Source organism: Ambystoma mexicanum, chromosome 1q (genome assembly GCF_040938575.1).
Source record: "Ambystoma mexicanum isolate Mex_15411 chromosome 1q, UKY_AmexF1_1, whole genome shotgun sequence".
Taxonomy (NCBI): domain Eukaryota; kingdom Metazoa; phylum Chordata; class Amphibia; order Caudata; family Ambystomatidae; genus Ambystoma; species Ambystoma mexicanum.
Window position 1 is genome coordinate 1,086,400,918 of NC_090922.1, and position 1,153,433 is coordinate 1,087,554,350.

Sequence of the window (1,153,433 nt, forward strand, 5' to 3'; positions counted from 1 at the left end):
AGCTGGGTACTAAAGGACCTGTAGAATTCCACAGGCAAGCCAATGTTGGGGAGTGGTGGTCTTTATGTGCCACCCCCTACATTCCCATGTGAAATGGATCTCGTGTCTGCCAAATGCGGGAGACGTCCTCACATTTGTTTGTTTGTTTACATAATTTGGACTAAAAACACAAAAACTATAATTAAAACAAAGGAACAAAGCCTTTCGAGCAGTACTGGCAGACTCCATTTTGTGCCACCTCAAAACGCTTTCTTTTACTAGGCCTGAATAGGATTTCTAAAAGTTTGTCTCTCCCCCTGTCCATCGCCGTGCACAGACAACCCAGCTTCCCCCCTCCACCTCCTGCTAGCTCCTCGCAAATCTATTTCTCACGGAAGTCCAGCCATGAATTGTTAAAAATAGCTAGTATCATTTCTAATCCTATGAGCTCACTGCCCTGTGTGTGCCCAGAGAAACCACTGGCCTGTGTGCCCATCCGTCTCCACAAACCCACTTGTGTCCCCACGAGCCCCACCTTTGGAGTTACGGCTCACAGAGCCCGAGCCCTTCCACCTCTTTGAAGCAGATACACATCTAACCCCTTGCCATGACCAAACTGAACACCCACCAGTCTTAATTCCCCTCGCACCATATATCCATTGTAACAATAACACATGTCGAGTCGTATCATGAGGCATCAGGCAGATCAAAAACCCTCCTAGCAGGCACCAGGGTTAAAGGCACAGTGTTTTATGGGTCTGTGAGGTTAAAAGCCAAACTAACCATATACTGGTTAAGTGAACTTTATAGTACCTCCATGAATGGTATGTTTTTATTATAGCCATTTGTCTCTTTGTCTTTGGTTCCTGTTGTACTAAAGAGATTAGTTAGCACTGTATCATCTTGGGTGTCTGAACTTCCCCCCGCCGGGATGAGCCCAGCTGACCCACCTGCTGCAGGATGGACATCCCAGCGACAGCCTATCCGGCATGATCATCCCCTACAGATCTATAATGTATCTATGTGTTCAGCCAATAGTTTTGTAGTATTCTGTACCTATATTTCTTGTTACTGATGACGCTTTTTTACCTTATAATGTTCTGCCTCATGTATTGACGGCAGCGCGCTCTCAGGGAGCAGAGTTCTCTGCGTGCACAACTTTATCTTACATAAACTTTGTTCAATCCATCTCCTGGTCTCATTCCCTAGCGGGGTGTGTCCATTATTTTGTTTTATTTCATATTGTGTCGAGACCAGGCGCCTTCAAAGTGGTGACCTGTCTGACGTGATATTTCTTGACGTACCTGTACTGCAGTGAGAGCCAGGGCTTCCCCAGAAGTGCCAAACTCCACCTACGGCTGACCAGGTTCTACAAAGGCATACGCTTCTAAGCAGGTTCTGTGCGTCCCGGATTTGCGAATACCCAACTGCTTGCCTCTGCAGGAAGGCCCCCACTTGTGGATAGACCGCGAACAGAGGCTCTCGGAATACCACAGACACATGAGCATTGATTCCAAGAAGAATGAAAGGAGGGAAATTGGGAAGGCATGGAACAGATTAAATAAGAGGGGAACACGCAGGTGGTTGGACAAGGCGTGAGTGATTAGAGCGATTGTTGGAAACAAAGCGCTTTTTTCTTTTATGGCCATTAGGTTTTTAAAAATAAAGTGATGAAATAAGAGGAAATACGGGAAAATAGCTCCGAAAGGGGCTAGAAGGCAGCGCCGCATATCACTGTCCCGACAAGTGCAGGAATATAAGTGAAGAAAAGGAAAAAGTAGGAGCCTCGTATATTTAGCAGGCAAGGGAAATAGAAGCAGTTCTTTTAGTGTCTATAATCATTTTGAAGGTAGGCCCAAGAGGGGCAAGGATGATTTGAGTGTGTGAACGAAAGGGAAACAGAATTTTGTTCAAACAAGGTCAAGGATACAAGGGGTTGTTCTAGAACGTATATGTTCTCTATTTATGTTGTTAGTAAAGTGTGTCGGTCCGTTATGTTAAACTGTTAAATGGTTAATGTTTCAATGGTTCTTTATGCGTCCATTATGACAATGCATGAGTAAAATGCTTTAAAGTATGAATTGAAAAACTGTCATTGACACACTAAATGTTAAAGTGTAGCATAGACACACAGACAAGGGTAGTAGGAGAGAACTAAGGGACACCATGGGGGCAGATACGCCACTCCTGCATATTTGCAAACACCTCCCACTCTACAGTGATAAAATAAAAAAGTATCATGGACAGTGGTTGACAGAAATCAAAGGGGAACCTGACACCAGGGAAAGATCCTCTTGAATGCTCAAGCTACCGTCCCATTGCACTATTAAACACAGATGCGAAGATATACGCTAAAATACTGGCGACCAGGCTAATGAAAGTCCTCCCAGATATCATACACGAAGACCAGGCAGGATTCATCACAGGAAGGCATACACAGGACAATGTGAGGCGGGCGATAGATATCACTGACATGGGAATGCGCACACAACAAAGGTTCTCGGTGGCCGCACTCGACGCCAGACGAACGTTTGACAGTCTGGACTGGAAATATCTGAGGTTGGTCCTGGAGGGCTTCGGGTGCGGCCAGGTATTCACCACGATGGTGCATGCCAATTTCGAAATTCCATCAACATATCTTCACAGTTAATGGTCAGAGCTCAGAAGACATCAAAATAAAGCATGGAACGAGGCAAGGATGCCCTCTTTCCCCCTTGATCTTCGCAATGGCGATGGAACCTTTTGCGAGCCGAGATGGGATGCAGGGATCAGGGGAGTAACACGCGGAAAGGAGACCCACAAGATCGCACTATATGCGGACGCCATCTTGCTCTTCATGAGGGACACCAAACACAGGATGCCCAGAGCCATGGCAAAGCTGCAGGAGTTTGAAAGGTGTCGGGGTTCTCCATTAACTTTTCCAAATCTAAAGCAATAAATATAACAGAGGAAAAGGAAGAGGTCGAGTACCTGGAGAAGGCATTCCCCTTGGTCTGGGAAAGGGAGTCCTTAGAATACCTGGGGATGCGCTTAACAAAGAACATAGGCAAGCTGTATAGGACGAACATTAACCCCCTCTGGAAACAGCTACAAGAGGACATGTGCCGCTGGGAGAACCAAGAACTGTTGTGGTTTGCCCGCATTGCGGCGGTGAAAATGACTATCCTTCCCCCGTTTGCTCTATGTGGTGAGTTCGCTCCCTGTGCCCATACCCCCTACCGCGACCAAAGATCTACAAAAAGCGACTTAACTTTATTTGGCAGGGCAAGAGACCAAGATACAAAAGCGAATCTTGATGCGCCCCACACTGCTGTGTGGCCTGGGGGTCCCGGAGGTTGGAAGATATATAATGGTGGCGCACCTGGTGCCAATGTTGAGGTGGGCGAGACAAGATGACTTTAACGGGTGGTGCCAGATAGAACAGTCAACTACAAAGATTCCCCTGAGAGCACTGCAAGCGCTAAACGCAGATGCCGGGGAAAAGGGGGTCCTACTAGAAGGGACCAGAATGTCCCTACAAACCTGGGACAGAGCCCTGAGCTGGAAACGCATCTGCCGTGGGATGGGCCCACTCACTCCACTAACACACAACCCAGATTTCACTCCAAGGCTCCAGCAGAAATTCTGGGAGGGATGACTGGGTGCGGAGTCCATTACCCTAAAAGATATTTACAGGGAGAGGGTCCCCCAACTCTTCACAGACTGCCAACAGAAGAACAAGTTACTTATCAACTGTAACGTTCTTTCAACTGGATGTTCCTCCCACATATTCCTCATCTTGTGATAATTCGTTATCTCCAGCTTCGCTGCTTCGGAAAAAAAAATTCCCGGCAGAGGGCGCTGTGCTCGAGGCCGTGGCGTCGATTGTCCCTCGATGAACTCCGTACTCTGTCAACGTCACCGATGGTATAAATAGCTCGAGCCGCGCCCGTTGCTTCAGTTCTGTTTTTTCAATGAAATATATATATATAGGAGGAACACCCAGGCGTGCCCCCTGACCGATATATTCTTCGTGAGAGGAAAGTGTAAGAAAACGTAAAACTGTACTGTGGGGTAGGATGGGAGGGTCGATGAGGAATACGTGGGAGGAACATCCAGTCGAAAGAACGTTACAGTTGGTAAGTAACTTGTTCTTCGAATGGATTGTGTCCTTCCACGTACTCCTCATCTTGTGATAGGCTCCCATAGCAGTATCAATTTTGGAGGCGGGAGTACTAATTTCAGTTTTCGTGGACAGAATGCAGAACTGCCTTGGCAAATAAACCCTCATTAGAGGAAGCAGTATCCAAACAATAATGTTTAAAAAAGTATGCATTGTTTTCCAGGTTGCAGCTGCACAAATGTCTGCTGCCGGGACTCCCCTCTTTAGAGCCGCAGAAGTAGCCATTCCCCTTGTACAATGGGCACGAAGCCCATCTGGTGGTGCTTTTCCCGCTAATCTGTAGCATTCAACTATGGCTAATATGATCCAGCGGGAAATGGTCTGTTTTGTTACAGATAAGCCTAATTTATGACCAGTATAATCCACAAATAGTTGGTCATCTTGTCTCAATTTAGCCATCCTTGAGATGTAAAAACTAAGAGCCCTCTAGGGATCTAGTCTGTGTAATCTCTCCTCTTCCTTGCCCAGATGAGGAGGAGGATAAAAAGTTGGTAGTACTATTTTTTGTGACAAATGGAAGTCCGAGACTACTTTTGGCAAGAACGAAGTTTTAACTTTATCCTTATTAAAAATAGTATATGGTGGTTTGCATGAGAGAGCCTGAAGCTCGCTAACCCTGCGGGCTGATAATAGGGCCACAAGAAGGACAGTTTTTAAGTTAAAAGCCTTAATGGATATGAATGCAGAGGCTCAAAGGGTATGCAAATCAAGAATTTTAGTACTAAATTTAAATCCCAAGTTGGTACATGAAAAGGTACTGGAGGGTATACATTAGTAAAGTAAACCCTTTTAAGAATTGAATTATTAACGGCATTTTGAAATATGAAACCTCTTCCGAGGAGCGCTTGAAAATGGACAGCGCAGCAAGGTATCCTTTGATTGTTCCTATCTGGAGCCCCAGATTAGCTAGATGTAGCAGAAAAGAAAGCACCATTGGGGTGCCACACTGAAAAGGGTCCACATCCTTGTCTTTGCACCAGTTACTAAACCTGTTCCAGCGACATCAGTACAAAGTATTTGTTGCTGGTCTTCTGGCCGAAAGCAAGATTTCCATTACGTCATCCGGAAGATCCCAATCCTTGTATCTCAACCTCTCAGAAACCATGCGTGAAGGTTGATTGTCTTGACCTCTGGATGGAGAACCCGACCTTCCTCTTGCGAGAGAAGATCCTCTCTTTGCGGAAGACGTATTGGAGGGCAGATGGACATGTCTAGAAGATCCGGGTACCACGTTCTCCTGGCTCAATCCGGGTTAATTAGGATCATGGTTTTCCTGAACTTTCTCAACCTCCTGATTACTTGAGTAATCACGGGGACTGGGGGAAACGCATACAGCAGTGGAAACCTCCACTCCACTACGAATGCATCTCCCAGAGCTCCTCTTTGAGGAAATTCCCTTGAGCAGTACTGATCGCACTTCCGGTTGATCGCGGTGGCGAACAGATCCACTTGAGGGGTTCCCCAAAGGGCGAAGATCTCCAGAAGGACTTCCTGAGCTATCTCCCACTCGTGAGAGACCGTGCTCTGCCTGCTCACAGCGTCCGCCGCCGTGTTCTTCTCTCCGGCTAGGTGAATTGCCGATAGAGAGATTCCTTCTTGTAGTGCCCAGAACCATAGCTGCATTGCCTCTCTGCACAGTGGTAGTGACCCTACTCCTCCTCTTTTGTTGAGGTAGTACATGGCCACCGTGTTGTCCGTCATTATCAGGACATTCTTTCCCTGTACAGAGGGCAGAAAGGCCTTCAGAGCTAGTCTGATTGCCCTCAGCTCCAAAAGGTTGATGTTTAGTTTGGACTCCGATGGAGACCAACGACCGCTGATTGTCAGATTGTTGGTGTGTGCTCCCCACCCCGTGAGTGAAGCGTCCGTCACTACTGTTATCTCCGGCCATGGTTGCCAAAAACACTCTCCCTTGAGAATGTTGTCGTTGCAAGCCCACCATAGAAGATCCTGAGCAACTGCGCTCGGGACCTGCAGAAGATCCGACATATTCCCTGAGAATTGGGACCACTGAGTTCTGAGTGCCCATTGAAGGGATCTCATTCTCAACCTGGCCTCTAGTACTAGGAAAATGCAGGATGCCATGAGGCCGAGCAACCTGAGAAAATCGAAGGCCGGTAGACGTTGGACATTCTGGAACTTCGATACCATCTGCTGGATGTGGAGAGCTCTCACTTCGGGAGGCGAGGCTTTTCCCGAGGAGGTGTCCAAGACTGCTTCGATAAACTGGAGCTTCTGGGATGGTATCATGTGGGACTTCTTGAAATTGAGGGAGAAGCCCAATTTGTGGAGGAAGTGGCAGGTGATCGAAAGATGTTCCTGAGCTTATTCTGGAGAACTTGCTCTGATCAACCAGTCATCCAGGTAGGGATATATGTGAATACCCCCTCTCCTGAGACCTGCAGCCTCAACCGCCAACAGTTTGGTGAAAACCCTCGGGCGGAGGTCAACCCGAATGGCAGAACTCAAAACTGATAATGAGAATTGCCAATCGCGAACCTCAGGTCCTTTCTGTGCTTTGGATGGATTGGCACATGAAAGTAAGCATCCTGAAGGTCCAATGATACCAACCAATCTTGGAGTTGTAGAGCCTGAAGGATCTGAGAAAGAGTCACCATCTTGAACTTGTCCTTCCTGAGAAACTTGTTCAAGTTTCTCAAGTCCAAGGTGGGTCTCAGTCCTCTGTCCTTTTTGGGATGAGAAAATATGGGGAGTACCAACCCCTGTTCCTCTCCGCTACAGGTACCAGTTCTATGGCACCTTTCTCTAGCAGGGTTAAAATTTACTGCAACAGGAGCGGATCCGGAATTTTGGCAGAGTTGGCTCCCAGTGGATGATTCTGAGGCCTTTTTAGAAAGGGGAGACAGTAACCTTGGGCTACTGTTTCCAGTGCCCAAGCATCTGAGGTAATGCCGCGCCATTCCTTCAGATGTTGAGAGATCCTGCCTCCCACTGGTGTTTTGTGTAACAAGGCCTCAGAGGGATTTGGAGGCGGCTGCAGGAGTGGCTGAGAGTACAGATGCCGCTCCTGAGGCTGATTTTGCACCTCTTCCTCGTGCTCCACGAGGGAAGTTTCTTTGCCCCTTTTAGAAGCCTGTCCTCTTCCTCTACCAAAAGAGGAGTAGTATCGAAAAGAACGACCCCTCCAGGAAGATGAGCCGGAATAGGGTTTTAGAGGCTGGGGCAAAGAGGCGCTAAGTGATTTAGCTGCCGCTTTCGAGGTCTGAAGTTTTTCTAGGCTTTCATCAGCCTTTCTGCCAAAGAGCCTCGAGCCATCAAAGGGCATGTTGAGGAGTCTAGCTTGCACGTCTGGTGCAAACCCCGACTTCCCCAACCACGCAAATCTGCGTAGCACAACGCTTGCAGCCATGGATCTGCTGATACTATCAGCGTTATTCCGTCCAGACTGGAGACATTCCCCCATTGCCTCCTTCCCGTCTTTGACTATATTCAGGAAGCCTTCCCTTTCCTCGCCTTCCGGAATATGATTAGCCACCGCCGAAATACAGTCCCACAGGGTATGGGTAAACCTAGCTAGGGTACAGGTGACATTTGCCGACTTAAGTGCCATAATGCCCGACGTGAAAACTTTACGTGCCCAGGCATCAATTTTTTTATCCTCTCTATCTGGAGGGATAGTTGGATAAGCAGTTTGTTTTGAGTAGATGCTGCCTGAATGACTAACCTGTCTGGAGTCGGATGTTTATTCAAATATTCAGGATCCGTTCCAGCTGGTCTATATTTTCTTGGAAAAGTGCTATCTGCAGCAGCAATAGTTTCTGGTTTCTCGCAGTTTTTCTCCACAGTCCTTTGAAGGGCCCTGTGAAAAGGGAGAACAGGATCTTTCTGAGGTCCCTTGACGATTATATCCGTCATGTCATCTTGTTCAAAAATGGGTGAAGTATTACCCCAACCCATATATTCAACTACCCTGGTCATAAGACCCCTGTACTCAGCATCTGCATGCTCTGCAGGATCAGGTTTGGCAAACTCTAATTCTGGGGATGTGTCAACTCCACTGGCAGAATGTAGAGTATCAATCAGGTCTCTCATTCTAGATTCCTGGTCAATAAGTTCCTCAGGAACTTGTCTTGTACCATAAGTAACTCCCAAAGAAGTAACCTCGTCTTCTTCTGAAGCAGACTCTTCATAAATTGCTGACATAGATTTGAAAAAGTCTGACCTGGGCAAAGGAGTGAATCTCCTTTCTTCCTCTTCCATCTGCTTCAAAGGAATTGGCAAATCCTTCGAAGTTGTCAAAGGGGTCTTCGAAGATGACTTCGATAATGGCGTTGAGGATGTTTTCGGCTTTGGCGTCGATAATTTCGACTCCAAAGGCGTCGACGAAGTCGTCGAAGTCTTCGACGATTTGTGTTTCTTGTATGGCACTGGAGAAGTGATCGACTCTGGAAGAGTCTTCAACGGTTTTACGTCGACTCGAGTTTTTTTGGATTCCTCGACGCGACCGGTCTTTGCCATGGTAGCCTTGGACTTCCCTTTGTCGTCCAATGGAGCGACTTTAGGGGTATTGCTTTTTCGAGGATCTTTCGAGGGGGTCAGGGCCGCATTCTCGAAAACCTCCATCATCTTTTTGCGGAATTCTTCCCACTTAATGGGAGAATCCGATTTAGTCGGACAACGAATTTCTTCGGTCGACTCTGAAGAAGATGATGATGATGATGATGAGAGAGATCTATGTCTTTTTTTCGGTAATGACGAAGAATGTCTCAATCTACTCCTAGATCGAGATCTCTGAGTGCCTATGGCGATCCGATTCCTTAGAATCAGTCGCTTTCTTGTGTCTTTTTGACGTAGCCTTCTTTGAGGCCTCCCTCCCCACCGACAGTTTACCTCTCCTCTCACTAAGAGCTTTTTCGGTCATAGACTGGCAGGACCCACAGTCGTCGGTTCGGTGACTGGAACCGAGACACCAGAGACAAATCCGGTGGGGATCGGTGATCGACATCTTAGACCCACAATCTGCACACTTCTTGAACCCAGTCCTGGATGTCGAAGGCTTTGAAGATGACATTTTCTTCACAGAAAATAGAAGCGTGCCGTTCTCGATAGCGAAGCGATCGGAAAAACGGAACTGAAGCAACGGGCACGGCTCGAGCTTTTTATACCATCGGTGACGTCGACAGAGTACGGAGTCCATCGAGGGACAATCGACGCCACGGCCTCGAGCACAGTGCCCTCTGACGAGAATTTATTTTTCCGAAGCAGCGAAGCTGGAGATAACAAATTATCACAAGATGAGGAATACGTGGGAAGACACAATCCATTCGGAATTTGGAATTGGGGAGAAAGAGCGATATAAATACACACAACTTAGGCACTGTATTACGCACCCGTCTGTGAAAAAAGCAGGCACGAGACTACTGGTAGGTGGGAACTGATAATGCGGGAGGGACAGATGGCAAAATGGGTTACTAGGCTCTACAGATTACTGAGCAACGCGCAACAGGAGGACAATCTTCCATACAAAGCAAACTGGGAAAAGGACATGGGAGAACCAATATCGGAGGAGGAGTGGAGTCAGATATGGGCAAGGGCACACGGCTCCTCCAAGTGCACTGCGATCAAAGAATCGGCGTATAAGTTATGCTATAGGGGGTACATGTCCCCCCCATAGCCTACACAAAATCAACACGAGATATCCTCTTACATGTTGGAGAAACTGCGGGGAGAGGGGAGACCTGTACCATATGTGGTGGACGTGCTCGAAAGCAGTGACTTATTGGAAGCAGTTCTAGGGCACATAAAAGACATTGTGGGAGTGGAACTCCCGAGGTCTCCCAAGACAATCTTGTTAGGAACAACAGTGGAGGGCTCCTATGCAATGTCGGGGCCCAGAGCCATCTTAATCACGCATCTATTATCAGCTGCGAGAATGACCTTGGCGCAGAGATGGAAGTGTGAGTCAGGACCGACGACTGCCTGGTGGTGGGTCAAGATCTGAGGGGTGATGGCAATGGAGAAGATATGTGTCATCCATGCAGGGAAATATCTGAAGTTCCTGGAAGTATGCGACCCCTTCCATGAGCTGGTGAAGGATAGAGAAGCCCATTTCTTCAAACCCAAAACAATTAAAGACATATATGTTATTTGAGGACCTGGATATAGAGGACACCTGGCGCTGCCACCCCAGAACGAACTCAAGGACGAAAGAGAACTCTGGACTTCGACTAGTTGGGGATAAAATAGAAGGGGGAGGTGGGAAGTTGGGTGGGGGTTAGTTGGTTTAACATCGAAAACAGTCAGAGGCAACTGAGTAGCCAGCAACCTGGCGTTAGGGGTACACTGTTGATTATATGTCATATGCTGGGTTTGTTGACAGACTTATGTATGTTGTATGAATGTCAGCCTCTTATCAATAAATAAAACTGTTTTAAAAAAAAAAAAGAAATTAAAGGGGAAGGGTCACCTCAAGTTTGGCCAGAAGAGGTGTCTTTTGACAAGGTGGTACTGGACTGTGTCGCAATGTACTTAATGGCCAAATACAAAGGGAAACAATTTCAAAATAGAAGGGAAGTATTAGATTTGTGGAGGATGTTCGAACAAACGCCATCTACAAATAACGGAGAGAGAATCAGAGACTTCTGTAGTGCCCAATAGCAAGGGGGAGGAAAAGGGTAAGGAAGGAGAAGAACCAAAGAAATGATACCCACTGGTTACGAGGCCTGCCTGCCGAGGGGTACTGTGACCCAATATTTTTACCACAACCAAGTGTACCAGTCACTCAGGTAACTACAACACCTCCCCCATATGATCCAGTGAATTTAAATGGTGCCCCCGTGGGTTTATATGGTCCAACAAGCGCACCTGCAGCCCCTGTGGGACCCACAACACAAGATTTAGCAGTATTAATGACAAATACTCAAGCAGAATTATCCCGGTTGCAAACATTGTGTGAAACAACATTGCCACTACAGGGGGGAGGGTAGCAACAATTGCCGTCACCATTGAAAAGTTGGGTAAGAGGAATGGGCGACAGGAGAGGGAGGCCAACAAGTTCAATGGGTAACACCACAAGTGACGGGGGAAGAAGAAGGTTGGCAGGGAAGGCTTTGAAACAGGTTAGGAAAGATGGGGTTAGCAATGAAAAGACGAATAAAGATAAGTAGGGGTAAAACAAGATCCAACCTACAGATGCCCCTCATTCACAAGGGAGCGGGGAGACCCCAATATGTGCCCTGGGCACTGATGGACAAAAACAACTTGCTAAAAGCCCTCCCCCCACTTTCGGGGGGCGCAGGAAAGTGGGTATATGCATTTGAGAAAAACACAGCAGGGATCCCCCTGGCCATAGGAGATATCAAAAGCCTCCTGGTATCAGCAGTGGGTGATCAAGCAGACGGAGTGTGGGTAAAGGCGGGGTTCCCAGCGATAACAATGGGCAATGACAGGCATGACAGGGTGTCATTTAACAACGTAAGAGCACAAGTGTGGGATGCACTGCGGAGGGCCTTCCCTGATACGCCCGGCTTACACTCTGTAATGCAATGCACCATGGGGGACAAAGGAAGATGCTGCATAATTCATTCTCCGGGTGCAGGATATGTGGCGGGCGGAGACAGGTACGGCATGGGACCAATCCACCTCCCTGTTCTATTTCATTATCAAGAGAGGCCTCCCGAAGGAGGTACAGAAGGCCCTTGATAAAATTGCTCGGATAGAAGCCAAAGGTTAGCCAGAAATACAAAGCATCATAGTACACCATTGCAGGAGGATCAAAGAGAGGGGAAAATAAATTACTCAGAGGAGAATAGCAGACGAAGCAAAGCTTGTACAGAGTAAGTTAGTGAAGGTTGCAGCAGTAACGGCGGGCCACCCTCAGAACGGCAGGGGGAAGAAGGGGAGGGGTCGATAGCATTGCAGGCTACAATGGCAGCTACATGGACAGACAACGGGCAGGAACAATGGGGTGGAGAAGAGCAGTACGTGGGGCCCCACTGGCAAGGAAGACCCGCAAAAGAGAAAGAAGTGGGTACCAAGTGCAACGAGGAAGATATGGGGGGCAAGGACCTAGGTGAGGAGGACAGGTTGCTTGTTTGTCATGTGGAAGGTGGGGCCATTTTGCAAGGGAATGTTGTATCCGTCCTGTGGCCTATTATCAGAATACACAAAGATATAATAATGAACAACAATATCGCCACCCACACCCAGGCAGCCCTTATGGCTTGCCTGTTGGAGGTTACGGACAAGATTAACAACTGGACAACAGGTACATTCAAGGACCCAATGCACAGAGACACACACCACAAGGCATGCAAGCACGCCCTACCCATCAAAACCAGATGACTGACACACACACACACACACACACACACACACTAACCCTTTCACTACGACAGCAAATGGCGCACCAGCACCATTTCAGGGAACGAGTGTGCTCGGGGATAGCGTGTTTTCTTACCCCGGGACAAACACCCACCCAGATTAGGACAGCCCACAGAGAGCCCTTGCGTGTCCAGTCCTATCAACTACATTACGCCCAGACGAGGAACCACTGGTGGGGGCAGAGATGGGAAACAAACAGTTCATCTTTATGGGAAATCATGTCTATGTGAAGGCAATTTTCCGCTATCTGGCAAAAATCTCGAGACGCATGGATTCTCTGGGGCTGTGGTCACGGTTCCTTACACCAAAGATTTGGACGTAAAGATAGGGGGGAGAACAGTGTGAGCACCTCTACTCTACAATGAAAATTTGCCTGTAAAATTACTGGGAAGAGTGCTCCACCCCGGAAATGTCCCCTCCGAGCAATGCTGTTGATACCCACAATAGCAAACGAAACAGCAGTGAAAGGAATTCCCATAAATGCAGACATGTTTGTGTATGGCATACAAGTATTGGCGAAAGTGGTGCCAGAAATAACACGAAAAGAATTGAAAATACCCTCTGCTTTTGTTTTCCGTCCGGTGGCTGCCCAGTACCAGGTTCTAGCTTCTCATTAGACCTGCAGGGGGTACAGGTGTCAGCAAAGCATATTGTGGCGATCAGTCTGGTCACGCGTGGGTGCGAGTGGCGAACAGTATTGTGCAGAGACCCCAACAAAACACTGTGCGAACTAACGGATGAGGAGCTATTCACTGACAATGAAACTGATGGGGAAATAATCCATTTTGTCACAGGGCATGCATATTTCTAAGAGTGACAAACCCCCTCATGGCCATTGTCAGTGCACCGCCATCATTTTACAATGAGGACATGCAGCAAGTGCCATCAAACATATGGACAACCAATACACATGATGTAGGTCTATTGAAGGAAGTGCCCCAATAAAGATCAAACTCAAACCCGAAGCCGTGCTGCCCTGGGTATACCCCCATCAAGGGAAGCAGAAGAGGGAATAAAAGTAACAATATATGCATTACTGCAGCATGGCATCATTGTCCCCTCCAATTCGCCATGCAATACAGCAATTTATCAGATTAAGAAAGCAAAGGGAGGGGCTTAGTGTATGGTGCAGGACCTCTGCCCACTTCATGACGTCATCCAAAAAGAATTCCCCCTCGTCCCAAATCCTGCATCCATTTTGTGCAGCATTCCTAAGAAAGCTACGCAATTCACCGTAGTGGACCTGAAAAAAACCTTTTTCTCAGTGCCACTTGATCCAGGTTCCCAATATCTGACTGCTTTCACCCTGGGCGGGAAAAAGATATGAGCATTGTAGATTACCCCAGGGATACTGTGAAAGCCCAAGCGTTTTCAACAGAATATTGTATGAAGATCTCGGCAATATTGATGTTCAAAGCACCATCATTCAATAGGTTGATGACCTAATTTGCAGTGAACGTGAGACACAATGTAGAAAAGATTTGATCACATTGCTGAATTTATTGGCCCACAATGGGTAGAAAGTAGACAAAACTAAGTATTGCCTGACAGAGGTGTTATACCTAGGACAACTAATTTCCAGAGACGGCAAACGTATAATACCAGATAGAACAGCCACTGTACACGCTGCAGCGAGACCCCACACAGAGAAAGACAAGCAAAAATTCCTTGGCATATGGAACTATTGCCGAGCACGGATTCTGGATTATGCGGCCTATAGAAGGCTGCTGCTGCAAGCGCTAAAAGAAGCCCAGAAAGATAACACTACAATAACATGGACACCTGACATGCACACTGCCTTCCCAACGCTCAAAGAATTGATATCCTCAGCTCCCGTTCTAGCAACACCAGATTATGAATGGGAATTTTACTTGTTCTCATACTCCAACGCAACACTAATGACTGCAGTACTAACACAAAAGACATCTCTGGGTCACAAGCCATTAGCTTACTGCAGTAGTACCCTAAACGCAGTAATGCAAGGCCATTTTGCGTGCTAACAGGCTCTTGCAACCGCAGCGTTCGCAACTGAAAAGAGTTTGACAATAGTAATGGGGTGCTCCGTTACATTGTTCACGGAACACTCCTTGTTTGCTATTCTTGAACTATCAAAATCCACACTCACAACACAAAGAGCAACGGCCTACGAAGAAATAATTTCAAACCCAAATATCCACATTGTACGTTGTAAAACTGTAAATCCAGCCACATTCCTGACAGAGCCATACACAGTAGAAGACATGCACAATCATGATTGTGCCACATATGAGGGGGAAGGAGACAACATTCCCAAAGCAAATGAGAATGCCCTAGAAGAAGGGGAAGTGTACTTTGTCGATGGATCAGCATCCATCTGTCCAGAGACAGGAGAAAAACATGTGGGCGCAGCAGTGGTTAGGTGTCATGATTCCTGCCCCTCATGTCCCCAGCCCTCCAAGATGTCAGGCGGGAGCCAGGCCATAATCACCTACATGGCACTCAAGGGCATCTCCATCCCTCCAAAGAACCACTTGGAGTCAGACTTGGCGCTTGTGGCACCAGACTCACTCACTCACTCACTCACATAGGATAAATTTGGGGATTGGACTTGTAGTGCATTGATGGGGACAAGATGGATGCCCCCACATATTTCAGTTCCCAGAACTGCATGTGCAGTCTAGTCTTTTTGGTGTGGTTCAGCCCAGAGACACCTGGGATACCCAGAGACTATTTAAGTCAAGCCCAGGCTGAGAAACATGCTTTGTGTTTTCTGCACCTGCAGCGTGACACTGACCGTGTTCAGATCGATCTCCAGTAGGCCTGCATCTTTCTGCTGCGCTCAGCTCCTGCAAGAACAAGAACACCATTAGGAACAGCCTTACCTTGCGGTGCTTCTGCCCATCATTCATCGCTCCTTCTGTTCTGCGGGCATCTTCGGCGGTGTCATTCCCATCCCGGCACGCCGCTTCCTAAGGAAAAGGGAAAAGAACAGAAAAAAGGCATTAGTAAGCATTCTGCAAATCTTTGCTTATTTTTAAATACTGTACGAGCTTCAAACGCTTACCTGAATCCCAGCCGCTCTGGGGGAACTCTTTCTCTGGAACTTCTCATCCATCTGCAAGAGGGAAAAGACACTCCAGGTTAGCATGGAAACATCTAGAGGCGCCGCATACCGCGCTTACTCAAAGCATTTGTTCTTTATAACCGGCATCCACGCTGAAAACGTCGCAGCACCTAAAAGGCACAGGAAAAGAACTCAGTTCAATACAAATACGAAAGGGGTGCATGGCGCTCTCACTCACCTTCAGCGCTACTCATCTCATCAGCACGCCACCATCCCTGGACGCCGGCCATCATCTAAGGAAGGAAAGGAACGAAGTTAGAGAACTGTTCAAAAGACTCACTATACTTACCTGTCGGACTCTTGCCAGTGAAGTAACTAGGCAGCAACAAGCCCGCATCAATCAACGCGCCCCTGCGCTGAAAGCAGGACAGAGAGCACACTATCCAAGAAAACAAGGTGAGCTGTGGATCAAAGGGAAGGGTTGGACCCCGCACACAGAGACAATAGGGAGTTAAACTCTACCAATCCTGTGTTTCAGGCCCAGTCTCCAGTCGAATAGCCTCCAGGGAAGGGTTTGAGGTCGTAAGAGGTCAGAACAGGCTGAGTGACATCCCTGTGGATACCAGGTGAGCGTTACATTAGGTTGGAGGAAGGGATATGAAAGAATTGTACAAAAACGATTACCAATGTATTTTTCAGCACAAGCCGCAGAGTTAGTGCCACTAAATGAAGCATTGCACGCAGCGAAAGGGTGTGCAGTAACTATTTACTCTGATTTAGCATATGCAACCACCACTGTGCATGCTGGGTTGTCCAGATGGAGAAGAAGGGGATTTAGGAGGGCTGATGGATCCCCCATACGACATGCAGAGCTATTAAATGAACTGATCAAAGCGCTTGCAGAACCATCTGTAGTAGCCCTGGTAAAGTGCCAAGCCCACAAAAATAACAGTGACGAAATATCATTGGGAAACGCAGCGGCGGACGCCACAGCAAAACAAGCAGTGCATTTCCAAAAACAACTCCCTGAAAAGTAAGCCTGAAGGGGAAAGGGAGGATGGGTACAACACACTGCCCATAGCACAGATAAGAGAGCTGCAAAAGAGAGCACCAACTGAAGAACAGGACCTCTGGTCAAAACGAGGAGGCACACAATCACCTACTGATCTCCTATGGAGGCAGGACACAACGGGAAAAGTGGTAATGCCTATAGAACTGTTACAAATAGCATTCCAACAATTGCACTTGCCTGCCCACACAAAGAAGCAGCATATTGCAGCAGACATTCAGGAGAGGAGGACTGGTTTGTTCCAAACCTCCACGAGCACCTCATTAAGATGTCCATTGAATGTGTCACATGTCAAATGTACAGTTCAGGGATGACATCCAGAACACTGCAAGGACCATTGCCCCGCCCCATCAGACCTTTCTGTGAGCTGCACATTGATTATGCAATCATGGGAGAAAGGTGCAATGGGCCAAGATACCTGATAGTGGTGGTCTGTCCCTTTTCGCGCTGGGTGGAAGCAGGACCTTGTGCACACCCGGATGTGAAGTGTGCAGCAAAATTCTTAGCGCGAGAAGTGTTCCCACGTTGGGGAATATGTGATGTAATACGATCCGATAACGGAACACATTTCGTCAATTATCTTTTCAAACAAGTGACAAAACTACTAGGAATAAAGCATAACATGTGTTTGATTTAGCACCTGCAAGCGAATGGAATGGTCGAGAAAATAAACAGCCTCCTTAAAAGTAGACTGTCCAAATTGTGCCATACTCTCAAAAGGAATTGGGTATATTGCCTACCCTTGGCATTATTCCAATTACAAACTCAGCCCAGCAAAAACCACCACTTGTCCCATCACGAAACAGTGACAGGATGACGCATGTAAACACCTCTCCCCCCAGTTAGAAGATTATCATATGCACATAAGACGGCAACAATACTAGAGGAGGAATTTAAAGACTACCTAACACAGCTTACAAGAACAGTAAGGAGCATTGCCAAACAGATTGCCCCGCCCTTTACAAGGGAAAGTGAAGTAGACACCACAACAGCTGCTGCTGACAGCCCAGCAAAAGCCTTAATGCCAGGAGAATTGGTATATATACAGAGCTTTGTGAGAAGGCGGAATTCTCCAAGATTTCTTGACCCTTGTGAAGTGATATTTTGCACTCCTTCTGCAGTAAAGGTGAAGGGCCTGAAGCATTGGATCCACCTGTCAGATGTTAGAAAAGCCCATGACAGTGTATTACCAGAAGAAGTACAACCCAATGAACAGGAAGTAGCAGTACCTTAAGCAGAAACATGAACAAACAAAGCATAGAAATGGCAGATTGAAATCACAAGAGCAATAGTAATGTGAGAATGGTTGTCATATGTGCACAATTGACAAAAAAGAAATATGATGTATATATTACATGTAAATGTTTATCTCTCATATTGCTGCTCTCCCTTTCCCTTTCTAATATGGTCTTAAAAAATGTCATGTTTTGCAATTGAAGGTGCACTTAACCCATTGTATTCCTCTCTGTAGGTGCAACAATGGCAGAGACAAGGGCTCTGAATGGCGCCACAATTGAATTAGATAGCAGTAGGGACAATGTTAGTGCCACTAGAGCTTACTCCTTTGATTGTGGCCTTTATTTTATGGCCATCGTGTTTTCTACTTTATTATTATGCTTAGGTTTGTACTGGAGCGTGTCTTTTATTATCTGAGATATAAAAGAAGGGGGGTAGGGGAAAACTAATACAAGAAGGAACACAACTAATATGGGATGGTGTGAAACTAATATGGGACCCTAACACTAATATGGGACCCTAGAGCACCTAGCCCCAACAACCACCCAGAGACTGAAATTCAGTTGCTATTAGCTCCACTAATAAAACCTAGCTCGAAATACATCATCCTGGGTGACCTTAACCTAGGTTTCAATGACAGCCAAGATGCCAAAGCAGAATCACTGCACTACGCCCTGAAGGACATGGGTTTCAGCCAACTAGTTAATGCACCCACACATATCAAAGGCAGGACTCTTGATTGGATCCTCTCCCTTAGTACCCCCCTAACCATTGAGGTCATCTCCCCTCTTACTTGAACCGATCACCATAACATTGTATTTACAATCAATCCCTCCGAACCCACACAAAAGAAACCTAAAACTATGATTACCTATGAAACTAGAAACGCCCGCAAACTCACGCCAGAAAACTTCACGCCTCCTCTTTCAAAAATCCTAGCTTCTACCTCGATCACCAGTGACAACCCCTGCCTCCTAGCAGACATATATCACAACTGCCTCACTGCAACCATTAATGCTATAGCACCGCTCACCACCAAGGCAAAACGCTCAGACAAGCGATCTAGCTTCTGGTTCAATGATGATCTTATCGCCCTCAGAAGAACCAAACGCGCGTGTGAACATGCCTACAGAAAGCATCCTACTGCAGAGGCAGAAAAAGCCTACCAAGAAATAAACAAAACCTATAAAACAGCTACTATTACCTACAAATCTAATGCGTATAATAATAGGATCAGCAATGCTACTTCAGATACCAAGGAATTATTTGCCATTCTAAAAGAATTGGAAAACCCCACTCCAGCCATAAACCCTACCATCCCCAGCAAGGAATGGTGCACCACTATACAAGACGCACTAACAGCCAAAATTGAACTACTCCAAATAAAAATCACATCCAAAAAACAATCACTAGCCAACAAACCTGCCCTCCTTAACCTAAATCGACCACATCAGGAATTCACCAGCGCCCCATTCCATTTCACACCAGTATCCCAAAATGTAGTGTTTGACACCATCGCCAAACTTAAAGCATCCAACTGCAAAGGCGATTCTGTCCCCGCATCAGTAGTCAAATCCTGCGCTCACACCCTCACCCCCATTATCACCAACTTCGTCAACGCTTCCTTCAATACTAACCTAGTACCAGCTAGCATTAAAGAAGCCTGGGTCACCCCTCTCCTGAAAAAACCTACCCTAGACCCCACTGTGCCCACTAATTACAGGCCAATAACAACTGTCCCATTTCTCCTCAAAATATTGGATAAATTAGCATACAACCAAGTCCAAACTCACCTCGAACAAAACCACCTCCTTGGCACGAGGCAATCAGGCTTCCGCCCCAACCATAGCACAGAAACGGCGCTCCTTGACTTAAAAATCCAGATGGATACCATCAGAGACTCAGGGAAACTCTGCATCCTCCTCCTACTCGATCTCTCCGCAGCGTTTGATTTAGTAGACCATAATAAACTGTGCGCCACACTAGCGAAAGACTTCAACTTCTCCACCGAAGCTACTACCTGGATCAAATCCTTTCTTGCTGACCGCACCTCCAGGGTCGCCATAGGTAAACAAGCCGCCAACCCCATCATAGTACCCATTGGTGTCCCCCAAGGTTCCTGTCTCTCACCAACATTATACAATGCATACACTAAACTCCTCTTCTCAGCGCTAGACGACATGGGTGTCATCTACACCAACTTTGCAGATGACACCCAGATCCTCATCCCTTTATCGGGAGACTACACTCAAGACACCGACACTATCAACAAAATATATGCCATAATCCAAAATTGGATGGCACTAAATAGCCTCTGTCTCAATGATGAGAAGACTGAGGTTCTCATTGTGGGCTCCCAATCCAAAATAGAAGCATTACATCCTGATTACTCATCCATCAACATTGATGGCACAAACATATAAGTACTCAAACAAGTGAAAACACTAGGTGTCTACCTTGATGCCAACCTCACCATGACCAAGCACATCAACGCCCTCTCTTCCTCTACATCCTACACCGCAAAACTTATTGCTCTCAGTCGCCAATTCTTGACACCCACCAATTGTATCACGCTGGCAAGAGCTTTAATATTATCCAGGCTCGACTACTGCAACGTACTCTACCTGGGTACCTCAAAAGCCAATCTAAACAAACTACAGCTTATCCAAAATAAAGCCCTTCGGGCGGCCCTTGGAATAAGGAAGTCAGATCATATCTCAAATATTAGAAGAAACCATCACTGGCTCCCCATCAAAGCCAGGGTCACATTCAAAGCTCTGTGCGTCACATTCAAATGCATCCACTCATGTGTCCCCATCTACCTCAACCACGCCATCACCAGAAAAGTATCTAAGAGGCCCCTCAGATCTAACAGTCAATTACTCCTAGCTATCCCCCGCTACAAGACAACCAAGGCAGGAGGCAGTAGTTTCCAATACCTCGCACCCACATATTGGAACACTCTTCCCCTCCCCATCAAAAATGAGCAAACATTCTCAGGTTTCAAGAAATCCCTGAAAACGTGGCTATTTAACCAAGACTAAAAAATCCCCCTGCATGCTTCAGGAAATATCATTGTACTGAAACCCTGCATTTAATGTCTTCGTGTATGATTATTTTGTATTCACATGCACTGCGCCCGATTGGCAAAGTCCAAGAAATGTTTTAACCAAGCTGTCTGTAACATCGCCGTGGTACCCAAGGGTTTGGGCGAGTAATAAATGCAATAAATAAATAAATAAATAACACCTCTTCAAGCCTCACCAAATTGCATAAAAACCGTGCATCCAAGTCACCACAGCCTGGGGTATCTGCAATGAATACTAGTGAAAATGATATATATGTGTATGATGATTATTTGCCTACCTCAACAATGTTTACAAAGCCACAAACCCACTCTCGGACAACCTCAGCTCCTACCTCAAATGTTGAATTCAGATGCACTATGTCTCCTGTCACAACACTGAATACTCCCCCAAGTGTACAACATGGGCAATATAGTGGCGACTACAATGTAAAAAAGGTATTTTTTCCTGTCTTCTATCGAAATATTAGACACGCATGTAATGGTCTAGGGGGGGTCTAATAGCAGAAAGAGAGAAGTGCATCAGCACAAATATGATGCGTATCATGGCCTGGGTCTAGATACAGTAGAAGATTTTCGTCATCCAGACCAGTCTAACAAGTGGTACTCTAACATGAGTGCCACAGGACGACAGGCAACAAATGAGAGCTGTTATGGGTGTTCACTAATTCCTCATGCGTCTTGGACACCTAAGGTTTTGGTGCCACAGGAAAAGCCAATAGTGGAAGCCCAGTGTCTCGTTCATCTAGCACTTTGTAGAATACAAAGTACCTTCCAGGCACACACTGTAAAACTGCAATTGCTTCCTTCCAATGAGAACGTTTGCAAAAAAAAGCCAGCAGGTGACATGTGTTTCAAGGAGCCATTCTTTACAATAAAAGGGACAGTGTTTTCTGAAAATAAGTGGCAAGATGCAACAGTAATGTGCAAGGATGAAGCACTGCGGGACCAGACAGATGACAGACTGCAATGGATGGAAGATACCTGTGGTGATATATGGTCCAAGCACATCACAAAGCTGACGTGGGTCACAGCCCTTGAGAAACCAATCAAAATACAACGTGAAGAACAATTTGAACTTTGCTTTCGCGGGGAAGGAAAGATATCCATGGACTCAAATCTACATTGCAACAGGACCCTTGTCATCCTTGACATGTGAAAATGAACAGCTGCCTTTGTGGACCATTATTGGGTATGTGGCAAATAGGCATACTGGTACCTCCCACAATCATGGAGGGGCGATTGTGCTCTGGCAACGCTGCATTCTGCCCTGCTGGTGATTCCTGAAACCCATGTCCAGAGTAAGAGGATGCCTGCCAGATGGCCACCGGCACCCCAGTCAACCAGTGAAGAACCCCCATCTTTGAGGTGCTATAGGAAGATAAACTGCAAGATCAAGTGTCACGAAAAAAGAGAGCATCCAACTATCTCTCTAAAGACTCATCCAATCTTTTAGCGCAAATACCCAACCAGTACAAGCTGTTCAACACAGCAGAGACATTTTTCGCATCACTGATTCCCAGCATCCAAGCACGAGCAAATGCCAAGCGGTTGCAAATTGCTAGATGGGAACTGATTCAGCTGGACAACGACACCGAGGAGGGGTTCAACGTCATCAAAAATAAAGAATAATTCTTCCAAAAGAACATGAGTAATTTGTTTGTTCAAGGTGGAACTCAGGGCACTGCAGTTAATGACGATGCAGAACCGCTATGTTTGGACCTTCTCACAGCAATGGAAGGCAGTGTTTGCCGAAAAATGGGAGTGCATGTTGCACTTTCGTACCCTCTTCAGATGCTGATAATGGGACACTTTCACACTTCATTTTAGCGATACACGATCTCGGAGCAAGGATGAAGAAAGAAGGTAGTGTCCAGCCCAGTGACTGGCTCGACACAGTGCTCCATTGGGTACCCTTGCGGTTCGGAACTGCAATGAAGTTACTGGCCCCTATCATCGTTTTCCTGCTGCTAATTTTCTGTGTGTGCCAGGTAGGGGTTCAGTGCTGTGCGGATGCAATCCCTAGTAGTGCAATGATGATGGTGACAGTGGCCAACCCAAACAAAAATGGGAAGGTGCCTCATGATTCTAGGGAAGCACAAGTGTAGACTGGGGAGAGTAAGGAACCCAAATACTGCATGGTAGGTGTGTACAACATGGGGGACATAGTGGACAATCTGTATCACACGACCGTTAGGGAACCTCAGGATCTGGAGAACGATAAGGAAGTATGGGTCGACCTAGCTGGGTGTGGAGGTTGTATTTACATGACATGTACTCCCGAGGAATATGTAAGAAGGGGTGAAAGCCTAAGAAGTGTATGCCGTGCCTGGATGCCGATAAAAGGCACTCCAGCATGGGATCACGCAGTAAGGGAGGCAGAAGAACGTAGATGTACTAGACAAGGGTATTCATTACTTTAGGAGTAACGAAAGGGGGGAATGTTGGGGAGTGGTGGTCTTTATGTGCCCCCCCCTTACATTCCCGCTTGAAATGGATCTCTTGTCTGCCAAAAGAGGGAGATGTCCCCATGTTTGTTTGTGGACTAAAAACACCAAAACTATAATTAAAACAAAGGAACACAGCCTTTCGAGCAGTACTGGCAGACTCCATTTTGTGCCACCTCAAAACGCCATCTTTTACTAGGCCTGAATATGATTTCTTAAAGCTTGTCTCTCCCTCTGTCCAGCACCGTGCACATGCAGTCCAGCTTCCCCCCGCCACCTCCTGCTAGCTCCTCGCAAAATCCATTTCTTATGGAAGTCCAGCCATACATTGTTACAAATAACCAGTATAATTTCTCTCCCTATGAGCTCACTGCCCTGTGTGCGGTCAGATCAACTACTGGTCTTTGTGCACATCCGTCGCCACAAACCCGCTTGTGCCCCCACGACCCCCCCTTTGGAGTTACTGCTCACAGAGCTCGGGCCCTTCCACCTCTTTGATGCAGATACACAACTAACCCCTTGCCATGACCAAACCGAACACCCACCACAGTCTTAATTCCCCTCGCACCATATATCCATTGTAACAATAACACATGTCGAGTCATATCGTGAGGCATCAGGCAGATCAAAAACCCTCCTAGCAGACATCAGGGTTAAAAGCACAGTGTTTTATGGGTCCTTGAGGGTAAAAGCCAAACTAACCATATACTTGTTAAATGAACTTTATAGCACCTCCATGAATGTTAGGTTTTTATTATAGCCATTTGTCACTTTGTCTTTGGTTCTTGTTGTCCTAAAGAGATTAGTTAGCACTGTATCATTTTGCGTGTCTGACCTTCACCCCGCCGAGATGAGCCCAGCTGACCGACATGCTGCGGCAGTGACATCCCAGCGACAGCCTATCCTGCATGATCATCCCCAACAGATGTATAATGTATCGACGCGTTTTTTACCTTATAATGTGCTGCCTCATGTATTGTCGGCAGAGCGCTCTCAGCGCGGCAGAGTTCTCTGCATGCACAACTTTATCTTATATAACCTTTGTTCAACTTGCGATACATCTCCTGGTCTTGTTCCCTAGCCGGGTGTGTCCATTATTTTTTTTTATTTCATATTATGTCAAGACCAGGCGCCTTCACCATCCAGCCCCAGAGATTTCCCAACATTAAGTTGTTCTATGGCCATCAAGACTTCTGAAACAGAAATCTGGGCATTTAAGACCTCCCTGCCGTTCTCAGCCAGTGCTGGAAGCACAATTTTGTCATAAATGCCATCCGAATCTGATCGAGACGGAAACACATCCTCAGTGTTCAATGACCCATAAAAGACCGAAAATATTTGCACATGTCCACCCTTTGGACTACAGTTACCCCATGTGCATTATCAATACCCAGAACATAAGACCTCTCCACCATACCTTTTAGCTTATTCGCCACAAGCTTACCGCCTTCACCATATTCCCAGTACTTTTGTTTTACAAAAAATAACCCCTTCGCCTGTATATCAAATTTGCATTTCAATGTATCTTTCGCCCTATCCATTTTCAACTTGTCCTCAGCGCCCATGGTCAACTCATATCACTGTTGCAAACACCCAAGATCACTCTCCAACCATTTTAATTCTGCCAAACACGATTTCCTACAACGCAATGTCCATTTAATCAGTTCTCCCCAAATTGCTGCTTTAAAGCTGCCACAGACCATGAAAAAATCCACTGATCCTCTATGCTTAGCAAATAAGAACACAATGACGGTCTTCAGACTATCAAGAACTTCTTGATCCCTCAAAATAAAGGTCTTGAGCTGCCACCTATGAAAAGTCGATTCCGTACCCATCAAATCCAATCCCAACAAAGAATGATCAGACAGCCCACGCTCCCTTATATTCACAACAGTAGTCTTATCAATAAGCCTATCCGAGATAAATAAAATAGCAAGTTCTAGAATATGTGTCATGCACCGGAGAGTAGAATGAATACTCCCCCTCCATAGGATATAGGACTCGCCATAGAGCCAACAATCTGTGAAGAAAATGCTGAAACTCTCTACTCGCCCCCACATAAGTATACCTGCATGCAGTTGAACGATCAAGTTTATGCTTAAGTACACAGTTGGAATCACCACCCAAAATGATAGCCTCCCCTCACATATCATGCAACAAGGAGGTCAGACCAACAAAGGAACCCCCGGCGAGCATGGACCATAAATGGACCCAATAGTGATTAATTTGCCATCATAAAGCACAACAGCAAGTACAACCAGCCCTTCACCATCCATAGCCACTCGCTACAACACCTACACCCCTACGGAATAAGATACACACTCTAGACTTCAAATCATAGCAATTAGAAATGTCTTTAGTATAAATAGAGTTAACCAAGCTGCTTTTAGAGCATTCAAGCAAATGTGTCTCCTGTAAAAAATAAATGACATCCTGCGCCCTCCATATTCCTGCCATAACCTTCCTTCTTTTTTGTGGGCAATTCAAGCCTTTAACATTCCATGTGGAGAACCTCAGTACGCATTCAACCAGGAAGGAAAAGTATGCGTGCCACACCACCCGCAGAGTGCCCCATCCTCTCATTATGAATCCCCCTCACGTCATGAAGTAGCCCACTACCACCCACAGGACAAGTACAATCCTAGCTTTGGCATACTTGACTCAATGTTCAAACACACGCATCTCAGGACTCGAACTGTAACATTCACGCCCCAGCAATGAACACCATGAGAAAACCAGAGCCATGACAGAAATCGCCAGCAGGCTGACCGATCGGTGAACACCAAACAGACAACCCATCAAGTCCATGGGTAAGGCCACTGAAAGACACCCAGCATTACAACAGCAAGAGGCAAATGCACGCAACCCACACACCACACAACACATAAAACAGAGACAAAACTACAAAAAAAGGATTTAAGCATTAGTCCAAGAACAGTCCGGAAAGCCACAGACTGACGATGAGCACATATTTATGTACAACAAAGCGGGTTGGTCTTCCTGAGTTAGGAGACAACAGCAAGGCACACTAAATGTTTAATATCAATAGTAACTATTGTCCTTGTGAAACATTATTTCATAAAACATAGTCAATAACACATAATAAATGATAGCTTAATACCTACACTTTTCAAATGGTGCATTCAGTTTGAGCAAATTTACATTAATAGAACAAAGTTTCACAACAAAAGATTCCTTTGAGGAATGTTTTTTTTATAAATCAAAATGAGTCCATTATTCATGTGGAATACATAAATTGAAACATCTTTATAAAACTGTCATGATGCCTACCCCCGGAGCACCAGGCCAGGCCCAGCACCCCCGGGAGCAGGCATCACGCCCCCGGGTAAAAGCCCAGCGGCCCTTTATAGGGGCTCTTTGGTCTCTGTCCTGGCGCCGTTGGCGCCAGGCTCATGTTGGACATCAGGCCAGGCTCATAAAGGGAAGTTTTTGGTGCACTTACCTGAAGCAGACCATGCTGCACACTCACCTGATGCAGACCATGCTGCATGAAGAACCAAGCCAAATGAGGCTTAGGAGGGACTATTTTTCTGAAGGAACTATTTTGTTACTTGGGTGGGGCTGTGGAAGAATACTCACCTGGAACTTCTTCCAAGGCTATTTAAGCCACGCCCGGACAGCCACACGTGCTTCGCGTTATTCTGCATCCCAGCAGCTGAACGCTCACCGTGTCTGCTCCTGCACCTGGACTCCAGCCACGCCCGCCTCGAACCTGGAACACCTGTAAGGAAAGAAGAGAAGAGAAAGGTGAAAACCAAGAACTTATTCAACCTTCTTACCTGCATCCGGAATCCTCACGCCAGCATTCCTGAAGGAAGACTTCCATTTAAAAGCACTGCGTTGCTCGCTGCAGCGCCGCGCTCCACTCACCTGTTCCCGAGACGCCGCCCGGCTCCATCGCGGCTCTCAGTGCCGGTCGCCACATCTCTGCACCACACCTAAGGGAGAGAAGAAGAGACAAAAGCCATATTACTCAACGGCTATTCTTGGTGAGCCATTCCACATCTCGGGTCTGCGCCACATCTCTGGCAGGTACGGCACCCCGGCCCCTATGGGGAAAGGACATAAGACATACTGGGGAATTATAAAGACATTTAGAGGGGTCGCCCTCATCACTGACTCACCGGATTTTACCCCGACAATTTAACCCTTCAACGCATCGCTTTTGTTCTGCACCTGAAATAAAGGACAGAAAAAGACAACATAAAAGGAGGCTCACTCTTGAACTTTTGCATCTTCCTACTTACAGCGAATCGCTCAGTAAAGTCAAGTGGATTTGCCAGCGCCATTCAGAAAACCAGTGAAGTAACTGGACGAACGCGCGCCCCTGCATCAGAAGCAGGATGGAGAGTTCATCCTTCCAAACCATAAGGTGAGCTTAAACCGGGGGTTTTGGAGGAAGTCAGAGGAGAACGAAGGGGGAAAGGGGGGAGCAAGCACATTATTCAGCAGACAGTTAATCCCCTTTCTCATCTGCAGAAGGATATTCCTACGGGCCAGACAAGCAAGATTTGGGGGTCCTGTTCAATCGGTGGTCCGAATTCTGCGCATCACGCTTGAAGAGGCCACAGCAACCCAGACCAGACCAGCGCCTCCGTGGGAGCCAGGTGAGCGTTACAGAACGCGAAGCCTTCCCACAAATTCCCACCCAGGCGCTATGGAAACTACTGAGACTGACCAGTTGGCCCAACTACTGGGGGAATTACGGGCCGAAGTACACGCCGCTCGTCAAGAGACTAATGCTCTCAGGAAGGAAGTGATTGTAACAAAGGGAGGAGCTGATGACCGGGCTAGACAGCTTTTGCAAGGTCAAGCTGAACAAACTCCTTTACCCGGTTCCGGGGGGAACCCCGCTCCTGTGCTTTCCAGTAACCCGATGCAGATTAATCTACCTGGAAACATGCCGCTGGCCCCACCCGAACGCGTTGCTGGGGACCCCAAACGATTCGCTGTATTCATGAATCAGTGTCGTTTGCATTTCCTGTGCAGACCTAGGGCCTTCCCGAATGACCAGACCAAGGTAGCCTTTGTATTGTCATATCTCAGCGGCAGTGCTGCCGATTGGTCAGTTCCACTGGTAACTCAAGATGACCCGATTCTTTGTGATTTTCAAAGATTTCAAGCAAGCATGGAAAGGTTATTTGCTCGTCACTCCCAGGGGCAGGCTCTAGATGACGAACTTCTATCTCTGCGACAGGGCAATCAAGACCTCCTTTCCTATATTGCAACCTTTAATAGACTAATTGTGGAAACTGGGTGGCCAGAGGATAAAAGAATCACGTTATTTTATCGAGGTCTACGCGGAGAACTTAAAGATGTCCTGGCCCAAGTTGTAAATCCGCCCCAAGAGTGCTCTGAATATATAGACTTAGTGGTCCAATTGGATCACAGACTGCAAAACAGAAAAGCAGATTGGTCCAAGTTTGAGACCCGGGTGTTAGTCAAGACCCACGCTAACCTCAAGGGGGCTGAAGCCTCAGAGCCAATGCAAATCGGAGGAGTTAAATGACCTCTAACGCAAAAGGAACGTGAAAGAAGACGGCAGATGCCCTTATGTCTTTATTGTGGATCCTCTGGACACTTTCTACGAGATTGCCCGGCAAGGCCGCCCAGGAAGGTGGTAGGAGCCGCTGAAAAAATCCATAAAACCTCTGTATCGGGAAACGACCCCGCCCGACAAGCGTAGGGGTCCGCTTGCCGAGCTTGAAAACAAACTCTCAGACCTCGCATTTCACTGTGCCAATGGTCCTCGTAGATCCGGAACAGCCTAAGAGGTTGCATGCAATAAAGGCATACATCGATAGTGGGGCTATAGGAAACTACGTGGATCGTGAATTGGTCTCCAGGATTAACCTCCCCCTGCGTCCTAAAACCAGCAAAGATGTCATCACCACAGTCGATGGAACCGAAATTGCCTCGGGACCGGTAACACATTCCACAGCTGAGGTAACACTTGTAGGTCCGGACGGCCATCGGGAGGCAGTTGTGTTTGATGTAATCAAGGCTCCACAGTTTCAGGTTATACTCGGAATCCCTTGGTTAGAGACACATAATCCTCGAATTGATTGGCGAGCGAAGAGAATAACCTTTCCAGAGTGTGCACGAACCTGCTACCCAGAAAATCTGAAGGTCAGTCTAGCATCAGTAACCTCTGTCTCCATGCAACTACCTCCGGAATACCAAGACTTCCAGGACGTCTTCCAAAAGGAACAGGCCAACACGTTACCTCCTCACAGATCGTACGATTGCCAAATCGATCTGGTGCCCGGTGCACAACCCCCTTGTAGCAGGATTTATGCCCTTACTGGGCCGGAGAATCTGCATTTGAGACAATATTTAGATCAATACCTAGCCAATGGTTTCATTCGACCGTCAAAGTCTCCGGCATCCTCGGCTTTGTTCTTCGTGCCAAAAAAAGAAGGCGACCTTAGAACTTGTATCGATTACCGTGCATTGAACCAGATAACTGTTAAAAATCGTTACCCTCTGCCTTTGATCCCTGAACTCCTTGACCAGGTGAAGGACGCTTGCATATACACCAAGTTAGATCTCCGGGGGGCTTATCATCTGGTACGAGTTCAAGAAGGCGACGAATGGAAAACGGCCTTCCATACAAAATATGGACTATTCGAATACCAGGTGATGCCTTTCGGGTTGTGCAACGCGCCTGCTGCCTTCCAATTCTTCATGAACGATGTCCTTCGGGAACTTATCGACGTCTGTGTTGTCGTGTATATCGATGACATTCTGGTGTACTCCTCTTCGGAATCTGATCACAGAAAACATGTCAGGGCCGTCCTTCAGAAATTGAGCCAGCACAAACTGTTTGCAAAGCTGGAAAAATGCGTTTTCCATACCACCGAGGTTGAATTTCTTGGATTCATCCTGACACCTAAAGGGGTTCGAATGGACTCACGGAAAGTGGATGCCATCCTCAAATGGCCATCACCTAGTTCGGTGAAAGGTGTCCAAAGCATGCTTGGTTTTGCCAATTTTTATCGCAGGTTTATCGCAGAATTTTCACGGGTGGTGCAACCCATCACTGCACTCTTGCGGAAGAATAAACGTTTTGAATGGACCGAGGAAGCTGAACAGGCCTTTCGGGAATTAAAAGCTAAATTTACGTCCGCACCTATTTTGAAACATCCGCGTCCTGATCTCCCATATATAGTCGAAACCGATGCATCCAGCTTAGCCATGGGAGCTGTCCTGTCTCAGAGAGACCCCAAAACCAACCAACTGCACCCCGTAGCATTTTGGTCCAGAAAGCTCTCGCCGCCGGAGATAAATTATGCAATCACCGATAAGGAATTATTAGCCATTAAGTCCGCCTTTAAGGCTTGGCGGCATTATCTTCTTGGCGCCAGGCATACCTTCACCGTGATCACTGATCACCGAAATTTACAATATTTAAAAACTGCCAAGGCTCAATCTTCACGACAGCTCCGATGGGCTTTATACTTTGCTGAGTTCGATTTTGTAATCACCTACCGTCCTGGCTGTAAGAATGGAAAAGCGGATGCGCTATCTCGAATTGGAATGGGAGAAATGGACACAAACTCAGAACCTGTGCCGATAATTCCCGAACAAAGAATCTTGGGGATAACCACTTTACAAACCCTTGAAGACATTCAAGCACGGGTAAAACTATTCCTGGACTCTTCAGCCTTGCAGGATTGGATCAAAAGGGGGTCTGCCTTTTCAATCAACGATGGCTTACCTTACTTCCAAGGACGTTTATTTTTGCCAGAAAAGGAATTGCAAGAACTGGTTATTTCCCGTCATCACGATACTCTGATGGAAGGACATCCTGGCATTGCTAAAACAGAGGAAAAAATTAAACGACAATTCTGGTGGCCGTCCTGGCGAAAGGATATTAAATCTTTCGTGATGTCCTGTGGAGTTTGCGCCCAAAACAAAGGTCAAAAAACAAAATCCGCCGGTCTTCTTCAACCCTTAGACATTCCACTAGCACCTTGGCACACCTTGTCACTAGATTTTATCACGGACCTGCCCTCTTGTAATGGATACAATACTATTCTGGTTGTGGTGGATTTATTTTCCAAGATGGCCCATTTTATTCCGTTGAAAGGATTACCTTCAGCTTTTGTTCTTGCCAAGGAATTCCTCGAAAATGTCATCCGTCTGCATGGATTCCCGTCCATACTAATCTCCGATCGGGGAAGCCAGTTCATTTCTCGTTTTTGGAAAAAGTGTTGTCAACTGGCACAAATCGACGTAAGACTCTCAACCAGTCACCACCCACAGACCGATGGTCAGACGGAGAGAACGAACCAGACCCTTGAACAATATCTACGATGTATGTTGCACCAATCGGAGGGTAATTGGAAGGACATTTTATGGGTGGCTGAATATGCATACAATAACTCGATACACTCTGGAACTGGTCAGAGCCCCTTTTATACCCTATATGGACATCACCCTCGTACTTCAGACCTGGACTCACCTTTGAGCCTCGAAATGCCCGCAGTCGACCATTTTGTAACGCTCACCTGATTCCCGTAGAGGCACCGGTCTTGACTGGGCGTATACCGTATCTGCAAAGGTGATGTGTAACACACGGCTGGCTCTTTGGGCTGGACCTCTGTGCACTGTATGTCTGACTTGAAGGGTAAGATGTCTGCAGATAGAAAATATGGGATTAGGGACCGGGTTATTGAATGTCTCTCTCTTCTTCCCTTTCTCTTCTCCTGTAGAACCCCAAAGGTTAACGCTCTCACCTTAGGTAAGTGAACGCCGTGCTCTCCATCTGCCTCGGGGCAGGGTGCTGTAACCAGTTTCTTCACTGGATAAGGGGAGCAGGCCTCTTGACTTCAGAGGACTGCTGTCCGTCGTTTACTGCACGAACGGTAAGTTCGAGTAATTCTAATGTCTTTAAAGTCTTTAGTAATGATGTTTCTTGTTTTGCAGGGTTCCGGCGATGGCGGATGACGGGCTGAAGTGAGTTGAAGATGGAGCCCGTGTGATGAATAGAAGCGCCTGGAAGCACGTAAGTAAGCGCTTGTTGCCTGCTTCACGATGCGCTCTAACTGTCTTTTTATTTTGCAGGTACAAGTTCGGAGCGGCTGCAGGGTGCCGGAATACCCACTGGGTTAGATGTGGAAAGGAGTAATCGCACGTGAGTATTAAAGTTCCCCAATGTCTTTAAACGCACCTTGTTTTGTCTTTCAGATGCGGGATGCAGCGCCGAAGGCCTCCGGAGCGTGCAAAGAGTTGGTAAGCTTTTGTCTTTCAGATGCCGGAATGCAGTGTGAAGACCTCCGGAGCGCACGAAGAGTAGGTAAGCCTTTGTCTTTCAGATGCCGGAATGTAGCGCGAGGCGTTGGTGACAGCCGATGGACCAGGTAAGTGAAGAGCTGTCACTGAAGACCGTAATGCTAACCTGTTCTTTCTTGTCTTTATAGGTGTTGCTGAAGACTGGATTCAGGATGGTAAGCCTTTTTCCTTAGGCCCAGGATCAGATGCAGAAGACACGATGAGCGTTCTGCTGCAGAGGATGCAGAATAACGCAAAGCAAGATTCATCCATCGGGTGTGGTTTAAATAGCCTCCTGTAGTGCTTAGATGTCTCCTTCCACAGCCACGCCTAGGTAAGAAAAGAGTTCCTGCTTTCCAGAAGAGTTCCAGTGTTCTGAATCTAGGGAGTGGCTCCTGCCCCACCCAACAGGAAAAGTAGTTCCAAACAGAAGAGGATCAGAGGCTCAACTGGCAGGCAAGTAAGCAGCATGGTCTGCTGCAGGTAAGTCCACCCAAGCATTATGAGCCCGGCGCTTCCAGCGCTGGGACTGGGCATATTTATGAGCCTGGTGCCACTGGCGCCAGGACTGGGTCCAAAAGGTCCCAATTGGGACTGGTTGGCACTCGGAACCTGGGTTATGGATCTGCTTTCAAGGGAGTTGGGAAAACCCTGACCTTTTGGAAGCAGAGATCATGACACATTTGCATTCTACGATTACTCAAGCCTTCAAGGATGCTACTGCACACTTACAACATGCAAAAGAGAAATACAAAAAGAATGCGGATCTGCATCGCAAGGAGGCGCCTCCATACCAAATAGGGGATCAAGTATGGTTGGCTACCAAACACTTATCACTCAAGGGACCTCAGACTTTTAATCCAAGGTATTTAGGCCCTTACTCAATCAAAGCTATAATTAACCCAGTGGCAGTCAAACTAGATCTACCAGCTAACATGCGGATTCATCCCGTCTTTCAGTGTCGCTTTTGAAACCAGTGCAACCAGGAACCAGATTAATAAAGCCACCAGAACCAATCCAGATAGATGGGGAGCCTGAATTCGAGGTGAAGAACATTTTGGACTCTAAGATCTCAAAATCAAAACTTTTCTATCTAATTGTTTGGAAGGGGTACGGGCCTCAGGAAAGATCTTGGGAACCCAGCGACCACGTTCATGCACCCCGACTAGTAAAAAGGTTCCATCGGAATTTCCCGAACAAACCGAAACCTCCTGGGGAAAAGGCCTTGGGAGGGGCCTTGGGGGGGAGTGCTGTCAGGATGCCTACCCCGGAGCACCAGGCCAGGCCCAGCACCCCCGGGAGCAGGCATCACGCCCCCGGGTAAAAGCCCAGCGGCCCTTTATAGGGGCTCTTAGGACTCTGTCCTGACGCCGTTGGCGCCAGGCTCATGTTGGACATCAGTCCTGGCGCCAGGCTCATAAAGTTAAGTGTTTGGTGCACTTACCTGAAGCAGACCATGCTGCACACTCACCTGATGCAGACCATGCTGCATGAAGAACCAAGCCAAATGAGGCTTAGGGGGGACTATTTTTCTGAAGGAACTATTTTGTTACTTGGGTGGGGCTGTGGAAGAATACTCACCTGGAACTTCTTCCAAGGCTATTTAAGCCACACCCGGACAGCCACACGTGCTTTGCGTTGTTCTGCATCCCAGCAGCTGAACGCTCACCGTGTCTGCTCCTGCACCTGGACTCCAGCCATGCCCGCCTCGAACCTGGAACACCTGTAAGAGAAGAGAAAGGTGAAAACCAAGAACTATTTCAACCTTCTTACCTGCAACCGGAATCTTCACGCCAGCATTCCTGAAGGAAGACTTCCATTTAAAAGCACCGCGTTGCTCGCTGCAGCGCCGCGCTTCACTCACCTGTTCCCGAGACGCCGCCCGGCTCCATCGCGGCTCTCAGTGCCGGTCGCCACATCTCTGCACCGCACCTAAGGGAGTGAAGAAGAGACAAAAGGTGAGCCAGGGAACACAAGAGGAAAGCTGGATTTTCAGCCATATTACTCACCGGCTATTCTTGGTGAGCCATTCCACATCACGGGTCGGCGCCACATCTCTGGCAGGTACCGCACCCCGGCCCCTATGGGGAAAGGACATAAGACATTACTGGGGAATTATAAAGACATTTAGAGGGGTCGCCCTCATCACTGACTCACCGGATTTTACCCCGGCAATTTAACCCTTCAACGCATCGCTTTTGTTCTGCACCTGAAATAAAGGACAGAAAAAGACAACATAAAAGGAGGCTCACACTTGAACTTTTGCATCTTCCTACTTACGGCGAATCGCTCAGTAAAGTCAAGTGGATTTGCCAGCGCCATTCAGAAAACCAGTGAAGCAACTGGACGAACGCGCGCCCCTGCATCAGAAGCAGGATGGAGAGTTCATCCTTCCAAACCATAAGGTGAGCTTAAACCGGGGGTTTTGGAGGAAGTCAGGAGAACGAAGGGGAAAAGGGGGGAGCAAGCACATTATTCAGCAGACAGTTAATACCCTTTCTCATCTGCAGAAGGATATTCCTACGGGCCAGACAAGATTTGGGGGTCCTGTTCAATCGGTGGTCCGAATTCTGCGCATCACGCTTGAAGAGGCCACAGCAACCCAGACCAGACCAGCGCCTCCGTGGGAGCCAGGTGAGCGTTACAAAAACACTACCATCTCTTTCAAGGAGCCAATTGTACTGCAGTAGATCTGTGTAGTCCAGTACCACCCTGTGTTTATGTAGACTATGCGTTTCGGGCTGATGAGCTCTTAATCAGATGTGAGTAGTAGGGTAGTTGTCTGCAAGATAAGTAGAATAAGAGCTAAGTCACGATTGCTTCAATGTGTGTAATTAGCTAAATAAATAAATTGGAAATCAAAATTCACCTGAGTGTTCAGAGTCTATTTCAAATTGGAAAAAGCATTCCAAGTTAATTCAACCGTCCAAGGGAAGTGATTCAGTCACCAGTAATGTGGATACTGGAGGAAAAATAAAGATAAATGGGTGTCAAAATGATGTTAAACGATGGCCAGGCACGGGCTCAGTCGCCAAGAGTTAGCGCTAGGTCCCATGACTGAACCATCAGTTAATTGTTTTGACTAAGGTGTATAAATAAAAATAACCAAGATAACTAAACTTACCACTGTACTCGGGTAAATTGGATAGACTTTTGGTGAAATGAGAGACCGTGATTGAATACTAGCTGTTGTCGCAATTGCGGAACCAGATAATCACCAGCTTGTTTATCCTGTGGGACAAGAATAAAGGCTGAGTAAGTGTGTTCGTTATATTAGGTAACTGCAACTGCATCAGAGTATTCCAGAGTTGTTGTCCAGGAAATTCAGCTGCCGGCGTGGGTGCTTGCCGAGGCTTTAGCTAGGTTGTGTGTTAAAGAACTCTGCGTGTCCTGTGGGACAGAAGAAGCAGGTTCATATAAATCAGCTGTTACACTGAGTGCGATCACACAAAAAACAGAGTTCAACCACTTTATGATCAGAAATGTAACTTACGTGTTAGAAGGTAGAAAGCTCTCAATAACTGTGTGTGTTCAAGCGAGCCGGGTGGCGTCCACTGCAAATGTTGGCGGTTGTCAGGGCAACTGAGACGATTGTGCGTTCTGTATAATGATTAAAGGAGACTTGCAGATGTCGGCGGTTGTCAAGGAAACCATGACGCTTGCGCATTCTGTGTGAGGACGGAAGGGGCCCTGCCCCATGGATGACGGCAGTTGTTAAGGTAACCGTAATGCTTGCGTGTTCTTTTACAGGGCAAAAGGAACCCTGTCACTGGGAGAATAACAGCGCCATCATATGGAAGGCGTTTTGCAAAAATGAATTTGGTCTAAAGTGGGGCTGACTGATTCCGACATTGTTTAGCAATTGTGAATGCATTCTATTGTGGCAGACATAGACCAAACAAGGTCATAAAAGGTGTGTAGTTATTTGTTATAGGTGATGACCGGATAAAGGTGTGTCATGGGCTCTATAAAGACGGGGTATAAGGAACAGATTGTGCAATGGGAACATGTAAATGTACGCTGCTACTTGCAGGTGACGTGACCAATTATATGTTACTCATGGTGATGCGTTGTCCTAGCATCTGGATAATGTTTATGTCAATTTAAATTGAATTAACATACAGCCTTCACAGCGACAGACAAATTTGAAAAACTAAGGCCTCATGGTTTTAGTGTATTGTAGGTTTCTTACCGGTGAACATCGGTTAAGTACATTGTAGCAACATTAATCAATGAGCAGTATGGTTAGACAATTTTACAGCTGTATAATACTGATCAGGGTGACAGTCACATAATGATGTTACATAAATTCCATTATAAATGACAGCTGAGGTCCCAGTATACATTCATTCACTTGGGGACCATGGAGTCTAGGCGATCTATCCAATATAGTTTGCGTTGAAGTGGTAATTTAGTCCAAGTTACTGCCTCGTCTCAGGGGGAGTACATGTTCCAAAATGATACATTTAATTTGGGCAAAGGAATGGCCATCTTTGCTGAAGTGTTGAGCAACTGGGGAACGTTCAGAGTTGGGTCTAATGCTTGATTTATGTTCTGATAGCATGTTTTAGCTTTTCTTGTTGTCATACCAACATACTAGAGTCCACATGGACATTTGATAACCATACATTTTGTTTTTGTAGTCACAGGTGGCCGAGTGATGAAGAAGAATCTTATAATCCTTGTGTGGGTGGGTGATGGAATTACCTCTGATCGAATTGTTACAATTGTTGCAGGGTAAGGTCCCTCTGAAGTTTAAATTTTTGGTCTTCTTAGTTGCAAAATCTGCTTTTACTAGATGGTCTCTTATGGATCTGCTTTCAGCATATGCAAATAATGGATTGGGAAAAGGTTTTGACAATGTAGGGTCAAGTAGGAGTGTATTCCAGTTGTTTTAATTATTTTCACTATTTGTGAACTTGGTTGAGAGTATGTAGTTACATAGATTCTCTATGGGCTTACGTGGTTTTGGATTAAGTGCTTCAAGTCTGATCACATTCTTTCCTTTTTCAGCACAGCGGTGTACCGATTCAGAATTATGTACTCTTTTCAGGAATTTTTCCGTGAGGAGTTTCGCTTTGCGTCGATAGTCTTCGTTGTTGTCTGAGATGATCCGACTATATCTCAAGAATTGACTTAGCGGAATACTCTCAAATGTTTTCTTGTGGTGAAAGCTTGTGGCATGTAGTAGATGGTTTCTGTCAGTCGCTTTTGTGAAGATCGTGGTCTGTAAATCACCTGATTTTGTGTAGATCTTAACGTCCAAGAACTCAATTGATGTTTTGCTTGTTTTGGAGGTGAATTTGATTCTTGTTGCCATGGTGTCCATGAAAATAAAGAAATCTGAGAGTTTGTTCTGTGTACCTTCCCAAAATAGATCTATGTATCTAACTACGAACTTCAAATGAGTCTTCCATTTTTGGTTGTGTATGATTAATTTTTCTTCTAAATAAGCCATGTATGTATTGGCATAACTTGGTGCTATAGCGGCCCCCATGGAAGTTCCCGAGATTTGCACAAAAAATCTGTCTTCAAACATGAAGAAATTGTTATTTAAAACAATCTTAAGTAGTTTTAATATAAGTAGCCGATCTGCTCTTCAGATTTCATTTGAAGTCAGGAGCAGCCAGTCCATGGCTTCAAAGCCTTTGTGGTGAGTAATGTTAGTATACAAACTAGAGAAGTCCATGGTAAATAATATATTCATGTTTGTATCACATGTCATTTCACTCAATATTGTGAGAGGTTGAATGGCCCGGTCTATATATTGGGCCAACGGTTCCAGTAGGCTGTCATTGGCTGCAATAATGGGTCTACCTGGTGGATGCTTTAAATTTTTATGAACTTTCAGAAAGACATAGATCACGGGTATTGAAGGGTGAAGATTCATGAGGAACTGTTTAGTTCGGTTAGTAATCAGTTTGTCGGCTACAGCTTCATCAGGGACAGACAGAATGATGTTACGCACTTGTTCATTTGGATCATTGAATACTTCTAGATAGTTCTCCAGGTCTGATAGTTGTTTTTCAATTTCAAATGTGTACTTTGACGTATCCATAAGGACACAAGCACCTACCTTGTCCGCTGGCTTAATTGTGAGATTAGGGTTCTTCCAGAGACAATCCAATACTTGTTCTCTGTGGGTGAAGTTATATCTTGTTAGTTTTTTACAGGAGAGTTTTTGTAACTCCTTCAGTACCCGTTTGTCATGATGCATACCCCCGGGCATCCAGACCACGTCCATCAGCCCCGGGAGCAGGAATCATGTTGCCTTGTGAAAACCCAGCAACCCCTGCTAGGGGCTGTCTGGGTTCAGTCCTGGCGCCTATGGCGCCAGGCTCATATGGGACATCACCATAGGCGCCAGGTTCATAGGGGCACGCTTACCTGATGCAGACCATGCTGCAAGAAGATCCAAGCCCATGTGAGGCCTGGAAGGGACTACTTTACCTTAGGGACTATTTTGTTACTCGGATGTAGTCGGGGAGGAATACCTACCTGGGACTACTTTGGAGGCTATTTAAACCACGCCCGAAGAGCAGCACACGCTTCGCGTTATTCTGCATCCAGCAGCGTAACGCTCACCGTGCCAGCAGCAGCATCCAGCCTTCTGCCACGCCCGCCTCGAACCTGGAGCACCTAGAAAGAAGGAAAGAAGCAAAGGTTAGAACAAGAGTATTACCTGATTTCTTACCTGATTCCGGATTCATTGCATCTTCAAACCAGAGGAACGACTTTTGTTTTAAACGTGTTGCATCGCTAGCAGCAGCGCCACGCCATACTCACCGTTCCACGCAGCATCTCTTCGATCCAGCGCTGTCTCCATCTTTACATCGCCGAATCCCGGCACCTAAGGGGGACAAGAAACAACTAGGTGAGCAGAGAGAACAGACAGAGACAATCTCTTTAGCCGCCATATGCTTACCTGGTTTTACCGCCGGAGGTATAATTCATCAGCACGTCACATCTTCTTATGCCGCACCTGTAAGATAAGGAGAAAGCAGCAAGTTTAACCCTTGGCATTATTTACTGGACAGTGTTGGGTAACACAGACTTTTACCGGAGCGCTTTCAGCTGTCAATCTTCTTATTGGGTCAAAGCTGAAAGATAAAAGAGAAATTGGACAGGAGTGAATTCCAGACATTTTGAACTCTTACGAACTATATACTTACGGCTCTTCGCCAGGACCTTTTGGAGTCAGGATTCGTCTACAACTCTTCCAATATCTTCAGGCCAGTGAAGTAACTGATCATCAACGCGCCCCTGCGTGCTTCGCAGGATGGAGAGCTCATCCTTCAAGCATATAAGGTGAGATTGCTGAGAGGGTGCTTCAGAGGTGATTAGTGGGGAGGACAGTGGGGGTGCTATCACTTGAATCCACAAGTGGCTAAATCCATCTCTCCACTTGTAGGAGAATACTTCTACGGGCCAAGCAGACAAGATTAGGAGGGCAGATCCAGTCAGTCATCGCCGCACTACGCATCACGTGGGTGGAGGCCGCAGCAGTCCGGGTCCGACCGACGCCCCTGTGGGAGCCAGGTAAGCGTAACACCGTTTTTTAAATGAATCCAGGATTGAATTTTGAACTTGTGCAATAAATGTGCTTTTGGGTTTCATTTCCAAGAATTCTGGTTCATCCCTTGCGGAATCTGAGGTTTCATAAGTCTCAAAAAATATTTTCAATTTCATCTTCCTGGTAAGAAGCTGATTTTCTCCTTGAGTAGGGAACTGTTGTAGTGGGGTATGAATGAAATCCCTTTCTGTAAAGTGGATCTTTCAAATTCTGTTAGTGTGAGACTTGAAATATTGATGACTAGATCTTCTTTGGAGGAAGATTTACTTTGAGTCAGATTGTTTTCTTTTTTCCTTCTTCTTGTCTAACCCTATCTAAAAAAGAGGAAGAAGAAGTAGAGGGTGTGGTATTCTTTGATGTGGTGGCCACCTGATTGTCTAACGGTACATCTGTTTCTTGTTCAGATATATGTACAACACATCAACTGATCAGAACCATACCCCCAGAACTCCATGCCCTCCACAAAACAGTATCTAAGCAAATGAACATTTGCCTCTCCCTCATTGCAAACATACGCATAAAATAGCACATCCCACATCAAGATGAGCAATAACCCCGAAAACAAATAACCCAGTCAAAATGGAGCTGTCACAATTCACACCCATCATGTTTACAATAAACCAAGCAAAAATATCCCATACCCCCATCATATTAGACTAATAGAGCATCTACACGTACCCATATTGCAACATATTGCACCAAGTATGGAACCACACCCAACTCCTAGAAGAGACATATAAACAGTAGCCCCCCCACCCATGACCAAGCAGCGTAAAACACCAGGCAAACAATCTATGAGAGGGCAGGCATACCTCCACAAATACCACCTATACAACACAACTGCAGCAGCAGATCACATATTTTATGAAAAGTGGTCAGGAAAAAATTAAATAAATAAAAATAAAGAATGCGAGGCAGAATGCCCCTCACATATCCCACCCGCAACACCTGCTAAATGGATACCGACGCTGGGCAAAGTCCTACCACCCATCCCCCAAAACAAGCACACGGCTTAATTAGTCAGATGTATTGGTGTAGTCCTGTTCTAAAGTTATGAGGCAGGTTCCAGATCACAGAAGCAAACATCAATCCAGGGCCGTACCATAATAGAAGTGGGCCCAAGTATCTAATGTTTACATCCAACTTCCATCGACTGTGGGGTGAGTTGACAGTGCGTGTTGTAACCCATTCCCGAAGATTGCCGCTCCGTCAAACAGCCGAAGCAGCTCCTGCTGCCAAGTGGACGTGCATATTTGGCATGGAAAGAAAAGTGCTCCTAACTTTGCATAATATAGGCCTGATGTTCAGAAAGCTTGAGGAAGCTCGGCACGCTTGCTCACCAGATATAACTGATAGGAGCTGGTCGGCCTGACCATTTACAAAAACGATTCTGGTACAAGCTGCAGAAAGTAAGCAATTCTGAAATTTGATCGCAGCAAGACCATCACGGAAAACGGACGTCAGACCCATAACCCCAGTCTACACCAGCCACTGTATATACCAGAATCCCAACGACCCCAGCCACACCCTCAGCACTAATCCAAAGCAGGCTCTGCAACGTTGTGAGGTACTTTACTTGAGCAGCTTTACTTTTAATGTTCCGAGACATGGACAAAGATAAACAAGAAACAAATCGCCTTAACGACAACGGCCTCCATGAAACAATTACATAAATTAAAAAACAACCAAAACATCAGTATATAAAAGTGAAAGAACCGCCCACACCCAAAAAAGGGTCACAACAGAATTTAGCAAGGTCATCCGGTAACTTAATCATCTCTTCATTTTTGACTGGGAGCCCCTCCTATGTGTAACAAACTGTTTCTTCCATAGGTCCTGGTCCAAATCCAACAAAAACGCCTCAGCACGCATGTAGTCAGTAAATGAATGTACCTGGCCATCCAAAACAACACAAAAATATTGCTGGGAAAATCATATGGTATTTTAACTTTTTGCTTCTCACCTTCTCCTTTGCCACATAAAATGCTCTTCTCTTCGAAAAGAAACTCCCTGCTGAGGTCCCCAAAAATCATGATCTTGTGGTCACCCATGCAAGGTCATCTATTTCATGCACTTTCTTCAAAACCAGCTCCTTGATAGGGAATCTTAATAATGTCACAACAAAGTGCTTTGGTCTCTGGCCAAGCGTTGGGTTTGGGACAAAGGATCTATGTGCCCTCTGCATCTCCAAAGGCATTTTGGGGTCTAAGCAAAGCAGAGTAGTCACGGTTTTCCCTAAGAAGTGCACTGGGTTACCCCTTTCCACATTCTCAGGGAATCCAGCCACACAAATGTTGTTTCTGCTGAAGAGGTTCTCTTGTTCAGACTGTTTAAGGGCAAATTATTCATTCTGCAACTGAAGTTCCCTTATTTGGTCTGCCATCATCAAGAGTTTATCATCCATAGGGTTACAAGGTACTTCCAATGTATCCACTTTAGAAGACAGCTCCACATACTTCTCAAAATTAAACAGCTTGGTTTTAATTTCAGCAATGTCCAATCACTTTGGTCAAAAGGTCAATACTTGTTATACATCTTTTCTTCTTCAGATGTTTATTCTCTGCCTTGTTGCCTCTTAGCTGATTGAAAAGCTTCAGCAGCACCTGGGTCAGACATTTTAAGTGTAAGAGAGGCTGCGTCTCAGTGCACAGGAGCACAGCTTTCAAGCTGCCATCCCTGAAGTTGACAGTTCTAGAATCCATCACTACACTTTAAGGATGGCAAAGAGGGTCTTTTCAAATAATGATTCCTCAAGAATGGTAGACTTGGTCAGTTTTCAAAATAAGGGTTGCAGTTGTTCATAGGCACGTCGGCACAGCCCGGCATCCCCAACACCTATGGGCAGACTCACCAGTGTTTGATGGCATTGCCGAATCGTGGCATGTTGCTGCAGTGAACTTTTAACTCGTGGAAGGCTTTCTCTGCTTTGCAGAAGCTCATTCAGTTTCCCCACCGGCTAAGCATTCATCTGCCGGTTGAACTGTGGCTGCTTAACAAGACTGCCTCCCCATCAGCCTCGCTGCCAGTCTCTCAGCAGTCCTTCCCGGGCCCCCGCTTCGCTTCTCCTGGTCTCACGCCTTTCTGGTAAAGTATGCTCACAAGCGGTTGCTTTTAAGCGTCCGTCTCTCACAGCATAGTTCGTCTCCGTGCATCTGCTTCTGCCTTCGGTCCTGCTTCCCACTTCGCCCGCTCTACATACCTCTTCTCCATTGAAGGTGTTCACCAGGTGTTAATGTCTCATGCAGCTGATTTCCACTGTAACAACTAGTCTGCACGTTTAGCTTGGAGTTTCCTTCAATCCACATTAACTCCTTCTTCTGCTTCCTCATCTTAGTACTTGAGGCTTTATGGGAGTTGGAGTCGATAGTGATTTTAGATCTTTCAAAGTTATATTGTTTTGGATCTTTTTTTAAATCACAGATATCAGAGACAGTAGATGTTAAGTGAGTATTATGTGTATATAATGTATGAATAGTATTCTGCTCAAATTGTTTTGCAGCAAGGGGGTTTTGGTTATTACAATGAGAGGGATTTGTAAAATGACAACAAGCCATCAGGAATTTAGGAATTCTAGGGTCTTTCTTCATTTTCGGAAGTTAAGAATAATGTCTCTCTCCTGCTGGGGTCCCCACAACTCTCTGACAGCCATCTCCTCCCATGTTATCCTCCCTCATAATACCACCCCAAAGGTCAGGATCAGGTAGCAGCTGCCGTCCCCCTGCACACGGGAGATCTTAGGCTGAGGCTCAGTCATGACTCCACAGGATTTATCAGGATTTATTACATCACGTTCTTTTTCACTTCTTGATACGTTGACTGATAGATGGCTGATTTCTTATCTCTTTGTTACCAACATATAATCGTTCTTCAACTTTTGAAGGGTTTCCTAACTCACCCCATCAAACGAATGCTGCAGCGCATCCTTTGAGACAGTTATCAGGGGCAGACAGTGCATTAATGAAGGTGCATGCACCATGGAGCTCCACTGATCTATTCAATATTGTGCAAAGATTTCCTAAAATATGTAAAGGCCCTGTTATTTTTCAAGAAGAGCTTCAGGTTTTTGCAGACTATTAAAACCTCACCTGTTCTGCTCTCAATCAGTTACTGAGGGCTACCCATCCTGCAGACACCTTACAAGAACCCTGTAGGAATGTAGGAATGCACTGAAAGATTTCACTGATAGGCTGCTTTGCATCATAATAGGGATCGGTCCCAAGAAGACAGACTGGACAAGAATATATGAGTGCAAGCAGACTAATGCAGCTGCCTTTCTCAAGAGTTTGCAGAAATGTTTCAGGTTTCAGGCATCCCAATTCATCGATTATGCCAATGAAAGCCATTGTTTCAGTATTTGTAATCGGGCTGATGTAATTAAAGGAGTACTCATTAGATGGTAAGCAAGAACTTAACTGAAATACTGTTATGTACACACCAATTCCATTCAAAAGCAGAAAGAAAATACTGAGGCTAGACTAGGGGCCTTACAAATTCAGCAGCTTCATCACAAGCAGGGAAGGTAAGGGCACCAAACAGGTGCTAGCTTCAGAGTAGGAAAACGGAGCAGAGGATCCCCTGTTAACATGGGTCAAGGAGGAGCCCAGGATAGATAGAAGATTAACGTGTATAATGATTGATGTAACTATTGTAAAGGGTATGAACATTGAATGTCTGAGTGGCCAAATCCACCAGCTCAGCAGTTAATATGGCCAACACAGTTCCCTCCTCCTTTCTCACAGTCCTTTCTACCGCCTACTACATAAAATTCACAATATGACAGCTAGGGGACCTGAGCAGTTGTTTCACAATGACACCACTTGATCCTTCTGCTTCCTATGTCAATTGTGCTGTTAGCCATAAGAGTGTTTCTTGTCTTGTTGATACTGAAGCGTCATGTTCCACTTTAAGAGCATCTGCGTTTCCACATGTCCCCTGTTCAGACCCATTCAGTGACACGTCCTATGTCTGTTACTTTTGTTCCTCTCTCAGAGGATCATGCCATTCTTTGAGTCCATCTACATCTGTTACTTTGTGGTGATTGGATTTGTTGTGTACAAAAGGTTGCACTATCTATTGTTCTTCTGATGCAGTTTATTTAAATGTCCCGGTGCACATAGTATTAGATTTTTTGGCTGTGTTGCATGAGTCGCCAGATTTGAAAGAGGAACTACAGAACAACACTCTTGTTGTAACAGGGACTTTTTTTTACCAGGTTCCCCCACACCTGTGGTCCAGGCATGCAAATGAAACAGGACGCATGTTGAATGTTGAAACAGTTTTCATTACCCTGAACCCAGCTAAGCCTCTTTCTTGCATCCCCTAGTATCCCATTTCAAAAGAAGCAGAAGAAAAAATAAAACTAGCCATTGAATTATTGCTTAAGCATGGACTTAATTCACCTACGTGTAGTTCTTGAAATACTCTGATACTACCTATCAAAAAGCCTAGGGAAGAACCGAATCTGTTTGGACAAGACCTCTGTGCTGTTACTGCAGCGGTTCTGCCTTCCTAATACAGATACCATTTCATCTTGCATTCCTGTTACTGCTATGCCATGTACTGTGGTGGATCTGTGGTCTGCATTATTTCTATACTTGTGCACCCTACCAGTAAGTTGTTTTTTCTTTTACTTAGAGTAATCTTCAGTATTATTTCATGAGGCTGGCACAGAGGATGTGGAACATACAACAGTCTTCTCAGATTTTAAAACAAGATGTTGGCTCACGTGTGTTCAAAGCGCACAGCATTTTTGGTTTAGTACGTTAACGCCCTTTTATTGGTGCCTTCCTCATTGGAAGCTTGCGAACAAGGTTACCTTGATCAGTTGACAGCTCTTGCTTTGAAGGGTGAAAGAGTCTCTAAAGCAAAGCTTCAATTATGCCAAACCCAGGTCCCTTATATTGGTCATGATATTTCCTCTGGGGAGAGACATCAGTCCAAAGATCGATTTACTGCGATTTTAAAAGTGACTTCTAACCTGAAAGCAAATGAAGGGATTTCTTGGAATACTTGGTCACGGCTGCCAGTGGGTATTGGGCTATGTCTGAATTATTAAGCCCCTACAAACTATTACTCATGATTCAGTCTCATAACTGCTACCCCGGTAATCTGAAGTTGACAAGGTTTTCGCCCTTGTCATGTGAAGTGGAAGAGACTTTCGTCAAAATCAAGCAACAATTGTCAAAGGCTCCAGCTTTGGGTCTGCCTAATTATCAGAGGTCTGTTTTGTGATAAACATGAAGGTTTTGCTCTGGGTGTGTTGACGAAAACGCATGGTTACAGCGTGACAATAGATCCTGTGGCCGCAGGTTTTCCATCACATTTGGGAGCTGTGGCAGCAACTGCACTGTGGGTTGAGAAAGCTAACACCTTGGTTCTGGGCACACTGTCACTGCAGAGGTTCCTCGTGCTGTCCTAGCATTTCTTCTGAAAGTCAAGATACAGAATAGCTCAAACTCCCGATAAGAAAAGCTTCTGATACCAGCTGCTAATGTCACAGTTGATTGTTGATCTAGCTAAACCCTGCTACTCTGCTTCCAACTCCCTCAGATGGGGAACCCCCATAACTGTTCAATGGTTTTTGAAAACTTCATGACCCCTATGTATGATTTAAAAGATGTGACTAAGTGATTAGATGTGATTATCTGCAAGTGCATCAATGAAGTCAGCACTGCAACCATGTTGGCATGCTCCTGTGCAAGTACTCACCAATGAATAGCAGTCAAGTGCCAGTGACATCCTACATGGGTCCATGCCCCCAACTGCCAGTGAGTCCAGCCTCCACCAGAAGTACCTGGATCGTCTATGCCAACACCCATGCCCCCATCCTCAAGTCGATACTGGAAAGTGGGTGCCAGCCAGCTCTTCTGCATCCACCTCTGTACATATATGCCGCGATATTTGGATGAGAGCGGAAGCTTATTTATCTGTTCAGTATTATCCTCATACTTCAATGGAGGCGCTGCAGACAAGTCTCAGCAGGTTGTGCCATCACACTGCCAATATGTGCTGATTCCAATGCAGCATGCGAACAGCCTCAGACTGTTTCTGCTCTCCAAGGTCCCGATTCTAAATAGCACAGGAGATACAATTTCCATCAGCGCAGAGGACCATGGCAACATTAAATGGTGTTCTAAAAAGATACTTGCCTAATTCTTTGCAGACTGTATCTGAGCAGTACGATTCCCATTTGTCCTGTTGAAGTTAAAAGAAATAGTCGAAGAAGCTACAAACATATTATATGTTCAAAATCTTTCTGGCTTCCTATGTACAACTGTGCCACAGGCCTGCTTTTTTTATTGTATATAGTGCAAACATAGCTCAAGAGCAGCAGAGCGATTTACAACAAGAGGGTGCCATTATTGGGCTTGCCATTTTTTACAGTAGCATGTACTGTTTGTGGAGTGTGAGAAGGATTTTTTATTAGTCTGGCAGTTATTGTTCAAAGAGCCATGTTTTTAGTGTTTCGCAGAACTGGAAGATGGTGGGGGCATTTGGAGCCTGTGCCGGGACTGAGTTCCAGATGGTCGGGCATGGGAGGAGAAGGACTGCTTGCGAGTCTTCTCTTCACAGGCTAGCTTAGAGTCCAACCTTTTGATAGTTTTGCCACGTGAGGTCCGAGAGCCTTCAGATTTGAGGAATTTAGCCACCAAGTATGTTGGTTGTCTGGTGATGGTTGTGGTCTTTGCAGAAGGGATGTGACTTAGCATTTTGGGCTGGATTGCCCCTTTTGGGGTGGGCCCAAGCCGGATTTGCATATGGTCTTTACCCTTCTGTAATGGCTTAGCAGGTGAAAAGCAATGGTCTGGAAGGTTGCCCAGAGCAATGCCAGAGGTTAAGATTAATTCTAAACCTTCCAGCCATCACCTCTTCGTTTTTGCTTTGTCACCCCAAGTGGGACGTGTATGCCCAGACGTGGGTGCCATGCCTGCTGGGCCTAGAGACCCTAGCTACCCCTCACTGATGATGCCCAACAAGGCCGAAACATGTCTAGGGATGCTTGTGGTCTCGTGCAGAAGGCATGTGACCTAGCAGTTCGGGCTGGACTGCCCCTTTTGGGGTGGCACCAAGCCTGATTTGCATATGGTCTTTCCCCTTCTGTAATGGATTGGCAGGTGAAAAAGGATGCTCTGCAGGGTTACCCAGAGCAATGCCAGAAGTTAAGATTAATTCTAAACCTCCAGCCATCACCTCTTCGTTGTTGTCTATGTTGTCCATTCAGACTGCTTTGTTGGTGATATATCCAGTTTAAATATAACCCTGGCCAGAAGGGGGAGCCAGAGAAACGCACTCAGTATTGGAGAGATACAGTCGAATTTGCGGGCCCTGTATTGAGGTGGGCTGCGGCATCGTGGACTGCGCCGGGGCGGGGGTCAGGTGTGTGCATGGGGGCACAGTAAGGAGGCAGTTTCCCTCATCAATGTGTGACATCACAAGGGCTCAGGTGACTATGCATAAGTCATGCAGAGGGATGAAGGGTTTGTGTGTGGTGATCTGTAGCCACACAATTTGCACCTTTTTGGCTATATGCTGTTGTAAGGAAAGGTTACTGTCAACAATGAAGCTCAGGGGTTTGGCTGATTTTTACAGCTGAGGGGTGAAACCTTCCAGGCACATGTTGTCAAGCCACTATTGCAGGAGTTGTTTGATGGGAGGACAGGTGAGGATGAATTCAGTCATAGTGGTGTTTATTTTGGGGTAGGTATTTAACATCTATGTTTGGATGGTAGCCAGGCATTCACTGAGGCGAGTGATGTCCATGGGGACACTGACCTTAATGTACAGTGGAGGGTCGTCGGCGCATTGATAGAAGAACAAGTTACTCACCTCTGGTAACGTTCTTTCGACTGGATGTTTCTCCCATGTATCTCATCTTTGATATTCGATATCCAGCTTTAGCTGCTTTGAGAAAATTATTTCAGAAGAGGGCGCTGTGCATCGATGGCATCGACTCGATATCCCTCGAGGGCCTCGGTTTCGAGGATGATGTCATCAAAGGTATATATAGCACAAGCACACTCGTTGGTCTCAGTTCTGTTTTTTTTCTTACAGTAGAAATACCTGCATAACCACGGGAATGACCTTACTCTGCTTTGAAGGAACGAAAGCTGTAATAGTATGGGAAATTCTACTGTAGGGTAGGTTGGGAGGGCAATGAGGAATACGTGGGAACAACATCGAGTGAAAAGAACGTTACCAGGGGGTAAGTATCTTGTTCTTCAAATGGATTGCGTCCTCCCACATATTCCTCATCTTTTATAGACTCCCAAAGCAGTGCTGAATTTGGTGGAGGGAGTAAGAATTTCAATTTCTTATCAGTTTTCATGAACCAAATGCAGGACTGCTTTTCCAAAGCTTGCATCCTGACGGAGGGAAGACTCTAGACAGTAATGGTTTGTGAACGTGTGAATCATAGACCACGTTGCTGCCTAATCACAAATACTTTTTATCAGTATACCCCTTTGCAGGGCTGTAGAGGTAGCCATGCCCGTGGTGCAATGGGCTCTTAACCCTTCAGGAGGATCCTTGCCTGCCAGTCTGTAACACTCTGAAATAGCCAGAATGATCTACCTGGATAAGGTCTCTTTCCTAACAGCTGCACCCAGTTTGTGGCCCGTATATCCAATGAAAAGCTGATCATCAATGCAAAGTTTTGACAGCCTAGATATATAACAGCTCAAAGCTCTGCGAGGGTCCATCCTGTGTAAAAGTGAAAGTCAGAAATGATCTTGGGTAAGAATGAAGTCTTAACCCTAAGAACAACTCTATCCTTATGTAAAATATTAAAGGGTGGCTTGGATGAAAGTGCCTGCAACTCACTCACTCTACAGGCTGAAGTTAGGGCTACCAAGAGAATGGTGTTAAAGGTCAACAACCTTAAAGGACATGAGTGTAAAGGTTCAAAGGGTGCCCACATAAGACATTTTAATACCAGATTAAGGTCCCAAGTTGGAATCTGGAAAGGAGATGGGGGGGGGGGGAACACATTGGTAAGCCCCTTTAGAAATTGTGTCACCGGTGGAATTTTGAAATATGAACATTCCTCTGAGGAGCGCCTAAAGATGGACAGCGCACCGAATAGCCTTTAATAGTACCAATCTGGAGCTCCAGATTGGCCAAAGATAGTAGAAAGGATAACACGTCCGGTGTTTTACACAGAGAAGGATGTACATTCTTGTCTTTACATCAGTTGCAGAATTTGTTCCAACGGCAACGGTACAAATACTTTGTTGTTGGCATTCTGTCTGAAAGCAAAATCTCCATTACGCCATCCAGGAGGTCCCAATCCTTGTGTCTTGACCTCTGGATTGGGAGAGCCCAACCCTCCTCTCGTAAGAGAAGGTTCTCTCTTTGTGGAAGACACATTGGAGGACTGATGGACATGTCCAGAAGGTCTGGGTACCACGTCTTCCTGGCCCAATCTGGGCAATTAGGATCATGTGTTTCTCAACCTCCTGATCACGTGAGGAATGACGGGAACTGGAGGAAACGCATACAGGAGGGAAAATTCCCAGTCCACCACGAACGCATCTCCTAGAGCTCCTCTTGGGGGAAATTCCCTGGAGCAGTACAGTTCGAACTTCCGGTTGACACCAATCGCGAACAGATTCACTTGAAGGGTTCTCCAAAGGGTGAAGATCTCTTGAAGGACTTCCTGAGCTAGTTCCCACTCGTGGGAGACTTGCATCTGCCTGCTCAGAACATCCACCACCGTGTTCTCCTCTCTGGCTAGGTGAACGGCAGGTAGGGAGTTTCCTTCTTCAATTGCCCAGTACCAGAGCTGCATTGCTTCTCTGCACAGTGGTAGTGACCCTACACCTCCTCTCTTGTTGCAGTAGTACATGGCCACTGTATTGTCCGTCATTATCAGGACATTATTTCCCTGCACAGAGGGCAGGAAGGCCATCTGTGCTAGTCTGATTGCTCTCAGCTCAAAAAGATTGACATGTAGTTTGGACTCCGATGGAGACAAACGACCGCTGACTGTCAGATTGTTGGTGTGGGCTTCCCACCCTGTGAGTGAGGCATCCGTCACTACCGTTATCTCCGGCAATGGTTGCCAAAAAGGTTCTCCCTTTCCGAATGTTGTCCTTGCAGGCCCACCACAGAAGATCCTGTGCCACCCTGCTTGGAACCTGACGTAGTTCTGACATATTTCCTGAGAACTAGGACAATTTTGTTCTGAGGGCCCATTGAAGGGATCTTATTCTCAGGTGGGCCTCTGGCACCAGAAAAATGCAGGATGCCATGAGGCCGAGCAACCTCAAAAAAATCGAAGGCTGGGAGATGTTGGGCACTCTGAAATTCAGTAACCATCTGTAGAATGCCTTGAGCCCTCACCTCGGGTGGTGAGCTCTTTCCCACGGATGTATCCAGTACAGCTCTGATGAACTGGAGCTTTTGAGAAGGTGTCATTTGGGACTTCTTGTAACTGAGGGAGATGCCCAGTCTGTAGAAAGTGGCAGGTGACTTTGAGATGATCCAGGACTTGTTCGGTAGAGCGCGCCCTGATCAGCCAATCGTCCAGGTAGGGGTAGCCGTGAATTCCCCCCTCTCCTGATACTCGCTGCCACCACCGCCATCAGTTTGGTGAAAACCCGCGGGGCGGAGGTTATCCCGAATTGCAGAACTCAAAATTATTAACTGCGAATGTCAGATATTTTCTGTGCTCGAGATACATTGGCACATGAAAATAAGCAATCTGAAGGTCTAATGACACCATCCAGTCCTGAAATTGGAGGGCCTGAAGGATCTCAGAAAGAGTGACCATCTTGAACTTGTCCTTCCTGAGGAACTTGTTCAAGTATCTCAAGTCCAAGATGGGTCTCAGTCCTCCGTCCTTCTTGGGTATAAGAAAATAAGAGGCATACCATCCCTTGTTCCTCTCCATTACAGGCACTGGTTCTATAGCGCCCTTTTCTAGCAGGGTTAACATTTCCTGCACAAGGAGTGGATCTGGAATCCTCAAAATGAGGCTTCCCGGTGGATTGCTCTTAGGTCTCTGTATGAAAGGAAGGCACTACCCATGGGCTATGGTTTCCAATGCCCAAGCATCCAAAGTAATGACTCGTCATTCTTCTAGATGCTGAGATAGTCTGCCCCCCATTGGTGAGTTGTGACTCAAGACCTCAGAGAGGTTTTGAGGCGGCTGATGCAGTGGCAGATGATAAAGATGCCCTTGCTTGAGCTGCCTTCGCACCTCTCCCGCCTTGGAGGTCTGCAACTTCTCAAGGCTCTCATCAGCCTTGTTGCCAAAAAGGTGAGACCCGTCAAAGGGCATGTTGAGGAGTCTGGATTGCACAAGCGGTGCAAAGCCTGACTTCCTCAACCTGTCAGCAGAATCCAGACCTGACTGAAGAGACTCACACATGGCTTCTTTGCCGTTTCTAATTATGGCTAAGAACCCATCTCTTTCATCCCCTTCGGGAATGTGCTCTGCCCCCATGGAAATGCAGTCCCATAGAGTGAATGTAAATTTTGCAAGGGCACATGTGGAGTTGGCTGATTTAAGCGCCATACTCCCATCAGAAAATACCTTCCTTGCCCATCCATATACTCTCTTGTCTTCCCTATCTGGAGGGATGGTAGGGTAAGCTGCTTGCTTAGAAGTTGCTGTAGCTGCCTGTACCACCAGACTCTCTGGAGTGGGGTGTTTTGACAGGTAGTCAGGGTCACTACTGGAAGGGCAGTACTTTTGGGTAAAATTTATATTCAAAGCCGGATTGGTTTCTAGTGTTTCCCAATTCACTGCCACCATTTTTTGCAGCGCAATGTGAAAAGGTAATATGGGATCTGACTGAGGACCCTTATCCAGGATGTCTGTGAAATCATCCTGTTCGAATAGTAACTGAGGCCCACTCCACCCCATGTACTCTACTACCTTGGACATGAGCTGTCAGCATGCACCCCTGCCTCTGGTCTTCCAAACTCTAGCTCAGGTGAGGTGTCCACTCCACTGGCCATCTACAGGTTGTCATAAAGGTCTCTCAACCTTGATTCCTCTGAGATAAAACTTTCTGGTATATTCGGTGTACCAAACTGGTGGCCAAATTGTGCCTCGCTATCGGAGGGTTCATTCTCCTCATATACTGAGGTACGGGACTTTAAAAAGTCCTTCCTTTGTAAAGGCACATACGTTTTTTCAGGCATCAAGGGTTCGGTGGATAATGCACTCGATGCTGGAAGAGCCGTCAAAACTTTTTCAAATGGCTTTAATGGGGCGCTCGGCGTCCATGGCGCAGCTGGCAATGATGGCGCAGCTGGCGTTGATGCCTTCAGCGTCGAAGTTGATTGCTTGGCTGGTGTTGAAGGCGCAGCCAGCGTCAATGGCGTTGATGGTGTCGACCACCTCGACTTATGCCTATGCTTTTACTTTTGGCTCGACGGATCCTTCGATGGCACGTCATCAGATCATGGCCTCGATGGCTCCCGATGAGGATCAGGCCTTCGCCCTGGGCTCGTGGGCGAGCAGGATTTAGGTCGAGCCCTCTACTTCCCGGCTTCTTTGGAAGGCGCGGTAGGACCATGGCTTGGAGAATTTTGTTTTTCAAATATTTTTAGCATCTCTGCTCTGAAAGCCTTCCACTCGGCCTGAGTAGATTGTTTTGTGGGGCAAGATACCCTCTCAGGGGAAGCGTCCGACGAAGTCGAAGAAGGTGACCTATGGTGCCTCTCCTTGGACTTTGACAACGATTACTAGTGGTGGGAGCCACTCCTCGATCTCAACCTCTTAACTTTCTTTCTTCGAGGAGAATCGCCTCTTGACTCGTCGGTCAAAGGTTTTTTGGTCGGGGTAGATGATTTGGGGTTTTGACCTAACGTCAATTTCCCCTTTCGTTCCTTCAAGGCCTTTCCTGTCATCGACTGGCACTTGGAGCAGTCTGAGGTGTTATGCTCCACCCCGAGGCACCATAAACATATGTAGTGTGGATCGGTCAGTGACATTTTTGACCCACAATCTCAACACTTCTTGAACCCAGTCTTTGGGGTAGTCGGTGTTGACGAAGAAGACATACTCGATTTCCCGAAGCAATGACATTTTTACTTGAAGTAAAGGAGCGCGCCGTATTTCCTGAAGCGATAGCATTCATGGAAAAACTGAACTGAAGCCAACGGGCGCTGCGTGTGCTATATGTACCTTCAATGACATCATCCTCGAGGGGCATTGAGTCGAAGCCAGTGATGCACACCACCCTCTGGTGAAAATTATTTTCTGAAGCAGCGAAAACTGGATATCGAATATCAAAGATAAGGAATACGTGGGAGGACACAATCTATTCGACACACTTGTGTATAGGTGCGTTATAAATGCCATATCATATGTCTATGCTCAGGTCATTTACAAGATTTCACAAGGGTTCCATGTATAGAATCAAGATGTGTTTCCCAAGGGTTCCATACATAGAATCAAGATGGGTTTTCCATGTGGTTTCAAGCCCTATGGCTGCAAATCAATTCTATATGCGTTTTCCATGTGTTTCAAGCCCTATGCCTGCAAATCAAATCTAGATGCGTTTTCCATGTGTTTCAAACCCTATGGCTGCAAATCAAATTTAGATGTGTTCTTTCTATGTGCTGCTGGCCTCCTGACGGCCAGTCGTCAACCACCCCATGCACATGCAAATCTGAGTATAATCATTACTTGTCAGAGAGGCCCCAGCCTGCAATCTTAATTCTGGTGAATATAAATCTCCTATCTTACTATTTGCCCGGCTAACACTTGTCTGCCCACCTAAACCTAGGTAGAAGCTCTATATTACAAACCAACAACCCCCTCTGCACACACTACTGCACAGAACTCTCCCTGTGACCAGCCCTGTTCTCCTTTGGGCCCACAAAACCAAAGTGACCATGGTTCAAATAGTGGGCCTCAACAGCATCCCTCCTTACCAAAGACCCCAGGCGAAATGCCCACGCCCTCTACAAATGGCGCATGTGCTCCGCAACTCACATTCCACCGTCACACTTCCTTCCTAAGACGCGTCCCTTCCCCCTGCCTACTAACCCTCTGACCACACTCATGAGCACAACTCAACTGAAAAATCCAGACTCCCCAGAGTTCAGGAATGAGGCTCCAGCTCCCAGCCTCTCCTTCCATACAGCACCATGCTCTCTTGAACACAGAAACAAACATCTATCCTCTCGCCAAATCTCAAATTTTAAAACCACCATCTCACCCACAACCCGGATTAATGATCGACTCACCCAAGACCCTCACGCCAACCAGAAGTCCTCACAATTCTAAACGAACTTGCTCACTTCCAAACGGTGTCACTCAGAATAGCCCACCTAAGATAACTAATCCTTCCTCAGAACTACACACAACTAGAAAACCCAACTCATTCCCAACCACGAAATCCACATCGAAACTGAAAGAAACAATGAAACCTAACTGCCTGATAATCAACTCCCTGGATAACGTGCAAACAGATACCTTAAACATTGAGGGTGCCCTTATCAATGCTAGATCCCTCCTGGCACATGCATTGGACATTGTTGACCTTATTACCACTAATGATTTAGACTTCCTTGCAATCACAGAAACCTGGCTGTACCTAGTAGCTGGAGCCATCCTCTCCCTGGCCATCCCTGAAGGGTCACCATCCTTAGGAGAGATAGAACAGTCTCCAAAGGAGGTGGAGTGGCGCTCATCGCCAAAAATAGCATCAGGTTGAGAGCATCCACCAATCAAGCCTTCCCATCGGGAGAACTAATATTCAAAATCTCCTTCTCCGCCACATCCACCCTCACCCTTAACCTTATCTACAGACCCCCAGGCCCTGTGACATCCTTCAAGGAAGACAGTGTCACTCCTCGCAACCAACACCAAACCCTAGTAAAAAATTGTCATCCTTGGAGACTTCAACCTAGGTCTAAATGACCCACTAGACACCCAGGCGAATGCTCTTGACAATAGTATTGAAGCATAAGGCTTCACCTACCGAATCACTAAGCCAGCACATGATAAAGAACGTACACTGGACTGGCTAGCAGACCTCAACTGCCTCACCAACATACTAGCCAACAACTCATGTCCGTGGTCAGACCACAATATAATTCTATTCTCGATTAGCGTGGCAACAAAGCATAACGCCACACTGCAACTTACCCTTGCAGTACTTTCAAGAAACCTTAGAAACTTCACCCGAGACAACATGCTCCCCCTACTAATACTGCTGCTAACTACTCACATAAACACTACCCCCGACCCCAGCACTATGGTAACGGTCTACAACCAAACCCTCCAGGCGGCCATTAATAAAGTTGCTCCCTTGGGTAACCGCAAAGCTAAACCTATTGCCCACACCAACTCTTGGTACACTGCTAGCCTCAAAAACCTACGCATCGCCAAAAGTACGGCAGAGGGCGCCTGAAAAAAAATACCTACCCATGCAAACTAACTGCATTTCAATAACTTGGCCTCGGAATACAAGGTAGCCACTATCCAATCGAAGGGCAACTCATACAATATGAGAATCGAGAATGCCAACTCAGGCACAAGAGAGCTCTTGACTATACTACGGGAGCTTGAATCACCAGACTCATCCCAAGACCACTGAAACAAGGATCGCCCTTGGTGCAAAAAAATACCCAAAATGCCCTCTCTGACAAAGCCGCTGTACTCCACAATAAGATCAAAGCTAAATCAACCAAACTCGCCCCAGTCACCCTGCCTCCAGACCCACCCCCCACGCATCCAACTTCCACGCCCAGATTCAAATTTACCCCAGTCACCACTGCCGAAACCACAAAAATTATCAAGGCACTGAAGCCGTCAAGATGTCAAGGAGATATCTTTCCAGCATCTCTCATCAAAGACTGTGCTGATAAGCTTGCCCCATTCATCACAACCCTGATTGGGTACTCCCTCTGAACAAAAAACCCACTTTAGACCCAAATGTCCCAACCAACTACCAACAGATCACAACAGTACCCTTTCTTTTGAAAATACTTGACAGAGTTGCATACTTACAGATTCAAAAATACTTAGAAACCCATAACCTCCTAGGCCTCCGCCAATCAGGCTTCCGCCCGGGTCACAGCGCGGAAGCCACCCTGTTGGACCTCAAAACCCAAATGGACCAAATCAAAGGTAAAGGGGACCTGGCCATCCTCCTCCTCCTTGACGTCTCTGCAGCTTTCGACTTAGTCAACCATAATATACTCTGCTAACACCTTGCCCTTGCTACCCACTTCTCGACCAATGCCATAAAATGGATTGCATCCTTCCTTTCCAACTGCACCATGAGAGTTTTCTCCTCCATTGCTGCAGCCATCCCTGTCCCAGTTACCTGTGGAGTCCCCCCAATGAACCTGTGTCTCTCCAACACTATACAGCGTGTTCACTAAGCCTCTATTCGACCTCCTAGTCAAATTGGGTGTCACGTATACCACCCAAATACTCCTACTGATCATAGGAAACCACAACACTGATTCCAAATCAATGAACAAAATCTACCTTACCATCCAAGCCTGGATGGCACAACATGAGCTTTGTTTTAATGATGAAAAAACAGAACTACTCATCATTGGCAATCACTCTAGGCTAAACAATCTACCTCAATCTTACAAATCCTTTAACATTGACGGCATCACTATCTCGGTTGCTAATAAGGTAAAAACTCTAGGAGTTTATCTGGACTCCTCACTTTCCCAAACAAGGCAAGTCAACACAATTGCTTTAGCAGCAGCCTACACCTCCAAATTGATCACAGCCAGTACACCTTTCTTAACTACTGACAATTGCATCACCCTGGCCAGAGCACTCATCTTATCAAGAATTGACTACTGTAACTCCATCTTTGCGGGGTCCAACGCCCGAAACATCAGTAAGTTACAAATAATTCAGAACAATGCAATAAGAGCCGCCCTCAACATCCCTAAAAAATAAATCTCCTCAGCCAGGCGCAATATCCACTGGCTGCCAGTTCGGGATCGCATCAAACTCAAAACCTTATCTCTAACTTACAAATGCCTCTCCAACAGCGCTTCGATCTACCTTGCCAGCCAAATATCCAAAGTCCAGTCCAACAGACCTACCCACTCTGCCTTCTCACACCTACTTACGATCCCTAGATTGAGACAGCAAAAAGCTGGAGTCTGCAGCTTCCCTGTGACTGCGGCCAAACAATGGAATTCCATCCCGCTAGCACTACATTCGGACCCTACAAACGAAGGATTAGGTGGAGCACACCTGGATTGGTTAAATTCATATTTCTCAATAAAGGGATCATGTATTTAATAATTTTAGGTGCAGGGGAGGAAATAGGCCCTGGCACAGAGCCACCACAATAAAATTGCACAAAGAAAAGAGGATCCATAGATGGAACCCCCACGTCCCCTGTACACCTTACAATCCCGTCAATTGACGGTTAAATCATTAATTAATGAAAATGTGCTAGTAAATTCTCTTCTTCCAGAGCCAGATGAGGTTTCTGAACTGTAAATTAGAAGAGAGGTAATAAGGCTAAATCCAATAAATGTGCAGATAGATGACACCTGTCATATGTGCAAATGCTAGCATTATTCACATGCTCATAGGTCACTGATTATAATATTTGACAGTCTAAGTCATTATCCAAAGTCACTAACCACCACGTGTTTCAAATAATCTCTGAGTCGGGTACTATCGAAATAAGTAGAGAAAAAAAATGCCTAAAACACTGCTTGACATTTTAATGATATTGGGGAAGTTTCAGCTATACCAATTGGACTCACTGGCATTGTCAAATCTATGTACCAGGATTGCTTGAAGAAAAAATGGATTAATTGAAGAACAGAGCTCTCACCAAAGCTCAAAGGGTGAGCTGGTGACTTCGTTATGTGGCTCGGCGAGCTTAATGAAAAACTGGATCGCGTCCATATATTCAAAGGTTCCTTAGAGTAGGTACCCTGGGTCGTGAGATGTGCGGTCAAAACGCTGGTCCTGTAATAAATGGATGGGGACAAATGAAGAAAACACGGAAAGTCCGTGGAGTAAAGAAGTAGAGAAAAAGAAGCTAATAACTCACCAGCGTGTGGATTATAAGGGCATCTACGCATGGAAATGCAGTATCAGATGTCGTACAGTAATGCGCCATTCAATAAAGGTATCTTGCGCATTGATTGCAGTGATTCAAAATGACACAGTAAGCTACTTTACACCGCAGACATGTTACGCCTTTCCCTTTAAGTGCATTTATTTCTTTTCACTATTTCTAAAACTTGGCCCCACGTCTTTTCCACAGTCCTTCTCTTCCATAGATCACATGCATTGCTTACATACGTTGCAGAGGTTAGTTACATTGGTTACAGCATGCATTGGGTGGAAGTCTGTATAAAGGTGCATTGACTATACCATATTTGTCAGGAGTACATCCAAGGTAAGGTTGTTCCATTGCATTTGTTCCATTATCTAGTGGTGGAACAATTCTGTGTAGAGAGGAATGTTTAGGAGAGGGCTAATTGTCGATGGTGAAGCTCTTACCTACCTGCACTTGCAATTGTCGATGGTGAAGCTCTTACCTACCTGCACTTGCTCCACCCTTATTGCACCATCCTCTACCCACCATCACCATCGACAATTAGCCCTCTCCTAAACATTCCTCTCTACACAGAATTGTTCCACCACTAGATAATGGAACAAATGCAATGGAACAACCTTACCTTGGATGTACTCCTGACAAATATGGTATAGTCAATGCACCTTTATACAGACTTCCACCCAATGCATGCTGTAACCAATGCAACTAACCTCTGCAACGTATGTAAGCAATGCATGTGATCTATGAAAGCAATGTATGTAACTGAACACCTATGCAAGCTAATATTGTAACGTTTGTAACCTATCACCACTGCAAACAACTACTGTAACCAACTCTCTTAAGAAAAGCGCCTAGATGCCCCCGGACTTGGTGCGCTATACTAATGATAAATAAATAAATTGGGGAGAAGTAAAACCTAGGGGTACACCACACGTGATTGGGAATTGGTTGGATCTAAATGAGCCCATCTGTACAGTGTGGTGTCTAACAGATTGGTAAGACGCAAACCACTTCAGAGAAGAACATCCTGTTTGCAAGAAAGGAGAGGAGTGTCATGTAGTCAACTGTGCCCTGTATCTTTGATTTGCAGTGTATCATCCACACTGAGATGGGTGGAGTCTCAATGCTGCATTTGGGGCGGAAACCAGACTGGTTATCACAGAGGAGGCTATCACCTGGTTGATTTGGGGCACATCTACTTTCTCGATAATCTTAGCGATGAACAGGGAGCTCATGATGGGTCTGTAGTTGGCTAGGTCCTCTGGGGCAAACAAGGGTTTTTTGAGAAGTGTTCATGTGAGACCTGCCTTCAGTTTTGATTGGCATCCTTGTCTTGATATGCATGTATAGACATTTTTTTATTTTTTATTTTAATTTTATTCGTTTTTACAAACCTTTAAAATGAGTACAACCCATACACACATATTAAAATGTATCCTATGACAATCACCATCAATCCGTCCGTTTTCCATAATTTCCATTTCTAATGTCTATGGATACTGTTTCACCCAGTGTTACTGTTTACGGAAGATCCTTCTGTTGATGTCAAGCAAGTTTCGATTATTTCCAACAATCGCATTAAAGGGAGTATTAACTTTAAGTCAGAACCCTGAAACATCAGATTCCACCAATCGTCTGCGCATAGGGAGGGATGGTTTAAGCTCCAGGGTCCCAAATGAATTGTCCTCTCAGATCTTAATTTAGTACAAAATAGCACTAAATGCTTAAGTGATTCGTTTTCCCTCGCACACAACCTACATTCAGGTGACAGATGATCGTAACCCTTCCATAGGCGAAGCCGGTCAATGGTTTTAAACATATTTAATCGAAACAGTATAAACAGTTTACGCGCCTGCGGGTTGGGGAATAGTGCCACATATTTCTGAAGAGTGTTGAAGGCATGTGATTCTAATGGCACGTCGCACATTCGGCTGGCGGCTGATCTCTCCACACAAGTTTCATCCCAATCTGCACGTCAGATTTTAAGTTTGGCTGCGTCTGGGTTTTCATGAAGCATATCAATTTTGATGTCATATTTCTTTAGGATTGCTTCGGATCTATTTGTCCACATGTGAACAACTTTTGAATTATCGGGAGAGGTGTTGTAAAAGATGTCAAATTGTGGAATCTGCGCACGAGTGCAGGTCTTTCGGTACAGGTTCAAAAGCTCCAACATATTCTTGCATGCATCGATATTAGGGCGAGCTCATATCTTATACACAACGTCTTCACACCCCTCGGAAGGGTTAGTACCTTGGTCCAAAAGCTGTTTTCTAGAGAAGCCCATTACTCGTAAGGGCAGCCAAGGGCATTTCCTGCCCCGTATATCACAACCGGGATGACCTTCTGCTGATAGAAAGACATGACGGGTCGTAATGAATATTTACCGAATTTCTTGTGGATTATCAGTGCCTGGCTTGCTAGTTGGTTACATTTCTTTTTGGTTTTCGCAAGCCACGGCCCGTCATTTATAGCAGAACTTATTGTCATGCCAAGATATTGGACGTCTTGAGAGAGCTGGAGGGTTTCTTGTCCTAGGGACCATTTTATGCGTTTTCTGTTGGATACTCCTCCGCCGTTCAAGTTCCGCAGTACCAATATTTCAAATTTTTGGTATTGATCGCCAAGTTGTTGGATGTGACGTATCGTTGGACAGCATTTAGTTTTCTTTGCAACCCGATAGGCGTCACATTCATAACGATTAAATCATCTGCATAAAGCAGCCAGCTTAAATGTGTGTTAGCGACTTTCGGCGGAAAAGATTTAACCTCGTTGATTGAGTCGCCTATATCAGAAATTAAGACTAAATATAGCTGCGGCCAAAGAACACCCCTGTTTTACCCCTTTAAAGGTGTCAATGGGACTGGCCACCAGGGGACGCACGGATGAGCAGCATCTCCGTGTGAGCTCTCTCCACACGGGCCCCAAAAGTGACCTGAGCCCCCACTTTTGACCCCCCCCGTGCATAATCGTGACACTCCCTGAAGTGTGAACCCTTCCTCCACCAAAGGATCGGAAATTTGGTGGAAAACGGTGGACCTGGAAGGAGGAAGGGATCCCCAGTGCGAGGCCCCCTCCCTCCAAAAACACACACAGCAGAGGAGCTGACAGCAGTACCGGAGTGAGCATTAAGACGCCCAGCCCCTCCCACCGCCCGCTCGTGCAGAGCGCAGACCCCACTGCGACTTTCATAGGCAGCCCGGGCTTCCCTGCCCATCCCGAGGACTCCGCAGCAATTTACGGGTGTGGAGCGGAGAGGCTTGTGGTGCGCCCCCGGTCCTCTCATTCAACCGGAGTTCGAATTTCACATCCAGAGGAAGGAGGCGCAACGGAGCCCCCCTCTGCCACCCCCTCCCTCGGAACGCTTGGCGAGCGTGTGCCCTTGTCGGGACCTCACCTCGCGGGCCTGATTGCGGGCGGAGGGAGGGCCCCCCCCTACTCCCCGACAGAGGACACGACCGCGGACAGAACGCGGAGCGTGCTGGGCCTGACTTCGCATCTGCCGACACAGACAGCGGCACTCGCCGCCTAGCCCTGCTAGGAGGGGTGCTTCACGGGCACCTCCCCCAGCTCTCCCTACCTTGAGAGGCCCGAAGGCCCATATGAACTGCTACCTATGACCCAAGCACCTCACCACAGGCTTGACAAAGACCACAAAGTCAACCCCTGGCCACACCACAACCCACAGAACATTCAGTGCATCTGGAATCTTTTTACCCTCCCCATATGGGTTCCTCAAGCCAAAACACCCGACGCTGAGTCCTAACCCCCACCATCCGCCATAGTCTACGAGCTGCGGCCCACCGCTCATCTCTGGGAGAACGCTTCATGGACATACTCCTAGGAGCTACGTCATATTGCGAGAGAAATAAGCCTCTAAACGGAGGATAACGCTGAGGGTTAGTGTTACGCTCACCTGATTCCCACGGGGGCGTCGATCTGGACTGGCCCGCTGATGCTTCCACCAGAGTAACACATAGAGCCGAGATGACAGACTGGACAGACCCACTTAGCTTCGTTTGTTGGACTCGTACGAATATCTTTCTGCAATGGAGAAGAGGAATTAACCTCCCGTAATCTGAGCGTTAACCCGCCTTCCCACTCCCCTTATCAGCCCACAGAACACTCCTGAAATTCCCTCTTAATCTCACCTGATGATTTGGAAAGATGAGCTCTCCATCCTGCGTCGAACGCAGGGGCGGGTAGACGACCAGTTACTTCACTGGCTGGAGGAATTGGCGAGTTCCAGTATTGACTCTAAGTCCAATCGTTCGTAAGAGTTCAAAAGTCTGATCTTCACTCTGCCAGATTCCTTGCAGGTTGCAGATTTAAACCACTAGAAGAGTTCCAAGTGGCAATTGGTAAGATCCTGGTAAGTCTATTTTAGTTCTCCCCTTTGGGGCCGGGGTACAGCGATGATGCAGAATTAACTGCGCCAACCCGAAATGAGGTGAGTACCCCCCTGTGGTAAATCAGGTAAGTCTTTAGGGGTAGGTTGTATTGTCCTTGTTTTCCCCTTAGGGGCCGGGGTGCGGCAGTGATGCAGGATTGACTGCGCCGACCCGAGATGAGGTGAGTACCCCCCTGTGGTAATCAGGTAAGTCTTTGGGGGTGGTTTGTATTGCCCTTGCTCACCTATTTGTTCTTGTCTCCCCCAGGTGTTGAAGAATGGCCTGGAGATGCTGGGTTCGCGATGGAGTAAAGGAATGCAGCCCCGGATGGCGAGTTCAGCGCGGCGCTGCGAGGCACTGTGAAGGCTTCTTTCTTCCAGATCGACGATGTGCTGGATCAAGGATTCAGGTAAGGGTTTTGTTCTGATCTCTTCTCCTTCTCCTTTTCTTGTTCCAGGTGTTCCAGGGCTGAAGCAGGCGTGGCTGAAGACTGGAGCTGCTGAAGACACGGTGAGAGTTACGCTGCAGCACGCAGAATAACACGAAGCACGTGTGGCTGTCCGGGTGTGGCTTAAATAGCCTTGGAAGAAGTTCCAGGTAAGTATTCTTCCACAGCCCCACCCGAGAGGAAAGGAGTCCCTGAGGTAAAATAGTCCCTCTAAGCCTCATTTGGCTTGTGGCTTGGTGCAGCATGGTCTGCATCAGGTAGGTATGCAGCATGGTCTGCATCAGGTAAGTTTTCTGTAATGAGCCTGGCGCCCATTGCGCCAGGATTGACTTTATTCTTATGAGCCTGGCGCCTGTAGCCAAATAGCCCCTAACTGGGGTTTTTGGGCATGCTTCAAGTGGCATGATACCTGCTTCCGGGGTTGCTGGGCCTGGTCTGGCTTTCCGGTGGCAGGCATCGTGACAGTTCGGCCCCCATCATTGGGGCGTGTGCCCCCCTCTGCGCACCATATACTCAATTGCCCCCGCTAAGAGCAACACAGACGGATCAGCAATACACTCGGATGTGACACTCATACAGGTACCCCTCTGAACCTCGCCAAGCTTGGGCCTCCTGCCGCGGGATCTATTCACCACGACTCCTCTTGAGTCCATCGATAAGAGCATACCATACACTGGACCCCCCCTAACATCACAGTGGTTCCGGAATCGGAAACAGACGCAAGTGGAGGGAATGGCCCCTGGTCCCAGGGCGTGTGCCTCCTCCTACCAGTAAGCCCCCACCATTTTGAACTCCTGGAACGGAGCGCCACCACGTACCTTGGAATCCCCACATCACGTCAGTACAGAGGGTAAGGCCCCCACTCCCGGGGCGTTTGCTTCCTCGTGTACGGGCATCATATGAACACCCAAAGCAAGCTGGCCAGGTTCGCCTACAAACCACCACACCTAGAACCAGAAACAAACACCACCATGTCAATGGAAACGTCTGAGCCAGGTGCGGCAGCCACAAAGGGAGACATTGCCACTCTCTTGAGTGAAATCCGGAAACTCTTGTAGTGTTTTCACGTTTTGTGGGCAATGAAGATTGCCCAAGCTTACAGCGCAGGGTAGTTTTGATTCTATTAAAGACACAGAGGAGAGCATTATGTTATACTCTATTTATTACAGCACTTTAAAAATGTGAACATTTAAACTGGGTATTTTCTGTTTTACTTGCAAAACTATGAGGAATATGGAAATCCAATGGTTTAAAGAGTTGAAGGGCAAAAATTTCAACTGACACTACAAGCCCCATGAGCCTCTAGTCGCTGGTAGTCCTGAGGCTCCTCTCCTCCACCTTTCGGGTGCCAGGCTCCGGTATAAGAGGCCCTTTCCCTGGTCCCTTCCTCTTTCTTTTGGAAGCGAACTGTGCCTCATACAAAACGTACAACTTGCTCCCTGCGAACTTCTCCGATTCTCGGAACTTCCACTGTTCTCGGTCTCGCGGCTGCTTTAGTCCAACGGGACAACGTGCGCACTCCTTGACCACACTTTTGCGTCCCTCTCGATACGCCTCAGGTCGCTTTCTGGTCGTCCCCTACGAGGAATGGAGAAGAAACCATGAGGGTGGGGATGCGCTAAAGATCTTTCATAGTATGAACACACATGCTGAACATCAAGACTTTTGCCATCTTGGGTGGGATATAATGCTTGCCTCCGTGTCTTTAATAGAACCAAGATTATCCTGTGCTGTAAGCATGGGCACTCTTCATTCTATGTTAAGACAGCAGGCGAGCATTATGCTTGTTCTAAGCTTGCTACCACCGTACTAGTTATTTCTGACATAGGCTTGAAATAAAACGTCTTAAACGTTGATTCAGAAAACCAATCGGCCGATTTCATAATGTCTTGTAATGACACCCCTGCTGAGAAAGCTCTAGAAGCCATCACTCCTCTAGCTGAATGCATGCCAAATATGGACAAGCCTATGCCTGCCCAATGCATCACTTCTCTAACCCATCTTGCTATTGTCGCTGTAGCTATGGCGTGGTATGGCTTCCTACGTGCTATAAGCAATTGCGTTACTCCTGGAGGTCTAAGGTGCGCTGTTGCCCCTTCATAATCTTGTATGCATTGCACCACATGCATATCTTCTTATTCTTTGCAAAATAAGAATAGGAAATTATCTTTGAGTCACACTTCGTACTCTTGGCAAAGGATACTCCCTCCGGGTAAAATATCTTCCCGTCTATTTCTAATGCCTTAACGTCTGACACTCTTTGACATGCTGCTAAACGGAGCAGCATTGCTAGCTTGCCTGGCAGTTGTGGGCGAGAAAGGCTGTCATTCTCTGGCCAACTGAGAAAGAGACGAAATACTTCTACGACGTCCGATAGCACTGCGTACTTAGGCTGTGGTGGTTTCTTCAGCTTTACTCCCTTGATTAGGCGCACGACCGCAGGGTGCTCTCCCACTGGTCTACCTTCTACTTTATCGTGACCGGCTGACACTGCTGATCTATAGACACCTAGAGTCCTATAGGCGCAGCCATCGTGAAATCTATCTGCTAGAAAGTTGAGGACGTGCACTAAAGGGGCTGAAACGGGATCCATACTACGTTCCTAGCACCATTGGGCCCAGCGGTCCCAAGCAGCGCCATAGCTGCGTATGGTGGCAGTCGCCCAGGAATCTCTAATACAGTCGGCAGCGAGTTGCGAAATCCCTGGCAACTCCCATCTCTTCCTGAAACCCTGCAGGCTATCAAGTGTAGAGTGCCTGCTTCTATCAGAGGGTGTGGGAGACCTGTCGGGCCAAGCAGAAGGTCCTGTCGTTGAAGAACTATCCTCGGGAAATCTGAAGAAAGTTCCATCGCTACTGGAAACCAGGCATGGGACTTCCAAAACGATATTATCATTACGAGCTCCGGTGACTCTGTGCGGACTTTCGCTAGGGCTCTCGTCAACATGACTAACGGCGGAAAGGTGTAGTGCACTGCGCCAACCCTCGGGTGTAAGAAGGCATCTGTCCCTACTGCCCCCGGGTCTATCCTCCAACTGAAGTACTTGGGCGTCTGCGTGTTCAGCCTGGACGCAAACAGATCAGTGTCCTGTGTGACCCAAATCCCTTGCAACTGATTGAACACTTGGGGATGCAGTCTCCAGTCGCTGGAGTCTACGAGATATCGAGAATTCCAGTCTGCTACAACTTGTAAGTATTCCGCTGACATGCAATCTGATGCTGTAGGCAGTGATGCCAGAAATCCTTCGCTAGTTCTGCTAGCATCTTGGATCTGTTCCCTCCTAGCTTGTTTATGTAACGCATGGCCGAAATGTTGTCCATCTTTAGTAAGACACAACATTTGACTTTGTCTTTGGTAAAAGCGTGCACCGCAAAAGACCCTGCTAGGAGACAATTTATGCGCAATTTAAATTCCTCTGTCCATTTTCCTCCTGTCTCTGCTTGCTCACACCTGGCTCCCCAGCCGGCTCTGCTTGCATCAGACTGACTAAATCTGGCACGTTGCCGAAAATTGCTCCGCCGTTCCAGGCTTCCATATTCTGCAACCACCAATGAAGCTCGTTCAGAGCTTTCTGATCTAGGGTCACTATCTGATGATACCCTACTCCACCTTGCAAGTGTCTGATCGTGAGTCTCTGTAAAGGTCTGTAATGTAGAGGCCTTGGGTAGATCGCCTGAATCAAGGCAGCTAGCAGTCCCACTAGTCTGGCTAGACTGCAAAGCAAAATAATCTTCTTCGCTATGACTGTCCTCAGCTCTTTTTTTGATGGCCTTCACCTTGTGGGTCGGGACCTCGAGCAATGCTTTTGTGGTATCTATCGTGAAACCCAAGAACTCTATCCTCTGGACTGGTTGAAGCTGAGACTTGTCTAGGTTTACTATAAATCCCAGTGAGGACACTAGAGTGGAAATCCAACATAAGTTCTCCTGAAGAGCTGCCCTGCCCTGGCCTAAAACTAGGATATCGTCTTGATAGATGATAATCCTGATTCCTCTTTCTCTTATGGCTGCTTCCACTGGCCTCATTATCTTGGCAAAAGCCCACGGGGCGGATGCTAGACCGAACGGAAGACACGTGAAACGTCACATCTCTTAGTTCCATCAAAAATGGAGAAATCTCTGGTGAGCTGTGGCTCTCGGAATCGTGAGATATGCACCCTTGAGGTCTAAGCACGCTAGCCAATCGCCTATGCAAAGGAGGTCTCGGAGTAGGTGAATCCCCTCCATTTTGAAATTATTGTACATGAGCCATTAGTTTAGGCTCTTCAAGTTTATCACTGGCCTTATCTTTTCTCCCCTGTTCACAAGGAACATATTGCTGAGGAATCCTGCACCCCCTTGCGTATCACTCTCTATCGCGTTCTTGTCTACTAGCTTGCGCAGATCATCTTGCAATAACGCTAATTCTTCTTGCAACAAGTGTATCGGTCGAGGCTTTACTCTCTGAACCGGATTGCCGGCAAACTCTCGATGCTGCCCTGCCACTGCTAGGAGCACCCATGCATTGTTGGATAATGCTCACCATTCACGCAGAAAAAGTAAAGTTCTTCCTCCCACGTTTAACGCATGCTTGCTTGGTGTACTCACCGCCTGAAGCACTCGGCTGTCTGTACGAGCCTCTTCCTCTACGACCTCGTAGAAATCGAGTTCTGGCTGGGAAGAGCGTGTCTTGCTGCCTTCCTTTCCAATATTGGGCTCAGGCTCTTGGGGTCTGCGGTGAAAGTTGAAGCAACAGGACGACCGACCCTGGTGTCGTCCGGTCCTGGCAAAAACTTGCCCTGGGAAGATCTTCCTTATGGAGCTTTGGGCCTTCTCCAAAGCTGAGTAAGTTCCACCAAACTGAGCCATCTCCTTGGCAAAGGCTTCCCTGAAGAGCAGCCCTTTCGTAACTTCCCCTGCTTCTTAGGAAGCCAAGTCACTGAGCTTGCTGTCTATTTTTAATAACACTCCTCTCCTCCTTTCTGAGGAAAGCACGCAGTTGGCATTGCCTAGGAGGCATACTACGCGCTGTGCCCAACTGCCCAGCGCTTGGGCGTCTACTTGCGTTCCAGTATCCTTGGCTTTTTCTGCCCAATCCTGGCATCCTCGCCAAGCGCGGTAGACTCCTTTCCTGATATCTTTGGCTGCTTTCGTCACAAATGTGAACATCTTCAGATCAAGGTCTGGGCTGTCTGCCAATTTACTAGGTAGTTCTGCCGGAGGACATTCCGACCTCATTCTTGAGCTTACAGCTCTGTCTAGGTGTTTTCTAATGTGTTGCGCCATATATAGCACTACTCTTGGTGACGGCACCCATTCCGATGATTTTGGGTGCCTAATTGATTCTGGGTCAAACATGTCACCTGTATTGTCGTCCTCTTCAGGGACTGTGCTTTCATCGATAAGCACTTTGAGGATAACTTCCTCCTCTTCTTCTTCATCATCTGGCGAATAGCCCTCGTCATTGTCCCCTAAATTATTCACCCCTGGGGTAGGGGGTCTATCGTGGTGCCTTGCAGACTTCAATAAGAAGGCTTTCTTTAGTCTGGCGACTGGGTTGGCCACTTCTTGGCGAACAAAGTTTAGCCTTTCCGCTTTGCTCAGTGGGGTCAACCCCTTCTTGCTGTTGTCCCTTCGCCAGGGCTATCTGCCCCTCTTTTCCTATAAGCTAGTTGGTCTCTCTGCTTAGATATTATAGCTTCTAGCATGTCTAGCCGTTGTGCTATGGGCTCCACACCCTGAGAAACAGCTTAGGACAGGGAGTCCTCTAGTACCTTTTTAAAGCTGAGGGACAGCTCTGTCTCTTGCTCTATGGGCTCCTCCACCCACTCTTCCTCACTCCACTCTGGGGTGGTTGATTGGGACGTTCTGCGTTCTTCATAGTGAGCCATGGATGTGAGTGGATGGCAAGGCCAGCTTCAGGACTGTCCGCGTAGAAAGGCTCAAAAGCAGAGTAAATGTATGCCTGTTACACTCTGCGTTTTCCGTTCGTTATATCTGTTATTATTATTTTTAAATGTCCTGTAATTCGTTGACTTGCGCTGCATTCCGTGCTCAGTGGAACGATTGTATCTATTCAGCGCTTAGGCAAGGCCAGGGGACGCTGGAAAGTCTAAAGATCTCCTGCTCCCCTGGGTCCTAGTGCCCAGACCAGCTTGTGAGGGATATGCTAGGAGCGGGGACGGCTGCCGACTGCGAGCACGTTTGCTCGCGGCTCCGGCTCCCAAGGTAAATATGTTTATAATTACTTTCTGAAGTGAAACCGCTTGTGCGCGCCCGTTAGCCCACAACGTGGGAAACAATCAAAATAAATATCCAAGCACTATGCGCGCGTCGCACACTATGAACTATCTACAAAGCAGCTTTTAATCTACCGCATTAGCACTGGGCTGCCATATGAAATTGACATATGATCAAATCTACGCTCTAATATTACCAAATGTAAATATGACAAAAAATGTTATGATAGACGTGAGGTCACTTATCTGAGAGTGCAGCTCAAAGAAAGAGGAAGGGACCTTGGGAAAGGGCTCTTATACCGGAGCCTGACACCCGATAGGTGGAGGAGAGGAGCCTCAGGACTACCAGGGACTGTAGTGTTAGTTGAGATTCTTGCCATGGAACTCTTTAAACCATTGGATTTCCTTTTTCCTCAGAGTTTTGCAAGTAAAACAGAAAATACCCAGTTTAAATGTTCAAAGTTTAAAAGTGCAGTTATAAAGAAAGTATAGCATAATGCTCACCTCCTGTCATGACTTAGAATGTTGGGCACTTAAAAAACCCAGGTTGAAATGCATATTGATACATTTGAGTGCTACTATACATCAGAATATGGCTCAGAGTGTCAAGCACTTGTTACAGAGATCTTTGTTCATATGTAAGATCACAGTACCAAATCCTGGTAAGACCGACTCTGCCTTTCCTATGTCTTAGGCTGATAAACATTACTAAGTGAAGAAATCAATTTTGAAAAATCGATTTCTTCAACAACCTATTTAGAAAGGACTGCTGAGAGACTGCTATGAGTGGTCTTTTTAAATCGAACTGTCAGCCCATGCGACGCACACGAGTATGCACAGCGGCTGACAGGCATGGCAGAGGCGGAATAGGGAAGTCGAAGGGGCCCAGGTAAGTGTGTCGTTTTTGTGAGTGCTGTGTGTGTGTGTGTCTGGGCGTGTGGGTGTGTTTGTGTCCAAGTGTGAGTGTAAGATTCGAATAGGGGGGAGGGAGGAGGGGAGCAGGTAACTGTACGTGTGTGCATGTTAGAATGCCTGCAAGTGTGTGTGGTTGCAGGTGGGACGGGAGAAGGTTTTCTTGTGTAGAAGGGGGGGCAGAGAGTGAGGGAAGAGGCGCTCGGGGGGGGGGGTGAAAACCCCCAAATGACAGAAAAACTCACCAGTGTGGAAGGGGCGGGGATGAGGAACTGCTTTGGGGATCATCCAAAGTGATATTTTACATATTGAGGGCCGCACAAAAACGACCAAAATAAGGAACAAGTTGCTTACCTGTAACTATTGTTCTCCAGCATGGGTCTGGTATGGATTCACATGCTCATGAATATAACCCGTCGTCAGGCTAGGAATCCTCGAAAAAAAAAAAAACAAGTTTCACTTTCACTTATAAACTTTATTTCTCCTTTAAACCAATCACTGTCCTCTGGGTCATACTGCCCCCATCCAATGACAGCCCTCTCCCTAAGCCCCTCCTCTGGCAGCTATCTTCAGATTTGGTAAGCACGTAAAGCGGCAGTATGACCAAGAAGAGTTGCAGAGGGGACAGAGGGAGGGTTCGCATGTGACTCCATGCCAGACCCATGCTGGAGAACAATAGTTAAAGGTAAGTAACTTGTTCCTTCTCCAGCTTGGGGTCTGGCACGGATTCACATGCTCATGAAGAACGAATACATAGCAGTACAAAATTACACATTCGCGGGAGGTGGCAAGGCTCAACAGAAGCAATCAACTCTTACCTCTGGAACAGACTCACCTCAAGCAAACAGGTTGCTAAGCACTGCTTGGCCGACTGACTCCTCCCTGGAATTCCTATCGACGGAGTAGAATTTCGTGAATATGTGCGCGGACCTCCCCATAGCCGACCTGCAGATGTCCAACAAGGGCAGACCAGAAAAACGCTGCCGTTGCAGGAATCGCTCTGGTGGAGTGGGGTCTTGGGCGGCCAGGCAGCAGTCAGTACGCAAACCGATGACAGTGCATGATGCACCCAGAGGGCCACCTTTAGATGGAAGCCTTGGACAAGAAATTCCTATGGTTCACAGAACCAAAGTTCATGAACAGTTAAGAAGTCTTCCGAAAACTCTTTGTGCGTGTCACGTGGAACTTCAGGACACAAGCAATGTCCAGTGAGTGCAAGGCCCTTTCATCCGGTGACGAAGGTTTAAGGAAAAAAAACAAGTAACACCAAAAGCTTGTTGAGGTGAAATTCCGGCAGAACCTTTGGTTTAAAAGAGGGGTGCGTCTGCAGCAGCACACTCGATTCATGGAAAGTCAGATATGGCTGTTTGCTGGGTAGGGCCTGGATCTCACCTACTCTCCTGGCATATGATGGCCACAAGAAAAGTCTTACCATGACAGGAACTTGAGAGGGGCCTGATGCATAAGCTCGAAAAAGGCCCCCATGCGCCTTGTCAGCACCATGATGAGTTCCCACGCTGGGCCAGGAGCCTTCACCGGCGGGAAAGATCGAAACAGGCCTTTGAGGAACTCCTTGGCGAGTCGGTGAGACCAAAGTGAAGATCTTCCTGGAGAGCGGGTGTAGCGGGAGATAGCTGCCAGATGCACCTTGATAGAGATGTGCGCCAGACCGGCCTTAGCCAAGGATAGCAAGTACGGCAGAATCTACGGGACCGTGACCCTCAGAGGGGTAATTTCCTGAGACCGGCACCACATAGCGAAACGCTTCCACTTGTGACCATAGCACTTCAAAGTCGATGCCCTGGCCTTGGCTAGGACTTCCTTACAGTCTGCAGGAAACGTATATCCTCCAAACTCTAGGGCTGCAGCAGTCAAGCCTGCAGGTTCAACGATCCTGGGTCGTGGTGAAGGATTGCACCTCCTTCCCTGGTGAGAAGTTCCGGAACCCCTGGCAACTTGACCAGAAGCGACGCTGACAGCCTGAGAAGGTCTGGGTACCAAATCTGCCTCGGCCACACTGGAGCGATGAGCATCAACCTGCATTGCTACTGTCTGAGTGTGTTGATCACTCATAGCAGGAGAGGCAACGGAGGATACGCATACAGAAACAGTCTATCCCCCAGGAAGGAGAGCACGTCCCCCAGGCTCCTTGGTTGGTGGAATCTGCTGGCAAGTTTCTGGCATTTGGAGTTTGCTGCCGTTGCAAACAGATCGATCTGGGGCCAGCCCGACTTGACGAAGATGCGGTCCACCTGGTCCTGTCAAAGTTCCCACTCGTGGCAGGAGCGCAATTCCCTGTTGAGGAAGTCTACAATGGTGTTCTTGACTCCTGCTAGGTGAAGAGGAACGAGGAACATCTCTTTTCCGACGGCCCAGTGCCACAACTCCTGTGCTTACTTGGAGAGCGCTGGGGATCGAATGGCCCCCTGTTTCCTGATGTAGAACACTGTGGTGGTGTCCATGAAGATCCTCACCACCTTGTCCTTCAGAGATGGAAGGAACAACTTGAAGGCCCAGAACACTGCTCGTAGCTCCAGGATGTTGATATTGAGATTCTTCTCTGGTAGCCACAGGCCTTTGGTTTGCAGATGCTTGGTGTGGGCTCCCCAGCCTTCCAGGGAAGCGTCCGTGGTGACCATTTCAGGAATGGAGGGTTTGGAACACTGTGCCCCGGGCGATGTCAGAGCGGACGCCCCATCATGCTATCGCCCAACGGAACTCGTTCAGCGTGATCTTGTCTGCAAAGCTACTGGATACTTGTATCCAGCTGGCGTCCAGGAACTCCTGAAGAGGTTGCATCTGCAACCTGCAGAGCCGGATGAGGTAGATACAGGACGACATCATGCTGAGCAACATCTTGATGGTTCGAACCGTGTCCGACTTCATCAACAACAAACGCTGCACCTTCCCTTGAATGGCTGCTACCCTCTCCTCTGGGGATGACGCCAGGCAGGACAGCATATTGAGTCTGACTCCTTGGAACAGCGTGTTCTGCGATGGTGTCAAGTAAGACTTTGGATAATTGACGGAGAATCCTAGATCTACCAGCAGTTTGATGGTCATCTCTGTGTGTCCGATGTCCAACTCTCACAAGGGGGCCCGGATGAGCCAGTGGTTGAGGTATGGGTATACTTGTATACCTATACAGAAAACTGTCTAACTGGCAAATGGGCACCCGGCTGAGGGATGCCTGCAGAACGGGGTGAAGCCCGATAGCACAGTGAACATTGTGGTGACAAGAGTGAACCCAACTGAGGGATGTCCAGAGTGAAAGATTGTTTAAGAGGCATTGAGACTCGTGAATACAACAGGTGAAATCTTTTGAGTGAAAATCCATAGTGAACCCGTCGGAGGGAGGCTAACATTTGAGAAGGGTCTGAGCCCGAAAGAGGGGGATCCAGGGGTGAAGAGTCATCATCACCCATTATGCATACGGAAAGGAACCTTTGTTTTGTATCAGCCTCTCGGAGGCAAGAGACTTAGTAGAAAAGAGTCTTAACCATCGAAGGGCCTGATATTGCTCAAAGGAACTATAGTCTCGTGCTGGAGAAGCCAAGGAGTGTGCCAAGGAGTCCCGCCTTGTCCCGTGCGAAAAAACGTGGGGAAAGCAGACCCCGGCAATAACATCCTGGCTTATCATTTGTGAACACTTCTTTCTTTCATTGACCACTATCCCACACTCTTTTTGTAACTTAGCGGTAAAGATTTTGCAATCTTTTTTTTAGTATAGGCCCTTTTATTTGACAAGTTGCCACTAGGACTGCATTATTTTTTGATGGTCGTAGCTTGCTCCCATCTTAGATTTAGGTTTAGGTGTTTTTATCACCCATTTACACAGTTTAATAAATACCCTTGAACTGTGATCACTTGTGTCTGTCTTTACTGTTGCCATCATGAGTCCTTACAGAACCAAGAGGAGATTGTTTAGGTTTGCATCAATGAATACTCTGCTACTTGTATACTTTCCTTGTTGATGGAGAAAATTAAGCTAAAATCAATCACCTTTAGCATAACAAAGATTTGGTTTTGAAAAAGGATCGGCAGGCACTTTGAGCACAAAGTTTGATGGTAAGGCTGGATAAAAGTGAGCTCAAAGACTTCCCACTAGGAGGTGTTTTGGGCGGGGAGAGGTAGGAACTGGTTGGGAATGGCAACGAGATTAGCATGTCCAGTCAATAGGTGGGAAAATAAACAACTAAACACTTTGTGTCCCTCTTCATGTGGCATGTTTCCCTATCTGTACTCTAAACAACACCTATAGACTATGTGTCCCTCCTCATATGCCATTCCTCCCTATCTGTACTCCAGTGCAATAGTTTCAGCTTATAGGTGTCACAGGCGACACCTAAATAGCCCAAAGTGAAAATGTGCATATGGTTGCTCCCCTACTGCAATGGCATAGACAGGCTAAAAAGCTGTGGTGTGGAAGGTGACCCAGAGCACTGGCAAAGGTTAGGATTAATTCAAAACATTCTACCCATTACATTTTTGGCCTGTAATGCAGCCGAAGATCTGGAACATGGACTCCAAGACTTGATGATTCAAATTCTGTAAGATTGAGTCATTCTGTAGGGGAAAGAATCTAACAAGTGTAAGGAAGGAAGGGGCGGAATTAGCCCCCCCATACATTCTACACTATGTGGACCGCCTGCTCTTGCACTAGCAAAGGACGCCTCCATTGCCCTTCTGCTGCCATGAGGAATAAGGCCTCAGCTGGAGCAGAGGTGGGACTATTGCAAGACACACTTGGACTCCATTTTGTGTACCCTCGACTCCATCTTTGGACTAGGCCGCGATCCTGCACTACAAAGTCTCCTCTCCCCTCTGCAGCGCTACGCACCAGCGAGCACCAGCCTCCCCCACCTTTTATGCGCGGCGCAAGTCCCTTTCTCACAGATGCACTGAAGCCAACTGCAACAATTAACATTATGTATCATATCATTCTTCCTCTGAGATCACTGTCCTGTGTGTGAACCAGCCTGAACCGTGACTTGTAGCTCATCCATGTCCACAAACCTGCTCCCTCACCCTCGCTGTTGGAAAATTACTGCTTGTGTAACCCTGTGCCCTCCTAAGGTATCCTCTTGATGTAGCAGACGTGTACCCCCACTGTGCTGACCACCCTAGAGTGCCCCCAATAAACTCAGACCTCTGTCACAGTATATCCTGTCCTAAACTAACATGTGTCACTCCACCCCCAATTTCGCTCAGATGTGCCAGATCAGCCCAGTCCCCAGGTCATCACAGAAAGTAAGACCCCCGTACCTTTCACCTCATGAATGACCCAATGTGAAATTATGTAGTTTTGTATGTACAAATTGTAAGCCTCTAAGATTTACTCAAAGGTATAGTGATTATCACTGTTTATTGTATGCCAAGAATATGTATTTATGCCAGATTAGCTAGTTTCAACCGCATCTCCAGTTTGACTCGACATTCACACCACCCGGACAAGTCCAGCTGAACCACGTGAGGCTCACCCTCCCGCCAAAGGAGCAGCCAATCCCAATGAAGCAGCACCTACAGGCCCCTATGCATCATCGCCTTGTAACCAATAATATTACACTTTGTAACCCTTATAGGTGACATCACTGAAGACGCCTTTTTGCCTTATAATCCATTGTAATTGTAATGTTTGCCAGAGCGCTCACAGGGCAGCAGAGTTCTCTGGATGCCGAATCCTTCATACAACTTTGGCAACCTCGCAATCTGTTCTCTTGGTCTCATTCCCTACTGGGATGTGTCATTTATTCTGAGTTTATATTGGTAACATGGGGAGTGAGCCCTTTCACAAGTCTCACAGTGAACATAAAAGAATGATTTGAAAAAGCGCACATGCTCAGCAAAGAATACAGATAATTTTTTTAATTTTTTTATTTACTTGTGTATAATCACAGGGAGTGATTTTTACAAGGATGCGTCCTTTGAAGTGAGGACAGCTTAAAATTTGTAGAGCCTGATTCAAGGCATGTCGAGTGCAATAGCTATCTCAAAGTTTGTCTATGGCGCGGTCATCAGTTGCTGGGTGCCTGGGCACTGAAGTTCAATGGCCAGAGAGACATCTAGGTAGTAGCGTTAATTTTGATGAAGGCAGCTTCCATTATTTTGGCCGTGACGGCAGCCCAGCGGGATTTTTCGCCAGATATCAAACGGTACCACCATGTTTGCTCATCGATCAGTACCGAGTCGAGCCATAGGGGAGTGAGAAAAGCTGTACGAACTTGAGTTAAAGCGGGGCAGTTTAGGAGAAGGTGGCGAATGGTCTCAGTAGAGTCCGGAATTTTGCACAGTCTGCACGTGGTGACGGTGGACAGCCTTCTCATCACTAAGATTTCTCGAGTGTGGAGCAAGTTTAAGCGCGCTCTTAGAAATGTAGAGCGTAGCTTTTTATCCGGGAATCTCAGACAGTACGCCATGGGGAGTTTCAATTTATTGTAAGTTGGTGGAAGATGGTTTAGGAACTTGGTTGCTATCGCTTTGTCGATAGTGAAAAACTGAAATCGCAAGACTGGATCAACACTGACTCTTTGCGGGTTCGTGATCAGGTCGTTTAGTGTACATTGCAGGTCCTCCAGTTTGGTTTTTTGGAGGTGTATCCATTTTTGAACAGCCTTACAGTTCGTTGATTCGAGTTCCTGTCCAATGATGTTGAGAATTGGCAAGCCGTCTTTGATAAGAGTCTTCCTGAAGAGGGCAAGTGAGGACCCGCTGACGGTGGCACTTAATGATAGAAGGCCCAGGTCTCTTCTGATGGCTTCAATTGGAATGGCGGTGGGTAGGCCTAGGAGGGATTTCCAGATGTAGCACTCCAGTGTCCTCCATAGTTTGGACGGTACAGTGAACATGGCGTCCATGCCGTAAGTCAGGGCCGGAACCATTTTTCCTTTATAGAAATTAATGGCCGGTGCTAGCGAAAATTTGCCATACGTTCTATCAATCGCTCTTAGTTGGGAAGTTAGTTGTTTGGTTTTGGCCCACAGACGTTGTTGCATTTTAGGTTCCTGCGAAGTCCCGTCAATGATCACTCCTAGATATTTGAAGTGCAGGACCACTTCGATATTGGTTTTACACACTGACCAAGATCGGGTTTTTTTCTGGAAGCGGCCCGATCTAGAGAGGATCATGATTTTCGTTTTTGTCTGATTGATCTGGAGGTTGTTGGTGTTCATATAGACTGCCAGGTTATCCAGCTGCCGCTGGAGGCCGATCGGGGTTTGGTCAAACAAAATCAAGTCGTCAGCGTAGAGAAGACGGGAGAGGGTGCAGTTGCCAAACTTCGGCGGAACGCTTCGGACCTGGGCTTCCGAGTCTTTGTAGTCCCCCAAAAAAGCCACGAAGAGCGCCGGGGCTAGGGAGCAGCCTTGCTTTACTCCTCTGTGTGCTTGGATTTCTTTGGACAGTGCTCCTTGTCTGTTCAGCCGGACGTTGAGTGTAGTGTTGGTGTGAAGGGCTATTATTGGTTGTAGGACATCGTTCGGGCAATTCCAATTTTCCAGCTTTCTCCACAGTCTTGACCTCTCGACTTTGTCGAAGGCCTGTGAGAGGTCGATAAACGCCACGTAGACTGTGGGGGACCCTTGTTTTATTTTGGCTTTCAAGATGGTAAGTATGAGGATGTTCAGTGCAGTACCACCATTTTTCTTGAAGCCTAGTTGGAATGGGTCACTGCAAGGGGCCGATTTCGCCCATCGGTTTAAGTGGTCCAAGAGAAGAGTCGCAAAAAGTTTGCCCTTGATGTCCAGTAGGGCGATTGGACGATAGTTTGCGGGCGCTTCCCTGCTTCCTTATTTGAAAATTGGAATGATGGTTGCTTTGCACCACGATGATGGAATCTTTCTGGTGGTTCTGCAATGGTCAAACAGAATGCCGATGAAGGTGGCCCATTCAGTGAGATGTTTCTTTAAGTCTATATTCGTCAGGCCGTCTGGGCCTGGGGCTCTTGACGCTTTTAGTTTTTGAATAGCTTCACTTATGTCCGCTGGGGCTGACAAGTCAATCCAAGGGGCAGCAGTGGTATCCAAAGACGTATTTGTTGCAGGGATCAGACTGGCGAAGAGATCAGTGAAAAAAGTGACCCAGACTTGTTCCGGGACTGAGTTAATCATGCTTGAGGCTGCGATTCCTTGAGAGGCGTTTATCAGGGACCAGAAGTCCGCTGTTTTCTTTGTCGTTAAGACTCTTATCATTGATTCAGCGTCATGTTGGTATAAAATGGCTCGGCGCGCTCTGACCCATGATTTGTAGATTTTGTTTTCATCTTTCCAGCAGTCCCATGCAGCAATGGTTTTGTCAGCCTTAGCGCGTCTTCTGAGCTGTCTCAATGCTTTTTTTTTCAATGCTATTTGTTTGTCATACTGGTGATTGTAGGCTTTTGGGGTCGCCAGACCAGGTGTCACGTGGTGCTTGTACTTGAGAAGCATAGGCAGGTAGTTCGGCCTTGGTGGTGGATCAAGAACCAGTTCCGACTCAATTTCCGAGATGTACTGTTGAGTGATCAGTCTGATGTTGGCCGATGTCAAACGAAGGCGCGTTTGTTGGGAATTCGTTTCGACCGATGCAGGGTAGCGAGATGGAATGCGGCCGGTAGAGGGCCATGATACAGTTAACATATTGTGGTCGCTTGGTAGAGTTTTGACTACATGAAAATCTTGGATTACTGCACACAGTGCTGGGGAGGCGAAGATGTAGTCTAGAGTAGCTGAAGACCGGCCTCTCTCCCAGGTCGGTAGGTGGGACTGCCCTTCCAGAATCCAGGCGGCATTGTGCAGGTTCCTGGATGTCATAAGGGTCATCCCGGTCAAAAACCGAACATTTCAGCTCTCGGCCCCTCTGAGACCAATAAAACACTTTATGCATGTTTCTTGCAGGCTGGATAGCGGATCAACCACAATCTGGTGAGGCATGGCATTTGCAGACTACTTTGCCATTCTACAGCGCTCAACCAAAACATGCCTCCCTCGAGCAACCAAAGATTTAACCAAAATTGTCTGTAACCGGGGTCTAGATCGGCACACCCACAAGGATTCTCGCCATCCACCTTCTGACAATGTAAAATGGGTACTGGTCACACCTGACACCATGTGCCCAATCACCATCCTGGTCCTATCCCCCTGACATTATGAAATACAGGGTGACCGGCGATTGCTAAAGTATTCATAATACAATAGTCCACATTAAGCCGTGTCAGAAAACCTCACAGTAATAAGGATGACATCTGTGATATGCCACACAGTTCCGATCCCCCTGGTCGCGCTTAGAAACCTATGGGTATTAAGCACAATTACAATAGCATATCATTACACAATTCCCATGCAGTTTAACATTTTCCTATTTCTTCCCGATGTATAGATTTGAGTATTATCAAGCCAATGTCTGGTCTTGAGCCTGCCACCTTACCATTGGTAGAAACATGATCTAACCATTCAGCTAGCGAGGCCCGAGTGAATACCCAGACTGTAAACACTGCCAATCCAGAAGCGTGCACTGGTGTGTGCCTGAGCACCACCAATTTCTAAAGGTAATGCCCCGGATGCTTCAATGATAAGAGCTTGACCTGCCTGCTTCGGGCTATCCGTCATCAGCTGTCAACACATAAATTGCTTTGAAATACAGATCTCGTACACCTCAATGGGCTAAATAATTGATTACCTCAGTGTCATCCTCTACAGGGATGGACACTGGGCCCAAAGCTGCTTACAGTTTTGTAAATGGATAGCTCCGGTGCAGTGCCCCACTTACAACGCTCTTCATAACATAACAGGGACTCATCACTCTGGGTAATTAAGTTACCTCGTAGAGGTCACAAAGTGCAAATGATTCCTGTAATCAACCCAGGCAAGTTGGGTCATGTAACATAGGGAAAAAGTGCAAGTTGCCTACTAACACCTTAACCACTTTGAGTATTGCACATGGCGATTCTTTTTATGCATCGCCAGATCCACTAATTCTTGACAGTATACCAAATGAAGCCACCAGTGATTCAATACTCCAACTTCTGGTCTTCTTATATTCCCAGAGAGATTCAAATCGAGCCCTGATAACTTCATCAGATTAAGTGCAGCTAAAATTGGGATGTTCTTTTGCACACCGTGCCAGAGTCCAGCCTCTAAACGCGGGATAGTGGGTATTTAACCCATGGTTACTCAGTGTCCTGCTTCCAAGACAAGCATGTTGCCAAGAAGCTATGCACTTTGCTCATTCTTCAATATAATGGCAGATTAATTTACCAAACCGAATCATATACTGGTTAAATTATCTTTACCAACACATCAAAAAGTCCACCGCAAGGAGTTTAGAGTTTGTACAGCTAATGCACCACCAATATGGGAGCATCGCGCCTTCTCCTCCTCCTCCTCCTCCTCCTCCTCCAAGAGATATGGGCTTCCACACTGATGAACAAGTTACTTACCCCTGGTAACGTTCTTTTGACTGGATGTTCCTCCCACGCATTCTTCATCTTAGATATTTCTAATATCCAGCTTCAGCTGCGTCAGAATATTTTTTTCGGCAGTGGGTGCAGTGCATTGATGAGGTCGACTCAATGTCCCTCGCGAACCTCCGTCTCAAGGATCATGTCTTATAGCACGCACAGCGGCCGTTGCCTTCAGTTCTGTTTTTTTGTGTCATTCTCTAGTAGAACTACCCACATTAAAGCAGATTTGACCATACTAGACTCTGAAGGAGCGCAAGATGCCATAATATGGAAATTCTACTGCGGGGTAGGCTGGTAGGGGCGATGAGGAATACGTGGGAGGAACATTCAGTCGAAGGAACGTTACCAGGGGTAAGTAACTTGTTCTTGAATGGATTTTGTCCTCCCACGTATTCCTCATCTTAGACAGACTCCCAAAGCAGCATTTGTTTTGGAGGAGGGAGTAGAAATGTTGTCATAAATGGTTGCCATGAATGGAATGAAGGACTTCCTTCTAAAAGCTTCAATCCTAACTTAAGGTGAAATCAACAAAGTAATGCTTAGTTAAAGTGTGAATTGTAGAGCAAGTGGCTGCCTCACAAATGTTTTTAATAGGAACACATCTTTGCAAAGCAGAAGTAGCAGCCATGCACCTAGTCCTAGTGGAATGGGCTCTCAAGCCTTCTGGGGGATCTTTGTCAGCCAGCCTGTAGCATTTGGAAATAGCTAAAATAATCCATCTGCACATGGTCTATTTGGTTACAGCCTGTCCCAACGTATGGCAAGTGTATCCTATGAATAGTTGGTCGTCCAGACAAAGTTTTGACAAACTTGAAATGTCGAAACTCAGAGCCCTTTGCGGGTCGAGCCTCTGTAACCTCTCCACTTCCTTGTCAGGATGAGGTGGAGGGTAGAAAGTGGGTAACACTATCTTTTGTCCTAAATGAAAGTCTGATATGATCTTAGGTAGGAATGAAGGTTTGACCCTCAGGACGACTTTGTGCTTATGAAATACTATAAAGTGGTTTAGAGGACATTGCCTGCAACTCACTCACTCTACAGGCTGATGTTAGCGCTACCAACAATATGGCTTTGAATGTTAGTAGTCTTAAGGGACATGAATGGAGCGGTTCAAATGGTGCACACATAAGAAACTTTAAAACAAGATTAAGGTCAGAAACGGGAGCCTGAAAAGTAGATGGAGGGAACACATTAGTGAGTCCCTTCAGAAATTGCATCACCAAAGTTATCTTAAAATATGAAGATTCCTCAGACGAGCGCTTGAAGAGGGAAAGCGCAACCAAAAAAACATTTAATGGTCCCAACCAGGGGCCCCAGATTGGCCAAGTGCAGCAAAAAGGATGACACCTCAGGTATTTTGCATAGCAAAGGGTCCACATTCTTGTCCCTACACCAGCTGCAGAATTTGTTCCAACGGCAGCTGTACAAAGACTTCATTGCTGGCCTTCTGGCCGAAAGCAAAATCTCCATTACGTCATCCAGGAGGTCCCAATCCTTGTACCGCAGCCTCTCAGAAACCATGGGTGAAGGCCGAGTGTCTTGACCTCTGGATGGAGAAACCGACCCTCCTCTCGCGAGAGAAGGTCCTCTCTTTGTGAAAGACATATTGGAGGGCAGATGACATGTCCGTAAGGTCAGGGTACCACGTCCTCCTGGCCCAATCGGGAGCAATTAGGATCATAGATTTCCTGACCTTTCACAACCTCCTGATCGAGTGAGGAATGACGGGGACTAGAGGAAACGCCTACAAGAGTGGAAACTCCCAGTCCACTACGAACGCGTCCCCTAGAGCTCCTCTTGGGAGGAAATTCCTTGGAGCAGTACAGGTCGCACTTCCGGTTGACACTGGTCGCGAACAGATCCACTTGAGGGGTTCCCCAAAGGGTGAATATCTCTTGAAGGACTTCCTGAGCTAGTTCCCACTCCTGGGAGACTGTACTCTGCCTGCTCAGAGCGTCCGCCACTGTGTTCTCCTCCCCAGCTAGGTGAACTGCCGATAGGGAGATTTCTTCTTGGATTGCCCAGTACCAGAGCTGCATTGTCTCTCTGCACAGTGGTAGTGACTGTTAAGATGGATTTCAGAAATTTGACCTGGTGGGCAGAGGTTCAGAAGGCCAGCCTAGTTTCTTGGAACAGGGTAACCTCTGGACAAGCCAGACAAATCAAGGTAGCTATGGCAGGCGGTCAAGACTAGGTATCAGGTGGGGTGAGGGTGACTGAAAGACCTCAATGAGCACACACAGCAGGGACACTTACAAATTACTCCCAGACAGGTGTTATATCAAACATATAGACACATGTATTACAAGGCCTTTGTAACTCAAACCATAGCAAATGAATCACAGCAATACTAAGTAAACAAACACAACACTATCAATACAATGTATATACAAGACCACTGGGGTCCAAAGGGTTAAATGCACAAAATATGTCCACAACCTAGATGGGGAGTAAACAGGCAGTGCAGATAGTCTTTAGACCCCTTCGGCATCGACAACGCACCTAATTAAGAGGCAGTCCAAGCCCTAAGAAGAGAGGACTCTTGTGCTCAATAGTACATGCAATGCAAGCGCACGCGGTTGTTCCAATGGGCAAAACGGGGTCTCTTCAGGGGTCTCTAGCAGCTCAGGAAGGTGGATGAGGCGATGAAGAATAAGTTCCCACTATTCAGGGAGGATCTCCACTTGAAGACAGAGGCAGTTCCAGAGTGCGCAATGGCGTTACTAGTTTGCACTAGCAGTGGAAAGGAGAGGGACCCTCAGGGGCCACTCGTGCATAAAAAGGGGCCCTGGCCCTGGGGGCCACCAGTTGGTGTTGGAAGTACTCACCGGTCCCAGGTGCACTCGGACCCAAACTTCGCCACTTCAGTCCACTTCGCTTGCAGGTTCGAACACGACAAAAAGGACGTCTCTGCGGCTTTCAAATCCGAAGATAAGGGTGATGATTCCCAAACGGGACAGTGGCTATTTCTCTGCTCGGACGAATCGATCCAGTTTCACTGCTGCAGGCTTCAGGGGCAAGAGGGTCACAAATGCAGCGCACCTGCAAAGGTCGATGCCACGACACGGCAACACGGTAAGCGCGTATGCACCAGTCCTGGCGCACTCGTCTCACTTCAGACCTAGGAATCCCAAGTGTACGAAATTCGGTGTGAGGATGCCACGGACACAGAGCTAGCAGTATACCAAGTTTCGAGGGCCTCCTCGAAACGGCGGCGGTGACAGAGCAAAGCAACTGGGTAAGCTGGTCAACCCACTGGTTGGCCCAGGGACACTCCCGAGAAAGCTTACTTGCAGGTTTTGATGAAGGTGCCGAGAATAGATGGTCTCACTATTGTAATGGGTCGAAGCGTCTTCGCAGGCCTTCTAGGACGGCCAGATGCAGAGTGGTCCCACGGGACAACAGCGGGCTCACGGTGCCAAACCTTCCAGCGTTTCCTCCTATTCGGCTTCTTAGTTTCAGGATACTTGGATCCTATCCTTCGTCAGTGAGAACTCCAGAGATCGACCTGGTATGGGTGTTTTTGTCCTCCTCTTATCCAAAGTTCCCTTTGCGCCAAAACGAAGAGGACCCAATGGAAGATCTGCTCACAAACACAGTTTCGTCGACAAGTGATGAGCTTCCTTCGTCGACTGCTTCGAGGACGATGAGGCTTGGAGTGTTGTCGTAGTTGATGGTGGCTTTGTCGACGGCTTGGTCATCAGTGAGTCCCTGACCTTGCTGCCACGCGTCGACAGCTTCTCCGTGGAAGACTGCCCCCCCGTTTGTTTTTTAAAAAACCTCCTTACCTATTGGAGGTGGGTTTTTTTCTACAGCGTGATGAGTCTTGTGGTGTCCTGAGTCCAAGGAAGGCATAGAAGAAGTGGCTTCACACTTTCTTTTAGCCTTATGAGAGGAAGAGGAACTCCTATCACTGAAGAGGCCCTTCTCTTAGAAGTTTGTCTCTCAGATGGTTTAGTAGACGATACAGGAGCTGTCTTGGCAGACTCCTCGTCAGAGGACAGACCTCTGGCTTCTAGGTGTAACAGAAGTCTGCTGTGTCTGTCTTGCAGGGTTTTGGTGGAGAAAGTCCTGCAAATGTCACATTTGTTGATGTCATGTGGATATAAGCAGTAAATACAGTGGTCATGTGGATCCTTCATGTAGATCAGTTTCTTCCTGCACCTCGTGCAGTCCCTAAACAGGGAAGGCTTCTTGGCAGACTGAAGCTCAGCCATTCTGAGGAGAACTTTCACTCGACGAAATAGTTCCAAGAACGTTTTCCAGAGCCCAAATAGAAAGCCCCTAAGTGTAACGCTCACCTGGCTCCCACGGAGGCGCTGGTCTGGGTTGCTGTGGCCTCTTCAAGCGTGATGCGCAGAATTCGGACCACTGATTGAACAGGACCCCCAAATCTTGCTTGTTTGGCCCGTAGGAATATCCTTCTGCAGATGAGAAAGAGGATTAACTGTCTGCTGAATAGTGTGCTTGCTCCCCCCTTTCCCCCTTCGTTCTTCTCTGACTTCCTCCAAAACCCCCGGTTTAAGCTCACTTTATGGTTTGGAAGGATGAACTCTCCATCCTGCTTCTGGTGCAGGGGCGCGCGTTCGTCCAGTTACTTCACTGGTTTTCAGAATGGCGCTGGCCAATCCACTTGACTTTTCTGAGCAATACGCCGTAAGTATGAAGATGCAAAAGTTCAAGTGTGAGCCTCCTTTTATGTTGTTTTTCCTAACCTGTGATCTGTCCTTTATTTCAGGTGCAGAACAAAGGCGATGCGTTGAGGGGTTAAATTGCCGGTGGTAAAATCAGGTGAGTTAGTGATGAGGGCGACCCCTCTAAATGTCTTTATAATTCCCCAGTAATGTCTTTTGTCCTTTCCCCATAGGGGCCGGGGTGCGGTACCTGCCAAAGATGCGGCGCCGACCCGAGATGTGGAATGGTTCACCAAGAAAAGCCGGTAAGTAATATGGCTGAAAATTCGGCTTTCCTCTTGTGTTCCCTTGCTCACCTTTTGTCTCTTCTTCTCTCCCCTAGGTGCAGAGATGTGGCGACCGGTGCTGAGAGCCGCGATGGAGCCGGGCGGCGTCTCGGGAACAGGTGAGTGAAGCGCGGCGCTGCAGCGAGCAACGTGGTGCTTTTAAATGGAAGTCTTCCTTCAGGAATGCTGGCGTGAAGATTCCGGATGCAGGTAAGAAGGTTGAATAAGTTCTTGGTTTTCACCTTTCTCTTCTCTTCTTTCCTTACAGGTGTTCCAGGTTCGAGGCGGGCGTGGCTGGAGTCCAGGTGCAGGAGCAGACACGGTGAGCGTTCAGCTGCTGGGATGCAGAACAACGCGAAGCACGTGTGCCTGTCCGGGCGTGGCTTAAATAGCCTTGGAAGAAGTTCCAGGTGAGTATTCTTCCACAGCCCCACCCAAGTAACAAAATAGTTCCTTCAGAAAAATAGTCCCTCCTAAGCCTCATTTGGCTTGGTTCTTCATGCAGCATGGTCTGCTTCAGGTAAGTGCACCAAACACTTCCCCTTATGAGCCTGGCGCCTATGGCGCCAGGACTGATGTCCAACATGAGCCTGGCGCCAACGGCGCCAGGACAGAGTCCAAAGAGCCCCTATAATGGGCCGCTGGGCTTTTACCCGGGGGCGTGATGCCTGCTCCCGGGGGTGCTGGGCCTGGCCTGGTGCTCCGGGGGTAGGCATCATGACACTAAGGAGGGGAAACAAGTAGAATATATTACAAAAATATATATACTACACACAAAAGGTGAAACAAATTCGAAAGCTCAGAGAGCTGGAGGATTCCTTCTGTCTGATAGACTGCCGTGAAAAATCTGTAGTTTGGCTGACTGGGGCAGAGCTTAAACCCTGTCACCTCATTGGTTGGGGCCATAAAGGACCAAAGTGAGGTGGAGGGACTACACAATAGAATGGCTCATAGGCTACAATGGAGTATTAACATGCATTCTCTAGGGGAGAAGGGATGTATATTAAAATATTTAATAATTATTTTTATCACTGAGGATTCCCAGTCTGACGACGGGGAATATTCAAGCATGTGAATCTATGAAAGATACCAATGCTGGAGAAATACAGTTACAGGTAAGTAACTAAGACTTCCTACAAGTTTGCATGCGCACTCTGCATCGCGTGCAAGAGCCATCAGAACGTTTGTCCTGGGATTTAACCCTTGCAATCTAGTTTTGAGGTATGGCAAACTGATGTCCTGACTCATTTCTGAGCCCAGTTACTTTGTATGTTATGAGATTGCCTAATGATCACCTTTGTAACTTGGTTTAGGATTTATGTTTATAAAGCCCAGCAGGACATACAGAATACGGGCAGCTGCTACCAGACCTCATTGAGAAAAAATCCTTTTCACCATTGTATTGAGACACATGAGACTTGGTGAGTAAAACCAGTCAGTTTATTCTCATATTACCGCGCAATGTGGGTGAATGCACCACGCTACCTCTAAATCAAAATTCATACTTATGAGTTTACTACAATGCTCTCTCTTTCCGTTTTCCCTCCAGATTCATTTGCACAGGTACTTTGTGCTAACATAGGCCAACCAGGATGAGCTACATGTATACCTTTTAATATCCTATGCATGCTTGTGAGCCTTGCATATAGATTTAAACGCCATGTGCTGATAAGCACAGCACAGGTGAGACTTTCTCTAAATCCAGATTGGGCTTTCTTAAAGGTTGCACCTGATCTCGAACTTTAACATATGGCATTTTTTATTTCTTTATTTTTTAATTCTGTAGATCTTCATTTCCAATCCATTTTCTGAGGATCAATCCGGGTCTTAACCAGCATTTTGGGACGCTCATTGGTGAGCGGCTCATTAATTTTCAATCCCAATTTAATGGGGACTCTGTATATCCTCCTCACATTTGAATTCCCTCAACACGGACAGGGCATCCCTAAATTGGAGGTCAAAATTTAAGACTACTGCGGGCGCACTGGTTTCTCATATCTGCAAGTAACTTTCTGGATTGACCTTTGGATCACATGTTTTGAGGCTCACCACGCTTTTGGTACACCATATAATTTACCATATCATTAGATAGACCATTCATCAATATATTTTCCTTTGGACCACACCTCTGTGGGGGGTACCATTCTGCACACCCATCATTGTCACAGTTGAAGCATAATACGTCTGCCATTGCAAATATGCAGCAACGGACTCCTCCGTTTCTAGTTTCATGTTTCCGGCAACCCCCGATGCCCCGTTCTTCTTGTGTCACAACTACATATGTGGTATGTACATTGTGTTATTCTTATTTTTAATTGGTATTTCTATTGTTTCTATGTTATTTGTTCATTAATATGCTACCGCATTCATGATCACTGTCACCCAATGCTAATTGTGCATATGTTTCATGATTTTCCTTCTTAATTAATTTATCTTATGTAAATATGTGTGACTTCGTCAGCCGTGAACAAGACGCATGTCGAAACACGTGTCACGCTCATTGCTGTGAACAAGACGCATCTCGAAACACGTGTCGGCAGAACAACCTATGTATTAAAACATTTTCTAAATCAGCTTGGCTTTTGAACTTTGAACTTTTTTAACGTAAATCTGTTTCGGCCAATGCGGATAATCCAGTCACTCTTTCGTTTCTGCATACCCGAGATCCAGGGATTGTTCCTCCTCGCTCCATTCGAATTCAGACATGTCAGAGTGCTGTGTGCCTGGTACCTTTGTAGTGTCTTATGCACGCCCACTGCTGCGTTGGTACTGTTGTCTTGGGGTAATAGGAGAATAATCTCCCAGGTCTAGCACTCCTGGTACTGATCTTTCCCCTTCTTTTTCATCATATAGCTGTGGCTAGCACCTGGGATATTGAGTGCTCAATTGCACTGTTCTCAGCCGTCCTTGCTGGTGTAGTGACCTGAGGGCACTGAATGTGTGTCTCTTGCGTGTATCTCCGTGCTTTTTCGTATTTTGTGACTTCTTCAGCTTTTATGAGGCAATCCGGAGCGGAGCTTGAGAACGTTCCAAATTCGAATGTAAATGCGGCAAGGATCACCGCCGGACCCGGCTCTTCCGATGCTGCTGGTGGAAACTTTCCGCTCCATCTGTTGACTCAAGTGCAACACAGCTTTTGGCTCCTCCTCTCTGATGGAGGAGGCTGCTACCTCATGCTCGCTAGGGCCCGCCCACGCCAGGTTGGGGGCTGGGGGGCTCCTGCGGGCTGCGAGGGAGGACAAGCCCCCGGGCGTGCTGTGAATGCAACACAGGGCTTGCCTCCCTCTCGCGTGGTACTGTACTTGTTCGTAACTGATGTTCTGGTAACACGTCTTTTGCGCGCTGTGTTCCGTTCGCGCTGCAATGCTCTGCGCTATTTGCTTTGCGGTTACTAATCTGCGCTTGCCTTCCTAATTTATCTATTTCTACGCAGCTACACTGCTATCATAGAGTCAATCTATGATCATAATACTGTTCTTAATGACTTCAGACATTCAACAAGATATAAATAGCTATGTATGTAAGCATAGGAGTGAAGGGTACTTATCTACTTGAAGAGCAGCAAGAGAAGAGGAGCAGCCCAGGAACAGGAAGTGGTTCATAGACTGGGTTGATGCTGAATGGACTACCAGGACAGTGGGATTTGTAGTTTTGGAAAGATAAGAAAAGGAGATGAGAAAGACACCTTTTCAGTTTTCTTATGTTGTGTTGTTGAAACGGCTGTGAAGAGTAATAAAAGAAGTTGAAGCATAATGCTCGCCTCCAGTCTTGACATAGAATTATTGCTTTTCAGGATTCCCTCGTTTACTGTCAATACTTGTATGTGTGAACTCTTAGTTGCACTTGGAGATCGTTATTGATTATTAAAGCCATCCGAATATTCAGATCGCAGTGTTAATGACCCTTCTCCAATGTATTATATCTTTCATACTTCCTAACCTTTCTGCCCCCAAAAAACAGTTACATTATCAGGTCCTGACCAACAATATTTTGTTGGGCATGATTACCGTAATGTAGTTCAAAACTGCTGGCCTTGCAGTTAAACTATATCTTTAGATTATACTGTAGTTCGCTTTTACTACCTGGAAAGAACAGAGAACTATTGCAAAAATGAGTTTAAAAACGTGGTAGAAATGTACAGCAACGCACAAATGACACCATATTAAGTTACTTCAATAACAAATTGAAAAATACTCACATCATCCAAAGCCTTGGACTGTATGTAGTTAAAATATGGGAATTCCTTGAAAATATTCCTGAATTGTGTTGCTAAAATTGTTAAGATTTCAAACAATGCAATTGGGCTAATACACATTCAAACAAATTATTTAATGAACAGTAAAATAATACTTTAATTACATGATAAATGTCTGTTAAACATGTATGAAAAGTACTAACAAGCTATCAAAGAACAAGTTACTCTCTTACCTGGTAACGTTCTTTCGATGGGATGGTCCGACGACCACAGCTGAGCTGCTTCGGAAAATTATCGGCGTCTGCGTCCTGCGTCGATGAGCCGTCCCCAAGGACCTCCTCCGACGGCCGACATCACCCGATGTGATAAGTAGGATGCAGGACGCCCGTAGCCTCAGTTGTAGTTTTTTCCCCCAGAACGTGTGACACCAGTTTTCTGCCAGTCAGACACAGAAGGCCTTGCGGAACGCAAGCTGCTGTCGCATAAGAAATTCTGCAGCGGGGAAGGTAGGGATGGAGCGATATGGAATACGTCGTCGGACCATCCCATCGAAAGAACGTTACCAGGTAAGAGAGTAACTTGTTCTTCGAGGGGATTGGGTCCTCCGACGTATTCCATATCTATAACAGACTCCCAAAGCAGTGCCAAGCAAGGAGGTGGGAAAAGAATTTAGAACACAAATTTAGCATGCCCAATCAAATTGCGGAATAAAGGACTGCCTTGCCAAAGGCCAGATCCTGCCCTCGGATGGAATCGAGGGAGTAGTGACGTACAAATGTATGTACCGAAGCCCAGTTGGCTGCATCACAGATGTGATGAATAGGAACACCCCTCTGCGGGGCAGTAGACGCAGCCACTCCCCTGGTAGAATGGGCCCGCAAGCCAGCCGGAGGGTCGTTGCCCACCAATCGGTAACACTCGGAGATAGCTAAATTAATACGAGACAAAGTCTGTTTCGTCACAGCTTGTCCCAAACGCTTTCCAGCGTAACCAATGAAAAGTTGATCGTCCACTCTGACCCGGGACATGCGCGAAATATAAAAGCTCAACGCTCTCCTAGGATCAAGCCTATGGAGCCTCTCCTCTTCCTTACCAGGATGTGGAGGAGGATAGAACGCCGGAAGAACCACCTTCTGGCTCATTCCGAAACCACCTTCGGAAGAAAGGAAGGACGAACTTGAAGGACAACCCTGTCCTTATGAAACACAGTGACGGGTGGCTTAACTGAAAGTGCCTGTAACTCACTCACTCTGCGAGCGGAAGTAACCGCAACCAAAAACACAGTTTTCAGAGTTAACAGTCTCAAAGGGCAAGAATGCAAAGGCTCAAATGGAGCACCCATAAGAAACATAAGAACAAGATTCAAATCCCAACCTGGCACCAGAAAAGGTGATGGAGGGAACACATTAGTGAGCCCTTTCAAAAACTGAGAAATTAAAGGAATCTTAAAATAGGAACATTCTTCGGACGAGCGCTTAAATATGGACAGCGCCGCCAGGTAACCTTTAATGGTCCCAATTTGCATTCCCCTGTGGGCCAAAGAAAGCAAAAAAGACAGAACCATGGGAATGTCACATTCAAAAGGATCCACATTCTTAACTCTGCACCAGTCGCAGAATTTACGCCAATGTTAACGGTACAGAGACTTTGTTGCTGGCCGTCTGGCTGAGAGAAACACCTCCAACACGTCTTCAGGGAGGTCCCAATCCTTATACCTCAACCTTTCAGAAGCCAAGCGTGAAGGTTGAGGGATCTGACCTCTGGATTGAGAACCTGACCGCCCTCCCGTGAGAGCAGATCGTCTCGGTAGGGAAGACGACGTGGAGGGCAGATGGACAAATCGAGAAGGTCTGGGTACCACGTCCTCCGGGCCCACGCCGGAGCAATGAGAATCATCCGGGAACCGAACCTCCGTAACCTCCGCAGTACTTGCGGGAAGACGGGGACTGGAACGCGTACAGCAGTGGGAATGACCACTCCACCACGAACGCGTCTCCTAAGGCTCCTTTTGGAGGAAATTCCCGCGAGCGGAACCTTTCCCACTTCTGGTTGACACTGGAGGCGAAGAGATCAACTTGAGGGGTCCCCCAAAGGGTGAAGATCTCCAAGAGAATCTCCTGAGCCAGCTCCCACTTGTGAGAGATCGTGCTCTGCCTGCTCAGAGCGTCCGCCGTCTCGTTGTCGTCTCCGGCCAGATGAACAGCCGAGATCGAAACTTCCTGGTGGATGGCCCAGAACTCGAGCTGCATCGCCTCCCTGCACAGAGGAAGTGACCCTGCCCCCCCCCCCTCCTTTTGGTTGAGGTAGTGCATGGTCACCGTGTTGTCCGTTAGAATCAGCACACTCTTTCCTAGCACAGTCAGCAGAAAAGCCTTCAGGGCTAGCCTGACGGCTCTCAGCTCCAACAGATTGATTCGGACTCTGGACTCCGACGGAGACCAACGACCGCTGACTGTCAACTCGTTGGCATGAGCTCCCCATCCTGTGAGGGATGCGTCAATCACAATCGTCACCTCCGGCCAGGGCAGCCAAAATGGGGCCCCCTTCATCAGATTGCCTTCGACGGCCCACCACAGAAGGTCCTGGGGGACCGAGGGCGGCACCTGAACAGGGTCTGACATCCTGCTGGAGGACTGAGACCATTGGAGCTTGAGTGCCCATTGCAAAGATCTCATCCGCAACCTGGCCTCTGGCACCAGAAGAATGCAGGATGTAATGAGGCCGAGCAGTCTCAAGAACTCGGACGCTGGGAGAGTCTGGGCAAGTTTAAACTTGTGCACCATCTGCTGAATGTGAAGAGCCCTCACCTGGGGAGGAAAACACTGCCCCAGCGATGTGTCGAGCACTGCTCCGATGTACTGGAGCCGCTGTGTTGGCGTCAAATGGGACTTCTTTAAATAGAGGGAGAAGCCCAGCTTGTGAAGGGAGTGGCAGGTGACGGACAGATGATCCAGACTTGCCCGGGAGAGCTCCCCCTGATCAACCAATCGTCCAGGTGGGGGTAGACGTGAATCCCCCCTTTCCTGAGATGCGCTGCCACCACCACCATGAGCTTGGTGAAAACCCTCGGGGTGGAGGTCAATCCAAACGGCAGGACCCGAAACTGAAAGTGTGAGTCGCCAACCGCGAACCTCAGGTACTTCTTGTGCTTGGTTTGGATCGGCACATGAAAGTAAGCGTCCTTGAGGTCGAGAGACACCAACCAATCCTGAAGTTGAAGGGCCTGGAGGACTTGAGAGAGAGTAACCATCTTGAACTTGTCCTTCCTGAGGAGTTTGTTCAAACCGCGCAAGTCCATGATGGGTCTCAAACCCCCGTCTTTCTTTTCGAAATCAAAAAATAAGGGGAATACCATCCCTTGTTCCTCTCCGCTACAGGCACCAGTTCTATGGCGCCTTTCTCCAGCAGGGCTTGAATTTCCAGCGCAAGGAGCGGATCCATACTCTTCAAAGAGAGGTTCCCAGATGGATTGTCATGAGGCCTCTGCCGAAAGGGAAGACAGTAGCCGTGGGTTATGATCTCCAGAACCCACACATCTGAAGTAATGGCAAGCCACTCTACAAGATGCTGCGCAGCCTTCCCCCAACCGGCAAACCATGGGACCTGGCCTCATGACTGAGTGGTAGCGGCTGCGGCGTTGCCCGAGGGCAAAGAGGCAACTGCCCGAGCGGCCTTGGCACCTTGAGTCCCCTGTTTTCCACCTCTGGCACTCTTACGGTGGCCTCTTTGACTGACAGCTCCTCTCGCTTTACTGAAGGACGAGTAATAGCGAAAGGAACCTCCCCTTCATTGTTGTCCCCTAGGACGAAAAAAGGCGGAGGTTGTCGAACTGCAGCGCCCAACGACTTTGCTGCAGCTTTGGAGGTCTGCAACATGTCAAGGCTCTCGTCAGCCTTGCTGCCAAAAAGATGTTCACCATCAAAGGGCACGTTGAGGAGCCGGAACTGCACATCAGGAGCGAACCCCGACTTCCGCAACCACGCAAACCTGCGTATTACGGTGCTCGCCGCCATGGACCAGCTGACACAATCTGCCATGTCCAAACCCGACTGAACGGCCTCACACATGGCATCCTTGCCATCCTGAACCATAGCAAGGAAACCATCCCGTTCGTCCCCTTCGGGAATATGTCCAGCCGCTAATGCAACACAGTTCCACAGAGTGTGTGTGAAACGAGAGAAGGCACATACGGAGCTGGCCGCCTGAAGCGCCATACCCCCCGAAGAAAACACTTTCTTCGCCCAGCCATCAAAACGTTTGTCGTCCCTATCCGGAGGGATGGTAGGATACGACGCCTGCTTTGTCGGGGCCGTAGCCGCCTGCACCACCAAACTCTCCGGAGTGGGGTGTCTGGACAAGTAGCAGGGGTCGCTACTGGCTGGACGTTATTTTCGCGACAAAGACTTGCCCACTGCCGGGAGACTCTCCGGAGCAGTCCAAGCCGCTGCCACCCTTCTCTGCAGAGCCATGTGAAATGGCAGTACCGGGTCAGTGGGGGGACCAAGATCGAGGATGTCTGTGACATCATCCTGAACAAACTCCCCTGGGGGAGTCGACCATCCCAAGTACTCGGTGACCCGAGACATAAGGCGCCAGCACGAAGAATCGGCATGAGTGCCAGGCTCCGGCCTACAAAACTCCACCTCCGGAGGTGTCCAGTCGCTGGCATCATGCAGTGACTGCCTCAGGTCATCAAAATTGGCTACGGCCCGAGAGAAGCTCATCCGGCACCGTAACCGGAACCAAGCCCTCATCAGAGCCCTCATCACCCTCTGAAATGTACTCCAGGCGGTGAGAGGAAGACACCTGGGGACCAAAGCTATGCCTGACCTTAGCCAGAGCCTTTCTAGGGGCTACCCCCGTGCCACGGGCCCCTCCGACACCACTGCCTCGAAAGGCGTCGAGGGCGCCGAACGAGTCATCGCCGGCGTCGAGAGAATCGGCGTCTCGTCGAGCGAATCGGCGTCGCCGTCAGCCGCAGCGCCGTCGACACAGGCCTCGAAGCCAGAGCTCCGAGCGTGTCCTTCGACGACCTAGGCGCCGACAGCGTCGACGACCCCCTCGGAGGCGGAGCCTCGGGAGAGGTCGTCGACAACCTCGGCGCCACAGGCGTCAACGTCTTCCTCGAAGACAGCACAGGATCACGCGGTCTCGAGCGCGTCGAGGACCAGGACCTGGAACGGGCATGGCGAGAATGGTTACCCTTGTCCGAGCAGGACCTCTCCCGCAAACCGTGCCGACCACTCGAGCCTGAAGGCGTGCGAGCGGTGTCTCTCGACCGATCACGACCGACCCCACTCGGAGGCACGGATGGACCGGTGCCCTGCGATTCAAGAATCGCCAACATCTTCTTCCCGAAGGAAGCCCATTCCTCCGGTGTCGCTTGCATGGTGGGATAAGCGACCCGCCGACGGGCGGAGTCCTCGGAAGAGGAAGGGGAAGGCGACCGATGCTGGCTCTTCCGGGAATGCCTCGAAGAGGCAGAGGAGTGGTGAGACTGACTCCTGGAAGGAGACCCACCGGACCTCCGACGATGACGCGGAGAGTCGCCTCGCGAATCATCCGTCGAAAGCCCCGCAGACCTCGACTTCCTGGGCTTAGACACCCTACCTACTGACAACTTCTTCTTGCGCTCCCGCAAGGCCTTGGCCATGAGCGACTGGCAGTCGACACAGTCGTCCGTGTCGTGGGCCTCCCCGAGGCACCAGAAGCAGGCGTTGTGCGAGTCCGTTACCGACATCGTGGACCCACAGTCCCCGCATTTCTTGAAGCCAGGATGCGGGATTGAAGACGAGGTAGGCATCGTCACAAACAGGTTTTCACAAAAACCGAATAGGTTCAAAGAACCAAGAAGAATACAACAAACTCCAAAGAGTCGAGGCGTACCGAGATTCACGAAGCGAACACATTCGCGGAAAAAACGGAACTGAGGCTACGGGCATCATGCGTCCTACTTATCACATCGGGTGACGTTGGCCATCGGAGGAGGTCCTCGGGGACGGCGCATCGACGCAGAAAATGTTCTGAAGCAGTACAGCTGTGGTGATTACGGTCATAGATATGGAATACATCGGAGGACCCAATCCCCTCGAAAATACGTTTTGCTGAGGTGCATTCATTTATACACACGAGAAATAATAATTACCTTAATGGAAACCGACAGAACCACTGCTCACTGCATTCATAGAAAACTGATGGCATAGGATCAGAAAAAGGGCACTCACGAATGTGACACAAGGAGTGGAGTGGAGTACAAAATTGAAAAAAGCATGAATTGCATTCGCTACGCGCCCAGCTCTGTGCAGGCAGACCAAGTGGCATAGCCAAGTGTAGCAACCCAGCTTTCTGCTTTATTTAAAAATGCAATTGCTGTGCAATACTCTGGTCCTGTCTAATGGGCCACACAAACCAACTATACAGCAGAAAGGGGACGTGATGTATGAGTAAGTAGAGTGATTTATTGGGATGATTACCATTGGCGTGAGGCCTATTGCAGGCGGGACCATGTATTGTGCTCAGTACAACTGAAGATATGCTCCAGCAGTAATAGGGAGGATGAAATGCCACCCAGCCGCAATAAAGTGACATGAAGAGGGAGAGCTACTGTCCTTGGGATACTGTCCTTGGGATAGTCTCCTATCACAGGAGACTATTTGGCAGACACCAAATCATTGAATGACATTTACCTGGTCATACAGGCCTGGATGGCTCAACATGAGCTATGCCTCAATGATGATAAGACTGAGCTCCTCATCCTTGGCTCACAATATCACCTCAGCAAACTTGATCCGGCCTTCAAGTCTTTCATCATTGACGGCAACACCATCAAGGTCTCTAATGACACCAAAACCCCCGGTATCTACCTTGATTCCACCCTGTCTCTCTCCAGACAAACCAACTCTGTTACATCTGCCTCCGCCTACACATGCAAACTGATTACTGCTTGTCGCCACTTTCTCTCCACGGCTAACTGCATTATCCTAGCCAGAACTCTTGTTATGTCCAAGATCAACTACTGTAATGCTCTTTATCTGGGAACCAGCCAACGGAACCTAAACAAGCTGCAGGTCACCAAAAACGACGCCACCAGAGCAGCCCTTAATATTCCAAGAAGCAACCACATCTTAGACAGCAGACGCAACCTGGGCTGGCTCTCAGTAAAAACCCTGACACTCACTCATAAGTGTCTCTCCAACCAGGCTACAACATACCTTTCCAATCGATTTACACCCCGCACATCCACTCGCCCGCAGCGATCTGCCCAAGCCAACTGTCTCGCCCTCCTCAGGTTCAAGCGCCAGAAAGCGGGTGCTTGCAGCTTCCCGGTGCTAGCAACAAATTATGAAACTCATTGCCCTCCACACTCAGGTCCGAACCCTCCTCTCATGCCTTCAAATGTAAAACAAAACTGTGGCTTCAGGACAACGATAATTAAGCAGCGGCCCTACTTCCCACCATATTCTGACTCATCTCTGTACTTTCCTGCTAAAGTAATCTTGTATACTTTTGACCTGTATTTCCCCCCACTGTACATTTCTGTAAATTGATATTATATATGTCTCAAGTTCCTTGCTGTACCATATGCTGTATTTATGTATCTGTAACCTATCTAAGATATGCACCCAGATGCCAAGAAAATACAAATACAAAATACTTGGTGTTGTAGCATACTGTGCCCTTGGCACAGAGAATGTACCGTCAAATGGTAGCGCTCCCATATATGGAGCTTAACTAAACTGAGCCCTATGATGCAGTTGCCCTAAAGCCACTTTAGAGTTGGGTTGTTAGAATGTATGCCTCATGTGATCCCTGAAGAAAAAAGCACAACAGTACATCTGTGCAGCCTTTTTCGTGTCTGTGCTTTCGAGTGCCCTTCAGGCGGGTGAGACCTCCCCTCTATGCTCACTGCTTATTTTCACTTACTTGCGGAGTCCTTACTGCGTGGCTGCCCGTTTGATGTTGCCCCTCACTCCATGAGACGTGGCTATGCCAGTCTGTGTAATTGTAACCTATTTGACTCATATGCTGCTTGATGTAGCCCCCTGTAACATGAGGTGTGGCTTTGCCAGTCTGTATACACACACCTTTTTATGTCTGTAACCATATGTTTACTCTTGCACTTTGCCACTGTACCATGCACTGTCTGTAACTAGTGCCTAGATCCCTCAGGGCCTTTCTACGCCTCTGCTTCCAAGACAAGCACAATGCCCCTGAGCTATCCTCCCAGCCCAGATACCTGTCGATCATGAATACAGCTCTAGCTTATTTGTACAATATCCAATTGTTCATCCAATATGACGAGGACTAAATTATGTCCAAACTGTATAGTACTTCGACACTACGGGCACGATTTAGGGAATTTTTTGCACGGTTCAAAGTGACTTTGCACTGCTGAAAAGTGACTTTGCACTGCTGACACAAACTCTGATCCATAGAACTGTGCAAATTGTATTTTTGTAGTGCAAAGTCATTTTTTAGTACAAAGTTAACTTTGCACTGCAAAAATCAGGGTTTGTGTTGGCAGTGCAAAGTCACTTTTCAGCAGTGCAAAGTCATTTTGAACCGTGCAAAACAATTCCATGAAATCGGGCCCTAGGTGCACAGTGTCACAGATGGTCTCAATAATACACCAACTCCCTGAGACAGTTCAATGGCTTTTATTTTTGTTACAGCAGTGGGCCTAATGGCCGCCCCTCTCTCTCTAACTTAGGAAGGAGCGGTCCAATCCGTACCCAGCCAGCCATCAAACCTAGACTAGTACTAGAGATTGGTAACTCCTGCTTTCTAAAAAAAAAAACTATCTGGCTGCTGCTGATGGCCTACAGGTGAAAGCCTTTTCTATTTAAACTCCTCAAGGAACACTCTACAGGTTCCTATCCAATGGTTTTCTCCACAAGAATGATTTGTGCCTTTCAGACACCCAGGTTTGTACCCTCGCTGTTCCTTCCATGCCCTGTTTTGCCTTACCTTATATCTCTATCACTTGCCCTCTTCTCCTTCTACTCTTGCTTCACCTATTCCATACACTATCTCCTGTCTCCCTCCGCTAACACTCTCTCTGCTGTCGCTCCAATGGTTCTCCCTCACCGTCTTCTCCCTTACTACCTCCATTCACTCTCTGATCTTACTCATCACCACTACTCTCCACACTATTGCTATTCTTCTCTTGCTACCACTATTACCCTCTTCACACTCCTCTCCCTGCCCCACACCATTACTCTCCGCTCTTCACACCACTATACTTTCTCTTACATTGACTCTCCCTTGACTTCCTCACTCATCTCATTCACTTGCTAATCTCTCCTACCACTCCACTTATACACAAGCACATTCACTTAACCACCTCCTCTCACCAACCAATACCTCATCTTGCACACTGTCTACATAATCCTCTGCCACGCTCATTTGCACAGTTTTTCATCCATCTGGTCTCTTGGTCCACCTCTGATCTTACCTGAACAACCCACAACTTCCTGTCTCCCAGCTCTTCCTTATAGTTCCCTCCTTCCCATTGGTCATCCATCCCCACTGGTTTCCAGGGCCAATCTTTCCCTATTCCTCCTGCCCAGGAGGTGGTACAAACAACACATGATACAAAAGAGGTTCTAAGCCCGATCCCTTTCTCGTGTGGGGTCTGCCGTGTTTCTGATATGGCGGCCCACAGTGGTGAGTTATGCTGTTAATGTTCCAGTTCTTGTGAGGGCCTTGTCAGCATGTTTTTCGCTTACTTCACAGAGGTTTGCGGCTCTCTCCCAGGTAAGCACAATGTCCCTGGAGCGTTTCTTTGTGTGTGCAGTCCTCTGCTGCTTCTGGTTCGCGGAACACCTCTTCTTCACCATGCTGCATATTACTGTACCCCAGGTAGCGGCGCAATCCCTCCTCCAAATATTGCTGGAAGTTATTTTCAGGCTCTCGCAGGGAATTTTCAGTTCGGCTGGTGGAGGGGATGCTTCATGCAAGGGTTGCTGGGAGATGTAGTTTTACTTGGGCTAGAGAAAGACTGGCCATCATCATGTGAGAAAGGTATTGTGTGGTTGTCAGTGGCATGGTATGCAAGCAAACTGGAACTACAAGTGACTGGGGTTGGAAGGGCACCTCTTCCCCCTTTTGAGTAGGGCTGGCTCTGTTTTTTGCTGTTGTAGATCTCCCACCACAAGCTGAGAGGGGTCACCATCCCATCTTGACATGGTCAGATGACTGACCTTGTTCCAACAGTAGTATCTTTTCCTTTTGAAGCTGCTGCATGGTCCTTATTGGGCGGCGGATGAGCTTCAATCTGAGAATCCCTTTCATGCAGAGGGGACAGAGGGCGACAAGATCAGCAGCAACTTAAAAACAATCCAGTGACTGAGGCAGACCTGGCTAATAATTATTTTACACCAGTAGTAAGTTTACAGCTCCAATTGAGTCATTAACTCTGAGAAGACTGCTTTGAAAAAACACTGGCAGGCATTCGAGGCATGACTAAAGTGAGCTCACAGAGGTCCCATGAAGATGTGTTTTGGGAATGGAGTGGCATGGACTGGTTGCGATTGGCCGAAGGGATTAGCATGGGCTGTCACTGGGTGGGCAAATAACCAAAACACACCTATAAACACCTAAAAGAAAGACGATGAAAATAGAGGTGACTTCGGCCTTGTATGGTGAAACTGTACGTGACTGCAGTTCCCATGGTTTGCAGTGCAAGGCGATAAGAAGGTTTCCCCAATAAACTCCGTCCCCCCATCTGAATTCAAGGGTGTCTTTTTCTTGCCCCCCTGTGGCGAACTAATCACAGCCCCAGCTTGTTTAATTGCAGCAAGGAGAGAAACACGTTTAAAAAGTCATTTGCCTCTCCTCCCCCTCCCTTTTTAAATGAATGGTGGGGGCCCTTCAAAGACAACAAACAAGATGTATACCGAGAAAGACTATTTTCTGATCAAGATAGTTAATTCGCATAGTCTGAAGTGGAGAAGGTGCCCCTGAAAAGAGGAAGCAATGCTTGGGATTAAAGTGTTGCGGTTGTTACGCAGTACAAAGTTTCTTGGCAAGGTGAAAGGATCTGCAATGGATTAAACAATACATTTATTTTACAGAGATAGAAGCTGGCATCATACTTTAGATGAAACCTCTCACAATAAATGAACCCACCCATTGATCGTCCATGGCCACGCTAGTCAACATATCCCATGGGCTCTCTGAGCTAGCTCTGTGGATTTCCCTTTGACAGTTCAGTGCCCCAGCCGCACATGCTCACAGAGAGAGAGAGAGAGAGAGAGAGAGAGAGAGAGAGAGAGAGAGAGAGAGTGAGAGAGAGAGAGTGTGTGTGTGTGTGTGTGTGTGTGTGTGTGTGTAGTGTGGATGGAAGGGGTAGAGGGGGGGGAAGGAGGGTTGTACACCAAAGGCATTTTAAAAATACCTAAATGCCTTTGTTGCACAATCCCCCTATCCAACTGCCAAAATCAGCTCTCCTTCTGAGGCGCTGTGGAGCCCAGGGGACAGGGATGGTACATTTGTACTGGATTTCTGTCATAGATGTCCAGTCAAAAATACCATGCTTTCCCCCTTGGCACCCCAGCTCATTGCATACACACATAATCATGTTGACTGTGTTAGATCCAGTCCCCCCAGCACCAATTGCAAACGGTTTGGCTATTTACCCATTTCTTTTAAAAGCATGCTCTACAATGCAACATTGTAACCCATTATTTAAAAAGAAATTCATGGGTGGGAAACGCCCCGAAACCCCCTTGATTGGTTCGGGCTCCCTCACTGCGCTCGGTCGCTATGGCATTTTTGGGGGCAATAGTTACGCCCCTCCACTTAAAAAAAATCTCCAGCCACCACTGGCCCAGGGACTGGGTAGGAGTGGGATGAGGGAGCCCATCGACTGTGATAGGAGCAGGTGGGGGAGCCCAGGGACTATACTGGGAGTAGGGTGCAGTGACAGGCGCGCAATACATACTGTCCACTTGGCATTTTTGGGGGGCCCAGCCTGCCCAAATTTTGCTCAGGGGGGGGCAAGGCCAAAAATGTTTGCTTAGGGGGACGCTATGGTTATTTCTAAGTCTTCCGTAATGGGTTAATTCCAGCTATAAACCAGCTCCTGGCATAGTACAAATGTCTCAATTAAGTAACTAAAGCACTTGATTTTATAAGCATTATCTATGTCCTTAAACAGAAGCCCTGTTAAAAACAAGCATTGGCAAAGATTTGGCTCGTACGGGCTTTAGAAGGGTGCCTTGACAATACTGGCTTTAAAACGAGTGCTCTCCTCGCATTAGGCTAATAAAACGCATTGCTGGAAAGAGGTTGTTACGCTTCATCAGCTTTTGCTTTTGTAAAGACAAACACAAATTAAATCAACACTCTGGGTGTAGAGTCAGGTAAACAACAGCATAGGTTATGCAGAAATGTAATCGCTCTAGTACAAAGCAATACATTTAAAAGTCGCAAAACATGATCAATGTTTTAATCGACTGAGCCGGCTTATTGCGATTACAGTAGGGGTCATTTGGTTGATTTTTCTACTATATAACAGAGGTAATGACAGCAAAGGGCGCTTGCTTTTCTTTCACTTGGATTTTACTGCATGAGGCCACTACACATATTCCATATGCATTCATTTCAGCACCTTCAGTTCTGCAATAATAAAAGAAATCCCAAACTACAAATCCCAGAATACAAAAACAAATTCAGAAGTGGACTATGATGGCATGAACGGAATGGTGCATGTATGCTGCTACGAAATACTCAAAGTGAAAGGGTTTCTCAGGTGAGTAGTCGGTATCCAATAAAAAGGCAGGTTGCATCCCATTAAACTGTAGTAGAAATATTAGTATGTACAAGAAACATAACCTTTTGGTGCAAACATCACGCCGAACCGAATCCTGAAAATGGAGAACGATCAGCTGTTACAACAGTTAAGGTAAAACAGGTAGGTCAATTAAGGTTAAAGCCGACAACGTCCGTGTTTTAAAAATACACAAGTGATTTAAGAGCCGACCCATTGGGCGGAGGTAAACCAGAAGACTATTCTAAACCAAGGGCAGCTCTCTACTAACGGCAAGAAGCGGGAACCAACAAGCTCGAGAAAGACGATGGCGCTCTAGGGTCAAATCCTCTGGGGGAGAGAAGCAGAAATATAACCCCTTGAATCTCAGAAATTAACAATGTGCTAACGCTGTAACCATACAACACATCCCCACGACACTCTTATTAAATGGAAGTGGCCAGCAAAGAAATATTTTTTTCAAAGAATGAATTTATCCTCATTTCCTGTACCAATGAGGAGAGACCTATGGGACTTCGATAAGAGTTTCCCTGTGTGTCCTAGGTTAATGCAAAGCACATTTTGAGGGAATTACAATGAAACACACAGATTTGTGTTTTTTCCAACGGAAAGATAAAATGATCCCCGCGTTTCGATACCACACACGAGATGTTGGATCAGCGTTAAAGGGCGGCCTATTGTCCTCAGTATAGCTTACCTCACAGCCTTAAATTACAATGATGGGTATGTTCGTTGTAGCAAAGTTCTTTCGGTGTATTTGGTGTCCTTCCTCGTCCCTTTCTTTCTGCGTGTGTGTTTGCTTTTTGTTTGCTTGACTTATATTTAAATAAAAATATAATTGCAATAAAAACATGGTGAACGTGATTATTTATATAATAAAATGAAAATAACACAATTAATTCAAGGTAAAAAAAGCACACAGAATAACATAAAAGTGAATATCAATTATTAATTACTTTAGCTATTTTAAAAAAGATTATACACATGAGATGCATGGCATTTTTCCCATTCAAAGATGGCTGCTAGTTTTGGCTTGTTTCCAGACAGCTTCCTTAGAGACAGTCATCCAAAAGAGTTGGAATGGGTGGGATTAGCCATCGGGATTACATTGGCTAGGGGCAGGGAATGGGAGGTATTACAACTGTGTTTCCCTCTTCACATGTCTTCTCCATTGGAAACGCATTACAGACCCTCACATAAAGCCCATATTTGAAGCTCTTATTAATGACAATAGTTTTGGCCTAAAGGTATCGCTTTCAGCGCCACCTAATAGCCCAAACTAACAAGGTTCCTGTTCAGTACTTGTTGCTCTGTTCGGAATAGGAAAACACACTAAGTATTGTGGGACTCCCTGTAAATTGCATGGAGGGGTCCACATACATTTGCACTTATGTGCAAACAAGGCCCCGCCATGCAATTTTTGTCACTTCAAAGAGCAAAGGGACGTTTAAAATGGTGTTGAAATAGCCCTTTACACCTTGCTTGCGGCGCATCTCAGAGCGCAAGTTCAGTAAACACTGCATGCCATTTACCCATGGGATGCTAAGTTGGTAATGGATTTCTACGGATTCTGCGTTCTTTTTAATGGTGTAAAAAGCGGGCAGATTTCAAAGAAACCCGCAGCAGTTACCTCAGCATTGAATGCAATGCTAGTGTAATGCTGTCAAATTTGTATGGAGGGGAGGATGAGGGAGGCGGAAACTGTTATTTTGTTCCGTGCCCCCTCTTCAACATACGAATAAATAAAAATGTGAGTAACGTAAAATGTATGCATAACATGTTTATGCATGGATCTTAAGCATGAATTTTAAGTTACTCCATGAAGAACTGAGCTCCTGTATGTGACAGCAGGAACATGGAAGATCATTTTAAAAACTTGAAGACTAAACAGTTTGCAAATCTTTTATATTGGTTATGAAGAGAATTTACATTTTTTAAATTTATTTTATTGCGCATGTTAGGCGTTCATACATCAAGAAATTGTGTTTCAGGAGATTCCAAGATGGCCGCGCTGCACATAGAACGAGGTAGCTGGGGGTGTAAAGAAACAGAGGAAAAGACGTGCCGGCCCCCTTGAAGGGACCTATAGGAGGAATGGGTGGCCCCCTTTCGAAGATGTGGCCGAAAGATCTTGAGACAACTGAGGCCCAAGAGATTGGGGAATGGTCCCATGAGCATCCCGTTTCCTCCGGCCAGGGGGAGCAGGACAGGCCTGTGTCCAAAGCTATGCTCACCCAATTTATGGGTGTGTTGGTCGACAAGATCACGGCTGCGGGGCAGATGGACAAGCTACGAGAAGATCTGGTGGAAGGTCTAAGAGATATTAAACGGGATATAAACAAAGTGGAGGAGAGTCTTGACACTAATGAGAAGGCTATCCAAGAACTCACAGAAGATGCAAGGAAAGTCGACAATCTCTTGGAAACGCTGGCCGCCGCCACACAGAGTCTCGAGTTACAAGTTGAAGACTTGGAAAATAGGTCGCGGAGAGTGAGTATCACAGTCAAATCTCTGCCAGAGGACGTTCCGGACCAGGAGCTAACTCCAACCCTTAGATCAATTTTTACAGACCTCCTAGAGTCTGATGCTGAACTGGAGTTGCAATTTGACAGAATTCACAGGGTGGGCCCGTGCAGATTGGAACCAGGGGCGAAGCCGAGAGATGTTCTGGTGGCCTTTCATAATTAAGCTATGAAAGAAAAAGTCCTGGAAAAGGTGAGAAAGGCCGTCCGCATCGCCTACAACGGCCATGAAATGTTCCTGTATCGAGATTTAGCACAAATAACTAATTAAAAGGCGGCGAATGGGCCCGGTCTTGAACTATTTACGCTCACACCAAGTCCGCTACAGATGGTCCCATCCGTTTGGACTGACTTTCACCTGGCAGGGCTCCCATCATATGATTACAGCCTGCGATCAAGGGCTGGCCCTGTTGGGCTTGGAAGAGCAACCATCAGTTCCACCTGAGAGGCTGGAGGCTCACCTGAGTGTGCGCAAACCTTGGGAATGGTCTTCGGTCAGGTCTAAGAGGGCGAGGAAGAGCCAAAGAAATTCTACACTCAGGAAAATTGTTAACAATACAGTTGAGGGACCCGCCGAGGTGGCTGGGGGCGCCTTCATTGCAACTTGACTATGCGAGATGTCATGGTGGTCTACGGTTGAGTCCGGGGAGGGCACTCGCCAAAGATGTTGTGTGTTATAGTTTGAGTGGTTTAGTCGAGTTTGCATTAAGTGGCAGGGAGGGGGGGGGTGGGTTGGTGTCTTAGAATGGGATTGGGAAATCCTGCGTGGGGAGGTTCTGGGTTACTTATACGGTCCGGCTCTCGTCTTAGGTTACGAGGGGGGTCTTGTACCAGTCAGATTCGCCCGGGGGGAGAGTGGTTGGGAAGGGGGGGAAAGAGGGGATGGGAGGTTCGAAGAGCCCCAAACCAGGGGGTATTCAGTAGCGTGTCCGACCAGAAGCGGCAAATTCCCAGGCTTCCGGAGACAGGGGGGTTGCCTCACAGTGAGGCTAAAAAGATCATTTTAATCCATCTGAATGTCTAGCGTGGATTCCCTGAAGCTGCTCTCTTTAAACGTAAACGGGCTTAACTCCCAAATCAAAAGGAAAAAGGTGGAGAGGTTTCTGAGGAGAGAACAGCCTCATATAGTAACGCTACAAGAGACCCATGTTCACTCTAAAGACATGCAGAGGATAAAATTCTGTGGGTATTCAAGAATGGTTCAAGCTACACAAGCAAGCAAAAAAGGGGGAGTTCTGATTGCTCTGAAGAATGGGTTAGACTTGGTCATCGCGGAGACGCAGAAAGACAACTAGGGGAGGTATCTAGCAGTGATTCTGGAGGAAAGGGGAGAGACCTTTACGGTGGCGACCCTCTACGCACCAAACCAAGCCCGGGACCCCTTCATTCAAAAATCTCTCTCCCGTTTAGGGAAATTTGCCCGGGCTAACATTCTGCTAACGAGGGATTTTAATCTGGCATGGGACCCCTCGAAAGATAGGAGCTCGACTTCATGGGTTACTCATGGGAGACCCTCCGGGGACCTGGTTAAGAAGATGGAGGATTTGGCCTTGGTTGACGCTTGGCGGGAGCTCCACGGAAGTAGGGAGGGGTATACTTTTTACTCACATGCACATAGGGTAAACTCACGTATTGACTACATATGGTTATCGAAAATGATTTTGGGGAGAGTCACCGACTTAGAGATAGGTGCCATTTCCCTGGCTGATCACGCGCCACTTATGTTATTGCTAACTAGGGCACGGGGTACCCCGGGTCTATGGAGGTGGAGGTATCCGATCTCGCTCTTCAAGGATCCTATTTTGGTCAAGGAAATTGAGGATGAAATAGTTGAGCTTTCTAGTCACAACGGCTGGGACGACCCGTCCCCGCTGGTGTGGTGGGACGCCTTTAAGGCAACGATCAGAGGGAGAATCATAGCCATTAAGGCCAGAAGAGAGCGGGAATTAAGGCTAGAAGAGCAACAATTAGAAGTCAAACTCAAAGAAATTATGGCGCAGATGGGTTCCAACCAATCGGCAGCAATAAAAAGGGAATACAGCGCAGTCAGAGGGCAGTTGAATCTTATACAAACAAGAGCGGCTGAGTGCAGTCTTCTTAGGTTGCACCAAAGATATTATATCAAAGCAAATAAATCTGATAGTCTTATGGCCAGGCTGCTACGAAAGGAGTCAGGTGACAAATCCATTTTGAAAATCAAGGGGGTGGGTGGGCAATTTTACACAAATAATTTGGATATAGTAAGTGAATTCTGTAGATTTTACGCTGACCTGTATACTTCTGACGTCCCGTCTCTCCCTGCGCAGGTGGCATATCTAGATACGATAGACTTACCTCAGATCTCGTCGGAAGATAGACAGCTTCTGGATGCCGAGATTACTTCAGACGAAGTTAGAAGGGTCATCAATAGCTTGCCATCCAACAAGGCCCCTGGCCCAGATGGGTTTATGTCAGAGTTTTATAAAGTACACAAAGAGGTCCTAATTCCCCTCCTCACTAAATTGTTTAATTCTATAGGCTCTGCCAGGGCGCTTCCCAAACCAATGGATGAAGCCAAAGTGATCCTAATTCATAAGCAAGGTAATGAGCCGACAGATTGTGGATCCTATCGCCCCATGGCTTTAATTAATGCGGATGCTAAAATTCACGCCAAAGTCCTAGCGAATCGTCTGGTCAATATCCTTCCCAAATTGATCCACACAGACCAGTCCGGGTTCAACAGCGGCAGGCAAACATCAGATAATGTAAGACGACTGACCCTTCTTATTGAAAAGACTCAGAGGAGGGAAATACCGGCTCTCCTGCTAGCAATTGATGCCGAGAAGGCATTTGATCGGGTTGAGTGGGGATTCCTTTTTGCTGCTATGGCTAAAATGGGCTTTGGCCCTAGGTATGTCGACCGCATCAGGGCGAGCTACCAACACCCTATTATCAGACTAGCCATCAATGGCCAAATCTCTCCCCCTATTTCGATAGGGAGGGGCACTAAACAAGGCTGCCCTATGTCACCTCTTCTTTATGCACTTCATCTGGGACCTTTTCTGGCAGCAGTTAGGGCAGCCGAGGATATAAAGGGAATACCGTTTGGAGGCTCAGTTCATAAGGTGGCAGCCTTTGTGGATGACTTGATTCTTACGCTCACTCATCCCAACTCATCCTTACAGGCCGTGTCTAGGGAGCTAATTAGGTTTGGTCAGGTGGCGGGGTTAAAAGTCAACATCCATAAATCTGAAATCCTTCCCCTGTCACTTCCGGATACCACTTTGCAAAGCCTTAGTCAAAAGTATAACTAAAGATGGGTCGGTAGGTCCTTAAAGTATTTGGGTATATATCGGACTAAAATGGTAGAGGACCTTTACAAGGTAAATTATCCTCCTCTCCTTCAGAAGCTCAAATCAAAGTTGTTTGACTGGGGTCCCCTGGCAATATCCTGGCTGGGACGAGTTAATGTTTTAAAGATGGCGATCTTACCCTGTTTGCTTTTTTTTTTTTCGGCTCTTCCTGCGCCCGTCCCAGCATCCTTCTTTAAAGCTGTCCAGAAATTAACCAAGAGGTTCGTCTGGTCCCGGAAAAGACCGAGGGTGGCAGCTTCGTTAATGAGCGCTCACCCAGTAAAGGGTGGTGTGGGCGAGCTAGACTTCAGGGCTTATTACTTGGCGGCACAGCTCTGCGTCATGAGGGATTAGCAGAGAGATGACCCACAAACTCTTTCTTCTTTCTCTTGTACAGTACCAATGTTTTGGCGATATTGTGGCTTATGCCACAAAGCGCCACAACCAAAAACTGTCCTTTTTTAAATCAAAAATGTTCAAGTTGTGGGTTGAAGGGTCATTTTGGAATTGTATGCAGGAATAAAAAGCAGGATAATAGAGTAACATTGGTGCAGGACAATGAAGAGGAAAGAGAAAAGCAGGATGTGAAGTAATTACTATAGTCTGAGGCAAAGGAAAAACAGTATCAGAAGAGTTTATTTAGAATTGACGAAGTACACTCAGAAATGGTTGAGTCAGGATTGCCATTCACTATTATAGCAAAGCATAAATGGATAGAGCTCTGTAGAATGGGTTATAACATACATTGAATAAATCTGATATTGGAGATCCAGTAGCCTTTGAGGGTTCAGTGATTAAAACAACAGGTTATAGAATGATCTTAATTGAATTCAAAGGGAGATTGGCAGAAGTGAAGGTGTATGTGGCTAAAAAGGGAATCAATATTTTGGGCTTGGAAGATTGAGTCAAACTTATCCGCGGAGTGCAGAACCTGTATCAATTGGGATGGCAAGTTAAAAAGAAATAGGAGAACATACGAAGGGAAAAGAAAGAGAACTGTTCCCTAGTTTATTTAAAGATGAAATAGGGAAGCTTGGGGCATATGCTCACAAGATTGAACTCAAGGCGGGTGTCAAGCCAATGTCAGATGCTGCGAGACATATACCCATAACGCTAAGAGATGTGGTTAAGGAAGAAGTTAATAGACATAAAAGAGTGGAAGTAATAGAAGAGGTTTTTGCACCACAATTGGTCTTTCCAATAGTTATAGCCAGAAAACCTAATGATAAAGGCAGAATTTGTATGGATCTGAGAGAGTAGAATAAGGCAATTGTGGTGGAATAATATCATTTGCAGGTGATATCTGAAATGTTGAACTTAATAGGTAATGCAACTAGATTTTCCACAATTGATTTTCTCGGCGGGATATCATCAAATTCAAATTACACCAAGATTAAAATAATACACGTTTATAACTCCTTTTCGGCATGTACTGTTACGTGAGGATGGCCTTTAATTTGGCTTTGGCGGTAGTTGTATTTCAAAGGGTAATGCCCCATATGTTTGAGGAGATGACTGGAGTGTAGTTATTTCAGGATATTTTAGTGTGTGTACAAGGAGAAAGACACCATTAATGAAAGGCTGTGCATGGTTTTGAAGACGTTATAAGAGAAGGGACTTCCAGTAGAGCATAGTAAATGTATGTTGATTTATTGCAGGATTTGCAAAAAATACTCATCCTTTAAGAGAACTCATGAAACAAAATGTCAGATTTGTGTGATGGAGAACCAAGAACAGGCTGTAAAGGAGATTAAGAGAGGCATTATAAAAGAACCATTGTTGGGAGGTTTTGTGCAAGGAAAGAAATCCATAATTACAACAGGTGAGTTGTAAAGGTTTGGGTGCAGTGTTATCTCAGAAAGATGGAGATCGAGAGAGAATAGTAATGTTTATATCAAGGGCAGTGACTGATACAGAAACACGTTATTCAGTAATAGAAAGGAAATTGTTAGCTTGTTGTTGGGGAGCAGAACATTTTAGGCAGCATATTTGGAGAGAGGAATTTGTGATGAGGACGGATCATAAACCATTAGTAGAGGTCATGACTTTGAGAGGAATGTCTAACGCAAATCTGAGGATTGCCAGATTGGGGCTGAGATTAATGGAATACAATAGTGAGGTGGAATATTTGCAAGGTAAGAGAAATTGTGTAGCAGATTTCTGTCCAGGATGCCCATATCAATAGGTAGTACAAATGCTTCAGGGGAATAAGTAGAGGAACAGGTATGTGGAATTGTGGAAGCATAAGGAAGGGATGAGCGGGAAGAATATTTTACAGAAGACGAGTTGCTGAAAAATGTGAAATAGATTGCCAAGGGTGGCCAGCGAAGGACAAATTAGAGGAAAAGTATAAAGGGTATTTTATGGTTAAGGAGGTGTTATCTATTGAAAAGGGATGGATTATGAGGGGGCCCAATGTGATACCGCCTGAAAAAGTGAGAGGAAAGATAATCCAATTGGCACATGAAGGTCACCCCAGAGTTACGATAACAAAAAGAAAGTTACAGGAGAGATATTGGTGGCCGCAATGTGCGCATGCGTGGAGGATATTGAATATGTGCGCACCTTGTGCAAACTGTCATAAGAATTTGGTAACTAATAAATTACCATCGAATCCTGCTCCTATGTCACAGTAACCGTGGATAGAGTTAGAAATTGACGTTCTGGGTCCTTATGAAGGATTAGGACAGGGTAACAGTTCTTTTTGGTAATGGTAGACACGTATTCACGTTGGCCAGAAGTGGCGGTTGTGGATAAAGTGACATCAAGGAAGGTTATTGTGTTTTTAGATAAAAGTTTTAGAAGAGAAGGGAATCCAAAAGTTGTGATTAGTGAGAATGCTCTTCAATTTAGGGCGAAGGAGATCAGGAAGTTTAGTGACAAATCAGGATTTGGATGGGAGTTTTCATCTATATAACACCCAGAAATGATTGGCATGGTGGAAAGATTGAATACAGTTATTGGGGAATTTGTACAACGGGCTTTAGCAAATGGTATGGACTGGAAAGTGGCTTTGTGTGATTTGATATGAAGCATCAGAGTAATGCTCCATAGTGCTACAGGGGTGTCACCTTTCTGTTTGAGGGGTAGAGAGCCTAACAGTAAGTTTTCCCCAGCATGGATGAAAGAAAAGTTAGGGATCAAGAAAATAAGTTAAGGATTTGTTGCCAGTAGAATGTTGGAGACTCAGAAGAAAAATAAGGAGTACCATGACAAGAAATGTATGGGAAGTATAAAAAGAGGGATGGACAAGATTCAAGTGGGAGAACTGGTGAATGTGAAATGGGGAAGAAGAGGTAGGAAGGGAATTTCTAAACTCTCTGGTCCAATGAAAGTGTTAGAGTGATTTAAGAGTGCAGTGAGAGTGGAAGATGGAATGGTGTGGAACTTCAATAGAATTGTCAAATGTGGGAGCCATCAGGGGGCGCAGAGATACAGTAGTTCAACAGTAGTCCATCCCCACCTGGCAGTGAAGGGTCCTGAGCCCCCCTGAATACCCCCACATTGGTGTTTTTGGGGGCTTCAAAGGATCCTAATCCCTGTGGGGTCCACGGTTGCAGTTCTGGGCTACTGTTCATAGTGGAGTCCAGTTCTGGTCGAGTGACTGCAGACCGGGGGTGCTGCGCTCTGTGACTCATGGAGAAGCTCCGTGAACAGCTTGTGCAAGACTGGTGAGGCCTCCGAAACCGGGGAAGTTAAGCATCAGCCACAGGCAGATTCATCTGTCCCCGGAGGAGGCCCGAGCCTCCATGGACCTACTTGAGCCTGCGACCTCGCCAGTGGGCCTGGGGACATTGCGGGAGGTCTGGCGACTGCGAGGGGCAGTGTTCGCCAAGCCCCTTTTGTACACTCCTGTGCAGCAAAGGGTAAGAGCAGCCTGCGGTGTGGGTCCTGGAGCGGAGGAGTAGCGAGCCCGGCCTTGACCAGAGCCAGACCCCCATGGAGAATGTTTAGCGGGCCGGGCGGCGGTGATAGGTAGAAGACGCAGAGGCCCCGGAGTTCCATGCAGAAGTGCAGCGCTGACAGAGACTCAGGACTGTGCAGCAACCCACACAACAAGGCTTTCCTGAAGGGAAATCTACTTGTTAACACAGCGCCTTTGGAAGGTGCTCCTCTTTGTCTGGGGTGCTCAGAAAAGTGAGGTGTGTTTGCAGCTAAGGACTGGTCCCTGTACCTCTGCTGGGAGATGGTGGAAAAGCCACCAAGAGGGTGTGACCAGGAGAGGCGAGTTCACTAGTTGTGGTGGAGCTTCATTTTTGACAAAGCACAAGTTGGGGGACGCAGGGTGTCCATTCCCCATCCTGTTTCCTGGGGAGGGGTTTAGCTCCCGGCGTGTGCAGCCCTGTTGGTGATTATTGGCCTTTGAGACTGCAACGGCCCGCCCCTCCCAGCGTCAGTGGAAAACACCAAGAGGTCAGCACCTTTACCAAGTAGTCTGGATTTGGTTTGCTTTCAGTCCTATTCATCTGCCACCACCAGCTGGGGGACTCCATGTTACTGAGTGGGCCTGAGGGTACTGGGGGCTTGCCTGTACTGTGGCATTCCAGTTTTTGGGTGCATTGGACCTGAGCAACTCCTTTGACAAAGAGGGGTGTGACGACAGGCTATACCTTCCCCAATTGTGTTTAAAGGTGGCGGGTGGAGAGCAGGAAGGTGCCCACTGTCCCTCCATGCAGTGGAGAGAGTCCCTACAGCAGTTTTAGTTTGTGTAGACAACTCCGGCCTGCATTGGGTGCTCTCCCAACCGGTCTCCAATGATAGCGGCTAATGAGAGGTCTACGAAAAAAGACAGTGCAGCGTTGTTGGAAGAAATTAGGGGCATCTGCTCAGATATTGGCCGCAGACTGGATGGCCTAGACCAAAAAGTTGGATGACATGGATGATAGACTTCAGGGGTTTGAGGCCAATCAGTCCTCTGTTGATGTCTTGGAAATGCAAATGGATATGAGACTGTCAGAATTGGAGTGAAGGGAAGTGGAAATCGCACACAAAATGGAATGGTTTTGAGAACTGTGAACGTCGGAACAATTTACGATTCTTTGAATTTCCAGGACTGGAAGGAGAGACCAAGAGAGACCGTGTCAGAGCGATCAAGGAAGTCATCAAGAAAGTTTTTAATGATGACAACACGACAGAGCCTACCATTGACAGAGTTCATCGGACAGGTAGGGGTGCCAGGGCTCTGTGCTCGGTGCTGGTTAGATTCTATTATTTTGAAAAGGCAAAAATCTTCTAGAAGGCCAGGAAGGTGGACCCGGTGGAGTGGGGCACAGCATGGATTGTGATTTTTCAGGAGCTCTCCTCGTTCACGTTGACCAGGAGAAGGCTGTGAGGCCCCTTGACGAAATGGCTTAATTCCAAAGGGGTGCGATATAGATGGGGCTTCTCTTTCTCTCTGGAGTTCGAGCTTAAAGGGTCCAAATATAAATTGGTCATGGAGGATGGCATACAGAGAGTCACTGGCGAACTGATTGAGGAGGATGGCGCAGAGCAGCAGGCCATGCCTGCAGGCGAGGGGTCCTAGGGTCTGCGGGCCCGCATGTCTAAATGACAGGCAATGGGTTTGTGGTTCCTTTAACCCCTTAAGTGCCAAGGGTGAGGTATCTTGTCCTTGGGATTACCTCCCTGTTGCCAAGGACGAGATACCTCGTCCTTGGGACTTAAGGGGTTAATGAAACAGAAAACGTTAGAAGGCATTGAATGGCGAAATACCAAAATCACCAAAAAAGGCCTTGCCACTGGGGGTGAAACCCATGGCTGTTAAAAGGTTAAGTACAAGAAACTGAATACCACGCCGCCGGTGCTGCCTTGACTTGGTGATTTCACATGGGGGAGGGGTGTCTCGGGGGTTTTGAAAGGGGGGGGGCTCAGAATAGGTTGTGTGGGGTATTGTTTGCCCGGTGGTTGGAGGTCTGCTGGTGGTCTGGTCTTGAATCACACTGGATGCAGAACAGGACTGGATGCTTAGGGTTGGGGGGGTGAGGTTTAGTTGGAGGTAGGGGGTTGTTCAGGTTTTGAGGGAGGAAATTGACATGTTTCGGTTATCTTGTGCGAGAGGGATAAATTCGCTAAGAGGTCCCTACTGCTGAGAGCGTTTCGGAGGGCACAATTGGATGTCTTGATGGAGCAGGAAACCCACTGGTTATGGAGTAAAGAGCTGGCTGTGAGGGCGAGCACAGTGGGCATAATTTATAGAACCTTTGCTGCTTAAAAAAAGTGGGGGGCAGCAATATTGCTCTCTAGCTGCTTGGGTTTTTGGGTGAAGGTGGAAATGGTGGATCAAGAAGGTAGATTTATGTTTATGAAAGGGAGCTTACAGGGAAGCCCGCTAAATCTGGGATTGGTCTATTGCCCTAATGTGGATCAACTGCCTTTTTGGGAGGGGGTAAAGTCCAGATTGCAACTGTTTGGGGAGGGTCCCCTGATAGTTGGGGGATACTTTAACATGGCCCTAGACTAGGCCAGGGAGCGCAGGAGGTTGGGCACTGCACCGGCGCTCTAGGGAAAGAGATATTTCTGCTCAATTTCAGAGGGTGAATAAGGAATTTCAGATTCTCTGATTGAACCGCTGACAGGGGATAGACCCTTTACGTACTATTCCACAATGTATAATTCATATTCAAGAATTGATATAATACTGGTGGATGACACATTGAAGGGACAGGTCCTGGTTTCTCAGGTTGCCCCTGTCCTGTACCCAGACCACGTTTTGGTGAGGATTGAGCTGGGGAAGCAGGCAGCGTGTATGCCGAGACGAAGATGGATATGTAATGATGGCCTCCTTAAAGATTGAGGTATTGCACAGACTCTGCTCGACGATATTACGGAATATTTTTACCATAATGACAATGGCATGGTGGGGGGCCAGTCCTTGTGGGAGGGATTCAAAGCCAGGATAAGAGAATCTCTTATTCGGGTAGGCTCCTGGAAAAAGATAGAAAGTTTTCAACAGGAGGAAAAGCTGAGGGCAAAGATAGCCGAGATCCAACCGGGGGGGCGGAACAGGTTCTTCTCTCTCTCTCGGGGCACCCGGCAAACTCAACAGGTACAGAGCGCAGCTTAAGGTGTTATTGGTCCAAGATACTAAAAAGAAATGGATGTTTCTTAAGTAGAAGTACTATGAAAAGGGTGACAAGGCTGTTACCATTCTGGCCCGGAGACTGCACGTAGAAAGGAAGAAGAAAATGGTGACTACTATTAAAATTCCCGGGGGTCGATGGTGTAGGACACAGGGCATGTATTTAAGAGGTTTTTGGAGCACCTCTACATTATAGAATATTCGGGGATGGGTTACCTAGATCAGTTCATAATTCCAGGAATCTCGAGGGAAGCAGCCGAGGAGTTAGAGAAACCGGTACATGTGGAGGAAGTGGAGAAAATGTTCAAGGACATGAAGGGGGGAGGAGGGGAACGACTCTGGGGAGTAATGGCTTTTCTGTGAGATTCTATAAACAGTAATGAACTACTCTGGCACTACATTTAGTTAGGGTATTCAACGCTGGGTTCTTGGGCAGTGAGATTCTACACAAGACGATGATGGGGGCAATTATTGTAGTGCTACTGAAGGAGGGGAAGGGTCCTTCATTGTGCTCTTCCTACAGGCCCATTTCGTTATTGAAAGTTGACGTCAAGATCCTGGCTCATCTACTGGACAACAGAATTGAGGAGGTTTTGCCAATGCTGGTCCATTCCAATGCTGGTCCATGGGGATCAGGTGAGGTTTATTAGGGGTAGGCAGGGAACTGATGATAGGAAGACCATGGATTTGATCCACTGTGCCAGAGTGGCAGATATGGAGGCAGGTTTGGTAACTATTGACTCAGAGAAGGGCCTGGTTCGGGTTGAATGGCTGTATATGACAGTCCTTGGAAGAATGGGATTTGGGGACAATATTAGAAAGTTGGTCGCTGCTTTGTATAGAGCCCCGACAGCGCGTATACGCGTGAATAGGGCGCAAGCTGAACACTTTTGCCTGTCGAGGGGTACACGGCAGGGATGCCCAGTCCCCTTTATTGTATGCCGTAGCAATAGAACCATTAGCAATTTTAATCCGTTCTCATCCGCACATAAAAGGGATTGTTAGTGGCAGGATGGATTTCAAGCTTTCGCTATTTACAGATGACATATTAGCCTATTTGATTGATATGCATGCTTCACTTCCTGATCTGCTGTCGTAGTTCTATCACGTTTGGGTTGTTTTCGGGTCTCAAAATAAATGTAGACAAATCCTAGGTGATACCATTGAGGGGGGAGTGTATCGTTCCTAGACACGGAGGAGAGGGTGGGGGGACTGAGGAAAGAGAATACAGGAATTAAATATCTTGGGGTCCAAATTACTACGGACACAGCAGACTTTGTAAAGGCAAACTTTGACCCGATACTGGAAAATATACGATCTGACCTAAAGAGATGGGATCCAGTGGTACTGTCCTGGTATAGACAGAGGCCGTCAGTGATGTAGAGAAACCCCTCAATGCTCACACCAGAAAGAATGCAAACCACTAGGGAAAAAGGCCCAGCACAACTCTTGCAAGAAGAAAAAAAGGTTTATTTCCACGAAAATAGAAATGCGCCAGCAAAGAACTCTGCTGCCACAGAATGTTCTGGCTAAATGAGTATGAACAACACTTTATGAAGGCACACAGCACCATAAGTGAAAAATTACATAATGTAAAAATACAAATGGCTGGTTGGTGCGATCCTATACATAGGCTACCTGCGCCATAAGGGATACCAGGCCATTGGTCCCAGCTCCTTCTGTCCATCTTCGTCCACGTGAGCTCCTCCTTGCTCGTCATCAGGCGTGAAGCTACAATTAATTGTTGATTATGTGAAGAAAAACAATGCAGGCTCCATCTCTAACCTGATGTGCACCTGGTACTGCAGTCCAGGGCTAAGAGGATACTTCGAGTTCATTGCATCTAACAGACTAGAGCTCGATTCCAGACACGTCAGCACATGTCCAAAGCTCCCCATCCTCGTTTTGGCTATGTTGTTTTACCCCTCAGGGCACTTCACAGCACAAATCACATGACCTATGGTGAAGGCAACTGGTCCCTGCTTTCTGATCTCTCTTACTCGATTGCGGTCTAATGGTTTTATAGTCAGTGGTCTGGGGCTGACCAGTACCTTGGAATGCTGGGAGCATCTGGGTGCTATTACTTAGAGCTGGGACGTGGAAGGTCAGTTGCTCGTGCCCTCCTTCCCGTGGGATCGCTTTTCTCAGAGAGCTCTGAACCCCCTTGTGGCATTGCAGGGAGCATTCCTTTTGGGATCTGAATGCTGGCAACATGAGACAATGAATGGTCTATGAATCTCTGCAGCTCTGACATTTCTCACTGGTGCCCAAGCTACAACATATTCCTGCATGCATACACCCATTTGTATGTGTGTTGCTCTGGCCTGCGGCCATGGATGCAGCGCAAAGCTAGGCCTTGATTCCAATATGGCTGCTACAATCTAAGAAGGTGTTTGATTCCCCATGTACACTAAAGCAAATCATACGCCACCCTTCCCACACTATAGCCCCTGTCAACACCCCCTTGTACCCTTCCTGAGTCCCTACTGGACACTTCCAAGCCTCTGCCTCATCCAAAAGCGCTTGGGGGCATGGGACAATCTTCCCACCTTCCCAACCGTGAAAATGATTATCCTGCCTCGTCTTCTTTATATATTTCATGGTGCTCCCAGTTATCCTTCCGATATAAGTGCCATGGTGTCTACATTTATCTGGGGAAATAGAAGTCGGAGGCTCAGGAAATTAACCCTGAATCTCCAGAGGGAATACAGAGGATTTGGTCTCCCAGATTTCAAGAGCTATTACTTGGCTGCCCAAATGAGAGCTATGTTAGAGAAAATGCGGGAGGATTGCCGCACATACTGGTTATACCTTCCTGAGCTAGCTCCCACTCGTGGGAGACTGCGCTCTGCCTGCTCACAGCGTCCGCTGCCATGTTCTCCTTGCCGGCCAGATGCACCGCTGATAGGGACAGTCCCTCGCTTATCGCCCAGAACCAGAGCTGCATTGCCTCCCTGCACAGAGGCAGTGACCTTACACCCCCCGCCCCTTCTCTAGTTCAGGTAATGCATTGCCACCGTGGTATCCATCAATTTTCAAGACATTCTTTCCCCGTACAGACGGCAGGAAAGCCTTCAGAGCAAGTCTGATGGCTCTCAGCTCCAAAAGATTGATGTGAAGTCTGGACTCCCATGGAGACCAACGACCGCTGATGGACAGATCGTCGGCATGAGCTCCCCACCCTGTCAGGGAAGCATCCATCGACACCGGCATCTGGCCATGGTTGCTCCCCTTTTATGAGATTCTTCTCGTCTGCCCACCATAGAAGGTCCTGCGAGACAGAGCAGAACATGAATTAGATCCGACATCCTGCCCGAGAACTGGGACCATTGAGTCTGTAGAACCCACTGAAGGAACCTCATTCTCAAGCGGGCCTATGGCACCAGAAAAATGCAGGATGCCATAAGGCCGAGCAACCTTAAGAGCTCGAAAACCGGAAGACTCTGGCCTTGTTGACATTTTTTGACCATCTGAAGAATGTGATGAGCCCTCACCTTGGGTGGAGAGCACATCCCCAAAGACGTGTCTAAAACTGCCCCTATGTACTGGAGCTGTTGGGATGGTATCATATGGGACTTCTTGAAGTTGAGGGAGAAGCCCAGCTTGTGAAGGGAAGGGCAGGTGACATTGAGATGATCCAAGGCTTGTTCGGAAGAACGCGCCCTGATCAGCCAATCGTCCAGGTAGGGGTAGACGTGAATCCCTTCTCTACTGAGACGCGCTGCCACCACCACCATGAGCTTGGTGAAAACCCTCGGGCGGAGGTGAGCCCGAATGGCAAGCGCCGAAACTGATAGTGGGATCCGCCAACTGCAAACCTGAGGTATTTCCTGTGCTGGAGATGATCGGCACATGAAAATAAGCATCCTGCAGGTCCAATGACACCAACCAATCCTGAAGTTGGAGGGCCTGAAGGACCTGAGAAAGAGTGACCATCCTGAACTTGTCCTTCCTGAGGAACTTGTTCAAGTACCGCAAGTCCAAGATGGGTCTCAAAGCCCTGTCTTTCTTGGGTATAAAAAAATAAGGGGAATACCAACCCTCGTTCCACTCCGCCACAGGCACTGGTTCTATAGTGCCCTTCTCCAGCAAGCCTAAAATCTCCTGCACAAGAAGCGGATCCGGAACCTTCAAAGAGTTTCCCCGGTGGAATGTTGTGAGGCCGTTGTAGAAAAGAGAGGCATTAACTGTGGGCGATTGTATCAAGAGCCCACGCATCAGAATTAATGGCTCGCCATTCTTCGAGATGCTGTGATAGCCTGCCCCCCACCGAAGAACAATGAGACCTGGCCTCAGAGTCGTTTAGAAGTGGCAGTGCCTGAAGGCAAAGAGGCAGCTGCCTAAGCTGCTTTGTCACCCCTACCTCGTCCACCACGAGGGAACTTACGCTGGCCCCTTTGACTGGCCATCCCTTTCGCCTTTCCAAATGAGGAGTAATAGAGAAAGGAACCACCCCTCCATTGCTGTCCCCTAGGACGAAAAGGCTGAGGTTGTCGAACAGCTGCGCCCAAAGATTTGGCAGCTGCCTTGGAGGTCTGCAACTTCTCAAAGCTCTCATCAGCCTTGCTGCCAAAAAGATGCGACCCGTCTAAGGGCATGTTGAGAAGACGGGTTTGCACATCGGGTGCAAATCCAAACTTCCGCAACCACGCAAATCTGCGCATCACGGTGCTCGTAGCCATGGACCTTGCGACACCATCCGCAGTGTCCATCCCAGACTGAAGGGATTCACACATGGCATGCTTGCCATCCTGCGCAATAGCTAGAAAGCCATCCCTTTCCTCCCCTTTGGGAATATGATCAGCCGCAAGTGAAATACAATTCCAGAGTGTATGAACATTTTGCCAAGGCACAGGTGGAGTTGGCCGATTTCAGCGCCATACTCCCAGCAGAAAACACCTTGCGCGCCCACCCATCCATGTGTTTATCGTCCCTATCAGGAGGGATGGTAGGGTTTGCTGCCTGCTTCGAGGTGCGCGTAGCCGCCTGCACCACCAAACTCTCCGGAGTGGGGTGTGTGGACAGGTAGCCGGGGTCACTACTGGATGGGCGGTATTTCCTTGACAACGACTTGTTACCCGCCGGAACAGACTCCGGGGAAGTCCAAGTAGCAGCCACCCTCCTTTACAAAGCTACATGAAATGGCAACACCGGGTCAGTGGACAGACCCTGATACAAGATGTCGTAAGGTCATCCTGATCATACTCGACCAGAGGCCTGGACCAACCAAGGTATTCAACAACCTTCAACATCAGTCTCTGATAAGAAGATTCGGCATGATCACCAGGCTCAGGTTTACCAAACTCCATCTCAGGAGACGTGTCTAGGCCACTGGCATCATGCAATGATTGACGCAAATCCTCAATCCGACTTTACTCGGAAATTAGACATTCTGGAACACCAGGCGTCCCATAAGGAAGACCAAAATGGCCATCCTCCTCCTCAGATCTCTTCAAAGATATTCTGGAGAGACTAAAAGAACTCCTTCCTAGGGAGAGGAGTACACCTCTTATCAGGAACAGGCTTTACAGACTTAGAAGGAACCTTCCTTGGAGGTTCAATAGCCCCAGGAGCTTCCATCGGTAAATTCCACCCAGGAGGCGTTGACGGCTCTGATGGAGTCGATGTCGACAATGGTGCCAAAGGTTTCGAAGGCCGGAAGGGGGGTAAAGACCTGACAGACTCACTCGACGGACAAGGTGCCGATGTTGTTGACACCTTCTTCGACAGCTTCACAGTCTTAGATGGTTTCGCTAAGACGACGACCGCGACCTGGAACGTCTCTGGTGATCCCCTGATGCCTTGTCAGAATGGGACCTCGACGGCTCCCGATGTTTATCGCGCAGAGTACCCAGGTCCGAGGGTGCACAATTATCAGACCGAAACTGTTCCTTGCCAGCTTCAACCGAAGGCGTGGACAAAACTGTGCCTTGAGAATGGAAAATCTGTAACATTTGCTCCCGAAAAGATCCCATTCCTCGGGGGTAGAAGATTTAGTGGAGCAGGCCACCTTCTTGGGTAGTCGTCACGACGAGGACGGGGCGAATGATGACGCCACTTCCGGGACCGCCTCGACGAAGAGGAAGAGAGGCGCGGACCACTCCGGGACCTAGATCTCCCGGGCTTTTCCTACGAGGAGAGTCCCCTCTCGACCCGTCAGTCGACAGCCCAGTAGATTTCGATTTACGGGGCTTGGAAAAACGACCTACCTTCAATTTCCCCTTACGCTCCCGCAAGGCCTTGGCAGTCAACAACTGCCACTTCGAGCAGTCGTCCGTGGCGTGGTCCTCGCCCAGGCACCACGAGCAGACACGATGTGGGTCCCTGATGGACATTTTGGACCCGCAGTCTCGACATTTCTTGAAGCCAAACCGCGGGGTCGTCGGGGTGGAAGAAGAAGACATAATAGCACGATACAAAGTAGAAGACACAAGGCACGCCGAGTTCTCGAAGCAAACACGTTTGCAGAAAAACGGAACTGAGGCTACGGGGAGCGTGCGTCCTACTTATAACATCCAATGACATCACCCTTGATTGAGGCCTTCGAGGGATATTGACCCGATGCAATTTCCGAAGCAGCACAGCTGTGGATATTACATGTCATAGATGAGGAATACGTTGGAGGACAACCCATTCAAAACAGTTGCTTAAACATGGCAGTTTGTAGTATCTGCTCAATATTTTAATGCAGTAATGGCAAGTGGAGTACATAACCTTTTCAATTCCAGACTGTCCCCCACAGTGGGTTGGTGCCCATGCCATTCTTCCAGATAGTCTTCTCCATTGGTTACTGCCCAAGTCACTCTTCCAGCAGGCCTCTCCTCTGAGGATAAAGTGTCCCATCATCACTTCTCCTCTGCCTCTCCAAGGGTCACAGCCTCTATATTCTGCTTCCGTGTTGGTGGCCCTTTGCAACCTATTTCTACACTCAAATCCTCCTCAATCTTCAGATTTTATTTCCATTCAGCTCCATCTGGCTTTATCTGCTCTGACTTTCTTTTTGGTCCAACCATCCATTTATACTCTATTCCTTTTCCTTATTGCCTTAACCCGCCTCTTTTCCAAGGGGGTCTTCCTGTTACCAATTTCTCCCCAGCTTTCCTTTTATGTCTGGTTTGTTGTTTCTACTCTCGTCGCTCCTGTGCCCTTGGGATTCCCCTGCTTTTTCTTGCACTTTTGTTCTCACGCTTCCTTCTTCTTTCTACCTCCTACTTTCTCCTCATTTGACCCTACTTGTCACCTGCGTCAATCTCTTTCCCACTTACCCCATGAGGGGTTTAATCTTTCCATCCCAGTGGTCTTGCAACATTCTCAATCTCTTCTCAACTTTCTTCTTCCCATCCTTCAGTTCTCATCTTCTCCTCTCCAGAGGCCTCTTTACTTTTTCTGTCTCCGCCCTGTTGCCATTCCAACATTCTTTTTTTCTCTTTCCCGTTCAAGTTATTGCTTACTTCTTTGCTCCCTTCAGTTCTCTCGTCTTCCTCATTCCTTCCTCCTCTTTCCTTTTTCTGCTTTCTCTGCCTCATTGACATTCTGCCACACTCTCTTTCTCCTTACCCTCTGCTTCATTGATTACTCTGGCCGTCTCATCGTTATACCATGGTTTGTCCCTCTCCAATTTCCCTCTTAATAAAAGTACCTCGTCATCCTGAGAATTTTCCAAAGTTCTCTCACTCTTTGGCTTCTCCAATTTTCTCTCTCAGGGCTCCCTCTTTTCCTAGGTTTCCTTGCTGTATATTTCTTTACTTTCCCTTTCAGTGTGGACTCCTTCCACCCAAGAAGTTATATTCTCTTCTCCCATCAACTGTGCTTCTATTTGACTTCCACGTTTTCGCAATTTGCCTGTGTTTTATTATTTTCTCTTTTCTTCTCCATCATTCCACAATTCTTTCTCATTTGCCCCCCTCCTGGGACACCTCTAAGGGTTCCCGTGGATTCCTCTCCCTTTTGTTGTGTTCTGTTCCTCTTTTGAGTACTTGTAGCCTTCTTAGGGTCGCCTCATTCACCCTCACAGTTCCTCAGCCAAACTCTACTCACCATTGGACACATTTATCAGATGTGGTTTTCTTCTATTTAGTTACCCTGTGGGACTCAGCGTCCACGTACATCCTGTAGTAGACTCCTCTTCCCTTTAGGGTGCTTCCCCATTCCTAGACTCACCTGTTTCATGAAGACCACTTGATGATTGGTGGAATTTCTCCAGATCCTCATCTCTTCACCTCACTCCACCCTCTTTGGCCCCTTTGATTGTTTATTTCTCATCTGGCTCTTCCACTGGTACACTATGAGGCCTTGGCAGGTGGACCATCTGATGTCCGGGTGGGAGTTAAATCCAACATGCATGACCCTGCTGAACCACAATAATAGAAGCCTGCATCTGCCCACAGGACCCTAGCACCACCAGCATTTCTAATCTCACTGCTGTCTCTGTTCTATCAAATGCTGATTCCAACAGGGCTCACATCAGGAGTACATCGGAGTACCATGATGGACCCCACAGGCCCTGACTCACCTAGCACTGGGAGTCTCCCCAATCTCTAATCACCACCGCTTTTGCATTGCCTTTTTCTAATGCAAAATAGCTACATGTTTGTTTTAAGCCCTGTACACTGAATCACTGACTTTGTTGACTTCACTTGACTTTGTCGGCGGGATTGATGATATATGCTCCTTTACCTTTGCAAGTTCTGGTCAAAGCCCACAAACAAGCCTCTGATTGAATGGAATCCAGTTTAGTTGGGATACAAGTCTGCCAAGCTCCTTAATTCTATGTGACATAATAAACATAAGTTGGCAGGCTATCCATGACTGAATAACTGCCATAACTTTGAATGCTGCACTGCAGTTGATTGGTGGGCTAGGGTAACCCTCCAACCATGTGGATGTGAATATCTGTGGGAATGTCAAGCAATTCATGAGTCAACTATTGAATGTCATGCTGAAGAAGCTGAGAGAACAGGGACTCTAAGGACTATGCCAGATACTGTGCTGCTGCCATTCTAATCTCCTGAAGGCACATTTCTCATTGACCAGAGGACATCTCTGTAGGCACTTCCTCACATCGGATTCCGGAGTACAGAGTTGAATCACTATCCCTTACAACCTTGTACTGCTCCCCGGATGCTCCTTGGACTGAGATCCTCTTCCCCTAAGTGGAGTGTCCCTGCTCTACATGGAATTTGAAAGGCCCTTTGTGCTGCTCACTGTAACACCTACTCCATCATGGGACACCCCTGCAGCTGCTCCACAGTGTGGGTATGATCCTACTGCCTGCGCAGAGTGCTTTGTCTCTACTCTAGTCGCCCCTCAACTGCCTTCCTGGTTCTCTTCTGGGCTGCTCACTGCTGAGACCATGTCTTCCTCTTCACGGCCTGCATTCTCCCAGCCCATTAGTCTGAAACTGAGCTAGTCTCAATGGGGAAATGTTCTGGGAACACTGACCACAGGGATTGACATGCCACCCTCACTTGGAAGTAATGTAGCACATGTAATGGACCATCTCCTGTTACTGCTTTCAAATCCTCCCACTTTACAAAGCAACCTCCCACATATAGGTCCCCGACAGTCATGATACCAGCCGCGCTGCAGATCTTTGCAATGCTTTTATCTGTGACAGGAGACAGCATTGGCATCCCCCATAGCGGGAGCCACCTATCATATACAAATAATGGCTTGAGTCTCCTATTGAGCTTCTTTCATTCCACCCAGGTCGCCCCCACAGGATCTAACGGATGTGTAGGATGGTACGCACCACCAGCCAGCAGCGAGACCAATGGAGCCGGGCCCACTTGTGCACGTTCAAGACGGATATGGGGTAAAGGAGAATCATCCGCCGTCCCGTAAGTTGCATAATATATTTGCGCAGTTAAGTAATACAGCTCTAGGTCCGGGGCACAAAACACATCATCCTCATAAGGTCGGGCTAGATGCGCCCACTTCAGCCGGACCGACCTGTCAGCCCAGATATAAGCGGTGCATAGCGCTGTGAGATCCTGTGTGGTATATTATGAAACATTTAGAGTAGCTTAGGCACAACTACCATCTTTATTAGGGACAGTCTCCCTGCCAGGGACATAGGTATATTACCCCATCTTTGAAACCCAGCCCTCGTGTGAGTCATATATACCCCGTAGTTCAGCTCCTTGATTAGCACAGGTGAGCGGCTTATCACTATCCCCAGATATCTTATTGACTGCGCTGCCCATTTCAACCCTGCAGTATCCATCAGCTTCTGCGTATCGACGGTCAGTGGAAATATTTCAGGCTTGCTATTGTTGAGGCGCAGGCCTGAATGGTTACCAGATTTCATCACTGTATTGATAATGCTCATCCGGTTATGTTAGGGATTGCCAATGTATATTAAGATGTCGTCCGCATAGAGCGATAGGACATCAGTCTTCCCACCTAGTCGAATACCCGCACAATGATGCCTGGCCCTCACCACATCTGCCAGCGGCTCAATCACCAATGCAAACGGTGGGGACAAAGGGCACCTCTGTCTGGTTCCGCCTCCAAAGTGTAGTACTGGGGAATCGCGCCCATTGGACCGAATCCTGGTTGTTTGTAAAGTAGCCTAACCCATGAAACAAATCTAGGCCCGAAACCATAATTGGAAGAACCTGAAAGAGAAATGCCAATGAGACCGTGTTGAATGCTTTTTGCAATCTAAAGATGCTGCCACAGCCTGGTGCTCCCCAAGTGCCTGTGCGATCACATTGTATAAACGCCTGATATTTGCATAGGCATATAACGTCTCCAATACCCAATGTAATATAGGGTTGCTGCTTGTCAAGAACCGTGCATGTATTATATTCTGCTATTTTAGATCTGCAGGGGTTAACTTCCCAAAACTAGAATGGGGCTCATTATACTGACTTACTATTAGCACGTCATTACATAGGATATGAGTGCCGAGCCAGAGATTCAGATGCTGCAATAAACCTGTATCAAACAACAACCCTTCAACACAACTCCTAAACAACATTGTCAAGTCGAGGAAGAGTCTTTGGGTTTGGAGAACACACAGCGGGATATGCGCCTCTATGAAAGATGTGGCTACGGCTGGCATGCTGGAATTTGAGCCTTGCCGGGAACAGCATAGCATAAGCAATATTCCTCTCTTAGTAACTTTTTGATGCCAACAAAAGTGTGACGTTCCTGCTGCACAGCAATGGTGAAATCAGGATATGAAAGATACACGATTCAAAGCGCAGAACTTTCAAGTCTCTGGCCCGGCGCAAGATTCGGTCTCTGTACCTGTAGTTCATGATGTGCACTATGATGGGCCTCGGATAGTCTCCCAGCGTAGGTTTTGCTGTGAGTGCACGGTGGGTATGCTTCACCGTTAAGTGTGGGGATAGCTCTGGGTCATCCAGCAATTTCTTGAGCAGGTCTTCTACTGCTGTCTCCATATTACCCCGAAGCACCCTCCTCAGGCACCCCGATTATACACACGTTGTTTCTTCGACAGTGAATTCAAGGTTGTCGCAATTGGCTCTTACATACTTCATATCCTTGGTTAAAGAGGTCACGGTAGCCTGTAGGGACACTAGCTGCACCCACCCTTCCCTCTGCCTCTGTTATTCTCGGTCTCCTTCTCCAGCATGGAAGTGACGCTAGAGGTGATATCATCCAGCTTCATGTTAACAGAACCGAAACCTTTCTGCACTGTGTCCAGAATCTTTTGCATGGTCAGCGATTCTGGGGCCGGTGGGGAGTAAGGGCCACCATTCGCCGCAGCAGGTGATGCTGCCACATCTGCAGGCTTAGAAATGGCCTTTGTGCATCGATCCATAATGTCCCCTTTTTTACTGCCAGTTCCTTTCATCATTCCCAGTTCCCGGGAGCCCCCACCAGCCATGCAGTAATTGCCAAAAAACAACATGAGTGCAGCAATCCGTTACACAGTGTCCAGTTGCAATGCCTGCCCCAACAGCACAGGTTCCAGACCCTGTTGTGCCTGGTTGCCTGCCGGCACAAAACCTGGTCTTGCAGTCACTGGTGTCAAGATGTTTGCAGAGGGTTCACTCGGCAGCTATAATATTATAGAGGGTCCAACTATATCAGATGGGTCTTGTCACTTGCCTGCCACGTTGTAAGGTACACTGAAAATGCCCAAAGCATCTGCCAATAGTAGTGGGGTCTAGAGAGGAGCAAGGTCGTGTTCAGAGTCCTCATCAAGGAGGACACTCATTGTGATGATATCCCGCCTTTATCACTGCCGAATATGTATTCTGCAGAGTCGGGGAGCCGTGCCGAACAAGACGGAAGATCAAAGGCCCAGCCAGTTCCAGCCGCTGCCTACATGGGGCTGTCTCATTCACGACCCGCAATGTGGCTCAGCAGGTCCAGCGAGGGGCGATCCCCGGTGCAATGGTAAATGGCTCACAGGCTGCCGGGCAATGTGCACCACGACACTGCGCTGCCCGCCTTCAGTCCCATGCTCGGCGGCTGATTGCCCACCGGGGCCCAGCAGTGGGTACCAGGCCTTGGCGGGAACCAGAAAAAAACACTGCTGTTTGGAGCACACTCAGACCCCTTCTGGCAGCACTGCCAGGTCCCAAGCATGCAGGTGCTAGGCAAAAATGTAAGTAGCCCGCTCGTGACAGAGCTCCGGAGCAAATTGTCATCTTGGCTTGGCTGCTCCACAGCACCCCGAACCTCCTTGAATTCTGCTATCAGAACCAGTGTCCATAAACACAGCCTAGCCGTATCCAGTGATAATGTTGCCGGGGAAATGGCTAGATGGCGACCTTTCCCTAAAAATGCACCCTCCAGAAAATCAAACCCATTCCCCAATAATTCTAGGATTGGTGGTAATATATAATTATACCTCACCTAAAATATTTGGGAACATTTTTTAGGTGTCAGGAAAAGAAAGTCTCTTACCTGGCGACTTTTTCCCAGTGACATTATCACATGAACCAGCCTAGCCAGATCCAATAACAGTAAATGAAGTTACCTCGGCACCCGCATATTCTTGGCTTTTTACACAGAATACTTCAACCTGAGCAGCCTTCCCGGGTCTTCCAACACCAATCAAGTCCACTGGCTGCCATCTTCAGGGCTTCATAGCTCTGTGTACAGACCTTCCCTTGGCATACTTGCCAACCCTACAGATTTAGGCAGTAGGCTACTGCTTTTTAAGCAGTCCTACCGTCTACAGATTTGGGTGACAAATCCTACTGCTTTTTACAGTGGCAGGTAATTTATGTGACTTTAAGGCAGGCTGCAGGACAAAGCATGCAACACATTAATTAGTCTGTCTGTACTGTGGGCTGCTAGGTGATTACTTTGATTGGGCTCAGACCAATCCATGATCCGACAGCTACGCAACTCTGTCCTGCACTCTTGCCCGTACAACCCTTAGGTGAACCACCAGTGAAGGCAAGTGGCAGAGTGTAACACTATGACACAGCATCTGCTTATCAGACTGAGAGGAGTATTAGTATCCATGTCATTCACTGTTCAACTTGCACTGCAGGGATATATATGTATTGCCCAGGCTGCTGCTACAGAGCAGCGGTAATCGTTGCCTACCAGCTATGTGTGATTACCTTCTGTGTAATTGAATTTGGTGTTAACTTACCATTCAGAATTATACATTTAGAACATCTTTCCATGTTGTGCTGTTTGATGGGTTGTGTTTTTAGAATACTTCAATGGTACCAACAATGTATGTTTTGTATTTTTCTGTGATGTCATTGTTATGCGAATTATTATTTTTTAAACTTGAAAAATCCTACATCTTTTGGTCACAGAATGTTGGCAAGTATGCCTTAGGCTACCCCAACAATGTTCTTCAGAGGCCTGGTGGTGCACCTCGGCAGCCATCCTTTCCCAGGCATCCTTTGCTAGGCCTCTTGTCGTCGAAACGGGGCCTGGATCTCTTCTGGTGGGGCCACACGTCTCCCCAGCGATTGACATCTTCGCTGTTGGGAACTGCAAGTATTCCCTGCCACTACAACTGCAAGCTGACGATTTGGTTAATCTCATACATCTCTAAGGACAAAACATTAATATCTCCTTGAAACTGACGAAAATAACTCCATTTCCTACCAATGATATTGTGATGAACTTGTTTAGGTGATTATTGATTTTTTAGGATATTGTACCACATTTTAAATATTTCCTTTTTATTTTTAAAGCATTGGTTTGTGTTTTTCAAGCATTTATCCACTTTTAAACAGATAACGCGCAGTTAACAATATAACAGTTGCACCCGTGTCCCCTTTGTTTTAAGGTGTATGCTAGGTAGTCTCTCTTAACTAAGGTTTTCTCATTGAAATCCAATAGGATTTATTATGCTCGATTTTCTCGGGGCTCCCGAGCCATGGCCTTTGGCTGTGGCCACTGTCCATGTTGTAAAAATGCTTTTTTTAAAAAGGTAAGGAGAGCAGAGGCCCATGTCCCCAATGTTTTTTTTTAAAAAAAAGGTAAGGTCGGCAGAGGCCCATGACCCCCAAGTACTTAACTAGATCCCACAAGCCATGCCATGTGTCCATGGACAGTAGCCGCAGGCTCCACTAGCCTTTAGTCACTGCCAGTGTACACTGTCAATGTAGTAGGTCCCACCTCTCCAAGTTTAAAAAACTAAGGCTAAGCCCCGGTGAGTCCAGAGGTTATTGTCCCACCCCTTTTTTTGAATTCTGCGATAATTTATTGTGCTACCAATGAATCACTTCTTTGATGGCATCCTATATTCTCGCGGAAATCATTCCCGGTAATCATACCTGTGATAAGGTAATGTTTGCTGATTGCCATTGTAACATGCTCAGAAATGCAAATCTTCCTTATCCTGACTGTCCCTCACCATGTGTCCCCTCTTTTTTTAGTTTGTCTCCCCTTCCATGTGAATTTGTCCCTGACCACCTGCAATTACCAACTTTCACTGTCTGGTTCGTGTGATGCATTTATTTTTCTAATCATGTCTGATTGCATTATTTTGCTGATCGGAACTCACCACGTTATTGCAGTAATTCACATGGGATTCCAATGATAAGCCGAAAGCCTTCACCCAAAAAAGGCTCCCCAGCCCACTGCAAACTTCCCCATCTCTCTCCTTATATTAATACACCCTTTTTCATCCTCCTATAATTTGGAGCACTTTTTTTTAAAACTTTATTTAACAATTGTGGTACATGACATTGCAACAACAACATAAATTGCATATATTTGAAACATTAGCTTTCAGTTTGGTTTCTGTACAGCATAAGTAGCATTTACTAATTTGATGAAGCACTTGGCCCTGCCGGGCTATTACCGTCTGAGCTGGCTTCACTCAGATATATTCTGAACAGGGCCCAAATATCTTTCGGTTTACTTGGACTCGGGATAGTCAATATATAATATTCTTCACATTCATTTACATACATCAGTTCTTTAAGGAAGTGATTCACTCTCGGTGCTCTTGCACTCTTCCATTTTTGCAATATACATTTCTTCGCCACTGACCATGTGATATTGAAGAGTCTCCTTGTTACCTCTGATTGTTTACCAATGTCCCCAAACAAGTATTTTCGCGGTGTGAGGTCTGCCGGTATCGGAGTTATTTCCTCCAGGATATTTGCAACCTCTCCCCAAAAAGCAAGCACATGAGGGCAATTCCAGTACATATGCATCGAATCAGCCTGGTCTGTCCCACATTTTGGGCACATACCAGACCCATTATTTGTAAACCTTGCCACCTTCTGGGGGGTATAATGAAGCTTGTTCAACATCTTAAATTAAATCAGCCAGAGGCCGGCATTCATGGATACTTTCTGTGTCATTTCGCAGTACCTTTCCCATTGTCTATCCGTTATATCCTCACCCAGATCTGCTTCCCAGGAGGCCTTCATTACATTCAATGTTGGGGTGCTGGTCTGTACGGCCACGTATAGCCCGGAGATGCTAGTTCCAGCCCGGGTTGAAAGGGTCAGTAGGCATGGGTGTGGCGGGGGCTCATCTGGGAATGTTGGCCATCGGGCCTTAAAGGCCGATCTCATTCTATGATATTGCAGAATCATCAGCTGATCCCTCCCCATCCCCATCCCAAAGTCCTCTAATGATATAAACCTCCCATTGGGGAATATGTCCCTGATTTTGAATTCTTCACCTGGGTCCCATTTGTTTTGTATACCTGGGTCGTATGTAGGTGCTATGCCTGGGAAGTTCCAAAAAGGAGCCTCAGCATAATAAGGTGTCTTTACCCCAATCCTTTGGAAGATTTTGGACCATGCCTGAGCTGTCGTACTAACTGGGTCAAATGGGCAATCGTCTCTGTGTTTAATTTAAAAAATGACTGACCTTATGTATGTTGGGCGCGCTGCATGTTTTTCAAGACAGATGTGGGGTGAGGTGTCGTGTTCGTCATACCAGTGCTTAACAAATTGGGCCTGTGCCATCAGATAATATAATTCAAAATCGGGCGCCGCTATGCCACCTTTATTGTAAGGCTCCACCATTTTTTCCCACTTCATCCTAGGCGCCCCTCCGCCCGCTCCAGATAAATTCTACCGCCAGGGACCTGAGGGTGTCAAAAAATTTCCTGCCAGGCCAGATCGGGATGTTAGTAAATATATACAATAATTTGGGAAGGATGAACATTTTTAATATGGCTACCTGGCCTATTAGTGATATGGGGAGTTTGGCCCAGAAACGAAGTTTAGTGGCAATAGTAGACAGCAGGGATTCATGGTTGTTCAAAAAAAGAGATGTTTTGTCTTCAGAAACTATAACCCCTAGGTATCTGATCTTGTCCGGGGACCATTTTAGACCAAGTGTATCGTTTGGGCAATTGGTAGCGGGGGTCAGAGGGAAGATTTCAGATTTAGATCGATTAGTCTTATATCCTGAGTATGATGCAAATTTGTGCATTTCATCCATTACTGGGCCCAGGTGTGTGTCAGGTTCTCTAACGTATAACAGGGTGTCGTCGGCATAGAGGGATATCGACTGAGTAAGGCCCGCCATCCATATACCTCTCTGTTTCTGATGATCTCCAATTGCCGCCGCCGCTGGCTCCATAGTGAGCGCAAACAGTATGGGAGAGAATGGGCAGCCCTGTCTAGTGCCCCTCTTCAACTCAAACCAATCAGACATAGTGTGGTTAGTCAACACCCTGGCTCCCGGGTTAGTGTACAGTACCTTGACATAGTTAAAAAACTGGGACCCAGCCCGAACCTGCCAAGCACCATGAACAGGTACACCCATGACACAGAATCGAACGTCTTTTCAGCATCCAGGGACACCGCCGCCGCCTGAGCCTCCGGTTTGATTTGAGCCATTACGCCAAACAGCCTGCGCAGATTGAGCGCTGTAGATCTAGTGGGAATAAACCCGCATTGATCAGGGTGCACTAGTGCCGGCATGTGTGGTAGGAGTCTGTTGGCCAGGATTTTCGCGAATATCTCAGCATCACAATTTATAAGAGATAGAGGCTGATATGAGGACATCTCGTTGGGGGGACGTCTAGGCTTAGGGAGCACTGTGATTATCGCCTCTCTCATGGTTGGTGGTAGTGTCCCTATCTCTGTGGCCTCCTCCCACATGGACAGCAGTATCGGGGCGAGTTCTTCGCTTAGTTCCTTGTACAGTTCGATTCCCAGACCATCTGAACCAGGGGCTTTCCCATTAGCCAATGATTTAATCGCTTCCTTAATTTCCTCGATCGTAAGGGGTTGGTCTAACTGTAGTTTATTCTCATCAATCAATTTTGGAAGCGTTATACTATCTAGGTAGAGTTGGATATCACTGGGGGTTTCTAGGTCATGATTAGCATAGAGCTCTTTATAAAAAAGGGCAAATTCCCCATTGATATTTTCCTCACTTGTTTGTACTACGCCGTCGCTCCCTATTATGCTGGAGATCAGGGTGCGGCCCTTGTCAGCTTTCAATAGGTTAGCTAATGTGCGCCCCGCCTTGTTTCCTTCTCCATACCGGCGTGCTCTGACCGGAGTGGTCATGTACAGCAACTCCCTATTCGCTAGTTTATTAAATTCTTGTAGGTTGCTATTAATCTCTGCAAGGGTGTCATCTTCGTGCAAGGATGTATATTGTTGTTCTAGTTTCCCCAGCCGCTTTTCAACCTCTTCAAGTTCTTTCCTAACTGCCTTCAATAGCCCCGTGGACTTGGAAATCAGGATACCCCTCACCCACACTTTGAATGTTTCCCACAACATCGAGGGACTGTCCACCGAACCCCCATTGGTCTCAAAGAAGAATTCAACTTCGGTGTGCAGTTCCTCTACCACCCCAGGATCCTTAAAGATGTCGGAAAGCATTCTCCATCTCTTGGCCAGGGGTTTAAGATTCTTCAACGTCATGTCTAACTCTATGGGAGAGTGATCGGACAAGGTGCGGGGAAATATTTCACTTATAGTAATTTGGTGCACGAGAGACGCCGACACCAGCCAATAGTCAATGTGGGATTCAGTGTCATGCACTGAGGAGTAAAAGGAATATTGTCGTTTTAGGGGGTGGATTGTTCTCCAGGCGTCTACCAGCTGTAGCTGTAAGATGATTTGTTGCAGAGTGTTGGCTGCTTCCGAGGGGTTCCTATGTGTGGAGGTTGAACGATCTAGTACTGTATCTAAAATAGTATTGAAGTCTCCTCCCCACACTATTTGCTCGCCCCCCCCACGCACCAATCTCATGTAGTACATTTATGTAGAATTCAGGGTCATCTATATTTGGACCATATGTGTTAATGAAAATCATTGCTTCCCCATTGATGCTGCCCCAAAGTATAACATAGCGACCCATCGGGTCTATTTTACTCCTCTCAAACTGGAACCCAACGGACGAATGTATCAGGGTCAGTACCCCTCTCGCTTGTGAGGAGTATTTCGTGCAATATCTGTGAGCACCCCACCCTTTCAAGAACTCAGCATTGACTTTCTGAAGCGCATGAGTTTCCTGTAGCATAACAATGTGGGGTTGATGCCGAGTAATATAGGCTCCCACTTTCCTTAATTTGGTTAGATTGTTCAGGCCCCGGACATTCCAAGTGAGTAGTTTGAATCGGAGCCCTCGGGCTACCTTGACAGAGTTAGCCATATCTGTATTCCCAGTGTACATATTTGGCCTTGCTGCTATTCAGGAGATTTCCATGTGTTGCAACGTCACCACGTTTTTTAACTTGTGAGACTACTTCAACTGAGTCCCAGACCCCAACTTTTCCCCCCTCCCGCCCTCCCCATTCAGTCATATGACATTTTAAACCCCCACCCACATCATCAACCCCAACATGACAATGCTGCCCCGCAATAAACTGTCCACGAAACATGTGGACCTTTCCTGAGGGTCACCGATTGCGGCCATCTGGGCCGCTCTAGGCTGAGGCCCACAGCCCAGAAAAACAATTTTTATGCTCAGTTCGTCACCATTACATATCTTCAAATGTCAATAATTTCTCACCATATGGTAGGCGATCGAGTCCTAGCCCGATCTGGTCTCACCATTCACCTCTCCGTTTCGAGTTCGCATTTTGGCTTGCCCCTCAATCTCCGGTGGGTAATGGAATGGAAGACTCTACGTATGACATGGCATCCGTGGGATTTTCGAAGAAATGTGCACGTCCCCCATGCTGTATTCTCATTTTTGCCGGGAAGATGAGGGCATAGGGAACATTTCGGAGTCGTAGCTGTTTTTTCACTCCTTCGTACGACCTCCTTTGCATTTGCACGTTGGTTGAGAAATCCGGATATATGTGGATTGTGCTCTCTTCATGGTGTAGGGTACCTTTTTCTCTCGACAGCCGGAGTATAGTATCCCTGTCTCGATAGTTTAGGAGACGCGCAATTATGGTTCGAGGTGGGGCGCCTGGTTTCGGGAGCGGAGCTAGGGTACGATGGGCCCTTTCGATCAGAAAATGATCCGAGAAGGAGTCAGCGCCCAGGATGTCTTTCAGCAAGGTCTCAACTTGTCTCTCCATGGGGCCCGTTCCGAACTTTTCCGACACCCCAACAATCCGGATATTGTTCCTCCGGGACCTCGATTCAAGGTCCTCACACTTGGTTTGAGTCTTATGTAGCTCTGTTTGGAGGTGGGCTATATCTCGCCCGTGTTTTAGTATCGTGTCCTCGTTTACGCTTATTCTGTTTTCTGTTTCCGTAATCCGTGCGCTCTCCTTTTCCACGCGCGCTTTTAGGGACCCTATCGTCGCCACTATATCATCTAGTTTAACGTTCGCCGCCATGAATCCATTCTGCACCAGCCCTGCCAGGCGATCGATCGGGTCGCTCTCGTGCCCATCAGATGTTGATGGTTCCCCCCCAGTTGCCCCTTGTGGCTGCGAACTGGTGAATGTATCCATCGGGCCGATCTTTTTCCCTCCTGTCCCCTTCCTCTCGTTGTGGCCCATAAGTTGCGGTTGTCCGTTGCGGGTGGACTGCGTGCTCCCACATGCTATCTCCCACCGCACCTCCGTGTAGCTCAGGATGGGGAGAGAACGTTGTTGTTATGCCTGCCCAAAAACTCCAGGCAGTTGGGTTTTTTACAGGGGTAGATCCCGCTGGTCCGCACCCGTGGGAGCCACAGGTCACCCTTCCGGGTTGTATATGTTGGGGCCTCAGTGGCGATCTGAGAAGTGTCCCGGAGCAATGAGGGAGGTTTGCGTCGTTGCCCCGCTGCGCCCGCACCTTCTGAGGTTCGAGGCTTTTGCAGTTATACTGCACTCGGGGGCGTGTGTATAGGATTAACGTTCAATCTCCCATATAAGTGGGGTTGTTATAGGCGCTGTGGAGCACGACCCGAAGCTCTCCCCCCGCCGCAGCTGCTTATTGTGGAAGCCCGCCTCACAGGCATCGGTATTAGGGCCTCCGTCCCCGCCCAAAACCACTCACTTGGCGTAGTGGCGCTTTGAGCAGTGTCCCCGGAGCAATGAGGGAGGTCTGCGCCGTTGCCCCCCATTCCTGCACTTTGAGTTTTTTTTTTCTTTTTTTTGCAGTTATACTGTACTCGGGGGCATTTGTATATTCTCCCCTTCCTTCACGTGGTGGTGGCCCAACGGGGCCCCGAGATGTCTCCACTGCCAAGGATTAATGTTCAATCCCCCATATACGTGGGGTTGTTGCAGGCGCTGTGGAGCACAATATGAAGCTCTCCCCGGGCCGCAGCAGCGTGTTGTGAAAGCCCGCCTCACGGGCAGCGGTATTAGGGCCTCCGTCCCTGCCCAAAAACCACTTACTAGGCGTCAGTCTGTGGGGGGGGCACCTCCGGGTGTAGTCCTTCCACCCAGGCTGCTGCGGCGAGCCGCGGGCAGCGTCACCAGCAGTCGCGGGCCGAGGCCGCGCAGCGCACCCAATGCGGTCTCACCAATTGGGGTCCCCCACATCCAATGGGTGCACCTTCTCCCGCTGTCTTCTGTCACTGGTCGTGGGGAATGATCGCTGGTTCTACCACGATCGTCTCGGGGCCAGGCGATCACACAGCTCTCCTCGCGTATCAGGATAGTGGCAACCTCGCGGTGCCCCTCCCCCACCGCGGCCGGCAGTCCATGTGCTCGTGGAGCTTCCAGGCGGCAATACGGGTCCCTCGCAGCCGCCGAAACTGCCGGATGCAATATCTCTGCAGCGCAGTCCCGGTTTTTCATCGCTCTTCCACCAAGATACCCTTCACGTTTCTCGCCTTCGGATGCTTGCTTCTGTTAGGGTGTGGGGCGAAGCTGGAAGGATTTTTTTCTTACAAGGATTGTGTCTGGGCTGGAGCTCTCAAACTAGGCGGCCATGTTTGATGTGCGCAACACTGATGGAGCACTTTAATTTACTGCTTCCCTAGCTTGCATCGAAAGAAAAACTGCAGATTTTTCATTTCTGAAAAGTCTCTCCGCTTCTGTGCCCCAAAGCACGATGGGACAAATATATACGTTTTTCAGAGGTTGCAGTCCTAGTGGAGTTGCGTCAAAATAAAAGGGCCTATACTAAAAAAAAAACTATTGCCAATCCTTACCGCTAAACATACGTAGTGATGGGTAGGGTTCATGAAAAAGAAGGAAGTGTTCACAAAATGATAAGTCAGGATGTTCAGGCCGCTGGCCTCCCTGCCCCACGTTTTTATCACGGGACAAGGCGGTTCACTCTAGCAAAGCACACACTCCGGCTTCTTCACCATGAGGACACCCTGGATCCTCCTCAGCCGGGCTCAGATCCCTTTTTATATCACAGTCAGTATCGTGGATCCGCCTCTTTCGGGCTCAGATCCACCTTTTAAAATGTTCAAAGAATACTCTTTCTCAGGTGACTCATGGTTCACGCCGGATCCCCCTCAACCGGACTCAGATCCTTTCTCTGTCACAATTAGTCGCTCTAAGCCGTTCTCGGACCAATTTTAGCACGCATTCAATTATCGAAGAATTTTGAATGTGCACAGGATTTAGCTTGACCCGTTGCAGGACAAATTCGATCTCAAAATTCTCCTTTCAATAGCTGCCAATTAGTTGGATACCTGATGAGAGCGAGCACCCACATGGCACCAGACTCCTCGGTCTATGGTATCTTATTTGGCACCCCCAAAGTTCAATCACTTCTCTGGTTTTCAATTATATTTGCGTCGTTCGTCACATACATTTCACACGCTATTCTCTTTAGATTTCTTCATACAATGTTGCTGATTGCAACCTTGCTTCTAACACAGGATGGTTTGGTATCAGTTTCTCCGACTCACCTGCTCTGCTGACTTTACTAGTGCTGCTTTGTTGTAGGAGCCAAGGACAGTACCACAGCGGCAGCCGTTCCTCCACGCCGTGGTGATCTATGCAGGAGAGCCCCGGGTACCTCTGACACACAATGCAGGTTTGTTCAGTTTTTTTTCCCGGTCTTAGGTTTTTTACTTTCCAAGGTTCATGAAAGTAACGGTCTGAAAAGATGTAGGGCACTTCCCTCCTTGCAACACTCGCTCTCTGGTCTCACCGTCTTCCTCCTCACATTAAACTGCCATCTTGGAACTGCTGTTTCCTCATGTGCTTTGCCTCGCTCAGAGTTTTCTTTTCGGGCGCCGCCTTTTATCCATGTGGGGAAGTGTGACGGAAGTCAGGTGTGTGTAATGATCAGTAATTACCTGAAATGTCCTGGCCATTGTTTAGGGACATGTCAGGTACACGTCTCTGGTGTTAGTCCGTTTTCGCTCACAGTGAGCTCTCTGTGAGAAAGTGTTTGTCTCGGGGGGTGGGGGGGTGGGTGTTGTCTGAGTTCCTAGGTATCCTTCCTGGTAGGATGGGGAAAAGGTGTTACAGGGAAGGGGATATTGTGTCTCACCCTCCGGTGCCTCACTTCCACTGCCCCACCTGGATGACAGATCCCCGGGGAATAGTGGGTGAGACACCTTCCGGTTTCTCACAGAAGGCAGCAGGGATCTCTCTTCTATGTCAAATATTTTAAAAGCAACTGAGTCGATTTACTCAAAACCAGCAAAGGCACCTCTGCTGTGATTTGTGCCCAACTTGTTTCTTAGGTGCAAATGTGCTAGCAGTTTGTGCCGTATGGGTTTTCAATGGAAGCACTCTTTCTCTATGGGGAAATAAATGGCACTAGGCCAGAAGAATAAGTTACTTACCAACTGTAACGTTCTTTTGTTTGGATGTTCCTCCCACGTATTCCTCATCTTAGATATTCGTATCAGCAGCTTTGCTGCTTCGGTGAAAAGAAATTCCACACCAGAGGGCGCTGTGCTCAAAGTCGTGGTTTCAATGTCCCTCGAGGGCTGCCGTAGAGTGTCAACCTCATCCCCAGTATAAATGGCTCAAACCACGCCCGTTGGCTTCAGTTCTGTTTTTTCGATCTCGATTGAGGAGTTGCTAAGGCGTACCATTAGACTGTAAGCTCTCAAGGAACATGGAGTATAAAATACATAAATTGTACGGCGGGGTAGGTTGGGAGGGTCGATGAGGAATACGTGGGAGTAACATCCAATCGAAAGAACGTTACAGTTGGTAAGTAACGTATTCTTCTAATGGATTGTGTTTTCCCCGTATTCCTCATCTTAGATAAACTCCCAAAGCAGTGACAATTCGGAGGAGGGAGTACCAATTAATTTTACTCATGGACCGTATGTAGTACGGTCTTAGCAAAAAGACCCCCTTTGGCTGAAGTAGAATCTAAACAATAGTGTTTCACAAAAGTGTGCATTGGTGACCAGGTGGCCGCTGCACAAATATCTTGCACCGGGACACCCCGCTGAAGAGCCATCAAAATCACCATGCCCGTAGTGGAATGAGCCCTTAGCCCATCTGGAGGTTCTTTACCTACCAGTTTGTAACACTCTCCAATTGCTAAAATTATCCATCTGTATAAGGTCTGTTTCGTTACTGCCAGGCCCAATTTGTGGCCGGTGTATCCAATGAAAAGTTGGTCACTTTGCCGAAATGTTACAAGTCTAGAAATATAAAAGCTAGGAGCCCATTTTGGGTCCAGCCTGTGGAGTCTTTTTTACTCCTTACTTGCATGAGGGGGAGGATAGAAAGATGGCAATGTGATCTTTTGAGACAGGTGAAAGTCAGACTGTTTTTGGTAAAAATGAAGGTTTGACTTTAAGTGTAACTTTGTCTTTATGGAAGATGGTGTGAGGAGGTTTACAAGAGAGCCTGTAACTCAGACACCCTGCGGGCTGATGTAATAGCTACTATTAGGATTTTTTTTAAAGTGGCAAGCCTTAGCGGACAAGAATGCAAAGGCTCGAAAGGAATGCATGCAAGGAATTTTAATACTAAATTTAGATCCCAAACAGGGACTTGAAATGGGAGTGGAGGGTACACGTTAGTGAGACCTTTTAAGAATTTTACAATTAATGGAATTTTCCGAGCGCTTAAAAATAGAAAGCACAGCTAAGTATCCTTTTATTGTACCAATCTGGAGGCCTCGATTGGCCAAATGTAATAGGAAAAAAAGTACTAAAGGTGTACCTCATATGAATGGAACCACATTCTTGTCTTTGCACCAGTTACTAAACTTGTTCCAATGACACCGGTACAAAGATTTTGTTGATAGCCTTCTGGCCGAAAGCAAAATCTCCATTACGTCCTCCATGAGGCCACAATCCTTATATCTCAGCTTCTCAGAAACCACGCGTTAAGGCTGAGTGTCTTGACCTCTGGATGGAGAACGCGACCTTCCTCTTGCGAGAGAAGATCCTCTCTTAGTGGAAGACGTATTGGATGGCAGATGGACATATTCAGATGGTCTGGGTACCACGTGCTCCTGGCCCAATCGGGGGCAAATAGGATCATGTTTTCCTGAACTTTCTCAGCCTCCTGATTACGTGAGGAATCACGGGGACTGGAGGAAATACGTACAGGAGTGGAAATTCCCAGTCCACTACGAACGCGTCCCATAGAGCTCCTCTTGGAGGAACTTCCCTTGAGCAGTACAGTTCGCACTTCCTGTTGACCCTGGTCGCAAACAGATCCACTTGAGGGGTTCCCAAAAGGGTGAAGATCCTTGAAGGACTTCCTGAGCTAGCTCCCACTCGTGGGACACTGCTCTGCCTGCTCAGAGCGTCTGCCACTGTGTTCTGCCCTCCGGCTAGGTGAACTGCCGACAGAGATTCCCTGTTGTATTGCCCAGAACCAGAGCTGCATTGCCTCTCTGTACAGTGGTAGTGACCCTACTACTCCTCTCTTGTTGAGGTAGTACATGGCCACTGTGTTGTCCGTCATTATCAGGACATTCTTTCCCCGTACAGAGGGCAGAAAGACCTTCAGCGCTAGTCTGATTGCTCTCAGCTCCAAAAGGTTGATGTGTAGTTTGGACTCCGATAGAGATCAACGACCGCTGATTGTCAGATCGTTGGTGTGGGCTCCCCACCCTGTGAGTGAGTCATCCATCACTACTGTTATCTCTGGCCATGGTTGCCAAAAAGATTCTCCCTTGAGAATATTGTCACCCTGGCCGGAACTTGCAAAAGAACTGACATATTTCCCAAGAATTGGGATCATTGAGTCCTGAGGGCCCATTGAAGGGATCTCATTCTCAATCTGGCCTCTGGCACCATAAAAATGCAGCATGCCATGAGGCTGAGCAACCTCAATAAATCGAAGGCCGGCAGATGCTGGGCATTCTGGAACTTTGTTACCATCTGCAGAATGTGATGAGCTCTCACCTCGTGAGGCGGAGCTTTGCCCGAGGAAGTATCCAGGACTGCTCCGATGAATTGGAGTCCTTGGAATGGTATCATATTGGACTTTTTGTAATTGAGGGAGAAGTGACAGGTCATGCACAGATGTTCTTGGGCCTGTTCTGCTGAACGTGCCCTGATTAACCAGTCGTCCAGGTAAGGATAGACGTGAATCCCCCCTCTCCTGAGACTCGCTGCCACTACTGCCATCAGCTTGGTGAAAATCCTTTTCCCCCCCAAGGATTTTCACCAAGCTGATGGCAGAATTCTAAACTGATAGTGAGAACTGCCAATCGCGAACCTCAGGTACTTTCTGTGCTTGAGATGGATTGGCACATGAAAGTAAGCATTCTGAAGGGCCAATGATACCAACCAGTCCTGGGAGTTGGAGAGCCTCAAGGATCTGAGAAAGGGTTACCATCTTGAACTTGTCCTCCTGAGGAACTTGTTCAAGTGTCTTAAGTCCAAGATGGGTCTCAATCCTCTGTCCTTCTTTGGGATGAGAAAGTATGGGGAATACCAACCCTTGTTTCTCTCCGCTACAGGTACATGTTCTATTGCACCTTTCTCTAGCAGGATTAACGTTTCCTGCAATAGGAGCAGATCTGGAATTTTGACAGAGTTGTATCCCGTGGATGGTCTTGAGGCCTTTTCTGAAAAGGAAGGCAGTAACCTTGAGCCACTGTTTCCAGTACCCAAGCATCTGAAGTAATGCCCCGCCATTCGTTCAGATGCTGAGAGATCCTGCCTCCCACTGGGGTATTGTGGGTCAACGCCTCAGAGTGGCTTTGCAGTGGTTGCAGCAGCGGCAAAGGGGACAGATGCCACTGCTGGGGCTGATCTAGCACCTTTTCCTTGTCCACCCCGAGGACATTTTCTTTGTCCTCTTTGACTAGCCGATCCTCTTCCAAATGAGGAATAAAAACGAAAAGGACGACCCCTCCAGGAAGATGAGCCTGAGTAGGAGTGTTGCTGAGGCTGATGTATGGAGGCGCTAAGTGACTTAACCACCGCCTTAGAGGTCTGCAGCTTCTCCAAACCTTCATCTGCCTTGCACCCGAACAACCTCAAGCCGTCAAATGGCATATTGAGAAGTCTAGCCTGCACATCCGGTGCAAAACCTGACATTCTCAGCCACGCAAACCTGCGTAGCACTGTACTAGACGCCATAGACCTGCTGATGCTGTCAGCAGTGTCCAGTACTGATTGAAGGCGTTCCCTGTTAGGGAGAATTCTCTGTTTAGGCTGAATTTCCTAACCTAGTGAGTCCCCCAGCAGCTTTGCTGTATTTTTGGGGTTTATTTTTTTCTCCTGCCAAGAGTGAGACTCTTTTACCCTCACTCTTGGGCATGATTTGAGTGTGCTTCTTTGAATCTAGATGTGTTTAATGGGCTATGGGGTCTTTTACTTCATAGGGCTTCATGTGTTTTTGTGATGTGTGTTACACAGCACCCTCAGTGCAGTGACACAGGGGTGTCATAGTGACCCCCCAGTATAGACTCCATACCCTGGGACTGACTACTGTCTCCCAGGGCATGTAAAGTCACCATTGACTTTACTAGTCTTAAATTCTGAACAGAACCAGTACAAATCATCATATTGTGGACGTACTGGCTGGGCCAATTCAATTGCCCCATGGTCTGTTAGTCGAGGGGGCACATCTCCGTCCCCCCTGATCGAGTTTTGGCTGGTGGCAGTGGATACTACTTTTTATATTCAACCGCAAATATTTTCCTATGGGATTTCCCATTGTTTTAGGCTACTACCTTTATTTAATTATTTACGGTAGCATCGAACATACCGCCGGTTTATTTAATTAATATTAATTCTCCAGTTGGTATTTTTTGCCAAAACTTGATTCTAAAATGGCGTTTGTGTTCTCTTCTGTGACTCCAACCCAAGTCGAGCCCTTTGTTCCACTTTTTGGCGGGCTTCTCCACAGAAGCCCTCCAAAGTGGTGCCACTCTGTCTGGGGTACTTAGGAGGGGTGGAGGGGAATTTAGGCACCCTGGACTGAGTTGCCTAGGCAACTCAAGTCGCACTCCGTCCTGATTGGCCCAAGTGGTGAGCCGGCCGGCTCACCACTTAGCATGTTTAAGTGACAGCTAGGCTGAGTGAATGGGGGTTTTCTGCATAAAAGCAGGGCTTTGGGGACTGGAACTTCAGAAGTCGCCACAGGACTTAAGAATCCGACGAGGGAGAAGCTGAGCCGACCTGCCACGACACCACCACCGGCGGAGCCCTGCTGGACCGTCTCACCACTTTTCCCAACGACAGAGGAGATCTCCCGCCGGAGAGTCTTCTTCCTTTGACTGGTGGGGATAACCAGTTTCACCGTCTTTTCGCCTTTCCGACGTACCTCGTGGCCGCCTTGCCTGTGCCAAGCACCCCGGCAACCGGGATACCACGTTTTACCACGACCGCGAACAAAGGTACCACCTTTAACCGGAAAACTCTGCAGCTGGTAGTGCAACGACCTTCATCTTTCCTCCAATTCGAGATCTTCTCTTCCCCTGGACGACGACGCGACTTGCACCCACTGCCAGGAACAGCTGCCACCGCTGGAGGATCCTTCCCACTTAAGGTACCGTGTCCCGCCAGGCTTCCCTTGCCACCGACTGTACGGGGTAGATTTAGTTGCCGGCTTTCGAACCTGGGTTAGCCTGGGACATCCTGGCTAAACTTTCCTAAGCCCTCTAAACTCTTTTTGAACCCTCTGCAAGACTTTCAAAGCCTAGTGTAACTATGTGATCTTGGGCACATTTGTGCTCTGCTCTTTCTAAGAGTGGGCCCAGCCTTTGGACTTTGGCTCACCAGTGACTTTTGCTCTTCTGCCTTGCTAACAGTGTTCCTGAATCTTAGAGTGGTGTACCTTTCCATATTCTGTCTTTTTCCCTCCCTTTCTCACAAACTTATTGGAGTGCCATCTAGTTAAGCGCTGACCTCTGTATGAAAATAAGTGGTGTTTTACTGTAACTTATCTGATAAGGAAAAAGGGGTGTATATATTACAATAGTAACTGTGTTTAGAATATTTTACAATAAGAGTGCTGGAGTGTTTCAAACAGTGTGTTTTTAAATAAATAATTATATACTTTGATACCAAAGCTCTGGTCAGTGTTTGCTTGTATTATTGTGCCTGAGTGCCTATTGTGTATACTTTGCATACTGCCTAACTCTTCTTGAGGGAAGTCTGACTCCTCAGCCACAGCTACCAGGTAAATCTGGGTGGTACAGACTGCTACCAAGTGGGTTTACTGCCAACACCTGTAGTCTTAAATCTTTTGTAGTGTTCCCTAAGGGAACTGCACAGGTTTCTGCCTAACATTCCCCATAGCCTCCTTTCCATCTTTCCCAATCGCAAGGAAGCCGTCTCATTCCTCACCCTCAGGAATGTGTTCAGCCGCTGCACTAATACAATCTCACAGGGTGTATGTGAATCTTGCAAGGGGGCAAGTCACATTTGTTGACTTTAAAGCCATACTGCTTGAAGAAAAAATCTTGCGAGACCAGGCATCAATTCCCTTATCGTCCCTATCAGGGGGAATAGAAGGGTATGCCAATTGTCTAGTGGATGTAGCTGCCTGGACTACTAAGCTTTCAGGTGTGGGATGCTTAGTTAAATAGCCAGGGTCAGAGGAAGAAGGTCTATATTTCCTAGCAACAATTTTGTTCACCGCTGGTCCAGATTCTGGGGTTTCCCATGCAGCCATAACCTTCCTCTGAAGTGCTGTATGAAAAGGAAGAACAGGATCCTTTTGAGGACCTTGACTGAGAATGTCCGTCATGTCACCCTGTTCGTAGGTGGGTGAATTTATGTTCCACCCCATGAACTCCACCACCCTATTCATAATATTTCTATATACTGAGTCTGCATGATCAGCTGGGTCAGGTTTGTCGAATTCCAATTTAGGTGATGTGTCTATACCACTGGCTGTTTGGAGACAGTCAGATGTCAGACATTTTGGACTGACGGTCAATTAGTTCAGGGACATCCCTTGTACCATATTTTACCCCAAAAGGGGAAATCTCATCCGAGGATTGTTCCTCCTCATAAATAGAGGCAATAGACTTAAAGTCTTTCCTTGGCACAGGGTGAAACATTTTACACATGGTTTGTGAGGGCATTGACCTTGGTTTTGCCAAAGGCGTCGATATTGGTGCCGGAATCAATGTTGCCCTTGACAAAGGCGTTGATGGCGTCGATATTGTCGACGTTGGCTTCCATAAAGTCGAAGGAACTTTAGATGTAAGTGCCGACGAGGAAGGTGTCGAAGCCACCTTCGACACAGGTGTCAAGTAAGTCTTCGGCAAAGGCATTGAGGAGACCTTTGACACAGGCTTTGATGACAGTCAGGCACCCAATGCCATTTTGTCTGGTGTCGCCTTCGGTTTATGCACCGATAGGCCTGTCTTGCTCTTTTTATAAGGTCTCGGAGAGGTTTCTCTCAACACCCTCAACGATTTTTCACCGGATTTAGAGCATCTAGGGGGTCATTATGAGTTGGGCGGTAAGGGATTACGAGCACCGGTAAGGAGACCAGTGCCGGTAATCCCCTACCTCTCAATTCCGAGGTCCCTTAGCGGGAACCGTAAGGGACATGTGGTCGGACCACACGTCCTTTACGGGTCCCGCTAAGTGACTAGGGCGCTAATAACAGGCTTGCCATTCGCGAGCCCGTTATTAGCACCCTCCCCATTCCCATTGAGCCCTATGGGGGCTCAAATGGGAATGGGGAATGGTTTGTTCAATGGGGACTTACCGGTCCCTCCATGGTTGGAATGCACTAGTAAGTCCCCATTGAACAAGACCGGTGCCAGACCCATTATTGGAGGCAGTCATGGTGCAAAGAGCACCATGACTACCTCCAATCTCGGAATGAGGCCCCTAGTTTCTGACCCTCCTCTGTCATTCTTGGAAGGAGCTGGGGCATGGTCTTCACGTGATTTCCTCGAGGGGGCCGGGCCACATTCTCGAAGATTTACATTATTGAGGCTCTAAAAGCCTCCCATTTTCTAGGGGAATCATGCTTTGAAGGACAAGTGATAACCCCTGTATCAGAAGACGACAAAGAAGAGGGAGATCGGTGACGTCTCCTCTTCACGATTTTCTTGACCGACTCCTCGACCTAGATTTCTTCGATTTACGTCAGGACTTTTCCCTAGACTTCACGAAGTCTTTATTTTTCTTCGAAGATTCCTCCCCCACTGGCAATTTACCTAGTCGTTCTTTGAGAGCTTTATTCATCATTGCCTGACAGGAACCGCATTAGTCAACTCGATGGTCCAGACCCAAACACCAGAGGCAAACTTGATGGGGATCAGTCAGACATTTTCTTCCTGCACTTGTAGCACTTTTTAATGCCAGTTTTAAGGGTAGAAGGGTTAGATGAAGAAGGCATCTTGAAAGACTGAAGCTCCGTTTTGAAACACACGAAGGAAAAGCTTTCGGAAAAGCGGAACTGAAGCCAACGGGCACGGTTCGAGCCATTTATACTGGGGATGACGTTGACACTCTACGGCAGCCCTCGAGGGACATCGACGCCATGACTTTAAGCACAGCACCCTCTGGTGTGGACATTTTTTATTCCGAAGCAGCAAAGCTGACAATACGAATATCCAAGATGAGAAATACGTAGGAGGACACAATCCATTTGAAACAGCATTTCTTTGTTTTCTTGATAACATTTCCACATTTTAACGAATGATCCCCAAAATGTCCAGTTTGATGGGACCCTTGACAAAATTTCACTTTGGACATTTGATCCAACTTTTTAACCTGAACTATAAGGCAACAGCAGTGAAAAAATGTTTAGTTATACAGAGGTAAGATGATCCGATTTATCGCAACAAAACCCACGAAATTCACAGGGTGTGCAAAATAATGACCATCTCAACTTGGGAGTCCCCCTGTGGTAGGTCAGAAGAAGGAGACAGACCGGTTTCTGGCATTCTTGAAACTCGTGTATTAAAATAACTATCTATTATACCCGGTGTTGCCCAAGCGTTCATTCCCTCATAGGTACAGGTAACTGTGCAAAATTTGGTGCAGATTGGTGAAACGGTGTGGAATTGTATAGGGAACCTATGCGAACCCACAAACCTACACCCAAATGTGCACTTTTGCTGAAATCCCGGGAAAGGGGTGGGATTTCCAGATGTCATGTAGCCAGTAATGTCCGGAGGGTCCTAACAGGTGAGTGTGTAACATTTGGTGCAAATTGGTGAAACAGCGTGGCATTGTATATGGAACATACGCAAAGCCACTAACCAACACATGTTCACTTTTACATATATATAGATTAAGTGAAAAAGGCCTCACTAACCCTAGTCTATGGATTTCACTGCCTAACCAAACTAAGGTGCTCATCGTCTTTTGTGAAGTCCAAAGTAAACAGTCTAACCTCCATCCAAAGCTAAACTGCTCTGTCCCTACCACTAAGACGAAATGTTAAAAAGACGCATAGAATGACCCCCTTTTCCTGCATAGGCTTCCTCAGCCTTAGTAAACAAATTTGAGATATTTTATGGCTAGCTCTTGGATTAATTTATTTAGCTCCTCTACAGGACTTTTCCCAGTCTTTGGCTCCCCTATTTGTTCTCTTTGTAGACTTCTCCTCAGCATTATGGGCTTTTTAAACTCTAGTACAATGTCTTTAAGTGTCTCTGAAAGTCTTTCCTTCTCCGAGATTACTAAGGATACTGAATCACTCCTTATGTGGTTGTTTTTCTCTGTCTATCTCCTTGAGATAATTACAGCAGACCAAATAGTTATTCTTATTCTGCAAGTAAAAGAAGTTTCATATCGAATACGCAGAGAAATACCCATCCATGGTTTTGAAACCTCTGCTTATTCGACAATTCTCACGGTCTTAACGCCTTCATTGAAGAGAGGAGACATTGGTCTGGAGCAAGGTGCTCTCAGGGCAAGTGAATTTGTATGCTATGTAGCAAGATGCAAAATGGGAAAGTTGTAGGGGAATGCGGGATGTTATAGGGAATGTTATGCTCTGCTTGTCTGCGCTAAGATGCATGGTTTATTTGCACATTTCTTTTCCCACAGTGTGTTAAATAAAAGTTTCTGAAGAAAAAAATAAGTTTCATACTGTTTCTCATTCTTAACTTCTGACAATTAACTGGGACGAGTAGATTGAGTCCATGAATGGTTCTTACTGATCTTCTTAATTTCCGACCACTCACTGGGATGAGTAGGCTGAGTCACAGAGAGTTTCTCGCTCTTCTTAGTTTCGGGCCATGCACTGGGACAAGTAGGCTGATGGTACTTTTTATCCCAGTGTTCCCTCCCAGGTCTCCCGCCGTCCCGGTTACCTTGTTTCCCAGGGGTTTGCATCATCAGGCATGCTCGCAGGATAGGGATTTCGCTTGTAGTGAGAACAGCTTTGTTTCTCGCTTTGACTCCTTCGGTTTATTCTCTGCGGCTCCATGACACCAGTGCTCCAACAGTCTCTGGGGTTTTCTTCCCCCTCTCTCTTCTGCCTTCGGCTTCCTCAGGGTGTCTTGCCCACAGCACTGTGTGGCTTCCTTCTGACTAAGGATCTCCTGGTCTTCCTCAGCACTCCCGACTCGGCTGATTTGAAACTCCCAGGTTTCACTTCTTCACTTCTCACAGATAGTAGTCAATCTTCCCTTTTTAAGATGGGCTGATGGGTCCAGGATTATAGTCAATTTTCTCTTTTAGTTCATCACTCTTCATTATTTGTTAATTCTTCGTCACAGTGTTGGTTCCCAGCCACTGAGTAATCGATATTGCTCGCTCAGTATTTTTCTTCTTCACGGTAGTTTCACTATATTTTTCCTCAGTTTGGATCTTGGGTCTTATGTTGCAATAGCAAACAGTGGCTTGGTTTGATGGATGTCTGTGAGGTTCTGATATCAGTGTTGTTCTAAAAGAGAGGGCTCTAGACAGTTAAGCCCTCACAGAGGAGTCTCTCTGTGAGGTCTTGCATACTGCCACCACTAGGGGGATTATTGCCTAGCGGGCTCACCTCCCTAGACTCAAAAGGAAAGGTTCCCCTCTGGGGAGAAGTAACTGAATTCTACGAATTGTCACACCCCGCAGAAGATGGTGTCACTTCCCACGCCCACTCAATTTCATGGGCTTTATTGTGATAAATCAGATCATCTTAACTCTGTATTAACTGAATTTCAAGGGTTTTCTTAGGCTATATTTTCTCCAGTGGCCTACTGACCATGGGCTTCGGCTGTTGCCACTGTCCTTTTAGCACCAATTATTATAAAAGATGGAGGCCCTGGTCAGTGGCCCTGGCCACATCCCACTGCCTAGTAGGTAAGAAGCTGCCACCGGCCAAAGCCTTTGGCCTTAGCTATTAGCCAGGTCCTTCGTCCCTGTTCACTGTCCCCGTTTCAACAATAAGGCAAAAACAATGCGGCCCGTGAGCCGGTACTCCTGGGGAGACCCACATCCCTCCTCACTCAGTCATGGCCCATATCCCCCTGCTGGTACCTTACCACCTCCCAGAGGCGTAGGCAGGGTAGGGCCTGAGGGGCCGAGGGGCAAGGCCCACCCAAAATCTGTAAATGCCCACTCAGCTCTGTGTGGGCATTTACATATATTTTTGTCAGTGCAGTGAGCCCAACTACATTAGTTTCAGGCCCCATTTGCTAGACAATCCTGGCTACGCCTCTGCCACCTCCCATTCGGCCACGTCCTTTAGACGCGTCCGCTGTCCACATTGCAAAAATTAGCCAAATGTCGTTGATACTGTTCCACAGTCCCTGTTGAACTAAATGGGCTAAAAGACGATGGCCATGCTCAGTAGGCCAGGTTTACAGCTGAGACCCAAATCCCCCTCACAAATACATATTTAAATCCCATCAGCCATGGGTGTTTGTACTAATGTTGGAGGTCCCCTGTATGTTTTAGCATACATTTTGAAACAATTTTTTTGGTACCTTCTCTCAGTTTCAGCGTAAAAGTACTGCATGCAATTACCGTGAAAACGACTCTTAACAATGGAAACAAAAGATGGTGCGTTAACGCGGAGAGGGGAAAAACTCAATTTAATAAAATTCCTTATCCTTATTACAACTTTCCATGTACCCCCACCTCCTTTCTAGGCCCCATCTGTAAATCCTCCCTGTGCCTCTTCTATTTCCACCTCTCTCGCCGGGTCATGTGACTTTTTTTCTGAGCGCAATTTGCAACATATCTGCAGGAATCCAGCAGGATTTCCATGGGATTCCCCATGTAAGATGAAAATGGCCTGGCACAAACAGGCTCCCCAACCCTCCCCTAACTCTCCCACTTTACATGCGGTATTCATTCTCCCTCTCCACCTCTATCCAGATGTAAATCCACCACTTTTCCTCCTCCAAATATTATTTTGAGCAGATTTTATTACAGCTTCTCATAGGATTACTATGAGAATCACTTCCATCAAGAAAGAAAATGGTGACTTTTCATTTTTGAAAAGACTCACTAATGCAATGCACCATGGAAGATATAAACTTTTTTTGAACTGGGGCTGAGTCAGGGGCAAGCCCCCCGCCCCACAGCCCAGCTCCATCAAAGTATTTTTGGTGTTTTGCTCCAAACTAACAATTTACATCTACAGCGATTTGAACCAAAGTTGTTCTTACTTGGTGCAAATCCGTCCAGTGATTTTCGTCCTACATATTTTCAATGGAAGCACCTTTTTCTCAATGGGAAAATGAATGGAGTAGGCTGTGTGATGCTGGAAATGCCTTTTGGAGGGACAGGGCCTAGTCATTTGTCCTACCACTTCTCTGAGTGTGTTTATGTATGATTTCTGCCTCTGAGGTCCAGACTGAACCTCTGGAAGTGCAGTTCTTCATTTTGCCTTTTGGTGAACAACACCCACAGGATACCCTTAAGGCACCCATGGTTGGGGGTACGCTCTTGTTCCCCTTGTGTGTGTTTTTTCTGGGCACTTGTGTGTTGGCCACAGAGCAGGGTATGGGCCAGTGGCAGTGACATGCTGACTTGACAGTGGCTCAGAGAGTCCCCCATTTTTGGGACACCCAGGCCCTGTCCTAGGAATCAATGGATTCCTGGACAAAGGCAAGATGGTCACTGTAGCCTCTTGGTTTCTATTGCCATTACACCTTATTTCCCAAAGTCCTGGGAAGCCCTCACTCTGTCTCTTTCTCCCCGACTGGCTGTTGGGTGGAAAGACAGAACATGGCTCTGGGGCGGTCTCTTGTCAGACTGACTGGAGCCTTCCTAGGAACTCTGTGTTGTGGGGTACACCCTTGGGGTTGGACCTGTATGAATGGAGTCTGAAGTCAACTCACATTCTGTGGTGTGGGTGTCTGGTTTTGGTTGTCACACACAATGCATGGGCTAGCCCTGACTGAAACTGGAGTGAATGGAGTGTAGTGTTCTGAAAGGCTGCATGTTTACTCCACTCCACATTCTGTGTTATGAGTGTCTGTTTTGGGTTAATGGCCTGAATGCCTGCAGCCCCAGATTAGCTGGCTGCCTGCCTGCATGAATGCACTTGCGTATAATTGGTTGACTGAGCCTGGCTCAGCCTGAGTGAATGTGGGAACCAATGTGTTTAACTAGGGACCTCTCACTCACCAATTTGTTCTGAAGCTGAAGCTAAAACCTGAAGCTTGAATCCTGGGTCCAGTCGGAGGAAGGAGTCTGCAGGTGCATTTCTTCAAGGAATCCGAAGACTGCTAAATTGACCCAAGGACGGAATCAAGAGAGGACCTGGATAGGCTATCTCTTCCCAAGCTACGAGGGACTATCGTGCACCTGCTAGTTTTCATCCGAAGTACCCCGGAAGCCAGTCCTGTGTGCCAGCTGCCCGGAGAAGGGGGTCTTCGCGAGTCCAGAATAGGAGTTCCTGGACATCTTGATCTGAAGAAGTGCAGTTGTGTTGGCCAGGGTCCGGAGGAGTGTTTGTGACCACTAGAAGCCAGATTGCTACGTATCGGCCAGAAGATGGGGTACCCTGTGTGAGAAAACGGAGGGTATTTGCACTCCTACTCCCCATGGATCCTCTTCTCAGGTGGCATGGGGACAGACATTGCTACTGGATCCAGACCCTGGGGGTGGACAGGCAAGGGCAGATCACCTGAGTGGAGGGTCACAGGGGATTGGACCGAGAATACCAATGTCAAGACATGGTATTTACCCTCTCCCAATTTGCCATCTGAAACCCACTCCTCAGCTTTCATGGGATATTTGCAATCCCATTCCATCTCTGCCTCCCCATTTCCAAAAAATACTGAGACAAGGAAGAGGCTACTGGGAGCAGTAAAGATTACCCATAGAAACAACATGGAAAGTAAGGAAAACAGACAATAGAAAGAACTTAAACTGTCCCACTGACAGAGTCAAGCATGTACTAATTATCACTCACACCTGACTTTTTCCAACTATAAAAGGTGTGGTTCCACACAGATGAAAGAGCGAGCTGCAGATGTTGTCTGGACCAGAGAAGCCAAGAAGCAGAGAGCAGCAGGATCTCTGGCACAGAGGAGAATGACGTGCCGAGTCACTAGCCCGGTGTTTGTGAGGGGCTGCAGCGTGGCTAGGGAGCCGTGTCTCCAGAGAGCCGGAGCAAAGCACCCTGCAGGCTTCAATTTGAGATCGGAACATTGTTTGTCCCCTTGGGACCTGTGCCTGCCCCAAGGGTGACTGAGGGGCAGGTGGTGAGACCCTGACCTCAGGCCTGCACAACCAGAAGGGACCGTTGGTCAATGCGCTGCTGCCCGGGCGAGTCTTGTGAAAGTAAGAAAGAGAGAAGAGAGACTCGGGAGCATGAGGCTGACTGAAGCGGAGCCGGCAAACGAAATGCATAAAGCAGCATAAAGCAGAAAAGAGGAAAGAAATTAAAGGCACTAGTAAAGCAATATATAATGAAAGAGTGACAAGATCAAGAGAAAGTAAGAGAAAGCAAGAAAATAAGAGTGTGCAAACGGCGCAAAGTGAAAGAACTGTAATACTAAGAGAAAGCAAGAAAAGCAGAGCGTGCAAGCGGCGCAAAGTGAAAACTGTAATACTAAGAGAAAGAAAGAAAAGCAGAGCGTGCAAGGGGGGCAAAGTGAAAGAACTGTAATAAAGAGGGCACGAGTTACCCGAAACGAGAGAGAAGGGTGCAAACGACCCAGCAGAGTGGAAAACTGTGCAAGTGTGCACGGCAAAGCAAGAAGAAAGTTGCCAGTGGGCACGGGAAGGTAAAGAGAGTGCAAGTGTGCACAAGAAAGTTGGCTAAATTGCCAGGGACACAAGAAGGACAAAGAAGGTGCAAGTGTGCGCAAGGAGAGGAAGGTGCAAGTGTGCAGGAGAAGAAAAGAAAGGTGCTCGAGAAAGAAGCCAAGAAAACAGAGGGGAACAAGAAGGGGGTGCAGAAAGCCCCTGAAGGCAAAAGGTTAAGATAAGGAAAAGCACGAAATAAAAGAGAGGGGTTGTAGTTTGGAGTTGTCGCATTAGGAGGAGCAAAGAATCTGGCGTTTGAGTCTCTGATGCTACCCCTTGAAAGAACTGTATATGAGAGAAATGTACATCCTGACAAACTGAACTCGTGTTTTGAAACTCAAGAGGGGCCTGAGCTCGGAGAAGGGACCCTAAGAGGCCTATCAGAGTGGAATCCTGATTATTTTGTGTTACTGAAGGAATTGAAGCTTGGGGAAGGGATCCCCGAGACGCTTAAATAAGAATTGTGGTTTATTTTGGTTATGTTTTGAACTTGGAATGAGTACAGCTTGGGGAAGGGAACCCCAAAGTCATTTAAAACATTAACTTTGTTTGAACTATGGAGAAGGTCCTATGAATAGTTCCTTTTTGATTGAACTCCTTTTGAAACTGACCAACCTACACCTGGTGAGAAGACCACCTGAAACCAATCCTCGTTTCCTATTTTTGTTGAACTGCCACTTTTTGCTTTTGAAAGACTTCCCAGCACATTTTTTCTCAAAAAGTGAGGGCAACCACAGGTTTAGACACAGATGGATTTTTATTTTGTACTCTTACGACATCAACAGCCTTTAGAAACATCAGTTAAGGGAACCATCCCTTTAGAGTTAGGGCCAGTCAGGTATTACACCAACCCAGAAATTTTAGTGCTGCTTGACACCTGGAGCTTTGAAAGTTCCACCTGATCCAATAATCTTTCAAGGGACATCCCTGACATGACATCTCACCGCTCTTTTTCCACCGAAGAAAATGCACGTTTGTTGTGTGCAGAGGAAGGACTGCTGGTGGGTTTCCTGGCACTAAAAACCAAAGACGAAGTCCTGAGGGTCCAGCCTTGGTGAGGGTCCATTGTCCAGTCCAGCGGTAGAGTCCAGGTCACCAGAAGCCATCCAGAGATCAGTGCTGCAGCTGTAGCACCGAAGAAAAAGTCCTGAAACCGACACCTACTTCTGCCACTGCACCCGTAGTCACCGAAAGGCATGCAAGGTCCCCAAGGGACTCATCCTCTTCAGCCAGGCCTTTTTCCGGAGCCCCACATCAAGTTTCACCTTTGGGGGACATCCACAGCAAGAGTAATGACCCATCAATGGAGACCACCGCGAAGACCGAAAATGCTGCCTTTCCGGCACTGTCTGGTTCCTCCTTTTCTCTTGGCCTCAACATCTCAGCGACTCCTTCTTGGAAAGAAGGTCCATTTTCAAGGGGTCCCATCAAGTAAAGCCAAGAAACTCCACCACTTCGCCTGCCAAGGCACCAAATGTACTGTGATGAGGAAGAGCATCTTCCAGCCTCAGGAATCATAGGGGTCCCAGATTTGTCTTGGATCCTGTTCTCCTGTGGCATATCAGGTACTTTGGGGTAGTGGAACCTGTAGAAGTAAAGCAGAACATTACTGAACATTTATGGACTGTAAATAATCATAGAAATCAGGGTGAAAGATCACACACTCTTTTCCTATTGTATTCCTACACAAGACAAATAATGATTTTGAATTTTAGCAAGGTTAGCTGGATTCGTCAGCCTTGCGTTTTTTTCATTTTCCATACGTTTTTCAACTAAAAAAGGCACGACCCAAAGACACTTGACTATTTACAATTTTGTATATGATACAAATAGGTACAGTCCAATCAGTTAGACCGGATTTTGGTGAACAAACAACATGTTTTGCTTGTGTTAGACGGCAAGTTAAATTTCCAAATACAATGTGAACATAGGACAGAGCACATTTTGGTGAACTCAATATCAGTGTATTGAGTAGACACTGAATTTGTGAGGAAAACGCTGACACTGTTGTGTTTCAGCCCAAGGTGAAGCTGCTTGATGTAGCATGTGTGGTGGTCCTTCACCAGGACGTGTGGTAGATGCTGTGGCCGTGTCCTGGGGTCTCTATCATAGTCTATCCTTTGGTATGGTGAAATCAAAAATGGTCCCTCTCTTGAGTAGATGGGGGAACAGAGGTGATTAAATCCCTAATGGTAGCCTGAATCTGGTTGCCTCTGTCGGCTAGAGCTTCGAGTAGGTGGTGATTCTCAAAGAGCAAGAATCGGGATCCCAGAAGAGGAATATTCACAATAGTCGGCAGAAATGCTGTACCACTTGGCTGCGGCTGCTCGCGTACCACCCTGGCACGTAATGAATGCAGGATTGAACGCGTTACCCGTGAGACCGCTAACTAATGTAAAATCCCTGCCGCCATTTGCTAAGCTGACCCAGTTACGCCCACTTTGGTGTGTCAAGCCAATCCGGACTGGCCGGCAATAGACAAGATAAGGTACACCCTAACTTTTCCCTTACAGATTGCCCATGTGGGGGGATTCTCACACAGTATCACTATTTAAGTCTAAAGAAAAGTATACTGCCTATGTTCTGAAACTAATCTGCCTTTCTTCCTTGATCTACGCAGTTACACCTTGCTTAGTAATTCACATGATTTTTAAAGACTGCCAGCAGTTGGTGCATTATTTCTGAATCCAAGTATTGTGTGGTACCGCAGAGTATATATATAAAAAATTACATTCATGGTGATTCAGGTTTTCTTAGGCCAAACTCTCCCTCCTTCACAACTGGTTGGGACCGCCTGCATCTGCAGGCAGGCCCGAAAAGCTGGCTGCAAAAGATAGTTGTCACTTTAAGAACTTTTGTAGGGGTAGGGCCTACGTCACGCATGCATCTATCCATCCGCGCACCAGGCCCGCACCTTACCCCTACGTCAACAATGCTCCACACCCAGTTCGTGTGGTTCCGCCGATGGTGGGAGAATTTAAGTATATGCTTACTGTAGGGGATGGCTGGATGGGTGTTGTAAAGGAGTGAGAGCATGCACTAAGAGAAACTGAATACCCATGAAGGTAATTTTTCATTTCACCTTCGTCCTGGCGCTCTCTCCTTCCCAAATGGTTGCGACCAGACTAAAAAGCCTTAGAGTAATTAAGGTGCAGGAGACAGCATGTACAGAATTCAGGCAAACAAGTTGAGGAGCACCTCTTGGCCAAATTTTGCATCATTTCTAGAAGATGTATTCATAGCATAATGCTTGCAAAAGGCAAGCGGGGTAGCCCATGTAGCTGCTTTACATATGTCTACAATGGGAACATGCCTGGTGAAGGCTACAGATGCTGCCTTGGCGCCAGTGGAATGAGCCTGAAATCTCTGGGGCGTTATGCAATGTCTCTTTGGCCGCAGAAGAACAAGTTACTTACCATGGTAATGTTCTTTCGACTGGATGTTCTTCCCACATATTCCTATCTTTGATATTTCCTAATATCCAGCTTGCTGCCTCGGAAAAATATTTTCCCCGTAGAGGGTGCTGTGCATCGATGCCTGTCGAGTCAATGTCCCTCAGAGGCCTCTGTCTCGACATCGTCATCACAGGAATAAGTAGCGCGCGCAGCGTCCATTGCTCAGTTCCGTTTTGAAGAGCAAAGCACTGTCCTAAGTTAGGCGGTTACTACCCTTGAGGGAGCGCAGACTACAACCACAAGGGAAGTTTTACTGCAGTGAAGGATGGAAGGGGCGATAAGGAATACGTGGTAGGAGAATCCAGTCAAAAGAACGTTACCATGGGTAAGTAACTTGTTCTTCAAATGGATTGTGTCCTCCCAAGTATTCCTCATCTTTGATACACTCCCAAAGCAGTAATATAATCAGGAGGAGGGAGTAAAATTCAAGTCATTAAATATGCACAGTGTGCAATACTGCCTTTCCAAATTTAGATTCTTGGCTAGTAGAGGAATCCAGACTATAGTATCTTGTAAAGGTGTGCAGACGACCATGTGGCAGCTGCACAGATAGCCTTTATTGGAACTCCACTTTGAAGAGCTGATGAAGCTGCGACACCCCTGGTCGAATGAGCCCTTGTATGTTCTGGGGGGTCTTTAAAGGCCAGTTTGTAACATTCAGCAATTGTTAAAATAATTGGTCAGTTTGTCTCAGTTTTGCAAATCTGCTAATGTAAAAACTCAAAGCACGCCTTGGATTGAGTCTGTGCAGCCTTTCTTCTTCTTTCCCTGGATGTGGAGGAGGGTAAAAGGATGGCAAGGTTATGAGTGATGTGAAATTCATAAACAACATTGGGGAGGAAGTTAGGTTTCACCTTTAATAACACTCTGTCCTTGTGAAAGACAGTGTGAAGAGGCTTGCAGGATAAAGCCTGTAGCTCACTCACCCTTCGGGCAGATGTTACTGCTACTAAAAAGACTGTTTTGAGGGTAAGAAGCCCTACTGGGCACAAATGAAGAGGTTCAAAGGGCGTACCCATTATAAAGTTTAAGACTAAATTTAGATCCCACAAGGGGACTTGAAAAGCAGTTGGGGGATAAACATTAGTTAACCCCTTCAAGAATTGTATAACCAGGGGTATTTTAAAATAGGAGACTTCCTCAGCAGTGTACTTGAAGATGGAAAGCGCTACTAGGTAACCTTTGATCGTACCCATCTGGAGCCTCAGATTTGCTAAATGCAAAAGAAAAGATAACACCATTGGTGTAATGCATGAAAAAGGGTCAACATTCTTATCTCTACACCAGCTGCAGAACTTATTCCAACGGCAGCAGTATAAAGATTTGTTTGCTAGCCTTCTGGCTTAAAGCAAAACCTCCATTACGTCGTCCGGAGGTCCTAATCTTTGTATCTCAGCCTTTAAGAAACCATGCGTGAAGGCTGAGAGTCCCGATACCCGGATGGAGAACCCGACCCTCCTCTCGCAGGAGAAGGTCCTCTCTTTGTGAAACGCGAATCGGAAGGCAGATGGACATGTTCAGAAGGTCCGGGTACAACGTTCTCCTGGCCAAATCCGGGGCAATTAAGATCATGGTTTTCCTGAACCTCCTCAACCTCCTTATTACGTGAGGAATGACGTGGACTGGAGGAAACGCATAGAGGAGTGGAAATTCCCAGTCCACCACGAACGCATCTCCTAGAGCTCCTCTCGGGGGAAATTCGATTGAGCAGTATAGTTCACACTTTCTGTTGGCACTGGACACAAACAGATCCACTTGAGGGTTTCCTCAAAAGGTGAAGATCTCCTGAAAGACTTCCTCAGCTACTTCCCACTCGTGAAAGACTGTGCACTGCGTGCTCAGAGCGTCTGCTGTTGTGTTCTTCTCTTCGGCTAGGTGAACTGCCGACAGATTCCTTCTTGTATTGCCCAGCACCAGAGCTGAATTGCCTCTCTGCACAGTGGTAGTGACCCTACACCACCTCTCTTGTTGAGACAGTACATGGCCACTGTGTTGTCTGTCATTATCTGGACATTCTTTCCCCCTACAGATGGCAGAAAGGCCTTCAGCACTAGTCTGATTGCCCTCAGCTCTAAAAGGTTGATATGTAGTTTGAACTCCGATGGAGACCCACGACCGCTGATGGTCAAATCGTTGGTATGGGCTCCCCACCCCGTGAGTGAGGCACCCGTCACTACTGTTATCTCCGGCCACAGTTGGCAAAAAGGTTCTCCTTTCAAGATGTATTCTCGGCAGGCCCACCACTGACGGTCCAACGAGACTCTGTTTGGGATTTGTAGGAGATCTGACATCCTTACTGAGAACTGTGACCACTTGGTCCTGAGAGACCATTGGAGAGATCTCATTCTCAGGCGAGCCTCTGGCACCAGAAAAATGCAGGATGCCATCAGGCCAAGCAACCTCAGAAAATCGAAGGCCGGAAGATGTTGGGCATTTTGGAATTTTGTCACCATCTGCAGAATGTCTTGAGCCCTCACCTCTGGTGGCGAGGCTTTTCCCATGGATGCATCCAGGACTGCGACGATAAACTGGAGTGTTTGTGATGTTATCATGTGGGACTTCTTGAAGTTGAGGGAGAAGCCCAGCCTGTGGAGGGAGTGGCAAGTATAGCTGAGATGATCTAGGGCTTGTTCCGGGGAACTGGCACTGATCAGCCAATCGTCCAGTTAGGGGTAAATGTAAATTGCCCCTCTGCTGAGACTCGCTACCACAACCGCCATTAGCTTGGTGAAAACCCTCGGCTGAGGTTAGCCCAAAAGGCAGATCCCAAAGCTGATAGTGAGAGTTCCCAACGGCAAACCTCAGGTACATTCTGTGCTTGTGATGGATTGGCACATGAAAGTAACCATCCTGAAGGTCCAATGATGCCAACCAATCCTGAAGCTGGAGGGCCTGAAGCATCCGAGAAAGGGTTACCATCTTGAACTTGTCCTTGTCCTTCCTGAGGAACTTGTTCAAGTCTCTTAAGTCCAAGATGGGTCTCAATCCTATGTCCTTTTTCGGAATTAGAAAATGTGCGGATTACCAACCCTGGTTCCTCTCCGCTACAGGTACTGGTTCTATAGCACCTTTCTGTAGCAGGGTTAAAATCTCCTGTATAAGGAGCGGATCCGGAACCTGCAAAGAGTTGTTCCCCAGTGGATGGCTCTGGAGGTGTTTGTAGGAAAGGCAGGCAGTAACCTTGGGCAACTGTTTCCAATGCCCAAGCATCTCAAGTAATAGACTGCCATTCTGTCAGATGCTGTGTTAACCTGCCTCTTACTGGTGTCTTGTGATGTAAGACCTCAGAGAGTTGGCTGTGCTCTGCCTTTTCTGAATGCGGAATAATAGCGAAATGACTTACCCCTCCAGGGCGCACCTGTGGGGCGGTTTGGATTTTGCCTTATTGCACCTCCAAGGTATTTAGCTGCCACCTTGGAAGTTTGCAGCTTCTCCAAACTCTATTCATCTTTACTCCCAAATAGATATGTGCCATCAAAGCGCATGTTGAGAAGTCTGGACTGTATGTCTGGGGCAAATCCTGACTTCCGCAGATTTGCGTGCTTGTGGATTACCGTAATAGCTGTCATGGCTCTGCTGATGCTGTTAACAGAGTTGAGACCAGTCTGGAGGGATTTGCACATAGTGCCTTACCATCCTTGATAATGTTCAAGAAACTGTCCCGTTACCCCCCTTCAGAGATGTGGTCAGCCGCCATCGAAATGCAGTCCCAAAGGTTATGTGTAAACCTCTCCAGCATGCATGTGACATTAGCAGCCTTTAACGCCATACTACCGGCCAAGAAAACCTTCTTGGCCATGGCATCATATTTTTTGCATTCCCCATCTTGTGGGATTGTGGGATAGGCATTTTGTTTGCCAGAAGATGTTGCAGCCTGTACCACCAGGCTTTCTGGTGTTGGATGATTCGAAAGGTATAGAGGGTCTGAAGCTGATGCTTTAAATTTAGCTGTTAACCTTTTGTTAACTGCTGGGACAACCTCAAGTGTTTTCCAGTTGGAAGATACCCTCTTGTGTAGGTGAGCGGTCTATAATTGCCTTCTGCATGATCTCCTGGATCAGTTCTACCAAATTCAACTTCAGGGGAAGTGTAAATGCCAATTGCCTCATGCAGAGAGTTCTGCAGATTTTTTATTCGGGATTCTTCTGACAAGTTCTTCTGGAACAGAAAGTGTCCCATGTTCAGGTCCAAAAGGTCTTTCCTCGTCAGATTAATGTTCTGCAGCCTCAGATTGAAAAAAGGGTTTTGAAAAAATCTGAACGAGGTTGAGGTGTGTAAATACTCTCAAAGGTGGAAGAAGGCGCCATAGACGTCATAATTGGAGCCAAAATTGTCGAAATCATCGATGATGACGTCAACGGCTTTGACGAAATTGTAAGCGGCTTCGACTTCTCTGATGTCGTCGATGGCATTGACACCAATGTGGAGGTCTTGGACGAAAGCGTTGAAGATGCCGTCGTGTACAGCGTCGATGGCTTCTCCTTCGATGAGGGCGCAGAGGGCGTTGATGACGCACTCTTCGGCCTTGACGTATGGGTCGATAGTGATGCCTTCTGGTGCGTCACAGAGGTTTTCTCTTGACTCGAGGGATTCGATCACACTCGAGGAGTTTCCACAGCCAAGGTCGAGGACTCACGGCTCCTGTGCTTCCCAGGTCTTTCATCTGGGTTATCGCCTCTAGGTGTCTTCCAGGGGGCAAGGCCGCATTCTAAAACACCTTTAACATACTCTTTCTGAATTCCTCGCATTGTGCTTGGGTACTGTGTTTCGAGGGGCAAACAACCCTCTCTGGTGACTAGACGAAGATGCGGATGGCGACCTATGGCGTCTTTTCTTGCCATGCCTCAAAGACGAGGAATGATGCAATACACTTCGAGAACGTGATCGGGAGTGTTTGGGTGTGTTTGGGTTTTTATTTTACTGCTCACTTAAGCTCAGCCATCGCTACCACTTTACTGTGTAGTACAGGCTTGTACCAAAGGTGAAATTGTGCTTACACTTGTAGTCCTAATTGCCTGTAGTGTTCCCAAAGGGTACTGCAGGTGATTTTGCCTAACACGGAGTGAGCTTGCAAATCTTCAGGAGGGTCCTTGCCCGCCAATCTGTAACATTCAGTAATGGTGAGGATAATTCACCTGGACAAGGTCTGTTTGGTAACAGTCTGGCCCAATCGGTGTCCAGCATACTTCACAAAGAGTTGATCGTCCACTTTGACCCTGGACATCCTAGATATATAAAAACTCAGAGCTCTCCTAGGGTGCAACCTGTGGAACCGCTGCTCTTCCTTACCAGGATGAGGAGGAGGATAGAAAGCAGAAAGTACCACTTCCTGGCTTAAATGAAAATCAGACACTACCTTAGGTAGAAAGGAAGGATGTACCCTCAGTACAACCCCAACCTTGTGAAACACAGTAAAGGGTTGCTTAGATCAAAGCGCCTGAAATTCACTCACTCTGCGAGCGGATGTAACCGCAACCAAGAAAACTGCCTTGAAAGACAACTGTCTCAAAGGACAAGAGTGCAAAGGTTCAAATGGAGCCCCCATCAGGAATTTCAAGACCAAATTCAAATCCCATACCGGCACCTGAAACGTGGACGGCGGGAGCACATTAGCGAGCCCTTTTAGAAATTGGGAAATGAAAGGAATCTTAAAAAAGGAACATTCTTCAGAAGAGTGCTTGAAGATAGACAGCGCCGCCAGGTAACCTTTAATGGTACCTACTTGAAGGCCCCTGTGGGCCAAAGAAAGAAAGACAGAACTATGGGAATGGAACATTGAAAAGGATCTATATCGTGTCCTCTGCACCAGTCGCAAAACCTACGGCAACGGTAAAGGGATTTTGTTGCCGGCCGCCTGGCCGAAAGCAACACCTCCATCACGTCATCTGGGAGGTCCCAATCCTTATATCTTAACCTTTCAGATACCAAGCGTGAAGGTCGAGAGTCTTGACCTCTGGATGGAGAACCCAACCCTTCTCGGTAGGGAAGACGGCATGGAGGGCAGATTGACATTTCTAGAAGGTCCGGGTACCACGCTCTCCTGGCCCAATCCAGAGCAATGAGGATCATGTGGGATCCGAAACCTCCTCAACCTCCTTAACACTTGAGGAATGACGGGGACCGGATGAAACGCGTACAGAAGTGGGAATGACCAATCCGCGACATATGTGTCTCCTAAGGCTCCTTTCGGAGGAAATTCCCTTGAGCAGAATTTCTCGCACTTCCGGATGGCACTGGTCACAAAGAGATCCACTTGTGGGGTTCCCCAAAGAGCGAAGATCTCCAGAAGGACTTCCTGAGCCAACTCCCACTCGTGAGAGACCCTGCTCTGCCTGCTCAGAGCGTCTGCCGCTGCATTCTCCTCTCTGGCCAGATGTACTGCCGTGAGTGATATTCCTTGCTGGATTGCCCAGAACCACAGCTGCATCGCCTCTCTGCACAATGGGAGTGACCCTGCCCCCCCCTTTTATGTTGAGGTAATGCATGGCCACTGTGTTGTCCGTCATGATCAGGACAGTCTTCCCCCGCACAGATGGCAGAAAAGCCTTCAGGGCCAGCCTGATGGCCCACAGCTCTAACAGGTTGATGTGGAGTTTGGACTCTGACGGAGACCAACGACCGCTGGCAGGCAGATCATCGGCATGTGCTCCCCATCCTGTGAGGGAAGTGTCCATCACTACTGTCACCTCTGGCCACGGCTGCAAAAACGGTTTCCCCTTAATCAGATTCCCATTGTTGGCCCACCACAGAAGATCCTGCGAGGCCGAGAATGGAATCTGAACAGGGTCCGACATCTTGCGTGAGAATTGTGACCACAGCATCTTGAGGACCCATTGCAGGGATCTCATCCTCAGCCTGGCCTCTGGCACCAGAAAAATGCAGGATGCTATGAGGCCGAGTAACCTTAAGAATTTGAAAGCTGGAAGACGCTAGGCATGTTGAAATGTGTCCACCATCTGCACCTTGGGAGGCGAGCACTTCCACAAGGACGTGTCCAACACAGCCCCGATGTACTGGAGCTGTTAGGAAGGTGTCAGATGCGACTTCTTGAAATTGAGGGAGAAGCCCAGCTTGTGGAGGGAGCGGCAGGTGAGACAGATGATCCATCGCTTGCTCGGGAGAACACGCACAGATCGGCCAGTCGTCCAGGTAGGGGTAGATGTGAATCCCTCCTCGCCTGAGATACACTGCCGCCACCACCACCACCATTAGCTTGGTGAAGACCCTTGGGCGGAGGTCAATCCGAATGGCAGGACACGAAACTGAAAGTGCGAGCTGGCAGACGCAAACCTCAGGTACTTTCTGTGCTTTGTATGAAACGGCACATGAAAGTAAGCATCCAGAGGTCCAGGGAAACCAACCAATCCTGAAGTCAAAGGGCCTGGAAGACCTGAGAAAGAGAGACCATAAACTTGTCCTTCCTGAGGAGTTTGTTCAACCAACGCAAGTCCAAGATGGGTCTCAATCCCCAGTCTTTCTTTGGAATCAAAAAATAGGGGGAATACCATCCCTTGTTCCTCTCCGCTACAGGCACCAGTTCTATAGCGCCTTTCTCCAGGAGGGTCAAGATTTCCTGCACAAGGAGCAGATCCTGAATCTTCAAAGAGACATTCACTGGTGGATTGTCGTGAGGCTGCTTTAGGAAGGGAAAGCAGTAGCCGTGGGCTATTGTATCCAGAACCCACACATACGACGTAATAGCTCGCCATTCTTCGAGATGCTGAGAAAGTCTGCCCCCAATCGGCGAACAATGGAACATGGCCTCACAGTTGTTTAGGAGCGGCTGTGGCAGCACCTGAAGGCCAAGAGGCAGCTGCCCGAGCGGCTTTGGCACCTCCATTTCCCCGACCACCTCTGGTACTTTTACATTGATCCCTTTGACTGGCGGCTCCTCGTGTCCTACCAAAAGAGGAGTAGTAACAAAATGAACCTCCCCTCCACTGCTGTCCCCTAGGACGAAAAGGCAGAGGTTGACACAGAGCTGCGCTCAAAGATTTAGCAGCAGCTTTTGAGGTCTGCAACCACTCAAGGCTTTCGTCAGCCTTGCTGCCAAACAAATGCAAGCCATTAAAGGGCATGTTCAGAAGACGGGACTGTACATCCGGGCAAAACCAGACGTCCGCAACCACGCAAACCTGCGTATAATGGTGCACGCAGCCATGGACAGGTGAACACGGTCGGCCGTGTCCAATCCCGACTCAACGGATTCACACATGGCATCCTTGCCATCTTGCACAAGAGCAAGGAACCCATCCCTTTCTTCCCCCTAGGGAATATGCTCAGCCGCTAGAGAAAAACAATTCCATAGTGTGTGTGAAAATCTTGCTAAGGCACAAGTGGAGTTGGCCGACTTAAGTGCCATACTCCCTGCAGAAAGCACCTTGCGTGCCCAACCATCAAAGTGTTTGTCGTCCCTATCAGGAGGGATGGTAGGGTACACCGTCTGCCTCGAGATTGCCGTAGCCGCCTGAACCAGCAAACTCTCGGGAGTGGGGTAAGAGAAAAGGTAGCTGGGGTCGCTACTGGAAGGGCAGTATTTTTTAGTTAACGACTTGCTAACCGACGGAAGAGATTCTGGGGTCTGCCAAGCAGCCGCCACCCTTTTCTGCAAAGTCAAATGAAAAGGTAACACTGGGTCAGAAGACGGCCCGTGATCCAAAATATCAGTTAAGTCATCCTGAACAAATGCCTCCGGAGTGTGATGCTGGAAATGCATCGGAGGGACAGGGCCTCCATATCCTTGTCCTGTACTGCTTTTTATCGTGTGTTCTGTCGTGTTTTCCGCACAGGAGTTCATGTGAGACTCCTGGCGGTGCAGCTCTCTCTCTTTTGGTTTGGTGAACAGACCCGTGGGATACCCTTATGGCACCCATGGGTGGGGGGTACAACCCTGTGCCCCTAGTGTATGTTTTTGGGCACCTGTGGGTAGCCCGCAGAGCAGGGTATGGGCTGGTGGCAGCTCCATGCTGAAGTTGACAGGTGCGCGGAGTATCCTCCATTTTGGGGTACCCCGGCCCTGCCATTGGGATCAGTTGATTCCTGATGGAAAGCAAGATGGCCCGGTGGCCTCTTGCTTTCTATTACCCATTACCTTGTTTTCCCAAAGTCCTGGGAAGCCCTGACTCTGTCCCTTCCCCCTGACTGGCTGTTGAGTGGAAGTGCCATATATGGTGGTGTTGTGAAGGCCCAGCAAGACTAGCTTGAGCCTTCCTGGTGATGTATGTTGTGGGTACCTCCTGTGGGTGGGACCCGGGTGAATAGAGTGTGTGACGAATATGCATTCTGTGTTGTGGATGTCTAGTATCTGGTGGTTAACACAATGACTGAGACAGCCCTGCCCGAAACCGGTATGAATGCAGCTTGGAGTGTTGAATGGCTCGGTACTTGTCCCAAAACACATAACTTGTGAGAGTGTCTGGAGAGAAGAGAATGGCCTGAATACCCCGTGTGCCTTATTGGCTGCCTGCCTGCATGAATGCCGTAGTCGTGATTGGATGCTTGAGTGTGACCCAGCGGAATGAATGGGAGATCAACAGTATATCTGGGGACCTCTCACTGCTAGGAATCGTGTTCAGAAGCTGAAGTCCACTACGACGAGTAACTGGAGTAACTGACGCTTGACCTTGAAACCCTGCTGGACGAGAAGAAGTGCTGTGGCTCTCCTTCACAATCTGAAAGCTGCTGTGTTTTCAAGGACTGACCCAGAGACGACCTGGTAAGGCGCCCTCTTCCCGAGCCACGAGGGACCATCGTGCACAGCTGACCTTTGCCAACGCTCCCTGGTAGACAGACCGACAAGCTGCCAACCCGATACGGGGACTGCTGCGGAATTCCAAGGAGAAGCACTCGGACTGTTGTCCGCCACTGTCGACGACCGCCGTCGGCAACCGGAGCCGCCGTGCTCCCGTTTGCCTAAGAACTTCCATTGATCATCGGACGCTCTCTTCTGCATCGTCACCCGCTTGTCTCCCGCTGGAGAAGGCCCGACTGTCGACGCGCCGAGAAGCATCCACTGGTGGGTTTCCCGCCACCTAAAGACCACAGAGACGCCGACGACTCGACGCCCTTGCTGGGCCACAGTTCTTCATCATCTCTTTGCGGTCCAGAACTATCGTCACTGAGGTGCCCCGCACGCCTTCTCCTTGCAGGACGCCAACGCTCTGTCGTCGACGAGCACCGCTAGGAGCGAAGCTGTCACTTCCCTGCCGTAGTTCACCCTATTCACCGTCGGACGTTCGACGACCCGTGACTCCCGCCTTAAAGGGAGGGCACTCAAGAAGGGCCCTCGATTCCCCGACACTGAACGCCAAGTTCGCCGATACCTCTCGGCGATCCGTGGCTCCCGCCTGAAAGGGAGGCACTCAAGAAGGATCGGTCGGCGCATCGTCGGAGAACTCTACTCCACCAGGTACATTGGGGGGGTAAAACCTTAATAGGAAGAAGTGAGACTATTGAACATATGGAATGGGCTTGTGCGATATATCTTTATTTTACAGGTTGCCCAGGTGGGGGGATCTCCACACAGAACTGTGCCTAGCGGTAGGGGTCAGCATTCTGCCTATTGTTTCAACCATTTTACGTTCCTGCCTATCTCTATTGCTGGTTTCCTCGTTATTAATCTATGTGACATTTTAACCGTACAGTTGATGCACTTTAATGAGATTCAATAACATTAGTGGTACCACTTTAGAATTGTATATATCATTATTGACTTCCGAGTACAAAATGCGTTATTGTGATCGTGTACATACCTTTGAATATTAATTATATAAAGACTGTGTTTTCAGTAATACAGTGTGTGGACATTCCTTTGTGGGGGTTCGGGGACTACACTGTACTTAAGAACCAGCCCGCATCACCTCCTGAGAAGCTAGGCCTTGATTGCTCGTCCATTGCTACCTTATAGAGAATCTTGGCTGGGGTCTTCTGTGCCTCTCCTCTACCATATAGAGAGCAGAAGTACAGACACCCCCTAACAGTCTTTACACGGAGGACTAGATCAACCAAGATACTCAGTAACCCTAGCCATCAGTCACCTATAATAGGACTCAGCATGAGCCCTACACTCAGGCCTGCCAAACTCCACCTCAGGAAAAGTGTCTAAGCCACTGGCATCATTGAGTGATTGACGTGACTCTCCTACTGACTGTCCCCGGAAAAGACAGGAGCCACATCAGACTCAACAGGGACAAATTCCAAATCAGACCTCTCCTCATCATCATCATAGATGTTATCCAGAGGAATAAAGAACTCCTGCCTAGGGACAGAAGTGGGTCTGAAATCCTTAACAGGCCTCACAGAATTGGATGTAGCCTTTCTTGGAGGATCCATAGCACCAGGGACCTCCATCAGCAAATTCCGGCCAAAAGGCCCCAAAGGCGTCGAGGGCACTGATGGCTTCGGCGTCGACAACGACACCGAGGGTTGGTGTCAAGGCAAGGCCTTGACATTCGTATCCGACGGACACGTTGCTGGAGCCGACGCCAACCTCGAGCCCTTACCAGATTTCTGCGGTTTCGCCAGGGACGAAGACCGAGACCTGGATGCAGCACGTCTCTGCCGATCAACCTGAACCTTGTCTGAAGGGGACATCAATGGTTCCTGATGAGTATCGCGCCGAGGACCCGGGCCCGAAGGCGTGCAAGCCTCGGACCAAGAACGTTCCCAGCTAACTTCTTCCGAAGGCGCAGACGGAACTGTGCCCTGGGATTGAAAAATCGCCAGCATCTGCTCCCTGAAGGCTGCCCATTCCTCCGGAGTCGAGGACTTAGTGGGACAAACCACTTTCCTTGCGGCACCATACTCCGAGGAGGATGAGGAAGGCGACCGGTGAGGGCGCTTCGGGAATACCGAGACGAGGAGGACAAATGGCGGGACCCACTATGGGACCGAGATCCCCAGGACTCCTTCCGACGAGGAGAGTCGACCCTCGAATCGTCGGTGGACATCCCCTTGGCAGATATACAGGACTTACTGGGTTTAGAACCCCTACCTACCTGTAACTTCCCCTTACGCTCCCGCAAGGACATAGCAGTCAGCGACAGGTATTTTCGAACAGACGTCTGTGTCATGATTCTCGCCCAGACACCACAAACAAATGCGGTATGGGTCCGTAATCGACATCTTAGACTTACAGTCCCGGCAAGTCTTAAAGCTAGACCCCGGAGTCGGAGGGGTCTAAGAAGAAGACATTCACGAGGAATACATCAGGTGGGCAGAGTTCTCGATGCAAACACGCTTGCAGAACAAAACTGAGGCTACGGACGCTGTCCGTCCTATTTATAACATCCGGTGACGTCGCCCTCGATGGAGGCCTTCCCGGGACATCGACCCGACGCCATCGACGCAGGACACCCGCTGCTGAAAAATGTCCAAAGTAGCACAGCGGTGGACATTACATCTCAAAGATGTGGAATACGTTGGAGGACACAATCCATTCTAAGGGCCTTTACCCTTTGTGCCTAGGGTAGCTGAAACTACTGCCGATTTTCCTCCTTAGGCACCTTGTATTTTTTATCTAGAGCTTTAGAGATATGTTGATCGGAATGAGGCTTAGCCCAACGAGCTAGAGCTTGCTCTAGAACAGACAATTCCATGGGAAGTGAGACCTTTGACTGCTGAGATGGCAGTTTCCCGAAAACATCAGCCGTTTCAGATTTATCCTTAAGGAAGATTTCTAGTGCCTGCATGGCTTTCGTCACAATGTCATGAAACACCTTAGATGGTGACTGAGTGGTGTCGTCATCTGAGTCAGAGTCCTTGGGAATTTTGTTTCTTGGGCGGTGGAGCAGAGTCCTCGTTGTCCACTGATACATGATTAGCTCAGGAATAGGATCAGTGGGCACTGATTCCTGTGCTAAAATAGGAGACATATTGTCCTTAATGCTTTGAGCTAGAACTTCAAGGAAGGGCTCAGAAGGCATGGTTTCCAGCACTGTATTGGTGATGTCATTTGCCATTTGGGAACAGGTAGGTTGGGGGTTGTTAGAGTGGGCACCTGCATGTTATTACTCATATTGTACATTAATTTTAAGTCTCCATTATATTACGTTCTTACTGTTCATAGGTTGTTAGTATAGTTATTGTGGTTACTGTTGTCATGCATTGACATCACAAGGTTCAGTGATGGAATGTATTGGCTTGAGACTGTGGACATTCTAAAGGAGTTGTTGGCTGCTTCCCTGGCTGGGGGTCTTGTTCAAGTAATCTGAATAAACTGAAGTTGTTACAACATTTCAGCTTTCCTACTCGTGTTATTCTACACAACATTGGTGACAAGGATTTAAAATGTGCTGAAGCGACGACCCCCGGTGACTCTAATGAGAGCGAAACTGTGCAGTGCCTGTCCTTGTGAGGGAAGTACATGTTGTAAGCATCTCAGGAAGCTGCTGTTTGGATTTGCCCGCGAGAGCAGCTGTGCAAGGAGTGCCGTGTAACCGAGCGGCAAGGCGCACAGAGCAGAAGAAAAAAAACAGTTTGGTAGGTGGCCGTGACCTCGTTGGGTTCGCCGGCACTGCTCCTGGTGACTACAACAACACCAGTGGTAGCGGTGATGTTTCGGACATCCTGTTATGGTGCAGAGCTCTTGTGGATTTTGTTTTTGGGTTTCACAGCATCGGACAATTTCTGGCTCGCTGTTTACCTTCAAAGCGGACAACCCGTTGCAGCGTGATTTGCTGATGAACAATGGTCTTTGCTATGGTTGCACTTACGCGTCCACAGCTGTGAAAGGCTGTGTGATCCGCGCTGAGGCAGAGCTTCAATGACGTGGATTGCCGGCACGGACGCAGTGCTCATTAGAGAAAGGCACCTAGTTGCGTGAACGACGTAGCAGCCATTTTGTATCCGGCCTTGTGGGGATACCAGCGCTTCGTATTAAGCGGAAGGAGAACTGCCATATCTATAATTTATTTTGATCTATTGTGTTTGCGTTCACGTGTGCCAGCGTCTGTTGCTCGAGGCTTCCCCAGTTCACAGGTGGTGAGTGATGATGACCCTGTTGTGTGCACTTGGAGTTTGATGTGAGTGGCACCACCGACAGTGACTTGAGCAAGTTTCATTTATGACTGAGTGACTCATTAAGTGCATTTGGAGACAGATTTAGGTGAGGTCCCAGCACGGGTGATTCTGTGCCCACACATTTGGAAGCATTTCATCTGGTGCTGAGTTAGCTGTATGGGGAGTGTAACAAACATGGTGAATGTGCCGGCCCCAGTATTTTTCCTGCCCAGTCCAGGAGAACCCAGGGTGTGCTAGACAGATTGGAGGGAAAGATTCAGTAAATACGCATTAGCCATGTTTGAGGCAAATTACTCGAATGAACGGAAAGAATCCCTGTTTTCCATTGTTTGGGTCCTCCTGGTTAGGAGGTACGAAGGAAGTTAGCAGAACCGTCTGATATGCTTGATGCGGGCCTATATGAGAGAACTTTAGCCAAGTTGGACAGGCATTACTGTGTCGAGGAGAACATTATCCTGGAAAGATAAAAATGTGCCACTAGAGGTCAGAGGAGTGGGGAAAGCATAGAAGAGTTCATCACAGCTCTGAGGGGTTTGGCAGTAAAGTGTAGATTTGACCACTGCCAAGATGAACACTTACGAGATCAATTGATGATCAAGTGTTCCAATGACAATAAAGGAACTGTGGAAGGAACAGAATCCTTCTTTGGAGAGGGCCATTGAAAAAGCAAAAACAGTAGAACATAATGAAAGGTGCATTAAAACACTTCAAGCGGACAGGGTCACTGATTCGTTGTCTGATAGGTCGAAATCAGAGGCGGGGGTGGTGCAGAAGGTTTCCAAGGACTTCCAGAGACAAGTTGCAGGTGGAGTTATGCAGCGATCAGAGTCTGCTGTCAGGAGAGCTGAGGACAGCCACGAGAACAGGTTTACTGGTGGCAGAGTCTGGGGGCGACAATGGGCGCCTTCGTAGGACTTGATAGGATCGCCCAGGGAGACAGGACTCTCCAGGAGTTGTTATAGATGTGGGAGAATTTTGCATCTGGCGTTTGACAAGGAATGTCTTGCTATTCATATAGTGTGTCATGAATGTGGGAGGAAAGGGCGTCTTGCCCGTTGCTGCACAAATCTCAGCTTTGGTACGGGTCAGGTGCATGAGGTCAGAGTGGATGCTGACAATGTTGTTTTTGGTTAGGTTGGTAGGGAGGTTGTAAATTCAGTGAATGCCATTGAGGGAAAGGTGAGAGAAAAAAACCTTATGCCAATGTGTTGATTCGTGGTGTACCTGTGTCCATGCTGATCGACAGTGGTGCAGATTACACCCTGATCAGTGTACAAGTGTGGAAAGAAATGTTTCGTTGTTACACACTTTGGGAGGGTGGTGTGAGTGCGAATGCATATTGAGGCGTACCTATAGACATTATCGGAAGCTTAGAAGGGGAACTACAATTTAAGGAGAGGAAGTCCATGGGCACCATTTATGTGGCAAACAGAGGTGGAGAATTACTGTCCTGGAGTGATCAGGCAGAATTAAAAATCAGTCTTGATGAGTCACCCAGAAAAAGTGTTGTCAGTGAAGTGTGCGAGCGTGTTTGATGATGATAACATCAGGATTTGTGGTGTGGAAAACAATACTGATAAGTTAGGGTGTTTGAAAGGGTTTGTGCACAAGATTAGATTACAAAGGGGTGCAGTACCTAGGATTGCAAAATTACACACTATACCATTGGCCCTATGTGAAGAAGTAGAGAATGAATTGAGGAGAATGGAAAGAGATGGGGTGATTGAGAGGGTGGAGGCATCAGAATGGGTTAGTCCTATAGTAGTTGTAAGGAAATCCAATGGGTCGTTAAGACTTTGTATTGATCTCAGGCATTTGAATAGCATGGTTGTTGCAGACAGGATGTATAAAAATACAGTTATTTAATTATGGCCAAACACTATAGAAAAATGACCACAAGCAGGTAGACCACTAGCAAACTAAATACATATATACATTCACTTGGTTATAAGGCATAATACAAATCAGAAACTCCTGCAAAGGAAAGGTTAGACAAGTATTATGCACAGAAAGGTCCACAGAGATGATCCCCATCTAAAATTGTCCAGCCCTAAATTGCCTGGGGCCTTGTACCCAATAGTTCAGGATACAGTTCCACAGAATTTAGGATGCAGGAAAAAATGTAGGTAGGGTCTCTGGGGTCCAGTGAACGGTTCTTAGGGTTAGTGCTAAAGTTAGACTTATGCCCAAAAGTAGCCCCAACAGTCAGATGTCTTGCACAAGCAAGCTATGGCAAAGCCAAAAGTGTTAGAAATAAGCTTTATTATAAGCCTGTTGACTTATAATGGGAGTATAGGGGTAGGTTAGAAACTCTATAACTTACCCCCCATACTCAGATTCTTCCCTAGACTTGCCAGAACAAAGGAAGAGTGTCCGACGTTGCTTTTCCCGCAAAAATCTGCAGTCCTCGATTCCCAGGGGTTGCAGATTCAAGCTGATCTCCGGTTGGTGTCTGTTACTGTTGCAAGGACTCTCGGTCAAAGAAAGCAGAAAAATTGGATGCAGCACCCCTCTCAGGATTGGACTCGGGTCACTTAAGCACTTTGACGGTGGTCACAGCGCACAGCGACGCAAAAGGACTCAGCAGCCGCGTTCGGACTTTCCCTTCTATCTTGGGGTCCCCTTGATGCTAGGACGCTGACATTTCGCAGGAGGTAGTCCTGCAGTGCCAGCTGAGGACCCCCCCAAGTTTCTGGCCGAAACGCAAATCGGCCACAGAGAAATGCTTCCGGCAACGTATGCACTGCTTGAATCCTGTCGCATACGGCATACATAGAGGGAAGCACCATGAATTGAAAAAATAAAAATGAAGAACCAATCACTAGGAAAAAGGGGATGGACAGCAAAAAGAAACACCCCGAAAAGGAGGGAGTCGCAGCGCAGCAATAATTCTGACCCACCCAGTAGGCGGAAAAACAGAAACTGGGTGTGGAACATTGGTGACGTAGGGGTAAGGTGTGGGCCCGGCGTGGGAGTGATGCACACGTGACATAGGCCCTAACCCTTCAAAAGTTCTTCGAGTCACAGTTTTCTTTTGCAGCCAGCTTTTCCAGCCAGCCTGCGGATGCAGGCGTTACCAACCAGTTGGGAAGGAGGGAGAGCCAGGATGAAAGAGAAATAGTATTGCCTTTATTAGAATAGTATTGCCAAGGTATAAAGTGTAATTGTTTATATGTATATATTTACATCAACCTTATTTATCAAAATCTTTATGGTAGTAAAAGACAGTGTTATCAGAAAACAGTTCGTTTGTGGGTGTTTGGGGATTCACTGTACTTAAGAACCAGCCCGCATAACCTCCCGAGAGCTTAAGACTGGCTGCTCATCCAACATTACCAATTGAGAGCCTTAGATGGGGTGTTCTGTGCCTGTGCCCCAACCATATGGAGGACAGCAGTTCATATACCTCCCTCCAGTTTTTACAGGTTGAAATAGCTTTAATTCATGCATTTTCAGTGTTTGTTTGGGGGGACGCCGATGCGCCTTTCATTGCTTGTTTTTAGGCACGCGAAAGGAGGGCCTTTTTGTGCACAGTGTCTGAAACGACCTTAAGGGCTGCTTTCGAAGGCCTGTTTTGAGCAGAAAGCCTAAGCAATGGCCCAGAGTACAGGGAAGATCTAGAGGTTTTTTCCGCAGACACTTTGTGGGCCTCGACGCTCCACTATTTCTTCGAATGTCAGCCGTAGGGTAAATGCATAATATTTTTGGATGTGTGTGTGCTATGGCCGCCGGGTGTAGTCTCTGTCGCAGAACCGCCAGCCTGCTTATTGGAATCGGGGGCCCGCACTTGGGATTCCAACGAACCCCAATACTGCCCTAGTTGGAGTCCTCCGTCCCGTCGATGGAGGCTTCGGCCTGCATTGCATGGACGGCCCAGCATTTGTTGCATCGATCTTTGAGAGTTTTTGGGCAGGAAAGTTTGCAGGACATGCAAAGCTTTTCCAGGTGATCCCTAGGGAGACAGTAATTGCACACTCTGTGCGTGTCTTTTCACAGGAATTTTCAATGGCAGGTAGGGCAAAACCTTAAAGGAGTTTTGTCCTTAATGAAAAGGGCAGTTAGACAAGGGAAACGGGATGGCAGAACAGACATTCTCTAAAAGAAGTCAGTATGAAGACCTCCCCCCTTCTCTCTCTACCGTAAGACCGAAGCCCAAAGAGGCCCGTGAAGACCGCGTCTGGTCATCGATTCAGTCAAGTCGTTGACGATGGAGTTGTCCGTCGAAGGCCACTGAGGAGTTAGTTGACTCTGCAGCAAAAGCGGACAATAGAGAAAGAAAGAGAAGTCTACGAATAAATGTTCAACTAGTCAATATGCATCAGCCTGGAAAGGAACTCGCAACCGACCACTATGGTGGAAAGAAACAATCTGAGGGACCTCGATGCGTGAAGCACCATGGGTACGGTACACATCACACCAGGGATAGTATTACTAACATGCCCTGTCAATGTCAGTTTTTGAGTTGTGATCTAAGCAGATTCCACAAGCCTCAGAAATATATATATATATATATATATATATATAAAATTTACAAATGAAGATACAAGTCCTAAGTGTAAGGAAGGTATGGTATCAAACAGTGAAGACAGACACAAGTGATCACAGTTCAAGGGTGTTTATTGAACTTCAATGGGTTGGTTGAATGCCTATCTAATCCAAAATCTAAGGATGGGAGCAAGCTATGTTAGGGAGATTTCGCAAACAAGTGCTAAATTCCCTCTACCTTATAGCCCTCCAGCTCTTTTGCTATATTTTTGAGCTTTGAACTTTTCATTTTCAATGTGTTTTACTTTTATGCTCATTGTCTATGGAGTCTCACCCACCCCATAGGCATCATCCTTTTACTGTGTGTCACCCAGCACCTTTAGTGCAGTGACACAGGGTTGTCTTTCCAGACTTCACACTTCAAACTCCATTTTCTGGGACTGACTACTGTCTCCCAGAACATGTAAAGTTACCATTGACTATACCAGTCTTTTTAAATTACAGACCCAGTACATCCTATCTTCCAATAGAGTGCTGGAGGGGGTTAATAGTTATCCACTTTTTTGTCTGATTCTCATGGAACATTAGTATGTTCCCCTTTCTCTAAGATTCGGCTGGTGGCAGTGGTATCTACCATTTTTTTTTCTATTGCAGACTATGAAAATAGCCTTTGGTACCATTGAAACTATGGTGGTAGCCTCGAACACAAACCTGGTAATCCATTGGTAATTTGACTTGCTTCCGGTCGAGTTCTTTTGCCATATCTTTTTGTAAAGGTATTTCTAGTGTTCTACTCTTCGTGCCAAACCAGGTTTGGTTCCTTTGTTCGCCGTCCTTTGGCAGGCTTCTGCACATAAGCCTTCTTTGGGTGCCTGAGTGTCTAGGAAGGCAGGATGTGAGGGAGGGGTTTGAGGCCCCCTGCACAGGGTCTCCTTGGAGACCCAAGTCGCACTGTTTGAATGGCTAGGTGGCTGCCCTGCCAGGACAGCCACCCTGCTGTGTGATTGAGGGCCAGGCTGTGTGAATGGGGGATGTGGTGCATAAAAAGCCAGTCTCTGGGACTGGAAGGCAGAGTTGCCACTGGAACGAGAGAACCAACGAGAAGCTGAAGGAAGACAACTGCTGCAACTACTGGACACCCGGTGAAGCCTGCTGCAGGTCTGAATCACCTGAAACTTTGACGACAGAGGAGATTTGTAAAGAATCTTCTCCCCTTGAGCTTGGTGGGAACAACCAGCTCGCCAAACACCAGACACCCGTCCTCATCCTGGTCAAATTTACTGTGCATCGCTGTAGTAGATCGGATAGCCAGTGGGAAGAGAACCAGTTTGGGTTTTAAGGAGAGCATCTTTTATTCGTTGTTTTGCTCCGCTGCTGGCTTCTTCCCTGGGCAGTGCAGGACCCTCCAGCCGTCGTCGTCCTAGTCACCACGACGGAAGCTTCAGGAACCGTGAGCCTGGAGGAACTGCCAGGAACAACTGCCTCAGCTACAGCATTCTTCTTCTTTAAAGGTACTGTGCTTTTTCGGTCATCCGTTTCATCCAACCGCGGTGAAAGCTTGGGAAATCTTTCGCCTCTCCGAAGGCTTGTCCTTTTCTTCTCCTTTAAATAATTTTCCTCCGGCCAACTTCGTTTTGAACTCTTGGCAAAGACTTAACTGTGAACTGCTTTGAACTGTGTGATCCTCTGCAAAGACTCTGAACCATTAACACTGGCCCAGACCTATTGACTTGAATCCTAGTTGTAGTAGCCTTTTCTAGATTGCCCTGCCTATAACTTGTTGGTGCTATTGATTTTGAATAACCTTGTCATTTCTCCCTTTTAAATTACTGGAGTGCCATTTTGCTCACACTTCATTTTGAGCCTAACTTGTCCAGAATTGATTGGGGGTTGTAGTATATTAAGACTGTGATTTTCTGCTGCTTTATGATAGTGAACTGTTTTCTAACTGATGGTGTAAATAAATGTATATTCTTTTACTCAGAAACCTTGAATCAGTGTTCGTTTGAATCATAGCAATTGTTGTCCTTGGTGTATTGAACTGCTCACTTTACTCGAGATAAGTCTGGCTGCTCAGCCATCGCTACCACTTTACTGTGTAGTGCAGGCTTGTACCAGAGGTGAAATTGTACTTGCACTTGCAGTCTTACTTGTGTGTAGTGTTCCCAAAGGGTACTGCATATGATTCTGCCTAACAAGCTACAACCATCAAACAACAACACAGACCTAGTGGAGCATATTAACAAGGAGCAGTCAGGGGGTGCACAGGCGACTGAGGCCTTGTTACTGCAGGCCACAACAAGCTGAACATCAGAGAGTATCAACTCATGCAAACACAGAGTATCCACTACCCATGTTGACACTATATTGCTGCCCTCTGTGGCACGGATAGTGAGGTCTGTTGGCGAACAGCAAATGCTGATGTACACTGTATACCTGTACCGCCTGCATGAAAGATCAGGGGAAGGGCGCCACTGGGAGAAACCTTGATAAACACTGGAAGGGTACACCCACTCCATGACAACTCCACCTCACCCACATGAGAATGTACCGCAACACATTCACCCGCTGTCCCAACCACCGTGGCCGACTCCACTCCGTAAGTGTGGACCTCTCACATCCCTCAACCGAATACAACAGCCCATGACCACGACATCAGTAGTGTGAACATCAGTGCACCTACCACAACAGTCCTAGCATCAGATGACCTATCGCAAAGCTCCATGACATACCAAGCAGTACATTGCTACAGGACCTCTGCATGGACCACATGGAATGACCACTCCCCACACCCCGTCTGTAGCCACCAACCCAACAAAGCAACCCGGTATGCACATGAGTGAAGCAGCAAGTAGCCGCTTGTGAGCAAGAGCAGTAGCATGAGCAACAAAAACCATGTACGACACACATACAACTCCATGGCACCAGGACCGACTGTACACTGTGAGAAACCTGAAAGTGTATCACCCGCTAGTCCCCGGGTATCTGTAATCCAGGTGGCCAGGACACGGCCATTGCTTTTGGATCCAGTTCCTGGGGTGGACCAGTGCGGGAGGATCACCTGGGTGAGAGGTCTTCGGGGATTGAAAGCGGGACATTGGATGGCGAGAAGCCGTATCCCCTTCCCTGTAACACCCTTATCCCGACCTACCAGGTAGAATAGTTAGGAACTCAAACCCCCCCTTCACAAAACAAACACTTTCTCACGACAGATTGCTATGATGGAAAACGGATTAACACCTGAGCCGTATACCTGACATGTCCCAATACGATAGTCAGGCAGGGTCAAGCAATTACTGACCATCACACACACTGGACTTCCATTACATTTCCACACATGGATAAAAGGCTGAGCACGAGAGCACACTCTGAGCGAGGCACAACACATGAGGAAGCAGCAGTTCCAAGACAGCAGTTTAACACAAGGCGAAAAACAGAAGGGGATCTCAAGGAGGGAAATGCTGTTGACTTTTTCGACGAAGAACCATTTCTTTCATGAAACCTCGAGAATAGAAAGCGTAAGAGGAGGAAACCAGGCTGAAGAATCCTGCATTGTGTGTCGGAGGTACCCGGGGCTCTCCTGCATCGATATTCAAGGCTGGGAGAATCACCTGCTACAACAAAGCAGCGCCAGTTAAATCAACACAGCCGCTGAGTTGGGGAGGCCGATAACAAACCAGTCTATGTTGAAGCCAAGGTTGCAAGCAGCAACATTGTATGGTGAATGCTGAGACAAACAGTGGATGAAGCATATGTTATAACTAACTCAAGTAAAATTGGACAACAGATGAGTGATTGAACATTGAAACCAAGATATGATACCTTGGACAGAGTGGTCCGGCACCGCATGCATGCTCACTCAAAAATCTCTGTAAGGTATCCAACTGAGAGGTGGCAAAAGCGAAAGAGTGGCAAACAATTGTCAATCAAAGTGGTCCTGCAACGGGTCAAGCAAAATCGCGCGCACAATTGAAAGTCTTCGAGGTTAATAGAGTAAAGAAAGTTGATGACAAAGTAGATAAAGTTGGTCCGAGCCCGAACGAGGGAGATTAGCTAAGAGCTTTTGGATAAAGCAAGTTAAAGTAAATTGTTAAAGTAAATAAAAATTAGTCCGAGCCCTGCGGAGGGAGACTCATTGGACATTGTTTTAAAATGGATCTGAGCCCGGCAGAGGGGAATCCGGGGTGAACCGTGAATCACCTGCGAAACTGGATACATCAAAATACTACAAGCATTGTGTTAAAGAGGATCTGAGCCCGGTGAGCAGGATCCGAGGTGAATAGTGAATCACCTGAGAAATTGAGTGTGTGTGAAATCCTGAGGAAAATAACCAATTGTTTGTTTGTCACATCAGACCCTCTGAAAGAAGAGACTTTGAAAGGCAGAGAGACTTGGGCACGGAAGGCCCTGCTGCTAATGTTTGAACTGCACCCTTGTGCTAGAGAAGCCAGACCCTGTGCTAAGCTCGAGTGCGTCACCTTGTCCCGTGCTGAAAACGTGGGAAAGGGAGGCCAACGCCCTGAATATCCTGATTTATCATTTCTTGGACACTTCTTTTACATAACATTGTTTCCCACACTATTTGTATTTAGATGTAAGGATTGGCAATAGGTTAATTAGTATAGGCCCTTTTATTTTCACAAGACACCACTAGGACTGTGTTATTATTTGATGGTCGAAGCTTGCGACCATCATTAGATTTAGGATTAGATAAGTGTTTTTCAAACCCTTTTTGAAGTTCAATAAACAACCTTGAACTGTGGTCACTTGTGTGTCATACTGTCAATTTACCTGCCACAGAGGTGGAAAGACCCCCTAAAATACAGGTTCACCTTCCTCATAACCAGAAGAGGTCCAAGTACCCTAAGCTAAAACTCATTCAAGAAAAAAATACCAACCCCACCATATCAGGAGCACTTATCAACGCGAGGTCCCTCATAGCTCACATCACAGAGATTGCTGACATACTCAATATGGACAACAGAGACTTTTTAGCTGTCTCCGAGACTTGGCTCCATGATGCAGCAGGCCCTGCACTTACGATTGCCATACCAGACAACTACAACATATTGAGAGTCGACCGGCCGAACTCAAGAGGTGGCGGTCTGGCTATTATTGCCAAAACTAAATTAGCAATAAGACTTACCCCACCTCCAGCTATCACATCCTTTGAACTACTTTCAGCTAAACTTCCCATCTCCAACAATAGCACACTAACCATCCTCTTGGTGTACAGACCACCGGGCCCTTTAGGCAACTTCGAGGATGACCTTTCCAGCCTACTCACCAATAACATCAAAAACTCCACCCAACTCCTACTACTTGGTGACTTTAAGCTAGGGTTCAATGATATTGAGGATAAACAGGCCCAAACCATCTAATCTATCCTAGTCGAACATGGGCTTACACAAAAAGTCTGAGCCCCCACACACATTAAAGGACGGACTCTAGATTGGATAGCCAATTTAAATTGCACCACTACCATTGCCAATATTATACCTCAAACTTGGACAGACCACCATCTCATATGCTTCTCATCTATCATAGCACTCCCTCAAACAGATAATCGTGAAATTGTACCACCTAAGCCTACTAGAAGCAAAAAGACATCACTGTGGATAGACTACTCCCTCTACTCCTACCTGCCCTTACTGCTAGAGCCAATAATCCTGACCCTAACTCATTAGTTGAGACATTCAACAGCTCTATGGCTAAAGCACTGGACACCATTGCCCCTATCAAACTACGTAAAAGTAAACAAGAATCACACCTCAATTCCTGGTTTACCCCCCACCTCAAAGAACTACGAATCCAAAAACGTAAACTCTAAGCTATCTGGAGACATTCACCCTCAGAAGAGAATAAAACCCTACTTACCAACTTCGCGAACAAATACAAAAGAGAAATAATCCAAACCAAAAAAAATGCATTCAACGAAAGAATCAGCAAAGCCAATTCCAACTCTAAGGAACTCTTCTCCATGCTCAGGGAAATGGAAAACCCTATTGCTCCCACGGACAATGTCCCCAATGACAAACAGTGGTGCGCGAGCATCCAAAATGCAATAGCAAATAATATAACAACGCTACAATCCAAAATTGCTACGAAGAAAGCTTCCTTGAACTCCGTAGGAACGCATACCACCCCTCTGATAGAAACACCAAGTACAGATGGACTAGGCAGTTGTATACCATTCAGGTTTACCAACATTTCCATACTGGAAACTGAAAAGGTCATCTTCTTATCCCTGAAACCATCTAATTGCCAGGGCAACAACTGCCCTGCTCAAATATTCAAGGACGCCGCAAGAGACTTAGCACCCCTCATCTCTAAGTTAATCACTGCCTCCTTTAGAACTAGCACTGTGCCTACTAACCTTAAGGAATCATGGGTATTGCCTCTCCTCAAAAAGCAAACCCTCGACCCAGCCATCCCGACTAATTATAGGCCTATCACCATGGTCCCGTTCCTTCTTAAAATCATTGACAGACTAGCTTACCTCCAGATCCAAAAATATCAGTGTGGCGGCGGCGAGTGGCAGTCGTGCAGTCTGTTACCCCTATTGCACTTCAGTCTTTCTTCAGTGGCTACCATACCGTGAGGCGTGCTTCCCAGCTCCTACTACAAAAACTCACCTCCTCCGCGGAGCGGACGCGGAGTGGCGGCGAGTGGCAGTCGTGCAGTCATGCCTGGCAAGCCTGCAAAGACGCCCACTCTCCCGCAGATACAAACGGAGCTTCAAGAAGACGTGGGCCGTCGCTTAAGAAGCTCTAACTCAAGCGCCAGTGCCAGGAAAAACACAGTGCAACCCACTTCAAACTTCCCTTTTGACATTGTCCAGCCTCAGGCTGACCTCACTCCAGGCTGATAAACCTATCGATGAGAGCAAGCGACACAACCTCCGCACCGGCAAATCCTCAACCTCCTCTAACCTATGGAAAACGTACATCAGACTCACCAGACTTAACCAGCATTTCACGAACACCTTCGCCAGGGGCTTCCCCCCCTCAAGGAGAAGCGGAAGCTGGTAAGCGCGTCGACAGCCCAACAAGTCCGCGGCGTCCCTCGGAAACTCTAGGGCCGTCCACTCTCCTGCGTCCCGTGTCAGTTACGTCCGAAGCTCCGCCGCCCCCCGGAGGGGAGACGGCGTCGAGATATCTAGACGGGCTGACTGACGACGCGGTGGACGCCGGTCACCGGAGTGGAGGCGCAGTCACGATCAAGTCCGCCGACAACCAATCGAGGAGAGGGGCCCAGGAGGAGGCGTTACCTCCCCAGAAGGGGGCCAACAAGCCAACCCAACGACTCCAACGACACTCGAACCTGCGAGCATCTCGGCCACCCGGGAGGTCTACTCACAACAACTTCCGCCTGCTACTGTATTAACGGTATTAGCCCAGATTCATCAACCTACAAACTACGTTGCAAACGAAGACCCACTACTTCTACCCGTCGTCGAACCTACACCTTCACCATCCACCGCTGCTGACGAAATCCTTACCTCAGCAAACCAGAAAAAAAGACCACGACCCACGGACGTTCCTTCTAAAAAAAACATAAAAACACAGGGAAAGAAACAGAAAAAGAAGACACTTAACCCACCAGTAAAGCAAGGAGCTAACGACAACCTTGGAAAAGTAAACAAGACCTCCAACTCGAACCCAAGCAAAAACTTGAAAAAGGGAACAAAACAACTCCAACAACCACTGAAACTTTTAACGGATTTTTTCCGTAAGCATTCAAAGGCCTTTCAAGGCCTACGCCATGACTTGACCGACGAGGAAATACTGGAAGCGACCATAGAAACCTCCCCCCCAATTAAACAACGTAGACTGAACCTTTCACCTAACATTCCTACCTCGTCCCAACCAACAGCGGCAGAACATCCTAGGCCACCCCCAACCAAAGAAAATGGGCTACACGTGGCATCATCACCAGTAACACTTGTTACTTTAAAACCCGACCTTCAATACTTAGGACCCACCACAACGGAAGGAGCCGCGACTATAACACAGCTTACACCCCGGCTGCTAAATAGCACTGACATTACCTCAGAATTACCAGTGTCAATCGAGGGCGACTCTGGTCCCTCATTCCCTACAGAGAGTAATTCAACATTACAAGACTCCATGCAGCCAGAAGGTGAGCCCCACGAGACTCTTCCAAACCACCCCATGACCAGCCTAAGCCCAACCATTATCGGTAAAAGCCTACCGGTCCATCGAACCCTATCAGAGGAAGGCCCAGGAAAGTACGACTTGATCCCCCACGTCGAGGAGCAAACATCGGGGAAAGTCTTAACGAAAAAGCCCTCGCCCTCGGGGAGGGAGGATTTCACTAGAACAACCAATTCCCCCCTTGGTTTTTCCCAGAGAACAAAGTTTCCTCAAACGTTCAAACCAAACCTTCTAAATGAGAGATCCTTGGACACTTTCTATTCTAATCTCAATACCTACAATAACCAAAGAAGACACTCATTAGATCACCCCTCCAGAACATCAAATACAGGAATCACGTCCTCACACCCATCAACCCCTCTGGGTAACATCCCCTTCTCTAAAGACTCAATATCCTCAAAAGATCCCCCACCAAAAAACTTGATATGTGTACTCTGATGTCGGCCTTGACAATCGCCCTCGCCCCTTTTACCAAACTTTATGAGACCATCGGAGACACCCTGAAAGACCAAATTTCAATACAGTCAACCATGTCAACTAAATTGACTTTCCTTGAAGGGTACATAATGGCCCTAGAACTGAAAAAAAAACAGGAGGAGCCTCCAAAACCACAACATCCTATAACACCTAACGACGTAGGAAACGCCACAGAAACAGAAGTGACCATGCGGTTACCCCACATACCACGAGAAGCGAAAGCGACCCAAACCGCTGTATTTATTGACTTAACAACGACCTTAAATTCACAAACGACAGAAAAAACCATAAAAGATCCTCCTGAGAGTACTATGAAACCGACGATCCCTCTGGTCCTAGAACCAATATTTCAAAACCAAGCACTTAGCAGGGCGAAACTTCCACCGCTGATAAAGGCCCTAGCAGCCCAACCGACCTCATTGCTAACACCGAAGGCTAACCAAAGACCGCCTCTCGTCGTAAATGCTCCTGGTAACCCCTCACCTAGAGGGGTCCAGGAGTTCCTAAACCAAGATGAGCTGATGAACATCACACAGCACCTATCAGAGGAATCTACACCTCTCTCAATGAAAGAAACTCCCACGTCTGATATAACCACGACCCAGGTTCAGCAACAAACCAGAACTGGATTAGAGTCTTCATCTTTAACTCTGAAGAACCGAAGAAGGTCCTTCACCAGGAAACAAGACGAAGAGAGTAAACATCTTCACCATATTAATTACAGCACAAAGAAAAGATCTGCGCCCCAAAAGCGAGAAGAACGACCTCACTCCTATCACCGGCGGAACCGGAACAATTACCACGAAGAAACTAAACACCTTTCTCGAGACATCAGAAGACTACAATCTCGTCCACAAGGAGCTTCTAACATATCCCCTACAAACAATAAAACAACCAGAGCCTCACTGCAAAAAGATCCTCAGATTAGATGGATTCTGAAGCTGGAGCAAGTTCAAGAAAACCATGACAGAGTCACTTTAAACAGAAGAACAGTCCTTGATCTCTTCAGCTACATCCCTAATTTGTGTGCGCTACAATCCGCGGACATCCGGATAGTTGACCCAAGTCATAGCCACCACAAGGCGATTACCCATCTTTACATTTCATCCTCAACCACGAATAAAATCTTAAGAGCAGCAGTTGAAGATCTGCAAACCATGGGCTACGATCTAACCGAATCGACAAGGGAAATCAAAGCACTTAAAAACGTGGCAACAAAACCGACCACGAACAGCTCAAAGAGCAAAATCGTTTCAAAACACGCCCACCAATACCAACATCGCCTCACGAAAAGCGCTAGAGACATAGGAAGACCGAACGATTATATACACCGAACTGTCCGGAGAGAGCCTCCGACACTACTCACCAAACCAACTGGCTACTCGCGCCCATCAGGCGACCACTTCCAGGAAGCGTCGTCCTTTTCAGCACTCGAAAGAGCTAACCAGGAACATCGACAAACGACAGACCCAAGGAAAATCCAAAGGAAGATCCAAAACGAGACCTATTCAAATGTGGTCAAAACCAGGCCAGCTTCCACCCTGGAGACAATGTGGTCATGGCTACCTTAAGCCTTGAAATCCCAGCGCCAAAAATAGCCACCAACGTGCGACAACAACTGTGACATGACCAACAACCTACATAGTCCGTCTTCCAACAGAATAAAATTATGCTCATGGAACACTAGAGGCTTCCACCACCTAACCACCCAGAGCTCTATTGACTGGAACGAATATGACATCATCTGCTTACAAGAGACCTGGCTCCTTCAACCGCCGATCATCGACGGGTTTGAGACTAATATAGTCCCAGCCAAAAAAGGTCCAACAGGTAGGCCAACTGCTGGTCTTCTTGTCGCGATTCGAAGCGGCCGCGGCCTAATGAATATAGAAAAGCTGAAAGAGACCCAGGACACGCTGATGATAAAGCTAAATTGGTCATTAGCTACAGAGAACACCTTAGCACACAAAGCCGATGATCATCATTACTACATACTGGAACCCGGCCACGACAAGCACCTCAAAATTTATTAAGGAAATGGAACGTGACATCGACTGGATCCATCTAAACCACCAAGTCGACCACATACTTATATGTGGGGACCTCAACATCAGATGTCGCAACCATGATAATCCTCCTTCAGCCAAACTGAAAGATTTCTCCACCGACCAAAGGGCTTCCAAATGGCTAAAGTTGATGGAATCGAGAGCATTCTACAACCTCGACCACACCTTCCTCGATCCTACGAGGCTCCCAACATGGGAAAGAGCTAACTCCAAATCCACAATAGACCACATATTTGTCTCTCGGCCACTACTAAACCTGGTAACTACATTCAATGTGATAAGAACAGAAGAGAGTGACCATAACCTCCTAGAAACCACCTGGAACTCAGTAGTGCCAACCAAGATCGCGATGCTCAACAACATCGCCCTAGCATCGCAAGGCACAAGACTGAAAATGACTGAAAAAGCTGTTAACTCGTTAACAACAGCATACAAAGACCTAACTTCGCAAAACCAGCTGCCGCCGACTGATTACACTCCTCTGCTGACAGCTTTTAGAATTCCACGTGGAAAGAACAGGGAAAACCGCCCACAGCGGACGCATACATTTGACAAACTAGTCCAAGAGAAAAAGAGAGAGCTAAGAAGATCTAAAAGACTCGCTCTGACACTCGAACAACCCTTCGCAGCAGCTGCCACCCAAACAGCTGTTAATACCTACAAAAACTGGCTGAGAAGCCACCGACACAATCTTCTCCAGCAAGACGCGGAAAACATCCTCAGGGCAATAAATGGCAATCACGCCAGAGACTTCTGGACGCTTATCCATTCTGCCACCCCAGAAGCCCCGCCTGACCAATTAAATGGAATCGCGGCTGCTACATTGGAGACACACTTCGAAGCCTTATTCAAAGAACCGAAGTCCACCGAGGTTAAACCATCCGAATCCACCTCAGAGTGGATCAACATCAGCGATCAGGACGAAATTCAAACTCAGATAAGAAAACTAAAACCGTCCCGTGCACCAGGACCGGACGGGATAACAAACGTCGATCTGAAAACTCACCCGGAGGCGTGGTCCCAACTCCTGAGCACTATTTTTGCTCGCTGCGCAGTTTCCAGATCAATACCTCCGTCATGGACCCGGGCGAACATAGTTCCTATCTACAAAAAGGGTAATAGAGCTGACCCTACTAACTTTCGCCCGATAGCCCTTCTGGACTCAATAGGCAAACTGTTCGGATCCCTCCTTTTGCAACACTTCCTTAGGTGGGCAACCAACGCCCCCTGTCAAGACCATCTCCAAACCGGATTTAAGAAGAACTTGGGAACCAACGCAAATATCCTGATATTGAACATACTGAAAAACAAGATCCTCGAAGGTAAACCCAATCTATACATTGTGTTCGTCGACTTAACACAGGCCTTCGACAAAGTGGACCGCTCCAGACTATGGCAGAAACTAACAAACTGGAAATGTCCAGCTGAGATCTTGAACCCGATTAAAGCCCTATACTCAGGCACGTCAATGAGAGTGAGGTTAAACCAGCAAGGGTCCCTCTCGGGCGAGATAAAAACACTTAGAGGTGTCAAGCAAGGCTGCCCGCTTGCTCCGGCGCTGTTCTGGACTTATCTAGGGGACTTTCAAGTCTCCGAAAAACAAATTTGCTCTTTCCCTCCAAAGCTGGGTGGAACCCAGATCAGCCGCCTCCTGTATGCCGATGACTTGATCCTGCTAGACCACACTCCCATAGGACTTCAACGACAACTAAATAACCTCCAAAGGTACATGGCGGAAAACAACTTAGAAATTAACGAGTCCAAAACAAAAATGATGAGTCTCCAAAAACCATCAAAGAGAGGGCAAAAGATCAATCTTCGTCTCGGCAAAACTCAAATCGAAACGGTTAACAGCTTCAAGTACCTGGGAGTCATGCTAGACAGCTCTGCGAAAGATAAAGCAATGCAAGAATCCCTCTTCGACAAAGTCAAAAACTTATCCAACCAGGGTAAGGCAATCGACCTCAAACTTGGTCGTTACTCCATAATTCCAGTTAGAGACTTCTACAAAAAGAAGGTGATCCCCTCGATCACTTACGGATCAGACGCCATGCCCAATCTTCCCGCAGAGCTTTGGCCAAAACTGGAAGCCTTATTCTGGAGGAAAATCTTGTGCCTCCCGAAATCGACACCGATGGCACCACTCAGGAGAGAACTTGGCCTCCTATCTCTGGGAACCCTGGTCGCGTTGAACAGTATCCTACTCTACAGGAAATGCATTATGCCAGGAGCGCCATATGCCTACCGTTTAATAAACCAAGAACTCGAATCGAAATCTTCTAACTTCCTTTCAAAATGGGAATCAAACATGCTTGCCCTTCTACATTCAGCAGAAAGCAGCAAGGAAGAGCTGAAATCCAACCCAGTAAAAGCTTCTAAAAAAATCAAAGAGTGGGACTGGATCCAAACCGCAGAAATAGCAAATAAATATAAACTCACCAGCCACCTTCCTCCTTTCTTCAAGAAACAGGATACACTGCAAACCCACCTTAAACTTTTCCCAAGCAGAGCAGCCCGTCTCTTCTTTTTGAAAATTTGATTAAATCTTCTAGAGACAAACGAAATTCTGGCAATCAGAGGATTATCGAATACTAATCGATGCCGTCACTGCAAATCCACCACAGAAAAAGAAACGATTCGCCATCTTCTGCTGAACTGCCCCAAGACACGAGAAATCCGTCGCATCTACCTGAAGAACAACATCTCAGACTTTGCATCACTGGACGAGGAAAACTGCTGGATCAAGCTGATTGCAGGCGACAAACCAGGCTGGGCCCTAGCCACGGTAAACATTATGCAATACATCATAAACTCGACTCGTCCCTTAGATGCATAGACAACCGTTTTTCTTCTGTCGCCTTCGTCGCCAAAGGTCTGATCTAATCCAGGCCTCACTCCTGCTTCATCTGCGGGCCTTGAACCCCGCGCCACTATGCTGTGCGCCCCTACATACAGCCGCATGTTCCCTCTTTTGATATAGGAGGGTCGCCCGCTTTTTTTTTTTTTTTCTCTTGCCTACAATCAAAAATGTTCAACTACTCGAACGACCCACTGGCCTTTTCCTTCGTTTTGTAAAAAATCTGAAGAGATTAAATTACAATAAAAAAAATAAAAAAAAAATATCATTCAGGCATGGATGGCCTCTCACGGCCTCTGCCTGAATGATGACAAAATATAGATACTGATCTTGGGTTCCGACTCTAGCCTAAAAAAACTTTGCCCTAGCCACTCGGCCTTTAATATAGATGGTAACATAATGAAGGTGGTAACCGAGGTTAAAACACTTGGCTTCTACCTTGACTCTACACTATCCCTTAAAAAACAAGTCATCTCCCTGGCCTCATCTGTCATCTCCCTGGCCTCATCGACAGCCTACACTTGCAAATTAATCAGAGCCTGTAGACCTTACCTCTCCAAAACTAGCTGCATCACCCTAGCCAATGCCTTAATGTCTAAACTAAATTATTGTAATGCCCTATACGCAGGTGCTAATAAAACGCAAATAATGCAGAACAATGCTGTTAGAGCAGCCTTAGACATACCCCGTAGAGAGCATATCTCTAACATTAGAAAAGATCACCACTGGTTAAAAATTAGTGATAGAATCCTCCTCAAGACACTATCACACCTACAAAAGGACTTAACAACTTAGCGCCACCATATATAGCGGCTAGCCTGACTAGAAAAACTACCAGCCACCACACCAGAGCCTCCAGCCACCTTTTGCTCGACCACCCTAGATTCAGACTTACTAAATCGGGTGGCGCAAGCTTCCCCGTTAGAGCTGCCCAGGTCTGGAATGCACTTCCATCTGCACTAAGAGATGATCAACCATAGTCTAGATTTAGATGTAAAGTTAAAAGCTGGCTCCAGACTAACACCACCAACTAAACTGATCCCCGGCCTCAACCGTGGACTTAGGCATGTAAATATTCTGAAACTTGTACTTTTCTGAAACTTGTAACATAGACTATCCCCCTGCATGATTTGCTGTACATTTGCACTGTAAATACTCTTATAATATGTATGCATTTACTGTATGTAACCAAGCTAAAGCATTCTTCTACTGCTGCGCCGGGCTACCCCTGGGTTTTGGTGCGCATTATCAAATAATAAACTAAACTGTTGATACCACGCCTTCCTTACAACACTTTATAGCAAATCGCGCACATTGCATCCCAGAGGTAGCACAAGTGTGTCGGTCACCATGCATAGCACAGCAGGAGGGCAAATTACCCCTTTAATGTAAATGGCAGACACTACTCGGAAAAATCCATCTTTGGGGACAAATATTGTGCAACAGTCACAGACAGCAACAATGTTTCTGGGGACACAGAGAGGGAATGCACAGTCAGAACCCTACATGGGACATCAGATACCAACCCTTCCCACAGCTTGCAGCAAGACACCTGAATAGAGCCATGCTAGTAAAGAAGTGTGCTCACATCAGATGCAGAGGTCCCGAGGGATTGACTCATGACAACATCCTTGCCCTCTGCCCAGGTCTAACGCTGGCCCTGTATCACATCCCGACGTATGTTCATGCAAGTGCTCACAATGCACACAGTTGGTCATCGTGGGACACACGGGTACATACATGCTCGCAACGTACCCACCTGTACTCCGAATGCATCCTGAATCGGAACAGCCTGATGTCCACCGTACACACCTTCCAGACCCTCTCTGGGAAAGGAACTGGCAGGATGGGACCGTTCACACATTCATAGGCATCCGGTGAAGGACTAATAACGCCAACACATTCTGAGGAGCCATCGAATGCATGACTCATTCTAATCAGTAGCGGTAGGCCGCAATAAACAGCGTGTCCTTCACAGTTGCAGAAGAGCCTTTCAACCCACAAGGTTGCCGGAAACAAGGGCCCATTCACTTTATCGACATAGTAGGCAAGTACAAGGTGAGTTTGTTCGCCCCAGTATATAGGTAGGCCATGGCAGATGAAATTATATTATAACACGCCTATATACACAAGTGTTTCAAGGCACGACCAGGCAAGGGAGGGGAAACAGAAGATAGACAAAGACAACGATCTTACTAGGCCTAGTGACATTGAGATTGCGCAAGTGTTGGGGAGTGGAAAAGTGCCAGGGGCAGGGGAGGATGGGCAAGTGCCGTACAAGGGATAAAAAACAACAAGTAGTGTGGCCAGCAGGCGGCACGTGCGAGCGTTAAGTGCAGACAGCAGGTGTCCAATAAGTGCAGGTAAGGAGACTCTAGGGTTGCAGATACAGACCCAAGTGCAGGGGTTGCCAGGAGGCAGTGCAGGTTTGCAACTGGGCAGGCAGGGACCTGGGCCCGAATTCAGAGTGTAGCCAGGTGACCAGTGCAGATTCAGACATGAGATCACCAGGGGAAAGGAAGAGAGAAGGCAGAAGCAAAGAGGAAGGTCTTGAGGTGCTTCTGGAACCAGAGATGGTACTGCTCAAGTTTCAGAGAGGCAGGGAGGCTGTTCCAGAGGGAGGCACCAGCCGAAGAAAGAGATCTACCCCCAAATCGTTGCTTGGAGAAGCGACTGACCCTGAGGGTGTTGGAGTTGGAGGAGCGAAGAACTCGAGAAGGAAGGTATTTCTGTAGCGAGAGTTGGAGGTATTGCGGTCCCAGGCACCAGAAGGCCTTGTGGACAATGCAGACGGTCTTGTACTTGATACTTGCAGCCACTGGGAGCCAATGGAGAGATTTCAGGGCTGGAGATATACGATCCCTGGGCTTGAGGCCAAGGACAAGTCTCGCAGTCCTGTTCTGGATGAGTTGTAGAGGGCAGAGAGTAGAGGCAGGCAGATTAAGAAAGAGGCTGTTGCAGTAGTCCAGCCTAGAGAACCAGAGCTCTGGAGACAATGAGCTTCTGGGGGAAGGTGAGGAAAGGAAGAATACCTCTGAGAAGTTGCAGTTGGTAGTTTGACTTCTTAGAGACATCAGAGATGTGAGGAGAGAAGGAGAGTGTGGAGTCAAAGATGACCCTGAGGTTCTAACCCTCACAGTTGGGAGCAGGAAGAGGGCCAAGGGACGCCGGCCAGAGAGTGACAGGAAAGGAAGGTGCAGGTGTGCCGAGGAGGAGGATCTCTGTCTTACTGGCATTAAGGCAAAGATCATTGCCAGCACACCACTCCTGGATTACAGACAGACAATCCGAGATGAGAGAGGAAGAAGAAGCAGCAGAGGGGAGCCTGAAAATGAGCTGAGTGTCATCCGCATAGCACTGAAAGTTGAGGCAGAGAGCAGCAATGCGTTGGGTAAGAGGTGCCACGTATTGGTTGAATAGGCAGGAAAAAAGGTTAGACCCCTGGGGAACACCACAGGTAGAGAGTGAGAAAGGAAGGACCCAAGTTGCACCTGGGAGAGTCGGTCTGAGAGGAAAGGGGTCAGCCAGGCCAGGGCCTTATCAGTGATACCCAGGTTATCACGAAGCCAGTTGAGCAGGATGGCATGGTTTAATGTGTCAAAAGCAGAGGAGATTGAGTAAGATGAGGACAGAGGGGTGATTAGCATCAAGGATAGAGAGTAGGTCTTCACGGATTATCAGGAGAGCAGTTTCCATGCTTCTGGCTGCTCTGAAGCCAGACTGATGGTCATGGAGACAACCAAAAGATTCTGTCATGATGCCTACCCCTGGGCATCAGGACCAAGGCCCTCAGCTCCGGGAGCAGGCATCCAGACATTTGTTTAAACCTCAGCAGCCCCAGCTAGGGGCTGTCTGGGTTCAGTCCTGGCGCCTTAGGCGCCAGGCTCATCATAGCAATCAGTCCTGGCGCCATAGGCGCCAGGCTCATTGACTCTACTTACCTGATGCAGACCATGCTGCAGGCCTGGATGGGACTATTTTGTTACAGGGACTATTTTTTACTCGGGTGTGGCTCTAGGGAACTTCTTACCTGGAACTACTTTGGAGGCTATTTAAACCACACCCGAACAGCAGCACATGCTTCGCGTTATTCTACATCCAGCAGCGTGACGCTCACCGTGCTTGCAGCCAGCATCCAGTCTTCTGCCACGCCCGCGTGCCTGCAGCCAGCATCCAGTCTTCTGCCACGCCCGCCTCGAATCCGGAGCTCCTAGAATAAAGAAGAAGAAAAGGACAAGGTTAGAAAACAAACTTATTTCAAATTCCTCACCTAATTCCGGAACCATTTCATCTCCGGACCTGGAAAGTACATCAGTCCTGAACGCGTCGCTTCGCCAGCTCCAGCACGGCGCCATACTCACCAGTTCTCACAGAATCTTTCGATCCGGCACTGTCTCCATCATTTCTTCGCCGTAATCCGGCACCTAGGGGACACAAGAAAAAACAAGGTGAGCCAAGGGAATCAACAAATACAACCTCTTACCACCATAGACTTACCTGATTTACCACCGGCGGTATTATTCCATAACTCTGCACATTTTCATATGCCACATCTGTAAAGAGGGAGAAAAACAACACGTTAACGCATGCAATAGTTACCGGATAGCGTTGGGTAACACAGACTCTTACCTGAACGCCAGCAGCAGCTACGACACCTTCTTTTCACAAACTCAGTTGCAATTTAAGGAAGGAAGGGGACAAGAGTGAACATCGGGCACATTGAACTCTTTGAACTTGATACTTACCAATCCCGCCTGGGACTTCAGAGTCAATATTACCGGAACTCTCCCAACCCATTCAAACAAGTGGAGTAACTGGTATCTACGCGCCCCTGCAAGGCATGCAGGATGGAGAGCTCATCTTTTACGAACATAAGGTGAGGTTAATAAGGGGACATCGGAGGTGATTAGTGGGGGAGAGCGAGAACAGTTGGAAGGCCATCACTAAAACCCACAGGTGGTTAATCCCTGTCTCCACTGCAGGAAAATACTTCTTCGGGTCGAGCAGACAAGACTAGGCGGGCCAGTCCAGACAGTCATCTCTGCACTACGCATCACGTTGAAGGAGACTGCAGCTGTCCTGGTCCGATCGACACCCCTGTGGGGTCCAGGTGAGCATAACAGATTCAGTGTGTAGATTAAGCATGGAGATGCCCAGCTTTTCCAAGAGTTTGCCCAGGAAGGGAGTGATGGAGATCGGGCGATAGTTAGCCAGGCAGGAGGGGTCGGCTGGGGGTTTCTTGAGAAGAGGGTGCACAAGAGAATGCTTTGGGGGGTGGAGGGAGTGATGGTTGCAGTGGTGAAAGAGTGATTGCAGAAGTCTGCCAAGGCTGGAGCGAGGGTGTCAATGTGGTTCTTGATGGTTTTGCAAGAACAGGGAAGAAACTGTTGTGCACAAGAATGCATGGCACCTAACTACTTCATGCCCACACACCACTTATCCACCCTCCTCACATACCATGCGCATGGCACATCCACTTGGGAACCCACAGTCACTGCACGTACTATCTCGCCTATGTATGGACGCCACAGAAGATGATGTGGACCCGATGTACATACCCATCCATGGCACGACAACCCGATGCCTGCGCATGGAAATCCCAAAGGCTGCAAGGTCGGACAGGCACATCGTTGATGGAGTAGACGCACTGCCTCTGGCACAGGACTACTTACCTGATACATGTTGATTCCCATGTGCATCATGACACATTCGCACAGACCAACCAAGTGAAGGTGCACACGTCGGGGAATGAACATACATGCACATGTGTTATGACCATGTGCAGTGTCAGGCCCCACACCGTACCCTACAGCACAACCTACATGGCGCACACACACTTCACAAACTGGAAACGAGTCATGGATGGCACACACAAAAATCATGTATTGATATACACAGCATGATGCGGGAATCAATCGGGGGAAAGTTGCACATGGGCAGTGGAGGAATGATTGAAAGGGGTGTGCAGGTGAATCGAACTTTGACAGTGAAGGAGCAGCACACAGAGGGAGTCTGTAGTAAACATCAACAGAAACATGAAGGAAAAAACCCACTATACAAGGCATACTATGCAGAGCATGTGAAAAGGGATGGACAGAATAGGGCAAATGTAATACGATCACAGGTCTCCCTCCGATTCCTCATATACACTGTCCTCCGCAACAGACACCTACACTTCCTCCTCCTTCACCTCACCATGCAGGGGCCACCGGTTTGGTGAGATGGAGAAAAATGAGGCGCAGCTTCCTATGTCCCCCCCCACTGGCCACGCATAGGCATAGGAGGAGATAGGGCGCAGAGTGTGCAGGGGGCTTGTGAGGAAAGTGGCCATCTGTACTTGCGAGAGATTATGTTGGATGACAAAGACAGCATCCTCGATTGCCCTCAATTCCCTCCTGTAAGCGCACAATTCAGCCCTCAGCCCTGCAACCGCCTCCCTCAATGCCCTCTGTTCATGGAGCTGTTGCTCCCCTGCTTACCTCACCTCCCTTGCCACCTCCTGCAAGCCCACTCTGATGCCTTGCAGGACCACCAGTAACTGTCTGTTGGAAGTTCACACTGCCACCTCCAGGGTATTTGTCACCGCGGCCCTCGCGGGCTAAGAGTCAGCATTGCAGGCTTCCCCTGCTCAGTTCCGCCTCCCCCTCCATCCTCCGGGCCCTGATTGGTCCACCTCCCCTTTATCCTCGACTTTCCCAGGGCAGCCCTCTGCCCGGCAGCCCCTGCGGCGAAGGGCCGCAAGGCCAAGGGCCGCAAGGCCAAGGGCGGCTCCAACAGAGGCGGCTCCAGGAAGTGTCAGCAGGTGTCCGCAGGGGAAGCCAAGGAAGCCACCAGACACCATCAAAACCGTAAGTGTTGGCTTGGGTGAAGGGTAGAGCAATTACTCTACTCCAGAAAGCTCCTGCCACTCTAACCTACATTTCAATGGCCTGCAGTATAATGTCAACCAGTGATTGTTGGCATACGCCACACCTAGATGGAATCTCTAATAACCTCTCTGGGAAAGTTGAAATTAGAAGTGTTCCCACTCTCATTTAGAAGTGTTCCAATTGCATTTAGAAGTGTACCCAATTGCATTTAGAAATGCACCCAATTGCATTTAGAAGTATACCCAATTGCTTAGAAGCACCAATTAGTTACTTGACTAGTTGAACGTAGAAGTGTGCCTAAAAGCGTGAGTCACCGATCCTTGAACTACAATCAGAAAACCCTCCTAAATCAACCCAAAGCTCACACCAATCATGAGCGCACCAACTCCACCAGTGCCCGTCAGAAACTACTCCCGTGGACCTCCTCCACTCTCCGATCTGCCCTCCTTCCCGCCCCCCGCCCTCCCAAGACAACCCACCCTCCTCCGCAATCCCTGCCAGCACCCTCTCTAAACACCAAGCCAGGGGGGCACGATGGCGTGCCACCCACCCCATGACCACTCATCTCCTGAACCACACCGCCACTCACCCCAATACCTCTCATCCCCTGAACCACACCGCCGACCCGCCTGCACTGCCCATGCCCGCTCCCCTCACTACCACGCCCCACCCTGCAATCACCCACCCCCCGCCTTGCCATCTTACCCCTGCCACCTCCCCCCGCCCGACTGCACCCTTTCCCCTCCCTAAAAACTGCGCGCCTAGCCCTAGCGAGAACCGAAGCTGCCTCCCTCTCCCCCTCTGACCTCATGGAGTTGTGAATATTGGCCTGCGTCGCATCTAGATGGAATAATGCTAACCATACCACGAGTGAACCACAAAGACTAGCCTGCGCCAAATTTAGACAGAAATGTGACTGTTAGCATGTGCCACACCTAGATGGATTTTCAGAAATGTGATTGTTAGCATGTGCCACACTTAGATGGATTCTCGGGTTTGGCCTACGCCAAATCTAGACAGAAATATGATCGTTAGCATATGCCACACTTAGATAGATTCTCAAGTTTTATGAATCTTAGCATGTCCACACTTAGATAGAATTATGAATGTTAGCATGTCCACTCTTAGATGGAATTGTGAATACTGGCATGTCCAAACCTAGATAGAATTGTGAATGTTAGCATGTCCACGCTTAGATGGAGTTGTGAATGTTAGCATGTCCACGCTTAGATAGAATTGTGAATGTTAGCATGTCCACTCTTAGAAAGAATTGTGAGTGTTAGCATGTCCGCGCGTAGATGGAGTTGTGAATGTTAGCATGTCCACACCTAGATAGAATTGTGAATGTTAGCATGTCCACGCTTAGATGGAGTTGTGAATGTTAGCATGTCCACGCTTAGATAGAATTGTGAATGTTAGCATGTTCACTCTTGGATGGAATTGTGAATGTTGGCATGTCCACTCTTGGATAGAATTGTGAATGTTAGCATGTCCACACTTAGATGGAGTTGTGAATATTGTCCTACGTCGCATCTAGATGGAATTGTGAATGTTAACATGTGAAAGATGCATTAAGAAAGCGTGCCCTTCTCTCCCCTGGAAACAAACATACTTCCACACCCCATCCCCCATAGGGTAACCTCCACCCTCTATCAGGCAATCAACTCCTTTGGATCCAGGGAGCTTGACACCCTCAGGGCCAAATGGGAACAGGACCTGGGGCCATTAGAGACGGAGGAGTGGGTGGAAGCCCTGATGTCCCCGAGGGAAATAGGGATAGATGCCAAACTCCGGCTGATTCAGCTCCGAATCCTGCACAGGTCCTACTACTCCAGAACGCAAATGGCCAGTTGGAGTGGGGGTGGAAACGCAGAATGCAGTCGATGCAAAAGGGCGGAGGGCACCTTCTACCATTTGGTGTGGGAGTGCGGGGTGCTGCAGGAGTTTTGGACTGCGTGTTTATTCCGCCTCTCCAGAACACTTGGCTCCACAATCCCGTGAGACCCTAAGCTTATCCTGCTGGGTATAGGAGGTGAAACTGACCTTAACAAGTATGAGAGATTGTTTCTGGGAGTAGCACTTGGTGCAGGAAAGAGACTCACGGCAGCCACATGGGGATCGGGGGACAGGATATCCATTGACAGATGGTCCAATGAAATGGACAGATGCGCCTCCTTGGAGAGGCGAATTTACAATGCAAGGGGTTCCCCCCGTAAGTTCCAGAAAATATGGGGAAAATGGGAACTATAAATGCTAAGACTAAAACAAGGGACAGCGGCGACGCCCTACGCAGCTGCCGGGTGGGAGGTGCGGATTCATGTCAAGGAATATGTTAAGCTCTGCTATCTGTTGTGTTCTCGATGATGGGTCTCCTAATGTCCTTTTGTGCGCCGACTGTGCGTGCTGCCTTTCTTTTTCTTCTTTTGTTCTCTGTTTAACAAATCAATAAAAAAAAGATTTATTAAAAAAAAAAAGAAAGCGTGCCCTTTAGCCTCTCCATGAATTTAGAAATGTGCCCAATAGCCTCTCTGGTGAACTGAATTTAGAAGTGTACCCAAGATCCTCTGTGACAGTTGCATCTAGAAGGGTTCCCAATAGACACTCTGTGAAAGTTGCGTTAGAAGTATGTCCAATATCCCCTTAGTGAAATTTAGAAGTGTACCCATAGCCTCTCTGAGAGTTGCATTTAGAAGTGTGCCCAATAGTCTCTCTAGGAAATCGAACTTAGAAGTGTTCCCAACAGCCTCTCTGAAAATTGACCTAATAGTACGCCCAGTAGACTCTCCGTAGAAAATGGAATTTAGAAATGCGCCCAATGGCATCGCTGTGAAGGTTGCATTTAGAAGTGTAACCAATACCCTCTGTGAAAGTTGATTATAGAAGTGTATCCAATAGACGCTCTGTAAAGTTGAATTTAGAAGTGTTCCCAACAGACGCTCTATAAAGTCGAATTTAGATGTGTTCCCAATAGCATCTGTGAAAGTTGACTATAGAAATGTATCCTATAGACACTCTGGAAAGTTGCATTTAGAAGTGTGCCCAATAGCCTCTAGTAAACTGTATTTAGAAGTGCGCCCAGTACCCTCTCTGGGAAAGTTGCATTTAGAAGTGTGCTCACTGAAAGAGCATATAACCGATCATACCACACCATCATGCTTACTCTCTCCTTACATCACCACTCAACTAGAACACAGAGATACTATGACACCATTCGGTATAACTGTTCTCATACCAACATTCCGCCGCTTACTCCACATCATTCTATGTAATCACTGCTGGTTCCACACCCCCAGCCAGGCGTTTTCCTCAGGCCTAACGCAGCCACATCCGTTCCGGATAAATCCTGCCAGAACGAACACATTCTCCTGATCTCTCAACCACCACACCTACCGCTAAGAAGCAGCTACTACACGAGTCCCGCACGAGTTGCACACATACCCGGTGCTCACACGCACCTTTTGACTCTCCCTACTCTCTCTACTGATCTGAACTTCGGTTCCCAAGGGCGTTCAACCTACAAGCGCCTTCAGACCATACCAATGGTATATAAGGCGCTATATAAGTGCAAAATAACAATAACAACAATAACAATTTGTATTTTTAATTTGCTGTACATATTAGTATGATAGGTCTCGCAAGATGACCACCCAGAGCAGTGGTTGTGTCATTACATTAAATGTCATGTTATAGTTTAGACATGTTTATATTTAGAATATGTGTGTTTCTGATATCAACTGTGAATACATTTTGGTTTAATTATTGAGATTGGCACTGATCATATATACGGGTGAATTTGTCACTCCGTTCAGGTTGTAGCTTGATATCCAGCCACAATGTGTGGAAGGGTGTGGTAGCCTAAGCTCAATTGTGTTTGTATGGGATTTCATTGTTAGCAATGATCTGTGCTGACCACCACACAATAATGAGAGTACTAATTCACGAGAAGCAGCCTAAGTGTCAGCGACAGTTTAAAGGTCGCACAAGTATCACTTGGCAATGACTTGGGTGGTGGCTCTAAAATCTGTGTGTCAGGACATGGAGTAATGGGGGTCAAGACTGAACACTGAATGATTCTTACAGTCACATAATTGCATTCAATGGTAGCTGGCATTATGGGGCACATGTGCACAGGGCCTCCTGCTAACTTAGTGAGCCTTTTGGATACCTTGGCTACATCCTCAGATTCAAAGAAACGTTCACCTACAACAGTTATGCTAGCCCCAGTGTCTCGGATGGCAGTAGTGTCCTGATCATTTATGAGTACACTATCTTCATAATACTCTTTAGTATTATCAGGAATGGCAGTATATACCTCTATATTCTGTTGTTCCCACAGTCCCAGGGATACAAAAGAAACTGTATCTTGAACACCAATGGGTTCTTCAGCTTGAGGGTGACATCTGGCACCTTTCATATGAATTTCTCCCTCTTGGGTGAAGGCTAAGGAGACAGATAAGATCCCTGAAGGTTTACTTTTGCATCTGGGATGATCTTTCAAATGGTCACCCAACCCACACAAGTACCAAAGGTTATTTGGAATGGGGGTTTCTGGTAACCATCCTCTGGTTTAGTTCCAGAGGTTTCATTAGCCATATGAGGTTTATGGGCGAATTGACCCTTGTGATTTTTGTGTGCCTCTTTTGGTGGAGAATTTGTGGAATGATCTTTCCCATCGTTCGTATGCTTCTTCCCCTCCTCTTTCTTGTGAGGAGCCCCAGAATCCTTGTGAAAAGCCCTGTTGGGTACCCACAAGTCAGCAGTGAGTGCTAACTTCCTGGGGTCAAGTTCTTTAGAGTCAGCAAGGTGCTGAATCAGCTCTGGGGAACAGACATCAAAAAGGCTTTCCAGCATGACAAGACATCCCATACCATCGTGAGTGCTCACTTTATGGCCCTTAATCCACCCAGCTAAATTGTTCAGGCTCTAACAAACCCAAGTCCCACAATACACTATATTTTCTTCTTATGGTCTCTAAAACGTTTTTGGTATATATATATATATATATATATGGGATACATTACTCACCGTAATCGTATTTCTGATGCTTGTATCTGCTTAGATTCACATGCTGTGCATAGGCCGACATCTAGTGGAAGCTGCGGAGTATTACAGTTTGTTTTTCGAAGTCGAAAAATGGGCGTCGACACAGGGCGTGCCAGTAATACTATCCCTAGTGTGACGTCCCCTGTACCCATGATCCCTCACGCGTCTAGGATCCCCAGATTGTGTTTTTCCTGACATGAGGTAGCATGAGGAGTAGCGTGAGTACAGATAGTCCAAGCAGATAGACAGAAAGGTAAGACTACAAGCAACCATGCGCCTTCTCTCGGAGGGGAGGAAGGGTGGGTCGCATGTGAATCTAAGCAGATACAAGCATCAGAAATACGATTACGGTGAGTAATGTATCCCTTCTGAGGCTTGTGGAATCTGCTTAGATCACATGCTGTGCATAGATTAGCGAGCAGTACCAGAAGAAGGAGGTGGGATGTGAGAAGGGTCATGAGCAAACAGGTGTCTTAGAACCGCTTGTCCCACTTGTGTATCTGCCTTGGAATGAGTGTCAATGCAGTAATGCTGAGTAAAAGTGTGAATAGAGCTCCAAGTAGCTGCTTTGCAAATGGTGTCAAGGGGAACATTTGCAATGAAAGCCAGAGTGGCCCCAATGCCTCTGGTAGAGTGGGCCCTTGGCGTAAAAGGCAGAGTTTTTTCAGAAAGAGAGTAACACAGCTGTATACAGTTGATAATCCACTTTGAGATAGCGCCCTTAGAGACGCGATCCCCCTCTCTGCCTGTAGCTACGGAGACAAACAGTTGATCTGTTTTCCTTAGCGGTCTGGTTTTATTTACATAGTATAAGACCGCCCTACGCACATCTAGGGTGTGTAGTTTCACCTCAGCTGAGCTCTGTGGGTTTTGGAAGAAAGCCGGAAGCTCGATGGACTGGTTTACATGGAACTTGGATATGAATTTTGGTGAGAATCTAGGGTGTGTGCGTAAAACCAGTTTGTCCTTGTGGATAGTAAAGAAAGGATCTTGCACTGACAGAGCCTGAATTTCACTGACCCTTCTTATGGAGGTAATGGCTACTAAGAAGGCCGTTTTATAAGTCAGGTGTTTGAGGCTACTTTTATGCATGGGTTCGAAGGGGGGCCCCATGAGCTTAGATAGCACCACATTGAGATCCCATCCTGGCGGTGGGTTCGAGATAGGAGGGTGAAGTCTCTTTACTCCTTCCATGAAGGCTTTAACTACTGGTACTTTCCACCACGAAACCTTGTTATGGGATGTGGTGTAGGCTGAGAGGGCTGCCAGGTGTACTTTCAGAGAGTTAAAAACCAACCCTGCATCCAGCAGGTGGAGCATGTATGTTACAACGTTGGAAGGAGTGCAATCAACCGGGTTGATTTGTTTACTCTGGCACCAGATAACGAATCTTTTCCACTTGTCAAAGTAACAGTGCCTTGTATTTGGTTTCCTAGACTCTTTTAGAATGTCCATACACCTCTGTGGTAATTTGAGATGTCCAAACTCTATGACTTCAGGAGCCATGCTGCTAGGTTCATAGAGTTGGGTTCCTGATGGATTCCTTGTTCATCTTGTACACCACCTTCCTGATGAGGGGAGTTGGTGGGAAAGCGTACGCAAACATCCCTGACCAGTTTATCCACAGGGCATTCCCCTGGGAGTCCGGTTGTGGGAACCTGGATGCAAATCCTGGGCATTGTTTGTTTTCGCTTGTGGCGAATAGGTCTATAGTGGGGAAACCCCACTGAGAGAAGAGATCTTCTACTACGTCTCTGTGAAGGACCCACTCGTGTTCTTCTGGGAGGGAGTCTCTGCTTAGAGCATCCGCTAGGGAATTGAGCTCCCCTGGAACATGTTGCGATGACAGGAAGATGTTCCGTTTGAGTGCCCATATCCATATTTTCTGGGCAAGCTTGGATAGATTTGGCGAACGAGTCCCTCCTTGCTTGTTCAGATAGAACATGGCTGTCGTGCTGTCCGTCCTGATCTGCACCGACAAGTTTAGTAGATGGGGCTCGAACGCCTGCCGCGCTCGGAATACTGCCAGAAGCTCTAGCAGATTGATGTGGTTCTTGGCTACTGAGTGAGACCAGAGACCCTGAGCTGTGTGGTGGAGATGGTGAGCTCCCCACACCGTCAGGCATGCATCTGTAGTCACCACTGCCTGTACTTCGGGATCGTAAAAGGGTTTCCCCTTTGCGAGATTCTCTCTTGTCCACCAGTGTAGGTTCTGTACGAGTGTTGGCGAAACGACCACTAGATCGTCCCACTGACCACTTGCCTGAGACCACTGTTTCGCCAACCATTCCTGCATGGGACGCATGCGCAGACGCGCGTGGGGGACCAGGTAAATGCATGACGCCATCATGCCGAGTAACCGCATAGCTTTGCGTACTGTTATCTGTTGACCTGACTGATAATGCGGAATTTGCAGAAGTATGTTCCGAATTCTTTCTTCCGAAGGGAAGGTCAATCCTTTCTGAGTATCTAGGATAGCTCCTAGAAACTGTTTTGAGGTGCTTGGCACCAGACTTGACTTTTTCTCGTTGATGGAGAAGCCTAATTCGTGGAGGAGGTCGATGGTCCTTTGAATGTTTGACCTGCAGATTCCTGGGGTTTCCCCCGTTATGAGCCAGTCGTCCAGATAAGGGTACACTGGGATTGCCTCCCTGCGTAGGTGTGCAGCTGCCACCGCCAGTACCTTGGTGAATACCCTTGGTGCAGAAGCTATCCCGAAGGGCAGTACCTTGAATTGGTAGTGGCGACTGTCCACCTTGAAGCGCAAGTATTTTCTGTGCGCTGGGAGCATGGAAATATGAAAATAGGCATCTTTCATATCCAAGGTTGCCATGTAATCCCCCTTTTTTAGGAGTGGGATTACCTCTTGTAGTGTGGTCATACGGAATTTTTGGGGCTTGACATACTTGTTGGCAGGCCGTAAGTCTAAAACTGGGCGCATTGTTAAATCTTTCTTTGGCACAAGGAAGTAAGTTGAATAGATACCCTTGTTTACCTGGTGTCCCGGGACGAGTTCTATCGCGTCCTTTTCTAGCAGAATGGCGATCTCCTCGAGGAGGATCTTCTGATGTTGTAAAGAGTGGACTTTTTGTCTTGGAGGATGGTTTAGGGGACGTTGCAGTAGTTCTATGCAGTACCCATTGGATACTGTTGACAGCACCCATCTGTCGGATGTTATCCCTTCCCATGCCTGGGTGAAACTTGATATTCGTCCCCCTACTGGGGTTGCATGGGAAGGGACCCTGAACTGAGCGTCACTGCTTTGGTGGAGGCGTGCCTCCTCCTTTACTGGGGCTGCCTCTGCCTCTACCCCGTCCTCTTTTACTACCCCTACCATACGCCTGGGTAGACTGTTGTGAGCTGGTGTTCCACTGTGTACCCTGGGTGTGGGAGTAGCTATTTCCTCTATTGGAATTTTGGCCGCGGGGGCGACGAAAATTGCCATTCCCTCTTTGGTTAGGTGGTTTGGTAGTTAACTGGCCAAGGGATTTGAGGGTGTCGAATTCTTCCTTAGCGTTTTTTAGAGCGTCCTCGACTGCCTTCCCAAACAGGAGATCACTTTCCACTGGTTTGTCTAAGAGCGCAGCTTGTGTTTCTGCTTTGAATCCCGACTGCCTCAACCAAGCATGCCTTTTGATGACAGTCCCCTCTGCTATAAGTCTACCCGCATTGTCAGCGGCGTCCAGAGTTGCTTTTACAGTGCAGCCTGACACGTTCCTTCCTTCCGCACAAATGCGAGCTAGCTGGCTTTTAAGGGGTTCGGGAGCAGAGTCTATTAGTGCTGCCACTTCTTCCCACTGGTGACAGTTGTAGCTAGCCAACAGTGTGGTGGAATTCGCGATTCTGGCTTGGTAGGCTGCCGTGGAAGCTACTTTCCTGCCAAAACCATAAAGTTTTTTACTTTCTTTGTCGGGGGGAGCCTCAGAGGAAGATAATGGTGTACCAGCTCTTTTGCGGGTGTTGGTTACTACTAGAGAGTCTGGCTTAAGTTGACCTCTAATATATAGGGGGTCCGACTGGGCTGCTTTAAACAGCTTCTCCACTCTCGGATTTACAGGTCTTGTCAGGTTTGGGTTGACAAGGGATGGTGCTATTCTGCGTTGAACAGATTTTAGGATGGGAATGGTTTGGGCTACTGGCTTCCTTTCCCCTATTAGTTCTTCCGCAAAGTCCCTTTCTTCCTGGACACCTTGTGTGTCTATGTGGAAGTGGTTAGCTGCCCGAAAGAGCAGTTCATTAAGGAGGGGCTGATTATCTATTGGGGAGTCAGACACTGGGGCTTCCCTTTCGACTGGTGAGTCCATTCTGAAAATATCTGGGCTATTTTCTGGCTCATCCTCGTCTTCGTCTTCGCCGTAATAATCTGATCCTGCAGGATCTTCTGGCGTGTCAATTTCCTGACCTTCTATAAGGGAAGAGTTTCCTTGGTCTGTAGGGAAGAGGTAAGAATAGGGTTGGACCTCGATGGGGTCTAAAGGCCTAAATGGTGTCTCGACCCGGGGTCTTTTATTTGAGGGGATAGAGTCCCTAGACCCTGAGGGAGAATCTTCCTGAGGGTTTAAAGCTAGGAGTTGTTCAGGGTGTCTTTCGAAAAAATTCGCCAAGGAAGACATCCTTGACATTACTCTGTCAATGTCCTCGCATGACCAGAGTTTTGAGCTTGGGGTGACCTTGCTGGGACTTTCTATGGATTGGCCCTGAGAAGACTTGGTCAGTTCTTTTGTAGTGGAGGACTGCAAGGGTTGTTTCCTTTGCTGTTTACCCCCTTCCCCGTGGGTGGAAGTGTGTTTCCCCTTTCCCTTATCTTTCGACGCCTGGCGTCGAGGATCGGAGGTGGAATCCCTGTCTTTCGAACTAGGCTTCGAAACTGGCCCCTCTTTACTCCCAAGTGAAGTACCCTTTTCCTGGGGTGCAGGCTGGGGGTGGAAGTCGTGTTCGTCTTCGGACGATTGATCTTCCGGGATATTAATGGTCGAGGCACTCTGTGCAAGTGTGGAGGCTTGCCTGACGTCGTGCGGCGACCTCGACCGGGACCGCCCAGAGGACGTCCTTTCGGACCGCTCCTTCTGTGCCTCTTTCCGAGGTTTCGACGACGTCGAATCTCGGGTGGATTTTTTGTGTTTAGCGTGTGTATGTGTAACGCTTTTGTCGCCGGGGGACTTCCCCATAGTCGCCGGGACGGACGACCTTCCGAGGCCGGGGACGTGCGTTCGGCTGTCCTTCGACGCCTTGGTGCCCTCGCCGTCCGAAAGTTCGGCGTCGCTGCCGTCGCTGAAGGTACCCTCCGCCTCCATAGCTGCTAGCTTGGCGTGGTGGGCCCAACGCTTGGTGGAGCGGTCCTTAAGAGTTTTTGCCTTAAACCTGCTACAGGCCCTGCAACCCGTCTCGGGGTGGTCTCTGGGTAGGCAAAGGTTGCACGTAGCGTGCTTATCTACCCAAGGGTATTTCTTATTACACTTGGGGCAAAACTGAAAGGGCGTACCCTCCATACGCGCCTGTGGGCAGCGGGCAAGTGTGTGTAGGTAATAAGGTGTCGAGTGTGGAAGTGTACCACCCCCCACTCTCCCTACTTGTAGGGCCGAGGCCAGCGGCCCAGGCCCGAGCCGAGGCGGAAGCCTCAAGGCCCAATCCGTCGGTATTCGACGTTGATCTCCTCCCCGGTTCGGCGTCGAGATGTTGATCGACGAAGGTTGACAAAAACGGGGCAAATTATAATTATTTTTAGTGAAAATATGGCAAAGCCAGGGAACTCCGATGAAGTGCTTCCGACCAGAATGGCGGAAAAAAACAATCTGGGGATCCTAGACGCGTGAGGGATCATGGGTACAGGGGACGTCACACTAGGGATAGTATTACTGGCACGCCCTGTGTCGACGCCCATTTTTCGACTTCGAAAAACAAACTGTAATACTCCGCAGCTTCCACTAGATGTCGGCCTATGCACAGCATGTGATCTAAGCAGATTCCACAAGCCTCAGAAATATATATATATATATTTATTTTTTTTTTAATTATTTGATTCAGCTGAATTAAATCAACCTTTCAAAATGTATACATAAAAATAACATATTACAAATGTATTACAAATATATAAAATGATATGGCTCAAAAACAGTAAGGAAAATAGAAAGAGAAAAATTCCATACTACATTCATTTACATTTAAGATACAATTCATTTACTGTTCATGTATTTCCAAGTAGAGAGGCTTCAGTTGTGAACCAACGTGTCTAGATTCAAACTTGACAGAAAGTTAATTGTTGCAATTTGTATCAGCATGTATGTAGAACTCAAAATGACCGACCAGCACTGGTTGACCTCCAATTCAGCTAATAATTTGCAATGTTTTGAAAAATGAATTACTCTGAGATCTCTCAATGCACCACACTCTGTAATCAAATGAAATAAGGTTTCAGGTGTATCATGGTTTGAACAAAAGCGACAATAATTAAGTTGTGACAAAAGTTGTTTTCGTTTAGCTTATAAATCTTTGGTGATCCATAGATTGAATCGTAGCCGTAATATGCTTGCGCAATATTTCGGTGCTGGTGCTCTCACCAAGTATGGTGGCAGAGTGCGAACTTCTTTGGGGGGAAACCTGCAAAGGTCGACACCTGTGTACTGGAGACACAGTTATCTTGTCCTAATGCAGTCACACTCGTATATCTTGGCTTTGGCCTTATCAGGGTTGGTGAGCAACAATTCAATGGAGACATGCACATTGGCCAATACTTGATACACTTTCCCTGTCACAAAACTATGTTTTACAGAGAAGATGTATTGAGTTAGCATTTTTAAAATGACCAATAACTCTGTGGGCAATAAGCATTTCCTAAATAGCGCAGTGATGCACCAATGATAAAGTGCCTGGAGAGAAACCAACCACAACTCAAATCTCATACAGGCAGCCGGAGTATATTTGTAAAATCTGTCTCCAATATTTAGCTTCCCATTTATCAAACTCAAAAGGCACTTTGACTGGTCAGGTTTCAAGACCATATAGTAGACATGGGACTACCTTCATGTTCCAAAAATGCCATGCCGGTTTATAGGGAATTTACCAAATTTATGCATGATGATTTTTGCCTACGAAATTGCAGTGGCTAATTTCGATTCTACTCGCTCGATCTGGCCTTTGGCATATATGTTTCCTTCAAAAGTTACGCCTAGGTATGTATTGAGAAACCACTAACAATGGAGCATGATTAATAGACCAGACAAATGTTTTGTTCCCAGTTCTTTTCGGCGAGTACATTACTACTTGGGTCTTGATAGTGTTAACTTTAAGTTCATTTTGTTTTGTATAGGTTTCAAAGGCCGAAAGTAAATTATGCAGGCCCATCTGGGTCTTTGAAATCAGGACAAGGTCGTCCGCATACATTAGTCTTTTTATCTGACAATCATTGAACTTGGGTGAGTCTGATATTACATTGTCAAAAATAGCCCTAACATCGTGGATGAATTTGTTAAATATTGCGGATGCTAGTAAGCACCCTTGCTTGAGTCCTCTGCCAGTGTGGATGGCTTCTGACAAAAGACCATCAAGAGTCAATCTAATTCTGACAGAGGTATCGGAATGCAAAGGGCATTGATCTCGGGTTAGTTTCACCATCAAGATGACACGGGAGATTGAGTCAAACGCAGCGTGAAGATCAACAAATATAAAAAAGACTGGCTGTTTTGTCGACTGGCATTGTGCTTTGATGGCATTCAAGCAAAGCAGATTGATGTTGGTGCCCATGCCAGCGACAAAACCCGTCTGTTGAGGATCACGCAGCTGATGTCTCAGTGTCCAGGCATTAAAGTCTCTTGGATCAGTTTCGTAAACATTTTTCCAGGCGCATCCAATAATGCTATCGGGCGATAATTTAGGAGCTGGCTTTCATTATAAGATCCCGAAGGATTGGAGTTGAAAAATGAACACTCCATGAACCTACAGACTTTTGTACATAATTTAAGTTAGCGAACTGATCATCAGCATGTAATTCAGAAAAATGCTTGATCCATTGATGTTCCTGGACGCCATTAATCTGGGTGTCTACTTGTGTATTGCAGGAATGATTGGATAGCATTTGCCACATTTCAGCCGAGTTTTTATTTATCATGGTCTGTTCCATGTTTTCACTGTCTTTTTGGAACATTAAAGATTTTCTGCTTCGCAGCCAGTTTTTATATCAGCATTTGGCAGTTTTAAGGTCTTGCCAACAAGTTTGTGAGTTTGTGTCTCTGATTACCTTTTTTATGCATCTGTATTCAGCACGTTTGAGTTTAATCTCTAAGTCAAGCAAATGCTTATGTTTAATGTTTTTAGATGAAATGATGATTGTGCTGACAAAAGGGCGTAACAAATCAGTGTATTGCACTGGTCGAGTAGCCGAATCGTTACGCTCCAAGGAGCAATGATAGGCAGCCAGTGTTGCTGCATTCCACCGTAACCTAGTCCGAGAAGCATTGATGACCAGCTCCTGGGTGATCACAGGCCTCTCTATCTGGACAATGTCCCAAGCAATGTCTAAAGATAGTAGCCTGTGGTCACTCTGATCATGGTCACTAATTACCATTTTTACAGCGTGTTGAAACAGATGTGCATCGACATAAATAGAATCGATTATGCTGGTAGAAATGCCCCTGTGCCAGGTATTTTGGGGTGGAATGTCCCCTATCACGGACCCATTCACCATATAAAAGTTGCGAGTTTTCATGAATGTAATCCGTTTAGACACTTCTTTAGTAGCTCGCTTGGTGTTCCAACAGTCTAGACTTATGTCGCCCATTATCATGGTGTTAGTGATCTGATCATTCATGCATATTAAATCAAGAATTCTGGCTAAACCAGTGTAGCAGGCTTCATCAGACATGCCTGCTATGTTCCTATATAGGTCAACTATATTGATGGTTTTTGCTGATTTGCTGGTTTATTATAATGAATTGACCCTATTCTCATCTCTTATGCTTGTCTTTTACTTTTCCTTTAAGTGTTCGATTAAGAAATTTGAACTGTATTATCTATAAATGAAAACTTTGTAACAAACGATATAATTTTAAAATAAAAATAAAAATATATAGGTTAACTAAGGCTAGTGTATGATCTTTAGTGGATATCTTTACTAGTTGAATGTAGGCACTTTCAGAGGACCATGGGGAGATGGTTAAACCCCTTTTCGTGTTGACACCAACTAAAAGGCCCAAGGATGCTCGGCCCCTGCTTGGTACTGCAGGAAGCAGGACAAAGTCATAGCTATCCCAAACAGGGGGGGTGATCAGCCATGTTTCCTGCAACGCTATGTTATGATATGATGGATGCTAGGCAATTGTTTAATAGAAGATTGCAAATGAGAGTGCCCTCGCGTGTTCAAACTGGCAATTTTCAGGGGCAGATTTGTCTGCTGAGTTGATGGTTCATTAAAAGAAGAGAAAGGAGCCAATGTACCTCTGCCGCCTGTTTCCTGTGAACCCACATAGATGTTAGGCTTTGGATTGTCACATTGTAGTCTATCTACCAGCCAAGCTGGATCTTGTGCAATGAGAAATCCCAATTCGAATAATTGCATCTTTGACTGCCAGATAGTATTCAAAACCACCCCAGAGGGGATCCATAGTCTAACTATGGACCGCGTTTCATCAGATATGAATTCAATTTGATCAATGTCTCTTGAAGAGACGTCCTCAAATGCCACCACACCACTAAAGATATTCAATATACTTCGCCTATTGAGTTTGTATGTTGGGAAACCACATTCACGACATTTCAAAATCAAAGTATGATAAGATGAATTCATTGAGTGTGATGGTTTTGATGAATTATGTGTTAAAGGCTTACGAGAGTCCCACCTCATTGGTTGTTGATCTGTCTGGTGAGGTTTATTCATTGAGTGTAGTTGTGTTGCTGAATTGTGAATGAGGGGTTTGTCAAGATCACTCCTCATTGGGTGCTGATCTATATGCAGCATTTGCTTCTGGGCCATATGACTGCCCATCAAGCACAGTGCTTGCGTTGGGCCCATACTAATTTGCTGAGCCATCGCCGCCTGACTTTTCATCGGTTGACGTATGCAATCATCTATCATGGTTTGGGTACAGACTCCCTGCTGCTGATGTTTTAGAGGAAGCAATAATGCAGCAAGGTATGTATCGACCATATGTTTCAATTCTGCCAATACCACTTGATTTTGTGTGCTTCCTGAAGAAGACAGTGCCAGGTCTAATCCAGCAAACATGACAGATTTTTTGACAGGTTTGGTGTAAATAGAGGCTTTTCCATGTGCTCTTTTTGTTCAATAATATGAACTAGATCGCTAAGGGGAGAGTGGCGAGTAATACGTGTAACTAGGTCAAATCTCTTTAAAGGTCTGGTATCATAAGATTGTAAGTCGACACAACCTGAAGCTAAATGCAATTACATTTGGTTGGGCCTTTGCACATGGGGCTGTATTTAGGGTTTTGGGTTTAGCAGAATTACCAAGGACCTGAAAAAAGGCGCTTAGGGTGCTCTTTGCAATCCTAGTTCCAGCCATATTTTTAGATTTTTTTTAGAAACGCGCAGGGCCCTTTGATGGCTGACTTGGTGGGCTTGATCTTACAATTTACAGGACGCGCTGCCAGAGACACCTGGGCCGTTGGCACAACTTCTTTGCCCAAAGCAGCAGAAACTGCATTCAGGGGTGGAGACGCTGAGGAAACCCAGGAGTCATATGATGCGGGTCTGGCACTTGCATAAGAGGGAGGCTCGATGGGACGAATTATCCCTGGAATGGCCGGTAGCTGACACGCTAGCCCGGTCATCGGATCCTGCAGACCCACCCCACTTCCCGTATCCTCTTGCGTATTATATTCTCCAACAGCTATTACTGAATCTTCTAGTTCTTTGAGATGCTGTTAGTCATGTCCTTTGTTTACCATTAACACTGGGCAGTTATCATTTAGCCATTTGACTAAATCATCAAATGGGCAAGTTTGTCTAGTCAACCTTGCATCCAAAGTCTCAAACAGTTTGACTAGACTCATAATGGTGGTGTTAATTGCTGTTAGAGCAGCTTGTAACATGGCTAGGTGGTGCGAGTGCTCCACATTAGACACCGGTCTGTGAGCTCTTGGAGTTGGGCGGCAAAAGAATGTAACAGAGTGGGCCTCTGCCACGGTTGAATTAAGTGTAATCGATTGCGGTGCGTGGGAACTCCCATTATCCATAATGGAGATTGGGGATTCGCATTGACTGGCGTAAATGGAAATGCCAGTAGAATCTCGACTCAGCACTGGAAATTAGATGGCTGATAAATGGCAACCATGGTATTGAAGATATACCGTGATGTTTTACCGAATCTAGGATTGTATTATCCGATAGTGACTGTGGGTTCACCTGCTCATAAGAGGTCAAAGGCCGTTTACAAGGCAAATTATTGATATGCATACCGGGCGTCCTGAAGCTATTCGACAGTTCTGCTAGAGGCATCGTTGTGGTTGCATAGGGCGCCATGTTCGATTGAAAGGAGGGCGCCGGTTTCCTTCCGCCACTTGTATTACGTGAATGTGGAGGGCAAACAGGGGTAATGGGGATAGCAGAGGTTGCGGCGGGCCATGGAAGACTGATGAGCGCATGGCAGGCATGTCAGTTTTCAGTGAATACGCAGTGAAGGCCATCTCCGACGGCTAGACGGATGATGGTCCGACAGGAGATCACTGACCTTAGCACTTGCGTTTAACTGCGTGTGACCGGGCAATATTGCCAGAAAAGCTCTCCCAGCCTCGCAGCTTCTCGGCGAAGCGGGAGCTTAAACCGTGCGCGGGCCAACAAGGCACCTGCAATGCAATGAAACAAAAAGTCAAGGGCTTATGAGGCTTGGCAAACAAGGCTGGCTGATAGTTGGATCGAGGTCAGCACAGCACAGGGCAAAGTCACCTTTGTTGAAGTTGCTGCAGTCAATCCACAGCAGAAAGCAAAGTCTGCAGCAAAATCCAGGAAAGCAGCGTGTCTCGCGGCGAAGCGGGTGCTTAAACGGTGCTTCCACGAGTGCGAAGGGGTCTTCCTAAACCTAGCTACGAGAGTGGTGTTAACCAACTGATAATCTTCAGTATCAGCACCATTAAACTCCATTACAGCATCATAGCCACTGTGAGGAGCCTAGAGATGACCCAAGGAACAAGTTCACTCTCACTTATACCTTGCACCTTACAAGTGAATTCAAAAGTTCCCAACCAATCCAGAATATCATTCTTCACATCACACACACTCACTGAACCCTTGGGGAGCCAAGGCTTCCTGAACCTGGAGGCATCGGGCAACGAGGACTCCATTAGCCTTTTATGACTCCAAAATGGCTGCCCTCTTTTCACCCGCTTGAAATTGCTGGGCTTTGTTCTTGCCACAGCTGTGATTGGCCGTTTCATCATATACAAGCCAATCATTGAAGCCGACAGGCGAACGCCGGCCCCCACCCAAGGCCCACTCGTAAAACGCTGTCTAAACCTGTCCCTACTTTGGAGGGCCCGCACCTTTTCCTCCTCATCAAATCATGGCGCAGACTCCTGGAATACACCCTGCTACCCCACAAACTTGGGTCCTTGCACCTTCAAAACACTCTGCAGATTTACCAGTGATTCATTTAATTCTTCTTTCATTTTGCATTGAATTTTGTATCCCTTTTTTTGGGAAATTCTAATCCTGGTGTGTGTGTTTTTAGCATCTTTGCACCCCATTTTGGATTGCATTTTGGCTCCCCTATCTTCTCTATCTGCTACACTATCACCGACCCTCCCTCTTTCATGAAGTCTGGAAGAAATAAGCATTAAAAAAAAAAGACCTCCTGACCACAAGCCCTGGCCTACCCATCGCAGACACCGATGACAGCGCAACTTCCAGACAGTTCTTCACCGATATCCTCTTCTCTGTCCCATTCCCAGATCTATGAACTCCTCATCTCATCTCTACACTCTCTCCTCACAGATCACTTCCCAATAATGGTGGCACCAAATGGCAAGTCCTCTTGGCGGGCTTTGCATCATCTAGTTCTATCATTAATGTATATCACACTGGCACTATCTTGGTTCATGGTCCTCAATCCAACCTCCTTGTCTTTGACCAGCGCCTGCCGTCCCTCATCAACTTCCTTTCCACACCTGGAACTCCTTCCTCCACTATCTCTGACTGGTGTACCACGCCCCTGTACCCCTCCTCGGAAAACCTTAAAAAGGTGGAGACCTCTTGCATCTAGCTACACTTAAGGCTCGTTTGGCCATCAAACACACTTCCGACATCTGCCTCTTTCTTGAAGACATTGGGCCTCATTACGACTAATTACCGGCATGGCTGCCGCTGGAGTCATGAATTTACTGGCACCCAGCAATGGGGACGTACCGGGGCATAACAGCCCCGGTGGACCCGGTAGATCCCCATTGCCGGGTGCCGGTAATTATTACTCCCCATTCCCATTTGAGTCCCATTGGACTCCATGGGAAAGGGGAGGCCGGATGCACCGGCACCATTCGTGAATGGTGCCGGTGCATCCGTCCAGGACTGCTTGCGGGTGCCGGACCGACCGCCCGCCCAGACCTGGCGGGCTGAAAGGCACCTGCGAGCAGAACTCGTAGTTTGCCGGTCCGGTAACAACGGTACCGGGAAGCTTACCGGTACCATTGTTACTGGACCAGCATCCTTGTAATGAGGCCCAGTGACCTTGATATCCTTGCTCTTACCGAGACGTGGTTCAATGCCAGCTCAGTCACTGCTTTGGACTCCCTTCTCCCTGATGGCTATAAGATCATCTCCAAGCCTCGCTCTAACCGTGCTGGCGGCGGGGTTGCTCTGATTTTCCCTGAGTGGGTCCCTTCCTTCCTTCCTCATACCCACCCAGCCTCACTCCTCCTTCAAGAGTTTGGTTTGCAAGCTGGTCATTTCTCCCACCTCCTCTCTGACCATCGCCACTATCTACAGGCCACCCGGCTCTACCACCTAGTTCCTCTCTGAATAGGACAACTTTGTCTCCTCTCTCCTCACTACCACCTCTAAACTCCTTCTCATGGGCGATTTCAACATCCATCTGGACTCCTCAAACACGGCATCGACTCTCGTCCATGACCATTGCACCTCGCTCTCCCTCTCCTGTAAGGAAGGCATGGTATGTTAGTAAGACAGACACAAGTGACCACAGTTCAAGGGTGTTTATTGAACTATCAAAGGGGTGTGATAAACGCCTATCTAAACCTAAATCAAAGATGGGAGCAAGCTACGACCATCAAATAGTAAAGAATGCAGTCCTAGTGAAGTCCAATACTAAAAACCTATTGTCAATCCTTACAGCTAATTTACAAATAGTGTGGGAGAACGCTTATGAAAAAGAAAGAAGTGTACACAAAAATATAAGTCCAGATGTTTGGGCATCTGGCCTCCCTTCCCCGCGTTTTCAGCACAGGGCAAGGCAGTTCACTCGAGCCAAGCGCACACTCTGGCTTTCTTGACACCAGGATACAGTTCCAATTCCAGCATAAGGGCCTTCTGTGCTCAAGTGTCTTTTCCATCAAAGTCTCTTGATTCAGCGGGCCTGATGTACAAAACAAAAATACCTTGACACCAGGATACAGTTCCAATTCCAGCATAAGGGCCTTCTGTGCTCAAGTCTCTTTTCCATCAAAGTCTCTTGATTCGGCGGGCCTGATGTACAAAACAAAAATACAAAGTTATTTTCTTCTTATAATTATATGATTTGGGTGTCTCTCCCAGGATCCCCTTCAGCTGGGCTCAGATACCTTTATTTTACAATTTCAAAAGTATTCCTTCTCAAGTGACGCATGGTACACCCTAGATCCTCCTCAGCCAGGCTCAGATCCCTTTATTCCTTCTCGGGTGACTCACGGTTCACCCCGGATCCCCCTTAGCCGGGCTCACATCCCTTTATTCCTTCTCGGGTGACTCACGGTTCACCCCGGATCCCCCTCAGCCGGGTTCAGATGATTCAATTAGTCTACCTCAGCTGGGCTCGGACCAATTACAGTACACTTTATACTTATCGAAAATTTTCGAATGTGCACAGGGTTTAGCTCGACTCGTCGCAGAACCACTTCGATACAACGTTCCTTTTTTACAAGGCAGTTGCCATTCAGTTGGATACCTTCTAGAGATCTTCGAATGAGCACCCACGTAGCGCCGGATGACTCTTTACCTGGTATCTTATTTGGCTTTTTCAAAGTACATTTCCACTTGTTCGCGCCTCTCATCACATGCGCTTCAAACACTGTCCTTTGTGGATTTCTTCATACAATGTTGCCGCTAGCAACCTTGGTTCAAAACACAAGCTGATTTTGTATCGGCTTGTTCGACTCACCAGCTGTGCTGCTTTTACTGGCGCAGCTTTCTTGCAGGAGCCAAGGACAGTACCACAGCAGCAATCGTTCCTCCCGGCCTGGGTTATCAAAACAGGAGTACCCCGGAAACCTTGGATGCATAGTGTCGGATAGATCAGCATCAGTTCCCGGTCTTAGGCTTGTAACTTTCCAAGGCTCGTGAAAGTAACGGTTTCTAGAGGTCAAGGGCACTTCTCTACTTGATTAGTAATTGCCTGACCTTGCCTGACCAGGGTGTTGGGACATGTCAGGTATCCGGCTTTTTTAAAAAAAAATATATTTTGTGTTTAACCAAATTGGTTTTTACAAAGAAAGACATCCGTGTTAATCGCTTTTCTTTCTTTAACGTTTCTGGGTAACTTGGGACACCACTTTTGGTGGAACTAGTTCTTAGAAACTAGACGTCAGGTCATGCAATCGCTGGAGGCCCGATGTTATCTGGCAGATTGGCTCTTTTTAGTGCCACTACCAGGAATTTTGCGGTCATCCTGGACCATCTGGCAGAATCACCTGCGATCAATCAAAACCAACCAGTTTCTTCGGCTAGAGTCGAGGTGTCTGAGGTAAGTGGTGCCAAGTACAATTGCCTTTCAACTGTTAAGGCTGGACATGTCATAAGCAGATGGCGAATTGTTTCTGCCTGCTCTGTAGATTCGCATGAGCGACAGTTGGTTACAGTCAAGCGTGCTCTGGAGGCCAAGATTTCCATTGTGTGGAGTAAGTTCAATCGAGCTCGCATAAAGGTTTTTCTTAATTCCTTCTCTGGGAATTTCTCACAATCCTTCAATGGAACCTTTAACTGGTTATGAGTCGGAGGTAAGTGCTTTAAGGACTTATACAGCAGGGTCCTCTCAATTGTGTTGATCCAGTCCTGGTATTCGAGTTTCTTCTTTACTCGCCCTGGGTCAGAGAGAAGAATTTCGTCCGAGCAAGCAACTTCTACGAGCTTTTCTTGGATTTTTTTAACCCATGTAGCTAGTGGTTTACAGGTTCCTTTCGAAATTTCCGATGCCACGACTTGAAAGATCGGCAGCTAACAGAATTTTCCTGTATAACTGGACAGCGCTTTGAGCCACCACCGAAGCTAAAGATGGTAGGCCTAAGTCGTGCCGTATTGCTGGCATTGGGGCAGATTTGGGCAGGCCCAACACGGATTTCCACAGAAAGCCCTCTAATTTGGACCAGATCTCTGGGGGCAGATTTAAATTTGCTGCCATTCCGTAGGTTATCGCTGGGACTACTTTGGATTTGTAAAACTGAAGTGCTGGTGTCCAAGAGAATTTGCCAAATTTTTTATCCACTGCACGAGTTTGAGCTGTCAAGTTTCAAATTTTTTCCCACAGTTCTGAAGAGAGTTGTCGTTCGGTGTATTGTCAATCAGGACGCCCAGGTATTTGAATTCTTTTACTGCTTCAATTTTTGACTCTTTGAGATGCCAGGACCGCGTATTCTGACTTTTCTTAGTTGATTTAGAAAACGAAAGAATTTTTTTTTTTTTTGGGATTTGTAAGTTATTGCTTTCCATGTATGTAGTTAAATTGGCCAGTTGTCTTTGCAGGCCTATTGCCGTCTGGTCCAATAGGAGCAAGTCATCGGCATACCACAGTCTTGACACTTTAGAGTCTCCCAATTTTGTCAGGAAGGAGCGGACCCTTTTTTCTGATACCTGGAATTCGCCGATGAAGGCTATAAACAGGGCTGGGGCTAAAGGGCAGCCCAGTTTGACTCCTCTTTCTGTATGGATCTGATCAGAGAGAATTCCTTGCTGGCTTAGGCAAACTCTCAGAGTTGTAGCTGTATCCGGCTCTGGTGTTAGTCTGTTGTCGCTGACAGTGAACTGTCTGTGAGAAAGTGTTTGTGTCGGAAGGGTGGGGGGGGGTGGTTCTGAGCTTCTAGTTATCCTACCTGGTAGGATGGGGAAAAGGTGTTACAGGAAAGGGGATACCGTGTCTCACACTTCGATGTCACACTTTTACCCCCCCCAAAAACCACTCATCAGGTGATCCTCCCCCACCAGGAACTGGATCCAATAGCGATGGCTGTTTCCTGGCCACCGGGATGACAGATCCCCGGGCACTACCGGGTGAGACACCTTCAGGTTTCTCACACTTCATTCCCCCTTCTGGCCCGAACCACTCGGCTGGACACACTCTTTATACCTTTATCCACTCCGATCGTTCACTCTCCTCCCCACTGATCACCCCTCTCTCCTGCTCAGACCACTCCCTTCTCTCCTCTCACCTGGGTCCTCTCGACCTCCTGACTGCACCTCCGCCAGCCCTGCCAATATCGTTCACGAACATCCGTCCGATGAAACAAGTGTCAGCTGCTGCCTTTGCATCCACCTTCATCTTCCCATCTGCCCCCACCCCAGACAGTACTCCCAGCAACCCCCATCTTGCCATTAGTAACACTGTACATTCTTGCCCCAGTCATGATGATCTGCCTGAAACCTTCCTCTAAGCGCAACACCTGGTACAACTCTGAACTTGCAGCCCTGAAAAGCAAGTGTAGAGCTGTGGAATGAAGTGGCAGACCTCAGGCTCACCCTCTGACAAACTGGCCTGTGGCCTGCTCCAAAGGCAATGCAGACTCACCATCCGTGCCAAAAAAAGGGCCCACGTCCAGGCTTGTGTCTTTGGTGCATCCAATAACATGGCTGAACTCTTTAAAAGCTGCACAAAACTAGCCAGCCCTCCTGCAGTCTCCTCCTCCTCACCTCCTCCGTCCCTACCACTCTCTCCACCTGCAATGTCCCGAGGGCTCCAACCTCTCTCCCTGGCTCTTTAACACTTATCTTGCATCACTGGCACACCTAATTTCCACCTTCTCCCCTAACTTCCAGTGCTACGCAGATGACACACAACTCTTCTTCAAACTTCCCTCTGACTCTCTCCTTACTTCCTCCATCATTCCTGCTTGCCTATCCGCCATACAGTCCTGGTGCACTTCCAGTGATCTCTGCCTCAATGGCAGCAAGACTGAGATCCTTCCTATTGGGACTCCTGCTCCATATTTTTTCCTCTCACTCTGGTCATCCCCTATGGGCTCTCCAACCTATCCTTCATCCAAAGCCAGAAATCTTGCAGTCATATTCTACTCCACTCTTTCCTGCCTTCCTCAGATTCAGGAGCTTGCCAAGAAGGCCCACTTTCAACTCAACCTCCTCCTAGGAATTCTACCTTTCCTCACTTTCCCTCAGAAGCGCAATGTCTCTAGAGCTCTGTTCTCTCCATGCTAGACTATTGCAATAGCCTTTTCCTTAATTTACCCTCTTCTTCTCCGTGACCCGTCTAGCTAATCCATAATAGGGCAGCCAGATTTATTCATGGCCTCAAGCCCAGGGACCACATCACTCCAGCCCTAAAAACTATCCACTGGCTCCCGGTTGCTGCAAGGATCAAATTTAAATCCCTCTGCATAATTCAAAAGACTGTCTGGGGCCGGGGACCACGATATTTACAACTTGCTCTTACTAAATACTCTGCCTCCATAACTCTTAAGTTCCTCCAGCACCAACTCTCTGTGTGTCATGCGCTTCGCTAAACAAACAGAGATGGTGGCCGATCTCTTTCCTCAGCAGGCTCCCTCCTATGGAACAGCCTCCCCCTTCCTCTCCGTCTTGAGACGGCTTGCCTCAAATTCTGGAAGCTCGTCAAGACCTTCCTTTTCACCTCCTCCTTCCCTTCCTTCCTCCTCTGATAATCCTACAGTTGCTGAGATTGGTGATCCGGGCCCTTATGTGTCCTTTTGGGCCCTGGCCTCCCACAACCAATCGCCTTCAGATTCCTCCCGCTCACAGCATTTGCCTCGGCTCCCACGAGCCTTTGCCAGTGTGGGCCTGCACTTATTTATTGGCAGCTCCCTAGCACTTCTTCTACTTGGCACTTACAGCTGCTCACTCCCCAGCACTTCCCTCTGGGCACAACTAGCACTTACCCGCCCCCCCCCCATCTCCCTTTTCCCCCTCCCCTCTCTGCACTTGCATGTTCTGAATGCTCACAAGGCCTAGTAGGTCCGCCTCTATCCTTCATTGTTTGTTGGTGACACTATACCGCCTGAACAGGGAGATCATCACAGAACTGCTCACAACTATCCAGGACACAATAGGGAGCAGGATTAACATCTGTACAGCGGTGCCCCCTGTGCTTAAGCTAGTGTCAGTAATGTGAGGGAGAATTATCATTCTATGGCTAATTTCCCTCACCTAGTGAGTCCCCCAACAGCTTTGCTGGATTTCTGGAGTTTATTTTTTCCACTCTTACATGTGTTTTGCCATGTGTATTTCTACTGTTTGTGTGATCTTGGGCTCTGGAGCACACCACTCCATAACACCCACTTTTGTGCGTCACACAGCACCTTCAGTGCAGTGACATAGGGTTGTCTTTGAGACTTCCCTCTGACTCAATTTTTCTGGGGCCGACTACTGTCCCCCAGAAACAGGTAAAGTTGCCATTTACTTTATGTAGACATTTAAAACTACAGACCCAGTACACCCCATCTTACATGGAGTACTGGAAAGGGTTAATTCCTATCCCTTTTTGTCTGTGCCTCTCTGATCTTTGTTTTGCTCTTTTAACATTAAGACTTGGCTGGTGGCAGTGGTATCTACCCTAACCTTTCTACCGCGATTATACTATATAAAAGTGGTATTGTTCCAGGCTATTATAGTAGCCTTGAACATAAAGCTGCTTGACCAAATACACTTTCTTTTGGTTCCAGTCGGGTTTATTCACCATTTCTTTTTGTTAAAGTCCTTCTTGTGTTTTACTTTGCACGGCAAACCAGGTTTACCTTCTTTGTTCACCGTCTTTTGGCGGGCTTCTGCGAAGAAACCCTCCTCTTGGAGTCTGGGTGTCTAGATGGGCTCAATGTGAGGGAGGGGTGTAGTCACCTCCTGCACAGGGTATCCTAGGAAACCCAAGTCTCACTTTGCCATGATTGGCTGAGGTGGCTGTCCGGGCCGGTTGCAGTGTTGGCCCAGGTGATGGATGCCCTCTGGCGTCATGAGCAATACCGCATCATCTGCCCACCACCCCAGCCCAGGTGAATGCCATGAAGGCACGGTTCCATGCCATAGCACACAAGCCAAATGTGATAGCAGCCCTGGACTCCACCCAGGTGGCGTTGGTGGCACCCCTGGCCCACGAAGCAGTGTACAGAAACTGCAAGCACTACCACTCCCAGGTGACCTGTGACCCCGACTTCATGATCACCCACTGCTGTGCCCACTACCCAGGTTCCACCCACAATTCCATGGTGCCAAGGAACACACTCCCAGGATACATGGAGAGGCACCGTGGACAACAGACGTGGATAGTGGGCGGGTACTACTGGCCGCATGCATGGGTTGTTGAGCACATTATAAAATAGGATGCGGGGGTTGTGGACATGAACACTGACACAAAACATAGCATTATAAATGTCTGCAAGGGTTTGACCAGTCCACCGCCCATACCAGCCTCACAGTACAGCCTAGGGAGCATACACATGGTGCATCCAACATGAGGGATGAGCCCATGTACACATTTATTTGGATTTGTAAACACCAACATGCCTACAGGTACCAGATTACAACCTGCCAAAACAGCAACAACTACTCAAAAAGTGCCACATAGACCCTTGCAACAGCAACCCTGCCAGTACCACTGACATGCACCCATGTGCACCTACACCCCCAAAGGAGAACCATTGTACCAAGAAGCATACAAATTGACAATAGTCAACCCAGCATGCCCCAAGTACTAGAGCAATACACCCACTACCACCATGTCGGCATCACTTGTCACCGACAGACACAGCACATAACACCAGCCTGCAGGGAACAGGGTGCATGTGAATTGAAAACCCTGCATCACACAAGTGACACAGTATGCACGGACATAGGACAGACACATTCCACGGATTGATGATGCATATACCGCAGGACAATGTCCATTTTCATGATACTGTAAATGTCCACCACCCCACTTTACACAGTGTCTATGGCCGTGTCTCTCCCCATGCAGGTGAATCTGGATATCTGCAGATGCCTTGACTCATGACCCCTGTGCGTGATCCCCAAACACTGCAAGAGACAGCGTACAGCCACTCACACAGCAGGATCCACATATGCCTTGAGCGCACATTTGGCCTGCTGAAGGCAGGTTTCCGCTGCCTTGATCGCACTGGGGGGGGACTGATGTACGCCCCCGAAAAAGTTCGGCAAATTGTGCTACTGAGTTACATGTTGCACAATATCTGTATGCAGCAAAATGTACTGCTGACATGCCACCCCCAGAGGGGGTGATGTCGGGATGGCAGAATAGCACGCCAGGCCCTCATGGACAATTGTTTCTAACACATGTACCACATAGCGCAACCCACTATTGTGAATAAACTTGGCTTTGACACAATCAACGATGTCCTCACATTGATGCAGTTCAACAGATTTATTGCTACCAACTTCCCAGCACACTATAACCCCTCCCACCACCAACTTCCCTGGACACTATCCCGCCCCCACCAACATCTCCTCAGCACACTACCCCCTTCCCCCACCAACTCCCCAGCATACTACCCCCACCCCCTCCCACCACCAACTCCCCAGCACACTATCCCTCCCCTCCCACCACCAACTCCCCAGCACACTATCCCCCCTCCCCCTACCAACTCCCCAGCACACTACCCACCTCTTCCTCCACCCACCAACTTCCCGGCATAGCGGCCGGTGTCCCAGTGTCATTAACTGTCTGGGCCTCTCCCCCCCCCCCCTCCGCCAGCCCAAGGTGATCTCAGGTGCAGTAGTCGCTGCGACTGTCATCGTAGCGTTCCCTGCTGTGAACCCTCCGTGGGAATGGTGGAGGTGGAACGGACTACGCCACAAGGTTTTGCTGCCTCTGCAGATAATTGCCCTGCTGTATGGTTTCCACTAAGGCAGGCACACCCTCTGTGATTTCACAAACACAATGCGCATAGTGTGTCAGGGCAGACGTGTTTGCACTGGTCTCAGCCCTGTTCCCCACCATCTGATGCACTACCCTGTGGGTGCCACCCTGAATACAGTCCCAGGTGTGCAGAGTGAGTGCGCCTGATCACTTCCATCTCGCACTGCCTAGGCTATCTGGGTGTGGGGCTCTGCACTGGGCCGGGGCTGAAAGCAGGTGAGCCAGGTGATGGGGTGTCCACGTCCGGCTTGGGTGTTGATATGCGCTGGCGGTACAGAGGGCTCCCTGGGAATTGATGGTGCTGGCAGCACGGACGGCTCCCTGGGGATCGATGGCCTTCAGCAAGTGGTGACTCTGGGGTGCTGTCCTCCCTGTGGCTCCTCGGTGCCTGTGGCAGATGGTGTTGCAGGGCCTGCTCGGCCACCTGCAGACCTGGACTTGCGTGTAGGGACACTCCCTGATAGGCCTGCCGCCTCCTCCACCTTCGAGGCCTCTGGTGATGCGCGAGTGCCTGTAGGGAACATAGGAAGTGTCATCAGGTATGGTTCACCCACGTGTTAGCATGCAAGACAATAGCAAGGGTACAGACTGTGACCCCACACATGTGCAGATGGCCATGGTTGGCCTTGGGAGGATGCATGTGGGGCCATCGTAATGGGGCTACCTGGGGCGATGGGCATGAGACCATGGCCTGTTGGTCATTAGCCTGTGTTGGTGTAGGGCAGGGTGTCCTTGCTGAGCCGGCTTATGTCTAATGAGCATGCTTGTGGACCTTCATGGCCCACATCCCCTCCCCGGGTGGCACTGATGTGGTGGGGTTGGGGGGGTGGCTTATTCCATAACACTGTCATGGCTCCATGCTGCACTGCCAGCACGGCTGTACTGTAGTGCACAGTGATAAGCAGGCTGGGCACATGTCTGTGTGTGGGATATGTACTTCCCTGTGGCTTGTCCGATGTGTTCTCATGGGGCAGGTCTATTGGAACAGCTTCTTGCTGCCGGGACTGCTGCACGGCGTCATGGTTTTTCAAGCACATCATTCACGCTGGCACAGGGTGCGCCATTAGGGGTGTGGTGCGCATGGCATTTGTTTCATTCACTTGCCTGCTCTTCCCGCTGCTGTGACGGTCAGGGGTGCCATTGGTGCCATGCCCCATGGCTGATGTGGAGGGTGGCTGATGTGCCAACCCGTCACTCTGCCCTGTCGGCATACTCGAATTTGGGGTATGCTCACTTGTTTCCCTGTCCATTGGGGCTTCCTTTGCTGGGTTGTCTTTGATGCATGTATATTGGGTGTCGGGGGTGTGGGGGGGGTCACTCACCTCCTGCCTGCTGGCTCCCACCTCTGCACTGCAGACTCCCTCTAGCCTCTCACGGTCCAGCACTGTGCTGCATTTCTCCTCCCAAGTGGTGAGTGCCAGTGGCTCGGCAGTGCCTCCTCATATCGCCAGTGACTCCAGGCCGTGTTGGACAGCTGTCCCTGCTCCCTTACCCTCAGCTCATTCCTAATTTTTCGGCAGTCTTCACTATCATGTGGTACACTGGCAACTGTGTCCCATATTGCTGTCCGCCGCTGCCTACTGGCTTTCTTTCTTTGCTGTCCCCCACAAGCTCACCCTCGCTGAATTTGGGCTTTCTGAGATGAGATTCACCCCCCTTGCCTCTTAGCATCTCCTGAGACAATTTGGGTGGTTTGCAGTGCTGGATGGTTGCAGGAAGTGGAGACATTTAATGAATTGTGTTTTCAAAATGGCCGCAATAATGCTTCTCGTTCTGGCCGTGACGCAATTTCCGCCAGCCAGGTTTGCCGGCGGTAGCGCTATTAGCATCGGTTTTCCGGCAGTAGCCGTTATTTCGCTACAATAATACCCGGGCGCTAATAGCATTACCATCAGAATCGGGGGCGCATGCATGCCAGGTTATGATGTGGCGCTGTTACCGCCACATGACCCGGCGATAACACTATTTGCGCCCCCGGCGGTATTTGCGTAGATTTACCGTGAAACTTGTGATAAGGCCCTAAATTGTAGATCTTTCAGAAGTTCTTCTTTAATTTCTGATTGCATTTCCAGTTTTTAAATTCTAGTTGCATTTTGATCTTTTCAATTTACTGAACAATTTCTGGAGTCATGTTAGGAACAGGTAGGGGTGAGGCTGGAAGAGCTGGAGGTGGACTAACAGGCATTCCTATGACGTACTCTTCTTCTGACTTCTCACCTCTTGGAAGATAAGGACTAAGAGTTGTACTTTGTCTTAAATCTTCCTCACACATTTATTTTCGGAGTAGAGGTCACAGGCCTACTCACAATAGTTTGATGATCCAACAAGCTTTGGATCAATTGACTTTTTTTTTACTTTACAACCGAGGCCTCAGTCTTTACACATATATTTTAGTGCATCTACTGTAAGATTGATTAGAGCCTCTGCGTTAAAGTTTTCCATGTTAGAGTTATTTAGTAGTCACAGGTTAGGACTAACTAGTCGTGTGGATGGAGTCTCTGGACAAAGGTACAACCAAGAGTCATTTGAAGCCAACACTACTCAGTCCCACCAGCTGTAACACCAGTGTTCGGGGAGTTTTAATAAAGTCTACCAACAGGTGAGACTATAAAAAACTATCCCTTTGATGTACAGGCCCCAAGTTTTAGTATAAGTATGTACTACCCAAAGGTTTGGTAGATTGGAAGAGCAGCCAGGCTTATTTTAGGAAGAGAATGTGGGCTGTAGGTAAGTACAAGGAACTCAGTAAATACATAGCCTCAAAGAAACTCTCACACACTTGTCAGTTATAGTAAAATAGATATTTATTTTATATACACAAAGCAACCTTCTATTCAAGTATGTACTATTTAAACTAATCACCATAGAAAATATCAGCAATACTTCAGGTGTGTAGACCAATAGTATAACAAGTTACTTACCAACTGTAAAGTTCTTTCGACTGGATGTTCTCCCCACGTATTCCTCATCTTAGATATTGTCTGCCAGCCTTGCTGCTTCTTCGGAACATTTTCGCCAGAGGGCGTTGTGCTCGAGGCTATGGAGTCGTAGTCCCTCGAAGGCCGCCATCGAGTGTCGACGACATCCATCGTATAAAGGGCTCAAGCCGCGCCCGTTGGTCTCAGTTCTGTTTTTTCAGTGTTAATGGTCGCATCAGTTGTATCAGGCATCAAAGGATGTCAGGCTCTTACAGAAGTATAAGTGCAAAAAGCATAAAAACTGTACAGAGGGCTAGGTTTGGAGGGTCAATGAGGAATACGTGGGAGGAACATCCAGTCGAAAGAACATTACAGTTGGTAAGTAACTTGTTCTTCGAATGAATTATGTCCTCCCACGTATTCCTCATCTTAGACTCCCACAGCAGTTGTAATTTGGAGGAGGGAGTACCAGAGTTTTTAATTATGTACTGAATGAAGGACGGCTTTTGCAAACATGCCTTCTTGGTAAGAAGTGGAGTCTAAAGAGTAATGTTTTATAAAGGTGTGCATGGATGACCAGGTGGCCGCCGCACAAATGTCCTGCACCGGAACACGCCTCTGAAGAGCCGTAGAAGTTGCTATGCCCCTGGTTGAATGAGCCCATAGCCCATTCCCAGCCAATTTGTAACACTCTGATAATTGCCAGAACTATCCATCTGGATAAAGTTTGTTTGGACACTCCAAGGCCCAATTTGTGTCCAGTGTAACCGACAATCAACTGGTCAGTTTGTGTAAATCTCTCTGGTCTAGAGATATAGAAGCTGAGAGCCCTAGCGTGCGGAGGAGGGTAAAAGGAAGGTAAAGTGATCTTTTGTGACAGATGGAAATCAAACTATTTTAGGTAAAAAAAAAAAGGTTTGACCTTCAAAATGACCTTATCCTTGTGGAAAATGGTGTGAGGAGGCTTGCAAGAGAGCGCCTGCAACTCACTCACTCTGCGGGCTGATGTTAAAGCCACTAGTAAAACAGTTTTAAAAGTTAGGAGCCTTAAAGGACAAGAATGTAAAGGCTCAAAGGGGGCACACATAAGAAATTTTAAAACTAAATTGAAGTCCCAGATAGGAACTTGAAAAGGTGTTGGAGGGAACACATTTGTTAGCCCTTTAATAAATTGAACTACTAAAGGCCTTTTAAAATAAGAAACTTCTTTGGAGGAGCGCTTGAAGATAGATAGCGCTGCTAAATATCCTTTAATAGAACCAACTTGGAGCCCCAAGTTGGCCAGATGTAAAAGAAAAGAACGCACCATGGGAGTGCTACATTGAAAAGGGTCCACATCCTTTTCCCTGCACCAGTTACTGAATTCTTCCAACGACATATGTACAAAGATTTTGTTGCTGGCCTTCTGGCCGAAAGCAAAATCTCCATAACATCGTCCGGAAGGTCCCAATCCTTATACCTCAGCCTCTCAGAAGCCATGCGTGAAGGCTGAGAGCGTTTACCTCTGGATGGAGAACTTGAACTTCCTTTTGAGAGAGGAAATCCTCTCTTTGGGAAGACGAATTGGAGGGCAGATGGACATGTCCAGAAGGTCTGGGTACCACGTTCTCCTGGACCAATCCGGGGCAATTAGGATCATGGTCTTCCTGAACTTGCTCAACCTCCCGATTACTTGAGGAATCACGGGGACTGGAGGGAACGCGTAAAGTAATGAAAATACCCAGTCCACTACGAACGTGACCCCTAGAGCTCCTCTTGGGGGGAAATTCCCTTGAGCAGTACTGTTCGTACTTCCAGTTGGTTTCGGTCGCGAACAGATCCACTTGAGGGGTTCCCCTAAGGGCAAATATCTCTAGAAGGACTTCCTGAGCTAGTTCCCACTCGTGGGAGACTGTGCTCTGCCTGCTCAGAGCATCTGCCGCCGTGTTCTTCTCTCTCCGGCTAGGTGAACTACCGATAGAGAGATTCCTTCTTGTATTGCCCAAAACCAGAGTTGCACTGCCTCTCTGCACAGTGGGAGTGATCCCAAGCCACCTCTTTTGTTGAGGTAGTAGATAGCCACTGTGTTGTCCATCATCATCAGGACATTCTCTCCCCGTACAGAGGGCAGAAAGGCCTTTAGCGCTAGCCTGATTGCCCTCAGCTACAAAAGGTTGATGTGTAGTTTGGACTCCGATGGAGACCAACGACCGCGGATTGTCAGAACGTTGGTATGGGCTCCCCACCCTTTGAGTGAGGCGTCTGTCACTACTGTTATCTCCGGCCATGGTTGCCAAAAAGGTTCTCCCTTGAGGATATTTTCCTTTTAAGTCCACCATAGAAGATCTTGGGCTACTCTGGCCGGGACTTGCAGAAGATCTGACATCTCTCCTGAAAATTGGGACCATTGAGTCCCGAGGGCCCATTGAAGGGATCACATCCTCAACTTGGCCTCTGGCACCAGAAAGATGCAGGATGCCATGGGGCCTAGCAACCTTAGAAAATCGAAAGCCGGCAGATGTTGGGCATTTTGAAACCTTGTTACCATCTGCAGAATGTGGTGAGCTCTCTCCTCGGGAGGCAAGGCTTTCCCTGAGGTTGCATCCAGGACAGCTCCGATGAATTGGAGTCTTTGGCTTGGAATCATTTGTGACTTCTTGTAATTGAGGGAGAAGCCCAGCTTGTGTAGGAAGTGACAGGTCATGGATAGATGTTCCTGGGCTCGTTCGGGTGAACTTGCCCTGATTAGCCAATCGTCTAGGTAAGGGTAGATGTAAATCCCCCCTCTCCTGAGACTCGCTGCTACTACCGCCATCAGCTTGGTGAAAACCCTTGGGCGCAGGTCAGCCCAAATGGCAGAACTCGAAACTGATAGCGAGATTTGCCAACTGCGAACCTCAGGTACTTTCTGTGCTTGAGATGGATTGGCACATGAAAGTAAGCATTCTGTAGGTCCAATGATACTAGCCAGTCCTGAAGTTGAAGAGCCTGAAGGATCAGAAAAAGGGTCTTGAACTTGTCCTTCCTGAGGAATTTGTTCAAATTTCTTAAGTCCAAGATGGGTCTCAATCCTCCGTCCTTCTTGGGGATGAGAAAATAAGGGAAGTACCAACCCTTGTTCCTCTCCGCTACAGGTACATGTGCTATTGCACCTTTCTCTAGCAGGGTTGAAATCTTCCACACAAGGAGCGGGTCTGGAATTTTGACAGAGCTGGTTCCCGGTGGATGATCTTGAGGTCTTTGATGAAAAGGACGGCAGTAACCATGGGTCACTATCTCTAGCGCCCAGGTATCTGACGTAATGCCCCGCTACTCGTTCAGATACCGAGTGATCCTGTTCCCACCAGGGTTTTGTGGGTAAAGACCTCAGAGTGGCTTTGCAGCGTCTGCAGAACTGGCTGATGAGGAAGTAGCCGCTGCTGCGGCTGATCAAGCACCTTTTCCCTTTCCACCCCAAGGGAGTCTTCTCTGTTGACCTCTTTGACTGGCCTGCCCCCACCCTCTTCCAAAACAGCAGTAGAAACGAAAAGGACGGTTTCTCCAGGAAGTATGAATGTTGTTGAGGCTGTTTTATAGTGGTGCTGAGTGATTTAGCTGCCGCTTTCGAGGTCTGCAGATTCTCCAAACTCTCGCCTGCCTTGCTGCTGAACAGCCTCAAGCCGTCAAAGGGCATATTGAGTAACCTGGACTGTACATCAGATGCAAAACCAGATTTCCTCAGCCAAGCAAATCTGTTTAAAACCACGCTAGACGCCATGGACCAGCTCACACTATCAGCAGTGTCCAGTCCTGACTTGAGGCACTCCTCCATAGCCTCCTTTCCATCCCTTACTATCGCCAGGAAACCATCCCGTTCCTCACCCTCCGGGATGCCTTCAGCCGCTGCGTTCAAACAGTCCCACAAGGTGTATGTAAATCTAGCTACAGTACAAGTCACATTAATAGATTTAAGGGCCATACTGCCCGAAGTAAAGACTTTCCTCGCCCAAGCATCTATCTTCTTGTCGTCCATGTCAGGTGTCATGGAAGGATAAGCTGATTGCCTATTTGCAGTCGCAGCTTGAATCACCAAGCTCTCAGGTGAGGGATGCTTAGACAGATATTCTGGATCTGAAGATGAAGGTCTGTACTTTCCGACACATTTTTTTTATTGACAGCTGGTAAAGATTCTGGGTTTTCCCAATTCGCCATTAGTCTTTTTTGCAGAGCTTTGCAGAGCTTCTGTGGCCCTTCATCAATAATATCTGTCATGTCATCCTGGTCATAACTTGGGGACACTGTCTTCCACCCAATGAAGTCGATGACCCTTCCCATGAGGTTCCTATACACAGGTTCTGCATGGTCTGCAAAGTCCCGTCTTTCAAATTCTACCTCAGGGGAGGTATCTAGGCCACTGGCCGATTGAAGGCAGTCATGAAGGTCAGCTATTTTGGTATTTGGGTCTATTAGTTATGTAATATCCTCATCAGAGGAATGTTCCTCAAAGATAGAGGACATGGATTTAAAGAATTCCTGCCTGGGCTGAGGATGGAAGATTTTATCTGGTAAAGCTGGTGGCACTGATCTAAATTTAGCCATAGGTGTCGCCGTGCGTATTGGTATTAAAGATTTCTTCGACAAAGGCATCGAAGGTGTTGATGGAATAGACGCTGGCTTCGATATATTCGAGGTAATTCTCAAGGTCATCGAGGAAGGCTTCTATGTCGTTGAGGGAGGCTTCGACACTATGGTCGAAGGCATCAACGCCATCTTGGGTAATGGCTTCGACACAGTCGTCCAAGGACGTGTCGATGCCAATTTGTCCTCTGTCAACCTGTCATGATGCCTACCCCCGGGCATCCAGACCAAGTCCATCAACCCCAGAAGCAGGCATCATGTTAACTGGAGCAAACCCAGCAACCCCTGTTAGGGGCTATCTGGGTACAGTCCTGGCGCCTATGGCACCAGGCTCATATGGAACATCAGTCCTGGCGCCAGGCTCATATGTTAAAACTTACCTGATGCAGACCATGCTGCAAGGGATCCAAGCCCATGTGAGGCTTGAAGGGACTATTTTACCTTCGGGACTATTTTGTTACTCTGGTGTGGCTGTGCAGGAATACTTACCTGGGACTTATTTGAAGGCTATTTAAACCACGCCCGAAGAGCAGCACATGCTTCGCGTTATTCTGCATCCAGCAGCGTAACGCTCACCGTGTCTGCAGTCAGCATCCAGCATCTTGCCACACCCGCCTCGAGTCCAGAGCGCCTAGAAAGAAGGGAAAGAAGAAGAAAGGTTAGAACAAGAACTTTACTGGATTTCTTACCTGATTTCGGATTCAGCGCATCTTCGAACCAGAAACAGACTTCATTTTAAACGCGTCGCATCGCCAGCAACAGCGCCGCGCCATACTCACAGTTCCTCGCAGCATCTCTACGATCCGGTGCTGTCTCCATCACCTGGTTGCCGCATTCCAGCGCCTAAGGGGGACAAGAAAACAACAAGGTGAGCCAAGGGAACAAACAAGGACAATCTCTTGCCACCATATGCTTACCTGATTTTACCGCAGGAGATATTATCCACCAGCACGCCAAATCTTCCTACGTTGCACCTGCAAGAAAAGAGAAAGCAGCGAGTTAAACCTTGGCATCATTTACCGGACAGTGTTACAAAACACAGACTCTTACCTGAACGCTTTCAGCTGCCACAAGACGATCATCTTTCGGGTCTAAGCTGCAAAAGAAACAAGGAATTGGACAAGAGTGATTAATCGGACATTTTGAACTCATTAGAACTATATACTTACAGCCTTTCGCCCGGAGGTTTGGAGCCAAGATTTGTCCAGAACTCTTCCAATATCCTCAAGCCAGTGAAGTAACTGGCCATCAACGCCCCCCTGCATTCTTCGCAGGATGGAGAGCTCATCATACAAAACTATAAGGTGAGCTTTGTGAAAGGGAATGTCAGAAGTGATAAGTGGGGACGCAGTGAGGTGCTAATACTGAAATCCACGGATGGCTAATTCCTTTTCCCCGTCTTTAGGAGACTACTTCTACGGGTCAAGCAGACGAAGCTAGGTGGGCCAGTCCAGTCAGTCATCTCTGCACTACGCATCACGTTGGTGGAGACCGTGGCTGTCCAGTTCCGCTCGATACCCCTGTGGGAGCCAGGTGAGCATAACACAACCTCGATTTATGCACCAGAGGTTTTTGTTTTCTCTCATGAGACGCTGGAGAATCTTCCTCTGAGGACGCCGTCAACTTTTTGTCGGATTTTGTGCGTTTAGTGTTAGATTTCCCTCTGTCACTCTTGGAGTGGACAGGGGCATGCTCTTCACGCGACTTTGAGGGGGTCGGGCTGCCTTCTCAAAAATGTTTAGCAGTGAAGCCCTAAAGGCTTCCTATTTTTTAGGGGAATCATGCTTAGAAGGACATGAAATAAATCTTCTCTCAGGCGAGGAGGAAGAAGATCTGTGACGTCGCTTCTTTGATTTTTTAGAAGAAGAGGAGGAGGATTTCCTCGAGCGACTCTTCAAACTCGACCACCTTGACTCGTGTCGAGATTTTCTACTTGACTCTCCCGAGTCTTTTTGTCTTTTTGCAGACTTTAAAGACTCCTCTCCCACCGCTAGCTAACCTTCGCGTTCCTTAAGAGCCTTACTCGACATCGTCTGACACGAACCGCACCCGTCAACCCGATGTTCAGGGCTGAGGCACCAAAGGCAGTTGCGGTGAGGATCGGAAATGGACATCTTCCTTCCACACTTCAGACATTTCTTAAAACCCGTCTTGGGTGTGGTAGGAGTTAAGATAAAGACATATTTTCAATGAAAGAACTGACGCAAAGTTTCTAAACACAAAGCAGAAACTCAGAAAAACGGATCTGAGACCAATGGGCTTGGCTCGAGCCCTTTGTACGACGGATGACGTTGACACTCAACGGCGGCCCTTGAGGGACTACGACTCTGCAGCCTCGAGCATAGCGCCCTCTGTGTAAATTTTCCGAAGTAGCAGCAAGGCTGGCAGACAATATCTAAGATGAGGAATATGTGGGAGGACACAATCCATTCGAAAGGGAATGTACAGTTCATGAACACAGTTTAATGGTAAGTAAAATCAATTATGATAGTCACAAAATGTTCTGTTCTCGGGATAAAAAGGGTTATTTAGCACCAGCAAAAGCAATTCAATACTTCCATCAATCCATCTATATTTATAAAATGCTTAGGTATGTTTCTGTACTAAGCTGATGCAATCAGTGTTAGGTTGCCCTCTGTTGTCCAAATGGCAAAGTGCACCCACTTCAATAACAACTACCATTTCAACAAACAGAATGAGCACGGTTCTACGTGGTCACCTTCATCTTCCACTATGGCAAACATTTGGCTGTTACTTCTTTCCACCCTCACTTCTCTTCACACGGGGCACAGCGGTTCCTATGTCAATGAACAATTATTTACTGGCTCAACGTTTCAGTCGCTGTAAGACAAATGCCTCCTCACAAACTAAAACTGAAAGTAGGTACTGTAATTACGCTACTACGCAACCTTATGCCATCACAGGGACTATGCAATGGAACAAGTTTGACAATTACGCATCTACAAAGACACATCATGGAGGCCTGCGTGATCGATGGGACTTCGATACTGTTCTTATACCATGCATAACTCTCATTCCATCTGATACATTTAGCCTTTTCAATTACCATTAATAAGTCACAGGGACCTACGCCCCCTTCCTGGAAGCAATTGGTGGCAATTCTGATATTTAAGAAGGGGGACAGAAGTGACCCTATGAATTACCGACTGATATTGACCTTTAAGATATGCTAGAACAGTGTATGTTACGCCAGAAACAGCTAGTAGACTTGCTCACAAATCTGGACTCCAACTCTCCTTCCATTCTCATCCTTCTTGACCTTTCTTCTGCCTTTAATATGGTCAACCATGCCACCCTTATAAATCGGCTCTGTGATTACCTGGTATGCAGTGATTTAAACTAATAGAAAATAATGAACAACATTTATAATGAAAAAAGTGTTTAAAAATATATATATGGGGTGTGGTAAGAGGTTAAAACGGGTGGGGCGGTGGTTGGGGTGGGATTATAACAAAGGGAAACAGGGGCAAGAGGGGGGACAAGCCAAATTAAAAAACAATTGAAAAAGGAAAATTCTATTTTTTCGGTAAAAATATTTAGATAAAAAGTGTTCATTATTTTTCTGTTCGTTAAAATCACATGGGCATCACAGACCTGGTACTGGACTGGTTATCGTCCTTCCTTTCTGACCGACCTTCCCAGGTTCAACTGGGCCCTTTTCTCTCCCCCATCACACTCTCGACTTGCTGTGTCCCTCAGGGCTCTATTCTCTAGTCATGCCTCTTCAACATCTACCTTGCCCCTCTAGCCCATTTGTTCTCTGCCTTCTCTAATCATGCCCAGTGTTATGCAGATGACATGCAGCTCTCCTTGAAACTTCCCTCCACTGCCTTCTCTTCTTCCAGACTGTCTGACTGCTATTCAGTCTTGGTGTGCTGCTAACGCTCTCTGCCTTAATGCCAGTAAGACTGAGATCCTTCTCATTGGGACCCCTGCTCCCTCCTACTCTCGGGCCACCCTCCATGGAGCCCCGCCCCTCCCCCTCTTGTGAGGCTGTGTCTGTTTTTTGTTAATTCATCTCTCTCTCTCTCTCTCTCTCTCTCTCTCTCTCTCTCTCTCTCTCTCTCTCTCTCTCTCTCTCTCTCTCTCTCTCTCTCTCTCTCTCTCTCTCTCTTAGGCCCACTTTCAGCTGCACTTCCTCAGAGGCATACTCCCTTTCCTCACCTTTCCACAGAAACTCAATGTCTCCAGAGCTTCGGTCCTCTCTAGGCGGGGCTTGATGCAACAGCCTCTTCCTCAATCTGCCCAAATCCTTGCTTCGCCCCCTTCAACTAATCCAGAATAGGACTGCAAGATTTATACTTGGCCTCAAACACAGAGACCGCATCTGTCCACCCCCAAAATCTCTCCACTGGCTTCCTGGTTGCTGAAAGGATCAAGTTCAAGACCCTCTGCATCATCCACAAGGCTTTGTGGGGCCTGGGACCTCGCTACATCCAAACCTCTCTCCCTAAATACCTCCCTGCTAGAGCCATTTCGGTCTTCTAGCTCAAACTCTCTGCAGATTAGCCGCTTTTCCAAGCAGAGATTGGGGGGTAGATCTATATCATCCGCCCAAGCCTACCTCTGGAATGGCCTCCCTGCCCCTCTCAGGCTCGAGCCAGATCTCCTTAAGTTTCCGGAAGCTTATCAAGATCCTCCTCTTCTCCCTTCCCTCTCACCCTACCCTGCTAATATCCCCCTCTGCCTCATTTTGACTGACCGCCTGGTTTCCTTCTGATTCATACAGGAAACTTTGGGAAATCTGAGGGTATTCTCACTCCTAGAACCCTTAGATCACTTGCGCAGGTGGCCAGGGAAAGTCCATCGCTATTGGATATCGGCCCTGGGGGCTGAGAAGCGAGGGAGGATCATCTGAGTGAAGGATCTTTGGGAACTGCGAGTGGGGTACCATTGAGTGAGACAAGGATTCCCCCTTTCCCTAGTGACCATCAACCCAACACATCACCAACTTTTATGGGCTGTTTTAAGCCAGTTCCCCCAATTTCTCCACAATTGACACTTGATAGTACTGGGACAAAGAAGAGGCAACTAAGGGTAATGAAGACACTGCTCTTTTACCACTCTAGTACTGGGAAAAGGAAGATGCCTGCTAAGAGTAGTGAAGGTCAGGCATGTCCCTTTAATGACAGCAGGTGTATATATGGAGCCCAACCCAGTGGCAGAGGGAATCGACAGGCGAAGGACCAGGAGGTGGGTGCAGGTAGCAGAGGTCTGGTCCTCATGGCATGGGAGTGGGGTCTCCCTGGAATAGATTAGGAAAGCTGAAGGGAGCCATGCAGGTAGGTTACCCAGTTCCTTTCCATTCAACGTGCTTGTTCCCCTGGGGTGGAGTGCCACACCAGGAGTGTCTGAGGGGCAGGAACTGGAGCCCCGACACAGAAGGAAGAAGGCTGTGTGATTCGCGCTGCAGCACAAGCATTTAAAGTGACCAGTGAGTTTTTAGTGCTCGAGAAACCTGTTGCGCGTGTGTGAACGGAAGGTTTTCCTGAAATACAGTGTATTGGAGTGATACAGTGTAGCAAGAAGCAGGTTTTTGAAGGTCTCAGAGTATTGAATTACTCAATTAAAGGGAAACTAACTATATTTGTTAACAATACAACAAAGCAAAGTACTTTGTATCAGAGTGGCCACCTGTGACAGAGAGCAAATTTTTTAAAGTCTGTGAAAACCGATCTATTCAATTAAAGTACAACAAACAGTTACTTTTATTCAATATTAAATAAAAGGGAATATCTTGCATCAGAGTGGTCGTGTGTGGCAAGAAACACATTGTCGAAGGTCTCTGCATGTTGTACTATGCATTTAAAGTGAAATCCATATGAAGGGAAAACAAACCCCAAGACAGAGGTTTAATAATTGACCACTGAATTGACATAAGACTTTGCTGTTAAACAGAACTAGGAGTTTTCTACTAAACAGAATTAAACCGTTGAAGTTTAAATGAGGAAAAAAAGTTGGCATCCATACAAATCATCCCATATTGAAGTACTATAAAACCATCACTGTATGCTGCAATATAACAAGAGGTGAAAGAACAGGCAAACAAAGGATATTGAAGCCTGATTTACAATTACATTTTCAAAAGGTGTTAAAGCTATAAACTTATTTGAACTATACATTTGAAAACTAACATCAAACTATAGAAGATACAGACATTGTGTGTTTCTATTGTAATTGTGGGCTGGAACTTGGGGAAGGGAACCCTGAGTCCTGGCTGGAAGCCTTTCATTTCAAGGTCATTTAAATTGTGTTATTTGGAACTTGGGGAAGATAAACCAGAGCCCTGAAGGGACTAGTAGATTAAACTGTCACACACTTGGGGAATGGAGCTGCAAGAGAGCTGCAAGCTGAAAGACGCCCAGGACTTTGTGTTGAACGCTGTTTCCCTTTGGGTTGCTGACATCACTACACATTGTATAGTTATAGTTGTGAGGGCAAGCATAGGGGTTGGACACAGACAGATTCCTAAATTGAACTCTTTGACTCAGACTTTCCTTAGTTTTATTTAGGTAAGGAAATCCTACCCGAGTATAGGGCAAGTTAGGCCTTTTTCCATCCTGACATTTAAGTTAATGAACTTGATTATTTTGAATTCGGAATCTGTTGTCCGAGTCCTTCTTCATGATGCCTTCACAGGACCAGGCCCTCCTCGCCCAGTCTACCCCAGCACTTTGGTCTTCCCTGACCACCCCCCTAAAATCTGCACCTACCGGGCTCCCTACCACTGTACTAACCTGGCAGGGCCTGCACCTCTTCTGAGCCCATCCAGCGCTGTCATTGTACTTAGCATGTGGACCTTCATTCCCTGCACTCCCTGCTTTCCCCTGGCACTTGCCCACCTGGCTTCGCCTTTGCACTCGCCTAGCCCAGGGGTCCTCTCTCCTCCATCCCCATGCACTTGCACGCTCCCCACTCCACCTCCACATCCTTTCTCTCCACCTCTCATTAGCACATTCTGGTCTGACCTGCTCCTCCCCCCATCTCTCCCACTTCTCTGCACTCATTACTGAACTTGCACGATACGAATAACACAATGCCTAGTAGGACTGTTTTTGTTTCTCTTCATCCCTGTCCCCCCTACTCCCCTTTTCTTGTCTTGTTGCACCTTGAAACACCATATACTGTATAGGCGCATTATAAATACCCAATTAAATACCCTGCTTGCTAAACATGCTATATTCCTAAATGATGTTTATAGAGGGGCTCATTACGGCTATAAGAAATGAGAACGTTATGGTAACTGATCATGCGTTGAGGAGACCGAGAGGTTTCACATTTATGTAATAAAGAGTCTGGGCAGCAAAACTTATCTGCAGTTGGAACCATGAGTGAGGGAAAGCGTGACACAGTGCACCGAGATGTTGGGAATGCAACAACTGGTGCAAATCAGGATGCAAACTAACAGGCTGCGTGTGCTGGGGGAAGTATTGGAGGAAGCAGCGCCCTCGGACTTAACTGACAGATGTCTTAGTGTGGACAGAGTAGACAAATGGACCAGAACTCAGTGAAGAAAAAGGTGTGGTTGAAGATGAAAGTGAAAAAGAAATCATTCTAAACCCCTAACAAATGATTATCAGATTTTCTGGCAAAGGAGAAGGAAAAAGCAGGTCAAAAAGGCTACGACCAAGAAAGCAAAAAATATGAAACCTCAGCGAAAGATGACATCTAATGATTCAAAAACATTTTTGATAAATATGTCTGTCCCTCCTAAATCGCCAGTGTATGTAGGCAAGGCAGCAATGAAGGAAACACCTCTTAAAAATGTGCAGGCTTCAAGTGCTTCAAACCTGGAAACGTCCATGAAAGAGGAAGGAAGAGCGGGGGAAGACATGGTAAACCAGCATGATTCTCTTATGAACTTGTTGGCATATTTAGTAGAGGACGAAGAATCTGAATGAGGCCAGCAAATATACCTGACAGCAAATGGCTCAAAGGAATCACAAAAGGAAGCTACCGTTAGTACCATCCAGTGAGAAGGCGGGGCGACAAGATCTGGAGGCAGTCTCTCCAAAATGTCTGACATTGGCCCAAAAAAGGCAATGGGTGGATGCTAATCATGCACTGACAGAGAATGATTCTACCAGTGCATCTCTGGGTCTAAGGGGAGGTGGTTTGTAGTGTTTAAGTGACACTTATGGTAGAGATTTAGACAAGCGCATGCTTTTAAAGAGATTAGTGGATGTGCAAGGTAACTTAATTTTAAATCGAAAGAATGTTTTGGAGCTGTTACATTATAATACTAAACTAAGATCAATAGAAACCTAAACTTGATTGAGTTTTTGAGTGAAAAGCAATAAACCAGAGTTTTATTGCATTTAGACTCCAACTTGGTGAAGAAGATGCTCCTTGAAGTGGCCCTGTGTCTACTGCCATTTGGGTTTGATCTAGTGGCAGTTAACCATGATTTGAGGGAAAGAACAAATAGATGATAATTTGAAGAAAATAATTTCGGCCGATTCTTATGGTGGACTGAGAAAGAAAGATTCTTTTGAAGATAGGAAGGTTGGCACACAAGAAATTAATGCCTGCTAAGAGTGACATTTGCGGGAAATAGTGGTCCCGGAAGTAAAGTGTTAATGGCCCCAGTACAGGGACCTGGAGTAGTGCGTGCAGTGTCATGGTTGTCAGTGTCTTGGTTGGCAGAAGCATTGGTGATAAATAAAGAAGTGCTAGCAGTTGTCATCAGAGTAATCTAGAAGCACCACCATGGTCTCCTGGAACACGAGAGGTTACTCTCATTTTAGATTTGAAGATCATGCTATAATACGTCTCCATGAGACTTGTATGATGAATCCAATGGAGTCATTACAGATTCCCCAGTGGGAACCTCCTCCCTGAGACGACCTTGGCGAACTGGGCCAGTCGGAACAACCAAACTCATCATATGGTCCCTACAGAACCATTGCCGTGGCATTTCCAGCGACCCAGATAAGGACAAAGAAGGATGTGGGCGAGTCGGCAGGTAAGGAAACTTTGTCTAACGCACCACACCAGAAGGTTGGCAGCGTGATTGATTCCCTTGCAGCCATCTCGGTCGCATTAAACTCACACAAGTCGACTCCAACAAACAAGACTTTAATTAACGTCACTTTGACTAACGAACGCGATAACAAAAACAACTCAACAAGTGAAAAGTAAGGTGCCGAATGGAAAACACCCCCCCCCCCCAGAACAACAACTCGTGGACCTACCTCATGTTTGTTTGCTGGGTTAGCCTGTCGCAGGAGAGGTGGAGTCCGGTTTAACCGAGGGACAGCGCAAGTCTCCCCTGCCGAGGGAGGAGGGGTTTGAGAGAACGGCAACAGCGGCAGCAGAGACGTTGGGGAAAGCAGTGAAACCAATGACGTTCAATGGCGAGTCAAGTGACACGACAGATACTCGACTGGCAAAGCAGAAAGACTGTATTGAGATCTACTACCTCCAAGAAATTAAATGCAACACAAAAGAACCTGCAAATGATGAGGACTTTTTAAATCAAGAGTAAGTCACAAAGTGAACAAGAGGTAACACCACAGACCGAGAACCTTATGGAGGTCCAAATGGAAGTACATGCAGGCATGGAAGACGCAGCCCAGACGGGTTTTGTCACACCCCCAGAAAACCATTGATTAACACAAGTGGAGGTACCGGCCTTACCAAACCAGGATCTAAGTACGTGGAAACACGAGGAATCAACGGGCGAGGAGGGGAGCACAACTCAGAGGTCTCGGGATGGTCCGGCTCAGAAAGTCAGGAAGAAACCCCCCTAAAGAAAGCGACGCAGACAAACTCATCGACACATCATTCTAAAAAATTACTAGAGCCTGCAAAAGAACAAACAGGGAAAAGAATGGTATAAGCTTGTACTATGGAAAAAACGTTTAAAACAAAAATCACGGAGGCCACCAGGGGGGCGCACAGGCAATGGCAGCCTGAGTGCGGTGCTCCCGCTTGACTGGGCCGTTAAGGGACCTGAGCCCCTCCTTAAAGCACCCCCCCGGGAAAGTACAGCTGGTGACGTGGAGAGCGAGACTCTGGAGCACCCCCAGGAGAAAACCTGAGACTCTGGGGCCCCGAAATACTATACAACGAGGCTTCCCGAGCCTGTGTGTGGACGGCGCGTTCAGACAGTGAGTCTCTGTGGATTGGGGCCGCTGCCGGGGATCAGAGGAGGCAGACCTCGGAAAGTGCTGCGAGCATGTGGGGGGGTGGTTTGGGGCCCTTTGGCCAGCCGCGGATCTCCTGAAGACATCGCGGCCCCCCACCCCCTGGCGGAGAAGACATTACCGTTGCAGAAGCCCGGAGGCAGGGCTTCTGGAGCCTGTGAGCGGCTACGGGCCGGAGAACGTGGGGGGCCCTCCGTCCGTGACCGCACAACCCGCACCGTGGATAGAGTGCTGGCTGACAGACACCCTGGGCGGTGAAGTACACCGGGGCTCCCGCTGCAGCGGCGTGGCCAGTGCTGGGGTTTGTTGGCACCCCTCCCCCTCACATTGCGGGTGGGGAGGTGCCGGTGAACTGGACTGGAAAAAAGGAGCAGGAGAAGCGGGGGCTATGAAGACACAGACCCCTTCGCCAGCCAAAGGTAGGGCTGGGGACTCGCTGGAACAAAGCTCTCCCCCCTCCTATCCCCATGCTGGACTGATCAATACGGATGACCGGTGTTTCTGCAGTTTAAGAGGACTTCCACACTCCTGCTTACAGAAGTTGAAAGTGCCGTCTCAGTTCGCCCAGTAGGCGGCGCTTAGGCAGGTGTTACCCAACTTTCCAGTCCGAGAGGGGACATCCACTCATGTTGTGTTAAGGACTTAAAGGTCTTCTCTGGTTGTAAGATTCTGGAACAGGCCATAGTTAAAACTGTACGTTACCATTTACCTCTGTTCTATGTCCTTATTGCAGCTAGAGCAATTACTTCAAGAGGCCTGAACTTGTACGTGGCTACGTCAGCTCAAGATCACCGATTGGTTGAACTTTGGAGTGTTGGGACCAAGGATGATCCGGAACTGAACCTCCAATACAATAGCGATATTGTACCAGTTAAACTCCGAGTTCTAGAAGTAAATTTGGCAATCAACATTTAGATGAGACTTCGGCCCGGAATAGGTGCTTTGCATGCCAATTTCCTCTACGTGGTTGGGTGAACAAACAAAATAACAGAGCCCGGGGGTGGAACTTCAGAACCGTCTGGAGCATGCCCGATCATTAGTGCAGAGCTGCATGAACTGGAAGGAAACTTTGCAGAGGTTTCGCTTCAACGAGGGTGCAGATACCCGGAGCGACCTGACCCACGCGGAGGGACTGGCCCAACGTGCCGCTTCCCCGATGGACCGCTCTGCAATGGAAAAGGGCTTTGCCACTGTCCTTAAAGACATTAGAGACATGAGATCGGATATAGCCGCACCCATAAACTTGAAAAAATGGACCAGAGGGTCGACAAGGTTGAGGATAGACTACTCCAGCTCGAGACCACTCAATCATCATCCACAGCCCTGAAAGGTCAAATAGACGCGAGACTGGCGGCCCTGGAAAGGAAGGATGAGTAGAGATCAAGACAGATGGATGATTTTGAGACCAGGGAGAGAAGGAACAACTTGCAGATTTTCGGAGTACCGGAAGCAGAAGGGAAAGCGGAAAGGGACATTTGCAGAGTGGTGAGAGACATTATCAATCTTCTCTTCGGGAATGAACTTACTACAGACCCTATGATTGACAGGGCGCATAGGGCGGATGGTAGGTCAGGGGGACCCTGATCCATCTTAGAGCACTTCTACTATTACAGGGAAAAAACAAAGGTCCTGGAGGAAGCCAGGAAAGCCAGGGTGATCACTTATAATGATGCTAAGATAACAATGTTCCTAGACCTCTCCGTGTTCACCCTGGCTAGACGGAGAATGTGCCGCCCCTGACCCAGCATCTAAGAGATAAGGGTGTACGCTATAGATGGGGTTATCCCTTCCCCCTGACTTTTGAATATAAGGGGCAGCGAGTAAATTTGGTCACGGAAGAGGACATAAAAGGAGCAATTCAGGAATACATGGAAGACCCAATGGTAAGGGGAGGGGCCACAGGGTTGGCGGTGATGGGGGCAGGAGATCATGAGAGACAACAGGATAGAAGGAAGGTGTCGGGGGGCCAGGAAGTGCAAGAAGCTGAACACGCCCCCACCGACAGGAGACAGGGGGGGGAGGAGCCCCGAGGGGTGAATATAACGCCACTCCTCCCTTATGAGCGATATGGAAGGAAGTTTAGAGGGACATTGTTCAGACTATGGTATCCACGTACATTGAGTATGAGGAAGGCAAGGGGGTTTTGTGATCTAGGAGGGGAGAGGGGGGGCTCAATGGTGTGATCAGGATTCTGTGATGCCCAGTAAAGGGTGGGCACGCTTGGTAGTCCGGCCACACACCAGTTCTGGTTAACTAATTGGCTGGGCGCCGGGGAAGGGGGGGGGTAGAGGTTCGAGAGGTTTCACACTGGATGGTGGGGGGAAGTTATGGCCTGGCCGGTTGGGGTTAGGGAGGGGGGCCGGTTGGAGAAAAACATTCAAGTTCATTGGAGGGGGTTAGGATGGGAGAGAGGGAGGGAGGGAGGGAGGGAGGGAGGGTGGGGATCTGGTAAAGGGTGTTACGCTCACCTGATTCCCACGGAGGCGTCGATCTGGACTGGCCCGCTGTTGCTTCCACCAGAGTAACACGTAGAGCCGAGATGACAGACTGGACGTAATCTGAGCGTTAACCCGCCTTCCCACTCCCCTTGTCTGCCCACAGAACACTCCTGAAGTTCCCTCTTAATCTCACCTGAAGATTTGGAAAGATGAGCTCTCCATCCTGCGTCGAGCGCAGGGGCGCGTAGACGACCAGTTACTTCACTGGCGTGGAGGAATTGGTGAGTTCCAGTATTGACTCTAAGTCCAATTGTTCGTAAGAGTTCAAAAGTCTGATCTTCACTCTGCCAGATTCCTTGCAGGTTGCGGATTTAAACCACCAGAAGAGTTCCAAGTGGCAATTGGTAAGATCCTGGTAAGTCTATTGTGGTTCTCCCCTTTGGGGCGGGATACAGCGATGATGCAGAATTAACTGTGCTGACCCGAAATGAGGTGAGTACCCCCCTGTGGTAAATCAGGTAAGTCTTTGGGGTTAGGTTGTATTGTCCTTGTTTTTCCCTTTAGGGGCCGGGGTGCGGCAGTGATGCAGAATTGACTACGCCGACCCGAGATGAGGTGAGTACCCCCCTGTGGTAAATCAGGTAAGTCTTTGGGGGTGGTTTGTATTGACCTTGCTCACCTATCTGTTCTCGTCTCCCCCAGGTGTTGAAGAATGGCCTGGAGATGCTGGATTCGCGATGGAGTAAAAGAATGCAGCCTCGGTTGGTGAGTTCAGTGCGGCTCTGCGAGATGCGTGGCAATGCACCTGAGAAGGCTTCTCTCTTCCAGATCGACGATGTGCTGGATCAAGGATTCAGGTATGGGTTTTGTTCTGACCTCTTCTCCTTCTCCTTTTCTTGTTCCAGGGCTGAAGCGGGCGTGGCTGAAGACTGGAGCTGCTGAAGACACGGTGAGCGTTACGCTGCAGCAAGCAGAATAACGCGAAGCACGTGTGGCTGTCCGGGTGTGGCTTAAATAGCCTTGGAAGAAGTCCCAGGTAAGTATTCTTCCACAGCCCCACCCGAGAGGAAAGGAGTCCCTGAGGTAAAGTAGTCCCTTTAAGCCTCATTTGGCTTGTGGCTTTGTGCAGCATGGTCTGCAACAGGTAAGATTTCTGTAATGAGCCTGGCGCCCATGGCGCCAGGACTGTAGCCAAAGAGCCCCTAACTGGGGTTTTTGGGCATGCTTCAAGTGGCATGATGCCTGCTTCCGGGGTTGCTGGGCCTGGTCTGGCTTTCCGGGGGCAGGCATCGTGACAAAGGGTTTGGATACAATGGTTTGGATGTGACTATGGGGGCACTGGCCAAGGGGGACACTGAGTTTGGAAATGGTTGACCACACAATTTCACTGGAGGTGGGCTCTTTGAATGTCAGGGGATTGAACTCCCCCACTAAAAGATCCTTGCTATTGAAGGAATTCAGAAGAGCTAAACTGGACCTCCTCTTCTTGCAAGAGACCCATTGGGTGCAGGGAGCGGAACCCAAGTTGAGGGGAGGCTCTGCAGGGGAAGACTTATGTGCTTCTTACACATAGAAAAAAAAGAGGGGTGGCTATCCTTTTGGCTAAGGAGGTGGCCTTCTGCATAGAGGCACAGCTGAAGGACCCAGAGGGGCGATATTTGATGGTGAAGGGAACTCTTCAGGGTGCCTTGCTGACGTTGGTGGTGGTATATGGTCCTAATGAAAACCAAGCTCAGTTTTGGGAAGGGGTAAAAGAGAAACTTCAATTATTCGTGCAAGGTACATTGATAGTGGGGGAGGTGGGGGATTTCAATATGGTCCTGAACCCCGAGTCTGATAGGAAGAAACTGTGGCCCCAAATTGCCCAGTCGTCTGACGAACTCGTGGCACAAAGATTCCGTAAAACGAACCAGGACCTGGGCTTGGAGGACTCCCTTCTGTACGCGAGAACAGGTGAACCCCAATACACTACCTTTCAAGGATGCATGCATCCTTTTCTAGGATCGACTACATCCTTCTTGATGTCTCTTTCTGTCCATATGTTGGAGGTCACATAGTCGAACCTGTCCCATGGTCAGATCATGATCTGGTCTGGGTCTCGATAGAGGGGGAATGGAACCCTAATAGAAGGGGCCGCTGGGAGTGTAATGATTCCCTGTTTAAAGATCAGGCGATTGCGGAAACGATATTAGATAATATAAAGGTGTACTTCGAACTCAACGACAATGGCGAAGTGAGCGTACATACACTATGGGATGCATTTAAGGCAACCATTAGGGGAGCCCTTATTAAAATCGGTGCCCAAAAGAAAAGGGAGAGAGAAGCATGCGAAAGGACCCTATGGGAAAAAATAGCCCAATTGCAATCGGGTGGGTCCCCTGGACGGCGCCATGACCCCGATTGGGTGTCCGCCCTGGAGGGATATATGCTCCAGCTGAAGGGCCTCCTGTTGACCAAAACCGAGAGGAGTCTCCTGATGCTTAAACAAAAATATTACGAGAAGGGGGCGAGGGCCGATAAAATATTGGCGTGGAAACTGAGGGAGGTCCAAAAAAGTACGATGGTTAAAGCGATTTGTACCGAACCGGGGAGACTTAGACATGATAATGGGAGTATCGGAGAGGCCTTCCGACAGTACTACACTAGGCTGTATCAATCTGAATATTAAGGGGACGAGGCTCAAATTGATGAATTCCTACAGTCTATGCCGGTACCAGCCTTGGGGAGGGAAGCGGCGGAAGAGATGGAGGCCCTAATAACAGAGGAGGAGGAGGAACAGGTAATCAGAGGGATGAAGAGTGGAACATCCCCGGGGGAGGACAGTTTTTCAGTAAAGTTTTATAAGATGTTTGTCCACGCTATCACCGTATTTAGCGAGGGTGTTCAATGGGTTCCTTGAGGGGGACATTCTCCCGGAATCAATGATGGGGGCCATAATAGCAGTCCTGATGAAGGAGGGTAGAGACCCGACCAAGTGCTCTTCCTACCGGCTGATATCGCTCTTTAACATTGATGTTAACATTTTAGCTAAGGTAATAGGAAAGAGGATGGAGGGGATTATGCCCACTCTAGTTCATGGGGATCAGGTGGGTTTCATGGGTGGGGTGCCAGGGGGCTGATAATATACGCAAAACTCTCGATTTGATGCACTACGCCCAAGAAGCGGACTTGGACTCAGCCCTGCTTTCAATAGATTCAGAGAAAGCATTTGATAGGGTCAAGTGGAGGTATATGTCACGTCTTTTCCAAAAAATGGGTTTCGGGGCCAATATTAGAAATTGGGTAGCAGCCTTGTACAGAGCCCAACAGCTAGGGTCCAGGTGAATGGGGAGCTGTCGGCACCATTCCCCCTTTCGCGGGGAACAAGGCAGGGGTGCTCCTTGTCCCCCCTATTATATGCACTAACGATGGAGCCCCTGGCGATAGCTGTGAGGAATCATATGGATATAAAGGGAATAAAAAGGGGGGGGTTGAATTTAAGCTCTCGTTATCTGCAGATGATATTCTTGTATACTTGGTGGACCCACGGCAATCACTCCCCCCTCTCCTGTCCCTAATAACGTCCTTCGGCCCATTCTCAGGGCTAAAAATAAACAAATCCAAGCTACTCCCGATACCAACCCGTGACACGTGGCTGGACTCTCTTGAAGTGTTTAAGGGGGTTAGCATGGAGCGAGAGTCCATTCGCTATCTGGGCATTTCTCTCATTAGGGACCTCTCGAGGCTCACCTCTGCGAATTACGACCCTGCCATGGCTGAAATCAAGGCAGACATGCTAAGATGTAGAACTTTGATTCTGTCATGGTACGGTGGCATGACGGCTGTGAAAATGAATGTTCCCCCACGATTGTTGTACCTCTTCACGGCCCTTCCCATAGTTATCCCGTAGCTGATCTTTTCTGACCTCCAGAAAATGGTACACAACTATTTGGCAGGGCAAACCTTCGAGATTTAAGAGGTGTGTTCTCACGCTACCCAAGGAGGAGGGAGGTTTTGGTTTGCCGGATTTCCGGCTATATTTTAAGGCAGCCCAGTTGAGGGTACTTCCAGAGCTCATGAAAGAGGGTAGGGGCACCTACTGGACATACTTGGAAGACAGGGATGCCCACCCCCCCCTCAAGGTGAGAGACGTCCTTTGGGCCCCGCGGAGGGCGATCCCAAAGAAGATGCTCAATCATCCGACATTGGGGGTACTCTGGCCTATTTGGAGAGAGGGGTCCATTCCGAATATCTGTCCACGTGGCCCTCGCCATTCACTTCACTATGGGGTCCCACAATCGGGCAGGGCGGCAGGGGATTCAAAAATGCTCAGGTGTGGTCATATAGAGGTCTGGAATGGGCGGGACAATTGGTTCAAGAGGGAGAATTCCAATCTTACGAGGAAATAAAGGAAATTCTGGGCCGAGACACAATTTCGATATTTGAATACCTTAGGCTGAAAGGAATCTTGGGTTTGGGGGCAAAAATGTAATAGACCCCTGACTCCCTTTGAAAAAATGTTGGACTCCGCAGATTCAAGAAGTGGGATAGTATATAAAATGTACAAATTCTTAAATGCTAACAACTTGTCCATGAGGAGAGGGTTTCAGGAATATTGGAATAAGCTGGCTGGGGAGGCCCTCTCGGAGGAAGTGTGGACCAGGATCTTCAGGATAGCGTTCCATGGCAATCTTTTTACGGCAGATCTGCAGCATAACCTGAAGATCCTAGTTGGTTGGCATAGGGACCCTTTGAAGCTATCGAAAATGTACCGAGAAACTTCGCCCTTGTGCCCAAAAGGATGTGGGTTGGTGGGTAAGAGAGTACATGTGGTGGCGGTGCCCAAAGGTCCAGAAATATTGGGAAAGCATCATAGGGTGGATGGCAGAGGTCACCGGAGAATCAATACCATGGGACGCGCTGACAATCCTGCTGGGTCTTTCCCCAAGAGAATCTGATGTACATAGATACCCCAGAATGTGGGAAACGATGTTGAGGGCGGGTAGGGTGGCCTTGGCACAGAAATGGAAGTCCTCTGAAACTCTGTCCAAGAAGGATTGGCAGATTAAATTACCAGGTTACTCACCGTAGTGACCACCTTACTCCTAGTCCATAGTCCCCTTTCCTCCATACTTATGGGACATCTCTCCGACCTGTGGGACGGGACCGGAGCACTTTGTAAAAAGCATCCACATTTTTTTCAAAAATGTGTCCCTCCTCTCTTTCCTGCGCGGGGCCCGGCACGCGGCCATAACCCCGCCCACCTTGGCTCCGCCCCGTGCATCGCCCATCAGTCCTTTTCTATCGCAGGGTCAAAGACCCATTAGCGATAACAGAGAAACCTTATTAGAGGGGACGGCGGGCATATGGAGGAAAGGGGACTATGGACTAGGAGTAAGGTGGTCATTACGGTGAGTAACCTGGTAATACTCCTACGTCCCGTCCCCTTTCCTCCATACTTATGGGAGATTCCCAAGCACTTCTTACAGGAACTATGGGTGGAAGGAAATACCCCTTACTGAAACAGGTTCTTCAGCACAGCCTGGCCGAACTGAGCGTCAGCTCTAGAGCTCATATCGAGGCAGTAATGCTTACAGAAAGCAGATGGGGAGGCCCAAGTAGCCGCTTTAGCGATGGACTCCCAGGGAACATACTTCTGGCTGCCTTGCCTCGCACCTGGTGTGCATGGATACCTTTAGGAGGTTTCAGCTTTTGGACGGTGAAACATTCTGTGATACAGGCGGTAATCCATCCGGAAATAGATGCCTTAGACGCCGGCCTGCCCTGAGGCTTACCGAAGGTCACAAACAGTTGGGAAGAGCTCCGAAGCTCGGAAGTCCTGCCCAGGTAGAACCTAAGAGCTCTTCGGACATCCAGGCAGTGTACAACCCTTTCCGCCTCCGAGGCAGGGTTCGGAAAAAAGACCGGAAGGGAAAACAACTGATTCAGATGGAATTCGGTCACTACCCTTGGTAGGAAAGCGGGGTTTGTCCGAAGCACTACCTTGTCCTTGTGAAAGACCAAAAAAGGGTGCTCCACCGACAATGCCTGGAGCTCACTCATTCTCCTCGCTGACGTAACGGCACTTTCCAGGACACGTACTTGAGGTCAGCCGTAGCCATTGGCTCAAAGGGTTTATGGCACAGCGCCGTCAGGGCTACATTTAGGTCCCCAGACGGGTGTGGACTACGAACCGGAGGGTAGAGGCGTGTCAAGCCTGCAAAATGCCTCTTAACCACTGGGTTACACAGAGAATAAGAGCATTGGTCTATAGCAATATAAGCGGAAACCGCTGAAAGGTAAGTTGTGCATGACAGAACGTAAAAACCCGACTCTGCTAGGGAGGACACGAAGGACAGCACTGTGTCAATCGTAGCCACCCTTGGATCCAACTGCTTTTGCAAACACCAATGACAGAACTTGAGCCATTAACTCCTGTATTGGGATCTGGTCGAGGGTTCCCTGGCTGCCTGGATAATGCGCATGTTATCCGTAGACAAGTTAAAAAGCTCTGAGTCTTGAACTCAGGCACCATGCCGCCAAGCTGAGCGATTGTGGGGAGGGGTGCCACATCTGCTGTTCCCCTTGATGAAGAAGATCTGGGGTTACTGGTAACCTGATCAGCGGAAAACACCGACATGTGTTGAAGTTCTGAGAACCAAAAAACTGGCTGGCCACCACGGGGCCATGAGCAGAAGGGAACAGTTCACAGAGTTCTTCCCCTTCCCAATTGCTCGATGAACTAGGGGAAGAGGCGGGAAGGCGTAAGCTCTCATGTTGTGCCATGGAATCTCGAGAGCATCCCCCAGAGAGGAGGCTCTCAGCCCCCCTCTGGAGGCATACCGAGGAAGCTTCTTGTGTTACCACCGTAGCGAAGAGGTCCACCTCCAGTGTGCCCCAACACAAGAAAGTCCATGAGAGGACCTCCCCCTTCAACTCCCACTCGTAGCTGACCACTGTCCGCCGGCTGAGGGCATCCGCTGTGACATTCAGCTGGCCCTGATGTGCACCGCAAGCAGCCAGACGCCATGAAGCATGGCCCACTCCTATGTCTGGATGGACAGATCAACCAAAGGTGCCCCGCAGGCAACAAAAAATTGTGCGGAAGGGGTATCCGAGCATTCCAGTCATAAACTGACCGAGAAGGCTGCGCACAAGGCCAAGAAACCAGCCCTACACCTGAGGCCGATGGCGAAGCTATAGTGGTAGCGTTCAAAATGGCCGCCATGGTCATGGCGGGAACGGGCGCCATTTTGTCATCACCTGAGGGGAACTGCGGCACGTGAGGAAATGAGGCAGGGGTCCCCGTCGATGGATCAGGGGTCTTAACTTTAGCCTTAAAATAAGGAACCTTGGCAGAACCGGTACTATGAGGCCTGGAATGTTTCTGTGACATACCAACCGCCAAATTAGCCTTCTCAAGAAGGACCTCGGCGCTGCCGGTAAAGAAGAATTTCCCTTCTTTGCCCCCTCAACAGATCTGGTGTCGCAGCAAGAGCAGGAACGGTGAGAAACAACCTTCACCGATAAGGCCTTGCCAGGCCTTCAGAAATGTTGGTAGCTTTAGCCTCTGTACGAGGGACCTCGGACCCAGGTCCGGTAACAGCCTTACTCGCGCGGGCCTCGAACATCCGTTCGGTAGCACCAAGCCCCACCAAGGCCTCGGGGCGCACCCCGGCATAAGAGCCAGTTGTCCAAATACGGATACTCATGGATACCCTGGAGACGAAGTTAGGCCGCAATCACTAACATCATCTTCGTGAAGACGCGTGGCGCCGAGCTGAGGCCAAAAGGAAGCACTCGAAACTGGAAGTGCTCCTCTCCCAAAGAGAAGCGGAGATATCTCCTTTGTGGGTTCCAAATCAGGATATGCATGTAGGCGTCCTGAAGATCCACCACGCTGAGCCAATCACCCTCCTGCAAAGAGGAGCGTATTTGGCCGGGCGTGATCATCTTGAATTTCTCTTGGGGTAGGAAGAGATTGAACTGGGAAAGGTCTAGGATGGTGCGCAGGCCAGCCTGGTTGGGTTTGGGCACCGTAAACAGCCGGGAGTAGAAGCCATCCCCTTGCTCCCCAAGGGGAACGGGTTCCACAGCTCTGAGGAGCAGAAGTTTCTGAACCTCCGCCTTGAGGGAGGGTGAGCCCGACAGCTGAAAAGGATGGTTGAGGGGTGGGGTAGGGCGTAAAGGTAAGCGGAAGACCGCTCGAGCGACTGACAAGACCCATCTGTCTTCTGTGATGGTCTGCCACGCCTCCCAATGAGACGCAATGCGTCCTCCCACCGGGGTCTCGTGCGAGCGCGGAAACCCTCATTCAGCAGGTTCATCAGTGGTGGTGCCTCCTGACCCTGATGAGGAGGCTGAGTAGCGGGAGAAATACCGCGTACGCTGTTGTCTACGGTGGTTATTCACCGCAGGAGTATCCACTCTGCGATTATTGCGGTCGAGGAAGCCCCCAAAACCAGAGGAAGGTCGACCTTGCGACAACGGCCTTTGAGTCTTGAAGGGAGGTTTAACCAGAACAGACAATGATTTGGCCGTCTGGGTGCTGTCTTTGGTTTTGGTGCATGTAGCCATGCTTGCCACGAGGTATCAACCCCTAGCATCAGACCCCGAGCCGAGGTGTCTACGTGGTGAGCCGCAGCCTCCAGGAGATCCTGGGCCAAGACCCTGGCATCGGAAAGGCCTCCTCTGAAATCCTCCAGCTTCTCGACTGGAATGTGCTCCTCAAACTCCGACAGACCTCTCCACATCCGCATGTTAGCTCCCGCCAAAATCAATTCTGCATTGGCCTGCCTGAGCTGCAAGGCCGAATTGGCAAAGATTTTCCTCCCTAGGGAGTCCAGGAGCTTGTCCTCCTTTCCCAAGACCTGAGTCGCCGTTGCGGAGGAGGAAGCTGCAGGTCTGGATTGCACGTGGCCGCAGCCACCACTGTGGAGGAGGGAGGCGGACGAGACGACAAGGCCACTTCTTCCGAGGAATGTAGCCTGTACCTCGCGTCAATCTTTTTATTGACAAAAAGTCCAGAGTGTGGCTTTTCCCAAACTCTTCGGACCTCAGCCAGAACGTCCTTCTGCAAGAACAGGCCGGTACGCTCCAAAGGAGACAAGGTGAACGCCCCAGAAAGCACGCCTTCCTGCGGAGCAGGTGCCTCGGGCACCGGAACATCTCAGAAGCTCATCATGTCCAGTACCCGGTCATGGAAAGCTCTGGTAGAGCGGGGCAGGTCCTCGTTGTCCTGATCGCCTTGAGGGTCATCTGACAGGTCCAGCTCCTGCTGAGCCGAGTCAGGCACTGCCTTGTCCACTGGGGACAATGGTGGCCCAGGCGGAAGCGCAGGGGTAGGCACCACGGGCAAGGGAGGTGCCGGCGGAACCACCGGGTGGACGAGTGGAGCCGGAGGCGCGGGTGGACATATCTCCTTGAAAAGCCCCTTGAAATATTCCCTCATGGGGTCGGTGCGCATAAGCGCTTGAAATTTACCGAAAAAGGCATCCTCAGGAGATTGCTTCGGAACCTGAGGAGGCCTCTCATGAGGTGGACAAATCCAGGGACGCACTGGGGAAGTGTGCCACACAGGCCCCTCCGCCGACGTATCCACATAAATCAAGGGAGCCGCCCCCACGGGCAACAAAATATTGTGCGGAAGAGGCATCCGGGCGTTCCAATCATAAACTGGCCGGTAAGGATGCGCACATGGGACCTTAGGTTCACCCGAAGGACCGAACCCTACACCAGGGGCCGATGGCGTAGTTGTAGGGTTAGTACCTAAAATGGCCGCCGTTGTCGTGGCGGGAACGGGCGCCATTTTGTCCTCATCTGAGGGGAACTGCAGCACGTGAGGAAGTGAGGCAGGGGTCCCCGTCGATGGATCAGGGGTCTTAATTTTAGCCTTAACGCAAGGAACCTCGGCAGAGCCGGTACTATGAGGCCTGGAATGTTTCTGCGACATACCAACTGCCAACTGAGCCTTCGAAGGAAGAGCCTCGGCACTGCCGGTAAAAGAAGAAACTTTCTTCTTTGCCCCCTCAACAGATCTGGTGTCACCATAAGAGCGGGAACGGTGCGCTGTCACCGAAAGGGACTTGCCCGGCCCCTCAGAACTGTTGGTAGCCTTAGCCTCTGTACGAGGGACCTCGGACCTAGGCCCGGTAGAAGCCTTATCGGCACGGGCCTCGAACATGCGTTCGGTAACCTCAAGCCCAGCCAAGACCTCGGGGCGCACCCCGGTTTTGCTTTTGAGGGAAGCCGAAAGAACGGCCTCAGAGCAAGCTCCGGTACCCCACGACTCAGTAGAACTGGGTCTACACACAGCCCCCACAGGAGGGGCCTCTGAGTGTACTCCGGTGATCACAGGTCCCTTAAGTAGACCCTCGGAGAAAACTCCGGTAGAATTATTAGGCCCGACAGGCACCTCAGGGCGAACCCCGGTAAAAGAGCGATCAACGCCCCTCCCGGCTCGAGAGGAACCCGAGAAGGTATCCCCCGGCCGGGGTGCTCTGAAAATCAAAGAACTTACCGGGTGTTTTTTCTTCTCGTCGATGAACGCCTGAAAATGCGAAGGAGGAGTCCGTCCGAATACCTCCTCCCACCGCTCCAACCGACGTTGAAGAGCCCGGACCGAAAGGGAGTCACAGTAAAAACAGGAGTCCCAACGGTGTTCCGGACCCAAACACTCTAAACAAAGAGGATGGGGATCCGCCCTCGCAAAGCGACGGTGACACGATGAACAGTCTGGAAAATCTAGTTTAAAAGACAGACTAGTAAACGAATGCTAGCGAGAGCCAGAGAGGGAAAAACGGAAGAAAATCTTCTGAGGATGCAAGTGCGTCCGCCCCGATCGTGCGGAGAAAAGGACTGATGGGCGAAGCGCGGGGCGGAGCCAAGGTGGGCGGGGTTACGGCCGCGTGCCGGGCCCCGCGCAGGAAAGAGAGGAGGGACAAATTTTTGAAAAAAATGTCGATGCTTTTTACAAAGTGCTCCGGTCAGGTCCCACAGGACGGAGAGATTTCCCATAAGTATGGAGGAAAGGGGACGGGACGTAGGAGTACTCAAGAATATGTTCCTCATGGATAAAATCACGGCTAGGGTCAATGATGATTCCGGCGCATTCTTACAAAATTGGGGTGGGGTCCTACAATCATGGGGTTGGGAAACACACTGAAATTCGAGTGCTGTTTGCGCCAGGGTGAGAAGGAGGAGGCCCTTGGGAAATGATATAGGTTATTATATAGACTGATAACATTGCGGAGAAGGAGCTCACGATCCGGCACATGGGTGTTTTTGGACTAATAGTTAGTTCTTTGGCCATGTCCTCTGACCCAGAAGGTGGAACTGGTTTGAAGGTCCTTACCATTGTACTCTAATGGGGGGTATTTGTTAGGGGTTTCAGTTGGGGGAACCCAAGTTGGGAGGGTTTGGGTTAGGGAGGGGGAAGAAGGGGAGGGAGGGGTAGCCTGGTGGGGCAGCCCTTGAGTGGAAAAAAAGTATGTGATTGGCCCTCTGGGCTCTGTTGGTTGTTGTTTACTAAAATGTCAATAAAAAAGTTTTGAAAAAAATATCACAGCTAAACGGACCAAAAAAGCCCAATACGCTGCGGAAATACAGAAAGATGACTCCCTTGAATCCTCTATGCACAAACTCACTAAAGGTTTTTTCAGTAAACAGAATAAAACTAAATTCGACAAAACAAACAAACTTTCTGACACTGAAATATTGGAAGAAACACACAAAGTCCCGATCCGGGTACATCCCCAAATTTGTGGTAACACTCAAACTGGGGAGAAGGGGTTAAAAGTGTGGCTGACTTCATTGGTTGACACAGAAACACCAAAGAGATGGCACTTCGGCCGTCCACCACCAACTCTAGCACCTACACACAAGAATTTTGCGGTGGGAAACTCGGGCCAAATGACAGCCCATGCAAATTGCTCTACCCCCCAAAATGACGGTTCAAGTTCAGAAAAACCATGGAACTTGGAGACAAACGAGACGACAGAAATCAACCTAAAAATAACATCAAAAAATGTAAGTGAAAAAATAAATAAAAGGACCAGTCAAGAGAGGACAATATAGATTTAGGTACAAGTCAGATAGACCACAAGTCTTTTCTATCACACTCAACAACTGGGAGGACCCAAGAAAATATCAAGGGAAGCGCAGGTCCCACCACAGTAGACATCGAATTAATAAGTAACCATGAACTTTCAAAACCTGGTGAATCTAGACCAGGTGAAAGACAAAAGAGTATAAATATCATAGATCCTGGGGAGAGCCTACATCATTACCACCCTTTGCAGACACACCAATCCGAAACAGAAGATCAAGTGGAATTCCTTCGACAATAGGCAAAGACACACCAACCAAAAAAACTGATCTCTTTTAAAAAATGTCTGCAATTACGTTTGCTTTGGCCCCTTCAGTAAATTATACAAAGTACTAAATAATACCCTAAAAGACCACACCACGATCACTGCAATGATGCACACCAAACTTATGTATCTTGAGGGATACATTACAACAGTTGTTCAGAGGTCAAAGGAAATGGAAAACAAAAAGAGGCTAAATTCCATATCAGGAAAAAGTTGAGAGTAGCATAGGACTAGCAAACGAAGTTGGGCATTACAAATCAGTCTTGATTGCAACGCAAACAACTACAGCAGCGATCCCCACAGGACAGTTTGATAAATCTGCAAACTTAGGAATCCTGGAACATTTGATGGCTTCAGGAAAAGACCCACATTGCAGAAATAAACCGGCAGCCGAGACAACGCAAAACAGTACTCTAAGTAACTGAACAGTTCTTCTTCCCTTAGGATCACAAGAGACTAACAGGGCAAACTATAAAACAAAAAAGATCAACTTACCTAATAACTGTACAACTCACGAAGAATCCATCCTGATCTTCGACACAAGTAGCCGAGCACAAACAGTAAGAGAATGTGTCAACACCTCTAACGAGAGTTTAAACAAAGAATTCACGATCTTTGTGCAGTCGAGGCACAAACAACTTAAGGAAACGGACACACAACCCTCAAAAGCGCACCAGCGAGGCACTCTGGTGCAGGGATCAAATGTAGAAGTGACACAAGAAATAAACATAGCACTGTAGCCAGCACCTCAAAAAATTCAAAGCAGGACTCTAAGCAAGATCAACAAGCAAGATGCAACTTTTGGAGACAAAAAGGAGAACAATACAAGCAAATCTCAAAGGTCCCCAAAACAATAGAAGAGTTCGAAGCTATAGAAGAGCTGATGAATTTAAGTCAGTATCCGTGTGAAGAGCTTGAGGCGAACCAAACCGACGCACTTCACTGGAAAAAAAGAACTACAAGACTTAGACAAAACCCTTTAACCCCGGATAAACAAATAAGCGACTGATCGAATTGGAAGAGTAGCCCATTTCTGACCAAAAAAGTAAGGATAACAGCTAACTGGGGAGACCAAAGTGTGGGAGACAGAGCATCGTCTGGCGAGAAAACAAAAACTTCACTCGCTAAAAGATCTACAAAAGGGAGCGTAGAAAGAAAAAGTCGACCTCCAATAAAGGCTAGTGGTCAGAGTAAGAGATCCCTCGACGCGGATACAGCAACAAGAGGGGAATCTGACACAAAAACTGGCATAAAGAAGGAAGAACGAGGGCCATAAATGACAAATTCTTCAGATCGCATTCTGGTGGAAGACGACGGTCAGACAAAGCCTCCCACTCTTCGAAAGAAAAAGGTGGAAGCAATAGAAAGTTTAAGTCGGAGCAATCTGAGGTGCTGATTTTTAACAGGAAAACAATCCTGAGCTTACTCCACAGTACACCTAACCTTCGATCACTGCGATCAGAAGATCTAATAATAGTTGAACCAGGACACAAAGGACACAAAGGAAGAAAAGCAACTTCCTACCTACACATATCCTCACCAGTTGTGAGGGCTATGCTAAGGGACTCAGTGGAAAGCCTCTTAATGCTGGGTTATGACCTCACAGAAGTAACACATGGAGCTAAAAACTCGGACCACCAACACAATACCAGAAGCACAGTAAAAGCTCTGTCGCCAGGCAGGAACAACCTCAATCGACAGAGAAGGGGCGATGTTATAAGTGAAAAAAAAGAGATCAGAGGACAACCACACAGAGAAGAAAAATTTAAATAAAGAAAAAAAAGGACACAAAAGAGATCTTGACACAACAAATAGTCCTCAAAGAGAAACTAAAACAAGGAGCAAAAAAGAAAAATCACAAGTAAAAAGACAAGAAGACAAAGAATACAAAGATTCCATGGATTATGACTGATTGCATCGTGGTCCAATTACAAAAATTAAAGTAACTAGTGAGCAAGATAGACCTATGCCACCAACAGAAGCCCAAGATAAAGATCAAAAAGAAAACAAATACAAAACATGGGCTTGTATCTTAAAGGCTCTGGCACTTAAGAACATAGCGATTCAAGACCTTTCAACACCAAATGCCACAGGAAGGAACCACAGAAGTAGCAAAACAAAATCAAGCGTCACTGAAATTGGGATCCTTGAACACAAGGGGGTTCCACTACTTGACGGCTCCTAGTGACGTAAACTTGGGCCTCTGACATCTTGTGTCTCCAAGAGACTTGATTAGTGGAAAAACCATATATGGACAGATACAAGCTTTTCATTTTGCTTGTCCTTAAAAGGAGAGACCGACCTCGGGGTTAATAACTGCAATAAGCTCTGGAAGCGGCTTACACCTCATAAAAACATTACCATCTAATCTATTCTTTCTGGCTCTACTTTCATATTGGGAACATCAGAATCCGCCTGCAGAGAAAGAGGAGAAAGAGATTCTGATAATAATAAACAGGTATTGGAATCCATCAGCAGTGAGTAACAGAAGTTACCTGAAAATTATAAAAAAGGTCACAGACGAGGCAAACGTAGAACATCAGGTGAAATACATCCTCTTATGTGGTGACAAACGCAATATGCTGGAAAGATGAAAGTGAGCAAGAAAGTGTGAGGAAAACATCCCCAGCAGAGGAAAGAGTAATCTTGTGGTCCGCTTTAATGACCTCAAGGGAATTTCACAACTTACACTTAGTATTCGATCATGGAGAACGAATCCCGACATGGGAAAGAAATTAATCTAAAGCAACAATAGACCACATCTATGCGTCAAGAGACTTTATTTCCCTAATAACTGCATTTGAGGTAAAGAAAACGAACTCTAGCGATCAGAACTTACTAACAACTTCATGGAAGTTGCACAAAAATCATAAACCGAAGATGACGACCCAAGCCAAAGATTGCAACCAAAGAAATCGTCTAAAACTAACAGCAAAAGATATCGAATTTCTGACTAAGAAGTACCAGATGGCTACTGAGCCTGGGAAAAACTCATCAAATAAATTCACAGTGGACTATCGACCTCTTCTCACTTTATGCCGAATAGCAAGAACAGGACCAAGACTCACTGCAAGGCCAAATATTCATAAATACGACAGAGCTTTAGTAGAGAAAAGGCGTGAATTGCGAAAGGCGAAACGAGTGGCAAAAAAGTCAAATTGCCAAGCCATGCAGGACGAAGCAATATCGGTGATAAAAAAATACAAATCCTGGTTGAAGGGCTATCAACTAATACTATACCAACAAGACTTGGAAGATATGCTACAAGCAATTTGTGGACGCAACTCACAAGACTTTGTCACTAATAAAAAGAACAACATGCATAACAAACAACGCACTTCCAAACGACGCACTTCAAAACAACCTGACCCACTTCAAGGAACTTTTCAAATCACTGGTTAGAGAAACTCATAAAGAGGAAATCGACATGAGTCTAACTTGGGACGTTCCACATGACTGTGAATCCATTTCGGACATAATTCGAAAGCTGAAAGCCTCAGAGCCCCAGGCCCTGATGGTATAACCAACATAGACCTCAAAACCCACCCAAAGGAGTGGGCAGACTTCATACAAAGGGTGTTCAAAATGTGCGTAAAAACTGGAGAAATACCAAAATCTTGGAAAACATCAACAGTAGTCCCAATTTTCAAAAAAGTAAGTAAAGAAAATCCCAAGATCTACCGACCAATAGCATTATTGGATGTTATTGGTATAGTTTTCGGCTCACTAATATCGACCTGTTTTCAATCATGGGCAAAGCAGGCTTTATGTGCCGACCCCTTCCAAGTAGGCTTTGTAAAAAAACACAGGAACAAATGCAAACATAATTATGGAAGGAAGTCCAAGAGTCTTCATAGCTTTCACTGACCTGGTTCAGGCATTCGACCAGGTCAATCGTGACACTATGGAAAAAACGGAACTCCTGGAACTGCCCAAAAACCAATCTCGAGCCAATAATAGCCCTCTATACCAAAACTTCCATGAGAGTGCCCCTAAACCAGCAGGGCACTCTGTCTGAGGAGATACCAACAGCGAGAGGAGTAAAGCAGGATGCCCCCTCACCCCAGCACCTTTCATTGCATACCTGGGTGATTTCCAGTACTCTGAAGAAAAGGTAAGGTCTTTTCCGCCAACGATCGGACATACAAAAATAACACGCCTCCTGTATGCTGCTGATCTGATTCTTTTAGACCAGACAGCAGTTGGTCTCCAACGACAACTGGACAACTTATCTGCATACATAAAAGAAAACAACTTGTCGATTAAAGCAAAAACGAAAATAATGTCCTTAGAAAAATCAAGTAAAAGAATGGAAAAACTGAAGTGGTTTTTGGACGGGATAAAGATCGACAGAATAAAGGAATTCAAATACTTGGGAGTGACACTGAATAGTAACATCACAGAAGGTGCGATGCAAAGATCACTGATGGAAAAGGTAAAAGCGCTGGCACCAAACTAAAGCTGTGGATAAGAAATTCAGTTGGTTTTCAGCAATACCGATAATCAACTTTTACAAAGCATAAAAGATCCCTTCTCGGTCATATGGAGCAGAAGCCATGCCCTACATCCCGACAAAAAGATGGCTGAAACTAGAGGGTTTCTACTGGCGAACTGTCCTCCGATTGCCAAAATCTACACCAATAGCCTCAATACGGAGAGAGCCAAGTCTTCCATCAAAAGCACTATCGATAGAAAGAGCTTAATGCTGTATAGAAAGATCCTGCTTCCCATGCGTACTGAAATACTGGAGATAATCAGTGCTGAAATTAAAGGACGACAAAATAAAATGCTAAAGATGTGTGAAATAATAAAAACCAGGGAAAACTCAAAAAGCTAGCCAGCTCAAAGGAAGAACTAATGCAGAATCCAAGGAATGTGGCAAAAAAACTGGAAGAAATGGGCAGGAGCCAAACACTGGAAACTGCAGCCAAAAACAAACAACTAACCTGCCGACTAACACAAAAAAGATAAACCAAACTCCAGAATATATGAAGAATTTCCCAAATAGACCCCTCCGGAACACCTTTTTGAGGGCATGCTTAAACCTTTTAGAGACTAAGGAAATCTTGGCATTAAGAGGTTTGTCAACCTTGAACAAGTGCTGATACTGCGACAACCAGGACCAAATAGAAACAGTATAACACCTACTGCTATCGTGCCCTGGCACCAGGAAACTTACTTGAGCCATCATTTGGGCAAACATGAATTATAAGAGGAAGAAGCATGGTGGTCACGACTGTTGACTGGAGACAGGACCTCACTAGTGATTGCAGTGGCCAAGATCTTCCAACAGACTTTGAACCTAGTGAAAGATGAGTAAAAGACTAATGCATTAGGAGCCAAGGAATTCGCTGTTAAACTGGGACTGAAGTAAAGATTTAATTTAATTTACCAGAAGTCAAGTAAAGTACATCTTGTAAAAATGTTAACACAATTAAAACAAGTAATACAGAAATAAAAAAAATATTCCCCCTCTAGACCTTTGCGCTCCTCTGGCACCAACCTTTTGTGTGTAATGTGTTTCGCTAAACAGAGGACATGTAGTCAATCTCTTTCCTCAGCTGGCTCCCTTCTTTCGAACAGCCTCCCCCTCCCTCTTTGTCTTGAGAAGAACCTTCCTCTTTAACTCCTGCTTCCCTCCCTCACTCCTCTGCTAATCTCACAGTTGCTTGTTTGGTTGGTGTCCAGGGCCCTTATGCATCCATGGGGCCCTGACCTCCCAAACTGAATCGCCCCAGCTTCTGTCTACCCTCGGCACTTGCCTCGGCTCACCCTCCAACCCTGGAGGATCACAGTTACCTTACATTGCACTTCACCTGCTGCTCACACATGAGCACCCCAGCACCTATCCCATTCCCTCACCCTTCTGCGTTTGCACATTCTGAATACTCACAAGGCAAAGTAGGTTTGTCCTCCCCCACTGTATTTCATATTTGTATGTATTTTGTTTCTCTTCCCTTGTCCCCTCCCTGTTGCCCTGTGCATGCTTTGAAACAGTATTTACTTCCGGTATCAGCACCTAACAAGCGAACAATAAATAAATAAAAACAATCTCAACATTGTTAATTTTCAAAATTCTTTAAAAAAAAAAAAGTGTTTCATTTGGCTAAACAACCCTTTTAGAAAAACTCTAAAACATAACAAATCATCCACATATCATCAAATCTACTAAAACCGCAATATAATTCACAATGTTTTGTTCTAGCACCTTATATCATTTCCTTTAAAAATTCCATATAAAAATGTTATAGTTGCTAAAACCAGGGGAATATTATCCCCACTTATTAAAATACGCCTTCAAGCCAATTCAGGCCCTGACAGGCACAGACAGAGCCTTAGGCTGGGGGCTGGCATTCGCCTGCGGCAAACCTGCAAACAAAGGAACTTGCATTCCACCATTCGATCATCAGGAATAATGGATTTAAAGCACTCCTGGCCGCGGGATAACGCTGCAGGCTGTATTAAAATAGCAATTATAGGAGAGGGCGCTAGAGCGCGACCGAGATGGCCGCTCTTGTGTGAGCTCTGTCTGGGCACCCATTAATCCTGAAAAAGCACAGCACAGGGGGCTTTACATTCCCCTCCCCAGCAGTGAGGGAGCCACTCGGGCCACCCCATCAGGAACGAGTTAGCTGCGGAAACCCCTCTGCAGTTGGGAGCGGTGAGCTGTCTAACGGCGGCAGGCGCGGAGAGGGAGAAGGCCCCGGCCGGCCGTGGTCTGCAGCGCCCTTTGGTGGACCAGAGCTGAAGGCGGGAAGACGGCAGAGACGCGGGTCCAGCAGGCGCTGCGGGGCTGCCGGGGAGAACCCGACACTGCGGCGCGGAGTCTTGGGGGATCCCCGTTCGAGGGATCGCCACCGGTGGTCCCCGGCGTGCACTGCGCCCAGGAGCGGAGACCAGCGAAACCGGCGGACACAACACCACTGTCGTCGGGCGCCAGAGCGCCGAGGGGCTGGCCGGTCGCCCCCTGGTCTCAGCGGGCCCTGGAGGTGCGGCAGCGGGCCGTGGGTGTGCGGGGGGGGGCGGTCAGGGCCACGGGGAACCCGAGGTGGGGCGCAGAGCACTGTGCGGAGGACCCTCGCCCTGACGACGCCCGCCGACCGCCCCCCCAGAAGAGGGAGAAGATCCGTTGGAAGTGAGGGGCGGGAGCCCCCGGCGGCCGCTAGAGTTGTGGCCGCGGCTCAGAGGTGAACGGCCATGGGGACCTCCGCACAGGCAGGAAACCAGTGAGTGTGGCGAGCACGGACCTTATACAGCAATACAAAGCCGGATTTTTTTTTTTTTTGGGCACTCCAGTCGAATCAAAGCCCATCCACCTTCCAGTGCTGCCTTTGGCTCTCCTGCAAATTCGATCCACTGATACTTTGCACTCCTCTAACCGGATCACTGTTGCATTGTGCCAAGCAGAACATTTCTCCTGTTGGCTTGAACAACCAGCTGGTGCTGTGATTGACTTTAAGCTGCCGCCTATTTCAAACTGCTTCGGATCATTGGGATCAGAGGCTGGAATTGCTAGACCTCAACTTGAATCGCCGGAGTCTCTACCCTCCCCCACCAATCTCCTCGATTAAGAAGGAACACAGAATAAGAAGGAAGCCCCCTTTGCAGCTCTCATTTGTCCCGTCTGAGACATTGAAGGTCCACTGCCCAACTCGAGATGGTAAGAGGCGTTTCCAATCAGGGCAGCCCAGGGAAGGCCAGCTATCCCCCTCTGTTATGCGGAGATCAAAGCAGAGGGGTAAGTGTTTACTTCATCACACTCTTCCCAAGCACGACGCTTCATTGCGATGGGGAAATCTGACAAATCGCAGCGGAAGCTAACATTTGAAGCTGGAGCCATAATCAGAACTCCAAAGTTAAATGAAAGACAGGAGAATCCAGCTGAAGCCATGTCCCGAGACGAGACGCCTGATCACAACACAGATGTTAAAGAAATACTCCTCGAACTAAAAGCTGGGATTGGCAAAATAGATAACAAGCTGGACTCCTTGTCCATCAAAGTCGACCAGCTACAACACCGGTTGGATAAACATGGGAACATACTGGACACCGCCGAACAAAGGATCTCCGACGTAGAGGACGCCATGTCCTCCGTGTCCACCAAGGTGACAACATTGGAGAGACAAATGAAAGCTGTCTTGGCCAAAAATTAGGACCTTGAAGGGCGATTACGCTGGAACAACATCGGGATCCTCGGGGTAAGAGAGCAGCAAAACACTGGGAAAATGGAGGACTTTGTTGAGAACATCTTCAAGGAGCTTTGCGAGGGCCAAGCATTATCCAATCTCTTAGTTGTAGAGCGAGCCCACAGGGTACCAACCAGCAGACTAGTACCAGTTGCAGCCCCTCGTCCAATAATAGCTAAAATGTTCAATTTTGAAGACCGAGATCCAATCCTCCGCCTTGCACGGGAAAAGGGAAATCGGAAATACGATGGAGACACTATACAATTCTTCCCCGACTTCTCCCCCTCTGTTTTAGCGCTGCGTAGGACATTTGCCGGGGTGAAACATCGCCTACAAGATAATAAACTTAAGTACTCCATGCTCTATCCAGCCAAATTAAGAATCCAATTCGATGGCAAGACACAATTTTTCAACACCCCTGAGGAGGCAAATCTGTTTCTCGACAAGGCAGGGTGCAGACTGAACGTCGTCAACCAAAAACCACAAAGGAGAGATCGAGTAAATGGTGACCCGCCATGAGGCCAAGCTACGCATATTAGTGGGCTGGTCTGCGCCACCAAAACAATGCCCCGGATGCGGAAACCAATACTGGTGATGTAGGTGCATCAGACCTTGGGAGTTCTCTAGCGCCTCAAGCGCTGCTACTGTTCATGTTCGGGAAATCTGGGAGGGGAAAGCTGATGGGCGAGTTGGGGGTTGCCCACGATAGGGAGGGAATCTATTCACCGTTATGGAAGCGTGCCGGCCAAGACCCGTGCCTACCCCACCACCAGTGGAGGCACCTGATGCAGACACCGATGTTAACTCTCAGCTGGGAGAGCAAGAACCTAGACAAACATACATGGGACATCACAGGACATACTCAAGCGAAAGCTGGGCCAAACACAACTGTGGAATTTAACCCGACGCAACATTCAAGTTAGCCACGTGAAACGTTAGAGGGGGCAATAACCCGACTAAAATGAGGAAAATGTCGCAATATCTCAGGAGGCACAAAGTAGACATCGTCCTGGTTCAAGAGACTCATCTTCTCCCCGGAACAGAGAATAGATGGGCCCGCGACTGGGGTTGTCACATGTACTTTACATCATATTCCGCATACGCTAGGGGGGTGGCAGTCCTAATAAGCAGATCATTGAAGTTTAAACTGCTCGCAATCAAGAGGGACGATGAAGGCAGGTCACTGCTGGTTCACGGTTTCCTGGACAACACAGAATGTATCATCATAAACTCCTATGGACCGAATACAGACGGCTATAATAACTTTGACTGGGTCATGCTGCACCTGGTCAGAACAAGTTCTGCGACAGTCATATGGGCAGGCAACCTGAATACCACTCTTGACCCTCAAAAGGACAGATCGCACCCGACTTCTCCATCCACCCCCAAAGCCGCTCTTCAGGTCCTTGAAATTTGCAAAGCGTATGACCTTGTCGATATTTGGAGGCGTCAACATGGCGAGTCCCGCGACTATTCCTTTCACTCATCGGTTCACCAAACGAGCTCCTGTTTGGACTACATCCTTGTGTCTGCACAAAGCGTAGCCCAATGGTCAGGCAGTCAAATACTGCCCAGAACCCTGTCCGACCACTCAGTGGTTACAGCCGAATACAACCCGCCAGACCCATCAGATGGGAGGAGGCACTGGAGGCTCAAGCCGGGATCTCTACAGGATCAAGTCTTTGCAGAAGAACTCTGCACGGAATTAACATCGTTTCTTGAAATCAATCAGGGCTCAGTGAAATACGCCGGAACTCTGTGGGAATCCTTGAAGTGCTACATCAGGGGAAACTGTCTGGCCAAAGAGTGTGACATCCTGAAGCTCATCAGGCAGGAACTGGCACAAAGCGAGATCTGTCTCAAAGATCTTGAACAATCATATGCTACGACGCCGGATCCGCAGGTCCTCAGAACTGGACAAATTTAGGGCAGCGGCGGACAGGGAACTGAAATTCTTGTCACGCGGCCATCGCGCCCGCCAATATGGGGAAGGACAGAAGCCGGGCGCCCTCCTCGCGAGGCTGATAGCGGCAGACCGTAAGCCCACACAGATTGAACAGATCCGAAATTCCCAGGGCACCTTGGTTCACACCGATGTTGATCTAGTGGAAACCTTCCGCATCTTTTAACAGAACCTATACAAAGCTAAATACAATACTACCCAAGTAGATCTATCCCGTTACTTAGCAGAAATTGAGCTATATTGGGTAGACGCCACACTAAGAGAACCCCTAAATGCGCCAATCACAACTGAGGAAATCCTCCAGGCCATTAAAGATCTACCAAGCACCAAGGCCCCCGGCCCTGACGGGCTGATAGGCAAGTTCTATAAAGAGTTTGCACCCATCCTCGCCCCATTATTGCAACAAGTCTATGTGAAAGCACTCGATTCCGGAACGCTTCCCCCGACCCTCAGAGAGGCAAATATGATACTGTTGCATAAAGCCAATAAACCCCCTGACGAATGCGGTTCTTACAGGCCAATATCTCTGAGTAACCTAGATAATAAAATTTTGGCCAAGGTCCTGGCTTCCAGGCTTATCCCGCTGATGTCCGCGTTGGTGCTGGCGGACCAAGCCGGTTTTGTGCCAGGCCGTAGTACCATGTTCGGCATAAGACGTATGTTCGGAATCATGGAGGCGGTGGACCCCTCACAACAAGCCGTGGCAGTCTTATTAGACGCCGAGAAGGCGTTCGACTTCATTGAATGGCCGTTCCTCTTCGAGGTCCTTCAGAGAATGGGACTTGGCAAGAGATTTCTCAAACTAACAGCCCTATTATACAATCAACCTCGCTCCCATATTATCCTGGGGAAAACCAGATCTGCGGCAATTGACCTCCAAAGAGGCACAAGACAGGGATGCCCACTCTCTGCCCTGCTCTTTGCACTAGTGATGGAACCCCTTGCCTCAGACCTTCGGCTAGACATATGCAAAGAGGGCTGTCCTTTGGTCCCCATAAATTAATCTCCCTGGATGCGGATGATATCATTCTCTACATTCGTGACCCAATATTCAACTTAAATCCGATAATTCGTGATATAATAAAATTCGGCATCTTTTCAGGCCTGAGGATAAACCATAGTAAGTCGGTGATATTCCCACTCACCACAGGGACCCTGAAATTTCAAGATGATTACGGCTTTAATTGTGAACATACTAATGTGTGCTACTTAGGCATCCATTTAGCTAGAGACTATAAAACATTGTTCCACGACAACTACGAGAGGGTGATCCACTCACTACAGGGGAAAGTAGCCAGATGGAAATCACTTCCACTCACCCTATGGGGCCGGGCATCGCTAGTTAAAATGGTTATACTACCCAAACTTCTTTACCTGTTTGGTAATCTCCCGCTACTTGTTCCCCAGAGTCAACTGCAACGCCCGAGGAGCTTAATTTTGTCATTTCTGTGGGCGGGTAAACCGGCAAGAATAGCCTACAATTCACTTATCCAACCAGTTAGAAAAGGAGGCATGGCACTCCCGGATGTAGAGCGATACTATTGGGCAGCTCAAGCCCAATTCCTGGGGCACTGGTACGCCACCCAATTCGTCCGTCCCCATGTTCAACTAGAGCGTGCTTTGGCTTCTCGCAATTTGCTCAGGGCAGTCATACTGGGCGAGACTTTTATCCCGTATCAGACTTTAAATCCGATTCTCTCGACCATAGCGATTTGGAAAAAATAGCGCTTAAGTGCGGGATCCAGTCCAGGTTCTCCCCCTTGCTACTGATAAAATGTATTCCCGGGGTTCCGCTGACTGCGGAAAAAGTCTTTCTAAACTGGGCTGATAAGCTAAAACTGAAAGCCATGGGCGACCTCTTCATAGATGGGCAATTTATCTCCCCCCAACAAGCCAAAACTTGTGGAGCCTCCACCGCCCTAGATACATTCATATACTTCTGCCTCAGGGGCGTCCTCCAAACCTTGTTTCCATCCTTTCCGCAGCAGCCTAAAACATGGCACCTACTCCACAGGGTTATTCAATCACAAGGAGTGGGTAAGCTGGTCTCAATGTTATACAAATCCTTACTAACTGACACCGCCCCACACCCGATAACATCAAAGAGGAGATGGGAGAGAACCCTGCGAGTACCAATTCCAGAGGATGAATGGGACTATATCCTAGCACAGACTCAGAAGGTGTCCCTGAACACTAGATACAAACTGGTACACCTAAAATATATCCATCAGGCATACCACACCCCCGCTAGAATTCACCACTACCATCCCGCAACCCCCCCCCGCAATGTAATAGATGTAGTGCACCATTGGCAGACTTTCTACACCTTGCGTGGGCCTGCCCAGCAATACAACGCTTTTGGGGTGCGATTCTGGCAAAGACAGCCGCAATACTTGATACATCCATTGAACCCGACCCCAAGATCACTTTGCTGGGGTTTACTAAACACTTTCCCCCCCATCGACACGCAGACTGGGCGTTTTGCTGCTACTGCTAGCACGTAGAAGGATTGCACTGACGTGGGGAAAGGGGCCCACTCCGACTGGTCAGCAGTGGATGAAAGACATGACATATTGTCAGGACACAGAAACGAACTTCCTCAAACTAGTACCTCTACATGCTAGGCCCCCGGACATCTGGGGCCCTTATATCGATTACTTACTGTCCAATACAGGAGGTGACTCTTCCAGAGGCCCAACTCCAGAAACCCTACGAGACCACACAGAATCATGCCCTGACTCGGGTGTCCCTTACAACCACAGTCCAATAGTAACGCAGCTCGGGTGTGACCCGGAGGGAGGTGGGAGGCGGGGGGGAAGGGGGTAGGGAGTTAGGGCACAAGTTGCTTCCGTGTTTGATTTGTTGCTATGTGCTTTGTAAACACCGTAAATAAAGTTTCTAAAATAAAAAAATTGCAATTATAGGATTATGTTTTCTTTTCTTTTTTCTCCAAAAAGTAGAAAATTGCTCACAGCGCTCTAATCAAGGTGGGGGTGTTTCCTGATTGCCTCTCAAGCCCTTCTCAGCTTACCGGTGATGGCTCCTTCAGAGGCTTATGGAAGGGGGTGGACGAAAGGTCTTCTTTCTTCACACTTCCTACACCATCTTTAAGAGACTGGTGAAGACCTGGCTCTAGTTGCTGAGAATTCTGGTACACTGTTACACTGTTTGGAGGAACTGTAGGACTAAAGGAGTGGATTGGAAAACACAGAATCCTTAGACGGCAGTATCCCCAGCTGGTCCTAGCAGACACAGTGGGCGGCTTGGGTGCATTACCTCCATCATCGCCGTCATTAAGTAAGTCAGAGCGTGTGGAAGTAAGGAGAGGAGCAGGATTGTTACTCCCTTAGCTCAAAGCCACACGGCCTCCTCTGCCGGCAGCCCTGCTAGGCTTCGGCCAGGAGCAGGGAGTCTGGAGCCAGCATATATAGATCACTGGCGTAACAGGGGCCCCCGCACACCCTGCGGTGTGGGAGGGCCCCACTGGGACATGTCCTGGGACGGGCCCCCACTTAGAGAAAAGAAATGGAAAAAAATATGTTTTCTAAATCAATTATTTTTTACATTTCCTTTTGAAATCACTTTGCCTTCATAGAGAAATTATTTCTGTAACAGAAATAATGTCTTTATGAAGACAGTGACTACAAAAAGAAACTTTCTTTTTGAAGTCCGAGGGCTCCCCGTACCCCGTGACATGGAAGACCCCAGGCTGGAGGCCTCCATGTCATGAGGTGGGGGAGCCCTATTACTTCAAAAAGAAATAGTTTATTTTTGAAGTCACTCTGCCTTCGTAAAGAAATGATTTCCGTTATGGTTCCGTCCTTAACAGAAATAATTTCTTTATGAAGTCAGAGTGATTTCAAAAAGAAACAATCAGCTTCATTACAAGTTTGGCAGTAGCCTTGCCGGTAAAACCGGCAGGCTGCCGCCAAACCTGCGCTTTTTTCCAGCACCCGCGAATGGGCAATTACCGGGTCATTCCGGCCCCGCCGGAACCGGTAATTGCCAATTTGCGGGCGCTGGAAAAAAATGCTCCCCATTCCCATTTGATCCCCATAGCATTCAATTGGAATGGGGAGCTTGGATGCGCCGGCAGCATTCAGACAGGTGCCGGTGCATCCGACATGCTCGGCTTGCGGGTGCCGGTACTCCCGCCAGGTCAGACCTGGCGGACGGGAAGGCACCCGCGAGCAGAACTCGTAGTTTTCAGGTCTGGTAACAACAGTACCAGAACCGTTGTTACCGTACCAGCAAACTTATACTGAGGCCCATTTTCATTTTGAAGTAATAGGGCACCCCTCAACCCAATGACATGTGTGTGTGTGTGAGTGTATTGTGAAAGGGAGGCTGTACACTTAAATGTGGAGGTGGCTGCCTGTGTGAGTGTATGGTGAAAGGGTGCACACAAATGTATGGGTGACTGGGTGTGTGTGTGTGTACAGTGAAAGGGTGCACACTTAAATGTATGGATTTCTACCTGGGTGTGCCTGCATGTTGAAAGGGTGCACACTTAAATGTAAGGATGGCTGGGTGTGCATGCATGTATATGGTGAATGGTGTTTGTGCTTGTGTTCAGGGGGGCAACAAAACCTATATTTCGGGGGACTCATCCTTCAAATGTTGGGAGAGGTGCTAACTTCACGGGTGGTTGGGGAGGCAAACTTATTTGTGTGGGGGAATCTAACTTCTTTACGCCTTTTAATGAGACTATTCCAGTGCAGCTTCAATGTTACAAGCAGTTAACTCTCTCCTTTAAGTGTGAAAGCACCCACTTATGAACTGTTGTGAGAATGAACAGTCTCCTGTTCCCTTTCTACCCTTCCAATCACTTCCTGGCATGAAAGTACTAAACCCACATCACAATTTCAATTGCCTATAAAATTTGGCATTTGAATGCAGGTACTAACAGTGAAATGCTTTACGTTAGTAACTGCTGGGCCCTTGTTAACAGCGAAACCCAGGTGCCATTTAACATCTGTGTCCTGTTCTGTCTGGCAACTGCTCTGAAGGACAGCCAGGTTGAGTCAACATAGCCCAAAATGTCTGGGGGCGAGTGCTGCAGCCTAGTCAACTGAATATTGTTAAGCCCCTACTGGTGTTTAATTACTTATTGGTAATAATCATTACTCCTAGCCCAATTCTTCCTTGTCCCTGTACTTGTGTATGAGGCAGTACTTGTGTATGAGGCAGTATGCCTCATTCACAAGCACTGGGATGAGGTATAGGTACATGGAGGTAATGCCTGACTTAGCTACCTGTATATTCGTTACTCCTAATCCCACTCGTCCTCGTCCCAGTACTTACCTATGAGGCAAGGAGCCTAAAATGTAAGCTCTGGAAAAAGGAAGAGGGACGTGAAGGTAATTCTGGGCCAAGGAGCTGATTTTGGAGGTTGGGGCAGGGCATTTGAGGGAGAGGGGATGTGTGGGCGGTGGGATTGCGATACATCATAATGGCTGTCCATGTCCAAGCTAAGCAGGTATTATATGTGGTATTAGTGGCTAGAGAGGCATTTTGGTGCAGCCAGTCTAGTTATTCCTCAGTTTGGTATGACTTTTTTTTAACTGCGCATTTCTGATAAAGCAGTCCTGCTAAGTGTAATTACCTGACTAGATAGGATGGCATTTGGGTGCTGCCAGTCCAGCCATTTCTTATTGCAGCATTGTATACTTTTTAGAGCATCTGTGATAAAATGATATGATAAAGTCTATTATAACACGCCTGTACACAAGTCTTTCTTGGGACGACAAGCAATGGAGTGAAGATAGAGGGTGGACAAGAATGAGAAATGCAAGGGGAAGGCGAGGGGGGAAGTGCAAGGAAGAATGGAGGGGAAAACAGGGCTGTAATGCAAACATGTGTGAGATCGGAACAGCAGCCAAGGACACTAGATACGGGCAACATTCCATTCCCTGAACGACAGTAACACCAGCAGAGTAAAACAAATAATTCTCCAATAATTCAGAGCTGCAGGGGCCCAAATCATGGTCTCTAAGCATGTGATTCAGCCAATGATGTAGCGAAACCGGTGCATGGGAAATAGGGGCAATCTCACGCCGCTAGACAGAAGCTTGCAACAAAGATGGTACATCAGAGAAAAGTGTTGCATGATGTGAATGGGCACTCTCATAGTCTAAGGTGGTGAACACAAGATACAATACTGACACAGTCACTCTTATTACCTTGAGAAGGTACACCAAGAGCTGAGAACCAATGCGGATCCCAGGCCTGGGGAGAACAGCTCTAGCCAATCACAGTTCAGGCCCCTAGTGGTGGGTAGCAACAGGCAAGAACCAATGGTAAGACCCTCACACTGCAACATTGTGTAGAGTTAGATAACTGGGAACAGGCCAGGCCATCCACCTGACATGCGAGAGCCAGTGAACTAACATGTATAGTGCCCACTATAGGTGAACTACCACTCAATGGCCAATCCCAGATGACGATAGGTTCTGGAGTAGGGCCCAGTTTGTGACGTCACTATGATGCAATTTTTTATCAAAACTGGCCTGGGAGCCTGAGAATGCAGAGAAGTTCCTGGATTTTTTCTATCCGTGTACTGATCCCTGTTGGTTTTGGCTGTAATAAAGCACAGTTTTAATTTGCTGTCTGTTTGAAGAAGAAGAGAGGAACCAATCAGTGTTGGAAAAGTATCACTTTCGGTCTTCGCAGTAGTCTATGTTGGCTGGTTGTTACTCTGGCTGTAGATGTCCCACGAAGGTGAAACTTGCTGTGGACCCCAACAAGGCCTGGCTGAGGAAGGTAGGACCACAGCTGGGCTTGTATGATGTTTGGTGGCAATGGGTTTTGGGATTTTGCGGTTTACAGCATATCGGTTCTTTGGTGCTGCAGCCCCAGCATGCTTCTGGTGACCTGGACATTCTGGATTGGACTGTGGACCCTCACCAAGTCTAGACACACTTGATGTCTTCTTTTGGATTTTGGTGGTAGGAAACCCACCGGCGGGCACTCCACTACAGGCGACCCTGGACTTTCTCTGGCGTGGACAAGTGGACAGATGTCATGGCAGGGATGTCCATTGAAGGACTCTTCAGAGATTTGGAACTTTTGCAGCTCTGTGTGTCAAGCACCACTATGACAGGGTAACCCCTCTTCCAGGTGATACTCAGCAACCTGGCATCCAGCGGTCACGAACACTCCTCCAGATGCTGGGTGACACAAACTTCTTGGCTTCAAAAGGTTTAGGCACTACTCTTTTGGACACACAAAGACCGCTTATCCCGATGGCAGGCACATAGGACTAGCTTTCAGGACACTTTGGGTGAAGAGTAGCAGTTGAGCGATGTTCCCCCTTAGCTCGGGAAGAGGTTGCCTATCCAGTCCTCTCTGGTTCAATCCTTGAGTCAGCACAGCAGCTTTTGGATTGCTTGAAGAGTTGCATCTGCATACTTCTTCCTCCAGCTGGACTCCAGGATGAAAACTTAAGGTAACTTCAGCTTTAGGTTTCTTGTTACAGTTTCTGACAAGGAGGTGAGTGTAAGGCCCCAGCTATACTAAACATTCCCCATTTAATCAGGCTCAGCCAGCCAATCACACACAAGTGCATTCCTGCAGGCAGCACCCAATCAGGCTCACAGGCATTCAGGCTATTCACCAGAAACCAGACACCCACAACAGAGAACATGGATTGGAGGCTGCTCCCCAGCCTTTCCGTGCACCACACTGCATTAATTCCAGTATCAGTCAGGGCTGGCTCAGACATTGTGTCACAAAACCAAAACCAGACAACCATAACACATTGCCTACTCACTCCATTCAGGTAGGCTCCACCCCAAGGGTGTACCCACAACAAGCAGCCCATGGGAAGGCTCCAGCCAGTCTGGCAGGAGGCAACCCCAGAGCCATATATGGTCCTTTCACCATACAACCATTCAGTGGAAGGGGACAGAGCCAGGGTTTCTCAGGACTTTGAGAAACAAGGGGGTAAGGCAAAGGAAACCAAGAGGCCACCATCGGCCATCTTGCCTTTGTGTAGGAATCCATTGATTCCTATGGCAGGGCCTGGGTATCCCAAACATGGAGGACACCTAAAGCTACCGTCACATCAGCATGAAGCTGCCATCAGCCCATAACTTTCTCTGTGGGCAAGAACATGTGCCAGAAACATACCCATGGGTGCCCTAAGGGTATAAACTGAAACCAACAAAGTGATGGATGGAAGGAACAAGTTACTTACCTGTAACTGTTGTTCTCCAGCATGGGTCTGGCATGGATTCACATGCTCATGAATATTCCCCGTCGTCAGGCTGGGAATCCTCGGTAAAGAAAAAACCAGTATCAGTTTCGTTTCTGATCTGTCTTTCGTAGTAATAACCAATCACTGGTCTCTGCGTCATACTGACCACAGCCAATGACTGCCCTCTACCTAAGCACCGCCTCTGGCAGCCATCTTCAGATTTGGAAGCACGTGAAGTGGCAGTATGACCAAGTGAAGAGCCGCAGAGGGGTAGGCGGGAGGGTTCGCATGTGAATCCATGCCAGACCCATGCTGGAGAACAACAGTTACAGGTAAGTAACTTGTTCCTTCTCCAGCATGGGGTCTGGCATGGATTCACATGCTCATGAATAAAGAATACATAGCAGTATACACATGCACAACCACGGGAGGTGGCAAAGGCTCAACATTAAGCATAGCATCAAACTCAACATTAAGCATCTTACCTCCTCACCAGGCTCACCTCAGGCGAACAGGTTGCGCAGCACTGCTTGGCCGACCCTGGACTCCTCCCTGGAATCCCGATCGACGCAGTAGAACTTCGTGAAGGTGTGCGTCGACCTCCACGTAGCAGCCCTGCATATGTCCAGCAGGGGCACACCAGAAAGGAACGCCGTGGTAGCTGCGATCGCTCTGGTGGAATGGGCTCTCGGACGGCCGGGCAGAGGTCGGTTTGCCAACCGATGACAGTACATGATACAGCCGGAGAGCCATCTGGAAATGGAAGCCTTCGAGAGAGCCTTCCCCTGATTGACAGGTCCAAAGTTCACAAAGAGTTGTGACGTCTTCCGAAAACACTTCGTGCGGTCCACGTAGAACTTCAGCGCTCTAGCTACATCCAGCGAGTGCAAAGTCCTCTCAGCCGGCGACGAAGGCGACGGAAAGAATACAGGCAACACCAAGGGTTCGTTGAGATGGAAGTCCGACGGTACCTTGGGCATGAAGGAGGGGTGCGTCCTGAGCACTACCCTCGTGTCGTGGAAAGCCAAGTACGGGGCCTTGCAGGAAAGGGCCTGGATCTCTCCCACTCGTCGTGCGGAGGTGATGGCCACAAGAAAAGCAGTTTTCCACAATAGAAACTTAAACGGAGCCGAGTGCAGAGGCTCGAACGGAGGTCCCATGAGCTTGGTCAGCACTACGTTGAGCTCCCACGCCGGGGCCGGAGCCTTCACCGGCGGGAACGATCTGAACAGTCCCTTCATGAACTCTTTCACCAGGCGATGAGACCACAAGGACGTCCGTCCCGTGGTTCTGGTGTATCGGGAGATCGCAGCAAGATGAATCTTGATGGACGCGTGTGCCAGGCCAGCTTTGGCCAGCGTCAGCAGGTATGGCAGTACTTGGGGAGCCGTAATCCGTAGAGGGTTAATCTTCTGTGCGTGGCACCAGACAGAGAACCTCTTCCATTTGTGTCCGTAGCATTTAAGAGTCGAGGACGCCCTGGCCTTTGCAAGAATCTCTCTGCAGTCGGCCGGTATGTCGTATCCTCCAAACTCTAGCGCTGCAGGAGCCAGGCCTGCAAGTTCAGCGACTTCGGGTCGTGGTGGAGGATGGCGCCTCCTTCCCTGGAGAGTAGATCCGCGTCCGCCGGCAGTTTGATCGGCGGGGACGCTGACAAGTCCAGAAGGTCCGGGAACCATATCTGCCTCGGCCACGAGGGTGCGACGAGGATCATCCTGCACCGTGACCTCTTGAGCAGGTTGACTAGCCGGATTAGCAGAGGCAAGGGAGGGAACGCGTAGAGGAACAGGCCCTCCCAGGGGAACGAGAAAGCATCGCCCATGCTCCTCGTCTGGGGAAACCTGCTGGCGAACCTCCGGCACTTGGTGTTCGTCGCCGTCGCGAACAAGTCGATCTGGGGTGTGCCCCACCGTCGGAAGAGACGATCCACCAGATCCTGCCGTAGTTCCCACTCGTGGCACGAGCGCAGCTCCCTGCTGAGTGAGTCGGCAATGGTGTTTTTTATCCCTGCCAGATGAAACGGCACCAGAAAAATCCTTGCCCGCCGTCAGATGCGCGCGGGTGCCCCACCACCGTATCGCTCGTCGGAAGTTCTCGTCGAGCTTGAACCTTTCCTCGAAGCTGCCCGTCGTCTGGATCCAGCGCGCATCCAGGAATTCTTGCAACGGGCGCATCCGGAGCCTGCACATGGGAATGAGGTAAATGCAGGAAGACATCATCCCGAGGAGGGACTTGATGGACCTCACTTTGGCCGCGTCGGCCACCAACATCCGTTGCACCTTGCCCAAGATGGTCCTGGTCCTCTCCTCCGACGGGGAGGCCAGAAGGGACACTGTGTCGAGCCTCGCTCCGAGAAACAGTGCGACTTGCGCGGGCACCAGGTGGGATTTGGCGTAGTTCACGAAGAATCCCAGGTCCGTGAGGAGTTGGACGGTCCTTGCCATGTGAACCACGGCGAGTTCCCTCGTCTTGGCGCGGATGAGCCAGTCGTCCAGGTAGGGGTAGACGTGGATCCCCTCGCGGCGCAGCTGCGCCGCCACCGGTGCGAGGCACTTGGTGAATACCCTGGGTGCCGACCGTAGTCCGAAGGGGAGGGCTCTGAACTGGTAATGACGCCCTTGGACCACAAACCTGAGGAATTTTCGGTGCCCCTTTAGGATGGGAATGTGGAAGTAGGCATCCTCCAAATCCAACGACGATAGGAAATCCCCTTCCTCCAGCTGGCCCAGGACGTGCTGGAGGGTGACCATCCGGAACTTCTGCGCCTTGATGAACTTGTTCAGACGTCGGAGGCCTAGGATGGGGCGCCATCCTCCTGTCTTCTTCTTCACGAGGAAGTATCTCGAGTAAACTCCGGAGCCCCGAAGCCTCTTTGGGACGATTTCGATGGCGCCCTTTCTGAGCATCGCCTTTACCTCCAGGAGAAGTTGAGGGACGTGAAGTTCTTTCCTGGCCACGGGGGGGACACGCGGGCACCTTCTTTGAAACTCGAGCGCGTGGCCCCGGGCCAGGGCGTCCAGAACCCAACGGTCGGTGGAGATGGACTCCCACACGCTGACGAAGCCCGCCAGCCGGCCTCCCACCGGGGTGCTCCGGTGGGGGCCCGACCCCACAGCCGGTTCAATCCTGCTTGGACGCGGCCTTGCCGCCTTGACCTCCTGGGCGACGACGGCGGGGTCCGCTAGACTTGCCTCGTCCTCTGTAGGCCTCTTGCGACGACGAGCGGGCCGCTTGACGGTAGGAAGCGAAACCGCCGCCGGAACCTCTGGAGGCGCCCTTGCCTCCGCTGCTCCGAAAGGGCGTCCGACGTTGCTGCAGAACTCCGAGGGCCCGGGCCGTCTCAGTATCCGCCTTGATGGCCTGAAGGGAATCGTCCACTGTCTTCCCAAACAGGTTGTTCCCGTCGAAGGGCATGTCCAGGACTCTGGTCTGGACGTCCTGCCGGAAATCCGTAGCTTTGAGCCATCCACGACGTCGAAGGCAAACGCCGTTGCCCAGCTGGCGGAACCCAGTGTCGGCGATGTCCGTCGCCACGGTGATGGCGTGGTCAGAGGCCACCTCACCTTCCTGCAGGATCTCCAGGGCCTCCGCCCTCTTGTCGTCCGGCAGAAAATCCAGCAGGGGAGCTATCTTGTACCAGAGCTCCCTGTTGTAGCGAGCCACGATAGCCAAGGCGTTGGCCGCTTTAATCGACGTCGCTGCACGACGAGATGACTCTACGTCCCATAGCATCCAATTTCTTTCCCTCGCCGTCCGGCGGGGAAGTCGATGTGGAGGCCGCACCCCCCCCCGCTTTCTTCCTGGCTGCCGCGGAGACGACGGAATCCGGGGTAGGCTGTGCCCGGAGGCACAGGGGGGCCGTGTCCAGGACCCGGTACTTCTTCTCGTACCGGTCTCTTCTAGCTGGCGTCGTGGAAGGGTTCTTGAGGAGGGAAAGGCCCTCATCCCAAATGTCGTCCAACAGAGGCACTGCGAGGACCGTCTTCCTCTTGGCCTCGCGCCGCTGATAAAGGAAGCCTTCCTTTTTCTTCTCCTCAGGGCAGAGTTGGAAAAGCTCGGAAGCCCTGGAGATCATGGAGTGGAAAGATCCGATCTCGTCGGGCGGAGAAGCCCTGGCGGGAGGCGACGACGGAATATTCCGTCGTATGCCTCGTCGTCCGTACCCGTCGCTGCCGAGTCAGTCCCCGTATCATCCCCTCGGGTGGACGGGGGAGAGGGCTGGACGGGGCGCGACGGTTGAAAAGGAGGTGGTGGATGGATCCTTCTTTTCTTGGTAGGGGGAACACCAGAAGGTCCCGGTTCTGGGTCCCCCGACGGGAAAGGTTCTTCCGTCGGTAGCGGTAGTCTCGTCCTTATCTCGGAGCATAAGGACTGTATGGCCAACAAAATGGCCGCCGAGTTGTCTTGCGGCGCTGGCAGAGGGGAATCCGACGGGCGAGCAGGGGCCCCGTCGGTATCCTCGACGATGTCGTCGTCGTCGTCACCTGCGTCGGGGTCCATTCCGACGGGCTGGCCTTCTTCCACGCCTAGGCCGTGGCTTAAGACCTCGATCAGCTCCTCTTCTGAGGTTGAGGCCGAATCTACGACGACACCCTGCCCCCCCTTCTTCCCCACGGGGGGTTTCACGGGGGTCCTATCGATGGGCACAAAAGAAGACTCCCTCCGAGGAGGCAGGGAGATTCTGGGCCCCGAGGTCGCCACCACTGGCGCAGCCTCCACAGGCTGAGCCAGGGCCGCCGCGACCGTTTCGATAGAGGGCTTGGTCGGATGGATCAAGGCCTTCACCACCTTAGGTGCGCTCACCGCCTTATCCTTGAGGGAGGGGGCACTGCCACGCTCCTCCTCTGCCTTAGAGCTCGACCGGGGCCTCTCCAGGAGTTTCGCCGGGTGCTCGGCCTTCCTCTTACCCGACCCAGAGCGTTGGCTCGTGGTTGATGGTGCCGGGGAGGGTGCGCCCTGCCTGGCGCCCGTAGAGCCCGACCGTTCGGCGCTCCCGGTGCCAGCGGACTCGCGGTGCTTAGCCTTATGTTGGGCCCCCGTCGCCGGGGCGCCCTCAAAGGTCTTAGAAGACCGCTCGGGTTTCTTCTTCTTCTCGCCAGACGGGCTCTTACCCTCCAGCCAGTTGGCGAGACGTTGATGGCGGTCCTTCATGGTCCGTTCCGACATGTTGCCGCAAAACGCACAGTCCTTCTCCACGTGCGTCTTGTCCTCATGAAGGCAGTAAAGGCAGAAAGAGTGTTCGTCCTCCTTAAAGACGTTCTGCAGCTGGCATCCAGGGCAGACCCTGAACAGCTTTCCGGGCGTCGAGCTTCCCTTCTCGTGGGCCATCTCCGAGACCGGGCCTGAGAAGCTTCTGGAGTCCTCCGAAGTGTAGCTCGACGAAATCTTCACCCTTGAGGGGCGCAGACGAATCCGACACGGGTCCCCGTTGATCGGATGTAGGATCGGTGGAGCTTGAGGCTCTTTTGACCGAAAGAAATCGAGTTTTTGTGAAAAAACGCAAAAAAATAGCACTAACGCTCGAGAGCAATAGCACGAGGATCCCAACACATGAACGTGCGGTAAAAATCTGAAGATGGCTGCCAGAGGCGGTGCTTAGGTAGAGGGCAGTCATTGGCTGTGGTCAGTATGACGCAGAGACCAGTGATTGGTTATTACTACGAAAGACAGATCAGAAACGAAACTGATACTGGTTTTTTCTTTACCGAGGATTCCCAGCCTGACGACAGGGAATATTCATGAGCATGTGAATCCATGCCAGACCCCATGCTGGAGAAGGTTTTAAATTCATAAGAACCACTGGCACTGCTCTGGGCAACCATTACAAAAGGGGTCCAGCCATACGCAAATCAGTCAGGGCAGCCCTGCCTGAACTGTCAGGGCAGGTCCCCACTGCACGGAAGCACAAGCAACCCAACACATGTTTCGGGCTTGTTGGGCCTCATAAGTGAGGTGCAGCTAGTTTCCCTATGGAGCAGATAGCAAGAGGCCACCGTCAGGGCATACCCTCTAATGTTTTGCTGTAGTCACCCCGAGTGGGACAGGTATGCCCAGACATGGGTCCCGTTGTTATGCCTCATGGGCTCCGTTGGTCCCTTTGGAGGCGGATTGGTATGGTGAAACACGTTCCTCTCAACATGGCTCCCTCACCATTCCAGTCTCTGTGGTACTTTCCGTGTTGGCTCCGCCCTCTTTGCTGCAGGGAAGGAGTTCTGAAGCTCTCCAGTCCTGCCATCAACGCGGCACTACTCTCTCAAGTGCACGCTCTGTGAGTGAGCTTCCCTTTCTCCTGACATCTGTCTTGCCTTCCTTGTGTGTCCTACTACTTATGAATCTAACCTCTGTTTTCACTTAAACAGTATTGACTTCTCAAGATCGTACCGCAGAACCGGCTTGGCAGCTCTCACAGCCTTGCTGCTCTGAACGCCAAGAGGTTGCCTAGCAACACGCCCCGCTTCGGTACGACTCTCCATTGTCGTTCATGCCGAAGAACGCCCTTTCCTCGCACAACGCTTATTTTTTTTTTTTTTTTTTTTTATATTTGCGTTTAATTGTTTTACAATTTTTGCAAAAACTTTCTGTTGGCTGTTGTTTTTCCACCAATTATATTGCGAATCCTTGGTTGCTGAGATTAAAATTCTCCCTGTTTCTATATTTCTTTCTTTAAAATCCATGTTTTTCTGTTTTTTTTTTGTTTTTCTTTGTTTACTCTCGACTTAGTTTTGCTTCCAGTTTTAGACCTTCGAAAAATTTAGCTGTTGCTACTGTCAATGTTGTGGATTCTCCACTCATTAGCATGTTCCACCAGTCTTCATCACTGGTGGTGAGATGTTTCATTTTGTGTGGTCGTAGGTAGGTCGTTCTGAGACTATTTGTACCTGGGCAGTAAAGAAGTAGATGTTGCACTGTTTCGATTTCTAGGGTGTCACAGTACCGACAGTTTGTGTCTCGAACCTGATTTCTGAGGTATAAGATTTCTTTAGTTTTTAGAATATTCAGACGTGCTCTCAAAAAGATTATACGCAGAGGTTTGTCTGGAAATTGTTTTAGATAATTCCTTGTCTCGTCTATCCTTTGTGTGTTGATTGTGCGGTGACTCTGTGATGTGTGCTTCTCTGCTTTTTCCAAGGTCTCGATCCAATCAAAGATTTTTAATTTTTTCTTGATTTTTTCTGGGGTACGTTCTATCTCCCATTCCGAACATCCGATTTTCTCTGAGTGCTGTAATAAGTTTTTGTACCATTTAGTCAGCATGTTGTTTTTTTGGTTCATCATTTCTTGGTAGATGATATTCAGAATAATAGGTCGTGGAGTTCTTAAAATTTTTCCCAGGAACAGGAGTCCGTTTCTGATTACTACCGATTCCAGTGATTGAAAACATAGTTCTCTTCGGATTACTGCTGTTGGGGTTGAATTGGGTAGTCGCAAGACTTTGCGCCAAAACGCTCCTTCCAATTTTTTCCACAGTGTAGAAGGAAGATTAGGCATTGCTTCGGCCCCATAAGTTAGTGCTGGAGTGACTTTTGCTTTGAAAAATTTCAGTACTGGGAGAATGGTAAATTTTCCAAATTTCCTTTCCAGGAGTGTTGCTTGTGCAGCCAATGTTTTCATCTTTAAGATAAGGTGTTCTTGCATCGATAGTTCTATTTGGCTGCGAGATATTTTCACTCCTAAGTATGTGAAGGTTTTCACTGTCTCCAGCTTCTCCGAGTTGGCAAACCATTGTGGTCTTTTAGTTGGCCTGAATGATTTTTCTAGGATCATGATTTTAGTTTTGGCAGTATTCAGATCCAAGTCGTTCTTCTTTAGATAGCTTACAAGACTGTCTAGTTGGCGTTGCAGACCGATCGGTGTTTGATCCAGCAGAAGGATATCGTCCGCGTAGAGCAGTCTTGTCACTTTCGATTCTCCTATTTTTGGAGGGAAGGAGCGTTTGTCAATTTCTGCCTCCATTATGTCAGCCATGTACGCCTTATAGAGGGCCGGAGCTAGAGGGCATCCTTGTTTGACTCCTCTTGCTGTTGGAATACTTTCTGATAGTAGGCCAGCTTCGTTCAGGCGAACTCTGATTGAGGTGTTACTGTACAGTGCTTTGATAGGGTTGAGGAGTGCAGTAGGGCACCTTTGTTTTTCCAATTTGCACCATAGTTTTCTCCTGTTTACACGGTCGAAGGCTTGTACCAGGTCGATCGATGCTATGAAGATTGTTGGATAGCCCTCGGAGACTCTGGCCTTCAAAATACTAATCATCATAATGTTGACCGCGGTACCTAGATTTTTTTCAAAGCCTGTTTGTAGGGGATCTGCTGTGTGTGCCATTTTCTGCCAGTCTTGGAGTTTCTCTAGCATCAGGGATCCGAAGAGTTTGCCCAGCGCGTCCAATAGTGTGATAGGTCTGTAGTTTCCTGGATCATCCTTCAGCCCCTTTTTGTAAATTGGAAGAATATTAGCTGTTCGCCATGTAGCCGGAATAGATTGTGTTGTCCTGCATCTTCTAAAGATTTCTGAAATTAACAGGGCCCAGGTTTCCATCTCTTGTTTGAGATGTAAGTTTGTAATTCCGTCCGGACCTGGTGCACGGGAGTTATTTAGTTTAGTGATTTTCTTTCGAATCTCTTCCTCCGTGCATGCCACCCATTTAGTTTTTGCAGGTTTTGGTGGTCTTTTTTCCGATGTCTCAGTTTCTGCAAATAGTTTTGTGAAGTGTTTTAGCCATCTGTCTTCTGGGACGTTGTTGGTGCTTGTTTTTGTTGGACCTGATAGTAGAGTCCAAAAATCGTTCGAATTTCTATTGCAGACTGCTCCAAGCATAGTCTCTGCGTCTTCTTGGTACAAGATTCTTCTGAATGTTTGAAGCCACCGTTTATACTTTCTTTTTTGTTTATTCGCGAGATCTATGTTTAACTGTGTGGGGTGTTTTTTGGCTTTCCTTAATGATTTACGTAGCTCAGATTTCTTTGAGCGAATTTCGTCATTGTATTTATGCAGATGGTTTTTTTCTGATTTCCTTGCGTACCTAGTTTGAAGGAAAGGTATGAGCAACGGGCGATAGTCCAGATTTTTCAATGTGTTATTGTTTTCCCCTAGCTCTTTTTGTTTGTAAGACTCTGTAATCGAGGCTATTCCCTCTTTTGTGATTCGTAGTCGGTTTCCTTGGGTATTTATGGCCATCTTGGTTGACATGCTAAGTTGCGGGGGTTTGTTGGCATACCATGTCGCTTTGAGTAAGTTATGGTCACTCCGGGTGGATTCTACTATCTCAAAGCTTTTGATTAGTTGGTATAGATCCCTGGATACAAATATGTAGTCGATAGTACTTGCGTTTCCTTCTCCCTTCCAGGTTGGAGTTCTCGGTCTAGTTGTCTCCAGGGAATTTAGATTGTACAGATCTCTGGATTCCATCAGTTCTGCCCATGCAAGGCCTCTTGCTGTTGATTTTGGGCAGGTGTTTATTTTATTTCCTAAAGTTTTCACATCTTCTACCATTGGGCAAGTCGAGTTTAGGTCTCCACATATTAAAATGTGGTCCACATTGAGTGTTGTTGTAGCCAAGGTTAATATTTTTTCTATCTCTTTTAAAAAAGTGATTATATTAGTTTTGGCCGGGTTCCAATAGATGTTCAGCAGCAGGATAAGATCTTTCTTCTTTTTTCTCGTTGCGATTTCTTCTTTTGCCCATTCTAGGACAATCGCTTGGATTAGTGTGTCTGAGACCAGGTTATGGACTATTCGGAGTGATCCGCCCGTACGGACGGCTGTTAAAAGGCCCGAAGTTGGGCGCCCTTTTTCACCTTTCTGGGCCGGAGACAGTTGGATCTCGTAACCATCCATGCTGGGTGGCAACTGCAGCCAGGTTTCTTGTAGGCTTAGTAGGTCGAATCCGCCTAAGTTTATCTCCCCAGGTTCTGTCAGATGGATGTGGCCTCTAGTGTTCCATGATCCGATAGTGATTGTTTGCTCTTTGTTGTACAGAGCATTTGCCATCTTTGTTTGATCCCTTTCTTTACCCGAAGAGAAGCTCTTTGACTGCTATTTTCCAGTATAACGTGTTAATGCCTGAGGGAGCCATGTCCATATTTTTGAGCTTTTTTTCGCTAGATCTAGTCGGTTCTGGGTAGAGGTTGTTTCTCTCATAGCGGTTTTTTCTGTTCCTGTACCCTCCTGCGGCCTGATTGGGCCATATATTTTCCTGGATTTGGTTTTTTCTTTATCCTCGTCATCGTCTTTGCGGTATCTTTTAATATGATGATCTTCTCTTGAGATTTCTTTTCTTGTTTCTTTTGTAATTTCTGCCGAGCTTGAACCCTTAAATTTGCTAGTTGTTTCTCTCTCTACTTTTTTCGTATTTCTTTTAATGACTTGTACCAGCTACAGAACACCAACATCAACCCTATGCCTTAGTCCGTGCTAATCAGGAAACCTGCTTTCTGACGAACTCCTTTCACAGCAGCAGTACGGCACATAATATACACGCGGAACAATTAAGTTGTTTAAATAGGACATGTTCTGACTCTGCCTTATGCCTCTAGAGTCCTGCATGGTAATCCTTTTGCTGAATCTCCCTGCCCTTCAAGTGGAAATCTTCAACTGGCCATCTCACAGGGTTCTACCAAGGTAGGGATTCCCATGACACGCATTCTCTTTCTCATACCCACCATATGCACGAACTACTTACCCTTGTAAAACAGGATTCATTATTCCGGTGCATCCAGCCATATCCAGTTATATTGAGTCCCTCCATAATCATCTAGGTAACTCTGTCTTCTTGCTTGCTTCCTTTTCTACTTATAACCTTTGGCAGATTCCCTTTCTCGTCTTCCCCAGGCTTCCCTGCTATCGTATCACGGATTGAATAAACCGGAACCAGTCTTGCAGCACCACCGCCAAGTAGATATCGTTTCCCAGTGATTTCTTCCCCAGAGGGTTTCCCTGAGGCGCCCAAGTGGCCCCTAGCTGTCTATCAGTGGGGGAGACTCAGGGTTTTTTGGGTACTCCTTAAGAGCAGCATGTTAGGCAGAAACCTGTGCAGTTCCCTTAGGGAACACTGCAAAAGATTTAAGACTACAGGTGTTGGCAGTAAACCCACTTGGTAGCAGTCTGCACCACCAAGATTTACCTGGTAGCTGTGGCTGAGCAGTCAGACTTCCCTCAAGAAGAGTTAGGCAGTATGCAAAGTATACACAACAGGCACTCAGATACAATAGTACAAGCAAACCCTGACCAGAGCTTTGGTATCAAAGTATATAATTATTTATTTAAAAACACACAGTTTGAAACACTCCAGCACTCTTATTGTAAAATATTCTAAACACAGTCACTATTGTAATATATACACCCCTTTTTCCTTATCAGATAAGTCACAGTAAAACACCACTTATTTTCATACAGAGGTGAGCGCTTAACTAGATTGCACTCCAATAAGTTTGTGAGAAAAGGAGGGAAAAAGACGGAATATGGAAAGGTACACCACTCTAAGATTCAGGAACACAATAAGCAAGGCAGAAGAGCAAAAAGTCACTGTTGAGCCAAAGTCCAAAGGCTGGGCCCACTCTTAGAGAGAGCAGAGCACACATGCGCCCAAGATCACACAGTTATATTAGGCTTAGAAAGTCTTTCAGAGGGTTCAAGAAGAGTTTAGAGAGGCTTAAGAAAGTTTAGCCAGGGTGTCCCAGACTAACCCAGGTTTGAAAGCCGGGGGCTAAATCTACCCCGTACAGTCGGTAGCAAGGGAAGCCAGGCGGGACACGGTACCTTAAGTGGGAAGGATCCTCCAGCGGTGGCAGTTGTTCCTGGTAGTGGGTGCAGTTTGCCTCGTCGTCCAGGGGAAGAGGAGATCTCGACTTGGAGGAAAGATGAAGGTCGTTGCACTACCAGGGCAGAAACCAACCGTGGAGTTTTCCGGTTAAAGGTGGTACCTTTGTTTCGCGGTCGTGGTAAAACGTGGTATCCCGGTTGCCGGGGTGCTTGGCACGGGCAAGGCGGCCACGAGGTATGTCGGGAAGGCGAAAAGACGATGAAACTGGTTATCCCCACCAGTCAAAGGAAGAAGACTCTCCGGCGGGAGATCTCCTCTGTCGTTGGGAAAAGTGGTGAGGCAGTCCAGCAGGGCTCCACCGGTGGTGGTGTCGTGGTAGGTCGGCTCAGCTTCTCTCTCGTCGGGTTCTTAGGTCCTGTGGCGACTTCTGAAGTTCCAGTCCCCAAAGCCCTGCTTTTATGCTGCAAACCCCCATTCACTCAACCTAGCTGTCACTCAAACATGCTAAGTGGTGAGCCGGCCGGCTCACCACTTGGGCCAATCAGGACGGAGTGCGACTTGAGTTGCCTAGGCAACTCAGTCCAGGGTGCCTAAATTCCCCACCACCCCTTCTAAGTACCCCAGACAGAGTGGCACCACTTTGGAGGGCTTCTGTGGAGAAGCCCGCCAAAAAGTGGAACAAAGGGCTCGACTTGGGTTGGAGTCACAGAAGAGAACACAAACGCCATTTTAGAATCAAGTTTTGCCAAAAAATACCAACCGGAGAATTAATATTAATTAAATAAACCGGCGGTATGTTCAAGGCTACCTTAAATAATTAAATAAAGATAGTAGCCTAAAACAATGGGAAATCCCATAGGAAAATATTTGCGGTTGAATATAAGAAGTAGTATCCACTGCCACCAGCCAAAACTCGATCAGGGGGGACGGAGACGTGCCCCCTTGACTAACAGACCCTGGGGCAATTGAATTGCCCCAGCCAGTACGTCCACAATATGATGGTTTGTACTGGTTCTGTTCAGAATTTAAGACTAGTAAAGTCAATGGTGACTTTACATGCCCTGGGAGACAGTAGTCAGTCCCAAGGTATACTGGGGGGGGTCACTATGACACCCCTGTGTTACTGCACGGAGGGTGCTGTGTAACACACATCACAAAAACACATGAAGCCCTATGGAGTAAAAGACCCCATAGCCCATTAAACACATCTAGATCCAAAGAAACGCACTCAAATCATGTCCAAGAGTAAGGGTAAAAGAGTCTCACTCTTGGCAGGAGAAAAAAATAAACCCCAAAAATCCAGCAAAGCTGCTGGGGGACTCACTAGGTTAGGGAATTCAGCCTAAACAGAGAATTCTCCCTAACACAGCATAAGGGTACATCTGATCCAGGTTAGTGGCTTACATTACCTTCTAGCAGTTTGTTTATTGCGTATAACACCCGTGCCTGCTGCGCCTAGAGACCCAAGCTACTCCTCACTGATGAGGCCCAACAAGGCGGAAACATGGTTGGGGATGCTTGTGGTCTCGTGCAGAAAGGATGTGACCAAGCAGTTTGGGCTTGGACTAAACTGATTTGCATATGGTCTTTCCCCTTTTGTAATGGCTTGGCAGGTGAACGATATTTTGGAGGGTTGCCCAAAGCAATGCCAGAAGTTACGATTAATCTAAACCTTCCAGCCATCACCTCTCTTGTTTTGCTACCCTAAGGGTATCCCATGGGTACTGTTCACCATGAACAAAATGGAGAGCTGCACTACCAGGGGTCCAGACTGGACTTGGGTGCAGAAAATAAGCAGAACACAGTTTAAGGAGGAGGCACTGTCCCTCCAATGAATTTCCAACATGAAACGGTGACATCCCACATTTAACCTGTACAAGCACCATGATATGTCTGTAGACATAGGGATGCTCATCATGCCCTTTATGATATACACACAAGCAAAACAAAGCGGTGTAGTCACACATGCATGTGGCATGCATGCACAGACCGAGCCAGAAGCTGTGTAGATCGGCCACTCAGTCATCTCCAGCCGGCTAGGCCTCAGCAACCCCCCTCCCAAACACTGGATCACACTTCATGAAACACTCAGTTATCCCTTGTGACAAATCTGACAGTGTTCTCACATGTAGCCATCCTAGGACTCCCCCCTCAAGTAACTAAGAGAAATACGTATTCCCTTTTTTTAAATACCGATTTTCCCTACTCTCCCTCAGACTTTATTGGATATTGCCTTTCCTATCCTGTCCTATCCTTTGAACCTCCACCAAGTACTGGAAAGAGGAAGAAGTAACTAAGAGTACTGCCTATAGAAAACACCAGTATATTACTGAGACGAGTAAGAAGGCTATGGAGGAATTCTATCACTCAGACACACATGTCCTATTAATAGGTTGAGGCAAAGTCAGGCAATTGACTCGAATACCTTACACCTGCAACCTATTGGGGATTGGCAGCTGTATAAAAGGTGTGGACACAAACAGAGAAGAGATCGAGGTCATGTTGAGCAAGAAACAAGGAGGAAGCCAAGCTGTTATAGAGCTAAGGAGACAGAACCGCCAGGACGCTAAAGTGAAGCAGAGGGTAGTTGCCACAGCGTTTTAAGCTTGGGGAAGGGAAACCCTGAGAAGTCCAGTGAACTTTGTGAATTGGAGTGCTTTAAGCTTCGGGAAGAGAACCCTGAGAAAGTCATTGAACTTTGTGAAGTTGAATACCTGGAACTTGGTGAAAAAAGCTAGAGAAAAGCTGCAGCAGAACTCCATTTTGTTTTTCAATTTTGAACACTTTTCTGAGCAACAGAAATCCCTACACAATGTTTTGTTAGATGTGCGGGCACGCATAGGTTTTGACACAGACAGACCTTTGTTTTGGACTAACGGACCTAGACTTTCCTTAGTTACATCAGTTGAGGGAAATCCCAAACTAGATCGAAGGCCAGCTAGGCTTTACACCGTCCCGACTTTAATAAAGAGTCTATTGTTTGAACTTAAACATTGCTGTCTGTGCCATCTCTTGATACCATGCACGTCTCACACTGTACATACCGGCCCCACCCCGCGCTCCATACAAGAACTCTGGTGCTTGCTGTGAGGTACGCGGATGGGGCACAGCATAAAGTGACTTTGCTTGTGTGGCAAGGTACAGCCCAAAACGTAAAAGATAAGTTGACTCGGGCATCAATAATGAAACTGTTTGCAACTACCACATAGCAGGGAAGAACGGGAGAAAACGGCAAGGTGGGCGGAATACGTATTTCGGCTTGGTGGCAAGAAGTAAAGGTCTGCAGAACCATAATCGCGTTATTTGATCATTTTGTCTTTCCCTCCTATACCCAAACTTGTGTGAAGCGTGGAACTGAATAGTTGCAGTAGATTTGTATGCATCTGAAAGTGGGGGCGAGCGGCTGCATCCACTATTTTTGCCTCAACAGGAGACTTGGGGAAGAAGCAACATTGGAGCATTGTTACCTGTGCCCAATTGTATGTTAGTGACAGCCCATCAGGCATTGGGCATCGGATATAACCTTGCTCAGGTAGCGATAAGGTGGATTCATACAGGCCTGATGTGGGTTTGGGTGTCTGCACACGTTGATACACCCAGGTGGGGAGCGCCAGGATTTTAAGGGAAGCACCGCCTTGCGGATTGGGCGTCTACCTGTGAATCCAGTGGGCTACCGAGGGGCAGCAAGTTCCATCAGCGGATAAAGGTGAGTGAGCTTTCTGGATTCCGCTCACCCAGGAAGCCAGCAAAGAGTGGATGTACGTGAAGGCTTTGTGGCAGAGGATACTGGTATTACAGTGCAATGTAAAATTAGCAGGCTCATCCACAAAAAATGTGTGTTACCGCTGGGGGAAGATAAACGTGCCATTCCCATACGCTTTCCTACTAAAACTTAGATACTACTAGATACAAAATGTTAATAGAAATGTAAGCAGTACCATCTAATCTCCTCAATATGAATGTTTCCACTCACGTACCATTCATAGCACCATATACAAAATGTCAATACAAATGTAGGCACTACCTTAGTATTAATAGCACTATATCCTAAATGTCAAGTAGAATGCAGTCACAAGCATACTACAAATAGCACTAGATAGAAAATGTGAATATCAATGTCAGCAGCAGCATCTAATGTCCTTACAATTGTAGCGTACAGGTGTGTACAGTGTGAGGGATTAGAAATGGGAGACGGACACAAAAGGTAACGTTTTCTCACAAGTTGCCATTTTCTTAATATAAAAGAGGTGAGATAAACACCTATCTTTCCTAACCTAAAAAGAATGTCTCTGCCTAACAAACTAAGGCTAAAGAAAAATGACCTAGTGTCCAAAAAGCATTTGACCCTCACACTAATGCATACAACAGAATCATACAAGGTTAGTTTGGCTGTCTTAAATTCCACAAAATAATATTGCAATTCATACTCCGTGATACTCCTTGGTACCAGGGTTGGATTACCTTCCCTTGGAATAATTCAGGAATACCTTGATCAAAGTTCAAGTTCAATAAGGTTTTGTGCAATAACAAAGTTCCATTCAATGTAGCATGAAAAGTCTTTTCCATTCAATATATCCTTTCACTTGGCAAAGTGAATATCTTTCTTCCAAATGCTTGTTCATTAATCAAAGCAACTGTACATTTTCCACAATCTCCTTCTTGGCAAAACAAAAGTCTCTTGCTAAAAACACAAGTTCATAAATCAAGGCAAATGTTCGTTTCTCAAAGGGCCAATCAATTGTTAATACATCATACTTCTTCAAAAGAAACACTTGAGTCAGGATGGTTTAATAATCACTTTCTGAAATTAAACAGTTCATCAAGACCATGTGATGGAATTAACACTTCTTGTCCATCACACCTTTTTACCACAACCACAGTACTTTAAATCGTTTTCTTCTTTCCTGGTCCACTCGCCTGCCAGGACTAACTACTACTGGTCCCTTTCCTGGTGTACTCGCCTACCAGGATAAAACTCCTCTACTACAATTGTACTCTGTGGTAATTCTTCTTTCAAAACTCTCCACACCAGGAGCATAAATTAGGAGTTTTGAACCAACAACTGCTTCTCTTTATAGTCTTTTGACTCTTAAAGTGGGTTAGATGTCTTCCCAAATTGATATTCCATAAAAGAAGAATTGTTCTCTAGCTCGCCTTTTGGCTGCAGGCAATGCATGTCACAGTTCTCTCCCCCATGGTCTCTCATACAAGGAGGGATTTGCACCTGTTGCCTTTGCCTTCTGGTTATGTAACCTCTTGGCTGCTGGCAATGCGGGCTACAGTTATTTCCCAACTGAAATCCCTTACTAGGAGAGTTGCACCCAGTTTGCCTTGACATCTCTCTTCTCTGGCTTTTGCAATGCAGGTGCAACGGTTCCCTAATTGGTATCGCTTATTAGGAGAGTTGCGGCCAGTTTGCCTCAATTCGTTCGTTTGGTATTCAATATTAAATTATTACTTTCACCTAGCGGTTTCCTTCAGAGCGTCACAGGGTCACCTGCTTCAGGTGAACTCACTGTGTTGCTGTGGATCTCTTCGGGGCCTTCTCTGCATCTGCCAGCTCTGGTAAAACTGCTGTGCTCTGTGCAGTCCTTTATAGGAGCTCTGGCAGCTCTGTGTGATCTCCGGTGCGGCTTCAGTACCGGAGCAGTTTACAGCATGTCAGGAGCCAGTCTCCGACATGGTGTGGCTTGCTTTAAAACTGCCTTCTGCTGTGCATTCTTGGCATGGCCACGGTGCCCCAGCATCTCCCGCACAGTGTACTGCTGCCGCTACAACTGGTCCATCAGGTTCTCCCTCACTTTGCACCTGAAGCCCATTTATATATTTAAATGTTCCGATCAGGAGCTCTCTGCCAACACTACCCCGCTCATGATACTTCATCAACTGGTCAAGTGGCACAGCGAGTAGAGCGTTCGCTTTGACATCCGTGCAGAGCTTGCTAACGCAGGTTTGAATCCCGGCGGGGCCAAACTCAGCCTTTCATCCTTCCGAGGTCGATAAATGAGCACCACACACCATGGGTAATAATAAGCAGTGCTGAGATACCTGAGGGTTCGCAGCGCTATATAAATGCCAAATTATTATTATTTTTTATTATTAACTCTGAGTTCCTCTTCTTCGTTCCAGTACTATGGGCATTATGGTACTTGGAAGTCCATAATGTTTTTATTTGTTTTATAATCAGTTAACGTAAGCTGAATTGTTACCTCAGAGTGCTCAGATTTATAGGAGGTTGTTAAAGGAATTGGTGGTTTACCCGATATAAGGCAGAATTATTACAATGAGAAGTTGTGAGAACTTCCTGAACCTCCAATGTACCACTTTCATGGTTAACAGGGTTTTCATGTTCAGTATTTTGGGTAGCTCTGGCAGAGGGAACCTTACATTGACAGCATGCCATTAGATATTGAGGTATTCAGGAAATCTCATCATTAGAAGAGGATGAATACTGTCTCTTCTAACAGAGTCACCACTTCCCCCCTGACAGCAGTAGCCTCCTATTTGATCCTACCTCATATTACCACCACCAGGGTTAGGATCAGGTAGTGGCTGTAAAGACTGCAGGAGGGGATCTGTACTCCTGCCCTGTATATTGCAGAGCAAAGGGAAAGAGCACCCTATCCAAGGTTCTCTATTGTGGTAGCAATGGACGATAAAACCAAGGCTTAAGCTCTCAGGAGGTGATGCGGGCTGGTCCTTAAGTACAGTGAGTCCCCAAGCCCCCACAAAGGAAGGTCCACACACTATGTTATGTGGTAACACAATTTTTATATAAAAATAAGGTTGAGAGATATATACACAATTAATAACACTTTGTACTCTGTCAATTCTAATATGGCAAATATATACAATGTCTATGTGGTACCACATTTAGCTTTGTATTCCTTTTAAATGCATCAACTGCTGACAGTTATAATGGCATACAAATCATGCAGCAACGTGTAACATAGATCATAGGGAGGAAGGCAAGTTAGGTTGAACAATGGCAGAATGCTTACTCCATCTACCTAGACACAATTCTGAGTGAGGATCCCCCTTCCCCACCTGGGCAACCTGTAATAAAAAGAGTATTAACAAGCCCAGTCCATTAATGTTTAATGTTTTAAGGAAATCCTCCCCAATGTACCTGAAATAGAAGAGTTTATTCGATGGTTTGTCGACGGAGCCCTAGGGAGTGGATTCCCTTTAAAGCAGGAGCAACAGGGCATTGTGATTCCTCGAAGAAAAGTGAACACTTACGTCGAGACTTCAGCTTCCATCTTTGCAGTGCTCTTCGATGATCGTTCGTGGAAGTCCTGGGAAAATGAGGCGTGCGGTCCACCTTGATGCAAAGAGTTTTAGTGCTGCGAAGAAGACTCAGTGATGGATTTAGGCCCAACAGCGGGCGTCGGAAGATGATTCGGCAGGTCCTCTGGCCTGTCAGTGCAGCCGCAACACGTACCTCGGGATAGCTTTGGCGATCCGTACTCGACCACAGGCTTCACGTCGACAGTGTCCTTGGGACATCGCTGTCGACTTTGGGTGGCAAGAAACCCACTGGCAGACTTTCCTCGGTAGCCGGCGACCTCGAATTTCTCCGGCGGGACAAAGGGGTCGACGGTGATGGCAAGGGAGCCCTTCGTTCAAATGTTCTTAGGCACAGGTGGAGCTTTGCGGCTCCGGGAATCAAGGAGCACGGCATCAAGGTATGCCTGCTTCTGGGCGACACTCCGCCTGTCTTCCAGCAGTTAAGGAAATCCTCCGAACCCAGGTCGACGGCAATGGACTTCGATGGTCTTGATGTCCTGATGCTTCACTTTAAGATTCTCAGTGGACCCCTTCTCCCATCGACAGCCTTTCGGGACTGGGTACCTCGATGAAGATCACCTTTTGCGCAATGTTTCCTTGTTGCTCGGGTAGAGGTTTCCTAGTCAGATCTCTCGGATCAGTCCGACGGACTCAACAGCTTTTAGATTTCATCAAAGGAAAGCAGCAGCAATTCTTATTCTTCCAGCTGGTCTTCAACGATAAGCAGCTTCAAGTTGCAACTTCAGCTTCTGAACAAATTGGGAAGTGAGAGGTTTCCAGATATACACATCTGTCTCTCAATCACTCTGCCTGAGCCAGGCTCAGTCAGCCAATCACACAGAAGGGCATTAATGCAGGCAGAGAGCACCAGAGAAGCTAGCAGAAGTCTAACAGAAGAAAGAATACACCCGGAGCAGCGGCCGCACACCAGTGAGTGTGAGAAAGGGAATCCCTTTCTCCAGAGATGGAAAGGGGCATATGAAAATGCAGAACGAACTGAAACTTTTGTTAATTGTGGTTCAAAAACCGAATTGAGGAATTTTGAATACTGAACAAGCTGCAAAGTCACTTTAAGATTGCAACAAGAATGATTGAATATCGAACTGAAGGAAGTGAATGAAAATACGGCACAAATGAAAGCAAAGTGATGAGCACTTATAACAAAGTAAAGCAAGAAAAGAACACTTATGAACAGAGTGAAAAGAGAGTGATACGCTCTAATGAGCAATGTGAAAGCAAGGTGGTGGAAAAGGATGAACACCAGAGAGGAGAGGGAGCCTGCGTTAGCAAGAAAGTCCAAAGAGAACAAACAGGAACTGAACAAAGTGCCAAGGGTTATCGGTTGCGTGACCTGTAATGGGTGGTCCGTATGGTCGACAACTGTGCCTAGGACGAATGACCCCTTCTTGGAAAGATCCAAGGAAAGACAAGATACAGAGGCTGTATTGTATAACAAATGCTGAAGTGATTGAAGAAAAGAACATTCTGAATCAACTATTGAGAAACCTCGATGGTTACAAAGTTGAACTAGAATTATTATTGAAAGCCAAGAGATTTTGAACTGATTGTAGATTTGAAGCTGGAAGAGCTGACTTCTTGTGAAATTCGCACCCAAGTGGGAACAAGTGGCTGTTTGGCTGGGATCGACTTTGCTGAGACTTTCCCGAGTTCGGAGACATTGCTTTGCCACTTCACAGCGCCGTCCCTAAGAGGAAGCTTGCGCCTGCTGAAACGTGCTGTGCAGTTCCTGTTATTCAAATCCAGTAATTACTATTTTTACTTCACTTTGAAGTCACAGACTTTGTTTGAGGACTTTGTTTATGGACTTTGTGTGGTCCATTGACTGTCTCACCTACTCATACCTCTCCTCTACTGCAGCGCACGCACTTCGGTGTCTGGCCCCGCCCCCCTCTTGATGCCGGCAAGCCTTCTTTACGGCACAGGCTAGCACGCACCCAAGTGGGAACAAGTGGCTGTTTAGCTGTTCAGCGTCAGAGGCAGGGAGGCACAGGCATCTCAGTCTATCTACTCTGGGTTTCATTTGCGGACTACTGGAAAGGTAAACGCTATCTACTTATATTGGTGACCCCCACCATTTATCTGACTCATGGAAGAGGACAAAGAGTCACTAAGACTAAATAAGAGTTTAAATTTCCAGCTCTTACAAACTACGGCTATAATTGAATGAAGCTGAGATCATATTCTTTAGAATCATTCATCTTGTACAATGGCTGTTGACTGAGCAAATGTGCATTTTACTCTGCGTTACCTTGTTCACCTATATATTGTGAGTTTTTGACTCCACATTTTTTTTTTTTGTATGCAACCAAGTCTGTTGCTTAGGTAAACGATTCTATTACAATGTGCGTATAGCGCATGCTATCAGACAACATATGTTAAATATGGCTACTCCGCTTAGAAGTGGCAAAATATGCAAATCACTTGATAGTGCTTTGACTCCCGTACCCCATACGCAGTCTTCTACAAACACTACTTTGTTAACAAATTTGAATATAAACAGCGCACCGGTTCCTTTGTATCAGCATAGCGTGGCCTCTCAAGGGCACACTTCCATAAGTTTAGCTGACTCTGGTGCTACTAAAAACAAACTTCTCCAAGAAGTTGAATTTGCCTACATGCACTCCCAACTTCAAGGACAATTTATACTTCCTAGTAAAAATGATGATGAAGGAAATGTCATTACTGATAAAGTTGACCAATAAAGCTGCACTTCTCCCCACAGCAGCTTTCTTAGTGTTCGTCAAGATGTCCCCCTTCCCACCTTGAATGGGGTAAACTCGTATCTACCACAGGGCGACATAGCAGATTTCTCTACGATGGCCCCTGCGTTAAAGTTAGAACTTGGCAAACGCACTAGACTCTCCTTAGGCCCCTCAATGCCAACAGAAATGGAGTGGATAAGGAACAAGTTACTTACCTGTAACTGTTGTTCTCCAGCATGGGTCTGGCATGGATTCACATGCTCATGAATATTCCCCGTCGTCAGGCTGGGAATCCTCGGTAAAGAAAAAACCAGTATCAGTTTCGTTTCTGATCTGTCTTTCGTAGTAATAACCAATCACTGGTCTCTGCGTCATACTGACCACAGCCAATGACTGCCCTCTACCTAAGCACCGCCTCTGGCAGCCATCTTCAGATTTGGAAGCACGTGAAGTGGCAGTATGACCAAGTGAAGAGCCGCAGAGGGGTAGGCGGGAGGGTTCGCATGTGAATCCATGCCAGACCCATGCTGGAGAACAACAGTTACAGGTAAGTAACTTGTTCCTTCTCCAGCATGGGGTCTGGCATGGATTCACATGCTCATGAATAAAGAATACATAGCAGTACACACATGCACAACCACGGGAGGTGGCAAAGGCTCAACATTAAGCATCACATCAACTCAACATTAAGCATCTTACCTCCTCACCAGGCTCACCTCAGGCGAACAGGTTGCGCAGCACTGCTTGGCCGACCCTGGACTCCTCCCTGGAATCCCGGTCGACGCAGTAGAATTTCGTGAAGGTGTGTGTCGACCTCCACGTAGCAGCCCTGCATATGTCCAGCAGGGGCACACCAGATAGGAACGCCGTGGTAGCTGCGATCGCTCTGGTGGAATGGGCTCTCGGACGGCCAGGCAGCGGTCGGTTTGCCAACCGGTGACAGCACATGATACAGCCGGAGAGCCATCTGGAGATGGAAGCCTTCGAGAGAGCCTTCCCCTGATTGACAGGTCCAAAGTTCACAAAGAGTTGTGACGTCTTCCGAAAACCCTTCGTGCGGTCCACGTAGAACTTCAGCGCTCTAGCTACATCCAGCGAGTGCAAAGTCCTCTCAGCCGGCGACGAAGGCGACGGGAAGAACACAGGTAACACCAAGGGTTCGTTGAGATGGAAGTCCGACGGTACCTTGGGCATGAAGGAGGGGTGCGTCCTGAGCACTACCCTCGTGTCGTGGAAAGTCAAGTACGGGGCCTTGCAGGAAAGGGCCTGGATCTCTCCCACTCGTCGTGCGGAGGTGATGGCCACCAGAAAAGCTGTTTTCCACGATAGAAACTTCAACGGGGCCGAGTGCAGAGGCTCGAACGGAGGTCCCATGAGCTTGGTCAGCACCACGTTGAGCTCCCACGCCGGGGCCGGAGCCTTCACCGGCGGGAACGATCTGAATAGTCCCTTCATGAACTCTTTCACCAGACGATGAGACCACAAGGACGTCCGGCCCGTGGTTCTGGTGTATCGGGAGATCGCAGCAAGATGAATCTTGATGGACGCATGTGCCAGACCAGCTTTGGCCAGCGTCAGCAGGTACGGCAGTACTTGGGGAGCCGTAATCCGTAGAGGGTTAATCTTCTGTGCGTGGCACCAGACAGAGAACCTCTTCCATTTGTGTCCGTAGCATTTAAGAGTCGAGGACGCCCTGGCCTTTGCAAGAACCTCTCTGCAATCGGCCGGTATGTCGTATCCTCCAAACTCTAGCGCTGCAGGAGCCAGGCCTGCAAGTTCAGCGACTTCGGGTCGTGGTGGAGGATGGCGCCTCCTTCCCTGGAGAGTAGATCCGCGTCCGCCGGCAGCTTGATCGGCGGGGACGCTGACAAGTCCAGAAGGTCCGTGAACCATATCTGCCTCGGCCACGCAGGTGCGACGAGGATCATCCTGCACCGTGACCTCTTGAGCTGGTTGACGAGCCGGATTAGCAGAGGCAAGGGAGGGAACGCGTAGAGGAACAGGCCCTCCCAGGGGAACGAGAAAGCATCGCCCATGCTCCTCGTCTGGGGAAACCTGCTGGCGAACCTCCGGCACTTGGTGTTCGTCGCCGTCGCGAACAGGTCGATCTGGGGTGTGCCCCACCGTCGGAAGAGGCGATCCGCCAGATCCTGCCGTAGTTCCCACTCGTGGCACGAGCGCAGCTCCCTGCTGAGTGAGTCGGCGATGGTGTTTTTTATCCCTGCCAGATGAAACGGCACCAGAAAAATCCCTTGGGCGACGGCCCAATGCCACAGGTCCTGCGCCTCCTTGGACAGCGCTGGGGACCTGGTTCCGCCCTGTTTCCTGATGTAAAACATGGTGGTGGTGTTGTCGGTGAAGATCCTCACCACCTTGCCCTTGAGGGACGGAAGGAAGGACCTGAGGGCCCAAAACACTGCACGGAGCTCCAGGACGTTGATATGTAGGGACTTCTCCGTCGGGAGCCAGAGTCCCCTTGCGTGCAGATTTTCGGTGTGCGCTCCCCACCCTTCCAGGGAGGCATCCGTGGTCACAGTCTCCTGGTGGGCTGGGGTCTGGAAGTCCATGCCCGCCGTCAGATGCGCGCGGGTGCCCCACCACCGTATCGCTCGTCGGAAACTCTCGTCGAGCTTGATCCTTTCCTCGAAGCTGCCCGTCGTCTGGATCCAGCGCGCATCCAGGAATTCTTGCAACGGGCGCATCCGGAGCCTGCACATGGGAATGAGGTAGATGCAGGAAGACATCATCCCGAGGAGGGACTTGATGGACCTCACTTTGGCCGCGTCGGCCACCAACATCCGTTGCACCTTGCCCAAGATGGTCCTGGTCCTCTCCTCCGACGGGGAGGCCAGAAGGGACACTGTGTCGAGCCTCGCTCCCAGAAACAGTGCGACTTGCGCGGGCACCAGGTGGGATTTGGCGTAGTTCACGGAGAATCCCAGGTCCGTGAGGAGTTGGACGGTCCTTGCCGTGTGGACCACGGCGAGCTCCCTCGTCTTGGCACGGATGAGCCAGTCGTCCAGGTAGGGGTAGACGTGGATCCCCTCGCGGCGCAGCTGCGCCGCCACCGGTGCAAGGCACTTGGTGAATACCCTGGGTGCCGACCGTAGTCCGAAGGGAAGGGCTTTGAACTGGTAATGACGCCCTTGGACCACGAATCTGAGGAATTTGCGGTGCCCCTTTAGGATGGGAATGTGGAAGTAGGCATCCTCCAAATCCAACGACGATAGGAAGTCTCCTTCCTCCAGCTGACCCAGGACGTGCTGGAGGGTGACCATCCGGAACTTCTGCGCCTTGATGAACTTGTTCAGACGTCGCAGGTCCAGGATGGGGCGCCATCCTCCCGTCTTCTTCTTCACGAGGAAGTATCTCGAGTAGACTCCGGAGCCCCGAAGCCTCTTTGGGACGAGTTCGATGGCGCCCTTTCTGAGCATCGCCTTTACCTCCAGGAGAAGTTGAGGGACGTGAAGTTCTTTCCTGGCCACGGGGGGGACGCGCGGGCACCTTCTTTGAAACTCGAGCGCGTGGCCCCGGGCCAGGGCGTCCAGCACCCAACGGTCGGTGGAGATGGACTCCCACACGCTGACGAAGCCCGCCAGCCGGCCTCCCACCGGGGTGCTTCGGTGGCGGCCCGACCCCACGGCCGGTTCAATCCTGCTTGGACGCGGCCTTGCCGCCTTGACCTCCTTGGCGACGACGGCGGGGTCCGCTAGACTTGCCTCGTCCTCTGTAGGCCTCTTGCGACGACGAGCGGGCCGCTTGACGGTAGGAAGCGAAACCGCCGCCGGAACCTTTGGAGGCGCCCTTGCCTCCGCCGCTCCGAAAGGGCGTCCGTCGTTGCAGGACTCCAAGGGCCCGGGCCGTCTCAGTATCTGCCTTGATGGCCTGAAGGGAATCGTCCACTGTCTTCCCAAACAGGTTGTTCCCGTCGAAGGGCATGTCCAGGACTCTGGTCTGGACGTCCTGCCGGAAGTCCGTAGCTTTGAGCCATCCACGACGTCGAAGGCAAACACCGTTGCCCAGCTGGCGGAACCCAGTGTCGGCGATGTCCGTCGCCACGGTGATGGCGTGGTCCGAGGCCACCTCACCTTCCTGCAGGATCTCAAGGGCCTCCGCCCTCTTGTCGTCCGGCAGAAAATCCAGCAGGGGAGCCATCTTGTACCAGAGCTCCCTGTCGTAGAGGGCCACGATAGCCAAGGCGTTGGCCGCTTTAATCGTCGTCGCTGCCGACGAGATGACTCTTCGTCCCATAGCGTCCAATTTCTTTCCCTCGCCGTCCGGCGGGGAAGTAGAAGTGGAGGCCGCACCCCCCCCCGCTTTCTTCCTGGCTGCCGCGGAGACGACGGAGTCCGGGGTAGGCTGCGCCCGGAGGCATAGGGGGGCCGTGTCCGGGACCCGGTACTTTTTCTCGTACCGGTCTCTTCTAGCTGGCGTCGTGGAAGGGTTTTTGAGGAGGGAAAGGCCCTCATCCCAAATGTCGTCCAACAGAGGCACTGCGAGGACCGTCTTCCTCTTGGCCTCGCGCCGCTGATAAAGGAAGCCTTCCTTTTTCTTCTCCTCAGGGCAGAGTTGGAAAAGCTCGGAAGCCCTGGAGATCATGGAGTGGAAAGATCCGATCTCGTCGGGCGGAGAGGCCCTGGTGGGAGGCGACGACGGAAAATCCTCGTCGTATGCCTCGTCGTCCGTACCCGTCGCTGCCGTGTCAGTCCCCGTATCATCCCCTCGGGTGGACGGGGAGGAGGGCTGGAAGGGGCGCGACGGTTGAAAAGGAGGTGGTGGGTGGATCCTTCTTTTCTTGGTAGGGGGAACACCAGAAGGTCCCGGTTCTGGATCCCCCGACGGGAGAGGTTCCTCCGTCGGTAATGGTAGCCTCGTCCTTATCTCGGAGCATAAGGACTGTATGGCCAACAAAATGGCCGCCGAGTTGTCTTGCGGCGCTGGCAGAGGGGAATCCGACGGGCGAGCAGGGGCCCCGTCGGTATCCTCGACGATGTCGTCGTCGTCACCTGCGTCAGGGTCCATTCCGACGGGCTGGCCTTCTTCCACGCCTAGGCCGTGGCTTAAGACCTCGATCAGCTCCTCTTCTGAGGTTGAGGCCGACTCTACGACGACGCCCTGCCCCCCCTTCTTCTTCCCCACGGAGGGTTTCACGGGGGTCCTATCGATGGGCACAAAGGAAGACTCCCTCCGAGGAGGCAGGGAGATTCTGGGCCCTGAGGTCGCCACCACTGGTGCAGCCACCACAGGCTGAGCCAGGGCCGCCGCGACCGTTTCGATAGAGGGCTTGGTCGGATGGATCAAGGCCTTCACCACCTTAGGTGCGCTCACCGCCTTATCCTTGAGGGAGGGGGCACTGCCACGCTCCTCCTCTGCCTTAGAGCTCGACCGGGGCCTCTCCAGGAGCTTCGCCGGGTGCTCGGCCTTCCTCTTACCCGACCCAGAGCGTTGGCTCGTGGTTGATGGTGCCGGGGAGGGTGCGCCCTGCCTGGCGCCCGTAGAGCCCGACCGTTCGGCGCTCCCGGTGCCAGCGGACTCGCGGTGCTTGGCCTTATGTTGGGCCCCCGTCGCCGGGGCGCCCTCAAAGGTCTTAGAAGACCGCTCGGATTTCTTCTTCTTCTCGCCAGACGGGCTCTTACCCTCCAGCCAGTTGGCGAGACGTTGATGGCGGTCCTTCATGGTCCGTTCCGACATGTTGCCGCAAAACGCACAGTCCTTCTCCACGTGCGTCTTGTCCTCATGAAGGCAGTAAAGGCAGAAAGAGTGTTCGTCCTCCTTGAAGACGTTCTGCAGCTGGCATCCAGGGCAGACCCTGAACAGCTTTCCGGGCGTCGAGCTTCCCTTCTCCTGGGCCATCTCCGAGACAGGGCCTGAGAAGCTTCTGGAGTCCTCCGAAGTGTAGCTCGACGAATCTTCACCCTTGAGGGGCACAGATGAATCCGACACGGGTCCCCGTTGATCGGATGTAGGATCGGTGGAGCTTGAGGCTCTTTTGACCGAAAGAATCGAAGTTTTTTGTAAAAAGCGCGAAAAAATAGCACTAACGCTCGAGAGCAATAGCACGAGGATCCCAACACATGAACGTGCGGTAAAAATCTGAAGATGGCTGCCAGAGGCGGTGCTTAGGTAGAGGGCAGTCATTGGCTGTGGTCAGTATGACGCAGAGACCAGTGATTGGTTATTACTACGAAAGACAGATCAGAAACGAAACTGATACTGGTTTTTTCTTTACCGAGGATTCCCAGCCTGACGACGGGGAATATTCATGAGCATGTGAATCCATGCCAGACCCCATGCTGGAGAATGTACATGTTTTCAACACCACTCATATAGATCATGGACGGTCTATTCATAAGCTGCAACGTGCTAGGAATAATATCCCCTTGCCATCTGCACCCCTCTTTGATTGCCCTCAATTAGACTTGACATCTAGTCAGATATTTGATGATGGCATATCTCAACCACAAGAACCTGTACAGAGCTCTGCTTTGGTGGAACGGCCTCCTTTCTCAACACAGAAAGCCTCTCCTATTAATTCTTTAACAAACTCTTCATCTGTGAATGACAATGAGAACTTTGAAAATTCCTTTTCTGTTCTCTCAAGAATTCTAAATGTATTAGATAAAGGCCATGAGTTTACTCATAATGAAATCAGGGATCTTCAGCGAATTTCCCCTGAAACTTTGAATAAAGTAAATACAATTGAAGGTTTCCTGTTAGGAAGAGTGGCTGATTCTGAAAAATATGAGCCTCGAGGATTCTCAGCTGAGTCTCCTCTGACTCGATCACAAGGTTCCCAAACTCTTGATACGAACAAAAATTGGAAACACCAGTTCCCCCTAATGGGGGACACGATGTCTGTGCACCCAAATATACATATGCAGAGGCCTTAACATCTAATTCCTCTATGACATAGTCTACAAAACAGACAGAATTGAGAAAGGTTTTAGACCATATGGTGTTGTTCTCGGATAAAGTGATGTATTTAGAACAGGGTCTTTCTAAGCTCACAACTTCCATTTCCCTACTATCAGGGACATTGGAGTACTCCTGATACAGAATGTTCACCAGACACCTCTCCAGACAGTCCGACAGTCCTACCTAACATCATAGAACTAGAAGAGGCAAAAATGGCAGGGAAGGCTTTATCATTCCGAAAACTACCCATGAAGTAACAATGCAATCTCATGGGGGTTTCTTATCCCGGCGCCAGAAACGCCTGGATCAAAATGCCAGAAAAAGACATGATCTTAGGAACCCAAAATGTAACTGTTCACTCACCCGAGACCTAAACAATATATCAGCAGAAGTGGCTTTCTCAGACTTGGATCACTTGGATGACGAGAGTCGTTGGGCTCTCCAACTACAAGAAACAAATGTTAACACGAACTGTGCAGATCATTCTAAAAGCTCAAAGAAAAAAATGAAAAAAAGAAATAAAAATAACATCTGATCAAGTTCCTACAAAAGATAATCCTGTATCGGATAATCTCCCTTAAGGTGTGGTGAAAACCACTGAATTTAAAGAAAGTAAACAAGCTCAGCTCAGTACCTTTTACAAAGTCACTGAAAAGACTACCACAAGACAAACCCTTTAGGTACCATTACTGCTGCTCCGCCTCTGCAACCACCTAATCTAGCGTCTGGGAGTATGCAATTATCTTCAAATTCACACTTTATCATTCCTACTATTCCAAGACAACTGTTGCTGGGACCCTCTGTAAACCCCAGCTTTAGGTATTGTCACTTTTCCTCTGCTTTTTGCAACAACCTAATTTAGCATCTGAGAGTTTGCAAACACCTCCAAACTCACACTTGACTTCTCCTTCTAACCCAAAAGCAGAAACCTCTCAAATTTTGTGTCCATCTTCTACTTTATTTTCTGCCATGACAATACCAGAGTCGGCTCCGATGACGGAATCGTCTATCCATGACCCAGCTAATGAACTAAACACTAAGGCACTTACAAATCTGATAAAATCAACAATGCAGAATATGTTGTCAGGCCTTCATATACCTACTGATTTTGAGAACTATACACATTGCGCGCAAAGCACCTTGTCCCTTCCTCTGAGAATTGAAGGAGAGAGGGACTGGAGTGGTGCAGAGAATAGGTCAGTGCCAACTAATGGTCTATCCGTTGTCAGGACTAAGGAAGATAATACAGGAAACCGGGATCAGGGCAACTATCCAAGGGAGGCAGCACAGGGGGAGGGGATAATCCAACTGATGATGGCTTTATGCTACCCAACATATAAGAGACAGTGATCTGCGCAATATACAATGGCGCAAAATCGGCTACCCAGATCTACCCAGCATTCTTTTATACAATCTTTGTGACATTGGAGGGCCTCACTCTTTAAATCGCACCAGTGTCCTGTCCCTGCGGAATGAAATCCCCACTTTGAGATTAATCTCCTCGGAGGATCATAAATTGGCGGATTTTGTCCACCCTACTAGATTCGACCACCTCAACTCCAAAAAGATTTTTGACGCCATACTTGGTGAAACTGAACAATTTCAGCGCATGGGGAATGACATATTGAGCTTCACCCCCAGGGTAGCCCACTTATGGGGGGAAGATAATAAACCCCAAATAGGAGACCAAGAGATTAAGGAAAAGACCATTGCTAGCTCTAAGTTTCGGGAAGAGGACGAGCATAGCTGGAGATGGCTAGCTCTTTCTCTTAGAGAATCTATATCCGAAATAAAGGCATTACAACACAAACTTTAAGCCCACATCCTTAAATTGCCCTTGGAACATTCTTTCTTGGAACTCCAGAGGTCATTCTAACTTCCTGGTTTCTAGGGAACTGTGTGTGAAATAATCTTCCTTTGAAATTCTATGCATCCAGGAATCCTGGATGACCTCACCTATACATCTGGATGGCTTTGAGTGTAAATCTCAACTGGCTAAAAAAGGAGATAGAGGGAGACCATCAGGTGGGCTTTTGAAAACATGATAAGTTCCATAATACGTGAATCCTTTGATATAATAGAGGGAGGAATGTTGGTGGTGCTGGAAATAGTTATTGAGAATGTTCCTTCCTACTTCATAATTATGAATATCTATTGGAATCCTGTTACTGACCTTGGAAACCTGGTATATCAGATAAATATCTCTCGGACAGTAATGATGGTAAAATATAAGAGTTTACATGTCATAGTAGCAGGAGATTTCAATGCAGAAATTATGCCCGGTCCCTATTACACCTCGAAATTTAGACTCTGGACTCACTTTACAATGGAGTACCCTATAGCCTAAAAGAACAAGTTACTTACCAACTGGTAATGTTCTTTCGACTGGATGTTCCTCAAACGTATTCCTCATCTTAGATGTATTCCATCCAGCTTTGCTGCTCTTCGGAAAAAAATTCGGCAGTGGGCGCCGATGTCGTCGAGTCGATGGTCCCTTGAAGGCCTCCGTCGAGGGTTACGTCATCGGGTGTATAAGTATCACGCGCGGCGCCCGTTGGCCTCAGTTCTGTTTTTCACCTTTTTATCTTTGATTTTGTACTGTGTAGATTGTGCCGGCAGACAGGTATCAGTCTTGCGAGAGTTGAGTTGGCAATAACCAGGAAAAATCTACAGAGGGGTAGGCTGGGAGGGCGATGAGGAATACGTTGGAAGAACATCCAATCGAAAGAACGTTAGCAGTTGGTAAGTAACTTGTTTTTTCTAGTGGATAATGTCCTCCAACGTATTCCTCATCTTAGATAGACTCCCAAAGCAGTATGTATAATTTCTCTGTAGGAGGGGTTAGATTTTTCAATGCCCTTAGATGGCTGAATATAGTACTGCTTTACCAAAACTCAGCTCCTTAGACTGGGAAGCATCCAGACTATAGAATTTTGAAAAGGTGTGGAGTGAAGACCAAGTTGCTGCTTCACAAATGGACCTTATTGGAACACCTCTTTGAAGGGCTGTCGAAGAGGTGATGCCTCTGGTGGAATGAGCCCTTAACCCTTCTGGTGGGTCTTTTTGTGCTAATCTGTAGTATTCCGAAATGCAAAGCACAATCCAGCGTGATATTGTCTGTTTTGTCACCGATTGACCCAGTTTCCTTCCGGTGTAACCGATAAACAGTTTGTTGTCCACTCTAAGATTGGAAAGCTTAGAGATGTAAAAGCTTAAAGCTCTTTTTGGATCCAACCTGTGTAATGTTTCCTCCTCCTTAGTAGGATGGGGTGGAGGATAGAATGCAGGTAAAACAATTTTCTGACTTAAATGAAAATCAGATACTACTTTAGGTAAAAATGAGGATTTAACCCTCAACACAACTCTGTCCTTATGGAACACAGTATAGGGTGGCCCAGAAGACAGTGCCTGCAATTCGCTCACTCTTCTTGCAGATGTTAAAGCAACTAGGAAAGCAGTTTTCCATGTCAGTAATCTTAATGGACAAGTTTTAAAAGGCTCAAAAGGAGCACACATTAAGAATTTTAGAACCAGATTGAGATCCCAATTTGGCACTTGGAATGGGTAAGGAGGAAACACATTAGTGAGTCCCTTTAAGAACTGCACTGCCAAAGGAATTTTGAAATAGCAGCATTCTTCTGATGAGCGCTTGAAGATGGAAAGCGCTGCAAGATAACCTTTAATGGTACCAACATTAAGACCTCTATGCGCTAGGGACAAGAGGAAGGACAGTACTTCCGGGATAGAACATAGAAAAGGATCGACATTCTTTTCTCTGCACCAGTTGCAAAACTCTAGGTCTACTTGAGGGGTTCCCCAAAGGGCGAAGATCTCTTTAATGACTTCCTGAGCCAGTTCCCATTTGTGGGACACCGTGCTCTGCCTGCTCAGAGCATCTGCCATCATATTCTCCTCCCCGGGTAGATGAACTGCCGTTAAAGAGATTCCCTCCTGAATTGCCCAATACCAGAGCTGAACTGCCTCTCTGCACAGAGGTAGTGACCCTACACCACCTCTTTTCTTTAGATAATGCATGGCCACTGTGTTGTCGGTCATTATCAGGACATTCTTTCCCCTGACAGATGGCAGGAAAGCTTTCAGCGCTAGTCTGATTGCTCTCAGCTCTAAAAGGTTGATGTGTAGTTTGGACTCCGATGGAGACCAAAGACCGCTATTTGTCAGATCGTTGGCATGAGCTCCCCACCCCATGAGTGAGGCGTCTGTCACTACTGTGATCTCCGGCCATGGTTGCCAAAAAGGTTCTCCTTTTAGGATGTTCTCTGTACAAGTCCACCATAGAAGATCTTGTCGAAACTTGTTCGGAATCTGGAGAAGATCCGTCATTTGACCTGAGAACTGGGACCACTGAGTCTTTAGAGCCCATTGAAGGGATCTCATCCTCAAACGTGCCTCTGGCACCAGGAAGATGCAGGATGCCATGAGGCTGAGCAACCTTAAGAAGTCGTAAGCCTGGAGATTTTGGGCATTTTGGAATTTGGAAACCATCTGAAGAATGTCTTGAGCCTTCGACTTGGGAGGCAAGCTCTTTCCCAAGGATGTGTCTAATACAGCTCCTATGTACTGAAGCTGTTGGGAAGGTATCATTTGCGACTTCTTGAAATTTAGGGAGAAGCCCAGTCTGTGGAGGAAGTGGCAATGACTTTCAGATGATCCAGTGCTTGTTCGGCAGAACGTGCCCTGATCTACCAATCATCCAGGTAGGGGTAGACGTGAATCCCCCCTCTCATGAGGTGCACTGCCGCTCCTACCATTAACTTGGTGAAGACCCTCGGGGCGGAGGTCAATCCGAATTGCAGGACTCAAAACTGATAGTGTGAGTCGGCAACTATGAACCTCAGGTATTTTCTGTGCTTGAGATGAATCGGCACATGAAAATAAGCATCCTGGAGGTCCAATAACACCAACCAGTCCTGAAGTTGAAGGGCTTGAAGGATCTGAGAAAGGGTAACCATCTTGAACTTGTCCTTCCTGAGGAACTTGTTCAAGTTTCTTAAGTCCAAGATGGGTCTCAGTCCTCCGTCCTTCTTGGGGATAAAAAAATACGGGGAGTACCATCCCTTGTTCTTCTCCACTGCAGGTACTGGTTTTATAGCACCTTTCTCCAGCAGGGTTAGAACTTCCTGCTGTAGAAGCGGGTCTGAAAACTTCAAAGGGTGTCTCCCTGGTGGATTGCTTTGAGGTTGCGTTAGAAAAGGAAGGCGGTAACCTTGGGCTATTATTTCTAGATCCCAAACATCTGAAGTAATGGCTCGCCATTCTTGCAGATGCTGTGACAGCGTGCCTCCGACAGGTGTCTTGTGATGCAAGTCCTCAACGTGGTTTTGTGGCGGTTGTTGCAGCCGCTGATGGCAAAGAGGCTGCAGCTGGAGCTGACTTTGCACGTTTTGCTCGTCCACTGCGAGTGGCCTTTCTCTGGCTCCTTTGACTGGCCATTCCTCTTGCCTTTCCATATGAGGAGTAGTAACGATAGGATCGTCCCCTCCATGATTGTCCTGCCACATGAAAAACGCTGAGGTTGCCTAATAGCAGCCCCTAAAGATTTGGCAGCTGCTTTTGAGGTCTGCAACCTCTCAAGGCTCTCGTCAGCCTTCGTGCCAAAAAGGTGAGACCAGTCAAAAGGCATGTTCAGAAGGCGGTTCTGTACGTCCGGTGCGAAACCAGACTTCCGTAACCACGCAAATCTGTGCATTACCGTGCTAGTGCCCATGGACCTGCTTACAATATACGCAGTGCCAATCCAGATTGAAGGGATTCCTGCATGGCTTCCTTTCCATCTCTAACGATGGCTAGGAACCCTTCCCTTTCGTCCCCTTCTGGTATGTGCTCCGCTGCCATTGCGTGCACTCCCACAGAGTGTACGAAAACTTTGCCAAGGCACATGTGGAGTTGGCAGATTTTAAAGCCATACTCCCAGCTGAAAATACCTTCCGTGCCCAGCCATCCACACGCTTATCGTCCCTGTCTGGAGGGATAGAAGTACGCAAGTTTGTTAGAAGCTGTGGCTACCTGTATGACCAGACTCTCGGGAGTGGGATGTTTGGACAGATAGCCGGGGTCGCTACTGGCAGGGCGGTATTTTGAGGCGAGGGATTTATTTACCGGAGGAATAGAATCTGGAGTTTCCCAATTCCTGGCCACCCTATTTTGCAGGGCTACATGAAAGGGTAGTACTGGGTCTACCGGTGGGACCATGGTCCAATATATCTGTCAAATCATCCTGGATGAATTGGGCTGATGGTCTAGCCCATCCTAAGTAATTACTACCTTCTTCATTAACTGACGGTATGATGGACTGGCATGATCTCCTGGTTCTGGTCTGCCAAAGTCATTTTCAGGAGATGTGTCAATGCCACTTACATTGTGTAATGATTCCACCAAGTCCCTCATTCTGCTTTCTTCTGAAATCGGGCATTCTGGGACATTTGGGGTGCCATATTCTAGCCCAAAGGCTACATTCTCCTCATCAGATCTTTCCTGTTCCTCAAAAATGGAGGTCAGGGACTTGAAAAACACCTTACTAGGCAGAGGCTTGAACACCTTCTCTGGAAGAGGAGGAAGAGGTGTATTACAGGTCTCTGAGGGTATTACAGGTCTTATAACCCTATCTTTCCCTTTTTCTGGCTGGCCTGGCTTGGCTGGAGCCTTTGGCACCGAGGGCTTTGGGGTCAACGTCGATAAGGGCATCGATGGCGTTAATGAAATAGTGGTCGTCGACGGAGTTTGCTTCGAGGGCATCGAGGCGCTCTTCGAAGATTTGCCCTACGAGGTGCGTTGGGTCTCGGACGGTGTCGGTGACCTCGAACGGTCGACTCGACAGGTCCTTTTCGCTCGGCGTCCTGGAAGGTTCTCTATCCTTCCTTTTTCGATCACCTGGGCTCGTTTATTTACTATTCTTCACAGAACTCGAGGCGCGCTGAATCTCCGAAGCAACGTATACTGCGGAAAAACGGAACTGAGGCCAACAGGCGCCGCGCGTGCTACTTATACACCCGATGACATCACCCTCGACGGAGGCCTTCGAGGGACCGGGTGACTCGACATTGACGCACGGCGCCCTCTGCCAAAAAAATTTCCGAAGAGCAGCAAAGCTGGATGGAATACATCTAAAATGAGGAATACGTTGGAGGACACAATCCACTCGAAAGAAAACTTACTCATGGCCTAATTTGGTATAATCTGTTTAAAACGGAGGTCTTTTTCACGTAAACTCTTTATTCAGCTCATTGTCTGAGGTCTACACATTGACTAACAGATCTAAAATTTCCTGCATAGATCACGTATTCATGTAAAAAAAAAAGTTGGATGCATGTGTGAAATTTGAAGTAGTTGACTCACAATTTAGCGATCACAGATTTTTGGAAATCACGATCATGTGGGATCTCAAGCATTCTGAATCAGGGAAAATGGTTAAAGATACCATAGCAAATCCTAGAGGACCTCTAATTCTATGGAACCAAGGCAACGTAAACAAGTTAACTGCAACCTTTGTACACGAACATCATACTAATGCAAGGAACAAAAGACAGTGCTTGTTTCGTGTTGAAATGCTCCCTGAATACTTAAAATCACTGCTTGACTATTCTATTAACGATTCCTGCAAGTTCCCCTCTTATGTGTCCCATACTCATGTATATGATCCACTAGTTAGGTCAGTGAAAACCAGGACAAACCGAAATATTAGAAGGGTTCTGAACACTAATATAGAATGGTCAGTAAAACAAGAAAAAATTGCATTGATAAAACAGAAAAAGAAAAATTGGCTAAGGAATCAAAGTAAATATGCTTCAAGCGGACAATGAAGCAATGCTGAAAGCTTTAAAAGAGAGTTCCGGACATCAGTTTTGGTCATTAATCAATAACCTGGAAACCCCTCAGATTGCAACTCAGTCAAATTCCATTTTAGAAAACACATGGGTTGTTCATTTCACTTCCTTATACGAAGCCAGAACTATAATGCCGGAACTTCTGAATTTAGTGAAAACTCAACCATGGAACTGCAATTTTAATATTTTGGATATTGAAAATCTGATAAAATCCTCCAGTTCATCAAGAGCTCCCGGCCCTGATGGGCTCGCCAATGTGGTCCTAAAGGCCAATCCAGAGGCATAGGCGAAAGGGCTCTTTTTTCTATTTTCAGATAAAAGAATTACCCAAACTATTTCCGCGTCCTGGAATATATCATATATCGTTCCAATCTATAAGAAAGGGGATAGGCGGCTTCCTGCCAACTATCGCCCGATAGCCATAATGGATGCGGAATCAAAGATATTTGCAGGTCTGGTTCTTAAACATATAGTCGAATGGGCCGACTCCACCCACATCCTTAACAGTAGGCAATTTGGTTTTCGAAAAGGAATGGCCACTGAAATTGGTGGCCTGTTAGTTACACTTTTGGTGGAAAAGGCACGTAAAGCATCGGCTTCGCCGATCTATTTAGCCTCAGTTGATCTCTCTTTAGCTTTTGAAAAAGTAGATTGTGTCGGGCTATGGAACAAGTTGCTCTACTTTGGGATGCCGTGGGGGATCTTAACCATCCTTATCCACCTCCACGAGGGCTCGCTTATTCAGGTCCGACTTAATATAGAGAGAGACCTTTCGATCCCAATAAAAACTGCCAAAAGGTCTTCGTCAAGGTTTTCTATTTGCACCAACACTTTTTAATTTATATGTTTTGGACGCATGGAAGATTCTGGAAGCCAGTTCTCTTATCTCTCCAACACTAACTAGTGCGCATATGCAGATGACTTCTTTCTTATAGACGGTACACCTATAGGCCTCACGCGTAAGCTGACTGCTATTGAAAATTACATCAGGGAGAATGGCCTAATAATGAATGAAAAAAAAACAGTCATGTGCTTAACCAACAATAAAAAAAGGACCTCATATAGATGGGCACTTAATAAACAATCTTTATGTAGAACTAGTTCAATCCTTTATCTGGGTTTTCCACTATTTGATTCCGATAAAAAATCTCTGTATTGGAACTGCAGTCTGGACAGGCTACCTTATTTCGCAGATGCAAAAGATTGCACACAAATACTGCAAATACTCTTTGATCCCTCTAGGTAAAAGTTGTACGAAAACTTATCTACGGACTTGAAATCCTGCCTCACCACTCGCCTATTTTTTTGAGGAAGTTGGAAAGTAAAATCTGGCGCAAGTTCATTTATTATCTGCCTAAATGGGTGCCATACATGTGCTGCGATTTGGGCTGGTACTTCTGTCTCTAGAGTGTTTGACTCAATGGAGATGATTGGTATTGTACCGAAAGTTGATGACGGCTGCCCATAACAATCTATACGGTGAGCTTGGGGTAAAACTAAAAAGGGGATGTTCGGAATCTCGTTGGCTTCTAACCTTACAAATCGACTGCCTCAAAGTTTTAGAAGAAATTGGTTTAAACCAAAACTCGCTGATCCTCAATCCGATCAGACCCAAACGATAGTTACAACTCCATGACTGGTCACAAACCATGGAAACCTTAAGCGCGTCTAAAATTTACCATCATCTTGACCCCCATGGGAAACTTATGGGAACCCCAGAACTATATCTATGTAAGTTTCCCGATCACATTATGCGTATTGCCTACTTAAGATTTCGGTTCAATGTATTACTTACCGCTGAGATGTTGGAAATTAGACAAGGTGAAAAAGGAAAGCATATTCCCTGTTGCTTCTATAAAAGCACCTTAGGAAAAGAAATTCTGAAACACTTGTTGCTGGAATGCGAAACTATCAAACCTGAACGAGTGAGTGCTTTTTCTAAATTTGTCTCCAATCTTGACTATGTGAATCTGGATAAGCTTTGGTGAGGAATGTTACATGGGACATCAATTTCTCTGAAAATTGCAAGTGAAATTTCTTTTGTAAGTATGTGGCCTGGGTGTAGATCTCAGGCAAAAAGAATTGGAAAACTAATCTACGCCTAAAAACCATTGTTGCAAAGTATAATTATGAACTCACCAAGCATTTTGGGGTAAACCTTAAATGCTCCTATTATATCCCTTGTGTAGGTCTGTAATTGAACTGACTGATTGTATCAATGTAACAAATTGATCAGTTTAAATTCCATGGTAGTTTATAATTATGAATTTATAAAGTTTGATGGGGTAAACTTTAAATGCTCCTACTATGTCTTTTGTGTAGAAGTTTGTAATCGAACTTACTGACTATGTAAAGATTTGATTATCTCAAATTTCCATGGTAGTCTAGAGTATGTGGGAATCCTTAATTCTCCTACCAAGTCTTTTGCGTAGAAGTATACAATTGAATTGACTGACTGTATCCTCATAATTGATTTTCTCGATTCTCACGGTAAATCAGATGTCTTAGTTACTTACCTGTAACTGTATTTCTCCAGCATTGGTATCTTTCATAGATTCAGATGCTTGAAATATTCCCCGTCGTTAGACTGGGAATCCTCGGTGATAAAATAATAATAATTATTATTTTTTTAATATACACACATTGCTACCTAGCAGTGCATGTACATAGCCCATTATGATCTATGAGCTGTTCTGTTGTGTAGTCCTTCCACCTCACTTTGGTCCTTTATGGCCCCAACCAATGAGGTGGCAGGGCTTCAGCTCCGCCCCCGGCAGCCATCTTCAGATTTTGAACCGTAGATACTACAGTATGATGGATGCCGAGCATAGGAGCAGCCTCTCAGGGGAGGCGGGCGGGCGCATGTGAATCTATGAAAGATATCAATGCTGGAGAAATACAGTTACAGGTAAGTAACTAAGGCTTCTCCAGCATTGGATCTTTCATGGATTCAGATGCTTGAATGGAATACCAAGCAGTTAAAACATGCCACCATCATATACGTATATGCATAAATACAGAAAAAACATTTCTGATCAACCTTTGCCATGCAGCAACACAACGGTTACATACTTCGGGAAAGGTGGGAAAGAGGCTAGTCCTACCTTATGCAAAGAGATGGCGGAGCACTGCCTGTCCAACTGCAGTTTCTTTGTTGGTATCTTCTGCCAGGCAGTAGTGTTTTGCGAAGGTGTGCAGAGTGCTCCACGTGGTGGCACTGCATATGTCCTTCAAGGCCACCCCTGCATGGAATGCTGCTGACGCCGCCCTTCCTCTGGTGGAGTGCGCAGATGGCGGTTTAGTTAGAGGGTCGCCTTTCATCTGATGGCAGTGGGTGATGCAGGACGATACCCAGCGTGCCAGACTTTGTTTAGAGATATGTTGACCTTTGGTACAGCCAGAGAAAGCAATGAACAATCGGTTTGAGGAACGGAACTCCTCGGTTCTCTGTAAGTAAAACTTCAATACTCTACCAACGTCTAGAGAATGTAATGTTCTTTACGCTTCAGAAGCGTGATTCTGGAAAAAGGTTGGTAAAACAATGCGCTCAGTGAGTGTCATCTCCGAAAACACCTTGGGAAGGAACTTAGGATGTGGCTTTAAGATGACACGGTCCTTCTGGAACAAAGTAAACGGAGGCTCATAAGACAAAGCTTGTAACTCACTGATCCTTCTGGCTGATGTTATGGCTATCAGAAAAGCTGTTTTCCAGAACAAGAATTTCACTTCGCATCTATGTATGGGTTCGAAGGGAGGTTCCATGAGGGCTGTCAAGACGGTGTTGAGGCTCCAGTTCGGGACTGGAGAGGGCGTAGGAGGATAAGTACGCATCAGCCCTTTCAGGAAGACTTTAACCGCCGGTAAAGAGAGCAAGGATTGCATATCCGGGGTTGTTGTGTACGCCGCTATGGCTGACAGATGGACCTTGATGGAGGACAATGACTTAGCTAGGTACAATAAGTAGGGTAGAACAAGTCCACTTCCTGGTGTAGGTAACTTGTGTCGACAGGGCTCTAGCGGCCCTGATGATATCCCAACATTCTGATGGTAGCTTCAGGTTCATCAGTTTGCGCTGCTCAGGAACCATGCCTTGAGAGATGGGCTCCTCGGGTCGTGGTGGAGGACCTTGCAGTTCTGTTGTGTCAACAGATATTGATGCGTCTTGAGGTGAATCAGGGGCTGACGGGATAGATGCTTCAGCGTCGAGTCTCAGACTTGTCGCACCCAAGTCGGTGCAATTAGGATCTAAGAGCAATCCTGTTCTTTCACCCTGCGAAGTACCCTCGCCATGAGGGGAGTGGGGGGGAAGGCATAGAGGAACTTTGCCGTCGAATTCACTGAGAACGCGTCTCCCAGTGATTGCTACTCCAGGTCCCTCGAGGCAAACCTCTTGCACTTCTTGTTGTCACTGGTGGCAAAAAGGTCGATATGCGGATGGCCCCATAAGGCAAAAATCTGTTGGGTTTCCTGTTCGTCCAGCTCCCACTTGTGGGACGATGTGTATTCTCTGCTTAGTCTATCCGCTAGGACATTGTCCACTCCCGGAAGATGCTCTGCCTCGATTTGCACTCCGTGGTGTAAGGCCCATGCCCATAGCTGTTGGGCTTCTTTTGACAGGACTTCTGACCTTGTACCTCCCTGCTTGTTTGCGTAGTGCATGGAGGTCGTGTTGTCTGTCTGGACTGTAAGTACCTGTCGCGCTATCACAGGCAGGAAAGCTTTCACCGCCAACCTTATGGCCCTGAGCTCTAACACATTGATGTGAAGCTGGGCCTCTTGTGTCGACCAAGTGCCCTTGGTTTGGAGGTTCGCAAGGTGAGCGCCCCAGCCTGATAAGGAAGCGTCCGTCCTCAGCAGAAGGGTTGATGTCGGTGCTTGAAATGGCATCCCCTGCAGAAGATTCCTCAGAACATTCCACCATCGAAGAGCCTTGTGCGACTTCGATGGGATCTGGACGATGTCCTCCCAGCATCCAAGAGCTTGTTTCCATTGGTGGTCCAGGGCCTCCTGAACCGGTCTCATGCTAAGCCTGCAGTTTGGTATGAGGAATATGCACAATGGCATCATGCCCAGAAGGGATTTGTAAGAGCGTACAGATGTTGTCCGTTTCTCCAGGAAGCTCAATGTTGAGCGTAGATTCGCTGCTACTCTTTCTGTCGATGGCCTCACCCTGGGAATGCTGGTATCGAGCTCGCCTCCAAGGAAGAGAGCTGTTTTGCTGGGAACGGGGCAGGACTTCGTGTTGTTTATGGAAAAACCTAACTCTTTTAGGAGGTTGATAGTCCTCGACACTGCTGAGCGAGAACTTGCAGCGGAGCTTGCCTTTATCAGCCAATCGTCTAGGTGTGGGAAAACTTCTGTTCCTGTCCTCCTGAGACTTGCAGCTACAGGCGCCATGCATTTTGTGTAAACTCTTGGTGCCGATCTTAGCCCGAACGGGAGCACTCGAAACTGAAAATGAAGCTCTCCCACCGTGAACCTGAGGAACTGTCTGTGGACTGGATGGATCGGTACATGGAAGTATGCGTCCTCCAAGTCTAAAGTGGCCAAGAAGTCGTGCTGGTTTAACCAAGGCAGCACCCCTTGTAATGCCACCATCTTGAATGTTATGCGTTTGATAAATTTGTTGAGTGCCCTCAGGTCCAAGATGGGTCTCCATTGACCGTTTTTCCTTCCGATGAGGAAGAAACGGGAGTAGAAACCCTTTCCCCTCTGAGAGTACGTCACTGGTTCTACCGCTGCCTTCTAGAGTAGTTTTTGCACTTCGGACATGACCTTAGAAATTTTGGATCACCTACAACACCCATTTGTCCGATGTAATTGACTGCCACAGCTGAAAGAATTGGCTTACCCTACCCCCCCCACCGGGGTCTGGCGTTGAGGGGAAAGAGTCCGATAGTCAGTTTTGCTTGCCTTGTGACTTTCCTTGGGCGAAGCCACGCCTGCCTCTATGGGCATATCTGTTGGAGGACTGATACTTATTTTCTTGGTACGTGCCGCTTTGTGCTTTCTGCCCATACGAGGAGCGACCATATCCTCTGAATTTGGAAGATGAGCTCTATAGGGACAAAAAGATCGGTGGTCCTTATTCTTGTCCTTCAAAGAACTGATGGCTCGGGCTGTGTCTGTGTCTGATTTGATTCCCTTCAGGTGGTCATCTATCTTCTTTCCAAAGAGATCTTGGCCATCAAAGGGCATGTCTAATATCTGCGCTTGTACTTCAGGGCTGAAATTAGTAGCCTTCATCCAGGTCTGCCTTCGGAGTACTGTGCCGTGTGCCATCTGTCTGAAGCCTGATTCGGCCACATCAACCGCTGCGTCGATCATGTGATCCGATGTTGCTTCACCATCAGCTATTATCGATCTAGCCTCTTCCTGGAGCTCTGGTGGAAACTGTTAACCAATTTGGACATGCGGAGCCAAAGCTTGCGATCGAACCTTGCCGTCATGGCCAGCGCATTACCCGCTCTGATGGTAAGCGATGCAGAAGATGACACCTTCCTGCCCATGGCTTCTAGCTTACGCCGGTCCTTGTCCGGTGGTGCCGACAGAGGTGAGGCGGGATTGGCGAGCTTCTTCCTCTCTGCAACTGTGATAACCGAGTCCGGTTTTGTGTGACCTCTCAAACAAAGCGGTGCAGACTCTGGAGCTTTAGATTTTTTCTCTGGTCTGGACACCAGAGCCGGAGTAGATAAGGGCGTAGATAGGATCTTGGATCCGGACTCCCAGATGGTGTTGAGGAGAGGGATGGTGGTCACTGTTCTCCTGCGTTTGTCCCTGTGCTCATAAAGCACCAATTTCCTTTCCTCTGATGTAACCTGAACAATTCTGCAGCCTTGCCTATTATGGTGTGGAAAGAAACCAGATCATCCGGCGGCGAGGCCTCACCTGGTGAATCTCTCCTCATGGGCTTCTCGACTACGTAGTCATCCCATTCACTGGTTGCGTCAGGCTCCTGTGTAAGTTCGCCTTCTTCTGGATCAGAGAATTCTCTAAAAGGATCCTCCTGCCGATCTGAGACCGAAACGGTGGACGGCACCATTGTTGTGTCCCTATCAGGCAATCGAGGTCTATGCGATGACTGTGATGATGGGACTCTTGTCGGTGAAGCACTGAGTGCTACTCCTAGGTCTTCGAGCAGGCTCCGGTGATCTCGTTCTCTTTTGAGGTCTACCCCTGTGAGGTGAACTTCCTGACATGCCTGGAATTAGAGATGAGTCTCTCCGATAGGTTTCTGTTTCTATGGGATCAGTCGGAGTGTCCTTCTCCCTTTGATGTCTGTAAAACTCCTCCACGATCCTCTGTACAGAAAACATCAGTAGCGGGTCATGAGGATAGTCGGCCTCTTCCAAGGAGGACTGCGTTGCTTAGGGGAGGGACCACTTCTGCATCTGAAAATCCTTCCTGGAGAATTGCATCAGGGAGTTCTGCAATGTCCCCCAGAGGTGAAACTTGCGGAACCATTGGTTCAGTAGCTTCAGCACCCTCAAGGAAATTGTCTTCAATGATGGGTGTCACCCTGTTGTGCGCAGAAGGCGCCTCGGACTCCAATTCCTCCATAGCTGGCGGAACTTGCGGTGTCGCCGATAGTGTTGTGAACAATGGTACCTTCGTTGACGAGCATCCCGTCGACGGTAGTTCCGTCGACGAATGAGGTTTGAATCCCGTCGACGAGGGCTTCGTCAATGACTGTGGTTTGGATCCCGTCGACGAGTGCTTCATTGACGAATGTGGTTTGGCCGTTGACGCGTGCTCCGTGACAAGCGTATCGTGGACGAATGCCTCATGGACGAATGGTGTGTTTTCTTCATCGACAAGTGCTTCGTGGACGATAAATCATTGACGATGATCTTGCCGTCGACGATGTCTTATGTATAATCGTCGTCGATGGTGGTTTCGTCGACGGTATGGCCGATGACGGGCCTTTACCTTTCCTTTCACTCGTGGACGGCTTCCCCGTCGACTGCCCCCCTCCCCCGGTTTTTGGAAAACTCCTCCTTACCTCTGGAGGTAAATTTTGCTAATAAATGTGACTTCTTCTGGCTTGATGAGTCCAATGGAGGCAGAAAGGGTATTAACTTAAACTTCAAATGCTTTTGGCACTGGGAGAGGAACTCTTTTCCACTGAAGAGGACCTTCTCTTTGAAGTTTGGCTCTCAAATGGAATGCTGGATTGGACAGGAGCCGTCTTGACACACTCTTCGCCCGAAGATTGATCCCTGGCTTTCAGGTGTAAAAGGAGTCTTCTGTGCCTGTCCTGAAGGGTCTTGTTGGAAAACATTTTACAAATATCGCATTTCTGAATGTCATGTGGGTACAGACAATAAATGCAATGTTCGTGGGGCTCTTTCATGTAAACTAATTTCTTCTTGCACCTTGTGCAGTCCCTGAACAGGGAAGGCTTCTTGACAGCCTGAGATGCAGCCATTCTGAAGAGAGGGTTTACACAACTATTTAGAGTCAAAAACAACAGTTATTGGTCTCAAGATTTCACTGGGACCAAAGCCCCTAAGAAGGGGAACAAAGCAGAATATAATTGAAAAATAGATTCCACGCAAAAAGTAGAAAAGATTTGAAAAGCTCAGGGAGCTTGAGGATTCCCTGTGTCTGTTAGACTGCAGTGAAACATCTGAAGATGGCTGCCGAGGGGCAGAGCTTAAACCCTGCCACCTCATTGGTTGGGCCATAAAGGACCCAAGTGAGGTGGAGGGACTACGCAATAGAATAGCTCATAGACCATAATGGGCTATGTACATGCACTGCTAGGTAGCAATGTGTGTATATTAAAAAAATATATATATATTATTTTATCACCGAGGATTCCCAGTCTAATGAATCTATGAAAGATCCAATGCTGGAGAATAATCATTGCTGCAATGCTTTTATCTTAGATGTAATTCTTTTCTTTTAATTGTTTTGTGTCTATACCTTTGGTGCTTGATTATCTGTCCACTGAGTTGTCGGTTTCTCTTCTTTTGTCTATTGTATGGAAGGAAATGTTGATGTTTTGAAGAAAAATTATTTGTAAAGGTTTACAATTTGTCGAGTACTTGGTGAACGGAACCACAAGGCCCTTTTGGAACTGTTTTGAACTTGGGGACGAGGAAGCTGAAAAGCAAAACAGGAGCTGGAAGAAGCTCAGAACTTATTTGGAACACTGCTTCTTTTGTTGCTGACATCCCTACACATTGTATATCTTTAGTTGTGAGGGTAAGTATAGGTTTTGGACACAGAAAGACTTTTGAGTTGAACTTAATGACACAGACTATCCTTTGTTTTTTCAGGTAGGGAAATCCCACCTTAGCATAAGGCAAGTTAGGCCTTGCATCATCCTGACACAGAGAATAACCATTTTATTTAGAAAAGTGAACCTGTTGTCTGTGTCTTACTTCATGATGTCTTCACAGAATGTAAGCAGCAGCATTAAATGTCCTCAAAATCAAAACATACAGGTGTATACAGTGAACAGAACATTTTATATTGCAACATGTTTTTTTTCTACAGTGGAACATCAACATTAAAAGAAGATGAGAAAGGCAAAAACTAATGTAGGCATGAGCATACTCTTAAAGAGTACTACACATAAAATATGAATACAAATGTAAGCAGTAGCATCTAATGTCCATACAATTATAATGTGAAGGTGTGCACAGTAAACAGTTGGACGAGTCAATCCGCTTTGTATGCTGCATAGCTTCAACAAATGTGAAAGCAACAGTCACAGGTTTCTGATGCTAAATAATAATGTGCAAAAAGCCCCTAGTGTATTGCTAATAGCACAACATACAAAATGTCAACACAACTGTAAGCACTAGCGTAAAAATACATACCACTTGCACATTTTATATTTAAACAAGTCTTCATTTGTGTAAGTGAAACATCAATATTAAAAGATAAGACAATTAGATGTAAAACCAAAACATTTCAAAATACATAAACTCTTAATTTATGTATCCTTTTTGCAGCAACAAAACACAAGCATGAAAAGAATGCTGTAAAAGAAAAAATAAAACAAAAACACCACAAACATTCCTCAAAAAAGGAACACAAAAGAAGCATGAAAGCACACATATACCTAGCCACCAGGATGTTGAAATAAACATTCCAACTGACGATATTAGAACTATACCAACTACTGGTAATTACACACAAGAAGTAGTAGAAAATGTGCTTTAAAAGAACAAGTTACAACACAAACATTGATTGCACTATTTTAAATTTCATCTATATCCACAAGTCCTTTCAAAAATGTAAAAGAAATCACAGAAAATAGTAACATGCTTTTAAATACTCTGTGTTATCAATAAGGCTACCTACACCACGTCTCATGAATTAATATCACGATGCAAAACACCTAAAGTTAAACAATTAAAAGACTAAAAACCACTCAAAATAATTCAAAGGTATTTCTACAGTACAAACTTCTCTCATACAAACACATCCTTCAGTGCCTATTACTCGTTCTAGCACTGGTTTAATAATTGAAAGTGCAGTTACACCACAAAAAAATGAAAAATAGTTTTGTTTTTGTAATAAGACATTTTATAGATTTTTATAACCATACAACAGGAAAAAAAAGAAAAGCAGACGGCTTTGGCGGACATAAGAAATTTTACCTCCAGACTTGCACACTCGCCCATATCCCACAACTGTGTATGACTTTCTATTCCTCGTCCCCTTTTCCCAACGCCATCTGTGAGAAACCCTAGCTAGTCCCCGGGGATCTGTCATCCAGGTGGCCAGGACTCGGCCATCGCTATTGGATCCAATTCCTGGTGGTGGACCAGTGAGGGAGGATCACCTGGACAGGGGGTCCTGTGGGAGTGGGACAGCGACGGTTGAGATGCGGTATCCCCCTTCTTTCAACACCTTTTCCCCATCCTACCACGTGGGATATTCCAAAACACTACCCCGCCCCCTTTTCCGACACAAACACTTTCGCACAACAGGAAAGACAACCAACACCAGAGCCGTTTACCTGACATGTCCCAATACAAGGGTCTGGCAAAGTCAGGCAATAGACCAGAATCACAAACACCTGACGGCCCTTTCTCATCCCCACAGGGATAAAAGGTGGAGCACGAGAGCCCAGGCTTAGTAAGGCAGACCGCACAGCGTGAATTAACACAGCACAACAGTTCAAGAGGAGGCGAAAGATGGCGAATACAAAGAGGGTGACAAGGAGTGCTGTGACCTTGCACTTTACGTTCAAGACGTGTGTAACCTCAGCAGACGGAAACATAAGACCTAGAACAAAGAGCAGCGTGTGTTGCACCAGATGTCAATGGTACACAAGACCCTTCTCCGCTGATAACCAAGCCGGGGAGAGGCGCTGGTCTCTGTGGTACCAACCTTGACTCGAAAGAGAAGAAAGTCGAGCAGTACATCACAGCCGGTGAGTCGAGGGGAGCGCTGATAAGAAGCCGAGCTATGTTGAATGAAAAGTAGCAAGAAGCTAATTTGAACTTTGTAAGGTTTAAAGGAACTGTTGAGAAAGAGGGGGAAAGCCATGTGGGTGCTCATGCAGGAAACTCTGGCTGACTACCCGATGGGAGAGACTTACATAACCAGAAGGCCTTTGGAAGAGGCGAAAAGAGGTCAAAGAGGTCATACTGGGGTCTTATAAAATCCGCTGTACCGTCGAAAGTCTTTGACCGACAGATGAATGTGAAAGCTAAGAGAAATGAATCCTGCATGGTGAAAATTAGTACATGAGCAATGTGTTGACAGGAATGAACCTGACGGAGGGATGTCCAAAGGGAATTGTTTGAAAAGACATTAAGACTTGTGAATGCAATAAAAGCCATTGTGAACTCGAAGGAGGGAGGCTTGCATCTGAAAAGGAATCGATACCTGGAAAAGGGAGATCCAGGGTGGAAAGTCATCACCCAAAGTTCATTGAGAAAGGAACTGTTCAATTGATTTGTTGAATACGACTTGTGGGGGGTCTGCACCCAGAACAGGGGGACTCAGGGGTGAAGCAGTCAACCAAAATATCTGTGGAACCGAACTTTGTGTTTGTTGAATACATTGGGCCCTCGAAGGCAAGAGACTTTTACTGAAAAGAGACTTAGCCATCGAAGAACCTGATAGCTGATACAGAACTGTCGACTCGTGCTGGCAAGGCTCGAGTATTTGCTGTGCTCAGGAGATCCACCCTGTCCCATGCTGAAAAAGTGGGGAGACCCCTGGAAATCACATCCCGACGCATTCTTTGTGAACACTTCTTTCTTTATTGAGAACATTATCCTGCACTTCTTTTTGTATTTAGAGTAAGTATTGGCAATAGGTTTTTCTTATTATAGGCCCACAAGGACTGCCTTATTTTCATTTGATGGTCAAATCTTGCTCCCATCTTAGATTTAGGTTAGGCATTTTTCCACACTGCATTTACAGTTTAATAAACACTCTTGAACTGTGATGACTTGTGTCTGTCTTTACCGTTGCCACCAGGAGTTCCTTACAGATCAGCCACCCTCGTCCTATGGTCCCAAAATTTTGGCCGCCTTTCCAGGACAACCTCAGGCGGTGTAAATGTGTCGTTCCACAGATACGTTATTTCATTCCAGGGTTGCCCCACACTGTGGTGCTGATCCCTCCTACCAAGTGAGGATACAATATATCTATTCAATCAAAAGAAGGGACAAATACATAATCAATAACACAACATACTGACCCTAAGATATCGAGAAACTATAAGCAACCACTTAGCAAATGTGGGCTGCGTATAGTACAATTAATAACATATCCGAAGTTTCCTAAAATGTCATATTTTAATTCATTTGCTTATTCACAGCACAAATATCAAAAAACATTCAAAAACACATATACAACATATCAGTATACAATGATAAAAAGAATTATTCCACCTAATAGAATCAAGTTCACAAATGCTTGAAACAACACAGTAGCAACTTAATTTCGCTTGCTTCCTACTGTGTCAACATAGCCCAACTCATAAGTTTCTGTCCTTGATGTTGTAAATAACTGGACATTCTTCAGGGGCAGAATTTTGTCTTGTGCTGTCTGTAGGTCTTTTCTCGTTCCTCTATAATCCCGGTTCCTATATCTAAGGGTACATAAAAACAAACATTACTATATGGGCCTTTTGGGTTTGATTACTAAACCTAGCCATCCCTAATCACCAATAGGGTGCAACAAGTATGCAATTAATAATATACCTGAGCCGAAACAACTTGTAGCGATAAATATCTTCAAGTTAATTAACAGTTCCAATTCTTGTTCTTCACCTTTCTAGTGGTATGGAGAGTTCACTTCTACTAGACCAATACCTAGAACCAATTTAAAAAAAAGTAACTTCCATATACACCATGGTAAACAATCAACAACTTTCTCCACCAATTCAAAGATAAATACATGCGTGGGCATGCACATAATCCTCACCCTTGGTCAAGGAGACTAGTTGCCTCTCTTCGGAGAAAGATATCTATTTCTCTCTTGAAACAAATTTGGGAAGGGAACCTTCAAATATACACTTCCACCAGTACGGGTCACTCGTTGGATTTCTCAACATACATGGGGCTGGCAACACAAAAGGCTCAATGAGTTTCAAGTTAGAAGGGGTAATGCACCTAAAAACTCTAGATTCCATAATAGCCCTTACCTTAATAGACGCTTACTGCTTAGTTTTAATTGGACCTAGGATCCACACTATTCAAATCCAGTTCCATTCCAGATTGTGCCTTTCCACTTAATGGACAAATCAAGTAACCACTTTCACCACTTGGCCTGTAACAAAAACAGACCCACAATTAGCCATACTGCCAGCACTCGACTGGCTTCCGCTGCTCAAAGTTGCCCATAAAATTAAGCCTCCTTCTTACCTCTCGAAGGTGGATAACGTGTATAAACAATGCAACCATCATAGTCCTCTGCAGTCTAGATGAAATCCGGCCGCCAAACAAATAACACTGCGTGCATCGCGTCGCAATTACGCGTAGTACGATGATGTCATTGCGTAACGCAATGACGTCACATAACGTGCCGTCCATCAATGCGGTCGTTGTCCTGGCAACAACACGATATAGAAGCTATCTCAGAGTTAATGCACATGGAATTAACCCAAAGACTAGAGATCATTACTGGGTCTAAAAAACAGCATCCAATGCCCTTGTTATTGCATGTAGCCAATTTATGTGGGCCTAGTTTCTATATCTTAATATGAAAAATGCCACAAGGCATATACAGACCAGACGACCCCCTTATATTCAAAAAGGTTGAGAGGAAATGCCACGCATGAGCCTTGTTTCTATGTTTCACATTCAACAATTCGATGTACAATGTACATTGAAGAAAACACCAATGGATATATCAAATACCCCACAGGAGGATAGGACGTAGGTCAATTATATGCACCATGTATATTGAAGAAAACACAGATGGATATATCCAATACCTCACAGGAGGATAAGATGGAGACTATGGGCCTCATTACATGGTAGGCGATAGCCATGGCGCTATTAGCGCCATGGCTACCCGCTTACCGCATTCCGGGTCTGTGTTCCCGGAATAGGAACTTATCTGGTCATTCCGACATTAGAGGACCCGGTAAGTCCCCATTCCGGGAATCATTCACCATTCCCATTTGAGCCCCCATATGGCTCTATGGGAATGGGGATGGAGCTAATAAGGGGCCCACATTAGCTGGCCCGTTATTAGCTCTGAAATACGGGCCCGTTATTAGCTCTGAAGTCCCTCAACGGGTCCCTTCCATAACGCCTGGTAAAACCAGACGTTAGGGACGGGACCCGCTAAGGGACCTCGTAGTAGGGCAGTAAGGGATTACCGACACCGGTGCCCTTACCGGTGCCGGTAATCCCTTACCGCCTACCGTGTAATGAGGCCCTATGTCCTTACAAAATGCTGTCCATTTGCTTTTGTTAATGGCAGCACAAAGATGGTAGCTACATAGGGAAATACCAACCGGAAGTGCATAACTCAAACCATCGGGCTATCAGAAAACAGTTCTTATTTAATGATAATATTGTGCCACTCAATATTTTCATTCAGCCATGTCACATGGCTGTTTGTTAAGAAGAACAAGTTACTTCTTACCTTGTAACTTTCTTTCGACGGGATGTTCCTCCGACGTATTCCTCATCTTAGATATATCCTTCCAGCTCTGCTGGCCTCGGAAAAATTTTTCTCTAGAGGGCGCTGCGCGTCGACGTCCTTCGAGTCGATGTCCCTCGACAGCCGCCGTATCGACGTTCGACGTCATCCTGCCTATAAAGGCCGCGCGCAGCGTCCGTTGCTCAGTTCCGTTTTGTAGCCCACAGTATTACTGTCTGGACTAGACTAATCACCCTGAAGGAGCGTAAGCTGCAACAACAAGGGAAGTAGAACTGCGGGGATGGATGGGAGGGTCGATGAGGAATACGTCGGAGGAACATCCCGTCGAAAGAACGTTACAAGGTAAGAAGTAACTTGTTCTTCGAAGGGATTGTGTCCTCCGACGTATTCCTCATCTTAGATAGGCTCCCATAGCAGTATTCTATATTCGGAGGAGGGAGTACTGACTTCACGCTGTCTTCTATTGATGAATAGAATGCAGTACAGCCCTTCCAAACCTAGTCTCTTGACTGGAGGAGGAATCCAAATTGTAAAAACGTGTAAAGGTATGGACAGACGACCATGTAGCGGCCGCACAGATGTCTTTAACCGGCACGCCTCTTTTGAGGGCCGATGAAGCTGCAATACCTCTGGTCGAATGAGCCCTAAGGTTTTGAGGGGGCTCTTTCCCTGCCAGTTTATAACATTCCAGAATGGCTAGAATGATCCATCTGGAAATGGTCTGCTTAGTTATTGGTAACCCCAGCTTGTGACCTGTGTAACCTACAAACAGCTGGTCTGCCTGTCTTATCCTGGCTAGTCTACTAATGTAAAAACTTAAAGCCCTCCTAGGGTCTAGTCTGTGTAACCTCTCTTCCTCTTTCCCCGGGTGAGGAGGAGGATAGAAAGATGGTAGGGTAATCTTCTGAGTGATATGGAATTCAGAAACCACCTTTGGGAGGAAATTAGGCTTCACTTGCAGGACAACTTTGTCTTTGTGAAAGATTGTATGAGGGGGTTTACAAGAAAGAGCTTGTAATTCGCTCACCCTTCTAGCAGATGTAAGTGCTATTAATAAAACAGTTTTAAGGGTAAGGAATCTTAACGAACAAGAATGGAGAGGTTCGAAAGGTGTACCCATCAGGAAAGTTAGTACTAAGTTTAAATCCCATAGGGGAACTTGGAATGGTCTTGGGGGATAAACATTGGTTAACCCCTTTAGAAACTGTATTACCAAGGGTAATTTGAAATAGGATGGTTCTTCCGCAGTACGCTTAAAGATGGATAGCGCTGCGAGATAGCCCTTAATGGTGCCAACTTGAAGGCCTGAATTTGCCAAATATAGTAGGAAGGACAAAACCATTGGTGTACCACATGAAAATGGGTCGATATTCTGTTCTCTACACCAGCTGCAAAATCTGTTCCAACGGCAGCGGTATAAAGACTTTGTTGCTGGCCTCCTTGCCGAAAGCAACACCTCCATAACATCATCAGGGAGGTCCCAATCCTTGTACCTCAGCCGTTCAGAAGCCAAGCGTGAAGGTTGAGGGTTTTGATGTCTGGATGGAGAACCTGACCTCCCTTCTGTGAGAGTAGGTTCTCTCTGAGTGGAAGTCGAATTGGAGGGCAGATGGACAAGTCTAGAAGGTCCGGGTACCACGTTCTCCTGGCCCAATCCGGGGCAATTAGGATCATGGTTCGCCGGAATCTTCTCAACCTCCTGATCATTTGAGGAATGACAGGGACCGGTGGGAACGCGTACAGAAGCGGAAACTCCCAGTCCACTATGAACGCGTCTCCCAGAGCTCCTCTCGGAGGAAATTCCCTTGAGCAGAACAGGTCGCATTTCCTGTTTAGGCTGGTAGCGAACAGATCTACCTGAGGGGTTCCCCAAAGGGCGAAGATCTCTTGAAGGACTTCCTGAGCTAGCTCCCACTCGTGGGAGACTGTGTTCTGCCTGCTCAGAGCGTCCGCTGTCAAGTTCTTCTCTCCGGCTAGGTGAACTGCCGATAGAGAGATTCCTTCTTGGATTGCCCAAAACCAGAGCTGCATCGCCTCTCTGCGCAGGGGTAGTGATCCTACACCTCCTCTTTTGTTGAGGTAATGCATGGCCACCGTGTTGTCTGTCATTATCAGGACGTTCTTCCCTTGTACAGCTGGCAGGAAAGCCTTCAACGCAAGTCTGATGGCTCTCAGCTCTAACAGGTTGATGTGTAGTCTGGACTCCGATGGAGACCAACGACCGCTGATGGTCAAGTCGTTGGCGTGGGCTCCCCACCCCGTGAGTGAGGCATCCGTGACTACTGTTATCTCCGGCCAGGGTTGCCAAAACTGTTCTCCTTTCAGAATGTTCTCCTGACAGGCCCACCACTGAAGGTCTCGAGCTACTCTGTCGGGAACCTGAAGAAGATCTGTCATTCTCCCTGAGAATTGTGACCACTGAGTCCTCAGTGCCCACTGGAGGGATCTCATTCTCAGGCGAGCCTCTGGCACAAGGAAAATGCAGGATGCCATGAGGCCTAGCAACCTCAAAAAGTCGAAGGCTGGGAGACGTTGGGCATGCTGGAACTTGGTAACCATCTGTAGAATATCTTGAGCCCTCACCTCTGGTGGCAAGGCTTTTCCCAGGGAAGTATCCAGGATCGCTCCTATGAATTGGAGTCTCTGCGATGGTATCATTTGTGACTTCTTTAAATTGAGGGAGAAGCCCAGTCTGAAGGAAGTGGCACACGTGATTTAGCTGGATCTGAGCTTGCTCCGGAGAAACAGCCCTGATCAGCCAATCATCCAGGTAAGGGTAGACGTGAATCCCTTCCCTCCTTAGACTTGCAGCCACTACCGACATTAACTTGGTGAAGACCCTCGGGGCGGAGGTCAGCCCAAATGGCAGCACTCGAAATTGATAGTGAGAGTTGCCAATTGCGAACCTCAGGTATTTCCTGTGTTTGAGATGGATAGGCACATGGAAATAAGCGTCCTGAAGGTCCAGAGATACCAACCAGTCCTGGAACTGAAGGGCCTGGAGGATCTGAGAAAGAGTGACCATCTTGAATTTGTCTTTTCTGAGGAATTTGTTCAATTCTCGCAAGTCCAAGATGGGTCTCAGTCCTCCGTCTTTCTTCGGAATGAGAAAGTAAGGGGAGTACCAGCCCTTGTTCCTCTCCGCTACAGGTACCGGTTCTATGGCACCTTTCTCTAGCAGGTCCAAAACTTCCTGCAAGAGGAGCGGATCTGGAGCTTTCTGAGAGCTGATCCCCGGTGGATGACTGAGGTATACGTAGGAAAGGCAGGCAGTAACCTTGGGCGACTGTTTCCAATGCCCAAGCATCTGACGTGATAGCCTGCCATACAGCCAGATGTTGAGTCAACCTGCCTCCTACAGGTGTCCTGTGAGGGGAGTCCTCAGAGTGGTTTTGGGGCGGCTGATGCAGATGCCGATGGTAAAGAGGCACCTGCTGTTGCTGCGGCTTTAGAATATCTACCCCGTCCACCTCGGGTAGTTCTTCTTTGACCCCTTTGAGCCGATCGTCCTCTACCTCTTCCGAATGCGGTGAAGAAGCGAAAGGACTTGCCCCTCGCAGAGGTTCCTGTGGGACGAAAAGGAGTCTGACGGATTGCAGCTCTTAGGGATTTTGCTGCAGCTTTTGAAGTTTGCAGCTTCTCTAAACTGTCATCCGCCTTTTTCCCGAACAAAGAAGAGCCATCGAATGGCATGTTCAAGAGCCTGGCTTGCACATCTGGGGCAAAACCCGACTTTCTCAACCAAGCAAATCTCCTGGTTGATGTACTTGCCGCCATTGCTCTGCTGATACTGTCAGCCGAATCAATGCCCGTCTGGAGGGATTCGCACATAGCGTCTTTACCGTCCTGTATAATATTCAGGAACGCATCCCTTTCTTCTCCCTCCGGGATGCAGTCAGCCGCTGTAGAAGCACACTCCCAAAGTGTATGGCTGAACCTAGCAAGGGTGCAAGTAGCATTAACAGACTTTAACGCCATGCTACATGCTGAAAAGACTTTCTTTGCCATAGCATCATATTTTTTATCGTCCCTGTCCTGTGGGACTGTAGGATAAGCCATCTTGACATCGGTAGAGGATGCTGCTTGTACCACCAGACTTTCTGGGGATGGGTGTTTAGACAAAAACTCTGGGTCTGTGGAAGATACCCTGTACTTTGTAGACAGTTTTTTATTTACTGCAGGTATTACATCTGGGGTTTCCCAGTTTGCCATGATCTTTCTCTGAAGAGCTTTATGAAAGGGCACCACAGGATCCTCTTGTGGGCCTTTGTCAAGAATATCCGTGAGGTCATCTTGTTGGAAAGATTGTGAAGGTGCAGACCACCCCATGAACTCTGTAATCCTGGCCATTAAGGCTCTGTAGGGGGTTTCAGCATGCTCCCCCGGGTCTGGCTTGGCAAACTCCACCTCAGGGGAAGTGTCTAACCCACTTGCCTCATGTAAAGAATCATGAAGATCCTTTAATCTGCGCTCTTCAGAGGAAAATTCCTCTCTAACTGGGGTTACAGGTCCCTGTAACTCAAATGTGTCTTGTTCAGACAATTCACCCTCTTCTAAAATTGAGGATATAGTTCTCAATTGTTCTGAACTCATAAAGGGAGTAAATCCCATTTCCAAGGCAGAGGGTGCCGAACTTGTCATTATTGGCCTCGAAAGCGTCGATGTCGTCGACGCCGAAGGCTTCGAGCGTGGCGTCGAAAACAGAGGTGGAGGCCTCGAGGACCTCGACAGAATTGGAATTTTACTCGACAATATCGAAGTCATCGACATCGAGGGCCTGGGGATAGTCACTGGATGTGTGGAAACCGTGACTTTTCTTGGCGTCGACGCCGGTGTCGAGGCCGGCGTCGAGTCGACAGACCCGTGTGTCGAAGGTCCCCTCGACAACGGCGTCGAAGACATCGACCTCGACGGGACCTTCGTCGACGGCGTCGACGGAACCTTCGAGGAAGGTTTGGAGGTCATAGTCCTGCTCGAGGGTTCGAAACGCGCTCGAGAGGTTTCTTTCGCCGGGTACTGCGACTCGCGGCGTTTTTGACCTTCGGGTCTTTCGACCAGAGCATCGCTCTCGGCAGTCTTCGAGGGGGTCGAGGCCGCTTTCTCGAAGACGCTCATCATATTCTTTCGGAATTCCTCCCATTCAGCCCGGGAACTATGTTTCGTGGGGCAAGGGATTCTTTTTGGCGAAACAGAGGAAGAGGAAGACAGAGAAGGGGATCTTCGACGTCTCCTCTTCGAGTGCTTCGATCTCGAGGAGTGATGAGACCCACTCCGAGACCTGGAGCGCGAATGGTGACGAGGAGACGAATGTCTCGACTTCGTCGACGAAGAAGAAGCTTTAAAAGTCTTACCTTTCTCCAGCTTCCCCCTACGCTCCTTCATGGACATACAGTCCTCGCATTCCGAACAATGGTGTTCAGCTCCCAAGCACCACAGACAAATTCTGTGAGGATCGGTCAACGACATCTTTTTCCCACAATCTCGGCATTTTTTGAAGCCGGATCGAGGAGTTGTCGGTTCCGACGAGGAAGCCATCGAGTACGGATCGAATAACTCGAGGTAAATAGGATTATCTGACTAAGAACTGAGCAACGGTATTCCGAGGCACCGAGTAAGCGCGGAAAAACGGAACTGAGCAACGGACGCTGCGCGCGGCCTTTATAGGCAGGATGACGTCGAACGTCGATACGGCGGCTGTCGAGGGACATCGACTCGAAGGACGTCGACGCGCAGCGCCCTCTAGAGAAAAGTTTTTCCGAGGCCAGCAGAGCTGGAAGGAGATATCTAAGATGAGGAATACGTCGGAGGACACAATCCCTTCGAAAATTAGTTTCTGCTCCAAATTAATTAATTAGTTTCCTATTAATTTCTCCCTGAGTTCTCCCTTTAACCTTCTTCAAAATACACCACTCAAATTCCATGAAGGAATGACCCTTCTCGTCATAATGTTTAACTAATGGAGCTTTATCAGTATGGTTCTTGAGACAGCTCTTATGCTCAATCATGCTTGTCTTACACTTCCTGTTGGTCTTCCCTATGTACAACAATGCACACAGACATCTAATCATATAAATAACATTCTCTGTTTGACAATTGGTATTTTCTTTCAATGTCCATTCTGAGTTCAAGCCTAAATTAACAGAGGTCATTTTGCGAGTTAAAGGGCACATGACACAGTCACCACAAGGATGGTGTCCCACTAATCTAGGTAAACCCCACAGTGTGCTTTGTATGAAATCAGAGTTACCTGTCTTATGTATGTCATTTTTCATAGCTAAATTATGAATATTAGTACTTTTTTTAAATGCCACCAAAGATGGCGGAATGGTCATGATCTTTTTCCAATTCCTACGAATAATGTTCTTCACCTTGTAAGAGACATTATTGAAAGTATTAACAATTTGCGCCATGGCTGCCTCCAATGACGGGTCCGGCACCGGTCTTGTTCAATGGGGACTTACCAGTGCATTCAGACCCTGGAGGGACCGGTAAGTCCCCATTGAACAAACCATTCCCCATTCCCATTTGAGCCCCCATAGGGCTCAATGGGTATGGGGAAGCCGCTAATTACGGGCCTGCTAATAGCAAGCCCGTAATTAGCGGCCTGGTCCCCTAACGGGACCCGTAAGGGACGTGCGGTCCGACCACACGTCCCTTGCAGTTCCCGCTAAGGGACCTCAGAATTGGCCTGTAAGGGATTACCAGCACCGGTCTCCTTACCGGTGCCCGGTATCCCTTACCGCCCAACTCGGAATGACCCCCATAGTCTCCATTTTATCCTCCTGTGAGGTATTTAATATATCCATCTGTGTTTTCTTCAATATAAATGGTGCATATCATTGACCTACATCCTATCCTCCTGTGGGGTATTTGATATATCCATTGGTGTTTTCTTCAATGTACATTGTACATCGAATTGTTGAATGTGAAACATAGAAACAAGGGTCATGCGTGACATTTCCTCTCAACCTTTTTGAATAGAAGGGGGTCGTCTGGTCTGTATATGCCTTGTGGCATTTGGCATATTAAGATATAGAAACTAGGCCCACATAAATTGGCTACATGCAATTACAAGGGCATTGGATGCTGTTTTTTAGACCCAGTAATGATCTCTATGCATTGGGTTAATTCCATGTGCATTGACTCTGAGATAGCTTCTATATCGTGTTGTTGTCAGGACAACGACCGCATTGATGGACGGCACGTTATGTGACATCGTGTTACGCATTGCACGATTACGTCATCGCGCTACGCGTAATTGCGATGCGCGCAGTGTTTGTTGTTTGGTGGCCGAGGCTGGATTTCATCTAGACTGCAGAGGACTATGGTGGTTGCATTTTTTATACACGTTATCCACCTTTGAGAGGTAAGAAGGAGGCTTAATTTTATGGGCAACTTTGAGCAGCGGAAGCCAGTCGAGTGCTGGCAGTATGGCTAATTGTGGGTCTGTTTTTGTTACAGGCCAAGTGGTGAGAGTGGTTACTCGATTTGTCCATTAAGTGGAAAGGCACAATCTGGAATGAACTGGATTTGAATAGTGTGGATCCTAGGTCCAATTAAAACTAAGCAGTAATCATGTATTAAGGTAAGGGCTATTATGGAATCTGGAGTTTTTAGGTGCATTACCCCTTCTAACTTGAAACTCGTTGAGCCTTTTGTGTTGCCAGACCCATATATGCTGAGAAATCCAACGCGTGAACCGTACTGGTGGAAGTGTATATTTGAAGGTCACCTTCCCAAATTTGTTTCAAGAGAGAAATAGATATCTTTCTCCGAAGAGAGGCAACCAGTCTCCTTGACCAAGGGTGAGGATTAAGTGCATGCCCACGCATGTATTTATTTTTGTTTGAATTGGTGGAGGAAGTTGGTAATTGTTTACCATGGTGCATATTGAAGTTAGTTTTTTCAAATTGGTTCTAGGTATTGGTCTAGTAGAAGTGAACTCTCCATGCCACTAGAAAGGTGAAGAACAAGAATTGGAACTGTTAATTAACTTGAAGATATTTATCGCTACTAGTTGTTTTCGGCTCAGGTATATTATTAATTGCATACTTGTTGCACCCTATTGTTGATTAGGGATGGCTAGGTTTAGTAATCAAACCCAAAATGCCCATATATTAATGTGTTTATGTTTGTATGTACCCTTAGATATAGGAACCGGGATTAGAGAGGAACGAGAAAAGACCTACAGACAGCACAAGACAAAATTCTGCCCCTGAAGAATGTCCAGTTATTTACAACATCAAGGACATACACTTATATGAGTTAGGCTATGTTGACACAGTAGGAAGCAAGCGAAATTAAGTTGCTACTGTGTTGTTTCAAGCATTTGTGTAATAGATTCTGTGAGGTGGAAGAAATATTTTTATCATTGTATACTGATATGTTGTGTATATGTGTTTTTGAATGTTTTTTTTTATATTTGTGCTGTGAATAAGCAAATGAATTAAAATATGACATTTTAGGAAACTTCGTATATGTTATTAATTATACTATACGCAGCCCACATTTGCTTAGTGGTTGCTTATGGTTTCTCGATATCTTAGGGTCAGTATGTTGTGTTATTGATTATTTATGTGTCCCTTCTTTTGATTGAATAGATATTCGTTCCATAGATACACATGTCAACCTGACACATGCATTGGCCATCTGAGGGGCATTCTGGAGATCCCAATAATTGTGCAAAGTTCCATTTCAACAGACCTACCACTGTGGATACATACCGTTTTTCCTATTGGTTGTATGAGTTCTTGCCCATCTGTGTCTAACGCTCTGGACAGCTTGCGGCAACATCGCACCCAGTAGCGCTGAATCCGGTAGCAGCTCCAAGGGATATGCATGAAAGATCCACCCTCCTCCCAACAAGGTAGGCACTGCAGGTCATTGATACGACCCCATCGGAAAAGCAAGGTTCTGTGGTAGTACACTCTGTGTAAAATGTTAAGTTGGATTTAGCGAAGCCTGGATGATATTGCCACCTCCGTAAGAAACATCAGGGCCTCCATCCATTCTTCTGGTTCGATAAGCTAGATGGGAGGGGGAGGTGGGGCCTAATGGTGGTTAGTTCCGGGGCCGCGAACGTGGTCAGGAGCTGGTACAAAGTGGAGGTAATCTTGGTGGTGATGTGTTCCATTACTAAATTCCTCTCCAGACGGAGGATGGTTTGCAATTTACGTGCATAGTGCATGTGCGATATGTAGCTATTAGTATTGTTCCCTATCTGGCAGGGTGAACTCTTGTTGTAGTTCTGCAAAGGAGGAAATGGCACCCCCTTTACAAGGTCGTCTGTGGCTCTAATCCCCATGTCCCTCCATTTGTGTAGAAGGAACAAGTTACTTACCTGTAACTGCTGTTCTCCAGCATGGGTCTGGCATGGATTCACATGCTCATGAATATTCCCCGTCGTCAGGCTGGGAATCCTCGGTAAAGAAAAATCAGTATCAGTTTTGTTTCTGATCTGTCTTTCGTAGTAGTAACCAATCACTGATCTCTGCGTCATACTGACCACAGCCAATGACTGCCATCTCCGTAAGCCCCGCCTCTGGCAGCCATCTTCAGATTTGGTAGCACGTGAAGTGGCAGTATGATCAAGTGAAGAGCCGCAGAGGGGTAGGCGGGAGGATTCGCATGTGAATCCATGCCAGACCCATGCTGGAGAACAACAGTTACAGGAAAGTAACTTGTTCCTTCTCCAGCATGGGGTCTGGCATGGATTCACATGCTCATGAATAAAAGAATACATAGCAGTACACACATGCACAACCACGGGAGGTGGCAAAGGCTCAACATTAAGCATTACATCCAAAACTCAACATTAAGCAATTCTTACCTCCTCACCAGGCTCACCTTAGGCGAACAGGTTGCGCAGCACTGCTTGGCCGACCCTGGACTCCTCCCTGGAATCCCGATCGACGCAGTAGAATTTCGTGAAGGTGTGCGTCGACCTCCACGTAGCAGCCCTGCAGATGTCCAGCAATGGCACACCAGATAGGAACGCCGTGGTAGCTGCGATCGCTCTGGTGGAATGGGCTCTCGGACGGCCAGGCAGCGGTCGGTTTGCCAACCGATGACAGTACATGATACAGCCGGAGAGCCATCTGGAAATGGAAGCCTTCAAGAGAGCCTTCCCCTGATTGACAGGTCCAAAGTTCACAAAAAGTTGTGACGTCTTCCGAAAACTCTTCGTGCGGTCCACGTAGAACTTCAGCGCTCTAGCCACATCCAGCGAGTGCAAAGTCCTTTCAGCCGGCGACTAAGGCGACGAGAAGAAAACAGGCAACACCAAGGGTTCGTTGAGGTGGAAGTCCGACGGCACCTTGGGCATGAAGGAGGGGTGCGTCCTGAGCACTACCCTCGTGTCGTGAAAAGTCAAGTACGGGGGCTTGCAGGAAAGGGCCTGGATCTCTCCCACCCGTCGTGCGGAGGTGATGGCCACAAGAAACTCTGTTTTCCACACCAAGAACTTCAACGGAGCCGAGTGCAGAGGCTCGAACGGAGGTCCCATGAGCTTGGTCAGCACCACGTTGAGCTCCCACGCCGGGGCCGGGGCCTTCACCGGCGGGAACGATCTGAACAGTCCCTTCATGAATTCTTTCACCAGACGATGAGACCACAAAGACCTCCGTCCTGTGGTTCTGGTGTATCGGGAGATCGCAGCAAGATGAATCTTGATGGAAGCGTGCGCCAGTCCAGCCTTGGCCAGCAGGTACGGCAGTACTTGAGGAGCTGTAATCCGTAGAGGGTTAATCTTCTGTGCGTGGCACCAGACAGAGAACCGCTTCCATTTGTGTCCGTAGCATTTAAGAGTTGAGGACGCCCTGGCCTTTGCAAGAACCTCTCTGCAGTCGGCCGGTATGTCGTAACCTCCAAACTCTAACGCTGCAGGAGCCAGGCCTGCAAGTTCAGCGACTTCGGGTCGTGATGGAGGATGGCGCCTCCTTCCCTGGAGAGAAGATCCGCGTCCACTGGCAGCTTGATTGACGGGGACGCTGACAAGTCCAGAAGGTCTGGGAACCATATCTGCCTCGGCCACGCAGGTGCGACGAGGATCATCCTGCACCATGACCTCTTGAGCTGGTTGATGAGCCGGATCAGCAGCGGCAATGGAGGGAACGCATATAGGAACAGGCCCTCCCAGGGGAACAAGAAAGCATCGCCCATGCTCCTCGGCTGGGGAAACCTGCTGGCGAACCTCCGGCACTTGGAGTTCGTCGCCGTCGCGAACAGTTCGATCGGGGGTGTGACCCACCGTCGGAAGAGGCGGTCCACTAGATCCTGTCATAGTTCCCACTCGTGGCACGAGCGCAGCTCTCTGCTGAGCGAGTCGGCGATGGTGTTTTTTATCCCTGCCAGATGAAACGGCACCAGAAACATCCCTTGGGCGACGGCCCAATGCCACAGATCCTGAGCCTCCTTGGACAGGGCTGGGGATCTGGTACCGCCCTGCTTCCTGATGTAGAACATGGTGGTGGTGTTGTCGGTGAAGATCCTCACCACCTTGCCCTTGAGGGACGGAAGAAAGGACCTGAGGGCCCAAAACACTGCACGGAGTTCCAGGACGTTGATATGGAGGGACTTCTCTGTCGGCAGCCAAAGCCCCCTCGCGTGCAGATTTTCGGTGTGCGCTCCCCACCCTTCCAGGGAGGCATCCGTGGTCACTGTCTTCTGGTGGCCCGGGGTCTGGAAGTCCATGCCCGCCGTCAGATGCGCGCGGGTGCCCCACCACCGGATCGCTCGTCGGAAGCTCTCGGCGAGTGTGATCCTGTCCTCGAAGCTGCCCGTCGTCTGGATCCAGCGAGCATCCAGGAACTCCTGTAACGGGCGCATCCGAAGCCTGCACAGGCGGATGAGATAAATGCAAGAAGACATCATTCCGAGGAGGGACTTGATGGACCTCACCCTGGCCGCGTCCGCAACCAGCATCCGCTGCACCTTGCCCAAGATGGCCCTCGTCCTTTCCTCCGACGGAGAGGCCAGAAGCGCCACTGTGTCGAGCTTCGCTCCCAGAAACAGTGCGTCTTGCGCGGGCACCAGGTGGGACTTGGTGTAGTTTATGAAGAATCCCAGGTCCGTGAGTAGTTGGACGGTCCTCGCCGTGTGCTCCGCGGCGAGCTCCTTTGTCTTTGCTCGGATGAGCCAGACGTCCAGGTAGGGGTAGACGTGGATCCCCTCCAGGCGCAGCCGCACCGCCACCGGTGCCAGGCACTTGGTGAACACCCTGGGTGCCGACCTCAATCCGAAGGGAAGGGCTCTGAACTGGTAGTGACGCCCTTGGACCACGAATCTTAGAAACTTTCGGTGTCCCTTTAGGATGGGGATATGGAAGTAGGCATCCTCCAAATCCAACGACGACAGGAAATCGCCCTCCTCCAGTTGACCCAGGATGTGCTGGAGGGTGACCATCCGGAACTTCTGTGCCTTGATGAATTTGTTCAGTCGTCGTAGGTCCAGGATGGGACGCCATCCTCCCGTCTTCTTCTTCACGAGGAAGTATCTTGAGTAAACTCCGGAGCCCTGAAGCCTCTTTGGGACGAGCTCAATGGCGCCTTTCTTGAGCATCGCCTTTACCTCCAAGAGAAGTTGAGGGACGTGATGTTCCTTCCTGGCCACGGGGGGGACGCGCGGGCACTTCTTCAGAAACTCGAGCGCGTGACCCTGGGCCAGGGCGTCCAGCACCCAACGGTCGGTGGAGATGGACTCCCACACGCTGACGAAACTCGCCAGCCAGCCTCCCACCGGGGTGCTTCGGTGGGGGCCCGACCCCACAGCCGGTTCAGTCCTGCTTCGACGAGGCTTTGCCGCCTTGTCCTCCTTGGCGACGACAGTGGGGTCCCCCGGACTTGCCTCGTCCCCTGTAGGCTTCCTGTGACGATGAACGGGCCGCTTGACGATAGGTGGAAAATCCGCCGCCGGAACCTTTGGAGGCACCCTGCTTGCCTCCGCCGCTCCGAAAGGGCGGCCGTCGTTGCTGGAGAACACCAAGAGCCCGGGCCGTCTCTGTGTCTGTCTTGATGGCTTGTAGGGAATCGTCCACTGTTTTCCCAAACAGGTTGCTCCCGTCGAACGGCATGTCCAAGACTCTGGTCTGCACGTCCTGATGGAAGTCAGTTGCCTTGAGCCACCCACGCCGTCTAAGGCAAAATCCAGTGTCAGCGATGTCCGTCGCTATCGTAATGGCGTGGTCCGACGCCACTTCTCCTTCCTGCAAGATCTCTAGGGCCTCCGCCCTCTTGTCGTCTGGTAAGAAGTCCAGCAGGGGGGCGATTTTGTACCACAACTCCCTGTCGTAGCGGGCTACGATAGCCAAGGCGTTGGCAGCCTTAATCGTCGTCGCTGCCGATGAGATGACTCTGCGTCCCATCGTGTCCAATTTCTTTCCCTCGCCGTCCGGCGGGGAGGTTGACGTAGAGGCCGAGCCCCCCCCGCTTTCTTCCTGGCCGCCCCAGAGACGACCGAGTCTGGGGTCGGCTGTGCCCGAAGGCACAAGGGGGCCGCGTCCGGGACCCGGTACTTCTTCTCGTACCGATCCCTTCTCGCAGGCGTTGTGGATGGGTTCTTGAGGAGGGCGAGACCCTCATCCCAGATATCGTCCAGTAGAGGTACAGCGAGGACCGTATTCCTCTTGGTCTCGCGCCGTTGATAAAGGAAACCTTCCTTCTTCTTCTTCTCTTCTGGGCAGAGCTGGAAAAGCTCGGATGCCCTGGCGATCATGGCATGAAACGATCCAATCTCGTCGGGCGGGGAAGCCCGGGGAGGAGGTGACGACGGGAGATCCTCGTCGTAAACCTCGTCTGTGCCCGTCGCGGCCGTGTCAGTCCCCGTATCATCCCCACGGGTCGTGGACGGGGAGGAGGGCTGAGCAGGGCGCGATGGTTGAAAAGGAGGTGGAGGATGAATCCTTCTCTTAGGAGGAGGGCTCCCAGAAGGGCCTGGCTCCGGGTCCCCCGTCGGGAGAGGTTCCTCCGTTGGTGGTAACGCCAATCTCGTCCTTATCTCCGAGCATAAGGACTGTATAGCCAACAAAATGGCCGCCGAGTTGTCTTGCGGCACTGGTTGAGAGGATTCAAACGGGCGGTCAGGAGCCCCGTCGGCACCCTCGACGTTCTCGTCGTCTCCTACGCCAACGCCGTGGCTTAAGACTTCGATCAGCTCCTCCTCAGAGGTTGAGGCCGAATCCACGACGACCTCCTGCCCCCCCTCTTTCTTCTCCGTCTGAGGTTTCACGGGGGTCCTGTCGATGGGCATGAAAGAGGACTCACTCCGCGGTGGCAGGGAGACTCTGGGCCCCGAGGTCGCCACCACTGGTGTAGCCTCCAGAGGCTGAGCCAGGGCCGCCGCGACTGTCTCGATAGAGGCCTTGGCCGGGTGGATCAAGGCTTTCACCACCTTATGTGCGCTCAACGCCTTCTCCTTGGGGGGAGGGTCACCGCCTCGCTCCCCCTCCAATGGGGCCTTCGAGCTCGACCGGGGTCTCTCCAGGAGCTTCGCCGGCTGCTCGGCCTTCCTCTTACCCGAGCCAGAGCGTTGGCTCGTGGTTGATGGCGCCGGGGAGGATGCGCCCTGCCTGGCGCCCGTAGAGCCCGACCGTTCGGCGCTCCCGGTGCCAGCGGACTTGCGGTGCTTGGCCTTCTGTTGGACCCCCGTCGCCGGGGAGCCCTCAAAGGTCTTAGAAGACTGCTCGGACTTCTTCTTCTTCTCGCCTGACGGGCTCTTCCCTTCCAGTCAGTTGGCGAGACGCAGATGGCGGTCCTTCATGGTCCGCTCCGACATATTGCCGCAAAACGCACAGTCCTTCTCCACGTGCGTCTTGTCCTCATGCAGGCAGTAGAGGCAAAGGGAGTGTTCGTCCTCCTTAAAGACATTCTGAAGCTGGCATCCAGGGCAGACCCTGAACAGCTTTCCGGGCGTCGAGCTTCCCTTCTCCTGGGCCATGATCGAGATGGGCCTGAGAAACTTCTGGAGTCCTCCAAAAGCGTGGCTCGACGAAATCTTCACCCTTGAGGGGCGTAGAAGAATCTGACACGGGTCCCCGTTTATCGGATAAAGAAACGGTGGAGCTTGAGGCTCTTTTGACCCAAAAAGAGAAAATGTTCCTAAGAAAAAGCGCGAAAAAAGCACTAGAGCTCGAGAGCAATAGCACGAGGATCCCAACACTTGAACGTGCAGTAAAAATCTGAAGATGGCTGCCAGAGGCGGGGCTTAGGGAGATGGCAGTCATTGGCTGTGGTCAGTATGACGCAGAGATCAGTGATTGGTTACTACTACGAAAGACAGATCAGAAACGAAACTGATACTGATTTTTCTTTACCGAGGATTCCCAGCCGGACGACGGGGCATATTCATGAGCATGTGAATCCATGCCAGACTCCATGCTGGAGAACTGGCTATTCAGCCAGTTCAAGCAGCAAGTAATTATTCCATATTGGGTCAGTATTTGTTTCCCCATCCAATGTATTTATGGGCTGCTCTCCACACCTGGATCATGTGTCGCAGGACAAGAGGCAGTCTTTTCTGCGTATCGGTATAGATAGTGATGTGGGGGCATGCTTTCCATTCCCTTTCCCTCTGCTCAGATGTGAGGCATATTAGGATCCCCATGCAACATATTGTTGATCACTGCCAGCTGGCTGGCCCAGTAATAGCTCCGGACATTTGGGAGCCCAATCCCTCCCTCCCAACATGAACGATTCAATGTAGCCAACGCTATTCGTGGCTGTTTACCACCCCCACAATAATTCCCGTAATGCTGAATCTATCTTTGTGAATTCTACCTCAGGGATACACATGGGGGAAAACTGCAGAACAGATAGTAGGCACGGAAGGGTCAGCATCTTGAATAGGGCAGCCCTCTCCATCAAGGTCAACGGCAGGCCCTTCCAGTATTGTACATCTCTCAGGAATCGGTCAGTGACCAGGTGCAAGTTATCTGTAAGGTATGACTTGTCGCCTGGTTTGATTTGGACTCTTAGATAACGGACACTACGTTTTTCTACTTGATACGGCCAGTCCAAAGGGTTCACCTGCTCTACATCTTGGATCGGGAAGAGAACAGGAAACAAAGTTGAAAGTCAACAAATCCCCAAAATAAGACAAATACATTCCCTATTACTATTACTACTAATAGTACAAATGCAACAGTGCAAACTACTTTTATTGAACCAAAAAGAAAATACATGTTAGCACATCTACTACTTATATTTCTAAAAATAAAACTTCTGAGCAACTTAAAAGGACTTAACTTTTAAGTAGTAGTATTTTAAAAAGTAAAACAGAAAAACATCATTTACCTATTAGTACTACTCCTTTGATCTCTACATCACAACTTCAACAACTGAACAAATATCACAACTAAGGGCCGATTAATAGAATCCAGCGCAGAGGAGGCGCAATCGCTGCGCAGCGAGAAGGAGTGTGCGCCAGCCATGGCGCAAAGAACCAATTGTGCGGCACGCGTAGTCATGGATTTCCTGAGGCATCACTAGCGGTGGCGCAAGGAACATCAAGCAGCGCCATTAACGCCCCCAACACGCCCCCACGTGCAGTAAAAAGCAAGTAAAATGCCTAACACGGCGCAAGTCCCCGCACCATCCCTGGACCAGCATACAGCCAATTCGCGTGAAAACTCGGTGTGGACAGGGTACATACTGAGTTTGCACGTGATTTGTCAGCGCATACGCCGTCCGCACCCTATTCGCTCCAAAACAACCCGCAATGCCCGCAAAAATCCACAGGAAGCAGACCCCTCCTGACGGGACACCCACACCCCAGCCTCCATCACCCCAGCCTGCAGGCTGCCCCCACTACATGGGACACCCCAGCCCCCATCGAATACCTAACTGAACAGAAATGTGAAATTACGTGCAATTAAATACATCTTAAATACCGAACTGAATGGAAAGTTGAAATTAAGCATAACAAATGCATCTTTAATACCCAACTGAAAGAAAATATGAAATTGAACATAACCGGTGCATATTGAATACCGAAACTGAATGGAACCTTGAAGTTAGACATATTAAATACTGAATGCAATAAAACTGTATGGGCAAAGCAAATATCAAACGGCAGCCAAAGTGCCCATTTGAAAGCAAACTATGGGAAAAGGGGCGCACGTGTGAAAGAGTGAGACTGAAAGGTGGGGTATGAACAAAACCCCCCCAAAGTGAACTGTTAGGAGTGAATGCAGTACGGCAAGGCCAAAGACTGGCAAGTGGTATGTGACACGTGATGGCAGAACGAAGAGGTTGACAGGGAGAAGCCAGAGAAGTGTAAAATTGCACATAAAGCCAAGAGGCCAACAGAGAGGAATTAAGTGAAGGTGACTTGGCACAGGGGCAAGTGCTGAAGAACTTGTGTGGGCTGTAGAACGTAGGGATCCTGGTTGGGCGACATGTGCTGGGTGGACCGTGTGGTCTGACAACTGCACCTAGACCAGTGAGCCTTGAATAAGGAAAACCAAAGACATTGTGAAACCAAACCAAGGAGAAGCATTGTCCGATAGTTTGATATGATAGTTTATTTATATAGCACCTATTCACAATGTGTTTCAAAGCCCTTCAAGGTAAGGGAGGGAACAAGGGAAAATACAATGACATTCTTACAGGCCATGAACAGTAAGGATGTGAAATTAACTATCGTGCTCAACCTGACGACATTTCAGATAGTGCAAGATCTAAGACATAGATAAGAAAGGGAGGGGGAGAGCGGGAAGGAAATGAAAACAGATAGGCGACTGCCGTACTAGGCCTGACGACATGTCTGGTGGAGCCGGAGAAAAACAAAAGGTGAGGGAGAGGGGTGAAGAAAGGGAGGGGAGGAACAAAACAAGCGACTTTTGTACTAGGCCTGACGACATTTCAGATAGTGCTGGGGGTGGGGGAGGGTGACAAGTAAGGGTAAGGGGCAGGAGACAGACGAGGTTGCTATCATACTATGTCCAGGGACAATTCTGATAGAGTAAGTGCATAGAAGAACGTAAGGGGAGGAGGGGAAGAGATAGGAAAAGGGAGAAAGGGAGAGGAGGAGAGAACAGAGAGTAAGCAGTCAAAAAGAGTGGATAAGCAAGTGAACTGGTCCATTGTAAGTGAAATGGTGAGTCAAACCAGAGGAGGGTCAGGTTAACCTCGAGTTATGTTACACTTTTGAAAAAAGACTGAAACAAGTATAAGTGGCAGAGTTAAAGTCTTGGGGAAGGAAATGCTGAGATTTGAGTTTCTGCACGTGTTGTCTTGAGAACTGAGCCTCAAGACCTCTTTGCTTTTCAACTGTGTTGCTTGGAACTTGGGGAAGGCAACCCTGAGGATTGTTTGGAACTGTATTGCCTTGAATGTGAGAAAGGTAATCTTGAGACTATTGTAGAACATTCTTGCACTTGGGAAAGAGGAGCTGGAAGAAGCTCAGAACTTAGAGATGAGCACCATTTATTTTGTTATTGCCATCCCTACACATTGGTCATTGGTTAGCTTTAGTTGCGAGGGCGAGAACAGGTTGTAGACACAGACGTTTAAGTTGAACTCTTTGACTCAGAAATATATTTGTTTCGTTCAGATAGGGAAATCCCACCTTGGCATAGGGCAGGTTATGCCTTCTACCATCCTAACATTTAAGTTAATAAATATCTTTTTTAAAGTCTGTTGTCTGTGTCTTGCATCATGATGCCTTCACACAGGAGATAGCTACTCAGGGAAGCGAGGGATGGACTGGCAAGAGTACGGCCCTCAAGCAAGCTGTAACTACTTCTTAGTTTCACTTTTGAAGATTCTTTATCCAGGTGCATTTGTGGGGTAAAATAAACTTAGATGAACTCCAGAATTTGTTGTTAATCTCCAGGCAGTTACAAAGAATAATCTCAGTCAGAGATCTTTTTACTAGCCTTAAGGTGGAAAATATGAATGACAGCATCAAAAGGCCAGTTGCAGATGCTGCTCAAGACTTGCTGTGACATGGCCCATGGATGCATGCATGCATGGCATGCGTGTAGAGGGTGGGGACATGGTGAAATCACTGGCATGTATGTATCTACCATAGAATGTCATCCTCCCCTTGTCTCAGTCATAACATACGTTTTGGTTACACCTATGAGCTCAAACTTAGTAACAGGAGTATGACGATGCTGCATAGCAATATCAATAAAATAGGTGCAGATCAAAACTGTAAAAACAAATACTAACAAGTAAAATTAAGAAATATTCAATAAAAGATACGTATTTCTGTAACTGGCCTCAAAATTCCACATTCTGGTCCAGATTCTGAAAAAAGAAAAATGAATGCTTAGCTTGCATGAAATATTTTGCTCACAGTTAATCACGGTAGGTATACATTTTGCTAACCATTGTTCCATTAGGTCTTGACACTGCTGCAAGAAAAGTAAAGGTTACAAACCTGTAACGTCAGTTCTATTGTACATGTATTTTTCAATAGGCACACTCAAAATATGGATTGAAATTATTTGAAGATCACTGAATACTACTCCTTAATAGATCTACCAGAGGGCTACACCATTCAGCGCATTATTATAAACAACTGCTACTAAAGAAATAAGCATTCATAAAAGACAATAGTTTTCACTGTTACATAGTGGAAAACAATAAGCCTATGAGTGGTCTCATACTGTATGGCCATGTACTGTCCTATAGCCGGACGAGGACTCACGCCAGGCATCACCAGGCTACAGTAGTTTTCTCATTATGTGGCCACTTACTACCATCATGGTCCCTGATATTGCCTTCCCACAGCAAGTGTCAGATGCTCTGATATTCCCACAAGTACTTGGTAATTACAACATATTGAAGTGTTCATGCACCTGGCACATGTTTTGCACATCTAGGCACTTTGTCAAAGTTGTACAAACATACAGAACAGAAACATTCTAGTCATTTTCAAAATAACTCCTATTTAGATTTGTAGTATTTTACTAAATGAATTGTCCTATGAGAATCTTAAGGCCCTCGTCCCTTATCCATCCCAGCTCCTCGGCTACTCCTGCACCCTTGCTTGTAAACACCTGAGTACATCCCCCAGGTACAGCACTCTGTTGCTTCCAAGCTACGTTTGTGCTTTATAAATCCCATAGCCATGGTATGCATGTTGTGCATAGAACAATTTGCTATGTATCATTCTTTGTTAAATCATTAAAGAAAATATTGATGTAATTACGTTCACAATTGTTATATATTTCTCTTGGCAGGTGATACAGTTCACAAGGCAGAACATAATTCATCCCTTGAAACATTGCTATTCCCTTAATGTTAGTGTTTAGTTTCATTATATGCACAGCTTGTCAACTGAGAGCAAACAGTCATACACTGTGTGACGATCCTTCAGATTTCACTTCTTCCAAAAGGGAAGCCCCTTATTGATGAGGGTAGGGAGGTGAGGCTGCTAACCGATAGTCCCCCTATGGGTGGTGACATGCGGGAGGATCTCATGGGGAAGGACTTCCCTCCTGGGGACAAGGATGTGTTTCTGGAACACAGCCCCTTTATCTCCCAACCCCAAGGAATAAAAACAACACCCAACCCTTACTTACTTAGGATAAAGTCTGAGACAATGTGTTACTGTGATGGGTCAGTCTCACTATGATTGGTACTGGGACAAAGAAGAACCCAAGAACGCTACCGTCAGGCATGAACAGCTGTTGTCAATCAAACTGACGTTATGCTGGGGCAGTCCAAGCTACTTAATCTAAACAGAAAAGAAGGACAAGGAGAGTAACCTCCGGAAGGAGAAGTCGGCGAGCTAGTAGCCTGCGATGGAAGGGGGTATCGAAGCAGCAATGTGGAGTGATGAGAACGATCTGAGGGACAGCAGGAAAGTGTCTCGTTCGTCGGCTGTGAGTCGACAACCATGAAGTTGAGAGTCAGTGTGGTAGTGGCTTGACCAGTGGTGGGTGGACCGTCCAAGTACTATGCTGAGACCGCCAACACTAGCCTAATATAATGCGGAGCCACTTGGGCGATTGCATGGAAAGTACGAGGAACTGTATTGGTTGCACGACTTGTAACTGGTGGACCATTTGGTCCAAAACTTGCGCCCAGACCAGCAGCAGTAACAGGCCGCAAAGTCAAGCGGCCAAAGCAGAGCCGAAGAAGAAAGAGAAAGAACAAACATGTGACCCCTGGCGAAACCGGTGAAGAGTTCCCAGAGAGAAGATAACCGGAATGGTATTAAGTCCGGGAGGGTGCCGGCTGGGAAACCGGTAATTAGGGAAATAATCATTTTTTTTAAAACTATTTAAAAAAAGATCGATTTAGACAGACCACTCTGTGACCGCACAGAGTGGTCTTTCTAAATCAAACTGTCAGTCCCTGCGACAAACACGTGTGCATGCAGGGGCTGACGGGCATGGCAGAGCCAGAAGAGGAGTCGCGGGAGTGTCTGCTAAGTGCCTGTGTGCCTGTGCATGTGTGTGAGAAAACAAATGTATGAGAACGGGAGGGGGGGGGTGAAATGAAACTGTGTTTATGTGGTGGGGGTGGGGAAGCAGTCTAGCAGGGAGGGAAGAGGGACTGGGGGTGGATGGAGGGAGGGGGGGGTGAAACGTCCCAAATTAAAAAAGGAAAACATTAGCTATGTGTTTTTTGAGCTTTTTGAGGGCTCCACAAAATCGACCGAAATAAATCGGTCTTTTTTATGTGCGGCCTTCAAAAAGCGGAAAAAAGACAGAATGGGAAATCTTTGGAAGGCAAAACCAGAAGACAAGAGAGAAGTAGATTATTTTGTGAGGCAACTCCCTGGTCACTTCCATAAGACTGTGGTATTGAAGAGTCAAGCAGGATTCTGGAAGCCTCTTCCTTGTTCCGGTGGGGGCAGTTTGAAGAAAAGTAGTAAAAGGGTCAAAAAGTCAAGGGGAGCTTGGGGAGTCTCTCCCTCATCACAGTGGGAGCAAGTTGAAAGACAGTATTCAAGTCAAGAAAAGCCTAAAACGGGTTGTGAGCTAGGTAGAAGGGAGCCATTCTCCTAGTCCCTTGATATTTGTGGAACTTTGTGAAACAGGACCTGTGAGAGACTTTTCACCACCCAGGAGAAGGGAGTCATTCTCCTGGGTTAGAACAAGAGCTCTTCCATTAACTTGGCGACTAGTGTTTAAGTGACAGGAGAAGAAAAGGGGTCCGATTAAATCTGGTAAACCAGCATCCTCTGGAAATCGTCTTTGGAAGCATCAAGGTGCCCCTCGATACAGCGTTGTCTGAACACCGGATCACCCAAGTGTCAGTTTTCCCTTTCCCCCTTTTATTTCAACAAAAAAGGAAACCCTTAAAAGTAACCTGAAGTGAAGCAACCAAGGAGAGAAAGACCGGAATGAGAAGAAAAGACTTTCAAGCCAAACACTAACCTACAAGCTAGGAGAAGGGAGTTGTCCTTCTAGCCATAGACACTTCAACTCAGGAGAAGGGAGGCATTCTCCTGGGACATGGTTTTGTTGCTTTTGAAATTTTGCGTTTTAGTGGTAGGGATACTTCAGAAGTTCGGACCAGGACGTATAACCTTTAGTTGGACATCACAGACTTCCTGGCAGACTCGAGTTTCAGTTTGGTTGAGGTAGCGAAACCATCTCTAGTTAGGGATAAGGATAAATAGGATTGCTATTTTGTGTTAAATAAAGGTTTATAGCCCAATCTATAAAGCCCTGGTTAGACTTCTCATTCCAGGTCACCACAACTGACATTTAAAAATATCATCAACGCACCAATGCACCCTTTGGCACAATAAAAGAACCATTTGCTTGTGAGTGATCATTGATAGGTTTTTTCATTGGAGATAGGCCTAAAGAGAAACAGCAGCAACTTTCCTCGGGGTAGTGCTAGAGAGAAACTGTGCTGCTTGTATGAACGTTTTTGGGCAAGCTGAGTGAATGGTGATGTATGAGGGTGTGTTAACACTCATTTATGCTTCTATAAGCTTCATGCGTACAGCATTAGCTCTGAAGTGGTCAGGGCACAGGCCTCCAAATGAAAAATCTTGACATGTAGGTTTGAACAGCACATTCTGCAATGCCTTTTTCCAAAAAGAATTGGCCTTGTGTTTGTATTTTACTGCTTTTGCTTACACGTTGGCAGATCGAACAAAAGCAAACAATGTAGTGAAAATGAGCACAAAGCTTTCGGAAATGTGAGATGTGATGTAATGTAATATGTCATTTGTATGGTGTCTTTTACCATTGGTATGGTCACGAAGCGCTGTAGGTAAACGCCCTTGGGGGCCGAAGTCCAAGGTGTGGGAACATTTGCCAGAGACCACGTTTGTCATAGGGGGATGGCTTCATTCTAATGGCAGAGGTGTTGTGTGAAATGTTCATGAAAAATGGTGTTTGATTTGTGTCGTGTTGGTGTAAGGAGTGGGAAAAAGGCGTGGCATGTTTCAACAAAGTTTCATTTAAGAAATAAAGAAAAAGGTCCTACCTCTCCCTATCTCTAAAGTTTTATCCCTACCTAAACCAATATCAACTTGGGTGCTCATCGTCAGGATGTTTGTCAAAATACAAGTGTCCATCCTCTGTCCAGAAACCAACTCTACCACTAATCTACAAAAGGGTTCAGCATCCAAATGAAAATTGCTCTTATGACTTTATGAAGATTACCTCCAGATAGTCTAGTATCCTCTTTAATCTTAGTTGGATTACCACTGTGATGAGGAAGATTCCTTCCGATGTAGGGATGAGTGTGTGCTACTTGCTCTCAACCTGCGCACATGTATCTGAGACAAAAGATAACTTGACCAGAAGTAATTAGAATTGGAGATGTTTATTCTCAATGTGTCATCCGACACGTGTTTCGACCACCGATGGTCTCCCTCAGGGCTGATACACAATCACACGAGTAAAACAATGTACATATGCAAATGTTTGTCAGAAAAAATTGTTTATTTCAAAGAATAAAAAGAATTTGCCCATAATTATACATATGTATATGTATGTGTGCCATTCATCACCCTTCGGACACAAGTCATCATCATCATCAATTAGACAAATGGAAATGGCCCAAAGAGAAGAAAAAAGAGAAAAACAAGTAAATGAAGAAACAGTAATTGGTAAAACACTAAACGAGAAAAACAGATAAGCAGAGGCAGTACAAAAAGATGCATTTCTTTTTAGAGTTAGCAAAAATCTATCTATTGGCTCATTGTTCAAACACGGATATGCCAAAAGAATCCACCAAGACCAGTGTGCCAATGGTCCATCCCAAATCACACCAATCTCATCCTCATTGCACACCAGTTGTAATATATTATATATATATATATATATATATATATATATATATATATATATATATATATATATATATATCGTGGAACAGCAGAGGAGGAAAAAAAAAAACGCACTTCTCCAAGCATGAGGTACTAACGGTCCCAGAAAAATAACAAACTCGAATCAAAATAAAGAGATGAGTTTAATGATTAGAAAAAAAAAGGCAAATCACACACAGCAAACAAAGCAGGACGCCAAGGAAGGGTCCTGAACGACGCGTTTCGCGCTTCCCTGAGCGCTTGGTAACGTTACGGGACCGGAAAAACAATCACTATACATATAGCAGTGTAGTCCCTCTCCCATTTTGCCTATCTCCACAGGTCAGCAGCTATACCGTAAAGCTAGGGTGGCCATATTGGACTGGAGTGAAATCACACATATGCCAATTGTAGAGTAAATTGGGGATTGCAGTATAGTACATTGCACATTTAAAAATAATTCAAGAAACATGTTTCAAATGTTAAAAAATGAATGCATCACTGTCAAAGAGAGTTTGAAGTCCATAGCTGCAGCATAAAGTGCAAGTGCATTTCTATGTAAACATGTCGACATAGCAGCAAAGAAATGCAACCCGTAGCTACAACATAATGTGCAATTGCATTACTGAGTAAACATATCAACATAGCAGCAATATACAGTTAGACAGATCCATATATCGAGTGGCACTATCAATATAGAGCCTGTATTGACAGTTAAAAATAAATGCAAATGGTCAATAAATGCAACCATCAAATTAAACCATGTTTCAATGAAGAGCCATAAAGTGCACATGCAATAATGGAAGATCTCATAAGAAAAGCAACCCATAACTACAGCATAAAGTGCAAGTGCATATCTATGTAAACATAGCGGCATAGAGGCAATACGTACTCAGAAGGATCAGTAATCATAAAGTGCAAGTGCATATAAAATCCGGTATCTTCCTGTCATAGTATTCCATATTAAAATATGGATGTCCGCTCGGGTGCGAATAAGAGCATTATACACCCTAAGGTCTGACATAAAATCTAGACATTGCTGAACCTTATAGAATAACAGATACGGAGAGAAGGCAGAAAAGGGGGTGAGGAATGCAGTATCTATAGTAAAAATAGAAAAGGTGAATTTAAGATAAACATGTCATGTTATAGTCACAAAATCACGTTCCCCTAATACATCAGGAAGGCAATACAGCCATAAATCCAAAGAGAAAATATGTCAGGTAGAATAAAACAGATAATACAATTAAAATAGATAGGGCATTACCAGGCCAGGGCAGTGTATCTTATTGATATCTGAGAGAAGCAGTATTGGATATCCCGAATCCAAATCAAATAAACCGAAAGAGGAAAAAGGTAAGCAAAAGGAACAAGATAATCAGATTCCCATAAAGGTATGCAGCTCCTCATCAACATTGTGACCAATGGGGTATTTAGTATCAAAGTCCAAAATGAGCCTGGTTTCCAATTGTCTCAGTTTCAGGGTTCGGTCACCTCCTCTCATGTGAGTCGGGACATGGGCCACAGCGAAAAACGTAAGAAAATGAACATCACTGTCATGTTCCTGCCTGAAATTTTAGCCATAGGGTACGTAGGGTCAAAGTTCTTAATAGCTCTAAGATGCTGCAAAATTCAGAGCTTCAATATACACGTGTTAGACGCTACGTACCATTTCCGGCAGGGACATACACTACAAAAGGGGTGTCGCAGTTGATAAAATGTTTAATCCTAAATTCAATGCCTGTAATAGGATGTATAAAAGATTTGCAGGCAGTAGCATGTGGGCAGGCCTTACATTTTTGGCACTTAGTAAAGCCTATATATATATATACATATATATGGGATACATTACTCACCGTAATCGTATTTCTGATGCTTGTATCTGCTTAGATTCACATGCTGTGCATAGGCCGACATCTAGTGGAAGCTGCGGAGTATTACAGTTTGTTTTTCGAAAGTCGAAAATGGACGTCGACACAGGCGTGCCAGTAATACTATCCCTAGTGTGACGTCCACTGTACCCAAGATCCCTCACGCGTGTAGGATCCTCAGATTGTATTTTTTCTGACATGAGGAAGCATGAGGAGTAGCGTGAGTACAGATAATCCAAGCAGATAGACAGAAAGGTAAGACTACAAGCAATCATGCGCCTTCTCTCGGAGGGGAGGAAGGGTGGGTCGCATGTGAATCTAAGCAGATACAAGCATCAGAAATACGATTACGGTGAGTAATGTATCCCTTCTGAGGCTTGTGGAATCTGCTTAGATCACATGCTGTGCATAGATTAGCGAGCAGTACCAGAAGAAGGAGGTGGGATGTGAGAAGGGTCATGAGCAAACAGGTGTCTTAGAACCGCTTGTCCCACTTGTGTATCTGTCTTGGAATGAGTGTCAATGCAGTAATGCTGAGTAAAAGTGTGAATAGAGCTCCAAGTAGCCGCTTTGCAAATGGTGTCGAGGGGAACATTTGCAATGAAAGCCAGAGTGGCCCCAATGCCTCTAGTAGAGTGGGCCCTTGGCGTAAAAGGCAGAGTCTTTTCAGAAAGAGAGTAACACAGCTGTATACAGTTGATAATCCACTTCGAGATAGCGCCCTTAGAGACGCGATCCCCTTCTCTGCCTGTAGCTACGGAGACAAACAGTTGATCTGTTTTCCTTAGCGGTCTGGTTTTATTTACATAGTATAGGACCGCCCTACGCACATCTAGGGTGTGTAGTTTCACCTCATTTAGGTGAGAACCTAGGGTGTGTGCGTAAAACCAGTTTGTCCTTGTGGATAGTAAAGAAAGGATCCTGCACTGACAGAGCCTGAATTTCACTGACCCTTCTTATGGAGGTAATGGCTACTAAGAAGGCCGTTTTATAAGTCAGGTGTTTGAGACTACTTTTATGCATGGGTTCGAATGGGGTCCCATGAGCTTAGCTAGCACCACGTTGAGGTCCCATCCTGGCGGTGGGTTCGAAATAGGAGGGTGAAGTCTCTTTACTCCTTCCATGAAGGCTTTAACCACTGGTACTTTCCACCACGAGACCTTGTTATGGGATGTGGTGTAAGCCGAGAGGGCTGCCAGGTGTACTTTCAGCGAGTTAAAAACCAACCCTGCATCCAGCAGGTGGAGCATGTATGTCACAACGTTGGAAGGAGTGCAATCAACCGGGTTGATTTGTTTATTCTGGCACCAGATAACGAATCTTTTCCACTTATCAAAGTAACAGTGCCTTGTATTTGGTTTCCTGGACTCCTTTAGAATGTCCATACACCTCTGTGGTAATTTGAGATGTCCAAACTCTATGACTTCAGGAGCCATGCTGCTAGGTTCATAGAGTTGGGTTCCTGATGCACTGTTTGACCCTGTTGCTGGGACAGTAGGTTGTACCAGGCTGGGAGTCTGATGGGTTCGCACACCGCCATCCTGCGTAGGTGTGGAAACCATGGTTGTCTCGCCCACATGGGAGCAACTAGGATGAGCGTCATCGATTCCTTGTTCATCTTGTATACCACCTTCCTGATGAGAGGAGTTGGTGGAAAAGCGTACGCAAACATCCCTGACCAGTTCATCCACAGGGCATTCCCTTGGGAGTCCGGCTGGGGGAACCTGGATGCAAATCCTGGGCATTGTTTGTTTTCGCTTGTGGCGAATAGGTCTATAGTGGGGAAACCCCACTGAGAGAAGAGATCTTCTACTACGTCTCTGTGAAGGACCCATTCGTGTTCTTCTGGGAGGGAGTCTCTGCTTAGAGCATCCGCTAGGGAATTGAGCTCCCCTGGAACATGTTGCGATGACAGGAAGATGTTCCGTCTGAGTGCCCATATCCATATTTTCTGGGCAAGCTTGGACAGATTTGGCGAACGAGTCCCCCCTTGCTTGTTCAGATAGAACATGGCTGTCGTGCTGTCCGTCCTGATCTGCACCGACAAGTTCAGTAGATGGGGCTCGAACGCCCTTAGCGCTCGGAATACTGCCAGAAGCTCTAGCATATTGATGTGGTTCTTGGCTACTGAGTGAGACCAGAGACCCTGAGCTGTGTGGTGGAGATGGTGAGCTCCCCACCCAGTCAGGCATGCATCTGTAGTCAGCATGGCTTGTACTTCGGGATCGTAAAAGGGTTTCCCCCTTGCGAGATTCTCTCTTGTCCACCAGTGTAGGCTCTGTACGAGTGTTGGCGAAACGACCACTAGATCGTCCCAATGACCACTTGCCTGAGACCACTGTTTCGCCAACCATTCCTGCATGGGACGCATGCGCAGCCGCGCGTGGGGGACCAGGTAAATGCATGACGCCATCATGCCCAGTAACCGCATAGCTTTGCGTACTGTTATCTGTTGACCTGACTGATAATGCGGAATTTGCAGAAGTATATTCCGAATTCTTTCTTCCGAAGGGAAGGTCAATCCTTTCTGAGTATCTAGGATAGCTCCTAGAAACTGTTTTGAGGTGCTTGGCACTAGACTTGACTTTTTCTCGTTGATGGAGAAGCCTAATTCGTGGAGGAGGTCGATAGTCCTTTGAATGTTTGACCTGCAAATTCCTGGGGTTTCCCCCGTTATGAGCCAGTCGTCCAGATAAGGGTACACCGGGATTGCTTCCCTGCGTAGGTGTGCAGCCGCCACCGCCAGTACCTTGGTGAATACCCTTGGTGCTGAAGCTATCCCGAAGGGCAGTACCTTGAATTGGTAGTGGCGACTGTCCACCTTGAAGCGCAAGTACTTTCTGTGCGCTGGGAGCATGGAAATATGAAAATAAGCATCTTTCATATCCAAGGTTGCCATGTAATCCCCCTTTTTTAGGAGGGGGATTACCTCTTGTAGCGTGGTCATACGGAATTTTTGGGGCTTGACATACTTGTTGGCAGGCCGTAAGTCCAATACTGGGCGCATTGTCAAATCTTTCTTTGGCACAAGGAAGTAAGTTGAATAGATACCCTTGTTTACCTGGTGTCCTGGGACGAGTTCTATTGCGTCCTTTTGTAGCAGAATGGCGATCTCCTCGAGAAGGATCTTTTGATGCTCTAGGGAGTGCACTCTTTGTCGTGGAGGATGATTCCGGGGACGCTGCAGTAGTTCTATACAATATCCTGCGGATACTGTTGACAGCACCCATCTGTCTGAGGTGATCCCTTCCCAAGCCTGGGTGAAGGTGGAAATGCGTCCCCCTACTGGGGTTGCGTGGCAAGGGACCCTGAACTGAGCGTCACTGTTTTGGTGGAGGCGTGCCACCTCCCTTGTTGGGGCTGCCTCTGCCTCTTCCACGACCTCTCTTGTTACCCCTGCCGTAACTCTGGGTAGACTGCTGGTTGTTATTCCATTGTGTACCTTGTCCCTGGGCATAGTTGCCTCTTTGTGAATTTTGGCCGCGTGGGCGACGAAAATTATTGTTCCCCCTCTGGTTAGGGGGTTTGTTGGTAAGCTGGCCAAGGGACTTGAGAGTCTCATATTCATCTTTGGCATTTTTAAGTGCGTCTTCGACCGCTTTCCCAAACAATAGGTCGGGTTCCACTGGCTTGTCTATTAAAGAAGCCTGGGTTTCTGTCTTGAATCCTGACTGCCGTAACCACGCATGTCTCTTGATAACAGTACCTTCTGCTATCAATCTCCCTGCGTTGTCAGCGGCGTCGAAAGTTGCTTTTAAAATGCAACCAGACACGGCTCTCCCCTCTGCTGAGATCCGAGCCAGCTGGCCTTTTAACGGTTCTGGAGCAGAGGCAATGAGCGCCGCGACTTCTTCCCATTGATGGCAATTGTAACTAGCCAACAGGGTGGTGGAATTCGCAATCCTTGCTTGGTAGGCGGACGTTGAGGCTACCTTTCTGCCAAACCCGTAAAGTTTTTTGCTCTCCTTATCGGGAGGAGCTTCTGATGAAGATAAGGGCGTGCCAGCCCTTTTTCTAGTGTTGGTCACCACTAGGGAATCTGGTTTAAGATGTCCCCTTATATACAGAGGGTCAGACTGGGCTGCCCGGAAAATCTTTTCAATTCTGGGGTTGACAGCTCTGGTGAGGTTAGGATTCACCAGGGAAGGATCTATTCTTCGTTGGATGGATTTGAGGATAGGGATGGTCTGAGCGACCGGTCTTCTCTCTCCTACAAACTCCTCCGCGAAGTCCCTTTCCTCCTGTACACCGTGGGTGTCGATGTGGAAGTGTTCCGCTGCTCGAGCGAGAACCTCGTTGAGGAGGGGCTGGTTATCAACTGGAGAGTCAGTAACTGGGGCTTCGCTTTGTACTGGGGAATCTACTCTGTAAATTTCCTGCTCATCTTCTCCCTCCTCCAGGTCCTCATCCTCTGCATAGTAATCTGTCCCGGTTTGTTCTTCCATAATTTCAAACTCCTGGTCCTCTTCAGGGAAAACTTGTCCCTGGTAACTGGGGAGTGGAGTAGAATATGGAGTGGAGTAAGGCTGAACCTCGAAGGGTTCAGGTCTTTCGACCCGGGGCTTTTTACTTAGCGGGATAGGATCGGAGGAGCCTGAGGGTGTGGCCCCTTGAGGGTTATATGAAAGAAAGTGTTCTGGGTTCTTATCATAAAAATCAGCCAAGGAAGACATCCTAGACATAACCCTGTCTATGTCTTCACTGGACCATTCCCTGGAACAGGGTATTACTTTAGCAGGAGATGATTTATGGGACTTTTCAAGGGTAGACTTGTGTTTACTTGTCTGCCTAGGGTGAGAGGATGGCTTTACAGGGGTGGAAGGCTGTGCTTTCCGCTGTTTCCCCCCCTCCCCGTGCGTGGAAAAATGTTTTCCCTGTCCCTTGGAGGCCCCAGAGATTTTGACAAGTGGAAGAGATTCGTTATTTGGTGCCAGAATAAACAAATCAACCCAGTTGATTGCACTCCTTCCAATGTGGTAACATACATGCTCTGTAAATTTCCCTGTCTATGTCTATGTCCTCACTGGACCATTCTTTGGAACAGGGTATGACTTTAGTAGGCAACTTAGAGGACTTAATCAAGGGTACCCTTGCTGGATGTTGATGTCCCAGTAGATTTATGTTTATCTGTCTGCTTGGGGTGGAAGGATGGTCTTACAGGAGTGGAAGGCTGAGCTTTCCGCTGTTTCCCTCCCTCCCCGTGCGTGGAAAAATGTTTTCCCTGCCCCTTGGAGGCCCCAGAGACTTTCGACGCCTGGCGCCGAGGGTCGGGAGAGGTATCTTGTTTCGAGCGTGGGGCCTCGCTGGTGTTAACTGCGCTCTCGGTCTCTTGGAGCGCGGCCTGGGGGTGGAAGTCGTCTTCGTCTTCCGACGATCGAACTTCCGTTAATCTAGGAAGCGAGGCACTCTTGGCAAGAGTGGATGATTGCCTTGCGTCATGAGGCGATCTCGATCGAGAGCGCCCAGAGGACACCGAGTCGGACCGTTCTATCCGTGCCTCTTTCCGAGAAGTCGACATCGTCGAGGTTCGGTTGGACTTAGTGTGCTTAGTGTGTGTAGGTGTAGCGCTTGCGTCGCCGGGGGTCTTCCCCATAGCCGCCCTGCCGGACAACCTTCCGAGGTCGGGGACCTGCGCTCGGCAGTCTTTCGACGCCGTAATGCCCTCGCCGTCCGAAAGTACGGCGTCGCTGCCATCGCTGAAGGCGCCCTCCGCTGCCATGGCTGCCTGCCTGGCGTGGTGGGCCCAACGCTTTGTCGAACGGTCCTTAAGTGTTTTAGGTTTAAACCTACTACACGCTCTGCAGTTCGCTTCGGGGTGGTCCCTCGGCAAGCAGAGATTGCACGTGGCGTGCCCGTCGACCCAAGGGTATTTGCGATTGCACTTGGGGCAGAATTGGAAAGGGGTACCCTCCATACGCACCTTGAGGCAGCGGGCTGGTAAGTGTAGGAAATATATAAGGTGTACCTATATACCAAGAGTGAAGAGTATGTACCACCCCCCACTCTCCCTACTTGCAGGGCCGAGGCCAGCGGCCTACTAGGCCCGGGCCGAGGCCAGCGGCCTTCCGAGGCCCAGATCCGTCGTGCAGCAGCCGACGGTCGATGTCTTCTCCAGCCGTCGTCGAGTGTCGATGGTCGACGTTGGGGTGGGGAAGGATGTCAATAAATAATTTTAAATTGCAATAATAGCAAAAGTATGGCTAAGGCCAGGGGACTCCGCAAGATGCTTCCGACCAGTATGGCGGAAAAAAACAATCTGAGGATCCCAGACGCGTGAGGGATCTTGGGTACAGTGGACGTCACACTAGGGATAGTATTACTGGCACGCCTGTGTCGACGCCCATTTTCGAGTTTCGAAAACAAACTGTAATACTCCGCAGCTTCCACTAGATCTCGGCCTATGCACAGCATGTGATCTAAGCAGATTCCACAAGCCTCAGAAATATATATATATATATATATAATTACACAGCCACAGTAGTTATGGTTAAGTTGCTAATCCCATAGGAAGAGCACTTTTTGGGCAGCTTATAACTTTGGTCCCCCTGGACGAATCCTCAGAAAACTTTGCAAAAAAGTATATGGCCCAATTTGAATTTGCAAATTTTAGTGAGGTTTGATTCAGGGGGGGGCAAAGTTATAGGGGGGGTCCCAACATTTTTTTTTCCCCATAGACATAAAGGGCAAATACTTTGCGCATGGCTACAGCTCAAACAGCTGGATGGATTTCCACCAAATTTGCGACATGAGAGGCGGTTTAGTCTCGAAAGCAGGCTTTGTTAATTTGGTGTAAATCCATCCAGTAGTTTCTTTTTTTAAATGGCCAAAACGTAAGGCAAAAAAAAATAGTGATATCTGTGTCCGCTCTGCAGACACCGTTCCCTGTTCGCGCCGCTGACAGGACACGATTGGTTGATCAGCTTGCGTCTTGTCCGCGGACATGAACATGTTCGCTGATTGGCTGGGGTGAACCGTGAAGCGCTACACACATTGTTTCGATGCGCCCGGCATCTTGGATCCGCCGACAGCGCGGCGGCGAACAGTGGCAAAATGTAATTTTGGGGAGTGTGTTGGTGTGCAGGAGTGCTTGAGGAGTGTTGAGGAGTAAGAGATGGGTCAAATATTGTATTTATTAGGTGGCAGGTGCCCTTGATGTGTTCGCCATGCCCGCAGTCATAAACAGCTGTCCACGGACATAATGAATGCACTACTAGCTATTTTAGTTTAGTATGATGTTGGTTTTGGGTTGTTAGTCCAGCATGGATTATAATTAATATCATCTAAAAGCAGCCCACATACCAAAGTCAAAATGTTTGGTATTATAGGTGTGTTCTGCTGCGGCGGTTGTGGCCAGGGCCTAGAGTCTTCGGTGCATGGGCGGAAGAATATTAAGTAAGCGTTTACAAGATTTGATGGCAATCTCTGCTTTAGAGTAATGGTACTATCATTACATTTGAACCATCCACAATTCTTTTTCATATATGCAGTGTAGTGACCTGCATGGTTTGTGGCTCCTGCTTGGTAGATTATACCTATTGTTGTGAAGGTTTTCTTACCACGTGATACTTGACAATGTGTGAATCCAGTCAGCTTACAGTTGTTTTTGGTACCATCTGCATTGTAACGTATAACCAGGTTACTCACCGTAGTGACCACCTTACTCCTAAGTCCATAGTCCCCTTTCCTCCATACTTATGGGACATCTCTCCGTCCTGTGGGACGGGACCGGAGCACTTTGTAAAAAGCATCCAAAAGTTTGCAAAAATGTGTCCTTTCTCTCTTTCTTGCACGCAGCCCGGCACGCGGCCGTAACCCCGCCCACCTTGGCTCCTCCCCACGCATCACCCATCAGTCCTTTTCTATTGCCAGGTCTAAGACCTATTAGCAATAACAGAGGAACCTTATTAGAGGGGACGGCGGACGGGCGTATGGAGTAAAGGGGACTATGGACTAGGAGTAAGGTGGACACTACAGTGAGTAACCTGGTTATAATCCTACGTCCCGTCCCCTTTCCTCCATACTTATGGGAGATTCCCAAGCACTCCTTACAGGAACTACGGGTGGATGGAAATACCCCTTACTGAAACAGGTTCTTCAGCACAGCCTGACCGAACTGAGCATTAGCTCTTGAGCCCATGTCAAGACAATGCTTACAAAAAGCAGATGGGGAGGCCCAAGTAGCTGCCCTAGCGATGGACTCCCAGGGGACATTTCTGAAAAGCAACCGCGGCTGCCTTGCCCCGCACCAGGTGTGCATGAATACCCTTAGGAGGCTTCAGCCCTTGGACGGTGAAAGACTCCGTAATGCAGGCGGCGGTCCACCGAGAAATAGTCTCCTTAGATGCCTGCTTACCCTGAGGGTTACCAAAAGTCACAAACAGTTGAGAAGAACTCCTAAGCTCGGATGTTCTGTCCAGATAGAACTTAAGAGCCCTTCTGACATCAAGACAATGCAGAACCCTTTCTGCCTCTGAGGTAGGGTTTGGAAAAAAGACCGGCAGGGAGATCGACTGATTCAGATGGAATTCAGATACCAACTTCGGCAGGAAAGCAGGATTCGTCCGTAGGACTACCTTATCCTTGTGAAAGACCAAAAAGGGATGCTCCACCGACAAGGCCTGGCGCTCACTCACCCGCCTTGCTGACGTAACCGCGACCAAAAAGGACACTTTCCAGGACAGGTACTTGAGGTCCACCATGGCCATTGTCTCGAAAGGCTTATGACACAGCGCCGTCAGGACTACATTTAGATCCCACGACGGGTGCGGACTACGAATTGGAGGATAGAGGCGTGTCAAGCCTGCAAAATGCCTCTTAACCACTGGGTTACTCAGAGAGTAAGAGCATTGGTCCGTAGAAAGGTAAGCGGAAACGGCTGAAAGGTAAGTTCTGCATGACAGAACATGGACACCCGACTCTGCTAAGAAGGATACAAAGGACAAAACCGTATCAACTGTAGCCCCCCCCCTTGGGTCCAACTGCCTGTTTAAACACCAATGACAGAACTAAGCCATTTGCTTCTGTACTGGGACCTAGTCGAGGGTTTCCTGGCTGCCTCGATAATACGCATGTTATCCGCAGACAAGTTAAGATGTTCTAAAGACTTGAACTCCGGCACCATGGCACCAAGCTGAGCGATTGTGGGGAGGGGTGCCACATCTGCTGTTCCCCCTGATGAAGAAGATCGGGGGTCACTGGCAACCTGATCAGCGGATAAACCGATAGGTGTTGAAGTTCTGAGAATCAAAACCTGGCCGGCCACCACGGGGCTATGAGTAGACAGTTCACCGAGTTCTTCAGCTTCCAAATTGCGCAGAGGCGGGAAGGCATAAGCTCTCATATTGTGCCATGGAATCTCAAGAGCATCCCCCCAGAGAGGAGGCTCCCAGCCCCCCTCTGGAGGCATATTGAGGAAGCTTCTTTTTTACCGCCGTAGCGAACAGGTCAACCTCCGGTGTGCCCCAACGCAAGAAAATCCTTGAGAGGACCTCCGCCTTCAACTCCCACTCGTAGTTGACCACTGTCCGCCGGCTGAGGGCATCCGCTGTGACATTCAGCTGGCCCAGAATGTGCAGCCAAACACCATGAAGCACAGCCCACTCCCAAATCTGGATGGACAGGTCCACGAGAGGGGGAGAATTGGTTCCCCCTTGCTTGTTGATGTAATACATCAACACCACATTGTCTGTACGTATGCGGACCACCTTGTTGGCTACGATCGGTCTGAACGCCCTGAGCGCTAGGAAGATCGCCAGAAGCTCCAAATGATTAATGTGGAGGAGCTTGTCCTGAGGCGACCAGAAATCCGAGACCTGAAGAGGATCCAACGTCGCACCCCATCCCAGGAGGGAGGAGTCCGTCGTGATCATCACCGTAGGGGCTGGGTCCTGGAACCCCGCACCCACGACAGGTTGCTGAGAGATGACCACCATTCCAGGTCCACTCTCATGGAAACCGGAATCATTATCAGCTTGGAATCCGGGTCCACAGCCTGACGCCAAGAACTCCGAAGAGCCATCTGAGTCGGCCTTACCTTGAGACAAGCAAGAGGAAGAACCAATACACACGAGGCCATGAGGCCCAGAAGCCTCTGAAACCACCAGGCCGACATGCTCTCCGACTGCGCAAACATCTGACACATGGCTAACAGATCCGCCATTCAGTCCGCGGTCAGGTACACTCTGCAGTCGATCGTGTTCCTGCGAAAACCCAGGAAAATCAAGTCCTGCGAGACCATCATGGAAGATTTCCACCAGTTCACCGACAGCCCAAGGTGGAACAGGAGCTGAAGGAGAGACTGAAAATTGCCTGTTGCTTTCAACGGGCAAGGACTGCGTAAGAGCCAGTCATCCAAATATGGATACACATGGATACCCTGCAGACAAAGATAGGCCGCAATCACCGACATCATCTTTGTGAAGACACGCGGTGCCGAGCTGAAGCCAAAAGGAAGCACTCGAAACTGGAAGTGCTCCTCTCCCAAAGAGAAACAGAGATATCTGTGTGGATTCCAAATCAGAATATGCATATACGCATCCTGAAGATCCACCACGCTGAGCCAATCACCCATCCGCAAAGAGGACCGTATCTGGCTGGGCATGATCATCTTGAATTTCTCTTGGGGTAGGAAAAGATTGAACTGGGAAAGTTCTAGGATGGTGCGCAGGCCAGCCTGGTTGGGTTTGGGCACCGTAAACAGCCGGGAGTAGAAGCCCTCCCCTCGCTCCCCAAGGGGAACAGGTTCTACAGCTCTGAGGTCCAGAAGTTTCTGGACCTTGGCTTTGAGGGAGGGCAAGCCCGACAGCTGAAAAAGAGGGTTGAAGGGTGGGGTAGGGGTAAGCGGAAGCCCGCCCGAGCGACTGACAAGACCCATCTGTTTTCGGTGATGGTCTGCCACGCCTCCCAAGGAGACGCAATGCGTCCTCCCACCGGGGTCTCGTGCGAGCGCAGAGACCCCTTATTTTGTAGGTTTTTTGGTGGTGTTGCCACCTGAACCTGAGGAGGAGGCTGAGGAGCGGGAGAAAAACCGAGTCCGTTGTTGCTTCCGGCAGTTAATTTCCCAAAGGGGTATCCACTCTGAGATTTCTGGTCTAGGAAGCCTCTAGAGCCAGAGGAGGGTCGCCTTTGCAACAACAGCCTCTGGGTTTTGAAAGGGGTCTTAACAAGGACCGACAAGGACTTAGCTGTCCGAGTGCTATCCTTCGTCTTGGTCAGCTCTACATCTGTTGTAGAATGAAAGAGCTCCTTACCATCGAACGGAAGGTCCAACACCTTGTCCTGCACTTCTTTTGAGAATGTGGTTGCATACAGCCATGCCTGTCGTGAGGTATCAACCCCCAGCATGATGCCCCGAGCCGAGGTGTCTACGTGATGAGCCGCAGCCTCCAGGAGATCCTGGGCCAAGACCCTGGCTATAGAAAATCCCGCATTAAAGACTTCCAGCTTCTCGACCGGGATGAACTCCTCAAACTCCGACAGACCTCTCCACATCTGCATATTAGCCCCCACTAACACCAGTTCGGCATTGGCCTGCCTGAGCTGCAAGGCCGAGTTGGCGAATATCTTTCTCCCAAGGGAGTCAAGGAGCTTATCCTCCTTTCCCAGAATCTGAGTAGCCGTCGTGGAAGAGGATGCTGCAGGCCTGTACTGCAAAGTGGCCGCAGCCACCACTGTGGAGGAGGGGGGCTGACAAGACAGGGCCACCTCTTCCGAAGAATGCAGCCTATATCGCGCATCAATTTTCTTATTGACGAAAAGTCCAGAGTGTGGCTTTTCCCAGACCCTGCAGACCTCGGCCAGAATGTCCTTCTGCAAGAACAGGCCGGTACGCTCCAAAGGAGACAGAGTGAACGCCCCAGAAAGCACACCCTCCTGCGGAGTGGGTGCCTCGGGCACCGGAACATCCAAGAAGCACATGTCCAGTACCCTGTCATGAAAAGCTCTAATAGAGCGGGGAAGGTCCTCAATGTCCTGATCGCCTTGCGCGTCATCCGACAGGTCAGGATCCTGCTGAACCATGTCGGCCACTGCCTTGTCCACAGGGGACAATGGGGGCAAAGTCGGTAGAGTCGGGGAAGGCACCGTAGGCAAGAGAGGCGCGGGCGGAACCACCAGAGGAACAGGTGGGCGGGAGGCGCGGGCGGACATATTTCCCTAAAAAGCCGTTTGAAATATTCCCTCATGGGGTCGGTACGCATGAACATCTGAAATTTGCCGGAAAAGGCGTTCTCCGGGGATTGTTTTGGAACCAGAGGAGGCCTCTCATGAGGAGGACAATTCCAGGGACGTAACGGGGAAGGATGCCACACCGGTCCCTCCGCTGACGTATCCACATAAATCAAAGGTGCCGACCCTGCAGGCAACGAAACATTGTGCGGAAGGGGCATCCAAGCGTTCCAATCATAAACTGGCTGATAAGGAGGCGCACAAGGAACCCTATGTTCACCCACGGAACCAAGCCCTACACCTGAGCCTGATGGTGTAGTTGTAGGGGAAGCACCCAAAATGGCCGCCGCGGTGGTGGCGGGAACGGGTGCCATTTTGTCATCACCTGAGGGGAACTGCGGCATGTGAGGAAGTGAGGCAGGGGTCCCCATCGATGGATCAGGGGTCTTACCTTTAGCCTTAGCACAAGGAACCTCAGCTGAGCCGGTACTATGTGGCCTGGAATGTTTCTGCGACATACCAACCGCCAAATTAGCCTTCCCAGGAAGGACCTCAGCACTGCCGGTAAAAGAAGAACTTTCCTTCTTTGCCCCCTCAACAGATCTGGCGTCACCACAAGAGCGGGAACGGTGAGAAACAACCTTCACCAAAAAGGCCTTGCCAGGCGGCCTCTCAGAAATGTTGGTAACTTTAGCCTCTGTGCGAGGCACCTCTGACCCAGGTCTGGTAACATCCTTACTGGCGCAGGCCTCGAACATCCGTTCGGTAACACCAAGCCCAGCCGTGGCCTTGGGGCGAACCCCGGCCTTATTTTTGAGGGAAGCTGACAGAGGGGCCTCGGAGCAAGCTCCGGTACCACACGACTCAGTAGAACTGGGTCTACAAGCAGCCCCCACAGGAGGGGCCTCGGAATGTACTACCGTATCCACAGGCCCCCTACGAGACCCTCAGAGAAACCTCTGGTATAATTATTAGGCCCAACGGGCACCTCAGGGCGCACCCCGGTGACAGAGCGATCAAAGCCCCTCCCGGCCAGGAGGAACCCGGAAAGTTGTCTCCCGGCCGGGGTGCTCTGAAAAGTAAAGAACTTACCAGGCGTCTCTTCTTTTCACCGATGAACGCTTGAAAATGCGAAGGACGAGTTCGTCGGAACACCTCCTCCCACCACTCCAACCGACGCTGAAGAGCCCGGACCGAAAGGAAATCACAGTAAAAACAGGAGTCCCAACGGTGATCCGGACCCAAACACTCTAAACAAAGAGGATGGGGATTCGCCCTCGCAAAGCGTCAGTGACACGATGAACAATCTGGAAAGTCTAGTTTGAACGACAGATAGACTAGTACACGATCGCTAGCGAGAGCCAGAGAGGAAAAAAGGAAGAAAATCTTCTGCAGATGCAAGTGCGTCCAGTCCCGAACGAGCGGTAAAAGGACTGATGGGCGATGCGCGGGCGGAGCCAAGGTATGCGGGGTTACAGCCGCGTGCCAGGCCCCGCTCAAGAAATAGGAAGGACAAATGTTTGCAAAATTTGGGATGCTTTTTACAAAGTGTTCCGGTCCCGTCCCACAGGACGGAGAGATGTCCCATAAGTATGGAGGAAAGGGGACGTGACGTAGGAGTAAAAGCATTACTATTACGTATTTACTATGTCTGTATTTGTAAGGTGGAGCGATTATCTGATTGCAGGTAGTACATAATCTGCCATGGTTTGCATTTTGTACAAGTTGCTGAAATGGAATGGATTCACAGTGAGGTATGGATACATACACAAAGCGTTCATTAGCGACTTCTTCCTGTGCCACATGGTTGCACATGTATGCAATCTGAAAGATTTAATTTATAGGTATGTTTTTGTTTTCCAGTACTTGTAGTAAGTACATTAGACATTCTTGTGGTGAGTGTATAGTGGATTTGACAATTCCCGCACAGTAGTCCAAGTCTTGTCTTATTCCATGAACACTGTAAGTGTCAGGATTGTTGGTTGCATTTCTATGAAGGACTAACATTTGCAAACACAATTGGTCTGTACTGTTTAAGTAAATGTTCTCAACAATTGGTGGCAATTGGAATAGAATATTTATTGCTACATTTGCGTAGCAATTTACGGCAGTTACATTTGAAAATTTGAATGGACCAGATAGTTCTGTGTGGAAGTCATTTGTTTGGAGTTTGTGTTAGTTTTTTGAAGAAGTAGTTGAGTTACTTTGATCACTACGTTCTTGTTTGATTGTGGTACTTGATTAAGTATTCGTTTCTTTTTTTTTCTTTAGAGGAATTGTAGCGATATCCTGTATCGTTTCAGTTTGAAGTAGTTTTCTTTTACAACGTTTTGCTTCTTGTGGAACAGGATAGGTTTTTAGATGGGGGTGCAGAGTGAATGTAGTCTATTGTATTCTAGAATGCAAGGAATATCAGCATTTACTTTACTTGCAACAAAGTTGGTTAGAAATAGCCCGTCAAGTGAACATCAGCTTGAGAGTGCTACGTAGATCATGCCTTCTTTAAAGACTGTGCTACCAATATCTATTAAAGCTTTATCTAGGTTAAGACATTGTGATTTGTGAATGGTCACTGTGTATGCTAGAGTTAGAGAAAATTGTTCTCTGCGTACATACATGTCTTTGAAAAGAATCAAGCGGGCTGTTGAGTATCCTATCCTTTTAACTTCTGATAGTTTGTCAGAGAATATTGACAAATTGAATATTGTTGTCACGTGGGTATGTTTGAAAGCCAACAACTATACCAAGCGCTCCATTAACTAGTCCTTGCTCCACATCAAGGTTACGTTTAAGCATTACTGTACAGTTTAAAGATCATTTTAATATTTTCTCCAAACCAGCTGTGTTGGAGATAGAGTTTTCTAGGGTATTTAGTCTTGTTGTGGCTTGTTGACACATAGGTAGTGTCATACCATGTGCGTCCAGTTTACCTGTGGAGCAAATTTCAATTATTGGTTGCATTTCTTTTCTCAACATTGTTTCATTGAATTTGGAACAGCTTGCAAGAGTTGGTATCAAGGACATACAATTGACATTTTTGTGTGCCAATTGTTGCATCACATTAGTAGCACATGAGTTATGGCCATAGAGTGTATTGATGTGCCTGTTTTTTAATACTGATTGTGCTTTTTGAGATAGTACACCAACTCTAATACTTTTTAAAATGTTGGCGTATGTGAGGTCTGCAGACTGGCGCTTGTTTTCAGTTAATTCTCTGTTTTGGAAATGTTGCCAAAGGTTTACATTTCCTATGCTGCCAAGAGTCTTACGGCACAGTTTGTGCCCTAAGGTTTTAAAAATAGGTTCAGCATTCACTGGTGTCAATTAAAGAAGATCTCGAAAGCAATGGGTTTTCCTCCAAAGAGCTGGTCGTTGTTTTGAGGACCTCTTGTAATCTGAGGTGAATTAAAGCCAACATTAGGTTGGAGACCATGCTCACCTCATCTATTAGCAGCATTTTCATTTGTTTGAAAACTCTGCGTAGTTCAATTTCAGCTTCTGTGGAAAGTTTGTAATAGTCTAATTTGTTTTGGTGTTCTACTAGAAGGAGTAGTAATCAGTGTAAAGTGACACCGCCTATGTTGTAGGCAGCTAAACCTGTGGGGGCAGTTACAACAGCTGACAGTTTGTTGTTTGTCAATTGTTGAAGGAACTTGCTGATGATTTTGATTAAGTATGTTTTGCCTGAACGAGCTTCACCACTCACGTATAGCAGTATAGATTTGTAGTCTTGGCAGGTACAGTTTTTATTTTCATGTCCCACACCATGTTCAATTTGTTTTGTTATTTCTTGGAAAATGCTACGCTGTTCATTGTTCAGTTGTGATTTCAGTACAGCAAAGTCTTCTGTATCTTGTTCATACTGACAAATGGTGTTTTCTACTTCTGTCATGGCTAATTCTGCCTCATTTGCTATTAGTGGCTGTCCAAGTGGTCCTTGGCTTCCTGTTACAGAAGGTTGACTACTGTCGGGAGTGTCCACTTGTAGTTGGGCCTAGAGTTGTTCTTCGTGTTGCTGTTCATTGTGCAACATTTACCAGGTTGCTCACCGTAGTGACCACCTTACTCCTAGTCCATAGTCCCCTCTCCTCCATACTTGTGGGACATCTCTCCATCCCGTGGGACGGGACCGGAGCACTTTGCAAAAAGCATCCACATTTTTCCAAAAATGTGTCCTTCCTCTCTTTCCTGCGCGGGGCCCGGCACGCGGCCGTAACCCCGCCCACCTTGGCTCCGCCCCGCGCATCGCCCCTCAGTCCTTTTCTTTGCCAGGTCAAAGACCCATTACCAATAACAGAGGAACCTTATTAGAGGGGACGGCGGGCGGGCGTATGGAGGAAAGGGGACTATGGACTAGGAGTAAGGTGGTCACTACAGTGAGTAACCTGGTAATACTCCTACGTCCCGTCCCCTTTCCTCCATACTTGTGGGAGATTCCCAAGCACTCCTTACAGGAACTACGGGTGGATGGAAATACCCCTTACTGAAAAAGGTTCTTCAGCACAGCTTGACCAAACTGAGCATCAGCTCTAGAACTCATATCGAGGCAGTAATGCTTACAGAAAGCAGATGGAGAGGCCCAAGTAGCTGCCCTAGCGATGGACTCCCAGGGAACATACTTCTGAAAAGCAACCGCAGCTGCCTTGCCCCGCACCAGGTATGCATGAATACCTTTAGGAGGTTTCAGCTTTTGGATAGTGAAAGACCCCATGATGCAGGCGGCAATCCACCTAGAAATAGTTGCCTTAGACGCCTGCTTACCTTGAGGGTTGCCGAAAGTCACAAAAAGTTGAGAAGAATTTCTAAGCTCGGAAGTCCTATCCAGGTAGAACATAAGAGCTCTTCGCACATCAAGACAGTGTAGAACCCTCTCCGCCTCAGAGGCGGGGTTCGGAAAAAAGACTGGTAGGGAGATCTATTGATTCAAATGGAATTTGGTCACTACGGCAGAAAAGCCGGATTAGTTCTAAGGACTAACTTGTCCTTGTGAAAGACCAAGAAAGGATGCTCCACCGACAATGCCTGGAGCTCACTCACTCTCCTTGCCGATGTGACGGCGACCAAAAAGGACACTTTCCAAGACAGGTACTTGAGGTCCACAGTAGCCATTGGCTAAAAGGGTTTAGGGCACAGCGCCGTCAGGACAACATTCAGGTCTCATGGCGGGTGCGGATTACGAACTGGAGGGTAAAGGCGTGTTAAACCAGCGAAATGCCTCTTTACCACAGGACACTGATCCGTAGAAAGATAAGCGGAGACCGCTGAAAGGTAAGTCCTGCATGACAGAACATGAACCCCTGACTCTGCTAGGGAGGACACGAAGGACAACACCGTGTCAACCGTGGCCCCCCTTGGATCCAATTTCTTCTCTAGACACCAATGACAGAACCTGAGCCAATTACTCTTTTACTGAGATCTGGTCGAGGGTTTTCTGGCTGCCTGGATAATACGCAAGTTATCCGCAGACAAATTGTGATGCTCTAAAGACCTGAACTCAGGCACCATGCCGCCAAGTTGAGCGATTGTGGGGAGGGGTGCCACAGCTGCTGCTCCCCCTGGTGGAGAAGATCGGGAGTTACCGGTAACCTGATCGGCGGATAAACCGACAGGTGTTGAAGTTCTGAGAACCAAAACCTGGCCGGCCACCACGGGGCTATCAGTAGAAGACAACAGTTCACAGAGTTCTTCAACTTCCAAATTGCCCGGTGAACTAGAGGCAGAGGCGGGAAGGCGTAAGCTCTCATGTTGTGCCATGGAATCTCTAGAGCATCCCCAAGAGAGGAGGCTCCCAGCCCCCCTCTGGAGGCATACAGAGGAAGCTTCTTGTTCGCCGCCGTCGCGAAGAGGTCCACCTGCGGTGTGCCCCAGCGTGAGAAAATCCCCGAGAGGACCTCTGCCTTCAACTCCCACTCGTAGCTGACCACTGTCCGCCGGCTGAGGGCATCTGCTGTGACATTCAGCTGGCCCGGGATGTGCACTGCAAGCAGCCAGACACCATGAAGCATGGCCCACTCCCAAATCTGGATGGACAGGTCCACGAGGGGGGGAGACTTGGTTCCCCCCTGCTTGTTGATGTAACACATTGACACCACATTGTCCGTTCTTATGCGGACCACTTTGTTGAAAATGACCGCCCTGAGCGCCAAGAAAATCGCCAGAAGCTCCAAATGATTTATGTGCAGGAGCTTGTCCTGAGGCGACCAGAGGTCCGAGACCTGAAGGAGATCTAACGTCGCACCCCACCCGAGGAGGGAGGAGTCCGTCGTGATCGTCACCATAGAGACCGGGTCCTGAAACCCTGCGCCCCCAGACAGATTGCTGAGAGACGACCACCAGTCCAGGTCCACTCTCATGGAATCCGGAATCATTATCCGCATGGAGTCTGGGTCCACTGCCTGACGCCATGAATTCCGAAGGGCCATCTTGGTCCGTCTCATTTTGAGACGAGCAAGAGGAAGAGCCAGCACACACGAGGCCATGAGAAGCCTCTGGAAGCACCAGGCCGACATACTCTCCGAATGCGCAAACATCTGACACGTGGCCAACAGATCCGCCATTCTGTCCCCAGTCAGGTATACTCTGCAGTCGATCGTGTTCCAACGAAAACCCAGAAAAATCAGGTCCTGAGAGACCGTCATGGAGGATTTCCGCCAGTTCACCGACAGCCCAAGATGGAACAGGAGCTGAAGGAGAAACTGGAGGTTGCCCACTGCCGCCAGCGGACAAGGGCTGCGTAAAAGCCAATCGTCCAAATAAGGATACGCATGGATACCCTGAAGACGAAGATAGGCCGCAATCACCGACATCATCTTCGTGAAGACATGCGGCGCCGGGCTGAGGCCAAAAGGAAGCACCCGAAACTGGAAGTGCTCCTCTCCCAAAGAGAAACGGAGGTACCTCCTGTGTGGAGCCCAAATCAGGATATGCATGTACGCGTCCTGAAGATCCACTACGCTGAGCCAGTCGCCCATCTGCAAAGAGGAGTGTATCTGGCTGGGCATGATCATCTTGAATTTCTCTTGGGGTAGAAAGAGGTTGAACTGCGAAAGGTCTAGGATGGTGCGCAGGCCAGCCTGGTTGGGTTTGGGCACCGTAAACAGCCGGGAGTAGAAGCCCTCCCCTCGCTCCCCAAAGGGAACGGGTTCCACAGCCCTGAGGTCCAGGAGTTTCTGAACCTCGGCGTTGAGGGAGGGGGAGCCCAACGGCTGAAAAGGAGGGTTGAGGGGTGGGGTAGTGGGTAAAGGTAAGCGGAAACCCGCCCGAGCGACTCACAAGACCCATCTGTCTTCTGTGATGGTCTGCCATGCCTCCCAATGAGACGCAATGCGCCCTCCCACCGGGGTCTCGTGCGAGTGCGGAAAACCCTAATTTGGCAGATTTATTGGTGGCGGTGCCACCTGAACCTGAAGAGGCTGAGGAGCGGGAGAAATACCACGTACGCTGTTGTCTACGGCGGTTATTCCCCGCAGGAGTATCCACTCTGCAAATCCCCTAAAACCAGAGGAAGGTCGACCTTGCGACAACGGCCTTCGAGTCTTGAAGGGAGGTTTAACCAGAACAGACAATGATTTAGCCGTCTGAGTGCTATCCTTGGTTTTGGTGAGCTCTACATCAGTAGAAGAATGAAAAAGCTCCTTACCATCGAATGGAAGGTCCAATACTTTGTCTTGCACTTCCTTCGAAAACTTAGTGGCTTGCCTCAAGGTATCAACCCCGAGCCGAGGTGTCTACATGATGAGCCGCAGCCTCCAGGAGATCGTGGGCCAAGATCCTGGCATCGGAAAGGCCACCTCTGAAGTCTTCCAACTTCTCGACCGGAATGTGCTCCTCAAACTCCGACAGACCTCTCCACATCTGCATGTTAGCTCCCTCCAAAATCAATTCGGCACTGGCCTGCCTGAGCTGCAAGGCCGAATTGGCAAAGATTTTCCTCTCTAGGCAGTCCAGGAGGCTTGTCCTCCTTTCCCAAGACCTGAGTAGCTGTCGCGGAAGAGGATGCTGCAGGTCTGGACTGCAACGTGGCCGCAGCCACCACTGTGGAGGAGGGAGGCGGACAAGACGACAAGGCCACTTCCTCCGAAGAGTGCAGCCTGTACCTCGCGTCAATCTTTTTATGGACAAAATGTCCTGAGTGTGGCTTCTCCCAGACTCTTCGGACTTCGGCCAAAACATCCTTCTGCAGGAAAAGGCCGGTATGCTCCAAAGGAGACAGGGTGAACGCCCCAGAAAGCACACCCTGATATGGAGCAGGTGCCTTGGGAACTGGAACATCTAAGAAATTCATCATGTCCAGTACCCGGTCATGAAAAGCTCTTACAGAGCGGGGAAGGTCCTCGTTGTCCTGTTCGCCTTGAGGGTCATCTGACAGGTCAGGATCCTGCTGAACCGTGTCAGGCACTGCCTTGTCCACTGGGGACAACAGTGGCAAAGGCGGAAGAGCAGGGGCAGGCACCACGGGCAAAGGAGGCGCCAGCGGAACCACCAGAGGAACAGGTGGAGCCGGGGGCGCTGGTAGACAAATTTCCATAAAAAGCCCTTTGAAATACTCCCTCATGGGGTCGGTGCGCATAAGCGCTTGAAATTTACTGAAAAAAGCGTCCTCATGAGATTGCATCGGAAGCTGAGGAGGCCTCTCATGAGGTGGACAAATCCAGGGACATAACGGAGAAGGGTGCCACGCCGGGCCCTCCGCCGACGTATCCACATAAATCAAAGGGGCCGCCCCTGCAGGCAACGAAACATTGTGCGGAAGAGGCATCCGGGCGTTCCAATCATAAACGGGCCGGTAACGATACGTACAAGTGACCTTAGGTTCACCCAAAGGACCGAACCCTACACCAGGGGCTGATGGCGTAGTTGTAGGGGTAGTACCTAAAATGGCCGCCGTGGTCGTGGCGGGAACGGCTGCCATTTTGTCTTCTTCTGAGGGGAACTGCGGCACGTGAGGAGGTGAGGCAGGGGTCCCCGTTGATGGATCAGGGGTCTTAATTTTAGCCTTAACATAAGGAACCTCGGCAGAGCCGGTACTATGAGGCCTGGAATGTTTCTGCGACATACCAACCGCCAACTGAGCCTTCGAAGGAAGGACCTCGGCACTGCCGGTAAAAGAAGAACCTTGCTTCTTTGCCCCCTCAACAGATCTGGTATCACCACAAGACCGTGAACGGTGAGAAACCGCTTTCACCGACAGGGCCCTGCCCAGCCCCTCAGAACTGTTGGTAGCCTTAACCTCTGTACGAGGGACCTCGGGCCTAGGCCCGGTAATAGCCTTATCGGCACGGGCCTCGAACATCCGTTCGGTAAACACAAGCCCAGCCAAGGCCTCGGGGCGCACCCCGCTCTTGTTTTTGAGGGAAGCCGAAAGAGGCCTCAGAGCAAGCTCCGGTACCCTGTGACTCAGCAGAACTGGGTCTACACACATCCCCACAGGAGGGGCCTCAGAAGTAGGGATGTAACGGTATAACGTTAAAGATACAGTGAACCACTTAATTGAACAATAATAACCGTCACATTGTTTATACCGTTAAGTGTGCTTTTCAATCTGATTTGTAAAGGCTGCAGTAAGCAAGTGCTGCGCAGACTTGGTCTTGCACTGTTGGATCTGCCGTCTGCCAAGTAGTTTCAGTTGAACCACACGTGCCTGACACAAAATCAATATGTTAGCAATAGGAAGAATAGATACAGTGCCAAGAAGGAAAAGGGTTTACTTTGGGGTGGCGGTTTTGGGGTTTATATATTTATAATGGATAATGTTCTCTAAACATATGGCAATGGGGGATTTCCCTGGTTCTATCATTGAATTTACATATAATAAGTCACACTGCGAAATTCACTCATCTGTCGGTATTCCCTGCTGCCATTCCAAAGGGTAACATGTCTGTGATTTCTGAAAACCTTTTGGCCCGCAAGTAAACCAAAGGCAGAGAGGGAGAGAGGGAGAGAGGGAGAGAGGGAGAGAGGGAGAGAGGGAGAGAGGGAGAGAGGGAGAGAGGGAGAGAGGGAGAGAGGGAGAGAGGGAGAGAGGGAGAGAGGGAGAGAGGGAGAGAGGGAGAGAGGGAGAGAGGGAGAGAGAGAGAGAGAGAGAGAGAGAGAGAGAGAGAGAGAGAGAGAGAGAGAGAGTGTGTGTGTGTGTGTGTGTGTGTGTGTGTGTGTGTGTGTGTGTGTGTGTGTGTGTGTGTGTGTGTGTGTGTGTGTGTGTGTGTGTGTGTGTGTGTGTGTGTGTGTGTGTGTGTGTGTGTGTGTGTGTGTGTGTGTGTGTGTGTGTGTGTGTGTGTGTGAGTTACTATCCTTGTGGGGACTTGGGTGTGTAAACATGCACACGCTGTGGGGACTTCATTTCACTGTGGGGACCTAAACCCAAGTCCCCACATGGTAATGCCTTCCAAATGACTTAAAACAACTTAAAAGACATCTGTGCCAATTTTTAGAACTTTTAAAAAAATGGCTTTGTGGGGACCTGTGTTTATTTTGGTGTGTTGATTTTTTACTCAGCTCTGCCCCCGCAGGCTGGGTGTGGTATTGCAGTCATCAACACACGGACAGGAATTTAAACACACTTGATAAATCAGATGCCCTACATGCTTAGGCAGCAGACAGCAGATTCATGGGAACCATTTATACACAAATACAATTATGTTTTAAATGGCCTGAACTCTGCGTTTAAATGTAAAATAACGAAATTAAGCTATTTTTTGTGTATTTTGTATGTTTACAGAATTGAATATAATTGATACGCAACATAAGTCTTCCCTCATTGCACAACACACTTCCAGATTAATTTTAAGCATTGGCTACTTTGTAACAAACCAATCACAATGTGACTTACTTTACTTCCTTATTTTTCTGTGATTTTGTTGAAGTCCCCATAGGGGTGGTGTGTGATGATATTGAATTCTACACTGTGAAGACAAGGCATTATGTGCACTGATGTCATCTTGTCTATAGTCTGATATGTGAATTAATTGAATATGGCATCACAATTTATCTGATTATACAAACAATTCACAGGGTTAATGTTTAATTGATACTAATTTGGTTTCATTACAAGTTCATCTCTAAGAGTCAAAGTGGCAGTAGTGGAATTGCCGCCACTTTGATCAATCTGCTGATATACGGGTTATTGAAAATGGACGCTAATTCCTCTGGTGGAATTAACCCTGAAGAAATTAGCACTGGAGGAATAAGCAATGAAAACCAGTGATAATTCCCCCGGGGCTAAATCCTCCAGTGAAATTAGAGCTGGAAATAAAAATGCTAATTCCATCCTATCTTCAGGTTAAAATACTGAACGAAACACTGCCAAAAATAGTGGCCGATTTAACCAAAAATACGCAAAAGGCGAAGGAAAATGCATTCAGGTGATGCAAATGAAGCCACAGATGCACCCAATTGGCCATACAAAGGTATGTGAATACGAATAGTATGTAATGATGCTGAACTCCCCATAGAGCTGATATGATGGTACTGTGTCCACCAAAAGGATGGTGCGTGGTCATGTTCAGGTCCCCACTGGGATGTTGTTTGATGACAAAGAGGTCCTCACAGGGATGGTGTGTCATGGCATATTAGGCCCCATAAGAATAGTGTGTAATTATGCTCAAGGTCCCATAGAGATGGAATGCAATGATATTGAATCCTCCAACTGGATGGTGTGTGCTGATGTTGAGGTCCCCACAGGGTTGATATGTGATCATATTTAAGTCCTCAAATGGATGGTGTGTGCTAATGTTGAGGTCCCCACAGGGTTGATATGTGATGATATTTAAGTCCTCACATGGATGGTGTGTGCTGATGGTGAGGTCCCCACAAGGATGATCTGTGATGATATTTAAGTCCTCACATGGATGGTGTGTGCTGATGGTGAGGTCCCCACAGGGTTGATATGTGATGATATTGAAGTCCTCACATGGATAGTGTGTGATGATGTTGAAGTCTCCTTAATGAAGATGTATAATGATATTAAAGTTTTCATGTGGGCTCTTTGACATTACATGCCTTACAGATATATAATGCTTCAAGGAAGTAAAAGAGAGGTTTTGTGAAGATGTTGTAATAATTTAAGAAAGTATTCATAGGCCTGAGTGTGTTTTATGTTAATTTGAACTCATGTAATGGTAACGTTACATCAAACTCTGCTTAGTACATGACCAATCGAATAAAATCTCACCTGACAATGGGGGTCATTACGAGTTGGGCGGTATTCTGTCAGTAAATCCACTGGACTTTCGGTTACTTTCACTTGGTCTGGAAGATTTACCGCTGGATTACACGTGGTGGTGGCGGAGTATGTTCCCATTTTTTCACATTGGACTCTATGGGGCATTTTTGGCAGCAGTAATTCTGCCTCAGTAATTTCACTGAAAATGGGTAGAAAGTCAGCAGATTTAGCTCCAGTTCATAGCTGGAGGTGAATCCTTTACATTTCTGCCAAACGTCTGCCACATTTCACCTACTTCACTGTGCCCATTTATTTAACATGAAATTCACGACTGTCTTTATTTACCGGCATGTTGAAGCTGCCCCTCAACTCCATTTAGGAGATTTGTTGTTGCTTCAGAGACCACGGCCCAAAATTCAAAAGATAACTTGGCCAAGGTGCAGGGTGCATTTAGTGCGTTCAGGGCAAGGATGCCCGTAGTTAATATCTTGTGCCCCTAAGCATCCAGTCCCTTGCTCCCCCTGTCAGGAGACAAAAGGGGGAAAATGTGGTTTGGAAGCTAGCCATCATGACCTTCACCACCAAATCTTATGCGGATGCATGGGTGGATCACGGCAAGATCACCCCCCTTACATTTCTTGGAGGCACTGCAGAGCTCACCTCTCGTGTGCCTATACCTATCCTACCCTACCTACCAACCTAGGCATACCTACTCTTTCTCTTCTCTGGGTTAGTGTACATATTTATAGTGTAAGTTTAAATTTTTCTTTTGATATGATATGATAGTTTATTTATATAGTGCCTATACACAATGTGTTTCAAAGCGCTTCAAGGCAAGGGAGTGAACAAGGGAAAATACGACGACATTCTTGCAGGCCATGAAAAGTAAGGATGTGAAATTAACTATCGTACTCGGCCTGACAACATTTCAGATAGTGCTAAGACATAAATAAGGAAGGGAGGGGGGAGTGGGAAGGAAAGGGAAACAGACAGGCGACTACCGTACTAGGCCTGACAGCATTTCTGGTAGAGTCGGAGGAAAACAAAAGGTGAGGGAGAGGGGTGCAGAAGGGAGGGGAGGAACAAAACAAGCGACTATCATACTAGGCCTAACAACGTTTCAGATAGTGCTGGAGGGGGTGGGACAGTAAGGGGATGGGAGAGCGATAGGCGAGTTTGCTATCATACTAGGTCCAGGGACAATTCTGATAGAGTAAGTGCATAGAAGAAAGTAAGGGGACAAGGGGAGGAGATAGGAAAAGGGAGAGGGGAGGGGAGGAGAGAACAGAGAGTAAGCAGTCAAAAAGAGTGGAGAAGCAAGAGGGGAGAGCGAATACAATTGCAGAAGTCAGTAGTAACACATAATGTTGCAAGCCAGGATACAAGATGAAGAACGGAACAGCATGATTCAGGGGCACCATGAATACAAGATGCAAAGTAAGTCCAGCATGAGAGCTGAGAAAGGGTGACACACCATGAATCAATGAAGGCCATAAAAGTCAAATCCAGCATTGGCCACAAGAAGGTGATGGTGTAACTAGAATGTATCAGGACAGACTCCTGTGTGCAGGAAGGGGGGGCACAAGGGAACAACACGGGGGGACCAGAGAGGGTGGGGATGGCAAATGGGGACAGAGGGTGTAAACACATGTTGGTGCATGCTTACCTGCTGTCTTAGCAGGGGGTCGGACCCTGGATCCCCCTTGTCCGAACAGGTCCAAACAGGAACTGACCTTTTCTTTGACTGCCCTTCACTTTGGACGCCCGGGCGAGAGATGCCCTTGATCCAAGAGTTAAGAGCAGGAAAGAAGAGGCAGGGCTTAAAAGGTGGGTGGTGCTTAGGCCAGGTGACCTAGATCCACTTACACCTGCTCCCCAGCTGCAAAGGCAAAGAGGCTGGAGGGCTCCTTAAGTAGGGAAAAGAGCGGCAAGCAGGAAGGCACCAGGTGGGCGGGGCTTGCTAAATTGTGAAAGAGCGGCAACCAGGAAGGCACCAGGTGGGCGGGTCTTAGGCCCGGTGACCTAGATCCACTTACACCTGCTCCCCAACTGCAAAGGAAAAGAGGCTGGTGGGCTCCTTAAGTAGGGAAAAGAGCGGCAAGCAGGAAGGCACCAGGTGGGCAGGGCTTGCTAAGTGGTGAAAAAGAGCGGCAACCAGGAAGGCACCAGGTGGGCGGGGCTTAGGGCAGGTGACCTAGATCCACTTACACCTGCTCCCCAGCTGCAAAGGAAAAGAGGCTGGAGGGCTCCTTAAGTAGGGAAAAGAGCGGCAAGCAGGAAGGCACCAGGTGGGCAGGGCTTGATAAGTGGTGAAAAAGAGTGGCAAACAGAAAGGCACCAGGTGGGCGGGACTTAGGCCAGGTGACCTAGATCCACTTACACCTGCTCCCCAGCTGCAAAGGAAAAGAGGCTGGAGGCTCCTTAAGTAGGGAAAAAAGCAGCAAGCAGGAAGGCACCAGGTGGGCGGGGCTTAGGGCAGGTGACCTAGGTTCACTTACACCTGCTCCCCAGCTACAAAGGAAAAGAGGTTGGAGGGCTCCTTAAGTAGGGAAAAGAGCGGCAAGCAGGAAGGCACCAGGTGGGCAGGGCTTGCTTAGTGGTGAAAAAGAGCGGCAACCAGGAAGGCACCAGATGGGCGGGGCTTAGGGCAGGTGACCTACATCCACTTACACCTGCTCCCCAGCTGCAAAGGAAAAGAGGCTGGAGGGCTCCTTAAGTAGGGAAAAGAGTGGCAAGCAGGAAGGCACCAGGTGGGCGGGGCTTGATAAGTGGTGAAAAAGAGCGGCAACCAGGAAGGCACCAGGTGGGCGGGACTTAGGCCAGGTGACCTAGATCCACTTACACCTGCTCCCCAGCTGCAAAGGAAAAGAGGCTGGAGGGCTCCTTAAGTAGGGAAAAAAGCAGCAAGCAGGAAGGCACCAGGTGGGCGGGGCTTAGGGCAGATGACCTAGGTTCACTTACACCTGCTCCCCAGCTACAAAGGAAAAGAGGCTGGAGGGCTCCTTAAGTAGGGAAAAAAGCAGCAAGCAGGAAGGCACCAGGTGGGCGGGGCTTGCTAAGTGGTGAAAGAGTGGCAAGCGGGAAGGCACCAGGTGGGCGGGGCTTGCTAAGTGGTGAAAACAAGTGGCAACCAGGAACACCAGGTGGACGGGGCTTAGGCCCGGTAACCTAGATCCACTTACACCTGCTCCCCAGCTGCAAAGAAAAAGAGGCTGGAGGGCTCCTTAAGTAGGGAAAAGAGCACCAAGCAGGAAGGCACCAGGTGGGCGGGGCTTGCTAAATTGTGAAAAAGAGCGGCAACCAGGAAGGCACCAGGTGGGTGGGTCTTAGGCCCGGTGACCTAGATCCACTTACACCTGCTCCCCAGCTGCAAAGGAAAAGAGGCTGGAGGGCTCCTTAAGTAGGGAAAAGAGCAGCAAGCAGGAAGGCACCAGGTGGGCGGGGCTTGCTATGTTGTGAAAAAGAGCGGCAACCAGGAAGGCACCAAGTGGGCGGGGTTTAGGGCAGGTGACCTAGATCCACTTACACCTGCTCCCCAGCTGCAAAGGAAAAGAGGCTGGAGGGCTCCTTAAGTAGGGAAAAGAGCGGCAAGCAGGAAGGCACCAGGTGGGCAGGGCTTGCTTAGTGGTGAAAAAGAGCGGCAACCAGGAAGGCACCAGATGGGCGGGGCTTAGGGCAGGTGACCTACATCCACTTACACCTGCTCCCCAGCTGCAAAGGAAAAGAGGCTGGAGGGCTCCTTAAGTAGGGAAAAGAGTGGCAAGCAGGAAGGCACCAGGTGGGCGGGGCTTGATAAGTGGTGAAAAAGAGCGGCAACCAGGAAGGCACCAGGTGGGCGGGACTTAGGCCAGGTGACCTAGATCCACTTACACCTGCTCCCCAGCTGCAAAGGAAAAGAGGCTGGAGGGCTCCTTAAGTAGGGAAAAAAGCAGCAAGCAGGAAGGCACCAGGTGGGCGGGGCTTAGGGCAGATGACCTAGGTTCACTTACACCTGCTCCCCAGCTACAAAGGAAAAGAGGCTGGAGGGCTCCTTAAGTAGGGAAAAAAGCAGCAAGCAGGAAGGCACCAGGTGGGCGGGGCTTGCTAAGTGGTGAAAGAGTGGCAAGCGGGAAGGCACCAGGTGGGCGGGGCTTGCTAAGTGGTGAAAACAAGTGGCAACCAGGAACACCAGGTGGACGGGGCTTAGGCCCGGTAACCTAGATCCACTTACACCTGCTCCCCAGCTGCAAAGAAAAAGAGGCTGGAGGGCTCCTTAAGTAGGGAAAAGAGCACCAAGCAGGAAGGCACCAGGTGGGCGGGGCTTGCTAAATTGTGAAAAAGAGCGGCAACCAGGAAGGCACCAGGTGGGTGGGTCTTAGGCCCGGTGACCTAGATCCACTTACACCTGCTCCCCAGCTGCAAAGGAAAAGAGGCTGGAGGGCTCCTTAAGTAGGGAAAAGAGCAGCAAGCAGGAAGGCACCAGGTGGGCGGGGCTTGCTATGTTGTGAAAAAGAGCGGCAACCAGGAAGGCACCAAGTGGGCGGGGTTTAGGGCAGGTGACCTAGATCCACTTACACCTGCTCCCCAGCTGCAAAGGAAAAGAGGCTGGAGGGCTCCTTAAGTAGGGAAAAGAGCGGCAAGCAGGAAGGCACCAGGTGGGCAGGGCTTGCTTAGTGGTGAAAAAGAGCGGCAACCAGGAAGGCACCAGATGGGCGGGGCTTAGGGCAGGTGACCTACATCCACTTACACCTGCTCCCCAGCTGCAAAGGAAAAGAGGCTGGAGGGCTCCTTAAGTAGGGAAAAGAGTGGCAAGCAGGAAGGCACCAGGTGGGCGGGGCTTGATAAGTGGTGAAAAAGAGCGGCAACCAGGAAGGCACCAGGTGGGCGGGACTTAGGCCAGGTGACCTAGATCCACTTACACCTGCTCCCCAGCTGCAAAGGAAAAGAGGCTGGAGGGCTCCTTAAGTAGGGAAAAAAGCAGCAAGCAGGAAGGCACCAGGTGGGCGGGGCTTAGGGCAGATGACCTAGGTTCACTTACACCTGCTCCCCAGCTACAAAGGAAAAGAGGCTGGAGGGCTCCTTAAGTAGGGAAAAAAGCAGCAAGCAGGAAGGCACCAGGTGGGCGGGGCTTGCTAAGTGGTGAAAGAGTGGCAAGCGGGAAGGCACCAGGTGGGCGGGGCTTGCTAAGTGGTGAAAACAAGTGGCAACCAGGAACACCAGGTGGACGGGGCTTAGGCCCGGTAACCTAGATCCACTTACACCTGCTCCCCAGCTGCAAAGAAAAAGAGGCTGGAGGGCTCCTTAAGTAGGGAAAAGAGCACCAAGCAGGAAGGCACCAGGTGGGCGGGGCTTGCTAAATTGTGAAAAAGAGCGGCAACCAGGAAGGCACCAGGTGGGTGGGTCTTAGGCCCGGTGACCTAGATCCACTTACACCTGCTCCCCAGCTGCAAAGGAAAAGAGGCTGGAGGGCTCCTTAAGTAGGGAAAAGAGCAGCAAGCAGGAAGGCACCAGGTGGGCGGGGCTTGCTATGTTGTGAAAAAGAGCGGCAACCAGGAAGGCACCAAGTGGGCGGGGTTTAGGGCAGGTGACCTAGATCCACTTACACCTGCTCCCCAGCTGCAAAGGAAAAGAGGCTGGAGGGCTCCTTAAGTAGGGAAAAGAGCGGCAAGCAGGAAGGCACCAGGTGGGCAGGGCTTGCTAAGTGGTGAAAAAGAGCGGCAACCAGGAAGGCACCAGGTGTGCACATTTGTGGAAAAGGATTTGATTATATTCTTGTAATAATTGTGATTTGCCACCACAGCAGATAGACAGGCACCATCTTCATAAATCGGGTTCCAGTAGCTAGCTGGGCTGAGCGTGAGAGGTTTAAGACTGACCATTAATAAATTATAGGTGATGTTGCATGGAGCACACCCCTACAACAGGTGCTCAAAATGCCGGTGTCCCTAGAGTCCCTCAGAGGCTAGGTCAAGTGCCTGGGTAAAGACCTTGGCCCAGCAAGGACCAGTATCCTGGTCTGCCATGGCCCTAAGAAAGTCGATGCTGAGACATTGCCCCTTACCATCCACAGGTGTGACTCAATATTGTCCTATCCTCTTTGGGCATTAAACATCTGGCCAGTGTTAAAGGCTAGCCTACCATCCACACCACCTATGCCTAGCTCAAGCCCTGCCCTGCCCTTCCTTGACCAACACTGCATGCATTCACCCTGCAGTGACCACTGTAGGTGCCATCATAGCTGCACCAACAAGCAACCCTAGTTCACCTGGGTGTAGCATGCACCAGTTCTACACCAGAGCATAGAGGCACCATACTGAACTCTTCCTCCATGGCAAATGCTTTCAAGCATATGTTGAATGAGGGTATCATGAGACCAGCAGAACATGGACCCTATATCTGCCTGAGACCCTTCTCAGGTGAGAAACCGACCCGAGATGTGAAGAGGAATATCGGGCATTGAGGGCATTGCAGTAATCGAGTTTCGACATAACTAGGGCTATCGCTAGGGTGCTGCTGCTCTTAGTGGATAAGTAAGGTTTGCAGGCATGTATAGGCTTTCAAGTGTACGCTGTGGTGGATGAAGTGGCGTTGGCTTGTTTTCCCATGTTCAGTGTGGAGTCTAAGTAGAAGCCTAGGGTTTTAGTCTCTTTAGCCGCTTTGATGGTGATGCCATCAATAATAAATGCAGAGTATTGTGCATCGAGTTTATTGAGTTGGGCTGGAGCACCTAGGATTAGGATTTCTGTCTTTTCATCATTCAGGCATAATCCATGGACCGCCATCCATGACTTGGTAGGTGTTGTTTAGGAAGGCTAGATCTCGGTCATAGTCACCTGATAGGGGGAGTAGTATCTGGGTATCATCTGCATTGTTGGTGTAGATGATCCGTAGACGGTCCAGTTTGTCGAATAGCGGTTTAGTGAATATATTATACATGGGGGACACACAAGATCTCTGAGGCACACTGCATGTGATCGGGGAGGTGTCAGCGGCAGCTGCCTGAGAGAAGACCCTCATCGACCTGTTAAGGAAGGGTTGGATCCAATCAGTGGCTTTGTGCGAGACGTTAGCCACAGTGGAAAGGTGCTTGCAGACAATAGTGTGGTCCACCAAGTCGAAGGCGGCCATCAAGTAGGAGGAGCAGGGCATATTGCCTTTTGTCCTTGAGTAAGTCAATTTGCATTTTTAGGTTGATCAGGGCGGTTTCAGTACCATGAAGTGGTCTGAAGCCTGATTGTCTGAGTCCTAGGAGGTTATTTGTTTTCAGAAAGTGCTGGATCTGAAGGTAGGCCGCCTTATCTAAAATTTTAATGAGGAATGGGACCGTGGTAATTGGCTTGTAATTTGTGGGGATGGTTGGGTGTAGGGAGGCTTTCTTTAGCAAGGGTATGACCCAGACGTCCTTCAGGTTGGTTGGGAATTTGCAGGTACGAAATGAAGCGTCTATTGATTTTGTGATAAATGGGGCAAGGTCTCTGGCAGCTTCTTTAATTATTTGATGGGGGGCAGAAGTCACCTTGGCATCTGGAAGGCTTGAGAGATGTGATGATTTTTTCTACCTCTATGATTGTAACTTGTGAGAATTTGAATTCAGGAGTGCATTTCACTTGGGGTTTTGCCGGTTCTGGGTCTGAGTCAGGTTTGGCAAAATTGAGACTTTTGGCTACAATCTTTTTTTGGAGGGTGTCTTTTTTTTACAGAGCATTTTGTATGTCTCTGCACCATATTTTATCCTTGATACAGGGATCTTCAGGGGTTATGAGGGATTCCAGTTCCCTTAGGATCGTTAAGATTTCCTTGGCTTTGGAACTGGCTTTGCTGATCCGGTTGTTGTAAGTTTCTCTTTTAGCTGAAAGGATTTCAGCTTTGTATTTACTTGCTGATTCGGTTAAATGGAGTTTATTTTCTTTTCATGGGAGGTTTCTCCATAAACTTCGAGTTTTCTTTTTTCTGCGTGCATGATTTCTAACTGTGGGGTGAATCAGGTGTTGAGAGGGGCTTTGGGTTTGCCTTTACGCAGTTTGAGAGGCGCGATGGCGTCTAGCGCAGAGGTCATGGTGGCGTTGTACATTTCAACTAGTTCGGCTGGGTCTGCTGATTCTGAAGCGGTGTTCAAGGTTGGTAGTAGGAGAGGCAAGAGCCTGTCGGTAGTTATATTTTGTTTGCTCCTTGTAGGGAGGGGAGGCACTATCAGTTTGGTCTGAGTGGTGAAGGAGATGAGAAGGTGATCTGTCCAAGTTAAGGGTAGGATAGATGATATGGGGGTCTATGTATTTATGTTCGCTACCCAGTCAAGAGTTCTATCTTTCTCGTGAGTAGGTTGATTGACTCTTTGAGTAAGGCCCAGTTCAGTTAAGACGTTGTGTAGTGCCTTGGTTCATGTATGGTTAGGGTCATGAAGAACCCAAATTGAAATCATCTAGCAGCAAGATTCGGGATGAGGGCTTGATGTTGTCTGAAAGTAATGTCATGACGTCTTTTTCGAAGGTACCAATAGGGCCAGTGTGTCTGTATATTAAGTGAATCGTAAGGGTGCTAGTCTTGGACGTGGGAAGTTTAACTGTAAGTAGTTCAGAGGACTTAAGAGTGGGCGAGGGGGTTGCTCTGAGCCGTAGGCTAGATTTGGTGATAAAGGCGATGCCACCCCCTTTGCAACGAGACTCTCACAATGGTGAAGTTGACTGGTACGGCCAACACGAGGGAGGGGCCTGCTGTTTCATGTAGCCAGGACTTGGATACAGCTAGGAAGTCTAGGTCACCTGTGGTGATTAGATAGACTATGCCTGTGGCATGGTATTGATTAGACCTCCTTTTAGCTGGGGGATAGTCATGGGCGGGGGGGTTGTTTTAAATTTTTTCTAGAGACTCTCTATTTTTCTTGGGTGTCTTTGAGGTTGTGAAATGTATCAAGTTAGGAGTGTAAGGTTTGTCTTGCAGGTTAGACTGTTGGGCAATGTTATTGTTAAGTCTAGCAGAGCCTGTCATTTCTGACCATAGTAGAGCAAGGTTGGTTAGGAGTGCATTTCCTGGCATATAGATTAATTCATTGTGCTGGAGTTAGGGTTGCTACTGTATCCGGTTTGGTGTTGACCTTAGAGGCGTTGGGGGTTTTGGACAGTTCAGGTAAGAATGTTGTGGGTCTGATGTTGAGGTGACATGAGTTGGTGTTAAGGGAAGGTAGGAATTTCTAAGGTTTGATCCCTAGTGAAGGGGACAGGGTCATAATGGTTGTGACTTTGGGAAGCTCTGAGGTCGAATGATGGGTCAGCGTGAGGTGATGGCGAGCCTGAGCTAGACTGAACAGTAAGGTGGCTAGGAGGAGGCAGGCAACATGCATGTTGTGGTTGGGAGATATAAGAGGGGGGGATGTTCCCCATGGGGTGATAACATGGGGTATACAGTACGCAGGTGAGATACAGCTCAGTAAAGTTTGCAGAAGCAGTAGCGCAGCATTTGAGGTGTAATTCAAAGCGATACAGAAGCAGATGTGTATGACATGCTATCTGGTATGCTACTGTGCCAGTAGAGCTGTCCCACAATCAGGGGCACGGTTCAAATGGCAGTATAAAACCTTTAGAAATAGACATAGAATACAGCAATACAATAGGTAGATGCTGGGCACACAATAGAGTATCACAATGCAGTGTCTCGATGCGAAGCAACTATAGAATACAGCAATGCAATGGACGAATGCGGGGCTCACCATAGAATACAGGAATGTAGGGCTCAAAATGCGAGGCTCACTAGGGAATACAATAATACAATAGGCAGCTGTGGGGCTCTGCCAGGCATATAGCAATACACTCGGTGAATGCTGGGTTCGCCCATTAGTACAATAATACAATAGGCAAATGTGGGGCTCACCCAGGAATACAGCAGTACAGTAAGCAAATGTGGGGCCCACCAAATAGTACAATAATACAGTGGCTCAGTCCGAGGCACCCTATGGAATACAGCAATGCAATGGGCAAATGCGGGGCTCACCAAGGAATACCAAGGAATACAATAGTGCAATAAGGAAATGCAGGGCTCTCCCAGGGATACAGTAATACAAAAGGCAAATGTGGGGCTCGCCCAGGATTACAGCAGTACAGTAGGCAAAAAGCGGGGCTCAATCAGGATCAATCAGGATCATGGTGGATAGGTATCAAGAGGTTGGCTATAGTATGGTGAATGCAACCATTAGGCGCAAAGAAGTCAATATTCCAAAAAGGGTCCTTCTTGGCAAAGAATCCTAGCAAGTGGAGACCAAGTCTAAGATCACTCAATACATATGGCTGGATATTGGGTGTCCTAATGAGAATTGAGTAAAGTAGACTCCCTAAATATTGATCATGCAAGTATACATTCACATGCACAAGAATCAGCAATTGTGGGAAGGCGTAGAAATAACAGTAAGCAGTAAATACCAGTTCTATGCTCAACGCGGCTGCAATATTAGATTGATATTTGCATGTATTTTCATATATCAAAGAAGTGGCAAGCAAGCTATAAACACATATGGTTATGTTACAAGTACTGGCAACATTTGTCATTAGTTCCATCAGTAAAGGCTATGGAAAATATTTCGTATGTTGAGCTATATTGGTATTAAAATGGTAGTCCTATGTGACGTTCTAGGTGGACATCAGGATGGGAAAACCGATTTTGGTCATGGACCTGCGGAGTGGGTACTACCAAATCCCAATGCATCCAGTGGATGTTGAGAAAACAGCATTCTCCTGCTTGCTTGGATTGTACAAATTCCTCAGGAAACACCTCATGTAAAAGACTGTCAGTCACATGAACCACCTGAAGGTAATGGTTTACATGAATGATTTTATTTTGTTCAGAAGGACCCTGGAGGAACACAACAAGGGGCTCATGAAGGTGTTGATCGCCTAAGGGAGCAAAGGCTAAAGGTCAGTGTGAACAAATGCCAGTGTTGCTGGACAAGCATCAAATGCAGCGGAAACATTATCGCTGTAGACAGCATTCCTGTAGATCCCTCAAAGACGGAAGCCCTCCTCACCTGGTCAAGACCTCAGAACTTGAAGGAGTCACAGAGTTTCCTTGAATTCTTTAACTGCTATGTAGAGTTGCTGTGGGATTTGCCAACATCGCACGACCACTTGTTGTCCTCATCAAAGGATACCTGCCTAACCAGATGAGCTGCAGGATTACCATCAACTCTGCAGACCATTTACACAATCCACATGAGCCCTTTGATGATAGGTGGACCGACTAATGCCAGGAGGCATTCAAGGAGAAGCGGCCCCTCACTACTTGAGCTCCTCGAATCCTCAAACCAATTCTGGGCTACACGGATCCTCAGTTGCCTTTCATCTTGCACATTGATGCAAGTGTTCTGCCTAGTGATTGTGTGTTGATCCACAGCCTGGGAAAGAGTGGACAGAAGAAGATGAGTTACACGTGGGAGTCTCAACCATTCATCATTGAGCATCAATTGGGAGTGCTGCCTGTCTACTGACTGTGGTTAGGAGGACAGCCAAGAAACATCAAGACCTTGCACCGGAACCATCTGCTCCAAGTCCAGGATGAGTTTTCTGCTCCAAGTCCAGGATGAGTTTTAGCTGACACCAGCAGTGAGAGGAGAGGACGTGAACCTGAATCTGAGAGTGTTCATTTGAGACTATTCCTGATCACATTGCGCTCCTGCTAAGTTGGATGCAGTAGGGATCCCTTACCCATTCCTCCACTGGAATATAGGGACCCTGAGTTGGTACAGGGTTGATCGCCAGGCCATGGACAAACCCTAGATGAGGCCCCGGCTGATCTTTGTCCTGCCACCAGGGAGAGCAGGACTGTCATGAAACTAACTTAGGATTCACCAGGGGTCCAATGTGAGTTTCCCATTGCCTGATCCTCAGTTTTCCATTCTTCCTTCTTTAGTGCAGGCGTCTACGCGTTCAGGGGTACTGTGGCAGGTGGACTGTAGATATAAATCATGGCTCAATTATTTTTATATTATTATTATTATTATTATTATTATTATTATTATTATTATTGTTAGGGTATTCGGAGGGGGAGGGTAGGAAAGGGAACTCCAAACTATCAGGGGAGGAAACAGTGAGGAGCAGATCACCCAGTCTCAGGTTGGATGCAGAGTGGAGGGTGTGTGGAGCTAGTTGTTAGCTAGATAGATTCATAATTCAGGTCAAGACTATCCTCAAGGTTGAGGATATTTTAATGGGGGGGAAGCATGCAACAAAGTAGAGTAAAAGACATCCACATGTGTTGCCACACAGGGATTCTTTAAAAAAGGAATAGGTGTGCGGCGTGAGCAGAGCGCCTTGGGGACAGTTGGTCTCAACCTTCACTGAGGAGGGTTGAGCAGCACTCCTCCCTGCACCTTTGATAGTTCTTTTTCACCTCTGCGGGCCCGACCTGAAAGGGTGATTCTCCCCAGACAGTTAGGGGAGTGCCAGAACCCACCACTGCCTCCTGGCACTCCTGTCACTGCCGTGGCCTGGCTCCACATGGCTCTGTGAGCGGGGAGCACCCCCAGTCATTGCCCCCCACTCACCCTCCTCTGTCAGGCGTGGCACTCTCTGGTAGAGAGGGGAGCGCTGTGTAATGATTTAAGGCCTGCTCCCTGCCAAGACAGGCCTCTGAGACTCCTGGGGCTGCATCTGGCAGACGCAGCCTGGGTGGAGCATTGGTTTGGGCCCCCGCCCCCAGGCTGCCATCAATGCCGGGCTGCAGCTGGCATAAGCCACAGAGGAAGAGAAATACGCACAGCAGAAAATACCTTGTGACAGCCCTAGCCTAGCTGGCTCCCAAGTAATGTTGTTTTAAACATAGTTACAGCACACTGTATGGAGACTTTTACATATATCCTTAAGGATTTTTATATTTTGGAAGAACTGTTTATATTTTAAAAGGACTCTTTTCTGTACTGTTTTTAGTAATTCAGCTGTTTAGGTAGGTTAATAATGTAAATGGTATTGTGTGATTACCCCTTTGTATATACAAATGTAAAAATCCGCTGGTGTACTGGGAGAAGGGAAAAAGCTTAAGATCAACTAAACAAACCGTACACCAGCATTTTGCTGTCTGCGTTTCCTTTTCTGTCTGCTAAAAGTCATATCCCTGTATTTCTTACCAATAGGTTTTTGGGGAATCCCATCCTAACCTTTGCATTATTATCTCAAGTCCACTTCCCACCATGGTGCACCAAGGCAGGTTCAAACTGGGGCATACAATTAGTCCAGGCACCAATGAAAAAGTCAGCCACAATCACACATTACAATTCATCACTATCCAGAACAGACTGTTTGTGTATTAACCAAGGTGGTCCTTTTGGTAAGAAATGCTGCAACTAACATGTTTGAAATCATATTTGCTTAGTAACATTGGTTAAGACTAGTGTAGTAATGAAACTGGCCCACTCTGACCAAAACAGTTGTCCATTCTATTAAAAGATAACTGGCCCCTTCTAGAATTGGTTGGCAGATCTTAGGCAAGTGGGGGCTGCTGTAGACAGGTAAGAGGTGAGTTACATTTTTAAAGTTAAAAGTTGTGTCATAAACGTATATTGCTGAGCCAGTCTACAACTGTCTTCCATTCAGCGTGGTAAGACTATCCCCCCACTATAGAAATGGGGGATCCACTCAATGACAGAGCTTTGGGAATCCTAGCACTGAAGGGAAGGATGCACTGGATGGCACGGGTGGGTGCACATCAGAATGGGTATGTACTGTAATATGCAAGGTTTTGGCATTATATGCTATGTTATGTTATCATGGTTTATACTGTGCCAAATTGCCAGCACAGTGGTATGCACAGTAGAACACAAAGGCTTGCCCATGGGGTGGCGTACCATGTACCTATCAAATGTATGCAGACCTTAATCTGCTGGAAGAAAGAATATGAGCACAGGTAAAATAAAGGGATGGGAAAGCTGCAAGTAAATGTCAGCGTTATCTACGTTTTAGATTTTGCAATGAAATATTTTGATTCTATCCTCAGTGATCATGTTTTTGTAATAAACTAATACAATACTATTCAGATTGGTGCTTGTCAACAGTTTTCTTCATACTGTGAAAAAGTCTGGGTCCTGACCCTGTTCCTTGAGCTAGTGGGTACACTAGGGACAGTGGTGGCTTGTAAGAATTTTTTATTGGACAGGTGTATGTTGGAATATGGTGGAGTGACTGAGTATAGCGATGGAGCATGAACTAACAAAGGGGGACTCGTGTGAGTTCCTTCCCTGAAAACATTTTTTATATAATAGGCTAAAATAGTGCATTTTACAGCACACTTTCTGTAACAAATAGGGTAAAAAGACACTCAGTTTGCAATAGATGTTGTATAGTAACACACAAACACTTCCAATGACTGCAAGTCACCAACAATGAACAGAAGCATTTTCCAATTCGTTTCCATGATGCCATTGTGCACAATATTTGCAAGTTTAAAAAAATGTTCATGCTGGCTGTGCCCATACAAGTCCATGCAGACTGAACAAATATATGCCAGTATTACCAGATAAAAAACATACTCCTGTTAGCTGTGACAGTAAAAAATGCAATGCCACAATAAGAGACTATATCCAGCCTGCCTTCACCAATGTACGCTATTATGTCAACTTAAGAACACTCATGTTGGCTTACCTCCTTATGCCACTAAGAAATGCCATGCCACAGCATTTCTATTTGCAGACTGGTTGCACGAATGTAGGGAAATCTAGCCATATAATAACACTGATCATGATCCTTTAACTTTGGTGCCTGGCACAAAATGCCATACCACAATAAGAAAAGATGTTCAGGTGGGCTGCACCAATGCAGGCCAGTCTAGCCACACAATAACACTTATCAGTTTTGCCCATTGGGCATGCCTACTAGGGTACTGAAAGCTGTCAAAGGGAAACTATGCTTCCCTTTGACAGTTAAATCCAGACCTGGTTTACTTACTGAGCGGCTTGCCGCAGCTGAGAAAGCACTCAGTCTTATCACAGGGCTAGCTTTGATCCTCCATAATTTGTGGTGGGCCAGTTCCATGCTGCTCATTATCTGAGCCACACCTGCATGGAGACCAGGAAGTCCAGCTTACCAGGACCCTTAGGCCAGTGGCTTTAGTTACCTGCAGGAAGACTGAGTAGGGTTTGTCAGTGGTCTCTTCCCCATACCCACCTACCACCTTCTAAATTCATTAGGGACAATACCCTTGCAAAGCTGCTTCCTCATTCTCTCCTTGTATGGTTCCCAAACGTTTTATGAGGGCAGTAACAACAACGTATGGTGAGAAAGGCACAATAGGGACAACTGCTTCAACTGATCTCACCACAATCAAACTCAGGCTCCACATGAGACACTTCCTGCTTAGGTTAGACATAGACCCAAACCTGGAATTCCCTGAGTAAGCCATCTCACTGTTTCACCACAGAAGAGGTAGACAGAATCATTGACTGAGAACCGCTTGACCAATTGAGCTACTAGAGCCACCAGAGCCAAATGGGACATAGACAAAGTCACAGAGAGGAAGCAGAATTTTCTCCTGAGCCCAAATGGCCACCCAGCCTTTTTAAGCCTCGGGCACACAGCCAGCCAGATGCACATATTGAATTATCCCCATTGATACAGAGCAACTCATTTGAAACAACCACAATTCAATAGGGTGAGCCACTCCCAAATAGGCAATTGGTGTTATGTGGATTTATTTTCCTTACATTGAAAATAGTATCTTGTTTGTAAATCAAAAGGTGCTTTCCTTGATGGGAAAATGCCCCCTTTAACCACCAAACATATGCAGTTATGCTACAGTATTCAGTAGGAATCAGAATGACATTGAAGTCCCGACAGAGATGGTGTGCTGTGATATGTAAGGCCCCACATGGATGGTGTGTGTTTTCACATCACTGTTGTGTGATAAGTCTCCACAGAGTGTGTGGTCATATTAATGTCCTAATATACTTCACATGAATTGGGTGTGATACTGATTTACGTACTGAATGAGTTGGGATTATAATGAGAATAGTCCCAACATTATGTGCAATTCTAATGAAGTCCCTGCAGGTTTGCTGTGTCATGATATTAAAGTCCCCACAGGGATGGTGCAATGGTGATACAGAGGTCAATGTAGTGATGGTGTGTGAGGATATTTAAATTGCCAATATTTTGTAATTTTGAAGTACCTTACAGGGATAGTTTGTGATAATATGGATTATCTTCACAGTGAAGTTGTGCGAAAATATTGAAGTCTCTATGGGCTTGGTTTGGTGGTGTTGTAGAAGTCTCTCACACTGAGTTCCCACTTGCCTCAACCCCTAGGGAGGGCCTTGCAGTGTGTGCTCACATCACTAGCCTCAGAGTGGGGGGGTCTCCCACTTGGGGAAAAGGGATGAATACCTGTGATTTGTCACATACCCTTCCCCTTACAGTGGTGGATCCCCCATCTCTTGAGAGAATCAATTTAGAAAATACATATTCCACTGTTCTTTCCCCTTCCGATGTTCTGTGGTGAAGCAAAATGTTTGGAGTTCCAGGAACCATCTCATTACTCTTGGGTTAGTGTCTTTTCTCAGGCTCATCCAGGTTAATGGTGGGTGGTCAGTAAGCAACCTGAAATTCCTTCTTTTGAGGTAGTACCTCAGATGAGCTCCACGGTGGCACAGGACTGCTCTCTGGAAAAGAGTTTTTGGCTGGTATATAAGACCAGAGGTTCAACTATTTCATACCCTTGAGAGAACACTGCACCCAAGCCTACTTTCTATGCATCTGATTGCAGAATACATTCTTTATTAAAGTATGGCGTCTTAAGGACAGCCTCCTGATATAGAATTGTCTTCAGCCCTCCGAAACTTGCTTGGTCTTGCATACTCCAATCCAATTTCTGTGGGCGTGAGTTTATTAGTTTGTCTGTCTTGCTTGGTCTTGCATACTCCAATCCAATTTCTGTGGGCGTGAGTTTATTAGTTTGTCTGTCAGTTTAGCAGCTAGGGTGGAGTAGTTGGGGATAAGCCTTCTGTTATATCTGGATAGACCCATCAGAGATCCTGGTTGGTTTTAGGGGTTGGTGTTTTTTTGCACCACTTACTTTCTCAGTTTGAGGTTGGATTAGAATATTCCCCACAAAGTATCTGAGATATTTTACAGTGGAGACCCCCCACAGAAAGCAGTGCATAGGTTCAGTATGTTATCTATGAGCTGTTGAAAGGTGGCAGGAGCTCTGTGTAATCCAAAGGGTAAGACTTTGAACTGGAAGAGGCCTTGTGGTGTTGAAAATGCTGTCTTTTCCATGTGTGCTAAATTTATGGTGACCAGACAGTATCCTTTTGTTTAATCGAAAATAGAAATGTACTTGGTTGTCCATAACTTCTCGATTAAATCGTCAATGCATGAAATTTGATAATCGTCAAAGATGGAGATTTATTTCAGCTTCCTAAAATCCATACAGAATTGCCACAAGTTATCAGGTTTGGCAACTAGGAAAATAGGGGAGGACTAAGGACTCTCAGAGGGCTCGGTGATATCAGCCTTGTGCATCTCCTCTATCTCCTGTTCAATAATGTTTCTTCTGGCCTCAGGGATCCTGTAAGGCTTTAGGTTGATAGTTTTCCCTGCTGGTGTGAGGAAGAAATGGAACAAATTATCGACCCTCCCTGGTTGTTCTGAAAACGCTTAAGGGAATTGAGCCAGTAAGTCGCCTAGGTCCTCTTCATGGGATAATGGCAACTGAGGTCAAATCAATTGGGTCTCAATTTCTGGATCAGTAAGGAGGGGTGCCATAGTGACTGTAGCTTTCTCACTGGGATCTACTTTCCATTCTTTCAAGAGATTAACACGATAGACTTGAGTTTTCTGACGCCTACCAGCTTGGGAGATTTGATAGTACAGGGGACTTTTTTTTCTAGGACTTCATAGGAAATTATCTTATTATCCACTGTCAGAAGGAGAACTAAAACTGATTGCCTGATAGAAAAGGATCGGGTTACATCATGTTTATTATATACTGCCTTTTGCTGTTCTTGAGCTTGACCGAAGTGTCTTTTTACAATTTCCCTTACTGACGCCATATGCGCTTTTAATTTCTGGGCCATTTGGGAAATGGGTAAGATGGCCTCCTCGCTCTCCTCCCAGGTTTCTTCAACATTTCCAAAACATCCTGGGTTCCCTTCAATAGAGTAGCTCAAAGGGAAAACACCCCAGGGAAGTCTGACGGGTCTTCTGGACTGGGAATAGGGCCCTGGGTATCATTGTATCCCAATTTTGCCCAATGGATTCCACCAGTTTCTGTAAAATTCTTTCTAAGTAAGGATTAAACTGGATTGTTCCTCTTCCTTCTTCACAATGTTTTCCTTGCATCTGCAGACGCCATGCCTCTGGCGTCTTGTATTGGCGTTATCTGCCAAGTTGAAAGTTGCAGGCTCCGCGACATGCCTTTGCTTGACCTCTACAAGGCGTAATGATGTCAGGGGGCTTTCCCTGAGCACAAGGCTCTCCTCCTTCTCTCCTACTTGTCCAGGTAATATATGTCTCTTGTTAAAGAGACATCTTCCTTTTCTCTTACAAATGGGTTTCTTTTTTGCATTGCCTTCAGCCAACAGTAAAGATGCCACACAATTTGATCTAACATGTATGCAGCCATGCTAGATGGCCTAGGGAGTTCCTCAAAGGAATGAGAGTCCTTGTCCCCAAAGGGGGCACTTGCCTCGACCCCCTAGGGGGTCTTGCAGTGTGGGAACATCTCCCTAGCCTCACAGGGGGGCTCCCCCTTGGGGCAAAGGGACGAATACCTGCAATTAGTCAAATAACCCTGGAAAAAATAATAGAATTCTGGCCAGAGTAGGGTACAGCAGGCATTAGATGATTGACAGTCATACCTTCCAGATGCAACAAGACATATATATGAGTGGTTGCGACTAAGGCCCTCCTAACTCCTCAGGTGACTGGGTGATGGTTGGACTGAAGTTACACATCTGAACTGCTATGTATCTCTCCAAGAGCTAGGAGACATACCAGTTGAGGACTGTACCTATGAACCACATTCTATCTAAGAGTAGGCTTGTACGTTTGCAATAGTCAACCATGTTCAACGTGGCAGAGAGGTTAGGGAAAACGAAGAGGCAGGAGTCATATTTATTTATGATTTGGAGAAGCATCTTGTATGACCTGGATGTCTCAGTTTACATGCTGCGACTAGGTCTACAACCACATAGGTAATCATGTACGTGGCCATATTGGTTAATCCAATTAGAGAGTTGATTGGAAACTGCCTGCTCTATGATTTTACCAATGACACAAAGGATATTGATTGGTCAGTATTTAGTAAGGTTGTCTGAGTTTAGAGTGGGGTTTCTGAGGATTGGGCACATTAACCCTATGTTTAAGGTGCTCTGGAAATTGGCTAGTTCAAGTGAGGCATTGTGTTTTTGGAGTCTGGGGTAAGGGCAGATTTTGAGAACTAGTTCATGATGGAAGTGGTAAGGATGGTCCTTGTATGAGGCCAATATTGATGATGGAAGAGTATCAGTATAGTCCTTGTGATTAAGGGTTGTGAAGGATGTCTGGGGTTGTGTTGCATGAGGCTGACCGTGAGCGGTATGTTACCTGATTTTATATATGTTGGTGATGGAAAATCTGTTAATTTTGTTACATTTTTTTGTGGAAACTGCAATTACTGTGTAAGTCAATGTCTTGGAACAGTGTTTGACTGGCACAAAAAGGGCTTGATTCCTGTTAGCAGCTTCCATGATAGCCATGGCAAACAGAGTTTTAGCTTCATTGGTGAATGCCCAGCATGCACTACATCATGCCATTAAAGGGAGGCGGTCCTTGGGTTTATGTGTTTTTCAGCAGCATTTTTCTGTGTCTTATGTCTATCAATTCCTTCATGGTTTGGTTGAAGTTTGATAATAAGGGGTCAACATTGTAGTCTGCTGGTATTACAAAACTGTGTTCTAGGGTATCTGAGGGTACGTTCTTAAATGAGCAGCATCTGATCCCAATATTCTAGAATGCTTTCTACCTATATTCATAGTTGCCTCTGCAAGATAATAGGTATACATTGACTATAGGTGCATCCGCATATAATAAGCCTTCATAAACTATAGTTAATTGCATGTTTCTGTAGCACATATTTTGTCAAACCTGCCAGGAAAAGAGGACACGATGTGGGGCAAAATATAGTCCTGACCCAATTCATTAGGGTCACCTGACAGATAAACAAATGTTTAAAAATCCATGCTTTGTATTTTTAATTTGGGTGCAATTATTTAAGTGGCGAGATAAAGTTATGCTATAAAGCGATCCCTTAAGATACTTCAAGATTCTAACTTGGCCCAGGGAGTGGCTCTCTCCACTTTATGAATTTCTGATGATACATTGGCAAACCAGTTTAGAAGACCCCTATGAGCCTGCATTGTCTGCTCCGGGGCAATCTGTCCTGAAGCCTTGTGCTGCTCTCGAGCTAGGTCTGTGCTTTAAACAATAAAATAAAATAAAATTAATGGTGGAAAAGCGCTTCTGCAAACATGCCTTTTATACTTGGATAAGATTCTTACTTTTTCACACTTACAACTCTGCCAGGATAGGTTTCATAAAAGGGTCTAAAAAGATCATCCATGTGAGCAGCATGTTTTATGGATTGAAGTCATTGCATTCCCTTTACACGAGTCTGAAATTAAATAACTATTTAGGATGCTTTTAAATATAGGATATACAATGTAACGTATCATGCACAAGACACCTTTAAGCCGGCCGCTCCAGCAAGGGCCGCAACATTAAGGGCCTGTCTGCGCCTGTCCCAGTCACTCAGGCAGCCACCCAGGGCAGGGCAGGAGCCCCCCCATCCGGGGCACCACCTGGAACAACGTGCGCTCATCGCCGCGCACGAAGCCTCGCAGCGGTGCACCTCAAAACAAGCACGGGAAGAAGCCTTCCCTTCATCCAGGAAAGCTACTCTCCCTCGACCCGATCCCGTGCACAACGGCCCCAGCACCCGGATAAGAGGCCTGCAGCAGCCATACAAAGATGGCCGCCATGTTCTCATCGGAGAACAGCTGATCCCTCCACTCCCCGCCCAGCACAGCTGATTGGCCACGCGCCATTATTTTTGTTGCAGACCCGAACCGGAGGCGGAAGCCGGCCGCTCCAGCAAGGGCCGCAACATTAAGGGCCTGTCTGCGACTGTCCGCGGCGGTCCCGCAAGGGAACCGCAATAAACTTTGGAAGGCAACATACCATATTTCACCGCCAGCCCCAGGAAGTCCTTGACGTGAACTGTAAGTAAAATGCACACCGTCAATCAGGAGAAAGACTGCTGAGCCACTCTACGTGCCACTGGTGAACCTGACATGCTCAAACATAAGGATTCATAGAAAATGAGGTACCCCTGGTAGTTTCTCTATAACTGCCCTATTAACTACACCAGCATAGACTGCTATTCCACTGTTAACTGATTGGAGTGCACTCTGGAAACCAATGCTTGATAATTACTTAAAAACTACACCTAGCCACTGCTAATCACTCAACAGTGTTGCCCATGCCTAGCCATTGTTGCCTATACCTAGCGACTGTGCTGCCCATGCCTAGCCACTGTGTTGCCCATGCCTAGCCTTTGTTGCCTATACCTAGCCACTGTGCTTCCCATGCCTAGCCACTGTGTTGCCCATGCCTAGCCTTTGTTGCCTATACCTAGCCACTGTTTTGCCCATGCCTAGCCACTGTGTTGCCCATGCCTAGCCACTGTGTTGCCCATGCCTAGCCTTTGTTGCCTATACCTAGCCACTGTGTTGCCCATGCCTAGCCTTTGTTTCCTATACCTAGCCACTGTGTTGCCCATGCCTAGCCACTGTGTTGCCCATGCCTAGCCTTTGTTGCCTATACCTAGCCACTGTGTTGCCCATGCCTAGCCACTGTGTTGCCCATGCCTAGCCACTGTGTTGCCCATGCCTAGCCACTGTGTTGCCCATGCCTAGCCACTGTGTTGCCCATGCCTAGCCATTGTTGCCCATGCCTAGCCACTGTTGCCTATACCTAGCCACTGTGTTGCCCATGCCTAGCCACTATGTTGCCCATGCCTAGCCATTGTTGCCTATACCTAGCCACTGTGTTGCCCATGCCTAGCCTTTGTTGCCTATACCTAGCCACTGTGTTGCCCATGCCTAGCCACTGTGTTGCCCATGCCTAGCCTTTGTTGCCTATACCTAGCCACTGTGTTGCCCATGCCTAGCCACTGTGTTGCCCATGCCTAGCCACTGTCTGTGTTTCCCATTCATAGCCACTGTATCGCACATGCCCAGCCAAATGATTGGTGCCCTACCCTAAACTGATAGCTGACTGCTGCCCGGTGCCCTCTCACCATGGCCAACACCACACCCCCACCCTCCACACTCATCCCCCCCCACGCCTTTCCTTCCATCCTTCTTCACCAAACCCACTTATCTCAAGCCTAGCCCTCGCACGACGCACCCTAGAGCCACTAACTCCAGAAATCAAATACTAGGCCTCCGCTCCAGAACCGCACCACAAACCCCACCAGCAAAGACTGAAAACAAACCTACCTCCAAACACCACAAAATGAACAATACCAAGAAGACAGCCAAAGGGCGGATTACCACCCCACCGCCACGCCCAGACCTACAATGTGCGCTAATTAATGCCAGATCCCTCCCTGCCCACGCCACAGAAATTCATGACCTTCTTACCAACCTCGACATTCTCGCCATCACCGAAACTTGGCTACACAATGCCGCAGGGCCAGCTATCTCCCTAGCGATCCCATCAGGATATTCCATCCTTAGACAGGACAGAACACTGTCCATAGGTGGGGGGGTAGCCCTCATAGTCAAAGATCACCTAGAAGTAAGACAACTCTCCCCCAAACTAGGGGAGAACGTAGACGCTCTATCGGCCAAGATCGCACTCTCTCCCAATACCACCATCACCTTTAATCTAGTATATCGCCCGCCATGCCCTATACTGGACTTCCAGGATAACCTCTCACATCTGCTGGGGGAAAACCTTAAAACTACTACAAAGACTATTCTTTTAGGAGACCTTAATTTGGGACTCCACGACCTGAAAGATAGACCATCCACTACATTAGCACAAGCTCTCCAAGAAATGGGCTTTGAACAGAAGTACTCCATCCTACCCACAACAAAGGACGTACTCTTGACTGGATAGCCGACCATAACTGTGGCATCGACATCAGCTCCGTCACACCCACCCCCTGGTCCGACCACTTTCTCATTCATTTCCTCATCCCCACACCCAACAACTCGATAAAAAAACTCAAGCCTGCACCACCAGCCTTAGCCAGAAGCGCCAAGAACCTCACCAAAGAAAACATTGCTCCTTACTTAGAGGCCCTCACTACCAACCTCCTGGCCACACCAGACCCTGCTGCTCTGGCGGATAAGTACAAATCCACCATTAGCACTGCCTTAGACATCATTGCCCCTCTACAAAAGAAAAAATCAAAAAATACCAAACACTCAAATACTTGGTTCTCAGCAGAACTAAAAGAATTACGAACCAAAAAACGCAAAGCCCTAAACTTATGGCAAAGTGCGCCTAACGCAGCATCACTATCCGCCTACAAATCACTGGCCACCCAATACAAAAAAAGTATTATAGCAGCCAAATCCACAACGTTTCGCCATCTTCAAGGAACTATCCACGCCGGCCACCAAGTCTCAAGAGATTGTTAAGGACCAAGCCTGGTGTAACACCATACAGTGCGCCCTCGTAAACAAAATTGAACTCCTCCAAGAAAAAATCCTAGACCATCACACAAATCTCACTCAGCATATCTTATTAGCTTCCCATACGGAAACTATGACTGAGAATAAAAAGACAAATCCCATTACTCCATTCAAATTTAGAGAAGTCTCAGAAAACGAGGTAGTCAATATTGTTAACAGAATCAAACCCTCTAATTGCAAAGGCGACGCCTGCCCCGCTAAACTAATTAAAGACTGCGTAGAAACATTAGCCCCATTTCTCAAAACCTTCATCAATGCATCCTTCAATACAAACTCAGTCCTGACCAGCCTAAAAGAAGCCTGGGTGCGCCCTCTTCTCAAAAAACCCACTCTAGATCCTGAAAACGCCAACAACTATAGACCCATCACAACCGTTCCCTTCCTGCTTAAGATCCTCGACAAAATTGCGTACACACAAATACAGCAATACCTGGAAGAAAATCGCATATTATGAAAAAGGCAATCGGGTTTCCGCCCGGGACATGGGACCGAATCGGCCCTACTAGATCTCAAAATCCAACTAAATGACATCATGGACAAAGGCAAACCTGCACTCCTGCTCCTGCTAGACCTATCTGCCGCCTTTGACTTGGTCAATCACGATATTCTAGGCACGCAACTCAAAAATGAAGCCCACTTCTCACCAGAAGCCATCTCATGGGTCAAATCATTCCTCGAGGGTCGACTCATGAAGGTCTTTTCTAACTCGGCCAGCGCTAACCCTACCACTATCCATTGTGGCGTCCCACAAGGGTCCTGCACCGCCCCTACCTTATACAACATCTTCACCCTCCCACTGTTCAATGACTTGGACCGTCGTCACATAGCTTACACAAATTATGCTGACGACACGCAAGTCCTGCTCCCTTTCACAGGGATCTATGAACATGACGCAGCAGCATTAACCAAGATCTATACAGCCATCCAAACCTGGATGGCAGCCAACGGCCTCTGCCTAAATGGGGACAAAACAGAGATCCTACTAGTTGGCACCAAAGAAACTCTAAACAAACTCCCACCGCGGTACAAATCCTTCAACATAGACAACTCCACCATCACAGTCTCCACTGCAGTTAAAACGTTAGGAGTACACCTTGACTCCACTCTTTCCATGACACGACAAGTCAATGCCATATCCTCCTCTGCTGCACTTACCACTAAAGTAATCAACGCTGTCAAACTCTTCCTATCCACTAAAAACTGCCTGGCCATAGCCAGAGCCACAGTAGGCACCAAATTGGATTACTGCAACGCTCTCTTCCTAGGTACGTCTGCACAAAACCTAAAAAAAATGCAAGTAACACAAAACAATGCCCTAAGAGCAGCCCTAAGCATCCCAAAAAGGGAACACATCTCTCAAGCCAGGAAAGAAGCTCACTGGCTACCCATAAAAGAAAGGATACTATTCAAATCCATGGCCATCACCCACAGATGCCTCTCCGCCAAGGCTCCCCCCTATCTTTCTGAAAGAATCACTCTTAACTCATCCATCAGACCCACCAGGTCACATTTGACGAACCAGATATATGTACCCACATTCAAAAGAAGCAAAGCCAGTGGGTCTAGCTTTCAACACCTAGCACCTAAAAATTGGAACGCACTCCCTACCGCGCTAAGGAACGAAAACTCATACCACGCCTTCCGTAAAGTACTTAAAACCACGCTGTTTAACTAACTCCATCCTATCCTACTGTACTTAATTAAGCACAACTGTAAGTATATATGCATGAATGCTCTGCACTGTATCTGTATTTACTCCATGTACGCCTGTAACAAGTAAGTTTGCTTTCAGCGCCACGATGCCCATGGGCAGATGTGCGCTATACAAATCCAAATAAATAAATAAAATAAATAAAAAGTTTTTCAAGCTCCCTGGACTTGGGAATTTGGTCAATGTTAGTCCTGCTAATCCGGTGGGTAATTTGGAGCCTTTCTTTACATTGTTATTGTCTGTGTCCTAAAACATACTGCATCCAATCCCCTTCAAATTCATACAAAGCCTTTAACCACAGCATGGGGACATGACTATTATTTTGTGGCTTCATAGAAATAGAGAAAAGGGGGCATATTCATGACAGGGGCCTGAGTGAACATTCTCCATGCAGGTCCCCATTCTGATCTGAGCTGGTTTTAGTAGCCTGGTGGGTGAGATAAACAGCTTCAAGTTCTGGGGTATATGGTTGGAATGCCAGAGAGACATTGTGGAGTAGTTTAGTAGATGCAGTGTTACTCATGTATACTATAGTGGTGGGTCACTGGATTTGACTACCCCAGGCCATTTCCCCCTCCCATGCAAGAGAGACTGCTGCCTGAATGAGGAATTGCCTTGAGCAAGATTGCAGCTGCACTGGTAAGCATTGTTGATCGATGCTGGCGGAGCTTTGATGTGCTTGTGTGCTGGGGCCACACACAGGAGAATATCTGCTTCTGGACCCCCTGATTGATGGAGCTGATGAGCGTTACCACCACGGGCGGGTGACAGCATCCACTACAGTTCCTAGAAAACTATGACTAACCACACAAGTAAGGAGGCAGCCTGTCATGTGTGTACTTTAGGTGCTGGGCCACGACTCCAAATAAACTGACATCTGCATTGTACCTAACCTTCAGCACACTTTCTATTCTTGGGCACTGAAGCATCACAAGCCACCTGATGGTTGTGCTTGTTAAAGATAATTTTTTTAGCAACGCCAAACCCTCTGTTGAACTACTAGAAAATAGGATCTACATTAATTGACTGTTCACCTCGAGGTCTCCAGCATTTACCCCATTGATCATGATTCAATCATGGATAATGGACAATAATCTTGCTCTTAGTGCCTCCAGATAGAGTTGATGAGAACAGGTACCGCAGCCCGGCTCAAGAAGTTAGACCCCAAATACTGGGAGTTCCTTACAGCTGGCTGCTCTATTACTATGCTTCCCAAAGTAAGGACACTGGGTGTTGTCTTTGATCAAGAACTTAATATGAAGGTGCATGTTAACAGTCTTGACTCTTCCTCATCTTATTATATTAGGTTGTTGACTCAACTTAGACCTTTGATGACCCATGACAACAGCATGACTATTACTAGAGCCATTTTTTGCTCAAAAATAGACTACTATGCCAGTATGTTGAAGGGCATCAGGAAAGGAGCACCGACCAAACCTCAGACCGTTCAAAACATCGATGTTTGGCCAGTAGAAGGTCTAGGTAAAAGAGCTCACATCTCTGAACTAGGAGAGCGCTTCATTGGCTTCCAGTTGATGCCAGGATCACCTTTTGTCTGCTCTCCTCAACACATAAATGCTTGAAGAGCCTTAGCCCAACATATCTGTCAAACAGGCTGACCTAGTTTCTGGCTCGCAGAGCATTGCGATTTTACTGCACCCACCTTCTGTGCATGCCCAGAGCTAAATTGACCATGGTCAATCAGGGAGAATTTCAGTATATCACTCCCAAATGCTGGAATGCCCTTCCCCGTCAAATTTAAGGCATGTGTCTCTCTTGGCTGCTTTGAACGTGGCTTAAAGATTGTGCTCTTGTCTTGACTCTTCATGCTGCCCCTTTCCTAATATGCTACCAATCTGTTTGGTATCTTTTCTGTTTTTTGTCATGTTTGTCCTGTTGGCACTCTTATGCCACCAGGCCGTTGGTTTCAGCCCTTTACAAATAATAAATAAATAAATAGAGTACAACATATTCACTATTTTGTGTGACTCCTCCTAAGTCCTGGCCAATCGAGTGAATCAGCAGGAAGTGGCATGATTTGGTAGGTACACAGTATCCGCACTGAGTAGAGATAGAGCCAAAATAATATTGGCACCTGGCCATAAAGTAAGAGTTTAAGAAAGAAACACTAAAAGGAGAGCCGCTTTTATCATCTGAACAACGAGGCCATTGGCTTTAAATTAAATCGACTGTTGACTTGCATTATAGAATAGCCTATCTTGTTGTGTGCTAAAGCTCATATCCCCAGATCAGAGGCTGAAGCACTGACAAGAGCGCTAGTACAATCAAACCATCACCTGGACTATCCTTAGAAACAGTTCTGTCTAAGCATCCCAGAGATGCATAACAGATGCAATTATATAATAGTATGACACTGACTGTGCATGTACGAGTCATCTCGAGACCAGAGTCAGACAAACTTCTTTCACAGGCCCACGCACACAGCACGAGTCGGACAACAAGAAGATCAGCTGCAGCGGCCTGGAGACAGATGATGATGAATGGATCTCGGCTCGGGAGGCTCAGCTATGGCCAGAGGGCAGCTAGAGCCGGCGGTGCCATGGGCACAGACATGCCAGGAACTGTCTCGAACAAGAGATGCTGCAGTAGCAAAGTTAGTCACTGTGACACGTCCGATAGCTTTAACTTACTCAGCTTGGCCTGTCGCAAGACCCTATATGTGCGCCATTAGTTGGTCTTTTGTAGCCAGTTGGATGGAGGCATGGGTGGTGCCGCAGCAACTCTGGGCCTGCCACAGAAAACCTGTAGACTCCAAGCTCTTCCCCGGAGACCTGGAGAAGAGCATAAAAACCCAAAGACTAGGCAGGTCTGGTGGGTGGAGGAGTGGGAGGCAGCTTTTGCTTTGCAGAAATGTGTATCGAAGGAAATGGTATTCTCCAGATTTTCCGAAGGTGGGCTCTGTACATCCCCTTTGTGCAGTGGTTCGTCCAATAGGTAGCTGTTGTGCCAAACAGTGCAAAGTAAACTGGGTCCCACTCATGATTTGAATGTTCTTGGGGAAAACGGAGAGCGCTAGAAGGTAGTATTTATAGATGGCAACTTTGACAAGAGGCTCCAAGGACATCCAGACCTGCCTACATTTGAATATCAAAAATTCTGATATTTGTCAAGTGATGCCAGTTGATACTCTGCCCAAATTTGCTTGCGGCTCTTCAGTAAAGGTAAAACAAAACAAAAATCCCAACACTGGCTGGATGATGGGTGAGGTTATTGTGCAGAATTATATCAGCATTCCTCCTTGCCTCATCCCACTCCTAAAATGTCCAATAATAAACCAATGCCAAATAAACAGTGAGCATATGAACAAGTTTACATCCCTACAAAATGCCCCAAAAGTAGCTTATTGCAGTATTTTACAAAGCATACCACATATGATAGGATATTTTATTTATATTGCGCTCATACACAAGTGTTTCAGAGCGCAACAAGGCAAGGGATGGGAACAGGGGAGAACAAAACAACGATCTTACTAGGCCCAGTGACATTGAGAACGCGCAAGTGCATTTGCAAGAGCACCCGCACATATCCATCCATACATTACAGAAACACGCATGCATTGTCTGATAAATATCTGAATCATGTAAACTTCTTGAATTCTTGCTGCACCCACAAAATACTTTTGCAGCCTTATGAAACTTCAAGATCTTGCAAGGGCAGCCCTGGCACAAGAATTCCCCCATCGAAGAACTCAAATTATTTATTTGTAACAAAAATCCCTACAGTCTGACCAACCACCAACTACACCTTTACTTAATACGCCTCTAGCCAATCCTTCTCATAAACCTTTCTCCTTTTCCCCACTCACTACCTCGGAAGTAGAAAAAATCATAAATAACCTCAAACCGTCCAACTGCCAAGGTGACCCCTGCCCGGCACCTATCATCAATGAAGCATCCCACGACCTAGCCCCGTTCGTCACAGCATTCATAAAAGCCTCATTTAAGTCAGGTATAGTCCCGGATAACCTAAAGGATGCGTGGGTCATCATACTTCTCAAAAGACCCTCCTTGAACCCTAACATCCCAACTAATTTTAGACCAATCACTACAGTCCAGTTCTTGCTTAAGATCCTGGACCGCGCAGGCTACCTGCAGATTCAAGACTACCTGAATCTAACAATCTCCTGGGGTTAAGACAATCAGGCTTCTGTCCTAAACACAGCACTGAATCAGCCCTGATTGATCTGAAAACTCAGATGGAGACACTAAAGGACAACGGGAAGTCAGCGCTCCTCCTTCTTCTTGACCTTTCCGCGGCCTTTGATTTGGTCAACCACCAAATACTGTGCAAACATCTTAAAACTGCGGCCCACTTCGCTGATTCTGCCAATGCCTGGATCCACTCATTCCTGAGCAATAGATGTATGAGGGTCTTCTCACCCACAGCATCAGCAGACCCTTCCCCCATTCACTGTGGCGTTCCCCAAGGCACTTGTGTGTCCCCTATGTTGTACAACGTATTCACGAAGCCCCTCTTCGATGTGCTTGACTATCTGGGTGTCTCCTACACAAACTATGCAGACGACACCCAGATACTCATTCCCATCACGGACGACTACACCGTAGACACCAAAGCCGTGAATGATGTCTACCTGGTCATCCAGGCCTGGATGGCACATCACAAACTTTGCCTTAATGATGATAAGACCGAGCTCTTATTACTTGGATCAAGCTATCGTCTTAACAAATTAGATCAAACCTACAAGTCCTTCACCATTGACGGCAACGATATCAAGGTCTCCAAAGATACTAAAACGTTAGGTGTCTACCTTGACTCCACGCTCTCACTGAACAGACAAACAATTGCAGTAAGGTCGGCATCAGCCTATACCTTTAAACTTATCACCGCCTGCAGACCCTTTCTAAACTCATCAATTGCATCACCCTCGCCAGAACACTCATTATGGCCAAAATTGACTACTGCAGCGCTCTCTACCTTGGGACCAGTCAGTCCAACCTCAATAAACTGCACACCGTACAAAATAATGCCTTAAGGGCAGCCTTAAACATCCCGAGACGCTCCCACATCTCTGTCAGAGCTGACTTACGCTGGCTCCCGGTAAAACAAAGAATTGCCTTGAAAACCCTAGCCTTGACCCACAAATGCCTGAATAACATGGCTCCTCCCTACCTCTCCTCCCGCCTTACACCTCACACCTCCGCTCGACCCACGAGATCAGCCCAAACTCACAGCCTCACCCTGCCCAGATTCAAACTCCAAAAAGCGGGTGGCGTGAGTCTCCCAGTCTTAGCTTCCAAACTCTGGAACACTCTGCCTACTCCTATCAGAGCTGAACCGTCGTTCCAAACCTTCAAGAACAATGCCAAAATGTGGCTCTTCTCTCATGATCTATAAGGCTCACCGTTCAGACCTGCCTGACATTTGTAATATAAGTTATGGGCCAGATACCTTCCTTGTATTTGTATCTTAATCTGCCAATGTAATTCTTGCTGTACATTTTATTGTATATATTTGTTTGTGTAATTTTACTGTGTTTGCACTGTTTACTGTACCTGCTTGCAAGATTATGCGCCCGGTTGCCCTTGGGCCTGGTTTGCACTTTATAAATAAACAAAACTTCAAACTTCAAAACTTGTAAGGTTAACAGCTATGTGACAAACTAGCACAAGCATTCTGAATTTCAGCTAGAGTGGAAGCTACATGCAGGACCATCCCAATCTATGTTAATACTTAATATCAGAGTTTTGGGACCCGTATCTGAATTGAGAGAGGCATGTAAACAGCAAGTTTCTGTTGCAGGTAATCACTGTCAGATTTCCCAAATGTTTGTAACTGTGCATGTCATCCCACAACACAATTTAGGATTGCGGTTGTTTGAGGCTGTAGCAAAAAAAAAAAAAAAATCAAGCCGTGCGTCTTATGCTAGGCATAGGCTTATTAGAAATGTTTGGCAGGGTAAAATATATATTTCATGCCTTCTTTTAAATCTGCAGGTTTTCACCTGCACTGAATTGGTTTCCTAATTCTCTTCCCTTCGTGCTGTGCCATACACGGCAGCAGTGAGCCCTGATGTAAATTGTTGAAATGATTTTCAAAGTGAGTTCTACAGCGGTCCGATTCTTCGGTATTGTATTGATTTAAAAAGAAACTAGAACATGTTTAATTAAACTAAAGGAAAATATGCCAGTACTGTGCGTTTAAATGTTTCCGTGTTCTTTCCTACTTCATTCACATTGCTAAAACAGCCGAGATAGGAGGCGTTCATTCTGTTTGTCTCGCAATGCTTGCCGTGGCTTTGATTGGGGATCAGATTACACCAGGTCAGAGCCATTGTCATGCTTAAACTCTGTGCGCATTGGAATTTCACACCTCCTTGATGGCCTTGAGCTGAGAGCTAGGTGGAGGAGGGGGAAGCTCAGGTCTGAGCTACTAACCACGTTTTTGAAAATGCTTCTTGTTAACAAACATGTTAGTTCTACCAGTCACAAAATCTAATGCATTTTCTTCTTTCCTCTGTTTGCACTGATGTTTTTACAGATGAATAATTTGAAACATAGACTGTAAAATCTTGGTGGCTGATAGTTCCAACTTAAATGCATGGTTAAATAGCATTGTATTTCATTCCGCCAAATGCTACAAAATATGTCAAATGTAATATATCACTTATAAGTTAAAACAGAAATGAAACACTCTATATAAATGAATTCCCTATATATTGTGAGCATGTTAACTCTGAAATTAAAAGCTCCAAATTAATAATGAAAAGCAACAATAGTGTGATTGCTGGAACCTGTTTCAAATAAGAGGCAAGAATAAAACACAAGTATTGGCAAAGCCAATAGGTTTTGCTGTTTACTGCCATTGGCATTTTACAATTATAGGCACCAGGGTGCATGGAGAAGAGTGCAAAGTTCCCAAGGAGAATGCGAGAAGGGATGCAGGTGTGCAAGTGAATGAGAAGGGGAATAGAGCAAGGGAGGTAACCATTGATAGAAGGTGCAATTGATGATGGGCAAGCGGAAATATGAGCAAGAAAGGGTGAAAGTGATTGGTTAAGAAATCAAACAAAAGTTTGCGGGGAAGGATGAGCGGGGGTAGAGTGAGTGGGATAGAGAGAGCGGGTAGGGTGGGATGGTTAGATAGGGGATATGGCGGATTGGTTTGAGTGGAGTGAGTGAGGGGGTAAGTGGAGGTAGATAAAGTGGGTGTAGGGCAGGTGGGCGTGGAGAGTGCGTTTAGGCTGGACAGGTAAAGGTAGAGAGAGTGGGGATAGGGTGGGCAGGTGTGGGTAGAGAGAGTGTGGGTAGGGTGGGCAGGTGGGGTAGAGAGAGTAGGGGTGGGTGCGTGAGCGTAGAAGGAGTGGAGTGGGATAGCAGAAAGAGGGGGTGGGATAGGTGGGAGCAGAGAGAGTGTGGGTGTGGTGGGGTAGAAAAAGTGGACTGTGTGCTGCTTTGGGGTAGAGAGAGCAGGGGCTGACTTGAGTGAGGTTAGAAAGTGGGGAATTGGGTGGATGGGGTAAAGAGAGTAGGGGATGGGATAGAGAGAATGGGGTGGCCAGTGGTCGAAGTGGGCGGGAGCGGTCAGGAGCGGTGCTCCTCTACTTCTTTTAATTCAGTGTTAACGTTCCTATACTTTTATTTTAAAAAGAAACTATTCCGGAACGGTTTCGTTTTAAAATAAAAGTGTAGGAAGAAGTTGAAACTTGCACTTTCAGTGCACTGTACAGGACCTTTCCTTAAAGAGCAGGCACTTGTGTTTTGGGGTTTTTATTGTGCATGGGAGGGGCGCGGCGCTGGGGTCTGTGGGGAGCGGGTGCAGGCCAGTAGGGAACATAGTTCCACTACTTCTTTTCGTACACTTCGACCACTGGGGGCGGGTGGGTGCTTTCGAGAGAGAGGGAGCGGCTCTTTTAGAGCTAAAGTCTAAATTATTAGCCTGTATGGAGAAGAATGAAGCTTCTATGTTGATGCTGCTTGATCCTTCGGCGGCTTTCGACTTGGTGGACCATTCCATCATGTCCACCAGGTTGGGGGAGGTTGCTAATTTTTCACCCTTAGCAGCCCAATGGATTGCTTTGTTCCTCGTTAATCAGGAAAGTAGGGTCTTTCTCAAGGATGCTGAAGCTGCAGCGGTCAACATTGGGTTCGGTATACCACAGGGAGCATGCACTTCGCCCTGTTTGTGCAACATTTTCACTGCCCCTCTATTTGCTATGTTAGCTCATGAGGGCGTGATATTTACAAACTATGCTGACGATACGCAGTGCGTTATCCCTTTGTCCGGTAATTATGATCTGGATGAAGCAGTGATTAATAAGACATATGCCTTGATTGAGACTTGGATGATTCTTAACAAGCTGGCATTAAACAAAGAAAAAACAGAACTGCTGGTGATTGGTTCACCCTACATGTTACAGAAACTGGGCTCCACCTATGAAAGTTTCTATTTAGGAGGTGCAAACATTATTCTGCTTAAGAAAGTTAAAACGATGGGGGCAATTTTCGATCAACACCTCACCAGGAAACCGCGTGTAAGTAGTCTGGTGGCATCTTGCACCTACTAAATCAAGCTGCTAGCTCACTTAAGACATTTTATTTCTCAGGCCAATGCGGAAATTATTGTGAGAGTGATTATAGGGGCAAAAATGTATTACTGCTCCAGTTTACTAATTGGTATTGACAAAACTGTTTGCAATTGGCTACAGGTCTCTCAGAACGGAGCCGTAAGGGTGATGATGGGGCTCGCTCGCAGAGACCACACCACTGCGGCAAGACGTGCTCTTCATTGGCTGCCGGTCGAGTCTAGAATTCTTTTTAGACTCTTAGTTATTACACAGAAATGCAGACAAGGAAAAATAACGGCATATCTGGAAGAACCTCTGGTTACCAAAACCTATGGCAGATTACTGAGATATAGTAATCAGAATTATGTAACCATCCCCAGATGTAGAACCGTGAAGGTCTCTAATGGAGCCTTTTTTGCAATTGCCCCCAAGGCTTGGAATGACCTTCCACTGGAGCTAAGAGGCATTGAATCAATAGATACATTTAAAAGGACACTGAAGACCCATCTGTTTGACTATGATCTAAGGGTCACGACCACGGTTTATAGTGATAATTTCGACAACAAAAATGTCGAAAGTCAAAATTTCGAAGAAAAAATGTCGAAAAAAAAATGTCGACTTTTTTTTCAATGCATTTTTTTTTCGAAATGGGGGGTTCCCCCCAACCCCCCTTTTTTTATTTATTTTTTTATTTTTCCCTTTTTTTTTTACTCCCGAACCCCTAAAATAAATATATAATTAAAAAAAACGAAAGTCGACATTTTTTTTTTTGACATTTTTTTTTCGACATTTTTGTCTGTCGCCATTTTTTTTTCGAAATTATGACTGCCCACCCACGACCACGTATGAATCTGTTAGCCATATATTTCTACAGAGCACTTTCTATTGTCTGTTTTGTCTTGTTGCGCCCTTAAGCCCTAGGGTCCATGGCTGTGCATAACACATTTATTAAAGTAAAGTAAAGTGCTATAATTGAACAGCAAAGCATAGATGTATATTGAGGAATGACAAAGTTAGCGTCTGAACACAGGAATATTCTTTGATCTAGAGATTTGATTTTAATTGTAGCAACATCCAGAGGCTCCCCTAGCCTGTCTGTTATATGGGTTTTCTACATGAAACATATAACAAATCAGACTGCCTCTGATTATCTTTTATTGTGTTCTAATAGTGATCTTCTCGTCGGGGTGTTTGCCCATATCCAATCCATTCTCATCTGCAACCGCAGATACAATATTTGTATACTTGAAACACTGCACATTCTTTTTAATCAAAGTAATAATGTGTTAAACTTCTTCCTCACACCACACATCCTCTAAGAGGTATGCCTTGGCTGCTCAAACCTAGATAGCCTCAGTGAGCAGAAGACAAGATGGACAAAAGCATGCTTGGATTAGTGATGAGCGTTTGCACATTCTGATCCCAACACCAGTACAGAATCCTTCCCATGTCTGGATTGGTGACAGGACTCCTGCAACCCTTATTGCCAAGGTTGAATGCCCCCAAATTGTGGTACAGTACAGGCAGTGCAGAGAAAAGATGGAGCTGGTTTAGGACACTGCAGAGAGCAACCTGACTTCTATGAGGAATGGGAATCTCCGTCGGGAAAGTCACATACAAATGTAGGACCTGAACAAATATATTTTACTTTTGTGGCCCACTTGATTTCTAGGCACTCCAGACACAAGACAAGGCAGCATAATTGGGACCTTGCAACCGACACAACCGACACAAAGTATGGAATTTGCTTGGGACAGAATGGCCCCTAGCCTAATATGAGCTGTGTTTAATTGGAGGAGAAACATAGATGCAAAACCTGGCATCATTAAGGGTGTGGATAGCAGACATATAACATCTTGAAGACCTCCTCCAAAGCATCAGTCCAAGGAACCGTGTAATTCTTTGATACTTTTGGTAGGTCTCTGAGGGGGGCCTTCCAGGGCTGAAACATGTGAGGTAAAGCACTGGTAATAGCAAACAAGGCACATAAATGCCCAAAGTTCTCTCTTCATTGTTGATAGCGGACATTTCTGGAAGGACTGTACAATTACTTCTTGGGGTTGAACTGTCTCTTTGCACAACTTAAACCCTTATATTTTACTTATGGTAAAGCCACATGACTCACATTGAGGTTCATTCTTAGACGCATATTTCTTAACTATGGGTGACCATGTGAAAATGATGCCTGCGTGCAGCCCAGATTGTGATCTATACAGAAATATCACGCATATGCATCAGAATATGTCTGATCAGGCTGTAAAATATGATCCTTCACTCTCTGAAATGTCGCTGGGGTTCTGTGTGGCCCAAAGGACAGTGCTGTGAAAAGAACTAAGCTGACCTACAGTGGCGAAGACAGCTACCCATGGTTTTCAGTCACAATTGGTACCTGCTAGTATCATTATATTAGATCCAGTATAGGGATGTATGTGGCTGGTCTTTGTGATAATTTCCTTGAGACAAGGCATCAATTATGCATCAAGTTAGTTTAGAGTTTAGAGGTTATTTTGATTTTTCAGAAATCTGTATCCATAATCTCCAGGGCCCTCCGGGTTAGAGACTAAGACAATGGGTGATGGCCACTGACTCTGCAAAGTCTCAATGACTTGTGTTCAAGCATCTGTTCCACTTCAGTCTGGGTGCCTGTATTCTAGCAACCTGGTGGGTTAAACATTCAAAGACCTATGGGTGGGGTCTCAATATTTTGTATGAATTTACTGACTCTTCCCAGCTTGTCCACAAACACATCTTTGAAGTGGTTAAGTCATTTACATGGTAATACTTCAGCTTCTTTGAAATAATCTACCTCAGACGAGTGGTGAAATCTAAGTCTAAGTAAATGTTCAGGTTTAGGTCTATTTGACTAAAAAAAAAAATACGTTTTTCCGATTTAACCAAATTGTTTTTGTTCGTTTTTTGTTTGAACGAAATGCAGGTGGGAGACCCCTCTTCGCCCACCACCCCCCACACACCCCCAACTTAACCTATTCCCTTACCCCACCCCACATCTATATTTAATTAAAATTGGCTGAAATTCCTAAAGAATTAGAACACACAAATTTGGTCAGTTCAGAAAAGGTCCATTGGGACACGATCAAGTACGCTAATCCCAATGTTTATGCCACCATCAGGGGGTATACTTGCGGGTTCTACCAGGTTTTAAGCCAGTTGACATCACAGAGTTGGGAAGTCTGTCTTTTGGACACAATAGTTCAGATTACTTAAATTATCTGTGATTAAGTAAGGACCCATACCACTGTGCCAAGAGTTTTTTTTTTATCATACTTGGAAAGTGACATCTAGACTTGTTCCTCAACTCAGAAACTTTCCAAGTAAGCCTGGCAACTGTATGGCAAAATGTATGCAATTATGCTACAGTATTCAGTATATTGATATTCTAGTCCCCACAGAGATGGTGTGCTGTGATATTTAAGTCCCCACATGGATGGTGTGTAATAAGGTTGAAGTCCCCACAGGAGTGGTGTGTGTTGATGTTTTTACAGTACTGTTGTGTGATGATTCTAAAGTCCCCACAGAGTTTGTGGGGATATTAATGTCTTTATATGCTTCACATGAATTGGGTGTTATGATACTGAATTACATACTGCATGAATTGGGATTATAATGAGTGTTGTCCCAAAATGATGTGTAAATCTAATGAATTATCTGCAAGTTTGCTGTGTCATGATATTGAAGTTCCCACAGGGATTGTGCATGGCGATACCAAGGTCAATGCAGTGATGGTGTGTGAGGATATTTAAGTTGCCGGTGTTTGATAATGTTGAAGTACCTTACAGGCATAGTTTGTGATAATATGGTTTATCTTCACAGTGAAGTTGTACGAAAATATTGAAGTCTGGCTAGGCTTGGTGTGGTGGTGTTGTAGAAGTCCCCACAAGCATGATATTTGAAGATATTGTAAAAGTTCCCTATGATGTACCTAGGAGGTTCTTTAACAGATTATTTTCCATAATTAGGGGATTTATATGGAGAGTGGGTAGAAACAGAATGGCATTGGTCATGCTTCAGAGACCCTTTGTAGCTTGCAGGATCAGAATATCTTATTTTGAACTGTACTTCCTTGCTGGGCAGCTGCTGTTTGAGGCGGGTGGGCTGGTGGACGTTCCACCATGAGACAATATTTTTGCAGCCCTCGGTTTGGCAATATTATCTGATAGAGATGCTGTGGATACACAAGACCTACCTCACTCGAGCACCCCACATTCTGACACTGGCCAAATGGCTGTGGCATAGGATCTGGGGACTCTTGGGGGTTGACAGACCCATAATCCCTGCACTTCTCTCTGGTTGCTGTGCTACCAAGTAGTATGCAGGGTATTGCCCAAATTGACCTTTTACAATTGACCTTTTGCACAGTTGACCTAATTATAGTGGTCCTAATTGACCTTCTGCACAATTGACCTTTATATCATTTTAGTTATTTTATATATGTATTGGGTTGGTTTTGGATTATAAATAATATAAGGGGATTGAGTGGGGGGTTGCAGGGGGTTTTGGATTGGGTGTAGGTGTTGCGGGGGGATTCCACCTGCATATATGTCCTAATTGACCTTCTAAATTAGGTCAATTCTCCCGAGGTCAATTCTCCAGAGGTCCATTGTGAAAAGGTCAATTAGTATACAACCGTATGCAGGACATCAGGAAGTACTGGGAGACCAATGGGGTGGCTACACTTGAAGGCTTGCTTCAGATGGGAAAGCTGACTGAGTTTGCCGTACTTGTTGAAAGGTTCGGCATATACAGGGGCCAATTCCTTTTACACTTGAGTTTAACTCAGAAGATTGAGAGAGTAGATGGCCTAGATTTCGCAGTGGTATAGAGGGCGACACTGTGTTGGAGATGATGTATGACATGTCAGACAGCGGCCCATAGTTTCGAGACTTCATGACCCATTCCTGAACAAGAACCTTGCACCTGATCTTGGGGTGCGGACTAGGTGGGAACCAGACTTGGACAGGATATTCTCTGATGCTGAATGGGTGCGGATATTGCTTTATATAAAAAAGATTTCAAGAAATGCCAGATTAAAACTCAAGCAACTATATGTCACACACAGAGCATACATGACCCCTCACAAGATATCCCGGTTTAAAGGAGCAGACAGGCAGCACTGCCCCTGATGTGCAGAAGAAAATGCAGACATACTCCATATGTTCTGGACTTGCCCGGTAATCAGGGAATATTGGTTGGGGATTGCGGATAGGGTGACCACAGGTGGAATAGACATGCATGCATGGCTCCCGGAGGCCCGTTTATTGGGTTTATTTCTGTGCAGGCGAGGGACAGCACATCTTAAAATAATGCAATACCTAATCTGTGTGCTAGCTAAGTGCAGGATTGTGATGACTTGGAAGTTGGCCGATGGCCCTAATATTGAGGCATGTTGGGGGGACTTACAGAGATGGAAGTTAGCTGAGACTGAAGTTTTGCAAAGAGCAGTGTATAGCGTTTTGAAAGAGGCCAGTGAGGTGTTAGCATAATGAAATTCACTAACGCAGGAAATGCCCCCCCCCAGACATTACGCCCACATTGGAATGAAAACGTTGTGTAGTCAGTTTCACCATACTGTCGTCTAAGGAGTGTGGAAGAAAGAAAATGTGAGGCACTACCTGAGGTGTAATGTATAATTTATAGGACTTATAGGTTTGAAACTGCATGAGAAGGCACTGTTTGAAAGTTTGTAGGTTAATGGAAGAATGGATTGCATATTAATGGAGTGCTGCAGAATTTACTGAAAATTTTATAATTTATCTATGCTGCTAAATTTCCTTTTATAACCACCACAGCATGTAGGTAAATAAACATAATTTATTAAAATAAGGATGAGGTTTGAAGATATCAAAGTCACCTAGGGGCTGGGGAGCGGTGATGATATTGGTGTCTTCAAAACACTAATGACTGATGATGTCAATGTCTGATGATTTTGAAGTCCACACAGGGGTTATTTGAATGATACGGAATTCCTTGAATATTGGTGCTTTTATTTAAACTCTGTCTGAGAGGGTTGGCAATTTTACAGACATTTTCATGTGGCTTCTGTGGTGTTGGCAATTTGGTATGGTAGGGCTGGCCTGAGTAACAACGGCTATAGAATTGTAGAGACAGACTAGCATGACATATGGACAGAGAGGCTTGGGACAGCTTTGTGTCATCCCGAAACAAGATCACTGTAAGGAAGACCTTTATCTAAACCTTGGAAGACACACAAAACGAGTGTGCCTCTTTTCAGACAACAATGCTAATAACCAACCCTACTAAAACCTCACCCCTCTGCATACACATCTCAAACTCTAACTACACACAACCATACCTCTTAAACAACAGCATCCCACACGCACTTCACTACAACAACAAACAAACCACACATAGCTACACAACAGCACACAACGGATACCGACGCGATACCACACCAAAAAGCTCAGCGAACAGTGTTAACCGAACTGAATCTGCCAACAGCACATCAAAGCTCCCTGCTCTTTCTCCTAACTTTGTCCTACTAACGTACCTCAACTGACCCCCTTTTATCTTTTAGATCCTCCAGAGTGCCAGAGGACCACTCGGGTGGTGATAGTGCGCGGTATAAATATCCTTTAACATATTATGACAGTGCCTGGTAAATGTCTATTTAATGCCCATACAAGAGCCAAAACGTTTGGCTTCACCAATGCTGGCCATCAACAGGACTTCAGTGTAAGGAACAGATGCAAGGACACACATATTGATTATGAAGGCACACTAGTTTAAGACATTTTTAATGATATCATGAGCTGATTTTCATTTGCCAATATGCATTTACCTTACAAAAGTTGGCTAAATAATAACATAGGCTTCGCCATAAAATCACAAAGCTAGTGGAATGAGATCCTGTGTGAAGAGTGTTTTAGATGGGGAGGGTAATGTAGTAGGTGAGAATGGTGATACGAACTAGCATGGGTATAGGTGGTCATTATGTGGATAAAAATCCAAACAATACCCACAGCATGTCTGTCCCACTTCACATCCCATCTGTCTCCTGGGGTGTGCGGGAAGTTTCACACGCGAATGGGCTGGGTACGTGTATTTCAGGGGTGCGCGGGAAGTTTCACATGCGAATGGGCTGGGTACGTGTATTTCATGGGTGCGCGGGAAGTTCTACACGCGAATGGCCTGGGTACGTGTATTACAGGGGTGTGCGGGAAGTTTCACACGCGAATGGGCTGGGTACATGTATTTCAGGGGTGCGCGGAAAGTTTCACACGCGAATGGTCTGGGTACGTGTTTTTCAGGGGTGCGCGGGAAGTTTCACACGCGAATGGGCTGGATATGTGTATTTCAGGGGTGCGCGGCAAGTTACACACTCGAAAGGGCCTGGGCGAGTGGGGTACGTGTATTCCTGGGGTTCGCGTGAAGTTTCACACGCGATTGGCCATGGGCGAGTGGAGTACGTGTATTTCAGGGGTGCGCGTAAAGTTTCACACGTGAATGGGCTGGGTACGTGTATTTCAGGGGTGCGCCGGGAAGTTCTACACGCGAATGGCCTCGGTACGTGTATTACAGGGGTGCGCGGGAAGTTTCACACGCGAATGGGCTGGGTACGTGTATTTCAGGGGTGGGCGGGAAGTTTCACACGCGAATGGCCTGGGTACGTGTATTTCAGGGGTGCGCGGGAAGTTTCACACACGAATGGGCTGGGTATGTGTATTTCAGGGGTGCGCGGGAAGTTACACACGCGAAAGGGCCTGGGCGAGTGGGGTACGTGTATTCCTGGGGTTCGCGTGAAGTTTCACACGCGATAGGCCATGGGCGAGTGGGGTACGTGTATTTCAGGGGTGCGCGGGAAGTCTCACACGCGAATGGGCTGGGTACGTGTATTTCAGGGGTGCGCGGGAAGTCTCACACGCGAATGGGCTGGGTACATGTATTTCAGGGGTGCGCGGGAAGTTACACACGCAAATGGCCTGGGTACGTGTATTACTGGGGTGCACGGGAAGTTTCACACGCGAATGGGCTGGGTACGTGTATTTCAGGGGTGTGCGGGAAGTTTCACATGCGAATGGGCTGGGTACATGTATTTCAGGGGTGCGCAGGAAGTTCACACGCGAATGGCCTGGGTACGTGTATTACAGGGGTGGGCGGGAAGTTTCACACGCGAATGGGCTGGGTACGTGTATTTCAGGGGTGTGCGGGAAGTTTCACACGCGAATGGCCTGGGTACGTGTATTTCAGGAGTGCGCGGGAAGTTTCACACGCGAATGGGCTGGGTACGTGTATTTCAGGGGTGCGCAGGAAGTTACACACGCGAAAGGGCCTGGGCGAGTGGGGTACGTGTATTCCTGGGGTTCGCATGAAGTTTCACACGCGATAGGCCATGGGCAAGTGGGGTACGTGTATTTCAGGGGTGCGTGTGAAGTTTCACACGCAAATGGGCTGGGTACGTGTATTTCAGGGGTGCGCGGGAAGTTTCACACGCAAATGGGCTGGGTATGTGTATTAATGGGGTGCGCGGGAAGTCACACATGCAAATGGGCTGGGTACGTGTATTTCAGGGGTGCGCGGGAAGTTTTACACGTGAAAAGGGCCTGGGCGAATGGGGTACGTGTATTCCTGGGGTTTGCGTGAAGTTTTACACGCGAAAGGGCCGGGGCGAGTGGGGTACGTGTATTCCTGGGGTTCGCGTGAAGTTTCACACGCGTTAGGCCATGGGCGAGTGGGGTAGGTGTATTTCAGGGGTGCGCGTGAAGTTTCACACACGAATGGGCTGGGTACGTGTATTTCAGGGGTGCGCGGGAAGTTTCACACGCGAATGGGCTGGGTATGGTTATTTCAGGGGTGCGCGGGAAGTTTTACACGTGAATGGCCTGGGTACGTGTATTACTGGGGTGCGCGGGAAGTTTCACACGCGAATGGGCTGGGTACGTGTATTTCAGGGGTGTGCGGGAAGTTTCACACGTGAATGGGCTGGGTACGTGTATTACTGGGGTGCGCGGGAAGTCACACACGCAAATGGGCTGGGTACGTGTATTTCAGACTGCCACTTACTAAACAAACATGCTGTTGCAAGGTATGTTTTAACATAGCTTTCAACTCACATGCTTTTGACGGGTGTCACCCACCATTCAATCAGTTCACTTACCTGCCAAGCCACTTCAATGGACTCTCAGGCACCAAAAACACTTGTGTGTAGGCGCGTTATAAATGTCATATCATAAGTGTTTTCACCTGCCAAGGATACTAAAAAGCTTGAGAGCTATGGCTTTCGTTTAAAAAAAACATGCCTTTCTTAAGGAACATGTGAAGTGTGGGATTGCAAATTCAGAGTGTGGGCCTCATCACGAGCTGGGCGGTATCCCAAATGGAATACCGCCCAACTGTATTTGTGTTACCGCCCAACCCTCTGTCTGTAATACTCCCGGATCACGGGTTGGGCGGTAACTGTAATTCCCAATTTTCCGCGCAAATAGCGCAGCGCTAAATGTGCCTGAAATAGGAATTTTTTGGGCGCATTTACCCCCAGCTTATAGCTGGGGGTAAAAGCTGCCAGACTCATGTTTGGGTGGACCCTTAAATGCAGCGGTAATAGCATTACCGCAGCATTTAAGGGCTACCCCCAACTCATGATGTTTATGCCTAGTTATTTATTTATCATTTCACCACTGGATTGGATTACAACTTTAATGCTGCTGCTGGGAGATGATTATCTCTGAAAAGATGCAAAAAGATCAATTTCTTTTGCGTACCATAATGTATGTTATGTGAAATGTGGTTTTGTTTTGAACACTTTAAATACTGTACTTGACTTTTAATGAAATCATTGTTTTTAAACTCATGCCGTACATCGCAATCGTTTTACATCCTTTTCATGAAGTTCATTCATGGCGCTTTCTGGCTTGCAGAATCAGGAGAAGCTGAGGGTGGGTGATGGGGCCGTGATATGCGCAAAGCTCAAAGCCTTTGTCATGTAGAACTTGACCGGCTACCATTCGCACCTCTCTGCCTGGTAACCATGACAATTTGAGTTTGTCTGCTGCCAAGGAGGCACACCCAGCAGATCAATCAAGGGCAGGAAGGGTCACTCTGAAGTGGCCTGCCAGTTTCAGTACTTGCAGATTTTACTAGACTTGAGGCATCTTGCTTTTGTTTGAAAACGGCCGATGTTTTCATTAGGTTTTCCGAAGTTTCAGAACAGCATTTCTGAAATCTGACCTGCTTCAAAGGAAAAGCGCTGAATCGTAATGACACGCTTTTAGTTGCAGGGAGTAATCACACACAACTCTTTAGTTGTCATTTTTGTTTGTCTATTTGAAAACATTATACAAATGTATCTGGCATAGACTCCTTTCAGCATGCGTGGGATATCAGGAAGGGGAACACTGTATGACGAGCAGCGTGTGTTGTTAGAGCTGTGTTTGTGTGTGCTCTCAGTGTCAAAATGTACAGATGCTGTAGGTAACAAACAGGACAAGTAGAAAAGATATGTTTTCAGAGAATTAGATGGCAAAGCTTTTCAAGGTTGAGGTGTATTGAAAGAGATGTGTGTGGTCCAAGCAATGGAATACATGAGTGCTGCCTGTCAGAACAGAGCTACATTGTTACATTGGTGTGTGCATTTGTTGACTGCTTTGGTTACTTTGCCTTGTGACGATTGGACACATAGGGCCTCATTACGACCCCGGCGCTAAACCATGGTGCTATTAGCACCATGGTCCATGCCGGGGTCCGCCATGGTGAATGGCGGAATTACCGCCTCATTCCAAGGTTGGCGGGGCGGTAATTCCCCATTCACCATGGGCCCTTCCCCATTCCCATTTTTGCCCCATAGGGCTCAATGGGAATGGGGAAGGCGCTAAGTACGGTGCCGCAAATTGCGGCACCATACTTAGCACCAAGGTCCCTTTGCGGCACCCTACTTTAACGGCTGGTAAAACCAGCCGTTAAGGTCGGGTCCCGCAAAGGGACCTCGTAATTAGGCGCTAAGTGTTTAACGGCGCCTCAGCCTTTTACGGCGCCGTTAAACACTTAGCGTCTGGGTCATAATGAGGCCCATAGTGCAAGGGTAAGGCTCATGCCGGGTGCTGAGCGGCACCACAACGAGGCTAAACCTTGTTTTGATCCGAAAACATCCGCCGGCAGGCGGAGTCGCAGGCGGCCAGCCCGAAGGCCATACAAAGGCCCTGTTTGCGCCGCAGGTCCCCCACTTCAGCCATCCTCATAGAGGGGTGAGGGCAGGAGCCCCCCCAGCCCAGAAGAGGATCCGTGCACCGAGCGTGCTGCAAGGCAAGTTGCTGCCTCGACGAGTAGGGCCTGCCTGACGCTGTCCCCATACTGTGCCTGACTTGCTCATGCCGGGTGCTGAGCGGCACCACAACGAGGCTGAACCTCGTTTTGATCCGAAAACATCTGCCGGCAGGCGCAGTCGCCGGCGGCCAGCCCGAAGGCCATACAAAGGCCCTGTTTAGCGCCCTGTTCGGCGCATGGGAGGCGCGGCGTGGCCTGCTCCCTGAAGTTTGCTGCAAGGTCCCTGCCCGCTGCCATGATGGACTCACATAACCATGCTCCGGCCCGTCGACCAATATCACTGGCAAAAAATCTGTGAGTACACTACCGTGTTCCGAACCCTTCCTCCTGAAGCTACGATTACACATTTAGTGCTGTACGCGCACCCTCATACTGCACCGGCCCTCACCCGCTGCAAAAAAAATATAACACTCACTAATCTTCTCCCCCTGCTCCAACCCATCACTAATCACTCTAGCCAGTCCTCTTACCCTAACGATCTAGTCGACCTGTACAACAACACCATCAACTCGGCGATCGACGCCATTGCGCCGCTGAAACCCACTAAATCAAAACCTATTGCCCATCTGAACACCTGGTTCACCCCAGCCCTAAAAGCCTTACGCAAAGAGAAACGACATGCAGAAGCCTGTTGGAGAAAAAACCCCTCTCCCCATAACAAAGACCTTCTCACTGGGCTCACTAACAGCTACAAAAAACAAATGGATTAGACCTGAAGAGGAGGGTAGGAATTTCTTCTGCATTTGTGGGGGTGAAGAACAACATGATGGCGGGAGAGGAGGGTAGGGGAGTAGAAGAGAAGTACATGTGGGGGAGGAGGCCAGATACGTAGTTAGGTAGTTTGAATGGTGGAAATTGTCTAGGCAAAGTAGGTCGCAAGATCAGTAGCAGATAGAGTAGATAGGATGAAGCAGGGCTTGGGAGGAGAGAGAATAGATGTTAGTGATCTCTGGGGCAGCTTAGGTTGAGCAGATTGGGATGAAATCAAGTTTGACCGTGATGAGAGTAGAGGTGAAGCTTTGGAGAGAGATGAGATAGAGTTGGAGATCAAATGGGATGCTAGTCTTTTGCCAAGTGTAAGGGTTTTTTTCTCATTGTTGTTTTCAAGATGCAAATGAAAGGTGTAATGCAAGGACGAGGAAGGGAGGCTTTAGGAGTAATTGTTGATAGAGGGAAGTGAGAGGAGAAGGGAGCATGGAGGGCCACGTTAAAATGATTGAAGGCTTTGTCAGTGGTCGGTGTCCTTAAAAGAGGAGAGAGAGTGTTGTAGGCCGGATAGGTATGATGAGAGTTTGGAGGAGGGGAACCTGTGCTTGGTAATCATAACAGTGGGTTGGGAGAGAGAGGAGAAGGTGGTAGTGAAGACAGAGGCAAAGACGATAGTGGTCAGAGATATTGGAGGCAGAGAGTTGGGAGGAGATGAGAATAAGGTTGAGGGAGTTGCCACTAGTGCAGGAAAGCTGTGGGGAGACACTAGTGCATGGCTGGAGAGGCCAAGGCTGAATTTCATGGACAGAGTAGTGGAGAGAGAGGATAGGTTGAAGTCACCAATGTTTGAGGTGGTGGTTAGGCAGAGGGAATCAATTAGCTAGGAGATGTGATCAAAGAATAGACCAGGTGGGCCAGGTGGCCAAAAAAGGGAGATAACATGAATTCCATAGGGGTAGTGGATAATGTGAATTCAAGAGAGGGAGAGACAGCAGACAATGGAGGAGTGGTGGAGATGGGTAGTTTGTAGGAAGAGAAAAGTCCTATGCCACCACCCTACCAGTAAGGCGAGGAGAATTGGTGACGGTGTATGCAGCGTCATGAAGGGCAGAAAGTGTAGCAGAGTCAGAGGGAGAGATCCAGGTTTCAATGATGGGTAATAAGGTCAAGAGAGTGGGATTGAGAACGAAGGAAATCAGCGCTAAAGGAGGTTTTGTTGCAGACACATTGAGCATTTCAGAGAGGAATAGAAAGAGAGTGAGACATAGAACCATAGAGATGTTGAGATTGGGAGGTGAAGAGATGATGCCGGTAGATGGGGAAGGGGAGGGTACTCGGGATTAGGGAGGAGATGAGTGGTGGATAGGGAGAGCAGAGGAGAGAGAGGAGGGGGTGATGTCGAGCAAATGTGGCGATGGGAATCCGGAGGGAGGTAAACTGGTAATGGGCAGAGGAGAGAAGTAGGAAGCAGAGGAATGGGTAGGAAGAGCAGAACATGGTGATGGTAGGGTTAGGGGAGAGGTGCAGGTATAACCTATAGAACAGTTGGAGGGTAGAGTATAGCAATAGCTCGTAAGCAAAGAGGCTGCAGGAAGACTGGCATAATGTCCCTTAGATGTTGGACCTTTGCTGGAACACCCCAGGGCTAGGGTTGCCCCAAAGGTAGGAGGTAAAATGGTAGGAGTGATGGGGAGCCGCCAATGGGGATCTGGGTTTCCAGCAATAATGCGACCCTGGCAGTGCTGAAAGGCAGAAGCATCAGTCTGGAGTGACAGTGCAGGTGAGACTGGGAGATGGGGTCCTATGGAATCCTATGGCGGCTCCCCTGCTCAAACTAATTGTGTTGCAGTTGGTGGTGGGAGTGGGTTGCTCTATGTGCAGTGCCAGCGGGGGATGGAGGTTGAGCGAGGTCACAGAGGGGTAGAATGGGGAGAGCCTCACCACAGGGCTGGTTGTAGTTGGGGGGGGGGGTCAGAGCAACAATGCAGCCAACAGGGAGCTGGGTTTGCCGGTGACAATGTAGCCAATGGTGGTGCTGGGGTTCCAGCTATGATGCGGCCAATGGCGGTGCTGGGAGTCAGGAGCAGCAGTCTGGTGTGATAGAGCAGGGGAGGCAGGGAGATGGATTGTTGTGGTGGCCGCCCTGCTCAAAGCTCACAAGGTTGCTGTCGGTGGTGGTTGCGGGCTACTGGATGGAAGATGCAGTACCCATGTGCTGGCAGGTGCCAGTGGGGGATGGAGGTCGAGTGAGGCCATTGAGGGGCAGAAAGGGGAGAGCCTCATGTCGGGGCTGGGGTAGTTGGTGGGGTCACAGCAACAATGTGGCCACTGGGAAGCTGGTTTTACGTTGATGATGCGGCCAACGGCAATACTGGGAGGCAGAAGCAGCTTTCTGGAACATTCCAGCAGGGGAGGCTTGGCGATGCAGTCCTGTGGCGGCCACCCTGATCAAAACTTAGTGTTGTGGTCAGTGGTGGGAGCGGGTTGCTGGATGGTAGATGCAGCGCTCGAATGCTGGTAGGTGCCAGTGGGGGATGGAGGTCGAGTGAGGCCACGGAGGGGCATAATGTGGAGAGACGCCTATTTAAATAGTGCACACAACATGATTTGTATCTTGATTCGACTTTGTCAAAGTGAAAGATCTACTTCACACGTTCCCATCGTCTTTTCCTTGCCCGCTCTAATTTCCATTCCTCCAGGAGAATAAGGTCTGGATACCCCTGGTGGGGGCTCATTATGCCACTGCACGGTCAAGCCTATAGGCCTCATTACGAGGAAGGCGGTAGGGGGTTAACGGTGCCAGTAGAGCTGCCAGCGCCGTGAAAGATTTACCCATGGCACCCGGAGATGTGGAAAACTACCTGTTTATCAGGTAAAAACTACAGACCTTTTTATAAAGATTTTTGTGTCCTGATCGCCAGGCATCTTATGTCCTCCTATTTACTAGTAATTTCACACATAAAATCTATAGATGCATGACAAACGTATTGCTTCATAATATCTTTTCTATTCTCCAATTGCCTCTCCCTGTTTTGTTCTCCCAGAATCTGTTGTGCACTTTCGCTATTATTGCCACACTTTACTTGTCTTTGGTCCCAGTATTTTGTACCCTTCCCCCCAATCTACTTAGATACTTGGAATGTACAAATGACTGCAAATTGTTACATAGGACTTAATTACAATATTAGCAGTAATTATGGTGTTAATTCTTCCAAATGTAATTATTGTTACCACCCACCTAAGTGTCCAATGGAATTACCATTGTTTTACAGGCCCATGGGCATGCAACAATCGGCCTGGCAGTAACTTTAATTACTTCTTGAGGAATAAGTATCAATTGGAAGATTTACCATTAGCACTAGCTGTACAACGAGGAATTACTGAGTGGTAATTCCTCCAAGAACTTTCAACATTAACCCTTGGTATTCCTCCATTGGAAACGGGAAGCTGAGCAGCAAACATCTTTAAAAATAGAATCCATTGAATAACCACCCATTTTCTGATGCCATCTATGGGAGAAATCCACAGCAAACATGTCAGGGGACAAGACCAAATCCAAAATCTCAGAAATTGGGCTGAGGAAGCCAAAGTTTACTGAATGAGAGCTCACTGTAATGACTTAGGAAGATGTGGCTCATGTGCTAGAGGTATTTGTGGCACAAGGTGGAAAAGCACACACCAGAGGAAGTCTGCCATCTGAATATGGCTGCATGAAAAGGTGGTGGCAGTTGGGACGGTGCCAAGGGGTGCAGAGTGTTAGGCAGAATCATATGCAGTACCCTTTGGGAACACCACACACAATTAAGACTACAAGTGACAGTACAAATTCACCTTTGGTACAAGCCTGTACTACACAGTAAAGTGGTAGCGATGGCTGAGCAGCCAGACTTATCTCAAGAGGAAAGTGAGCAGTATCAGAAGTTACACAAAGGACAGCAGTTACTATGGTTCAAGCAAATACTGACTCAAGGTTTCTGAGTAAAAGAATATACATTTATGTACACCTCATTTGTAAAACAGCTCACTAAAGTAAAGTAGTAGAAAATCACAATCTTAATACACTACACCACACTCAATGAATGCTGGACAAGTTAAGCTCAAAACGAAGTGTGAGCAAAATGGCACTCCAGTAATTTAAAAAGGGAGGGAAAGACAAGGTTATTCACAATTAAGCAGCACCAACAAGTGAGTAGGCAGGGCAATCTTGAAAAGGCTTACTACAATGAGGATTCAAATCAATAGGCCTGGGCCAATGTCTGTGGTTCAGGATCTTTGCAGAGGATCACACAGTTCAGAGTAGTTTGCGGTTAAGTCTTTGCCAAAAGTTCGAAACGAAGTTGGTCAGAAGAAAAGTTACTTGAAAGAGTAGAGAAGGACAAGCCCTCGAATTGGCAAAAGATTTTAGACACTTTCACCGCGGTCGGATGAAACGTTGTAGCTGAGGCAGAAGTTCCTGGCAGATCCTGCAGGCTCACGGTTCCTGAAGCGACTATCGGACTGACACGAAGAAGGAAGAATGGAGGGTCCTGCACTGCCCAGGGAAGAAACCAGCAGCAGGGCAAAGCAACAAATAAAAGGTGCGCTCTTTAAAACCCAAGCAGGGTCCGGTCCTCCTGGCTATCCGGTTCACTGTAGCTGTGCACAGAAAATTCGACCTGAGGAAGGAGGCCTGGCTTGGAGTTTGGTGAACTGGTTGGTCCCACCAGCTCAAGGGAAGAAGACAAGAGAAGAAGATTCATTGCAGATCTTCTCTGTCGTCGAAGTTTGACGATTCGGAACCGCAGCAGGGCTTCACCTGGAGGTTCAGTCATGGTAGTGGTCCTCTTCCTTCAGCTTCTCTTCGGTTCTCTCGATCCAGTGGCGACTCTGCCTTTCAGTCCCAGGGACCTGGTTTTTATGCAGTTTTCCCCCATTCACACAGCCTGGCTGTCAATCACACAGCACGGTTGGTTTCCTGGTGGGACAGTCACCACAGCCAATCATACAGAGTGCGACATGGGTTTCCAAGGAGACCCTGTGCAGGGAGTCGCAAACCCCTCCCTCACATCCTGTCCCCCTCAGACATTCAGAAGCCTAAGGAGGGCTTCTGTGCTGAAGCCCACCAAAGGACTGCGAACAAAGGAACCAAACCTGGTTTGGCGCGCAGAGTAAATGACCTTTACAAAAAGAAATGGTGAATAAACCCAGCTGGAACCAAAATATAATAAAAGGGGTCCAGCGGATTTAAGTTTGAGGCTACTAACTTAGCCTAAAACAGTACCAAGGCTATTTACATAGAAAAATAGGGTAGATTCCACTGCCACCAGCCAAATCTTAAAGAAAGGGGAACGAAATAACGTTCCCTGAGAAACAGACAAAAAGGGATAACTATTAACCCTTTCCAGTACTCTATGTAAGATAGTTTGTACTGGGTCTGTGAATATAAAAAGACTAATAAAGTCAATGGCAACTTTACATGTTCTGGGAGACAGTAGTCAGTCCCAGAAAATGGAGTTTAGAGTGGGAAGTCTGAAAAAGACAACCCTGTGTCACTGCACTAAAGGTGCTGTGTGACACACAGTAAAAAGATGATGCCTATGGAGTAGGGGAGACTCCAGAGTCTATGAACACAAAAAACAAAAATGTAAAACACACAGCAAAACAAATGTATGAGTGGGAAAAAGGCTCACACTCTGACCAGGTGAAAAAATGTATCCTAGAAATCCAGCAAAGCTGCTGAGGCACTCAACAGGTAAAGGAAATTAGCCGTTCTGGAGAATTCTCCCTAACACCGAGGAGATCAAGAAACAGTGAATTTATCTTAAGGCCATGGTCTGTGATCTCTTGGCACTCCACCACAAGGAGACCACTAAAGTGACTTACTGGGAGGAGACGTTCAGCAGTATCCTTAATACGGCTTACATGCGGGGTGAAGAATCTGACTACTGTAGGTTGGCAGCAACGTTCATGCTTATGAGTACATGATTGTTCATTTGCAGGTTGGACATCCCACAATGAATGTTACACTGCCTGTTTTCCTGTAGAATACGGCTGGCAATCACAAACACAATGGAAAAATCCAACTATCAAGGCCCACAGACCACGGTAGGTCATATTCAGGAAAGGAGTCAAGTGTAAAAAACACATCTACAAAGAACCTAATCTGTCACATTAAGGGTGTGTCATGTATCCCGCATTGCTCGCATTAAATCAGCTCCTTCATCTCTGCTTCAGACATCAGCTACAAATTCCAGGCCCTAGTGCTCACCAACCTGGATGGTTGCCAGGCCCCACCCCCACCCGTGTCCCAACCGCTATTCTGGCTCCAGAAAGCCGTCCAGCATGCTGCTGCTTGACTCATTGCAGGACTGAAGAAATTCAGCCACATTTACCCCACTCTAAAGGAACTACACTGGTCTACCTTGAAGCCTGCATCACCTGCAAGACAGCCTACATCACTTACAAAGCTATAACCTCCAAAACAACATTATACTTCGCTACAAAGATCCCCCTCTCAGGGTGTCAATGTTAAACCAGAAGCCAAGATATCAGCAGACTGGAATACAAGAGGTGTAGGAACGAGAAGACCAGATAAGAAGAATTCTCGTGCAATGCTACCACAGTCTGGAACAACTTTCTTGCTAACATAAGTCTGGCTCCCTCTCTCCTGCATTCCTGGATAAATCTAAAAATCCTATTCTTCAAGGAACACTTAACCAACCAATGAGTGCCATAGACTGACAAGATGATCCTACTCCACTATGCTCCACTCCCTAAAATAGGTACACACTATATTAATGACCTACATACATACATACAGGTCCAGATAAGGAAAGAATGACAGTTTATAATTTTTCTAAGGCTAATAAAAAAAGTACCCTTGACTTGGTATAACCTTCTAAAAAAACAGTTTAGTTCCTACTGACTGTGCGAGCTACAGACCTATCTTCAACTATTAATTTCTTGTGGAAATGATGAACAAGATTGCCTCCCTTCAGTTAAGAAAGCATTTAGCGCAGTTAAACTAGCCTGGAGATTGCCAGACAGGTTTACGTCCAGGACGAAGCACAGAAACAGCTCTCCTCGATGTCACCTACAGCCTTACTAAATTGATAGCTACTTTGTATAAGCAAGACTCTTCTATCTTTTGGAAGGAACTCAATATACTCAGCTCACAAAATGACATTCATCCTCTTTCAGTGTAGACCTCTAACTATGATAAGAGCTCTCATTATTTACTTTTCATCTTCCCCTCTTTGATTCTTTCTGAGGTATTTGGTACCTAGTGCTTTATAAACATCAATAATGCATATATTCAATGACTCTTAATGATAAATAGAGCAGCAGGTAAGGCATAAATATAGCATATTAATGATAAATAGAGCAGGCAGCTTAATTTAGTACATTTAAATGCTTGCTTCCTAATTCAGTCCTTTTGGCTATTGCTTCAGACGCAATAGCCAAAAGGACTGAATTAGGAAGCAAGCATTTAAATGTACTAAATTAAGCGGTCAAAATAAGACAATTGTCAGTTTATTACAAAGGACATCTTTTTTTCCAGAAAGGTCCATTTGGGAATGGACACATGTGAAAAGAATGGGTTTATGAGAAACCTCCTAAAACCACTTCACAAAGAACATTGGGGTAATAGATATACGTGAGCAACTGTATTCAAAGAACAAAGGTCATTGATATGTATATCCAAATCCTAGTCTCATTCTGCTGCTAAAAACACTTCTTAGAAGCCTCCATATTATATTCACAAACTTTGATTTATTATGTAAGCTGGGAATAAAGCTCAGTGAATTAAGCACTCGTCTTTGAAATCTGTTTAAAATGTGCAGTCACTGGCTTGAATCCCACCAGGACAGATTTAACCTTTCATATTACTGCTGTTGATAAATTGAGCCCAATGGGATTGGGGTAAAATAATATCATCTGTTGGGCAGCACTCAGATGCTGGATTAACATGGTTGGAGGTGCTATTTCAAAATTAAATTATTGAAACATAGGGACAGAAAATGTGATCACTTTCTTTGGATCAAACCTCCCATGCTCTGATATTATCATCTTTCAGAATATGTTAAATAAGTACCTGGCACAAGAATAGTTACTATTTCTATGTTGTGAGAGATGTTTTAAATTTGGACTTAAGTATCTGCCAATATCTGTGGATAAATGTGAGAAACCAATCCCATTGATTGATTCTAATATCTAGATATAGAGATTTGAATCAGCATGCCAATCAGTACCGTCACAAACCATCTTTGGAGATACTTTTGTAATACATTTTACCCCATGTGATGCTAGCTGCACAAGGAACAAGGAGGCAGTGTGGTGCACAGTCCACAAGAGGTTATTTCTGTCACTCACAACCCTGAATATTACCAACAAACAATGTTTGATCTTATTCCAGCATTAGTACCTTCTCTTGTGTTTCAGGGTGGACACGGGACACGCAGGAAATATCACGGTATGCACACAATTCTCCCATCATTATACATATGTATATAAATAATTATGGACATCTTCGAGAAAGAAGTCATACAAAAGTATGCGAGTAATGGTATATTTAATTTAAATGCTTTTTAAAAAATTCTCTCTCTCTCTGGAACTACAAGTGCACAAATACTATATAGGAGTTAAAAGTTATTAGCAATATTATTTTTGCAAAGTGGATGGATCTTAGGGTTCACCATAACTGTATATATTTTATACAGCAATGTTTGTCACCCTAAGATAAGGGTGAACCCTAAGATCCATCGGCTTAGATTGCTAATAACGCTGGTCTCTTTTGATGTATCTGTGTGAAATTTTCCAAATATGTTTCCTACCACCATCCCCCTAAAGTTGTTTACAAATTCATCTAACGGTTTAAAAGATGTAAAGCATTGAAGAAAGGGGTGCTTTTCCTCTTTTGCATTAAACAGTCTCAGAACCCAAAGAGCTCCATGGATTTGCTTAAAATACAAAACAGGTTGGGCAGGAAGCAATGCAGTTGTACCTCGTGGTAGTTTGGTACAAATCCATCCAGTATTTTGTTTAAATATGGATATTGGGGTGCTCCTGTATCTGTTCATATCTGTATAGAGCGCCTGAGTGTACAGAGCGCCTGAGTGTACAGAGCGGATGGGTGTACAGAGCGGATGGATGTACAGAGCGCATGGGTGTACAGAGCGGATGAGTGTACAGAGCGGATGGCTGTACAGAGCGGATGAGTATAAAAAACAAATGAAGGTATAGAGCGGATGAGTGTAGAGGCCAGACGAATAGATAGAACAGGATTACTGCCTACTAGCGAATGACTTTATAAGGCCGATGAGTGCATGTTGCTGTTGAATGCGTGGGGAGCGGATGAGCGCCGGGGAGCGGATGAGCGCCGGGGAGCGGATGAGCGACGGGGAGCGGATGAGTGCTGGGGGGGGTGAGTGCCGGGGAGTGGATGAGTGCCGGGGAGTGGATGAGTGCGGGGAGCGGATAGCGGATGAGTGTTACAGAGCGGATGAGTGTACAGAGCGGATGAGTGTACAGAGCGGATGAGTGTACAGAGCTAATGAATGTACAGGGCGGATGAAGTATAGAGCAGATGAGTGTAGAGGGCAAACAAATAGATAGAACAGGATTACTGCGTACTAGCGAATGACTGTATAAGGCAGATGGGTGCATATTGCTATTGAATGCGTGGAGACCGGATGAGTGCGGGGAGCGGATGAGTGCGAGGAGCGGATGAGTGCGGGGAGCGGATGACCGCGGGGAGCGGATGACCGCAGGGAGTGGATGAGTGCGGGGAGCGGATGAGTGTCGAGGGCGGACGCGCGTGGAGCGCAAATGTGCGTGGAGAGCTGGTGAGTTCCGGGAGCGAGCGAGTGCGAGGAGAACGTGATTGCGTCGGGTGGATGAATGCATAGAGCAGATGAAGGTATGGTGCATACGAGGGGATAAAGCGAACAAATGCCTAGAGCGGAGGAGTTACATAGACCATGTGAGTGCGCAGAACGGATAAGCATGTAGAACCGATGAGTGCGGAATGCATGCATAGTAGATGAGTATATAGAACAGATGAGTGCCGGGAACTGATGGATGAGCGTAGCGGGATGGATGAGCTGAGCGGAAGAACGTATAGAGTGGAGGACTCCATAGAACAGACTAGTATGTAGGGCTGACAAGTATATAGAGCAGACGAGTGCATATGATCGAAAGAGTGCATATGAAAAAGGGGTGCGTAGAAGGAGATGAGTGCGTAGAGCAGATGAATGCGCAGAGGGGCGGAGTGCGCAGAGGGGCAGAGTGCGCAGAGGGGCAGAGTGCACAGAGGGGCAGAGTGCACAGAGTGCGCAGAGGGGCAGAGTGCGCAGAGGGGCAGAGTGCGCAGAGGGGCAGAGTGCGCAGAGGGGCAGAGTGCGTAGAGAGGGCTGAGAGCGTAGAGAGGGCTAAGAGCGTAGAGGGGGCTGAGTGCGTAGAGGGGGCGAGTGCGTAGAAGGGACGAGTACATAGAGAGGACGAGTGCGTAGAGCGGGTGAGTGAGCAAAACAGGTGAAAGCTTAGTGCGTGTGACGGCATAAAGAGGACGAGTGCCTGGAGCGAACGGATGCCTAGAGCGAACGAGTGACTAGAGTGGAACGGACGTGTCGGATAGTGCGGAAGAGTTGCATTGAGCGGATGAGTACATAGAGCAGCCGAATGCATAGAGCGGATGGAACGAGTGAAGTGGAGTGCATGTGGCAGACAAGAATGCATGCGTGGGGCAGACAGGAGTGCATGCGTGGAGCAGACAAGAGTGCATGCGTGGGGCGGACTGGAGCGCGCGGGGCGGACTGGAGCGCGCGGGCGGACTGGAGTGCATGAGTGCGTCGAGCGAACCAGAGTTCCTGGAGCAGATTAGGATGCATGGAGTGGATAGGAGTGCATGGAACAGACTGGAGCACATAGAATTGCGTGACGTATATAGTATGGTTTGGAATGCAGAGATCGTTTTGAAAAAACATATAACCCATCATATCTCACCACCATGCTTACTCTCTTCTTTACACCACCACTCAACTAGAACACAGAGATACTATGACACCATTTGGTATAACTGTTCTCATACCAACATCCGCCGCTTACTACACATCATTCTAAGTAAACACTGCTGGTTACGCACCCCCCAGCCAGGCGTTCTCCTCAGGCGTAACGCAGCCACACTCGGTCTGGATAAATCCTGCCAGAACGATCACATATTCCTGATCTCTCAACCACCGCACCTACCGCTAAGAAGCAGCTACTACACGAATACCGCACCAGCTGCACACATACCCGGTGCTCACACGCACCGTTGACTCTCTCTCTCTCTACTGATCTGAACTTCGGTTCCCAAGGGCGTTCAACCTACCAGCGCCTTCAGACCATATCAATGGTATATAAGGCGCTATATAAATGCAAAATAACATAACATAACAGAATATCTCCCGTGGTGCGTTGAAGCAAGAAAGACTTTCCAGAAATGAAAAGTCACACATTTGTTCCTTCAGTGTGAGAAATTTTCGCAAGAATTCCTGCAAAGACAGAAAAAGAAATGTGCTTACAATGTTACTAGGAATGAAGTAAAGGAATGTATTCTTTCAGGGTGGATGAGGAGAGGGTGAAACCGGTCTAATTGGTGAGTTAGGAAATTAAGGAGGATTATGAAATATGTTTAGTTCCTAACTTTTTTGTTGCTTTGTATGTACTGTTTCCACTGCCACTTCACAAAAACTGCAGGGTTCTCACAGGAATTGGATGTGCATCACAAGATTAAACATTCTTAAAATGATATTGGCAGATAGCCTGGTGGCACTTTGCCTTCAGGATGGATCTGGGTAGACAATAAAAGAGGATGTGTGCACATGTAAAGTTTGAGGAGTCTTGTAAAAATGTATAATTAAGCCAGGTTGTGGCAATTCTCATAGCAATCGGAAAACACAATTATAATCTTGAGATATTTACTTGTGGTTAAATTCCATGAGTAAATCTTGTCAGAATAAAAAAGCGGGACACAAGGAACCCTTTTCTAAATGTCTGCTAGAACACAGCCAGAGGAGCATACACATTAGTCCCAATCACTAATTGCTGCAAAGTGGCCACATTCCATGGCCAATGGGCCATGGTGTCTTAATACCACAGGCCGAGTGAGATGTAGCATAACAACACCATTGGAATAAAGACGAACAACTTAACTGTCTCATAACTATAACATTTTAAACAGCAAGATCTGATTGAGGATGAAGCAAACACTTGCTCTTGGTCTGAAGTATGTTGTAATGAATCATGCCCCACACCCATCATGGCAAAATAAAAGGGGTGATGGCTGGAAGGTTTAGAACTAACCTTCACCTCTGGCATTGCTCTGAGCAACCCCCCAGACCATCTTTCTTCGCCTGCCAAGCCATTACAGAAGGGGAAAGACCATATGAAAAATCGGGGTTGGTGCCACCCCAAAGGGGGCAGTCCAGCCTTAACGGCTTGGTCACATCCCTTCTGCACGAGACCACGAGCATCTGCAAACATGTTTCAGCCGTGTTGGGTCTCATCAGCGAGGAGTTGTTTGGGTCTCTAGGCCCAACAGGCACGAGACCCATGTCTGGGCGTACCTGTCCCACTCACGGTAACTATAGCAGAACAAAAGGGGTGATGGAAGGTTTAGAGTTAATCTTAACATCTGGCATTTCTCTGGGCAACCCTCCAGAACATCGTTCTTCGCCTGCCAAGCCATTACAAAAAGGGAATGCCAAATGCAAAATCAGGCTTGGCCCCACACCAAAAGGGTCAGTCCAGCCTGAACTGCTTGGTCACAACCCTTCTGCATGAGACAAGCATCCTTCTATTCAAGGAAAGGACCTCATGCCATTAATAACGGACAATGGCATCCCTTTTCCAGAGAGGAACTTCTCTCATGTTCATGTGTGGTGATATCCAGATCGGAAAGGGCTCTTAGATGTTTGCCTCAAGCGCCAGAGTACTTTGTAGGCTCTGACATAGTGTGACAGGAAATAACACATGAAGGACCACAAGGTCTTGACACTATGCACTCAGTTCACAGACCAATAATGTAAACATTACAATATTGCAGTTCTCATTGACATCTGTCCAGAAAGCTTGTTCACTCAAGAGGCTCCACACATGGTTTCCTGCAACACAAAGTTGCCACAAGCTGACAGGAAACCAGTGCCATGCTCCAATGTTTTTTTTAGTCATTGTTTGCCATTGATATGCCTGTTCACTGCTCATAAACCTGGTCTCTGGAGAACAGCCACATCCAGGATGTCTGCAGTGTGGCACACAAAGCGAAAGGGTTTTGAAGATGGGTATTGTGTAATATTCAAACTTTACCCAATCTCCCAGGTCCACATTTGACTCAGGTCAATCATTTAACACCCAATCACAGGACTTCAGCCAATTACCCATTGGATAGTGTTTGGAAAAATTGGAGGAGGGAGAGCCACTAGAGGAGGAGAAATAACAGCATGTGTGGTTTGAGGTGAACAGCAGGAGTTGGCTGGAGGTGTATGGCATGAGATGGCTGGAGATGAACAAAAGAAAGCGGTTGAAGATGAAGAGCAAGAAGTGGTTGGAGGTGTACAACAGGAGATGGAGGAAGAAGTTGGTGATCAGGAGGAGGTAGAAGTGAAACATTGGAGGAGGTAACAAAGGGCATAGTTATACAGCCTATGAAGGACAGAGTGGGAGATCTTGGCCCAAGGCAGGAGGTAGGGGCAAATCCCAGTCTGAAGGGGTTAAACCCATGGTGAAAGGGGGAATGAGACCATTGCACAGTAATCAGGAGGTAATGGTTAAGCAGAGGAGTAACGATGAGGGGCAGGAGAATAAGGCTTGCCATCCGAGAGGTGCTCCAACCCCGTGTTTCTTGACCACATCTGATCTGAGACACTCCACATGTACCTGTTTACTTGGGCAACAATTACAGACAGAAGATCAGAGAACAAAATTGCCTACTGGCAGAATGTGGGAACCCCATTAAAGCCAGATGAATAAACCTTGGCATTGACCCTGTGGTAGGTGAAGAAGTGTGCTTGGAAACTCTTAAGCCCGAGATTGTGATTCAAGAGACTTAACTTATATGTTGTTATTTTCCTTATATTTTGGCTGTGTAAATAAACTTAGTTTAACTCAAGGTGTTGGTGCTTTCTCTTTGTGCATAATCCTTTCACATCACTAATATGACATAGTATATCTATTTTGAAATGTAACTAACATCAAACAAGTGCTACAAATATGTGGTCTACTTTCTGTAGTAGATATGGTTTATTTGCTCATTTGATGATAGTGGATCACTGAATCTTGACTTATACTACATTGTTCTCTTCTTTCCTGTTATTACGCTCCATACCTCTTGTGACACAGAACTCCTCAACTCGCTCAAAATCTCTGTTGAAAGTTTAACATCAAGATAATCACAAGCTATCAATGCAGAGAAATCAAAACTTAAAACACCACGTTTGCAATGATTTTGACATTACCATTATCACACACTATTCATTTGAGGACCTGATCACCATTACTATCACACACCATCTCAGAGGGAATTTTAACAATATTATTATCACATTCAAGGTATCTGGGGGGATATCAACATTGCCATTTTCAATCACACTGGCTCTGTGAGGGCCGATACACCCTCTCTGTGGGTTCCTTAACATCATCATAACCACATACCATCCCAACGTGGACTGTAACACCATTTTCATCACAAAGAATTACTGTGGGGATTTCAACATCCTTATTAACAAACACAATCTCGGTTGGGACTGCAACATAACCAAGAGAAAACATTTTTTGTCTAGGCTGTAACATCATCAATGTCATCATCACCCCTTTTCCAAACCCAAACAATTCTATGGAGACTTGTATGTCCTATTTTTAACACACTACCTTTAAGGGAGACTTTAGAATCACCATTATCACACACCATCTCTGTGGGGACCTGAATATCAGTATAAGGACACAGAATCTCTATTGGGACTTTAACATCCCCAACTTCACACAATGTCTATGGGAACCTTAACATCATGAAAATAACACACTGTCTATGTGAGGAAACTAACATCATTATCACACACACCTTTGTGGGAACTTTAACATAAACCTCACACACCATCTATGTGAGGACCTGGACATCAGTATCATGACATACAATATATATTGGTACTTCAACATCACCAACATCAAACACCACATCTATGGAGACTTTAACATCAAGATAATCACACACCATCTCTGTGGGGACTTTAACATCAAGAAAATCAGACATCATTTGAGTGGGGACTTTAATATCATTATTACTACATACCATCACTGTGGGGACTTTAAAGTTATTATAAACACACACCAGCTCTGTGGGGACTTTAACGTAAATAACACACCATCTCTGTGAGCACCTGGAGATCAGAATCATGGCATACAATATATATTGATACTTTAACATCACCAACATCAAACACAACATATCTGGAGACTTTAACATCAAGATAATCACACACCATCTCTGTGGGGACATTAATATCATTATTATCACATTCCATCTCTGTGGGGACTTTAGCATCAAGATAATCACACACCATCTCTGTGGGGACGTTAACATAAATATCACACACCATCTCTGTGAGCACCTGGAGATCAGTATCATGACATACAATATATATTGGTACTTCAACATCACCAACATCAAACACAACATATCTGGAGACTTTAACATCAAGATAATCACACACCATCTCTGTGGGGACTTAGCATCAAGATAATCACACACCATCTCTGTGGGGACTTTAATATCATTATTATCACATACCATCACTGTGGGGACTTTAAAGTTATTATAAACACACACCAGTTCTGTGGGGACTTTAACATAAATATCACAAACTGTCTTTGTGAGGACCTGGTTATCAGTATCATGACATACAATATATATTGGGACTTCAACATCACCAACATCAAATACCACATCCATAGAGACTTTAACATCAAGATAATCAGACACCATCGTTGTGGGGACTTTAACATCAAGATAATCACACACCATCTCTGTGGGGACTTTAGCATCAAGCTAATCACACACCATCTCTGTGGGGACTTTAATATCATTATTATCACATACCATCACTGTGGGGCCTTTAAAGTTATTATAAACACACACCAGTTCTGTGGGGACTTTAACATAAATATCACATACCATCTTTGTGAGGACCTGGATATCAGTATCACAAAATACAATCTCTGCTGGGACTTCACCATCATCAACATCAAACACCATGCGTATTAGTACTTTATCATCATGTTAATCACACACCAACTCTGTGTGGTCTTTAACAACAGTATTATAAAACAACATAGGAATGCTGTCTTAAACACGATTATTCGTACAAACCATCTCTGTGAGGATCTGAAATCAGTATCATGACAGACAATCTCTATTCAGACTTCAACATCACCAACATCAAACACCATTTTAATGGGGACTGTAACATATTCGTCATCAGACCAATCATAGAGAGATGTTTCAGTGGACAAGATGGTGACTGTGAAACAATGAAACCTGTATTCAAATCTCTGCTTCTCCACCTGACCACATTGTGTGATGCTGAGCCATTCACCTAATATTTCAGTTCCCCAGTTCTCCTTTCTGACACACTGAGTTTTTTGTAATATGGTCGCATGCCAGATTTAGGAAATGTTTAGTGAGGTTCTTATGGAAAATGCACCACCATTACAATCCATCTATTGTGTATACCTACGGTGTGGGTAGGTACACATATGTAGAAATAGAATTGTGCAATTTACAAAGATGCCTATGAAACAAACATTTAGCTTTTGCATAGGGATACATTCAATTCCAAATAAGAATAATTAAGTCCTCACAAGGATGGTAACACGCGTTCAGGTCCCCACAGAGATGGTACCGGACACGCGATTAAAAATTAGCATTTTTGCACATTTGAAGCTGGATCCTATATTAGCATTTTTTTCTGAATATATTTCTGCTGTTAGCATATTTTTAAAACATTGGGAAAGGTTAGTCCCCACAAGGCTGGTTTCCACACATAGTCCCCACAAGGTAGGTAAAACGTGTATATGTGTGTGTGTGTGTGTGTACGCACAAGCGTATACTACCATCAGCCTCCATTGATCTGTGGCATGCAGGTTATCAAGATGGCAACATGTTCATCTTCACCAGTAGCCAGTAGGGGAGCAAAAAGTCTACATGACCACTTAAGAAAAGCTATTTAGTTTGCTTTGCCAGTTGCAGCAGGGCCCCCTCCCCCTCTCCACACGTGTGTTTGTGTTTGGTGGAAGCAAGTAATTTCAGTGGAAAGTATGTTGAAAAGCCCAATTCTGGCCCTGGGTGCATGGTTTTGTTTGTGATGATAAATCTGTCAATGTATGACCTTTTAGAAAATATTTGTTAAGATTAGTTAACTCCACCTACTATACCGCGATAACCATGATATACCGTCATTGGGCAAGAAGGTTATCATACCGTAATAAAACTAATACCGTGACACCCCTACTCGGAAGTTACTCCGGTGTACACAGGCCCCTTACGGAGACCCTCGGAGAAAACTCTGGTAGAATTATTAGGCCCGACAGGCACCTCAGGGCAAACCCCGGTGACAGAGCGATCAACGCCCCTCCTGGCTCGAGAGGAACCCGGGAAGGTATCCCCCGGCCGGGGTGCTCTGAAAAGTAAAGAAATTACCGGGCGTTTCTTCTTCTCGTCTATGAACGCCTGAAAATGAGATGGGGGAGTGCGTCGGAACACCTCCTCCCACCGTTCCAACCGACGTTGAAGAGCCCGGACCGAAAGGGAGTCACAGTAAAAACAGGAGTCCCAACGGTGTTCCGGACCCAAACACTCTAAACAAAGAGGATGGGGATCCGCCCTCGCGAAGCGACGATGACACGAACAGCAGTCTGGAAAGTCTAATTTAAAAGACATAGACAGACTAGAACACGAACGCTAGCGAGAGCCAGAGAGGAAAACAGGGAAGAAAATCTTCCGAGGATGCAAGTGCGTCCGGCCCCGATCGAGCAGAGAAAAGGACTGAGGGGCGATGCGCGGGGTGGAGCCAAGGTGGGCAGGGTTACGGCCGCATGCCAGGCTCCGCGCAGGAAAGAGGAAGGACAAATTGTTGGAAGAATTTGGATGCTTTTTACAAAGTGCTCCGCTCCGGTCCCGTCCCACAGGACGGAGAGATGTCCCACAAGTATGGAGGAAAGGGGACGGGACGTAGGAGTATGTTTGGTACTGTGTAAAGTTTACATCTGTTATAGTGCTTTCATTTGCTTTGAAAGTGTCTTCATAGGAGTCATGTGTATCCAGTAACACTTCTTCTTGTCTCCATGGTTTAAAAAGTTGTAGCAGGGATATGTAATACAGCTCTTTATGTTGAGGAGTTTTTAATGACAATTTGATATGATTAATTAAGCTGCGTTTGGTAAGTTTCACTAAGCTGCCTTCACAATTTACAACTCTGTATCTACCTTTCTTTTCATCTGGTTTAACATTATTTTTGTATGTGAAGTTTGGGACTACGTGGTAGAGACACATGGTTTCCAAAGTGGTACTCCTGTTTGGGTAGTATGTGTCTAGTAAATTGTTTTTCAAAATGTCTTGGCTGTTGGGATCATTTTTGGCTATTGTTTCTATGTCCTCATATGATTTGAGAACTCCTAGATTCAGCAGGACCAAGACTTAGCCATACTATATTGTCAGATTTTCCATACAAGGCAGTACCGGTTAAACGGTCTGCAGCTTCATAGCAGCCACATTCTCTATGAGAGAGCATTTTTATGCCTACCCTGTACAATTTCTGTGATAGCGTCTTGTCAGATGATAGGTCATCCCAGAGGTCCTGAAACTCTGTTTTCTCTGCTTTGGTTAAGTAGGCTGTGACATATCGTACAACTGCAGTGGAATTGTCTGCAATGTACTGCACATCTATGTTTGCATTCCATAGGAGGGCAATGATTGCATTGTAATCATTGATGTATTTTGATTCTTCTGTTCTTTTTATGTAATGTGTTCTTAGGTGATTTACCTTTGACACTATGTCTAACTGAAGACATGACGTTGTTTACTTGACCTGTTGTTGAAACTGGTCTAGGGAAACCAAAGCGGCATTTGGTGTAGTGTTTCCCTTTTTTTTAAAAATATTTGCAAGGACAATATTTCCCACATTTGTGTCTTTGAAATTGTAAAATTTGTGCATGAAGGTGACTATGTGTTGTTTGGGGAGGGGTTTCACAAGTGACATATTTTTGGATGAACTGCAAAACAGTGGCATCACTGTCCTGACCAAATTTAGGAGCATCTTTAATCAACAAAAGCATGTGGATGTGCGGTGCTCCTCTGGCTTGGTATTCTTTTCTCCAAAAGAAGTGTTGAACTTCTCAGAGCGGAGGAACAGTCTTATTACAAATAAAGTGTAGCATAGCAATGATGGAAATATCTTGATACATTTACAGGATCTAGATAGCAGCATTCTCCTGGTGTTTTTAGATCCATGTTTGTTTTATTATTGTTTGCTATGTGTAGGAAATCATGTAAATCTTCCCATGAATATTCTGCACAACTTAATGTTACAAACCAAGTGGGTGGGCCAAGGTTTCTGATCATACAGCGTACATCGCTGTGACGTCGGAACCAGTATTCTTTTGTACCACGCATGTTTGCTGAAAGATTTGTAATACTTGACTGTAAAACTTCATCTTTTTCTTGCGCTTTTTGTAATAATTGTATAGCTGACATTTTGAAAATGGGTACCTAATTTTAATGTGTGTGAAATTCCGTGGCAGAGTTGCTAGTTTACTTTCAAAAAGAAGGTGGAATATGTATTACACGTTTTTGTCTGAATCTGGGGTCGTCAGAATACATTTGTAGAGCGCGATACTCTGATGCTGTTATCTGTGTGGGTCTATCATCGTACCTTTCTCCTTTTCCAGTAGGAAAGTGTAGCGGAAAGGCCTGTGCTTTTATACTTTTTTCCCATATGCTGATTGGAGATCCTTTGGCTTGTCGCATTTGGTACGTTTCAAGTGCATCATCTATAGTATCTTTAGAGTGTAAAGGATGAATTGTATAATGGTCTAAAATATTGGATTCTGTAGTAGGATTTAGAAGTTCAAATTGACCAGTTTCTGGTGACTCTTGAATTATTTCAATGGTTTATCTTAGGTTTTCTTCAATATTAATTTCTTTGTAGTATTCATTGTTGTTTTTTTTAGATATTGCAGGGCTTGTCTAACTTTATGTAAGTCTACGAGTTGTTGACAATTATTTTTGTCTTTTGTAGGTACGCCATTTACTAAAACAATTAAAGATTGATCTATTGGCCGTTGCACTCCTAGAGTGTGTACATGTTCTGTGAGATCTAATGGTAAATAAACTACTTTGCCACAAATGGGCTTTGACTAATTCAGAGGGAGGTAATTTTGCTGTTTTTGGTTAGAGGCGTATTATTGCTTGAAATGGGTGCCCTGTTTCAATTATGATGCTCTCATATAAATTTAGTTGTTGCAGGGGTTTTGGTAGCGGGAATAATTCCAAGTAATTTGTGATAGCGCGTGAAGGCGTTTGGTTGTTGTCTAGTTTTGTAGTGCAGTAATTGCAAACTATTAAGGGGTCAGTAATGTCGTATTTGTTTTCTGCTATAAGGTAGAGAGCTCATTGGAACCATTTCGAATCTTCATTGTCTTCTATTTTGTACATTATATCTATAGTTTTTGTGGTACTTTTATAAGAAGTACTGCGGCAACACACACACATGGTTTGGTACTTCAGCAGAGGTACTTTTAAACTTTAGCATTTCTTTTTTGTATGTGTCTAATAGAAGGTTGCTATTTGTATAGTACTTGCTAGTTTGCTGTACATCTATTTCATTTTGTAAGTGGCTTTCAATTCCAAAATATTTTCTCTGGATATGGTATATTTCTTCGAGTAGTTGTTTGGCTGTACCATGTAGAAGATTGTTATTTACGTTGGCTATCGCTAAAGCAGGACTTTTAGCATAGTAGAGGTTTTGGAATGTTTTGGACTAGATTTCTTATAGTTGAATGATGTGTTGATATCATTTTGATATGATGGAAGGTGCTTTTGCAAATAGGTCCTGAATCGAGGCTAATGAATGTCCTTGAAGTCCTGTGTATTTGCCCACTGGACAGGCATCCATATTTTGTAGTAGTTTCATATTAAATTTGTCTTTGCTTTTTACATACTGATTGCAGAACTGACAAAGATTTTAAATATTTTTTGGCAATGTTACACATTGATGTGCACAGCCATTTGTAGACTGGACGTTTTGGTTCAGTAGATTGGGGAGGTGATACTGAGTTTTCTGGGGATATTGTGAGCAGAGTTTCTTGTTCCATAATGGTGTTATTAAATTTTGCATACCCTCGTCCACTGCTATGTATGGCAATTGGGTTTGTTTGCTTTTGTTTATATGCTTCTTCATTAAATTATGTTTTTATGGTCGTGGTGTGACTCCATTCACCTCCACAGAGTTTTAAGAAGCTATTTTTCGTGATATTCCGTTTATTGAGAAGTCTTTTTTGTAGTTTATTAGTTTGTTTTGTTAGTGGTTTCATCCGGTTTAAAACTAAAATAACCTCCTTTTGAGAAGGATTGCACTGTCTACGAGAGCTTCTAGGATTCATTTTCTACAGTAGGTTTTTAGGGTTGTGCATGATTTCTCTCCTGTTTTTAAAAGGTTCTGAAGGACTCTGTGGCGGAACGTTTTTTGTAAAAGATTTTATTTGCTATGCTTACTTGCCACTACATCAAGATTTATAGGTCCAGTGTTAGCAGTAGTGGTAGCTGAAGTCTTGTTACTCACTTTGTTTGGTTTTACATTTTCATAGAGGATGGAAAGTTTCTGTACTGGAAGCTTGTTTTGTTTCGCTTAATGACTGTATTAGCTGTTTTGTTTGAACTTTTTGTACAAAAGCTGCTAGAGATGGATGCTTATTTTGATTTGCTCTACTTCTGCGTTGCTTTCTAGGGAGTTGCTTTTTGGTAGGCATTATTTGGGGAAAAAAAAGAAAGTGTGGGTTGTGCAGTGTATGCGTGCTTTGTGCATGAGTGTTTGAGTAGGATGGTAAGTATGATTGTTGAGGTGTGTGATTCTGCAGTGAGCAGGTACATCAAGTTGGGAAGGCTATTGTTGTATTTGTGTGTTACTATACTGGGCTTCAGATGAGAATATAAAGTATGCAACTGGTAAGGGGAAGCACTAATACTACATCTAATGGTAAAGGGTTAATAGAACAAGTTACTCTCTTACCTGGTAACGTTCTTTCGATGGGATAGTCCGACGACGTATTCCATATCTTTGACAGTAATCACCACAGCTGTGCTGCTTCGGAAAATTTTCGGCGTCTGTGTCCTATGTCGATGACGTTGATGCGCCGTCCCCGAGGATCTCCTCCGACGGCCGACGTCACCCGATGTGATAAGTAGTACGCACGACGCCCATAGCCTCAGTTGTAGTTTTTTCCCCCAGAACGTGTGCCACCAGTATTCTGCCAGTCAGACACACAAGGACTTGCGGAAACGTAAGCTGCAATCGCATTAGAAATTCTGCAGCGGGGAAGGTAGGGAGGGAGCGATATGGAATAAGTCGTCGGACCATCCCATCGAAAGAACGTTACCAGGTAAGAGAGTAACTTGTTCTTTGAGGGGATTGGGTCCTCCGATGTATTCCCTATCTTTGACAGACTCCCAAAGCAGTACCAAAGCAAGGAGGTGGGAAAAGAATTTAGAACACAAATTTAGCATGCCCAATCAAATTGCGGAATAAAGAACTGCCTTGCCAAAGGCCAGATCCTGTCCTCGGATGGAATCGAGGGAGTAGTGACGTACAAAAGTATGTACAGAAGCCCAGGTGGCTGCATCACAGATGTTACGAATAGGAACAGGGCAGTAGATGCAGCCATACCCCTGGTAGAATGGGCCCGCAAGCCAGCCGGTGGGTCCTTACCTGCCAAGCGGTAACACTCGGAGATAGCCAAAATAATCCAACGAGACAGTCTGTTTCGTCACAGCTTGTCCCAAACGCTTTCCAGCGTAACCAATGAAGAGTTGATCGTCCACTCTGACCCGGGACATGCGTGAAATATAAAAGCTCAATGCTCTCCTAGGATCAACCCTATGGAGCCTCTACTTTTCCTTACCAGGATGCGGAGGATAGAATGCCGGAAGAACAACCTTCTGGCCCAAATGAAATTCTGAAACCACCTTCGGAAGAAAGGAAGGACGAACTCGAAGGACAACCATGTCCTTATGAAACAGTGAAGGGTGGCTTAACTGAAAGTGCCTGTAACTCACTCACTCTGCGAGCGGAAGTAACCGCAACCAAAAACACAGTTTTAAGAGTTAACAGTCTCAAAGGCAAGAATGCAAAGGCTCAAATCCTCATTGCTCCACGCCGGAGCAATGAGGATCATCCGGGAACCGAACCTCCCTAAACTCCGCAGTACTTGCGGGATGACGGGGACTGGAGGAAACGCGTACAGCAGCGGGAATGACCACTCCACCACGAACGCGTCTCCTAAGGCTCCTTTTGGAGGAAATTCCCGCGAGCAGAACCTTTCCTACTTCCGGTTAACACTGGAGGCGAAGAATTCCACTTGAGGGGTGTCATGATGCCTACCTCCAAGGAGCCAGGTCCGACTCAGCGACCCCAGAGACAGGCATCATTTCCCCCAGCGGAGTGCCAGCGGGCCCAAGCTGGGGCCCTTTGGACGCAGTCCTGGCGCCTTAGGCGTCAGGCTCATGTTGGACCTCTGTCCTGGCGCCTTAGGCGCCAGGCTCATAAAGCTAGACATGTGTGCAAGTGTTTTCATGTGCACTTACCTGATGCAGACCATGCTGCCACATCCAGGCCCTCTTGAGGCCTGAATGGAACTACTTTACCTGTGGGACTACTTTCCATCCGGGTGTGGTCGGGGAAGGATACATAGCTGATCGGAGGAAGGATACACACTTGGGACTTCTTCCAAAGCTATTCAAACCACACCCGATCAGCAACTCACGCTTCGCGTTGTTCTGCTCCTCGCAGCTGGACGCTCACCGTGTCAGCTCCTTCTTCTGGACTTCAGCCACGCCTGTCAGCATCCTGGGTCACCTGCAAAGGGAGACAAGAGACCTTACCAGCTAAATCTGCACCACGGAGACATCACCGACGATCCTGAAAGGGAAGACATTTTTTAAAAGCATTTCGTTACGATCGCTGCAGCGCTGCATTTCACTCACCTTTCCTGGGTTCCTCCATCTTCAGCAGCGATCATCCGGATACACAGCCACTTCCCAGAGCCTAGAGAAAAAGACAAGAATAAGAGGTGAGAGAAGGAAGGGAATAAGACTTACCTCATTTCATTTCGGGTCTTGCCGCTTCCAGGCATTTTCCGGACCCCGGCCCCTATGGGGAAAAAAGACAAAGACATTGAATGAGCATATGCAAAGTCAGTTCCCGAGCGCTCATCCAGAACTAACCTGCCATTTACTGGAACTGGAACTGCACGTTTCACTTCGGGTCGGTGCCATATCTCCGGCATTCCGAACCCCGGCCCCTAAGGAGAAAAAAGGACAAACATTAGCGCTTACTGCAAAAAGACAATGAACATTATTATTAAGCTTGGACTTTTGAACTTGCAACAGAACTTTTACAGAGCCTTACCTGAATAGTCAAGCTTACCTGAACTCCCATCAATCCTCAATCCAGTGAAGTAACTGGGTTTCAACGCGCCCCTGCATCAGAAGCAGGATGGAGAGCTCATCCTTCCTGACCCGAAGGTGAGACTTCACAGGGAATCGTGGAAGGGTATCGTGGAGGGTTGGAAGAGAGTGGGAGGCTTGATCATAACTCAGTCAGTAGGTAATACTCGCTTTTCACGCACAGGGGAATATTCCTGCGAGCTGGAGAAGCCAGAGTAGAGGGCCCTTCCTGTCCATCTTCAGAGTCCTGCGCTTCACCATTGAAGAAGCATCAGCACTCGAAGCCAGACCTGCGCCTCCGTGGGAATCAGGTGAGCGTTACAAGGGGTCCCCCAAAGAGCGAAGATCTCCAGGAGAATCTCCTGAGCCAGCTCCCACTCGTGAGAGATCGTGCTCTGCCTGCTCAGAGCGTCCGCCGTCTCATTGTCTTCTCCGGCCAGATGAACAGCCGAGATCGAAACTTCCTGCTGGATGGCCCAGAACTCTAGCTGCATCGCCTCCCTGCACAGAGGAAGTGACCCTGCCCCCCCCCTTTTTGTTGAGGTAGTGCATGGCCACTGTGTTGTCCATCAGGATCAGGACACTCTTTCCTCGCAGTCAGCAGAAAAGCCTTCAGGGCTAGCCTGACGGCCCTCAGCTCCAACAGATTGATATGGAGTCTGGACTCCGACGGAGACCAACGACCGCTGACTGTCAACTCGTTGGCATGAGCTCCCCATCCCGTGAGCGATGCGTCCGTCATGATCGTCACCTCTACGGAAGCCAAAACGGAGCCCCCTTCATCAGATTGCCTTCGACGGCCCACCACAGAAGGTACTGGCCTACCGAGGGCGGCACCTGAACAGGCTCCGACATCCTGCCGGAAGATTGCGACCACTGCGTCTTGAGTGCCCACTGCAATGATCTCATCCGCAAACGAGCCTCTGGCACCAGAAGAATGCAGGCCGAGCAACCTCAAGAACTCGAACGCCGGGAGCGTCTGGGCAAGTTGAAACTTGTGCACCATCTGCTGAATGTGAAGAGCCCTCACCTGGGGAGGTAAACACAGCCCAAGGGATGTGTCGAGCACTGCTCCGATGTACTGGAGCCGCTGTGTTGGCGTCAAATGGGACTTCTTTAAATTGAGGGAGAAGCCCAGCTTGTGAAGGGAGTGGCAGGTGACGGACAGATGATCCAGGACTTGCTTGGGAGAGCTCCCCCTGATCAACCAATCGTCCAGGTAGGGGTGGACGTGAATCCCCCTTTCCTGAGATGCTCTGCCACCACTACCATGAGCTTGGTGAAAACCCTCGGGGCGGAGGTCAATCCGAACGGCAGGACCCGAAACTGAAAGTGCGAGTCGCCAACCGCGAACCTCAGGTACTTCTTGTGCTTGGGATGGATCGGCACATGGAAGTAAGCGTCCTTGAGGTCGAGAGACACCAACCAGTCCTGAAGTTGAAGGGCCTGGAGGACTTGAGAGAGAGTGACCATCTTGAACTTGTCCTTCCGTAGGAGTTTGTTCAAACCACGCAAGTCCATGATGGGTCTCAATCCCCCGTCTTTCTTCGAAATCAAAAAATAAGGGGAATACCATCCCTTGTTCCTCTCCGCTACAGGCACCAGTTCTATGGCGCCTTTCTCCAGCAGGGCTTGAATTTCCTGTGCAAGGATCGGATCTGGACTCTTCAAAGAGATTCCGCGGTGGATTGTCGTGAGGTCTCTGCCGAAAGGGAAGACAGTAGCTGTGGGTTATGATCTCCAGAACCCACACATCTGAAGGAATGGCACGCCACTCTACAAGATGCTGCACCAGCCTTCCCCCAACCGGCGAACCATGGGACATGGCCTCATGACTGAGTGGTAGCGGCTGCGGCGTTGCCTGAGGGCAAAGAGGCAACTGCCCGAGCGGCTTTGGCACCTCGAGTACCCTGTTTTCCACCTCTGGTACTCCTACGGTGGCCTCTTTGACTGACAGCTCCTCTCGCTTTACTGAAGGATGAGTAATAACGAAAGGAACCTCCCCTCCATTGTTGTCCCCTAGGACGAAAAGGCGGAGGTTGTCGAACTGCAGCGCCCAATGACTTCGCTGCAGCTTTGGAGGTCTGCAACCTCTCAAGGCTCTCGTCAGCCTTGCTGTCAAAAAGATGTTCACAGTCAAAGGGCATGTTGAGGAGCCGGGACTGTATATCAGGAGCGAACCCCGACTTCCGCAACTAAGCAAACCTGCGTATTACGGTGCTCGCCGCCATGGACCGGCTGACACAATCTGCCATGTCCAAAACCGACTGAACAGCCTCACACATGGCATCCTTGCCATCCTGGACCATAGCAAGGAAACCATCCCTTTCATCCCCTTCGGGAATATGTTCAGCCGCTAATGTAACACAGTTCCACAGAGCGTGTGTGAAACGAGACAAGGCACATACGGAGTTGGCCGCGCCTGAAGCGCCATACCCCCTTGTCAGAGCCCAGCAGGGGCCTAGTGTGGCAGCCACCAGTATGGGGATGTATTTATCCAGCAGATGCCATCTCTGTCCCTCTTGTAGGAATATCAGATGGGGGAGAGTGGCATCTGTTGGACCAAAATGGCATCAGGAGCAAACAAAGCTCCAAAGACTACAACTCCCAGCAGCCCCGGGAGCAGCACATCCATTAACAGGCACACGAGGCCTGCAACCCGTGCGGACAACGCCCCAGCTATCGCGCATGCGCGAAACGGGATTGCGCATGCGCAGACCCCGAAACTTTGTTCGCGCGCGACTTCTTCACGGGCGGACGCTTCCTGCAGAGCTCCAAGAAGGCAAAACTCCTACGCGGGGCCATCCTTCGCCCAGACCAGTTCACCGCGGCCCGCGGCACAAAATCTAAGTACATTTATCTGATTTCCTGAATGGAACGTAGACTTGTGTGCGCAGTTCCCAAACTACTAACTGCATGAAGGCACGGGGGGATTGAGGTCCGGGAGGCACCCGTTCACTGCAGGAGACTTAAAGCGCATTTTGGGCATCAGGCGCATGATGTTACTAATCGCATGTAGAATTGTGTGCGAGTCAATCTGTGGTGGAAACAAGCTACGTAAACACACGTACTAATTCCCTTTAATTTGGCAGATGCAGCTCACGGTTTCCAAGGCACCGCTGGGGGGCCGCAGACAAAACCGGACATCAGACAAGCACCGAAGCTAAGTCTTTTACAGTTTCTTTGAGAAATACGTTCTGTATTGTGTCACTAACTGCCTGGTACGGGACCAGTACAAATCCAGACTGTGGTGCATATGTGTTCCTTAGTTACTAGCACATGCCATGTAGTGTGAGTGAGGCTTTCAAGACAGCACCACGCCCAATGTGTAAGGGTTTCTAAGCTGTGGGTTGAGCTGAACACAAACCCATGTCATTCAGTGTAATTGACACTGAAGTGTCAACTAATGATGTTATTGCTGGAGTAAGCAATGTTTGGTGCTAGCTTATGAATCAGTATCAATAAGCTAAGCAGCCTCTTCCAACTCAGTGCAGCAAGACTTAGTAGAAGTCTCCAAGAGTTCTCCTGTGTGCATGCCTGAATGTGTTGATCTAAAGGTGTTTAGTATGACCAACCAGGCATCAAGAGATTAGGAGCATGTCTTCCCCCAAACCTCCTACCTTTCCATACTATCTCGCTTAACCTCTACCCGGTGATCTTACAACCCCATACCTATCCAACCCGTGGACCTAACCATCTTTCCCCGTGGTGGTTGCGGTGCCCTGTGTGCATTAAGTCCCAGGCACCAAAACTGCAAAGGGGAGGAAGGAGTTTGTGCTACTTCTGAGCTGGAATAAGAGCCTACGACACCCCTGAAGAAAACACTTTCTTCGCCCAGCCATCAAAACGTTTGTCGTCCCTATCCGGAGGGATGGTAGGATACGACGCCTGCTTTGCTGGGTCCGTAGCCGCCTGCACCACTAAACTCTCCGGAGTTGGGTGCCTAGACAAGTAGCAGGGGTCGCTACTGGCCAGACGGTATTTTCGCGACAAAGACTTGCCCACTGCCGGGAGACTCTCCGGAGCAGTCCAAGCCGCCGCCACCCTTCTCTGCAGAGCCATATGAAACGGCAGTACCGGGTCAGTGGGGGGACCAAGATCGAGGATGTCCGTAAGATCATCCTGAACAAACTCCCCTGGGGGAGCCGACCATCCCAAGTACTCGGTGACCCGAGACATAAGGCGCCGGTACGAAGAATCGGCATGAGTGCCAGGCTGAGGCCTACAAAACTCCACCTCCGGAGAGGTGTCCAGTCCACTGGCATCATGCAGTGACTGCCTCAGGTCTTCAAATTGGCTGTGGCCTGAGATAAGCTCATCTGGCGCCCTATCCGGAACCAAGCCCTCATCAGAGCCCTCATCAACCTCTGAAATGTACTCCAGGCGGTGGGAGGAAGGCACCTGGTGGCCAAAGCTATGCCTGACCTTAGCCAGAGCCTTTCTAGGGGCTTCCCCCATGCCACGGGGCCCCTCTGACACCACCGCCTCGAAAGGTGTCGAGGGCGCCGAACGAATCGGCGTCAAGAGAATCGCCGTCAAGAGAATCGGCATCGACCTCGAGTGAATCTGCATCGACGTCAGCTGCAGCGCCGCCAGCATCGACACAGGCCTCGAAGCCAGAGCTCCGAGTGTGTCCTTCGACGACCTAGGTGCCGACAGCGTCGACGACCCCCTCGGAGGCAGAGCCTTGAGAGATGCCATCGACGACCTCAGCGCCACAGGTGTCGACGTCTTCCTCGAAGACTGCACAGGATCACGCGGTCTCGAGCGCATCGAGGACCGGGACCTGGAACGGGCATGGCGAGAACGGTTACCCTTGTCCGAGTGGGACCTCTCCCGCGAACCGTGCCGACCACCCGAGCCCGAAGGCGTGCGAGCGGCGTCTCTTGACGGATCACGACTGACCCCACTCGGAGGCGTGGACGGACCGGTGCACTGCGATTCGAGAATCGCTAACATCTTCTTCCCGGAGGAATCCCATTCCTCCGGTGTCGCTTGCATGGTGGGATAAGCGACCCGCCGACGGGCGGTGTCCTCGGAAGAGGACGGGGAAGGCGACTGATGCCGGCGCTTCCGGGAATGCCTCGAAGAGGCGGAGGAGTGGCGAGACCGACTCCTGGAAGGAGACCCACTGGACCTCCGACGATGACGCGGAGAGTCGCCTCTCGATTCATCCGTCAAAAGCCCCGCAGACCTCGACTTCCGGGGCTTAGACACCCTACATACCGACAACTTCTTCTTGCGCTCCCGCAAGGCCTTGGCCATGAGCGACTGGCAGTCGACACAGTCGTCCGTGTCGTGGGCCTCCCCGAGGCACCAGAGGCAGGCGGCGTGCGTGTCTGTTACTGACATCTTGGACCCACAGTCCCGCATTTCTTGAAGCCCGGACGCGGGGTGGAAGACGAGGTAGACATCGTCAAGAACAGGCTTTTTCACAAAACCGAACAGGTTCAAAGAACCGAGAAGAGTACAACAGAAACGCCAAAGAGTCGAGGCGTACCGAGATTCACCAAGCGAACATGTTCGCGGAAAAAACGGAACTGAGGCTACGGGCGTCGTGCGTCCTACTCATCACATCGAGTGACGTCAGCGGAGGTCCTCGGGGACGGCGCATCGACGACATCGACGTAGGACGCAGAAAATTTTCCAAAGCAGCACAGCTGTGGTGATTACTGTCAAAGATATGCAATACGTCAGAGGACCCAATCCCCTCAAATATTTGTTTCTTCTACAACAGTAAAATGCTACTGTGTTTGAGTAACAGTTAGAACATTGTTAGTTTTGTACTTACTTTTTTGTATGGAAAGAGTCGGTTTCTTCTAAGTCCTTGTTCGTACTTCAGACGCTGCTGCTTTTCAGGGGAGTGGTGTTCACTGAAAGTGTAAAAGAAAGAAGTTAGTGCATATGTGTGTTTATAGCAGTTTTGTTAATGTAGACATTGTTTTGCACTATTCTTTGCCTATATGCATCATGTATATTTTATTTCGAATCTGTTAGCTGAATATGTTTTTCGAAAGAGTCTAATAGTAAACGTATAGATCACAGTTGTTATTTAATGTTATGTTCATGGATGTTAAGAGAAGAAATAATCATATGCATTTTGTGCTATTTTTGCATGGTAAAATGCAGAGATTGTACATAAAAGCATTTAATGTATGCCTTTGTGAAGTTGTGGGTAATAAAGCAGAAGGATTTGATATAGAGGCAGTGGTTTTTGATCAGGGAGCTTTTTCTAATAATATTGTCTGTGTGTGTGCTTGAATGAAGATGTATGTAATCATCGTGCCTGCGTGTAATTTTATAACACACTGGACAGTCTTTTTCATGATTATACTGTTATTTTTCACATCTTATAATATGAAACAATATTTTTTTAGATAGGGGTGTGTGTAAACAAAAATTTGGAGAGCTGAAAGCTTAGCAAGCGACACTTCATCATAGCAGATGGGAGAAATGACTAAGTTCATTGTACAGTTTATACAGGGTCAGTGGCATTTACTCTGTTCATATTTTTATTTATTTTGTTTTACATTTTCAAAGCACTTACACAGCCCGCGCGCATCGAGGCACTGACACAGGAATTGTTTGTTTTTTAGTTGCGTAATTATTTTGTCTTAGTTGCGTATTCATAACGCGCTTAAACATCGAGATGTTTCTAAGCGCGGACCCGGGGATTGAATCTGTGTTGCTTCGTGTCGTCTTGCTTTCAAGGCGCGCACGTTGCCGCTGAGCTATGCTCTCGGGATGTATTATATTTCTAGAAAAGGTGTACATGTACTGTGTAGAAAATATTTATACCTGTAGTCTGTGTTCATGCAAGTGGATGTGCATGAATCTGCAATTGGAAATCTTGGGAAGTTTTAAAGTAGTTGTTGCTGTAGGTCCTTTGCAGTGACAGCCAAATTGTACTGAGAGTGATCAATAGTATATCTAAAGTGCTGGTCTGTGATGACAGAGTTAGATGTAAAGTTCTTGGATGTGATTGGTGGATGATTGTGTGTCTGCTTAACAGTAGCCAATGAGGAAATGGTGCAGAGAGTGCAGTGGAAAGGGTAGAAGGGCTGCCTTAGTGTTACTTGCGCGCTCCGCAGACAGCGCGGCTGTTCAGAGGCAGGACATGCTACATCCAGGGTTTCCAAGCATGAAGTGGGAGTATATTTTGAGGATTAGCCAATCAGGTGTTGAGGTTCTGTTTCGTATTGAAAGAGGTTGTGTGTAGTGAAGATGGCGGAGGTGCAGAAAGTCAGGGTGTTGGTGGTTGGAGATATGTTTGTGAATAGTTTGGAGCAGTATGCAAAATCTAGGAATGTGGCTACCATTTTGACACATAAGAGTGGATGTGGTGTGGAGCACTGTGCCTGATTTTAATTTGCAGGCAATTCTAGTAGTTTGTCAGGATGTGGCTAGGTTTCATAGTCCACATGTAGTTGTGCTACACTGAGGTGCTGTGCATTTGGGCTATGTCAGTGGCCCTACTTTGTTGCAAGATTTGCAAAATTTGGTTCAGGCAATCATGAAAGTCCTTCCGAATGCCAAGGTTATTTTTTCTGGGTTGACACCTAGGGCAAAATGGGACAATAAATCTGTTTTTTGTCCTCAGCAAGATGTTGCTAGGTGCTTAGTCAACCCAGGCATGTTTGGTTTTATGACTAGATCAGACATGTTTTGCGACAAACACAACATTGAATCTGGTAATGTCGATTACTTTAAGGAAGATGGCAATTCTTTATATATTATGGGAAACGCCATGCTGTTTTGGAACGAAAGGGTTGCTTTGGAGAAGCTAATGTGAAGATTTTTGGAGGAAAATAAGAAAAAAAAAACCTCAAAAAAATAGAAAATAAAAGGTGTTTCTGAAGCATCTGCAAAAAAAAAAAAAGAAAAAACTGCTCTTTTCAGAGCCAACCTCAAAGGGGAAATGGGGCACACTATTTAATTTTTCATCCCCGCACTCACATTTTTCGATTTGTTCGCGGACAGCGTGGTTGTCCGAGGACAGCGCGTATTACATACATGGATTTTGGGGTTGCGTGGCATGCAAATGAAACTGAGCAGAGCAAGGGATCAGTCAATAAGGTTTACTAGGTGTGTTGTGTAAGGAGAGAGTTTGTCAGTAGGTCTTTTTCCTGATAGAAGACCAGATAGCTATGGCTGTGTGTTTCAGAAAGCAGATTGTTTGGATTTTGGGAGATTCGTGGATAAATTGGTTGGAGGTGCATGCAGATCGCTGTGGAGTGGCTGCACATCTTGGATTCTTTCATGTGGAAGTGCACTGGCATGGAGTGCGTGGAATGAAGTGGGTGGATTTGATACCTCTGTGCTTCTTTGGTGACACAGCGTCATCCAGACATTATTATTATTCATTGTGGAGGGAACAGTTTAGGGCATGTGTCTGGAATCTCTGCGATGAAAGAAGGACTTGGGAAAGTAATTCTTTTTCCTGTATTGCGCAGAGACAAATGTGGTTGCGTTCTTTTTCATTTGGTCCACAAATAGAGAATGCAAGGCGCAATGTTAACAAGGCGGTTTGTGCCTTTTTGAGAGATGTTGGTATGTCCTCTTTTCAGAATGAAAACATTATGTTTTGTAGCACACACATTTTTCGCAGAGATGGAGTACATCTTACTCATGCCGGCAATCAGATTTTTCTGCGAAATATACAAAATGCATTGCAACCTTTTTTGGAATTAGAGCAATCCATTTTGTAGTAGGTGTTGACCATTTGAAGTTTTCGAAACACAAAAAAACCACCACAAAAAGTCTTTTCACAGCCACCACTTCCTCCCAGAGAAAATTGCAATGGTTGTGACAGGGCAGCACTGCACAGTTTTTAGATGTCCGCGGATATCTAAAAAGATACTGGGCCCTGCACTATTTATTTGTGACTTCTATTTATAAACTGTGAAAGGGGGCTCTGAAAAGAGCCTTTGTTTTTTTTGTTTTGTTGTTTTATATTTTTTGGGATTTTTTTAAACACGACACAGAAGGAAAGGAGGGGAAAGGAGGGTAAGGAAGGGACACCAACCACGGGTATAAGAAAGGGCAGGTGGAGAGAGGAAGATGTAGGGTGGGCCTTATTTAGGTAGTGGGCAGTCCTTCTCCTGCTCCTTGACCGCAGTCTCGAAAGCAGTTCGAAGGTTCTCCCCGCTGCAGAGTGCTGCGTCGCAGTACATGCACAATATTGTGACCCTCGAAAGGTAAGGGTCAACAGCATCATGAATGGCCTGTGAGGCAGCTGGGGGGATGCACTGTCCCACAGGAGTGTCTTTTGTGGTGACAGGTGCAGAAACAGAGGATGCTGTAGAGGAACTCAACCTATTACGTTTATCGCAAGGTAAAACCTTACGAATAGCCCCACCGTGGAATGACTTTAGGTGTCGCTTCATTGAGTTCCAAAGCTATACGAACCAGGCCTGCCACGACTCAGCACCATGCGACACTGAGTGCACATTACCTTGTTCGCATGAGCTTTTGACTTTCCATCAACGGTGGTAAATAACCGCCACACCCAAGACTCACGATGAGTGCTAGTAGTTGGGACTACCACTAACTCATCCTCTTCACCCGTCTCTGCTGCATCCTCAAGCCTGTTCCCCTCTGCAGGCCCTTGGGGGCGTGGTGGTGGTGGTGGAGGGGCTGCCGATGCGGAGGCAGTAGCAGTAGAAGCAATTTGGGATGCCATCTGGAAGGTTAATAACCAGGAACTAGGAAGCAGGAACCAAGAACAGCAACTTGCACAATTGTCCTGTTGTAAATCTTGGAAATCCAAAATCAGAATGAGGATCAGCTCTGGGGTGTGGCCTTTTATAGGGGTGCTGGGCTGCGCGGACACCCGCGCCCTCACAAACACTTGAACACTAAGAACGGGCTCAAAAAGTTCCAAAAAGTATGTAGATCTGTTGGTATATTGTCTGAGACATGTGCAATGGTGAATTTTTACTGTAAAATACCTTAGAATGCTCAAAAAGCACTTTTTAAAAAATGTCCGGGGACTCAGTGTCCGGAAATAAGGACAGACGCTCAGCGTGGGTGCGATCGCATGATGACGTCGCCGACACGTTCGCAAATGGGACAGCTGTCCACAGGACACCATATGCGCAGTGGTGGTTGTGCGTAATGCGCGCGTGTGTTCTACGGACAGTGTTCGGGTCCCCAAACTAATTAGACGTACGACACATGTGCCGCAGACAGTTGCAGAGAGGCGCAATGTTCGTAGGACCCAAGTGTGTGATACGCATGTGCGCGGGTGTTCTACGAACAATGTTGAACTCCCCGAAAAAAATAAATGTGCGTCAAAACTTTGCGGTCAGATGGGATATGTGTTCTACGGATATATTAATTCTGGTTGCGGACATTACGCACAGCCGCGGTGTTATTAGGACACCCCCATTTAGGTTAATTGCGGACAAGCGGACATCTTGTGTGTTCTAAGGACACCTCCATTTTAATTACGAACAGGTATAGTGTCCTTAGGACACCCCCATTTTGGTTAATTGCAGACATAACGGACAGTCGTGCTGTCCGCGGACACCCTGACTGCCTTTTAAAAAACAAAAATAGGACACGGGTATATACTAAGAATACAATTAAAATATTATTGTTGAACAGTAGAAAAATTAGGAAAGAGGGGGGAAGCAGAAACAAACAAATGTAGGGGAATTGGGGGTTTGGACATGAAGTGTGGGAGGGGAAGAAAGGATAGGAGTTTCATCGTACCATTTTTCTTGGTGGGGAGGGTTTGGGGATAGATGGCTGGGACATGGAGAGCGGGAACAGGTACATGTGGGACAGTGGTATTTAATGTTTTCTTTATTGTGGTCCACAATACATTCTTTTAGTTGATGGAAGTTTTGTAGTAATAAATCCATTTTCCGTTCCATTCGTTTGAGAGGATCTTCTATTATCTCTTGTGGTATATTAGTTTTATTGGTTGTCTGGTCTGTTAAAAAAGAAAAATGTGTTATGTACATGTAAAGTAATGATTATTAATTGGCTTATATAGAGAAATGTTGTGTCTACTCTTATTATCACTCTCTTCACTCATCTCGTCTCGTGGGAAATTCTCTTCCAGCCATTCCAAAGTACTGGACATTTCTATGTTAAAAAAATATATATATTAGTTTTAGTGTACATCATACAGAAAATGTATAAGTATATGAAATAAATGTATTATACTTACTACTTTTTGGCAATCTTTGCTGTTACTTGTGTGGAAGTATGCTCTTGCTTTTTGCTGTGCAGTTTCTGTGAGGTAATTCAGTTGGAGGCATTTTTTGGTATATTCCATTATATTGGAAATGCAACTTCGGTGGATGGTTGGTGTCTTACATTTACAGTTTCCACTTCTTATTTATTATTAAATGTAATGTATTTATGTGGTGCTTTTTGAATGTTTGTGTGTTTTTGTTGTATGATACAATAATGGAAGATAACCTCTAAGTTTTTGGATAGTGCTGATGGTGACCGCGTGTGCCTGTGTCATGATGCCTACCCCCGGGGACCCAGACCAAGTCCAGCAACCCCGGAAGCAGGCATCAAGTTACCCCGAGCAAGCCCAACAACCCCTGCTAGGGGCTATTTGGGTGCAGTCCTGGTGCCTATGGCGCCAGGCTCATATGGAGAGTCAGTGCTGGCGCCAGGCTCATAGATTAAAACTTACCTGATGCAGACCATGCTGCAAACTTAGCTGATGCAGACCATGCTGCAAGAGCCCCAAGCCAAAAGAGGCTTGGAAGGGACTATTTTATCTAGGGACTATTTTTTTACTCGAGTGGGGCTGGGGAGGAATACTTACCTGGGATTACTTTGGAGGCTATTTAAACCACGCCCGAAGAGCAGCACACGCTTCGCATTATTCTGCATCCAGCAGCGTAACGCTCACCGTGCCTGCAAGTCTGCATCCAGTCTTCTGCCACGCCCGCCTCGAGTTTGGAGCTCCTAGAAAAAGGCAGAAAGAAGGAGAAAAGGTTGGAACAAGAGCAATACCTTTGATCCCGATCCATCGTGCCTTCGAGCTGGAAGAAAGAAGTTATTTTATGTGCGTCGCCTCGCCTGCTGCAGCGCCGCGCTGAATTCACCGGCCTTCACAGAATCTTCACATTCCACTGCATCCTCCTGCATGTTCCCGCCGCACTCCGGCACCTAAGGAGAAGACAAGAACAGCAAGGTGAGCCAAGGGAATACACAGAGGAATACTCCCATAGACTTACCTGATTTTACCATCGGGGGTACTATTCCTCTTCACGGGTCGGCGCAGCTTCCACTGCATCCTAGCCGAACCCCGGCCCCTAAGGGGAAACAAAAAGACAGCAAGGTGAAACATAGGGACTAACAAGGGGAACCCTCCTCACACAAAAGACTTCATCTGATTTTACCGCCGGAGGCATTATTCCCCGAGACTTCATACTTTCTCTCAGCGCCTGAATAAGGGAGAAAGCAACAGGTTACATATGGACATTATTTTATCGAACTGTGTTGGATAATACAAATCCTTACCAGAATATTACCGGTTGCCACGAGGAACTCTTCAGTAGGGTCAAGCTGCAACCTGCAAAGAATCAGACAAGAGTGAAAGTCAGGCATTTGAACTCTTACGAACTACATACTTAGGGCGTCTTGCCGGGAATATCGGAGTCAATATTGATCTGGAACTCACCAATTCCTTCGAGCCAGTGAAGCAACTGGTTATCTACGCGACCCTGCGCTCAATGCAGGATGGAGAGCTCATCTTTTCAAACCATCAGGTGAGACTATAAGAGGGGACATCCAAGGTGATCAGTGGGGCAAACAGCGAGGTAGGGGGATTTACGCTCAACCCCACGGGTGGTTAATTCCCGTTCTCCATTTGCAGAAGAATATACCTACGGGCCAAGCAAACGAAGCTAGGTGGGCCAGTCCAGTCCGCCATCTCGGCCCTATGCGTCACATTGGTGGAGACCGCAGCTGTCCAGTCCAGATCGATGCCTCTGTGGGAGCCAGGTGAGCGTAACAGTCTGCAGACATGCGCTCGGTCAGCGGACATCAAAATCAATATTTTCTATGTTAATAAATGTAAGGTAAGGGAGTCTTAGTAAACATTTGTCATATTACCATTATCTATATTTATATTCAGTGAAAAAAACATTGTTAAAAGGGACGTTATGGTTCGAAGTAAAACTGAAAACCCCCAGAAATTTGCAAGTTATGGTAAGCTAAGCAACCATAACTCGCGCCACCACTGTGCACTGCTAAGACTAACAACCAGGACATCAAAGATAATATCATTGATGACATCACTGATGTCTGGGGTTTTTCGGTTTTACTTCGAACGTCCCTTTAACAACGTTTTTCTCACCGAATATATATATATATATATATATATATGTGCTTTCCATGATGTGAATTAACATGCTTAAGGCAAAACTAACAAAATATCACCATGCCCAGTGCCATGCATCCACTTCCAATTAAAATTTAAAAAATCACTGGGAGTTGGTCCAGTGCGTACCAATTGCAAAATGATGACTCATTCTCAAAAGCAAATGTGGTGCGTGCCAATGCATCTATAAGGACAAAATGACACAATTGCAATGCTTACCTGGTATAACTGTGTGCTTTTGGTAATCCCTCCCTTCTCACCTGTGTTTATGTTCTGTGGAGCTCTCCATCCTGTTATTCTACAGGGGAGCATTGGAATGAATAAACTTTAACTTGGAAGGCTGACGTTTTCAATAGACTCCTGTCTTTATAATGCCTTTGCTTTTCCAGAATTTGTTTTTGTTAAGTATCTGGAGAAAATACTATAGTCTTTTAGATTTGGAATAGACCATACGTTGGAGAGATCTCTCTTTCTAATATTTTCCCTTTTTCTTGCAGATTCTCGGAATTCGGAGAGTCTAACGGCTGCGGGATGACTTTCTCAGGATGGGAGAAACGTTCAACTAGCGTAAGTTCGTCTATGCAGATTAACTGCAGCCTTTTGGGGAAGAGTGCAGCAATAACTGAACAGTGAAAACTCGAAAAAACTTCAGGTAAGTAAACTTATTTAAACTTCTTCTTTCTTATTTTCTATTAAGTTTGTTTGTTAATTAAATACCTTATTTGTCTGCAGGTTTTCAGAAAGCTGAGGAAAAATACCTTCGGAAGATGCAGTGGCTGCTGAGGAAACATCTGAAAGAAGGTACTGTGACTGAACGATGAATGCTGCTTGAAGATGCTGCGGCTACGAACGAACACAGCTGACTAAAAAAACTACTTCAGAGATAATTTCGGTTCGGTAAGTCTTTTCAATAACTATGGAATTCTATTGTTTTTTCTGTGAAAACTAATGTCTTTGATTTTTCCTTTGACAGGTTCTGTGAGGAGAGACGCCAGTAGCTCTGGCGGAGGCGGGGCTTAAGTAGCTCCCTCTGCAATAAGTATAGAGCGTGCTGTAAGTTATCAATGGATCTGATGGCGGCTATGTTGAGTGTATGAGACCACTGTAAGCACTATGAGAGACAATTGGAGCATATGCTATGAATGGTACCAATGCCATGTTTGCCAGGCTTGTACCCTCTTTTGACCTGCTGACTGATGTGCTGTACCTTGCCTCTCCTACATGCCTGAATGGGAACTGTTCTCATTTGCTGGGATCATGACAACAATGCAAACGAATTGCCGAATTGCTAAATTAAAAAGAAACTCAAAGATTAAACATCAATATGTGCTTGAACCTCTTCCCAAAATATCTGAACTGGTATTGTGACAAACAACACAACTCACTGCTTGCTGCGTGATCGCTTTTATAGTATCTAGTTTCCTGTAATAAAGAAATGGTATGTTTGCATTCCAGACTACTGTTCCAATTCAATAAACCTTTCCCCAATTATCACTTAAGACCAGGCATACAGTGAAACATGCCTATATAGCGGCCGGTTTGGGGTCCGCGACACAAGTGTGTCTTACATCAGCGTTCCATGCTGCAGCTGTCTGTCTGCTTCTTGCTGATCGATTTTATCCATCAGGGTTGATTTTTGGATACCGAGGCTTGAGCTTCATTATTCTATCTTCTCGGGTGGAGTATGAAGTCGTGGGCTAGGATTCTTCAAGTTCTGTGTGGACTTGTCACAGTAGGGTGGTTTCACAGGGTCTTCTCCGTGATGGACCACGGGTAACAGCCGAAAGGGTTTGCAGTGGTGGCAGTGAGTCTTCTGATCAGTGGGTTCGGGTTCTGAAGTTCTTTACTCAGCTTTGCTAGATGTTCGTCCAACATCTCGATGTCCAGTTCTCTGTGAAGGTCAACTATCCTTGTGAAGAGTAGCGCGCAAGACAATATCCGCAGGGCCTTGTTCAGGACTATCTGAAGACTCTTCCGATGTCGCTCATGGCATGTCATGAATGCTGGGGTCACACATGCTGCAGGATACACCATCTTCATTTTACGTATTCACATATGGGTGGCAGTGCTGCCCCTAGCGCTCTGCCCAACTAGAGACTACCAATCAAAATCTGCCTAACAAACGAGCGTCCTGATTGCCTTGACAACCTATATTCAGAAGCTAAGCTTTGTTCGCATTGGAACGCGAGAGCAACGGAAATCCCAACCAGTACCCGGCTGTGATTGACCAGTTCAGTTGCCCAATGGTCCTTCAAGAGCCCTTCAAGTGCTGTGACTACAGTTATGAGATTAGTAAAAAGCTGAAATTGTAAAACGAAATCCCAGCCAGTGTATGTCTCATTGATCACTTTTGATAGTTAAACGGGTACTGTGCCCAGAACCGTGCTAACCATCGTTAGCTCTAGGTTAACTCTAGCTACTATACCATAACAAGATAGGTCATCAAAAATATCTCTGACAAATAGCCAAATGCTCACATTCAATTACTAAAATAGAGTAGTGATACTCATATCCATCTTTAAAGCAGCAAACCTGCTAGATCCACATTAACCAACATCATTTGGTGCAAATACACCCACTAGTCCATCTGGAGTAGATGGAGGTGAAGCTACAATATTAATTCCTTGTGCAACTGCTAATTGCCATTATCGATCTGGGCAAAGATCAATCAATTAGTTCCAATAAGCTCAACATCCCTAATTTCAAATGTGACACAATGCTACTGCTCTTAATATATTGCCATATCCTTCACTAGTCAGGATTCCGAATCATTCATTATTTAAAAATATCATTCTGCCATTTTGTTTAGCCACATAATTATACATTTGTAATTGTAATACACCTAATCAACATGTCCCCTCAGTAAACATTATACCTTGCACAAATACAGTTTCCCTATTCAAACATCTTCCTGAACACACAACACACAATTTTACATTTACAATTGTGATCCAGCACAGTCATAGTGTCTAGTTTGTACCCAATATACTTTGCCAAAATACAGTTTACTTATTTGAAAACTCTTCCTCATTTGGTAGTTTCGTTCTTGTTGAGAAACCTGTAAACAAAATGAGAGAATCCAGGCATATTCAGCAATATTACTAAGATTTATAATTAACCATTCACTCAGGAAACACTTCAAAGCTTTCACCCACTGAATGGTATTATTGAACCCTCGTTCAGAGCGAGACTCTTGGTTATCAAAGTTAAAGAAATGTGCTCATCTCATGATCATTGTTAAAAACCGGCCGGGAAACACAATTTGCTCTTTTCATCCGTCTGGTGTTTTCATTGCCAGTGCACTGTCAGCAGTAGGCGGGAATCCTGGCTCCCAATGCCATTTAGATGTTCTCATACTTGCATTCTTAATTTCCGGATGGTACTCCCAATATAAATTAGGTTGCATACACATTTTATGGCATAAATTGCATATTTCATGTGGCAGTTAATGAATTCCTTGATCTTGAAGGTTGCATTCGCAAACTCACATGTTTTAGTGGTGAGAGCATATTGCCATTGATTGCATGTCCCACACTTGTGGAATCCCACCAATCTGTTCTGGAGTCATATCCTTTGTTGTGCAATGACTGGTCTAAATTCAGACATACTTAGTATGGTCCTAAGAGTTGGTGCTCTAGTATAAACAAGACTAGGATTCTCATTATTGTACTGCTTGGGTTATCCAAAGGTAAGGTTGGCCAATGTTTCTTGAAAACCCTATATAGCACATGTCCTTCCACTGAATATTGGGTTATTCTCACCGCCTTTAGAAACAATGTTTTCTCTTTCACCCTGGGTATGAGTAAATGCTGCCTTTCTTTTTGAGTGTGTAGAACCTTTGCATATAGAGCTTTTACATCAAGGGTAACTAATATCAAAGTCTTATGCCGCTGGAAATCTTTCAGTATTTGGAATAAGTGCATCGAGTCGCACTCGTATGCTGGTAATTTGGGTACTTCCACATTGATGATTGAATCGATATACCTTGACATCTTCTCAGTGGTCCAACCTTTACCACTCACTATGGGAGGACCCGCTGGTAAATTCCTAAAAGACCTGTGTATTTTAGTTAAGAAATATATCACTCGGATTTTCGGATGTCCACTGTCAAAAATTCATTTTCCATTATCCAAAATCAGCCCAGATCTGTACCATTTCAAAATTAGTTTGGTAGATTCACTAATCCATCCTTGTGTGGGTTGACCATCAATTTTTCATAGCACCCTGGAGTGTTGTGTGCCATCGCCATAGATACGTAGTCGCCTTTATTAATTATCACAATCTTGCCCCCTTTGTCTGCTAGTTGTATAACAATACTCTGAGGAAGACCATCACTGGTTGAAACACCTGTCGGCTGACACAAATGAAAATACCATCTCCAATTCTAATTACTTCTGATCAAGTTATCTTTTGTCCCAGATACCTGTGCACAGGTCGAGAGTAACACACACTCATCTCTACACCTTTTTTGGAACCTCTGGCACGAGTTCCTGTGAGTCAATCTCTGTGCAGCCTTGATTTTGGACAATCTTAAACAAAACAAAAAAAGGGGAGCAAGCTGGGACCAAGGAAAGGCCTTTTTCTGTGCATTGATTCCTTCCGATGTACACTTGACTCTTAGATCTTTGAATATCACTACTGTGACGAAAGAGATTACTCCCAAGGCTCTCTGGACTCTTGGTTCTCTGGGTATCACTACTGTGATGAGGGAGATTACATCCAAGGCTCGCTTGACTCTTGGTTCTCTGGGTATCACTACTCTGACGAGGGCGATTACTCCAGTGACCATCTTGACTCTTGCTTCTCTGGATGTCACTACTGTCTTTGGGGCCAACTCTTACCAGTACTATGGTAAGGCAACCTGGTATTACTTTGCAGGCTTCTTTTGCTCTATTCGTCCAGGTCATATTCATTTGTGGATCAAAGATTGAAGAGACATTACCGTAACAGACAGTAGTGTTATCAGGGATTTCTGACAGGGACTTGGTTGCAAGGGAAAGGGGTTAGGGAGTTCATACACAGAACGGGAGCCCTTAACACCAAGGAAAGGGAGGCCCTCCCTGTGAGGTCCAGCTTCCTACCACCCCTATGGGTACTATTGGGTAGCAGCCTCAATTCCCTAGCCTCACAGGGAAGGGTTCTCCCCTCCCCAAGGGAGAAGTGACGACATTCTGTGAATCGTAACAGATGCTTGCGGGTAGAAGGCTTGCCTTATGCTATCTGCCATAAGCAAGGAGTGTGATACATACCTGTGTGTCCTGGCTGGTTTATTGGTTTCATGGCTTTTTCACTGTCACTCTGTAATTTCATAGTGGTTCATTGCTGTCCCGTTCTACCAGAAAGGAAGTTAACAGCTCAAGAGGGCATGGTTTTGTCAGGATTATAATTATAATTGGTTATTTAGAACACGCTTAATACCGAGAGGTTTCTAAGCATGGACCCGGGGATCAAACCCGTATTGCTCCGCCTCGGCTTGCTTCCAAGAGGAGCATGTTGCCCCTGAGCTATCCTCCCGAGACAAGGGGGAGGGGGAATAGCCAAGTCTTGAGAGCCCTCCGGAAGGCAAGGTGATTCTCTATGCGTTGGATGCTAAGGGGAATTGACTTCACATAGAGAGGGCTTGGACGGAGAAGGAGGATCCCTCCTATTCGAGACAATTTGAAGGGAGGGATCACAAGGAGGAGTGCATTGCCTGAACAGAGGTTTCTGTTGGGTTGGTAACAGGTGAGTTTCTGTTGAAGGTATTCTGGGTCTGTCTTGTGAAGGGCACAGAGGGTGATGCACATGGCTTTGAAAGAGGCATGTCGCCCGACAGGGAGCCAGTGGAGGACACGGGCTGGGGTGATGTGCTCTTTGGGGCCAAGGAAAAGCAGGAGCCTAGCTGCAGAGTTCTGGACCTGTTGGAGCTTTCTGAGTTGGTATGCAGGAGTGCCCAAGTAGTGGAAATGTATCTGCCCAAAGTAGGCACCATGTAAACAGGAAACACAAACAAATAGTGTAGGCAACATGGGCATGAACTTTATGTTGGTGAGTCGCCCAAACACTCCAGTTTAACATGTAAGCAAGCCATTCAGGAGTGGTGTGGTCTGGCCGCTACCCAATGTGCCTCCCAGAGGGTGGCACATCCATGCAGAGATGTAGTAATGTAACCCAAAGAGCAACCTGTGCAGGCTCAAAACTGGAATACCTTTGCCAGAAACAGACTGGTCGGAAGACCCGAATATAGAAACAATGAGGAGTTATTGACGACTCTCTCGGAACCCACTGTATTCATGAACCAAGATGAGCGACTTGATCAAAAACAAATCGCGGGATACACATCATGTAATTCAGCACCAATACTGTGGACCATGCTGTCTTGCAAAAGAGACACTGGAATACTGCTGATCGACTGAATACCCGAAACAGAATTCCAAGATGGTGCTGCATGCCAAATACACCTATATAACCTTGCGATCCCAAGTACACCACAATAGAAAGACTTACCCAATGAAGCAATACCTGTCTATGACTAATAATCATAGAATAAGAGTAATTAAGGCTTTAGAAACAAATAATCAATCCTGGAGCAGGACTCAAGAGCCTTTGTGTTATAACCAATGAAAGCGGCATAAAAAAGGCTAAGGAAGGTGAGTCAGTGTCTTGGACCTAGGGGAAGCAGATGTACGTGCGGAGGTCTCTTGAAGCAAGGGGAGATTATTGAAGAGGAGTACTTGAAGGTTTGCTACCTTGAGGAAGGCAGTGAAAGATTGGGGAGGCTGGAAGGTAAGATTGAGATATTATAGTCCTTGGAAGTCCTGACAAGAAAGGCTGATAAGAGGGATGGTTCACCAAGCATCTCTCAAAGCCAAGTTCTAAAAGAGACACCGGAGGTCAATTCTGAAACCCCAAGGTCTAGGCGAGGGATTTATTTTTTTATAAATCCTGAAACCCCAAGCTGTATAACTGAGACCTGGTGTGAATCCTGGAACATCACATGAGGAACAATCCCCAGGGAGCCTCTACCTCAGTAAGGCTCCCCTCAATCGCCAGTCACAGAACCCCAATGATCAACCCATTTCATCATCCCTATATTTCCAGAAAAGTATTCCAAGCAGAAAGGCAGGACAGTATTAGCAAGAAAGTATCAGAGAAGAGAGAAACAGGAAAAGAGAAGAACCATTGCAGAAAGGTGTTAAACAGGCAAGATATTCAAGGGATGATATAGAGTACTAAAGACTGCAAGTATGGGAAGGTTGTATATCAGCAATGGAGAGGGTGCATCCAGGTCCCAACATTCCTCCATCCTTTAACAACAAGTCCAACTAATTAATATCAAGGCTCCTCATACTTGGGAAGCTGCTAAATTCTCTCTGTGTTCCACAAACTTCCATCAGTCAGGAGTAATGAATTGGATAGATCTTATCTGAATCATAAAGCTTCTGGCTGCGCAACACCACAAATGAAGACTTGGCTGGTTGCGTGGGCACCATACGGGACTGGAACACTTGTTCCATGACCGCGTGTGTCGAGCAACCCTCCGACTGTGCTTACTGAGATTCTAATCACCTCCATTGATTACCTATTCAATCTTTCAACACTCACATTACTCTGGGGATTATATAGAGAAATGTTCGTCAATGTTTTTCTAGAATAGGAAATGCCTCAAAATCCACCACCACCAGTAGTGTACCATTTTCAATGATTATTTTCTCCCCAAAAAACAGACTGGAGAAATCTTAGGATCCTCTCGCTGTGTATGTAGCACACATATCGAATACATATCCATCAACGCAACTACATAAGTACTGGGATCCCCTTTGAAGTTAAGCACCCCCATAAGAGCTTGTGTCACTTCTTCCGCAAGGGGAGCTGAAGGTTTGGGGACTATCATGGGGCACATTCTAGTAATATGTACGTTGTTGCTATCACTACATTCTAAATATTCAGCTAGGCTACTATCAATCATGTAGCCTATTCCAGGCCATCAGCAGCCTTGGATAATCAAGGCCTTGGTTTTGGGAGTACCTAAATGACCTGCTTTCTTGACATCCCAGCTTTTTTCGTGACTATCCTGTACTGCCCTATCTCACTTCCCTCATCATTACTGATGGGCCACACTTTACAGACCTATTCCTTGACCTGGAAGTACATTGCATCTTTATCACAAACATCTCCTTCACATGTGATTGTTCTTCATTCCAACATTACCATAGTGGCTATTGATTGTAATTCTAGTCTATATACCCCTTTCCTCCATTCTGATGGGTGTCCGCCCCATGGGCATGGGAATGGAGCTTTTTGCACTGCCCTTTTAAATTTCTGCATGCACAGACATGCCTGCACGTGCCCACCCACGCTAACCCCTGCCACTGGTCTCGCCCATCAGTCCTTGACTACTATCTGGTTGGCTGCTATACACTTACAGAATTACGGGGGTCAGAGGGTGGGGAATTTTGAGGAAACGGGACTACGGTCTAGGAGTATAGTAGTCATTAAGGTAAGCAATTATTTCTTACTCCTATGTCCTATGTCCTGTCCCCTTTCCTGCATAGTGATGGGAGAAGTCACAGCAAGAATTATTTTCCTAGAGAGGAGGCAGCCCTTATTGTGCAGCGAATTGTTTGCAAAGAACAGTCTGTCCGAAACTGGCATCAACCTTGGAGCTGGTGTCCAGGCAATAGTGCTTACAGAAAGGCGATTGTGTAGAACATGCAACGTCCCTGCTGATAACTTCACACGGCTGTGGCTTTGGCCCTGATGGCATGAGCATGAATGCCGTCAGGAGGAACATGCTTTTGCATATAATAACAGTGTTGGATGCTTTAGACTAACCACCTGGCGATTGTGGCCTTAGAGGCCGGCAAGCCAGGGTGGTGAAAGCCAAAAGTAACGAACAAGGCATCTGACTTTCTGAACTGTTTTATACGATGCAGGTAAAGCTGTAGGACTCGCATGACATTGAGAGTGTGGAAAGCAATGTCAGTGACTAGGGGTTCGGAAACGAGTCGGGCAACACCACCTTCTGGTTGATGTGGAATGAGGATACCACCTTAGGTAGAACAGTTGAGTGAGTGCCTAACAATACCTTGTCCTTATGTAGTGCTCGGAACCTATTTAAGCCTGAAATTCGCAGATTTTACGTGCAGACATGAGATCCACCAAAAGGACCAGCTTCCACGACAAAGGTTTTAGGTCAGTGGAGGTGATAGTTTCAAAGGGTTTTAATGTCAATGATGATAGGACAACATTCAGATACCAGACCGGGTGAAGCCTGTACCTGCACCCAGCCGGGATTGAGGTGGGAAAATACATGCCCTGGTTGCTGTGATAGGCCCCAATAGCTGAAAAGTAAGATCAATATGAGTCAACTGAGATACCGGAGGACTCTAGATGCAAGATAAAGAGCAGGATGTAAATCAAAAGGGCAGGACAAAGGACTGATGTCCTTGTCCAGAGCACAGTAGTAGAACCTGGTCCAGTTGCTCTTGTACTGAGCCCTGGAATACGCCTTCCTGGCGACTTGCATAATTTCAGTATTCTCAGCAGACAACCCGAGATGGCCTAGGGTGAGCTGCTCGGGACCCATGCTGCTAAACAGAGCTATAGAGGTGAGCAGTAGAGTACTCTCCCTTGCTGCTGATATAGGACATTGTGTGTTGCGGAAGGGGTATTGCGACAGGTGGGAGAACCAGATTCAGGCTGGCCAATGAGGGGTTATCAGGATGGAGTGGAACCCCTGCTGATGGAGAATTATTCCAGGACCCTAGGGAGAAGAGGGATCAGAGGAAAGACAGTCCCCACTTGATCGAGAGTGCATCTCCTAAGGAGTTCCTGCTGACTCCACCCCTGGAGGCCAAGAGAGGGCACTCGCTATTCTCGTCTGTGGGAAAGAGGTCTACCTGGTGGTGACCCCATTCAGCAAAAATGGTTTCCAAGATGGAAAACTTTATTTCCCACTCGAGATCCGGAGACGTCATCCTGCTCAGGTAGTCGGCCTCCGCACTGAGCAGTTCTGGCAGATGGATGGCCTTCAGGGAAATCTAATGCTCAATGGGCCACTCCCATATCTTTACTGCTATAAGGCACAAGGGGGTGGGGGGGTTCTTGTTCCTCTCTTTTTGTTCAGGTAAAACCTGCAGGTCGTAATGTGTCTAGATGAGAACTCTTCCCTTTGAGCACAGGAAGAAAAGCTCCCAGGGCATTGAATATAGCCAGGTGCTCGAGGATGTTCATATGGAGAAGGCTCTTCTCTTGGGACCACAGACCATGTGTTTTAAATGGCCCCAAAGTGGATCCTCACCCCCTGAGGGAGGACTCAGTGGTCACATTCCTCTGGAATTATTACCTCAAATGTAAGGGAGAATTTCTGTAATTAAGGACAAAGTCCCCCTACTATGAAATATTTGATACAACCAAAAAGGGGCACTTTCTATACTTCACGTCAAGATGAAATATGCTATACTTGATAGTGGTTACTGTCCCTAGATCGCAGTGGTGTGCCGCCTATATAAGAGGAATAGAGTAGTATCAAAACACTCCTAATAATTGTTACTGGAGATATATATATATATATATATATTCAGTGAAAAAACTGAAAAAACGTTGTTTTAGGGACGTTATGGTTTTAAGTAAAACCGAAAAACCCTAGAAATTCACCAGTTATGTTAAGCTAAGCAACCATAACTCGCGCCACCACCATGCACTGCTAAGACTAATAACCATGACATCAAAGATGACATAACAAATGTCATTCATGACATCACTGATGACATCACATGTCTGACTACCCTTTCTTTTTGTTCACTAACATATCTAGGTTAGGTGGTTTTCTTCAGCAACAGTCAGGAAGTAAAAATGCAAAAGGTACTATGTTTCTATACCTTACTCTTCTTGTATGTACTTACACTACTTTCCTTAGAATCCACTTACATTATACAATACATATACATAAGGGAATAAGCAGCTTTGAGACACAGCAATCATCTGTGCATGAACTTATGTAGGTAGGTTATGAACACTTTCTGGTAATGCTGCTGTTTTTTTTTTGCTTACTTTCCTTTCCTTGTACATGCTCATATTTCTATGCATTGTGGTCTTTTTATATTGTATATGTACTAGTGAAATTATGCCTTAAAGAAGGCATTGTTAGATACTTAGTATATGTGTCACAGTGCACATAATTCTGAAATGAAAGGATTCATCATTTTACTATCCAACATAGTAAGGTATTGAATATTGCAGCTCTATGGCGCATGCTGCAGAGAATGCCTACATTTCTATACAAGTTCATTCATGTACTGGAAAGAAGTCAGTAACACAATGGTGTTTATAGCAATGCATCGCTGTCATGATTCCTGCCCCTCATGTCCCCAGCCCTCCAAGATGTCAGGCTGGAGCCAGGCCACGATCACCTACATGGCCCTCAAGGGCCTCTCCATCCCTCCAAAGACCCACTTGGAGTCAGACTTGGCGCTTGTGGCACCAGACTCACTCACTCCCATAGGATAACATTGGGGATTGGACTTGTAGTGCATTTATGGGGACAAGATGGATGCCCCCACATATTTCGGTTCCCAGAACTGCATGTGCGGTCTAGTCTTTTGGGTGTGGTTCAGCCCAGATATACCTGGGATACCGAGAGACTATTTAAGCCACACCCAGGCTGAGAAACATGCTTTGCGTTTTCTGCACCTGCAGCGTGACACTCACTGTGTTCGGATCGGTCTCCAGTAGGCCTGCATCTTTCTTCTACACTCAGCACCTGCAAGAACAAGAACACTGTTAGGCAGAATCGCCGCAAGGTAAGGCTGTTCCTATCATTCATCGCTCCTTCTGTTCTGCGGGCATCTTCGGCGGTGTCATTCCCATCCCGGCACGCCGCTTCCTAAGGAAAAGGGAAAAGAACAGAAAAAAGGCATTAGTAAGCATTCTGCAAATCTTTGCTTATTTTTAAATACTGTACGAGCTTCAAACGCTTACCTGAATCCCAGCTGCTCTGGGGGAACTCTGTCTCCGGAACTTCTCAACCATCTGCAAGAGGGAAAAGACACTCCAGGTTAGCGTGGAAACCTCTAGAGGCGCCGCATACCGCGCTTAACCACCGCATTTGTTCTTCATAACCGGCATCCACGCTGAGAACGTTGCGGCACCTAAAAGACACAGAAAAAGAACTCAGTTCAATACAAATACGAAAGGGGTGCATCGCGCTTTCACTCACCTTCAGCGCTACTCATCTCAGCAGCACGCCGCCATCCCCGGACACCAGCTATCATCTAAGGAAGGAAAGGAACAAAGTTAGAGAACTGTTCAAAAGACTCATTATACTTACCCGTCGGACAGTGAAGTAACTAGGCAGCAACGAGCCCGCATCAATCAACGCACTGCTGCGCTGAAAGCAGGACGGAGAGCACACTATCCAAGAAAACAAGGTGAGCTGTATATCAAAGGGAAGGGTTGGACCACGGGGAAGAAGGGGTTCAAGCACACAGAGACAATAGGGAGTTGAACTCTACCAACCCTGTGTTTCAGGCCCAGTCTCCAGTCGAATAGGCTCCAGGGAAGAGTTTGAGGTCGTAAGAGGTCAGAACAGGCTGAGTGACGTCCCGTGGATACCAGGTGAGCATTACAATCACATAATGAACTATTTGGCACATGATAGTTCTTCCAATGGTTTTTTGACACTTTTCTGCCAATATTATGAAAACAATCACTTGTAGAGGCTGTGCATAAAAACTAAATGTATATGTAATGTCATCAGTGATGTCATGAATGACATTTGTTATGTCATCTTTGATGTCATGGGTATTAGTCTTAGCAGTGCATGGTGGTGGCGTGAGTTATGGTTGCTTAGCTTACCATAACTAGGGAATTTCTGGGGGTTTTCGGTTTTACTTAAAATCATAACGTCCCTTTAACAAAGTTTTTTTCACTGAATTTCATAGGTTTTTAGTACCGCAACTTAACCATAACGTCCCTTCAACAAAGTTTTTTCACTGAATTTCATTGGTCTTTAGTAACGCAACTTAACCATAACGCCCTCTTAAAAGATTTTTTCACTGAATATAGATATCATAAATTTGATAGGTTTTTAGTAGGATTCCCTTAGTTTAAATACATGTACCATACAAGATTTGGAAGCCACTGTCCTAAGCTAGTGGTTCTGATGTCCGTGGACCATGCACATGTCCGTGGACGGGCTCGGTCAGCATCAACACTATCCAAAAACTCAGGGAGTACATTACATCCCTTGCATTGTTGTATCATGCAATAAACACACTAAACATGGTCAACACCAGTATGTAAATACATTACATTAAAAAAGAAATAAAAATTGCAAACTGCATATATGTAACACACCAGCAGTCCAATTACATACTTTATAAACATAACGGGACATACCAAAAAAAAGTCATAACTCCAACTCAATTACCTCACTAACACTTTATTTAGAAACTACACAACAAATATCAACAGCACACGTACATAGCAGTAGGAGGGAAACTAAAAACAAACTGGTAAGTACACTATATTAATTCCTATATTCATAAACTTTCTGTAGAACAATACACTAAAAAATGATTTCTCTTTTTTTTAATTTTTTATTTTATTTATTTTTTACACAGAAATTTCTAGTACTTAATGGCTAGAAGAACATTTTCCTCAGGATGAAATGAGTGAAAACAGTGATACTAATGAAGACACTGCACTTTTCTAAATAAGCCAATTAATAAACATTATTTTGTGTGTACATAAAACATTTTTTTACAGAACATACAGAAAATAAGAATACTACTAAAACAGACACTTTGGAAAATCATCTGCAGCATTTTGAGCAAAAAATTGATCAATGAATGACCAATTTCATTATTTTGAAAAACTTTGTAGAAAACCATATCATGGAAAAAATAAAATATCACTGACCCACATGTACCTGTACCCCTTCTCCATGTCCCACCCAACCATCCCCAAAAAATCCCCATCACCAAAAATGTTATTAGACTTCAATCCCTTCCTCCCCTGTAGAAATCCCCAATTCCCCTGTATTTGTATCAATTTCCGCTCATAATTTCTATATTTTTATACAATAATAAAATATTTTGTATGCCGTTACTATATTCCTCTTTTAAAAAAAGGCTGTTAGGGTGCCCGCGGACAGCGCGTGTGTCCGGGCTGTCCGCAATTAACCAAGGTGGGGGTGTCCCAAGGACACTATTCCTGTCTGCACTGTTGGCAATCAAAATGGAGGTGTCCACAGGACACAAAATCTGTCCGCATGTCAGCTATTATTCAAAATAAGGTGTCCTAAGAACACCCCCCTGATCGCATTGTCCGCAATTAGAGTGTACATGTCCATAGAACACATAGCCCGTCTGCAAGGTTGTGACGCACATTTAATTCGTTCGGGGACCTGAACATTGTCATTAGAACACCCGCACGCATGCGTATCACACCCTCGGGTCCTACGAACATCGCGCCTGTCCGTAACTGTCCGCCACACGTGTGTCACACTTTTAATTAGTTCAGGGACATGAACACTGTCCGTAGAACACTGACACGTATGCGTACAACCGACCCCGCGCATTTGGTGTCCTACGGACACCCGTCCCATTCGCGAACGTGTCTGCGAGGTCATCATGTGACCGCACATTCGCTAAGCGTGGGTCCTTGCTCGCGAAAACAGTCTGGGCCCCCGGACACAGTTCACCCTTGCACTTGTCCCAGACCTTGTTCCTAGCGATCTGGATACTTTTTGGACCTTTTGAACCCTTTTTGGTGTTTGAGGTTTTCGCAGACAGCGCGGCTATCTGCGAAGCGTGCACCAGCACCCCTATAAAAGGCCACACCCCAGAGGTCCTTCTTATTCTGCTTTTGGATTACCAAGACAGAGCACTGCCTATTCGGCTTATATTGACATTTGCTGTCATTGCTGTTTATTGGTGCTGGTTCCTGCTGTTCCCGATTTGTGGTTGCTGACTTCCATAACCTTCCTGATGGCATCCCACGCTGCTCCTGCTATTACTGCCTCTGCTTCAGTCCCACCCCCACCCCCTCCACTACCACCACCTTTCCAATGGCCTGGAGAGGGGAACAGGCGTGAGGATGCAGAGGCGGATGAAGAGGATGACGAGGATGAGGTAGTGGAAGTCCCTACTACTAGCAGCCACCGTGAATCTTGGGTGTTGAGGTTGTTTGCCACTCTTGAAGGAGTACCAAAAGCTCATGCAAACAAGGTGAGCTGCACTGAGTGCCAGTTAGTGCTCAGTCGTGGCAAACAAGGTTTGTACAGTTACGGTACTACTTCCATGAAGCGACATCTAAGGTTGATCCACGCCGGCGCTATTCGTAGGGTTGTCCCCTGCGATAAACATAGTAGGTTGAGTTCCCCTGCAGCATCCTCCGTTTCTGCTCCTGCCACCACAAGAGGCCCTCCTGTGGGGTAGCGCATTCCTTCAGCTGCCTAGCAGGCCATACGCAACACAGTAGGCCCTTACTTTGAGGGTCACAGTATTGTGTATGTACTGCGATGCAGTACCCTGCAGGGGGGAGATTCTTCTAAGTACTTTTGAGGCTACTGTCCGGGAGCATGAGAAAGACTGCTCACTACCTGATTAAGGCCCACCCTACGTCTTCCTCTCTCCACCTGCCCTTTCTTAGCTCTGTGGTTGGTGCCCCTTCCTTATCCTCTCTTCCCTTCCTTTCCTTGTGTGTCTTGTTAAAAAAACAAAAAATACAAAACAAAAAAAAGGTTCTTTTCAGAGCCACCTTTCACAGTTTAAAAATAGAAGTGCCAATGAAATGCTGCAGGACCCTGTGCATTTTTAGAAGTCTGCGGACAGTCCGTGGACATTTAAAATGTTTGGGTGCTGCCCTATCAAAACCCTCGCACTCTTCTCCGGAAGTAAGTGGTGGCTCTGGAAAGAGCCTTTTTTTGGGCAGTTTTTTTGTGTTTCGAAAACTTCAAGTGGTCAACTGCTACTGGAAAAAGGATTGCTATTGTTCCAAAAAGGGTCGCAATGCATTTGTATATTTCGCAGAAAAATCTGATTCCCAGCATAAGTAAGATGTACTCTATCTCTGGGAAAAATGTGTGTATTACGAAACATAATATTTTCATTGTGAAAAGAGGACATGCCAACATCTCTCAAAAAGGCACAAACGGCCTTGTTGACATTGTGCCTCGCTTTCTCCATTTTTGGACCAAATGAAGAAGAACGCAGCCCCATTTGTCTCTGCGCAATACGAGAAAAAATTACTCTGGAGTTTGGAAACATATCCATGACTTTCCCAAGTCCTTCTTCTTTTATTGCAAATTGCAAAGAGATTCCAGAGATATGTCCTAAACTGTTCCCTCCACAATGAATAATAATAATTTCTGGATGACACTGTCACCAAAGTAACACAAAGAGGTACCAAGCCCAGCCACTTCATTCCACGCGCTCCATGCCAGTGCACATCCAGATGAGGGAATCCAAGATGTGCAGCCACTCCACAGCGGTCTGCATGCACCTCCAACCAATGTATCCATGAGTCACCCAAAATCCAGACAATCTGCCTTCTGAAAGACACAGCCATAGCTATCTGCTCTCCTCTCAGAAACTGACTTTCTGCCAAAGTCTCTCCTAACACAACACCCAGTAAACCTTATTGACCAATCCCTCGCCCTGCACAGTCTCATTTGCATGCCTCTCAGCCTCAAAATCCCTGTATGCAATACGCAGTGTCCGTGGACATATCGTAAAATCTGAGAGTGGGGAATAAAAATTTTAATATTGTGCCCCGCTTCCCCTTTGAGGTTGGCTCTGAAAAGAGCTTTTTATAAAAAACACTTTCAATTGTAATTTTTTTTCACTTATTTTCTTCCTGATGTCTTCACATTATCCTCTGTAAAGCACGCCTTATATTTTGAAATAACATGGCATTTCCCAATATGGATAAAGAAATGCGATCCGATTTAAAATAGTCACCATTAACAACATCAATATTGTCATTGTTACAACACAACATTCCACTTCTCAACAAAAAAGCAGACATCCCTCTGTTCACCAAAACCCTTGCACCATTTTGCTGTGGACAGAAAACATAGAATTGTCCCGTAGAGCCCTAGGCAGTATTTCAGAAAAAATCATTTTCCCATTTGGAACAACCTCCATCACTGCCTGAACCAAGTTTTCAAGAGTACTCAACAAAGTAGGGGCACTGATGTATCCCAAATGACCACCACCCCAATGCAGTACCACTACATCTGGACTCTTCCACATGCAGAAGGTTTTACAAGCTCCAACCACTGCCTGCATATTGAAACCAGGCACAATTGACCAGTAAACTTCCACTCCTTCAAAACCAAAATGGGCAGCCTTATGTTTAAACATAGCATACCTCTCTAAAGCATCTACAAATAAATCTCCAACAACCAACCCCCTCACTTTCTTCACATCTGCCATCTTAACTATACACACACCCTATCTTCCTGCAAAGAACAACCCCAACACCTGATTGGCTAATCCCTACAGTCCCCTTTCCATGCTGGATTTGCTGAGAAACCCCAGATGTGGCACGCAATGTCCGCGAACAGCCACGGTGTCTGCAGAGCACGTAACACTGGGGCAGCCCTTCTACCCTTTCCACTTCACTGTCTCACCATTACCTCATTGGCTACTGTTAAGCAATCACACAACCATCCACCAATCACATCCAAGAACTCTACATCTAACTCCATCATCACAGGTCACCACTTTAGATGTACTGTTGATCACTCTGAGTACATTTCTGCTGTGATTGCAAAGCACCTACAGCAACAACTACTATAAAACTCTCCAAGATTTCTCCTTGCAGATTCAAGCACATCCACATGCATGAACAAACCACAGGTATGAATATTTTTTGCACAGTACATGTACATTTTGTCTCAAAATAGTGCTCAGGGTAACTGCCACTTACCCTGTATAACCTGTAAAAATAACTTACTATCATTTCTCCAATCTGCTATGATCAAGTGTCACCTGCAAAGCTGTGTGCTCTCCAAATGTTCATTTAACCATATTACTAATTGTAATGTGCAAACTGTTATTCCCTTCATTCATTCTGTCATTTGTGCAACCACTGGCATCTATTTATCCACATTTCAAGCATAATAGCATTTCATGCATTATAGTGCATAGGATGTACATACAATTTCCTTTCTATACATTCTGGTCATTTTACATACAATCTATCATTTGAACTTCCTTTAGAAATGATTACAATAGTAATCAGACACAATACACACAGCTGTCTAACAAAGTGTCATTTTATGTTAAAAGATGGGAGAAATAACAGTATGAATGTAAATGGAAACAACCATATTCAAATGCATGCAATGAATGGTTTCCTGTTCTGTGTTGTGATATGGGTAAATGAAAACTTGTAAAACACACACCATTAAAGTGACACTTGATCATAGCAGATGAAAGAAATGCCAGCACAACATTTTTACTACTTATCCAGGGTAAGTAGAAGATACCCTGCATTGTAAATACATACATTGCATGCTTTTCACAAGAGTTCCTGCCATTTACCCCGTATAAGAAGCAAGAAAAGCATACGGTTATTTCTCCTATCTGCTAACATCAAATAACACTGCCTTAAAAAGCCAAGTGTGCTCTGTGTGCTTACAATTGTAATCATTTCTAAGGCAAGTTCAACTGACAGATTCTAAGTAAAATATACAGAACGCACATAGACAAAGGAAACTGCATCTACATGCTATGCACAATTATCAGAAAGCACCATTACTGCAAAACAAAAATACATGTCTACATTAACAACATTGCTATTAACCACTCTCCTGAAAACTAGCAGCGTCTGAAGTACGAAACAGAACTCAGAAGAAACCTACTCTTTGCATCCAAATAAGTGCAATACTGCCATAATGTTCTAACTGTTACTCAAACACTGTTTGAGTAACACTGCTCCACTCTGCTATATCTGATACTCTTGATATCCTTGCCCCTTGTCATGAGAATCCGCCTGAAGCCCAAAGCCAAATGTAACTCCTGGTATGACTCGGATCTCGTCACCCTTAAACGCAAGTGCAGGGTGGCAGAGAGGAAATGGCGTGCTTCGTGTTCATCCTCTGACAAACTGGCCTGCCGCCTGCTCCAAAGGCAATACCGTCTCTCCGTTCTCATCAAGAAGAGAGCCCTTATCCAAGCCCGCATCTCTGCGGCATCTAACAACTCAGCTGACCTCTTTAAAATCTGCAAGGAGCTTGCCAACCCTGCTGCAGTCTCTACCTCTCCTGTCCCCTCCCAGGCCCTCTGCACGGCACTAGCCTCTCACTTCATCTCTAAAACTCAGGACATCCTGTCCTCACTCTCCTCCTATCACCTCCCCCCCTCTCTTCCCTGCTCTTCCTCTGGCCCTTCTGCAGCCACCTCTCCTCCCTCCTTCTCTGCCTTTCCCCTTTTTTCTGCTGACGAGGTCTCCAGACAAGTCCGATCTATGAAAGTCTTGTCTAAACAGGTTCACCCCTGTTCCTCCAAAACTATCAAGGACCACATCGACTCCCTGGCTCCCGCCCTGGCTGACTTTTGCAACCACTCCTTCGCCTCTGGCCCTCAAGCACTCCCTTGTGCACCCTCTTCTTAAAAAACCCTCTTCCGACCCCTCCTGCCTGGCTAACTATCGCCCAATCTCCATCACTCCCTTCCTGGGCAAGCTCCTGGAGAAACTGGCCATCTCCCAGCTTAACCTCCATGCTGAATCTGTTGGTAGCCTTCATGACCATCAGTCTGGCTTCAGAGCTGCCAGAAGCACGGAAACTGCTCTCCTGAACATCCGTGAAGACTTACTCTCCAACCTTGATTCTAACACTCCTTGTGTTCTCATTTTGCTCGATCTCTCTTCTGCCTTTGATACTGTCAACCATGCCATCCTGCTCAACCGTCACCGTGATAACCTGGGTATCACTGGTCAGGCTCTGGCGTGGCTGACTTCTTTCCTTTCCAATCGACCCTCCCAGGTCCAACTTGGGTTCTTCCTCTCTGACGTCTTCTCCACCTGTGGTGTTCCCCAGGGATCTAATCTCTCTCCCTGGCTTTTCAACCAGTACCGGTCACTCCTTGCTCACTGCATCGCTGCCCTCTGCCCCAACTTTCAGTGCTATGCGGACAATACCCAGCTCATTTTCAGGCTACCCTCGGCCTCCTTCTCTCCTTCCCTCATCTCTGAATGTCTGTCTGCTATCCAGGTATGGTGTGCCGCCAATGACCTCTGCCTTAATGCCAGTAAGACTGAGATTCTACTCATTGGCACACCCACTCCCTCCTTCCCTGCAGCTCTCTGGCCGGCCTCTCTTGGCCCTCTTCCTGCTCCTACCTGCAAGGCTAAAAACCTCGGGGTCATCTTCGACTCTCCTTCTCTCCTCACATATCTGATGTCTCTAAGAAGTCACACTACCAGCTGCACCTCCTCAGAGGTATTATTCCCTTCCTCTCCTTCCCCCAGAAGCTCACTGTCTCCCGAGCCCTGGTTCTCTCGAAGCTGGACTACTGTAACAGCCTCTATCTTAATCTGCCTGCCTCCACTCTCCGCCCTCTGCAACTCATCCAGAACAGAACTGCGAGACTTGTCCTTGGCCTCAAGCCCAGGGACCGTATCTCTCCAGGACTGAAATCTCTACACTGGCTCCCAGTGGCTGTGAGGATTAAGTTCAAAACCCTCTGCATTATCCACAAGGCCTTCTGGGGCCTGGGGCCAAAATACCTTCAACTCTCTCCCTAAATATCTTCCTTCCCGAGCCCTTCGCTCATCCGTCTCCAACTCCCTCAGGGTCAGCCGCTTCTCAAAGCAACGAGCTGGGGGTAGATCTCTCTCCGCGGCAGGGGCCTCCCTCTGGAACAGCCTTCCTGCCTCCCTGAACCTTGAGGAGAACCATCTCCGGTTCCGGAAGCACCTCAAAACCTTCCTCTTTGCCTCTGCCTTCTCTGTCCCTCTCCCCTGCTAAATTCTACACTGAAATTGCACTGAATCTGCAACTGGGCCACTCTCACCGACCTCGGTCCTGGGCCCAGCCACTCTCCACTTGCACTGCCTCCCTGGCATTGCATCCCCTGCACTGCGGGACTGTCTCTGTATCCCTACAGCCCCCCCTTCCCAGCACTTGCCTGCACCTACCTTGCACTTGCCAGCAGCTGGCCCTATTTATTTATTTATTTTATTCTACTTACTTGTACTGCACTTCCCCCTCCCCTTCCCCTTTTTCCCCTTCCCCTACCCCTGCACTTGCGCGGTCTGAATGATACCTGGCCTAGTAGGATCGTTGTCTGTCTTCCCCTTGTTCCCCCCCCCGCCTCGTCGCGCCTTGAAACACTTGTGTATAGGCGCGTTACAAATGCCATATCATACAATTCTAGTATTGTAGAACAAACAATTGTATTAACCCTGAAGCATTAGATTCAGTATTACTGATTGCCCCTCAGCAGGTGCATACTTTGTATTGTCATCTGAACATCAGTATAGTAGCACACAAATACGAGAATAGCATTCCCAACCTGAAGTAACAGCCCATTGCACAATCACACACCTCTACAAAAATGCCTACCACCATACTCAGACACTCATGCACAATGCACACATACATTGCACAACGTCCCAACCCACACTTTTTTTCTCCAACAGACCCCAAATAATACCTACCAAAAAGCAATTCTGTAGAAAGCAACGCAGAAGTAGAGCAAATCAAAATAAAAGTGTACAAAATAAGCATCCACCTCTAGCAACATGTCTACAAAAAGTTCAAACAAAATAGCTAATCCAGCCACTAAGCGAAACAAAAGTAGCTTCCAGTAAAGAAACTTTGCCTCCTCTTTCAAAATGTAAAACTAAAAAGATAGTTATTAAAAAGACAGCAGCTACCATTAGTGCTAAAACTGCACCTATAAATCTCAATGTAGCCACAAGTAAGCATACCAAAAAAGAACAAGTTACTTACCAACTGGTAACGTTCTTTCTACTGGATGTTCCTCCAACGTATTCCTCATCTTCTTAGACGCATTCCTCATCTTAGATGTATTCCATCCAGCTTTAGCTGCTCCGGAAATGTTTTCTCGGGAGAGGGGTCCGCGCGTCGATGTCGTAGAGTCGAATGCCCTCGAAGGCCTCCGTCGAGGGTGAAGTCATTGGGTATACAAGTAGCACGCACAGCGCCCGTTGGCCTCAGTTCTGTTTTTCCGCTGTTGCTCTGCTGTATAGATAGTGTAGGTAGCCAGATATCAGCCTTGCGAGAGTTGAAGTGGTAATAACACCGGAAAATCTACAGAGGGGTAGAATGGGAGGGCGATGAGGAATACGTTGGAGGAACATCCAGTCGAAAGAACCGTACCAGTTGATAAGTAACTTGTTCTTCAAATGGATTGTGTCCTCCAACGTATTCCTCATCTTAGATAGACTCCCAAAGCAGTGTAGAAAGTTCTCTGGAAGAGGGAGTAGATTTCTAATATTATATAGCTGAATATAACACTGCTTTACCAAAAGCAAGCTCTTTAGAGTGGGAAGCAGCCAGACTATATAATTTTTAAAAAGTGTGCAGCGATGACCAAGTTGCTGCTTCACAAATTGATTTTATGGGAACACCTCTTTGAAGGGCTGTCGAAGAGGCAATGCCCTGGTAGAATGGGCCCTCAAGCCTTCTGGTGGATCTTTGCCTGCCAAACTGTAGCATTCTGAAATGCAAAGCACAATCCAACGTGATAGGGTTTGTTTTGACACCGATTGACCCAATTTCCTTCCGGTGTAGCCAATGAAAAGTTGATTATCCACTCTAAGCTTGGAGAGCCTAGAAAATGTAAAAACGTAGAGCTCTTCTCTGGTCCAGCCTGTGCAATCTTTCCTCCTCCTTACTGGGATGAGGTAGAGGATAGACCGCGGGCAGAATAATGTTCCGATTTAAATGGAAATCAGACACAACTTTAGGTAAGAATGAAGGTTTAACCCTCAATACAACTCTGTCCCTGTGAAACACAGTATAGGGTGGCCCAGAAGTTGGTGCCTGCAATTCGCTCACTCTTCGCGCAGATGTTAAAGCAACCAAGAAAACAGTTTTCAACGTTCATAATCTTAATGGACAAGTGTGCAAGGGTTCAAAAGTGTAACACATTAAAAACTTTAGAAGCAGATTCAGGTCCCAAACTAGGACCTGGAAAGGAGGAAACACATTGGTGAGTCCCTTTAAAAATTGTATTATCAGAGGAATTTTAAGGTAGGAACATTCTTCCAAAGAGCACTTGAAAATGGAAAGCGCTGCAAGATAACCTTTAATGGTCCCAACATTGAGGCCTCCATGTGCCAGGCACAAGAGGAAAGGAAACACTTCTGGGATAGAACACAGAAAAGGATCAACATTCCTTTCCCTGCACCAGTTGCAAAACTTCTACCAGCGGTAACGGTACAGAGTTTTGTTGCTGGCCGTCTTGCCTAAAGCAACACCTCCATGACGTCATTTGGAAGGCCCCAATCCTTGTATTTCAGCCTTTCAGATACCAAGCATGAAGGTTGAGAGTCCTGACCTCTGGATGGAGAACCTGGCCCTCAAATTGTGAGAGAAGGTCTTCTCTCGGAGGAAGACGTAATGGAGACCAAATGGACATTTCTAGAAGGTCCGGGTACCACGTTCTCCTGGCCCATCCAGGGCAATTAGGATCATGCGGTTTTCGAACTGTCTCAATCTCCTGATGACTTGAGGAATGACGGGAATCGGGGGAAACGCGTATAGCAGTGGGAAGTTCCACTCCACCACGAACACGTCCCCAAGGGCCCTCTTGGGGGAAATTCCCTTGAGCAATACTTTTCGAACTTCCGGTTGATTCCGGTCGCAAACAAGTCTACTTGCGGGGTTCCCCAAAGGGTGAAGATCTCCTGAAGGACTTCCTGAGCCAGTTCCCACTCGTGGGACACCGTACTCTGCCTGATCAGAGCATCCGCCGTTTTTCTCCTCCCCGGCTAGATGAACTGTCGCTAAGGAGATTCCTTCCTGAATTGCCCAATACTAGAGCCGCATTGCCTATCTGCACAGTGGTAGTGACCCTACACCTCCGCTTTTGTTTAGTTAATGCATGGCCACTGTGTTGTCCGTCATCAGGACATTTTTTCCTTGACAGATGGCAGAAAAGTCTTCAGCGCTAGTATGATTGCTCTCAGCTCTAAAAGGTTGATGTGCAGTTTGGACTCCGATGGAGACCAACGACCGCTGATTGTCTGATCGTTGGCATGAGCTCCCCACCCTATGAGTGAGGCGTCCGTCACTACTGTAATCTCCGGCAATGATTGCCAAAAATGTTCTCCTTTTAGGATGTTCTCTGTGCAAGTCCACCACAGAAGATCCTGCCGAACCTTAATCAGAATCTGAAGCAGATCCGTCATTCGTCCTGAGAACTGGGACCATTGAGTCTTTAGAGCCCATTGAAGGGATCTCATCCTCCAGCGTGCTTCTGGCACTAGGAAAATGCAGAATGCCATGAGGCATAGGCAACCTTAAGAAATCGTAGGCCTGGAGATTTTGGGCATTTTGTAATTTTGAAACCATCTGAAGAATGTCTTGAGCCCTCGACTTGGGAGGCAAGCTCTTTCCCAAGGATGCATCTAATACAGCGCCTATGTACTGGAGATGTTGAGAAGGTGTCATGTGTGACTTCTTGAAATTGAGGGAGAAGCCCAATCTGTGGAGGAAGTGGCAGGTGACTTTCAGATGATCCAGGGCTTGTTCGGTCAACCAATTTCCAGGTAGGGGTGGACATGAATCCCCCACCTCTCCTGAGGTGCGCTGCCACCACTACCATTAATTTGGCGAAGACCCTCGGGGAGAAGGTCAACCCGAATGGTAGGACTCTAAACTGAAAGTGCGAGTCGCCAACTACGAACCTCAGGTATTTTCTGTGCTCGAGATGGATTGGCACATGAAAATAAGCATCCTGGAGGTCCAATGACACCAGCCAAACCTGAAGTTGAAGGGCCTGAAGGATCTGAGAAAGAGTGACCATCTTGAACTTGTCCTTCCTGAGGAGCTTGTTCAAGCCTCTTAAGTCCAAGATGGGTCTCAGTCCTCCGGCCTTTTTGGGAATCAAAAAATATGGGGAGTACCATCCATTGTTCTTCTCCGCTACAGATATTGGTTCTATAGCACCTTTCTCCAGCAGGGTTAAGATTTCCTGCTGTAGGAGTTGCTCTGGAAACTTCAAAGAGTGTCTCCCTGGTGGATTGCTTTGAGGTTGCGTTAGAAAATGGAGGCAGTAACCTTGGGCTATTATTTCTAGAGCCCAAACATCTGAAGTAATGGCTCACCATTCTTGCAAATGCTGGGACAGCCTGCCTCCCACAGGTGTCTTGTGATGCAAGTCCTCAAAGTGGTTTTGTGGCAGTTGCTGCGGCCGCTGCTGGTAAAGAGGCTGCAGCCGGGGCTGGCTTTGCACGTTTTCCTCATCCACCACGAGTGGTTTTTCTCTGGCCTCTTTGACTGGCCATTCCTCTCGCCTTTCCATATGAGTAGTAACGATAGGATCGTCCCCTTCAAGATTGTCCTGATGCACTAAAAGGCTGAGGTTGCCCAATAGCAGCTCCTAAAGATTTGGCAGCCGCTTTTGAGGTCTGCAACCTCTCACGGCTCTAGTCAGCCTGGTTGCCAAAAAGGTGAGACCCATCAAAGGGCATGTGTTCAAAAGACGGTTTTGCACGTCTGGTGCGAAACCCGACTGTCCAACCACGCAAATCTGTGCATCACAGTGCTAGTGGCCATTGACCTGCTCACACTATCTGCAGTGTCCAATCCAGACTGAAGGGATTCCTGCATGGCCTCCTTTCTATCTCTAATGATGTCTAGGAATCCTTCCCTTTCTTCCCCTTCTAGTATGTGCTCTGCCGTCATTGCAATGCACTCCCACAGTGTGTATGAAAATGTGGAGTTGGCTGATTTTAACGCCATACTCCCAGCAGAAAATACCTTGCGTGCCCAACCATCTACACACTTGTCGTCCCTATCCGGAGGGATGGAAGGGTACGCCACCTTATTTGTAGCTGTGGCTGCCTGGACCACCAGACTCTCAGGAGGAGGGTGTTTGGACAGATAGCCGGGGTCGCTACTGGAAGGGTGATATTTTCAAGTGAGGGACTTATTCACAGGAGGAATTGAGTCCGTGGTCTCCCACTTTTTGGCCACCCCATTTTAGAAGGCTACATGGAAGGGTAAAATCAGATCTTCTGTGGGGCCATGATCCAATAGATCAGTCAGATCCTCTTGGATGAACTGAGTTGGTGGTTTAGCCCATCCTAAATAATCGACCACCTTTGTCATCAGTTGCATGTATGAGGGACTGGCATGCTCCCCTGGTTCTGGCCTGCCAAAATCTGTCTCAAGTGAAGTGCCAATTCCACTTGCATTATGCAAGGTTTCCACCAGATCCCTCATTCTGCTTTCCTCAGAAATCAGACATTCTGGGACATACTCAGAACCTCCCCCTCCTGCTCCTCAGACCTCTCTTCTTCAAAAATTGAAGTTCAGGATTTAAAATATTCTTTCCTTGGTATAGGTTTATACATTTTTTCTGGAGGAGGTGTTGCAGTAGAGACTGAACGCTTTAACAGTCTTTGCAGCTTTTTCTTTTGCTGCTACTTTGACAGTTTCTGGCTAAATTGAAGCCTTTGAAACATTTGGCGCCGAGGGCTTTGGGGTGGACGTCAACAAAGGTGTCGATGGCGTGGGCGAAATAGTAGTCGTTGACGGAGCTGGCTTCGAGGGCGTTGAGGCGCTCTTTGAAGGCTTGCCCTTTGAGGTCTGTCGGGTTCCGGACGTAGTCGGTGACCTTGAGCGGTCGACTCGACTCTAGCAATCTTTTTCGCTCTGGGTCCTGGAGGGTTCCCGATATCTCCTTCGATCAACTGGGCTCGAGGGCGTGCGAGTGTCGTAACGGTAACGCTCCCGGCCGGCTTCCGAGGAAGGCGCGGACCGAGGCTTAGCCTTTTCAAAAACCTCCATCATTTTAATTCTAAATGCTTCCCATTCTTCGAAGGAAGAATGTTTTGTGGGGCATTTCATTCTCTTGGCAGATTCGTCCGATGACAAGGTAGAAGGGGACCGGTGGCGTCTTGTTTTGGACTTTTTCGTCAAAGACAAAGAGTGGTGTGAACCATTTCGGGACCTAGACCAATGCTTTTGCCTTTCGCGTTGTGGAGATTTCATCTCATGGGACCTCGACTCGACGCTTGAGGCTTTTCGGTCGGGTTTTCAACCTACCTGTAGTTTTCCCTTCCTCTCTCACACGTCCTTCCCAGCCATTGCCTGACACTTCGTACAGGCCTCCATGACGTGGCATTCACCGAGGCACCACAGACACTCTCGGTGCAGAGCCGTGATGGACATTTTGGAACCGCAGGATTTACAGTTTTTGAATCCCGAACGCGGGGTAGTCTGGGTCGACGATGAGGACATCTCGAATCTCGCTTCACAATAACTGTGTCACAGAACTACTCGAGGCGCGCCGAGTCTCCGAAGCAACACGTACTGTAGAAAAACGCAACCGAGGCCAACGGGCACTGCGCGTGCTATTGTATACCCAAAGACGTCACCCTCGACGGAGGCCTTCGAGGGACTTTGACTCGACGGCATCGACGCACAGCGCCATCTGCCAAGAAAACATTTCCAAAGCAGCTAAAGCTGGATGGAATACATCTAAATGAAGAATACTTTGGAGGACACAATCCATTCGAAATTATTTTACAAAAAAATTTCTGCCACAGAGTCCTTCAGAACCTTATAAAAACGAGAGAAATCATGCACAACCCTTAAAACCTACCGTAGAAAATTAATCCTGGAAGCTCTCTTAGACCGTGTAATCCTTCTCAAAAGGAAATTTATTTATTTTAGTTTTAAACAGAATGAAACCACTAACAAAACTAACTACTAAACTACAAAAAAAGACTTCTCAATAAACGGAATATCAACAAAGATAGCTTCGCAAACATCTGGAGGTGAATGGAGTCACACCACCAGCACAGAACCATATTTCAATGAAGAAGCATACAAACAAAAGCAAAGAAACCCAATTGCCATACATAGCAGTGGACGAGGGTATCAAAACCTTAATAATACCGTTATGGAACAAGAAACGCTGCTCACAAAAATATCCCCAGAAAACTTAGTATCAACTCTCCATTCCACTGAAGGAATGCGTCCAGTCTACAAATGGCCGCGCACATCAATGTGTAACATAAGCAAAAATTCTTTCACATCTTTACACCAGTTCCTCAATCAGTATGTGAAAGACGAATTGAAAATAAAACTATTACAAACTATGGACTCCTGTCCAGTGCGAAAATACACAGGACTACAAGGACATTCATTAGCCTGCATTTCTGGACCTATTTGCAAAAGCACCTTCCACCATATCAAAATGATAGCAACACACCATTCAACTATAAGAAATCTGTTTAATAAACTGTACTATGCCAAAAGACCTGCTTTAACACTAGCCAATGTAAATAGCAATCTTCTACATGGTACAGCCAAAGAACTACTCGAAGAAATAGAGCATACCCAGAGAAAATATTTTCGAAGTTTAAGCCACTTACAAAATCCAATAGCTTTAGAACAGACTAGCAACAACTTTACAGATGGCAACCTTCTACTACATACATACAAAAAAGAAATACTAAAGTTTAAAAGCACGTCTGCTGAAGTACCAAACCATGTGTGTGTGTTGCCGCAGGACTTACCAAATACCTTCACGTGCTATCACAAATAACTTGGAATTATTCCCACTACCAAAACCACTGCGACAACTTAACTTGTATGAAAGCACCTTAATTCAAACAGTGCACCCATTCCAAGCAATAATACGACTTCAACCAAAAACAGCGAAACTACCTCCCTCTGAATTACTGAAAGGCATTCGTGGCAAAGTAGTATATTTGCCATTAGATCTCAAAGAACATGTACACACTCTGGAAGTGCAACGTCCAATAGATCAATCTTTGATTATCTTAGTAAATGGCGTACCTACAAAAGACAAAAAAATGTTGCAACAACTCGTGGACTTACATAAAGTTAGACAAGCCCTGCAATATCTAAAAGACAACAATGAATACTACAAAGAAATAAATATTGATGAAAACTTGAGGGAAACCACCAAAATAATTCAAGACTCGTCAGGAACTGGTCAATTTCAACTTCTAGATCCTACTACAGAATCCAATATTTTAGACCATTATACAATTCACCCATTGCACTCTAAAGACACCATAGATGATGCACTGGAAACTTACCAAATGCAACAAGCCAAAGGATCTCCAATCAGCATATGGGAAAAAAGTATAGAAGCACAAGCATTTCCTCTACTCTTTCCTACTGGAAAAGGAGGAAGGTACAATGAAAGACCCACACAAATAACAGCATCAGAATACCGCTCTTTACGAATGTATTCTGAAGACCCCAGATTCAGACAAAACGTGGAATACATATTCCACCTTATCTTTGAAAGTGAACGAGCAACTCTATGCTACGGAGTTGCATACATGTTAAAATCAGGCATCAATTTTCAAAACATGTCAGCTACGCAATTACTACAAAAAGTGCATGGAAAAAGATGAAATTTTACAGTTAATCATTACAAATCTTTTAGCAAACATGTGTTGTACAAAAGAATACTGGGTCCAACGTCATGTATGCTGTATGATAAGAAACCTTGGCCCACCCACTTGGTTTGTGACATTAAGTTGTGCAGGATATGCATTGGAAGATTTACACGATTTCCTACGCATAGCAAACAAAAACTAAACAAATATAGATCTAAAAACACCAGGAGAACTCTGCTCTCTAGATCCTCTAAATGTATAAAGATATTTCCATCATCGCTTCATTGCTATGCTACACTTCAATTGTAATAAAACTGTTCTACCCCTCTGAGAAGTATAACACTTCTTTTGGAGAAAAGAATACCAAGCCAGGAGCACCACACATCCCCATGCTCTTGTGGATTAAAAATGCTCCTAAGGGGAGCCATCAGGGGGCGCTGAGATGTGCTGAAGTGCCTTCGTCTGTCTCCTCCATAGGGCAGACTAATAGGGATCTGAGCCCCCCCCAGCCCAGAAAGAGGTGCCGACCCCCCAGGTTCTGAGTGTGTGGAGATCCGACAGCCGGGGGCCCTGCGAAGCTGAAGTCTCGAGAGTGCCTCTGGGAAGGGACTGTGTTGGCCTCCGTCCCCTCTTGTGACTCCACAGCAAATGGACTGAGTCCGGGGTGGGGGAAGGGCACTCTGCCTGCGCTCTACAGGTGCTGCCGGGCCCGTCGCCGGGGGCTGGGCGATATAGTGCTGTCTCCTTCCCTGGTGGGAACCCACTCCTCTCCCTGCCGGGTCTGGAGGCACTGGGCCGAACGGAGTGGAGCGGCCGCGGTGAGGCCCGGGAGCTGCTTCCCTGCATGCAGTGTGCCATCAGAGGTGAGGGCCGTGAGGAGATACGCGGACACGGCTCGGGCGCCCAGGGCAGAACTGAGCAGCAGCGCTGCTGCCTAGTCTACCTGCTGCAGCTGAGGTCTGGTGAAAGACGGAGGCAGGCGGGGATCCACTCGGCCGCCTGCGTACTGATACGGCTAGTGAGACCGTTGTCAAGGTGGGGGGCGACCCCTGCGGCTGTAGGCCGGGAGGCCTTGCCCGACTTGGAACTGAGCCTTGCAGCCTCGCCCAGGAGGGGCCCCCTTCGAGCCCGCAGCTAGGGATTCCGGATGCCTCCTGCTGGTCTTTGAGGCGTGTGGAGGGTGATCTGGGTGCGTGCTGGAGCCCCTCCCCACAGTGGAAAGATGCATGGAGAGAGGCGTTCAGTGTGGAGGATGGACCCTGTGATCTGTCTTGGAGTGCCTGCAAGTGGATGCGCCTCCTTTTTGGATTCTGGCCGCCTCAACCTTTTTGCCTGTATTCTGGTCTCTGGGGTTGGTCTGCCCAGCTTGCTCTCCCACCCGGGTGATCTTAAGCGACCTGGCATAGCCTGGGAGGTTGGGAGAGGTTCCACGGGTCCTTGATTCCCCTGTTCATTGCTGGTCGCTTTAATTGCAGTCTCGCACAGGCTCGCTGGGAGCGCTCTTGTCCTGGGTAGCTCCTTGCACTGCACCTATAGATGCTGGTGCACAACAGTGCCTTTATCCATCTGCCAGCCCGATCTCTGGCCCTGGGCCGCGGGGGGCTTCAAGAACTGGGCTGAATCCCTACAGAAGTTTCGCCATACGCCATCTGGCCCTATGCCGTCTTCTAATATGGCGGCCACCGCGCAACCGGAGCCATTGGATGCTAATGCAGTCGCCAAGGGTATGATTGTCAGGAATCTGGTTTGGGGTAGAGGATGGCGCTTCTTATGTCCCAAGAGGCAATAAACTACATTTAACCATCAGGCTTTGGGATAAGTGTTGTTTCCAGTTCGCGCGGCATGCCAGCTGGTCATTAGTAATACTGTTTAAAACTCGCCGCCGCCCGTGCCTCCGTGCAGGTAATTACAGATAAACAACACGGGCGGCGGCAGCGGAGGACGCGAGGGCATGCAGGAGCGTTTGGACACCAAATGAATTTTGCAGCTTCACTCCGGGCCGCAACGGTGATTTGCAGCCTTTCTAGGGAGGAGAAGAAACAGTCGAGGGGCCGCGGCGGTGAAACGGCTTCCTTCAGAGTGTTGGCCATCGAACTTCAGGGTCCGGATGTCCCCGTGAGGCATCCGGACCATCAGTTACGTTTACTACTGCATTGCTCATGTTTTGGTGTTACAGCATGATTTATTCTGCTTGTTTATTTATGATACGAACCATGCTGAGAGTGTGTGATGAAACACGCTATGTTTAAGGAAATACGCTATGTGTAAGGAGACCCGCGATGTGTGAGGAAACACGCCATGAGTCTCAGAACTGACAAACAGTGCGCTACGCTCCGAGTCTCAGAACTGACAAAAAGTGCGCTGGGATTATAGGAGGATATCCTCATTCTTTAGGGTCCACACAGCAAGAGGGCATGTGTTTTGTGTAATTGTTGTGAACCCTTGTTTGTAGCTTCATTGTGCCCAATGGGCCACGAAATGTATCTTTGTATCTTCATGAAAGGGACATCCCTTTGTTTGTGCCATTTTACTTGTATGCAAACCTCTGTGTTTCAAGAGTTATGTGTACCAGGCTGTTTCAGTCTTATGTTATGTTCAAAGTGCTAACCTTATGTTTTGTGGTGTGCAAAGTGGTGTCTTACATGGCCACTAATAAGGTACACTACTGTGGGTATGCAGCAGGTTCATTGCAGGTCTAGGAGGTTAGGCTAGGTGTTCAGGATTTACAGGTACAGGTATAGGAGTATTGAGTATATTGTTATGTACTTGCTTGTTTATCTTTCCCCTTCCTTTCCTTTGTCACTCCATCCCCTTTCCCTAACTCCGTCTTCCCCCCCATTGGCTGCCACGTGGTTTCCTGTGATATTAATTTCAGGCGCCCGTGCCAACCACGGTGGGAGGGTCGATCTATTCGGCTTCTGTGGTTCGGGAGAGGGGCCAAGTCCCCTATTCCTTTATAAGTTTGAGAATGACAGCTTTGCTAGAGGAAATCCGCGGTTTTAGGGCGGACATTGGTAAGAGGCTAGACACTTCGGACAAAAAAGTCGATACCCTGGACAACAGGGTTCAAACTCTGGAGACAAATTCAACTTCAATTGATCTGCTTGAGACCCAGTTTGACATGCGTCTTGCGGAGCTTGAAAGGAGGGAAGAGAAGTGTACCCTGAAGCTTGATGATCTAGAAAATAGGGAGCGCCGCTGTAACGTGCGATTCCTGGGTTTGCGCGAACGGGAAGGCGACACTCAGTCGGATGTCGCCTCTGCTGTCAAGGCTGTGATCAGGTTACTTTTTGACGAGGCCAACACCAATGAACCTACGATTGACAGAGCGCACAGAGCGGGGCGGTCTGGGAGGGGCCCTAGATCGGTTTTGGTGAGGTTTCATTACTTCTATGAGAAAACCAAGATTTTGAACTTGGAACAGAGGAAAGGTCCGGTTACTTGGGAAAATGCACAAATTTCAATTTACCAAGATCTGTTGGCCCTTACCCTGGCAAGACGCCGCCTATGTGCCCTCTTGACAAAGTTCCTTCAGTCTAAGGGAGTTCGATACAGATGGGGCTACCCCTTTTCGCTGTCTTTTGAGCTGGAGGGATATAAGTATGCCTTGGTCATGGAGGATGACATTCATAGAGTCTCCCGAAAAGCTCCTGGGTGACCTAGGTCTGGTTCTGCCGAAGTAGGGCGGTGGGAAGAGCTGTCTGGGCCTCAGCGGTCTAGTGTTGCCATGGAGAGACGTAAAGTTCGAGGCCACAGAAAGTTTAGAAGAGTTGCCCCGTCCTCCGCAAGACCTTCCAACCCTGGCTGACGCCTAGAAGACTTGGTGGGATGACACCAGCCTGATCGTGGTGAATTGTAGTTCTGAGGGGGACTGTTGTATCTGTCGTATTTTTTGAGATCTTTCTCTTCAGAATTAACTGGTTAATGTAATGGTGTTTCTATTTTGCTTTTCCGTCTTTTGTCCCATTCTCGGCTGGGCATCAGGGGTCTATAACGTTACTGGTATTGAGCTACGGGGGCGCGTGGGGGCTCGCTCCTTGAAGATGAGGTTGTATCCATATGCCCAGGTTGGGGGGGGGGGGTGAGAAGCTGGTGGCCTGGCTTTACGGCAGTTTTGATGTTGCCGGACGTCCAGGCGCTCGGGGTTGGGGAGGTAGTTGGTTTTGTTCTGGTTTGTATTTACGAAGTGGGGATTTCTGTCACCAAGCGCAAGTTGAGGATTTGAAGTTCTATTCTGTTGGGCTCACTATCGTTTACAATTTTTGGTCAGGAGACCGAATAATTTGAAAATCATTGCATGTGGGAATCTGTTAGAAAGTTGCTTCAATGGTTCGAAGGAATTGGTGAGTTCCAGAACATGAGATTTCCGGCAAGACGCAGTAAGTATGTAGTTCGTAAGAGTTCCAATGTCTGACCTTCACTGTTGTCCGATTCTTTGCAGGTTGCAGCTTGACCCTAGCAAAGAGTTTCCTCGTGGCAACCGGTAATATTCAGGTAAGGGTTTGTATTATCCAACACAGTTCGATAAAATAGTGTCAATATATAACCTGCTGCTTTCTCCCTTATTCAGGCGCTGAGAGAAAGTATGAAGTCTCTGGGAATAATGCCTCAGGTGGTAAAATCAGGTAAGTATTTTGTGGCGAGGAGGTTTCCCCTTGCTTGTGCCTTTGTTTCACCTTGCTGTCCTTTTGATCCCCTTAGGGGCCGGGGTACGGCGAGGATGCGATGGAGGCTGTGCCAACCCGTGAAGAGGAATAGTACCCCCGGTGGTAAAATCAGGTAAGTCTATGGGGGGTAACTATATTGCCTCTGTTTAGTCCCTTGGCTCACCTTGCTTTTCTTTGTGTTCCCCTTAGGTGCCGGAGTGCGGCGGGAACATGCACATGCGGTGGATAATGAAGATGTTGCGAAGGCCGGTGAGTTCAGCGCGGCGCTGCAGCAGGTGAGGCGACACGCAAAAAATAACTTCTTTCTTCCAGCTCGAAGGCACGGTGGATCGGGAATTCAGGTAAGGATCAAAGGTATTGCTCTTGTTCTAACCTTTTCTCCTTCTTTCTCCCTTTTTCTAGGAGCTCCAGACTCGAGGCGGGCGTGGCAGAAGACTGGATGCTGACTGCAGGCACGGTGAGCGTTACGCTGCTGGATGCAGAATAACACGAAGCATGTGCTGCTCTTCGGGCGTGGTTTAAATAGCCTCCAAAGTAGTCCCAGGTAAGTATTCCTCCCCGACCCCACCCGAGTAGAAAAAAGTCCCAAGGTAAAGTAGTCCCTTTCAAGCATCCTTTGGCTTGGAGCTCTTGCAGAATGGTCTGCATCAGGTAAGTTTGCAGCATGGTCTGCATCAGGGAAGTTTTATTCTATGAGCCTGGCGCCTATGGCGCCAGGACTGACTCTCCATATGAGCCTGGCGCCATAGACGCCAGGATTGCACCCAAATGGTCCCTAGCAGGGGTTGTTGGGCTTGCTTGTAATAACTTGATGCCTGCTTCCGGGGCTGCTGGACTTGATCTGGATCCCCGGGGGTAGGCATCATGACACGGGGTAAGGGAAATAGGAATATAGAAGGAGAACCTATGCAGATTGGTGGAGTAAGGGGGCCATTGTCTATAGCAGAGAAAGAGCAACGTAAGGCTAATAACTTGTGTCTTTATTGTGGATAACCAGGACATTTTATTAGGACCTGCCCGAATACTCCCAAGAAAGGAGCAGGTGTGGACAGAAACAAGGTGGAGACGGAAAAAGGATTGGGCCAGCCTTAGGGGGAACTCAGGCGACAGGCCCAGAAAAAAACTAGGTTCCCCAATTGGATTGCAAATACGACAGGGAAAAGAAATTCACATTTATACATTCTGGTGACTATTTTTTGCCTGTACTAAACAGCTAGTGTCTGCAATGGTGGATTCTGGAGCCACCGGTAATTTCATTGACATTGGATTGGCGAAAAAGTTTATGTTTACAATTAAGGGAAAAATCTCAGGTTGAGGGAGTGCAATCGGTGGATGGATCACCATTGGTTTCAGGGCCCATTTGTCAACAAACTCAGCCCGTTCTAATGAGGTGAGAGTCTGGACATATAGAGGAAATTGGATTTGATTTAATAGCAGCACTTCAGTTTGGACTAATTTTAGGCATGCCTTGCTTACTTAAGCACAATCCCAGAATTGATTGGATTACGCGGAAAGTGGTATTTGCAGGAGTGGAATGTGAGGGTCACATGGAGGAGGAGGTGAGACCTGCATTATATTTGGCAGATCAGGTGGCAGAACCACAAATGGTGGGAGCAATGGCTGTGAGTATTCTAAAACAGTACCAAGATTTAGCCAAAGTATTGGACAAAGGGGGAGCGGACAGGTTACCACCCCATAGATCCTATGATTGCGTGATTGATTTGGAACCAGGGGCTAAGTTACCTTGTAGTAGAATCTACGCTTTGACTGAAACAGAAAACCAGCATTTACGAGAATATCTGGATGACATGTTAAGTAAGGGATTTATTAGACATTCCACCTCACCCGTTTCGTCACCCTTATTCTTTGTCCCAAAGAAAGAGGGAACTCTTAGGACATGTATTGATTATAGAGCGTTGAATAAGGTGACAGTGAAAAACAGGTGCCCCTTGCCTTTGATTTCAGTGTTATTGGATCAAGTGAAAACAGCAGTGGTTTACACCAAATTAGATTTGAGAGGGGCCTACCATTTGATCCACGTTAAAGAAGGGGATGAGTGGAAGACAGTCTTCAGGACTAAGTTTGGTTTATTTGAATACCTTGTTATGCCTTTTGGTTTATGCAACGCTCCTGCAGCATTTCAATATTTTATGCAGGAGGTGTTGAGTGAGTTTCTAGATATGTTTGTCATAGTATATATTGATGACATTTTGATCTATTCATCTTCTGAAGACCACCACATAGGTCATGTTAGAGCAGTGTTGAAGAAATTACAAGACTATCAGTTGTATGTAAAACTAGAAAAATGTGCCTTTCATACCACTCAAGTGGAATTCCTTAGTTTTATTTCGACTCTCTCTGGTATTGTGATGGACAATAAGAAAGTGCAAGCAGTTATTGAATGGCCAGCAACTCAATGCATAAAGGATATTCAGTCCTTTTTGGGTTTTGCAAATTTTTATAGGCGATTTATTTCAAATTTTTCACAAATTGTTACCCCCATTACCAAATTATTAAGGAAAGCCACTAAATTTTGTTGGAACTCTGAGGCAGAAGTAGCTTTTCAAGAGTTAAAGAAAGCATTCACGTCAGCTCCGGTACTGAGAACCTTAATCCAGAGAAACCTTTCCAAGTGGAAACGGATGCTTCCAATGTGGCTGTTGGAGCAGTATTGTCTCAGAAGGATGAAGGAGGAGTGTGGCATCCGGTAGCTTTCTACTCTCGTAAGCTTACCAACTGTGAACAAAATTATTCAATTACCGATAAAGAGTTATTGGCAATTAGAGCAGCATTTTTGGAGTGGCGACATTATTTGCTGGGGACCAACCATCAGGTTACAGTGGTCACTGATCATAAGAATTTGCAGTATTTCAAGACAGCTCATACATTGAGTCCCAGGCAATTACGGTGGTCACAATACTTTAACGAGTTTAATTTTGTGGTCACTTTTAGACCAGGAAAAAATTATGGAAAAGCTGACGCTCTATTTAGGCAGCAAAATCTGGACATCAGTGTAACAGAAGTGAAGACTATCATTCATATGGAAAAGGTAGTGGGAGCGGTAATGACTCAATTACTGAAACAAGTAAAACAAGAAATGAAAGGAAAGGAAAGGTTGAAATGGGGAGAGGCGAATCCAGCATAAACATTTCACAATGGTCTTCCCTATTATGCAGGGAAATTGTATTTACCGACGCTCGCTTTGCAAAGGAAGGCGATGCATTGGTGTCACAATTCACCCTTAGCAGGACATTCTGGAAGTAAAAAGACAAGGTATGTTGGAGAAATATTTCTGGTGGCCAGGATTAAGACAGGAATCTATTAAATACATTTAAGAGTGTGAAACATGTGTACGCAGTAAGTCAGATCATAATAAGAAAGCAGGGTTACTCCAGCCCCTACCCACTCCGGAGAAGGTTTGGACACATATATCCATGGATTTCATTACTGATTTGCCTCCGGATGATCAGTATTATACAATCTAGGTGGTGGTGGATTATCTATCTAAACAAGCCCATTTCGTACCTTGTAAAGGTATTCCGGGAGCGGGGAAATTGGCAGAATTGTTTTTGCAACATGTGGTCAGATTACATGGTCTACCTCAGAGTATTGTATCCGATAGAGGTCCTCAATTTACGTCCAAATTTTGGCATGCTTTTTGTCAAATGTTAGGAATTGATTGTGCTTTGTCCACCAGTTAGCACCCACAAACGGATGGACAAACAGAGTCAGACGCTTGAACAATATTTGCGCTGTTATTTAAATGATGGTCATGAATCTTGGGTACAGTCATTATGGTTGTGTCAAGCTGTTCACCCTCACCACCCTTCTCCTCACCTGTGGCTTCCTCTTGTTTGTCCTTGGAGTGCTTGGAGGGTCTTCGGGGAGTCCTGGTATCTTCCTTTGTGGGCTTGTCTTGGGGGGGCCCCCAAGGAGCCAAGGCCCAGCGACAGGGAAAAGACAGATGTACGGTAAAAAACCCTGTGTAGTCTTCCTGAGATTGTACTGAGTAATTGACTCTCCAATGGCGGATGTGGTTGTGAGTGATCCGGAGTGAACCCGGAAAATAGTTGATCAGGTAAATTCGTTCTGTCCACCAATATGAAAATGGCTTGAGGAAAGGAAGGCAGGATCCGATCAGTGAAGACTTGGCCGGATACAAGGTAAGTAGCAAAGAGGAGAGATGCAGGAGGAAAGAGAAGAGGGATAGAGCCCGGAACGGGGAAACGGTCCGAGCAGAGTGGGGTAGGTAGGAATAGAAGGAGAAGCAGTTAAAGTCCCTACTTACCAGAAACGGTTGGATCCACGAAAGGCACAGGGAGGAACACGTAGATACGCGAGGATGGCGGCGGGCCGCTAGTACGAGTGGCAAGGTGCCGAAGGCAAAGGAAAAGACTGGGAAGGTGTAACGGTCGAGAGCCGTGAAAGGACTAAGTAAGTAGGTAGACAGAAAAACAAAGTTAAGCGGAGAGTAAAGGCAAGCGGGTAGGGGTAAACACTGCGGGAGGCACTGATGGAGCTAAAACAGAGTTTTAGCCGAGCGCTGGTATCACAGGAAAAATAACAGATACAACGCGCCGGGAGGTGGGCGGGGCTTGCTTAAATAACAAAGGCAGCCATGTTGGATGAGGACTGGACTGCTAACTGAAGGTTCTTCGCGGCGATAACTTCCACTTCTGCCATAGCTTCCAGGGATGGATCCTGACAGGTTGGCTGAGTTCATATGTCTCCAAATGTATGTTTGTATGGTCAAGAACAGAATATGTTACCTGAGCATTTACCCAATATGGAGAACATTCCTATGCTTCAGGATAGAAAGAAGTTGCTTCTACATATCAGACAGAAAGCACGAGCCAATTTAGACGAGGCTAAGGAACAGTATAAAAAATATGCAGACAGGAGAAGGAGAGTGGCGCCTGAGTATAAGGTGGGAGATAAGGTATGGTTTTCTACACACAATTTGCCTTTGAAAGGACCCCGTAAATTTGCCCCCAAGTTTATTGGACCATACGAAATAGTGAAATGTATATCTAAGGTGGCGTTCAGATTAAGGTTGCCTCAAACTTCAAAGATACATCCAGTGTTCCATGTGTCTTTGCTTAAGCCCGCAGCTCCAGGGACACGAGTGAAGAGACCACCGGCAATCAAGGATGGGCAAACGAAATATGAAGTGAAGAAGATACTGCACCCCAGACGAAGACAGAATCAATTGTGGTACCTCATTCAATGGGTAGGATATGGACCTGAGGATTGTTCATGGGAACTGGCAAGTGCAGTTCATGCACCTAGATTGGTGCGAGAGTTTCATTTGCAGCATCCAGAGAAGGCAAAACTTGGAAGGCACATAGAGAGGAGGTACTGTCAGGAATCTGGTTTGGGGTAGAGGACGGCGCTTCTTATGTCCCAAGAGGCGATAAACTACATTTCCCAGCAGGCTTTGGGATAAGTGTAGTTTCCAGTTCGCGCAGCACACCAGCTGGTCATTAGTAATACTGTTTAAAACTCGCCCCCGCCCGTGCCGCGGTGCAGGTAATTACAGATTATCAACACGGGCGGCGGCAGCAGAGGACGCGAGGGCATACAGGAGCGTTTGAATGCTGAAGGACTTTTGGAGCTTCACCCCGGGCCGCAACGGTGATCTGCAGCCTTTCTAAGCAGGAGAAGAAACAGTCGAGGGGCCGCGGCAGTGAAACGGCTTCCTTCAGAGTGTTGGCCATCGAACTTCAGGGTCCGGATGTCCTCGTGAGGCATCCGGACCATTAGTTAAGTTTACTACTGCATTGCTCATGTTTTGATGTTACAGCATGATTTATTCTGCTTCGTTTATTTATGATACGAACCATGCTGAGAGTGTGTGATGAAACACGCTATGTGTAAGGAAATACGCTATGTGTAAGGAGACCCGCGATGTGTGAGGAAACACGCCATGAGTCTCAGAACTGACAAAAGGTGCGCTGGGATTATAGGAGGATATCCTCATTCTTTAGGGTCCACACAGCAAGAGGGCATGTGTTTTGTGTAATTGTTGTGAACCCTTGTTTGTTGCTTCATTGTGCCCAATGGGCCATGAGTCTTTGCATCTTCATGAAAGGGACATCCCTTTGTTTGTGCCATTTTGCTTGTATGCAAACCTCTGTGTTTCAAGAGTTATGTGTCCCAAGCTGTTTCAGTCTTATGTTATGTTCAAAGTGCTAACCTTATGTTTTGTGGTGTACTAAGTGGTGTCTTACATGGCCACTAATAAGGTACACTACTGTGGGTATGTAGCAGGTTCATTGCATGTCTAGGAGGTTAGGCTAGGTGTTCAGGATTTACAGGTACAGGAGTATTGAGTATATTGTTATGTACTTGCTTGTTTATGTTTCCCCTTCCTTTCCTTTGTCACTCCATCCCCTTTCCCTAACTCCGTCTTCCCCCCATTGGCTGCCACGTGGTTTCCTGTGATATTAATTTCAGGCGCCAGTGCCAACCACGGTGGGAGGGTCGATCTATTCGGCTTCTGTGGTTCGGGAGAGGGGGTCAAGTCCCCTATTCCTTTATAAGTTTGACAATGACAGATTTGCTAGAGGAAATCCGCGGTTTTAGGGCGGACATTGGTAAGAGACTAGACACTTCGGACAAAAAATCGATACCCTGGACAACAGGGTCAAACTCTGGAGATAAATTCAACTTCAATTGATCTGCTTGTGACCCAGTTTGACATGCGTCTTGCGGTGCTTAAAAGGAGGAAAGAGAAGTGTACCCTGTAGCTTGATGATCTAGAAAATAGGGAGCGCCGCTGTAACGTGCGATTCCTGGGTTTGCGCGAACGGGATGGCGACACTCAGTCGGATGTCGCCTCTGCTGTCAAGGCTGTGATCAGGTTACTTTTTGACGAGGCCAAAACCAATGAACCTACGATTGACAGAGCGCACAGAGCGGGGCGGTCTGGGAGGGGCCCTAGATCGGTTTTGGTGAGGTTTCATTACTTCTATGAGAAAACCAAGATTTTGAACTTGGAACAGAGGAAAGGTCTGGTTACTTGGGAAAATGCGCTAATTTCAATTTACCAAGATCTGTCGGCCCATACCCTGGCAAGACGCCGCCTATGTGCCCTCTTGACAAAGTTCCTTCAGTCTAAGGGAGTTCGATACAGATGGGGCTACCCCTTTTCGCTGTCTTTTGAGCTGGAGGGATATAAGTATGCCTTGGTCATGGAGGATGACATTCATAGAGTCTCCCGAAAAGCTCCTGGGTGACCTAGGTCTGGTTCCGCCGAAGTAGGGCGGTGGGAAGAGCTGTCTGGGCCTCAGGGGTCTAGTGTTGCCATGGAGAGACGTAAAGTTCGAGGCCACAGAAAGTTTAGAAGAGTTGCCCCGTCCTCCGCAAGACCTTCCAACCCTGGCTGACACCTAGAAGACTAGGTGGGATGACACCAGCCCGATCGTGGTGAATTGTAGTTCTGAGGGGGACTGTTGTATCTGTCGTATTTGTTGAGATCTTTCTCTTCAGAATTAACTGGTTAATGTAATGGTGTTTCTATTTTGCTTTTCAGTCTTTTGTCCCATTCTCGGCTGGGCATCAGGGGTCTATAACGTTACTGGTATTGAGCTACGGGGGCGCGTGGGGGCTCGCTCTTTGAAGATGAGGTTGTATCCATATGCCCAGGTGGGGGGGGGGGGAGAAGCTGGTGGCCTGGCTTTACTGCAGTTTTGATGTTGCCGGACGTCCAGGCGCTCGGGGTTAGGGAGGGGATGGGGAGGTGGTTGGTTTTGTTCTGGTTTGTATTTACGAAGTGTGGATTTCTGTCGCCAAGCGCAAGTTGAGGATTTGAAGTTCTATTCTGTTGGGCTCACTATCGTTTACAATTTTTGGTCAGGAGACCGAATAATTTGAAAATCATTGCATGTGGGAATCTGTTAGAAAAGCGGGCCTGTGGAACAGATTCAGGGCACGTCGCCCCTGTCAGAGGGCCCAGCAGTGATCTTAGTTTACTTAATGGCTGACTCTCTCTTTTTCGCTGACTTAGGGTTCGCTAAATGTTCCGGGGCTGAATTCCCTGAGTAAGAGATCCCTGGTGATGAAGGAATTCAATAGATTAAAATTACATTTTTTATTTTTGCAGGAAACTCATTGGGCAAGGGGGAGGGAGATGGCCCTTAGATCCAGGTCGATTCAAGAAATATTCCCGGCCTCTGCCCCGACCAAGAGAAGAGGGTGGTGATTTTGGTCTCCCCAGAGCCCATTTCAGTGCGAGAGCTCACCGAGCGGATCCAAATGGCCGATTCGTGATGGTGAAGGGAGAGCTTAGGGTGAGAAAAGTTACCCTGGTGTCTATCTACGCCCCTAACAAGGCCCAAGACCACTTTTGGGATGAGACTAAAACAAAGATTATGGGTTTTGCGGAGGGGCTTCTCCTGGTGGGGAAGATTTTAACATGGTTCTTCACCCTGAACGGGATAGAAAGTCTCTTTGCCCGTGTACAGACCTACAGGTCCAGAAGAGAGTGGCTGCATCGTTTCTTGCAACCAATGAGACATTGGGCTTAGTTGATTCCCATCCGACTAGCCATGACCAGAATCCTTTTTTGCATGAGTGTATCACGGGGTTCGGGGTGGAGCTGGTCCGGGTTCAAGTGGGTATCTCTCCAGGGCACCCTATGTCCTCAAGGTGGACGTGCAACGACCTCTTGCTGAAAGATAAGGAGACCGCCCAGTCCCTTCTTGCGAATATCAAGGAGTTCTTCGAACTTAATGACAATGGTGAGGTTTGGGAAGAGGGAGTATGGGAGGCCTTTAAGGCTACAATTCGAGGTGTCCTGATAGGGCTGGGCGCGGCAAGGAAGAGGCTCAGAACTAGGGAGAAGTCCCTCAGAGAGAAAATAAAGGAGCTACAACCAGGGGGTAAGCTCCGATCCCAAATGCTTCCTCGTAAATGGGCTGAACTCCAACAGCTTAAGGCGAAAATAGCCACCCTTATGGTTGGGCAAACAGAGAAAATTGTCTCTCCTCAAACAAAAAAACATGGAGAAGGGGGAGAAGGCGGATAAAATATTGGCCTGGAGATTACGTGAACTCAAACAGTAGGAGGGTGGACGCAGTGTGCCTCCTGGGGAGCCGAAAATGCCTCGATGACCCGGGGAAAGCTGAAATATTCAGAGTTTTCTATGAGCGCCTCTATGCGTCGGAGTGCACGGAGGAGGGGCCAGAGGCCGATCAGTTTCTTGATTCTCTTCCGATTCCTCGTCTCCCTTTAGAAAAAGCAGATCCCTTAGAGAGGCCCATTAAGCCCCAAGAGGTGTTGCATGCTATTGGTTCTATGAAGGGGGGGACCACCCCTGGTGATGATGGCTTTACTGTTTTCTTTTATAAGTCATTTGGTTCTGCTCTGGCCCCTTTCCTATCCAAATTGTTTAACGCAGTGCTTGCCTCAGGGAAACTCCCCCATTCTATGCTTTCGGCCCGCATAGTGGTTATTCCAAAAGAGGGGAAAAGACCCGTCGAATTGCCAGTCCTATCGTCCCATTTCATTATTAAATACTGATGTAAAAATTATTGCGAAACTTCTTGCGAATAGGTAGGCCCAGCAACTCCCCTTGCTTGTTCATGGGGACCAAGTCGGGTTCATCCCTGGGAGGCAGTGCTCCGACAATATTAGGAAAACCCTTGATTTGATGCATGAAGTGGGCAGTAACAGCGTGCAGGCCTACATGTTGTCGTTGGATTCTGAAAAGGCCTTTGACCGTGTGGAATGGTCCTATATGGGGAAAGTGCTGAGTAAGATGGGTTTAGAGGTAAGAGTTTGTGGGTGGATCTCCGCTCTATATAATGGCCCATCTGCCAGGGTATCTGTTAACGAAGCGGTCTCTGCCCCATTTGCCCTCTCCCTTGGGACCCGACAGGGCTGTCCCCTGTCCCCCCTCTTGTACGCTCTTGCCCTGGAGCCCTTAGCTATAGCTATAAAACAACACCATCAGATTACTGGGATTAGTTGCAGTGATTTAGACTTTAAGCTATCCTTATTCGCGGGTGACATCCTGGTCTATATGACCAATGTGGACCAATATCTCCCAACTCTTTTCAGTCGTTTGGGGCCTTTTCGGGTCTAAAAATTAATTTGGCAAAATCATTTCTCATGCCGATAGGGGCAGCTTGATGGATTCATTGAAGGGAAGGATCAGGTGTGAGGTATTAGAGTCGAGCGCATGGCTACACCTTACCTGGGGGTCCTGCTTCCGAGAGACTTCTCTCCAAGATACGTTCAGACCTGAAGCGTTTGACTCCTCTGATGCTCTCATGGTTTGGGCGCATGGTATCCCTAAAGATGAATATTCTATCCCGCCTTCTGTATCTTTTTTCTGCCCTTCCTACTGTAATCCCAGATTCGTTCTTCAAAGCCCTGCAATCCATGGCGTTGCGCTTTATTTGGAACGGGAAAAAGCCAAGAGTCAAATTTACCACCTTAACCCTGCCAAAGTCTCATGGAGGCTTTGGGCTCCCGGACTTCGGTTTACACTACAAGGCTGCGCAGCTGAGGGTCATGTTGGAGCATATGAGGGACGAAATGCGGACCTACTGGTCATATATCGAAGATACCCATACCCATCCTAGGAAAGTAAGAGACGTGTTGTGGGCCCCGGCGGAGGACATCCCAAATGGGGTTAGAACCCATCCGACATCATCAGTCCTATGGTCCTTATGGAGGCAAGATAGGTCCAATGCGCCCCTTTCTTTCTGGCCATCTCCTCTGTCTTCTTTATGGGGTCCCCCTTTTGAATTGGGGAAGAGGGGTTTCAGAGACACCCAGAAGTGGTCTGATATGGGTCTAGAAGGGGTTGCACAGCTATTCCAGAATGGTGTCTTTATTGAGTACCCTACCTTGGCGAATTTCATGGGAGACCACCCGATCTCAATTTTTGACTTTCTTCGTGTGAAAGGGCTCCTGTCTGACCCCAAGTGGGGGGCGGCTTTGGTGCACCCCCTCAAACCTCTGGAAAGTTGGTTGGTGGAGAAGAGGTTCCCTCTCCAAATATACAACATTTTAATCTAAGCCCAGCTTGAGGGTAGACAGGGTTTTAAGAGGTACTGGGAGGAAAAGTGGGGTGAACCGTTGGAGGACGATGTCTGTTCTAAGCTTGGTGGGGTGCTACTGTCTGGTTCCCTTTATACAGCTGCTATGGAGCACAACTTTAAAATCCTCCACACATGGCACCTTCCCCCAGAGAGGTTGTCCAAAATGTTTAATGGTACTCCCCCCCCCCCCTTCTGCCCCAGGGAGTGTGGCTGGAGGGGGTCTTGGTACCACTTGTGGTGGGTGTGCCCCCTTGTGCAAGTTTTTTGGTCGGAGCTCTTGAGTTGGGTTAAGGATATAGTGGGCCTCACAATCCCCCTGTGCTCCATTGACCTCCTGTTTGGGTTCCCCTCCCCAGCATCCGAGTCGTATGCCTATCCGAAGGTGGGCCAGGCTATGTTGAGGGCAGGGAGGCTGGCCCTGGCCCAGAAGTGGCGCAGCCGAGGGGTTCCGTCCAGAGCGGACTGGCTGGCTAAACTCTGTCATTTTCACTTATGAGAAGTTAACAGCTCTGGCTCACGATACGATGAGTGCCTTCCTGCAGGACTGGACAGTGGTGCTCCTGCACGAGGACTGTGGCTCAATGAGACTCTGAAACCTCCGCCCTAGACGCTGTCTAGCGTACATATCTCTGGTCCTAACTGCCAGTGGTGTAAGCTCAGTAGTGAACCCAAGATATCAGCCTAATTGCTTTGTACAGTTCAATGGTTCCCATATTCTGCTCTTTTTTTTTTCCTTTTCTTTCTTGTCTCCACAATGGCTGTCTGAGCCCGGTTAAGTATCAGCGGGGGTGGATTAGGGAGGGTGAAGGGTTCGTTCTCTGGGGGCCGCGGCAGTGTGTTAAAGTATTATGGTCAATGGTCTTTGCCTGTTAAGTAAAATGTTCAATAAAAGTTAAGTGGAAAAAAGAATGCTCCTAAATTTGGCCAGGATAGTGATGCCACTGTTCTGCAGTTCATCCAAAATATGTCACTTGTGAAATCCCTTCACAAACGACACATCTTGACCTTCATGCAGAAATGTTACAATTTCAAAGACACAAATGTGGGAAGTATTGTCGTCGCAAATATAAAAACAAAGGGAAATACTACACCAAATGTTGCTTTGGTATCCCTAAACCAGTTTCAATAACAGGTCAAGTAAACAACTTCATGTCTTCAGTTAGACATAGTGTCAAAGGTAAATCACCTAAGAACACATTACATAAAAAGAACAGAAGGATCAAAATAGATCAATGATTACAATGCAATCATTGCCCTCCTATGGAAGGCAAATATAGATGTGCAGTGCATTGCAGACAATTTCACTGCAGTTGCACGATATGTCACAGCCTACCTAACCAAAGCAGAAAAAACAGAGCTCAAAGAACTCTGGGATGACATATCTGACAAAACACTATCACAGAAATCGTACAGCTTAGGCATAAAAATGCTCTCCCATAGAGAATTTGGCTGCTATGAAGCTGCAGACCGTTTAACTGGTACTGCCTTGTATGGAAAATCTGAAAATATAGTATGGCAAAGCTTTGGTCCTGCTAAATCTAGAAAAAGAGTTCTCAAATCATATGAAGACATAGAAACAATAGCCAAAAATTATCCCAACAGCCAAGACATTTTGAAAAACTACTTACTGGACAAACAGGAGTACCACTTTGGAAACCATGTGTCTATACCACATAGCCCAAAACTTCACAAACAAAAATAATATTAAACCAGATGAGATGAAAGGTAGGATACAGAGTGGAAAATTGTGAAGGCAGCTTAGTGAAACTTACCAAACGAAGCTTAATCATATGAAATTGTCATTACAAACTCCTCAACATAAGGAACTGCATGTCCCTGCTACAACTTTTTAAACCATGGAGAAAAGAAGATTTACTAGATACCTATGACTACTATGAAGACGCTTCCAAAACAAACGAAAGCACTATAACAGACGTAGACTTTACACAGTACAAAACAATGCTGCACCGTGAACAGCAACAAGAAGAACTCCAATTGCAACTAGAATTGGACACTCCTGACAGCAGTCAACCTTCTGTAACAGGAAGCCAAGAACCACTTGGACAGCCACTAATTGCAAATGAGGCAGAATTAGCCATGAATGAAGTAGAAAACGCCATGTGTCAGTATGAGTAATCTACAGAAGACTTTGCTTTATTAAAATCACAACTAAACAATGAGCAGCGTAGCATTTTCCTAGAAATAACAAAACAAATTGAACATGGTGTGCAGCATGAAACTAAAAATTGTACCTGTCAAAACTACAAACCTATACTGCTATACGTGAGGGGTCAAACTGGTTCAGGCAAAACAATCTTAATCAAAATCATCAGCAAGTTCCTCCAACAATTGACAAACAACAAACTGTCAGCTATTGTAACTGCCCCCACAGGTTTAGCTGCCTACAACATAGGCAGTGTCACTTTACACCGATTACTACTCCTTCCAGTAGAACACCAAAACAAATTAGACTAATACAAACTTTCTCCAGAAGCTGCAATGGAACTACGCAGAGTTTTCAAACAAATGAAAATGCTGCTAATAGATGAGGTAAGCATGGTTTCCAATCTAATGTTAGCCTTCATTCACCTCAGATTACAAGAGGTCCTCAAAACAGACTATGAAGAACTCTTGGTGGAAAACGCATTATAGTTTTCGGAGATCTTCTTCAATTAACACCAGTTAAAGGTGAACCTATTTTTAAAACCTTAGGGCACAAACTATGCAGTAAAACCCTTGACAGCATAGGAAATGTCAACCTTTGGCAACATTTCCAATACAAAAAATTAACTGAAAACATGCATCCGTCTGCAGACCTCACATACACCAACATTTTAAAAAGTGTTAGAGTTGGTGTACTATCTCAAGAAGCACAATCTATATTAAAAACCAGGCAAATCCATGCACTCTATGGCCCTAGGTCATGTGCTACTGATGTCATCGAAAAAGTAGCACACAAAAATGTAAACGGTATGACTTTGATGCCAACTCTTGAACGCTGTTCACAATTCAATGAAACAATGTTGAAAAATGAAATGCAACCAATAGTTCAAATTTGCTCCATGGACAAACTGGACGTGTGTGGTATGACACTACTCATGTGTAAACAAGCCACAACAAGGCTAAATACCTTAGAAAACTAACAGCTGGTTTGGAGAAAATATTAAAATTATCCTTAAACTGTAGAGTAATGCTTAAATGCAACCTTCACATGGACCGAGGACTAGTTAATGGAGCACTTGGTACAGTTGTTGGCTTTCAAACATACCCACGTGACAAAAACATTCAGTTTGTCAATATTCTCTTTGACAAACTATCAGAAGTTAAAAGGATAGGACGCTCAACAGCCCGCTTCCTTCTTTTATGTATGTACGTACGTACGCAGAGAACAATTTTCTCTAACTCTAGCATACGCAGTCACCATTCACCAATCACAAAGTCTTACCCTAGATAAAGCATTTATAAATATTGGTAGCACAGTGTTTAAAGAAGGCATGAGCCATATAGCACTATCACGCTTACGTACACTTGATGGGCTATTTCTAACTAACTTTGATGCAAGTAAAGCAAGTGATATTCCTTGCATTCTACAATACTATAGACTGCATTCACTCTACGCCCCATCTGAAAACTTATCCTGTTCCACAAAAAGCAAAAATCTATTTCAGATTCAAATTATGCAGGATCTCACAGTAATTCCTCCAAAGAAATTAAAATAAGCTAATACTTCATCAATGACCACAACCAAAGAAGGATCTAGTGCACAAACAAAGTCAATACCTCTTCAAAGAAAACGCGCACGCAGAACAAATGACTTGGACACAGAACGGTCAGGTCCATTCAAATATAACTGGTGTAAATTGCTATGCAAATGTAGCAATCAATATTCTATTCCAATTGCCACCAATTATTGAAAACATTTACTTTAACGGTGGAAGTATCAGATGTTGTGATAAGTTGAAGACGGGTATCCACTCGATCGTCCCTGGTTCTGGTACCACTGGCGCGTTTGGATCTGATACTTCCAGCGGAGCGGAGCAGAGACTCTAGGAGAAGGGGCTATCCTTTGTCCCGGCAACAAAAGCCAGACCCTTTGAAATGGACTTGGAGTTGAGAAACTTCTTTAGGAACATTCGCCTTAAATATTTCTTTGAAATATATCTACTGAGCCAAAGGGACCCTTCTAATCCAACTGCGAGTGATAGAACACCGAACCAGGAGAATACCAAAGGTGTTACATATCGGCATAGATCCCTCATCCCTTCCGTTTCTACGGTTTCCTTGCAGAGAAACGTGTATTCAGGGACTTCTCTATGGCACAGATACAGGTTGCCATGGCGCCTGTCTGTACAACAGAAGAAGCCGTGTCAGCTGACGCGTCCAGTGCGTGGGGGATGCGCAAGGAAGCCCCGCCACCTGCAATTTAAAATCCGACGTCTCCCGGCGGCTTGTTGCTGCTAATTGTGGTGCTACTCATTGACGCCGGTTCCATTCCTTACTCTCTCCAATCCCCTGTGCAAAGTTCTGACTTCCTGGCTCCTTGACCTTCGCTTCGTCCCCCGGACTGCTTTTGGGTTTCCCCTTGGCCTTGTCTCAGAACGCTACATTGCTGAATTGGATCGCTCCCGGACTGTGTCTGCCTTTCCCTCCCGTCGGCTGTTTGAATCTTCTGTCTTCGACTCGGAACGGTTCCGGATTGCTTTTCCCGCGGACACTGCTTTCTTGCATTTCATAATGCTCTGCACCACTTTGTTTCATCCCGGACGCTCCGGCAGCTGCAGAATCTATTGATTGCCTGTAGCTGTGCTTGTGTTCTTGGATACAAGGTAATAACACTCCACTTCATTCTTGGGGATAACACTTACTACCTGAACTCCTGTACTGGAATTCCTGGAACTTTTACCTTAAGTTGCTGCCTTGTTCTTCTGGAACACTTACCTACATTTGCTGCCTGGTTCGTCTGGAACATTCCACGCAAGTGCATTATTGTGACACTTTCCTGTGTATGCACCAACCCGTCCCTAGTGCGACCCTCGTGCCGCCCGGGTATATTCTTCGCATACTAACCTTCCTATTTGTTATTTTTCCCCTGCCGTTGCTATTCTTTCTACTGGAAATCATTAATTCTTGGGAATCCCTCTTTTCAGGTCCGTTTTGTGGTTTACTATTAATAGTGAGGTTTTATTGGCTTGTAATCAACACTCACAGTATTGGGATTTGTTTCATTGTAGGTTCATCCAGATCATATTTCAACACTACTCCAAACCTTGCCTAGGTATTTCAGTTAGCATTTTGTTGCCTTATTGCATTACCCCTTAACATATCACTTCTAATAATTTCTGTAATTCCTTTACAGCATCGGTTTTGGCGGTGCGCGTTTTCCCCGCTCTTTTATGCGATTGACACCTCTGTCTGTTTTGATTAAAACAGCAGAGAGGTACATCGCAAAGAAGAGTCCCTCTTCTGAGGAAGCCTGAATCTTAGAATTCAGGGGAGCTGGAATCCTGGGGGCTGAACACTAATCCTCTGTGTATACTCCCGTCTTCAAGGTCGTCTTACCAACACCCCAACCAGTATACTGAGTGGTGAGTAACAAAAGGATTGAGGATAAAATCCACCTTTTGTCCCCCTCCGCATGCTATACCATGTGAGCTAGAAGCCTTTGAGAAAGTAGTGACCAAGACTATTATGGCGGGTCTCGCTAAAGTCAACTACCATCAGGACAACCTCGACACAGAAGAAAGGATTGCACTAGGGATACTACGGAGTGACAAATCAATCACCATCAAACCAGCGGATAAAGGAGGGGTATAGTTCTAATGAACACCACCGATTATGACAAAGGGTGCCTACGTCTACTGAGCGATTAGGGAGCCTATAAGACCCTTAATCATGATCCCACAAAGAGATTAAGAGTTTGACCCAACATGCAACCAATGAAGGATGGATCTGTGAGGACGAAAGGATGTTTTTGAACAAACTGCATCCCAGGACACCAGCATTTTACATCCTCCCTAAAATGCATAACAATGCTAGTACGCCACCAGAGAAACACAGTCTCAGCATGTGACTCATTACTGGAACCACTTTCAGTCTATTCAGATTTCTTCTTGCAACCATTTGTCAATCAGATGCCATCATATCTGAAAGATACAATGAGCACCATCCACATACTCAATGAAGTGGAGTTGAGACACAACAGCCTACTAGCCACTCTAGATGTAGAGGCACTTTATACCTCCATTCCCCAACAAGAAGGCTTAGAGGCAATCAGGAAAGCCCTTGACCGGAGAACTGACACCCATTCCACTCCAATGGACTTCATTCTGGAATGCACAAGGTTAGCCATGGCAGAGAATTTCTTCCTCTTCAGAAGCCAGATATATAAACAAATCAAAGGGGTCAGCATGGGGGCTACTTTTGCACCGGACGTGGCGAATCTGTTTATGGCACAATATGAAACAGACAATATCTTCACTGATAACCCATTTTTTCTGCATATTGCGGTCTGGAAGCAGTATATAGACGACATTTTGCTTGTTTGGAATGGGACACAAGATGATCTGATGCTGTTCCATCAATGGCTGAATCAGCGGAATCCCCACATCAAATTCACTATACAGTGGGATCATCATAGTGTTGATTTTCTGGATCTACACATTTACAGGGCCGGGGACTTTCTATAGACGGAACTATACCGAAAACCAACCGACCGACCGAAACAGTCTCCTTCATTTTGCCAGTTACCATCCGGATGGCCTGAAGTACAACCTACCAAATGGCCAATTTCTACGCATCAGGAGGAACTGTACTGACTCAGAAAAATGTAAACAACATGCCGAAAATCTACAGCAGAGATTGAAACTACGAAGGATACCCACATAGGGCCATCAAAGACGCCAAAAACAGACCCGCTCACACTCCAAGAGAGGTGTGCCTTGCAACAAAAACTAAGAACAACTTAAAATGTTTGGATTGTGTAACCATGTTTAGCCCTCTCAGCGACCCGATACAAAAAACCATCAAGAGACACTGGCATTTGGTCAAGAATCCGGGATCCCTCTAAAGAACACCTTGTTTCGCATTCAAAAAGAATAAGAACCTGAAGGAATCGCTAGTTCACACTTTTCAAGAACCCAGTACAACCGTCAACACCTTGTGGGATCTGCCACCTGTGCAGGGCCATTTCAAATGTGGCCATTGTGTTGCCTGCACCTTTACCACACAGAAGAACAAGTCACTTCTTACCTGGTAACGTTCTTTCGATGGGATGTTCCTCCGACGTATTCCTTATCTTTGATAGATCATCTCCAGCTTGCTGACCTCGGAAACATTTTTCAGTAGAGGGTGCTGCGCATCGACGTCCCTCGAGCCGATGTCCCTCGACAGCCTCGGTATCGGCACCAACGTCATCACGGGTATAAATAGACTCGCGCAGCGTCCTTTGCTCAGTTCCGTTTTGACGTTAACAGTTGTTTTACATTAATTGGTTATTGACCTTGAAGGAGCGTAAACTGCAACCACAAGGGAAGTATTACTGCGGGGATGGATGGGAGGGGCGATAAGGAATACGTCGGAGGAACATCCCATCGAAAGAACGTTACCAGGTAAGAAGTAAGGAACAAGTTACTTACCTGTAACTGTTGTTCTCCAGCATGGGTCTGGCATGGATTCACATGCTCATGAATATTCCCCGTCGTCAGGCTGGGAATCCTCGGTAAAGAAAAAACCAGTATCAGTTTCGTTTCTGATCTGTCTTTCGTAGTAACAACCAATCACTGGTCTCTGCGTCATACTGACCACAGCCAATAACTGCCCTCTACCTAAGCACCGCCTCTGGCAGCCATCTTCAGATTTGGAAGCACGTGAAGTGGCAGTATGACCAAGTGAAGAGCCGCAGAGGGGTAGGCGGGAGGGTTCGCATGTGAATCCATGCCAGACCCATGCTGGAGAACAACAGTTACAGGTAAGTAACTTGTTCCTTCTCCAGCATGGGGTCTGGCATGGATTCACATGCTCATGAATAAAGAATACATAGCAGTACACACATGCACAACCACGGGAGGTGGCAAAGGCTCAACATCAAGCATCACATCAACTCAACATTAAGCATCTTACCTCCTCACCAGGCTCACCTCAGGCGAACAGGTTGCGCAGCACTGCTTGGCCGACCCTGGACTCCTCCCTGGAATCCCGGTCGACGCAGTAGAATTTCGTGAAGGTGTGCGTCGACCTCCACGTAGCAGCCCTGCATATGTCCCGCAGGGGCACACCAGATAGGAACGCCGTGGTAGCTGCGATCGCTCTGGTGGAATGGGCTCTCGGACGGCCAGGCAGCGGTCGGTTTGCCAACCGGTGACAGCACATGATACAGCCGGAGAGCCATCTGGAGATGGAAGCCTTCGAGAGAGCCTTCCCCTGATTGACAGGTCCAAAGTTCACAAAGAGTTGTGACGTCTTCCGAAAACCCTTCGTGCGGTCCACGTAGAACTTCAGCGCTCTAGCTACATCCAGCGAGTGCAAAGTCCTCAGCCGGCGACGAAGGCGACGGGAAGAACACAGGTAACACCAAGGGTTCGTTGAGATGGAAGTCCGACGGTACCTTGGGCATGAAGGAGGGGTGCGTCCTGAGCACTACCCTCGTGTCGTGGAAAGTCAAGTACGGGGCCTTGCAGGAAAGGGCCTGGATCTCTCCCACTCGTCGTGCGGAGGTGATGGCCACAAGAAAAGCTGTTTTCCACGATAGAAACTTCAACGGGGCCGAGTGCAGAGGCTCGAACGGAGGTCCCATGAGCTTGGTCAGCACCACGTTGAGCTCCCACGCCGGGGCCGGAGCCTTCACCGGCGGGAACGATCTGAACAGTCCCTTCATGAACTCTTTCACCAGACGATGAGACCACAAGGACGTCCGGCCCGTGGTTCTGGTGTATCGGGAGATCGCAGCAAGATGAATCTTGATGGACGCATGTGCCAGACCAGCTTTGGCCAGCGTCAGCAGGTACGGCAGTACTTGGGGAGCCGTAATCCGTAGAGGGTTAATCTTCTGTGCGCGGCACCAGACAGAGAACCTCTTCCATTTGTGTCCGTAGCATTTAAGAGTCGAGGACGCCCTGGCCTTTGCAAGAACCTCTCTGCAATCGGCCGGTATGTCGTATCCTCCAAACTCTAGCGCTGCAGGAGCCAGGCCTGCAAGTTCAGCGACTTCGGGTCGTGGTGGAGGATGGCGCCTCCTTCCCTGGAGAGTAGATCCGCGTCCGCCGGCAGCTTGATCGGCGGGGACGCTGACAAGTCCAGCAAGTCCGGGAACCATATCTGCCTCGGCCACGCAGGTGCGACGAGGATCATCCTGCACCGTGACCTCTTGAGCTGGTTGATGAGCCGGATTAGCAGAGGCAAAGGAGGGAACGCGTAGAGGAACAGGCCCTCCCAGGGGAACGAGAAAGCATCGCCCATGCTCCTCGTCTGGGGAAACCTGCTGGCGAACCTCCAGCACTTGGTGTTCGTCGCCGTCGCGAACAGGTCGATCTGGGGTGTGCCCCACCGTCGGAAGAGGCGATCCACAAGATCCTGCCGTAGTTCCCACTCGTGGCACGAGCGCAGCTCCCTGCTGAGTGAGTCGGCAATGGTGTTTTTTATCCCTGCCAGATGAAACGGCACCAGAAAAATCCCTTGGGCGACGGCCCAATGCCACAGGTCCTGCGCCTCCTTGGACAGCGCTGGGGACCTGGTTCCGCCCTGTTTCCTGATGTAAAACATGGTGGTGGTGTTGTCGGTGAAGATCCTCACCACCTTGCCCTTGAGGGACGGAAGGAAGGACCTGAGGGCCCAAAACACTGCACGGAGCTCCAGGACGTTGATATGCAGGGACTTCTCCGTCGGGAGCCAGAGTCCCCTTGCGTGCAGATTTTCGGTGTGCGCTCCCCACCCTTCCAGGGAGGCATCCGTGGTCACAGTCTCCTGGTGGGCTGGGGCCTGGAAGTCCATGCCCGCCGTCAGATGCGCGCGGGTGCCCCACCACCGTATCGCTCGTCGGAAGCTCTCGTCGAGCTTGATCCTTTCCTCGAAGCTGCCCGTCGTCTGGATCCAGCGCGCATCCAGGAATTCTTGCAACGGGCGCATCCGGAGCCTGCACATGGGAATGAGGTAGATGCAGGAAGACATCATCCCGAGGAGGGACTTGATGGACCTCACTTTGGCCGCGTCGGCCACCAACATCCGTTGCACCTTGCCCAAGATGGTCCTGGTCCTCTCCTCCGACGGGGAGGCCAGAAGGGACACTGTGTCGAGCCTCGCTCCCAGAAACAGTGCGACTTGCGCGGGCACCAGGTGGGATTTGGCGTAGTTCACGGAGAATCCCAGGTCCGTGAGGAGTTGGACGGTCCTTGCCGTGTGGACCACGGCGAGCTCCCTCGTCTTGGCGCGGATGAGCCAGTCGTCCAGGTAGGGGTAGACGTGAATCCCCTCGCGGCGCAGCTGCGCCGCCACCGGTGCGAGGCACTTGGTGAATACCCTGGGTGCCGACCGTAGTCCGAAGGGAAGGGCTTTGAACTGGTAATGACGCCCTTGGACCACGAACCTGAGGAATTTCCGGTGCCCCTTCATCCGGAACTTCTGCGCCTTGATGAACTTGTTCAGACGTCGCAGGTCTAGGATGGGGCGCCATCCTCCCGTCGTCTTCTTCACGAGGAAGTATCTCGAGTAGACTCCGGAGCCCCGAAGCCCCTTTGGGACGAGTTCGATGGCGCCCTTCCTGAGCATCGCCTTCACCTCCAGGAGAAGTTGAGGGGCGTGAAGTTCTTTCCTGGCCACGGGGGGGACGCGCGGGCACCTTCTTTGAAACTCGAGCGCGTGGCCCTGGGCCAGGGCGTCCAGCACCCAACGGTCGGTGGAGATGGACTCCCACACGCTGACGAAGCCCGCCAGCCGGCCTCCCACCGGGGTGCTTCGGTGGGGGCCCGACCCCACGGCCGGTTCAATCCTGCTTGGACGCGGCCTTGCCGCCTTGACCTCCTTGGCGACGACGGCGGGGTCCGCTAGACTTGCCTCGTCCTCTGTAGGCCTCTTGCGACGACGAGCGGGCCGCTTGACGGTAGGAAGCGAAACCGCCGCCGGAACCTTTGGAGGCGCCCTTGCCTCCGCTGCTCCGAAAGGGCGTCCGTCGTTGCTGCAGAACTCCAAGGGCCCGGGCCGTCTCAGTATCCGCCTTGATGGCCTGAAGGGAATCGTCCACTGTCTTCCCAAACAGATTGTTCCCGTCGAAGGGCATGTCCAGGACTCTGGTCTGGACGTCTTGCCGGAAGTCCGTAGCTTTGAGCCATCCACGACGTCGAAGGCAAACGCCGTTGCCCAGCTGGCGGAAACCAGTGTCGGCGATGTCCGTCGCCACGGTGATGGCGTGGTCCGAGGCCACCTCACCTTCCTGCAGGATCTCCAGGGCCTCCGCCCTCTTGTCGTCCGGCAGAAAATCCAGCAGGGGAGCTATCTTGTACCAGAGCTCCCTGTCGTAGCGAGCCACGATAGCCAAGGCGTTGGCCGCTTTAATCGTCGTCGCTGCCGACGAGATGACTCTACGTCCCATAGCATCCAATTTCCTTCCCTCGCCGTCCGGCGGGGAAGTCGATGTGGAGGCCGCACCCCCCCCCCCGCTTTCTTCCTGGCTGCCGCGGAGACGACGGAATCCGGGGTAGGCTGCGCCCGGAGGCACAGGGGGGCCGTGTCCGGGACCCGGTACTTTTTCTCGTACCGGTCTCTTCTAGCTGGCGTCGTGGAAGGGTTCTTGAGGAGGGAAAGGCCCTCATCCCAAATGTCGTCCAACAGAGGCACTGCGAGGACCGTCTTCCTCTTGGCCTCGCGCCGCTGATAAAGGAAGCCTTCCTTTTTCTTCTCCTCAGGGCAGAGTTGGAAAAGCTCGGAAGCCCTGGAGATCATGGAGTGGAAAGATCCGATCTCGTCGGGCGGAGAAGCCCTGGCGGGAGGCGACGACGGAAAATCCTCGTCGTATGCCTCGTCGTCCGTACCCGTCGCTGCCGTGTCAGTCCCCGTATCATCCCCTCGGGTGGACGGGGAGGAGGGCTGGACGGGGCGCGACGGTTGAAAAGGAGGTGGTGGATGGATCCTTCTTTTCTTGGTAGGGGGAACACCAGAAGGTCCCGGTTCTGGATCCCCCGACGGGAGAGGTTCCTCCGTCGGTAACGGTAGCCTCGTCCTTATCTCGGAGCATAAGGACTGTATGGCCAACAAAATGGCCGCCGAGTTGTCTTGCGGCGCTGGCAGAGGGGAGTCCGACGGGCGAGCAGGGGCCCCGTCGGTATCCTCGACGATGTCGTCGTCGTCACCTGCGTCGGGGTCCATTCCGACGGGCTGGCCTTCTTCCACGCCTAGGCCGTGGCTTAAGACCTCGATCAGCTCCTCTTCTGAGGTTGAGGCCGAATCTACGACGACGCCCTGCCCCCCCTTCTTCCCCACGGAGGGTTTCACGGGGGTCCTATCGATGGGCACAAAAGAAGACTCCCTCCGAGGAGGCAGGGAGATTCTGGGCCCCGAGGTCGCCACCACTGGTGCAGCCTCCACAGGCTGAGCCAGGGCCGCCGCAACCGTTTCGATAGAGGGCTTGGTCGGATGGATCAAGGCCTTCACCACCTTAGGTGCGCTCACCGCCTTATCCTTGAGGGAGGGGGCACTGCCACGCTCCTCCTCTGCCTTAGAGCTCGACCGGGGCCTCTCCAGGAGCTTCGCCGGGTGCTCGGCCTTCCTCTTACCCGACCCAGAGCGTTGGCTCGTGGTCGATGGTGCCGGGGAGGGTGCGCCCTGCCTGGCGCCCGTAGAGCCCGACCGTTCGGCGCTCCCGGTGCCAGCGGACTCGCGGTGCTTAGCCTTATGTTGGGCCCCCGTCGCCGGGGCGCCCTCAAAGGTCTTAGAAGACCGCTCGGATTTCTTCTTCTTCTCGCCAGACGGGCTTTTACCTTCCAGCCAGTTGGCGAGACGTTGATGGCGGTCCTTCATGGTCCGTTCCGACATGTTGCCGCAAAACGCACAGCCCTTCTCCACGTGCGTCTTGTCCTCATGAAGGCAGTAAAGGCAGAAAGAGTGTTCGTCCTCCTTAAAGACGTTCTGCAGCTGGCATCCAGGGCAGACCCTGAACAGCTTTCCGGCCGTCGAGCTTCCCTTCTCCTGGGCCATCTCCGAGACCGGGCCTGAGAAGCTTCTGGAGTCCTCCGAAGTGTAGCTCGACGAAATCTTCACCCTTGAGGGGCACAGACGAATCCGACACGGGTCCCCGTTGATCGGATGTAGGATCGGTGGAGCTTGAGGCTCTTTTGACCGAAAGAATCGAAGTTTTTTGTGAAAAAGCGCGAAAAATAGCACTAACGCTCGAGAGCAATAGCACGAGGATCCCAACACATGAACGTGCGGTAAAAATCTGAAGATGGCTGCCAGAGGCGGTGCTTAGGTAGAGGGCAGTCATTGGCTGTGGTCAGTATGACGCAGAGACCAGTGATTGGTTGTTACTACGAAAGACAGATCAGAAACGAAACTGATACTGGTTTTTTCTTTACCGAGGATTCCCAGCCTGACGACGGGGAATATTCATGAGCATGTGAATCCATGCCAGACCCCATGCTGGAGAACTTGTTCTTCGAAGTGATAGTGTCCTCCAACGTATTCCTTATCTTTGATAGACACCCATAGCAGTGGTGTGTTATTGGAGGTGGGAGTAAAAACGCCATGTTTCCCTTTAGGAATGAACAGAATGTAATACGGCTTTGCCAAACCTAGTCTCTTGACTACAGGAGGAATCCAGGTTGTAAAATCGTGTGAATGTATGTATGGACGACCATGTGGCAGCCGCACATATGTCTCGAACCGGAACCCCTCTTTGGAGGGCCAAAGAGGCTGCAATACCCCTGGTTGAATGAGCCTTTAGATTTTGAGAAGGCTCTTTCCCTGCTTGTTTGTAACATTCCAGAATGGCCAAAATAATACATCTGGAAATGGTCTGTTTTGTTATCGGTAGTCCCAATTTGTGCCCTGAGTAACCTACGAACAGTTGGTCTGCTTGCCTAATCCTAGCAAGTCTGCTGATGTAAAAGCTTAAAGCCCGCCTTGGGTCCAGCCTATGTAGCCTTTCTTCCTCTTTCCCCGGATGGGGAGGAGGATAGAATGAAGGTAAGGTCATTTTCTGAGTGATGTGGAATTCAGAAACCACCTTTGGGAGGAAATTAGGCTTCACCTGTAGGACAACTTTGTCTTTATGAAAAATTGTATGAGGAGGTTTACAAGACCGAGCTTGTAATTCGCTCACCCTTCTAGCAGATGTTAATGCCACTAACAAGACAGTTTTAAGGGTGAGAAATCTTAGCGGACAAGAGTGGAGTGGTTCGAAAGGCGTACCCATCAGGAAATTTAAGACAAAATTTAAGTCCCATAAAGGAACCTGGAACGGTCTTGGGGGGTAGACATTAGCGAATCCCTTTAGAAATTGTATTACTAAGGGTAATTTGAAATACGATGGCTCCTCTGAAGTGCGCTTGAAGATCGATAGCACTGCGAGATCGCCCTTGATAGTGCCAACTTGAAGGCCTGAATTTGCCAAGTAGAGTAGAAAGGATAACACCGATAGTGTACCACATGAAAAGGGGTCGATATTCTCTTCTCTACACCAGCTGCAAAATGTGTTCCAACGGCAGCAGTATAAAGACTTTGTTGCTGGCCTTCTGACCGAAAGCAACACCTCCATGACGTCATCAGGGAGGTCCCAATCCTTGGATCTCAACCTTTCAGAAGCCAGGCGTGAAGTTTGAGGGTTCTGATGTCTGGATGGAGAACCTGACCTCCTTTCTGTGAGAGAAGATTCTCCTTGAGTGGAAGACGAATTGGAGGGCAGATGGACATGTCCAGAAGGTCCGGGTACCACGTTCTCCCGGCCCAGTCTGGGGCAATTAGGATCATGGTCCTCCGGAATCTTCTCAACCTCCTGATCATTTGAGGAATGACAGGGACTTGTGGAAACGCGTACAGGAGTGGAAACTTCCAGTCCACTACGAACGCATCCTCTAGAGCTCCTCTCGGGGGAAATTCCCTTGAACAAAACAGATCGCACTTCCTGTTGGTACTGGTGGCGAACAGATCCACTTGAGGGGTTCCCCAAAGGGCAAAGATCTCCTGAAGGACTTCCTGAGCTAGTTCCCACTCGTGAGAGACTCTGCCCTGCCTGCTCAGAGCGTCCGCCGTCAAGTTCTTCTCTCCGGCTAGGTGAACTGCTGATAGAAAGATTCCTTCTTGAATTGCCCAAAACCAGAGCTGCATTGCCTCTCTGCACAGTGGCAGTGATCCTACGCCTCCTCTTTTGTTGAGGTAGTTCATGGCCACTGTGTTGTCCGTCATTATCAGGACATTTTTCCCCTGTACAGATGGCAGAAAAGCCTTCAGCGCTAGTCTGATTGCTCTCAGCTCTTACATTTTGATATGTAGTCTGGACTCCGATGGAGACCAACGACCGCTGATGGTCAAGTCGTTGGTATGGGCTCCCCACCCCGTGAGTGAGGCATCTGTGACTACTGTTATCTCCGGCCATGGTTGCCAAAACAGTTCTCCCTTCAAGATGTTTTTCTGGCAGGCCCACCACTGAAGGTCTTGAGCCACCTTGTCCGGAACCTGAAGGAGGTCTGTCATTCCGCCTGAGAATTGCGACCACTGAGTTCTCAGTGCCCACTGAAGACATCTCATTCTCAGGCGAGCCTCTGGCACAAGGAAGATGCAGGATGCCATGAGGCCTAGCAACCTCAAAAAGTCGAAGGCTGGGAGACGTTGGGCATTTTGAAACTTGGTGACCATCTGCAGAATACCTTGAGCCCTCACCTCAGGTGGCGAGGCTTTTCCCAGGGAAGTGTCCAGGACCGCTCCAATAAACTGGAGTCTCTGTGATGGTATCATCTGTGACTTCTTTAAATTGAGGGAGAAGCCCAGTTTGTGAAAGAAGTGGCAGATATAATCTAGCTGAATCTGAGCTTGTTCCGGAGATACAGCTCTGATCAGCCAATCGTCCAGGTAGGGGTCGACGTGGATCCCTTCCCTCCTTAGACTTGCAGCCACTACCGACATTAGCTTGGTGAAGGCCCTCGGGGCGGAGGTCAGCCCAAATGGCAGAACTCGAAATTGATAATGAGAGCCGCCAATTGCGAACCTCAGGTATTTCCTGTGTTTGAGATGGATTGGCACATGGAAATAAGCATCCTGGAGGTCCAGAGATACCAGCCAGTCCCGGAGCTGGAGGGCCTGAAGGATCTGAGAGAGTTACCATCTTGAACCTGTCCTTCCTGAGGAACTTGTTCAATTCTCGTAAGTCCAACACAGGTCTCAGTCCTCCATCTTTCTTCGGTATGAGAAAGTAGGGGGAGTACCAGCCCTTGTTCCTCTCCGCTACAAGTACCGGTTCTATGGCACCTTTCTCTAGCAGGTCTACAATTTCCTGCAAGAGGAGCGGATCTGAAACTTTCAGAGAGTTGTTCCCCGGTGGATGACTCTGAGGGATGCGTAGAAAAGGCAGGCAGTAACCTTGGGCAACTGTCTCCAATGTCCAAGCATCTGACGTAATAGCCTGCCATTCCGTCCGATGTTGAGTTAACCTGCCCCCTACTGGTGTCTTGTGAGGAGAGTCCTCAGAGCGGTTTGGAGGCAGCTGATACAGATGCCGAGGGTAAAGAGGCACCTGCTGCTGCTGCGGCCTTTGTATTTTTAACCCATCCACCTCGGGTGAATTTTCTGCTGACCCCTTTGAACCGGCTGTCCTCTGCATCTTCCGAATGCAGAATAGAAGCGAAAGGACTTACCTCTCCAAGAGGTTCCTGAGGGGCGATATGGTGTCTGACGGATTGCAGCTCCCAGAATTTTGCTGCTCCCTTTGATGTTTGGAGCTTTTCTAAACTGTCATCCACCTTCTTACCAAACAAGGAAGAGCCGTCAAAGGGCATATTCAAGAGTCTGCTTTGCACATCTGGAGCAAAACCAGACTTCCGCAACCAAGCAAATCTCCTGGTTGTTGTACTTGCCGCCATGGCCCTGCTGATGCTGTCAGCAGAATCGATGCAAGTTTGAAGGGATTCGCACATTGCGTCTTTACCATCCTTAATGATGTTTAGAAACGCTTCCCTTTCTTCTCCCTCCGGGAGGCAGTCAGCCGCTGATGAAGCACACTCCCAAAGTGTGTGGCTGAACCTTGTGAGCGTACAATTAGCATTCATGGATTTCAATGGCATGCTACATGCAGAAAGGCTTTTTTGGCCATAGTGGCATATCTCTTGTCATCCCTGTCCTGTGGAACAGTAGGGTAAGCAGATTTACTACCTGATGAAGTTGCTACCTGCACAACCAGACTCTCCGGAGTTGGGTGTCTGGATAAATATTCAGGGTCAGCAGTAGACATCCTATACTTGGCTGATAATTTTTTGTTAACCGCCGGGATAACCTCAGGGTTTTCCCAGTTTGCCAATATTTTCCTTTATAATGCCGCATGAAATGGCACCACAGGATCCTCCTGTGGACCTTTAACCAAAATGTCTGTGAGGTCATCTTGCTGAAAAGCAGGTGAGGGTGTAGACCACCCCATAAACTCTATTATCCTTGCCATCAAGGTTTTAAAAGGGGTTTCGGCATGTTCCCCTGGGTGTGGTTTGGCAAATTCCACTTCTGGGGAAGTGTTCAACCCACTTGCTTCATGCAAGGATTCTTGGAGGTCCTTAAACCTACTTTCCTCAGAGGTAAATTCCTCTGGTACAGGAGTTGCAGATCCCTGAATATAGATGCCAAGGCTCTGGAATGATCAGATCTTGGAAATTGTATAAATCCCATTTCCAGAGCAGAAGGGGCCAAATTCGTCATTATTGGCTGAGAAAACATCGACGTCGTCGACGCAGACGTTAAAGGCTTCGAAGCCATCGAAAAAGGCGTCGAGAAAGTTGATAGAGGCCTCGAGGAACTCGAGAGTATCGGAATTGTACACAGGGTTGTCGACGACATTCTCGTGATCGAGGCTTTGGGTATGGCCACTGGCTGTGGGGTGGCTGCGGGTTTGTCCTTTCTCGGTGTCAATGTCGGCGTCGAAGACGGCGTCAAATCAACTGACCTGTGTGTCGAAGAACTCTTCGATAATGGCGTCGGAGATGCAGATCTATGCGTCGAAGGGATTTGCCTTTACTGGAGGGTTTGTGACGCTCTCGAGTAGCTTCTTTCGCCGGGTGCAGCGACTCGCGGAGTATTGATTTTTCGGGTCTTTCACCCAGGGTATCACCCTCAGCAGTCTTCGAGGGGGTCGACGCTGCTTTCTCGAAGACGCTAAGCATCTTTTTCCTGAATTCCTCCCACTCAGCCTGAGAGCTATGTTTTGTGGGGCAGGAGACCCTTTTCGTAGAAACGGAAGAAGAAGACGAGGAAGGGGATCTTCGATGTCTCTTTTTTGAATGCTTAGATCTCGAAGAGTGATGGGAACTGCTTCGAGACCTAGAACGAGAATGTCTTTCGTGATGGCGAGGAGGCGAATGTCTCGACTCCGCCGAGGAAACTTTCGAAGAAGTTTTAACTGCCTTACCTCTCTCGAGCTTCCCCTTACGCTCCTTCAAGGCTTTTGCCGTCATGGACATGCAGTCCTCGCACTCCGAACAATGGTGCTCAACTCCCAGGCACCACAAACAGATCCTGTGAGGATCCGTCAACGATATTTTCTTTCCAGTCTCGACATGTTTTGAAGCCGGACCGTGGAGTCGTTGGTTCGGATGAGGAAGCCATCGAGTACAAGTCGGTATTCTCTAGGAATAATGAAGTATATTTGACTGACTAACTGAGCAACGATAAATCCGAGGCACCACGAAGCGCGGAAAAACGGAACTGAGCAATGGACGCTGCGCGTGATGACGTCGGCGCCGATACGGAGGCTGTCGAGGGACATTGGCTCGAGGGACGTCGACGTGCAGCGCCCTCGACTGAAAAATGTTTCTGAGGCCAGCAAGCTGGAGATGATCTATCAAAGATAAGGAATACGTCGGAGGACACAATCCCTTCGAAGCAAGTTTTTGAATACAAAACTGTCAAGTAGACCCTAAGAGTTCATACTAACGGTTTATAGTGATATTTTCAAATGCCACAGTTTCGAATGGCAAAATTTCGAATAAAAATGCGTAGAAAAAAATGCATTTTTTTTTAATGGGGTGGGGGTCCCCCGAACCCCTGTTTTCTTTACGCCTTAACACCCATTTTAGTAAAAAAAAACGAAAAAAAAAAACCCTTTACCTGCAAAAAATGCATTTTTTTCAATGCATTTTTTTCAAAGTTTTTGTCATTCGAAACTATGTTTTTAAAAAAATGACTGGATACCACTGTAACACTAAATGTGTCATTTATATCATAGAATGCCCATGCGGGCTACTCTATGTTGGGAAAACCATTAGGGCAGTAAAAATTAGGATCTCAGAGCATCAGTCTTGTATTAGGAACAAGATTCCAGATAAACCTTTGGTGGACCACTTTGTGAAAATACAACACAAGGACACAGACCTTCGTTGGTTTGTACTACAGAAACTTAAGCCCACCCTGAGAGGAGGGGACATCAACAGAATACTCACCCAGTTAGAGCAAAAATGGGTTCACAAGCTGAATACAGTGAAGGAAGGATTGAACATCTCAGTGGAATCAATATCCTTCCTTTTGCCTAGGCCCTTTTGCTAAAAAAAAAAACATGGTCCAATCCAGTTGCCCAACTTGTGAGATCTGACCGAGGTCTCCTAGAACCAAAAACCACTCTGAGTTAATTTAAAAAAATTGGCAGCAAAGATGTGGCATTGAGACACAAGACGTCTACATACATGGGAATCACTGTCTATAATTTGCTAATTGCTTCATACAAAAATCACTACTGCTGCACACAATGAGTGATGTTATTTCTTCACAAAATTGTGGCATTGAGACACCAGGTGTTTGTAGACAAGGATATCTTTATCTGCTACCTATGAATTGTTTCGTATAATGATTGACTGAATTTGCACATTAGTGTTCAACTTAGAGGCATGGATAGAATAGGTGTTCCAATCCAAATTGTGTGTTGATCGGACCACACGGTGGTGTAGGTCTCCTAACAACCCTCGATCCTTTAACAGCGCATTGCCATACTATTTGTTCTTGATATAGCCACTGCAAGGCGTTCAACGGCTTAGCCAACTACGATCCGTCAGGCTCTGCGTTGCCATGGCAACCATATATCAACACTAGTCCCCAATTCACCACTTTTTCGCTTTCATAGTAGCGATCTCCCTAAATTGTTAGAAAAAGCGATTGGGCTGACCGTTCCCTCTCTGGTCCATAGGAAAAGTTATATGCCACGTAGGCACTTTCCTAAAATGGCCGCCACTATATTAGTAGTGGTAACCACAGCAACGCAAGCCGCCAGCGAGGAACACAGGGCTCGTTTCCAACTAGGACAGGTAAGCCCCATGCATTATGTCCGCTCTGTGATACATTGGATATTGTGTATCACGTTCCGGAGGGTTAGCCACTAACTGGGTCCCTTGTCCTCTCTGTCCGGGTTACATCCAGGATCGTATACTTACATTGATCCTGACATGCACAGACTTGGATGCTCCGAGATTACCAGCCCGAATCTCTCAGCAGACAGCAGAGCCCGTACCAACTTTCCCCACAATAATCAGAATCCAGGTAATGATGCTTATACTTACAAACAGGGACACGATTTTGGTGTAAATCATGTAAGTGTTCCCAAATGGCAGTACCTAGATAAGCCATTTTACCCATGCTTTCCTTGCAGGTTAGCAATCAGCATTTTGGCATGATTCCTGATACGGATGCGGCTGCAACCTTACAGATAATCATCTGTCTAACTCATGTATTCTAACTATGTATCTATTGAACACATCCTCACTCTGCTATACTAATACAGAGATGTCCTTTACAGATTGAATCTGTTTACGCACCAGTGACCTATGCGCCACCCCACTGATTGCGGATGCCTACTCTTCCCGTGTACCAGTCTTCAACAGACATGCTAAGCCCTGCCCATTGCACTTAGACAGATGGCCAGAACCATTACATTTATTGTTTTATAAATTAGCGTCTTTTGCATGCACCCTCAACCTTCTAGGATTTCCCCTCATTCTGCCTCATTTCTCTTTGGCAGCACACGCAGAACACCTGACACCCCAGTCGTCCAGTCCTGATGAAGGCCCCATAAGAAAGGCTCCCATCCAAACCCCACAAGGGCCAAAACACCTTGGTGTAAACTCTGACTCTTCGTGTCCCAGTGTTGTAAAATACTCACATTGTGCTTTGTCACCATGTATTTTTGTTATTTTGTTATGTTGAACTAGTGCAATTACTATAAACGCCTGTCGCTACATATATCGACAGTAGGAAATGTGTTACAATGTTTGTACTGTAGCCCAGACAATGAACTTTGGGACAATATTTGATGTAATGCAAGTTTACTTGATTTATATATCTTGTTGTTCTGTGTTGCGTCTCTGAATGGATATTTGTCCACAGAATTGTTTCCAATCACAATGAAAATTTTGAAACAGAAGGTGTATGTTCCTCATTTGATGTGAAATTACCATTTTGACACACTTAGATCTGTGAGGGGTCTGCATGCATTTCTCTTTTCCGACCCTTTTGATTGTGTCCATACATGTGGAAACATACATGCACTCATTGCAGCCATGTGGCACAAGAACAAGTCCCTAAGGAACGCTTCGTGTATGTATCCATACCCAACTGTGAATCCATTCCATTTCAGCAACTTGTACAAAATGCAAACCATGGCAGATTATGTACTACCTGCAATTCAGATAATCGCCCCACCTTACAAATACAGACACATAGTAAATACGTAATAGTAATGCTTTTACGTTACAATGCAGATGGTACCAAAAACAACTATCACTTGGTAAGAAAACCATCACAACAGTAGGTCTAATCTACTACAGAGGGCTTTCTTCTTGCAGCAGCAGTCGTGTTTGGATTTGGACTTACTCAGAGGCGCACAATTTACTTTCTTCAAAGCAGCAACTACAATTGAGCGTTGGCCACACACCCCCAACACAGGAAACAGTACAGCGCCAGAGTGTACTGGAGTGCTCCGGCAGTGCTGTTCTGCAGAGTTGGCAGAGGGCTTTCCTCTTGCAGCAGCAGTCATGTTTGGATTGTGACTTACTCTGGGGTATAATGGAAGACATTCAAGACAAGTGTTCTTTTGGAACTTTGTTAAACTAGCAGTTCCTCATGATGAGGAAGAAGCTGAGGGGGGCCCCAGATGTCATGAGGGCCCCACTTATATTCTCCAACTGAAGAAATAGCATGTCACGTGCCACTGCCCTGCCACTACACCCATCACCGATTTATGTGGGAAAATTAGGGCCATTGATTAATGAACCAAGAGGGCGCCAAGGGGAGGCGCTTGACCCACATGTCTTACTGGAAGCCTGCCAACCCTCTCAGGCCTCTGTTATAGAGCTGTGTTCATTGCCATAGGAAATTCATAATCAAATTCTAGGCAATGGCCCACAATATTGTATTGTCGATCATCAGGATGGACTAAATGGGTTGTTCCTGAATACACCCCCCATTTTTTCAACAGGGGAGGTTAGTCTTCTTGCTTTGTCGGAGCACAACCAAAATGGCTTGGAAACAGATCAGAGTATAAGAGGGGCGCAGCAGTACGAAAGCTTGCCCGTGTTAATAGAGGACGACCCAAATGTGTTGGTTACAGTGATAACAAAAACATACACCAGTTTATGTGTCTAGAGATGTCGCAGACAAACTATTTAAAAGATATCATTAATCCCATAATGTAATTGGTTCAACTGGTCAGGGACCGAAAGCCAGAGACAGGACGGTTTGTCTTGGGTTGTTCTGATAATAGAATGAGCATGCAACTGAAATAAAGAAAAAAGGCATGGAGGAGAAGGGTCCTAGAGGGATAGAACCGACTGAAACTATTACATATAGTCCTGAAGTTAAAAGTAAGGTCATAGACACAGATAAAACGGATAGTGCTATATTTAAAAAGGTAACTAATACAACAAATATTTGCAAAAATTAAACAAAAAAAAAGTACCTCGACAAATCAAATAATTGCACAAGATTGCGCAGCAGGAAGCCAGGGAATATGAACATGAAGGGGAGCTTATGGACTCTTCGATGGACGGGCCAGTACTGGACACTGATGGCATCACTGACCTTGCTGTAAATCATGTGGCACATGGTCAGGTAGATGTAATAGCAAGGAAAAAGGGTGCTGAGGGTACAGGTGTTACGGAGACCATTGGGATTTTATGTCCCTGTGGAACTTAGATTAGCAGACGTGTTGGAGAAAAAAAGGTCTCACTAAGGGGCCTGTCGAGGGGAATAGTAACACAAAACACACTGAAGAGGCTGTCTTTGATATATTTAAACAGACCCTGAGTCCACGACCCAGGAGCAAAACGAAAGGGCCACTGTCTAGCGATGCTCAGGTACTGGACCAGGGCAAGAATGGTAGTGAAGTTTGGGGAGGCAGAGAAGAGTTGTGCCCTGGTTCCATGCAAATAGTCAATAGCTGTACCAATGGGCTGAGTAATATCTCTAATTGCCCTGTAACAAATGAGTCAGCAATAAGAGATAATAAAATCCATACTCTATCAGAAAGAGGCTACTTATGATGGGTGGAACAGGGACATTGCCGAAACAACTAGGGGCTTTAGCGCCCTAGGCGATTTGGGTAGCAATAGACCAGGAAGGATCCCACAGACCGGGCTGCCCTTGACCCCCAACAGAAATCCACTACTCAGTGCCTTAAACAACAGGACTTTCAGGTGGAACTGGAGCCGTTGGAGAGAGATGGGGACAGGTCTAATTTTGTGATCCCTAGATCCCTAAGCATTCTGGGATTATTTGTACTGACCCCAACCTGGGTCAGCAAGTATTGGAATTGCCTCAAAAGAGGGAACAACAGGGAAATTGGGACGACACCTCAAACAAGTTTGATAGAGCTAAGGAAGTTAGGCACTACCTGAGTGAGATGATCTGGGACTCACTTGAGGGCGGCCACAGCTTGATCAAATGACTTCCAAATGATCGTGGAGTGAACAGCATGCAGTGGTCCAGCCACCGGAACCCTTGGGGTTTAATGCAACTTGTTTACCAGGAAAGATTGTGACACCCTCTGCTCAAAACAGGGTGCCGGAACCTTGTTATAGAGACCCGGTTTACCCAAATGAACCAAGCTTAATTTTAAACTATATGTTTGATAAAGGGGGCCCATACTCTTTGAACAGTCAGAGTGTTGTCTCGTCTAAAAGAAATACCAACTCTATGCCTAATCACGTCTAAGGACATTCAATTGGTGGACTGCATACACCCAGGCAGATACGACCACGTGCAGTTGGTTTTTCCTTCCTGGATAGTGTATGGAGCACTAATGAATGTCCAGAATTTCCATAAATCAGGTTATGCTCTATGTCCCTTTAGTACCTCGCAGCAAGAGGAATTGGGAGGGAAGAGGACAAGAGGGGAAGGATCCCTTGATTGTAAACAAAGAGAAGTAGACTGTGTGACTAGGATAGGGGATGAAGAGCTGAACTGGCACTGTTTAGCACTCTCCCTCAGAGAGGCCATTTCCCAATAAAAGGGGATGAAGGGCAACCTTTAGCCTCGTGGAATGTTAAAGGCTGCTCCGCATTATGTTCGAATATTGACCAGTGCTCCTTTCTTCGCTCTCTTGGCTGACCGGTCCCCCAGTGTTTGATGGATATGAGTGTCACTGAACCTGCATTCCAGGGAGCTAGGGGCCGACCGGCCGGGGGACTGTTGATAGCTATTTGCATGGGCTTAAAGATCACAAAACATCAAATTCTTTGTAAAGGGGACCTAGTGGCGGTAAAAGACATCGACAAGGGGGTCTATTTTCATCACGTTTTGTTGATTAATGTATACTGGAACCCTAGTGGTAATATGGACCACATTATTCAGAATATAAATGAAACAATTGAAGAATGGTTCATAACTTGTCCAGGCGGGCAGGTTATGGTAGTGGGGGATTTTAACTCGGGCTGTTCTAAATTACAAAACCGAGATTGTGACCACCTTATACGGGGTACTGGGACTAAGGTCCAGGAACTACACAAACAAGAGACTGGGTATAAGTTTAGCCCGACTGATTGGGGCGATAGACGCAAAGTGATCCAAGAACATATACGGCATTCCAATATGCAAGCTTTGGGATTGGGTACATTAAATGTCACCACCAAAGGAAAGTCTAGGATATCTGCAACTTGGTTTAGAAGGAATACCTCAACTACCATTGATTATATATTTGCCTCCAAACTATTATTTGACCATACTTTAACATTTGAAATCACTCAGAACCATTATAGCGATCATGTTATGCTACTGATGACTTTGGAATGGTGCAAGACTGAAGCCCCAGTTTCCATGTATAGAACACTTAAAACAACACATTATAAATGTAAATGAATAAGATGGTATGAAGGGAATGGCTGCAAATTTAATATGTTGAAGGATTACCAGAGCTCCCTTCTAGAGGCTAAGTTGTTGACATACACCTCTACCGGCTTTGATAAGTATCTCGTGTCTGTGATGACAACTATTGGTAAAAAAAGGAACACATTAACGAATGTTAAATGACATCTGCATAAATTTGATCCTGAAGTACAAAATATGAAAAGGGACATACGGAAAGGCAGGTAAAAAAAGCTTCAGGCGGAAGCGAACACAACTTAAATTCAGTCAATAAATTAAAGCAAAAATTGAAAAATTGGATCAAACACTATAGATATAAATTGTATCAAAGTGATGGAGAGGCTATGATGACTGCCTTTAAGGAAGGGAGCTCGCTAATTAATGATCTTGAAATGATACAGCATATTGTACAGACTAACCCTATATCAGAACACTTGTGGCTCTCATTTTGGCCCTACATGTATAATTGATTGCTTGCATGAGTACCATCCCCTCTTGGAAAACTTCCTACGTGAACCCCATTTATAAGAAAGGAAACAAGATTGTCAATCAAACTACTGCCCAATACCCATTATGGACGCTGATTCAAAAATCTTTGCCTCATTGTTATTGGGTTATATTGATGAATGGTGTATAAATAACAAAATCCTCCTTATGTTTCAGCTGGGATTTAGGAAATCCATGGCCACTGCTTCAGAGCAGCCCTGTATATCCCAAAAAGAGAGCTAGAAGAGAAGCACAATAGCTTCCCATCCAGGAGTGGATCACTTTCAAAACACTCCGTTGTCCACAAGTGCCTCTCCAACACAGCACCTCCATACCTCTCCAAAAGAATTGCCAGAGCCCACTCATCGAGACCCACTAAGACCCCCTACACTGATCGACAAATTGTTCCCAAAGTAAAGAGATGCAAAGCTGGAGGCTCCAGCTTCCCATACCCTGCAGTCAAACTCTGGAACGACCTCCCACCCTACCTGAGGGCAGAGAAATCCTACTGGATCTTCCGTAAAGCACTAAAAACTCTGCTTTTCACCTGAACCCCCCTCACCCCTCGGCTTCTCACCAGGAACTTTCCTCCCCCACCACCTTGCTGCTTGTTCAAGTATGATAATTGCCACTTGATTAATGTACTTATGTTACCTTTGTTTTTGTATGCCGAAACTATGCCTGTATGACACTAGCTTGACTAGTATTCTTGTACCTGTAACAGTGCCTCAATCCCTACGGGTTGTTTGCACACTATACAAAAGAACTAAATAAATAATCTCCAGTCCAATAAATAGTTTCTTTAGAAATTATATAAAGGAGAAATCAAGTAGATTAGCAATTCAAATCTTAAAAGTGGATAAGAAATACGGAAAATATTCGATACTACCTGTAATAAAATTTTAGAATGCAAAAGTACTACCGAGCCCCATTTGTGGCCAAGAATTCTCCCCAGAATGGCTTACATCTGAGTTAGGAACTTATGAGGCTTTGATTTGGAGGAAGGTATGTTATTACCTACCTAAGTGTGTGATATTCGCTGATATTTGCTACGAACAGGGCTTGCAATCTTTTATAAGTCGAGTGGAGAAGGTTAGCATTGCTTAGAAAATGTTATGTCAAGACCGATCAGAATTTGTATGCTGTGTTCGGGAAAGAGGGTATGGATTGTCCTTCAAAAGATGGTTTCATATCAGCATTTCATTCTTATTGTTTATGCATTTTAGCAAAATTAGCTACCAATCTGGATGTCCTCATTAAAAAGCCAAATTATGTCAAAGAGAAAAGCCAAAGACTGGATTGGGTTACTACAAATGAAGTAGTAATAAAAACAAAACTTTATGGACATTTAATATCTTATCAGAAAGATTTTGGCTCACCGGAACCGTACCCAATACACTTTCCTGACTGGAGAGCGAGAAATTATTTTATGTTCGACTTAATGTACTGCTTACTAGCAAAATCATCCATGCAAGGAGTGGAGTGCAGGCAGGCACCGCAACCTGTAGGTATTGTACTGATTACCGGGAGAAAGAAACTCTGCCACATTTAATAATTTATTGTTCTGCCCTCAGAAGCCAAAGGATTGAATATTTTGCAAAGTATGTGAGAAACACTAGTTGGGTGATGTTGGATAACCTATGGCTGGAATTATGCATGGTAAAATGATAAATTAGCCATATTGAGGTTTTTAAAGAATATGTGTAAATTAATTAACTTTAATATAATGTATTTGAAATTGTTAGGTTTTATGATTTGTGTTGATTTAGAAAGAATTCCAGATTCTGGAAATTTGAAATATTGGCAAAAAATGTTTTTAATTGTTTTACATTTTGTTACATTTTGTAAAGGCTTATGTAAGCCAAAACAAATAAACCAATAAAATACATGATGGTTGATGGAGAATCTCAGATTGAATAGCGTGTGTAAATGCTTTGGATGTTAAGGCTGCTTGGCTTGCAGAATGAACTAGGACCACCCGGTGTACAGGTATGGATAGACGTGCATCCACTTCGGGTGAAGGGAGCAGGTGACTTTGTTCATCAGTTTGGTGAATACTCTCAGAGCCAAGTTCAATCCAAACTCGAGGGCCCAGTAATTAAAATGTCTCCCGCAGATGGAGAACCTTTGGAATCTCCGATGAGGTTCCCAGATGGGAACGTGCAGGTATGAGTCTAATGTCCACAGCATCAAAAAAGTCATCCGCTTGAACTGATCCCAGGATTTAGCCAGGTGTGGCCATCTGAAAAATGTTGGTGGGTAGGAAAAGTCTTAAAGTAGATGCGCGTTAGGCGTGTTACAAATGCCATATCATATCATTGCGCGCAGCCCGGCCTGGTTCTTTTTGGGAATAGAAAATAGAAGGAAATAGAAGCCCTGACCCCTCTAGGAATGAGTTCTAGGGCCTCCATGGAGAGGAGGTTGCTGACCTTTTCCAGGAGAGTAGTGGAACCTGAGAGGAGGAGAGGAGGGAGAAGGAAAGGAACCGAAAGGGGGTATCCGTTGGAGGTTATGGATATCATGCAAGGATGCGGGGAAATGGTCTGCAAGTATGCAAAGTGACGTGGAAGCCTAAAGCAGACTGGTGTGTGCATGTCATTGCTTCTTAAGATCTGTTGAAGCTGTAGCAAATGAATCAGTGAAAAGGCCCTTTGAGGAGGAGCTTGGGTTTCTTCTATGGCCCCTGGCAGACCTGTCAGGTATCCGGAAACACCCCAAATTACCTCTGTCTGGCATCTTTGGAGAATGGGCTTGTGGGTCAGCTTGGAGAGGATCGCTATACTTGGCGGTCTGGGTAGACGTCTTCCTCTTGTTCAGTTCCCAGTCTGTGAAAGAACAACAAGTTAATTACCCCAGGTAACGTTCTTTCGACTGGATGTTCCTCCCACGTATTCCTCATTTTAGATAACCCAATATCCAGCTTCAGCTGCTTTGGAAAAACATTTTGGCAGAGTGCGCTGTGTGTCAATGCGGTCAACTCGATGTCCCCCAAGCACCTCTGTCTCAAGGATGTGATCGAAGGTATATATAGCACGAATAGCGCCCGTTGGCTCCAGTTGCGTTTTTTCTTGTCATTCACAAGTAGAACTACCCGCATAAAAGCGGATTTGACCATACTAGACTCTGAAGGAGCGTATGCTGCAATAACATGGAAAATTCTACTGCCGGGTAGGCTGGGAGTGGCGATGAGGAATACGTGGGAGGAACATCCAGTAGAAGGAAAGTTACCAGGGGTACGTAACTTGTTCTTCAAATGGATTGTGTACTCCCACGTATTCCTCATTTTAGATAGACTCCCAAAGAAGTGTTTGTTTTGGAAGAGAGTAGAAATGTTGTCATAAATGGTTGCCATGAACGGAATGAAGGACTGCCTTCCCAAAGCTTCCACCTTAACCTAAGATGGATGTTAGAGAGAATTCTCTCTTTAGGCTGAATTTCCTAACCTAGTGAGTCCCCCAGCAGCTTTGCTGGATTTCTGGAGTTTGTTTTTTTTCTCCTGCCGAGAGTGAGCCTCTTTTTCTCCCACTCTTGGATATGATTTATGGTGTTCCTTTGACTGTTAATGTGCTTTATGGGCTATGGGGTCCTTTACTCCATAGGGTCTCATGTGTTTTTACTATGTGTGTTACACAGCACCCTCCGTGCAGTAACACAGGGGTGTCATAGTGACACCCCACCATAGACTCCATACCCTGGGACTGACTACCGTCTCCCAGGGCATGTAAAGTCACCATTGGCTTTACTAGTCCCCAATTATTAACAGAAACCGGTACAAACCATCATATTGTGGACATACTGGTCGGGGCAATTCGATTGCCCCGGGGTCTATTAGTCGAGGGGGCACGTCTCCGTCCTCCCTGATCGAGTTTTGGCTGGTGGCAGTGGAAACCACTTTTTATATTCGACCGCGAATATATCCCTATGGGATTTTCCCATTGTTCGAGGCTACCAACTTTAATTATTTAATTCTCATAGCCTCGAACATACCGCCGGTTTATTTATTTAATATTAATTCGCCGGTTGGTATTTTTTGCCAGGACTCGATTCTAAAATGGCGTTTGTGTTCTCTTCTGTGACTCCAACCCAAGTCGAGTCCTTTGTTCCACTTTTTGGCGGGTTTCTCCACAGAAGCCTCCAAAAGTAGTGCCACTCTGTCTGGCTACCACAGGGGGTGTCGGAGGGGGTTTAGGCACCCTGGACTGAGTTACCTTGGTAACTCAAGTCGCACTCTTGTGTGATTGGCCCGAGTGGTGAGCTGGCCAGCTCACCACTTAGCATGTTTGATTGACAGCTAGGCTGAGTGAATGGGGGTGTGCTGCATAAAAGCAGGGCTTTGGGGACTGGAACTTCAGAAGTCGCCACAGGACCTGAGAATCCAACGAGGGAGAAGCTGAGCCGACCTACCACGACGACACCACTGGTGGAGCCCTGCGGAACCGACTCACCACTTCCCGACGACAGAGAAGATCTCCCGGCTGGAGAGGCTTCTTCCCCTGACTGGTGGGCACAACCAGTTTACCTTCTTCTCTTCGCACCCCAGACCGTCTTGTGGTCGAATTGCCCGTGCCAAGCACCCCGGCAACCGGATAGCCACTTACCACTGGACCGCGAATAAAAGGACCGCTCCTTTTACCTGAGAACTCTGCGGCTGGTTTCTTCCCTGGCAGTGCAACGGACTCCTGTCTTCCTCCCCGACGAGATCCTCTCTTCCCCCGGACGAAGCACCGACTTGTATCCGCTGCCAGGAACAACTGCCCCCGCTGAAGTATTCTCACCACTTTAAGGTACCATGTCCGCCAGGCCTCCCTTTCTAAAGATTGATACAAGGTAATAATAACCCCTTAACCTTCTGGACTGGGCTGGCCGCCTTGACCCTCCAACTGGTCCCTTTCTTTTGGTCCAACTCTTTTTGAACCTTTGCAAGACTCTTGTGCACTTCAACCGTGTGACCTTGGACACATTTCGTTCTGATCCTCTTAAAGTGGATCCAGCCTACTGAACTCTAACTTCACGGTTTTATTTGCCTTCCTCTCTTGCTTTGATCTTACGAAAGTGTTGGGATCTGTTTCATATTATTCTCTGCTTTTCTCTCCCTTTTTAAATGAATTATTAGAGTGCCATCTGCGTTAAGCGCTCACCGCTGTCTGAAAATAAGTGGGGCTTTACTTAAGACTTGTCTAATATTCTTCTAAGGGAGTATATATCTTTTAGTGACCGTGTTTTTGAATTGCTTACTATTAGTGCCTGTGTGTTTTTCTAGATGTGGTTTTAAATAAATAATTATATCTCTTTTACACCAAGCTCTGGTCAGTGTTTTACTTGTTCTACTATGTTCTTTTGACCTATTGTGAATACTCAGTATACTGCCTAACTCTTCTTGAGGGAAGTCTGACTGCTCAGCCACAGCTCCCAAGTGAATCTATGTGGTACAGACTGCTACCAAGTGGGTTTACTGCCAAACACCTGTAGTCCTAAATCTTTTGCAGCGGTCCCAGAGGGAACTGCACAGGTTTCTGCCTAACAGTGGAATCAAGGCAGTAATGCTTAGTAAAAGTGTGAATTGTAGACCAAGTGGCTGCCTCACAAATGTTTGTAATAGGAACATCTCTTTCAAAAGCACAAAAAGTAGCCATGCCCCTGGTGGAATGGGCTCTCAAGCCTTCTGGGGGATCTTTGCCGGCCAGCGTGTAGCATTCGGAAATAGCTCAAATAATCTACCTGGACAAGGTCTGTTTGATTACAGACTATCCCAACCTATGACCAGTGTATCCTATGAATAGTTAGTCATCCAGATGAAGTTTTGACAATCCTGAAATGTAGAAACTCAAAGCCCTTTCGCTAGTCGAGCCTGTGTAACCTCTCCTCTTCATCAATGTTGTACTAATATTTTTAATGCCATCAGATGTTATTTGTACCCAAGACATAAAATGAGCAACAATATCGAATTTTTGTATTACTCTGAAGTAAGACTTGCAAATTCTTTAAAATTCTGCTAGACCTGCAGGTGGAGTAAGTTAGTTTACCTACTCAACCTAGGGAAAAAAAGCACTCGACCCATGGCAACGGATGTCAAAAATTTAAACACGCCTTCTGTTAAATGGTGCATGTCATCACACACCCACTTTGTTTGGAACACTGCTGCTACCCAGCGGCCATCCATGCCCCCCGCAAAACGTTTATTTGAAATTTACTACAAACATAGCAAATGTTAAATAAAAGTTTCAAGCATCCCCTGCAAATGGTACTCTCCCTTCATAAAATCTACTCGACTAATCGAGTGGGCGAGTAGACTTTGTGAGCCTTGAATGTGTTGCCTGCAAAAAGGTTAGGTTCATGAATGGACACAAATAGATATGATAAAAAGGCTCTGAAAAGAGTTTGGCCAGCACTCTCCCACAGGTGCAAATATATAAGGTAATACCAAAGAGTGATAAGATCGAATGTTAAAGAGTACGGGTACAGCTCATGGGTTGAGCACCAGCTGAACAGATGCATGCAACCAGCAGGTCACAGAACTAGGTGTGCCATCAAAAGCATTTGGCCATGTGATCATGTACTTTTTCAAAAGTGTTAATTCATCTATATAACGCATCTTCGCCAAATAAATGAAATATATTGGACACCAAGATTTAGATACACTAACCTAAACGTTATGCAAAGCATGATGACAATGCAATGTTTTACAGTCGCAATACTGTAATTATGCATTATGTAACAACTTATTTAGGAATGTAAAAATAAATTAAGTTAACAAAGACAATATGAAGTTAGCTTAATAAAGGTATCATCCTGATGACATATGGCAATTATTTGAAAAAGAAAAAAGAAGTCCATCCTAACACTCCCACACATGCCTTTGCACTTAGGAATGGAGGAGACGATTACTGCTACATCCTCTCTCCATTAGTCTCTTTCAACTTGCAGTGAACAGAGAAAGAGGATGGAGAGAGCTCTGGGGACAAGAGAGGAATTCAAAGCCGTGCTTTCATTGAACAGAGTAACTTAAATAGCTGGCTTTGCTACACAAGTATCCATTTAATTGCTATGAAATACTGCTTATTTTATGCCTTGGTTTTGAACGTTAGTAGTCTTAAGGGACATGAATGGAGCAGTTCAAATGGAGCACACAAGAAATTTTAAAACAAGATTAATGTCCCAAACACATTAGTGAGTCCCTTCAGAAATGTTATCACCAAAAGGAGGTTTCCACAGACGAGCGCTTGAAGATGGCAAGCGCCACCAAATAACCTTTAATGGTCCCAACCTGAGCCCCAGATTGGCCAAGTACACCAGAAAGGATAACACTGCTGGTGTTTTGCCTAGCAAAGGGAAATCAAAATCTCCATTACATCATCCGGGAGGTCCCAATCCTTGTAGCTCAGTCTCTCAGAAACCATGTGTGAAGGCTGAGACTCCTCTCTTTGTGGAAGACGTATTAGAGGGCAGATGGACATTTCCAGAAGATCCAGGTAGCACGTACTCCTGGCCCAATCCGGAGCAATTAGGATCATGGATTTCCTGAACTTTCTCAACCTCCTGATCACGTGAGGAATGCCGGGGACTGGAGGAAACGCATACAGAACTGGAAACTCCCAGTCCACTACAAATGCATCTGCTAGAGCTCATTTTAGGGGAAATTCCCTGGAGCAGTATAGATCACACTTCCGGTTCAAATTGGCCATGAACAGATCCACTTGAGCGGTTCCCCAATGGGTGAAGATCTCTTGAAGGACTTCCTCAGCTATTACCCACTAGTGGGAGACTGATCTGCCTGCTTAGAGCTTTCGCCGCATGTTCTCCTCTCTGGCTAGGTGAATTAGTCTAAACTGTTATGTTTAAAATTGATAAAATTCTATCGAGTGAGAAAGACAGCTCGCACAGAGATGGGAATTGAATGTGAATATAAACAATCAAATATGAAATGTATGTGTCCAATTTTATTAAGGTACATAACGTTAGAAATGTACATTTGTGCAAAAGTTATGTTTTGGTAAAAATCAATAAAGTGAGTTCCTAAAACCCATTGTAAAGATGACAGTTCTGCTCTGACTGCCAACCAAAACAAAGCACATGTCTGCAGCCACTCACAGCCGTGGGGGTGTGTTTTGAAGTTCTGCCCACGCCATAAACTTTGTGATGGATATATATAGGAGTTTCACTACACATAGGACACTGCTTCCAGAACCCATCCAGCTTTCGCGCAGCACCTTGTTCCAGATTTCAGCTTGTAGCGAACTCCAGACTTCTTTGAAGATCCAGATTTCTTTGCAGAATCCAGACTTAGCATTGCTGAACTCTTGCTAGCTAGACTCAATTTCAAACATCCAAAACTTAAAATAATAATTCTGATTCAGGTGGCTTGCTACCATTAAGGCTTGCTCGCTGAAATTTGCATCCTGTCATCTACCGTGTCCAGTGACCAGAAGGGCCCATCCAAATCCAGTCTGAGGTGCAGTCAAAAATTGCCAGAACCGCGTCGCTGATCCAATCCCTCCTGAGGTGCCCTGCCGCCGGTAGACCCGACCCGATCCAATGACCAGAGCTGACGGTCCAATTTAATCACAAAGGACTTTAAGTATTAAGGGGAAGAACAGTGACCCATAGTATATCTGCATTGTATTATCCCAATCTCAACCCATCCCATCTTTAAATTCAGAACCCCAATAGTGTTAGAACCATTCTTGTGCTGATTTTTCCCTCATCTGTGTTATTAAACCATAACTCCTTAGTGATTTTGAGTAAGTAAATCCCAGAAAGAAATCGAGTATCCACCACGTGAATGGTTGCGCTGGCCACGTAACTGAAGATTCATGTGGCCTCCTCTTTTCCGTAGTCATTAATATAGTATAACAAAACCTGTCATTTGTAAAATCATATTCCTATTTCATTTTCGCGCCTATTTTGCAAAAACGCCTCTCACTAAACCCTCTATAACTTCTTCAATTTTAAAGATAGGTATCAGTGAGAGTTGAAATTTCGTTTCTAAGACCCTTAGCTGCATCCACATCTAAAAACTGAACAGTGTATTTGACCTGTTTTTATCGAATATCGCCCAGTAAAAGTTTGCCGCAAATTTACAGTTTTCAAACGTTACACGTGTCTTTTTCCCATTTCAAAGTGCTCTTTCCATCCCATCCTGATCTAAAGTGTGTATTGTTGTTTATATTATAGCTCATGTGTGTTAGGACCTGTTTAGTGTTGCTTTCCTCAGAATTTCTCTCCATTTAAGCATTTTGCACCCTTTTGCATTATTTTACAAAGCTATTTTCACCTGTCAGTTTAAAAGTGGCAATTTTCAAAAACGGTTTTCTTTCTTGTTTGGGGAGGGAAGATTGCATTTAAACTCTAGACATTGTCGTTCATTCCTGAATACCTGCTGATTACTCACATTGGTATAGGATTGCTCATTTGTACCTCAGTACATTGCAGGGGGAACTAGAAACCTAAACGCTATCTGTTCACAAACCAAAACTGTTCTTTTTCCTGAGTTTCCTATTCTGCATCATCATAAGTGAATTCAATAGCTTTGCTTATTTTCTGAATTGTATTGTCACTGTGAGGTGATTGCAGCTATATGGGATACATTACTCACCGTAATCGTATTTCTGATGCTTGTATCTGCTTAGATTCACATGCTGTGCATAGGCCGACATCTAGTGGAAGCTGCGGAGTATTACAGTTTGTTTTTCGAAAGTCGAAAACGGGCGTCGACACAGGCGTGCCAGTAATACTATCCCTAGTGTGACGTCCACTGTACCCAAGATCCCTCACGCGTGTAGGATCCTCAGATTGTATTTTTTCTGACATGTGGAAGCATGAGGAGTAGCGTGAGTACAGATAATCCAAGCAGATAGACAGAAAGGTAAGACTACAAGCAATCATGCGCCTTCTCTCGGAGGGGAGGAAGGGTGGGTCGCATGTGAATCTAAGCAGATACAAGCATCAGAAATACGATTACGGTGAGTAATGTATCCCTTCTGAGGCTTGTGGAATCTGCTTAGATCACATGCTGTGCATAGATTAGCGAGCAGTACCAGAAGAAGGAGGTGGGATGTGAGAAGGGTCATGAGCAAACAGGTGTCTTAGAACCGCTTGTCCCACTTGTGTATCTGTCTTGGAATGAGTGTCGATGCAGTAATGCTGAGTAAAAGTGTGAATAGAGCTCCAAGTAGCCGCTTTGCAAATGGTGTCGAGGGGAACATTTGCAATGAAAGCCAGAGTGGCACCAATGCCTCTAGTAGAGTGGGCCTTTGGCGTAAAAGGCAGAGTCTTTTCAGAAAGAGAGTAACACAGCTGTATACAGTTGATAATCCACTTCGAGATAGCGCCCTTAGAGACGCGATCCCCCTCTCTGCCTGTAGCTACGGAGAGAAACAGTTGATCTGTTTTCCTTAGCGGTCTGGTTTTATTTACATAGTATAGGACCGCCCTACGTACATCTAGGGTGTGTAGTTTCACCTCAGCCGAGCTTTGCGGTTTCTGGAAGAAAGTCGGAAGCTCGATGGACTGGTTTACATGGAACTTGGATATGAATTTAGGTGAGAACCTAGGGTGTGTGCGTAAAACCAGTTTGTCCTTGTGGATAGTAAAGAAAGGATCCTGCACTGACAGAGCCTGAATTTCACTGACCCTTCTTATGGAGGTAATGGCTACTAAGAAGGCCGTTTTATAAGTCAGGTGTTTGAGACTACTTTTATGCATGGGTTCGAATGGGGGTCCCATGAGCTTAGCTAGCACCACGTTGAGGTCCCATCCTGGCGGTGGGTTCGAAATAGGAGGGTGAAGTCTCTTTACTCCTTCCATGAAGGCTTTAACCACTGGTACTTTCCACCACGAGACCTTGTTATGGGATGTGGTGTAAGCCGAGAGGGCTGCCAGGTGTACTTTCAGCGAGTTAAAAACCAACCCTGCATCTAGCAGGTGGAGCATGTATGTCACAACGTTGGAAGGAGTGCAATCAACCGGGTTGATTTGTTTATTCTGGCACCAGATAACGAATCTTTTCCACTTATCAAAGTAACAGTGCCTTGTATTTGGTTTCCTGGACTCCTTTAGAATGTCCATACACCTCTGTGGTAATTTGAGATGTCCAAACTCTATGACTTCAGGAGCCATGCTGCTAGGTTCATAGAGTTGGGTTCCTGATGCACTGTTTGACCCTGTTGCTGGGACAGTAGGTTGTACCAGGCTGGGAGTCTGATGGGTTCGCACACCGCCATCCTGCGTAGGTGTGGAAACCATGGTTGTCTCGCCCACATGGGAGCAACTAGGATGAGCGTCATCGATTCCTTGTTCATCTTGTACACCACCTTCCTGATGAGAGGAGTTGGTGGAAAAGCGTACGCAAACATCCCTGACCAGTTCATCCACAGGGCATTCCCTTGGGAGTCCGGCTGGGGGAACCTGGATGCAAATCCTGGGCATTGTTTGTTTTCGCTTGTGGCGAATAGGTCTATAGTGGGGACACCCCACTGAGAGAAGAGATCTTCTACTACGTCTCTGTGAAGGACCCATTCGTGTTCTTCTGGGAGGGAGTCTCTGCTTAGAGCATCCGCTAGGGAATTGAGCTCCCCTGGAACATGTTGCGATGACAGGAAGATGTTCCATCTGAGTGCCCATATCCATATTTTCTGGGCAAGCTTGGACAGATTTGGCGAACGAGTCCCCCCTTGCTTGTTCAGATAGAACATGGCTGTCGTGCTGTCCGTCCTGATTTGCACCGACAAGTTCAGTAGATGGGGCTCGAACGCCCTTAGCGCTCGGAATACTGCCAGAAGCTCTAGCATATTGATGTGGTTCTTGGCTACTGAGTGAGACCAGAGACCCTGAGCTGTGTGGTGGAGATGGTGAGCTCCCCACCCAGTCAGGCATGCATCTGTAGTCACACCGGCTTGTACTTCGGGATCGTAAAAGGGTTTCCCCCTTGCGAGATTCTCTCTTGTCCACCAGTGTAGGCTCTGTACGAGCGTTGGCGAAACGACCACTAGATCGTCCCAATGACCACTTGCCTGAGACCACTGTTTCGCCAACCATTCCTGCATGGGACGCATGCGCAGACGCGCGTGGGGGACCAGGTAAATGCATGACGCCATCATGCCCAGTAACCGCATAGCTTTGCGTACTGTTATCTGTTGACCTGACTGATAATGCGGAATTTGCAGAAGTATATTCCGAATTCTCTCTTCCGAAGGGAAGGTCAATCCTTTCTGAGTATCTAGGATAGCTCCTAGAAACTGTTTTGAGGTGCTTGGCACCAGACTTGACTTTTTCTCGTTGATGGAGAAGCCTAATTCGTGGAGGTCGATAGTCCTTTGAATGTTTGACCTGCAAATTCCTGGGGTTTCCCCCGTTATGAGCCACTCGTCCAGATAAGGGTACACCGGGATTGTTTCCCTGCATAGGTGTGCAGCCGCCACCGCCAGTACCTTGGTGAATACCCTTGGTGCTAAAGCTATCCCGAAGGGCAGTACCTTGAATTGGTAGTGGCGACTGTCCACCTTGAAGCGCAAGTACTTTCTGTGCGCTGGGAGCATGGAAATATGAAAATAAGCATCTTTCATATCCAAGGTTGCCATGTAATCCCCCTTTTTTAGGAGGGGGATTACCTCTTGTAGCGTGGTCATACGGAATTTTTGGGGCTTGACATACTTGTTGGCAGGCCGTAGGTCCAATACTGGGCGCATTGTCAAATCTTTCTTTGGCACAAGGAAGTAAGTTGAATAGATACCCTTGTTTACCTGGTGTCTATCGCGTCCTTTTCTAGCAGAATGGCGATCTCCTCGAGAAGGATCTTTTGATGCTCTAGGGAGTGCACTCTTTGTCGTGGAGGATGATTCCGGGGACGCTGCAGTAGTTCTATACAATATCCTGCGGATACTGTTGACAGCACCCATCTGTCTGAGGTGATCCCTTCCCAAGCCTGGGTGAAGGTGGAAATGCGTCCCCCTACTGGGGTTGCGTGGCAAGGGACCCTGAACTGAGCGTCACTGTTTTGGTGGAGGCGTGCCACCTCCCTTGTTGGGGCTGCCTCTGCCTCTTCCACGACCTCTCGTTACCCCTGCCGTAACTCTGGGTAGACTGCTGGTTGTTATTCCATTGTGTACCTTGTCCCTGGGCATAGTTGCCTCTTTGTGAATTTTGGCCGCGTGGGCGACGAAAATTATTGTTCCCCCTCTGGTTAGGGGGATTGTTGGTAAGCTGGCCAAGGGATTTGATAGTCTCATATTCATCTTTGGCATTTTTAAGTGCGTCTTCGACCGCTTTCCCAAACAATAGGTCGGGTTCCACTGGCTTGTCTATTAAAGAAGCCTGGGTTTCTGTCTTGAATCCCGACTGTCGTAACCACGCATGTCTCTTGATAACAGTACCTTCTGCTATCAATCTCCCTGCGTTGTCAGCGGCGTCGAAAGTTGCTTTTAAAATGCAACCAGACACGGCTCTCCCCTCTGCTGAGATCCGAGCCAGCTGGCCCTTAAACGGTTCTGGAGCAGAGGCAATGAGCGCCGCGACTTCTTCCCATTGATGGCAATTGTAACTAGCCAACAGGGTGGTGGAATTCGCAATCCTTGCTTGGTAGGCGGACGTTGAGGCTACCTTTCTGCCAAACCCGTAAAGTTTTTTGCTCTCCTTATCGGGAGGAGCTTCTGATGAAGATAAGGGCGTGCCAGCCCTTTTTCTAGTGTTGGTCACCACTAGGGAATCTGGTTTAAGATGTCCCCTTATATACAGAGGGTCAGACTGGGCTGCCCGGAAAATCTTTTCAATTCTGGGGTTGACAGCTCTGGTGAGGTTAGGATTCACCAGGGAAGGATCTATTCTTCGTTGGATGGATTTGAGGATAGGGATGGTCTGAGCGACCGGTCTTCTCTCTCCTACAAACTCCTCCGCGAAGTCCCTTTCCTCCTGTACACCGTGGGTGTCGATGTGGAAGTGTTCCGCTGCTCGAGCGAGAACCTCGTTGAGGAGGGGCTGGTTATCAACTGGAGAGTCAGTAACTGGGGCTTCGCTTTGTACTGGGGAATCTACTCTGTAAATTTCCTGCTCATCTTCTCCCTCCTCCAGGCCCTCATCCTCTGCATAGTAATCTGTCCCGGTTTGTTCTTCCATAATTTCAAACTCCTGGTCCTCTTCAGGGAAAACTTGTCCCCGGTAACTGGGGAGTGGAGTAGAATATGGAGAGGAGTAAGGCTGAACCTCGAAGGGTTCAGGTCTTTCGACCCGGGGCTTTTTACTTAGCGGGATAGGATCGGAGGAGCCTGAGGGTGTGGCCCCTTGAGGGTTATATGAAAGAAAGTGTTCTGGGTTCTTATCATAAAAATCAGCCAAGGAAGACATCCTAGACATAACCCTGTCTATGTCTTCACTGGACCGTTCCCTGGAACAGGGTATTACTTTAGCAGGAGATGATTTATGGGACTTTTCAAGGGTAGACTTGTGTTTACTTGTCTGCCTAGGGTGAGAGGATGGCTTTAAGGGGGTGGAAGGCTGTGCTTTCCGTTGTTTCCCCCCCTCCCCGTGCGTGGAAAAATGTTTTCCCTGTCCCTTGGAGGCCCCAGAGATTTTCGACGCCGGGCGCCGAGGGTCTGGAGAGGTATCTGTGTGCTTCGGGCGTGGGGCCTCACTGGTGTTAACCGCGGTCTCGGTATCTTGGAGCGCGGCCTGGGGGGTGGAAGTCGTCTTCGTCTCCCGACGATCGAACTTCCGTTAATGTGTGTAGCGAGGCACTCTTGGCAAGAGTGGATGATTGCCTTGCGTCGTGAGGTGATCTCGATCGAGAGCGCCCAGAGGACACCGAGTCGGACCGTTCTTTTTGTGCCTCTTTCCGGGAAGTCGACGTCGTCGAGGTCCGGTTGGTCTTAGTGTGTTTAGTGTGTGTTAGGTGTGTAGCGCTTGCGTCGCCGGGGGTCTTCCCCATAGCCGCCCTGCCGGACGACCTTCCGAGGTCGGGGACCTGCGCTCGCCGGCTGTCTTTCGACGCCGTAATGCCCTCGCCGTCCGAAAGTACGGCGTCGCTGCCATCGCTGAAGGCGCCCTCCGCTGCCATGGCCTCCTGCCTGGCGTGGTGGGCCCAACGCTTTGTCGAACGGTCCTTAAGTGTCTTAGGTTTAAACCTACTACACGCTCTGCAGTTCGCTTCGGGGTGATCCCTCGGCAAGCAGAGATTGCACGTGGCGTGCCTGTCGACCCAAGGGTATTTGCGATTGCACTTGGGGCAGAATTGAAAAGGGGTACCCTCCATACGCACCTTAAGGCAGCGGGCTGCTAAGTGTAGGAATATATAAAATGTAACTATATATCAAGAGTGAAGAGTATGTACCACCCCCCACTCTCCCTACTTGTAAGGGCCGAGGCCAGCGGCCTACTAGGCCCGGGCCGAGGCCAGCGGCCTTCCGAGGCCCAGATCCGTCGTGCAGCGGTCGATGACTTCTCCAGCCGTCGTCGAGGTTGAGGGTCGATGTTGGGGTGGGGAAGGGAATGAATAAGAATTATAATTATAATAACAGCAAAAGTATGGCTAAGGCCAGGGAACTCCGCAAGATGCTTCCGACCAGTATGGCGGAAAAAAACAATCTGAGGATCCTACACGCGTGAGGGATCTTGGGTACAGTGGACGTCACACTAGGGATAGTATTACTGGCACGCCTGTGTCGACGCCCATTTTCGACTTTCGAAAAACAAACTGTAATACTCCGCAGCTTCCACTAGATGTCGGCCTATGCACAGCATGTGATCTAAGCAGATTCCACAAGCCTCAGAAATATATATATGTGATTAGCATATTAAATAAATAAAATCAATATTTACCTTTACAAACTAGCCTGATTCCTGGTTGTGTGACCTGGGGGGTATTTTGAGATGGGTGCGATATGAGTGGTATATCATTCAGAATATTGAACTTATAGACGTAAATAAAATAAGGGTTTCATTGCGCACTGCATGCTGGGTGTGTGCCTGACTGAGATCCTTAACAGCATATTACGGTGCTTGCCGCCATGGCTCTGCTGACGCTGAGAGACTTGCACATGGCCTCTTCGCCATCTTTTACAACGGTCAAGAAATCGTTTCTTTCCGCCACCTCGGGAATATATGCACAGCCACCATGGAAATACAGTCCCATAGAGTGTAAGTGAATTTCGCAAGGGCACATGTGGAGTTGCTTGATTTGAGAGCCATGCTCCTAGTGGAAAAGACTTTCCTTGACCAGGAATCTACCAGTTTATCATCGTGATTCGGTGGGATGGTCGGATAAGCAGCCTGCTTGGAGGTAGCAGTTGCTGCCGGTAACACAAGACTTTCTGGGATAGAGTGTTTCGACAAGTAGCTGGGGTCACTGCCCGACGGTTGGTATTTCTTTGTCAGGTTCTTATTTACTGCCGGACTTGATTCTGAAGAGCGACATGAAAGGGTAGGATAGGATCCCTTTGAGGACCTTGTCCAGGATATCTGTGAGGTCATCCTGTTTGAATGGGAGGGCAGGTCTGCTCCATCCCAGATAATACACTACCTTGGTCATTAATTGCCTGTAAGAGGCATCTGCGTGCTCATCAAATTCAGACTTTCCAAATTCCAATTTTGGTGAAGTGTCCACTCCACTGGCTGTCTGAAGATTTTCATGCAGGTCCCCAAACCTGGATTCTTCCGCTATGAAACTATCAGGTACATATGGTGTGCCATACTGCAAACCAAAGGGTGCATCATTATCATCAGGCAGCTCATTGTCCTCAAAAACAGAAATGAAAGTCTTAAAGAAATCCTTTCTTGGTAAAGGAGTAAAGGTTTTCTGTATTTTAGGTAAATGCGTCAATGACTTAGAAGGTTTCGAGCCAGATGCCCATGGAGTCGTCGATGTATTTGATGAAGATGTTTTTGATATCGATGGCACCGCTGGCATCGATGGCACCAACGACATCGACTTGTCCTATGACCTATGGCTCGGAGTATTCCTCAATTACTTATCGTGACGAGGCCTTAACGGCTCTCGATGGGAATCTGGCCTTCGTCCTGGGCTCGAGGGGGCAGGGGATTTGGCTCGAGCCCTTTACTTACTGGCTTCAGAAGGCACGGTAGGTGCATTGACTACTTGCTTCGAGGGTTTCTGGCTCTCGAAAACATTAAGCATTTCCTGTCTGAATGATTTCAATTCAGCCAGAGTAGAGGCCATAGTGGGACAAGATATAGTCCTCTCTGCAGAGGCGTCGGACGAGGACGTCGAAGTAGGCTATTTGTGATGCCTTTTCTTCAATTTCCTCGACGAGGAGTGGTGGGAGCCACTCCGTGACCTGGACCTTTTTGACTTTTTCCATCGTGGAGTCGTCTCTCGCTTCGTTGGAATAAAGTTTTTCGACTGGGAAGTAGAAGTGGATTTTTTGTGGTGTCTACCTACCGCTAATTTCCCTTTACACTTCTTCAGAGCTTTCCAGTCATCGATTGACACTTTGAACAGGCCGAGGTCTTGTGCGCCAACCGAGACACCACAAGCATATGCGTTAGGATCCGTCAGCGACATTTTAGCATCACAGTCTTGGCACTTTTTTTTTTCCAACCAAACATTTTATTGAGCATTTCCAATAATGTTTACAAAGACATCCACATAGCATTTTAAACACATAAAATACGCCACACTAGCTCCATAAGCCAGTTCTCTTTGCAGGGTTTATTTTCGGAGTAAGCCACTGTCTCTCCCCACTGGGGGCCTTGGGCGAGGGCCGCCCCATTCCCCGTCATCACATCCTCACTGGAGCCATCTTGTCATTGGGGATCTTCGGGTAAGTCCTGGATTATTCTCAGCATAGTCCATAAAAGATGCCCATATGTTTCAAAATGTGTTCAAGTTTCCTGATTGGATCACGTTAATTTTTCCGCTACTGCGATTTCCCAACATTTGGACCACCAAATCGAGATTGAAGGGCCCTCTGGATTCTTCCAAAGCCATGCCAATGCTATTTTAGCAGCTGTTAACAAGTGTGTACACAGGCATGCAACCTGGCCAGTGAGTGGGTACTCCACCCGTTTCTCCCAGAAGCACTATTCACGGGTCCCAAGGAATTAAGAGCCTGTGATCCTTTTGATCTGCTCAAGGACTCCCCCTTGCAGTACGCCCCTGCATTTGGGCAGGGGCATAGTAGGTGGAACAGAGTGCCCCTATCTGCACAGCCCCTCCAACATCCAGATGGGATGTCTGGGTTGGATTTATTTAGTTGTTCCGTGGTGATATAGTATCTGTAACCGACTATATATCCCCTTCCCTGTTTGTAATGCATTGGGTGCTTTTCTGTAATCTGGTACAGATTCTACCCCATTCTTCTATATCAATAGAATGTCTCAGATTTCTTTCCCAACTAAGCATGTACTTTTCTTTTGTGGTTGGGTCTGTTCTGTCTAGCAGGCGGTAAAGTGTAGAGATTCTCCCCTGCACGGTCACTGTTGCTAGGGTCCGCTCTAAAGCTGTCAGCCCCCTCGCCCCCCTTTCCCAGACTACCTTCTGCGAGATCCAGTGTCGGAGCTGGATGTACTGGAAGCGTTCCGTCTCAGTAACTTTAAACTTAACCTTACATTCTTCGAATGTGAGCGGATTGCCCCCCTCCAAGAAATCCGAGATCTTCCACAAACCCCCTCCCTCCAGGCTGAGAAACTAAGGGGGTGGATTTCCAGAGAGAATTCTGGGTTATTCCAGATAGGGGAGAGTGGGCCTAGGGTGCTTCTGCATCCCCATTTGCGGGCTGCTACTTTCTAGCTTAATACCGTGTTTTGCATCACTGTAAGAGGGCCTAAGCTCTTCTGGGTTTTCGGGACCGGCATGTGTAGCAGGTCTGCCAAGGGAGGAGGGGACCATGCTTCTTCTATGTGTTTCCAGTAGGGCTGGTCTGTGTTCTGTGCCCACGTAAACAAGTGCGAAAGTTGAGCTGCCTGCATGTACCTGGACACATCAGGGACTCCAGCCCTCCCAAGCTCCACCCTTGCAGCATGATCTTTTTCGCTACTTGGGGTTTCTCCCCCCCCCCAAATTAATTTGAGTATGTTTCTCTGCAGGGCGTTTAATTCATTTTCTGGAATGTCCACTGGGAGTGCTGCGCACTGATAAACCAATCAGGGAATTAGATTCATTTTTACAGTGGCTATTCTGCCGAACCAGGAGGTCTCTTGTTTTTCCCAATATTCCAGGTCCTTCCGAAACTCACCGAACAGCTGCAGAAAACTGAACTGGTAAATTTGCGAGACGTTTCTAGGGATCCGCACCCCAAGTATTCAATTGCAGATTTCGCCCATGGGATAGGTGGCGGAGTCTTTCCATTTGATTCCTTGGTCTTGGCACTTTTTAAACCCAGTCTTCGGGGTTGCCGAAGAAAAAGACCTAAGACATTTCTGGAGCACGCTGTAGTTCACAAAGCAAAAGCTTACTCAGAAAAACAGAACTGAAGTCAATGGGTGCTGTGCGTGCTATATATACCTTTGATGGCATCATCCTCGAAACTGAGGTCCTCAAGGGACATCGAGTCGACCGCATCGACACACATCGCCCTCTGCCGAAAATGTTTTTTCAAAGCAGCGGAGGCTGGATATTTGAGATATCTAAGATGGGGAATACACCGGAGGACACATTCCATTTGAAAAATGGAAAATATCCTGACCGTCGAAAGGCAAGTCCAGTATGCTATGCTGAACCTGGTGTGAGAATCTGGTAGCATGCATCCATACCACACTACGTATTTCAGTGCCCAAAGCCATGCCTCTACTGGAGGCATTGATGTGGTGAAATCTTAGACAATCGCCTGCTGGCCCGACGATACTCCAAAAAAGTTATGAACCACTCGCGAGCAAGACTAACTCCCTGAGAAACCCTCTTAAACCACAAACCTGAATGACTTGCGCCATCACCCATTACCCGCACACCTTAGACCTCACAAAAATCATCAACAAATATTTGCCCAATGTCCAACTCAGCCTACACAATGAACAACTTCCGATGTGTGTATTAAAACAAGACAATGAATGTGACCAGTTGGTCCATTACAGATTTGAAAGACAATCCCCAAAAACAAAATTGTGACCACTGACAAGCCATTTTCAATGTGGTTCCTGCTCAGTGTGTAAACTGACCAGAAAAATAAATGTATTCATATTTAAAAACACAACTGGCAGTTAAAGAAAATGGCAAACTATAAAAAAAAAAGTTCTCTATTGCATTGACTGCCCTTGCAGCATTAGATATATTGGCCAAATGACAAGAGAGGTGCATACCCAGTCTGTCAGTATGCAAAGTGACGAGGAAGCCTGCAACCAACTGGTGTTGAGTGGATATCATTGCTTCTTTGGACCTGTTGAAGCTGTAGTAAATGAATCAGTGAAAGGGCCCTTTGAGGAGGAGCTGGGCTTCCTTCAATGGCCCCTGGCAGACCTGTCGGGTATCCGGGAAAACCTCCAAATTACCTCTGTCTGGCATCTTTGGAGAAAGCAGCCTGCCGAAAGGGCTTGTGGGTCAGCTTGGAGAGGATCGCTATTCTTGGCAGTCTGGGTAAACGTCTTCCTCTTGTTTAGTTCCTCGTCCATGTGGTTCCTGCTCAGTGTGATCAAAGATTCTTCAATCAAAACTGCACGCTTTCTTGGACATTAATGATATCTTTTGCTATTCTTTCGTTTTTTCTCTTGTTTACTAAGTTATGTTGATATATATGTTGTCTGTAAATTGTGAATGTGTACAATTTCTTTTAATGTGTTTGTAATGCCTTCAAACTGATCACTAACACTTAAGCATGCTTGCATCTCAAATTAAATATTTGATTTTTATCAGTAAAAACCATTAGAAAGTGATATTTAGTATCAGCTGTAGATTATTTTAACACTATCAATTGCCTCAAACAACACATGTATGTGAATATTAATTATCAGGAAATAACTTTCCAATGGGGACGACTTTGTATGAGTTTTCCCTCAGTTCCCATGTGAGATGGGGCCCTCTTTTATAAAAGTACTGAATCCTAAACAAGGTCCTGCGCAGTGAGCCGAGCCTCTATCATACCAGATTGAAAGGCTTGCTGTTTGTCCGCGGGAAGGAAAGCCTGAAAGTTGCCGATTTCCCTCCAAAGCATCTGGTTAGCAATGGCCAGAAGAGCATCTGTGTTTGCCTGTCTGAAGTGCACAGAGTCACTGGTGTATGTATACCTTGTGACCGTAGGCCTCCAAAAACGTGTCTGTCTTATTGACCACAACTGGTGGTAAGGATAAACTAACAGAAGTCAGAGGATTAGCATAGAGTGACTCAGAAGCCATCACCGGAGAGCGTGGCTGTACACTAAGGCACACTTTAGCGGAAGCAAGGGGCTTGTAAAGCAACTCAAGCCTCCTATTGGTGGCATGCACCATGTCAGTCATTTGCCAGCTCTTATGCCAAAACATCTTTCGTACTCCAAATCTGCCGGATGATCTGAGGGCCTCAGAGAGGACACCTGCATCTTGCTGTGGCATCTCCGAATTGAGAACTAGCGATTCTGACAGTCTAAGCATCCTGTCTTAGAAAGCCTCAGCTGAATGAGGAATATCATCCTCGCCTTCACTTGACAATTCTGGTCCATAGGTTCTGCAAAGTCCCGGGTTGGAGCTAGTTGCTTTTGAGGAGCTGGCAGAGTTTATGGCTGCCAAGAAGCCAGCTGGCGAATAGCGCAGGAAGCTATATGGGGTCAGGAATGCCCCCAGAGTCTGTGGAAGCTTGGCACCATTGTGATAGTGGCCGTAGTGTGGCCATGCAACGAATAACTGGAGGCTATGGAGGCGGTGAATGGAGATGCCTGTGGCTGACACATAATCTTGCTGATAATCCCCTATTCTGCAATGGTTATTGATTTCACGAGGGTCGAAGAACCTGCCCTCTGAGCTGGTCTCAGGCTCAGTGGCTAACGTCGGAATCCATATGGCCGTTGGCAGAACAGGTGCAAAAGGAATCTATAAGGACGTAAACGGGACTCTGTACGATTGTCTGTATTGAGCGGTCAATGGAGGTGGTGCAGATGTTGAGGTTGGATAAGAAGTGCACCAATAATTGGACTGACAGCTCAAACGAAGAACAAACTACCCATGTGACCCTGTAGGCAGCAGAGGAAACAGAGATTCACAGTCTCATGCTCTGGGTGTGGACCTCTGAGCCTGCTCCCCTGGTGAAAAACTGGCCGTGATCCTGGGTCAATGACATGGTCGCCCGTACCAACTGCGGGTGTATGTTTGGGAATATTGTGTATGTGCTTCCTTGACTTACTGGTGCGCTCCTTGGTTTCCGTTTATTTTGGTGGGCCATTTTGTGAGCAACATGGAGTCCTTGGTCCTAGGTGTCAAGAGACCCTCTGGCTGGATCACAGTAGCAGGGGTGACACGGGTCACAGGCGTAGGCCCAGGAGGTACCACAGTACCCTAAGGGCGGAGCTCGCGGATGACACCTGCCCCCTCAGAACTTAATCCAGTACTAGGCTGCACAGAACCCTTGGATCTAGAGCCATTGTCAGCCGTTAGACCCCCTGGGCCACCCCAGCAAGTTTTGGAGGATCTGGAAGACCCCTCCATCCTGTGGCCGTCCCAAGAAACGAATTGCAGTGCCAAAGAAAAAATGGTTCTTACCTCAGTGGAGCGCGATGCTCTGAGACATGGTGCCTGATGAAATTCTTGACGAACCATGGAAGGGAAGTCCCCAAAATGTCCCTCCACTGGCTAAGTTGTTGAAGAGCACAGGAGCTTAGAACCGAATAGAATGGGCAAACATTCTGGATATGGTCAGGGCCCAGGCACCCCAAATAGCTACTGTACGTGTCTGAAGGCGAATCCGGTTATCCTGTTGTGTATGGCCATGAAGCCGGAGGTGCAACAGCGCAAGCAATTTAGACGAAAATAAATCTTGAATGGTTAAGTTGAAGCAACAAAATCACAAAGGTTGCAGTGGTGCATTGAGTGTCCAGTCCAGTTGAACATCAAAAAGTAATTCCATACGAGGTTGGTGTGGAGTCAGAGTGGGTGGGTGCGCCCAAGCACACCTGCTGGGAGAGCTCTTGTGGACTGAGGGGAAGTGTTGCTCTTCCTCAGGCGGCATTCTGGCTATTATCTCACTGGGAACAATGGAGGCAGCCATGCTAGACATGAATATACATCAACTTCACATCACTGACCTGGTATGGCACTTGTATGATATCAATTGTTGTGGCTTTAATAATTGAGCACCCTCACCAGTCAACATACCATAATCAAGTATGGCTCATTCTTGGAGAACATCCTACCACCAGACTGATAAGGGAATAATTATTACATTTGAGATCAGAAGTGGAGAAGTTAAAATGCCACCTCTGGCTACAATTACTTTGGTTCACAGCAAAGCTGAGGAATGCCCGTGTGACCTTTGTACGTGCTCTGTGCCATTGAGGAGCAAGTGCTGCAACTGTCAGGAGACTGGCGCAACAAAGGTGTATGGAAGAACTATGTTGTTGGCTTAGAGCTTTATGAAAGGATAATTTGATTAGCAGACTCCCATCTACAGAAACTAAATTACCTGCATCATTTTATATTAATACAAATAAAAAAAAACTACTGGCTTTACACCCTTGCAGAAGGCAATCCGTCACAGTGTGTGTCACTTTAGTTTGGGTATACGGTGTCATGAGCTGTCAAATATTTAATATACGTCAGGTTTGAAAGGATTAAGCTATTCTGTATCGGGATTTGTAAACATAAATCCTGTTCTCTCCTCACATTTCCAGATTGAGAGGTGCAAAAATCTCCCTTCCCAGCCCCGTGGCACAGACTCCCATCAGTATGGCGGACAGGGAATGTACAGGTCTTTGTATTTCGTGTCGGAAGCGGCTGAGACGAGTGAATGTCTGTTTAATTCAGTGCGGCTTGACACGTCTCATTGCCATCTCATGGCGTTGTTGGGTCCGCCCCTCTAGCGCACTCTAGCATCCTTTACTGTGCGAGAGCCAGAGCAGGAGAAAGCTGTGTAGCGTGACAGCTGGAGAGTGGGCAAGCTGCACCCGGTTTCCTGTGAGACCAGTGTCTGCCGGTCTTCCTACTACTGAGAATGCAAAAAGGACGCAATTTGCTCCAGGGTTAAGCACACCGCTGCGGTGGAGAAGCAGTGATGAAACATCAGGCATCAGACTTCAGTGTAAGAAACTACTGACACAGTGTACTCCGTGTCCAGTGAGGTATTCAGGCACTGTATAAACACAGTGGTGTTTTGGATCCGGTGTCGTTCCATATCTACCCACATTTTATGAATATGTTTGGGTGACTGCAGGGTTGCATTGCGCTTCCCTTTGAGCCCATTTCACGGTTAATTGATAGCAATCTCGTGGTGCAGTAGAGCCTCTAACTGATGTAGAGGCTTGGCAAGCTCATACCTAACACCAAGACACTTGCATACTTTTGTTCCCTTCACCTATCATTCCCCGGTTTGTAGTGCGCGTACAAGATACACAACTCCTGGACAAAGAGGAAAAGGGGAAAAAAGTGCCTAGAGTATGTACCTGATTCCCAACTCCTCCATTCAAGCTCTTCTCTTCCCACCAAAACAAAAAGTAACTCCAACGACTCTATTCCATCATTAGAGAGGATGAATAAATCATTAATTTCACCCTACAAGGATTGCATTTAACACACGGATGGCTCTTCTACCAAGAAAGCCATCTCTTCACTGTTCTGTCACTCCACTAAAACTGTGCAAGATTTAGACGCCGGCGGAACAGGGTGTTCAGGAATTCCTTGCCAATCTTTAACTCAGCATCATCCTGTTTCTTCTGACACCAGGATGGTGCCCAGCTCTGACAAGGACTTATATTTACCCAAAGCATCTACCAACAGGCCTCAAAACGGGCATCCCAACACCCAAATTTGCCTCCTCAACCTATAACGAGAAACTCTCCAAGTTGTAACGAGTTTCGAACTGTTGGAATCTCTGAACACACTGACTTTGAGGGTGACTATGCATATCTCAAGGACATTTTCACTCGTCCCGACTCTCCTGAGTATGCTTCCTCGTTCTGTCCAGAAAATCCTAATTCCACAGGAATACAATCGCTACTATGTCCTTCGCCTACTCAGCAGCCTGTTAAATCCTTAGAAAATCAACATTGTGCACGTGCTACTCGCCTAGCACAAGATCTAGCTGATCTTAACGCCACCATGGTGAGACAAAAAAAGTTCGCAATTACGGTCCCTCCAACTGTTCAACACCAAGGATGAATGAAATCCTGTCTGGAAAAGATTAAACTATTAAATGGTCAGACTGCGACCTAAAAGCCCACCCAAATGGATCTGCTTCTGTGGTCATCCAGGAAAACATTGCATCTATCAATACAAAACCAATAGTAGTGCCTAATTTACCAACTTTGGTTGACAATGACCCTCGAGATAATGAGGAGGCTCAAACGTCATCATCAATGTCCTCATCTAACTCACGACTAGACTTCTCTAATGAAAGAAGATTTTTAAACCGAGATCACCAAACATCACCATTGAAAGCAGTAGATTTTGCACGTTTACAGCACATAATATCAGCATCCCTAATGGTAGAGCGTAACCCCTTCACTAAGCTATATGAAAACTTAAACAAAACCATGAACAATAAAGCCACCTTATTGGCTATAGTACACTCAAAGCTGATATTTTTAGAGTCCTTCTCGAGTTTGATACAAACCCGACTTGATAAGAAAGCCGAACCCTCAGCACAATGGCAATCAAGACTATTCGATTTAGCCAGAGGCGAGGAAGCGGATAAAACAACCCTGATGATCTCTATTTTGGAGATCTTAAAGGATAGTTCCGGGACTTTTTTTTTTATTGTCCCTACGGTTCGGCCATGTGTTTTTAAGCATAACTCGGTAGATCGTAGAAAACTTTCCTATGGACCTTACCCGACTTTTCGTCCATTAACGCACTCGAAATCAGCCGCCATTTTCTGATAATCCTATAATTTCCCCCCCATCGACCTGGCTCACCTGCTTTTGCGGCACTAAATCAAATCCCCCGCCCCTGAGCCTGACATCAGCAGACGCGTACCGCCCATTTCCCAACGCCAAAGCACGTTTCGTGTCAACAATCGCTGCGCCTCAGCTAATGAAGTGTCGCCATGGAAATAGCAGGACGCCTCTTTCCTCAATACGTATAAACACACCGTTTCACAACACACAGCAGCAGATTTTCGATTCCATTACTCTCTCTGTGTTACTTTGAGTATTCTGTGACTCGTTTCTGTGCTCTGGTCAGCTACCTTTGCCGCTTCTAGGCCTTGTGAACACCTGTACCATCTCTGTAAATTATTTTACTTTCTTTACCACACAATGGCTACAATAATGCCGTATATGTACGAGCCCGAGTACACCGAGGAGGAACTACTGGAAAGGCAAGCACGCGAAAACGATGGGGATTCGGACGGCAGTTGGGAGGACCAGTCAACGGATGAAGAGCCTGGACCATGTCGCATGGACGGCGTCTCCACCTGGTGCACGTGCAATCGGTGCGAGCTAATGCCAACTGAGGAGAACTGCTGCTGCCGTGAAAATTCCGGGTGCTTGGCCTACATTTCGGAAGGCGAGCCAAGTCCGCAATGCATCACCGAGCTGCCAGAGTTCAGGGAAGCCTGCCTCTCACGGACAGTGTTGAGGATGATGATGGTGCTTATGCACGAACTTCGCGGCACTGTTCGTCCGCGTAATCCGAGTAACGAGTAAGTATACTCTGGTTGTGATGTCAGTGATGCCACTACTATTTCATGGTCGTCTCCCACATATAAAATTACATCTACATATCATTCGAATGCATGTAAATTGGTTCCATATTGTGCATTTTCTAGATAGAATTTTTTTCAAAGCAGAATGACATTTTTTACCTGAATCGACAGTGATAAGAAAGTTTTGTCATTTTAATACAGTTTGCATCTTTCTTTTTCACAGGTGGTACAGGCTGGTGGCCTATCGTTGCTTCACTTGGTGGCTTCACGGGAGGCTCGGACACCGCGTTCGGAGAGTAATACCTGCCTGTGCGGTACTTGCCATTAGACAACATTTCCCCAGCGACAGTGGACAATACCGCGGATTTTCCCTGGATGTGCTGCAACCGTAACTTTACAATGTGTAATGTTTATTATTTATGTTCAATTGAAATTAAAATCTAAAATAAAACCCAACATATATTTTAACAATGGTTGTTTTGATTTTTTAAATGAATCTAGTGTGTCTCCATTGAATAGTCTTCCTGTGCCTTGTCTTGTCACACCACATGTCTCCGGCCAGCATCCTCCCTCACGCTGTCCGCCCACCTTCAATCCACATAACAGTTGAACCCATATGCAGCAGACATACATATGTTATTTTGCGGGTTGGCATCAAGCCTCCCGGCCTTGCCTCCTCCCCCAAAAATACTTACCACACCACTTTGTTCAAGCGTTGGCAATAAAAGGCCGTTGGATTTTATTGATACAAAACATGGTTATAGGTAAATAATCAATATGGTTGATCATAATAAATCATCCTTTTGGGCACCGGGTACAGAGATGACCCCCTCTGGCCCGTGCCGCCTTGCCACCACAGGCCAGCCTGCTGCTGACTAACTGCCTAGGCATCCAGGGTCTCCAGGGTGAACTGCACCCATATATTCTCCTGGGAGGGTGAGGTATTTATAAACTCACCCCCTGCCTTCCATGTACTAGATCCTGCAGCCTGCCTCTTACATGCAGTTAGATGGCCTCTCCTTGGTGAGGCCCTGCGGCATTGATAGTACATTCGCGGGCAAACGGTTCAGGCTAGCCGGTGATGGACAGTGCGACAGCCCAGGATTTTCAGCCAAGTACTGCACCTACCACTTTCAGGACATGGAAAGTAAGAAAATTGTGAGTTCGGTGGTCGTGCAGGTGTCACAAAGCACATCCTCAGTGGCCATGGAGAAAGTTGGCTTTGTAGCATCATTGCAAGAACTACAATCGCGGGGAATGGTGATCTACCTGATAGCCACGGACAGACACGTTTCAATTGCCAAGACAATGAGAGAAGAGTACAAAAATATAAATCACCAATTTGACGTTTGGCATCTTGCAAAAACAATCAATAAAAAAATGTCAGCTGCAGGTAAAAAAAAAGATATGCAAGGTATTTCACAGTGGTCCAAGTCAATCAGCAACCATCTTTGGTGGAGCTCAAAAACATGTGGAGGGTCGTTGGAAATTCTACTGGAAAAATGGCGGTCAGTAATGCTACACTGTAGCAACATTCACCGCTGGACCACAAACCAACATTTCCACAATTGTGAACATGGCCATTTGTCCGCAGAGGAGGCACGGAAGAAGAAGTGGTTGATTCCTTCATCACCCACTCACAAAGCCATTGAAAAGATTGTATTTGATAAAACTATAACAAGAGATTTGAGGGGACTCACGGAATTCTGCCACACAGGAGATTTGGAGGTGTTCCACAATATGTGCCTAAAGTACAGGCCAAAACGATTGCATTTCGGCATGGAGGGCATGATAAATCGGACTCTTCTAGCGGTCTTGGCACATAACCATAATGTTGGCCGTCAACAAAGTAGGACGACCGGAACTTTAGGGACGCTTCGCTACAATAAGGCCTTCACTAAAAGAAGTAAACAATGGGTGATCAAACCAGTGTTTGAGGATATGCAATATGAGTTTATTGAGAGACTTATTGTTGATGTCCTAGATAGGCACATACATGGAGTTGTGAACAAACCTGTGCAGGGGACAACTGCATTGCCACCCAACATTGCCTCTGTTCCATGTCCACCTAAAGAAGAGCTCATTGAGAAATACACATCACGGTTTAAATGATTGTAATTTGATTGTCTGTTCTCTCGAGTCTCCTCATGTCGCAGGCCCATTGAATATGTGTAGCTATGTATTGTGTAAATAAAAGTGATTGCTCAGTGTACATGCAATGTGTCTCTCCACCCTTGCCCCTCCCTTCACCGTGCAGTAGTCCGAACCACCCGGGTGTCACCTGTGACTTTGCTCTCGAGTCTCCTCATGTCGCAGGCCCATTGAATATGTGTAGCTATGTATTGTGTAAATAAAAGTGATTGCTCAGTGTACATGCAATGTGTCTATCCAACCTTGTTCATTTGCGCATTAAATTAAACCAAACAGTAATATAAATCATTTTTTAAAAAATATAGAATGTCTCCGTATTTATGGTTCTCTGGGGCTGCAAAGCACGCAGACAAAATGCAAAGATGGAGTGTAAATTTCAAGTCCTGTGAGATGGCCTTACACTGAATGTAGCTAACTAGGAATGAGTGCTCGTTCAAAGTGAAGGTCAGCTGCTTTGATTTTTTGCTCGGGTGCCGCAATGGCCCACGACTCAGTATAAGGTTCTATTGTTATTTGACCTTGACAGGCCGGGACCATCCCGAAAGACTTCTTTTTGGGGGTGTGGTGCAATAACGTAAGAAACGATGATGAATAAAATTTCAGAAATGATAGCCATTTAATGTTCGTTCATTAGAAGAAATAACGTCGGCATAGAAGGAGTGGTATTTCGGGGCTGCCCTACGCACAGACACAATGGAAAATGCAAATATAATGTAAGTAACTCTTTAGATGAGTTTATACCGCAATTTAATTACTATACAGTAGCTTTAAAGACGGGTTAAGTTGTACTTGTTCGTTCTATGTGGCATATTGTTTTGTACCGCGCACTATCTTGAGGAGAACCATCTCCTTTTACGGAAGCACCTCAAAACCTTCCTCTTTGCTTCTGCTTTCTCTCTCCCTCTCCCCTGCTACAACTGGTCCACTGTCTGCGACCTCGGTCCTGGGCCCTTCCACTCTCCACCTGCACTGCCTCGCTGTCAACCCCTGCACTGGGGGACTGTCTCAGTATCCTACAGCCCCCCCTTCCCAGCACTTGTTCTGCACTTACCTTGCACTCGCCACCAGCTGGCCCTATGTATTTATTATTTTATGCTACTTACCTTGTACACCACTTCTCCCCTCCCCTTCCCCTTGCACTTTTACCTTCCCCCTACCCCTGCACTTGCGCGATCTGAATGACACCTGGCCTAGTAGGATCGTTGTCTGTCTTCTCCTTGTTTCCCCCACCCCTCCCTGCCTCGCCACGCCTTGAAACACTTGTGTATAGGCGCGTTGCAAATGCCATATTATATCATATCAGTGACGAAGTGGTCCACTGGCGCTCAGGCGGCTCTGAAAAAGGCGGAGGAGAGGGGGTGGGTTACTGGAAATGACGTATAATACCCAGTTGCACTGTCCTAGCTATGAAATAATTTCCCGACCTAATATATAAAATGAATAATTTTAATAAAGATCTGATGGTGAGACTAATTTCATTTTTTATGTTTTTAAAACAGGTACATCCTTCATTATTGTATGTGTCACGAGTACCAGACACCGGCGGATGGCTTTTTCAACCGCCAGTTGCTTCTCCGCGTGAACGACGTTACCACCCTGACCATTTTATGGGACGATCGCCAAGTACAAGTATGCCCTTACGCGGTACTAACGGCTAGATGCAACATACAGACTGTTGTGGTGGCCTAGTGCCTCGTTGTTGGAACAGCCATGCGATTATCAGTGCGACCGAAGAGCTTATTTTATCGTAAACCAACACCCTGTGTACTGCACACGAACATCGCTTGCCTCAAGACGAACTATTTTGGATCGAGAGCAAAGAAAAATGCAAATCGCTGAATATTCTCTAAACATTTGATGTCCAATAAATGTACTTTGCCAAATGTACAATCTTGCCGTTTGCTTTTAAACCACAGTTTCATATTCCGAATTGTGGCGCTGTATTGTGAGATGATCTAAGACCCTGTGTACAGCAAAGGAACATCGCGTGCCTCAAAACGAACTTTTTGGAACGTGAGCAAATAAAAATGAAAATCGCTGAATATTCTCAAAACATTTGATGTCAAATAAATGTACTTTACCAAATTTACAATCTTGCGGTTTGATTTAAAAGTACAGTTTCATATTCCCAATTGTGGCGCGCTGTGTTGTGAGCTGATCTGTGTTGATTTCCGGGTTCTGTGTGGAGTCGCGTAGAAGACGCCTGGGCGCGTTTGCCTACGCAGCACAGTCACGTCACGGATAGAGGCGGGGAATATGAATGTTTTGATAAAGTCTGTTTCAGGGGCGGGGGATTTGATTTAGTGCCGCAAAAGCAGGTGAGCCAGGTCGATGGGGGGAAATGATAGGATTATCAGAAAATGGCGGCTGATTTCGAGTGCGTTAATGGACGAAAAGTAGGGTAAGGTCCATAGGAAAGTTTTCTACGATCTACCGAGTTATGCTTAAAAACACATGGCCGAACCGTAGGGACAATAAAAAAAAAGTCCCGGAACTATCCTTTAAAATGGTCGAGATATTCATGCAAAACAAGAGAAGAAACAAGTTACTTAGCTGTCTCTGTTGTTCTCCAGCATGGGTCTGGCATGGATTCACATGCTCATGAATATTCCCCGTCAGGCCGGGAATCCTCGGTAAAGAAAAAATCAATATCAGTTTCGTTTCTGATCTGTCTTTCTCAGTAGTAACCAATCACTGGTCTCTGGGTCATACTGCCCCCAGCCAATGACTGCCCTCTCCCTAAGCCCCGCCTCTGGCAGCCATCCTCAGATTTGCTAGCACGTAAAGTGGCAGTATGACCAAGTGAAGAGCCGCAGAGGGGTAGGAGGGAGGGTTCGCATGTGAATCCATGCCAGACCCATGCTGGAGAAGTTCAATCCTCATTTCCAACCGAGAAACCCTTACCTAAACCTATTTTCATGATTCAGGACTCCACTTGAGTGAAACCGACTAATGGCAATAAAATCACTGAGCAAGGTCTTTCGCCATCTCTGCACACGAATTGCGACTTGCATCATAGTTCCAATGCCAAATCACAAACACATTAAGCGGCTCCAGCCGACTAACGAGTGATACTAGTCACTGAACCGATAATTGAACGGGGTAGTAAATCTCAGGATACCAAACTAAAGAACTTTGCCCAGTTTGATAAAGCACGAATTTCTGATCCTAAGCAACCTCCGACCCTGTCTAAAAAGAAAACTAAAAACCAATTGACCACGAAGAAATTTAAATCAAACGGCGCCAGATACTTCCTTCGAAACCTAACACTACCTTGTATGCAGTTTTCGAAAAAAGATCCTGCCAAAACATGCTTGAAAGAGCAGAGCGCCCAGGTCTCTTTCAATCAACCCATCACCATTGATAATTCATTAGATCAAGATACACTTCTCCTGATGAATTTATCTACATATTCCCAGGATGATGTCCCAGAACTTTCAATCAATAAGGCAAACCCAACCTATGAACTCCATGATACTAACTGTGATAACTTTGCAACACCTTCCACCAGACAGACGACTAATCATACGACTGGTTCGATCAGTTTTATGAGGGAGTTAACACCTTTCCTGACTATACATCAAAAGAGAACATTTTTACTAATAAAGCAAAAAGTGACAGAAGACAACCCAACTATGAACCATCCCAACAAAATTAAATTGCAGCTTATTGGCGCCGAAAAAGTGGTGAGAAAAATGACTTTTAAAAAATGTTCTTGTTGAGAGGTTGATTCCCGAATCTGACTGCTTAATCATGAATGGGAAAAACATCTTAAAGTTGCTTTGTTGCTCTCCAAAATTGAGATTTATAAGTCCTGATGATATCAAGATTGTGGAATTTGTAAATGAATCTAGACTGAATTGGGTAATCCGTCTTTACCCCCCTTTGGTGAAACAATTACTAGAGGCGTCTGCTGATTTCTCACCTTTAGGGATTGAACTGTCTGAATAAATCAATGTATTTACCCGGTCTTTAAATCATTCTGGCTCTGCAATTCTAAATAGATCATGGAAAGAATCTCTAATAAAACATCAAGAGCGATCTTTGGATAAATGCATCTCACAGCTGATTGACTTTGTGCCTCCTCAGTTGAGGTCCGACAATGTTCCAACCCACTTTTATCTCAGCGCTGAAATGCCTGCGGGGTTGTACCGCTATATAAAACTAGTTATTATGATGGCAGGAGCTCTGGCTCAGAAAGCCAGAAAGTAAAATCAGGCTGGAAATGTACAGCCCCCCCACCCCTAACCATAGGCTCCTGGAATTCAAGATTATTTAAGCATCTCTTTAATGAGGAAAGCAGGAACATTCTTACATTTGACATTTTATGTTTACAAGAGACATGGCTGGCCACAAACCCCATCTGTGACCGTTATGATGTAAGCCAGAATCCAGCGATATCTCGACCAGTCAGAAGACCTTCAGCCGGCCTTTTGACACTAATAAAGCATGGGAGTAATTTCAAAATTGTGGAAACACTAAAGCCAAATCCCTTTACACAAATCGTGATCTTAAATTGGATACGGGCCCCTGCCGACACCCCAACACGGTTTGTTTTGTTTAACCTATATTGGAACCCAGTGGGCATTACCGATAAAGCCTTTGAGGGCTCCATTACTTCTGTAATTGATAAAGTGCGGTTGAACTTGAATGATCCGCTCATACTGCTCTGTGGTGATTTGAATATAAACTGCATGGACAAGAGTGGATTCATTCTAGGTTTGTCCTCTCTGTCCAAACGAGCAAGACTTTGGGTTTCTGAGTTAGAAGAACGTGACATACATATATTGAATGGCTAGACGAGGGGTGACATCCCAGGCAGTCCCACTTGGGGTTGTGGATCTCAGGAGGTCCGCTTGGATTACTTCTCATCTTGAGACCTTTTTAAATGGTTACATTCTTTGAATGTAATTCATATCGTATATAGTGATCACCATCTACTTAAGCTATCATTTGGGGTTTTGTCGTTGAATAATAGCACGCTGATATTGGGAAAATTAACTGTAAATCAAGGGGGAAATCGACTTAGAATTCTACCAACGGACGTACCAAAGATCTTCAACAACTATAGATCATTACTAGATACTGGGTTAACTAGCCCTGATTATTCTGGCATCTTACTTGACTTCCAATCGAAGCCGAGGGTAGGCATGAAACAGGCCTTTAAGAGACTGGACTATTCTAACACCAAAGTGCGTCAAAAGAAAAAATGTTGCAAGCTGTTCTCCGTCAGATAGATCATCTGCATATTGGTGATGAGACAGCTCTCAAGAGGAAAAGGAAACAACAGTATAATAACTGGCTGTTAGCCTCAAAAGCTCAACGCTATCAAGATGACGCAGAGATGATAATGAAAGCAACTTTCATTTCTGCGGTCAGCGAGAAAGCGTGGGTTGGACATTTTACTAACCTATATTTAGGTCTGTCAAATGAATCCATAGTACCTAATAGTAAGTCTGATTACTCGTGGTCCATATATTTTGACTTTGATGATATTTTATGCGCAATTGATATATATGATATGATATGGCATTTGTAACGCGCCTATACACAAGTGTTTCAAGGCGTGACGAGGCAGGGAGGGGGGACAAGGGGAAGACAGACAACGATCCTACTAGGCCAGGTGTCATTCAGATCGCGCAAGTGCAGGGGTAGGGGGGAAGGGAAAAAGTGCAAGGGGAAGGGGAGGGGGGGGGGTGCTGAACAGGGTAAGTAGAATAAAAATAAATAAATAGATAGGGCCAGCTGGTGGCAAGTGCAAGGTAAGTGCAGACAAGTGCTGGGAGGGGGGAGCTGTAGGGATGCAGAGGCAGTCCCGCAGTGCAGGGGTTGCCAGGGAGGCAGTGCAAGTGGAGAGTGGCTGGGCCAAGGACCGAGGTCGGTGAGAGTGGCCCAGTTGCAGGTTCAGTGCAGTTTCAGTGAATAATTTAGCAGGGGAGAGGGAGAGAGAAAGCAGAAGCAAAGAGGAAGGTTTTGAGGTGCTTCTGGAACCAAAGATGGTTCTCCTCAAGTTTCAAGGAGGCAGGAAGGGAGGAAGGCTGTTCCAGAGGGAGGCCCCTGCCGCAGAGAGAGATCTACCCCCAGCTCGTTGCTTCGAGAAACGGCTGACCCTGAGGGAGTTGGAGACAGATGAGCGAAGGGCTCGGGAAGGAAGATATTTAGGAAGAGAGAGTTGAAGGTATTTAGGCCCCAGGTCCCAGACGGCCTTGTGGACAATGCAGAGGGTTTTGAACTTAATCCTCACAGCCACTGGGAGCCAATGTAGAGATTTCAGTCCTGGAGAGATATGGTCCCTGGGCTTGAGGCCAAGGACAAGTCTCGCAGTCCTGTTCTGGATGAGTTGCAGAGGGCGGAGAGTGGAGGCAGGCACATTAAGATAGAGGCTGTTACAGTAGTCCAGCATCGAGAGAACCAGGGCTCTGGAGACCGTGAGCTTCTGGGGGAAGGAGAGGAAGGGAAGAATACCTCTGAGGAGGTGCAGCTGGTAGTGTGACTTCTTGGAGACGTCAGATTTATGAGGCGAGAAGGAGAGTGTTGAGTCGAAGATGACCCCGAGGTTTTTTGCCTTGCATGTAGGAGCAGGAGGCGGGCCAAGAGAGGCTGGCCAGAGCGCTGCAGGGAAGGAGGGAGTGGGTGTGGCGATGAGTAGAATCTCAGTCTTACTGGCATTAAGGCAGAAGTCATTGGCAGCACACCATTCCTGGATAGCAGACAGACAGTCGGAGATGAGGGAAGGAGAGGAGGAGGCCGAGGGTAGCCTGCAAATGAGTTGGGTATTGTCCGCATAGCACTGAAAATTGGGGCAGAGAGTGGCAATGCGGTGGGCAAGGAGTGCCAGATACTGGTTGAACAGCCAGGGAGACAGTTTAGATCCCTGGGGGACACCACAGGTAGAGAAAAAGATGTCAGAGAGGAATTAAAATTTAAATACTTCTCACACAGCAGGTCCTGACTGACTGAATAATTATGTACTCAAACAAAATCCAGAGGATTGGGCCGACTTTTGTGACTTGCTTTTTAATAAAATGTTCAAAGCAAGAGCTATTCCACAGACCTGGAAGACTGTGCTGATTATACCAATATTCAATAAGGGTGACAGAGATAATGCAAAAAAACTACAGACATATCGCCCTCTTGGTAAAATCTTCGCTTCAATTCTATTAAGTCATCTAAAAAAATGAGCAGAGCACGTACCTCTAGCCTCCTACATTGAAGACAACCAGGGTTCATTAAGGGTGTTGGAACCAACTTAAACTTGTTCCTAATCAACACATTGAAACTGAAGGCATTCAAAACAAAGCAGAACATCCATCTTGCCTTTATTGATTTGGCACAAGCTTTTGATAGTATTAATAGAAAGAAATTGTGGATGAAGTTAACTAAATGGGGATCTTCTTGAGGCAATTTCAATCGCAAACCACCATCAAGATAAGACTGTCCACCAAAGGTGCATTAACTAACTCAATCAATACACATAGTGGAGTTAAACAGGGCTGTCCTTTTGCAGCAACACTGTTTATCCTATATTTATTGGATATGGAACAGTCTCTGTCAGGGCCTTTGCTCACAAAATGTATGACCAATTCACTCCTTGGATGTTATATGCGGATGACCTGGTCATATTATACCAAACTCCCATAGGCCTACAGCGGAGTCTGGACCAGCTGGAAGTTTATATGAAAAAAATGATCTGAGAGTAAACTCCAATAAATAAAAAATAATTACCTTCTCAATTTCACAAGGGAAAAGAAAACCTACATTTGTTTGGACCTTTAGTGACAGGGTGCCGGAAAATGTGGACTCTATACTATATCTAGGTGCCTTAATCAACTGTAGTCTAATTGAGAAAACATGGACTGACGCAATCAGATCGAAATGCATTTGCTTATCATGCCAGGCCATGCTGATCGACAAACTAATTTGGGAAATGTACATTGATCCCCATTATTTATTTTTACAATCTAAAAGCAGCCCCCATTATGCTCTATGGTGCAGAAACAGCTTTGAACATCCCAGAAGGTTTCTGGGATGTAACGGAAGGCTACTTTTAGAAAAAAAGGCCTTACGTCTACCGAGATCACTTCCAATTTCCCTAATAAGATACGAACTAGGACTGCAGTTACTTAAATCCAGGGTCAAATGGCATTCATTAAGCCTTTACCGCAGTTGTATTGAGACCGAGTCCCTGCTCCCTTTCGAAATACTAAAAAATAGGGGAAACCACGCAAAGGATTGGTTCGTGGACAATTGGAAAAGCCTTTGCTGTGGAGCTATCTGAAGACGTTTTAATATGAACCCTTGAAAAGTGAAGTACCTAAAGAGGCAAGATTAGATTGAAACACAAACCAAAAGGTTAATTTATAAATTACCACTGAGTTTGGAACATGAATTAAGAGGCTTGAACCAACTTCCGAGATTTCTCTCAAAATGTCCCAGTCCCAAATATTGTGACTTATGCATGCAAGTAAGATTGAACATTTTATCCACCATGGAAGTACTCAGTGTGAGGAAACTAAATCATAAAATGTCCTCTTCTTGCCGATTCTGCAAGGGTAACGGAAACATTGAATCATTAAAACCTCTGATAACAGAATATAATATGCTTACTATTAGGAGGCAGAAATACATGATCGAAGTTCCCAAGCAGTATAGAACTCCATCTGTAGATGAGTGGTGGAAACTCTAATTGGCGAAAAATTACACAATGATATTTGCTATGATCAAATTCATAGAAGAGGTTTTGGGATTATAAATGAAGCGACACATAAGAATAGATGTCTATGACAACATGATTGTACGATCTAATAAGGGATTGCATCTTCCCTATGAGTAACTTTTTATTGTAAAGTGTTTTGCGAAAAAGTGTGATGCATTTTTTAGCCTGATGAATTGTTCTCAAGATGATGCCTGTCAAATGCTTTTATGAAAAGTTTGTAATAAACCAAACATAAATAAATTTAAAAAATGTACAAGTACCTTCCCTTTGCTTCTTTCAAAGCTCTAGGTGCAAATGTAACCTCCTACGACCCCTCAACGCACTACTGTATCAACACTGCTTCAGACCTCTCCCACTCGCATTTATGTATAACACTGTTGATAATCTTTCCTCAAAATCTTCAGAACTGGTGCATTAAAAATATTGTCCATCATCACAAGCGTCTCTGGACATACGTTGGTGCAGACATGGTTCTTTTACTTCTGTGTTAATCTATATAGAGCTTTACTGCCAGAGCTTTTCTGCCACATGCTTAACACATTTTCCATAAACTTGCACAAGTCCCAACTAAAACAGTTTTCTTTTCGTTTACCACAACTTGCTTACATTGAAGATGTTGCACTGCCAAAACATTAAAAGCTTAATAAGAGTTTTGGGGGTATTGAGAGCAAAAATACCACTGGTGGTAATCTGAGGCATACCATGAATTACTGCATTAATCTCACAAAGCAAAAACTGTACATGCTGTAAATCGTAAAATACTATTACCCCTGAGGTAATCGAGGACAATCCCATTACTGAGGCGAATATGTGACAAGAACAGTTACTGCTGTGCTCATTAACATCTACACCTGGACTGGGCACACTTTGGTAGCCATTTTCGAAAATCCAATACACATGAAATCTCCCATCTCTTTATGCCACACAGGCAGTATGGCTGGTGCTGGAGGCAGTGTAGGTAGTAGTGAGCAGCTGAGAAAGTTCAAGTTCAGCTACAGCTCACTGTGCTGGCAGAGTACATGTGAAGGAGGTGAAGTGCAGAAACACCAACCCACAGCCCCCTCCAGTGGGCAATAATGTCCATCCCTGCCCATAACAAGGAAAATAAATTTTGACAGAGGGCCCAGGACAGAAAGACGGCCTCTCAACACACTCACGGAAAGAGGACTGATGACACAAGAAAGAAATAGAATTACCTATGGCAGCAAGTGCAGAATCTTGTCTCTCAACACCAATGGGAGACCATGGCCATTGGAGTGAGCAAGGGGCCATTGCTGGTGCTCTGCCCCTCACCTTGACTTTGAACCCTGACGTCCTGGAGGGCATAGGGAGGCAGGTAGATTGAGTCAGATCCCCTTCTTCCACTTGTGAGTAGATACAGAACTCATACATGCAGATCTTATCCATTTGAAGTGTATATTCAGTGATGCAAAATATGCACTTGTCGCTTGCCATTGACTTGTGAGAATTGACTCTTGGCGAGTAAGAAATGGTATGCTCTGTCAATGTATAGAACTGAGGTGGCGAGTGACTTGATGTCTGGTTCGTAGCTTCCAACTTGAAATGTTTCCCCCTGGTATACTGCTAACAGTGTTTGTGACCTCATGACATGTGGGGACACACCTAGCAGTCTAATTCATATACCCCTTCTCTCCCATAGTTTAGGATTCTAGTGCAAACACATTGACATGTCTATGGAAGATTAAGTCCAAGGAAGTAAAGGATAAAAGGTAAACCAGAACAATTACATGCATGCAAAGCATCATCTCCTCATAGGTTGCCACAATCTGCAATGGAACTTTGAATATACCCATTGCAATTAACCCCTTTCTGAGTGTCAGGACCATAAATGGGATGATGGTATTAGTCAATTGTATAAGCCTACCATTGTTGTAGGCCCACATGAACAGTACCATGTTGTGTGTCACTGATCACAAACAGCAGGGTTCTTCCTTCAGATGCCATAGCTATATTACCATGCCATGTCCCTAGGTTGCGAACGTTCTGACCATCCTAAGACTTATGAAATATTTCAACACATCAGAGAAATAACAGGCAGCAGATTGGTTCACAGCGAGCTACGAATCCTGAAGAAAACTTGAAACTACCATGGATGAAGCATTACAATAAGCAAGAAAAGCAGAAAATCAGTGACAGATGCATTAGTACAAGCAGCAATCTTAAAGGCATAGAAACTACAACTCAACCACCCAAAAAGCTATAGACTGAGCATAAACTAATACGAATGATGAAATCCTTCACAATGAACTTACAGCAACACATGCATCACTAAACCAAGTCAAACCATTTATTTAGGTTCCATTCTTAAAACTAGTGAAGGAAAGCAACAAGTTAGGCCCATAGACATCTACAAATGAAACTTAGCAACGAAATGCCAGACTTGTATTGCAGACTCATCAATAAATCACTGAAAGCTGGAATCACAACAGGATATTTCTAGACATCCTACATTAAACCTCTCCTTACAAATACCACTGGAAACAAATAAAACCTCACAAACTACTGACGTACCTCCAATTTACGATACCCAGCAAAATCCCTATAAACCTGTGTTTAGATTTTAATTCTGGAACACATGGAGTACAACAACCTGAAACACACACATGTAAGATTTAGACCAATGAGGGGAACATAATCCAAGTTCTTACTCATTGGGGTCAACCAGGGTTTCAACATCACTTCTCACCAGCATTAAACCATGCAATGGATGAGATCATTTCTTATAGACAGAAGAGAAACTAACCTTACAGGCCAAACTCGTGCAACACAACCTGTGGAGTAGAGCAAGGATCAAACCCATCATCTCTGCTCTTCATGATATACATGGACCACAAATTAAACTCATCAAAAAGCATGGCCTCTGTTGCTACTGTACAAGTCCTCACACGATACAAAAATTAACATCAAAATGAAAACCAGAAAAGGCACCACGCCTCCTTTGCCAACTGCCTTGCTCAGGAGAATGAATAAATGGAAAACAACCTAAACCGAAGACAGATGAGACAGAGATCACAACCTTATCAGCCAACACTCCATCACAGCCAGCAATCCCTTGACCTAGAGATGGATAACTGCTGTGAGAAAGGCAGAGTGCTCAGGAGGTAGACAGACAAGGATACAAGTTTCGAAAACCTTTATCTATAAAAATGGGGTTTGAAGAATGCTTAACTTGCCCTATTTAGAAATGGGAGTAGTGTCGACCATTGAAATAAAGAAGAAGGAATAGTCCAAAAGTCTGTCAATAGTAAAGAATCTGTCTTTGTCAAACCTGCGCTTGCCCTCACGTTCCAACTTAACAATGTGTAGTGTATTGGATAAAATATATAAGTGTCTCAAAAGAATATCAAGGTGGTCATGGAGTTTCTTCTCAACTCCCTTCCCCAATCTTAAGTCCCTCTGTATCTCCAAAAGTTACGTTTGTTCCAAACAGTTCACAAAAAGGCAGTTCAATAGTTTTCTTATTCGGCACAGTTCATGTACTTCTCTCAGGCTTCCTTCGCTCTCTCTAGCATAAACAGTTCTACTTTAACAATGTTCCAGGGTGGATCTTTCTGGCTTTCCTCACTGGAGCTTAGACCCTCTTTACTCTTTAGTTTCAACTTTTTATTACTTAACATTACAATATTTCATCATCTTGATACACAGGGTTCCCTTCCCCAATCTTCCTGCTTTCCTCATGCAGTTTATGTTGAAGACTTTCAAAATGGCACAGCTTTACTTATTCCCATGCCTGACCACTCTGACACTGTTGCATTCTGGTTAGGTATCCTCAGAGATAATCGAATACAAAAATACCGAATGAGAAATAACCAAATATATTTGGTCGAATTTGATAGATATTTTTATAATTTATTTTATAATATATCGATGTGGGATCGGCAAGGGTATAGGTGAAGGTAGCGGGAAGTTGAGGGGGTCGGGGAGACACCACCCGCATTATTAGGTCATTTAATGGTAACCCTTCTGGTTATCGTGTTTCTTATACTCTGTTAGTCTTTCCTCAAGCGTGCCTTCTAGTACCACAAGTTCTACTTTGTCTCTGTCTCAAACGTGCTCCTTAGCACCCCGACAAGTTACACTTTCTTGTCAATTCATTTAATCACTCAGTTCTGTTTCATCCGATCCCCATCGGGATCTTGCTTCACTCAATATTCTTTTCCATAGCCTTTCCTGTCATTTTAATTAAATTATTCAACTCGCTTTTCATCTCAGCAATACTTTGTTTAACTTTCACATTTCACAGAGACTTTCAACAATCCAGTATTCCACAGGACCACTCTGTTACTTTGTTTCATCACAAATTCATAACAATCTAAGCTTTCTTTCAACGCGTCTTGCTTCTTACGCATAACCTTGCTTGCAATTTGGTAATCATTTGTGTCGTTACATCACTTTGAACTAACCGGCTGTACTTCAACAACGTGTCCTTCATGTTTCTTTTATCCAAGGTCAGGGTCTCTCCCCTACTGCCCCTCAGACCTTGCCAGGCGGCTTTGCTGTCCCAGGGAAACGAGCAATCTCTTGGCGCAACGTTCAGAGAGATTAACCAGCTTCTCGGCTTCCTTTGACAAACCCTTTCGGCTTCTAGGAGACATTGCTCCCTCACCACGCTTTCTCCTGCTTCAGACTGCAGCCTTGTAGCATCTCGACATCCCGTTCTCAAGCCTGGTTCTCAATAGCCTCTGCTTAGCTGCTCACCACCTCAACTGCTCTCCTTCTCAAACTCACCTTTGCATTCCTGGCTTTCCGATCTCCCTTTGTGAATCTGGGTTCCACCTATTATAGTTAATTCGGTTCTAAATTGGATTCAGGTTTTTGTGATCGTAGCCAAGTGCCTGTCCTCATTAGAGGGACATTCATATAAAGAGAAAAGTCCTTTTGAGTGTAGGTGTTCCGTCGTAACATTTTTAAGATGGAGAAGCATTGAGGGTTCTGGGGAAACCAGGGATCTGGCTGACAGTAGGCTGAGGGGATGCCGGGTAGGGGGTTATTTGAAAGGGGGGTATACCATGTCTCACCCACAGGTAATCCGTCCCCAATCCCAAGAGACCCTCCACCCAGGTGATCCTCCCTTGCTAGTCCGCACCCAGGGTCGGGATCCAAAAGCGATGGCCCTCCCCTGGCCACCTGTTTGGAAGATTACCTGGGAGTGGGAAGGGAAAAACCCTTAGGTTTTTCAAACTGCTCCTAAACTTTGAAAGTGGTCAAGAACTTAGGGATTCTTATGGACAATGGACAAAACGTGGGATCATAAAGGAACACAGTAATAAAAAAATGTTTCCATCACCTATGCTCAGTCAGAGAGATGAGGTCTGTCCTCACCATCCCACACAGGATCCTTGTGGTCTTAACAATGGTTTTGCCAAGAATTGACTACATCAGTAGCATATACCTGGACCACCGTACAAAGAAACCTTAAGGCATTGAAAAAAAGGCTGTAACGTTATTACTCAGACTGGATGGGGAGAAACGCACCAAATCAGCTTTATGATCACGCTGCAACATCCCATTCAAGAAAATAACAAATTTTAAAAAGCACTTTTAATTTCCCACAGGTTTTTTCAGGTTAGCAGAGCCAAAGAAAATATGATCTCATATCAACCGAGGAGAACGCGGAGTTCAGGCAGCTATGTAGTGCTAAAAAACACACAATCCGACAGAAAGGCACTGTCATAAGTCTGTTGCTCATGTGCTGCGTACCTGTGTTGCTTCAAGTTTCTGAGTGCAAAATCTAGTTTGTTCTCCTTGGTAGCTGTGTATGGCGAAGAAAACTAATATGGCATCCTCTTTTATAGATGGACAGGATGTTACCAGATCAGCTCCCCACACCACGTGATGGTGTTCCCTGTATTAGCATAGCTTGAGGACAGTGCAGAGCACTAACCAGGAAAGCCAATATGGCAGAAAACTGGTATTCATGGTTCCTTTGACAAAGGTCAGGTAGACAGAAGGTCCAAAGAGGAGGCATCGGCAATGGTGAAATAATGATGAAATGAACAGGTGCCATATGCAGGTAAACCTCCGAAGTGGAAGGCTGTCAGAGAGAAGGGACCGGGAGAAGAGGGCAGGAAGAAGGGCAGACCAAAATCCCACTAAATAGAACTGAAAAGGGAGACATTCAATGGCAGGCGAAGAGAGCCAGGACCAGGCAGAAAAGGATAAGGAGACAAACAATGAGTGACAGGGAAGATAAACAGTGGAAGGAAAAGGTTTGGGGCCAAAAAACATTGGGGGCGTTAAAATTCAGACTCCAGTTGCGATGAGACATGCTGACCGGTGAGCAGGGACTGGCTTTATAGTCCCTGCTCAGCAAAAGCAAGGCCAGGCATCAACCACAACGTTGTCATGGCATCCTGGAAATCCTTCATTACTACGCATGCATGAAACCCGGGAACTGGGCCCTCATGACTGTGTGGTATACGTCACATGGCGGTGCCCTGCAAAGCATGGAACAGATGCACCCTTGCCTTCTCAATGCCAGCTGCCGTGGCTCCCGGATCCTGTGCTTCATGAGCGGCACAGAGACCAGCAATACTTAATATACAGGTGCCAGGAGGGACTGCACCCATCAGGTAGGATGCTCGCATGTTTGTCGTGCCGTAAGCGCGACTGAGACACTGAGGATTTGCTTTCTCCAACATCACACCCAAACTCTAGAATATTTATTTGTCATTTATGTAGCGCCTATACACTTAAAACACGTTTCAAATTGCTCCAAAGCAGGGAGGGTGAGAAGCTACACAAAGATTAACATGCTTAATAGGCATTGGTATATTCAGAATGGGCAAGTGCTATGCGTTTAGTGGTACAACATAGGACAGGAGGAGTACAAGCTGTTACAACACATGACAAAAATATTGCACGTGTCTGACGGTCGTTACAATAATGGAAGAGCTGTACATGAAGGATAGAGGTGAAGGGAGGGTGTAGGGTAAGATGAACAGAGCAAATAAGTGCAAGAGACACAGAAGGAGAGGAGGGGCGAGAGAGTGGTAAGGAGTGATAAGGAGGAGGCACTCTATGCACATCTAGACGAAACAGTGGCTGCAGTTGTAAAAACTAGTCCTTTTTTGACCAATCATGATGACGGGAACTTCAAAAGACGGAAGAATTTTGGAAATGGTGTCAGCTGTGGAAGCAGTGCTACAGACTGCTGGGCGAAAGCAGACCTCTGCAGAAAAGCAGTGTTGCAAGTGGAGCGCTCAAGACCCTTTGGAAGATGCAGAGTTTATGCAGCGGGAAGCAAAGCCGAAGGACGCTGGAGGCCGGTGGCGGACAGCAAGTGGGAGACCAGCGTGATCGAGCAAAGCGGCCGTGAGAGTGCACCAAGAAGGGGGAACACCAGGATGACAGGCGATCACACAAAGTGAGCAATGAACATTGATTTGAATGGAAGCAAGCATTTCTGTGAATACCGACTTGAGTGAAAGTAAGTTTAAGCACTTGTGAACACCGATCGTAGTGAAAGCAAGTTTGAGCGATTTGAATATCGATCAGAGTGAAAGAAAGTTTGTGAATCTTCCTGATAAAAGGAACTGTATTATATGAGAAAACAAGCAATGGCAAAAGCCGAGAGAATTCACTGAACTGTATTATATGATAAAAACAAGCATACGATATGAAATATGGCATTTATAACGCACCTGTACACAAGTGTTTCTAGGCACCACAGGAGAAGGGAGGGAAGACATAGGGAGGCCAAGACAAACAATCCTACTAGGCCTTGTGTCATCCAGATTGTGCAAGTTCGCCAATGGAAGTGCAAGGGGATGGAGAAGGGGAAAGTGCAACAGAGAGGAAAGGGGGAAGTGCAATCAGGGCAGCGTGGCTCTGGGTAAGTGCAAGGAGGCAGGGGGGCTGTAGGGATTACAGTTACAGCCCCTAAGTGTGCGGTAGGCCAATAGGCAGTGCAAAGGAAGACTGGTCGTCGAGGAGCCGGGTACCCCGTGAGACTCTGAGGGAACCAAGCAACCAGTCAGTGCAGCAGACAAGTAAGTTAGCAAGGGAGGCAGAGGAGAAAAGGAGGGTCTTGAGCTGCTTCCAGAACTTCAGGTGGTCCGTCTCAAGCCTTAGAGGGACAGGGAGGCTGTTCCAGATGGAGGCACCTGTAGAGGAGAGAGACCTACCCCCCAACTCTCTGCCTGGAGAAGCGCCTGACCCTCAGAGAGTTGGAGGTATCTGAGCAAAGGGCTCTAGAAGGAAGGTATTTCGAAAGAGAAGGATGCAGTGTGGACACCGCCCCCAGAAAGTCTTGTGGATGATGCAGAGGGTCTTGAACTTTATCCTGGTAGCCACCAGGAGCCAGTGGAGATATTTCAGGGCTGGAGAGATACAGCCCTGGGCTTGAGGCCAAGGATAAGCCTTGCAGTCCTGTTCTGGATTAGTTGCAGGGGTTGAGGAGTAGAGGTAGGCAGATTAAGAAAGAGGCTGTTGCAGTAGTCCAGCCTGGGGAGAACCACGGCTCTGGAGACATTGAGCTTCTGGGGGAAAGTGAGGAAAGGTAGAATTTCTCTGAGAAGGTGCAGCTGGAAGTGGGCCTTTTTGACAAGGTCGGTAATGTGTGGAGAGAAGGCGAGAGTGGAATCGAAGGTGACGCCAAGGTTTTTTGCCTCAAAGGAAGGCGAGGGTAGAGGGCCCAAGGAAGGGGGCCAGAGTTAGAGAGGGAAAGCGGGAGCAGGAGTTCTAATGAGAACAGCAACATCCACAAGAATTCAAGGAATTGTATATTAGGAGAAAAAAAGCATTGGCAAGAGCCAGGAGAATATAAGAAAGCGTAACGCGCTCATGGTAGCCAACCAAGCCACAATACAATGTCAAGAAAGTGTGATATATGTGAATGATTCAAGTACCACTGTCAAGCTGAAGCAGTGGCCATGTGTTGATGGAAAAGCAGCAAGTAAGGTGTATCGGTTGCAGGACCTGTTACGGGTGGACTACTGTGTGATCAGACAACTGCACCTAGACCGAGTACACCTTATGTAGCTGGCATGGGGATGGACTTTTTTGTCCATCCCCTGGGGGTGGCTAATAGTTATAATATGGTACTTGTGGGGGATGGGGGGGGGGGGTTGTTATGCCCACTCCATGGGCGACCTCTCTCTGGTTGCTACACCATGGCCCTGCTCTCATGGTTGACTCGCTTAGCTTATTCACTCTCAGGTATATGTGTGGAGATCTCAGGTGGTGGCTAGTTGACTGCTTGAGCTTTCTTAGTTCAGGTCCTGATCTTACCCCCTATAGTGCTGTATATGAATTCTGCACCTGCTTGAGCGAAGCAGCGATTGCAGGTGTGGCTGGCTCTGTGGGAACGCCCCATAATCTGTTCCCTTAAAAGGACAGGATCTTTGAAGCTAGTGTTGTGATGAGCCTCTGCCTTCTGCATGGCATGTTGTGGGTGGATTCTCCCAGCGCTGTCCCTCTGCTCAGTTTCACCTGGCTTTTGGTAACACCCATCCTCCTTGGTGACCTCCACCATCCAACAGTAAGGTCAGTCAGGGGACCTCGTTTCACTCTTCTCTAGATACAAATGCTTCAATGTTTTCCAACTAACTTAACCCCCTCCCTTTCAGATCCACCAAAGCGTCTGAAATCATGCAAATAAGCAGCGGAACCCAATATAAAATCCATTAACAGAACATGTACACTTTGCCAGAACATAGCCATGTCCTCATGGAGAGACACAGCTGTAACACGGGGAGCAATAGTAATCAACAGTTAAGGTGACCACATGATTTTGGGTAGAATCATGTTGTGCCAAGTAACAGAGCATGCTACCCATATACATGCAATGTAAACCAAGCACGCATGGCTTCACATTCAATTATATTGATGGACTGATTGTACCCCAAAATGGCTTGAGTGTCTGGCACACAAACATTTCAGTACAACTAGTAACTCTTTGCCATCAGCATTGCCATCAGTTGACCCAAACAGTGACAACGATGCTGACAGTACCAGTAACATAGAGCCACACATCACAGCGATCCAGCCAAACCAGCCACACAATCAGCACTGCCATCACTGAGAGAAGCAACACCACTGCTACCTTCACCAACAGCATTTCTAGATCTGCCCGCTACTTCTCAGCCAACACAGCACCCACTGCCACCATGGCCAGTGACTTGGCTGCAGTCCCTGTAAATACCTCTGTTGCGGAAGGCACCATTGCTGGCAAGAGGATACAGTACTCAAGGATACCCACATGGAGGCCATCTCTCAGTACTTAGCGATGGAGGGGCATACCCACTGCATCATCACCTTTGTCATTCTCAGAATGATTTGTCACCAAGCACTGACAATAGAGATCTTGTGGGTGTTACTTGGTCACATGACTCCAAACCCCACCTCTCACACACTGCCACCTGCAGGGGTAGGGATGAGTCAGAAATTGCTCATGTCATCTGCAATGGCACATGAATTGGTCATGGCCAGGCTGCATGCCATTTATCTATGGCATGACGCACAGGAGCAGTTGCCCTCCGGAAACCTGGAGAGCAGGCCCTAAAATGTGTGCTTGGGACTAGCCATTCGCTAGTGGTAATTGACTCTTTGCAACTAAAATATTTTGTTTTGAATCCATTTGGAACATTGAGGGGGCGAGTAGCCTGGCTAGTTCCTTGAAACTTGTTTATCTGCTGGAGAGGATGGACTAGGCAGGCACCCATGGCTAGCTGCAAGAGCAGAATGACTGCCTCCTTCATCACACTCTCCACCCTGATGATTTTGTGAACGGACACCAGCAAAGATCTCCAAGGACTGCCAGTCTCTGCTGCCAGTCCACATGGCTGTTGGAAAAGGGCACAAAGGTGATGATGAATGAGAGGTGGGGCATGATATGTGTTGAGTGGGAAGCGATTAGTTATTTTGGGGGCTGATGTGGCGTATGTACAAAGCTTGGGTAGGTTGGAAGCAGATTTGGTAGGGGAAGGATGTGCATTTATAGCAGGAATTGGGGGGGGTTGGGCTAGAGGAGCAATAGGATTTGTATTCATAGAGGGTGGGTGTGGGTGTGAGAGAAACTATTCAACAGTTCTTCCTTGATTTCTCTTTTGTGTGCTAAAGAGTATTGGGCTACTGGTTGAAAACAGGTGTCACACAAGTATGATTAAATGATCAAACAACTTAAGGTTTCATTGCACATAAACAATCAATCATTACAAGTTTTGCACTTCTGTGCCTATTCATGTTTCCTCCACTTTTCTAACAGCTTAGCATGTGGTAGCCACTTATGAGTTCATTCATTTTTTTTCTTCAATTTTCTGCCATGTAAAGTGGGGCCTGTGGACAGCCCTGGTGTTTGTGTAGGCGCATTGTTTTTATCGCCAGGCTGTGCATGTTTGGACCAAGTGCATTGGGTTTTACGGTTCAGTGAGTTGGGCTAGGTTAGGTCCTGTCGGTTCAAAGTAACAACTCGACATGGCCACAGACCATGTACTGTGGACCTAATGAGTGGCAAGGGGGGTATGATGCATGGCCCAAGGACCTGCCCCCCTAAAAACAGCCACTGGCCATGACCAGCGGGCACATCAGGTTGTTTGTGTGCTACTGCTGCAGCTCATGGACAGAGCCCCAGAGCAGCCTGCACACTCCTGGGCTGCAGCGGTCCCTTTGATATCTGGCCTGTGCTTTGCATCACAGGCTGCAACATGCACGTCTCGCTCGGCTCCCCGCTGCCTGCATTCCTGCGGCTGCCATTTTTGTTTCTGATGCTGCCGAGGGGGGTCAGCACCAGCCGGCAACGGCCCGCAGTGCTAAGCCTCGGCCATGCCCCACAACGTGAGCACCGACAGCTGTCACCCTGCTCCCCTGGTGGAACAGAGCTCAGGATCGACCAAAATTGCTGCCCACAAGGTATGTTCGAATAGAAATGCGGTTCGGTGGAGGGAACGTCCCACCTCTCCGCCATCTTGGCCACCCCCATCCATAAATGTCAATTTGAATATATTTGGGGTCTAAAAATATGATGCCGGGGAGACCGCCAGTGTGCAAGGGGAATATGGCTGAGTAAGCACCATTCACCATGAAGGAGAAACGTGAAGTATATGAGCAACATACTCATTACAGATGCTCGTAGCAAACTGGATGCTGTGAATAAGGAAGTGGATGAATATAAAAACCTTAACCACCAGAAATAAATCCAATAAGCTTAAGAGGGATATCAATGTTTTTCAAGGAGCGAGTATATCCATATTTCGCAGTTAATTATAGACCTCCACCGAATCTGTATTACAATCAAGGAAATAGGCAGCAGAAAAAGAAGTGGGTGCCATTTTCTGACACAAGCAGCTTGTCTGCTAATCAGGAACAGACTGATCATGCAGGAGGTGGCAACCAAACTTTTTTGGGTCGTGGCCAGACATGAGGCTAGCACCCTCTGGGGAAGTGGGGGTTGCAAGCCATTTCAGGGCTGATTGAACACCTTCCATACAAGGAGGAACTATCCTCGTTAAGTCTTCCAATTTTCAATCTGTCAAATGTCCGGTTATCAGAAGTACTATTGAGAGTGATCTCGAAAAGGTATAAACTTTGATCCAAGACAAGATATGACCGCTAATCATATAGAACTCAAATTACATATGTTATTTCGCATAATTTGATTGAGAGCCTATTTTGACTAAGGAGCCACAAGAGGAGAACACCAACACTAGTTTCAGGCCTAGGTCTACCTTTATACCATATGATAGTGAGGTCAAAACCCCTCCCCAACCTTCCAGAGTGCCTCACATTTGAAAGAATGGTGTTAAAATAACTGCCATCAATCTTTCAAGATCAAGGTGATTATGGGCAGTTCAATAATATGACTAACCATGAATTTAGAGCATTAAAAAATCTTGCCTCCAATACAATTATTTTTTTAAAACATTTTTTTAATTTACTTGTCTATAATCAAAACAAAATTTGATTTTTACAAGAAATCATCTCATGTCACACGTAATAGAAAGATTTATTTATTTTATTTATTTATTTATTTTACATTTATAAAGCGCTCACACAGCCCGCAGGCATCGAGGCGCTGTTACAGGAATTGTTAGTTTTTCTTAGTTGTGTAATTGTGTTTTTTCTTTGTCTTAGTTACGTATTTATAACGCGCTTAAACACTCAGAGGTTTCTAAGCGCGGACCCGGGGATCGAACCTGTTGTTGCTTTGTGTCGTCTTGCTTCCAAGACGCGCACGCTGCCGCTGTGCTATCCTCCCGGGACATGATGAAAGAATAGTGCATGAAGATCGTAAAATTGACAGAAACAAAAGACATTGCAAACGTAGAGGATCACTCAGGATAACGGAGAGAAGACGAGGATCCGCATCAAATAATAGAACTTAGTTATGTGACACTGGGTGGACTGCCAGTCTCTATCATAAGTTTAAGTGCAGCCTCCAGCATCTTTCCTGCCGCTGAGGTCCATTTTGTCTTTTCACCTGCGACCAGGTGGCACCACCATGTGTCCTCTACTCGGAGTGACACATCGCACATTAGGGGTAACAGAAAAGCTTCTCGTAAATGTGCTGTTTTGGTGCAGTTCAAGAGTAAATTTGTACGGTTTCCACTGCTTGTGTCTCTGGGCATAGTCTGCACGTTTTGTATAAAGATTTAGTCCGAATAGCTTTCATTTCTTGTGTTGGCATTAGGTTGAATCTCATTTTCATGAATATATTCTGTAGTCTTTTATCGGGAAATTTTATGGAATAGTTCAGAGGTAAAGCCAGCTTATTTGTTGTAGGCGGTAGGTGGGCAAGTAGCTTGTTTGACATGGCTGCCTCACATGTTTGGATCCAATCCTCTTGAGCTATTTTCCTCTTTATTTTACCAGGATTTTGCATTAAATCCTCGGACGTACAGGCTAAGTCTGCCAGCTTTTTTTGCAGTTTCTGCTCCCATTTGTTTAGGGCGATGCAATGTCCTTGGCTAAGTACCTTCTGAATCGATTTAAATAATGGAAGTGCATCAGGTGAAATAATTTTCCGCGGTAGTCTTATCTGGCTTTGATCGACCGACGCTTTCAGCGATAGTAGTCCCAGTTTGCATCTGATGGCTGAAATTGATGTCGATTTGGGAAGGCCCAATACCGCTTTCCATAGAAAACCTTCCAGTTGTGGCCATATCGTGTCTTGGATGTTCAGGGCCGCGTCCATAGCGTAGATTACTGATGCCACCACCTTTTGCTTGTAGAACTGTATTGCTGGTAGTATTGAACATTTTCCATATTTCCGGTTTGCTTAGTTTGAGTGGTTAGTGTTTTAATTTTCGCCCACAGGGCCTGGTGTATAGCTTTTTCCGAACGTGTTGCATCAAACATTATTCCCAAATATTTTATGCTGGTGACAATTTCTAATTTGGTATTGTTCAAGTACCAGCGACCCTTGTTGTTAGTGATTGGTCGATTTTTCTCCATGATTAGAATTTTAGATTTGCCGATGTTTATTTCCAGATCATTTTCGTCTATGTAATTGGCCAAGTTGGTGAGTTGACGCTGAAGCCCTATTTGGGTTTGATCCATAAGGATCAGGTCGTCCGCGTAGAGTAGTCTGGATATTGAGGTACTGCCCACTTTTGGTGGGAAGGTTCTTACCGCCGGTTGGGTGTATTGGAAATTGACCAGGAATGCAATAAAGAGGGCAGGGGCGAGCGGACATCCCAGCTTCACGCCACGTTCTGACGGAAATTGGTCTGACATCATTCCTTGTCTATTTAGGCGAACTCTCAGCTTCGTGTCCGTATGAAGTGCAATCATTGGATCTAAGATTTCCCCCAGACATTTCTAGTTAGATAGTATGGATCAAAGCTTCCAGCGACTGATTTTATCAAACGCTTTTGTGAAAGCTATGAAAACTCTTGGTGCACCATTCTTCACATTTTCTTTTATTATGTTTAGTATCATGATGTTTATATTTGTGCTTGCATTTTTGACGAAGCCCGTTTGGAATTGGTCCAAACATGGAGATGATCTAGCCCATCCATGGAACCTGGTAAGTAGAAGACTAGCAAAAATCTTGCCCATGATGTCTAGGAGGATTATGGGACGGTAATTAGCCGGATTGTCTCCGCTTCCCTTTTTGAAAATAGGAACTTTAAGTGCTTCCGTCCATGTTTTGGGAATCTGTTTCTTTTTCTGGCATTGACTGAAAATCTTTGTTATTAGAGCAGACCATTCCTGAGGATGTTGTTTTAGGTCCATATTAGACAGACCATCCGGTCCCGGTGCTCTTGACGTTTTCAATTTCAGGATTGCGGTCAAAATCTCGTCTTGATCAGCAAGGTCCGCCCATGTTGTTACCGTGGGAGGTATATCATTTTCTGTAGTTTCGGGAAGAGATGCAAATTGGGCTGCAAAGAAGGTTATCCAAGTCGATTCCGGAATTACATTTGAGATTTGGTTGTTTGTCTCACTGCTTTTGTTTTTAATTAAAGCCCAGAAATCTCACGAGTTTTTTAATGTCAAAGTTTTCAACATTTGTTCAGCATCGTTCGGATACATAGCAGCTTTGTGGTGTTTCAACCATAGTCTATATGACTTTGTAGCGGCTATGACAATTTCTTTTTGTTCAATGTTGTCCGATACTCTGGCCCGCCGCATCAGTTTGCGAACTTCTCTTCTTTTCAGAACCAGTTGGGTGTCATATTCTTGAGTCCTATTTCCATATGGTGGAGTTTGATTTCCTTGCTTTTTTCTGTATGTCACAAAAAAAGGGAGATAATTTGGTCTGGTCTGCGAGGACTCGGGGCTTTTGTTTTCTTTGTCAAATTTCTGAGCAATCTCCTTGACGTTTGTTGCTGTATGCTGGACTCGCAATGATTTACGTGATACCTCCACGTCGAAAGGATAGATTTCTTTTGGAATGTTTGCTGATTCGAGAGTCATTGTCAGCAAGTTATGGTCACTGGCTCCGGTTCTGAAGACTTCATAGAACTCTACAGAAGGTACAAGCGAATGTGAAATGAATATATAATCCAGCGTCGCTGAGGTGTCAACTCGTTCCCAGGTTGGAATCGCTGGAAGATGGCCTCGTAATGTTGCCACATTGTGGACATTTCTGGAGTCCATGAGGTCTGTCCATAATGCACCTCGTTCTAAAAATGGCGACGGATGTGTAGTTGTCAAAGGTTGCTCACACCTGGCATTTAGATCTCCACAGATGACGAAGTCGGTGCCCAGTTCGGCGGTGAATTTGTCTAGGGTATCTGCGACGGCACTGCAGAAATCAGTGTTGTTAGTTCTTTGCGGATTCCAATAGAAGTTTATGATTGCTAAATTGGATTTTGTTTTCCCCCTGTTGCTTTTCTGGGCGGAGCGCCAGAATGGCGTTAGATTGTCACCTTCTTTTTGATGGAGATACCTGAGCCAAGTTTGACAGCAGTTAAGAGGCCCGACGATGGTCTGCCGAACATGCCCTTACTCGCTGGTGAGATATAGGTTTCATATCCGTCTATTGTTGGTTTCTTCATCAGCCAGGTCTCCTGAAGACAAATAATATCAAATTGGGCCAAATTAAATGCGTCTGGTTTGGTCAGATGTTCGTGGCCTCTCATATTCCACGAGCACATAGATGTTTCCTTGAATTGGATCTCTGGAGGGAATTCAGAGGTAGAGTTGCTGGGCGATGTCGCTGGACCATTTCGTTGTTATTTTGGAGAATTTGGGTTTAACACCTTTTTCAGCCATCTCCATGGACCTGAAAGCTCACGTCTTTTGTTAAGGGCTTTGGTCAGTCGAGGAGCTGTGTCTGCGATCTTTCCCCAGTCTATCGTTTTTTATTATGTTTTCAGTGTATTTTGGTTTTTTGCAGTTTGTGTTCTCATTCATTGGATAGTATTTTGATTGAAATCTCCCTCGGCGGTTTTCCCCTTTTTCCTTGTACGTCTCGCTTCTTTTGTTTGTGAACTGCTCTTCTATGTTCGTTTGGCGATTGGGATGCTTTTCCGCCACTTTACTTGAGGGATGCGTGTTTCTGTCCACTAACACTGGTGTGATAATTTCCGCAAAGGCAAAGCCTAGTTCCTTTAGGGCCGAGATCACCTCTTGTTTTAGATCAGTACTTGCTGTCTTTGTGACATGGAGGTATGCTGTTGCCTTCTTGTCTCTGTGATATGGTTCAATCAATCCGCCATGTCTAGGTGTTTCAGTATTGGAATTTTGGATAAGATTTTGAGAATTGTCTTTCTATTTAATATTAGAGAGTTTTTCCCGGCTGTCAATTGCTCCATCTTGAAGATTCGTGTTTGAAAGAATCTTTTGTCAGCTGTTGCTCCTGACCGTAGCTTGGCCGTATGTGTTTCATTTGTGCTTTTCAGTCTTTGACGGGTGGATTCGTTTTTTTTTTTCTAAGGTTTGTTCCACATCTTGTTGTTTCTTTTTTTATAATTCGATCCGATGGGACTTTTCCGAGATCTTGACAAACAGTATCTTTCGGTATATGGAATTCCGGTGTGTTCGTAGGGAGAACTATGATCTTCTGTTTTTCTTGAGTGGCGGTTTTACTTGCTATGTTTGCAGTCCGCTCTGGGTTTTGTTGGATATCGTCTGGGGAATCCTTCTTGATCCAAATGCACTCTTAAATCTGAGAGTGACAAATTTCCCGAAGAGTCTGCCACAGATGTACTGGAGTTATCTAATTCAATTATCGCTTGTTCCTTTGATGTATTGTGGGAGACTGGACCTCGGGACATTTTAGAAGTTTTAGAAGACGTGGCTGCTTGGGGTGGTACTGATGGAGTCAGCTTTGCCATGTTAAAGATTGTAGCATCATTACCCAAACGACGCTCCCCCTAGAGCCTGAACCCATTCTGCTGGGCACCCCAATCCCGGGAATGTACCCAAGGTCAGGGCCCAGAGCCAAGCTCCTGTCCCAATGCCTTCTAGCGGGAAGAATAACAATTGCCCGCTCCTGGAAAACCAGAGAGGGACCTCTCCTGCCCCTATGGTGGACCAAAATGTGGGATATCCTCATTGCGGAAAAGGTGACGGCAGCGAAGGCAGGGACTCTCCATCGTTTTCAGAATGCGTGGGGGCCATTCCTCGACTATGATAAAAAATTTCCGGCTCTCACATATAGGCCCCAACAAGCTAAGCGGATTCTGGACAGCGGAGACACTTCCGAGAGGGGGTACGAGAGCTAGGGGAGGAGAGAGGGGGAGCGCCATCCTCCTGGGTCTTGACTCGGATGGACATGTGGGATTGGGGGGTGAAGGGGAGGGTGTTGTGTTCACAATGTGTCCAAAAGTGTTCGGAAGATCACAGTAATGCACAACTGTATTTATTTCCTGCCTTGTTCAAAATAAACATATAAAAAATAAAAGAAAAAGATTGTAGCAACTTTTGGCAGTTTTGTTTTTTTCCCATTTCGCAGTTTTGTGTCAAGGCGACGTATCGACCTAGTGGAGCTGTCGTTTACACCATCAGTTTTTGGATCCCTTACACTCAGCAATGGAGTTTGCTCCGTTTCGAGATTCAACTGAGTTTCGCGCGAGTAAATTGCATTAAATTTGGATTCAATTAGATTTTCAAGTCGGGCGAATTTTTCGTCGCGTTGTCTTTCTTTCTCAATGTTTTGTTGGGTTAGAGCTGTAATAAAACCCTCCAGGAAAGTTAGTTTGGTGTTTGTCATGGCTGAGAGTGCTAATGAATCTTTCATTGAATCATTTATTGACTCATATAGTTTTACAAAGGGGGCCAGTCCCACCGTAATTGCCGACATGATCGTGACAAGATCTGTTTTTTTTGTTGGAGTATCTTTGGGAAGGTTTCCAAAAGTGTCGCTGAGTCTTCCATTTCTGACTGGAGTTGAAATATGGTTTGGGTAATTGCCTTGGATTAAAGATCTCCTGGACGGGAGATCGGCAGTATTCCGTATTTGCCCCTGCTGGGCCAACACTGGTTGAGCGAGCAGAGGTTGGAATATACTTCTTTGATCCAATCCATTCGTTATCATGGAATTAACTGATGGCATTAATAATTCAGTTTCTCGTCCCGATCTCTCCGGGCAATGAGGCGGTACATCGTCGTCTAACAGGTTGATTTGGGCCTTAACTGCCCCCTTATATGGTAAAGTTTGATCGTTTTATCCTCCCGTAGAGGTCACCAGGGCTTTATGAGCCTGGGACAAGGTCCTGCACACCCGAGGCCTCGGCTAAGATGATTTTGCAAGGGACTTCCAAGGTTTTTCTTTGTTTCGAGGCCGAGGGGGCTTCTAAGATTGCGTCTAACATTTTAGCATCTGAAAGTTCTACCTCGGATTCTGGTTTCTTCTTTGTTTGGAGAAGAAATCTTTTAGGGTGTGAGACGTCAGGGAATTCTGTTGGAAAAACTTCCTGGCTTCACCCTTTTGAGTTGGTGCCTTGAGTCCTTTTTTATGTTCTTGTTGATGATCATTGTGCAGGAGTTCCCCCCTGGTCCTTAAGGATATTTTTTGTTAAGGCTCTTTTTTTTTTTAGTAGGGCCATTGCTATGTCTCTTTTTTGCGTGATGAAATCGTTTCGAGACTTTTGATGTATTGTGCGTTGAGTCACGATCTGTGTCCGAATCCATGGTTTCTACCACCTCTATGTTACAGGGGGTGTTTTGAAGGTTGTCTTTTCCCTTTGTGGTTTCTTTAGTAGGGCGCAGAGAGGTCCCAGAGGCAGCAGAGGGCGCCCCTGTGTCCTCGCAGCGTGTGTTCGTCAATTTGGCAGCCGGGCTGGCGTAGGTCTCCGCTTGTAAGCTGAAGCACGAAACTTGCTCGTCAGCGGACAATGCCCGCCCGACGTCCGCAGCCGAGACCAGAGACATGCCGCACCCCGCCGTCTCCAGCGCCGGGTCTGCCAATGCTCCAACCGCGTCTCCCCCTGCTTTGGACGCCGTGGACCGCGGGCTGAGGTCGGCCTGACAGCGTCCTTCGCCACTGCCAGGCTCCACCCCTCTCGCCGCAGCGGCGGCCTGCGGAGCACGAACAGACAGCGGCAGGGGTGAACGAGGCCCAGGCGGCACCACCACCAGCGGTAGGTCGAACCGGGCGTGAGGTGCTGCCTCTCCAGGACAGACGGCCATGCTCCCAAGTAAGGGACAAGCAGGCGGCGTTGAGCAAGAGATTGGGAGAGGGGGAGAGGAGGGAGTGACAAGGGGGGAGAGGTTGCTTGCGTGACAGGTGCCTCTTCCCCGCTACTCTCCTCACTGCTTTCCTCCGACTCTCTCGTCAGCGCTCCATCTTCAGCGTCTTCAAAATCGGAGCTCGGTCCTCCAAAAGGCAAGTGGCCATTTCGCTGGGTATAGGAGATATTTGTGCAGTTGTAATGACCGGTTTGTTCTGGAATACAGTGGTCGAAATGAGGTTAGGACTACCGTTTTTTCCCACACTCAAATCTTTGTGGTTTCCTTTCCGATTTTGTAGTCGGGCGTATTTGCTCCTCAGCACCCTGCCTGAAGGGCTTTTTTGCTGAGGCAGGTGCTGGGGGGTCGAATTGTCCAATGTGTGTGTCTTTACACTGTGTACGTCTATCGCTCTGGGAAGCAGAGGCAGAGCTTTAGGGTCTGCTTGAAAGACCATATCTCCTCGCCTCCTAGCTCAGTAGACTGCTGTTGACTGCTCGTACCTCAGCGAGCCAACTCCGCAATAATTGTGATTAAGCCCACCGACAAAGGCGGGGCCATTGTCATAATGAATAACTCAATATTCAAACATGGTACAAATCTTGGTTGATAACATGGAGCACTACACCAAGATCACATTGGACCCAATTGACATGTTGATGACTCATCTACAGGAATTGTGCACTAGTAACATAAAAGATGGTTGATACCAAATAAGGCCATGATCTTAACGCCGAGACACGCAGGTACTGCTGATATGTGCATTACCCAAAATGCCTGAACCAGATTTATCTATCGAGTAGGCCCATAGTTTTACTTTGTGGCTCTTGCCAAAGGACAGCGAACAATATTTAGATAGTTGCCTGCAACCCTTAGCGAAGGGAACAAGATCTTACTTGAAAGATACCACTGCAGTCGTAAACATGGTGGAAGGTATGCCCTATAACAGAGGAGAATAGTCTGGTGACTTTGGACATCACCTCACTGTATACAAATATTCTGCAAGTTCATCTCCTTGAGATCATCAGTAACAGATTGTATGCAAGACCTCTGCCACATGCAGTGCCCATGACCTTTGCAGTTGAATTTTTACGAATTACTCTTTGTAACAACTTTATTGCCTTTGGAAAAGACCTATACCTTCAAAAGAAAGTGACTGCCATGGGGGCGGCCTTCGCCCCAAATTTGGTAAATATTTACATGCTGAAATTGACGCGAGCAACATATACCAGAATAATATGCATGTCTCCATGTTAACTCATTGGATGTATTACATGGGCAGGGGCGATTTAAAAATTACAAGAATTTGTCGGCTGGCTCAATCAGTGCACTTCTAATTTGGTGTTTACTAATTATTCAGACAGAGGGGCCTTACCATGCCTTGATCTTCTGATTGCCCATAACAATCGGCAGCTATATACGAATTGGTATAGAAAGACTACAGACCGTAACACACTGTTTCTCTATTCTAGTCAACATCCCAGGGCCCTTCAGGGTAACTTGCCTTAAGGCCAGTTTTGCACCTCAGGCGCAACTGTACATTTAAGGAAGATTTTGAGAGCCAAGTTCAAAACCTAGCATGCAGACTGTCTGAAAGAGGTTATCCTCAAACAATTGTAAAACATGTTGCGAAGAGAGCCAGATATATTAATCAGGGTGCTTTATTAGTACCTTAGCGTTTTAACGTCCACCTGACTTAAGAGCCACGCATGTCCTGCTATCTGCTGCTGAACATAGGGTAAGCCATTCTAACTTTCCTGATCCACTGGCCACTGCCCTGCTGACTAAGCTTGTCCACCTTGATAGCTATTCCTATAAATGAACCCTAAACCTACTGTGTATTGCACCTATAACCACTGCAAAACTATCAAATGGGTCGTGATCTCACAGCTGTGCACACACTGCCAAATGCCTTATACCATTGTGCCACACTGTTCCTTTTCATGGTGTATACTATCACCATTTTGCATCTTATAGTGTCTTTATCTCGCTATAACACATGTAAAATTCGCAAGGCCATCCCGCTGCTTATCTAACCGTATACTGGATACTACCGATTCTAGCCTGCTTCATCTTATCACTTCTTGCATTCTCTTAATGATGTTGACCTAACATGTATAATCCAATGCACTAAGGAATCATGTCCAACCATAGCGCATAATTGTTATGTAGACGTTCCTCACGCATCTCGCGCTTCGCCTTATGCCCTATGACTACTATTTAGACTGATTTAACACCCACTGCAACAAGCAAAACTGCTATACATCAGCCTTCTCACTGGTACTGCATTGATTCGCACATTAGTCATATCACCACATGGAGATTAAGTGCCTTTGCTCCCAGTTTCGTACTGCCAACATCCTGTACGGCCCTATATTGCTGTCCACTTTTTCCTGATTGTTACCCGACTTGCAAATCGCTACCCGCTGATTATATGTGACATCGCCTCCCTGTTCTTATCCTGCATGGTCATATCGCATGCTCACAAAAGTATTTGCTTATTGCTCTGTCTATCAAGAACTGTTCCATGATTCTAATGTTTTAAAGTGGACTATATCTTAGCCCTAAGCCATGCCAATCTTGAATCTTGTTATTTAAGCTCTTTTTTACACATCTGCCCAGTTCTACGTTGAGTCCTCTGTGTTACATAATAATATTTAGAGAACACTGTCATTTTTGATGTGCACAGCATATTGATACGTATTACTCAGCCAGAATTATTGCTGATCCCCGCCAAAAGTACCTGAACTAGATTACTACGATATCACAGAGTCTGTCCCTGCCACGCCGCCCAATTTTTTGTGGTCATTAACATGGTAATTACAACTCCATCGAGAACTGTTAAAACCATGTATGCCTTTAGGCTGCTGATGCTAAAACTACTATGTTTTACTAACTTTGAATCTAGAGAGGTTTGCAGCTACCGCAAATAACAATGAATTTCTAAGAACAGCAGAGACGCCGAGTACCTCCACACTGCTAGGTAATAGTATCAGTAAGGCCTTTACTCACACACCTCCCCCTATCTTCAAAACTTATCACCATACTTATCAAACTATCCAGTACAAAAAAGAAGGTGGGTGAGGCACGCACTCCCGGTCCTGGTCAATTGAACCTGTTGCAAAAAATATAATAAGTAGCTGGGTCAAATCCCAAAATGGACAAATATTCACAGGGTTAGATCCCTTCTGCTGCAAATCAGGTACTCAGTAATAACAGGGTTAGATCCCTTGCTGCAAATCAGGTACTCAGTAATAACAGGGTTAAATCCCTCAGCTGCAGTTCTGTGGTCTGTAGTTGTTCTCCTAGCGCTTTCTTATCTCAAATAATCATCAGGGAGGCTGTTGAGCAGGTGTGTCTAATTAGACTCAAAGGATTCTGGTAGCTGTAGTGAAAACGTTTTTTTCTGTTCAGGTGACCAGCAACCGACACCCCTCCAAAGCACATGTCCTTCCCAAATTTGGGGGAGGGGAGAGAACCATCTTTATGATTCTCCAAAGTGGGGCACAGTCACCCCGTGGCGCTGCCTCTGGAGCCCGGGACTCCCATAGCATTCAGTGCAAAAAAGAAGGTGGGTGAGGCGCACTCTCCCGGTCCTGGTCAATTGAACCTGTTGCAAAAAATATAATAAGTAGCTGGGTCAAATCCCAAAATGGACAAATATTCACAGGGTTAGATCCCTTCTGCTGCAAATCAGGTACTCAGTAATAACAGGGTTAGATCCCTTGCTGCAAATCAGGTACTCAGTAATAACAGGGTTAAATCCCTCAGCTGCAGTTCTGTGGTCTGTAGTTGTTCTCCTCCTAGCGCTTTCTTATCTCAAATAATCATCAGGGAGGCTGTTGAGCAGGTGTGTCTAATTAGACTCAAAGGATTCTGGTAGCTGTAGTGAAAACGTTTTTTTCTGTTCAGGTGACCAGCAACCGACACCCCTCCAAAGCACAAGTCCTTCCCAAATTTGGGGGAGGGGAGAGAACCATCTTTAGACACACCTGCTCAACAGCCTCCCTGATGATTATTTGAGATAAGAAAGCGCTAGGAGGAGAACAACTACAGACCACAGAACTGCAGCTGAGGGATTTAACCCTGTTATTACTGAGTACCTGATTTGCAGCAAGGGATCTAACCCTGTTATTACGGAGTACCTGATTTGCAGCAGAAGGGATCTAACCCTGTGAATATTTGTCCATTTTGGGATTTGACCCAGCTACTTATTATATTTTTTGCAACAGGTTCAATTGACCAGGACCGGGAGTGCGCGCCTCACCCATTTTCTTTTTTGTACTGAATACTTATCAAACTAACCTACCTTGTGCACCTCCAGCAAGAAATTCTAGACTTTGGGCCAGATTATCTAAGCTCCACGAATTACCAGCTAAAATAATTAGCCAACTTAACCCTACCACTTATAGCAATAATACCACCACTAAAATTCCTATCAGCAACAAAAACGCCAAGCCACCCCCCATTCCTGTCCAAATCCTCAAATCTTGCCATAATACCTCACCTGTTACCAACAAAGCATCCGTTCCCACACTAAAACTCTCCTGAAGAATTAGCAGGCAGCTTCCAAGGTCCCAGACATTAAGGGCGCCATAATTAACGCTAGATCTCTAGTGGCGCATCCAACAGAAATAGCAGACCTGATCACTGGCGAAGACTACGACTTCCTTGCTATAACGGAATCCTGGCTTCATGCCGACGCTGGCCCTGCTCTCCTTCTAGCCATACCCGATAACTTTGAAATTTTAAGAGCTGATAGAATGAACTCCAGAGGAGGAGGCATTGCTCTTATCGCCAAATCCAACCTGGCCCTAAGAATCGCCCCCTCTTCCGCCACCACCTCATGCAAACTTCTCAACCAGTCCAGACACCCTAATAGACGCCTATAATACTGCTATGACAAAAGCCCTTGACCTAACTGCTCCACTTAAGATGCGGAAAAGTAAGCCCAAAGCGCACCGAAATCCATGGTTCACTCTTAGAAAGGAAAAAAGAAAACTTGAATCCTTGTGGAAAGTCAGCCCCACTGTTGAAAATAAAACAAATCTAATCAATTCAGCATCCCGCTACAAAAAGGAAATTATACGGGCCAAACAAGAATCTTACAACGAGAGAATTAATAAAGCTAGCTCAACTTCCAGGGAATTGTTCACTATAGTAAGGGAACTAGAAGATAGACAATTGCCTCAAGGATAAACCCTGATGCACAAGTATCCAGAATGCCTTACAGAATAAAATTGCCTTACTCCAAAGTAAGATTGCCAATTAAAAAAGCCATACTTCCCATCCTGGACAAACACAGCCCCACTAATGCAGCCACCAATAAACCCCTTAACCAGTTCAAATTCTCTAAAGTTTCAAATTACGATGTTGGAAAAGTCATTATATCACTTAAACCCTACAAATGCCAAGGTGACAGCTGCCCGGCACATATTATCAAAGATGCTGCCGGAGACCTTGCGCCCTTCATAACCAAATTAATCAATTCCTTTTTTTACCTCTGGTACTGTCCCCATTAATCTAAAGGAGTCCTGGGTCCTACCCCTTCTGAAAAACAAACTCTGGATCCTTTAATACTGACCAACTATAGGGCAATCGCCACTGTTCCTTTTCTACTGAAGATTCTCGATAAAGTGGCCTACATTCAAATTCAGGAGTACCTAGAGTCGAATAATCTCCACGGTACCCATCAATCGAGTTTCAGACCCCGCTACGGTACTGAGACTGCTCTAATATACTTAAAAACACAGATTGATGTATTAAAAGATAAGGGAAAAATAACGTTGTTGTACTTCTAGACCTTTTGGCCGCTTTTGACCTGGTGGACCACCAAGTTCTTTGCAAATATTTGGCCTCTGCAACCCATTTCTCACAAGGTGCCATTACGTGGATTAAATCTTTTCTTAATAACAGAACTATGAGTCTCTTCTCGGCATTAGCAGCAGCCGACCCAATCCCCATAACTTGTGGTGTTCTTGTGTCTCACCCACTTTTTACAACATATTCACAAAGGCATTGTTTGATGACCTAGACCATCTGTGTGTCACCTACATGAATTATGCAGATGACACCCAGATCCTCATACCCCTGTTGCACGAGTATGATAAGGGCTTGGCTTTGATGAATAAAATATACATCATCCAGGCATGGATGGCCGCACACTGCCTATGCTTGAACGATGACAAGACCGAGTTGCTAATACTCGGTACCACATCCAACCTCAATAAACTAGGCCAGAATTACACCACCTTCAATATCAATGGGAATACTATCAAAGTTGAAAAAGAAGTAAAAACCCTTGGTTTTTACCTCGACTCTGCCTTCACTCTCATAAAACAAGTAAGCACCATGGCATCTGCTACAGCCTACACATGCAAATTGATTAGAGCATGTAGACCATACCTGTCGAAAGAAAGCTGTACTACCTTAGCGAAAGCACTTGTATCTAAGTTGGATTATTGTAATGCCCTGTACCTGGGGGCCAACAAATACCTTATTAAAAAAATCCAAACCCTGCAAAATAACACCCTAAGCGCGGCGCATGGCATACCGGGATGAGAACATATCTCACAACTGAGAAGACAGGCTAAATGGCTCTCTACCAAGGATAAAATCCTACTGAAAACCCTGGCCCTAACGCACAAATGCCTTAACCACACAGCACCCACATACCTCTCTGAGAGAATTACTAAACAATCCTCTACACGCCCCACTAGGACTCTCAATACAGCACGCCTAGTCGTGCCTAGATTCAAGTTGAAAAAGGCAGGGGAAACTAGTGTCCCAGTCATGGCAGCTCAAGCATGGAATGCCCTACCCCCCTCACTGAGAGCTGACCAACCATTCGACTTGTTCAGGCGCAACACTATAAATTGGCTCGTCACCAATGACACCCAAAGTCAGCATTAGCCCTGTATATACATGGCCTATTCTCCCTAGCGCCACAAATCTATTTAGCCTTTTATGCCGATTATATGTCACTTGTTTCATTTTGTACATATGTATATAAATTCCTGTAATTATTGTCGTATTGATTTTACACGTCACACTGTATCCCTGCTTTTTGTTGCTATCCCATTGCTGCACTGTATTGCATCTACTGCAACTAAGCTGAAAGCGTTGATTTGACATCTCATACTGTACTCCTGCTTACTGCTGCCACCCCTCTATTGTATTGTATTATGTTGTATTGCATCTACTGTAACCAAGTCGAAAGCATTCCTGTAATTTCTCTTTGTGCAAAGGCGCCCAGATACCCCTGGGTCGGGTGCACCATACAAATAAACAAACAAACTAGAGAGGAGAAAAAGGACCAGGGTTAGACTGGTATGTGTGGCCACCTTCTGCAAACAAACCAGTAAGATCAAGAAATTGGCAAAAAAGTACCAGCACCGGGTCACAACCACTGGCTGCGTTAACAAAATACCCCAATTTGCTCTTAGACAAGGGAAAAACTTGAGCGATAGACTGGGGCATTGCAGGTTCTCAATGGACTGCACCAGCCTTATGCAGAAAACCATTGAAGCAGCTTTGGGGCTGCAAAGAAGCCCAGACAGAGGACACCACCTGTGTAGAAATTGTAGCGTCTGTGTCCTGACCAATAAAACGATGGAGTTTAGCCATGGTTCTTTTAGGTGGTGTGAAAAACGTGTAGATGTCGTCACTTCTCCCGAGGGGGAGCCCCTGCCCAAGAAGCCAGGGAGGTGAGGCGGTTACCGGATAGTCCCCCTGTGGGTGGTACACACTCAGCGGGAGGATCTCATCGGGAAAGACTCCCCACCCCATCCCTCCTCTGAGGATAAGGACGACCATCTAGTACACAATCAACATAACACCATTCTTCCTAACTTGTACCCACCTCTATAATCTTATACTATTCTTATACGCACCTCTATGTGCTACTGTATTCTTGGTTCCAACCTTTTGGAAGTACTGGCATGAAGAAGAGGCACAGAGCCATGAAGAGAACTACTGAGACAAGGAAGGCCTCAACAAGAACCAGAATGAACATTCTAGTCATTCGTGTTCATTCACAATAATAACTGATAACAGACTTACAATGGGAGAGAACAGTCTTAGAGACAAACAGCCCAGGAGATGAGCAAGAGAAGCGGCCCAGCAGGGGAGAAACAAAAGAGCTGGGGAGAACTTTGTCAGGAGGAGGAGGAGGTCTGTCCGGTGCCCGAATTGGAAGACAGACTGTGGGACTCCTTCATCCGATGGGCTGTACTTGATCCGTGGCATGGCTGAAGCCAGAGAGATGGTGGTATGACCTCACTAAGGTGGACCAGGCAGTCCAATAACAACGCTGAGCCAGGAGACGCGAGGAACCCTTATGGAACAGTAGAAGAAACTACTGCAGGAGCAAGACCCCAGGAAGAACCGGATGAACCACCTGTGAAAAGTCAAGGTACGGAATGAAAGTGGGAGCCGGTAGGGGATAAAAGAGGAGGTATATCAGGAGTGATCTTCCTCATGACAGTACTTGAAAGGAGGAACAGCCATGCACCACGAGAAGGGCTGTAGACCCTTATTAAATTGGAGAGAACATTCAAGGAAGTCTTCCTCACAATAGTGGCAGGGAGTAGGACCACTGCATACCTGGGGAGGAATTTTGGGACTTTGTGAATAGCTTTACAGACCACCTTCATATGGCAGTACAGTGAAACAAGTCTGCTCAAGTTGGGAGGAAGGAAACTCCAATCTGGGATCCGCATCCATAAAGGAAGCATAACACATTCCAAGATGGCCGCCGGACCGTGAGGACGCACACCTCGGGTCCTCCGTGCAGGCAAACGAAAAAGGAGAAAATCGTGGCGAAATAAGGCAGCTGGAAAGCCCAACATGACCCAGATCGAACATCCGTGAGCTGTGGGTCTGAGGACGTGTCCGGTGTGTGGTGGAGCCCACGGCCCCCACAGTAATTCAACGGAGGCCGCAGAAGGAAGCACGGGGCCCCGGAGTAACACAGCCTGTAACCGCCAACACTCGATCGGTGGTATCGCCCGGCTCCAAGGACACGGCTACAGCGGGAGGCAGGGGATCTGAAATTGTGCAGCTGGAAAACAAAACACAACACGATCCAGGTCGAACATTTGACAGGTGTGGGTCTGAGGACGTGTCCGGTGTGTGGCGGAGCCCACGTCCCTCGCAGCAATCCAACGGAGGCCGTAGAAGGAATCGTGGTGCTCCAGAACAACAACAGCTAGCAAGCGACAACACTCGTTCGGAGGTTTCGCCCAGCTCCCAGGACACGGCCACAGTGGGAAGCAGGGACCCGAAATTGCGCAGCTGGAAAACACAACACGATCCAGATTGAGAATTCGTCAGGGACTGAGGATTTCCCGCCCAACAGAGTAGCACGACAGGCCAGGGAGAACTTGCGGAGCACTGGCTACAGCAGTAATAAAGGTACCAGCAGCGGTTGCTAGCGAAGCGAAGGGCCCAGAGGTGAGGAAGCCCCCATCGCGGGGAACTGTGCGCACACCCGGGGGGGGGGGCGGCTCAGGGCCAGCCCAGGCAACACCAGACAGCAGCAGAGGCGTCCATCCTGCACTCTCCCAGGTGCTAGGGCCCCGAGGGGAGGACGCCCCATGAGCGGTACCTCCCACAGACCAAAGGAGAAGCGGGGCAGGCCTGAGGAGCGCACTGGGGCGATAGGCAGGATCCCTGTAGGGACTGGGCCGAGCTCCGTCGAGACCCGGGGACGATCCCCTCCTCCCCACACGCGGGAAAGCACGGAGAGAGCGGGCCTTAAGAAGCACTAGACCGATCGGGAGGAGTTGGGAGAGCCGGGCCTGAGATAGCACTGGGGTGCCCCCAACAGAGAGAACGCTGACACGGGAACACCGGCAGAGACACGGGGATGGGCCCCCCACACTCCCTCACAGCATCCTGAAAACTGAGGGGACCCACACAGCGAGGTACAAATGGTCCATCTAAAGGGTCTCCCAAGACTGGAAATTGCCACTGGTCTGCCGCTGGACGCCCACCTCGAACCCCAAGCTGCACATAGGACCGTGTCTCCCATAGGGCCTTGAGAAGTGAGGAGCCCACCCCAAGTGGTGGACCAGGCCCGAGAACTGCGACAGCCTGCAACGGACATATAATTGCCGATTACTCAAGCCAAACCCAAAAGAACATTGGCAACGATAGCAACATATACTCCACACTGGGAATAAAGCTTGCCGACAGTGGCCAGAGCAACTCAGATGCCAGGCACCAAAACGGGCCCAACCAGAGCAAAAACCTCAGCGAGACCCCAGGAAGGGCAAATTGTGAAGTGCTGGCGGCAGAGGCACCAAACACACGCAGAATCACCATCCCCTCCACCGGGGCTGACTCCTGAAATTAAAGGATCTCCCAACTAGCATAATGGCAACCGACAAAGACGAACTCTTGAACTGCTTGAAAGGAATGGAGGCCAGAATGACTAAAGCCTTCCATAATCAAATGGAACAATTAAGGGAGGACCTGAAATCATCCCTCCAGGAGGTCAATAAAGAAATGGCGGAGATCGGAGAAAGAGTGGACATTGTCGAAAGTGGCCTCTCGAATGTTACGGAAGAAACTTATCAAAACAGCCTGCTACTGGACCAGTTGGCGACCGCAACGAACAACCTAGAACTCAAGGCGGAGGATCTGGAAAATCGCTCAAGGAGATCTAATATTAGGGTCAAAGGCCTGGTAGAATCGGTGCAGGACAAGGATCTAAAAGATACCATGCAACTATGCTTTAGCAGTCTGCTAGCTGATATCCAACTGGTGACGATCGGCTTCGACAGGATACACCGCATGGGCCCAATACACAATGACCCAGGGTCGAGACCTAGAGATGTCCTGATAGCAATGACTTCGTATGGTCTGAAAGAGGAGGTGCTACGCGCGGCAAGAACAAACGGAGACCTTACGATTAATGGGTCCCGTATACAGTTCTACCAGGACCTTGCCCTGATCACTTTCCACAAAAGAAGGCTAATGCAACCTGTTACGAAGGCCCTTCAAACACATCAAATCCGATATAGATGGACGCACCCATTTGGCCTGTCATTTACATGGGAAGGAAAACAGAGGAGAATTGGGAACTGTGCAGAGGGTTTGGCTCTGCTACACCTGGAGGACGAGGAACCAGAGGCGCCCGTGCGCCCGCGCCCAAACATGAATGGCCCGCCCAGCAAACCATGGGAATGGTCAACGGAGAGAAAGGAAAGTTGAGGGAGGAAAGGAAGAACTGGAAGCTCGCAGCCGGCTCATGACCGGGAACGGAGAGGACCAACAGATCCGAACTCGGCCCATCACACAGACAACAAGTGAAATGCTATCCAAATGTGAGAATGTGAATGAAAGCGCCTGCACGGAGGTAGGAGGTCATAAATCTTGGAAGCAGGGTCAGGTAATACAACTCCTGACTATTGTGAACTGGGGAAGAGTTAAAGGCCCAGGCCTCATGCACTCCCAGGATTGGGGAAAGGGAAGGGGGTGGGTAAGGGGGGGAAAGGGAAGGGGGTGGGTAAGGGGGGGTAAGAGAACGAATGACAGGAAAGCAAAGAACCAAAAAACCGGGAAGAAAGGTGGGCCAACTCCACAAATGTGTGAAACGGAAGCAAAAACGGGCAGAGAAAGCTATAGCAAACAAGAACATGGAGTCCAACAGGCAGATAATCCTCACCTAGGGAGTAATGGAGGTAGTGAACATTGTCTCGATTAATGTCCAGGGGCTAAACTCCCCAGCTAAAAGGCATTCGATCTTAGGCAGACTGGAAGCTATGCAATCAAAGATAGCAATCCTACAGGAGACGCACCTGCTCCAGAAAGATGAAAAAAGGATGCAGAGCAGAACATACCCTCTTCAGTTTTTTGCCTCAAGCCAGACAAAAACAAAAGGGGTGGCAATCCTATGTAGCAGAGAATTAGACTTCCACAAACAGCAAACAATGAAGGATCAGGAAGGTAGATACCTGGGGGTAAAGGGTACTGTCAACGGCCAATTGTGTACAATACTAGCACTCTACGTCCCCAATGAAAAGCAGGTGATAGAAACGTGGTGGTTTTTCCACCCGGTTATCCGAGAATACACACACTACTCAGCGGTACACAGGGGTTACCCTAGAATAGACATGATTCTGGTGTCCTCCACATTAATCCCCTATGTCAAAAAAATAGAAATCGGTGTTCAATATCTCTACGATCACGCCCCAGTAGTGACCTGCATAGAACTGCAAGGAACAATAAAAAGACCCCGACCACAATGGAGGCTAAATGAAACAATCCTGAGGGATATCGCACTTAGGACACACATGGAAGAAGTCATAAGGAACTATTTCCTTGAAAATTACAATAGGGAGGTGGACTGGAGGGTGGTGTGGGACGGGTGGTGTGGGACGCGGGGAAAGCAGTAATTAGAGGGGAATTCATAGCTGAAGCAACGCAATACTATAGGAAGAGAGCCCTTATAACACGCAAATTAGAAGTAGAGGTGAGAAATGCTGAAAAGCTCCATAAGACCCGTCAGACGCCCAGACCCTGGCGAGACCTTAAAAAGGCCAGAGCCAAACTAGAAAACCACACTGCAGATAGAACAGCGCAAATACTGCTAAACACGAAATAATCATATTACATACACGGGGGGAAAGCAAGCACATTCTTGGCAGCTAAACTACGCAAACAGAAGGCGCGTAATCATATTACCCGGCTAAGAAATAGTAGAGGGGAACTGCAAACGGGAGATGAGGAGAAACTAGAAACGATGGTCCACTTTCACAAAAAACTGCTGATTAGCGAGAACCTGAATGCAGCAGACCAAGAGTCTTATTTGTCAGCCGTAAAACTGCCACAGATTTCGGAACAACAAAAAGGAAAATTAGGGGACCTCATCACAATACAGGAAGTGTATGACGCGATAGCAGCGCTACCCAGGGGAAGACACCAGGCCCAGATGGCTTAGGGAATGGGTTCTACAAAATGTTCCAGACACAATTGGCAACCCCCCTCACTCGCCTTTTTAATTTAATCAGGGATAGGGGAGCAGTTTCAAAGGACATGGGACACTCGACCACGATATTACCCCTAAAGCCTGGGAAAGACCCAGTAGAATGCACCAGTTACCGCCCCATAGCTCTCCTCAACACAGATGCAAAATTATATGCAAAAATACTGGCGAATCGGTTGGCAGCAGTACTGCCCGAGATAATACACGCAGACCAGGCAGGCTTTGTAAGGGGGAGAGACACTCAGGATAACGTCCGGCGCGTAATTGACATTATAGACTGGGGGACCAGGGGTGCCCAAAAATTCTCGATTGCCGCATTAGATGCCACACAAGCATTCGACAGCATAGACTGGGAATACCTAAGATTGATACTGGAGGGTTTCGGCTGTGGACCGATATTCACCAAGATGGTTCTGGCAAATTACCAGCATCCATCTACGCAACTAATGGTGAATGTCTACACCTCAGAAAGAATCAATATCCGGAGGGGTACTCGGCAGGGGTGCCCTCTCTCCCCGCTCATATTTGCAATGGCAATGGCACTGTTTGCCTGCAGAATATGGGAAGACCCGGGAATTAGAGGGTTATGCACCGGGGAGATAGAAAACAAGATAGCCCTCTACGCAGATGATATCATGCTCTACATGGCAGACTCAATACACACATTACCCAGAATAATTAGAGAACTGCAGAAATAAAAAAAAACATCAGGGTCCACAATAAACTATTCGAAATCCAACGTGCTGAATATAACCGAAGGTAGCAGGGACATAGCACTCCTGGGGGAAAGTTATCCCCTGAAATGGGAAAAACAGTCCCTGGAATATTTAGGAATCCATATCACTAAAACCGTCAAGAACCTGCTCAAGGCAAACATTACACTTCTATGGACGCGCCTGCAGGAAGACTTGCAGAGATGGGACGCTCGTGAATTATCATGGTTTGCTAGAAGAGCGGCGATAAAAATGACCTTGCTACCGAAATTACTGTATGTCGTAAACTCAACCCCAGTGGTCCTCCACCCAAGAACTCCAGAAGGCCGTGTTTAAATTTATCTGGGGAAATAAGAAGCCGAGGATCCAAAAAAGGATCCTGATGCGGCCCACGCTTCTTGGGGGGCTGGGAGTCCCAGATATGAGGAGATATGTGTTAGCAGCCCAATTGGCACCAGCACTGAAATGGGCGGGTAAAGACCCTCTTCCAGGTTGGGGGAAAATAGGACAGACCGCGACAGATATCCCATTGGGTATGCTACCATTCCTAAAGTCAAAAGCAAGAGATAAGGGAGGTATCCTATTAGAGGCCACTAAGACGACACTACACAGCAGGGATAAGGCTATCCGTAGCAGGGGGGTCAAACTAGGTCTGAGCCCACTATCCCCTATTATGCATAATCCAGACTTCTCGCCTGGGCTTCACAAAAGGTTCTGGGAAGGTTGGAGCGAAGCAGACACATTGTCCCTACAAGATATGTATCGGGATGATGCCCCACTTACCTTCGAAGCATGCAAACAAAGATTTGGTATCGCTGAAAACCACATATTTAAATCTATACAATTGCGTCACTGGATCTCACACCCAGAGGTAAAAAGGGCAGGGCTACGACCCCTTGTAGGCCTAGAACGAACAATACGGGAGGGGACACATGAAAGAGGGATTACTAGACTATACAAGCTACTAGACAAGGCGCAAACAGACAACACCCTCCAGTATATGAAGGACTGGGAGCGGGACATAGGAGAGATTATACAGGAAGAATGGAGTCAAATCTGGAGGAGGGCTCAAACTATCCAAATCCACGGCAATTAAAGAATCGGCATACAAACTATGTTATTGCTGGTACTTGCCACCAAGTAGAATACACAGAATGATCCCCACGTACCCCCCTAGAATGTTGCCGTCAGTGTGGAGAAAGAGGAGACATGTTCCACATGTGGTGGTCGTGCCCAAAGATAAAAGTATACTGGAAAGAAATACTGAGCCTGATCAGGGACATAACGGGCGCAGACCTACCATGGTCCCCGAAAGTCATTCTGCTGGGGCAGTGGCAGAAGGGATATATGCGGCCTCAGGGAACAGAGCGGCTCTCATAACCCACTTACTGGCTGCAGCAAGGATGACAGTGGCCCAACGATGGAAGACAGTGGAGGGCCCTACAGCTCCATGGTGGTGGGTGAAAGTGTGGGGAGTTATGGCAATGGAGAACATCTGCGCCACAAAATCAGGGACATATCTGAAATTCTTGGCCATATGGGATCCACTTCAGGACTATGTGGGAGAGCGGGAGAATCAATACTTTAAACCCCGGACTCTTAGAAACATGCATATCAGATAAAGACAGCAGAAGATATGGCGGAGAGATTGCCTCATGGAACTGTTCTGGTTACAACCATGGTTCTGATTGGTTCAAACAATAAAAGGAAGGGGGGCGGGTAGGGTGGGAGAGGGTGGCAGGGGTTGTGAAAAGTATGAAGACAATACTAGACTCAACGAGAAAGTTCAAGGGTGTGGAATAAGGGGTTCATGTTGGTAACAATGTTCTTAACACATGTTGTAACGAAAGCTCAACTATTGTCTTAAGTAAAAATGAAAATAAAGTTGGTTAAAAAAAAAAAGAAGCATAACACAAATCATCTCTGTGGTAGTATGTAAAGAAAGTCTACGTTGCCAGAAATTAAAGATTAACTTTATTTAAGCGGGTCCACCATCAGCGCTCCGCCAACTGTAAACCTTTGAACGCTGCATTCCAGTTTCACGAACCCCGCAGAACTAGTCACGTAGCTTGTGAAACTGGAATGCGGGCAAGAATACACACAAGAATAACAAACACAGATCCTTACATATCTCCCTCCCTATAACAGAAAGTAAAACCCAACAAGATTAAGATAAAAAAACTAAACGAATACCAAGTAAGCACAATAAAGAAATAGAAAAGAGAAAAATGTTTTTCACTGAAAAATGTTTTCACTGAACAAAGTCCTTCATCCAACTGGGTTTGCGTGCGAGTCTCTTTGCAGCATTACTGTTGAACACTTTAGAACATGTGCTTGAGGCATCACTTTCCCCTTCCTCACCTGTCATTTGCTCATCATTCCCATTGTGCACTTACTTCATCACACTCTTCACTTCCCACATTCTCAGCTCTTGCCAACCAACACTGAGACCACACTTCTCCTCCTTCGAAGATGACTACACTACCACGCAACGCAGTAATTTTCTTCGGTCCAATGAATTTACTATCCACACACTTTTGTGTAGACCTGGGATTTTTTCACCCACACTCTCCAACTTTCCACTCTCTATTCTTCACACACTCTCTCCTGTCAAATGACTCTTTGTTCCTTCTCTGGCCTTTTGCAATCAATTTCATGATAGTGTTTCTATCTACTGCAACTGTTCCTGCTAATTCCAACCAACCAGAACAAAGTTTAGTTCCAGGCTCCCTACCCTTAAGTGACACAAAGGGAGATACATTAGTAGTGGAGTGAGGAGTAGTTAGATAACTCCACATCATATGATTCATGACATCTCTCCAAGACTGACTCGTACACATTGCAAGCTGAATACCTCCCTTGATATATCTGTTGACCCTCTTGACCAGTCCATTTGCTCTTGGGTGATAAAGTGCTGTTCTGATGTGTTTGATGCCATACCCCTCTAAAAATGTCCTCATGAATTGAGAAACAAATTGTACACTGTTGTCCGAAACTAACTCAGGACAACCTTCCCTGAGAAAACTCTTTCTTAGAAGGAAACCAATTCTGTAGCCGTCACTTCTCTGACAGCTTCCCACTCCATCCATTTGGAATGAAAATCAAAAAGAACAAAAATATATTTGAACCCGTTCCTAAGCCTGCCACGGGTCCCAAAATATCCACAGCTGGCTTCTGCCACGGTTGACTTGGCACAGAATTAGGTATTACAGGTACTTTGCGCACCACCTTATTTTTATCACTCAGTTGACATGCATTACACTGCTTCACAAAATCCTCAGCCATTCTATCCATCCTGGGCCACCAGTAACTATGTCTCACTCGCCTCTTGGTAACTTCCTCACCCAGATGGCCTTGGTGTGCTAATTCCAACAAACTTCTTCTCACTCCTTCTGGAGGAACAATGCAGCTCCCCCTCCTCAACCTATTTCCCACTAAACTCAACTCTTCTTTTATTTCCCACCAGATCTCAAACCTCTTTTCAAGAACCTCCTTTCAGGCCACCCATCCACAGTCCACTGCTTAATAAGTTTAAAATCTTGATCAGCAAGCTCTGCCTGTTTCCACTCCTCATGGTCCACACTCACTAACTCGGCAACATACTCTTCACAATCCTGAACTTGTACTGGTTGAGTTTACTCCACTGGCAATCTTGACAGACAATATGCCACCACATTTTTTTCCTGGCAAATAACTTACATCAAAATTGTAAAACTGAAAACCGAGACCCCACCTGCTTATCCTTGGAGATCCTACAGCCCATGTTCCACTATCAAACAACTGTACCAAAGGTTTGTGGTCTGACCGTACTATAAACCTTCTTCCCCAAAGAAAGTATTTAAAGTGATTGACTGCCCAGAACATGGCCAACACGTCACACTCTATTACCGAATAATTCTCAGCTCCTCCGAGTGGTCTGGAGGCAAATGCTATAACTCTCTCAGCCTTGTTGACATCATACTGTATTATCGTAGCTCCCAACCTAATGTACTGGCATCAACTACTAGTACAGTACAGTCATTGGCATCAAATTTCCCTATGGAGGGAGCTGGTACTATCCCTCGTTTAATCCTTTTGAATGCTTTCTCGCATAGTATGGACCACTGAAACTTAACTCTTTTTTTAATAAGGCCCTTAATGGAGTGGAGATGCTAGCAAAATTGTTCACGAACTTGTGGTAATATTCTGCTAACCCAGGAAGGACCTAACTTGATCCTTATCAGAGGGACTTGGAGCTTTCTCAATAGCATCCACGAGACTCAACTTGGGTTTGATACCCTAACTCGACACCACGTGACTGAAGTACTCAACACTATCTACCGATAGTCTACATTTACTCCTTCTTACTGTTAGTCCAGCCTCACCCAACTTTGACAATACAACTCTCAACAGTTTGTCATGCTCCTCAAGAATCTGCAGATACTAAAATATCATCTTGGAAAATGATCACATTCGGAACACGTTCCATCACCATCTCCATCACTCTTTGAAAAACAGCAGCTGCTGATGCCAAACCGCACGGCATCCTGCAATATTTGAATGTGCCTTCAGTGGTGATGAAAGTTGTCAGGTGTTGACAGTCCTCTGAGAGTGGAACTTGATATGCTTGCGATAAGTCAATTACTGAAAAGTTATTCGCCTTGCTCAACGTAGCCAGCTTTTCACTGATGATGGGTAGAAGGTGACGATCCACCAAAATGTTCTTATTAAGATCCCTCAAGTGTACACATAGTCTTATGTCCCCATTGGAATTTGTAGCTACGACGAATGGTGACAACCAGTCTGATCCTTCCACCCTCTCTATGATGCTTTGGAGTAATACTTCAATCGCCTCTTTTACTTTGTCTTTGAGGTTCTGCGGAACTAGTCTGACTTTATGTACTTTTGGAACAGCACTCTTCTTTAGCCTTTTTTCATGCTCATAGCCTTTTAATCTCCCTAGGTCCTCTGTAAACACATTCGGGAACTCCCTTTCCCACTGATCTCTCACTTCTGCAATTGTGACTGGAAACTCAGCATTGGCTTGTATTCGTATCCCCAGCTTCATCTGCTCGCTCCATCCAAACAGCGATGATCCTTCTCTGGTAACAAATATCTCAGCTTTGCAGCTTCTTCCCTTAAACTTGATGGTAGCAGGATACTTTCCTAGTAGGTCTATCTTGACGTTGCCGTACGCATAAGGTTTGATGTCAGGATGCTTCAGCTGCTCCATACTACCATTTACACAGTTCTCGAAGGTCTGTCTAGACATTATTGTCCATGGGGAACAGCTATCCACTTTCATGGTGACTACTCTGCCATTCACCATAAAGACGTCAATTGGCCCTTTTTCTCCATTTGATACATCTCCAATTTCCAGAACATGTTTAACTTGTTGAAACTCTCCCACATTTTCTTCCTGTTCAGGACATCTAGCATTTGCCTCTATGTTCTCCACTGAACAATTCTCACTGCAAACTCTGGCAAAATGCTCTTTCTTTTTACACTTAAGACAATTTGCATTCCAGACAGGACAGAACGGATTTGACGAAACATGTCTATTACTGCCACACTTAAAACAGTGGAAGTTTCTTCCATTGTTAAACTTCTTGCCATTTCTGACTGCTGCAACCTCATTGATTCTTTTGTCCGGCTTCATGCTGGCCATGTATTTGGACGTCTCCTCCATGCCTCTTGCTACTTCCACTGTTTGCTCAAGGGATAAATCCTTCGATAGTAGCTTTTCTTTATTGTTATTGCAGCGTACCAACTGATCACGAATGAGTGAATCTGCCAAAGGTCCAAAATCACGAGTGGCTCAGGGTCCGAAGTGTGGCAATAAATGTTTCCACTGGTTCATGGAGTTCTTGGCTTCTTAAAAAGAACTTGTGTCTCTTGAAAGTGACTTTCTTCCTTGACTCAAAATGCAGTTGTAGTTTTCTAATTGCCACTGAGAACTGATCTTCCTCTCCTTGTCCTATCTCCACAGGTTCTGACAAGCCATCAAAGACACTGCGTCCTTCAGTTCCCAAATTGTGTAATAATACAGCCTACTTCCTGGCTGGAGCAAACTTGTCCCCCCCAATAGCAATCAAGTAAGTGTCAAAAAAACGTCTTCCATCTGTCCCATTTTATGAGTGGCGTACCAGGTTCTGACAAAAGGTGGAGGGGAGGACATGCTGGCAGCCGCCATATTTGCTTTTGGGACACAAATTAGGAACTTGAACTTTTATTTTTAATCTGTGGTAAAATAAGTTACTGCTGTAAAGATGCACTCTGCCTGTCTTCACTTCATGCTTGCTGTCTGTTATCAATGCTTTCAGGTTGAAATGTCACTTGTTTAGAGCTTATTTTTCTTAATGTGTATGCAAACAGAACTTTAAAGTGTCCCAACAAACTGTTTTGGTGTTCCTGTCATAATGCCTACCCCCGGGCATCCTGACCAAGTCCATCAACCCCAGAAGCAGGCATCATGTTACCTAGAGAAAGTCCAGCAACCCTTGTTAGGGGCTATCTGGGTACAGTCCTGGCGCCTATGGCGCCAGGCTCATATGGGGCATCAGTCCTGGTGCCTAAGGCGCCAGGCTCATATGTTAAAATGTACCTGATGCAGACCATGCTGCAAGGGATCCAAGCCCATGTGAGGCCTAGAAGGGACTACTTTACCTTAGGTACTATTTTGTTACTCGGCATGGTTGTGGAGGAATACTTACCTGGGACTACTTTGGAGGCTATTTAAACCACGCCCGAAGAGCAGCACACGCTTCGCGTTATTCTGCATCCTGCAGCGTAACGCTCACCGTGCCTGCAGTCAGCATCCAGCCTCCTGCCACGCCTGCCTCGAGTCCAGAGCGCCTAGAAAGAAGGGAAAGAAGAAGAAAAGTTAGGACAAGAACATTACTGGATTTCTTACCTGATTCCGGATTCATCTCACCTTCGAACCAGAAACAGACTTTATTTTAAACGCGTTGCATCGCCAGCAGCAGCGCTGCGCCATACTCACCGTTCCTCACAGCATCTCTACGATCCGGCGCTGTCTCCATCATTATGTTGCCGCATTCCAGCACCTAAGGGGGACAAGAAAACAAGGTGAGCCGAGGGAACAAACAAGGACAATCTCTTTGCCACCATATACTTACCTGATTTTACCGCCGGAGGTATTATTCACCAGCACGCCAAATCTTCCTACACCGCACCTGTGAGAAAAGAGAAAGCAGCGAGTTAAACCTTGGCATCATTTACCGGACAGTGTTGGATAACACAGACTCTTACCTGAACGCTTTCAGCTGCCACAAGACGATCTTCTTTTGGGTCTAAGCTGCAAGATAAACAAAGGAATTGGACAAGAGTAATTGTTCAGACATTTTTGAACTCTTAAGAACTATATACTTACGGCCCTTCGCCAGGAGGTTTGGAGCCAAGATTTATCTAGAACTCTTCCAATATCCTCAAGCCAGTGAAGTAACTGGCCATCAACGCGCCCCTGCGTTCCTCGCAGGATGGAGAGCTCATCATTCAAAACTATAAGGTGAGCTTTGTGAAAGGGAATATCAGAGGTGATAAATGGGGACGCAGTGAGGTGCTATTACTCAAATCCACGGGGGCTAATTCCCTTTCTCCGCCTTTAGGAGACTACTTCTACGGGTCAAGCAGACAAAGCTAGGTGGGCCAGTCCAGTCAGTCATCTCTGCACTACGCATCACGTTGGTGGAGACCATAGCTGTCCAGTTCCGCTCGACACCCCTGTGGGAACCAGGTGAGCGTAACAGTTCCTTGGCCTTAATATGATCTTGAAATATTTTGGTGCCCTCTTCCCAGCTGGCAGGTTAGTTCAATAAAATGTCCTTGCTCCTCTTTACCAGCCTTTACAGTAGGAGGGGCTCGACCACAGCTTCTGCCCCTCTGTAACGCTCACCTGACTCCCACGGAGGCGCTGGTCTAGTCTGGGTTGCTGTGGCCTCTTCGAGCGTGATGCGCAGAACTCGGAACACCGACTGAACAGGACCCTCAAATCTTGCTTGTCTGGCCCGTAGGAATATCCTTCTGCAGATGAGAAAGGGGATTAACAGTCTGCAGAATAGTGTGCTTGCTCCCCCCTTCCCCCCTTCGTTCTTCTCTAACTTCCTCCGAAATCCCCGGTCGAAGCTCACCTTATGGTTTGAAACGATGAACTCTCCATCCTGCTTCTGGTGCAGGGGCGCGTGTTTGTCCAGTTACTTCACTGGTTTTCAGAATGGCGCTGGCAAAATCCACTTGACTTTTCCGAGCGGAACGCCGTAAGTATGAAGATTACAAAAGTTCAAGTGTAGAGCCTCCTTTTCTGTTGCATTCCTAACATGTGATCTGTCCTTTATTTCAGGTGCAGAATGAAGGCGATGCGTTGAGGGATTGAATTGCCGATGGTAAACTCAGGTGAGTTAGCGATGGGGGCGATCCCTCTTAATGTCTTTATATTCCTCCAGTAATGTCTTTTGTCCTTTCCCTTTAGGGGCCGGGGTGCGGTACCTGCCAACGAAGCTGCGCCGACCCGAAATGAGGAATGGTCCACCAACAGAAGACCGGTAAGTGTTATGGCGGAAAATTAGGCGTTCCTCATATGTTCCTTCTGCTCACCTTTTGTCTCTTCTTCTCTCCCCTAGGCGCAGAGATGTGGCGACCGGTGCAGACAGTCGCGGTGGAGCCAGAAGAACTCCCGAGGACAGGTGAGTGAAGCGCGGCGCTGCAGCGAGCAACGCGGTGCTTTTAAATGAAAGTCTTTTCTCAGGAACGCTGGCGTGAAGGTTCCGGATGCAGGTAAGAAGTTTGATAAAATTCTTGGTTTTCACCTTTCTCTTCTCTTCTTTCCTTACAGGTGTTCTAGGATCAAGGCGGGCGTGGCTGGAGACCAGATGCAGGAGCAGACACGGTGAGCGTTCAGCTGCTTGGATGCAGAACAACGCGAAGCGTGAGCTACTGTCTGGGCGTGGCTTAAATAGCCCCCAAAGTAGTTCCAGGCAAGTATCCTTCCCTGGCCACGCCCGAGTGGCAAAATAGTCCCAATGAAAAAATAGTCCCTTTCAGGTCTCAGGGAGGCCTGAATCTTGCAGCATGGTCTGCATCAGGTAAGTGCATAAAACACCTTCCTTTATGAGCCTGGCGCCTATGGCGCCAGGACTGATGTCCAACATGAGCCTGGCGCCAACGGCGCCAGGAGAGAGTCCAAAGAGCCCCTATAAGGGGCCGCTGGGCTTTTACCCGGGGCATGATGCCTGCTCCCGGGGGTGCTGGGCCTGGCCTGATGCTCCGGGTGTAGGCATCATGACACCCTCCCTACCAGGCTTTACGGTCTGGATCTAAAAGATGGGCGGGGCGAAGTTCGCCATAGGCCATAAGGGAAGAGGGGAAGACTGTGGCGTTACTGTGCTCCGTTGGCCGCTGCAACGTCCAGGGGAAAGGCGGAGCGGCTTGTGTGCGGATAGCGATCCGCAAGCTGTACCTCGCAGGCACTTTCACGGCGAGTCCCCGACTTCAGGTGCGAGCGCAGCACTCTCTGCTCCTCCACTTCACCGCCCGCCCCTTGCTGACATGAGCCACTCGACGGGGAATTGGCTCGCTAGGCAACTCGTAGCCAATGTAAAGAGCGGGCCCACCATCAGCGCTCCGCCAACTGTCAACCTTTGAACACTGCATTCTTGTTTCACGAGCCCCGCAGAACTAGTCACGTAGCTCGTGAAACTGGAACGTGGGCAAGAATACACATAAGAATAACAAACACAGATCCTTAAATAGTACAAGGCAGGGGAGTGAACCAGGTTTGCCATACCGAATCTATTAGGAAAGGCAAGGGGAAGGGAATCATTGCCCCTGGTGTTGCGAACTGTGAAAGTATGAGAAAGGCCAGGGGAAGGGAGACATTCCCCCTAGTGTTATGAACTTTGAAGGCCTGAGAAAGGCCAAGGGAATGAGACATTCCCCCCCATGTGTTGTGAACTGTGAAAAGCCTCAGAAAGGTCAGGGGAAGGGAGACAATCCCCCTGGCATTTCAAACTCTGAAAGAGAGCCTGAGAAAGGCCAGGGTAAGGGAGTCATTCCCCTGGGTGGTCTGAATTGTGTGAGGTACCAGAAGTAAGGCTCAGACACAAGGGTGGCATGTTTCTGAGTATAGACTTTTATTGATCAAGAAAGGTTGGGGAAAAAGGCCTCTCTATCCCTAAATATAGGAAGGGTTTCCCTGCCTCAAAAGAACTAATGAAAATAGTAAGTTTGTTCAAAAGTCAAAGTATGTCTCAGTCACATCCCCAAAACCTATTTCTGTCTCTCACTATAAATTAACAAAATGGTGCAAGGAAAATCTCACTCTAAAGAAGATAGTGTCAATTAAACAAACATAAATGCTCTCAGCTAGTCGGGCTTCAAAATGAGTCAAAAGCAATGTTCAAGAAATAATGTGGCAATATTAGGGGGTTGCTCCTTTCCCCTAGAGTTCACAAAGACAAATGTCTTTCCAGTCTCTTCTTACAAAATAAAAAGTGGTCTTGCAAACAATACAACAGCACGTTTCTCAGTCTTCGGGTCTTAAACCCTTTTGGTTCCAGCTTTCTATTTTGGGTGCAAATCCCAGACTCACAATACTTGAGGGGTCTTGGTGTAATCTCCTGCCAAGACCCAGTTATTTCTTATTTTCTCCTTCTTTCTCATTTAGGGCTCCAGCCCCTGTTATTTAGGATTATCTTTGGGGTCCCAGATCCTTTATCCTTAGATTCTCTTTTGGATGTGGGTCCCAGACTAGCAATGCAACTTTGGGCTTGTTTGGTTTACTCTCCTGCCAAACGCAGCATTCCTTCTTACCAAACTTGTTTTCATGCAGAGGCCGGGGTTCCCTTGTGTGCTCTACTTCAATTGGGTGTCGGTCCCAGATTCACAATTGCTATTCGCAATAGCCTGGTTCCCTCTCTTGCCAAGCTAACGTTTCTTTTATCTTGCGTTGGGATAACTACTCATCTGGCTTTTCCATATTTGTCTCAGTGTATTAAACCAACATGTTCTGCCACTTATTCTGCCCCTTCTGTACTTCTTGCCTTCCCCAGACCTCCTCTTACTTACCACCAGCCTGTGTACCTTTGTTTAGTTTATTTATTTGTAAAGCGCACCTAACCCTGAGGTAACTGGGCGCATGAGCTTGATACAAGGTTACAAGAACAGAACAGGAAAAAATACAGGTAAATACAGAGAACAAGCCGACTAGCGGTTACAGATCAAGCGGCATACATGAGATGCAGGTAAATACGAAGAGGGAGCCGACTAGGAGTTAAAAAGCAAGCGGTGTGCATAAAATACAGATACAGGTACAAATACAGAGTAAGTGCTAGGGCTTGACAGTGGTTATGGTTGCATGACAAAGCAGGTTGATGGGAAACGTTAATAAGCCTGGTCTAAAAGCCAACTCTTTACTTTAGTTTTGAAGAGGCAAAAAGATTGTTCCGTTCTGATCGAGAGAGGGAGAGAGTTCCAAATTTTAGGAGCTTGAACTGGGGAGCTGCCTCCTCCAGCAGTTTTTAGGTTAAACCTGAGGATGCTGAGGCCATGTGAATCGTCATATCTGGTGGGTCTAGCTGGTTGATATTTAGTGATTTTGTCAGAGGTATTTTGGTGCAGTATTGGAAAGACATTTGTCGTGATAGCAAGTGTGGGGAGCATGATCCTATCATGAATTTGGAGCCAATGGCTCTCTCGTCTGATGCTAGATATATGGTGGGATCTCATTATGTGCCCTCAAGACGATATTCTGCAGGACCTGTAGTCTATTAAGGTTACGTTCTGAGGAACCTAGGAATAGAGAGTTACAGTAATCCAACTTGGATAGGACTAACGCCCAGGCTGGCATGATGCAGCTGTTAGCGGACAGATATGATTTGCATCCATTGATGAGTTTATTAGTGTAAGCCGTTGAAGTGATGGCGCTCACTTGTCTCTTGATTGAGAGCGTGGAATCTAGGTAGACCCTTGGAAACCTTAATAGGATTACCGTTGATATCAAAGGACGTGTAGCGATGGTCAATTTTATTTAGGTGAGTTTGGGTCCCAACGATCAAGAGCGATCAAGAGCTCGGTCTTGTAGTCATTGAGACACAAGCTGTGGGAGGCCATCCAAGCCTGAATTTCCTGGTAGATTTCATTTATGAAGGTGGAATCATTCTCATAGCAACCAGCGTAATGAGGACCTGGGTGTCATCGGCATAGTTCGCATAGGTGTCACCCAGGTTGTCAAGATGGTCAAAGAGAATCTTAGTGAATATGTTATAGAGCGTCGGAGATACGCAAGAGCCCTGTAGTACTCCACAGATGATAGGGATGGGCTCAGCTGAGGCTGAGGGTGCGAAGACTCTGGTGGTTTGATTAGATAGGAATGATAGAATCCAATTTGATGCTTTTTGGGAGAAGGCAGCGGCTGTGGTTAGGTGTTTTGTTAGGATCTGGTGATCGACAAGATCAAATGCTGCGGTGAGATCCAGCAGCAGGAATATGGCCAACTTGCCTTTGTCTTTGAACTCGTCCATTTGGTTTATTAAGTCCAAGAGGGCAGTTTCAGTGCTGTGTCTCGGTCTGAAACCAGATTGGCGGAGGCCCAGAAGGTTGTTGTCCTCCAGGTGTTTATGAATTTCCGTATAATTTGTAATTTGTATTATATTTATTTTTAGAGCGCAACAGGCCCAAGGCAACCAGGCGCATCATTTAGTTACAGGCATGGTAAAATAAAGCATTTGAAAAGAGTATACATATATACAAATTGAACAACACGTAATTACAGGCATGGTAAAATAAAGCAGTTGAATAAGATGTACATAATGGGCCAATTATACAGGAAACATACAATGTGTAAGAGCAGGTGGTAACAGTGAGTCAGTGATGCTGTTGTAGTGACCCTGGGCGCTACGAGATAGGGATCATGGCAAGTCTTGGACAGTCAGCCAAGCTGACGCTTTGCGCTTGAATGCCGGGAAGGAAGTTTCCGCTCTGAGTGGATTGGGTAGCGAATTCCACAGCTTGGCTGCTAGGACTGGGAAGCTGCGCCCACCAGATCTTTGCAAGTTGAAGCGTGGGACAGCGAGGCAGTTAGTTTGGGCACTTATGAGTGGTCTCGCAGCAGTGTGTAGAGCAAATCTACAGGCTAGGTAGCTAGGGGCTTGATTGGCGCGGCTGTTGTGAGCGCGAGTGCTTTGAGGGAGACTCTTTGGGAGACTGAGAGCCAGCGAAGACTTTGTCTGGAGTCGGAAATGTGGAGGTTCCTAGGAATATTGAGCGCCGCTCTGATGGCGTTATTTTGGATGATTTGAAGTTTATTCATATTGCATTGGTTAGTACCCAGATAGAGGACGTTGCAGTAATCAATTTTGGATAGGACCAAGGTCCTGGCTAGTGTGGTACAGTTTGTGCAAAGGGGTAGATCAGTAGAAGCACTCCCTGATATTCTATAATTAGAGATTGATTTACTCAATAATGTGTAGAAATATACATATTTTTTTGAGGTGCGGGGGAGGAAACGTGAACCTGGCACAGGATCACAATAACAGTACAAGTAGAAACAAAAGACGAGGATCCGAAGTTAGGAACCCTCCCGTCCCCTGCACTTTATCATAAGTCCATCAAATGATGGTTCAGCAATTTTAAATGCATTTGTTGTAGTTAATTAATAATGTTCTGATCAAGATAGTAGTAAGACTGAACACTCAGTGATTTCGTAAAAAAAACCAAAAACAGGGGGGGGGGTTTAATTAATGTCACAGTAAATTCACCATACAGATTTGAAGTGAAAAAGCCAAAATAACGGTCTACAAGAAAACATGAGAACAGTAAACAATGATAGTCCATTTATACAATTTGTGGCTGACGCGTTTCGGGATATTCATCCCTTCTTCTTGAGCCTATTGGGTTTGGACTGCAAAACCTAAACAAACATGAAAAACACCATTTAAACAAACATAGTATTCGCATGTACAATGCTAAACATAGTGGTCCTTATTGAACCCACATCGAATTCACATGTATAGGTATATCTTAACTAGAATAGTTCAAATGTAACTATCTGAGGTATTCATAAACGTTACTCCCCAGTAAGGGGTCCCCACTGTGGCCAGTGCACCAGGAACAAATCCATATTTTACATCAGAAAATAATCAAAGGAGTAAAAGTGATTGCCCATCTGTGAGAAACATCTCCAGGGAGTGTTGCCAAAGAAGTAGAGTGGCGGCATACCTTAAGTATAGTAGAGGTGAGGCGTAAGAAAACCCTCAAAGTTTGGTGAACTCGTGTTTCTCAGTTCTACCCACCAGCTGGTGGAGAAAACCCTCGTCTCAGGCATGCAAGATGCCTATACATGAGACATAAATGAAGCGGTTCTAAGAGTTTGGATATTAATTACACATGTAAATGGTCAAAAAAAATTATATTGAAAGTTTGTTCACAGAATACACTAAAAACAAAGAAATAAAGGGACAACAGTCCCTTATGAATAGAGACGAGTAGAGATGAATTAGGTCCATAAGTACATAATGGGCGTGAAAAATCAATGGAAGCATATGTAGAGCTCTCGCTTACCTTACAACCTGCAAGTTAAAACGGGAGTTAAACGTGCGGATGCACTACTGGCCCGGAAATATTCATATGTCCCAAAATGTCCTCGGGAACCAGAGTCTAAAGTGCTCGGCTGTAAACATGAAGGAAGCAAAAAATTGAGAATGCTCCCCAGTGGAGAGAGGGGATCTGATAGATCGTGGTTTGTAATAGTTAAGGCACCATTGATATCGTGTTGTATTTACCTCTGCCAAGTAGTTTCAATGAAGCTATACGATCGCGTGTGAAGGCAAAAGCCGCTTCTGCTGCTAAATGTAACTCAAATACGGGCGCCTCACGATCAGGGGGATGAGATGCTCGTGTGGACTGTGGTGGGTCTCAGCGTCTCCCTGGAAAAGATCTATACAGACAACAGCCCATCCAGAACCGAGTGTGTGTGTGGGGAAGATAAAAAAAGGACTAAGTGAGATCTTCATGTGCACCAGAGCTTAAATGCTGGTGTTTAAATGAGCGCCATTATGGAAAGTGTGTTGCACAACAGAAAAGTGCCTGCTGTTGGATGACAACAAGCAATAATCCACATTGAAAGACTGAACAGTATGTTAGGGATGAGTCTCATAGAGAATTCTAATTAGGTTAGTTGTCAAAGGACCCCAGATAAATTATTACGTATAATACAGGTTAAATGAATATACGTGCTGAATACTGTGGCCACAGCGGGGAACCTCCCCAGTGGGAGCCCTAGTGTATGGTAAATATACCTAAATACAGGACATGTTATACATATGCTAAAGTATAAAGTGCACTGGTGTAACAGTTTTGGCTTTTTCACTTCAAATCTGTATGGTGAATTTACTGTGACATTAATTTAAAAAAAAAAAAACCTTGTTTTTGGTTTTTTTTACGAAATCACTGAGTGTTCAGTCTTACTACTAACTTGATCAGAACATTATTAATTAACTACAACAAATGCATTTAAAATTGCTGAACCATCATTTGATGGACTTATGAAATAGTGTGGTACAGTTGGCTGATGAGAGGAAGGGGCGGCAAGCTGTGATGAGCTTGCAAGTGTATGAAGCCGATGATGATACTGTGTTGGTTTGTCTTGATAGGGAGAGCGTGGAATTGATGTAGATACCAAGTGTTTTTGTGTTCTTAGCCACTTTGACGGTGTTGCCATCAATCGTGAAGGATTTAAACGAGGGGTCAAGTTTGCTAAATTTTTGGTGGGAGCCAAGGATGATGAGCTCTGTCTTGTCGTCATTTAAGCATAGTCTATGCTGAACCATCCACGCCTGGATAACTTGATAAATAGCGTTGATGGCGAGTGAGTCGGTTTTGTGGTCGCCTGTGATAGGGATAAGTATCTGGGTGTCATCAGCGTAGTTAGTATACGAAACACCAAGAAGATCCAAAATGTCAAATAGAGGTTTTGTAAACACATTATAGAGTGTCAGGGATAGACAAGATCCTTGAGGCACTCCACAAGTGACTGGGGAGGGTTCTGAGGTGGCGGTAGGGTAGAAAACTCGCATCAATCTATTGTCCAGGAATGAGGTGATCCAGGCTGTCGCTTTGTCCGAGAAATGGGTGGCAGTTTTAAGGTGACTGACTAAATCGAAGGCCGCTGAGAGATCTAAGAGAAGTAGGATGGCCAGTTTGCCCTTATCTTTGAGGTCTTCAATCTGGGTTTTAAGGTCGAGTAGAGCTGTTTCAGTGCCGTATCGCGGGCGGAAACCAGATTGCCTCAGACCCAAAAGATTGATTTCTAGGTAATCTTGGATCTGTAGGTATGCAGCACGTTCGAGAATTTTTAGGAGGAAGGGGACCGTGGTGATTGGTCGGTAGTTAGTGGGTATGTTGGCGTCTAAGGTAGGTTTTTTGCAGGAGAGGAATGACCCAGGAATCCTTGAGGTTGTCAGGGACAACCCCAGTGCTGAAGGAGGAGTTAATAAGTGTGGTGATGAAGGGCGCCAAGTTATGAGCGGCTTCCTTAATGATGGTCGCGGGGCAAAGGTCTCCTTGAAAAATTGGTAGGTTTAAGATTGTTGATAATGTATTCAACTTCAACGATGGAGAGAGGTGAGAAGCTGAAGGGTTTCAAGGGTTCAGTGTTAGGGTTGATATTAGCATGGGGTGGTTTGTGTTGCGGGCTGGGCTGCAAGCAAATTTTGTTATTGATTTTGGTTTGGAGGGTGACGATTTTTCCAAGGAGGGCTTTTTGAATGTTGGCCACCAGGTGCTGTCTTTGGAACAGGTATCGGGGGGAATGGCAGGCGATTCCAGCTCCTTTAAGTTTCTAAATAGCTCCTTGGTGTTAGATTGGGCAAGTTCAATGCGTTTATTGTACGTTTCTTTTTTTTCCGGGAGTATGGCTTCTTTGTAATTCAGGGTAGCTAAGGCGACACTAGCTTTGTTGGCTTCTGTTGGGTGGCTTTTCCGTCGTGCTTCAAGGGTCCTTTTTTCCTTACCTAAGGTTCTCAGCTGTGGCGTGAACCAGGAGTTGAGGTGGGCCCGAGGTTTGGGTTTTCTTAGTTTGGAAGGCGCGATAAGATCAAGCGCTTTAAGCATTGTCTGATTGTACGTGTCAACAAAGACAGTGGGGTCAGAGCAGGAGGATGAGATATCATTGAGAGTGGGGAGGATAAGTGGGAGTAGTTTGGCGCATGTTATATTACGCTTATTTCTAGTGGCGGTGGCAGGCGCTATATTGGGCGTGGGATGGATGATTGTGGTGGGGATGCTGAAGGTGATAAGGTGGTGGTTGGTCCATGTGCATTGTTGAATGGATTCGACATTCGTGCCAGAGTTTAGGTCAGCTATCCAATCGAGAGTCCTGCCCTTGGAGTGAGTTGGTAGGGTGACCTGTTGTGTGAAGCCTATGTTAAGTAGCAGGTTGTTGATATCCTGGGCGGAGGCGTCGTTGGGGTCTAGGTAACCTAGATTGAAATCGCCTAATACAATGATTTGAGACTTAGTCTTATTATTGTCAGCGAGGATGTGGGAGAGGTCCTCAGCAAATGATGATAGTGGGCCAGGTGGTCTATATATGATATGCAGTGTGATGGTCCGATTGGGGGTGATGGCTAGCTTTGCTGTGAGTAGCTTCGCTGAGGTAATTTGGTAAGGAGTGGTGATGCGGAGGTTAATTGAGGTTTTGTGGATAATGGCGACACCGCCTCCTTTAGTTTGGTCCATGTTACGGTCACATCTAATGATCGTGTAGCCTTCAGGGATTGCTACGGATAGCAGAAGTCCTGAAGCAGCGTGGAGCCAGGTTTCAGTAATGGCTATAAAGTCCAGGTCATGGGTAGTTATAAGGTCAGCCATGTCGAGTGCATGAGCCGTGAGTAACCTAGTGTTCATCAGAGCAGCCTTAAGACCAGTAGTGGGGCTGTGCGGTAAGGTACTTGCGTCAGGCGTAATGTCCAGTATGGGTGAGGGTGAGGGTGCGTGGGGGTGGGTAGAGGCTGTGGGCATGATGCAAGGTGGTTTGGCTGGCAGGTAAGTGGGACGGTAGGAAGAGTGGGAGAGTCTAGCTCCCAGTCTAAGATTTCTGGTGGACACAGAGCAAGGTTGGTTGGGAGTGGGCTTCATGGCAAAGTGTTCGATCCAAAGGGGCGGCGAGTTGAGTTTAGGGTTAGCAGGAGGGTCGACCATAGTTGCCGAGGTAGGGTGTTGCTGCTGTGTGCTATCCGAGGTGCTATAGAGGCATAGCTCGTCTGTGGTGGGGACCATGTTAGGTATATGTTGTGGAGCACAGGGGAATAAGAGGTGGATGTGTATGCAGGTCTGTGGTGGGGTTGCAGTAGGGGTGTTATAACAGTGTGGTTGTGGTCCCAGTAATGCTGACAGTTTAAGGGTGAGACATAATGCAAGGTAAATACAGTTGGCGGTAAAACTCTGGACCAGCATAATGACGTGTACAAGAGGTTAGCAATGAGAATATGGCAGCAATAGGCAATGCAAGGGGAGGCACCTGGGCCTAGTCACAGAGAAATACAGTAGCAATAGACAATGTATGGGGGGCACTTGGGCCTAATCACAGATAATATGGCAGCAGTATGCAGTGCAAGGGGAGGCACCTGGCCTAATCATAGTTAACAAGAGATGAGTTGGCAGTGCTAGAGCAGAATCACAAGCCGTCTAGATGCGACTTTGTTGGTCTAAGCAGGAGAAGATTGGCATTGGTTGCTTGCAAGAGCAAATTATAGATGCAGCTTTTGTACTATAGGCAAAAATAGGGTGGCTAAGGCTAGTGGTTACACAGGCAATCTAGATGCAACTTTTTTACTATAGGCAAAAATAGGGTGGTTAAGGCTAGTGGTTACACAGGCAATCTAGATGCAACTTTGCTGATGTAATCAGAAGTAGATTGGCATAGGCATTATGATAGGCAGTCAGGCAAATTGCAAAGACAGTTTAGCATACAAGCTAGATGGCAAGTAGGAATAGGCAAGTTGTTACTTGTGAAAGCTGAGTGAGACACTGCTGGTGAGGTTGGGATAGGTTTGCAAGTGGGTGTTCCCGCAGTGGGTTTTGTAGCCATAAGTACAGGTGATGCAGCAATGTGATGTCATGGAATGTCGACTAAATAGAAGCATACGTTACACTTCATAATGTGAGCATCAGGAGGTGGGGCAATAGAAAGTAGGACAGAGGTGAGCAGACTAGTAACATAATGTTGTATTCAAATATTTGAGGCAGTATGAGGCAGATGAACAAGTTACTCCTTACCTTGTAACGTTCTTTCGATGGGATGTTCCTCCGACGTATTCCTTATCTTGATATATTAGTTGCAACTTGCTGGCCTCGGAAAAAATGTTCAGTAGAGGGCGCTGCGCGTCGCCCTCCCTCGAGTTGGTGTCCCTCGACAGCCTCCATATCGGCACCGACGTCATCGTGCGTATGAATAGACTCGCGCAGCGTCCGTTGCTCAGTTCCATTTTGAAGCTTAAGAGTAGCTGTGCATGAATTGGTTATTGACCTTGAAGGAGCGTAAGCTGCAACTACAAGGGAAGTTTTACTGAGGGGATGGATGGGAGGGGCGATAAGCAATACGTCGGAGGAACATCCCATCGAAAGAACGTTACAAGGTAAGGAGTAACTTGTTCTTCGAAGGGATTGTGTCCTCCGACGTATTCCTGATCTTGATAGACTCCCATAGCAGTGCTGTGTAAATGGAGGTGGGAGTAAAATTGGAATATTTCCCTTTAAGAATGAACAGAGTGTAACACAGCTTTGCCAAATCTTGTCTCCTGGCTAGAGGAGTAATCCAGATTGTAGAATTTTGGAAAGGTATGTGTGGACGACGATTTGGCAGCCGCACATATGTCTCAAATCGGTACCCCTCTTTGGAGGGCCAAAGAGGCTGCGATACCCCTGGTCGAATGAGCCCTAAGGTGTTGAGGGGGCTCTTTCCCTGCCAATTTGTAGCATTCTAGAATGGCTAAAAAAATCCATCTTGAAATGGTCTGTTTTGTGATTGGCAATCCTAATTTGTGTCCTGCATAACCTATAAACAGTTGGTCTGCTTGCCTTATCCTGGCGAGTCTACTGATATAAAAGCTCAAGGCTCACCTTGGATCCAGCCTATGTAACCTCTCTTCCTCTTTCCCTGGATGGGGAGGAGGATAGAATGAAGGTAAGGTTATCTTCTGAGTAATGTGGAATTCAGAGACTACCTTTGGGAGGAAATTAGGCTTAACTTGTAGGACAACTTTGTCTTTGTGAAAAATTGTATGAGGAGGTTTGCAAGATAGAGCTTGTAATTCACTCACTCTTCTGGCAGATGTCAAAGCCACTAGTAAGACTGTTTCAAGGGTGAGAAATCTTAATCAACAAGAATGGAGTGGTTCAAAAGGAGTATCCATCAGGAAATTTAAGACTAGATTTAAGTCCCACAAGGGAACTTGGAATGGCTTTGGGGGATAGACCTTAGTTAACCCTTTCAGAAATTGGATTACTAGGGGTAATTTGAAATATGATGGCTCCTCCGCAGTGCGCTTGAAGATCGACAGCGCTGCGAGGTAGCCCTTGATCGTACCAACTTGAAGACCTGAATTCGCCAAATAGAGCAAAAAAGATAACACCATTGGTGTACCGCATGAAAAGGGTTCGATATTCTTTTCTCTACACCAGCTGCAAAACTTGTCCCAACAGCAGCGGTATAAAGTCTTTGTTGCTGGCCTTCTAGCCGAAAGCAACACCTCCATGACATCATCTGGGAGGTCCCAATGCTTGTATCTCAACTTTTCAGAAACCAAGCGTGAAGGTTGAGGGTTCTGATGTCTGGATGGAGAGCCTGACCTTTTGCGAGAGAAGATCCTCCCTGTGCGGAAGACGAATCGGAGGGCAAATGGACATGTCCAGAAGATCAGGGTACCACGTTCTCCTGGCCCAGTCTGGGGCAATTAGGATCATAGTCTTCCGGAATCTTCTCAACCTCCTGATCATCTGAGGAATGACAGAGACCGGAGGAAACGCGTACAGAAGTGGGAACTCCCAGTCCACTACAAACGCGTACCCTAGAGCGCCTCTCAGGGAAAATTCCCTTGAATAAAGCTGATTGCACCCCCTGTTGATACTGGTGGCGAACAGATCCACTTGAGGGGTTCCCCAAAGGGTGAAGATCTCTTGAAGGACTTCCTGAGCTATCTCCCACTCGTGGGAGACTGTGCTCTGCCTGCTCAGAGCGTCCGCTGTCAAGTTCTTCTCTTCGGCTAAGTGAACTACTGATAGAGAGATTCCTTCTTGAATTGCCCAAAACCAGAGCTGCATCACCTCTCTGCACAGTGGCAATGATCCTACGCCTCCTCTTTTGTTGAGGTAGTGCATGGCCACTGTGTTGTCCGTCATTATTAGGAAATGTTTCCCTTGTACAGATGGCAGAAAATTCTTCAGCGCTAGTCTGATAACTCTCAGCTCCAACAGGTTGATATGTAGTTTGGACTCCAATGGAGACCAACGACCGCTGATGGTCAAGTCGTTGGCATGGGCTCTCCACCCCGTGAGTGAGGCATCCGTGACTACTGTTATCTCCGGCCATGGTTGCCAAAACAGTTCTCCTTTCAAAATATTCTCCCGACAGGCCCACCATTGAAGGTCTCGAGCCACTTTGTCCGGGACCTGAAGGAGATCTGTCATTCTTCCTGAGAATTGCGACCACTGGGTTCTTAGTGCCCATTGGAGGGATGTCATTCTCAGGCGAGCCTCTGGCACAAGGAAGATGCAGGATGCCATGAGGCCTAGCAATCTCAAAAAGTCAAAGGCTGGGAGACGTTGGGCATTTTTAAACTTGGTGACCATCTGCAGAATATCTTGAGCCCTCACCTCTGGTGGCGAGGCTTTTCCCAGGGAAGTGTCCAGGACCGCTCCGATGAACTGGAGTCTCTCTGATGGTATTATCTGTGACTTCTTTAAATTGAGGGAGAAGCCCAGTTTGTGAAGGAAGTTGCAGACATAATCTAGTTGGATCTGAGCTTGTTCCGAAGATACTGCTCTGATCAACCAATCGTCAAGGTAGGGGTATACGTGGATCCCTTCCCTCCTTAGACTTGCAGCCACTACCAACATTAGCTTGTTGAAGACCCTCGGGCGGAGGTCAGCCCAAATGGCAGAACTTGAAATTGATAGTGAGAGTTGCCAACTGCGAACCTCAGGTATTTCCTGTGTTTGAGATGGATTGGCACATTGAAATAAGCATCCTGAAGGTCTAGAGATACCAGCCAGACCTGAAGCTGGAGGGCCTGAAGCATCAGAGAGCGTTACCATCTTGGACTTGTCCTTCCTGAGGAATTTGTTCAAGTCTCGTAAGTCCAAGATGGGTCTCAGTCCTCCGTCCTTCTTCGGTACTAGAAAGTAGGGGGAATAACAGCCCTTGTTCCTCTCTGCTATAGGTACCGGTTCTATGGCACCTTTCTCTAGCAGGTCTAGAATCTTCTGCGAAAGGAGCGGATCTGGAAACTTCAAAGAGTTGTTCCCCGGTGGATGACTCTGAGGGGTGCGTAGAAAAGGGCAGGCAGTAACCTTGGGCAACTGTCTCCAATGCCCAAGCATATGACGTAACAGCCTGCGATTCCGTCAGATGTTGAGTTAACCTGCCCCCTACGAGTGTCTTGTGAGGAGAGACACCAGAGTGGTTTAGAGGCGGCTGACGCAGATGACGAGGGCAAGGAGGCACCTGCTGCTGCTGTGGCTTTTGTACTTTTAACCCGTCCACCGCGGGTGAATCGTTTTTGGCCCCTTTGAGCCGGCTGTCCTCTGCCTTTTCCGAATGCGGAATAAAAGCGAAAGGACCTACCCCTCCAAGAGGTTCCTGAGGGGGGGATACAGAGTTTGACGGATTGCAGCTCCAAGAGATTTCGCTGCTGCCTTGGATGTCTAACTTCTCTAGGCTGTCATCAGCCTTCTTACCAAACAAAGAAGTGCCGTCAAAGGGCATATTCAAAAGTCTAGCCTGTACATCTGGAGCAAAACCAGACTTTCGCAACCACGCAAATCTGCGGATTGTAGTACTTGCCGCCATTGGCCCTGCTGATACTGTCAGCAGAATCAATGCCAGTTTGAAGGGACTCACACATTGCGTCTTTACCATCTTTAATGATGTTCAGAAATGCTTCCCTTTCCTCTCCTTCCGGGAGTCAGTCAGCCGCAGATGAAGCACACTCCCAAAGTGTATGGCTGAATCTTGCGAGCGTGCAAGTAGCATTAACGGATTTAAGCGCCATGCTACATGCCGAAAAGTCCTTTTTTGACATAGCGTCAAACCTTTTATCATCCCTGTCTTGTGGAATAGTAGGGTATGCAGATCTACTGTTCGATGAAGTTGCTGCTTGTACAACCAAACTCTCTGGAGTTGGATGTTTGCCAAATATAGGGCATCTGCTTCTGACCCTGAATATTTGAGCAGTTTTTTGTTACCTGTCGGGATAACATCAGGAGTTTCCCAGTTGACAGATATTTTTCTCTGCAATGCAGCATGACAGGGAACCACAGGATTTTCCTGTGGGCCTTTAAGTAATATGTCCGTAAGATCATCCTGTTGAAAAGAAGGTGACGGTGTAGACCACCCCATGAATTCTATTATTCTGGCCATTAAGACACTATAAGGGGTCTCAGCATGTTCCCCTGGGTCTGGTTTAGCGAATTCAACTTCTGGAGAAGTATCTAAACCACTTGCCTCATGCAAAGAGTCATGAAGGTCCTTTAATCTGTTCTCTTCAGTGATAAATTCCTCTGGTATAGGTGTAGTGGTCCTCTGTAACCCAAAGGGTCTTTCATGGTCAGAATCCTCCCCTTCCTCATATATAGAGGACAAAGCTCTGAAATAATCTGACCTTGGGTATGGTTTAAAACCCATTTCTAGAGCAGAAGGTGCCAAGCTTGTAGTCAATGGTTGAGAAAACATTGAAGTTGTCGACGCAGAAGTCCAAGGCTTCGATGAAACCGAAAAAGGTGTAGAAAAAGTATGAAGAGGCCTCGAAGAACTCGAGAGGATCGAAATCCTACTCTGAGTCATCGAGGTTATCGACGACATCCTCAAGGTCATGGTCGAAGCCCTCGGTACGTCTACTGACTGAGATGTAATAACAGCAGTAGGTCTGTCCTTTATCGGTGTCGACAGCAGCGTCGAAGACTGTCGATTCGACCAATTTGTGTGTCGATGGGCCCTTCGATGAAGGCGTTGATGACGCAGTCTTACTGCCTTTGCTCGAGGGTACATGACACTCTCGGGCAGTTTTTTTCGCCGGGTGCAACGACTCGCAGCGTTTTGATTTTTCAGGTCTTTCACCCAGGGTATCACCATTAGCCGTCTCCGAGGGGGTCGAGGCAGCTTTCTCGAAGACGCTAAGCATTTCTTTACGGAATTCCTCCCACTTAGCTGGAGAGCTGTGTTTCGTGGGGCAGGTGACCCTTTCCGGGGAAGTGGAAGACGAAGAAGAGGGAGCTCTACAATGCCTCTTTTTCGAGTGTTTAGATCTCGAAGACTGATGGGAACCGCTTCGAGACCTTGAACGGGAATGTTTCCTGTGACGGCGAGGAGACAATTGTCTCGACTCTGCTGAGAAAACTTTCGAAGAAGTTGAAGTTTTAAGAGTCTTACCTCTTTCTAGCTTCCCCTTACGCTCCTTCAAGGCTTTCGCCGTCATGGACATACAGTCCTCGCATTTCGAACAGTGATGCTCCGATCCCAGGCACCACAAACAGATCCTGTGAGGATCAGTCAACGACATTTTGTTGCCACAATCTCGACACTTTTTGAAGCCGGACCATAGGGTCGACGGTCCGGAAGAGGAAGCCATCGAATGAAGAAGATATCTTCGAGGAATATAAGAAATACTTGAAGAAAGAACTGAGCAACACGATTCCGAGGCCCACGATGCGCGGAAAAACAGAACTGAGCAACGGACGCTGCGCGAGTTTATTTATACGCACGATGGCGTCGGTGCCGATACGGAGGCATGTCGACGCGCAGCACCCTCTACTGAAAATTTTTTCAGAGGCCAGCAAGCTTGAAGTAATCTATCAAGATAAGGAATACGTCGGAGGACACAATCCCTTCGAAAGTGTTTTTAGAGTACTCTGGGCCGCTGTATGCGCGGAGGTCTTTTGAGATATCCACAGTCAGACAGTGCGTCAAAATTGCAGTAAAAGCTAGGGCTAATGGCAATGGGCAGCAGTGAGCATGGTCTGCTTACCCAGCTGGAGAGAGCCGCTTGTTAGGATGAGTAGGTCGGCATAGCTGAGGTGCAGGGGTACTGGCACTCGGCACCTCCGGCTTCTGACAGGCTCAAGACCGGGGGAAGGCGTCTGTGTTCAGTGCCTTTGTTCGTGGGCCAGCTTCAAGCCTGTCGGCTTGTGATTGGGTAGCAAACAGGAGCAGCTGACCAATCAGATCAGGTGTGGTGTTGTGGGCCCGGCTAGGAGGTTGCAGGAGAGACGGTCGCCCATTTTGGAGAGGTGAAAACCTCGTGGGGGACAATGGTGGCCAATTGCACTCTGTGAAGAAGAGGGCAAATCCTGCTGAAGCGGCCACAATAAACCGCAGCAAGTACAATGCAGATGTTATTTAGGTAATCCGCCGCGGGCTGCAAAGATTTCGGGCTCACGCTGAAAGAAGCGTGGAGCGGCTGTAAAATAGGCTTATGGCCTACCTTGATTCAGGCAAGGCTGGAGTTGCATCTTGGGCCGCTTGCTGCTCCTGTAGTAGGTGGAGGGAGCTCCTGCTCCTCCTGGCTGAGGGATACGAGTATGCTTCAGGCTAATATAAGCCACTATGTCCAGAATATTTTAGGAGGAACGGGACAATGGTGATGGGCCTATAGTTAGTTGGGATGTTGGGATATAGAGTTTTTTTTTTTAAGGAGGGGCACGACCCATGCCTCCTTAAGGCTAGTAGGGACTGAGCCAGTGTTGAAGGAGGCGTTGATCATGGTGGCAATGAATGGGGCCAATTCTTTCGCACCTTCCTTGATAACTGTGGCCGGGCAAATATCTCCCTAACATATTGGCGGTTTTAGGTTGCGGATAATGTTTTCCACTTCCCTAGGCGTGACTGGGTAGAAGGAGAAGGGGGGGGCAAGTAGAGCGAGCAGGGTCTGGGGGAATGTTTGAATCAGAGCTCTTGGGCAGACTAGATTATTTTTTCTCTATTTTAGCTTGCAGCATAGAGATTTTATCGGAGAGGGCTTTCTGTATATTATCGCATCAGGTTGCAGTCTTGATACAAGCTTCTGTTGGTGGAGCTGGAGACTAGTTCCCTTAGGATAGAAAAAAGTTCCTTGGTACTGGATTTGGCATTTAGGATTCTACTATTATAGGTCTCCTTTTTGGTGTGAGGATAGCGTGAAGCAGCGGACGTAGGTTTTGCAAGGTGATGTTACGGTTATTTCTGGCTAGCGATGGAGGGGCGAGTATAAGGTTAGGGTTGGTAGGCGTTGACTGATGAATGGAGAAGGAGGTACAGTGAAGGTCTGACCAGGCAGTAGGTTCATTTTGGAGGATGGTAGTTGAGCAGTTAAAATCAGCCAGCCAATACAGTGTTCTGCCCTTGTTGTGAGTGGGCCCAGTGATGCAGTGTTTAAAGCCCAGATGGCATTTTTGAGCGAGGTAGCGTTGGAGTCGTTAGGATTGTTCAGTCCTAAGTTGAAATCACAGAGCAAGATGATCTGGGATCCTGGCTTGGTGTTGTGTGTGATCAAATCTGCAATATATTCCTCGAAGGAGGAGATAGGGCCAGGTGGGCGGTAGATAAGGTGGAGTAGGAGCGTTTGGGTAGGTGAGATGGGGACTTTAACTAACCATAGTTCGGCTGATTTAATGTTGACAGGAGAAGCTATTCTAAAGAGTAGGTGGGTTTTAGTTACAACGACTAGTCCTCCACCTTTGCCCATGTCTATCTAATCTGATGGTGAAGCCCTCGGAGTGACAGGGCTGGGCCGGCTGCTTGGTGTAGCCAGGCTTTGGTGATGACGAGGAAGTCAAGGCCATTGGAGGTAATTAGGTTGTCTGGTGTTTTTATTAGGCTTTGAGGTCTTAGCCGTGCTGGACGGAGGTCGAGTAGGGGAGGATTTAGTTATGGGGGTCTGTTTAGAAGGCTTAGTAAGGAATTTGCGGTTAGGAAGGCACGATCCTAGTCTCTCATTCCTATGGTCCAAAGGGCAGGGTATCAACAGGGTAGGATGTGAGGCGAAGCGTTTGATCCACTCCGTTGGGCTGAGGGGGTTGTTATAGGTATTAGTGTTGCATGTGCAATAGAATGGGGGATATGGGGGCAGTGTGTGAGGGGAATTGGTGGGTGAGGGAATCAGTGGGTGTGATGGCCTGAACCAAGTGGAGGAGGGTGGCCATAGTGAGTGTGGCTCTGCATAAGGAGGCCATGAGTTAAATGAGAGTTTGGGGCAGCTGAGTAGCACGGTGCACAGTGCAAATAGCACAAAAGCTAAACAAGTGGTGCAGTGGGCACACAAGATGCAAGGTTAGTAGCTCAGTGCAGTGCACACACAGGATCAAAGATTTCACACAGGCTGAGTCAAACGGTGCAATGGGCACACAATAGGCATGCAGGGTGCAAGATTACACTAAAGCTAGGTAGCGTGGTGCAATGGGCACACTGGATTCAAGATTTCACATAAGCAGAGTAGCACAGTGCAATGGGCACACAATAGGCATACAGGGTGCAAGATTACACCAAGGCTAGGTATCCCGGTGCAATGGGCACACAGGATGCAAGATTTCACATAGGCAGAGTAGCGCGGTGCAATGGGCACACAATGAGAACACAAGGTGCAGAGTTCCACAGAGATTAAGTGAGGTCAATTATCACAATGGGCTACATGCATGGTGTGGTATGGAGAGCATTTTAGGAGGCATATCAAGGCAATAGATAAAAAGATTACATTCAAAGACAATGATTAGGGGGTTACAAGTGTCCATGGGAGGGTGGAGAGTTTATGAATGTTGATGGGTTAGCGAGCAGCACGCTACGGAGGGGCTTGAAGGGGTATGAGCTAGAACTTCTGATGCCGTAGATAGTGCTTGCAAGGATGAAGGTGTGGAGGTTGAGAAGTCGGTATGACTTGTGGCGTTAAGGTTACGTCAACCTGAGGCGTCAGCGCGTAGCGAAGATCAGAGTAGGTCGTGAGTAGGGAGTGATTGGTACAGGTCTGAGAGCAGAAGGAGTCGGAGGCGAGTAGGCTGGAAAGGGTGTTGTATTGTGCGCTGTACTGATGAGCGCCGAGGGGAGCTGAGCAAAGGGAGAGGGTGAGCTCACGTCAGCTAGGGGAATGGACTGCTCACCGGGGCGGACAGGGGCAAACAGGGCCTTTTCCCAACAAGCCTTCTCCGGTGCAGGCCTGCTTCCGCCAGCCGGCAGAAGTATGCAGGTACAAATACAAAACACGTTGCTTAGCAACACAACGCTTTCCTTCTACGAGGGCGGGTGGCAATTTTAGCGCGGGTGGCGCCTTTTCAAATAAACTGTAGGAAGGCTGCAGATAGATTACAGGGCCATATAGTGAGCAGCACGATTCATGGGCGTGCTCACCTTATGAGTGGATTGTGCACTGCACGATGCGTAGGGACCTCGCTGCTCCTGCAGCATTAGATGCGGTTCACAGCTGGATCAGCAGTGTGATGGTGCATTCGTTCTCCGTTAGCGTCCTGTGGGTTGTGGGATTCCTGTAGCCCTTGGGTTTATTCCTACTTCGGTTTCTCACTCGCAGCATTCCGCAGCCTTCATGCGATTGGCCTCGCCTCATTGTTGCTGTGGACACGGTAATATGCTCTTGCATCTACTCGGTAAGGGAGCTTCAGAGGAGTCTGCTTCTTTTGTTCTCTCTCCTTCCGCCTGCAGACTGGATCTTGTCTCTGTGTCAGTCTTGCGACTCCATGCTCTGCTCTCCAGCTGACAGCTTTGTTTTCCCGGTCACAGCTACACAGAGGGATCCCTCTCTGCCACTCAGCTGTACTACATTTAAAATCCTGCGTTGGAAAAGGAAGTTCTTCTGAACCAATGAGATTCCCAAAAGAACTAGACTGCTCACTTCCGTTTACCGGAGTGATCTTCATCCTTGCAGTCCTCTTCCTTATCTCAGTAAATGAGTTCAGCTATAATAAGTCAATACTGGTTTGCTCTTTACTGTGCACGAACAAATTGGTAGTATGGGCTTCATGAGTTCAGCTATAATAAGTCAAAACTGGATTGCTCTTTACTGTGCACGAACAAATTGGTATGATGGGTTTCACAATAAAACCTATCAGTTGCATCAGGGCAGATGGGAGAGGAATTTCATTCCTGAAAAGGAGATCAAGGACTTTCAGCAGGATTATATAGCGTTTCCTGAAGATGATTGTTCCCAGTCGCATAAGGGGCGTCCCTTTCTGGGTGATCCTCCCGCTGTGCACCACCCCCATAGGGATTATTGTACTGTGGATGCATCACTCTGGCCCCCTGTGAAAGGTCCCCCCCTCAAAGATAAGGGACAATATCCTCAGATTCGTCAACTGTGAAAGTAAAGCCAAGATAGTGTGAGAATAAAGCCAAGGAAGGTCAGGGGAATGGAGTCATTCTCCCTGGCTTTGTGTTGGGAAAATCACTGCGAAACCAGACAGCAGGACAAGGGGGTCATTCTGGTAACTGAACTTTCAAGAAGGATCAAACCAGTGATCCATGGGAAGCGAGTCATTCCCCCTTGAGGAAAGAAAACATTTACTTTTGATACACAGTGTTAAAGGATCAACAATCTTTTTTTGTTTGTGAAACATTAAAACCAGGGGAAGGGAGTCATTCCCCCTGGTGAGGAACTTGTAATCAGAGCTATGCCGTCCAGTCCAGGAGGATGGAGTCATTTTCCTGGACCAAGAATATTGGCGCAATCTTTAATTTAATGGTAAATGTAAGGGACAGAGATAGGGACATTGGACACAGGATGGTGGACTCTTAAGTTGCAACGACATCCTGACAGACCTATTAGCACTTTTAGTTGAGGCAGCAAAATCTATCATAAGGAAAGGTATGTTTTCTCTTTATTTTGATCTTGCATAAAAGTCTATAGCAATCACTTTTCCACATGTGTCATTCTCTTCCTCCTGCACCCTTACATTGCTCTTCAAGAAACTTTACTAATAGTAATTCGTCAAATATAATTTATGTGATCATATGCCAGTGCTCACTACTTTACATTGGCATGGCCACCAGAAAGGTGTCCATCAGGATTAATGAGCACCTGAGTAGGATCTGCAATGGCACGATCTCAGCACCATTGGTTCAACACTTTCAGACTATGAACCCTGGGGAAGATGACTTAAGGTGGCTGGTTATTGACCAATTAAAACCAGACAGGAAACTTTTCCTTGACTGCAAACTTGAGCAATCGTGGATTTTCCGGTTGAGGACCCATGAACACGGGTTGAACAAAGACCTGCATTGGGCAACGATTATGAATCGACACATTTAAAGGCTGTCCATTTGGGTTGATGGTGAGCCCTCACCTGACAACAGTCAGTTAATATGGGACCATGAATCCTTTTTATATCCCTTATGCTGGGTGTGTCTCTGGGCATACCATTAGATCAGTCCCACTTGTGGGTGTTTCACCAATAGTGGAATGAGTGTCATCTTTCAGATAGGCGCTGTACCTTCAAACAAGTAGTATTTGGATTGAGTGTTTTGAGTATTTTTGGTAATGTAGTTTGCTGATTTGTGCCTAACACACTAGTTAACTCCAAGATGACAACTGTGTTGTCTCCGATGATTACTTCCAAGACGGCCGCGTGGTTGTATGAGTCTGGCACAGTCTAGTGCTTTGTCCTAATGCAAAAGGCATATGAAGGGTCAGCAGATGTGCTATCGGGCGTGCAGCAGTCAGGAGTGGTCGGCGAGCTGCTGGTACTAGGACGGTCCAGGGTGCAGCATGTTACTTTTTGCTACAAAGGGTTCCCTTTAGGGACTTTGTGAGTGGACGTAGGGATACCTAGTAAGGATCATAGTGATGCAGCGATCAGATGCTGTCTGAATGACGGCATACTGATTGGATGTGTGATGGGTCAGAAATGTGAGGCAGACAACTTTTTGATTATTGTTCAACATATGCCATTTTATTAAATTATAAATATTATCAAAAGCCTCACTAGCTCAACTCTGACACAGATTTGCCTGCCTGTCAAAACTAAAGGGAAACATTCTAACAGAGGATGTCTGGCCCTCACACTTTAAGATCAAATATACACAAAAATATGGCAATTTATAGTAACATCAACAATGATATTCACAGTCTCTCTTGGTAAACTGGGTTAAAAAGAAAAAAGTAAACAAGGCCATTCGAATTCTATGATAGTTTTAGTTCAGTTCTTGGCTTCTAAAAATGTTAAAATATGGTTCTGTTAGCCAAAGTTCAAACAACAGAAAAAGCTTTCCTTCTTGGTTTCCACTTCCTCAAGATAACGCCAATATCATTCCCATCCACAATGCTTTGCCACAACTTCCAGTTTTCCTAGAAGACATGCCTCAGTTTAAAGGAAATACAAGTTCTATAAATGTTAATGAAACACAGTTCTTGGTTAACATGTCTCTCTTTAAGAGATTAGGAGTCACAGTAGGAATCTTTGTCAGGATGACTTCACAGCACTTCTACTTCCACTTCTATAAGCATTTACCATGACGGCTTACTCCTTGCTTCATAGTATTCCACCTTTGTTTGTGCTACTGAAGTCTCAAACCTACTGACAACCAAATACACCACCACAACTTCAGTACTTTGTGATACCACCACTGCTTCAGCACTCTGACTTAAAACAGATTTTCGTTATGACAATATTCACTTTCTGGTACTTAAACACCTTCAAGTAGACAAGGAACTCTTCTTTGAATATCCCTTTTCACACGGACCAACCTCTGTATCTTGTCTGTCTGCAACCAACAACAACCTAGGATTGCCTTTAGGACACGCTTCTCTCTTCTTCCTATTATCTTTGGCAATGTAGGTATCAACTCCAACAAATGCTTACAAGTAGCACGTTTCCCTTCCCCAAACTTGCCTTTATCCCTCTTCCTACTGCCAGCCAGAATAATTATCCAGAATCTTTGTTGCCACTCTCCTGGCTTCAGGTAATGCTTGCACTCTTGTATTTTAGGCAATGCTGAGATTCTATATGGCTCACAGTACAATTTTGACTGTTCTCTGATTTTGGGAAAAGGCTGGTTTAAGTCTCAATTGGGGAAATACCTTGCACACTCTTGGCTTGGGCAATGCTTGCTCTCTCCAACTTAAATAACTATGTTTTAACACTTGACTCCTCTTTGTTAGCAATTGTTGACTGCGTTAATAAAGATTCAGAGGTTACTCTTCCTCCTAAAATCATAATCAGGCACACGCAACGACTTCTTCATGTGCTTTACAAGTTCAACAATTTATTTTTATCACGTTTGCTCTTCACGGGAGGGAAAGAAAGAATACCCAATCACACGCGAGTGCTACAATTCCGGTGTTCAATTGTTAAAAACTCAAGGATCAACTTTGCATCACTTCTGCTCATATGCAAGTGATCATTTAGCTGGATACTGTTGCCGACAGTGCTCGTGCAAGGAATCAAAATGCCTGGTTTCAACTCACTGGCTTTGCATAACTTCCACAACTTCTGACTTCACTTGGGACACACACTTCCTCGCTGAAGGAGTCTCTGTTCCAGCCACTCTTGCTCCTGAGACACACAGCTTTACTGCAGCTTCTCGCCATCGTCTCTGATACGCTTCCCACTGCGTAATCTCTGCAATTAGGCTCAGATGGGGAAAGGCAGCCTTCCTGCACTACTCCTGCTGCACTGCGTCTGCACATCAGAGTTTGGGTGAACAAGACCCTCTCAGGACAGTCAGGTAAAATTTGCTGCATCAAAATCCCAGCGTTCCTTTGGTTCTACCACTTCTGCCTTGATTGCCAACACTGTGCCTTCTTCCTTCTGCTTCTACTGTATACACTCCATCAACAGTTCCAGCTCCTTCTGATTGTCTGCACCTGAGGGGGCCTTTCAGCTTTGCCTGGGTGTGGGTTTTCAGGCTTAAAAAGGGTAGTTCCGTCAGAAATGTTATTGGCCCACTCGATCGGGCATGTATTTTAGAGCATACATCGATCAATCTTAAAAGAATTTCCAATGCAACTTACCAGAGTTTTTCTCATTTTAACACATGCGAAAACGAGGGGTCCGGTACCGCCATCTTGTGCCAATCTTATTTGTTGTTCCATCACTCTAAGTTCAAGTGCACTCACAGCACTAATTCAGATCACCCGCCCCTCAAGTTGACATCACTAGACGCTCACGCCCCTTTTCATAACGCCGATGCACGTCTCATGTCAACGTCCTCTGTCAACAACCTTTTGAAGTGTCTCCATGGAAATGGAAAGACGCCTCGTTCCTCAAAAAGTGTAAACAAACCCTTTCTGATTACACAACATTGGAGTTTCCTTTTCCTTCGTGTCAGTGCATTTCATTTTAAGCTTCCCCAACTTGTGCTCTGTTCAGCTATCTGCCAAGTACGACACACTGAGAACTGGGACCTATACTGCCTAAAATGAATTAACTCAGTAGTCTGGTTTCATTTCTTACATTATTGACAAATGTCTTTAGCAACCGTATTTAAACATGTGTCATTGCAAGCTTTTAAAGTTTGAGCCTATTAATCTTGTCTTTTCACTACGTGTTTTTGTAACTTGGCTGTTTCTTTGCTCATCTTTAACATTCAATGTTAATGGGAAACCTCTGTTCTTTACAGTATACAAACAAAAATGTTTTTATTTACCTCACTGTTGATTCTATGATTCTTCACTATTCAGGAACTATGGCAACAATTCAGCCCTACCTGTAGGGGCCCGAACATTCAGAAGAGGAAATCATTCAAAGAGAAAAATGCCAAGACGATATGGAGGTTCAATCACCGGAACCTGAACCTGACTCCATGTAAGACGTTTACACCTGGCGTACCTGCCATCGTTGTGAGCTTATGCCTACTGTGGTGGAGAACTGCTGTTACAGAGAAAGCTCTGGCTGCTTGGCCTACATTGCTGGAGAAGGCACACCACCACCGTTACCAAGCTCCATGACTTCAGGGCTGCTTGCCTTACAAGATCCGTGTGGCGAATGATGATGATCCTTATGCATGAACTGCGAGCTACAGTTTGCTCTCGTAATCTAAGTCACTCTATATATGTTGTGTATTTGATGACAGACAGCTAACATAATATGTTGTTCCCCTACATCAATATAACTTCAATGGATCACAGACGAAAGAATTTTTACTGTAAATTGAATCGAATTACTCATTCTTATCTGAAACCAACATGTTCATCTTTAGATTTATCGTCCGAACAATTAAGTTTATTTCACTTGAAAGTATCTTCAAACTGTTTTTGCTGGATTGTGCGTTCACATTTCTACTTGAAATCAAAAGTACTGTCAGTACTTTGCACGAAAAGGTACCTTTTAAAGCATAACATTTTACAAGGAAATGGAAACAAAATAACATGCAATTAATGGATTCATTCAAGTAAACTATTTCTGTATCTCTTACACAGGTGGTACAGACTTGTGGCATATCGTGCCTTTACATGGAAGACTGGGATTTTGAGTTTTCACGAGTAATACCTGCCTGTGTGGTTTGAGCCATTTGTGATGAATTCCCCAGTGACCAATGCGGCTTTTGATCTTATTTTGGTCTTATTGATCACGACCTACTGCAAGAGAGGCTGAAAACCGTTTCCAACTGCTCAGATGGGGCATGTCACTGGATCAAATCTTTTTTGGGTCCCAGAACATCTGGAATAGCGGTAGAGAACGCCCAGGCATTGTCAATTCTGTACATGTGCAGAGTTCCCAGGGCTCCTGTTTATCTCTAATTCTTTTCAATATCTACATTAGGCACCCCCTTGAAATTCTGGACAGACTGGGTGTCAATTACGCAGATGACACCCAGGTGCTCTTTAAACTCACTGGGATACACGCACAAGACTGTGAAATCCTGAATGAAGTCTACAGGGAGATTCAATCATGGATGGTACAGAGCTCGCTTGACCTAAATAGTGAAAAAACAGAGCTCCCGATCATAGCTTCCAGCCAACGCATAAAAAAACTTGACCTCTATGCCCATTTAGTTATCTCTGGAATTCAAATCCCTGTCAGTAAATCCGTTAACACACTGGGTGTTACCCTACATCAGGAGCTCTCTATGAAGCAACATGTCTTACAAGTTCGCTCTTCATGTGGCCATGTGATCAAACGTATCCATTACGTTTGCCCCTATCTCTCCATCGAAAATAGATCACTGCTGACAACAGCACTAGTCAATTCCTGCCTCGACTACTGCAACAGTCTGCTTGTCAGCACTTCTGAGACCAACCTGCAGCGCTTGCAGACCTCTCAAAATGGCTCTTTCAGGGCTATGTATGGACTTACTAAACGCGAACACATCTCTTCATTCAGGAAAACTCTACATTGGCTCCCTGTAAAACAGAGAATTAGACACAAGGGGCCTCATTATGACTGTGCCGGTCTGGAAACAACTGTGCCGATAAGCTTACTGGCACCATTGTTTCTGGACCGGCACCCTACAACTCTGCGGGCGGGTGCCGTCTCACCCACCAGGGTCAGACCTGCCAGGCGGAACGGCACCCGCCCGCAGATTTGTCACGGGGGCACCAGCACCGTTAGGAACGGTGCTGGTGCTCCTGTGTCCCCATTCCCTAAGGAATGGGGACTAACAAAATAGCCGGCGCCCGACTTCCCGGCCGCCAGACTTGGAATAGCCCGGTGGTACCATGAAGTCAGGTGCCGGTAATTTTTTACCGGTCCGGCAGCAACCTGTCGGAAGCCCTGGCAGGGTTACCGCCGGGCCCGTAATGAGGCCCACAATCTTATCTTTGACATACACATGCCAACACAGCGCTGCCCCCCAATATCTCCTGGACAGGATATCCACTAAACAATTCATCAGGTCTTTACGATCCAATGATACTTTCTCATTGAACCAATGACGCTACCGTTTGGAGATATTTGGCGGTAGAAGTTTTGAAATTCAGGCATCCAGGGAATGGAACTCACTCCTGATGAATATCAGAGCATCTTCTTCGCTGATGATTTTTAAGAAATCAGTGAAGACCCTCCTTTTTTAACCTGGCCTAACCCTTCCTTTCTAAGTCTGTCTCTTTTCCCCTCTTTTTCCTGCGCTCTGAGGCCCATGGGCGTGTAGTGCATAACAAAAATTTAATTAAATACTGTGTATTTATACAGACAGTACCGTGACCTCAGCAGTATAATTTGTAGTGTTATTGCCATCCACTTTACCATTGTTTTTTTTTAAAGAATTATTTAATCTGAACAGTTGTTAGACATTTTTCATAAGTCCACAACAAGTCCAAACATCAAGAGCATCATAAAATGTTGGTGTGCTTTATAAAGTTTACTGGCCTATCGCGCTGCCTTCATTCTCATCCATCCCCCTCTGCTATAAATGGCTGTTTGTACCTATGGTGTGTGATCGCATGCGGGCTGGCAGGATGGGAACACTCACAGGGCCGAATATCATGTACACTACAAAGGGTTTGTTCACATGTTCACCCATAGTCACATGGTTACCCCAGACCCGGTGTCTCCAGACTCCCCTTTGAAGGCCCCGTCCGTGCAATCAACATATGTCTGTGTCCTTTGACTGTGTTCCGGGCCTATCCTGCTCGCCTCATCCACATCCATCCCCCTGCACTATCAATGACAGCTTGCACCTGTGGGCGGGCGGGCGGGCGCTCGCAAGGGGGCTGCACTGGTGGGATTGAGGAGGTCAGACATTGTCATAGAGGCCTGGCGAGTGTTAACGAACACGTCATGCATTCACATACACACCCACCTCTGTAATCCTTTATAAACAATGTGGGGGTTAACAAGAAAACATCTGTGAGATTGATAACTGGTATCGCTAGCTCTCCACTTTCTACCTTGCTTGCTGAGTCAGCTTAACTGTTAGTCAACATTTACTATTGTTTTCTGTCGGATCAATGTTTTCTGCGAGGCCACTTTCTACTGCTTTTTACTCAATGTACACCCTATTCAAAGTCTGCACCATTATGAAAATCCTATGCATTTTATCTCTGTAATTAGCACATATTATAGAGTATTTATTGTTTCCAAATGTAATCTTTCGTAGTGCATGTTTTCAATGCATGTTTGCTTTAGGTGCCATTTTTTATCAAGTATATTTTTTCTTATTATCAAAGGAATATGATGTTTGATTTACTCACTGTGATACTTTTAATAGTGATATTTCTTTATATTTATTTAATAGATCGGGACAATCCAAGAATGCCTTCTTGTATCGTCTTGGGTTGCACTAATAACAGCCATGCAAAAAGTCAGTACAGTCCTGCAGGTATTTCCAAAGGATTTAAATGTAATAAGAAAATGGCTCTCGATCTTGGGATTTATAGTGAAATTGAAAGCAGAGCCAATGATGTCTTGGATGAAGTGAGGGGCAATTGATTCTGCCTCTGCAGCATGCACATCTCAGAAGATATGTACAAACAGTCACAGTACACTAAAAAGCATCGCCCCAGACTCCTTTGCAAATTACTTCCCAATGCAGTTCTAACTGAATTTCAGCACACGCTAACCCAGGCAAGTATTGGATAGTGAAGGGCACCGGGATGGATTTGAATTTAATCTAGTCATCCTATCAATACTGAAATTGAACGCAAGAGCTAAAGAGAAATGACACCTAGCCTTTATAGACCTAAGGCAAGCTTTTGATGGAGTCAACCGGCAAAAGCTATGGCGGAAATTACAGAATTGAAAGTGTCCTGAAGAGATATTGCAGCCCATCAAAGCCCTTCACAAGACCACCAGCACGCGAGTAAGGATGAACAACGAAGGAGCCCACTTGCAGACATAAATACCAAAAGAGGTGTTAAACAGGGCTGCCAACTGGCCGCCACACACTTTAAACTTTACAACGCTGACTTACCTGAAGTTCCAACACAAACAAGGCACTTTCCCCAAAAAATGTGCAGTAATGAGATCTCAATGTTCTGCTATGCGGATGACATAGGTCTCATAGAACAGACCCAAATCGGCCTACAACCCCTATTAAATAAACTTCAAGACTACATGGATATCACTAGCCTAGTCATAAACACCAACAAATCGAAAACTCTAACAATAGGAGAAACAAAGAAGGCTAGTCTGAAGAAATTCAAGTGTAAAATTGGAGAGGAGAGTTTGGAAAAGGTCAAAGCGATTCCATATTTGGGTATCAAATTCAATCAGTTGGAGAAAAAAGCTGGGAAAATGAATTTTTTTCAAAAGTAAAAATGTTGTGCTCACAAGGAGCTATATTGAACAGCAGATTTGGAAAAATGTTATTAGTCCCTGTGCGCTCCTACATCCAGAAGGTAGTGCCCATCATCACATACGGTGGGGAAACAGGCCTTAACTTGTCCTGGAAAATCTAGACAAAGTTAAAAAGCAGGTTTTGGAAACCAATTCTAAAACTGCTGAGATGCCTCCCGTTTGCCGCTATAACAGCTGAGCTCGGTTTACAATCTCTCTACTCAGTGGCGAAATGAAGTCATTGGCTCTACTGAGGAAACTGTTCCTGTTCGAACTGGTGATTGGTTACAAAATCCTATCAACAAACGGAGAAGGAAAGAGTGCGGCTCTACTTAAAACCTGGAATGAAAAATTGACTCAACAATTAGACTATCTAGACTCATCAATGGAAAAATTAATCATGAATCCAGACAAAGTAAAGGAAAAAAATCAAAAAGAGGACTGGATAAGAACCAGAGAATTAAGATTCAAATACAAATCGCAAAAAAATACAGCCAATGAACATCGAAAAAGAGATACACTGCCACAATATTTGACAACATTTTCCAGCAAACACCATCAAGAGAGGATGAGGCAGATAAGGCTAGACGTGTATCCAAACAACAAATTTAAATACATACAAGAGAGGACAGCGAGGTTTGAATAACAGACAGTATAGATTTTTGCAAAGTACAATGAACTTTGGAATCTACAAAACACCTGCTACAAGACTGTATAGCCGTAGCAGAACAAAGAGCACAATGCTTAAACAGCTATTTTGACCACTTCAAGAACAAAACAATAGAGGAATGGTGGATACATTTTATACAAGGAAGAAACCCGCGATTTGCCTGTGCTGGAGTAAACTGTCTAGATAAACTTACGAGAGAGCAAGAGACAATTGTAAAACAGATAAGTAACTGAAAGAGCTGCACAGACTCACAAAAAACGTAGCAGTGTGTCTATTTTAGAAAAGAGAAATATTTTAGGGCATTGGAGTGTAATTAGAGGAGAGAAGGATGTAAAGTGTGGTAATTGGAAATGTGTAAAAAGTTTTATATTAAACTAGTTCACAATAAAAAAATAAAAACAAAAATGTATTTTAACATTTTCAAAATTTGCCTGTATAGTATGTCTTATAAATGACCACTCAAAATATTGAAATATTCTGTGAACAGGTAACCTAATGAACGGTTTTCAGTTTTTGGGGAATATTTCCATCGATATGTTATTACACAAGTTTCCTTCGTGACACGATGTACTGTGGCTTGTACATTTTGAACTTTAGATTAATTTGTGTAGCCCTACTTTAGAGATACTCAAATAGTTCAGTGCAATGGGAACCTTTCCATACACACACTTACATTTCGTCCTTTAAAAATAGGCAATTTTCTAAAATTGCCATGTTAAGCTTTAAATTATAATCCTAATGTCCATTTTCGTTTTTTTCAATACAAACTTTATTAGAAAATGAGCCACAAACACAGGTCAGAAGCATCCATTATCTCACATACATTTATTTTCTGAGTTCCATTTCTTGTTACGTTCAGCATTAGTGCTCATAACATTTTATTTATATAACTCCTAATCCCCCCCTACCTCCATTTAATTTTCTAGGTGAAGCTTGAGGTGATAACGTCTTTCATTGAGAGTTCAATTTGGGTATTTATACCAGTTAGGGCCGATGCTTCAGAGTATAGGCTGTTGTCAGAAGATGGAGAAGTTGCGAAGCAAGGTTGGCTTAAAGTAGATCTGCTCTCTATCTGTCACAAATTCATGGAATGAGCCAGGCTGCCAATACATTTTGATAGGTGCTGTCAGCCTCACCCACCACATAGCTACGACGGGCCCATGCTTGTTCTTCCGTAAGTGTGCCAAGGTGATCTTGGCCCGACTCAGCATGTTAGTGATGAGGGTTATCTTGGCCGGACTCAGCATGTTAGTGATGAGGGTCGCGCTGCTTCCGGTGGCATCATAGATTCCCTCTGCCGTTGCACCCAATAACACCACCACTGGATTGAGGGGCAGTTGTAGCTTTGTTACATCCTTAATATGGCTCAGGATTTCTTTCCAGTAGACCTCTGCATGCCCACCACATGTGCACCAAGTCTCCAATTTGATCACAGCCCCGCCAGCATGAGGGGGGATAGTCTGGGTTAATAAAGTGCAGGCGTAGTGGTGTCATATACCGTTAGGCAGAATTACATGCAGTACCCTTTGGGAACACTACACACAATTAAGGCTACAGGTGTAAGCACAATCACCTTTCGTATACGTCTGTATTACACAGTTTTGTGGTAGCAGGGATGAGCAGCCAGGCTTATCTTAAGAGGGATGTGAGCAGTATAAGGTGTTACACAAAGGACTTGCAATCACAGTAGTTCAGACAAACACTTACTCAAGGTTTCTTGGTAAAATAATATACATTTATTTACACATTTCGTTAGAAAACATTCCACTAGCAAGAAGCAGCTCGATATCATGCTACAATACACTAGAGTACTCAACCAATACGTTTCTGAACAAGTTAGGCTCTCCTGAAGTGGGAGCAAAATGGCACTTCAGTAACTTTCAAAAGGTGTAGAAAGACAAAGGTTATAAGAATTAAAACACAATTACTTTCAGAGGCAGGTCAAATAGTTTCAGTTCACTACAAGAGGCAGTTCAATTCAATAGGCCTGGGCCAAAGTCAATTCTTCAGTGTCTTGGATAGAATAGCACAGTTGTGGTAGCAAACGGTTAAGTCTTTGCCAATGTTCTCAGAAGTAGTTTGCCAGAAAAAGAGGTATATGTCGGATTAGGAGCGAACAAGACTCCAAAGTTGGGAAATTTTCGCAAACTTTCACTGCGGCAGAAAGTTCCTGCAAATCTCGTTGTTCCTGAGCTTCAGTCGTGGGGACAAGGAGGACGACTTTGGGAGGTTCCTGCACTGCCCAGGGAAGAAGCCACAAGCCTGGCTAAAGGTCGTTTTAAGGTGCGAGTGCCTTAAAGTCCACAAACTGGTATCCTTCTCACTGTCTATCCAGTTTTCAACAGCACTCTGAAGAAAATTCGACCAGTATGAAGATGGTTTCCAGGTGGCTTGCGAGTTGGTTGCTCCCACCAGCTCAAGGGAAGAAGTCGTCCTTGAAGGGGCTTCTCTGTCGAGGGAGTTTCAGGCAATTCGGATCTGCAGCAGGGCTTCACCAGGCAAACCAACGGTCCAGGAGTTGCAGCAGTCGTCTTCCTTCAGCTCATCTTCGTTTCTTTCGTTCCAGTGGTCGACTCTGCCTTCCAAGTCCCAGAGACCTGCGCCTTTTAAACAGTTTCCTCCCATTCATTCCAGCCTAGCTTCCATTCACCCAGTAGGGTGACTGTCCTTGCCGGACAGTCAGCCAGCCAATCATGCCAAAGTGCATTCAAGTCTCCTAGGAGACTAAGCATAGGGAGTTTCGGGTACCTCCATCACTTCCTGTCTACCCAGACACTCGGGCGCCAGAGGCAGTCTTCAGTACTGAAGCCCGCCAAAGGCAAACGAACAAAGGGACCAAACCTGGTTTGGCGCGCAGAGACAAACACTTTTAGGATCTTTCCTAAAAGAAACGTCAAAAAAAGATGACCAGAGTCCGTTTTTACAGAGGTGCCTTGGGCGCCATATTGAAAAACATGGCTGACCCGATTTTTAGCTACCGGTGTTCGCGGTCGGAAAAGATCATGATAGTTTGTTCTAAAATCACTGTCACCAGCCATTTCAAGAGGAAAGGGTAACATTTGACTGTTACATGAGTGTTTAGACATAGGGGATGCTAGGCAACCCCTGCAGCACTCTATAGGAAGATGGGTTGTGCTTGGTCTATGAATTTAAAAAGACAAGCAAAGTCAATTTAACTTTACATGCACTGGGAGACAGTAGTCAGTCCCAGTGAAGGTATTTAAACCATGGGAAGTCTGAAAGACATCCCTGTGCCACTGCACTGAAGGTGCAGTGTGACACACAAGAAAAACATGATGCCTATAGAGTTTGTCTAAAAATTAGTTTCCAAAGAAACAAACACAGAAAACACAAGTTCAAAGTCCCAAAATATAGCAAAAGAGCTGGAGGGCTCTAAGGTAGAAGGAATTAGCACTTGGGTGAGAATTCTCCCTAACATGTACCACCTGAGACATAGTTTATATGCAGATTCTTTGATTGGCACTCACTTGGAGCTTTTCATTGCCCGGCCCCATATCTGACCCCATGTGTCCTCCGTGATAGGTTCTCCCAAGCTTCGTTCCCATTTTGACATGTACGGTAGGATGTCTCCTGGACTTGTCCCATCTAGCAGCAGATTCAGTCTCGAGACACCTTTCTTGGTTGCCCCTTCTTTTATTGTGAGTTCCAACCCCAGTGGTACTCTATTGGCCCTTTATTTTATTGATTTGTATGAGATCCAATGTCTTATTTGGGCGTAGTGAAATCTTTTGCGTTCTGATATTTGGAATATATTTTTACATTCCTCAAATGTCAATGGGTTCCCACCTAAGTAGACGTCCCCCAACATCAGGAATTGTCCAGCCCCCCCAATTGTGTCCAAATTTAGGCAGCTTCCGGAGTGAGAAGTCCGGTTTATAAGCCATTAGCATGAGTGGACCTCCCCCGGTTGTACTTACTTTCTTACCCTGTAGCGCTTTATCCCAGTAATAGAAGGTGGTATTTGTGGTATCTAGCAGTGTACCCCCCCACTCCACTGTGTTTTGGTGTCAAAAAACCTAAATTCTCCAGAGGAATGTTCGTCGCTTCTCCTTCTATGTTAGACCACCCATTCGAGTTCTCCCGTGGGGCCCATTGGGGCCATCTGTGCCACCATTGGGGATCGACTCATGTCCAGGACCCCCAAACCCCTCAGTGCGGGAGGTCGGAACAAAACCTTTCCGGGCACCCTAGGATTCTTTCTTCTCCAAATGAAAAGCATAATCTCCCTCTGCATGTTTTTGATCGCTAGGATTGGGATCTGAATCGGGAGTGAGCTCCCTATGTACTGGAACCTCGGCAGTAAGGACATTTCTATGGCTGTTTTGCATGCAAACCACAAAAGCTCCTGCATGTCCCACCTCTTAAGATCCTCGGTAAGGGATTTCAATAATCCCAGAATGTTAGCCCCATATAGCCTCTCATATGTAGGTGTTAGATTCACCCCAGGTACACCATTGTTTTCTGTTCCCATTTTAATGGGTAGCGTTTACCCCATTCAGCCACCTGCACAGGGTCCTCCATTATATTGAGCGCTTTAGATTTAGTGTAGTTGATATGGAATCCTGAGACCCCGCAAAGCTATTTAGTAATGTTATGACCCTTGGGAGAGAATGTGTCGTGTCCTTTAGGAACACTAGGACATCATCTGCATATAACGCTATTTTTTTATGCCGCTTGCTACCATGGTGACCCTCTGAATTCTCTGATCCTCCCTAACTGCCTGCGCCAACGGCTCCATGGCCATGGAAAATATTAGTGGGGATAAATGGCATCCCTGGTGGGTGCCTTTTCGTATGGGGATGCTGTCTGAGAGCTGCCCGTTGACCAGTAGCCTAGTAGTCGGGTTACGATAATTGGCTAACACCATGCAGGAGAAAATTGGCCCGCACCCAAACTTTTCCAGTGTTAGCTGTAGAAAATTCCAGTCCAGGCTATAAAAAGCCCTGGTGGCTTCCAAAGCCAACATGGACACATTTTGTCTGGTCTTTCTGCCCCATGCTATAACATTTATAGCCCTTCGGATATTGTCCCGAGTATGGCACCCCACTACAAAGCTTGCCTGGTCCAGGAGAATAATCCCAGTAGAATTCCTGCCAATCTATGCACTATAATTTTGCATCTCCATTAAGTAGCGAGATAGGACTCTATATTGCGCAGTTTGTCGGGTCCTTACCGGGTTTTAACAATAGTACTGTGATGGAGGGGCCCATATGTTTAGCGATTCGTCATGTATCCCTTATGTGGTTGAAGAGTTTGGTCAAGGGGCCCACCAATATGGGCCGGAAGGCTTTGTAGTATGCGTTTCCAAACCTATCTGGACCCGGAGTCTTATTACCCACCATGGATCTTATGGCCCTCCCAACCACCTCCTCTGTTATCGGAGCTTCAAACACTAATCTATCCGCCTCCAATATCTGTGGCAGGTCTACCTTTCCCAAGACTTCTCGTTGCGTCTCCTCCTCAAAGTTCTCTTCATCTAGGTTTCGTGAGATGAATGAGTGCATGATCTCAGCTTGTTCAGCTTTTCCTCTTTTCAACTCACCCGCTAAGTTTTTGAGTTGACTAATGTTGTTTTTGAACTTCTGTTTTCTCAATTTGGCCACCAGGAACCGATTAGTTTTGTCCCCCTTTATATAGTAGGTTTGTTTTGTTTGTAGAAGGAGTTGCGCGGATCTATCCGTGAGGTGTGCCTCTAGTTTTGCCCTTGCTTTCATAAGTTCTCGCCAGGCCTTTTGTGATCCCTTTGCTGTATGTTGTGCCTCCCAACCTCCCTCTCCAGCCTTTGTTTCACAATTTCCTTTTCCCTCAGGAAGTTTGCAGTTTGGGCAATGAATTCTCCCTGAATTACTGCCTTACTGGCATCCCATATTGTACCTCAGTCTAACCCTGGCTTATTGTTTTCCTTAAAGTAGTTCCGCAAAGTTGTTTCCATGTGCATCCTAAGGGCTAGATCCCTTAATATCAATGTGTTTAATCGCCATGGTTTTCGGGACTTTGGGAGTGATACTATCAGGTCTGCCTGGAGCGAAACTGGCGCGTGGTCTGACAAATATCTTACCCCCATCTCCAGCCCAGTGACTTTTAGGACGAATGTGTCAGAGACCAAGATCATATCTATACGCGAAAAGCCCCTGTGCGCTGCTGAATAACGTGTAGGATTTATCCTACATTTGTTGTCGTTGGGGGTGTTTGGGAGGGTTTTGTCCATTGAAGCGTCCATCTCATAGTGGAAGTCTCCCCCAACTAGGACCTGTCCTCTACAATACCCCACCAATTTAGCTACGAAGCCCATCAGGAATCGGTCTTATTTTTCATTGGGAGCACATATCGCAATCAGAGTAACTTGCTGGCCCATCAGTTGCCCTCCCAACACCAAATAACGTCCATCTGAGTCTCGATGTATATATTGTTTCTCAAACTGTACACCTTTTGCAATAAATATACCCACTCCCCTTTTTTTAATGCCACTGGACGCCAGATACTGTATGGGAAAAGCCCTATGTCTTAACCAATGTTGGTCCCCAGGGAGTAAGTGCGTCTCCTGTATCCACACCACCGAGGCCTGCATTTCTGAAAACCGCCTCATAATTGACCTTCTCTTAATCAGTGAATTTAGACCCTGTGTATTCAGTGTGATACATTTCAAGCCCGGCATAGTCTGTACTTTCTTTGGTAAGATATATTGAGGCCCTGACCTCCTCCCTTCCCTTGTACTATGAAAGCGTTTTGGTACCCCCTTAACCTTCTGTTGGTCTAGACCGTAATCCCTCCTCCCTACCCTACTTAAAACCCCAACATAATAACAGAAATGTACCAGTGTACTACTGTATTTCACAGGGTCTGGATTCCCACCAGGGATATGTAGGGTCCGATTCCCGCCCTCACCCGTTCCTCCCCCCTTCATTAAATCTTGATTGGACCAAATTATTCCATGGCAACCCCGTTTTGAGATCGGTCAGATTCTTATTAACCAGCCCCACTTACTTTTGTTTTCTCCTTCAATCAGGTCAGTATGTGTAACTGCGTCTTTTCCGAACTTGTCTTGACCCCTTTCCCCCACTAAGTCTATTCACATGGGTTTTGTATTTTTAGCCTCCTTGCTTCTTCCTTTTGGGAGCTGACGTCCTAACCTCCATTTCTCCTTCGCTGATTGTGCTGCAGCAGGCAATTTATCTTTCGAGTTCTCCTCCTAGTCGCTGATTCCTGTGTCTCCGTCTCTCATCAGCTCCGTCATGTCTTCCTCTTTGGAGATCGTGTAGCGCTGACCCTTCCATTCGAAACAAAGCCCACACGGAAATATCCAGCTGTATCGAACCTCTTTGGACCAGAGCCAGTCTGCGGCTACCCTTAGTTGCTTTCTTTTCAGCATAGTAGCTTGGGCAAAGTCCTGGTAAAGTGAAATAGTAGCTGTCTGAAAGTGAACTGGTTCCTTTTTCCGCGCAGTCCGCATGACTTCTTCTTTTAATTGGAATAGGTAGACCCTAGTCAGCACGTCTGGGGTCAGATTTTAGCTCATCTGGTATGAGAAGTACAGTCTATGGGTGTGATCCAAGATGATCTCCCTGTCACCTGCTGGATTCAGAATATAGCGAAACAAGTCCACCACATATTGCCGGAGGCCTGTGTCCGACATGGACTTGGGGATCCCTCTGATGCGTACATTATTACGCTGTCATCTGTTTTCGGCATCCTCTCGTTTGCTCTGGACCAGGTCCATTTGTTGCTCCAATGAGTGCACTCTGCGGGGCAGTTCGCCCTCATTGTGCCCCTGCGCTGCCACTGTTTCCACCTCGTCCAGTGTTCTTTCGATTGCCAGGACATTTTTATTGAGGTCTGAATGATTTGGCTAGGTCAGAGGCGCTTTCCTTGATATCTTTTTAAGCTCCAGCAACATCGCCATCAGGTCTGACTTCCTTGTCGGCGGGTCGTCCTACTCCAGTGGATGTTGGTGGAGGGGTGAATGTATCTGGGCAGCTGTTTGTTGCTGTCTGCGTTTTTGTGATTCTGAGTCTTGCATGAGGGCTTTGATATCCCGTGAGGCAGGCTCCTTTTGCTTCGCAGCTTGCTTGGCCATTTTCTTTCGGGGGCCCCGTATGTTCACACTGTGTCCCGGATCAGCAGGTATGGTTCTGGTAGACAAGGTTCAGGCCCAGTGACAGCCCAGGAGGAAAAGCCGCAGCAGAGAGTCCACACTACCGTCCAGGACAGTGATTAATAAATGGTGATGATGTCAGGCCCAGCCCCCCAGAGAATGGAAGTTGCTCCTGGCCCCGCTGCCCTGGAGGAGCCCCAAGCCAATCCCTTTGCTTTTACTTTATAGACAGGGCCCCCCAGGACCTCTGCTTCTCCGGCAAGTCGCAATATCCCTCACTTTGACTCCAAACCTCCTCCAGGGCGAACGTCTGGAGCCGGGGCCCAGCCTCCCACGTGACATGAGGGAATGAATGCCTATTGGGGTTATAGGGGCTCCGCGTGCCTGAGAGCGCCTCCTCCGTACCTTGGGCCGCACCCGCCACATCAGGCACACAGCTGTCAGCTTCCTTTCTTCTCCTGAAACGCGCTCCCGGACCGTTCGGACGTCCCCAACAGGTCCCCGCTTCCAGTCTGGGCTCCAATATCACCAGCCACGCAGCGCCTTCAGGTAGCACAACTCTCCCGGCCTTATGGTTGCCGCACCAGAGTGCTTCCGCGGCGGGGAGTCTAGCAGGCTTTTGTCCCATTCATTCTCCACCTTCAGGGAAGATTCCCTTATAATTCTGCCACAATTGCTCCATTGCTAGGCCCTTTATAAATGTATTTTAGGGGGATTTCGTGCTTCAGGAACGGAGTCGAGCGCAGGAGCTCACCAAGGCAGCATCCAACAACTTCCCTGGCTGGCCACGCCCCCTAAGAACAAGTTACTTTCTTACCTGGTAACGTTCTTTCGATGGGATGGTCCGACGACGTATTCCATATCTATGACATGTAATCACCACAGCTGTGCTGCTTCGGAAACTTTTTTCGGCGTCTGCGTCCTGCGTCGATGCGCCGTCGTCGAGGACCTCCTCCGACGTCCGACGTCATCCGATGTGATAAGTAGGACGCACGACGCCCATAGCCTCAGTTGTAGTTTTTTCCCACAGAACGTGTGACATAAGTCAACTGCCAGTCAGACACAAAGCCTTGCGGAACGTAAGCTGCAATCGCAAAAGAAATTCTGCAGCGGGGAAGGCCGGGCGGGAGCGATATGGAATAAGTCGTCGGACCATCCCATCGAAAGAACGTTACCAGGTAAGAAAGTAACTTGTTCTTCGAGGGGATTGGGTCCTCCGACGTATTCCATATCTATGACAGACTCCCAAAGCAGTACCAAAGCAAGGAGGAGGGAAAGAATTTAGAATCAAAATGTAGAATAGCCAATCAAATAGCAGAGCAAAGGACCGCCTTGCCAAAGGCCAGATCCTGTGCTCGGATGGAATCAAGGGAATAGTGACGTACAAATGTATGTACTGAAGCCCAGGTGGCTGCATCACAGATGTTGCGAATAGGAACACCCCTCTGCAGGGCAGTAGACGCAGCCATACCCCTGGTAGAATGGGCCCGCAAGCCAGCCGGCGGGTCCTTACCCGCCAAACGGTAGCACTCCGAGATGGCCAAAATAATCCAGCGAGACAAAGTCTGTTTCGTCACAGCTTGCCCCAAACGCTTTCCAGCGTAACCAATAAAGAGTTGATCATCCACTCTGACCCTGGACATGCGTGAAACATAAAAGCTTAAAGCTCTCCTAGGATCAAGCCTATGGAGCCTCTCCTCTTCCTTACCAGGATGCGGAGGAGGATAGAATGCCGGAAGAACAACCTTCTGGGCCAAATGAAATTCCGTCACTACCTTCGGAAGAAAAGAAGGACGAACTCTAAGGACAACCCTGTCCTTGTGAAATACAGTGAAGGGAGGCTTAACTGAAAGTGCCTGTAACTCACTCACTCTGCGAGCGGAAGTAACCGCAACTAAAAACACAGTTTTCAGAGTTAACAGCCTCAAAGGGCAAGAATGTAAAGGCTCAAACGGAGCACCCATAAGAAACTTAAGAACCAGGTTTAAATCCCAACCGGGCACCAGGAAAGGTGACGGAGGGAACACATTAGTGAGTCCATTCAGGAACTGTGAAATCAAAAGGGATGTTAAAGTAAGAACACTCTTCAGACGAGCGCTTAAAGATGGACAGCGCCGCCAGGTAACCCTTAACGGTACCCACTTGCAAGCCCCTGTGGGCCAAAGAAAGTAAAAAGGACAGAACCATGGGGATGTCACATGCAAAAGGATCCACATTCTGAACTCTGCACCAGTCGCAGAACTTACGCCAACGGCAACGGTACAGAGACTTTGTTGCCGGCCTTCGGGCCGAAAGCAACACCTCCATCACGTCCTCAGGGAGGTCCCAATCCTTATACCTCAACCTTTCAGAAGCCAAGCATGAAGGTTGAGGGATCTGACCTCTGGATGGAGAACCTGACCCCCCTCCCGTGAGAGCAGATCGTCTCGGTAGGGAAGACGACGTGGAGGGCAGATGGATAAGTCGAGAAGGTCCGGGTACCACGTCCTCCGAGCCCACGCCGGGGCAATGAGGATCATCCGGGAACCGAACTTCCGTAACCTCCGCAGCACTTGCGGGATGACGGGGACTGGAGGAAACGCGTACAGCAGCGGGAATGACCACTCCACCACGAACGCGTCTCCTAAGGCTCCTTCTGGAGGAAATTCCCGCGAGCAAAACCTTTCGCACTTCCGGTTGACACTGGAGGCGAAGAGATCCACTTGAGGGGTCCCCCAAAGGGCGAAGATCTCCAGGAGAATCTCCTGAGCCAACTCCCACTCGTGAGAGATCGCGCTCTGCCTGCTCAGAGCGTCCGCCGTCACGTTTTCGGCGCCGGCCAGATGAACTGCCGAGATCGAAACTTCCTGCTGGATGGCCCAGAACTCGAGCTGCATCGCCTCTCTGCACAGAGGAAGTGACCCTGCCCCCCCCTTTTTGTTGAGGTAGTGCATGGCCACTGTGTTGTCCGTCAGGATCAGGACATTCTTCCCTCGCACAGACGGCAGAAAAGCCTTCAGGGCTAGCCTGACGGCCCTCAGCTCCAACAGATTGATATTGAGTCTGGACTCCGACGGAGACCAACGACCGCTGACTGTCAGCCCGTTGGCATGAGCTCCCCATCCCGTGAGGGATGCATCCGCCACGATCGTCACCTCCGGCCAGGGAAGCCAAAACGGAGCCCCCTTCATCAAGTTGCCTTCGACGGCCCACCACAGAAGGTCCCGGGCGACCGAGGACGGCACCTGAATCGAGTCCGACATCCTGCCGGAGGACTGCGACCATTGCGTCTTGAGTGCCCACTGCAAAGATCTCATCCGCAGGCGAGCCTCTGGCACCAGAAGAATGCAGGATGCCATGAGGCCGAGCAACCTCAAGAACTCGAACGCTGGGAGCGTCTGGGCATGCTGAAACTTGTGCACCATCTGCTGAACGTGAAGAGCCCTCACCTGGGGAGGAAAACACTGTCCCAGGGAAGTGTCGAGCACTGCTCCGATGTACTGGAGCCGCTGTGTTGGCGTCAAATGGGACTTCTTTAAATTGAGGGAGAAGCCCAGCCTGTGAAGGGAGTGGCAGGTGATCGATAGATGATCCAGGACTCGCTCGGGAGAGCTCCCCCTGATCAACCAATCGTCCAGGTAGGGGTAGACGTGAATCCCCCCCTTGCCTGAGATGCGCTGCCACCACCACCATGAGCTTGGTGAAAACCCTCGGGCGGAGGTCAATCCGAACGGCAGGACCCGAAACTGAAAGTGCGAGTCGCCAACCGCGAACCTCAGGTACTTCCTGTGCTTGGGATGGATCGGCACATGGAAGTAAGCATCCTTGAGGTCGAGTGACACCAACCAGTCCTGAAGCTGAAGGGCCTGGAGGACTTGAGAGAGAGTAACCATCTTGAACTTGTCCTTCCTGAGGAGTTTGTTCAAATCGCGCAAGTCCATGATGGGTCTCAATCCCCAGTCTTTCTTCGAAACCAAAAAATAAGGGGAATACCATCCCTTGTTCCTCTCCGCTACAGGCACCAGTTCTATGGCGCCTTTCTCCAGCAGGGCTTGAATTTCCTGCGCAAGGAGCGGATCCGGACTCTGCAAAGAGAGGTTCCCCGGTGGATTGTCGCGAGGCCTGTGCCGAAAAGGAAGACAGTAGCCGTGGGTTATGATCTCCAGAACCCACACATCTGAAGTAATGGCTTGCCACTCTACAAGATGCTGCGCCAGCCTTACCCCAACCGGCGAACCATGGGACATGGCCTCACGACTGAGTGGGAGCGGCTGCGGCGTTACCAGAGGGCAAAGAGGCAACTGCCCGAGTGGCCTTGGCACCACGGGTACCCTGTCGTCCACCTCTGGTACCCCTGCGATGGCCTCTTTGACTGCCAGCTCCTCTCGCTTTACTGAAGGATGAGTAATAGCGAAAGGAACCACCCCTCCACTGCTGTCCCCTAGGACGAAAAGGCGGAGGTTGGCGAACTGCAGCGCCCAACGACTTCGCTGCAGCTTTTGAGGTCTGCAACCTCTCAAGGCTCTCGTCAGCCTTGCTGCCAAAAAGGTGTTCACCATCAAAGGGCATGTTGAGGAGCCGGGACTGCACATCAGGAGCAAACCCCGACTTCCGCAACCACGCAAACCTGCGTATCACGGTGCTCGCCGCCATGGACCTACTGACGCATTCAGCCAAGTCCAGACCCGACTGAACAGACTCACACATGGCATCCTTACCATCCTGGACCATAGCAAGGAAACCATCCCGTTCATCCCCTTCGGGAATATGTTCAGCCGCTAACGCAACACAGTTCCACAGAGTGTGCGTGAAACGTGACAAGGCACAAATGGAGTTGGCCGCCTGAAGCGCCATACCACCAGAAGAAAACACTTTCTTCGCCCAGCCATCAAAACGTTTGTCGTCCCTATCAGGAGGGATGGTAGGGTACGACGCCTGCTTTGCCGGGGCCGTGGCCGCCTGCACCACCAAACTCTCCGGAGTGGGGTGCCTGGTCAAGTAGCAGGGGTCGCTACTGGCTGGACGGTATTTACGCGACAAGGATCTGCCCACCGCCGGGAGACTCTCCGGAGCAGTCCAAGCCGCCGCCACCCTTCTCTGTAAAGCCATATGGAACGGCAGAACCGGGTCAGTTGGGGGACCAACATCAAGGATGTCCGTCAGATCATCCTGCACAAACTCCCCTGGGGGAGCAGACCATCCCAGATACTCAGACACCCTAGCCATAAGGCGCCGGTACGAGGAATCGGCATGGAGCCAGGCTCAGGCCTACAAAATTCCACCTCCGGAGAGGTGTCCAGTCCACTGGCATCATGCAGTGACTGCCTCAAATCGTCAAACTGACTATGGCCCGAGACAATTTCATCTGGTACCTGACTAGGAACCAGGCCATCAGAATCCTCATCCGCCTCCGAAATATATTCCAGGTGGCGAAAAGGCACCCGAGAGTGCTTGCTCTTAACCAGAGCCTTCCTAGGGGGTACACCCGTGACACGGGGCACCTCCGACACGAAAGGCGTCGATGGCGTCGAGCGAATCGGCGCTGAGAAAATTGGCAACGGCGCCGAGAGGATCGGCGTCGACGTCGAGGAAATCGGCGTCGACGTCAGATGCAGCGCCTCCAGTATCGGCGGCGTCGACACAGCCCTCGAAGCCGGAGCCGCGAGCGTGTCCCTCGACGACCTGATCGTCGACGGCTTCGACGAGGTCCTCGAAGCCGGAGCCTCGAGAAAGCCTGTCGACGCCCTCGACGCCTCAGACGTCGATGTCTTCCTCGAAGACTTCACAGGAGCACACGGTCTCGAACGCGTCGAGGACCGGGACCTGGAACGGGTACGGCGAGAACGAGCCTCCTTGTCCGAACGGGACCGCTCCAGTGACTCGTGCCGACCACTCTTGCGAGCGGCGTCTCTCGACCTCACACGGCCGACCCCACTCGGGGGCGCGGACGGCTGAGTACCCTGCGACTCAAGAATCGCCAACATTTTCTTCCCGAAGGAAGCCCATTCCTCCGGCGTCGCACGGCTGGTGGGGTAACCGACGTGCTGTGCAGAATCCTCGGAAGAGGACCTGGAAGGCGACCGGTGACGGCGCTTCCGAGAATGCCTCGAAGAGCGAGGAGTGGCGAGACCCACTCCTAGAAGAAGACCGACGAGACTTCCGACGATGACGCGGAGAGTCACCCCTCGAATCATCCGTCGAAAGCCCCGCCGACTTCGACTTCCGGGGCTTGGACACCCGACCTACCGACAACTTCTTCTTACGTTCGCGTAAGGCTTTGGACGTGAGCGACTGGCAGTCGATACAGTCATCCGTGTCGTGGGCCTCCCCGAGGCACCAGAGGCAGGCGTCGTGCGAGTCAGTCACCGACATCTTGGACCCACACTCCCCGCACTTCTTAAAGCCCGGACGCGGGGTTGAAGACGAAGTGGAAGACATCGCCGAAGGAAATTCACAAACGAACAGGTTCGAAGAGCCAGAAAGAACAGAACTCCAAAGAGTCGAGGCTTAGAACCGAGAAACACGAAGCAACACGTTCGCGGAAAAAACGGAACTGAGGCTATGGGCGTCGTGCGTCCTACTTATCACATCGGATGACGTCGGAGGAGGTCCTCGACGACGGCGCATCGACGTCATCGACGCAGGACGCAGACGCCGAAAAAAGTTTCCGAAGCAGCACAGCTGTGGTGATTACATGTCATAGATATGGAATACGTCGGAGGACCCAATCCCCTCGAATGTTCCTTTTCTATTGAACAACGGTATGAATATATACATCGATTAAAGAGCTGTGATGCTACATCTACCACTATTCCAGCATCAACAGCAACCTCACTCACCTTTCAAGTAATTTCTTTTAGAATATTCCTTCAGATGCAATACAAAATATGTATTTGATCAAGTTTAACTTAATGAACATTAATTATTGTTATGTATAATATTAGCTTTTGATACAAATTGGCTTGTAGGCTTCTTTGACAATATCGACGATCCTTTACATGTAATTTTTTTCGTTTTGATGTTACATCTTTATTATTACAATTACTGTTGTATAGGCAGAGCCTGGAACTTCTACAACGTACTATTCTACTACAACCGATCTGGAGGATAAGCTATGAGAAAGGGTGATTTATTCTAATAGTTATTAACAATATCATTTTTATATGTAACTGGATAATTTGCAATACTGTCAGCAAATTGCAAAGCATTAGATCAACAACCTTGATGTATTCATTGCAGAAACACATGCAACAATGAAAGTAAAACTTCAGAAAAATGTACTTCGTCACTGAATAACATAGACCCTTTCACTATATGAATGGTGTATGTTTTTGTTTATAAACCTTTAGCTGCTTAGCGAAAATCAGTGAAACAAAATAACATTACAATGCATTAAAGGGGTCACAATTTAATGAATATGTTTTGCAGGATGATCTCATACCAACCTCCTGCCACATCTCTGAATGTTATCAGGTACAGTATTCAAATATTGTTAGGGAGAATGCTCTGTAAAGGCTAATTTCCCAAACCTAGTGAGTCCCCCAGCAGCTTTGCTGGATTTTTGGGGTTTATTTCTTTCTCCTGCTAAGAGTGAGACTCTTTTACTCCCAACTCTTAGACATGATTTGAGGTGTTCCTTTGTCTTTCCATGTGTTTTATGGGCTATGGGGTATTTTACTCCATAGGGTTTCATGTGTTTTTGATGTGGGTTACACAGCACCCTCCGTGCCGTAACCCAGGGGTGTCGTAGCGACACCCAACATAGACTCCATACCCTGGGACTGACTACTGTCTCCCAGGGCATGTAAAGTCACCATTGGCTTTACTAGTCCCAAATTATGAACAGAAACCAGTACAAACCATCATACTGTGGACGTACTGGTCGGGGCAATTCGATTGCCCCGGGGTCTGTTGTTCGAGGGGGCACGTCTCCGTTCCCCCTGATCGAGTTTTGGCTGGTGGCATTGGATACTACTTTTTATATTCAACCGCAAATATATCTCTATGGGATTTTCCCATTGTTCGAGGCTACCAACTTTAATTATTTAATTCCTATAGCCTCGAACATACAGCCAGTTTATTTATTAAACATTAATTCACCGTTTGGTATTTTTTGCCAGAACTCGATTCTAAAATGGCATTTGTGTTCTCTTCTGTGACTCCAACCCAAGTCGAGCCCTTTGTTCCACTTTTTGGCGGGCTACTCCACAGAAGCCTCCAAAAGTGGTGCCACTCTGTCTGTGTACCACAGGGGGTGTCGGAGGGGGTTTAGGCACCCTGGACTGAGTTGCCTTGGCAACTCAAGTCGCACTCTTGTGTGATTGGCACAAGTGGTGAGCCGGCCGGCTCACCACTTAGCATGTCTGATTGACAGCTAGGCTGAATGAATGGGGGTTTGCTGCATAAAAGCAGGGCTTTGGGGACTGGAACTTCAGAAGTCACCACAGGACCTAAGAATCCGAGGAGGGAGAAGCTGAGCCAACCTGCAACAACGACACCACCGGTGGAGCCCTGCTGAACAGTCTCACCACTTTTCCCGACGACAGAGGAGATCTCCAGTCCGGAGAGTCTTCTTCCTTTGACTGGTGGGGATAACCAGTTTTGCCTTCTTTTCGTCTTCCTGGAGCATCTCGTGGCCGCCTTGCCCGTGCCAAGCACCCCGGCAACCGGAATACCACGGTTTACCACTACCACGAATAGAAGGGTAGTACCTTTTAACCGAAGAACTCTGCGGCTGGTTACTTCCCTGGCAGTGCAACGACCTTCATCTTTCCTCCACGTCGAGACCTCCTCTTCCTCTGGACGAAACACCGACTTGCACCCGCTGCCCCCGCTGGAGCTCCCTTCCCACTTAAGGTACTGTGTCCCGCCTGGCTTCCGTTGCGACAGATCGTTCGGGGTGACAGTAAAGCCTCGACTTTGTAACCTGGGCTGGCCTGGGACAACCTAGCTAACTTTTCCTGACTTTAATTTCATTCTTTGTGTGCGAACTATCTACAAGACTCTTTGGGCATAACCCCACTGTGTGAACCTGGACCCCTTCTGCTTGCTCTCTCCAAGAGTGGGCCTTGCAATTGACTTCCTTGCTCTCCAATAGAACTCTGCCTATCCTGCCTAACTGTGGTTCTGTATTGAAATTTGTGTGCTTCCATAACTCTGCCTTTTTCCCTCCCTTTTTAATAACTTATTAGAGTGCCATCTTATGTTAAGCGCTCACCTCTGTCTGAAAATAAGTGGTGTTTCTCATTAAGACTTGTCTATAAGTAATTAGGGTTGTATATATAATAGTGACTGTGCTGAATTTACTTACTCTTTGTGCTAGTGTAATTTACAAGTGTGCCTTAAAATAAATAATTATATACTTTTACACCAAAAGCTCTGGTCAGTGTTTGTTTGTGCTACTGTATCTCTGTACCTATTGTGTATACTCTACATACTGCCTAACTCTTCTTGAGGGAAGTCTGACTGCTCAGCCACAGCTACCAAGTGAATCTGTGTGGTACAGACTGCTACCAAGTGGGTTTACTGTCAAACACCTGTAGTCTTAAATCTTTTGCAGTGGTCCCTAAGGGAACTGCACAGGTTTCTGCCTAACAAATATGTCAATTAAAAATGTTACATTTACACAGTGTTCGACTTTATATCAATGCTCATTTAAAAATATTAGACGAAAATAACCATATCTTTTTACATAGCTTAACTGATATTGTAAGGTTGACAATCATTAAATCAACTTTCTCAAGATGTACTTTGTGAGAGCAAAGATTTTAACATTAAATTGTTTAACAATGTATTCAATATTCTTTGATCCTGTTATGTACAAGGAATGTACTACTGAAGCGGTCGAAATTGAAGAGACACATCTCACCTCGGCATAGCTACAAATTTCAGACCTGAGGTCCAAGCTCAAATATTGGACATGCCCTTCGATGGGCAAGACTTATTTGGTAAAAAGATCGATGACCACCTCAAGGGAATTGACACAGACACAGCTCGAGCCATCAGTTCCCTTAAAGATAAGGACAAAGACTGCAGATCTTTCCATTCGAGGCCCTTCATCCCTATTAAGAGGCTTCAATCGTCCCTCCTATGGCTAAAAAACGCAGGGAAACATCTTCCAGGACAACAGATACCACCAAACAAGTGGATGGCTCATAGACCATAATGGGCTATTTACACTCATATTTCTATGGAAATAATGGATATACTTAAAACATTTTAATATTATTTTAAATCACTGAGGATTCCCAGCCTGACGACGGGGAACATTTCAAGCATCTGAATCTATGAAAGATCCAATGCTGGAGAAACTAGGTGATGATGGAGATACATCCAAACTTTATAAGTTCCTATCCTCTTCTAGCAATGATACCATAGACACTTTGGCCTCACAGAAAACAAAGATCATTAAAGCTGAAGCTACTAACAAACCTTGGTTTTCTGACAAGATTGTTGTAGCCAGACAAACAAAGAATTAATGAGCGAGAATGTAGGAAGAACCCTTGTCCTAACACTCTGGAAAAATACAAACAATCTGTCCAAAAACACAAGAGGATTATAATGGAGTACATAGGGAACTTTTATAACATCAGTGTAGATGATGCCAAATGTAGTTCAAAAGAATTATTCAAAATCCTGAAAGACTTTAAAGATCACACCTCTCCCTACCTACCCATCCTTAGGGACAACGCATGGTGTCAACAAATTCAGGACAAATTCACACACAAAATCATAGGACATCGTCAAGCTATTGTCAAACAACTCACCAACCTCGGTGAAAAGGATGGCTTTAGTGCAAATTGCCAAAGTAACACTCAGATTGTTAATACTTCAGAATTTGAATTTCACGCATGCTCTGAACAAGAAATTAAAGATATTATTATCACTAAGAAATCTACTTCTTGTATTGGCGATGCGTGCCCTCCTGACATGCTAAAAAACTCTTTGGACGGGAGTTTACCATAGATCATGTCAATTCCTCTTTTCAGTCTGGCATAGTGCCGAGGCACTGAAGGAAGCCTGGGTCATGCCCCTTCTGAAAAAAGCCTCTCTCAATCCCTCCATATCTAAACACTACAGACCCATCACTAACGTCCCCCATCTATTGAAAATCTTAGAAACAGTGGTGTATATTGAACTGCAGAAATTCATAGAGGAACAGAACATCCTTAACCCAAGTCAGTTAGGTTTCAGGGCACATCACAGTACCGAAACGATTCTTTTGGACCTTAAGTCCAATATCACTGATATCAGATCTCTCAGCAGCTTTCGACATCATTGATCACAACCTACTTCATAACAGATTATTATCCATAGTCAACTGTTCCACTAATGCAGCAAAATGGATTGTATCCTTCTTGGGTCCATGAATCTCCAGAGTGGCAGTGAAGAGATTGCAGGCCTAATCTATATTAAATACATGCGGCGTCCCGCAGGATTCCCGTCTTTCCCCGTTACTTTTTAATGTTCGCATTCAACCTTTTCTTGACCTTCTGGAGGATCTGGGTATCCAATTTACAAACTACGCGTATGACACACAGATCCTCTTTGAACTCCAGGAGAACTACCAAAGGATGTAGATGCCGTGAATTGCATATATACAAAAATTCAAACATGGGTGGTGACTAACTCACTGGATCTTAATGATGCTAAAACTGAGTAACTCATTTTGGCCCCAGGTCCAAGACTAAAGAGCCTTGCACAACAATATGAATCCATCATTGCCGGGAAGTCTATCCCCGTGAGCAAATCTGTGAAAATCCTGGGAGTTACACTTGATGCTAACCTTTCCATGTAAAATCATGTCTTGCAAATCCGCTCCTTGTGTGGTTATGTAACTAAACTTCTACATAAGATTAGAACCTTTCTTAGCATCCCGAGCAGATCCCTCCTCGCTACCTTGCTGATAAATACACGCCTGGATTACTGCAACAGCCTGCTAATGGGGACTTCACAGGGGAATTTGAAACAGCTGCAGATCGTGGAGAATGGTGCCGTTAGGGCCATCTTTGGCCTGCCCAGACGGAATCACATTACAGTAGCCAGAAGGAAATTGCACTGGCTGCCGGTAAAGCAGAGAATCAAACACAAGATCCAATCTCTTGCCTTTAATTGCCAAAATGGCAAGACACTACAATATCTAGTTAACAGATTATTGAGTAAACCATTCAGTAGGACTCTGCGCTCCTTCGACCCATTTGCTCAAACAGCCGAAACCCCGCTTGAAAAACGTTGGGGCTTGCAGCTTTGAGTTTAACGCATCATGTGAATGGAATGCTTTGCCCGGAAGCATTACAACTTCTCACTCACTATCTGCCTTTAAGAAATGCGTGAAGACCTTCCTTTTTAATCCACCTGACTAGACCCCCCTTATCATCGACCTCCCACTCTATATCTTTCATGCTGGGCTCCGAAACCTACTTTCAGTGCTATGCGAATTATACTCAACTCATTTTCAGGCTCCCTTCTGCCACCTCTTCTCCTTCTCTCATCTCTGACTGTCTGTCTGTCATCCATCCAGGAGTGGTGTGTCACCAATAATCTTTGCCTTAGTGCCAGTAAAACCAAGATTCTCCTAATCGGCACACCTGCTCCCTCCTTGCCGGCCTCACTTGGCCCTCTTCCTACTCCCACCTGTGAGGCTAAAAACCTCAGTCTCATCTTTGTCTCCACACTTTCCTTCTCTTCTCACATATCTGATGTCTCTAAGAAGCCACACTACCAGTTGCACCTCCTCAGAGGTATTCTCCCTTTCCTCTCCTTCCCCCAGAAGCTTACCATCTCCAGAGCTCTGGTTCTCTCTAGGCTGGACTATTGCAACAGCCTCTTTCTAAATCTGCCTGCCTCCACTCTCCGCCCTCTGCAAGTCATCCAAAACAGGACTGCGAGACTTGTCCTTGGCCTCAAGCCCAGGGATTGTATCTCTCCAGGGCTGAAATCTCTGCACTGGCTCACAGTGGCGGCGAGGAATAAGTTAAAAACCCTCTGCATTGTCCACAAGGCCTTCTGGAGCATGGGACCTCAATACCTTTAACTATCTCTTCCTAAATATCTTCTGTCTCGAGCCCTTCGCTCATCCGCCTCCAACTCCCTCAGGGTTAGTCGCGTCTCCAAGCAGCCAGTTGGTCGTAGATCTCTTTCCTCTGCTGGGGCCTCCCTCTGGAACAGCCTCCCTGTCTCTCTCTGAAACTTGAGGAGAACCATCTCCGGTTCTGGAAGCGCTCAAGACCTTCCTTTTTGCTTCTGCTTTCTCTCCTCTCCCCTGCTGATCCCCTGGCTGTATCTGAAACTGCACTGGTTACCTGGCTACCCTCTGATCCCGGGCTCAGGTCCCCTCCCCGCCAGTTGCACCCCTGCACTGCCCCCTGGCAACCCTTGCATTCGGGGACTGTTCTGTATCCCTACAGCCCCTACTAGCACTTGGCACCTAATGTCTACACTTACCCTTGCACTTGCCACCTGTTGGCCGCACTTCTTATTTTTTTATTTATTGTCGTTATTTTTTACTGTTATCCTATGTACTGCACTGCCCCCTACCCCGCACGTTTCCCGTTCCCCCCCTCCCCTGCACTTGCGCAATCTCAATGTCACCTGGCCTAGTAGGATTGCTGTCTCGGTCCTACCTCTATCTCCCCTCCTTTGCCTCGTCGCGCCTTGAAACACTTGTGTATAGGCGCGTTATAAATGTCATATCATATATCTACAAAAACTGAAACAAAATAAAACTAGAATAATAACTGTTAAATATTTTTTTTTAAATTAATGACTGTGAAGTAATGTCACAAGATAGGCCTTAACATTTCTATTTTTTTTTTGATTTGTGTATTTATTACCACCAATACAATTGATTCATATTAGGACTCGTAAGCTTAAAACCAACAGTCAACAGGAGCTACTTTTGGCTCCCCCAGGCCAACTAATGTAACGCTATAAACTAGCACCTTGTTCCATAGTGGTAGCTCAGGGTGACCGGTTACTGCTGGATACCCAGGTGCTGCTTGTAATTCCAGTTTATCCAATCCTAATTTTCAAGCCCTGTTTGTAATGAGCTCACAATAGTTGAAGAATCTAATAAGAAAATTGGAGCAGCAGACTGAGAAACCTAAAGGTGTCTCACTGACTAGTCCCCAGGGATCTGTCTTCCAGGTGGCCAGAACACGGCCATCGCTACTGGATCCAGTTCCTGGGGGTGAAATGGTGAGGGAGGATCACCTGGATGAGGGGTCCTTGGTGAGTGGAAGTGGGACACCGACGGGTCAGACGTGGTACCCCCTTCCTTATAACACCTTTTCCCCATCCTACCCCATAGGATATTCAGAAATTCTACCCTCCACCCCCCTTTTCCGACACAAGCACTTTCCTACACCATGAAAGACAACAGACTAAAACCAGGGCCATTTACCCGACATGTCCCAACACAAGGGTCAGGCAGAGTCATGCACAATAACTATAGACACCCGACAGCCCTTTCCCTTCCCCATAGGGATAAAAGCTGGAGCACGAGAGCACACTTTGAGCAAGGCAAACCGCAAGAGAAGGCAGCTATTCCAGGACGGCAGTTCAAGAGGAGGAGAAAGACGGCAAGAACCGAAAGGACGTCAAGGAGTGAAGTGCCCTTGCCCTTTCTGAACCAGACCTGCAAAGCCTCCATGAAAGGAATCATAGCCGGCACAACAACTAACGTGTGGTGTAACAGATCTTAACGGTACAAGGGACCCTCCTGCACTGATAACCAAGGCATGGAGAGACGCTTTCTACCGTGGTATCATCCTTGATTCCAGAGACAAGAAATGTCAAGCGGTTCATCACAGCCGGTGAGTCGGAGGGAGAACCGATAGTAAGCCGAACTGTGTTTAGCGAAGGTTGCAAATGGCAACATAATGTGAATCTATCCATCTATCTAAAGATTTTTGTTATATGGCGCCACTCGGGAATCATAGAACATAAACCTTGTGTGTTACAGAATTGTTAAAAATCAGGGAGAGACCTGTTGTAGAGTGATCCGGCGCCTTGTGGGCGCTCGTGGTTCTCTTTTGTTAAAACTACAGATACCAGGACACCACCAGGGGGCGCAGACGACATGGCAGTTTAGGCCATAGTCTCCCTTGCCGAGGAAGCTGGTAAATAAAAGCAGATCGCTAAAACGATATGGAGGAACTATCCGGCTGAAGAAACAGTGGCCGGACTCCCTCCCCCTTGCCTCCCCCCGACCGCCAAGCGCCCAGGGGCCAAACCTGAACAGAAGCATCGGAGTCTTCCGCAGGCCCGAAGACAGCCCGGATCGGAGTGCAGAGGGGCCTGAAAGAGGAGAAACAAAAGATGGCGGATGCGAAGGCGCAGAGAAGGGAGTGAACCACTCTCCCGGCTGGTGGCAAGACCTGAAACTGCACCGTGCAGCAAGAGAGCAGTGACGCTCTCAACTCAGTCAAAGAAGCAGGAGGTAAGCGAGGGTGCCCCCCCATTCAGGTCCCCACATCAACCCAAACGTCCCCAGCAGACAAGCGCCCCACGCCGGAGAAAAGAGCGCGCCAGCCCCCAAGAGACAGGTGGAACATTTCTCCTCCCCCACCCGCAGCGGGGAAGACCAAGAAAGCAAGGAGCAGAAGCGCAGCAGTCTGGGGGACGGACAGCCGAGCAGCTTGGATCTTTGAAGAGAGGAGAAGCATTGTTACAGCCAAAGGGAGAGGGGGGGCGAACAGAGGCACAACCTGCAGAGAAGTGTCAGACAGCACTGAATAGGGCCTCCCCGACCCAGCGCTGTATGGGAGGAGAGGACACAGCAGGAACCCGATGGCCGGGGAGAAAGACAGGAGCACTCCCAACACGGTCGTGGCTCCCAATCAACGAGCCACGGCCTGAACATGCCAAGACAGCCCCAGCAAAAACAGAAACCTGCACCCAACATGGCACCCCCAGCGATACAGGAGCCCCACGCCGGAGCGAAGTGCGCGCCAGCCCCGAGAGATAGGTGGATTCCTCCCCGTCCCCCGCCCGCTTCGGGAAGACCAAGAAGGAAAGGAGCAGCAGCGCAGCAGCCTGGGGGACAAACAGCTGCATAGCCCGGATCACGGAAGAGAGGGGCAGCATTGCGATAGCCATGGGGAGAGGTGGGTGAACTGAGGTGTAGCCTGCAGAGAAGCGGCTTAGACAGGATTGAAACTGGCTACCCCTTCGTGACCACCGTGAGGGAGGAGTGGCTACAGCAGGAACCTGATGGCCCGGGGGATAGAGAGCAGATAGGAGAACTCCAACACATCTGTGGCTCCCAACCACAGAGCCAAGGCCTGAACAACCCAAGCGCCCCCAGCAAACATAGAAACCGGCATCCATCATTGAAGCAGCGCTCTAGATTCCCAATCACTGTGGCAGAAATAGGAGACACGACAGAAGTCACAGAGGCATCCAAGGCACGAGACAGATCCAAGTCCCCAGGCACAGATCACACCAGGCAAACGCAGCAGGGGTGAACAGCGGCCCTGGACTATGCACCACCGGGGAAAGGTCAGCATAGGAAAGCAAAGCAGATGCTGCCAAGAGAATCAGCAAATCCGGTAAAGCGCACCAGCTCTGCCAGAGGCGCATGCAAGCTACCCGTCACGTCTTGAATCAGTGCACAAAGGCCAGGCTCCAGAGCTATCGCTACGTCCCGGCAGACGCAGAAATAAGCAAAATGAAAGTGCAGCCGGACATTCCAGGACCAGACCATGAGAGCTCAATCAAAGCAGACATTCGGCTCCTGCTGGGAGAAATTAGGTCTATGAAGTTCACATTAACCGAGAAGGTCACAGACTTGCAGGCCACAATGGGGAAAGTTGAGGATCGCATAGAGGCTCTCAAAAACAACCAACAATCCAGCAACCTCACTGTAAGGACCAGCGAAGACCGCTTCCAAGACCTGAAGCAAAGGAAGAGGGACCTGGCAATGAAGCTCGACATAATGGAAAACAGGGAAAGACTGACAAATATTTGCATCATGGGTCTCCAAGAAAAACCGGGCGAGTCCCCATCCACTCTTGAAATTCGAGTGAAGGCCCTGATAAAAACTCTTTGATCCCCCTGCAACTGCAGACTTAAAATTCGACAGAGCACACAGGGCCGGAAGCCCGCCCAATGGTCCCAGGTCCCTCCTGGCTAAATGTCATTAATATAAACGTAAAGTGGACATCCTGTAAAAGGCGAGAGAAAGAGAGCCCATCATGTTTAAAGGAGTTAGGCAGAATCCTAGGCAGTGACCTTAGGGACCACTACACACGATTAAGACTACAGGTGGTAGTACAATTTCACCTTTGGTACAAGCCTGTACTACACAGTTAGAGTGGTAGCAGTAGCGGAGCAGCCAGACTTACCTCAAGAGCAAATGAGTAGCAGTAGAGATTACACAAAGGACTACAATTACTGTGACTCAAGCAAACACTCACTCAACCGTTTCTCCTAAAGATCTTAGAGCAGTATACCTTCAGATACAGAACTATCTGGAAACTAACAATCTTTTAGGCACTAGACAATCTGGCTTTAGACCCAAGCATGGTACGTTGACATCCCTCTTAGACCTCAAAACCCAAATTGAGGATCTAAAAGACAAAGGTAAACTAGCCCTGCTACTACTACTAGACTTATCTGCGGCCTTTGATCTGGTCAACCACCAAATCCTCTGCCACCATCTGAAAACCGCGCCCACTTTTCTGACAATGCCACTAATTGGATTTAATCATTTCTGGACAACAGACATATGAAGGTATGCATCCCCGACCCTCTACAATGTTTTCACGAAACCCTTGTTTGATGTGCTTGACTATCTGGGTGTCACCTATACCAATTATGCCGATGACACCCAGATACTCATCCCCATCACGGGCGACTACACGGTAGACTCAAAATCCTTAAATGACATACCATGTCATTCAAACCTTGATGGCACAACAAGAGCTCTGCCTCAATGACGATAAAACAGAGCTCCTCATCCTAGGTAAACAGCAAAGACTTAACAAGTTGAACCCCATGTTCAACTCATTTAATATCGACGGAAACTCCATAAAAGTCTCCAAAGATACTAAAACCCAAGGAATCTACCTTGATTCCACTCTCTCCCTCCATAGACTAACGAATGCAGTCGCAGCCGCTTCTGCTTACACATGCAAGCTGATCACAGCTTGTCACCCTCTTCTCAGAACTGCATAACCCTGGCTAGGACTCTGGTCATGTCCAAACTTGACTACTGTAATGCACTGTACCAAGGCACTAACCAATGTAACCTTGAAAAACTCCAGATCATACAAAATAACGCCATCAGAGCAGCCCTACACATCCCGAGATCAGCCCACATCTCTGAAACTAGGAAGAACCTTCACTGGCTGTCAGTCTCCCAAAGGATTTCACTAAAATCTCTCGCCCTGACTTACAAATGCATGAATAACCAGGCCCCCATCTATCTTCACGGTTCACTCAGTATACCCCACCTTGCTCACTTAGATCCGCCCATAACCAGAGCCTACTGATCCCTAGATACAAGCTCCAAACAGCTGGTGGGGCCAGCTTCCCAGTTCTGGCAGCCAAACAGTGGAACTCTGTGCCACTCTCTATCAGAAACCTGCCCACCATGAACTCATTCAAACACAAAGCCAAACTCTGGCTAGTTACCTCAGACGACCGAGCGACACTTTGACAAACCTGATTACTTATGCTCTATTTGTCTAAACCTGCAATGTATGCCAATGTTCAACTTAAATGTCCTTTGTAAGGCTTTACTGTTTTGTAACCACTGTTTTTCTAAGATATGCACCCGATAGCCTCCGGGCCTGGCTTTCGCTATATAAATAAAATAAGTACAAAAACAAATTCAAGGTTTCTGGTTAAAAAATATAAGTACATTTATTTTTAAACCATCTGTTCATAAAACAACTTCACTTCTATTAAATTAAAAACACACTTCAAATATACTACGCACAACCAATTCCCCTTGTGCAGTTCAATTCAAGGTAAGTACATTGGATGTGACGGATCGGTGTTGTGAAACAAAGACGTTACCGTGGGTTAATATGCGATCACTTTTTGACAGTAATGACGGTTTGGTCTTACAAAAGAACAGCCTACCCGCGAGAAGAAATGTTACCGAAGTCAAACACACTTAGCACATGAATTAACACAAGAAAAATCTAAAACGTAGATAAAAGTCAATAGGCCTGCGCCAGTGTCAAATGGGGCAGGGTTCCTGTTGTCGAGGATCACAAGGTTAGAACAGTTCACGATTCAAGATTGCCAGGAGTACTTAGATAGTTTTGAAAGGGAGGCAAAAGTTATAAGAGGGAAGGAAGATAAGGACAAGCCTTTGTTGAGGAAAAAAGGGTTCATCCCAATTCCTCGAAGTCGGACAGTACCTTATTCGTTTGAAGAAAAGGTGGTGCCACGGCAGTTGTTCCTGGTAGTGCCACGGTAGTTGTTCCTGGGAGTTACTGGAGCTTCAGTCGTGGGGGCAAGGAGGACGACATCTGGAGCAATCTGCACTACCCAGGGATGAGGCCAGCAGCAGCAAAGCAACAGTGAATAAAAAGGTACGCTCCTTTAAAACAGGAGAGGCTCTTCAGATGACTATCCGGACCACTACAGCTGTGTGCAGCGATTTCGACCAAGAAGAGGATCCTCTGGCTGTAGAAGGTGAGCTGGTTGATCCCACCAGGCTCAAGGGAAGAAGACTCCGGACTGGATCTTCTCTTGTCATTGAAGGGTAGATAGCTCAGGACTGCAGCAGGGCTTCACCGGGACTCGGGAGTTGCAGCAGCCGTCTTCTCCGCTTCTCTTTGGTTCCTTGCAGTTCCAGTGGCGACTCTGACTTCCAGCCCAAGAGTCCTGCCTTTTATGCCAAAATCCCCCATTCACACAGCCTGGCTGTCAATCACTCAGCAGGGGGGTTGTCCGGCCCAGACAACTACCTCAGCCAATCAATACAAAGTGTGACTTGGTTCTCCAAGGAGACCCTGTGCACGGGGTGACTAAACCCCTCCCTCACATTCAGCCCACCTAGACACCCAGACGCCAAAGGAGGGCTTCTGGAAGAAGCTACCAAAGGTCGGCGAACAAAGAAGGCAAACATGGTTTGCCGCGCAAAGTAAAACACAAGAAGGATTTTAACAAAAAGAAATGGTGATAAAACCTGACCGGAGCCAAATTAAAAAGTGTTTGGTCAATCGGGTTTAAGTTCGAGGCTAATACAATAGCCTAAAAACAGTACCACGTTTATATACTATAATCGCGGTAGAAAAGATAGGGTAGGTACCACTGCCACCAGCCAAGTCTTAGTGTTAAGGGAGCGAAACAAAGCTCCAAGAGGTGCAGACAGAAAGGAGTAGGAATTAACCCTTTCCAGTACTCCATGTAAGATGGAGTGTACTGGGTCTGCAGTTTAAATGCCTACATAAAGTAAATGGCAACCTGTTTCTGGGGACAGTAGTCAGCCCCAGAAAAATTGAGTCAGTGGGAAGTCTTAGAGACAAACCTGTGTCACTGCACCGAAGGTGCTGTGTAACACACACAAAAAGTTGGGCTCATGGAGTGGTGTGGCTCCAGAGCCCAAGATCACACAAACCGTGGAAATACACATGGCAAAACACATGTAAAAGTGGGAAAAAGGTTCACACTCTTGCCAGGTGGAAAAAATAAACCCCAGAAATCCAGCAAAGCTGCTGAGGGACTCACTAGGTAAGGGAAATTTAGCCATAAAGGAGAATTCTCCCTAACAGAAGGATCGACAGTGAGAATCTTCCAGGATCTCTCTACGCTTACTCTACTCAAAAGGAAGGGATGTTGACCACACACGACCTGGTTAAAGGAACAAGATTTTAGGTACAGAAGGTTCCCCTTCTTACTCAACTTTGAGCAGGGGGAAAAGGACTATCGGGTCACCTCCGAAGAAGAAGCGAAAGGAGTACTGGAAGAGCTGTGGGTGAATGCGCTAGCGACGGAACAAGATCAGAGGCCCAGCGTCCTCCTCCCTGCGCAGAGGAAAGACCCAGGGCACAAGGAAATACAAGCGCTTCAACACCCCATGAAGGCGTGTGCGGTGCAGTCCTCACATAAGAATTAAAGACTTGTCACCTACCACCTGGGCTGCCCAGAAAGGGGAGAGCCACACAAGTCGGGAGCACTCCTGGAGGGGTTGGGGAAGACAAGCAGGGTGTCCGAATGGCACTACGAGAACTTGAGACATTCCCTTCCCGCAAATCAAGGTTGTCATGTCACTCTCCAGGAGCAAAGCTGGCTAGTTCTAGTTTTTGATATGTTTAAGGTACAATCTGTTAATGTTGGCATGAGTTGTTACATAGGAATCAGCAATATTACTGTTGTAATGTGACTTGGATGGACTCATTTGATGTCACATTGAGTTTTCTCTGACTACTGTTCCAATGATGTCAGAGTGTTCTTGTTTTCTTTTATAGAAAATTCTATTGTTAGCAGTTGAAGAGTTTCTGTTTCGTCTCTGGATGCTCTGGCTGTGCTGGGGGTCCTTATACTGTATATCTTTCAAATAAATCAAAGTAAAAGACTATTTGCCATGTAGTCTCCATCAGAACATTGGTGACGAGGATGTTGAATGAAGCGGACCCCCAGCAGCAGTAAAGCCGCTCTGCTTTATACTTGGCGTGGTAGCGGCCAACATGGGAGTCAGCAATGTGTTCCCAACGCTCTGCTATAAATAGTAAGCAAGTAAGTGCTCCCTGGCCCCTGACCGCCCGCAATTACTCCCTGATATATAGTGACAGCTGCGGAGGCCTTCAGAGAGCAGCCGCGGCCGTTGCAGCTCCAGTGCGAGCCCGTGTATGCGAGTGCCGGGCTCTACCGTATTACGCGGTATAGAGGCGCACTCGAAACGGGCGAAAAGCAATAGCATCTGCCCTTATCAAGCAAGGGGACACAACAAGCAGTGATGTGACTGTAAGAGGAAGGAAGAAAAGTAAAGGGAGGGGCACATCCCAAAGAAGGAGAGGGAGTCACTAAGCAATATCACACAAGTATTTGGTGTGGAGATTGTCAAAGAAGAACCACGTTGCAAGGACAGGGTGCACAGATCCAAGGAGCGAGAGTGCGAGGGGCAGGCAGTGCAGGCAGCCACCAAACACATATGAGAATATCAAGTCCCTCCAATAATAGGCACCTGGAAGAGGTACTTACTTTAGCAATACAGTTGAACATTACCTAGCAAAGTGAGAAAGTATCCAAAGATCACGGAGTCCACAGTTCTGTCAAGGATAGAAGAAACAAAATACTGTCACTTGTAAGGCTTTGGGGATTCAAAGTGAATGAAGATGGCCTTGCCGGGTATAGCTGGTCCTCCAGTTTTCATGCCCACTCCGGGGCCTGCAAAAATATTGTGGGCTCAGTGGCGTAAAGGTTTCATGCATTAACTCAAAGCGGCCTGTGGTAATTCATATTTCAATGAGAGGAAACTTAGGCTAATTTTGCATTTTTTGGGGTATGAAGGGCAAAGGATCTTTGAAACACTACCACAACCAACCGGAGATGAAAGTGGTGACTCTGCAAATGAATTTGAAGCGGCCCTTCTCAAGTTCGATTTACACTTCAATTCCAAGACAAGCACAATATTAGAGCGTTTCAATTTCCATATGCGAGTGCAAGATCAAGGTGAATCAGTAGAGGAGTATGTGAATGATTTACGACATCTGGCTTTGTCTTGTAAGTTTGAAGGGTCATTTGATGAGCACATACAAGACCAATTTATGACTCATTGCAATTCGAACAAAATCCGTGAAGAGTTATGGTTGAGGGATGAGCCCACCCTTGACGAGGAATTGGACATAGCAAGACGTGTGGAGCATTCATTGGCTTGTGTGGCAAAATTTGGCGTAGAAAGAAACCAATGAGTCAAAGGAAGGGAAAGTGGAATATTAAATGTGGTTGATGCCAAGAGTAAGAAAAAAGGGAAGGACAGACAAGCAACACGCGGAATCGTGGAAGACAAAAAGAGACAAGGAGGCTACCAGAGAGTAGAGAAAAAGGAGGAAAGATTATCTTTCCGATGTGCGAGCAGCAGACATTTCGCAGCATCAGTGGTGTGCCCAGGGCAAAGAGCTATTTGTGCAAAATGCAAGAGAAAGGGGAATTTTGCAAACAGTTGTAAGAACTATCAGATGGGTCAGTTTATCCAAAGAAGGGTGTTACATGTCAACAAAGAAGATGAAGCAAGATCGTTGGATGCAGATGCGACGTTACCCTTACATAATGTTATTGTCAATACCATAAATGTGGTGTGGAATAATGAGGATAAGTGTGAACATCCGTATGCTACAGTGAGAGTGAATGGGAATGATGTACGCATGATGGCTGACTCAGGGTCTAAAATCATGTTAATTTCGAGAGATGTGTTTGAAAGGGAACTGAAGGATGAAACACGAGAGTTACTGAAACCAGATATTAATCCTGGGGGATATAACCAGGACAGGTTAGAATTGTTAGGTTATATTGTAGGAAAAATTTGAGTTCAAAGGTCGCCACTGTGAAGGAAAGATATATGTCACTAAGAAGAGACTCACTTTGCTAGGATGGAGAGAGCAGAGGAATGGGGAAGAACAAGTGTTACATGAGGCGTGCACACCTGTTGTGAATCATCCCAATGTTTTAAGAGGGGTGTAGGTAAGATAAAAGGAGTCCAGCATCAGATAATTGTGAAAAAGGGAAGTGTACCTATAGTTGCCAAATTAAGACCTGTTCTATTGGCCTTGAGGGATGGTGTTAAGAAAGAATTGGAGAAATTGTTGCAGATGGGAGTGATTGAAAAGGCAGGAGGAGTGGAGTGGAGTGGACGTCACCAGTAGTGGTTGTAAAAAAGGGGTCTGGCGAGCTGAGACTTTGTATTGATTTACGTGAGCTCAACAAGTGTGTTCTAGTTGACAGACATCCACTACCGACATGGGAGAGATGTTGGCAAGTGTGGGGCGTGGTAAGGTATTTACAAAACTGGATATGGCGTCAGCTTACCACCAGGTGGAGTTGGAAGAAGGTTGTAGAAAGCTGACAGCATTTATCACCCATGAAGAAGTTTACCAGTTTAAGAGGGTGCCATTTGGCTTGGTGTCGGCTTCGTCAGTCTTTCAAAAGGTGATGAACCGGTTGTTGAAAGGAGTGAGAGGGGTTTTCTGCTTTCAAGATGATGTCTTGGTGTGTGGCGAGACAGTGGAGGAACATGATAAAGTGTTGGACACAGTGTTGAGGATATTGGAGGAGAAAGGAATCGCGTTGAGAGAGGAAAAATGTGAGTTTGGTGTGTCTAAAGTAGAATATTTGGGGCATTAAGTGTCCAGCGAAGGGGTGAAACCGAAAGGGAGTTTGGTGAACTCTATAAAGGAGGTGAACAAGCCGGCAAATAAAGTTGAATTACAATCATTCCTTGGCATGACCGAATTCTACCAAAAATTTGTGGAGAACTATGCAATCAAGGTGGTAGAGATTAGAAGGTTGTTGAAGAAAGGTGCTGAGTTTGTACGGAATGAGGGATGTGAAATGGAATTTCAAAGGATAAAGGATGAGATAAATTTAGCACAGCCGTCAGGTTGTTTTGACATAAGGAGAACTACTGTCATCACGGTGGATGCGAGTGATGGGGGTGTTGGTGCTGTTTTATCACAGATATGTGATAATGGGACTGAAGAAGTGATTGCTCACGCATCTCGAGGATTAAGAGGTGCAGAAGTGCAGTACTCTGTGTTAGAGAAAGAAGCTTTAGCATGCTATTGGGTGGTAGAGAGGTTCAAAAACTTTGTGTGGGGAACTTATTTTATTATTCGGATGGACCACAAGCCTCTCAAGGGGATTTTTGAGAATAAGGGTCTGGACAAAGTTTCACGCAGGATGGCTGGATGAGTCAACAGGATGCAGTGTCATCGATTCAAAATGGAAGTGATTCCAGGAAGGGAGAACATTTTAGCAGACAGTTTGTCGAGACTAAAGGTATCATCGTATGACGTGGTTGAGGATGCTGACATAGAGATGGTGTTCGTCAATTCCGATGGTATTGTTTCTAAGGAGGAGAGGCTTGAAGAAGTGAAGAAAGATGTGGTGATGAGTCGAGTAATAACTTATGTAATGTCATCGGTGTGGCCTAAGAGTTGAATTGTTGGAAAGGGAGAAGCCATTTTGGGATGTGAGACACGAAATGTCTGTATCAGACGGTATTTTGTTTAGGTGGGAACGGGCAGTGGTTCCCAAAGGTATTCAAGCTAAAGTTATTGATCTAGCCCATGGTGGCCCTATAGGGGTTTCCAAGGCCAAAGGAGTTTTGAAATGTGATTATTGGTGGCCGGGTTTCGACAGAGATGTCGAAAGACGATTGAATGAATGTCCGATATGTGTTAAAATTGGAAAGGGCATTGCGGCGAGGAAGCAACCTATAGTAGATGTGGGTGTTCCTTCAGCGGTGTGGTAGGATGTGGCCATGGACATTCTAGGTCCTGTTGGTTTGGACTATGGTAGGGGTACGTTTGTTGTGTTGGTCATGGATCTGTTTGAGATGGTGCGATTTCAAGGTAGTGAGAGAAATTTCGGGGGAGAGTATGGTGGATGTGCTTCAGGATATATTTGCGAGGGAAGGTGTCCCGGAAAGTATCCTGACTGATAATGGTACACAATTTGCTGGAGGATGTTTTAGCAAATATTTAAAGAAGTGTGGAGTAAAACATAAGAGGTCTGCGCTGTACCACCCCGAGACTAATGGAATGGTCGAGAGAATTAATAGGTGTGTAATGGAGTATTCGCATGGCTCAAGAGTGTGGATATGACAAGAAAGTGGCTATCCAGAATAGGCTGTGGGTTTTGCATATGGCTCCTCACACTACCACTGGCTTGTGCCCTTTTGAACTGATGAGAGGGCGTAAGCCAAATTCGGTAGTGAGTCCTCCGTGGTTGGGTAGAAGTAGAGAGTTTGATTTGGTTGTGGATGAGGTGAGGAGGATGTAAAAGAAAAAGCAAGAGAAATAGGTAATGTGTGAGAATGAAAGGAGAGGCGAGAAAGAGTTACGATTAGAATGTGGTGATTGGGTAAGGATCAGGAAGGGTGTGGTTAAGAGAAAGGGAGACTCCCTATATTCTGAGCCTGTGAAAGTGGTTGCTGTTTTGAAGGGAGCAGTACGGGTGCTGGGTGATCAAGTCTGGAACAAGGACAGAATTGCGATGGTGAGAAGGAGTTGCGAGAAATTGTGTGTGTGATTGCATATATGAAATGGGGGAGATGTGTTGTAATGTGACTTGGATGTAATCATTTGATGTCACATTGAGTTTTCTCTGACTACTGTTCCAATGATGTCAGAGTGTTCTTGTTTTCTTTTAGAGAATTCTATTGTTAGCAGTTGGAGAGTTTGTTTTGTCTCTGGATGCTCTGGCTGTGCTGGGGGTCCTTATACGGTATATCGTTCAAATAAATCATTAAGTAAAAGACTATTTGCCGTGTAGTCTCCATCATAACAATTACCTCAGTGAGGGGTCTCTTAAGTGTGGCCCTTATTGTCTTTAGGGCATCTCCAACTGTAGGAGAAGAGCCCATGGCAGTACTCTTCAGGGTAGGAAGGAGGGGACAGGGCTGGGGAAACATTGGACAGGGGGCAAGAGCTTAGCTAAAGCAAAAGTACTAGAGCAGCAGAGGCTGAACAAGTGTACCTCACATTTAGTTAATAGGTCACGCGGGGGCACTGGCAGGCAGGCAGAATCATGGTCAAAGGAAGTAAGACGACATCTGACACAAAATTATGGCGCGAGATAATGGGATCAGGTTTGGGTCGCTCAATGTAAAAGGGCTGAATTCCCCACAAAAACGCTCCACGCTGGCGAGGCAATTTAAGACCTCCAAAGTGGACGTAATGCTTGTCCAGGAAACCAAGTTTGCGAAGGGGAAGGAATTTTAAGTGGCCGGAAGAGGAATAGGCGGAGCGCTATTGGCATCCAGGGAGTCCAAGAAGGGTGGGGGTGGTATCATCTACTAGGAACTAATTAGGCCTACAGATCATGCAGGTCCACAGAGACAAGGAAGGGAGATTTATAGTGATTAATGGGAAGGTAAGAACACGCAGGGTCACCCTTTGTGCCGCCTATGCTTCAAACCAGCAGGAGCAGTTGGCCTTCAGCGAAGATATCTTCATTCATCTAAACAACTGGAAGACAGGAATGCTGATATGCGAGGGGGGGGGGGGAAGAGGATTTTGACGTAATATCCGATCCTCATGGATTGGGAATCCATGGGACAAGGGGCAACCCCCGCTCCCCTGCGCACCCAGCAGGCGAACAGTTCACCGACCACCTGAAGGCAAACTATCTTGTGGATGGGTGGAGGGAAATGTACCAGCAGAAAAGAGCATTCACCTATTACTCACCCGCTTACCTCACGTACACACGCATAGACTACATACTCATAGAAGCGGCTAAACGCATTCACAATGCTACAAGCCGCCAGTGAAATAATAGGATGGTCAGATCATGACATTTGTTTGTTAGAACTCGATTTGTCACCCCCCCGGCAAACAGATCACAGATGGCTCTGTAATGATACGCTCTATAGAGATCCAATATTCAGAGAGACTCTCATAGCTACTTTTCAAGCAATGACACAGGAGAGTTACCATTGAATACCGCATGGGAGGTGGCCAAAGTCACGCTAAAGGGAGTATTGATCTCAGAGGGTGCACACAAAAACAGTACCAGATTGTTTAGAGAAAAGGCCAATCAGAGACCCTCCAGAATAGTAGAGAGGATACTCTAGCTGATCTCATCGCGCTCCGAAAAGAGCAGAGCAAAATATGGCATAAAAAGACGCTGACAACTCAGATACTGAAGCAAAGATATAATGAGAAAGGCGACACGACCCACACCATGCTAGCCGTGTGTGTGCGAGCACAGAGAGCAGACAGGGCGGTCCACAAGCTGAATTGTGAAAGGGGGGGGGGCGGGTAAGGGGTAATAGACCCAGGGGAGATAACAAAAAGCTTTGCCCGATTCTATCACACCCTATAAGCCACTGAAGGCAAGGGTACTGAAGAAGACATAGCCCAATACCTCAACAGCACCCCACGAGCACAACTGCCAGAAGAGGTCCTAACAGAACTCAACTCCCCCATAACGGCCGAGGAAATACAGGTTGCCATATCCAACCTTAAAGCGGGTTCCGCGCCGGGCAAGATGGGTTCACCCCAGCGTTCTACAAGCCCCACAGTAACTCCCTGACCCCATTGTAAAACCCTTCAATGGGATACTGGAAACTGGCCAAGCAACAGTCTCCTTCACAGAGTCCAGAATAGTAGTGATTCCAAAAGAGGGCAGGGACCGCAGCGATTGTGCACCATACCGTTCCATATCGCTGATAAATGTAGACGCTAAGATCTACGTATAGACGACCAAGATGATTGCCCGATCCTTTTGTCAATTGACGCAGACACAGCATTAGACAGAGTAGAATGGCCTTTCCTCCAGGCAGTAATGAGATGGCCGGGACTGGGACAGCAATGGATAAGAGGTACACAGGCCCTATATTGGGAAGCCACAGTGAGAGTGGTGGTAAATGGCATTGCCTCAGAGTCCTTTGCCTTTGGCACACGTCAAGGATGTCCCCTATCTCCCCTCCCGTTTGCCCTCGTTCTGGAACCTCTTGCACAAACAATCCAAGCGAACACCCACATTTGCGGGATGACTCGAGCAAGGCAAGAGTACAAGCTGCCATTGTTTGCTGATGACATTCTGGTATACCTTACCCACTCAGAGGAGGGAGCCCCCGCCGTCATGGCAGCCCATACCGAATATGGGGTCCTTTCAGGATATCGTATTAACCTGCACAAGACGGTTGCCCTCCCCCTGAAGCAGTCCGCCACTCTCCCAAGTCTCTTCACAATGGAGGGGGGCGTCCAGCAACAAACTGAGAAAATAAAATACTTGGGTATTGTAATCACCAGAGACCTAGTGAACTTGTTTAGCGCAAACTTCACCCCCCTATGGGATGCGGTCAAAGCGGATCTGCAGAGGTGGGTCAAAACAGCACTGTCTTGGGCGGCGCGCGTCACGTTGATCAAGACAAATGTGCTCCCGAGACTCCTGTTTCTCTATCAATCACTCCTCGTCATAATCCCAGAATCGTTCAACACTGAGGTCCAGCGATCCCTGCTCATATTCCTGTGGCCAAGCCCGAAGTCTAGGATCTTGCACACAACCCTGGTGACGCCCAAAGACAAGGGAGGTATGAACTTCCCAGATTTGTTCGAATACTACAGGGCGTCCCAGTTGCAGGTGATGGTAGACCACTTGATGGTAAACAGGGAAAAACAGTGGGTTAGCCTCCAGAATGACCTATTCGTCCTGGTAACTCTCAGTGAATGGCTTTGGGTCCTAATTAGCTCCATGCCACGCAGAATCCGCGAGCATGCAGTGCTCAAGGCACTGTGGTGCGTTTGCCACCCATCTCAGAAGATGCGAGGGGGCATGACCTGGCCATCCCCGCTGAGTTGTATATGGGCACACCAGATAAAAAGACCTGCTAGTAGATCCAAGCAGCCTCCAGCCCCAGTACGAGGGAGGCCTGGTGAGGGCAGGACAGATGTGGAAGGAGGGCACCTTTGTAACCAAGCAGGAGCTAGAAACAGCCCTACAAGGCATTGCCATCTCCCCGCTGTGCTACATGCAGCTTAGAGGTGTGCTGCAGGACCAGCGCTGGGTTGGTAACCTCAGTAGGCCACTAACCCAGTTTGAAAAAACCCTCGACGAAAACCACGCCTCAAAAGGTCTAATCTCGCAGCTGTACTAACAGAGAGCACCTCTCCAAACCAGGCACGCGTGGTAAATGGGATGCAGAGTTCTGCATGAAAATGAGGAAGCATGGGTGGCAATATGCAGGGCAGTCTGGTCCTATTCAATTTCAATGCAATGCAAAATGCGTAACGCGAGGCTACTAATGCAATGGCACCTAACATCACAAAGACTAGCTAGAATGTACCAAGGAGTTTCCCCAGACTGCTGGGGAGGTTTTTCAGAGGTTAGCGACTACTGGCACCAGTGGTGGAGCTGTCAGAAGGTCCAAGCGTACTGGAAGGAAGTCCTAGGTTGGGTGCAGGCCATAGACGGGATACATAGGACTCTGTCCTTACTACTCTTACTGTTCGGGGTGGAATCAGAAACAGGGGAGGAATACACTGTGGTGTCAAATATGCCCAGAAATGTATTCCTAGCTGCAAGAGTCTGTCTGACAATTCGATGGAAGCGCAGCCAGTTAACCTTGAGGAAAGAATGACTGGCAAAAGCACAGGAGATCGACCAAATGGAAAGTATCACTGCTGCATTGTTGGAAACACACGCTCACATAGACATGACTTGGTTGCCCGTCACCGAAAAACTATGCAGCACATAGAAACACATGAGCACACAGAAGAAAAAGTTACTCTCTTACCTGGTAACTTTCTTTCGATGGGATGGTCCGACGATGTATTCCATATCTATTACAGTAATCACCACAGCTGTGCTGCTTCGGAAAATCTTCCGCGTCTCCGTCCTGCACCGCCCTTGAGGACCTCGTCCGACGGCCGACGTCACTAGATGTTATAAGTAGGACGCACAACACCCGTAGCCTCAGTTGTAGTTTTTTCCCCCCAGAACGTGTGGCACCAGTCTCCTGCCAGTCTGACACACAAAGCCTTGCGGAAACGTAAGCTGTAATCGCATAAGAAATACTGTAGCGGGGAAGGTAGGGAGGGAGCGATATGGAATACGTCGTCGGACCATCCCATCGAAAGAACGTTACCAGGTAAGAGAGTAACTTATTCATCGAGGGGATTGGGTCCTCCGACGTATTCCATATCTATGACAGACTCCCAAAGCAGTACCAATGCAAGGAGGTGCGAATAGAATTTAGAAAACAGAAATTTAGAATGCCCAATCAAACTGCAGAGTAAAGGACCGCCTTTCCAAAGGCCAAATCCTGCCCACGGATGGAATTGAGGGAGTAGTGAAGTACAAAAGTATGTACCGAAGCCCAGGTGGCTGCATCACAGATGTTACGAATAGGAACCCCTCTGTAGGGCAGTAGAGGCAGCCATACCCCTGGTAGAATGGGCCCGTAAGCCGACCGGTGGGTCCTTACCCGCCAAGCTGTAACACTCAGATATCCAAAATAATCCAGCGAGACAAAGTCTGTTTCGTCACAGCTTGTCCCAAACGCTTTCCAGCGTAACCAATGAAGAGTTGATCGTCCACTCTGATCCGGGAAATGCGTGAAATATAAAAGCTTAACGCTCTCCTAGGATCAAGCCTATGGAGCCTCTCCTCTTCCTTACTAGGATGTGGAGGAGGATAAAACGCCAGAAGAACAACCTTTTGGTTTAAATGAAATTCCGACACCACCTTCGGAAGAAAGGAAGGACGAACTCTAAGGACAACCCTGTCCTTATGAAACACAGTGAAGGGTGGCTTTACTGAAAGTGCCAGTAACTCACTCACTCTGCAAGCGGAAGTGACTGCAACCAAAAATACAGTTTTAAGAGTGAACAGTCTCGAAGGGCATGAATGCAAAGGCTCAAACGGAGCACCCATCAAAAACTTGAGAACAAGGTTCAAATCCCAACCGGGCACCAGGAAAGGTGACGGAGGGAACAAATTAGTGAGCCCTTTCAGAAACTGAGAAATTAAAGGAATTTTAAAATAGGAACACTCTTCAGACCAGCGCTTAAATATGGACAGCGCCGCCAGGTAACCTTTAAAGGTACCCACTTGCAGGCCCCTGTGGGCCAAAGAAAGCAAAAAGACAGAACCATGAGAATGTCACATGCAAAAGGATCCACATTCTTAACCCTGCACCAGTCGCAGAACTTACGGCAACGGCAACGGTACAGGGACTTCGTTGCTGGCCGTCTGGCCGAGAGCAACACGTCCATCGCGTCTTCAGGGAGGTCTCAATCCATATACCTCAACCTTTCAGAAACCAAGCGTGAAGGCTGAGGGATCTGACCTCTGGATGGAGAACCTGACCCCCCTCCTGTGAGAGCAGAGCGTCTCGGTAGGGAAGACGACGTGGAGGGCAGATTGACAAGTCGAGAAGGTCCGGGTACCACGTCCTCTGGGCACACGCCGGAGCAATGAGGATCATTTGGGAAACGAACCTCCGTAACCTCCGCAGTACTTGCGGGATGATGGGGAATGGAGGAAACGCGTACCGAAGTGGGAATGACCACTCCACCACAAACGCGTCTCCTAAGGCTCCTTTTGGAGGAAATTCCCGCAAGCAGAACCTCTCGCACTTCCGGTTGACACTGGAGGCGAAGAGATCCACTTGAGGGGTCTCCCACATGGCGAAGATCTCCAGGAGAATCTCCTGAGTCAACTCCCACTCGTGAGATATCGCGCGGTGCCTGCTCAGAGCATCCGCCGTCTCGTTTTCGTCTCCGGCCAGATGAACTGCCGAGATGAACTGCCAGATGAACTGCCGAGATCGAAACTTCCTGCTGGATTGCCCAGAACCAGAGCTGCATCGCCTCCCTGCACAGAGGAAGTGACTCTGCCCCTCCCCCTTTTTGTTGAGGTAGTGCATGGCCACCGTGTTGTCCGTCAGGATCAGGACATTCTTCCCTCGCACAGTCGGCAGAAAAGCCTTTAGGGCTAGCCTGACAGCCCTCAGCTCCAACAGATTGATATGGAGTCTGGACTCCGACGGAGACCAACGACCGCTGACTGTCAACTCGTTGGCATGAGCTCCCCATCCCGTGAGGGATGCGTCCGTCACGATCGTCACCTCCGGCCAGGGTAGCCAAAATGGAGCCCCCTTCATCAGATTGTCTTCGACGGCCCACCACAGAAGGTCCTGGGCGACCGAGGACAGCACCTGAACAGGGTCCGACATCCTGCCGGAGGACTGAGACCACTGGAGCTTGAGTGCCCATTGCAAAGATCTCATCCGCAACTTGGCCTCTGGCACCAGAGGAATGCAGGATGCCACGAGGCCGAGCAATCTCAAGAACTCGAACGCTGGGAGACTCTGGGCAAGCGGAAACTTGTTCACCATCTGCTGAATGTGATGAGCCCTCACTTGGGGAGGAAAACACTGCCCCAGGGACGTGTCGAGCACTGCTCCGATGTACTGGAGCCTCTGAGTTGGGGTCAGATGGGACTTCAAGTTGAGGGAGAAGCCCAGCTTGTGGAGGGAGTGGCAGGTGACTGGCAGATGATCCAGGACTTGCTTGGGAGAGCGCGCCCTGATCAACCAATCTTCCAGGTAGGGGTAGCCGTGAATCCCCCCTTTCCTGAGGTGCGCTGCCACCACTACCATGAGCTTTGTGAAGACCCTCGGGGCGGAGGTCAATCCGAACGGCAGGACCCTAAACTGAAAGTGCAAGTCACCAACCGCGAACCTCAAGTACTTCTTGTGCTTTGGATGGATCGGCACATGATAATAAGCGTCCTTGAGGTCGAGAGACACCAACCAGTCCTGAAGTTGAAGGGCCTGGAGGACTTGAGAGAGAGTAACCATCTTGAACTTGTCCTTCCTGAGGAGTTTGTTCAAACCGCGCAAGTCCATGATGGGTCTCAATCCCCCGTCTTAACTGGAAATCAAAAAATAAGGGGAATACCATCCCTTGTTCCTCTCCGCTACAGGCACCAGTTCTATGGCGCCTATCTCCAGCAGGGATTGAATTTCCTGCGCAAGGAGCGGATCTGGACTCTTCAAAGAGAGATTCCCCGGTGGATTGTCTTGAGGCCTCTGCTGGAAAGGAAGACAGTAGCCGTGGGTTATGATCTCCAAAACCCACCCATCTGAAGTAATGGCGCGCCACTCTGCAAGATGCTGCGCCAGCCTTCCCCCAACCGGCGAACCATGGGACATGGCCTCATGACTGAGCTGAAGCGGCTGCATCGTTGCCTGAGGGCAAAGAGGCAACAGCCCGAGCGGCCTTGGCACCTCGAGTACCTTGTTTTCCACCTTTGGCACTCCTACGGTGGCCCCTTTGACTGGCAGCTCCTCTCACTTTACCAAAGGACGATTAATAACGAAAGGAACCTCCCCTCCATTGCTGTCCCCTAGGACAAAAAGGCAGAGGTTGGCGAACTGCAGCGCCCAACGACTTCGCTGCAGCTTTGGAGGTCTGCAACCTCTCAAGGCTCTCAGCCTTGCTGCCAAAAAGATGTTCCCCGTCAAAGGGCATGTTGAGGAGCCGGGCTGCACATCAGGAGCAAACCCCGACTTCCGCAACCATGCAAACCTGCGTATCACGGTGCTCTCCGCCATTGACCGGCTGACGCAATCTGCCATGTCCAAACCCGACTGCACGGCCTCACACATGGCGTCCTTACCATCCTGAACCATGGCAAGGAAACCATCCCGTTCATCCCCTTCGGGAATATGTTCAGCCGCTAAGGAAACACAGTTCCACAGAGTGTGCGTGAAACGTGACAAGGCACATATGGAGTTGGCCACCTAAGCGCCATACCCCCTGAAGAAAACACTTTCTTCAACCAGCCGTCAAAACGCTTGTCGTCCCTATCAGGAGGGATGGTAGGATATGATGCCTGCTTTGCCTGGGCCATAGCCGCCTGCACCACCAAACTCTCCGGAGTGGGGTGCTTGGTCAAGTAGCAGGGGTCGCTACTGGCTGGGCGGTATTTTTTTCGGCAAAGACTTGCCCATTGCCGGGAGACTCTCCGGAGCAGTCCAAGCCGCCATCACCCTCCTCTGTAGAGCCATATGGAAAGGCAGTACCGGGTCAGTTGGTGGACCTTGGTCGAGGATATCCGTAAGGTCATCCTATAGAAAATCCCCTGGGGCAGCAGACCATCCCAAGTACTCGGTGACCCTGGACATAAGGCGCCGGTACGAGGAGTCGGCATGCGTGCCAGGCTCAGGCCTACAAAACGCCACCTCCGGAGAGGTGTCCAGCCCACTGGCATCGTGCAGGGATGGCCGCAGGTCTTCAATTTGGCTATGGACCGAGAAAATCTCATCCGGTACCGTATCCGGAACCATGCCATCATCAGAGCCCTCATCCACCTCCGAAATAAACTCAAGCTGGCGGAAAGAAGGCACAGAATGCGGAACAAAGCCATGCTTGGCCTTTGCCAGAGCCTTTCTAGGCGGTTCCACCGAGCCCCGGGGAACCCCCATCGAAACAGCCTCAAAAGGCATCGAGTACATCGAGTGAATCGGCGTCGATGCCGATCACTGCGCTGCCAGCATCGATGGTGCCGACACAGTCCTCGAGGCCGGGGCCCCGAGCGTGTCCCTCGACAGCCGGGGCGCCGAGGTCGTCGACGACTTCTTCGAAGGCGGGGCCTCGAAAGAGTCCGTCGACGACCTCGGCGCCACCGGCATCAACGTCTTCCTTGAAGACACCACAGGTTCACATGGTCTCGAGCGCGTCGAGGACCGGGACCTGGAACAGGCATGCCGAGAACGATTCCCCTTGTCCGAGCGGGACCTCTCTCGCGAATCGTGACAACCACCCGAGACCGAAGGCATCTCTCGACCGATCACGACCGACCCCACTCAGAGGCGTGGACGGACCAGTGCCCTGCGATTCGAGAATCGCCAACATTTTCTTCCCGAAGGAAGCCCATTCCTCCAGCGTTGCATGCTTGATGGGGTAAGCGACCCGCCGATGGGCGGAGTCCTCGGAAGAGGACGGGGAAAGCGACAGATGACGGCGCTTCCGGGAGTGCCTCAAAGAGGCAGAGGAGTGGCGGGACCGACTCCGGGACCGAGACCCACTGGACCTCCGACGACGCGGAGAGTCGCCTCTCGAATCGTCCATCGAAAGCCCTGCAGACCTCAACTTCCGTTGCTTAGACACCTTACCTATCGATAACTTCTTCTTGCGCTCCCACAAGACTTTTTACATGAGCGACTGGCAGTCGAACCAGTCATCCGTGTTATGGGCCTCCCCGAGGCACCAGAGGCAGGCGCTGTGCGAGTCCGTAACCGACATCTTGGACCCACAGTCCCCGCACTTCTTAAAGCCCAGACGCGGTGTGGAAGATGAGGTAGACATCTTCACGAAGAAAGACTTCACAATACGAAACAGGTTCGAAGAACCGAGAAAGAACAGGAACTCCAAAGAGTCGAGGCGCGCCGAGATCTCCGAAGCGAACACGTTCGCAGAAAAAACGGAACTGAGGCTACGGGCGTCGTGCGTCCTACTTATAACATCCAGTGACGTCGGCCGTCGGAGGAGGTCCTCGAGGGCGGCCCATCGACATCATCGACGCAGACGCCGAAGATTTTCCGAAGCAGCACAGCTGTGGTGAATACTGTCAGATATGGGATACGTCGGAGGACCCAATCCCCTCGAATGTCACATTTGAACCTATCCGACCCTTAAGTCAACATAACCCAGAAATCCTTGCAGATGTCATGCATCGCCACTGGACACGAAGGAACGGCAGTAGAGGTTCTCCCAACGCTGTGCAGTCTAGCCCGCCGGCAGCTAACGCAGGCCAACATAAAGAACACGTTTGGCCCAGTGCTCTAGTCACCCAGTAGCGCTCTCCGATGTGTGGGAGGGGCGAGGGAGGGAAAGGAAGGGGTAGGGAAGGGAGTTATCAAGGTTTCAGTTGAGATGAACAATACAAACACAGATGCAGGAAGCGCACTGGGTACTAGGATATTTACAAGTTTTCATTGTACCGTTCAAGTATCGGTCTTCCATAGTTCGTTTAGTAATGTGTCATAAGGAAATGCTGTATCTGTATCTAATCTTTCAATGCAAGTTTCTTTCAGCATTGTTCATGTTTTTCTAATCCATGCTGTAAAATGAAAACAATAACATTTAAATGGAAGAAAAAAAAAACGACAGATACGAGAGCCCGACGTAAGAAGACAAAGTGGTCATACAAGGGTCGAGTAAAAGCCCCTTGTACAATCGAAAGTCTTTGACACACGGAAGAAACAAAGTCAACTGTACTAATGGGGCAAATGTGAACCCGACTGAGGGATGCCTGCAAATTAGGGTGTTCAGTAACACCCAGAGAACATTGAAGTACGTGAAGCCTGACTGGGGGTTGAGACCGGAACTTAGGTAGGAAAAGAACCTAAGGGGTCTAGTGAACCAGGGCAAGTGTGAACCTGATGGATGGATGCCGAAAGAAAGCTAGAGAAAGGGAATCCCGCTTTTCTATTGAGATGATAAAATCATGAACTGTGTTAGGATGACAAGCATGAACCTAACGGAGGGATGTCTACAGTGAATTGATAGTCTGAGCCCGCTCGAGGCAGGCTATCGTAAACCAATAGGAAAGCTAAGGGAAGTAAATCCTGCATGGTGATCAAGCAAAGTGAAGTGTGAAACTGGCAAATGTGAAACTGGCAAATGTGAACTCGGCTGAGGGATGCCTGCAAAACGGGGTGAAGCGCAATAACATTGTGTTGACAAGAGTGAACCCGGCTAAGAGATGTCCACAGTGAAAGGTTGTTTGAAATGACGTTGAGACTCGTGAATACAACAGGTGAAAATATTTTGAGTAAAAGGCTGTAGTGAACCTCACGGAAGGAGGCTAATATTCGAGAAGGGTCTAAGACCGGAAGAGGGGGATCCAGGAGTGAAGAGTCATCACCCAACGTACATAAGCAAAGGAACTTTTATTTTGTTATTTTGGACACATTAGGGCTTCAGAGGCAAGAGACTTTGTAGAAAAGAGACTTAACCACCGAAGGTCCTGATATCGCAGAAAGGAACTGTAGCCTTGTGCTGGAGTAGCCCAGGAGTGTGCTGTGCTCAAGAGTCCTGCCTTGTCGGGTGCTAAAAACGTGTGGAAGGGAGACCCCGGCCATAACATCCCGACTTATCATTTGGTGAACACTTTTCTTTTCTTGTGAACATTATCCCACATTATTTTGCAACTTAGCGGTAAGGATTGGCAATAGTTTTAGTAAAGGCCCTTTTTATTTGACAGGACGCGACTAGGACTGCCTTATTATTAGATGGTCGTAGCTTGCTCCCTTCTTAGATTTAGGTTTAGAATAGGGGTTTAGCAAAGGAGCCCCTACGGAGGGTCCACTATAAATCAAAAACGGAATCTTACCACGACCGAGGCAACTACACCAAAAAGACTGCCTGGTCTTTAAAAATAGATTAACGGTCAGAAAACCGTGATGAAGTAATTCTTAACAGAAGAGGAGTTTTAACCCTCTTTGGCTTAATTCCAGCGCTTCGACAGATCAAATCAGAGGACCTGAAACTAGTGGATCCCTACCACTCAAATCGTAGAGCAAAAACTTACCTGTACATCGCCTCAAAAAAAAAAACAGTCCAAGTCCAAGAAGCAGAGGAATTATCTAAATTCAGCTACAGGGTGACTGGAAACTCGACGTCAACCGGTGAGCGCAGAGAAATACAGGTCAACGCTGCAGCGAAGATTGCAAGTACAGGCTCAACAAGAAACAAGAGTGAGGACTACTCTTACACAAAGAAACCGTACGAGGAGGCGGCCAATTCTCAAAGAAGAAGTAAGAGGAACTCAACAGGTGGAAAAAACAGGGATACAAGCTCAAACAAAACCCCACAGAAATCAGTGAACAAAGAACCTCCAAATAAAAGAACGTCTAGGGAGCCGCAAACATACAATCCAGACCTAATGAAAGCGCCGGAAACTTCACAATCGGAAATTGTGAAAGGAAATTTACAGGGAATTTGTTCTTGGCACCCGAAAGCCCTCTCAAAAAACTTGAATATATAGCAATACGAAGGTCGGCAGAGACACGACAACGACATCTTGCCAGCCGACCCGCCTCGTACTGTCCTAAAACTTTGCTCTTGGAATACTCGTGGATATACACATTTGACGACCCTGAATGACGCCGACCTAGCTTCATTTGATGTGATCTGCCTACAAGAAACATGGCTCATAGATAAACCCATCTTGGATGGCTATGACCTAGTCCTGGCCCCTGCAAAAAAAGGCCTATTAGGCCGTCCATCATCCGGACCACTTGTGGCTTGCAGAAATGGTGCAGGAATGAAAATGAAAGAAACTCTGCTCACAAACCTATCTATACTGGCAGTCCTCATTGAACTTGAAGACCCTGAAAAGGCAGAAAGCACAGAAATAGCAATCTTAAATACCTATTGGAACCCAGCGACCATAGATCCAAAACACTTCACCCATATGATGGAAGAAATAATAGACGAAATCCAGTCAACACCTTATAATCTGTGGAGACCTTAACATAACATCCAAAAAATCCGGTGCGACAGAGGGGAAAAACACAGCAGCAGTTCTGAGAGGAAATCTTTGGCGCAAGTTGATGTCCTCACGACATATGCTAAACCTCGACACAGTCTTTAAAGAGAAAGACTGCTTGCCGACATGGGAACAGGGAACGTCGAGAGCTACAATTGACTACATCTATGCCTCCCATCCCTTTTTAGAAATTGTAACAACCTTCAAGGTCCGCAGAACAACAGCCAGTGACCATAACCAGCTAATAACATCCTGGTTGACCAATTCCGGAGAGCAAACGACGAGCCTTATAGCATCGAAGTAAACAATCAGGGAAACCGCCTAAAATCCTCAACTTCGGCAGTAAGGATGCTCACAGAGATACTCTGACGTGGGTTTGTCAGAAGAAAGCCCCGAACCAGATTATGTGCCTCTACTCGTGGCTTTTTCTAAAAAAAAAAAACAAGACATTTCAAACCCACGGCACCATGCATAAACACAGCTATGATGCCCAGTTGGCCTTTAAAAGACGGGAATTCTGAAGAATTAAGAGACAACTGAAGCAAACATCGCCCAGTCAACAGGAAAAAAAACTGTCAGAAGCATCCAGAAACTACAGAAACTGGGTAAAAAACCATCGCTCTCTCCTGTACCAGCAAGATTCGGGAAAAGTCCTGAAAGCGATCTGTGGCAACAAAGCCAGGGAATTCTGGTCTCTCATAAAATCCACAACCCCATCGAAGAAAAATTCCATCATTAACTCAATGGGTGAGAAAAAATGGATTGACCACTTTACAATTCTTTTTGAATCCCCAATAAAGGAGGAACGACGGCTGCACAGAAAATAACCCCTCAAGTTGGTTACACCTTGACGATCAAGAAAAAATCCTCGAGACTTTAAAAAAACTAAAAAACTCTCGAGCGGTCGGTCCAAACAGGATCTCCAACATGGACCTAAACAAAAAAAAACCACAGAGTGGTCAAACCTCCTAAAAAAGATCTTTGTTAGTCGATTCCACCTTCGTGGACTAAAGCGACCATCGTCCCAATCTACAAAAAAGGGGACGTGTGCGATCCTTCAAACCTTCGACCAATCGCACTTATAGATTGTATCGGAAAGGTTTTCGGGGCCTTACTGTTGAAAAGACTACAAACTTGGGCAAAACTAGCCCCATGCCACGATAGATTCCAATCAGGCTTAAAAAAAAACGTCAGTACATCGGCAAACATCTTAGTCATCAGCATTTTAAAGAGCAAAGTTCTGGAAGGAAAACCAATTATGGCCTTCGTTGACCTTTCCCAGGCCTTTGACCTGGTAGACAGGTCCCGACTTTGGTCAAAACTCGAAGGATGGAAATGTCCTAAGGAGATCCTCCTGCCACTAAAAGCCCTGCATACAAACACCTCTCTCAGAGTGCGGGTAACCCCGCAAGGACAAGTCTCTGCAGAAATTCCCACGGGCAGGGGGGTTAAACAGGGTTGCCCTCTTGCCCCCGAGTTATTTCTAGCGTACATGGGCGACTTTGGCAAAACAGAAGACCTTACAAAAACCTTTCCACCAAAACTGGCCAAGGTACAAATTAGCCAACTCATGTACGCCGACGATCTTGTCCTGTTTGATCAGACCCAGATAGGACTGCAGAGACAGTTAACAAATCTTCTACGTTACACGACGGAAAACAATCTACAAATCAATAAAGACAAAACAAATATTTTAATCCTGGAATCAGCACCTAAAAGATCAGACAAATACAAGTGGTACCTGGAAAGTATAGAGATTGAAAGAACAAAAGAATTCAAATACCTGGGTGTGACCTTAGACAGTTCTTGTCACGAAAGTGCAATGCAAGAAAGCCTGAAATCAAAAACCAAAAAGTTAGCAGCCAAGGCAAAGGCATCGACCTAAAATTCAGAAAATTCTCGACAATCCCGGTAATTGAATTCTACAAGAAAAAAGAAGTGCCCTCTATTACATACAGAGCAGAAGCAATGCCACAAATCCCAAAAAAACTCTGGACAAAGTTAGAAGGCATCTTCTGGAAAAAGGTCTTGTGCTTACCTAACTCAACTTCAATGCCGGACGTCCGACGCAAACTCAGTCTTCTTTCTCTAGCAGACACGGTAAACATCAACTCGGTCCTGCTTTACCAAAAGTGTATCTCTCAAGTCGACCAGAACATCTATACAATGATAGGCGAAGAAATGAAAACGGATTCAGTGAAAACGTTGACCAACTGGAAAGAGGAGAATTTATCATTATTGGCCTCAGTCGCATGCTCAGAAGATGACCTGATCTCGAATCTGGTCAGAGTGTGCGAAAAACTAAAAAATCTCGACTGGTCATACACCCAAGCGGAAGTAACAGCCAACAAACTTCTAGTTCATCTTCCACATACTCTGTGTAAAGTAAATGAACTTCAGAGTTACATTAAAACATTCCCAAATAGATCATCCAGGAATTACTTGCTCAGGATAAGACTAAATCTAATTGAAACAAACAAGATTCGCCACATTCGAGGTATTTCAGCCACTAGTGAGTGCCGTCTTTGTGGCGCAGAAAACGATACCATACGCCACTTACTAATGGCCTGCCCAAGGAACCAAGTGATCAGATCAGCATACCTCGACTTTTCCTGGGCAAACGGTCACTTTGATGCCGATCAATGGTGGCTCAGACTGATTGGAGGCGATAGAACAACGTGGCAAATTGCCTTGGTGAAGATCATCCAAGAAACATTGAAAATGCTTGGCTGAGGCATCCTAGGACTTGAATACAGGAACAAGAATTTTGTAAAGTTCCATTTTGGAACATACACAAAAAAAGAAAAAAAAATAGGCATTTTTCTCACCCATTTATACAGTTTAATAAACACCCGTGAACTGTGATCACTTATGTTTGTCTTTACAGTTGCCACCATGAGTTCCTTACAAACATACATCAACTCAATGTCTCCAGAGCTCTGGTCCTCTCCAGGCTGGACTACTGCAACATCCTCTTCCTCAATCTGCCTAAATCCTCCCTTTGTCCCCTTCAAGTAATCCAGAAAAGCAATGCAAAACGTACCCTTGGCCTCAAGCCCAGGCACTGCATCTCTCAAGCCCAATAATCTCCACTGGCTCCCGGTGGCGGCGTAGATGAAGTTCAAAACCCTCTGCATCATCCACAGGGCTTTTAAGGGCCAGGGACCCGACTACATCCAACTCTTTCCCTAAATACCTCCCTCTTAGAAACTTTCGGTCATTTAGCTGCAATTGTCTGCAGATCAGGTGCTATTCCAAGCAGAGAGTGTGGGGTAGAAGAGCTCTTTCCTTAGCATCGCTCTAATGTCCTCCCTGAACCCCTCTGGCTTCTGCCGGATCTCCTTAAGTTCCGGAAGATTCTAAAGACCCAACTTTTATCTTCTTCATTCCCCACTGCTAATGCCCTCCTCTATCACATTGGCTGGCTGCCTGGTCTCTTCTGAGCTGTACAGGGAACCAGGCCCTCCTCGCTCAGTATGCCCCAGCACCCAGTCTTCCTGCCCCACTGCCGCCACAACCTGCATGTGCCTTTCTGGCCCATTTCCCCTGACAAGACTGGTGGGATGTGTATCCCTACAGAATCTGGTCCACCCCTGTCCTCGTGCTTCAAATGTCGTCCTCACTCCCTGCTTCCCTTGGCACTTGCCTACCTGGCCTCCCCTTAGCACTTGCCTAGCCCCATTGGCCCTCTTCTTCCCCTCCCCCTCCTCCCACACTGCACTTGTATACCTCCTCCATTTTTCCTTCTGCCCGACCTACACTGCTCACCTCCCCACTCCCTCTGCACTTCTTACTGATCTTGCATGATCCAAATGACAACACGTAAGACAGTTATTTTTTTTTTCTTCCCAGCCCTCCCCCTGTTTGTCTTGTGGCACCTGGAAACACAATTTGTTTTTTGTATAAGCGCTTTGCAAATAACAAATAAATAAAATAAATGAAGTCTAACCTCGCAAGAAAGTATTAATCATGATAAGTGGCTGCAGATGGCAATAGACCAAATGTTTATGTGCCACAGTGTTAGCCAACATAGAAATAACAAGCAAAGGAATATGGCTTGCCAATCTGCACTATGAATATGTGCCTGTGGACTTTGCAAATTTACATCTTACTGTGGAAGCCCACATGTGGAGGACAACCAGGTGCGCATGCATCAATGCAAAAATCAATACAAACATGCGCCCAGATGCCTATGGGCTTGGCGCACTATATAAATAAAATACTACTACTACTATTGCTGGAATAGATATAGACCGAAGCCAGTAAGCCCATCGAAACTGCACTCATTCGAAGCATGCAGGAATTTTAGAGATGTAAACTTTTTTTCTTGCTATTGTTGCGCATTGCACATGTTGCCCTGGCTGAAACAGTCCACACACCTTAGTGCAAAATAGCCCCTTCCCCCGCCCTTCCTGTTCCATCCATGCCGTCTCTATATATTAACAGCTTTTGTATTCGAATTCTGTTTATTTCAGAAAAGAAGTGTCCCACTTTGGCCCAAACATCTGCCCCACACTATTAAATTGTTTTTTTGGGGATCTGGGGGGCATTGCCCTATTGAAGTACAGGGAAATCCGAGCCTGTCAGCACCTCGCCTAGGTTCATCTTTGAAAGAATACGGAAATCATGTGAGACCAGGCTCATTGATACCGTTCAAATGGAAGTAAATATTTTCATATGTGGGATAATTGAAATATTTTATTGTTTTTCACTGCACAGCTTGCCATTTATGTTGTTCAATTTTGTGGCATGTGTTCCCAAAACGAAACTCCCTCTGACATGCTGTGAACACTGGATGAAGGGTCGCATTGTTATGTGTCCTTGAATCCACTGCACTAACAATTTGAAGGTCAAAATGTGTTAAATATCCACAAAAAAGTGATAAGATTCACTATATTGAAAGATGTTAAGTTTCTATTACTGAGATCTGTCTTTCGATGCGATTGGTCATGCGTCACATAGGGAGAATGGAAACAAGACATAATGTAAGCAACATTTTAAATAATATTTATGCAAGTGAGGATGGTAAGTGTGCTGTATGCTACATTATTTACGTTGTGACGGATGAATGTTCAATTTGATGCAAATAATAGACATTGTACATGGTATTTGTAACTTAAATTGATAGTTAACATAAATATGTACTGTGTATGGGATACATTACTCACCGTAATCGTATTTCTGATGCTTGTATCTGCTTAGATTTGCATGCTGTGCATAGGCCGACATCTAGTGGAAGCTACAGAGTATTACAGTTTGTTTTTCGAAACTCGAAAAGGGGCATCGAACTAGGGCGTGCCAGCAATACTATCCCTAGTGTGACATCCCCTGTACCCATGATCCCTCACGCGTGTAGGACCCTCAAATTGTATTTTTTCTGACATGAGGTTGCATGAGGAGTAGCGCGAGTACAGAGTATCCAAGCAGATAAGATAGATCAGACTACAAGCATCCATGAGCCTTCTCTCAGAGGGAAGGAAGGGCGGGGGCATGTGAATCTAAGCAGATACAAGCATCAGAAATACGATTACGGTGAGTAATGTATCCCTTCTGAGGCTTGTGGAATCTGCTTAGATCACATGCTATGCATAGATTAGCGAGCAGTGTTAGAAGAAGGAGGTGGGTTGTGAGGAGGTTCATGAGCAAATAAATGTCTTAGAACTGCGTGTCCCACTTGAGTATCTGTCTTGGAATGAGCGTCAATGCAGTAGTGCTGAGTAAATGTGTGAATAGAGCTCCATGTAGCTGCTTTGCAAATGCTGTCAAGGGGTACGTTTGCAATGAAAGCCAGAGTGGCTCCAGTACCTCTTGTAGAGTGGGCCCTTGGCGTAAAAGGCAGTGTTTTATCTGAAAGGGAATAGCACAGTTGGATAGATCTGACTATCCACCTAGAGATGACATTATTAGAGACGCGATCTCCTTCTCTGCCTGGGGCTATGAGGACGAACAGCTGATCTGTTTTTCTTAGCGGTCTGGTTTTGTCTACATAGTAGAGGACCGCCCTCCTCACATCTGGTGTGTGGAGTTACACCTCAGCAGAGCTTTTGGGTTCTTGGAAGAAGGCCGGTAGCTCAATAGACTGGTTAACATTGAATTTGGAAATGAATTTAGGTGAGAACCTAGGGCGAGTGTGTAAAACCAGTTTATCCTTATGAATAGTAAAGAAAGGATCCTGCACTGACAGAGCTTGAATTTCACTGACTCTTCTTATGGAGGTGATGGCTACTAAGAAGGCAGTTTTATAAGTCAGGTGTTTGAGACTAGATTTGTGCATGGGTTCAAAGGGAGGTCCCACGAGCTTAGCAAGTATCACATTAAGGTCCCAACCTGGTGGTGGGTTAGAAATAGGAGGGTGGAGTCTCTTTACCCCTTCCATAAATGCTTTGACGACTGGCACTTTCCACCATGACACCTTGTTATGGTAGGTGGTGAAGGCTGATAAAGCTGCCAGGTGCACTTTAAGTGAGTTAAACACTAACCCTGCATCCAGTAGGTGGAGCATATAGGTGACAACAGTAGAATTAGTACAATCAACAGGGTTGATTTGCTTATTCTGGCACCAAATTACGAATCGCTTACATTTGTCATAGTAACAGTGTCTAGTGTTAGGTTTTCTTAACACTTTCAAGATATCCATACATCTCTGGGGTAAATTGAGATGTCCGAACTCTATGACCTCAGGAGCCATGCTGCCAAGTTCATGGAGTTGGGCTGAGGATGCACTGTTAGACCCTCGTGATGGGAGAGTAGGCTGTACCGGCACACCGCCAGTTTGCGTAGGTGTGGATACCATGGTTGTCTCGCCCACATAGGAGCAACCAGGACGAGCGTCATCGGTTCCCTGTGGATCTTGTTCACCACCTTCCTCATTAGAGGGGTTGGTGGAAAAGCATATGCAAACATCCCTGACCTATTCATCCATAGGGTGTTGCCCTTGGAGCCTGGATGGGGGAACCTGGATGCAAAGTCTGAGGATTGCCTGTTTTTGCTTGTGGCAAATAGGTCTATAGTGGGGAAACCCCACAGAGAAGAGGTCTCCTACGACTTCTTTGTGTAGTCTCCATTCGTGTTCTTCTGGGAGAGGATCCCTGCTCAGAGCATCTGCTAGAGAGTTGAGATCCCCCGGAACATGTTGGGATGACAGGTAGATCTTCCGTTTGAGTGCCCATTTCCAAGTTTTCTGGGCAAGCTTGGACAGATTTGGCGAATGAGTGCCCCCTTGTTTGTTTAGGTAAAACATTGCAGTTGTGCTGTCTGTTGGGATCTGTACTGACTGGTTGGACAGGAGGGGTTCAAATGCCTGAAACGATCTGAAGACTGTCAGAGGTTCTAGCAGATTGATATGGTTCTGAGCCACTGTGTGAGACCAGATACCCTGAGCTGTATGGTGAAGGTAGTGGGCTCCCCACCCTGCCAGGGAGGCGTCTGTTGTGACAACGGCCTGTATCTCTGGATCGTATAAGGATTTTCCCCCTCGTAAGATTCTCTCTTGTCCACCAGCAAAGACTCTGTACTAGCGTTGGCGAAACGACCACTAGATCGTCTCACTGATCACTTGCTTGCGACCACTGTTTCGCCAACCCTTCCTGCATGGGTCGCATGTACAGGCGTGCATGGAGAACCAGGTAAATGCAAGATGCCATCATGCCTAGCAAACGCATTGCTTTGCGCACCCTTACCTGTCGACCGGCCTGATATTGAGGAATTTGCAGCAACATATTTCAAATTCTTTCCTCTGATGGAAAGGCCAACCCCTCTTGCGTGTTTAGGACAGCTCCTAGGAACTGTTTTGAGGTGTTTGGCACCAGGCTCCATTTTTTTTCTTGTTGATTGAGAAGCCCAATTGGAAGAGGAGGTCGATTGTTCTTTGTATGTTTAGTATGCAAATTAAGGGGGATTCCCCTGTAATCAGCCAGTCGTCCAGGTAAGGGTACACTGGGATTGCTTGCCTGCGTAGGTGCGCCACTGCCAGTGCTGTCATGAACCATCGTCTGCGTCCCTTCTGGACTTCCTGGTCCCTGACCCATAGGGGATTGAATACAGTGATCCTTCCAACATGGCAGCTTGAAACGGAACGCTGCTGGCCAGTCTCTATGCTGTACACTCAACAAAACAGACACGCCCCGCGGCACTGCGCGTCTCAACGCTACCACTTGCTGTAGTTGGACGTGTGTTGCCGGAGTTCGCTCAGGGCTTTCTTCTGATTCCTGGTTCCCGGTTCCTTGAATTCCCCTTCCTTCCTCCCATTCCTCTACCTTACACCTCTGAACTTCCTGGATTTTCATCTGTGCTCGGGTCACGGCGTTCTGTGCCTCCAAGTGCCAGCATCATTCCTTCCTGGTATCCGCCCTGGACTTCTCAACGTACCCGGGAGTTGGATTGCTAACCTCACGCTGGAATCCGAGGACCAAAGCACAGGTTTGTACGAATCCCGGACCGTGAGAAGGAAGACATCACAGAAGGTCGCAAGCAAACAACAAAAGCAGGTGAGAAGGGGAGAGACTTGTGACAAGTAGCTTGGTGAATACCCTTGGAGCCGAGGCTATTCCCAAGGGCAGCACCTTGAACTGGTAGTGCTAGTTGTCTATTTTGAAACGCAAGAATCTTCTGTGCGCTGGGAACATTGAAATATGAAAATAGACATCTTTCATATCGAATGTTGCGATGTAATCCCCCTTTTTTAGTAGGGGGATTACCTCTTGTAGTTTAGTCATGCAGAATTTTTGTGGCTTGACATACTTGTTTGCAGGGCGCAAGTCTAATACTGGGCGCATTGTTAGATTTTTTTTGGCACAAGGAAGAAGGTTGAATAAATACCCCCGTTTACCTGGCTGGCCGGGACGAGTTCCATGACGTCCTTTGCAAGCAGAATGGCAATCTCCTCGAGGAGGATTTTCTGGTGTTCCAACGAGTGTATCTTCTGTCTTGGAGGATGGTCGTGGGGGCACCCTAGTATATCTATACAGTATCCTGTGGACAGCACCCATCTGTCCGAAGTGATCCCCTCCCATGTGTGGGTGAAGATAGAAATGCGCCCCCTACTGGGGTGCATGGGAGGAGACCCGAAGCAGAATGTCACTGTTTACTGGATGGCGTACCACCTCTGGCGGGGCTGCCTCTACCCCTAGTGCGGCCTCTGCGCTGCCGTCTGGGGAAGCCCTGTGATGATTGGAACTGATTGTTGCCCCATGAGGTACCTTGATTTTGATAGTAGTTTGAACCCCTCTGGGAGCTCTGGCCCCGAAAGCGACGAAAAGTAGTGTTTCCCCTCTGTCCTGAGGGTTTATTCGTGAGTTGACAGAGAGATTTTAGGGTCTCGTACTCGTCCTTAGCTGTTTTTAATGCTTCCTCCGTTGGTTGCCTAATAGTATGTTCAGCTCTACCGGCATGTCACTAAGAGTGACTTGGGTTTCGGGTTTGAACCCTGACTGTCTTAACCAAACGTGACGCTTTATTACAGTGCCCTCGGCAATTAATCTTCCAGCATTGTCTGCTGCATCAAAGATTGTTTTCAGTATGCATCCTGATACAGACCTTCCATCTGCTGCCAGCTGAGCCAACTGGCTCTTCAGTGGTTCAGGTGCGGAGGATACCAAAGCAGCTACTTCTTCCCACTGATGGTAATTGTAGCTTGCCAGGAGAGTGGCACTGTTAGCAATTTGTGCCTGATAGGTGGAAGTGGAGGCAACTTTCCTGCCCAGAGCATATAGCCTTTTGCTCTCTTTATCGGGAGGTGCTTCAGAATAAGCAAGTGGTGTACCTGCCCTCTTTCTGGTGGTTGTTACTACCAGGGAGTCGGGTTTTCATTAACCCCTAATGTACAGGGGATCGGAGGGTGCGGCACAGAATAATTTTTCAACTCGTGGATTAACTGCACGAGTAAGATTTGGGGTTACCAACGAGGGGTCAATTCTACGCTGGATAGACTTTAATATAGGGATAGCCTGAGTAATGGCTCTTTTGTCTCCTAAGATCTCTTCCGCGAAATCCCTGGCTTCTTGGATACCTTGTGGGTCGATATGAAAATGGGCTGCTGCCTTAGCCAGTACCTCGTTGGGGATTGGTTGATTATCTACCGGTGCGTCATGCACCGGGGGGGTCTTTAGGAATCGGGGAAGTCAAGATTGTAGGCTTAAGCCTCATCCTCCTCCTGGTTCTCGTCATCCCCATAATAATAGACCCCGGTTTGGTCTTCTACCATTTGTGGTTCTGTCTCATCACAGTATGACTCAGGGTGGTAAGATTCAACCACAAAAGGGTCTGTGACCAAGCTCTGTGTTGGGGCATCAGAGAAGAGTTTTTTAGCAGGAGGCTGAGAGGCCTTAGACCCAAGGGGCAGAGGTAGCTGGGGTGTTGGCATAACTATGAAAATAATTTGTCTTTTTCATAGAATAAATGACATCCTTCTCATGACTATCAATATCAGCTGAGTTCCATGCTTTGGAGCTAGGAATAAAAACCTCATGTTCCGATTCCTCATCCATGCCCATATCATGAGCAGTGGGAGGGACAACTTTATTCTTAGAGGCAGGGTCAGGGACCTTGGACTTTCCTATTGATTTAGGAGCCTTCCGTTTATCTTTACGACCATGGTGTTCTGAAGACCATGGTGTTCTGAAGATTTTTTATGTTGTTTATCTCCCTTCCCATGACTAGAGGAATGTTTCCCAGTGGTTTTAGGGGCCTCCGACAGATTTGACGCCTTGCGTCGAGATTCGGAGGTATTAGATGGAGGATGCCGAATCTCGGGTGTAGACACTACGCGGTTTGACTGAGGAGGTTAGAGGTCGGAATCGTCTTCCGACGATCGGGGTTCTGGGATTATTGCGAGTGTGGCACCTTTTTCAACCGCGGACGGTTGATCTTTGTCATGAGGCGATCGTGAATGAGAATGCTCAGAGGACACAGAATCATTGGACCGCTCTCTCTGTGTCTTCCGTTGCCGAACGCTCGACGCGCGTGTCTAGTCATGTCCGGGGATGATGTGTTTAGTGGAGGTAGTGTGTGTCGCGCTCATGCCGCCGGTTGTTGTCCCCATAACTGGGCCGCTGGCCAGTCCTCCGAGGTCGGGGGCTTGTGCATGGGTGTCGGAAGTCACCCCTCTGCCGTCGCCGTCCGATACGGCAGCGTTACTGCCATCGCTAAAAGACCCTTCGGCGTCCATGGCCTCCAGTTGCCTGGTGTAGTGGGCCCAGTGTTTAGTGGAGCGGTCCTTAAGTGTTTTCGGCTTGAAGAGCTTGCAAGCTCGACAGGTAGTCTCTGGATGGTCTCGTGTGAGACACAGATTGCTTGTGTTGTGCTCGTCTACCCAGGAAACTTCCTGTTACACTTAGGGCAGAATTTAAAAGGAGTACTCTCCATATGTGTCAAATTGGCAGCGGGTGGGTTTATGTAGGAAATAAATGTGGGAAAGCCTGTATGACCACCCCCCACTCTCCCTATTTGTACAGTGCTGAGGCGAAGGCCTTCCAAAGCCCGGGCCGAGGCCAGAGGCCTTCCGAGACCCAAAGTCAGTTGTGTAGTTCTCGACGACTGGTTTCCTCGATCTTCACCAACGTCGATCTTCGGCGTATGGCGGAAGAGAACGAGGACGTTTTTTAACAATTTTAGTATAATTAGCTAATGCCAAGGGAACTCCGCAACATGCATCCGACTGGTATGGTTGAAAAAAACAATCTGAGGGTCCTACACGTGTGAGGGATCATGAGTACAGGGGACGTCACACTAGGGATAGTATTACTGGCACGCCCTGGTTTGACGCACCTTTTCGAGTTTGAAAAAACAAACTAATACTCCGCAGCTTCCACTAGATGTCGGTCTATGCACAGCATGTGATCTAAGCAGATTCCACAAGCCTCAAATACAATTATCAATTGGGTACTGAAATATATTTTTGCATTCTCAATTTTACATAGTTCTATTACACCGATGTGCACCTGTCATGTGTACAGTTTACCGGTCAACGGCTTCCTCTACCGCAATTCGACAATAATCATCAACAACGCATCTGTGATAACCATTATCTGGGACGATCGCCAGACACCAATATGTCTTTTTGCGGTTGCAGTGATAAGGAGCAACATGGCAACCTATAGATTTTGAAAACGTGCGGATGTGAAAGTGTTGCATTTGAAATTGAAACCACTAATTTCTTCTCTGTATTGGAACGCCATGTGTGTCGATCAGAAATAGTCATTAAAATAGGAGGAGCACTGGCCACCAGGGGGCGCACGGATGATATCAACATCCGTGTGAGCTCCTTGCCCAAGGGTCCCTGAAGCGGTCTGAGCCCCCACTTCGGGACGCCCCACCCCAGAAAAGTTGGTTTCTAAAGGTGCTTGAACATAACCCCCACAAAGTGGGCAAAAGAGCAGAGAAAATCAGACAAGGATTTGCATTAAATTAGGACGTCAGATGCGGCGTACTGAGGAAACACCATGGCAGGTGGCAACCGAAAGTGAAAGTGGGCCACGGGCCGAGTGAGGCTGGGATGGCTCACTTGTGTGCCCTGGTGTAGGGCTGCCTTGAACCAGTCTACGATTTGCCTGAGATGCAGAGAACAGAAGGGGTCCCCCCTCTTTGACTACCCTGACCTGAACTGTGTGTCCTCATGGACACCCGAGAAGAACACCCTCCAGTCTGGCTGGGCATACAGCCCTGGGAGGAGCTGGCATTCTGATAGCCGCGTGTTGTAGCACAGTGGAGGACCCCCCCCTGCACCCCATCCCTGAGTGTGCCCTCCGCCGGCGCGGATACCTGGCCGTTCCATAGTAGATGCCGGCTGTGATCTATTCCGAGCCGTGGCCCATGGATCCGGTGCAAGCGGATGCGCTCCTCTCACTCCCGAGCCCGAGAATGGAACTAAAGGAGACATGGGCTCTCCTCAAGTCCACGACCCGAGAAAGCCCAGGGGACACCTGCTGTTGCCCCTTCCTGCTTTGATATAGGCATATTACCGCTCGTTCCTGCCCTCCTGACTCACTGGTGGAAACAGCCTCAGAAGTTGTGTTTTGCAACATACAAGTGCCGATGAACCTAGCTTCCAGGTGAACGCAACACGAATCGGAACACCAACGAACAAGGAATACCAGACTCTAAGGCGTGCACTGCTGGGAGCCACGAACACAGGGTGAGCCTCCTATAATTTTGGTTTTACTAAGTTGCGCGACACCTGTTTTCATGTCCTCGCAGACCAACTCGGATCCTCACGATTATTCCAATTAACCTTGTGAAACCCTGGGAAGTACTCGGACAGCCATGAATACCACAAGCAGTGGGCCGGCTCAGGAGACAACGTTGACCCCCAGACCATAGAGATAACGCCGGATAACATTGCTGCAGGTGTCGGGGCCCCATGCCTGCGCCAGTAGATTTGGGCGAGAAGAGGTCCGGTGAGGGAGCCGGTGAAGACCATCCACACCCCGGAGCAGGACGGCAGACCAGAAAGCACACCTCCCCAGCCCTTACATTCAGGCGACATTCAGGGTGGCAGCAGCCTACCCACTGCACATGCTGCAAAGCTCCCCGGATACATGCAGTCCTCAGTGTGAGAGCACCTGCCGGGTCTGAGGCTCTCCCCCGCCTCCAGGTGACACACACCCCTTGGAAGGCAGGTCCAGTACGAAGACCCCCTGGAGTCCTATGAGCAACAGAGGTCGCACTAGACAATATCGGACCCTTGTGCACCATCGGGTCTGTAACAAGCCACATCTGGCTCACCTCTTTCACCCCCGCAAAGACTAGAAGAAACCGGCTCAGTAAATCGGCGCATCGCTGAATAACCCAGGGGTGCAGTCTACCAAGGGTTGGGCCCCCAGAACTGGGGCATGTGCCCTCCTTGCCAACTGTACATAAACAACGGCTAAACAGACGGTGCCTGAACCCAGAAGTGTAACAAGACGTCATAGGGTGCACATTAGGTTCCACCAAAAATAATTCACAGACATCGCCGCCAACACCGTTCACATGAATCTGTGAGGGTTGGGACCCCATTCCTGCTTGGGGCCTGTGCCCTCCTCCAGAGCACGAACCCACGAAATTGGATGAGAAAAAAATCCCAACCTGGTGACAAGTGCTGACCGCCCTGCCACCGACGATCCATCAACAACAGTGTCCCCTGGCACAAACACAACGCCATTGAGAAGGTGGAGCACGAAGAGTACCCACTAACTTAGCCCAAGGTACTGGCCATAGATACGACAGAAGTTGGCACTATATAGATACTCTCCATTGCGCCCCGGAACAGAGATTCACCAAAGTTCAGATATGGCAACCTCAAGTACAGAAGCAGCAGTGACCAAAGGAGACGTGGCAGCCCTATTGGAAGAAATTAAAAACATGGGAGCGAACATTGGGGGCAAGATTGATAAAATTACCCAGAGAATGGATAAGGAGGAGAGACTCGAAGGAGTAGAAAATAATCAAACCTCGCTAGACATCCTTGAGGCCCACATGGACCTAAGAATTACCGAATTGGAGCTACGAGAAGAAGAATCCCGTCTCAAAATGGATGATCTGAAAAACCGAGAATGACAGAACAACCTACTCTTTTTTGGCATTCCAGAAACCAAGGGCGAATCAGAATGGGACTTGAAAAAGACGCTTCACGAAATAATGACTCTTATTCGAGGATAAGGCCATCGACTAACCAAAAATTGAGAGGATACATAGGGCAGGTGGACCTAGGGGCGGTCCGAAGACAGTCCTAGTCCACTTTCACAACTAGCAAGATAAGGCCCGAATCCTGGAGAAGGCCAAACACGTGGCGGGCCCATCTCCCACAATGCAGCAAGAGTAACGATCTTCCAAGACTTATCCTCTTTGACCCTCGCCTTGAGGAGGATGTGCATGCCCATCACAAAATGGTCGAAAGAAAAGGGTGTCCGTTATAGATGGGGTTACCCTTTGTCCCTTACATTCGAGCTGGAAGGCAGAAGAGAGACTGCGAACTGAAATGGAGATTACGAACTACATTGCCGAACTACTTGACAAAAGTGAAGGTGGACAGGACCAAGTCGGGAGGAAACCTGAAGACAGACAATGGCGCATTCAGGGGCCGAGAAGGAGGCGTGTACCAGGCTCCAGGAAATTTCAGAGGGGGAACGCCTCTACAGATGTAGAGGCCTGAGAACTCCCAATAACGCTAACACGTCCTGAGGTAGGACCACAAGATAGTCGGACTTCGGCTAGAGCATGAGCTTAATTGGTTTGCTGACCCTGGGCTTCAGGGACGACTGCCTGATCTAACCATGCACTGGGAGCAGGGTCCGGTCATTGGAGAGGCTGCAGTGGCGGTCTTGCCCGCCCTGGGAATTTAAGTCTTTGTCACAGGTCAAATGACATGAATCCTGGACATCCCTGATCCTGAGGACGTGTTGAATAAGGGAGCAAAAGCAGTATGTCAAATGTTGGCGTTTACTAACGTGATCTTGTCTTTACGTGGGTGGTGGGGGGGGGTTTGAAGGGGGCTCAATGCTATTTTGGTCGGTTTTTTTTGGGCAGGACCGTGAGCTTACCGGTCTCTACCGGTGGTCCGCACTTGACCCGGGGATGTTAACTGGGCCAAAATGGACACCGACAGGGGGAGGTGGTGGGGGATGGGAGGGCTGGGTTGCAATAGGACCCTCTAAGTCGCGATCACGTGAGAACGTGTGTGCTCCTCTATGTGCTAGGCCGCCGGATCCCATTGGGAAATCGCCTGGTGCACACAAGAATAAATGGCTGTTCCTAGAAGGAGGGCTCTCCTCAAGGTAGGTAAATGTTAAAGGCTTAAACTCACTGACTAAAAGGTCTCTGGTATGCAAGGGGTTTCGGATATCGAGACTTGACGTAATGTTTCTACAGGAAACCAAGTATGCACGTGGGGAGGAACGGAAGATATTGTCCCCGAAATCAGGAACTGATCACTGGTGCTCTGGCCCCCTGAAGAAGGCGGGAGTGGGGATTCTCATTAGAAAGGGATTAGATTTCGAGGGGACTAAGATATGGGCGGATGTGGAGGGAAGAGCGCTACTGGTAGTAGACACTGCATGGAAACTAACTTTCACTTTAGCCACATTGTAGTCCCCCCAACACGGGAAAGTCCAAATTTCTGATGAGAACACTCCCCAAAATAATGCTGGAGGCTACTGGGCATGTAATCCTGGGAGGAGACTTCAATCTATGGGCAGACATAAGACTGGACAGAAGAGTGAGTAATACCGGTGCACGTGAACAGGGGACGGGGGCCAGATGGGGGTTATGGAGCTGTTAGACCTCTACAAATTGCTAGACGCGTGGCAGGAATCTCACCCACGGGAGACAGGTTACACCTTTTATTCTGCTCCACACGTTACCTTTACTAGGATAGCCTACATATACTATACTGAGGACTTGCGGGAGGTAGTGAAGGGATCAGAGATCGTCCCGGTCACATGGTCAGACCATTACATGGTCACGGTAGAATTGAACTTAGAAGGCCTGCCTCGGAAGTGATCAAAGTGGAGATGCAATGAGTCACTCTGGAAGGACCTGGTCTTTGGCAAGGGAATGGGGGTTGAAATCAGGGAATACTCCAAAACGAACAACACTGGGGAGGTACCAAGGACTACGGTGTGGGAAGCAAGGAAAGCTACATGGCGGGGAATCCTGATTAGAGTGGGGGCCAGGAAAAAGAGGGAAAGGGCCTTGATAGAGAAATAACTGAGAAAAGAGATAACCCAATTAGATGAAGTCGCGAGGAAGGCCGGGGAAGACAGGGAGGCTAAAGTCCTTCAGGCAAAACAAAAAAGGGAGGAGCTTTGGATCCTGGAAGAAGGGCAGGTAGTCCGGAAACTAACTTCTCAAACAGACGTTTTATGAAAAATGAGATAAAGCGGATGCCCTGTTGGCCGCCAGACTACGGGGTCAGCGTGCTGAGAGGAAGGTAACTGCCATTGACAATGGGGGTGAATCCCAGGGTGCAGTGGAGGGACATATCCCAGAGGCCTTTGCAACATTTTATGAGACTCTATATGAGTTAGAGGCCGATCCAACGGAGTCGCGAGTAGACGAATATATAGCAAATGTTGAGAAGCCAAAACTCACACGAGAAGAAACCCTGGGTCTTGACGCCTCCATCACTGCCGAGGAAATTGAGAAAGAAATGAAAAGGCTCCACCTAGGAAAAGCCCTGGAGGACGACTGTTATACTGCAGTATTCCACAAGTCCTTCCTCTCCACACTCCTTCCCTTCATGGTTGAACTCTTTAACGACAGCCTTGAAACAGACACCGCCCCAGATTCTTTTTCACGGGCTCTCATCAAAGTAATCCCCAAAGAAGGCGAGACCCCAAACAGTTGGATCGTATCGTCCCATATCTTTGCTAAATATCGATGCCAAGATCTACATAAGGGGCCTAGACGCGAGATTAGAAACGATCATGTCCCGATTGATACACCACGACCAGGTAGGGTTCATAATGGGGAGACAAGGTGCACCTAATTCATGAATCACGGAAGATGGCTAATGCCGAGAAGGCCTTTGACAGGGTGGAATGGGGTTTTCTGATGGGGGTGCTGGGCAAAGTGGGAATCAGTCCTGGATTTAGAAAAGGAATACAGACAGTGTACACATCCCCCAAAAGCATCAGTGTTTGTCAATGGGGAATACTTCCGCTGGTTATGTATGGGTAGTGGAACACGACAGGGATGCCCCCTCTCCGCAATTCTGTTTGCCCTCTCATGAAAGCCCCTGGACCAGAGACTTAGAGGCGATAGACGGGTTGAAGGACTAACGACGGGTGGGAAGGAATATAAAGTGGCCCTACATGCAGATGATTTACTTCTACATATCCAGAACCCCCTGACGTCCATAACCCGAGTGATACACTTGATTGAAGAATATGGGGAGCCCTCCGGTTTCAAAATAAATAGAACCAAATCCATTCTGTTCCCGCTGCATGAACCCACACGGGATGATGCCGAAAGATTCTCTCCATTAGGTCTAACGATCGGGGGTGACACTATAAGATACCTGGGAACAAACATCACTAGGGACTTACATAAACTGAACAATGTCAATTTCCCTCCCCTCCTCTCGAGTTTCCACGAGGACCTTATGAAGTGGCAAAAACAAACCATATCCTGGCTTGGGAGACTGAATGCGGTAAAGATGGTATGTCTCCCCAGATTCCTTTATCCCTTTCAGATGCTCACGATCCGTATGCCGAAGCCCTTTTTTGATGATGTAAAAAGGGCAATTTTATGATTCCTGTGGCAGGGGAAGAAGGCTAGGGTAGCCTATGAGATTTTGACATTACCCAAAGATATGGGTGGGGAGGGTCTACCAGATCTCAAGAAGTACTATGAAGCGGCTCAATTAAGAATCCTGATTACCCATCTAAACCCAAAAAGTCCTCCAATAGGTAGAATTAGATAACTCCCAACTTGCCCCAGCCACTGTTGCTGAATGGTTATGGGTGCAGAGGAATACATTGATACGTAGGTTAAAGGACCATCCGATACTGGGGACGATATGGGACATATGGAGAGAAGGGGTCAACATGCGGGGAATAACTACATGGCCGTCCCCCCCACATCTGGTCACCCAGGGTCAGAGAAGACATCCCTAAAATAGAAAGGTTCCAGTCCTGGTACGAAGCGGGATTGGAGAGAGTAGGCCAACTTTGGAAGGATGCGACTTTTATAACCATTACAGAACTGGAAGAGGCTCTGGGGCTGGGCTCCCTTCCAGTCTTTCCATACCTACAGCTCAAGGGAACCTTTATGAGGGACAGGTGGAGGGAGAAGATTCAGAGGGACCTTACCCCCTTTGAAAAAGGCCTGATCTCCACGATATATAGTGTGTTGATTGAAGCTGGGAAGGGGTCAACTGTAAACCTGAAAAGTAATTGGGAGAATGACTTGGGATGTGAAATTGATCCTGATCTATGGGGAAGACTGTAGAGGGGCCTCACAGGTCTCCACAGCCTGCCAGTATAAGCTACATGGCATTAAACTGTTACACAGATGGCAGTACGACCTGCACAGATTGTTGCAAATGTTCCAGTCAACGAGCCCGCTATGTTGGCGCAAGTGTAGTGAGAGTGCTAACTATTGGCACGTGTGGTGGGGAAGCCCCCGAATTAAGGTCTTTTGGGATGAGGTTTTGGGATGGATTAGGAATCTGGATGGGATCCAGCGCACCACTGATCCCCTCCTAATATTGTTTGGGTTTGAAGAATGTGATGATGAACGCAGGAGAATAACTGGGATAGCGTTACTACTATTACTAGCAGCAAGGGCCGCCCTAGTGATGCAGTGGAAAGCAAACTGGGTGCCAGGGAAAAATGAATGGATAAATGTGGCCACTAATATCTGTATAATGGAGTGAATCACTGCAGCCCTTCATGGAAAATCCACCCAATATGAGGTACTATGGGGAGATTTTGTGAGGAAATATATGCCGGGGACCTAATAATCTGACACTGAATGTGAATGTTGATCCAATCAGGAGAGCGTAACTGTAAACCTCACGTAGCTAATGGCAGAGAGATAGTTGTCTCACCTGAGGAGAGCAATATAACTGTTTGGGCTGGATCATGAAGAGATGGCCATATTCATTAACGAATGACAAACGAGAACAATACACACAAATCACAAACATGAGAAGGGTGTATAACACTTGGAAACTAGAGGATCGCTGTACCAACGGAGGGATGAGCGGGGGGTGAGGGATTTGTTGTGCTGATCTTAGTAAGCAGGCCGGTTGAGAAACCGGATTAGAACTGTATGTTATCGCGCATAATATGTTCCTGACAATGTTCCTGTAATGTTTATGATCTGTTTTGAGAACTTTAATAAATACAAATAAAAAAGAAAAAAATAGGAGCAGCTCAGGGTGAGCATCTAGTGATGTCAGCGTTAGGGTGGGTGATCTGAATTAGTGCCATGAGGGCACTTGAATTTAGGGAGATGGATCAACTGATAAGATTAGCAAAAGATGGCGTTTTCGCTTTTGTTAATGTGATAAAAACTCTGGTAAGTTGCATTGGAAATTGTTTTAAGAACAATTGATGTATGCTCTAAAATACATGCCTGATCAATAGGGCCAATAACCTTTCTGATTAAACTACCTGTTTAATTGCCTGACTGCTAGTGCTACATGGCTCTTCAGCCCTCATACCAGTACTTATGGGACTTGTAGTCCTTAATGACAAAGTTAGTTCTTTTAAGTAACTTCTTGTTTTTTTTAATAAGTATTTTAACTGCCATTTTACAAATGTAAAAAGAAACATTAACATTCCCCACCCCCTTTTCCTCAGGATAGCGATATTCTTCCTAATTCTTCTCTGACCCCCCATCCCATTGCCCGGTAATCCTGATGGTATCACACAAAGTCCAATATCAGCAAATTGTGCAGCCACCATTGTTTCACATTGTCCCCTTGTAAATACTACATTGCAATTTCCCAATCCCGCTGAAATTTCCCACCGTCCCTTTGGGCCCGATAGGTGACCCACTCCATTGCAAGAAGCCCCCACAATTTCTGTAACCAGTCCATGTCTGTTGGCGGTTGTCTCTGTTTCCTTTGCTTCACTAAGACCTTCCAGGCTGCTATTATCATCATAAAAGCCTTCTGGGGGCGCTGTTGGACGGCAAATAAGATGGCCGCCTGAGAGTGTAGCTGCGCTGCATTCAAAAATAATGTTCTTTAATCCTGCAGATCGAGAGAATCCTGGCAAGAAAACTCCCCAGAACCCGGTTGCAGCTACTTCGGAAGCAACGGTGGAGCCATGGACATCCTGAAACAGCCCACTGGCCCCGAGATATATCAAGGTGAAGCGGGTTGCGGGGTACCCAAGTGAGGCGCGAAAGCAGGACGTGCCTCCCATCCCCCATCTGTAACGCGATCTTGATCCTGCGCCGCGGTGGAGCTCCCGCGAATAGAACTAAGCCATCCTGCCTGACGGCCGACTGCAGAGGAGCATTGCACGCTGCGGGCGAACAGAAGCACTGCAGCGGGGGAGTGGCCGCAGGAAACAGAGCTCTGGTGTAAGGCAAAAGAGATCCGTGGAACAACGGGTCCGTGGCCCGGAGATGAGCACTCTGCCCGTAACCCGGCGTGGGCACCCCTCCCCCGGCGACCACCGCGTGCGCTGCGTGCGAGCGGTGCAGAGCGCCTGGGTCGAGGGAGGCCCCTCATCGCCTGCAAAGCAGATAAGAAATGTATGTGGGACCGAGTGGGGCTCCTGAGCCCTTCATGGCTTTTAAAATACACCGGGGCGGCACTTCTATGCGGCCACTAACACGCAGCAAATATACATGTAATTCTGACCACCAGCGGTCATCACGAACAACAGACCCATAGTTCAGTGGCCATCAGGAGCCTACAAAAACTACGAACTATTCTAGTGGCAGACACATCCTAAATCCCCCGGCACAAATCCAATGTGCACTGGGACATGGAATCCCAGTGAGCTGAACGAAACGGCCGCCACTGCCAGTGGAGGCCAAAAATGAAGATCGAACCGACAGTAAAACACAGGGACAATGTGAAACATATAAAAATAACAACCCCCTCCAAGGGTGCAGGCTCCCTGCCAACTGGGCTCAGCAAGACTGTACAATTGAATCTCGACCAACACCACCATTAAAGCTGTGCAGATCACTGCGGCTATAGGGATACACAAGCATAAGGTCCAAGCAGTTGGATAGGGGTGGACCAGTGGAAGACCCCTGGGGGAGTAGATTTCTCTGTAAGGCGACGACCCATGGTACTATATTAGAAGAAGCCAGGACGACCCCGAGACCACATTAACATTAGCATCAAGAGGGTGAATGCGCAACGCCCCTCTGGTATGGGCAAATAGACCTGGCCACCAGTTATTTACACCCAACCACGTGGAAACCCCTAATATTGAAGGATATCAACACATGCGCTGCACTGCCTGCTGCACCGGTTTGCAAACCTGTAAGTTGAACTCATTTAAACATGCCCAGAGACAACAAAGGAAATAGAAAAGGACCTATGGATGCATTTACCAACCCCAACATGGAAGAGAGGAGAGATGGAACCCTGCAAGAGAACTCCTCTCATGCTCAAGACTCTGCTGAAAACACAGCAGACCCGTATATGACTGCACTGCAGGCATGATTTTCAGTTATAAATAGCAAACTAGATGATATTGGCAGCACCATAACCTCTATTAAAGAAGTACATGTGAACACTCGGGTCTCTGAAGCAGAAACTAGGATAGGGGAGGTAGAAGACACCTCGAACAAGCACAGCAAAGATATAGAAGACATCAAGAAGAGCCTGCGACTGGTCCAAATGAAGTGTGACGATCTAGAATCCGAGATCTCGGCGGAATAATATTAGAGACGGCCTGGCGGAGAAACCTCTCAATGTCCCAATGGAAGTGTTCCTGGAGAAAGCAATTTGCCATAAAAGTCGCCACAGATTACTCCTCACAGGCTGGGGAGTGCTTACAGTTGTGCATAAACGAACTAACTTCCAGATGTCCAAGTCATAATAGACGAAGAGGGCCACTATGCAATTACGTGGGGGAGGCTGAATGACAAGGAGGTAATTGTGGTCAATACATATGGCCCCAACTTGGACGCCCCGGAGTTCTACTTGAAGATTGTGGCATTGATATTGCCTGTGGGGCGAGCCAGCATAATCTGGGGAGGCGTCCTCAACACAATCTTAGACCCCAGCTCGGACCGGTCTTCAGTAGGTGACGAATCAGCGCTGACGATACTCCAAGCTATGGCCACACTGCCCCTAGCCGACGTGTGGAGAGAGTTACATCCTCTGGAGCGGAGTACACCTTCTGCTCGAGCGTGCATGGTTCCAGTTCCCGTATTGGCTATTGGTTGTGCTCTTTGGATCTCATCCCAGGTGTGGAGGAGTGCATGATACTCCCACGCACGCTATCGGACCACTCTCTGGTCCTTTTGGATCTGTTGCCGGCTGACACAGATTATACCACTCGAAACTGGCGGATGCCTCCCGTCCTACTGAAAGATGATACAATAATAGAACCCCTCAGAACTGAAATAATAGACTTCTTCGACCGCAATGCTTGATCGGTAAAATCAAATATAACAATATGGGAAAACTTTAAAGTGTGGCTAAGGGGTCAACTGATGGCACAAACACATGGAACATTGAGGGGAGTCAGAAGTGAGCTGGATCATTCTGAGAAGGCACTGCGAGACTTGGAAAATACACACGCCCAAATCATGGGGAAAGACCATTTACAGAAAATACAAGACCAACTGTTAAAATTCAAGACAAAGGCGGACCGTAAACTCTTCTATGTATCACTACCTATAAGGGCCAGAAGATATGGAGAAGGGAACAAGGCAAGAAGATCAACGTCAAACTCATCAAATCCGAGCATGGGGTGAGGCAAATAACAAGCATAGTTGATTCCAAAGGGGCGGTGCATACTAGGCCACGTGCAATAAATTAGGTATTCATGAAGTTCTATACTAATCTGTATGCCAATGCAGATACAGTGACTCCAGAAGATCTGCAGTAATACATAAACTAATTTCCTCTACCTAAACTGTAAGAGGTAAACAAAGGAAATCTATATCGCCCCCTAACCACTGAGGAGATAGAACAGGCTATCTCAGATCTGCAAGCAGGCAAGACCTCCTGATCCGATGGTATCGCAGCTGACCTATACAAAGTGTTCAAAGTGGAACTTGCTCCAAAGTTACTAGAAGTCTGGGGGGAAGCGTTTGATAAAGGGGAACTACCGTGCACCATGAAAGAGGTGATAACGGTTTTGCTTAAGCCTCACAAACCCCTGCAAGAGCCCATGTCCTACCGCCCCCTATCATTGATCAACACAGACACTAAGATATACGCCAAAGCAATCGCAAATCGCCTACTCCCACATATGAACAAATTGGTCCATCCAGACCAATCAGGATTTATTCCCACCTGCTCCACTGCGTTGAACCTACGTAGATTTTTTGCCATCATCTCACAATTAGATCCAAAGGCCAAAACAATAGCAGTCACCCTAGATGCTGAGAAAGCGTTTGACTCTGTGTCCTGGAACTAAATGTATGCCATCCTGGGTTTGGTCCAATGTTTACGAGCTACATACAAATGTTATACAAAAACCCTAGAGCCATGATCAGAACTAACAAGACCCTATTGCCAGGCTTCACACCGGGTAGAGGCACTAGGCAGGGCTGCCCGCTATCTCCGCTCATATTTGCACTCACGATAGAGGGCATGGCAGCACAGCTGAGACATAAACATGCATGGGGGGGCATTCACATCAGGGGCTCGCCCCCAGTTTCTGTCACTATACGCTGATGACACGATGCTTTACGTGAGAAACACGGAGATGCATCTACCACCAGTAATGAGGGAGATGACTGTATTTTCGAAATACTCAGGATATAAAATAAACCAAGTGAAATCAGAGGCCATTCCCCTCCCCCCAACTACATCACAATCTCAGGCTACTTCACATTTCCAATGGTCACGTAACTCTGCACGTTACTTAGGCATTGTACTGGCAACCGATAAGCAAACCTGTTACGCTCACCTGGTCTCTGCGGGGACGTTGGGGCACGGTTGCAGCTCTCCCTGGAACTGGCTCCCCTGGGTCAGGCTTCTTCCCCTGCTCCTGCGTTGTGGACTGCTCGGGTTCTTGATACTGCCCCTGCGAGAATATGAGAGGTCATGAGAATGCTGTGAAATGGCCATAGTTTCCCTCAAACCCTTCTTCCCAGAATGTGGTGAGCATGCGTTTACCCATATAGTCTCACCTGTTTATTTATGAGGGTGAACTCTCCGTCCTCCTTCTCAAGTGCAGGGGCGCTTTAAATGGACCTACTTCTTTCACTGGTCCATGTGCGTGGCAGCCCAGACCGGCTGTGACTGATCCACTTCTAAGTTAAGTGTTCTTCAACAATGATTATTGTCTGTATTCTTTTGCAATTTCTATTTTCCCCTGATTATTGTTCGTACCCCTTGTAATATCTTTCCTTCTCCCCAATAGGTGATGAGAGTCCCAGTGGAGTCGCGGTGCAGGAAGTGAGCCCCAATGAAGTCCTGAGGAGTTTACAATGTCCCAAATAGATGGTAAGTTTGGTTCTATGGTCAGCGCGAGGATTGTGTTGCGTGCGACCTTAGCGTAATGTCTTTATGTGGCTTCTAACCTTATTTGTCCTTTTCTCCAGCAGGCATGGCCTGGCGAAGTCAGACGGGGAGCAGCTATCTGGAGATCTGCCGGCGGGTCATGCATGGCTGGAACCGTGAGGATGTTGGCCGACATGAGCTCCACGGGTCCACAGTTCATATTGCGGGCCTCCCTGTGAGCTTCCAAGACATGACAATTGGGTGTTTAGCAAGTATGCAAGCTAGATTCATACATCTGGTAACATGTCTGTATTTGCCCTGTTTCTGTGAAGTTAAGAGCCCAGGCCTTGCACGTTCCAGGTTAATATTTTGATAGGGGCCGTGGTTGTGTAACCTCAATGGAGCCAAAGTGGCCCTGCCCCAACATGTCACAACAATCTTGCGGAACCTTGGGAGCCGTAATCCATGGATTAAACAGAAAAATAACAACAACAAAGCTATGTAACACTGCCCAACTAGAACAACAAGTTACTTTATTACCTGGTAACGTTCTTTCGATGGGATGTTCCTTGTGTATTCCACATCTATGATGTATTCCACATCTATGACAGTAATCACCACAGCTGTGCTGCCTCAGAAATTTTTTCGGCGTAGGCGCCCTGCGTCGATGATGTCGATACACTGTCCTCGAGGGCCTCCGTCAAGGGTCGACGTCACTGGATGTTATATCTAAGACGCACGGTGCCCGTAGCCTCAGTTGTAGTTTTTCCCCAGAATGTGTGGCACCAATCTCCTGCCAGTTTGATTGCAGAAAGCCTTGCGGAAACGTAAGCTGCAATCGCATAAGGAATTCTGTAGAGGGGCAGGCTGCGAGGGTACGATGTGGAATACGTTGGAGGAACATCCCATCGAAAGAACGTTACCAGGCAAGAAAGTAACTTGTTCTTCGAGGGGATTGTGTCCTCCGACGTATTCCACATTCTCCCAAAGCAGTACCAACGTCTGGAGGCGGGAAAAAGAATTTAGAATTTTAGAATGCCCAATCAAATTGCTGAATAGAGGACCGCCTTACCAAAGGCCTAATCTTGCCCATGGATGGAGTTCAGGGAATAGTGTCTTACAAAAGTATGGACAGAGGCCCATGTGGCTGCTTCACAAATATTACGAATGAGAACACCCCTCTGCAGAGCAGTGGAGGCAGCCACATCCCTAGTAGAATGAGCCCATAAGCCTACTGGAGGGTCCTTACCCGCCAAACGGTAACATTCAGAGATCGTCAAAATGATCCATCTTGACAAGGTCTGCTTGGAAACAGCTTGAGCCAAACGCCTTCCAGTGTATCCAACAAAGAGCTGATCGTCCACTCTGACACGGGACATCTATGAGAGATAGAAACTCAAAGCTCTCCTAGGATGCAACCTATGGAGCCTCTCCTCTTCCTTACCAGGGTGCGGAGGAGGATAAAACGCTGGAAGAATGACCTTCTGACTCAAATGAAATTTCAAAAACAACCTTCGGAAGAAAAGAAGGACGAACCCCAAGGACAACCCTGTCCTTATGGAACACCTTGGTGGCTTGGCGGGAAGTGCCTGTAACTCACTCACTCTGCGAGTGGAAGTAACCACAACTAAAAATACAGTCTTAAAGGACAACAGTCTCAATGGACAAGAATGTAAGGGCTCAAACGGAGCTCCCATTAGGAACTTTAGAACTAAGTTCAAATCCCAACCCGGCACCTGGAAAGGTGACGGTCGAAACACATTAGTTAGCCCTTTTAGAAACTGAGAAATCAAAGGAATCTTAAAATAAGAACATTCCTCAGACGAGCGCTTAAATATTGACAGCGCCGCCAGGTAACCCTTAATGAAACCCACTTGCAGGCCCTTGTGGGCTAATGAAAGCAAAATAGACAGAACCACAGGAATTGAACATTACAAAGGATCCACATTCTGTACCCTGCACCAGTCGCAGAACTTTCTCCAACGGCAACAGTACAGGGATTTTGTTGCGGGCCTTCTGGCCGAAAGCAACACCTCCATCACGTCTTCGGGGAGGTCCCAATCCTTATACCTCAACCTTTCAGATATCAAGCATGAAGGCTGAGGGACCCGACCCCCCCCCCCCGTGAGAGCATATCATCTTGGTAGGGAAGACAGCGTAGAGGGCAGATGGACATGTCTAGAAGGTCCGGATACCACGCTCTCCTGACCCATGCTGGAGCAATGAGGATCATTCGGGAACCGAACCTCCGTAACCTCCTCAACACTTGTGGAATGACGGGGACTGGAGGAAACGCATAAAGCAGTGCGAAGGATCACTCCACTACGAATGCGTCCCTGAATGCTCCTCTTAGAGGAAATTCCCGCAAGCAGAATCTTTCGCACTTCCGGTTGACACTGGTGGCGAAGAGATCCACTTGTGGGGTCCCCCAAAGGGCAAAGATCTACAAAAGAACTTCCCGAGCCAGCTCCCACTCACGGGAGACCGTGCTCTGCCTGCTCAGAGAGTCCGCCGCCGCGTTTTCGTCTCCGGCCAGATGACCTGCGGAGATCGAAATTTCCTGCTGGATGGCCCAGAACCAGAGCTGCATCGCCTCTCTGCACATTGGGAGTGACTCTGCCCCCCCCCTTTTTGTTGAGGTAGTGCATTGTCACTGTATTGTGCGTCATAATCGGGACATTTTTCCCCCGCACAGACGGCAGAAAAGCCTTCAGGGCTAGCCTGACAGCCCGCAGCTCTAACAGATTGATGTGGAGTCTGGACTTCAACGGAGACCAACGGCAGCTGTCAACTCGTTGGCATGAGCTCCCCATCCTCTGAGGGATGCGACCGTCACAATCGTCACCTCCGGCCAGGGTAGCCAAAATGGTGCTCCCTTCATCAGATTGCCTTCGACGGCCCACCACAGAAGATCCTGGGCGACCGAGGGCGGCACCTAAACGGGATCCGACATCCTGCCGGAGGACTGCGACCACTGCATCTTGAGAGCCCACTGCAGAGATCTCATCCGCAGCATGGCCTCTGGCACCGATAGAATGCAGGATGCCATGAGGCCGAGCAACCTCAAGAACTCGAACGCCGGGAGACTCTGGGCATGTCCACCATCTGCAGAATGTGATGAGCCCTCACCTGGGGAAGCGAACACTGCCCCAGGGATGTGTCGAGCACTGCTCCGATGTACTGGAGCCGCTGGGTAGGTGTCAAATGAGACTTCTTTAAGTTGAGCTTGAAGCCCAGCTTGTGAAGGGAGTGGCAGGTGACGGACAGATGATCCAGGGCTTGCTCGGGAGAGCGCGCCCTGATCAACCAATCGTCCAGGTAGGGATAGACGTGAATCCCCCCTTTCCTGAGATACGCTGCCACCACCACCACCATTAGCTTGGTGAAGACCCTTGGGGCGGAGGTCAATCCGTACGGCAGGACCCAAAACTGAAAATGCGAGTTGCCAACCCAGAACCTCAGGTACTTTCTGTGCTTGGGATGAATCGGCACATGAAAGTAATAATCCTTGAGGTCGAGAGACACCAACCAATCCTGAAGTTGAAGGGCCTGGAGGACTTGAAAAAGAGTAACCATCTTGAACTTGTCCTTCCTGAGGAGCTTGTTCAAACCACGCAAGTCCATGATAGGTCTCAATCCCCAGTCTTTTTTCGGGATCAGAAAATATGGGAAATACCATCCCTCGTTCCTCTCCGCTACAGACAACAGTTCTATGGCGCCTTTCTCCAGCAGGGATAGGATTTCCTGCGCAAGGAGCGGATCCGGACTCTTCAAAGAGAGCTTCCCCGGTGGATTGTCGTGAGGCCTCTGCCGGAAAGGAAGACAGTAGCCCTGGGCTATGATCTCCAGAACCCACACATCTGAAGTAATGGCACGTCACTCTACAAGATGCTGCGCCTGTCTTCCCCCAACTGGCGAACCATGGGACATGGCCTCATGACTGAGCAGAAGGTGCTGCGGCGGTGCCTTAGGGCAAAGAGGCAACTGCCCGAGCGGCTTTGGCACCTCGAGTACCTTGTTTTCCACGTAGGAGTACCAGAGGTACCTTGTGTACCTCTGGTACTCCTACGTTGGCCCCTTTGACTGGCAACTCCCCTCGATCTACCAAAGGAAGAGTAGTATCGAAAGGTACCTCCCCTCCATTGCTGTCCCCTAGGACGAAAAGGCAGAGGTCGACATACTGCAGCGCTCAATGACTTCGCTGCAGCTTTGGAGGTCTGCAACCTCTCAAGGCTCTCGTCAGCCTTGCTGCCAAAAAGATGGACACCATCAAAGGGCACGTTGAGAAGCCGGGACTGTACATCAGGAGCAAACCCTGACTTCCGTAACCACGCAAACCTGCGCATCACGGTGCTCGCCGCCATGGACTGGCTGACACAGTCTGCCACGTCCAGACCCGACTGAACGGATTCACACATGGCATCCTTGCCATCCTGGACGAGGGCAAGAAAACCATCCCTTTCCTCCCCTTTGGGAATATGTTCAGCCACCAAAGATACACAATTCCACAGAGTGAGAGTAAATCTTGCCAAGGGACAGACGAGTTGGCTGCCTTTAAAGCCATACCCCCAGATGAAAATACTTTCTTCGCCCAACCATCAAAGCGCTTGTCGTCCCTATCCGGAGGGATGGTAGGGTACGCAGCATGCTTCGCTGGGGCAATAGCCGCCTGCACCACCAAACTCTCCGGAGTGAGGTGCGTAGACAAGTAGCAGGGGTCACCCACTGGCTGGATGGTATTTTTCGGTAGCGACTTATTCACTGCCGAGAGACTCTCCGAGTCCAAGCCGCCGCCGCCCTTCTTTGTAAGGCCATATGAAATGGCAGTACCGGGTCAGTGGATGGACCTTGGTCCAATATATCTGTCAGGTAATCCTGCAGAAAATCCACAGGTGGAGCAGACCACCCCAAGTACTCAGTCAGCCTCGACATGAGACGCCTGTACGAGGACTCAGCATGTGTACCAGGCTCAGGCCTGCCAAACTCAACCTCCGGAGAGGTGTCCAGACCACTGGCGTCATGCAAGGACTGACAGAGGTCTTACATCTGGCTGTGACCAGACAACAGGTCATCAGGATCCTCATGCGGTACAACCCCCTCCTCATCTGACTTTTCTTCCACCTCTGAAATGTAATCCAAAGGCTGGAATAAATCCACTCCGGATGAGGGTACAGAAAAAGGCTCAAATACAGGCCTCACTGACTTACTGAGGGCCTTCCTCGGAGGCACCTCCCGTAAATTCTTCACAAAAGGCATTGAGGGCGCCGATGGAATAGGCATTGACGTCGACCGAGGCACTGACTACTTTGACAACGGCTTCGAGGCCGGAGCCCCGAGCGCATCCTTCGACGGCCTCTGTGCCGATGGTGTCGATGACTTCCTCGGAGCCTAGAGAGAGTCCCTCGAGGGACATGGCGCAGACAGCGTCAATGCCTTCTTAGAAGGCCTCACAGGCTCAGACTGTCTCGAGAGCGTCGAGGACCGGAACCTGGGGGGTTTAGATACCCTACCTAACGTTAACTTCTTCTTCCGCTCCCGCAAGGCCTTCGAAGTCAGGGACTGGCAGTCATCGCAGTCAGTGGCGTGGCTTTCGCCTAGGCACCAGAGGCAGACGTTGTGCAGGTCCGTGATGGACATTTTGGAACCGCAGTCCAGACACTTTTTGAAGCCCGACTTCGGGGTAGAAGACGAAGACATTTTCTCAAACTTTCACAATGGAAGTAGAAGAATCGAGCGCGCCGAGATTCCGAGGCGAATAAGTTCGCGGAAAAAACGAAACTGAGGCTAAGGGCGCCGTGCACCCTAGATATAACATCCGGTGACGTTGACCCTCGACAGAGGCCCTCGAGGACAGTGTATCGACGTCATCGATGCAGGACATCTAGGCCGAAAAAATTTCCGAGGCAGCACATCTGTGATGATTACTGTCATAGATTTGGAATATGTCATAGATGTGTAATACGTCAGAGGACACAATCCCCTCGAACATATTGTTCAGGCATTTCCGTACCTCCAAGACCCAAATTTGGCCATTGTATACAGGTAGGGGAACCGGCAACAGGCTGGCTCCCAGTATCAACTTTGATCGGGCAGATAAGACCCGCAGTGGGTGAATGGGTGTTGCCCCCAATGAAGAAGAGAGGACATTTTAAGCGGCTTCAGGCCGTTCTCAATGTAACATTGTTCAGAGTGTCACACCAGAAGTAATGGCCCATTCATTTGAATAAGCAGTACTTGGCACCAGTGCTGGCCTGCAACGTCACACAAAGCTTCCCCACATCTGCAAGGGGAGTACATAGGCACAGAAACGTCAAATAGCGTGGTGGGAACTGGTGGAATCACACTTTGATTCAGGCATAAACACTACTCTTACTAGACAAATTGTTGTGTTCCATCCACATGGTTGTCGCCTCAGGACTATCAAAAAAGTCTGGTCTGCCGTTGTTAGGACTGATTTTCTATACTCTGGCCTGGTCGACAGATGCATAGAAGGCCAACCTATATTGTGACAGGGACAACTCTGGGGAGTTGTAGCCAAACCAGTTCAGATAGCAGTGACAGGCTGTCTAGGCTTAGATATTCAGAGGTGATGAGCTTGTAAAGGGTCAACAATGAGGTCACACAATGGGAATCACAAATTACACTTAGGATGTAGAAAAATACAGCCATTTATTTATGGCCAAAACACACTATGAATAATGACAACTAGCAAGTAGAGTTATCACACAAGACTAATAAACAATAGATACATATGTACAGTCACTTATTATAGGGCATAATACATATCAAACTCCTGCAAAGGAAAGGTTAGATTAGTATTATGCACTCAAGGTCCACAGACCCCATTACATCTATTTACTCATATCCACCTCTCAGGGGCGCTTGTGACTGACAAAGTCATGCCATCATCATACAGGCTGCAGGTCTTGAACTCATGAACCGCTGAAATGATATGCCCAGCACTCACCGCACACCTTTTTCATCAATACAGCATCTTTATGTATGAGCAAGCGCTTATTGGATTTGTGCATCTCATTGATACAGACCCATGACTAGCAACAACAATTGGGACACTATGGGCATCATTAGGACCCAGGCGGTAAGGGGTTTACGGCGGCGTAAACAGCACGGACCCTTACCGCCTGATTCCGAGGTCCCTTGGCGCCATGGAGGACTTAACACCTGCTTTTAGCAGGTGTTAAAATCCATGGCACTAAGGGACCTTGTTGTTAATTACGCCACCGTAATTTACGGTGGCGTAATTAACGCCTTCCCCACTCCCATTATGCCCTATGGGGCAAAAATGGGAATGGGGAAGGGTGAATGGGTTAATGGGGACTTACCGCCCCGCCAACCTCTGAATGGGGCGGTAAGTCCGCCAACCACCATGGCGTAAACGTAGTTTACGCCATGGTGGTAAAGGTACGACCCAGGCGGTAACTTACCGCCTGGGTCGTAATGAGGCCCAATGCCTCGAATATTTGACATACGTGGTTTACACAATATTATATCAAGAGCAACTTAATTTAATTATCGACGTATATTGATCTGTGCATCCCCTTAATACATGCACTGGACAATCCACATCCATTGGGGCATTATGCGCCGAGGAATTATCTGCGACTCAGCCCAACAGACATACGGCTTTCAGAATCAAACAGCCGTGTAACTAACATTTGCGAGGTTGTATGTTGCCACAGACCAATCGCTAGACAGAACTTTACAGCCAATCAGTGGCTCGTTAGTCAAACAAATAAGATAGCTTATAACAAAACAAACCGCCCCAACATTCGCAGGACCAATTGACCAGCAGATATCAATGAAGTGCTCACAGGCACCGCACTAGCGAGGTAAGCTTGATCCTGGAGGATCATTTACACCCCCACTCCTGTCTCTTAGTAAGAGGCTGCCCGTTTACTCGCTTATCACCAACTAATTCAACTGACTCACAAGCACTTGCATGGGCGCTTGTGCTCATACATATTGTTGGAACACACCTCCGCAACACTGTTTAGGACCCCTGCTAGACAAGCAATACACTGTTTTAGTTCTTTCCGCCCACTCGCTCACACGCCTAGTCTCCACAACGCACCCACGATCACTGCACCCACCCTCGCATTTTGTATCATTCATTCACCCATCAGTCGCATGGAGCCACTGGGCCCCCTTTCATTGATCTCCCCTTCTGTAGCCAACCGCACAATTTTCTAACCGCATAGCACTTAATTCACAAGCAGGCGATTCCGACAGTGCTTCCACCCACGTATCAGGTACCACTGCTCCTACCGCCCCTATGAAACACAGGGCCTTTCCATCTAAAGCAACGCAACCATCGGCATTATAAATAACTAAGCACACATTTTTAATTTGCACAACTTATTGTTTTCTGGAACGTGCCATCTTTATTTAGTTGACTTTTGTTCCGCCTTATGACTTACAGTAGTTGAGCACAAACCGGAATGCTCTTACCCAAGTTGCATAATACCGTCACTGGCGACATATTATGCAAATTACAGAACTATCAGTCCATTAATGCCCCTTCCTTTTCCTTAGATGTACCAATATTGGCGATCAATACTTATCCTGGGCCACCTGCCCTACACCTGAATTACCACACAAAAGACACCCTAAACCAAGGTGAGCGTAAATTAAATACTTTCCATGCCCACCCCGTTGAACTCTTCCATTGGTAGAATACGCAACCAACTAACATCGCTAACAACTCTCTCCTTTTTTCTTCTTTCCCCTTGTGCATCATTCTCTCTCCACATTTATCCTCCCCGTCAGTTATGAATATTCTATATGTTGATATCTACTGAATGTATACTCCTCGTCACCAGATAATGACGTTGTGATGAATCTGTTATGTATGTAATTTTAATGGCCTCACTTGTCACTCGGCACCCTTGACAATGATGGCTTGATATGATGTTCAATATCTAAACAAATCACCTGTAAATGGTTGTAGCATTGATAAAGACTTTCTGTTGGTCGAAACACGTTTCAGCACCTATGGTGATTAAATCAGTGACTAAAAATAAAAATCCACGATGGTATCAGAAATAAACGTGTGTATTATGTCATTTTGCTTATTTGCACAGGAAATAGTTTTTTGCACAGTATTTGTTTCTAGATATGAAGCTCAAGGATGTCTGGTTGTGCCTTATAAGATTCCTGATAGCTAAGAGTCAGCTATGTGGTAGTCTATCTTAGCTAGCAAGGAACATTTATTTTGTATGTGCTGTTATTACTAATAAAATGAAAAATGAAATAAAGGGATTCCAAGATGGCTGCCGGCACTGTGTAGACATGCCGACGGCGCTCTCCGGACCCGCTGGACGAAAGGTGCCCACCACCCCGTCTGCGGACCGGTAGTTAATTCTGCGTGTGCCACCAAGGGGTTGGCGGCGAAGAAGGAAAGCAGGACGAGCCAGTCGACTCGGAAGAGCAGTGTGGAGGGTGCGACACGGAGCGCCCTGGCAGGAGCCGAGGAGACCTTCGAGGAGCGGAACACATCGGAGCAGGGAACGCTCACATTGGGGGACGTGAAGGAAGCAGCAATCCCCGGAGAGGCGGGGCGGAGTGCCGCGATGCCGGAGATCCCCGTGGACCCCTCTGCCTGGGTAGCGCACAGCGGGGAGACACCCTTGGGGAGCTGTTGGTCGCCGGCCCGGTGCCAGAGAGGAGAAACCAGGAAGTTCGGCCCCGGGAGCGGCCCGCCCCCGCCGGCCAGCCCAAGCCTGTCTGAGAGACTGGGAGAGTTATCGGAGGCACTAGCGGACGCGGCCTCATTGGGGAGAGAGGATCGGCACTGGCGAATGTGAGGCAGCTGGACAGGATAGTGGCCCCAGCCCGTTGGCGGTCTCTGGAGGAACCTTCGAGGTGGAGAGTAGGGGGAGAACCCCTTTGAGCGACTGACCTAAAAGGGGCGGGGAAAGGAACCCAGGCCCTGCAGGCTCCCCGACCGTTGGGCGGATTGGTGCTGCACAGCTCCCATCCAGATAGAAGGTGAGCAACTGTGCGGGAAGGTGTGGGGCCCCCTGAACACGGAGCAGCGCCTATTGTTACTGTGTGGCGCAGCAGCCCTGAGGGGGCTGGGACAATACCACCACCCCTCTGACAATTTGGAGGTGAGCAGGGACGCTATTTCTTGGAGCGGAGGGCCCGGTGAGGGGCGCGGGACGGGTTGGACCCCTGGCCAAGGAGGGCAACGGAGGAGCTACAAACAGCTATACGCCATACAAGGGCTCCCTCCGCGGGGTGAGGGGAATCTCCAGAGCCTGCAGACCGGACAGTAGGAGAAGCGACAAGAGGGAGGCCGGTCGGGGCACTGGCTGGGTTTGGAGAGGGAAAAGCGGCTTCAGCCCCCTAGCATTTCGATCGGATCGTCCAGGAGCGGTGGAGGACTGGTGTAGGGCGGCAGTTGCGGGGATACACCCACTGAGGAGAAGTGAGCGACATGTCCACGAAACCCGAAGGGAAAGGGGGGAGATCGTCGGGGGATACCCCGGGCACCCTTCAGGCGATGTGGCCAGCCCAGTCCTTGAGGGACGGTCCTTGGGCCTCCCGGGGGCGAACAGGAGAGGAACCCACGCAAGGGGAACTTGGCGCCCATGCCTAGACAGGAATTCCTGGGGGAACTACATGTCTTGCAAGCAAATCTGGCAAAGACCTTCCAGGAACAATTCCAGCTGATGCGTAATGACTGGGGAAATGAAACATGAGTTGAGACAATTAGGAGAAAGAACTGATGCGCTGGAGAAAGGGCTCCAAGAGGTAGATACAGATACTTCAGCTAATAGTGAAGCTATAGAAAGGCTGGACATTGCCACTAGAAATCTCGAAATTCAGATGGAGGACTTGGAAAACGGTTCTCGTAGGGACAATATAAGAGTGAAAATGCTGCCGGAATCAGTGCCAGACAAGAACCTGAAGGCGGTACTTCAGGGTATCTTTGCGGATATCCTGGAAGAGGGTAGCCCGGAGATGATAGAACTGGATCGGGCACACAGAACCGGGCGATTAGCCAAAGGTCAGACAGCAAGGCGGAGAGATGCACTCGCAGCATTTACGAGGTACGCCCAGAAGGAAGTGGTTCTCAGGGCAGCAAGACAAAAGGAACCAATTATGTATAAGGGCCACCAGATTGCTCTCTTTCAAGATTTGGCGAATAGCACACTCCTGAAAAGGAAACAAATGGCACCACTGCTGAAAGTACTCAATGAGAAAGCAATCCGATGCAAAACGGACCTTTCCGTTTGGCCTGCTTTTTGAATGGGAGGGGACCCAGAGGCGGATTACCTCTCTCCAGGAAGGGTCTGATCTTCTGCGACTAGACCTCGAGGATACCCCAGCAAGTTCAGGTCAGAAAGCTTGGAGTAGTCGACCTAGACCTCACCATGGGCATGGACGACAGGGGATAAAAGAAGGAGAGGCCAAGAACGACAATCCGCGGAACAAAGGGTAACTCAGCGAAGCAAGACTGTGACGGAGTCCTAAAATGGAATGGTAAAGACAGGGGTGGTGGGCCTCTAGAAGGGTGATGTAGCTAAAGGGTTGCAGGTGGAGCAACCATGTTGGAACCGATAGGGCGTTGATGCCCGAGTTGGGAGTAGGGAGAGTGCAGGAAGGTTTTTGCCTTTGGGGGAGGGGGGTCGGGGGGAAAAAGGGGGACGACTAGCAGCGGGGAGAGGGGCAGGCAAAGGGGCACTCCAGCGTAGTAGTAACACCTTTTTGCTGGGTAACTCCTTAAGTGGCTAACGCATAACGTAAGAGGGCTGAACACCCCTCTTAAAAGGAAGAAGTTGGAGCACTTCACACAGAAGGAAAGGCCAGACTTCATGGGGCTTCAGGAAACACACTTGCTGCGGAAAGATCAGGACAGACTAAAATTGCGGGGTTTTGATCAGATTCTCCATGCCTCAGGTCAAAGTAAAACAAAGGGAGTAGCCCTGGCCATTCGGAACACGGTGGGCTTCAGTGTCTGATGTGACCAGAGATAAGGAAGAGAGGTATATAGTGGTCATGGGGAAATATCAGGAGGCTCCCTATACAATAGCCGTAGTTTACGCTCCCAACTCCGGCCAAGAGCGGTTGCTGCAACGGATTATAAAAGGAATTTGAAGAGCAGAGTTGGGGTCAAATTGTTCTATTGGGGGATCTGAATACAGCATGGGACAGGGAGAAGGACAGGGCCAGTAGACGGGGGGGGGGGGCGGTAATGTCTGAGGAGCTGAAGGAGAGGATTGGCAGGATGGGGTTACGAGATGTTTGGAGGGAATTGAAGGGGGATGAGGATGGCTATACTTTTCTGTCAGGAGTCCATGGATCACAATCTAAGATTGACTATATATGGGTGTCAGTAGGGCTAACGGGGAACATTCGGGAAGTATGTACTGGTCCAATAGGGATAGCAGACCACAAGACGGTTTCTATGGTAATGGAGCTAGGTCGGAGGGTAAAGGCAATCTGGGGCTGGAAATTACCAGGGGCATTACTGAGGGACCCAGAAATCCAGGGGCGTATTGAAGAGAAAATTAAGGTCTTTTTTTAGATTAACGGGAAGGAGGATACGGGGGAGGGGATAAGGTGGGATGCATTTAAGGCCACTCTCAGGGAGTTTATTGTGGCATCGGCCCATCGGGTGAAGCAACTACAGACATTAGGGGTCCAGCTAGAGGCAGAAGTAGAAGTGGCTAGGCAGGCAGCGGGTGGTACCCCTTCCCGGAAAGCAATGCGGGCCTACAGGAAAGCGGTGGGGCAACTGGAGCTCCTGCGCACGAAAAAGGCTGAGGGAGCTCTGTTAGCAGTACGACAAAAGTATTATGCCAAGGCTAATAAATCAGATGCACTCTTGGCGCTGTTAAGGGGCAAAAGGGCGAGAAATGCGATCAAGGCATTGAAGGTAGATGCGGGGGTCCAGGTTACGAGGCAGGAGGACTTTACAGGAGGCTCTAGCGGAGTATTATGATTCCCTATACACTTCGCAGCATCCCTGCAGTAATATGCAAGAGCAATTCCTGCAACAAGTGCACCTGGGGAAATTAGTAGGGAAACAAGGGAATTCCTTAATCAGGAAATCTCGGAGGAGGAGGTAAGAGGGGTGATAAGAGATCTCCCGGTACATAAAGCTCCTGGCCCGGATGGCTGTACTGCAGCTTCCTATAAGCGGTTTATCTCGCAACTGGCCCCACAATTGACGTCACTATACAACTACCCGACTGACGGAAGGAGAATTGCTCCTTCCATGGAAGAAGCCAAAGTTACCCTCATACTTAAACCTACTAAGAACCCAGAAGAGAGGACGTCCTACCGCCCTATAGCCTTGATTAATAGTGACGCTAAGATTTATACTAAGATCCTGGCGAAGAGACTTGACTCCATCCTCTCACAATTGATACACCCCGAGCAGGCCGGGTTCATTAGGGGAAGGCAAACTGCTGATAATATCAGGCGAGTGGCCCATATAGTTGAAAAAGCGCAGAAAACGAACACTCCCGCGGTCCTGGTGGCATTGGATGCGGAAAAGGCTTTTGACCGCTTGGAGTGGACGTTTCTTTTCCGGGTAATGGAAAAGATGGGCTTTGGGGGGACGTTTATGTCAATGGTTAAGGCCAACTACCAGAACCCCACGATTACAGTGATGGTAAACGGGGCAGCCTCGAGACGGGTACATCTACAGAGAGGGACAAAACAGGGCTGCCCGCTCTCCCCATTACTCTATGCGATCTACCGAGAACCGCTTTTATAAGCCATCAGGGAATCCACAGAGATTCGAGGCGTTCTCTTTGGGGGGGTGCAACACAAGGTTGCAGCTTTTGCTGACGATATGCTGCTTATGCTGTCGGCTCCAGGCGAGTCTCTTAAGGCTAGCGTGACCTTGCTGAAGACATATGGGGAGGCCTCAGGATTAAAAATTAATGTTAGCAAGTCAGAGGTCCTGAATCTAACGTTAGAAGCGGCAGAACGGGATAGACTAAGAGGATGCACTCTCTTCCAGTGAAGCCCGGGAGGGATTCGTTACCTGGGGGTGAGGATCGCAACTACTTTAGATGGATGGTATGCAGCAAACTTCCCCCAGCTCATTAGGACAATTAAGAGGGAATTTCAGAGGTGGAAAGACTTAAAGGTGTCATGGCTGGGAAGGTTAGCCGCAGTAAAGATGGTCATACTCCCGCGGCTACTGTATTTCTTTCAGGCGATCCCTCAGATGGTCCCGGTGAGCTTTTTCAAGGAGTTGGGAGCACTGACTAGACATTTTATCTGGGAAGGGAAAAGACCCAGGGTGGGGTCCAAGCTTCTGATGGCGTCTAAGGGCGAGGGACGTCTAGCGCTGCCGGATTTTCGGAGATACTACGAGGCAACACAACTCTGCGTCATCAGGGAGTGGTTGAAGGACGAAGAAGAGACGCAAGATAAGTTATGGGTGCGGATGGATAGGGCAGTGGCGCACCGTAGCCTAGCCGAAGTGTTGTGGCTCCCGAAGGCGCATAGACCCAGTCATCTTTATCAGAGCGCTATTACCAAACTCATGACGGACACTTGGGACAGGCTGGCGGGTCCTGAGGGGATCACCACATTCCCATCTCCCTTTACCCCCATTTTTTGGTAATGGAGATTTTACCCCGGGGCTGGAGAAGGGGGCATTTACAAAGTGGCGGGAAGGAGGCTGCAAGAAATTGTGTCACATGTTCCGGGAAGGGGGGGTTGTACTATCCTTTAACAAATGCAAGAGGGAATTCGCTATACAGGGGGGTGAAAGGCTTCGATACGCACAGATACGCCACTGGGTACTACAGCCAGGGGTCAGATTGGCAGCCACACGAGACCCAGCACAATTTGAGAAATTTTTACTCACCAATGACGAATCGAAAGGTCTCATCTCGAACATATATAGAATTCTAGCTGCCACAAAGACAGGAATGCGATGTACTTATATGCGGGAATGGGAACGGGTTTTGGGACGTGAGATTGGTAGGGGGGAGTGGGAAAGGCTGTGGAGGAGAATACCCAAACTGGCTAGGGCGTCCCAATTACAAGAGGCATGGTACAAGATACTATTAGAGTGGCATTATACTCTTGCCCGACTCCATAGGTTCTACCCTACAATATCAGGGACATGCTGGAGGGGGGGTGGTTTGGCAGGTACTGCGGAGCATACTTGGTGGAATTGCCCAAAGATCAAGCCCTTTTGAGGAGAAATAGGGGAAGCACAGGAAAAGGTATTTGGCCGGGGAGATGACAGAAGTCCAATGCAGATCCTCTTGGGTATTCGCGACACCTCGGGGGCAGGAGAAGCTAGAGGAAGGGAGAAAGCAAAAGCAATTTTGACTCTGGCGGCTATGCAGTTAATAGCGCAAAGATGGAAAGGGCCTGAGGTCCCTAGGTGTTAAGACTGGCTGCAGAAGATTTGGGAAATTGTTACTTTGGAATGGGCGACCTACGCCATGAACGACAAGGTGCAGTCCTTTGCGGCGGACTGGGGCGTAGTTCTGTCTGTGATTAAAGACGACTTTAGGGTGATGTGGTGCCCTCAGCGTTTGAAACTGTTGGAGGTACAATGAACATGGAGATGCAGCCTGGTTTGAAGGAGAGTTAAGAGTTCTAAGCTAGTCGCCAAGGGGGGAGGTGGGGAGAGGGAGGGGTTGTTTTCATTCTGATTGTTCTGTTGAAAAATTCAATAAAAAGAGTTTACAAAAAAAAAATAAAGACAGAAATTGAACAAACATGCATGTGCTTGTTCATTCTGCCTGCTAGTACATTTCAAAGGCAGTACAGTGTGCTAAGAAGGAGGCCTTGTTTAAATGTACATAACAAGGACATCATTCATTTTATAAATGTCAGTTTTAATTTATTTGGGGTCTAAAAATATGATGCAGGGGAGACTGCCAGGGTGCATGGGGAATATGGATGCCTAAGCACTGTGCTCAGACAACTACCTAGCACACAGGAGGTGTGAGCATTCACCATTCTCTGAAACCAAGACAAAACACTTGATGGTCAGTGTGCTATGCCCCAAGGAAGAAAAACGTAACAATTAAATTCCTTCCTTGAGACAATAGCGGCACTGGTTTTACTGTTTCCTTCTTTTTCCATCTTAAAAGACCTTTATCTGTGGGTTGATGCAACGATAACCTGGCTGTGCAACCACAGAACTCCTTTGAAGATTTTGGATTGCAACTCATTGTACCAGGCCATACAAATTAAGAAACACAGGATGGATGTCGTTTATACATCTGATGTATCAATCCAGCTGACATACATTGTTCCTATATCGTGGTCAGACTATTTGTTCCTCTGGAACCAAACCTGCCATTGATACGCACACACACACTTCCAACTCTATTGGAAGCACAAAAACACCACTCTTCTCTTGCTTAATATGACTGATATCATTCACTACAATGAATCATGAGAGTTTATTCCTCCAGGATAACAAAATGGGCCTCATTACGACTACGGCACAGCTGCTGCTGGAGTCGTGAAATTACCGGCACCCAGCAATGGGCAATTACTGGGACATTCCAGCCCCGGCGGACTCGTTAATTGCCCATTGCCGGGTGCTGGTAATCATTACTCCCCATTCCCATTGAGCCCAATAGGGCTCAATGGAAATGGGGATGACAGTGGCACCGGGACCGTTAATAACGGTGCTGGAGCTACCGTATAGGTCTGCGAGCGGGTGCCGGACCGCCCGCCAGGTCAGACCTGGCGAGCTGTAAGGCACCCGCTCGCAGACCTCATAGTTTGCCTGTCCGGAAACAAAGGTACCGGCAAGCTTACCGGTACCATTGTGTCCGGACCGGCAAACTCAATGTCTTTTAAAAATATGCAAATTATTTATTGCGCTGTTTAGTCCTGAAAGAACCATTACATAATCAGTCACATTCCGTCCCATAGTTTGATTTACAAATCAAACATATGAAGCAAGCAAACAGACAAGCCAATTTCAAATGGCCAAAACACTGTCTTCCTGACAAGATTGTACATCTTGACGTCTTGAATAAATTCAAAACAGGCCATTACCACCAAAAAACAAAATTGGGCTGATAAAATTAATTCAGCAGCCAAAGCATCAAAAACTCTTTGCATTCAATGACTAACCCCAAAAACTGTTGTTCCATCTATTCGATCTATTTCTACAGGCCTATGTGATAATCTCAATTCCTTCTTGTCCGAAAAAAAGGAAATCTGAAAAACTTTGCATGCTACTGATAAACGTGCGTGCTACTGACAAACATCAAGATTTACTCCCATTTTTCTGCAAACATCTTGCCAGAACCTAGGTAAACTTGCAGGAACAGAACATTTTCGGATTGCAGTTGGAAAAGCAACTGGAACGACCAAACGATGCACTGTCGTTAAATCCCAGATGCTGATCCCCGACTGGGTTCCAGGCTGTACGCTATTCCAATATTCAGCTCCTTCTTGTAAGGTTAGCTATTCTTCGATTAAACTTGACTTATCCAGTCGGATCTCAAAACAGGCATTACTACCCCTTTGCTTAAGAGGTCTTCCAAATACACTACAAGGACTATTACTAATCTGCCTCTATTTTCCAAACTGATGGAAAAATCAGTTGCCAATCATCTCCCCTCTGACCTTCATCAAAATCGTTCTCCCTCACATAATTACGGTACAGAAATTGCCATTTTAGGGTGTTGGGATCATACCGTATAGTATGGACTCTGCTAATCAGGTTCTGCTGTGGATGTTGAACCGCTGAGCAGCGTTTGTCACGGTGGACCAAAAAAGGTATTGGGTCTATAGCTTAACCAAAAACTCCTCGAATTTATTTTGCTCACGTTTTTTTCTCCAATTCTACCACCAGAATGAAAATGGGGGATTGGGGTTAGGCAATATGGGTGGGTTAGTGGTGGGCCTAACCCCACATTCTGTGTTAACAAATTTGAGAAAAAGAGATACAAAACATTTTAATAGTTACATTTTTTTGGGCCATACACATATCTACAACATATCGGCATCTGAAGCTGCACCAAACTTTCCCACAAATTCATATTCAGGCTTACATTTTTCCATAGTTCTTTGAAGATGGCACTGTCCTCTGGGGAAGGCCACCAAGAAAGGCTGAGGCCTGTTGGTGCCTGTCCGAGCCTGGCAAGCGGCCCAGTAGTCCTCCATACACCTAGGGATGCACCTTCCCCAGTTTCCTTGATTACATCATCTCATAACATACACAAACTTCCTACTAAATCTTCCTGCTTTAATGTCCACATGCACTTTATACTCCTACTGTCTATCCTGGGTCTGTCCAAAGTTCCTATTTTTTTGACTGCCTACGTAAGATCTGCATCATCAGACCTTTTTACCACCATTAAGCCTGAAATTCGTAGGTTTCTTACTTGTTCGCCTGCGCTCCCCCACTACCAATGTAGCCCCCTCCCATCTTTGGGTGAGACTTTCCAGCTGTGTGCTTGGCAAACCTGCTGCATTGTATTTCTACCACCTGCCTAATATGTTCTGCACATATTTCGCGCCTATTTGAAATCAGCAAGCTGGGAATGTTTCTTAAAAGCTACTTTATGTCGAAATTATTTTCTTTACTACAACTGTGTGAATGCCCTAGGTTTCTTAATCACCACCTGTAACCTTAACTCGTAAGCGCTCATCCTGCCTGATGTGTTCTTGCACGCGCACTGCGTCTATTTGAACCCAGTGATCTGGGAATGTTTCCTAAAGCCCCTAATTTAGGATGAATCTACTGCCTACCCATGTTGAATCACACACATCACCGTAATCCACATTAAAAACCTATGTATGTGGAACCACACATGTAACTACAACTTGTAACCGATCTCCACCTTGCCGGATGTGTTCTCACACGCGCACCGTGCCTATTTGAACCCTGTGAGCGGGGTATGATTCTTGACAGCTCATATATGTCAAATCACGCGCTTTACATTAACTGTGTGAACTTCCTAGGTATCTTGAACACCACCTCTAACTATAACTTTGAACTGCTCCCCTTCTTGCCCAACGTGTTCCTGCACATACACAGAACCCAGCAAGCGGGGTCCGTTTCTCTTTATTGTCATTTATGACCGAATCATGTACTTTACCATAACTGCGTCATCCACAAATGCATCTTGACCACCACCTGTAACTATAACTTGTAACCGCTCCCCTCCTTGCCTGATGTGTTCCTGCACATGCACCATGCAAATTTGAACCCAGCAAGCGGGGTATGTTTCTATAAAGCTCATTTATTTCAAATCACGCACTTTACAGTAACTGTATGAACCACCTATGTTTCTTTAATATCATCTGCAATTAGAACTTGCACCCACACCCTCCCCCCTTTGCCTGTACTCTTGCATGCACACTGTACTTATTTGAACAGTGACTGGGGAATGTGTCCTAAGCTTTTAATTTATTATAAACCAACTGCCTACATATGTCGAATCATGCACGCCACCGTAATTGTGTTATTCACTCATGGTTTTCTTACATCACCCTTGTAACTATGACCTGTAACTGCGTTTGTGTGTAACTAGCGCATAGATGCCCGAGGGCTTTGTGCGCTGCTATAAATGTAAAAAATTATTTTTTAAAAATGTGTTGAACAGTTAGTTATAAGCTGACCAAAAAGTATTCTTCCTATGGGGAGTCCAATTTACTGTCAGAGTATTATATAATCTAGATATAATAATGTATATATTGGTAAAAGGCCGTAGGTCAACAAAACGCATCAGCAAAGCAAAACACTAAAATTACCTCTACGAGTAATAAAGGTTTAATTTATTACACTCCATACTGGTTGTGCGATTAGTCCTATTGAAAAGACCGGAGGGCTGTCAAACCTACAATGAGGGGACAGGACAGAATGCCAGGAAATATGGGATACATTACTCACCGTAATCGTATTTCTGATGCTTGTATCTGCTTAAATTCACATGCTGTGCATAGGCCGACATCTAGTGGAAGCTGTGCAGCATTACAGTTGTTTTCGAAACTCGAAAAGAGACGTTGACTAGGATATGCCAATAATACTATCCGTAGTGTGACGTCCCCTGTACCCATGGTCCCTCATGCGTGTAGGTCCCTCAGACTGTATTTTTCTGACATGAGGTAGCATGAGGAGTAGCGTGAGTACAGAAGTATCCAAGCAGATACGAAAGCCAAACTCACTAGTTTATGCGCCTTCTCTCAGAGGTGAGGAAGGGCGGGCGCATGTGAAACTAAGCAGATACAAGCATCAGAAATACGATTACGGTGAGTAATGTATCCCTTCTGAGGCTTGTGGAATCTGCTTAGATCTGCTTAGATCCCATGCTGTGCATAGATTAGCGAGCAGTGGAAGAAGGACGTGGGATGTGAGAAGGTTCATGAGCGAATAAATGTCTTAGAACCGCTTGTCCCACTTGTGTATCTGTCTTGGATTGAGTGTCAATGCAGTAGTGCCGAGTGAAGGTATGTACAGAGCTCCATGTAGCTGCTTTGCAAATACTGTCTAAGGGGACATTGTACCTCTTGTTGAGTGAGCCCTGGGCGTAAAAGGCAGTGTTTTATCCGATAGGGAATAGCACAGTTGGATACATCCGACTATCCACCTAGAGATGGCATTCTTAGAAATGCGGTCACCTTCTCTGCCTGGCGCTATGGAGACAAACAATTGATCTGTTTTCCTTAGCGGTCTGGTCTTGTCTATGTAGTAGAGGACCGCTCTCCTCACATCTAGTGTGTGGAGTTTTACCTCAGCTGAGCTTTTGGGTTTTTGGAAGAAAGCCGGTAGCTCAATTGACTGGTTTACATGAAATTTGGAGATGAATTTAGGTGAGAACCTAGGGCGAGTATGTAAAACTAGCTTGTCTTTGTGTACAACAAAGAAAGGATCCTGTACTGACAAAGCTTGAATTTGTCTGACCCTTCTTATGGCAGTGATAGCCACTAAGAAGGCAGTTTTATAAGTCAGGTGTTTGAGACTAGACTTGTGCATAGGCTCGAAAGGGGGTCCCCATGAGTTTAGCGAGTACCACATTGAGGTCCCACCCTGGCGGCGGGTTTGAAATTGGAGGGTGGAGTCCATTTACCCCTTCCATAAATATTTTGATGGCTGGTACTTTCCACCATGAGACCTTATTGTGAGAGGTCGTGTAGGCTGACAAAGCCGCCAGGTGGACCTTTAGGGAGTTAAATACTAACCCTGCATCTAACAAATGGAGGATATAAGTTAGAATGTGTGATGGAGTACATTCTATAGGGTTGATTTGTTCAGTCTGGCAACAAATGACGAATCTTCTCCATTTGTCAAAGTAACAGCGCCTAGTGTTTGTTTTTCTTGATTCTTTCAAGATATCCATGCATCTGTGTGGCAGGTTAAGATGTCCGAACTCTATGACCTCAGGAGCCATGCTGCCAAGTTCATTGAGTGCGGCTGCGGGTGCACTGTTCGTCCCTCGTGCTGGGTGAGTAGGTTGTACCGGCACAGGAGTTTGATGGGATCGCACATCGCCAGTTTGCACAGATGTGGATATCATGGTTGTCTTGCCCACATAGGAGCAACTGTGGGTCTTGCCCACATAGGAGCAACTAGGATTAGCGTCATCGGTTCCTTGTGTATCTTGATCACCACCTTCCTCATTAGAGAGGTTGGTGGAAAAAATCCTGACCAGTTCATCCATAGGGCGTTCCCCTTGGAGCCTGGCTGGGGGAACCTGGACGCCAAGTCTAGGCATTGACTGTTTTCGCTTGTGGCGAATAGGTCTATTGTGGGAAAACCCCACTGAGAGAAGAGGTGTTCTACGACATCTTCGTGTAGTCGCTATTCGTGTTCCCCTGGAAGGGGATCTCTGCTCAGAGAGTCTGCTAGCGAGTTGAGTTCCCCTGGAACATGGTGGGCCGACAGGTAAATCTTCCGTTTGAGGACCCATTTCGAAATTTGTTGGGCAAGCCTGGACAGATTTTGAGAACGAGTGCCCCCCCGTTTGTTTATGTAAAACATGGCAGTTGTGCTGTCTGTAAGGACCTGCACTGACTGGTTCTATAAGAGGGGTTTGAATGCCCGAAGCGCTATGAATACTGCTAGAAGTTCCAGCAGATTGATGTGGTTCTGAGCAACCTTGCGAGACCACAGACCCTGAGCAGTGTGGTGAAGGTTGTGAGCTCCCCACCCTGTTAAGGAGGTGTCTGTTGTGATGACTGTCTGAACCTATGGGTCGTAGAAGGGTTTTCCTTTCATTACATTCTCTCTCGTCCACCAGCAAAGATTCTGTACTAGTGATGGCGAAACAGCCACTAGATCGTCCCACTGAACACTTGCATGAGACCACTGTTTCGCCAACCACTCCTGCATGGGTCGCATGCGCGTGTGGGTAACCAGGTAAATGCAAGAAGCCATCATGCCTAGCAAACGCATTGCTTTGCGCACCCTTATTTGGCGACCTGCTTGATAGAAGAATTTACAAAAACACATTTTGAATTCTTTCCTCCGACGGAAAGGCCAACCCCTCTTGAGTATTTAGGACAGCTCCTAGGAACTGTTTGGAGGTACTTGGCACGAGGCTGGACTTTTTCTCGTTGATGGAGAAGCCCAAATGAAAGAGGAGGTTGATGGTTCTTTGGATGTTTTGTCTGCAAATTAGGGGGGACTCCCCTGTAATGAGCCAGTCGTCCAGGTAAGGGTACATTGGGATTGCCTCCCTGCGCAAGTGCGCTGCCACCACCGCCAGTACCTTGGTAAATACCCTTGGAGATGAGGCTATTCCAAAGGGCAGCACCTTGAATTGGTAGTGCTGGGTCGCTATCTTAAAAACGCAAGAATCTTCTGTGCGCTGTGAACATTGAAATATGAAAATAGTCATCTTTCATATCCAGTGTTGCCATGTAATCCCCCTTTTTTAGTAGGGGGATTACCTCTTGCAGCGTAGTCATGCAGAACATTTGTGGATTGACATACTTGTTTGCAGGGCGCAAACTTAATACTGGGCGCATTATTTTTTTATTAAAATCATATTTGTTTTTGGTGTACAACACATTTACAAATAACTTCATAAAAAGACATTTTTTTTTGTTACATATTTAACTTTAAAAAAACAAAAAAGAAAGAAAAAACATCTGCTTAGTGACCGCCCACAAAATCATAATTTCATTTCAGAATGAGTCATTTCTATTCTTACATATAGTCATATTAGCAATCTTTTTCTATTTCATTTCTAATATGATTTGTCAATCAACCATAGCTATTATGGCCGTACTACTCGCTCCCCACATACAGTGCTTCCAAATACAGTTCCTTGCGAAAATCGTGTTAGCATTTGTAAATTCTTTTGGCATAAGTGCACGTATGTTTTCAAAGTACGAACAGTATAAAAATAAATGTTTTAAGGATTCTGGGTTTTCTTTGCAGAATCTACACGATTGATCATCTGGCTCACATTGATCTTTATTCCAATGCTTTGTTCTTACTTTTGTTTGAATTAAGTCCATTCGAAATAACATAAAAGTTCTCCTAATCATCTTGTCAGGACACATCAATAAATAGTTCAATCTAGGCTTTTGCCGGTGAATAAATCCTGCATATTTGTCAAAGGAAGAACACGATTGAACTTGTGAAATGCATTCAACCCAATCATTCTCAAATACATTTTTTTTCCCATTTTGTCTGAATTCAGATCTAGCTCATCAGCTCGAAGATTGATCTTCATTAGAAGTTTATCCATTCTCTCCTTAAATTTTAGTACTGATACTGGATGTTCTTGAGTTAACATTTTTGCAAATTCAGTATAAATCGAATTACGTGGGGGGTCCAACATTTTAAAATATAGAGATAGTAGACGCCAGTGATAGCGTACCGCTAACGAAGATAGCCCCAATTCATGTCTTAGGATAGCGTTTGGAAGACTCTGCGGCAAACCTAGGGCGTTCTTCCATAAAGTTCCTTGTATAGAATTAAGGAGGGGTCCCAGATCTTGTAAGTGTAATTCGACCCCATATAGTAGGATCACTTCTATTTTCTTATTATAGTATTCATATAAAGGGATAAGGGAGAAGGTACAGAATTTAGAGTATACCATTTTAATTTGCCATTTGAGGAGTCGCATTTTCCCCCATCAATTGTTCCTTGGCCTTTTTTAAGAATATGTTATTTGAGACCCTGAAACCAAGGTAAAACATTTCTGGGACTACCTTTATTTGTGTTGTCTCTATATTCCACGTGAAATGGCGTGTTTTTTTTCGATTTGAGAAAATCATGATGTTGGATTTTTGGGGATTCACTTTGAGGTTGTTATTGTTGCAGTACAAGAGGAAGCTCTCGAGCTTTGCCTGTAATCTGGATTGGGTTTTATCAAACAAAAGTATATCGTATGCATATGCTAGCCATGATAGTTTGAGGTTTCCTAATCGCACTGCAAACGACTCTTTTTCGCTCCAAATCATCAGCCATATACAAATTGAAAAGAATAGCTGACATATTGCACCCTTGCTTCACCCCAATCCAAGTCCTGATGGCTTCTGTTAGGGTTCCTTCTCGAGCTATTCTTACCCTAAAATGTGTTCTGTGGTGAAGCATGGGTATTAGAGTTATTAAGTGATCTGGAAAGTTAACAAGCAACAAAGATGGGACTTTTGTCAGATGTTTTGCAGGATGCGATCAGATGTGCAAGAATGCTCGCATTTAGAGTTGTCCCCATTGCTTTCCGAAATCCAATTTGGGCAATGCTAAGGCACTCGGTGTTGCGAATCACCATCTCTATTTCTTGCAGCAACAGAATGGAAAATACTTTGGCAGAGACATCCATTAGAGCTATGGGCCTGAAGTTGTTGGGGTTATCGATAGGTCCCTTTTTATGGATTGGTATAATGATCGAGGTATGCCAAGATGATGGAATTTTTTTAGTTCTATATATCGATTTAAAGTTTTGTAATAGAACTTGTGCCCAGAATAACGGATCGTTTTTGATCACACATGGGGGTAGGCCATCAGGTCCTGCACATCTAGACTTTTTTAGTTTACTTATAGCTTACAGAATATCTTGCATGACCCAGGGGCAGGTGTCTGGAATGTTTTCACTTTTTGTCGCACTTACTAAATGTGAGAATTCAGAAGGAATATTGTATTTGTGTAGAAAAAAGGAAGTCCATGATGCCCCATCGATTGCTGAATCAAATTCCAAGTATGTTTTTTTTGTTGCTGCCTCTAATCTGTATCCATATATCTCTGATGTTACGTTTACATAGCTATGTAACCATGTTTTGATTTTGTTTCAGTAGAATGGTTGCCCGAATTCATGATATATCGTTTTAATATTGTGTAATTATTTTCTTTTTAGCAATGGTAAAGTAGCTCCAAAATATTCGGCTCTCCATGTGTGGGGATGTTAGCATTTCACTTAAATTCCATAGCTAGTATGCAATCATTTTTAGATTCCATTGCATAATAGAATCCATATCCCGTGAACACAGATTTTTACTTATCCATAGATCTCCATTAACCAGGAACGTTATTTTTCTACAAGTACTTAAGTTCCAATTGATAAACAACCTAGTTCTGTTACTCTGAATCAGGGATAGCGAGGAGTCATTAGGGAGGTAATCATTAAATGATCTCCTAGCTTAGGATCTATGATGCTAGAGCGAGACATCCAACCAGACAAAGTTTTTGAGCCTACTAAGTAGTCAATCCAAGAGGAAAGTGACCCTCTTTTCTATGTATATACCTCATGACTACCGTCGGGTTCAATGGGATACAAGTCATGGCTTTCAAAATGATGGACCCACATTTCACCTTTTTCATAAGTGCTTCTAGAACCCAATTTCAGTATGTAATTAGTATTAAGTTCCGCAACAGATAAAAATGTAGCGTTAAAGTCTCCTCCAATCACGATTTCCGCTTGCAGAGATTTTTCATAAGCCTCCTGAAGTACTACCTCACATTTCTCGCATGCGTGTAGAATTGACATACAAGACGGATTCCAGTATAAAGTGATCAGGAAAACATTGAGATTATGAAGTGAGTCAAATGTCACATCTACCAAAAGTAAAAAATCAGAATGGTAGGTGTGATTCACCTTAAAGGAGAGTGCGTTATTGATAAGTATAGCCAGTACCCCTGCCGGTCTGCCACCCCCTTCCCCATTTGCTTGATTAACCAAGGAAGTAAAACCGTCGAAGTGTAGTTCAAACGTGGACATGGTTTCTTGAACCAGAAATATATGAGGCAACATATCAACGTGAGTATGTCGCAACCATTTTCTAAGGTTGTTGAAACCACAACAGTTCCACGTGATAATTTTTAGCTCTTTCAATTATGAGAGTTCTAGCGAGGAACTTGTTAGTGATGCTGCTTTTATAAGAGGTTCCAGCCATGATAGGCCGCTGAGTACTGTGGTGAGCGAGGCTAAGTGTTCCATCATTTGCTTCGAGGTATCTATGTTGGATGTAGCTTGATTTGTGCTATTACTGGCAGTTTCAATAGAGGGTGGTTGAAAATCAAGAAAGGTCATCGCCTCTTCCACTACAGTGAATGCATATAATTCTAGGCCCAACATCATTAAGTCAGATTTATGCTCCCAAAGTAATTTTGCAATGATGCGAGACAGCAAGATCGAGAGCATACGGTTATTAATTATGTTCGATAGCCGGATACTTTCAATATCGGAGACTAGATTTCTTAGTGGCGTGATTTTGTAAAGCGATTTCATTCGGAAGGAGCGATTAATTCGTTCCTTCCCGTTGATCATTGGATCACTTTTCCAACCAATGGTGGTTCTCATAGACTCCGGAATGTTATTGAATGCCACGAGGGTTGAATCAATGATGGTCAAGGGTTGAGAGTGGGCAGCGTTTCCTACAACACCGGGCACATTGTCATTTAGCGAAGACTTACTTTCGTGTACCTGCCAGTTCTTTGGTAGATTATTTGCTTTTTGTAGGACTACTGATGTAGCAAGGCTGTTTGTATTTTCACCTTGGATAACTGTAGATTTTACTTCCAAGTTGCTGACATCCTTACTCTGAGAAAGATTAGTTGCGTTTGGAGAACTTTGGGTTTTTTGCACTGCTTCCGATGTGTTAATTGTATGTTGTTCACTTGGACTACCGTGAATTTCAGCACATGTTTGTACTAGGGTAGAGGCAGTCATGATTTGTCCAGGCAAGATGGTGGACACTGCGTTCACAATCTCACTACTCATGATATCATGTTTGAGAAATGGTTTTGTACGTTCCACATTATCTTCTGTTTTTTTTGTGTTGCTTGTTTTTTTAATTTGTGTTTCGGTGAAATATGCCTTCATTTTTGTTTGAGTTGCTTGTACTATCTTTAGTTCCTCGTGAGACGTTGGTTGTTCTTTTTCCTCCACAACACATTTCTCCTTATCATTTTGTGGATGTATTTGCAATACAATCTTGCTTTCTTCGTTTAGCTGACTTAAGTTCAGAGCATGATTGTCTGACTTTGTTATAGGCAATTGTTTCTGTATTCTGCCTTTCTTTGCAGTCACCTGGAGTTGTTTTACTCCTTGCCGAGTTCCACTTACGTCCGCTCTTTTTGTGCCTTCTTTTTAATGCTCGTTAATTTTTTTTTGCTCTTCTTGATATATGATAGATCCCTTCAGCTGATGTGCATGTATTCTCAGCTTCCTCATCTATTTTCTCCAATTCTCTCTCCTTCTCAATAATTTCTAAAATAGCCGAAGGGCTATCAGGAGAAGAGTTCTGTATGTCTTGCTCCGATGTAGTTGATCGCTCCATTTGGTGCGTTTTTCCAAGATGTAAGTGCGGATTGTTGTGATACAGCAATTGTTCAATCTGCAGCAGCCACTCACGTTGTGATTTGGCGACATCCATTAGGTCTATCGGATCTTCATTTATATCCATGGAAATGGTATTAGCCTGCATTCTTACCATGTTTGCGAAGGTTTTCGGGGAACCCTGGTGTAACAAGGGATCATTACACATCTGTGTGCCCGTAGAGTGATACACAGATGTGTTAGAAGGAAATCCATCTTGTTTAAGGATTGCGGCCATTCTTGTAGGACATTCTAAATGAAATTTGTGGCAGGCTTCTTGCGCCAGGATAAATCCTTCCATTTTTCAGAATTTAACGAAATGTTGTTTTGGATATCCTTCAGCAGAGTGTGTGTCAATTCATGCCCCTTATCTAACAAGTTAAGGATTCTGGTTATTACCGGGAAGTCATGCGTTTCTTTCTCAAATGCATATGAGAGTTTTCTTTCTGTTTGCACGGTAGCTCCCCTAACGGGCTGTTGCTAAATACCTAAAGAGAGGCGTACCCTTTTGTCTAAATCAGCCACAATCACAGGTGCTAACATGGAGATATCTGCATCGGGAATAAAGCTATTTTCTTGCGTCTCTTGCTCAAGTATATGATCGATTTTATTTTTTGTGTTTTCTTTTTCAGTGAAAGGCTCATGCATGATGTCTATTTACATCTTTCAAGGAGCATAGAGCTGTCTTTTCTTGAATCTCTATGTGAGAGTACTTTTCTTCAGTATTATCTACAAGTTGAATGGAAAAGAAAAGAGCATTTTTCTTTTGGGAGGGTAGTCAGACTTTAACTTTGGTGTTTTTTTTAATTAATTTTGGTACATGAATGATTTGTACCAAAGGACTCTTTTACATTTTAACATTTATTCCCATTGCGGAGTGTGATCTCCATCTTGAGGTTCACTACAGCTGTTGTGAACTTTTCTATTAGGGGTGTGGTTGTATCAAATTTAGTGGGATTATGGACTCGCCAGAAACTTGAAATGCGAGTTTAGAATATAGTCCCAACTAAAATACACGCCAACCTAAAGGCATACAGCCCTACTTTTTCTCAGTTATTTGAGCAATTTTATACAGAAAAGTGTGTCCGCCCTTTGTGTCATCAAAGCAACGAGTGCGTTACCGTTACCATCAAAAGGGTCCTACATATACATGCATACATTTGTCGTAATTAAAATGCTTACTTACTGGGCGATCACCAGAAAATCCCAATCCCAAACAATCAATCCCATTTGTCATCAATGTGTGATGCTGAAAATTGGAACAAAAAAGTGCAGCATTAATAAAATGCCAAAAACCGCTCCCCACACCACGCACAGCGAACAGCTAACAGTACTTGAGGTACTTGCACCGGTGCACAATGCCGAGATGGATAAAGAGGTCGGGGGGGCGAGGCCACCACAGGACCAAAGTCCTGCAATAATAAACACAAAAAAAGGATCAGGATGACAGGAGTTATACGCAAAATGAGTATTCTACAATCACGCCCCCCAAGCACAACGTGCAGGAAGCACAGGACATGTGTTAGAATACCCACAGTTCGAGCAAAGCGTGTAGCAACAGTCACCTTTCTTTGTTTCTTTCGTAGCTGGGAAGTCAGGCAGGCACGGTGTTGCCTTAGAAGACGTCCTCCAGCTGAAGTGCAGGCAGAAATTCACATACTGGGCGCATTGTGAGATCTTTCTTTGGCACAAGGAAGTAGGTTGAATAAATACCCCCATTTACCTGATTTGCCGGGACGACCTCTATGGCGTCCTTTGATAGAGTTGCAATCTACTTGAGGAGGATTTTCTGATGTTCCTGCAAGTGTATTTTCTGTCGTGGAGGATGGTCGTGGGGGCACTCTAGTAACTCGATGCAGTAGCCTCAGGACACTGTCGACATCACCCATTTGTCCGAGGTGATCCCCTCCCATGCGTGGGTCAAGTAGGTAATGCGCCCCCCCTACTGGGGATGCATGGGAGGGGACATGAAGCGGAACGTCAGTGTTTGGCAGGTGGCGTACCATCTCTAACGGGGCTGCCTTTTACACGCCCACAACCTCTGCGCTGCCCTCTTGGATAGCCCTGGGAAGATTGTGACTGGTAATTCCCCCACAATGAGCCCTGGTTTTGGCTATAGTTTGACTCTCTCTGGGATTTTTGGCCTCGAAAGCGGCGAAAATTACTGTTTCCCCTCTGTCCAGAGGGTTTGTTGGTGAGTTGACCAAGGGATTTTAAGGTGTCGTACTCATCTTTCGCTGTTTTGAGTGCATCTTCGATAGCTTTGCTGAATAATCCATCAGTCTCGACCGGCATGTCTATCAGTGTCGCCTGAGTTTCTGGCTTGAATCCGGATTGTCTTAACCATGCATGCCTCTTAATGATCGTACCTTCAGCAGTTATTCTACCGGCATTATCAGCTGCATCGAAGTTAGTTTCAGGAGGCAGCCCGACACTGCCCTCCCCTCAGCGGCCACTTTTGCTAACTGGGTCTTTAAAGGTTCAGGTGTGGAGGAAAGCAAAGCAGATACTTCCTCCCACTTATGGCAATTATAACTTGCTAAGAGGGTGGCGCTGTTGGCTATGCTAGCCTGATGAGCCACAGATAAAGCGACTTTTCTCCCTAGACCATAAATTCTTTTGCTTTCCTTATCCGGAGAAGCCTCTGAGGAAGCATGTGGGATTCCCGCTCTCTTTCTAGTGGTGGTAACGACCAGCAATCTGGTTTTAGTTGTCCCCTGATATATAAAGGGTCAGAGGGAGCAGTGCGAAATAACTCAACACGTGGATTTACTGCACGTGTGAGGTTAGATGTCTGCAAACAAGGCACAATTCTGCACTGAAATGATTTTAGTAACGGGATGGACTGAGTTACTGCCCTTTTGTCTCCCAGGATTTGCTCTGCGAAATACCTGTACTCTTGAACTTCCTGTGTATCTATCTGGAAGTGTTCAGCAGCCTTAGCCAACACCTCATTAAGGAGAAGCTGGTTATCGACTTGAGAATCATTAACAGGAGGATCCTTAGGAATGGAGTCTAAGGTGTAAGCTTCAGCCTCATCTTCAGCCTCCTGGTCCTCATCATCCCCGTCGTAGTAAGGGCTTGCAGCCTGTTCCTCCTCAAATTGAGGGTCAGATTCTTCATGGTATGAATTTGGGTCATAAGGCTCCACTACAAAGGAGTCTATGACTAAGTCCTGAAAGGGAGCATCAGAGCGAGCCCTCTTAGGAGGGGGTTGAAGAGACACAGGAGTGGCCCTGGAACCAGAAGGAGCTGAGGTGGGAGGGGTGTTCCTATAACTCTGAAAATAGTTTTGATCTTTTTAATAAAAATCTGCCATAAAGGTCATCCTTTTCATTACTTTGTCTATATGCTGAGAGCTCCATTCTTTGGATCTTGGTATAATAACAGAATGAGGGGTAAGGCCCATATCCTCATCTGTGGGAGGTGTAACCTTGGTCTTGGGGGCTGACTGAGGTTCTTTCGATTTTTCTAGCAGCCTTGTCCTCCACATGCTCCTCTTTAGGAGTGTGGGTATCTTTAGATGATTTTTTGAGGTGTTTACCCCCTCCCCCATGGCTAGAAGTGGTATTCCTAGACTTTTTGGGGTGTTCTGCTTGGTCCGGCGCATCGCGTTGAATCTCGGAGGCGTGATCCGACGAGGAGCGTTGAATTTCGGGTGTAGGGTTAGACACGGAGCATCCAGTTTTAGTAGTGGGTTGAGACACAGTGTCGTCGTCGGATGATCGGTCTGGTGGCGGTTTGATGGATGACACCTTTTCCATCCGAGGACAGGTGGGCCTGGTCGTGAGGCGCCTGAGATTGGGAACACCCAGAGGACAAGGATTCAGTGGATCGCTCTCTAGGTGTCAACCGTTGCCGATTGCTCGACACGCATGTCGATTCTCGGCTGGGGCTAATGTGCTTGGTGGTGGATGTACGTGTTGTGCTTTTGCTGCCGGATGTGGTCCCCACAACATGGCCGCCGGCCAGTCCTACGGGGTCGGGTGTCTGCGCCTGGGTAGCTGAAGCCGCCATGTCGCCCTCGCCATCTGATTCGGTGGCATCGCTGCCATCGTTGAATGCTCCCTCTACGTCCATGGCTTCGAGCTGCCTGGCGTAGTGGGCCCAGCGCTTAGTGGAGCGGTCCTTTAGGGTTTTAGGCTTAAATAGTCGGCAGGCCCGACAAGATACCTCAAAGTGGTCCCAAGGGAGACACAAATTGCAAACAGTATGTTTATCCACCCAGGGGAACTTTTTGTTACATTTGAGGCAGAATTTAAACAGAGTACTCTCCATAAGGTCAAGATATGGCAGCGGGGCGAATATATGTAGGAAAAGGGGAAATATATTTGTATGACCTCCCCCCACTCTCCATACTGACTGGGCCGAGGCGGCCTTCCAAGGCCTGGGGTCCGTCGCAGCAGTCTTCGACGGAAGTCTCTTCGATCGTCACCGGCGTTGTTCTTCGCCGTTCAGTGAATAAAGGATAGGAAGAGATCTAACAGTAATTGAAATATAGATAAGGCTGTATGCCGAAAGGAACTCCGCACACATGCGTCCGACTAGTATGGTGGAAAAAACAATCCGAGGGACCTACACGCATGAGGGATCATGGGTACAGGGGACGCCACACTAGGGATAGTATTACTGGCACACCCTATTCGACGTACCTTTTTTGAGTTTCGAAAACAACTAATACTCTGCAGCTTCCACTAGATGTTGGCCTATGCACAGCATGTGATCTAAGCAGATTCCACAATCCTCAGAAATATATACAGTGGTATCCCCCATAATGAACTGGCACATAATTCTATGTATATGTGAAATAGGGCTTAGTCTACAGCATTAGTACCATTGCCAAATAACAGACAGCAATTTAACTTTGGACTAGCAAGGATGTCATTACTGGGGCTTGGTGAAATTGTGAAATTCCATTCCGCCCGCTGCAGAATCCCAATGTCAAAGATTTCGACCCGTTTTGCCACAATCCGCCGTTCCGCCACCCCTGTGTATCGAAAAGAGTGGCACAAAGTTTCTCATGCCGTCTCGTGACACTAAGCGACCCGCGCTCAGATTCTTGTGCCGCTGCACGAACCTAGTACGAATTTAAAAGAACGGCACAAAATGTCTGGTGCCGCTGCGCATACCTAGTACGAAACTAACAGGAAACATGCAAAGTTCATCATGCCACTGCATGAATCTACCACAAATCGAACAAGAAATGTGCAAAGTTTCTTGTGCCGCTGCAAGAACTTAGAACGGTTCGAAAAACCAATGCAAAGTTTCTTGTGCCTGCATAAAACTAGCAGGGATCGTCGAAAAGCAAGCAACGTTTATTGTGCCCCTGCACAAAACTAGGATGGATCGTAAAAAGATCTGCACAAAGTTTCTCGTGTTGCTGCACAAAACTAGAACAGACTGAAAAAAAAGACCTTGTGTGAAGTGTGTTGTCGCGCGACACGAAACTAACATGGGAACGAAACAACACACACCACGTGAAACTGGGTGAGATTTCAGTGGCGGCAGAACAGTAATGCTGATTTCACCGATCGGGCAAAAGCGGAATCCAGTGCGGATTCCACACAACTTGCTTTGCCAGCGATAATTTCACTCACCTCTAGTCATTATCACCACCTTCGAGCATGTTCAGGTGGTTTTTCATGCTGCCATCAGGTAGTATTTCATCAAAAGAGCAAGGTCAGTGGTAATTCTCAAATGCAGCAAAAAAATATATATATACCAGCTGTGTTATTTGCGTGATATCCTACTTGTAATAAGGTGGGTGTAAAAAACAAGCATTAGTCCAAACAACACCTGTTTTTACCATTACCACTAAACCTGTCATGATACCAAAAGTGTTTCAAGCCTAACCCAAGAATATAAAAAAGCACATATTTAGTATTTAAAAAACTAATCTGGAGACCGCTCGGGGTGTGGCCAAGCTAGTCAGCTGAAGCAGAGCTCAGAGGATTCCCCGACCCAGAGAGCCACTGGTGCAAAATTGACCCCTGCACTGGATCAGCGCTAGGAAGATCGAGATCCTGGTCCCCGTGCGGATCAAGCAGTCCGACTAGCACAGAGAGAAGGCCTACGAGGAGCAGTGCCGGGAACGGACACGTGTATGAGGTAGAAGGCCCGAAGAAGGCTGTGATCGCAGGCCATGCAGGCCTAAGAAACAGTGCAAGCAGACCAAGATGGGAGCACACCGGCCGGTGAGGAGAAGGACGACTCTGACTTAGGTACATGGAGGCGATCGGTTGGAGGTACATTGCTCTCCCATGAGTGCGCCCTGGATCTGGTAGCCTGTAGAAAGTACAGCATCTCAAAGCCCGGAAGAGGAGGGCGAACGGTGGACTGTATTCCAGCGCCTGGTGAGGGGGGCCCTGGAGGTGGACGAAGTGGGTGTCGGCCAAATACGTTGAGAAAACGGTGGAGGTACCGTGATAGGTGATGTGACCTCGCCAGCTGAAGCCGAAACATGGGAGATCCAAGGGCAGGAAGAGGGCATCCTTATGGCCTCAGCAGTGTGGCAAGGTGACTTACTGGTGGATTGAACGACGGTGGGGAGCTGGATGTTTTTGTTGTGAGCAATATAGCAGGAGAGGAGCGTTTGGAGAGTTAACTGTCAGCCCAGTATTAGAGAGTCGGTTGTGGAGACCGGAGGTGCGCCGACAGGGAGATCTCACCCCAACTGATTAATTCACAGTTGTTAGCTTGATTCTCTGAAGGTACGCTGGAGGGAAAAGGTTCACAAAATGTTCTGGCCCTACAACAATTTTGCAGGGACCAGATAATGGCATGTGGTGGCAAAGACATGGGCCCACAGGAGGGTGAGAAGGGAAGCCTCTCGGCAATAGCCTCGAAGGATGACATTCAGGGCATTCTCCTGGAAATAAAAGCGCTGAGAGGGGACATAAAGACCTCCATCTCGGACTTGAGGGGCAGAGTAGATTCATTGGAAAATAGGGTGGAGGTCATGGAGAACAATCAAATCAGTGCAGATTTGTTGGAGATGCAATATGATGTCAGGTTGTTAGACTTGGAGACCAAGGTGGAGGTGGTCCAGTTGAAACTTGATGATTTAGAAAACAGGAAGAGGAGGAATAACCTGAGGGTCCTCTGCCTCAAGGTGCAGCAAAGGGAAACGACCGGAGAAGTGGAGAGGAAGGTTAACGAGATTGTCAATATACTCTTCCTGGGAGAGGGCGGTAAAGAAGTCACATTGGGCAGAGCACATAGGGCCGGAGGAGGAGGGGGCAAAGGTCCCAGGTCAGTGGCGGTCTGTTTTCATTACTATGAGGCGAAGGCTGCAGTATTGGAAAGAACTAGACGGCACCCAGAGATTCAATATGAGGGTGAAAAGGTACGCATATTTCTGGACTTGTCCAGTTTTAAGCTCGTCAGATGTCGGGAGTGACACCCACTTATGGATTGGCTGAATGAAACAGGCATTTGATACATATGGGCTTACCCATTCGCCTTGATCTTCGAAGTAAAAGTGGAGGATTATAGGATCACCTCGGGAATGGAGGCAATGCAAGTGCTACAACATCTGTCAGAGGAGATGCAGGAGGAGGGAAATCTTCCTCTACGAGAGGAGAGAGAAAAGAAGCGTGATTTGTCCCAGGGCCTGCGTCCACGAAAACGGGATTCAGGGGGGAAGGAAGTTTCAACGTCTTGGAAAGCCCACTCCGGTGAAGTGACCTTTGGGATGATGGCTGCATACGGGCATGGGCACTGGATTGAACATTAATCATTGTGATTTATGAGGGAAAGGAGTCAAGCGCAGACATGAGTTTAAGTGGGGTGGGGGAGGCTTTACCTAGTAGCCCATTGGTTGATGGGCGCCGCGGGGTGGGTGTGTGGAGCTGATTGATAGGTGTGGGGGAGGGTAGTTTGTAGGCTGTGGGGGCGTGACGGGAGCTGAGAAGAAAGTTGATTTTGAGGTTGGGCTTGCAGCTAGGAGGATTATTGGTGCTGAGGGAATGGTTATGAGATGGGATAGAGCAGCGACGTGGGAATGGAGGAAGTCATCTGCTGGTGGGAACTTTTAATGTAAAAGGCTTGAACTCTCCAACTAAGAGTTCTTTAGTTGCTCTTGAGTTTTGGAGTCTGGGTCTGGACATACTGATGTTACAGGAAACTTGGTTCTTGGATGGTGAGGCAAGGCACATTCCATTTGCACTCACAGGGCAGTCCTACTTGGCATCAGGAAATTGAAAGGGGGTTGGGGGGAGTGGGAATACTGTTCCACAAAGGTTTGAGAGTGATTGATCCACAAGTGAAAAGGGCAAAGGAGGGAATGGTTTGTTGGTTATATGTTGCATAAGGAGGGGTCAGTATGATGGCGGCAACGGTATATTGTCCTAATATTGTCCTAATCAGGGGCAGGCAGTCTTTTGCAGTGTCACCTTGGATTTGATCCATAAAGAGGCACAGGTGCTATTGTTGGTAGGGGGATAGTTCAATATGAGGGCGGACCCGGACCTGGATAGGAGGGCACTACAGGAGGGAGGCTTGCGGGAGGCGTGGCAAAGTAGGGTGAATCTGCAAGGGCTGTTAGATGTGTGGAGACTATAGCATCCCAAGAGAGGAGGCTATACTCACCCCTCCCACATGTAACATATACCATGATTGATTACCTATGTGTGGCTAGGGAACTGTTGGGAACGATTGTATCTTTTGAAGTGGTTCCGATTGGGTGGTCAATCATGATTTAGTGGTTATGGATGTTGTAATGTGGGGCTTGAACCTGTGTTATACATTGTGGAGGTGTAATTACTCTCTTTGGGTGGACGTGGTCTTCGCCGAGGGGTATTGCGGAATACTTTGAGGTCCTTGATACCGGCGATGTGGACATCTGCACAGTCTGGGAGGCGGTGAAGACAACATGGAGGGGTTTGTTGATTAGGAAGGGAGCGGAAGAAAAAAAAGAGGGAAAGGTTGTTGTTGGTAGACACATTACGCTGAGAGATGGCAGTCCTCAAAGGGAGAATACAAAGGTCAGAGGCTGTCGAGGATGATCTCCTAGCAGAAGTCAGGTGGAAGAGGCAGGAGTTTAAGCAGCTGGGGACCGGAAACTAATTCTGAAACAAAAGCTTTATGAGAAGGGGATAAAGCTGACTCGTCGTTGGCAGCCAGGCTCAGGGAACAAAGATTTAAGAGACTGGTGGAGGAAATAGTGCTGCAAGATGGAGGACCGGATGCCGGATGAGGTACCACTTGGTTTTGCTGCATTTTACGAGGTCCTTTGTGGTGTTGAATTAGTGACGGATATCGAGAAGGTGAACAGTATTTGAGAAACACACTGCTGCTGCGGTGGAGTTCAGAGATGGTACAATCGTTGGAAGCCACTTTTACTCCGGAAGAGATCCAGACAGCCATATCTAAAATGCTCACAGACAAGGCACTCAGGGATGATGGTCTCTCGATTGGGTTTTATAAGAAATTTGCACTATTGATTTGTCTGTTTTTGGTGAAACTGCTTAATTAAATTCTGGAAACTGGAAGGGCCCCCCGCACCCCCCTTTGGCCAAACTTTGATTGCAGTAATCCCAAAGGTTGGAAAATATCTTAAAATGTGTGCGTCGTACAGACCGATATCTTTGCTTATGTGGACGTGAACAGGTCATGCCCCACCCAGTTCATATGGACCAAGTGAGGTTTATTCTGGGCAGGCAGGGGGCTGATACGCTGTGAAAGACACTGAATATAATGGAACTGGCGAGGATGAAGGGAGTGAATCTGGTGCTTCTTGCCCTTGTCATGGTGCATGCTCCAAAACCCCTGGAACTGATGGGCCCACCCCATTCATTGACACCCAATAGGGCGTATCAAGCCCAAAAGGAGTGTCCCAGAACCTCCTGGACTCAGTCCTGGTGCCGTTGGCGCCAGGCTCATAAGATGGTTTAAACCATATGGACTACTTACTCAGCCTAGTGAGGCTGAGCCTTCCTGCATATCCAGGGCGTGACCGAGGGACTACTTTACCTGAAAGGCAGGGTGTGGTAAAGGGACTACCTGCCTGGAACTACTTGCTAGGCTATTTAAGCCACACCCTGCAGGCAGAACACGCTTTGCGTTATTCTGCACTCCTGCAGCGTAACGCTCACTGTGTCTGCTCTGTCCTCGAGCTTCTACAGCCATGCCTGTTCTGAGATTTCCATCCATCGGTGCCTGAAAGAAGAAAGAGAGAAGAACAGGTGTTATTACATCGACAAAGGCCTTACCTGCAATTCTCATCCATCGGTCTCGCCTTCAGCTGATCTTCGGATTGCCGTCCTTATTGGGAAGAGGGCATCCGCGCAAGCATCCAATACTCACCCGGGGATCTGCATTCCTCCGGAATACGTCGGAGCGGTTCTTCCATTCTTCATCCTGGGGCCGCGCCTGCATAGAAGGAACAGAAACAGCAAGTTAATCATTCACGAAAAAACAAACTAACAATTATTCAGCCATCCAGAGCCACTCACCCGCGCTAATACTCACCTGGAGGTAACCTGCTCAGCATCCTAGGAGAGTCAATTCTTCATCCAAACCTCTGTACGAAACCACGCCTGCAAGCAAGACAAAACACGATTAAACCTTGGGAAATAAAGACATTGAGCACCTATTCCAAGCATCCATTGACATAGAGACTTACCTGCTTCACCCAGATATTCCGGACACAGCAATAGCCACTCTGGACCAGTGAAGTAACTGTGTCTGGGGAAAGACTGAGCTTACTGCGCCCCTGCTGAAAGTCAAGCAGGACAGAGAGCCAACCTCACAAAACTCAAAGAGAAAAGCCTCCTGGGGTGATAACCATTTGTACGGCTACATGCTACGCCCCCGTGGAGACCAGGTGAGCGTGACAGCCCTGGACGCAGAGAATACTTTCAATAGGGTGGGGTGGGAGTTCATGTATGTAGTCCTGGGGAAATTTGGATTTGAGAGTAGGGTTCTCAACGGGAAAAGGGCAATATATACCAATCCGAGCACAAGAGTTGTAGTAAATGGGAAGGTCTTGAGATGGTTTGGCCTGCATAGGGGAACAAGACAAGGCTATCTGCTGTCTCCTATACTGTTTGTCCACTCTCTGGAACCAAAAGTGGAAAGGATTAGGGCCTTGCCTCAGGTAGATGGTTTGCAAGTAAGAGATAAGAGTTCAAGTTGGGGATGCATGCAGATGATATCCTCCTACACCTGAAGAACACCTGCAGATCAGTTCTGGCTGTGTTCGAAATCATTGAAGAATATGGGTCACTTTAGAGTTTTAAAATTAATATAAGCAAATCGGTTCTTTTCCCATTCGATGGAGATTCGGGTAGGGATATTGCCACCTTGGAGCCTTTGACACTGGAGGTTCACCTTGAGAGCTTTAAATATCTAGGAGTTATGGTGACACTGTCTCTTGAGGTTCTTTTTGAAACAAACATCCCCCGTATGTATAAAGGTATGGAATTGTGGTATAAGCTGTACTTTATGGGAGTGTGTGTTTGCACTAAGACCAGCCCAAAGCATGCACACCACTGCAGGTTTGTATTTGCTTGAAACAATGAACTCACTCAGGAAGAAAGAAAACGCTTTATAGTTTGCATTTTATTCAGCAATAAGTAGATAACAATGCCAATAAGTACTACAAACTGCACAGGAATTTATCTTAGGCAAATGGGAAAAATGCAAGTAACAAATGAGCACAGGAGGAGTGGGAGGGAGGGAGTTAAGGGGCGGGTTGGTGTTGGTATAATAGTTTGACTAGGTTGACGCACTGGCTTGTGCGTTTTGATGTAACATGCATTGAAAAACTGAAAAATAAAGAATTCCAAAAACAAACAAACTGTGCTGATGACCGAGCAAATTATTTAAACGTACAATGGGCCTCATTACGAGTCCGGCGGTGACCCTGCCGGGGCTTCCGGCAGGTTGTTGCCAGACTCGCAACACTTTACTGACGCCGGACTTCCCAGTGCCACCGGGACATTACAGGTCCTGGTGGATTGGGAGGTCCGGCGCTGGCAAATGTTAATCCCCATTCCCATGGAGACCCATAGGACTCCATCGAAGTGGGGAGACGGAAGCGCCAGCACTGCTGCTCCCGGTGATTCTGTGAAAACTCTGGGGGAGGGCGCTGTTGCGCCCGGTCAGGTCAGGCCTGCCGAGCACAATGGCCCCCGCCCGCAGACTTGTTATGCGATGGTCCGGAATGGGTGCCGGTACGTTGCTACCGGCACCCTTAATTCCAGCCCGCCACACTCCTAATGAGGCCCAATGTCTATATTGCGAAGTGTGCACCTAGTTCTACCATTTAGACTTTACGATTTGCTTAAACTACGTATCCCCAGAGGTATGCCTAATCTTTTTATTTGCTTTGCCTGCAGTCTTGCTTCCCTGTCGCTGCAGGGCTTTGTGCAGGTGGGACATATAATTTGTTCTGAGGTGAAAGGGATTGTTTCCCCGGTCCCCCTATGCATCTCACCGTTAGCCCTGCAGCCCAAGACAACACTTGGTAATGAACAATAGCAGTGGTTGCAGCAAGTGGAGCTGCCCATAGATTACACCTACTTCAGGGCAGTGCAGAAGTCATCTGTGAGGCTTCCAGCATATGAGCACTTCCCATTACACACTATGCACTAAGTGAGAACACACAAACGGTCTCAATGAAGGCGTTGATATGGAGTATAAACCACAAGGTCGCCAGCCTGCTCAAGATGGTGGTGCCTGCTTTCTATTAATGCTGTAAAACTTATGTCACATGGTTTCATGTCCTATATTTTCAAGCGTTTTGTGATCCAACTGTGGTTAATAAAAAGGCCCAAACAGTCTCCCATCCTGTGCGACCTTCACTGACTCTCCATCTTTCCCAGAATTATGTTTAACATTGCCGGTATCACCTACCAGCCACAGGTGCTACACACTTCCCTAGGAACCATACAATTGCTAGGATGGAAATAACTAGCCAACAGGGAAAAGACCAGGATTTAATCTCCTGCTATGCCCCGGAAAACTGTTACACCATCCCTGTATGCATCAGGACTGCTCCTGCAGTACAGGAAAGGAATTAAATCCCTGCTTTTCAGGGAATTCCTTTCATGTCTTTGGTAACCGTTCCGGTCCTACCATTGGATCCATTCTAAGCTTCCTTCCTGTTCCTATACCACTTCTGTAGAAAGCTCTGTTTCTTTCGAAGTAGTTTCAAGCTATATAAAATGTGAATTCGTAACAAATACAAAAGGCTCAAAATATATCACAACAACTGAAAATAACCCCATATCACGGATAAGACAATGCATTACTTACCGTAAAAGCATTTCTGATGGTTGTATCTGCTTAGATTCACATGCTGTGCATAGGTCCGACATCCAGTGGTCACTGCGGAGTATTGCATTTTGTTTTTCGTAGTCGAAAAGGGGACGTCGACAAGGCGTGTCTGTAACACTATCCCTATAGTGACGTGCGTTGTACCCACAATCCCTCACGCGTCGAGGTCCCTCTGTTTGTATTTTTCTGCCCTGAGGGAGCCTTATAGACGTGAGTGAGTACAGAAAAGAGAGATATAAAGGAAGTCTATGTTCCTTCCATCCGAGCGGGGAGGAAGGGTGGGCGCATGTGAATCTAAGCAGATACAACCATCAGAAATGCTTTTACGGTAAGTAATGCATTGTCTTCTGATGTTTGTTAATCTGCTTAGAATCACATGCTGTGCATAGACTAGCGAGCAGTACCCGGAGTTGGCGGTGGGTTATGAGAAGGAACAGTAGAGAAAAGATGTCTTAATACTGCCTGTCCCACCTGGGAGTCAGATCTAGAGTGTGCATCTAGACAGTAGTGTTTTGTAAAGGTGTGCACAGAACTCCAGGTAGCCGCTTTGCAGATGGACTCAAGGGGAACATTTGCAATGAATGCTATGGAAGCCCCAGTGCCTCGAGTGGAATGTGCTCTAGGCTTGAAGGGTAGTTCTCTCTTAGCAAGAGTGTAACAGAGAGTGATGCATTGAACAATCCATCTAGATATAGTGGATTTTGAGACCGCATCTCCTTCTCTTCCTGCTGCCACCGAGATAAAGAACTGATTAGTCTTTCTCAGTGGTCTGGTTCTTTCCATGTAGAACATGACAGCTCTGCGTACATCTAGTGTATGCAGACTTTTTTCTCCCGAGCTGGAAGGGTTTTGAAAGAACGTTGGTAGTTCTATAGTTTGGTTTACATGAAATTTCGAGATGAATTTAGGTGCAAACCTTGGGTGTGTGCGTAGAACCACTTTATTTTTGTGAACTGTTACGAAGGGGTCTCGTACAGAAAGAGCCTGTAGTTCACTTACTCTCCTAATGGAGGTGATAGCTATTAGGAAAGCAGTCTTAAGGGTGATATCTTTAAGAGTTGCCTTGTGCATGGGTTCGAAGGGAGGGCCCATGAGTCTGGAAAGTACCACATTTAAGTCCCATCCGGGAGCTGGGTTAGCTATCGGAGGGTGTATCCTCTTTACCCCCTCCATGAAGGCTTTTATAACTGGTATCTTCCACCACGACACTTTAAGTTGGGAAGTGGTGTATGCAGAAAGTGCCGCTAGGTGGACTTTAATGGAATTGAACACTAAACCTGAATCCAGTAAATGGGTCAAGTATAGAATAATGTCAGTAGGAGAGCAGTCAACTGAGTTGATGCTAGTACCTCTACACCAGATAACAAATCTTTTCCATTTGCTAGAATAGCAGTGTCGAGTATTAGGTTTTCTGGCTTCCCTGAGGATGTCCATACATCTCTGTGGGAGTTGTAAATGTCCAAATTCTATGATCTCAGGAGCCAGGCTGCTAAGTTCATGGTCTGAGGGCATGGATGCAGTGTCCTGCCCTTGTCTTGTGACAGCATGTTGTACGGGCAGGGAAGTTTCACTGGGGGAGATAGGGACATCTCCATCAAGTGAGCGAACCAAGGTTGCCGTGCCCACATTGGGGCCACTAGTATCATGGTAACCTGCTCCTGGTGCATCTTGTGCACCACTTTGTTGAGAAGGGGAGTCGGGGGAAAGGCGTAAACAAATTTCCCTGACCATTGAATCGACAGACCGTTCCCCTTGGACTGGTTCTGGGGGTACCTGGAGGCGTAACTTTGGCATTGTGAGTTCTCCAGGGTTGCGAACAGGTCTATTTCCGGGAATCCCCATTGCGTGAAGATGTCTAAGACGATGTCTTCGTGCAATTGCCATTCGTACTCTTCGGGCAGGGGGAAGTCTCTGCTGAGTTTGTCTGCTAGAAGATTGAGTTCCCCTGGTACATGTTGTGAAAGTAGGAACATGTTGTGTTTGAGAGCCCACTTCCATATATTCTGGGACAGCTTGGACAGTCCTGGAGAGTGAGTGCCCCCTTGCTTGTTGAGGTAGTACCTGGCTGTGGTGCTGTCTGTGAGGACCATCACTGTCTTTCCTTGTAAGTGTTCCTGAAAGGCTTTCAGTGCTTTGAACACCGCTAGTAGTTCCAGCAGGTTTATATGCTTGGATGCTAAACTCGGAGTCCACACTCCGTGTGCTGCTGATGGGATAGGTGAGCCCCCCATCCTGTAAGGGATGCGTCTGTGGTTAGAGTGGCTTCCACTGCGGGTGTGGCAAAAGTTTTCCCTAATAACAGGTTTTCTTTTGTCCACCACCGTAGCGAGAGAACCAAGGCCTGCGAGACCACCACTAGATCGTCCCATTGTCCGCTGGCTTCACACCACTGGCTGTAGAGCCACTCTTGCATTGGGCGCATGCGCAGGCGCGCGTGAGGTACCAAATAAATACATGACGCCATCATCCCTAGCAAGCGCATTGCTTTGCGTACCGTCACCTCTTGGCCTGCTACATAATGGGGAATTTGAAACAGCATGTTTTGGACCCTCTCGTTGGAGGGGAATACGAGGCCGTCCCTTGTTCGAATTAGAGCCCCTAGGAATTGTTTGGTTTGGCTGGGGTCTAAGCTGGACTTCTTTTCGTTGATGGAGAAGCCCAGTTGGGACAAAAGGTCTACGGTCTTTTGGGTATTGGAGAAGCATGTTTCGTAAGAATCCCCTGTTATGAGCCAGTCGTCGAGGTAAGGGTATACCGGGATGGATAATCTGCGCAGGTGGGCCGCTGCCACTGCCAGTACTTTCGTGAATACCCTTGGTGCAGATGCTATCCCGAAGGGTAGTACTCTGAACTGGTAGTGTTTGTCCTCTATTTTGAACCTGAGGTATTTTCTGTGCGATGTCAACATTAAAATATGAAAGTATGCATCTTTCATGTCCAGTGTTGTCATGTAATCCCCTTGTGATAACAGTGGGATTACCTCCTGTAAGGTCACCATACGAAACTTTTGGGGTTTGACAAATATGTTCGCTGGGCGCAGATCTAATACAGGGCGCATGGTTAAGTCCTTTTTGGGTACAAGGAAGTACACTGATTAAATACCTTCTGTTACCTGTGATAGGGGGACGGGCTCTATAGCTTCTTTCTTCAGTAGTTCTTCCACCTCTTGAAGAAGAATGGAGAGGTGTTGCGGTGTCATGCGCCGGTTCCGTGGGGGTTTGTACTTCGGGGAACCGTTGAACTCGATGCAGTATCCGTGGGCTATGGTGGATAATACCCAACGGTCTGACGTGATTCCCTCCCATGCTGAAAGGAACGATGTTAGCCGGCCCCCGACCGGTGATGCATGGGAGGGGACCCGAATTTTCGGGTCATTTGCTGGTATTGGGCGTGGAACCTCTGGGGCTGGAGCCACGACCTCTTCCTTTGCCACGGCGTTGGCCTCTTTGACTGAACTGGGTGTTACCCTGGTTGGTGGGCCAGTTGGAGCCAGAGTAATATTGTTGTTGTTGGTTCTGCTGCTGTCTTTGGCCACGAAAGGAGCGTTTATTACCATAGCCTCGCCTGTTAGGGGGCCTAGAAATTTGATCAAGAGTCTTGATGGTATCAAACTCTTTTTTAGCATGTTCTAGGGCCTCATCTACTGCTTTCCCAAACAGATGCGTCTGTTCAATGGGTTTATTTATGAGGGAGGCTTGGGTTTCGGGCTTAAAACCTGAATTGCGTAGCCAAACGTGGCGCTTGAGAAGTATTCCCTGCACTAGGGAGCGGCCAGCCGTCTCAGCGGCATCTAGGGAGTTCTTAACGATGCCCTGGTTTACCAGTGTGCCCTCTGATATTATAGCTAGCAGGCGAGAACGCAGAGGTTCAGGTGCTTCCTCTGCTTCGCTGCGCAGCTTGTTCCACTGTGCATCTGCGTAGCTAGCTAAAAGTGAGTTGTTATTAGCAATTCTAGTAGAGAAGGCGGCGGATGTCGTGATTCTCTTCCCCAGTGCGTAGAGTTTTTTGCCTTCTTTGTCTGGAGGTGCTTCACTAGTGGATAGTGGCACCCCTGCTCTTTTTCTTGTGTTGGTAACCACAAGGGAGTCCGGAATAGAGTGTCCTCTGATGTATAAAGGGTCAGAGGATGAAGGGCTGAAGAGCTTTTCTATTCTAGGGTTGACCCCTCTTACTAAAGCTGGGTTAGTAAGGGAAGGAGAAATTCTTCTTTTAATAGAAGCCAGGAGTGGAATAGATTGGCTAACAGGGGCTTTTTCTTTGATGACTTTTTCTACAAAGTCAATGTCTGGAAGAGTTTCCCCTGTATCGATCTCAAAATGCGCTGCTGCCTTGCGCAATAGTGCATTGAGGGAAGGTTGGTCATCTATGGGAGAGGAGTTCCCATGTGAATCCTTGAGAGGAGAAGGGAGAAAGGCATCAGGGTCTGAATGTACTGATGGGGATTGCCAAGGCTGCACTGACGGTGAATGCCAGGGCTGCGAGGTAGCTGTATCCTCTTCAAACCCTGTAGGAGTGGTGTAAGGATCTTCTTCGAACCCCTCTTCCTCAAGTTCTACCTCTTCTTCTCCACCCAAACACTCCTCATCTTCTTGGAGGTATTGCTCCTCCTCAGTGAGGTCAACCAGCCTAGGAATCTTGACTCTAGGGTCATCCTGTGGCCATTCTCTTTGTCTTTTGTGAGTGGGTGGGTCTTGGTTTCCTAGAAACCTTTCCATTTTCTCCATGCAAGAATGGAGTCTTTCAAGGGTCTCATGGGGTACCCCTGAATAGTCTAGAGGGGGGAAATTAGTGTTTTCGCCTTCGAATCGTTTCGAACGCTCCCACAACGTCGACGAGAGGTTCCCGTCTCCTTCTGAAAAGCCTTCAGGTAGTTCAGAAGCGTCCTTTGGAGAAAGGGGCAGTTCCTGGCTACTTTTGTGTTTTTTCGACGTCCGCGTACGTTCGTCTTCGGCGACAATTCTCGCTAGGCTCTCGGCCACGATTTTGTCCGTCGAGGGCTTTGGTGTCGACGTTGTGTGCGTTGCGCGTTGTACCTCGACGGTCGCTCTATGGAGCGTTGCGTCGGATGTTTTTGGGGTAGCGCCCGTGTTAGATGGAAGCCCAATCGCTGGTCGCGGCTGCGTTTGCGGGTGGGGCTTGTGACCTTTACGGTCTGCGGTAGACGCCGGAGTGCCCTGCGTCCCCTTCGGCGCTGATGGATTCTTCGTTCTCGACGAAGAAGAGCCGTGGGTAATGTGTTTAGCCTTATGGGGTTTGTGTGCGTCCTTGTCGCCGGGGTGTTCATCCCCATAAGCAGGGCGTGAGCCGAGCCCGTCGGGGCCGGGGACGGACGACGAGGAGCGGGAGCGCTCCTTCTGGGGGTTCATGACTTCCGTAACGGACGTCGAGTTATCGCACTCCTCGTCACTTTCAGTAACAGCGGCAGCGGGTGAGGAAACTGACTTCGACATCGCGTAGTCCGCCCACCTCTTAACCCTACGTTCTTTAAGAGTCCTGGGTTTTAAGAGCTTACAGGCTGCGCAGCTGTTCTCTATGTGATCGAGGGGTAAGCAACGATTACAGAGCTTGTGCTTATCTTTCCAAGTATATTTGCCCCTGCAGCGTGGGCAAAACTTAAATGGTGTCCTCTCCATAGCTGAGGCAATAATAGCTGGCGATAACAACCCCAAGGGAAAGAAAAAGGAGAAAGAAAGACATTCTCAAAGAGAAGAGACAAAGTTCTAACCCCCACTCTCCCTACTGTAAGTTGGCCGTCGAGGCCAGGCCACGTGTTCGGCAGCGCCGAAGGATTTCCTCCGCTCTTCCTCTCCGTCGAAAATAGTTTGGCGGAGAAACAGCTTCACAGCTAACGTCGAGGGGGAGGGATCGTTACTAGTATATTAAGTTATGACAAAAGGACCGAGGTCCGTGGTAAGTATAGCAATGTCTCTCTAGGAGCTCCGCGAAAGGCGACCAGAAACTGGGCGGAAAAAAACAATCTGAGGGACCTCGACGCGTGAGGGATTGTGGGTACAACGCACGTCACTATAGGGATAGTGTTACAGACACGCCTTGTCGACGTCCCCTTTTCGACTACGAAAAACAAAATGCAATACTCCGCAGTGACCACTGGATGTCGGACCTATGCACAGCATGTGATTCTAAGCAGATTAACAAACATCAGAAATACAATTTCTAGTCCTGAACATGCAGTAAAAGCAGTCACCATGAATGTGGTTACGGTGCAAATAGGCAGTCAGTGTGTGAAAACGTACATGGCATGGGTGTGCAGTGACTCTGTACAGAGCCAAAGGACAAGTGAAGACAAGTTCAGCCCACATGCCATCTCTCCACCAACACTCACATGGCAACAGTTTTGTATCGCTAGGTGGGGCTAAAGCATCACCTACGAGCCAAAACTAAAAAAAATATTATTTGCAAGCTTGGACATTACAGAAGGGACAGATGTCTTAAGTGTTAAAGATGTTTTAACTTGTTTATGTTATTTATAAGGATACCATCATTTTTACCATTCAACAATTTGAAGCTGAGAGTCATCGCATCCAAACAACCTTCAAAAAACATGACATCATTAGAAAAATGGTTAACCCTTATTAACACCAATTACCTTGCAGGCAAAATTGCTTTAGATTAGTTGACAATGAATGCAGTCGATGAAAACCTTTTTCCTTTCCAGAAGAAAGATCCTGGTAATTACAAACATCAGAAACTGGTTGATGGGATGCCTCATCTCTGTGAGTAGACCACCTAGCTTCTCCATTTGCTATCAGCAACTTTGCGGTGTCAATTCCCAATGCTGAGGATTTGCTGTGATCTGCATTTTCAAATGGGTATATGTCTGTTTTTAACAAGCTGCCAAAAAGATGGATCATGAGACATTAGTGATTTGCTATACACTTTGGCTTTTTTGTTCACTGTTCACAACAAAATGAATTATTATTTCAAAGACTTCGAATCTTTAGTTATCTGTTTGTCTTCAGCACAATTGAAACCCCACTGGATAGATGCAGTTTCAGAACACAATACATAAAAATGACAGTAATTCAGCAAATGGGAAAGAATAACTGAAAATGGCAGAAGACATAGGAAATCATCTTTTAATCATTTATTTACACATTTAAGATATTTAGCCATTTACGAAGTCCTGGTAGTTGCAGGTAGATGCAAAGTGCATGCTTTAGGCCTGCGACTGCGAAGGTTCCCAATGAACTCATTTGTTTACAGTGGGGTTCTCAGTTATTTTTTATAGGTATCGTTTCAGGATGGTGGGGGCGTAAATCAACTATTGGACCAGGTGTGTGTTTGACTGACACTTCGGTGTGAGGCTGCACCATTGACTGACTCTCCTCAAGAGTTTCAGCAACAGAGTTCTTCAATGCGTTGACACTTTGTTCCTCATACATCAGTTTGAGAGATGTGGAATGCCTCTTATGCTTAGGATGTCTATGCTTATGCCAGAATCTCCTGGGTGACAAGGATATTGGGGATGAGAAAGAGGAGATGTGTCATCTCTATAGAAGTTTCCTTCTTGTGTTCCATGACTGGTTAACAGCAACACAGTCATTCAGGTCGGACACCTCTTTTCCGAGAACTATCTGTTCCCTATGAACATGGACCATGGCACGTTGAAACAATTATCACACTACACCACTCGGGGAAATACTCGGCCAGTGCTGTTGACTGGTTTCTCTCCTTTCTGTTAGGTCGCAAATGTCTTATCCTGTGCGGCCAGGCAACCTCTTCAACTCTACCTATTGGGTGCGGAGTTCCGCAGGGGGCCAGTCTATCGCCTATCCTATTCAACTAGTATATCCGGCCTCTATGTACCCTCTTACATAATCTGGGGGTGTTCTTTACTAACTATGCAGATGATTTTCAGATGGTCATAGAGGCTACAGGAGATTACATGGCTGACTCCACTGCTTTATCTACCATCTACTACCAAATTGACAACTGGATGTCATCCAACTGAGTGTCTAAACTGCAGTAAGACTGAATTATTGATCTTTGGTCCGAAGGCAGCACGAGATAATTTATGCCTGGAATATTCCAGCTTTCAAATTGGTATGAGTAGCATCCCTGTCCTCAGCAGGGTGAAAACCCTGGGCATCTGTTTAGAGGCCTCTTTAAATTCTGTTACCCATGTCGACCTTTTGACAAAGAGCTGTAATCACTCTTTACACCTTCTAAAAAATACGTGACCATTTGTCTCCAAAGACAATACAATGCTGCAACTATCGCCCAAGCTACAGTCCTTGCAAGACTGGATAATTGCAATTCCTTGTTGATAGGAGACTCTTCCAAAAATCTTAGTAAGTGTCAAGTGCTGAGAACAGCGCTGTGCGCATTGTTAACAATCTTCTCAGGCGGGAACATGTCACCTCCCACAGACGGGAGCTCCATCAGCTACCCAGTCAGGAACGCATCAACTTTAAGGTGGCTACCATCATTCACAATTGTGTGTATGGAGAGGCCTCCTCCTATTGGAAGACGCTGGTCCCACAGTACTGTCCTGCCAGGGTACTGTGTTCCTCTACTAAAGGGCAGATTGTCTGTCCTAGGTTCAAAAGAGAAAAGGGACTGGGTAAATCTTTCCATGTCAAAGCAGCTAAATTCTGGAATTCCCTTCCTCTACTTATGACTCGAGTCCACAATATCCAGACTATTAAAAAAAATCTCTAAAAACCTTGTTACTTAAGTAAACCTCTCCCCTCTGCCCAGTTACCATCTAATCCGTCCCGTTCTATTTGTTTGTCTCTTTGTGTCTGTGTCACGCCCTGATGCCTGGGCTTCCGGCACATTAGAAATACATGCATAGCATAAATTAAAAAATAAAACCCTGATTGGAGGATTTAATTATTTCAGGGATCCCAACCCCTCTTCTCCAGAGCAGTGATTTCAGCTCATTAAGCTGGTGAGAGGGGGAGCACTGAAGTTCATGGCTCAGGTGCCAGCGCCAGGAACTTTGCCTAGGATGGCCCACGGGACACCGGGACCAGTAATCTTGTAAGGTTTGCAGGTAATCCTGGTTTATTTTTTTGAGCACTTATAAGGCGCACAGTACATCAAAAAGTGTTTCTAGGCAGCAAAGGTAAGGTCCCTTGCGTGACATCGAAGAACGACAGTGCAGGGATTGGGGGGAGGATGCCTGGGCACAAAAGGCATTTTTCCCTAGGTTTGTAGCCCTGAGGGGACACTCTCGCCCCCTGATTGATCCCCCACCTTATTTATGAGTTCTCCAACCAACCAACGTGGGGATCTGCAGCATGTGTGTGGTCTTGGTGGGTGCAGCGGTCAGCCCACACATAGCCGCACCAGGAGGTGCCCCTCTGCCCTTTGGTAAAACCGATCATGTGATTGACCTGTCAAGGGTCCACGTCTAAGTAATCTCCTACTGCGCTGTGGCCTGAGACAAGCAATAATAGAGAGAGTATCCTGACTGTTGACTCTGACCCATGCCTTATGCCATGCAAGCTGCTTACTGGACTCGGGCTGGGTCCCTTCTCTCCCCAGTACAGCCTTCACCCCCTTATAGATTGGGCCAAACAGGTGAAGCAGTGGCCCTGTTACAGTGGGTTGGGGTGTGGAGGAGGACCCTTGGCTCACCTTCGGACATAACCGGGGCTGACATCCACAAACATACCCCTAACTGCATACTCAGGATATAATCAAATGTGGAGTGGTGGCAGGGGAAATATTGCATAGCAATGACGAATTCCCGGGACATCTATGTTATATAAGCAAGGGACTCTGCCAACATGGGCGAAGAGAAAGTAGTAAAGTTGCAGCAGGTAGAAATACACACAGGAGGCTTAAAGGGGGTGAATAAAAATGAAGGGGTGGCGTGCATACACAGGTACAAAAGGCCAGATACATCGTATGTACGAGGGCACACAAGAGCAATATAAGATGAATAAATCGGTCAGGTTGATGTGGATGTCTCGTTACGTCGGAAAGACCTATGCAGAGTCGTGGGCTACATTTCAGAGACGAAGCATCTGTGGCCTCACAAAAAGAGTGAATGGATTGACTTCTAGAAATGACTGCGACGCTTGGAAACAGAGCCGAAGTAAGATCCATGAGGTGCAATATATACATTGTGGGATTACACTAGAAGGAAGAGCCAAGGATCTTTTCCTGGAAAAGTAACCCCCTCCCAAGGTGCTCCTGTTACGCAACCTGACAATGTTTTTCTCAATTCAAAGGGAGCAAAGTGGTCCGGTCCGGCCCCTGCCACTGACAGCACCACCCAGAGTGACTGTTACAAAATTCTTTCATTTTAGAGACTGAGATATCATCCTCCAGGCAGGGAGTCAAGTGGGAATCATCAAACACAGTAACTACTGTTTTTCCCGGATTACATGTTGCAAGCCCAATGTTTACAGAGATCATTTGAGGACAATTAAAAGATGCATGAGTAAGGAACGTGCTTCTGTTTCCAGCAAAATGAAAAATCCTGTAAGGTGTGGATTTTTACTGATCCGCACTTTGCCCAGAACTGGTTTGGCAGAAAAGGAATTACTGCAAAAAAAGAACCCACCCATGTTCCCACAAAATTGGTCCCACAGAGCCAGTTACAAGGATCATGTGGCCCTGGCATCATAGTGGGGAAATGTACGCAGATAAACCAGTAGAAGTATTGCAACAGGTTAATTCACCTATGATCAAAGGCTCTAAAATCTCTTGTATAAGGCTTGGCACTGCAGAAGATCATATTGTTATGGTTCCTAGTCAAACTAATGTAAGTGCCTCAAACCGTTTTGGCCCAAGTACTCCGAGTGTGGCCAATTCCGGATGCTATGCCTGCTATGCCCATGGCTGAAGAACAGAGGTGCAGAGACAATTAAAATGATGCAAATACATTGGATTTGCAAGAACCATCATTTTTAAATATTCCTCCCATTTTCATTGATTTTGTATCATCTTTATCAGAATCCTCATCTACGGTCTCCCCTTCAACTAGGGCCACGGACTTTAAGAACTTGCATGATAATAAGACCTACAGGACCTACTTTGACAACCCTACATTTGGTTGTAACCTCTTTTGTTAATTTGTACGGCATTAGTGGGACGCCGGTAAAGAAATTAGCTCTAAATTATTTCGGCAGATTTCATATAATGCAGAATCAAGAGCCGTCGATTGATTTTGGCCACCCTGCAGTGAAGTCAGATGCAAACACAACTTTAGTGAATATAAATCAGAGTGTGGAATGCATAGAAAAGTTATCACTTGAGAATGTGAGGGACAAAGGACAAGTAGCAACTAAGTACACTATTAAGAACAATAGTTCTCTACAAAAACCATCAAAATCTGCAAAGTGGCCTCAAAAAAAGTAAAGTAAAAATCAAAAGCCGGACGAGACAAGCTGGCTGCTGACACTAGATAGACGTGTCGTTAGCGGCTCCGGCGCCAGCTCTTTTCTTTGGCCTTCCCACCACCCTGACGCCAATGAGAGCAGCTGGATGCCGTCAAAAGTTGCGGCTAGTGCACCGGTCCCCCAAGGCTAGCAGCACAGGCTGAGGAGACACTGCTTTCCCCCTACTGCAAGCGGAGCGCACAGACCACACCAGCAAAGGCCATGCAGCAGCAGGCTAGGGCATGGAGCTCCGTGGTGGGTGAGGATCGTTATCAGCGGCGGCCTGCCAAGTACTTCTGGGCCTTGGAATCCATCTCAGCGCTGGGCTGCGGTGGAGAGAAGGGGGCTCCCAGCCAGCCTGGGGGACAGGCTGACGGAGGGTGAGGCTGCTGCTGGCTGACGCAGCAGCATCAGAGGGCTGCCAGAGAGGATGCCCTGCAGCGAGGTGCAGTGCAGCTTGCTCCTCTAGAGAGGGGCACGGGGGAGCCTAGGAGATTGGCCGCTAGCACACACAGACAAGCAGAGAAGCCTGGGGTTGAGTCTTTAACCCATAGGGGTTGCATGCCACCTCACGCAAGCAGGATTGTGGATCTTGGCGGCCCAGGAGTAACAGTGATGTGTGTGAGGCAGCGTCCCCGGTGGAGGGCCCCGATCCAGAGAAAGAAACAGCGTCCTGGAGACAGCACAAGAGGCAGCCTGGAGCAGCAGGTGAGAAGGGAGCGTCGGGGTGGACACATTCCCTGGGGTTAAGGAGGCTCCCAGCTGGACATCTCAGCAAGACGCAGGGAGGTGTAGGGGAGCTGCGTGCGACGGGGAGGAAGCCTTAATATCACTGGACTTGACCTGTCCCCCCCAGCATCAGGAAAGAAGGTGCGGAGCGGCATTAAGGAAGGAGGGGGCAACGGGAGGCTCAGGTCATAATAGCCAAGCTCTGCCTGTTGCAAGGAGTGGGGCTCCGCCCAACCAGTAATATTCCCTCTCTTGCCCCCCGGAAAGCCGAGAAGGAAAGGCAGACCTCTGGGCCCTGCAGGGCCTGCACAAAGATTAAGAGGGGTGGGTGCCACCCTCCTCCCTGAGAGAACACAAGCAGGGAAAGTATAGTTTGTCCCCACGTGAGGGGAAGAGAGGCTCCGAAGGACCTGGGGGAAAGGAAGCCGAGCCTGCCTTCAGTACTGACATTGCTACGCAGCCATGGGTCAGGGTGGAATTAGCGGAACGTAGAAGGCCCGCTCCAAATCCTTGAAGCAGATGCCAGCTGTGGCAGACATGCTGGGGACCCTCCCCACAATATGGGGCCCTGGGGAAGTGAGGGCGAACGATTCCTCGGGGAGTGCAACGAGAGAACCAGGGGTACCTGTGGTGGCCCTGGCGGGGGAGCATCTCTCGCGACAGGACCTGCATAATGACCGACTGGGCCTGCAAACCTCTTTAAACAAGGTTTTCCAGGAACAATTTCAGTTAATGAGATCGGACACGGCAATGTCAGAGATGAGCCAAGAAGTGGGTCAGTTGGGGGGAAAGAAGAGACCTCCTGGAGCAGGGCCTCCTGGAGGTGGAAACGGACACGAAGGAACATAGCAAATCCATTCAACGGTTGAATAAGGCTCTGCAAACCCTTGAGCTGCAAATGTAGCACCTGGAAAACAGATCCCGAAGGATAAATATTCACATAAGGAATCTACTGGAAGAAGTGGCAGACAAGGAGCTCAAGGGGCAGGTCCAGAAGCTTCTTGTGGACATCCTAGGAGAAATAACACTTGAGGAGGTGGGCCTTGACCGAGTCCATAGAACTGGTAGGATGGCGAGAGGCCCCAATGGCAGACCCAGAGATGTCCTGGAGCCGTTCACATGGTACTCCCAGAAAGAGGTGGTCTTGAGCGGCGAGGGAACCAGTGCCTTTCCATGGTTCACAGGTTCGACTGTACCAGGTCTTGGCAGGGAGCACCATGTTCAAAAGCATACTGATGGGCCGGTGGTCCGCAAACAATCCCGAAGAAGCATCCACTATAAATGGACCTTCCCGCTTGGGTTGGTATTCGAATGGGAGGGTACTCCAAAAAACAACCTCTGTCCAACTTGACCAGCGTGGACAGGAGGGCAGGCGCCCACAGATTGGCAGCCGCGTGAGACTCAGGCCCTGGGAGAGGGCTACGGCGGGGGATCGTCGTAGAAGGAGGGCTCTTCCGGGTGGGCCTCAGCCCAAACCTCTGAGGGAGGTCAGAGGGGGGAGCCCAACAAAATGAAAAATGCTGATGTTGGGGGCATTATGATGGAATCATACTGGAGAGGTGGTCGGAACCTTGCGCACGACTGTGGACTGGGGGGGCAGGAGGTTAGTCTGTCATGTTTTCCATGTCTGTGAGGGCGTTCACGCCCGGTGGGGGTAGGGGGGCGGCCGGAGGGTGGGCGAGGGATATGTGTTGAGGTATAAGCGGGTCCCAAGGTTGCGATCCGAATCGAGGAAGGGTTGGGGGGTGATTCACAGGGTCTGGGGAATCTGGGGCCACGATGAGCCATGGGGTGAAGGATGGCACGGCTAGGCTGATAGCAAGGGAGAGGCAGATGGTCTGGGTGAAACTTTGGGCATACGCTACAATCTTGGCTACTTTCAAGTGTGCGACCAATAACGTGAGGGGGTTAAACTCCCCCATCAAGAGGAAAAAACTAGAGCAATTCACCAATGTTTTGGCCATCCAAGCGACCCATCTTTTGCAGAAGGATCAACCGAGACTTCATCTTGGGGCTTTCCTTCAGATCTTCCTTGAGTCGGGTCCCAATAAGACGAGTGGGGTAGCATTGGCCTTTTGAGACTGAGTGAACCTCCTAATAACAGACGTAAAGGCGGACAAAGGGGGTAGGTGTGTCATGGTCACGGGGCAGAACAGGGGGATGGCTTACACCGTAGGCTCAGTCTACGCTCCTAACGTAGGCCAAGAAGATTTCTTAAGGTATATACTGGTCAGGAAGGGTCACATTATCTTGATAATCTGGCCAGGCCCCGGAAGTTGGATAGGATTTTAGGGGGGTCCTCCCATAAGGAGAGGTGAGGGGGTTTGGCTTCTAAATATCTGCGAGACATTTGATGCCCTGGGCCTCTGGGATGTTTGGAGAAGGGGGCGAGGAAGGGATCACCTTTTACTCGAATGTTCATGGTTCCCAATCACAAATTGACTACATCTGGGTCTCTGCCCCCTACTGGGAAAAATCAGGGGCCCTAAGGTGGGCCTGCAGAGGGTTAGCCGACCACGCAGTGGTGATTCTAGACCTACGGATCTCTAGACCCAATCATGGGGTGTGGGGTTGAAGAACCCTGGGAAAATTATTACGTGATCCTGTCATTAGGAAGGAGCTGGAGGACAAGATGACCCACTTTTTTTATTTAGAGTGACGGATACTGGCAAGAGCATCCATTGGGATCCTATTAAGGCTACTATTAGGGGGAAACTCATCGCTGCTAAAGCAATGAGAGCCAGACTACTGAGGCAACTGGAATCCCAGATGGAGGCGGAGGTTGAAGACATAAGGAAGAGATCCCTGGAGGATCCCACTAGGAAGGAGCAGAGGGAAAATATTGATATTTTATTTCTATCGCGCTCGTACACAAGTGTTTCAGAGCACGGCAAGGGAGGGGGCAGGGGAGAACAAAACAACGATCTTACTAGGCCCAGTGACATTGAGAACGCGCAAGTGCATGGGAGAGGGGGAGGGGAAAAGTGCGTGGAAGGGGGAGAAGTGGAAAGTGCAAAGGAGAAACAGATAAATAATAAATAAATAAATAATAAAGGCAATACACAGTGGTAGTGCAGCCAGCAATTGGCAAGTGCTAGGTTTAAGGCAGCAGACAGGGCAAGTCTGATAAGTGTAGGAAGAAAAAGGGGGGGGGGCTGTATGGGTACAGATACAGACCCCAGTGCAACGGGTGGGCCGGAGGCACTGCGGGAGGGTGGCAGGGTGATAAGGTACTTGGGACCGGAGGACAGAGGGTGGCCAGGTGCACAGTGCCAAGGGAGAACAGATCAGCAGGGGAGAGGGGGAGCGAATGCAGAAGAAAAGAGGAAGGTCTTGAGGTGCTTCCGGAACCGGAGATGGTTCTCCTCAAGTTTTAGAGTGGCAGGGAGGCTGTTCCAGAGGGAGGCCCCAGCCGAAGACAGATCTACCCTCAGCTCATTCTTTGAAAAATGACTGACCCTGAGGGAGTTAGAGGTAGAGGAGCGAAGAGCTCAAGAGGGAAGGTATTTGCAGAGGGATAGCTGAAGGTATTTTGGACCCAGGCCTTGTGGACAATGCAGAGGGTTTTGAATTTAATCCTTGCATCCACCGGGAGTCAATGGAGGGATTTCACAGCTGGAGAGATACGATCCCAGGGCTTGAGGCCAAGGACAGGTCTTGCAGTCCAGTTCTGGATTAGTTGCAGAGGGCAGAGAGTAGAGGCAGGTAGATTTAGAAAGAAGCTGTTACAATAGTCCAACCAAGAGAGAACCAGAGCTTGGGAGACCATGAGCTTCTGGGGGAAGGAGAGGAAAGGCAGAGTACCTCTGAGGAGGTGCAGTAGGAAGTTTGACTTTTTAGAGACATCAGAGATGTGGGTGCAGAAGGAAAGTGTGGAGTCAAAGAAGACCCCGAGGTTCGAAGCCTCACAGGTGGGGGTAGGAGGAGGGCCAAGGGAGGCCAGCCAGAGAGTGAGGGGAAAGGATGGTGAAGGTGTGCTGATGAGGAGGATCTCCGTCTTGCTGGGATTCAGACAAAGATCATTGGCGGCAGTTAGGCAATCAGAGATGAGAGGGAGAGGAGGTGGCCGAGGGCAGCCTAAAAAGGAGTCGAGTGTCGTCAGCGTAGCACTGGAAATTTGAGCAGAATATGGCAATGCAGTGGCCGAGAGTTGCCAGGTATTGGTTGAAAAGCCAGGGCGAGAGGTTAGACCCCTGGGGAACACCACAGGTAGAGAGGAAGATAGATGATAGGAAGGACACAAGTTGGACCTGGAAGGGTCGATCAGTGAGGAAAGAGGTCAGCCAGACCAGAGCCTGATCAGTGATGGTTTTATATGCATGCAGTAGGCCAACTAAATGTTCTCAGAAATAAGAAAGTGGAGCAATCCCTATTGTTCGTTAGGCAGCATTATTATCTTAAAACCACCATGGGCGATAAGCTCCTTGTGCGGCTCCTGAGGGAAGCATCTGGCTACAAAACCATCACTGCAGTGACAGGCGAACAGGGGCAGAGGCCCTCTCACATGGAAGACATTCAGGAGTGCTTTGCACGATTCTATACCAATCTGAAATCTTCCCACGACCCCGGAGACCTGTCACAATCCACTTCCTAAAACACCCCCGGCAGGTCCATGGGCCAGGAGGGGTCTCGGCTCGGGCCCTCAACAAGCTTAGGCATCCTTTGCCTAGGCCCTCTTGGGGCCAGTACTGACGCCTTTGGTGCCAGGCTCATACTTAATGGGTATAATACTTAACTTAATGGAACCAAGCTATGCGGTATAGTGTTTTGGGTGTGGTAGCCTAGGGACTATTTTACCTGGACTACTTTCTTGATGTTATTTAAACCACACCCGACTTGGATAACACGCTTCGCGTTACTTTGCAATCCTGCAACGTGACGCTCATTGTGTTCAGCTGCATCTGCGAACCTCGGAAGAACAGCATCTGAAAAACAAAGGGACATCGTTAATAGCAGCAGCTTACCTGTGATTCCACCGCAAGCTGCCCTCCGCTCCTGCAACCAGCATCCAAGGAACACCGAGCCTCCCGGACCGTCGGATCTGCAAAAAGAAAAATAAAGGACATTAGACATTTTACAATTGTGCCGGCAGCTTACCTCACGAGTCGCCCATCGACCAGCATCGCCTTGGGACTTCTTGCTCCGGGTGAGCACTGCAACCTACGGGAGCAAAAGACAACAGGTTAGCAAAGGCAAGGCATTATAGCACTGCGCATAGCACCTACTTACCACATCAAGGCGCTCTCGAAGCACCATCACCTGCCGGCGAGTCCCAATTCAGCCAACGTTCCACAGCGAACATCCGTGCACCCAAGGAGAGAGAAAAGACATTATTTAAATCCAAGAAAGGCATACAGTATAACAGTAATAAGACCTACCTGAAAGACTCTAAAGGGCCTGCATCAGTGAAGAAACTAGATCGCACTCGCCCACAAAGGACAACGCGCCCCTGCCAAGAAGGCAGGACGGAGAGCATGCCAAAACCCATAACAAGGTGAGGAAAGGTCCGGGGAGGGGCTGCAGGCATACAGAGTGTTGGGAGGCTCTTACCCCAGTTGCCCAGTCTTGAACATTGCCCACCTGTTTTCCAGGCAGATCTTCTCCGCTGATTATACCTGGGACCAGCTGAGAAGGGCACCAGAGTCCCCACAGCTGGGTGGCGTCCCCGTGGATACCAGGTGAGCGTAACAAGACCACTTATAGGGAGAATTCCTGAATAAAATCCATCTGCCAATGCTAGGGCCAAAAGCTTGGAAGAGGCTAGGGCAAGAAATAACAGAGGAGGTTCTTGTGGTCATAAAATCACTATACCTTCACAAGTCTCCAGGGCCAGACAGGTTCCTTGCGATATTTTTTAAGTCCTTTGCGAGGACCATAGTTGCACACCTCAGAGGGCTATTTAACCACTTCCACCAAAACGGTCATACATCAGCGTAAATGGAAGAGACAAAGATCACCCTAATCCCGAAACCCAATAAGAACCCCACAAAAAGCGCCTCATACAGGTCAATACCCTAATTAATATAGATGCTAAACTGTACAATAAAATCCTCACCAACAGGTTGGAGTGTTTTCTCCCAGCCCTGACCCACCCGACCAGTCAGGCTTCATTCAAGGCGGACAGACATTTGATGATTTTAGAAGAATTGCTCATGTAGTGGAAAAGGTGCACACAACTTCAATCCCTGCGGTTCCTCATCTCCCTTGACGCTGAGAAATCTTTCGACTGGGAGGAGTGGTCGTTTTCTTTTTAAGGTGACGGACACAATGGGCCTGGGATGGGAATTCACCAAGATGGTTCACGCTAACTAGAACTCCCCATCAGCACATTTTCTTATTAACAGCTCCTTGTCTAGGGCTTTTTCCCTTGAGTAGGGGTACAAAATAGGGATGTCCTCTTTTACCCCTGCTTTACGCAATCTACCTGGAGCCTTTGCTCCAGACCCTAAGTGAGTCTGAGGAGATTCGTGGCATTCGTTTTGGCAGAGCCCAACTTAAAGTTGTGGCATTTGCAGAAGACATGCTGCTTACACTTGCAAACCTGGGTTATCACTAGATAGGAGCAGGAAAGTGCTGTCCAATTTTGGGACAGTCTCAGGGTTGAAGATCCATCTGACAAAATCAGAATTGCTCAATTGGACGATGGGAGGGAGGGAAGCAGCTGCCTTGAAGGCGTCTTTGCCTTTCAACTGGAGCCTCAAAGGAATCCAGTACTTGGGAATACACATGTATCCAACCCTGTCTGGTACGTGGCAAACATTCCCCCAATGTTGTCGCCATTTAAAACTGACCTCCACAAATAGAGTACACTCAAGATATCCTGGGTTGGTAGGCTTGCAGCGGTTAAAATGGTCAATCGCTCTGGCTCCTCTACCTGTTGCAAACCATACCAGTATCTGTCCCAAAGAGCTTCTTTGGAGAGCTGCAGAAGGTAACCGGTAACTATCTGGGCAGGTAAGAGACCCCGGATCAGCCATCATCTATTAACAGGCCCAAACAGGAAAGGTGGGATGGTGCTCCCTAACTTTCAACTGTATTAAGAGGTGGCGAAGATTCGGATAAAACGGGAATGGTTTACGGGACAAGAGGGGAAGTTGTGCATGAGGATGGACAGAGCAGTGTTGCGACATGAGCTGAGGGACATTCTCTGGTTAGTGTGGAGTGACAGATCCCAGCATATGTACTTGAGAGTTCCATTATTAAATTAGTGGTAGACACCCGGGACAGGCTGAGCAGGACATATAGTATTACGTCCTTCCTGCCCTCCTTTACGCCCATTTTTCAAAATCCGAGGCTTTCGCCGGGAATAGTGCCAGGGGCGTTCCGCAAGTGGCAAGCAGGGGTCGGGGGGGGGGGGTCTCTGGACACAGATTTACGGACATGTTTCAGGGGCAGCAATTCGGTCCTTGGAATACAAGCAGTACTGTGGGGTGGATGAAGGGGCAACGGCTGTGGTACTTTCAGATCAGGCACTGGCTCTCAAACCCGGAGGTCAAGGCGGCGGCACTACGCTAGCTTTCACCCTTTGAAAAGTTCTTCATCATGCAAGATGGGTCTAGGGGCCTTATATCGGTCCTTTATAAAGTCCTGGAGGACTCTGGCCCACGGACGACCTGGCCGTATATATGGAGATGTGGGAGAATTCCATGGGGAGAGAAATTCCCAGGGATAGTTGGGAAAAGCTGTGGAGATTAGTACCCAAGCTGGTTAAATCACTGCAGCTGCAAGAAATCTGGTACAAATTAATCTATTGATGGCACTATACCCCGGTCAGGCTTCATAAGCTGTTTCTAGACTCCTCGCAGGCATGTTGGACGTGGTGCAGGGTAAAGGGTTCCTGGCCACATGTATAGTGGGGATGACCTAAGATAGCACTGTTTTGGAGGGGAGGAAGTTGCACAGATCGCAGCCTTTAGGGATGAAGCGAGAACTCTTCCAGAAAAAGAGTTGTTAGGATTGGACAAGGGGTCACAGCTAGAGCCTGAAGGAAAGCTTGTAAAGTGCTTACTCTCCGTTATGCTGCTGATAGTGCAATAATGGAAAGGGGCGTAAATCCCATCCCTTCAAGACAGGCTTCGTAAGGTTTGGGAATTTGTGGCTCTAGAATAGGCATTTTATACCAAGAATAACAAGGTCCCTCGTTTTGCCACAGAGTGGAGGGAAGTACTAACGTTCCTTAAGGAAGACTTCAGAGTACAGTCGTGCCCACAGCACTTGAAGCTTTTGGAAATGTGCTGACATTTACATGTCTAGGGGGGTGGGTGGGGCTTGGGGGGGTACTGGAAGGGCGGGATTTGGGTGGTTTGAATTATGTGTTTATGTTTGTGTGTTAATGAATATTGTCAACTGCTTTCTGAAAACTAATAAACAGAATTAAAAATGTGCTTTTAAAAGCTGGTAAGATAGCTTAGCGGGTTCAGTGCTCCATGCTTTACGACTTGTGATCTGCAGGTCACATGTTTGAATCCCGTGAAGGCCAACTCAGCCTTTTATCCCTCCCAGGATGATAAACAAGTACCAACTTCGTTTGGGTGACATTGTATGAAAATATGTCCTTTGTAAAGCGCTTAGGCGTAAGCGCTTTTTAAATAACACATTATCAAAAAGTAAATGGAGCTAATGTTATGTTATTGTTCATTTGTATAGCGCCTTATATACCAATGGTATGATCACAAAGCGCTATTGGTTGAACGCCCTTGGGAACCGTAGTTCAGATCAGTGGAGAGAGTAGTATATAGTGCTTGGGTGCACTCAATATGTGTGTAGCTGCATGCTAATGCGAGGCACGTTGGTTGTGTGAGATCTGAAGAATGGTTACAGCAAGGCCGTTGACCTCGGAGCCTGCATTCTGTTGGAAGTGGAGCTTGTGTATGAGTTGTGTGCAGCTAGGGCAATTATTTTCATGGGGTATAGCTGCGTTCTAAAGACTTTTGAGGTATTCATAGAGGTGTGTAGGTATGTGTGCGGCTAAGGCCGAATTGATCGAGGGGTATAGCTGCGTTCTATTGTTTGTTGGTGTAGAGGAGAGTCAGAGCATATATCGGTATGTGTGAGTGTCTGTGCGGATTGGTGCGAGACCGCTATTCCCGATTACCTTCCAGAGCCCGCTGAGCTGACCGCATCTATCCTGGAGCTTTGGAGTATTGGTTCACAGAGAAATTCCCTGTCTAGTGCAGAATTTGTTCAGATGACCAGGTTTGCGACTTTATTTCCGGGTTTTAGATTGTTAGTGTGTTCCTGAATCCGGTGACCAGTTAGAGTGTTGATGACAAGAGGCCGCACCTCAATGTCACTTTCCGGAGCGACCGTGCCAAACTCCTCGCCAGTTTAAGAGCGTTTTGGATAGAGGTGGAACAGAGTATGTCCGTTTGTGAAGCTCGGATGTACGTGCTAGTGGCCCATTTTATGGTTCCCTGGTAATAGTTTATAGCGGGTGGATGGGTATTCCTGATCTAGTTTATGGTTTGAGCTGTGGGACTATATCGCATCATTGTCCCTTCCGGGAGCAGGAGTGCTAAGGAGCTCATCTGATTTGAGGGCATTCCCTCAAGAGACAAGAGCGAGTCCAAACAAGCATTGTGGAATTGCGCCCCGGGTGAGGGAAATTGTGGCATCATTTCCTAGGCAGGTCAGGGTAACCCAACTTCTTCAAAGATTGCCTTGTGCACCCGGTGGATGGCAGGATCTGGCCAAGCCATAAAGTTTGAAACATAAGTACTATCCGGCTCGGCGATAGTGGTTCTGCGCATTCATAAGAAATCATCTAAAAAGTTCCTACGTAATTTAAGTAGCAAAGAGACATTCTCTGTTACAGAGTTACCTGAAACAGATGTGCATAGAGAGAATGAAAAAAGCAAAATCTAAAAAACAATTATGGAAAGCGGTCAATTGGCTCATGAAAATATGTTAATTCCATCTACAGCAGTCTTACTAGACATTGAGGGCACTCCAGATAAGATTAAACCTGCCCCTACATCTGTTAACCTAGGAGAGCCCGTGACCACATTTGTGGACGGGAGGGGACTAAAGACTTCTTCACTACGTCAATTGGCATCGAATACATCACTGGATCTCGTGGAGAAAAAGTAAGCCATGACCCTCAGTTGACAGCTCTACATAGAGGCACCAAGGCACCAATGTTGCATTGGTGTTTAATAGGGGGACCTGTAGTAATACTTCACCAAACCTTTCAGTGCGCCCACAGAGGCTTCTTTTGGAACACTTATTTAAAGAGGATAAATCTATCCTTTTGAAAAGGTATAAATACATTCAGACAATTAGGTTACAATCTCATCCCCTACGAGGCATTTTGTCCCTGTCTCCCTAAAAGTTCCACAACAGGACTTCTTTCAATCTACAAAATATGGACAACATAACTATTTCCACTGGGGGCAGACAGGATGGAGCCTGAGTAGCCTGTTTTTCTAAATCACAAAAGAAACATGCATTGGCAATGCCAACAGTTTGGAATGTTGTGTAGGCATGAGAAAGGCACTATCCAGGCATAGCCGTAATAGTATTAACTACCCATTATTAAAAGCAGGTGCAAAATGGTTCAAGTGACTGGGCATCTAACAGCAGTGCCTGGCAAAAGCTAAAAACGTATGCACCAGCCAAAAAAGTTGACTTTGCCAATGCTTGTTTGAAACAGGACTTCAGTGAGGGATACGCAGCGTGTTTATAAATCGAGGGGCTGAAGGAAGGCCTGGTGAGACATTTTTATTATACAAGAAGCATGTTTACAACTCCAACTAAGTCATTAACTCTCAGAAGACTGCTTTGAACAAACACTGGCATTCACTTAGAATGCAAAGCCTGATGGTGAGGCTGATTTAAAGGGAGCTCAAATAATTCCAATGAGAAGGTGTTTTGAGTAGGCAGAGGCAGGAATGGATGGGAATGGCCATACGAATTAGCATGGCCATGGGCAGGCAATGGGTGGGCACCTGACCAAACACCTAGAGACTGTATTCATCCTCAAATGCAATTCCTCCCCATCTGTACTCCAATGCAATAGTTGCAGCTTATAGGTGTCGCAAGCCCAACAAAAAATTTACTGTGGACACTGAGTGGTCCTGGCTTGCTGCTGCTCTGAAAAATCCTAGCACAAAGCCTATCAGTTTGATTGTCATCTTCCGTAATTGTGAGCAGCTAAAAACTATTTACTGGAATGCCTGTGGAAACATGCAATTACTGAATAATGTGGAATTATGCACCTTTTTGAAAACTCATACATTTATTTTATTAGATGAGATTTGGCTAACGTCTAGTCCATGTTTAGATGGCTATTACATTGATGTTCAGCCTGCTGTACAAGGGCTCTATGCGGCACCCGTCGGATGGACTAATTACCGCTATTGAGAACAATGGTGGTACAAAGGTGGTTAACCAATGTAATATAGGGAGGGGCGCATTAGCCACTAGTCTTTCTCATGTATGTGAAAATTCAACCAAAGAGTATCTTATTCTGAAGATCAATTGGCAGCCAGGTTACAGAGGGCTTAACATCTTAATAGACAAAATATCCTCATTTCTTGTCGAATGGTATTCTGGGATAAAAGCTGGGAATATCATATTGGCAGTTTTAATTCCACCTGCTCAAAAGATGTTCGGTGCGATTTAGATTTTATTAATGAACCTTTTGTACAATCCCTTAAGGAACGCAATGGGAATCTTTGGAATTGCACACTAGAATCTTGGGCCTTGTTAGACAGAATCCTGTGCAGTTCCCTTGGGGAGCACTACACCTGATTAGGACTACATGTGATAGCAATAAATCCCCTTTGGTATCAGTCTGTACCACAAAGATTTAGTTGGTAGCTGTGGCCGAGCAGTCAAACTTATCTCAAGAGGGAGATGAGCAGTATTCAGGGTTTACACAATAGGCCTACGGCACAAGGAATCCCTGATCAAAGCTTTGTATTAAAAAGTAGTTATATATTTATTTTATACACTTCTAATAAAACACATGTATCACAGTCATAAAGCAAGTTAAATTAAATCAAAGGAAAAATATACACACTCCCAAGTTACATTGTAGACTAAGTGTACCAGAGTGAAAACTGAGCAAAACGGCACAGTGACAACTACACACAAGGGATCCTCTAAAAATTCCTCACAAGGGAGGGAAAGCACAAGTTATCTAGAAATAGGTTCTTATACACCCTAGCAACACTCCCCATCAATTTGTGAACCCGTTCAGCAAGACAGTGCATCAGTATAGGCAATACTTAAAATGAAAACTGAGCAAAATGGCATTTCACAAGGTTTAGCAATGGGAAGGAAAGGGTAGTTATAAGAAACAGAAGCACCAACACAGTTCGAGTTGAACATCAATCTAAAGAGGGCAGATCTAACAAATGTGACCAGAGTCAGTGGTACAGGGCAAGGGCCCAGGAGCAAAATGTTCTTGTAGCTGCAGTCAAGTCTTTGGTTAACGATTTTGAACAGGTGGATGCAGAAAGTGAAAGACAAAGTTAAGAGAGGCGGCCAACCCAACAGGTAGGTAAAAGATTTAAAACACCTTTAGTGCTACCGCGAAGAAAGGGCGGCCTGGCGGAACAATGTACCTTTAAATGTAGAAGTGGCTCCTGCGGTGGCGGTTGTTCCTGGTAGTTCCTGCAGTTCGGATGGTGCAGCAGAGGAAGAGAGGCTCTCATCGTGGAGGAAGGTTCGAGTTACTGCACTACCCAGGGATGAAACCAGTCGCGGTGCTGCCCGAGGAATAAAAGGCACGCTCCTTTAAATCGCGGTCCGGGTGGACTGGTGCCTGGCTATCCGGCCACCGAGTACTGGGTACTGGTGATTCGACCAAGGCCGGTCCGGGAAGGCGATTGGCAAACTGGTTGGCCCCACCAGCTCAAGGGAAGAAGGCTCTTTCAGGTGAAGAGCTTCTCTCGTCGTGTGGAGAAAAGTGGTGAGAAGCTGCAGTAGGACTTCACCGGTGGTTCAGTCATTGCAGATGTCTTTGGCTTCTCTCCTCTTTGGCTTCTTAGTTCCAGTGGCGACATCTTGCTCTTCCAGTCCTCAGGACCCTGCTTTTATGCAAAAAGATCCCCATTCATGCAGCCTAGTTGTCACTCACACAGTGGAGTGGTCATCTTGGCGGGAGACCCTCCAGCCTATCAGAATAGAGTGCGACATGGGTTGCTGAGGCAACCCTGCCCAGGGGTCCTACTCCCCCTCCCACACATTGGACCCACCCCAGACTCAGTGGCGCCGGGAGGAGGGCCTCTGGGCAAAAGCCCGCCAAACGGACGAACAAAGGATCCCCGACCTGGGTTCGGATTGTAGAGAAAGACACGAGAAAGAAGTTATATTAAAGTTCTGGCAAATAAAACCTACTGGAGCAAAGTTAATATAAAAATGCAGCGGCGGTATGTTAGAGGCTGTCAGAAAAAGTGGTAGACTCGAACAATGGGAAAATCCCATAGGGAAATATTTGCGGTCGAATATTTATGATAGTAACCACTTTACATGCCCTGGGAGACAGTAGTCAGTCCCAGGGTATAGAGTCTATGTTTGGGGGTTGCTACGATACCCCTGTGTTACTGCACTGAGGGTGCTGTGTAACACATGTGAATAAAGATGGTTCCTATGGGGTTGAGAAAGATCCCCTAGGCATTAAACACAAAAATAGCCTAGAGCACACATAGCAAAAATGCCTAAGAGTGGGAAAAAGAGTTTCACTCTTAGCAGGTACAAAGAAACAAACCCTTCAAATCCGGCAAAGCTGCTGGAGGACTCTATAGGTAAGGGAAATTAGCCATAGAATGAGAATTCTCCCTAACAGGCCTGCACATGCTTAATTTGAACACATTTGGTGACATCCCGATGCAACGCACATGGCATAAGGGAAAGTCATCTTTGACCTTAGATTACATGTTTGTCTCGTTGGAGCTTTATAACAAGTGGCACATTTTTTAGAGGGATGTATACCTCTTTGAGTGACCATAATATGATTGTCGTTTTAAAAACAAATGTATTTTTATTAAGCATTTTCTTAAGATGCTATTACCAGCTGTCTCATACACATAAGTATAGCTCAGACATAAAAAACTGTTTTTGAGATACACTTATCAGTCCAACTTAAACTCCTCCTTCCTCCCACCTTGAGGCAAGACGAGTTCAGTGTTAAACACAGGGATGGCTACAATCATTTTCTTGGGGAGTCATATCCCCAGTTTCATCTGCAATCATTTATAGGCATCGAGGAAGCGGGCCCACTCAATTTCTCTACTTGGGGAGATCTCGTGCAGGGCTCCTGTAATGTTCTCCATCTCATAAAGTTCTCTAGTTTTCTGGGCCCAGATTGATTCTGATGGGCGATTAGAGGATTTCCAGTTTATGGTGAAACAGACCCTGGTCGCTAATAGCAGGAAGTGAGTCATATGGGGGGGTACGCTTCCACCGGCCCTCCTGCTCTTCGAGGCCGAACAGCACCAGTCTAGGATCACACTCCCGAGAAATCCCATCCATCTTCCTGATCCACCCTAGTACCTCCTTCCAATATGCCTGGGATTTCGGGCATGACCACCACATGTGCCAGTAGTCAGCCTGGGCACTGCACCCCCTCCAGCATTGAGGGCTTGATCGCTTGAACATTTTGGAGATTCTTTTGGGGTCGTATTGCCATCTACGCAACAATTTTATTCCATGCAGGTTGTATTGGGCAGAGATGGAGGTTTTGTATGCTGATTTGCATATTTGAGACCATAGTTGATCTGACAACATTGGGCCCAGGTCCTTCTTCTATCCGTTTTTGAGGCCGTCAATTCTGTTTACCATCGCATTCATCAGGGATCTATATAGCTGAGAGATGAGGCCCCTGGATGAAAGGGTTTCACTTAATATTTTTTCCATAGAAGTGAGGTCCCTTTGGAGTTTCTCCTTCCATTTCAACGTCAGTAGTGCTCGTTTTAGCTGTAGGAACATGAACACTCCAAAGGGTCTGGTTTGAAGGCCTGTTTCTAAGTCTTGGATCGATATACAGCCATTGGCCTTAATGATCTGTCCCTCTCTTTCCAGACCTGCTTCGTACCATTTCTGATAGCGCTGAGGGTCTTGGATTTAGTTTCTAATGGGAGGGGCCCATATACAACACATGGGGGATGGCCATGTCATGAGCCCTTTCATCTCTCCCCTATTCCACCACAGCTTCAGGAGCGATCCCAGTGCAAAGTGGTTGATTACGGTGGTGGGGAATGCCTTGTTTTGTACCCAAAGCCGTTCTCCGAGCGTTACCAGCCGTAGTTGGTGGTTTTCAATAGCCCTGTTCCTCCTTCCTCCTTTGGTTGGGTTAGTGTGTAGTAGGCTATGTGCTGCTTTTTCTCCTGCCATAGAAACTTTAAGATCATGGCTTTCATTTCTGTGAAGTGGGATCATGGGATGCTAATTGGGAGCATCTGGTATTGGTCCAGGATTTAAGGGAGTATTACCATTTTTATGTCTTTCAGACGGCCCAGCCATGAGATTGTTAATTTAGCTCATCTTTCCAGGCCCTTTGATATTTCCGATATTAGTGATGGGAGGTTAGCCCGGTATAGGTCTTCCGTTACTTTCACGACATTGATACCCAGGTATCTTAAGCATTGGTATGTCATAGATATTCCCCATGTGGTCGAGACACCCGTACCTGGGTGGTTCGGTGTCTTGTACAGGAAGAGCGTGGACATTCCAGCATTAACTTTTAGTCCTGCCCACTTGCCAAATTCCTGTATTGTGCGTAGCACTTTTGGTATGGCAGCCTGGGGTCTGCCAGGTAAAGGAGTATATTGTCGGCAAACATAGCCAGTTTGTATTCTGTGTCACCAACCACGATCCCCTTAATTGTACTATCTTTCCTGATTACATTTCCCAGGGGCTCAATAGATAGTGTATAGAGGAGTGGTGAAAGGTGACACCCGTCTGGTTCCCATGGACATGACAAATTCCTCAGAGTTTGCTGTTCACCGCCACTTTTCCCCTTGGGGCTTTATAAATTGCCTGGATCCCGCGTATAAATTGTTATCCAAAGCCCATGTATCTAAGTATGGCCCAGAGAAAGCCCCACCCTACACGATCAAACGTTTTCTCCGAGTCCATACTGAGAAGTTCTTAATCCCCATCCAATCCCTTGTGGTGCTCCATGATGTCCAAAATTTTACGCATAGCGTCCGCCCCTTGTCTACCTTTTATGAAGCCCACCTGATACAGGTGGATCAGGCGCAGCATTATCTCTTCCATGCGTGTGGCTAGGACCCTTGTGTATATCTTGGCATCTGTGTTCAACAATGAAATTGGTCGGTAAGACTTGAAACAGGTGGGATCTGTTCCTACTTTGGGAATTACCACTATCTGTGCTGTCGAGAATGACGGGGGCGCCTGGCAAGTGTCTCGTATATGATTGAACAGCTGGGGCTAGGTGAGGGGACAGGGTCTCGACAAATTGCTTGTAGAAGCCCATGCCATAACCATCTTCTCCTGGAGACCCTCCTGGACGGAGCCTCTTTATTGCCGCTTTGATTTCCTCAGGGGTTATGGGTGAGTTATAGTCTCCCATCTCTTTTTCTGCCCTATATCCCTCTGAGGTGTATAGGCTTTTATAGTATTTGGTGAATTGGTAGGCTATTTCCTACGGGGATTGTGCCCAACCACCCTTCTCCGTCTTAATTCTCTCAACCCATCTCTCTGCTCTTTGGGCCCTTAGTCTGGTGGCTAAAATGTTGTCCACCCATCATACTTTTCGTAGAACTTTTGCTTCAATAGTTTCAGCTTTCTGAATAAGTCTCCCTTTTCCAGTGCTTTAAACTCTTCCCTTTTTTGTTTGAGAGTATCCTAGTGCTCTTTACGGTAGAACCCTTGGGCATGCAGCTAACCTTCAAGGTTTGAATTTTCTTTCCCCAGTATTTCTTCCTGCAACCTCTGTTCTCTTTTTCGCCTTGCCCCTTCCCTCATCAGGTGACCACTCCATACTGCTTTTCCCACTTCCCATACCGTTGCAATTCCCACCTCCCCATGGTCGTTCATCTGAAAATATTCTTCTATTGTGGTAGATCCTGCGCATAGTTTGTCTTTCCAAAGGAATTCATTACATCGCCACTTGGAGTCATGGTGATTGAGCCCTCCCATGTCTAATGTTGCTGTGACCATATTGTGGTCCGACCAGCCTATGGGCCTAATAGCACTGTCCCCAATTCTGGGTTTGATGTCTCTGTTGACCAACAGATAGTCAATTCTAGTGAACGTTTTGTGGACATTGGACATCAACGTATACCCCTTCTAGTCTGGGCTGGCTGATCTCCAGACATCCACCAGGCCTTCCGCGTTAAGATTGGTTAAGAACCTACTACCATCCTCCATAGAGTGGTCCTTGGTTACCGGCTGTGCCGCTTGCCTATCTATTTGCGGGTCCAGCCCTGTATTAAAATCTCCCCCTATCATCAAAGGGCTTCTGCCATTTCCCACTATTATGGCCAGGGCTTTCTCATTAAAGGCCCCTTGGGCTTGGTTGGGCGTGAATACCCCTGCGAAAGTGATAAGCACAGTTTCCCATTCGCCCTGAACCATCAGGAGCCTACCTCCCATTGATGCTTGCACCACCGGGTTTGTCAATCTGATTCGCTTGTGCAGTATCAGGCCCACTCCACCTTTTTTTGGTCTGCTGAAGCCCAGTATGTTTCCACTCCTTTCCCTCTCAAAGGCTTCTCTTCCCCTGCTTTGGGCCTAGTCTCTTGATTAAAGAGGACGTCAAGGGCGGCTCTATCGAATTCCATCTCCACCCGGGATCTTTTGGTAGGGGAGTTGAGCCCCTTAACATTGAGTGTTGCCACTTTTAACATTGTTCTCCCCCGTCCTGTCCTAGCCAAATCTTCCGTTCCTATGCCGGGTCCCATCTATTTTGTCTGTTCGATCCCTTTTCACCCCTTTGCTTTGAGTGAAATCATGCTCCTTGTACCTCCTGTGAAACTCCACCCGTCCGTCTGTCTCCCCCCCTTATTAACCTATTCTCCCCCGGTATTTCGGTGTAGAGCACTCGCGTCGGGCCTCCGGGCTGCCTCCTCACTTGGGTCCGGACTTCAGAGGGGCATCACTGGCCCGATTGCGGCTTGGTGGGAGTCCTCTAGCGAGCTACTTCCCTGCACCTGGTCCTGCCTCCCATGGGGTTGCCTCTTCTATGTTCCTCGAATGCTGGCAGCTCTGGTTCAATCGAGGGAGCCGTTAGGTTGTACCTGGGGCCTTTCAGCCCCTCAGGGTTGCCTTCCCCTAGTTGGTTGGGGTCCTCTGTCGGGTTCACTGCTGCTGTGCCTCTATGGTTGCAGTGCTCAGGACCCGGTGGGCGGCGTATGTACTCTCCCTTTCCAATAAGTTTTCCCCAGTGTACAGCTCCGATCCGATCCTAGCGTTCCTCAGCTCCGGTTCCAATTCTTGGCATCACTCCTCCCTTAGAATCCCCATGCCGGGCTCCCGTTTTGGGCAACCAGGTCGCCACCTCGCTTCAGTCGGGGGATTGGGCGAGTGTTTCAATATGGGTTGCGCGCCAGCCTGTGTCCACTTACTTCATTCCTCCTTGTTAGGCAGAAACCTGTGCAGTTCCCTCTGGGACCACTGCAAAAGATTTAAGACTACAGGTGCTTGGCAGTAAACCCACTTGGTAGCAGTCTGTACCACACAGATTCACTTGGTAGCTGTGGCTGAGCAGTCAGACTTCCCTCAAGAAGAGTTAGGCAGTATACAGAGTATTCACAATAGGTCAAGAGAATACAGTAGAACAAGTAAACACTGACCAGGGCTTGGTGTAAAAGAGATATAATTATTTATTTAAAACCACATCTAGAAAAACACACAGGCACTAATAATAAGCAATTCAAAAACACGGTCACTAAAAGATATACACTCCCTTAAAAGAATATTAGACAAGTCTTAAGTAAAGCCCCACTTATTTTCAGACAGCGGTGAGCGCTTAACATAGATGGCACTCTAATAACTCGTTTTAAAAAGGGAGAGAAAAACAGAGAATAAATTGAAACAGATCCCAACACTTTTTCACAAACACACAAGAGAGGAAGGCAAAGTAACACCGTGAATTCAGAGTCAGTAGGACGGATCCGCTTTAAGAGGATCAAAACGAAATGTGTCCAAGGTCACACGGTTGCAGTGCACAAAAGTCTTGTAACGGTTCAAAAAGGAGTTGGACCAAAGAAAGGAACCAGTTAGAGGGTCAAGGCGGCCAGCCCAGTCCAGAAGGTTAAGGGGTTATTATTACCTTGTAGCAATCTTTAGAAAGGGAGGCCTGGCGGACACAGTACCTTAAAGTGGTGAGAATACTCCAGCGGGGGCAGTTGTTACTGACAGCGGATGCAAGTCAGTGCTTCGTCCAGGGGAAGAGAAGATCTCGTCGGAGAGGAAGACAGGAGTCCGTTGCACTGCCAAGGAAGAAACCAGCCGCGGAGTCTCTCAGGTACAAGGAGCGGTCCGTTGATTCGCGGTTCGGTGGTAAGTGGCTATCCAGTCGCCGGGGTGCTTGGCACGAGCAGTTTGACCACAAACCAGTCTGGGGTGCGAAGAAAGAAGGTAAACTGGTTGTGCCCACCAGTCCGGGAAAGAAGCCTCTCCAGCCGGGAGATCTTCTCTGTCGTCGGGAAGTGGCAAGTCTGTTCCGCAGGGCTCCACCGGTGGTGTCGTCGTGGTAGGTCGGCTCAGCTTCTCCCTCGTCGGATTCTCAGGTCCTGTGGCGACTTCTGAAGTTCCAGTCCCCAAAGCCCTGCTTTTATGCAGCATACCCCCATTCACTCAGCCTAGCTGTCAATCAAACATGCTAAGTGGTGAGCCGGCCGGCTCACCACTTGGGCCAATCACACAAGAGGGCGACTTGAGTTACCAAGGTAACTCAGTCCAGGGTGCCTAAACCTCCTCCCACACCCCCTGTGGTACCCAGACAGAGTGGCACCACTTTTGGAGGCTTCTGTGGAGAAGCCCGCCAAAAAGTGGAACAAAGGGCTCGACTTGGGTTGGAGTCACAGAAGAGAACACAAACGCCATTTTAGAATCTAGTCCTGGCAAAAATACCAACCAGCGAATTCATATTAAATAAACCGGCGGTATGTTCGAGGCTATGAGAATTAAATAATTAAAGTTGGTAGCCTCGAACAATGGGAAAATCCCATAGGGAAATATTTGCGGTCGAATATAAAAAGTAGTTTCCACTGCCACCAGCCAAAACTCGATCAGGGGGGACGGAGACGTGCCCCCTCGACTAACAGACCCCGGGGCAATCAAATTGCCCTGACCAGTATGTCCACAATATGATGGTTTGTACTGGTTTCTGTTAATAATTTGAGACTAGTAAAGCCAATGGTGACTTTACATGCCCTGGGAGACGGTAGTCAGTCCAAGGGTATGGAGTCTATGGTGGGGGGTCACTATGACACCCCTGTGTTACTGCACGGAGGGTGCTGTGTAACACACATAGTAAAAACACATGAGACCCTATGGAGTAAAGAACCCCATAGCCCATAAAACACATGAACAGTCAAAGGAACACCATACACATGTCCAAGAAAAAAAAAAGTCTCTCACTCTTGGCAGGAGGAAAAAAAACAAACTCCAGAAATCCAGCAAAGCTGCTGGGGGACTCACTAGGTTAGGAAATTCAGCCTAAAGAGAGAATTCTCCCTAACACTCCTCAATCCGGGTTCATGATGAAGCAGCGCTGCCTCTTCAGAGTTCGGATCTTCTAGCCGTTACGACTCAGTTGAGTGGGCTGCTAGCCTGTCCCGGGAGCCCGGAAGCCCCTCGGGAGCATTTTCTTTCATTTGTTGGGGCTCTCTGCTGCCGCGCTTTTCCGTTGTCAGTTTGTTGCCGCTGACTGCATGGTAGCCATGTTCCAAGCCCGGTGGGGGATGGGCACCTGCTTTTTGTCTCGGTTTCCTCTACGTTTAGCTGGGCACTTGGAACGCCTCCAGTTTCTCGTGTCTCTCCAATGTAGATCCTTTATTTTCCTTGTGAAATTCTGTTTGGGATTATCACTTTCTAATCTCTAGTCCCCGCTGCGAGAGGAGCTGAGCTTCAGGCAGCCATTGCCTTCTGCGCCCCCTAGTGCTCTCATTATTGTCGTTTTTTAACCTGCATATTTAAATTATTTGAATGGGGGTCTGACTGAAATAGTGGAACTGTGGGAATAACCATGTAAAATGGAATGTGAGGCAATTCAATGAGCAAAAGAGTTGTATACTTACTCCATATTTTTGTTCAAGATAATATGTTGCCACCAAAGAAGCTGGTAAAAGATGAAAAAGCATCGACATGCCTGTGATTAACAAGTTTATTACCACAAAATGAACCTGAGGAATGATTAAAAACATTAATTGTAGTGGTGTTGATACACTTCTCATAAAGAGATATAAGAATTGGTCTCTACAGCACTGACACTTGCTTCTCCAAAAAGATGGTGAAATCCTGTTAGCTATAGTTGCGGGTAAATCTGAAACTAACTTTTGGTCAGTCGTTAATGGCCTTGAGAAAAATCAGGCTGGAAGCCAACTGAACCTCATGATGGATGTGTAGGTGGCATTTTGTGGTGAACTTTATGGGTAAAAAGAAGGCATTAAGACGACCCATGAGTCGATTTGGCTACTCAATGAGTTTTTAATTTTGAGCTCAAAGACATAGGTTTTATTATTAACTAGCAAAATGTACCAGTTCTCCGAACGGGTTCTGCAGAGAGACATGACAACACTCATCAATTGTTGACAATCAATGATTATGTAGGTCGCTGTTCCGATTCGCTTACAACTTGATGTGCTTTGCACTCCGAAGTAAACTGCACTGAGAATGGGAAAGTGTGGCTGGCTGATATACCCCGTAGCAGACGTTGGGGGGAGGCGAGAGTTGACGTGCTGCTGCATACTGGGACCTTCTGTGCTCTCTCCCCACCTGTCGCCTCACCCTGGCATGGTGCAGTTCATTGCACTGCAAATATCTCGGAAACTGTGCATCATAGGGCCTTGAAGCATGGTTTTCGAAGTCCCATAGGGACCTCGAGTTTTGTTCCTCATGTCAAGACTGGTCCCTTCTACGACCACATTGATGTTTTGCCAATTTCAGGCAACTGTCTCATTTGTGAAGGTGCTGAAATACGGGGAAAGGGGTGGGGCGTCCAAATGATATGTAACCAGTCATGTCTGGAGGGTCCAAACAGGTAACTGCCCAAAATGTGGTGCAGAGTGGTGAAACGGTATGGAATAGTATAGGAAACAACGCTCCGCCAAGCCACAAACCCACAATCAACGCTTTGCCACAAACCCAGCCACCCACACATTTTCACTTTTATAAATATAGATACATCTAGTGCATCTAGAGCAGGAGGGCCTAATTCTTTATCTAATAAGTTATTTCAACATTCCCATGAAATTTGGGCTCCGATCATTTACATATAATTTAAACATATAAATCAACATAAGACACCTACCAACTGGAAAACTTATATGTTTCCCCAATACTTAAAAAAGTGAATAAAACGGACCCTAAAAAATATAGACGTATTCAGCTCCTAAATGCTGATAGTAAGATCGTTGCGGCACTAATTCTTCAAGAGCTCGAAAATATTGCCATAAATTCCAGACGCCTTAAAAAATATCAAACTGGATTTCTGAAAAGTATTGGTACTGGTATTGATGGGTTTATAATAAACTGCTCACAACAAGAAAGTCGCAAGTATTCTGTTCCTACTTTTATGGCGTCTTTAAATCGGTCATCCGCATTTGATTTGGTAAATAGGCACTTGCTGTAGGAAAAATTAGCACAATGGGGTATTCAGGTTGGCCTCCTCAGTATCATTATTAACCTTCACACAGAGATCTATCCAAATCAGGCTGAACCACCGTGGGAAATGGTCAAATAATATCCCTACGAATACTGGATTAAGACAAGAGTGCATGCTGACCCCTTGTCTTTTAAATCTTTATTTCGCAGACATAGAGGAGTGCTTAAAGAAAGTTGATTTTTATTTCTCCCAGCTTCGGTACCTTTAGTTTACCTGTGAATTCTTTTTGTAACAATATGTGTGAAAATTACTTAAAAATAAATCCAACAAAGCTACAAATCCTAAAGTTCTCAAAGCTGAAAAATACATGTACATTTATTTGCACAATAGAAAATACAAAACTTGAAATAATGGAAAATCGTATGTATTTGGCCTTCCCATTAACAGCACGTCCCAACAGGGGATGTGATGGACCATTTAAAAAAGAAAGCTTTAATGTTAGCCGTTCCAATGATAAAAGTGAACAAGAAATGTTGATGTTTTTTCCCCCCAATTACCACAATGAAATAACTATGTGGGTAAAGTGGTCCCTAAACCGATTCATGGCTTGCATATTATGTCATTATGGATTCTTGATAAATTGAGGAACTTATCTGAAGAAAAGCACTCTCCTTACCAAACTGCGTTCCTTCAACATTTGTTGAGTGAATTGAGTTGAATGAGGGCTTCAATCCTTGAAAGATCGAGTTGCATGGAAGCAATTGCTTTTTTATCTAATATTTCTAGAACCACAAACTCACTCCCTTTTTATTGGTTCCATGTGATTATGTTGCCGTGAAAATGTCGCCAGGTGTGCAACATTTATTTTCTGATCCCTTAAAATTCTTTCCCCAAATATTCTGGGAGGGATATGATTATATAGGATTACCTCCCATCCTAGTATATTTGGGGAAAGTGTTGGATTTCCTGAGGGTGCATTTTTGGGGAAAGGTTGCCAACAGGCAGCCATTTCAGCAGCAACATAATCACTGGATACCTTTATTGATCTTGCTGCAATAGCTGCACAAACTACAGGCAATCTGGTAAACGCCTATATTTACCAGGTTACTCACCGTAGTGACCACCTTACTTCCTAGTCCATAGTCCCCTTACCTCCATACTTGTGAGAAATCTCTCCATCCTGTGGGACGGGACCGGAGCACTTTGTAAAAAGCATCCACATTTTTCCAAAAATGTGTCCTTCCTCTCTTTCGTGCACGGGGCCCGGCACGCGGCCGTAACCCCGCCCACCTTGGCTCCGCCCCACGCATCGCCCCTCAGTCCTTTTCTTTGCCAGGTCAGAGACCCATTACCAATAACAGAGGAACCTTATAGGAGGGGACGGCGGCGGGCGTATGGAGGAAAGGGGACTATGGACTAGGAATAAGGTGGTCACTACGGTGAGTAACCTGGTAATACTCCTACGTCCCGTCCCCTTTCCTCCATACTTGTGGGAGATTCCCCAGCACTCCTTACAGGAACTACGGTGGATGGAAATACCCCTTACTGAAAAACGTTCTTCAGCACAGCCTGACCAAACTGAGCATCAGCTCTAGAACTCATATCGAGGCAGTAATGCTTACAGAAAGCAGATGGAGAGGACCAAGTAGCTGCCCTAGCGATGGACTCCCAGGGAACATACTTCTGAAAAGCAACCGCAGCTGCCTTGCCCCGCACCAGGTGTGCATGAATACCTTTAGGCGGTTTCAGCTTTTTGATAGTGAAAGACTCCATGATGCAGGCGGCAATCCACCTAGAAATACTTGCCTGCTTGCCTTGAGGGTTGCCGAAAGTCACAAAAAGTTGAGAAGAACTTCAAAGCTCGGAAGTCCTATCCAGGTAGAACTTAAGAGCTCTTCGGACATCAAGACAGTGTAGAACCCTCTCCGCCTCAGAGGCGGGGTTCGGAAAAAAGACCGGTAGGGAGATCGATTGATTCAAATGGAATTCGGTCACTACCTTCGTCAGAAAAGCCGGATTAGTTGAAAGGACTACCTTGTCCTTGTGAAAGACCAAGAAAGGATGCTCCACCGACAAAGCCTGGAGCTCACTCACTCTCCTTGCCGATGTGACAGCGACCAAAAAGGACACTTTCCAAGACAGGTACTTGAGGTCCACAGTAGCCATTGGTTCAAAGGGTTTATGGCACAGCAGCGTAAGGACAACATTCAGGTCCCATGGCGGGTGCGGATTACGAACTGGAGGGTAAAGGCGTGTTAAACCAGCGAAATGCCTCTTTACCACTGGGTTATTCAGAGAAAACGAACACTGATCCGTAGAAAGATAAGCGGAGACCGCTGAAAGGCAAGTCCTGCATGACAGAACATGAACCCCTGACTCTGCTAGGGAGGACACGAAGGACAACACCGTGTCAACCGTGGCCCCCCTTGGATCCAATTTCTTCCCTAGACACCAATGACAGAACCTGAGCCATTTACTCTTGTACTGAGATCTGGTCGAGGGTTTTATGGCTGCCTGGATAATACGCATGTTATCCGCAGACAAATTCAGATGCTCTAAAGACCTGAACTCGGGCACCATGCCGCCAAGCTGAGCGATTGTGGGGAGGGGTGCCACAGCTGCTGCTCCCCCTGGTGGAGAAGATCAGGAGTTACCGGTAACCTGATCGGCGGATAACCGACAGGTGTTGGAGTTCTGAGAACCAAAACCTGGCCGGCCACCATGGGGCTCTCAGTAGAAGAGAACAGTTCACCGAGTTCTTCAACTTCCAAATTGCCCGGTGAACTAGAGGCAGAGGCGGAAAGGCGTAAGCTCTCATGTTGTGCCATGGAATCTCTAGAGCATCCCCCAGAGAGGAGGCTCCCAGCCCTCCTCTGGTGGCATACAGAGGAAGCTTCTTGTTCGCCGCCCTCGCGAAGAGGTCCACCTGCGGTGTGCCCCAGCGCGAGAAAATCCCTGAGAGGACCTCCGCCTTCAACTCCCACTCGTAGCTGACCACTGTCCGCCGGCTGAGGGCATCTGCTGTGATATTCAGCTGGCCCGGGAAGGGCACTGCAAGCAGCCAGACACCATGAAGCACGGCCCACTCCCAAATCTGGATGGACAGGTCCACGAGGGGGGGGAGACTTTGTTCCCCCCTGCTTGTTGATGTAATACATTGACACCACATTGTCCGTTCTTATGCGGACCACTTTGTTGACAATGACCGGTCTGAACGCCCTGAGCGCCAAGAAAATCGCCAGAGGCTCCAAATGATTTATGTGCAGGAGCTTGTCCTGAGGCGACCAGAGGTCCGAGACCTGAAGGAGATCTAACGTCGCACCCCACCCGAGGAGGGAGGAGTCCGTCGTGATCGTCACCATAGGGACCGGGTCCTGAAACCCCTCGATCCCAGAGTGCTGAGAGATGACCACCAGTCCAGGTCCACTCTCATGGAATCCGGAATTATCATCCGCATGGAGTCTGGGTCCACTGCCTGACGCCATGAATTCCTAAGGGCCACCTGGGTCCGTCTCATTTTGAGACGAGCAAGAGGAAGAGCCAGCACACACGAGGCCATGAGGCCCAGAAGCCTCTGGAACCACCAGGCCGACATACTCTCCGACTGCGCAAACATCTGACACGTGGCCAACAGATCCGCCATTCTGTCCCCGGTCAGGTATACTCTGCAGTCAATCGTGTTCCAACAAAAACCCAGAAAAATCAGGTCCTGAGAGACCGTCATGGAGGATTTCCGCCAGTTCACCAACAGCCCAAGATGGAACAGGAGCTGAAGGAGAGACTGGAGGTTGCCCGCTGCCGCCAGTGGACAAGGGCTGCGTAAAAGCCAATCGTCCAAATAAGGATACACATGGATACCCTGAAGACGAAGATAGGCCGCAATCACCGACATCATCTTCGTGAAGACACGCGGCGCCGAGCTGAGGCCAAAAGGAAGCACCCGAAACTGGAAGTGCTCCTCTCCCAAAGAGAAACGGAGGTACCTCCTGTGTGGAGCCCAAATCAGGATATGCATGTACGCGTCCTGAAGATCCACTACGCTGAGCCAGTCGCCCATCTGCAAAGAGGAGCATATCTGGCTGGGCGTGATCATCTTGAATTTCTCTTGGGGTAGAAAGAGGTTGAACTGGGAAAGGTCTAGGATGGTGCGCAGGCCAGCCTGGTTGGGTTTGGGCACCATAAACAGCCGGGAGTAGAAGCCCTCCCCTCGCTCACCAAAGGGAATGGGTTCCACAGCCCTGAGGTCCAGGAGTTTCTGAACCTCGGCGTTGAGGGAGGGCGAGCCCAACGGCTGAAAAGGAGGGTTGAGGGGTGGGGTAGGGGGTAAAGGTAAGCGGAAGCCCGCCCGAGCTACTGACAAGACCCATCTGTCTTCTGTGATGGTCTGCCACGCCTCCCAATGAGACGCAATGCGCTCTCCCACCGGGGTCTCGTGCGAGCGCGGAAAACCCTCATTTGGCAGGTTTATCGGTGGTGGTGCCACCTGAACCTGATTAAGAGGCTGAGGAGCGGGAGAAATACTGCGTACGCTGTTGTCTACGGCGGTTATTCCCCGCAGGAGTATCCACTCTGCGATTTTTGCGGTTGAGGAATCCCCTAAAACCAGAGGAAGGTCGACCTCGCGACAACGGCCTTTGAGTCTTGAAGGGAGGTTTAACCAGAACAGAAAATGATTTAGCCGTCTGAGTGCTATCCTTGATTTTGGTGAGCGCTACATCAGTAGAAGAATGAAAAAGCTCCTAACCATCGAATGGAAGGTCCAATACCTTGTCTTGCACTTCCTTTGAAAACTTAGTGGCATGCAACCACGCTTGCCTCGAGGTATCAACCCCGAGCATCATGCCCCGAACCGAGGTGTCTACGTGATGAGCCGCAGCCTCCAGGAGATCCTGGGCCAAGACCCTGGCATCGGAAAGGCCACCTCTGAAGTCTTCCAACTTCTCGACCGGAATGTGCTCCTCAAACTCCTACAGACCTCTCCACATCCGCATGTTAGCTCCCGCCAAAATCAATTCAGCATTGGCCTGCCTGAGCTGCAAGGCCGAATTGGCAAAGATTTTCCTCCCTAGGGAGTCCAGGAGCTTGTCCTCCTTTCCCAAGACCCGAGTAGCCGTCGCGGAAGAGGATGCTGCAGGTCTGGACTGCAACGCGGCCGCCGCCACCACTATGGAGGAGGGAGGCGGACAAGACGACAAGGCCACTTCCTCCGAAGAGTGCAGCCTGTACCTCGCGTCAATCTTTTTATTGACAAAAAGTCCTGTGTGGCTTCTCCCAGACTCTTCGGACCTCGGCCAAAACATCCTTCTGCAGGAAAAGGCCGGTACGCTCCAAAGGAGACAGGGTAACGCCCCAGAAAGCACGCCCTCCTGTGGAGCAGGTGCCTCGGGAACCGGAACATCTAAGAAATTCATCATGTCCAGTACCCGGTCGTGAAAAGTTCTAACAGAGCGGGGAAGGTCCTCGTTGTCCTGCTCACCTTGAGGGTCATCTGACAGGTCAGGATCCTGCTGAACCGTATCAGGCACTGCCTTGTCCGCTGGGGACAACGGTGGCAAAGGCGGAAGAGCAGGGGCAGGCACCACGGGCAAAGGAGGCGCCGGCGGAACCACCAGAGGACCGGGTGGAGCCGGGGGCGCTGGTGGACAAATTTCCTTAAAAAGCCCTTCGAAATACTCCCTCATAGGGTCGGTGCGCATAAGCGCTTGAAATTTACCGAAAAAAATCATCCTCAGGAGATTGCTTCGGAACCTGAGGAGGCCTCTCATGAGGTGGACAAATCCAGGGACGTAACAGAGAAGGGTGCCACGCCGGGCCCTCCGCCGACGTATCCACATAAATCAAAGGGGCCGCCCCTGCAGGCAACGAAACATTGTGCGGAAGAGGCATCCGGGTGTTCCAATCATAAACGGGCCGGTAAGGATACGCACAAGTGACCTTAGGTTCACCCAAAGGACCGAACCCTACACCAGGGGCCGGTGGCGTAGTTGTAGGGGTAGTACCTAAAATGGCCGCCGTGGTCGTGGAGGGAACGGCCGCCATTTTGTCTTCATCTGAGGGGAACTGCGGCACGTGAGGAGGTGAGGCAGGGGTCCCCGTCGATGGATCAGGGGTCTTAATTTTAGCCTTAACATAAGGAACCTCGGCAGAGCCGGTACTGTGAGGCCTGGAATGTTTCTGCGACATACCAACCGCCAACTGAGCCTTCGAAGGAAGGACCTCAGCACTGCCGGTAAAAGAAGAACCTTGCTTCTTTGCCCCCTCAACAGATCTGGTATCACCACAAGAGCGGCAACGGTGAGAAACCGCTTTCGCCAACAGGGCCTTGCCCGGCCCCTCAGAACTGTTGGTAGCCTTAGCCTCTGTACGAGGGACCTCAGGCCTAGGCCCGGTAATAGCCTTATCGGCACGGGCCTCGAACATCCGTTCAGTAAACACAAGCCCAGCCAAGGCCTCGGGGCACACCCCGGTCTTGTTTTTGAGGGAAGCCGAAAGAGAGGACTCGGAGCAAGCTCCCGTACCCTGTGACTCAGCAGAACTGGGTCTACACACAGCCCCCACAGGAGGGCCTCGGAAGTTACTCCGGTGTACACAGGCCCCTTACAGAGACCCTCGGAGAAAACTCCGGTAGAATTATTAGGCCCCACGGGCATCTCAGTGCAAACCCCGGTGACAGAGCGATCAACGCCCCTCCCGGCTCGAGAGGAACCCGGGAAGGTTTCCCCGGCCGGGTTGCTCTGAAAAGTAAGGAACTTACTGGGCGTTTCTTCTTCTTGTCGATGAACGCCTGAAAATGAGATGGGGGAGTGCGTCCGAACACCACCTCCCACCGTTCCAACCGACGTTGAAGAGCCCGGACCGAAAGGGAGTCACAGTAAAAACAGGAGTCCCAACGGTGTTCCGGACCCAAACACTCTAAACAAAGAGGATGGGGATCCGCCCTCGCGAAGCGACGATGACACGAAGAACAGTCTGGAAAGTCTAATTTAAAAGACATAGACAGACTAGAAGACGAACGCTAGCGAGAGCCAGAGAGGAAAACAGGGAAGAAAATCTTCCGAGGATGCAAATGCGTCCGGCCCCGATCGAGCGGAGAAAAGGACTGAGGGGCGATGCGTGGGGCGGAGCCAAGGTGGGCAGGCTTACGGCCGCGTGCCGGGCCCTGCGCAGGAAAGAGATGAAGGACACATTTTTGGAAAAAATTGGATGCTTTTTACAAAGTGCTCCGGGCCCGTCCAGCAGGACGGAGAGATGTCCCACAAGTATGGAGGAAAGGGGACGGGACGTAGGAGTAAATCAAATGTAGGGAATTGATGTCGGCCTTTGAAGTAACCAATGAAGTCCTGATACAGAACTCTATTGGGGCCAAATTAGCTGTGATTTGTAGAGATTGCATAGAAACATACACTGCAATTCAAAATACGCTTTATGCTCACTTGGTTGCTGAGAAGAAAAGGACTTTGGCATCTTAATTGATAGTTACCTAATGCAAATTAATGCAATAATTGAATGCAGTTCAGATTCAATCTATTACAGACCAAAGAAAGTACTTCGATTCGAAATCAATTACCCAAAGCATTGTCATTTTCTCTTTCTGTAATAATCCTAATGAAATACAAAATCTTAAGCACTTCAGCATCTATTGCCCGGCTTTATTGTCTTTACGTATCATGCATTTTAAACATTTTGTGTAAAGGTCGACATTTATAGAAAACAAATTCTTTGGCAGCTGTATTCTGCAATTCTGTCATGAAATAGTAAGGATTTTTGGCGGATAGTGAGAACTGGCTCGATTTCAGATGAGCATACTGGCTCAGGAATCCTCCCTCCGGAAGCATGGGTTAATTACTTTGAGAAGACCTTGTACCATCAAGAACATGGCTCAACTATGACTGAGGTGGAAGACTCTAGTAACACCAGTGTGATAGCATTTAATGCCACTGAACACCCTTCCCAGGTTGTTTTTACATCCCTTCGAAGTGGAGAGTGTTATTCTCTCCCAACACTATGGCAGAGACCCCGGTCCCGACTACATCCCAGCAGACATTTTAAGAGCAATCCAGATATATGGGTTACATTTCTAACTGCATTTTTTAATGAAATAAACAGTTCACTGATCCTTCCTCATAGCTGGACGGAGACAATTATAATCCTGATCTAGAAGAATGAGGATATAGACGCCCCCCTCAAACTATCGACACATATCTGAGATTGACTCGCTCGCAAAAATATTTTCTACAGTCCTATTGTGGCGTTTGGTGGATTGAACCGAAGGAGCTAATATTCGGTCGCATGTGCAGGCACGCTTCAGGAAGTGAGTGTCTACCCTTGACCAGGCATTTAAATTGGACCTTATTTTGCAAAAATGTGTTATACTTGTATCCCAACCTATCTACCTGGCGTTTGTTGAACTCAAGGCGGCATTTGACACTGTTGCAAGAAAGAATATATGGGAGGTCTTAGATGAAATGCAAGTCCCTGTTCCTCTCAGTAGTGCAATCAAGGCTTTATACAGCTCCAACTGTGCGCGTGTTAGGTGGATAGTATAGTATAGCCTCAGAGATGAGTGCAGATGCATTAGATACCCGTAGGTTAGGCACCCTCAAATGGAGTCTTCTGTTTTCTGAAGATGATACAGTATTACTATCTAAAAGCTATGCTGGACTTCAACATCAGCTCTTGACTTTCGGAACGTTATGCATGAATAAAGGCTTTACTATAAACGTCTCCAAAATGAAAGTCATTATTTGTCGCCCTACAGGCCATGTATATCACTCTCCTACCAAATTTCATCTGAACAACCTATTGCTAGCTTCTCTGGAGACATTGGAATATTTAGGAATATAATTTGCCAGCAACTTGAAGTGGACCAAGCAGTGAGATGTAAGTGGCTTAAGCCAATGTGGAACTCGTATGGTGTTGCGACCAGGAGTGATTTATGAAATCGTGTTCCTCTGTCTTGATTGTGGTTTCTAGATTTTGTATTGTTGCTTTCAAACAGAGGGAAAAAGTCCTCAGGAATAGTGGCCATTAGAGTCATCCCTATGGGCGGCTCTAATGTCCTCAGGTGTTGGACTACATTATTGTCTGTGAATAAAGCGTTGTTTAAATCGGACTGTCTAATTTTTTATTATTATTCGAACTGCAATGCTAAAGTTAAATGTAGCAACTGATTTATTGTTAACATTGTAATGGCCCAAGTGTCATTATCCTTGTATTAACGGCACAAAGCAGTTGATGCTCCTAGTTTGTGCTGAATCTATGTGATTTTAGTTCCCGATCTTTGGTATTGAAATATGTTATATTCATTGCTTTTATGGCCTATGGCGAAAATGAAGCTGACATGAAAAAATGGCGGGTAAAATGGGTATCAATTGTTTTAGCAGATCTTAGATTCCTAGAAGACTTAAATTGTTTAAAGGGCAAAAGGATTATGAATTAACGTATACATCTGAAAATTGCTATTTTATACTATACATGCTGATGCCCGTGGCTTTGCTTGCGTACATTTTGGGATTTGGTACAATTGTGGTTCTCCCTTCAGGCCCTAGGATTACCAGAGAGTTAGGTGAGCTCACTCTGGAACAGGCCACGTAAAACTGACCATGCGAGAAGCAGTCTTCCCTTAGGTCAATCCCACTACCTTTAAAGTCTGCCCCTTGATATTTGTTGATGCTCATGACGAAACAAACCTTTAAGGGGAATTGAAGTCTTTTGAATTCAAACATATACTCTGAAAGTATAAGAGGTATTGGTGGTATGAACATTGACACCTCTTGACCAGAACCGGTTAGCACCGTAGCCTCAATCACATTTCTGTGGAGAGCTTTCACTCGCAATCTGGTAACATTACAGAGCTTAGGTGGGTTGATGTTCCGCAATAATATTGCAGGTGCTCACACTTTGAGAGGAAGTTTGCGTTCGGGAAGAACAGGAGGATTTAAAGTGTTCAAGAATTCAACGGGGTTGTGGACTGCGTCATCACTTTGAACCACTGAGTTTACATATTTGTACTCCATTTCGACTCCTCCAAAAGAATAAATAAGTATCTTAATGATTACAGCAGCCATGCTGTTCTTTGGCGGAGTGTTTGCAGAGTATGGCAAGGAAGTTACCGGCGATCCCTGTTTGGCTGAAGGACCTAAAAGTCTGTTTACCCTTTCTACAGTAGCTGCAGTACTCTTAACCCCCACTCTGACGCGGAGCGTCGCAGAGTGTTTGCAGAGGAGTGAGCACCCAAGAGCAACCAAGAGTCGGAGTTCCATGGTACCAAAACCAGACCAAAGATGCACACAACAGACCCGAAGATAGGTACGTTTAAATCCCAAGACTCCTGTCTTAGAACAATGTCCTGAGTTATCCAGCAGCTCGGGGCTAGTTCTAAATATTCTCATCTCACATATAAATAACACACTGAGTACCTGTAGTACCCCTACAGATTATATAAACTTACCATTAGGTGTTGGTAACAAAGAGGATTTGCTGGGTGCCGGTGGAAATCCGAAAACTAACTTGCCCGGGCTCGCGCATGGAGAAATCTGACTGCCGGAGACTGATGGATGTCGAAGCAACCTCGCTGTAACCGAAGTCCGGACAAACTGAGGCAGAGAGGGCAAATGAATACTGTGACCAGTTTTGTAAAATGGGAACTCAACCCACATTGGTAAAAACAGGGGAGGGAACTGATACGCGAGACCTGCTACGACACATGGAAACAAAATTGCAGATGGAGAACAGAACTCCTGAAGACGTAATGGAAAAAGACCCCAGAGATTCAAACTAAATGGGGGGGTGGAAGGGGCAAAGATGAGAAAAAAGTCCAGACTGCAAACGAATCGAACATCTCAGTCAGGGACACTTTGCCTGCGAGTCCAAATGTCAAGAAGGAATCGAAAGTGGCACCGCTTTTCAAAAAAAGGTACCACTCAGTCTCCGACGTGGGGAAACTCAAGTGGCACTTTAAAAAGCCTGTACTTCAACATTCCACTCCCCAGAAACAGAGAATAGAAGAAAAGGAAAATCCTAAATCTTCAGTCAAGGATGGGACTGAGGGTCCCAGGAAACTCTGGGACAAACCCTCAGATGAAGTGCTCCTGAGCAGTGGAATCTTCACAAGTCCGGGCAATCCGAAGACTTCATTCACCAGGATGTCCGATATTGAAACAATTAGTGCAAAGTTTTTGCCGGTCCAACAGGGGGCCTCTATAAGAACCCCTGAGATGGAAGGTGTTACTCCAAATCACTTAGAACAATTAGATGACTTTATAAATTGTGGGGTAACACCGAAAGGGCAGAACCTGGTTGCTGTGGAAAACGTAGCCTCTAAGGATCGGAACAACATTAAGCATAGCATGACTCTGCCCGAAATCTACAGACCTCCGGCCCAATTATCTTTACTCCCCCAAAAAGAAAGGGTGCGACTCTCCCCCAATAAAAGATCTGGAAAGGACGCCCTGGCAAGGCCATCACCGAATGATGACGCCAGCCAACTTGCCCATGTTAAAGCCAGTGCGGACTGCGAAGGGCATTTGGGTCAGATGGAAGAACTAAGGAGGAGAATAATACAGCTAATATATGCAGGGGATAGTACGTCACAGGCAGCTCGCTTCACAAAAGAACTGGCTGAGCTGGCTTTACAGCTATGCAAAGAACTAAGCCCTAAAAAGGCGAAATGTAACCATCAAACGAATAGTAATGAGCCTGAAGGGGCTGACATTATAGCAGTGAAAAAAACAAGAATTGGGGAGACATTATAGGTCATCAGATTGCCTTCGACGGCCCACCACAGAAGGTCCTGGGCTATTGAGGGCGGCACCTGAACAGCCAGAGGCTCGCCTGCGGATGAGATCTTTGCAGTGGGCACTCAAGACGCAATGGTCGCAGTCCTCCGGCAGGATGTCGGACCCGGTTCAGGTGCCGCCCTCGGTCGCCCGGGACCTTCTGTGGTGGGCCGTCGAAGGCAACTTGATGAAGGGGGCTCCATTTTGGCTTCCCTGGCCGGAGGTGACGATCGTGACGGATGCATCCCTCACGGGATGGGGAGCTCATGCCAACGGGCCGACAGTCAGCGGTCGTTGGTCTCCGTCGGAGTCCAGACTCCATATCAATCTGTTGGAGCTGAGGGCCGTCAGGCTAGCCCTGAAGGCTTTTCTGCCGACTGTGCGAGGAAAGAGTGTCCTGATCCTGACGGACAACACAGTGGCCATGCACTACCTCAACAAAAAGGGGGGGGCAGGGTCACTTCCTCTGTGCAGGGAGGCGATGCAGCTCGAGTTCTGGGCCATCCAGCAGGAAGTTTCGATCTCGGCAGTTCATCTGGCCGGAGACGAAAACGTGACGGCGGACGCTCTGAGCAGGCAGAGCGCGAGCTCTCACGAGTGGGAGCTGGCTCAGGAGATTCTCCTGGAGATCTTCGCCCTTTGGGGGACCCCTCAAGTGGATCTCTTCGCCTCCAGTGTCAACCGGAAGTGCGAAAGGTTTTGCTCGCAGGAATTTCCTCCAAAAGGAGCCTTAGGAGACGCGTTCGTGGTGGAGTGGTCATTCCCGCTGCTGTACGCATTTCCTCCAGTCCCCGTCATCCCGCACGTGCTGCAGAGGTTACGGAAGTTCGGTTCCCGGATGATCCTCATTGCTCCGGCGTGGGCTCGGAGGACGTGGTACCCGGACCTTCTCGACTTGTCCATCTGCCATCCATGTCCTCTTCCCTACCGAGACAATCTGCTCTCACGGGAGGGGGGTCAGGTTCTCCATCCAGAGGTCAGATCCCTCAACCTTCACGCTTGGCTTCTGAAAGGTTGAGGTATAAGGATTGGGACCTCCCTGAAGGCGTGATGGAGGTGTTGCTTTCGGCCCAAAGTCCAGCAACAAAGTCTCTGTACCGTTGCCGTTGGCGTAAGTTCTGCGACTGGTGCAGAGTTCAGAATGTGGATCCTTTTGCATGTGACATCCCCATGGTTCTGTCCTTTTTACTTTCTTTGGCCCACAGGGGCTTGCAAGTGGGTACCGTTAAAGGTTACCTGGCGGCGCTGTCTATCTTTAAGCGCTCGTCTGAAGAGTGTTCTTACTTTAAAATCCCTTTAATTTCACAGTTTCTGAAAGGGCTCACTAATGTGTTCCCTCCCTCACCTTTCCTGGTGCTCGGTTGGGATTTAAACCTGGTTCTTAAGTTTCTTATGGGTGCTCCGTTTGAGCCTTTACATTCTTGCCCTTTGAGGCTGTTAACTCTGAAAACTGTGTTTTTAGTTGCGGTTACTTCCGCTCGCAGAGTGAGTGAGTTACAGGCACTTTCAGTTAAGCCACCCTTCACTGTATTTCACAAGGACAGGGTTGTCCTTAGAGTTCGTCCTTCTTTTCTTCCGAAGGTAGTGACGGAATTTCATTTGGCCCAGAAGGTTGTTTTTCCGGCATTCTATCCTCCTCCGCATCCTGGTAAGGAAGAGGAGAGGCTCCATAGGCTTGATCCTAGGAGAGCTTTAAGCTTTTATGTTTCACGCATGTCCCGGGTCAGAGTGGATGATCAACTCTTTATTGGCTACGCTGGAAAGCGTTTGGGGCAAGCTGTGACGAAACAGACTTTGTCTCGCTGGATTATTTTGGCCATCTCGGAGTGTTACCGCTTGGCGGGTAAGGACCCACCGGCTGGCTTGCGGGCTCATTCTACCAGGGGTGTGGCTGCATCTACTGCCCTGCAGAAGGGTGTTCCTATTTGATTGGCTATTCTAAATTTTGATTCTAAATTCTTTCCCTCCTCCTTGCTCTGGTACTGCTTTGGGAGTCTGTCATAGATATGGAATACGTCGGAGGACCCAATCCCCTCGAAGAACAAGTTACTTTCTTACCTGGTAATGTTCTTTCGATGGGATGGTCCGACGACGTATTCCATATCGCTCCCGCCCAGCCTTCCCCGCTGCAGAATTTCTTTTGCGATTGCAGCTTACGTTCTGCAAGGCTTTGTGTCTGACTGGCAGTTGACTAATGTCACACGTTCTGGGGGAACAAATTACAACTGAGGCTACGGGCGTCCTACTTATCACATCGGATGACGTCGGACGTCGGAGGAGGTCCTCGACGACGGCGCATCGACGTCACGGACGCAGAAAAAAGTTTCCGAAGCAGCACAGCTGTGGTGATTACATGTCATAGATATGGAATACGTCATCGGACCATCCCATCGAAAGAACTTTACCAGGTAAGAAAGTAACTTGTTCTTCCATTTTTGAGCGACTCCCAATAACGTGGCCAATTGGAGCATCACATACATTATACATTTTTCCTTAGATATACATCGCAACTTGGGCTCGAGAATTAAAAGTAATTTCGACTTCAGGGAGCCGGATTGCAGTGAGCCAAATATCTGTTGCATTGATAAATTGACATCTGCCCAGTATACCGCCAGGACTGGACAATGCCCCCAATCGCCCCACATTGTCTACAGCATTGGTCTGACAAAGGGGATTTAAATTTGTGGAGACGAGCTGCGGTATAATGCCATTGAGTTAGTATTTTATATCAACATTCTCGCAGTTGTAATGAGTGGGTGAGTCTAGGAATATCCCTCCAAAAACCATCCCACTCCTCATCCGTGATTTGTTCTCCCAATGTAATTTGCCATCTCGTCTTATACTGTGGGGAAATCCTAGGGAACAACTCGGTCATTATTCTGTACAAATTCGATATTAGCCTATTATGGTCAGAGTTCGTAGACACAAATTTCTCAAAGAGGGTGAACTCCATAATTGCCATATTGGTGGGGTCAGAATCCAATGTCTGACCTGACAATATCTAAAGTGCTCAAGTACGTGAGGCCAAAAACAGTTTTACACTGAGAATGTCTTTAGTTCCCTACCAACGAACATATCACATATTTTCCGACAGCCTACTTGCTTCCATTTGGAAAAGACCCGAGGATCACAGTCTGGACTGAAAGTAGGATTGAAGAATATGAGAGTAAATGGGGAGGGAAATATTTTTTTGCCGCCAGATCCTTTACCTCTAATTTCGTAATTTTGCTCCTATGAAGATTAGGGGGATGATCTTTTTTTAGCAAGCCATAGCGTTTCTCCTATTTGTGGGCCCCCGAGTGCCCGTTCCATTTGCATCCATCATTTCACCCCATCTCCATCCCACCAATCCCTAATAATACGGAGTAGTGCAGCCTGGACCTGGTAGAATTCTTGTATGTCCGGTAGGCCCAGCCCACCCTCTATCAGTGGGAGTAATTCAAATTTCATATGCCACTCAGTGGTTTATTATTTCAAACGTAGAGTGAGATTATTTTACGCTGAAATTTAAACCAGGTGGGAGGGATTCTAAGTGTGAGTTCCTGAAAGAAATACAGAATCTTAGGTAGGATAGTCATCTTTACAACATTCATCCGACCGAGCCAGGAGATCGACAAGGGGCCCCATTGTCCCAGCTGCGTCGCAATCAATTTCAGCAGTGCTGAATTTGAATCAGACTAGTGCTGAAGGCCTTTCTGCCCTCTATACAGGGAAAGAATGTCCTGATAATGACGAACAACACAGTGGCCATGTACTACCTCAGCAAAAGAGGAGGCGTAGGATCACTCCCACTGTGCAGAGAGGCAATGCAGCTCTGATTCTGGGCAATGCAAGAAGGAATCTCTCTATCGGCAGTTCACCTAGCCGGAGAGCTGAACACAGCGGCGGAAGCTCTGAGCAGGCAGAGCACAGTCTCCCACGATTGGGGACTAGCTCAGGAAGTCCTTCAAGAGATCTTCGCCCTTTGGGGAACCCTTCAAGTGGATCTGTTCGCGACCAGGGCCAACCGGAAGTGCGTACTGTACTGCTCAAGGGAATTTCCTCCAAAAGGAGCTCTAGGAGACGTGTTCATGGTGGACTGAGTATTTCCACTCCTCTACGTGTTTCCTCCAGTCCCTGTGATTCCTCAGGTAATCAGGAGGTTGAGAAAGTTCAGGAAAACCATGATCCTAATTGCCCCGGATTGGGCCAGGAGTACGTGGTACCCGGACCTTCTGGACATGCCCATCTGCCGTCCAATACCTCTTCCACAAAGAGAGGATCTTCTCTCCCAAGAGGAAGGTCGGGTTCTCCATCCAGAGGTCAAAACACTCAGCCTTCACGCATGGTTTCTGAGAGGCTAGGATATACGGATTGGGACCTCCTGGATCACGTAATGGAGATTTTGCTTTCGGCCAGAAGGCCAGCAACAAAATCCCTGTATCGGTGTCGTTGGAACAAGTTCAGTAACTGGTGCAGGGATAAGAATGTGTATCCATTTCTTTGTAATATTCCAACAGTACTTTCTTTTCTCCTACATTTAGCCAATTTGGGGCTCCAAGTTGGTACTATAAAAGCATATTTGGCAGCGCTATCTATTTTTAAGCGCTCATCGGAAAAGAGGCATCCTATTTTAAAATGCCTTTAGTCCTTCAATTCTTGAAAGGGCTGACAAATGTATACTGTCCGACACCTTTTCAGGTGCCCATCTGGGATTTAAATCTAGTCTTAACATTTCTCATGTGTGCCCCTTTCGAACCTTTACATTCTTGTCCATTAAGACTTCTCACTCTTAAGACAATTCTGTTAGTGGCTATAACATCAGCCCGTAGGGTAAGTGAGTTGCAAGCACTGTCTTGTAAGTCTCCTCATACCATTTTCCATAGGGACAAGGTTATTCTAAAAGTGAAACCATCTTTCTTGCCTAAAATAGTGTCTGATTTTTATCTGTCACAAAAAATGGTCTTACCTTCCTTTTATCCTCCACCTCACACGAGTAAGGAAGAGGAAAGATTGCATAGACTGGACCCAAAAAGGGCTCTCAGTTTCTACATATCCAGATTGGCAAATCTTCGACAAAGTGACCAACTATTTGTTGGGTATACTGGGCACAAATTGGGCCTTGCAGTGTCTAAACAAACTTTATCCAGTTGGATAATTCTCGCAATTTCTGAATGCTACAAAGTAGCTGGGAAAGAGCCTTCAGATGGATTAAGGGCTCATTCAACCAGAGGGATGGCAACTTCCACGCCTCTTCAGAGGGGTGTCCCGGTGCAGGATATTTGTGCTGCGGCCACCTGGTCGTCAATGCACACCTTTGTAAAGCATTACTGCTTGGACTCTACTTCCTATCAAGGAGGACTATTTGCAAAAGCTGTCCTTCATTCAGTCCATAATTAAAATTTCTAGTACTCCACCTCGTAAATTACCACTGCTATGGGAGTCTTTCATAAAATGAGGAATACGTGGGAGGACACAATCCATTCGAAAAACAAGTTACTTACCAACTGTAACGTTCTTTCGATTGGATGTACCTCCCACGTATTCCTCATCGACCCTCCCAACCTACCCCTCCGTACAGTTTACTCCAGTTGCACTTTAACTTCCTTAAGAGCCTGAAGACTTTAAACCTGATCAGCTGATGCGACCGTGAACATCGTAAAAACAGAACTGAGGTAACGGGCGCTGCTCGAGTCCTTTATACAGCGGATGCCGTTGATGCGGCCCTCAAAGGACAGCGACTCTGCGGACTCGAACACAGCACCCTCTAGTGAAAAAAAATTCCGAAGCAGCACAGCTGGATACAAATATCATAAAATGAGGAGTACGTGGGAGGAACATCCAATCGAAAGAACGTTACAATTGGTAAGTAGCTTGTTGTTCTTGGTGGTTATCACCTCCATAAGAAGAGTCAGTGAACTGCAAGGTTTGTTAGTGCAAAACCCTTTTTTTGTGATCCACAAAGACAAATTGGTATTAAGAACATACCCTAGGTTTTCACCCAAAGTTCCATGTCAATCAGGCCATTGAACTACCAGCTTTCTTTCAGAACCCAACAAGCTCAGCTGAGAAGAAACTCCATACACTGGACGTAAGGAGGGCGGTCCTTTCCTATGTAGACAAAACCACACTGCTAAGGAAAACAGACCAACTGTTTTGTCTCCGTAGCTCCAGGCACGGAAGGAGACTGCATATCCAAAAATGCCATCTCCAGATGGATAGTCAGATGCATGCAGCTCTGCTACTCTCTCTCGAGCAAAACACTGCCTTTTACACCAAGATCTCTCTCCACTAGGGGTACAGTAGCTACTTTGGCTTTTATTGCAAACGTGCCGCTGGACGGAATTTGCAAAGTAGCTACATGGAGCGCAGTACATATCTTTACTCACACTCTAAAGCAGATTCTCAGGTGGGACAAGCGGTGCTAAAACATCTATTTGCCGCTGTACCTTCTCACAACTCACCACCTTCTACAAACACTGCTTGCTAATCTATGCATAACATGAGATCTAAGCAGATTCCACAAGCCTCAGAAGGGATACATTACTCACCATAATCTTATTTCTGAATCTTGTATCCGCGTAGAATCGCCTGCACCCGCCCTTCCTCCCCTTGGTGTAGAAGGTGCATAGATGTTTTCCTGGGCTTTATCTGATACAAAACTGCTTTACTACACCTGTACTCACGCTACACTTCATGCAACCTCATGTCAGAAACAAAACAATCTGAGGGACCTCGACACGTGAAGCACCATGGGTACAGTAGATGTCAAACTAGGGATAGTTTTACAGACACGCCCTGTTGACGTCCCTTTTTGAGTTTTGAAAAACAACTAATACTCTGCAGCTTCCACTAGATGTTGGCCTATGCATAGCATGTGAATATAAGCAGATACAGGCATCAGAAATAAGATTATATATAAGACTCCTGACTGACTCAACGCCCAGTTAATTTGTTTAACCCAGGAACGTGGAAGGTACTGTTTTCATGACGTAGGCACCCACTAAGGGGGGATTTTCCGAAATGACGTCCCTAGTTCCCCTAACAAATGGAAAATGGAAGAGAAAAAAAAACCCACAAAAGCATGCAAAAATAGTCACTGCACGTTCAATAAATATTTCATACTACCATTATGACCCTTTTTCCCTCCAGATACATCGATATAATTACTTTTCGTGTTTTTTTCCAGCTTTTCAAATGTTGCTTCTAAGACTTTTACCAATGCAAATGTAATTTTAGGCTTTTGGCCTCCATACAAGATCTTCAACCACTTTTCTGCATCTAGCCCCACCCTTTTATTGTACACATGTATCGATCTTAGATCTTTCAATTTGGGACAGAACAATGTTCAGTGTTTCAGGGATTCTCCGTTTGCTCCATAGAGACAGCAATTTGTATCTGCTTGTTTGTTTCCATATCTCTCTACGGTAGTTTTAGTGTGGAGCACATTCAACCTGAATCTCCAAAAAAGGTCTTGCTGCTTGTTATTTGAAAACATTTTAATATCTGGGGACAACATTCAGTTGACCATAGTTTCTGGATAGGGTATGGGTAGCGGAGTTTGCTTTTTTTTTTCCAGTCACCCGCCGGTTATCCACCCACAAGATTTATTTGGCGCACTTTGGATTTTTACATAATGTTTCCTTTGAAATTCCCAAATCCTGTAGAATGTTGTGCAACGATTCCTCCACTGACTTGGAGCCCAATACATCACATTGGGTTCTTTGATCTTGATTACATCAAATTGAAGGGGGGGGGGGCTATTTGTCATAATGGTTTTTCTAAAGAGCTGCAAAACTTTCCATGTTACTCTCACAGAGTGACGCCAGGCCCAGCTCCAGTCTGATCACTGCTACAGGTGTGGCCTTTGGGAGATGGAGAATTTGTTTCCAAAAGAAACCTTCCAAATAATCCCACGTCTCCCAACTCAGTCCAAGAAAAGTCTCTGCCCCATAGGTGAGAACTGCAGCGAAACTTTGGTCATAAAAAGTCACAACTAGTTGGAGGGAGAATCTTCCAAATCTATTGTTGATAGTCATTCCTTGAGAAGTCAGATATCTGATTTTCCTCTTCAGGCAGTCACTCCAGTTCTTTTCCCAGTTTGCTTTACTGAGAAATATCCCATGATACTTTATCTCTTTTGAATGGACCAGATGTTTCCCATTTAGGATCCAGCTTTCATTCTTCCCTTTTTTTTCCCTTCGAAGCCCCAAATATCATTATTTCAGATTTCAACGCATTTATCTTCAAGTTGGTTTTTTTTATACATACATCTGCAAAATGTCCAATTTTCTCTGAAGACCTATCTGGGTCTGATCCACTAGCACCAGGTCATCTGCATAGAGTAACAATCCCAATGGGGATCCATTTATTTTAGCTGGGAAAAATGTTGTGTTCACCAAATCAATCTTGAAGTCTTTGACAAAAAGATTGAATAATATAGGTGCTAGTGGGCATCCTTGCTTCAGGCCTTTTGAAATGTTGATTTTTCTAGTCAAGTTACCTTGTTTATCCAGCTTGATTTGCATGCTTGTCCCTGTGTATAATTCTTTGATAGCCATTAGCAAATCGTTTGGGCATTCTTTATCTTTTAACTTCTGCCAGAGTAGATCTCGATCTATGCTATCAAATGCTTGATCTAGATCTAAAGGGTCTGGTTGGCTCTAGGATTGGAACCTGCCCATGCTAAGCACCATTTATAGGTTGGAAGGTTTGTTCTGGTGTCGCAAGATCACAGGAGTGGTTAGGGGTTTAGCCAGGACCCCAATTTGGTGCGTATGAGAGGTGGGTTTACTCCTGGTTATCTTGTCTGATTCGGTATCAATAATCCTTCTAACACGGTAGTTAGTGCGATACAGGTTCGCTTTTATTGATGGTTTATGAAAGATTCCACTTGATACAATGATTAGTGTGTAGAACACTGTTATGGCATTTTATGCCTTGGTGCGGTCAGCCGACACGTGTTTCAACCCAAACGGGTCTTTCTCAAGGCTGAACAATATTCAAAAAGGTGCAAAGTGATATGTGGTAAAAGACATTTTGTGACCAGCATGTTTAATTAACAAACATTAAACGTGGTGGGTGATGTGTGGTGGTGGTGGGAAATTTAAAAACATTGCATAATTATACATTGCATTTACAAGTTGGATTATTAACACAGTAGACAGAAGAAAAAATGGGGAGAGAGAAAAGAGAGAGGTTAGCAAGAGCGGTGGGGAGGAGGATGGGCGGAAGGAGGATTGGAGAGATAATTGGTCTTCTTACCAAGTTTGTCATGCTGCGGTCCCTGGGTGGGGTTCTTGTTTTATTGTGGGTGGCTGTCCTTATGGCAGTCTAGCTCCTATTGGGCTCTGAAAATAATTCATGAAATAGTCCGTGGTTACAACTGGTATATGATTATGATTTGTATAGTTCGAAGGGGGTGGGTTGAGCCCTTTCTTAGGTATGGCGAGTTTCAGCGAGGGTTGGATCGAGGTGGCATTGCTTACCTTCGTCCGAGTAGTGTCTGTGATGCGTTGCTCCCTGCGGCTTCCGTGGTGAATGAATGCCGCCATGTTTAATATACTTGCGCATGCGCCTACCAGCCATGGTTGGACTGGCGGCGCATGCGTGAGCGTGTGGTGTCCCAGCGGGTGCTACTGCGCGTGCGCGAAGAGATAGTGTTCTTAGGAGGCAAATTGCGCATGCACGGGTGCGAGTTAGCGATACTGAAGTGTGCACATTTTGATGTTTTTCTGAATGGGCCATGGCCCGGTGGAATGGGGCGGTATTGTTGGAACCTAGGAGGGCAAATTCCAGGGGGATCAGAATGGAAGGGTGTAAGTGGTGGTTTGCTAATTTCTGTTATGAGTGGATAGCTCATTTAAAGTGTGATTGAATAAGTCATTACGGATGGTCAGTCGTGGCTTGCCAAGAAATTTGTCGATGTCTGAAACTGTTATTCGTGTTCGTCGGTCGGGCCAGGGTGTGATGCCCATTGAAGTATATCATGGTGGAGGCAGATTTGGTGGTTGAGAGGGTTTACAGAAAGACATTGAGGTCGTGATCTCTGTTAAGACCATTTTTAACACATCTAAAGTGACAGATAAGTCGCGCTTCTTCTTGTCTGAGTTTCTGGATTCTGTCTCCTCCTCTCGGGCCCAGCCTGACGATTTTCAGTCCGATGAACCTTATTTCACTTTTGTCGTTCATTTGGTGATACTTCTGCCAGTGGTTGGCCAGCGGTAGTTTAGGATCTTGCGAATGTATGCTGTTCATATGTTCCCTTATCCTGATGCGAGCTTCTCGGATGGTGCTGCCAATATATATCTTGTCACATACGCAAATCAAAGCATAGATCACATACTTACTTCTACAATTGATGTGCTCCGTGATTTTAAATATTGGGCAACCTGCGAATTTGGCACAGTTAGTTTGTGTCGCATATTTGCACATTGAGCAAGTTCCGCATTTAGTGAAGCCTATTGGTGTTTGCTTGCTGAGCCAGTCTTGTGCCATGATGTGTTTCTCCGCGAGAAAGGAAGGACTAAGTAGGTTCCTGAGAGTTGGTGCTCTTTTGAACGACATGCTTGGATATGTCTCAAGCTGAGGTTCGATATGTTCATCCATACGGAGTAGCTCCCAGTGTTTGGTCAAGATTTTTTGGAGGGCATGACTGTCTTGGTTGTATCTTGTGACAAATCTAATCTTGGGGTTGCATTCCTGTCTTCTGGGTTTAGGTGTTAACAGTGTAGATCTTGGAATGTGTATAGCTTGTTCTCTTGCCGGTGTCAGGCTTTGGGCGGAATAGCCTCGGCATCTAAATCTGCGATCCAATAGGTCGCATTCTTCTGTGAAGGATTTGTCTGTGTTGCAGTTCCTTCTCGCTCGGATGTATTCACCTTTTGGGATATTTCGTATAACACTGTTCCTGTGGCAACTTTGTGCATGAAGGGTTGAGTTCACTTCCGTTGGTTTACGAAATGTTCTGGTTGTAATTTTGTTGTCTTCAATCATAATCTTGAGATCCAAAAAGTCTATTTGTTCCGAGCTGATATGGCTAGTTAGTTCAATGCCATAGTTGTTAGTATTGAGGTAATCCATGTATTGGTTTAGTTCATCTTCTGTCCCTTTCCATATCAGGATGATATCATCTATGAAACGAGCCCAGTTGACAATTAGGCTGGTGTATTTGGTTTCCTTCATTGCATGCTCTTGTTCGTAGGTATGCATGAAGCAGTTGGCTAATGCTGGAGCATAGCTGGCTCCCATAGCGATCCCCTTGATTTGCTTGTAGTATTCACCGTTGAAAATAAATATGTTGTTGTTGAGTGAAAATTTCAGGAAGGATTTGGTCATTTCTACTTGATCGAGGTGTGACGCTGACTCGTATTTGAGGAGGTACCCCATACTCGATATTGCAAGTTCATGGTCTATTGATGTGTACAGGGCCTTGACATCTAAGGTGGCCATTAAGAAATTCGGTTCCCATTTGATTCTGGAAAGTATCTCCAAAGTATGCATGGTATCCCTGAGATAGGTAGGGATCTTGACGATGAGTGGCTGTATTACATTGTTGATGTATCTTGCTAGTGTTTCAGTAATACCGCCAATGCCACTCATAATTGGTCTTCCTTCTGGAATGGTGTCAAAGGTTTTGTGGATCTTCGGTAGGAAGTACAGCGTTGGCATAATTGGATGATCCGTTCTGAGATAGTCATATTCATCCTCTGTAATGAGTCCTATCGCTTGATATTTGTTTAGGAGTTCTCGGTGTTCCCTGAGAATCCTGGCTTGGGGATTGTTGTCCAGTTTCTCGTAGTTGCCCGGTATTTGGAGGTGGTTCAGGGCCATTTTGATGTAGTCTGTTCTTTCCATAATAACTATATTGCCTCCTTTGTCTGCTTCCTTGATCACGATGCTGGTTTCTTTTTGTAGATTCCTGAGTACCGTTTGTTCCTCTTTTGTTAGGTTGTCTTTACTATTACTACCTCTGGTACATCGATCTTCCAATTTGTGGAGGTCATTGGTCACAGCTTGATGAAAGGTGTCTATGTAGTTCTCCGCACATAGTTGTGGATTGAATTTGGATTTGCTTTTAAGCTCTGGGATTTTCATGGATACACTCTGAATCCCTAATTCTTGCATGCATTCTTGCTTGCTCTTGTTGTTCTCTGCAAGCGTGCTTAGGAGGTGGATGTCTTCAAGGTCTCTGATGGTGAGCAGGCTGGGTTTTGGTACCGTTTCTGGTGGTTTGTAAACCGTTGTTTTGGTTGCGAAGAATTTTGTAAGTTTGAGGCGTCTAGTAAATTTGAATAGATCTATTTGTATGTCTACAAAGTTGTTCTTGCTTGATGGTGAGAAGGACAATCCCTTATTGAGTACCCTTATTTCCAGATTCGTGAGTTCTTTGTGTGACAGGTTCATGATCAGATTTTGTTGTGTTTCTGTCCCACAGTTTTCTGTGATTGTGACCTTGTTTGTCTTTGTTCGATTTCCTCTTCCAGGTCTCCTGCGTCCTCTGTCTGTTCTTCCCCCCCTTCTTCTTCTTGAGGGGTTCCTGTATTTGTCAATGGGGTTGCGAAGGATACCGATTTTTTGTTGCTGTTGGGTTGTGATTTCAGGCGACTTGCCTTCTTGTGTAGTTTTATTTGGTCTAAAAAAGACCGCTTAGCTGTCTCCTTTACCGGTAAATTTGATGATTCTTCCTGATCGCTATCAATTTCTGAACTTGCACCCGAGGTGTTTGGGGTACTTTCTTTGGACTTCTGTTGCTGTTGGTTCTGATCATATTTGGGTTGGTAGGTGAAGACCCGATCTTCCCTGTAGTCTTTGTCGTCTCTGAAGAATTTGTGCAGCTTTCTCATTTTGACCTCATCTTGATGGGTTTTGAGTATTCTATACATGGTTTTGTAGTTCTTCTCCTTGGTTGCTTTGGGGGCATCGTATATCTCTATTTCCTTTTTTAACTCTTCTAGTAGGATCACAATTCTTTCATGTTTTCTTTTTGCGTGTTCGATCAGCAGTTCTATCATTCGTAAAGAGCCTGTTATGAGATTTTGTTCCCATTCATCTGCTAAATCTGAGTCGAGTGGGTCATCGAAATCCGGAAAGATAATTATCCTGAGACCCCTCGGTATTTTCTTTTGTGCCGCATATTCCTGCATTGTTGTTTTCTCCCAGAATTTGTTGATTTCTTTTTTAGATAATTTCTCTAGTCTCATGAATTTGTGCTTCAGATCTTCTTGTAGATTTGAATCTCGGAAGGCGTTATCCGTGGATCCTCGTGGGGCAAATAGCGCTCTGATGTCTTCGTTCCTTGACATCATGTATTCTGCCATTCTTTGGCTGTTCCCTTTTTCGTGTTGAATTTGTTTGGAAAATTTCAGGCGCTGTGAGCAAGGCTGGTTCCCTAGTAGTGAATAAAGGGTCTGGTTGGCTCTAGGATTGGAACCTGCCCATGCTAAGCACCATTTATAGGTTGGAAGGTTTGTTCTGGTGTCGCAAGATCACAGGAGTGGTTAGGGGTTTAGCCAGGACCCCAATTTGGTGCGTATGAGAGGTGGGTTTACTCCTGGTTATCTTGTCTGATTCGGTATCAATAATCCTTCTAACACGGTAGTTAGTGCGATACAGGTTCGCTTTTATTGATGGTTTATGAAATATTCCACTTGATACAATGATTAGTGTGTAGAACACTGTTATGGCATTTTATGCCTTGGTGCGGTCAGCCGACACGTGTTTCAACCCAAACGGGTCTTTCTCAAGGCTGAACAATATTCAAAAAGGTGCAAAGTGATATGTGGTAAAAGACATTTTGTGACCAGCATGTTTAATTAACAAACATTAAACGTGGTGGGTGATGTGTGGTGGTGGTGGGAAATTTAAAAACATTGCATAATTATACATTGCATTTACAAGTTGGATTATTAACACAGTAGACAGAAGAAAAAATGGGGAGAGAGAAAAGAGAGAGGTTAGCAAGAGCGGTGGGGAGGAGGATGGGCGGAAGGAGGATTGGAGAGATAATTGGTCTTCTTACCAAGTATGTCATGCTGCGGTCCCTGGGTGGGGTTCTTGTTTTATTGTGGGTGGCTGTCCTTATGATCCCTACCTATCTCAGGGATACCATGCATACTTTGGAGATACTTTCCAGAATCAAATGGGAACCGAATTTCTTAATGGCCACCTTAGATGTCAAGGCCCTGTACACATCAATAGACCATGAACTTGCAATATCGAGTATGGGGTACCTCCTCAAATACGAGTCAGCGTCACACCTCGATCAAGTAGAAATGACCAAATCCTTCCTGAAATTTTCACTCAACAACAACATATTTATTTTCAACGGTGAATACTACAAGCAAATCAAGGGGATCGCTATGGGAGCCAGCTATGCTCCAGCATTAGCCAACTGCTTCATGCATACCTACGAACAAGAGCATGCAATGAAGGAAACCAAATACACCAGCCTAATTGTCAACTGGGCTCGTTTCATAGATGATATCATCCTGATATGGAAAGGGACAGAAGATGAACTAAACCAATACATGGATTACCTCAATACTAACAACTATGGCATTGAACTAACTAGCCATATCAGCTCGGAACAAATAGACTTTTTGGATCTCAAGATTATGATTGAAGACAACAAAATTACAACCAGAACATTTCGTAAACCAACGGAAGTGAACTCAACCCTTCATGCACAAAGTTGCCACAGGAACAGTGTTATACGAAATATCCCAAAAGGTGAATACATCCGAGCGAGAAGGAACTGCAACACAGACAAATCCTTCACAGAAGAATGCGACCTATTGGATCGCAGATTTAGATGCCGAGGCTATTCCGCCCAAAGCCTGACACCGGCAAGAGAACAAGCTATACACATTCCAAGATCTACACTGTTAACACCTAAACCCAGAAGACAGGAATGCAACCCCAAGATTAGATTTGTCACAAGATACAACCAAGACAGTCATGCCCTCCAAAAAATCTTGACCAAACACTGGGAGCTACTCCGTATGGATGAACATATCGAACCTCAGCTTGAGACATATCCAAGCATGTCGTTCAAAAGAGCACCAACTCTCAGGAACCTACTTAGTCCTTCCTTTCTCGCGGAGAAACACATCATGGCACAAGACTGGCTCAGCAAGCAAACACCAATAGGCTTCACTAAATGCGGAACTTGCTCAATGTGCAAATATGCGACACAAACTAACTGTGCCAAATTCGCAGGTTGCCCAATATTTAAAATCACGGAGCACATCAATTGTAGAAGTAAGTATGTGATCTATGCTTTGATTTGCGTATGTGACAAGATATATATTGGCAGCACCATCCGAGAAGCTCGCATCAGGATAAGGGAACATATGAACAGCATACATTCGCAAGATCCTAAACTACCGCTGGCCAACCACTGGCAGAAGTATCACCAAATGAACGACAAAAGTGAAATAAGGTTCATCGGACTGAAAATCGTCAGGCTGGGCCCGAGAGGAGGAGACAGAATCCAGAAACTCAGACAAGAAGAAGCGCGACTTATCTGTCACTTTAGATGTGTTAAAAATGGTCTTAACAGAGATCACGACCTCAATGTCTTTCTGTAAACCCTCTCAACCACCAAATCTGCCTCCACCATGATATACTTCAATGGGCATCACACCCTGGCCCGACCGACGAACACGAATAACAGTTTCAGACATCGACAAATTTCTTGGCAAGCCACGACTGACCATCCGTAATGACTTATTCAATCACACTTTAAATGAGCTATCCACTCATAACAGAAATTAGCAAACCACCACTTACACCCTTCCATTCTGATCCCCCTGGAATTTGCCCTCCTAGGTTCCAACAATACCGCCCCATTCCACCGGGCCATGGCCCATTCAGAAAAACATCAAAATGTGCACACTTCAGTATCGCTAACTCGCACCCGTGCATGCGCAATTTGCCTCCTAAGAACACTATCTCTTCGCGCACGCGCAGTAGCACCCGCTGGGACACCACACGCTCACGCATGCGCCGCCAGTCCAACCATGGCTGGTAGGCGCATGCGCAAGTATATTAAACATGGCGGCATTCATTCACCACTGAAGCCGCAGGGAGCAACGCATCACAGACACTACTCGGACGAAGGTAAGCAATGCCACCTCGATCCAACCCTCGCTGAAACTCGCCATACCTAAGAAAGGGCTCAACCCACCCCCTTCGAACTATACAAATCATAATCATATACCAGTTGTAACCACGGACTATTTCATGAATTATTTTCAGAGCCCAATAGGAGCTAGACTGCCATAAGGACAGCCACCCACAATAAAACAAGAACCCCACCCAGGGACCGCAGCATGACATACTTGGTAAGAAGACCAATTATCTCTCCAATCCTCCTTCCGCCCATCCTCCTCCCCACCGCTCTTGCTAACCTCTCTCTTTTCTCTCTCCCCATTTTTTCTTCTGTCTACTGTGTTAATAATCCAACTTGTAAATGCAATGTATAATTATGCAATGTTTTTAAATTTCCCACCACCACCACACATCACCCACCACGTTTAATGTTTGTTAATTAAACATGCTGGTCACAAAATGTCTTTTACCACATATCACTTTGCACCTTTTTGAATATTGTTCAGCCTTGAGAAAGACCCGTTTGGGTTGAAACACGTGTCGGCTGACCGCACCAAGGCATAAAATGCCATAACAGTGTTCTACACACTAATCATTGTATCAAGTGGAATCTTTCATAAACCATCAATAAAAGCGAACCTGTATCGCACTAACTACCGTGTTAGAAGGATTATTGATACCGAATCAGACAAGATAACCAGGAGTAAACCCACCTCTCATATTGATCTAGATCTATACAAGCCAAGTATATTTTTCCTTTGGTCTTTGTTACTTGGAGCTTCAATAGGTTGATCAAAAGTAGATTTGGGCTGCATCTTTACTACTTGACAAAGCCCGCCTGTCTACTGGCAAAGCTCTTTGTTGCCAGTACCCATTCGTTCAGCCGTCTCAAGAGTATTGTTGCAAAGATCTTTCCCACAATGTCTAAAAGAGCAATTGTTGCAGGTGGAATTGGTGGATTCAATGGCACGTCCCTGTGCGCTAGTAAATACTCATAAGTGTATATAAAAAATATTCAGTGATCAAATAATGTTTGATGGCTGCGAACTGACAACACCCTCCAACCCATCCACCTGGGTTGAGTACATTGCAGTACATGTCATTATTATTGGGTCATGGTCACTATGATAACCAGGGTTGCTTTTTTGGATCCATTTGTCCAAGTTGCTGCTGCTGGCATATCCCCCTTGATGTTTCCGTTATGCATATGTAGGCCTCTCAATTCCATTTCTTCCAGCCATTTGAATCCTCTGCATTTCTTGGGTCCATCAAATCTTTCACCAGGATCCGGTCTTCTCTGAAGGCAGTCTGAATTCAGGTCACCACATATCACCAGCTGAAGTTTCTTACGAGTGCTGTATATTTCATCGATCCAGTCTGTCACTAGGTCCACAAATGTCTCACCCTCCTTGACATCAGGGTTCCAGCACAGGTTGAATAAAAGCAGCAAGTCTTGGTCCTTCTTTTCCTGTTCTTCTAAGCCAATAAGTAGGATCTGTATTTAAGGATTCTTGTTGATCGACTGTTTTACTGTCATTTTAAGGCCATTTATTATCACCAGAAGACCTGACGAAGGTCTACCAGTTGGGCCCCTTTTGGCTTGATTTAGGAACACAAAATATCCATCACAAGCTGGGGCTTCCATCAAACAAGCTTCCTGAATGCAGATTATGTCCAGTTTGGCTATCACAGGTTCCATTTCATTAAAGAGATGGATGTGTCATCTGGTATTGCATGACCCGAATTCCAGGGTTCTTACCCCGCCTGTCTTCTGGCTCTAATCATGGTGTTTAACTGCTAGAGCCCCTGCAAGCCAGCTCCATGATTGTGGATCTTGTGCCAGTAGAGTGATAGTCTGGTCTTGAATCACAATGTTTCTTTGTTTATCAATGGCGTCCCTCCCCAATATGGTGATCTTTAGTTGGGATGGACAGTTTTTCATTTCTTTGCAATGGAGGAGATGAGGTGTCTCTTCTGCAATTTGAGTCATATTTTTGTCTGTGACCAACAGAGGGCCCACTTTTCTTTTCCTATGATTTTAATGTGGAGTTTCCCATCCGCTCGCGCGGGCTATCTCTTGGGGTCTCGCCACTCTTCACATCAAATCCTAATATTCGCAGTTCATCATTCGCCTCAACCAGAAGTATAGTCAGAGAAGCTGAACCCATAAACAATTTGACTCTATCATGAATTCTTTCATTCGGAAATCAACTGTTTTAATGTCATCCGTGTTGACCACTCTCAATTTAGGAATATGCTGTAGGAGAGTCATTATATTTTACCTATTTAATATTAGGCCATTCGAAACGCTTAAAATTCTCTCGAGGGCGAGAGTGTATCTTGGATCCCACTCGTGGTTAGTATTGCATACTCTACTTACATTTTCGAGGGGATTGGGTCCTCCGACGTATTCCATATCTATGACAGGTAATGTCCACAGCTGTGCTGCTTCGGAAAATCTTTGGCGTCTGCGTCCTGCGTCGATGACGTCGATGCGCCGTCCCCGAGGACCTCCTCCGACGGCCGACATCACCCGATGTGATAAGTAGGACGCACGACGCCCATAGCCTCAGTTCCGTTTTTTCCGCGAACGTGTTCGCTTCGTGAATCTCGGTACGCCTCGACTCTTTGGAGTTTGCTGTTTTCAATTCTCGGTTCGTTGAACCTGTTCGGTTTTTTTTTGTGAAGACCTGATTGTGGCGATGTCTACTTCGTCTTCAACCCCGCGTCCGGGCTTCAAGAAATGTGGGGACTCTGGGTCCAAGATGTCGGTCATGGACTCGCACGACGCCTGCCTCTGGTGCCTCGGGGAGGCCCACGATACGGACGACTGTGTCGACTGCCAGTCGCTCACGGCAAAGGCCTTGCGGGAACGCAAGAAGAAGCTGTTGGTAGGCCGGGTGTCTAAGCCCAGGAAGTCGAGGTCTGCGGGGCTTTCGACGGATGACTCGAGGGGCGATTCTCCGCATCATCGTCGGAAGTCCAGTGGGTCTCCTTCCAGGAGTCGGTCTCGCCACTCCTCCGCCTCTTCGAGGCATTCCCGGAAGCGCCGGCATCGGTTGCCTTCCCCGTCCTCTTCCGAGGACTCCGCCTGTCGACGGGTCGCTTATACCTCCATGCAAGCGACACCGGAGGAATGGGCTTCCTTCGGGAAGCAGATGCTGGCGATTCTTGAATCGCAGGGCACTGGTCCGTCCGCGCCTCTGAGTGGGTTCGGTCGGCACCGGTCGAGACACCGCTCGTATGCCTTCGGGCTCGGGTGGTCGGCACGGCCTGCGGGAGAGGTCCTGCTCGGACAAGCCGTTCTCGCCATGCCCGTTCCAGATCCCGGTCCTCGACGCGCTTGAGACCGCGTGATCCTGTGCCGTCTTCGAAGAAGACGTCGACGCCTGTGGCGCCGAGGTCGTCGACGATTTCTCTCGAGGCTCCGCCTCCGAGGGGGTCGTCGGCGCCTAGGTCGTCGAGAGACACGCTTGGAGCTCCGGCTTCGAGGCCTGTGTGGACGCCGTCGATGCTGGCGGCGCTGCAGCGGACGCCGATTCGCTCGACGTCGACGCCTTTTCTGTCGACGCCGATGCATTCGGCGCCCTCCACGCCTTTCGAGGATCTGGTGTCGGAGGGGCCCCGTGGCACGGGGTTAGCCCTTAGAAAGGCTCTGGCTAAGGTCAGGCACTGCTTTGGTCCCCAGAGGTCTTCCTCTCCCCACCTGGAGTACATTTCAGAGGGTGATGAAGGCTCTGATGACGGCTTGGTTCCGGTTACGGTTCCAGATGAGCTTATCTCGGGCCATAGCCAGTTTGATGACCTGAGGCAGTCGCTGCATGATGCCAGTGGACTGGACACCTCTCCGGAGGTGGAGTTTTGTAGGCCGGAGCCTGGCACTCATGCCGATTCTTCATATCGGCGCCTTATGTCTCGGGTCACCGAGTACTTTGGTTGGTCAGCTCCCCCAGGGGAGTTCGTTCAGGATGATCTCACGGACATCCTTGATCTTGGTCCCCCCACTGACCCGGTTTTGCCGTTTCATATGGCTCTGCAGAGAAGGGTGGCGGCGGCTTGGACTGCTCTGGAAAGTCTCCCGGCAGTAGGCAGGTCGTTGTCGCAAAAATACTGTCCAGCCAGTAGCGACCCCTGCTACTTGTCTAGGCGCCCAACTCCGGAGAGTTTGGTGGTGCAAGCGGCTACGGCCCCGGCAAAGCAGGCGTCGTATCCTACCATCCCTCCGGATAGGGACGACAAACGTTTTGACGGCTGGGCGAAGAAAGTGTTTTCTTCAGGAGGTATGGCGCTTCAGGCGGCCAACTCCATATGTGCCTTGTCTCGTTTCACACACACTCTGTGGAACTGTGTTGCATTAGCGGCTGAACATATTCCTGAAGGGGACGAACGGGATGGTTTCCTTGCTATGGTTCAGGATGGCAAGGATGCCATGTGTGAGGCCGTTCAGTCGGGTTTGGACTTGGCAGATTGTGTCAGCCGGTCCATGGCGGCGAGCACCGTAATGCGCAGGTTTGCGTGGTTGCGGAAGTCTGGGTTCGCTCCTGATGTGCAGTCCCGGCTCTTCAACATGCCCTTTGACGGTGAACACCTTTTTGGCAGCAAGGCTGACGAGAGCCTCGAGAGGTTGCAGACCTCCAAAGCTGCAGCGAAGTCGTTGGGCGCTGCAGTTCGCCAACCTCCGCCTTTTCGTCCTAGGGGACAGCAATGGAGGGGAGGTTCCTTTCGCTATTACTCGTCCTTCAGAAAAGCGAGGGGAGCTAGCAGTCAAAGAGGCCATCGTAAGAGTGCCAGAGGTGGAAACAAAGGTACTCGAGGTGCCAAGGCCGCTCAGGCAGTTGCCTCTTTGCCCTGAGGCAACGCCGTAGCCGCTACCACTCAGTCATGAGGCCAGGTCCCATGGTTCGCCGGTTGGGGGAAGGCTGGCGCAGCATCTTGTAGAGTGGCAAGCCATTACTTCGGATGTGTGGGTTCTGGAGATCATAACCCACGGCTACACACAAACCTGTGTATCACGGTGCTCGCCGCCATGGACCTACTGACGCATTCAGCTAAGTCCAAACCCGACTGAACAGACTCACACATGGCATCCTTACCATCCTGGACCATAGCAAGGAAACCATCCCGTTCGTCCCCTTCGGGAATATGTTCAGCAGCTAACGCAACACAGTTCCACAGAGTGTGTGTGAAACGAGACAAGGCACAAATGGAGTTGGCCGCCTGAAGCGCCATACCACCAGAAGAAAACACTTTCTTCGCCCAGCCATCAAAACGTTTGTCGTCCCTATCAGGAGGGATGGTAGGGTACGATGCCTGCTTTGCCGGGGCCGTGGCCGCCTGCACCACCAAACTCTCCGGAGTGGGGTGCCTGGTCAAGTAGCAGGGGTCGCTACTGGCTGGACGGTATTTACGCAACAAGGATCTGCCCACCGCCGGGAGACTCTCCGGAGCAGTCCAAGCCGCCGCCACCCTTCTCTGTAAAGCCATATGGAACGGCAGTACCGGGTCAGTTGGGGGACCAACATCAAGGATGTCCGTTAGATCATCCTGCACAAACTCCCCTGGGGGAGCAGACCATCCCAAGTACTCGGAAACCCTAGCCATAAGGCGCCGGTACGAGGAATCGGCATGAGAGCCAGACTCCGGAGAGGTGTCCAGTCCACTTGCATCATGCAGTGACTGCCTCAAATGGTCAAACTGACTATGGCCCGAGACAATTTCATCCGAATCAGAATCCTCATCCGCCTCTGAAATATACTCCAGGTGGCGAAAAGAAGGCACCCGAGAGTGCATGCTCTTAACCAGAGCCTTCCTAGGGAGTTCCCCCGTGCCATGGGGTACCTCCGACACGAAAGGCGTCGATGGCGTCGAGCGAATCGGCGCCAGCGTCGAGAGAACAGGCATCGGCGCTGAGAGGATCGGCGTCGAGGAAATCGGCGTCGACGTCAGATGCAGCGCTGCCAGCATCGGCGGCATCGGCACAGCCCTCGAAACCAGAGCCCCGAGCGTGTCCTTCGACGACCTGAGCGTCGACGGCTTCGACGACTTCCTTGGAGCCGGAGCCTCCAGAAAGCCTGTCGACGCCCTCGACGCCTCAGACGTCGATGTCTTCCTCGAAGACCTCACAGGTGCACACGGTCTCGAACGCGTCGAGGACCAGAAACTGGAACGGGTACGTCGAGAACAAGTCTCTTTGTCCGAACGGGACCTCTCCCGTGACACGTACCGACCACTCTTGCGAGCAGCGTCTCTCGACCTCTCACGACCGACCCCACTCAGGGGCGCGGACGGCTTAGTACCCAGCGACTCAAGAATCGCCAGCATTTTCTTCCCGAAGGAAGCCCATTCATCCGGCGTCGCACGGCTGGTGGGGTAAGCGACGTGCCGGGCAGAGTCCCCCGAAGAGGACCTGGAAGACGACCGGTGTCGGCGCTTCCGAGAATGCCTCGAAGAGGCTGAGTAGTGGCGAGACCGACTCCTAGAAGGAGACCCACGAGACTTCCGACGATGACGCGGAGAGTCACCCCTCGAATCATCCGTCGAAAGCCCCGCAGATCTCGACTTCCGGGGCTTGGACACCCGACCTACCGACAACAACTTCTTACGTTCGCGTAAGGCTTTGGACGTGAGCGACTGGCAGTCGATATAGTCATCCGTGTCGTGGGCCTCCCCGAGGCACCAGAGGCAGGCGTCGTGCGAGTCCGTCACCGACATCTTGGACCCACACTCCCCGCACTTCTTGAAGCCCGGACACGGGGTCGAAGACGAAGTAGAAGACATCTTCACACGAAGGATTTTCACAAAAACGAACAGGTTCGAAGAACCGAGAAGAACAGAACTCCAAAGAGTCGAGGCGTTAACCGAGATTCACGGAGCAACACGTTCGCGGAAAAAACGGAACTGAGGCTACGGGCGTCGTGCGTCCTACTTATCACATCGGATGACGTCGGAGGAGGTCCTCGACGACGGCGCATCGACGTCATCGACGCAGGACGCAGACGCCGAAAAAAGTTTCCGAAGCAGCACAGCTGTGGTGATTACATGTCATAGATATGGAATACGTCGGAGGACCCAATCCCCTCGAAGTCTAAAGATCCACCGTCGATCACAGAGTGGTTTGCTAGACTTTGGAACTTTGTAGCACTAGAATGGACTACATATAGGATTCAAGGTTAACAACTGACATTTTCAAGTGAATGGTCGGAGGTGCTTGATTTTTTGCACTCAGACTTTAATCTTCAATATTGTCCTCAATGCTTGTGTGTTCTTGACATCTCGTGATTATAATTATTTTGTGAAGTGTGTACAATGTACCATGTTAAGGGTTTTCTTTTGGGGGACCTCCACGGGGTTTCGGGGGAGTGTGGGATGTTGTAAAACTGGTAAAATGCAATGTTTGGGTTTACGTGCCTCCTTGAGGATTTCCATATACCTTTGAGGTAGATTTAGATGTCCAAACTCCATGAATTCAGGTGCCAGGCTGCCAAGTTCATAGAGTGAGGCTGAGGGTTGTCCCCCCCCCGTGTTGATTAAGCATGTTGAACGGGCACGGGAGCTTCATCGGGTTGCACATAGCCCGTTTGCGCATATGTGGATATCAAGGTTGTCACGCCCAAATAGAAGCAACTAGGATTAATGTCACCTGTTCTTTGTGAAATTTGTTCACCACTTTGCTCATTAGTGGAGTGGGAGAAAAGCGTAACCAAATTTCCCTGACCAACTCACCCACAGGGCGCTCCCCTTGGAGTCGCGTTAGGGAATCCTGGACGAAAAATCTGGGCATAGTACGTTTACTCTTGTTGCGAACAAGTCCAGCGAGGGGTAGCCCCACTGAGTGAAAATGTGATCTACGATATTTCTGTCGAGCTGCCACTTGTGCTCTTCTAGTAGAGGATCTCCGCTTAGTGACTCCACTAAAGGAACATGCCGCGCTTGAGTACCCACTTCCATATTTTCTGTGCTAGCCCGGACAGATTTGGAGAATGAGTACCCCCCTGTTTGTTTATATAAAACATTGCAGTGGTTCTGTCTGTGAGAACTTGTATCGAAGGCTTGGAGTGCTTTGAGTACTGCTAGAAGTTCTAGCAGGTTGATGTGGTTCTGTGCAGTGACTTGAGTCCACAGACCATGCGATGTGAGATGAAGGTGATGGGCCCCCCACCCGGTGAGGGATGCGTCTGTTTTAACAATTGCTTGCACCGCCGGGTCGAAGCAGTGTTTTCCCTTCAATAGAATCTCCTTTGTCCACCAGCGTAGAACTTGTACTAGGGTTGGCGAAACGACCACTAGATCGTCCCACTGACCGCTTGCCTGAGACCACTGTTTCTCCAACTACTCTTGCATTGGGCCCATGCGCAATCGTGCGTGTGGGACCAGGTAAATGCATGAGTCCATCATTCCGAACAAGCGCATTGCTTTGCGTACGGTTATCTGGCGACCAGCTAGATACGGAGGTATTTGCAGCAGTATGTTTTGTACTCTTTCCTTTGATGGAAAGACTAGACCTTCTTCTGTCTTTATGACAGCTCCTAATAACTGTTTGGTCTTGTTTGGTACGGGGCTTAACTTTTTCTTGTTGATAGAGAAACCCAATTGGAAGAGTAGGTTGATCGTTCTTTGGGTATTTTGCTTGCACATTTTGGGGGTTTCCCCTGTGATCAACCAGTCATCCAGTTAAGGGTACACTGGGATTGAAAAACAAAATTGAGGTGTGCCGGTGTGATGAGGCGCTGGGTTAGAACTAAATTTGAGAAGACAAACTAAAGTCAATGAGAACCTTACAAACCAAATAAGATTGGGTTGCTGCACGAAAGAGGGACCAGCAGTCACCTCATAAACTGCTAATAGATACAAACACTTGAAATTGTCACCTCTAAATGATTGCGCAGCCCTGAGCAAATGGTAAATGTCCTATTCAAATTGAGTGTGTAACTGGACAACAGATACGGTGAAACAAAGAGTCCAAAGCAAGTAGATTCTTCAGTCAAAATACGCTGTCGAAACAGATTTTGTGAAATGATGCAAAAACAAGACTGCCGACACGTGTTTCGACCCAGAACAACGGGTCCTTTTCAAGGCAAGACTGTGGTGTTAGTATGATTCATATGCATTCAAATACAGCAATATATTATGTAATCATGCCATAAAGATAACATTTGAAATTTAAACAAAATTAACCAGCAGAGGAAGAAGAGGAGGCCAGGGTTAAAGAAGGGAAATGCAAACAAGAAAGAAAAAAGCCCATATGTACATTACATCATGTCAAAGAGCAAAGCAACCATTTCAATGTGAAACATATTCCAAGTAAATAAGGAGTAAATAAAAAACATTTGATTTATTACCATATATTGTCCAACCAAAAATCGCGGTCGAAGTGCCAATATGTGAATGTCCATATGATGAGAAAAAATAATATGTAAAAAAGAGAGAAAAAAAAACAAACAAAAAAAAACACCATAAGCCTGAATCCTAAATGAATAAACAACTGGTACATTTTTACAATTAGTTAATCCCATGTACACGCATAGTGCAAAGGTAACAAACTATTGTGACAAGGATAAAAATGCTCATCCCTCATGCGCCTCATGGTGGTAAAATGTATTGTTACATTGTCACCCGTGTGTGATATAAATGTTAGAATGAATAAATGTTTTACCCTATGTTATTCAAACTGCGTTGGAAAACCCAAAGCCCTCCTGGGGGGGGAAGATATATGGGCCAATTCTAAAGTAGTTGATTCTCCTCAAGAAAATAAGCGACAAATAACTGAAAAATACATAAACAAAGAAGCCCAAGGCATGAGTTGCCTTGACAAGAGATCGACTTATGACTTGAATGGGTTTTTTTTTTTTTCTCTCTTTTTTACATATTATTTTGTTCTCATCATATGGACATTCACATATTGGCACTTCGACCGCGATTTTTGGTTCGACAATATATGGTAATAAAGCAAATGTTTTTTATTTACCCCTTATTTACTTGGAATATGTTTCACATTGAAATGGCTGCTTTGCTCTTTGACATGATGTAATGTACATATGGGCTTTTTTCTTTCTTGTTTGCATTTCTCTTCTTTAACCCTGGCCTCCTCTTCTTCCTCTGCTGGTTAATTTTGTTTAAATTTCAAATGTTCTTATCTTTATGGCATGATTACATAATATATTGCTGTATTTGAATGCATATGAATCATACTAACACCACAGTCTTGCCTTGAAAAGGACCCGTTGTTCTGGGTCGAAACACGTGTCGGCAGTCTTGTTTTTGCATCATTTCATAAAATCTGTTTCGACAGCGTATTTTGACTGAAGAATCTACTTGCTTTGGACTCTTTGTTTCACCGTATCTGTTGTCCAGTTACACACTCAATTTGAATAGGACATTTACCATTTGCTCAGGGCTGCGCAATCATATACACTGGGATTGACTCTGTGAGTAGGTGCACCACTGCCAGTGCCTTGGTGAATACCCTTGGAGCGGATGCTATGCCGAAGGGTAGCACCTTGAATTGGTAGTGCTGGTTTGCTATCTTGAAACGCAAGAATCTTCTGTGCACTGGGAACATTGAAATATGAAAGTATGCATCTTTCATATCCAAGGTGGCCATGTAATCCCCCTGCTTTAGCAGTGGGATTGCTTCCTGTAGCGTTGTCATGCAGAATTTCTGTGGCTTGAAATAGGTGTTTGCAGGGCGCAGATCTAAGACAGGGCGCATCGCGAGATCTTTTTTGGGCACAAGGAAGTACATTGAATAGATACCCTTGTTGACCTGGTTTGGCGGTACGATTTCTACGCTGTCCTTTAATAGCAGCGCTGCCACATCTTCTAGTAGGATGCGCAGTTCTTCTTTCAAAGTGGGCCTTTGTCTTGGGGGAAGGTAGGTGGGTTGCTGTAGCAGTTCAATACAATAACCGCCCGCTATGGTTGAGAGAACCCACTTGTCCGAGGTGATTCCCTCCCAAACGTGGGTGAAGTGTGTTATGCGTCCTCCTACTGGAGTAGCATGAGAGGGAGCCTGCAGTGGGTGGTCATTGTTTTGGGAGTGTTGAGCCTCCTCTGGAAGAGGAGGATCTACCCCTGCCGCAAGATCTTCTCTGGCCTCTCTGAAACCCTTGCAAGGATTGGCCCTGTGGCGAATTCCAGGACGAGCTTTGACCCTGGATGTGCCCTGACTGCCTTTGTGAATTTTGTCCCCTAAAGCGACGGAAATGATAACCACCTCTTTGGCCGGAGGGTTTATTGGTAAATTGGCCCAGTGAGTTTAAGGTGTTGTACTCTTCTTTGGCACTCTTGAGGGCATCTTCCACTGCCTTGTTGAACAAGGCATTTGGTTCTATCGGCATGTTAAGAAGAGTAGCCTGTGTCTCGAGGTTAACGCCAGACTGGCGTAGCCATGCGTGGCGTTTGACAAGTGTCCCTTCAGCTATTATCCTCCCCGCATTATCAGCTGCATCTAGACTATTTTTGAGAATGCAGTTTACAACAACTTTTCCTTCTGCTTTGGGGATAGAGAGCTGTGATTTAAGGGGCTGCGGGGCTGAAGCTATTTGTTCGGCTACTTCATCCCACTTATGGCAGTTGTAGCTGGCCAGTAAGGTGGTATTGGCAATCCTCAGCTGGTAGGCTGCCGAGGTGGCGACTTTTCTACCGAAAGTATACATCTTTTTACTTTCTTTGTCTGGGGGTGCCTCTGAGGAGGCTAGAGGTATTCCCGCTCTTTTCCTTGTGGTTGTAACAACTAATGAATCTGGTATCCATTGCGCCTTGATGTAAAAGGGGTCTGAAGGAGCTGGTCGGAAGATTTTTTCAACGCGTCGGTTTACAGCCCGTGTTAGGTTTGGGGTTATCAAAGAGGGTTGAATTCTTCTCTGTACTGATTGGAAGATAGGAATAAACTGGGTAGCTGACTTATCTGCCAATCTGTCGTCAACAAAATCATTATGATATGTTATATGGCATTTATAACGCGCCAATAAACAAGTGTTCAAGGCGCGACGGGGCAAGGTGGGGGACAAAGGGAGGACAGACAATGATCCTACTAGGCCAGGTGTCATTCAGATCGCGCAAGTGCATGGGAAGGGGGGAAAGGAAAGTGCGCGGGGGAAGGGAGAGGGGGAAAGTTCAGTACATGGAAAAGTGGAATAAATAAGATAAATAAAACAAATAAAACAGCCAGCTAGTGGCAAGTGCAAGGAAGTGCAGACATAAGTGCTGGTAGGGGGACTGTAGGGATACAGAAAAACTTTCCCCAGGTGCAGGGGTTGACAGGGAGGCAGTGCAGGTGGGCGATTGACGGGGCCTGGGCCAGAGATCAGGAAGGGTGGCCAGGTAACCAGTGCAATTTCAGTCAGGAATTCAGCAGGGGAGGAGAGAAAGCAGAAGCAAAGAGTAAGGTTTTGAGGTGCTTCCGGAACCAGAGATGGTTCTCCTCGAGTTTCAGAGAGGCAGGAAGGCTGTTCCAGAGAGAGGCCCCTGCCGAGGAGAGTAATCTTATAAAACAAAGGGGTGCCTGATAACAGTCCCTGGTCCTTCAGGCGTCATATAATAGTCAACAAAGGTTGGACCAACGGAACAGGGAATAGCCTCTCAATACATTTATTTATTCATAAATACCAATAAATGTTGAATTGTCAATTTCTACAAAAACTTTTATTTACATATAAAATTCATATAAAATACTAAGGGCCTCATTACACGGTAGGCGGTAAAAATCGGCAATTACCAGCATGGCGTAATTAGCGTGTCCGCCCTCACAAGAGGCCGCAAATTGCATGCCATTATGAGATTGTGGGCACGAGCCTACCGCCATGCCGGTAATGAGCCTACCGCCATGCCGCTAAACTCCCCAAAAAGTCCCTTAACGGCATCCACGAAAGCGCTGTTAGCACTTCCGACCTGCCGCCACATGCAAATAGCGGTTTCCGCAAATAGCGGAACCGGAAATATCGTCATCGCACCGGAACGGGAAAGAGCACGGCGGCCATCTTTAAAAACACAATCCATTGCCATCCTCCTTATCCAGGACACCTTACCAGGAACCACGTTGGGAAAAACACCAAGGACACCGTGAAGATGCCCAAGGCCGTTAAGAAATCGTCTGAGCGGCAACGCAAGGAGAAATTTTGCAAGGAGGAGCTCCTCATGCTAACGCAGACACTAGCAGACAATGCTCATGTTGTCTTCAACAACGACATGCGTCGGGAGACCATTGTGAGGAAGAAGGCCATCTGGGAAGAGGTAGCCCACAAGGTCAGCGCGGTAGGCACCACAACCCGCACAGTCAAAGACTGCCGAAAGAGGTGGGATGACCTCCGGCTCCGTGTGCGGAACATTCTATCCGTGAACCGCAACATGGCTACGGGCACAGGAGGAGGCAGTGAATCGCCAATCAAGCTCACTGAGTGGGAGGAGACATGTGCATCAACCATCGGGGTGGAATGCATTGAGGGAGTTGGACAAATGGAGCATGGCATGGCCGTTTCGTCCGATGGAGGTGAGTGTATGCATCAAACAATGCACAGTGAAGTGTGATGTTCCCCCCAATCATGTGTCCATATGAATGCCGTGGCTCCAGCCACAAACAGACATGCATGCATCACCACATGCCCGTACAACACAGACCCATTCATGCATGACCCACCCAACATCCCCATTACCTGCATCCACACTAAAGAGCCCGGAATGCATAGAACGGCATGAGGTATTCATTTTGCTCAAGGCAGGTCGACCCATTACTGATGGTTGTCAACATTTCTCAGCCTTGCAGGTTCACACACTGACACTGAGGAGGCACGCACTTCCACACCTGCTCTCACATCCAGCAAAAAAGCAAGGGGGGATGCCACAGGGGACACCGCCACATCCACAAGGGCAGCCAGGACGAGTGTCCATGACCACAGGGACAAAAGAAGCCGGAACACCAGTTGCACGCATCCACAGGCCATGGCTGCTCCCGTCGTGGCACCCACGAAGTGTGTCTCCCAGTAGGTGAGGGCAGCATCGAGGGGATGCACTCTGCTGCCACCAGCTCAACGGGTGAAGCAGCAGCCACGGCCCCACCTTCAGATGAGGAGGTCACACCTGCCATTGATGCTGATAGCCAGAGTCCCAGACCAACAAGCCCCTTACTGGCAAGCCCGAGGTACTCCTCAGGTCCGGGTAGTCATGGAGATTCACTCACCCCTGAAGGGATATGGAGCCCCCAGATATCCTCTCCTGATGCAAGTGCAATGGGACCAGGTGCATCAGCCATCCTACCAGCACCCACCATGCGACATGACCTCTCGTCCATCTACCAGAGGCAGACCAAGATGAGTGGCCTAGTAGGTCAACATGTGGCAGAGACAGCCCGCCTGAGGGAGGACATTGCTACACTTGCACAGCAGACAAGGGAGGGCATGGAGGCATGCACCAGCCGAATCTGCAGTGAAATGGCCCAACTGCGGCAGGCCATGAACCGCATAGCAGACGCTATTGAGCGTCGGTGCCCACTCCCGGCCCAGGAAGAACCAGGCCCCTCCTCGTCTGGGAGTTCACGCCAGACTAGTCCCCTGCGCCGGTCTATGCGGAACCTGCGGTGCACGGCTTCACAGCCACAAGATGACGATGCAGGCACTGGCAAATAGGGCCACCAGGATTTGTGTGCCACATGTGGCAATGGACACATTCACGTCATGAGACTCACATGGGAGTGTTGAGGGGGGTAAGGGTGTATTTGGGTGTGTTGAGGGGGGGGGGGTAAGGGTGTGTTTGGTGTGTTGAGGGGGGGGTAAGGGTGTATTTGGGTGTGTTGAGGGGGAAGGGGGGTAAGGGTGTGTTTGGGTGTGTTGAGGGGGGGGGGTGAGGGTGTGTTTGGGTGTGTTGAGGGGGGGGGGGTAAGGGTGTATTTGGGTGTGTTGAGGGGGAAGGGGGGTAAGGGTGTGTTTGGGTGTGTTGAGGGGGGGGGTAAGGGTGTATTTTGGGAGTTTGGGTTATGCACTTTAGTACCACGATATGTTCAATATACACTGTTCAGAGTTTGAAACCCAAGCGTGGTCTCCATTATTGTGTATGTGTCATTCATTGTGGACAGGGTCCTTTGTGGGCCTCGAAACATGCACCAGGGCAACAATTCCCATCTACGTCCATGCTATTTCACCTTGGTGCATGATGAGATTGCAGAATCAGATGCTGATGCACATAGTGTGCCTCCTTGGCACTGCCTGTTTCACGTCCTGCTGGGGCATTCCACCCGCACTCATCCCCAGCCACATCATACTCTTCTGGTGGTTGCATGTCAATTTCAAGTGGCATAGGCACATTCCATCATATGCACATTTTGTGATGCTCTACACATGCCATGGTTGTCTTTGCCACTTTGACACGGCCGTACAGGAGTGCCACACCCAGGCCGCTTAGGCAGCGGAGCACTGTCATTGGAAGGATGTACTTTATTGTTGTACTCTTCCTGATGGTTCTGTGGGTTCCGTACAGGGGTTAGGAGCCACCTCCTCAGTGGATGGCTGTCTTCGCCTGTATGGTGTGGGTAATGGGTGCCTGTTACGGCTCACCTCTGGTGCTGGCTGTTGTAGGTGCTGCACTGCTATCATGTAGTCAAGGCTGTCATGTCATGCTGCTGCTATTGGGACCATCTTGGTGTGGGAAGGGGTGTGGGTAGGGGTGTGGTGTGCTCTTTTGTGCTGCCTGTCCCCATAGCATGCACCTGTGCTGATTGTATCCACCTGTAGTTGATGGGTACACTGCTCAGGTCTCTTAACGGGTGCTTTTCGATGCCGTTATTAGCGCCATGCCGGTAAGGGGTTTTTGGGTGTTTTTCACATGCCGCTAATACCATGTCCGCATGGCTTGTGATGGCCTGGTATTAGCGCCATGGCGCTAATTCCGGCATGTGGGTCGCGTGCCCGCGGCCTTGCCGCTATTAGTGGCACCGTAATTAACGGGTGCGCAGATAGCGGTGTGTCCGGGTCGTGATTTGCTTAGGGAATTAACGGTACCGGTAAATCATTACCGGTAACGGTATTCCATTACCGCACAACGTGTAATGAGGCCCTAAAACATTTAAACAAAAAAATATCTACAAGTTCCACTCATACTGATTCACTCCTACCATTCATTCTACTTTTTGTATCAAATTATTGACATATATTTTTAGCCTCATATATGAACGGCCTCCAACTATTTACACATTGAACAAAAGTCCTCCATCCAATCATCTGATGGTTCCGTCTGTGTGTTCTTAATCACACCGACATTCGTCTACACGTGTTTCGGTTGTCTTTTTTTAAGGACTTCAACATTCAACAACCCTTAGTTCATACAACCTTCTTCAGGACAAAATTTAGGGGAGTTTCCTTATTTCCATAAGCATCGAGTAGGATGAGTATCACCACCTAAAATACAATATACAATATCAGAACACACTAAAATAACTCAATTTAATACATTGTTTATTACCATAGGCTATTCCCTCTCATTTTTACCACATTTAATGTGAAAATATGATTCTGAATAGTAATCATTACATCAATGTCTATAAGCGATAAATGTTAACACCCATTTCCATTGTTAGCTGGATTAATCCTGTCTACATCCCAATGTAGTGGCCATCTCCATCTGCCCACATCCAAGATGCAAACTAACATGTTAAATCACTGTTTTTAGAGCATTATACTTACTCAAATTAATTCTATCTCAATATTCAATTTTATTGCAGAACGTTCAGACTCTTTCTTCAAGAGGGGTTCTTCACAACTCAATCTCAGGGAACCTGTTGATTCCAAATAGCTCCTAAATACATGATACAAAAAAGCAAAAACTAGAATAAATGGTAGGAGTGAATCAGTAGGAGTGGAACTTGTAGATATTTGTTTAAATGTTTTAGTATTTTATATGAATTTGATATGTAAATAAAAGTTTTTGTAGAAATTGACAATTGAACATTTATTGGTATTTATGAATAAATAAATGTATTGAGAGGCTATTCCCTGTTCCGTTGGTCCAACCTTTGTTGAGGAGAGTAATCTGCCACCAACTCGTTGCTTGGAGAAGCGACTGACCCTGAGGGAGTTGGAGGCAGATGATCGAAGAGCTCGTGAAGGAAGATATTTAGGAAGAGAGTTGAAGGTATTGCGGTCCCAGACCCCAGAAGGCCTTGTGTACAATGCAGAGGGCTTTGAACTTAATCCTCGCAGCCACTGGGAGCCAGTGCAGAGATTTCCGTCCTAGAGAGATACGATCCCTGTGCTTGAGGCCAAGGACAAGTCTCGCAGTCCTGTTCTGGATAAGTTGCAGAGGGCGGAGAGTGGAGGCAGGCAGATTTAGATAGAGGCTGTTACAGTAGTCCAGCTAGGAGAGGACCAGGGCTCTAGAGACAGTGAGCTTCTGGGGGAAGGAGAGGAAAGGAAGAATACCTCTAAGGAGGTGCAGCTGGTAGTGTGACTTCTTCGAGATGTCAGAGATGTGAGGGGAGGAGGAGAGTGCAGAGTCGAAGATGACCCCCGAGGTTTTTAGCCTACCTAGGTCTCCTGCGTATCTATTTTGAAATGTTCAGCTGCCTTTAGGAGCATATAATTATATTGGATTTGGTTGTCGACCGGTGAGTCTGCCACTGGTGGGTCTGTATGATCTGGCGACTGTATGATGTAGACGTCTTGAACGTCGTCATGAAAATGGTCTACATCGCCCATGTCCCCTTGGTCCTCAGTGTCTGTATGTTTCAGTATCCTGGAACCTTTCAGTGGGCTCATAGAATGAAAGCTGCCCTGGGTATTGCTGATGGGTGGCTGCTTGTACAGTGTCTGTATGAGCTCTTTTTGCGGGGTTTGAGTTAGTGCGGCCCCGCTAGCTGGAGGAGTCCCCTGAAAATGTTCTAAAACTTCTGGGTGGCTGTCAAAGAAGTTTGCTAATGAAGACATACGTCTCATGACCCTACCTATTACTTCTGCAGACCACTGGGATGAACTTGGGATAACAGAAGATAGGACAACAGATGGGATAACAGGGGTGGGTGTTGGCTCAGTTACAGGGTGTTGCTTGTGCCTCATAGCCTCTGAAATGGTTCCCTCCCCCACATGGGGGGCCCTTGACCTAGAGCCTTCCTTCTGCTTAGAGAGCTTGTGATTCTTTGACGTCCGGCCCCCAAGTAATGTGTCTGTGACGTGTTTTTTTATGAGCTCAGACATTTTCGAGCTCTGAGAGGACTTTGCAGGGGCCTTCAACGCATTTTTCGACTGTCGTTCATCGGCATGCGTGCGGGCAGTTGACGCGTCTTTCTACACTCGGTCGTCGACGTATGTGGACTTGGATGGTTTGGACACAGCATCAGAAACTTACTTTCCTGTAAATGTCGGGGGCCGGTCGTGAGGCGAACGCGATTGCCCAGAGGACAGGGAACTGTCGGACCTCCCTCTTGACGCCGTATGTGGCCTTCCGGTCAGTGTTGAAGTCGACTTGTGGTCGTGGGTTGTCTGTTTAGTGTGGGTATGCGTATCCGTGCCAGTGCCGCTGGGTATCGTCCCCGTAGCAGAGCCACCGGCCTGCCTGATGGGGTCAGGGGCTTGCACGCGGGCAACCGACAGGTCCCGTTCGCCATCATTGTCACTAAAGACGCCAATGCTGCCATCACTAGAGGCACCCTCAACATCCATGGCGGCCTCTACCTGCATGGCGTGGTGGGTCCAGCGCTTCGTCTTACGGTCATTTAAGGTCTTGGGCTTGAAGAGCTTGCAGTGGCCTTCATTATGGTCCGTTGGAAGACAAAGACTACACACACGGTGCAAGTCTTCCCATGGACATTTTTTATTGCAAGATCGACAACATTTAAATGGCGTATTCTCCATTTTGTGTGGGGAAGGCAGCTTGGCGAATATAATGGGTAGAAGGGAAAACATGCATTCTCCTAGGGTAACTAAGAAATTAACCACCGCCAACTCTCCCTACTGTGAGGGCCGAGTCCCGGAGCGGCCTTCCGAGGCCATTTGAAAAGTCGACCCGTGAAGCACCATAGTAGACGTCTGTCAGGGAGAATTCTCATTCTATGGCTAATTTCCCTTAACTATAGAGTCCCCCCCAGCAGCTTTGCTGGATTTGAAGGGTTTGTTTCTTTTTACCTGCTAAGAGTGAGACTCTTTTTCCCACTCTTAGGCATTTTTGCTATGTGTGTTCTATGCTATTTTTGTGTTTAATGTCTATGGGATTTTCTCAACCCCATAGGAACCATCTTTATTCACATGTGTTACACAGCACCCTCCGTGCAGTGACACAGGGGTGTCGTAGCGACCCCCAAACATAGACTCCATACCCTGGGAGTGACTACTGTCTCCCAGGGCATGTAAAAACCCAATTGACTTTACTAGTCAATTTTTATGAACTTAACCATTACAACCCATCTTACTATGGAGGTACTGGAAGGGGTTAATAGTTTTTCTCCTATGTTCATTTTCGAGAGGGTACCGCACAGTCCCTCTCTCTAAAGTTTCTGGCTGGTGGCAGTGGTTACTACCGTAAATATTCGACCGTAAATATTTCCCTATGGGATTTTCCCATTGTTCGAGGCTACCACATTTTCTGACAGCCTCTAACATACCGCCGGTTTATTTTTATATTAACTTTACTCTGGTAGGTTTTATTTGCCAGAACTAAACTTCTTTCTCATGTCTTTCTCTAACCTCAGGTCGGGGATCATTTTTTGTCCGTTTGGCGGGCTTCTGCCAAGAAGCCCTCCTTTCGGCGCAACCGAGTCTGGGGTGGGTCCATTGGGTGGGAGGGGGAGTAGGACCCCTGGACAGGGTTGCCTCCGCAACCCATGTCGCACTCTGTCCTGATAGGCTGCAGGGTCTCCCGCCAAGATGACCACTCCACTGTGTGAGTGACAGCTAGGCTGCATGAATGGGGATCTTTTTGCATAAAAGCAGGGTCCTGAGGACTGGAAGAGCAAGATGTCGCCACTGGAACTAAGAAGCCAAAGAGGAGAGAAGCCAAAGACATCTGCAACGACTGAACCACCGGTGAAGCCCTGCTGCAGCATCTCACCACTTTTCTCCACACGACAAGAGAAGATCTTCATCTGCAAGAGCCTTCTTCCCTTGAGCTGGTGGGGCCAACCAGTTTGCCAATCGCCTTCCTGGACCTGCCTTGGTCGAATCACCTGTACCCAGTACTCAGTGGCCGGATAGCCAGGCACCAGTCCACCCGGACTGCGATTTAAAGGAGCGTACCTTTTATTCGTCGGGCAGCACTGCGACTGGTTTCATCCCTGGGTAGTGCAGTAACTCCAACCTTCCTCCACGACGAGAGCCTCTCTTCCTCGGCTGGATCCCCCGAACTGCAGGAACTACCAGGAACAACCACCACCGCAGGAGCCACTTCTTCATTTTAAAGGTACCTTGTTCCGCCAGGCCGCCCTTTCTTCACGGTAGCACTAAAGGTGTTTTAAATCTTTTACCTACCTGTTGGGTCGGCCGCCCCTCTCTCTTAACATTGTCTGTCGCTTTCTGCATCCACCTTTTCAAAATCGTTAACCAAAGAACTGACTGCAGCTACAAGAACATTTTGCTCCTGGGCCCTCACTGACTCTGGCACAGGCCTATTGACTCTGGCTCCAGTGTTAGATCTGCCTTCCTTAGATTGATTCTCCATTCGAACTGTGTGGTGCAACCCTTTCTTATACCTACTCTTTCCTTCCCATTGCTAAACCCTTTGAAATGCCATTTTGCTCAGTTTTCATTGAAGTATTGTCTATACTGATGCACTGTTTTGTTTAAAATGGTTCACAAACTGATGGGAAGTGTTGCTAGGGTGTGTAAGAAGATATTTCTGAATAACTTGTGTTTTCCCTCCCTTGTGAGAAATTGTTAGTGCAACCCTTGTGTGTAATTGTCACTGTTTTGCTCAGTTTTCACTCTGGTTGACTTGGTCTACAATTTATATGGGGAGTGGGTATATTTTTCCTTGACTTAATTTTAACTTGCTTGATGACTGTGGTGTTTTATTATAAGTGTATAAAATTTACCAGGTTACTCACCGTAGTGACCACCTTACTCCTAGTCCATAGTCCCCTTTCCTCCATACTTATGGGACATCTCTCCGTCCAGTGGGACGGGTAACCGGAGCACTTTTGTAAAAAGCATCCAAATTGTTTTCAAAAATGTGTCCCTCCTCTCTTTCCTGCGCGGGACCCGGCACGCGGCCGTAACCCCGCCTACCTTGGCTCCGCCCCGCGCATCGCCCATCAGTCCTTTTCTATCGCAGGGTCCAAGACCCATTAGCAATAACAGAGGAACCTTATTAGAGGGGACGGCGGGCGGGCGTATGGAGGAAAGGGGACTACGGACTAGGAGTAAGGTGGTCACTACGGTGAGTAACCTGGTAATACTCCTACGTCCCGTCCCCTTTTCTCCATACTTATGGGAGATTCCCAAGCACTCCTTACAGGAACTATGGGTGGATGGAAATACCCCTTACTGAAACAGGTTCTTTAGCACAGCCTGGCCGAACTAAGCGTCAGCCCTAGAGCTCATATCGAGGCAGTAATGCTTACAGAAAGCAGATGGGGAGGCCCAAGTAGCCGCTCTAGCGATGGACTCCCAGGGAACATACTTCTGAAAAGCAACCGCAGCTGCCTTGCCTCGCATCTGATGTGCATGGATACCCTTAGGAGGTTTCAGCTTTTGGACGGTGAAAGATTCCGTGATACAGGCAGCAATCCATCTGGAAATGGATGCCTTAGACGCCGGCCTACCCTGGGGTTTACCGAAGGTCACAAACAGTTGGGAAGAACTCCGAAGCTCGGCAGTCCTGTCCAGGTAGAATTTAAGAGCTCTTCGGACATCCAGGCAGTGTAGAACCCTTTCCGCCTCCGAGGCAGGGTTCGGAGAAAAGACCGGAAGGGAAATCGACTGATTCAGATGGAATTCGGTCACTACCTTTGGTAGGAAAGCTGGGTTCGTCCGAAGGACCACCTTGTCCTTGTGAAAGACCAAGAAAGGATGCTCCACCGACAAAGCCTGGAGCTCACTCACTCTCCTAGCTGACCTAACGGCTACCAGAAAGGAAACTTTGCAGGACACATACATGAGGTCAACCGTAGCCATTGGCTCAAAAGGTTTTTGGCACAGCGCCGTCAGGGCTACATTTAGGTCCCAAGGCGGGTGCGGACTACGAACCGGAGGGTAGAGTCGTGTCAAACCAGCAAAATGTCTCTTCACTACCGGGTTAGTTAACGAATAAGAACACCCGTCTGAAGAGAGGTAGGCGGAAATCGCAGAGAGATAAGTCCTACAGGACAAGACATGAACCCCTGACTCTGCTAAGGGGGAGACAAAGGACAGCACCATGTCAATCGTCCCCACCCTCGGGTCCAATTCTTTCTCCAAACACCAATGACAGAACCTGAGCCATTTATCCTTGTATTGGGATCTGGTCGAGGGTTTCCTGGCTGCCTGGATAATGCGCATGTCATCCGCAGACAAACCCAAAGGCTCTAGAGCCGTGAACTCAGGCACCATGCAGCCAAGCTGAGCGATTGTGGGGAGGGGTGCCACATCTGCTGTTCACCTTGGTGAAGAAGATCGGGAGTTACTGGTAACCTGATCGGCGGACACACCGACAGGTGTTGAAGTTCTGAGAACCAAAACCTGGCCGGCCACCACGGAGCTATCAGTAGAAGAGAACAGTTGACAGAACTCTTCAACTTCCAAATTGTTCGATGAACCAGAGGAAGAGGCGGGAAGGCGTAAATTCTCATGTTGTGCCATGGGATCTCGAGTGCGTCCACTAGAGAGGAGGCTCCCAGCCCCCCTCTGGAGGCGTACTGAGGAAGCTTCTTGTTTATCGCCGTGGTGAAGAGGTCCACCTCCGGTGTGCCCCAAAGTGAGAAAATCCATGATAGGATCTCCGCATTCAACTCCCACTCGTAGCTGACCACTGTCCGCCGGCTGAGGGCATCCCATGAAGCACGGCCCACTCCCAAATCTGGATAGACAGATCCACGAGAGGGGGAGACTTTGTTCCCCCTTGCTTGTTTATGTAGTACATTGATACCGCATTGTCCGTTCTTATGCGGACCACCTTGTTGACGATGAGGTCTGAACGCCTTGAGCACCAGAAAAATCGCCAGAAACTCCAACTGATTTATGTGCAGGAGCTTGTCCTGAGGTGACCATAGGTCCGAGACCTGAAGAAGATCTAACGTCGCACCCCACCCGAAAAGGGAGGAGTCTGTTGTGATCGTCACCATGGGGCTTGGGTCCTGGAACCCGACACCCACTGACAGGTTGCTGAGAGAAGACCACCAGTCCAGGTCCACTCTCATGGAATCCGGAATCATTATCTGTTTGGAATCCGGGTCCACAGCCTGACGCCAGGAACTCCGAAGAGCCATCTGGGTCCGTCTCATTTTGAGACGAGCAAGAGGAAGAGCCAGCACACACGAGGCCATGAGGCCCAGAAGCCTCTGGAACCAGCAGGCCGACATGCTCTCCGACTGCGTAAACATCTGACACGTGGCCAACAGATCCGCCATTCTGTCCCCGGTCAGATACACTCGGCAGTCTATCGTGTTCCAACGAAAAGCCAGGAAAGTCAGGTCCCGTGAGACCGTCATGGAGGATTTCCACCAGTTCACCGACAGCCCAAGATGGAAGAGGAGCTGAAGGAGAGACTGGAGGTTGCCCGCTGCTGCCAACGGGCAAAGGCTGCGTAGGAACCAGTCGTCCCAATAGGGATACACATGGATACCCTGGAGACGAAGATGGGCCGCAATCACTGACATCATCTTTGTGAAGACACGCGGCGCCGAATTAAGGCCAAAAGGAAGCACCCGAAACTGGAAGTGCTCCTCGCCCAAAGAGAAACGGAGGTATCTCCTGTGTGGGTTCCAAATCAGGATATGCATGTACGCATCCTCAAGATCCACCACGCTGAGCCAATCTTCCGCCTGCAAAGAGGAGCGAATCTGGCCGGGCGTGATCATCTTGAATTTCTCTTGGGGTAGGGAAAGATTGAACTGGTAAAGGTCTAGGATGGTGCGTAGGCCAGCCTGGTTGGGTTTGGGCACCGTAAACAAACGGGAGTAGAATCCCTCCCCTCGTTCCCCAAGGGGAACGGGTTCCACAGCTCTGAGGAGCAGAAGTTTCTGAACCTCGGCCTTGAGGGAGGGTGAGCCCGACAGCTGAAAAGGAGGGTTGAGGGGTGGGGTAGGGGGTAAAGGTAAGCGGAAGCATGCTTGAGCGATTGACAAGACCCATCTGTCTTCTGTGATGGTCTGCCACGCCTCCCAATGAGACGCAATGCGTCCTCCCACCGAGGTCTCGTGCGAGCGCGGCAAACCCTCATCTGGCAGGTTTATCAGTGCAGGTGCCACCTGAACCTGATGAGGAGGCTGAGGAGTGGGAGAAATACCGCGTACGCTGTTGTCTACGGCGATTATTCCCCGCAAGAGTATCCACTCTGCGATTCTTGCAGTCGAGGAAGCCCCTAAAACCAGAGGAAGGTCGACCTTGCGACAACGGCCTTTGAGTCTTGAAGGGAGGTTTAACCAGAACAGACAATGATTTGGCCGTCTTGGTGCTGTCTTTGGTTTTGGTGAGCTCTACATCAGTAGAAGAGTGAAAAAGCTCCTTACCATCAAATGGAAGGTCCAGAACCTTGTCTTGCACCTCCTTCGAGAACTTAGTGGCATGTAGCCATGCTTGCCGCGAGGTATCAACCCCTAGCATCAGACCCTGAGCCGAGGTGTCTGAGCGGCAAGGCCGAATTGGCAAAGATTTTCCTCCCTAGGGAGTCCAGGAGCTTGTCCTCCTTTCCCAAGACCCGAGTCGCCGTCGCGGAGGAGGAAGCTGCAGGTCTGGATTGCAAAGTGGCTGCAGCCACCACTGTGGAGGAGGGAGACGGACAAGACGACAAGGCCACTTCTTCCGAGGAATGTAGCCTGTACCTCGCGTCAATCTTTTTATTGACAAAATGTCCCGAGTGTGGCTTTTCCCAAACTCTTCGGACCTCGGCCAAAATGTCCTTCTGCAAGAACAGGCCGGTACGCTCCAAAGGAGACAAGGTGAACGCCCCAGAAAGCACGCCCTCCTGCGGAGCAGGTGCCTCGGGCACCAGAACATCTAAGAAGCTCATCATGTCCAGTACCCGGTCATGGAAAGCTCTGGTAGAGCGGGGCAGGTCCTCGTTGTCCTGATCGCCTTGAGGGTCATCTGACAGGTCCGGCTCCTGCTGAGCCGAGTCAGGCACTGCCTTGTCCACTGAGGACAATGGTGGCACAGGCGGAAGCGCAGGGGAAGGCACCACGGGCAAGGGAGGCGCCAGCGGAACCACCGACGGGACGGGTGGAGCCGGAGGCGCGGGTGGACATATCTCCTTGAAAAGCCCCTTGAAATATTCCCTCATGGGGTTGGTGCGCATAAGTGCTTGAAATTTACCGAAAAAGGCGTCCTCAGGAGATTGCTTCGAAACCTGAGGAGGCCTCTCATGAGGTGGACAAATCCAGGGACGCAACGGGGAAGGGTGCCACACAGGTCCTTCCGCCGACGTATCCACATAAATCAAGGGAGCCGCCCCCGCGGGCAACGAAATATTGTGCGAAAGAGGCATCCGGCCGTTCCAATCATAAACTGGCCTGTAAGGATGCACACAAGGGACCTTAGGTTCACCTGAAGGACTGAACCCTACACCAGGGGCCGATGGCGTAGTTGTAGGGGTAGTACCTAAAATGGCCACCGTGGTCATGTCGGGAACGGGTGCCATTTTGTCCTCATCTGAGGGGAACTGCGGCACATGAGGAAGTGAGGCAGGGGTCACAGTCGATGGATCAGGGGTCTTAATTTTAGCCTTAACGTAAGGAACCTCGGCAGAGCCGGTACTATGAGGCCTGGAATGTTTCTGCGACATACCAACCGCCAACTGAGCCTTCGAAGGAAGAGCCTCGGCACTGCCGGTAAAAGAAGAAGCTTTCTTCTTTGCCCCCTCAACAGATCCGGTGTCACCACAAGAGCGGGAACGGTGCGCTGTCACCGACAGGGCCTTGCCCGGCCCCTCAGAACGGTTGGTAGCCTGAGCCTCTGTACGAGGGACCTCGGACCTAGGCCCGGTAGAAGCCTTATCGGAACGGGCCTCGAACATGCGTTTAGTAACCTCAAGCCCAGCCAAGACCTCGGGACGCACCCCGGTTTTGTTTTTGAGGGAAGCCGAAAGAACGGCCTCAGAGCAAGCTCCGGTACCCCACGACTCCGTAGAACTGGGTCTACAAACAGCCTCCACAGGATGGGCCTCGGAGTGTACTCCGGTGACCACAGGCCACTTACGGAGACCCTCGGAGAAAACTCCGGTAGAATGATTAGGCCCGACAGGCACCTCAGGGCGAAGCCCGGTAAAAGAGTGATAAACGCCCCTCCCGGCACGAGAGGAACCCGGGAAGGTATCCCCCGGCCGCGGTGCTCTGAAAATCAAAGAACTTACCGGGCGTTTTTTCTTCTCGCCGATGAACGCCTGAAAATGCGAAGAAGGAGTCCGTCCGAACACCACCGACGTTGAAGAGCCCGGACCGAAAGGGAGTCACAGTAAAATCATGAGTCCCAAAGGTGTTCCGGACCCAAACACTCTAAACAAAGAGGATGGGGATCCGCCCTCGCAAAGCGACAGTGACACAATGAACAGTCTGGAAAATCTAGTTTAAAAGACATAGACAGACTAGTAAACGAACGCTAGCGAGAGCCAGAGAGGGAAAAAAGGAAGAAAAACTTCTGAGGATGCAAGTGCGCCCAGCCCGATCGTGCAGAGAAAAGGACTGATGGGCGATGCGCGGGGCGGTGCCAAGGTGGGCGGGGTTACGGCCGCGTGCCGGGCCCTGCACAGGAAAGAGAGGAGGGACACATTTTTGAAAAAAATGTGGATGCTTTTTACAAAAGTGCTCCGGTCCCGTCCCACAGGACGGAGAGATGTCCCATAAGTATGGAGGAAAGGGGACGGGACGTAGGAGTAAAATATATATCTACTTTTTAATACAAAGCTTTGGTCAGTGTAAGCCTATTGTGTAAACCCTGAATACTGCTCATCTCCCTCTTGAGATAAGTCTGACTGCTCAGCCACACCTACCAACTAAATCTTTGTGGTACAGACTGATACCAAAGGGGATTTATTGCTCTCACCTGTAGTCTTAATCTTCTGTAGTGCTCCCTAAGGGAACTGCTTAGGATTCTGCCTAACAACATCACACTGGGGATATTACTGGCACGCCCTGTCAAGCATTCGTTAGTTTGTCCATGTCTTCCTTTATTTGTTCCAAAAATCGGGGGAAATCACACACATATAAAATTTCTTTACAAAAAAAGAAAAAGAAACCATCATGATACGGTCCTCCCAACATGTGGCAAAATAAATTTGTCGAGGCGTTTATGCGTTTCGCGGCTGGCTTGCCGCTTGTTCACAACAACAGATGCCTCGTGTCAAACGTTCATTTAAAGAAAGGCAGCGTTTTGGGACTAGAGAGAGGACTGGATTAGCTTGCTTGTAAAATTTCACGTTCACCATGTCAGCCATCTTTACATGTTTTGAAATGTAGCCCATCACTACGTACATTCTAACACTTGTACTTATTCACATTTTTATTTCATGATAAACATGATGGGCAACAGTAACCTTCACATGGTTTCATGTCTGACCAATTATTTAATGTGTTTGATGCGTTCTGCCTCGTGCTTATATCGCGTCAGCGCTCCTATCACAGAGTTAATTGCGATGGAATGGGAAACCGCTGGTTACCGCAGGCTTTATGTCTGTATTAATAAAATACCCATTAAACCTATTCGCGCATTAGTACATTGTCCGATTCTATTAGTGCAGATTACACCATAGTGTTAGTCTCCCTGTAACCACATTCTATTGGTGACAAACCCTTTTGGGGTACAATCACAACTTATCCAAATTAATGTTAATGTCTACCTACCAAACATTTTCTTAAGTACATACTGCAAGTGGCAGAGTCTTAGGGTGACTTTCAATACATCCTAGCTGCCCAGCATTGTGTCAGATACATCAGCTCATCGTTTTCCACCAATCTGACAGCAAACTGTATGTCTCAATGTACAAAAATGCATAGTGCTGTGACATATTCACATGTCCTAAAGTACATAAATCTCTTTATAGTATCTCTGTGATATAAATTCATGACCTCTTCCTAGACTATATACATCTAGCCAATATCTACATCAAAGGGGGTTAAAGTGCTATGTGCTACACAATACATCTTTTATCCGTACTAAAGTGCATAGTGCAATAGCGGTCTGACATCATATCATAAAGTGCATCGTGCATCGCCCCTCATGGGTAGAGTTCATGTTTTAGCCATGCGATGTACCCATATCTATATCATGAAATAGGTCCATAGAATATAACCACATTGGCCCCGCCCGTGCACACACAGTAGCTCCAATATCTAGTATAATTATTGCATGGCACCCAGTCTAAACTTAACTCACAACCCTACTTCTCTCTTCTTTCCAAGCCTGTTCAATTGCATCATTGAGCAGAGTGAATAAGAAACAGGTGTAAAGACTGGAGGGGGGTCTGTACTTCTGCTCTCTATATGGTAGAGGAGAGGCACAGAGGACCCCAGCCAAGATTCTTTATTGTTGATAGCAATGGACGAGCAATCAAGGCCTAGCTTCTCAGGAGGTGATGCAGGCTGGTTCTTAAGTACAGTGTAGTCCCCGAGCCCCACAAAGGAATGTCCCCACACTGTATTGGTTAAAACACAGTCTTTCATAGTGTTCATAACGTTTCAGTGAGAATCGGAGGCAGCTGAGTTCCAGTTTCAGAGTGGCTTGATTCTTCCTTGTTTCGCTGTTCTAGCGTGTCACATGTGAGGCGAGGCAAGGTCCCTTCCTCTAACCGCGAAGATCTCAGAGGCTGCAAGGCACGTCTCCTCGGCCCTCCGGCTACTGCAGGCTACTGCAAGTGTAGCGGGCAAAGAGGGCGAAGTGTGGTCACTTGTGGGAAGGCAAGGGGCTGCCCACCTGCGACGCAACGCTTTGCGGGGCTCAAGAGCAGTAAACAGGGTAGTGACTGCCCTGAGGATCCCTGTTATGGTAAGCCCGCGCATCTATTAATTTTCCTTCCGGTGTGCACACACTGTTGTGGGAGACTGTGGGGGTGTTTAATCCCCTTTGATCCCGTGAACGCCATAATACACACTTTTGAGTATGGGCTGGTTTTGGGCTAGCAACCACTAACGCAATCGTGTAGGGTAGACAAGCCCCTATTGAGAGTTTACCGCCGGAACAGCGTTTTTGAGCCCACATTTAATAACACTCTTTGGGTAATATGCCACCCAAAGCACACAGCGCCAAAATGACGTACAACTTGAGAAAAGGCAAGACAAATAAACAGAATGTGAATGTCAACACACTGAACGAAGGGGATACTTTGAAATCACATCTCAATGTTAGAGGTACTACACCCGCTTTATTCCAAAATACTTTACCCACACACCCCACTGAGCCTATTGTGGAGATAATCCCCTCAACGCATAACGGGAGTCACCCTCTGGATATGACTAATTTTGATGACATAGATAATAACTCGTTATTAGATATGTGTTTGTCTATACAGAGGTCAATGATACCCCCCCCCCCAGCAAGGCCACGCTGGGTAACAGCAAGATGGGGACTCCGAAGAAAGCAGCCATTATTATTACTGAGGCGCAGATTCTTCAGTCGGCTAACAGCCCCCCCCTATTGCTCCAAGCATGGGTCGCCTGTCCAAATCCCCTAATCTGCAGATTGAGACTGAGGATGTGGGGGACCAGAATGCAGTGCACACTAATGACTTATCCGCTGCAATTGCAGATCTACAGGCGTCCCTATTCTCCCTACAATTTGCTTTAAAAACTCTGCTGAAATTGTGTGGGAGAATACATGTGAATAAAGTTTTGCAGCTGGATTTGCCAGACCCAGGTTTGGTATATGAAACGGAGCAAGAAGGGGAGGAACAGGAAGCCCCGTTGGCCCCAGTGAACATTGAGGTGGTTGATCCACCCACTGAAGACCAAAGGCAGCATTTGACTAAGAAACATCGTAGAATGGCAAAAAGAGTTGCTCTAAGGGATGTGCCGGTGGAGGTGGCATCTCCGCTGTCCAATACAGCTAACCCACAACAAAAGTCCAGAAAAGCTAAGAAAAGGGCACGCAAGGCCAAGAAACGCCAAAAAAAGGGTCCGGTGACTCTTACAAGTTAGATCCTTCCGGAGAAATCAAAAGAAATATCAATAGTTAGTGGCGACAGTCAAGATTCTATTCTTACAGATAATCACACCACTATTGAGAATCATTTCTCTACTCTGCAAAGGAATAACTTAAGTAGTATGTATGAGAGTGCGACCTTGGATATGGAAAGTACTGTGATAGCAAGAGAGGAAAACAGAAGAAAACAAGATATGTATTGTGAAGAACCTTAAACAGAAAACTGGAGGCAAGTGGTTATCGCATGGGGCAGTGCTTGCCAAGTTACATTTAATCCCACAATTGAGAGTAATTCGGTCTGAGGACTTCTCCTTTGTGGAGCCCCTGCGTACTACTAACCCTAATGTGACTGCACTCCATTTTAAGGTTCTGGCTTCTGCGCAACTGATACGAAAACACAGAAGCAATCTGGTGCAGGTGGGACTAGGTGCGGATGTTAATCCTAAAGATGAAGACCCTTTGATCAATGGTAAATCCAAGACTTTAAAGTTTAAGAATAACTCTAAGCCCCCACTCACTACTGGGAAACAAGTACAAATGGGCGATATACAGAATACCCTCAAGTGGTTAGCAGAGGCTTTGCCCCTGGCTTTGAATAAACCCTGAATTTGCTCATTATTGTCTTGGAATACCAGGGGTTTTAAACATTTTACTGCACCGAATGGTTCACTACCCCTTATTATGAATTACTCTTTTTTTATGTTACAAGAAACTTGGTTACTTTCCCCCATTGTAATGGACGGTTATAAGTTATACCACACTCCTGCAAAAAAAGGCCAGGTTGGAAGACCGTATGGAGGACTGATGATTGGGGTTGAAAAATCAATAGTATCCAGAGAAATACCCACCGAATTTGAGGACAATGTCAATGCGGTGGAGGTGGTCATACCAAACAACGATAATTGGGTCAAATTGTTGCTAGTTAATCTCTATAATCCTCATGATGCGTCGGCTAGAGAACAAATTCAAGACTGCCTACATGATCTGCAGAGTGGCTGGAAGAGCGAATGGAAAAGTAATTTTATCATCCTCGCGGGTGATTTCAACTGTTTAATTAAAGGGGGAAGTGGTACTATTAACAACAAGGCCCTACACTCGCTTCCGCTTATGCAGCATAATCAGAGTAATGAGGAGGGAAAGAACTGGCTATGCTTTCTGAATAGCTGGGAACTACAATGCATTAATGGGCGAACAATGAGTGATCGCCCGATGAACTATAACTGGCGGGCTGGTGGTGCATGCCGTACTCTTGATTATGTCTTTACTAGTGCTGAGATGGCATCTCTGATTAAAGATATCAAGACCCTGGATAACGATTGGAGTGACCATCATGGTCTTAGCCTAATTCTTAATAGCATTATTGACTTACCCCGGACAAATCCGACTGGCAACTTGCTTGTTAACCATGCTGCCACACGATTAGTGTGGTCTGAAAAGAACATCACAAGAGCCTGCCAGGATAGTGGGGTCTGGAATAAATGGTACCATGACTTGTTTATTACCATGTCACCTGAGGACCTGGAAGGTTGGATCTATACCTTTATAGGTAAATATGCTACTAAAAAGTCTCTTATTATTAGAGACAAGGGTCCGATCTCGACATATGACAAATCGATAAGAGATGATAAACGCACGCTCAGAGGTGAAATACGTAAAATCAAAACCACCACTAAATCCCTCATTGTAGCACATAGTAAGCTAAGAGAATAAAAAATAAAATAGCAGAGTTCAACGTCGGGTCGTCGACAGATCCTTCTTGAGTGGCTCCCTTTAAAGCAGGAGCCACGGATCGTCGAGAACCCTCAAAGAAAGTGAACTTGGCGTCGAGGCGGGAGCTTCGGGCCCAGCGGTGCTCGTCGACGACGTCGATGCGAAGACGTCCTGCAAGGAAGAGGCGTGCAGGGCACCTCGAGGTCAATAGATCAGGACGCAAAGAGTTTGTGAAGAACTGTGGCCCAGCAAGGGCGTCGAGTCGTCCGGGGTCTCTACAGTCTTTGGGTGGCGGGAAACCCACCGGCGGATGCTCCTCGGCGCGTCGACGACCTGGCCTTCTCCGGCGGGATAAGGCGGGCGGCGGTGCGGACGAGCACGTCCGTGAATCAAAAATCTTGGCCAAAGGAGCATGCGGCTACGGTCGTCGGTGGCACGGCTTCAAGCGGTCCCCTCTTCTGGGCAACACGGCTTCGACTGGCCTCCAGCGGTTATAGCAAACCTGCAAACTCTGGTCGACGACAGTGGATGGAATGTCCGATGCTGATCTTCGTTCTCCTCGGCGATCCCAGTCTCCGGTAGGCAGCCTGTCGAGGGTCTGACTTCCAGGGCGCTTCGGGGAAGGTTAGCGGTGCTCGATGGTCCCTCGAGCAGGGGAAGAGGGCACCTAACCAGGTCCTCTCTTGGATCAGTCTCGACGGCTTTCGGATTTCGGCGAAGGGAGACAGCAGTCAACCTCCTTCTTCAGGAGATTAAGCGTCAGTTTCAACTTCAGCTTCTGAACGATTTCTAGCAGTGAGAAGCCACCAGATATACTAGTTGATCTCCCATTCATTCTGCTGGGTCACACTCAGGCAACCAATCACTCAGAAGGGCATTCAGCAGTCAGTCAGCTAATCAGGCATACAGTGCATTCAGGCCATACTCCTCCCTCACAACAAGGAATGTGTATTGGGACAAGTACCCAGCCAGTCAACACTACACACTACATTCATACCAGTTTCGGGCAGGGCTATCTCAGTCATTGTGTCAAACACCAGAAACCAGACATCCACAACAAGAAGTGCATATTGGTCACACACTCCATTCACCCAGGTCCCACCCACAGGGTGTACCCACAACATACAGTCACTTGGAAGGCTCCAGCCAGTCGGGCCTGGACTTCACAACAACACCATATATGGAACTTCCTCCCAACAGCCAGTCAGGGGGAAGGGACAGAGTCAGGGCTTCCCAGGACTTTGGGAAAACAAGGTAACAGGCAATAGAAAGCAAGAGGCCACAGGGGCCATCTTGTTTCCTATCAGGAATCAACTGATTCCAATGGCAGGGCCTGGGTATCCCAAAATGGAGGATACTCAAGAGCACCCGTCAAATTCAGCATGGAGCTGCCACCAGCCCATACCCTGCTCTGTGGGTCACACACAGGTGCATAAAAAAAAAAAAACACTAGGGGCACAGGATTGTACCCCCACCCATGGGTGCCATAAGGGTATCCTATGGGTCTGTACACCAAACCAAAAACAGGAAGAGCTGCACTGTCAGGAGTCCCACATGGACTTCTGGGCAGAAAACAATACAGAACACAAATGAAAAAGGACTACAGGACAAGGATAGGGAGGCCCTGTCCCTCCAATGCATTTCCAGCATCACAACAATCACCAATTAAAATCAATTAAAAATAAAAACGGTTAAAATACAACATGATAATTACATTCGAGGTTAGTGGAAATGGAGCCAATCTCTAAAGATTGCCCTCAACAGCCAATGAGCACGGGTATGGAACTGACAGCTGCTGGTTTGTCACAGATGAGCCCTCAAGCCATTCACTAAGAAGCCTAAAACCAAAAATCAAAATTTCAATAAGATCATGCCCCATTTTCTCTCTCAAATTAACTCATTGTCCCAAAAAAGTATAGAGTTCTTCATCAATGTTATGTCAGTTCGGCTGTTTGCTCTTGAAGTCAAGAATACAGCAAGTTTCTTTTTGTCGCAGCAATTTTTCTTTACCTCCTCCTCTGGGCCCAATTTCAATTTTGTGGATGCCAAAGAATACAAAGCCATTCATGTTGTCCTTGTGATATTCGCTAAAGTGTTTGGCCATTGGATAGTTGACATAATTGTGCTGGATCACTCTTACGTGGTGTTGTATTCGAATTTCCAATTTGCACTTTGTGCTGCCTATATACCATTTTTTGCAAGCACAGATTAAAACATACACCACATGATCTCTCTCACAGGTAATAGTCTGTCCTGTGACTGGGTGTTGGAAAGTTCCACAGTTAATTGCATATTTACAGATGTTACAACGTGTGCATTTGAAAAAACCCTTCTCTGGAGTCATCAGCCAACTGTTTTGATTTGTTTCTTCATCTTTTGACATAAAACTTTGGACTAGATTATCTTTCAGAGATCGGTTTCTTCTAAAGCTTACTTCTGGCTTTTTTTTAAGGCTGTTTGTCATATCTGTGTCTGCCAGTAGAATATTCAATGTTTCTGTAGAATATGCCTGATGGTTGTTGCTTGGCTATCAAACGTTAGGATCAGACGTGTACTTCCTTTTTCCGCCTTCATTTTTTCTTTGTTGTGTGATCCAGAAAGGAGGCTGTGTCTGTCTAATATTCTTGCCTTCAGATAGGCCCTTTCAATTATCTTTTTGGGGTATATTTGTCTGTGAAATCCCACAGCTGGTATTTTGCTCTCCAAATTGTAAGTTTCTAGAGTGGTGTTATTTCTTCTCAGTCTTACAAATTCACCATAGGGGACACTCCATATCAAATTCTTTGGGTGCCCACTAGTCGCATGTAGTGGTGTATTGGAGCCAGTACCTTTTCTGTGCAGTTCACAAGTTATGGTATTATTGACAATCTGTATGTTCACGTCCAGGAACGTTATTAATGTCCGACTGTGTGTCACTGTAAATCTGAGATTGTTTTGGTTTGAGTTTAGTTTCTTCACAAACTCCAACCAACCTTTCTCCGTCCCCTTGCAGATAATGAATAGATTGTCTATATATCTAAGCCATATTGCAACTTTGTTAGCGAGATCTTGGCTGTCATCTGTCCACACCTCCAGTTCCTCCCACGTGCCCATCGTGAGATTTGCATATGAGGGTGCGAAGGTCATCCCTATCGCGGTTCCTTGCATCCGTTTGAAATACTCTTCATTGAAGAGGAAAACATTGTTTGTGAGACATATCAATCATGTCCATCACCATTTTGGTATGTTCGAGATAGTTTAGAGACTAAATAATGTTTGCAGGCCTTTTTTCCATACTCATGTCCAATCAAGGTTTATAGCTAAACAACATCCATGGTTGCCATTAAATACTCTTTTTCCCACGGTATACCTTCAATGCGGGACAAAGTCAGTAGTATCTTTTATGTACGATGGAAGTGTAGACACAAGCGGTTACAGTACTATGTCTATATATTTAGACATATTCTCTAATGCTGAACCTATTAGGCACACAATAGGTCTCCCAGGCGGTTTTTGGATATTCTTATGTACCTTCGGGAGAAAGTATATAGTAGCAGTGATAGAGTTAGTTGTCATTAGGAATTTGCAGGTTTCTTCAGACAATATTCCCTTGTGATATAGATAATTCATATATATATATATATATATGGGATACATTACTCACCGTAATCGTATTTCTGATGCTTGTATCTGCTTAGATTCACATGCTGTGCATAGGCCGACATCTAGTGGAAGCTGCGGAGTATTACAGTTTGTTTTTCGAAACTCGAAAATGGGCGTCGACACAGGCGTGCCAGTAATACTATCCCTAGTGTGACGTCCACTGTACCCAAGATCCCTCACGCGTCTGGGATCCTCAGATTGTATTTTTTCTGACATGAGGAAGCATGAGGAGTAGCGTGAGTACAGATAATCCAAGCAGATAGACAGAAAGGTAAGACTACAAGCAATCATGCGCCTTCTCTCGGAGGGGAGGAAGGGTGGGTCGCATGTGAATCTAAGCAGATACAAGCATCAGAAATACGATTACGGTGAGTAATGTATCCCTTCTGAGGCTTGTGGAATCTGCTTAGATCACATGCTGTGCATAGATTAGCGAGCAGTACCCGAAGAAGGAGGTGGGATGTGAGAAGGGTCATGAGCAAACAGGTGTCTTAGAACCGCTTGTCCCACTTGTGTATCTGTCTTGGAATGAGTGTCAATGCAGTAATGCTGAGTAAAAGTGTGAATAGAGCTCCAAGTAGCTGCTTTGCAAATGGTGTCGAGGGGAACATTTGCAATGAAAGCCAGAGTGGCCCCAATGCCTCTAGTAGAATGGGCCCTTGGCGTAAAAGGCAGAGTTTTTTCAGAAAGAGAGTAACACAGCTGTATACAGTTGATAATCCACTTTGAGATCGCGCCTTTAGAGACGCGATCCCCCTCTCTGCCTGTAGCTACGGAGACAAACAGTTGATCTGTTTTCCTTAGCGGTCTGGTTTTATTTACATAGTAGAGGACCGCCCTACGCACATCAAGGGTGTGTAGTTTCACCTCAGCCGAGCTTTGCGGGTTCTGGAAGAAAGCCGGAAGCTCGATGGACTGGTTTACATGGAATTTAGATATAAATTTAGGTGAGAACCTAGGGTGTGTGCGTAAAACCAGTTTGTCTTTGTGGATAGTAAAGAAAGGATCCTGCACTGACAGAGCCTGAATTTCACTGACCCTTCTTATAGAGGTAATGGCTACTAAGAAGGCCGTTTTCTAAGTCAGGTGTTTGAGACTACTTTTATGCATGGGTTCGAAAGGGGGGCCCATGAGCTTAGCTAGCACCACATTGAGGTCCCATCCTGGCGGTGGGTTCGAAATAGGAGGGTGAAGTCTCTTTACTCCTTCCATGAAGGCTTTAACTACTGGTACTTTCCACCACGATACTTTGTTATGGGATGTGGTGTAAGCCGAGAGGGCTGCCAGGTGTACTTTCAGAGAGTTAAAAACCAAACCTGCGTCCAGCAGGTGGAGCATGTATGTTACAACGTTGGAAGGAGTGCAATCAACTGGGTTGATTTGTTTATTCTGGCACCAAATAACGAATCTCTTCCACTTGTCAAAGTAACAGTGCCTTGTGTTTGGTTTCCTGGATTCTTTTAGGATGTCCATACACCTCTGTGGTAAATTGAGATGCCCAAACTCTATGACCTCAGGAGCCATGCTGCCAGGTTCATTGAGTTGGGTTCCTGGTGCACTGTTTGACCTTGTTGCTGGGACAGTAGGTTGTACCAGGCTGGGAGTTTGATGGGCTCGCACACCGCCATCCTGCGTAGGTGTGGAAACCATGGTTGTCTCGCCCACATGGGAGCAACTAGGATGAGCGTCATCGATTCCTTGTTCATCTTGTACACCACCTTCCTGATGAGAGGAGTTGGTGGAAAAGCGTACGCAAACATCCCTGACCAGTTCATCCACAGGGCGTTCCCTTGGGAGTCTGGCTGGGGGAACCTGGATGCAAATCCTGGGCATTGTTTGTTTTCGCTTGTGGCGAATAGGTCTATAGTGGGGACACCCCACTGAGAGAAGAGACCTTCTACGATATCTCTGTGAAGGACCCATTCGTGTTCTTCTGGGAGGGAGTCTCTGCTTAGGGCATCCGCTAGGGAATTGAGCTCCCCTGGAACATGTTGTGATGACAGGAAGATGTTCCGTCTGAGTGCCCATATCCAGATTTTCTGGGCAAGCTTGGACAGATTTGGCGAACGAGTCCCTCCTTGTTTGTTCAGATAGAACATGGCTGTTGTGCTGTCCGTCCGGATCTGCACCGACAAGTTTAGCAGATGGGGCTCGAACGCCCGAAGCGCTCGGAATACTGCCAGAAGCTCTAGCAGGTTGATGTGGTTTTTGGCTACTGAGTGAGACCAGAGACCCTGAGCTGTGTGGTGGAGATGGTGAGCTCCCCACCCAGTCAGGCATGCATCTGTAGTCACCACTGCCTGTACTTCGGGATCGTAAAAGGGTTTTCCCCTTGCGAGATTCTCTCTTGTCCACCAGTGTAAGCTCTGTACGAGTGTTGGCGAAACGACCACTAGATCGTCCCACTGACCACTTGCCTGAGACCACTGTTTCGCCAACCATTCCTGCATGGGACGCATGCGCAGACGCGCGTGGGGGACCAGGTAAATGCATGACGCCATCATGCCCAGTAACCGCATTGCTTTGCGTACCGTTATTTGTTGACCTGACTGATAATGTGGAATTTGCAGTAGTATATTCCGAATTCTCTCTTCCGAAGGGAAGGTCAACCCTTTTTGAGTATCTAGGATTGCTCCTAGGAACTGTTTTGAGGTGCTTGGCACCAGACTTGACTTCTTCTCGTTGATAGAGAAGCCTAATTCGTGGAGGAGGTCGATAGTCCTCTGAATGTTTGACCTGCAAATTCCTGGGGTTTCCCCCGTTATGAGCCAGTCGTCCAGATAAGGGTACACTGGGATTGCCTCCCTGCGTAGGTGTGCAGCTGCCACCGCCAGTACCTTGGTGAATACCCTTGGTGCTGAAGCTATCCCGAAGGGCAGTACCTTGAATTGGTAGTGGCGACTGTCCACTTTGAAGCGCAAGTATTTTCTGTGCGCTGGGAGCATGGAAATATGAAAATAAGCATCTTTCATATCCAAGGTTGCCATGTAATCCCCCCTTTTTAGGAGGGGGATTACCTCTTGTAGCGTGGTCATACGGAATTTTTGGGGCTTGACATACTTGTTGGCAGGCCGTAAATCCAATACTGGGCGCATTGTCAAATCTTTCTTTGGCACAAGGAAGTAAGTTGAATAGATACCCTTGTTTACCTGGTGTCCTGGGACGAGTTCTATCGCGTCCTTTTCTAGCAGAATGGCGATCTCCTCGAGAAGGATCTTCTGATGTTCTAAGGAGTGTATTCTTTGTCGTGGAGGGTGGTTCCGGGGACGCTGCAGTAATTCTATACAATATCCTGTGGACACTGTTGACAGCACCCATCTGTCTGAGGTGATCCCTTCCCAAGCCTGGGTGAAGTTGGAAATGCGTCCCCCTACTGGGGTTGCGTGAGAAGGGACCCTGAACTGAGCGTCACTGCTTTGGTGGAGGCGTGCCACCTCCCTTGTTGGGGCTGCCTCTGCCTCTTCCACGACCTCTCTTGTTACCCCTGCCGTAACTTTGGGTAGACTGCTGGTTGTTGTTCCATTGTGTACCCTGTCCTTGGGCATAGTTGCCTCTTTGTGAATTTTGGCCGCGTGGGCGACGAAAATTACTGTTCCCCCTCTGGTTAGGGGGTTTGTTGGTAAGCTGGCCAAGGGATTTGAGAGTCTCGTACTCGTCCTTGGCATTTTTAAGTGCGTCTTCGACCGCTTTCCCAAACAATAGATCGGGTTCCACCGGCTTGTCTATTAATGAAGCCTGGGTTTCTGTTTTGAACCCCGACTGCCGTAACCACGCATGTCTTTTGATAACAGTACCTTCTGCTATCAATCTTCCTGCGTTGTCTGCGGCGTCGAAAGTTGCTTTTAATATGCAACCAGACACGGCTCTCCCTTCTGCCGAGATCCGAGCCAACTGGCCCTTTAACGGTTCAGGAGCAGAGGCTATGAGCGCCGCGACCTCTTCCCATTGATGGCAGTTGTAACTAGCCAACAGGGTGGTGGAGTTTGCAATCCTTGCTTGGTAGGCGGACGTTGAGGCTACCTTCCTGCCAAACCCGTACAGTCTTTTGCTCTCCTTGTCGGGAGGAGCTTCTGACGACGATAAGGGTGTCCCAGCCCTCTTCCGAGTGTTGGTAACCACTAGGGAGTCTGGTTTAAGATGTCCTCTTATATAAAGAGGGTCAGACTGGGCTGCCCGAAAAAGTTTTTCGGCTCTGGTGAGGTTAGGATTCACCAGGGATGGATCTATTCTACGTTGGATGGATTTAAGGATAGGGATGTCTGAGCGACCGGCCTCCTCTCTCCCACCAACTCTTCTGCGAAGTCCCTTTCCTCTTGTACACCGTGGGTGTCGATGTGAAAATGTTCTGCTGCGCGAGCGAGAACTTCATTAAGGAGGGGCTGGTTATCAACTGGCGAGTCGGTAACTGGGGCTTCGCTCTCTACCGGGGAATCTACTCTGTAAATTTCCTGTTCATCTTCTACCTCCTCCAGGTCCTCATCATCCGCATAGTATTCAGTCCCGGTTTGTTCCTCCATAGTTGTAAACTCCTGGTCCCCTTCAGGGAAAGGCTGTCCTTGGTATCTGGGGTGTGGAGTATGGAGTAGAGAAAGGCTGCACCTCGAAGGGTTCAGGTCTTTCGAACCGGGCCTTTTTACTTAGGGGGATAGGATCAGAGGAGCCTGAGGGTGTGGCCCCTTGAGGGTCATACGAAAGGAAATGTTCTGGGTTTTTGTCATAAAAATCAGCTAAGGAAGACATCCTTGACATGACCCTGTCTATGTCTTCACTGGACCATTCTTTGGAACAGGGTATGACTTTAGTAGGCAACTTAGAGGACTTATAGAGGGTACCTTTGCTGGATGTTGATGTCCCAGTAGATTTATGTTTGTCTGTCTGCTTAGGGTGGAAGGATGGTCTTACAGGAGTGGAAGGCTGTGCTTTCCTCTGTTTCCCCCCCTCCCCGTGCGTGGAAAAATGTTTTCCCTGCCCCTTGGAGGCCCCAGAGACTTTCGACGCCTGGCGTCGAGGGTCTGGAGAGGTATCTTGTTTCGAGCGTGGGGCCTCGCTGGTGTTAACTGCGGCCTCGGTCTCCTGGAGCGCGGCCTGGGGGTGGAAGTCGTCTTCGTCTTCCGACGATCGAACTTCCGTTAATCTAGGGAGCGAGGCACTCTTGGCAAGAGTGGATGATTGCCTTGCGTCATGAGGCGATCTCGATCGAGAGCGCCCAGAGGACACCGAGTCGGACCGTTCTATTTGTGCCTCTTTCCGAAAAGTCGACGTCGTCGAGGTTCGGTTGGACTTAGTGTGCTTAGTGTGTGTAGGGTGTGTAGCGCTTGCGTCGCCGGGGGTCTTCCCCATAGCCGCCCTGCCGGACAACCTTCCGAGGTCGGGGACCTGCGCTTGGCAGTCTTTCGACGCCGTAATGCCCTCGCCGTCCGAAAGTACGGCGTCGCTGCCATCGCTGAAGGCGCCCTCCGCTGCCATGGCCGCCTGCCTGGCGTGGTGGGCCCAACGCTTTGTCGAACGGTCCTTAAGTGTCTTAGGCTTAAACCTACTACACGCTCTGCAGTTCGCTTCGGGGTGGTCCCTCGGCAAGCAGAGATTGCACGTGGCGTGCCTGTCGACCCAAGGGTATTTGCGGTTGCACTTGGGGCAGAATTGGAAAGGGGTACCCTCCATACGCACCTTGAGGCAGCGGGCTGGTAAGTGTAGGAAATATATAAGGTGTACCTATATACCAAGAGTGAAGAGTATGTACCACCCCCCACTCTCCCTACTTGCAGGGCCGAGGCCAGCGGCCTACTAGGCCCGGGCCGAGGCCAGCGGCCTTCCGAGGCCCAGATCCGTCGTGCAGCAGCCGACGGTCGATGTCTTCTCCAGCCGTCGTCGAGTGTCGACGTTGGGGGGGGGGGGGGGGATGTCAGTAAATAATTTTAAACTTCTATAATTAGCAAAAGTATGGCTAAGGCCAGGGGACTCCGCAAGATGCTTCCGACCAGTATGGCGGAAAAAAACAATCTGAGGATCCCAGACGCGTGAGGGATCTTGGGTACAGTGGACGTCACACTAGGGATAGTATTACTGGCACGCCTGTGTCGACGCCCATTTTCGAGTTTCGAAAAACAAACTGTAATACTCCGCAGCTTCCACTAGATGTCGGCCTATGCACAGCATGTGATCTAAGCAGATTCCACAAGCCTCAGAAATATATATATATTAAGTGAATGTATCATTCAATATATGCGTATTGTTAAAGGATTATATTTTAACCAAAGAAAAATTTAAAAATAATAATCTGGGACTGGATTGTTATGTTATGTTAATTTATTTGTAAGGCACCAAAGCCTGAGAGCGTCCAGGCACCATAAGAAGAAGAAAGATATAAAACAGTACCCTATCTAATTATTGCTGGTTAGCCATATCAAGATTACACAAACAGAATGATCTTTAACTGCTTCCGGAAGACCAGAAGGTCGGCTGTGTTACTTATGGATTGAGGCATGTCATTCCAGGCCTGTGCGCCCTGTACATGGAAAGCACGACCGTTTCCACATGCTCTTTTGACTCGGCCTACTTGTAGAAAACAAGCCTTAGCTGATCGAAAGGTTCTACTAGGTATATATAGTCTTAACCTATTCTTAAGGTATGCAGGAGCATCACCATAGACACACTTGTGACAGATAGTCAGTAGCTTAAACTGTACTCTGGCCGAGACTGGCAGCCAGTGGAGAGTCCTCCTGCCTGCTGGTGTAGGCTCCAGGCGGTTCATCTGAAAGACAATACGTACTGCGCCGTTCTGAATCTTTTGGAATTTTTGAAGGTCTGCCTTCCAGGCTTCCCCTAAGAGGGCATTGCAATGATCTCTCATCTTGCTTGATCTCTCCTCTAAATTTGACACGGTCAATCATGCCATCCTGCTGAAATGTCTCTGTGATAACTTGGGTATCACCAGTCAGACCGTGGCTTGGCTGACCTCTTTCCTCTCTGACCGACCCTCCCAGGGTCAACTGGGGTCCTTCCTCTCCGCTACCTTTTTCTCTACCTGTGGTGTCCCCCAGGGGTTTAACCCCTCTCCCTGTCTCTTCAACCTCTACCTGGCAGTTCTTGCCCACCGCATTGCCACTCTCTGCCCCAACTTTCAGCACTATTTGGATGAAAGACAGCTCATTTTCAGCCTACCTCAGCCTCCTCTTCTCTTTCCCTCATCACAGACTGTCTGCTATCCAGGAGTGGTGTGCTGCCAATGACCTCTGTCTTAATAGCAGTAAGACTGAGATTCTCCTCATCGGCACACCCACTCCCTCCTTTCCTGTCACACTCTGGACAGCCTCCCTTGGCCCTCCTCCTGCTCCCACCTGTGAGGCTAAAAACCTTGGGGTCATCTTCGACTCCATACTCTCCTTCTCTCCTCACATCTGACATCTCTAAGAAGTCACACTACCAACTCCATCTCCTCAGAGGTATTCTTCCTTTCCTCTCCTTCCCCCAGAAGCTCACTGTTTCTAGAGCTCTGGTTCTCTCTAGGCTGGACTATTGCAACATGATCTTTCTACGTTTGCCTGCCTCTACTCTCCACCCTCTGCAACTCATCCAAAACAGGACTGCGAGACTTGTCCTTGGCATCAAGCCCAGGGATCGTATCCCCCCAGGACTGAAATCTCTGCACTGGCTCCCAGTGGCTGCGAGGATTAATTTCAAAACCCTTTGCATTGTCCACAAGGCCTTCTGGGGCCTCAATATCTTCAACTCTCTCTTCCTCAATATCTTCCTTCTCAAGCTCTTCGCTCATCCGCCTCCAACTCCCTCAGGGTCAGTCGCTTCTCCAAGCAACGAGTTGGTGGTAGATGTCTTTCTTCGGCTTGGGCCTCCCTCTTGAACAGCCTCCCTGCCTCCCTGAAACTTGAGGTGAACCATCTCCGGTTCCAGAAGCACCTCAAAACCTTTCTCTTTGCTTCTGCTTTTTCTCCTCCTCTACCCTGCTGACCTCCTGGTTGAAACAGGAACTGCACTAGTTACCTGGCCACCCTCTGATCTCAGGCCCAGCTGCCTCCCACACCAGTCGCACATGCCCGCACTGCCCGCCCGGCAACCCACGCACTCAGACTGTTTCTGTAGCCCTACAGTCCGACTACCAGCACTTGAAACCAGACGTCTGCACTTCGTTGCACATGACACCTGCTGGCCTTTATTTTTAGTTTTATTATTCTATTCCCATGTATTGCACTGTCCCGTCCCCACCCCCCGCACTTTTCCCTTTCCCCATCCCATGCACTTGCGCAATCTGAATGGCACCTGACCTCGTAGGATTGTTGTCTGTCCTCCCTTTGTTCCCCCTCCCTTGCCTCGTCGCGCCTTGATACACTTGTGTAAAGGCACGTTATAAATGCCATATCATATAATAGTCCACTCTCTGGCGTATTACATCTCAAACCAATTTCTTGCGGTTTTCCTCTGAGACCAGTGGGGCCACTTAGCGAAGCACTTTCAAATGGCAATTTGTGCCTTTTACAATTGCGATCAAATCTAATGTTTTACCCCTGGGATTGATCCCAGGGGTGAAACAGTAGTGGCGACCGCAACCCAACAAATCTGGCAGCTTTTATAGGCGCTACGAGGCTCAAAGGTGCTGGCTTTAGCCCTATACAAAGCATTATTACTTCTTTTTGCAGCTCACTTCTCTTCCAGGAACAGTGTTGTATGCCAAGTCATAAGTTAATGACTTATTGGGGTATCTCCGAACAACCCCCTATAGACTTCCCAAGGGAAAAGGGATCTGGAGACAATGCTTAACCATCTGCTGGACAAAACCTTTGTTTATGACCTCAAATTCCTGAAGCATCTCTTGGGTCTACCCTGCAGTGCCCTTTCAGCCCCTCGAGCATTTGAAGTTGGTATTGCTGAAATGAAATATGAGATCATGCTTTAACCCCTCTTATAACTGGCTAAAGATCTGGTCTTCGCAGGATCTTGTCCTCTATAGACAGGGCCTTCCTGATGTATTAGCTAGGGGTGGTGCCAAAACCTTGTTGTGGCTCAAGCATTTCACAGATATGTGGGGATCAAACCCATTTTGTTTCCTTGATAATTATGCTGCTTAAATAGATCATTCAGAACTAACTGATGTTGTATTCCACCAGTCGCCAAGCCAGAGTTTGTTAGTTGTCTCCGGACTCATAAAAAGTCAATCTACAGATATTTGCATGCATGAATGAATGTAGGCATGTAGCCGACCAATTTTGAATTTCTATCGGAGGAATGGTCATACAAAGCTTTTATCAAATCTTCAAACAAACAAGGAATGGGTCAGAGAAATCAAAATCGTACTATATAGGGATCGCAATGTCTACCTAACTATAACTTGAATAGAGTCCTAATTCATACCGGATTACAGACATTGTAATGCAAACCCAGAACACCTCTTCGATTTTCCCTCTCCCAGAATATCCAGCAGATCGGAGTAAAGAATTTCCACACCAAAAACCAGCAGGTAACCTTCATCTTATAATACTTCATGCTTGGCAGCAGAGAAAAAACATTCAATATGTGGGAGCAAAGTCTTTGTGCTTAACCTGTTGAATATGCCCCAATTAGACGGTCTTCCTAATAGAGAATAACACAAATATATTAGGTGCTTTACAACTTCCAATCTGGCATCATTCAATTTCCAACTAAAATGTCTGCTTTATTAAGTTAGAATTTTTTTTTTTCATTTTATTAGTGTTGATTTTCATTTCATTAGCTTCCCGGTAACGATTCAGCGCATCTAGGCTCCTCTGCAAACCAATCGGACTGTAATCAAATAGGACTAAGTCATCAGCATCAAGGCACCATTGCATCTTTCAGTGTCCCCATTTTTTGAGCGGAAGGACCAGACTTAACTCCCCCAAGTCTGAGATGTAGAAATTAAACATACTGGTGCCATAACTCACCTCTGGTGAAGGCCTCTAAAAGTTGGCTTTTCCTCTGGCATCAGGTCACGATTATTCAAACGGACTTGCGCACAGGCTTCCTTATGTAAATGAAGAAGCGGGCCAAGGATTGTCATTGGGGATACCCGGTGCGATAAACTCCTCCATAATCTATCACTATTGCCATGTCAAAGGCGGCAGTTAAATCTAAAAACGCTGCATAGAAAAAATCAATGCAGTACAGCAGTATGTGGTCGAAAATCAAAGAAATGTGAAATCCTTTTGTTGAATATTCTTAAAAGCTGTCGGAGAAGAACGACTATGAGCCAATCTTGGTTTATGGGACAAGAAAAACTCCTGATATCATCCAGTGTAAAGTACCTTGGAATGATCATTAGCTCTAGCCTTAACGACGACCCATGGACAACAGCGACAAAACGCAAATGCAAACAACTGGCAAATCAAGCCCTAGTGCTAAAGAAAAGATTCGGAAGGTTTTCCCTTAAAGCAGTCCTACGATTTTACCAACAAAAAGTAATACCATCCCTAACGTATGGGGCAGATAACACTTTAGGCTGTTCAAAGGAGCTGTGGTCAACGCTTGAGAACATATTTTGGACAAAAGTTCTGGGTATATACGAAAGGCACCTCGACAGCCTCAATCAGGTACGAACTATTGTTAATTTCTATTCACGAACGCGTATCCTGGAGTCTGTTATCCTTATATCGGAAAACAAAAGCTTGCGAACAAATTCTGCAATTTGCTCTTTTCCACAATACTGGCTCATCAGCCCCAAGTGTTTTGGCAATGTGGTTGAAACGTTGTGAAAGTCTAATGTCAGAGTACGACATCAACCCTGAACTGCTACAGGGAAATCCGGACGCAGCAAAATTAAAACTGTGGCGCACAGACTGGGAGTTGACATGCTCCGAAAGAGGGGCCTCGAAGCTACTGAGCCAAGTGCCACCGGAGGCTCGGGCTTTCAACAATCTGCAAAAATATATTGAATTATTCCCAGATCCTAACGCAAGGAGGCTGTTCATGTGCTTTCGGCTTAACATGTTTAAAACCAAAGAACGCTTGAGAGCGTGGTCAGCTAATGCGAACTTGAACCCCATGTGCCGATGCTGTTCTCAAGAACCGGAAACTCTAAAACATTTGGTGTTATTCTGCACAAATTTACGTACAGAGAGAACCCGACTCCTGGGTACCTGGAGTGAGTGTCACCTATCCCTTAACGCAGATGAATGGTGGCAACACATGTTCAACGGAATGGACCTGAAATTGATACTGCCGCTGACAAACTTTTTGGCGATAATTGAAAAGCATTTACTGGACTAATGTGGTGGATTATAAGCGATGTAAAGAGATGTAATGTAAGGAACAAGTTACTTACCTGTAACTGTTGTTCTCTAGCATGGGTCTGGCATGGATTCACACGGCCTGACGGGGAATATTCATGAGCATGTGAATCCATGCCAGACCCCATGCTGGAGAAGGAGGACTAATGAATGGTCTTATTTTAAAGATTTGTATGTAAACCAATAAAATTATAAATAAAAAAAAAATTAAAAAATAGTTTCTCCTCGCCCCATGCCATGTCTTGCCCCGCAGAACCTCGAGTACGAAACCATTCAGGGCAATTCCATTAAACTTTCTAAAACCTGATTTCTATGTATCTAGTTTGCCAGTTTTCACAGTCCAGTTATTCAAGTGGGAAAGAAAGATGGCACAAAAGAATTTCCCAGCTATATCTTATAAAGCTATGTGCCTATATTTTTCCGGTTTTAATAAATTTTCTTTCTTGAATGTTTTCCAAGAATTGGGAATCACACCCAATTTAATAATCTTATAAAATAAAAGTAACAGGATGCTTTTTTTAAAAAAACATTTTTTATTAGCATTTTTCCATGACAATAACCACAACACCTCAAAATGTCCCCCTGAGCCTCCCCCCTCCCTCCCGTACTCATATGCTCAGGTTACTCCTTCTGGGCCATTGATCTTGTTCCATAGTTGACGGTGGACAAGCAGTCATATTCAGTAGTTCCACAGAGGTTGGGCAAGTCTGCGGCAGCTCCCTTGGACTATATGGCCTCAGTCCCCACCTCCACTTCCGCCTTCTCCTTCTAACGGAAATCCTTCATGTCGGTCTTAAATCATTGTCTCTCAACAAATCATTCAACAATTGGGTCCAGTGAATTGTCACTCCCTCCTCTTCCGCCACATTGTGATTGCTGGGCCCTGTGGGCGCTTCCACGCTATAGCCACCCAGCGTTTGCCGAGAATTAGTAGAAATCGGACCATCTTATTTTGTATTTTATGCTTCTTGCCCCCCCTGGGAGAATTCCCCAAATGCACTTGGTCCCCAATAGTTTGTTCACCCCCTGAACCACCTAATCCCAATACCCAGCTATTATCCCCCACTCCTACATCATGTGTCAGAATCCTGCTGGGCCTCTACCACACCTATGGCATTCGTCCGATAGATCCTCATTCATTGACCGCAACCAAACCAGGGTTATATATGTCCTATGTATGATGTTACATTGGATCAACTGGAACCGGGCATTACGCGATACCTTCCGGACCGACTGCAATATTTGTGCCCACTACTTTTCTGGTTGGTACCCCATATCTGTCTCCAATTTCACTTTCACCTTCAATTCCCCCTCTGGTTCCCCTTCCTGTAGGGCTTTATAAATCCACGAAAGCCGTGCCCCACCCTCCCCAAATGATCCAGCAGTACCCGGAGCATTGGACTCGCTCCCGGTTCCTCCGGGATTCCCTCTCACATATCCGCTAGCCTCAGGACCACCGCCCTGTATACTAGAAACAGCCCCTGCGGGAACCCAAACTTCAGACACCATTCTTTACAGGTAAGCAGCTCCCCCGTCCCTCACATACATCTCCCACCGATTCACAACCCTTTTCTCTGATCCTCTGTATGCCTGCCCCTCCGATCGCCTGGCGAAGTCTCTGGTCCACACCCCATGGAAGCTTCCCATCATACAGCGCCCCAGATCCTCTCACACCAACATATTTCTTCCACGTCCCTCTTACCGCCTCAAACACCACAGACTTTCCTTTATCACCCACTGGGCCCCACAGCAGTTCTAACCCTCTCCGATTCGACGGTAGGTTGCCTATCAGCCCTTTCAGGACCTCTCACCCTGGGTGATCCCATAGCAGCACTGATTGCATGTGAACTGCCACAAAGTATTTCTCATTGTCTGGTAGAGCCAGTCCACCCTCTGCCCTAGATCTTCGTAATACCGCTAGAGACACCCTCCTCCTCCCTGTATTCCATAATAACTCTCCCACCTTACTATCCAGCATCTTGAAGAAAACTCTTCACTACATATGGTATGTTGGAGAAGAAGTAAAGTAATCTCGGCAGGATCACCATCTTGCAGAGTGCCACTCTACCCATCAGGGAGAGAGGCGGGTCGTTCCAGAATTGGACCGAGTCTTCCACTTTGAACAGTGCCCTCCCTGTGTTGTGAACACACGTGTCGTCCATATCATGGAATATTCGTATGCCTAGGTACTTAAATGACTCCCTCTCCCATTTTATCCCCAGCCGTGTTAGGTCCTCCAGTTGACTATCCCATAACCCTCCCAGCGGAAATAATACTGATTTATCTAAGTTAACACGAAAGCCGGAAATCAATCGGAAGTTGTTCAGTATTTCCAGCAGCTCTTGGGTTTGTTACATACAGCAACAGATCGTCCGCATATAATGAAACTACATGCCTCCGACTCCCAGCTTCAATCCCGCCTCCATCATTTCCTGTCGCAGAAATGCCACCAATGGCTCCAAAGCCAAGGCAAAGAAAATCAGGGAGGCGGCACAGCCCTGCCTCGTCCCCCTGCCCAGTTCCCATCTGTCAGATACCCAATTATTAGTCTGCACCATTGCAATCGGCTTGTTGCATAGTAAACCCAGCCACCTGCAGATATTTTCCCCAAACCCAAATTCCTTTAGCACTCGAAATAACCACTTCCACTCCAGTGAATCGAACGCTTTCATGGAGTCGAAGGCAGCTATCGCCATGTCTTGTTTCCGGGACTTCACTTGGTCCATTACATGATGGAGGCGAGTAATGTTACCGGAGGTATTCCTACCCCCCACAAACCCACATTGGTCTGAGTTGCGGTGCTACCTTCGCCAGCCTGTTTGCCAAGATTTTCCCCAGGATCTTCCCGTCAACATTTAACAATGATATGGGCCGATACGCCATTCAATTCAACGGGTTCTCCCCTTCCTTCAGAATCACCGTAATCACTGCCACTCTCAGATTCCAGGAGGCCTCCCTTCTGAAATGCCTCCTCATAAACCTTCCAGAGATGCGGGGCCAGGATATCAACAAAATGAAATAAAACTCCACAGGGAACCAGTCACTACCAGGTGCTGTGCCTCACTTCATATTGCGGATCTCCCACTGAATATCTCCCTCCTCAATAGGGGCTTCCAGTCCCTCCCTTAGGCCCCAACCTAACTTCGGTAGGTGTATTAATTCCATAAGGTCATGCACATCCACATACACCTTCTCGCTTGCATACAGCTCTTTATAAAATGCTGCAAAGGCCTCATTAATCCTCTCGTGAGTGCCCACTATCTCTCCCGAATTGGTCCTAATTTGAGCATTCACCAAGTCGGATTTTCTCTACCAATCAGCAAGGCCAATAACTTTCCCGCCTTATCCCCCTCCCCATGCAGCCGGACATACCGCATACTGTTCTCAAAATGCGTCAGGTCTGCTAGGGTCTTCTGATGGAGTTCAAACACCTGCGCTAAGCTTTCCCCTACCTGGGCACCTCTTGCCTCCTCCCTATCTATATCCGCCACCTGGGTTTCCATTCGCTACAGCGTATCCAATCGCCGCTTCCGCATACCTACTGTCGTGGGAGGCACATTTACCATATTGTCGCCTTAAATGCCTCCCAGAGTGTCTCCATTTACGACACTGATCCCTCATTCAATTCGAAATAGGTTTCAACCTCTTTGCGGAGTACATTGACAAATGTCCCATACCCAACGCCTCTTTGTGCATTTGCCATAACCATCGGGGCGATCTCGCCCTAGTCCCGAACAATTTAACCACTATGGGGGAGTGGTCCGAGAGGGTGCGGCCCAAATATTCTGGCTCCTCAAAATGCTGACAATGCTCCCTCCCCGTTAGGAGGTAGTCCAGGCGAGGGTATGAACCATGTACGCCCGAATAATAAGATAACCCCTTTTCCTCGCCGTTTCGTTTCCTCCAAACCTCTACCAAGTCAAGGTCCTCCATCACCCTGTGTAGCAACCTTGTCATATGATGTTTGGTAGGACCCCTGCCCCCAGTGCCATCCAGGCGCTCACTCAAGTGACAATTAATATTCCCTCCCTACACTATCATTTCTCCACTATATAGCCCCATCATAAGTAGGACAGACAGGAAATATTCCCTATCGTCGGTATTCGGCGCATACGAGTTAACCAGGCAGATTGTCAGATTGTGTACCCATCCCATAGGCCCACTACCATCACCGTTCTCCCCATCTCATCCCTCAGTATTGTTTCCACTCTTAGAGGTACCCCCTTGGCCACCCTGATAAATACTCCCCTCGCTTGGGTGGAACACATTGTCCCAAATACCTGCCCCGCCATAGTTTCCCTAATCTCCCCAGGCCCTCTTTACCCATATGCGTCTCTTGTATCAAGGCCGCTTGTGTTCCATGTTGCCTCAGGAATTCACCCACCCTCCGTCTCTTCTGGCTCATTCCCAGGACCTGGACGTTCCAGGTCCCACTATTTAGGCTTCCCAGCCTACCCATCTAAGTCGCTAACCCTACTTCCCAGGATTGACTTCCTGTTCCTCCCGAGGTCCACCTCCTCAGGCCAACCCCCACCACCGTCCCCAGTCCTCCATCCCAACCTTATCACTGATATAACCCCATTCCTTGTCACTACCGACTCAGGCCCTTTACCTCCCTCCTGTTTTCCAACCGTGTCTCCGCTGACACCCATCCCCAACGTGGTGCCTTCAACTCTGCTCCCCCCCACCCCCAACTCCCCTTCTCTTCCCCAACTATCCCCTCCTGCTCCACTCCCCCACCTCCCTCCCCTCCTTCCTTGAATAACATCCATGGATAGCTCCCCTTCGAGACCCATCCCATCCTCCCAACTCCCCGACCCATAATAACTGGTCACTATCCCTTAGGTTGTAGTTCCACCTCTCCCAGTATGTAGACCCCATGGATTCACATGCTCATGAATATTCCCCGTCGTCAGGCCGGGAATCCTCGGTATAGAAAAAAATCAGTATCAGTTTCGTTTCTGATCTGTCTTTCTCAGTAGTAACCAATCACTGGTCTCTGGGTTATACTGCCCCCAGCCAATGACTGCCCTCTCCCTAAGCCCCACCCCTGGCAGCCATCCTCAGATTTGGTAGCACGTGAAGTGGCACTATGACCAAGTGAAGAGCCGCAGAGGGGTAGGCGGGAGGGTTCGCATGTGAATCCATGCCAGACCCATGCTGGAGAACAACAGTTACAGGTATGTAACTTGTTCCTTCTCCAGCATGGAGTCTGACATGGATTCACATGCTCATGAATATAAGAATACATAGCAGTACACACGTGCACAACCACGGGAGGTGGCACAAGGCTCAATATCGAGCAATACAACAACTCAACATTAAGCAACTCTTACCTCCTCACCAGGCTCACCTTAGGCGAACAGGTTGCGCAGCACTGCCTGGCCGACTCTGGACTCCTCCCTGGAATCCCGGTCGACGCAGTAGAATCTCGTGAAGGTGTGCGTCGACTTCCACGTAGCAGCCCTGCAGATGTCGAGCAGGACAGGAACGCCGTAGTAGCAGCGATCGCTCTGGTCGAGTGGGCTCTCGGACAGCCGGGCAGCGGTCGGTTTGCCAACCGGTGACAGTGCATGATGCAGCCGGAGAGCCATCTGGAAATGGAAGACTTCGAGAGAGCCTTCCCTTGATTCACAAGTCCAAAGTTCACAAACAGCTGTGATGTCTTCCGGAAACTCTTTGTGCGGTCCACGTAGAACTTCAGCGCTCTAGCTACATCTAGCGAGTGCAGAGTCCTCTCAGCCGGCGACGAAGGTGACGGGAAGAAAACTGGCAACACCAAGGGCTCGTTGAGGTGGAAGTCCGACGGCACCTTGGGCATGAAGGAGGGGTGCGTCCTCAGCACCACCCTTGTGTCGTGAAAAGTCAAGTATGGAGGCTTGCAAGACAGGGCCTGGATCTCTCCCACTCGTCGTGCAGAGGTGATGGCCACGAGGAATGCTGTCTTCCACGACAGAAACTTCAACGGCACTGAATGCATAGGTTCGAATGGGGCCCCCATGAGCCTAGTTAGTACCACGTTGAGCTCCCACGCCGGGACAGGGGCCTTCACCGGCGGGAATGATCAGAACAGTCCTTTCATAAATTCCTTCACCAGACGATGAGACCACAAGGACGCCCGTCCTGTAGTTCTGGTGTAACGTGAGACGGCAGCCAGATGTACCTTGATGGAAGCGTGAGATAGGCCCGCCTTGGCCAAGGACAGTAGGTACGGCAATACATGAGGGGCCGTAATCCGCAGAGGGTTAATCTTCTGTGCCCGGCACCAGATAGAGAACCTCTTCCATTTGTGTCCCTGGCCTTTGCAAGAACCTCTCTGCAATCGGCCGGGATGTCGTATCCTCCAAACTCTAGTGCTACAGGAGCCAGGCCTGCAAGTTCAGCGACTCTGGTACGTGGTGAAGAATGGCGCCTCCTTCTCTGGAGAGAAGATCCGCGTCCGTCGGTAGCTTGACTGGTGTGGACGCTGACAAGTCCAGAAGGTCCTGGAACCAGATCTGCCTCGGCCACGTCGGTGCGACGAGGATCATCCTGCACCGGGACCTCTTGAGCTGGTTGACGAGCCGGAGTAGCAACGGCAACGGCGGGAATGCATAAAGGAACAGGCCGTCCCAGGGGAACGAGAAAGCATCGCCCATGCTCCTCCGTTGGGGAAACCTGTAGGCGAATCTCCGGCACTTGGAGTTCGCCGCCGTGGCGAAGAGATCGATCTGGGGTTCGCCCCATCGTCGGAAGAGTCCCACTTGATCCTGGCGCAGTTCCCACTCGTGGCACGAGCGCAGCTCCCTGCTGAGTGAGTCGGCGATGGTGTTTTTTATCCCTGCCAGATGAAAGGGTACCAGAAACATCCCTTGTGCGATGGCCCAATGCCACAGATCCTGGGCTTCCTTGGACAGGGCAGGGCAGGGGATCTGGTTCCGGCCTGCTTCCGAATGTAAAACATTGTGGTGGTGTTGTCGGTGAAGATCCTCACCACCTTGCCCTTGAGGGACGGAAGGAAGGACCTGAGGGCCCAGAACACTGCGCGGAGCTCCAAGATGTTGATGTGGAGAGTCTTCTCCTCCGAGCACCAAAGGCATCTCGAGTGGAGGCTCCCGGTGTGCGCTCCCCAACCTTCCAGGGAGGCATCCATCGTCACCGTCATCTGGTGGGCCGGGGCTAGGAAGCCTGTTCCCGCTGTCAGATGAGCGCGGACACCCCACCATCGTATCGCCGGGCGGAACGTTTCGTCGAGCGAGATCCTGTCCCCGAAGCTGCCCGTTGTCTGGATCCAGTGGGCGTCGAGGAATTCTTGTAAGGGCCGCATCCAAAGTCTGCAATGGGGCACCAGATAAATGCAGGACATCATTCCGAGGAGGGACTTGATAGACCTCACTCTGGCCACGTCCGTGGCCAGTAGACGTTGCACCTTTCCTAGGATGGTCCTTATCCTTTCCTCCGACGGTGAGGCCCGCCGTGCCACTGTGTCGAGCCGTGCTCCCAGAAACAGGGCGACTTGCGACGGGACCAGGTGGGATTTTGCAAAGTTGATGGAGAACCCCAGGTCCATGAGCAGCTGGACGGTCTTCGCAGTGTGCTCCACGGCAAGCTCCCTTGTCCTTGCCCGTATGAGCCAGTCGTCCAGGTAGGGGTAGACGTGGATCCCCTGCAGGCGCAGCCGCGCTGCCTCCGGTGCTAGGCACTTGGTGAACACCCTGAGCACCGATTTTAATCCGAACGGGAGGGCCTTGAACTGGTAGTGCCGCCCTTGGACCACAAACCTGAGGAACTTTCGGTGTCTTTTTAGAATGGGGATGTGGAAGTACGCATCCTCCAAGTCCAACGACGACAGGAAATCGCCCTCCTCCAGCTGTCCCAGCACGTGCTGGAGGGTGACCATCCGGAACTTCTGTGCCTTGATGCATTTGTTTAGTCGTCGCAGGTCCAGGATGGGACGCCACCCTCCTGTCTTTTTCCTCACGAGAAAGTATCTTGAGTAAACCCCGGAGCCCCGAAGCCTCTTCGGGACGAGCTCGATGGCACCTTTCCTGAGCATCGCCCGTACTTCCAACAGCAGTTGAGGGACGTGATTTTCCTTCCTGGCCATGGGAGGAATGCGGGGGCACCTCTTCTGGAACTCGAGGGCGTGCCCCAGGGCCAGGGCGTCCAGCACCCAACGGTCGGTGGAGATGGACTCCCACATGCCGACGAACTTCGTCAGCCGGCCTCCCACCGGGGTGCTTCGGCGGGGGCCCGACCCGACGGACGGTTCAATCCTGCTTGGAGGCCGCTTTGCCTCCTTGACCACCTTGGCGACGACGGCGGGATCCACCTGACTTGCCGCGTCCCCTATAGGCCTCCTGCGACGAAGACCTTGCCGCTTGACGGTAAGTAGAGGCGCTGCTGCCTGCTCCCTTGGAGGCACCCTGTCTGCCTCTGGAACTCCAAAAGGACGGCCGTCGTTGCTGGAGCACACCCAGTGCACGTGCCGTCTCCGTGTCAGTCTTGATCGCCTGAAGGGATTCATCAACCGCCTTGCCAAAAAGGTTGTTCCCATCGAAGGGCATGTCCAAAACCTTGGTCTGAACATCTTGGCGGAAATCCGTCGCCCTGAGCCATCCTCGTCGTCTCAGGCAAACGCTGTTGCCCAACTGACAGAAACCGGTGTCGGCGATGTCCGTGGCCACCGTAATGGCGTGGTCTGAGGCAATCTCATCTTCCTGCAAGATTTCCAGGGCCTTGGCCCTCTTGGCATCCAGAAGGAAGTCCAACAGAGGGGCGATCTTGAACCACAACTCCCTGTCGTAGTGGGCTACGAAGGCCAGGGCGTTGGCCGCCTTGATGGTCATCGCTGCAGATGAGATGACCCGTCGTCCCATCGCATCCAGTTTCCTACCCTCACCGTCCGGAGGGGAGGTTGAAGTCGAGGCCGATGTCCCCCTCGCCCCCGCTTCCTTCTTAGCCGCCGCCGAAACAACCGAGTCTGGGGTTGGTTGCGCCCTAAGGCACAAGGGGGCAGCGTCAGGGACCCGGTACTTCTTCTCGTACCAGTCCCTCTTCGCAGGAGCCGTGGCAGGGTTCTTGAGGAGGGCGAGCCCCTCATCCCAAATGTCATCTAGAAGCGGTACGGCGAGGACCGTCTTCCTTTTAGCCCCGTGCTGCTGGTAGAGGAACCCCTCCTTCATCTTTTCCACGGGGCAGAGCTGGAAGAGCTCGGATGCCCTGGAGATCATAGCATGGAAGGATCCAATCTCGTTGGGCGGGGACGCCTGGGCAGGGGGCGACGTCCTGTCGTCGCCTCCGTCGTCGTCCGTACCCGTCGTAGTCGTGTCCATGCCTGTATCATCCCCGTGGGTAGTGGACCGGGGGGAAGGCAGAGAAGGCCGCAGAGGCCGGAGAGGAGGCCTAGGATGTGTCCTCCTCCTCTTAGGCGGGTGGGCACCCGAAGGTCCTGGCTCCGGATCCTCCGTCGGGTCTGGCTCAGGCTCCTCCGTCGGGGGAAGGGGCAACCTAGTCCTCATCTCCGAGCATAAGGACTGGATGGCTGACAAAATGGCCGCCGAGGTGTCCTGCGGTGCCGGAAACGACGGGTGTGAGGGCTCTTGAGGAGCCTCGTCTGCGTCACCGTCGCCCTCGTCGTCGCCCTCGTCGGGATCCCTCCCGATGGGCTGGGTCTCCTCCACGACTTGGATGAGCTCCTCTTCAGATGTGTCCGTATTCACGACTGCCACCACCCCCCGCCCCCCTTTTTCCAACGAGGACTTTGTGGGGGTCTTCTCGATGGGCCTGAAAGACGACTCCCTCCGCGGTGGCAGGGAGACTCTGGTACCTGAGGGCGCCTCCACTGGTGTAGCCTCCACAGGCTGAGCCAGGGCCGCGGCGACATCCTCAATCGAGGTCCTAGCAGGGTGAATCACGGCCAACATCACCTTCTGTACGCCTGGGGCCTTCACCTTCGGGGGAGGGTCCAAGCCTTGCTCCCCCTCTGCCGGAGTCTTCGAGATCGACCGGGGCCTCTCCAGAAGCTTTGCCGGGTTCTCGGACTTCCTCTTACCGGAGCCAGAGCGCTGGTTCGTGGTGGATGGCGCCGGGGAGGGTGCGCCCTGCCTGGCAGCCAAGGAGCCCGACCGTTCGGCGCTCCCGGGGGCCCGCGGACTCACGATACTTAGCCTTTTGTTGGGCCCCCGTCGACGGAGGACCCTCACAGGACTTAGAAGACCGCTCGGACTTCTTCTTCTTCTCGCCTGGCGGGCTCTTACCTTCCAGCCAGTTGGCGAGACGGAGGTGGCGATCCTTCATGGTCCGCTCCGACATGTTTCCACAAAACGCGCAGTCCTTTTCCTTGTGCGTCTTGTCCTCAAGGAGACAGTAGAGTCATAACTAATGCTCGTCCTCCTTGAAAACGTTCTGAAGCTGGCCTCCAGGGCAGGTCCTGAAAAGCTTCCCGGGCGTCGAGCTCTCTTTCTCCTGGGCCATGTCCGGTGTAGGCCTCGGAACTTCTGGAATCCTCCAAAAGCGTAACTCAATGAAATCTTCACCCTTGAGGGGCGTAGAAAACTCTGAAACGGATCCCAGTTGATCGGAAGTAGAAACGGTGGAGCTTGAGGCTCTTAACCGAAATAAAGAGAAAAATCTCCTGAAAAAAGCACGAAAACGCAGCAAAAGCTCGAGAGCTAAGCACGAGGACTCCCAACACTTAACGTGCAGTAAAAATCTGAGGATGGCTGCCAGGGGTGGGGCTTAGGGAGAGGGCAGTCATTGGCTGGGGGCAGTATGACCCAGAGACCAGTGATTGGTTACTACTGAGAAAGACAGATCAGAAACGAAACTGATACTGATTTTTTTCTATACCGAGGATTCCCAGCTCACGACGGGGAATATTCATGAGCATGTGAATCCATGCCAGACTGCATGCTGGAGAACCAAGTCCTCCCTCCAGAGAGTAATTTTACTTTAGCCGGAAAGATCATCATATATTTTAAGTTCAGCGCCCGGAGCCGGCGTCTCACAGCATCATATATCCTCCTCTGCCGCTGCACTTCCAATGTAAAGTTCGGGAAGATGCGTAACTTTGTATTCACAATTTCGTAAAAAACCTACTTTATAGCCTCCTTCAGGATAGCATCTCAGTCAGGAAAATTCATAATCTTGGCCACCATCACTCTCGGTGGAGCGCCCGGCAGGAGGAAGGGGGTCTGCCCGGCACCCTGTGTGCCCTTTTCACAGTAAAGAATATCGAAAGGCCCTTGATCCCAAACACCTTCAGGACCAGATTCTCCACATGAAGGGACCCCTGAGGGACCCTTCAATGTGGAAACAAGGCAAAGTCACCACACACGAATAGATACGCCAAACACGAGGTTCCGTTCCCAAAATCTAGGGTTTATTACAATACAAAATAGTCCCAATTGACCAAGTGGTCTCACGCCCCACGACGTGTGTCTAAACAGACCTCAGGGGACGCAAGCACCCGAGCGACGTACATCAGTTACATATATACCAAAGGAGCACCTTACAATCAGCAATGACACAGTATGACACATTTGATGCCGCCCCCAATTCATTTCCCTTTGAATTAGAGGCGATGATTGACCAGTGTGATGAATAGGACACCTTAGACCACCACATTTAGTAACAGGTTGCAATCTCCAGTTTTACAAACATCATTCTTTGTTTGCGAGAACACAGTGTTTTTGTTTCTCATAGGCAAGCTGTGCGTAGGAGACCAGGCCTCCCAATCTCTAAGTTTCGATTCTCGCTCTGGAGGTCAGCCCGCTCTCCGGGGCCTCACTGGGCTCAGAAAGGGGGGCCGTAAAGAAGAACATAATTCAACTCTTTAAATGCTAGTTTCGTACATTGCTATTCCTTCAAGAGACTCGCTGGTATTCATGTACTGATTAAATGCCTTGCTCCCTGTCTTCAAGAATATATGAGGGAGGGAATCGGGCATTTCTGTCTGGCTCTCCAGTGTAATGTTTCAACATGTTTTCGTAGCCTTGGACCAGTGAAGCGAAATAATATCTACAGCAAAGCAGTTTTACATGAGGCAAAGAGGCAACGTTAAAGAGAACAGAGAGAAAACAAAATGGCGATTCTAGTCATTTTAAAATGGCAGCACTCTAGCTGGGCCAATAGCTACGTAATAACTAATGAGCATGTATTCTTAACACTTTAAATGAGGCGGTTGGTCCTCGGCCAACCAATTATCATGCATTTCCTTCCACCCAGGGATGCCTAGATTTTCTGGACTGACACACAAACAGTTCTGCACAGGTTCCTTCCTCTCTCTCCGGCACCCCGACCAGCCTAATATTGCAGCGCCTAGAGCGCTGCTCTGCGTCCTCCGCTCTCATCTCCAGGGTTCTCGTCACTCCCGCCAGGCCTGCCACCTGATTCTTGAGGGTCTGGATGTCATCCTCCACCGCACTGACCCTCTGCTCCACCTCTGTGACCCGTTCACATATTTTGCGGCGGTCTGCTCTGACTAGGGAGACATCTGCCCAACTTCCTTAATACTCCACTCCAGGGAAGCCTTGGATGCTTGTATCGCCTCTAACAGGGTGTCTAGAGTCACGCCTCCTCCGCTTCTCCCGGTCGCTCCTTCCTCTCCAGTTCTGTCCGCTCCATGATGTTTCTGCGGTTTGTCCCTAAATTCGGCGTACTTGTCCATTTTCTGCTGGCCTTTCACCATCTTGGCCCCAGGTCCACTTCCGTCGAACGTTGTGCCCACTTTTATCCCACAGCTGCGACTTGTCAAGGGACAGTCAAACGGTGTATACTCTGGCACCCAGTACAAATCCAGTGTTTCTCTGCAGTTGCAGACCACAATAGCTTCTTATGTCACAGGGCCCTCCCCACCATGCTGGTTGTCCATACAACTTGTAATGGTCCACAAGGATTTAGGCACTGCTCCCACCTTTACTGCTTCCTCTGCATTGCAGTCTGGGGACTTGTCTCGTGGCTCGAGGCTCTCAGCCCTATAGTAGTATACGTAGCCGCCAAGAGGGAGGCCCGATTCCAATGCCTCTAAGTGTTCAGCCTCTTCTCAGGCGATATTGCTCATATGTTTTTTCTTTTCCTTCCCATTTGGTGCATGGTAGAAACACAGCACACATCCAGGGCCCCAACGCCCTGTTTTGCTGTGGGGATCAATTACACTTTAGCTCAAGACCCAGCCTCACCTCAGGCGCAGCATCCCCCTCTAATGTGGCTGGCTTCCTTCACTCGGCCGCTCACGTGTCATGGCCCCTGTGAGCGTCGTCGATTTCCCGGGTAGGGCGGGGGGAATTACCAGGCAAGTTCATTCTGCTCCTTCAAGATAACACGTCTTTGATCACTGCTCCCGGAGCCCTGCTAGTCCGTGGCCCTCTTGGTGATATGCAGTGTGCGCGCGGGAGATACCACCCGCCTCCCCTGGTCTCCTATGCGGGCTGTTGCCTCCAGGGTGTTCCATATGTGCCGGTGTGCATCCGGGGGCACCGCGCCACTTTCAGATTTATGCGTTGCTGGGGTTGGGGGGTTGTCACCGTGGCCCCTCCCACCGCTTTATGGCCACTGCGGACCCCCCGGAAAGCAAAGTGCATCTCTCCTGGAACCTGTGGGGCACGCCTCCAACCTGGGCCGCTCTCCCCAGCATTCCAACAAGGGTTTCGCTGTTTTCTCCCCCACAATGTGGGCCACTCCGCTCACTGTCCACTGGCTCACCGATGCACCACCACAATCTCCAGTTGGGAGCCCTCCACTCCGCTCGTTCAGGATCACCGAGCCACCGAGGCCATCTTAGCTGCTCGGACCACAGCAGTTCCCTGGCCTGTCTCTTCGCCCTGTTCAGATCGTCCAACAGACCCCTCAGACTACTGCCACCAGTTATACGTGGCTCGTTGCTCCTGCAGGCTACCTCACCCAGTAATAGGTGCACATTTAGGGTATAAGTCGCGGATTTACAGCAGAATATGAGCTGGCGGGGCAGGAGCCCTGCAAAGCTACGTGCTCATTGCATGCTGGTTGGCCACGCCCCCTTCAATGTAACAGGATGTTTCCCCAAAGAACTGGTGAGCTTTTAAGAGTTATATTTGCGAGCCCATCCAGGCAACCTGTCTGAGGAAGGTTCAGCCTAGTTATCAGATTGAAAATGGTATCATAAATCGATCTATATGTTCCATCCACCTTATTCACTCACAGGTAAGCTAAGACTAGCCTTCTTTCCACAGCTGGTACATGAGGAGCGATAATATCTTGTCCAGTGATCAGCAGATATGGCGTTTAGTTGCAAAACTGTTTGTAACTTTAAAAAATCATTAGTACTGATCCACAAATGCACTATATGATTTTGTGCCAAGACTGACAGTCATTAGCAGTCTTCATTTTTTCAAAATTGTGGTAATGGGATTTTGTAGCCCTTCATCAAGTTTTGCTTTTGAGGTGTATTAGTGCTTAAATTCTCAACGGACCAGTTTTTGTTAAATGATCTTACATTTCTCCTCAATACACTTTTTGTTTTGAATAAACAAATCAAAGTTATAAGGTCTAGTTAATGGCGTTGTTACATTCCTCCCCTTTATGTTCAGATCACAAGAGTGGATACATTTATTCAAACACAATGTACAATTATAAGGATTCCAACAGATCTAAAAACAGTACCTCCAAATGGTCATTGATTTCATTACCACCTGTCGATACCATTTAACCCTATTTCCCGCCCGATTTACAATTAATGATTGAATCAGCTTAGATATCAATAACATGCTATTAAGATTGCAGCAGAGCGTAGAATGAACACTAAACTCTGTGTGAACTACGTATGAACCAAGGAATGTAAAACTAAATGTAGAACTGCAATTGATGCTTGGCCAAGGTTTTCCCTGTCTATGTATAAAAACAAAAAATAGAGAAGGAGAATCCAATAATTAGCCTGACAAGCATAAACCATGTGGAGGATTGATCCCTGAGCGGACATGAGACGTTAGTTTGAATTCAGACATCTGATAAGCAGACACAGACATCACCTCCTAATAAGTGGATCTCAAAGTAACAGGAAACTGCAAGGGGCTGTGAATATAAGCTGCATCTGAAGGGGTTTCATAGAGGGGGTATCAATTTTTGTCAGAAAATAATCAGTAATTTTATCAACAGATTTAAAGAGCCATTTTTAGCAGAATGATTGTCTGGCACACTGTATTTAAGTCCACTGGCATGGTTATCTGCATGTTCCAGCCAGACGTGTAACTTACTCCCGTGGAAGTTTTACTCCCAAGTTCATACATAGTTTCCGTTGGTGGTGGTGGTGGTGGTGGTGGAGGTAATTAGGGGAAGTTTGATCCTCAACTGCTCACAACTGCACTTGCATTTGCACTTTCCCACAAAGACGGAATTACTGAATATAACTGGTTACTAATATTGAGTTCTAAATGGTTTGCTTTTTCCTCTCCAGGTTTGTGGAAAAAAGTGTTTAAAGTAGAGGTATCTTTTTGAAATGTAACGTGTTTATGGTTCTTAATCTGCAATTCCTGGTGCTTCTATGTGCTGTCTTAGTTTTTACCTTGAGGGACAATCGTGTCCCTGTTCAAAGTTAGTTTCACTTTGCAAAGCCTCAAGCTACAAGATAGCAATGTCCTTGTTGAACGTGTTTATATCCTGATTTGCTGGTGTGACGAAATCCACTGCCTAGTTGTAGGGACTGCCAAGGTGGGGGCTCAAGAGGAAGGGTGCCACTCCTGAGCTTGAGCCTGAGGAGGTCTGGGGTCCAGGGGCAGTATGGGAAGGATCACCTGTCAGCCTCCATTGGCCCCAGTCACAAAGCAGGGGACAATCACACTAACCTAGTACCATTCAACCCAGGTAGCCTGGACTCATCGCCCACACCTCAGTTGGCCAGCACAGGACTGTCTGTGTAGCCTACAACCTACTGTGATGAATCCTACGGACTCCTCACTAAATCCCTGCCTAATGTCTCCTCCCGGGTGGCCAGGGAAAGGCAGACGCTTCCTGATCCTGACCTTGGGGGTGGTATTCTGCAGGAGGATCACCTGGGAGGAGAAGGGTCCCAGGGGAGTGAGAGGATTCCACGGGATGAGACCCAGTATTTGTCTTGCTTCAGGGAGGATGCCTCTTTATTGCCTAAGTATGTAATGGCTTGTTGTAATAAACATCTTTACGTTCCACAAGATATACATATAAACAGGTGAACAAACTGCCTTCCCCTTTTCAGGTAGGGCCTAGTAACTAATCCTTATGATGTTCATTTTAAGAATATTGTAAAGAACAGACTTGGGCTGGCTTAAAAGTAAAAATCTAATTCAGAAAACTGACTACCATTAGGGACTTCAAGTCCCATAATTCCCCAAGTACTGGGACGAGGAAGAGGGTGGAAGGTACAATGTAGCAGGAGTGATCAGATCATGAATGCAAATGACCCACTCTGAGGGTGACAGAGAGGCTTAAAAGGTCCCCGCAGGTGCAGTCCATAGGGAAGCAAGAGAAGCAGGAAAAGAGCGAGAAGGAGAAGCAGCAAGAAAAGCAGTTGCAGCAGGAGAAACAGAGTAACAGAGAGCCAGCAGCAGAGGCCTTGTGGTTCGTGCAGGCCGCCCAGACAGAAGCTGGAAGAGAGCAAGGATACAAAGACATGTGTGGCAGAAATCCCGAGAGGGTCTGTGTCTCTCAACTCCTGAAGTGCAGAGGGTGAGCAGCGGCAAGTGAAGCTTTTGTTCCCAGGCGGCCGTCAAAGGTGCCTGGCGTGCAACTGAGGGCCTTGAAGCAATCTCTGATTGCTGGCATGCACCAGAGGTCCTCAAGAGCCACAGGGGATCCAAGTGCAGGTGGCGTGAGTGAAGGCAGACAACAAGAAGCAGTTTGCCGTGTTGTGAAGAACCACAGAAACATAAGTCCTGTGAGAGGCGATGGAACCGGATGCACACGTCTAACTCAGTGAGTGTACATGCTGGTAGTGACCCATGCGCACTCCGTACCCGCTTGCGTGTTCATGGCAGGCATTCAGCAGAAGAGCAGCACTTGCGTATCAGCCAAAGTAACTTTAAAAGTCATTTTGAATAACGTACTAGTGAAAAGCAGCCAACGAAACACTTGAGTGTGAGTGAAAGTGGTTATAAAGACAACACTATACACCAAACTATTAAGCAGTAGTGACAGTCTTGTGTAACACAGGCAAATGACTAACTTTGAAAGTGTGAGTCCCTGGAGAATCCAGCAACCTGAAGGGGCAAAATGGTTGAAAATGAATACCCACAGGTATTGCCCAAGCCAAAAGCAAATAAAATCAAGGCAAACAATACACTATATATTGCCAACGACACAAGGGGCCCAATGAAAGGTCTCCAAGTTGTGAAACTTTTTTCACCATACTTATCACAGCATAGGATAAACGCTGGTGTAAACAGACATTGCCAAAGCCAAGAGAAAGGCAGACTGAGACCCTATGCTGATCAGTGTTTGGTTACCTGTGTAATGGGGAAAAAAAGAGTGACAGAAAGGCTGCCCTTCTAGGAAGAGAGATTCAGAAGGAGAGGAGCAGTATTTACAGAAGAGAATTACAGAGTCACTGTGAATCCTGTTTCTCTAAAGAGTTACTTAAAGTGTTGAAGCTGCAAATTGTTGAATACTATGAAGCTGTTGTAACCCTCTGGTCAGTTGACCTTAACCATAAGAGCACTTGTTGTGAAACGTTGTTCGGGCAGGGGAGTATTCCAGGATGGCACACCTTTGTAGGTAGTAGGCCTGGCATGGGAGAAAACCAGGTGTAAGTCGAAGAGGTGCTACCAAGTGGTCCTGACAGAGACAATATATATGCTTGTGTTCTGAAGAGAAGAGCGGTGTTACGCTGCCAAGAAGTTTTGCTTATCAGTTGTGGAAAAATCATCCTGATTAAGACAATTATTTTGATTCTTGATGAACTGCGAAGATATCCTTTATCTACGGAGGATATATTGTTAAGGAAGAGGAAGACTTCTATTTTCTTTGTTGAACCATCAGAGTATTAGAACTTTATGTTGAACAATTGAACATGCAAAGATTGGTGTTTGGACTTTGTTGCAAAAAAGGATTTCCTTACTTTCTTTTCTTGAACTGTGAAGCAGAAATCTGGGGGAGGGGAATTTCCCCAGATTCTAAGAGACTGTGGTTACAATAATTGTTTTTAACTGCCATGCATGTCCATATTAATTTGTTGTATGTATAAGTGTGAGAGGCAGATATACTTTAATAGAGTGTTTCATTTAGTTATTTAAGGCATGGAAATCTTTGTTAGGGTAGGGATAGTGGGGTGTTTATTCAACCTTGTTGACATAATAAAATGGCATTTGTTGAGAAAACCTTACAAAGTGGTCCGCCTCACATTTCTGACCCCTCACACTAGCCAGGCACATAACACCACAGCCCAGGGGACCCAAAATAATCAAAGCCCTCCCCAAATGAGAAAGGCTGAAGCTCTATCTAGGTAGGTCCAAAGTTCTAGCAATGGAAAGCAAATGCCGTCCTTCAATCAAAGTAAATTTCATCCACCAGACATGACTAGTGTGTGTCTAATACCGTTCCAGCTCCGGGGGTCTGCGCATGGCACAATGTTGCAAGACAGTGGTTTCCTGCCTGCAAATTTACTGACATGTGAAACTAAAGTTACAAAAGTAACAATACATTTCTTTCTGTCAGAGCCTTCTCTCAGCGAGAATACAGTGTTGCAAATTCACAGCAAACCAAATTTAAACATCCAGAGAGTTTAGAAACCTCACAAAGAGTCTATTCCACACTTAATTCAAATGTTATGTGGAACTGGAAACCTGGGTCCTACACAGGCAGCTATACAAAGGGGGAGGGTACAATCAAAGATAGTGGACAGTCCAGATGAAGGCTTGGTCTGGCCCCTCAAAACCCAAAGTGGGGTCGGGTGGACTCCAGATCAGTAACCAATCCCAACACTGCTCCAATTACAAGAGGTAGGCACATACCCCCACAAGCAATCCTATCTAGAGGAAGGAGAGCACTATAAAGAGCAGAGGCCATAGTCAGCTAGTATGAGTTGGAAGGGCAGGAGGCTCATGTTTGGCAACAGCTAGAGATTGGAGACAGTTGGAGAAAGCAGAGACTGGAGAGACAGAGGAGGCTAATGAGGTGGTAGCATTGATGAGCAGCAAGTGGTGAGCTAAGAGACTGAAGGATGAGGTGGGCAGCTCAAGAGTACACAAGGAGTTGATAAGAATATGGGTGCAGGAGAGGAAATTGGTCTTCAGGAGGAGATAAGACAGGAATCAGGGATAAGGAATAAGGAATAAACACAAGGTGCCAAAAAGTGGTACAGAGATGGTAATCACATTAGGTGGTTCAAGTAATAGAGAGGCGGTAAAACCTTCAGGTGGGAAGGTGATACTCAAGGTGAGGAGGGGGCAGCCTGGAAATAATAGTGCCAATAGAAGAAGGTCGTTCTTTGGAGGTGGTGACATCAGGTCGTAGAAGCAGCACAGGTCAGATGGTGATATCAAGAAAGAAGGTTAGGACACCATTAGGAAGTGAAGATGATACAGAAGAGGCAATGATAGAACATCAGGTGGGACTGAAAAGATGGAGAACATAACAATAGGCCGACAGGAAGTCAGGTTGGCCTTAGACAGGATTGAATGGTGGGAGGGCTGGACATGAAAGTGGACCAGTGAGGTCGTATAAAGATGAGAAGCGAGAGGAGTAATAGCAAGAGGCACCCCAGGTAAGGCAGACGACCTCTCCAGCTCTCCCTGACAATGACACCCACTTACGCATCTGCTGGCAAGACGAGGCGCAAGAAGTAATGTTCGAGAAACACTAAATCCAGCAACTCTCAGAGAACCACAAAAGAGGGGAAAAAAACAATTCTGAACTGTAAGGAGGGTTAGCTGAACATGACCGAGAAAATGGGAAAATCTGAATATTAGAGACATGCCAACAGCCTTAGAAGCATGTGGACAAGCCACATACACTGCTTACCTGTAAATTGAAAACTATGCATCAGAGGTCTTCTGTTCATGATATCCGTGTTTCTTTAGGTACCCATCTTTTTTCATAAAAAGGGCTTAACAGGATTCTTTTAGAAGCGACTTCAGAGGCAGAACAAAAGTCCTAATTGTATGCGGTTTCTCTGACACATATCTCAGGTGAAAGTCCAACTACAATCAAGGAAATCTGAAAAGCAGTAAAGAAAAACAAATCGTAAAGTCCATAAGGCTACAGGTTTCCGACAATGGTGGTTCCTCTGTCTAGCAAGAGTGTGGCAATGGTGTTAATCCTTCCAAAGACCAGAAATGTGTGCCATATAGAATTACTGCCCTATTAATTCTGGATGTCAAGATGTAACAGTACTTTAGTTTCAAGCCTGAAATGATTCCTCCCATCCGTCTTGGGAGGAAGGCTGAGGGGGCAACGTGTTCGCCTTGGAAACAAGACGAGACCGAGCAACACAGGTTCGATCCCCGGGTCCGCGCTTAGAAACATCTGGTTATTACGTGTTATAAATAACCAATTATAATTTATAAAAATTATAAAATCCCTTATTGCCTCAGACCAGGCAGGGTTTGCCTCTGGATGGCAGTCATCAGATAACATGCACCTGGTCCTTCATATGACTTGTGCATTTGGGTGCAGAAATAGGCAATGATCCTTCTCTTTAGATGCCAAGAATGAATTTGACTGGTTGGATTGGGATTTTCTGTGCCAGGTGTTGAATAAAATTGATTCGGGCCCAAATAATGACCAATTATTGGTCCCCTTTTTTAGAATAGTGTAAATGGGTTCCTTTCTGATAAGGCACACCTCTCCAGGGGAAGCAAGGCGGTATTGCCTTTTATCTCTCATGTTATTTGCCTTACTTGCCCCCCGCTACCTTTCCCCTCTCCTCTCCTCTCCTCCTACGCCCCCTCCGATCTGCTGATCTCTTCCGACTCCCTGTTTCTCTGTCTCCTTGGGCCTCTTCTCATTTCCGATCCTTTCAGCTCCTTGCCCCCCTACACTGGAACTCTCTATGTCTCCCTATCCGCTCCATTTCCTCTTACTCCTCCTTCCACTCCTCCTTGAAATCTCATCATCTTCATTCCCCGTCCTGTTAACCCTCATACTTCCCTCTTACTCTTACTCTGTTCTGTTTCTCTTTTATAGTCCTAGGTATATTGTTTTCGATGGTTCGTCTCATGTTTTGCAATTATGCAATTATGCTTCTAATTTATTCTAATGTCTTCTTGTTGTTGTAATGTAAAGTGCTATATAAAATTTAATAAATACAAATACTTGCAGATCATCTGTCAGAGCCAACTCAATTACAAATCTTTCTCCTTGAGTATTAATTTGCTAAAAGCTGAATAGGTTTGCTGACAATGTGCAGGCCTGCCACACACCCCGACCTCTTCTATCCCAGCCCTTATTGCCGAGTTGTACAGATATAAGGTGTTTTCTGTCTTCCAAATTAACTTCAGAATGTAAGAGGTGCAGGACATAGCGATTTTGAGCTTCTGCGTTCTACCGTCTTCCGTTGGGCCCCACACTCTATGGAGTACCTAGGAATCCTCCTCACCAGATCCGTTGTCACAGGTTTCAGAGAGCTTGAGCCCCCCCCCCCCATTTTGTAACATCTTAGACAAGATATGGGTCAGTGGCTCATTCTTCAGTTCTGAAGGGGAAGAATGATGTCAAAAAGATGTCTTTACATCCTAGAATTTTTTTTTTTTTTTATTCGCTACCCATGGAAATTCCAATGTCTACTTTAGTCATTGCAAAAATATATTAAGTCGTATATATACAGTTATGGAAGAAGGCAGGTGTTCCCAGTTGTTAGGAAAGATTTCTCATTTAGGCAACTTTCCCTCCATATTCTATGGACCGGCAAACATTTTGCTTTTGTTATGCAACCTGTCCTGACTTTACAGAGAAGCGATGCCTGCAGCTACAGTTTCCTGTCCTTTTGCTAATTTTAGCATGGGGAAACTGATCAGTCATCAGACTATCAATACTGGAAAACTAGGTTTCCCTTTTGTCTTACTTTTTACCTGTTTTGGTAACCTTTCAAACAGTGCACACAGAATCTTACAATGCAGTGCATGGCAATACTTTTGTATCACCCAAGACTTTTACACTGTGGATTTTTGGTTACTTTTATATGTGTCCAAAGACAAGCTAGTGGCAGCAGTTACAATTTTATCATTTGTGCAGTACTTTTAGCGTGCTTATTTGCGTTTACCGAGTCTGGATACTAAAAGTGGCTAGTGCCCTAAAATGGCCATGCTGCAAGGTTTTTCACATACTCTTCGGCCATGTTATTTCTTGGCCTTTTTCCTGCCTTCTCAGGTCAGGAAATCCCTAACATGGTTACGCGTTGCAGCTTTCGCAGGCTAGTGCATACCATTTGTGCGTGGACCGAGAAAGTGGGTGGGACTGTCTGGTCCTATTCCACAACTGTGGTGCCTGAAAGTCTGGTGTGCATGCAGGAATGAAATCCATGGTGGTCCCTGATAGGACCACTGCTGGCTTAGCGGGTGGTGCAGATCCTCAGCATTAGTGGGCTGGTTTCTGCCATGAGGCTGGATTTGGGATGAGAAGGGGACTCCTGGAGCCATTCCAGGAGATCAGAAGTGGAGTCAAGTATCCTGCGTAGCTGTGCAGCAGACCCATAGACGACTCTTAAAGAGGCCTGGCAAACTTTCCTGCAACTCTCCCGGTGTAGCCCTGCTAGACTACCTGATCTGAGAAGGCCATCTGCAGTGCCTCGACCAATGGACTGGTGGGACCAACCAGCCTCGACATCTTCTCATGTTCCTGCAGCTTTGAGCCTTCAGAATCATCCCTGGACCACCCGGTATACCAACCAGATCTGAACTGGGCTGCAGCACCAGAAGCGTTGCCATTCTGCATTTTCGTCTGAAACTTTGGTGGTCGCCAGCTCGTCCGACAAGTCGCATTCTTGCCAAGTTTCAGGTTCCCAGCATCAAGGGTTCCTGTATGGGAAGGACTTATGTGTTAGCGTCTGGAGACGCCTGCTGTCACCCGTGAGCATTGACTGTCGCTGGAACCGGCTTCCTTCCGTCTGGGAGTGTCCTGAAGAGGCCTGAATCGTTGTCTGCTGCATTTCTTCTTCGGAAAGGGTTGCACTACTGGACATGACTGGAATCTTCCTTACACCCACAGCTCGTGGGCTCCCTCTCCTGGATCCAATGGTGAGAACAACTACCTCCAGCATTTCCCAATCGACCTGCCAAGTCATCTGGGAAAATCGGAGTACGGTGGTGAGTAATTACAATACTTACAGCCATCCCTATCTCCCCAATAATAAACATTGTGAATAACTAAGAATTATTCCATTCCTACACTTGAAACTTTTGTTTTAAAAGCTGTTCTAAGAGATAGAAAAAGTATCTTGGCGGCATGACCTGGCGCACGATGCAGTAGCATGGCTGCCTGAGTGCTCCTGTAATGAACGGGGGATAAGGCCTCCAAAATACCTTATGCTGACCAAGATCTGACTCCTGCAATGCAGCGGGCGTGTGCAAACCCCTCCTGGGGCTGGGGTCCGAGTTGTGGCTGGAGGCATGCTGCAGATGAGCTAGGCTGGCATGTCTGTGCAGCAGGGGGCCTCTCGCCCGGGCTGCGTCTAGTGCATTCCGCCTGAGGCCTGGGGAGCTCGCGAGGCCGGTGCTCGGAGGGCGGCAGAGGCGAGAGGTAGCCTCCAGATCCCTCTTCATGAAGCGGAGCCGATGCTGCGTGTCCTTGCTGCAGGTTAGGGAGAATTCTCTTACCTATAGAGTCCCCCAGCAGCTTTGCTGGATTTGAGGTTTTTTTTTTTCTCCTGCTAAGAGTGAGACACTTTTTCCCACTCTTAGGCATATTTGCTATGTGTGTTCTAGGCTATTTTTTGTGTTTAAAGTCTATGGGGTTTATCTCACCCTCATAGGAACCATCTTTATACACATGTGTTACACAGCACCCTTCGTGCAGTAACTCAGGGGTGTCATAGTGACCCCCAAATATAGACTCCATACCCTGGTACTGACTACTGTCTCCCAGGGCATGTAAAGTCTCTGTTGACTTTACTAGTCAATCTTTATGAACTAAACCAGTACAAACCATCTAACTATGGAGGTGCTTGCAAGGGTTAATAGTTTTTCCCTTATATTCATTTTCGAGAGGGTACTGTACAGTCCCTCTCTCAAAGGTTTCTGGCTGGTGGCAGTGGTTACTACCAAAAATATTCGACCGCGAATATTTCCCTACGGGATTTTCCCATTGTTCGAGGCTACTACATTTATTGACAGCCTCTAACATACCGCCGGTTTATTTTTATAATAACTTTACTCCGGTAGGTTTTATTTGCCAGAACTTTTATATAAATTCTTCCTCGTGTCTTTCTCTAAGATCCTAACCCAGGTCGGGGATCCTTTGCTCATCCTTTTGGCGGGCTTCTGCCAAGAAGCCCTCCTTTCGGTGCCACTGAGTCTGGGGTGCACCCATTGTGTGGGAGGGGGAGTAGGCCCCCTGAACAGGGTTGCCTCAGCAACCCAAGTCGCACTCCGCCCTGATAGGCTGGAGGGTCTCCCGCCAGGATGACCACTCCACTGTGTGAGTGACAGCTAAGCTGTATGAATGGGGGTCTTTCTGCATAAAAGCAAGGTCCTGAGGACTGGAAGAGCAAGACGTCGCCACTGGAACTAAGAAGCCGAAGAGGAGAGAAGCCAAAGACATCTGCAACAACTGAACCACCGGTGAAGCCCTGCTGCAGCGTCTTGCCACTTTTCTCCACACGACGAGAGGAGATCTTCATCTGCAAGAGCCTTCTTGCCTTGAGCTGTTGGGGCCAACCAGTTTGCCAATCGCCTTCCAGGACCTGCCTTGGTCGAATTGCCAGTGCCCTGCACTTGGAGACCGGATAGCCAGGCACCCGTCCACCACGACTGCGATTTAAAGGAGCGTACCTTTTAATCGGTTTCGGCATCACCGCGGCTGGCTTCTTCCCTGGGCAGTGCAGTAACTCGAACCTTCCTCCACAACGAGAGTCTCTCTTCCTCTGCTGGACTACACGAACTGCAGGAACTGCCAGGAACCACCGCCACCGCAGGAGCTGCTTCCACTTTTTCAGGTACATTGTTCTGCCAGGCCTCCCGTTTCACGGGGTACTGCTAAAGGTGTTTGAAATCCTTTACCTACCGCCTGGGTTGGCCGCCCCTATCATCTAACATTGTCTTTCACCTTCTGCAACCGCCTTTCAAATCCTTTAACAAAGACTTGACTGCAGCTACAAGAACATTTTGCTCCAAGGCACTTTGCCCTGCACCACTGACTCTGGCACAGGCCTATTGACATCGGGCTAAATCTGTTACAACTGCCTTCTATAGATTGCTTCTCACCTAGAAATGTGTTGGTGCACCCAACTCTTATAACTACCTTTTCCTTCCCTTTCTTTAAACTTGTGAAGTGCCATTTTGCTCGGTTTTCACCTCAGTACTATACATGCTAAAGTACTGCCTTGCCTAACTTGTTCACAACCTTATTGGGAAGTATTGCTAGGGTGTTTAAGAGTATATTCCTGTATAACTTGTTCTTTCCCTCCCTTGTGAGAAATTGTTAGATTGCCATTTCTTCTTGGTTTCCACTGTGCCGTTTTGCTCAGTTTTCACTCTTGCTCAAACTTGTCTACAATTTAATCAGGGAGTTGCGTATACTTTTCTTGACTGATTTTAACTTGCTTTAATAACTGTGATTGATGTGTTGAACTAAAAGTGTGTAAAATAAATATATATATATTCTTTTTAATACAAAGCTTTTGTCAGTGTTTCCTTGTGCCATAGTATTGTAGTCCTATTGTGTAAACCCTGACTACTGCTCATCTCCCTCTTGAGATAAGTCTGACTGCTTAGCCACAGCTACCAACTAAATCTTTGTGGTACAGACTGATACCAAAGGGGATTTATTGCTCATACCTGTAGTCTTAATCTTCTGTAGTGCTCCCTAAGGGAACTGCACAGGATTCTGCCTAACAAGGTTGCTCCAGTGTTGCAATTGGAGCCTGCAGATGCACCTTGCGGTAAGCACCCGAGCAGACGGTACTCTGGCCGCAGCCCGCGACAATCAGTGAGTGTTGCCTGCTTCTCAGCCTCCCCTGGCGGCCACTATAGTGCGAGACAGCCGGTTCAGGCCTGGCAGCTGCTGTGGCCTCCTGTGGGCTCAGACATCCATGTTGCCTGGGTTGCTTGCTGGCCCTCTGCAGCGGCGGGCTGCTCCCCGTTTGGTCCTGCTTTCTGGCTGATCCTGACTGGGGCTGGGTCCCCTCACTGCTGGTGGAGTGTGCGAGAGCCAGGAGGCATGGTGGAGAAGGTCTCTCCCATCCAACATCTGGGCCCTGCAGCTGGTAACGGGGGCCCCACTCCTGGAGCGGTCCTTTGAAGTTGCTGATGCAGGGGGGCAGTCTGTCACACACCCTACTGGGGAGCGTTGGGCAGTGCAGTAGCCTCGCCGGGAATTGTCCAACAGCCAGCGCAGCCCCGGCTACAACCAGAGTCCTGCCTTGGCCACCATTGGGGGGGGGGGGGGGAAATGGAGGATGACCCACGACTATCCATGATCTAGAGAGATGCCCTCGCATACCAGAGGGTACCCGCCTGATGTCTGGACACGTGACGCTGACATTTAAGGACTTCAGCAGCTGGAGACTGCCTGGTTTCCTCACCATATTCACTTTGCTTCATCGGGCTGGTCTGCACCTGGCAGGGGTCTGAGGCCTAAGCGGAATCCAGAGTTGTGTGGACACCCGACATCTGCCACCTTGAGCCCCCGGGCTTCCTCTGTGGGGCTGCACGCCACACCACGACCCGGTGGCGCTCTGTATCATACCTTCTACCCGGAGGCGGTCCCTTCTGCAATGGCTTAATCAGGGAAATCCCACAAAACCCCAGTCATCGCACCCCTGCTGCAGATTCAGGACCCGGGCAGGAAAGAGCACAATGGTGGCTCAGGTCCACGGAGGGGAAGCAGCCATCACCCCCAACATGCAACTGGCCACAAAGGATGACCTACAGCAATGGGTAGCTGAGATTTAGAAGGATATCAAGAGCAGCCTGGCAGAGATGACATGGAAGGTCTCTGCCATGGATAAGCACCTGACGGACACCGAGCGAAGAGTGAAGGAATTTGAAACCACCCTATGCGAGCAGTCTTACGAGACCAGCGAATGGGCCCAACGCATGGAAGCATTGGAAGATAAGGTGGCCTTCGTGAGGGACAAGTATGAGTACTCCAGGAATCACTCTCGGCCTAACAACATTCAAATCAGGGGGTCCCCTCTGAGATACCTGACCGCTACACCTGGAGGCCTACATTACAGAACACGTTCACCAGATCGTGGACACCTCAGCAGATGAGTGGATTGAGCTGAACAGAACACATTGTGTCTGGCTGATGTGCCCAGAGCGACGTGACTTTACCCCCGATGTCCTCACGAGAGTCCACTTTTATAAGGTGAAGGAGATGATTCAAACCCAAGTAAGGCAAGTGGATGAGATTTTCTTCCGCGGACCCACCCTGACCCTCTACCAAGATCTAGCAGGCATCACCTTATTCAAGCGCAAAGCACTCAGACCACAAACGGAATGGCTCTGTGAGAAAGGTGTGCGCTACAGATGAGGATTCCCCATGGCTCTCCACTTTACCTATCAGAACCGCTCCTGGTTGGTCTCATTGATCAAGGAGGCAGAACATCTTCTCTTCCCAGCCACTACTGGACCGCAGGCAGATGTGGATCTGGATCCATCGTTGAGGGGTGGGGCGATATGATATATGTCATGTCATTTATAACGCACCTATACACAAGTGTTTCATAAGTGGGCCCTTGGACCAAGATGGGAAAAGGCCGGAGGAAAAAGGAATCGAGTATCCCCGGATGACTGTGCATGGACTGGAGGCGGGCAGCTGGAATGCCTCTTGCTGCACTGGCCAACCCACGTCTGTTTAGGGGTGAGTCAGCCACCCCCTTGAAAATAGGGGTGACTCATGTTAGCTAGGGGAGGCAGTCTTGGTTAAAGTCTACCGCTAAGGTGACATGCTACTCCCTGTTACAGGTTTCTTCATATTGGTTCTTTGATCACATAATGGCCAAACCTCTGATGTTAGTAATGTTTGTTGGGAAGATTTGGTTTTTGTTGGGGGGTGGAGGCGGAGGTCTGAATTGGGACAAAGGTTAGGACATAGGGCAGACAGCATGGAGTGGATCTTTCAGGGAAACTTGCATAGCGGATAGATGGTTATGGGGCACGCCCAAAGAGCCTTATGGTTAACACTGCTGCAAACTCACAGGATAGTACGCTGTCCATGATACCTTGGAACGTACAGGGCCTAAACGCACCTGTCAAGCGTAGATCTGTAATGGCAAAGTTGGGTGATCTATCCCCCTCAGTGTTCTTCCTACAGGAGAATCACCTTTTGAAGGCTGACAAAGGGAGACTCTCAAATGCCTACTTCTCACCTGGGTATTTTGCGACAAGAGGAGCTAAGCGGAGAGGTGTAGCCATTCTATTCAATAAAGCCACTCCCTTCACTCAAACTGGGACTCTGCGTGATCCTAATGCGAGATCTATGGGGGTTAAGGGCACCTTATTGGGTAACACTATCACGTTCATTGCTGTATACTCCCCCAGTGATCGACCAGACCTGTTTTTGCAGGGCCTCTTGAACAAACTGCTTGTCTTCGCCGATCACAGAGGGCGATTTTAATGTGTCCCCGGACAGGGTAGACTGTAGAAACTCGCTAGCTCTCATGCGCATTCTGTGCGAGCTGCGGCTGGTGGATATCTGGAGGCTACGGAACCCAACTGTCAGAGACTACACACATTACTGAAATGTTAACTTGGGTTACTCGCGTATCGACATGCTACTGATTTAAAATTCCTTGGCCCCCTTCATCCCCGAGAGTACCATTTATGTGGTCTCGGTATCGGATCATGCACCAGTCTCATTCTCCCTCTCGGTCACTGGTCTACCTCCCCCAACCTGTAGACCCTGGAAGTTCTATAACCCGATTCTCAGAGATCCGATAGTCCGTCAGGAGATCAGGACAGCTATCACTACCTATTTCGAATGCAACCTCATGGGCGACATGTCCTTAGCCACGATATGGGACGCAATGAAGGTGACGGTTAGGGGCGAGATTATAAGCCTCACCACCTCTTACACGCAGGCTAGCACCTGCTTGTAGCAATATTTGGAGGACGAGGTCCAGCGACAGGAGGCCGCACACAAGCATTCTGGCTCCCTTAGCAATAGGCACCTCTTAAAAGTAGTCAGGTTGAAACTTAATGCCCAATTAGCGGAACGTACATCCCAGACCCTTCTTAAGATCAAACAATATTATTACACCAGGGGAAATAAAGCCAACAAGATACTGGTCCGCAAGCTGGCTAAACATAGGGCCTGCAACAATGTCCATGGCTTATTAGATGAAGTGGGGCTTCTCCTCACAGAAGAGGATAAACTAAACTTGGTACACTATTACCATATGCTGGCAGCCTCAGCCTCCCCACCGAGTGCAGACATCCTGCAAAACTATTTGAGGCCCGACACCATCCACACTCTGGCGCCCACCCTCGTGAAGCAATTGAACAGCCAATATCAGTCGGGGAAGTCACGGCGGCCATCAAATCCCTGAAAAATATGGCCACAAGGACAGACTGATTTACCTTTGCTTTTTACAAGGCTTACTGTGAGGCTCTTTCTATTCAATTAACCCTCTTTAATTATTTTCCTGAAGCCCACAATGCTCGAAACCTCCACCATCCTGATCCTGAAACCGCATAAAGACCCTGGTCTGCTCGATTCATATCACCCAATCTCCCTCGTTAACTTAAATGCCAAATTGTACTCCAGAGTTCTTGCCACGAGTTTGATGATGGCTTTGCCAACTCTGATCCATTCTGATCAGGCAGGCTTTATCACCTGCTGATCCATTGAAAAATAATAACCTAAATGCCCTCAACTTGGTTGAGATAGCAGTCAGGGCAAAAACAAAGGCCGACCTCCTAGATCTTGGATCGTGATGCCTATAAAGCTTTTGATCGGCTGGACTGGTCCTACCTTGAATCTGTCCAAAATTTCGACAGTCGGTCCTGGCCATGTATACTGCCCCGACAACCCGAATCCTAGTACACGGCAGGGCCGCCTGCCACCCCCCCTAATAAAAGTCTGCACAGGCACGAGACAGGGATGTCCCTTATCCCCTCTCCTGTTGCTCCCTCGATGAAGCCCCGTGGGGTCCGTGTGCGTGATCACCCGGATATTCAGGGCATCCCTTACCAGGGTCGGGAACACAAAATATCTGTATACGCGTAAGACTTATTGCTCTCCTTGATAGAGGTGAGGCACTCTATCACGGCTCTGATGGTCAAACTGGCAGGCTTTGGCTGGGCCTCTGGGTTCGCAGTCAACTACACAAAACCCCATGGCCGGGCGATCACATTAGCACCCGGGGACATTGATATACTGGCAGACGCGTGCCCGATTAAGTGGAAGCGAGACCCCATTGAATATTTGGGGGTAAATATTCCCAGCTCCACCAAATTATACTCTGCCAACTTTGCTTCGTATTCACAGCGGTGGATTCGGACTTGAAATGGTGGCATAAGCAAACAACCTTGTGGCTTCGGCGTGTCACGGCTGTTAAAATGAGCATTGTGCCTAGGATTCACTACCACTTTTTGACCCTGCCTACTGCTGTCCCAATTCCAAAACTACACAGGCTACAGGGGAAAATCCTGGCTTACATTTGGCAACACTGCAGGCCCAGGGTAGCTAAAAAAGTCCTTATGCATAAGGAAAACCTGGGGGTCCCGACATATATCGTTCTTACCTTGCTTCCAACCTTTTACACATCTTCACATGCAGTCAGTCGGGGGGAGATTCCACAATGGGCGCAGATTGAACAGGAAGAAACCCTGATCCCCTTGAAACAGCTGCCATTTGTCCAGCTGAGTGGCAGCTCAATCAGAACCGCACTTCTATCCTCGACACTTTACACACACAGGTGCTGGAATATGGCAACCAAAAGATGGAACACTCACTGGCTTAGGCCCACTATCGCCTGTGGTCAACAATCCTGAGCTTACCCCGGGCAACATTTGCAGCTTGGACTGCCGGGGCCTGAGAGAACGTAGATAGCTTTTTAACGATGGGTTTCCGCTCACTTTTGAGGAGTGCAAACAGTCATTTTCATTGCAGGAAGGGGAAAGGTTCCGTTATCTTCAACTACAACACTGGGGGGGCCATCCGATGGTTAGACAGCGGCACTAGAGCCCTGAACGCTTTAGAACTCACCTGCTTAGCGGGCAGGTCCAGGGGCAGAGTCATAGGGCTTTACAACCTACAAGATCGCTTTGACCCTCAAGAACGCTTGCCCTATATGGTAGGATGGGAAAGAGATCTAGGGAGGACGATTGGAGAGGACTCTTGGCGTCACATTTAGGAACGGAATCACAAAGCCTTCAGGTGCACTACAGACAAGGAGTGCCAGCTTAAACGTTATCGGTGGCACTATGCCGCAGACGGACTCCATCGCAAGGCACCCTTGTCCCACAAGAACTGCTAGAGGGGTGGTCAAGAAAGCAGAACCTACTTTCATAAGTGGTGGCTATGCCCCAAGGCCCAATCTTACTGGAAGGAGGTCCTTTCGCACATCAGAGAACTATGTTGGCTATTGACCTGCCTCTGGACCCTCTGATTGTTTTGTTGGGGGATTGCAGAGGGCTTTATCCTCGGACGGGTCGCATGGCTAGGCTGCACATGCAACTACTCCTAGCTGCTAAAATCGCCTTAGCCCTGAATTGGAAAAATAAAGATGGGCCAGGGCTTAGTATGCGGTGGGGGAAGCTATGGGAGACGCAGGCTTCGGAGAAAATTACAGCCCTGGCGGAAGAGGGATATTCCTCTTATGTGGCCACCTGGCTTCTCTTTATAGACTACACGCAAGAGGCCTATCACAGTGCGAATAAGCCCAAAATATATAAATACCTAGCTCTTCTTTAGGCTTGGGCATGAACTCACGTGCCGCCCGTTAACTTGTTAAGTCAGTGTACAACAATCCAGTGTATACATGCTCATTTGTTATGCTGTCTTGTCTATGATTCATAATATCCCTTTATGTCTATATGTGCCATTAGTGCTCTCACCCATGTCCCAAAACAATTCACAAATAAACATGTTTAAAAAAAAAAGTCTCTTCTGGGAGATGTTTCACCACCACAATAACTCTTTCTGCATTTGTCCCCTATCCTAGAAAGAACGTTGGGACTTTTGGGCACAGGGTCCCACAATTAGGATTTTCATTCTTGTGAACTGGTTTTCCTGGCGGTATAATTACTTTCTTTGCTTTCAGGTGTTTAAGTGAATTGTATGCATTTCTACAAACCAAAGGAGACAGTTTAACACATTATACAGAGTGCTATGTAATATAACCTGCTTTATCCATTTTTCTAGTGCGTCTTTGGCCTATAATAAATAGAGTACTTTTGTACTTTGCTGTACAAGCAGAATCATTGTGTATTTCACTGTGTGGGCTCATTGTGGACCCCTGACCACACTCAGTCACTCCTGAGACTAAGCCTTGACCACTCTCCACGCTTACCTTGATTGTGTTTGGCTAAACTCTCAGAGTTCCCCTGTTCTATCACTAGGGTGCTAGGGTGAACTCCTGGAATCTGTCCACCAGGCCAGATTTCAGAACCATCTTAACACCAGTAAGGTGCTTTCCAGATCTCGTTAAAGTCGAAGGGTTGGCATGTTTGGTGCAGGTGGTGCATTATTAGGCAGCTCAATCGTGGATCACAGCCGAATGGTAAAAGATCTCTTCCAATGCGTGGGAGTGGCAAACCGAGTCCAGTATTTCAGATAACCCTGTATGTTTTGTCTTGTGTCTTCTCCATTCTCATAGACAGCCTCCCTTTATCACAACCCTATCACCAAAACTTTGGATATTTGGTATATGAAGGCTAATAGAATTGGCCGAGGGGCAAGGACGATAGATTTCTAAATATGCAGTTCTACCAATGGATGACGAAGCTCAGATACGTGGGAAGGTTTAAATGGCCACCAAACTACACTGAATGAAAGCATATCTTTTCAGTGCACTAGCAAGAAAGGATTAACCAGGGATTCGTATAGGCTACTTAATAAACCACTATTATACATATCAATGCTACTTTCTAAATTGTTGGGAACAGGTTTTTAGAAAATAAGTAACAGGGGGTGAGAGGGAGTCAATAGGGTCCTGCACTGCTTCCTCATGCAGATAAAAGAGGTGGGACATGAGCTATTATACAGGTGGAGCCATATACCCACACACATTTAAAGAAAACTGATCCTGCAGTATTACAGCCATAAGAGGGGAAGTGGTTTGAGGGGGGTCACTGGGGAAGTTATTGTGGTTTTGTCCTAAATTGCCCTCTGAATGACCTAAGAGAATACATGCTTGGAGATGCCGACTTTTTCAGACAATCCTTTTGGGCCTTCCAGTACCATTTACCACTTCGGTCCAAATCTAGTCAAGTGATTACTCTTCTTCTAACTATGGATAAAAAGCATGGGCTTTCAGGCATAAGCTAGAACCTCCTAATGATATGATCTGGTGGCAAAGGATTTAGACAATGTTTTAGTAAAGACTAGCATTTCTTTTGCATGACCACTTACAACAATATAGTTAAATTTCGGATCCCTCCTTTTCTTACATGGGGGAAAATAATCTACATAGTAGAATAATACTTTTGAACCAAGTCACACATGTCACAACGCCACATAGATAACCATCACTGGAAGTTGTCCTCCAGTTCAGAGCTACATCAGCAAGGCATTGTGGGTATGAAAATTAGCCCAAAAACAGGCAAGCATTTTGCTCCAGAGAATTGCCTTTGTCTTACAAGGCAGTGCTAGGTTATAGATAGCTTAATCAACCTAAGACAACTACATACCTGGTTTAACCCTTATTAGGGATTATCAGTGTATTATATATGGTCTGACTGTCTTGTAGTTGGAGCACTGGGGCATGTTTTGCAAAACACCAGCAAAGTTATCGTGGGTTTAAAAAGGTTTTAAAAACCCTTTCACCAGAAATGTGAAAGTAGAATAATCAATTTGAGCCACGTCACACATGCTACAATGCCACATAGTAACCATTGCTGAAAGTTCACGTCCAGTTCAGAGCCATATCAGCAAGACATTGCTGAATCTAGAAAGGGAGCCTCAAATACTAACACATACTTAATCCGAATCATTGACTCTATTATATGACTGCCATGTCATCTACCTATGCTTTAATTGCAGGGCTATTAGCTTTCTTCCATTCACAAAGTATAATTTTCTTAGCTACCATCAAAGCAGCAACTACCCACCCATGTATGTGTTTATCGAATACCAAATAAATCATGGATTAAAGCAATATTTCTATTTTGAGGCAGTATCTTTCCCACTATACTAATAACGTTCTTCCAAACAGACCAAAAACAGGTTAAACTCTTGAAATCCCGGAGTATATAAACAATGACCCAATGTGGATCAGAACATCACCAACAAAGATTATTACCTAATAGACCTGCAGCTTTCAGTTTTAATGGGGACCAATGACATTCATGTATCATTTATGAAAATAGAATGTGAATACATATCATTTTGGATTTCCCCATACCGTCACTACTGCTAGAGGCAATTCTGGACAAATGGGTGTCAGGATTGAGGCTCTGTATTCCAACTAAGTATCGCACGATATTAGGCACAGAAACACCAATTTCCTAGAAATAAGGCCGTTATGACTACAACTGATCAGCTTCACAATTGTGGGAGGAGTGAATCGTATATCTCAATGCGTTAATTGACTTTCTGAAAGATGTTCCAGGTTTTTAGCTGCCTGTTGTGAGGGGTCAGAAATATGAGGCAGACAATTTGGTACAAGGTTTCACAAGATGCCATTTTATTAACTTAAAAGGGTTTGATAAACGCCTCACTATCCCTAAACTAACGAGAATTTCCCAGCCTATCAAAATAACTTAAACAAAACACTTACAAAAGTAATCTGTCCCGCACACTTAAACAAACAAACTCATAAAGGAAATGCATGGCAATTCAAATGTAACAAATAAAAGTTACGTTCAACTTAGACCCGGGGGCGCTGTTGCACGGTGACTGTGATGGCGGCTCTCTGTTAGAGCTCACTCACGCAGCGGAGCCGTTGGGCGAATTGTACTTCCCCTAATGATCCTGAGCTGCCATTCAGCGGACCATAACACTTCCAGTGTCTCCAGCTACATTTCGATTCCACCCTGTCCCATCGCCTTGCTTAGGGAGCCGGGAATGAAGGCTAGAAGTGGCTGAGTCGAATGGCCGTGCTGCGCCAGGGGCGCTCTACGACGACACGGCTCTGCGTTGCTGCTGGGCCGCAGCCCGGTTGCGGGAAGCCGGACCCAGAGCTCTGGTGACCACCCCCTCCTGAGGTGTCCTCCGGGGTGGGGAGGTGTGCTCCCAAGCTACCCCCGCATTTGGAGGCCAGCAAGCAACCCTGCGGTGAACTGGCTGGTGCGTGCAACGGCGAGCACGCCTGACTTGCCATTGAGTGGGGATGGCCGCTGATGCCTTTCTACAGTGGGTGACTGCAGCATCGCTTGGCTTGGCCTGCCGCGTGCCGGACCCGACAACTTCTGGGCTGGCTGTGGCCCCCTTTACAACTGTGTGGCTCCCCCGCCTGATGTACCTGTTGGGGATGACAAGGGGAGCCACCTGCGATGCTGCGGATTGCTGGAGGTAAGCCTGATGCAGGGTGGGTGATGCTGGTGGATGGCGAGGACTGTATGTGACACTGCAAATCACACACGGCTGCCTCCACTACTACTGCTGACTGTTCTTTCACGACTCCCTACTCACTTTGGCACCAGAAGTCATAATCACACCGGCCATATCAGCCCTGAGCGCTGGTACCATTGCCCCGCTTGACTCTATAAATCCATTTTTTGGTGCACTTCCCTGGGGCCCCATTTGGGTGTACACTGGCAGCCATCCTGGGCCCGAGCAAGGGTCCAGCCAGCCTGCTACGCAATCTTTGTTTCTGTGAGGAACACCCTTAAGACGGGACATGCTACTGGCTCAGTCATCTGGCTGTTGCGCCACTGCCACCTACAGATCCATTGCTGGCCTAATATACCAGGTGTGGCACACAGGCCTGATCACCCCCTTGTCCCTGTACTGGCCTCCCTGCTTCCACCTGAAGGGACTTACCGCCCAACCAATCTGCTACCTGTGAAACAGCGAACCGGGCACAGGGCACCACGCAGATGGATCTCCTGGACCCCGCAGTGTCGTCAGAAGCCCAGATCGCTCCCGTAAAATGACAAAACGGGGCACCAAATACCAACCGTCCATGAGCCAGTACACTAAATCCACCTTCAATCCCCCGGGGACCGGCACAGCAATCTCTGGCGAGGTCCCCGAATACTCACTAATGGAACCTTCTGAGACCCAGCGCATTATGGCATGCACGCAGGAGGGATTTGCCAAGGTGCATAGCAAGCTGGATGACATAACCAGTACTATAGACTCGATAAAAACTTGCATCGACAAAACAGACGAGCGCCTATCTGAGGCGGAGGCCAGAGTGAGCTCAGTGGAGGATGACATGTCCACAATCCGGGGGGAGCTGGCGACCCTTACCAGGCGGGTACTCCAGGTTGAAAAGAAAAACGATGACCTGGAATCCAGATCTCGCCGCAAAAATATCCTGATTATAGGGGTCCCCAAGAGTAACACAGAATCCACCCTGCAACAGTGGATGAAATCCACCCTTCTTCCGCTACTAGGTCCAAAACTATCTTTGCAATGTGCCATCGAACAAGCCCACAGATCCTTGGCTCCCAAGCCTAAACCTGGAGCCCCTCCGCGCCAGATAATCACTCGGATACTCTATCCTCTGGGCAGCCCACGAACGGAGTTAGCTATTGTTGGGATCAAGCCGGATACATATCTACCCTGATTTCTATGTGGCAGTCCAGCAAGAGAGAAAGTCCTTCCTAGATGTGAAAACGCGGCTACAAGACAATATTGTAAAATAAATACACTATGCTCTACCCTGCTAAACTACGAGTCGAATGGAATAGCAAGATTTTTTTCTTCACAATCCCTAATGAAGGCATTAAGTTCTTGGATGAATCTCTGCCGGCACCCCGATTTTCTCTCAAGATTCCAAATCCGGTGACCTTTGGAGTGTCGTTACACTTCTAAACTTAAACTCAATCTGGTGGCTGCCTTATGATGCCGTCCCTACACACCGCACCCACTGTTCTATAATGTCTGGAGCACATGAGGAGGGTTCCTCTCTCTAGTTAATCTGATGGCCAGCGGACACTGTGCCCAATAGGGGTATTGCTAGGCCCGAAGTATATTCAGTTTCATCATTATTGTCATTGTGCTTAAGCCCGTGCATCAGCAAACCAATGCCAAGTTGCATTTATGGTTGGGGGAAGGTTCCTTTGGGTTATCACCACCCCTGTTTGGTGGGTAGTGCGGGTGTGAGGAAGGGGGAAGTTATCTCAGTTGAAGTTAGTTAAAAAAGCACTTGGAATGCACTATGTGGCTGGGAGGAGGGAGCTCGGGGGATGGGGGGTCTATTGAGAGACTGGAACAAGAGTGAATATGTGACCCTCATTGGGATGGGAGACATAAGCTGCCTTAGCAGGAATGTACGCGGCTTGAGGAACCCGATCAAAAGTCGGAAAGTGCAGCTCTATGCTAAGAGACACAAAGCTAAAATCCTGGATTTGCAGGAAACTCGCGCTCTTTCCGAGACTGGAGGGGTTTGCCAAGAACTGGGGTGGGACTCGCTATTACACCTCCTACTCTTCACAATCGAGGGGGGTTATGATTTTAATTCATAGGTTCCTCCCTTTCCAATGTAACCATTTTAAGATCGATCAACTGAGTAGGTAGGTTATGGTGTACATGTTACTTGCAGGGAGGGAGGTTTTATTGGTAAATGTATACTGCCCGAATGTGGATGATCCCCAGTTCGACACAAATGTGATTGAGGAACATGCCCGCTATCCATTGATCCCTGTACTGTGCAGGGGGGGTGGGGGGGACACTTCACCACCATCCTTGACCTAAATCTTGACCGATCCTCCAATGCACAGAGGACCCTCTCACGCTCCTCCCAAACAATCAAAGGGAGCATACTCTCCCTGCCATTAGTAGATGTCTTGCAAACGTTGCACACGGATACCAGCTCATACTCCTTTTACTCATCGGTACTCGACTCCTCATCCTGCATCGATATGTGCCTTTTATCAGATCCGCTACCTGGCCGAGTTACTGAAACACATATACTTCCCTGTACCTACTCCGATCACTCCCTGATTAGCGTTACTCTGTCAATACCAACTCTTCCCAGGTCACGCAACCACTGGAGATTTAAGTCACATGCATTTCTAGATACTGCTTTTACATCCACCATTGAGGAGCATGTCCAACTGTTGTTGAAAAGAATGTGGGGTCTGTGTCTTCGGCTGCCATGGTCTGGGAGGCCTTTAAGGTCTATATGAGAGGGGTCACAATGGCTACAGAATTTAGTGTCCTCAAAACGATCCGTCGTAGCATTGAATTGTCTGGAAAGTGACCTGAAAGTACTGGAACAGGGCCTTGTGGTCGATCCCCCTACTGCCACCAATGTGCAGCTAAAGGAGGCCATAGATACTTGTAAGACGCACACGGAGAGAGACGTGAAATTCTTTGAAGCCCCAGTGTTGGCTTGGAGGTATGGGGAAGGTGATGGCCCGTTAGACTGCTGGCCCGCATAGCACACACCGACGGTGGCAGTGGGTGCATTCCCTATATCACAGACACAGCCGGGAGAGTGGTGCACACGCCTACCGCTATCAATGGGGTATTCACTCAATTTTATGCAGACCTTTACTCTAATAAAGATACATGCACAAAGGAGGTAATCAACGCCTTCTTAGATACTTTACCTCTCAAGCAGCTTTCCCATGACACTGGCAAACATTTGGATCTCCCAGTCTTGACAGAGATTTCCTGTGCCATGAAGAGCTTACCATCCGGCAAGGCTCTGGAACAGATGGCGTCTCGGCTGAACTCTAAGAGATACAAAGAGACCCTTGCCCCCCCTCCCCCAACAACTACAGGTTTGGCAGGCATCTCTAACGTCAGGTGTGCTCCCGGGAAGCATGCGAGAGGTGGTGATCATGACACTGCTGAAACCAGACAAGCCGCCAGACCAGTGCAGCTCTTATCGCCCCCTCTTGTTAACCAACACTAAAGCAAAAATGTTTTAATAAATACTGGCTACGCGACTGATGCCAGTCATGCCCTACATTATCCACCCTGACCAATCGGGATTCATCCCTGGGAGTTCGACAGCACGGAATATGCAGCGCTTATTTAATATTCTGGCACGCATAGACCCTGGGGTCCAGGCGGTAGCCGCCACGCTCAACACCCAGAAGGCATTTGACTTGGTCTTGTGGCAATTCATTTATGCTGTGCTTTGAAAATGCGGGTTTGGCCCGAGTAGTCTGTAGGCTTCCTTTACGCCTTACTGGTCGCTAGGGTAAGCACGAACGGAATTGCATTTGAACAATTTCAAATAGAGAGGAGCTCCCGCCAGGGCTGCCACTTATCTCCTCTAATATTAGCTATTATCATCAAACTGCTAGTTGACGCGATACGACTTAAGACATGTCCACAGAGGGATCAGAATGGCAGGTGAACCACAGAATCTCTACACGAGGATGACGCATTGCTGTTCATTCGCAACCCTAACGTGCACCTGGGTCCCATAGTGCAGGAAATCTTACACTTAGAGAGGTCTCTGGCCTCTGAGTCAATTGCACCAAGTCCGAGTGGTTTCCCCTTATGGACAACATCCTCCCACCTTCATATCTTCTGGGTTTTAAGTGGTCCCCAGAGACCATACACTACCTAGGAGTGACAGTAACATGGCGTTCCCTCACATTACACAAACACAATTTTGCTGCATTCATGACTGTCCTGCATACGAAACCCACGTCCTGGTCACCTTTGCCTATTACAATTGCTGGAAAGATGGCCCTACTGAAAATGATAGTACTCCCCAAACTCTGTTACGCTCACCTGGTCTCTGCAGGGACCTTGGGGCACAGTTGGAGCCCACCCTGGACTTGGTTCCCCTGGATCGGTTCTCTCCCCCTGCTGCTGCAATGTGGACCGCCCCGGTTGCTGGCACTGCCTCTGAGGGAATACGAGAGGCAATGAGAATGGTGTGATGGAATCGTGATTCCCCCTGAATCCTTTGTCCCAAAACAAGATGAGCAAGCGTTTGCCCATGTACGCTCACCTGATTTCTTGTAAGGATGAGCTCTCTGTCCTGCTCCTCATTAGCAGGGGCGCCGGGAATGGACCTAGTTGGTTCACTGGTCCGTGGATGTGGTGGCTCAGAATGGCTGCAACCGACCACTTGGAAAATAAGAGCCTTTTAACAATGATTATTGTCCGTGTTCTAATGCAATGCCGTTTTTGCCATGATTATAGTTCGTAATTATTGCAATGTCTTTTTGTCGTGATTACAGTTTGTAAATTCTTGCAATGTCTTTTCTCTCCCTTATAGGCGTGGAGATGACTGCACAGCGTCGCAGTGTTTAGAGCGATCCCCGATGGAGCCCAAGAGAATGGCGAAGCTCCCAGGTAGGTGGTAAGTTGGCTTTCAGGGTAGAACGCAAGGCTCAAGTGTTGCGCGGCCAAGCGCAAGTTATTTATGCAATTTCTAACCTTGTGTGTTCTTTTCTCTTGCAGGGATGGCCTGGCGTCGTCAAGCGGGAAGCGGCTGTCCAAAGGCCTGTCCGTGGTTGCAGGATGGAAGACTATGAAGATGATGGATGGAAGAAGCTCCCGCGTAGCTAGAGGTTCGGAACAGGTAAGGATGCGCTCCAACTCCGATGACTAAGGAACCAGGTAAGATGCGATGCAGGCGATGGTGTAGCTGGAGCCAGGTAAAATGCGCTTTCAGCGATGGTGTAGCTGGAGCCGGGTATGATGCGCTTCGAGGTGATAAGCTGGAAAACAGGTAAGGACTCTGCAGGTGGCGGTAAGCGTTACGCTGCAGAAAGCAGACGAACGCGAAGCACCAGGATGTGGGCGGGTTGGCCTTAAATAGGCTGGCCCCGGCCCCTCCCTTTGGCCCCGCCTTGTGGCTCCACCTTGCCACTCCGAGGTTCTTGCACGTGCTCCCCAATGTTCTCCTATGGCCACGCCCGGCCTGGATGCACGTGCCTTAGGAATAAAGTGTGCAAAGCACACTTTTGCATGAGCCTGGTGCCAGAGCTCCAGGACTGGGTCAATTTGGACCCTGTAGGTGGCAGAAACATGGGCCCTTGTCCAGTGGCCATGACAAACTCCTATATTTTTTCCTTAATGTGCCACTATGGCCAGGTCGATTATTCTTTTAGGAGCTGGACAGCGAAATTACCAACATTTGTCTGGCACTCTGGGGCGGTGCGGCTCAAATGGGAACACGCTAACACAGCCATACGAGAGAGGTGGGTTTGCAGCCCCCAACTTCTGGCTGTACTGGATGACCGCACAACCCCCTCTCCCCCACATACTACAAGAAAAACACTTGGCGGGTGACAGAGACCTCCGATCGTTAGTTCGCCCTACGAGATTTGCTGATGAGTGCGGATTCGACGCCAGCAGCGTCACCGCGCTGGCCTGGCGCAAAATATGGGCGGTGGCTGGGACCTCCACCCCTTATGAAAACATCCCTCTGTGGAGCTGCATCCCTACACCATCGCAGTTAGACACTGGTTCTTGTAGAGTCTGCGCACAACATGGCTACCCCACAGCAGGCTCACTATACCTTGAGGGGAACTTTATCCATCCTGCCGATGTACCGAGCCTGGGGCGTGGCCTGACCTCATTATGGCTGCAATATGCTGGGCTGCATGAGGCATGCAAGAAACTATGGAGTTGCTTGCCTGATGAGCCCGAGAATGATTCACTGCTTGGGTTTGTCATTTTCACGCATGGGTGCCGGAGCTGGGGATCGACCTTATACCGACTGATCCAAGCCCAAACACTCTACTCTATAATGCACGCACTAGGTGCACTGCGAAAGCTAATTTTGGGACTATCAGATTACAAGCCCTTTCTCATCACAGAAATGTGGACAACTGTGGACCGTAATAAGGACTCGCAAGACTCTTTATGCAATTGTGTCAACACAACTAAACAGGGGAACCCTTCATCATGTAATCATTAGAAATATGACTATTTTGAGCATTCCTCCTGATGAACCACTTTATACTAGGGGGAGAAACACGTGTCGAGGACTTTCATAAAATGAATGACACAGACAGCAATTTGAATCATCTTGAAATAAATCTGTAAAAACAATTTTTATTACTTGGCAAATTTCTTTCTGTTTTTGCAAATTGGTATCCAGCCCTCCACTAATGTCATGGTAGAGGACCTTGGGCTGGAGATTGGTGACGACCTTGGGGCAAAGATGCGTGCACAGACGCCCAGGGTGTCGTATAACTCATGGTACCTATAGATCCAGCTAAAGGTACTTCACCGGTACCACTACACTCTGAGCCGGATGCACTCGTTCTCCAATGAAGGTAACGGGGCATGCCCGCACTGCATTTCTCCTGACGCCAAATATTTCCACATGATCTGGGACTGTCCCATTCTCACCCCTTTTGGTCAGATGTTTGTGCAATACTATCTAAGATGACCTGTAAACCCATTGAACCCGCCCCACTATTGTGTCTGTTCCATCTACGAGCCGCCCTCCTCTGGCATTGGTAAACCTGAGAAACTGTGCCACTTGTTAGCGAAACACTGTATTCTCTTTAGGTGGACGAGTGCACGGGCCCCAAACAAGGATCATTGGCTTAAAGACACAATGTGGGCAAGCGATAGGGAGGAACAGCGGGGCTGCATGCAACCTCCCACGTCACGTCCAAAAGACACATGGGCCCAGTTGAAAGCCTACCTCTTACAATCAGTGTCAATATCTAATGTACCCTTCAGGATATAACTCACGTGTATTGTTGCTGATGCGGTCTATTCCGCCTAGGAAATATAATTACTGTACTTGTGTTATTAACGTCTCCTCGGCACTCCGCCTCCCAAGTTACCTATATGCTGATACAATGCGATGTATGTTTCCAAGTGTGCCAATAAAGAAAGTAAAAAAAAAAAAGAAAATTCAACTCAGATTCAGTAACTGTATATGCTTGTAACCTGGGTTGTTTCCCCTTCCCCGGATTCAAAGCAGGATTCCAACTTAAAATTTCAAATAAAGACGTTTGTAAAAAGAGCGGCAGAGGCACTCTGAGCAGCTACCCAGATTACCAGAAAGAGGGTACTTGGGCCCCAACTAAATCCATGATGCAAGAACGGAAGACTCAACCATAGGGCAAAGTTTACTGTCTTTATTATCAAACAAAGTAGCAGGGATCACACTAGAACAGTATAGGAGTCCACAGGTTCTCGTCCTCCAAACGTGTGTCACACTGTTTTAACCATAAATGACATCAGAAAAACACGTTGCAGTCCCAAAACCTATCAGAGAAGGGAATTGGTCAGTTTAGGAAAACTATATATGCAATACCTGGGGGTTAGTATAACCATTGGGTAGCCATATCTGGTGGCTCCTGCTAGGACCACCTCTAAATGTAACAATTACAAAGTTGCAGGCTAGCAGTGAAATGATTGAGCACTGCAACATAGTCTGCCTAAACGTGAAAGGTAGCTAAGGATTGTACCGAATGGGTCTTCTCAGCCTTGGGAGCTTGAACAACTACCAGGCTGAGTGAAGCTACTCAAGAAAATTGGAACGATCACAAGGGTGCAGTATGTTCCCAGAATGTTGCTACCTCTGATCACCTAAGCCCTGAGAGCGTACACCTAGCTTTGAACCTCTGTAGTAATTGTACCTTTCCACCTTAAATAAGATGGGAAGAGCTTTATCTAAATTAGTCTCGAATTAATAGGCAAAGGAGCTCTCCTGTCTGTAATTATGAGTATTCTAGCTTGTATTCTCGCAGGTGTCTTATCGCCTTTGTAAAATGGAAACTTTCTGTCTCTACTCGTCCTTGGCAAGGCTGCGCACTGTGTCTGGACTGGAAGCTCTGTCTGTCTTTAGCTGAACCAGGCAGTCTGCCTTTCCCTGTACTTCTGAGATTCGCCTTGCTTCTCCATTCACTTCAATGCACCTATGGCTTGCATCTTTGTTCGTGTGGCCGTCCATTAAGCATGTGCAAGATGACTGTACATATTCTTGAAGTCTTGCTGTTTCCGCTTAGCTTAAGATTTACTGGTTTAAGTGGGTCAGTCCTCTACCATGAGTCAAGCATTTCTTTAGTGTCTATCTGCAATAAAGTATCGTGTAGCTTCGTGCATGGATGCCTATATGGTTCATGTCTAAATTAATCTATGCTGTGATGTCAGTAGTGACGTCATCAGCTTTTCAAGGATATAAAGATATATATATAGTTGCATTTATGGTTTGCAAAAAACCTTACACAACAAAGAAAAAAAGACACGAAGTATAAAAAAAGACAAAGTCATTTAACACACGTATCACTATTAAAAAATAAAAGAATTTCTAGTACACACCACTGCATATCAACATACAGTTTATCGAGTTTTCTTGTCCAATTAACTTGTAACAAAAGTTAAATAAACATTCAAAGATAAAATCAAAGAAACATTAGTACCCCACATGCATCTACACCACAAGAGGTTCATTGACACATCTGTTCTGTGTTGTTGACGATATTGTCCTTAAAACACATTAACCGTTTTTGGCAAAGTAGGGACACATGGGGACCAAATGTCTCAGTTTCAGAGGAGTCATTAGCCCCACAGAATCTACAGATAGAATTAGAGGAATCACAGGAAAACAGCAGTGAGGATTCCTTCCAATGCCTAATCCTTTCAAATGTAGCGAATTGATTAAGCCTGAAACGCATGCAAGTCATGCGAGTAGTTGCACAAGGAAAGCATTGGACATATAATGGAATACATTTTCTTGCGTGAAAGAAATTAGACTTCTCAACTTAAGTTGCATAGATGGTAATACAGTCCGCAGTCTCCACCCAAGCAGCCCTAAATAAGCTCAATTTAACAATACCCGGGCGCTGCACAAGATCTAGCTCTGTACCCCCAATAGAGAGCAATACGGACTACATCCTCTTTTATTTCATTTAAGTTTTATTGTTTTTTTAATCATATGAGAAACACAAACAGTTATATGCAGGTTAGATTCAGCATCAATATGACACTTCAATTGGATAAATGTCTTATATTCCAATATTATTGTCCTCCCCCACCCCTACAGGGTGCAGGTGTTGAGTTCCCTCCCTTCCCCCTCCCTCCTTCTGACGGCATTTCAGGTTCTACCAGTTCGTCGGCAAGAGTTTTGTTCGTGCTTAATATAGAGTGGGACTTTGTTCTCCTAGGCTTCATTTGTGCTTAGGTTTCTTGGAGCGTGTCCGGAATTGTTTCTTTCCCGTTCAGGGATGTTGTTTTCTACGGGCGTTGCTTTACAGCTCATTTGGTTATTCGTTTCCTATATACTGATAGACGAAGTCACACCATGTTTCTTCATGTCGCACCGCATTATCATGGAGGGCTGCCGTGATTTTCTCCATTGTGTGGATATTTCTAGCGATATGTATCCATTCTTTCTTAACTGGGAGTTGTGGGGACTTCCATTGGATGACCAGGCATGCTCTAGCTGCTAGCAGGAGCGATGAAGCCACTCATTTAATCCTAGTGGGGTCCTCTTCTTCTTCTAGGCCAAACAACATCAGGAGGGGAGCTGGATTCCTCTCGATGCCGTCCATCTGTTTTATCCATCATTTAACTTCATTCCAGTATATGTAGACTTTGGGATAGTCCCACCACATGTGCCAATAGTTAGCTTCCATTCCGCATTGTCTCCAGCATTTCGGACTGTTGGTTTGGTACATTTTCGACAGTCTGAGCGGGTCATACTGCCATCTGTGGAGCAGCTTCATTGCATGTAGTTTGTATTGTGAGGCGATTGATATCCGGGATGGGGTGCTGAAAATTGTGTCCCATGTCTGTTGGTCAAATTCCCTGCCAAAATCTTTTCCCATTTCTTTTTTTAGACGGAGGCTTGGGGCTTGATCGGTGCAGATAAGGGCACTATACATGCGTGCTATCAGGCCTTTTTTTGTGGTGACCATGTCCAGGATTGTTTCAAAGGGCGTTAGCTCTCTTGGTATTTTGTCTTTCCATTCGTTCTTGGACATGACGCCTTTCAAGCGCAGGTATAAGAAGATCGGTATGGGGTGTATCTGGAGGGCTTCTTCTAGGTCTGTGACGGATATGAATTTGTCTTTTCTCCATAACTGACCCACTTTTTCAAGTCCTGCGTCAAACCAAGTTTAGTATCTTGGGTGTTCTGGGATTCCTTCTCTGATCCCTAGGGCCCAGAGGTGGCTCAGGGGGAGGGCCATGTGGTTATGCCCACCATTCCCTGTCCTCCTTTCCATATGTTCCATATTGTCCCCAGTATTGGATGATTGCGCAGTCTTCTTGTAAGCTGTGGCCGGGGGACCCATATCCATTCTGCAAGGGTCGCCAGGGTTAGGTTATCGTTGTCCAATTGAACCCATTGCAGGTCTTTCCTGTCCCTGAGGTGGGGGATGAGGATTCTTAATTGGGCCGTCTGATAATATCGTTCAATGTCTGGGAGGCCAACTCCTCCTTGGTCCTTGGGTAGTATCACAGTCTCATAGGGTATTCTGGGTTTTTTCCCCTGCCCATAGGAATGTGGTTATTGCCCTTCTCACTTTCTTGAAGAAGTGCTCCGGAACCGTTACCGGGAGTACCTGAAAGGGGTACAAGAAACGTGGGAGACTAACCATTTTCACCGCGTTCAGACGTCCCATCCATGAAATTGTGAGGGGTTGCCACTTTGTGAGGTCTGCGTTAAGGGCAGCAAGGAGTTGGGGGAAGTTGGCTTTGTATATATCCGCGACGTCTCTGGTCAAATTGACACCTAGATATCTTAATGTGGGGCCGCCAATGATGAGTCCCAAGCGCTCTAATTCTATTCGTTGTTCCGGCGACGGTTCGTGCAGCGGGAAGAGGATGGATTTGGTTTTGTTTATTTTGAAGCATGATAATGCTCCGTATTCTTCTATAAGGTGAATTGCCTGGTGGATCGAGGTCATTGGATTCTGCACGTGGAGCAAAATTTCGTCCGCGTACAGGGCCAGCATATATTCGTGGCCACTCACGCGTAGTCCATCAACGCCGTCGCTCGCTCTGATCTTCTGTGCCAGTGGTTCCAGTGATAGTGCGAATAGTATAGCAGGGAGGGGGCATCCCTGTCTCGTTCCTCTGGTCAGGGGGAACCGGCCTGAGTACTGGGAGTTCACTGCGACGGATGCCAGCGGTGAGGTGTAGACAGCTTTGATTCCTTGTCTGAGGTCAGGGCCTAGGCCTATTTTCTTCAGCGTGGCCTCAAGGAATCGCCATTCGACTCTGTTGAACGCTTTCTCCGCGTCGATTGAGAACAGTACAGGTGTATTCGGCATCTTCTTGGCTTTGTGTATTAGGTGGAGGGATTTGCGAGTGGAGTTGCTCCCTGTCTGCCAAGGATGAATCCCACCTGGTCGTTGTGGATTATGGCTGGCATATGCGACTCTAATTGTGCGGTGAGGACTCATTTTGGCGTCCGTATTTAGAAGAGAAATAGGGAGGTAGGATGAGCACAGTTTAGGGTCTTTACCTTCTTTGGGGATTACTGTGTTTAACACCTCGGAGAAGGAATCAGGAGCGGTACCTGATTGGAGAATGTTATTGAAGAGCTCAACCATGAAAGGGAGGAGAGTGTCAATGAAGGTTTTATAGAAGCCGGCCGTGTAGCCATCGTTCCCAGGGACTTTCCCTGTTGGGAGTCTCTTGATTGCTTTTTCTATCTCTTCGTCGGTGATGGGAGCGTCAATAGTTTGAGCTATGTCCTGGTGCAGGCACGGGAGAGATATCTTATACATGTATTCTGTGATTGCTTGCTCGTGTGATGTGGAGTCTGAGGTGTATAGTTTTTCGTAGAAGCTGACAAAGGCCTCTGGGATGCTCGGGGGGTGGTCTACATTGGAATTGGGCTCGCTTTCTATGGTTGACACCCATCTTTCTTTACGCTGCCCGCGAAGTCTGGCAGCGAGCAGGGCGTCTGCCTTGTCTCCTTTCTCGTATTGTTTTTGTTTCAGGTATTCAAGCTTGCACACGATTTGGTTCGCTTCCAGTTGTCGCAATTCCTCCCTCTTGCTGTTGGCTTCCTCTATTTTTTGGGATCCATCAGGGCCGGCGGTCTGGGCGTTGTAGTCTAGTTGGGTTATTTCATTTCTGAGCTTGTTTTCTATGAGTTGGCGTTCTCTTCTTTTTTGCGCCTTCCTTGACGAGTATCCCTCTCCACGTGGCCTTTCCTGCCTCCCACACCGTGTTCACTGAAACTTCGCCCGTATTGTTCTGCTCAAAATACTGATCGACGTCTTTCTTAAATTGATCTCGGAATATCGGGTCTTTCCAAAGTGTTTGGTTGCAGCGCCATTTCGTACTTCTGCGTGGGAGCGCCAGTCGGTTGAGAGTGACTGTGACCATGTCATGATCCGACCATGTTATCGGAGATATTTTGGATGTTGACATCGCCGCAGTTAGCTCCGGGGTGAGGTAGATGTAGTCGATTCTCGTGTATGTGGCGTGTGGCTCTGAATAGAATGTGAAGCCTGCTTGCTGACGGTTCATGTGACGCCAGGCGTCCTTAAGTTTGTAGGCATCTATCATTTCTGTTACTTGTGTGGGACCGGCCTCTGGTGGAGTGGAGGCGGTTGGGTTTCCGGCTTGTCTGTCCATTGCTGGGTCTATCCACATATTAAGATCGCCTCCTACGATTACTTCACCTTCCGCTTCAAGCATGATTTTAGGGACTATATGTTGTAAAAACCTGGACTGCCCAGAGTTGGGGGCGTATACGGATGCTAGCGTGATGGTAGTACCTTGTATCTTGCCGACCAGTACGAGAGCCCTGCCGCTTACATCGGTCCAGGTTTTCATGAGTTCAAAACGGAGCGGTTTGTCAACAGAATACCAACCCTGGCATTTAAATGGTACGGAGCTCCAGTGTTCGGTACCTGTCTTGGTATAGAGGACCCTTCTTTCCTCACCTCTACTATATCTGGTTTCCTGCACAAAGAGTATGTCAAGCTTTGCCCTTTTGAATTCTCTGGACACTAGTGACCTTTTGGCGGGGGAATTGAGTCCCTTCACGTTTAATGTGCCAATTTTAATTGTGCCTAGCCTGCCGCTTTACGTTTCGTGCTTATCGACCATTTATGTGTTTTCGTGGTTCGTTCTTTGAGTCCCTTCGCTTGTCGTTGGGCGCCGAGTTAGTGACGATGTCCTGGTAAGCGCTAGTGGCTATTTTGAGTTTTGGTGTTTTCACCAGCCCTCCCTCCTTTTTGGGACATCCAACGTGATAACCCTTGCCCTCTGTATCTTTTCTTCGTTTTTCGACGCCTTGATGAGGGCTTAGGTCATTGCTTGGTGGCGTCCGGATTGGACTAGATAGGAGTGTTCAGTCCAATGTCGGACCACCGGTGGGGACCGGTACCTCACGGTCCTTATCGCAATTACCATCGTTTGAAGAATTTGAGCCCCCTTCCCACCCCCCATACCCCCAACATCCAAAAACTTAACATTAACAATAATAAACAGAAGGGTAATGTTATGTGCGGTTTTCAGTGTCTTCATCAGCAGGCGGATCCCCCCCTTACCTCAAAGGGGGGGACTTCATCGATTTGTACCCGTATGGAGGGCATGTGAGACACCAAGTTCTTAATAAGTGCCCATATTGGGTTCTTCAGTTGTCCGTTTTGACATTTAACTCCCTGGGATGGATTGTCATTTTCCGCTTTCGGGTGTATTATTGCCTCGCCTGTACTTTCTTGACCCCTTCACTCTTTCTCCTTGGGCCCTGGAGCTCCCATCGCGTTCTGTTCTGCACGGTGTCCACTCGTTCCCCTTCTCTTGGACCCGTTCCGAGGATATCTGTGATACAGTCTGATCTCTTCTTCTGATCGCAGCAGTATCCTTCTGCTTCCATGCTCAACGGTGAGGGAAAAAGGGTAGCCCCACCTGTATCGCGTGCCTTGTTCTTTGAGCCATTTTGTCAGGGGGCTGCAGAGACGTCTCAGGGTTAGGGTGAGCGAAGATAAGTCCTGAAATATGGTTATCTGGGCTCCTCCCAGTGTGAGGGGCCCGCCGGATCTGGCCTTCTCCAGGATTCTGGTTCTGTCCTGGTATCGGTGGAATCTGGCGAGGACCGATCTTGGGCCGCCAGGTGGTCCTCCTGCTCTGTATATTCGTTTAGTTTTAGGCTTGTCGATGTCCTCGTCTGCTGTCAAAATTTTGAAGATATTGTGTATTGTGTTTTTGAGGTCCTCCTGTTTCTCCTTTGTTTTCCGGTATTCCGAAGAATCGTAGGTTGTTTCTTCTTTCTCTATTTTCTAAATCATCCATCTTCAGGCGTATTTCTTCCTCCCTCTTCTCGATGTTTCGTATCCTCAGGTCCATTTGGGTTTCGAGGGTGTCAATCGAGGCTTGGTTATTCTCAACACCTTCCAATCTTTCCTCAAAGTTGTCCATTCTCCGAGTGATCTTATCTATTTTGCCACTCAGGTTGGCCCCCAGGTTCTTTATTTCGCTCAAAAGGGCGGCGATGTCACCCTTGGTGGCAGCTGCTCCCGTTTCTGCGATGTCTGTTGACATTATGGATGTATGGTCAAAGACGGGGGGGGAGACGGGGCGTAGGCGTACCTGGCTAGCTTGCTCTTACGTTCATATGGCAATTCTTGGGTCAGAGGAGGCACACGCCCCTAGTTTGGGGGCCTTACCCTCTGTGCCGCTGCATGATTTGGTGGCTCCAGATTGATTCCAGGTCGGTGGGCTGATATGTGGCCTACTGTGTAGGTGGGAGACTGGTATGGAGGCTCTCTGGGAAGTCTTAAGCGCTGTTGGGTCTTTTCGTGACCGAGATCCTCTTGGGGGAGCTTCTCCCTCGTGCTGGTTCGTGCTGTGTCCGTCTCAGAGGGGTAGGACGGGGTCCTGACATGGACCGGGGGCCTTTTGCACGAGCGTTGGTATGAGGTGTCCTGAATTATGAAAAGTCTCTGGGGTGGGGTCCTTAACCTCCCTTGCGTGATGCCCCGCTGTATATGGGCGTGGGGTTTAGCTCCTGAGTTGCACCTATGTTGCCCAGCTGCGCTGGGGGCTCGTTGAGATCACCCTGAGGGGATGGGTTTGCCCTGTATGGGGAACGTTTGCACAGATGGTTGGGCCGGGGCCGTGAGGTGGATCAGTGTCTTGGTTTCTTGTTTTCTTGTTTTCCCCGTACGGGGGGCAGGGGGCGACAGGTGTCGGGGGCCAGGGTGTGCTTGTCCCAGGCCTACAGAACGCTGTGCGCTCCTGGCGGGCAGACGGTACTGCAGCGCATTCAACGCAGCCTCATGTGCCGCGGGCAGCCTCTCGCCAGCGGTCCGCGGGCACCCGAGCCTGCGTGTAGCGCAGTCTTGGCTGCCGGTGTTGCTGTGTCAGCTGCGCAGCTGGGGAAGCGCTACCCACCTTTGATGCCGGCGGGGTCCCTTGCGTGCACTGGCAGGTCTGTGGGAGAGGCACATGTGAGGGGGCCCGCCGGGGGGTCGCTGGAGTCTCCTTCGCTCCGTGGCACCAGCGCATCAACTCTAAACTCCCAGGGTGGGGTGCCGGGGGGGGCAAGTCTGAGCACCTCTGCAGTGCGCAATAAGCCCCGGGGGCCTGCCTTCAAGTCCGCAGCTTTGGGCTGCTGGAGCTTTACTTTTTCGAATGTTCGAACGTTCCTTCTCTGCGGTCAACTTCAATCATTGATAGCTCCTGCTTCCCACGTCCGATTGTCATCGGGTTTCAGCCTAAAGTGGTGGAGGGGGGTCTTCCGATGCGCGTTGCTCCCTTATTCTCCCGTGGGGGTGGTCGTGGTGTGGGGGCTCAGCTCACTGTACGGACCCTTGGGGACGGAGTTCACACGGGGAAGTTGATCATCCATGCGCCCCCTGGTGGCCAACCTCCTGCATCCTCTTTTTAAACTCTTGGATGGAAGGAACAGATTCCAGATGCATAGCTGAGTAGAGAATCTCGTATGAAGAGTTTTTCGGAGGATCAATCATTTTCCTATAAGTAGAAAGCTGTTTGCAGATATATCTGGCCTTCAAATTCACAAGACAAAGCTTGCGTCTTAAATCCGCGTTAGGGATAGCCAGGGGAAGACCCAGCACCTCCTTCCATAGCTTCCCTTGTATAATGTTAAGCGTAGGGCCCATATCATGGATGCACAGGTCAAGGCCATACAAGATCATAGGTTCAAACTTGGCCAGATAGGAGTGCCTCAGGGGGAGCAAGGAAAATGTACACAAACTGTGCCTCAGAAATATAAGTTGGTAACCTGATTTGGTTGTCTTAGCAAGAAGGATAGTTCTCCAAAATTCAAAGCTAACCTTGTTAGTAAGATTGTACCCTAGGTATGCAACGGCCTTGACCCGAGCCACACTTTCTGGATCCGTCACCAAAGATCTAGTCTTCACTTTGGTTTACCTCGAGAAGACCAAAACCTTTGATTTAGATGCACTGGGTAAGAGGCTATTGACCAGGTCATAGGTAAAGAATAGATGCATTTTCCTTCTCCGGCGTCGCAGAGTTCTGTCAAGCAGGATGAAATCATCTGCGAAGGCCATCCATTGCAGCTTAGTATTTCCCAATTTAGCAGGCGTAATGTTAGGATCCTGCCACAGTCCCTCCACGTCGCACACATACAGGTTGAACAGTATAGGGGCCAATGTACATCTCTGTTTTACCCCAATAAACGAATGTATCTCCTGCGACAGGGGCCCTTTCTTGGTTAATCGTACACGTATGGTGGTTTGAGTGTGTAATAGTGCAAGGAGCTGGACTAACTTTCGAGGTATATTCATATCGAGCAGTTTGAGCCAGAGCCTAGATCTAATCACTCCATCGAAAGCACTAGACATATCCAGGGATGCTATAAAGACTTCCCCCACTTGCATGTGATGTACGTAGTGTCTAAAATGGGACATGATGGTTGTGTTAAGGGAGGTTCCCAGCTCTTCCCTGAACCCGACCTGAAACTGGCTCAAAAGATTGTTTTTTTTTTAGCCACTCGATTAAGGTCCTTCAAGAGGAGGATGGAAAAAAAACGTTACTCGTAGCATCCATCAAGGCAATGGGCCTGTAGTTGTTTGGGTCGATTACATCCCCCTTTTTATGGATTGGTATAATAATTGATTGCGCCCAAGAGGCTGGAATGGTACGAGTCCGGAAGATATGGTCGAACATGGGCTTCAAAAATTCCGACCATAACAGTGCCTCTTTGAGAACAAAGGGAGGGATGCCATCCGGTCCCGGGCATGGGACGGCTTAATTTTATCTATAGCCCAAGAAATATTGTCTCAGGTTTCCCCAACTCCATGGTATACTCTATCATCGCCCAGGTAACTGCCAAGCTTAACGTGAGCAGAGAGACATTGGTGTCTGATTTTATAAATGAAGATCAAGATGATGTTATAATGAGAATACTCTATTACGCAAAAGGGATGAAGGGCTCAAATTCATCAGTGAGACTGTCAGTAAATGGTTCAATTTAAGGACAGTCTTTCTATTCCAGATAACCACGGCCTCTCCCTTTTTTACAGAGAGCCTGACAAGGTCCGGTCTTAGTGCAAAGGTCGGGAAGTGGATAGTCAGGGAGAACAGTCACGGTATATGGTCCCCCAATTCAGAGGGAATATGTTTCAAGTAGCTACAGTTGGTCCTTAAACCATTGGAAATGTAGAAACAAAAAAATCAATGAGAACTACAGTCCCCTCTATGCCAGAAAAAGATCCCAAGTGGGGCGCTGTTGCGTGGCTCAAGAAATGGCCGCTGCCTGAGAGTGCTCCGTCAGAGGCTCAAGCATCCTGTAAAATATCCTATACTCGGTGCAGTTACCGAACCGGTGCTCGAACACACACGAAGGCAGAATTTCTGCTTACCACAGCGAAAGAAACACGGTCCCTCAGGACCCTACAGAACTCAAGATTTGCGTTTACATTTGGTGAGGCCCAGGAGGACAGCCTGCGACGCGTCGGGAAGCCCATCCCCACCAACAGCGGTCTTGACGCCGAGCTTGACCATAAGCTGCCCAGTGAGCGGAGGACTGACTGCTGCAGACTCATCCTGCCCTCCAGGCTGCCTGACCGGGGGGATTCTGAGCAGATCGTACACCCAGTTGCGCACTGGACCCCCCCTGTGGTGTCCCAACTGCTCCTCCTGGGTCCGGGAAACATTGTGACACCAGCGGTCCATAATCCGCCAGCGACCCATGCGGTCCGGAGGGGCGCCCCGAATACAGGCTCTCCCACCTGCAACCCTGCCGACCACATTTATTCACCAGTGGTGGGGGTCCCGGAAATAGGGGATACACATCTCGGGTCCACCCGCCACGCAGGACTCGGGGGGGATGCACCTTGCCCCCCAATCCTCCACAACATTTCCTCCGGGGCCACCACTCAGCCGTCTGCGCGGGCACATAGGCGAGGCACCCCCACCACTGGCACCTACTCTCCCCAACTGAGTGGTGCCCGAGGGGCCCTCCCCCCACTCAGGGGACGCGTGCTGACTTCACTGCCTGGAACCTTTGTGGGGGGCTCTAACAACCAGCAGACCCCTATTGCGACCTCTGAGGATTCAGATTTGGCAAACCCAAGCTACAAACGCTTGGGCCTCTTCTCCTCCAGAATTGTCACAGCCACTGCCCAATCTGCAGTCACCTGTAACCGCACGTCTTTGCATTGGATTGAGGCGCTCCCACCAGCACCCCCACCCCAGGGACCATCAACCGACACAAGAAGCCCAGGGGCCTCAAAGTCACACCCGGTCAGCTGTATATTGCGAAACCCTCAGGAATGGGAAACCAAAAACGACAATCGAAGATGGAGCAATTTGCTAGACCGGACTGCGACCCGCCACAGCAGGAGGATAACCACGGCCCATCCCACCTTGACATTTCAGCCCTCAACCAAACCCTTTTGGCACTAAAAGTAGCACGTACAACCTCAGGGCTAAAATTGACGCCTTAACATGCAAAGTCGACGTCTCCGTGAGTACCTTAGGGTACTCTTCACGCTCGGTATTAATCAAGCATCAAGCACGCAGTCAGGCCTCTGACACTACATCCTCCTGACACAAGATTCAGTCCCAACACAATGTGACAAGCCCCCAGGGGATCGCCACTCCCACCACCACAGACATAACCTTGGTCTCATGGAACATCAGAGGGTTTAGCAATAACAAAAAGACTCACCTGATTATGAACTATGCCATGAAACATCACGTAAACGTCCTATGCCTCCAGGAGACCCACCTGGGAAAAGAACACAAACTCCCCAGCCTGGCAGGGTGGGGTATGCATAGATACGGATCGCCCTACACCACCACTCTGGTAGAGTTGCGATATACATACATCGATCCCTGGAATTTAAGCTCCATGCCTGATAACGGACACAGAGTGCAGCTTTGTCCTGGTGGCGGGGGAAATAGCTGGGAGGTCCGTCCTTTTTATTAACATATACTGTCCTAATTATGACTGCCCGGATTTCTTTCAAACATGCGCTGCACATCTACGCACATTGCCGGATTACGAGGTGGTGTGGGCTGGGACTTTTAACTTGGCCCTCTCGTTGCACCAGAATAGGTCCTCATCAGTCCAGACATCCCTCACACGGGCGGCCCAAACATGGATCTCCATCGCGACTGACTATGCCCTCATCGACATATGGCGTCTCCTTCACCCTACTCGCCGCAAATTTACCCTTTACTCTGGTGTGCACGGAAGTTCATCTAGGATAGACTACATCCAGATGTCCCCAGAACTGGCCTTTACTGCCCGCAGAGCACAGATTTTACCCCAAACCTTGTCTGATCACTCCCCAGTACTGGTACAATTCACAGTACCGTCCACCCCTCCCAAGCAACTTCGCTTGAGATTTAGAGCCCGCGCTTTGGAAGACGCAGCATTCCGCGATGATATCCGCAAGGCCATCACAGAGTTCTTTCAAATAAACGCAGACTCTGTTTCTGACCCGAGGGTGGTTTGGGAAACCTTCAAAGTCTACATCAGGGGCTGGTGCATCTCCCAAGAGGGGGGTGGGAGGGTCCTGAAATGCAGCCGTAGATCCATCTCCTCTACGGAAAAAAGAAATCAAAAGCCTGGAGACTCGGCAGGCCTGACAGGACTCGCCGGCTCTGTGGGCCAGGCTGGGAGAAAAGAGAAGAGATACGCACACTGATGGCTAAAAAGCTGCTGCCAGGTACGGGGAGGGGGAATCGCCCTAGTAAAACCCTAGCACGGGCCAATTAGGCAGCAGCGGCACTCCGACCCCATAGTAGAAGTCGAGATGCCTAATGGGGAACTAACCAGGGACAACAGGAGAATAAACGAAACATTCCAGCAATACTATGGAAATCTATACTGTACACAGTGCACAGTGGGTCACGATAGAATCACACAGTGCCTGGATAGAGTCGCCCTGGGTTGGCTAGACCCGGAACATGGAACGCTGCTTAACGATCCTCCGTCAGATGAAGAAATCCTTAAGGTAATCTGATCCCTCCCCAATGGCAAAGCCCCCGGAACAGACTGCATTACAGCTGAACTATACAAATCCTTCCCCAACCTACTTATCCCCCACCGACGTAGTATGTTTGAGGAGACCAGTTTGGCGAGTCCACCAGAACGGCCCTAGTGACGGTCCTGCTCAAATCCGGCAAAGATTCCTGTAAGTGCTCTTACTAGTGAACACGGACAAGAACCTGGCAAAGCTTATGGCAGACAGACTTCTACCATTCATGCCCAGCCTGGTCCTCCCGGATCAGGCGGGATTCATACCAGGTCGATCCACACAAAACCTACGGAGACGGTTTACTCTGATGCATAACGTAAACCCGGAGGACCCTATAGCAGTAGCAGCCCTAGATGCTGAAAAAGCATTAGACTCAGTCGAATGGCCGTTCCTGTTCGATGTTCTTTGACAGGCCGGCCTGGGCACCACTTTTCTACACTGGGTGCGCCTACTATACAAGGCTCCGAGAGCCCTAGTGTATACCAACCGTATACAATCAGAGGCTATCCTCCCAACTCGCTGCACCAGACAGGGCTGCCCCTTTTCCCCCATCCTGATTGCCTTAGCGATCGAACCTGTGGCGTGCGCCCTCAGGGAATACCACGCCCACAGAGGAGTAACACTTCACTCCCGCACCTCTATAGTCTATCTTTATGCAGACAACATGTTGATATACATTAAACATCCCCAAACCAACCTGAACCCGTGGTGGTAGATATCACCAAATTCGGAGTCCTATCGGCCTGCAGATTAATTGGACAAATCGTAGGTCCTCCCACAAACCGAGTGCGTATCCCCACAGAACATCCAAGAACTATGCCCCGGCAAGTCTGCAACACAAGGTAGACACATGGGTGCGCTTACCCATCTCCCAGGCAGCTAGGATCTCACTTTCCAAGATGGTCGTCCTACCGAAACTAATGTACATTTTCAACAATGTACCGATATGGCCTCCCGCAAGCTTTTGGGACCGACTTAAGTTCCTAATGTCTAAGTTGATATGGGTCGGAGGACAACCCTGTATCTAGCTCGGCGCAATGTGCCGACCAAGTGCGCAGGGCAGCCTAGATGTCCCTGATCTTTTCTTGTACTTCCTGAAAGCCTTAGCCCAATATGCCGTCTGGTGGTGGTCCCTCTCGGGCGACTTGCCACATACGCTCCTTGAGAAAGCAATTATACGACCAAACGATCGGAGGGGGCTCCTACGGGAAACACGGGAGGGAACGTCACATTAAAAACAGAAATACAACCACTGGAAATAACCCTCAGGGCATGGGACCGCTTGGCGAAATGGGCCTGGCGTGGAGCAGTGGTACTCCCCCTCCATGGCCATCTAACATGTCCGGGGTATACCCCCTCACACATGAGGCAATCTCCCAATCACACATTACAATCCTACAGATCACCACTATAGGAGATTTGGCTCCAGAGGGCCAATTCATCCATTCGGATGAACTTAAAGGAAGGGGAGATTAGACTCCCATCACACTGTTTCTGTATTATCGGTTGTTCAAAGTGCTACGAGTTAGCTGGCCGGAGTTTCCTAATGCGCCCCCCACATCTCCGATAATGACATACATATCTACACCGCTGACCCCCAAAAAGCTAGTATCGACACTATATGATATGGCCCGGTCGCTCAGACCCCCTCGAACAAGTTCCTACAGGGGTAAATGGGAGGACAACCTGGGGGAGACACTAACGGACGACCAATGGTGTTTGATGTGTACCCAAACCAAAGCGATAGACGTAAATAACAGATTCCACCTGATACACTTTAAATTCTTACACCAATTGCATTATTCCCCACTCCGCCTGAATAAGCCCTACCCACACAGACCCTCGAACTGTAAGAGATGCAGCCAAGCCCCTGCAGACTTCTTCCATGTTGCCTGGCAATGTCCCCAGGTCCAGACTCTGTGGTCTAAAATAGCCGATGCAACATCTACGATGATCGACAGTCCTGTTCCGCGAACCCCCGAGATCTGGCTGCTCGCCATGGTCGAGTCTGGCACTCGGAGTGAGAAACGCCTTATAGGTATGGCCTCCATAGTTGCTAGATCGCTTATTGCCAAGACATGGGGCGCCAATAGAGCACCGACTTTTCAACGTTGGCTCAATGCCATGTCAAACTGCGAACTGAGGGAGACACAGTATAATCGGATGCTCCCATCTAGCAGTAAACCCAAAGACTATTGACTGCTATTAGGGGATACATGGTCGAAAGGGCGAAGCTCTCGGATGACCCTAACCTACAAGGGAGCCCTGGCAATGCAATAACTGCCCCCCACCCCGAATCGCAATCCAGCGAACACCAACCACTAGGGGGGCTGACTGAATAAATGATTGTCCACCCTGGGGACACCCGGGCCTACGCTCCAGGCTCAGAACGGCTGTGTTGGTGTGTGGTCGCTCACCCGGGAGGGTGAGGGAAATGCTTGAGCTGTTCTGGTTTCTAATGTACCCGTATAAAGCTTGATACTCATGTGAGGATTGGAGGAAGAAGCGGGTGTGGTGGGTGGGTGGCGTTTCACACCGCCCTTGAGTTGGTTACTGTATTCAAGTTTTTGTATGCAAACATTTCAATAAAAAACAGTTTTAAAGAAAAAAATCCCAACGTATACCTCATTTGGTGTTGTGGTGAAGATAGGTGGGAATAGCCCTAGTGTCATTCCACAGGGCTCCCTCGGCACAAAACGAGTTGAAGTCACCTCCTAGAATGATCCGATTGCCGCATCCCATCTCGTACCAAGCTTGGAGAATATCGACCAGGCAATCTTCAATGGTATCAAACATAACCCTTGTGGGATTCCAATAAAGGTTCAGTAGCAAAATAGACTTTAGCCAACAACCATTCGTTCCTGCATATGGTTTCCCATTTAATCCCCAAGTTGCGGTCGAAGGCTACCGCAAGTCCTCCTCTAGGTCTCCCCCAGTTTGCCCTGACTGCTGGGCAAGAAATGATATGAAATCATTGTAGCACAGGATGGGACAAAAGCATGGTCTCTTGAAACATATAGATACGAGGAAGCCCACTGTCAGAAGGGTTAGCATAAATGTAAACATATTCATACCTCCACAAGTATTCCACAAGATCACATCGATCTCAATAGTGTCATGCATGCCCTGATCCTTGTCTAATGCTCTCAAGGGTCTTCAGGGCTGGCTGTATCCAAGACCAGTCCTGACCATTACCCAAGAGGTAAGCAATGAATGACAATGCATCACCCGAGTCTCTGGGTAGAGTAGGCGTGGTCATCCTAGCTGCCTCTTTCGGTACAGTATCGGGTTCCTTGAAAGCTAGAAAGGATTTAGCTTCCACAGTGATTTGCAATCCCTCTAATTTATAACCCAAGGAGAGTAACATTTTCCCTTGGCCCCATGCCAGGTTTGCAGCTATCTCAGAATGGAAATAGCTGACCATGCGGTGATTGTTTACAATGGGCAAAGAAATGGCATCAATATCATCTGAATTTATGGATCTCAGGAGAGGAATCTTTTTAAACATGGTTAATAAACTAGTCCTATTGAGCCTTATAGATTAATCATGTTTATTATTATCTCATCCAACCAACAATTTTACCAATGGTGTGAATATTCCCCTCTTCCGAGAGTTCTACTGCCGTACACTGTTCTCAGGGGAAACCTTTCAAGTAAGAGGACTAATTTCCACTATTTGACTATTGTTCAGAGAATGGTTACTCCTAGGTGAAACAATAGGGCCTCCCTCTGGATTCTTAGAGGCGAAGTTCCCTCTCCACTAGTCGAAAGGATTCACTGTGAGCTGCGATCCAATAGAAACCCGGGCGTGGGTTGTACTAATGATCTTACCAAATGCAGTGATCTTTATCTGCTTGGTCTGTGTACGCTCAGGCAAAATTGCCCCTATTCCCCCGGCATCAGGTCCCATAGATTTATTTATTTATTGGTTTTTACCGTGCTGAAGCCCGCAGGCATCGGGGTGCAACAGCGGACACAAGACGAACAAGACAAAAACTCTAAGGGAAATCTATCTGAATCTTCAATTTTTTCAAATTTGGACTGGATTGTGAGTTCATTTAAATAAGTGGGTAGATGTACCTGGGACCTCCATAGTCCCTTCTCCATGGCCCCCAGGGCCAGTTCAAGGGGCAACCTGAGGTTCTGAGGATTCCTTAGAACCAGTGCAACCTCACCCTCGTAGATGCTTCCCAAGAGGGTTAGTTTCAATTTGATTGGCACGCTCTGATATTTGTCGAAGACCTTTTTAAGTTGGAATTCCTCCCTCTGAACTTGGCCGAGGGCATGTTTTTAGTTTTTTTTAACGTGTTTAGACTTTCTTACATTTTTTGCCCCTTGGAAGTGATCTCCTCAATAAGTCAGAGCTTTCATAGTTGGTTGTGGGTGGGAATAGTACACCAGTCACCAACTCGACATCTTGCTGTGCCTCCTGGTCGTCCATCGGCCCCAAGGCCTCCACCAGAGCCGACCAACTATCAGGAGTAACAACAGCCTGCCGCTCATAGGTCTGTATAAGGGCAGTCTCTGAGTTGACAGCCTGATCCACACTTAGGCCCTCTGGAGTATTTAGTGGGATATAGTCCCTACAGGATAGCAATTCCAAAATCGTTGTCCCCTTTTGTTGTATACGTCTGGCATTATCTTCTCAGGCTTTGTGTTATCATTAGATGGAACAATCCCCCTAGCAAAGCCTTCCAAGAATGCCATACGTACCAAGAGATCATTAAAGGCTGTTTGTTGACCAGCCAGTACTCCCCCAAATTTCTCCTGCACATCACCAAGGGTTCTTAGGGCACGGTTCAAGCTAACATGCAGATTAGACAATAATGGGGATATCAACTCACACATCCCCAACACTTTAGTATGTTTTGTACAATCAGAAAGGTACTTTGAATTTACACCTTCCCTGGTGGCCGACGCCGCAGTTGCAGTAGAAACAACAGCGACTCCAAGCTCAATGGTGGGTTCCATCTTGCCGAACGGCAAACTAAGACTCCCTTCCCTCACCTCAAAGGCGCATGAAGCGCCAGTGCTTAGAGCCGTGATTAACTTGGAATTCTTCACCATAGTACGTTGATCGAGCGTTCCCTGAAACCCCAGAGGGGACATTAGCAGGGCCATATTTCCCGGCCCATAATCCTTCTGGGTTCCCAAGTTAGATGCTCTTCTGCTGCTTGGTTGGCCCCGATCTCCCCTGGACTACCCACCTCGACCTATACCAGTAATCGGTCCCTCACCCCACCCCGACATAAGTCTACATTCTCTTGTAGAAATAGACTTGTCAAGAATAGAAGGCATATCTAGATCAAAAATGTCTTTAAGCAGCTCCTTGTTGCTTTAGCTGCTTGATGGAATAAATCCTCCAAGCAGAGGTTCACTCCGTGCTGCTCCAAGGAGGTTGATTTAGGAGTATCCCTCTCTGTTCCTTGAACAAGGACTATGATGTTCATTAGACCATCCCAGTTCAAACAATGGCGGGGGTCTGGATTTAGGCATGAGATCTTCCTCAAATTTCCCAAACACAAAAACATTAGGATAGCCGGAAATGGAAGTCACAGTTGAAGCCATCATTGCACCAGGGGAACTATCAGTGCTCCTACTATTAAATGAATTCTTGTAGCACATCGAGCCACTAGCTCCTTAGACTGGCTTGCTTGCTGAGGTATAGAAGCATCAAATCTAACCACCTTCATTTTTATAAGAGCAGGTGGAGCCAAAAAGCATTCTTGTAGACATTTGGCATCTGTCAACTCTAGTACTCCCCCATTGATGTGTGTGCTTTCTAATGTCTGCAGATCAACATTGGGTATAAACGATGTGCCTATGCAAGACCCCCCCCTTACCATTCTCAGTCTGTATATCCACAGCAAATACATCATCCAACCCCAAGGGATCAACCTCTATCATCTCCTGTGTCCCACCTCAGACAAAGAGTACCTCATATCAAATGGATAACTTGCTGTCCTGGCATTAACCTAGGAAGTAATTCTGTGGTGGGAGGTTCCTTACCAATCATCGTAGATGCCTTAATAGAGACTAAGCCTGTCTCCTTAAAACCAATTTCCCCACTTAGGCCTAAGCCACTCCTCGGAGTCAACATATTTCCAGTGTGGGGAACACAAAACAAAATAAAAAGGGGCAAGGGTAAGGAATTACCAGGTTACTCACCGTAGTGACCACCTTACTCCTAGTCCATAGTCCCCTTTCCTCCATACTTATGGGACATCTCTCCGATCTCTCCCATCTCTGTGGGACGGGACCGGAGCACTTTTGTAAAAAGCATCCAAATCTTTTTTTTAAATGTGTCCCTCCTCTCTTTCCTGCGCGGGGCCCGGCACGCGGCCGTAACCCCGCCCACCTTGGCTCCGCCCTGCGCAACGCCCATCAGTCCTTTTCTATCGCAGGGTCAAGACCCATTAGCAATAACAGAGGGGACTATGGACTAGGAGTAAGGTGCTGAGTAACCTGGTAATACTCCTACGTCCCGTCCCCTTTCCTCCATACTTATGGGAGATTCCCAAGCACTCCTTACAGGAACTATGGGTGGATGGAAATACCCCTTACTGAAACAGGTTCTTCAGCACAGCCTGGCCGAACTGAGCGTCAGCTCTAGAGCACATATGGAGGCAGTAATGCTTACAGAAAGCAGATGGGGAGGCCCAAGTAGCCGCTCTAGCGATGGACTCCCAGGGAACATACTTCTGAAAAGCAACCGCGGCTGCCTTGCCTCGCACCTGATGTCCATGGATACCTTTAGGAGGTTTCAGCTTTTGGACGGTGAAAGATTCCGCGATACAGGCAGCAATCCATCTTGAAATGGATGTCTTAGACGCCGGCCTGTCCTGGGGTTTACCGAAGGTCACAAACAGTTGGGAAGAGCTCCAAAGCTCGGCAGTCCTGTCCAGGTAGAACTTAAGAGCTCTTCGGACATCGAGGCAGTGTAGAACCCTTTCCGCCTCCGAGGCAGGGTTCGGAAAAAAGACCGGAAGGGAAATCGACTGATTCAGATGGAATTCGGTCACTACCTTTGGTAGGAAAGCTGGGGTCGTCCGAAGGACTACCTTGTCCTTGTGAAAGACCAAGAAAGGGTGCTCCACCGACAATGCCTGGAGCTCACTCTCTTCGCTGACGTAACGGCTACCAGAAAGGACACTTTCCAGGACACGTACTTGAGGTCAACCGTAGCCATTGGATCAAAAGGTTTATGGCACAGCGCCGTCAGGACTACATTTAGGTCCCAAGGCGGGTGCAGACTACGAACCGGAGGATAGAGGCGTGTCAAACCAGCAAAATGTCTCTTCACCACCAGGTTAGTTAACGAATAAGAACACCGGTCTGTAGAGAGGTAGGCGGAAACCGCCGAGAGAGAAGTCCTGCAGGACAAGACATGAACCCCTGACTCTGCTAGGGAGGAGACGAAGGACAGCACCGTGTCAATCGTCGCCACCCTCGGGTCCAATTCTTTCTCCAAACATCAATGACAGAACCTGAGCCATTTACTCTTGTATTGAGATCTGGTCGAGGGTTTACCGGCTGCCTTGATAATACGCATGTTATCCGCAGACAAACCTATATGCTCTAGAGCCGTGAACTCAGGAACCATGCCGCCAAGTTGAGCGATTGTGGGGAGGGGTGCCAATTCTGCTGTTCCCCTTGGTGAAGAAGATCGGGAGTTACTGGTAACCTGATCGGCAGACACACCGACAAGTGCTGAAGTTCTGAGAACCAAAACCTGGCCGGCCACCACAGAGCTATCAGTAGAAGAGAACAGTTGACAGAGCTCTTCAACTTCCAAATTGCTCGATGAACCAGAGGAAGAGGCGGGAAGGCGTAAGCTCTCATGTTGTGCCATGGGATCTCGAGTGCGTCCCCCAGAGAGGAGGCTCCCAGCCCCCCTCTGGAGGCGTACTGAGGAAGCTTCTTGTTTACCGCTGCGGCGAAGAGGTCCACCTCCGGTGTGCCCCAACGCGAGAAAATCCATGAGAGGATCTCCGCCTTCAACTCCCACTCGTAGCTGACCATTGTCCGCCGGCTGAGGGCATCCGCGGTGACATTCAGCCAGCCCGGGATGTGCACTGCAAGCAGCCAGACCCCATGAAGCACGACCCACTCCCAAATCTGGATGGACAGATCCACGAGAGGGGGAGACTTCGTTCCCCCTTGCTTGTTTATGTAGTACATTGACACCGCATTGTCCGTTCTTATGCGGACCACCTTGTTGACAATGAGAGGTCTGAACTCCTTGAGCGCCAGAAAAATCGCCAGAAGCTCCAACTGATTTATGCGCAGGAGCTTGTCCTGAGGTGACCAGAGGTCCGAGACCTGAAGAAGATCTAACATTGCACCCCTCCCAAAAAGGGAGGAGTCTGTCGTGATCGTCACCATGGGGGCTGGGTCCTGGAACCCCACGCCCACTGACAGGTTGCTGAGAGATGACCACCAGTCCAGGTCCACTCATGGAATCCGGAATCATTATCCGTTTGGAATCCGGGTCCACAGCCTGACGCCAGGAACTCCGAAGAGACGTTGCATTTTGAGACGAGCAAGAGGAAGAACCAGTACACACGAGGCCATGAGGCCCAGAAGCCTCTGGAACCACCAGGCCGACATGCTCTCCGACTGCGTAAACATCTGCCATGTGGCCAACAGATCCGCCATTCTGTCCCCGGTCAGATACGCTCAGCAGTCTACCGTGTTCCAACAAAAACCCAGGAAAGTCAGGTCCTGTGAGACCGTCATGGAGGATTTCCGCCAGTTCAGCGACAGCCCAAGATGGAAGTGGAGCTGAAGGAGAGACTGGAGGTTGCCCACTGCTGCCAACGGACAAGGGCTGTGTAGGAGCCAGTTGTCCAAATAGGGATACACATGGATACCTTAGAGACGAAGATAAGCCGCAATCACCAACATCTTCGTGAAGACACGCGGTGCCGAACTGAGGCCAAAAGGAAGCACCCGAAACCAGAAGTGCTCCTCTCCCAAAGAGAAACGGAGGTATCTCCTGTGTGGGTTCCAAATCAGGATATGCATGTACGCATCCTGAAGATCCAGCAAGCTGAGCCAATCGCCCGCCTGCAACGAGGAGCGAATTTGGCCGGGCGTGATCATCTTGAATTTCTCTTGGGGTAAGGAAAGATTGAACTGGGAAAAGTCTAGGATGGTGCGCAGGCCAGCCTGGTTGTGTTTGGGCACCGTAAACAGCTGGGAGTAGAAGCCCCCCCATGGGGAACGGGTTCCACAGCTCTGAGGAGCAGAAGTTTCTGAACCTCGGCCTTGAGGGAGGGTGAGTCTGACAGCTGAAAAAGAGGGTTGAGGGGTGGGGTAGGGGGTAAAGGTAAGCGGAGGCCCGCTCGAGCGACTGACAAGACCGATCTGTCTTCTGTGATGGTCTGCCATGCCTCCCAATGAGACGCAATGCGTCGCTCCAACCGGGGTCTCGTGCGAACCATCATTTGGCAGGTTTAGGTGGTGGTGCCACCTGAACCTAAAGAGGAGGCTGAGGAGCGGGAGAAATGCCGCGTACGCTGTTGTCTATGGCGGTTATTCCCTGCAGGAGTATACACTCTGGCATTTTTGCGGTCGAGGAAGCCCCTAAAACCAGAGGAAGGTCGACCTTGCGACAACGGCCTTTGAGCCTTGAAGGGAGCTTTAACCAGAACAGACAATGATTTGGCCGTCTGAGTGCTGTCTTTGGTTTGGGTGAGCTCTACATCAGTAGAAGAGTGAAAACGCTCCTTACCATCAAATGGAAGGTCCAGAACCTTGTCTTGCACCTCCTTCGAGAACTTAGTGGCATGTAGCCATGCTTGCCGCGAGGTATCAACCCCAAGCATCAAACCTCGAGCCGAGGTGTCTACGTGATGAGCCGCAGCCTCCAGGAGATCCTGGGCCAAGAACCTGGCATCGGAAAGGCCTCCTCTGAAATCCTCCAGCTTCTCGACCGGAATGTGCTCCTCAAACTCTTGACAGACCTCTCCACATCCGCATGTTAGCTCCCGCCAAAATCAATTCTGCATTGGCCTGCCTGAGCTGCAAGGCCGAATTGGCAAAGATTTTCCTCCCTATGGAGTCCAGGAGCTTGTCCTCCTTTCCCAGGACCTGAGTCGCCGTCGCGGAGAAGGATGCTGCAGGTCTGGATTGCAACGTGGCCGCAGCCACCACTGTGGAGGAGGGAGATGGACAAGACGACAAGGCCACTTCTTCCGAGGAATGTAGCCTGTACCTCGCGTCAATCTTTTTATTGACAAAATGTCACGAGTGTGGCTTTTCCCAAACTCTTCGGACCTCGGCCAAAATGTCCTTCTGCAAGAACAGGCCGGTACGCTCCAAAGGAGACAAGGTGAACGCCCCAGAAAGCACGCCCTCCTGCGGAGCAGGTGCCTCGGGCACCGGAACATCTAAGAAGCTCATCATGTCCAGTACCCGGTCATGGAAAGCTCTGGTAGAGCGGGGCAGGTCCTCGTTCTCCTGATCGCCTTGAGGGTCATCTGACAGGTCAGGATCCTGCTGAGTCGTGTCAGGCACTGCCTTGTCCACTGGGGACAATGGTGGCACAGGCGGAAGCGCAGGGGGAGGCACCACGGGCAAGGGAGGCGCCGGCGGAACCACCGTTGGAACGGGTGGAGCCGGAGGCGCGGGTGGACATATCTCCTTGAAAAGCCCTTTGGAATATTCCTTCATGGGGTCGGTGCGCATAAGCGCTTGAAATTCACCGAAAAAGGCGTCCTCAGGAGATTGTTTCGGAACCTGAGGAGGCCTCTCATGAGGTGGACAAATCCAGGGACGTAACGGGGAAGGGTGCCACACCGGCCCCTCCGCCGACGTATCCACATAAATCAAGGGAGCCACATTGTGCGGAAGAGGCATCCGGGCGTTCCAATCATAAACCGGCCGGTAAGGATGCGCACAAGGGACCTTAGGTTCACCCGAAGGACCGAACCCTACACCAGGGGCCGATGGCGTAGTTGTAGGGGTAGTACCTAAAATGGCCACCGTGGTCGTGTCCTCATCTGAGGGGAACTGCGGCACGTGAGGGAGTGAGGCAGGGGTCCCCGTCGATGGATCAGGGGTCCTAATTTTAGCCTTAACGTAAGGAACCTCGGCAGAGCCGGTACTATGAGGCCTGGAATGTTTCTGCGACATACCAACCGCCAACTGAGCCTTCGAAGGAAGAGCCTCGGCACTGCCGGTAAAAGAAGAAACTTTCTTCTTTGCCCCTTCAACAGATCTGGTGATGCTGCCGGTGTTTCCTCGGTCGTCAAACCTGGCGGGAACATCACCTCCCGCCTGCAGGAGTCGGGATCAGGCCGTCCGGAAACAACGGTGACGGCGGGTTTACCGCCACCGTTATTTCCGGACCGCCTGATTTGTAATGAGGCCCAATGAGGCTCAAAGGCCCTAGGCCCACAGTCGCCTCACATTGCAATGTAGAGAGGTATAGATCTATGATGGCTCCAAGACCCAAAGTCCACGGTCACTGCCCTTCATGTAATGAGCAATAGCAGAAATCAGACCAAAGCACCGTTAGCAGCATTAACACCCAGTAGAAAGTTCTGGGTTTTCAAATTTTCAAGCTTCTTGTGCAGGAGGGAGTCAAACTGCTTTATTTAGTTAAGCCAAGCCCCTGAGTCCCAGTCTCAGTCCCTCGAGACAACATTGCAGAACGTAATTCAACTGATAGTGCTTCACAGCACCTAACCGCGGTCCCTTGATAGCGAGAGTGGAGAGTTCCTATGCCCGCAGCTCGTATCAATGTAAATACACAGGGGACTAAAGGACTAAACACAGAAGAGGTTACCTTTAGAAGCGACTGAAGGCAGGTGTGTACGGACTGCACAGACTGCTACTCCTCAACTCCGCTCCGCGGTCGTTTGATGTATTTGTTTATGGCTCCTCCCACAACAAGGCAATGCAAGAAAGACACAGCAACCTGCACAAACTGCTACTCCTCAACTCTGCTCCTCTCAGCGGTCGTTTGATGTATTTAGATTTACAGCTCTTCCCACAGCAAGGCAACGAAAGAAAGACAGCAGCCTGCACAGACTGCTACTCCTCAACTCTCCTCAACTCCGCCAAGGATATAGTCAGGTGACTTGTTCTATCAATGACAACTCTATCTCCTTCATGTTGTCAGTTTGGTACGGTTTGAATGGCTGTCTGAGCGAATAACGTTTCCCACATCTGCGATACGTAGATGATGATGATGAAGAAAAGCCCAGGAGTGATTTACATCTCTCATTTCTCTTCAGGCTGCGAGTCGGGTGGGGGTCACGAGGGCAACACTTGGACCTCTGTCTTCAATCCCGCCTCTGATCACACTCCCCCAAACAGCGCTCCCTATTCACGTATAGTTTCGGGACCCAAACTTTCATTAGTCCTCCTAAATGTCCATGCTCCAGGTCATATAGCTGCAATCTCCATTAGGGATGCACCATACCCATTTTCTCCAATAGTCACGAGAGTTGGAAGGAAACTCGAACATTGTGCCTTGCGGGAACAGAGGACACTGCATCAGCGGAGACTTCGGCACATTATATATTTTTGTGTCCTCATCCTCTTCGGTCTCTACGTCCAGTAATACTTTCATCCCTATAGTCTTTTCAATATTCCTGCATTGTGATATTGCTACTCTGATAACACAGAAGGTGAATTGCACTAGTATCAATGCTGCTATCAGTACCTTCAATCTGTTGGCCATCCATGATGGTATCTAGGAAAAGATGCATGATAACCAGTCGTCATCCTTTCCTACAGCATTTGTCTCTGCCTCCATTTTAGCGTGCAGGTCTGATAGTTTAGGGATAGCCTCTATCAGGGTCCCATTCTCTTCATTGTGGTAGGGTAGGAATGTACAGCAAGAAGGCGTGGGAGGGTAGGAATGTACAGCAAGAAGGCCCGATCTTGATACAAATGCCTCCTTTCATAGCCACGATAAGGTCTAGAATGTATCGCTTCTGTAGGGCCATTAACCTGACAGCTCTCAATTCCTCTTTGATGGTGTTCAATCCCTTAACGGTTGAGTTTATCGTCTACATCAGCTTCCATAGTGCGATTTGGAGCCACCTGGCATCCACATTACCTTCAACTGCTGGAACGATGGATGCAAAGAACATCTCAGTCCTGCTGAACAGCCCATGTTCTGGTGGTATTGTGTCCAGTGCATCATCCATTTTTGATGATGCATAGTTCCCTCTCTTCACTCAGCTCTACAGACTTCCTTTGATGGGCATCCATCTTAGGGAATCTGTCGATTTGTATGTTCTTCTGAGGTACTACCAATGCTGGTGTATTTATTTGTACTAGTGAGCATATTCCTCCCCAATTCAGCGGTATTTGCAAGTATGTCTTGGATCTGCAGGTCTAGTAGTGGTCCATTAGCACTGCAGTGCCAAACGTCATGCCAAGTATCTTCGATATCTGCTTACATTGTTTATTCTCTCCAACCTTCACCGGGCCATCATTCTGGAAACACAATGAAGCACTCTCGAGTGGGAGAATTGGCATAGGAACTGCTTCATTCTCTTCTCTACCCGTGTGAGCAGTTTTGCACTTGCTTCCCATTCTTTGAGGCAGTTGTCATTTTCTTTTTGTACCACTTCTACTGGAACTGTTAGAAGCGCATCTGCTTTGTTCCCAACCATTCTCTTTTTCCACCCCTCAGCTGTCTAGATTTTCCCATATACTAGTAGCTATGGTCTTTCCCAGCATCCTGGCATTCCTCCAATTTCCTTTTGTCCTGTGTCGGGGAATAGTAATTCCTTTTATGTCACTATTTTGGTTTCTCTTTTGTGCAGGCCCTTAGGGATGTACTCATCTATCATGTCTTGATATAACTATCTTCATACGGGAACTTCTTCTTGGACATCCATCTTAATGTAGCCATTCTCTCTTGAAATCGGCCTCTGGTGGTGTAGAGCGACAAGTGCATGAGGCATTGTGCTCTGGCGGTTGCAATTTCAGTTGCTACAAATGTTCTGGATGTACTCATGTCATAGGGGATGAGAGGGCATGCATATCAGCTTTCCTTCATAGTTTCTTTCCCCACCATATTCATGTGCTTGTACCACACGTTGTTGGAAATATGGGCTGAATTAGTTAGATACAAATTTACCTGGTCAAAGTCTATGTCTGCACTACGTTTAAGTCTTTTTACTTCTTTGGCAACATTTATCATTCGCCCAGATATGGCTTCTGCAAAAGCATGGTTGTGGGCTGCGTTAGTAGGAGTCAAAGCATGTGCATGCAAAAACAGAATCATTCGTAGTGTAAAGATGGTAAAGAAGTAGAGACAACAGAAGGCACAAAACATCAATACAGCAATTTGAATTACAGTTCCCTTGTTTTGTAGTACCGGATGTCCTTTGCAAGTTCTGAAAGTCCATAAGATTCACCTGAAAAGCCTAAAAAACAAGCGTGTGTTAGTTTAAGCTCTCTGGGATGATCCGCTCAGTCTCGGTTTCAATTACAAATCTAATAAAGTGCTCCTCAAAGGTTGTGTGCAGGTACAGAATCATGTATTTAAAGCAGTCCTTTTACTTTCACGATGAATACCTAGTACGAAAAAAGATAGTGTGCCTAATATAATTGTGCGTTTTGTCCTTCTCCAACTCTAGTCATGGATCGAGTCAATCTTTGTTGTGGTGCTTCTTTTTTGTCTTATTCTACTACTTGAATCAAATAGTCTTCATACTGGCAGGAGGAGGTCTCACCTCGGCAGGGCATGACATCTCCAATATAATTCCAGGCTTTTTTGCCACTCAATTTCACAGCGAGATCAGTGGCCTACTTACCACAAAAGGGCCCTCAAACCTAGGTTTGAACCAAGGCCTGAAAAAAGTGTGCAAGTAAACAGTGTCCCCTGGATAAAGTAGTGGTTGCTTTAAAAGTTCAAAGTTCGTTTCGGGTGGGTTGTCTTCCTCAATCTTCTTCAACCTCTCCCGTCAGGATTGAAGCTGTCAAGAGATAAAAGAGGCACTAACCATCATCGAAGCAATGTAATCATGCATCTCATCACCTAAGACGACAGCAAAACTGTGGGCGTCTGTCAGCACTCTAGTGGGAGGAGCAAGTGGAAGTTGCATGCGTCGCCCTGTCACCACCTCATGAGGGATTAAGTGGTGGTGGGATCCAGGTTGATTGCGCAATGCAAACAAAGCCACGGTATCTGCTGAAGATGTTGGACAGAGTTGCATATTTACAGCTTCAGAAGTTCATAGAGGAAAATAATCTACTAAACTGCCACCAGTCCGGTTTCAGATCTCATCATGGCACAGAAACCGCTCTTTTAGATCTCAAATCCAATATTACCGAAATCATCGAAAAAAGTCACCCAGCGCCTCCGTTATTGTTAGACCCATCGTCAGCTTTTGACATTATCGACCACAAACTCCTACATAACAGATTGTCAACTGTGGCAAACTGCTCGGAAACTGCTGCCAATTGGTTGGCTTCCTTTCCTGGTCCTAGGACATCAAGATTGGCCGTGCCTGGAGCCCAAGCTAATCCCATATTTCTGTCCTGCGGTGTCCTGCAGAGATCATGTCTCTCGCCCTTTTTGTTCAATATTTATATAAAACCGTTCATTGATCTTCTAGACTATCTGGGTATCCAATTTGCAGATTATACGGATGACACCCAGATCCTCTTTGAACTCTCAGGAGAGTACTCTAAGGACTCTGATACAATAAATCTAGTTTACCATAAAATTCAGATATGGATGGCGGAAAATTCTCTCGCCCTTAACGACTCTAAGACTGAGCTTCTTATTATGGCATCTGGTCCTCGCCTGAAGAAACTCCATACTCAATATTCACACTTCAAAATTGCGGGCACCAGCATTGCTGTGTGTAATTCAGTAAAACCTCTCTGGGTGTGTCTTGACGCAGAATTATCTATGAAGAAAGAGGGATCACAGCTACGCTCATCCTACAGTCAAGTAATCAAGTTGCTTCATCAGATTAGGCCCTATTTATCTATTGCGAATAGAGCGCTCCTGGCTTCATCGCTTGTGAATTCAAGATTAGACTATTCTAACAGTCTACTATTAGGCACCTCGCAAGGCAATCTCCAATGCCTCCAGACCACTCAAAACAGGGCTGAGAGAGCAGTGTTCGGCTCTCTAGGCGTGACCACGTAAATGCTTCTAGGAGGAAACTGCACTGGCTTCCAGTCAAGCAGAGAATAAGGCATATGGTATTGTCTCTTGCCTTTAAATGCCGGAATCAGCTTGCCCCCCTCTACCTATCTAGGAGACCATCATCTAAATCGTACTTCCGTGAACTGCACTCCTCCGATGTCCCTCTGCTAACTCAACTGCATTATCATCTGAACAAATCTGGAGAAACTACTTTTGATTTTCATGCACCGCGGGAATGGAACACTCTTCCATCCGCCACTAAAATATGTCACTCTTTAACCATTTTTAAGAAAAGTTTAAAAACTCTTCTTTTTAATTTGACTGACTAATGTCATCCTGCTGACTGACCTCCCTCACTCACTCACTCACTCTCGTTCCTTTGCCGTCCTCCGACTTGCTGCGCTCTCAGGCCTTTGGGCATGTAGCACCTTACTCAAAAACGAACAAATTAATAATGTGGCTTTTATTTTTGCTATTTTCTCTTTTAACAGGCCATTGAGGCGCTCGCATATTCCATTTGCTTGCGGGTGATCAGCACAGGAAAACTTGTGCTTGATCTACAGTAGAGCGGTAATATACTCCAAGGTCTCATTTACAAAATGAGGTCCATTGTCAGATTGCAGGGCCTCGCAACACCTCCACCCCCCATCGTCAGTGCACTTCTCTAACAAGGAATTTTGCAGCTCTGAGGGCATCTGGATGTGAACACGACCAGCTTCTATCCATCGGGAAAAAGGGCATACAACTACTATCATGTAGCGTTAGCCTTAGCAGACCTGGATCATGCCTGCCAACATGGACATTATCAACGTGGAGATGTTGGAAAGGCACAATTGGGCAGGGTATTTCTCATCCCACTATGTGGAAATAAATGGCCCGCATTGAACTTTTTACAGACAGTACAATTTTCCCTAAATGCGGATATATGCTCTGCATATTTCGACAAAACCACTCTTCCCCAATGTGTGCGGCAAGTACCTCCCTGTTTAAATGAGTGGGAAAATGCAATTGCGTGAGTTCAATTTGCAACAATGGTGTCGTTTTTTGCTCAAGGTCAGGTGTGCCTAGTGAGGCACCTTCCATTTTCTGGTGGGTTTACTCTGCATTTCCCTTTCAGCGCTCGGTGTGCATTTGCAATATCTGTGGCTTTCCGCTCCCTGGGCATGGCTGTTCCTCCCTGGTCCCGCCCCCTCCCCTGATTGGTGGATGGATTTCTTCTGGCTAGCGAGGCCGTAGGGCTGCAGGCCGGTGATTCTCCTTCATTGGTATCGTTTTGTGGGCAAGGTAAGGTGTGCCTAGTGAGGCACCTTCCATTTTCTGGTGGGTTTACTCTGCATTTTCCTTTCAGCGCTCGGTGCGCATTTGCAATATCTGTGGCTTCCCGCTCCCTGGGCCTGCCTGTTCCTCCCTGGTCCCGACCCCCTCCCCTGATTGGTGGATGGATTTCTTCTGGCTAGCAAGGCCATAGGGCTGCAGGCCGGTGATTCTCCTTCATTGGTGTCGTTTTTTGGGCAAGGTTAGGTGTGCCTAGTGAGACACCTTCCATTATCTGGTGGGTTTACTCTGCATTTCCTTTTCAGTGCTCGGTGCGCATTTGCAATATCTGTGGCTTCCCGCTCCCTGGGCCTGCCTGTTCCTCCCTGGTCCCGCACCCTCCTCTGATTGGTGGATGGATTTCTCCTGGCTACGGAGGCCGTAGGGCTGCAGGCCTCTGATTCTCCTTCATTGGTGGAACGGGTGAACTGGGTGGAACGGATGAAATATATGGACGGAAAAGGTGAAGTATGTAGATGGAAAGGAACGGGTGAAGTATGTGGACGGAACGGGTGAAGTATGTGGACGGAACGGGTGAAGTATGTGGATGGAACGGATGAACTGATGTAGAATAGGTGAAGTGGGTGGAACGGGTGAAATGGTAGAATGGATGAAGTAGGTGGATGAACGGGTGAGGTGTTTAGAATCAGTGAAGTGGGTGGAACCAGTGAAGTGGATCGAACATGTGAAGATGACGTATGTGGATGGAAAAACGATAACGTGGGTAGATCGAATGAAAGGAGCAGTGCATAGAACAGATTGGAACGGATTGGAGTGCATGGAACGGATTGGAGTACATGGAACGTGTGAAAGAGCATTGAAAGGAACGGTTTTGAGTGCTTGAAACCGTCGTATGCATGGAACAGTCAGAGTACATGGAACGGATGGAGTACATGGAACTATTAGAGTGGGCTCGATCTCAAGCACCTAAGGTAAACCACCATATCACATCTCCACGCTTACTCTCTTCTTTACACCACCACTCAACTAGAACACAGCGATACTATGACACCATTCGATATAGCTGTTCTCATACCATCATTTGTCTCTTACTCCCCATCACGCTAAACTAAATAAACACTGCTGGTTACACACCCTCCAGCCTAGGCGTTCTCGTCAGGCCTAACGCAGCCAAAATCAGTCTGGATAAAAATCTGCCAGAACGACTCAACCACCACACCTACCGCTAAGAAGCAGCTATCACACGAATGCCACACTAGCTGCATACATATCCGGTGCTCACACGCACCTTTGACTCTCTCTATTCTCTCTACTGACTTGAACTTCGGTTCCCGAAGGCGTTCAACCTACCAGCGCCTTGAGACCATACCAATGGTACATAAGGCGCTATATAAATGCAAAGTAACATAACTAGATTGCCTGTGCTCACCTGCCGCCATAATGCGTCTGTAGGGGATATTGAACAACCGGTGTCCGGTCAAAGGGTCGAATACATTGTTTCGAATACAATAGTTTCGAAACAAAAGGACTGAAAAAAAAGTCAAATGCCTTTTTTTAAATATATTTTTTTTTGCTTTCGTATAGAATTAAAAATGGTTTTTACACTAAAAACAGGGGCTTGAGGGGGGACAACCCCAAAAAAAAAATATATATATATATATATATATATATATATATTACAATCCACTTTTTTGTTTTCGGTCATTTTGGATCTCAGCTATTGCATTCGAAAGAATTGCAGTCAACCCTTTCACCTACAACCGAACAACCCCTCCCTGCCCCGAATTTCTTTTCTTCTAATGGTGTCTTTCTTTGAAACTCCATCATTTGCATGGCAGGAAGTGAACTATACCCTTCCTTCAGAAGCATATTGCGCACGCATATACCTGTGTTGGAAGAAGTATCAAAAACATTTATTTCTGTGAAATATGCTGCACCCTTCACTACTGCGTCTGCGGTTTTGTTGCCACGGGAGACTAAGTCCTCCCCCTTCGTATGTGCTTGGCACTTCATGACCAGTATGGATGATAAGAGTTGTAGCGAATATATCTAGGAGTCTGCCTAATAGAGGCGCGTGCTGCACTGGTGTGCCGTCAGCAGCCCCTCCTCTGCTATTGTGACAGTCCAGCATGTACCCTAGACGTCACATAGGCCCAACCGGAATACACTGTAACCTCCTTGTCTTGGCACGCTTCTAATGCCATAATAGGGCCACTAATTCTGCTGATTGCGCTGAAAAATTTGAAAGCAATCTAGCACTTGCTACTACTTCGGCTGTCCTGTCTGATTTCATTTTCCCAATGCTGTCCCAATATGCCTTTCTCCTGTCGGATCTTTAGTTGATTACCCGTCAATAAAAAGCATTTCTTCCCCCTCAAGGGCATTCTCCCCCACTTTAGGTATATTGTCATATTGTTCCATGTACAAAGTACAGTTGTGCACATAGTCTCCCCCTCTACTGGTTCAGCTATGAATGTCGCTGGGTTTGCATTTCTGCATCTCACTACGTTTATCACTGGATTCAAGACAATCACCTCATATCCAGATGCTCTCTGGGTAGTCTATGTGCTTTTGGGATTTTCAAGGATCACAAAGATGGAATGCTCCACATTAAGTGTGGTGCTGCACCCCATTGTGATACTCGCCAACTTTTCAACTGCGAAAGCGGCAGCAGCCAAAGCTTGTTCGCAAGGGTAATGTCCTCTCACTGGATCTAATCGTCCACTATAGATGGCCATTGGCATGTGTCCTAAGGTTGTCTTTTGTGTGAGCACTGCGGTCATCACTACTCCTTTGGAGCGTGAGAGCAAGTAGAATTTGTCATTGGAAATTCCTAACACTGGAGCTGAGCGTATTGCTTTCTTCAGCTCCTCAAATGCATCAGTCATTTTGTGTGTGATGATAGGTTACCGGCCCCTCTCTGTGCCTTACGGAGCCCGCTTAATAGAGGTCTTGTGTATGTGCTGTAATTGAATACCCAGGCTCTGCAATAATTACAGAGGTCCAAGAATTGTTGCATCTCTCACTGTCTGTGGCAGCGGCGTTCTGAAGATCGCATTCTCCCTTTCTGACGTTACCTTTCGGCCTTCCTGTGAGATCTCCTGTCCAATGTACAATGTACAATACCTCCTCTTGGCAATATTGTAGTTTTGCCTTGTCTACCTTCTAAGCCTTTTCTGCTAGTACTGTCAATAAGGGCACTGAATCATTTCGCCACTGCTCCTCAGACCTGCTGCAAATCTAAATGTAGTCTACGTACTGAATAACGGCACTCACCATCTATATGTTTCCAAGGTCCATTTGGAGGACCCTGTTAAAGAATGAAGGTGATTCATAGTTCCCCTGTGGTAATCTCGTGCGTTACCACTTCGGCTTTCTATATAGGAAGGAGGTCAAGTCCAGTGACTCTTTGTGGAGTGGTACAGAAAAGAAGGCATTCTTCAAATCTATTCCCATGAAACGGGTAGCTTCCGGCGGAATGATGCATAGAATTGTCACTGGTTTGGGAACTAACGGAAATTCAGCCTCAACAATTTGGTTCAGAAGACATATATCTTGAATACAACGCCATCACCCTGACGACTTCTTCACCGGGTACACAGCAGCATTACACTGTGACTCCGAAGGTACTAGAATGCCTTGCTTTACTAAAGTGGCGTTTGTCTCATAAATGCCTTTGTCTGCCTCGCTGGATAGGGGATATTGTCTCGCCCTTGGTAAGATAGCCACTAGCTTGAACTTTATTTTAAGAGCTCCTCTCTCCTTTCCAAGTCATAGAACACTGTGTACTTGCGCCAAGTCTTCCTCGAAAAACGGTAGCAGTGCCTTTTTTCAGCAAAACCATTCTCTGTGGTACTTTCCTGTAATGCATTCTCACCCAATAAGTAATGCTCAAAGCACACACTGTTTGTGATCTGAACAATCGTCTCGAAACAGTTCCTCATCTGTCAAATCAGTCAGTCTGTGCCCTTCTCCTACCGCGATTACTGTCCACCATGCTCGTCCTCTGTTGTCAGTCCCATGCAATACTCCTCTTTCGTCCCTCACTATAACCACCTCCAGTTGTATTGGTATCATCCTGTCCTTTCGTCTCATTTAGGGGATGCTGTGGTCTGAGCAAGAGCTCTTTGGGTATGCGTTGTTATTTTCCTTGAATCCCTGGAAGCCATGCTATCAGCACTTCCACTCGATATTGGAAAAGCTGGAGGTTCGAAGTCACTCCTCTCTGTACAGTCTGCTTGCAATATGCCTGGATAAATTCCCTCACGTTCATGCAGTGAATTCCTGGAGTCGAGTACACTATCCCCTGGTCAGTGAATGAAACGGTCATGTTAAGTCAGCTCACCATGTCCCTACCCATTATGTTTACTGGTGTCTGTCAGGAATAGAACAATGACATAGTCAGGTTGTGTTCTCCTATGGCGACCAGAAGTTTGTGAGTGAAAGGAACCAAATCTGTAGCCTCAGAATCCCTGCGCATTCATGGCAATGCCTGACATCGGGTATCTCCCTTCCCTAACACAGGAACGAGTCGCCCCTGTATCCACGAGAAAGGAGAAAGTCTTGTCACCTATTGTCACCCCTATACGTGGTTCCTCATTCGGGTTGGGTGTAACGGATAGGATACATCCGTGTGGGTTAACACATTAGGTGTGTCTGTGGGCTGTCCTATTGTGGATATAAGGACATTCCTGTTCCACTAAAAGGATTGCCCGTCTCTACAGTCACCCCTCCCAATTTCCGTACAGGAATCTGCATCAGGGAGTCCGTGTGTGCCGTTGCTACAATGTTCTGCTGCATCGGTGCTCGCTGTGCTGGTCAAGGTGGCTATGCATGTTCCTGCGTTTGCGACGGTTGTGCTGCATATGCTTGCGTGTGATCTTGGGCATAATAGTCGGCTTGCTCTGTCTGGTATGTTGGCTGGTGTGCCATTCCCACATTCTGTTGCATTTCACCCCTGCTTCTGCACATTTGAAATTTGTGCCCTATACTTCCACACAGCCAGCATTGTATTGGACCCCCCCATTGGTGTTGGCTGTCCCCCATTAAATCCATCTCCACCCTGTTGCATTGAGTATCTGAACCCTCTTCCCTGAAGCACTTGACCCCGTCCCCTTGGTCAGTGGTTTGCATCGCCCCTGCCTACAAAGCCTTTTCCTACTGTCTGTAGTCAAATCTGCATATTCTAGTTAACTATTCCCTCTCCACTCCTCAACATCACCCACTTCTTCTGCACTCACTTCGCCTCTTCCTGCTTTCTCTCCTCATGCATTAACCGACAATAGTGCACTATAGTTAATTGGATATCTGACCATGTTTTATCCTCCATCCTCACAAATTTCTTCAGTGGCTTCTGTACCTGCTCTCGCAATCCCTGACATATTATGTGATCAAATAACCCCACTGTTTTATTCCATGATTCTCTCGTCTCAGGTCGACAACGCTCTTGAATCTCCTGAATGTATTGGAGTGGGTCTTCTTCCTCACGCATTTTGCATGCCATAATCACGCTTATGTGAGATGTGTCTGGATACTGTACCCTTAGACCTTGCCATACCTATGCTCAGCAGTTATTGAACGGTGCGCCATTGTGTGCCGTGTTCTGTGCTGTCACTCTGGGGTATCCTGCTCTTTTCCAAATGTCATCCGCTACTGCCCCGCGAATGGCTGAGAGTAGGCTCTTCATGTCATCCACTGCCAGTGTCGTCCCTGCTGTCAGTCTTTCGATCTCATAAATCCATTTCCCAGCCCCTGCAGTCAACGAGGGTAGCTTACACCTCAAATTATCCTTATCCATCTGTTGCCACAGTATATACTGTGGTGATCCACCAAGCTTCTCTAGTAGCGGAAACTGTGTCAGTCTCATTTCTCCGTCATGTCTCCCCATGTCTTCAGTGGCTGTGAACGCCCTGGTCATCTATGCCCGTTTCCGTCCTGGTAGGACTCTGAGCCTCTGCGCATATGGAGTAATTTTGTCTGCACCATGTATGCTCCAGTCGTCTGTCCCAGTTCTTCCTCGTCTTTGCCTTTGTCTTCCCCTTCTCCCTCTAATGTGTCTCCGTCAGAGGTTACTTCCCTGGAGCTGCGGCGAGGCCTCTCCCTCTCGTTATTGTCACTTTCTTGTCGATCTTCATCTGACCCCATAGTCCCAATACTATCATCACCATCGCCTTCTCTTTCATCCTCTCAAAGCTGAGCCTCCTTAACATCGGTTATTCCCATTGTTTCCCCTTTGCTTTATCTGAAAAATCACATTCATCCCTCTGTGAGGACTGTCTACTTGCCTTTCGGGCAACCAAACTGTCTCTTCTGATCCTATTAAGTTCCCCTTTTCTTCTTCGTGTCCCCTCTACCTCATCGTCATTTAGATGTGTCAAGTCTGTCTTAGTGTCCATGGCTTTCTTAGAATGTCTCTCTTTGCGTTTGTCTCTTTCCTGCTCACGTCCCGTATCCTTTTCTTCTCTGCATCAGCGCTCTTTAACAAGTCACTTGACTGCCAACCTTCTCTTTTCTCTTTATTTAAAACTGTCTCTCCTCCTCTTCTTCGGCCTTCCTTATCACCATCTCCTCTAGCTCCCTCTATCTTTCCTTTCCTTTCCTTCTCTTTCCCTTTCCCCTGCTCGCTCTCATTCTCTTCTCAACCTGTCTTATTCCTCCTTTTCTTCCCTTTCTCTTCTCTATACTTCCTCCATTATCTCTGCCCATTCTTTAGCTTCTTCCTCTGCATCTTTACAATTTGGAGCTTCCTCTCCAGTATGTCTTCGCTCAATTGTGGTCTTCCGTCCAGTTTAAGCAGTATCCGCCAGCCTACCCATTCATTTGTCGGTACGATCGCCTCATGAAATGGCCTGTCCGTCCCTCATCATCATTTCTCAGTTTTGCTTGCAAGTCGCTGCACTCCTCATGTTCGCCATCGACAGCTTCTGCTTTGTTTGCTTGCTTCACATTGCTAAGTGTGCCTTTTCTGCTATATGCTTGTGGTGCAAAAACGGGGTTAGTATATCCTGCTGGTGCTTTCAATTCCCTTAAGGGGTCAAATCCGCGACTTTCTGTTGTCAGACCTCTGTCTGCAGTTTGAGGAGGAGGTGGCGCAGTGGGCGATTCGCCTCCCAAATCGCGTTGACTCAGGATCCATTGCTTTTGGGATGGGTTTCCTTCCTCGACCTGAAACATTTTCCATAGTTCTAATAAAAATTACTTAAATTATTTCCCTTATAGGCGGCATGTAAATACGTGGTCATATGTTGCTGCACACATTTGGAAAAACTTCTGTCTTTTGGGGCATGGCTTCGCCAATTTGCCGTCTGTATCGCAAGTCCATCCCGTGCTATACTTGCATATTTAATCTTGATACTGCAGGAGGGACTTGCATAAGTGTTGAAGGGGTGTATCAGACACGTTACTTTGTAATCGTCACTACTTACTGGACCTTCAATCGGGATTTCGACACATTCAATTTAACTTTTGTCAATTCACAGTTTACATGATTAACATTATTTTTCAAATCAAATTCTCAAAACCATAGCAATCAAAAGAATTGTTTCAACAGCTTCTCTGGCACACCACCATCAACAAGAGTGTGCTCTGAGCACAGCCCACACTGCGTTTTATGCCCTTAAGGCCCAAACCTTACTTCATTCATGTGCTCCTCGAGCTCCGCCCCAATAGCATAACACTTTCCATCAATTCAAACAACTTTTCAGCAAAATGGACTCCACCACCTAAACACCTCAAGTCCTATTCAATAACCTCACATGTGACGTCACCAACAGTCTAGAGAAAACCCCCAACACTTCGATGTATGTCTGCTTTTGACAACATAAACAAAATAACAAACCTAACAACGCACAGCAGTCTTCCTGCCTCACCAAGATTCAGGATATTCAACAAAATCATGTGGTGCTTCTTCCATACTGCTGCATATAGGAATACACCTCAATGAGATAAATTAAGAAACCACCTTCCGTGATATAAGCTAGCGTCTCCTGCTAACACCTATACACAGGTAGCCATACATAATCATCCATGAACGAAGCTAAACTGCCTAATTTACAGGTATCCTTTTTTTCATCCATAAACCAAGTTAACTCCTCGAGTGCAGGTAACCATTTTATACTATTTTTTTTATATTTTTCATCTGTAAACAAAAAGGTGACCATCTAAGCTGACCACCTAAACTGACCACCTAAAGAACATGTAACCTTAAAAAGAAACACAGAAACAACATTAAGCATAACTTCCCCTTCCCCTATGTTTGTCGTATAGTTGAGTCTATACTTACACTCTGATCTGCTGAAGCCCATCGTACACTGACTCTCCCAGAATCTGCCACTCTGCCTTTCGGTCTGCTTGGCGTCACACAGAGAGCAGGTAGGAATTTCTCTAAGGCAGCTCCTGATGAACTCTTCAATTATGCGCTGTGTGGTCTTGGGGTCCGATCCTCGTCTGTCACCAAGAAGCCCTTCAGGCATGCAGCGGGACAAGGTGGGCTTAGTGCTGAAAGGTCTTAGTGACAATCCCTCTGCTACCACTTGTAAATCAGCGGCTGGGGCACTCTTAGCAGCTACCCCGATTACCAGCAAGAGGGTACTTGGGCCCCAACAAAATCCCTGCCGCAATAACAGAAGACTCAATAATAGGGCGAAGTTTACTTTATTTATTATCAAACAAAGTGTCAGGGATCAAACTAGAACAGCATAACAGTCCACAGGTTCTCATCCTACAAACGTATGTCACACCGTTTTACCCGTAAATGACGTCACAAAAACAAGTTGCATCCCCCAAAATCAGGGAGGGGAACTGGTCTATAAAACGATATATATAATAAATAGGGGTTAGTATAACCATTGGATAGCCATATCTGGGGGCTCCTCCTAGGACCACCTCTAAATGTAAGAGATACAAAGTTGCAGGTTAGCAGTAAAATTATTGGCCACTTCAACATAGTATGTCTTTACATGAAAGATAGCCAAGCATTGGGCAGAATGGGTCTTCTCGGCCTTGGGACCTTGAACAGCTACCAGGCTCATTGAAACTACTCAAGGCAATGGGAACCATCACAAAGGTGCTGTATGTTCCCAACATGGTGCCATCTCTGATCACCATCACCGAAGCCCTGAGAGCGTACATCCAGTTTTGAACCTATGTAGTAATTGTATTTTTCCACCTGTGGTTCGATGGGAACAGCTTGCCTCCATTTGTCCAAAATTAATAGGCACTGTCCTAGTCTTCCCAGTCACGTGTGTGTAGACCACAAAATTGAGCTCTCCTGTCAGGAAGTATGAGGATTTTAGTTTGTATTCTCGCAGGTGTTTTATCACCTAGGTAAACTGGAAACTTTCCGTCTCTACTCGTCCATGGCAAGGCTGTGCACGGTGTCTGCACTGGCAGCTCTGTCTGTCTTTCATTGAATCAGGCTGTCTGCCTTTCCCTGTACTTCTGAGATTCGCCTTGCTTCTCCATTCACTTCAATGCACCTATGGCTTCCATCATTGTTCGTATGGCCGTCCATGTTAGTCGCAATTAAGCACGTGCAAGCTGATTGTACATATACTTGGCGTCTTGTTTCCGCTTAGCTTAAGATTTACAAGTGAAAGTGTATCAGTCCTCTAACTACCATGAGTCATATGCATTTGTTTTGTGTCCGTCTATCTGCAATAAACTATTGTTTGGATTGTGTTGGAAGCCTATATGCTTCATGTCTAATATTGTCAGTCGGGTACGGTTTGAATGGGTGCCTGAGCGAATAATGTTTCTCACATCTGTGATACATTTACAATGGTGATGAAGGGGCCAGGAGTGATGTACATCTCTCATTTCTTTGCATTCGGGCTGCGAGTCAGGTAGGAGTCACGAGGGCCACACTTGGAACTCCGTCTTCAAGTTCCTTTTTGTAACCAAGTCTGGATCATAACATTCTTCTGGCTCCAAATGTTCTCCACTTCAGCCAGTAGTTCAATTTGATGACAAGTTTTTGTCTTTCCAATCTTTCCTTTCCATTTCAAATGCTGCTGAGATGTCTAATAATATCAGCATCCCTGTTTTTCCCTCGTCTAATATACTAAGCATTTTAGTCTGAAGGTCGAGCAGGGCCGTCTCTGTACCATGTGCTCCTCTAAAGCCTGATTGTTGGGTTTGTAGGAGGGTGTTTCTGTCGACATAATCTTGGATTTGGATGGTAGCGACTTTGTCCAAGATGTTTAGGAGAAAGTTACGGTTCGTTATTGGACAGAGATTGGAAGGGGCGTGTGGGTCTAATCCAGGTTTTTTGACTATGGGTGAGACAGTAACTGTTTTAATTGCGGTAGGGACTTTGTTGTCTCTAAACAAAGCATTTCCCATTCTACAAAGACAGGGGGCAAAAGTCCCGGCATTGTCCAGTATAAGCTTGGGTGGTAGTATGTTTTCGGAGCAGGCTGTGCATCGAATGGTGGAAAGTATATGATACGATATGATTGTTTATTTATATAGCGCCTATACACAATGGGTTTCAAAGCGCTTCAAGGCAAGGGAGGGAACAAGGGAAAATATCACCACATTCTTACAGAACATGAACAGTAAGGATGTGAAATTATTTATCGTATTCGGCATGACGACATTTCAGATAGTGCAAGAGCTAAGACATAGATAAGGAAGGGAGGGGGAGAGTGGGAAGGAAATGGAAACAGACAGGCGACTACCGTACTAGGCCTGACGACATTTCTGGTAGAGCCGGAGAGAAACATAAGCTGAGGGAGAGGGGTGCAGAAAGGGAGGGGAGGAACAAAACAAGCGACTATCATACTAGGCCTGACGACATTTCAGATAGTGCTGGAGGGGTGGTGGGAGGAAAAAAACAGTAATGGGAGGGTGGAGGAAACAGACGAGGTTCTATCATATTAGGTCCAGGGACAATTCTGATAGAGTAAGTGCATAGAAGAAAGTAAGGGGAGGAGACAGGAAAAGGGAGACGGGAAAGGAGGAGATAAAAGAGAGTAAGCAGTCAAAAAGAGTGGAGAAGCAAGAGTGGAGAGCGAATACAATTGCAGAAGTCAGTAGTAACACATAATGTTGCAAGCCAGGATACAAGATGAAGATGGGAACAGCATGATTCAGGGCCACCATGAGTACAAGATGCAAAGGAAGTCCAGCATGAGAGTTGAGAAAGAGTGACGCACCGTGAATGAATGAAGTCCATAAAAGTCAAATCCAGGATTGGCCACAATGCTAGAGTTCATATCCTCTCGAGAGGTAGGGTAGAACTTGAATGTACTCCTCTCGTGATGTTATGCTCCAAGTTATCTAGGAGATGGTGTGGTTGGATGTCCAATTTACAGGATTTTATGACTTCGCAAGCTTTTTGAATTTTATTGTAAAAGGCTGTTTAGACCTTCTCACAGTCTTCTTATGATGGCTGAAATGGAGGTGACAGTGACAAAGGTTTTTCTACAGATTTCAGAATCTGGAACAACCTCTCGTCCTTCGGGGAGCCAGAAACTACATTTCACAAAGTAAAGTTAAAAAAAAAAAAAAATCACATTTTACTCCAATTCTAATCAATTTACATTGGCTCCCACTGGATGCATGTATTATATTTGGGTTTGGCACAGGCACCAAAATATTGTCAACACCATTGCTATAGAGAAGAATGTGATACAAAAAGCTGACTTTGTGGTTGCCGTGGAAATGCTGTGGCATAATCGGCCAATGCACTAAATGTTATTTTTTGTTCTATTACGCTGATGTAATCCAATAGTGGCTTATTTAACACATGTTCTCCTAATTAGGAGTACTGTAACATGTCACATTTCTGTCACTTTCAAAGATGAGGCAGAGGAGTGATCTTTCTTTTCGGAGATGGGGTAGTTGGGCTATATTTAGGCTACTTTCCTGGCCTGGTGGGGCTACATGTAAGTTTTCCTTTCTGGATACTGTTACCATACAACCCGTTATTTTTGGCAGAGGTGCAGTAAAACTCACAACATACAGAGATCCTCTGAAGAAATCTCATGAGGACATCTATATGTTGTCAGTGGTACTGCACCTCTCCAATAAAATAAGTTGTGAGGACATATGCAGGTTGTAGTTCATTAGAAAGGTAAATAAAAACAGGTTGCAAGGACACCTGCTGGTTGTAGTTCATTGGCGATGTTTAGTACCATTAACAACATACTGATGTCCTTTTAAGACGAGAGCAAATGTACAGGGCAAAAGGCTGTGGTTACGCGTGTATGCAACCCTTTCTTTGCACTCTGCCATGCAAAGTGAGCAAACGCTGGGTGCCATGCTCCCATGGCAGTCGGTATTTACAATTAAATACTGCCTGCCATGTAAACATGACAGACAGCATTTTAATTTGTGAACGGTCCATGTCATGCGAACATGGTAGGCACAATATACAATGAATCCCTACAGGGTCTGACAGCTTTATGGCAACACCGGCTGACCCCGCAGGGATCTCCAGCATTTGCACCAGCCTGAAAATACAGGCCAGTGCAAATGCTGCAGCATTTTTATGGCGGAAGAGTCTGATAGGTGGCGGAAACGCAAGTTCCTTTCCGCCCCTCCTCTCTGCCATACAAATGATTGAAAATGGGGCGTATTGTAAGCAAAATGAGTAAAGGCCCTTATGCAAGGCATTAACACATTTTGATTACGCTACTCTGGGCCGAAAACGAGCCCCATTGAGATCAGAACTACAATATAGGAAAACTACGACCAAAGGCTGCAATCTTACATACATCTAAAAGAGGACTCCTCCTTTTTCACTGTCGCCCCCCCTTGTGCTATCGCTCCTTCTCCCTTTCGCTCTCACCTCCCCCTTCCACTCCTTCCCCCTTGCACTGTCGCTCCTTTCCACTTGTGCTATCCAACCTCCCTGCCCCCCTTTGCGCCCTCACTCTTCCCCCCCATTTGCACAGTTACTCCTTCCTTCAAATATTGTACAAAGCTTCTGTGTACTGTTGCTAGCCTAGCTTTCATCGTTTGGCTTTTTTACTCTCCCTCGTGTTGCCATTTATTTCCCCGCCCCCCCACAGTTCTTCCCTAACCCCTCCAACCCCACCTCCCCCCAGCGCTACCCTCATTAACTCCCATTTCCCCCTGTGCTGTCATTCTTCATTCCTTCCCTCCGTACTAAATGTAAAATGCAATACAAAACTAGAAACACTATTGGCATTGCCGTTGCTCGTTAGGATTGGATGCATCACAAATAAAGCAATTCACCTCAAACAAACATTTTTTTGTCCAGAAAAGCCTCTGCATCACAAGAGGATCCTGTAAGAAGCGAAGAGAATCCAGGATCCCTCGACAACATTCATAGGACCAAGATGATCTAAAAATACAAACCAAGCATTCTCCTGTCTCGTTCTGAAAATGAGAACATCTCCTCCAGCAGATATACTTTCTTTCACAAACCTTCGCTCCTACACAGCTCTGAAATCTCACCTCTTCCAAACTTGCCTTTACAGCTAACCTACCGCCTGACGATCCCGTCTTACCCTTTTTCACTCTTCATTCACACTTCTTCGCTCTTACCTACCTTCCCGTATCCGTCTTGCTTACTGTTCACCCACTGTCAATGTTGTTAACTAGTTATCTATCTGCAGAACTATGCATTGTCAATTGGCTAGGTCCAAACTACGTAAAAACTCCAAATAAATAAATAAATGCATTCAACCATAAAAGTGCAGCAAGGATATGTATTCATATCCGATGTGCAGAAAAAAATGCAAGTTAACGAAAAGATATGTCCCCTAATTGAACCATTGTTGCTATATAGGTATAAAGTGATTACAGTGAAATAAATTGGCATTTATCCAGTTAGAAGTAAATCCAGATATGTGAAAAATAGAAGTGACGATACAAACTGGAAAATTGGCTTACCTTTTTTTTAACAGTGAGGTGCTTGTCAAACCATTTTGTTCCGAGTAGCCGGTTAATACTTGATCTGGCAATTTTCCACAGACAGGATGAAATATTTGTTGAACTTCTGGGCTTCTATTTATTTTGTCGTCATCCTCAAGACAATGGAATTGCGAAGACACATTAAGTGTACTTCTCTGTTCGATTCCTGCATTAAGCTTAGATTCATTCTTTCTATTCACATAGCCATAATGGAGGGCAGGTGTTCTTTTTGGAATGGCTTCCCCACTGGCTTTCTGAAAAGGTGGCGTAAACCTTTTGGCTCTCTTATATTCCGCTGCAAAAAAATGAATAAAATAACTAAGAGCTACAAAAAATAAAACAAGACAAAAAAGGTACTTGCTGGTAACAGGGAAAGTCTTCAGAAACATACAGTATTTTATTTTCTATTGTATTGTATTTTCTATTGTATAAGCTTGATCCTGTAACTTTTATAAATAGAAAAATCACTTTCCAATGTTACATAGTGTAAAGCTTTATTTTCCAATGATTTTTTCTTTTCCAAAATAAATCCAGAAAAAACACGCATTGAAAAAGCCAATAGATGTTTTATAGGAATTTATCAGACGGAACTCACACCACTAGCCAGCTAATGCATCAATGTGACAAAGGGGCACCATCACTTGTCAAGTATTGTCACGATATGCTCTGGTACTCACATCATATGGAAAGTATTGCTATCATATATATGGTATAGCCATCAAAAGCCCAATTATTCCAACCCTTTCCAGGATTTGTTATGAAAAGCCAAAGGTACTCAGACTATTGAGAGGCACTGTCATTAAACCTCCTGGTGGCATACACAACACCCAGGTGCTCCATTAATTGTCAAGGGCAACGTCATTTACCATAGCAGTGTCAAATGCCATCATATCTAATTGCCACAGAGGGCCAGGGTTCATTATTCCCAATTAGCATGGCAGAACCAGATTTTATTATGACAAGTTAATGTGAGGGGTCAGAAAGGGGAGGCAGACACAAAACTGGAACATTTTCAAACTTAAACATTTTTATTAAATTAAAGGGTTTGGATAAAGGCCTTTCTGTCCCCATCCTAAAGAGAGTTTCCCTATTTAGGAAACTAAAACTAAAGATCAGTCTGTGTCTTGTCGTAGAAATTATGTAAACGGTCCTTTCAGTTTCCAAAATGATATCTCACCCTCACACTTAAAAAACAACCAAAAAGGTACAAAATAAATGTTTGATGTTTTCTTAATAAAAAGTGGATGTAGATAAAATATGAAAATTCAACAAATAATTATTGAATCCATGGGGGAAGGGTCCCTTCCCCTGGATTATTTCAGACAGAATAATTTAAGTGTCCTTCTTAAGCCTGATTCTTTAAGAGTAGTTCAAATGTCTCTTTCCTAAAAAACACTTTAAGGATGTCAAAAAGTGTCTTTTCCCAAGCAATGATTCCACAGAAATAGTAGAAAGGTCTTTTCCCACAACACTGCCTGGAGGATAGCAAAAATAAGTGTTTTCTACTTTCATGTAGCAGTCAAATGCTACTCTTTCCTATTGAAAAGGCTGGTGGCAGTGGTTTTTCAACGAACTATCATGAATTTTCCCGACTGCGAACAGCGGTAGCTAAAAATCACGGGAGCCATTTTTTCAAGATGGCGCCTTAAGCCCCTTTTTTTAAACATGTCCTGGTCTTCTTTTTTCGCCATTTCTTTTTGGAAAGGTCCTTCTAGTGTTTGTCTCTGCGCGCCAGACCAGGTTTGGTCCCTTTGTTCGTGTGCCTTTGGCGGGCTTCAGGACTGAAGTCCGCCCTTGGCGTCTGAGTGTCTGGGGTGGGCAGAAAGTGAGGGAGGTGCCCAAAACTCCCTGTGCTTAGTCTCCTAGGAGACCCAAATGCACTCTGGCATGATTGGCTGGCTGAATGTCTGTCCGGCAAGGACAGCCACACCCTGCTGGGTGAGTGACAGCTAGGCTGGAGAAAACTGTTTAAAAGGTGAGTCTCGTGGACTGAAAGGCAGAGTCGGCCACTGGAACGAAAGAACCAGAGACGAGCTGGAAGAGGACAGCTGCTGCAACTCCTGGACCGTTGGTATGCCCGGTGAAGCCCTGCTGCAGGTCCGAATTGCCAAACTCCATTCGACAGAGAACTTCCTTCAAGGACGGCTTTCTTCCTTTGAGTTGGTGGGACCAATCAACTTGTAAGACACCTGGATACCATTCTCAAGGCTGGTTAGGATTAACCAGGGAGAGGGACACCAGCTTGTGTTCTTGAATCTACAGCTACTAGAACTGAAGTGACTCCATTTTGTTTGCTTTCTTCAACGATCCGTGCATTGCAGGAGTCTCCGGACGTCCTCCCTCTTGTCCCCTCGACTGAGGCTCAGGAACAGCGAGATCTGCAGGAACTGCCAGGAACCACGATTTCAGCATCATTTGTTTCTTCATATAAAAGGTACTGTGCCAATCCGACTGAGAGAACCCCACTCTTGTGGTGAAAGTTTGTGAAACTTTCCCAACTTGCAGGCCTAATCAGCTTGTGACCCCACAAATTATCCTTTTTCGCCTAAACTACTTCTGAGAACTTTTGCAAAGTCTTTACCGTTTGATACCAGAACTGCTCTTTCCTATCCAAAACACTAGCCCATTGACTTTGGCCTGGCCTATTGAATTGAATTGAACTCTTCTGGTGAACTGGAACTGTTTGCACTGCCTAGAAAGTATATGCAATCTATTCTACTTACTTTTGTCCTTTTTGCTCACTGCTAAGTAACTGAACTTCCATTTTGCTCCTACTTCAGGGGAGCTCAAACTGTCTCAAAAACCTTTGTATTGAAGTGTTTTGGTATATAATATTAAGTTGTCTTCTTCTATTGAAATGTTTTCTAAATGACTGTAATAAATTAATATGTGTTTTAGCAAGAAACCTTGAGTATAAGTGTCTACTTGAACCACTGTGATTGAAGATCCTCTGTGTAACTACTTGTACTGCTCACATTCAGTCTTGAGATTAGCCTGGAGGCTCAGCTCGCTACCAACAAACTGTGGTACAGATTTATACCAAAGGTTGGTCTTGCTTACACCTGTAGTCCTAATTGTGTGTGGTGGTCCCAGAGGGTACTGCATGCAATTACGCCCAACACTACTTCAGATGAAAACGTTTCTCTTTCACACAACTATTCCTAGGATGATTTCCTGGTATACTCCACTTCCAGGAATTACTCAACTGATTCTTTAAATCTCCTGGTGTACCTTCCTGCCAGGTATCTTTCACGATGTCCCTTTCTTTTATATGCTTTATGGATTGCCTGGTATACTCCCCTGCCAGGAATCTCACATTCTGGATCTTGCAGATCCCCTGTTGTACTCTCCTGCCAGGTATCTCTCTCCAATAAGGGTTTACTGCCTGATGTGTTTTTACCAGGTCTTCCTACAATGTTCACTTCCTTCCAAGTATAACACAGTTGCACTCCTTTGCGGTTTATACCTCATTGACTTCAGGTACTACTTGTTCCAACTTCCTCCAAATTGACATCCAATGTATGGAGATGTGGTCAATTTGTGTCTGTCAACTTCTTCTTTACTATTTCTTGGCTTTTGGCAATGCTTGGTCCAATTTTTCCCAAACTGACATTGCACAATTTCTGCCCTTCAAATGCATTTGATCGGTATTCAAAATAGTAATTCAATTTTTCGCAGGTTTGCTGGCAATGTCCCGGGACACCCAACTTCTCTGGGCCGACTCACCAGTGTAACGTGTAACTGTGGTGAGGTTTTATCTCTATGGCCAGGCTTCCCCAGTCATACAGACTCTCGTTCAGTTCCCACATCGGCTTTACAACAACTTGCCGATGGAACAGAGGCAGCCCCACAGGACTGCATCTCCTACAGCCTTGTGGTGGCTGCCTGACTTCCATCGGTCCCTCCAAGGCACTCACTGCACTTTCACCTGACTCCCATTCCCCCGGTAAAGTATGCCTTCAGGCAGTAGCCTGCAAGCAACTGGCTCTTCCAGCACGGCTCATCTGTGTGTCTGCTTCTGCTGTTGGGTCCACTTCCCTTGCTCTGCAGGTCTCCTCTTCTCTACTTAATTGCAGGTGTTCAATGGGTTTTATGGGTGTTATGTATATATTAAGAGTGAATGGTAGGTAGTCTGTCCAGGATGCTTGACAATAAGGGGTTTCAGGGTTTTACAACTGGGGGTTTTGATTAATAAGAACATACCATCAGGAACTCTAAAATTATAGGGTCTTCCTCGCATGAAAGGGAAGAATACTGTGTTTCTCCTGATGGAGTCACAATGTCTCCCTGACAGCCATCCCTCATAATACCACCCGTAGGTTCAGGATCGGGAAGCAGCTTACTTCCCCTGTCCACAAGGGAGGAGATTGTAGGCTGGGGCACAGTGATGACTCTGTAGGAATCATCACATTAGCTAATGCTGCAGGTTCTGCTATGCCCAATATTTTTAACAGGGAAGCTACACTATGCTCAATTGGCACTGTAAGGGCAGAGTCCATCCTTTCCAGTAAGCACAGCAGAGAAATTTCAGTAACTCAGCACAGTTGGCTAGATTCAAGTATGCCCAGTTGGCACAGTATGACTAGATTAAAAAAGCGCAGTTAGAGAGATGCCGGTGTCATAAATCTCCCCCGTCTCACCTGTGATCGGGATCTCCCTTGTTCGGCCGCAGGACTCTTCCTGTGGGTGGTTCGGGTCTTGAATAGGCTCGCCCGAGCCTCGTCAGGTTGCAGTGCGCGTTCAGAGTTCTGGGAAGTTCGCGGATCCAGGGTGTCCAGCGATAAACAAGCAATGTAGGGGGTAAGTCCAGGAACAGGAAAAAGGGCAAGAAAGGAAGTATGAGGATCAAGGAAGCAAATGTAGAGAGCAAACACACGTCGGGTCACTATCGAAGATATCGTTGAGTCGCGCGGACCCGCAAGGGCGTGACCAATTTATAGTACGTGCTACGACGTGAAAGCTAGTGCGTAGCACGGAGCTTGGTACGGCCATGTTGGGAGGAACAAGGAGTACAAGCCCTTCGTTACAATGACCATGAGGTCCAGAAGGGGCAATTTCGCCGGGTCATGACAGCCGGCTAATCAGGTGGCAACACCAGATTTACGACATGGCACAGCATGCGTTCCATGCTGGTCTCTGGCTCCTCTCCCCAGCCCGCTATTGTTACACCACACCGCTGCCCAGCACTGCCCCACACTACACATTTACCCCCATATGCTACCCCTCAACACGACCCCCTGCCTTCCTTTAACCATTCCACATACCCAGTCACCTCATCTCACAGTCCCTTGCCACAGCCAGCCATCTACATCACCAAGCACAAAGCCTGCTTGCCCGGTGTGCTAATAGCAATATACACTGAGGAGGGGCCTCTAACTTGGGCACAATGCCCCTTAGCAGCTAATGCCCCCTACTCAGTGTATAATGCTTAAAGGAGGACAGATTCCATTTGGCCCAGTTATCACAGTAAGAGCAAATTCCATAGGTACAGTTAGCAAAATAAGACCATATTCCACAATGCCCCATTTGAACAGCAAGGGCGATTTAATATGCCCAGTTAGAAAACCACAGAGGTTAGGCTAGAGGTCTAACACTTACATTTCTCCACAATGGTATTCTGTTGGATACCCTTAATATGCAGTCTGCTTCCCCACAGGTCTGCCACCATTTCAGATAGTCTAAAACACAGTAAACGATGGATCCCCTCTTTGGTGAGCGACTCATGTCTTGTATTATATAAGCTTATTGCTTGGGGTATTATTTCTAATATTAATGCGTGGAAGAGCACATGAAATTAGGAACACTGCAAACGTTTAACAGCTACAATAACGTATGCAACTGTGAGCGTCAACATTTCTTTTAATGTCAGAGCAGACAAATTACATCAGGGCTGTGTCTTGTGCATCACTGAATCTTACAGGATTCCAGCTTTGATATAATTGTGTAATTAATTGTAATTGAAGAAATATCATAGTCATTGCTCAAGGCGGTAATTTACCCAAGCGAGCAAAGAATCTCTAGCAGGCCAGGTGATGAAGTGGTTAAAAAGATCGACTGCTAACTTATTGCACTATGCATATGTGGCTTTGAATAGTGTCTTCAGGTTGTTCCATGTTTCTTTTAAATGGGGATAATCCTTTTTTTCTATATTTTTAAGGAAATACAGGAATACACTTTTTTTGTTTTCAGACTGTCCACAGCAGCTTCAACTAATTTAGTATGATCTGTCACGAATTGCGATCGCCGAACAAACTAAGTGGATGGTTTCCACAGCTTTTTATTTCAAGGCAGAAACACAAGGGGTTGAAGGATGGCTTAGAGGTTAGGGTGTAACTCACGAAAACATTTCTAAACAAAACCGGTATCAGGAGAAACACAAAGGGGGTCATTACAAGTTTGGAGGTAGCCATACCGCTATTAGCAGCATGGCTACCCCCTTACCGGCTACCGGGTCCGGGCCATTCCAACCTTGGAGGACCCGGTAATTCCTCATTCGAGGAACCCTTGCCCATTCCCATTCGAGCCCCCATAGGGCACAATGGGAATGGGGAGGGTGCTAACACCGGGTCAGTTAATAACGGGCCCGTTGTTAGCACCCTCGTCTGCTCACGGGACCCGCTAAGGGTGCATAGTAAAACCAGGCACCCTTAGCGGGTTCCCGCGAGCAGCCTCGTAATGAGGCAGTAAGGGGTTGACGGCTCTGGCACCTTTACCGGCGCCGTTAACCCCTTACCGCCTCACTTGTAATGACAACCAAAGTCTGTGAAGCAATGGGGGGTTTAAACCCCATCCCTTTCCTAACCAAAAATTGTTCCCCAGGGTAGGCCCTGGACCATGTCCAGCCAAAGTCACAGTCTCGGAGTGAAGTGCCTAAACACACCACTTTCCCAATACATGTCATGGCTGGGCTGGTTCTCGAGCCTGTGGTCTTTGTCTTGGCTTGAATCCTGGAGCTGGCTGTGTCAGGTAACATATCTTTGTCCTAAGGGACGAGGCAACAGCATCATGCAGCTACCTAGATGAGACCTTACAAGTACCCCTTTGCCAGTGGGGTGCCATGATCCTCAATAAGTGTAGGTATTCTGCCCCGTAGAGGTAGAATGTATTAGCCTTCTGCCTAGATCCAGTCTAGTCTAACAAGTCTTCTTTACACTGGCTGGTGGCCTTGCTACTACCACTAGGGTTCTGGACTACAGCTCCGAGCTAGCTTGTACATTCTCTATCCTCAGTTACCCTACGGATTACTTGGCTAGCAGTCCCATGGGCCATAAACAGGCTGATCTAGCTTTTCTGTAATGTAGTCCTGCTGTAGTTTATATCTTTGACACATACAACCTTCATTAACAAGATATGTGCGTTTTTATTGCAAATAATGTTGTATTGTAGAAATATTTTGATGACATTTTATTTCTACTTGTATGAGTAGCTAGGAATGAGAACGGACACAGGGGGTTCATGATTCTGGCCATAAACCTTTACTACAAATGAAAATGGGGTTGTAAAATGCCTCCGTGTCCCTATTTTAAGAGGTATTTCCCTTCCTGAAAAAAACAATGTCTGTCAGATGTCAAGATGTCCAAAGCAAACCGTCCGGCATCCAAAGTACTATTCTGGCCCTCACATTCTAACAGAATTAACTCTAAGGTGAAAAGGGTAATGTCTTTGGCCTGAGTGGTGTATACATGTTCAAAAAGGAAATAACTACAACACAAAGTTTCAGAAGGATAGAGTTCTATGTTCCAGAGGGTGATTCCCTTCCCCTGGATTTCTCTACACTCTGTTTTATACTTTGGACAATATCAGTTCCTTAGGTTTCTCTTGATGAACAACACAATTGGTATACAAAACAACTTACTTGTTAGTCGATATCTTTGTAGGATACCTTGTGTACTCTCCTGCCAAGTTTTTCTCTACTATTGGGTATATTTTAACTCCGCTTTTTGCCAGTCCTGCTGTATCCTCAACATGACGTCCTTAGCTGATGTATTTTACACACTGTTCAACTTGACTTTGCCTGGTATGCTTCCTTACCAGGACTTTCTTATATGAATAGTTTTGTAGCTTGCATCTGCCTGGCGTACTCTCCTGCCAGGCCTTTCCTTATAGGTATGCAACAAACACAAACTTGACAGCCTCTTATATTTCTTTTGTTCTGTCTCTTTAGGTAATATTCAGCTGCTCGTTCTTTCTCATACACTTTATTCAATGTTATTTGCTTTTTGGAGGATTGCCAATATGCCCTGGTGTCCCTGCTTCCCTCGGGTGGACTCACTGGATCCTGATGGCGTGTACAGGCTCTCCAGCAGCAAGCCTGCAGCTCTTCAGCGTTATGTTCCTTGTCACCGCCTCTGCCTTACAGCTTCTGGGTCCATCACGGCTCCCGCTCTTCTGTTCAGCATCACTCCGACTCGGGCGGTTCGGAGACTGCCTTTCTGCAACTGCAAACGCTCGGAAGCTTCTCGTCTGCTTCTGGTGTCTTCGCAGCGTGTCGTTCCTGGCAGTCTGCTCCTCTCGGTTTCTTTGGTTCGGCGAATGGCTGCACAGACCTCGCACCAGCTCTGCAGTCACTCTGTCAAAACTGAGAGGACTAGAGTTCTCCAGCCAGCATCTCCATGTCAGCTGGTCTGCCAGTTTAAATCTCCCGGCAACTTGCCTTTCCCTGCAACTGTGCAGCTTGTGTTCTTGGTCTCCATTGATCGTCATTACTCAGGACATCTTCCTCGTCCCAGTATTTTGCATTTAGGAAAAAGAAAGTCAGTCCTTGAGGACTTGTATGAAAAGTCTGGAAAAGTAGATTTGAAAGGCAAGTCAGGTTTTGGCGACTTGTGTACTGTAAGGGATTTCAATCAGGCACACACCCAAGTCTCGCCCACCATGCAGTGCGCAAATGAAACCCTTATTTAATTTTGTGCAAACTTCAATATTCTGAATGATATACCACTCATATCACACCCTTCTCAAAATACCCCCCAGGTTACACTGAACCAGGAATCAGGCTAGTTGTAAAGGTAATTATTTATTTGTTTAGAATTTCAAATCACAATATATTTTTAATAGGTAACAACAATCACCAATGGGGTGACAGGAACAATAATAATATATTTAATGCACTGGGAATCAAGTAATGAACACAAAAAGAATGCAGCAAAGAAAAAAATACTTTTGGTTTGTTTGGAATAAATAGCGCTATGGTTAGAGGTTCACCCTGCAACACCCCTCTACCCACCAATAGCAATTTAAATAGATGTGAGGAGAGAGCAGGTACTAGGAATAACACAGACCAAACCGAATATCACTCTCACCTTCCCCCTTTAAACACAAGAGAAAAACGGATTTGATTTTTCAACTGTCAGAATGGCTTTGAAATTGGCTGAGCAAAAACACTAAGGGCCTCATCACGACTTTGTCGGTAACCCTTAAATCCGGCGGTCGCACTATTACCGCTGGATTTAAGGGTCCACCAAATCAGGGCTTTGGCGGATTTCGCCCCAGCTCTGAGCTGGGGGGAAATCCGCCGAATATTCGCGCTATTACCGCCGGCGGGAAATGCGCCGGCGGTAAAAGCGTGAAAATTCCCCATTGAGCCCAATGGGGAATGGGGCATTCCCGAATGGGCTCAATGGGGAATGGGGATTAACATTACTGCCAAACTCGTGATCCGGCGCTATTAGCGCCGGGGAGTTCGGCGGTAGGGCTAATACCGCCAGCGGTAACGCCCAAGTCGTGATGAGGCCCTAAATATGTTAAGAAATGCTTACATTATTATAAAATTCTACGACAGCCGCTTTGAACAGATGCAAGCGAGCAAAAGCAATGATTTAATCAAAAGAAAACAATTTGAATCTAAAAGGCAAAATGGGAAATAATTTAAAGGCAATTCACACGTGTAAAACTTTTGCAAAATGTAAATTTGCGGCAAACTTTTACTATGCGATTTTTGATCAAAACGGGTCAACCGCACTGTTTTGCAATGCGATTTTGAGTTGTGGATGTAGCTACGAATGTTGGGTATAAGTGGTAGTTGAAATTTCGTTTCTATCTTTAAAAACTGAGGCAGTTAGAGGTTTCAGTGAGAGGTGTTTTTCAAAAATAAAGACACGAATTTGGACAAGGACTTCAGTTCAAAAATCAGAAAATATGGCTCATACTTTGACTCAAGACTAAAGCGTTCAGACTAGAAAACCAAGTTGGGACAAAGTAAGCTCTGAGACGGATTCATGACTTCAGTAACAGATCCCTATCACCTTCCCCAGCGGAGCCAGTCCAAACACTCGAAGTGGGATTTTTGGATCAGAGTTACACAAATAAAAATGACTATGAAAATGACACTTAGCAAATAGACAGCATAAGACTCACTAAAGATTTTAACACGGTTACCTGTTATGAAAGTAAGGATAGTTCAAAGATTGGGTTGGAACAAGATAATGCAAGGTAGACAATAGTTCTCTAGCGTCCTGTTAATACTCACAATCCACTGGGATTTAAGATTTATTGCCCGTCAAGATTCTGGTCAATGGATCGGGTCTATCAAGGGAGGACAGCACATCAGTCACAGGACAGCATCAGCAAGGCCGGTCACCGGAACTGCACAGGATCTGCCTTCTTGTTTCTGGGTATTTCAAATCAGCGGGATGGCGAGTTCATCAGGCAAGCATTTATGGCAGCAAGCCAGATAGTTTCAGGATGCTTTCCCACACCACAGCGCTACACTGGGATGTAAGGGTTAGTTGCAGATTGAGGCCTTGCTGAAAATGGTTCAGCTACTGCAAGGCCTGGTAATGGGCATCTGGATCTGGAAGGATGTTACAGGCTGGATGTTGAATGCTGATTAGAGTGCTTCGCTGGAATCAGAAGAGTGTCTGTATGTTGTCAGCTGTGCTTATTTATCCTGTCAAAATGGCATCACAAAATGGGTGTATGGGCTGGCTTAACTAAACCTGCCCCTGTGAACTGGGATTGGATCAGAGCCTCATCCCGGCCTTGTATCCGAGTGATTGGATCAAAGACAGATAATGTCAAATTTATGGTTCGGTTTTTACAATCCTTAGAAACCTCCCCTAGCCACTAGTACCAAAATCGAATTGTGTCCTAAATCCATATTTATACATTTGTAACCTCTACGAGAATTACATACAAGGATTACATATTTTATGGAGCATCTGTTCCTCAAAATCCCACAGCTGTGAGACCTTGTTTCGCCTTTTTGCAGCATTTTGTCCATTTCGCCATGAACACATTTTTCCAAACTATCTCCTAATTTCTACAAATATGTGCGTTTACCATAGGAATGTGTGTGCAAAGTTTAACAATTCTAGCATAAATACAGTTCCCATAAAACCACATATATTGCCATTCCTATTCAGAATATGCTACAGTTCCACCATGTTTCGAAATGTAGGGCCAAAAATTAAATTAACAACTCTGCCCTCGTTATATTTTTCACTATTTCTGATAGCGATAAGTCTCTAAAAATTGTTCATTACATGTTCTTGGCAGCAAATGGTCAGCCTTTTGTCTCTCTCTGGAGCTCAAGGAGTAGCCCCCACCTTTGGGATTTCCTTCAGCAAGCCAAGTTTACGACCTCTTCACACGTCCATTTCCTGGCCTGTGAAATCTGCCATTGTTCAGCCCCTGGCTGCAGACATAAGTCTGTCCTACCACACAATTATATGTCAATGAGTATCTGCTGAGAGGAATGCCCTCCCCTTGGGTGGAAACCTGTTTTTCAACTTCTGGCAGGCCCAGCCAGGCTAGTTTATTCTTAATTTCTTGACTTAAAATCCAGCAGAAAACAAACTTGTATCAGATGACATAGGAAAATTGCATTCTTAGATTTAAACATGTGGGATCAAAAACAACTGAGATCTGTGTTCCTTTCAGCAACAGTCCTTTTATATTTGCTAATCAGGCAGATTTTTAGTTCAGATAACTTTAAAGTTTAATCAGGAGAGCCAATTTGACAGGGGCTGTCATTCACAGGTAGCCCAGTGTGGCTGCACACAGATTTTTGACAGGAACTGTCATTCACAGGCAATCCAGTTTTACTGAGAAAAGGTTTTGCTTCTAACATTTCAGGACTTTGTACATTCACAGTGCTTCCTTAGGTTAAATGCATTTTAGCGCCAAGCAAGATTTTTAGTGTTGGGAAGTGTTACGTACAGGCATTTTGGAGTTTCAGTAGCAAAGTAAATGTCATTTACATTGCTTCTCCCTCTGCACTCTATGTTTATATGTCATGGAGCCCACTGGCACTTTTTCTTCATTGTGTGCTCTGTTCCACCACACAAGCAGCATGGGTGGCAGGTTGTGCAGCCATTCTTTTGTGTGTGAAAAACGTGGTTTTGGAGGTTTTGGCGCGAACAAGGGGTTTTGCCGCCATTTTGTTGTTTCTTGCACCATAGATAGCAGAGTGAGGCCGCATAGTATAGCAGAGTGGGTCAATACATCCCATAGTACAAAATATGGGGAAGCGTTTTCCGTAACCTTCCTAGGTGGTTGAGGGGAGATACGAGCATATGCCATGAAAGCATGGGGAATGAATTGGGTATCCTCAAAAGAAATAGGGGATACCATGTCTCGTCCGATGATATCATGTCACTCCCTCAGGATTTGCCTCCCCCATGGGATCCTCCCTTATTTAGCCGCCCCCACTGTCAGGATCAGGTAGCGACTGCCATCCCCTGGCTACATGGGGAGAGGTCACCGCTGGCAAAGGAGTGATGACACCATCAGATGTATCACACTTGATATTATACAATAGAGATGACAAAAATACACAATTGCGAGATAGTATATTTTTATGAGCCACTATCTTGCCCTAATTAAACCCATAGGGGCTCATTTAATTACACAGGGATCACCTGTTACGTTTGCAATTTTGCATGAACAGGTCCCCACTCTGTCATTTTCCTCATTTGCATTGGTCAGTGCAAGATGGGAGTGTAAAAACGCAGCGTACACGCTTTTACGCCACCCTTTTGCACTCCTCTATGCAAATGAAGTAAACGCTGCCTGTCATGTATGAATGGCAATCTGCGTTTGCAATGGAGCCCTATGGAGTCAGCCTGCTTTTGTTGGTGCAAAATGCAGGAAGACCCCCATAAGAAGCCACAGTATTTGCGCCAGCATGAGAACACATGCTGGCACAAATGCTGGAGTATTTGTACGGCAGAAAGGAAGGAGGCTGCAGAATTGTAATTTACAACCCCCCATCCCCTCAAACCTGTATTACAAATTAATGAAAACTGACCGTGATGTGAATGAAAGGTGTGATGTGCCTTTAGGCCTTTCATTTACGTTACGCACTGGAGCAAAATGAAGACTGTATACTTTGAATACAGTACATATTATAAGACAAAATACAACACGTGCCACCTCAGTGTTTAAATTAAGTAAAACATGTTTGTTAAAACATTTCTTATCCTCTGTTTGAAGAGCATCTACCCCAACAAGTTTCAGCCCCACTATTTGCAAGCTTCTTCAGAGGCACGCTATTGAAGTCAGGACAAGGCGTGTACTATCAAGGGATACTCAGATATTCTCATCAAAACATCTAAACTATGAATTTATTACAGTTATGGGTATCTGCCGCTGTCAAGCGAGGTTTTTCAACTTTGAAAACTAAGATAGTTTTTTCCTCTCTTGGCATTCTTGTGAAAGGGAAACCTGGATGGAAAAATAAAATGTGTATGTGTATGTTTTAAAAGCTTTGTCTCGGGGTGGGTGGAAGAGGAGGCCTAAACATACCCAAATGATTGAAGGAGCACAAATCAGCAAGTGAAAAAGTTTTTCTTTGGTGTATACTCAGAGCGGTTTCCCCTTCTGCTGTGGATAAGGACACCTTGGTACACTCTCCCATCCACAACTGTGTATTGGGAGGTTCTTGGTTTGGAGGTGTTGGGCATCATGCGCTGTATTTATTGAATCTTTTAATTGGTAAATTCCCATGTGGCCTGAACAAATACATGTATATATATATATGTATGATCCAAATAGCCATGTAATTAAAGCAAGGTAGGCTCCTTTCGAGGTATAATTGGAGAATTCTTCTCTGAAAAAACAATTAGTGAACATATCCTGGTTTGATTTTGTGCCTCAATGTCTTCTCACTATCGGTCTTATACATGGTGCTGTATCTATTCACTTGATTTCTAAATATAATATTCTGCTGCTGTCATCGAGCTGCCGCATGTATGTCTTGTTCCGGGCTCATGTCCCGCAGGTCTCTATTTTGCTGCTTGCTTTTTTAACCATGCGGTCTGAGGGTAAACGTACTTTCTCGCTATCAAAGAGAAGGTTGATGAGTAGTGTTCTTTTACATTACAAAGGGATTGTATGGAAGAAGACCTTTCTCAGTGTCATCTTGGAATAGATTACTGTTCTCAAAAAAGTCAGTCAATCAACTGACTCAAAGAAGTTCTTTATCTGTGTGAATTAAAGTGGTGGCTATCTTAAAATGAAGTCTTTTTTTCTCAAATGTCTGGATTTCTTTTATTTATTTTTTTTAGATGTGCTGACTGGTCTGACAGAGTTTCTGTATCCTTTATGTTTATTAAACATTAGCAATGACAACAGTAACACATTATTTAAATAGTATGTTTCTCAATTTAAAAAAAAGTCCAAATGCTTTCTACTTCTTGTATAAATAAGATACAGCTTCAGATACCTAGCGCGTCCAAACCAAAGGCATCCCAATACACAGCTGTGGATGGAAGAGTAACAACTTCCCCTTAGTCACACCAGAAGGAGAAACCATTCTGATAAGTACTGCATCAGCCATTGTGGTGTCAGGCAGCGCAGTAATGGAAGCCTGCAGACCCAACTCGAAAGACATCCCAGGGTCCAGCAACCAAGTTTGCTCTGTCGCAGAGGTGCCACACAAAGCAAGTGTCAGCCGCCTGAGAGCCTAAGATCCCTGTTCAGGAGTCCATGTCGGGATTTGCTCATCCAGCAGACACTGTGCCCAGGCTCCTGCTCAGCATATAGAGCCAACAGTTCACCCTAGTCATCAGCAGTGAGAATGTAAACCTGTTAGTCTGATGTCTAGTTTCTGGAATCCTCTCCTGGGTTAGACAATGTGATTTTGGGGGTCAACATTCACCTCCCGCTTGTCTGCCCTTTTAGGAAACGTTCTCCCATAAGGACCCTGCATTCTATCATGCTGCACTTTCACCCAGGGGACCCTTCCGGATGGACTCTGAGAACTCTGGTGGATCCTCCATGTACTAATTCCAGGGTTTGCATCAGAGAGCTGGTGGCTCCCATTGGTCCCCAGAGTTATGTGACCCGTAGGAAAACACTTCTCATTTTAATTCGCCATAGCCAGCAGTATTTTTTGCAGTATGCATGTAAATGTAGGTTGCTTTCTGAAGAAGTTAACAAAACTATTTTTTCAGAAAGCTTTTGTTTGCGTCATAAACTGGTCATCAAGCTTACACAGCAACCATTTCTATATGGCTCAATCACTTTGAATGTCCATTGAATAGAATGCTTGCATCCCAGACAATCGCTTTGAAAACGAGTGCTTCAACCAGCTATTGGCAGCCTACAAGTACTGGCATTTTATAAATTGTGAATTCACAAAGAGACTCGGGATCACTCCTTCAATAGTACAGGTGTGTGTGGCGTCCGACCTATACCCGGATAGGCTAAAGAATATAAAAACTCAGGTGGGACTCTATCTCGTTTTTTCTGATATGTAGGTGGGAGGGTTAGTGACTTTCTATTATCCAACCACCCTTGAATCCAAGTACCAAGATATGGTAGGGGGAAATTAAGTTAGTAGATGATCCGCCCGCGTGTCAGATAAAGGCAAACGTTACCGCTGATAAACTAAAAGGCAAGTAACAGAGCCCTATAGAGAAATAATTTGGTATGCCCTTAATGAATGGAAGGCAACTGTATTTACACGTGCCATCCGCTTTTAGATAAAACTAGCGGAAAAAGGGCAATCCAAGAAGAGAAACACCACACACAAGGACTACGTCAGACAATTATGAATTTATGGAGGTACGTCCTGGGTTACAGACAGACAGTGTCTAAAATAGAAAGAGAAAACTAAGAGTAGAGATAATGATACATACCATTAAATCATCGAATGTCTTGATTTTAGGTGGATAAACAGTGAGCCCAACAAGAATTGTGGATGCACAACCCACCAGTGTTTGCCACAGAACCCCACAGGTAATCGCACCAGTGAGGGAAGTGAAGTGAGTGGAAGGGAAATTCCCTACCACTCCCAAAACCCATACTAGCATCCAGTGCTAATGAATATCCCGTTTCATTTTTAGTAGTTAATGAGGAGGAGCCTCCAATGAATACAAGTCGTCATAACTTGTTCAGAAGTGACAAAATGAAAAGTTCCTGAAGAAGGTTCACCATGAAGGGTTTTAGAATTGAAACATGTTGAGCATGAGAAGAGGGAGGATAATCTACTAACCTAACTTTCCCCCACTACCATATCTTGGTACTCAGACCCAAGGGTGATTAGTTAATAGAAAAAGTCACTTGTACATGTCTTTTATGGTGAATGAATTTGCTGTTTTTAGGAATTGTGCAGAATGTATTGGGATCACATTAGAGGTATTTATTGAATTGTATAAAATTATAAATTGTTTTTGAATAAAATTGATATTTTTAACTATTCCTCAACATGAGTAGGAACTGCTCATTGTTCAACGTTTCCACACATTGAAACTACAAGTTGCGTAGGTCTCTAACCCTCCCACCTACAAATTAGAAAAAATGGGATAGAGTCGCACCTGAGTTTTTATGCTATTTTATAAATTGAGCCATCATGCTACTTACTCTCGAAAATCACTCATTTTGAGAAGCTACTCTCCCACTTTGTATGTAATATTTAACTATAAACAAGAGATTATAAAGAAAACACGCACACACGTCATTGCTTTCCACCTGGAACAATAATGCTTTCAAGTCCTTGCATGGTTAACCAAGACATCACAATTGTTGGATGTGGTTACAGTACACGAAGAGCACCAGCCAGGCTGGGTCAGACAAATACCATGTGTGGCAGCAGTCTGACATAAAATGTAGTGTCCCCAAGCTAAGCATGACAGAGGATCCAGTTTGCCTTCAAATACTGAAACACAGCAGGCTGCGCTGGCGAAGAATGTAAAATAAATGTACAGAGGCAAGACACCTTTTCATAAAGCTCTTTATGGCTCTCTTGATGCAGAAGGGTTGGGAAGAGTGCAAACAAGAGTGCAACCCTTGACTCAATTCCAATTCCGGTCTATCACACTCGCTTTCTTCCTCGGTGGACTCTCTCACCACCTGCAAGCTCTATGTCTCCCCCCCCCCCCGTTTCCGCTCTCCATGAGAGCTCTTCCTTCATCCTTTGCTCATTTACCATGTTCTTTCTCCAGTAGTCACTCATCCATCTATCCTAACACTTACTCATCCTCACATTGCCATTAATAGGTCCATAGTTAGCCATGTTTTCATCTCTTTATGTGTATTCAGTAATCCATTCATGTGTTATACATTTATCGTCCATACATTCTCATAGTATCAAATGCCCTTAAACCTTTCTTTCATACATCCATCTTAAAAATCCCCCAGTACCAAACGGTTACGTGTTCATCTACTCTCATAATCATTCATTCACACATCATCCCTTGCCATCATTCAGCAAGTCTTACATCTGTATTAATTCATCTACTCCAGTTCTCTCCACTTACTGCTTTCCCCTTGACATATTCCCCATTTGCCTAACTGGGTCTGTGCGCACGAGTTCAAAAATATATTGACCATACAACAGCCCAAACTATTGGCTTTGTCAATGCTTATTTTTTTAAAGAGAATACAATTGTTGTTTGCCAGGCAGATGGTATTTGAATTTTCTTTGATAACTACGGTACAGTAACATGGTAGATAAACAGTAAATAATTACAACAGAATTTAGCACAGTCAAAGAACATCATGCACACAGGCATCACATCGAGTCAGCGTAGGGAAGGATTAAACATTTTTAAGTCGTGAGCGAAAAAGCTGAAGGGAAGTGGAGGAGCAGATGGCAGGAGTGAATTTCAGTGTCAGGGCCAAGGAAGGAGAAAGAGCGGAAGTGGGATTTAGCGCAAGGAAGTTTCAGGAGAGAAAGTTGGATTTGAAGCAGAGATCGTGATGGTGTGTAGAACGAAAACAGAGAGGAAAGGTAGCGGTGTAAGACCATGGGCAGATTTAAAAATAATTCATAGATAACAGAAGAGTAGTCGACGTTCAAATGAAAGCCAAGAAAGGGAACAAAGCGACTGACTAATAGAAGAATGAGAGGACAGGCAGCAAAGAGTGCAAATAGAAGAATTAAAAATAGTCAAGAAGGGAGAAAACATGTCTGAGAATTCGGCTGGGATGAGCTTTCCGGATATTATAGGACTGAATTCTGCAGGAACTGGCAATGTTGGAAATGTGGAGAATAAAGAGAAGTTAAGAGTCGAACACGACACCCATATTACGGGGTGAGGGAGACAGAGGGAGAGGAAAAGTGGGGAAAAGAGATAGAGGGACGTGGCAAGAGGATGGGACAGAGGGTGAAGGGAAGAACAGAATTTCGGTTTTGGAAGCGTTTAAGTGAAGAAAGTGAGAGTTCATCCAGGATTGCACAGCTGTGAGACATGAAGAAACAGAAGCATGAAGAGTATTGGTGAAAGAGGAAAACGAGAGAAAGATTTGAGAGTCGTCAGCATAGAAATGAGAAATAAGTCTGAATGAACAGATAATTACCATAAGAGGGGCAGGGTAAAGAGCAAAGGTCTCAGGACAGAGTCTTGTGTAACACCATATAATAAGCGAAAGACAGGAGATGGTTTTCTGGCCCAGGACACAGCAAAAGAGCAGTTCTCAAGATAAGAATGAAACCATTGAATTATCCAGAAAAGCCCAACGAAACAAAGGTGGAGAGAAGGGTGGGGTTATATACTGTATCAAATGTAGCCAGGAGGTCGAGTAAGATGACAATAGAGGACAGCTTAGAACGGCGAGAGGACAGAAGAGAGTAAGATACCGAAGAGCGCAGTTTCGATACAGTGAAGGGGATGGAAGCCCGATTGAGCAGGTTAGTAGGGCGTAATCCAGATAAATTGAGATTTGAGAACAGACAACTAATTCTAATACTTTTGAAAGGAATGCAGGGGTCTAAATGTGGCTTTGTTGACCAGGAGCAAAAAGTAGCTCCTGGGTATCAGGCATCCCCTGTTAGGCTGGAGCTATGTCTGGGGAACCAGGAGCTAGCACATAGTGTGTAGCAAATCTAACTGGTGCGTAAGATCCAAACTCTAACTTTGTGTCCATTATATATTACCCAATATGCTTTAAATGTCTTTTAGGGGTGTCATTTATTCTCTTTTATACACATTCCCAAATCTACACAGTTAATATTACATAGCTATGTTTGTATGGCAGCACTTGCCTGGGGAGTCACGAGCAGCTCCTGGTAGCTCTTTGTTTAACGCTAACTAGGCTCCTCTTGGCTATAACCAGGAGGTAAATCGCTCCCATCTCTTGGCAATTTCGAACCCTGGAATGGTAGGAGAGGGATGGGGTGGAAGTTAGCGGGAATAAAAGGGTCAAGAGAGGGCTTTTTAATTATGGAATGATAAAAGGTATTGTTCCTCCAAGTAAAGAACACAGATCGTAGACTCACTAAGGTCCAAGGAGTAGATGTTTAAAACAACATTCCGCAGGATGTCTATGCCGGGAGCCCTTAACGTTTTTAGAATATAAGAATGTTTCATGTCTTGAATGCTACATTTTCTTCCCGATAAATTAGGCTGGCTTTTTCTTTGTTTTATTTCTATCTATTGTTAGAGTATCATACATTCTAGAAATATGATCTTCCCACACCAACGCTGCAATGGGATTAATGTGCAATTTTATCTGCTGCACTTTGGAGTTGAATATTGATTGCCAGAAAGGCTTAGGATTTTTCATATGATAACGGCTTCTTTTCCATTTTATAATTTTCTCCGGAGGTTACAGCGCCCAGCACATTTTGTGGCTGTGGCTCCAACCTACAGTCTCCAATATATAGAGCACATCTGCCTTTTTGGCATCACTGTTCAAATTACAGTTACTGGGGTATAGTGCCTACCATCAAGTACTTCTCCACCTTCCCTAAGGGTACATATCAGACTTGGATATTCTCCCCCTGTAACAAAGTGTCGGCCACCTCGACCTTTAGGTATATGGCTACCTTCTCCATGCTGTCCCTGCATATGGTCAAGGTTTACCCCTGATGGTGGCATCTTTTCAGACATGCCTGCAAATAAATGTTTCTTCCCCCTTGCCTTTGGTTGACACGATATGATATCTTTTCACCCAAAAGCTATGTGTCACCATCCTGGGCCTAATCCTAACCAGGGGCCGAGTTTTTTTTAGTTTTTTTATGTAATGTTATGATTAATCAGGTGCGAACAGACAAAAGCATAGATAAGTGGAATTATAATCAAACTCATACATGTGTGAGAACATTCTTTCTCAAATTCCACTAAATTATAAATGAGTTACAATTATTAAAACCACAATAAAAATCGCAATTTTAAAATGTCATCAACATTAATAAAAAAAATGGTGTCCTCAAATCCAATGATTGCACATACAAAAGAGGGAATCAAGGGGCTCATTAAACTCATTGCCCTAGGGTGCTTTAACCGACTCTGAGTACTCTAACTGCAAAGAACACCCAAACTTAGCAAGTTTTGAAATGTTTTAAAATAAATCAAATTGTTTCCCTTGTACTGCAGTGCACACTATAAACAAATGTTTTAAGGACTTCATCACTCTGCCTTTTTCCTTCCTGCTTTTCCTGTTTCCAAGAACATCCCTTTGTTCAACTTACATCCCCCTTCCCTTCTCCCTCCACCCCCTAACACAAAAACATAGTCTAAGGTTGACGGTCACAGAACATTGCTCTGAATTTAAGGGCACAAGGGTCCAGCTGGAGCACAACCATGCATATTCAACATTCTAGTTTCATTACATTACCTTCCGTCCCCTTTGTTCGCTCATGTGCCTCTTTTCTCTGCCTTTAAACGCTTGGCCTCTCCAGTTCAACTAGCATCCCCTCCTGTACTCAGGGGGGTTTCAGGTCTGCCGAGGAGTGCAATTCATTTAACAGTTGGATCCAAATCACCAGCACCCCTTCATCCAACATTAGGTCTCGGTTCGTTGCAGGATATCTAGCTCTGCCATCCCCCACCTACGGATATCTTCCATCCACTGTGTCAAGGACAGGCCCTGGGGTTTCTTCCATGCTATGGCCACCCTCCTTTTGGCCAGTACTAGCATGAATTGGGCCAGTCGCTTACGTATTTTATGGCACTTCCTGCATGGCAATAATCCCCATAAGCATACTCTTGGGACGCATTCAATACAAGAACCCAGTACTCTGCAAATTCTGGATGATAATGCTGGCCAGAAGTCCGCAATCACTAAGCATCCCTACATCATGTGCCAGATCCCGCATCTCGGACAATCTACACTCAAAGTACGGATCATTGCGTGCAGTTTCACGGGGGTTACATATACCCTATCCAGGGCATTGAACTGTATCAATTGAAATCTGGCATTTCTGGAGATTTTCGGATCTGTTCCCACATTCTACTTCTGAGATCTGCTCCCCCGCGTCTCTTTCCCACTTGGTTTTAACTGCTAGCTCCTACCTGGTATACAGCTCACCTATTAGAGAAATTCTGGCTCTCCCCCGCGTCAGCAGCACTTGCATTCATGGATTTGTAGCTGGTTCCTCCGGGTGTCCGCCCATATTCTTCCTAAGCGATTAACCATTGCCCCATAGGCTAGGAACTGCCCTCTGGGGATCCCAGATCATTGACTCCATTCCTCAAATGGTATCACCTTCTGTTAAGACAGATTTCTGAACTCTGACCTGGTGGGCAGAGGTTCAGAAGGCCAGCCTAGTTTCTTGGAACAGGCTAACCTCTGGACAAGCCAGACCAATCAAGGTAGCTATGGCAGGCGGACAAGACTAAGGGCCTCATCACGAGTCTGCCGGTACCCCTTAAATGCAGCGGTAGTGCTATTACCGCCACATTTAAGGGTCCACCAGATCATGGCTTTGGCGGATTTCCCTCCAGCTCTGAGCTGGGGGGAAATCTGCGGCAAAATTGCTGATTTTCGGCGCTATTACCGCCGGCGGGAAATCCGCCAGCGGTTATAGCGTGAATTTTACCCATTGGTCCCAATGGGGAATGAGGAATTCTCGAATGGGCCCAATGGGGAATAGGCAATAACCCTTCCGCCAAATCCATGATCTGGCGCTAATAGCGCTGGGGGGTTTGGCGGTAGGGCTATTAGCCCAACTCGTGATGAGGCCCCAAGTCTCAGGAGGGGTGAGGGTGACAAAGACCTCAACGAGCACCCAGAGCAAGGACACTTACAAATTACTCCCAGACAGGTGTATATATCAAAAATATAAACACATTTGTTGCAAGGCCTTAGTAACTCAACACATAGTAAAAGAATCACAGCAATCCTATCAAACCAACACAACACAATCAATACAAGGGTTAAAGGCACAAAATATGTTTACAACCTAGCGGGGGAGGAAAATAGGCAGTGCAGATAATCTTTAGTCCTCTTCAACATCCAACACACACCTAAGAGGCAGTCCAAACCCTAAGAAGAGAGGAGCCTTATGCTAAATAGCACATGTAGTGCAGGTGCACACGGTTGTTCCAATGGGCAAAACAGGGTCTCTTCAGGGGTCTCTAGCAGCTCAGGAAGGTGGGTGAGGCGATGAAGAATGGATTCCCAATATTCGAGGAGGGCCTCCACTAGAAGGCAGAGGTGATTCCAAGGTTCAGGAATAGGTCGCTAGTTCGCACTAGCAGTGGAAAGGAGAGGGACCCCCCCAGGGGACACTCATGCGTAAAAACAGATGGAGGCGCTAGGGGCCACCAGTTAAGGTTAGGGTTACTCACCGGCCCCAGGCGCCCTCCAGACCAAACTTCGCCAGTTGGGTCCACTGCGGCTGCAGGTTCAAATGCGACAAAAAGGACGTCTCTGCGGCTTTCTGTTCTGGCGATACAGTGATGATTCCCAAATGGGACAGTGGCGATTTCTCCGCTCCTGATGGGTGGATTAGGCCTGTTTCACAGCAGCAGGCTTCAGGGTCAAGATGGTCACAAATGCAGCGCACCTGCGAAGATCGTTGCCGCAGCTGGACAACACGATAACCGCATTTACTCTGGTCCTGGTGCACTCGTCTCACTTCAGACCTGGGAATGCCAAGTGTTCGAAATTCGGTGCGAGGGTACCGGGGACACAGAGCTAGCAGAATACCAAGTTTTGAAACAACGGCAGAGACAGAGCAAAGGTTCTGCGTAAGCTGGTCATCCCATTGGTTGGCCCTGGGACACGTCCGAGAAGGCTTACTTCCAGGGTTTGTTGAACGTGCAGAGAATTGTTGGTCCCACCATTCTAATGGGTCGAAGCGTCTTCGTAGACCTTCTAGGACGACCAGATGCAGAGGGGTCCCACGAGACAGCGGGCTCAGGGTGCCAAACCTTCCAGTGGTTCCTCGACTCGGCTTCTTAGTTTCAGGATACTTGGATCCCATCCTTCGTTCAGTGAGAACTCCAGAGATCGACATGGTATGGGTGTTTTTGGCCTCCTCTTATCCAAAGTTCCCTTCGCGCCAAAACGTAGAGGACCCAATGGGAGATCTGCTCACAAACACACACTCCATACGTGGACCAATCACGGACCACAATGGTCCCAGGCATTCACAGTTCTCGAGTCGCTCTGGCGCCCAGGATGTGTAATGGGGACAGACACCCCAGCCCACATCCTGGAGGCGCACACACAAGGCATGCGGAAGCCCGCGAAAGCTTGGCGTTTCGCAGGAAACTGCATGACCAAATAAGGACTGACCCGGGTCGGCTTGACCTGGGGAAGGTAAAGGTGTAAGATGGCCAAAGGACAGGAGAAAGAACCTCGTGGCATGGCCATTCTAGAGCCATGCCACCTATTCATGCCAAATGCGGTAAGCACAGTTAAAATGGCAGGAAAGTGTTAAAATTACATGAAAAGATAAGCTGCCACCAGCCCTGTCCATGACACATCTCCCAAAAAGTCCTACAAGAGTATCTAGGACCAGCCCTGTCCATGACACATCTCCCAAAAAGTCCTACAAGAGTATCTAGGGTCTTTGGAAATGACTGAGACCCAAGTGCACTGTACTGTAAGGTGCATTGTGCACTTGTTACATGTTGCAGAAAAGTTGCAACATTGGAAAAGGACTAAGGAAACAAAGTCTCCCAGTACTGACTGTCTTAAGGGCATGTCAGTTTGCCCATAAAAAGTGATCTAAAGCCCAGAGGAGTGCAGCTGAAGGCTGTGCTCCTCTGGCATAAACAGCAGCAAAAAGTTTGGGGGTGTACAACTGGAGGGAACATTACATATAAAATGAAATCTTTCCTAACACCTCCCCTTCTTCAAACAAAGTCCCCAATGAAACACAACCCTTCTCCATCAACCCCGGGAACCCCATTCTTCTAACAGCGAGACCGCATTGCACGTTAGGTCTGTACTATAGAGTCCCAATACCTGCTTACTTTTCAGATGTTTCTTCCAAATTTCCCGTACTACCTGGAAACCAATTGTGTCCCCCCCCTCCCAACAGTCCCACACAGTATTTCCACTCCACTTCTATGAGCCGGGAGATCCCTCAATAAACCAGACAGCAGCTCCCCTCCAGTATCCGTCCACATCCGCCCGCCTGCAACTGTGCTGCCATAAAATAACGCTTGCAATTTGGTAAACTGAGACACCCTTCCTGACGTGGATGTCGTAGTGTTGGCAGTGAGACCCTTCTCCCCAAATTCCACAGCAACTCCCCAACCCGTTCATCCAGCATCTTGAAGAAGACCTTTTTTTATGGCATATTGGATGTTGGTAAAATAATAACGGAGCCTCGGGAGAATAACCATTTTGCACAGAGACACTCTGCCAATCAATGATAATGGTAATTTCTTCCAGAGTTGCACAGAGTCCCTTATCCCAGAGAGTTCTCTGCCTGTATTATGTACAAATATCTCTTCGATACTGTAAAAGATCTGAATGCCTAGATATCGAAACGACTCCCCTTTCCATCGGAGTCCCCAGGCTGGGAGGGTAATGAAATGAAATATTTTATTTATTTCGCGCTCGTACACAAGTGTTTCAGAGCGCAACCAGGCAAAGGGAGGGGAACAGGGGAGAAGGAAAAACAACGGTCTTATTAGGCCCAGTGACATTGAGAACGTGCAAGTGCATGGGAAAGGGAAAAGGGGGAAATGCATGGAAGGGCGGAGAAGTGGAAAGTGTGGAACAGAGGAGAGACAGAAAAAAATTATAATTAAAATAAATAATAAATAAAGGCGATAAACAGTGGTAGTGCAGCCAGCAAGCGGCAAGTGCTAGGTTAAGCAGATAGGGTATATCTGAAATGCAAAAGAAAAGTGGGTGAGGGACTGTGTTTTTTATTTATTTATTACATTTGTTACACGCCCAGACCCTTAGGTATCAAGGCGAGGTTGCAGAGCAAAGTTCGCATATTACACATAATAATTCACATAATGCACAATATAGTCATTCACAAACACAATTACATTTAGTTATAAACAGGTGGGTGAAGCAGATTGCATGCAGCCTATTTAAACCCGCTCAAAACCGTTGTCCTTTCTACTATTTGAAGAGCCAAGTTTTGAGTGATTTTTTGAATCCAGTGAGGGAAACGACTTCTTTCATGCTGTTGGGGAGGGAGTTCCAATGTTTGGGGGCTAAATATTGGAAGCTGCTGCCCCCTGCTTTAGCATTCTTGTATCGGGGTATCTCTAGAAGTCGGAGGTTGTTAGACCTGAGTATTCTTGTGAATACTTTCTTTTGTATGGCTTTGTTTAAGTATTTGGGAGCTGTGTCCTGTTGGCATTTGTTATGCAGAGTGTTTTAAATACGATTCTTTCAGCTACAGGAAGCCAGTGGTGATCTTTCCTGATCTTAGATATATGGTCTGATTTCTTGATGCCTACAGCTACTCTTAGAGCTTTATTTTGTATCAATTGTAATTTTTTAAAGTTAGATTTAGAGGTACCTAAAAGTAAAACATTACAATAGTCAAGTCGTGAGAGAATCAGTGCTCTGGCCAAGGTGACGCAGTTGGTAGGGGTGAGGAATTGTCTGCTTAGTGAGATTAGTTTTGCTGTGTATGCTGTGGTGGACGAGAGGCTGCTGATGTGTTTAGTCATGGAAAGATTGGCATCCAAGTTAACTCCTAGGGTTTTTACTTGTTGTATGGGTACAGATACAGACACCAGTGCAAGGGGTGGCCCGGAGGCAGTGTAGGAGGGTGGCAAGGTGAGCAGGACCTGGGCCCAAAGGACAGAGGGTGGCCAAGTGCACAGTGCCGAGAGAGAAAACAGATCAGCAGGGGAGAAGAGGGGCAAAGGCAGAAAAGAGGAAGGTCTTAAGGTGCTTCTGGAACCAGAGATGGTTCTCCTCAAGTTTCAAGGTGGCGGGGAGGCTGTTCCAAGGGGAGGCCCCAGCCAAAGACAGCTCTACCCCCAGCTTGTTTCTGACTGACCCTGAGGGAGTTAGAAGTAGAGGAGCGAAGGGTTCTGGAGGGGAGCTATTTACTGAGGGATAGTTGAAGGTGTTTTGGACCCAGGCCCCAGAAAGCCTTGTGGACAATGCAGAGGGTAGCCAGATCCCGATTGTCAAGACCCTCTAATGGAAACATGGCGTTCTGATTCCTTGCGCGAGTACTGCCGGCAACAGTATCCAGTCTGTCTTTCCCTCGCGTAAGAAGTAGAAGCGAGCTGAAGTTGGTTGATGCGTCCGCTAACAAGGGAACAATAGAAGTAACACTTGAGTGTGCATGGGATGGTTTTCTTTTACTCGCGTAGAAAGTAAATGTTACTGGAACACCATTGTTAAACCCTTAAAGTCTTTCAACTTTATAAAGGAATGATTGCATGTACCTAATTTTGTTTCCTAACAGGAGAGGGAACATTATAGGTCACGTGTTTTTCATTCAGCAGAACGACCGTTATGAAATCCCATTGTTACACTTAAAGCTTTGAAACTCCATGAAGAAGTGGTTGCGTGTTCAAAGAGAACTTCATCTCTATATTGAAGCAAGCAATCATTGTTACTAAGACAAGTCAAGTGTTTGACTTAATATTTGAGGTTGGAGAAAGAGCAAGCATTGCCCAAGCCAAGAGTATCAATTTTCTCAAAGCCAGAAACTGTACTAATGAACAGCGTCAGCCTATAAAATATCTAACTTGCCTAAAATACAAGTGTGCAAGCATTACCTAAAGCCAAGAGAGTGACACCAAGGCTTTTGGGTAATTGTGTGGCTGACATTGGCAAAAGAGGTGAAGGAAAAGTTGGAGAAGGGAAACCTTGCAGCTAAAATATAAGCCTGAAGTGGTTGTGAGTAAAGAAAGACAAGAGAGGCAAAGAGGCTGTCCCTTTTGAAGAGATATTCAGAGGAAGAGTGACTTGGCTACTTTAGGGTGTTGCAGTGCCTTAAAAGTGAATCTTGTCCTAACCTGTCTTTACAATATAAAGTACTGAAGCTGTGGTGTTATGTTTTGTTGTTGTCAGTGGTTGCAAGACTTCAGTAGTTCAATTGAAGTAGAATGCTATGGGGTCAAGGAGAATGTCCTCATGGTAAATTGTGGTACCAGTGAAGCAGTTAAAGTAGAAGGAGCAGAACTAGGACGTTATCCTGACAAATTACCTACTGTGATTTCTAACCTGAACAAGCATTGTTTTTTACTTATTTTTTTTTCTTTTTTGGAGGAGTCATTTTATTGAATAGAAAAAGCAGCAGATCACTGGATTAGATGGCCATGTATGGCAGCATCTCAAACATGTGGGGAGGAACTTTTCAGGTGACTGAGGGATACCTTCAGGGATTTCATCCACACCCTGAGAAGCGGGTATAAAAGAACTCTACTCTGTGGTGCTCAGCTGTAAATAGATCCTCCATAACACCAACTGCATGCTCCGCAGTGTCACCTAATCGAGTGTCCCCAAGTGCTATAAACAGTGGGCAAACCACTTCTTTTGTTCCATTAACATACTGGAAGTTGTATTTCTTTTTGAACTGTGCGAAGTCGGGAAGTCGTAAAAAGGCATTGTGACAGAGAAAACCATTGATGCTATTCTGAAGACGTGGAAGCTCTTTATTTTAGCAGAAGAGGAACTTTTGTTGTTGGAATTGTGGTTAGCAAATCTTTACCTTTGGGGCGTGGCCAGCAGCCATGGGGTGAGCAGCACTCTAGTGAGCTCCCACGGGATCCCTACAAATATGCCCATAAACTTGCTTATTTTCTGATTTGCGGAGGACTTCTGAGCACCGGAGTGCTTCTGGGGGGGCTCTGCTGGCTGTGGCGCTGTTGGAGACAGCGAGGTGACTGAGGCGGCTGTCGAGGAGCCGGCGCCTGCTGATCCTGGTGTGGCAGCCGTTGTTTGGGACAATTCTCATAAATGTGCAAATTCCTCCCACCTTAGAGCCCTCCAGCTCTTTTGCTAAACTTTGGGACTTTGAACTTTTACATTCTGTTTGTTTTCTGTGTTTATTTCTTTTGGTTATGGAGTCTTAACAACTCCATAGGCATCATCTTTTCATTTGTGTCACACAGCACCCTCAGTGCAGTGGCACACGGAAACCTTTTTAGGCTTTCCCAAGGTTTAAATACCTTCTCTGGGATAAACTACTGTTTCCCAGAGTAAGTGAAGTGAAATTGACTTTACTAGTCTTTTTAAATTCCTAGACCCAGCACACCCCATCTTACAATAGAGTGCTGGAGGGGTTACTTAGTATCCCCTGTGTCTAGATACTTATGTAGCAGTCAAATGCTACCCTTTCCTCTCGAAATGGCTGGTGGAAGTGGTTTTACAACAAACTACCATGATTTTTCCCGACCGCGAACCCCGGTAGCGTTAAATTGCGGGAGCCATGTTTTTCAAGATGGCGTCTGAGCCACCTCTGTAAAAACAGGTCCCGGTCTTCTTTGTTCACCATTTCTTTGTGGAAAGGTCCTTCTAGAGTTTTGCTCTGCACGCCAAACCAGGTTTGGTTCCTTTGTTCGATCACTATTGGCGGGCTTCAGGAGTGAAGACTGCCTCTGTCGCCCGAGTGTCTGGGGTGGGCAGGAAGTGAGGGAGGTGCCCAAAACTCCCTGTGCTTAGTCTCCTAGGGGACCCAAATGCACTCTGGGGATTGGCTGGCTGACTGTCCGGCAAGGACAGCCACCCTGCTGAGTGAGTGAGAGCTACGCTGGAGTGAATGGGAGAGAACTGAATATAAAAGGCGAGTCTCTTGGCTTGGAAGGCAGAGTCGACCACTGGAACGAAAGAACCGAAGACGAGCTTGAAGAGGACGGCTGCTGCAACTCCTGGACCGTTGGTTTGCCCAGTGAAGCCCTGCTGCAGGTCCGAATCGCTAAGTTCATCTCGACAGAGAAGCCATGCAAGGACGACTTCTCCCTTTGAGTTGGTGGGACCAATCAACTCGACACTAAGCCACCTGGATATCATTCTCAGAGCTGGTTGTATTTTCCTCAGAGTGCTGCAGGAAACTGAATAACCAGGGAGAGGGACACCAGCTTGTGTCCTTGACTACAGCTAATGGAATTGAAGATTTGCCAGTTGCCAGCTTTTTGACCAGTCCCAGTGCTGGAGTCCCCCAACGTCATCCCTCTTGTCCCCATGACTGAGGCCCTGGAACAGCGAGATCTGCAGGAACTGCCAGAAACAGACGTCACAAGCTACATCTTTTTCTAAATTTGTAAAGGTACTGTAAAACCAGACAGAGTACTTACCTCTCGCGGTGAAAGTGCTTGAAACTTTCCCAACTCACAGGCCTAATCAGCTTGTGACCCAACATATGAGTCTTCTTGTTACAAACTATTCCTGAGAACTTTGGCAGAGACTTTTCGTTTATCTACCAGAACTGCTTTATCCTATCCAAGACTTTAGCCCATGGTCTTTGGCCTAGCCTATTGAATCGACTCTTATGGTGAACCCAAAATATCTGCACTGCCTAAGAAATAATTGTATTCTTTCTATGTTCTGATATCCTATGCCGTTTTGCTCCTCCTTCAAAGTATTCTGAATGCCTCAGAAACTTCGAGTGGACAGTACTTAAGCATATTTGTGTGCGATTATATTGCCTCCTTCTTATGAAAGTTTTATATCTGACAGTTAAATAAATTAATAAGTATTTAACAAAGGAACCTTGGGTGTAAGTTTATTTGAGCACCTGTGATTGTAGACCCCTGTGTAACATCATTATAGCTCACATTCCCTCGGGATAAGCCTAGCCGCTCAGCTCTGCTACCAAAAACTGTAGTACAGACTTATAGCAAAGGTTGGTTTTGCTTACACCTGTAGTCATAGTTGTGTGTAGTGGTCCCAAAGGGTACTGCATAAAAACTTTGCCTAACAACCGTGTTGTGGGGCAGACCGCAACTGTGAAGAGGACTGGGGCCCGGTGTGACTGGCAGAGAGCAGGCAGAGCAGCCTAGGCAGGGACTGGCATGGTGATGGGTGTGCAAGCCCTATGAGCTTGCTGGTGCGCCAGAGCACTGCATTGGGTCGCTTGAAGGTGCGGGCGGCAGCTTTGCTTCTTGCTCCTGGAGAGGCCCGGTGGGCCCGGTTGAGGAGGTCGCTGCCAGGCGGTGGCTGTGCCCTTCCGCAAGCTGTGATAACTACGGTCGCTGCAGCACGGCACAGCAGAAGTACAGGATTGATCCTGTGTCGGACTTGTAGCGCTACTCCGTGGGGCCTTGTGCCCGGCTGGCGTGCGCAGGTGCCTTGGGAAGAACGGGCAGAGAACGGGTCAGCGGGGAAATACACCCGGATTACTGTACTGGATGCAGATGGTGGCGGTAACATATCCTATTGAGTCGCCAGCCAGAGGCAAGGACATTTCGCTGAGAAGAGAGTGAGTGGCTGCAGGGTAGCATGGGCCTGCTATTGATGTGAACAGCTGGAAGTGCTGGGAGGACTGAAGTGAGTGTGCCCACGGTGGAGGGAGACCTTGGGCAGCACAGGAGGTCTGGTGTGTCACTCTCCCCTGTAATTTGCTTGCCATATGCTGTGTAGCTGTGGTCTAGTGGTGGAATTGGGAGACAATGGCGGGGCCAATCTGAAATTGGAGCACTGATCCTGGGTGTTTAAGTTAGAACTAGTTTATCCTTATCTAGCCAACAACATTGTGCCTAAGAACTGGTTCCCTAAATGCCAATATCAGTACCAACAGAACCAGCGGTATGGCCGTCCATATGATAAACCCAAAACATTGGTTACTTTTTCAGACACAACGACATCCAGGTCCGATACAGAACAAGCAGGACCATCTAACGCACATAATGCATCTCAAGACAACTCAGGTCAGTTTGTTTTTTAGAACGGGGCAATCGCAGAGGCAGACCAAGGGGACGAGCGAAGACACAAGGCAGAACATTTGGGGGCAGGAACGAATCCCCCAGCCACAGGAAAACCTATCAGAGAAAGAAAAGGCCCATCAGGCAGTTTACAATCTATCTAGTTTGGCACTTTCAGAGGCACACATACAGGTCCTTAACAAGGGACTTTCCTTTGTGCCCACCCAGTTCCCAGCCAAGTTTACAGTAAAACTGAGATCCAACAGTTATTAAGGCAAGTTAGATTACATGTTTACATGTATATGGATATGTCCATCACTGGACTACGTAACAAATCCACACCAGCGAATAAGACCATGCCCAAATAAATAATAACCTACGAGTCCCTCATGCTTAAGGGGTTAGATTTAATACTTTCTTTAAAAAAACAAGCTAAGTTTAACTTACCAAAAGACCAATGCATGGCCCTCCAAGCATTAGAACATAATACATTGGTTATCATTAATTATTCAATGAAATGCTCCCCAGCTTGTTGGACCTGGATCTGATTTGTCTCCAAGAGACATAGCTAAAGACTGCCCCGATCCTGGATGGATTTATTGCATATTTGAATCCTGCAAAAGGAGGAGCCAAAGGTAGACCATCATCAGGCTTGTTAAGCCTTGTTAAAAACAATCATGATCTCAGAGTAGTAACGAGAGAAAATGTAACACTGTATATACAGTTATTGGAAATAAGTAATACAACCAAACTTAGATCGTTACCAGAAGACATCTTGATTTTAAATCTATATTGGCCTCCTGAAACGGCGACTAATACCATCTTTGTTGATTCTGTGATGAATCTGATAAGACTCCAAGCTGGTAGAACAACCGAACCGCAAAATATTGATATGTGGAGATTTATACGCCAATTGTATCTGAGATGTGAATGGGAAATGCATGAAAAAAACACTAATGATACCAAGAAAAATCTTAGAGGTACAAATTGGCTAAAAGAGATGAAACTAAGAGATCTGCACTTGCTGAATGGAAATATAGATGGAGATATTCCGCCAGCAATGACTTGGTCAAATGGAAGCAGAAAGGCAACACTTGATTACTCTTTTGTATCTGGAAACCTTGTACTGGAAATATCGAGAATGGAAGTAACAAAGACAAGTAAGAGTGATCACGATCCGCACATTGTGTCGATCAAAACCCTTCATCTTACTCCACAAAAGAAATGGATTTAAGGTATTTAGGCAGAAAGGGGTCTCAATCGTGTATGAATAAAACCAACTGAAGTACAAAAACTAACAAAATCTAAAGGGACAATTAAGGAAAGATCAAAGCTCAGTGGAGTATATACAAACATTAATGGCATTTAAAGAAATAAAAAATGGCACATTGAAACCCATATTTAAACATTTACATGCTTACAATAAAGAGATAGTAATACAAATAAAATTACTACGGAAAGACCTTAGAGAAATAAAGATCCTTAATTCAGAGGATCAAACAAAACAAAACAAATTGATAAAAAACGCAAACAAAAATATGGAAAATGGGCAAGAATGTACAGAGCCAAGATCAATTTGAAAGATGCTGAAAAAATGCTTGCTGCCCTTGCTGAGCCCAACTGTAGGAGCTTCTGGCAACTGATGAAAGGAAATGGATATTTAACATCAATGTGTCTCCGTAACCGGATATCGGAAGAAAAATGGGCAACACATTTCAGTACACTATTTAACAAACAAGATGCTGTGATGGATGACATAAGCAAGGGCTCTACAAAGAAAGAACCATGGATGCTTACCTGTGGGGCAGAAGAAATCCTACTAATAAAAAAAAAAAAAAAAAAAGGAATAGCAATTCCTTTGCTCCCAGACCCGACGGGATTTCAAATGCGCTAATTAAAGAAGCACCAGAACACTGGGCAGAGTTCTGTGAACATCTCTTCAACAGGATATTTACAACGCGTAAAATATCTAAATCATAGAAACTTGCTATAATGATTCAGATATTCAAACAAGGAAATAGACTCACACCGTAGAATTACAGACCAATTGCACTACTTGATGTAGTAGGGAAAATCTTTGCGATGGTCTTATTAGCCAGACTAAAAGAGTGGCTAAAATCTGCAAATGCCATAGATAAAAGACAAACCGGGTTTGTTAAAGAGGTTGGCTGCAATTTAAATCTGCTGCTTTTAAACCTGTTGAAGCAACGTTGTGAGCACAAAAATGAAAAAATATATACAGTCAGCATAGATTTGTACCAAGCTTTTGATAGCATCGATCGGATCACGCTATGGGAGAAACTAAAGAGGAAAGGATGCCCTAGCGACCTGCTCGAAGCAATCAAAGAATTGTACACAAACACCTGTATGCAGGTTAAACTTGACAAGTCAGGTACGCTATTAAGAGTGATTCCTACTTCTAAAGGTTAAAAGCAGGGCTGCCCCCTTGCAGTCACTCTATTTAACTTTTCTATTGAAGACATAAAAGAAGCCCCGTCTACAGGAAACATCTATCCTCCTAAAATCAACTGAGAAACTGTAGGTTGGATGCTTTACGCACGCAGACGACTTAATCTTATTAGAACAGACTATGATCGGATTACAAAGGAAGTTAATTATCTTGAAAAAATATATCACTGAAAATCACTTAAAAATCAATGTGTCCAAGTCAAAGATCATGGTATATGAAGAGAAACAACCGAAATTAAAACTTCCTGGACATTGGATGAAGAGAAACGGACTGTACCCAATATGTGAACAGAAGTACTTAGACGTCATTATAAACATCTTTAAAAATGAAGGACTGTGGATGAAAAACGTGAGGAAGAAATTGCATCAACTAATGGCTCAAGGTATACCCCTAAATAAACGTTTTGGTGGGTTCTCATTAATGCCGATCCTGAAATACTACAAGCAAAAAGTTACCCCTGTGATCATTTATGGAGCGGAATCTAACAGCAGGTTGAGAGAAGAATTTTGGGATCGGTGCAAGAGCCATTTTTGGACAAAAATAATAAATCTACCAAATTCTGTTCCCATACAAATATTTTGTCACGAGTTTGGCCTAACCTCTCTTCATGCAAAGATTTTTTTTTATTGATTTTATTTCAACAAACACAAACCAAACTTGCAGTGCATATAGTAACATTTTGAATATACATCCCTTCACCTGTGTCCACTGCTTCTCCCATTCCCTCCCCCCCTTCCGAGCCTACTCTCCTTCATGTTCCTTTTCTTCGCCTTGCAGTAGGGATTCCTCTTCCATGGTTTCTGTTGGATCCCGATCACTTGACCAGTCTTGCGTGGGCCCAAATAACTCAGCTATTAGTTGTTTCCGGGCTATCAAAGTTTCAGCCTCCTCCCCCCCCAGAATTACTTGCTTCCTGCCATACTGTAGTTTCAGCCTTAGCCCATTTCTGTAGGTCTTTCCACCATACTTCTATCCTTGGTCTACGGCATGCCTTCCATCCCATAGCGATTCTTCTCTTTGGAAGTACGTACGCTAAGTCTTTTAGTTTACTTACATGCTTGAGTTTACGTGGTCTAGGAAACCCTCCTATCAGGCAAGCCCACACCGTGTCCACCACCATCTTAATCCCTTTTTCTACCAGCCTATGTGCTACTTCTCCCCAAAATCTCTCAATTACTGGACATATGCACCATTCCGGCGTTTTCTTCGTCTCATTTGGTGCACGATTGTCGCCATGTGTTTTTGAATTTGGCTATCCTCTGGGGTGTCATATTGTCATGATTCCTGCCCCTCATGTCCCCAGCCCTCCAGGATGTCAGGCTGGAGCCAGGCCACGATCACCTACATGGCCCTCAAGGGCCTCTCCATCCCTCCAAAGACCCACTTGGAGTCAGACTTGGTGCTTGTGGCACCAGACTCACTCACTCCCATAGGATAACATTGGGGATTTGACTTGTAGTGCATTGATGGGGACAAGATGGATGCCCCCACATATTTCGGTTCCCAGAACTGAATGTGCGGTCTAGTCTTTTGGGAAACATGCTTTGCGTTTTCTGCACCTGCAGCGTGACACTCACCGTGTTCGGATCGGTCTCCAGTAGGCCTGCATCTTTCTTCTGCGCTCAGCTCCTGCAAGAACAAGAACACCGTTAGGAACAGCCTTACCTTGCGGCGCTTCTGCCCATCATTCATCGCTCCTTCTGTTCTGCGGGCATCTTCGGCGGTGTCATTCCCATCCCAGCACGCCGCTTCCTAAGGAAAAGGGAAAAGAACAGAAAAAAGGCATTAGTAAGCATTCTGCAAATCTTCACTTATTTTTAAATACTGTACGAGCTTCAAACGCTTACCTGAATCCCAGCCGCTCTGAGGGAACTCTGTCTCCAGAACATCTCATCCATCTGCAAGAGGGAAAAGACACTCCAGGTTAGCGTGGAAACATCTAGAGGTGCCGCATACCGCGCTTACCCACCGCATTTGTTCTTCATAACCGGCATCCACGCTGAAAACGTCGCGGCACCTAAAAGACACAGAAAAAGAACTCAGTTCAATACAAATACGAAAGGGGAGCATTGCGCTCTCACTCACCTTCAGCGCTACTTATCTCAGCAGCACGCCGCCATCCCCGGACGCCGGCCATCATCTAAGGAAGGAAAGGAACAAAGTTAGAGAACTGCTCAAAAGACTCATTATACTTACCTGTCGGACTCTTGCCAGTGAAGTAACTAGGCAGCAACAAGCCCGCATCAATCAACGCGCCCCTGCGCTGAAAGCAGGACGGAGAGCACACTATCCAAGAAAACACAGTGAGCGGTGGATCAAAGGGAAGGGTTGTACCCCGGGGAAGAAGGGGTTCAAGCACACAGACAATAGGGAGTTAAACTCTACAAATCCTGTGTTTCAGGCCCAGTCTCCAGTCGAATAGCCTCCAGAGAAGGGTTCGAGGTCGTAAAAGGTCAGAACAGGCTGATTGAGGTCCCTGTGGATACTAGGTGAGCGTTACAATTATATATAACCCACAGGGCGTATATGTGTATCTGTTGTAATCTTGCATTTCTTGACACTTTTTTTGTGGTACCCTTGGGCTCATTCCCACATCCCAACACTTATTGGGGCGCCCACTTCCTCTTCCCAGTCCTGTCTCAGTTGTACCACTTCCTTCCCCACTTTGGACATCATCAGCTTATATATTCTAGATATCTCGTGTCCTCCTTCTGCTATATCATATATTGTATCTATGGTGGAGTCCGGTTCATCTTCTAGTACTACTTCGAACCATGTCTCCTTGATTCGCCGCACCACCCTATGGTATGTAATATACTGTCCCGTATGTAACCCCTTTTCCTCCCCCAACACCTCAAAGTCCTTTATACTCCCCTCTTGCCATATGTCGCCCATTGTTGCTATCCCCACGGGTTCCCAGTGCTTCCTGATCATCATTCTTAGTTGCTTTTCTTTTCCTGCCAGTGCAACTAATGGCACTTGTGGGGAACATGGGGATGGGTTCTCCATTACCTGACAGGCTCTACGCCATATCTCCCACCCTAGTATCATCATCATCTTTGGGCGCCCTTCCATATCTGATCTGGGCAACCACATCATTTCTTTTAGGAAGAATGGGGCACAGTCCAATCAGAACAGCCTGGACTCTGTGGTTGGTTCTTCAGAGAGCCATTTAGCTATATTGCAACTGGCTTGCTATGTAATAGATTTCATAGTTTGGCAGTTTTATACCCCCTTTCTCGTGTGGGTTTTGTAGCTTCCAAAGGGCCACTCTGTTCCTCGTCCCATGCCAGAGGAATTCCCTGCATATGCTATTTATCCTAGCAAAGAATCGCCTCAATATCAGGTATGGGATGTTCCCAAAATAGTGCAAAAGTCTTGGGAGGACCACCATTTTCAGCATTGCCCCTCGCCCCATCATCGCCAAGGGGAGCTTCACCCACAACTTCATGCTATTTTCAATATTCTTGATCTCTTTCTCAGTATTATGTCGGTGTTCTGCTTCCACCGTATGATATATGTCTATCCCAAGATATCGAAACGTGCTGACCTCCCATGGTATCTGTAGAACCGGTAACTGCTCTAACGGGATCCCTTTATATCTACCCAGTGGAAATATACAAGATTTTTTGGGGTTCACAGCTATGCCAGACAGCCTTGCAAATCTCTCCATCACCTCCAGAACATACTGGAGGTTTTCTTCCGGGTAACGGAGATACAACAACATATCGTCAGCGTTCAAGGAAATTAAATACGGTTCCCCTTTTATGGTGATGCCAATTATATCATACTGTTGCCTCAGGTATATCGCCAGGGGCTCTAGGGTTAGAATATACAGCATGGGGGACCACAGGCATCCCTGCCTATTGCCTCTACTGAGTTGCCACCTCTCTGATATTACTGCTCCTGTTTTAACTCTGGCCAGCGGCACGCTATATAATAATTTGGCCCATTTGAGATACCCAGGTCCTATTCCATAGTTGGTCAGGGCCGCAATCAGCCATGGCCATTTGACTGAGTCAAAGGCCTTTATTGCGCCCAGCGATACTATTGCCATTTCGCCCGCATCCTCGTTTGCGTGTTTAATGACTCGGTGGAATCGTCTGAGGTTGTTGGATATGTTCCTATTAGGGACATAGCCGGTCTGGTCGGGGTGTATTCATTTATCAATGATCCTCCTCATTCTGTTTGCCAAGACCACTGTTAATATTTTACTGTCCTGATTCAGCATTGATAGGGGTCTATATGAGCCGCAATCATAGCCAGGCTTATTGGGTTTTGGAAGTGGTATGATAATCGCCTCTTAGGGACTCTGGTAGCCTTCCCACTTCATATGCCTCATTTAGCATCTCTAAAAGCGGGGGGGAGCACCTCATTTTTGTACATTTTATAAAATTTGCTAGGGAGTCCATCAGCCCCCGGGTCTTGCTGGTGGGTAGCTGCATCACTACCTCTTCCAGTTCCTCAGGAGTAATCGGAGCGTCCAGCTCATCTCGCTCTTCTGCGCTAATCTGCGGCAGTCCAATGTCCTCCAGTGTTTCTCTTATTTCCTTGCAATCACTTTCCTCTTCATCTCCGTACAGGAGTCAGTAATCATCTGCAAATTCCTGATTAACTCCCTCTTGGGTGTCCACTGTTTGCCCATCATCCTTCATTATCGTTCTGATTGTGGGTCTAGGAGTCTCGCTCTTATATAGACATGCCAGGGCTCTCCCTGGTTTGTCCCCTCCTGCATGCTGTCTCTCTATGTACTTCTTATAGTTGAGATTGCACAATCTCTCTCAGTGCCCCGCGCATTTCTGTTGCAGCCGGAGTATTGCTTCATTATCTTCCTTGGTATTACCTCCCATTCTTAACACTATTTCTAGCTCCGTTTCCACATCGTGTATTTCGACTAAGATTCCCTCCTTGAAGTCCCTATCCCCCTCATTACCACTTTAAAGTCCTCCCAGAGCATGCCCGCTGCCTCAACACTGCCAGTGTTGATCCCAAATAACTTATTATTTCCTCTCTCATGTCCTCCCTAAAAATAGTATCTTTCAACGCCTCTGCTCTGAGGCGCCATGTCGGTATCTTTGCTCTTGGGACCGGTATTGCCATACCAGTATCAGCGGCGAGTGGTCTGAAAGGACCCTCGCTTTATATTCTGTCTGTGCTATTTCTGGCATTAGCTCTTGTGTGACGAACACATAGTCCAGCCTGGTGTGTACATTTTGTGGAGCTGAATAGTGCGAATATTGTCTGTCCTGTAGATGGTGCAACCTCCATGCATCCTAGAACCCGAAATCCGTCAACAGTGACTGCAGTGTCCTAGTGGCTGGAGTGGGTCTGTGACTGCAGTGTCCTAGTGTCTGGAGTGGGTCTATCTATTTTGCTATCTGATCTGTCTATTTTTGGGTTTAGTGCGCAGTTAAAGTCTCCTCCCCAAATCACCGCCCCCCCTAAGCACATGCTGGGTTTGTTATATAGGGTCCTAAAGTATGCTGCCGTGTCCTGATTCGGGGCATATGTGTTTATAATATATATTTCCTGGTTTTCCACCAGCCCTCTTATTATAACCCACCTCCCATCTGCTTCAACTGTAGGTTGTAGTAGCTGAAACGGGACATGCGGTGCAACCCAGGTAATCACCCCTCTAGCATAGGCCGAATATGTTGCGCCTATAACGGTCCCCCTCCACTTCTTCCGGATCACCTCCAGCTTTTCTTGTGCGAGGTGTGTTTCTTGTATCAAGGCTATGTCTATTGTCTGCCTGCGCAGGCACATCATAACCTTGTTCCTTTTTAAATAGCTATTGAGCCCCCTAACATTCCAGGTAACTACTTTAAGGTCCCCCATGACACATTAGGATCCTGCTCCTCCCTCCACAAGTGCAGTCCATGCCTAAGTTTTTCCCCCCTTACATGTAGGCTCGTTCTCCAATACAAACGTCCCCTAACTATAAACACTTCCCCTTTAGTCCCCTCCTTCCCGCCCTCCTCTCTTCCCAGCCCCACCACACTCCCCAACTAACCCTCCCTCCCCCATCCTAAACTACCTTCACAGCACACATTCCTACCCCTCCCTCCTCCCTTCCCGTCCCCAACTGGTGCCGAGCTCCATCCCTGGATCTCAGGCTCCCCTGCATTTGGTCCTCTCTCAGAATGCAAAGATCAAGTTCCCAGCAGGGTGTCACCGGACTACCGGTCACCCAACTAATCTAATCTAATTATGGGGGTATGAAAGCAGGTCCCGTTAGGCTCCTATATCTAGCACTATATTCCTGTGCTCTGAGGATCATGGTTATACAGCCCTTATTGCCCCTGTCCCAACAGTCTTAGCCCTGTCTTATATTCTAGTCCCAGTGTCGGAGTCTGCGGCACCGTGAGTACAGCAGCCTTCCTTCTACTTATCTGCGTTGTCTGCCTTCTGGATAACCGATTCCGGTGGGCAGCTCTGTGTGTCAAGCCACTCCGATGCATCCTCTGGGGTGTCAAAGAACAGTGCTCCGTTTTTGTGGTACACCTTCAGTTTCGCCAGGTATACTGACATGTACTTGTAGCCCGCTTCCCGCAATCTTCTTTTCACTGCGCCATAGTTCATGCGTCGTCTTTGTACCAACAATGTGTAATCCGGGTATGACGTTATGTTTGCTGATACCCTCTGTATCGTTCCTCCCTTCCGGAAATGACCTAGGATTTTCTCCCTGTCCCGATAATTCAGGATATTGGCAATTATCGGCCTCGGGGGTGCTCCTGGTGGTGGCCTCCTTGTCAGGACCCTGTGCGCCTGGTCCACCGCAAATCCTTGGGTCAGCACCCCCCCGGTTATCTCTTGCTGCAGCATTGTTTCGATATATTCCGTGGGGTTTGGTCCCTCCGCTCCTTCCGGCAAACCAATGATGCGTACGTTGTTCCTCCGGGCACGCCCCTCTGCTTCCTCCGCTCTGTTTTTTAAGTTACTCAAGCGTTGTTCAAGGATGTGAATCTCTGCTTTGTGGAATGCACTTGCAGCCGTGTTCGGGGCTACTTCCTTTTCCAGTTCACCTGTACGTTCTGCTAGCGTTCTGACACCTTGTCTGAGGAGGATCACCTCTGCCTGCACCGCTCCTACTTTAAGTTCCAGTGCTGCCTTCAATTCAACCATAGCCGATTCCAGTTTGGTTTCCCATGCCATTTTCAGGTTCGCAATTGCGTCCAGGATTTGCTTATCTTTGCTCGTGGTGTCTGCGCCCATGGAGGGGGTCTCTCCTTGCTCGTTACGCCTTCTGCCCTTCGTGGTGTCCTGGCATCATATTCTAGCGCGGGTTGTTTGCCCTTTGCTTTAGCCTGTTTGTTGGCCATCTTAGTGTTGCCGTGCGTTCCTCCGCGGGCACCCCGGGGTTTGGCCTTCAGCTCCTTAAGGTCTTTTCATAGGCAGCCTGGCCCCTAGGGGGAGGCCGTTGCAGGGGTCTCCATGCTCTGTTAATATGTGTCTGGAGTGGGTTGTGTCCCCCCACGTACTTGCTCGCTGTCGCTCCTTGTTGTCCTTATGCCCCGACTTCTGGTAGTGCAGAACCCTGTCAGCGCCCCCAGGGCTCGTGGTCCTGTCTGGGAATGTCACTCTGGGGGCGGTGTAGCCCTTTATTCAGTGGCATCTACATGGCCTTTCCTCTGGGCCTCCTTGCCCTTGCAATTGCAGAGCATTCACTTAGTGGGTTGGCCCTCAGTTCGTCATATGCCGTTCTTTTATGGGCATCCGGAATCAGCGGGGGCTCACCTGCTTCATTCCTCACAAATTGCCTTGAGAAGCAGGGTTAGTGTGCCCTCTGATGCTTCTTGTTGCAGGAGGATGTGCAGCGCCGGGTGGACCAGGATTCCTCGGCGTTCCAAGTCGCACCGATACTGCGTCTTTTTCCGGGGCGCATGTTATTACACCATTACCTCGTTGTGCCTTGTTGGGTTACTTGGCCTTAACCCGCAATTGCTAGCCCCCTTGTATGGCAGGAGGCCATATGTTTCACTATATACGGATTTCTGTTTATTAGAATCAGCCGGCGCCGCAGCCTCTGACTGACTTCACGCCCATACAGTTAACACCCATGAACTGGGCTGCAATGTGTCTCTGTGTCTCCGCGTATTTCGTTGTTTAACTGGTGTAATCAGTAACGCTGCGTTGGGCACTTTCACTGGCCATTCACCCAGACTGGGTAGCGTCCACCGTACAATGGGTGCCTCCAAGATATTCTCACGTTTATAGTGCTACGCACTCTGCCAGCCAGGCTCGGACCAACAATATCCAATGTGGGTGCTCTTCACAACCTGCCCTGAGGCATCTCGCCACGCCCTGCATCCATCTCTCTCATCGCTGTGACATGAGAAACAATACACTTCACCATTCGCTGGGCTCAGGTAGTCTCCGATACTAATGTATCACTTTTTTATTCATCGCTTGTTCTGCTCTCGGGATCCCGAGCGTCGGCTATCTGGCTCGCAATTACTGTTGCAACGCCTCCCCGTTCGGGCCCGGCTCCTTCGTCGTGTTAGCTGTGACTTTATTTCGATCTGTCTGCAGGGCTCAGCGAGTGCGCGTTCTGCAGCAATTACAGGAAACCCTCTCATTGACTTCAGGCATTCCGTTCTCTGCCCCGAGTGCCCATCTACAGTTCCCTCCAGCCGCTCGCCTGGGCGACACCGTGCTTCGTCCTTGATATGGTTCTCGTCAAGGGCTCTGCCATCATGGGGTATCTCGCGGTGTCACTGCAGACGGGCACGCCATCATGGGGTATCTCGCGGTGTCACTGCAGACGGGCACGCGATCCGCCGGAGTAGGGTTCAGCTATTATGGATCCGGTCTCTTTGTCTTCAGGTGGCCGCCATTTTCCCCGCCTCACTCGATCCTCCGCAGTCTTCTTCAGTTATTCTAGCATTAGTTGTGCCTTTTCCTAGGTGCAACCATCTATCAGCCTGCACCCAGGAGCATCATACATGCATTCCTTCAACTATAGTGGCTTAGGGTCCATTTTCATGCGGGTTTATGCCGGATTATGATCGGATCTGCAGGCGCCTCAATGAAAGCCTGTCCTCCTACATGGTTCTCAAGCAACACCCCCGACCCCCTCTCTTCAAGCAAAGATAATGTGTCACAAACTCTCTTTGTTTAGAAAATCGATCATGGAGGCCTGTCCACCGCAATTTGAAATATTGAAAAAAAGAGAACTGATTAACGATGAAAGGGTTGTTGAGGCCTGGAAAACTGAACGTATCAACTATCTAGCTGACCTTGGCACCACTGAAAAAGTATTATGCAACAACCTAACAGGGGTGAAACAAATTATATGGGCAGACGACTGGAGAAAGACAGAGGAGAAGAGATCTTCATCAAAAATACATACGCTATCCAAGAAAAATATTGGATTACCGAATGTAACAAAAAGATATTTGACTAAATTTCCTAATACTATTGAGCGCTCTTTATTGCTAAGATTAAGGTTTAACATACTGCATAACAATACAACTCTAAAGAGATACAATAAAGAAGTGATCGCTGACTGCAGGCTGTGTGGCCAAACAGCGGAATCCTTAAAACATGTGTTACTATTTTGTACAAAATTGAAAGACCTTAGAACAATACACTTTCTCCCTGTACTTGGACACATTGGGCCTCATTGGGCCTCATTACAACCCAGGCGTTAAGGGTTTAACGGCGCCATCGGCGCCGTTAACCCTTAACGCCTGATTACCATTTTAACGCTTGCTTTTAGCAGGCGTTAAAATGCAAGGCGCTAACCCGCCTTGGCGCGAATTACGGCACCGTAATTTACGGTGCCGTAATTAGCGCCTTCCCCACTCCCATTATGCCCTATGGGGCAAAAATGGGAATGGGGAAGGGTAAATGGGGAATGGGGATTTACCGCCCCACTCACCTTGGAATGGGGCGGTAAATCCGCCATCCACCATGGTGTAAACAGAGTTTACACCATGGTGGTAAAGTAGGGAACTTACCGCCTGGGTTGTAATGAGGCCCATTGTGGGGCTAGGTGCCGAAGAATGGTGGGAAAGGATATATCAAGCAGACCATCTAAAAAAGAACTATGCTATAGGGAACTTCCTGACAACAGCTTTGATGAAGGTGAAAGAAAATACTAGGACAACTCCGAAACGCATGGAATAATCTGGGAACGGCTTAAGAAAAGCTACAAATCACCAGAATTACTTTTGTTTTGATTATTAAATCTGGACCCACTTTTGGGAGAAATAAATAAATGTGAACATTTTTAACTTCTTAGCTAAAAGTTTGTAATAAACTAAATGCGAATAAAAAATAAAATGAAAAAAAATAAATCGGTTATCATTAAACCTGCCGATAAGGGAGGAGGTATAGTAATACAAGATGTGTTCCAATACAATCAAGAAGCCTACAGACAGCAACATAAAGGTGAACATTTTGGGTGGCTGTGCTGATGTAAGTGGGCAAGTAAGTGCATACAGCAGGAAGCTAAACAAGAATGAAAAATAGGCAAGGTACTTCAGAACTAGGGAACAGCAAGAAAGGACGATCTCAATGGTGAACAAAAAAGGATGGGAACCATGCACTGGACAAACAATGAGGGATCCCACTAGGGGTGTATACACAGGTTGGACTAGAGATTTCCCACAGATACAAGGGAAGCTCAATGCTTCTGTGTAAGTTACTTTTACAGGCACCAATCCTTGCAAGCGCATGGAAAGGGGGAAGCAGGAGTGGCTTCTGTGCCTGGACCCTAGGGCACAAACAAGGAGTGTACTTACACGAGACAAGCCAGTATGGGTCCAGCCGGAACCTACAGCACATACCCTCCGAGTGAAAAGAACGCAACGCAACACACCATTACATTTAATTCACTATAGACTACAAGTAAAACAAGACAAGGGAAGGGAAGGGAAGGGGCAGAGATTGCCTGCTGGTAACCCCAGCAGCCAAAACTCTTAAAGGAAATCAGAAGCACAAGTGAGGACAAGACCGGTAACAAATATCTAGGAAAAAATAGGCAATCAAGAAAGCAAGGATCAGAAGGGGAAAAGCAAGTAGAAACAAATCAATTTTCAATAATACAGGAGACTGGAACTGCAGACCGGGAACTGTAACTCTGGACTGGAATAACCAGGGCAGGACTGAAGACAGATTACAGGGAAACTGTAGCTCTGAAGTCAGGAAACAAGGGCAGGATCGAAGGCGGATATAAGGAAACCCAGGACTGGAACTTTGAAGCTAAAGCCAGGAAAAGCAGACTGAAGGAAAAGAAGAAGGAACAGCAGGCAGGGAGCCAGATAATAGTAGGTAGAGAGCAAGGGGCTGTAGATAGGGAACAATGACTGCAACAGAGGAGCAGGGCTGCAATGCGGGAAGCTCAGAAGGTCAGCACACCTGAAGTAATCTGCCTCCTCCCTCTTTGGCCCTGGGAAGATGAAAGTAGCACTGATCTCTAGGGCTTCTGGGGATTGTGGTTGCAACTCTGAGGTATAGGAATAACCAGGAAATGAGAACTGCCACAAGGTGCATTGTGGGAATTGAAGTCCATGTTTTTGGAAATAGATTTCGGAAAGGAAATGTTGAATAATGATTTAGGGGCTTCTCTGAAGATGGTAGAAAACACCCTGTGGGTCTGAAGACAGCGCCACCCAGAGGCAGAGATGCAGAAGCATGACATCAGTTTAGCAAACATCTTTGTAAATTCATTTGAGAAATACATCTGGAACTCTTGATGATCCATTCCGACCATTCATTTGAATATACAAAAGGTATATTGATGATATCCTCATAGAAAGGACAGGTAACAACAGCCAATTTAGGGCTTTTTGGCTAAATACACTAGATGTGAACCTAAGGTTCGCTAAGATGGACACAGCCAAACTAACATACCATTTCTAGACCTTTTGATTAAAGTACAAGATGGCAAACTAGTGGTGACGCTGTACAGAAAACCCACTGATAGAAATATCATTCTTCATCAACACAAAACGCAATTGTTCCAGCCAGCTGTATTTTTAGCATGAAGCCACCGTCGTCACAGAAGGGTTAAAAAACAGGGCTATTCTAAAGGCATACTCAAACCAGCCTATAAAAGGGCACAATATTCTAACCAAGATTCATTATTACAAACCAAAGTGAAAATAAAGAACAAGAGGATGACATGTGCCATTACTTATGGGCATAATAGTAATAGAATCAGGAATCTTATCCTCGACAACTGGAAGATTCTCCAATTTATTAACCTGAATTGCAAAAACCGCTGTTAGCCTTTAAAAAGAGTTAAGAAAATCAGGCAGTCACTGGTGCATGCCATTAGACAGACCGAGGTCAGCTCTAGGGACCTCAGGAGCCAGTTGAAACTGCCTCCCCTTATAGGGCATAAGTCGTGGGGGCACTGTACAGCCTGTCAGTATACCATCAAAACCCAAGAATTCCCCTATTTAGGGAAAACATGGGTCTTGATATAAATCACACTAACTGCAATAGCAGAAATTTTGTATATGCGATTTGTTGCCCATGTGACTACTTTATGAAGGAAAAACAGAACGACCAGTCCATTTCAGGATCAATGAACATAGATCTAGCATCTATAAAAATGAGCAAGCACCAGTAGTGGCCCATTTTCTGGAAAAACATCATCAAGTGGAAGATTTACATTGGTTTGTCATAGAACAAATTAAACATATTAATTTCCATTCTAATGTTCAAGTGCTTCTAGGTAAAAGTAAGCAATTTTGCATTTCCACCTTAAGGCCCAATGTGAACGGACTTAATGAATGTGAGGATTCGACAGCAGCACTATAGTAATTAAATGTGCACTCTGGCACCAGTTAGGCATGCAAGTGTTACTTGTTGGATTCAGTCACAGGCAAATACGATCAAGCAAACAGGCAGATATGAGTGTGCATTCCTCAGAAAGAAATTTCCTCTACCTGATTTACAGCACAGCATAGAAAGCGGTTAATCTATGATACACCTCTATCAACATGAGGTCCATGCCATGGCACAGCCAGAGTCGCATAGCTACGAACAAGTTGATAGCATCAACAGCTTTTCTAAATTGACAGCACATTTATGCAGGTAGTCGCAGTCCAATTACATGCAATAAGCACAGGTTTAAGGATATAACACAACAGAGTACCCGGTTTATTCAGGCATCGTGAGAAGGGTTATTTTCGATAAGGCTAGGTTGTTTTCCCCTCCTCCTTCCTAAAAATTGAGTGTACCCAGTACGGGACATAGATGTTCTATACCTCGATAAATAATGTGCATACATTATCACAGCAGGATAGGTGTTCAGTGTATTCATCCAAACTTTCATCATAGCGCTTGCACTCAGGCACATAAGGAAGGGCACCCAGGGGAGAATACCTATATGTTATGTTATTTGGCATTTATATAGCGCTCTATATATCATTAGTATGATCTCAAAGCGCTGGTAGGTTGAACGCCCTTGGGGACTGCAGTCCAAGTCAGTAGAGAGAGAAGGTGTTGTAGGGTGCGTGGGTGCAACAGTTCTGTGTGCAGCTGATGTAATTGGCAGATGGTAGCTGCATCCTAGCGTTAAGGTGTGGTGGTGAAGATATCAGTTGAATGTGTGCAGTCTGGTGGGTGGACACCCAGGCTGAGTTCTGGCTGCGTTAGGCCTGTAGGACGCTTATGTGAGTAGATAGGCCAGAATGTCATGGGATAGCTGCGTTTTATTCGAGTGATGAGGTGTTTCATGGGGTAATGTTCATATGTCAGCAGCTATGCCGAATTTATCAGGGGTATAGCTGCATTCTAATTGTGTGATGGTGTAGAGTAGAGAGTAAGCATAATGCTATGGAAGTGTTTGTGTGGATTTATGAATCAATGCAGCAGGGGCAGTTTCTAGGTTGGAGTTACTGATAATATTTGCCCTTCTATCCAAGTGTGGCACTTGTCGACATTTACCATCCTGTCTAGATGCGGCGCAGGCTAATGTTCACAATTCTAAGTGTGCATTGCTAACAATCATAATCTTATTGAGATGCGACGCAGGCCAATGTTCATAATTCTAACTAAGTGTGGCAATGCTAACAATCACAATCCTGTCTGGGTCTGGCGCAGGCTAATATTTACAGTTCCAACCAAGTGCGGCATTGCTAACATTCCCAATCCTGTCTGGGTCTGGTGCAGCCTAATGTTTCCAATTCTAACTAAGTGTGGCATTGTGTCAAGGCTCTCAGATACCGGATATTGCTGCGCGACATAGGAGAGAGTTCTTGCCTCTAGTAGTGTAGACGAAGAATTATCCATAGTATAAGCAGGTAACAAAATGTACCTAGCAAGATGGCCACGTCATTTGCAGCGGATACCATAGAAAGCACGTATAGTCTAGGCAGTTACATGTTATCGCCCAGATGTCACTCCCAAGATCGTTGGTATTACATCCGGCACATTCGACAAATTGAGAGGGGCAGAGGAATACTCCCCCGGCACGCTCTAGACGCTGGTAGCAGGTGAGAGTGCTGCATAGGACCCCATATGGGGCCCGCTCAGAGTAGGGGATGGCTTGGGCATCACGCCTCATCACCCCAGGTCCACAGCAAATGTTACAGTGCCGAGGCCAATAATATACATATTCTCCATACAGGAAACGGAGCATCGCGCATGGAGCTGTATGCATCCACGTTCCTGTTCTAAAAACACTGGAGAAGATAGCCCTCACCACTGCTGTGTGAAAATTGCTGACAGCACAAAGGTAATTATTACCTTCCACAACAATGTACAGTTGCATTGGCATTGCGTTTGGGTTTATGGCATATGTACACCACAGTATTTCAAGTAGCCCATTAAAACCATTTGGGGATGTATTTTCTTTAGGCTGCCCCTAGGAATGATAGAGGCTATAGCCCATTTCTTCCATATGCATTTTTCTAAGGAATACAACAGCATGACAATCTAAGTAGCTTAATGCAATACTACTCTCTTAACAGAGTCTACATCTTGGTCCCAACCTAGGAAATAAAAACACACGGAAGTGGTTTATCCATTGAGAGGCAGCGCACAGATTTTCCCACAGCCCGACAACACAGTGCCCCTAAAGAGCACCTACATTATAAGGTACTTCTAGACACAGATCTCCTCTAGTACTGCAGTTTTTCATTAATTTACGAAGAAACAAGTTGGAACAGTGGACAAGTCACCAGGTTTTCCTGTGTAGGCAATATTGACCTCATGTGAGGCCCGAGCTATGAGAATCAGTAGTAATATGAAAAAGTTCACAATACACCAATTTAGTACGGGTTTCATGTATAGATCTCTGCCAGTGTATGGTAATAAAGGGACTTGCTGTATAGGTACATACCAATCAGAGGTGGCCACACTGGCGGGGAGGGGGTCCGCGTGGAGAGACATGCAGAAGATGCTGAAGGTAGAGCGAGGAGGAATAATGTCCGGATCCTAGGTTTGCCAGAAGGAGAGGAAGGAGGGGCCCTACCTCCTACGTGGAGAACTTGCTGTTGCTGAAGGTGGGCCTTGGAACATTGACACAGGGCTTTACTGTGGAGCAGCCCACAGATCCTTAGACAAAAGGCTGCTGCCTGGTGCTCCTCTGAGAGGTGTTGATTGCAAAGATCCTTAATTTTAAAGACAAAGCGCAGATAGTGGCTTTTTCCAGAGAGGGTGAAGTGATTGGAAGGGCGTCCTCGAAGTTCACCATCTACCCGGATTATACAAAACTGGTTGAGAGGAAGAGGGCAACGTTTGGCCCCACTAAAGAACGGTTGGGGAGGGCCAACCTCAGCAAATATGCTACTCTATCCGGCGAAGTTGGAAGTGCTCCGTAATGGTTGATTGCTTTTTTTCAAGGTCACCACAGCGGGTCATGCCTGGATGGACTCGGTAAGCGTTGCACAGCTACCGGAACAGAGGAACAATGGACGCCGAGTGCCCTCGTGGCCCCGCATGGGGGTATAGCAGACTACCGCTAAGGAGCATTCTAGAGCTGCAAATGGCGGGAGTCTGCTAACTTGGTAACCGACACCCCTCTTTTCCCCTTGAGGGGTGGGTAGCTGCCTGCCTTATTTGTTGCTGGCACACTCCTATGGACGAATAATGTTTTCTTTTTGGATACCAGTTTGAAGCTATCGGCTGCAGTGTGTCACCAGGTGGTGGAGTGGGGGTGCATGGAATGCAGTTAGGCCCGAATATGCTTGCGGCTATTGGGCCAGTATTAAATGGTTAGGTGAGGGGGTTTGGGGTGTTGCGGAGTTTTGGGAGGATTTGAGGTTTTATTGTTTTTTCTGCTTGTGTCTGGAGTTTGGTTCAAGGGGTGACAGCAATTGAGTATGGATCGGGTCACTGGGTGGGAACTGCAGAGGGCGTGGGTTGCGTGGCTGGAGGGTGGTGTCGAGAAGGGGGTGGAGGGTGTTGGGTCTATGGGGATGATCGAGACCCAGGGATGTTTGAATATGGCTGGTAATGTGCGTGTGGTTACGTGGAATGTGCGTGGTCTGAATGGTTATATTAAGAGACTCCGGGTGTTTGCATATTTGCGTAGGATGGGAGTAGGGATAGCTCTATTGCAGGAGTCTAATCTTGCCAAGGACAGAGTAAGCTTGCTGGGAAATGGGGTGGGCAGTTGCACGGCTCCCCTTACTTCTCATTTGTGAGAAGGGTACTGGTGTGGATTGCGCCCACTGTCCCCTTTTGGGTCTTAGAAACCAAAAGGGATGACAAGAGCAGAATGGTGTTAGTCCTTAGACTCCTGGAGGGGAGGGAGATTTGCATTGTCTATACCTATGCTCCTAACCATACAGCTGCACTTTGTTTTGCCTCTCTCTACTCAGGGCTGTCTCATCACAGGGGTGCCCTGTGGATCTAGGGGGAGGGGGGCATTTTAATTGCACATTGGACAAGTCATATACCAAATTTAAGAAGCCGGCCCCCTGCACAAGCCTTAAAGGGATAGTTGGAGGACCTTGAGCTGACAGACACATGCAGCGCGATACATGCTGCGTAACGGTCCCAGGGGGTACACACCCGTATAGATTTTATTTTTACAGGACAGGAGTCATTGGGGGAATTAACATAAGTGGCTTACAAGGCCAGGGTCCTTTTCGGATCACGAGCCGTTGAGGCAACGTTGTCAAGACGATCGTACCATTCCCCAGTTCCTACATGGAGGCTGTGTGCTGAGGCTCTGCAGGATGACGCCTTCTAGGAATATCTGGGTGATAGATTTGTTCTTGAACATCAACAGTGGCAGCGTGGAGTGGTCGGACACGCTGTGGGAGGCCTTTAAGGTGGTGGTGCGGGGTGAGGCGATGGGCAAACTGGGGGCAACGGAAGGACACACTCTATTCCCTCACGGATATGGAGGGCAGAATAGAACTTGAGGAGGGGAGGGCTGCGGAGACGGGACAGGAGACCATGGACCTGACTGAACTGTGGCAGCGGTGCCTAGTGGCGTGGGACAGGATGGGTAGGTTCGACTTTGTGGAATATATGCAGAAACTACATGCGTAGGGAGATAAACCTGGGGGGCTATTGGCCTGGTTGTGTAGAAGGGAAGAAAAGAGGGAAACGATTAGTGCTATTCCAGATGATCACGGGGCAGTTAGGCATGGCCAAGAGAAGATCCATATGGTCTTTGAAAAATATTATGAGATGGTGTACTCATTTGGGGTGGAGGATTGCATCACTGATGTTGCCAACGCCCTCAATCATATAGAACTGGCTGGCCTCCTCCTAGATCAGAGGGAGATGCTGGATGCCCTGCTTTAAGTTGAAGAACTACTGGCTGCGATGCAGGAATTGCTGTCAGGAAAGACCCCGGGAGCGGATGGCTTGCCTGGGGAATTTTATAAGGAGTATGCTGAGAGGTTGGCTCCCCAGCTCTTGGAGACACTTGAAGAGGCTCTTGAGATAGAGAGGTTGCTCGACAGCCTGCGAGAATCAATCATAGTCCCTGTGCTTAAGCCAAATAAGCCCCCGCTAGACTGTGGCTCGTACAAATCCCCTTCTAAGGTCAATCAAGCATGTAAGATTCTTACAGCTCTCTCGGCTACCGAGAGAGTGATAGGCTCTCTGATACATGCAGATCAGACAGGGTATGTGCCCGGCAGGAACACCATATGGAACCTCAGGAGATTGCACCATAATAGAGAGCGCACTAGGAATTACGACTTGGAATGTGCAGTGGCCTCTTTAGATGCTGCTAAGCCTTTGATTTGGTCCGATGGAACTGGTTGTATGAGTCTTTGCATCAATTTGGTATTGGAGATGGCTTCCTGCAGGTAGACCTCTGAAGGGTGGGCGCTCGAGAAAGGCACTAGGCAGGGCTGCCCGCTGTCCCCGATCCTATTTATGCTAGTGCTGGAACCGCTCAGTCTTCCTTAGGTCAGAACATATGGAGGCGGGTAACCTGGTGGACGGGGTTCGACACTTAACTTCATTATATGTGTATGACATGCTCCTCTCCATTACATATCCAGAAGACCACTTACCATACCTTCTTAATATGATTGACCGTGTTGCTTAGGTTTCCGGTATACATATCAGTAGATCGAAGTCCTGCTTATTCCCGCTGGATGGGCTGCGGCGCCGCAATAGCGGCTCATTGCCAAATCTAAGTTTGCTTTGGGTGTCGGATACTTTCAGATACCTTGGGGTAGATGTGCAATATGATGCAACATGATGAGCCTTCCTTGGATACTAGCTTGTGTGGGATACATTGACCTAGAAAGGAGGGGTGGATGGGGGGCACAACAGTGGGTAACTGGTGTTACTATGAGGTCAATATAGAGTCAAAACGTCTCCTTCTGGATGATTAAATTAATTAGTTAGTTGTACTTCAGGTACAGCAGGGTTAACCTCGAGGCCAATCGAGGTCCAAAACAAACACAGAATATACACCGGGTGTTGCCACTCGATAACCCTATGCTGCACTCCTATTGGGACACAGTCCCAAGCATATTTATACCCAAAAGTGAAGAGGGGTCTCCAAAAATAGAAAAAACAGCCCACTTCGGTGTATCTCGTCTTCTTGGTTATGTAAAAAAAGTAAGCATATATCGTTCTTTCTTGTTCATTGGATGCACATTTGTGCATAAAAGTAACAGTAATGTCCACCTGATCCAGTACAATCAAGAGCCACCAGGACCATACACAGTGTGGGTAGACAATATATATATATTTGAGTAACACTGTAAAGCCCCAGTGTGTACAAAATAAATCAATATACATGAACACAATTGGAAATAAATTCAAAGATCAAAACCTGATACAAAAAACAGATTAAAAAAACAGATTCAACAAACCAAAAACAGAAATCAGAGCTGTACTTTTACGTACTCCAAGAACATATTCAGTTAAGATTGAGCATTGAACAAATTAATCAATTTACAATTTGACAATACAATGTGTATATCAGTATGAGCAGTGCAATTCCTTGTGCTCTATACTTTGTCCTAAACACTCCTAAAGGTGCCAACCTTTCGGATTCCGATGAACCCATCTTCAGGGCAGGATGTGTAAAGTTTCATGGGTTGGTAAGGGGTTTTCCTAAAAATAACAAAGATAAACTAATTAACTCCGAGATGTGTGCTAGTAATTGGGGATGGTAAATATTAATATGAGTGACTAACCTTACAGTAGTCGCAATAACGGAAACACCTCAACCTGCATTGAGAACAAAAATAACATGTCTCAGCTCATAGGTACATTAGATTCTACGCTCTTAAAAGGTCCATATTATACTTGTTAAACAACTCACCCGGTCCAGGGGCAAATTCAACGCCCCGGGTCGGAGTAGGCTGTTGGAAGGTCAATCACAAAGGGTAAGCACTGTAAGGGTTAATAACAAAGAGATGGTACTAAGTTTATAGTTCAAAAGGTTAAATGAAATCAGAGCCAATGAGTAACAGTGTCAAGGCAATAGCTGTTAAAAATACGCCACATATACAAAAGCGGGGACATAAGCATGCGGCCAAGCATGGCGGCGCCACCCGCGAATGAATTCCTCAACGTGTGTACTAGTGAAGAGGAGGGTGAGTGCTGATCACATATATATGTACGAAGACTCGAGCATGCAGCCAAGTTCGAGCGCACCGCTCGCTAATAACTATACCATTGCTTACAGTTCATTAGTGCTCGCCAGCAAGCCAAACATGCTGCAAACACGTACCTGGATCTCCTCGGCAGAATGCAGCCCTCGGGATGCCCGTCAGTCAGACGCGCGGCTCGTAATTGTGAAATGTTATTGTGTTGCCATGGCGGCGCGCATGCGCACTGCGCCGTTAATCGCCATATTAGTGTGGGCATCCATTTAAACAGATGCTATATATATGCGATATATATGCTTAGTAAATAAACCGAGTAATCTTAAAAATATGCAGGAGTCATGGGAAGCCGTGCTCGTGTCACGCCACTCCCTGTCAGCTGTTGAAGGACAGAATGGCACATTCTAGTCACGGTCAAGGGAATATTGTGAGTAAGACTTGTAGTGAAGTGTGAGGCGGGGCACCCATGCAGCCAGAGACTGCGTGGTGCCCCACCTCACACTAACCATTCAATATGTCAACTGTAACCGGACCAGGAATCCCACAGGGAAAAACCCTTGTGTCCTGACCGGTACAGTATAACATGGGTTTAATCTGTATATGGAAGTTATTAGGCGCTATCGTGTATCTCAACTACCTAACCAGTCATAACTCAACCGTGTTAATTGGACAGTGTCCATAAATAGTGCCCACAGCCATTTGACAATGTAAATGATTACCCCAACGGTATAATAGAGAGTTGATTACTTATAAGTTATATTCTGCTGACATGATTCCTTATAACAGTCACAAGCATCATCAGTAAAATGTTACGTTATCACATTTACCGACGAAATATACAGAAGCTCAGTGGTAAACACAAGCCCAAGTCAATGTATGGCTTGGGTCCCGCATCGTGACTTTACCTTCTTATCACTAAAGCTTCAATAATGCAGAAGAGCCTCAGTCAATGGACAGTACCCTCATCTGACTAAGGCATTGCCATTAGAAAATAACAGAATTCAGAAAAACACAAAATAACAAGATACATTTGACATTTAAACAAAGCACATGAGATCAAACTCGCAGTTCATGCCTCTTGGGCTCAAGCAATCCAATAGGTCGATCCAAAAAATTTCCCTTTTTAACAATCGTTTATGCACATCTCCCCCCTCTAGGGCCCACTTGCACTTGTTCTAGAATAATGCATCTCAATTGAGCAATCTAATGTCTTGCTTCCACAAAGTGCATCGACACGGGTGATTTCAAGCTTTTAGTCCGAATGTTCGACTTGTGCTCAATCCATCTTAATTTTGCTTTCCTCATGGTAATCCCCACATAGTAGAGCCCACAGGGGCATTTAAGGGAATAAACCACATTACTCGAATCACAGGTGCAAGAATGTTTGAGTGCAATAGGCTTCCCTGTATGTGGATTTGAGATTGTATTGCCTAGCAAAATGTTACTGCAATGCTGGCAGTTGTAACAAGGTTGTGTACCTTTATGCCCTATGGTCATTCCCTGGTCTATTGGTGTCTCGGCTCGAATCAGGCTGTTTCTGAGAGCCCAGCTATTCCTATAAGCAAAGATAGGTGTTTGTTGAAAAAGAGCTTGTGTTTCAGGGTCCATTTGCAGCATAGGCCAGTTCTTCAGAATAATACTCCTGATCTTTCTACTTTGGTTGGAATGCGTGGTCACGTATACCATACAGTCGTCCTTATTCTTGACCTTGGGCGTAAGCAGGGTATCTCTTTCAATATTCACCACCCTTTCCTCAATTCTGGATATAGAAGCTGAATTGTATCCCCTCTTTCTGAATTTGTGACGCAAGGTCACTGGTTGTCTTGCATATTCTGACTCCTCTGAGCTGTTTCTGCGATAGCGTAAGAATTGGCTTAATGGAACACTCTCAATTGTCCGGTGTGGATGAAAACTTGTCGCTAATAGGAGACTGTTCCTGTCTGTTGGCTTAGTAAAAATCCTGGTTTCAAGATTAGCTCCTTTGACGTAAATTTCCACTTCCCAAAAATGTATCCTTAGTTTACTGGTCTGTGTGGAAAACTTGGTTCGTGGATGCATGCTGTCCATCATTTTAAAGAAATCCGTCAACTCATCCTCTGGACCATACCGTATAACAAATACATCGTCGATGTATCTAACGAATATGGTAAGGTGACGGAGCCATCTCGCTGAGGTCAACACATGTTCATTTTCTAAGTAGTACATATATGTGTTAGCATAGGCCGGGGCCATGGCTGCCCCCATGCTAGTGCCTGAAAGTTGTAGGGAATATTGATCTTGAAATCTAAAGAAATTATTCATGAGCACCAACTTGAGTAATATTAACACAAAGATCTTGTCTCCTTGGCTGTTGGCTAACCTCAACAACAGCCATTCAACTGCCTCAAGGCCTGCTTCATGTACAATGTTCGTGTACAAAGAAGTGACGTCCATCGTGAATAGGATATCTCTTCCATTTACAAAATGCACCTCTCTGAGCTTTTGAAGAAAATGCGTTGTATCCTTAATATATGTTGGAGTTTCTTGTATAAGGGGCTGTATGATCTTATCAAGATACCTTGCAAGTGGATCAAGTAAATTGTCTGTCGCCACTATGATTGGACATCCGGGTGGGTCCACCAGCCTTTTATGTATTTTGGGAAGAATGTATATCACTGGTGTGATAGGATGCATCGTCTCCAGGAATTTACAGGTTTTCTCAGAGATGACCTCTCTGTCTTCTGCCTCATCCAATGTTTCCTTGATCAGTTTTTTTACACTCTCTGTTGGATCGTAGTCTATTCCTTTGTAGGTTTCTTGGTCTGTTAGTTGTCGTTCGACCTCCCTGATATAGTTGATCTTGTCCATTAGGACCAGGGCACCACCCTTATCGGCCGGATTAAAGATAATGGCCCTCATTACAACACCGGTGGTAACCAATGGCGCTATTAGCACCATGGTTGCTTCTGGTATTGTAACAAGTCCGCCAATGGTAAATGGGGAAATACCGCCCCATTCCAAGGTTGGCGGGGCGGTAATTCCCCATTTACTATTGGCCATTCCCCATTCCCATTTTTGCCCCATGGGGCTCAATGGGACTGGGGAAGGCGGTAATTACGGTACCACAAATTGCAGTACCGTAATTGCCTCGAAAGTCCCTTTGCGGGTCCCTACTTTAACGGCTGATCCAAACCAGCCGTTAAGGTCGGGAGCCGCAAAGGGACCTCATAATCAGGCGTTAAGGGTTTAACAGCGCCGACACCTTTTATGGCGCCGTTAACCCCTTAACGCCAGGATCCTAATGAGGGCCAATATCTTTGTTATCCAACAGTCTCTTTAGGGTTTGCCGTTCAATGGCCGTGAAGTTCCCCCGCAGCAGAATTTCTCTCCATCTCCAAGCTGCATTTCAGCGGTTACCAGCAGAATGGCTGCGCTGGCTCCTTTAAGCACCATTGCCTCGCATCAAAACTGCATTTGCAGCTACAAAATGATGGCTGCACTGTCTTGCCAAACACCTATGGGGAAAGATGGAACAGGCCAGTGTGGTCTTACGTGCACCAAGGAAGAGAATTGAAAAGCAGCGCTGCTTTGCTGCTTGATCAAAATTTCCCATTGGAAAAGGAAATATTTTACATTTAAAATGATACCGTTCTGATGCTCTTTTCATTTGTCCAACATTACACTGCTTTTATCAGTGAGACCCTGCTATGCCCATCCATATTCAGAGCGTGCTCCAGCAGAAGAGAGCATTATCACTGAATGACAGGCTGTGGCAAGTAAGATCTGGGAAATCGCCTGAAATTTACTCTCAGCCGTACGGAAAAACAATTGACTGTTTCTATAAAGTGTCAAAAATAAACCCTTCAAAAGAAACCGTAGCTCCCTGCGCACATGGCAATTTCAGTGGACATTTACCTTGAACATACTGCTGTGCAAGAGAAACTGGCTAGGGCTGCAAACAATGTTTGGAATCCAAATGGGAGAGAAAACCGAATTTGAAGGGGACATCCCAGCAGAATTCACCAAGTGTCAAAATGTGCTTTTTGCAAAGGAGATAAATGTCTGTTTTAAAATTACAACGTGATTAAGGCCCTGTGTCCTTGCTTAGAAGTGGAAGGGGGGTTTGGGTAAAAGCTAGATAATGTTTTATTTTAACAGACTTGCTTCCGATTCAGAACAAAATAAAATAAATAATTAAATGCATTGGCTGTGCTGGGGAACCAGTCAAACAGGTTTCCTGCTCAGTTTACATGGACATTTGTGTGCTGTCAACAGGAGTGGCCTCCCCCCAAAAGGAGCCACAAAGAGATTCTGGGATACATACGTGTTCATTTCTGGCCTTGAAAACTTTGAATGGCCAAGAGGAAGAATATCACACCCCAATCAGACTTCTGTCTGGGCTTCACCTTGAGACAATAGATTCTGGGAAAACCTACGTGTTACTTCTGGAAGCGACACCGACCAGTCACTCAAACTGGGGAAACTCCAGGGCAGCCCTGGGCTAAACTGACATTTGGTGGTAGCCTGGAAAAAAATGGTCCCAGGACAAAGGCCAGCCCATTTTGGCTCAAAAACGAATGAATAAACTTTAAAGACTGTTAATTCTATAACCGGACAATGCAGGAATGTAAAAGTTTTACAGTTTAAAAAAGGTAATTATAAGCATGTATGGGACGCAAACGGCAGGAGAATGTGAATCATGGGAAAAGTACATATGATGGAACATAAAAAATGTATGGAAATAAAATTGTGGGATTTTAGGGGAAGCGGTTTCCACCCAAAAAAAAAAACACAAAAAACTATTAGAAGTGCGAAATAATGTCGTACAGACCTGGGAGTGGAAACACCATGCTCTGTATGAAATATGCAATCTGCCTATATTTGTATTGTATTTATTTTGTTTATATAGCGCTTTAATCCAAAACACTTTACATTTTAACAACAGAATACATATAACATAACAGTAGAAGCAATTTACAATCGTGAATCAAACCAACAAAACAGTAAGTAGAGCAATTAAACTGAGGGAAGAGGGAAGAGTGAGGAAGGGAAGGAGGAGGGAAACAGAAGGGGTATGAGGGCGAGAATGAGGGAGGGGAAGGGGAAGGTAGAGGATCATAGGGAAGATTTGAGGGAAGGAGAGGGAATGAGAGGAGGGGAAGGTTTCATGGCGGGGAATTTATATAATTATATATATATATATAATTTGCAAAAGTGCCACAACTGTATAAATGTGTGATTTATGTCAGAATTGATTTTGTGCAAAAAGGACTGTGGGATGGCTTTGCACTTCATAAAAACAAAACCCCATAAACTGAGTCCCCTTCTGGAGGAGGCGACCAACATAGGCTGACCTATCCGGTTCTTCCGGGTAGGTCTAGCTTAGTCCTGCCCAACAATAAATCCTGTGAGTCACCCGCCTTATAAAAAGGGGAAGCTGACAGAGACACTCTTCTGAATTTTCCAGCGCCTGCGTATCCAGACATTCCAGATCCACCCTGCAGATTCCAGACTCCCCTGCCCGAAAAGAGATAGTTGGTTCAGGCCCTCCTATCCAGGCAGAACCACCCTTCATAACTAAACCCCATAGCAAAATCCCACTAACTCAGGGATAAGGGGGAAAAGCTGTGGCACCCTTTTGGGAGTATCCTGTGACCAGACCAGCTTTTTACCCATTACCTGAATGCCAGCTGTACCCTTGTGATCCAGTGACCAGACAGGCCCAGCTGTTGTTCTGCTAGGAGAGTCCGGCGCCTTGCTGTGACCAGAGCCTTTGAGTCCAGAACCCAGATGACTGCCCCAAATCCCAAACTCAAGTGCGGATTATGAGTATTTACCCATCCCATAGCACCACATAGCATACCCCATCTTGATACTTAGTCCTATTTTCCAAGTAATCCTATGCATAGCCTGATAACTTGTCTAAAACTGTTTGAATTCGCTGTGCTTCCTGTCCTTGATTTCTAAGCATTAGCGCCATTCTTCCATTCAATCCTGTCTTGTAGGTCCTTAGCAATATTTTGATTAAATATATTAATTCTCCCTAAAGAAAAGGGGCACACTGCGTGAAGGGTTACAACTGCAGCGTAACTTTTCTATTCACGTGTGGCAATCCTCTTTTCTAGCCATTAAATGTAGTCTAAGTAAAATTTGTCTCTCTTGCCAAACCGATTTTATTTTCCAACTGCTTCATTTTACCAAAACCGAATCTCTTTCCACATTGAAAATCTCATCCAGGTAATCAGCTATAGTCACTCTTTCACTTCTATATTATCCCTGTGATGTGCATCTATCACCCAGCCTAAAAAACGCATTCTGATTTTGTCTATTTCACCCGTTTAAAAAAAAACAAGTTTTGACATTTAAAACTGAAAAAGTGTAAAATGCAACTTTTCAACGTGTGATTTGGCTGCACTGTGGTTTTACTTTCAAGTTGCTTTTTTAACTGGATGCCCTTCGTTGATATCTTGTCTTATAGTTGCTAATGATATGATGTCCCTGATACTGTGATAAATCATATTTACCTCCTTCATGCAACCGCACATATATTTTTTATCAATTCCGAGTGTCATTTTATGCAATTCCAAAGGGTTTTAAAAAGTATAGTATCCCCGAGTCCTTGCCACTCCTTCCTATCCACTATCCACTCAAAATTCGATTAATTTGGGTTTGAGGGAACGTTGCAGGGGGAAATCCTAACTCGGGTGCCATCTACCCGAATATAAAAAGTGCTCCTATTCATTTGTGCTTTGGATATGTTCTTGTAGGAGGTCAACCAAGTGTATTTCATTAGTTTACATTGTAATTATCACCCCATTGGTGATTGCTGCCCAATATTCAAACTGTGTTACTTTCTATGAAATTAAAATAATTAAGTATTGTATTACCACCCACCGGCCTGGTTCATGGTCCATTGTGACCCGTGATATTTGTAAAAGGGGGTGTGAGACGGGTTGGGTGCCAGCTCAATTCGAATTCGTAGAAAATAAAGAAAAAGTATTTTAATTGAGCGCTACATCATAGGCTAAGGGCAAGTGTACTGCTCCGGTGTGTGACGCTCGATTGGAATCCTTGACACTTGCTACAGCTCAAAGAGGTGCTGTGGGTGAACAAGGGGAAATGCTTGCGGTGGCCCCAACTTTTGAGGTTGGGGAAAACTCTCTGGTGCAGGTTGTGGAGGTATCCAAGGATTGTGGACCCGTACTCACCCAACATTCCCCTGGTGGGGTCGACAAGGGATGGATCCAACCAGGTGGGAGGATAATGGGGTGGCCACAGTAGGAAACATGCTGCAGAATGAGAAGATTTTAGATTTTAGTATTCTAAGCCAGGCCTCCGACATACCTGCGTGCCAGTTCATGTTGCATGCAGGGTTGGAGCGAGAGATTAGGAAACGGTGGCCTGTACTCTGGGTAGGTATGGAGTCGGATGAGTTATTGGAAGCTATGTATGATATGTCTGAGGGGGGCCATGTAGTTTCAAGAATATACAAACTGGGATCTAGTAGGATGGCAGAGCCTGCTCAGAGGGCGTTCTCGCAATGGGAGGCAGACCTGGGCAGGACGTTCACCGATCTGGAATGGGTCTGGGCTTTGGTTTATACTAAGCAAGTCTCCAGGAATGCCTACTTCAAATCATTGCAACTATTTATCTGTCACACATAGGGTGTACATGACCCCGTACAAAATGTCTCAGTTCCCGGGGGCGGCGCGTTAAGTAGAGGTGTGAAAAAAGTCAGTGATGATATGGCCGTCTGGCAGGCCTGGACACAGGCGACGTTTGCGCCATCAGATTACATGCCCCCGTAGGAGGTTGAATTGGGGCGGCAGATAGGTGTGTGACTCTATCCCAGCCGCGGGACTCTGGAATATGGGGGTGGGCTTTGGCACGGATCAAGGGAATCCTGGACTGAGGGGGCGCAAGCACGAGTTACTGTGTGTTTATTTTGGTTGGTTGTTTGGCTATGATCTTATGTTGCTCTGTGATCCTGATTACATGGCCTGTTACTTCCTGCTGTTCCTATTATACATTTTGGATATTACATCATTTGTAATTATTGCACAAACTGTACCATTTACAAGCCATTCTTGTGTTTGTGTTGTGTGTTAACGGAAAGCAATGAACAGTTTAAAAAAAAATCTTTACCTTGATACTGCCTTTTTAAGAACTGTTCTAAGACTCTACTACCTATGAGGATTGTTCTCTTTTTCCTAAAAGTTGAAAATGAATACACCTTTAATCCTGGGGAAGGAAGTTCACCCAGGTTGTTAAAAGGTTATCAATATATTGTGAATATCATTGTTGATGTTAACTGAATTCCCATATATTTTATTTTGTATTTGATGTTTAGAGTGAGGGCCGGCATTCCTGTGTTATATTATTTTCCCTTAGTTTTGTTAGGTTGGGAAACCCACAGTAGAGTAGTGCAAGTGAGACATTTTGATAATATTTAATAAAATGGCATATTTTGAACAAATATCAAACAGTTGTCCGTCTCCCTTTGCTGACACCTAACAAGCTTTAAAATTATTTCTTCAATGTGTCTTTGATTCCCAGCACGTGACTCGGACAATGCAAATAACTTGTGGTACCCAATCCTGCTCAAATTTGCCTGCTGTATAAGCGCCTAACAAGCAAACAATAAATAAATACAAAAAATACTGCATTCAGTCAAGATCGCCCATTAGTCTTCAGAACGCCTGCACGTTTTTATTTCACAGGACAGAGCATGAATTCTACATCTAGCTGACTCCTTAAGGCTCCATTTCCCCCATTACCAGTTCCCTGTGGTCTTGCTTTCTCATGTCTTTTTTTTCCCTGAACACTTGAGCGTCATGGGCATGAAGATGAGTCTTACGTCAACCAAGATTTCGGCATTTTGAGGCCCCCAGATTAAACTTCAAAAGGTCTTAGGTTTTAAGGTACAAGAACTTCATTTACTTGGAATATTGTGCCCAATTTCCAGGAGATTCTAATTCCAGCTATGTTAGCCCTCAATCCCACAGACATACACGCTGCCACCACATGATTCTTTGTTACAACCTCGAATATCGAGGATAGTATACAGTGGTCACTAAATTGAGAGCGCGAGATATGAAAAGATTTACAAATGTCAAACAGACCTTTACAAACAAATATGTAGTCAATTGTCGAAGATGACAGACCATTGGACAACATGGGTTTGCTAGGGGTATCACCGGGAATGACACCAAAGACCCAGGCCGCTCAAACTCTTCAACCATAGAAGGCCATGGAGTTCTTTCCCCCCCAACTTATTCGGGAGCAATACCAACTCAAAATCGGGGAATGTGTAAATTGAGCTAAAATTACTCGATAAAGCTATTTGGCAACCTGGAAATTTGTATATTGCACACAAATCTTGGGCATCAGGGCGCTTGTGGCCCAGAGGCGGTATGGATACATAGTCAGATACACAAAGTTACATACAGCATGTGCCACACATCAGTTATAAATGGGAGCTTACATCATGATCAGGTTTTAGGCAAACAGCCATGTTTTGAGAGCTCTGCAGAAGGCTCAACAGGATTCTTCCACCCTTAGCACAGCAGGGAAAGAATTCCATTGTTTAGGAGCAATGACTGAAAAACTGGGTCTCCAGCTTTGGCACATTTGAACTTGGGTTGCACAAGTCTATGGATGTAGGGGGTTCTGGTGGGCCTAGCTGTCTAATTCTTCACAATTGTTTGGGCCCGGTAGGTTGGGGCAGATTTGGAGATGCACCTATGTGTGATAGTGAGTGTCTTGAAGGAGATTCTTTCTCAGATGGGGAGCCAATGAACTGCTCTGCGGGCAGCAGATGTGTGTTCTGATTTCAGAATGTTCAGAGCGGCACTTAAGGCGCTGTTTTGGGTGGTCTGGAGTTTGTGCCGGCCAAGAGTGCATTACAGTAGTCGAGCCTTGCGCCGACCACTGCACGGCTGTCTACAGAAAGCTATGGTCTGGCAGCGTTGAATTTGGTGGAGTAGGCCGCTGAAGAGGATATTGTGTTTAGTTGACGGGTTAGCATCTATATATACTCCTAGAGTTTTCACCACTGGCGAGACAGAAATCAGAGTGCCTTCAATGTTGAAGGCAGAGTATTCTGGGTCCAGTTTTTTTTTGCAGAGAGGGGGCTCCACAAAGAGAAGTTCGGTCTTCTCATCGTTGAGGCAAAGGCCATAGGTCGCCATCCAAGCTTGGATGGCAGTGTAAGTAGAATTCTGCATGGCAGTACCTTTGGTGTAGGTGCCGGAGAGGGAGGAGAAGGTGTGTGTCGTCGGCATAGTTGGTATTTACTATGCCCCATGAATCCAGGAGGTTGAAGAGCGCAGGGGAGTTGCTAGGTCTGGAAAAGACACGGGGCTAAACTGATGTCGGAACTGTTGGGACTGGGGGCTAGCTAGTCTTTTGGCTGTAGCTCCTGAGATTCTATCCTGGGCTACAACCAAAAGATCAGGGGCTATAGCCCTCTTAGCCCCCCCCAGCAACGCCCCTGGAAGAGCGGCTTAATGAATATGCTATATAGTGCCAGCGAAACGCAGCACAGGCATTTTCAGAGAATACTTCCATTACTCTACCTTCTAGGAAGGAGGCGATCCAGGATGCTGCAGAAGTGAGGTGGTGGCATAGTAGATTGTGGTCGACTAAGTCGAAGGCCACGGACAGGTCTATCAATAGCAGTAGGGCAGGTTTTCTGTCATCCATCTGCTTCTTAAGGTCTAGGAGCGCTGACTCTGTACCATAGCCTGGCAGAAGCCAGACTGACAGACTCCTAGGATGTGTTTTGATACTAGATGGCGCTGGATTTGAACATATGCTGCTCTGTTGAGTATTTTTAATAGGAAGGGGACTGTATTGATGGGACTGTAGTTGTTGGGTAGGGTTGGGTCGAGTGAAGGTTTTTTTTTTTTTTCGGAGGGGGTAGAACCCTGGCTTCTTTGAGGCTGGTCGGTACAGAACCTGTTGAGAAGGAGGAGTTGATGAAGGGCGATATAAACAGAGCCAAGGCTTTGGTGCAGTCTTTGATAAGGGGTGCTGGGTAGACATCCCCTTTGCACCTTGATGGTTTTAGGCTAAGATATGTAGGGTATCTTAAAGTGATTTGGTCAATATAAGCATTGAGATTACACATAGCAAAATGCCAATAAACGTTCAATATCATTAGATCCAGAACCTGCAATGTACTTGACCTTACATGGGTAGCAAGAACTCCAAAACAAACAATTGTGGATTCACTCAGAGACATTTCCCTGCATGATTTCACCAGGGTTAGCAGACCTCCAATAGTGACCCTGAATACCCTGCTTGGCTGGTTGAAAACGAATAACAAACCCATCGACAGAGGGGACCTTTAGAAACCAAGTTTCCTGCAAGCAAATGAGTCCATGAGATTTAAGTAGACGTTCCACAGTCTGGTTAGTAAGTAGGTGATTATGCCCATGGGTGTTCCACAAATAAAAGTCAAAGACCAGGAGGGGCACCCTTTGCTAGGGAAATTGAGATGGGTGGTCCTGGCTCGCTCTACATAGAGATCCTGCAAGCCATGACAAGTCTTTCACCTGATCCATATTGTGGAATAGTGGAAAGCTCTGGATCCTCTCCGTGTGGTTGCAGTACCTCTCTTGAAAGAATTATATATCAAAGCTGAGTGCTTACACGGATTGTAGTTCATTAAAGATGGAATACAGGATGATCCTGGAGCCGATGTATATTAACGCTCTATCAGCCCGATAGATGTCGAAGTACACACGTTCCAGGTACCGGGAAGCAATAACACAAGGATTCGGGATCTCACTTAGGAGTTGCAAGATCTTGGCCCTGTTTAAGACCAGAAGCTTGTTGTTAGGTAGAACACTCTCAATCAGGACCCTGAATTCCGACTCCTTCCAGATTTCTTTTTGAGAGGGTCGGCCGCCAAAGGCAACCAAACTCCGAAGCACACCCAGACCAAATGGACAACGGGGCTCAGGTGCAGCACTGTGCAATTCCCCTCCCTTTGAGCCCTACAAAACACTAGATCTGAATGGGCTGCTTCCAGGGATGGCCTTCACCCGCTGGCCAGGCATTATTATTGGATTGCCAAGTACCATTTCATGAATTACTTTCAAAAGGCAGTTTGCTGCCCGCTATTGGAGCATCAGCACAGGGCTCTATGGCAATTTGAGGGTACCCAAAGAGGGGGGGCATTTTTGGGCAGTTATTAACCGTGCCCGGGCCACCCAAGGCTGTTTCAGGCATCCCAGTCAGGCACAATGCATGACTGAGTAAGCGCTCCGCTCGAGGGTGCAAGTCTTTCTGTGCTAAATGAGGCACAAAAAGGGTGTCTGATCTTGTTGTAGGAAACATTTCTATGATTATGCAGTCAGCAGCCAACGACTCTGGCTCAGGGGACCCGTCACGTTTACCCCGCCTTTGGAATCACCTCACCACTTTCTCCAAAATCGCCTTCACAGATGGTTGTTTTAGCAAAGAATTCACAAACTTCTTTGAGGCCTGCTTGTTGAAATTCTGCAAGGGCTTGTTCTTTGTTTTTTTTAGTCTGTTTGCCAGTTTTTCACCGAAGCATATCATGAGCATACCGTTTGGCAGAGAACAAATGGGCAAACTCTCCCAGCCCACTACTGGAATGGTAAAGGTTTACCAGAGAAGGCGAAAGATGGGTTGATGTGTTCTTTACTACCACGTCTAGGACTTCGGAGGAAGCCACTTCTGGGGGAGACACCACTGATGTAACAACCCCATCTTGATCTTCGTGAACCGATGTGGTCCCTTGGAGGGTTAGCCCATTTCTAGCTTTAATGGGAACACAGTGGGGAGGGTCCCCTTCTGATCATTCAAAGACCCCTTGGGCAAGACAGGAGTTAGGCAAATACAGTTCAATTCATCCCGCCCTGCACAGGAAGACTTTTGGACTGATGGCTGCCCCTGGTTAAACAGGAAATCCCCCACATTGCTGTGAGCCTTAATATTCTCAAATTTAAACAGGAGGGACTCCAGCAGAGTGGAATGAATTTTAGATTCTGCTTTAATTCCTTCATACAAAGACACCGATAAACAAAGTACCTGGTTGATTTCTGTTAAAATGTCATCCTGAGCCGCCCCAAGTCTGTGGTCCATATGGCTAAGGACAACTGAAAGTCTCCTGTGGGAGACCTTTGGGCATCGTCTATACAAACGAAGAAATAGAGGAGTCCGACTAAAGAGGAGCCATCATTGAGCTGTCGGGAGGATGTCAGGCGTGCAAGAGGTGTTAACTTGTTCAGCCGGCGTATTTTTCAAGCAATTGTTTGGACAATAGGACTGAGGACCTTTGACGTGAGGTGACTTGCTACCTGCCATTGCTGTCCAGAAAGTTATGTATGACCAATGGGAATTAAAGGTGTCACTGACATTGCAGTGGTCGATTTGGCCAATTTAGAAGTCGGCGTGACAGATGAAAAAAAAAAGATGCAATTTTCCCCGCTTGTAGAGGTGGCACCACTTTTGTACTATTGGACACAGCCATCGTCACTGCGAGGGTCGCACGAAGCACTGCACCATTCAGAAAATTCCAAATGCCCTTCCGCAGGCGATAAAGGCAGAGGAAGGCTTACAGCTAAAAGCATTTCTTATTCCGTTATTGGGGTGTGACGTAGTATAGGTACTGGAGCCATATCTATTCCACTGCTGGGGCTACTCCTGTGTAAGTACATGTACTGAATACAAGAAGAAAAGTGGACATGCCCAAGACGTACAGTCAGTTAAAGAATTAAAGATTGTTATACCTTGTTGTGCCTGAGCGAAATGACGAGACCACAGAACGAGTCAAACTTTGTGAGGGGAGCAGGAGGGAGGGAGGTGTGGATCCGAGGAAGCGACGCTCAGCAACTGTACCTGCAGAAGGACGTCTGCGTGCACCGCTGAGCTACCAAACTGCACACACTGTGCGTGTCCTGCCACCGGAGGGTTTTGTAAGTTGTCCCGCCTCCTGTCAGTGAGCACGGTAGAACGACTGCTGCTGGTGCAAACTCTAAGGCACGCCAGAAACAAGTAGGGATTCCGGTTAACTGCCCACAGAGCACACAACAGGGGCTGAGTTATAATGATCTGCAGGTTGTTCTGATCTTTTTCTCTTTAATCTGAGCTCTGACAGTATGGCATAACAGACTTTCAACTCCTTTTTTGCGTTTGGTTTCTGCCAGGGTTTCAGACATAGCCTTTAGCTTCCTCTCTTTCTCTGGGTCTGGTCTCTGCCACAGTGTGAGATATTGCCTTCAACAGGCTTTCAGCTCCTTCTATGGGCCGGGTCCATTGTTTGAGACATATCAGTCAACCGGCTTTGACCTTCGTCTCTGGGTCTCGTTTCTCCTGGCTCCCTTTAGTCTAACTCGGTCCGAGTCTCTTCCTTCAACCAAGTATTGGCTCATGTCACTTTTGAATACTTTGATTATGTAGTTTAGTCTCTGGTGTTCCTCTAGCCTCTCACTTCCAAGCCTCGTGCTTGTTACAGAGTGGTTTCCCAGCTGGTAACAATAATGTGTTACGCTTCAGTAATAGTTCTCAATGATGTCATCCCAGGAGAGGACGAGGGTCTAAAAACCTGAACTGTCATTTTGAGGTCAGGATGTGTTGGTTTTACCCTCTAGCACAACAACGTAAAGAATGGTCTGGTCATCGGCACCCCCTGGACCATGTGAAGGCTTCCAACCAGTAACTAAAGATGCTACCAAGGAAGAACAAAGCTTGCCAAACCACACCGTAGGGCCCCATATGCTAGATGAGACAATCGCAGAAAAGTACTCAGAGCCTATAGGAAGGTAGAGCGCTGATGGAGACTGGTGCGGAATACCGGTCCTCACCAAGGGATCTCATATGGCAGGTGTGGCCTGCGTGGAGTTGTGTCAACGCATACACGGCCCCGTGGTGTGGGTTGAAAAGCAGTGTTTTTCCTTGGCCCAATCCATTGATTTTGGTGGGTATGGATGAATGTTTGCAAGGGTCAATGATGACACCAGGCGCTCCGCAATGTGAAGCGACTAACGCTCACCTGACTCCCACAGAGGCGCTGGTCTAGTCTGGGCTGCTGTGGCCTCTTCGAGCGTGATGCGCAGAACTCGGAACACCGACTGAACAGGACCCTTAAATCTTGCTTGTCTGGCCCGTAGGAATATCCTTCTGCAGATGAGAAAGGGGATTAACAGTCTGCAGAATAGTGTGCTTGCTCCCCCCTTCCCCCCTTCGTTCTTCTCTAACTTCCTCCGAAATCCCCGGTTGAAGCTCACCTTATGGTTTGAAAGGATGAACTCTCCATCCTGCTTCTGGTGCAGGGGCGCGTGTTTGTCCAGTTACTTCACTGGTTTTCAGAATGGCGCTGGCAAAATCCACTTGACTTTTCCGAGCGGAATGCCGTAAGTATGAAGATAACAAAAGTTCAAGTGTTGAGCCTCCTTTTCTGTTGCCTTCCTAACCTGTGATCTGTCCTTTATTTCAGGTGCAGAATGAAGGCGATGCGTTGAGGGATTGACTTGCCGATGGTAAACTCAGGTGAGTTAGCGATGGGGGCGATCCCTCTTAATGTCTTTATATTCCTCCAGTAATGTCCTTTCCCCATAGGGGCCGGGGTGCGGTACCTGCCAACGTAGCGGCGCCGACCCAAAATGAGGAATGATCCACCAACAGAAGACCGGTAAGTGTTATGGCGGAAAATTAGGCTTTCCTCATATGTTCCTTCTGCTCACCTTTTGTCTCTTCTCTCCCCTAGGTGCAGAGATGTGGCGACCGGTGCAGACAGTCGCGGTGGAGCCAGAAGAACTCCCGAGGACAGGTGAGTGAAGCGCGGCGCTGCAGCGAGCAACGCGGTGCTTTGAAATGAAAGTCTTTTCTCAGGAACGCTGGCGTGAAGGTTCCGGATGCAGGTAAGAAGTTTGATAAAATTCTTGGTTTTCACCTTTCTCTTCTCTTCTTTCCTTACAGGTTTTCCAGAATCGAGGCGGGCGTGGCTGGAGACCAGATGCAGGAGCAGACACGGTGAGCGTTCAGCTACTTGGATGCAGAACAACGCGAAGAGTGAGCTACTGTCTGGGTGTGGCTTAAACAGCCCCCAAAGTAGTTCCAGGTAAGTATCCTTCCCTGGCCACGCCCGAGTGGCAAAATAGTCCCAATGAAAAAATAGTCCCTTTCAGGTCTCAGGGAGGCCTGAATCTTGCAGCATGGTCTGCATCAGGTAAGTGCACAAAACACCTTCCTTTATGAGCCTGGCGCCTATGGCGCCAGGACTGATGTCCAACATGAGCCTGGCGCCAAAGGCGCCAGGACAGAGTCCAAAGAGCGCCTATAAGGGGCCGCTGGGCTTTTACCCGGGGGCATGATGCCTGCTCCCAGGGGTGCTGGGCCTGGCCTGGTGCTCCGGGGGTAGGCATCATGACAGCGACACTGTATTGCAGGTGTGTTTGGTCTCTGAATTTAAGGGTATAGTGGCCCAAGGTCCACTTGTCACCAGTGTTCTGAGGGTTTCAACATAGAAACCACATGACATCAGAAATGGAATCTGTCACAGACTTCATTTAAATCTGGGATGGCTAGGTCTATTATGTTTCAGGCATATCCGACGTGGCTGGCAGAGGGGGCATGAACACTCACACTAACTATGCAGATCCAGCTCTTTAGGGCTTCCAGTTGGCACACTACTATGGTCAAATGGCCCTAATTGGCCAGCTTTTCTGCTCGACAGAGTCTCCTCCATAGCTTGGTCAAGACCGTGGCTTTGTCATAGTGTTTAGTTGCCAATCTTATGAAGACCATAATGTTGTATTATTTTAATGACAACCTCAACTAAACGTTTTCTATGAATTATCTTTACTTATCGTTGTTGCTTTCAAACAAAGTGCTTTCTACCCACAGATGTACAAACTTATTGAAGCTCATGGGTTGTTAGTGTCTAAAAAACGCTCTGAACTAGTGTTCTCTTTTACCACACCAAAAGCAGTAAGTACAACCTTACTTTTTGCAGACCAATCTGAAACTAATAATATTTCAAATTCTCTGACTTCAATATACGATAATGTACAATATTCTCTTGAGTCAAGGAGCAAGTAGTACCACTTTGAAAAAATAAACCTGACTTAACCTAATTGTCAAAACTTCATCTGCAAAACAAAACTATAGGTTTGTCTCAAACAAATGTCACAGAAAAATGAAACATCAAAACATAAATAACAATTAAATGGCCCTATTGCAAATTATATTTACCTAGTAATCTGCACTGCTCTGCTTCCTTCTGTAAATCCTGAGTCGATGGTATGTCGGAGATACACGGAGCAGGTGCAAGATGCCAATTTTTTAATCCAGGATTTTCCATCTGCCAGTTTAAACATAAAATGTATTGGAATCCAAGGCAAAATAACAATTACACACATTCCTGAGAGCTATTTTGCATTATTTTCACGTTCCTGTTTCTTACATTTACATCAGGCCTTTTTCAAATGTTTGTTGAAATTATTACACCCTAATCTCTGTAAACACTATGCAGTTCATTTTGAATGAGCCGAAGTATAAATAAATTGCTTAAAAGTCCAGCATAAGGCTTTCACGGAATTCACTTATGTAACAACTCATTCTCATTCATTTTTATGGCGGAGGGAAGGGGTGGATCGAATGTTATGATTCCGCCTTTCCACCATACAAATGCTGCACGCATTTGCACCAGCATGTATTTCCATGCTGGGGCAAACGCTGTGTATTCCAATGGAGTCCTTTGGCATTTTACACCTGCAGAAAACAGGCGGAATCCATTGTAAACGCTGCCTGCCATTCAGTGTTAACTAAATTTGTGCAGCGGAGTGAAAAAGGGTGACGTACAAGCATGTACCTACCGATTTTCTCCACCCTTTTGTACTCTGTCATGCAAACTTTGAAACGGTGCAAAGGAAACCTGCCTACGCAAAAGAGTAAACTAAGCAGGTCCCCTCCGTGCAATTTACGGGGAACTCGAAAATGACCCTCATTGGGGGAGTCACAAAACTCTTTGGTGCAACGGAAGTGATATGCTAGCCTGGCTTCAAGGTGAGGGCCACCTATTACATTAACATAGTATTATTTACATTTACCCACCACAGTAAACATTTTACTCTTGCTGTCAGAGCAACTGCCGTCATGGAATATCCAAAATTCCATGGCTATTGTAAAAAGGTAATATTCCTAGAGGAGCAACACAATGTTGGGCTTTTGGTCCTGGAGGAGTTACGTTAAAATGTGTTGTATGCATTTACTTTGATACTCCTAAATTTCATGCATTTGTATGGTGGAGTGAGGGGACATATTGTAATTTACAATTCCACCTCCTCCATAGATGTATTTACAACAAGGCCTAGGGCGGCAGATTGCCAGAGGAGCAGCATTTTATTTTTAATCTACTCGTCATTTTTTAAATGTAGAGCCAACTTTGATTCTAAGAGTCTGCCTGATCCACAGCACTGCGAGTAATTATGAGCCGTTAGCAGTCATTCAAATCTGACAGCTGAAGTTTTTGATGGCCAATCTTGTATATATGCTTGATATTTACAAAAGCTTTGTTAGGGTCACTTGCTTTAAAAAAAAAAAAAACTCGTACCAAATGCAGCATGCATTATGTATTTAGTGATTCAGTCGTACAACTCCTACAGACATATGACAGATATAAAGCTCTTTGGTAATTCCCATCTTCCCAAAAATGTTTGTTAATATGCAAAACAGCAAACGCTCATTGGTTTTATTTGTGCCACTTCACATTATCTTTGGAGTTATTTCTAATCAATACACACATACACTGTGTTAAGCAATCACTTTTTATATTCAAATACACAACATGCATTTTTTAAACCGTAGCAAAAATGAGGGTTTTCCATTCCCAAAAGTAAAGATTACAATATGAAACACATGCCTATGTTTAGTTAAGCACAGAGTTCCCAAAGGTGGCACTAAAATGATGTTCAGAAGCAAGCACTTATTTCCCTCTCTGCCCCACATTTCAGAGGTCTGTTGCCCGCCAAAAGTTGCAAGTATAAAATTGATCATAGACAAGTTAAAATGGCAAAGAAATTTGAATGCGCACGTGCATCAAGAAACCTATGAAAGGATACCCAAAGCCATAGAAGGGCGAGAACAAAAACTGTGCGCCAAAGGTACACACTGTTTCACAGCTGTAAAGGTGTCCCGTGAAGATATCCATTCAGCCATCTTTACAGAAGCTGCTCAGTGCTAAGCAGGCAAATGGCATCTTTGCTGGGTTCATCATGTGTCTTGGTAGGACTTTTACTGTGAAATAGTACTTCAAACGACAGTAGGATATCTATACCCACAAATCTCAAAATGTTCCTATGTATTGTACAATCCATCTCTACCGAGTGACTACAGCAAAACAAAAGGGTGGTGGCTGGAAGGTTTATAATTAATCTTAACCTCTAGCATTGCTCTGGGCAACCCTCTAGACCATCTTTCTTCGCCTACCAAGCCACTACAAAAGAGGAAAGACCATATGCAAATCAGACTTGGTCCAACCCCAAAAAGGACAATCCAGCCCGAACTGCTTGGTCGCATCCGTTCTACACGAAACCACAAGCATCCCCAAACATGTTTCAGCTTTGTTGGGGCTCATCAGTGAAGAGTCGCTTGGGTCTCTAGGCACAGCAGGCGCAGGACCCAGGTGTGGGCATACCCATTCCACTCAGGGTGACTACATAAAAACAGAAAGTGTGATGGCTGGAAGGTTTAACTTAATCTTAACCTCTGGCATTGCTCTGGGCAACCCACCAGACCCTAAAGATAGCCTGCCAAGCCATTACAAAAGAGGAAAGGCCATATGCAAAATAGAGTTTACAAACATTTTAAGTTACCTTAAATGCAAGCTGGCAAGCTGGCTAGTAGCTTAAACCACACCCACAAATGTAATATTGTGCTGGAACCCCCGACCCATTGATCAACTTTACTTTTAGAGTTTTGAGTATTTTGAACAGTTGCACAAACAGCAATGATGTAAACAGTATGTACCACTTAATTTGTTATAAAAGGTACCTGCATTATGCAGCTACGAGGAATGCTGTTGCTTCTGTAAGGAACTCATGGTGGCAACAGTAAAGACAGACACGTGATCACAGTTCAAGGGTGTTTATTAAACTGTATAATGGGTGGGAAAAACACCTAATCTAAGCCTAAATCTAAAATGGGAGCAAGCTACGACCATCAAATAATAAGCAAGCAGAACTAGTGGCTTCTTGTCAAAACAAAAAGGGCCTATACTAAAACAAACTATTGCCAATCCTTACAACTAAGTTACAAAAATAGTGTAGGATAATGTTCAAGAAAAGAAAGAAGTGTTCACCAAATGATTAGTCAGGATGGTATAGCGGGTGGTCCCTTCCCCACGTTTTTAGCACGGGACAAGGCAGGGCCTTTGAGCACAGTACACGACTGGGCCGCGCAAGCACGAGTTTACAGTTCCTTTCAACGACGCCAGGACCTTACGGGGCAAAGTCTCTTCCCTGCAAAAGTCTATTGCCTTAGAAGGCCAGTGGACCAAAACAATAAACAAACAAAATTTCCTTTAGCAATCTTTTCACATTGGGCGACTGCTCTTCGCCTCTCGGATCCCCCTCAGCCAGGCTCTGATCCTTTTTGCAACGTTAGCCTCCCTCAATCGGTTTCACTACAGCCTTTGATTCGAAAACTTAGCACTTAACAGTCTCAATGCCCTTTTCACCCACTATCTATTGTGGACATACCTCATCAGGGTTCACACTTGTCTTCACAATGTTCACGGGCATATTACCATTTACCCTCAATTCGCAGGCATCCCTCTGTCGGGTTGACATTTGCCTGTTTCACAAAATCTCTTAGGTTCTTCTCTTTACCTGAGCTCGGGTTTCTGCGCCCAGTCAGGCTTTCCGTAAAGCCTCCAGTCAGGCTTCACAAAGTTCTATTAATACCTGGTTCTCGGGTGTGTCACTGTTTACCCTGATCTGTTGGCATCCCTCAGTCGGGTTTTCATTTGCCACTTTCACAGTTCACTCAGTTTTCCTCAATGTGTCAAAGACTTTCGAGTGTACAAGGGGTTTTGCTCGACCCTCGTTGGACCACTTTGACACATACACTAGCCTCTCCTATGGCCTCTTGATCTTCGTACTTTGAACAAAGCACAACCCAAAAGGGATTCAGTCAGAGTCCTTTGAATGAGCGCCCCCGTGACGCCTGACCACTCTGCTTCTGAACCTTTTAATAGGGTTTCTTTAAAGTTCAATTACAGAAGTTCTTTGTTGAACAAGCTTGCCGTCTGCAACCTTGGGCCCAGCACAGCTCGGTTACACTATTAGGCTTTTCCGACTCACCGGCTATGCTGAACTGTTGGAGGTTCTTGTCTCTGGAATGAAGGAAGGAACCACGGCAGCAAGCGCATCTCCCCGATTTGGCTATCAACGCGGGAGGGCCCGTGTGCCATTGACACATGTCACACCACACGCCAGCTGGACTTCCCGGTCTTATTTTTTCCCTTTCGAAGGCTTCGCGGGTCTGAGTTGAAAAGGGCAAAGGCAATTCTCTCGTCGTCGTCCCTCCAGGTTTTTCTGCATTTCTCCTCTGTTTGAACTGCTGGTCGGAATAGCTGCTTCCTCGTGCGTTCGGCCTGCCTCAAAGTGTGCTTTCGTGCTCTGTCTTTTAACCTGTGGGGAAGGGAAAGGGCTATCACGTGTGCGTTTTTATTGTCAATTGCTTGACTCAGCTTGACCTTTGTGTTGGGACAATTCAGGAAATCGGCTCTGGTGTCATTTCGTGGTTTTTCCCCATGTAGGAAAGTGTTCGGGTTAGAAAGGGTGTGGGGTATAGTTTCCAAGTATCCTACAGGGTATGATGGGGAAAAGATGTAATAATGAAGGGGGTGTTTGGTTAACTCAGAGAGGTGAGCTTTATAGGGTTTGTGAATTGAATAGGGAAGATCGCAGGAAGGGTAGTTTTCTGTCAAAACAAACTGCGAGTTCAGGAAATAATAATCAGAAGGGCAGGGAGGAGAATGACGGAGTATTCAGGTAGGACACAGGAAAACAGGGATTCTGGGAGAGGTAAGTTCTGAGGGCAACAGGGTTTGGTTTCCTAGGGGATTTGTCATATACAGAGGGGTCGTTGGATCTGGGCAAGAGATTCATTGGGAGGAAGAGAGGCAGGTGTGGTACAGCCTACAAAAGGTCCAAGGGATCTTGTCGTCCTCTCTTTCTTCCCCGGTATAATACCGCGTCTCACCCGAGTTATTCCCCCGAGCACAACACTGGGCTACCCTACGCAGTGATCCTCCCTTGCTCGCCCACCTCCAGGGTTGGGATCTGAGTGTCAGCCCTTCCCTGGCCACCTGAATAAGGGTTTCTCAAGGTCGTTCGGGGGAATACCTTCAGGTTTCTCACACTTTCCACAAATGAATGTTCAGGGTCACCCATATCCATTACTGCACTGTGAGAATTGTGAGAATTGTGAGAAATCTGAGGGTATCCTTACTCCTACTTCCCCTGGATCCTCTTCCCAGGTGGCCAGGAAAAGGTCATCGCTCTTGAATCCAGACCCTGGGGGTGGAGAAGTGAGGGAGGATCACATGGGTGGAGGGACCTTGGGTAGTGGAAGCGGGGTACCCACAGGAGAGACATGGTATCTCCCCTTTCCTATTAAAGAACAGCCCAACCCTCCCCAACGTTTATAAGCTGTTCCCCTCATTTCCTGACGTTACACCTGACAGTACTGGGACGAGGAAGAGGTGACTAAGAGTAGTGAACAACAAACATCCATTTCACCAATCTAGTACTGGGTCAAAGAAGATGCCTGTACAGTACTATGAGAGTCAGGCATGTCCCTCTTATTATGGTCAGTGTGGGATGTTTCAACCCACTAGTCCAGGCCCTGCAACATTCATGTGCGCTGCTTTCATCAGAATGGCCGCCGGAGAGCATTTTGCTCGCTAAAAATCACGCAGAAATGCGCAGTAAAAATCCTAAAAAAGAGGCCGCCATCCACTTTTGCCTATGTCAGTGGTAGCCCAGGAGACCACAGCCAAAACCCATCATTTGACTACCCACAGAGCAAAATGACTGCAAAAGAAACTCGGAGCTGTGTGGAAATTCGTTTTCTTGGTTGTCAAATTTGCAAAAATCATGGCTCACAAACCACCCAAAAGATCCAACCTCCTGTTGGGTGTGGAACATCATTCTACTTCAAGAATCCACATAAATATAATGTCAGCAGAAGTATATGTTATCTGAACAAAGTCCACTTTTGAAGATGGTTGCTGGAAAGAAATCTGTCAAAAATGGGTGCAATACCGTTACTCGCCTCTGTCAGATGCTGGAGATTTCTAAATCTGACAGGAGAAACTTGTGTCTAAAAAAGCTAAATATGTCAAAGATGGGATTTCCATCAAATGCCATATAGGTTGCCACACATTGATTTTCATGTTGAAAAAGACTGCAATTGAAGATATGTTTGCTGATTTTAAATTTGAAACTGTAATTTTGCACAAGGAACAATGTTAAAATGGACTGTAAGGTAACCTGATTCAGCTAAACTTCCAAGAGGTTTCCCACACTGAGCTTCAAACACATTCCACACCTTCTCCCTAAACAAAGGAATCTTTCCCCTGCTCTGCTAAGAAACTGGCAGGCTGGTGTGAAAGGAACTGGGAGGGGCACTCTGGCATGTTGCTCTGAGTGTAGACAAAGGGCTCCCTTGAGCTGAATGGAAATGCTAATTTGGGGCATCAATAGGAACTGCCCTGGCAGGAAGAAGGCCATGTGACTCTCTGAATCAGCCAAGACGTTGGAGGCGGGCCAGACTGAAAATGTGGATTGAAAAATGAAGTAACTGTATGTTTTAGAAAAAGACTTATAGCAAATTGTACTGAACTGATACAAATATGAAATTTTGAGATTATTAAAATGAAAAATTCACTCACAGTTTAAAACTAATCTGGAATCTGTGCGACATTCAGAGACTGAACCACGACATTTTTAATATTGTAGCTATTGTGATTATGCTAGGAACATGAAAAATTACAGGAATATGCCCAGAGGGGTATGTGCATATATGTATAAAAAATTGTACAGATCTGAAAATGTGTAACCAACCAAAAGCGCGAAAAATTGTCATTTATGAACCAAAACTCATAGGAAGATAAGATTTTGACAGAAACGTACCTTAGCCAATCTGTGATGTGTATATGTATTATTAGCAAGTTGTGCATATTGAAAATATGTTTTTTGGGAAAAATAGATTTTCTGGGTAAAAGCAAAAGGGGAGGTTCTTCCCTAGATTGTAAATGGCAGCATTACTCTGACACATGATGACACCTCATGACACACTGTTCCTTTCTCAAATCAGGGGACAGGGAAGTCTCTGACCTATCAGATCCTTAGAAGGTTGGGCATAGACAATCAGCCTCCCAACCCACTTTGGAAAATTAATAAATAGGGACTGCTGAGGACAGGCAAGGGACTTCACACACTTTCACTCATCAACTGATCCACTGGCGAAGCACCCTGCAGGAAGATCCAGACTCCAGAACCTAGATCCAGACTCTAGAACCCAGATCCAGACTCCAGAACTCTGAAGTAGAGAGGCCTAACCCAAAAAGCTGAACCCTTTTCAGCAGGCCTTTAGAATATTTTGCAACCTGATTCTAACCACAAACTTCCACGGGGCCCAACTAAACCATTCAACAGCCTGGCTGAGCTGTTTTGCTTCTGGCCAAGAACCCGTGCTAAAACCCAAGATCCAGACCAGCAGAGCTGTAACCCAGAACCCGTCAGATCCAGTCCAAGAGGCCGTGCAGTTCAGAGTGCCTTGCTGAGAGCAGAGTCCAGGTGCCCTGATCCTATCCGGTGGCGAGCGAAGTCCAGGCCAAACCCTTGACCAGATCTTTGACGGGTCCATTTTAAACAAGAGTTGTGAGTATTTAGCGTAGAACTGTCCATAGTCATCTCTTAGTTTAAAGTAATCCATCCAACCCATTCCAACATATCCAAACTGCATTGTAGAATCTCTTTTGTCCATTCTGAATCCTTTCTCATCCATCTAATCCTGTGATAATTGTTAGTGTAAGCCAACCTGTTTGTAATTTAAAGCGCAATTTCATTTGAAATCTTGACTCCTTTTGAGAAAAATCAACCTCTACTAAAACCTCTAACTTTTGAACCGTATGTGCTAGGAACGAAATTTAAATCTCATTTTGAAGCTAACATCCTCAGCTTTCAAACAAACCCATTCCTTCTAGGAAAAGTTGCTGCGAATTTGCATTTGGCTAAATTTCACCACATGTAAAAACAGCTATTTCTTGATTTCAACTTCTGAATTTCGTTTTCCATCTGCTAATCATTCTACAATCATTGCTAGTGTTGACCTGAACAAATCCAAAAGCCACTCTCACTAGTTCCGAATTCAAGTTAGCGAATTAAAATCATTTTTAGCATTTTTCCCATCCAATTCAAACCACATCTAAAAGCAATTGACCTGTTTTAAAATCATTACTGTTCTCTCTAAGCTTGCTTGGGGGAATTGGGATTGAAACTGCAATTGTTGATTGTTATTCCCGACACCTGTGTGCCCTCATTCATCTCTTCATATTGCATATTGGGGAGAGTGAGTAAAAACTGGGGGAAAGAGTGATTACATCATCTTTGGTTGAATTCATATCAAGTTTCCTTCTGTGTTGCATTCTAATTGATTAAAGAGATTGTTGATATTGTCATATTACCCCCATTGCTGATCATTGTAGAAATATTAAGTGTGATATTCCAATATTATCCATATTTATAAAAGTGTGATATATATATATATATATTGTTCAATTCTTCAAATAAATCTTTCAATTTGCAAAACAAACCTATTTCTTGGTTCAGTGAGACCGGGGGAATTCAAAGAGAGGGGTGTTATACAAGGGTACATCATCCAGAATTAATTAATTAAAAGAACGTTTGACATAAAAATATATAAATAAGGGTTTCCATTGGGCATCCCATACTAGACATTGACTTAGTTGGAGTGCTGGATTGAAATCACTTACATCAGGCAAGCCCAACTGAGACTGCACACCTGTAACCTGTTAAGGGGCTGCAGGTGTATAAATGGAGAGTCAGAAAGCAGTATAGAGAGCTACAGGGAGGCCTGTGTGAAGGACGACCAGCAGGGGAGCTGAACCGTGAAGAGGCAGCCGCGGTGGGACCGGAGGAGTAGATCCAGGATGCTGGCCGACCTCCCATGTGTAGGAGCCTCCATATCGGGGAAAGAAGCAGCTGGATCTGCGAGCGAGGAGAGAGGACGCCTGGAATTGCCATGGAGTGCTTGACAGCGCCCAGGGCATGCAGAGGCTGGCCCATCAGTGTCGGGAAGAGCCACTTGGAAGCCGGGGCGCTCCTAGCGGGCTGCACATATGCATATTGAATCCCGAACTATGAGAAAATGTGAAATCGACTTAAAACATGCATATTGAATACTGCATTATCAGAAAACTTGAAATCCGGCCGAACTATGCACAGTGAAATACCGAACTGAGTAAAAACTCAAAATTAAATACATCCTAAATTGGATAGAACTGTATGGGCCAAGCAAATAGTGATTAAAATGGGAAAGTGCCCATCTGAAAGCAACCTGAGGAAAGGAGTGCAAGTGTGAAAGAGTACTACAAAGAGGTGGTACATGAAATAAGACCACCCTAAGTGTACCATATGAACAAATGCAATGAGACTACAACTAATGTCAAAAAGGCCATTAAAAAGAGACTAAGTGAATCTGACTCTGTACACAGGGGCCAGCACAGAAGATCATGCGTGTACTACAGAGTCCAGGAATCCTAGTTGCATGACCCGTGATGGGTGGACTGTGTGGTCTGACCACTATGCCTAGAACAGTGAGTCCTAAATTGTGAAAACCAAGAACATTGTGAAACAAGCCAAGGACCAAGTGGCTGAGTTAAAGACTTGGGAAAGGGACACGAGACTTGAGGAATTACTAATATTGACTTGGGGACGAAGACAAAGTCTCAAGATCTGTTTCTTTTGAACTGTGTTGGTTTTAAACTTGGGCAAGGAAGCCCTGAGGATTGGCGTGGACCTACATTGCCCTGAACTACCAATACTGGTTAAACAGGAATTTCCCCTGTCGTCAAAGGAGAGAAAAACAGAAGGGGAATTGGAATTTATATAATGTGGACAGTACACTATGGCTCACCTTTTTTCCCCACCCTGCTGAATGCCTTATAGTTTCTATGTGCCCCGTTCTCCTCCTCACCTGAGTTTTGATATTAGGGAGTTCTCCATCCTGCTTTCGTGCAGGGGTGCATTGGTGGTGAGGCATAAGAAGAACTCAGGTTGGAAAACTTTGAAAAGGCCTCTGAAGCTAAGTGTCTTGATTCTTGGTGGGATCTTTTGTTTTTAGTCAGTTGGGTGTTGAAGTCTCTGAGAGTAAAAAAAGGTTGAGGAGAGCGCTCTCTCTTGATGTAAATCTAAAAACTCTTTCTTTTGCAGGTTCATTGAAGAGAGAAGTTTCACTTGAGCAACACGGGCGTCGAAGAAAAAACATGAAGTCTTCTCTTGAGGTAATAATGCGAGCGTAATTGGGAAAGACGCACAGCTCTACGTGCCTTCCTTACCAAGCTATGGTACTCTCTATGTGAGGCCAGGCTATGGAAAGCTTGGAAGAGTTAATGGGAGCTTCAGGTACGTAAGCGCGTACTTTTATTTTCACTCGCTACAATGTCTTTAATACTCTTTCTTTAACATTGTACCTGGTCTTTGCAGGTTTTCAGCGATCTGAGGATTCCACGGTGAAGCCGCGGCTGAGGAAGAAGGTTGCTGGCCTTTATGGGCTATTGTAAAACATCTCCCCTCATTTTCCCACACTTTACCTATGACAGTACTGGGACGAGGAAGAGAAGACTAGGAGTAGTGAACACTACTAACTCATTTAACCACTATAGTACTGGGACAAGGAAGATGCCTGCAGAATACTGTGAAGATCAGGCATGTCCCGCTAACTACAATCAGGCCTGTCCAATTGAGAGCTCACACCTGCGACCTGTCAATTGTTTGCAGGTGTAGGAGAGGAGAGGAGAAGAGCAATGGAGAGATGACCAACAGGAAGACCTGTGTGGATGAGGTCAGCAGGAAGAACTTACTATGAGGAGGCAGCTGTGGTGGGTCCTGCCAGGAAGCCGTCAGATGACCCAAATGACCTGTGGGTGTGGGAGCCTACGTGGTCAGGAAAGAGCAGCAGGAGCTGCGAACCAAGGGGAAAGAAGAAAAGGAGCTGCCAGCATCCGCTGAAGGGAAGCAGAGCTGCCGTTGTGTGCAGAGAAGCACTGGAAGTGCGAGCGGGGATCACAGTTACCAGCAAGCCAGCCAGCGAAGCAGAAGTGGAGCGAAGCAGCCACCGGAAAGGAACGCAGAGGACCGATGAGTGCCGGGAATGTCAATTGAAGCCGGACATTTCTAGGGGCTACATGTAAGTGAGAAATGCTGTATGAACGAAATAGAATGCCGAATGAAATGACACGTACAGATTGAAATAAACCCAAAGCCACAGGCTGAATAAGAATTATGCGGCAAAGTGAAATCATGAATATTGAATACCGAACCGAATGAGAAATGTGAGCAAAGCTACAAGCTGATGAGTTAAATGTGAAAGTGCACATTTGAAAGCAACCTATGAAATAAAAGCGCCAAGTGTGAAAGAGCATGACAGAAAGGTGGAGAATAATTAAGACTACTACAAGGTGAACTTTGTGAATAAATACAGAGCGGCAAGGCCAAAGACTGGCATAGGATGTGACACACATTGTGGCAAAGCCAAGAGGCTAACCAAGAGAAGGCAAGAGAGTGTGAACCCGCACATATAGCCAAGATGCTGACAAGGAGAAGCTAAGTGAATGTGAATCTATACACAGGAGCAAATAAAGAAGAACCTGTGTGAGCTGAAGAGTCTAGGGTTCTTGGTTGTGTGACCTGTGATGGGTGGACCATGTGATCTGACAACTGTGCCTAGACCAGGGAACACTCAATTGTGAAAGCCAAAGAAATTGTGAAACAAACCAAGAAGGAGCACTTTAAGTGAACTGTTAATGTAATCCAGAAAGAGGGTCAAGTTGACTTGGAGTTGTGTTGCACATTGAAAGACTGAAACCAAGTATACGTTGCTAAGTTAAAGTCTTGGGGAAGGGCACCCCAGGACTTGATGAACTGCGATGCTGTCTTGAGGACAGAGCCATCAAGACCCCTTTCTTTGAAACTGGGTGGTCTTGAACTTGGGTAAGTGAACCCAGAGGATTGTGTGGAACAGTGTTTCCTTGAACTTGGGGAAGGGAACCCCAAGGATTTGTGGAACGGTTTGATCTTGAGAAGGGTCCTTTCAAGACTTTTGTGCAACTTTCTTGCACTTGGGGAAGGGGAGCTGAAAAGGGAGCTGGAAGAAGCTCAGAACTTTTTTGTTGATCACCATTTCTTTTATTATTGACATCCCTACACATTGTTTAGCTTTAGTTGTGAGGGCAAGGATAGGCTTTGGACACAGACAGACTTAAGTTGAACTTTCTGGCTCAGACTTTCCTTAGTTTCGTTCAGGTAGGGAAATCCCACCTTAGCATAGGGCAAGTTAGGCCTTCAATCATCCTGACATTTGATTTAATAAACCATTTTATTTTTAAATTTGAATCCGTTTTCTGTGTCGTGCTTCATGGTGCCCTAAGAGAATGCACACAAAGATTCCAAGAACATTCTCCAACTGTCTTTACTCTAATGAGGTGTTTATGCTCAGGCAGAGTTTGCAAACTTCACTTGTGATTTTGCAATATTTCAATGGCGTTCCAGCCCAAGGGATTGGAGGTACATCGGCTGCAGCAGGTAACTTAACTTATTTCCGTTTTGCCCCTGCTAACACCAGACCTGTAACCATGAGAAGGGGGTGGAGTTCTTTTTTTTTCAACATTTGTATAAGATGTACCTGCACAACTTGCATATATTTCATATGTAAACTTTACCATTTGACAAGACCAGAGGTAGAAATTTAGTTATGTTGCATTCATATTGCAGATCAGGCTAGGTGCTTCTCAGAGTGGCAGCTGGCAATTTGAGAGAGAAACCAGATATTCGCATTGAAACCAAAATTCCTCACTCCAACCTTCTCTCACTTGTGTCCAGATCACAGACAGCTTATGTTCTTATTGTTTCCTCTAAAAGATTGTTTTTTGGACCTAACAGAAAGTAGACAATTAACCGTAAAAATTACCTCTAGTGCAAACTGTACAACACACTGCCTTCTCCAAATCTTGGGCTGCAGAGATCTGAAAACACTCTTTCAACTAACATAACATAGAAAATAGAAGGCTTGAATTAATAGAGAGGAAGCAATCACATTCTAATCCCTACAACCTAAAAACCGTCCTTACAATGTTATGGGGCCAAAATGGGGGTGAAGGAGTGTAGTTTGGAGAACGCGCACAGAGTTTGTTGAAGGGGCAGTATCTGGTGAAGGTGCAGAGTCTGGCAGAGTTGGGGTAAAGGTGGTAGGGTGCATGCACTTATTTGGGCCTAGGGCAGTAGAAAGCCTAAATAGGCCACTGCCTCCATCTTATTCTTTGCCATACAAATACTACAGCATTTACGCCAGCATGACACTTTCATGCTGGCTGTAAATGTTGTGGTTTCCATCATAATCTGCATGCTTTTGCACCAGGAAGAAGCAGGTGGATTCCATAGGATCCATTGTAAACGCTGCCTGCAATGCGTAAATGGCAGGCAGTGTTTTCTCAATTTGCACTGTGGAATGCAAACGATGTGAAGGCAATTTCACCTCCAATTTACACCTCCCCTTTGCACTCTGAAGTGCAAATGATGAAAATTACGCAGATAGGGACCGGTTTGCATCCAAGTGCAAACTTAACTTAACAGGTTGCTTTCTATGTAATTTATAGGGATTTCGAAAATGAGCCCCAGTGAGTTTACTGCTCTAACAGGCAGGCATGCTATTTTGTATTAGTGCTGCAACAATTATTTGAAGATTCTATAATTTCAATGATGGCTGATCCTCTGATAAGATAAGTTTAGAGGGGCAAGCTTGTTGGCGTTTGCTTGGGCTAGTTATGTGATGTGGGTAGTGACCTCACCAGAGTGGGTTGCAAGTGCAATTTTGTAGCAAATGTTTTCAGTCATTGCCTCCAATGAATATGCAAAGTTGACAGAAGAGGTAGAGCCCAGACGAGATGAACATGCAGGTTGCACACAAGGTTCGAGGTCCTGTTGCCAACATTGAAGCATCTTCAGCAGGTTAAAAAGAACACCAGTTGCAGAAACGTAAACTTAGAGAAGAGCCTGTTGTATGCTCCTAACATGCTGGTGTACGTATTTTGTTGATGCTATTATGCACTGTGAAAATAAAAATCATAAACAGAAGTTTATAAATAAAGACAAAAGACTCAAAGAGGCATCGCAAGCCAAAGTATTCTACGTATCTTGGTGTGTGCCGACAGTTGTATCCGTCAAAGACGCTGGAGTAGGTACCAGTGGCTTCTAGTCATGCCCCCTACAGCTCAGTCTTTGGTAACACTATCTGCAGAGTTCAAAGCAGTTACCATGGCAAACCGTTCCATCTCTCCCAATATCCCTCTACCTTCTCCCATTCACCTGCATCCATCCTCTGACCCTCCCTCCCCACTAATCCCCTGCCCATCTGCCCGGTTCTCATTGGTCCGTGCCCACAGCAGCCTTTCAGAGGCCCTTCCAGCGCAACCTTGCTTGGGCAGCCACCGGCTAATGGTCACAAGGCAAACAGCAACCACCATCTAAGCAGCTCCAATCCGTGTTTGCCTGTGTTCGCCGGGGACGCCTGACACAGACCGACGGATAAGGTAAGTGTGGTGTGGGTGGGCAGTACAGCCATTACGCCAGTAAATCCACACCACTCTTATTACCCAAGGTAGCCATTTTGGCACTCAGCCCAAGTGTGCAAGATAGCTATACTCTAGATGGAGCCTTAATTAGGTACGGTAACCATACTTTAGACACAAACTGTTGTTATAGCCTTGTTATATTCCCCTGCTGCCCTCTGAGTTACAACTTTGCTGCGCCCTATAGTTAGCCATTGTGTTCCGCACCATAGCTAATTTGTGCTGGATGTTGCCATGCCCTATAACTAGCCGTCGTAGAGCGATGCAGGCAGGAAGCACAACCAATACTGTGCTCCAGAAACCCAGCCACTCTTACACTACTACTACTACTACTACTATGTAAACGGTGCTAACATAGTTAGTCTCTGAGTTGAGTGTGCTACATGCCATAGTCGGCCATTCTGATAAGCTTCATAGTTAGTCATTGTACTGATTTGTGGAAGGAAATGTGTTCCACCAACATGTCTACTAGGGGGCAGATGGTATGCAGGATTTAGATGCATTTTGCAGGAAACAAAATGTGTTGCACCCAATTGTATTTTGGGGGCAGGAAATGTGTTACAATAGACATATTGGGAAGATTAGTCATGTGTCACATTTAGATAGATCTGTGAAGACTATCCATGCGTCACATTTAGATAGGTTCGTTAAGATTAGCCATGCGTCACACTTAGACAGAATTGTGAAGATTAGCAACCGAGAAAACCCAATGTACAAACCCTCCCCCCCCACTCCTGAGCCCCTCCTACACACATCCCTTGTACTATACACACCCATGGGCTAGCCAAACTACACACACAACATAACTAGCACTCGCATCCAACAACAATCCCAGGCACTGTCCCATACCCCTATGGACACAACAAGCCAGTGTGCACAATCATAACCTTACACACCAGCCAATGTACACATAGAACACAGACACACAACATAACATACATTCACATACAACAAACAACCCAGAAACTGGGCCTAACCTTTATGGGTACACAAGCCATTGCGCTCAACCACAACCTTAAATATCAGCCAATCTACACATAAAACATGCACCCAATATAACAGACATTCATATACAACAAACAACCCAGGCATTGGGGCTATCCCTTATGAATACAACAAGCCAGAACACGCAAACAACCTATCTGCAGCCCAACACAAACAGATGACAATTTCTCCTGGTTATGGACCCATCTTATCCCTCTACCATCACTACCCAACCCTGTCCTCTTTCTTGCAGAGCCGCGTGAGCACCTGGAGACTGCCGCTGGGTGGTAGCGGTGCATGGTATAAATCAACATAACATTACACCAAATCATCCTTCTCATCCACTTTCCTATCCACCGCATGCCCAGTGAACACTGGTGTACCACAAGATGCCTGCCTCCCACCCCTTCTCTTAAACCTTTACATGACCCATCTCTGCCAAGGATCATCCGCTCACACAACCTCATCTGCTATAACTATGCAGATGACCACAAATCATCTTGATAATTCCTAAATCGAACTCCGACCCTCACCCTGACCTAGCAGCATGTCGCACTGACATTGACCACTGGATAACAAATCAAATAACCATCTCCTATTGTACCCAGGGAAAACAGATCTTGGTATGCAGCAAAACTGCTCTATTCCGCCAACTGACTTCCTGCCCATACTCACTTGCCCACCCTCCCCTTCGACCACCACCACTGTCAACAATCTTGGCTGCACTATGGACTTGGACATAACTGTCTCATCACATGAACAATGCATCCATATCCTATCATTTCTACCTTAGGCTTCTGAAGCGCATCTTCCCTTACCTCACCTCACCTACCTCAATCAGCTGGCTGCAACTATGTCCATTGTCATGTCCAGACTTCATTATGCAAACTCCATCTACCTGGGTGCACCAGCCTACCAACTAAACAAACTCCAAAGAGTCCAAAACTCGGCTGCCAAACTGCTTCTGGGACGAATGGACCACATTTTACCTGCTCTCTGCACCCCATAGTGGCTCGCAATTGGACGTAGAGCCACCTTCAAAATCGTGTGCATTACTCACCAAGCAGTGCACAAAACAGGCCCCAAATACCTACAAGAAAAAATTACGCCTTACCACCCAACCCACAACCTAAGATCAAGCACAGCCCTCCTCCTAGTGGTCCCCACTTCCAATTCGGCCAGGATAGGCGAGTCTGCCTACTCAACCCTGGCCCCAACTTTGTGGAACTCACTTCCACCCCCCCACTAGGCACAGCCAAGAATACATGGCTTATCGGAATGAACTAAAAAGCTGGCTCTTCCCCTAAAAACACATAAGGGACCACCCTGACCACTCAACTGACCACCACGTCCAGGAAATGGCTTGGTTAACCCCTTCAATACGGGCCCTTCAATAGGCTCTCAAGCCTGGAGAATGACCTTCAACCAGAGGTAAAGAAGATCTTCAGCTCCCCCTGACATTGTGCAATTAACATTGGCTGTCCTGGCTCCACGAGAGACTCCTCTCTTTACCTCTTACTTTGTGCTTTAGCCTTTCCCCCAGGAAAGGGTTAATTAACTATGCATTGGAAGATTTTAAAAGTACTCACCTGTTTGTGAATTATTTGTTACCTATTGTGTTAGTCCTCTATTCTATCTTTTACACTAAACTCAGTATTGCTCTAAATGTACCAGTGATAAATCAATGTCCAGTGTCCTGCCTATTTAAGTAACCTGAGGGTGCAGGAAGTGTCTGTGTGCCATCCCCAATGGGTAACGTCTGTTTTACAGAAACTGAGAGTGTGTTTTGAAGTGTATTTTAATTGTTACATATATTGCTCACTTCTGAAGAAGGTTTATACAACTGACTGTGAAATAAATTCAAAATTGTTTTATCAACAAACCTTCAGTGTAAGTGTTGGTTTGAATAACTGTTATTGTGAAACTCTGTGTCACAACATTACTGCTCACATTGACCTCTCTTGAGATGACATGCATTACTCACCATAACAGCATTTCTGATGATTGGATCTGCTTAGATTCACATGCTGTGCATATGGTCCGACATTCAGTGGTAAACGCGGAGTAATGCATCTCGTCTTTCGGGGACCGAAAGGGGACGTCGGCATACGCTTGTCTATAACACTATCCCTATCGTGACGTGTAGTGTGCCCAAAATCCCTCACGGGCCGAGGGCCCTCAGATTGTATTTTTTCTGCCATGAGGGAGCCCCGGGCTATTGTGAGTGAGTACATAAAGAGAGAAAGTAGTAAGACGTCTATGTTCCTTCCAACCTGAGCGGGGACGCAGGGAGGGTGCATGTGAATCAAAGCAGATACCATCATCAGAAATGCTATTACGGTGAGTAATGATTGTCTTCTGATGCTTATTAATCTGCTTAGAATCACATGCTGTGCATAGACTAGCGAGCAGTACCCGGAGTTGGAGGTGGGTTGTGAGAAGGAACAGTAGTGAAAAGATGTCTTAATACTGCTTGTCCCACCTGAGAATCAGATCTAGAATTAGTGCCTAGCCAATAGTGTTTTGTAAAGTTGTGTACAGACATCTAGGTTGCTGCTTTGCAAATGGACTCTAGGGGAAAGTAGTGTGCTCTAGGCTTGAAAGGCAGTTCTCTCTTAGCAAGAGTGTAACACAGTGTGATGTATTTGACAATCCACCTTGAGATAGCTGATTTAGAGACAGGATCCGCTTCTGTACCAGCTGCCACTGAAACGAAAAACGGGTTTGTCTTCCTCAGTAGTTTTGTTCTTCCCAGGTGAAACATGACTGCCCTGCGCACATCTAGTGTGTGCAAGCTTCTTTAGGCCATGCTATTGGGATTCTGGAAGAAAGTGGGTAGTTCGATCGATTTACATCGAATTCGAGATGAATTTAGGCGCAAATATGGGATGAGTACGCAGAACCACCTTATCCCTGTGAACTGTAACAAAAGGGTCTAGAACTGAAAGAGGCTGTAGTTCGTTAACCCTTCTAATAGAAGTGATAGCCACTAGGAAGGCCATCTTGTAAGTAAGGTCTTTTAGACTTGCTTTATGCATAGGCTCAAAGGGAGATCCCAGGAGTCTGTTAAAACCACATTTAGATCCCATCCAGGAGCTGGGTAAGAAATGGGGGGATGGATTCTCTTAACCCCTTCCATAAAAGCCCTAATAACCGGTATTTTCCACCAAAACACTTTCTGTTGTGACGTAGTGTAGGCTGAGAGAGCAGCCAGATGAACCTTTAGGGAATTGAAGACCAGTCCTTAGTCTAACAAATGGGTTAGGCACAATGTGTGTAGGTGAGCAATCAATGGGATTGACGCCCTTGGTATTACACCAGATGACAAAGCATTTCCATTTACTGCAATAGCAATAGTGCGTGTTAGGTTTCCTAGCTTCCCCGAGTATGCTCATGCATCACTGAGCGAGCTGAAGGTGTCCAAACTCTGACCTCAGGAGCCAGGCCGCTAAGTTCAGAGTTTGTGGGCATGGGTGTAGGGTCTCCGGAGACATGTTGGACGGGCAGGGTAGTTTTACTGGTGGGGGTGGGGGAGGGGAGACATCTCCATTAGATGAGCGAACCAGGGTTGGCGGGCCCACATGGGGGCAACCAGTATCATGGTAACTGGTTCCTGGTGAATCTTGTGCACTATCTTGTTGAGAAGGGGAGTTGGGGGGGGAAAAGCGTAGACAAATTTACCTGACCATGCTATCCAGAGTCCGTTTCCCTTGTAGCAGTTCTGGGGATACCTGGAGGCGTAGTCTTGGCATTGGGCGTTCTCCTGAGCAGAGAACAGCAAACAGATCTCTGGGAAGCCCCATTCTGCAAAGACGTTGAAGATGATGCCTTCGTGTAGACGCCATTCATACACTAAGGGCAGTGGGAAATCTCCACTGAGCACGTCCGCCAGAAGATTGAGTTCCCCTGGGCGTGTTGGGACAACAGGAATATCTTGTGTTTGAGAGCCCATCTCCAAATGTTTTGGGACAGCTTGGATATCCCTGGAGAGTGTGTGCCCTCTTGTTTGTTTAGGTAGTACATGGCTCTGGTGCTGTCTGTCAGGACCAGAACTGTCTTCCCTTGTAGTTGAGTCTGAAAGGCCTTTAAATGATACTTGTGGGGACCACACTCCATGCGCTGTCTGCTGAAGTAGGTGAGCCCTCCACCCCGTGAGAGATGTGTCTGTTGTGATAGTGGCTTGCACTGCAGGGGTGGTGAAGGCTTTCTCCTTCAAGAGACCACCAATGCAGAGAGAGAACTAGGGCTGGCGAGACAACTACCAGATCGTCCCATTGTCCGCTGGCCTGACACCACTGGCTTTTGAGCCACTATTGCATGGGATGCATGCGCAGCGGCGCGTGGGGAACTAAATAAATGCATGACGCTTTCATACCTAGCAAGCGCATAGCCTTGCGTACCGTCACTTCCCGACTGGCTACATAGTGAGGGATCTGAGAAAGCATTTTCTGAACCCTCTCATTGTAGGGGAAGACGAGACCCTCCTTTGTCTTAATCAGAGCACCTAGGTATTGTTTGGCTTGACTTGGGTCTAAATCTGGATTTCTTCTCATTGATGGAGAATCCTAGACTGAATAGAAGGTCGATTGTCTTCTGCGTATTTCTTAGGCATGTCTCGTAAGAGTCCCCTGTTATGAGCCAGTCGTCGTGGTAAGGGTAGACAGGGACGGATAGTCTGCGCAGGTGTGCTGCTGCCACTGCCAGGACTTTCCTAAACACCTTTGGCGCCGAGGCAATGCCGAAGGGGAGTACTTTGAACTGATAGAAAATACTCATGATAGAGGACAAGCACTATGTGCCGGCAACATTGAAATATGAAAGTATGCATCTTTCATGTCCGATGTTGCTGTGTAATCCCCCTGTTTCAACAATGGAATTACTTCCTGCAGAGTTACCATACGAAACTTTTGAGGTTTGACAAATTTGTTCGCTGGACGCAGGTCTAGTACAGGGTGCATGGTGAGGTCCTTTTGGGTACAAGGAAGTACACTGAATAAATACCCTTGTTTACCTGAAGAATAGGGACAGCTTCTATGGCATCCTTTTCCAGAAGTGCTTCCACCTCTTGCTTCAGAATTCTCAGATGATCTGGCGTCAGGTGTCTTGTCTTGGGCGGTCTGAACTGTGGAGGCCGGGCAAATTCCACGCAGTACTCGTGGGCGACCATCTTTAGAACCCACTGGTCTAAAGTAATCCCCTCCCATGCCGAAAGGAAAGATGTTAAGCGCCCCCCGACAGGGGTGACATGGGAGGGCATTTGGATCTGTAGGTCATTTTTGACCAGAGGCTGCAGTACCCCTGGAGTTGGGGCCTCTGCCTCGGACCTTCCCGCGTCTCTGACCCCAAGGTGGATAGTTGGCGGGGGTGCTGGACGCTTGACTTGAGTTTCAGTTTCCCGTGTTGTAGATGTTTTTGGGCAGAACGGTATTGGCCTCGAAAGGACCGTCGGGAACCACTTCGCCTTGGGGGGAGGGTTTTTGTATGATCTGTTGCAGAGATTTAAGAGTCTCATGCTCTTTTTTGGGAGTCTCCAGAGCATCGTCGACTGCTTTACCAAAGAGATTTGACTCTTCGATAGGTTTGTTAATAAGAGCAGCTTGGGTTTCCGGCTTGAAGCCTGAGTTTTGGAGCCAAGCTCGCCGTTTAAGCAGAGTGCCCCGAGCCAGGAATCTTCCTGCCGTCTCTGCAGTATCCAGAATGTTTAAAACATTTTGATTGACGTCCCTGCCCTCAGCCACGATGGCGAGTGATTTGGATCTTGCGGGTTCAGATACCTCCTGGAGACTTTCTTGTATAAGGTTCCATTGCGCATCAGCATAACTGGAAAGCAAAGTGGTGTTGTTTGCTATGCGCAGGGTAAAGGCAGCTGTCGTGGCAATTCGTTTACCCAAGGCATATCATCTTTTCGACTCCTTATCGGGAGGCACCTCTCCCGTAGCAAGGGGTACTCCTGCCCGTTTCCGGGTGGTGGTAACCACTAGGGAATCGGGGGTGGCAAGGCTTTTAATATATTGAGGGTCAGTAGGCGATGGCCAAAACAATTTCTCCACCCGTGGATTGACTGCCCTGGTCTAGGCAGGTGCGACAAGATAAGGATCCAGTCTCCTCTTAATGGAATTTAGGAGAGGAATGGCTTGACTGGAGGGTTTTTTTTCTTTAAGAATGTCCTTTACGAAATCTTGTTCAGCGATCTGAAAGTAATCGGCTGCCTTCCTTAAGATGGCATTAAAGGCCATCTGATCGTCTATTGGTGAAGCCTAGCGTGCCGGGGTGGAAGGAGGGGAGTCCACACACACAGGACATCTGTGTCCTGATTGTGAGTAGAGAGTGCCCATGGCTCCGTCTCAGTTTGACTTGTGTCCTCCCAGTTGTCTGTGGCATCCGCCTGGTCATCTGCAGTATAGTCTTGTAGGAAGGTATTCTCTTCTCCCTCATCATAAATATCTTGATATGTGTCCATTTGAATTTCCTCCTCAGGGTGGCCAGAAATGAAATGGTCCTGAGAAGATTCTAAATTTTCAGGGAACATTGACACAGAAAGAGGATCCTCTCGAGGTCTCTTGGGTGTAGGGTGCTCTGAAAGCGACAATCCTTTCCAGGCGGGCCATGCACCCTTCACATTTTTCCCTGGTCCATTTAGAGGACCGAGAAGGTGCAAAAGGTGGGAAATCTTCATTTTCTTGCCTGTGGCGCGTCTTCAGACGTGTCCGCGGCACGCTCCCTGCGTTTCGACAATTCCTTAGGCATCAGCCCCACTGTCGAAGTGATCCTTGCAATACTTTCACCTATCGATTGACTAGAAGGCCCAATGGTAGATTTTTGTCCTACCGGGACACTTTAACGGCCAAATGTGATTTTAAGTTAGCGCCCTTAATTTTAGAAGGCCCAGTCACAAAACGCTGCTGTGGATGCGGGGAAAGCTGTTGATCTGCAGGAACAGAAGATTCGGTTGAAAGTTTTATGTACGCCCCTGTCGCCGGGTGTTGTCCCCGTAGCGTGACTTATGTCAGGCCTGGAGGGGTCGGGGACGGGCGTGGCGGACCTAGAAGGGTCCGTCGTAAGGTCGATGGCATCCGGTACGGATGCTTGGTCATCACTTGTGCCGCCCCCGTCACTTTCGGCGGGTGCGGCGGTGGGGGAAGAAGATCCAGCCCGCGACATGCCATAGGCAGCCCACCGCTTAACGCGGCGCTCCTTAAGTGTTTTGGGTCGAAGGAGTCTATAAGCCGCGCACCACGCTTCGTCGTGGTCAAGGGGCAGACAATTATTGCGGTTATCATGCTCGTCTTTCCATGGGTATCTGACCCTGCAAGAGGGGCAAAACTGAAATGGTGTCCTTTCCATAGCGAAAGGTAATAGAAATGATGAACAGACCTAGAGGGGGAAAGAGGGGAGACAGCGAAAGATATGACCACCCCGACCCCACTCTCCCTATTGTGTAGGCAGGGCAGAGGGCCCGGCCACGTAGACGACTCTGCCGTCAGATCTTAGGCGTCGAGGTCCACCACTGACGAAAGTTCCTGCAGTCTTCGTTGTAGTATTTGAAGCACCGAAGAGACTTTAGGGGAATAAACTGACAAAGTCGGTAAACAAGGGTAAAATATCTCTTATGAAGAGCTCCGCAATGGGGCGGCCAGTTATCTGGGTGGAAAAAAACAATCTAAGGGACCTCGGCACGTGAGGGATTTTGGGTACACTACACGATAGGGATAGTGTTACAGACACGCCTATGTCAACGTCCCCTTTCGGTCCCCAAAAGACAAGATGCAATACTCTGCGGTTACCACTGGATGTCGGACCATATGCACAGCATGTGATTCTAAGCAGAAAAGCCTGGCAGCTCAGCCACACAACTAACCTGTTTAGTTCAGACTTATACCAAAGGTTGGGTCCCTATTGCCAGGTCAGGGTTATTTTAGTGCACCCAAAGGGTACTGCATACAATCTTACCTAACAGTGTGCGACACGCTCTGAATGACTAAAGGCAAGAAATGATAGTAACCTAGAATCTGGTTCGAGAGGTTGAGGCCGCAATCCATTATTATTTCAGAGGCGTGTGTTGTAGGGATCTTTTGCTCAAGTGTCTTAGGATTTGCCTGTAACAGGAGCCCTTTTACAAATTCCTCCAGTTTGGACCTGCCCAACAGACGGGACAACACCATTATCACCAACCTTCATGAATATTAGTTCTGAAGGTCATAGTGGATCTGAGAGACTCCATTGAAATTAAAATAGGCTCAGTGGCAGCAGCGGATATTTATCCAACATGACCTACATAAACAAAACTCAAGAGTGGCAGAGAATCTCAGAAAAAGACACATTTCAGTCCCTTTAACAACAGAAAACACAACTACTTAAAAGACGATGGTGGATTCAAAGATGGCAGCCAGACGGGACCAGATGTGAAGATCACGTTCTGCCTTGAGTGCCTAGGCAAAAATAAGTAATCCAGCACCGGAACACTGCCAAATGGTGCAGACAGGACAAGTTGATACCCAAGAGTCTCCGAAGGAACCTGATCAGGCATAGGTAGGGCCTGATATGTAGGAAAGCAGCCCGGTGAGTGGTGGAGATGACACTTATGGTGCGGCCGATGGCCAAACGCAAACATTGCAGGATCCGCGAGAAGGCCATGAGGAGGCCAGAATAAGCCCCGAGATCTGTGGCTGGGACAATGTGAGGAGCGTTCAGCAGGAGTAGATCTGCCATTTGAGACGGTCCTGTAGGTGGGCCGCCATCCTCTCCCTACTGGTCCGTTACCCAGAAACCAATCAAAGCCTGAAGGGCTTCAGAAAACCGCAGGAAGTACTGTATCTGGCAGAGGCAGTTCACAAGGACCGTGCAGTAAGACAAAAGAAGTGAGCACAACAAAGAGAACGGACCGCAGTCGCCCTATACTACATTTCACACAGACTGAGCCTAAGGTGCCCTCCCAAGCAAAAAGGGAAGGCCCATCCTATTGCACAGCTTGGAAGATCAGTGGGCAAGTTGCGCACCAGCGAGTCAGTAGGGCTGTGGGTAAACAGGCTAACCCGGCAGATACTTCCTAGAACACAGGCACAATCCAAGCACACAGGAAGGGGACACAGGGGCCTACATATAAAAAGCTGGAGAAGCTTGGGGTTTTTTCAAAGAGAAGAGCCAAGTTGTGACATAGATGACCTGGCGATTGGAAGAAGGAAGGAGTGCCAAAAGAGGCCCACGACTTATAAGGGGCAGGCGAGGGGGCGCTCGTAAACCCAACCAAGATGGACACTGCTGCGTGAGCTCTCAGCTCACCCTCGTATATCCGGGCATGATCCTTTTGTTTTCATTGCAACGGGACCAGAGTGGCTTGACAAGATTCTGCTAGGGGAACATCCCGAACATCTGATGGGGCTCTGTTTGCTTTGTGGAGGGTGCCGATAAGCGTTATTTCATCCTGCATCAGTATGCCCTCTGAGGCGTGTTGACGCTCTGCCTTCAACTCGAACGCACTATACTTGTTGCAGCATTGTGTTGTGGGGCTGCCTGGCAATTGATGCAGGGTAGAAGCAGGGAATTTTTGGTGAGTTTGAGGATGGTGTTGCTTGAGTGGGCAAGCCTTGTGCACAGATGGTTGGTTGGGAGTGGAGCAGGAGCCGTAAAGAAGCTCTGCTGAGCTGTGTATAGCATTGCCATGCAGGGATGTTTTGCTTTTCACAAAGTACCCGGATATGTTACACAGAACTCTTAGCTGCTTTCTCCCCCCCGTGCACCGAATAAAAACCTTGGACCCTGGGGAGCAATTATACACACAGACACCCAATTGCACTGCTAAATGGCTCTTTACAGCCTCTTTATTCATACCATCAACAAAAACAATAAATGAATGGATAAAAAACATCACTGTTGACACATCAGCAGAAAACATCCTCATGTTGCCAGGAGGCACTGAAAAGCCCTGAAACGGTCAAGGAGAGAGATATCTCGGCATAAACGGTCCTGGAGCGGTGTGTCCATTCTGTAAGTGAAGCTTCCTACTTTACCGCGCTGGCACCCCTTGTTTTAAGCCCTCTGCAATCACGGTGTGGCAACTTTGTGGGATATTTTTACGCATGCCAATGCGCCCCACTGCATCCCTTTGCCAATGGGGAAAGAAACAGCCAAAAACAGATGCGCTAACCCCTGTGCGTAATAAAATCTGTAGAATTGCGCATGGTTCATAAATCACAAAAGGCTGCACACCCCTGCCACAGTAAAAACAGAACTCACTGCAGAAGAATGCCAGTGGGTGCTGTACATGAAGCAAGGCCACAGAAGTGGGCTAAAAACTGAAAATGCCTTTTAAAATGCAGCTTTCTCAACCAATTGCAACCTTCAAAGTGCTGTTTTGGTGCTAAATTCAGTCATTTTCCAAGTGAACTATTGAAATTAAAAGTGTGCTGAAACCACAGATCATCCAGTACAGTCAGAAGAAACCGGGCCTCACTGACTGAAAGCAACTAAGAAATGTAAATCCCAGCACTCAAAGACAGAATAATGCATAGTTAAATGTGTGTATGCTGCAAAGGAAGCTCTGATGTAAAAGGCTCAGTTTAAATGAGTTTTTTATCTGAAAAAGTGCAAAATTCGCCCGTTTAAAGCATATTGTTTGTGCAGGGCTTAATTCCTTTAATTGTCAAAATCCATTATAAACTCTGTTCATTTTATATCTTTTAAATGAAAGATTGTAGGTGAATCTTAAAGTAACCCAGTTGGAGTTAACTGGTTAATTCTGAATGGACAGTGGCCAGCCTGGGAAAGATGACACTCCATGTTGACACTAAGCTGCTCCAAGGAAGGCTTAATGGTTGCTGGAGGTTCCCGCATATTTAGAACAAAGACCTCATTAGCCATTCGTCTTTGTCTGACCCAAGTACAAAGGAAGGCTTGGACACCCATCCTCCCAGAGGAGGGGCAGGATGCGGAGGAGGTTTCTCAGTGAACTTCAAAGGACTGGCCATTTGCTCACTTGGGAAGTGAGAAAAAAAACCTGCCATGGATTTTGAATGGAAATTACTTATTTTGCCTCAGAACCTTATGACATTTAACATGGCAGCCAAAATAAGTAGACGAGTGAAAAATACCTACTTATGAATCTAAACTCATGCTAGACATTTGAAGATTTGGTAGGAGTTCTTACTGTGTATGTGTAATGCTCACCTGATCTCCACGGGAACACCACTCAGCCTGATTGGACCACTCGCTTGGAATCTTTTCGACTGAGGATTGGGCCCGAAATACAGGAATTTCGGATTTAACTTTACTGTCTCTTGTTTCTTGACTCCCACTTCCCTTGAAGACCAAACCTTCTCCCCTTTGTCCTCTCACCTTGTTTTCTTGTATTGTGCGCTCTCCGTCCTGCTTCTCGGTGCAGGGGTGCGTTGTTGATGTGAGCGCGGCGCGACCTAGTTGCTTCACTGGTGCGGGCCCTATGAGTCCGGACTTGCTGTAACTCCAGTCCGACAATATAGGTTTGTTGGTTTTGATGAACTGTCCTTTTCTTTTCTCTTGCCCCTAATAATGACTCATCTTCTCCCTTTAGGTGCTGGTAGAGGTCGTTGATGGTGTCGTGCTGCTTGGGAGGGGGCCGAGCATGAAGCGGTGAGTGAAAGCGTGATGCGCGGCGCTATTCGCCTTTTTCTTGTGCTGACCTATGTCTCTCTTTTCCCTTACAGGCCGCTGCATTGTCCCAGAATGGCTGCGAGCTGAGAGAGTATTTAGCGGTGAGTAAAAAGTAATGCGCAGCGCCTTCTTGTCTTTTCATGTGCTAACCTGTGTTTTTTCTTCTTTGTAGGTCAATGGTATGCTCCGGAACGGATGTGACCATGAGCGGCTCGAGTCCAGGTAAGCTTGTGATTATTCTTGCTGTTTTCAGAATCGGAATATGAGAACGCTTACTAATATCTTTTTCCTTCGTTCTCTTCTTCCCAGGATGCGTCCCGCGATTGGAGAGGGCGCCGCGGAGATGCTGTTCTCTGGACCAGAGGGGCAATGGATGGAAACAGGATTCTACTCAAGGTAAGTGTTGTGCTAATGTTGTTCTTGTTCTTTCAGGTACGCGGTTCTAGGAAGGCAGGCAAGGATCTCAAGAGACGAATCTGAGCGCGGTGAGCATCACGCTGCAGGCGCAGTGTAACACGAAGCTTGTTCCTCTGCCCAGACATGGTTTATATAGCCTCCAGATATCCCAGGTATCCCTAGGCCTAACCACACCCAAAAAGCTAGACCGCATAGAACTGAGCTATGTGGGGGCATCCATATTGCACCAAAGTCCATTACCAAGTCCAGTTCTCAAGTCTTTCCTCTGAACATGTATGGGCCGGGCGCCTACTGACTACAAGAGGGTCTCAGATTAGATGGGGAGGCCTTTAAGGCCGATATGGAGGATTGTAGCCTAGCTCCAGTGTTTTGCCTAAGAGGTTAGGGACAAGGATCATGACAGTATAGAACCAAAGATAAACCAAAACACTGATTGTGCCAGACCTATTAATGTTGCAAATGTGATATTGTATACTCATGTTCGACGGCTCATCACCCCGATATGTATTGAATTACAAATTGTGTGGCCAAACCGTTATGATAAAAATAGACCAAATTCCACAGAATGACAAAGACAGCTCTCTCAGAGATGGGAATTGGACAAAGGATAACCCATGAAATATGTAATGCATGTGTCTGATTTTAGTAGAGGGCATAATTATAAAAATGTGTATTTATGGAAAAGTTAAATTGTGGTTCAAATCAATGTGGGAGTTCCTAAATCGCATAATAAAATATGACAGCTCTTTCTGACTGCCAACCAGAACTAGGCAAGTGCCTTTGACCACTCACAACCGTGGGGGTGTGGTTTGAAATTCTGCCCATACCATAAACTTCGTGATGTCACTTGGTAGGGTAAATATAGGAAATTCACCACACAGACACACTGATTCCTGACTTCATCCTGATTTCCACGCTGCGCTTTGTTCCCGACTTCTTAATCTTGTTCCCGACTTCATCTTGCAGCCGATTCCAGACTTCTTTGCAAATCCCAGGCCTGAGCATTTGCTGAACTCTTTTTAGCTTGGCCCAAATCCTATCATCCCAAACTTAAGGGAAATTAATTCTGATCCAGTGTGGCTTGCTACCATTCAAGCTTGCCTACGGAACTCGCATCTGCTAATCTACAGCGTCCAGTGACCAGAAGGGCCCATCCATATCCAGTCTGAGGTGCAGTCCAAATCGACCAGAACCGCACTTGATTCAATTCCGCCAGAAGCGCCCTGCTGCCGGTAGACCCGATCTGATGACCAGAACCCTGACGGTCCAATCTTAATTACAGTGGACTGTAGGTATCAACAGGAATCATAGTAAACCATAGTATACATTTGCATTTTCCTATCTCAATCTCAACCTATCCCAACTTTAACTTCATAACCTCTAATATTGTCAGAACCATTCTTGCGCAGATTTCTTTTCTCATTTGTTTCATTAAACCATAACCCATTAGTGATTTGGATTAAATAAAGTAATTCCCATACAAAATGGAAACCAGAATATCACATGTGAAGAGTTACAATAGGGCGTGCGTAACTGTGGAGATTCACGGGTTCTCTTTTTCATCCTCTAATGCAGCACTGCTGTGCGTGCCTAAATATACAAAGGAGCGGATGGGTGGACAAGCCTTTTCTGTGGCCGAGGCTAGGCTTTGGAATTCATTACCTCTCCAGCTAAGGACCACCACAGATTTCATATCCTTCAAACAAAGGCTTAAGACATTCCTTTTCATGTGAGCTGGCCCCTTTCAGTTATCTACTTTCGGTATCTCATGCACAGCGCCATGATGCCTTTGCTGACAGTGCGCTACAGAAGAAACTGATTGATTGATGAGCTTTGACAATTTGGCGATACGACCGCACTTGATCGGTTTCTGTATTTTCAGCTTAAGGCCACTTTAAAAGAGGTATTCCCGCCATTGCCTAAAGCACCCGATATTGCACCGCTTCTCTATTATCTGATACTTGCTAAAGGCAATGGGAATCTGGTCTCGAGTTTATATGCAAAGATCATAGGCAGGTGGGTAGGATGGGCTACAGCTGCACACAGGAAATGGGATGATTTTCTTGGTATATTGATCCCTGAGGATGTGTGGCATTACTGATGCGTGCAGACCAAGAAAGTGGCTCTTAATAGTAGATATAAACTAATACATTTCAAGTTTTTGCACCAGTTTTATTACACCCTGTAGCACTTTGCAGATGTTTCCCTGATTTTTCCAATTTTTGCACAAAATGGCGCGGACCAACGGAGGAAACGAGTTGTAGCGCCGCCCCGGCATACTGTAAGCAGCAAGTGGGGACCTGCTAGACCAGCTTGCGCAGCGTGCTATAGCCGGCCCACGACTGAATACTCCCCTGGTCGAGGGGAGAACGGTAAGAGCGGTAGAGGAGCAGAAGGTGGTGGCGGACCTTGAGAGTGATGCGTGAGCAGCAGGCTTGACGGAGGGCTCGCGCGGCTGCCGAGACTGGCCGCGATCAGCCCAAACCCTGTAGTGCGTGACAGAGAACCCTGGTCTCCCACTGTGATAGAGTGCCCGGATCCGCGAAGAGGCAAACAGCGTTCCCCCGCATCCCAGACAGAACATGCGGGCGCAGGAGATCAAAGGAGGGGGGGCGGACACACCAGTCTGGATGTTTTCCGGCGAACCCGCAGGGGTGGGCGCATTCACCCACTGGATTTGAGATACTAGCCGGCTGACACGCCATAGAACAAAGTGCTTGACCGGTGCCCATATGTACTGATAGGAGGACCCTGCGGTGCGTACAAGCTCAATAACAGTGAGACAACAGCTAGATGGTGCATTTACAGTGGATTACAACAGCGGCACCACGCTGGTAGCAGCTTGGACCAACAACAGACGCAGGAGCACTTGTTGGCCCTAATAAAAGGCATGAAACAATCCCTTACGCAAGCAGGATAACCCAACGACCTGAAGATGTGCATGGAGGACCCTGACACAGAACGACCTACTGCAGAAAGCGTATAGAACCACTGTGAATCAGTTCGGCCAAACGGCGCTGGCAAGGCCCTTCAGACCCAGTGGGCCACAACTATACCGGTTACTTCATGGAGATACACACAGCATTCTGGAGCAACACTGAAGCCTAACAAGCCTTTCATGCAACGCTGGAACAGAACACATACACAGTGATGCAACGACAACTTTGAGACCAGTAGACAAACCACCATAGACTTCGCAAGAAGAGGTATGCCACCACTGGGAATTAGGCGTTGAAGCAGCCTCTGCGGCAGTTCTAAACACGAGAGGAACTGTGAAGGACTTGGTAAGATAGGCCCTCAGACAAAGGGAAGGACACAGCTTCTTATAAGTGAGCGCTCTAGATCCAAAACGCTAGCACACCTACAGTGCTCAAAACAAAATACCCAAACCGTACCCAGGAAAATTGATCACCACCAGACCCCAAATGCCAGATGGGAAGAAAAAGCTGTCGGCACACCAGAGACAAAACCAGGTGCAACCCAAACAAGTGACAACGGACAATTATGCGAGAAAGACAGATCCCTTGGCAGGCCCCCAGCAACGAGAGGACCCGACGGAGGACGCTATGGCGGAAACACAACAAAACGTAGAACAAAATAAGATCCTGGAGCCGATTGATGCAATGCGCACCTCAATGGAAACGCACATAGGAGAAATCAAATGCGACATGGGCCTTCTCCGCCAAGACCTCCATAATCTAGCTGGTAGAGTAGTTGAGACAGAGCAAACGCTCAAACAAAATGACTTCACGACCAAAGAACTAGAGAACACCGTCCAAGAGCTCTCCTCCCAACTGAAAACACTACAGGATCATGCCTGAAAGCACAGAAGGAAGAGATCCAACAGAATGTGTGGAAAACCTACTCCTCCAAAAAACAGGACCAGGAACCCCGTCACAGGGATTCACAGTTGAAAGGGCCCATCGAGCCCTCACCAAGAAACCGCCGCCAGGGGCCCTGCCAAGACCCATTATAGCAAAGATACTAAATTATTGTAACAAAGAAAAGATCCTGTCGTTTTCGAGGCAGGGCGGGGTGATCCAAAGGAACTCAGCGACCCTGGCTATATACCCAGACTACACGATACAGGTCCAGAGGCGGAGAGCGCAATATGTGCCCACGAAAGAAAGGTTGCGATGCCAGGGTATCCAATATATGCTCCTCTACCCGGCCAAATTGAACATAATCTACAATGGAAAATCCCGGTTTTTTGATACCTCAGAAGATGCAAACTCTTGGATGGATGAACACAATTTAGGCCACTCACCTGACAGAAGCCCAAAGGGGAACGGAAGAAGCGATCTAAGTGACTAAGACATCCCCCACACTGCAATCCCAATTTACTGGCAACAAGAAAATTCACAGCAGGAGTTCGACTCTCCGGCCCCATCGAATCCAAGTAGAACTAACTAGAAGGCAGGAAGCGAGTGGACAAGACGATCAAACTCTTAGACGCTGCCTTCCAACCCGGCGGAGTCAATCACCCCTTCTGGTCATAAATGGACTAAGAGTGCTCTGAGTACTCACCCACCGATATCCCAAGAACCACCGGGACAATGGTAGGGAAGCCTTGTTCTATGTTATGGTTTCAGTTTGTTGTTAGAGTCACAGGAGAGAATCATCCCCCCGCGATCCAACTACGATTTCGGGAAGAGTCTAGATGCCAAAAACCAGCAGCAGAAAGAAGAAGATAGCAATAGAGAAGAAGAAACAGAGTAAAAACATCATCAGAGACAGAGTACGCAATAACATGAGTAAAGCAGTACACAGGGCAAGGATGTGTGACAGAGTAATGCTGAGAGATTGCAGCAAGACAGAACAATTTTGGGAGGGCACAAGTGGACCTGGCGAATACACATTAGTTGGCGGAAACTCTACGAATAGCCACGTGGAACGTGCAAGGCCTAAACAACTACGTCAAAAGGATGAGGATACTATACTATCTACGTAGGAAATCTATTCAAGTTGCCTTGCTGCAAGAAACCCACCTAACGCCAGACAAACAAAAGCACATTGTCAGTAAATGGAGGGGAAGGGGATATGGCTCGGCATACTCTAATTACGCGCGAGGAGTGATCATCTGGTTTGTACCAGGAACAGCATTTTGAATGCTTCACAAGTACTCGAACCCAGAGGGGCGAATTATACTCCTGCACGGCTACATAGACAAAAAAAAGAGTTTTGTATCATAAACACGTATGCGCCTAATCAAAATGCTGCTGCATTCTACCGATCACTTTACCCCATCCTGACCCCGTACAGAGGTGCACATTGGACCCTGTTCTGGACGGATCAGACCAAATAGGGAAGACTCTCTCGCCCCCGTCTCGAGCCTTGCTCTCGCTAGCTAGAGACCTGGAACTGCAGGAAACATGGAGATGGCTGCACCACACCAAACAAGAATTCTCGTTCTACTCAAATGTCCACAAATTATACTCCAGGGTAGATTACATATTCACAGGGAGAAAACATCTAGGAAGTATAGTGAGTGCTACATACAAAGGCAGGACATTATCTGATCACTCCCCACTGATAATTCAATGGACCCTTACAGACTGCCCAAAACCCATCCCCACATGGAGGCTGAGGGCGGAATCACTACAAGATACTGCTCTGAGAGAAACACTGAGAACACAATCAGAACAGTACTTTCAACTCAACTTAGGCAGCACTGACAATACCAATATAGTGTGGGAGGCCTTCAAAGTGGTCATAAGGGGGGCAGCAATAGCCACTACGGGAGGCACCCAGAAAGTACTAGAGAACCAAATCTCGAAAATAGAAGCCGAAATTACAGAGCTAGAGAAACAAACAGTCCCAGGTGAAGAAAAGGAAAGAGCCCTTATGCGACTTAGACTACAATGTATGGAACACTGGGAGAAATTAGGGGACTTCAGCTTTCAGAGATATAGGGAAAAGAAACATGGACAAGGGGACAAACCAGGCAGGCTATTAGCCTGGCTAGTCAAAGGACTAGATAAGAAAGAAGAAATAGCGGAAATAATAGATGAGTGGGTACACGAGAAGATCACAACTAAAAATGAATCTGGCCTTCAAGAGATTCTACGCCAAACTATTAGAGGATACTACTCCCCCTAATAAGTCTGAAATTCTGGAGACCCTTGAGGACATAAGTCTACCAACTCTCAATGCGGAGCAGCGTGAATTACTAGATAGCCCATTAACATTAGAAGAAATACAGGGAGTTATTGTCTCGCTGCCCACAGGCAAAACCCCTGGCAGCGATGGATTGCCATCCGAATTCTATAAAGAATACACAGACATACTGCCACCACGATTGCTGCAGGTCTTGCAAGAGGCATATGAAAAGGGTGTCCTTCCAGATTCGATGGAACAAGCCCTAATACTACCCATTCTAAAGCCAGACAAGGATAGCAAATGATGTGAGTCCTACCGGCCCATAGCACTAATAAATCAAGACACAAAGATACTTACCGTGATCCATGCGGATCAGCTTAAAAAGGTGATCACCACACTAATTCACCCAGATCAGACATGCCATGTTCCTGGTAGAACCACGACTGCGAATTTAAGACGCCTCCAAGCAATCATAGAAGAAACACGCACTAGATCGGACAATTGCGCAGTGGCAGCTCTAGATGCCATAATAAAAGCCTTTGATTCAGTGAGATGGGAGTGGATGTTTGCCGCATTGGAACACTATGGGATAGGTCAGGGGTTCATGAGATGGATACACATGCTATATGCTACCCCAACAGCTAGAGTGTGTACAGGTAAACACATCTCACTCTTTCCGGATCCATAGGGACACTAAACAGGGCTGCCCGCTCTCACCTCTTATATATCCTAGCAATAGAGCCCCTAGCAATTCACATGAGGGATGGATTTTGTGACACAGGACTGCGGGATGGTGGGTCTACACATGTCATATCCTTGTACGTAGATGACAAAACCTCCTATTCATACAAAATCCAGAAGATAATTTAGGATCATACTTAGAAGTGCTAGACAACTTTACACGTCTCTCAGGAATAGCCAACAGGAAGACCAAATCCTACCCATTTCCCCTAGCAAGCTGGGCAGGGAAAATAAATGAACAACTCCCCTGCCTAGAACTCAAATGGAAAACCCGCACATTCTGCTACCTGGACATAAACATTTATCACTCCCTAGAAGAAACACACAAAGGCAACACATTGAAGGCAAACATAACAGATACCTCCATTAAATTCTGGGAGAAGCTACCCCGTCAAGATGATAGTTATGCCCAGATTACTAAACCACTTTATTAATGTGCCATATCTCATCCCAAAGAAGTTCTATATAGAACTTAAATCCACGTTGAATAGCTTTATATGGGGCAAAGGCAGGAAAAGAGTAGCCATGGACACACTTTGCAGAGACTATGCAGAGGGTGGAATACGAATTCCACATTTTTTTTTTTTTTACTTTTATTTTTGTAGGCAGAGGTTTACAACAAACACATATCAGAGCGAGTGATTCATACAATGCATACATGGGCACAAATACACTAACTGCAAGAGCAATATAATAGCAAGTGGGGAAGCAATAAATCACGATGCACCACGACGCACCACGACATTCAAGTATTTCACTGTGGGACCAGAGACGAGCCACTCTCAGATGCGCTCTCCTCTTGGCTGTTCAGGTAGCTGGTGAATGCAGACCATATGTTCTTCGAGTGAGAGTGAGTAGGGAGCATAGTGAGGTACTCTTCTTCACAATTCCGGGACCAGGTAAGCACGTGTAGTCACTTCTGAAATGTCGGGGGAGAGGGACTCTTCCAGCTTTGAAGTACACATTTCTTGGCCACCATGCAGCTTACATTTAGAATTTTAGCCATGCGCTTAATGTCATTGATTTTCCATACCCCAAACAAGACTCCCAGTGGGTCAGGATCAATTACATTATCAACGATCTCAGCAAGTGTCCCTAGGATTCTCTCCCAGAATTCCCCCAGTTTATGGCATGTCCAGAACATATGCAGGTGATCCGCGTTCTCCGCTTTGCAGCGGGTGCAGGAATGTGTGGTGGTGTGGGCGAATTTAGACATCCTGAGAGGGGTGTAGTACAACCTGTTCAGTAATCTATACTGCATAGCTCAATGGCAAAAATTGAGGGAAACTTTGTTGGTGTGTGAGCACATCTTTCCCCATAACTGGTCAGAGACCTCAAGGCCCAATTCCTCTGCCCATTCACTGCGTGCCCTGGAAGGGCGGGGCTGGGGCGACCGCCAGTAACATCTTATATAGTGAGGAGACAATGCCACGGGCTCCACTCGAATTGCCAATGTATGTAATCCCTGGAGTGTCGGGGGTTCTCGTTGGGGAAAGTGGGCTACGCGGCACGAAAGGCAGCACAGAGCCTGTAGTATTGCAGGATCTCTAGCGCAGACCCAGAGTGGCCCGGCTTCCATGTCTGGGGGTTTATAAACCTCCCATCGGGATAGAAGTCAGTTAGTGCCTGGTAGCCTACAGTCCCCCAGTGCCGTGCCAGGGCAGTGTCGTGTTTATGCTCCATCCTGGGGAAACCCCACACTGGGAGACATTTGTAATAGGGGTGGTGTTCCGCAGTTGCGCTCAGTAGACGATCCCAGGCACGCAAGGTAGTTCCGACTGGGTCAATGGGCGAGTCGGGTACATAATGCTGCTGTAATATGAGGGTCATTATATTAACTCTGGTTGCCGCCAGGATTTCCAGCTTGACATGTGGGCGGGTCTGGGAACCAGAATACCAGTGAGTGGCGTATTGGGCCTGTGCCACCATCAAATATAATGTTAGGTCAGGGGCAGTGAATCCCCCTCTTTCATATGAGAGAGTAATATCTGACCATTTCTTGTGCACCACACCAGAGTGCCATAGGAACTGTGCGCACGATATGTGTAGTCTCGTGAAGTATTTCCCCCGCGGCCAGATGGGTATGTTCCTAAAGATGTATAGCAACTTGGGAAGCAGGACCACCTTGATGAGGAAAAGCTTCCTGGCGAATGACAAGGGGAGAGAGCACCACCGTGCAATTTTGGTCTCGGCTAGCTGTGCTACGGCCAGGTAGTTGTCTGCCAGCAGGGTGTTCTTTGTTAGGGACACCTGGACTCCCAAATACTTGATCCCACCAGGGGACCAGCGGAGTGGGTATTCGGTGGCTGGTTGTTGGATAGTTAGTAAGCGGAAAGACCTCGGATTTGGAGTAATTGATTGTGAATCCCGAGAAGGTACCTATGCGTGTGACGTCTCATAATACGGGATCAAGATGAGTGGTGGGGTCCCTAATGTATAATAACACATCATCTGCGTAAAGGGATATCATCTCGGGGGTGTCTTTCAATCGTATTCCCCTATGGGAATGGCGTGCTATGATGTGGTCCGCCATTGGCTCTATCGCCAGTGCAAAAAGGATCGGGGAGAATGGACAGCCCTGTCGGCTGCCTCTGAAGAGCGTGAACAGAGTGGATGTCAGGGAATTGACCCGGACCCTAGCTACTGGGGAGGTGTATAGTAGTTTAATGTATCCAATCATATTGGGGCCAATGCCCATTGTCTCCAGCACCAGCCACATGTACTTCCATGATACCATATCGAACGCTTTCGAGTCCTGATCAATTCGGGCCATCACGTTGAATAGCCGCCTGATGTTGTGGGAAGTGTTCGGGGGGTAGGGAATATGGGTTTGTATAGAATTCGGTGAAGATGTCCAATATCTGCTGGTCTGACCATTGTGGGACGCCGTGTCTGTCCTTGACAGAATCAATCTGGGCCTGGCCCCACTCCTCCCTCGTTAGAGGTGCTAATGTTTTACCGGGTCTATCGCCCTCCCCATATTTTCATGTAGCCTGTGGGCGGCTAAAGTATTGGACTTCTCTAGTGGCATGTGTGTTAAATGTCTGGAGTTCCTCGCTAATTAGAGCGAGTTTGGCAGGGTCGGCCGCTGTCGAGTAGTCCTGTTCCAACTCACGCAGTCTGGACTCAGAACGACTGAGGTCTGCCCCTATTGTTTTTAGCACTCCCACTTCCCTAGATATGGACATCCCTCCAATATATGCTTTGAATGCATCCCACCGGACACCAACAGCAGTAGCCTGAGGGGTATTATACTCAAAAAAGGACTCAATATCCGCCAATATGTCAGCCTTGAACACAATGTCCCTGAGGGCAGCAGACTTGAAACGCCATGTGCTAAATGTCGGTACAGGTGTTCCCAGTTCTACCGATAGGGTGATTGGGGCATGGTCAGATAGCGTACGGGTCAGTATCTGCGCTTCCTCCACCCTGCCCATCACTTCACCTGACACTAGCAACAGATCGATTCTGGAGGAGCTATTGTGGACTGGGGAATAATAGGTATATTCACGTAGTTGAGGATGTAGTAACCTCCAAGCGTCTTGAATGTCAAGTGTTGCGCTGTGTTCACGTAATCTGCGTGCCGCACCAGACAAGGACCTGGGCGCGGTCCCGGTCCTGTCCAAGCTAGTGTCCAGTATCAAGTTCATGTCCCCTCCCCAGATGATCTGGATTCCCACATAACCCAGCAGTATAGATACCACAGTGTCGACAAAATCAGGGGTGTCTACATTGGGACCGTACGTGTTTACAAGAAGGTACTCTCTGTTTACTATTGTACAATGTAATACGACATATCTACCATCGGGATCAATATTGCTCTTGTGTAGTATGAATTTAATGGATTTGTGGATCAGTGTCAGCCCGCCTCTGGCCTGTGTGGAATAGGAAGTGTATTATCTGTTAGGTCCCCATGATGGTGCCATGCTCATTGCCAGGCGACCCTTAGAGTGTGTTTCCTGCAGCAGCAGTATCTTACTACTGTGTCTATGGGCATAAGCCATAATTTTGCAGGCCTTGATGTGGTTACTCAATCCCCGGATATTCCAGGACATTATGGTAGTGGGAATTTCACTTGTCTAGGGCACATCCCAGCTTGATTGCCGTGGCATGTGTTCGCAGTTATTGTTGTTACTCTTGAGACACTCTAACATAACGTGATATGCTGGTCCGCCTCCGCCATTTCCAAAATAACTTCCCCAAACAACTACTCCTCCTCCTCCTCCTCCTCCTCCTCCTCCTCCCTCCCCCACCACCCCTTCACGGCTGGCAGTGTCCCCACCCTCCCCCTCCCAACTATACCATGAACAGGAATTAGTGGGCCAATCCCAACATGGATCAGCCGCACTACTGGCCCAACAGGGGCCAACCCCTAAAGAGTCCTCCAAGATAGCCATTGCAACTGCAGCGGGGTGCGCTGTTGCTGTGCAGTCAACTTAAAGGGAGCAATGAAGTACCGGCTTGATACTTGGTGTCGGCAGTATACATATTAGAACACAATTTACATTACACTGACACTTGCCATAACTGGGAACAGTAATACAGCCTCTGCGAATGTGGTCCATTTAGCATAAATGACATAAGTCTCTCCTCTCTTTTTATTCACCTTCCCACCCTCTCCGCTCAGCAGGCTTCTACCTCCTCACTGTACCCCCAGCCCCATGTGCCTCCTCGCGCTTCCGCTCCTTTCAACTCTTAGCCCCCCAACATTGGAACTCCCTCCCCCTCCCCATGCGCTCCTCCCCCACCTACTTATCCTTCCGGTCCTCCCTAAAAGCCCTTCTTCACTCCCCCGCAACCCCCCCGGACTCCCCTTCCCTACCCCTCTCCGCTTCTAACTCCCCCCCCCCTCTGCTCCTTCAGAACCACAAATTCGCCACTGATACCACTTGAACTTGAAGGTCACCAGACCACTCTCCCTTCCCTTCCCTTCCCCTTCCCCTCCCCCTACCTCTCCCCCTTCCTCCCACTCCCAGAACACAATACAAACTCTGGAACCCCCCTTCACCTTCCCCCACTCTCCCCCTCTTCCTTGTAAATTGTTCTACGGTTCTAATGACCTGACTCATGTTGTAAAATGCTTCTCTTACTCTTGTACCTGTTATATTGTAAAGCGCTTTGGCTTAAAGCGCTATATAAATCCAATAAACAAACATAAGTGTGCCAATGTGGAGAAATGGGAAGAAGTACAGACTGGTATCACATTGTAGTTGATATGATGTTCACCAGGGAATGTCTAGTGTCAACCCAGACACAGAGATGCGCCACAATTCAAAACATTGTAAGTACGTGTATTGAGAGGCCTATAGATTAGATGGTGCAATCAGCTCGAGGGCCAAAGAACAAGAATCACATACCTCCAGGGGGTAAAGAGCAACCAGAGAGGTCTAGTCAGCGCCCATGGGGTCTAAGATTGGATTGTTAAGGGGGTATCCGTGCCTCTGCATGCTTCACCACTTCGTCAGGGACCGTTAAGTCAATCATTGTCCATAAAGTCTTCGGCCAGGTTATTAAGCGGAATCTGCGCGTCTATAAACTTCACTGCTTCATCAAGGACAGTAAAGAAATACAGTTTCTCCCTGAAGGAGAATTTTAGGCGCGCTGGGAACAGCAATCCGTAGGTGATGTTTCCTTCCCTTAGCATCTTTTTTACACCGAGAAACTGGCGCACTTGCTGCACTCCGACTGAGAAGTCGGGGAAGATCTTGATTGTATTGGAGCCGTGGCGTAGCTCCCCCTTCTCACGAGTCAGACGAAGAATAAGATCCCCATCTCTATAGCTCAGAATTTTGGCGATGACAGGCCTGGGGAAGTCACCGGGCTTGAAGTGTGGAGACAGGGAGCGGTGAGCACGCTCAACAGTGAAGAAGGGGCACAGTTCAGGATTGTCCAACAGTTCGTTGATCAGCTTCTCAACTGCCAGATCCATGCAGCCTTTAAGAGCATTTTCCGGGACACCTATAATTTGTATGTTGTTCCTACGGGACCTGGATTCCAGGTCGTCGCATTTCGTTTTAACGAACTTCATGTCCAGGGTAAGAGAGGCGACTGTGTCCTGGAGAGCGTGTAGCCGATCCTCATCGGCTCCAATTCTGGACTACACCTCGGTGATCCTGGTGCCGGCTTGATCTAGCTGAGATGTGAGTGATGCGACGTTGGCGTTAATATCATCTAGTTATTCGTGGAAGGAGGCGAAGTTTCTGGCCATGGATTCCATTATCACTGTGAGGTCAGGAGCTGGAGTATCAGGTAATGGAGCAGGCTCCTCCTGTTAGGCAGAATCCTGTGCAGTTCCCTTAGGGCGCACTACAGAAGGTTAAGTGCTCCATTGTGAATGGACCAGCACCAACTAAAATATAAGATATCAGAATGAAAATCTGAATTTTTTCGTATAAGTGAAAGTTAAAAACAAACAACCAATAACACCAAACAAGATTGAGAAAACAAAGAAAAAAAATAATAAGGAAATCTCTCCTGAAGAACCATAGCTAAAGTTATGGGGAAACACGTGTTGGGAGATTAACCAATGCCTAAAGGATGATGAATGTATGATAAAAATACATGGAATAAATTGATTTTTTTACATCACTGACTATTGTTGTTTCTGAGGATCGCACCAGGAGTACCAACTTCTTTCTTTACTTATTTGGTTCATATATTGACTCAGCCACTATATAGGCACTCCAAGTGCAGACCATGGAACCCTAAAAAAGTTTAAGCAAGGCACATAGGATTCGCTCTGGAGAGGTGTTATAGCTGGAATTGGCTGAAAAATTGGATTTTCAACATCCTCCTGAGTAACGCTGTGACCCCATACCTTCTCAAAGAAGTGCTATGGACAGAAGAAAAAGCAATTCTGCAAGTCCCCACGTTCCTGCATTTAGGGAAAGAAATATGGAAGAGAACAAGGAAGCTGTTGAAACTAGAACTACTCCCCCCACATACCACTAGCAGCACTGAATGGTACGAACAGAGAACACCTCAAACAAAGTAGAGACTACTGGGAGACCAAGGGAATAATCACGAATGGAGACCTGGCACCAGAAGGGACTAAGCTAGACTTTCAATACCTAGTTGAGTCTCATGATTTGCATCGAGGCCAGTATATAACCTGTACAAGACTCAAACAGCTGGATGCCAGTTGGCCAACTCCTACAGAAAGGCAAACAGAAAACCCAGTCTTAGGTCAACTCTATGATGCCACTGAGGGAGGTCACATGGTATCCAGGATTTATCAAACAATCGCAGAAGAGCTCCCAAAAGACAAGAACAAGGGAAAGCAAAGATGGGAAAAGATATTAGGTAGAATAATAACGGACAAAGAGTGGGCAGAGGCGAAACTATACCCAAAAAACATCCAGAAACGCCAGACTAAAACTATTACAGTTCTACATACTTCATGGAGCGTACCTAACCCCGGACAGAATATCACGTTTCTCAGGAGCAATCACACAGAGCTGCCCAAAGTGCGGAGAAGAAAATGCTAATATGGGACACATGTTCTGGCACTGTCCGAAATTTCGAACACACTGGGAAAGTATAGAACAGCGCCTGAGAGCTAAAGGGATAAAAGGACAAATATGTCTTCTAGGCCTCTACAGCTTCCCGAAAAAGGCAAAGATGGTTAATTCAGCATGGGCATTAGCCAAGCGACGAATAGCGATGAGATGGAAGGCCACAGAGGAACCAAAAATAGAGATATGGTGGAAGGACTACAGAGGTGGACCATTGCACAAACAGCGGTCTGGCAGGAAGCATTACGAACTGGAAGAGGGGAAAGTTCCATAGATGTTACAAGCTGGAACATAATACTACAGGATTTATTTACCTCCCCGGATGATAGACCTCCCTGAAGTCACACCGTTCAGAGAACAGATGAACTGCACTGAACAGATGATGCCCAAAAGTGCAAGGATTACCGAGTGGGCAGTAATCCTGAGGACTGGCAAAGGTGTATAAGGACTAGACAATAGCCACCTGTGACCCAGTTTAAGGTTTAGTTTTCTGTTTCTGTTACATGTTGGGGTAGGAAGGGGAGGAGGGGGAGAGGATAATTGTACTAGAAGGTTATTTCCGTACATTATGAAGTAATGTATTTCGGGAGGCGTGGCCTGGGCTCATGGAGTGAAGGCAGGTTTCCGAAGAGCTCCGTACAGATCCCGCCATGATCCTTGATTACTGCGGACTCGAGAACTCCTGAGCCCTACAAACATAACTATGGGGAAGTAGCGGCACTTCTGCACACAAAACTCGCAAGAACGAGTAAAATCGGAGCTGTCCTCGCCCGGAACGGAGCGGCCAAACGTGGAACCCCGGGCCCGCAAGATGGCGGCCTAAGCAGCGGTCTGCAGGGAGTTGGAGGAGGGGCACGAGAGAGGCGGAGCGCCCCGAAAGATACCGCCAGCAACTGTACCTACGAACAATGGTGATCCTGCGGGGGCTGCTCACCGCATCACTAAGAATACCGGCTACAGTGGCAGCAGACCCCGGGGCTAGCACAGACGGAGGGCTGACGGCAGAGGCATCCATCGAGACTGACTGCGGGCAAGTGATCAACAGGCGAGCCGGAGCTACAGACCCTGACACACCCGCGACGCGGACAGGAGCAGCGCAGAGGCCCGGGCCAACGTCAACCATAGCCGGAAAGTAAGAGGAGACCCGGGAGGCCGACCAACCCAGCTGCGAGAAGAGCGGGTCACGGCAGCGGGTCGGAAGGATATCCGCATCCAGAGAAGGCTCCAGATGGCGCCAAGAACCCTGCTGCCTCACGCCTAAGACGCTCCAGGCGAGAGCAGCAGACAGGTGGGGGACCCGGAGAGGGCCTGCTGAGGGATGAGCGCCCCGCCTGCATAAAGGCCCGTCGTATCCACCGATACAAGGGGGAGGCACCTGAGCGCCATCCGCTGCCTGTACCCGCATGCACACCTGGCTGGGAGCGGAGCAACGGGGCCCCAGCCGCCACCACTACAAAAGAACCACTGACCCTGGGAGCAAGCGCGGCTCACACCCGCGGAAAAGCCCAGATCCACCGGCGGGCACAGCTGGGGGGCCCCCCCTCCTGCTGCACAGAACGCTTGGCCCTGGGGCTGGGACACACACCAAGACCTCAGGCTCTGAGGGAAGAGCGATGGTCCCCACGAGGCTTGACACTACATAGATACATGCAGCCCTGGGGAGAACTGGCAAACCAGGAGACCTCAGACTCGGTGGGAAGAGCAAGGGTCATCATGTATACCCGAAAATACGCAGATACATGCAGCCCTGGGGAGAACTGGTGAACTAGATATAAGCACAGATAGGCAGCATAACACAATTGAGACTTGACAACTGCAGAGGCCCCGAACCCGCACCCTGGGCAATATTACCGTGAAAGGAATTGCTAGCCTGCACACAAACGCCCTAGCCTGCGAAGGACTAGGACAAGTCCTACAGAGGCCCTGCCAAACGCTCAAGCACCTACCAAAAAACAGTAAACCACCACCCGTGCCAGAACCACCACGGTGACCCGAGAACCCACATCAAGGACGTCGCCCTCCAGGAATAAGACTAAATCATCTATAATGGACTCATTTGCAGTGGTCAGGCCCAAGCAACAATCACAGCATGAAGCCACCGCGGATGAGGAACCACCAGCTCCCGATGAAGACCCCAAGGACCCACAGTTACTTCAAGCCATAGCAGCGCTGAGATCGTTCATTGATACTAAGTTGAAGAGGTCAAAACCGACATGCAGCTGATGAGCCAGGACACTCGCAACTTGACAGAGGGTGACCACAGCAGAAGTTACCCTACAGAGCACTGTCGAGACAACCTCTGAATTGCAAGTGACGGTCCTGACAATCGAGATGAAGGTGGCACAACTCGAGGCACGCTCCGAGGAAGCGGAGGGTCGAGCCTGCCGCAGCAATATACGCATACTTGGGATTCCGGAGGACATGGAAGGACCGAACCCAACAGACTTTATGGAGTCATTGCTCCTACAAGAAATTGGGGCTGGAAAACTCACTCAGGTATTCTCCGTGAAGGCCCACAGGTCCCTACAAAAACGGCCCCCACCAGGATCACACACGCTCCGAATAATTGAAAAAATCTTAAACTTCTCGCAACAGAGAAACGATACTGAGGTACTCAAGAGAAGGAGGGGAGATTACACGAAATAACTTTAAGGTAGTTATATACCCAGATTACACCCCTGCGGTGCAACGCGCAAGGAATTCCTTTGTGCCGTTGAAGGCAAGGCTGCGAAAACTCAACCTTAAATATATGCTGCTATACCCCTCCCGCCTGAAGGTCATATACAATGGTAAGACGATATTCTTGGAGACTCCGGCTGCATCAAACATGTGGCTGGAGCACAATAACCTAGCCGGAGAGGGGAACCCAGGACGCCAGCTGGAACCAAACGAGAAAGAAACAAAAATGCTTGACCCCACAAGAGAAAATGCATGAACGCAAGACGCAAGTCTACCAAGCCCACCTACTGCGACAACGGCATTAACAGCAAGAATGGATAGGCGCACAGGACTAAGCACAAGCGACTAGAAGCAACCAAGTAGCCAACCATCCTGGACGGAGCTCCGGGAGCCACACATGCAGCCCACCACAACCCACCCCTCTCGAACCAGTGCAGGCTGGATGCCGGCACAATACCCGCACCCAATGACCTGGAATGGTCTAGGTGACGCAGGGACCTCTGTTGCCAGTTAAAAGCAACTGCTGGAAGCAGTTCTTTGTTTTGTTATTCATCGGAATGAAAGTTAACACTGGGGGGAGGCGGGGGCGAACTCGCGGGAGCAGCACTGTGAGGCACCTACTCGGGGGCTGCGACGAAAATAGCAACAGGGAATCTGAAAGAACTCAGGAACACCCCCCCCCCCCGCCCCGAAACAACATGGCGGCGGGGATTAATATACGGACGTGGAACGTGAGGGGGCTGGGCACCTACCTCTGCAGGAACCGAATTAAGTCTCATCTCCGTAAGAAGAAGGTCGGAATAGCCCTGCTACAGGAGACCCACTGCACGGAGGAGTCGGTGACCAAACTGCAAGACCACTGGGGCTGACGAGGGTTCGGAGCCACCTATTCCAGGTAAGCCACGGGGGGCGTACATCAGGTGATAACTAACAACCCTTCCCACCCCCCCTGAGTTACCACCACCTCCCTGCCCGAGTTCCACCCCAGCATGACACAAGGGTAGGAAGAATCCACAGTTTGAGAGGAGCCAACAAGACCAGGAAATGGCTGATAGAGCATAAAAGGGACCGGGGCAGACTCAGGGGGTATTAAAGCAACCCAGGCCCCGTCGATGCCACAGCCAAAAAGCTAAGGAAGCCCTCGGGCGCACAAGTCAAAATCAACTATGCCCGTTGGCAAAATGGGGTCTGCAACGCTGCTGGAGACAAGGAGTGGATGAGAGGGGGTAGCAGCGAGGAGCAGCCTATCCAGTAGACCCACATAGGCGCACAGCCACCCCCAAAATGGCAGTGAGCAAAGAAGAACTGATTCAGTGACCCACATAGGCGCACATCCACCCCAAATGGCAGTGAAGAAGTCCTTGATAAGATCACGACATCCTTTCAAGATCAATTTGCAGCGCTGAAGGAAGACAAAGCAATCCATGAAGGAGCTGAAAGCAGAGCTGGGGAAACTTGAGGAATTACCAGGTTACTCACTGTACTGACCACCTTACTCCTAGTCCATAGTCCCCTTACCTCCATACTTGTGGGACATCTCTCCGTCCTGTGAGACGGGACCGGAGCACTTTGTAAAAAGCATCCACATTTTTTTCAAAAATGTGTCCCTCCTCTCTTTCCTGCGTGGGGCCCAGCATGCGGCCGTAACCCCGCCCACCTTGGCTCCGCCCCGCGCATCGCCCATCAGTCCTTTTCTATCGCCAGGTCAAAGATCTATTAGCAATAACAGAGGAACCTTATTAGAGGGGACGGCGGGCGGGTGTACGGAGGAAAGGGGACTAGGAGTAAGGTGGTCACTACGGTGAGTAACCTGGTAATACTCCTATGTCCCGTTCCCTTTCCTCCATACTTGTGTGAGATTCCCAAGCACTCCTTACAGGAACTACGGGTGGATGGAAATACCCCTTACTGAAACAGGTTCTTCAGCACAGCCTGACCAAACTGAGCGTCAGCTCTTGAGCTCATGTCGAGACAGTAATGCTTACAGAAAGCAGATGGGGAGGCACAAGTAGCTGCCCTAGCGATGGACTCCCAGGGGACATATTTCTGAAAAGCAACCGCGGCTGCCTTGCCCCGCACCAGGTGTGCATGGATACCCTTAGGAGGTTTCAGCCCTTGGACAGTGAAAGACTCCGTGATGCAGGCGGCAATCCACCTAGAAATAGTTGCCTTAGACGCCGGCTTGCCCTGAGGGTTACCGAAGGTCACAAAAAGTTGAGAACTCCTAAGCTCGGAAGTCCTGTCCAGGTAGAATTTAAGAGCTCTTCGGACATCAAGACCGTGTAGAACCCTTTCAGCCTCTGAGGCAGGGTTCGGAAAAAAGACCGGAAGGGAAATCGACTGATTCAGATGGAATTCGGTCACCACCTTCGGTAGAAAAGCCGGGTTTGTCCGAAGGACTACCTTGTCCTTGTGAAAGACCAAGAAGGGATGCTCCACCGACAATGCCTGGAGCTCACTCGCTCTCCTCGCTGACGTAACGGCGACCAGAAAGGACACTTTCCAAGACAAGTACTTGAGGTCTACCGTAGCCATTGGTTCAAAGTGTTTATGGCACAGCGCCGTCAGGACTACATTTAGGTCCCATGGCGGGTGCGGATTACGAACCGGAGGGTAGAGGCGTGTCAAGCCAGCAAAATGCCTCTTCACCACTGGGTTAGTTAGAGAATAAGAACACAGGTCTTTAGAAAGGTAAGCGGAAACCGCTGAGAGATAAGTCCTGCATGACATGTCAAAACATCAACTCCTGACTCTGCTAGGGAGGACACGAAGGACAGCACCGTGTCAATCGTGGCCAACCTCGGATCCAACTTCTTCTCCAAACACCAATGACAGAACCTGAGACATTTACTCCTGTATTGAGATCTGGTCGAGGGCTTCCTGGCTGCCTGGATAATGCGCATGTTATCCGCAGACAAACTCAGATGCTCTAAAGACTTGAACTCAGGCACCATGCCGCCAAGCTGAGCGATTGTGGGGAGGGGTGCCACATCTGTTGTTCCCCCTGGTGAAGAAGATCGGGAGTTACTGGTAACCTGATCGGCGGAGACACCGACAGGTGTTGAAGTTCTGAGAACCAAAACCTGGCCGGCCACCACAGGGCTATCAGTAGAAGGGAACAGATCAGAGAGTTCTTCAACTTCCAAATTGTACGGTACTGAGGCAGAGACAGGAAGGCGTAAGCTCTCATGTTGTGCCATGGAATCTCGAGAGCATCCCCCAGAGAGGAGGCTCCCAGCCCCCATCTGGAGGCATACTGAGATAGTTTCTTGTTCACCGCCGTGGCGAAGAGGTCCACCTCCGGCATGCCCCAACGCGAGAAAATCCATGATAGGACCTCTGCCTTCAACTCCTACTCGTATCTGACCACTGTCCGCCTGCTGAGGGCGTCCGCTGTGACATTCAGCTGGCCCAGGATGTGCACTGCAAGCAGCCAGACCATGAAGCACGGCCCACTCCCAAATCTGGATGGACAGGTCCACGAGGGGGGGGGAGGGAGACTTTCTTCCCCCTTGCTTGTTTATGTAATACATTGATACCACGTTGTCTGTTCTTATGCGGACCACCTTGTTAACAATGAGCGGTCTGAACGCCTTGAGCACCAGAAAGATCGCCAGAAGCGCCAAATGATTTATGTGCAGGAGCTTGTCCTGAGGCGACCAGAGGTCAGAGACCTGAAGAAGATCGAACGTCGCACCCCACCCAAGAAGGGAGGAGTCCGTCGTGATCGTCACCATGGGGGCTGGGTCCTGAAACCCCGCACCCACCGACAGGTTGCTGAGAGATGACCACCAGTCCAGGTCCACTCTTATGGAATCCGGAATCATTATCCGCATGGAATCCGGATTCACTGCCTGACGCCACGAATTTCAAAGAGCCATCTGGGTCCCTCTCATTTTGAGGCTATGAGGCCCAGAAGCCTCTGGAACCATCAGGCCGACATGCTCTCCGACTGCGCAAACATCTGACACGTGGCCAACAGATCCGCTATTCTGTCCCCGGTCAGATACACACTGCAGTCGATCCTGTTCCAACGAAAACCCAGGAAGATCAGGTCCTGTGAGACCGTCATGGAGGATTTCCGCCAGTTCACCGACAGCCCAAGATAGAACTGGAGCTGAAGGAGAGACTGGAGGTTGCCCGCTGCTGCCAACGGACAAGGGCTGCGTAAGAGCCAGTCGTCCAAATAAGGATACACATGGATACCCTGGAGACGAAGATAGGCCACAATCACCAACATCATCTTCGTGAAGACACGCAGCGCCGAGCTGAGGCCAAAAGGAAGCACCCAAAACTGGAAGTGCTCCTCTCCCAAAGAGAAGCGGAGGTATCTCCTGTGTGGATTCCAAATCAGGATATGCATGTACGCATCCTGAAGATCCACCACGCTGAGCCAATCGCCCATCTGCAAAGAGGAGCGTATCTGGCCGGGCGTGATCATCTTGAATTTCTCTTGGGGTAGGAAAAGATTTAACTGGGAAAGGAATGGTGCGCAGGCCAGCCTGGTTGGGTTTGGGCTCCGAAAACAGCCGGGAGTAGAAGCCCTCCCTTCGCTCCCCAAGGGGAACGGGTTCCACAGCTCTGAGGTACAGAAGTTTCTGAACCTCGGCCTTGAGGGAGGGTGAGCCCGACAGCTGAAAAGGAGGGTTGAGGGGTCGGGTAGAGGGTAAAGGTAAGCGGAATCCAGCTCGAGCGACTGACAAGACCCATCTGTCTTCTGTGATGGTCTGCCACGCCTCCCAATGAGGCGCAATGCGTCCTCCCACCGGGGTCTCGTGCGAGCGTGGAAAACCCTCATTTGGCAGGCTTATCGGTCGCGGTGCCACCTGAACCTGATGAGGAGGATAAGGAGCGGGAGAAAAACTACGTACGCTGTGTTCTACGGCGGTTATTCCCCGCAGGAGTATCCACTCTGCAAGATTTGCGGTCGAGGAAGCCCCTAAAACCAGAGGAAGGTCAGCTTTGCGACAACGGTCTCTGGGATTGAAAGGAGCTTTAACCAGAACAGACAATGATTTAGCCATCTGAGTGCTATCCTTGGTTTTGGTGAACTCTACATCAGTAGAAGAATGAAAAAGCTCCTTACCATCGAATGGAAGGTCCAACACCTTGTCTTGCACTTCCTTAGAAACTTTAGTGGCATGCAGCCACGCCTGCCGGGAGGTATCGACCCCAAGCATCAGGCCCCGAGCCGAGGTGTCTACGTGATGAGCCGCAGCCTCCAGAAGATCCTGGGCCAAGACCCTGGTATCGGAAAGGCCTCCTTTGAAGTCTTCCAGCTTCTCGACCGGGATGTGCTCTTCAAACTCCGAGACTTTTCCACATCCGCATGTTAGCTCCCGCCAATATCAATTTGACGTTGGCCTGCCTGAGCTGCAAGAGTTGGCGAACATTTTCCTCCCGAGGGAGTCGAGGAGCTTGTCTTCCTTTGCCAGAACCTGAGTAGAAATTCGTGGAAGAGGATGCTGCAGGACTGGACTGCAAAGTGGCCGCAGCCACCACTGTGGAGGAGGGAGGCGACAAGACGACAGGGCCACCTCTTCCGAAGAATGCAGCCTGTACCCTGTGTCAATCTTTTTATTGACAAAAACTCCAGAGTGTGGCTTTTCCCAGACTCTTCGGACCTCGGCCAGAACGTACTTCTGCAGGAACAGGCCGGTACGCTCCAAGGGAGACAGGGTGAATGCCCCAGAAAGCATGCCCTCCTGCGGAGCGGGTGCCTGGGGCACCAGAACATCTATGAAACTCATCATGTCCAGTACCCGGTCACGAAAGGCTCTGATAGAGCGGGGAAGGTCCTCGTTGTCCTGATCGCTTTGAGGTTCATCTGACAGGTCAGGATCCTGCTGAGCCGTGTCAGGCACTGCCTTGTCCACTGGGGACAATGGAGGCAAAGGCGGGAGAGCAGGGGGGGCACCACGGGCAAGGGAGGCGCCGGAGGAACAGGTGGAGCCGGAGGCGCCAGTGGACATATCTCCTTGAAAAGCCCTTTGAAATATTCCCTCATGGGGTCGGTGCGCATAAGCGCTTGAAATTTACCGAAAATGGCATCCTCAGGAGATTGTTTCGGGACCCGAGGAGGCCTCTCATGAGGTGGACAAATCCAGGGATGTAACGGGGAAGGGTGCCACACCGGACCCTCCACCGACGTATCCACATAAATCAAAGGAGCCGCCCCCGCGGGCAACAAAATATTGTGCGGAAGAGGCATCCGGGCTTTCCAATCATAAACCGGCCGGTAAGGATGCGCAAAAGGGACCTTAGGTTCACCCAAGAGACTGAGCCCTACACCAGAAGCCGATAGCGTAGTTGTAGGGGTAGCACCTAAAATGGCTGCCGTGGTCGTGGCGGGAACGTACGCCATTATGTCCTCATTTGAGGGGAACTGCGGCACGTGAGGAAGTGAGGCAGGGGTCCCCGTCGATGGATCAGGGGTCTTAATCTTAGCCTTAACATAAGGAACCTCGGCCGAGCCGGTACTATGAGGCCTGGAATGTTTTTGTGACATACCAACCGCCAACTGAGCCTTCAAAGGAAGGACCTCGGCACTGCCGGTAAAAGAAGAACTTTGCTTCTTTGCCCCCTCAACAGATCTGGTGTCACCACAAGAGCAGGAACGGTGCGCTTTCACCGACAAAGCCTTGAACGGCCTCTCAGAAATGTTGGTAGCTTTAGCCTCTGTACGAGGGACCTCGGACCCAGGCCCAGTAACGGCCTTTTCTGCGCGGGCCTCGAACATCCGTTCGGTAACTACAAGCCCAGCCAAGGCCTCGGGGCGCACCTCGGTTTTGTTTTTGAGGGAAGCCGACAGAGAGGTCTCAGAGCGAACTCCGGTACCCCATGACTCAGTAGAACTGGGTCTACAAACAGCCCCCACAGGAGGGGCCTCAGAGCGTACTCGGGTGTTCAAAGGCCCCTTACGGAGACCCTCAGAGAAAACTCTGGTAGAATTATTAGGCCCAACGGGCACCTCAGGGCGAACCCCGGTAACAGAGCGATCAACGCCCCTCCAGGACCGAGAGGAACCCGGGAAGGTATCCCCCTGTCGGGGTGCTCTGAAAAGTAAAGAACTTACCGGGCGTTTTTTCTTCCCGTCAATGAATGCCTGAAAATGCAAAGGAGGAGTTCGTCGGAACACCTCCTACCACCGCTCCAACCGACGTTGAAGTGCCCGGACCGAAGGGGAGTCACAGTAAAAACAAGAGCCCCAACGGTGTTCCGGACCCAAACACTCTAAATAAAGAGTATGGGGATCCGCCCTCGCGAAGCGACAGTGACACGATGAACAATCTGGAAAGTCTAATTTGAAAGACATAGACAGACTAGTAAACGAACTCCAGCGAGAGCCAGAGAGGAAAAAAAGGGAAGAAAATCTTCCGATGATGCAAGTGGGTCCGACCCCGATCGAGCGGAGAAAAGGACTGATGGGCGATGCGCAGGGCGGAGCCAAGGTGGACGGGGTTACGGCCGCGTGCCGGGCCCCGCGCAGGAAAGAGAGGAGGGACACATTTTTGAAAAAAATGTGGATGCTTTTTACTAAGTACTCCGGTCTCGTCCAACAGGACGGAGAAATGTCCCACAAGTATGGAGGCAATGGGACGGGACGTAGGAATAATAATTGATACGACGGAATGAGCTCTTCAAGAGGTAACAGATGAGACAAAGCGAACTATCAAAAGATTTAGAAATCCAGTGTGAAGACCTGGAAAATAGATTGCAAAGATAAAACACCTGCATCAAAGGACTCCCTGAAAGCGTTTTCTGGCAAAGACCTCAAAGAAACTGTTGAGCAGTGCTTCAGTGATCTTGTCACAGATTTCCCATTGGAGGGGATTTGATCCAATCCACAGAGTTGGCCGTCTACGGACCGAACCAGGCGCAAGACTGTGGGATGTTTTGGCAGCTTTAACATCTTATGTCGAAAAAGAAGAACAAGTTACTTACCACACTGGTAACGTTCTTTCGACTGGATGTTCCTTCAAAGTATTCCTCATCTATGACATGTAATGTCCACAGCTGTGCTGCTTCGGAATTTTTTTCGGCAGAGGACGTCCTTGCGTCGATGGCATTGGGGTCGATATCCCTCGAAAGCCTCCGTGTGGGTGACGTCATTGGAAGTTATAAATAGTATGCACGGCGCCCGTAGCCTCAGTTCTTCTACTTCGTATTGTGCAAATGTCTTCTTCTTCCACCCCAGACGACCCTGAGGTCTGGCTTTAAGAAGTGTTGGGACTGTGGCTCCAAGATGTCCATCACAGACCCGCAATGTATCTGCTTGTTGTGCCTGGGCGAGGACCACACCACGGACGACTGCTCGAAGTGTCAGTCGTTGACTGCCAAGGCCTTGCGGGAGCATAAGGCGAAATTGAAGGTAGGCCATGTTCCCAAGCCCCGTAAATCCAAATCTGCTGGTATGTCGACCGACAAGTCGAGGGAGTCTCCTAGTCGGAAGATGTCCAGGAGGTCTAGGTTCCAGAGTGGGTCGCCCCACTCTTCCTCTTTATCGCGGCAGTCCTGAAAGCAGCGTCACCGTTCGCCTTGCCCGTCCTCGCCGGAAGACTACTACCCGAAGAAAATGTCATGCCCCACCAAATCTTCGAGGAATGGAAGTCTTTTTGGATTTACACTCCAGGTCAATGGGGCCAGTAATTAGAGTATTGATTTAGAATAATCTTAAAATACAGATTGACCTTCCCATTTGGGCTGCTTTATACGTGAGACAATTTTTAGGACTGATTTTCTATACTCTGGTCTGGTGGACAGATGTATAGAAGGCCAACTATATTGTGACAGGGACAACTCTGGAGCTGTAGCGAAACCAGTTCAAGGTGGCAAGGAGAGTGGTCTAGGCTAAGGGCCTCATCCCAAGTTGGGCGGAGCGGTAAAAAGTAGAGGTAACGCTATTATAGCTGCATTTACTGCTCCGCCCAATCTCCAATTCTGCGGAAAGTTGGAGTTTTACCTCTAGCTTTTTGCTTAAGGTAAAAATCGCCACTTTCCGCCCGTTTTCGGCGCTATTAGCGTAGCAACGATAAACCACCATTGGGTCCAAAGGACCCAATGGCAAATGGCGATTTACTACCTTACCAATACTGATCCGACGCAAATTGGGCCGTCCAAGTAGCAGTAACGCTAATAGCGTTGGCCGGTATCCTGGTGCAATTACCTCCGGGATACCACCCAACTTGTGATGAGGCCCTAAGTCTCAAGAGGTGGCGAGCTTGTAAAGGGTCCTTAATGAGCACACAGAGTGAAGCAGTCAAGGAACACACTTAGACAAACAGGCATAAAAATATTTCTTTACTTATAGCCAAATAACAGTGAAAAATGACTAACAAGTAATATTATCACTCAATACTAAAAATTAGATACATATATACAATTACTGGAGTAGGGCACAATACATATCAAACCCCTGAAAAGAAACAGATTAGTATTTGCACTAATAGTCCACAGTGATTCAATCCTAACTTCAGAACTCCATCCCTAAAATGGATGGGGCCTTGCAGCTCTCCACTTAAGGTGCGTACCAGGTCTTTTTACACATGAAAATCTTGTAAATACGACAACATTATTATTTTCCTGCGTACATTTACACACAAGTTTAGAACAGAGGGCAGTGCAAAAGTCAGGTTAGTTGAAAGAAACCAGAAGGCTACTTTTGATTTTTATCTGCATGGATGTAATTGCAAGCCAGGGATAAATGCCTCTGAAACAGAATGTATTTCTCTGAAGCTAGAGAAATAATGAAAGGTGTATTCTGCCACAATGCATAAAGCTGCCGCATTGTAATGATTTCCATACAGCTTTTTCACACGTTGGCTGGATGCCACATTATTTTACTCTCTTGCAAAGAAGAAATGTCATTTTTACTCTCTTAAAATCACATTTACTCTCAAAGTTTAAAAATAGGGAGTAAAATACTCCCACCTCAAAATCTTATCTGGAGCACTGGGGCCTTGTGCCCAAAGGTTCAGCAAAGTACCACATAGTTTTTGAGGCTGGAAAAAATGAAGGTAGGGTCTCTGGGGTCCAGTGAACAGTTCCAAGTGTCAGGGTACGAGTTAAACTAGCTAACAAACGTGTTCCCAACTTTCAGAGTGCTTGTGCAAACAAGCAATGGGAAAGCCAAAGTGTTAGAAAAGTTATTAAACTTTTAAAGGGGAGTTAGGGGTGCAGATAAGTCATCGCTATAACTCACCTTATTACTCAGATTCTTCATGAGACTTGGCAGGTCGGTTGAAGAAGGTCGGATGTAGCTTTTCCCAACGTCAGCCTCAGCCCTTGATCCCCAGGGGTTGCAGTTTTGAGCAGCTCTCCAGTCTGTCTAATGCTGGTGCAAGCTCTCCAAGTTGAAGAATGCAGCAAAACTCGATGCAGGGCCTCTTTCAGGACAGGAACGGACTCAGGTAAGCAGGTTGATATGACGGCCACTGATGCACGGCGACGCAAAGGCATTCACTTGCTGCAGTCAGACTTCCCTCCCATCTCAGGTCCTCTTCATTGCTAGGACCACAACATTTTGTAGAGGCAAGTCTTGTTGCGCAAGCTGAAGATCCCCCAAATTCCAGGCCTCAACTGGGAACGGCGACATCTGCAGCACGGTAGCCCAAACTCAGAGCTGGTCAGCAACAGGGCAGTCCTGGGGCACTTCCGAAGGCTCTTCTTGGTAGGATTCCAAAGCCAACATCAGAAATGGATGTTCCCTCCACTCCAAGGGTTGCAGCTACTTCCAGGACTACTGGAGATCTTACACAGAACAGGGCTCTACCAGGGCAGCTGCAGAAGGTGGTTGCCAAGGCTTCTTCGAACGGGACCACAGTCTCCTCGCAAGTCTTGTAGCTGGACAGGAGTCTTAGCTCCTTCAGTTTCTTCCAGGATCTCTCTAGAGTGGGTGCAGACTTATGTATACAACTCAGACCCACTGCCACCAGTTTGTGGATCGGGACCAGACAGTCCCAGGCAACTTCCTGGCAGCAAACACACACAGCCCTCCGACAGCCCACCAAAAGCCTCCGCTTTCCCGGGCACTGGAAGTCCATATAAGGATTTTCCAAGCCTCAAAAGGTCACAAAGAAGGCTAAAAGACAAGATGGCCAAAGGACAAGTGTAAAACCTATTGGCATGGCCATGTTTGAACACTAGACACAGTTAGTAGTCAAACGCGATAAACGTGGTAAGGCTAAAACGAAATGCACCAAATAAATAGTAAAACGTCACTGCTGACGCCAGCTTGTTCATTTAGCACACCTAGAGTAACCAAAAATCCTCTCGGTGTTGGTCTAGGGCAAAACAAAAAGTGTACCCCATTGTACTGCATTGTAAAATGCATTGTGCAATGATAAAAAGTTACGAGTGATAACAAGTTAGTAAATGTAGTAACTGTTAGGCAGAATCCTGTGCAGTGCCCTTAGGGACCACTACACACAATTAAGACTACAAGTGGTAGTACAATTTCACCTTTGGTACAAGCCTGTACTACACAGAAAAAGTGGTAGCAATGGCTGAGGAGCCAGACTTATCTCAAGAGCAAATAAGCAGTAGTAGAGATTACACAAAGGACTACAATTACTGTGACTCAAGCAAACACTGACTCAAGGTTTCTGGTTAAAAAGTATAAGTACATTTATTTTTAAACCATCTGTTCACAAAACACTTCACTTCTATTAAATTAAAAACACACTCCAAATATACTACACACAACCAATTCCCCTTGTGCAGATCAATTCAAGTTAAGTACATTGGTATTTGACAGACCAGTGTTGTGAAACAAAGACGTTACCGTGGGTTGATACGCGATTACTTTTTGACAGTAATGACAGTTCAGTCTTACGAAAGAAAGGCTTACCCGCGAGAAGAAATGTTACCGAAGTCAAACACACTTAGCACATGAATTAACACAAGAGAATAGGGGATAAAAATCATAGGCAATACTTTTGCCAAGGCAAATAGAATCAGAGGATACTTTCTAAAACGTAGATAAAAGTCAATAGGCCTGCACCAGTGTCAAATGGAACATGGGTCCTGTTGTCGAGGATCACAAGGTTAGAACAGTTCACCATTCGAGATTGCCAGGAGTACTTGGATATTGTCAAAAGGGAAGCAAAAGTTATAAGAGGGAGGGAAGACAAGGAGAAGCCTTTGGTGAGGAAAAAGGGTTCACCCCAATTCCTCGAAGTTGGACACAGTACCTTATTTGTTTGAAGAAAAGCTGGTGCTACGGCAGTTGTTCCTGGTAGTTCCTGCAGACTCACGGTTCCTGGAACTTCAGTTGTGCACTACCCAGGGATGAGGCCAGAAGCAGCGAAGCAACGGTGAATAAGAGGTGCGCTCCTTTATAACAGGAGAGGCTCTTCAGAGGGCTATCCGGACCACTACAGTTGTGTGCAGTGATGCCGACCAAGAAGAGGATCCTCTGGCTGTGGAAGGTGAGCTGGTTGATCCCACCAGGCTCAAGGGAAGAAGACTCCGGACTGGATCTTCTCTGTCGTTGAAGGGTAGATAGCTCAGGACTACAGCAGGGCTTCACCGGGACTCGGGAGTTGCAGCAGCTGTCTTCCTCTCCGCTTCTCTTCGGTTCTTGCAGTTCCAGTGGCGACTCTCACTTGTAGCCCAATAGTCCTGCCTTTTATGCCAAAATCCCCCATTCACACAGCCTGGCTGTCAATCACTCAGCAGGGGGGTTGTCCAGCCCGGACAATCACCTCAGCCAATCGACACAAAGTGCGACTTGGGTCTCCAAGGAGACCCTGTGCAGTGGGTGACTAAACCCCTCCCTCACATTCAGCCCGCCTAGACACCAAAGGAGGGCTTCTGGACAGAAGCCCACCAAAAGATGGCGAACAAAGAAGGCAAACCTGGTTTGGGGCAAAAAGTAAAACACAAGAAGGACTTTAACAAAAAGAAATGACGATAAAACCCGACTGGAGCCAAAATAAAAAGTATTTGGTCAAGCGGGTTTAAGTTCGAGGCTAATACAATAGCCTAAAACAGTACCACGTTTATATACTATAATCCCGGTAGAAAATATAGGGCAGGTACCACTGCCACCAGCCAAGTCTTAGTGTTAAGGGAGCGAAACAAAGCTCCAAGAGGCACAGACAAAAAGGGGTAAGAGTTAACCCTTTCAAATACTCCACGTAAGATGGTGTGTATTGGGTCTGTGGTTTAAAAAGTGACTATATAAAGTTAATGACAACTTTACATGTTTCTGGGGGGACAGTAGTTATCCCCAGAAATGGAGTTCACAAGGGAAGTCAAAAAGACATCCCTGTGTCACTGCACTAAAGGTGCTATGTGACACAAAAGTAAAAAGATGATGCCTAGGGAGTTGGTGACACTCCATAGCCCATGAGCAAAAAAAGTACAACGCACACAAAAATACACTGTAAGAGTGGGAAAAAAAGGCTCACACTCTTACTAGGTGGAAAAAATAAACCCCAGAAATCCAGCAAAGCTGCTGAGGGACTCACTAGGTAAGGGAAATTAGTCAAATGAGAATTCTCCCTAACAGTAACAGAGTGTCAGTTTCCCCATGACAGATTAGCAACAGCCAGTGTAGTGAAGCTTAAGGCTTCACTGCACTATAAAAAGAACAGGTCAGATACAAAAATAAAAGCGAAAAGTTTGGGGATCAATAGAAATGGGCAGTAAAGAGGAATCTTTCCTAACAATAATAATAGTAACGAATTACAACATCTGAAGAAGGCTTGCACATTTTGGAGATCAATGAGGAAGGCGAGGCTCAGAATCCAACCAGGCAACCAAAGGGGAGACGCGGACGTAGGTGGGAATGGGAACAAATGTTGCAGAGAGGCAAGGGAACAGAATAACACCCATAACTCTGCAAACAAGGAGCAAAATCAAAGGATTCATCGGGCATGCACACCAGTGAAATGCTAATTCCTCAAGCACAATTACACAAGACGACATCAAGCGGTCAAAATGTAGGCGAGGATACGCTGACTCTTGGGATAAAGGAGATAAAGGAGGGCGGACAATACAAGCTGGAGAATCAACAGGGGATATTCATAAGAAATTGAGACCCTGGAGAGACTCCAGGGATAGATGACGGATGGGTCCAGGACACACTGGAATCACTATGAGGGAAGTAGTTCTCCCTCAATATATTTTCACTCGGGAACTAATGTGGGTCATGGATGAGGATCCGAGAGCTCCAGGATCAATAGGACCTATGATCCGAGAACTGAGATGTTGGGGCAGTGGGGGAGTGTGGGGAGCAGCAGGGAATTTGTTGTTGAGGGGAAAGTTGGGGAGGGAGGAAGGGAGGGGGATCATCAGAGGATAGGCAGGCTTGGGGGACAGGTGTTACATTGGGACTAGTGATGAAGAAATCAATTACACTTTCAACCATTTTTCAAGCTCATAACATAACGTTAGGGGGTTGTATTCCCCAGTCAAGAGGAAAAAAAATAGAAGCATTTCTAAAACAAGAGCGATCTGACTTATTGATGTTACAAGAAACACACATCAAGGAAAGGGAACGATCATATATGCGCATGTACTAAGTGTGAGGGGTCAGAAATGCGAGGTGGAAGACTTGGTAAAGGTTTTTCACAAGTAGCCATTTAATAAGTGTGTGACAAACGCCTTGCTATCCCTAACCTAAAGAGGATTTGCCTACCTATCAAATAAAACTAAAGGAAAACACTCTTATAAAAGGAATCCGTCCCTCACACTTATACATAGATCAAACTCATAAAGGTAGGATATGACAATTCGGGTTTAACAGAAATAACAGTTATACTTAACATACACCTGGTAACTGTGTATCCTTGTAACGTGGGTTGGATCCCCTTCCCCAGATCCAAAGCAGGATTTGTAATCAAAGTTCTAAACAAGAAAGTTCCTTTTTAGAAGCAAATTTCTGATCATAAAGTTCTTCTTACTCCAAGTTTTTCACTTCGCATAGGACTAAGATTCATCCAAACTAAGAAGTTCTTATCTCCTCACTTATAGTCAAAAGTTCAGCAAGACAACTTCTTCTTGAAAAACAAACACTTCCACAATTCTTCTGTTTCAACAAGAATATTTTGTCAGGATGATTTCTCCACAATTCATTAAACACATTAGTGGCCTTGCCACTTTCTTTTCTCCACAACAGTCAACCACAATACAGTACTTCAATGATTTCTTCTTGGTCCATTAATCTGCCAGGACTAACAATAATAATCCCTTTCATGGTATACTCGCCAACCAGGACAAACCTCCTAACACCAATACAAGTACTCTGTGATGAGACTTGCTTCAAAACTTTTAGAAAAGTCTTTGGGCCTCATTACTAGTATGGAGGTAGCCATTCCCTTAATAAGGGCATGGCCGCCTCCATACTGGGCTCCAGCTCTGGGTTCTGTGAATGAGGAATTACCGGGTCATTCCAACCTCATTCACAAAACCAATCCCCATTCCCATTTGAGCCCCCATAGGGCTCAATGGGAATGGGGATGGAGCTAATAACGGGCCCGTCATTAGCGCCTTGGTCCCCTTGCGGGACCCACTAAGGACGTCTGGTCTGACCAAACGTTCTGTGCGGGTCCCGCAAGGGAACCTCGTAATAGGGAGGAATGGGTTTACCGGCACCATTACCGTTGCCGGTAAACCCATTCCTCCAACCTCGTAATGAGGCCCTTTGACTTTCAACAACATCAAAATTCACAACCCCCGCTGGGAAGATACATTGTGGCGTTACTGTTTTGTTTGCTACATGCAATTCATTGTATGCTACTCTCCTTGATACTTCCTACAAGGAGGGCTTCTCTCTTACTACTCTTGACTTCCCACTTTCAAATCAAGTAACTGCTGATAATGTCTCTCTATTACACTTAGGCAATGCTTATTGATGTCTTGCTTAACTATTGCCTCTTCCTCACTCTGGGAATAATGGTTACAATCTTTCTGCTGTATTGTTCTCTTATTATTTTGCCAATGCATTTTATATGATTTCTGAAATATTGCCCCCTCTTTACTTTGGCAATGCAAGTTCTTATCTTGCTTCAATATAGCCACCCCCCTGTCTTGGAAATAATAGTTGTAACCTTTCTTTTTTGGACTTCCTTCAACGTGGGTATAACGCCAATAAGACGTTCTTGCATTAGTTTGGTATTCATAACATTTGTTATCTGTCAGCTTTCTACTACAGAGCGTTTGGGGGTTACCTGATACAGGCTAACTCACCAGTCTCTCTACACGCGTCCGCTGCTACCACTGTCGCTGCTTCTTCTGTTGATTGCTGAAAGTCTGAGCTTTGGTCCTGTTCCTGCGGCCCACAATGCTTGGGAAAGGAGCCGGTCTTGCTCCTCCTGAACTCCGGTGCTCGCCACTGGGATCAGGCACGCAATTAAGGGAGCTTTTTTTCTCCCACGGGACACCCTTTCAAAATACTGCTCCCTGTTGCACAAACTCTGCACTTCAGGTTTTCAACGTCAAAAACCCTCTCAGGACCGAACTCCGCTTCAAAGAGAAAGGCGGCTCAGCCGTCTTCGTTTCTCTGCTTCTGCAATTGCAGCTGGCAACTCCTAATATTGCTCCACCTACTTGCTCTAATTGCCTGCACCTGAGGGGGCTTTAAATATTCAAAAAAGACATGCACCGGTGTGGGTCATTAGAACCTCTAGGCTGCATAGTGCAGTTTTGTGCTACTAAGCCACTCTTCCTCGTCCTAATATTAAAGGCATTGTGGGACTTGAAGTTCCAATGTTATGGTTCCTTTTTGCTTCATGAATACAGCCTTAAGCTTTATTTGATTCACTGGGCCTCATTATGAACCAGGCAGAATGGGTTTAAAGGCACCGGTAAAGGTGCCTGTGCCGTTAAACCCATTCCGCCCTATTACGAGGTTCCCTTGCGGGACCCGCTCTGGACGTCTGGTCAGACCAGACGTCATTTGCGGGTCCTGCGAGGGGACCAGGGAGCTAACAACGGGCCCGTTAATAATGGGCCCATTGTTAGCTCCCTCCCCATTGAGCCGTATGGGAGCTCGAATGGGGATGGGTACATTGAATGAGGAATTACCGGGTCCTCCAAGGTTGGAATGGCCCGGTAATTCCTCATTCAAGGAACCCGGACCCGAGTTTGGAGGCAGCCATGCCCTTATTAAGGGCATGGCTGACTCCAAACTGGTAATGAGGCCCACTCTGTTTATTGAATATATCTCTAGGGAAGGGTTTTAGAGGGGTCAATGGTTGTTCATCCTTATGGGAGAATCATGTTCATCAGAGGCCAGGGTATTAATGTTCTGATTCCCATATATATCAATCCCATGTTGATCACAACAGTTATCACTACCAACAAGGTGGGTAGAGTCTTGGGAAGGGAAGCCTCACTCCGACAAGCAGCCATTAAACATTCTGGGACCATGGAATCTCCCCCTCTGAAGAGGATAAATACTGTGTCTCTCCTAATGGAGTTGTCCTGTTCCCTTGGGGCCTTCTCCTCCCAGGTGATCCACCCGGCTAATACCACCCACAGGGTTAGGATCAGGTGGCGCTTGCCTTCCCCAGGCCACCGGGGAGGAGACTTTAGGCAGGGATTGTGTGAGGACTCTGCAGGATTCATCACACAAGCCAATGCTCAAGACAAAAGGGTTCTCAAATCATTTAGAGACACCCTAAATGTACAGGTCCTAAACACACAAGCAGACCCGGTCGGACGCTGCTTATTTGTTCAAATTAGAATAGCACAACAAATGTGCACAAAAGCGAATGTATATGCCCCCAACTCGCAACAGGATGGCTTTTTACAAGGGGCTATTTCACACTTAGAAATATTTGCTAAAGAGAGAAGTCAATTTGACCGAAGATTTTAACCTAGCGTGGGTCTCGCAAGTAGATAGGAGCACGTGGCCGTGACAAGGTATCCTAGCCCCATAAAGAGACTTAAAACAAAGGTTTGACCTCTTGACGCTCAGGGACACATGGCGCGTATTCAAAGGGGATGAGAGCGGGTTCACCTATTATTCTCATTTGCAGAGATCACTATCTAGAATCCATTATATCTGGGTGTAGACTGCTGGGAAAGGTAAAAGCTCTTGAACTAGGCTCGATCTCACTATCACATGCTGATAAAAGCCAAAATAGATATTCCCAGGAAGGGCGGTAGCTTATGGAAGTAGAGGTTCCCAAGCAAGATTCTGAAAGATCAGGTTTTGGCAGACTCAAAAAAATATATATATATATTTTGCAGAAAATGATTCAACAGGGGTCAGTCAGGAGACACAATGGGATGCCTTTGAGGTAGTTGTGACAGGTCAATTGATAGCAATAAAAGCCCAACGAGACACACAATGGGAACAATTGGAGAAGGAGCTAGAGGAGCACCTAAAAGAGATCATACAGGCCCTCGAGATAAAACAGACAAAAGGCACCTCAACAAACATTCAAACACATTAGATGTCAATTAGATTTAATCCGCACACGGAGAGCAGAGAAATCCTTGCTACACGCAAAACAGAATTATTATGTAAGTGCGTACAAAGCGGATCGTATGCTCACAAGACAGCTAAGAGCGTACCGCAGGCCAGAATATACTAAAAATAGTAACGAATGAGGCGGATATCATTACAGAAAACACTGCAGTAGTTATGTTTTTGCAGAATATTACAAAAAACATATTCCTCGGACACACCGGATGCGATAACTCAAAATTACTCCAGTGCAACACCGCTCCAAAAGATAACTAGCTTGGAAAGGTGAGACCTAGAAACAGCGATTCAAGAAGAAGTGGAATCGGCTATAAAGTCCCTCCCACTTAAATAAAGCACCAGGCCCAGGTGGCTTTCCACTGCGTTATTTTATAAACAATGCAAGACCAGACTCGTTCCATGGCTAGCAGAACTATTTTACTCCTTCAGAACAATGGGGAGGGTAACACCATCCATGGAAGCATCAAAAGTGGTTGTATTCCCGAAACTCCATAAGGACTCTACCAGCTGCTGGTCATATAGGCCCTTAGCGTTAATCAATATAGATGCACACATATACACAAACATTTTGGCAAAGAGACTGACTACACTACTCCCAAAATGGATAGGCCCTGTCCAATCTGGGTTTATTACGAAGCAGCAAACACTTAATAAAATTAGGCAGGTCCGTCACCTGATATAGTAGACCATAATCAAAAAAGCACTGGCGCTCACGAATTCCCTAAATGCAGAGAAAGCAATCGATCAGGTTGAGTAGTCTTTCAAACATTAGAACGTATGAGGTTCGAGTCCAAATTTATACATATGATTCAAGCAAACTATTCATCCCCTTCTTTAAGGCTTTCTATTAATGGTCACCTATCCAGGCAAATTCCCATAACAGGGGGAACTAAGCCGGGATGGCCCCATCCCCACTGCTTTTTGCACAATATTTGGAACCCCTCATAGCCAAGATCCATACGACAGATGCAATTAAAGGGATTCGCCTATGAGGGGAGGAACACAAAATTATGGCATTCGCTTATGATATGCTGCTTACATTGGAGAAACTGACGATATCAATAGATGCACTGGTTAGGGAGCTGGGGGAATTCGAGGCGGTGGCAGACTTAAAAATAAATATGCAAAAAACGGAAATCTTGGGGGCATGGCCAACATGCGAGCGAGGAAGACGCGATTCCTGAATCACTCCGTTGACCGCCATCAATTATCCTGAATCAGCCTGTTTTGGCAGTTCAAAAGAACATATTAACACGCTTGCAGAGATGGGAACGTCCACGGAACAAACAGGGAAAATCTCAGACCCAGGGAGTTAATTTCGGAGGAGAAATCCCAAAACTAATGCCACTCCCGCCTGCCAGAGAGGACCCCAGTAAAATGGCAGCAGCGGCCCAACTTCAATAGAAAGGAGACCGGCGCTTCGCACACTCCGTTCGTCCCAATAACACCCATCGGTGTCAAGGAAAGGAAGAAGGCACAGCGAAGACAAGGAGACCCCCGCGAACGTGGTGCAAAGAATTGTGAAAGACTGCAGAGCACCCGATATACACACGCCGGCGCGGCTGTCGGCTGTTACGTCCCTCCCGCCTGCACCAAGGCTTGCTGGTGGAGAGAGGTACTCGACTGACAGCGCTGTGCGGGCCGGATCCCCCGTGGCCAGCCACCCGTCAGCTGAATAACGAGACTGGAGGGCCGAGCCTGGTCCTCCCTGGGCCCAAACGCACTTCAGGAGGCGTCCGCCCGGAGGCGCAGAGGGAAGGGACTAAAGTCTCCCGAGGCCGCACGGAGACACCCAAGTAAGTGCACGCATGGGAGAGGGACGACCCAACGAACAGCACCTTGCAGCCAGGTGCAGTAGTCCACGGGGGAAGATCCGCAATGGAGACCCCCGCCAGCGAGCCCCCCCCTCCCTTTCTCCCCAAAGACACTGTCCACAGATCCGGCCGCGGCTCACCTGGTACGGGCAGGGCCCCGTTGACGGTGCAACACCCGTCTCCCTACCGAGCATGGACTAAAAGAGGCACCAAACAGTCTCCTCTCCTGCTCCCTGCTAACGGATAAATCCACACCTCTCCTCAGTGGGGGTGAGAAAATGGACATTAGCACTTACAACGTGGGTGGGGGCGGCCTGGGCTCCTAAGATTTGTTTCTTGCTACATTGGCTGAAGAGGGAAACGCCCCAGTAACAATCAAGCCTCACTCCAAACAAACAACCCTCCCCCATCTAAGTGACAGGGGAGGAGTGTGGCCCCAAGCCTATACCTGGTACAGGCAGGACCCCACTGGCGGTGCAACACCCAGCCCCCTACTGTGAATGGACTACTGCCTCCCTAGGCAAAAGAGGCACCAAACTGGAGAGTGAGCAGTCTCTTCTCCCGCACAGACCCAGCTAACCGACAAATCTGCACCTCTCTGCGGCAGAGGGGAGAAAAGGACATTAGCAAATACAACGCGGGTGGGGGCAGCCCGGGCCCCTAGGGTCAGCAAGAAACAACACGGCCAACGGGTAAAAAGTCCTAGCAATAAGCAAGCCTCAGTACAAACAACAAGCCCTCCCCCCAACTAAAGTGACAGCGGAGGAGTGGGGCCGCAAACTAACACCGGTGGGTGAGGCAGAATTGACCAACATGGATACGGGCGTCCCCTGCGCATGGACGTGTAGCCCCCACCTGGTGGCATGAGACTGTTCCCTACTCGAACACAAGAACCACGACTACTGCCAACGGACCCGAAGGTAGTCATCCTCACCACTTCGGAAAGGCAGGTGGACGCGGCTGACCGGGTGTGGTGCCGACTAACTGGGCATATGACTGGACCGGCAACTGACCTTCTCGCCTGGTTGGAGGTCACAATAACGACCCCACACCTCTCTCCACTTACACTGGAACCCGGAACCAGAACAACAGAGAGACACGCAGCGACCAAAGTGCCTAATTCTACCTGAAACCACCGCTGTGAGCTGCAAATTCGAGGGCATGCCCAGAACATTAAACTCTTAGGACAACAGCCCTACAAACCCGTGGGGATGATCACGCAGAACATACGGGGACCACACACACGCCAATGGAGTGTGGCCTGAGCAACATAGTACTGGACGGGGAGCCAGCGCTACACCCATCTACTGCTAAAAGGCCAGAAAGGCCACAAAGATACGCAATAAACACAGGTGCTCGGACCCCAGAGTGGAGAAAGACACACTTTCCGAACCACCACTGCACGGCGGGTCTGTGCTGAACGGCATCATGAGCAAAGACAAGGTTAAAAAAGCATCCACGCAAAGCACCATGGATCAGTACGCCACAAGCACACCGGCTACAGCGGCCAATGTGGAACTCGGGGCGACCTGCTCCCCAACAGACGAGTCCCTGACACTGAAAGATGTGATGGCCGCCATTGGCAACTCAATGGAGAAGAAAATGGACAGCATCTCCGCTGAAGTATCGTTCCTTTGCCACAATCTCCAGAAACTATCGTCCCGGACTGGGGAAGTGGAACAATGAGTATCTGGGGTGGAGGATGACTTCGCAGGGGTACACCAACAGCTGTCACAGGCGCTGACCCGACTGAAGACCCTGGAAGCGCGAGTTGTCGAGGGAGAGGGCAGATCCTGTCGTAATAACATCCGTATTCTTGGTCTGCCGGAACGGACGGAAGGGCCTAGCATGGAACTATTCCTGGAGCAGTGGCTGGCCGATCTCTTTGCACCAAAACCTTTTTCTAACTTCTTCTCAGTGGAACGTGTGCATACTGAATACCAGCGGGTCGCCCGACCCCGGGCGCATCCCCCAGAACGGTCATTGCTAGGCTTCTTAACTACCGCGACACGGATGCCATTCTGCAAATGGCCCGAACAAAGGGGACGGTAACATACAACGGAGCCAGAATCGCCATCTTTCCGGACTATACCCGCGAGGTCTAATGAGCCAGACAATCCTTTGAGCACTTAAAGAAAAAGCTCCACTCCATGAATGTGAAATACGGGCTGATCTTCCCGGCCCAGCTAAGGATCCAGCACGACGGTAAAACAGTTCACTTCACAGATCCACAGGAAGCCTGGAAATGGGCAGAGAACCACATTGACTGGGACTGGACCAGGGACGACTCAACACCAGAGGAAGACCGGGACCTCGCCCTAAGCGAGAAAGATCTGCCTGACAGCCTATACAGGGGATTCAAGTCGAACCGGACAGAGACGCAGACCCCTAGCAGTGTTAAGGAAGGCACTCGACAGATGAGGGGGAAAAAAAGGGAATAGTGATACAATCCGTGGCCAGTGCCTCCTCAGCAAATAACCGGGAACAGCGCACCTGACTTGAATAAGAAACCGATGCACCAGCCCCGGCCCAGGATAAAAGACCAGGGCAATCATATATTCTTTTCACCAACACCACCATACCATGGGCGGCCACCACAACCCCCGACCCAAGACACTTGACTCACAACAGGAGCTGTAAATCTGTGGGAAATCAGGGAAAGTTTACACGATTTAAGTTGACCTGGCGACATAGTTTTTAAGCACCAGTGAAAGTTTGTGTGACAGATACTTCAAATTGGGGAGGAGTATGGGGAGGGGGATAGACAAGATGTTTCACATTATGTTTTGGGGATGTTACACCAATCTGTTGCCAACCAAACTGTCACCACTCACTACGCACTTGCCACACACACTCCCAACCCGCACGACCGCAGCGTCCTCAAACGTCTTTCAAACGCACCAGTCGCTCACTACACATAATACTGCACTCTCTTAGACATGGGTGCCAGCGCGGAACCACCCTTGGCCGTGCACGGAGAACATACACACCCCAATGGCAACCTCTGAACGTTATAAGCCCCTCAAACTTCTCACCTGGAATGTAAACGACATGGGCTCGAAACGCCGCCTCATAGTTCAATTTCTTAACAGGCACTCCCCGGACATAGCCCTCCTTACTGAGGCCCTGGTTTGTGCTCGCATGCATCACATGATGTGCTGCACACATTGCGCAGGGGCAGGGCTGCGCACAGGGGGCAGGCGGGCGAACTCATGTCTCACTGCGTTGCTTTGACTGAGATTTCTCTCTGAATCTGACAACGACGACTGGCATGGCGAGTGGAGCAGGGCAGTATTTTACTCAGCAGAGGACACTTGGTGGCTATATGACTGATGGTTTCAACCTCGGATCCACATATTCGATAGAATCTCTCAGCCCAGGGAATTCCCTTCAATGGATATCCTTTTGGAATTCTGGCCCAGATATGAAATTGATGGGAGTGGAACATAAGAACCTTGACCAAAAAGTTTAAAGAATGGAAGAAGACCTAATGGTCAATACATAACAGACTGTTGTAATGCCGAAATAAACCCCTGAAGAATTTCCTGGAATTGTGCAAATCTATAAAGGAAAGAAACATGTGGGTAGTGTGGGTTGTAGAATGATAGGATGTATGTATGACATAAGTGTGAATGAATAGAACGCTGCATTGGTGAATTTAGAGTACCCAGCTAGGATAAGTGATGATATAAAAACAAACTAAATTGAAAAACCTGTCCCCCTTTTTTGATGAACTAATTAACAGTGAATCTAGGTATTAGGCAACAGAGTGTTATGTATGTTGTTCTGGGGTCAATAGTGCAAATAGTAGTGATAAATGTGCAATAACTGGTCTTATAAAAAAAGTGCAATATGTTGTATTTGAGATAATGATGAATGTATTTTTATTGATGTTTTTATTGAAAGTAAATAAATTGATTTTTTTTATTAAGAAAACTTGTTGAAAAGAGTATGTTGTATTCTAAAGAGTTAAACAGCATACATGTCTGGGTCAGAATAAGGTACTGGAGAAGCAAGGGACCCTTTAAGCATTAGTGTGGTATGTTTAGCCTCCTTTCTGAGACCCACTTGGCAGCCTCCACCTCCCAGTTCTTCCGTAGAACAAACTACCGCCTACCGTTTCATGCAGGGTACACAATGGGATCCCAGGGAGTCCTGATCCTCATCCACCGGCGACTTGCGTTTGACCTGCGCGCAGTGGAACAGGACCCCTGCGTCCGGTATGTGATCATACAGGGCGCACTTTGGGGGGGAAACACTGACCATATTAGGTATATACTCCCCGCCTGGGCTGGGGGAAGGTCTTTTGAGAGAGGTGACCACTCTACTCGCACAAAAACAATCGGATTTGCTGATCCTGGGAGGGGACTTCAACGATGTAATGAACACCACTCGAGACCGGACCCACATCCGGAATCGCAATCCAGATATAACCACAAGGCTGGCGACCTTCACATCTGCGCTAGGCCTAAGTGATGTATGGAGGGAACTCCACCCCACAGATCAAGGCTAAACCTTTCACTTGGGCGCCCACGCATCCTTATCCAGATTAGACTATTTCTTCCTCCCGACCTCTGAGACGTACAAAGTAACTAGCGCAGATTTGCTCCCCCAAGGTATCTCCGATCACTCTCCTTTGGAGATCAGACTCCGCACGGACCGGTCCTTTACCCCCTAAGACATGGAGGCTGAACAACTACTACTTGGGTCTCCCCGACTTCATAGAATATATTACGAAAAAATCTGACGAATATTTCGAAATAAACGCGGGCACTGTAGAGGAGCCTGTCATATTATGGGAGGCACATAAAGTAGTACTCAGAGGGGAAATGATTGCATGGACGTGCAATAAAAGAAAAGAGCACCAGAGGAAAGTAGCGGAGGCAGAGAGAGAAGTAGAGGAATGGGAGACCAGATACATATCAGATGCTACCCCAGACACACCGCTCTCTTCTGAAAGCTAGAGAATCCCTCCAGAACACAGCACTAACGCAAAACAGGCGCACAGGGAATCAAAGACTAGAATTTATGAATGTGGCAATAAGGAGAGCAAACTACTGGCCTGGCTGAAGAAACATGAAGAGGGGCATAGACATGTCAGGCAGATTGTCAACGGCCGGAGTGTACCAGCCCAAACAGACCCAGACATAGAAGAGGCATTTGCCAAATTTTATGCCAACCTCTATAAGTCCAACATATTCAACAGATCTGTCCTTCCTAGACGAGATCGCTCTCCCGCAATTGTCGGAGCAACAGAGAACATACCTGGACAGGGACCTAGATGAAAAAGAAATCGCAGAGGCCATGACCCAGTGACAATCCGGGAAAACACGGGGTCCTAATGGATTCCCGGTCGAGACATGGAAGAAGCTAGGCAGCAATAAGATGGTGACAACCCTCCACAAGATGTTCATTGCGGCCAGCGAACAAGGCTGTCTACCGCGGGACCTACGATGCGCCAGCATCGTGGTTATTCCCAAACAAGGCAAACCCCCCAACTTATGTACGTCGGGACGATATCACTTATCAATGGTGAGGCCAAAATTCTAGCTAAAGTACTAGCCACCAGGCTCTAGTCGGTCACATCCTCCCTAATCCACCCTGACCAGTGCGGCTTCATGCCACATAGGTCAACAAGTATGAATCTTCGCCAGCTTCACTTACTACTGGAGCGAGCCCCAATCCTCATCCCACCACTCGCACTCCTTGCGATTGATTTCGAGAAGGCGTTTCATTCAGTGATATGGGAAAGCCTATGGGCGACAATGAGGCGCACGGGTATTGGGGAAACCTTTCTTAGATGGGTTTGGCTCTTATACGAAACCCCACAAGCAGAAGTAAGGGTAAATTGCTGGTACTCCAGAACCTTACCGCTGGGCAGGGGCACCCGGCAGGGCTGCCCTCTATCACCTCTCCTCTTTGCCCTGGCAATTGAACCACTAGCCCAATGACTCCAACAGAATGCCACATGGCACGGGTTCTGATGGCCAGAGGGGCGAGAAGATAAGGTCTCCCTTTACGCAGACGACCTATTAATATACCCGAGTGACCCAAACCATGCATGCCCGATAATAACCCGGATGCTGTTCGCCTTTGGTGACTTTAGCGGCTTGAAAGTAAACTGGGGGAAATCGGTTCTTTTTCCAGTTAAAGGGGGCGATTCCCCGAGACACCCCATATCAAGTGGAGAGGGAGGGTTTTCGTTATCTGGGTCTCCGGCAATCTTGTAGACTATGTGCCCTGTAATCTGCACCCACTAACTGATCGCTTCGCGGAGGATGTGAAACACTGGATGCACCTGCCCCTTACACTTATGGGTAGGGCAGCGCTCTTTAAAATGATGGCACTCCCGTGCTTCCTATATGTCCTGCGGAACGCCACACTGGCAATCCAAGGCACAGAATTTACCCGAGTGGAACGCCTCCTCAGAAAACCGATATGGAAAGGCGGGCAACCCAGCATTCCGTTAGCTACGCTACAAAAATCCATCTGGGAAGGGGGCATCGGACTCACGCATCTTAGGTCCTACTACTGGGCTAGCCAGCTAAATGTGGTCAATGATCTGCTCCATGGGGACCGTGAACTCCCGCACATTAAAGCAGAGATACCCATCGTCCAAGATACCCAGCCACGTGACATACTGTACCAGGCCCTCCCCAGACCCCACCTCCACGAACCACAACAGCACAGATCACGGTCACTTGGAGGCAGGCACACACTCAAAATCCAATTGGTGCAACTTATAATATTTCACCGGGTTTATTTTCCCCGTGTGGCTCTGTTCGGCTGGGGGCGAGCGACAGATCCCAACTGCCTGAGATCCCGGGGAGAGGAGGGCACCTTCATCCACCTCCTCTGGGAATGCCCCTGGATTAAAACCTTCTGGACCCAATGCTGCCAAACATTGACAAGGATCCTGGGGCGCACAGTGGCGTTAGAACCTGTGACATTGGTGCTAGGGGTCCCAGACAAAAAAGTCACGAACAAATGGGAGGGTATTTTTCTAGCTACAGCGATGGGCTTGATAAAGCGAGATATTGCACCGAAGTGGGGAGCCCCGTAGTGCCCGACCCTAGCACAGTGGTCGGCCGAGATGGACATTTGTGCAGCGAGGGAACACAGAATATATACAGCATGGGGATGCCCGACTAAGGCTGCCAAGATCTGGGGGAAATGGGAAGAGGGACTGAACTGAGAACTCAATCCACATGAGAGGAGGGCGACTGTGAGGGTAGTGGGAAATATAGCAAGAACTACACAGTTACTACAACGACTATGAGGTGGCACGACAAGTAGGGCGCAACAAGCCTACTTAGGGCTATGGGGGGGTAAGTGGGAATGTGTTTCGATGTTGTATGTTTATTTCAAAATCAATAAAATATGATATAAAAAAAAAAGAAAAATCTTAAATCAGCACGGCAAGTCCAGCTGGAACAAACTAAATTACACTCCCACTTCCAATGGGCACAGGATGGAATCAAGTACCTTGGGGTGACCATTACTAAAACTTTAGATCAACTCAATGAGCCGAATTATCCAAACTTAAATTTTTTTATTTTTTTTTATTTTACTTGTAACAATTAGTTATTTACACAACTTTAATTACAAAAATTAAGGCAATAACTTCATCTTCTTTCCTTATCATCTATCAACTGTCGTGTAAGTTCATCATTCCCCTACTGCTCTTTCAGGTGAGAGGCTTGTTTTTAACATAAGGCTTTCTCCAAGATGTTATCAAGAAAGTCTACCAAGGCACAGATTGATTTAACATTATTTCCGGCTACCAACATACACCACAGATGTTCAGTTTGTTGAAAAGTTGATGTTAAATGTGGAAAGAAAAATGCGCGCTGGGTCGCCACATGGCCACATTCAGAGACTAGATGTTTGAGTGATTCTGCTTCGTTTTTACAGAACCTACATTTATTATCATCTATTTCTTTATAATGTCTCAGGTACATCATCTCTTTGGTTTTATATATATTCAGCCGAAATCTTAAAAATTTATTGCGATGGTATCTTGATGGAAATCTTGTTAGGTATTTGGGTATTTTGTCTAGGGTATTACAAGTCAAGCCTAAGTTAAGTGAAGATGGCATTGCTTCACGTAGTTCTTCATTTTTTATCCAATACCAAGATCTCAGTTTTCTTTTGGCAATCTGTGGTGTATTACATACAGTCTCCCATGCGATGTCCATGGCCGCTAGTGACTTTCTGATTTTCCTAGCCCAGATATGTATAATTCCAGAATAATATGTGGCCTCCATTTCTTTTAAGATCTCATAAGCTGGAGCAACTATGTTTAAGTTCATTTTTCGAAACAAGACAATGGACTTCCATAGAATCAGGCCATCTAATGGATCAAGGCCTAGTTCATGTCTTATTGCTACGATGGGCACAAAACTTGGAAGGGCTAAAACTCCTCTCCAAAATTGGCCTTCCAGAACTGCCCAAATACGATTATCGATGTTAAATCCTGCCTCTGCCCCGTAGGTCAAGGCAGGGATGACTTTTTGTCGATAGAAGGTCATGACCGGAATCAAGGTAAATTTGCCAAATTCATTGTGCAGGCGTTTTCCTTGAAGGGTGAAAGCAGTCATACGATGCTTCAGATCTAAGATCCACTCTTGTTCTCTGATTGATTTGTTTATTTGTATCCCTAGATATCGTATAGTTTGTACAATCTCAATCTTTTCTCCTGATGCGTACCAACTGAAATTCTCAGCCAATCTTTTCTGTGATGACCCAAAAGACATGATCTTTGATTTCCCAGCATTTATTTCCAAACCATTCGTTTGCAGATACAAAACCAACGCTTGTATTAGACGTTGTAGTCCAATTTTAGTTTGATCGAATAATACAATGTCGTCGGCATATGTCGCATAACTAATTGGTTGGTTGTTTACTTTAGGGGGAAAGCAGCGAATGTTCGCAAACGCCTCCGGTAAGTCAGCAATATATAACTTAAATAATAGGGCTGCCAAGGGGCAGCCCTGTTTCACTCCTTGGGTGGTTGGAATTTCTTTCGTCACGGTACCTTTGTTATCAATGCGTACCTTTATTGAGGTTCCTGTATGTAGGGCCATAAGTGGATGAAGAATATTTGGAGGACATGACCATGATGTTAATTTTTTCCATAGATTTGTGCCATTGATTTGGTCAAAGGCCTGCCGCATATCTATGAAAGCTACAAACATTTTCCCCTTATTTTTCATTGATTCGAGCTTGAGTATATTTACAATGAAAAGATTAATTTCTGTTCCAACATCTTTTGTGAAGCCCGTTTGTCGCTTATCCAATAGACCAATTATCCAGGGAGCATCACCTAGATAAAAATTGTAGTGTTGCCAAGGATTCTGTATTACTTACAGGCTCTCCCCAAGTAGATGTCTAAACAAAAAAACATCGGAGTATATTTGGCAGAATAAACCACCCTGGATAGCGATCAAAACCTTAATGGCTGCAAGCAATAAAAGAGGGTTGGGTTACCGAATTTCTTTAAATACTTTGAAGCAGCACATTTGAGAGTAATACGGGAATGGTTTTCAGGTGACGCCTCCAAAATCTGGGTGAGAATGGACAGAGCACTGGCTGGAACAACCCTCAGAGGCACGTTCTGGATGGGAAAACAGTACAAACCACCCAATTTTCACATTTGTTGTAGTCACTTGTGACAGACACTTGGGATTCCTTAGTAGCACAAGGGGCACTTTCCACCAATCCGGCTCCCTTTACGCCTCTATTTGGTAACCCACAGTTCTCCCCGGGTATGGAGCAAAGAGCATTCAAGTAGTGGCAAGAAATGGGATGACTAAAATTGAGGGATATGAAGCAGAGGTCGGAGATTAAGTCATTTGCGGCCTGTAAGCAATACATAGGAGTGGGTGAGGGAGATAAACTACGGTATTACCAGCTGAGGCAGTAGTGATCAGTCCAGCTTTTAAGCCCGCAGCCATTAAACCATTGACCCCATTGGAGAAATTCATAACCATACACTCCGGACCGACAAAACTAATATCATCGCTGTATAACATCCTCATTGAATGTACAACACAACATCAATGGCCATATATGAAGAAGTGGGAATCAATACTAGAATGTAAAATATCAGGAGAACATTGGGAATACCTTTGGGGTAACATTTCAAAATTGACACAGTCGATCCAACTCAGGGAAAAAGGGTATAAAATAATGATGCAGTGGCACTATACCCCAGAGATTGTACACAGAATGTATCCTTAGACTTCACCCAATTGTTGAGGGGATGCGCAAAGAGAGGTGGTTGGGCCTATATATAGTGGGGATGCCCAGTGATCAAACCTTTTTGCGAAGAAGTAACCGCACAGATGGGTGCAACGTTTAACTTAGAAAAAGGTGTAGACTTTAAAGAATGGTTGCGCGGATTGTGGACCCCACACAATAACCTACATACCAAAGCACATAAGAAAGTGTTCATGATTCTGCTAATAGCGGCATGGCTTGTTTTGGCACTAAAATGGAAACAGACACCCCACAACGCTATTCGACTGCCTCGGAAGAGTATGGAACTTCCTAGCGATGGAATGGGAAACATATGGCATCTAAGGGGATCATGCTGCATTAAAGCAGGACTGAGGACAGGTGCCATCATATCTCCGAAGTGACTTTAAAATACAGAGGTGCCCACACAAACACAGGATACTGGATCTTCTATGAATAATGATACATCTTGGGGAATGATAGGAGCAAAGGCAAGAATGGACATGACCTCTGGTGATCTAAGGGAGGTGGTTTGAAGGGGAACATGCCAGGGGGAGGCAGGAGGGGGTGTTGATATTGGGTTTAAAATGCAAAAAGTTAATAAAAACAACTTTAAAAAATGAAAATAAAAAGACAAAAGGTGCTTCACGGCTATGGGTCTCCCTTCTTAGCATATTCCAGAGGGACCCTAATAAGGGTGGCCCCATCGGTTCTCCTTTAAGTTGTTTGAATCCCAGTGCGACAATGAGGGACCGATGATTCATGTGCATGGTTTTTTGGAACGCAGGGAGGTCTGCATTATCAACACATATGCCCCAAAAACATGATGCCACCTCCTTCAAATCACTGTACCCTAGACTGGTGCCATACCGTAGGGCTTTGTGGATATTGGGGGGGGGGGAGGGGGACTTCAATTGTACTCTTGATCCCAGATTAGATAGTTTGGACACCAGACAGAGACACAAGGCACCCTGCAGCGGAGATGGGGCTGGTAGATATCTGGAGGCAGCTGCATGGGGACAGATGGGGTTACACTTACTATTCGCTATTCGAGCCTGCACGGGGGTACATACACAAATTGATTATATGCTCACAGGTCGAATCCATGGGTGAATTTGTTGCAGCGGAATACAAGGCCAAGGCCCTATCAGATCATGCACCACTTGCGGTGACGTGGCACAGCACTGCATGCAGACCCCCAGTCCCCACGTGGAGGCTACGGGGCGAGGTGCTGCTTGATGAACTGTTTCGAACATATATGGGAGATAAGATTGAGGAGTTCTTTTACCTCAACTCAAGCAGTGTAGACAGTGCTGGGACCCTGTGGGAATCCTTCAAGGTCGTGATGCGGGGAGAGGTGTTCGGGAAAATGGGGAGCATACAGAGGGAGCTGCTACATAACATTTCTAGAAAGGAGTCAGAAATTGAGGAGATAGAGAAGGAGAGGGTGCTGATTGTAGGATACGAGGGGAAACTCACAGAGCTTTGAAAGGTCTGCAGAGCAGATTGGGAGAGACTAGGCAAGTATGATCATGCTAAATATGTTGAAAGATTGCATGACAGTGGTGACAAACCCAGGAGAGAGGAGGGAAATGATTACAAACAAGGACGACAGTGGGGATGAATGGCTGCCCATAGTGAGAAACTTAGTTGTAAGGAAGGCATGGTATCAACAGTAAGACAGACAAGTGACCACAGTTCAAGGGTGTTTATTGAACTTTCACAAAGGTCAGATACACGCCCATCTAAACCTAAATCTACAGAGTCTTGTCAAATTAAAAAAAAAACATTGCCAAACCTTACTACTAATGTAGTAACAATGTGGGGGGGATGTTCATGAAAAATGAAGTGTCACAAAATGATAAGTCATGGTGTTCTTGTCATTGGCCTCCCTTCCCTACGTTTTCAGCACGAGGCAAGGCGGTTCACTCGAGCAAAGCACATACTCTGGCTTCTGGGGTGTTAGGCAGAATTATATGCAGTACCCTTTGGGAAGACCACACACAATTAAGACTACAAGTGACAGTACAATTTCACCTTTAATACAAGCCTGTACTACACAGTTAAAGTGGTAGCAGTAGCAGAGCAGCCAGACTTATCTCAAGAGTAAGTGAGCAGTAAAAATCGTTACACAAAAGACAGCAATTACTATGATTCAGGCAAACACTGACTCAAGGTTTTCAAGTAAAAGAGTATACATGTATTTCACTCTTCAGTTGTAAATTAACAGTACACTATTATAAGCAGTCTAAAAATCACACTCTTAATACACCACACCACTTCCCTTAAATTCCATACAAGTTAAGCTCACAAAATGAAGTGGGAGCAAAATGGCACTCCAGCAATTTAAAGGGAGGGAAAGACAAATGTAACAGAAATTAAATCACACCAACAGGTAAGTACTCAGGGCAATTGAACAAGAGGAACTACAGAGAACCAGGTAGAAAAGGCTTAGGGCCAAAGTCAATGGGTCGAACGTCTTTTGCTCAAGATCACACAGTTCAGGTTAGTTTGCGGTAAAGTTCGTGGCACGGTTTCCGGACGAGGTTGGTTGATAAAAAAGTTGAAAGAGAAGAGAAGGACAAGCCCTCGGATTGAAGAAAGATTTCAAACACTTTCACCGCGGTTGAACGAAACGGACAACTGGATTTGCACGGTACCTTAAAACGGATAGGGAGCTGTAGCTGAGGCAGACGTTCCTGGTAGTTCCTGCAGGCTCACGGTTCCTGAAGCGACTGTCGAACTGACAAGAAGTAGGAAGACTGGAGGGTCCTGCACTACCCAGGGAAGAAACCAGCAGCAGCACAAAGCAACAAATAAAACGTGCGCTCCTTAAAACCCAAGCAGGGTCCGACCTTCCTAGTTATCCGGCCCACTGTAGCTCTGTGCAGCGAATTCGACCAGAGGAGGAGTCCTGGCTTGCAGTTTGGGCAAACTGGTTGGTCCCACCAGCTCAAGGGAAGACGTTTCCTGGAGGATCTTCTCTGTCGTCAGATTCTGAAGATTCGGACCTGCAGCAGGGCTTCACCAGGCAGTTCAGTCGTTGTAGGGGTCCTTTTCTGCCAGTTCCTCATTGGTTCTTTCGTTCCAGTGGCGACTCTGCCTTTCCAATCCCAGAGACCTGCTTTTTATGCAGTTTTTCCCCATTCATACAGCCAGGTTGTCAATCACACAGCAGGGTGGCTGTCCTGGCAAGGACAGTCCCCTCAGCCAACCAAACAGGATAGCGACTTGGGTTACCAAGAGAACCCATGGCAGGGGTCCGAGGATCCCTCCCTCACATCCTGCCTACCTAGACTTTCAAGCAGCCTTAAGGAGGGCTTCTGTGCAGAAGCCCGTGAAAGACAGTGAACAAAGGAGTCATCCCCGGTTTGGCGCGCAGAGAAAAACACAAGAAAGACTTTAACAAAAAGAAATGGCGAATAAACCAAGCCTGAGCAAAAATAAAATGTATTTGGTCAAGCGGGTTCATGTTCGAGGCTAATATAATAGCCTAAAACATTACTACGTTTATAGAAGATAATCGCAGTAGAAAAGTTAGGGTAGATACCACTGCCACCAGCTAAGTCTTAATGTAAAGGGAGCGAAACAATGCTCCAAGAGGTACAGACAAAAAGGGATAAGAGTTAACCCTTTCCAATACTCCATGTAAGATGGGGTGTACTGGGTCTGTGTTTTAAAGTGACTAAAGTAAAGTTAATGGCAACCTTACCCTTTTCTGGGGGACAGTAGTCAGCCCCAGAAAATGGAGTCGGTGGGAAATCTCAAAGACAACCCTGTGTCACTGCACTGAAGGTGCTGTGTAACACACATGAAAATATGAGGCCATGGAGTAGGTGAGGCTCCAGTGCTCAAGATCACACAAAAAGTGAAAACACACACAGCAAAACACATGTAGGTGTGGGAAAAAAAGCTCACACTTACCAGGTGAAAAAGATAAATCCTAGAAATCCAGCAAAGCTGCTGAGGGACTCATTAGGTAAGGGAAATCAGCCATTTATGAGAATTCTCCCTAACATGGGGCACGAGAATACAGTTCCATTTACACAGTTCAAGACCTTCTGGATTGAATTCTTTCCATTTCTCGCAACTCAGAGGGCCTGTTACTACAAAAGAACACGAAAATGTTATTTTCCTCTTCTCAGTATTCAATTCTGGATGTTCACCCCGGATTCCCCTCATCCGGGCTCACATCCCTCTCACTCGATTACTCTCCCTCAGCCGGGCTCGGACCAAGTGAGATCCAGTTTAAACTATCAAAAACTTTCGAATGTGCACAGGATTTAGCTTGAACCTTTGCCTGACCACTTCAATCTCATCATTCCTTTTTACTCACATCAGTTGGATACCTAACCGAGACCTTCGAATGAGCACCCACGTGGCGCCAAACCACTCTGTGTATATTATCTTTTGCTTGCCTCCCTAAGTTTAATTGCAAGTTCAAATTATCTCTGCGTCGCTCTTTGCAAATGCCTTTCACACTGTTCTCTTTGTACAATGTTGCCGCTTGCAACCTTGGTTCAAAACACAAGCTGGTTTGGGATCAGTCTCTCAGACTCACCGCCTGTGCGGTCTTCTCTGACGCCACTTTGTTGTAGGACAGTACCACAGCGGCAATCGCTCCTCCCCGCCTGGGTTATCGACACAGGTGAGCCCCGGGTACCTTTCGACACAATTTGCAGGTTTGATCAGCCTTAGTTTCTGGTCTTCGGTTTCTTACTTTTCAAAGCTCATGAAATAACAGTCTTTAGAGGTCACGGGTACTTGCCTCCTTGCGACTCTGTCTCGCCGTCTTTCTCCTTGTACTAAACTGCCATCTTTGATGGCTGTATCCACTTGTGGTTTGCCTCGGTCAGAGTGTGGTTTCGTGCTGCGCCTTTTATCCGTGTGGGGAAGTGTGATGGAAGTCAGGTGTGTAATAATCCATAATTGCCTGACTTTGACAGTCCATGGTGTTGGGACATGTCAGGTAAACGGGTCTGAAGTTAGTCCGTTGTCTCTCACAATGAACTGTCCATGAGAAAGAGTAAGTGTCGAAAATGGGCGGGAGGTTGAATTACTAGGATGGGGAAAAGGTGTTCTTGGGAAGGGGAATACTGCGTCCCTCCCTCCAGTGTCCCACTTCCACTCCCCAAGAGCCTCTCATCCAGGTGATCCTCCCTCACTGGTCCACCCCCAGGAAATGGATCCAAAAGCGATCGCCGTGTCCTGGCCACCTGGATAACAGATGCCCGGGTACTAGCGGGTAAGACACCTTCTGGTCTCCAGGCTCTATGACGTGCTGTTAGACACATTTAAAACTCTGACAGTCGAGGTAAGAGCCAAATAGGAGGCTGATGTAGAGAGAGCATTCACAGATGGGGAATGGGTCAATCCACTGGTGTACCCAAGGAAGGTGTCTAGGAATGCCAGATTAAGCTGTCCAGAGATGGAGACTTTTTGGTATGACATTGCTGGAAGGGCGACGATGGGTGAAATTTCCATGTATGATTGGCTGCCTGAGGCATGCTTGTTGGGAATTGTCCTGCGCTGAGGTGCACATCACTAAGATGAGGGATCTCATATGCGTATTGGCCAAGTGCAGGATTTCAATGGCGTGGAAGTCCCAGGGAGGCCCCCACATAGAGGCGTGGCGGAGGGAGCTGCCGAAGTGGGAGGAAGCTGAAACAGTTGTGTGGCGCTGTGCGGTATATAGGGGACAGAGGGAGGCCAGTAATGATGTTAATGCCTGGAATGCACTATTGCAGGCAATGTTTGCCCCCTTGGACGACATGCCGCCCTGAGATCCTTATGGCTGCCTTGTGGTATGTGCATTGAGAGAGGGCACGGGACCAGGATGTGGGATGAAGCGATTAGGGCGGGAGGGGGTGCAGTGGGGGGTGGGCGGGAGGGGCAAGCGCACACACTGGTTTGACTGTTCATGAGTTAACGTTGTTAGGGCCAGAATTTGTCATGTCTACACGGGTTCACAGGAACAGAGGCAGACCACAGATGGACACTGTGAGGGGAACACAAATTGATGTGGGACACCTGCATTAGGAATGATTATGAGTTGGGAAAGACGCAATTTCTAATGTGATATCACAAAGGATGTATAACTTGCTGTAATGATTAATTTGTAATAATATAGACAAAAAGAATTTAAAAAATTAAATAAAAAAAGGCGATGGTTCTTGAAGCAAGTCTGGCACTGCACCCCACCAATTCACAGGACATTAAGGCACAGAGAAGAGTTATTCTTAGAAGAAGAGACCAATGCCATTCCTGGCACCAGATGTTCTGTCCCATTCTTCATTTTCGAAAGAAAATACTGCACTGGGATTACTCAAGAGGACCCATTGCCAAAATCATTAACTAAAAGAAAGACAGCATCCTAAAAGAGGTGAAAATGAATGGGCCGCTCAAATTTAACTTGGTGATCATCAACATTTACCAGACCACGGCACTACAGAAAAAGAGAAACCTTTTCCAATGTCTTATTGCTGCTTCACTGTCACCTGACATTCTTGCAGCTGTTGAGCGCTGCCTCGTCCTCTGCAAGCACAGATTTCTAAATAACTCTGTGCACCTTCCAGCTGTGTCTTTTTTGGAGTAGGAGTGAGAATACCCTGAGGTTTTCCACATAGGATATTAAAAACTTGTCACTTTTAGGATTCTCATCCCCTCCAGTATTCCACAATGTAATATTGACGAAGCTATCTCCAATATAAAAAGATGGGGGAGGAATTTCACTAAGTTGTTCGATATATGTCTGGATCTTTAACCGGTGTAAAGTAGAGCTACATACTTACAGTACAGCTGCTCAAACGTCCACTCCTAGCGGAGGCTGTCCTGCCCCAGAGGCGGATAGTGGTAGTTTGCAGGAACTCATTTTCTGTCCCCTCTCCATGAGGACCTTTACATGCGCAGTACCAATGTGCATCACCCTATGCTGGACAAGCTCTCAGTTTTCCAGAAATGCCACAGACACCACAATCATAAGGGAAAACCACCTGCAGGACAACAGTCCATCAGCACCCCCCCCCCCACAAGCCAATGCCAAAACCCAGCTGAGGAGAGACAGCCACCGAAAAAAGTCAGAGCTCCTACGTGCCCGTTTTTCAGCTGTACACAGTCCACATATCAACGCTGCTGGGAGCGACAGAAAAAGTGAACAAGGAGCCGAAGCTCCTACTCGGCTGGGTACGACATCACACATCGAACCCCAGCCCCCACAGTAGCGGAACTGCAGCAGCCGCCTTAGAACACCAGGGACTAAAAAGAGAACCACAACCGCTGCCAAGGACTGAGCATATCTTAGGCGGAATCAAACCATAGTCCGACTCAAACTCAGACACTTTGCAGGGTAGGCCATCATTTTTGGAGCATGGTGGCCCGCATGAAGAAAATTAGTGGGGCTTAGCCCACTTTCTGTAATGCAGACTGCTCACAGTTGGGGAAGACTGTGCCAGATTGGTCAGGGACAGAGAACCAATCAGAGGATAGGGAGTGGGATAACAATGACCACAGGAAGTTGTGCGTTGTTCATGTAAGGTCGCAGGAGGAGGAGGTGGGAGACCAAGACCACAAGGAGGAACAATGGTATAGAAGAACTTTGAGGCAAATCGTAGGTCAGAGACGGCATTGGTTAGTTAGTGCAAGTGGTACTGCGTTGTGACTATGCATGAAAGACTAGCAATTGGGATTAGGAGTGGGAGTGCAGGGAGTGAATGTGAAGTGAATAGGAGAGTGGAAGGGGGCGTGGCTAACTAGCCATGTAGGAGGTTGGGTTACTCTGGAGCTCCTGAGGATCCGTTCATTATCCTGTTGATGCCCGCCACCTAAACTACTGAAAACGCACTACAAAAACAGGCGAATTGAAGGGAAAGTAAGCTGCATGCAACGAGAAGTCCAGGAGCCATAACTATGTTGCACCGAGGAAGCTGTCCAAGTAAAACGGAACAAACTGTCAAACTGTTACTGAAAAAACTGAAGAACAAAGAACTCAGAAGAGCGAGCATCGTGGCGACAAGCGAGCGCTGACTCGCATAGGAGACGGAAAGTACTGCCACTGGAAAGCACTCGACTGCAAACCTAGCTGCGTGTCGTGTAGAGCACATGCTGACAATTGAAGCGCGTCAGCCCTGCATGCACGTAGACCGGAGCCCCCGCACAACGCTGTGACTTCGGGCTCCGACATGAATAAGTACACTCAGGCCAGCTGGTAGCACCAGAGCCGGTGCATGAGAGTGCCTGCGCGTGAAAACCCCCACCGTGGAGTGGTTATGTACTGCCTCCACGGAGCCGTACGCAGTAAGAGGCTGAATGAGAGCGAGGCAGATGCTGGCTGCATCCGATGCAGCTGGAACCCCCACATTACAGGGCTCAAGGGCTGGCTGCGAATGCTGATGGGGACGCGATGCCAAGGAATATGAAGCATATGATATGAATCGGAGGAATGGGACCCACCGGCAGGCTAAGCAAGGCTAATACAACACACAGCAAAGCACCTAAAAGGGGGAGACACCGCAACATAAAACCCCAGCCCCATTTGGACACGCGCAGGGGCGCAAAAGGCAGTACAGGTGTGCATGAGATCAGCAGAGGTGGCCCCACCATATAATTCTCAAGTATGGCGGACCACACCGGACAGTGGCTTGAGAACACAGCACCAAGTAGGGCCACTGCTCAGAAGGGTTCTGGCATATAAGATCTTACAGACAAGGCACAGCCGGTGCCTCATACAGAAGGGGAGACACGGCTGGGGCATAAGAGACACCATGGAATAACAGGCGAGACTGGCACCAGCACAAACACAGGTGGAAGTCGCATAACACAGCGCCCCAGAACACACGTGAACAACCACTGCCACCGGCAGGAAAGGAAAACCACCCTAAAGTGACACAGATACCTTGGACGTTGAAAGTGCGTGCACGGCGAAGCAACCAATATCAGGGCAGAGCAGGAAGAGGAATCTAAAGGTTATGAGGGATTCCTAGGCATCCTACACCCTGAGAGAAGCATCCTAACCCCCGCCCATGCAGTGAGTGGCCCCAGGACGGACCGCAGCATCAAGCAGGAGAGCGAGCGTAAATATTGGAAACCTCGGCCCCAACCATTTTGACTTGCAACGTTAGGACATACAGAAATGGCATCCAAGCTGCCCAAGACAAAGGGGAAGCAACCCACAATGGAGGACTTTACAAAAACTCCACAAATAACAGAGGGAGCCAGGAACAGATGGACGCATCGCTAGCACGTGGAAACCAACAGATCCTGGAGGCTAACACAGACCTGAAAGTGACATGGGAAACGAAACTGGAGGCGGCCATGACCACACTAGAGTCGCTAGAGGTCAAAATTGATGCGGTACAGGTGGACGTTAACTTACTGAGACAAGATGTAAGGTCAATAGCGGAACGCACAGGCGTGCTGGAAAAGGAAGTACAATTAACGCGGCTGCCGGCGCGTCACATGCCTAAGAGATCCATGCACTGCGGCAACAAGCAAGCAACTTGGAAAATAGAGTCAAGGAAGCTGAAGGACACGCACGAAGGAACAATATCCGTATTGTGGGCCTCCCGTAGGGAGAGGACGGATCAAACCCCACTGAATACATTGAGACAATGCTGCTGCAAGAAATAGAAGGGGGGGCACAAACTCAAGGATTTGCGGTGGAGAGGGCGCACAGAGCCCTGGCGAGAAGACCCTCCAGCCCCCGGGCTTCCCCCTCCGAGACCAATCATAGCCAAGATATTGAACTATCGCGACAGGGAGAGGATTCTGGAATACTTACGCAAAGGTGAGACAGTCCAAAGGTCTTCCGTGTCTATCACCGCATATCCAGATTACACACTCCAGGTGCAAAGACGGCAATTGAATTTCAGATCAGTGAAGAAGAGGCTTCGTGAAGCGGGCCTCAAATACATGCTGATGTATCCGGCGAAGTTGAAAGTGTTCCACAGGAACTGAGCAATATTCTTTGAGACCCCTGAGGATGCGATGGAGTGGCTGGATACACAGAACTGTCCAATGAGGACAGATGACCAGAAGGAATGCGAAAGGGAGAAATGAGGCACTGCCTCCAGAGACCGAGGTGCTGTATAAACTGGGACATTGGGACTTGATTATAGAGCTGTGAACCTAGACGAAGGCAGGCAGAACTTGATGGGACGGTAGATCGGGAGGTACAGAGGACCCAAACTCATACCCCAGTAGATAGTTTAGTTGGGCTACCAGTAGTACGGTAACCCCCTGCTGGGCTCCTAGTACCGGGTTAGCCAGGCAAGGGCCAAATGCAGGATCGCCCGAGATCCAGGAATGGAGCCGGGCAACAGTTGGGGCAGGGACGGGAGTTGGGGAAAGAGCATACACCCACGTGCCACGGAGGACGAAAGAGGTCAGAGGTGGAACAGGGTACGGCTGAGAATGGGGGACCTCAAGATAGTAACCTGGAAAGTCAGGGGACTTAACCGTTATTTAAAAAGGAATAATGTAATGATGTACCTGAAGAGGCAGAAAATAGACATTGCCCTACTACAGGAAACCCCAAGTGGATCTAGGTCACCTTGCCTAAGCCCCGCCCACCTGGTTGCTGCTCTTTTTCACCACTTAGCAAGCCCCGCCCACCTTGTGCCTTCGTGCTTGCCACTCTATTCCCTACTTAAGGAGCCCTCCAGCCTCTTTTCCTTTGCAGCTGGGGAGCAGGTGCAGGTGGATCTAGGTCACCTGGCCTAAGCCCCGCCTACCTTCTTAGCCTTGCCTCTTCCTTCCTGCTCTTAACTCTCAAGGGCGTCTCTGTCATGCCGCCGTCTTTTGGTGGTCGCTGGCGGTTATGGAAGGCTTGGCGTTGGCGGCGCCATTAGAAGTTCCGTGGTTTTTTCTTTCACTTCCTGGTTTGGCGGTCTAGTCTTTTTCTTCTGTGTGTCTTTCCTTTCACTTCCTGGTTTAACGGTCTAGCCTTTTCTCTTGTTTCCGTATTTAACCACGCCCCTCTCTGGGCTCTGTGCGTTGCAACTTTGTTTCTTTCGCTTTGTTGCCGTGCTACCGTGTTTCCAGTACTTTTGCCTGTTGCCTGGTTTACTCAGTACCTAAAGCAGTATTCCTTTCTACTGCTTCTTCCCCTTCCTTGGATTTCCCTGTTTTTCCGTTCTATCCATTCCCTTGCCTTTCGGGGCTCCTCTATCCCTTCCTGTTTTCCGGATCTCGTTCCGGTATCTGGCAGTGGTGTGTTCCTCCATCCCGGTCCCCCGGGCTTCTCCTGCTACAAACTTCAAATTCTACAGCTTTGACTACTTCAGAAAGGCTTTCCTGTTTTCACTTGCATTCCGGACTCACCAGTCAACTCCTCCGGCACTTATTCGTTATCAACAACATCCGGCGAGAGGTTTTTTTAAGCGGCTGCTTTTTTTCCTCTCTTCCTGGCATCTTCGGGACAGGGGCCGGCTGTTTCCCTGTTTATCAGGGAATCAGGGTGGCTTCTTCCCGCGGACGACCGTATCTCTTCACAAAGAAGAAAAGACCAAAGGACAAGCCCTACAGACGAGGAAATCTTCTGGAAGAGACAGGTGAGGAGAAAGGGGAGGTGGACATAGACTTATCTGATTTGGAGGATTCTCCGATATATCCCAGCACTTGTGACAGTCTCTCACCCGGGAGTCCGAAGCGAAGGGCAAACAAAGAAAAGGGCAATTCCTGTTCGGACAAGGAGGACCCAGGGACCGACCCCCTGCTCAGAAAGCAGGTAAGCATGCACCAACATGTGTTTACTTCCTTTGTTTTCAAAGGCCATCCCCACCCCCTCTGGTCTCCCTGTGATGTTCCCTTGTGCCCCCCTTCTCACACACAGATGTTGCCTGTTTTGCTCGATTCTTCTACCCGGCTTCCCCCCTGGCCGCCTCCAGCCTACTTCTGCAGTTCCCGTCTTCATCTTGTATCCTGGCTTGCAACATGAGGTGTTACTACCGACTTCTGCAATTGTATTTGCCCTCCACTCTTTTTGACTGCTTACTCTCTAGTCTCCCCTCCTCTCCCTTCCCCTCCTCCCCTTACTTTCTTCTATGCACTTACTCTATCAGAATTGTCCCTGGACCTAGTATGATAGCAACCTTGTCCGTCTCCTCCCACCTCCCCTTACTGTCACCCCCCACGCCCCCATCCAGCACTATCTGAAATGGTGTCAGGCCTAGTATGATAGTCGCTCGTTTTGTTCCTCCCCTCCCTTTCTGCACCCCTCTCCCTCACCTTTTGTTTTTCTCCGGCTCTACCAGAAATGTTGTTGGGCCTAGTACGGTAGTCGCCTGTCCATTTCCATTTCCTTCCCACTCTCCCCCTCCCTTCCTTATCTATGTCTTAGCTCTTGCACTATCTGAAATGTCGTCAGGCCGAGTACGATCGTTAATTTCACATCCTTACTGTTCATGGCCGGTAAGAATGTCATTGTTTTTTCCCTTGTTCCCTTCCTTTGCCTTGAAGCGCTTTGAAACAAATTGTGTATAGGCGCTATATAAATAAACTATCATATCATATCACAAGAGACAAACAGGAGATGATATGGGGAAAATGGAAGGGAACCACCATTGGGGCAACATATTCAACATACACTAGGGGGGTGGCTACCTGGATCACTCCACACATACCTGTGGTACAGTCCGCGGAGGATGGTTGCGATAAGGGGATTGGTCGAAAATAAGGAGGTGAGCATCATTCACTCATACGCACCCAACCAGGATACTGTAGCATATTTCAAGACCCTGTATGGTAAGGTCAGCCCGTACCTAGGAGGGGGTAGTTATATGGGGAGGTGACTTCAACTGCACGCTTGACCCAGGGATGGATGGATCGGATGATAAAGTAAACCCACCCCCGCTGCCAGAACCTTGAAGACCTTGTTAGGGGAACTACAATTAGAGGACATATGGAGGTTACGCCACCAACAAGATAGACATTACTCGCGCTATGCGGGCTCACAAAACCTATCCACTCGGCTGGATTACGTGTTTGTCTCTTCAGAGGTGACCGGGGAAATAGCGCAGGCAGAATACAAAGCGAGGGTCCTCTCGGACCATTCGCCACTGACCGTAACATGGCAATACCTGCCCCCTAGACCGAGGATCCCCACATGATGGCTCAGAGTTGAGGCATTGAAAGATACGGTGTTCAGAGAGGACTTAAGGGAGGATATTATTGAATACTTTGAGAGAAACACCGGTAGTGTACGATCGGCGGGCACCCTGTGGGAGTGGGAGGCTTTTAAAGGTGGTGGTGAGGGGAACAGCCATATCGAAATCCAAAGGGCTCCAAGGTGTTATAATTCGGGATCTACAAAAAGCAGAGAAGAAACTTGAAATGGTCATGAACAAGGGAGATAGCTCTCAGGGGGGGCGCCTAAGCCATAAGTAAACTACAGCAAGAATGTGGGGGGACACTGGGAGACTATGTAACCTAAACTATAAGAAATATACAGAGACACAACACGTGGGGGGGATAAGCCGGGGAGGCTGCTGGTATGGCTGTACAAAAAGGAAACGCCAAGATCAGCTATCGGAGCAATAAAAGGGGAGAATGGTCAAATGCTAGACACCCAAGAGGGAGTGAATGATGGGTTCCTCAAATATTACCAACAACTGTATCATGACGCAGAAAAGGGGGGAAGAAAGAGAACTTGGATCCCCCGCTTACGCTAGAGGAGCTGGAAGCAGTGGTTAAGCAACTGCCCAACAGTAAGGCCCCGGGAACTGATGGACTGCCTAGTGAATTTTATAAAATGTATAGCACGGAAGTACTTCCCCGCCCAATGTTAAATATGCTGAACGAGGCGCTGGGAGGTTAACGGAATCCCTCAGAGAGGCTATCATTATCCCACCTCTCAAGCCCAACAAACCAAGCACGGATTGCGGGTCATATAGACCGCTCTCCATGTTAAATCAGGATAGTAAGATTCTTACGGCTGTACTGGCAACCAGATTGAGATGAGTCATAGGCAAGTCCGTACATCCAGATAAAACCGGATACGTGCCACACAGAAGCATAGCCGATAATTTAAGGAGGCTCCACCATGTTAAAGAACAAGTAGAATGTGACACGAAGGAAGTGGCTATAGCCTCACTAGACGCGGTGAAGGCCTTTGACTCGGTCAGATGGCCTTGGCTGCTGGCCACCTTGAAAGAATACGGAATAGGGCCTGGGTACTTACGATGGGCTAAATTGTTGTACAGCTCCCCACTAGCAAGAGTCAAGTCGAGGGCGATTATCTCGGATAGATGGCAGCTCAGCAGCGGCACCAGACAGGGCTGTCCCTGGTCTCCGATGCTGTACACCCTTGCATTGGAACCCCTAGCGATATATCTGAGACAATACGAAAATGTGGGAATCCACACCAAGGGGGGACCACATCTCATATCGGTGTATGCTGACGATATACTGTTATACCCGAGATATCCAGAGGAAAATTTGCAATATGTCCTCGAAGTAATGGAGCGATTTGCGTCGCTCTCTGGGATTGCAGTCAATCCCTTGAAATCCTGTCTGTTCTCCCTGGGTAGATACAGAGGGAGTTCGCGTGAGGACCTACCAGTATTACAGATACCCTGGGAGACCAGTACCTTTAGATACTTGAGTGTTGATATATATCACTGGGTGGAAGACGAACACATACACAACACGGAGAGGGCAGTAGCAAACTTGGACAAGAGCATGAGATTCTGGGCAAAGCTCCTCATGGCAATGGTAGGGAGGGTGGAGCTGTTGAAAATGGTGGCACCGTCAAGGCTATTACACTTTTTTGTTAATATCCCCTATATGATACTGACGCGATTCTTTGGTAAACTACAGAGCTTATGCAGAGGTTTTATATGGCACAATACCAGAAACAGGATAGCCTTAAGGAAAATGCAGAACACGTACGATAGAGGGGTTATCAAACTACCCAACTTCGAGATCTACTACCTGGCTAGCCAATTACAGTACGTGGCTAAATGGTTGATGGAGGACCCCACAGCTGAGTCCAAATTGCTTAGGTCTAAAATGTGCTCCATTTTTCCTGAAAGAAATGATATGGGTGTCCAAATCAGTACTGAGAGGGCGATCGAGGCTGTTGGAGCTGGGATGGAGGGTATGGCTTAAGGCCTGTCAGGCCATGGAGAACCCGACTTCGTGTTCCCCGCAGGTGCCGCTAGCAGGAGTAGATGAACAACTGCGTAAAACGATTCGCAAGCACTGGGAACCGGTGGGCAGCGCAACAGTGGGAGACCTATGGCAGGAGGCGAAGGTTATAGAATTTGATGAGCTGATAGATGGAACCGGACTACACCCTGGGCAATACATTATCTACACAAGGGTGGTCCGACAGCTGAGAGAATCATGGCCCGATTTGGTGCTGGAAGACCAGCTAGATGCAACTGTTGAAACAATTTATGATTATCTCAGAGGGTGGACATGAGGTCTCCCGAATCTATGAACTCTTGATGTCCAGGGTGGGGAAGGAGGTAACACAACTGAGGTGGAATTGGGAGGAAGAATTAGGGGTACCCATGCATGACGGGCTGTGGGAGAGGGCCCAAAGATACTACAAATAAGTGTCCAGGAACGCAAGGTTGCAGCAGATCCAACTATACGTAACCCACAGGGCATACATGACCCCTCAGAGGGTCACTAGATTTAAAAACACAGGAACACAAGCCTGCCCTAAATGTGGGGAGGTGAATGCTGGGATGGTGAACATGTTCTGGGCATGCCCAGAGATTGGGAAATTTTGGGGCAAAATCACCCAACGATTGGCTGAGAAAGGAATCCAGATAGACGCAGAATCGGTGTGGGCATGTATGGTGCTTCACCAGGCCTGGCAATCTGAGGCATGTAAGCAAACTCAAGGACCTGGCCTACATACTGGCCAAGCGTAGAATTGCCATGGGGTGGAAGGCGAGCCACAGATCCAGAATAGAGGTGTGGTGGCGGGACCTCCTGAAAGGGACAGAGGCAGAAACAGCTGTATGGTATGAGGCGACCAATAGGGGTGGGCGGAGAAACAGAAACCCTGATGGCTTGGAGACACTTAATAGCTACACTGTTTGGGTCTACCCAGGATTGGCCAAATGAACAGAACTCCTCCAGAGATACAGAGGGGAGTGAACCTCTGGAAGACACCACAGTGGAAGGAGTGGGAGAGTAGGATCGAGTTGGGGGGAGGGTTAGGGGAGAGCAGTGGTTAATTTGCAGTATTGTAGCAAACGTCTGATAAATATGACATACACTGTTGGATTGTTTTTATGTAGCGATTGTTGTTAATACAAATAATAAAAACATTTTTTTTAAAAAGAATAGGAGAGTGGAACAGGGTTGACTGAGGAGAAGGTGGGGTGGAGTTGTAGTAGCAGTGTGAAGGAGGGAGTAATAGTGTGGATGAGGGAGTAGAAGGGTGGAGGTGGTGGTAGAGTGTAGGCGGGAGTAGTAACATCGAAGGATGGAGTCAGTAGTAGAAGGATTGAGAGACATCGGAGGGACAGTAGAGGAAAGACGCAGGGAGCAGAAAGAGTTATGGTGGGAGGAGTTGGGAGCAGGCGAGTAGATGGAGGAGAGTATAGAAAGAGGGACGACAGAGCATGAGACCAAGACGATCAAGTCAGGCACAGTGTCTGAAGGCACATCCAGCTCCTCTGGCAGCTACTAACCCACGGATGGTGTAGGAAGAGTCTAGATAGAAAAGGTAACTGCCTTTAGCTTATCACAGTAAGCTACCTAGGATCTAGACAATAGGGCATCTACTAACCTAGGTAATAGGGACATCTGGGTTAGGTTGGAAATGCTACATTGAGGCAAGAGCGAGAGGGATGGCTCTGGCTACCTGCTGAAAACCTTGAATAAAAACCCATGAACCATCACTGGGTGTTTTATCATTTGAGCCATCTGTGACAAATAGTACTGATTTTATTCTCCTATTTTCTTTTGTTTTAGTTGATTGCAATTTGCTTACTCTGTATAAAGGTCTTCTAACTATCAATGAGTGTCTCAATTCATACCATTCCGGTCCCTTTCTTTAATGAATGTTAACTACTCAGTTTAGGAAGTATAGACTCATTTGGCTTTAATACCCATGCTGGGATGGATTCTCTCCTATGTTCTAAACTGTCTCTGGTTAAAGAAAGCTTTCACGCTGCATGGTTGTACAGTTTGTAAATGTCCTGGCAGCTCCTCTGGCCAAATTGTTCAGATCAACAGCGGGATCACACCCTGTATGAGAGACGAGACATTTTTGCAGATACATAAAATGAGTGACGACCCAGCCTCTCTTCCTATCAAATCACCCAATAGCCTTACTTAAATCACAATGTTAAAATATTTACTAAACCTCTGGCTAGACAAACAGAAACCTACCAGCCTCATTCATAAGGAGAAATGTGTTTGTTAGTGGACATACCTTATCCATAAGTCTCACTGTCTTATCCACCAAAGACAATAAATCACTGCCACTTGATACTGAAAGTCTTGGACAGATTAGATTGGCAATGCATTCCTCTAGTCCTAAAAAGAATATGGATTTGTCCCTAAATTTACAGACTGGACATTAGCGAATTACCATTCTCCAGGGGGCAAGGATTCGTGTGAATAGAAACCTGTTAGTGCCGATAACTCTTTCTCAAGCTACAAGAATGGATGCTCATTATCCACACTCCTCTTCCTAGCCATGGAAACTCTGCTGCAAAGAACGTGAACTGACACTGGAATTAGGTGGTCATGTCCGGGCAAAGAGCACAAAATACTGATGATGTGATGCCTATAATGAGCGATACTGGTAGGGCACTTCCCCATCTGATACCCATTTGCGGCAGTCTCCTGCTACAAAATAAATTATGCAACGTCCAATGGAATCAATATAACAGAATCAGTCAGCTGCAAGAGAAATACAAAATCGGTTTCCCTTCAAATGGGATCCTAAACATATCAGATATTTGTGTAGTAATATTACAACTCACCTTCAGACACCACACAAACAATATCCCAGAAAGTTCCCAGTAATTTCAAAGGACCTTAAAAAAGGTTTCTGAAAATGACGACCAACTCTTGTATGCTGTATATTTTTGAGGCTTTCCTAATTGATATACTCCAAGAAAACATAGCGCTATTCCAAAAGAAATGTGTGGAGTTTTTTTGGGTGAGTAAACAACCCCAAATTCCTAAAAGGATGTTGATGAAGACAAAAGAGAGAGGGGGGTGGAGTAGCCCTCCCAGATAGAGAAATGAGGGGTAATGATTTAAAAGTTACTCCCCACCTCAATTTTATACATACACATTGTACACTATTTATTACTTGCCAAGAGTCAATTATCACTACCCAATGATAAGTGCAAATTTTGCACCCTTGCAAGCGATAATTGAACGGACTAGAGATATTCTGAGATGTCACTGCTCATTATAAAACTGGGATACTGGCATGAGGCTTCTAGGGGTTACTCTCCCTTCAACACAGAAGAGGCCCTCCTCAGTCCAATTGAAAACAACATGGATTTCCTACTTGGTTTTGAAAAAACACTTGGAAATCAGGAAAGGTTCTTCTGAGAACGGACCAATCATTTCAAAATAGTATATTTCTCCCTTTTGCAGGTGCCAACAACAACAAGTTTGGGATATGGGCAGCTTGAAATTATAGATATCTAGGACAACAGTGGTTGGCCTCCAAGACTATCGAGGGGGGCCCATACGGAATTTAGCATTTTGATTAAATCCACCTGTGAAATAGATGGCCACCATGATATACAAATCTATGGGCATGGAGAATTTCGAAAAATTAAAATACGTGCAGGCTCCGGAAAGAGATTTGGATATTTAAATTTTGGAAGAGAGTTTAAGGGAATTCTGGTATAGGTCGAAGAGCTGCTCTACATACATTCCACACTTAAAGTTCTGCTATGGATGTTATCTTTTTCCACAAGAACTACATAACCTTTTTTGACTTCCTTTACACTTTTCTGGAGGGATTATGAAGGGATCGGTCTGATGGGTCAGATTTATTGGCACAGCCCCAAAATAAAAACATATTGGAAAGAAAGAACTTGGGCCACAATTGCTCAGAAATAAACTATGAATAGTTTGAAATTGAGCACTGGAAACATTCTGCCATTTAATAACAATGAGCACAGGCTTGCAATGATATACAAACCCAGTGAATTAACCAGTCCTAACATTGGTGCTCTGCTGGTTTTATTTTTCTGTCGCTCATCGGTAGGATTGTACACTGGGCAACCCCTTGGTGTTTTTGCTGGTAAGTAGCTAGACCACTAACATCGTTACCAGCCTCATTATCCACGCACCTCCCTCCCACTGTAACAAAAAAAACAAAAAAAAAGTTCCTGGGCGTCATCCAGAGTTTGCTGTTGTAGTCACCTCCAGGTTTGTTAGAGGAGACTTTAATGAGGTAGACTATATGGATAAGTTAATGGGCAGAAAACTGGTAAGGCAACCCCCACTAAGCATGCAACTTAAATTTAATACACAGCAAAAAGGGATGCCATACAGAACACAATGCTTATTCTAGGTTAGGCCATATATTTTTCTGTATAGCTGATGTACTTGGTTCACAAAGGCGACCTTTCTCCTAAACGGCATCCTATATCATTCTAGGTTTTTGCCATTAGGTGGTGCTTCATCAACACCAGTAAGCCAAAACTATTTCATTGGAGTACAGATAGAAGGGAGAAGGAATGTCAGAAGGGACACATAGTTTGTGACAGGTATTTAGATTTTTACCCTGCCACAGATCGCTCACGGCCCTGCAAATCCCTATGGCCAGTCTTGCACAGTACCTGCCACATCCACCTAAAATACGTTCTCATGGGATCTCTTGGAGCTGGTGCGATCATAACATCAACACTGTGCTCTATATGGCTTACAAGTGTTATTTCCAAGCAGTCTTCTAAGAGCTGATAGCTTAATTGCTGTCTGAACACTGGTAGTCCCAGAGGGGACGAGCCGTGACGTGCTTGGCTGCCTGCATTTATTTAAATTGCAGCCCAGCAACTGAGCCCCGGCGAGGTGGTGATAGAATACTGTGGGTTACACGTATCTGTTACCCTGAGTAAGGCTGGGCCGTGAGAAGCAGTATAGCCGAAACTAAAGTTGGCAGCTGTTGGATGGACTATATATATTTTTTTTATCCTTTGAAGATGAACCGTAGAAACCAATGTTTTTGTACTGTAACTTAATGATAATTACGTAGATATCACAAACTGCAGTGTCTGCACGTTAGAGAAAGTAGTGGCACACGAGTTTAATTAGATCAGTGATGGGTGATAACTTATAGCATCACCTGTGTGTTGATTATTCCATTTGTTGATGGTTTGATTTATTGGCTTTTATTTGTATGAGGTGAAAGTGTAGGATATGTGCCATATGTGGTGAGATTGTGTATGTATGCTTTGGTAATTGGTAGCTATTTTGTGGTCTCTTGACTACAGCTGGTGCTCAAATGCATAATGGTTATTAACCCTTGCCATTGAAAAAATGAAGTTCTGTGTTCAGGACTCTTTGCTCTGTGTTAATTGTTTTTAGCTTAACCATGTACCATGCATATGTTCCCTGCACTGAAGTCCTGCCAAAAACAAGTACAGGGAAGTGCAACATTGTTTCCTTTCTTGGGCATAGATATAAGATAGGTCTTTGCCAGGCACTGACATGATGTGCTCAAACACACACCATTTTTTCATGTTGCCATCAGGTTGTTCCATCGTGGCAGTGCCTGGCAAACGCATACCGCTTGCCTATTGCTGGCTTTTGAGAGAAGGAGATTGTTAACGGAGGGAGATTGAACGCATATTACTTAATAGTCAAGTCCGTGACGAATGGTTTAAAGACACCATGACCGTATGTTGTGAATATTAAGAACTATAATAGGCCGCATAGCTCTCAACCATTTATGTCGCAAAAGCGGGTGAAAACACCCGATTTTACTTTTGGCGGGTGAGGGGCCCATTGAAATGAATGGGCGTGCATGAGCTTTGGCGGGTGAGTCCGCTGTTTACAAGGCGGGTGACACCCGCCAAAAGCGTGTGAGTTTGGAGCTATGAATAGGGCCAACATTTTCTTTGGCAGGCTCGTAAAATAGTGTTAGAGGAGGTGATAACGCCGTCTAGGGAAAGGGGAAAAACACGAGACAGAAACGCAAGGAAGAGGGATTTGGTGGACAATAAGACTTCGAGTCAACGCCCTCAGCAACAAACATTGAGGGAGGTCTGGTGATGGCCGCGCTAGCTACAACAGAAGGGATGGACAGGTTAGCAAACCTATACCCGGGAATGACTAGGCTACTAGGTGTTCCGAGAACAGAAACGGGAGCCTCAACCTTGGCTGTAAACAATATAACAAACTGATGCAGTGTATTGGCGTATTTTTTAAAAAAAATTTAGTCAGGACCTTTTTTTAATCATTTCTACATAATATCCGTCTTTTTATAACCATTTTGTTTGATATCACACCAACTTGGGCAGACTTCAACACTCATCTAACCGTTCAAGCGCCAACATCTTGGTATGAAATTTGGTTGAGGTAATACCTTCTGGTTCCCGCCGTACTAACTTCAGTCTCCGAACTGTGGAACCAAATGGGCCCTTCCTGAATTGGAACGGCGTAGGCTTCTCCGGCGAAAAGTCGAGAATTCAGGCGTCAATGATCATAGAAAACAGACTCGGCACCAGAAAGCTTTTGATCGAAAGAAGCTGTCTTTTTAGTTTCACTGTTAGGTGGCGCTTAAGCACCACCAATACATGGAAACGATTGCATTCCAGCACACTTAGGAAAGGGAAAACGGGGAAAGGGACAGGATGTTGTGTAGAATTTTCGCTGCCATGAGTGCCTAGGACCTAGGTGTAGTGCGGTGGCCATTAATACAAAGTTCGCACACACCTTAAATGAGGCTTCTCCACTCCGCTTTGCCTCATACATACATGCTAACACCTTGCAACACCTGGCAGGGAGATTGTCTCAGGGAAAGCAGGATAATTAATTTTTCCCATAGGGTTGCAATTGTTTTAGGAGGCAAAAAGTTTTAAAAAACTTATTTAAAAAATAAATTACTACAAATTCAATTTGTTTCCGCTTAACCAAGTAATGCAATACACATATCTGGGAACCAACCTAACACCCACCTATCAGATCTGCTCTATAAAAATGAATTTAAATGTAAGATTTACAGGGTAATTCATAGAATTTCGCACAAAAGTGGCACACGCGGCTGGCGCACAGTGTCCCCGTGCGATACACTGCGCCAGCCGCGTGCGATAAAATCCTTTTCATCGCACAGCGTATTCATGGATTTTAGCCTCAAAAACCAGCCGTGGCAAGGGCTGCGCTAACCCCGGACCAGTTCACAGGGCAGCCAAACAGCAAACGCCAAGCGGGGAACGTGTAATTCAGTGGTTCGCGGGAAGTTTCACACACGATTGTCCTGGGTACGCGTACATCAAGGGTGCACGGGAAGTAACACACGCGATTCCATCAGGGTGCATGTATTCCAGGGGTGCGCGGGAAGTATCACATGCAAAAGCAGCAGGGTACGTGTATTTCAGGGGTGCGCGGGAAGTATCACACGCGATTCCATCAGGGTACGTGTATTTCAGTAGTGCGCGGGAAGTATCACATGCAAAATCAGCAGGGTACGTGTATTTCAGGGGTGCGCGGGAAGTATCAAACGCGATTCCATAAGGGTACGTGTATTTCAGTGTTGCAAAATCAGCAGGGTACGTGCATTTCAGGGGTGCGCGGGAAGTATCACACGCAAAATCAGCAGGGTACGTGCATTTCAGGGGTGCGCGGGAAGTATCACATGCAATTCCATCAGGGTACGGTGTACGTGCATTTCAGGGGTGCGCGGGAAGTATCACACGCGATTCCATCAGGGCATGTGTATTTCAGGGGTGCGCGGGGAGCACTACACGTGAATTGCCCGTGTGGGTCCTCCCAGGTGTTCCCTCTATACCCTCCACGGCCCCTGCAGGTGGCCCACACCACAGGGAACTACCCTGCACATGTCCCGCAGGCAGCCCATCCACCATGCCCCCCAGCCAACCCACATGTCACCTTGCACTACTGCCCACCAACGCATGTCCCCCTGCACCCCCACCCCCCAGCACTTTGGTGCATCCTCCACCAGGCCCCCACTCATGCCTCCCTGCACCCCCACCCCCCAGCATCCAGGGGCACCCTCCACCAGGCCCCCACTCATGTCCCCCTGCACCCCCACCCCCCAGCATCCAGGGGCACCCTCCACCAGGCCCCCACTCATGTCTCCCAGCACCCCCACCCCCAGCATCCAGGGGCACCCTCCACCAGGCCCCCACTCATGTCCCCCTGCACCCCCATCCCCCAACCTCCAGGGGCACCCTCCACCCGGCCCCCACTCATGTCCAACTCATGTCTCCCAGCACCCCCACCCCCCAGCATCCAGGGGCACCCTCCACCAGGCCCCCACTCATGTCCAACTCGTGTCTCCCAGCACTTCCACCCCCCAGCATCCTAGGGGCACCCTCCACCAGGCCCCCACTCATGACCCCCTGCACCCCCACCCCCCAGCATCCAGGGGCACCCTCCACCAGGCCCCCACTCATATCCCCCTGCACCCCCAGCATCCAGGGACACCCTCCACCAGGCCCCCACTTATGTCCCCCTGCACCCCCACCCCCCAGCATCCAGGGGCACCCTCCACCAGGCCCCCACTCATGTCCCCCTGCACCCCCACCCCCCACCAGTCAGGGGCACCCTCCACCAGGCCCCCACTCATGTCCCCCTGCACACCCACCCCCCAGCACTGTGGGGCACCCTCCACCAGGCCCCCACTCATGTCTCCCAGCACCCCCACCCCCCTGCATCCAGGGGCACCCTCCACCAGGCCCCCACTCATGTCCCCCTGCACCCCCACCCCCACCAGTCAGGGGCACCCTCCACCAGGCCCCCACTCATGTCCCCCTGCACCCCCACCCCCCAGCACTGTGGGGCACCCTCCACCAGGCCCCCACTCATGTCTCCCAGCACCCCCACCCCCCAGCATCCAGGGGCACCCTCCACCAGGCCCCCACTCATGCCTCCCTGCACCCCCACCCCTCACCAGTCAGGGGCACCCTCCACCAGGCCCCCACTCATGTCCAACTCATGTCTCCCTGCACCCCCACCCCCCTGCATCCAGGGGCACCCTCCACCAGGCCCCCACTCATGTCCCCCAGCACCTCCACCCCCCAGCATCCAGGGGCCCCCTCCACCAGGCCCCCACTCATGTCTCCCTGCACCCCCACCCCCCACCAGTCAGGGGTACCCTCCACCAGGCCCCCACTCATGTCCAACTCATGTCTCCCAGCACCCCCACCCCCCAGCATCCAGGGGCACCCTCCACCAGGCCCCCACTCATGCCTCCCTGCACCCCCACCCCTCACCAGTCAGGGGCACCCTCCACCAGGCCCCCACTCATGTCCAACGCATGTCTCCCTGCACCCCCACCCCCCCTGCATCCAGGGGCACCCTCCACCAGGCCCCCACTCATGTCCAACTCATGTCTCCCAGCACCCCCAAACCCCTGCATCCAGGGGCACCCTCCACCAGGCCCCCACTCATGTCCCCCTGCACCCCCACCCCCCAGCATCCAGGGGCACCCTCCACCAGGCCCCCACCCATGTCCCCCTGCACCCCCCCCACCAGTCAGGGGCACCCTCCACCAGGCCCCCACTCATGTCCCCCTGCACCCCCACCCCCCAGCACTGTGGGGCACCCTCCACCAGGCCCCCATTCATGTCTCCCAGCACCCCCACCCCCCTGCATCCAGGGGCACCCTCCACCAGGCCCCCACTCATGTCTCCCAGCACCCCCACCCCCCAGCACTTTGGTGCCCCCTCCACCAGGCCCCCACTCATGCCTCCCTGCACCCCCACCCCCCAGCATCCAGGGGCACCCTCCACCATGCCCCCACTCATGTCTCCCTGCACCCCCACCCCCCTGCATCCAAGGTCACCCTCCACCAGGCCCCCACTCATGTCTCCCAGCACCCCCACCCCCCAGCATCCAGGGGCACCCTCCACCAGGCCCCCACTCCTTCCTACCACCCCCCCCACCACCCGTGCAGTGCGATTCGCCTGTGTACGTGTATATCAGGGTTTGCGCGTGTAGTCTGACACGCGATATCAGCAGGGTACGTGTATTACAGGGTTCACAGGAAGTTCCACACACGATTGCCGTGGGTACGTGTATTTCGGGGTGCGTGGGAAGTTCCACATGCGATTTCAGCAGGGTACTTGTATTCCAAGGTGCGCGGGAAGTTCCACACGCGATTTCAGCAGGGTACGTGTATTCCAAGGTGCAAGTGAAATTCCACACGCGAATCCAGCAGCTTACGTGGATTCCGGGGGTGCCGGCCAGTCCTACAAGTGAATCCGCCATGTGGGTCCTCCCAGCTGTTCAACCAACACCCTCCACGGCCCCTGCAGGCGGCCCACACCACAGGGGACTACCCTGCACACGTCCCGCAGGCAGCCCATCCACCATGCCCATGCCCCCAGCCAACCCACATGTCACCTTGCACTACTGCCCACCAACGCATGTCTCCCAGCACCCCCACCCCCCAGCACTGTGGGGCACCTGCCAGCAGGCCCCCACACATGTCCAACTCATGTCCCCCTGCACCCCCAACCCCCACCAGACAGGGGCACCCTCCACCAGGCCCCCACTCATGTCTCCCAGCACCCCCACCCCCTAGCATCCTGGGGCACCATGCACCAGGCCCCCACTCATGTCTCCCTGCACCCCCACCCCCCACCAGTCAGGGGCACCCCCACCAGGCCCCCACTCATGTCCAACTCATGTCTCCCAGCACCCCCACCCCCCTGCATCCAGGGGCACCCTCCACCAGGCCCCCACTCATGTCCCCCTGCACCCCCACCCCACTGCATCCAGGGGCACCCTCCACCAGGCCCCCACTCATGTCCCCCTGCACCCCCACCCCCCACCAGTCAGGGGCACCCTCCACCAGGCCCGCCACACATGTCCCCCAGCCAACATGTCATCACAATCTAGATCCCTGGCCCTTATGGTCAGCCTCCAAATGCCAAACACCCACCCGAGTATTGCATCCACCCACTTAGAAATGGCAATAACATGATAGAACCCCAATTGCAAGTTTCGAAATGAACACATGTCCCTCACATACACCCAATGGGTGTCAGTGAATGTCAAAACCCATATCATGATATGCATGAAACCAATGAGATGATACTACACATTGAAGGTTGAACAAAAAATATGTATTAAAAGCAACATACATTGAATCAAAAATAAACAAACAAAAATGGGAATTAAAAAAAAAAAAACAGCATGTCCGTGAAATAATGCAAAACCACAAATCAAAATCCAAAGGAAAGGTGTCCAAAATCACAGTCCACAAAAGTAAATCCAATGGAAAATTAAAATTGAAAACCATTGCTCCATGGGTAAATCATTAAAAAAATTGAAAATCCAACAGTCAACTATATACAGATAAACAATCCAGGGTCCATGATTCCAACAGAAGAAATTAAACCTATCTAATAACACTACCTAATAAAAAAAATATATACAAAAATGTGGCCCATTGTCCAAAAGGTCCAAAAAAAATGCAAAACCAAAGGAAACCTAACACTAACTACAGAACTATTTACAAGGGCAGCGGGCTAGTCCGACGGCTCACTTCGGGATGTTCGGGCCAGGGCATCATCAAACTCTTGCTCAATGTCCCGGAGGCGGTCCTCCTCCATGGCCCCGAGGGTCCGCAGGGCCATCGACATGTTCACCTCCAACTCCCTGCGGATTGCCTCTAGGCACACGGCCCGCCTCAGGGCCTTCCGCATGGAGTTCTCCGCCCTGACCATCGTGAGCCGTGCCTCTTCCGCCCGCTGCCGCTCCGCATCTATGGCGGGCCCAACCGCTGCCACACGGAAGACACTTCATGTCCTGGTCCTCCTGCCCTCCGGCCGATGCCTGCCCCTCCGATGTCGAAGGCCCCGAGCCATCATGGCTCCCACCTCGTTGCTGCTGCTGCTGTGCCTCTGCCCGTGCACTGCCACCTGCTGCCTGCACATCCTCCACTGGCTGGGGTGCAGTCGTTGATGTGGCCACCCCTGCTGGACATCCGACTCCCGACTGTGGCAGGGATGCCTCCTCCACCAGCCTGGCCGCACCGTCAGAGGCAGCCCCACAGGGCACCCAGGTGACTAATGGGTGGGAAGATGGCACGGAGGACGACTGGCGCATAGGGGGTTCAGTTGAGGAGGGGGTCTGAGCAAGCCCCATCAAACGGAGGAATCCAGCCTGGGTGACCTGTCCCAGTAGGCGGACACGGTCAACGAGCCATTCGAGATGACGTGCAGTCTCCTCATGAAAAGACTGCAGGTCACCTTGCATGGCCCGTTGACGCAACGCCACACCAGTCAGGACAGGCTCAACCCGGACCCGGATAGCCACGTCTGCAGGCAGAGGAAGGCCAGTTGTTGTGAGCTCATCCCCTGACTGAAAACGGGTCTGGACGTAGGCATCCCTGCTGGTGCAAGATGATGCAGTGACAGGATTAGGGACAGGATTGCACACAGGCACCTCCGCGGCGGCCTGTGCTGCCTCCTATCCCTGGTCCTGCACTGCACCAGTGGAATCCCCACCTCCAGACCCCGTCTCTGTTGCTTGCACGGCCTCCTCCTCCACCAAACCCTCCACCAACCTGGATGACTCCGTGCCATCTTCCCCCGTTGGGCCCTGTGGGGTCCCAGCTGCCCCTTCTGCTGCCGAGGAGTCCAACTCCAACCTCCGCCTCTTGGACCTCCCCCCGGCAGCTGCGGCCTGGGACGCGGCACCGGACTCCTCACTCCCCGACGAGATCACAACCTGGGAGGGGAGCCGCTCCACAGCACCTTCTCCGCCCTCTTAATCAGTTGACGCTGCAGACAGGGAGAAATAAAACACAGGCATCAGGGCACTGTACAATGGACACATACACACATGACAGTTGTACATGAATGGCATTGGCAAACCTCAGACATGGCATCACAATCGCCAACACACATGTCATTTCAACTTGCACACATGAGCCATACCACAGCCATATCGCAACTGCCAGCACCATCCATACACATACAACAGCATGAGCAGGCAAAGGTGAGCCAGACATCACATGCAACACAGGGAGCGCACTACACATGCACACACACCACCACACTTGCATGCATGTGTACACCTCTGCCAACTGTCGCAGTGTTCAGATGGGCATCCATGTCACATCTGCCAATCAGGATTCCACATCCCGCTGTCACATGCATCCATGTTGCATCCCTGTTGCACCCTTGTCAAATACACACACATGCACATGTACACAGTGCTGATACATGCAGCTGAAAACAACATACATGCGTGACATCACAAACATGCCTACTTACATACACATTCATCCAAACATGTGTGCCCAAACAACTGCATTTGGCATGCAAGCCTACACACACAAGCACCATCCATGTCTCACACATGACAGCCTTCGCATGTGTTAGCCTCACGGCCCTGTACACCCCCACCCATACTCGGCCCCATACTAACAGATGTGCAACCTGCACACTACTGGCACATCACCACACGCACAGCTTACAATCATGATGCATGTACACTTAACGCTCGACTCCAGACGGGTCTGCCTCTCAAGGACCTGGACGTGGAGCGCTGGGGATATGCGTTCCAGGACCCTCATCTGATCTTCCGACAAGTGGCCCCGGCGCCCCTTAGCATCTGCTGCCTTCAAGAGGCGCCGGGCCTTGTTGAGGGTTCTGGACCTGAAGTCCTCCCAGCGCTTCTTGACATGTTGGAAGTCGCGGACTGCCACCCCCTCCGCGTTGATGGCAGTCACGATGTCCGTCCAGATCCGAGTCCGTCCTTCCTTGTCGGCGCGGGAACTTCCGAAGAGGGCATCATACTGCCCCAGGACTTGCTACACCAGGACACCAACTTCGGTGGCAGTGAAGCTGGTGCCCCTCTGCCTCTCTGGCCGGGGGTTGTCAGTGGTGCCAGATGTTGCAGTGCCCGACATGACAACCCCAGAGGCAGGAGTGGGTGGGCAACTGGGACCTGGGGCTGGGCTGTGGAGCAATGGAATCCCAGTCGGGAGTCTTCGGTTCCAGTAGGGGTGGTCACAGCAACAGCACCCCTGGCTGATGTGCAGGCAGCAAATGGCAGGGCACGTGGGCAGCAGGCAATCAGGCAGCAGCAGATGGCAGGTGGGAGCGTGCTCGGGGCTCTGGGGGGCAGTAATTCGGCCTTCTGGGCAGGAGCGTGGTCTTCTGTGTGCTTACGCGTGGCCAGCTTGATACGGAGTGATTTGGCACGTGAAAATCCAGCATGTCTGCGTGTAATTCGAGGAAAGGGCCTTAGCGCGTAAGCGCGTCAGCACACGTACGCGAATTCATTATGTGAATTCATATGCGTGTATGTGACGTGCATGCGCGGGCGTTTCCCTGTACTCGGGTGCATGTTACACGTCCAATGACTGCACGTCAGAGTGTCAGCGCATGTAATTGGAGGATGGGGCCTTAGCGCGTACACGCGGAAGTGACGCTGGACGTGTGGGCATGTTTAAAAGGTACGTGTAGAACGCCATTTCCTTGTACGTGCTTTTCGTGGAGAGGGAGTGGGTGAAATCTGTACTTCTTGTCAGTTCACACGCGATTTACTTCACGGCGTACCAAGTTCGTACTCCCTGTTACCTCTGACAGCTTTTTCTCTTTTTGTCTTTTTCCTGGGCCTGTTTCCTCAAACAGCGTTCACTTCTCCTGTTGTCCTGTCTCCTCAGACAGCGTACAATTCTTCTTTTGGCGGGGGTGTTGCCAACGCGCACACGCGCATATTTTACACGCGATTTTTCCTGGCAGACAGTGAGTTGCGCACGTATTTGACATCTGCGCTTGCCCCGTGTGTTGCCTACCCCTTCATTTTTGTGTTTCTGGGTGCCACAGCGTAGTGCAGTTTTTTTTTCCACGCACGTGGTCTAGGAGGGGTTGCGTGCACATTATCTACCTTTTTCGGTGGGCTGTGTGTTGCGTGACCCGTCATCTTCCCCCAGGGGTCACATACAGCCTTGCTAGAGCACTAGGGTACGAATTCCATCTAGTACCCTACCCCTTTGACCCCCAATTGCCCAGGACAATAGTTTACTGCAACTCACATACGCACAACAACATCAGTGCCATGGTTGGGAGGCGAGCACGCGGTAAGGGTGGCAAAGGTGGGCGAGCCACAAGAGGTGGCTGTGGTGGATATGGTAGGGGACGTGGCCAGGAATTGCAGGGTGCCCCTAGCCCCCCATGTGTGGGTGACCAGTCAGGGACACCCATACCCCCCCCGGTTGAGGGTAACGTGGCTGACACCATCCCTACTCAGCCCTTGTTGGACCAGCCCATTGTGGCACCAGACCTGGCACTGGATGACTCCATGGCTGACTTCCAGGTCAGCAGGTCTAGGCCACGTGTGGCAGTGCACGTTGGTGTCACCAGCCCACGTGGATCAGGGGCAGCTATGTCATCTGCTGCCCCGAGTAGGCAGGGTGGGGAGGCTGCAGGGGCAGCTGCGGATCCATCCACCCAGCTCTGAGTGTCCCAGCCATGACAGTGTCGGTCCTAGTCCATCCTGCTGACGTTCCCCCTGACCACATCACACTTCAGCTAATGCCTGCACCAACTCCCATGGTGAGTGTTCATTCCCACACTCCTAGTCCACAGTCCACCGGGGCTCCTGCCCCTAGTGTCCAGAGCGGCGTAGGACACTCAGTACCACCACCACCTTCCAAGCGGAAGAGGAAGAGTGCTCGTCCAGTACAGGCTAATGCCCCAGACACGGCTACACAGTCCGGCCCACCAAGGAAGCCCTGCTTCAATCGGGTCGAACTTGATGCACTTGTGGAGTATGTGTCCGCACATGACACCGAAATGGTGATTACTGTAGGATACAAGACCACACCTGCACAACGTCAGGCACACTGGCAGACCATTGCGGAACTCATAAGTGCCCTTGGATTCATGAGGCGCACAGCTAATGATTGCTACAAGCGCTGGAATGACCTTAAGCGCAGGGCAAAGAAAAAGCTGGCCTCAAGTCATGCCGCAACTCTAGTGACTGGAGGTGGGTCTCCGGCAGAGGACATAGAACTCACTCCACATGAGTATGTTGCTGGGACCTACGTCACGGAGGAACAGATCCAAGGCGTGGGAGACCTGCCAGATTATGAGGCATTGTCCGGTGAGTGCACATGCATGTGTGTGTCATCCATGTGCATGGCGTGTGTGTGAGTGCTTCTGATTGAGTGCCAGGTGAGGGGGTGTGTGCCTGAGTAGTTTGGGTCATCCATGTGCCTCATCCAAAACATTCTGCGCACCAGGATTTGGGTGTTGCAGTATCCCTTCTGGCAACAGTAGACAGTAGACATTCAGCCCAACCTCACGCCAGTTGCCCTTGAATTGTCATTTTACCACAACATAGTTGCATGTTATTCTGTGTTCATTCAGGCTGATTGTCTGCATTCCACCACTTTCACTAGGCATTTCTCAGTCCTATTGTCACATGTGTGACATGGCTAGGGTACATGCCATCTGTGTGATGGCATGTGTCATGTATGTGTATTGGACATGCCAATCACAGGCCAATGTGTGATGGCACTGCTAGGCAGCATGCAGCAAATGTGTTGGTCTTCCATCTTGGTGTCATCAATGTGTGCCATTTGCCTCCCCTTCATACGCAGTGACAGTGCATGCATGGGAGGGTTATAGTCATGTGGGACATGTGTCAATGAAGTACTGTTTCTGTTGCTTCTCAGCCCTAATTGTGTTCCATGTTGCTAATGCCTGTTCCCATTTCTTTTCTTTCATGTCTTTGCAGGGGATGTTGTGGAGATGGTGCAGACCCAGGAGGGGTCTCAGGCCCGACCGGGCACCAGTGAGGGACGTGGTGTGGTGGTGGGTGAGAACCCACACTTGCTGCAGGCCGTCATCTCAAGGGGTGTCTCTGGGTGCACCTCCCCCAAGCTCTATTCAGGTGTCGATTCGGATGATGAGACCTATGTCCTGTCGCGGGTAAGTGTCTCTGGGAGGGATTCTGTACTGTCCAACCCACCTGCACCAGGGGTCGAACCCTCAATGGGGATGTCAGTGTTGGTAGGTCAGCCTTTGGTGTTACGGATGCAGGGTCACACTCCGCTACATCTGATCCTGTTCCTGGGCCAGCAGATCAGAGGGGGAATGCAGTCCTGCAGCCTCAGGCAGTGCCGGCACAGCAAGGCGCAGTTCGCCTTGCCCCAGACAGGTGTGGTGCCCGCCGACACGGTGGCCATACGCCACCAGGCAATACCGCATGGGAGCAATCCATATACGGTATGGCAAACCAACAGGCAGCATCAACTGAGATGAAGGCTCAGGCCATGGATAGAGTGGCCACTTCAATTGTCCCCCAAGAAAAGCTAATTGAACAACTACAGCAGGCAACAGACTCCATTAGCCAGTCACACAGGGAGGACATGTTGGCGTCCAACAGGGACAGGCGGGTGGCACTGGAGACTCTGCGGGAAGCCATTTCCATTGAGTCCCAGGGCCACAGGGAAGCCCTGAGGGTGGAACTCCGTCAGCTCAGGGCAACTCTGGTTGAGCTTGAGGCTTCAGCTAACACGAGGACAGAACAGCAGCTGGAGCGGCTCACACGTACGCTCTCAGCTGAGATGCAGGCAACTAGGGCGGAGGTCCAGCTGCAGAGGGTGAGGAGAGCGACAGCAGTGAATCTCTCACAATAGGGTAGCCGTGCAGGCCATGCGCCCATGGAGGTGTTTTTTTTCCGCAAGATCCACACAGGTGGGTTTTGGTGTGCACCCTGTCCTCGGACCTCCTGGGTGGCCACCCCCCCCCCCCCGCGGGCCCATTAATGGCCATTTTTTTTTTTTATTCATTTTTGTTGATTTTTTGGACAGTGTGTTGCCTTGTGTGGCTCCCGTGGGCATACGCTGTATTGTGGCTGGGCACATGCAGGCTTGTCTTGAATTTGGGTCAGATGCTTGGGTTTGTGTGACACACAACCCTCCTGCTTCCCGTTTCCATGGGCATGCAAAGGGTGTGCCCAAGTGACATTGACGTACACAGTGACGTTGGACTCCCATTTGATGTGTGGGCAGTCTGTAGTCAATACTGTGTATACATTCCTAGTGCATATTGTTGTTGTATTGTACACTGCATGGTGTATTGATATGTGCCTCTGCATCCATCTCATCCTCCTAATTTGCAGGTCCATTTCTCATGTCTTCACAAGGCGGTGTACTTTGGGACTGGAGTCCATGTTGTAAGCAGTGCACCTACACTCTTGCGTGGTGCTAACACTGTATACTTCGTGTTGTATCTTACCTCGGGAGGCGTGATGGGGTTCCGAATTGGTGTCATCATGTGTGTGCTCAGAGGGTAGGCACTGTCCCCTGGGGAGGTGGTGATGGGGATCATTAGTAGGGTATTGGCATTACTATGTATCTGTCATGCATGCGTGTGCTGTGGCATTTCTACTCACCAAGCAGCCATGCATCGCCATGCATCGCCATGCCGCCCAGCTTCCATGTCCCGGTTTAGGGTTGACATCCTGTAAATGAAGCTGTCGTGGGTGGACCCTGGATAGTTGGCATATACTGAGGTGATGATTCCCTTGGCATCACATACTACCTGGACGTTGATGGAATGCCAGTGCTTGCGGTTTCTATAGATGTGCTCAGATGCCCTGGGGGGACGTAGAGCCACATGGGTGCAATCAATGGCACCTAGCACTTTGGGGAATTGTGCCACCCTGTAGAAATCCTGGCTGACAGCCTGCCTTTCTGCAGGTGTTCTGGGCAGGTATATGTGCCTGCGGACTGATGGGCATGCATTGATGATGGCCAACACCTGGTGTAGGCACCGTGACTGCGTGGCCTGTGACACCCCCCCCACTATGGCACTTGTCCGCTGAAATGATCCGGTAGCCAAGAAGTACAGTACATTGAGGACCTTCTCCAGGGGGCTGAGTGCTTGGGAGCACAGGGTGGGTGATGTGAGGTCATCCTCCCACTCACTGACCAGGTCAAGTATTATGTGTGGTGGAAACCTGTACCTCCCATACACCTGGTCATCTGGCATACCAAATAGGCTGGTTCTGGGTGTGAAGATTCTGGCCCTGACTATCCTTCTCCTCCTCCTGCAGTATCCAACAGCCACTGCTGCTAGGAACGGTATATTCATCCTGGCGTCTGAGCTTGTTTGTTGTTTGAGCACTCTTTTATGCTGCGCGGGACGTGCGCCTGCTTCATGCTGGCGTACGTGTTTCAGGATTGGTCCTTTTATTTTTTGGCATGTTGTAGGCGAGCGTGTAAATCTTCCCGCCCACCCCAGGAATACACGTAACACGCTCTCCCAGGCCCAGTCGCAAGTAAATAATCCAGCCCACCCCTGGAATACACGTACCCCACTCTCACAGGCACAGTCGCGTGTGTAACTTCACGCGCATACACTGAAATACACGTACCCTGCACATTCGCGTGTGAAACTTCCCGCGCACCCCGAAATACACGTGCCCTACAAATTCGCGTGTGAAACTTCCCGCGCACCCCGAAATACGCGTACCCTGCTGATATCGCGTGTCAGACTACACGCGCATCCCTGATATACACGTACACAGGCGATTCGCACTGCTGGGGGGTGGGGGAAGGTGGTAGGAAGGAGTGGGGGCCTGGTGGAGGGTGCCCCTGGATGCAGGGGGTGGGGGTGCTGGGAGACATGAGCGGGGGCCTGGTGGAGGGTGCCCCACAGTGCTGGGGGGTGGGGGTGCTGGGAGACATGAGTGGGGGCCTGGTGGAGGGTGCCCCTGGATGCAGGGGGGTGGGGGTGCTGGGGGACATGAGTGGGGGCCTGGTGGAGGGTGCCCCACAGTGCTGGGGGGTGGGGGTGCTGGGAGACATGAGTGGGGGCCTGGTGGAGGGTGCCCCTGACTGGTGGAGGATGGGGTGCTGGGAGACATGAGTGGGGGCCTAGTGGAGGGTGCCCCTGGATGCAGGGGGGTGGGGGTGCTGGGAGACATGAGTGGGGGCCTGGTGGAGGGTGCCCCTGACTGGTGGGGGGTGGGGGTGCTGGGAGACATGAGTGGGGACCTGGTGGAGGGTGCCCCACAGTGCTGGGGGGTGGGGGTGCTGGGAGACATGAGTGGGGGCCTGGTGGAGGGTGCCCCTGGATGCAGGGGGGTGGGGGTGCTGGGAGACATAAGTGGGGACCTGGTGGAGGGTGCCCCACAGTGTTGGGGGGTGGGGGTGCTGGGAGACATGATTGGGGGCCTGGTGGAGGGTGCCCCTGACTGGTGGGGGGTGGGGGTGCTGGGAGACATGAGTGGGGGCCTGGTGGAGGGTGCCCCTGACTGGTGGGGGGTGGGGGTGCTGGGAGACATGAGTGGGGGCCTGGTGGAGGGTGCCCCACAGTGCTGGGGGGTGGGGGTGCTGGGAGACATGAGTGGGGGCCTGGTGGAGGGTGCCCCTGACTGGTGGGGGTTGGGGGTGCTGGGAGACATGAGTTGGGGCCTGGTGGAGGGTGCCCCTGGATGCTGGGGGGTGGGGTGCAAGGAGACATGAGTTGGACATGAGTGGGGGCCTGGTGGAGGGTGCCCCTGGATGCTGGGGGGTGGGGGTGCAAGGAGACATGAGTTGGACATGAGTGGGGGCCTGGTGGAGGGTGCCCCTGGATGCAGGGGGGTGGGGGTGCTGGGAGACATGAGTGGGGGCCTGGTGGAGGGTGCCCCTGGATGCAGGGGTGTGGGGGTGCTGGGAGACATGAGTGGGGGCCTGGTGGAGGGTGCCCCTGACTGGTGGGGGGTGGGGGTGCTGGGAGACATGAGTGGGGGCCTGGTGGAGGGTGCCCCTGGATGCTGGGGGGTGGGGGTGCAAGGAGACATGAGTTGGACATGAGTGGGGGCCTGGTGGAGGGTGCCCCTGGATGCAGGGGGGTGGGGGTGCTGGGAGACATGAGTGGGGGCCTGGTGGAGGGTGCCCCTGGATGCAGGGGGGTGGGGGTGCTGGGAGACATGAGTGGGGGCCTGGGTGAGGGTGCCCCACAGTACTGGCGGGTGGGGGTGCTGGGAGACATGAGTGGGGGCCTGGTGGAGGGTGCCCCTGGATGCAGGGGGGTGGGGGTGCTGGGAGACATGAGTGGGGGCCTGGTGGAGGGTGCCCCTGACAGGTGGGGGGTGGGGGTGCTGGGAGACATGAGTGGGGGCCTGGTGGAGGGTGCCCCACAGTGCTGGGGGGTGGGGGTGCTGGGAGACATGAGTGGGGGCCTGGTGGAGGGTGCCCCTGGATGCTGGGGGGTGGGGGTGCAAGGAGACATGAGTTGGACATGAGTGGGGGACTGGTGGAGGGTGCCCCTGACTGGTGGGGGGTGGGGGTGCTGGGAGACATGAGTGGGGGCCTGGTGGAGGGTGCCCCTGGATGCTGGGGGGTGGGGGTGCAAGGAGACATGAGTTGGACATGAGTGGGGGACTGGTGGAGGGTGCCCCTGACTGGTGGGGGGTGGGGGTGCTGGGAGACATGAGTGGGGGCCTGGTGGAGGGTGCCCCTGGATGCTGGGGGGTGGGGGTGCAAGGAGACATGAGTTGGACATGAGTGGGGGCCTGGTGGAGGGTGCCCCTGGATGTAGAGGGGTGGGGGTGCAAGGAGACATGAGTTGGACATGAGTGGGGGCCTGGTGGAGGGTGCCCCTGACTGGTGGGGGGTGGGGGTGCTGGGAGACATGAGTGGGGGCCTGGTGGACGGTGCCACTGGATGCTGGGGGGTGGGGGTGCAAGGAGACATGAGTTGGACATGAGTGGGGGCCTGGTGGAGGGTGCTCCTGGATGCAGGTGGGTGGGGGTGCTGGGAGACATGAGTGGGGGCCTGGTGGAGGGTGCCCCACAGTGCTGGGGGTTGGGGGTGCTGGGAGACATGAGTGGGGGCTTGGTGGAGCGTGCCCCTGGATGCAGGGGGGTGGGGGTGCTGGGAGGCATGAATGGGGGCCTGGTGGAGGGTGCCCCTGACTGGTGGGGGGTGGGGGTGCTGGGAGACATGAGTGGGGGCCTGGTGGGGGGTGCCCCACAGTGCTGTGGGATGGGGGTGCTGGGAGACATGAGTGGGGGCCTGGTGGAGGGTGCCCCTGACTGGTGGGGGTGCTGGGAGACATGAGTGGGGGCCTGGTGGAGGGTGCCCCTGGATGCAGGGGGGTGGGGGTGCTGGGAGACATGAGTGGGGGCCTGGTGGAGGGTGCCCCACAGTGCTGGGCGGTGGGGGTGCAGGGAGACATGAGTGGGGGCCTTGTGGAGGGTGCCCCTGACTGGTGGGGGGTGGGGGTGCTGGGAGACATGAGTGGGGGCCTGGTGGAGGGTGCCCCTGGATGCAGGGGGGTGGGGGTGCAGGGAGACATGAGTGGGGGCCTGGTGGAGGGTGCCCCTGACTGGTGGGGGGTGGGGTGCTGGGAGACATGAGTGGGGACCTGCTGGAGGGTGCCCCACAGTGCTGGGGGGTGGGGGTGCTGGGAGACAGGAGTGGGGGCCTGGTGGAGGGTGCCCCTGGATGAATGGGGGTGGGGGTGCAGGGAGACATGAGTGGGGGCCTGGTGGAGGGTGCCCCACAGTGCTGGGGGGTGGGGGTGCTGGGAGACATGAGTGGGGGCCTGGTGGAGGGTGCCCCTGACTGGTGTGGGGTGGGGGTGCTGGGAGACATGAGTGGGGGCCTGGTGGAGGGTGCCCCTGACTGGTGGGGGGTGGGGGTGCTGGGAGACATGAGTGGGGGCCTGGTGGAGGGTTCCCCACAGTGCTGGGGGGTGGGGGTGCTGGGAGACATGAGTGGGGGCCTGGTGGAGGGTGCCCCTGACTGGTGGGGGGTGGGGGTGCTGGGAGACATGAGTGGGGGCCTAGTGGAGGGTGCCCCTGGATGCAGGGGGGTGGGGGTGCTGGGAGACATGAGTGGGGGCCTGGTGGAGGGTGCCCCACAGTGCTGGGGGGTGGGGGTGCTGGGAGACATGAGTGGGGGCTCGGTGGAGGGTGCCCCTGGATGCAGGGGGGTGGGGGTGCTGGGAGGCATGAGTGGGGGCCTGGTGGAGGGTGCCCCTGTCTGGTGGGGAGTGGGGGTGCTGGGAGACATGAGTGGGGGCCTGGTGGGGGTGCCCCACAGTGCTGGGGGCTGGGGGTGCTGGGAGACATGAGTGGGGGCCTGGTGGAGGGTGCCCCTGACTGGTGGGGGGTGGGGGTGCTGGGAGACATGAGTGGGGGCCTGGTGGAGGGTGCCCCTGGATGCAGGGGGGTGGGGGTGCTGGGAGACATGAGTGGGGGCCTGGTGGAGGGTGCCCCACAGTGCTGGGGGGTGGGGGTGCAGGGAGACATCAGTGGGGGCCTGGTGGAGGGTGCCCCTGACTGGTGGGGGGTGGGGGTGCTGGGAGACATGAGTGGGGGCCTGGTGGAGGGTGCCCCTGACAGGTGGGGGGTGGGGGTGCTGGGAGACATGAGTGGGGGCCTGGTGGAGGGTGCCCCACAGTGATGGGGGGTGGGGGTGCTGGGAGACATGAGTGGGGGCCTGGTGGAGGGTGCCCCTGGATGCTGGGGGGTGGGGGTGCAAGGAGACATGAGTTGGACATGAGTGGGGGACTGGTGGAGGGTGCCCCTGACTGGTGGGGGGTGGGGGTGCTGGGAGACATGAGTGGGGGCCTGGTGGAGGGTGCCCCTGGATGTAGAGGGGTGGGGGTGCAAGGAGACATGAGTTGGACATGAGTGGGGGCCTGGTGGAGGGTGCCCCTGACTGGTGGGGGGTGGGGGTGCTGGGAGACATGAGTGGGGGCCTGGTGGACGGTGCCCCTGGATGCTGGGGGGTGGGGGTGCAAGGAGACATGAGTTGGACATGAGTGGGGGCCTGGTGGAGGGTGCTCCTGGATGCAGGGGGGTGGGGGTGCTGGGAGACATGAGTGGGGGCCTGGTGGAGGGTGCCCTACAGTGCTGGGGGTTGGGGGTGCTGGGAGACATGAGTGGGGGCTTGGTGGAGGGTGCCCCTGGATGCAGGGGGGTGGGGGTGCTGGGAGGCATGAATGGGGTCCTGGTGGAGGGTGCCCCTGACTGGTGGGGGGTGGGGGTGCTGGGAGACATGAGTGGGGGCCTGGTGGGGGGTGCCCCACAGTGCTGTGGGGTGGGGGTGCTGGGAGACATGAGTGGGGGCCTGGTGGAGGGTGCCCCTGACTGGTGGGGGTGCTGGGAGACATGAGTGGGGGCCTGGTGGAGGGTGCCCCTGGATGCAGGGGGGTGGGGGTGCTGGGAGACATGAGTGGGGGCCTGGTGGAGGGTGCCCCTGACTGGTGGGGGGTGGGGGTGCTGGGAGACATGAGTGGGGGCCCAGTGGAGGGTGCCCCTGGATGCAGGGGGGTGGGGGTGCAGGGAGACATGAGTGGGGGCCTGGTGGAGGGTGCCCCTGACTGGTGGGGGGTGGGGGTGCTGGGAGACATGAGTGGGGGCCTGGTGGAGGGTGCCCCACAGTGCTGGGGGGTGGGGGTGCTGGGAGACATGAGTGGGGGCTTGGTGGAGGGTGCCCCTGGATGCAGGGGGGTGGGGGTGCTGGGAGGCATGAGTGGGAGCCTGGTCGAGGGTGCCCCTGACTGTGGGGAGTGGGGGTGCTGGGAGACATGAGTGGGGGCCTGGTGGGGGTGCCCCACAGTGCTGGGGGGTGGGGGTGCTGGGAGACATGAGTGGGGGCCTGGTGGAGGGTGCCCCTGACTGGTGGGGGGTGGGGGTGCTGGGAGACATGAGTGGGGGCCTGGTGGAGGGTGCCCCTGGATGCAGGGGGGTGGGGGTGCTGGGAGACATGAGTGGGGGCCTGGTGGAGGGTGCCCCTGGATGCAGGGGGGTGGGGGTGCAGGGAGACATGAGTGGGGGCCTGGTGGAGGGTGCCCCTGACTGGTGGGGGGTGGGGGTGCTGGGAGACATGAGTGGGGGCCTGGTGGAGGGTGCCCCACAGTGCTGGGGGGTGGGGGTGCTGGGAGACATGAGTGGGGGCTCGGTGGAGGGTGCCCCTGGATGCAGGGGGGTGGGGGTGCTGGGAGGCATGAGTGGGGGCCTGGTGGAGGTTGCCCCTGTCTGGTGGGGAGTGGGGGTGCTGGGAGACATGAGTGGGGGCCTGGTGGGGGTGCCCCACAGTGCTGGGGGGTGGGGGTGCTGGGAGACATGAGTGGGGGCCTGGTGGAGGGTGCCCCTGACTGGTGGGGGGTGGGGGTGCTGGGAGACATGAGTGGGGGCCTGGTGGAGGGTGCCCCTGGATGCAGGGGGGTGGGGGTGCTGGGAGACATGAGTGGGGGCCTGGTGGAGGGTGCCCCACAGTGCTGGGGGGTGGGGGTGCAGGGAGACATCAGTGGGGGCCTGGTGGAGGGTGCCCCTGACTGGTGGGGGGTGGGGGTGCTGGGAGACATGAGTGGGGGCCTGGTGGAGGGTGCCCCTGACAGGTGGGGGGTGGGGGTGCTGGGAGACATGAGTGGGGGCCTGGTGGAGGGTGCCCCACAGTGCTGGGGCGTGGGGGTGCTGGGAGACATGAGTGGGGGCCTGGTGGAGGGTGCCCCTGGATGCTGGGGGGTGGGGGTGCAAGGAGACATGAGTTGGACATGAGTGGGGGACTGGTGGAGGGTGCCCCTGACTGGTGGGGGGTGGGGGTGCTGGGAGACATGAGTGGGGGCCTGGTGGAGGGTGCCCCTGGATGTTGGGGGGTGGGGGTGCAAGGAGACATGAGTTGGACATGAGTGGGGGCCTGGTGGAGGGTGCCCCTGGATGTAGAGGGGTGGGGGTACAAGGAGACATGAGTTGGACATGAGTGGGGGCCTGGTGGAGGGTGCCCCTGACTGGTGGGGGTGGGGGTGCTGGGAGACATGAGTGGGGGCCTGGTGGACGGTGCCCCTGGATGCTGGGGGGTGGGGGTGCAAGGAGACATGAGTTGGACATGAGTGGGGGCCTGGTGGAGGGTGCTCCTGGATGCAGGGGGGTGGGGGTGCTGGGAGACATGAGTGGGGGCCTGGTGGAGGGTGCCCCACAGTGCTGGGGGTTGGGGGTGCTGGGAGACATGAGTGGGGGCTTGGTGGAGGGTGCCCCTGGATGCAGGGGGGTGGGGGTGCTGGGAGGCATGAATGGGGGCCTGGTGGAGGGTGCCCCTGACTGGTGGGGGGTGGGGGTGCTGGGAGACATGAGTGGGGGCCTGGTGGGGGGTGCCCCACAGTGCTGTGGGGTGGGGGTGCTGGGAGACATGAGTGGGGGCCTGGTGGAGGGTGCCCCTGACTGGTGGGGGTGCTGGGAGACATGAGTGGGGGCCTGGTGGAGGGTGCCCCTGGATGCAGGGGGGTGGGGGTGCTGGGAGACATGAGTGGGGGCCTGGTGGAGGATGCCCCACAGTGCTGGGGGGTGGGGGTGCAGGGAGACATGAGTGGGGGCCTGGTGGAGGGTGCCCCTGACTGGTGGGGGGTGGGGGTGCTGGGAGACATGAGTGGGGGCCTGGTGGAGGGTGCCCCTAGATGCAGGGGGGTGGGGGTGCAGGGAGACATGAGTGGGTCCTGGTGGAGGGTGCCCCTGACTGGTGGGGGGTGGGGTGCTGGGAGACATGAGTGGGGACCTGCTGGAGGGTGCCCCACAGTGCTGGGGGGTGGGGGTGCTGGGAGACATGAGTGGGGGCCTGGTGGAGGGTGCCCCTGGATGAATGGGGGTGGGGGTGCAGGGAGACATGAGTGGGGGCCTGGTGGAGGGTGCCCCACAGTGCTGGGGGGTGGGGGTGCTGGGAGACATGAGTGGGGGCCTGGTGGAGGGTGCCCCTGACTGGTGTGGGGTGGGGGTGCTGGGAGACATGAGTGGGGGCCTGGTGGAGGGTGCCCCTGACTGGTGGGGGGTGGGGGTGCTGGGAGACATGAGTGGGGGCCTGGTGGAGGGTTCCCCACAGTGCTGGGGGGTGGGGGTGCTGGGAGACATGAGTGGGGGCCTGGTGGAGGGTGCCCCTGACTGGTGGGGGGTGGGGGTGCTGGGAGACATGAGTGGGGGCCTGGTGGAGGGTGCCCCACAGTGCTGGGGGGTGGGGGTGCTGGGAGACATGAGTGGGGGCCTGGTGGAGGGTGCCCCTGACTGGTGGGGGGTGGGGGTGCTGGGAGACATGAGTGGGGGCCTAGTGGAGGGTGCCCCTGGATGCAGGGGGGTGGGGGTGCAGGGAGACATGAGTGGGGGCCTGGTGGAGGGTGCCCCTGACTGGTGGGGGGTGGGGGTGCTGGGAGACATGAGTGGGTGCCTGGTGGAGGGTGCCCCACAGTGCTGGGGGGTGGGGTGCTGGGAGACATGAGTGGGGGCTTGGTGGAGGGTGCCCCTGGATGCAGGGGGGTGGGGGTGCTGGGAGACATGAGTGGGAGCCTGGTGGAGGGTGCCCCTGACTGGTGGGGAGTGGGGGTGCTGGGAGACATGAGTGGGGGCCTGGTGGGGGTGCCCCACAGTGCTGGGGGGTGGGGGTGCTGGGAGACATGAGTGGGGGCCTGGTGGAGGGTGCCCCTGACTGGTGGGGGGTGGGGGTGCTGGGAGACATGAGTGGGGGCCTGGTGGAGGGTGCCCCTGGATGCAGGGGGGTGGGGGTGCTGGGAGACATGAGTGGGGGCCTGGTGGAGGGTGCCCCACAGTGCTGGGGGGTGGGGGTGCAGGGAGACATCAGTGGGGGCCTGGTGGAGGGTGCCCCTGACTGTTGGGGGGTGGGGGTGCTGGGAGACATGAGTGGGGGCCTGCTGGAGGGTGCCCCTGGATGCAGGGGGGTGGGGCTGCAGGGAGACATGAGTGGGGCCTGGTGGAGGGTGCCCCTGACTGGTGGGGGGTGGGGTGCTGGGAGACATGAGTGGGGGCCTGGTGGAGGGTGCCCCACAGTGCTGGGGGGTGGGGGTGCTGGGAGACATGAGTGGGGGCCTGGTGGAGGGTGCCCCTGGATGCAGGGGGTGGGGGTGCTGGGAGACATGAGTGGGGGCCTGGTGGAGGGTGCCCTACAGTGCTGAAGGTTGGGGTGCTGGGAGACATGAGTGGGGGCCTGGTGGAGGGTGCCCCTGACTGGTGTGGGGTGGGGGTGCTGAGAGACATGAGTGGGGGCCTGGTGGAGGGTGCCCCTGACTGGTGGGGGGTGGGGGTGCTGGGAGACATGAGTGGGGGCCTGGTGGAGGGTTCCCCACAGTGCTGGGGGATGGGGGTGCTGGGAGACATGAGTGGGGGCCTGGTGGAGGTTGCCCCTGACTGGTGGGGGGTGGGGGTGCTGGGAGACATGAGTGGGGGCCTGGTGGAGGGTGCCCCACAGTGCTGGGGGGTGGGGGTGCTGGGAGACATGAGTGGGGGCCTGGTGGATGGTGCCCCTGACTGGTGGGGGGTGGGGGTGCTGGGAGACATGATTGGGGGCCTAGTGGAGGGTGCCCCTGGATGCAGGGGGGTGGGGGGTGCAGGGAGACATGAGTGGGGGCCTGGTGGAGGGTGCCCCTGACTGGTGGGGGGTGGGGGTGCTGGGAGACATGAGTGGGGACCTGGTGGAGGGTGCCCCACAGTGCAGGGGGGTGTGGGTGCTGGGAGACATGAGTGGGGGCCTGGTGGAGGGTGCCCCACAGTGCTGGGCGGTGGGGGTGCTGGGAGACATGAGTGGGGGCCTGGTGGAGGGTGCCTCTGACTGGTGGGGGGTGGGGGTGCTGGGAGACATGAGTGGGGGCCTGGTGGGGGGTGCCCCACAGTGCTGGGGGGTGGGGGTGCTGGGAGACATGAGTGGGGGCCTGGTGGAGGGTGCCCCTGACTGGTGGGGGGTGGGGTGCTGGGAGACATGACTGGGGGCCTGGTGGAGGGTGCCCCTGGATGCAGGGGGGTGGGGGTGCTGGGAGACATGAGTGGGGGCCTTGTGGAGGGTGCCCCACAGTGCTGGGGGGTGGGGGTGCAGGGAGACATGAGTGGGGGCCTGGTGGAGGGTGCCCCTGACTGGTGGGGGGTGGGGTGCTGGGAGACATGAGTGGGGGCCTGGTGGAGGGTGCCCCTGGATGCAGGGGGGTGGGGGTGCAGGGAGACATGAGTGGGGGCCTGGTGGAGGGTGCCCCTGACTGGTGGGGGGTGGGGTGCTGGGAGACATGAGTGGGGGCCTGGTGGAGGGTGCCCCTCAGTGCTGGGGGGTGGGGGTGCTGGGAGACATGAGTGGGGGCCTGGTGGAGGGTGCCCCTGGATGCAGGGGGGTGGGGGTGCTGGGAGACATGAGTGGGGGCCTGGTGGAGGGTGCCCCACAGTGCTGGGGGGTGGGGGTGCTGGGAGACATGAGTGGGGGCCTGGTGGAGGGTGCCCCTGACTGGTGGGGGGTGGGGTTGCTGGGAGACATGAGTGGGGGCCTGGTGGAGGGTGCCCCTGGATGCAGGGGGGTGGAGGTGCAGGGAAACATGAGTGGGGGCCTGGTGGAGGGTGCCCCTGACTGGTGGGGGGTGGGGTGCTGGGAGACATGAGTGGGGGCCTGGTGGAGGGTGCCCCACAGTGCTGGGGGGTGGGGGTGCTGGGAGACATGAGTGGGGGCCTGGTGGAGGATGCCCCTGGATGCAGGGGGGTGGGGGTGCTGGGAGACATGAGTGGGGGCCTGGTGGAGGGTGCCCCACAGTGCTGGGGGGTGGGGGTGCTGGGAGACATGAGTGGGGGCCTGGTGGAGGGTGCCCCTGACTGGTGTGGGGTGGGGGTGCTGGGAGACATGAGTGGGGGCTTGGTGGAGGGTGCCCCTGACTGGTGGGGGGTGGGGGTGCTGGGAGACATGAGTGGGGGCCTGGTGGAGGGTTCCCCACAGTGCTGGGGGGTGGGGGTGCTGGGAGACATGAGTGGGGGCCTGGTGGAGGGTGCCCCTGACTGGTGGGGGGTGGGGGTGCTGGGAGACATGAGTGGGGGCCTGGTGGAGGGTGCCCCACAGTGCTGGGGGGTGGGGGTGCTGGGAGATATGAGTGGGGGCCTGGTGGAGGGTGCCCGTGACTGGTGGGGGTTGGGGGTGCTGGGAGACATGAGTGGGGGCCTAGTGGAGGGTGCCCCTGGATGCAGGGGGGTGGGGGTGCAAGGAGACATGAGTTGGACATGAGTGGGGGCCTGGTGGAGGGTGCTCCTGGATGCAGGGGGGTGGGGGTGCTGGGAGACATGAGTGGGGGCCTGGTGGAGGGTGCCCCACAGTGCTGGGGGTTGGGGGTGCTGGGAGACATGGGTGGGGGCTTGGTTGAGGGTGCCCCTGGATGCAGGGGGGTGGGGGTGCTGGGAGGCATGAATGGGGGCCTGGTGGAGGGTGCCCCTGACTGGTGGGGGGTGGGGGTGCTGGGAGACATGAGTGGGGGCCTGGTGGGGGGTGCCCCACAGTGCTGTGGGGTAGGGGTGCTGGGAGACATGAGTGGGGGCCTGGTGGAGGGTGCCCCTGACTGGTGGGGTGCTGGGAGACATGAGTGGGGGCCTGGTGGAGGGTGCCCCTGGATGCAGGGGGGTGGGGGTGCTGGGAGACATGAGTGGGGGCCTGGTGGAGGGTGCCCCACAGTGCTGGGGGGTGGGGGTGCAGGGAGACATGAGTGGGGGCCTGGTGGAGGGTGCCCCTGACTGGTGGGGGGTGGGGGTGCTGGGAGACATGAGTGGGGGCCTGGTGGAGGGTGCCCCTGGATGCAGGGGGGTGGGGGTGCAGGGAGACATGAGTGGGTCCTGGTGGAGGGTGCCCCTGACTGGTGGGGGGTGGGGTGCTGGGAGACATGAGTGGGGACCTGCTGGAGGGTGCCCCACAGTGCTGGGGGGTGGGGGTGCTGGGAGACATGAGTGGGGGCCTGGTGGAGGGTGCCCCTGGATGAATGGGGGTGGGGGTGCAGGGAGACATGAGTGGGGGCCTGGTGGAGGGTGCCCCACAGTGCTGGGGGGTGGGGGTGCTGGGGGGTGGGGGTGCTGGGAGACATGAGTGGGGGCCTGGTGGAGGGTGCCCCTGACTGGTGTGGGGTGGGGGTGCTGGGAGACATGAGTGGGGGCCTGGTGGAGGGTGCCCCTGACTGGTGGGGGGTGGGGGTGCTGGGAGACATGAGTGGGGGCCTGGTGGAGGGTTCCCCACAGTGCTGGGGGGTGGGGGTGCTGGGAGACATGAGTGGGAGCCTGGTGGAGGGGGCCCCTGACTGGTGGGGGGGTGGGGGTGCTGGGAGACATGAGTGGGGGCCTGGTGGAGGGTTCCCCACAGTGCTGGGGGGTGGGGGTGCTGGGAGACATGAGTGGGGGCCTGGTGGAGGGTGCCCCTGACTGGTGGGGGGTGGGGGTGCTGGGAGACATGAGTGGGGGCCTAGTGGAGGGTACCCCTGGATGCAGGGGGGTGGGGGTGCAGGGAGACATGAAGTGGGGGCCTGGTGGAGGGTGCCCCTGACTGGTGGGGGTGCTGGGAGACATGAGTGGGGGCCTGGTGGAGGGTGCCCCACAGTGCTGGGGGGTGGGTGTGCTGGGAGACATGAGTGGGGGCTTGGTGGAGGGTGCCCCTGGATGCAGGGGGGTGGGGGTGCTGGGAGGCATGAGTGGGAGCCTGGTGGAGGGTGCCCCTGACTGTGGGGAGTGGGTGTGCCTGGAGACATGAGTGGGGGCCTGGTGGGGGTGCCCCACAGTGCTGGGGGGTGGGGGTGCTGGGAGACATGAGTGGGGCCTGGTGGAGGGTGCCCCTGACTGGTGGGGGGTGGGGGTGCTGGGAGACATGAGTGGGGGCCTGGTGGAGGGTGCCCCTGGATGCAGGGGGGTGGGGGTGCTGGGAGACATGAGTGGGGGCCTGGTGGAGGGTGCCCCTGGATGCAGGGGGGTGGGGGTGCAGGGAGACATGAGTGGGGGCCTGGTGGAGGGTGCCCCTGACTGGTGGGGGGTGGGGGTGCTGGGAGACATGAGTGGGGGCCTGGTGGAGGGTGCCCCACAGTACTGGGGGGTGGGGGTGCTGGGAGACATGAGTGGGGGCTCGGTGGAGGGTGCCCCTGGATGCAGGGGGGTGGGGGTGCTGGGAGGCATGAGTGGGGGCCTGGTGGAGGGTGCCCCTGTCTGGTGGGGAGTGGGGGTGCTGGGAGACATGAGTGGGGGCCTGGTGGGGGTGCCCCACAGTGCTGGGGGGTGGGGGTGCTGGGAGACATGAGTGGGGGCCTGGTGGAGGGTGCCCCTGACTGGTGGGGGGTGGGGGTGCTGGGAGACATGAGTGGGGGCCTGGTGGAGGGTGCCCCTGGATGCAGGGGGGTGGGGGTGCTGGGAGACATGAGTGGGGGCCTGGTGGAGGGTGCCCCACAGTGCTGGGGGGTGGGGGTGCAGGGAGACATCAGTGGGGGCCTGGTGGAGGGTGCCCCTGACTGGTGGGGGGTGGGGGTGCTGGGAGACATGAGTGGGGGCCTGGTGGAGGGTGCCCCTGACAGGTGGGGGGTGGGGGTGCTGGGAGACATGAGTGGGGGCCTGGTGGAGGGTGCCCCACAGTGCTGGGGCGTGGGGGTGCTGGGAGACATGAGTGGGGGCCTGGTGGAGGGTGCCCCTGGATGCTGGGGGGTGGGGGTGCAAGGAGACATGAGTTGGACATGAGTGGGGGACTGGTGGAGGGTGCCCCTGACTGGTGGGGGGTGGGGGTGCTGGGAGACATGAGTGGGGGCCTGGTGGAGGGTGCCCCTGGATGTTGGGGGTGGGGGTGCAAGGAGACATGAGTTGGACATGAGTGGGGGCCTGGTGGAGGGTGCCCCTGGATGTAGAGGGGTGGGGGTGCAAGGAGACATGAGTTGGACATGAGTGGGGGCCTGGTGGAGGGTGCCCCTGACTGGTGGGGGTGGGGGTGCTGGGAGACATGAGTGGGGGCCTGGTGGACGGTGCCCCTGGATGCTGGGGGGTGGGGGTGCAAGGAGACATGAGTTGGACATGAGTGGGGGCCTGGTGGAGGGTGCTCCTGGATGCAGGGGGGTGGGGGTGCTGGGAGACATGAGTGGGGGCCTGGTGGAGGGTGCCCCACAGTGCTGGGGGTTGGGGGGTGCTGGGAGACATGAGTGGGGGCTTGGTGGAGGGTGCCCCTGGATGCAGGGGGTGGGGGTGCTGGGAGGCATGAATGGGGGCCTGGTGGAGGGTGCCCCTGACTGGTGGGGGGTGGGGGTGCTGGGAGACATGAGTGGGGGCCTGGTGGGGGGTGCCCCACAGTGCTGTGGGGTGGGGGTGCTGGGAGACATGAGTGGGGGCCTGGTGGAGGGTGCCCCTGACTGGTGGGGGTGCTGGGAGACATGAGTGGGGGCCTGGTGGAGGGTGCCCCTGGATGCAGGGGGGTGGGGGTGCTGGGAGACATGAGTGGGGGCCTGGTGGAGGGTGCCCCACAGTGCTGGGGGGTGGGGGTGCAGGGAGACATGAGTGGGGGCCTGGTGGAGGGTGCCCCTGACTGGTGGGGGGTGGGGGTGCTGGGAGACATGAGTGGGGGCCTGGTGGAGGGTGCCCCTGGATGCAGGGGGGTGGGGGTGCAGGGAGACATGAGTGGGTCCTGGTGGAGGGTGCCCCTGACTGGTGAGGGGTGGGGTGCTGGGAGACATGAGTGGGGACCTGCTGGAGGGTGCCCCACAGTGCTGGGGGGTGGGGGTGCTGGGAGACATGAGTGGGGGCCTGGTGGAGGGTGCCCCTGGATGAATGGGGGTGGGGGTGCAGGGAGACATGAGTGGGGGCCTGGTGGAGGGTGCCCCACAGTGCTGGGGGGTGGGGGTGCTGGGAGACATGAGTGGGGGCCTGGTGGAGGGTGCCCCTGACTGGTGTGGGGTGGGGGTGCTGGGAGACATGAGTGGGGGCCTGGTGGAGGGTGCCCCTGACTGGTGGGGGGTGGGGGTGCTGGGAGACATGAGTGGGGGCCTGGTGGAGGGTTCCCCACAGTGCTGGGGGGTGGGGGTGCTGGGAGACATGAGTGGGGGCCTGGTGGAGGGTGCCCCTGACTGGTGGGGGGTGGGGGTGCTGGGAGACATGAGTGGGGGCCTGGTGGAGGGTGCCCCACAGTGCTGGGGGGTGGGGGTGCTGGGAGACATGAGTGGGGGCCTGGTGGAGGGTGCCCCTGACTGGTGGGGGGTGGGGGTGCTGGGAGACATGAGTGGGGGCCTAGTGGAGGGTGCCCCTGGATGCAGGGGGGTGGGGGTGCAGGGAGACATGAGTGGGGGCCTGGTGGAGGGTGCCCCTGACTGGTGGGGGGTGGGGGTGCTGGGAGACATGAGTGGGTGCCTGGTGGAGGGTGCCCCACAGTGCTGGGGGGTGGGGGTGCTGGGAGACATGAGTGGGGGCTTGGTGGAGGGTGCCCCTGGATGCAGGGGAGTGGGGGGTGCTGGGAGACATGAGTGGGAGCCTGGTGGAGGGTGCCCCTGACTGGTGGGGAGTGGGGGTGCTGGGAGACATGAGTGGGGGCCTGGTGGGGGTGCCCCACAGTGCTGGGGGGTGGGGGTGCTGGGAGACATGAGTGGTGGCCTGGTGGAGGGTGCCCCTGACTGGTGGGGGGTGGGGGTGCTGGGGAGACATGAGTGGGGGCCTGGTGGAGGGTGCCCCTGGATGCAGGGGGGTGGGGGTGCTGGGAGATATGAGTGGGGGCCTGGTGGAGGGTGCCCCACAGTGCTGGGGGGTGGGGGTGCAGGGAGACATCAGTGGGGGCCTGGTGGAGGGTGCCCCTGACTGGTGGGGGGTGGGGGTGCTGGGAGACATGAGTGGGGGCCTGCTGGAGGGTGCCCCTGGATGCAGGGGGGTGGGGCTGCAGGGAGACATGAGTGGGGCCTGGTGGAGGGTGCCCCTGACTGGTGGGGGGTGGGGTGCTGGGAGACATGAGTGGGGGCCTGGTGGAGGGTGCCCCACAGTGCTGGGGGGTGGGGGTGCTGGGAGACATGAGTGGGGGCCTGGTGGAGGGTGCCCCTGGATGCAGGGGGTGGGGGTGCTGGGAGACATGAGTGGGGGCCTGGTGGAGGGTGCCCTACAGTGCTGAAGGTTGGGGTGCTGGGAGACATGAGTGGGGGCCTGGTGGAGGGTGCCCCTGACTGGTGTGGGGTGGGGGTGCTGGGAGACATGAGTGGGGGCCTGGTGGAGGGTGCCCCTGACTGGTGGGGGGTGGGGGTGCTGGGAGACATGAGTGGGGGCCTGGTGGAGGGTTCCCCACAGTGCTGGGGGGTGGGGGTGCTGGGAGACATGAGTGGGGGCCTGGTGGAGGTTGCCCCTGACTGGTGGGGGGTGGGGGTGCTGGGAGACATGAGTGGGGGCCTGGTGGAGGGTGCCCCACAGTGCTGGGGGGTGGGGGTGCTGGGAGACATGAGTGGGGGCCTGGTGGATGGTGCCCCTGACTGGTGGGGGGTGGGGGTGCTGGGAGACATGATTGGGGGCCTAGTGGAGGGTGCCCCTGGATGCAGGGGGGTGGGGGGTGCAGGGAGACATGAGTGGGGGCCTGGTGGAGGGTGCCCCTGACTGGTGGGGGGTGGGGGTGCTGAGAGACATGAGTGGGGACCTGGTGGAGGGTGCCCCACAGTGCTGGGGGGTGGGGGTGCTGGGAGACATGAGTGGGGGCCTGGTGGAGGGTGCCCCACAGTGCTGGGCGGTGGGGGTGCTGGGAGACATGAGTGGGGGCCTGGTGGAGGGTGCTTCTGACTGGTGGGGGGTGGGGGTGCTAGGAGACATGAGTGGGGGCCTGGTGGGGGGTGCCCCACAGTGCTGGGGGGTGGGGGTGCTGGGAGACATGAGTGGGGGCCTGGTGGAGGGTGCCCCTGACTGGTGGGGGGTGGGGGTGCTGGGAGACATGAGTGGGGGCCTGGTGGAGGGTGCCCCTGGATGCAGGGGGGTGGGGGTGCTGGGAGACATGAGTGGGGGCCTTGTGGAGGGTGCCCCACAGTGCTGGGGGGTGGGGGTGCAGGGAGACATGAGTGGGGGCCTGGTGGAGGGTGCCCCTGACTGGTGGGGGGTGGGGTGCTGGGAGACATGAGTGGGGGCCTGGTGGAGGGTGCCCCTGGATGCAGGGGGGTGGGGGTGCAGGGAGACATGAGTGGGGGCCTGGTGGAGGGTGCCCCTGACTGGTGGGGGGTGGGGTGCTGGGAGACATGAGTGGGGGCCTGGTGGAGGGTGCCCCACAGTGCTGGGGGGTGGGGGTGCTGGGAGACATGAGTGGGGGCCTGGTGGAGGGTGCCCCTGGATGCAGGGGGGTGGGGGTGCTGGGAGACATGAGTGGGGGCCTGGTGGAGGGTGCCCCACAGTGCTGGGGGGTGGGGGTGCTGGGAGACATGAGTGGGGGCCTGGTGGAGGGTGCCCCTGACTGGTGGGGGGTGGGGTTGCTGGGAGACATGAGTGGGGGCCTGGTGGAGGGTGCCCCTGGATGCAGGGGGTGGGGGTGCAGGGAAACATGAGTGGGGGCCTGGTGGAGGGTGCCCCTGACTGGTGGGGGTGGGGTGCTGGGAGACATGAGTGGGGGCCTGGTGGAGGGTGCCCCACAGTGCTGGGGGGTGGGGGTGCTGGGAGACATGAGTGGGGGCCTGGTGGAGGATGCCCCTGGATGCAGGGGGGTGGGGGTGCTGGGAGACATGAGTGGGGGCCTGGTGGAGGGTGCCCCACAGTGCTGGGGGGTGGGGGTGCTGGGAGACATGAGTGGGGGCCTGGTGGAGGGTGCCCCTGACTGGTGTGGGGTGGGGGTGCTGGGAGACATGAGTGGGGGCTTGGTGGAGGGTGCCCCTGACTGGTGGGGGGTGGGGGTGCTGGGAGACATGAGTGGGGGCCTGGTGGAGGGTTCCCGACAGTGCTGGGGGGTGGGGGTGCTGGGAGACATGAGTGGGGGCCTGGTGGAGGGTGCCCCTGACTGGTGGGGGGTGGGGGTGCTGGGAGACATGAGTGGGGGCCTGGTGGAGGGTGCCCCACAGTGCTGGGGGGTGGGGGTGCTGGGAGACATGAGTGGGGGCCTGGTGGAGGGTGCCCGTGACTGGTGGGGGTTGGGGGTGCTGGGAGACATGAGTGGGGGCCTAGTGGAGGGTGCCCCTGGATGCAGGGGGGTGGGGGTGCAGGGAGACATGAGTGGGGGCCTGGTGGAGGGTGCACCTGACTGGTGGGGGGTGGGGGTGCTGGGAGACATGAGTGGGGGCCTGGTGGAGGTTGCCCACAGTGCTCGGGGGTGGGGGTGCTGGGAGACAAGAGTGGGGGCTTGGTGGAGGGTGCCCCTGGATGCAGGGGGGTGGGGGTGCTGGGAGGCATGAGTGGGGACCTGGTGGAGGGTGCCCCTGACTGGTGGGGGGTGGGGGTGCTGGGAGACATGAGTGGGGGCCTGGTGGGGGGTGCCCCACAGTGCTGGGGGCTGGGGGTGCTGGGAGACATGAGTGGGGGCCTGGTGGAGGGTGCCCCTGACTGGTGGGGGGTGGGGGTGCTGGGAGACATGAGTGGGGGCCTGGTGGAGGGTGCCCCTGGATGCAGGTGGGGTGGGGGTGGGGGTGCTGGGAGACATGAGTGGGGGCCTGGTGGAGGGTGCCCCACAGTGCTGGGGGGTGGGGGTGCAGGGAGACATGAGTGGGGGCCTGGTGGAGGGTGCCCCTGACTGGTGGGGGGTGGGGGTGCTGGGAGACATGAGTGGGGGCCTGGTGGAGGGTGCCCCTGGATGCAGGGGGGTGGGGGTGCAGGGAGACATGAGTGGGGGCCTGGTGGAGGGTGCTCCTGACTGGTGGGGTGTGGGGTGCTGGGAGACATGAGTGGGGGCCTGGTGGAGGGTGCCCCACAGTGCTGGGGGGTGGGGGTGCTGGGAGACATGAGTGGGGGCCTGGTGGAGGGTGCCCCTGGATGCAGGGGGGCAGGGGTCCTGGGAGACATGAGTGGGGGCCTGGTGGAGGGTGCCCCACAGTGCTGGGGGGTGGGGGTGCTGGGAGACATGAGTGGGGGCCTGGTGGAGGGTGCCCCTGACTGGTGTGGGGTGGGGTGCTGGGAGACATGAGTGGCGGCCTGGTGGAGGGTGCCCCTGACTGGTGGGGGGGTGGGGGTGCTGGGAGACATGAGTGGGGGCCTGGTGGAGGGTTCCCCCCAGTGCTGGGGG

General features: G+C 47.7%; 1 long non-coding RNA gene across 1 annotated transcript; it reads right to left on the minus strand.

The window, feature by feature from the left end:
- Nucleotides 1-90,814: 90,814 nt before the first annotated feature.
- On the minus strand, nt 90,815-763,338 carry LOC138541660 (uncharacterized). Its single transcript, XR_011289667.1, has 3 exons — nt 763,111-763,338; nt 346,162-346,206; nt 90,815-90,885 (listed from the first exon to the last, which is right to left on the minus strand). It is a non-coding gene; the product is annotated as an uncharacterized lncRNA (long non-coding RNA).
- Between the last annotated feature and the right edge of the window lie 390,095 nt (nt 763,339-1,153,433).